At 39.2% G+C, this 943,727-nt stretch overlaps 5 protein-coding genes and 3 long non-coding RNA genes across 15 annotated transcripts; 2 read left to right on the top strand and 6 right to left on the bottom strand.

The window, feature by feature from the left end:
* Positions 1–787: 787 nt before the first annotated feature.
* On the bottom strand, positions 788–22,245 carry CCDC172 (coiled-coil domain containing 172). Its single transcript, XM_009570597.2, has 8 exons — positions 21,529–22,245; positions 21,223–21,308; positions 17,690–17,806; positions 16,072–16,237; positions 13,988–14,089; positions 12,976–13,078; positions 1,672–1,759; positions 788–820 (listed from the first exon to the last, which is right to left on the bottom strand). The coding sequence occupies exons 1-8, from the start codon at positions 21,605–21,607 to the stop codon at positions 788–790; spliced, it is 774 nt and encodes a 257-aa protein (XP_009568892.2). The 5' UTR covers positions 21,608–22,245.
* On the top strand, positions 16,951–47,913 carry LOC128852660 (uncharacterized). Of its 2 annotated transcripts, none has more exons than XR_008450630.1 (6): positions 16,951–17,030; positions 17,132–17,220; positions 25,570–27,257; positions 29,684–29,816; positions 45,336–45,460; positions 46,102–47,913. It is a non-coding gene; the product is annotated as an uncharacterized LOC128852660 (long non-coding RNA). The 2 variants fall into 2 exon arrangements; XR_008450629.1 differs by having other exon boundaries at positions 45,336–45,436.
* Positions 47,914–50,237: 2,324 nt separating this feature from the next.
* GFRA1 (GDNF family receptor alpha 1) lies at positions 50,238–219,233 on the top strand. 2 transcript variants are annotated; one of them, XM_054070988.1, is made up of 9 exons: positions 50,238–50,734; positions 52,170–52,466; positions 53,734–53,817; positions 143,906–144,245; positions 162,636–162,745; positions 167,976–168,110; positions 172,506–172,684; positions 195,234–195,290; positions 217,811–219,233. In XM_054070988.1, the coding sequence occupies exons 1-9, from the start codon at positions 50,695–50,697 to the stop codon at positions 217,820–217,822; spliced, it is 1,254 nt and encodes a 417-aa protein (XP_053926963.1). In that variant the 5' UTR covers positions 50,238–50,694; the 3' UTR covers positions 217,823–219,233. The 2 variants fall into 2 exon arrangements, with proteins under 2 accessions (XP_053926963.1, XP_009568867.1); XM_009570572.2 differs by lacking the exon at positions 217,811–219,233 and adding an exon at positions 197,267–204,005.
* Positions 219,234–260,442: 41,209 nt separating this feature from the next.
* ATRNL1 (attractin like 1) lies at positions 260,443–771,476 on the bottom strand. Of its 4 annotated transcripts, XM_009570598.2 has the most exons (29): positions 770,699–771,476; positions 729,165–729,248; positions 727,049–727,162; positions 726,436–726,564; positions 722,939–723,147; positions 710,533–710,707; positions 709,304–709,391; positions 696,639–696,894; positions 690,359–690,542; positions 687,527–687,681; positions 674,630–674,714; positions 672,722–672,930; positions 670,716–670,834; positions 664,747–664,879; positions 663,249–663,430; positions 653,356–653,569; positions 651,140–651,328; positions 647,518–647,736; positions 642,681–642,818; positions 619,210–619,303; positions 587,522–587,574; positions 564,335–564,429; positions 563,102–563,180; positions 561,716–561,873; positions 513,033–513,094; positions 492,831–492,909; positions 392,015–392,122; positions 316,279–316,393; positions 260,443–262,851 (listed from the first exon to the last, which is right to left on the bottom strand). In XM_009570598.2, the coding sequence occupies exons 1-29, from the start codon at positions 770,944–770,946 to the stop codon at positions 262,727–262,729; spliced, it is 4,098 nt and encodes a 1,365-aa protein (XP_009568893.1). In that variant the 5' UTR covers positions 770,947–771,476; the 3' UTR covers positions 260,443–262,726. The 4 variants fall into 4 exon arrangements, with proteins under 4 accessions (XP_009568893.1, XP_053926960.1, XP_053926961.1 ...); XM_054070985.1 differs by lacking the exon at positions 392,015–392,122; XM_054070986.1 differs by lacking the exons at positions 260,443–262,851; positions 316,279–316,393 and adding an exon at positions 356,654–358,562.
* Positions 771,477–774,097: 2,621 nt separating this feature from the next.
* Positions 774,098–797,018, bottom strand: LOC128852762 (uncharacterized). Its single transcript, XR_008450815.1, has 6 exons — positions 796,896–797,018; positions 795,845–796,076; positions 788,349–788,489; positions 783,894–784,047; positions 781,529–781,673; positions 774,098–780,095 (listed from the first exon to the last, which is right to left on the bottom strand). It is a non-coding gene; the product is annotated as an uncharacterized LOC128852762 (long non-coding RNA).
* A 5,096-nt stretch (positions 797,019–802,114) lies between these two features.
* On the bottom strand, positions 802,115–815,685 carry LOC128852728 (uncharacterized). Its single transcript, XR_008450741.1, has 3 exons — positions 815,563–815,685; positions 811,167–811,256; positions 802,115–803,440 (listed from the first exon to the last, which is right to left on the bottom strand). It is a non-coding gene; the product is annotated as an uncharacterized LOC128852728 (long non-coding RNA).
* A 17,005-nt stretch (positions 815,686–832,690) lies between these two features.
* On the bottom strand, positions 832,691–863,117 carry TRUB1 (TruB pseudouridine synthase family member 1). Of its 2 annotated transcripts, XM_054072015.1 has the most exons (8): positions 862,966–863,117; positions 861,130–861,222; positions 857,230–857,285; positions 842,756–842,837; positions 838,941–839,013; positions 837,051–837,190; positions 835,881–835,937; positions 832,703–834,504 (listed from the first exon to the last, which is right to left on the bottom strand). In XM_054072015.1, exons 1-8 carry the CDS (start codon positions 863,099–863,101, stop codon positions 834,290–834,292), a joined length of 852 nt encoding a protein of 283 aa, XP_053927990.1. In that variant the 5' UTR covers positions 863,102–863,117; the 3' UTR covers positions 832,703–834,289. The 2 variants fall into 2 exon arrangements, with proteins under 2 accessions (XP_053927991.1, XP_053927990.1); XM_054072016.1 differs by lacking the exon at positions 861,130–861,222 and having other exon boundaries at positions 832,691–834,504.
* A 25,269-nt stretch (positions 863,118–888,386) lies between these two features.
* Positions 888,387–930,625, bottom strand: FHIP2A (FHF complex subunit HOOK interacting protein 2A). Of its 2 annotated transcripts, XM_054071616.1 has the most exons (18): positions 930,395–930,625; positions 921,056–921,134; positions 919,034–919,203; positions 916,107–916,211; positions 915,325–915,447; positions 912,967–913,005; positions 910,164–910,457; positions 909,110–909,306; positions 907,852–907,966; positions 907,670–907,746; positions 907,373–907,565; positions 905,453–905,622; positions 904,072–904,215; positions 902,216–902,306; positions 899,937–900,080; positions 895,652–895,792; positions 894,475–894,578; positions 888,387–894,375 (listed from the first exon to the last, which is right to left on the bottom strand). In XM_054071616.1, the coding sequence occupies exons 1-18, from the start codon at positions 930,437–930,439 to the stop codon at positions 894,270–894,272; spliced, it is 2,337 nt and encodes a 778-aa protein (XP_053927591.1). In that variant the 5' UTR covers positions 930,440–930,625; the 3' UTR covers positions 888,387–894,269. The 2 variants fall into 2 exon arrangements, with proteins under 2 accessions (XP_053927591.1, XP_053927592.1); XM_054071617.1 differs by lacking the exon at positions 912,967–913,005 and having other exon boundaries at positions 888,388–894,375; positions 930,395–930,624.
* Between the last annotated feature and the right edge of the window lie 13,102 nt (positions 930,626–943,727).

Consider the following 943,727-nt stretch of genomic DNA (forward strand, 5'->3'; position numbering starts at 1 on the left):
TCATTTCCTACTGCGGGGTTGGAACCTGCCGCAGCAGTTTTGTTGCCCGCTTGCTTGAATGAGTAGGATTTAGTGTTCAATGGAAAGCCTTCACCAATATTCTAGGAATGGGAACTTTTCATTTAGAATACAGTTTTTTCTTTGCTGTCAAGTGGCGACGCTAGCACTCGGTGTTTGTCGGTTGTGGGAGAGGAAGAAGACTTCTAATGTGCTCAGAAGACAAGTGCTAAATAATGGACTGGCTTGCTATCGTTGGAGGCATCTACTGATCAGTAGATTTGGATTCTGGACTTTCATACAGTGCTGCTAGAGTTGAGCTGTTTCAGAACTCTTGTTACAGAATTGTGTTGTCAAGGTATAAACTAAATACCTGCAGCTCCTGTGAAATATTTCTCAGTGGTAATAGCAATTTTCCTCTCAAATAAGACCACATCACTACCTCAAAAACAGGAGAGCATTCATTCTAAAAAATAAATAGTATATAGAGGGTAGAGCTAGTAATATAGGAACTCAGCTGGGGTGGGGGTAGATTATGTACTGTAAATTCAGGAGGGACAAAGTGGAAACTAAAGGTGGATAAGTGTTTAACTTGAGGATAAAACACACCTCGCCCATTGCTTTTAAGTGAATGAAGTTTTATTTTAATGAAGAGTAAAGACAGACCCAAGCTGTGGCTTAATCAAACCAAAAACCCAGAAAAAAAACCAGAAGCAAACCTGAGGAAAATGGTTTTTAAATACTCAAAGACCAGCCTCTGTGGTGCTCCATATCACGTGTCAGTTATTATTCACTTGCCTGAAGACTTTTTTTGTGATAGGTTCTGGAAAAGAGAAAGAATCGAATTATAGAAAATGAAATCCAACAAGTCCAGTATGTTCTTTACAGAGAAGTTTTTAAACAATGAGCTGCTTCTTTCTGTTTCTGAAGTTTGACAAGCATGATAAAATTAACATCTAAAGTACAAGTAAGCTACATCCCTCCAACAGAAACTTGAAGCTGATCGTAAAAGTGAGTAATGTAAATTTCCCATGACTGCTATTCTGCTATTGATGCTAGTGGCAGCTGTGTCTTCGTGCAACTCAATCAGGAATTCTAAAATGAACCTTTGAAAACCCTTTATATACAAGAATAGGACTACAAAATATTTTTTCTCTTTCTATTGTTACACAGAGTGACAATCAAGAAAATTGAAATTAGGATTGACATTTAGAGAAAAAGCACATTTTAACAAGATTTTTTTAAAAGAATTTGTGAGTGGACAAAATAAAATATTACACAAAGGGATGCTATTATAGTCCTATCCACGTTCCCATCTTCCATTTAACTGACAGCTGGAGGTTAAGATTTATTTTACTCCTAAGTGCATAATCTTTTGCAGCTTTCAAGAAACTGACGATTAGTACTAGTCCCACAAAGAGGTCTTTCTTGTGCTAAAAACATATCTTTAAATTCTTTTCTGTGCTTCATTTTTCCGTGAGCAATGATATTCCTGGACACATGGAAATAATAGGCTAAAACAAATGAGAGTTGGAGTGCACCTGCAATGCAAGGATATTTGGCTGTGTACACAGTATAAAAACCTGCTTTCTAGAACTACTGGTAATCATCTTAAATTATACCTTTAAAACGAAAATTATAAACCACTTAAAAAACATAATGAAAATGGCATACCATTTGCAGGATTTCTATTTCTGTTCGAAGAGTCTCACAGATACTTTCCCAGTCTTCGTCTTTGCAATTTTCAAGTTCTTTCTTAAGCCTGTGTCCGAAAGCAAATATATTTTTGGATCAGAGAACTGGTAGCTATCTTTTTCAGCTTTGGTCCCAATTGTCAATTTGACTTCTGTGAGAAAATCCTCATCGATCTACTTGCATGATCAGGATTTGAGTTTGCTAGTTTTGTAAATGGCAGTCTAAAGTGCTGCCCTCCTGCTGTGTCCTTGGGTTTCACTCAGCACTGATGGTTGAGATGGCAACGTGAGGAACTTCGGAAAATGACAGGAAAATGGGTTTTTAGGAAGTAGATCTTGACTAAATAGTTTGTTAGGAAAATTTCTAGGCCATATTGTTTTCATAAACCATGAAAGATTTATGGCCTCATTAATCACAATTATCTTTATTTTAACATGTGAATCTGATATGTAGGAAATGCTATATGTTGCTGTTCTTACTTTCTCTGGATATCTACTTGTAGCCACTGGTGGAGACAATATTGGTCCTGTGCAATTGTTGTTCCAGACCCTCTCCACAGACTCCTTTGCTGTTCTCTCCCCACTGCTCCTATTATTCTTCAGCACTTACTGTTCCCCAATAATCTTAGCCAGGAATCCTCCAACTCCTCTACAACGGGGACTGATTTTAATATAGTGATTTTTGCATTAATAAAGCATCAAAATTTTCCCCATTCTTTCAAAATTATACAACCCCAATGGCTCTAGTAGCTATTATCTGTAAAAGAAAAGATTTAAAAATCATTTGTGATATAAAATATTAGTAGCTTATCATTAAAATCTGTTAGGAAATCAGATAGAATGGAGCCAGCACCATACAGGGATCGACCTCTGGATCCACACAAAGTGGTCAGAACAAAAAAAAACTGCAGTGTGCAGTTGGATTTTCCTAAAGTGGTGGAAATGAGTGGAGATATTCATAGCAGCAGTGCTTACAGGAATCGAACTTTCTTTTGTCTCTTTGAGGCAATGCAGTTTTTAAAAGCAGCTCATAGCTAGATTTTGCGAAATGCATGGAAACAATTCACAAAACAAACCTCAGCAACAAGATTTTCTATTTTTGCAGCTCCTGATTCACTGCAGCTCCTTTCCAAATATTTTCATACGATGAAAAGAGGCAGAAGGCTTGACTTACCCAACAGTGTCTACAAACGAGGCTCACAAATCCAGAGGTTTGAGAACCAGAAAAATGCAGTTTAATTGAAAAAAAGCCCACCAGAATACCTATAGAAAAAGACTTTCCAAGGGAAATATCAGTGCTTAGGAGATGGGCAAGATGTTAGTCCTGCTAAAAGGAGACAAGTAAACTTGTCACATCAATGACTGTAGTGGTTTAAATTAATACTCAGTAGGCCAAGAGAAATCTATGCAGACTTTTTAGTTGTCTGATGAATACAAGGTGATGAAATTATACTGAGTCTTTCCATGGCTGTCATAAGAAATGTATAATGAGAAAGCTGAAGTTGCTTACCCTTAACACAGTTTCAGCAAAAAAAAAAGTGAATATTCTGGAACTAATGGGTAAACTGAAAAAAAAAGGAGGAAAAGTGTGTATTCTGCCCCTCCTTAAGTATCTAAACTGATGCATCAAATCAAGATCCTGTTTATTCTGAAGTTGAAAGTGGGGGTAGCAGCCATTTTTTCTTTTATATACTATAGTAGGGAATAAAGTGTTTAACTCTGTTATATAGATAATGCACCTCTGCAGCTGTCCTACTGCAGAGTTTGTTTTCTGTGCAAGAAAATGGCTTTTTTAGAAGTAAAAGATATAGCTGTGAGAGGAATAGCTCAGTTCACTATGTGGCATTAGAATAGTAATGTAAGACTGGACAGTAAGTTAATTTTGTTGTTCCTGTGGAAAATGTAAATATCTTACCATCACTAAGGAAACAGTATGAGTTCTACGTGTTTGTGTTACAAAGGAGTAAATGTCTCTTCTTTCAGAAATATTTCTTCTGCATTCATACTACATACAAGTGTTTGAACAAAAGGAAGTTTTGAACTACGGTTTAATAAACGAAATATTTACTGTGCTGTAGTTCACAGACCATTGTCGTAGAATCATAGGATAGTTTTGGTTGGAAAGGACCTTAAAGATCATCCAGTTCCAACCCCACTCTCTTGTTGAGAGAAGTTCATTTCAAGGTCTAAGATCAGCTTCTGAGCTTGATTAAAGCAGATTTACTTCATTGCCTTGCCTCCTCATTTTTTCCTGTGTTCTCTGATATTAGAACCCTAACATACTGAAGACAAAGAAAAGCCCTACTTTGACTAATTTACTTTAGGAAAAGACATAGTCTGGTAATCTTGGAGAAAATGCTCTCTCATTGTCTTCCACAGTATAAAAGTGATGCATAGTCTGTTTGCCATTTGTCAGCTAAGCACGATACCAGTCCGTGTTAGGTGTACACTAAAGACAGAACAACCAGAAGATAAAGCAGTAAGAGTGGTTTATCTGTGTCCTGGGATTGTGAATTAATTACTATTGACGATGTGCTTTGAAACTGTAACATTCTGCCTATGGATTTTCAAATTTTATTTAAAATCTTCTATAAAACTTTTAAATGTGGTGACAGCACAATGCCTTACGTCGCATGGGCTAGTGGAGATAAAAGACATTCATTCAAATGTGGTGTTTAATTTTTACATTAATCAATTGATTTTGCTCTCAGGTCTTCTTTCTTTCTTATTTAGAAGCAAGATAATTACAGTATGTGCCAGGAATATTATACTCTCACAACAAGGGCTGTCTGTTAGGTTACAGCCTACACAATTAATGCATTGGAGATGCCTGAGTTACTGAATAAATGATGAAGTTTTACCAGAAGGAATGTGAGACAATGGAACTATTAAAAAAATATATATACTTAACCTGGAAGCAGATTTAGCTTTTCCATTTTACATTTAAGATAAGCAGGATATTCATATTCATCTTTCCACTATCAGATTGAATGTGCAAACCAATTATTCATGAAACTATGCTGTCTAGATGGAGGGCAGGCTTTCTGTCACCTTCAGAAATGGAAAGAGATGTTCGTTTTGCCAGACAAAGGTTTAATATGACTATTATAGCCTTCTTCTGACTATGATAAAAAGAAAATATCTTTAAAATAAAATAATCTGAAAAATCACATTAGCATTTGGCCACCCATGTCCTTTGGTTTTGTTTTATTTTTAGCATTTTGGTAATGGTAAAATCTGTAAAATCTGTCTTTCAGAAAAGTAATTGCATTGGATTAACAGAGTGTGGGTAAGTTACAGCATCACAAGCAATGGACTCTAATGAACAGCAGGAGCTCAAATGCTGAATTTGTGACAGGAGGTTTGACTGTTCCTTTGAAAAACATTCAAGATAAATAGCAACAGCAAACCCTAGCCTTAAATCAAGTAGGTGGGACAACTGCATCAGCATTTTTTTGGGTGGTTGCTTGCCCTAGACTGAGGTCTGCTATCAGTGGTCCTTTTTCCATTACTCTTGAATGCCAGAAGTGACAAAGAGATGAAGAAGGAGGAGACCACTGAACATGATTGATTTTGCAGCTTTGAAATGAGCACAGCTATTAAATGTCATTGGCGTTTGTGGTTGATAAGCAATCTTCTTCAGTTTCAGCCGTATATGCAAAAGGGAAATAGGAAAAATAATTGTGAAATCAATACATGCTGGTATTATGAATTGAGCTGTGATGAAATTAATGCTGTTGTCTAACAGGTTTCTCCAAAAATCACCCACAGATTCATGTTACTGGATCAAGACTTCAGTAGCACAGTCTTGGATTCCAGGAATACCTTTGTGTAAAGAGGACTCAAAGAAGAAACAGTTAATGTGGAAGGCAGAGTGAATATGTATTTTTAGAGCCTTCTTTTATTTTTCTAACTGGGAACGGAAGACTAGAAGGCCCTACCTGGTTATTGTTGGAGTTTCTAAAAGAACAGACTGTCTCTACGTTATGTTTTGCTGAGACAAGTTAAACAGTTTTTTCTTATTTTCCTTCTTGTATTTGCCTTGTTTATGACCACCATTTATTTTTTAATCATAAATACAGGGGAAAACATCAGACTGTATTATAAACCAGAATTGCTTGACACTGATATACAGGGCATAGAATTTATAGCACAAAATGAAGTTCCCTGAGAAGTTATATATAAACTTGAGACTGTGCATGTTAATTGCCCTGAATTTTATCGTAAAGATCAGAATATATATATTTATCAAGGTTTTAAGTTTTTGTCGTGGTTGGAGAAAAGCATAAAAGACCGGTTCGTTGTCTCAAGCCGAAGTAGAGCTAATGTGTTGTGGTCGTTCGGTCTTAGTGCAGTGTTGGGTCTAAGTTAATGTGTGTGTGAGAGCAAGATTTTGCTGGATATCTACACTTTGCTGACACTACTAAACAGAGAACGCTATTGATACAGCTGAAGAAGTCAATAAATTTTAGACTATTATCAATTGATTGAGGAAGGGAGAAAATGAATCCTAAATGGAATTCTGTATCTCAATACATAAACACAAGCACTTGAGTTGAACAAATAAATTACAAAAGTATGTGCTTGATGGAGCAGAAATAGAATAAAAATTAAGAAAGTGATCTTGTAGTAATAATAAATGCTAGCAAGAAAATGGAACGTGAAAGCAAATACTAGGATACATAACAATTGGAATTAAATGTAGAATAAAATAAATAGAAGTACCTTAGGTAAAATAAGAAAATTTCAGCTTTTAGTGTTCTGGATCAAATGCTGATTGTAAAATACATAATCATCATTGATTAAAGCTTGTGTTTTGTGAATGCTATCAGGCAACTATTTATGAAAGTAGTAATAGGTCTTGAAAAGTGTGGTTTATATTCACCAAATGCATAAAACATCTCAAGAAACCTCCAAGGAATATAGTATTATAGATGAACGAAAATGGAAAGGTTAAAGGACTGAATTAAACTGCATGTTTGTGATGAGATTTGCTTTTACAAACAGCAAGCTGACATTATAGGGATTATTTTCCATAGGAACTGTAAGAACAAGTTACACAGGAAAGAAAAAATTTATAAGCATCAGAAACATCAAAACTGAAATGCATTTCAAGGGGTTAATAAGATTCCTACTGAAAGGCAGGGAAAATAAACACAGGTCAATGATCCTTCTTGTTCAAATAGCTTGATTTCTCTGTTGTAAAGGAAAATTGGATCTCAATCTGGATGTATTAATGGAGCTACTCTATTACTGAAATTAGTATCTCTGTGCTGTACTGCTTTGCTTCAGGGGAACTATATTATTTTCTCAGAGATAGAAAGGATTTAGAAAAGTCATTGTTTCCTTCTGCATTATGGGCTCCCCATTCTTGGCTCATCTTGAAAAGCAGGTGAGAGTTTTGTACACAATATTCTTACACGGGCCTGTTTTTTTGTTGGAAATACCTCTTGCTTTTAACTTCTCCACAGCTGTATTTAATTTTGATCTTTATAACTGTCCTTTGATTACATAGTATGCTCAGGCCTCTCTTCTCCTTTGCTTCTGGGTACCTATTATTAAAGTCCTTAGTTGGACATAAACTTGCACTGTATATAACTACATCCCTTCTCTCTTTTAGCTACTTCTGCACATCCTCAAATGTTTCAGTTCTTCTACACTACTGTCTTAAAACAGTTTCTGTTTCAAAGTTATTGTTTAAAACACTAAGCAAGACCACTTGTTACTGTAGTTATCTTCTTCCAGTTCCAAATCTCTTTTTTTTCAGACCCTCTACTGTTGTTAATATTTGTCATCACTTATAATATTTCATATGCCTTCTCCAGGTTAACCAGTAGTTTCTCATGCAAGATAACATCAAATACTTTACTATTGTCTATGTGGATGCATTTGCATTTTCTTTCCCTAACTAATCAAAGTTGTCCTATTAAAGAAAGATAACATTATTCGGATTTGATCTACTTTTTGTAAATCCATACTGCAATTTATAATGGAAACCTATTTTAACATAACTCAAACTATAATAGTTCCACTGGGCATTGCTATTAAAAAGAAAAGCTTAAAAAATCAATGAGGAGACTGTCATTAAAAAACTCATTTTGAACCACATATATTAGTACAGACACTGATATTTCCTGATTGCAAAATTTAACATAAAATTAAATTGCAGATATGTTTTCTAAACCACCAGAACCATGCATGACCTTAAACAGTCTGCTATTAAGGCAAAACACTTGTTCAGTTATAATGAACATATTGCCTGTATGATTTGTATGAAAGAAAGCAGCGCTTTTTCCCTCCTAATTTTGGTGAAGAAGTTTGTTTTTCTGTATTACAAAAAGCTTTCATACAAAAAGCTATACTACTTTATTACAAAAAGCTTTTATACAAAAAGCTATACTATATTTATAGGAATTAGGCAAGTGTAGAAAGCCTTGAACTATTTATAAAGTGAGCTGACTTCATGTATTTTCCTTCTGATACTGCTTTTCTGAAGTAAAATATAAATTCACGTTTCAAAGAAAGAACTTATCCTTAGTCTGTCTTTAGAAGAGTGTGAAAACTACCAGTTTTAGGTAGAAATCGTCTGTTCTTAGTCTAAATAAACTTTAATTAAAATTATTCCTAGGTTGCACTACATAAGGCAGCACATAAATTTAAAATTAAATGTGGAAGATAATTAATATAGTAAATAATTACAACAAATAGAACGGTGAAATGACATATTTAGGAATTCACTGGTATCAGTCAGTCTCTGCTTGACTGCTGTTTTGTTTCACTTAAGTGATGCTACTTGCTACCTGCCAGGGAGATGTGACTAAAGAGAGCTGATGCCAAAGTTCTTTCCTGCTGTTTTGTCTGGGGTTGGCACTGGCAAAACGGATGATTAAAATAAGGCTTTTGATTTTAATTGCTGAACTTTTCTGGGGGAAAAAAGTGCCCTCTCTACTTAAGTATTTCTCTGAATTATGCACCTGTATCATGAGACTTATGATTTCCAGGGAACCTACTTTGAGGAAGAGGATACAGTGGCTTATCCATCAATCTGCCCCAGTTTAACATCCAGATTTTTATTAGCTATATTCTGTATCTGATATGTATTAGAACAAGCCTATAACTGCAGCATCAACAGCTGTTGGAATTACCAGTGTGTGCTTCTCCTGACCTTTTGTAATTCTTCAGTGGATTTGGGAGAAATTTTATGAAACTGCAGACAAGGGATAGGGCATTTTTCTCGGATCAGAGATGAATGGCTGTAATTTGAATTAGCTGGCTACACTCTTCAGCTGAAATGCAATTTACTTTAAGATATATACTTAATTGTAATGAAGATTCTTGCCTTGCCAGCTACTTTTGATATTGATTTTTAAGCTGGGACTAGGTATGTGATACAATAACAGACTTGCAGGGTGGTCTGGGAGCTACATATATCAGGTTATTGATGCTGACTGTCTCTCGCGTTTGTTCTAAGGAAGCATTTAAAACATTGGTGTTTTCACCATTTAAAAAATGGTATGGTTTCCTGCTCTTTAAAAAAAAAAAAAAGATTTTTTTTGCTTATTTCATAGTAAAAAATAATACATTTTTGAGCCATATTGCTCATGTCAAAATATTCTTCTCTTTATAGACATTAGATATGATTTTCAGGAAAAACTAAAGTTCTGTTCTTGCAATACATTTTGTACAAGGGGAAAAAGCTCATCTTCTTAGGCTAAAAAGAGGTTGTTTCTCAAACACAACAGTTTCAATCACATTGATTTTAACATGACCAAAACTGATTCCTATTAAGTTATACACTGGTATACGTAAAATTGTATTGATTGGCACTTTGGCTGCAAAAGGTGCTTTGCAAATGCCAAAGGTGTATCTGAACTGTGCTGAGGGCTTCCTGGATCACTCGGGGCTTCAGTTGGTGCTTCAGTTTTTCTCGCTGACGCTGCATAAATGATTCCTTAGTCTCAGATTCCCTTCAGAGGGCACCCATAGGAGCGGCCAGGATAGTTTGCTCAAGGATCTGCTCCAGACTATCGGCATGGACTTGATCAGCTGTGATTCCTCAAATATTTCTGTGGCACATCACAGGGCTTGCGACACACCCGCTAGGCATCGGCATTTTAAACCAGCAGTCTGCTGTGATGGATGTAACTCCTTTAAGTATTTCATGCATTTTGAATGGGAAGTATGTCTTTATATCTTAATGTCATGGAGACGCTGCAAAGAGACTAAAGCAGATATGACCTCACCAAAAGCCAGGCAGATGAGTGGTTTGTGGCAAATGATGCTGCCTCTAAGCAGTGCAGGCACAGGCCAGCGCGTATGTACTGATCTGTGAATGGTTTATTCTTCCTTGTGCTATCCACGATGATAAGTGGTTCATTGGATAATTCAGACTGGAAGAGAGGTCAGGAGTTCAGCTATCACAATGTCCTTCTTAGAGCAGGTTCAACTACAAAGTCAAACCAGGTTACTTAGGGTTTTATCCACTCAAGTCTGAAAACCTTCAAAGATAAAAACTATGCAGCCCTTTGGGCCACCTTTTCCTTTGCTGTACTGTCCTCATGATAAAAATGTTTTGCTTTAAATTCATTCTAAACCCCTCTTATCTCATCTTCTGCTTCTGGTCTTTTGTTCTCGCACTGTGCAGTATTGTGCTAATCTTGACTCCATCTTCTTGATGACTTCCTTGTAAGTACCAGAGTGTGATCAGATACCTCCGGGGGTACGTGCACTATTTATAGCATAAATACTTTAAATTCCCTTTCATTCTCATAATTCAGTAATCCAAACCAAGAAGCGATGAGCAGGTTTGGTTAAAAAAGAATTAAATTAAAAACTGATGGAGTTGTATGAGTCTGATAAGGTTTGGGATAATTCTAAATCATATCGTACTATGACATACAAAAGTAGGTAAATGAGGATTGTTTGCTTGGCTCTACAGAAAAGTATAATCTATTTGTGCTGACACAGGAGTGCAGTAACACAGCTGTGTTGTTTCTGGCATCAGTACCTGAAGGGGCTACAAGAAAGCGGGGGAGGACTGTTTATAAAGGCTTGTAGTGATAGGACGAGGGGCAATGGGTATAAACTGGAGAGGGGCAGATTTAGACTGGACATAAGGAGGAATTTCTTCAGGATGAGGGTGGTGAGGCAGTGGAACATGTTACCCAGAGAAGTTGTGGCTGCCCCATCCCTGGAGGTGTTCAAGGCCAGGTTGGATGGGCTTTGGGCAGTCTGATTCAGTGGGAGGTGTCCCTGCCCATGGCAGGGGGGTTGGAATTAGATGATCTTTAAGGTCCCTTCCAACCCAAACTATTCTATGATTCTCTGATGCTATGATTCTATGATCTCAGTTAACTTGACCAGGGCTCTCTGTCTCTCTAAAGCACTGAGCTTGTCTGAGCATACACGATTTCCAAAACAAGTGCAAGATGAACGTATGATTTAGGCAAATCTGTCCTAAATTTTGTGCAGTATCTGAAATGAAAAAAAATTTCAATGTAAAGGAAATTTCTTCAATATGTTATTGCACCTCAAAGAGCATTTGCTTTTTGAGACAATAGTAATCGCAGTAGGAGCACTTTGCATTTTGCACTGCATGCAACTATAAAATAATTTAAGCTTATGTTGCCCATAAAATAAGGCATTTTATGAAACAAAAAAGTCTTGACATTCTTCTTGCTTTGCTTGTAAATGATATTTTTTGGTTTTGTAGTTTAAAAAATTTAATATATTTTGTCCACTGTTGCGTCCTCTATCCAGATAAAAGCAAAGTATCATTCCACAGAGTTGTGAGTAAATCTCATTAAGTAGAAAGACAGATGCACAAAGATTTGAATGATTTGCCGAGGATCTCATAGCAATCAGTGGCAGAGCTGGGCATTTATAGCAATACCATGCTTGCTACTTCTGTACCTTATACACAGGAAACCTGTTGTAGAAAACTAATTACACCAATTTGAATAATAAGTGGCATCGTGGCAGTAAACTACTCCAAGGGAAGTATGTTATTTAGAAGGAAGCCGACAAGTCATGTATCACAAAAGCTAGTATATCATAGTGGAATGAATAATGTAAACGAGTGAGTTATAACACGCTGTCTTACAGCATTGCTGCTGTTGTTATTTACACTGTGTCTTCTGTGTACATGTTGAATGCAAAGTTTTTGCTACTGTATGCAGAATTGTGAGCTAATTAATTTTTGTGCTGAGGGAATTTTGGCCATGTCTCAACACCATGTAATAGGTTGAAAAGAGTTAGTAATAGGGCTGATATATAATTTTTGTTCAGAAACTAATACTCAGCAAAACAAATAAGCCATTACCAAATCGTCTTTCAGAAAAATGTTTAGGGTACTCTGCGAAATTTTATTTTTCCATTGAAAAATTTTAGAAAATAAAACACTTCTTTTTTCAAAACCTTAGAAATGTATTAAAAAACCCCATGACGGTAACAAAAGTTGTGTTTTCTGGAACAATTTCTGTTAGAGAATATTTTGAAATGGCTTTTTCTTTTTCCTTTGCATTGTCTGTTAAATATTTTTCTGTATCCCCAGGCATTTTTATGTGGAAGATGATAAAATAGGAAAAGATGTTTAATACTGTGATATAGGGCTTTCTGCACTAAAAGTTTTTTTTTTTTTGAAAACATGACATCATTTTCTGTATAGTGAAAATGTGAATGTCACGCTTGACCAAATTGACAAGAAATGTGGCATTAATACTCAGAACCTGAGAAGCAATATTCACTGTTAAGGGAGAATGTGCAAGGTCTTCTCTCTTCATTAAATGTCCAAAATTTTGTTCTAAACTGGCTTAAGTAAAAGGCAAACTAGAACTGATGGTAGGAATCATGGAGAAAACACAACTACGTTTAGTATCTTCAATACAAGGCCTGTCTGACCAAAGTAGGTTCTTGTGGTCAACCCAGTCCCTTGCAGTCAGGCCCTGTGGAAGGTGCAGCATTGGGTAGTTCATCCATACTCTGTGAAACCACTACTTCCACAAAAACTTAAGAACTGGCTTTGCACCCAGAGTCTTTGGCTCTTTCTCCAAGTTTGACTCGCTTCCTTGCAAACACTTTGAGGTTTTAGTTCATTGGAGTATGCATGTGAGAGTGAAAGGCTGTAGTAACCAACAGGGATCGTGTTCTGTAATAGATACTAATTATCCTTTTGATTTCAAAGGAGTATTGTACAGGAAAGCTAAAACAGCCATTGCTACCATGTCTGGACTGTAGTTGTAGCCCTAAAATTAAATTTAGGAACTTATTAACATCAAACTCTTACCTTAAACATTCAGGATCAGTCTGAGGTCTTTCAGTGACTTGGACTTTTTCTGCTTCTAAATCTTTTGTTGTTCTTTCAGCCTCCGTGATTACTTTCTCAAGGTCTAGCCATAAAAAAACAATTACCTTAAAAATATATATGAATCATGCATATTCAAAGACTTCATTTTCTAAATTTATCTTTTCTAATATTTCTTTGTGGAACTGCTTGTAGGGTAAAGGCATCCAAGTAAAGAACATGAATTATTTCATTATTGTAATTGGTATGCATATTGCAATCTGCTAGAAAATTTTGTTCCTTATCACAGCCTTATTTATGGCCATATTTATGCCCTGTCTTTCTTAGCTCTCTTACTGTGGCATGTGATTAACACGTTTTTATCCGACTTTTAAAACCATCCCGATTGCTTGCGACCGCCTTTGACACAGAACAGTTCTTGGTCCTCTCTGTATCCTTTTAGTTGTTTCCTTTGGAGCATTCCCTGTGTATTCAACCCAGGTTTAAGTGTAGACTTCTTTTTGTACACACAGACTTTCATAAACTAATACACAAATGTCAGTAAAGAGAAGACAGTTGAATTTACTACTCAGAAGTTTAGCATTTCGGCCAAATCTGTCCTTATCGGTCCAAGCCATGTTCCTTGTTAAACATTTGAATTTTAAGTACTTTAATTATAGGTTTTAAACAATATTTATGTTGATTTTGAAACATTAAATTCTCCCTTAAAGTATATGACTTACTAGCAAAATTTCTATTTCATAGTTATAGGATATGATTGAGCAAATCCATAGACCTTATTATCACTGAGATTTAAAATAAATCTTATTGAAATCCATAGTATTTGTTATAACTACGTTTCAAAATGATATGTTACATATTGTAAACATATATTTAAAAAAATCTTGTTTCTATGAGTTATTTTTCTTGAGAAAAATAACTTGAAAGAAAACATTTTTCAGAAGCATTTGTCAAGCAACAAATAATTATCATAACAAGTGATTATCAGGCACACCTTTGAGTTCACTTTGGAGGGTAAATAAATACTGCTTTAATTCCTTCTTCTGCAGCTGGAGTGCATTTAACTGAACATTTTTATGTTCCATTGACTCCATTTCTACGAAAAAAATATTTTAAATTAAAAGGCATTGCATTTTTAGTCTTCCTGATACAATCTTAAATATATTTAACTACTTCTATCAATCTCCAGCTAGTCAAAAGGAACCTTAAATATAAAACTAAAATCAGTCATATAAAATCCACTTAACAGGAAATTCTGTGTCATATAATGTATTTATAACCATGAAAGAACATTTTGTTTAATGTTATCAAGAAGCTTGGCATAATTTGTTGACTGGGTTTAGGCAGAATTGCAGATGTTTTGCTTTAGAATTAGTTCAGCTGTCAAGGAAGATGACTTATTGAATAGGTGGTGAACAAACACTTCTCAGCAGGACTAAAAAAAACTTATTTTGCCCAGAGTTATGGACATTTGAACCTGAATTGGTGGCATCTGGAATTAATTGCGATTATTTCCCTGACAACTGGAGTTCCTCACATAATTTCCTTGTTATGAGTTACACAAACTTTTCTCTTTAGTGTCATCAGTGTGCTCAGGACTAGAGCAGACAGAAAGACAGACAAATTGTACCTTAAAAAGGGTGGAACCTTAAAGGGTGGAATCAAGACAGCAACAAACCCAGAGCAGACTGTTAGTCACCTTTCAAGTCCTACAGATCTAACCTTTGAGAGGCCATTTGGCTGATCAGGCCCATCTGAAAATGTAAAAATTAATCATAAAAAGTAACAGGTGCCACCAAGTATGGACTTTTTTTCAGTTGGAAAAAAAGAGTTTCTGGACCAGAATCAGAGCCACAGGAGATACAGAAAGAAGGTACCACCAAGTATGACCGCAAATGGACAATCATATTTCAGTAATATTACATCAGAAACTGGGAATTCAAAGTGCTGGTGCTTGATAAATTGTAGAATTGTGAGAATGGAAAGGTCTTGGAGAGATCTTCTACTGTATTCCTCCTCCTGAAGGCAGGATCAGCTGTACCCCTGTTATTTCTGACAGACGCATAACTAACCTGTTCTTAAAGACCTTTGGTAATGGACACTCTCAACTCCATTGGTAATGGAATCTCTTAAGGCAGAGTGTTTCAGTTGTTCACTGTTCTTCTTAAAATTACTTCTAAACACCCATCTATACTCTCTTTTATTGTGGTTTACACTTTTTACTTTTCATTCAGTTCACTATATGTACAGAGAATATATCAGTTTCCTTTTTACAGAGCTCTGATATCTGCTTCCATCAGTCTTTTCCTCCATAGGTTAAATAGTTCTAATTCTTTATTTTTTTTTCCCTTCCCATGTTCTCCAGATCTCTGATTACTTTCCAGGCCCCATGTGGATTCTCTCCAGTTGGCCCACATTTTTTCTTACAGTGCAACATCCAAAAGCAGACGCACAATACTCCAGCTAAGAGCTTAACTGCCTTAAATAGAGTGAAGGATTATTTTGCATGTCTTAGAGGTCAGAACTGTGTTTATCTCTCACTGTGGTGTTGGCATTCTGATGTCACTGACTCATGTTCTGCTTGTGATGTTGACTCCTACTTCCTTGCTGGATTGTTTTTCAGTCTGAATTTCTGTTCTGATTAATCATATTCATAACTCAAAGATAAACTATGGCAGTAAAAGACCAGTCCTACAAGAGATTTGTGATTTTAATTCTTTTGGAGTTAAGGAAATTTACATAGCTCAGCCACAGTTAATCATTGTAAACTTGATATAAAACATGTATGACAGTGCACCTCTGTGCTGGTTGATGTTAAATATTTGGAGGCACTTCTGCAGGTCTGCTCCTTCTTCTCATAGTGCTCAGAGTCAGAAAGGACTGAAGAGGACAGGCAACAAAAGAAGCTTTAGATATGCTTGAGTAATGCGGTACGTCAAACCACACTCTTTAGTGCAAAGAGGAAGTTCCAGGCAGCAAGCTAACGCAATGAAAATTATTCTTTTGCACAGCTATACTTTGCTGATTTGTATTCATTCTCTGGTAACCCAGGATAAAATAATTTAATGTAAGACTTGCCTTTTTCCAACAGAGCTGCCTCATTCTCTAAATCATTTATTTCAGTCTTGACTTTTTTTTTAATCAGAAGATCCCTATTACTGGTTAGCCCATACTCATTGTTAAACTCTGTTACTTCTCTAATAAAATTATCTTGCTCTTCAGTTGCTTTTTTCTTTGCATCTGTCTGAAAAAGAGAAAGGGAAAATTGAACGTTCAGTTGAAAAAGAAAATCTTTGTTAAGCTAGGCAAACTGAAACACACTGTTGTTTATACTTAAACTTGTAGCATAAATATAGTAGGTTTACTTTTCCTGATATACAAGAACATGAAATGATCTAAGGCTCTATAATTTTTTTGTTGTTCTAACCTTCTTTTTTCTGAAGAAGTTAAGGTTGTTTTCTTTAAAAAAAAAATTAAAAATCACTACATTATGTTACAGACATGAGCCAGCAGTTTTTCTGTTCAACTCGTTATTGAAATTAGTAGAAAGTTGTGTTTAAAGTCTAGCATAGCATGGCCACTTCTTTTTAGATTGCTATTAAATGAAATGAAGGCATTGTTTATTCCCCTGCAGAGTGAAGACTTGTTTTAACTCCCTCAATATCTACCAAGTAAGCTATAGTTGATAGGAAGTCACTGTTTCATTTGCTGGAAAAATTATTCTAAGGAGAAATGCGATATTAAATTCCTTTAAAAAAAAACTTAACTGATTGCTAAATTAAACAAAAAGAAATGACCCTTATACACTGGAAGAAAGAAATGATAATGTATATATGCAGATTGACTGGTTGCATTTAAATGAATCTTCACACTTCTTCAAAGAATATTTAGCTTTTATAGATAAATAATTTTGTGACGTTTACTAATATTTATTTTTCTTTCTTTCTTTGTACACTTAGGACTGTGAATGCTTTGGATGCTGAAAAAATATTACTTCATTAAAAGGATATCTACCTCAAGATTTAGGGTTAATTCTGGTGAGTCATTCTGAATGTTTAAAATTCCGCTCAGCTGATTTAAAGTACAAATACACATGCAGAGAAAACTGCTTATCTGTGATGTTTCTTGGTATCTACAGATCCAAAGATCCACAACGAAGTAAGAGGAAGGCAATATTCACGTTAGCACAAGACACAACAGAAAAGCTGTTGTCTACATCTGTTGCAAGTAGGTACCTTTAGAGAGATGTCTGGGTGTGTCTAGCATCAAAGATGTTGTGTGGTATGTTAGGATTCCTAAATGTGCTCCTAGCCTCACTGAGCTTTTCCTTTGATCCTTTTCAAGGTGACTTATTGTGGATGAGGCAGTCCGATTTAATGTAAGACCTTCCTAGTGCTCTTTTACAAAGGAAATAATATGTCTGAAGTGAAGCTCAGTTGCACAAGAGTAGACGTTAGGAAATGAAGTCAAGAATGTTATATCATCTTTGTAGATAAATTGCAGCAGCCGATAACTTAGATCATGGTTTAAATTAAAAGTGAGAATTTGCTTATGTTTACAGTATTAAGCATGCTACTATAAAAAAAAATAAAATAAAAGATTTTCCAGATTTAAAACATGACTTCTTCCATACTTTAGAATTTTAAAGTTGACCACTCTCATATAATAGAAAAGAGCTGTCTGAAAGGAAACATACCAAAATTTTAAGGAGACCCTTTTTCTGATTAATAAGCTCATCTTTCTGTTTTTCCAAGCTGTCTTCATGTTTCTTCAGAATTTCTAAGCAGAACTGTTTTTCAGATAGATACTGAACCTTCCAAGAGAAATAAAAGAGGTTATAAAGCCAAGTTATTGTTTCATTGTTTCATATACTTTGATATTGTACATAAGGAACTTGGTCCAATTGAAACACAGCTGTCGTAGCTGCTGGACTCGTGAAAGCTTAACAGCTCATTTTTCCCCCAATATTTGTCCAATATACCACTAAGCTTTTAAAACTATCTTTTCTTTAAAAGACACGTTTAGTGCTGGGCCAGCTGTCTAAAATGGCATTTTAAAGTCTGTTCGGTTTAGGAGAATTTTTTCAGTTTAAACCCAGGAGAGACAGTGATTGCATTGTATAATGGAAATTAGCTCAGTGGTTAAAGACAGTTTGATCATGACCCCTCCCAAGCCCAAAACTTCTATTTTGTATGTAGATTTATTTTTAGTTTTAGTAATTTTAAACAGTGTTTTGTCAGATAGAAGAGTTCAACCGTTGCCTTTTCCATATTTGCTGAGGAGTTCCTCTCAATTTTCCAGCACACCTACTTGTACCTAAAGTAGGATAAGATATATGGTAGGACAAATCGTAACAGCAGATGAATAGGGGACAGCTAAGTGATCAAACCTTACAGGATGAGAATCTTTCATCTAATGAAGTGGAGAAAGGGAGGCTGAGAGAATGACTCAGAATGTAATAGAATAATGAGAAGGAAGAGTAAAGTTAGTAGAATGGCCCCCAAACTGTAAAGACACAGGCTAAGTATTAGGAAGCAGATTTGACTAATCAGACTGAAATACAACTTTTTGTGTATTCATAAACATGAAATAATGTAGATGATTTTTTGAGAGGGTGCAGATGAAGAGTACTGATCAAAAAAGGAGAAGGATAGTGGAATCAAATTCCCTAAGACTAGAATATGAGAGTTGGAAGGAAAAGGTCCATATTCTTTCCTTATCGCTGATATGTCTGGCATTCTAAACGTCCAGGAAGTGCTTGCCTCAGAAATATTTATTTTGCATATTAATTCAAAGACAGTAGATGGTCTTATACCACCGTGTTTATGTTACTGAACATAACTAGCTGCACTGCGATTTCTCCATCTGTAAAACGCAAACTTCATCTGTGCGTTTGCAACAGACTTTTCTTTTAAAGACACCATTAAGCCATGAAAACCAAAATGCTATAAACCAGGACCTAATTACATTCTACCTGATTTTACAGAATGAAGGAGAAAATAGCATTTCCTAGGAATCTTTGATTGACCACAGGCTATCTCTGTGAAATAGATATCAAAACACTTGAACTCATCTCAGCTGCTTGGTCAGGCATAAGCTGCTGTGCACGTATGTGCTTGGGTAGGTATGCTTATAAAGCAGTACTGTTATTTGATGCAGGACAAATTGACCAGCATTAGCTGAACAGCATTATCTAATATTATTTGAATTAAATTAACTATGATAGACGTAAGTAAACTCAATTCTTGTGCTGGGAAATAAATTACTTTAAATAATTTCAATAACTATCTAATCTTTAAACCTAAATACAGTCTGATTAAAATGCATTTTCCCATTCCGCTTGTCTTCTGTACCATTTCCTACCTATAAATGAATCACTGCCAAACTAAGCAGGCAAGTGAAATATATATTTGTGGACATCAGTGAGAATATTATTAATCCTGGTGGGTAAAGCACATAAGGTTTAATTAGGAATAGTTCTTCAGCTCTTCCCATTAGTCATTTACAATAATGTCCGGCTCTCGGGAACTTCTATACCTATCACATAAACCTTGATTATAAATCACCAGGCATCAATAACCAATTAGTAGAATAAACATAAAATTATGATGTTCATAAATAAATTTATGAGCAAGACTACAAAGGATTTTACCTAACAAACAACACCGAGACATAATCTATGTTGGGTAAATAAGTTACTATTTTAAAGTGCTCCTAGGCTCTGAGATTGTGTTGTGCATAAATGCAAGCGTGTGAATAACTGCTTGCATGATTGTAGTCTCAATTTTCAACCAGTAAATATTTGTCAATGAATTCTCTTTTATTCTGCCCCCCCTTGCAGGAATGTTGATATTTACTATATATATTACATGGTCTTTTATAAAAGACTGAAAAGCCTGGGTTTGGAAGGACAAAAGCTAAACCCAAATATTTATTTTCATAACTAGGTGAGGTAATCCCCCGAAGGGTCTCGAAGATGTTTGTTTAAGAGATAGGATGCAACAGTTCTGACTTCAAAGGAGGCTCCGTATGCTTCTCTGTTGTTCATACACATTCTGTCAGTGCAGATACTTAAAAGCACGGGAGATGATATTTAGGCTTCATTTTCAGGCACAAGCAAATGGAGTTTTAAATCATTTGTAGCCACAGGTGTGAACGGTGAAAAGCTCTGCAAAACTAGAAGCTTAATCTAAAAATGCATCTGCAATTTGGTTAAATCCAAAGCATAATGAAATCTTAAAAATATTAGATAGATTCTGAAACTTTCCTCTTCTTCAGAAAACTTTTCAGCCTTGCGAGCCCAAACGGTGAGGTCAGGGTCAGAGGAAAATCTTCAGGACACCACTCAGGATGCTGTGATGTAAACGAGGGGAATGTTTCCATGCTTTTTCTGTGAAAGGCCTTTCATGACTGGCAGTGGGCAACGAAGGAATGGCTTGGGGGCCTCTGAAGGAAGGTGCTGTGCTGAGCTCTGGGACTGCCAAGGCAGGGCCACTGGCATCACACCCGAGCAGTTACTCTGGCCCAGATCTGCTCTGGCAGCTGAGCCCTGTGGACGGAGCAGCCTGACATGGCCCTGCCATGCTCCTTCTGCAGCACAGCAGAGATTTTCACGTTCATGTGTGCTGTCTACAGTGCTTCCAGGTGTTTGGAAGTGTTTTCTGGAAACATTCCTACCCCTGAAGCGAGCAATCCTCACTTAGCCATGAGGCAGCCCTTAAAGGCGGCCCAGGAGAGCTGGGGAGGGGATCTGTATCAGAGAGCGCAGGGACAGGGTGAGGGCTAATGCTTTTAAGCTGAAAGAGGGGAGATTTAGATGAGATTTTAGGAACAAATGTTTTCCTGTTCAGGCGGGGAGGCCCTGGCCCAGGTTGCCCAGAGAAGCTGTGGCTGCTTCATCCCTGGAGGGGTTCCAGGCCAGGTTGGATGGGGTTTGGAGCCCCTGATCCAGTGGGAGGTGTCCCTGCCTGTGGCAGGGGTGGAACTGGATGGGCTTTGAGATGCCTTCCAACCCAAACCATTATATGATTTGTGAGAGGGGAAAGCCATTGACAGTGCCTTTTTTCCCTGCCGAATTGCACAGGGTAAGCTTTCTCCCCGCTATGTTTTTCCACAGGTGGAGCATGCTCCTTGGAAGTGTTTATAAATCTGTTCCTGAAAGAATAGGTCATAATATTTGTAAACATGATGTATTTAATTATTATGTATGCTATAAACATGCCTGCTTACCCTAGTTTCTAATTTCATTTTTGCGGTGCTCAGCTCTTCCTTCATTTCGTTAATTTTTTCATAATTTCTGTTTATGTCAAGTTTAGCTGCGATGCAAGAAAAAACCTGTAAGACCATGTCCTCAGTTTGTAAAAGGTACATTCATATCACAAAGTAAATATATTCTTGCTTCATGGGCAAGAAGCAGCCAGCCTGGCTGCTTTCCCTGACAAAGCTCCCTCCAAAACAGCACTGTGTGACCATCCTGCTTTTCCCCTGGGAAACGGAAAAGCCATTAATGATGATGATGATGGCCGTGGTGCAGACCTTGTTGGATGAGGCGCCTCTTCTCCCCTGCCTGCTTCTCTGTGAGCTGTATTTGCTGGAACAGAGCGTCCAGGTTCATTTCTGCCTTCTTGCGGAGTCCGTGGGATCGCTGCGTGGAGGGGGGGTTGGTGAAAGCTGGTGAGGAAGGTGAGGCTTGGCCTTCCCTCAGGGCTCTGCACCCCACCGGGCCCTGACTCTGCCCTCTGGATTGGGAAAGAAACCCCAGAGGGAAACAGCGGTGGTAGATGGGACACGGCTGAGGAGGAAGATGTGATAGAGCAGAATGTGGGAAGCAGAAAGAGAGGGGAGGGAGAGCGAACCTCAAGCAAAGGGAAGTGTGGACGACTGGCTGGGAAACACTGAAGATGGAAACAAGCAGGAGAGAACCAGGACCAGCAGGACAAGGAAGATTTGCCTGGGGAAAAGGCAGCCGATGCTCATTATCTTATAAAACATGCATACTTGTGAAACATTGGTTCTGACTCAGGGTCGGGAGGGTTTCGGTCTGGCTGCTCTGACTTAATTTATCTCTTTTTAAAAAAAATATTTATTATTATTATTTTAATATTTATTTAATTCTTTATTATGAAAATGAGCCAAGGGCTGGAGCACCTCCCATACAAGGATGACAGGCTGAGAGAGCTGGGGTCGTTCGGCCTGGAGAAGCGAAGGCTCTGAGGGGACATTCACGACCTTCCAGTACCTGAAGAGGCTGCAAGAAAGCTGGGAGGGAGCTGTTTACAAAGGCTTGTAGTGATAGGATGAGAGGCAATGGGGATAAACTGGAGAGGGACAGATTTAGACCGGACATAAGGAGGAATTTCGTCACCATGAGAGTGGTGAGACACTGGCCCAGGTTGCCCAGGGAAGCTGTGGCTGCCCCATCCCTGGAGGGATTCCAGACCAGGTTGGATGGGGCTTGGAGCCCCTGATCCAGTAGGAGGTGTCCCTGCCCATGGCAGGGGGGGGTGGAACTGGGTGATCTTTGAAGTCCCTTCTAACCCAAACTATTCCATGATTCTATGATCCGGTGGAAGGTTGGTCTCAGTATGCAAAGACCAAAATGTAGCCTGTTGTACTGAGCATACTTGTCTATGTGTCTACTATGGTCTGAGACTCCGCAGCTTTCTGGTTTGTATTTTACTGGATGGTATACCTGGAAATGTAAATACCTAGTTCAACATAAAATTCATATTACAGGGTTTGTTCCTACCTCTTGAAAAGGATTAACTACATTCCCACAGGGAATACATACGTGAAGTTGGCCTATTTGCTTTGAGGCAGAAAAAGCCTGGAGGAATGGAACTTTATACCCTTCTGGCCTTTTTAACATTGAATAAGATTAGGATTATTGACAGTTCTGTCTTGTTAAAGAACTTTCCTCAGAGGAGATACTGTCTTAGAATAGACTGCAGCAGCAAAATTCAGGCATTAGAAAGAGAAAAGCTTCGACTGCAAAAAGCAAAACAATATACATGAGAGTACAAATTTCTTACTAGTGAAAAAGCTGTTCTACGTTAGTAGAAGGAAACTGAGAATTCTGGAAAAATGTTATGTTATAGCAGTTACTGCTTAAAAAGCACCATGTTATAGCTGATAGTAAGCTGTAAAATGGTGTTTTTTGTAGAAAAGGCATTGCTCTAGCTAAGAAAGAAAATGTGGGTTCCGATGAAATTTGAAAACCTGAAACTAGCCCATTATGTTGCAGGAAATGCAATTATTTTTTAAAATGGAACAAAGTGCAACTGAAGGAGGAGAGTTCACAAAAGTGAATTTAGAAGATGTTTCAGAAGTGAAGCTTCCTACCCAAAGGCCAGAGGAAGAGCGAATGGGTCAAACGGGAACATTTGGTGATTGAGACAGTGATTTGTTACACAGGTTTGATGAGTGAAAAAGTCATTTTACAAAATTCAAAAAAAAAGGAACTGCTCTACCAGTGGATCAAGCAGAACATAAAATGAAAAGCTCCCTTTGAAGTTTTTCAGACTTGACTGCTTTTGTGTTTCAAACTGAGAAAGCTGCTGTAGGCTGGGATAGCGTTCAGCGTCACTTATTAAAGGAACGACTGTGTTTTGTGGAGAGCGCTTCAGTGCCTCTAATTATGGCAAAGGAACTTCTCTCCCTAGAAAGAAGAGTCTGGCTCCAACTGTACTTCTCACTGTCTGAGAATGACCATTCAGTGCGATTAACAGTTCTGTAGAAGATTCCTTTGGAGACTGAAAGAATTCCAAGCGGGGCAAGTATATCACAATAAGCTTCATAGCTTCTGACTCCTATTTGCCATGTGCATCATTTTTTACATGGCAAATAATTGTATAAAGTGAACCATGCATGTGAAACACATAGAAGTACTTTCAGAATTAGGATCAAGGCCATTACTTCAAAGACACGTAATTGCCTGTCTCCCATGGAGAAGGATGAGATGGAATGAACCTAAATGTTTCGGAGTAAAAGTAAAATGTGAATTACCTTTGCTCAACTGCAGCTTTGCAAAGCATAAGATCTTTTGTATATCACTAGCTGTTAGAAAGGTGACTTTAATTTTATTCTGTTGCCGTATCAGTACATCCTAATCTTAATCTATATCTGTATCTTAATCACTGTGCTCTAATCAGGTCATGTCTTTCTAGTGTACTTCAAAATTAGTAATTGCCCTTTGTAATCAGGCAGCTGTGCTAATCGTAAAGTTTCTTCTCCAAGTTTCTTCTCTAGTTTGTGTAGGAAAAAGAAAAGAGAGATTTTGTTTGTAATTTCAAATCACTACAAAAATATTGATGACTGTGATTTATTTTTAAATATACACTCAGATCGCTTCAAAAATTGTTTTTCTGAAAGCCGAAAATGAAAGAGGCAAAAGTAAGAAGAAGTGGCAGGGTAAAGATGAGATGATTCACTATGGTCCTTATGAAAAAGATATATAGTAGAACCGAGAAATCATGGGATTATAGTTACAAAGAGATTTTCTCTTTTTGTTTTTAAGAACAGATAGTATTATTTTTTACATACAAACTATACTGCTTACTTTTGAAATGTTGCATTTATAGCAAAGCTTCTTCTCAAACTATTAATACATCTCTTTGGTCTTCCTTTGCTCATGGTTGTCTGCGTATTTGCCTTCTACTTTTGCACTAGATTTTTTCTACCCTACATGAAAGAATAAAGCCAAATTATTCTGTGGCATAAATTCACAGCTATCATTTTGCATTCAGTGCTGAAGTCTGAGCTATCCTTTACTGGAAGTTAGTGTGTGTATATATATATGTGTGTGTATATATATATAAATAAAGAGCACTCACTGCTTGGAATGCAGTGTTGAGTCGAAAGGCTGATGGCGAGAGAGACCACAAATAGTGAAAAATCCAGTAATTATTTGGCATAAGTAAGCACAAAAAATAGCGGACTTCTTAAAATTAATTTCATAACGTGTCTTTTAAAACCAAAGCTTTAGCTCTACTATTCAAAATGTCATTGTTAAAACATAGCAAGCACTGAAAAGTGGCAGCATGTAATAAAGTGGTTTTAATGCACATAAAGAACATTTTTTTGCTGTTGTTCTCCCTCTCCCGCTGGCCATCAATTACACTGCAGGGGAGGATGGAGCTGTTTGGTGTCTTCCATTGCCCATCTCCTTCCCCTGGGTGGGATGAGAGGAGCACAGGACAAGCAGAACAAGCACTTGGTAGTCTCTGCTTGAATATACTTGAGTTCCTAGTAATAAAAAGAAAGAGAAAAAAAGATAAAGAACTCAACTACTTCTGAAAACCAGAAGGACAGCACAGAAGAAGACTGTTATTACCTGCTGCAGGACAGCAGAGAAGAGGAATACTAAAATGCAGTATTAACCCATAATTTATGACCTACCTCTAATTTCCTGAGAAGCTCAGGTTAAACAACAGTGTTACAAGGAGAAAATAAACTACAAAGACTCATATAATAAAATATAAAATAATGCAAAATGTGGAAATAAATTCCTGGTAAGTTAAATGCTAATGAATACAGAATGTTTCTCTGTGCCCAAATCCCTATTTTTCTGGTTTTCAGGTGACAAGATTGGGAGTTGGTGAAAAGCCGCACGTATTTACAACGTGTTAAAACCACTAAGAAGTAATTTTGTACTCCCCCTTCCATGCCTGGCTGCAATGGAGAATTAGTGATACTCTCTTCTTCTTTGGTAGGAATGTAAATAACTTCACAACAGATGTTCCTTATAAGGACAGAGCCTGTTATTCGCATTGTGATGTCTCCATTTGAATGTTATATCCAAGATTTTGTTGAATTCCATCTGGAAAGGCTTCATTGGTTCCCTTTGGGTTACAAAAGCAGGGTTACTCTTTTCCGTTTTAAATCTAAGTTTTCTGTTCTCTTTGGTTATAATCACAAAGTGCTTGCTTTCTTTGCTGAGTGGTAACTGTGCTGCTATATAGGTATCCACGTTGTTCCTCTACAGTGTTTTAAAGTCTTAAACGTATTTTGGTTGTCTATATTTACTGGACCTAAGAATTTGTTCTAAAACTTTTTTTACTCTGCTATTCTGTAGTATTTGGATAAGCAACAAATGAGCCTCTCAATTTGAAACATTTATCAGACCTCTTATTTGTCTTGGCATAATGTTAGTAACTTTTCTAATGGAGGAAGAATTTTCAGATCTGGATTGCAAATCACAGTACAAAATACTGCCTTGGCTTTGCATTTTTGTTGTAAATTTTCTCACTTATTTGGCTAGAAGTCTGCTGTTTGCTTTGCATCAATACTGGTGGTCACTGAGTTGCCACACAGTGGAAGCTACAACAGAAAGAGTGAAAAAAATGCTTTTAAGATTCTAATTGTTTGTGTCTTCCTTTTATAGAAGAGATTGGGTTTTTAAATTTTGTATTAGCAGAAATGTGAATGAATTATGTTATAATGTCTTATAAGAAGTTGAGTGCCATTAAACCTTCTGAATAAATGACTGTTAAACATTTTGAGCACTGCAAGAGATGTAATCTTGGATTAAAATGTATTAAACCATCAGTTGAAAATATTTAATTTTAATCAATTAAGTACGGTATGTTTCCTATAACCATATAACACCGCTATGCTAGCTTATCTCTTTCTATCACATAAATTCTGTCTTAATCATAGAAAACCTTAATGGACACTGAAACCTAGGAAGTAATAATTTTACAGTTAGTTCATCAAAGTAAAATAAAAATCCTGGTTTTTTAGTTGATTCTCAGACGTTCATATACAATGTTGCTAAATTATTAGATGAGCAGCTGTTATTATGCCTTCTAAAATATTTCTGGAGATTTTATAATGTTTCTGTTTGTTCTTTAAGCTCTATTTCTACTTGATCCTGCAATTGTAGGAAAAAGAATACACGGTCCAACACAGGAAAACCTTGAGACTGTGACTGTAACACTTTTTATTTAAAAAATTAAGAAAATCAACTATGATCACCTTCTAAACAGCTCTGAGCTGACACACAGCTGCATGCGATGCTGCCAATGTTCAAACCAATTCCACAGGTCATTTTCTGAAAGGCTGTTGAGGATCTCATCGGTTTTGCTTTCACATCTTGTACTGACAAAGAATGGGTTCCTCTGAGCACTGACTGGATCTTTGGGAAGAAGGAGACGGGTTTAGTGAATGCAGTGGGTGCTCAAGCATGGCGATGTTATTATTGGCTAAAAACCGCTTCACGGACAAAGCGTTGTGGGCTGGTGCACAGCGACATTTCCTGACCAAGGGTAAGAAACCCTCTCTATTTGAACAAGTGTCCACTCATGCTGAGTGAAGTGATCAAGCTGAGCCTTATCTCACTGTGACAGGTTAGGACATGTTCTACAACCATCTCTTTGTCTCTCCCCTCCCTATCTTGATTCCAGACCTACAGGGTTAGTCTTGTGGTTTTTGTGCCAGAACTTCTGTGTGTGATGAGTGAAATGAAAATGTTTCATTGTCTTCATACATAACAGTAGTGTTATTTAGTGCTAGGTTAGATAATTGTTATACTTTTGCTGTATGCATTAAAGCCAAATAAGTTTCATTACTCATTTCAGTGCATGCTGAAAATAACACTCATATGAAACAAAGAGTTGTCTGTTACACTTTCAGGCTTCTCTATTAGTAGTTTTCAAGAAATTTTAAGTTTCTATCCCTGCTCCTGCTTTAACATATGAGTTTTCTTAGACATTTGGAAGACTTGGATGCATGTCCATGGCTTGAATTAGGCAGAGGAACAGATCATTCTATATTCCATGCAGTGCTACCTATTTGAGGAAAGGCTATCTCTGTTTGTCTAAAACATATAACCTGAATCTGAAAACCTGCTTTTAACATAACTATTGAAACTGCATGGTCTCATAAAACTTTTCATCAACATTGGGCCAGATGGTATTTTTTGGTGACAAACTGTTTTGTAAGAAACCTCCCAACTCTAATTACTTATTCAGATAAAAATCTGCTGTCCCTACTCCTTCAAAGCAATCTGAACAGTTTTAGAATACTTCTTTCTTCCAGAATATTGTGCAAAAGTTATGTTCTACGTGCAGGTTTTAAAAGCTGCTTTGTGAAATCCAATCTAATAAACAGATCTCTATAAAAACTGTGCCCGTCATTTTTTGCACAGCCCTTTGTGGGCAAAGGAATATATTTAATGAAGACTTAAAAATAATAAATAACATCATATGTAAACTTAGCTGGTATTGATACAGATGTTATGCTGTGATTTCATCTTTTTTAAATATGATATAAAAAAGAGAACCTACAGTTAAGCTTCTATCCCTTTCATATTCCTTCACTTCTGGGAGATTAGCTATCTTTAATCCTGAAATTTTCAAAGGTTTTGTGGCACGTGTCTGCATATGCCAGGACTCAGAGCATAGGCAGGATAATAAAAGCATTAAATTCAACTAGAGTAGAAAATCACAGCTGTGGTGAGCATGGATTATCAATTGTGCCACATTCATAAATTAATAATTTGCATTGTATTACAGTGGCTTCTTTTCAGAAGCATTAAACATGTCTATTCGCAGGTTGTGTGAAACGTATGTAAATAATTCTTGTGGGTTTGTCTTTTTACAGCTTGTCTTCTTAGAAAGAAGATAACAGCAGGAAAGTGAATTAGAATAAATAACAAAAATGTCGCTTCCTCTAAAATAATTACATTTTTCCCATTTTGAGAATTAAATCAAAATATTTAAAATACTCTCAGTAAGTCAGTTCTTTGAATACAGAATTAATATCCCTAGTTGAGGCTGCAGAGTTTATAGAAGTGAATAACACACAGTGCTTTCATGTGTGGTTTCACATATGCTTTGGCCTGTTCCTCTTTCCTTTAAAAAAACAAAAGTATCATAACTATGCTGCTGTTAATGGTTTTTTAAACCCTCCTCTTCTACTGCTAAAAGAAATAAACATAAATACCAGTTTAGAAGCAATTGTTGATGATAGTGAATGCTGTTAGACCTTCTAGGACTGTGAAAAAGAAAACAAAAGATGAGTTCTTTAATCAAAGGACTTAATGATGAAAAGCCTGATGCACACACGTATTTATATTCCTAATCTTCATTTATAGGAATAATCCAGTAGGACGTACTGAGTAGATGACCTAAGATTCATTTACAGGGAGGGCTTAAAAGCATAGCAGGGCATTGTGTGTTTTCACACCACAGTTAGGACAGAAAAAGCACGTTGGGGGCCGCCTGACTCATGGGGACATGGAACTGCTGTGTGGGCAGAACTTTTCAGGAAGACCTGGCAGATTGCTGTCCTGCCTGGCTCTCTCTGTCCTGTGTTTATTACCTAGTGGAAATGCACCCAATTCCTCCACACTTTCTTCATCAGTCATATTTTCTTAGCCTCTTGTTTTTGTTTCATCCCACGTATTCTCCATCTTTGGTGGTTTTATATCATTTTCTGCTGGGCAGCTTCTTGGCCACACATTCCTTGTCCTACATACATGAATTAGATTGATTGTCATTAAATATACCGTGTTGCTGTTGTCCTTAGTGAATATTCTAAGTGATTTTTCTTATTTGCTCTGGTATTCTGAATTCTTATTCTTTCCTCCAAAATGCTCTTTCTTCCTTTTTCCCAACCTCTGTCCCCTCCTCGAAACTATACATTGAGTTGTGCACATTGTACAAGTACAGTCTCTATCCCATTCTCCAAGGTGTCAGAAGCACTGAATAGAATAGCACCTGGCTCAGACTTCCACGGGATGCCTTCTGTGAAGTCCTGAAGAGTAAATAACTGAAAACTGGTCATCGAGAGCAGTTTTCAACCAACTGTGGACTCTGATAACGGTGAGTACTGTAGACCATACGGAAGATCAGGATCATGGTTAAGTTGGCTCAGACCAAAGGAGTATGTATCATGTGTGGTTTCACGTACACTTTGATGAAAGCCAACAGTAAAAGCCTAAGGACTGTAAGAAGAAAATCGGTGTCAGATGACTCTTCCTCTGGAATGACCTTTTATTTTGCAATAATTTGGATTTAGAAAATAGTCTACTTATAAGGATATCATATAAAACAGTATGAAAATCCAGCATTGCTGTCAAAAACCCTCTATCAAAGTCAAGGTACAACACATTTACTGCTTCACTTTCATCCTCCTGGCCAGCGGCCATATCAGGGAAAGAAGTTAAATAGTGTGTCATGATTTGTTTGTGACAAATCAAGGTTGAGCGGTATTTTATATTTGTTCATTTTCCTTCCGAGAATCTGCAGTTTGTTTAATAATTTATCCCAGTACCTTTCTCAAAACTTGATCTGTCTGAGGTAAAATTCTGCCAGAGAATAAAGATAAACGCGAGTTTAGCTTGTCATATGTCTCTGGGAACTTCCCAGTTCCTTTATGAATTCTTTAAGACAGGCTCTAGCAATTCAGAAATATCGTTGAATGGTTCCTGCACATTTCTAAGCTGAAAAGGATGAGGTCCTATCTGCATGAACACACATAAAGATTTAGTAAATTCTGCCTGTATTGTGGCCAATGCTCCACACTCCTTGTTGAAGTTAGTGTAATTATTCATCAAGGCACAATTCACTTTTCTGGAGTGCGCTGAAGGAAATAAGGGATAGAAATGTATCAGCATTCTCATTCTCATACTCCACATCCATGCTGATTTGCATGGAATGCATTTGCAGGGGCTTTATGTGTATCTATTCAATTCAGGGCCAGCTCAATATAGATGAAATATAATAAAGGTAGACTCTGTATTCAAAAATGGGAAGAGAGGTGGTCAAATAAAATTGCAGGCATGGTAGTTTGACCTCAACGCTATTCAAGGCCCTAGGGTAAATTCTGATGGAAAAAATTACCAAGGACCTGGAGGTAAATGGAAAGTGGGAAAAACTACAGTGTGGTCTTATCAAGGGCAGATCATATCAGACTAACTTAATATCTTTCTTTGATAAGATAATTGTCCCAGAGAAGAGTAATGCAGTAGACCTAATCTACCTTGATCAAAACAAGGCATTATATGGTTCCTTGTGGGAAGTTATTTAAGGTGGAGAAGATGGGCTTTAGTGCAATAATTATAAGGTGGAAGAGGAACTGACTGAAGGGTTACATTAAAAGAAAGTTCTGTTAAAATTTGAATTATCAAAATGAAAGGACTTTGCTAGTAGAATTCCTCTAGAACTGACCTTAGGACTGATTCAAGTAGTATTTTGGAACTTAAAAGTAGGAGATTGGATACAGCATTAAGAGATGGCACGAGATTGGAGTATGACTAGCATACTGGAAAACAAAATGACCTTATGGACCAACACAACAGAAACCTAATAGTATGGAAGGTAGAGCTAGTTGCTTGGTGATTAGTATCATGTTCTTTTAGTATAAGCTGATGTCTTGATAATTGCTGGTGATAGTGAAGGGCAGAGGTTTAATGCATTAGTTGGCTCTACGGTGACTACAAGCCATCATTACGTCATGGCCATGAAGCAGTTTCAGGGTATATTAGATGAAAGGTTTTCAGTGCAGAAAATAAAATGTTAATCTTGCTTTACAAGGCACTGGTAAGACAACGCTCAGAATATTGTTTACAGTTCTCATGACCCACATTGATTCACAGCAGGTGCAGAGTGGGATGGTTAGGGGAAAGGAGTACCTATTTTTTCAGCTGAGATGAAAATATCTTATCTGGCAAAACAAAGCTTGAAAGGGCATATGGTTATATCTTTACAAGTACATGTGGGGGTAGACATGAGGGAAGAAGAGCTTTATGTTAAAGGATAACACTGTTTCAGGATCAGATACAGACAAACAATTATGAATAAATGGGAAGTTTAAAAGAAGGTTCTTGGCAATCTGTGCAAAGCTCTGGAACTGCTTTCCAGACAAGGTCATGGAGGCAGGGACCTGAACTCCTTCCAGATGGGAATTTATAAATTAATGAAAAGATCTGTGTGACATGGTGAAGCGATCATGAGTCAGAATACCCCTGAGGGAATTGGCAGATGTGGTTGCCAAGCCACTCTCCATGATATTTGAAAAGTCATGGCAGTCAGGAGAAGTCCCTGGTGATTGGAAGAAGGGTAACGTTGTGCCCATTTTTAAAAAGGGTAGAAAAGATGACCCTGAGAACTACCAAACTGTCAGTCTCACCTCTGTGCCTGGGAAGGTGAGGGAACAGACCCTCCTAGAAGCCATGCTAAAGCACATGGAGGACAGGGAGGTGATTAGTGGCAGCCAGCATGGCTTCACCAGGGGCAAGCCCTGTCTGACTATCTTGGTGGGTTTCTATGATGGAGTAACTGCAGCAGTGGACACGGGTAAACCCACAGATGTGATCTATCTAGACATCCGTAAAGCTTTTGACACAGTCCCCTACAACATCCTCCTCTCTAAATTGGAGAGAGTTGGATTTGATGCGTGGACGGTAAGGTGGATAAGAAACTGGTTAGATGGTTGTATTCAAAGAGTAGTGGTCAATGGCTCAAAGTCCAGATGGAGATCCGTGACAAGTGGTGTCCCTCAGGGGTCCGTACTGGGACCAGTGCTGTTCCATATCTTTATCAATGATATTGACAGCAAGATTGAGTGCACCCTCAGCAAGTTTACGGATGACACCAAGCTGAGTGGTGTAGTTGCCACAGTGGAAGGACAGAATGTCATCCAGAGGGACCTGGACAGGCTGGAGAAGTGGGGCTGTGAGAACCTCATGAGGTTCAACAGGGCCAAGTGTAAGGTCCTGCACCTGGGTAAGGGCAGTCCCTGTTTTCAGTACACAGTGGGGGATGATGTGCTTGAGAGCAGCCCTGCAGAGAAGGACTTGGGGGTGCTGGTTGATGAGAAACTCAACGTGAGCTGGCGACCTGCACTCGCAGCCCAGATGGCCAACCATATTCTGGGCTGCATCCAAAGCAGCATGGCCAGCAGGGTGAGGGAGGGGATTCTGCCCCTCTATTCCTCTCTTGTGAGACCTCATCTGGAATACTGTGTCCAGTTCTGGAATCCTCAATGTAAGAAGGATATGGAGCTGTTGGAGCAGGTCCAGAGGAAGCTACAAAGATGATCGGAGGGCTGCAGATCCTTCCCTACTAGGACAGGCTGAAACAGTTGGGCTTGTTCAGCCTGGACAAGAGAAGGCTCAGAGATCTTATAGTGATGTTCCAGTACCCAAAGGGGCTACAGGAAAGCTGGAGAGGGGCTATTTGTAGAGGCTTGTAGTGATAAGACCAGGGTGAATGGGTATAAACTGGAGAGGGGCAGATTTAAACTGGACATTAGGAGGAATTTCTTCACCATGAGAGTGGTGAGACACTGGCCCAGGTTGCCCAGGGAAGCTGTGGCTGCCCCATCCCTGGAGATGTTCAAGGCCAAGTTGGATGAGCCTTGGGCAGCCTGATCCAGTGGGATGTCCCTGCCCGTGGCAGGGGCTTGGAACTACATGATCTTTAAGGTCCCTTCCAACCCAAACTGTACTATGATACTATGAATATCAAGTTTGTGATATAAAGCTTTGGATACTTACTGACATTGCCAGGAAAATTTAATGCAAAACTCATTTGTGTACTTTTCTTACACAGACCCTGAACAGAGATGTTTTAACTGGTCCCTGGGAGAGTTCTGTTTTTCCAAGTGTACCAGAACTTCTCTGTTCCTTCATGTTCCGTAGGGCAGGCAAAGGGAACTGCCCTTTCTTAAACGATAAGATTGGCAGCAGGTAAAAAAGGGGCAGTTGTTTAGGATGTCAGGTGTTAACTGGGTAAAATTTGCTTATTTGCTCAGGGTTAAATTGATCACCTGATGGGGATTGGGAAGTAATTTTCTCTAAGTCATATTGGCTGGGGTAGTAGAGGGTATTGTTTTGTCTTTGTTTGGAATGGAGTGCGAGTTTTTATGTTGTGAAGTATCTGCTCTTCCAGAGTGCTAAGGTGAGGCTGGTCAGGAAATTTCATGACTTTAGTATCTCCTACAGTTTTACTACACATGGGTGTTTTTCAGTCTCTTATTCTTCTGAGGTATGTGAGGGTGTGACTATAATATGGGACATTATTTCAGTGTGCCTTTTCAGATCTTTTGAGGGTTTCCTCTGAATATGAAAATCTTACTTTTTTTGAGGTAGGGTCAACCTGAATAAGAGGCAATCAAGGATCCCATTGTGTATCGGTAAGTTATGAAAAAGAAAAATTGATCACTTTTGCTGACCAGTTATTCCTGACACTTTATAGCAGAAAAAAAAAAAAGTCCTTTATTGATGATTTCTAGATAAAAGAACTTAAAAAAAAAAAGAAAAATTCAGAGTTGTTCTTTTGTTAACTGGGATTTTCAGGGCTTTATAGCTTAGGTGTTCCAGTAACACACTTCTAGGTGCCTCATGTTATGACTAAATGGCTGGGGTTCTTCAGACTTTATAAAATCTGTTTTATAGTAACTACAGAGACGTTGTTTTCCCTCCTGATTTGGCTTCTTTACTACTACTACCACTGGCTTTAAAGAAATACTTGAAAATTGAAAGCAATAGTCCTTGATCTCACTAAATATATAAGGAGCCTATGGCAATTAGGCTCCTAACTCACCTGTCATAGTTAAGTGGATGCAATTAGATGGTATATAAATGTACTGTATTTATAATGTTTAGTTCTAAAGACTGCTTTTTACACAAATATGCATCCTCAAACTACAGGCCACAAAGGATGTAATGATGTTAAAAAGTCTACTAGGTAATTCAGTGAGAATTATTTCTATACCTATGCTTGTACTGGCTACGCTGACATCTTTCTTGGCCACTAACAAAAACAAGACCCTCCATTTATCTCTGTATTGTCTCTAGAGTTCTGAATAAGTGCACTCTGAAATTGTGCAGTTTATTTCTCCACGCCTGTACAGTGGTATCGATGTATTGGTTCTGTAAGATGATTTATGTCTTGATAACCAGGAAGTTGGAGTTTGAAAGTTTTTCTTAAAGCGCAGATCACGAAGTGGCACTATAACCCACTGCCACTCAGTCTGTCCCTCTCCTTGCAGTTCTTGTCAGAGAAATACATAGTAGATGTATGTCAAGTCAAATCTAGTCTGTATCTGTTTTCTTGAGTCCTGTCTTGACATACTGAGATAGATTATTTTTCAGTGAAGAGATGGCCTGAAATACATATATAGAAAATGAATGCTTCTGAAAGTGCCATTCCTCAAAAATCCCCATGTGGCATTTAATTTCTGTTAAGTACATGCTTAGCTATTTGCGAGTGATGCAAACAGCCCCAAATTATTTTTATTTTGTTCTTCATATGACTGTCTCTGTGGAGTCCAGTGTTACAAGCTATGGAACCTTTTAAGACGGAGTTGGCAGTTGCATGGCATATACAACTTCCTAAATCCAAACCTCTCATAGCTGGAAAACAGCTACTCCCACACTTCTCGGTCCCTTTTGGCTGCCATCTGGAACAGCAGTAAAATAAAGCTAACTCTTTTTATTATCATCTCAGGTACATAAATCCAGCTGAAAATAGGTTTTTTTTCCTAATAAATTGTGTAGTTAAATTGAAGCTGAAAAGTTTCTTCTGAATTATTTAAAGTTTACTCATTTTAAGTTTTGTTTAGAAAAGCAAGATTTTTTTGAAGCTGATTCTGTCAAGATTGCTTTCATTTCAGTGTTTTAGAGAGCATAACATTCTTCTCTCCTGCCCCTCCCTCCCATTATTAGTCTCGTCTAAGTTACTATTATCAGACTTTCATTTCGTTTTATGGCACAGGAAAACTTCGATACACAAATAAGGATTTGGGAAGTCTTTATGTTCCTGATATCAAAAAAAAAAGCCCTCCTGCTAGATGGACACCAAGATATGTTGGGAGAATGTTGTTACCTTCTTGTCCTTTTCCTTGTGTGCTGCACCTGTATCTGAGACCACCTCAGCCTGAGTAGCAAAGTGTCCAGCCTTCTCCTTTCAAGGTTGGAAACAAGAGCAGGGCTGAATTTACATTTAAAAGTCCACCCACATGATGTCAAATGAACTCTACTATGCATAATTGAAGAGGAGTCAGTGCAACATCTCAATGTTAATTTTAATTGCCAGGATACTGTGTTTCCCTGCAAAACTGCTGGACTGAGATCCTGAAATGTGGTAAGAATACAGTGATTTGGGCTGAGGGGGAAGGGAAGGAGAAAAGCTGATCTCTGTGAAAGCCTGCATTGTTGGGAGCTCTCAGAACACGTTGTATCAGAGGTATTGTAGAGGCTAGAGTATTCGCCCAGGACAGGAAAGCCTTTATTCTGCTCTCTCACAGCAAAAGGGAATTAAAAGTCTTAATTTCTTAGCATATTACCAGGCACCTCTTTCAGAGGCGGATATTGGACAGCAAATTGTGCCAAAGTTATGGGGTGAGAACAACAAGAATCAAGGGGTGGTGCAATGTGGTATGCTAACGATTATGACACTTGTTCTTCTTCTTTATCTCATAGCTGTGCAGAATGTATCTAGAGTCTGCAGAATGCTTCTTCCACCTTTACATGTTAAGTCGGAAGCATATTCTCAGTTCATTACAGACCAGGCTTGTCTTTTGTGTAGTCTCACAACTGAAATCAGGTGGACTTTAAACATATCACAAATGGCTTTAAGAAATGGGTTACCTTTGGGAAAGATTTAAGAGTGAGTTTGGTATTTAGTGGACCAGACTATCTTCCCAAATCTGGCATGTTTTGTTCTTTGATTTAGGTATAAATTCAGTAGAAAAATAATCTGAATGTGTAATCCTAATTAAAATATAATTCTCACTTTTAACTCCAGAAAAATGACAAATGCAAGCTCCTAACAGATTCCAGTTCTGTTAGGGGGAGGAATTCATTTTCTTTAAATTTTCTTTCCCAAGTTGGCTTTATTTTCTGGTTCTCATCTTGTTTTATAGTACTGGACTCCTTGTGGGTCAAATATATATCTGGTACTCCGAAATCGGAGTCAGCAGTAATTGCTGTTTGCTGATTCCTCTGAATCAGATGACATTATTGGGAAGGAAGAGAAGGGAGAGGATCTTTGATGGTGGCTTCTAAAAAGAACTAAGATTGTAAACGTTAACAGGGAAGTATTGGGGTAGGGCTTCAATAGGGCAAGTGCATTTGAGATGAATTATAGTCTTTCTTTTGATCCAGGATCAGAGCACACAGTTAAACCAAAGCAGAACAAACCATCACATTATAAACCCAAAATATTTTAGTAGCATAGGCAGATGTTGTGGCCATCTTATATGTTCACCCTAGTAATTCTTGCAGGCTTTGCCAAAACACAGGTCTGTCATACGCCTGTACTATCTTGGACTGACCTCTGGAGTCTATACAAACAGATTTTCATGGAATCATAAAACAGTTTGGGTTGGAAGGCACCCTGACGGTCATCCAGTCCAGCCCCCTGCAGTGGGCCAGGCCACCTTCAACTCCATCAGGTTGCTCAGAGCCCCATCCAACCTGATCTTGAATGTTTGCAGGGATGAGGGATCTATCAGCTCCCTGGGCAACACTTTTCCAGGTTTTCTTGATATCTGGTGGTCTTGTCAGTGCCTCATATAAACTTCTAGATATCTAGACAGGTAGGATAAATGGCCCCTGTCTGGGAATACATCTCTTGGCGAGACCAACCTCAAATTGATCTCATAAAAGCTGCGTTTGCACAGCATTGGCATAGATGCTCACCTTGTGAATCTTACACAGGAAAGCAGTGACGCTGCCTCGGTAAAGTGGTTTGCCGTATAACACCTAGCTCTTTCTCATCTTTAAAATTTTAGAATTCTCTGGGAAACCTGACTTTTCTCCAGCCATTACAGAAATAAACATTCTCGAGTGGCCTTAAAGTACAGTAAACTCAATTCAGCAACCAAGTGCTTTATTATAGAAATAGTTTTATTTCAGGGGGGAAACTCTCTTCCAAGTTTGCTTTGTGTGTCTTTTTTTTAACATGTAAATGTTAAAAAAAAATCTTGTGCAGATAGCGTTGACAATTCAGTCACAGAATTATTCAAACCATGAACACCACTCTGTTTGTTCTTTATCACGAAGCTCAAAGCAGGCCCTCGTTGGCCCCCAGACACTGGAAGACTTTGTTTTACCCTTTAAAGCTGGAATACGCCCAAGTCTGGGCTAGCATTGCAAATGATATCCAGGAAGGTGGCCAGGGAGCCGGCATCGATTTGCCCTCTCTGCCTAACCAGTACTTGTCATCTTGGCCATAAAGTAGATATATTTAAGGCTCCATGTCATGTGTTCATGTTCTGGTAAGCATCTTCCCTTCTCAGTATGTCACAAGGATTTGGATACCAACATCTTGGCTGGATTCAGAACTGTAACTGGGTCCCAATTTTTTTACCGATCCCTTCAGCCATTCTGTTTCACCTTCAGTTTAGGATTTATTTACTAGTGACTCCATATAGTTGAAAGTATCACTTAAAGATGTTCAAGGGAGTTAAACAGACTAAGAGAAATTTCTGCATGCTTGATGCATCTTTTAAACATTTTTAGTCAATATTCATCAACAGGGACATTGCTCATAAAGTGGAAATCTTGCAGGAAGAATGCTTTTGGATATTCCTCATGGGGGGGGAAATATTGCATTATCTTCATGCAGGGATTAATATTTTTTGTTCTCCGTGGGATAAAAGATGATTGAAAAATAAAGTTAATTTTTTTTTTTATTTTTTAAAATGATCCAAACCTCAATTTTAAATTGATATTGACTGGGCAGTCAACACATTTTCAACTATGCCTCAACAGAGTGTCTCTCTGCTGAAGTGAGCTATTTCAGATGTCTGAAAAAGCATTGCTTAATGCCTGTAAGCACCGTCAGAAATCAATAACTCTGAAATTTGTGCTATTTGTACTTAAAGTTTGGCATGCTGCTTTAATTCAGTCTGTTTGCAGTAGAATGAAAGTGGGTATGAACAATTGCCACAAAGCACAGAAATGTGTGGAATAATATTCTGTTACATTGTAGAAAGAACATAACTTTTATATTTGCAATATTAATTATAGCTTTTATTGGAGCTCTGCAAAAAAGTGCAAATTCAAAATATCATAGGAAATAGCATTCTTTCGGTGGTTACGTATAACCTGACCATAACCACCCTACAATAATTTTTAAGAATTTATAAAAAATGTCATAGAATCATAGAATGGTTTGGTTTGGAAAAGGCATTAAAGCCCATCCATTTCCAACCCCCTGCCATGGGCAGGGACATCTCCCTCTGGATCAGGGGCTCCAAGCCCCATCCAACCTGGCCTGGAACCCCTCCAGGGATGGGGCAGCCACCACTGCTCTGGGCAACCTGGGCCAGGGCCTCCCCGCTCTCTACTATAAAAAATTTCTTCCTAATATCTAATCTAAATCTCCTCTCTTTTAGCTTAAAGCCTTTACTATTATATCATTAATGAAGAAAAACCCACATTTTCGAGATGCTTTAAGTGGTCACATGATTAGCAAGAAATGAAAGCAATGCTGTCAATAACATGAGCTTTAAATATTAAGAGGAGCAATATAAAAGAATTCCAAATTGTGTTTCGAGAAGAAAAAAAAAAACAGGATGCTGAATTTGAGTTTAGTATTTTTCAGTAGAAAAAGGCAGCTCTGGATTTTAGTTTTCATATTCCACAGCTGTCTGCATATTGAAGACTAGATTTATGTACTTTTATTATACAAACGTACGGCCAACTCCTGGATTTTGATCACGTATTTGTGAAGTCTGTTCAGTGACGATGGTTCTACGCATTTTCAACAAGGAAAATCTGGAAAAGTTTGTGTCCAAGGTGAGAACAGGCTGAGAGAGTTAGGGTTGTTCAGCCTGGAGAAGAGAAGGCTGTGAGGAGACCTTAGAGCAGCTTCCAGTGCTGAAAGGGGCTCCAGGAAAGCTGGGGAGGGGCTCTGCATCAGGGAGAGCAGGGAGAGGATGAGGGGGAACGGTTTTAAGCTGACAGAGGGGAGATTGAGATGAGGAAGAAAACATATAGGAAGGAATGTTTTGGTGTAAGGGTGGGGAGGCCCTGGCCCAGGTTGCCCAGGTTGCAGTGGTGGCTGCCCCATCCCTGGAGGGGTTGAAGGCCAGGTTGGATGGGGCTTGGAGCCCCTGATCCAGTGGGAGATGTCCCTTCCCAGGGAAGGGTTGGAACTGGAGGGGCTTTAAAGTGCCTTCCAACCAAAATCATTCTATGAATTAAGAGACTTAACCCCTTAGGCTGAACATTTAGGTGTTTTAACACATTCCACCAAACGCATGAAGCGTGCGTCTTCAGCTAAGGCTGTCATAACGCAGTGGAATAGATACCCTGGGGGGGTACAGCTTTCTGCTTCTTGTGCTCTCCAGGTGTCCAAGAACTACTGTGCCCCAGCTAACTAGTCCAAAAGGGAATAATTTAATGTTACAGTAATTCCCACATTTCCAGCCAAGACCGCAGCCTCCTTTTTGACTCTCTGAGCAGTGTCAAAGTAGTGCCTGCTTTGAAGTGTTTACAACATTTACAGTCAAGACCAGAACGGAAGACCATCGTGATGACCCAGTTTACAAAGACAAAATCTGAGCCTTGAAGATCTAAGTACAAGGGTGTGTTCCAGGGAAACACACAAGTTTCTGTTCTTGTGTATGTCGTAGTTTAAGTCAGGAGAGATTAAATGCATGCAGGAATTACTACATGATAAATGAAACTGCGAGGTATTATTCTGTGCATTAGTAGTCACTCATTCACAGAGGCCACAAACATCCAAAATTACAGGAATATGGTTAGCTCTGCTTTCCCTTTCCTTGCTGATAGGAGCAGTGATTATTAGTAATCTGGAGGAACAGGGTGTTACATGTGGTGGTTGTGAGGTTGGTCCCATGCATCCCTGGAGGTTCTCTACACTCAGGTATCCCTAAAAGTTCAATTGTGCTTCCCCCCAAACTGGAACTTCTGTGTTCTTGTTCAGTTGTGGTTTTTTTTTTTTTCCCCTTGTTCCCTTTTATTAATGAATAAAGAAGGGAAAAATAACTCAGACATGCTGTCCTGATGTTTCAAAATATTCTGACCATTCAACTGTCAGGATGTTCTAAGTAGCTTCAGTCTGTTATGCAGCTTAGAATGTAATCAAATTCAGAAATCATCACATTAATCACAATTGCTTTGGATTTTTTAAGTCTCGGAACATTACGCTTATGTTTCGTTCTGGCAGGATGCCGTTATTGTACATATTTAAACAATTTGTGCTTGTTTGTTATAAACAGTGACCTACTGGATAATGAAATAGTGACAAATTTAGAGTGGTCACACTGCGGCCATTCAAGTGATTTGTTACAGTTTTGAATTTACCATACAGTATTTACATTTTATCTTAATACTTTGTCTGCAAGCGTAGTTTTTCCTGTTTTCATAAATTAACAACTCAAAAATTCCAATGAAGATGAGTTCATCAGAAACTTCCTTCTTTTCCTTATATGGGGCTTCAGATTTCTAGTCTTTTTGCCAATTTATAAAATAAATTATATGGTTCAATGGCTCATATCTGCAGCCCTTTCTGTGGCCTTTAAAACTGTTTCTCAAGTATTGTTTGTAAGAAGCAAACAGACATTTGACAATTTGTATGCTGGATGCTCTTGCAGTTTGTTACAGGATTGGCTGTTAACCTTTTTTAGGGTCAGGACATTGTCCTTTCAAGTGCTTCATAGACATTGTACACATCAACCTCTATAGTCTGTAGCACACTCCTCCTTTTCGTGGACCAATAGTTTTTCACCAGTGTGGAGGAAAACCTGAGCTAGAAGTCAGATTGATTCATAGAATCATAAAGATTGGAAAAGACCTCTAAGATCATCCAGTCCAACCATCAGCACAACACCGCCGTGCCTGCTAAACCATGTCCCCAAGTGCCACGGCTACATGCTTTATGAACACAGGGATGGAGACTCCACCACTGCCCTGGGCAGCCTCTTCCAGTGCTTTACCACTCTTGCATTAAGAAATGTTTCCTAATATCCAATCTAAACCTCCCCTGGCAAAACTTGAAGCCATCTCCTCTCATCCTATCACTTGTTACATGGGAGAAGAGACGTAAAGGTGGAAATTAAAATAGGTGCTTATTTAACCTGCTTTTTTTTTTGCAAAGAAACTGCTAATTGCTGGTTTCAAATGTTACACCAAGTGTTAGAAAAGTGTCCCAGGACAACAGAAGATGCTTATGTGTTCTCCTAGGCTTGGACCTTACATCCATGCCACCTAGAGAGAGAAGGAGTGAGAAGCTTCTGCAGTGGATAGCAAGGCACATATGACAAAGTCAGCAACGGCAGAGAGATGGGTTCTGAGGGCTTCTGAGAAGCACTAAGGGTCCTCTCTCTGAGTACCTGACCAAAATCAGAGGAGACCTTTGGAGGTGATGGTAAAAGGGGAAAAAAAAAAGTCCAGGACAGTCTGAGTCAACTTTGTTCAAGTCAGGAAACCACATGGAGAAAAAGAGTCAAGTTCCACTCATACAGCAGCAGGGGGAAGGTTTGTTTTCAAACCTTGTCTTTAGTCTGCTCCACCCAGCTAAAATGACTTTTCTCTCCTAAAAAAGAAAACTCGGTCTAACCCATTAGTTTCCGTTCTAATAAAATATGGTTCTGAGATTAAGAGGCTTTGGTGTGTCTGCTTGAAGTAAACAGCCAACCCACCCTCATATCCCTCATGGTCAGGCAGAGGTGTGGAGACCTTTACATTTCATTATTTTTACTGCCAGGTCTGGATATGGTTTATTTAGGACTATTCAGAATGCAGTTCCATGTAAATGACTTGAGTCAGGATCAAGTTTAGACAGTATCCAGGAAGCCTGAATGCTTCACCTTCATAATTTAAAAGCGGGCATCGCTGTTTATCATCTGAATTATGTCTGCTAGTAAAGCTGCAGGAAAGATGCTGGCATTCCATCGTAAAAGCTGTTTTACTGGTGTTACCAGCACGTAACAGATAGATTCCTCTACAGAAAGTGCTGTAGATTTAACTATGCGCCACGTGATTAAACCAGGAAACTTTCTTTAACAGGCAGAGTTGTAGTTGATGTAACGAATGCTCTCAGAAAAGCATGGAAACAGGTAACTGCGAGTAACACCGGATACAACTCTAAGCTTTGAGAGTTGCCATTGAGAAGGGTCTGTTGCGTTCACCTCTGTGGTGAGCACAGTGCGCGGTGGGTGTTCTGCTGTCATCGGGGTTTGACAGAAGTAGTAACAGAGAAGCCACGTAATGGGATTATGTGGCATTTCAGTAGAACAAACAGGTCTTGATTTTCAGCACCGCTTCCAGACGATAATCAATTGGATTACAGGAGAATTATCTCATAGTAGGGTTCTTCCTAAATTATAAAAGAAAAATGCATGTGTTAATTAAGGGGATGTTGTTGCTGAGTCAACAGAAATATTTACTTTTTATCCCATATTTACTGCATCATTTTAATGATCAAACATCTAATTTCAAATTGTATTGTGTGCATTTATTTTCCCTGAAGAGTTTGCAGCTATTCAGGAAATTGTGTAAACAATCCACAACCCCTCCTTTTGTTTGAACAAAACAACCCCACAGAAACACATACACATACCCCAAACCCAAACAACCCACTAACACCCTCCTTCCTTCCCAGTAAAAAAGCCCACAAAGCAAACAACCAAACCCCAGATATCATCTGATGTCAGAGGTCTAAGAATAGTCAGTTTTGCCTTTTCTGTACAATGAATTCTCAAGGCATTTACATTTCTTCCACTTCTATTTTTTTTCTCTTGATCTCCTTTCACCTCAAGTATAGATCTCTACAGACTTTTTGTACCCTCACTTTCTCACCTCAGAGGAAGACTGATTGAACAGAGATTGTAAAAATTAACACCGACAGAATCGCTAACCTTTTGAGAAACTTCCAATAAGATTACTGTTCTGGTGATGTTCACCATCAGGAGGAAAAATTATTTTACTCATCAGGGCTGGTCTAGCAAAAATAGAGGAAAATACAGTTTTGAAAATCCAAGAGGAAAATTTTGCCTGTAGTCATTGAATTCTGAAATAACTTTAACCTCCATGTGTCTTTTTTTTAACTTCCCTACATGAGGCAGAAGTCAGGGCAAATTTAGTTCTATAATTTAGAATAAATTAAGTGCAGTAAGTGAAAGCAAAATATTTCTCTGTGATTTCATATTCCTTGCTCTGTCAATGCATGAATATCTGGTGTAGCATGAACAGTGAAAACTGAATATCCATCACTGGCTAGAGATGCGCGTGTTTATTTCACACGTGGTTTTATACAGAGATGTTTTATCACTTTCAGTTAAACACAAGAGTGGAATGAACCTACACTAAGTGAAGCTGTATGCAGGTGGAAGACACGGGCGTTCTCATTCCTTACAGGCTTTCTCATGTGCTATTCAAAAACCTGATTTAAGTGTTCTGAGATGTTAATAATTTCCACAATTATGGCCGGGGTTTTTTATGCTCCCTGAAATGCTGTATTCCTACAGCAATAGACTTATTTACAGTAAATCATTTTGTGGAGCTGTAGCTTTTCTGCAAGGATTATGAGATTTGCTAATGTAAGTATATTTTACTTCAGTAGAAAGTAGGGTTTCCTTTCTTGTGGTTTGGGATTACATGGTTTTCCTAAGACCACGTTGCTGGCAGTCGCAGGAATTTAAAAACAAAATGAAGGTTTTGAGTTAACAAACAGAATTGTGGCCTTGGTTGAATCTCATGGGATCCCTGATACCCAAGCGATGCTGGAGGTGGATGCTGTTTAGAACTCAAGTTTCAAATGATGCTGTTTTAGCATCTGAATTGCATTGTTCTAGATTTTACAGGCACACGAATTGCTACTACTTAATATATGCTACTTTATGGGGTTTGTTTCATCTTTGAGACTTTTACCTGTGCCACATCACGTTTCTTTGCTGACTGCATCCTCTTCTGCCACGGAGTTCAGCCCGTTTTGCTGCTGCAGAGACACGAATCCCCTCTCCCACGCCTGCCTGAGTTGCCTCTCCCAACAGCTAGAGGGCTGTATTATTCCATTTTTAAGGCAACAAGACATAAATCGAGGGATACAACTATTATCACTTTGCCTTAACAACTTTTTCCTTCCCGGTTCGGGCAAACATCGAATGTCTCTGCTTATCAGCATTTAAAGTTTGATGGAATCATTTGTATAAGACAGAACTTCACAAGTAGCTGCAGTTTTGTCTCTATTTTCAAATCTTGGAGGGAAGCGACTATACTGCATTTCTTAACTACAAGCTCTCGGAAGCACATAGTACTGTTTTAGTAGTTATGCATCTATTCTGAAATCATAATCGGGGTCACACACGAGATAGGAACACACAGAGGAATTTTACAGCCTGGTTTTTTTTTTCCATTCCAGGTGGCCCGATACTACCCAACACAACCTCTGGTGAGGACAGGGAAGCAAGAGTTCAGGAAAAACTTCCTGGCCAAGAAGGAGCTGTGGGAATTCACTACCAGGTCTGATTAAAGTGGAGACAGAGGGTACTTTCTTTTCTTATACTTCTGCATCAATTAAAGTCACTCAGTGATCTGGATTGAGCTTCCACATGGTTTTTATTTGATTCCTGTGTGAATGCTCATTACTTACTTTGCTTTTGTTTTATGTTTTCTTCCTGATGCTTACTGAAAGCTCTAAACCCAAATAAATGACAGGTTCAGTAAAAACTCAATCTTGCTTTTGTGCTGCAAAAGCCCATTGAAGGCTTCATAAGCCCCTCAAAATTGATTTTTGGAGCACTGTTATTTAATCTGTCCTTTACAAAACTTTAATGCCTTGAGCAAATCCCTCTTGCCTTATTCCCACCACAAGACGCTTTGACTCCATGGTAAACAGATAAATGTAAGACAAAAAAATGCAGTTCAAATTGTTCCCCCAGACCCTAGTAATTCTCTAACTTGACTGTTCTCCCTTTCTCATTATTGAATAAAGCCTCCTGTGTAAACACTACATTTTGTGCTCCCATGGCACGCAGGCATTTTCCCATCAGTTGCTCATTCTCTCCCACCTGCTCCATTTGACTCATTAGTTCAGCTCCAGCTTTGCTTCACCTATTCATTCCCCAAATAATTCTATTTAAAGTTCATGGCACTGTTCTTATCCTCAGCATACTTTCTCTTTACAGATCTACTGGGCCTGCAGATAATGCTGTGTAACTTTCCCTGGGGCTCAGTGGCTCCGTGGCTCCAACTTCAATATCTTGCGGGGTTCAGTCTTTCAAAGGAGGTCTGTGGCAGAGATGGCAAAGGGAATCTGCAGGCTAACTGTGGTCCAGTCAATGTATTAATTCCAGCTCCGTAGGCTGTCATCCGAACTGCCGCCAGCTGTAACAACTCGATGCACTGCTCCGACACTGCGGCTTTTGCACGTGGCTGCAAAACAACATCGGCAAATCTTTCAGTCAGCTCCTTTTGCACGTGACACCTTTCTGAACGTTTGCTGTCAAACATTAATTTCCACGCAAAGGAGGAGGCAGCAGGAAATCCAGTAAGACTGAATGTAGAGAAAGAGTTTTCTGACATTGTAGATGCTGTATGGCTGGCCTGAAGGATGGCCCTCAGTGCAGGTGCGGTTGGACGCTGGTGGTGCATTCAGAGCGTTTGTGTTCTGCCTGCAAGGTGATAGGAAGCTTAAAAGCATCTATAGTTAGGGGTTCACTTATCTTGACCTACTTGATTGAAGCACTGTTTCAATATGGAAGTTTTAGTATCAAATAACTCTTCTCTCCCCGCTACTTTTTTTCTTTATTAAGTTTTCGACGAATGAATATCAGCTAAGTATAGAGAACTAGAAAGAACCAAGTAACTAAAACTATGTTAAGACTGAAGCAGCGGCTGTTACGCTGGCAGTAAGTAGCTTGAAGAAGTTAGTACTGTCTTCCACATTATTTATATTGTAATGTCCTTTAAGCAATAACTCGGTGGTGATTATGTCGTCATCTGTCTTCTAATGAAACGTGTGTCCTTACCAGCTGTACTTTGCAATTTGTATGTTATATAATACTGATCCTCTGGAACTTTTTAATAGAACTCGGTCAACAAAATAGAAAACCAGCTTAAATATCTTTAAAAATGTTCACTTTAAGGACTTCTGTATGGTTTATTGTTTTTATTATTCATTTGACCGAGGAGCCTTATGGTTTGAGCGATTGCCAGTTACAAACTGTAGGGTAGACCTCGATTTGACTGGAATCAACAGCAACGCGTCCATTGATTTAATTTTACCTCAGAGGACTGGAAAAGAATGTGCAGAGAGCAGGATTATGACTCCAGCCACAGAGTGGCTTATGGATTTTTGTCTGGTATCTTTTTATATTCTTAATAAACCTGAAAATGATTTGTAGCTACGATTCACGGCAGAGTATATATAAGCAATACTAATACAACCTGGTACGTCAGATCCAGAAAGCTGTGTACCTTGTGTGCTAAGGTGACACCAGCCCAATACGCACGTGACTTCACCTACCCAAAAACTCATCGATTCTCTAGGAAGAGAGTAAAGTATTTGTGTCGCTTCAGTGCTAGGATGACATGGAAACTATTTTAGTAATAAATGGAAAGGAGGGCATCTAGAGATTAATTTAAAAAGACTGGAAATAAGTTGACAAAATTTATAAATAATTCCATCTCTGAAAGAAAAAAACAGTGCAAATTTGGTAATTTCTGCTGTGGAACAAATGTCCTTGTGATTTGCAAGATGCTTTCTCGCACGTACAGTCCTGTTAAAGAGTGCATAGCGCTTGGACATTCTAAGCATCTCTGTAGCATGGATTTTCTCCTTGGGATTCTTTTTTCAGAACATGGTTGCACATTAAAACTTTTTTAGGATTGAGACATTTTAACCTTTTTTTTTTCACTTTGGGTGATAGTTTCTCAGAGATGAGTCAAAATGCTCGCGAGAGGAGTGTTTAGCGACAATCTTCAGCATTTCGGGTGCTTTCCAGCTGTCTTGTTATTTCTGAACTGTCAGTAACATTTTATTCAGTTTTTAACACTTAAAACACGATTTCAGTTCCACTGTAATAGTAAACACCCCACCAAAGCTGTGATTTATAGCAGCAAAAGTAGCTATTAATGCAGAGATTTGCAATGTGTCGCTTTTCTATGCCAAACAACACTCTGTGTGTATATGTGTCTGTGTGTGTGTGTACATATATATATATTCAGGACATTAATGCATGAATGGTTTTGTAAATAGTAGCTTGGATTTCAGTCTTATTTCCGTTTGCCTTGTTCTGCTGTGAATGTTGTAGCTATTCCCGACTTATAATTGCAGAGAACAGGAGAATAATGCTACCCCTGTATTAGGCATACAAATAACTTTATACAAAGTTTATCATGGTGACAATTACTAGTGAAGAAGCAATCACCTCTCTGTAACACTGGTTCAATTGGTATTGAAGCTGTTTGCAAGGCCAACTTGTTTCATTAAGTAGGAGCTACTGCAAAGGCTGAGGCTGACTTGCATTATCAATGCTATCACCAACTTAGCACCTTCTAATTGTCTTGAACTACTCCAGGAATCCGGCTGTTGTCTTTGTTTCTCTCCAATTATCTCCTTGTATTTGCAGCAGGTAATAGCTTTGTGACCATATAACAGAATATGCCCCATCATCTTGAATAACTAAAACCCAAACGGCTGTGAATTGACACCGCTATTATGACTTTATGGAGCAAATCAGTACTCTGGGCAGTTGTGGATTTTTGGGGTGGATTTTTTGTAGGAATATAAAATCTGTCTGTTAAGGAAAAGTGGCAGGAGAGGAAAATAACAACAAAAAACCAAAGCTTCCACTCGGGTTCTGTGAATGTCGCATTCTCTGTATCTCCTGGCATATGCTAAGCTTTTAAATAAGTGTTTCTGAAGTACCTTACAACAATTTAGCTCCATCTGCCATCCAGTTTTCGCTATAAAAGTGGCCAGCCTGATCATCTCCTGTCTCATGAGGCGAGGCAAACTCCTTTAGGCAAAATTTATTGTGAGGAGAAGCAAATTCCTTAAGTCAAACGGGCCAAATCTCTTGTTGGCGACGTTGCCAAGTAAAAGATATACTGATTATTTTTTTTTTCAAATTAAAAAATAAAAACATTTGGTTGCAGCTAAAAAAAAAATAAAAACATTTGGTTGCAGCTAAAAAATAAAAACACCTGAATTAAATTTTCCACTTACGGAAAGAAGGAAATCTGGGAAGTGATGCTATTTTGGGCTAATTGCATTTAGTTGCGTTTCGGGGGAGCGCTACATAGTAGCGACTGTGGGAAAGCCACTAAATAGTTCTCTGCGTGAACCATCTGTCACGAAGATGGGACATATGCTCGCTTTGTTTATTCCGGAGCCAAGTGGAAGCCGCTACCCTCGGCCCGCACCGCACCGCAGCGCTGCGCACCCAGGGGCGCTTCTTCCGCGCGGCAGCGCCCTCACGAGGGGCTACAGGGGGACACCACGGCAGTGCCCCCCGCCCCTCGGGCTGGGCGGGAAGGGGCAGGACCCCCGCGGAGGGCGGGGATGGGTGGGAAGCGCGGTCATTCCCATTGGGCATCCGCCCCCCCCCCCCTCCCCCCGCCTCTCCCGCGGGTCGGAAACGCTCCTGGAGCTCCGCGCTCGTGGTGCTCCCGCTCCGGCAGAACCCGAGCATCCCTCCGTGTGCGGGGGCTCCGCGCATCTCGCGGAACGGCGCATCCCTCCGTGTGCGGGGGCTCCGCGCATCTCGCGGAACGGCGCATCCCTCCGTGTGCGGGGGCTCCGCGCACCTCGAGCATCCCCCCGTGCGGGGGGCTCCGTGTATCCCGCGGCACGGAGCATCCCTCCGTGTGTAGGGCCTCCGCGCATCCCGCAGAAGGGAGCAGTCCCCCGCGCAGCGGCTCCGTGTATCCCGCGGAACGGAGTATCCCTCCGTGTGCGGAGGCTCCGCGCATCCCGAGCATCCCTCCGTGTGTAGGGGCTCCGCGCATCCCGCGGAACGGAGCATCCCTCGGTGTGTAGGGGCTCCGCGCATCCCGAGCACCCCTCCGTGTGAAGAGGCTCCGCGGAACCGGAGCGTCCCTCCGCGCCTCCCGACGTGGCTTCCTCCCCTTCCCTCCTGCCTTTTCCTGTCCCATTTTTCCCCCTGCCAAACTTTCCCAGCTGCCCCCTGCCCCCGCGCAAGCTGCGCGCTTCCCCCCCCCCTCCATCCCCCCGCGAGTCAATAAAGTTGCGCTTTGCGGGGTGGGGGCGGAGAGGCGACATTCCCAGCAGGAAGGGGGAGCTCGGGCAGCCCCGGGGAGCCCCAGGCGGGGGCTGCGAGTGGCTCGGGCGGGGTGGGCAGGCTCCGCGGGTCCCCCCCCTCCTCCCGGTGCGCTGTCGGTCCCTCCCTGGGAAGAGGCGCTGCCCACCCAAGGAGGCGCCCGGCGCTCCTGCCCCGCTCCCACTCGCTCGAGCATCCCCGGGCGGGCGGCTCCGCGCTCAACTCCGCTTTCAGGTTGCTTAAAACCTAAGGAGGAATAACAAAAAAAAACCCCTCTACATCTGTGTCGCTGCTCCTGCCGCTGCTCGTGGCAGCGGTGAAGAAGAGAAAGGGTTTGTTTTGCCTTTTTTTTTTCTTTTTTTTTTTTTTTTCCCTTGAATTCAATGGATCTGAACTTGGAATCTTTGGACCTCGGCGGTTTTGGAATATCTACATGCTGATCCTCTTTGTTGTGGCACATCAGCTCGCCTGGGGAAACCATCCGAAGACAGCAAGATGTTTCTCGCTATCTTCTACTTCACTTTGCCCTTAGCGGGTAAGTTGCTGCTTTCTGTCTCTCCATCGCTTCATAAAGCAAAGCGCAGCGTTGATGGATTCGCGTCCCTGACGGTTGTCAGTCTTTATTTTAGGCAGAACAGTGAAGTTTCCAGTAGTTTTTAGGGCTCTGCCTCGCATCAGTTAACCCGGTCTCTATTTAAAGCTCTGGGAGATCACCGACTTACCTACTTGCCTCTTGTTAAATTGGGTTCTCGCAAGTTACGGGGAAACTTTTCGTTTTAATGAAATAAGGCTGTCTTGGGGAGGGGTAGGTGGGTGGCAAGAGCCAGCTGAAGGATTACAGCTCCCGAACCTGGCAGCCTGCCTGCCTGCGAGGGGTTTGCAGCCCAAACGGGTTCCTTTTCCACAGGAGATGTTCGCCTTTTCCATCTGCGTGTGTCTGAGGGAGCGTGGCGAGGGGCACGGCGGAGACGAGGGAGTTAATCTAATTTGCTTTGTTCTCCTGCAAAAGCATCATACGTGGAGAGAAACGGAGGGGAGGGGGTCATAAATTTTACCTTTATACGTGTAGAATAAGCCAAAAAAAAAAAAATGATAATCTGTACAGCCTTTAAAAAGTGACTGACGCAGAAAGAGGCGAATATCAATCAGTGAGGATGCTTATCTCCGAGCAGGTTGTTCGGGGATGTAATTGAAATTACCGTGGAAAGTGAGGCCGAATGTTTAACCCCTCAGTTAAACACTCCGATCCGAAGGTTATTTGTTTCACCAAAGTGGAGCTGAGGAATAAAGAATGCTTGTTTTGCCAGGCGCGTTAACCCTTGTGGGTTCCCTTCCCTTTTCCCCCCTTCCTTCCCTTTTCCCCCCTTCCTATCATTTTCCCGCCGTCCTCCCCTTTTCCCCCCTGCCTTCCCTTTTCCCCCCTTCCTTCCCTTTTCCCCCCCGTCCTTCCCTTTTCCCCCCTTCCTCCCCTTTTCCCCCCCTTCCTCCCCTTTTCCCCCCTTCCTTCCCTTTTCCCCCCTTCCTTCCCTTTTCCCCCCCCTTCCTTCCCTTTTCCCCCCCTTCCTTCCCTTTTCCCCCCCTTCCTTCCCTTTTCCCCCCCTTCCTTCCCTTTTCCCCCCCTTCCTTCCCTTTTCCCCCACTTCCTTCCCTTTTCCCCCCCTTCCTTCCCTTTTCCCCCCTTCCTTCCCTTTTCCCCCCCTTCCTTCCCTTTCCCCCCCTTCCACCAGCCGGGGTTAAACGCGTTCTTTGCTTGGATTCCCACCAAAGTGGATCTGAGAGCTTGGAAAACCCCTGTGTGTTGGTTTTTTGGTGTGGTACCAAGCCTGGAGGTTTGCAAGGTGCTCCCCTGGTGCTCCCCTGGTGCTCCCCTGGTGCTCCCCTGGTGCTCCCCTGGTTCCCGCTTTGTGGAAACCATCTTCAATCCCTCAATGAAAGAGTTGTGGGGTTTTTTTTGTGTCTCCTCTCTCTAGACGTTCTCCTGTCCGCAGAAGTGAGCGGAGGGGGGGACCGCCTGGATTGCGTGAAAGCCAGCGACCAGTGTCTGAAGGAGCAGAGCTGTAGTACGAAATTCAGGACACTGAGGCAGTGCGTAGCTGGCAAAGAGAGCAACTTCAGCCGGGCCACGGGCCTGGAGGCCAAGGACGAATGCAGGAGCGCCATGGAAGCTCTCAAGCAGAAGTCTCTGTACAACTGCCGCTGCAAGAGGGGCATGAAGAAGGAGAAGAACTGCCTGCGCATTTATTGGAGCATGTACCAGAGCTTACAGGGTACGTTGTAAAAGCACAGAAACGCGACGCTCCCCTTGGTGCAGCAGCGGCGGAGTTTGCAGCCCCTCCGGCCGCTGACCCCAAACCAGGGTCTGACCCCCATCCGTCACGTTGTGCTCTTCAGCTGCGAACTGAGGACCTTTCATCCCACTCCAGAACAGCTGCTGCTCGGTCTCCTCTGGTTGGGAAATCCACAAGGAGGAGGGTTTCCTCCCGGGGGGGACCCAGCTGACTTTTGTAAAGCAGAGGCAAAAGATAAGGGCGCTAGAAAGTGCGAAAGCTCCAAAACCAAATCAGTTGGAGAGATAGCTTTAATAATATTTAAGCTCCTTAATTAGGATTCGCCTAAGGAGATCACAGGACGCTGGAACTAGTTTCTTAGCTCTCTGCTGAAAGTCATATGAAGAGGAGTGTTGTTTTAAGAAGTTTATTCTTTCCTTCCCTGTCTTTACTAGCAGCTTTCCCTGGGTGTGCTGAGGCAGGAAAAAAAAAAGAAGCCTTTGCTTCCCAGAGCCTGTGGAAGTGCCAGTTAGGAGGGATAGGACAGTGATTGACTTGGGATGTCTGTTCTTGGGGGCACCGGCAAATTTCCCATAGTCAGCTGAGAACAATCCTTATGTGAGGTGTCATTTTGTCCCTGTTTTGCTCTGGGGTTGAAGATGGAATCGTTCACTTCAGTGTGGTCCCCATTTAACTCTTCCCTCGGTGCTTCTGCAGAAAGGGGGGAAGCCTTCCCTTTCTGTTTGTTTAACCAAGCATCAGCTGGGATGTTTTAATGAGTCTGTATATGTCTTTGTTCTAGCTTTCGTAACAAATTACACTACTCTTGGATGTTTTCATCATAAAAAGTTTCCCTTCTGACAGCATCTTGTTGGGAGTTTTATTCCAAGGATGCTCGGTTTTGGCTGTTACTTGGGCTGCTCCTCTGCCAAAAAGCTCTGCTGTTAGGGTAAATGAAGGGGAACATCCTTGCTCCAGCTTCTCTCCCGCTTGCGTGGGATGGGACAGTGCCTGTGATGTCACAGGCAGTCTCTGCAAATTATGACCTGATCCATGGAGGAAGGAGAGAAAAGAACTACTGACAGGGCTATACAACTTACTGCTTTCAGATGTTTTTATAGGTAGGAGAAATAGCCACGCAAATTAGAGAGGAGTACTTTCCGCAGTTCCAAAGTAGCTTCATTTCAGAGTAAAACTAACCAATAGAATCGTATCCTGAATTCTTGTATTGGAAAAAAAAATAATCCAAATATTTTTTTGTCTTTAGGAAATGACTTGCTTGAAGATTCCCCTTATGAACCAGTTAACAGCAGACTATCAGACATATTCAGGCTAGCACCGATTGTATCAGGTAAGCAGCCTTACAATTCTTTAACTGAGATATGATTGCAATCTGCTGCTTTGTCATTGGACTGTGGAACTTTTAACCAGTACTCAAATAAAAAGGAGTGTTAATGGCTTTCTAGATTTAGGAAGTTCATGGCATAGTTAAACACAAGAAAATACTAATTGGTTTTGAAATAATAGCTAAACCTGAAAGAGTGCTTGGCAGGATGGCAATTTGTATTATTTTTGAGTGATTCTTGACAATAAATGCTAAATTTTCCTGTAGGTGGCAATCTGATTCCCTGCGTTCCTAATTTACAAATCGGTTCCTTTTTGGGAACGTGGTCAGTGCAAGTTACCTCCCATTGACATTAAAGGAGATCAGGAGAGAAATCATTCAAACGTTTGCATAAGGGAATGCAATTTCTGCTTTCATATGTTTTTTTTTTGTTAAAGAAATTTCAGAATTCAGGTTTGTCTTCTTTTGTGGGACTCCTGCGTGTTTAAAGAGCCTGTTGACAACTTCTTTCCTCTTCTAGTTTCCTCTGAACGTTTGTTGTTGCTGTGTGGCTGTCTTTCAGAGCTTGTTTGCAGTAATTTGAATACCTTGCTCAGTAATTAAAAGGTGTTGTTTGTTTTCTGTCAGCCTAAATGGCAGTCGTTTTGTGTCGTATTTACTGAAACAATGAATTCTGGGGCATTGAGAAATTCGGTATGAATTCTCTTTTTGGGAGTTTCAGAAAGTTTTAGAAGGATGCAGTCTGTGGTCTGGACCTTTGGTTGTTGAGCTACGTAAAAATGGAGTGTGCATGGCACAATGTGAAAGTCTGGCAGTGTTGAAGCTGTAGTTAACTGACCTGCTATGGATAAGCAGCAGTAGATGACTCTTCAAAAGATCTTTAAAAGAGAGAAGAAAGGACCAGAGAGAGTGGCTTGACCAATTTTCAGGAGTACTTAGACTTTTTAGGACCTTAAGTCTCATTAAAAGCCAGGGGGACTTGGGTTGTTAAGTATTTAATGGTACAGATTTTCAAAGGCATATAGACACATAAAACGCAGATAACTGCCCATTGGGATTTTCAGAAAGGACTAAGTGATCTAAATAGGTGTTAGATGCCCAGGCAGTTTTAAAAATTCTAAGTGCTTAATGCATCTTTAGGTATCTTAATGCCTTTGAAAATCAGCCCTTTAGTCACTTTTCCAAGTGTGACTTCAGATCCAAATCCCATACATCTTTTGAAAGCGTTATCTTAGTTTGGTGAGCAAGTCTGTTGGAGAAATAGTAGAGAACAAGGATTAATTTCTGAAGAATCTTTATTCATTTTATTAGGTTTTTTTAATCGCTTAAAACTCCCAACTTAGTACAACACCAAGACAAAATCAATGCAGAGGAGTTCCGGGCTGGTTGCTTCAAGTTTATAGGCAGCCTGCTGAGGGCCAAATTCTCACTTACCGCAGCAGTTTCATGATCTCCATAGAAATACCGTTCTGCCTTTCTGTTATTATTTTTTTTAGATTCCCCATTTATTTGCAATGTAATTATCTTGAAAGGTAATAAGTTTTTCTACCTGTTCTGTCCAGCAATGAAGTAAGACCTCATTGCCAGCAAGTGACGTCCTTCCACCACAGTCACTTAAAGATGCAGGTGGACTGATTCAGACTCATTCGGTGTTCTTAGTGCACCCCAAATTGCTGTTCACTTGTTTTCAGGTTGACAAGGACTGGAGGACTAGATTCCCAGAGAGCAGCAACCAAAAGTTCTAGTACAGTGGAAAATCATCCGTTATTTGGAAGTATTGTGCTCTGAAAGAAAAAGATTAGCAAAAGCATTTTTTGTATCGTCATGGTTACTACTGCATGTTCCATTCTTTAAAGCTGCCTAGGCTTACAGATTTTTTTGCAGGGCTCTGCAAATACCCCAAACAGCAGAACTTGGTAACGGTTTTATGTCTTGATTAAAAGAAACAATCAAAAAAAAAAAGTCCTGTATAAGCAGTGTTGGCAGGGGTTTCATCACTGGTGTTCTGCTAATGTGGTCATTGTGCTTATAGATATTACTGCAGTGTTCACTCTTACTAAAGTTACTTGGGTGTAATTAAAAGTAGCGGTTAATCTTTTCATTGCACAGAGGCCGTTCTGTGGTACCGTATGAGTTGGCGTGTGTCATGTGTAATGCTTTGGGCATTTATTTTATTTGTTTTTGAGACAGTGTAGAAAATCACAATGCCTTTTATGCTACATGAAAGAGGAAAACCATTGGCTAAGATGACTGTTTTGTGCATTACGTAAGTCTTTTGTAGTGCACATCAGTGTGAGAAATGGTGGATAGTTTATCACAGCAGTTAAAGTTGATCCAGTTCTATACTGAAAGAAGTTCAAATGACATCCTCAATGGAAATGGGATGCCAGTTTCTCAATAATCCTTCAAGCATTAAATGTTGATTTCAAACAAAAATCAGGAATATACTGCTAAACCTGTTACTGTTTGTAGTTTCTCTCCAGTTCCCATTATGTCAATGGCACAAGTGATGCAGTCATGTTACTAAAGTGAAGCTTTGCTTTTTGTTTCCAAGTAATCTATGTTATGGGATTAGCGGTGTAGTTAGTCTAGAACTAGAAAGACAAGCTGAGTGTTGTATATAAATTTAAAACAATGTCTGACAACACAGAACAGAAAAACCTAAGCCCACAAAACTATTTGTTGTCGTGCTAGCTGTTAAGCCCAGGGTGTCATATGTTTAGATACTAACAAGCATGAATTTTGCATTTGAATCACTACTAACATTGCAAGGAAAACCTAATTTATAAGACAATAGTTGGTAGACAACCTAGGAATGTGAGTTTTTTATGTACTTGTGATGAGGTATCCTGAGTATTCCAGGGTCTGATCTTCCTTTCTTTCCATCTACACTTCATAATTCAGCCTCTTCTATAAATTTAGTCCTCTGACACTTCACGTAGCCAAATCCAGGACTTCTTAGCTGAAGGACAGGGCTGTCTTGTGTTTTGGTTTGGGCATGTCTGGGTCTGAATTTTCTTTAGAATTACTATGTCTGACGTGGTGCTTGTGCCTCAAGGGTGTGAATTTTGTGCTGGTGGGCAGCTCTTCAAATTACTGAAGGCTTGTGTATGCGTTTTAGAGAGTAACGGATTTGAGTTAGTTATTCTTATGTAAAGATTTTGCTTAAACAGGCATTTTTGCTTAAAACGAAACATTTTCTGAGAGTTGAAAACATTATGAGGCTGTTGACTTCTGTCACAACTACTGTAAATGCAAAACCTGTTGACTGGATTTCAGAGGCAAGTTTCATACCAAATTAAGGATAGATGCTTGAACTAGTCACTTGTTAAAGCTATCTATAGCTTTTTACTAGCTGGGGAACAGTTTGTCCCTTGAATTTGTGTTGTATTTGACGCTGAGCCTCACAACTGGGAGATAACCTTATTGTTTTGGTATCAGCTGTTACAGTATAGTGGTCCCCTCTGTGGGATATTGTAAGAAAATCATTACTTTCAATCCAAAACGGAGAGCCTCTAAACCCGAATACAATGGCTTAAGCCATATCTGTGAAGTGGTGTAAATAAAATACTTAATGTTAAAAAGAATTGACTATTTAGATCAACCTATTTAGGATGACATAATAATCTCCTCCCATGGATTCACTTTTAAGTTGCCTAGTTAATCATATGCTTGTTATCCCATTGCTCAGCTCTGTGTATTGTTTCTCCTTTCTTTTACATCAGTTATGTTCAGAAATAATCTTAAAGAACAGGCTACAAAAATCAGAATGTTTCTTAGAACATGTAGGTTTTGCTGGTGGAGGATTGGTTGACTCCATGCTGCTGGTTATGCCTTCTTTCTAGTTGCCTAAATGCAAAGCGGGTAGAAATTAATTATTTTGCCAATATTCCAGTGTAGCATACTGTTTTTACAAAGTGTCCTTTGTATCATGAACAAATGAGAGAAAGAAATTGGCTCATATGATTATATATCAAAAGGAGTGTTTTGCGATTCTGCTGTTCTGTGCGAGGCTGTTTACTCTTTAAAAACTCCGAATGCTCTGGTGCAGAAAGTAACTGGAAGCTTGCATTTAGAAAAGGGTATATTTTATTCTTGTCAGGGTAAATTTGTTAATTAAAAATGAAATGGGTAGACAGCATAATAGCAAACAGAGTTTCTTACTGGAGTGTATCTTTCCACATTGGAACATGGGTAGTGGTACTTCGGGGTAGCACATAGAGTGAGTATGTTTGATTTGCATACTGAATAAGCTAGAAGAACAAATGCAAACAGTTACGGTCAATAAGATGGCCTTTTATTGTGTTTAAAAGTTGAGACTAGAGAAAGTTAGCAGTGCTGGAGCTGTCAGAAGGGGTGTGTGTGTGCTGGTGGCATATAAATCGGGCAGTCTCGTGTACACCCTTTCCTTGTTGGAGATGGAGCTGGGTCTCCCTTTAGGATCTCTACGTTGTTTAGAAGGAGAGCAGGTTAGTTAGACATTTTGCCTTCTCCCTCTGACTTTTTCTGAAGTCTTTTAGGCATCGTCTGTCGTTGGTGTTCACAGATCAGAAAGTCAATTCTGGGAAAGAATGAAGTCTAGTGTGCAAAATACTTCCTTCAGGATCTGAAAGACTTTTATAAGGGGAGACTTCCTTCTTCCCAGCATAAAACCTGTTCTGAGTATTGATGACAATTCTCTGGTCCCTCCCCATTATTTTATCCTTCCCAGGAACGGGGTAGAGACATCTTATAGAACGGATTTCAAGTGTTTGCTTTGGAAGAGTTGCCGTCAGCAAAGGTACAGGAGGAACATTGGGGTTTTTCAATATGAATTCTTGGGGTCCAGAGAAACAGAGTTTTCTTCTCTGCGTGCTTAAAGTTCTTTAGGGTTCCTCATACTTTCACTTTTTGCTGCTTCTGTAAAGAGGAGCTGTGGAACTAGAAAACACCACGTCATAGTTAATTAATTTTACCCAAACATTCATAACCCCCAAATTATTTTAATCAAGAATTGAATGTTTCCCCATTCATTTTGCAGTTCTTGACTTAATGTAAGAGCTGTGTTCTGGGTAGCAGGTCCACGACACTTTAATTATCATTTGCTTCTTTTTTTCCTGCCTGGTAAACAAGTTTTGGTTTTTTTAGAATCCATAGACAGCATTTTTTAAATTCTTTATCAAAAAGATAAGTTAGTGTCTCTGTCCTACCAACAGATTCACTGCTTTTTTTCCTTTTTGGGGTTTGTGGCATGCAAATTAGTGGCCTCTGCCATTAATTAATACTGTATGGCATTCCCAGTCCCTACCTCCTGAGGCCTCTAATCCTGGTTCTATTCTTTAATCTGTGTATATTTCAAATCCTACATACTTTTGTAATTTAACACTGTGTCTTTTTCTGACATTTCTGTAGGAATATTTGAGGTGCCACATTTCTACCAGGGCAACTTAATTTACAAAATACTAAAAATTGTGATTTGCCTTGACTATTTACAATGTTCTTATTGGCTCTTAGCTCCCATATTGTTCCATTTTATTTAAAAAAAAAATGAGATACATCTTGTTGGTTATGTTGCACATTTACCCAATTTCATAAACAATAAACCAGACCTTATTAAGTTAATACGAGTCTTGCAATCTGATTCCGTTCCCACTGAAGTAAGCATAACCCATCCAAATCTTTTTATTTGATTATGATGTATTCTGTTTCCTGTTGTAATTTTGGGGCTTTGTTCTGGTTTTCTGATGTGAGGTTGAGCCTTTTGATAACAGAAAATTAAAAAAGGTATTGTGAATTTTGCCTGCACTAGACTGTCACATGCATGGCTATGCCTTCCTTTGTAGGGTGATACGTTAAAAAATAGTCCTTGGACTGATACGTACTATTGTTTTTGCAGTTATAAATCAAGACTTACTGTTTCCCCAGTGAGGATTTGTGGCTTTTTGCCTGTTGCAAGAGAAAATGCGAAGAACATAGGGATCTATTTTAGCTGCATTTAACAAAATGAAAATAGTTTGACAAAAATAAGTCTAATCTGAGCGTGTACAATGTTTGTGTTCTTTGACATTTCTGTCTGCAGGTTTTCCTTGCAGAGACAACTAGGCTGGCTTCCAGGCAGATAACAAGTTATCAAGGGTGCCTAGATACTAGTTGCTGATTTCCACTTCTGCATTTTCATAATCAGATTGGACTTCACACAAAAGAAAATCACTTTGGCGACTGTTGGCTTGCAGGAGCTCTTCATATTTCCTGTTTTCTGCATTTCTTGAAGCTCAATCTGATTATGAGAGGGAAATTAAGTACCTTGCTGAAGTAACTGATTGACTAGCTTATAAACACAGTGCTTACACGCTTTAGCTTCAGCAGAGACATGAACAGGCCTTGAAACCCTGAATGGGAATATGTAAATATCCTCAGCTTCGTTCGTATTTCTTTCCTTGGTGAGATTATTGGATCTTTTTTGCTAATTTCTTTGAAGATCTATGAGACAAAAGAAAAGGTCTTTGTTCCTCAGGTATATAAAATGCACAGCTTTAAGCAAATGTAGTTTCTGCTTGTCCCAGAAGGCTGGACAAGTTTTGCCAACCTGTTCCAACGGGAGAAACAAGAAGAAATCTATTCCATGGAAGGAGGATGCATCTGGTGATAAGACCTGGAGCATTTATGCATGAATATTCAGCGTCTCCTTAAATACTGGGGGTAGTAAGGGAGAATATTTAGGAGACTTGAAGGAAACTCAAAGGAGAGCAGTATTCTCCTGTAGCATCAAAGGAAAGTGTTGGGAGATAGCTAGTTGAATAACCATAACTACGCTTTTGCTTACAATTTGTAGTGTATAAAGCAACCGACATCTTTTCTTTGTCTGGAGTAGTGTCTTTGGACAGTGCAATTGCCATCCTTTTGTTCTGTATCTTTCCTGCAGGAAAGCCTCAATTATAATGTGGTATCAAATGAGCAAACGTTAGGAAATGGCCTCTGGTTGTGCCAAGGGAGGTTCAGATTAGGTATTAGGAAAAAATTCTTCACTGAAAGGGTTCTCAGGCACTGGAAACGGCTGCCCCGGGAACTGGTGGAGTACCCATCCCTGGAGATACTTAAAAGATGAGTGGGTGAGGTGCTCAAAGTGTGGTTTATAGTGGAGAGGTATGGTTGGACTGGATGATCTCCAAAGCCTTTTCCAACCTAACAATTCTATGAATTTGTATGTGCTTTTGAACAGCAAATTGTGTGCTTTTGTTTCCAACCCCAGTCCAGCTTTATGGTTTGTGGAAGTAGGAGCAAAAGCCCACAGGTACTGTTAGCAGTGTCAGTGGGATTACTTGGAGAGATCTGGTACTTACTCGTCACTGAGGAGGGAGGCAGAATCTGGTTCCCTATGGGGAGAGGTACCATCATTTCAAGGACATGGGGAGCAGGAACAGCTGCCAGGGGACCTCAGAAACACAGAACTTGCCAGGGAGTTCCTGGTTTTACCTGGTGTCTACAGACTGCTGTGTCGCAGGGGTGTAAGCGATTGGACACAACCACCCTGCTAATGGGGCTGCTGGAGGCATGACAAGGTGAGAGCGAGAAAAAGCCCGTGGTCCATATGGCATAGCTTTGGCGCATTGCAGGGCGCGGTGTTGGGAATACTGTGGTGATGGAGGTGGTGTAAGGACTGGTGCGGAAGAGCAGCTCGTGCTGAGTAGGCATATTTCTATGGCACCCTTCCTTCGAGGGCTTCTAAAGTGCCTTCTCTGTACGCTGTGTCCCCTGGTGAAATGCAGAGAACAGTGCCCAAAAGAGCAGCATCCTGCAGCTTTCTGTCTCTTGATGGCACAGCAAGGTGCACTTTATGGCAGGCGATGTGCACTTTGGCTCTTTGCACTTTAAAATAATTTAAAACTTTATTTTCATAACCCTATTTGTATTTGGCTCTCAGGGATAACTTTGACAGCCTTGGAAGAGCCAGTGTTATCTGTTAGGAGCTGACAGTATGTTAAAAACGCTAAGAGTAAAGTACTTGTTTGCGATGAAAAGAAATCAGAATTTCTGGATTGTAAGGCAGAACTTATTTGTGATAAGTATCCAATATTTCTTTCTTTAAGCTGTACATTATATTATTTTAGCCTGAGGAAGAACATGTTTACAGCTTTGATTTTTAGAAATATGACCATTTTTGTTTATGAAAACTGTTTTATATTAGGTTTTTGGTATTATTGTTCTTCCATTTTCTTTGGTTGAAACTATGCAGCAGCAATGCTGTTGGTATAGTAAGGGCATTAACACAATCAAGTTATTTTTGGAATAGTTCTTTAGTTACTATGCTGCTTTGACAATTTTTTTTTTAAGTGTCAGGCTATTGTCCTGCACAATCTGCACTCAGCCTGAAATTTAACTTGAGAGATGCATGACAAAAGTGTAATGGCATCGAGAGAGCTCTTCCTACATAGAAATTTGCTGAAATGATGGGTTGTAAAGAGAGTTGAAGATATCAAACAATTTGAGTTGGAACCTATAAATAAAGATGAATTTCTGCATTCTCCAGTTATATGATTTTATCACTGTCTGGTGTCTATAAAGTGCATCTTCCCATTAAGGTTTTGTCATGCAGCTGATGAGGTTCAGAAGTGTTAAAAGCTTCCACTCTCTTCCTTTTAAATTCTGCACCCTAGATTCAGTACTAAACTCAGTTCAGCAAAACCAGAAATCACCATTTCCCCGTTCCTGCTCCGTAGAAGACAATATCTCTCTTCTCCACGCTCCTCAGTCCCACAGCCTCCAGCTCACTGCTGAAGTTTTTATGTTTAACCGTGACAGTCAGGCTAAGAGACGCTGCTGTCGCTTCCTTGAGCCAACAACCACAACTCATTCCTGCCTTGACATACCTTCTCCATATACCACCGTGCCTTCTTTGATTGTCAACTTTGCTTTCTCTGAAGCATAACTCCTCCACCAAATCCCCTCTGGCTGTAGGACTCGGTGGTTTCTCTGTTGCTGCCTCATGGAGTGGCTGCTTTCCACCTCAGCTGCTCACGGCTCAGAAAACCAACTACAGTTCCTCCCTTTCCTTTTTTACCACACGCTTTTCTTTGCTTTCCTGTCCGCTGGTTTTGTGTTGTGGTCTGCCTCTGGTGCCTCCCTGCTCTCCCTGTCGCAATTCCCCCAACACCTTCCTGTCTTCCCTTGTCCTGCACTTGTGAGATACCGCCTTCTCTCCTTCTTCAAACTCTACTTTTCCCAATGTTCTCCAAATTGTTCTCTCGCCCTCCTGTCAAGAGTTTGAGATGTGGTCTAATAAAAGGAATTGTTCCTGAGTAATGGAACTAATAAAACCTGGTTTCCTACCAAAGTTCTCCATCTCCTGGCTGCACAGACAGAGCTCCCGTCTTCTCTCCGCGTGTTGTGCCCTCTCCATGTGTACTGCCTCATCGCTTCACTAGTCTGTAAATCTGTCCCGTGTTTCCTGTCTCTGTGGCTGGATTGGTGTTACACATGCCGAAGGACTGGATGGGTGGGCAGGCACTTGCTCCCTCTTGGAATGGTTCAGAGCCAGACACGTGCCTGCCTTCTCCTCAGCCGGCAGGTCTAAAAAGTGCAGTTTTCCTAAAATTTGTAAGAAATTCATATTCATTCCTCTGTCAAATTTGTTCCAGTATGTCGTATGGGATAAAAAAATCCCTGGGAGTTGCAGGGGTGTGGAGAAGATAAAGGAGACTAATATTCAATTTACCTACATTTCCTTGAAAAATTAGGACTAAAAGAGCAAATATGGTTCCTGTCATATTGCTAGGCATTAGACTGTGGCATACCTCATCTTATTCCTGTCTCATAAAATGTCTAGAAGTGTTGTGCAAGTGATATAAATAAACATGCAGTGGACTTGAAATGCACAGACAATTAAATGCAGTTGATGGCTGACAGTTGTATTAGATAATTGAGCATCTCAGGATTCTCAAAATGGGAAATAATTCATGCATTTAGGTTAGCAGACGTGAAGATTATTTATTCAGATTTAGAAATGAGACAAGAAAGAAGAGACCTGTGCAAAAGCTGTTATATATAAACACATATATTGTGTTTGACTGTTTGAATGGTACTGCATTGTACTTACAAATGACAATGCGCTTTTCTGAGTCATATTCTTTTTCGGATGGAATATTTCTTCTGGTAAGGTCATAAATAAAATTAAGAAAGGTGATGCTAGCATTTGGGAGTGGTTTCAAAGAATTCACATCCAAATGCCAGACTTCCCCAGGCTTGGTGCTTGCAAAGAGGGGAGGAGTGGATTCTGCACGGCAGTGGCTTTGCAGGACTGAACGCATAAGCAGCAGATTAAAATGTCTGTTTTAAAAAATAGGTTAGGATTATATAATAACACAAGCCTGGGATACTAATAACAGTGAAGATTAAGTGCAATTAGATCTCAACTACAGAATATTTAAATACAACGCCAGATCGAAACCCAGTCCCTGCAGCTTTATGTGCTTTCCTTCACACCTCCCAGACTGACACCTGACAGCAAAGTAAATTATCTTTTTTCTTGTTGTTCATTTTATATTGCCATGGGAATGTACATCATGTTATCCGTTAAGACCCAGACAAACGGGTCTTTTCTCCACGTGCACAGTCATGAAGCGAGACGTGACTGAAGACAGTGAGGCGTCTGCACTGTTGGAAATTCTATTAGAAACTGTTAAATTTGCTTGTCAGATGTCTTTAAAGGACTGCAGAGATAAGAACTACCTATAGTAGTCTCATATGAAGAGTGATGAAAATTATAGCTTTATAACAAATCCATTTAGGCTTTATTATAAACCTGTATGAGAAATAGTCTCAGTTCTTTCTCTCATTATATGCTTACTTAATTTAAGTCTCCTAAACAGTGGAGTGAAGACATGAACTTGCAGTGGTTGGTAACACTTAGGACCTGATGAAGTCAACTGCTTTGATCCTTCCAGGGGTCAAACTGTGTGTGTTTCTAAGCAAACATTCCCTGAGGCTGCTGATGGGTGAGATGTCTCTTCTTTTCCTCCCCTTGTCAAATGTCCCACCTTCGCAATAGGAAGTTGAAGAAGGCTTGAAAAGAAATGTGGTGTGTTAGTGTATTTAACCTTGCCTAAACCGGTGTGAGAATTGTTGAACGCAGGATTTGGTGGGTTCAGTTTTTTTAATTTTTGCACGGTTTAAAAATATCTGGACTGCTTTCTTCTCGTTTGGGTAGAAAGTTGAATGTATTAACTCTCACTGCTAGTGTTTAGGCAGAAAGGCATACAGTGTTTTTTAATTTAGTAAATAGAGAATTATTTGAGGCTGATTTGGAGCTTCATTTATGTTTTTAATATATTTCTGCTGTATAGCTAAAAATATCTTCATGCCCTTGACCTTTCTCTAAGAGCTGCGGGAAGATTAAGAAGCATAAATGAGAATAAATTTAAAATTAGCCTGTTTGAAGAAAAACATTACCAAAAGCTTTAGCTTTCTTGAAAATGGTATTAAGCTGTCAGTCTTGCAGCATGTCCAGCCTGGCAGAGATGAGCAAAGCAACCTGCTACAGGTACAGGGCTAGAAATGGGAAGGTAGTTAAGTTTTCATTCCCTACGCAGTCCAAGCTGCCGACAAGGGTGCCAATTATAATTTGATTTTGTAGCACGGGTGTCTATATCTTTTAACATACCCTTTTCACACCCTGCTTGTTCCGTGTATTTCAGCGCGCAGCCATATAAAATACTTTCACTCGTTACCCTCTTGGACTGTATTTGAACTGGCAATTAAAAGGTGGGGTTGTTAATAAATTAAAGACATCGTTAATGACATAATCACAACCATAGATGGTGAGTAATTGTCATGGCTGAGCTTTATTTATTTATTTATTAATTAAAAAAATGTGTCAGTATCCGGGCATCTTTTATTTTATAGGGATACTCCAGGAAACTGATGACTTTTAGTGATACCCACTGCCAGCATCCACTTTGCTGTGTTCTTGATGATCTACTTTATTCACTTAACAAGACAGAGACTGGTTGCCCTTGCTGCCATCTTTAGGGTTTAGGTACTGCGTTCCTGCGCAGTAATTATACAGCCTGATACTAGCTTTCATTTATGCTAATTGCAAGTAAGCTTATAAATTCCTCAGATTATTAAAAGAGAGTTATCTCCTCCCTGTTGCTTTCAGTCAAGGATTTAAACGTTGCAGACTTTCAGTCCTTTAAAGAGAAGATGTCAGCATAAAATCTTTCAGTAGTTTGCCAAGCTAAGAAAACAAGAAATGTTTTTCTGTTTTGTCTCTCAAAACTGTATTTGCAGCATTGCAACTGTATATGCTGATTTTTTTGGGTCATTATTTTAGACTAATTTGGTGATTTAAATATGTAATTGTACGCAGCCAGACAAAATAAAGCTAAAATCACAGCTAAAAGATAATCAATAAGTGACTGCATCTAGGACGCTAACAGGCAGCAAAAGAAATGGATTTCATTAATGGGAGTGTTTTCTCTAAAGCTGTTCTCAGTGGGATCTTCAGAAAAAAATCAGAGCTGTGTTTCTGAAATGCGGGCAGTATGCACTCTCTGGTCCTGACTGTGAAGGGAAATGTAATTTACAAGCTACAGAATGAATGATTTCGTCACAAAAAGAATAAAATAGAGCCAATAGTTAGCTCCCCTTGAGCAGTAAAATGTGCTAATTGAAGGACTCGGGGCTGCTTTGCAAGAGTCAATATTCAAGCTTCTAGAATACTTTAAGTGTCTAGTTTCTGTCTTTTAGCCAGAATGAGAAATATAATAAATTATTTTGGACCTGGACAGTGGTGAGAAGAGCTGGTTCCCACTGCAGCTATCAGAATGGGAGATGCGTAAAGTGTGTGTAAGACATAACTCCTCTGTCTACAGAGCAGGTTGTACTTCCATAGCAGAGAATGGTGCTGATAGATTAGAGTGACAATTCATAATGTTCCTAAGCGTGAATGCTACGTGTTGAACAAGATCCGAGTCTCAAGGAGCATGTCATGGAGAATTAAGGTGTATTACTTATCCTTCCTCATGGTTTTCGGAATTTTAAAAGGATTTATATTTGAATTATGTTTAAACTCAGAAAACCTAGATATTTCAGAATAGTACTTCAGAAATCATCTTTTCCCCAGGTCGCAGCTGAGTGCCGTAGTCTAATTTTGGATAATGACTTTTCGTTGTGTGGCGTGATGCAATAACAGAAAACGAATTTAATAACATTCTAGAAATTACGGGACATATTAGGAATGATTTATTAGATTCCATAACATGAAAGCTAGAAAGGTTTTTTAAATGTGTTACCTTCTCAGATGTGTATTATTAGTGTGCAGTAAATGTATTATTTGGAATGACTTATTTTTAAAGAGCGTCAAAAGTATTAAATAAGTCTCTAAATCACTCTACAGCTGTTTAGAGAACGCTTTGGCTAGCTGCCTGAGATACTGTTTAGCAGGTATTTGTGAAGGAAGAGAAGGTTTGTTTGAGGTATTTTTACCACTGGAGGACTCCTGTTGTTCACATTTCTTCTGTACAGTTTGTAGCACCCCAGATTTACTTTAAGGGATCGAGTTCACCTGCGTGATGGGGGCTGTACTGGTATGGGAAGACATGCATCCAGCATACATGTCGTAGATCATCACGTTTAGTTTAGTGGGCAAAAGAAATGTTTATCTGTTTGGCATTGTGACACCCAAATGTAAACCCAGCTTGTTTCTCCTTGCTACCATGAGAAGCCGCACGGTGTGTGGATGTGGCAGAGTTCCTTCTTTTGACTGCTTTATCCTTGGTTGTTTTAAGACTTTAGCGAATAGATTCTGGCAGGACTCTGGCTTTTTTCATATTAAATATAAAAGCTGAGCTAATGTATAGTTGGCAGACGCAAGCGCTTGGAGGTCAGGAAACGTATGACTTTAGCTTTTTCTCATTTGTACAATTCCTTTCTGACACGAGCTTGAAATTACATTCAAACACTCATTTTCCAGTATGTGATGTGAATCAATTTTGTACCACTGCCTAAGATCACCTTTGGTGATGTACTTAAAATCTGACTAATAAATATATTAAAGTGAGAGTTAAGGTACAAACACATCTCTAATTCTGGGCCTGTCTGACTGGAAAGTTTCTTTTAATAAATCATTCAACAGCAGGTTTACTGAAAGGAAGGTTGGGAGGCTCATTTGTATAAACTTCCAGACTTTTCCCCTAAAATAGTTCTTTTCCATTGGAAAAAATGCAGTTATCCTAATTTCCTGACTATTTGTCATTCTGTGAGACTGCGTTTTTTTTCCTGCTAGGAGTTTTCAAAACCTTTACAGGTGGTGGGTAGTGTCACAAGGGCCATCAGTTTATGCCACAGAGCTTTTTAGAAAGGACTATACAGGAGAGAGATGAGTCTTTCTGTTCCTGGTTATACCAGTCAGTAAGTTTGCTATTTGTAAAGAGCTGAACCTTCTTGTTTGCAATGCGATGTGGTATCGTTAAGCCCCTCTGTTCCTTTCTTGTGAGACCTCATCTGGAGTATTGTGTCTGCTTCTGGAATCCTCAGCATAAGAAGGAGATGGAGCTGTTGGAACGGGTCCAGAGGAGGCTATAAAGATGATCAGAGGGCTGGAGCACCTTCCCTAGGGGGACAGGCTGAGAGAGTTGGGCTTGTTGAGACTGGAGAAGAGAAGGCTTGGAGGAGACCTTAGAGCGACCTTCCAGTACCTGAAGGGGCTACAGGAAAGCTGGGGAGGGGCTCTTCACAAAGGCTTGTAGAGACAGCACGAGGGGCAATGGGTATAAACCGAAGAGGGGCAGGTTTAGGCTTGATAAAAGGAAGAATTCTTCACTGTGAGAGTGGTGAGACACTGACCCAGGTTGCCCAGAGCAGTGGTGGCTGCCCCATCCCTGGAGGGGTTCCAGGCCAGGTTGGATGGGGCTTTGAGCAGCCTGACCCAGTGGGAGGTGTCCCTGCCCATGGCAGGGGATGGGACTGGATGATCTTTAAGGTCCCTTCCAACCCAAACTATTCTATGATTCTGTGATTAGGTCAGCGTGTTTTTAAAGACACTATCAGTGCAAGGCAAAATATTCTCAAAGCAGTACTGGTTGCTGTTGGTTTGCAAGCTACACAACAGTTTATTTCTTTGTACTAATTCTTCTGTCTGCACCTGTTGCATCAGAGTGAAATGGGTTCAGGGGTTTTTGTTGGTTGGAAACAAGTATGCAGAAGTCTCATCTCACATCTGGCTTTCAGAGCCCATTTATTTTATTAAAGTTCACAGCGAATTGTATTTCAGATAGTCATGCAACTGTTTTTTGTTAAATAAAATAAACAAGGAAGAAGAGAGTTGCATTTGCTTCTCAAGGAAAATCTGTGTTTTGTTGTTTAGAGAATTTATCCTGTGAAGGCTGTCATACAGCATTAATTTTTATGATGTACTTAGAATTTAAATACTTGCATTTCTGGCAGTCTCTTTTCTTCACTGGTGACAGGTAAATGTTGAATAATCAATTGGAATGTAATTTTTTTAAAAACAGCATCTGAAATGACGCAGTGTAGTAGAAAGGGAGAAGGCAACATTTTGCGTGTGACAAAAACTAAAGTGTTTGTCAAACTCTAAATTGTAGAAATCCAGGTATTGTGAAAGACATTTAAACAGAAAATGCTCTGGTCATTTTCAATCTTGTGTATCAAAAAGCTACTGCAGTGAGTACCAGAACTTGAGAGTTGTCAACATTTCCCTGGAGGAGAATGTGTATTGCCTCTATTTGGTGCTGGAGAGAGTCATAACCAGTTTGTGCACGGTGATGCTGGACTGATGGTTGGATTCGATGATCTTGGAGGTCTTTTCCAACCTTGATCATTCTATGATTCTGTAAAATTCCGTAAACTCTGGTATTGTGTTACTTTCCAATATGATCAATTCTAGTGTGTGCTGAAGCTGAAATGTTATTCTGTTTGTTGCTCTTTCCGCTAGTTTTCAGTTGGTCGCCAATGGGAAACTTAGAGATGTGGTACGCAGAAGTTTATTGATATGGAAAGCTGTCAAAGCGCAGCCTGTGTTGCAAGCAAAATAGTTCTTGAAGACACTGGGCAGAGGAAGAGAATTGATATTTGCATGTTTAAACCAGCTTATTTCATCAGGTCACATTGTTCTTTGAAGAATGTATGTTGCACCAATTATAGTAATGCGCCAATTGCTTCTTTTAATTACGGATTTTTATTTTTATTTTTTTAATGTGGGAGTTAGATCAGCTTCTGTGAAATTGGCTTCTTATTGTTTTTCCATTCATGTACGGTGGAAACACTGGGGCAAGATATGTCTTGTATTATTCTGTCTCTTCATCTGGAAATAATTGTTTTTTTAATCTGGAGAACCCATATTTATAGCATTAAATTTTGACCAATATTTATTATAGATTATGTTTTATAGTTAACTGCAGAAGAGTGTTTTCTCTTATTTTTAGTCCCAGGATACCCATCTATGTCCTGTTATCAGGGTCTCGTAATAAGTACTGTAGGCCCTCAGCTACTATTGAGTGAGTCTCCAGTTTTCTATCACAACAGGATCAAAATCAGCTTCATTACATCAGACTTTTACTCCCTCCTTGGGCAAAATTTCTGTTAAGATCAAATGAAGCTTTCCCAAGCAAGCTGCAGAACATAATCCTTTTCAAGAATGATGTCTCGTTTGTATATCCTAGATTGGGAATGTACCTCGTCTGTGCAACCTCGAGGTGTTTTGATTAATTGCTTCTTTTGGCACTCTGTATGTGTGTTATGTGCTTCATTCACACATTAAAGGGACATAGCTATTGCTTTCCCTCTGAGTTATGTGAGGAAAGAGCATTGTGTTTACCCTCCATCGTATATCTGTAAGCTCCATAACATTTAAAAAATATTTTTCATGCCTTTGGTCTAATTCTCAATGTTATTTTTCATTAGTCATAAAAAATACGAGTTAAAAGCTCTCAGAGGTTTTAAGTAGGCTTTTGTGCAGTAGTCTGATGCCTCTGACAGATAATCCTAGAGAGATCTCTTCCACAGAACAGGACTTGTTCTTGGTAATTATTCTCATATTACGACTGCTGCTTCTTTGCTTTGAGCAATCTGATAAGGAGACTACATCACGCAGTGAGGAAAATTCCTTCCAAGTAGAGGAGATTTTCCACGTGGGCAGCTCTTGAAATTAAAGATCTGCAGTTATTTACAATGCATAGCATGTTCCATACCGTCTCTTACATTAATAAATGTTCACCTCGTAGTAACATGTGTCTCACTATTCAATACTTTACTTCTTTTCTTCTGTGTCGTACTGCTGAAAGTTCTTAGAGACCCTTTTAGTGACAAATCAGGTTTTTGTGGAGCACTTTAATGTCCTGTTTGTTATGCTCATCATGCATCTCGTGTATTTTAAGCACTGCTGTGATCATCGTCTGACTCTTAAAATTGGTATTCATTTCAGGAGAGCAAGCAAGCTTTAGACAGTTGTGGTGTAAAAGCCGTGTGCTTTGCCCTATCAGGAAAAAATAGTCTTAAGACCTTGTATGGAATTCATTCATAAAGATGATGCCCGCATTTTGCAGAACAGAATTGGTAGCCTTATGTTTTTCCTCTAAACTTCATGCTACAGATGGAGAGAATTATTTATGTGGAAAACTCGGTTTATAGCTCAGCAATCAGATAGCAGATGTATTTTTCTCTGTTGCCAGATCCTCAGCAACATCTTGCCCTGTTTGTAAAGCCATCTAGTTTATGAAAGTTAGAAGGCTCCCAAACAGAACGAGCTGCTCGTATTTGTGAAGTATACAGCTGCTACATCCAGAGCTGATGCACTGGGAGAGCAATATTCCCGTTTTTGCTTGTTTGATAATGTTGGCGCTTTTCATGCCACCACTCCGAAAAGATTGCAGCTCAGCAGTCAGTCTTGCCGGGCTTCATGCTGGCGTGCACCCAACGGAAAATAAGATAACTCTCCTACGTCCGCCTCAGTTTTGGAGATGCTTTAGTCAGTTAAAGTGTGCTGCTAACAAAAGCTTTGAATTACAGGGAAAAGGAGAGAGGGTAAATGCTTCTCCACCTTGTGCCTCGCTGTGTAGAAGCACTGAAAGTTAGAGGTCATACGTGCAGCAATACGTGGTGCAGGGTATGTGCCTTACAAGGTCCCACGTGGTCAGACAGTTGAAGCGCTTGCCTACAGGCAATGCGTCGTAGTGCAGCCACAAAAATCACAGGTGTTTATCAGACAATCATTATTTTTGACATGGTAAAGCAACTTGGGGTGTATTTATCAAAAATACTCTTTCTAAGTACCTCAAATTCCCAGTATATAAATGCTATTTATAATATATTTCTCTGATTCTGGCCATTTTTGTCATTATAAAACTTGCCTTCATCATTTAAAAATTGGTTGTATAAAACTTTGATAATTTTTCAAAGTTTGATTTAAATGACAAAGTTCAATAAGCTTTTTTTTGCCCGGCTTATATGTAGAAATATATGCTTTATAAATACCCAGGGCACCAATATTTAAAAGGCCTTGCGTTATCTGTGACAACTCATGCAGAGATTCAACAGCTCTACCATAGGAATCAGTCAGCATAGGACTGCAAACAAGGGACCTTTTGTACCTCTACAAGTGCAGAACAGCACAAATTTTACAACTGCTGAGTGCACTCCTAAGTTAATTACCATGTAGAGTCTAAGTAAAATAATTCTCTATAAAAAATTGTGTTGAAAAAAAAGATCTAGTGTCATATAGCATCCTATTTATTATTTATTCAGCTATAAGTGAAATTGTAATCAGAAGTCAGATTCGAATCAGGAGCTGGGGGCCAAGTGTATCTTTTCGGTGGGGTTAATGAGCTTGAGTAGAACAAAGTGCTAATGTAGCTATCTGGAACCTGGGTTATTTTATTCAATGTATATTTGTGCTATATAGGCACACCCTGTGATGCCAAGGTCTGAAATTTAGGAAAGGGATTGAGAGCACCGCAATTGGGCCACTTTAGGGATTTAATCGAAAAGAAGCAGCATTGTTGCCTAAGAGTTGTTTAAACCAGTGCGGTATACACCGTGCACAGCGCTGGATTGGTGTCTATATTTAGTGTTAGTCTATATAATCTATATGCTATGTAGTGTGCAGTGTATGTAGACTGCAGGAATTATCCTCTAGTGGTGAGCATGTGATTCCAAAGCTAATTTATTGATGAAGAAAAGGTGCCGCAGGTGGAAGCAGGCTTCTTCAGGAAACCCTGAACTGAGTGGATTTACTGCAAGGAGAAGGTGTTGTGAGTGCTTTCCTCTATAGTTGACATTCCAGCAACCCTGCATCGTCTGCTGGCTCTCACTGTGCCGTCCTCAGCACCTCCAGTGTCTTTGGCATTGTTCAGCCTGGACTGAGATCAAACTTTCTTTGTAAGGACAGAGGTATACTTTCTGTGAGGTACCTGGCAACTGCATTTCCTTCCTCTGTTGACTTTTAATTATTACTATATCTTTGCCAATATTATTGAGCTTTCAAATATTTTGCATTGGTTTAAAGGAGGTTTCCTTCCATATTAAGCTAAATAAAACCTGTCAGTAGCATGCTGGATTTGTATTACTAGCTGTAATCACTGCTATAGGCTGAATCAGATTTCTAGCACTCCCAAATTCTGCTCCATCATAGTACCCCATCTACTCAGTCGGTGTCTGTTGATTCACTTCCAGAGTTATCTTTGGTTTTAACCAAAACACCTTTAGAAATATTTCTGTTACTTTTTACTTTCTCGTATCTACTTATGGAGGAGTGCAGGGATAGGATGAGGGGGAATGGTTTTAAGCTGAAAGGGGAGAGATTTATATATTGGAAAGAAATTTTATACTGTACAGGGTGGGGAGGCCCTGGCCCAGGTTGCCGAGGGAAGCTGTGGCTGCCCCATCCCTGGGGGGGTTCCAGGCCAGGTTGGATGGGGCTTGGAGCCCCTGAGCCAGCGGGAGGTGTCCCTGCCCATGGCAGGGGTGGGACTGGATGGGCTTTGAGGTCCCTTCCAACCCAAACCATTCTATGATCTATGATAATTCTATGATTCTCTCAAGCATTTGGTTGTTGTGGAGTTGAGCACATTGTATTATGCCTTCCCATGTAAAGGCACGAAACGTAACTGATGTGGGTAAATTGAACACATTATTAGAGTTTTTAGCGTAGCTACATATGAATACATAATGTTTTCAGGAATATAGATTTGCCTTTAAAAGGTATATAAAATGCCATATTTATTATTTACTTCTGATAGAATTTAATAAAATATTCTGTGTTTTCAAGTTAGAGAAATTAATGTCTGTGTTATTTTAGGAAGCACTTGACCACAAAAAGTCGTACTTAGACTGGAAAACAGATGGAACAAAGGAAGGGTGCATGGATAATTTGCATTGTTTTTCTTTCTTTCTGTTTGTTTCCAGTGCCAACACATTTTGGTGTTTCTTTGTGTTTGGAAGCTTATGAGTATTCTGTTGCTGTGCCCTGGGGACTTGACTGGGCGTATTAGGAATTTAATATCATTATTACTGTTACAAACAAATCCACGAGTTTCCAGTTTCAGAAAGAGAATATGTTCTAGGATGGGAAAGAGAGAGACAAGGGAAACTAACTGAATCCTAACTATTAGCACCTCAGGGGGCTGCAGGGGTTTCTCAGTCTTTAGGTTTGCCTGGTGCTGTATTTGGGATTTCATTGCTCAGGAAATACCGTGATAGTGTTTGGGAGAAACCAAAAATCATCTCATTAAACATTACTGGGGATCTTTGCTGTACAGACTTGCTGAAACCAGCTGTATCTTGTGGTATCACTGGGAAGGGAATCCATTTATTCAGCAGAAAAAAAGTAATTCCTCATAGGTTTTGTTATGAAATTCCCACGGATTTGTGTTTCTCGACTCTTGTCACATCCAGATTAAGATTTTTTGAAATATTCTCCCTCCGTTTTGTACAACAGTCTTCATCTTTAGTCCTGTTGCTGTGTAGCAGGACTGTATCACCTTCATCCTCTTAAAAAAATCCCATGCTTGGGTATCAGTGACGTATTAACTGATTCTCCCATTAAATGCATGTGTGTTTGGTAAAATACTGAGGATTTTTCTGAAGGAAAGGTGAGATATGAGTGGAAAATCACTAACAAAACAGTTATCGTTTACACCAGTAAAACTTTCTGGATATTGATTAGGGCCAGGGCATGCCAACAAGAATTGATTACTGGAAACTGAATCAGTATCTACGCTTTTATTGCATTTCACATCCAGAGATCCCGAATACACATTATTTTGGTGCCAGTTTAGCATAGCAATGATTACTGGCATTCTAGATTGATTTTTAAAATAGGGTGTCGAAATAAATGTTAAGTGAGAGCAAGGCAGGATGTGCGGTGTCAGTTGCCATCCTATTTGAATTCAGACCTTACAAATGGGATCTCTGAAATACCTAATGTATTCTTTACAGGGAATATATAGATGTGATTTAATTATCAGCTGACTTATAAATACAGCTGAAAGAGTATTTCTCAGAAAGTCAGCAAAAAGAGATCTGTCAAGTTTAGCAACTTGAATCCCTTGTTGACTTGGGACATATCAATTGTACTGGAGAAGTATTTCCCTCTGGACTGATTTTTAGGGAAGGAAATGGAATATCCTTTCCAAATAAGATGCTTAAGCAAGGTGGTCTTATTACAAATGCATATTTGTTTGGCTTTCTGCACGTGTTTTTATTTTCACAGAGGGTATCACTCTGTAGTTTCTCATGAAACACTGAAAGTTTCTTTTTCAGGGACATAACTTAGACATGGTAGTGCATGATTTGGGAAAGATGTTGTTCACAATACGTGCCTTTTTTGGTCCAAACTGCATGATAATCCATGCTGGTGGTGTGCTGCGTCTGTTATACCAGTGAAATTTTTACTGGTTCTCAAGTAGTGTTTGACTGTTCCGCGTAGCTGCATTTTACAGAAGCTCTTTTCATGACGGGAACTACAAACTGTTGCCTTTCTGTCTGATGTGCATCTGCTTCCTATCTTCTTTGTTGGGTATTTCTTTGATGCAGTTTCAACAATGATCAAGTTTGTTGGTGACACAAAACCGGATGGGCCAAGAATGCTCTTGCAGCCGGGCCAAGATGCAATGACCTTGGGAGATTAGAGTGGCGGACACCATGGGGAGCAAAGGGAGATTAACTGCTTAATATATACAAAGTTTTGTGAGGCAGTGATGAAGAATGAAGAAGTATTGGCAACGGGAGGACCTGGCGGCTTTGGTCATATTAAGGGAAACTCATTTTCCAGATCGTTGTCTCAGTGCTGCCTTAACATGTCCTTTTATGAAAACAAACATTTTGAACTTCACAATCCTAAAACAGCACAGATGGAGGAAGGGGGGGCTAATCCGCAAAATGAAAACTTTTGACCACTGCAACACCAGTGAAATTCCTTAAAGGAATTAAGGGGTGTACCTCTAAGGACTATTTTGCCTCGGTCTTCTCTGGCAGCCTCTCTTCCCACACCACTCACGTGGATGGACCTCAGGGCAGGGATAGCGGGAGCAAAGTCCCTCCCGCTGTAAGAGAAGATCAAGTTCGTGGTCACCTGAGGAGCCTGAATATAGGTAAGTCTGTTGAACGTGATGAGATGCATCCCAGAGTACTGAGGAAATTGGTTTGTGTAGTTGCCAAGCCATTCCCTCTGATCTTTGAAAAGTCATGGCAGTCAGGAGAAGACCCTGGTGACTGGAAAAAGGGTAACATTGTACCCATTTTTTAAACGGGTGGAAAGGAAGGCCCTGGGATCTACCCACCTGTCAGCTTCACCTCTGTGCCTGAGAAGGTCGTGGACATGATCACCCTAAAAGCCCTGCTGAGGCACGTGGAGGTGATAGGGAAGTGACTGGAGTCAGCCAGCATGTCTTCGTCAAGGGCAAGTCCTACCTGACCAGCCTAGTGGCATTCTATGATGGACTGACTACACCACTGGACAAGGGAAGAGCTACAGATGTCATCTGTCAGGACTTCTTTGAGGCCTTTGACACAGTGCCCCATAACATTCCTTTCTAAATTGGAATTCTATGAATTTGATGGGGGGACTGATTGGTGGATGAGGACTCGGTTAGATGGTTGCATCCAGAGGATAGTGGTCATGAGCTCGATGTCCTGATGGACGTTGTTGACAAGTGGTGTTCCTCAGGGGTCCATATTGGGACCAGTCGTGTTTGACAAAGACAGCAGGATTGAGGGCACCCTCAGCAAGTTCGCAGACAACACCAAGCTGAGTGGTGTGATTGACACACGTGAGGAAGGGGATGCAGAGGGACCAGAACAAGCTTGAGAAGTAGGCCTGTGTGAACCTCGTAAGGTTCAACAAGGCAAGGTGCAAGGTCCTGCACCTGGGTCAGGACAACCGCCAGTATTGATACAGGCTGGAGGATGAAGGGATTGAGAGCACTTCTGCCAAGAAACACTCTAGAGATACTTGTGGGTGAAAAACTTGACATGAGCCAACAACGTGTGCTTGCAGCCCAGAAAGCCAACCATATCCTGGGCTGCATCAAAAGAAGCGTGGGAGGTGATTCTGCCGCTCTACTCTGCCCTTGTGAGACCCTACTTGGAGTATTGTGTCCAGTCTGTCTGGAGCCCTCAGCACAGGAAAGACACAACATGTTGGATCAGGTCCAGGTGAGGGCCACAAAAAGGATCAGAAGAGTGGAGCACCTCCTGTATGAGGCCAGGCTGAGAGATTTGGGGTTCTTCAGCCTGGAGAAGAGGAGGCTGTGGGGAGACCTTAGAGCAGCTTCCAGTACTGAAAGGGGCTACAAGAATGATGGGGACAGACTTTTTAGTAGGGCTTGTAGTGATAGATCACAGGTAATGTTTTTAAACTAAAAAGTGGGTACATTCAGATTAGATATAAGGAAGACATGTTTTATAATGATGGTGGTCAAACACTTGCACAGGTTGCCCAGAGAGGTGGTGGATGCCCTGTCCCTGGGAACACTCAAGGTCAGGTTGGACAATGCTCTGAGCAATCACACTGAGTTGAAGATGGCCCTGCTCACTGCAGGGCTGGACTAGATGACCTTTAAAGGTCCCGTCCAACACAAACTATTCTATGATTGTATGATATTGCTGTAATATAAGTAATTTACATTTCAACTCCCAAACAAGTTGACCTTGCCAAGGTATATGGGGGGGAAAAAGTAATCTATATTGCTTTGCTAGGCTCAAATAAGTCATCAGTAGCTTCCAGGGGGATGGAGTTTAATATATTTTTATATCCCTGAGAGTTTAATAATACAGCCTAAATATTTATACTTGAATTTCTTATGCATGAATTACACGTATTGTAATTAAAAAGTAATCCAATTTAAGAAATTCTAAATGGATATAAATTGTGGTATTCACATACTTCTACTAATAACATGTCCTGTTCTGAATGTGGCCTTAAGTGTATGAACAGAAAAGAGCATTACACTTCAATGCATGCATTTAAAAACATCACTACTAAATAGGGTTGTCTTGTAAATTTAGTATGATCCATAACGATGAAAGCCTTCCATAAAAGTTGTGAATGCATTACTAGCTCAATGCTATTTTCATTATTTTATTTTTACATATATAATCTGTTTAAAAAAATCAAAGCCATAAAGCACTGTAGCAAAAAGCAGTCCATTCAACATAACCAAGTGTATGAGGGGGTTCTTTTTGATCATATATTTTCTCCATGATTCTGTGAGAGCACAGCCAGCGTTTATAGCCCTTGTAATAGAGAATTATACTTAAAGATTAGGAGAATGCAAAGATAAAACAATGGCTGAGTGGCCTTGTATTTTGCATTGGAAAAGAGAAGTGATCTGGGTCTGTTATTCTAAAACTTATGAACGTATAGACTCGTAGAATGTCCTGAGCTGGAAAGGACCCTCAAGGATCGAGTCCAGCTCCTGTCCCTGCACAGGACACCCCAACATTGGCACTGTGTGTCTGAGGGCGTTGGCCAAACGCTTCTGGAATATTGTCAGGCTTGGTGCTGTGACACTCCACCACGCTCTGAGTGAAGAACCTTTTCCTAACATCCAACCTAACCCTGCCTGGTGCATCTTCCTGCCATTCCCTCAGATCCTGTCATTGGTCACCTTAGAGAAGAGATCAGTGCCTGCTCCTCCTCCTCCTGCCCTTGTGAGGAAGATGTAAACAATTTCCCCTCAGTCTCCTCCAGGCTGAACAGACCAAGTAACTTCAGCTGCTCCTCATATGGTTTCCCCTCTGAAGCCCTCACCGGCTTTGTGGCCTCCTCTGGACACTCTCCAGTAGCTTCATGTCCTTTTTATACTGTAGCGCCCAACACTGCACCAGGTACTCAAGGTGGGGCCTCAGCAGTACGGAGCAGAGCGGGACAATCCCCTCCCTTGATGAGCTAGCAGTGCTCTGCTGGATGCAGCAGAATAGCGAGAAAATGAGTCCTGGCAGCGCTGGACTGAGACGGTGGAAAACATTCAGTTGTACCTACTGCTTGGAGACAGAATAGACACTGAAGCAGAGAGCATGGCAAGGAGAGGCTTGTTCCTAGTCATAAAAAATGAAGGGAGTCCCAAAGCAGGAAAAACGGCAGATCTTTTAAAAACATGTATCAAAAATAATGATAATTCAGTGGAGCAAAAATAGAACAATACTGTCATAACTGGTTTCCATGACGCAGAACAAAAGGAGACCTGAAGACCTAGAGAAAGGAATTGTACTTTGCTGTCCAGAAATTTTACTGTTATCAAGAAACACAGGCCTCAGCCTCAGAAAAAAAGTATTTAGGAAACATTGAAAAACAGTGATATTGGCAACCTTGCAAGCCATTAGTACAAATTAGTCTGATTTGACTAAATGAATTTAAAAAAACACTCTCGCTTTTAAATTATTTTCAAAAAGTCTTGCAGTAGAAAGAACTGTGTTCTAAACTTTAAAGCAAGATGTTAAACTTTTCCTAACTTTGCTGCTGAAGAAATCCTACAGCTCCAGTGGTTGAATTTCTCCGTGAGAACATGTGGGTAGAGAGGAGCAATGCTTTAAAAAAAATTGAGGACCTCAAATGACAGGCAAAGTGTTTTCTTGTGCTGTAGGGTTAGATTGAGCACTGATATTTTTTTTCTTTTAAGGGCATCCACATTGAGATATGCGCCTTCATCTTTTCTTCGTTTAGATGTATTTTGTACGGAGAGCAAAACATAGAATTTCTGTGATTTCTGCCAAGTAAAATATGAAAAGAAATATTGTCACTTAAAGTTTTGCTTTTGTACAGAAGATAGATCCTGAGTGGGATTATAAAATTTATTTAGTCCTTCTTTGAAGGGTAGCGGAGCTTTGGCTGTCTGCTCTAGGATATAGTGGAGAGAAGAGATTCTTCTCCCAAGATGCAAGTTGTGGTGAGTCTGGGATGTGGCTTTGTTGATAGGAAGAGCTCTTTCTCGCTTTGTGCAGGGCTTTATTCGATGCATAGAACTTCTCAGTCTCTCTCTCTCTCTCTACCTACAGAGAGATACTTATATCTCTCATGCATACCTATCTATAGATTTATAAACAACTGTGCGTTGCAAACTGAACAGGGTGCAGGCAGTGGGATGTAACAGCCCAAAGGCCTTTGCTTCAGAGGTATCTGTCTGAACTGACCATCCTTGCAGTTAAACTGCTTGCTTTGCTGCCTTTCTGACTAGGCAGTAGTCAGGGGCAGCGCAGTCAGGAATTGGATGTCTGGTTCAGAGAGAAAACATACTAATCTTCCCTTTTTGTGAGTTAGTGTTAAGTATCATAAGCACCCATGCCCCTACATGAAAGAAATTACTTCTCCTCCTTGTTCACAGCCCCTATCTCTCATCTCTAAATTACATCATTACCAACGAATTCCATTTAAAGCGACTAATTTCTGGCAGGAACCCCATAAAGTCACAGTGTAATGATCTGCAACAGGACAATCTTTCCTCTGTTGTGTCTTGTTGTATTATTTCCTTCTGAATCTTATTTTCTAAAATGAACTGAAAAAGTAGTTGTCTTTTGGGGTTCATATTTTTATTTATTTTGTTTATAAACGTGGCTTGTTCCGTAATCTTTCTTCAAAATGTCCTTGTGGGTGGAAAAATAGTTCAATGTACTTATTAAAAAAAGATGAAGAAGCTTTATCAATTGCCTAAAATGTTTATAATGTCTAGATATTCTATCCTGTCTTCTTAATTAGCTTTACGAACTGCACCAATTTGCACACTGAGGTTGTCTGGATATTAGAAAGTATTCAAGTGTAAAATAAGCATTAGGCTGATGCTGTTATGCTATTATTTTAGAAATACTTTTCAATTTACTCTTAGAAGAGTAGCTTTTATTTTAAGTTACAGCTTTTATATCCCTGCACTCTATGATATGATTTACCATGAGGTTAAGTGGACTAACTACATTTATACCCTAATGAGTGTAGTTTATTTTGGAAGGTGGAATATCACCCTAGTTTGTTACCTTTCTAGATGATTTCCTGTGTTGCACTCAAACCATTACCCAGTTTTGGGGGACTTCTGAAGTAGATGTGATGTATATTATGTTTAACTTTATACATTTGAGCTATATCCTCCTCTGTTTTCCCAGATCATGGAATACCCCATCCGTGGAGGTGTTCAAGGCCAGGTTGGATGGGCCTTGGGCAGTCTCATCTAGTGGGAGGTGTCCCTGCCCATGGCAGGGGGGTTGGAACTAGGTGATCTTGAAGGTCCCTTCCAACTCAAACCATCTTATGATTCTAGGATTCTGTGATCGTGTACAGAAGCAATGTAAGCATTCATTCTGATACAGCCTTTAAATGTAAGAAGTGGTCCCCTTCATGCTGAAACAGGTTTTGGCCTTTCTGTGGAAACAATCAATAAAAGGCATGGGGTTCTCCTTTCGTTGCATGCTGTTAGCGTTAGAAACTCAGCTAGTACAGCTTAATGCTTGCTTACTTATCAAATGCAGTTGAACTCTGACTTAGATAAAAGGAGAATGAGAATAATTGTATCATAGAGGCAACAAAGCATGGTACAAACTACACAGATCCTGTAAAAGAGCCTGTGGAATTGTGAAATGTGTGAAAACTCAAAAGAGGGCAATTCTTGAAATGACCAAGTGCAAGGGGAAAGCTTAGTCTGGGATTCATGTCATTTTGGAGGAAGGTAAAGGTTTTGTTCTTTTGTCTGATTTCATTGCCCTTCTTTATGTGGTAGAAGGCTGAAGTACGTTTGTGTTTTGTGTTAAGTTCCCATCCAGCATGACTCTTACCCTTCACTACTCCAGCTTCTTCTGTCTTGTGGCACAAGATGGAGAGCCTTGTATCTAAATATCCACCTACCAGTTTTACTGGAAGCTTTCTAAAACTGGGAAGAAATCTTTTCTCTTTGACCAGATAGATTGAGATTATACTGGTCTTCTCTCTTCTCTTCTCTTCTCTTCTCTTCTCTTCTCTTCTCTTCTCTTCTCTTCTCTTCTCTTCTCTTCTCTTCTCTTCTCTGAAGATTCATGTCTGTGACAGATAAAATCAGATATAGAGTTTTTTTAATATTACAATTGGACAGAGAAGGTGTAGTTCATTAAGAGCTGCAGCTCGTGTTTGCAAACATGAATGACTTCTGAGATTTTTTTTCATAGTAAATCTCAGTTTTCTTAACTAAAGCAGTTTGGAATTTCTCTTTGGTACTTTTGATCCTGTGCTTATGGGAATGAATAGAGCTTGGTCAGAGTGGGAATTAAGTACTAGAGACAGATTGTGAAGGTGAAAGTTCTTACAGAAAAGGGAAATTATTATACTCCCTGAAAATCAGAGACAGGTGATATAAATATCCCATATAAATTTCTACAGACAAGATACAGAACAGGAAAAGGGAATTAAAAAATAACCAAAACAATAGAAGAACCCACACGTAACTCTTACTTTTAAAAATCTTGTGACTGTGTTGTATACAGCTCTTTGTGGTTTGCTGGACATGTGTGAAGAAGTGATTCTTGAAACAACTTCTGTACAGTAACTTTAGGAGAGAGTCCAGGAATGAATACTTTGTCTTCAGAAGACCCATGACCCTTGGGACAGAATTCATCTTTCGTGTAGAGTTACTGACGGTTACTTGCTGCTAAGATCATCAAATTTCACATTGCCAGCATTTGTTTTAGAGAAAAACATTTTTAGAAGCTTTACTCAACATGCAAAAACCTTGTGCTCATGCTTTCATGCTGTCCTCTGTGTTTTGAGACAGATAGCTTTATTGATATAATGATGGATCTTTGGACAAATTAATCCCAACTGATTTATTGGTTCTATTGATATTATTATTGTATGAGAACAAAGGAGAAAATGTTATGGATTTGAGTTAGTTCAGTGCCCACTTAAAGGAAGACGGAAAGAGAAGAAATTCTGTTCTAGGTTGTTCTTGTGTAGTGCTCCTTTCCTTATTTGATCACCATTAACATTTTCTTTTATATTGGAAGATATTTCTGTAAAAGCAGAAATATACTTTTGTACCTTGAGTGTGATTGTACTCAAATATCTGAATTTTTTTTTTAAAGACAAATCTTTATTTTTTGAGGAATAGTCAGAGGCAACGTAACGCAAGTGCCATCTTGATTTACACAGAAGAACGAAACAACTTTTAGGGCTCACAGAGCAGGCGAAGCAGAATTTCCCAAAGATGGAAGATGTATTTGCCTATTAAGAAGGAAGCAGGTGTGCCCCTCCCCCTTCCCCAGTGAGGAAGCGATAATATGCGATGAGGTCTGCCCTCAGTCTCCTCTTCTCCAGGCTGAACGGACCAAGTCTACTCTCCATCCTTGGAGATTTCATAGCCTGTTTGGATAAACCCTGAACAATTTGGTCTGTTAGCGCAGCTGACCCTGCTTTTAGTGGTGCTTTGTAGAGACCTCTTGAGAGCCCTTCCAACCTGAATTGTTCTATAATTTTATAAGCAATCATCTACATTTGCGAATACATGCATATTGCGTTTGTTAAATAAGGCAAAACTGAGTTTTTCCATAAATTGTTTGTGGATGTAATATGCAGATCTCATTATGCTCTAATATGGCGTTACTCTGTGTATGAATAACAGATTGTAATAAAAGGCCAGATCTTCGTGGGTGAAAGTGATTGAAAGTTTTTCCATCCACAGAGGGGAGGTTGTGAATCCTCATTCACAATTCATGAGTCTCATTCTCTATTGCCTTCTGCTTTATGGAGTCACTGTTCTGCGCACAATGGGCACAAAACATTTGATCCAATCAGATTGGGCCTGAATGTTTTTTGCTGTGCTTTCCAAGGACCTTGTGGGTAAGAAGCAGAGAGAAGGATGACTCATGCTTCTCCTCATCGATTTGCTTTGTTTCAGAGACCCTTCAAAGAAGGATATTTGCTGTGGTGGAAAAAAACTGATCTACCAAATGAGTGGTGTAGACTTCAGTATCTCCGTGCTGCTGTTGCTGATCCCTGACATCCTTTTAAGATTAATAAATGAAATACCTAACTTTGTGTGTGGATAGCTCAAGGCATGTTGATGCTTTCCCAAAGATTTGGGAAGCTGGTACATTAATTAAATTAATTAAATAGTGAATACACTTTTCATGTATATAGCTATCAAAATGCATCCACAGTAGTCTGTTTATTGACACAGTTGTCTGTCTGTCTCTTGGACATCAGGACACGATTACTGAGGCATATGGGAAGGGAAAGATGATGCCTACTTATTTCCAGAGGCTATATTGTCATTTTTTCTTTCCTACAGAGACTTTCTGTGTAATGCGTATAACCCAACATGCTGTAAGTTGCATTAGAGGTTATATTTAGTTGAGGTTGAACACACAAAACTGAAAAGGGGATAAGGCTGGTTTTCTTAATGAAATATCTGTTGTGGGAACGCGTATCTATTGGGAATCTTTCTAATTGGCCTGAGCCATCCAGACAGCTTTGGCTATAATATATATTATAAATTAGAAATAACCACAATCAAGTGTACAGACTGTATTTCTCTGTTACCAGGATCTATTTATACTGCGAAGCAGTCTCTCTGTGTGCAAAACACAGGACAGATTTATCATTTATGATGATAAAATTGAAGTGCTTTATTTGTGAGCACCACTGAAGTGCAAAGAATAAATTTAGGTTTATTACTAAATAGCTTGCCATACTTTGTAAAATTTGCCATTCTGCTGGTAGGATTTGCCAGTCAGTAACATGTTATGCTATTAAGCATAGTCTTATGAAAATTTCTCTTGGAAATTTAGTAGTATTTTGTTATAGACTGGAGTGGTTGTTGTTATTACCTCACATTATTATATAAGAACAGTTTTCTTATTGGGAGAAGTAACTAACATTATAAACTCTGATTGCTAAAAACATCTTGGTTTTTTTTTCCTCTGTGCAACGTAGTGCTTAAAGAGTCACTATATAAAGGCATAGAAATATTGTGTTTATTGCTTTCTTCTGTTTTTAGACGTGAGGCAGTGAGAGTTGTTGGGCTTGATATATGGTTTATTGCTCTTACTATTTTAATTCAATCTTTGCTTAGAACATTGAAAACAACCCAAATAAAGTTGGTGTTATATTCAGCAAGTATAATTGAAAAGTTATAAATACAATTGCTTTCCGAATGACACGTTGCGTAGTAGCGTGCCGGATGTTTGGCAGCATCATGAAAAGTCCAGACTTTGTATATAATGGCATCTTAATTCTGAATTTCTGAGAGAAGAGATATTAAAAAAGTAAGGAGGAGTGGTGGTGTAGCTTGTGTCTGAAAGCAAGGGCCATGGCCGGGGCCCAGAATACTGCCATGTTTGCACATACGCCCTCGCATACGTCAAACTATGACAGACACAACAGCTGGTATTTTTAAGAAGTTTTCAGCGTGGAGAGACAGAGAACTTTTTAGATGATTTGTGGATATTTGAAACTGGTTAATTTTCCACAAATACCGAACCTCTTTTTGAGAAACTTAAGAATTTTAAAAACTGTATCTCAATATGTGTATGAATGCTGTAGTTACGTAGCTTCCATTCCCAAAATACCTAATTGTCTCTTAAATCTGTAATAAATATTTTTTGTTACTTTCATTCCTTTTATCCTTCTTACTTTTGTCACTGGTGAATGATTGGATTGGAAGGAATGGATTGATAACTGAAATGTCTGGAATTCTGAAATACTAAAATGCCTCAAAGTGTTAGAAATGGTATTGGATGGGATGAAACCTCTGAAGAAGTAACAGCTTGGGCAGGCCATGAAAGATGCATGGAAGCTTGTTGCCACAAGAACTCTGGAGTCAGTTAATGGCATTCTGGTGTTGAGCATTGACTGGTCGTGTAAGTGCGGCCTAAGTTCACTTCAGCAGCAAAAATGAGGGTGCTCTTCTTCATGGCAGCAGTGTTTGGTGTTTGGCACAAGCCAAATAGGGGGAAGTCCTGCTCAGTGCTTTCCTTGGGCCTGTAGGATGTTTACTCTGCTGCATCACCTGCTCTGTAGCATTTAAGTGCTAGAAGGCCAGCAGTATGAAGGTCACGCCAAGAGTTTTCTTTGGTTGTAAATGGAAGTAACAAAAATTTAACAATATAAAAGATGACCGTAGTCTGCAGAATAGCAATATCAATGTTCCTGTTGCCTAAAAGTGCTGTGCGTATATCACTTTCAATGCAGTATCTACTTCGTTCTTCCTCGGAGACAAAGCAGTAACTGAACTTTCATAACTTCAGCCACTGAAGTTGGAGCTTTGCAGACTGGTGACTTGATTTCTGCTTTAATGTTCATGTGAGACAGGAATCAAATTACAAAGGGCAGCTCCCCATGCTGGTAAGAAATCTTCAATTAGATGATGTTGTCTGAAGACAACACCTAAACGTATGTAAAAACCCACTTTTTTGTTAATGACTTTATGTACAGTAGCTGTCAAGCAGATGAAGGAGTCCAGATGAACTTGGGCTTTCCTTGAATCTGAAAGTTAGAAGAAACCTCTCTTATCCCTGACTCTCTGGATGCCTCCTCATACCACTAGACCCGTACAAAAAAACAAACCCACCCGAGTGCTTAGTTTTACCTTAAAACCTGTCTTCAGAGTATCGGGAAGACACCATTTGCTAGTTGTGTTTCAACACACTGCTTGGAAACATCGTACTGTCAGCTGCCAATAGGAAATTCTACTTTTGCTGGATTTTTTGTACAGGTCTGTAGCCCAAACAGTGCCTGTTTGAAAACTATAGTAAAAAGTGTGTTGATATGAATGAGCATTTTTGTTATCAGCTTATGCCAAAGCCCTTGCAGATATGGAGCCTGAGATTCCGGGGAGTCTCCTAATGTATTAGTACTTCAGTAACCTGCATTTATAGGTGAAGTTAGTGACTCTTGCAGTCAGCGTTTGTGCATCTGAAGCAAAGGAATGTCTGTCCGGGTTGATTGCCTGCCTATGGTGACTGAGAGTCAGTTTGTAGTCTTGTATTTAAAGAACGGAAAGGTAACCGCTGAAACAGTATTGCAGTTTGGCAGTATAATGGTTTAGAGTAGAAAGGATTGGGAGCAGGTAACCTTTGATAAAACACTGTAAAAAGTTTCCCCTGAGTAATCGATATGTATTTACTGCCTTAATTTTGTCTGGAGGTTTTTTTGGCACTTCTCCAGAAGTTCAGCTCCTCTCGTTTTTCTGATCTCCTTTATTTCCCAAATGCCTTTCTGATTTATATTGAATAGTTCTTTTTTGGGGGGAAAAAAAAAAAAGAATCCCAAGTCCACATGCCACAAATGAAAAATTTAGACAAAGGATTTTAGGAAGGAAAGGAGGAAAGAAAGCAGACTGTTAGTTATATGGCAAGGGGAAAAGAACTGAATTTATAAACAATTTCAAACTTAGCAGTGTAGGAACACGTTTATTAATTTACTGTCAAATTGTTACTTGAAGTGTTCTATCAGCGTTGGGCCCAAGGAAGGAACGACAGGCTAATGGCATCACCGTTGTGCTGCAGAGAGCAGACTCGGGGTGGTACAGCGGAGCTCGCGGCGGGAAGGGAGGAAGCTGCCCTGGATGGGAGCTCATGCGTCTCGCTTCCCCACTGGAGGAAGGCGACTGAAGCGTGACTCTCCTGAGGCAGCCTATCTTGCACTGCTGCCAAATCTACTGCTTTTGGCAGTAGTCTAACACTTCTATGAGTCATCTATCATCCTACCATTTTTTCAGTTTTTCTATCACCAGTGTGAAACAACAGATTTTCCCCTCCTCCTTTTCTAATCCTGCCCTTACTGTCGGTTTGCAGACTGCTATATGAGCAACATGCACGTGCTAATCCGTTGCTGCCCAGCGTTGGGAACTCGTCCGTTTGTCACCCTCCCTAACTGCTGGATGGGGTCCATTCAGCTCAGCTTTTTCCTTATCCTCTTTTTTTTTTTTTGAGGGAAATAGCTGGCGGGTTCAGGTGCCGGAGCATGTGTTACGATATAGGTTAACTTGTACTGCTGCGAAACGCATCCCAGGCTGTATGTGTGCATCATCCATTTAGTAGCGAAGGGCACTGAGCCAAGGGCAGGCTGGCACCTCGCCATCGCGTTTGCTATGGGATGAATTTCAAGTATTCCTAGGTAGGAGCATGGCTACTCAATGTCCTTTACTCAGGTGTCAGGCTAAAGCCACGATCTAGCCCTTAAGCATCACGGGAAGCTGCCGGTGCTCCTCTGATTGCGAAACTCGTGTTGTGACACACATTCCGTATTCTTGTAAAACATCGAGATACAAGTTCAGTATTCATTTCAGCAAACAGGAGAATTGAATCCTCTCTTCATTAGCAGTGCGTGAAACAGTGTCTGCTGGTTGGTTCAGGGCTTTGATTTTTATTCTAAACCCAGATGGAAATATTTGCATAAGTCCTACAGTAGTCCTTTGCGGGGGCTTTGTAGTTCTTCTCACCCCAGTTAATATTGCAAACTTAAGAAATCCTCTAAAATTAGTCTTTTCCATTATGCCTCTTTCTGAGCATTACAAATACGACAGAAAAATCTAGAAATCGCAGCTAGTGCTGCTTTCCAACAGGCTGTGAAGCTGCAGTGATTATTTGTGTCGCGTGTGTGTGTTTATCTCTTTTGGCTAGTGAGACCTTCCATGTTTCCCCATTTTTATTTCCCCTCTCCACACACTCCTTCCCAGCTGTCGTAACCAGCGCAGCGCTCGCCCTCTGGCCAGTCTGCGGAATAAGCTGTTTGCGAGGCTGCCGGTAATGCCTCTCAGTCCGCCACTAGACAGGACACATGCAGAGAGGCTTGGCATCTGCGCTCCGGCTCGCTGTCTAGCAGCCTGGTACCACCTGGTACCCTCTGGTCCAGAGTTTTGATGCTGTAGTTGGTCCTGAGTACTCTGCAAAGAAACCCTCCCTGGGCCAAACGCATCCCCAGAGCAGCTTCTGCTGTGCTGTTGTAAAAAGGATGCATTTGGCGGGTTTATGCTTTGCGCTGCTGGAGAAGCAGGACGTTGAATAGTAGTTGTTGTTGTTTCATTGAAATTCTCCTTACAGCTGTAGCGACAGCTCTTAGCCTGCGTGGAAAATACCAGTGATTTCTTCGGTTTTCTTCTTTCAACACAGCAAGTCCCCGATTTCCTCCCTGGGAGCCACCATCCCTGGGATGCCGTGTCTCCTACTGCTCTCAATATGATAGAGCCTGCCTGTCCTTAGTGCCCCGTGCAATCCCAAGCACAATTACAGGCTGGGGAGAGTAGCTCTGAACAGAAGGAATTGGGGATGCTGGTGGGTGGGAAGCTCAGTGGGAGGCTGCAATGTGCGCTCGCAGCCCAGAAACCAACCGTGTCCTGAGCCGCATCAAAAGCAGCGTGGCCGGCAGGGCGAGGGAGGGGATTCTGCCCCTTTGCTCTGCTCCTGGGAGACCTTACCTGGTGTCCAAGTTCAGCTCAGGAAGAAGATTGATCTGTTGGAGTGAGTTCAGAGGAGGTCCCAAAGATGATTTGGTGGCTGGAGCATCCAAGGATAAGCTGAGAGTTGGGGTTGAGAAGGCTCTGGGGAGAGCTTAAAGCAGCTTCCAGTGCTGAAGGAGGGCTACAAGAATGATAGGGAGGGGCTTTTTACCACAGAATGCAGGGGTGGGATGAGGGAAAACGGTTTTAAGCTGAAAGAGAGAAAATTTAGGTTAGATATCAGGAAGAATTCCTTTCCTTTGAGGCTGGTGAGGCCCTGGCCCAGAGAAGTCATGACTGCCCCATCCCTGGAGGTGTTCAAGGCCAGGCTGGATGGGGCTTTAAGCAGCTTGATCCACTGAGAGGTGTCCCTGCCTCTCACAGGGGAGTGGAACTGGATGGACTTTAAGATCTCTTCCAACCCAAACCGTTCTATGATAGGATTCTATGATATGATGGGCAGAAACCCTTACTGAGACAGGGCCTAAAGGATCTGGAAGTGGAAGAGGGAGGTTTTATTGCTCAACACACTTTATTTTATTGGAATTGGTATTTATTTTACTTGTAAGCTATAAGTGAATTCCCTTTCTCTGCTGCCTGTTTGTACTCTACAAATTATTCACTTCCCATTTCTGTCTGAAGTAATCTGGTGCCTGTACGGCATTTATTTTTAATTTTGTGTGTTTGTTTGTTGTTTGTGTTTTACTGTTGATCATAAATAACAGCTCAGTGTCTCTCCAGTTTAGCCGTTCTGCCATCAGCCTATCCCAGAGATCTTTTCACGAGCCGTATCCTTCTCAAACTCCCTGTGATTATTTTTTAAAGGGTAGTGCCGGTGCATTGTGAGTTTTAGTTTGATGTTTTTCAGAGATGCATTTACTGAGTAAGTATTGTTGCATTTTGACTCCGCTTCCCGTTGCCTTGTCTCCTGTTTTAGATCAGTGTGGCACGTATTCAGAGATGTGTGTTGTGAAGTGTAATAATAGGTGTGTAATAGTCTAAATTACTGGGCTGCCTGGCTTTGAGCATGTGTGTGCATGTGTTTCATAAGCGAAGTCCTGAGGTGCTTTCTGCATTCTGACAGCACCACAATTAGCATAAAATCAAGAAGGGACTAGATGAGCGCTGTATATGCAGCAGGAAGTAGATTTTGAGTTCATTTCCAGTTGCCACACTTGTAGCTGTTTTTAATATCTTTTGGTGACAGCTTTTATAACATTAGAGGTCAAAGTTAAATTGTTATCTCTTTCATCCTTCTAAAAGCCTGTGGTTGTAACATCCCTTGGACCAAATCCAATCTCTCTTTCCCTTGAGTGCAAGTGTTGAAAGAATGAAAAACATCCCAGCTGCAGTGTTTAGATGTACAAGATAGGTGCAGGCAGTAAGAGAGCTGATAGCTTCCGCGGGAGCTGTTTTCACAGTGGTGTGTTGAAGATGTTCAGAACGTTGGCAGTAGCGGTTGATGAGCCTGCAAGGGTGCAAATTACTGACCAGTGCCCCAGCACAGCATCTCCATAGCAGGCATGGATATGTCATAGCTCCACAGCTGTTCTGACCCTCCTGTGACGTTGCATATGGTGACTGAAGGTTATCCAGTGTCTGCATTTAGCTTTTCTTCCTCATAGGAGAATCTCTAGGCTCTCTGACCTAGCAGCCTTGGTATAGAAGTGGGGTTTTTTTCAACATTAATATTGTTCTGATGTCATGTTTGATAGCTGTGCAAGTTTGGACTAGAGGTTGGGTAATATCTGTTGTTGTCCTCCTTTCCTTGTGCACCTTCCTGACATCACAATCCTCCTTTTGCCCATCAATTCCCTTTCTCCTCTCCATTTCTCTTTCTCAGAAAGCCCTTTAAAATAAAAAAAATACCCAATCTAACTCTAAAGTTATGAGAACTTTCTTTGTGTTTTCGTATTACTAGTATTACCAAAATCTGGCAGAAGATATATTATGGGAAAGCACATCTCTAGGTGGAAGGAGGTGACGATACCCATGCAACGTAGTTAATAGCTGCGGAGAATGATAAAAATGATATTTTCAAAGGCCCAAGAGGTTATTCTCACTTACATGTGTTTGATGCTCAACTGAAAAAAGGAAATTTCTCCACGTCTCTTTAAATAAGCTTTTTATCTGAAATGTTGTGGCTGCTTGTCATCCACTATAGCTGGATTTGTCTAACTTCTTGTCAAGTCAGGATTTATTTGTACAAACCTAATTTTAGGGTTCTCTTTTCTACATAAAATTTGGGGTTTTTTTTCTCTTTGATTTAATTTATCAGTGCCGTGCAGCATTTCTGCCTCCATCTCTGAACTCTAGTCAGTTTGTGGATGATCGCACGGATTTGACATTTGGGGGTTATCATGGCTTTTAGGGAACTAAAAAAGGCTGACAGTCACTGGCTGATTGGTGTGATAGGAGAGGTCAAATTTAGGACCAACATCACTTCATGTACAAGTAAGTAAAACACCACTGAATCCTTAGCCATTTGTGGTATACTGAATTTGGACAGTATACCACAAGCTGCTTAGAGATGGAAACACTTGGGAAAAGAATATGGATTGGACTAAAGTATAACCCATATCAATATTTATTGAATTGCAGAAGCATTTTTTTTTCATAATTATGGATGTAAAAAGTATGTGTATGTAACTGTGAGGTCCTAGTAGGAGCACAATTACTAACAGTATTAGATGGGTTATTAGGAAAAATTAGTTTAGTAGGCATGGTGTTGTTGGGCTGATGGTTAGACTGGATGAGTTTAGTGGTCTTTTCCAAACTTAATAACTTTATGACTCTGTGAAAAAGGGGTTTTTTTTCCATTTTCAATAATTCTATCAAATGGACATCACCGAAGTGCTGTCATTTGTATGTCATTCATAAGTATAAGATAAGAAAACTAATGGTTTAAATCTCCAAATATAGTTTGTACTGGTGGTATAAAAACAATATCTGAAGTCTGCGTTTCTAATAGGGGAATTTATACTCTGTGCTACCACAAAGCCAGAAACTCTTATACCAGGTGAGCAGATTTTAACCTGAGACCATCATTTTTGTCTTTCCCTGCTCAGGGATGTGGTTTTGCTCCAGGACATGGTTTAGTGGTTGATAGGAATGGTTGGACTCAATGATCCAAGAGGTCTTTTCCAACCTGGTGATTCTATAATTCTATGATTTAAAATATGACATACACAGGTATAATTTGGTTTTAGGATCAGAGACCAATTTATGTTTGAAGTACTAGAGTAAATAGTTTTTCCTGTTGCCTTTATATGAGTTACACTGAACCCTTGTCCGGTTGTCACAAGGATAAATCAAGCTAATATAAAGTAATCCTTTACTTATACTTTTACTATTTTACTTTCCTGTAGTCAAATCTTGGAAAGAAACTTTCTAAATAATCCTTTAAAAGAAGGGAGCTTGTGACAGAGCTATGAATTCTCTGTGGATTTAGGAATTCATTATTAAATTTCTATACTAATTTTTAGGAAAAGGGAAAGAGGTAGAAAATTAATTTTAAAGGAAAAAAAAAAAGTCCAGCAACATATGATGTGAGTCCCCAGTGATGACACTCAGCTGCGAAGACTTTCCAGGCTTTATGGATAAGTAAACAAAAAAGTTATTGAAATTGTTGCAGAACCACAAGTTTTTGCCTTAGGATTAGTCTAGAAAGGTAAGAAAAGCTATAAAATGCACCACTCGAGAGTGGTGGAGCAGTGGAACAGCTCCCAGAGAAGCAGTCACGGCCTCAAGCCTGACAATGTTCAAGAAGCATTTGGGCAACACCTTCAGACCCATGGTGTGAATGTTGGGGTGTCCTGTGCAGGGACGGGAGTTGGACTCGATGATATGTGGGTCCCTTCCAACTTATGACAGTCTATGATTCTAAACTCTCGCCTGTTGATTACGGGGTAGAATCACTTTAAATCCAGTTTCACTTGAAGATACTGAATAATCCTTAAAAAAGGAAACCACAAATTACTTCAATTACTTAGCGATACCACAACACAGATCCGAATTCACATTTTTCTTTGTCAGTAAAAGATCATATAGAGATAAAAGCTCTTATAGAATATGAATATTAATTTGTTAAACATATTGAAAAAAAACCCTCTGACCACTTTGCCCCCAGTTTTTGAAGCAGCATTCTGGGAAGTAGCTGACTGAATCCCATTAATGTAAATGAGAGTCAAATGACTGTATGGACCTCTTTGAAAATTTGAGGTTTATTTCTTTATTCTTATTTCTTTCAAACTGTTGTAGAAGACTTAGATGTATTTAGTGGACTTTCAAAGGCAGACATATATAGTGTAGTTAAAATACTACAATTTAGTACTTGTACTGCTTAAGTTGTCATTTTCTGCGGAGGAAAAGAATATAGTTAAAATGTGTTGTTTATTTGATGTTGCAAGATTTAAGGCTGCTACGTGTTCACAGTGTGACTGGTAAAAAACTTTTATTACCTGTTGTCAAAAAAATTGTTTTAATTTAATTTTTGAAACTTGATTCTAAATCTTAGCTCATACTGCCTGTATAATTATGCACACTTATTGGAACGGCGTATGGTGAAAATACAGAGAACTTTGTGACAGAAAAAAGAAAAGAAGAGAAATGCTAGGCTTTTACGTTGATGGCACCAGTATGGGGGCTTTATAAGCTTACAATTTGAATCATTTATAGATATAGGCTCAGCGTAGCTCTAGCATAACTAGTACTGCAAGGCACTTTTTTTCCCCTGCCTCTTTTTTTGTCTTTCTGCTGACTAAATGATAGGCAAAGCAATTTTCAACAAATGTCTCCCAGTAGACTGGCATTGTGGAAGCCTTGTAATGTTGCTTTTTAACCTTAGCACTGGCGGCTATCCAGAAATTATTTCATTTATGCCAAACTGTTCTGCACAAGGCACTTGCTTTTTCACTACATGGGAAGAGAATAAACTTGAAAATGTAATGTTCCCCTCCATCTTCCCCTAGTTTTCTCAGATCTTTTTCACCTCTGTTCTTCTATACTTAGGAGGATGTGGCAAAAATGAAATAGCAACATCTCCATTTTTTTCTTGGTTTTTCACTACATGGGAAGAGAATAAACTTTAAAACATAATGTTCCCTCCATCTTCACCTTGTTTTATTGGATTTTTTGCGTCTCTGTTCTTCTATGCTTATGAGGATGTAGCAAAAATGAAATGAAATAGCCACATCTCCCTTTTATTCTTGGGGTGATCTCAGTTTCATTATTGAAGGAGAAATCTGAAAACTTCCAGGTGACTTAGTTGCCTAAAATGTCGTTTGTATCTTTCAGAATGCGTAGTGTCAAATTTGATCATTACAAGAATAAATTCTACTTCATCATATCAAGCTATTTTCTCTTTAGTTGTTTGAGTTTTTGAAAACTTTTATATATCCCCTAGCACAGGGATTCAAGCGGTAATATTACTGCTTTGTATGAAATCCTTTTTGTTGTTGTTTTATATATATATAAAAATATCCATTAATCCTTTAGTGTGGGTAAGAGCTTTTAAAAAAATCAACAAGCAAACAAACAAGCAAAACCAACTCAGAGATAAACGATCCTTCAGATTAAGCTTGAATGTAAATTTTATTCAGGATCCAGTCATGAATAAGCTGGTGTTCAGGTCGGGTAGCTATAAAGCCTCATAGATTCTCCATGCCCTATTTCCTAAAACTTGCATTCCTAATATTCCAGCAAGCAAAGCAATTTGGAACCGAAGGTGTACATTTCAGCCAATCTGTGCTGTGAAGCGTAGTTGTCCCGTGTAACTAGATGGAAGGTACATTTTGGGTTAGATTCATAAAATCTTGAATTAATCCTCCCATATGATCTGCTCTTCTTTATCAGTAGACCCTATAATAACTTAGAGGTAGAGATGAGCAGGTATTTGTATAACATTGTTATCCCATGCGTATGAAATCTATGGAGGTAGACTTGTTAAAATTACTTCACATCAACTTTCACATAATAGAAATGCTGGTTTGAGTTGTTCCGCACCTCAAAAAAATCATCACTTGACAAATAGCCTCTTGCTCGGTCCTGTGCAAGGTAGTCTGAGCTGCAGCATTGGGCGAATAATGGCTTCAGAGAAAACCGTGCTCGTTATTGCTCCCGTTGCGGCAAGAAGTTGTGTCTGTATTCTTGCAGATCTTCTTGGAGACAGCATTCAGAGGGAAGATCTTCCCTACAAATAAGGCTTTGTGTTAGCAATTGATCCACCCCTTCAAATTGTTATCATATCACCTTGGCTCAGGCAGGAAGTATTTTCAGCTCCTTCTTCTACTGAAATCTTTGTCGTCTTCTTTTTTTTAACCTCTCTTGTTCCATGGGAGGAATTTCTAGTTATGCGTTCAACGATTCCTGGTTAGCCAGTGCTTTTCACCATGCAAGGCACTGGCCTCACAGTCGCCAGACCAGATTCTGTTCCGAATTTGGCTATCAACCGATAGAACAACCCACAACTTCTAAAGAGATTCATTTTAAGTATAGTTCGAAATTGTTGCAGAAGAGCAAACTACTATTTGCTTAAGTATTTAAATATGGACAAGGAAGCCTAATACAAGCTTCCTGCACTAGACCTCTGTGGTTTCTTTGGTTTATTTCCTCTTCAGTTTCCAGTGTTCAGAGCTTCTACTAGACTTAATTTATTCTCTGTAATGTCAAATATTTTCAATCAAATCGGTGCACTCACTAAGGTTACTGATGCCATTTTGTTGAGTATTTTCTGTGGTTACGTAAAGTTGTCTCAAGAACAAGGGTGTTTTAAAAGGGTCAAAGCAGTGTCCTCTGTTGCCGGAATCTTTGGAGGTTTAAAACACCCCAAAACCACAATGCGTGAACAACCGTGGTGTCCCGGTGGCTGAGACCTTGTGCTGTCTAATAGTTCACAGAAAGTTTCCCTCCCATATCTGAAGCGTAGGAACAAAGAAATTAAGAACAGAATTCACAGGCACCCAAAACTCTCCAGGGATGACCTTCTGAGGCTTGGTAAATGGAAAAGTAAATCCATGTTTAGTAAAAATAGAAAGGAAAAGAGAATTCTAGATTTAGACTGTATTTAGTTAAATACACTTCAAACATTTTGTAGTCAGAGAATTTCTCTTTCAGTCTGTTCCTTTTACGTCAGTGTTTTTGGTTCCTGGACATGATTTCTTCTGCCTGAAGAGTATAATTCACCAAATATGGTTGGGGAAAAAGGCAAAGTTGCGCTAATAAGAATCTCAGATAGACTATTAACTTAAAACTTCCAGGAGACATTATTAGTTGCAGGGATAAGGGTCAGGTCTCTTTGTGGATATATCTTCTGTTGGCTTTCAGCCTAACAGCTTTTGGGGACATTAGGTTGGAACTGAGCAATATAAGCAGAAACAAGTCTGTGGCTGCTGCCTGGTGGGAGCTCGCAGATGCTTGTAATAAAAATTCTTAAAAATTGTTTCATTAGTTTGCAAAAAGCGGATTTCTTGGAATACTGTACCTTCTTCTGCCAGGAATATTTAATTTCTTTTATGTTCTGTATGCGACAAGCGTGAGCAGAAGCTAGTTCTCAATTAATTATGATGATATATAGGACTTGAAATGAGCACTCAGCATTTTTCCATGTGCATGCTGAAAAAAAAACCCGATAATTGGGTGGAAAACAATATGGCATTTCATACAACTGTTCCTTTAAGTGGTATATTTCTCCAAAAGATAAAAAGATATCAGCCTTCCGGAATTACATAATATCATAGATGTATAAGTAAAACTAATCAGATATGCCACGTGCCCTCATTTGGTAAGTGCAATAGCTCATTTAGCTGTTAGCAAAACCTTGCTTAGTGATGCATCCATAATTAGAAACTGTCACTCTCTGTATATGAATAACACTTTTTCTCCCTCTTGCTATTTTGCTATTTGGAGAAAAAAAAATATCACATATCACTTTTCATCTGTCCTGAAGTACAAACATAGTTGGACACTTCAAGATATCTATAGAATTGTTAACATATCAGAGAGTGTAGAGATTTGATATTTACAACTACAAACGTATTATTATCCAATAGGCATATATGAAGAGTTGCTCTGGAGGAAACACATCTGCAAAACAGCCTGATCTACGTAGTGTTTAATTAGTATACACGTATCTAATGTGTGGTTTTCATATCATGGAGAACATCTATTTTAGAACTGAAAAATACATTGTTTTCTAATTTGAAAGGAATATTTGTGCTTAAACCTGCTCAGAAAGTCAATGGCAAGGCATTTACAGGTGGTTTTCTTTAGCAGACAGACTTCTCTGAGCTCACAGCCGTTCATCTGTTAGGGGGAATGGGCACCATGAAGGGCACGGGGATGATATATCTGTCAGTAACTAAACTGCCAAAAATCATTAAACCACTGTGAGTATGGGCTGCGAACAAGATGAACAAGCTTGCTAGACAATAGTGTTTCAGTATCCTTTTCATTGTGCATCAAAAGAGTGTCTTTGCAAGCCTACCCTCTTACAGCTCACTTTTTATGAGGACACCTCCTCTGTTCTCCAAGGCACACATTTTATGTGCAACAACACTTTGTGTGTAGCCTTCTTCGCTAGTTCTGTTGATGCCTTTCAACTGTGTGGCCAAGGAGGGACAGTATATCTATATGTACAGATTTAGAGTCAGGCACATTGCGTGAAACTACTTTTAATTCGTGTTTGGAAGCCTATCCTATTCCTGTTAAAATTTGTTGCATATAGAAAAGAATCCCATCTAAAATCTTATTAAGGTAGGCAGTTTCAAACCAAAGCTATTGTAAACTTTCCAGGAGTTCTGTGACAGCGATAAACAGGTTTTAATGGACTCCAGTTGGAGCAGGTGGGAGAGTGTCCCTTTCCCTTCAGTGATGTGTAAGTGAATGGTGCGGAGTGTGTTTTTTATCTGTTTTAAATGGTCAGCTGGGCCATGATCATTTATTGGTGGGATCCTTCTTCTGCGTAAAAACAATGGAGCATGAGTAAGATTTAGCCTGAATGACATCATGTGGATGACTGAGACATGTCCTTCCACGAAAAATGATGGTGGTGCAAAGAGCAGCTCACCCAGAGTCCTTATAGGTCAAGACCTGAGCGATAATTAGAGGGCAATGAGGCTGGTGAAGGGTCTGGATCACAAGTCTTATGAGGAGCGGCTGAGGGAACTTGGATTATTTAGTCTACAACTGCCTAAAGCCAGGTTGTAGCAAAGTGGGTGCTGGTCTCTTCTCCAAAGTAACAAGTGATAGTCTGGGAAGGAATGCCCTCAAATGTCCGGGGAGGTGTAGATTGGGTATTAAGAAACATTTCTTTACTGAAAGAATAGTGAGGCATTGGAACAGGCTGCCCAGGAAAGTGGTGGACTCACTATGCAGTGCTTCAGAACACGGTTTAGTAGGCATGTTGATGTTGTGTTGATGGTTGGACTTCATGATCTTCGAGGTCTTTTCCAACCTTAACGATGCTATGATTTTATGAACTCAGGTAAATGGCAATAAACTCATTCCTCTGGGAGGCACGTAAAGCCTAGAGAACCTTCCTTGCTGGGGAGAGGACAATGCAGAACTGATTTAGGATATTTACATTTCTTCAGATTTTTAAACAATAGCCCTTAAAAAGAATTAGTTGATACTATTTTTTTCAGTCTATTCCCTGCAGCCATTTCTCTGTGAAACAGTTTATTTACACCTACCTGAACACCGCATTTCAGTATCGCAGTGTACCGAGATGTGCTGGGATAACTCCAGAGGTTATTTGGAAGCTCAAAGCTAGTCCTCAGTGCAACTGTTTGCAGTACTTAGTGGCAGCACATGCAGAGAGTAAATCACACTACCTTTTCTGAAGGCAGAATTGGCTCCCTATTCACTGCTGTGCCACTCAGGTTGCTCGTACAAATTCAGAAAGCCCTCCTTGAGAGACAGCTGGGCTCGGAGGGCGCTACAGAAGTGTAGATCACCTAGGGTGTATTTCAGCCAGCGTTTATCTCTAAATATCTGCGGACTGCACAAATTTCACCTGGCACTAAACCAACACAAAAAGATTTGGGTTTAGTACGTAAACTATTTCCAATTCTTTTTTTAATGAAATCTAAAATAATGAAATAATATTGTAGGACTTGAGAAATTCCCAGGACAACCTAGTCACCTGCTCCAAATCACTACTGTCTCCAAGCTGGTGGGATTTTAAAACTTGATTCAAAGACCAGCTGCCTGAATTTATAGGAAATGTATTAAGGGTGCATGATGTCATGTACTCGCATGTATACATACATACATATATATACGTATGAATAATTGGATGACTGTAAGAACATGGACATAGCCCCTTTGTCTCAGATGGTTCCATGGCACACAGTGCCAAGACATTCACTCCCACACATGGGCTCTGGAGGGGAAATTTCCTTCTCCTCCTGCTGTATGTAAAAGTATAAAAGAGGATTTTTTTTTTTTTTTTAAAAGCAGTGCTATTTGTTATTCAGAATCAGTAAATATTTATGGGCTGTAAGAAAATACACCTGCCGCTTATGGCTCCACGTGAAACAAAAGCACAGAACAGAAAATGCTATAAAACAAAGGAGATGCTGAAAACATATTTTGTCAATTACTGATAAGTACTCAAAGTTAAAATGAAATTTTTCAGAGACGAGATTAAAACCAGATAGCAATGAAGTTAAGCTGTGCCATTGAAGAACCTGTCTGCAAAGGCAGTACAAGTCATAACATCCTCAAAAAAGAGAGACAGTTGAGTGGATTGGAAGGGTAAACTCTTAGTACATTCTCAGAAATGATTGTGGATAATCTATGTAGAAAAACCTGCCTGAAGAATCCCTTTTATTACAAGGTTAAGGGGATTTTATGATTGGGCAAATATGAATGAGCATATGACTGTGCACTGCTTTATATATTAATCTGAGGGATCTCTTGGTGTAAATGGATTGTGTCTACCTTGCATCCAGTGTGCAAGCATTTGAATTGAATTTGGATTTTTTGATGCCATGTAGACTCAGTAGCATGCAAAACAGTCCAGGCTGCAAAAATACAGCTGGAAACTTGGAGAAGAACCTTTCTTGTACTGTCTTGGCTACATGAGTCTCAAAACCCAAACTACTTATTGAAAGCATTCAGGAGAAAGTTTGCTTCTTTTTATTAATGAAATGCCTACCCCAAGAATTCATAATGTTTACCAGGATGAAAATGGTTAGGTAAAATTAAGCTATAATGTTATAGTAAGGTATCTTCTCAGTTAGGAGTCTCATAAAAGAAACCTCTTATGTGCCCAGATGTTAACATGGCCCCTTGGTCAGAGACAGAAGTTTGCTCTCTCTAAGGTTGACGCAGTCATTTCCTATTTAGAGTTTCTCTTAGGATTGACAGAGTAATTTCCTGCTCAGTTTCTGTAGATGGAGCTGCTGGAGTGCCATTTTGTTGCACTTGTTTTCATTTCTAGTAAATGCAAATAGTTCTTCTAATAGTTTGTGAGTAACTGGAGATAATACTGTGTGTGTCTTGTGTCTCTTCCAATGGGAACGTGAATGATTGCACTGTTTCAAAATCTATTGTGCAGTAAAGGGGTAACAATATGTCATGGTTGTCACCTTGTGCCGGCAGGAGCGTGTTATAAACTGATTTGCAAACTTGCTTGAGTTGTTCTTGTTTTGGCTTCTAAGTGTTTGCAATGGCATCTCGTAGCTTTACAGCAGTGTGATGCTTCTGCAATGGCAAACTCCAGTCCAAGTCGGTGCTTCAGGCAAATTTTGCTTGGAATTGCCTCTCTAACAAGTGTGTGACGTCTCTAACTTCGGTGGAGTTTTATATTTCTTACCTGTGACGTGGAAAGTAGCTTCCACACAGTGCCAGAGCCCTGAACTTTGGCACCAGCTTGACGTTTTTATTATCAGCCCTGAGAAAGCTGGAGCCGGCTCATTGCTTCCCACTGAGCAGACTGTGGTAAGGTCTGATCAGACCTTGGTAAAAAATTAGTGGATGCTGGTAAAATTAGCTTGTGGGCCTTGAAAAATATTAATTGAGTAGTCTTCTAATAGTACATTGTAATTCAGGTTAAAGAGCTTAATCAGAATCTATTACATGCTGCTAAAGTGGCTCAATAATGGAAGGCTGATTCATAACCATCATAATCACTTCATTGCACTTGTAGTTTAGATCTGTTTTTCTTCTTGCTTTAGTGCTCAATAGAGTCTTCATAGCTAGAAAATCCTTTGAATTAAATGTTTATAATATTAAAATTTGGAGTTGTACCTGTAAATTAATGAAAGAGTAAAAGACTTAATTGAAGGGCAGTGCATTTTAAGTGTTACTGCTTTACTTGCAGTTGTGGTGTAAAAAGACTTCCTGACCGGTGTACTGACATTTATATTGAAATCTTTTCTGTCATCTTGGAAAATCCTGGAGTTTAATATTTTTTTGAGCAGTCTTTCACTTTTGAGAATGTTTTGCTTGCTGTACTGCTCTAAAAACACAAGCTTCCAATATTATCTGAGAATTTATTTCAGAAATTTGAAACCGCTGCTGAATGTGTAAAATAGATTATAATAATACTCATTTAACGCCTTTCCAGAAAAAATCCTTTGCCCCAAACAAGGTGTGACAGCAATCAGAAGTGTGGCTAGAGACCTCTCTGGTGTCCCTGGGGTAGCTGCTCGTAGAGCATAAGGAACTGCTGGGCTTAATTATTCTTCCTGCTGGTTTGCTAGATGTTGCATTTCCCACAGCTGACCTTCTGTAATAGGTTGTGGGGTGATTCGGAGTCTTTTTTCTGTAGAGCTAACTTTGAATTACTGCTGCAGAGTGATTTCATATGAAAGACACATAACCCATTATAACGTCTGTTCTGTAGAGGTCGTATCAAGTGCTTTGTGGGTGATAGACTCCTAATCCACTGTAGTTGTTTCTGGAGCTGTTGTATATCCATACTCAAATAATTTATCTGGAAGATGGTGATGATATGATATTGAAGTTCGCCTTTCCTGTAGGCTTTGTGCAGGTTTCATGTCTTTAATTGTCAGTTCAGTAATGTCCAAATGTGCAGACGAAAGATAGGGTCCTTCAGGGGGCTCAACTGATGGCCATCACCCTCTTTGGTGAAGGCAGAGCTGTCTGACGAGAAGGCCTTCGTTCAAGGCGTTAGATATGCCACTGATTTACTGACGCATGTTTCTGACAGTTTATCCATCTGTTAGATGGAAATGAAATCATTTCAGCTTTTCTTCAGATCAAATTGTGTGTGCTACTTATGATAAAGGACTTTGAATGTATGCATTGCTGTGTAAGTAATGTAATGTAGTCTAGTATTACACAGGGCGGGAGCGGATTAATTTAATTAATTAATCTTCGTTTAAATCATAGCTCAAAAGTAGCCTCTATTTGCATAATTGATTTAAGTTTTGCTTTGCGTGTTACTGTCTCATGAGTTTTTTAAAGAAAGATTGATTTTTACTTGTTAGTAAGCGTTGATTATCAATGAAATACGTGGTGAATTAAACTGATTATTTCAGTTTAGGAGGAGAGGGTCCTGGAGGGGGTGTGCTTGTTCTTTTCCTTGTTTGTGTTTTTTTTTAAGTCTTTGAAGACATAGCTCTTGTGGAATGATTTGCTTATGTGTGTTTAAAAGAAAAAAGTCCAGGCAGGAGCAGCAAAACTGCTCTGGACGGAATAAAAAGTGGCTCAATTATGCTGCTTATTTCCTTTTTTCAAAATAAAGCCAAGGATTATGTTCCACTGGTTAACTGCAGGTGAAAGGAAGCAGAGAATTGTAAGAAGAGATACTTGAGTAAGTGAGACGGAGAATTGTGTTTTGCGAGGGAATAAGCAAAGATATTTTATATATTCAGCGTTGTGGTGGCATGTGTGAGGTTTTGAGAGAAGCAGAAAAACAATAAGTGAGACATTTCGTAGAAAACAAAAGGGAGAAGAAAAGGAAAGTGTAGAAAAAAAGATTAATGAGAGTGGAGATACACAAGGCTTTGGAAGTAAGAGTCAAGACCTTGAGCTTAATACAGAAAGTAGTGGGTAACTTTATGTACATTTTTTTTTAGTGGGTGCCCATAGTCATAGGAGCAGCGCAGGAAAGGCGGGTTGTTATCTTAGCAGCTGTATTTTACATGTGTTGGAGCAAGGGGAATAAGACCTTAAAAAGGAATTTGCTGTAACATATGCAAGTAATATGAAGTCTTGGACAAAAATTTCAGTGGAAGGATTGAAAAGGACAGGGTGGATATTGGAGATATCATAGAAAAGTCCTGATAGGATTGGATGACAGTTTGAGCTGTGATCAAATGATGGAGATAAGAGTTGAATGGTCCATGAAATTTGAAATCTAGAGAATCGAGGAAGATAGTGGTATTGTCAGCAGTAATGGCAAGGAGGTGAGAATTGGAAGAAAAGATAAGAAGTTCAATTTTCAGGAGGCTGACTTTGACATCAAAATTGTGTGTTTGAGAAGCAGGCAAAGAAGTGAGATAGCCTACAAGGTAGGGGAAATGAAAGATGCAAGTGTAGATCGGTGATTCATCAGTGTCGAAATGGTGCTGGAAGCTGAGGGCAGGTGACCTCGCTGAGAAAGGAGTAGAGAGGAGGGCTGGTTGAGACTTTGCGCTGGAGATCAATGGAAGGAAAAGAAAGAAAAAGGGGATGTTGACCTGTCAAAGCCTATTGTGGCCAGCCATTGTAGGAACGAGGAGTGGGTACCAGACGCTATATAGCTGAGCGACAAATCAAAAACACAAATGAAAATATGGAGTTTGGAAGGGGATTATAGATGGAATATTTAGAGTAGTTATGCAAAACACAAAGACCCCAAAGTGCATATGCACTATACTTGAAGAAACAAGATAAGTATTTTGTAAGTAGAAGACTTTCTCCATTAAGTATGTAATAAAAACGCTGCTTTCTGATTTTTATGAGAAGAAATCTTTATTAAACACGGAAGCTCAAATGGGATGTCCTGGCGTTCCATTCTTACTGCTTAGAAGTGTCCTTAGATTTTGGTATAGTTGTTCTATCCAATGCATAAGATTCATTCCTCAGGTCAGGTCTAACTTGATTCAGATTGTTACCACTGAATAAGTAGAAAAAGATGTCAGATGTTGCAATCAACAAGTAAATGAAGAACTTCTAAATTTTGCTTTGTGGATTCAACCACTTTTGTTTTCAAATGCATCTGCATGTGATTATCAAATCTTGTATTATAAACGAAAAAATCAAAACTCACTTAGCAATGTTAAGATGATGTAAGCATTGAGGACTAAGGTTTTCGAATGTGAGCAGAGGCTTTTTGTGCTTCAATTTCAGAATATCTTTAAAAATGTATTTTAAAAGGGCCTTCGCTTCTATAGGTGTACACTGAGAAAATCAAGCTTTTTTGCCAGAGTCCATTAGACGCTTTTTTGCTCTGCGTAACATACCCCAAACCACTATGTTTTTAAAACTCTTGCTATGCTTACAAAATCATAGAATCATGGAACGGTTTGGGTTGGAAGGGAGCGTAAAGCCCATCCACTTCTACCCCCCTGCCATGGGTAGGGACACCTCCTGCTGGAGCAGGTTGATAGTTTATTGTGTTGGAGTGGGCAGGGAGGTTGGAGTTAGATGATCTTTAAGGTCCCTTGCAACTCAAACCATTCTATGACTCGATATATTGCAGCACTGGACTGAGTTAAGGAGCTGTGCTGGGTGTTGCTAATGAAACCTGAGATTCCCTTGCCTGGCTGTGCAAAACACAAGTGAATATACTTGCCTGTCCTGAGTGTGAAGTTCCTCCTTGAGACTCTTTTCTCCCTCAGCACAGACAAAAATTCCTGGGTTTTATCATAAATTGTAAATAGTCACCAGCTCTTTGCATGCATAAGAATAATTTGATTAGAGGCCATTGAGGGAAATGTACATGTATTGTCTTAAATTTATGGAGCAAATACATTTAGATGATCAGTTTCCCTTAAGTCTTGGATACCTTATGGCAGGACTTGTGAACACATCCAATAAATACATAATTCCTCCTGAGATGCTAAATATTATTTTTAGTTTAAACATTGGGAAAGAAATAATTTTTCAAACCTCATTAAAATGTTATACGAATATTTTTCAAATATAATTTATATTATCACTGGTGCATAACCTTTCAAATGCATAATTCATGGCAGTGAGCAGTCACTTTCGATAATCTATAGTGGTGTATTATGTTGGTTCTGCTAAGAGATTAACACTTATGGCCTAAGGAATAAAACCAGAGAATCTAATCCATTTGTTTGCCTATTCACACTGGCAGTTACTTTCTTAAATTAAAACCTATTATTTTCAATTCTGAATCTTAAAATTGAATCTGTTTTAACTCACTTTAGGCTCTTACAAAACAGGATTACGATATATAACGTATTGCAGGCAAAGAAGTATGCAGGCTATTGATTTTTCAGCACACTTTTCCTATCACAGACACTGAAGAATGATTCTAACAAAAAATGTATAGGATATTAAGCAGAGAAACGGTTCCAAAATGCTATTGGAGGATGCAGGAAATAGGGTAGACCCTATCAGTTAATAAATGGGTGTTATAATTTTTCTGAAAATCAGCTGAATTTGAAATGGTTTATCACCATCCATGATGATGGCACGTCTAGTATAAAAGTAGGCAAAAATGTGCTATATGAGTAATATTGGTTGGACCTAATCCACATCGTGCTATAAAAGTACACGTTTAACTATAAAAGGTAGTGTAGTAGGTTTACCAGAGTAAACACAGGGATATATGAAAATGAGACAGTTTATGGCTGTTTAACTTCTCCCATTTCCGTTCGATTAAATTTTAACTTCTGTAATGAGAAATGTTAGTGATGTGATGGAAGCTGCCTCATGTGAATTAAACTCCTTGTTCATAAACCCCCTCCTCCTTACCTCATGTTGTGGACAATGAAAACAACCCAAACATGCAAAGTATGATCTGCTTGAAAAAACATCAACTTAGATGGAGGCTGAGTCTTGAAGCAGAAAGGTTCAAAAGACGTGGATGTTGATTAAGGTATATAAGCTAGCAATTAAACCAACTGCTTGTTGATCTAAAAAAAACCTCCAACAAACCATAGGCATAAGGAAGAATTTTTTCATCATGAGGGTGGGGAGTCCCTGGCCCAGGTTGCCCAGGGAAGCTGTGGTTGCCCCATCCCTGGAGGTGTTCAAGGCCAGGTTGGATGGGGCTTGGAGCCCCTGATCCAGTGGGAGGTGTCCCTGCCCATGGCAGGGGCGTTGGAAACTGGATGATCTTTGAGGTCCCTTCCAACCCAAACTATTCTATGATTCTATGAAACCAAAACAAAGACTCTGCAACCCAAACCCTCGTTTTCTTGCATTACACAGTTCAAAAGAGGAAAGGCTTTATGGTTTTTGTTATGAGACAGTCAGTTTTAACAGCATTGCAAATAGCCCTCAAAGCAATTGCTGTATACGCTTCTAGTTCCAACAGTTAACACAAGTGGGAAATTAGAGAAAAAACCAAGACTCTATAGTTAGTGGAGCTGCACCTGCCAAAACTGAGTGGGGACTGAGTTATAAATGAAGTTGGTTCAGACATTTGAGAGGAGGACCATTTAGGATGTGCTCTTACCACACAAGTGTCTTGTAAGCGTAATGTGAGAAAATGTATTTGCTTTAGGCGATAGTGGCTATTAAAATAACTTTTAAAATAAATAATTTGTTATATGAAATGTGTTTCTGAGTTAATTCTCGGTTAAAAATGTTACACCTTTGTGGCACCTTATATGGAAGCTATGGTAACTGATAGATGATATGGTGGTTATCTAAACCCTTAATTAGCAAAAGTGCTTATATCCCACAGCACAGAAATTGCATGTCAGTGTAATCTTGAATGGAATAGATGTCCAGGTCATACAAGAGCCAGTTAGGTGCATCAGTATTGGAATTTATATACTGGGTAGGCCAGCAAAAGATCTTTTTATTAATTTATCCCTTCCTTTGTCAGAGGTGCTTTGAAGAACCTGACAAACAGCCTGTTGCAACAGGCCTCTGCTTTTACTGGATGAACAGGGAGCAATCTCTGAAAGTTGGTTTGTATCGCATGTAGTGCAGCTATTTTGTGACCCTGGGTAAAATGCCAGGATTGTACTTAAGGATTAGAGTCTGCTAATATTAATAAATCATTCAAAAAGTGAGCGTTGGTTGTTGCTTTTTTATGTCAAATAAATCCGGTGATTTAATTATGGGAAAGTATTTCATAAAGGAACGAACTTTATTCTATAAGTCATTGCTTTACTACACAATGAAGAGGTAATTAAATAACTTGAATCTGTTTTCTGAACCAGAATTCACTGCATACTTGAAAACTACTAGCAGAAGAGTTGAAGCAGATATTGTTGCAAGTTTTGCATGAAGAACAGAAGCTAAAGCTTTTTAAACTGCATCAGAAGGATAATTAGAATTACCATTGGGTCTTGTCATTGTCCTGCCTCTGCAAACCCCCCTTCTTTAGCCTGATGTGATTTTGGAGCTTGGTCCTTGATTGTGCGCTGAGAGTGAAATCCTCTTTAAAAATAAATAAATAATTAAATTTGGTGTTATTTTTGAGTCTGGTCTAATGTGCCTAAATCAGAAGTAAATGTATAATTAACCTTTCTTCATGATAAATTAACATTAATTTTCTTAGGATTAGTGGGAAATAGCATAATATAGGGCAGGTTTAGCATTCACAGTAACTGTCACATGGGACCTTTAACACTCTTACAGGATTAGTGCAGCCAGTGATTCATCCTGTTACCATGCACACAGAAATAGTGTGCAGCTTCTGACCATCAAAGAGGCTTTCCTAATTATCAGCTTTTACAAGTGAGTATAGAAAGATTAGAATATAAATATGAAGAAGATGGCTTCGGAGTTCTTGAGGGAACAAGATAAAATGCACTTTTCCCCCAGTGAGTAGTTGGATTTGGAATGAAATTTTGCAGTATTGTTCGAGAACCCATCATTAGGAAGATAATTAATGAAAAGGCCTGTTGTTACGCCAAAGCGAGTGTGGTGTCTGTATGTCTGTCTCTTTCTCTTTTACAAGGGCATTTCTTCCTTGTTGTATTAATCTGAGCATGCTTTATGCAAGGAAAAAGGAGAGTAATTTTTGAAGACTGGGAAAAAACAGTTGAACTGGAAAAGCACTGGTTGAAAGTGGACGGCTTTGATGATATCGAGAAACAGGCCAGCTCTGTGTAGGTACCGAAATACACATCCAGCCATTCATTTTTGGAATCCCAGCGCCCAGAAGCAGGATTCTGCTTAAACACTTGAACCGAAGTAGAAAATGAAAATAGAGATGCTTTAGAACCATTATTAGCTACCAGAAACTCTTCCCCTGGCTTTGCTGTGATTCATGTTTCTCCGAGGTCTGGCGCAGAAAACTGTGGTTCAAAAGTTAACGACAGACGTAGTTTCTCAACCTGATGCAGAGAGTGTGCACAGACAGCGACTGCGGCTCAGCAGAGGTTACGCGCTGGGCTGTTGTCTAACGTGCAACTCCATTGTAGATCTGAGTCCACAGATGAAAGAGCAATTTTTTAAGCAGCTTATTCCACTTTCTTTTCTTATCTTTGTCCTTTACTGTAGATAGATAATTTATTGTCCATAATACATCGCCTCTGACCTGTTCAGCTGGGGCTCCTCCCGTGCCTCCTTTGCTAAAAATCAGCCCGTGGAGAAGGAAAATGCGGGTCTGCACCACCTGAGCAGTACTTCAGGAAGACAAAACATACTTAGAGCTAATCTGCTCTTAATATATTGAATTACCCTTTTCCAACCTGGTGAGCTCTGCTTCATAATTCAGAAAGATATATTGTTGGGGTTCATGGTTCCTCTCTGAATATAGGAGACTGTTTGTCGTTTGGGCCATTAATCCATGTTGGCTGCCAGTCATCTGTCTTCTCGTGCACACATTCCATTTCCATGCAGAGTTCTTGTCCATGTAAATTTCAGAAATTTAACAGATTTGTCTGGGTTTCGTGGATGTCCTAGAGGTTTCATTGCTACCATTCAGGCTGTCGTATGCCCATAAATCTCAGACATCTGGCAGTCCAGCTGGAACTCGTGTGCACGTGAGATCTCAGCTAGCCAGGCATAGCAAACACTGCGAGGAGCTGAATTCCCTCTCTCCACATGTGCTACGTAGTTGACTTGTGCACAGAGATGTCTTGAGCTGTTGGTCTGGTTCATTGGACATGGACAGGAGTACCTTCTTCATGCTTTTTTTCTTTCTCCAAACCTGCTTGGCCTGGCTGAATTTAAATGAATAACGTAAAATGGTTGTTCCTGTGTAATATGCAGACTATTTGGAGGCCGTGTATTTGAACATGTAGGGCTGGATTCTGATTTTACAAACAGACTGTAAATTCAGAGCACCTTTTGGATCTCAGTGTAGTGCTTCTGGGTTTACGTCTTAGCGGCAGAGATCAGCACGAGAACTGTTTAATGTGACTTTCTCCACCCTCTTTCTTTTGCTATCCTCAGTATTTGTGTTTACCAGGAAAACCCAGAAGGCTGAACTTGTGCGGTGTATGTTGAAAACAAGCCTTTTTGTGCTTAACGTATACTGGAGATATTTTTCAAGAACAATTTATCCATAGGTTGTCACTGCGATGCTTTCAAGGGCGGTTTCATCTTGGGATATTGTCTGCTTTAAGTGCCAGTTGCACAAAGGCATCTTTAACATCTGCACTCTGTTTTATAGTTGGATTTTAGATTCGTGAACGGATACAATTTGCTTATTGTTTGGAACAGTTCCTTTCCTTTTATGTAAATTCTTCATCTTCTCTTAGACTCCCATACCTCTATTACATATCAAACAGGAATCTAATCATAGGTCAAGATGTCTATATGTGAAATAGAAATTGAGTTTAGGTTGGGGCAGCTGGGTTTTGTTGTCTTTTAAATTACAAATTACGTGGAAACCTACAAGTGTTTCGTGTGTTTTGCTAGAGGAAGGCTATAGAACTGCATCTTTCTAGATAGATCCTCCTTGAATTCTGCACAAGGTAAAACCTACGTAAAAATATGAATCCTGAAGCCTAAGTGGTTGCTTAGTTTATATATGTATTTATTTGCAAACCCATAGTAACACCTACACATAACATTCAGCACTTTGTGTAGGGTAAAGGTCTTAATTTTCATCTTGTAGCGCCAGCGAGATGGTGGCTTTGTGTTGTAATTAAACCTTTATAATATCAAGAAGAAATTACTGTGCTCCAATCTGAAAATTCATTGTGCAGCTGAATGCTTCTCTTTGCATAGAAACTGTTCATAATTAATAATCTGTTTGATGGATTATTAGTGCCAGACTGGATTGGCATCTGCACTTTGGACATGATGTACCTGATTGTACTAACAAGTTATAACAACATGTATCAACTACTGTAATTATCATATTGCCACTGTTTTCTAGAGATGTAAAGATACATAATTCAAGCTGACAAGCCCGAAGATTTTATTGGAATGACCTATGATACCCTAACTTCTCATTAATATACAGCCAAATGCACAGTATCAATTAAGTATAAGATACAACCTCAGGGCTTCTTAACATTAGCAGCAGTTAAAATTAATAATGCAACAGAAGTTCGCGCTATTTTATTTTGCTACCATGCTGGAATGAAGAACTTTGCAATATAAAAGCTTTCTTAAAAAACGTATGTTTTTAAATAGTCAGTTCTTTTTTGTGTTTTCGATTTTTACATTAGTATGGAGTAGGAGTAAATAGCATTTAAAATGAAGCCATTGTTTATTCACAAATCAAATAAGCTACCGACAGCTGCCCTAGTGGCTTCCTCATTCACTTAAATTAATGCCTAAGGCCTTGGGGTGAATAGTCTTCTGGGGAGAATGTGGGCATTTATTTTCGATTTCCATTCAATGTTGGGTCTTTTAATGCCAAATCCTATTTAATGTGCACATGTTATGTTGAACTGTGTGCAAATTTATTCTATGGACCACTTGACAGAATTCATACTATTAAAGTCACATACAATTTGTACTTGAAGAATAAGGTCTTTACTTCTCTTTTGAACAGGCGCTGTACAATTCTGTCTTTATTTTAGTTTAAGATCTACATAACACTGAGAATAAGTCCTACACAATAGTAGGTACTTTTTAACTTAGCTTGAGGTTTGATGTTTTGGATTTGTTCCAAGCCCTGTCCATTTAATCAGGATTTTCCTGTGCCCTCAAGTATCGAGGCAGTGCTGTGATGGATACAGTTCAAGAACTTGAGGGGGAGGGTAGAGTTGCTAGGTTCAAGTATCCTTCTTTTCCCCTAGGTTTTTTTCCCCCCCCCCTAGTTTGAAACTGCCTAAATATATTCGGACATTTACGTTATGTCAGGTTTGTGAGATTAATTAAGCCACATAAGAGCTTACAACGCGTGACAAAAAGGAGATGAGAGGATGTAAGAGTGATAATGATTCTGTAACTTAGTGGTCAGCCTTCTCCTGAGGAAGTAAAGTTCCAGTTCTGCTCCGTGGATCTCTTATGTATTTAACAGAAATGATTCAATCGGATGACTGTCGCTATTTCATTTTCTGTCCTGACCTCATGTTAAAGTGACTGCATTTTTCGCAGCACCCAGTTTAGTAAGCAAGTTCAAATAAATTCCAGTAGGCTTTAAGCTTCTTAGGTCTGGGAGGGAGAACATTTCCTCTGTGAATCTTGAGGGGCTTTGTTATCGGCTAAATGGAAAGCTGCTCTTCCCAGTAACTGTGAGGTTATGGACAAGTGCAGAAACTGAAGTCAGAATACAGTTCAGTAATATGAGACTGCCAGTGCAGCCATATCTGAAAGTCCAAAGTCTAATGTCAAAAATATGAGAACTTCAGTGCTGTAAATAAAGTGCTTATGGACTTCGTGCATTTCTCTTTAGTAGCGTATGAGCGGTGGCCTGGAACTTCCTAAGTTTGTATTAAGTTTCCAGCTAAGAGCCACCACAGATATGTTTGAAACATTACTGGAAAGCTGATTCTAGATGGTTCCTAGCGGAGAACTGCATTCAAAGTTGAGAAAGAAACCAGTGTCCAGAAGTTTGACCTTTTGACAACCTTTCAGAGGGAATGCAGTTCTCCTTCTTTGCGCTCGCAGCTTTCATAGACTCATAGAATTAGAATCATAGAATCATTAAGGTTGGAAAAGACCTCTAAGATCAAATCCAACCATCAGCCCAACTCTCAGTCTAATCCTAGATTAGACACAAACTTTTTACTGCTAGATCTCTGATAGATTACACCTGTTTTGCTGCTCTTTTGCTTCTTTCTGCTTTCTTCTCTCCATGCAAATTCTCAGATTTGCATAACCATGCCTGAAGTGGAAGGTGAAGCATCTTCCTTATGTTATTTCTCTGCCTTGCCATTTCTACATTCTGTCTAGTCCTTCTGGCATAGGTTAAGGTTGTATCTCCTCTACTGTTTAATGTCCTGTCCCACTTTATTTAGAAAGGAAGGGTCCTCTGGCTCCAGTTCTGCTTTGTTTTCCTTTAAAAGGTGAAGTCGGTGCTAACCCATGCTTCAGTTCCCAGATTTCTGAGTTTACAGCAGCATGAAAGTGACATGACTTTTGAAAGCTTTGTTGAAGCCCTTCATAGTTCTTAATAGCATCCCTGTTATGACAGGAGCGTTGTCAATTTTAGGGGTTTTTACCACATTAAAAAGCTGTGAGCAGCATCTGAGAGGTGGAGGTTGTGTTGTTTCCTCAGTTATTTTTTGGTTTGGGGTTTTGATTCGTGTCAAACGCCTCCACCCCAGCAACTTCAACGGGACAACCCTGCATTTGCTATATATGCACTTTGCTTTTGGAAGGTTATCTTTGTAACCATAGAGGCTGGGAAACAGTAGACAAATTTATCAAGAGCCCATATACCTGAAGCTATGCATTTCACTTCCTCTGCAGGTACTCAGGTCAAAGTGGTTTTCAGATGCCACATTTCCCCAGCTCCGAGTATCTTCAGATGAGCTTGGTTTGTTGAATATCTCTAGAAAAAGCATTGCTTTTTTGAGAAGTATGACATGAGGTAACCCAGTATACCATTTTGCTCTTAGCCTGCTTTTTATTTTCTTAAAAGCTTATATTCTGAACGAATTAATGGTTGCAATTTCTCTCTTGCCAAAGAGCTTCCAGCTGAGCCTGTAGTAGCAGATTTGTCTGTACTTGCTGGAATATCAGCTGTCCTTGTTTGCTTTTTTAATATTATAACTGTGCCCAGAGAAATGGTAAAAAGTGGGCAATAGTAAAATTCTGTGCTTGTAAGATAGGGTATGCTTGAAGGTGTGCTTGAAAAGCTTATGAATCTGTGCTTCAGTAATCATATTTGCTACATGTAAAAAATGAGCGTGGAGTCATTTTAGATTTTTTTTTTAAGCAGTTCCTCTGCATATTATATGAATACTTTTCTAAATTACTTGTATTGAGTGATCTGTTACCTGTTCATTGTCCTCTGTTTCTGTGTAAGTTCAGTACATGTTTACACGTACCATTTACTACCTTCATTACCTCGCTTTTGTTACTCCATCAAAAAACACTAAAGAAAAGCTGCATGAGGAGCAGCTCAAGTCACTTGGTCTGTTCAGCCTAAAGAAGAGGAGGCTGAGGGGAGACCTTGTTTTAGTCTACAGATTCCTCACACGGGGAGGAGGAGCAGGCGCTGATCTCTTCTCTCTGGCCACCGATGACAGGACCTGAGGGAATGACAGGAACGTGTGCCAGAGGAGGGTTGGGTTGGGTTGGATATTAGGAGAAGGTTCTTCCCGCAGAGGGTGGTGGAACAGCTCCCCAGGGACGCAGTCACGGCACCAAGCCTGACAGTATTCCAGAAGCATTTGGACAATGACCTCAAACAGGTGATGTGAACTTTTGGGGTTGTCCTCTGCAGGGGCAGGAGCTGGACTCAGTGAACCTCCTGGGTCCCTTATAACTCGGCACTTCCTATGATTCTATGATTTACCTCCTTTGCACATGCATTTAAGGCTGCGCTTTTCTATTCTTAAAAATTACTCTATCAGGAATACATAACTGTGGAGCATGGGATGCAGGAGGACCAGAAAGACCCTGTTACTCTAACAGAATCGATGATATAGTAGTGTTGTGCCCCTTGCTTAGAGTGCCTACCACTGGAGTCATGTTTGGAGTTTTGTGGTTGAGCTGCTGTCTGCAGTGCCTTTGCATCAAATTGTCCTGGAGGAAACCACAGTTTTTCAGTGGTTAAAGCTGATCTTTCTCCTCCTGGAGAACAGAGCTGCTTCCTTCAAGTATGCTAGCTATAAATATTGCTAGCTGAAATCTTATGTTAAGCAGTAGGAAAAATAAGCAGTCTTTTATGAAATGGTGAAAAAACAGATAATACAAGTCGACAGCACATCAGTGGTTTTGGCCATAAAATCTATAGAGTTGTTCTTCTTGACTTTGAGCATTGGCTTAAACTCCAGGGCCTCAGTCAAATAAGTATCTGCATGCCTAGTTACTGGTTCAGCCCGTGTTTTTATCCTTTTGGGAGCTTAAATACTTTAGATCTGAACATAAGTAAAGAAAATCAGTTACAGCTATCAATTGCAAGTAAGAAGACTCTTTTTCTTTACATTGAAAAGATGTTTTCAGGATATAAAATGACCAGCTTCTGTTGGAGCTGGTTTCAGGGTCAGATCTGTAATACATCTGGCTGGTACAGTCCTTTGTGGTGCTCTCTCCAGTCCTCAGTATGCCGAATGTAGGTTAGACCAGGTGATCTTTCGAGGTCACTTCCAACTTGGGCTGGTCTGTCATCACAGATAAGTTCCAAAGGGAATTTACTCAAACTTCCCTGTTCCTAGGAAGTCCATTATTTTTCCTCTGGGCTAGAGAGGGAGAGGACCTATCTCTATTTGGCCCTTGGCTTTGTGCTCCCTGACAAGGTGGCCTCTGTGCACGGTGTGGAGCGTGCACTACCTCTCACATGCTTCTTTGCTTGGGGGCTTTTCATGATACTGATCCTTATCAGTTCATTATAGTATACTGAAATTTGAAGTCTCAGAATGGACAGGACTACAAAAGGAATAAGAAATTTACATTAGCTCTTATCCCAACTAGCCTCTCATTTGAATGCACAAATGATAAATTCCATCTTTTCTGTTGCCAGGGATATTGATTTCCTTTTTAAATTCCTTTTTCGGGATACATATCTATTTTCCCTTCATTGCTCTTTTATGCACCTGTTTAAACACAACACCAAGAACCCCTAGGCTTGATACACAGAAAACAAATCCTTTGTGAATTTTTAATTAACCTGTCTATATGACTTGAACCGAATAAACAAAATTTCTTGCATATATTTCCATTAACTGGCCTTTTGTATTGTCATAGATCTAAGCAAAACCTTTCTGGGAGAAGACTCAATTAGCATTTCGATCTCTGTTTCACTTGAACAGTTCAACCATGCTTTTTTAAGAATGTAGTCTTTTGTCTGCAGATAAACACAGAATTAAAATCCAAGCCAATATATCAACTAAATTAAAACTGGACAGATTACCCATACCCACCAGACGTTACCTACGGAGCATGTATTTCTCTTGCAACCTGACGACTTAACCTCAAAAGTGACTGTGTGTGGTACTTCATTCTAGAAGTACCACAAGGAAATGACTTTCTGGGTCCTTGGGTGCATGGGAGAAACTCCAGGCTGGAATCTCACACCAAGGGGAGATGGGAGCATATGTTAAACTTCCTTTATATAGGAATAGTCCCTTCCAATCTGTATACCTTTTTCTGTTGGTCCCCTTTCTGAAAACATTGACAAAGAAGAAAGAAGTCTAGAAGCAGATGAAAGCCCCCAGGTGTTCTTCTTGGAAACTCCTTTTTATCAGGAAAAAATTGACTTGTATAGATCCATGCAGTAATAGATAGAAATGAGAGTATGGATTTCTATCAACGCAAACTATGTGTGCTGCTGTTTTAAACAGTGCTCTCCAAGACATGATTATATTCTTTCAGTAGAGTGTAACTCATTTACTCAAGCGTAAATGTTGTTTTATAATGACAATCACTGTCATTTATTCCGGTGTTCCTGAGTACAGATGTAAACAGATCAGTTCATTTTGGGTTTTAATTTGTCTTATGTTTTCTCTGCCGTGTTATAATTTAAAAGCAATAATTAAGTAAAGATGTTGCACAGTATTATTCTAACAGGCTGAGGGAAATAGCCTCAATTTCAGTGTTCCCTATTCAAACAAAACTGTGATAGATATGGTGGTAATAGCATGAACACCAGTTGTTTTTCCTATTAAAAGTGAATCCAGCAGCATTCCTTGACTGTGGTTAGCCTTTGAGTCTGCAAATAAACATCCCACATCGACCTCGGATGTAAGGAGAATGCAGTTGACTAATTCTGCAGGCAGTTTATAAACATATTTTGATAGGTGTGTCCTTCTAAATCTTATATCAAATCAAATGTGTTACACAGCATGACCTAACATAGCTCAAAGCAAACTAGCACATGCAGAATTCACATACGCCTTTGCAGGAGAAATACAGTGTCTTTGTTTGTACCTTGTCTGCCGCTCTCTATCTTTTCATCTTTACCATAATGCTAAAGATGTTTTACACTTGTAGTCCAAAACACTTCACCAATGTTGTTCATAGTCAAAGAGCTTTTGACCTTTCCACAACTACTGAGGTTCACTTGTTTGTTTGATTTAGGGGCTTTTAAATTCGTTGTGATGTGCACGCATGCACAGATGAATAGAGGTTGAATCTTGAGGCCCTTTACTAATTCAGAGTTCCCACTAACCTGGAATGCCTTTAGAAGATGATTTTTGGAGTAGAGATTTCCTTGAGTGAACTGAGACCTGCATTTTACTCCACCTCTGCAAACAAAGACTTCCTTTTCTATCTGAAGTGTTTTTCAAATACCACATCACTAAAATTCCTAGTGTTGTCCTTCGCTGTTCTTTCAACCACTCGCTTGGCTGAAGTGTAGTTACCATGATGAGAAACTATAAAAGCAGTACTTTGACCTGCTTTTTTTGGCCTGGAGAGGCTATTGTTGTACTAATAGCTCTAGAACTCTGTCTGAGACTTTCAGACTCTTTGGCTGGTGTTAAGCTGCTTTGCTTTTATCAGCGTCCCTTTTTTGGCTGGCAGGACATCCATGTGAGCATCCCTGTGGGGTTACTGGTTCTTGTGGCTCTCAGTATCAAACACACAGGTGTAAAACCTGCAGCCACTCTGCTATGTAAACAGCGTTGCATAGTGATTTCAGAACACTTCAGTTTAGAACCTTTCCTTGAAAACCAACTCCCTTAATGATATTTAAACACGGATTCCAGATGAGACGGTTAAATATACCTGCCCCTTGGGAAATTAGCAGTGTTTCTTTTTCTTTATTCATGACTAAGTGCCCTCTGCCATTTTTCACTCCCTCCCTCCCATTGTCTCCCAGTCTCTCTCCCTACACCATGTTACAGCCGAGCGCTGTGTTTTCGTACTTAGATTCTCATGAGGTAAGAGAAGAACAGTATTATCGGCTTACTTACTGTAGCAGCTGAACAATGTAAAGTCTCACTGCACTTAATCCTACTTATAAAATGTTACTCTACAGCAGCATGTAGGGTTTCACATTCCTCTGTATACCCTGTGTATGGGTGGGAGGGGGTGTCTCCGTATGTTGACACATTTATGCACAATAAGGGCATGACCTGTTAATTGTCCTTTTGGTAAAAAATGTGCAATTTTTGGCCTGCAAGTTTCCTCTTTTTATTAATTTTTTTTTTTTTTAAATTTTAAGTTTTATATTTCATTCAAAGTCAAGGATGACAGGTTGAGAGAGTTGGGATTTTCCAGCCTGGAGAAGAGAAGGCTCTGAGGAGACTTTAGAGTGACCTTCCAGTACCTGAAGGGGCTACAGGAAAGCTGGAGAGGGGCTGATTACAAGGGCTTGTGGTGATAGGATGAGGGGCAATGGGTATAAACTGGAGAGAGGCAGATTTAGACTGGACATAAGGAGGAATTTCTTCACTATGAAAGTGGAGAGGCCCTGGCAGAGGTTGCCCGGGGAAGTTGCTAGTGAACTCTGAGTATCTTTCTGCTATTGAGAGCATATGTCACATATCGGGCACTCTATGTCCTCTGTGTCTCTAGTTTAATTGGGTACTGACTGTTCCCTAGGCTCTGGAGCTGAGATATAAAGATCTACAGAGCAGACCTGATGCCACCAGACCTCTTAGCAGGGCATTGCCATCTACGGATGCTGCTCGACTTCACAAACCTCTGCCGATAGATAGCCTTCCCCTGACTTCTTAATTCCTTGAGGTTTCTCATTACAATGCACACATGGAAGGAGGTCATCTCTTTTTGAGGTCTCTTCTATTCAAGCAGGCTTCATTTGTTTTTTCAGAAGCTGTCTTGGATTACATGCCATTGAGATTACTTCTATGTAATGCAGCACAAAGCTGAATCTTATTGATCTCTGTTTTCTTTAGTGTCCTTTCATCTTTTTTAATCTATACTTCAGAGAACCACATTTTAATAATGAAAAACAATGCTTTATTTATCAAATTAATGTAGACAGTGACCTGGCCCTCTGTTAACATTTGTAATATAGTTGGGACTCAATTTAGACAAATCTATGTTACCTGCTTAGTAAATTAAGTTCCTATCACAGAAGAATTAATCATTCATAGTTATTATTGACATATACCTTTCTGCTTTCAAAGACAACATGTTAAAATAATACCCACTTAAGAACAGTATGCATAAAAATATCATAAATCTATTTATGGCTGAATGCCTGGTGGTCCATACTGCACTGATATATCTAAATGTATGGTGGCTTAATCATAGTGTGTATATAAATATATACACACACAAATACTTTTTAACCTGTACATTGTTTATTGATTTTTCACCTATTCAGAATTATAACTCTAACAGCAAAGTAGACGTAAAGTCTACTAAAAAACTGTCATGCTGTGTAGTGTTGTGTATTGGTTTATGGGTCATTGTTTTTCCACTGGCACGTGAAGTGTTCAGACCTTTCATATTTGTTTCCTGAAAAACTATCATGCCCATTTTAAGAGTAAAAAACTGGGGTAAGAGCTTATTTCAGCTGTCCACATTTGAGCAAGATTAACTTTGGTTTCCTTTATAAATGGTAGTGGGAAGTCTGTCAGACTGGGAACGTGGCTTTGACTGATGAATCACTAACTGGATGAAAATATAAGTTTCAAATTTACTCAAGACATCATTCAAGGCTGGTTGGGATTTCTTCACTTAAATGAACAAAATACATTTCTTAACAATGTATAAAGTTATCTGAAAAGCTTTATTACAGTTTGGATTTTGGGACACGCAAAGGAATGATTCTTTTCATACTGCTTAAGATAACACTTAGGTCCATTTATTTGCAATGTCAGCCAAGACTCCAGGATATATTACAATTTTATATGGAAAGATGGTCCTATGATTAAGAAATTAACAGAGGACCGAAGAATTCTGTTCAAGGTATCTCTTAAATCCTGTGTGAATACAGAGTGTTCATGTGCGGTCCGACCAAGTCATGAATACTTTTCCTGTGTTTAGAGTCTGTAGCTATAAATTGGAGATATAATGTTAGCCCTCTGAGAAATTAGGAGGATAAATGATAAATTCATTAATAGTTTGTGGCAGTAGGAAGAAATATGTAATGAGTAAAGAAAACCAGAATTGCTCAAACATCAAATATAAAAATCTATATTTAAATGTGTTGATTTGAACTATGATTTGTCTGGTTCACATCAAATACAAACCAGATTTTGCAATAATCCATAATGAAATCTCATGTTCAACTGGCTGGATTTCGTCAGTCTGTTTGTTTTTATTTCCAGCAGCTTGAGTCAAGAGATGATTTAATTTTAGTTTAAAACAACTGTGGATAGTGGGACAAAATCATCTCATAGGAAGACTCCAAAATTCCGTGCTGTCATGCTGAAACTGGATTGCATTTGGGAAATGCTCTGTGAGGTGGTCAGAAAGGTTGTATAGCATGCAAAGGCGGCACTCTGCAGCAGCCTTCCAAGAGAAGGGTAGCAGTCAAGTATTTAGAGTACCGACATAATGTGGTCTGAATTGGTTTTAACTGACACTTTTCTTTTGTACTGTGACTGGAGCCAACTGCAGCTGGCCATGGAGTCCATAGAATCATAGAGTCAGAATGGTTTGGGTTGGAAGGGACCATAAAGATCATCCATTTATTTTATGCCTTTCTTTGTTTGCTAAAGACACTATCTCTGCTCCCAGAAGAAAACATTCGCATAGGTGTATGTGAATAAATGTCCTCTTTTTCCATCCATCGCTGTCTTCTGGGGTATCTCCTGTACCCCTGGTGATTCCATGCTTCCTCTCTGATTATATTAATATTCTTTGCCATCCTCATTAGTGGGGAAAAATCTCAGTCCTTGCATCCAGTTAATTTTTTAAAACTCTGTGAGCAGAAACATAGGAAATAATTCATTTTTGGCAGGCTAGTGGTTTCTTTATTTTTGTAAGCTTTGTGTATCCTTTGGATCTTACCTTTTACCAGATCACATTCAAGCTCTTGGTTTCTACCTTTAAACCTCAATTGCTTTCACTCTCTCCTACATACATATTCTGCCCAAACTGCCTCTGCCCATGTTATCGCATCCTTCTGTTTGGCTTTTCATCTTCTTGTTTTTCCCCAAGCTGCCTCCTCTGCCTCCAAAATCTTCGTTTTCATCCTCTAAACTCTTGTGTCTTGTCTTGCGTGTCATTTTTTTGTTTGTATCTCCAAGGCACAAAACTTACCCAACGATATGCTTACTCAAGATCTGTGTTTAAGAGGACTTGTATATATAATTATCTTTCAAAAAAAGTTATTTTTCATTGTAGATTAATGTGTTTTTTTTCTTTTCTTTTCTGATTGATCCTGATGTTGTGTAATGAGATAAAGAATTTTATGAGAAACTCCTTTTGGTTTCTGAGTTAAAACTGGTTGGAGGCAGGAAGAACAGCGTGAGTTGGAAGAAAAACATACGATATTCAAAGAAAATGTTTGATAAATTCGAAGAAGATCATTCCAATCTATAACACAATTTTAACTTACCCTAATGACCTGTAATTTCCTTCTTTTGAAATGTGGCCCCATTACATTAATCAAATTGACATCGTTGTGATGTATTACATTCATTAAAGGGGTGATTCTTTTATTCTTGTGAGTTTACAATTCGGTGTCCATGCTATATATCCAGTGACAGTGCTGTACTAAAAATTAGAATTTTGTGGGTTTTTTTCCCCTCCCTTTTGCTGAGCCGGAACAGCTTTTGTTAAGATTTGGCATTAATATTATATTGTCGTGTTTCAACAGCTAAATGGAGCAATTTTTGAACAAGACTTATATAAGAGTGCATACTGCAAAGTATTTAAAATACATGGAATAGTACTAGATCAAGCACCAATTTGTTTTATTGTCTGTTGCCTGTTTTCAGCTATTGTGCTGGAAACTGATTTGAATAAGTCTTTCTTTCTTCCCTTCTATGAGCCAGATTCATAAACCAAAGTTGATCTTTATAGCCATTTGTTTTTACCAACTCAATAAAGCTTGATAGATCTGTCCCAGTGAGTAATTCCTGTACGTACCCAGGATGATTGCTGTGCCATGCGATGCCTTTGCCATCTTACACTCAGGCAGTCAAGCTTTAGAATTTTCACAGGGCACTAGTGGAATTGTTGGTGAATTAAGAAATTCAAGTGATTTATTGCTTTTGAAGCAGCAGGTTTGTCCATTTCCCGTTATATTTCTCTGGCTAAAAACATGACAATAAATACATTATTGAAAATTAGCAAAGATGAGTGCAGGTTTTTAGAAGTTTTTCTGCTGATGTTTTTGTCTGTTTTCCACTAAAAAGAAAAAAAAATCCTCCATAATGTTCATATATAGAGTAATCGCCTTATTCTGCCTCTTATGATTTATGCATGTGTTAGGGATTTAAGAATAGAAAGACTTCTGCAGTGAATCGGAACGGGTGTCCATCTATCCCTGTCTGACAGGAGCAAATAAAAGCTGCTTTCTGGGATATTTTTGTACCTTTTTCCTCTCTGTTTAACTCCACTGTAACGATATAGGTGTGTATGTGGCATGGTATCGTGTAATTTGCTGTTAGAATACGTGGAGGCAAGATGGGAAATGGTAATTAAGAACTAAACCTTGATTTCTGCTTATAAACTCAGTATTTGTGGGTGAGTGGAGGCTTCTCCGTGGGTGCTAAAACAGACTTCTCTACCTTAATATATAGATTTCTATTATGCATTGTTTATGCACAGAAAAATAAATATCCTTATTTTTTTTCTGTGTGATGCTCAGAGCTGTAGAGTAGATTTTCTGTTCTGTGTTGATCTCTTCTGAAGATGGGAAAAGGCTATGAAATGAGGCAGAATTTGACATTTTTCAGTGATGCAACAGTTACTTTGGATTTTTGAGAGTCTGAAGAATGTAGTTCATTGTATAATCTAATTACATTGAACATTTTACTCTCGATGTTCATGGAAAAATCCTAGACGGGGAGTTTACAATAGGTGTACACGATGGCTGCACACTGACACTGAAGTGTTGAAAGTGATTCCTGCAAAATATATTATCTCCTGTCACTCTGTGTAAGAATGATGGAGATGATCCACATATGAATCATGTTTATTACATAACGTTCAAGAGCCATTTGGGAATGAGGTCCCGTTCTGCCAGGCTGTGCACAAATGTGTGGAATACAAGATAAACCCTATCGTGATGAACTTACAAAGTAAATCACTGGGGTAGACAGAGGGACAGAGCATGCAAGCAGTGAAGAGTGTGATAACTGCAAACACTATTTTAGTCATAGCACTGATTGATTTAATTTTATTAAACCTGCAGGTTAGTGAAGACTTGTTTTTCTCCCTTAAATATCCACTATAACTGCATTTAATCAAGGAGAGGGAAGTAGAATGAGAAGACAAGTTGGCCCGACATTGATAGAAATGCTGTTCAGAAATTGTTCAGGAACAGTTCATCCATGTAAAAACATGATCCTTGTAAGACTGCCAAGGTCACTGAGGCCTGTGGTGATCTGATGAGTAAATGCTGGTCACGCCTGGAGGCAGCTTAGGTTCTCAACTCAATTCTTCAAAAAATGTAAAACAGTTTTACTGAAAAGCATGTTTGTCATTAGCACGTCAAGGCCATTTCCTCCTTGTTTTCTTCGTGCCCTTTTCAGCAACTGTTTCCTCCTTTATATACCCGTCAGCTGTCCTGGGTGCGTGCTAATGGCAGGAGGGCTGGTACTGGTTTGCTTTCTGCCTGTTTGGGAGGGAGCTGAGCTGCCTCGTGGGCTGTGAAGACGTGCATACATAGGGGTCTCTTGTACCGGTCCATTGCAGTTGGTATGTCCATACTAATGGTCACTCCCAGTAGATTACAGCAGTGTGGGCACCCTAATGAGATATGCCATCCTAATGTGCGCTTGCAGACCGGAAGGCCAACTATATCCTGGGCTGCATCCAAAGAAGCGTGGCCAGGAGGGCGAGGGATGGGATTCTGCCCCTCTGCTTGGCGCTCATGAGACCTCACCTGGAGCCCTGCGCCCAGATTTTGAGTCTTCAGCACAAGAAGGACGTGGAGCTGTTGGAGTGGGTCCAGAGGAAGCCAAAAAAAGTGAGGGCTGAAGTGCCTCCCATATGAGAACAGGCTGAGAAGAGTTGGAGTTGTTCAGCTTGGAGAAGAAAAGGCTCTGAGGAGACCCTATAGCAGCTTTCCAGTACTTAAAGGGGGTCTATAGGAAGGATGGGGACAGACTTCTAGTGAGACCTGTTACGACAGGACAGAGAGTAATGGTTTTAAACTAAGGGAGGGGAGATTTAGGATACGAGGAAGAATTTTTTGACTGTGATGGTGGTGAAACACTGGCACAGGTTGCCCGGGGAGCAACCCGTCCCTGGAAACATTCAACATCAGGTTGGATGAGGCTCTGAGCAATCTGATCAAGTTGAAGATGCCCCTGTTCCTGCAGAGTGGTTGGAGTGGATGACCTGTGAAGTTTCCTCCCAACTCAAAGCATTCTATGATTCTGTGTCTGGATGAAAACATATGGTAGTTAAAGATATTAATGTGGGAATAGGCCAGATTCTTTAATGAGAACAGTACTAGGTTGTTAGAAAGATCAGTCCTTCCATTGCTGGTCCTCCGCCATCCCAAATGCTCATTCGCCCTCAACCATTAACACGTGCAAGTCCCCACATATTTGGTGCAACTTGAATACACCTCTCCTAGACATGGTAGACGCAGGCAAACAGTTCATAAAGAATATATTGTCCACCACAACTTCTGGAAAACCTTACTACGCTTACTTCAGTGCAAATGTGTCTTCATTCTGTACTATACCTTGATGTTCGAATTTGCACGTGATTTAACAACCCTTCAGCATTCATATTTTCTTTGATCCCCTTGCTTATTAAAAAATGCAAATCTAAATTGTATCTTATTAATATGCTTCTTTGTGCTAAAGCTGTGGGGGGTTAAAAATCCCAGCTTTGGTAATGTATTTGGATTCTTAATGTGCAGAGTGCAAAGAGAGCTAGGCTTTCTGCAGGCCATATTTTCTAATCAACTGTTATGAAAAAGATTTTTATTGTGCTTCTATTTCTTGCTCTCATGGAATTTACCGAAATAAAGACAGCAACGACTTCATTGTTATTAAAAAAAAATATTTACAACCATGGATAGAGATCCTTATTAATTTGCTGCAGTTTCTCCAAGATGAGAGTGAGGAATCTTGGATGAAAGTTCAGAAAAAAACATGTATTTTAAATGCATGAACGCCTTTTAGCTGGTTGATTTGAAGTAAACAATGGTTTTTTTTTTGTCACAGACCTAGGGCCTGGATTTTGTCATAGCAAACAGTGGTCGCTCATTTTTCCAGTTAAATATAGTAGCTTTTAGGTACTGAGTACATCCTTTCGCCATATAAAAAAAGCAAATGCTGTAAAATTACTGATGCATTGAAGGCCATTAAACTGCTCCTTGTATTTCCTTTTTGCACAACTTGACCCTATCCCTTTGCCCTGGTAAAAGCTTTCTCTGCGTGTTTAATGGCTTTTTTTTTTTCCTTTGCTTGTTTTTCTGAATTGCTTCTTATGCATCTGCTTAACTTATTGGGGCTTTGGGTGGATCACTGTGACTGAGGAGTCTGTGTTGCAGAAAAATATTATAGCAAATTGTAAAGCACCTGTGAGATTGGTTAAAAGAAAGTGGGAAAATGGTACACTTCGTTTGATGTTGTGCCATGTTACTTTTTCACAACCTTCTTTGTATCAAGATTTATATAGCAGCCTTCCAGTGCTGATAGGGGCTCTAGGACAGCTGGAGAAGGGCCCTTGATAAGGGAGCATAGGGAAAGGAGAAGGGAGAATGGTTTTGAGCTGAAAGAGTGGAAATTTCTTCCTTCTTCCAGAGTGGCAAAAAACCAACCAAAGACTGCCAATAACTTAGGGTTCCCTTCCTGTGCTTGTTTATTCCTTGGTGATGTGCATTGGGGGTGAAAGGGCTAACTTTTGGCTTTGAGAATGACTATTCTTTAAGATCAGCTAAAAAGTACTCCACATAGCTCAATAAGCAATTTTGGAAGGCATTTAAAGATATTTGGCTGGTAACGCATGGTGCGTTAACAAATGACATAGCACCAAAAAAAAAAAAATTAATTTCCTTTTTAGTTTCAAGTTGAATTGTGTCTTGAGTAGAACAGAAGAAAAGCACACAAGAAATGTTAGTTATTTTTTTTCCTTCTGATGGCCTGAAAACTCTCCAAACCTTGATTTTAGAGTACTTAAAAAAGCTGAAGCTGTTGCTGTACCATTAGCAATTATCTTTGAGAACACACGGAAAAAAGAGGGGATCCCAAGGGGCTGGGCAAAGACTAACATAGGAACTGCCTTATTAAAATATAGATATATATACTCACACACACACCCCTCCATCAATAAAATAAACCTAGGAAAAAGGCCCAGGGAATTATGATCTTGTTCCCAAGCTTGGTGCTTGGAATGATGATAGAATAGGGTATTAAAAAAAATTGATTTAAAAGCATCCAGGGGATATAAGGTGATAAGGAGGGTCAGTGTGGACTCATTAAGAACAAATGTCAAAGCAGTCTAATATCCTTTGTGACAGGGTAATTGTCAATTGGTCTGAATTGTAGTATGTGATGTTTAGGTTAGGTGTTAGGGAAAAGAAATACAACTGTATATAATACTCCGTAGGCTGTAGCATCCCTTCCAACGGGAGATATAGACAGATATTTTGCAAAGGATGGACTCAGTTTGTCTGGGCACATGAAGATGAACTAAATAGCCAGTACGGTTCTTTCCACTCTTGAATTTCTCTGATCTTCTTGAGGTTTCACAGTACAATACAGGTTTTGAGCTGCTTGGTAAAATATTTGACGTCGGAGCTTTCCTGAATTCATTCATTAGCTTTGTCATAGGTGGGCACAACTTTTTTCCTGCCATTTCTTATGGAAATTGCATGAGTTTTTTTTCTCTCACATATACATACACAGTGCAAATGTAGAGTGTATTCTCAGGTTGACAACTCCTATCTGGAAGCAGCTTTTTGTGTTCAGTGATATATTTGTGTGGTGGCACAATAACAAATGGTGAAAATAATGCACGCCAGGGCATTATTTTCAATTATTTCTCTAAATTAGCAAATCTCTGTGTCTTTATGGAGCCTTTATGGTGACAGTGAGATGAAGGTGACTGTAAGAGCTCTGCCTGTAGCAATCAGATTACGAGATCTGTTGGAACTGGTGCATAGAAGGTCTACAAAGGTGATTAGAGGGCTGAAGCACCTCCCATACAAGGACAGGCTGAGAGAGTTGGGCTTGTTCAGCCTGGAGAAGAGAAGGCTCAGAGGAGACCTTATAGCGACCTTCCAGTAACTGAAGGGGCTACAAGAAAGCTGGAGAGGGACTGTTGAAAAAGGCTTGTGGTGATAGGACGAGAGGCAATGGGTATAAACTGGAGAGCGATGGATTTAGACTAGAAATAAGGAGGAAATTCTTTACAATGAGTGTGGTGAGGCACTGGAAGAGGTTGCCCAGAGAAGCTGTAGCTGCCCCATCCCTGGAGGTGTTCAAGGCCAGGTTGGATGGGCCTTGGGCAGCCTGAGCCAGTGGGAGGTGTCCCTGCCCATCTCAGGAGGGTTGGAACCAGATGAGCTTTAAGGTCCCTTCCAGCTCAAACCATTCTATGATCATTTACTGGTTTAATTCATTTTAAACTGGATTAAAAAAAAAGAAGAAGAACCCCTACGTCTATGTGTACGGTTCATTTCATTTTATCCAGTGTTCAAATAGAAGGCCCCAAAGTACAAAACTTCTGTGTCATGAATTCCCGCAGGTGAAAGTTTTGCTATTGTGTCCATTCTTTATGCGTTCGCCAAGAGTATAAAGCCATGAACTTTATCCATTGTATGCAGCTAAAATATAAAACCAAGTTTTGCTTTAATCTTCACTGTTACAGTTATCTCATTGCTCTTGTAAAATAATGAGTGAACACACCCCATTTGGCTTAAAGGTGCAGATCTATATCTAGTTAATTTGTGGATAAATATGGGTTTCTGCTATTGATGTTTCTTTATCCACACGAAGTGGTTATATTAATACTGAAACATTATTAATCAATAGGTAGCTCTTTAAAAATACATCACTAAGACTAGCCAATTACCTTTAAGTATATATCAAAGGCAACAGAGCAATTTGACTTAAAATCATGGTCCATTAGAGAGTTCCAAATATTTGAATTATAAATATATTTTTAATTACAGTGATACTTACAAAGAAAATATAAATTTGTCACATTGGCCTCAAAAAATTAAAAAAGCCCAGGCTGATTCTTCAGTTTTTCAGTTGTTTTGGGTTTTTTTCATTCAAGAAAGTACAAAAATATGCTTAAATTCATTTTAGTCTCCTGAATTAAAACTAAATAAACTGTGTGTTATGTCGTACTGTTTTTAAGGTTGTCTGCTCTGTAAGATCACAAAAGTAAGTTATAACGACAGATCGTGTCATTGAAGAGTATAGTTCTCTATGGTTTTATAACCCTAATTAACTCTATTGACTTTCAGTGACATTACATTATTTCCCCCTCAACCAACGGAAAATCTGACCAAAGCGTACAATTTACCTGTGAATTCTCAGAAATATGCTTTTTATTCAAAGAATATAGGCTGTAATTTTGGGAAGCATACAGTGTAGGTTTTATACCTTGCTGAAAATTTGAATACCTGTTTGAAATGTAAAACATACTCTGGCTTATTTATGGAGTCACTACTGATGCTTCTGCTTTAGGAAAGGAATGTGTTGGCTGAAGTATTGTGTTATGTTTTACAATCCGATGAGAAGCTGTATATTTTCTTTCCAGATTATCATACCATTGTTCATATGAATTTCCTTATTTAAGTAGACTATTTCCCCTCTGGCTCATGTCCCTCGACAATTACCCAGCATAAGCAATCTAGGAGGTGTAGCTGATTGTCATTCAACGCAAGTGAAATCTTTAGGTGAACATTAGTCACTCTTTTAGACATGTTAGCTTGAAGTGGAAGCAGTCAATTATAGAGTAGAGGCTTTATGGCTACATTATTACCATCCTACTATTAGGTTTTCAGCAGTAGCATTCTGTTTGATCGATCAGTGCCAAGACATTGATGGATAGTTTTGTTCTTCAAATGTCAAATATGTGGGACTTTTGTGCTTTATTTATTTACTGATGTGCTACTGTACTGTGGAAAGCTCTCCTTTCTACATCATTCTAGCTTTAACAGCTAATCATGATTCATTTTATTTGAAGTTTTAGTGTTGATTTCTATAGTGTTCTTAATCTCTCTCTTGAATTAGAGAGGAAACTATACTATTGTATTGGATGTACACTTACCCAGATGTAGGAAAGTTGCAAATTTTTGTTTGAGGGACTTGGAAAGCAGGAGTTGCTGCTGATGGAGAAATGTATGTTTGTTGAAAAACAAAAATAATGCTATTTAGGTAAGAGTTTTGATTACAGGAGCATTATACACTGTTAGTTCATCTCTTATCCATGTCCATCCAGTGCATCTTCGACATTGTTACTGGTGCTGGATAGGTATAATTCTCCCCTCCAGAACTGCCTGGAAGTCAGTAGGGTGCCTGTATGTGAAGCAACCCTGAGTAAAATAGACCATTTAAATGCAAATAGTGTTGTCATGTTACTTAGTGAGGATCACTCCTCACTAATTAGGAGGACATTCATTTTACTTTAGTGTTTGAACATTGAAATAATTGATTTTAGTGTAACACTGGTTTTCTTTCAGTTGTTTTTAATGTGTTCCTGCGTATGTGTGCATTCACATATTTGTAAACATGTACACTGAATAAAAGCCAATGCATTCTATATGTATTTTAGAGTTAAATATGGAGCCAACGAGAGTGTAAGCTGATGCTCAGTTTGTGATAGCACTTAATCAAATGCTTAGTTGGTTTAAATGGATTTAAAACACAAGCTGACTTAACGGCATAAAACCTGGAGTTCAGTGAAACAAATGAAAGTCAAAATGCTGCGTTCAGTGTGCTTCAGACTGGATGTTAAATAACATACAGTGAGGGCAGCAATTCAAAGAAGAGGCATGAGTGCTACGTAGCTAACAATGAAGTCAAAATAATTTGATTTCCTGCTTGCCTTTTTTTTTTTTTTTTTCTGGGAAGAACTACATTTTTACATTTGGAAAAGAAAAAGAAAAGTTGAACAGTTAGAAGAGATAAGTAAAGGTAAACCAGACTAGCTCAGGAAGAGGGATCAACGGGCAACAGGGAAAGACCAGAACACTGAAGACAAAACAGAAGGAAGCTTTCTGTCTATTGGCACATGTGTAAGTAGAACTGAAAGGTAATTTAGAGTAGACAGTAGGCAGTGGTCTGATTATTAGTGTGGTCTAATTTATTAAATAACATCATAATCTCAAGTTAATAAACCCCCAGCTGCATGTAGGTAAGTGCCATACATTGTACGCTGCTGCCCTACCTTCATTTGGTGCTCTTTTATCTTCTGGACACACAGTAAGGGTAGAGATCTTTCATAATCATTATTAAATCTCTAGGTCAGTATCATTTAAATTATTTCCCACGTATCTTATTTCCCTTGTTCTGTTAATTGCACCTGCCTCAATGCACAGATCTCCTTGATCATTGGCTTTTGAAGTCTCAGCAATGAGACTTGAGGTGAGGTGAGCAGCAGCACAGGGCTCCAGTGAAGCTCCTGAAGCTGAGCCACAGCAAAGCCATGGAGAGACCAGAGCCACCAGTGGTACCCTCTCCCATTATGGTGAATTTATTTGTATTTAACAGGATTCTGTTGAGACCAATTGTTAGGGAAAAGTAGAGCATCTGGAGTTGAATGAATGGAATGAGGCTCTTATTGTTTGGTAGAAAGGGCAGATAACTGCTCCGAATGGTTTTCATTGGCAGCTGGGAAAGGGGAGGGAAAGATTTGGTGCCTCCACAGCTGCTGTGACTTTTGCTGCTCTGTGACTATTGCTCTCTCTGCTGCTCTGATGGCAACCTTCACCTCACCCCTACTGCTGCTACTGTCACAGATTATCTGCCCTGTTTCTGTTACTGTTGCTTTCACTATGATTTTAGCCTCTTGTGCTGTTACTTGTGCTGATCCACTTTTGTCACAATCACAGAGACGTCTGTCTACCTGATAGGAGTTGCAGGAGAGCTTCAGAGAAGGTAGAGCTTTCCTCTTGGTATGCTGCAGAGAGCATCTTTCTGCACTCTCTGATTTCAACTGTTTCCTGATTTATCCCATCAGCTGCTGTTGTTGGACTCGATTCACAATCACTTCTTGAGCCCTCTGTCCTCTCTTGATTCTCCTTTCCAAAGAGTAATACTACAGACTAAGCAGGATAGTTTTTCTACTAAGGTTTTATAGACTTTGACTCTTTTTTTCAGGTTATAGCCATCAGGAGCAGGCTGCTGTCATAGATAAGCTAATATATACTCCTGCAGTAGACAGTCAACACGTGTAAACCATCCCTACCTACACTGGTATTGCTTGAGGCTCGAGTAAGCTATGCTTCAGCAACTCCTGAATTAACAGGTTTTGTCTGTCCGTAGCAATCTCCTGAGTACAACTTGTGCAGTAACTCTTGGTTGATGGGGTTTTTTTTCTTTGTAATCTCCTTTTTTTTTTCCCCAAATCTGAGAATAAAGTAGTGTAAGTTTAGATATCTAGAAAACATAACTTATGTTACGAAGAAATAGTTAGCAGATTGAGGAGGATTGGCTTAAAAGAAAAGTAGAGTTATGGAAGAATGACGTCTTCAAGGAGTTAAAAAGGCAACGCTAAGAGGAAAGGAGTAAAATTAAGAAGGAAACGGGAAATATATTGCAGGAAGTTGTTGTTGGATTAGATACCAGTAAAAGGTTTTAATGGAATATATAAGGAATGTATAGCTGTGGAGTTATTGAAAAACTGGTTAGAGCGTAGATTAGGTCCCACTCAAAGCAAGACCCATTTCCACCCTGTAGTCCTCTTATCCAAACTCTGTTCTCTGTTTGGCTGCAAAGATTAATGCGGGAGATTGCATCAAAAGGCTTGCTAAAGGCAGTGTGAATAATCACTGTGTTTTCCCAGTATCTACTGAAACAGTCATCTCAGTGTCGAAGGCCTTTTACCTTGGTACATTCATGCTGACTACTTTTCATCATCTTCTTGTCTGTTATGTGCATGGATATGGCTTCAAGGCAGTGTAGTTCAATAATCATCCCTGCAACAGAGGCTATGCTGTCCCATTTGTTATTCACTATTTGCCCTTCTTGAAGATGTTTGCAACATTTGCTTTACTCTGGTCATCAGGAAGTTCTCCTGTTGGCCAAGACCTGTAGAAAGGAGATCGGCTTCACAGAGACATAGGCTTGATCCCTCAGCACTTTCGCATGCATACCATCTAGTCCTAGATGTGTCCAAGTCTGCATCAGTCACAGTTTGTTCTGGTTGTAGCTAGTCTTCCTATGGGGCAGGAGGGTGGATTATTTGATGACATCTCTTCTAAACGTGCAATTTTAAGATCAAATATAAATGCCAGCTTTATCATGTATGAGGTCTCGCCCTTCTAGAATTTCCTTCCTGCTCTGACAAGTTCTCCTTCCTTAACATCTCCTTTCTCTGCTTGAATCTAGATGCTGCAAGTTATTTGGGGCTTTGGGCTGACCAGAGTTTGCCCAGCTGAGTTCCTTGGTTTCTTCACTGTGCACTTATTCATCTGATGACTAAATGGAGTTCCCAGTTAGATTTTTGAGGAAGAGTTTTTATGTCTCCTGAAAAAAGTTGTAGCAGGTCATATTTCTATGATTCTGTGATTTTATATTTGCCTCTTATTAAAAAAAAAATTAAATTCTACCATTTAATTTTCACTTATGCACCATTTGCTGAATTTCTACTTGTGCTTTGTCCGTGGACGAATTTCATGCAATGGCCAGATTTAAAAACATGGAATCGTACGTTTGTTCCTGGTGGTGGAGTTGTGCCCACTTTTGTGTACTTTATAGTCTAAGTTGAGGGCTTTCTCAGCCCTTTTCCTGTTGTGTGAGACATTATTCACATTCCCACCTTTGACCTCTTTCCCTTGGTTCACCTGTTAGTCTTTTTTTTTGATGCTGAGCGAAACTGTAGTTCTGTATGTGCAAAAGAACCACTTTATTTTTTTTATTATAGCTTAACACTTTTTGTGTGTTCACTTCCCACATTTTATCAGCTTTGTTGTTTAGTGAAATGAGAAAAGTAAAACACAAAAATACAGCTCTATTGACAAAACAACAGTTCAAGTGTAGTTGAAACACTGAAATATGTGTTGGAAAAATTTAAAAATGAAACTTTGAAACAGCCCCAGTGTTTACGTTTTATAGCGTATGTAATGGTTGAAATAGAACAAGGTACAAAAAAGTAATAATCATAAGCTTAATATTTCACACAGTCAAAAAATATATAATTGGTTTACTCAAATTCTCTAAAAATCTTTGTTATTAATTTGAAATCCGGTCATAGTTTTAAAGCTTTTCTGAAGAATGTTTGAGTGTTTTGCTTGAGCCTTTGTGAAAGTTTGTTTCCTTTCCAGTCACGCTGAATTCAAACTTCTTAGAATCAGCCTTAAGTCAAAAAAACCCACTTGAAATATGTCATTAATAAATGTATAAGTAGCTTCCTTGTGAGATGAGACCTACAGCCAAACCATATTGAAAGGTTGTATGTACATATACATGTGTACACAAATGTATGGTCTATATGCATACGAGGTCCGACTCAAAAAAAAACGGGACTGACTTTATAGCTCAGGAACCAAGAGTGGGAAGGGAGCGACTAAGCGATGGTTATAGACCATGTTCTAATGTGTCACGGTGAGACAAGGCTCAAATTAATCACTTCACTCATTATGAGCAGATGCCTGTTCAAATATCACAGAATCATAGAATGGTTTGGGTTAGAAGGGACCTTAAAGCCCACCCAGTTTCAACCCTTTGCCGTGGGCAGGGACACCTCCCACTGGAGCAGGTTGCTCCAAGCCCCATCCAACCTGGTCTTGAACACCACCAGGGATGGGGCAGCCACGGCTTCTACAGATGTTTCCTTACTCTTGGCTGGAAAATGTCAGTGTGCAAGAGTGAAAAGCAAATTAACATCATATTTCTTGTGAAATTAAAGAAATCCACAACAGAAACTTTTCAATTATTGACTGACCCTTACAGTGAAGAAATCCCAAAGATCAAGTCAGTGCTCCAAGGAACACATTTTTTGTTGGTAGAAGATGTGAAAGCAAAACTGATGGAGATGGTCAATAGCCTTTCAGAAAATATTCTGTGGAATTGCATTAAATGTTGGCAGCATCATATGCAGCTGTGTGTCAACTCAGAAGGGAACAATTTTGAAGGTGATTGTAGTTGATTTTCTTAATCAGTTAAATAAAAAGAGTTACAGGAACAGTCTAGAGTTTTTTCCTGTCAGATCTCGTATATATGAGAAAGATCTAAGCCATTTTAAATTAAGAGTATACTGTGCTCTCAGTGGATATAGTTGTAGAATAACTCCTCTGATTTTGGTGCACCATTGTAAAGAAAGGAAAATCTCATGTTGAATTTAACAACAGGAAGCTAGTATGATTAGAAAAAATACCATATTGAGGGCCAAAAACCTTTCTTTGTCCAGAATCTGGTTGTTTCAGGTTTCAGTGTCATAGCTAAGAGCGTATCTGGCTCCTTCTTTTCTGTAACTGGCGTGACTTCAGGAATAAAGCAGTTGTTAGCGAGCAGACAGAGGACTGGAATTTCCTGCACTTCTGCTGTGTAGATTCAAATGCTAAGTTTAAATAATGGATGAAGCTAAGATTATTATAATTGATCATTGTATGATTTATATGGAGTAATTATAACTAGGTTGAAAAAGAATTTTCGAAAGCTAGTTTCCTGGTAGTCAGAGCCATTAAATAACAGTGTGCTGCCAAAACAAAAATTAGGTGGGAACGTAGCCACAGAGTTCAGAATGTCTGTTCTCCACCTGATTTATAACTACCCTTATGATGGCACTATCAGCATTTTTTTCTTATTAGGAATGGTAAGAGTTGTTTGAATTGTTTTCCTTATCTTTCTAACACAATTCTGCATTGTTTTAAGCTTAGTCAAGCATAATAACTGGAAAACTGCAAAAATCTAATGTATAACAAAACTAAAAGGTGCAGGAGGTTGAAAAGGTTAATTAAAAGTGTAATGATCGCATTTACCAAGACAGTCCAATTAATCACTTTATTCCAGTAGTCATGTGATACAGAAACCATTGCTACAGAGAAGTGATTTTGAGAGCTGGCATACGTGGTCTGTGTTCATTAAAATGTGTAGTTTTCTACAAATGGAAATGGAACTTTTTATTTTAAGCTGCTTTTATTTATTTGACAGTGTTTAAAAATAGCAGCTAATGTTTAACCCTGTGCGCTCACATAATACTTTCTCCAGCTCTACTCCCTCTGAAGAGTGTGGGAGCATTGCCCCCTTGGTACGTGTCATCTTACAGCCCGAGGGGAGGTTTGCTTACAGCTTAATGGGGTTGTAGGTATAGAAGAAATAAAGCAATAGAAATACATCATTATGTAACGTGATCTCTCGGAAACAGTGTATATGCCCAACAAAGTGAATTCTCAAGTGTCAACAAGCACATCTAAATGTAATTTTTACCACTTCAACTGGAAAGAGGCAAAAAAAAAAACCCTTTGAAGGATCAATTACAAGGGTCATAGCCTTGTATTATCTGATTTGCTATAATATTCACACAAGCTTTATTGGAATGGAACATAAATTTGAAAAATAGGGAGGTTAGAAAGGATTGCAGTGCTAGAGCAAAGAGCTAGAAGCTTTCTCCTGGTTTATTTTGCTGGGGCAGCACTTTAGAGGGAGCCCATTATAAGCAGGAGAACAGTAGTTATGTTAACACGGTAATTAATCAAGTCCGAGGAAAAGAGGAAACAAGTTGTGAATTCAATTCTGCAGTAATAAAAAGAAATGCTGAAAGTTACCCTGTAAATTGGCATGACTTTGGTAAACAGGCCCTCACTGTTTCTCGAGAACTTGCATGCAGTAAATCACTTCTCATGGCAGCCGTGGAGGTTTGGATGTTTTCACAGGTTTATTCTGTAATTTTGTATGTGCTGGTAATTTCTCAATTCTGTTGACTTAGTATTAGGCTAATAAGAAAATATTGAACTTTATAACATGGGAGCATGTGCAGTAACACATTTTTATTTTGAATATTTTAAGGGGAAATTAATTAGAAGAACTCAGCTGAAACCGTGGCAATAGCCTTCCGCAACACAAAACCAGCCTCTGGCTCAGTACAGAGCATGAATTGTATATGGGATGACTGAGATCACTCCCTCAGAAAGAAATATATTCTGTGTATGGTCCATGCAGTCATGCATAATCCATCCCTAGTGCTGGTACGGTGTAGATACATTAAAATGACCTTTACACCCTAAAACTCTTTAGGGTAGTACTGAAATCGTTGGTGCAGTAATGTGAGAAACAGTAAACTGGATCAGTTTGAAATAATTATAAGTGTCTTTGTTTAGCAGCTTCTGATTTTATTCATATGTTTCTGCCTCCTGCGTGAGGTACTTTGGACGGGAGAAGTAAAAGTAGCCCTAAAGAACCAAAGTCTTGAACTTGGATTATTGGAAATTCAGAATAACTGCAGTGATTAAAATGGATTTAACTATGCTGGGATGAATACAGTGTGAAACTGCCGTCCTTAGAGCCACGTGGAAAATTAGGGACCCTGGCATGGCCTTTCATTAGATTTGTAGCAGAAATGAAAGGTGATAGATCAGGAATATCTGTGCAAGTGAAGACAGAAGGAATTTCAGCAGCCAGACCACAATGCTGTTAACACTGGGGAGCGAGGTTTCCTCTTCCTCCCTGCTTTCATGGAACAAAAATTTAAACCAGTTCACTGCAGAAAGACTTTCCTCTTAATAACCTATTATTTGAGCAGATGTCCCTCAGGCTCAGCCACCGGAATTTTCTGCTCAACCGTTCCCCATTCCTCCCCAGAAGAGACCTAAAGTACCAAAGGAAATCTTAAGACATTTCCCCCCTTTTAATCAACAAATATCCAGCATAGGAGTTTCCTCTTGCGGTCTTTATCCATAACATCTAGTAAATGCACCAGGAAATGGTGAACTAAAGCTATCAGAATCTAAGTCTAAATGGAGGTAAGGGTCCTGCTGAGTATGAGAGGTCAGATCCAGTAGTGAACTTGGGCACTGCAAAATGCAGAACACAGGGCATGTGGACCTCTTGGTGGAATTAAACATCCAGAAACAGACCAAGAGGTTGATTTAGGCACGTACAGTCTGGAACCCGTTTCCAGGTGATATCTAAGGATGCCCAGAATCCTTTGGAAGTGCATGGGGATACTGTGTAAAAAAAAAAATAAAATAAAAATAAAGAAAACAAACAAAGACCCAACCCCCAAAACCCAACAAAAATTAACAATTAAATCTTTAGATGGGCCCTAAGAAATACATATACAGATTTGTTGTATGATGTGGAACCTGAGGAGCCAGATCCTCGGCCTCAGGCAGGTGCATCTGTCCAGACAGCAATTGGTCTATACTCCCGGTAGTAGAGAAATGCTCTTCTTTTAGTGGACAGCTGGCAGAAGATGTCACGGTGCTTTAGTCATTGAGTTGGTGATCAGAACAGCCTTCGAGGAAGCGGGATGCCTGTGCCTCTATGTGTTTTCACAAAGCCTGGGAGACTGCAGGCACTAAGTTGGTGTGGAAGCAAGGGGAGGAGCTGTGGTATAAAAAGGATTATGGTTTTTAGAAGGGATTAGAAGAAAAGAGCCCAAGTGGGATCACCCCTCTGCAGACTTACAATTAAGGGAGTCATTTTCAGGAAGGGAATCCTGGTTTCTAGTCATTGCTCTTGTAAGAGAAATAACTCTCTCTCCTGGGTGCAGGCCAGAACCCAGCAATCTGCCTGCCAGGGAGAGCTCTCATCCTTGGGCTGAAACATCATGCTCTCTCTTTTGTTTTGCAATATGCAGTATTTCCCATGCACCTTCTTGAGAACATCCTGCAGCAAGATATGTGAGAACCCTTCTGATCCTGAGTCTCCAGGTCAGGGAAGGCATTGAACCAAAGTCTCCCAGATCATGACTGATGATTCATCAGTGGAGTCTCGTAAAAACAAAGGTCAGGGTGTTTTGAAAAAGACTTTGGGCATAGCAGTTGTACAGAATATGGTAATGATGAGCACTTCCAAATCATGCTTCTTGGTTCGCACTAAGCACTGTAAATGTTTTTGTTCTCTTACAGGGCTTGGACAGGAGATAGTCTTTACCTCTTCAGGTGGATTTATGGCTGTATTCAGAAAAGAATTGCAGGGACCTGAGGAATTTGTATTATCAAAGACTTGCATGCCCAGCACTGGGGAGGACTGACCAGGAGGAATATAAAATGTTGCAGCTTTGGTCTCGGGAACGTGAAGTCTCAGTTTAAGCAGTTTTGAGTTTGGCTCTTTTGTTGGTCTAGCCCTAGAGGTGCTCTTCCACACACAGGAGTCAGTCTCAGCATCCTTGTCACCCGGTCTACCTGTTAGTGCCATCTGTTGTAATTTCAACATGCATCTTCTTGTATTTGCTAGTACTCTGAAAGCCCTGGGTGCAGCTGATAATATATTAGCTTTAATTTTGAAAAGTAAAGCACCTGCTTACCTTGATTATAGAAATGATTTGAAGTAGACTTGTCCGTTCCCTGAAGGCTAAGTAGAAGACAAGTAGAACCACAGAAGAGCATGAACATGTGTGTGCATTAGTCTCGTGATTTCTCAAGGATTACTTGCTTTTTCTCTGCCATTCGAGATTAGAAATAGTTTGTCCAGGAAAATGGTGGTTTGTTTGAATCCACTGGGATGCAGGTGGCAATATTTCCTATGTTTTACTTATTTTTATTTAATCTGTTCTTACTAAGCAGGAGGACTTTGGTGACCCCCATAGCAACACTTTTATTGAAGTAGGTTTGTGGTTCCTCTCTTTATTCTGGTCAGGTTTTGGTTCCTATATGTCATATGTTGCACCTGCACTGAAGCTGTGCCTAACCCATGTGGTCACCTCTATCACTTTGTAATCTTGCCTTCCATCACAGTGACATCTACCGCTCTATACAGAAGGGACTCTATACAGTCCCTTCGTTAAACCCGTATAAAACCTACTAGTGCTAATTACTTGCAAATAGTAATTGTAGTTTTACTAGCAATCTCAGTAACTTGCTTTTTATGCACTGTAAGAAAATTGAAAAGTAAGTGTCCGTTTTACTATTTAATAAGAATCTTATAGAACAAGTAATAGTCCTTTCACTCCTTCCGTCTAGTGGGAGCACAAATAAGATGCTACCAATATCTACTGAGAATCCCTTCTTGTGCTCCATGGGGTTAAAAGGAGTTGAGGAGACAACCAAAGGCTCAGTAAGCACAGAAATGAAATAGAAATGGAAATGCATGGAAGATAAAAGAATAAGGAGAAGAGACTGAAAGAGACTGAAACATAAGGAAGATCACACAGAACAGAGGAAACCCTATTAAAACTTTAGAAACCTCTCCAGATGAAAGATTGGAGCTTTTGGCTGGCTTCTTTCTGCTGTCATATGGGATCTTGAGTCCAGAAGGGTTGTAGCTGTGATGGTGTGGGCCAAGGTGGGTGGTGGTTCAGGAAATAACAAATATCAAAGTGATAACACCTTATACAAAGCTTGTTTTTTCAAAAGTAAAATTGATCAGTAAACATCTCACCTTGTATGCATGTGTTACATGTGCAGTAGAAGAGGTGTGGGCAGGTGATCCATGTAGAATTAGAATCAGTAAGCCAGTTATTGCTGCCCCAAAGTTTTTGCACAGTGTACAGTGCTTCACATGAGGAGGTTTTTAGGCATCCCAACTCTATGGATGTTGGGAGCTGCTGCTTTCCCACCAAGGCAGCAGTTTGTGGCTCCAGCTATGTTCTGCCATAGAATCGTAGGATGTCCTGAATTGGAAGGGATCCACAAAGATCATTGAATCCAACTCGGTGCACACCAGGCTGCTGCTCTGACTGCCCTTAATCCATACCCAAGTGCCCCAAGAGAGAGGGGAACTGAGAAAGACTCTCCTTACACGTCCTATACCCAAAGGATGCTGGCAGGGATAGTTGCTCTGGATTAGATTTTTTTATTCTGAAGGTAGTCAATACCTAATAAGAGCCAAACTCCTGGCTGGCTTAATAATTTAAGCTTTGCAGAACAGAAGCTGGGTGAAATTCTGACCTTGTATTTTACCGCTGCCTAAGTAATCCTCAGGAACACTCTCAGGATTGTTAACTGTTTGTAGTTATCACAGGATTTAGGAATAATTATGTTGTACTTTTGCAATAAAAGCATAAAATGTGTTCTGGGTTGTAAATTTTGCATTGAAACATGATTTAAAGGCTTGGGAGAAGCTGGTATTAATGAGTAGTGTTGGTTTAGATGGTCTTATTTAATTCAAATGCAGTTGATGCCGTCCTCTGATGTCTTGTATGTCAGTCTTGATTTTAAAAGGTAGCAATAATTTTTATAATGGCTGATAAATACGCCAGAAACAATAGTTAGAGACATATGCATCAAAATAGAAAAGGCAGGTGGCAAGTTGGAGGCAGGGGTAGTTCTAGGAAAACAAAAACTGAACACCAAAAGACCTGGTCTGTGTTCAGACACATAGAGGAATGTGAGTCTTGGGTAGATACAAACAGTGTGAAAGATATGAATGAGCGCAACTGCTGTTTATGAACAATTTGTACCTAATTCAGCCTTCCTCCAAGATAACTTCCACTGTGGTTTGTGTGGTCAATGATTTGGCTTGTGCTCTGTTTTTAAAAAGATCGATTAACGTGTCCCTTGTGGTTTTTGAGGTGTTCCGATTCACCATGCGTTTAATTCTATATCAGCATTTACTCGATTTTGGATCCTTAATGGAAGACACATATGTGATTATCAGGAAAGAAGTGCTTTATTACATCTTGGGTTTTCTTTAAAGAATGCTTTCTAGTATGTCACACTGTAAGCTGATGTCTGTTCACATTGAAATGCCCCATTCAGAGCTCTTCCGCAAAATTTTGTTTTAGAGTGGAATTCAGCAGTTGACTCCCAGGCACAAATAACCATGTAATTACTCTGCAATCACATAGTAATTAGCATGTACTATTCATATATTGCATAATTATATGCCCTGCAGATAACATAGTAATTATCTTTGTACTAAACATATAATTCTATATACTGTATTAAAAAACTTTGAGAGTTCATAGGTAAGATTATAGTTTTATGCTAATGTAATACAACATTTTATATAAAAATCTTACAGTTTCATGAGAGGGTTTCATTTTGGATCTCATCTCTTCTGCATCTGCTGTTGCTTAAATGGCAGTAGGCTGCTATTATAAGAAATGCTCGATGCTGTTAAGTTATAGTCAAATGTTGTGTGTGTATAATTCTGTAATTTGTGAATATAAGAAGCAAAAACTTGCATTTTTATTGTGCAAGAAACTGGGTTTGGGAAGGACTTGGAGTGTGAAAGCTGAATGCACAAAGATTAAATGTACAAATGCACTGAACATATTCCAGCGTACGATTGGAGTGAAACCCAAATCTAATGCTGCTTATGCATTGCGTTATTTCTGGATAGGTAAATACATAGGATAGTAGCAGGGGATTTATTTGTATAATTAGACTGGATATTAGAAAAAATAAAATTGTTATTGTTACTGTTATTATTGAATTTGTGTAATTTAAATTGGATATTAGAAAATATTTCTTTACTGAAAGAGTGGTGAAGCATTTGAACAGGATACCCAGTGCAGGTGTTCAAAAAACCACGTCGCTGTGGCACTTTGGGAGATGGTTTAGCAGGCGTGGTGGTGTTGGGCTGACGATTGGACTCGATGATCTTAGATGTCTTCTCCAACCTCAGTGATGCTATGATTCTATGATAACGTGAAGCGTGTGGTAGCACCAAGGCCCGGCGGGGGCTCAGTCAGTTGAGGCAGTTGAACCGTCTCAGTGCGTGTCAGCCAAGCTACATCATCTTTTCCTGCCAGGAAAAAGATATAACATTGATGTCCTGATCTGGGAACGGAAGGCAAAGTGAGAGGAGAACAGAGAAGAATGACACTGTATTGCAGATGGACCTTGGAATGAGTTTTTGGGAAAAAGTGGAAGGTGTAGGAAAAAGTTCCACTTGGAGCGGGGACTTGGAGCTGTAGATCATTTGAGATGTTTTATCTTTGGCTGCCTCCCCTTAGAGGTTGCTGAGGAGTTCTAGATATTTGCAAAATGTTTTGCTCAGCTTGCAAGTGCTGTAGTAATGGGAAGTTAATGTATTTTCTTGGATCTGTGATTTGGCACATCTAATATCTAAAGCAGCTTTATGATTAGTCTTAATTGAATTTTGCATTTGAATGCCAGTTACCTTCATTTTCAAGCAAAGCATATATTGGATTTTAATATCTAGATAATATTGCAAAATTAAATGTGCAATTATACTCTTAACTTTTACCCGAGTTTAATTTTTGTCTGTAACTTCTTGTAGCGTGTGCATGTGTGCGTGCGGAGAGACATGATATGTGTTTTAAAATGTTTCTTTCACAGTCACTTGTTAATTCTATGTCACCTTTTTCAAAGCTTGTCGACTTTATAAAATGTCCAGGGTTCAAGTGGCATCTATAGATCTTCTGAAAGTGTCTTTAGCTGAGGATGGAGCTTAGAGGGCTTGTGGGTGGCCGTAGAGAGCTCAGAGCCCCGGGGCTGCACCTGCTTTCCTTTGTCCGAGTGGGCTGTTTTCATACCTCAACGACTGTAATAACCCATATGTGGCTTTTATGTTCTGCAGAGTACAGAAATCACATCAAAATGCTGTTACCTGGGGTGGACACTGAATGTCATTTGTACTGTTCAAGTTAAAAAAGTGTCAGAGCTTTACAAAAGCAGAGTTAGGAGCCCATGTTGTCACCGTGTTCTCGTGTCACGGGCCAAATTTATCGGTGATTTTAATAGCTTTTTAGTGATACCATGTCTTACCCAATATTCGTCCTACATGTCGGCTACAAAGAAGATTAAGTACAGCCTGCAGGATATAATCATCATTTATTTGCCAGCTTTCTGATATTAACGCATGCTGTGAATAAGGCAATATATAAAGCAATATATTCCTATTATTTTCTAAATTAACAGTAAGTCTGTTTCCATTTTTGCAAGATGAAGCATATAAACACATGAAATCTTTCTGATTTTTGAAGTAAAATTGGTCTTTACAATTAGTCTTCTTTAATTATTTCATAAAATCGTACTCGATGATCCTTATGGGTCTCTTCCCACTTGATATATTCTATGGTTCTGTAGACAAAGTGGGAAGGCTAGAATGATGTTTCTCTCTTGTTCACTCATCAAACCATTACTCTAAGAAACATAAGGACTGGTCGCAGTTTCTGGCACTGAAAGTTTTGTATGTAACAAATCTATAACCGGGGTCTCTTTAACAGTGAAATAAACACAAACGTCGAAACTAACTATAAATGTGACGCATTTCTTACTGCTGTTGTGTTGTTTTTTCTAGTGGAGCCAGTACTTTCAAAGGGGAACAATTGCTTGGATGCAGCAAAAGCTTGTAACCTAAATGATACCTGCAAGAGGTTCAGATCTGCTTACATTACCCCCTGCACCAGCAGCACGTCTAATGAAATCTGTAACAAGCGGAAGTGTCATAAGGCCCTCCGGCTATTTTTTGACAAAGTTCCCCCAAAGCACAGCTACGGGATGCTCTTCTGCTCCTGTCGAGACGTAGCCTGTACAGAAAGGAGACGGCAGACTATTGTTCCTGTGTGTTCATATGAGGACAGGGAGAAACCAAACTGCCTGAATTTACAAGAATCCTGCAAGAAGAATTACATCTGCAGGTAAGATAGCACATGGCAGGGGAGTGATTAATGAGGTGCCAGAGAGAACTTTTTGGTACTGCTGGATTTGCCAGGACTAAGGGTCAGAATATCCACTAGGGAAAAGGGTGACCCAGGGGAAAAAGCAAACCCCTCTGACATCCTTAACAGAATAACAAAAGCCTGCAGTTATTATACTGCATCTGGTTGCAGTGTGTGCCTTCTCCAAAACTCTTCACACTATAGATGAATCTTTCAACCCGGGGATTAATTTTTACGGAGTTTTGTTCGAAACATTTTCATTAGGTGTCTCTGTGAAATGATGTCTCAGATTGATTTTTATGTCTCATTAGTGACCAAGTGAAAATAGAATTACTTGTTATAATGGGATTTATTTCCATTGTACTCTTACAAGTGAGCACTAATAATTGTGAATATAAGCTACGCGTTGCGCTTTATAAATGGTCACGATACACAGGCTACTCATGAGCTTTTTCCTTATTGGATAAAAGGGAGTCCACATGTGTGTATTAGATCCCGCTGCCTTCATACAGCTGTTTTAGCCTTGGAGTTGTTTTATCCCCTGACAGGAGTGCTGGGCTGATACAACTAGAGGGTCATTGAGTCACTGACCTAATTCCCAGTTGCTTTCGCCTGTATGTTCAGCTCAGAGAAGCAGCGTAGAGCGCCACTTCACAGGACAAAGCAGGTCCTTTTGCCTTCAGCATTCACAAAAGTTGCATACAGGACCTCCTCTGCCCTTAGGAAATGCTTTATTCCTACTTAGCATTGTGTATGTTTGTAGAAGGATGTTGTTGTGTTAATGCCCTGTTTGTGAAGTTATGCCTAAGAATCCTGCTCATTGCTAATGTGTAAACTCCTTGTAGATTATACAGTTCTGAGAATTAGCAAGTGAGGCAATAAACACAGTTGTAAAATGTCAGGAACACTGAAGATGTGATATAAATATTAATAAGTACTTACATGTGCCTGGTAAAAGGTTTACTTTGAAGTTTGTTTATGAGATCCCCACTGCTGATCCTAAGTGTTTAGCCGGAGCATCTCCGATGTGCCCGAGTGTTGTTCACAGGTGAGGAGTCAAGCAGCACCCTGCCCTCGGTGGAGCAGGGGAAGTCTAGAGCCAGTTTCCTACTGGCTGAAATTACAGCAGATTTAAATCGGAGCAGAAATCTCGTTTCAGGCCAGCGTGTTGCATTTAGCACCTTCAGAGCTGTTGCTGTTGCAGTTTGTGAAGGCCGGAGCCGTGTAGTCTTAGAGTATTTTGCATTTCCACATTGTGCCATTAGTCATTTGCCTTCTGTATACCCAGGCTCTATTAGTAGGGTTCTGCTGTCTTTTCTGTTTTTCTGCTAAACATCCAGTGTGTTATGGTGCCGATGAAACAGGAGAGAGAATTTTATAGAGAGAGTTCTTCCTATTACTCAGGCTGTAGTGTTCAGGAATTACTTAGTTAAATTAATGCCATTACTTCTCTCGTGGCTGTGTTTTCCTTTGGTCAGCTTTGATCTAATGTTGTCTCAGCAGCTAAGTTTTTCATGGCATTTTGTGGAATTTGACTTCATGAGCCTGGTGGTGTCCTTTTTCCATTGCAACACTGTGGAGGAAAGCTTGGCAAAAGCTCTGCTGCAGCAGCCCTACGTGGCAGCTGGCACTGGTGTGAAAATGGACCTCTTTACAGGTCCTTCCTGTGGCTTTTCTTCTTTAAAATACCACCATTAGAAGGTTTGGACTCTTCGAAGACTCAGTGAGACTTGGCTGTGAGGGCGAGGGACAGCACAGGTGAGAAGGGACGGGTGGGCAGATGCCTCTGGAGTCTGGGGCAGAGCCAGTGAGTGTAACCCTTATGTCCTACACCTGGAGGTAAAGCAAGCTTGATGTGTTGCTGGGAGTCATCTCACATAGGCGTTATTACCTCCTGGGCTTTCTAACCTACTAGTATATTTAATACCTTCCCTCTCTACTGTCACGGAGAGGCAGAATCAGCAGCAGAGCTATTCCAGCCTATCTATAATACGGCGAAAGACATTTTTTCTCAGTGACTTGTGCACTTAGAAGGGGTTGGTGTGATTTGTTTCCCCTTGTCCTGCAGGAAAACAGGGACTTGGGCAGAGGAGGAAAGAAGGGGAAGATCTCCTCTCTGCTATTGAAAGTATTGGCACTGATAAATGTCAGTTTATGTAGTAATCGCAGATATGTTTAGAATAATTAAAAGCAGTAGTCAGGAGGCATAAAATCTAGCTCTGATAACTTCTATTTCATTTTGAAATCAGAAAGAGTATCTAAATGGGAGAATAATTTGAGAATATGTTCTGCCTACAGTGAAACAATAATTTAAAAACTGTTATTTGCATGCCTGTTACATCTATTAAAGCTTCTTCATAATGCTAGTTGAGATAAGGGGACAAGTTCTAAAGGGTTTCTGGGAGTGCCTTAGTTTACAAATGCCGCTTACTCAGAAATGCAAGATTTGAATCTGCCCATACTCCGTACAAAATAAGTATTTAAACATGTGTTTAAACTTGAAAATAAGTATTTTAAACATGTAGTTTTGGATGCTATTTAAAAGCTTTGTTCTGGATGCATATATCACTGAATCTCTTTTTGAAGCAGAGTTAAGAGTGGGGAAGCAATTTGGTCAAACTGCAGGTGCCTCTAACTGAGATGGTGGGATGCTCTGCTTAGTTTTTTCTTTTTTATTCAGGTATCTGTCTGCCCTACATCATAAACTCTTGACTGAGGGAAAAGAGAGCAAGAACATCAGGAAGTGCAAATAAGTTCTGACTTATGTAAATGGTCCTAATTCATCAACTTCATCAGAATACCAAACGGTTAACTTTCATTATCATTTTTCTGCTGCCTCTACTTGTGTCCCAGGCCATATCCAGCTTTGAAATGGATTGGAGTCTCTCAGGCGTCCCTGTCAGTGCTCACTGAAAAGAAAAGCAAAACTGAACAGAACAAAAGGAAGCCATTAGAGTTCCTTTTTATTGTGAACATAAACAAAACTTCTAAGAAAAGTCGATATACTGTCAGAAACTTTCACCAATGATGTTCTGGAATAGCTCAAACCTCTGAGGACCCTTCTGTTCTGATCGCTTCCACCACCAATTAAACTTCAGAAAGGTGACTGGCAGGTTTAAAAAATAGCATTCTGCTATAAATGCAAGACAGTTTGCTTTATTTTTCCCTCTATCATCTTTGATGGTACCTCAAATATTATTTTCTTTGAGTAATGAAAGTGAGAGTCATTAGTTTGGTCTTTTTAATAATCTGTGTTTTGGATTTGCACACTTTTTATCTCCTGAAGGTGCTCAGAAGGCACTGACCAGAATGTTAAAGATACAGACACATCATTTATTGAAAGAACAGTATCAATCCAGTTATGCGCTGCAAAGAAGTGTGGCATAAAATGAAGCATTTTTGTTAAAATAAGAATCCAGTAACAGCATGTTTCTCTTCCTCCACAATTACTATCTACAGAACTGTTGGTCAAATCCCTTAGGCTTATTTTTAAGGTGAATTAGGCAGAAAGTAGTTCCTTGAATAATTTCGGAAGACAGCTGTTTGAGCCCTTTTTTTCTAAAAAAAATTCTATACTTACTGTTTTGTCTTTAGTTCCGCTAATATATTTAAATAACTTTTCCTTGTGGGTTATCTGAGGGATAATAGTCATAGAATGCTTTGGGTTGAAAGGGACATTGGCAGGGCATCCAGTCCAGCTCCCCTGCAGGAACAGGAACACCTTCCACTGCATCAGATTGCTCAGAACCCCATCCAAACTGACCTGGAATGTTTCCAGCTATGGGGCCTCCACTACCTCCCTGGGCAGCCTGGGCCACTGCCTCACCACCCTCACAGGAAAAAAATTCTTGCTAATATATAATCTAATTTCGCCCTCCTTAAGCTTAAAACTATTTCCCTTCTTCTCTGTGCTCCTTGATAAAGAGCCCCTTCCCAGCTTTCCTGGAGCCCCTTTCAATACTGGAAACTGCTCTGAAGGCTTCCCTGAGTCTTCTCCAGGCTGAACAACCCCAACTCTCTCAGCCAGTCCTTATAGGAGAAGTGCTCCAGCCCTCGGGTCATCTTCCTGGGCTGCGGACTCCAAAATTGAACACAGGACTCCAGATGAGGTCTTATAAGAGCAGAGTAGAGGGGGAGGATCCCCTCTACTCTACCTGCTGGTCACAATTCTTTGGATGCAGCCCAGGATGCAGTTCATTTTCTGGGCCTGGAATATCCTGTTAGGTTGCAGTAGGTGGGTAATCTCCCTGAAAATACAATGAACGTATTTTTCGCACTGTGTATGCTGAGAGCTAAATCTTTCTAACACTGGTATGTTCTTACTCCTTGACTAGTTTCTGGTCACTCGTCCTATCCAGTCTTAATTTGATTGCAACCACCTGCTCGATTCTGCGTGAAAGATATCTGCATCTACAGGTATCAGAACGTTGTGTGAAAGTATGCAAACATTTCATCAGCGCATAAAAGCGTTCATCCACAGTAGGAGCTAGAACAAAAGCTCAGCTCCTCGCTATGTTTCCTGAAAACCTAAGAAACTTGCCAAAAAAATAATTTCCTTTCTTTATATTCTGTTGAACATCTTTAATGACCATTTACTATGGAAAGAAAGGCACATTGTCTGTGCTCTGGTTCCATAAGGCACGGGTAAGCTGCAAGTGTTTTATACCAGTACCTGTTTGCACAAGTGGCTTCTCTGCATAAGACTCGTGGCTGTTCCTTCAGCAGGTACCGTTACTGCACGCTGGACGCTCCCATGGCTAAGAGTTGCCAGAGAAGGGAGTGTTACACTGTAAGTAAGTTTATGATGAGATGTCATAAGTGTCCAGTCAGCCTTTCTTGTCCGGCTACGGCGGAGGGGGAGCCCAGCACCTTGCGTTAGGAGGGAGCCTTCTGTATTGACAGCATTAACAGGTAGCAGGGAGGAGTGTGCTGAAAGGGATGTGTGGGAGAAGAGAAAATATGCCCTTTTCTTCAAATTTTCTATTCTTTAGACTTACCTTTCATTTTTCTCACTCTCTGCCTTGCCTTTTTCTCATGCCCCTTCCCTGCGCTTAGGCTCCTTTCATCTCCTCTTTCCAGATCTCCCAGTCATTATCTTTCACCGTCTCCCTGCTGCATTTGAATTCTCTCTATTACAGTCACTTACAGTGGCTCCTCACCTGCTCCTCTCTGCATGTTGTTCTTTTCCTCCCTCGATATCCTGCCACAGTCCAGTAGTCGTCTGTAATTCAGCAAATGAAAGGGAAAACATAGATGCTACCTCCCTCTCTGAGCCTTGTAGCTTATATTGGTCACAACTCAGTGGGCCACCGACTAAGCCTGACTGCTCAGCCTCAGACTGGCTCTAGTTTTATGTGTTAAAAGGACACTTAGTGGATATTTTCATGAAGGACACAGTAGCATTATACGTTTCTGTATAACAGAGCTAGATTTGCATCCCCCTAGAGTATTTATATCAGTTTGGCACTCAGAGCTGTCTGGCAGCTCCTTGAGATGATTGTTTTGCTGTGGGTATGCAAAACCAGGACAACAATATGGGTTTTGTAATGCCGTTAAGCACATTAAAACAGGGACGGTCTTGATTTCTAGAGACGTGCAGCCTTATGCCTATGTTGTGTGTTTGAAGGCTGAGTCAGAGAGTGGGCAAAACCCCTCATGTGCTGCCTGACTCACCCTGCGCTGGATGTAGGATGTCTGCAGATAATAGGGTTAGCCTGAGCTCAGGCTACCTGCAGATCCCCCCTGCTTGCGTCCCTGCATGACGTCAGGGCTCTGCTAGGAAAGGACCTGTGCCTGCACAATACTAAGTGGCATAAGAAGAGATGTAAAGCTAGTTTTCAGCCCTTATATTGCAGCATGCAAGCTCACTTCTCATCTATAAGCATAGCCTGAATTTGAATAATAATATATATATGTATATACAAGTGTGTATATGTATATATTGTAGAGGTACCATATTTATTTAAGGGAAAACTAAACCAAGTATTAATTAATTTTAACAAATTAATAGTAAGGAATTATTACAGTTCAAAAAAATGAGATCTGGGGGGAGGTGGGACAGAAGCTGGTGTGCTCCGTGGAGGAAACGTGATGGTGTAGTGGAGTATGTGTGTGGGGAATTGCTAGCCTGGAAAAAATTATTAATGCGGTCTCTGCAAAATAAGCAAAAACCCTTTCAAGTCAAGGCAAAGTAAAGATAGAAAATGCTGCAATATTGTATTATTTTCTTCCCTTCTAGTCCCTTACATGATTCATTACGTTGATGGCTCTCGTTACCAGAGTAAAATAGAGTATTACTCTCCCCTCCTCCCATAAACAAAGGTAATTTTAGATTTCTTCCCCCTGGATAAAATTAAAAATGGCTCAAGCAGTTAATCCTTTAAAACATATCCATAAATCCCTTTGGAATCCAAAAATAAGAACACCCAGCAAAACAAAACTGCCTTGTCCCTGTTGAAGTGTAGATGGATCTCATTTTGCGGTGCCAGGATCTGCTTGGTCAGTCTTCATTTATATTCTCTCTGTTCTGCCTAAGAAGGTCTTGGAGAGGAAAAGCTTGCTGGGTGATTGACATTTCTCCAAAAGAAGCAAAGACGCAAGGATATAGTAATTAGAAAAATGGCTCAGGTTTATTCCTGCACCCAACTTTCACATCACTTTGTGCTTCAACAGTGAAAAGAGCCTCACACACAGGGGGTTTATGCTTCAAGAAGCAGTAACTAGACAATATCTTTGCCTGGAGGTCTCTTGTCAGGCAAGCTTGAAACTCTCCAAGCAGCATCCTTTCAGTCAGCTAGAACCTCTGCTGATTCCCGAAACCCAGTGTTCACGAGAAGGGTGCCTAATTCTTTTGTTCTCATTATCTGTAAAACACAAGTTATGCCTCGGCGTTGTCAGCGGTGTTTGGTTCAGCTGGCTTCTGTTTTGCATGGCGTAGCTTTGGCAGCATCCCCGATGTGGCTGAGGTCCTGCTGGTCCTTTCTGGTTGCTATCAAGTGTATGAACAACCCGTGGCACTGAATATTCATTATTACCTGTTTACAGGATTGAAAAAGTGAAAGAGAGAATAAAGTATGTATGTGAGGACATACAGAAATCATTAAATAAACTCAGATACTCTGCTTTCCACATCAGTCCGCTTTTAGCCAAAACTGCTGGAATACTTCGCAGCCACCGCTAAATTTAGTGCTTAGAACAATTTGTATCATCCAAATGAGGTCCTTTGTCATAATTTTGCCTGAAAGGGCGTGTTTTGTTATTCTAAGTGAGAAAGGAAAAACATATAAGAAATAAGACTACAGATTGGTAATTTGAGCTGGGGGGGAGGTCACAGCCGGTCGAATGTGACCCATTTTACTTTGATTGTTTATTAGAGGGAAAGATGTAGATATGTTAATGAAGGAGTTTCATCCATGGTTAGTCAAAAATATTGAAATCCAGGAAAGTTAAATTTGACATTAAACTTTAATTGAGTTCTAAACTTGGAGCTACTCATCTTCTCCTGGTTAAGCGAGCACTTAATTGCTTTGCTGGATGGGGTTCCAGTGATAGTACTGCTACCGCCGATTTGTTGAATTGTTAGTTGAGAAGTGTTTGTCGAGAGCAGAAGTTTAGCATCCACCAGCTTGCATGAGTAGTTTCCTCCCCCTAATCTGTTAACTCTGATGAAGAGAAGATATTTGATCCCTTTAATGTCCCTCCAGTTGCTTTTGGCCAGCTTGCTGTTTCTGGGGCAAAGGAAGGATGCAGACATCACACGGTAGCATTTGCTTTAATACATCAAAATGTTTTCTCATCTACCTCAAACTATGTGCATGCTACAGGCAAGAAGCTGCTACATGTTTAATGTGAATAACAGGGCTATTATATCAGGTCCGTTCCCAGTGTACTTCCTCTGACATCAATGACTGCAGTGGATTTATTCCAGGGATGAAGCTGGCTGTTCCAGCTCTCTGTAGGTAAATATTCAGGCAGTGCTAATTAAAAGAATGTCAACTGATTTTACCATTCCATTATGCCGGGCTTTGTAATGGTTATTTATATCAGTCTGCATCAGGCCCCAGTGAGAGAATATTTCTGATGGCAATTTTTCTATTAAAACAGCAGCAAGAAAATGTAAGCACTGGAACTAAAAATAAAACTTTGTTTCTCAACAGAGCAAGTGACATCCACATGCATATTTTCAAATTTTAGCATTTTAATGTTTACTGAATAGAAATTGCATTGCTTTCATTACGCTTTAAGCACTACCATGTTAGTGATGGAGTAACTACTGTTAAGTGGAAGCCAGATGTAAATGTACCAGTATATGCAAAGACTTCTTGGCAGAGGTGGTGGTTGTTTCCTACACTTTGATTATCTGCTGGCTTTAAAACAAGTCACACAGTTTTCTGGTGTGTGTTTACTGTTGAATATAGATTTTCTGTGTGAGCTGACTGTGACCCTTGGCTGAGATTATTAATAGATGACCTTACGTTCACATGTTTGTGCTTACAATATATTTGTTCAAGCACATTCTACAAACCATTACGGCAAGCTTTTCTGTTATAAAGTACATAGGACTAAGACCTCTGTTGCATTAAAACTTGACCGTATCATTTCAATGTTCAGTTTGCTTTCTTTTCTTCCAGTTGAAGCATACGTTACGACTATGTTTCCTTTTCTAATTAGCCATTGTGAAATACTGGAGCCACATCTTGGTAGCTAGGCCATCATGCAGCATTGCAAAATATTCTTCAGAAAGGAATATGTCTTTCAGAGCAACTTCTGTAAACATCTGGTTATATCACAGGCTGTCAGCTCTCAGCCTCGGTGGCTCTGTTCAGATTTCTTTGACAGTGGAGATGAAAAAAAAACCTCTTAAAACTCATCCTTAACTGGTAAAAATGGTTTATTTTCCAATCTTATTCTACAAATCAGTGCTTTTTGTCCCAGCATTATATATCCACATAGCTTCTAAAAACTATAAAACATGTTGAATAGATCAATAGGATATTGGTTTGCTATTGCCAGAACTTCTCAACTCGCTGTTTGATGGGGCTGTTTTGTACATAGGGAAAAAAAGCTTCACATAAAAGAGGCTCTAATCTGTTTTTATCTGCTGTAGTTCTGGTTTTATATTTGTTGTCTTACTCCTGAAGTCAGAACAGGTTTTAGAGTGGCTTTAGTGTTTAGTGTTTAGTGTTTCAGCCGTGCTTGCTGCCTACAGACCCTGCACGACTGAGTGCAAGGAAGCACCAGGAACCCTTTTTTTCCTTCGCTTAGGTCTCTGACAAGGAGACACGGAGCTGTTCCTCTCGGGAATGCCAGCGCGTGTGCCACTGAGGGATTTTTCCTATGGAAAAAGCATCCCTACAGAACCTTCACAGACTTGATGATCCAGGGCGTCTGCCAACAGGATCATGCATGGGACTTTGAAGATTATCTTCTGTCCCCAACTCCACAACAGTTTCATGCCCCAGTCAGGAATTCTATGCTACTTTATTCAAGTGGTTACAGAGAATGTTGTCATCGTGGACATTTTTCTCAGGTACTTGGAATCACATTCTTTTAGTGTGCACTCACAATATAGTTGTTAATAAACACCCAAGCATCCAGCGGCGCACTGGAAGGACTTGCAGTGGCACTAATTTCTTTGGCTTGCTTTGTGAGGGTGGCAATGATTTTTTTAGGTTCCCAGCCTGTAATTCGAAGACACTCCTGTCTGCCCAGCTAATGAAGTGAGAGCAAGTCTATCCCTAGCGCTCCAGTTCTTGCCTGAGTAACACGCTATCAAGAGACACTCTGAGGCTTGGACGTCCTTAACAGGTGACGGTTATTTATATTTAGAAGCTTCAAATTAAACAGCACAAAGGAAATGCGATAGAATGAAGCTATACATATTCACGGTACTCAGAAAGCAGCTAGTGGATTTGTTCGGTTATTGGAGAGCTTTGGTACAGAGACAGACTAAATAGAAATCTTACCGGCATCCCCTGATAGAAATCACAGGCTGCCAGTTCAGCCTATCATTTTGTAGAAGAACCTTAGCGAAGTGTTTTCTTTGCAGCTGAGAAGACAGAAACACATTATGCATGCTTAAAGTCAATGCAAGGAAACAGAGCCCTGCAAAACATATTTAATATAGGTTTGATTTCCTGTGGAATGCTTTCCAGATGTTCTCTCAAACAGGCCTCTAAAAAATGATGTGAGGTAATTTTTTTTTTGCAAACAGAAAGGGAAAATCCTGTTTTGTGTCACTGCATCTGAGCATCACTGTTCTAGTTCTTTATTGCATTACCTTGTGCTCAGGATTTGCACCATATTTTTCAAAACTGCTTTTGTTGCCCAAAAGGTCAGTACTATGAAAATATTTATACTACCCAATTGCAAATAAATTATACTTGTTTAGAACATTTTAGTTGGTTTTCTTAAACCCAAAGGAGACTCAAGATATTAAATTAAAATTACTCTCATGTACAGTCTTGAGTCACTTAGAGGATGTAACTAACATCAACAAACTGAGGTTAGTGTTTTGTTATTTTGATTTTCTGTAAAAGTTATTTTGATTAAGTTATTTTGATTGCGTGTAAAAAGATCTATCGGGTCTCTAGTGGATGACATGAGCAAGGGGAAAGGATAATGGAAAGCATGGAGGATGATACATAACTTTATTTTGCTTTGTACAAGATTCAGTAATAGAACATGAGTGTGGGCTTGGTTTATTTGAAGCACTTGTTACTCAGAAAAATGGGGTTTGTTAATAGAAAAATAAGAAGAATGTAGTAATAATTTTAAAACATAGATATGCATGGGTGGAAACATTTTTCATCTTGCATGACTGAAGTTCCAATTGTTAGCTCTCTGCTGTCTGGGGTAGGAGATGTTTACAAGGCCCCTGGTAAATGAAAAGCTTGGATAACATAAGTCCTGGCAGACATGGTGGAGAACGCAGTCAGCTAGCCAGTTTGGGTCAAGTGCGGGTGCTCAGCTGGAGGAACCAGTTTTGGAGGACCGTTGGTCTGTGCCTGATGCTCTGAGCAAGCATTTGTGATACTGAGAGGCATCTGAATGAATCTTGTGTGACCTCTGGTTGTTTCTGTATCCACTTATTCCACAATCCAAATAGGCTGCCTGTGTATCATTGGGGATTGTCTGTATTTTACTTCCAGATGAACAACATAATATTTAGAGATAAATTGAATCCAGAATCAAACATTTGCCTGGACTTAGGTTGCCAGTCATTTAAAATAAGAAAATGGAAGCAAAAGGAGATTAAAACCCAGCTTCTTTTGGTTAGTAGCTGGTATTTGGTGTTCAAGATCCCATAATGGCTTCTGCCAGTGTTGCAAAAGATTTGGATCTGCTCATGTGAGAGAAACTGCTCTTGATATTCAGGTCTTGGGAGCCAAATGGTCTGCTGTCCCATCTTTGGGTTTTTACCCTTCCTTTCTGCTTTCCAAAAGGTACAAACGCTGAGCTGTCTGTCAGGGCACTGCGTGGTCCGGGGGCTCCTTGGAGTCCGTGGGGACCCCAGAGACAGGCAGAGCTTGTCCCCTCACCCCAGCCAGGGAGCAGAGTGGTAGGGGACAATCCTGAGCGTGGGGCATCTCCCTGGGGACAGGCTGGGACATCCAGACTGAGGTCCTGCAGCATCACTGGGGCAGGGACTGAGACTGGGGGAGTTGCAAGGGCGTCCTTGGAAAACAGAAAAGACACAGGAACACAAAAGGGCTGGGACACTGTCATTGCTTCAGAAGGAGAGTAGCAACCAAAGAAAAACTAGGTTTTTTTTCTGAAAAAGAAAATAATAGACTTGCTGTTTAATAACTATCTGTCAAAATGACCATTTACAAAAACTGTCAAAATGTATAGTTGCTCACAGGTGCTCAGTAGTGTGTGTACAGAACTAAGGAGGTATGAGATGTATTAGTATCACACAGTTCTAGTGTCTTTTGATAAAAAAAAGTGTTTCAAAGCTATATTAGTAAGTGCTGGGAGGGTCATTTCTCTTGCGATGCAGCTGCTCTCAGGCATTTTTTCGGCTCACTGGTTGATAGAGTTTCTTATGTAGCCTTTGCCTCGTTTTCTCGCTGCCCACTCACTATGTGTTTATGAAATGAAGAGAAAAGGAAAAGCTCCTCCAACAATGAAGCCATTAGTTTGGCCACATACCAACCCCTTTTGTCACTTTTGCATCCTAGCAGAAGCAGCACCACCCAAACTACACGGGAGCTGTTTGTAGCTGCAGAGGAGGATGCTGCATTTGACCCCTACAAAAGAAGAACAAGTATTTTGGCTTGTTTTTTTTCTATAACAGTGTCATTTATCACCATGACACATATTCATTGACTTAGTCTGAGTTTTTTTAGTGTCAGATTTATACTTCTTTTCTGTTTTGAATATTGATGCAGCGCTTCCCTACGTGACTATACTGTGTCTGCCAAATTGTGTCTAGACACGAAAGCAGCTTTGACTAATTAGTGTAGTCACCCCTGTCACTCAGCTTTGACATGTACATACTCTTTATGTTACTGCTGTTGTGCCATAAATAGGTGCTTAAACGCAAGCAGCAACGTAAAGAAGGTGGCAGTGAACATGTCCAGTCTTCACCCACCACCACCAAAGTGAGGGTAGAGGACAGCCAACCTTCACGCCCTGCAAGCAGCAAGCAGTTGTAACCACCCACTCGGACATCGTAGCATATGTGCGTGCAGTCTGCGGGAGATAGGGGTTCAATGTCGTTCTTGGTCTGAAGATGACCACTGCAAAGGCAAAGCTGAGAGAGATCTCTCTCTCAAGGCTCAGCAAATGCTCAGCTAGAGAATAACAAGAAGAGAAGTCAACACCTGCCAGCCCAGCAAGTACCTCTTGGGGAGGACTCATGGCTAGTTTGTAGAGCTGCTTTTCAGTAGACCATGATTTACATCAGATCAAAATTGAAAATATAGTTTTAGAAATTTTCTGCGACTTCTTCATTTATACCATGCATATAAACATTGCACCAGTACTGAAGACAAGTTCATGGAATCATAGAATGCTTTGGGTTGGAAATGACCTTTACAGGTCATCCAGTCCAGCCCCTTGCAGGAGCAGAGACTTCTTTAACCAGATCAGGTTGCTCAGAGCCCCATCCAACCTGACCTTGATTGTTTCCAGGGATGGAGCCATCACTACTTCCCTGGGCAACCTGTGCCAGTGTATCAACACTCTCATTGCACCCTCCTGCACCTGGGTCTGGGTGATCCCCATTTTCAGTACATGATGGAGGACGACGTGCTTGAGAGCAGCCCTGCAGAGAAGGACTTGGGCGTGCTGGGGGATGAGAAGCTTGACACGAGCCAGCAGTGTGTGCTTGCAGCCCAGAAACCAACCGTGTCCTGGGCTGCATCCAAAGCAGTGTGGCCAGCAGGGCGAGGGAGGGGATTCTGCCCCTCTGTTCCTCTATTGCGAGACTTCATCTGGATATTGTGTCCGGTTCTGGAATCCTCAACTTAAGAAGGATATGGAGCTGTTGGAATGGGTCCAGAGGAGGCTACAAAGATGACCGAAGGGCTGCAGCACCTCCCATACAAGGACAGGCTGAGAGAGTTGGGCTTGTTCAGCCTGGAGAAGAGATCTTATAGCGACCTTCCGTACCTGAAGGGGCTACAGGAAAGCTGGAGAGGGGCTATTCGTAAAGGCTTGTGGGGATAGGATGAGGGGGAATGGGTATAAACTGGAGAGGGGCAGATTTAGATTGGACATTAGGAATAATTTCTTCACTATGAGAGTGGTGAGGCACTGGCCCAGGTTGCCCAGGGAAGCTGTGGCTGCCCCATCCCTGGAGGGGTTCAAGGCCAGGTTGGATGGGCCTTGGGCAGCCTGAGCCAGTGGGAGATGTCCCTGTCCATGACGGGGGTTGGAAAGGTCTCTTCCAATCCTAACTATTCTGTGATTCTGTGATTGTAAAAAAAAAAGTTCTTCCTTATATCCAGCCTAAGTCTCCCCTCCCTTAGTTTAAAACCATGATTCCTTGTCCTGTCGCTACAGGCCTTGCTAAAAAGTCTGTCCTCATCATTCCTATACGTCCCCTCCAAGTATTGGGAAGCCACTATAAGGTTTCCACACAGCCTTCTCTTCATCTTTACAGCTGACCAACTTTAAAGAGAGGGGACTGATAAATATCAAAGATAATGTCAGAACATCAAAGAAGTTTTGCAAAACTTTGAGAATAAAAAGTAGTGAAAATCTAATCAATGTTGTCTTCGCAACAGGCTTTGCTATGACAAAATTAAATTGCCTTAAAAATTGTAGGCAGATTAAACACAATACTTTATTAACAAAGCTTATTTGTAAGCAAAATTTGGAAGTTTTGATTTATCCTGCTGAGTATTTGAAGAACCACTATCATAAGGAAAACAAATTAACTTTGTTTTCTTTGTATTTTTAACTGTTACAAATGATTTTCCTGGTGCTAATACAAAGCATTAGAGAATAGCATGTTTGGGATTTTTTTCTGCTCTTCTCAGGAAGACTCTTCATTGTTCGAGCAGATTTTCTTCGAATTTGCTCATAAGATTATTCTTATTTTTCAGTTAGTGTTATACAAAATATTTAAAGTAAGCTTTCCAGGAGATCTGCAGTTTACTTTGAGAAGATATTCCAGTACTAAGATAGGATTAATCTACTTTGTGGGGTTTTTTCCGTACAAAGAGAGGAATTTTTCTTTCAAGGAAGATTCTTTTTTATTATGGAAAGAAAGGGGAATGAAGCATTACTGCTGCAGTGCACAGAGAGGATTTGTGACTCTTCAACAGAAAGAATTAATTGTTGCTTTTAAATTTTAGTCCTGCTGCATGTGGTGTACAGTATAAAACTGCCCATCGCTCTCTAGCTATTTAGCAAATAGATGCACATATGTACATTGCACATCTAAAACGGTGCATGCTTAAAGGCAGGTATATCACAAGCTTCGTTTGTCCTCTAGATTACCCAACTGCTCAGTCTTGAAATAGACACTTACTCCTGTGTTACTACCCACAAGATGCTTTGGGCTGAAGGAAAACTTGACTTCAAAGAATCATAGAGTGTCCTGAGTTGGAAGGAACCCACAAGGATCATCAAGTCCAACTCCTGTCCCTGCACAGGACAGCCCCAAAACTCGCGTGGTGTGCCTGAGGATGTTGTTCAAATGCTTCTGGAATATTGTTAGGCTTGGTGCTGTGACTGCTTCCCTGGGCAGCTGTTCCAGTGCTCCACAACCGTCTAAGTGAAGAACCTTTTCCTAATATCCAGCCTAAACTCTCGTAGCACATCTTCCTGCCGTTCACTCGGATCTTGTCATTGGTGGCCTGAGAGAAGAGATCAGTGCCTGCTCCTCCTCCTCCCTGTGTGAGGAAGCAGTAGCCCATATACATAATTTTTATAGGATCACTATCATCTGATTGCTCTTCTTCAGCATCTGTAAAAGCACTGTCTCTTTTGCTCAAATAGTTCTTAATATCATGTGCAATACTTAAGGATAAATGATAATATGGTTCCTAATTAGGCTAATTTGTCTCTCTCTAGATAAAGAGCAGTACCACTGTTTCGGTATTGCTTATGAGCACACTTTCATCAGTGCCTCTCTACTGGAAATGCCTGTGGCTAGATCTTCAGTGAGAGTTAATCAGCAGATCTTCACGGAAAATGATGGAGTTATTTTATGGCAGATGGAGGTCTGTCTCTGTTTTTTTTTTTGCTGGCCTGAACTTTGTCTCCAGTGGAAATGAATCCACATAAATAGCAGGTGTAGTTAACAGCTCAGGAGAGAGGGAGAACTTTGATAATATGAAGTTTGGATGACTCACTAGAGAGGAGGTGTATGATGATGTCCAGTAATGCTTGAACCGGAGCTATCTCAACTATATTTGGCTTATGAAAACTTAAATGTGCGACATTGTCAGATCATTACCTTTTACGACCACAAAAATTCTTCAGAAATTAACACAGAAACGCAAGAGGGATCAACAGAGCAATTTTTAGCCTCTTTTAGGGTTTAGAACAAATACATTCCTTAAGTAAAAGATTGGTGTTATTCCATAGTTATCAGTTCTCAAAAACATTTAGAGAAGAGAAATGTATTAAATGATCTCTGGACCAGTGCACTTAATTATCTCAGGGAGAAGTGGACATTTAAGAAGGATGAAATGATTGCAAGGAATGTTTTCAGGATTTTCAAGGTGCTGCAAAATTGCAGCTCCAAGAAGATCTCTTTGTGGTCACATAAATAATAAAATTTAAATCTAAGGAACTACTTTGAGAAATGCAAAAATACTGCACATTGAGCAGGCTTTCTCCTTCTACCATGGCAAATGTATTTCATGAGAGATAGATGTAATAGGCTCTCTTCTGTCCTAAAGTAGATTTCATGCAAGCATTAGTAGAATTTGTGAAAAACTTAGAAACTGTCGACTGCCTTTGTTCCCAGTTGCTCAGAAGGCCGGATCTGTGCCACTATCTTAATTATAGACTAAGAGGAATCACCGCAGTGCCATAGGGTTTCCTTGCCGAGATTTTCTTAATGGTGCTGCTATTTATCTCTTCACGTACATTAGAATCCATTTCTTCTCAGCCTGTCCCCTGGTGGGTACAGTGCGTATTCACCAGCAAAGTGGAGATTTGGTGGAAATTTAGACATCTATGTGTACGCGTAGAGTATATTGAAGGCTCGGTAGAGAGCCTAAATTTTTAAAGCTATTGAAGGCAACTAAGTAGAAATATCCATCCCAAGATGAATTGGTTAAATAAAGAACATAGGAAGTGAAAAAGCTTACAGTCAGGTCTAAAGTCAGCCATGGATTTGCTGGTTATTTACAGTTAGCAAGATATGGAACTAAAAAGAGGTCATGAGAAGCGCTCAGATAAATTCAAGTACAGTTTGTATACAGTCTATTTATAGGACGCTTTCTCAAACTAAGCCTGTGAACCTTTTGAAGTTTGCCCATCACTACTTTCAGGCCAATTAATAATGTACATCCCACCCCTTTCTGAGACAGGTAAAACAATAAAGCACACAAAGATAATTAGTCTCTGGAGCATGTAAACAAATAAAGTAAATCACTCGCAAATCACTTGTTCCTGCCAGCTTTTGTGTTTTCTTGCGAATTTATAAAGAGCATTTATATTGCAAATCTACATAATGCTACAGCAGTGCTGAAAATGCATAGACGGTTCTATTCTGATTTTTGAGAGGGCTTTGCAAAGATTAAGCACCTGATCCTGAAACATCGCTGTGAGTCGTCCTACGCGAAAGTACATTTTCATCCCTTTTTCACAGAAGAAAAGATCAAAGTAGGCAAGTTAAATAATTTTGTTCATGGAAATAAAGGTCTAAATGACACTTTATATAAAAACACAAGTCTAAGGGAAGGCAGTAGTGGAACTGAGGATAGCAGGCCAAGATGGGCAGGAAAGCGGCTGTAGGGTGACCCACCGCCGTGATGCCTCTCAAATTTTACAGACCTGAATGGAAGCATTGTGTTGCCTTGAAAGTGCAAATAAGCAGAAGAGTTACTGGCCGCTAGTCCTTCTTTTTGTTGTTTTCCAACATGATAGTAATCTGTTAATTGTAATACTTCTTCAGTCCTAGTCTTTAAAGCCCCTTCTGTCAGTAAGCAGTGCTCTTCCCCTCTTGGACCATGGAATAGCTGAGGTAAATGAAGATAATATGGCCATTCAGCAGCAGTACTGGATGGAGAGCACACATCCCTTTCCTCTCTGCCCTGGGCTCAATACTGTAGACTCAGGATAAATGCATATTTTACAAGAACAAATAGATCCTCAGTGCCTTGGCTCTGGGGGTCTGTGAAGACCATGCCGTCTGGATCTGCCTCCTACTCCAGTCCAGCCAGCTGGCTCTCCAGGCTCGTCCAGAGGAGGGGTAAGCCCAATCCCTGGAAACTCAGGGCAGAAACAAAGCAAGTCCTGCCTCGAGTCATGTAGTAAGAGGACTCTGTGAGCAAAAACATACAGTTTTTTGTAGTCAGTAAAACAGCAGAACTGTGTTCTGCTCCTGTAGAATAACAGATTCCAGTTAGAGTTCAGATCCAGGCAAGATGCTTGTATGTTAAAATTGCTCTTTGTCTTCTTTTTGGCATGAAAATGCGGAGCGTTTCTTTCGGTAAAGGACAGGCATTTCCTTGTTTTTCTGTCCCTTTTTACTGTTTTCTCACACTTTTTTGTTCTGACTTCAAAAATGGGTTCTGGAAAGAGGCACATCTTAGGAAGAGACTCGTGTCAGCTGAAATGCGTCCAATATACATTTAAGTTAAAAAGCATTAAGCCTTGTCCAAAAATAAAAAGAGTGTAAAAGGTAAGAATGCCTGCAGGCTTGATTTTTAAAGATATGCATTTTTCTTCATGTTGCAGATCTCGCCTTGCAGATTTCTTCACAAACTGCCAGCCCGAGTCACGGTCGGTTAGTAGCTGTCTGAAGGAGAACTATGCTGACTGCCTCCTCGCTTACTCGGGGCTTATTGGTAAGAAGGCAAGGAAGGGTGGGGGCTTGCTCGGTCTGAGAAAAACACCCAAACTGTATTTTGGAGGCCCACATGAAATAAAAAGCATGGGATATAATACTCTACGATGTGGTACTAGGGAAAATTCTCCACCTGAGTGTTTTGGTCCTGTTTTACCTTACAGAGGTTCCTGGGGTCCATTTGTACATTGCAAGGAAATGAAGGAGAGAAGATAAGGAGAGAAAGGTGCTCGCATTTGAAATAAATTCAAGCTTACAAAGTAAATTTTATTGAGATGGTTGAATTTGGACAGGACCGTGAAGTAGGAAGTTAAATAGAACAAGTGGAACTTGGTTGATTTTGCTGCTGTCATCACAAGGTTGGGTAACTACCCCTTGGTCTTCAGGGAAGGTTTGCAGGACATTTGAGGAATGAGGCAATAGACCAACCCAGCCTTATTTCAATTCCAGTTACTATTCTTCCCATGATGTCCTTCTGTCCACTCTAAATGCTCTCTGAGATGCCTGTCAATGGAGGTGAACTGAGACCAAATTTATCTTCTGAAATCATCTTCCCTCCCTAACATAAACAATTCTATTTGCTGTCACCTTCCCGACTGTCAGGATGCCATTATGCAGGCAAGATTCCATATACTACAGGCAGTATTTGATTACTGAGAGAGAGAGATCATCTCAGGAAGGTGAACTTGCTGTAGAAATACCATGGTTGGGCAATAAAGAATATGTGAATGTCAAAACTCTGAAACAAACAAATTTTAAAGGCCAGCAGATAAGATGTTTTTAAGCTTACAGCCTGCACCTGCTGCGATGCAGTAATATCCCTTTCTGTTGGGCGTGAAGGTCCCAGCTGAGGCCCTGAAGCAGATCCTGCTGTTAAATAAATGTCTCTGGAGATGATATCCAAAATAAAACATTTCTGAAATAGGTTAGTTTTGCTGAAAAATGACTGAAAGCTATATTCGCTGGCTTATTGTTACCGGTTTTATTACTGTAGCATCTAAGAAGTGAGGTTAGCGTCTAACAAGGGAGGTAAGTCCATGTGGCAACTGGTAAAATAAGATGTGATGTTTTTCGAAGGATATGCTTCTACGACTTAAGAGATGCAGACAGTAAGCAAAGGGTATAACATACGAACGGTTATGACAGAATGTCATTTGACTCAAACAAAGAATTGAATAGCCTTGAAATCTGATCTAGTCAATGAGATTAAGAACTCTAGCTGCTGGCAAGGAGTAACTGTTACTAAAAGATACTTCTGGGTAAGAGCTGCCAAGAAGTTCTTGCTGGACCTACTGAATTTTGCTGGCAGTTCTATTGGGGATGCATTTTTCAATTTAACCTCAAGGATGACTCAGTTTTTAGAGTCAGGTGTTTTTGTGGTTTTGTGGATGGCTATGCTGCAAAACACCGTTACACATCAGAAATGTGTAGTGGATCCCTAAGGAGATGAAATCAAAAGGAGATCTAATTTTCAACGGGAAAAATAAACATTTTTCTTCCTTCCTGCTAGGCAGCCCCTAGGCACATGCAAAAAGATGTTTGCTGACTACTGCTACAAGAGTTTTTACTTCTTGGTAGTCATTCTGATAAACAAAGGGAATTACCAAAACAAAATTCCTGCTTCTGATATCAAGCTGATATAAAACCGGAGTAAATTATGTGATAGTCAATTGTGTAAGATCTCTGCTTAATATACATATAAAACAGAGCAAAAAGAGATAGAAGCTTTTGCAGGTAAGAAGCTGTTACAGATCCATTCATTCATCAGAGCTTCAGGATCTCCAGGTGTTTTAATTACGATAAAATATTGTTCATTAAGATAAAATATAATTTCATTTAGCTTCTTCATTAAACGTAGCAAAAATACTGCCTCCATCGAGTTCATTCAAGAAATTGAGCTTTCTCTGCGGAAGGTAGAGTGGATGTGATTCTGTTGTCGTATAGTGATGTAATTCAGAGTTAATATCACTGAGATTAATGGAATCCCACCTGAAATAAGTGATGTAACAGATGTAACAGGGAATAGAGTCAGATGGGGGGGTCGTATCTGGTGCTTTACCTGTTAAACGGAGAACAGTCTATATAGAATTCAAGGTTTACGTCAGGAGCAACCTGATCCAGTGGGTGGTGTCCCTGCCCATAGCCTGGGGGCTGGAACTTGGTGACCTTTAAGGTCTCTTCTGACCCAAGCCATTCTGCGATTCCATGTTTTACAGGAATTTTGAAAATCTCAATATATTGTTTTAGGTTCCTTGTTATAGCAATAGAGATAAATTAATGCTTTTTTAAAAAAAAATTAAAGGAAAAATAGAAAAATTGCAGAATGTGGAATAAGATTTGGGATAGCCACATTTGAGATTCAGTGCCTTAGGTACAGCCTAGTTAAGCCATCTGGACCTGTCTGCACTCCCACATCGGTTAGGTATTGCTCTGAACTGCTGACTTCAAGAACTACTTCAGCATTCACTTTCTGACACATTTTCACTTGTGTTTTTTTTTTTGTAAAATCCACCTAATTTCTCTGAGGTTCCCAAGAATTCCATGAGTTTTTATGTGAATAAACTGGAGTTGCATTGGGCCACAGGCACTTCAGTCACATACCCCTCCTCCTGGACTCACCACCCTTCTCCTCATAATTGACCCTCATTGGAGCAACCTTTTGGCTGTGGTCAGGTCTGCTCTGCTTTTCATTAAAATACGGAGACCTGACTGCCTATTACTGAAACCAACACAGAACTATTTGACAGAGAGAAAACAGAAAACCAAGCAATTCCTATTTTACTGCCAGCCACCATGGTTTCTCTGATCCATTAGTGTCCTTCAGCAGAATTTCCAAGATGCCAGCTAGCAGGAGCGAGGAGGGGAAGGCACACACATTGCAGGGAAGGAAGAAAATCCACCCCAGGAAAGCAAGCGTATAATCCACTTGGGTTCACATCTGCCCCCAGGTTTAAATGACAGGCTGATTTTCTACTAGCTGCTCTTTCAGCCACTCTGTTTTTGCTGGATGTACAGTTTGTGTGCTGTGTATACACATTCCTCGTCCTGTCTTTCCTGTGTTCATCAACCTTAATCATAGCGTGGTATCTGTTACACTTTTAGCCCCTGCTTTGACCTATTTTAATTACTTTATTACCTCTTTGTGATAAGAAAGTGTCACCTCGGTGACCTTTTTAATTTCCTCAATACATTTGTTTTTTTTAAACCTTCACTAAGCATCTCCTTAGTCTTTTTTTTTAAAGCCTACTGTTTTCTTTCCATTTGCAAAATCCTTTTGGTTTTCAATTCCTCTCCTTTTCAGATCATGTCACGTGGTTGAAGTGGTGTACTGAACCGTCAAATGGATAATGGGCAGATCTTTTCATTTGTTTTATTTTAATTTAGCATCATTCCTCTCCTTATTTATCTACTGTCAAGTTCCCAGTAATGGTGCAAATGATATTTGCCTATTTTACTAAATTCTCTGCCTCCATTTAATAAATTTTGAACTGTGCTATTTACTCATGTGCTAATCTCATGTAGAATTTGTGCAATTTTTACTGCAACTATCTGTTAGAAGTTGGAAGTAGATAAAGGCATGGGATTGCATTCTAATTTAAGAACATCTTAGAAGAAGACCAGAGATGCTTTTTGAGTTTGATGAGTTTGGCAGTGGGACTGCATTCATTTTCACATGCATTGCTTCCTTTCTCAGGCTAGCCCTTAATGTGTCTTCTCCTTTGTCTCTCACGTCATGTATGAAGCAGTTTGCATGTTGATTTGTTCAGTTCCCAGCGCTGCCTGGTGACTCAAAGGCTGTTTGACGTCATTCTGTGATTTGTGTTATTTCTAATGTTCCTTTTTTTAGCTTGGTCTTTGGGAGCCCTTTGCTGTGTGTTATTGCAGACTCTAGGACCGTAGACCTGTGGATCGGATTTTCTCTGCTAGTGTATGCTTTGGGTCTCTAATATTTATCCTTCATCTATTCCATCTTCTTAATGACTACTTTGATGTCAGTTTTGAGGAGATGTGATCATATTTCCTTGAGATATACAGCCTGTCTTAGAGCTGTAGATTACCAAGTGAGGAACGTGTTTCCTCAAAGAGCTGTCATCAGTACGAATCTGAAAAACTTGCCTTTTTGTTTTGTTTATTTTTTTCCTGTTTAGTCAGCCAAATAAAATAAAGATTCAGACTTCTCGATCCTTAGGAAAGGTTGAAATCTCTGACCTGCTCGGGCGATGCTTTTAGTGAGACCGCTGGTTTGAATAAGTGCTGATCGCATAAGAGTTGCCCCATCCAAACAAGTGATGAACAGTTGTTGTATATCTTTTAGGACACAAAAGGCATTCTTTGGTTTCATGTCCTTCTTGGTAGCCTTGAGTTCACGTATAAATGTAAGAATATTCACCCAAGAATTTGTAGTAAAGTTAGAACTAATCTGTGGCTGCAAGTTGCTGACAATGTTTAGGAAACAATCACTGTACTGACAAAGCAGTGACACAGCAAGATTAGCAGTAATTTATTAACTGCGAAGAATCTACTGTACGGTTTCTTGCACGCTGGTTATGTTTTTGCTTTGTTCATCGCTGTTGGCAGGTCCCTAACGAGCACCCCGGGGTTAATGCTCCTCTAAGACCTATTAGAGCTCCTCTAACAAGACTAACGTTCTCCTTACTTACGCGTTTCAGAACTGTTTTTCTAGGATGGCGGCAGACTCAAAAAGAAGCTCAGGTCTGGTTGTCTGGTTTCAGCCATTTATTTGTGGCTAGAATGAAAATGAGAAAACAAGTGAGGAAGAGACATCGTAAATTTAGAGTGCAACTCTGAGGACACAGTTCTACATATGTTTGATTTGGCAGCAAAGCCCTTTTGAAAAGTTTCCCACCCTCACTCCATCCTTCCCCTGTGCCACATTTTTTCACCTGCTAATTCTGCTGATACAGGTCTCTGCGGGAATGCAATATAAACCTTTCTGGAGGAAAAGAATGGGTTTTTGAGTCGTGTTACAGTCCTTAAAGTGTCTGCATTCACACAATGAAGGTGTGAAGTACAGCACTGGACTGGGTTTCAAAGGGCAAAGCGAGCCAGGAACTCTTTAAGTCTGGAAGTTAGAGCGCTGCCATGAGTCTGTATTGTGAAATCGTCTCTCAATACATGACACCAAGTGCTGTTCACTGTCTTCTTAGTACGGAAAGATTATTTCCATACAAAGGTTGCTCACAGGACTGTACTTCACTCTTTGTTAATAGGCACAGTGATGACACCAAACTACATAGACTCGAACAGTCTCAGCGTTGCCCCATGGTGTGACTGCAACAACAGCGGTAACGACATAGATGAATGCCTGAAATTTCTGAATTTCTTCCAGGACAACATATGCCTTAGTGAGTACAAAATTCAGTATCTTTAAATGTGTTTTAGCATGTTTTCTTTAGGTAACTTATGATACATCAAGGCCACCTCTTTGTGCACTGTAAGCGTGGTTCTGCTGTAAGTGTAAGAATTAAACAGACAAGCAAATATGCCCGATGCTATAGTTTATGGCCAAGTTTGCAAACATAAGAAGTTCTTGGAAAAGAATTCAAATAACAAAGTTATATCATACGGAAATATGTTTTCATCACAGATCATGTTTGGACCCTAACAGTCAGGCGCCATCTGTACCAAAAAATTGCAGCACCTAAGGGGCTTCTGTATAATTTAAGAACTTCATATAAAAAAAGACATGTAGTTTATGATAGGAAGGATTTGCTGTAGGTAAGTATAAATTGGATTGTGCTTGCAATTTATAGCCAAGCATCAGGATTTTTAGGCTACTTGATCTCAGATGCCTGGTTTCAACACAGGTCTGGATGATACCTATTTTCAAGGTTTTGTGAAATTATTGATTTTTTTTTTCCAGTCAAGCTCACTTCCAAATTAGGGCCTGTTATAAATTTCAGAATGGCTCAGTGGAGTCGATTTTGGCAGGTTCTCTTTTCAAATTTCCTGTCTGCCTGGAGCAGCATAATTGGATGATATGGAGTGTGCATCAGAGTTTTAATTTCAGATAAATGAGGATACCAAAAGAGCTTGGCTTCCCTAGCCTAACAGAACAGAAGTTGAAAGGATACGTGATTGTCCTCTGAAATTGCATTATAGGGGCAAGCCCAGGGAGGGAGAAGGATTACTTAACCTAGAGGACAATGTTGGTACAAGATCAAAAAGAGGAGATTTGATATATCAGTGCTTGAAATTTGAGAATTTTTAACCACCAGACTGTTAAGAAACACACTTCCAGGAGGAGTTTTGAGGGTAAAGACTTTTTACCAGTGTTAAAAGACGTATTTCATCACTTTATGGGAGGAAATATACAAAATTGGGTTGGTTTTTTTTCAAAAATAGCAAATGGATTCAGTGATCCAAACTGCCCCATCCAGCCCTTATACCTGAGCTAATGCTAATGCAGGGTGCAATCTGTGTTTGAGTGCAGAGTCTGGGAATCTATGTCGGTAGCTTCTCAACAGGCATCAGTCATGAAGAAATGGGGGGGAAAGTGAGTGACTTGCCTTGCTGTTTGATACACTATTTGTTAAGCTTTGGAAGAATGAATCAAGTACTCAAGAACATTTAATGAAAAAAAAAAACCACAAAAGAGAAAGCAATTCAGACTATGATTGGGTAAAAGTTAACAGTATAGCATCAGACCTTCTCCAAACCTAATGGGGCTGCCATTTATACATACTGTAATATGTCAGATCTTATTCACCTGTGAAGGTATTAATTGCTAGAATGTTACAGGTTCCTTTTAGAACTTAAAGACAGAGCAATTCCTTGTCCTTTCTTTCGCTGTCGGTATAAAAGCATTAATGAAGACAAATCAAACACATTAGAGGTTACTGTGAGACAAATTATAGTCACCTGAGCTGCAAGAGATGTCTTCTTTGTGAAGAAATTAAAGATGTTTCTGGTTTAGTAAAAAGTTTTTTCTCTTACGATGGATTAGAAAAGTTCCGATTATTTTTTTTTTTAGTCGTTATTGTCTTTAATGATCTTTACAGTGCCTGAAGAGAATATCATTTGTTTGTTGGATGAAATTAAAATCCCTCCCACATTTTTTAGACAAAACAAAAATGCGATGAGAGTAGGAATTTGTTGCTGGTTTGTTTTGCTAAAGTGTACTTCCCCTTCAAACTGGAAAATAAACCAGTGGTTTAAGGCATTTACAGAAGATTTGGAAAATCTTGCTTAAATGTTTATTCAAACTCCCATTGGGTCATTTATGCAAAGTGGGATGGCTGAGACCGTACCCTGTAGGGACTCAAAAAGCAGGAGACCTGGGGTCATGTCCATACAGCGGAAGATGTAGGGATGGGAGGTGCAGCTGAGTTTACCGTGTCCCACATACACACCTGAAATCCTGGTCTTGCATCTCTGTGTGCACTTGCCTAGAAATTCTCCTCTAGAGTTGAAAAGTCTTTTGCATGTTAACTTGAAATGTGATATTAAGTTGAAACCAGAGGGTAAGTTTTGATTTCAAAAGGTGGATGGGAAAATACAAGTGAACTTTCCGGTCTGTTTTAATAATTGCTCCCAATAAAGACATTGCATTGCTTTCTTTTTACATGTGTTAGATAAAGTCTTTCTTTATCTCAACATTGTCCTGTAGAATAGGGGTTTACATCAGAACTGAAATTGGTCCAGCCTCAAGAAAGCTAAAAATCCAAATTAATGGACCCCAGATCAGAGATATTCCACCCTAAAATTTGAGGCTGTATATTACCTTGCCTATACTTCTATCCTGTTTATTGGAAGATGCAAGTTTATTGGTAATATTAGAGCAGTCCGAGCTGCTGCCTCTTCATTTGGGGTTTGGCCAATCTTCAATTCTGGAAATCTGTCTTAAGACTCTATTTTAACCGCTCTGAAAGTGAATGTCCTGGCAGTTATTTACATACTCGAGAATCCCTACGGAACTGAATGAGACTCAGGATATCTACCTGTCTGTATAAAGCATTTGTTCACATCTGCCTTATACTGCAGTAAAAAGCATTGGCAAATGGGAGGAGAAGCAAAAAGTAGCAACTTAGTTAATAAAAATTATAGAAAGGACCTTTACCAGAGCAGTTAAACACTTGAAGCACCTCCCTGCAGTCATTATTTTTTAAAGAATATATTCAAAATATGTATGGAAAAATACATATTTAAAATAAAATGTATATGTTTGAGATACTATGAACACCTGAGGATGGCTGGAGCACCTCTCCGATGAGAAAACGCTGAGTTAGGGTTGTTTACGCTGGAGAAGAGAAGGCTCCTCAGAGAACTTACTGCAGCTTTTCAGTACTTAAAGGGGGCCAATGAGAAAGGTGTAGGCAGCCTTTTATTAGGGACTGTAGTGATAGGACAAGGAGGAATGGTTTTAACTAGATATAAGGAAGAAATTTTTTACAATAAGCGTGGTGAAACACTGGAACGGGTTGTCCGGAGAGGTGGTAGAAGCTGCGTCATTGGAAGTATTCCAGATCAGGTTGGATGGGGCTCTGAGCAACTGATAGAGCTGAAGATGTCCCTGCTCATTGCAGGGGGATTTGGAATCGATGAAGGTTCCTTCCAGTTCAAAACATTCTATATTCTGTCATAGAGTATCATCTCAACAGGGAAGGGACCCATAAGGATCATCAAGTATGATCCTATGATATAATGAAAGGAGACTAACTGTAAAGACCACTTTTAATTAGAAAACTGGGGGGATTGCATGCATTTCTGTGATTCATCTAGCAAAACTGGAAACAGTTACTGCTAATTTAGGAAATCATAGGAATATATTGCTTTATATATTGCCTTATTCAGGTAAAACCAAGAAAAGTATCGTTCTACTCTTCACACTTTGTCGCCATCAGCCGAGCTGATTGTGGTGCCTTTTACGATTTCTTCTCTTTGCGTGTTAAACTTCTAAGAACTAATATCAGAATAAAATACATCTTTTCCAGATGAGAATTAAATGTAAATTATTTTATAAGACAAGTAATACCACTGAGAAGAAGCATTAATAACTTCCACATATTAGTCCCCAGTGAAATTGTTTGATTTCTTGTACAAAGAATTTGAAATAAGAGATCCCTAAATCCATGCACAATCCCCAAAGACCTGATTAAAAACTGTTTTTCTATTTGTTTATTAAAAAAACCCAACCAATTTACTCTTGCCATAAACACACTCTTTAATCCCATGAAACTATGATAAGCTTTTTAAGTTTTATATTCTAAAGTTTTAGTTTAAGCATGCTTCCCTCACCTAATTATGCAGATTTTGATTGAAAACTGTAAGGGAAAGATTGTCTTAGTTAAACCATTTTGTACTTATAGGCATATTAGTTTCTAGTACAGCAAGCTGTAGAAATAATTTGCCTTCTCTCTGGTTTTAGTTTGCTATGTAACATCACCTGCCTGAATTAGGACATAATATTCAAACTGTATTTTAAATTTAAATCTTGAAAGTAATTTGTTGAGGCTTTTGCATAGTAACAAATATGATTACAGTAAGTCCTAGAGCTTCTGCCAAGAATTACTGGGAACACTGCAAAGAAGAGGCTGCACCAGATAATTATGTGACCCCAGACTCGCAGTTTACATTTCTGATACATTCAAAATTAAGACACTTTTCAGCATAAAAAAAATGAATTTCTATAAATACATATTTTTCAAGGGAAAAATTATAATAATAATTATTTTTAAAGTCAGTTCTGCTTTCTGCCACTTGTTTGGAAGTAGAAAATTGCCTGTAATTTATTTTTACAGAAAATGCAATTCAGGCCTTTGGCAATGGGACCGATGTGAATGTGTGGCAGCCAATCTTACCAGTACAGACCACTACAGCCACAACTACGACGGCTTCTAGACTGAAAAACACAGGTTCAGAGGCCACCAACAATGAAATACCCACTCACAATGATTCACCAGCATGTGCAAACCTGCAGGTAAGAGACTCTTGTTCTTGTTGCAGTGCATAAATGAAAGTTTTTCCTAGGTCTGTATACAGAGTCATCTCCTGTTGCATAAATAGATGCCTGTTTAAATCGAATTATCTGTTTATTCCCATGTTGTGGTTACAGGCCAGGTATGGTGTAACATATCAGACACTTATTTGGAATCAGAAACATCTGTATTTCAAAGTGGACTTCATTGCCTCTCTGACTCAGAACCAAGGCAGAGTACAAACTACTTGCTGAAGAAGCTGGACAAAGGTAGAAGCTACTTTGAATCAGGGATTTCCTGAACTGGGGTCAAAGTCATGATGTGATTTTGGCCAATGGTTGTAATGACTTTCTTTGACGCTCAATTAGGCTGTTCCTGGGGTGGCATTGATTCTGGATTTAAAGAGGCTCAGCACTGGCTGAAGGCACTATATGCGGCTCTTAGAAAGTTTGAGGAACTTGGGCAGGAGACAACTGTGAAATCATGGCAGGAAGGAGGTAGCAGGAAAAAGGTAAAAGGAAAAATAATCTGAAAACATCCCAAGGCCAGATTAGAATCTCGGATTATAAAAATTTCTGGTGGTTTAAATGCAAGATTAGAGCAGGGATAGATCAGCGTGGCCTGTTTATTTTAGTTTTTACAGAAGGAAAATTGTGTGACATAAATGAAAGCGTCCAAGCTTTAAGGTCTCATCTGGTATTAATATACTTTTTTTCTGGTTTCCCAAACTTTTCCACACTTGTAGCATTGACATTTCACTTATAAAAAAATTGATTTTGTATTCTTCATATTAAACAGTATCAAAGTGTCTGTATTTACTGAAATAGACAGTTTGTATCCCTTGGAAATGTATTTTGCTTCTTAATTTTTCCTGCACTGCTCTCACATCCTCATCCTTTTGTAGCTCTCCTTTATTTTGCATTGGCAAATGGAATATGAATTAATATTTTTCAGAGTCATTACAGAGTCACAAAGTATATGAGGTTAATGGTAGATGGTGCTGAGTTTAGGTTCTTCTGGTTTAATTCGATTTTTCATATATGTACATTCATTATTAGTTAAGCTGCGTGAGCTATTGATGAGAGGGCGATAGTGTAGGCATATTTCTATATGCAGTAGTCATTTGACCAAATACAATATGCTAAAAAGGAATGTACCCTTTTAAACCTGAAACTAGGAATATCTTGCATTTAAAGGAAGACCTTGACGGGATGTAATTAATTCACTTCATGTTATATTAAAAAGTTGCTTTATGGGAGAGATGGCGTTTTCCTTCAGTGTTTGTGCAGTCCCCTATAGAGTGAGGCCTCCGGATGGTAACCAAGTAGACACGATAAATAATGAACTGAAGAAATGGCAAGCAATCACAAATCCCATCGGATCCAGTTTGATTTGCAAATGTTCCCCAAGCCCGAAGAGACGTTTCAGTCTTTTTAAAAGGAATGAAATTCTTCCCTGTCCTCACTCCCGTTACTCTGGTATTTTGAAGTCACTGCCACGTGATTTTATCAGCACTGGTTTAAAGCTGTGTTATGACTTCAAGCGTCCCCCTGATGCGCTTGGTACAAGAAGTAAAGGTCTGTAGGGAAAACAGCTTCCTTTAAATAAATAATCTCTGCTATTTTATAGAAACTATAGCTATTTTGGAAAAAAAAAAAGTCATTGAATCAAGCACTTTATTCTTCTGAGATACAACATGCTCACTACTTCCTTCTGTTCAAGTGGAAACACAAAGAACGAAGGTCTTATATCTTAATGTGTTTTTTGAAAAAATAACTTCGGAATAGAGCCAAAACAAGCCCACACTTCTGAAAACAGAAACCTATGTTTGTTGGACAGTTTGGTGCCATTTTGCATGTGAGACTTCAACCTCAATGCAAATCTTGCAAAAGAATTGGAGGCATTTGTATCCCACTTGGAGAAGGATATTCATTCCAAGGCTCTCCTCCCATAAAAAAATATGCCTTTGTAGTGTTTTCAAAACATGAACTAGTGGGACCAAAAGCAATCTGAAGGGCTTTGTTATACGCTTAGCGGTTGAGCTGAAAGGTTTACAAAAGGCAATATAGCCTAAACACTGAGAAAAGCAGAATTAGAAGCATTAGTCTTAGCACAAGAAGACAGTGACAGAGAGGGGATAAAGAAATGATCATTAGGATGCTACAAAGCTGCACGTACTGGTTAGTAGGTTTACAATACAGTGAAGGAAGAAAGAGCAGGAAGTGATTGATTAGGATAAATCGCCATAGAAATGAACAAATACTAACCTCCTGGAGCTGTAAAATACAGGGCACTAACCCAATCTGCCAAGAATGTCGCTGGCTGAGCAATTTTTGATATTTTTTTTTTCTGACTTGTTCAGAATGATTGCGTGAAAAGCGAGAGTACACTAATGGTTTTGTCACTGTGCCATGTTCTCCCACAAATCTTGGAACTGGAAAGGCTGTGCATGCTGAAAGAAAACAGGAAATGCACTTTGCTTACCTGTTCTCAATAATTATTTCAAATACTTGCTGAAGATTTGGACTTCTAAATGATTTTTGTTTCAGTAATGTTGTTTAGAAATTGTTCTTCATTTCATATTACCATTGCTGCAAGCGTATACAGTTCTCTTATTGTGGTGGTACTTGATTATTTCAAAATTGATACAGAGAAGAGTTGATTTCTGGTATAAGCTTATTTTATATTTATATATGCATAGATTTATGTTCTGCACTCTTTTTTTCTATCTCTAAATTAAATCAACACTCCATCTTTGCCAGGAAGATGTTTACCTTCATCGAGCATCGTTTAAACTCTCTTACAAACCTGACTTCTAACAAAGTTTGATAAACACAGAGAGTAAAGAGCAGTTACTTTTGTGTAAGATGCTAAATTCAAGTATTTTTTTGAGGTGCTTGTAATCTTGCAAAGGATCCCCAGCAGCATGTAGAAATAGTTTATAAAATATTGTGAACAGAAAGGTAGATGAATGCCAACAGTGTGCTCTTTGCACAGGCAGGTTTTATTAAGTAATTGCCATCCCTATCTTTTTTTCTGATAGCTTCACTCTAATGTTTTCTATTTAACTGACATATTTGTTTCTCCTTCATTCTCAATCATAACTTGTGTTCAGTACACCAGTCAAAAAATGGTTATGGTCTTTCAGTCTTGCTTTCTACCACAACTGCCTGAAATGTCATCTTGGATTATTTGGAAAGCACAAAGGAATGAGTTTGGATGTGTACTCATACCACGTATTCTTCAAGAGAAGTGCTTCTTCTGCATTTAGAAGAGGTGCATGGACTGAAAGAGGGTAATGAAATAAACTTCGATGAATAGATTAGACCAATTGTTACTATGCTATCAGAAAAACCTGAGACTATCATACTGCGTTTGCTATAATATTTTAGAGGACATTTTGCACAAGACAAAAAGATAGAAATCAAGACGGTTAAGGATAATTAAGTGTAAATTCATACATTGAAATCTATCAACTCCCTGGATAGTTCTGTACTTTGTTTCCCCATGTTTGTTATAAATGACTTGCTCTTATTAAACTGAGTTCAGCATTCAGAGGGGTTTTGTGCTTTTGAAGAAGTGTGAGCAGTGGACACGTGTAATTGAGATACATGGCTCTTCAGACTGGAGGCAAGTACTTTCCAGTCGAGTCTAGGACGTGAGCGTCTTTGTGCTCTCAGCAGCAAAATTGAAGAAATATGAGATAGGAATTAAAAAGCTCTAACAGTTAGTGGGGAGCAAGGAGAGAAAGAGGAATATAGCTACTTAGGTATGTTGATTGTTTGTATTTGTGTTAATGAGTGTTTAGAACAGACGTGGGTCATAACGCAAGCTGCACACAATTCCACATAAACTTGGGACTTCAAGAAATAACCATTACAGCAAGTCTTAGGACAAAAACAGGAGACAGGTTTCACAGTTCTCTGAGGAGACTAGGACTTCAACATATCTCACAGACTGCAAATGACTCTGCTTTTTGCTTTCGGGTCTATCTGTTGTAGATCTTCAGCACTGTGTAAGCATCTGCTAATCTGGTGTTTGAAGTGCTATCTATAATTACTTAAGGTAGCTTCCCGTGTGCTAAATACCAATATTATAGAGGATAGTGTAGATGTTTGGAGAGGGTTAAAAGCTTCAGGGTTGTGTTCTGAGGATCAAGACACAGCCGGTGTGGAGCTTCATGGACTGATAAGTGGGTGGTGGGTAAACATAAGCAGGAAAGACGGGCAGCAGTAGGTGTGTTGTTGATGAGGGGATAGTGCTGAGATGGTACCCGAGAGGCAAAGGGAACTTGATTTATCCCCTTAGCACCTGTATTAACTCGCCCATATGCCTGGCAGCCTCACCTCCGCATCCCTTTCCTTAGCCTGTGAATTTTGTTTCTTTTTTGTTTGTTTTTTTTTTGTGAAAAACAAGCACTGTCCTTCCACATGTCGTGCCTGCTCTATCCCTGGGGAGATTTCGTACTTGCGTCTCTGGCTTCAGGTTCTGCAACTACACAGAAAGTTATAGTCTGGGGCAAAAGATGGAGAGGAAGCTGCGCCAGAATAAAATAACAAATATAGATTTAAAAAAAAAAACCCACAAACAAAAACCAAGATGAAAAATAATATTGACTAAATGTTTCATATGAAAAGATTTAAATTCATCTCCTGTATTTCCAGGATTAGCTGACATAATGGGGTCAGCCTGCTAGTGATTTAGAAAACACCTATTGGCAGCTTTTCTTCTCAAAAAGCAACATCTTCAATTTGCTTCAGCAGCAATATTGTTGTACCTGAAGAAGTCTTGTGCGTGTTGCGTGTTCAGATTAAAATCTGACAGCCAGGGATAATTTAAAGCTTCATATCTAGTCTTATACTTCTAATTTGGGCAACACTGAAAAAAATTCTATGTTTTACCAAAACAGAGTGCTTCACTTTGTCTATTGATTTCATTGACACTGATTTCAGTGACATTACTTGTTTGCTTCAAATCCATGCTGAGTGGGTCCTCAGAAAATGGGAATTAAAATTTCCTGAGACTGTATTTATATACCACACAGCTCTTGCACCTTTCAGACAGGACCGGAGAAGATCAGGTCACCATGAGTGAGGGACAGATTTGGATGGCAATCCCAGTGTTCAGAGGCAGGGAAGTGGTTGACAGTCCGTTCATGTGCAAGAGGTGGACTTCAGCTGCTAAAGGGAGTTTTGCGGTGATGGATACGTGCGTATGTACTAATGGTATGATCATGTAGAGTGCTTCCATTTGGAACAAGGCTGCACTTGGATTCTTCACCGTCTGGGCCGAAGAATTTCAGGACCATACAAGACGGATCATTTTCAAGCTTGCTGAAATCCTGCTGAAGTTAAAGATCTGATTAATATAGCTGATTAATTTCTAAGTACAGAGAGTTTTTTGCCTCTCTTTTGAACATCAGAGGAACAGTTTGAGGATGTAGCCAAATATCATACCCTATGGACTCAGATGTATCACATTAGTGTCAGCGTTGCTATGAGACATCAGCCATCAGTAGTCAGTAGAAAATTGTTCTCATTTACTAGCCTTGGTTGATCTTCTTAGTTGAACATGGGGCCCCCTTGCAAGATCAGTCACGATTTATGGAGTGAAATACAGGCTAAAACTCTCCGAAGGTGTACGTCAGCACATCTCTCTTGTTATCATCAGAGCTACATCGATGTACTCTGGTTGACATTCAGTCTCTTCTGCATGTAGAGCTCTCCATAAGACAGGACCTTAGATTTAATAATCAGTACTCTGATGAAACATTTTTAATACTGGAAGTCGGATGTAATAAACTTGTTACTGGAAGATAGCAAAATGGTTTCTTTTGCATATTAGAATTACAGTTTAAATTATGGGTTTTCATTAGCATGCTTTTCATTTTACCAAAATATTCTGCATGTATACTGCTGGAAAGTGTAATGTTTTAGAAGTATTTCATCAATGATAGAATACTTTATGGTTGGCCTTGATGGTCTTAAAGGTCTTTTTCAACTTAAATGATTCTATGATTTAAAAAAAAAAAGTTTTAATAGTCTGAGCATCTTGAGTGTATTATAATAATACAGCACTTTATAGCAGACTGTAAAAATCCCGACTACAGTTTTAGGAATCATGCAATTTTATTTTATAGTTTAATAATTGTTCAATTGAAAATGAGTATGAGGTTACTAAAAACCAATTTAATGACTTACAAAAATGCAACTTGATTAAAATGTACTCCACACCTTTACAGCAAATTGGAATTTCTGTGGACAGATTATAGTCCTTATCCTCAGAAAGAATTTTGCAAATTATTGCTACTAAAACCAGATGTAGCACAGGCAGTGTTCCCCTAAGCCACATTTGTTTCTCTGTTTCACATCAGTATCCTCTTACAGGAATACTCACAAAAATAGAAGGTGCTAGAATAAACTGGAATCAGACAATTGCATCACATCAGATAAGCCAATTCCAACTATTCTAAACCCATGTTATTACTTTATGTGTTTCTTCATCATATTAAAGGTATTCCCAATGTCAGCCAACTTTAGTTCGCAATCGAATATCTGGTCCATTGTGCATTTCCCTTTTAAAACAGATAGCTCACTGTAGCCTGCAAAAACCAGCCATAAAATGGAGTTTAGTGATATAATTTCATTTTAAGGCATAACTACTACTAATAAAAGTTCTAGGTCATTGCGATGGTAGATGTTTAATCATATTGTCTTTGGAAGTGTAGTTTATAATATATTGTGCGTTTATGGGACTTGACAAAGTGCTTTCTTCAAGGCACGCTGTTTGCTGTTAGCAAATATTAGGTTTTAGCCATGACTCTGCTTCCCTTTACACTTGGTCAAGTGGAAGTAAGTCTGGTTGTGCCATCAGGCTGACCCTGTCGCAAAGCAAATGCAGGCAAAAGCGATCATGCCACCAGGTTTCTGATGGAACGGAGAACAAGAATAAAATCCTTGACATCATTAGTACTCTTTCATTTTAAATGGAATAGCTCGCAGGAGTCCTACTTATAGACCAGCATCTCATCATTTCACGGCCTCATAATGAAAAGGTTCTCCTGGCGTAAAAAACCAAATGAATTACAATTAACTTGAGCAAAGATATCACCTTATAGCCTTTATTTGTTCTTAAAACCACACAGTGTATTTGAGTCCTCCAGAAACAATAAGTATTTTAATTATAAACTATGTTAACGCACTATGTTATCTTCAAAAAGTCTATTCACAGCAATATGTGAGGAAAACCAAAGTAAAAGACCGGTCCTATCTCAGGTAATTGATGCAGTTGTCAATATAGAGATGTTTCTTTCTCAAGTATGAAAATAGCTTGGCAGTTTGCCAGAATAGATCAAAACTGAACAAATAAAATCTTTCTTTATCAGTTCCGTGATTTTTGCAGAGAATTGTTATTCGCGAGGCAAGCAAAGGGATTTCACAAGGCTTTTATAATTGAAATGTATTTTTAAATACTGTTATTGAAGCAGGTATTGATGTTTTTGGTTTGCAGTGTGGCGGTTTAAGACAAATGGCAGTGTGGAGGGTAATTAATTTTGGATAGCAAAGCAGTTGAATTGCAGTTGCGCATAGTTTCAGGAATTACATGCCTTCTCTGTTTCATGTGGGGATGGTGCAGAGGGAGTGAGAAGTCAGGGGGAGCAAGGTGGCTCCAGTCTTTAAGGTCTTTCTCCTAGCTAGCCTTTCTTCTTTTTCTTTTTGTCTTTTGCCCTTTCTTTTTGCAGATCTGTGTAATCTTTGGGTACTCACCTGCCTCATAGACTTAATCCGGTATGAAATCTATCAGTATACGTTTTTCTGTGTTCCTTCTAATGACCTAATGGCTTAATGCAGAGTTGAGGGGAGGAAAAGACTGCAGAAGGCTGAGCGAGGGGGATGCTGAGTCCCATTTGGCACAGGAGGAGCCACCACAGCATCCCTGGCTTGGCTGCCTGGGAAGCTCCGGTGGGAAAGGAGAAGGGAGCGGTGGTTGTGGCCATATTGGGGTGCAGTAAGAGATTGGAGTAGGTCTGTGTTTTGGTTGTGGGGAAAAAAATGCTTCCTTATGCTTGATTAAAGAGGATACATTGTGCTCCTCTGCCAACAGCGAACTCAAGTACATGGAGTATGTTTATGCATTTAAAGTCATTTGAGTCTAAACAGGCAATCACACCACCTAATCAAATTCTGCTTTTGTTTATACACTTGCAAAAATGAAGCAACTCCATTGTGTGCATCACAATTATCCTTAAGTGTACATCGTAATTATCAGTTCATCCTTAGATACATAGACATCATTCTTTGATATTTCTATGTAACCCACAAACTAATAGTTTTAAAAAGTAAACTACCCAGGATCACAGTTGTCATGTGACAGATAGGATCAAAAGCATTTCATTAATAATAAATAAGATTTTTTAGGAACAGTTTTTTCCTTGTAACTAGTAGCAAATAAAATACAGAAAAGCCCAATGGAAATTAAAATATAGTAATAAGTCATCATTCTAAATCATACACTGGTGACAAGGCAGCATCGCTGTTGAAGAGCTAAAATTTGGCACATTTTCCATAGCATGTCTACATTTTTCAAGTAGACAAGTCAAGTTCATAGGAGAGAAGATGAAACACAGCCTTTTAACCAAATTGGCTAATGCATACTCTTAATAATAATAATAACAAAACATCTGAACAGAATTTTTTTTCTGCTTTTAACCTGTCTGCTCATTTTACTTAATTGTGCATTAGTTATATATATGATATATTATATATTAGCCCTCATTGTTTATTAGTTATCTAATACTAGAAATATATCACACCCTTTATCTCCTACTTACTTTTTATCCCTATGACTTCTAATCGTCTGTCTTACCTGAATAAGATCTCCACATTACTCTCAAACCATCTGCTCTACAACATTTTTCAACTTGCCGTTGAGTTCCAGAACATGAGACGCTGTCACCCATTTCAGTTCTGTGCCTTCAAAATCAATAGGAGTTCAAAATGTTTATTTTAGTGTGTAGTTTGGAGAATGAGAGCCCAACTGCTTCACACCAAATTGTAGTTCCAGTCAGTGGACTTGGCTTAATAATCCCACCTCAGGTTTAGCCCTCCTGTGTGCTTCTCTCTTCCTATGAGCCACAAGCAAACAGAGTGACTGTTGCACATAATGCAGGATATTTTTTCATCGGTTCACTCAGCATGCGTCCTAAAGATTTGTAGGATTAGCCTCCGTCATGTCTTTCTTAAAACGGAATTAGTTATTCAGAGCAGTAATTTACTAAATACTGCATTACATGGTGCTACGTTCTTTTTCCAGATTGGCATTTTCACAAGCCTTGAGTTGCCTCTAATTCAGGGCTGGATATGCATTACCACATGCACATAAACTTTGGATATACTGAATTCATGCTCAGATTTGAAATGTGTGCATCCAAATTTGTTCTGTACATTGCTCGTAAGAAGTATACCAGGTAGGATCTACACAGCTACCTGCAGTCGTAAGCACCTAATTTGTGCAGACAGTTGGATAAGTGGGCATATAAATTAAGTGTGCATGGATGAAAGCAAAGCAGTTACAAGTATCCGTGGAAACCCATCCCCGAATTTGTGTCTGCGTGAATGTAAAAAAGGGGTTTGATCAGAAATTTTCTTATCAACAGTATTTAGTATGTTTTTTTACAATGCTTGACTTCCTCTAGAAAAAGTAGAGAATTAAACGTTGCATATATCCGGTGTTAAATCCTTGAGGACCATTGTATAATGAATTCGATGTCAGTATGCTGTTCTGCATACTGCAGTCACATATGCACTGTAATTATCTGGTTCTGAGAGCAAATTTAGAGATCTGTTCCTGCAGGGAACTAACTGCCTGTATACAATTTCCGAAGTCAAATGCAAATTCAAAAGGAAAAAATGTCCCTTATTTTGAACCTAATTAGTTTGACAAATTCTTGCAACTAGTTGCAGAATCATGCTTTCATCAAGAGTTGGCCTGACCCCTATTACTTTTAATTAAGATTTCCTGATTATTCCTAAGCATTCAGTCATGGTTATTTGCAGATGAGAAATTCAGGTTGTTACAGGCACCACTGAAAAGGTTTAGACAAAAAAACACACCCAGTCTGTACCCAGAGAACAACTTAATGAGGATGCTTAGGAATCATTAATTAAGCAGAGGCTTTTCACCTTCAGGCTGACTGCTCAGATGCAGCGTTGCATTTAGGAGTGGTACAGCTCTTCGGTAAGCGCCCTTAGTGAGAGCTCTCTCCTCTTTGGAAGCTGAACTGGTTGCCCCACGTCCACGCGCACCGGGACAGCCTCTAAAATACAAGTCGTGCTGGCTCGTGTGGCTGTAACGAGGGACTGGGCTCGGTGCTTCATGAACATTTAAAGAGATCAACTGGCAAAGTTGCAAGTGCAAATAATCTCCAAGCCAGTGAGACGCATCTGCTCATATAGGCTCTGCAAGTCCTCATTCATCATCTGCTACCCTTTTTATGTACAAAGCCTGTTGTCGTGCGATTACATTCATCCATGCACAGCGTATCAGAAACGAGATGTCCTGTGCTGTTCAAGTGGTCACTGAGTGTGAGCAGCATAGTGATATTCCAGATCCCTTTGAAGGATACTAGATAACTAGAGAGTCTAATCCCATCTTGGCCACTCAACGTGCATCTCTTCGCCCCATTAAACTCACTTCTCACTGGAATAGCTCAATACACTGGTGTGGCATGAGTGCTGGTGCGTATGCAGCCTGCATATATCCATCTGTTAATGTACTGTAGACACAGTCCACGATCTGCATTATACTCATCTCTACTAATGCTGCCTTCATTCTGATTTTTCACCCACTGATCTGGGGTTTGGAATAACATAAGAAGTCCTATTGTTGCTGTACTCAACACACACCCGGATGTATTTTTTTGAATGCTTCCTCTTGGGAAGCTTGATGACAATGTATTGACACTGAAACTTCCTAGTGAGGCAAAGCTGATGGTTGTGAGTATTGGATGCGTGAGTAGGGAGATCACAAAAAGCACCCCTCGCTTGGTGGTGTTTTCTACTCGCCTCAGCTCACCCAGAACTATTAATAAAACCATTATGTATTCAGGGATCTATTTACTGCCAACTATCATCAATCAAGATTCTCCTCAGATAGTATTCTCAATATGTTTTTCTAGGTGAAACCTTATAATCTCTTTCTCGAGTCCCACTAAAGGATGTAACAATTTGGTAGAATAGGGCACCTTCGAGTTTCTTTTTAAAGGTTTTCAATGGAACTGGAAAAATCTGAGGATATAGGGGGACTATCCCTTTTTAACAGAGCAGTTCATCTCACAGAAGGGGAAATGAAGGGCACGGGGAAACATCCTGAACGCTTTGCTATAAACCTATATCCCATTAATTCCTCAGTCTCTTTGATGAAGTGCACTGCCTGAGGTGCAAATTAGTGCCACTTTTGTGCATTGAACCTGTCCTCTTAAGAGAAGAAGTGCTCCAGAACCGCCTCCTCATTTCAAAAATACTACAGAATAGTTGTCAGTATTGACCTGAGCTAGATTAAACTAGCTACCTCGGAATATAAGGCTGTATATCCCATTAATAATCCCCTGAACTATCCAATCTGCCACAACATGATACTTCAAAAAGTAGGCAAAATACTCACAATAAATCTTCCAAAGCTTCTTCCAGTTTAGTACGGAAACCTTGCAAAATATACCCCAAATAATCCTGTTCATCTCCGTTACTTGCGTTATTAGTATACATCTATTTGTGTTTTCTGGCTTATTAACTGTAAACAGAAATGTAAGCCTTCTGTCCTTCTGTGAGTTATTTGTGTGATGAAACAAAACAGGATCATATCCTGTGAATACTGTTTTACATAATCTGATAATTATTGGCATAATCTGGTTATTATAGGCTCAGATTTGTTTTAATAGGGTTATAATTGGTAAACATCTAACATTCACAGTACTTTTTGAGTCTAAGAAAGTGTTTCACTGGTGGAAAAAAAAATTCTCATTACTTCTTACTGAGCTCAAATTTGAGGCCACAAATGCAGATGATACTAAGAAGATACTTTCCAGTTTCACTTGCTGTTGCCTGGCCAGTTGGTGTGGTGGGATCAGGGCAGTAAAGAATAAGGCACCTTTCTAATAAGGTCATCATTCTTCACGATGAAGATGGTAAGCCAGTGGAACAGGTTGCCCAGGGAAGTTGTGGATACCTCGTCTCTGAAAGTGTTCAAGGCCAGGTTGGATGAGACCTTGCGTGGCCTAATCCAGTGCAAGATGTCCCTGACCATGGCAGGGAGGGTTGAAACTGGATGATCTTTAAGGTCCCTTCCAACCCAAACTATTCCATGATGCTGCGCATTCCTCTTGCAAGGGAGTTTCTCTGCTTATTGGAATAGCTGCATGAACTGCAGTGTAAGTGTTGTGTGTGAGAGCACCATTCATGTGTTAATCATGGATATGAAGAAGAGCCACTATGATACCATCCATTGCATTGCAGTCCACTGTTGTCTGTTAAAGAGAGTTAGTGTTAGGATTTCACTCCTAGTATTTTTGAGAAGGGATGATTTTTCCTTCACTCACTTCAGCAGGGAAAGAAAGAATGTAGAATTCAACATCAAACGTGAGTATTGAGTATTCTGAACCGTACTGCAAAGCCCTTTAATAAATGTTTAGGAAGCTGACAGGACAAACCAAGCTAATGGAGGTCTGTGGACAGAACCAGCTGGATGTTCATTTTTGTTCAGTCAAAAATTATTTTCTGTCATAGAAACAATCAAAATTGCGTATTAGTTCAGTTTTAGAAATTAAAACAGAATTTATTAATTAGTAATATTAACGTATACCTTTTTACAAAAGTATAAGACATGTTTTCTAATGAAAATAAAAATAATTATATACACGGCTGGAATCTATGCTTAAAGTTGAAGTTGTCTTACATTTCGTGCTAAAAAAATTCTATGTTCAGTGACTTTGAACTTCACCAAAACATTAACTATATGGGTAAAAATTTTTATTGTTACATGTTTGTTTCTGACTGAATTCCTGGGGAACAGCTGCCTGTCAAAACCACAGCATACCAATATCTGTTTCTGTAATAGACTCACCTTGGTAAATTTGATTGCGTTATCTAAATATATTTTTTCTGCTTTTTTTTATTCTGAGTGGTAGAATTTTCTATTCAGTTCTTTTTTTTATTAAATGCTAGAAAGGAACATGGATATTGAAGCAAGTACTGCAGCAACTTCACTAAAATGTCAGCCCTGCTAGCTCTGAGGATACATCTGTGCACCTGCAGAATTCAGCTACAGGATTAGAGGAACGGGGAGAAAACACGTTAAATTTTTATTTCAGTAGCACTTCTGGAGAGCAGATTGTGCCAAAAATGCAAAATTCACCAATTAATCCAAGTTATATAGCTGTCCAGGACTGAATTACTTTAAAAGGAAAAAAAAAAAAAACCAACCAGTCTCTAAATCGTGTCATGGTTTAATTAGACTTGGGTACAGACAGAGCCACATAAGTGTGAAGGGAAGGAAACTAATACTTTGGGCTTGGAATGTGTAAACAAGACTGAGGAGGGGAGGGCATCGCTGTTTGGTGGATGCTCAACTAAGTGGCTAGTTTCTTCTCCCTTTATGTGCAAGGTTACTTTAGTACCTACAGCCTTTGCTTTTGCCTCCTTGTAATCGCAGTGAAGTATCTTGTTATCTGAAGTGTTTTCAAAACCCTCGTAAGGGTTTCTTTGTTTTCTTTCCGTGTGTGCCCATTCCGGTACTCGCAACACACATACGGTTAATAAAGAAAGAAGTCTGGAGCTATTTTAGTCACTTAACTAAACCCAGATGTCCACGGTCCTTCTCTTCCTTTCCCTTTTAAAATGTATGCCTGAGTGCGGCGTTCAAGAAACCAGCAATAATATCAGTCGCTCAAGGTTGGCACAACACGAACGGATGCTTCCTTTGATGTTCAGCGCTCAAGGCCTCGTGTAGACTAGTGTTCAAGCAAGCTTGCCTGATCTTTCCTTCCAGCTGCCAGAACCAGAGGACAGCATCCCTGGTCCTGCTGCCCGAGTGCAGAGGCAATGCGTGACCTTGTTTTCATAATCCCTTCCACCTGTTGATGGCTCCGAGCGGGGTGTCTCACGAGGCTGACGGATGCAGAGAGCATCCCTACCGAGCTCTTTCCTTTTGGCTTAAGAGGCTCCCAAGTTTTTCTTAGCAGAGAGTCCTGGCCACACATCCCCATTCGGTGCAAAGAACTTGCCCGCAAGTGAGAGGCGTAGCGCGCGCCTGCCTAGCTCACAGCAGCACGGCGCAGCCGCCCTCCGGCCAAGGCATAGAGGCACTACGGATGCATTAGCATGGTGCCTCTTTTCAAGGCTCATTAGCGCAACGCAGGCCTGTGCTGTTCTGGCTGAGCTGCTTTTAGTCCCCTAGTAGCCGTGGCTGACAGCTGCTCAGAATTGTTTACACCACACTCCAGTGCATCACGTAGCCTGGTCTAATAGGGGAGGTAGGTACTTTGCCTGCTGCCAAACAGAAAAACTTTGTTTGCATATTCGGACTTGCAAAGGCACACGCTAAAGCCTGGAGAAGTGCCGTGGGATCTGTAATTCTTCAACGGCTTACCTTTGTTCAATAAAAGCTGGATAGGATCTTTGAATTGGGATTGTCATGGCTTTGTGTTCGTGCTGCTTTCCTTTAGGTGCCGCTCGGTGCGCGACAGCCAGATGTTACCTGTGTCTGCTGTCTGTGGCACTGGCTTGATGGCTGTGGGGAGTCGCTAGGGAGATGGGTTGTAATAATGACATCTCTTAACAACTTGACTTTGGATTACACGGCTGTTCAGTTTTATAACTAAGTAAACAAAACCAAAAGAAAACTTAGGCAGCCTAAGCCATTGAGATATTAACCTAACAACACTTACTCCATCTATGCTTTTTAGTATTCTGTTTTCTCCTCTGCCCTTCTTAATGCAAAACTATTTGCTTCAGGCCAATCCATAAAAAGACCGTATTAGGAGAATTGCATAATATCCCCTAAAAATAGGAAGCAGGAATCTAGGACTACATCAATTCATTTTACTCAGCTCAGTGAATGACTGAACATGAAAACAAAATTGTTAGCAAGTTACTGCACTGCCATGAAAGGTAAGTCAGTCAGTTCAGATGTCTTGGCTGGGTGTCATATTTTGTGCGGTGCTCACTGGGAGACTAATTGCTTGAAATAAATATTTGAAGATCTCTATGTCTGTTCCTTGTAAGCTGTTTGATCATTTTGGTGTTTCTGATAGGATCTGTTTTTCATAAAACCTTTAAGATTGCTATTAGGCAGGTTTTGTGTCATATTGTCCCAACCATATAAGTGCAGCGAGAGATGGGGTTTAATTAGCTCTCATCCTTTCTAACATGAGAATCTGGGAATGGTCCAGCAATAATTCGTACCATACAGATCATCTTTCCTTCTTTCCATGCTTGTTTTGGGAGGATTGCTCCCAACCCCCACATCACCCCACAGTCAAATTTTCTCATCATTTTAAGACTGAAGAGGTTGGAGGGAAGAGATTTTCCTTTACTTGTATTGGGCTTTATCAACTAGTAGGCCTGGTTTTTTCAGATTTCTAAAGTCTGCTGCTCAGTATGTTTCTGGCTACAGCTATCAAGACACCCGGGTCTCTGCACTGGACACCTGCAAGACCAGATCAGTTGTTACCCAGTGGTCTGGGGAAGAGACGCTGTTTCCAGCCCACATGGCCCTGTCCAGAAGAGGCTGGGCAGTGCTACATCATCGGTGGCCAAAGAGCTGGAAAAGTAGCTTTAGCAAAACGGGGACCTACATGTGTCCCAGCCCCTCTTCCCAGAACATTCCTCATGCCTGCCCTTAGGTGAAGCCTTCTCAACCCCCTTTCTTTTGGAAGGAATGCATGGAAACATTCTCAGGAGACTCACTATCCCTTTTTATCTGATGCTTCAGTACTCAAAACCAGCAATAATCTACTGATGTTGAGGGATCTTTTAAAATGCAATGTGTATTTCTTTAAGAAAGATTTGTGAAAGCAGGTCTGTCATTGCGGTGTTGCCCACTGAGCAGCTGTCTGCTGGTTTTGGATGGGACCTGACTTAGGGCATTGCTTGAACAGGCAAACCAGAGGGTACATGGGCCTGAAGGCACTTGGGGTGTCCTGCGGTGCTCAGGGTTGCGGGGGGTCTGCCGCGCTGCCCAGCTGCAGCGATGCTGCAGGGGGAAAGCCAAATAACTTGGAGAACTGGGACAAGCTGTGTGATTTTAGGAGAGGTACAAAGCTATGGAGGTCAAGAGCTTAGTGCTGGGAGGTGATGGGATCTGAAGGCTGATAAACTGTTCATTGCACTGTGTTCCAGCCTGAAAAACTCTTTGTGTGTTTCCCTGGTGCATATTTGGGCACAAGGGGATAATTGGTTTGTTTTATTTAATGTGTCCCAGCTGAAAACCTTGTGATTTGATTCTTACTGTGCTGCGTGTTGCGTACATAGCTTTGGAGACTTGGTAATGCTTGTTTTTAAAGGATACTTTCTTCACTGTACAAAGCGGGATGACAGGACTGTAGTGCTTTTTATGCAGAATGATGACCGATAATTTCATGCCCCAAGGTTGCATCTTGAGGGCTCATTCAGGAGAGAGAAAAAACAAAGCAGCAGGAAAAAAAATCTGACTTCTTTGTTACAGGATTGTGCAAAGCTGATTGTTTTTATAGATTAAGTAGCTTCACACTTTGGCTGTATGGTATAGATTTCAAAATTACTCTGTACCGGATTGGATCCTTATTTTAGTGGGCTGTGTCTCTGACTTTGCTTATCTTCCCCATTGAAAGAATGGGGAAGATACTCCAGCATGGCATGGTACTACGATGCTAATAAAAAAAGAACTATTGACAGTTGTGATAGATACATCTACCACTTAGTGAGCACAGGAGAGTTAAACTGATTGCGTTTTTACAGTCTGTGTATTTCTCTGCTTATTGTTTGTGTCCTGCTGTTGGAAAAAGAGGTTAGGCACATGGTAAGTCTCTAATCAACACAAGAGGAGAACAAAAAGAACAAGCACCCTCATTTGTTACAGCTACCTCGGAAGGATATACTCTGGGAGATTTGTTCCTCTTCTTCAGAAAGGCTTGTTAATATGGGCATAACTAACCAGGCATCTCAGGAGAGGACAAAGGTACGCTCCTAAAATTAGCTGAAAAAAAAAAACGCTACGTAAGAGGTGTCTATTGTAATAATATTTCTATTGTCTTTTGCTTTAATGTCTAAGCAATACCTTCCATTAAGCACATAAGACCCAAAGTGTGTAGCTAACAGAACGGGACTGGTTTCTGAGATTGGATGCTCACTCTGTGCTTTTTTGCATTCAGGTCCAACGTATTCGGTTCCCTTTACATGCTTCTCCTTTCCTCCCCTCCCTCCAAATTAAAGCTCACCTCTGTTTGGAGCCATCCCCAGTCAGATCTATTCCTTGCTGTGGGTAACATAGCTATGTACGCTGTAGTGGGTATATAAAAATATTGCTGGATGACAAGCTATAAATAATGTCTGCACTGACTCCTGGAGAGATACCGCTGCAGTGTTTAATGCATTTATTAACCATGTAGTGGTGTGATTTGTAGAAGCCAGATGCATAATTGTGAGATAGCATTTCTGGGAATGTTTCCAGGGATGTACTATCTGCAAAGGATGGATGTAGGGAGAATTTAGGGGGTGGGAAGCAGAGAGTTACTTGGTTTGGGAGAAGCTTATGATGGTTACTAGGTGCAGGAAAAGAGAAGATTAGGTTAGGGGGGAGTGTGAGCAAGGATATATGAACTTGTCTAGGAGCCACTGGGCTTAGAAGGAAACATGGAGGTCTACAGAATCCTATGCCTGAAGGAGAAATACCTCTATAAGCCATATTCCCTTCTCCTTTCAGTTTAAAAACACTAACTCCTCTGCTGGTTCTGATTCTTCTTTCTTTCTAGGAAAGAAAGAAGTAATATTCTGCTTCTGATCGTGGTAGGGGGTTATTCCTGGATATGCAGTTTGTTTCTCTACCAACCCTTGACCAAGTCCAACATTTTAGTTCAAGTATTAAAAGCTGAAGGCTGTGAAGAGCAAAACACTAACGCAGAGGATACTGAAGAGCTCCTCAGGAGGTGCCTGAATAAGATTATCTCTAAATATCACCTGTTGCTGGTACTACCACAGCGATGAGATTCTCTGTCAAAGCAGACGTTCGTTTCTGCAGAGTATAAAAACTTGAGTGAGTGCAAGGTTGTTGGCAGTATGGGGGCAGCTTCGTCAGAGTAGCCCACATTACTGAATTACAGTTCCCTGCGAAGCCAGGGTGAGTGTCAACCCGTCTTACATAACTTTGTTCTACAGTCAGAAACATGTCACAGTTGAGGGGAGAAGTCATTAGCAAATGCTGTTTTACCTCGTTAGAAAAGATCTCTTTCCTCTTTCCATATGTTTAACCAGTCATTTTAAGCTGCTTTTCTTTCACTGTTTTTTTATTATTATTTTTTATCAGCCCAGGCCTGCTTGTTTTTTCTTTAATGACAAAATTCCTACAGATCTTTTTGTCACCAGATAAGAGCTTTATATTAAAATGAAAAGAAAAAATAGAAGTTTGAATGCAGACTTTATAGCCATTTCTGTGCTATTTTTTTCCTGTGCAATTAGGTACTTCTGGAACCTTTGAAGGTGCCTTCTTGCCTGTATTTTAGGCTGTAGAAGACCTGAGATGGAAGTTGGCAGTGAGTCTTTGGTATCTTGCATAACAAACAGCTCTCATTTCCAAAATTTGTCGATGGCGTAGATATTCCCTGTCAGAATTGTCTGCAGTGTACGTGATGGGCTCGCATGCCTATTGTTTAGTCTTTTTGGATAATGGGAGATTTTGTAAGATAGCGGGGTGGAACCAGATGATCTTTATGGTCCCTTCCAACCTAAACCTTTCTGTGATTCTATGTAAATATCCGATAGCTGAGGATATCCTTCGTAATTCAAACACGTGTTTCCCAGCCTGGATGTATTTTCACCAAGGTTATTTTTTATCTCTAATAAGGAATTCACTCACTGTAGCTCAAATACAGCAGTTCTGTTACATGTAGAGGCCTTTCTGCCCAAGACTGGGATGGGACGGATTTTCCCTTTAGGTTGTAGTTACAGGACTTAAACTTCCTATAGCACTTTCTTCAACAGGTAGGTGGGATTGTTTCCGTTACTTGTGTTTTAGTGATGCACTGTTGTATTATAGTAGTGTAGCCTATGCCAGGATTCCCATTAAAAGCCATTTTTACAGGTTTATAACTCAACAGTAAAAACACTCTTCCAATTTTAAACTTGGCGTATAAAGTCTCATCTCATCCTCAAAATGATAGTTTTATCTTTCCCTCCACCTCTCCCATCCCCCCCGAAAAAGGTTGCATACTTGCTGTCTTTTTAAATGGAAGATATTGTTCTTTCTGTTTTGTTAAGAGAAAAGCCTGCCTGTTTATTAAAATTACTTTTCAATTCTAAGAAAGAAGAACTTTATAATAGAGGAAGCATGTGAATAAGTGTTGTTGATCTTAGCATGACTACATTAACTGTATGGATACAGAAAGGTATTATTTCCAAATGAAAGCTAGGGAATATTGATCAAAATGATTGATTTTTTTTTATGTTGGTTTGGTTTCTAGCTTTTGATTTTACCCTTAAAATAGTGTTCTCAAATATGTTTTAGCTGCTGCACTCTGTTGTTTGTCAGGCTGAAGGAAGTCAGGAAGACTTTACTGCATATAGGCAAAATAATAATATTTTTCTCTTTTCTCATTTGAGAAACACAGTACAGAAGGAACTTAAATTCAAACTTTGGTGTTGGGACCAACTACCAAGAGTAGACTTGTAGTTAGTGCGGTGTTGTGAATCCAGAGCAGGCATAAACAGCAAAGCATCATGTTTCCAATAGTCAGACATTCATGTGTACTGGGAAATTTATCACTGAATGACAAACTAAGAAATACGAGACCTGTACAGTCCTTACAGTTTACACTATCAAGAGCTGAGGCTCTGAACCTGAGGCCTCCTGTGAAGCCTCACATTCCAATCCAATGCAGTATGGGTGGTTAGGGTATAAGAAAATCAAGATTGAAATCCAGTTTCTCATTTTCCTTGAAGCCATCCACGTAGGAGTTGACATCTACCCAGCTGTCATTAAAGCAAGTTTCCTAACCTCTGTGAATGCCAACACTACTGCAAACATGGCATAAAGGCTTTGCTGTTTGTTCTAGTTGTAGCAAATGTACTGCCAGGCATTTGTTTTTCTGTTAAGATTCTTATATTTATGCTTAACATAACCGCTTTCATGGCATTAATTAGAAGAAAGGGCATGTAACAGAAAGAGGGGGTTTATTAATGAATTGAACTATTATTTTGTCACATACTTGAAAACTATCTACATACGTATTGTATGCATTCTTACTATAGCTAAGCTCTCTCTCTCCCAGTTTTAGTTTTATCTAACATATCAATTTATAATTATAAAAGTCTCATGAAAAGCAATGAACGTGCTTCCTAATGAGAAGTTCGGTTTCTTCATTTGGATTCTAAAATCAGTATTTAGGTCAAAGACTATGTTGTATCCATAGGCAGCACCAGTGGCTCTCAGATACAAAATGAAATCACCATATATGGAACTGTATCTTTTGAGGGTATAAAATCAGAATGCTCAGCACTTCCTTGCATCAGCTTTAGTCCAGTCCAGTGGGATTCTGCAGTAGAAAATGAGTGAGAGTCAGATCCTCATTTTTTTGGCAGGAAATAAATTGCAAGTCCAACAAAACTTCCAGGAAGAATCAGATGCGCTCAGTACAGCCGGCAGATTCAGTCTGTAAATCCAAGTCTTCTTTTATAAGTCTTGATTGTACATTTAACACTGGTAGCTCCTATAAATAAAAACTACTGTTTATGTATCTGGAATATACGAAGAAAGAGATGATATTGAGAATCACTGAAGTACTTAAATCAACCAGAGCACCATTTATTGAAAATATCTTTGGTGCCATGGGGATTGCTGTTGCTGTTGTAGAAAAGAAGAAAACTCCCAGCCCAGTCACGTTCACTTGAGCAATGGAAATATTAAACACCTTATGATGCCAGGCAGAGTGTGTACTATTGCTTTCATTTTGTATGATGCTGCCACCAGAAATGTTTTTCACTTGAGTCTACGTGGAGAGCACACAGTAATAGCAGCAGATGGATGCTCATCATAAGCTGTGGCTGAAGACAATAGCAGATTCATTTTGGGGACTTGGACCACCTAAAATATTCTGCATTTAGTAATATTCTGTGTATAATAATCAGTGAGTGAACTGTGAACAAAGAGCTGAATTTGACTTACAGGTATAGATGAGGTTCGACACAAAAAACCTGAGACTGCCCCTGTAGCTCGGGAACCAAGAGTGGGAGGGGAGAGACAAAGAGATGGTCATAGAACATGTTCTAACCTGTCACAGTGAGGGAAGGCTCAGCTCGATCGCTTCACTCAGTACGAGTGGACATGTGTTGAAATAGAGACATTTTCTTATCCTCATTTGGAAAATGTCAGTGTGCAAGAGTGAGCAGCAAGTTCACACCAAAACAACGCGCCAGCCCACAATGTTCTGTCTGTGAAGCAGTTTTTAGCTCTTAACAACATCACCGTGCTTGAGCACCCGTCCTGTTCACCAGACCTGGCTCCTTCTTCCCAAAGATCCAGTCAGTGCTCAGAGGAACCCATTCTTTGTCAGTAGAAGACGTGAAAGCAAAAACAGCAGAGATGCTCAACAGCCTTTCAGAAAATGACCTGTGGAATTGCTTTGAACACTGGCAGCATCGCATGCAGCTGTGTGTCAGCTCAGAGGGGAGCTGTTTAGAAGGTGATCATAGTTGATTTTCTTAATTTATTAAATAAAAAGAGTTACAGACACAGTCTCTTATTTTTTGAGTTTTTTTGTGTCGGACCTCCTTATATGTTAAAAGACAGGAAATATTCTTTTGTAACCTTTTAGAAGAGACTCCAGCCATGCAATATATTAAATTTATATTTTTATTTTCATAACAATACTCAGAGAAATTGCAAGAATCATTAAGGATAAAATACTCCTGTGTTGTATATTTTCTTAAAACTGAGGAACGTGGTATGGTTTTCATTAATATGCAGTGGTATTATGGTAATTATTAACTGTCATATTTCATTTCTTCTCATGAACACACAGCATCATTTTTAAGGGGCCACAGAACATAACAAGTTCTCTGCAGCTGGTGGCACTCATCATTGTAATTACTAAGTACCCATAGCCAACTGTTTGAAGTTTTGCTGTAAATTCAAATCAGAATGTGGATGTTATTGGAAAACATGCAGTTACATTTGGAGAGTTTATTTGCTAATCGTGTGCAAATCACTGTCAAAATTATAGGAGTATGACAAGGCAGGTGAATTTATCTAACTGTTTTGTGCTACTGTATGTATAAATTTTACAGGAATAACTTTTACATTTGTTAATAGGCACAGAAGAAGCGGAAGTCCAACGAATCTGTAGATACAGAGCTCTGTCTTAATGAGGTAAGAGTGTGGATCCTGTATATTTCCCATTCACAGGTGGCTCCCAATTTTATAGAACATTCAAAATCTGTCAAGATTATAATGGGCTTACCTCACCCTAAAGGCTTGTTAGTATTGTTATGTTTGGATACCATAATATCTTAATGAATGAGCTTAGAAGTCCAGAGCTGGGCTCGAAGTGGTCTCTGTTGACTTTCTATTTCAATGGCTGTATACTACATGTTTAGGCAGATCCCAGGGTAATTAACCATTGCACCTAGCAAACGTAATTAGTAAATAATCTGCAGGAACACAAGATGATACGGCTTCTAACAAATAGACAGAAACATACTAGACAGCGTTCTGTGGCTAACAAAGATGACCAGTTTAGGGCATGAAATGATGCTCAAATCAAGAGAAGTGATGCTCATACATCAGGAGACAGATCAACAGCCCCAAGAGACATGAACCTCCCAGTGCTGTTGGACTAGTCCGCTCAGCCTGACCTCCAAGGCGGCCTTTCAGATGTGAACATTACATCAGTTTTCATGTCTGTCAGTCCATATCCTTTATACTGACTCTCTCAAGAAGCTTAATAATTAGTGAAGTACAAAAATTCATTTTTACACTGTGCGAGCACATAGCCTAAGCATTGGAACAAGACCAGCTGTACATGCGTAAGCCATGAAAAGGATGTGACCGTATATTTCAGGTTGCCCTTCACCAGTCCAGATTTGCCCCGTTCTTCTAAAGAATGACAGTTCTGTAGCCCATTCCTAATTCTTCAGGTTCTACTATCAATTTTGCATAGATACTAGAATGAAGCTGAATAACATGTGAGGGAAAAATGCAGTAATGTTAACAGATCTGGTGACGTCTTGTTTTGGCTATAAGATGACCCCGGTAACTGAGGTTGCCAGAAGAACTGCTAGTCCATCTTATCCCATGATCTGTCTGTGACAGTTTCCAAAAGCAGATGCCGAGGGTTGAATATAAGAAAGCATACTGGGATAATTCCCCTGGTGCCTCCAGTTCTTCTCACTGTTCATCTCAAGGCCTCCCAGTTAGCCAGTCCTTGCAGGTGATATCAAAGTGAGGGAGTGGCACTCATGAACGCCTCCCTGGCTCTGTAGGTAGTCAGTCCTGTGGGATTCTGCAGTAGAAAAATGCTCTGGACTCATTGTTTGCTCTTCTGGGTACTTCTAGCTTGTACCTTGGCCCATCCCCTCGATAGAAGCTGCATCCTTGGGGATTTTCAGATCTTGAGTGAACAGGGTCTGAGCAACTTTGCATGAAGTAGGTTGGACTTAATGACCTTAGACGTCCCTTCTAGTCTGAATTGTTCTGCTTCTCTGATTATACCTGTTAGGTTTTCCTTGAGAAATATTCCTGCTACACCTCCACCTTAAATAGTTCGCTATAATCTACCAATCCATACTTGTGTATGCATCCTGTTTAATTATTGGTAGCAAAGAAAAGAATATGAATAATGCAGCAATTAAGAAAAAAAGGTGCGAGAAAGAAAATTTTCATAAGCTAGAAAACTCTGTCTTTTCTGATCCCACGGATTAGATTTTAACTGTTGTGATCCATGAGTAACTTCTTAGCAAATAAAATTGTTTTCTGGACTGTGCAGAAGTTGTGGTTTCGCTGTGGGTCATGCATTTGTTTTTTTAAAATAAACTGGCGTGATAAACGTTATCACTAAAAATGTTGCCATACTTAACAAGGATAGATTCACACATGGAACCACTTCTAAAGTAATACTTCTTTTATTTTATTTTAATTATGTTGTACTGGTATTTTTATCCCTTAACTTTCAAATCTTGCCATTTCAATATCTGTTTCTATGCCTTTTGTCGGTTTCTTTCTGCAATCTGTAGGTAACAGTGGAGGGTGGGACATGAACAAACAAAAGATGAATTTCATGGTGTAAATTATAATATTTTGCAATGAAAATGTACAGTGATGACCAAGGAAAGTATTGTGTCTTGCAGAACGCGATTGGCAAAGACAATACAGCAGGAGTCTCCACTAGTCACATATCTTCGGAGAATTCGCTCGCTCTTCCTACAAGCTTCTATCTAAGCACACTGCTCACTCTGATGACATTTGCACTCTCGCTCTCTTTGTTCCTAAGCTCATCAGTCATCTTGTAGCTGCGTTACAAATGGACGTGTAAAAAAAGAAAAAAAATTATCTGTTTCCTGTCCTCTGTTGTTTATCTGGAATTCCAGGTCTGGGAGCTAAGCTGAGGCACTCCTGCTAGAACAGTTTCAGTCAGCTGGATATTTTTTTTTCTCTCTCTCTCTAAAAAAGCTTCTTGTGATATTTAGAGGCTTTGTGAAATACTTGGTGCAGTGCTACATTCCAAACCCAAAAGGCTTTGGGGCATGCAGTGTTTTAAAGAGACAGAGTGTAAATTTGCCTGTAAAGCGACCTGGTTGGATTATTTTGATAATTATTATTTTCATTCTGGCTTTTACTTGGGAAGGAGGATGGCAGTTTTCTTAAATCCTATTTATCTCATTGAATGGTTTTGGTTTTGGTTTTCAAATTGATTGAACGTCAGACTATCAAGGATGCCAGGCTTTTGTCTAACGGTGAATGTTCTCCCAGAGAGTGGACTTTATGAAACTTCATTTGATAAATTGCTACTGATGTTAAACTCTTTCAGTGTATTAGCATTTTCCTCTTTAAATGTTTATGTACTGTAAGTGTTTCTGCCTTCCCTGCTGAGATTCCATTACATTTATAATTCACACACCGGTGTAATGTACATCTTTCAGTTAAATTCTTACAAAAATAGAGCGTGGCATAGAACTTTCTAACAGTATATTTATCTTTTAATTATAATCATCTAGCCTTAACAAGAAGATGATTCTTTGAGTAAACAAGAAGCAGCCATTGTGAAAGCTTGATAAAGACGCATTTCTTTAAATTTGAGGATGAAGAGTAGAAACAAATTTTGCTACAGGGTTTCAGCTGTATGGTCTTTGGTCTTCTATGCTTCCATTGTGATAATATAGTCCAGTTATTCTACCGTTTGTTTAATAAAAATTACTTAAAATTTATTTGCTCTACTAAACCAAGGTTATGTTTGTACGTAGCTAATAATATCAGCTCGAAGGAGTTACAGGAACTTCATGCCTTACTTCTCTTGTCACAACACTGTAGAGGGAAAAGAGGTAGTAAGATAACATTTAAACTGTGTTTTATTTCTTAGCTTGCTAAAATCAACACAAAAGGATGGTTGATCCAATTACTAGGCAGCGTCATGCACACTCACCCATGTGACAGGCTTTTCTCACTCTGATAGTTCTTACTGCAGACCTTGGTGCTACTGACATGATGAACTGTTTGCAAGACCAGTTCCATAAATTGTTTTAATGGTTTCGATGGAAATATTGCCGGTATACATGATTTGATGGCTTCGGTTTTCATTCAGTGACACTGAGAGCCTGTGCTGGCTCAGGATGACTTCCTGCAGTATCTAAAAGGAATTCTTTAAAGCTTTAAGTGTCATCAAATAGGCAGCATTTCTCCTAAGGGCTGTCTTCGTACCTTACCGTGATGGCTTGTTGACTGTTACAAGCTGTTATATCTAAATGGTCAACGGTAATCAGTTTTGTTTCTATGGAAAGTAGAAGGTGACTTCACCAAGCAAGGAGTTCATCACATTGAGGTTTACACAATGTTGCCCTGGCTTGTTCTGAAATGTCCGGATCAGTTATTTGCTATACAAAGTACAAATTACTGGTTTATAAACTGCAATTAAGTTTGGGACTGTACAAAATATATGTCTTAAAAGGTTATAACACCTCTTGACAAGTTCATCTTTTGAGCTTTTTTTTGTAGCTAATAATGAAAACTTCCATAAATTCTGAAATTCCCTTATGCGATCTTGATTATAGTCTCATAATATAGGTTTCAAAGCACTATGTACGTGCTAGAATTCTAGGATGCTCTGTGCCACTGAACATAACAAATTAGACAGTATTCCTCTTTAATTCTGTGCTGATAAGAAACTGCGAATTACTTTCAAAGGCATCAGAGCTGCTTTCAGAGAAGAAGTATATAGCACATCATTACCAGCAAAGCCCATGTGGTTCCTGGTGCTCTTCTCGTAGAAGCTAATCAAATTATTGAAAACTAGTGACAACAGAAAAAAAAGATTACGAGATTCAGTATTTAAAAAATAAATCAAATTCTTTTATGTCAAAAGGAGTTGATAGTATAACCTATTGAAATGCTAATGAACATAGCGTTACAATTCAGGAGTCTGACAATATCCAATTAAAAATATTTTCAAAACAAATTCATAAACATTACAATTATTAAGTCCATGTTTGATTCACAAAGCTTTGTTTCAAATATCATTTGTATTCAGCACATTAGACATTTTAAGCAGTATCAGGAATTTTAATAACCGTCCCGTATAGTAGATACTTTTTGAAGATTTTTTACATTTGGTTTGATTACGGTCTCTCTATTACATTTAATACCAATTATTAGAGCTGTGACACTTATGTGATGCAGAATAAAAGCTATTGATCACTTATACTGTGAACAACCACCTAATTAGGTTCTGATTACAAAAGAAATTGCTAGTTATCTGATTCAATGAGAGTTACCTTTGGAAATACTATGATGTATGTAGCAGAGGAAGAAATGGTGTTTTATATAGCTAGCCATGCTACCGCAAACAAAGCAGAGCACCCAAGCTTTTTTCTTTCCCCGTGTAAATTAAAAGCATTCTGAATTCTTAATTTTATTAAAAATAAATTGCTTATTAAACAGGCAAGAGGGAAAAAAAACGGCTAAGAGTCTGACACGTAATGAGGTTTTTTTAGAGGCATCACCGTGCAAATTTTGGAGGGTTTTAAAAGCTGGATGTGTTGTGGATGTCAATTTAGCATGGAGACCTCGTCAATGCCGTCATTTGCTACAGTACTGAAGTATGCAAATTGTTTCTTTTTTTCCCCTTCCAGTCACTAAAATGCCATGTGTGGGGTGCTCAGTGAACAAGCTTAGGCTGGGCTTTATATTTTCCACTAACACATTCATTTTATCTACGGAACAATAATATAGAAACAGTCCAAGTAGAGGAGGTACATAGAGATGAACTTCTGTATAAATTTCAAATTTAACCAGTTCAGTTGTGTGTAAATTAAATCATGGGCTACTGTAAACATATACAAATGATCTCTATCATTTAACGTAATGGAAGGGACAGTGTAATTGGTATTATTAAGAGTGTGTATACTCTGCCACGTTAAATAACCTGATTAGTGCGATTATGTTTCTTCTTAAAAAGTGTTACACATAGAATTCAGACTGAACTGAAATATATGGCTCAGGGTTTGCTCTACTTAACGTAGATATTGATTCCATAATCAAAGGGGTACTGAAGATGAACCTTTCCAATATTAGTAAAAATAATAACAATTGAGGCTTTCCCTCGCCCCAGTGCAGGAAAGACAATCTGCCCATGGGCAGCAGTCTTACAGGAGTGTCTGCAGAGGGATTTGGTCAGTAAGGAAGAGTGCAGCCCTTGTTTCACCGACTCTGCTCCCAAAGATCCCACCTCCTTCCAAAGCATGGGGAGGGAGATAGTGAGCAGTGAGCATGATCCGTCCATCCATCTCCACTAGGGCACCGGCCACTTCCCACTGACCATCTTCATCCCCGCTGTGTCAACAGGAAGAATTAGGAGGAATAGAAATTCTTAATCATTTCAAAGCATTGCACAGGCAGACCCAGTCTGGAGACATGTTCCCAGCCTTTTTTTTTTTTCCAATGAAATTATGCCCCTCTAAGACCCAACCTTTTGAATATGAGGCTGTTCAAAATTTGAGTGATGGTGCAGTTTGAATCAGTAGGTTGAAAAGTTGAAAGTACACACCTTTGCTAAGCTTGTGCAGTTAGGCTGGAGATGAAGAAAAGAAAGTAGGAATCACCTTGACATCTCAATCTAATTTTAATTTGTGATTGTTGGCTTAATCACGATGATATTCCCATGGAGGAGAGATGGTTAGAAACCAGTGAAGGAAAAGAGCAAAACTCAGAACGGCTCCCTGAAGGGCCATAATTTTTGTGTATGTCAAGTGACAGGAGTATCTCGTACTTAGCTTGAATTAAAATAGCCGGATTCTGCCAGGAACAGGAGCTCAGAGCAAGCAGTAAAAGATGGAAGAACAAGCAGTCATTTGTACAGCAGTTATAACTTTCTCTTATAAAATGCAAATGTTTCTCTTCCACACCAAGGTGTATTTACCTCACTGAAAGGACTGTTCACTGAGAGCACTTCTGCATTAAAACTATTCTGAGCTAAAGATGCCCCCAAGGTTGTGTTATACCCATAAGGTTAGTCCGAGTCTGCCTGATGTCCCTGACATCAAATAGAAATATATTTGCTTCTGATGAACTTGGCTGAGAAATTAATCCAGTGACTGGTTTAATATTTCCCATCTTTAAATATTTGCTTTTTCTTACCGGCTCAGTTCTTTCTATGACATTTCAATTATTGGCTCTTTCGGCTTCTTTTTTAACTTCAGAAGGTCATTTTCTCCATACTCTACTGTAATCCACTTTATAGATTTGCCTCCATGTTGGCTGATTTTTCTTCTTTTTTAATTACAGCCTTTGTTTCTGAGGAAAAAAATAGTGATCAGGAATATGTCTCTACTGAATGACCAAGACCTTTACAGGGAGAGGAAGGTGCAAGTTCCTATTTTATCTGTTTAGCACTGGTGTGACTAGAGCGAGCTGAACATGGTGTTGCTATCCCCCAAATGGAATTTAAAATGTAGTTTGGTACTGAATACGGATCAAAAGGTCTTTAAGTCTCTCAATAATTTAGAAATATTCAGATACTTCTAATATATTTTCCAGTTGGAATTTTGAATAGATAAAATCTCACTAAGTAGTATTTTCTTTTGAAGACGTTTGATTTGGAAATTTTGATGGGTCCATTTTTAAGGTAAAATCAGTGAGGGTGGTGAATTCCTATCTTTAACTCCATATTATCTTGACTTTCATACACCCTTGTTCCATATTCTTCTCATCCAAGTATGTTTGCCTTCAGGGTATGGTTATGTTTGATAGATACATATTAGATATGGTCACCTCAGTAATGAGAAGCCAAGTCCTGCAGCTCCTACTTAGATGCTCCATTTCTTTTATCGTTCCTAGAAGCCAAAGCAACAAATTCAAGTTGTAGCCTAAACATTATCTGAAGTTTAAAGGAGCACAGAGTCAACCAATTTCTCAGTAGCATTTCTTATCAATATAGATTGCGGTATTATAAATTGATACCACCTAAACTAGTCACTAGAGTTCTCTGAGCACATTTAACCAAAGCGGCTGCATTTTCTGCTATTTTACCTTTGCTAAGTGCCAAGACCTGAACTTTTCCATGCATACACTGAGCTAATTGCTGCTGAGATTACGGCAGCCAAACCTGATCCGATTTCAGCAAGGGTTCCTCTTAGTCCATTTTCTCTGTTTTCAGTTATCCCAACACACTTTTGCACTACATTTTACTCTGTATGAAAGGAGAATTTCCTACAAACCAGGAGAAAATGAGTCATAGATTTAAGGACAATTTTCTTTCAAATCGCTCCTGCCAAAACACCATGATAATTGACTTTTTTCCTTATGGACTTCAGTCCTCAAAAGCATTGAAAATCCCCTACCAACACCTTCAGTCCTTATAAAATTGGGCATTCTGCTTCCAATAAATGAGGCCGTGTTTGTTTTCAGGCTTCCTCAAGCCACTCATTTTGACAACTGATGTTATGGATCGACATATGTAACTAGAGATGGTGATGTGGCATTATACTACTCCCCATGTTGGTCACTTCGTGTCAAGCAGTTTTCTAGCATTGGTACCAACGATGCGAAGTTCGTTATGACTCCTTCAGTTGGCCATTGTCTTGACAGTAGGACATTCCGTGTCCTGCTGTTTTAAGTGCAAAACTGGTAGGTGTTTTATTGTTTTACTCTTGTTTGAAATACAGCCCCAGCTCCTCCCTTTTCTGAGTTAATTTGCTTGATCTACTTAAAAGCATGAAAGAGCTGAAAATGGTTGACTGATGCCACCGAGGTCTTGGTATCAGTCTCAGTAATGTAAGTCCATCTCAGGTCAGTAATCTCAGTCCGTGTTTACTGGCCAGTTGCATAATAGCAGTAGCACCGTTGGCACAAACAGGCAGCATAATTCTGGCTGACCACAGATGCCCTGGTAACGTGAGATAACACCAGCTGGTCCTTATTGTACCTAGTCTTTGTGTCTGCTTCATCGCCCAGGCCTGTCTAGCCAGCGTGAGGTTCACTTAGACCACACTAATAAACATTTTCAGAGCTACAAGCTGACAAGTAGGTCCTGCCACGCTTGCTAGCTCCAACTCTTTAGCTAGTCTGCCCAGAGTAAGTAGTTGATTTTGACTGCTGCACTTGTGGTGGAGGCTTAAAAGGTACAATAGCTAAACCTCATGGACTTACTGAACCACAGGAGGATGGAAACTCCTTCAAGCACAGAAGCCAGCAAATCTGTTGAAACTCTGAAGTAGTTTTCAAAATAAAATTAAAACATCATGGTCTTCTCCTGCTAATATTTATGGAATTAGGTATTTGTGACAGAAAGAAGCTTTGTCAAAACCAGGAGGAAGTCTGAGATTGCAAAAGTTACTGTTTAGGGAACCACCACTATTGTAGCAGGAGATGCTGCAGAGAGCTCACTGCTCAGGGATAGAAGTAGGAATAGGTAGAAGACAGAGAAATCGTACTTTCTTTTCTTTTTTCTAATTTGCCTTTGTGACTTGGCCAATGGAAGTCATTCCCTTTTTTGAGAGGTGAAGTAATTCTTTCAGGAGTATGGTAACAAAAATGGGAGCGCAGCATCTCCTTCCCACATCCCCACACCTGATTATTAGTAATGACATCCTCAGCACGCTTCGGGGTGGGATGAAGACGTTAACCCTTAAGTGTAAGTTAGTTCAGGAGGAGCGTTTGTAAGGATTGTTAGAGGTGGAACAAAGGCCCACAGTGGGACGCTTCCTGGACTGAGCCGAGTCACACGCTGCTTATCAAGAGAAGTAAGTGGACATAAATATTGAAAGCAAAAATATGTTCTTGAATTTTATATTGCCTCCTTTCTGGGAGGGCCACACTAGAAGTAAGGCATAAAATCCCCCTATTACTTCTTCCCACACCCTCCACTGTTTCTAGATAAGAACAAAAATAAATCCAAAAGGCAGGCAGAAGAAGAAATTGTTTAAAAGCACTGTGACATGTGGGAAACTGAACTGGTGGCAATTATTAATCTCTGTATTCTCCCCTCCCCCAGGATTATTGCTACTGAGTTTGTTTAATGGGTTTGTATGATGTTGTGTGCAGCATCACTTAGTACTGAAATTATTAGCTGTGATTAGGACTGCTCACGCTGGGAAGGTGTACGTGGTTTTCACCTCAGGACATGTCTAAGTCTGAACTTTTTGTTTAAAGTGCAAGTTGACAAGAGCTGCACTGAAGAGGAAATAATGGGAAGGTTCAAGGAAAATTAATTTTTGTTACATCGCAGTGGTAAAGGGTAGGCAGAAAGGATGCAGATAAAGGTAAGAGCATTTGGATTCAGGAAGACTGGCATTTACTGTGAAATGAGGATATCCAATGTTAGTATTTTCCTGCCTTTTTTTGCTCTATTTTTTTTTTCAGTCTTCTCTTTTCCCAACACTATCTGTCTAGAACAAGCTTCCATTTTCTGGAGGGAATTCTTACACAAATAGTTACCTTGTTGTGTAAATTCTATGTTGTCTTATGGATTTCTGTACCTCTCACTGCAGGTTACTGTGTGTCAGGTCTTCAGTCATAATGGCTGGTAATTTGTTGTAAAAAATAAAACCACCGTTCACTTGTTCCTGTTGGCTTACTTAGACATTGCTCTGAGGACATCGCTCTTTGGACCGTCCACACTTTGGAAGTCAGTTCATGATGTTTGGCGTTTTCTGTTGGCATAATCCTCCTGCATTAGTATTGTACATATCCGGAAAACAATCCCTCTCAATAAACATTATTCTCTTTTTTTATTAAAAAGCATGGGTTTTGTGAGAAAAATTTTCCTGGTTGTTTGTTCTGTTTTGATTTATACAAAAAAAAAAAGAAAAAAAAAAAAGGAAGCTTGACTGGCAAAAAAAAACCCAAGGAAAACTAGTTTATTAAAGGTTGAGCTCACTGTTCCCTGTTGGTTTACAGTCCACTATGATCTAAGAAAATAAGAAATAAAGCTTTTCCCTTTAAATATGCGTGCATTTGCTTTCTCCCGAGTCTTTGTGTTAGTGAATATGGCCTGCAAAATTACAATGAGCAGGGAATATCAGATGGAAATGATGGAAAGACGGGCACAAGAGTGGCCAGCTGGCCCTATTCATACTTGCTCACTCTCTGGCGCGCAGACACGCCTCCACACCCATCCCACCCCTTCATCCTGCCAGGCCAGAAAGAAAGGGCTTGCTCGTATTTTCACACAAAGAGCTGCAAAGGCTTTGAAGACAAAAGGGGCTGAGATGAGGGGGGAGGTATTTTAGGGAAAGGGAAGGTGGACAAACAAGCTTTCATGATGCACTTGCTTGTGTTGATGACTAGAAGCCAGCAAAATGATTTCAGCATTTCAGATGATATGATAGTCATATTCAGACTGAGACTTAACCAGTGACTGTATCATGGGCAAGAGCAATCGCATCTGTCCGTGAAAATCTGCTGCAGAGCGCAGAGCAGCCCAGAGCCTCCTGCCGTTGGAAGGCCAAACAATGTCATGTGCTGCTGCCTCAGAGAGGAGAGGCAAGGTTTGGGTGTGGGATGCAAGAAGGCGAGACAGGAGTGGTAGAATTGCATGGTAATCCAAGAAGAAAGGGCCTCTCTTTTAAGGCTGGAAACATACTTTCCCAGCAAAAATAGCAGCAAGCCACCATCCTACCTGTTCACTGTCCTGTTTTGACAGCTCCCAAAGGGGGTAGAATTGCATGGGGCAATGCAATGAGGACGAGACGTTTGGATAGCACGGCTTTGTTTGCTGCTCAGATGTTCTGTATTGCTGCAGGTGGGGAAGGAAAGCAGGAGAATCTATGGAAGCAAATAATAGCTCAGGTTGAATTCCTGGTCCACCTATTGAAGTCCCTTAGATTTAGAATTCACTCTGCTGCTATTACGGTCCTGTGCATAAAGTGTTGCAGATACTTCAGCTCCTACTGTGCCAACTCCCAGTGTTTAACCATTTCGAAGACACAGAGTTGGGGAATACGATATATATAAAAACAATCCATATGTTTGCCGCTACAAGTTAGCATTAGGCTTTCCTTCTGCCTGCTTTCCCTCTTTCTCTATGCTGCCAGAGCACCAGCGCTGTGAAAGAGGAGAACAGGGAGGGAGGGACAGCAATGACGCCTCCATTCAATAGGTACGGCTCCATGACAAGCTCGCTCGCAGCAGCCTCTCCAGGGACAGATGAAACCGAGCTGTGTTCCACAGCACTAAGCAGCCAGCTATGCAGGACCAGATGGGTTCTTTGGTGTGTGTTGTCTGTGGGTTTGCTTTTTAGATTTTGTTTTGCTGATTTTCTTTCTTTATTTTTGTACTTTTAATTGTTAGTGTTCACACACAGCCTTCCTTTGACAAATTCCCTCTGGGCTGAGAGATAATGGCAATAGGGCTACTTTTTCTGGGCGAAGGCCAACTCGGTAAGAGAGTATTGGGGGTCTACCTAGAAAGTGCACAAAGAAAAGTCATTGTGCTTCGTTGCCCTTCTTACAAATATATATAAAATTTAAAAAATTATATATATGTGTATATATATAGCTAACAAAGAGTATCAGAGGGCTGGAGCACCTCCCATACAAGGACAGGCTGGGAGAGTTGGGGTTCTTTGGTCAGGAGAAGAGAAGGCTCCAAGGAGATCTTAGAGCAGCTTCCAGTACTTGAAGGGGCTACAAGAAAGCTGGGAGGGACTGTTCACAAAGGCTTGTAGTGATAGGATGAGGGGCAATGGGTACAAACTGGAGAGGGGCAGATTTAGACTGGACGTAAGGAGGAATTTCTTCACCATTAGAGTGGTGAACCACTGGCCCAGGTTGCCCAGAGAAGCTGTGGCTGCCCCATCCCTGGAGGGGTTCCAGGCCAGGTTGGATGGGGCGTGGAGCCCCTGAGCCAGTGGGAGGTGTCCCTGCCCATGGCAGGGGTTTGGAACTGGATGATCTTTAAGATTCCCTTCCAAACCAAACTATTCTATGATTCTATGATATATATGGGTTGAGCTATGCAGAAACATTTTAAATGACAACCTGGTAAGCAGATGAAGAAAGCAGGTTGACATCTTCAAAGCAGGCATATGACGGACAAGTTTGAGGGGCGAATTGGCCGGATTCCCATTAGGACTTTTCTTAGCGAAGCAGTTCCAGTGTGCCATTAAACCAGCAGAGGGTCTCAGCTGTCTAGGACATGGATTTATGAAAGGTGGGCCTAACTATTTTCCAAACACGCTCCCATAGCTCTCCAAACCACTCTGCCCAAGCAAACAGCCAGCCCTGACACTCCAACAGTTCCTGTGTGTTGGCAACAAAACCCGTCTGTGTTATTGTCTGCTTCCTGCTGGATTCTGTTTTACATTCAGAGACAGACGTATGATTTCCTGAAACATTTTTTTGGTAACAATAAACTCAATTGTTTTGGTGAAATGCATGTCTTTTTTGGCCCCGAATACAAATTACTCCCCTTAATTCTGCATTGCCATTTTATTTTAATCTCTATTAACCACAAAAAAAAAAAACGCAAAGCAAGAGCCAGAAGTGAGCTAAAATAGGGACTGGGAAACAGAGTAATAGTGCAGAAGGTTGGGGTTTGAGGGATGTGAGTGGGGTTTTCTTTTTCACAAAGAGGATGCTAGAAAATATGTTTGAGATAGAACGCATAATTCGCAGCATCTATAATACAAAACACATTTTGTGGCATTACAAAATAAAGACTGGTAGTCGATTGCTTTGGAGGGACCAGGCATTCAAACCTCTGAATTACTGTTGTTTTTAAAAGAACACCACCGCCCCACCAGCATTCTCAGTGAGGTTGGTTAAACAGATGGCATTTATCTCTGGGTTTGCAAGTGTGTCACATCCCTCTTGTTTTCAAAAGAGACATTAAAGCAAAAATCTGGAGAGGCAGTTGTGAAAGTATGTCACAAAGTACACACACAGAGGTATATGAGCATAAAAACAAACATTAAAAATATAAATCTACATTCGCCAATCAGCTACTGGCTTCATTCTGGGTGGGAGAGGCCTCAAAGGCAGTATTAACCTGACTGAGCAGTGATATTTGCCTGTTTATCAGAGGTCAGAATGTGGTGGCTATAAATACAGTTTAGCTTTTATTTGTCTCCAAAACAATATTTGTCAATACTGCAGTGCTGGTTTGAGCAGATCGATGGCTGCACTCACTGCCTGCGGACTTTATTATTAATACAAATATAGGTAGGCTAGATATTGAGTGACATTATTAGAAAGGGATTGTCCTTCCCTCTGTGACTTTGACTGATGTCAAATGAACTTTCAACTCCCTAGCACACAGCCAGGATTCCGCTCGTACTGGCAAGAAACTGCCTCTCCCTCTCTGCCCATCACAGGAGTTGTTTGAATAATCATAGAATACTTAGGGCTGTAAGGGACCTTAAAGATAATCCGGAGTTAACTCCAGCTGGAGGTCGGGCACAAGTGGTGTCCCCCAGGGCTCAGTGCTGGGTCCAGCCCTGTTCGATATCTTTATCAATGACCTGGATGAGGGGATCGAATGCACCCTAAGTAAGTTTGCGGACAACACTAAGCTGGGTGGAAGTGTGGATCTGCTGGAGGGTAGGGAGGCTCTGCAAAGGGATCTGAACAGGCTGGACTGCTGGGCTGAGACCAATGGCAGGAGGTTCAACAAGGCCAAATGCCGGGTCCTGCACTTGGGGCACAACAACCCTATGCAGTGCTACGGACTGGGAGAAGTCTGGCTAGAAAGGTGCCTGGAGGAGAAGGACCTGGAGGTGTTGGTTGACAGCGGCTGAACATGAGCCAGCAGTGTGCCCAGGTGGCCAAGAAAGCAAGTGTCATCTTGGCTTGGTTCAGAAACAGTGTGACCAGCAGGTCCAGGGAGGGGATTCTCCCTCTGTACTCGGCACTGGTGAGACCGCAACTTGAGTACTGTGTTCAGTTCTGGACCCCTCACCACAAGAAGGATGTTGAGGCTCTGGAGTGTGTCCAGAGAAGAGCAACGAAGCTGGTGAGGGGCTGGAGAACGTCTGACGAGGAGCGGCTGAGAGAGCTGGGGTTGTTTAGTCTGGAGAAGAGGAGGCTGAGGGGAGACTTTATTACTCTCTACAACTACCTGAAAGGAGGTTGTGGAGAGGAGGGAGCTGGGCTCTTCTCCCAACTGACAGGGGACAGGACAAGGGGGAATGGCCTCAAGCTCCACCAGGGGAGGGTCAGGCAGGACATTAGAAAAAAATTTTTCACAGAAAGGGTCATTGGGCACTGTCAGAGGCTGCCCAGGGAGGGGGTGGAGTCCCCATCCCTGGAGGTGTTTAAAAGACCGGTGGATGAGATGCTCAGGGACATGGTTTAGTGGCTGATAGGAACGGTTGGACTCGATGATCCTGAAGGTCTTTTCCAACCTGGTGATTCTGTGATTCTGATTCTGTGATGGAGTTCCAACCCTTCTGCCATGGGCAGGGAATAATCTAAGGAAGATTATTCAAACTGAGTTTTGGGGTGCGAGCAGCCTGAGTTAGCATATAAAAAGAGTTGCCATCTTGAGTGAAAGGCTGAGTTAAGTCTGTTCAACACCTTCCATGGGCTGGAATCAGACAGATTTGTAAGAGGCTCCAGGACTTTCATCCTTCTTTAACACTGCACAAGGGGCTGTGGCATAATTAAGACCAAACATGTCCCGGTGTCTCTGGTTTAAATTACTGTCTCGTTTCAAAGAAAAGAAAGAAGCAGGAAGCATTTCCACTTACAACCTTGTACCTGTGTCACATACCCCTGCACATCAGGTCTATACAAATGTTATACTGCCACGTTAATCTGACCTGAGGTTGGTTACAGGACCTCTTAGTGCAGTCCAGTGCCTGCTTTGCCTCAAATGCCACCACTTGCTACAAACCCCACGGGCACCAGAAGCAGCCAGATGCTAAGCTAGGGAAGATGCTTTCCGTGCACACAGCTGGCTGTAGAAACAGTCGTCTGTCAGCTCTGGTGGTGCCCAACTGTCTGATATGTGAATAGGCAACCGACTGGTGAGCTGTGCTGTCTTATTCCCTTGAATAATATTTAACCTGAGCTCATAAAAGGAATCCTGTTGACCAAAAAAGAGATAAATAGCTACATATAATGCCCATTAGTTGCTAGCACAATAACAATTGCTGAGATTTCCTCCTGATTTAAGTATATATGTGCACGTATAGATGAATTTCTTAACCAATTTTTATACAAAAATGAAACAATCTTGTTCTTACTTGAAATGTAACAGAGGTTTGTTTTTTTTAAATACCTCTCAGTATAGAAAAGGAATATTTTTTTGCTGTTTTTTGTGTGATTATAGACTACCTACACTTAACGATAACTTTAACTTTCAACATCCACTGACATTAATTTCACTTGACTTCCTGTCTTAAGGTCAAAACCATTAATCAGCACTTCTATCATTAGCTTAGTTTCCTTTTCTATTAAGCGATTATGATCACTTACTATTAATGAGTCGTGAAGTTTTAATAAATTTTTCCTAGTGTGAAATTGCTAAACAGTAATTATAGCATATACTGTATGGATGGTTTGTTCCACAATGTACATTTTGCTTAATGTTGGTTAGAAACATCTACAAAAACAACAGAAAATAATTAACTAGTTATGGCTGAGGCTGTGGAATGGCCTTTTCCACCACATTTATAGTCAATAAAAAGACAAAGGAGCTCATTTTTTTTTTGTCATTGCTGGAATTATTGTATTTCTGGACCTTGTGACTTTTGCAGTTCTTTATATGAAATGGCACTACCAAGGCTGCTTACTAAACAGGAGATGAAAGAAAACATCACATCTTTTAAGAGCTATTGTTTTAACTTGTGTTATATTTCTACTGTTCTGGCATTGAAACAACAAGGTTAAAAAACAAAAGCCAGACCCTTTCCATTAATAGAGAAGAGAAATAACACAGCAAATCCCATTGCCAAGAAGTAATGTCTGAATACTGGCTTGGCTTTCCTGTAGCTTGCTATTACTCACAGAAACATCTAAACAACCAATGCCAGATGCTCATTTGGAGCTTGGCTGAGGTTTTTATTGGTTAACTGACTTTTTGAAACACTCATCAGCCAGGAGCTGGACTAACAGTGGCTGACGAATTGGAAGGTAACGCTGAACACTGAACATATCAAGAGGGTATATTAAAGAAAACGTAGGAGGTTGCAGTGACAAGAGTTTTTCAACTAGCTGCCCCTTGTTCCTAATCTTCTGGTTTACTGACACCACTAAAATTTGCTGAAGACGCCTGTACCTGCTAAAGCCATGGCAGATGTACTCCCTTTCACACTGAAGCCAAATTTTCTGGACCACTCAAATGGAGGAATAGAGTCAACTGAGTCTCACTGCTTTCGTTGGGTGCTATTTCTGTGACATTGCACCCATCTCACAGCAGTGAAGTCCTTTAAAATGTAAGATTAAATCCTTTTCAGTGCTTGTTGTTGTACTGATAGCGATGTGCATGGAATGGAAGTTGCGTTGTCTGTTTTGAAAGCCCTGGCTCGGATGCCATCTGGGTCAATATTGTCCTTTTTTTTCTGTACATCTCATCAAACTGGCACTGAAAAATTGAAATAGTTCCAAGAAGAGCCAAAAGGGTGATTCTAAGACTCTGTGAAAAGCATGACTAATCGTACATCTCTAGCAGTGCAATCTCATCACAAAACCACTATGTACTGTCTCGAACACTGACTGTAGATACATAACATGGAACAGAAATTAGGAAATAAATAGAAAGTTTTGATCCCATAGACAAACCCTTAACAAGGCTGATGGGGTGGATGTTAAACCTAGACCAGTTCAGAATAGAAAAGCGTCACGTTTTTAGCAGGGAAGGTAAGTGAACATAGGAACACGTAAACAAGATTTGTACTGCATTCTCCACTGTTGAACAAAACTTAAAATCAGATAAGGTGTTTTCCCCAGAGAAAGGCTGTATTCAAAGAATAATTCAAGGAAGTCCTAAACCTTACATACTGCCAGAAGATAGCCTCTTAGTCAATAAAGTGTAAAGCTATTTCTCTAATATTTAGTTCTGCATTGTTTGGGGTTGCCACTTGGAGATATTGGAACAGAGTCCTTGCATTGCCTTTGAAGTTTCTTTGTATACTAAAATGCAAGAAGAAGACACTGTTCTTCTGGTTATTTCAACTACAGAGCAATCACAGCAGATCTGGAGTAAGAGCATTATGTGCATGTGCGGGAAGGCTGGCATTGTGTTGGTCTGCAATATGTCTCATATTGGTCGACTCCTGTACCAGAGAAGGATAACACCAGCGTGGCACAGTCAGAGATACTGCTCCAAAAAGTATTTTGCCATATCACTGTAGAACAAAGTGACATGATTCACAGCTGTATTTCGGTTCAAATCAAGTATTAGTCTACCAGAAACTCAACAGATTCTTGATTTCCATTATAAAACTGGTGAACACCCTGTGTTGGTAGAAAAGAATATCTGACATAGCCCAGGATTAAATAGAAGTAAAACTAAACTAATCGGCTACCCACATCTTCAGCAAAAGCTGTGGCATTGTAAATAGTCATTCTGTCCAAAGTACACAGTTGCTCATATTTCTGGGATAAGGTCAGACCTTTGTTGGTATCTGAGTGACTATCTGTCCTTGTAGACATCAGTATCATCTCCTTGGAGAGTTTTAAATCAATATCAGTCTGTACTGGAGGTGCTCCATGGCTCACCAGCAGTTACTGGCATCTCTGCCTGTATGACTTGGATTAATCTGAGGAAGATTATTAAAACTTTAATTCATATCTCGTCTTAATCTTCCTGGCCTGGTTCTCAGAATGTTCATTACTAGGTAATGCACAGTTATATCACCGAAGTTTTATAACTCTCTGAGGATAGTTTGAGTCCAAAATGAGCTTGAGATTCCAGGGCACAAGAGAAATATAATTTTAATTTAAAGAAACAAAAAAGTGTAGGGAGAATTATGACCAGCAAAAGTCATCATAGCCAAGTATCTACCGAAAGTAATTTTACTTTAATTGCACCTGAAAGTGTCAATTCCTGAATATGCAGAAAGGCCAGTGATCACTTTGTGGGGATTTGCAAGGAATGATGCCTTGGATATATACACTGTATAGGATTACTAGGAAAGTCCAGTCATGTACATGAACACACCCAGTTAACTTAAAACACATAGCAATTCCGATAATCAAATTTCTTGTATAAAGATTAAGCAGTCTCAAGAATGACTGAGTGATTGGATCATTTGCATCTTTCCCTCGTTTATTAAGAATGCCAGCACTCCTTAATAAGTATGAGAGATGCTGTTACAGCACAGCAGTTACCTTGCTCGATAGTCGAGGTGCATGACACAACGTTCCTATTTGTCTAGGCATGCTCTGAAAATGTCTGTTGGGTAAGTGGGCAGCCAAAGCAGGTGCGGCAACATGTGGGGCTCCACAATGCCATTTTCAGCACTGTCAAGAGCTGAGCCATGACCTTGTTCACAAACCATCCGAAAGTCCCCAGGGATTGCTTGAAAACGCAGGCTCGATCCAGTTTTCAAGTTGGCAGTGGCTGAACAGGGGTTCAAAGCACTGAAACTGGGCTTGGAAACTTAGAGCCCTAAGGATGGGAGGAGTCTGGGCACACACATCTTTTAAAGAGGGAGTACAAAAAACCTCTTGAAGGTTTTTGGCTGTATGTAAAAGGAGCTGAGCAACACGACAGACCTTTAATGGAAAGTAGTCACTGGCCATATGGTGACGCCTGGCTAGAGGGTGAGATTGTTCGACCAAGCAAGGGATGCTAAGGCAAAGTCAGACCTCGTTTCAAAGCTCTTTCCTCACATTTGACAAGGGTGCGTGTTGCCAACTTCATTGTTTCCTCTCTGCACTCTAGTTTCTGTCTACTCTTTTCATGCTCTGTACTCCATTACTGGATGGCACAGTACCTCTGAGTTTAAAATAATGGTATACATGCAGTAAATACACATTTCAAACCAGATTTCAAGTTGATAATATTCCCTACACTTGCTCAGAGAAAAAGCTCTAAATTTTGATTCCCCTTCAGTTTTGAAACACTTTCTGTCCATTAGAGCCACATAAATACAAAGCACAAAACAATAACAGGCTACAAATCAAAACATTTGCACGGCCAGACCTAAATAAATATGATCCAATTGCTGACTCGAACCACGGAGAACAGTCCAAAGTTTCAGGAGTAAAAAGCCAGCGATGAAATAACATTCAACTGTGTGCAAGAAACCCTGAACCTCTTGTCAGGCGGCACACAGTGTTAGGAAAATATTTACCAACAAGGAAGGCCCAACTTATTATAAAGTAATGGAACCGATAAAACTCGCCCTGAAGTTGAGAGTGGTTTAGCATTATTGTGGACAGTGCTCTGATAAAGTGGGTTATTAAGTGGAATGAGACATGTTCAGTTCAAATATTCAACTGTGATTTCTTGTGAGGCAAGGATTAGGCCTAGCAGGAACTTTATAAATAATACACAATAAAATCATAGGCTTCAGCCTGGAAATTGGTACTAAGCATACAGACATAAACATAGTCACTGTAATCACACATGATTGGTATCGCTGCAAGGAAACCTCAGAAACCCTACAGGAAGAGACAAATCAGAAAGAATGGCAGCCTCTGTTCATTTTGCCTTGTACATCTTACTGCTCTGCAGCTGGTTTTGTAATAAACAACAGAGGATGCTTCAAAAGATCATACTTAAACATCTGGGAAAGAAAACTAAGAAAAGAAGAGAGCATATTGTTCAGTTTCAAATTAGAAGCAAGAAAGTCCGTTGGATATAAGCCCCGAGTAGCGATTTAAAGTTCAAGACATTTTTATGCCATGATATTCCTCTCTAGCTCAGAGTTATCGCTTCCTGATCCTGACACAAATTAACATTTTATTGCATCAACCATTAGTAATGGGCACAAGTACAGGAAGGGATACGCATGTATGTAAAGGGCAAAAAGGCAAAGCAGGCGTGAGAGGAGTAGCCCCTCTGTACCTCTGGGAAAGCAGGTGCAGTCTGCTCTTACCTATACCATCCAAAGTCGTGTTTTTTCCATCTTCTCTACAATCAAAATCATAGAATCATAGAATGGTTTGGATTGGAAAGGACCTTAAAGATCATCCAGATCCAACCCTCCTGCCATGGGCAGGGACACCTCCCACTGGATCAGGGGCTCCAAGCCCCATCCAACCTGGCCTGGAACCCCTCCAGGGATGGGACAGCCACCACTGCTCTGGGCAGCCTGGGCCAGGGCCTCAACACCCTCACTGTAAAACATTTCTTATCAAGACCTCATCTAAACCTCCCTTCTTTCAGCTTAAAAGTGTTCCACTCTCATCCTGTCCCTGCACAAAGAGCCCCTCTTCCAGCTTTCCTGGAGCCCCTTGCAGTACTGGAATGATGCTATAAAGTCTCCCTGGAACCTTCTCTTCTCTAGACTGGACAAGCCCTACTCTTCCAGCCCGTCCTCATAGAGGAGGTGCTCCAGCTCCCTGACCGTCTTCACGTGCCTCCTCTGGACTCGCTCTAACAGCTGTGTCCTTCCTGTGCTGAGCATCCCAGAGCTGGACACAGGGCTCCAGATGGGGTCTTAACAGAGCAGAGCAGAGTGGTAGAATCCCCTCCCTCACCCTCCTGGTCACACTTATTTTATGCACCCCAGGACACGGTTGGCTTTCTGGGCTGCAGGCTCACATTGCCAACTCATGATGATCTTCTCATCCATCAGCACCCTTCAAGTCCTTCTCTTCAGGGTTATTACTCTATAGTTATAAAGACTAGATGTGGCCATATTTCACAGTAGTCAAAGTCTGTAAGTGCGTATCATAATAATCAGTAGATGTGGATTAAAAAGTAATATTTTAAATATTATTAAATATTATATTAATAAAATTAATATAATAATTAAAATGTTAATAAAATTAATATTATATTAATAATAGTCATAGCACAAACTATGACTATTGTTTTTCTTCTCTGATCTTCTGACCCTCTGTGTCCGTGACAAAAGGGAGGGCTGAAAGTACTGGGAGTTTTTCCATCGCTTTTGGGGTTCAGAGCCCAAAGACAGTGACCTTAGGCATCAGCTCTCTCCCTACTTCAGATGCTCCTATTTGAGTCTTCCTGCTGGAAGGAACGAAAAGGGTTCCCCAGCTTGAAAATTGTGGAGTGCTGTATCTGTATTTATGCATATACCTCTACATTTGATTTGTTCTAGCCACACCGTTTCCTCCGCAGAATACAAAGGTTTCCTCTGGGATGGATACCCCCTCCAGAGCCATCTTAGAGATTCAGTTATATTCAGAAAAATAAGGAAAGACCCCTGGCTTTTTAATCTAGCAGGTACTCATTTACAGTATTCTGTATACAGATCTCATTCATGCTAAAGCACACCACCTTTATACACTTATTCAGCTGCCTTGAGAGGCAGGCAAATGCTGTTAAATCCATTTTATGGATGAGGACATAAAGATTCAAACAGTCTAAATAGGAACTAAATTGAAGTTAGGAGCCGGCCTCTCAGAAGGTGATGTACGATATGTGTTCTCTACACTGCTTAGTCCCAACAACGACTTAATTCAGTCAGAACCTTCATGCTGGACTCCAGAGTTCATTAAACACATTTGTGAGCTGGGAGCTCCCTGGATGGAGCAGGAAGGTGACGGTCTCCCAGCTAAAGCACTATCACTCCTCAGGGACACATGGAAACAAACACCTCAGACCTCTGGCATCTGGATCTCAATGCGAAATGCTGCTGGAACAGGTGCTGAGCTGGTGCTGCCTGCTACTGCTAATCTGTTTCTTAAAAGCCTCTGCAAGGTGTGAGAAATCCAGAGACTAGGTCCTGCTCGGCCCAAAGAAGTTTAAATTCAAACCGTGTCCTTCAGAGGACTCCAAACCATGAGGCTGCAGCCAAAATCAGGCTCAATCACGTTGCGTTCCTGTGCTAAAGCTGGTTTGGAAAGCAATGCCATTTGAGCTAGCTGTTGTTTCCTTGTAGCTGGTAACTCCCAGTGAGTTCCTCATCCAAGTGTTACAAAATACACGAAAATCACATAAAGTTTTCATTGAAATTGGGGAGAACACGTGTATAAGCGTTAATCAGTGTTGTAGGTGTTGTACAAGCTACAGCAAGACCACAGCCACTCCCTCCCAAAGGAATTCGGATACGTTCAGAAATGACTGATACCTCTGTTCTTAATTTATTTTATTTCCTTTTGCAGGAATACACATAAAAGATGGATTGTCTGCAGTGAATTGTGTCTCTGGAAGATTCCCTGAGCAGCTACATCCTACAGGCGACGCAGTTAAAGAATATTCTAAAATGATAGTCCAGACAAAGTGTGTAACTGTCATTGGAGCGTACTGTAACCACTTTAGGAAAATTATCTGGTAGCATATAACTCATGTTACATGACAGCATTTTGAAAAGGACAAGATAAAAGGTTAACTCACAAAAATTCCATTACTAGCAGCCCTTTTTTGACTTCTCGGAGAAGTTATCAGGCATTCTGGATTCTGACTCGGTGGCTGTTAGTGAATAGGTATTACCCTTTCTTTTAAGCTTTATATACTATAGACTCTCCTCAGCTACTCAGAGTCATAGAATCACACAAACAAAGAATGGTTTGGGTCAAAGGGGACCTTAAAGTCCATCCAGTTCCAACCCCCTGCCATGGGTAAGGACACCTTCCACTGGATCAGGTTGCTCCACGCCCCATCCAGCCTGGCCTTGAAAACCTCCAGGGACGGAGGTGTCATATCTCTAAATATAGTAGAAAAAATCTGGCCCTGTCTATCTTGATAGTAATTTGAAAATCTTCACAATCCTATATGTTTGAGTTTTTTTTTCAAGACACCTTAGGAAGCCCCATTCTTTTTATCAGTGCAGTTCAAATCAGTGTATTCCAATTGCCTTGGAAGGACCTGTGCTGGATGCTCTTTAACATGCACGGTTTCCCAAAATAGTTATAGTGCGTGAAAATACTGTGTTTCCTTGTACAAACATTCTCTTAATGACCCCAGAGACTTGAGATGAACTAAGATTTTGAGTCTACGTCTGTGATGTTTCTTTGTGGAGAAATTCTCCTTTTTCTAGTGAACCATTGTGACCACACTGGGACAATCCTCCCTGTGAACAACAAAGGCCACTGTCTTTACTAGTGCACCTCATCTTGTTTTCAACAAAGCAGAGGTGTAGCAGCATGCCCAAACCATCCATGTCACTCTGCTGTAAACAATATTAGAGTTCTGGGAAGTTCTCAATACTGTGGGAAGCTGCCCTTTCATTCACAAGATCTCAAATTCACTGTCCCTCTCCTCTGCAACACAGAAGGTTATTAGAACAATTTCCCTTTTGTTCACTTAATGAAGCCACTCATCAGGAATAGTTAATTAAAAATCCATCCTTTGAACTCTCAATTTGGACAAAGAAAAGAATTCCAAGTAGTTTAGCTCTCTCGGGAAATGAGGCAAGATGAAAGGAGTACAGGCACGATACGGAAATGCATTGGCAAAGACCTGTGGGACAAATGAAGTCATCGGCGCAAAGAGAGGAGAAGAATCAGTAAGAAAACTCCAGAGTGAATATGATTATGGTTCAGGTTTGAGAAATCTCCTATGCTTCAGATCTTTAGAGGCTGGGAATTCAAAGCTAGGTCTTCTTCTAGGCACCTCTTATTATCAGTCAGTTCAGAGAATCCAGCATTGTTCTGCTCTGTTCAGCCTGTACTTTCTCCTGGGCTTTGATTCAGTCATTTTAAGGCTGCATGTTCCACTTGTGAGAATGTAGCATCATGTTAGGCACATTCACCATTTTTTTTGTACACAAGAAAAGCATGGATAAAATTTTCAAGTAGATTCTGGAAGTGACTCTAATGACAATAGTCAAATCAAGCCCAGAAGCCCAGGACTAATGGTATGTTTACTAACTAAAAATTCTTTCTACCCTTGCTAATGGAAGTAAGTAAACAAATAGACATAAAACTCTATATAATTTGTGAGAGAGTAAATGCTTTCTTAAACTTTGCAACTAAGGAAGAGAAAAATATTGCAAAGAGAAGCAGAAACAGAAGGTTGTTAATGGGCTTATCACTACAATTTCTATTGGGAAGGTTAAATTTAGCAATATTCTCCTTGCAAAATTACTTCCTTCCCCTGCCAGTAATTTTCATACCATGTATCCCCAGGTATGTTTTTTTTCTCATTAAAAAAAGTGCTTGCTGACATTGGCCAATCTGCTGATCAATAGGTGTATCCTCAGTAGCTCTCAGTTTTTACTGTCTTACTCTGCATGGAAGCCGATATTCCATCATTCAGCCATTCATTCTGATTCAAAGTAGCCCCAAATCTCAACCAATTTGCCTATGGATACAGAACAAATGGATCTAAAAAGATGTGACCTTCATCTATCAAAACAGCTACCATCTGGAGCCCATAAATGTTGTGATCCTACCTAGCATAAGCTTCAGCACAGGCATGCAAATTGAAGTAAATGTTGGTAACTCGGATGTAATGCGGTTCAACAGTGTTTTAGTAAGATCGCTGTTAAAATTACATGTTGCAAGCTGGAAAGTGAGCCACCATCCCCATTCACGCTCTAAAGAAAGAATAAAGGGACAGGTAAAAAAATCACCAAGAGTCCTCTTATATAATTATTCCTTTCCATTTGACTCCTGTGTTCATGATTTCTCAGGATCTGTGTGCAAGAACCCCTACTCCAGATGTCAGGTTTCCTAGCAGTGCCTCCAACTCTTAGATGCCGTGAGATTAAGATTTGAACTAGGGCAGATATTCTCCCAAGGAATGCTAAGCCATGAATAGCGTTAGGAATTTTTTACTCACTCAGTTTCTTAGGAAAGCACACGAACTCATTCGTGGACAGCTAAGGAGATGACATCAAGCTGCATGCAGTAAAACCTGGGTCGTTGCACCGTCGTGGTTCAGCAGGAAGCCCGGCCACCCAAGTCTTTGCCCCCCAGCAGCTAGTTCTGCACGGCCCCTCCTGACCCCGGTGTTTGAAGTGCCTCACTTGTGCCATCATGATTGTTTGTGGAGCTGAGCTGTATCCTGGATTCCTGAAATGAACAGCCTGAAAATAGCTGGTAATAATAAACTGGTGTATCGACACAGCTGAGGGGTGATGAACTACAAGAGGGTAGGTGGGAATTGGCTGGGGGAAAATGTATCTTTGGCCAGTTTTGCTGCTGCAACCCATATCTCTCCTGATTGCTCCTCTCGCTTACAGCAGGGATGATAGTGAAGTAGCATTGATGGGATATCAAGATATTAATATCCACATAGATATTACGAAGCTGGTTCAAGGGGACAGTTAAACCTTTTATTGCCGTTACTGCTGTGAATTTAAATAGCATACCGCGTTCTGCTACACATTCTTATAGTACCTTTGAGGACGACAGGGAATTCAATGCCAGGTCAGCCTGTGATCTCTCTAGTCCAGTGCCTCATTGTAAACACTGGCCAGCAAGAGACTGCTGAAGAAACTCTCTTCAGCTCAGAGCTGCAGTTACAAATGAACCCGTTTTCTGGGAGGTTTCTTAGCAGCTTCAGTGGTGTGAGGGTGGCTTAAGATTTTCACAAACACCCTGCTCTTTACAGAACTGCTCATACTGCTTAAAAAGCATGGGTTGTAACTGATACAAATAATATAAATAATAAAAAATAAAATAAGTAACACTGAGGCCAGATAAACTGTGATATTTCAGCTACTTTCAGCTTCTGAAGCTTAGAGACAGCCTTACGTATTTGCATTCCCGTGATTTTTCTTTAAGAGCCATGGCTGTGGATGTATTTGCACCCACATCTAATACCAAGGCTCAACGAGCTGACAGTCCAAACAGACTAGAGACAGGAGGAGAAATACGCTTACCTTTATTTTACAGATAGAGATCTAAGACAGAGAGAAATGAGGGACCTACCTCGGGTCATACAAAGAGTCAATAGCAGGAATTGAACAAAGATTGTCTGAATCATGCCCAGCGAGCTAATATCTTGACCTTTATACTAAGGCATTTATACTTCCATAGGAAAGAGTTATATAGATGGCTGAGGGAAAGCAGTGCACGATTAATTATCTTTTACCTGCCCTTTCTTTCCTTGTCCCCAGTTACCTCCTGGCCCTACAGACTGAATCATGAATTCTTGAAGAATTTTCTTCATTCAGGGAATCTGCTTGTAGAAGATAGATAGAAGCTGGAGGAAAAATGCCGAGATGATAGAGTAGGTGGAAGAGGTTTTCTATGCTACTAATGTATCTGGATATATTCCTCGTCTGAGCTCTGCGTAGGCATGTATTTGGTTTACATGGCAAGGTTTTGGTAGCAAGCGGGGTGGCTTCTGTGAGAAGCTGCTAGAAGATTCCCCTATTTCCAATAAAGCCAAAGCCAGTTGGCTCCAAGATGGACTTGCTGCTGGTCAAGGCCATGCCCATCAGCAATTGTGATGGCACGTCTGGAATGAGGTATTTAAGAAGGGGGAAAAGTTGCTCTCCACAACAATGTCAGCAGTCAGAAGACAGGATTGAGAATACATGAGACAAATAACTCTGCAGACAGCAAGGTCAGTGAGGAAGGAGGGGGAGGTGGTACTCCAGGTGCCAGAGCAGAGATTCCTTTGCAGCCTGTAGTGAAGACCACGGTGAGGTATGCTGTCCCCCTGGAGCCCATGGAGGTTTAAAGAAGCAGATACCACCTGCAGCCTGTGGAGGACCTCACACTAGAGCTGGTGGATACCCAAAGAAGCTGTGACCCTGTGGGTGTGATGAACTGACTGTGACCCCCATTCCCTTCATTCCCCATGCACCACTCAAGAGGAGGAGGTAGAGAAAATCAGGAATAAAGTTAAGCCTGGAAAGAATGGAGGGGTAGGGCAAAGGTGGTTTTAAGATTTGGGTTTACTTCCCATTATCCTGCTCTGATTTGATTGGTAATGAATCAAACTAAGTTACCCAAGGAAAGTCAGTTTTGCCCGTGATGGTAATTACTGAGTGATTCCTCTCTGTCCTTATCTCGACCCACGAGCTTTCAGTTACATTTTTCTTTCCCCTGTCCTGCTGAGGAGGGGGAGTGATCGAGTGGCTTTGGTGGGCACCCAGTGTCCAGCCAGGGCTAACCCACCCCAAGCTACTCTGAAGGAAGAGAGAAAAAAGCTGGATACTTATTTTTTTTTCCTCTAGATAGCAACTGCAGCCCGTAGATGCTAAAGAAAGAGTATCCAAACTGTTTGAAGAATGACTGATAAAGAGAAGGTTTTGTTAAAAATAACAGAAGAAAACCTTTCCGATTTATTTTTTATCCTGAGAACTTCAGACTTTCCCCAGTAGGTGAGAAAATCCTCAAGAGACACTGGCAGTGGTAACAGTAATGGTTAAGGGAGTCAGTGAAGATTTTTTTTTCAGGGGTTTATGGTATTTAGGAGCATAAGTCCCACTGACAGCTATTATATTCCTTGGGTTTGCCTGAAATGCCACATTGCAATTAACACCTGGAACAGCAGATTTTGTGCTTTACCCTTCATAACTGTAGGGGATGTTGGGTTAGATTTAATGTTTTATTATACAGAGAGATTTTTTTACGTGTGTTGGGAATCAAGTTCTGCTCTCTCAGCTCTTCAGCATCACAGCCTCATGCTTCTAAGGGCTCTTGGGCATGAAATAGCTGAGACTCCAACTGTACACAGACTAGAAACTCCCACTTCCAGCCTTCCTTCATGATTTCTCTTCCTGGTGATACCATCTCTCCACTGTCTCCTCAAAAGACACAACTGAATAACAACATGTTTAGCCCTCGGTTCCAGGTACGCTGATTTATGTTGGATGCTGCTCTTTGATTTATAATTTCACGTAAAGAAATTCAGCCCTAGTTTCAGCCTGCACAATCTCTTTGTTTTCTCACTCAGGTGGATGGAAGCCAGGAGACACACAAAGGAAACTGCAAGTGCCACTGGTTTGAAAAGCTTGTTAAAAAGTTCACATCTGGAGCAAAGGGACGTGTGCACGTGGGAACTGTACTATCTACTTCTTAAATAAGACCCATCTAAAAAACATACTCTAGGATGAGTAGATGGAAGGTCTGATTGGCAGAACAGGGAGAATGGGCTGTATAAAGCTATGTAACCTGGAATATAAATTTGGGGAGTTTGGTGTGTTTTCTTTAATCCATAGTAACGGCTTTCGGGGTTTTTTTTCCCCACCATAGTCCTTTTATTCTTCAGTTTCACATCTATCAAGGACAGATAAACTTGTTGTTTTGCCATAGAATGTGATGTTAGATAAAACTAACTCATCTTAACTAACTCATTCTCCCCAGTGACAGGGAACAGGACAAGAGGGAATGGCCTCAAGCTCCACCAGGGGAGGTTCAGGCTGAACATGAGGAAAAAGTTTTTCATGGAAAGGGTTATTGGGCACTGGCAGAGGCTGCCCAGGGAGGGGTTTGAGTCACCTTCCCTGGAGGTGTTTAAGGGACAGGTGGATGAGGTGCTGAGGGGCATGGTTTAGGTCTTGTTAGGAATGGTTGGACTTGATGATCCAGTGGGTCCCTTCCAATCTAGTGATTCCATGATCTGGGAAGATCAAAACTGATTGTAACAGAAGAGCGGCTGCTTAATGTCTTGCCCTTCTCATGGGAAGCCATGGCTCCAGGGTCCTGTTAATCCCATTAATCCCATGAATCCCATGCCCTGAAGTGCTCCATTAGCCTCTGAAAGGCAAATTTGGACTTTCACAGCCAGTGGCACTCTACACTTCAGTGAGGTGGCTCGTATGCTTCTCAAGACTCAGCGAAGAGGAGAACAGTAAGGTTGTAGCCAAAGGAGCTACGCAATCTGTGAAACAAGCTCCTTGGAGGCCAGTGGAGGCTGGTCTTGGTTGTATCCACACAACAAAAGTCACCATCAGTCTCTGTGGCAACTCTTGGTTTACACTGAGGAAACTTATTTCTTGACACTGCTAGGAGCAGGGTGAACTGGCACAATCACTAGAATAAGTATCCACTGCGGTGCAGAAACTACCTGCAGCCTTCACTCCAAATCCAGCAGTTTCAGCAAGTGCTTTTACATGGACATACGTAGGCAATACGGACCAGACGCAATGGCTACAAGTAGTGGAGTGAAAAACGCAGTTGTTTCTCTTCAGGAACTGCTAAGCACAAGCACGTATTACCTTATCCCACAAATGCTGTGAGCATTCAATTAAAGATGGCAACATCAGCATGGGAACCGTAAGTAAAAGAAACATTTAATCCTAAGGAAAGTTCTAGATAGCTAAAAGAAGTGGAAAGTTGCTGTATATGGATGCATGCGTCTGAGGAACAGCACACTCTTCGTACTGATAAACTTTAAAATATGATTTACTCTGTGAGGCAGCAGTCTCAGACATCAAAGCTTCAGTGTCAAAAAACCATGAAGCTTTAAGACTTGACCAAGCATCAACACCAAGCTGAGGCAGAAGCTTTTACTCCTGAGACCGCTGACTGAACGGATTAGATTAAAAAAAAACCTCTCCACTCTCTAAAACTGCTGGTCGAAAAATAAATGACTAAATGTATGTTTGCTCAAGTACGTCTTTATTTATCCTGCTGCACTCTACACATCAGTATTTAAACTCACTGCATTTTCAATGGAGGCTAAAACCAGCTGTATCTGCACAAGTCAACGAACTAATGATAATAAATGCATCCAGCGGAGGAGACAAGGATTTGCTTTTAATCTGAGAAATGAAACACAGACCGAGGTAACAGTGTATTAGGTGTTTTCTCTCACGCTGCAGAGCGAGTTGGCCTAGAGCCACAGAGCAAGGTGCAGCTTTTTCCTTCCTGCATGCATTTTTACAACACCACTGATGGTTCAGCCAGAGTTATTGTCCCAGATGTGTGCCCAGAACTGGATCCAGGAACGGGGCAGAGAAGGAAGGTGTTCTGCTGTGAGCAGTGTGCTGGATCCTGGTAAGTCAAGGACTACAGACTACTTAGACCCTACTGACCATAGAGCAGAGCCTTGCCTAAAACTACTGTCCTTGCCTAAAACTACTGTGGGTTCCCCTTGTACTAAGCTCTATGTGTGGTTGGAAAAAAGCTAATTCAGCAAGGACCATAAACAGGCGATATACAGAGACAGAGGGAAAGAAAAACCTGAAGTGTGATCATTTCACTTTTATATATCAATAATAAAACACGGCACAGCTCCTCAGAAAATTACTTAAGGCCCTTCCCTTAATTTCATTGGGTGTTATGTGTTGCAGTGGCTGACAGAAACCACACCAGATACCCACCCAAGCTCTCCATAGTCAGTGATAGAGATGGGAAAAGACTAGAAAGCACTCTCACAAGTATTATTATCACGTGTAGGCTTCTATTTAAAGCCCCGTGGCTTCAAGCACAGGAAGGGCATGGATCTGTCCAGACAGAGTCCAGAAGAGCGCCACGAAGATGACCAGAGATCTGGAGCATGTCCCATATGAGGGCAAGCTAAGAGAGTTGGAGTTGTTTAGCCTAGAGAAGAGAAGGCTCTGAGGAAGCCTTGCAGTACCTGAAGGGGCTACAAGAAAGCTGGGGAGGGACTTTTTATAAAGGCTTGGAGCGATAAGACAAGGGGAATGGGTATAAACTGGAGAGGGGCAGATTTAGACTGGACGTAAGGAGGAATTTCTTCCAATGAGGGTGGTGAGTCAATGGCCCATGTTCCCCAGAGAATTTGTGGCTGCCCCATCCCTGGAGGTGTTCAAGATCAGGTTGGATGGGCCTTGGAGCCCCTGATGCAGCAGGAGGTGTCCCTGCCCATGGCAAGGGGGTTGGAATTGGGTGATTTTTAAAGTCCTTTCCAACCCAAACTGCTCTATGATTCTATGCTTAGATTTTGCCACCAAGTAAACACTTGAGGAAGACACGACCAGAAAACCTCAGTTCAATGTTTCGAACTTGTGACACCCCCTATTACTGATGTTCCTGTTGAAAATGGACTGAAGTCAGTTTTATTTGGATTCTCTACACTTGTATGAGAAGGTGACTGAACTGCTAATGGGGAACACTGCCTCACTTACTACAGCGCACACGGATTTACAGATAGCCTGCACCAGCTGGTGGGCTGCAGCTGAAACTATAGTTGGCATTAATGCTGCTTGCATGGCTTACCTACAGGTCTACTTTGAGAAGGTTTAATTCTTTGGACTGGAATTTGGTTCCTAGCACTGCGCACAGAAAAGAATTGCCTCTTTTCCATCAGGATTTTAAAGACTGATTTCGTGTTAAGGGACACTGGTTGCTCTTTCCCACAGTTTTTCTTGCCTCTCCATGTGCTCACAGACAACAATCTCTCTCTGTGTACCTTTGTGGCAAATATACACCCTTCAGAGCTTCTTACCTCCCACCTGCCTGGGGAAAATCGGGGAGAAAAAAAAAAAAAAGAAAGAAAATGAGGCAAAAACCACCACCAAAAAACTGATTTACTAAAATAAATAAGAAAACCGAACATCTTCCTATTGGTACATAAGCCCTGATCCCTCTGAAGAACAGGATGGAAGAAAAAAACAAAGAGAAAGATAAATGATTGAATGAAATCCCAGGTAGGAGGCCGACAGCCTGCAAAACTCCATCTCTTCTGCCACTTATTAACACCGAGACCATTTAAGAGGCACTACATTGTTATTTCTGTAGCAGGGCAGCAAACCAAGCTTAGTGACATGGAACAAGTTGTCAATAGGCCTACAGATCTGCAGGAGGACTTTAATTGGGTAAGAACATATGTCAGGAGGGGGTGCAGGCTGTGTTTTTATTAGAAAAAGATGTTACTAGGCATGGTAGCTTTTGAGAAGGAAAAACTTTTATTCCTTTGTCTCCTTTATCATAAAAAAATCTACTAAACCACAAACCCTTCAGCTTTGCAATGAAAGGGTGTATTTTGTGTCATTTATATTACCCTACTGTGCTCTTGTTATTAACAGTTTTATACTTAAGAACACCACTTGGAAAAACACGCTCTTAATAACTTGAAAACACTCCCTGCAAAGCTTTCTTCCTTTGCTCCCACCCAGAATCCCAATCAACAAGTGGATTTTGTATTCCGGCCCCCCCCCCTCCACCCACCCAGTCACTTTTGTGAAATACTTATGCCTCCTCAGGTTCCAAAAATAGCTATTGAAAACCAGCTTGAGACACTTCATTCCCTCTGGGAAATGCCATCCAAGACCCTTAGGGTGGCTGGAGAGCAGGCAGGTTAGGGGGGTGAGAGGTAGGAAAAGCTATTGCCCTTTATGAAGGAACGATGAATCAGAGAGAGTCAAGAAAAGCCTCCCAGGACATGCAAATTTGTCTCAATACACCGAAGTCTCTTGTCTTTAAGAAAGGTAGGAGAAATACAGAAATCCTAACCCTCTCTCAGGGAAAGAGAAGCTTGCCTAAGCGTGTGTGCTATTTGAGTTCACGGCTCCTGTTGCAGCTGAGGAATGAGAGCTTATCACAAGCTCAGGACTAGAGACTAAAGCAGACATCATTCCGTGTGCTACAATAAGCATTTTTCTCTGCCTTTCTTCATTATTTTTTTTTTTTCACCCAAATTACTTTCATCAAAGTGCTGGCCTATGGGATAGACTGAATCTGAGACATCTCCTCTGCCCCCAAAAGAGGCAGAGAAATGCCAGGACACAGCATTGATGATTTCTACCTATTCAAGATGCGAGCCACAGCAGTGGACAGTTTTCAGTGCCATCTTACACAGTACTAACAAATGCAATTGTTTTGTTCAGTAGAGCAGTGCAGCTCTGTAGCGGCTCAGTTTAGGGGGCAGTTCTGGGGCACACCGGACGGGTAGGCTTTTGGAGGCATCTAAACCTAAGGCTCCAATCCAGGTGTGTACCAAGCACGTAACAACCATTAATGGGGATTTGACTACCTGGACCAATGGTTGAACCTTTGGAGAGCTTGGTAGGGAGCAATGTGCTGGCGAAGAAGTCAAATTTAGGGGACCAGACAAACTACATCCAAGTAAAGCCTTCAAGCTGTGTACTGTGTAGTTGTAGAGGTCTTGGCCCATCTGACTCTGTCTGAGTGTGCCTGCTACATCCTCTGATGAATCACAGAAGGCTTTGGGTTAAAAGGAACCTGTACAGGTCACCCAGTCCAATTCCCCTGCAGAAGCAAGGACATCTTTAACTCAATCACTGGCCCAGGCTGCCCAGGGAGGTTGTGGCTGCCCCATCCCTGGAGGTGTTCCAGGCCAGGTTGGATGGGCCTTGAGCAGCCTGATCCAGTGGGAGGTGTCGCTGCCCGTGGCAGGGGGGTTGGAACTAGATGACCTTTAAGATCCCTTCCAACCCTAACTCTACTATGATACTATGACCAGGTTGCTCAGAGCCTCACCCAACCTGACCTTGAACGTTTCCTGGGGTCGGGCCAGGCCAACCTGTACCAATGTTTCAACATTTTGAAAAATTTCTTCCTTATATCTGGTCTAACTCCACCCTTTATAAGTTTAAAACTATTACTCCTTGTCCTCTTACAACAGGCCTTGCTAAAAAGTCTGTCCCCAGCTTTCCTGGAGCCCCTTTTCAGTACTGAAGGTCACTATAAAGTCTCCCCAGAGCCTTCTCTTCTCCAGACTGAACAACTCCCTCAGCCTGTTCTTGTAGGTGAGGTAATCTGTCCTGAGGATGCCAAATTATTACTGTACCTGAAGCCACAGCAAGTCCCCTGTGGCAGAAAGGAAGCCTGAAAAAGAACGAGCGGTCTATGTAGTTTCCATAGGTTTTTTTGAGACTACAGATCGGGAAATCACATGTTTCCAGTGCTGCTCCAAATGCTGATGAACAGCAGGTCTTGCTATGGTGTCATCAGAGACTTGACTGAGTTTCTAGTCTGACAGATATTAATGCAAGAATCTTGACGTAGCAGAGACAACTGCAATGAAAACATGGAACGGGCAAATGATTGATGTTTTGGGGATCTTTCTTTTGATACTGTCCATCTCTCACAGAGAGTTTCATAGTAAATGATTCTTAATTTCCCAGATATACAGTCATTTCCCCCAAGTGTCTCTTTGCAGAGACTCAGATAACCCAAGCTCTCGTGTATCTCTGGATAACGTTTTGCCCTTTTTAGAAAGGACTTTGGACGTGCAGCTCTGAAGTAAACTTGCATGCAACTGATGAATGTTCATGGTTAAATATAATCAAATAAGACATTTCTCCTCTGATTAATTTCAAGTGCATTGTCAAAGGTGGTACAGATAATATTGAATTTACATTGCAAGGCAAAAGAGGCAGCACAAAGTCTCTGCACTCTTCAGCTGTCTGATTTGATGAGAGGGTAAGGATCGTTCCACTTTCAGCAGGGAAGAGCACTTCTCTTGTACATACAAAAAAAAAAAAGAAGGTGGTATTCTTCATGGTTCACCAATAGGGGACAGCCTTTTGCATATTTGTCAGATTAACGTATTCTCGGATGGCATTTCCCAGAGGGAATAAAGTGTCTCAAGTTGTTTTTCAAGCTCCTGTGCACTGTCTGAACAGATAGTTATGAAATTGCATTGCTAATGCTTACGGTGGAGAGGCTTTCTATTATACGCTAGGGTGAAAATATTCAAGACACAGCTACACGTACTCACTGTCTCTAAAGGTACAGAACAGCTTGCTCTGTCCTAAGCAGATTTCCACGCTGTTAAGTGATGGGGCAGCAACCAGAGAATACTTCACGTGAGGGAGGAGCCGCATTTCGTTGTGATAGCATATGCCGGCTCACCTCAGCCAAACCAGTTACGGTGCACTCTGCTTACAGCACATCGGGAAGATACCTCCTCTGTCTCTTCTACAAATCCTCAAGCCACTGTCTCTGTCCCTCCCTCAGCCTTTTTTTTTTTACTCTCCTTCCCCAAATGTCACTTCCCAGACTTTTGCCAAGTATCATAGTTCTATATCCAGAGAAACAGAAGCATTTCAGTCTCTCCAAACCAATCCCCTTCTCCTGCTGCTGTTTCCCGCTTCCCTTCCACTCTACAGGCATCTAGGAAGGGGGAGAAAGACTTTAAGGTGATGATGTTAAAACACGTGCACTTGGGTCCATGTGTTTAACAGCTTTAACCTGCCCCAAACTCAGAAGCTAATAGGGTTACAAAGATTTATTGTTTGCCAGACAAATCTACTCAAGGGATGGTTTCTCCTTCCCCCTTCCTCCAGTCACGTAGACATGCCAAAAGTTACTGTTTAACATTCCTGGGTAAAATGTCTGTGTCATTACAGCCATCAGTTCCTATTTCTAAGGTCGCAGTTTTCTTCTGTCTGGGAGCCACTTATAGGCTAGAGGTGAATTTAAAGGGACAAGGCTTACTGCTTCAGTTTAGTATATATTTTTATGAAACCTATATGTCAGCAACAGTTGTTGCTTTGACTGATGAGACAGTCTCTAAGTACAATGATTAAATATGAATATCCTGGGTTATTTATTCAGACTTAATCTCCCTCTCTCAGTCCTCAAGACATTATCTGTAGAGAGTTCCTAATGCAGAAAATGTTGCTGCTATCAGCCAGATAGCAACCTGAGCTATCCCATGGAAAATTTGATGGATATACTTTCTAACAATGGGGTGGGAGGTGGGCAGAAGGCTGGGTTTCCAAAGAGCAAGTCTGAAACTGCATGCATCAGAGTTGACAGCTAACTGTGTATCAGATTTACTAACAAGCCTTACTAGGGCAGGGATTTCTAATTTATCACTGTCTTACACTGAAAGGAATGCTTAAAATACATGGACTGGGCTATTTTAGGCAAGACCTGCAAATTAATCTCCATCTTGTTGCATTCCCTGGATCCTCACAGTGAAAACACCTGCAATGACTGTAGTTGACAAAAGGCTGCCTGCTTCAGATCTGAAAATAGCAGATAGTATAACACCTATTGCAAGAGAAAAAAAAGTAATATCGCGCTTCTGTAGTTCAAACCTACCTTAATTTCATAGTGAATAATACCATGTGTTTTGAATAATAAGTATACACAACAATGGTAGGTGGTCCACTACATTTTTTGACGCAGTTAAGTTCAACACTCACCAGTCCATTTATCAGACAGGCTAAAATTTTTCCAGGTCTCTTTTTTTGCCTAAAGACTTTTTTACAACAAGGGCCAAAAATGTTACCCAGAAAATCCCCCTCTGGCCAGAAGTTTTGTCCTGTCCGTGGAGAGCTACATTCATAGCTCCCCACTGTCTTCTCCACAGCAAAATCAGAGATGGTACTTAGGGTTTCACACGCACTTGTTTCTTTCTGGCCCCCAAACCTATTAATCAGGAATACATACATATTCTGCAGAGATGGAAGAACAGAAAAGATGGCCCCAAAACACCCCAAACACCTTAAACTCGTCCTCAACTACTTCTTCTGAGTGTATTAGATAAGGCTCTGGCTCCAAGTACAGCACAAGTGTCAGGTCTCCCGTTCCTTCTCACTACATTCCATCAGCAGAGCTCGGTGTTTGATCTGTTGTTGAGTGATTGAAGGCGGAAGCAGCGTGGTCACCCTCATGTTATTTAATGCTGTTTTTCCTCACTTTAGCAATTAGCACAGTCACTGAGCTGTTTTACAGGAGGTGTTGCTACGCTGAATTGTTCTACAGCTGCACAGGATCAAAGAGTCACAAAGGGAGCCTAGCGCATAGATTTGCCACATGTTCCTTTAACTCAGCTCTGGTTGATGTTAATAGTTCTGACTGTGGTCATTAACTCTCTTTCTCTCTAAGATTTTTCATGTCTTGCAATATGTCTGGAAGCTTTGTTCCAGACTAGGAAGCCACAACAGCGAGCCAGGGAGGATGAGACTGATGGAACATAGCCAGGGCTGTGGCACTGTCCTGCAGAAACATTTTATCCAAGAAAGGAAAGATCTCTCTCTGTTTCAGTTATCATTATAAACTACAGTTTTATAGGTATATCCTAGGGAAGTATTAAGGGAATTGACCCACTAGGGAGAAAACATGTCAAAATTGAACGAGTCAGCTGAGGAAAGCAACACAACCCCTCTCCCAAAATTATTACAGACGTACTTGTTCCCATATCTTCTCAAGTTTAAAACTCCCTCCTATAATAAAGGTTTTGCATCAATATCTCTTAAATTGCTGTTAACTTCTAAAGGCAACAATGATAAATATGACACCCCAACAGCTTTGGCAAAAGGGTTTTCCAGAGCTCTGTGACCAAGTACTGCTTCTTGAGTCTCTACTTTCTCGTAACCAGGGCTCCAAAACACAGCACTCTGTACAGCAAAAGGGAGCACAATCCGATGCTGAGAGTAAAGAAAAGGGAGGGAGCAGAAAACACTGTCTACAGTTGCAAAAAGGAGAAGGAAAGTGGGAGAGAGATAGTTTGACAGCACCGGCACACAGGGAGGATATAGAAAATGCATTCAAGTTGGACAAGATAATATAAAGCAGACAGTACGCTAGTACAGCCACGAGCTACTGCTTTAATTGTTTCATCCTGTCAATGTAACAGTGAATACATATTTTACCCATTTAAATGGCACTGTTAAGTTTTTATAGAATTCCGGGCCTTCCTCAATTAACCCCATAAGGCAACGCGCATTCCAACAGCAGTTTGAAAGGTATGGCTTTTCTGCTCTATGAAACTACAAAGCTTGTATAGGTCATAGAACTGTGAGCATTACAACCTGATTATCATATATTTTATCTTTTTCCTTCCCATGTCTTCTCCAAAGTCTATGGCTGCTATTCCTTTACTCTTGTATTCTGCCACTTGACGTGATAGGCTTTATTCTCTTACTTCTAGGTCTGATCTACTTTTTAAAGACAATCTATTGTCCTAAACACCTTGATAAAATTGGGAAGCCTAAATTTTTTACTGGCATGAAAAGGCTGAAGATGTCTTCTTGCAGTCTATAGTCACATGGAGCTCATGAGACCTCTTTCTTTCAAAAACTGTACTTCAGTTCTTTAAATCTGAACAGCAATGCAGACAAAAAAAGTGTTGGAGGTTTTCTAGGATGGCGTAAAATTCTTCTAGCAAAGAGACAGAGTGTAAATCAGAAAATTCAGGGGTAAATATTCCTTGTTTTAGGAAACTGATTCCTGGCACTACTGCAAACAAGTGTTTCTCCTGCAAACCATGTTAGCAGTGAGATTCATCCCTTCATTGGGCATAATTCTCACAGAGGACATAGATCTTATAATTTTTCCTCACTGTAAGGACAGACATTTGCTCTGACTGGCAGATCTGAAAAACAAATTATTTTTCTCCCTGCTGAAATAGATACACTCCCCAGAGAAATTTGAGCATGATCACCAGGTACCTTCTTTAGAAGATTGACACAGAACTTTAAAAGCAATGCAGATATCCCCTGGCAGGAACATCCTCTCTGCATAGCAGTGGCATTGAACAGGAAACAAGGGAGCTATATTCCCTGCCCATTCCTTTATTTTATCCTGCGTTCCACACCTTTATCAAGGCAATCATAAGATGAAGGCTTGAGGCAAAGTAGAAACATGGTATATTGCCAAATAGTTTCTAATAGTATTTTTGGCTTTTCCATTGTTCATTATACCTCAGGAAGAAATTATTCCTTGGCAACTAGATGTAGAGTATTATTTCCATGTTATGCAGGGAATTAAGACTTCTGTTCATAACCTCTTCTTACCCCACAACACAAGAACAGCTCAGGTAAAGGTGCTTCTTATTTAGCAGAAGAACCAGAGGAAGACAAAATGTGGGCTAAATCCTGCTGTACTACCTGTGAGCCAGAAGAGCTTTACCAAAGCCCCACAGCCTACCCAGGTTCTGCTCCTGAAGAGAAACGATCAGCTGAGGTAGTAACTAGTCTGGGGGCTCCTCCATGGCCACCATCCTCCACCAAAGAGGACATGACCAGGACATTTTGTGGGAAATGTCATTGCAGCCAATCAAGCTTCAACAGGTCTGGAATAGGACAGAACTTCCCCCTCCAACCACTAAACGAAGGAAACAGAGGTGACAAATGAAATCTAAAAAACCAAGACAGGCCAGAGACCAAAATCCCCTCCAGACTAAAACATTGGACAAAATTATAAACCCTAAAGATAGGAAGAAGAGAGAGAAGAAAACGCAGTCAGATAATGAACTGCAAATTCACCGTGTCTAAAAATATGTGTACCATCTTGTTAATCAGTGCCCATTTCCCTTTCTCTCCAGCCTTCTAATGACTTGCCAGATGGACCATCCACTGTGCAAGCAACTACGTGTGCAGCTAGAGTCCCTTTGAAATGCCATTTGAATCTTTTTTAATATTGGCTTAATTTCAGGTCTGTATTATGCTAGCTCCACTTCAATCCTAAATGTCTATGGAAAATGTTGCCTAGCATTTAGACACGGAACTCTGAGTTTAATACTGGATACTGTTTCAATACTTCTTGTGTTCCTCTGCTGCTTGAAGCAAGAGCTAACATGAGGTTTTGGGTTTAAAAAGGTTTTAAACTTGGCCCATTAATGAGATGCCTAACAGATGAGGCAGGGGATATGGTACTGATACTCTCTGCGTATAGCTGTAATTAAGCACTGCTCTGCTTAGCACTGAGACTTCCCCGAAATGTCATCAAGGTAGTGAAATTCTTCATCTCAAACATAGAACCCCATGAATGATACACTGATGGAGTCCTCAGTTCTGAGGAGGTAGCATTCTCCTCCTCCTCAGCCAGTAGGTAGCTCAGCAGAGGGGCACATCCACTACAGCAGCTCCCAAGGGGAGCTGGAGGGTCCTCCTGGCCAGCTCTGGTGTGACCTGCTGGGCATTCCCACTGGAAAGATTTCAGATAGAGCATCCTCAAGAACCTGCTTATCTGCAGCCCTCTTTCTCAGGGGCCAATGAGAGGGAAATCCGGCACTCAGGAGACATATGAAAGGACAAAGAGAGTGCAATGGACTCACTGAACTGCCAGGAGAGGTGTGGATGAGAATCAACCCCACAAAAGATTTTGAAGCACCTTGTTCTCTGACAGGGTGTGTGTACGCCTTGAAATGATTGTGGCCTCTGTGACTAAATTAGATCAGCTAATTCAAAGATTTGAGAGCATGATGTTTTTATGGTTTACATGACTTTTCCTGAATTCCATACCCCTGAAATTTTGAGAGAAGCCTTGGGTACTACCTCTGGCCAAACTGCACTGTGGAGAAGGGATGGAGAGGGGTGATGCAGCAATACCACAGCAACCTGCACACTTAAAATAGTCCCAAAGCGTTGGAGCACTACCAAAACTCTGACTTAACAACCTCTCTTGTGTTTTGTTTGCTTACCCTGTCCGCTCACTCTGTCCTATTTCAGTTTTGATTGTAAATAATTCTGAACATAAACTCTGTTTTTATTTGTTTCTAACACTCACTGGGTGCACAGCCAGTAACTACTCAAGAGGATTCCGAGTTCTGGCTGTACTTAAAAGCACCTCAAATATCTCAAAATTCATAGTTGGAGCTTTCAAAATGTTAATTAATATGAACCCCACTGCTAATGCCTCACTCTCCATCACTGTTCTATTCACACTTACAAAGTAAGGTGTGTTTATTTTTTCTAAGCAATTACTTTTCTTGGGTAGTGTAGGAAGGCTCTGCAGCAATACAATAAAGATGTATTCCACAGGGCAGAGCCACTGCAGTTGTACCAATTATTTGCGTGCTACATAGCTTTTGTTTTATAATTGACTTCATACATTCATGTCCTCAGTGCTAAGTGCACAGCTTCATCACCACGCTAATCTTTGTCATGTTCAAAAAAGCAAGTGTGGTAATTTCCTAATCTGGGCCTGGGAGGTGTATTTATGCGGATTTACCGCGTTCTGTATCTAATGACATTTGTATAATTGGTGGTCCATGCAGAGGGAGCATTAGAGTCATTGGAGACCTGCATGGTGGCAAGCAGTCTTGAACTCCTCTTCGTCTCACTCACTATTTGCATGACTCCCAAACTCAACCAGTTGCCCCCAGTCCCCCTCCTCCATGACAAGAAAGCCTCAGAAGTTACCCCAGTACCTCCCTCTCATTCTATTCTCTATGAACAAAGCCTGAACGCGAAAGAAAAGCTGGCAGAGCACAGTGTTTTCTTGATTGTGAATGTGGAGTACGTGGTACCTATTTTTCTTTGATCTGCATCTGGCTATAAAGAAAATCGGCGTTAGCAGAATTCTACTACAAGATTTAAAGTAAGTTACCAGTAAAACAAATGTGTTTGTAATGGAAATATGAGATTTAAAGTATCTCACTGATGAATAAAATAAGTCTATTCGTAATGGAGATAAAAGCTATTTATATTGCTGTGGTGCTGGGCAAACATTTTTTTCACTCAATAATAAAGTCACCAAAAAATGTATTTTCTATTATCCAGAAACTATTTCTGAATTCAGGTCAAGTTTCCTAATGGTCCCATCTGAGAAAAAGATACTGAGCCAGGACTCTCAGAAGAGAGAGTAGATGGCTTTGCTACCTTTTACCCGACAGTTTAGTGTAGAACCAGTCAATTAATTTTTACTGAGGTTCAGTTCCTCTCAACAGAGATCAGTATGTCATCTACCACCCTGCCAGGATCTGCATGTCATCTTTTCAGCCAAGATGGACCATTGCAGCTGTTCCCTCATTTCCCTACCTTCCCACCTCCCAAGACATTAGAGAACGGTGAGCAACAAGAAATTTGGTGTCTCTTGCTTGAATTGCATATCTGGAACTGCAGTGATGCATCACAGAAATGCATAAAGGATCTGATCCAGCCCATCCCAGCGTAGCCTTGCTTGAAGGGTTCATACATCCCTCCTGAGATGTGAGGTAGTTTGTTCTCTGTTCATACATACGTTAATTGGAGCAAGACCTGTGAGGCAGTTCCAGTTCCCGGCTGAAAATCCTAATCTGAGGTTCACACTCCTCTGAGCGCTGAAGTGTTTTACACGAGCGGGACAAGCTCAGCGTGTGGCATCCAGCAGATGCTTCTCCTGGGAGGTGGGAAGGTGGTTTCTATCTCCATTAGGCAGGAAAGAAGTTAAATCTGGAAATTCATCTTGCAGTGACTACTTCTAATCAATGATCTACGGAGTGAAGGGAGGATGGTAACTAAATGCCCTCCCATCTCTGCTAATTAGCCATCACTAGCTTTCTGTAATCAGCGTTTACAGAATGATAGATCTTAGTTTATATTCCATAGAACTAAATAAACTATGCATTTTATAAATTTAGATTTCTCACACCATTTGCTTCAATTCTGATTTCTCCTGCATGAAATAGCCCTATATTGCACTCATCTTGACTTGTCACTGCACTTCCATTTATACAGGGCTAGATGCACTATAGAGATCCTTTTAACAGCAATTTGCATACTTCTAGTGTCTAAATTTTTGAAGTGTTCCTGATAAATTAACCTTACCTTTGAATTTTCTGGCTTTACCGATAGCCGGAAGCTTAAAATGTTCCATCTAAAATTTGAGAATGCATTTTAAAACAACCTTGGCAGATGGAACAACATATCTTAAAGGAAACGCTAGGACAAGTTGCAGGGATACTCAGGAATTGAAACAGTATATATTACTTTGGCTACTCAGTCTTCACGAGTTATCCGAGACTCCCCCCGTTTGCCCTCCAGTTCCATAACCAGCGTGTCTGCTTGTAAACAGTAGGAGTTGCTGCAAAGGTAATATCTCAAGAAGAGCTTGAAATTATAACCATAATAAAGTCTCCTAACCAAACACACTCACGTACATTGACCAAAATCATAAGGGCTTTTGCTCTCCCCCTTTAAGTGCAATTTTCCAAAGAGTCTGTTTACTCAAAACAGTTTTCTCTGCTTTGATCAAATGCCTGAAAAGGGGAGAGGCTGAGAACTGAGACAGGCAGAGAGATCTCCAGGATGCCTAACATTGCCTTTGCAAGTCTGGACATTATTATGGTCAGAATATTAATTCAGGACATTTCCTGAGAGCCCAAATGGCCACCTGAGGTCTGATGCTGGGCTGAACATCAGCTGCACAGTTAAATCCTTTGTGTCCATCAGCCTGAAGCTGCGAATGAAGAATTCACCGGGCAAAACACTGACCTCGGTGAAGTGGGAAGGAAAAGTCCCTTTTTCCTCTGAAGGGGAAAGGGCAGGTTGTAGTTCACCTGGGATATTGTACTGCCTATGGCTGTGAGATGGGAGGCCCCTTTTTTAAAGACAAATGCGCAATAGTTGAAATTTAGCTGGCAGATCCTGCCTGGGGAACAAACTCACCTTTTATTAAAACAAAAGAAAACTTGCCAGAGCTGCTAGGCTCAACAAAGCTTGATTAGAGCCATCGGGGAATTTACCAATCAAGGAAAGGGCAGAGCATTGGAAAAATAAGAAGTGCTAGATCAGTTAAAAGTAGCAAGAGAAAACCCTGAGGCTCTGCAGCTGGTCATTACTGATGCAAGAGATAGACTGCCTCATGGAGAAGGGATATAATGGGAGAAGAGCAACACATTAATCTGCAGAGTTCAGCATTAGGGCTGACTTACCACACGCAGCACTGCAGCTGCAGCCCACAGACCACCTCCTCAGAGCAGGGGCGCTGCTACAGACCCCTGTTTGTCATCAAAACTACGCACACTGCCATATCTGCACACCTCGAGCAACGCAGCTCACTACTACCCTTCCACGTGGAGGAAGATTGGTGTGAAACGTAACTCAAGATTGTGTCCACACTACATTCAAATTGAACATTCTGCAGTGAGCTGCACTAATCGAAGCGTTGCTTAGTACTTTGGCAGCAGGTTATCACTAGCCCCGCTGGGCAGTCAGCCCTGCTGGAAATCATTATCACTGGAGAGGCTTCAGCTTAAAAAAAAAAAAAGAAAAATCTCTTCTAAAGGCACTTTAGTGAAACAATGTTAATCGCAAATTCTGATTTCCTGCCTCCCACAAGCCAGCAGGACAGCGATGGGAAAAGGAGGACGCATCAGGGAGCTCCCCGAGGCAGGTAAACAGCAGGTGTGTGCATTTACCGAGGCACAGATAAAGGGATAAAACGTACCTCTCCAAGTCCTTTTCATGCTCTCATCAGCAGCACTGGGATAAGGAATGCAAGGTTTCACCATGCAGAATCCATTCCTGCCTTAGTGAAGAACCACCTGACTCACATTTAGTCTATAAACTAACACTTATTAATGACGGGACTTTCAGATACGTGGCCGTACACGTGGGCAGACCACAAACTTTCACCAGGATCCTGCGCTTGCGGTAGAAGGGAAGGAACTGAGGCCACCAGGGCCTCATATGACTCAGATTGCTTCGTCCACTCCTCTTATGAAGACAGAGCTGTGCAGTCTCTGCAGATGCATTGATCTCCTCTGCCAGAAAGGACATGCAATGAACTCGGTGTGACCTGCCTCCCAGTCACAGCCAAGAGACTCCACACTTGTGATAGAAAGCAATTATTTCATATTCACCAGTGTAAGAATACAAAAGAATGGCAATAAATCTTTTTTTGCCAAATCTTAGAGCTTTGTACAACACTTTCTCCCTCATCCACCGCCCCTTCCGTCCGCCACGAGAAGTGTCAGAAAACATCAGATTCCCATGTCTAAATTAAACGTAGTAATCTCATCAGGAGGAAATGCCAAATGAGTCACCTCCTCCTGCCTCAGCCTCTGTGCCACCTGCCCTTTGCTCTGTTTCTCAGCTTTCATAGTTTGCTGCTCAGCACAGTGTCCAAGATAATATAAAATATCCTGATAAAGAAGGGGCCGGTGGATAAAAACTTCACGAGAGCTTTCAGGTAGAAGACTTTGCAATATAAGCAGATGTAAGTGATGACATTTGTGGGGAACCTGCCCAATACTCTTGCTTTTTAATGGGAAGAGTAAAGTGAAGTTGATGGAATAATTCTGAATTTTTCGCCTTCTCTCCTCTAAATGGCACATCAGTGAGACACTGACAATGTTCTCACCATTAAATCTGACAGAGAAATATATGATCCCTGATTCCAGAAGGCTGCAATAATGTAAAAAGCAGTATGAATCTGAACCAGATGACCAGGTGGGGACCTGAACACAGCGCAATACGCGATCAATAGCTTTTAATAAACTTGCTGAATTTGGCACCAGTTGTTGTTCCTGAACATCAAAGAAGAAATTAATTTGAAGAAGGACTCAGGATTTTTTTAAAGAAAGAGAACCTCATGACCAATTTTTTTCTGCATCGTCTTTAACTTTACAGAAGTATGTGAAATACCATCACGTAAATATTATACTATTACTATTCTTTGCTTTCTCCTGTCTCTGAGAGCTAAGTTTCCATATGGGCAAGATAGCTTTTTGTAACCACTCATGTGTGGTATAAACAAAGTGAAGCCCTGATCATTTAAGAGTGTTGTGCCTTAAGCTGAAGATATTCAGTACACTGAGCTTTGATGCTAACTGGAAAACAGAAAGAAACCTTTAGAGAACTGTCTGCCAACTATAATTCCTTCTTACCAGGAAGCCAAAAGAAATAATTCTGCACTAAGTTTTAAGAAAACTCAAAAAAAGACCCTATCCCGCTACACACCTGTGATTTATCTTTGGTTATGAGAAACTCATGAAGTTCAATAAGGCCAAGAGCAAGGTCCTGCACATGGGTCAGAGCAATCCCAAGCACAAGTACAGATTGGGCCGAGAATGGATTGAGAATAGCCCTGAAGAGAAGGACTTGGAAGTGCTGGGGGACGACAAGCTCAACATGAGCCAGCAACGTGCACTTGCACCTCTCACGCGAGGACAGGCTGAGAGAGTTGAAGTTGTTCAGCCTGGGGAAGAGAAGGCTCTGGGAAGATCTTATAGTGACCTTCCAGTAATTCAAGGGGGTCTACAGGAAGGCTGGAGAAGGGCTCTTGATCAGGGAATGCAGGGACAGGACCGGGGAAATAGTTGTAAACTGGAAGAGGGGAAATTCGGATGAGATATTAGGAAGAAATTTTTTCCTGTGAGGGTGGGGAGGCCCTGGCGCAAGTTTCCCAGAGAAGTCACGGCTGCCCCATCCCTGGAGGTGCTCAAGACAGCTTGGATGAGGCTTTGAAGAACCTGATCCAGTGGAAGGCATCCCTGCCCATGGCAGGGGGGTTGAAACTGGATGATCTTTAAGGTCCCCTCCAACCCAAACCATTCTATAATACTATGCACTGTATTAAGCTCAGTGTAACTCACTGCTTAGGCTTTCTGAAGTAGAACATCTTAGTAAAGACACCACTGTACCTCCCAGGCTATCCTAGAAACCAGGTTAGGCCTTTTATCTTTTTAAAGTTTCCTCTTCTAAATTAAACAAGCAAAAAAAAAAAAAATCCCCCAAAATACACCCTCCCCACTTAAACAACTGGGCTTTGTTGCTTCACATACCTGTTCTCCAAACAGCCACAAATTCTTAAGTCCCACGGCCAATACCTCCCACGGCAATTGGGTTTTATCAGCACTAACTCTTTGCTACTCTCAAAGCTAAGTATAGAGGCAAAACAAGAGAAGGACAAGGTGGTGGGAAAGGTGGCTGAAAGAATCACCCAGTGGAAAAATGGGCCATGTTAGCGGATGATGAGCCTTTTGCAGTGGATACAGGAGTTTGTCTTCCCTCTGTTCTTTGTCCTTTCCCCATATCTGGCTGGCTTCCTAAGAGTTAAGCCGTGTTGGATAGCATGTAGCTAAAACTGCCCTAAATGTCTTCAGCAATCGGCTTGCCTATTAGTAATTCCCTAGTGACAATGTAAAGAAATTCAATTCTTCACATCTGAGCAAGCCTGGTTATGCATATTTAATAAAAGAAAACATACTATAAGATAAAAACGGGTGTCCATGGAAACTGCATATCAAGCTTTAAAAAAACCAAACAGCAAAACAAACCACAACCACGAACCCAACACATTAAATTTTACATATGACTTTCACATGCACTCTCCCTCTACCAGTTTTGGAGTTACGTATTGACTATCGGAGGTCCTCATTGACTGACTGCTATTTTCACATCCCCGGGACGATCTCAGCCTTGTACATCTCTGAGATGTGTCATGTACTGTACACAACTTGGGTTGCACAGAGGCTTTTCTGCACTAGGCAAACACGAGCTGTGACAAAGCACTGAGCAGGACGGCTTGCCCCTAGGATTTAGATCTCTTCAGTAATTTTTTGTAAGGGGTTAGATGAGGGGAAAGCAAACCGAAACAACAGAAAATGGCATAGGCGAGCCAGAAGCAGTCTGTGCTCTGCAAGGAGAGCTGTGCTCCCAGCTCTCGCTGCTCTCTGTCCTTACACTCTGCGTGCACAAGAAAGACAAAAAATATAGGTAAATATCTCCCTATGGGGACACGTGGATCATCCATGGGTGATTTTCAAACGCTAGCTTGAGCCCATGGTACAGCAACAGTTCAAAGCTACAACCAGCAGCTGTCCTGGTACTTTATATGATGTAGACAAACTGCAGCTCTGAAAGCTGGGGTTCAAGCTCAGGACAGAGTGAAGAACGCGATGGGGAAGATCAACAAACACTGAATCATATTGCAGTTCTCTCAGCTCCAGCCACCAGAGCAGCGCCCAGCATCGTGAAACGCTCAATAAGCCTCTTTGTTCGCAGCACCAGCTGCTAGGCACCGTGAAGAGAGTTGCGGTAAGCAGTGGTTTGCAAGAGATGCATGTGCAGAGACAGACAGCGAAAGAGCTCTGTTACAATTAGCACAGGATGTACAATCAAATTTTTATCAAAATGAAAGCAATAGTTGGCTTCCTCAACATTTTACCTTTAGCAAACAGGCAAATACGCCAACTCTACCAGCTGGCTGTAGCACAGCTCTGGGAAAACAGCGAGATGTACACAGTGGGCCATGCCGAACGATACACCGAGGCACCAGCCGATCGAAGGTGACAGCAAAGGTCACCACAGAAAACCTGACCTCCTCCAATCTATTCCCATATGGAGTCCCACTGTACAAACTGCCTCAGCACTCAGCAACTTTGAGGATCAGGAGCCTACCAAAAAAAAGCCTATGGCAGGATCATGAGCTATCACTTTATTACCATTGTTTCCAACAGAGTCACCATTTTCTACTCTTCAGTAATGAGGCAATTAAATTCAGTCCCCACTGCATTTTTTTTAATAGCAGTGAAGAATTTCCACAGTGGGATCAGACATTTAAACAAAGAGCAGCGGTTTCCCACCTCTCCCTGCAGAACGCTGACAAACCCAACCTCTACCCTCCTCCTCCTCTCCACATCTTTGCACACATTTGTTCTGTAACTACTGCTTTTCATTTAACTTGCTCTTAGGGAAAGACTTCCCAAAGGTTTTAGTTGCCCAATTACTAGACAAACATAACCACACACAGCTAAGCTAATGCAAATAGATTCTCTGCTCCTTCATCCAGTACACTTGCTTCAGGCTTTACAATGCATTCATAAGCAAATTCTGTTTTCTCCCTCATTCCCTCCTCTATTCATCTTGAATTAGACAAAAGCCTTTATCCTCTTCCCTTGTTATCATACTCAGAATCCATAAATTTATTCCACTGTTCGAATCTCCTCATATTCCTGAAACTAGGCACCTGCAAAGTCTGCCTGTTGAAGGTCTAATCCTGCAGGTAGGGTCATTCAGGAACAGACCTATGAGCCCATGCAACAATGCAGTGGTTACCTGGCATGGTCCACACTGTCCTGTTGTGGTACTCCCATTTCTGCAGTTCAGATCTCTCACTTCCCACACTCCTGTTCAACACTATAAGGTTTTTGGAAAGCACTCTGGCCTGTATGCCCCAGGTATGGAAGAAGACATCACATATGGCTGTCCTCCTTCTGCCAAGCAGAGCATGCCATCGGACTCACCAGAGAACCAGAGCTTTGCTCCAAGGTCTTCCCCCAGAATTTGGACAGACAGAGGACTATCAACAGTGTAGTAACTTACAAGGAGGCCCATAGGGTACAGCAATGTGGGCTGACACAAGGGTAGCTGGGTCCTGGAGGTCACGGTGCAGGGGCCATAGAACAGGCAGATAAACACACAGCACCTCTAGAGGAACACCAACATCGGCCCTTGGATGGGACAGTTTCTGGTCACAGCAGTAAATACGTGGCAGCAAAGACCCCAGCAGCACTTCTGATGAGAACTAGCAATCTGCCTCTCCTGACTCTTGCGTTCCAGCTGTAGGTGGTTCCATGCATTACGTGGGCTACAACGACACACACGAATCTGCCGAGAACCCAGAGAACCCAGACTTTTGGACGGTGGATTGGCCAGACACCTCATTTCAGTTATTATTCCCTTCACTCTTTTTTTGCCATCTGTTTTGTTCCCAGAATGAAGCTCTTTCTATGTGACTTGCCAAGGGTACACACTAAATATATTCCTTCCTATCGGGGTAAGAAACGGGTTAAGCAGGCTTAGAATTGGGTTGGTTCTCTAACTAGCATCTGTGTGCCCTAATAAAGTCAGATAACTGTATTACTGGGGTAGCTTGAAAACAGACAAAATCTGCTTTATGGTTTTGGTTTTTTTTTTGCTAAATCCACAGCTAAATGATTTTTGAGGGGGATGTTTTCATGGGAGATAAAAGACTAAAATCAATGATAGGACTGTCTGAAGACTGAAGTTTCATTTTATCTCCGCAAAAAAAAATCAGGAGTCAGCTATTCCAGTCGCTCTCTATTAAGTTTTGGTTCAAACATGTCACTTGTACTCACAGCAGTGCTGAAAAGACTATTTATCTGAATCCAACTGTGGCATAAAGATTCTCTCGGAATCTTTTGTTTATCGAATTTGATAAGTGTATGTAAGTAATGCTGTTTATTACAAGAAAGGACTCATAGGTGATATGAAAAGCAGAGTGTGATATGTGACAAAAATTATTAACAGTAATTGTAAATGGTGATGAGAATGGCGCGAGGTCTAAAGATAGACCTGAGTGATACACGCTCAGATATCAATCTGTGGTTTAGGGAATTCAGGAGAACAGTGCCTGACAGTTCAAAAAGGAAAATTACCATCTCTTCTAAACACATTTGAAGAACTGCAACAACAGCTTAATCCTCTAACTTCATCAACTGTACTGTTTCACCATAGCGATCCGTCTGCGTCTCATCTAAGTCTAAATAAGAACTCTGAGAAGTGAGACCTCAGTACAAGATGGAAGTTAGTTCAAGACTGCACGATCTGAAGAGATGTATATTGCATTGTTTTGCCATTCTGATTGTACACTACTGTGACATCTTTGCCAGAAATACCAGCTTCTATAAAATGCCACCAGACTTTGGTTTGGGCCCCAGTAACTGGGCAGGCATCTGGTACCGGTTCCTCAGTTCCAGATCTATCTGCTCCCTAGACCCAAAGAACAGCTAATGAGGGTTGTCTACAGCAACTGGGTGACTAGAATTGATGTTCCTTGATGTGCTAGTACTAAAATCCTAATTTTCCAATCAGTCTTCCTTTGCAGCTGGCTCTGTCTAGAGACCTCTGCGAGAGGAGTTCGGATTAACTATTTCTTTCTAGACACTATACTTTTTAATCACAGATCTAGCTGTAAAGTGCAACTAAGTAGAAATGAACCCCTTTGCTCATTTTCTCTCTGCAACTAACTTCTTTTATAAAGAGCTTAGTCTCCAGTTCAGTTAAGCTTTTAATTGTGTGCTTAAAGTTAAGTATGTGCTTAATGTCAATGGGACATATGGGTAAGTATGAAACTGTGTTTCGTTGAATAGAATAAGTTACCTCAAACGTTTAAATGTTTTGCTGAATTGAGACCCTGGCAAATAGAAAAAAAAAGAAAAAAAAGAAGCTTTTATGGGATATTGAAAAGAAATAGTTTCCTACTATCAGTTAGCAAGACTAGTAATTTAAGTTTTTTTCTCCTCACTCGTATAATTATACCGATAGCTCATTTCTGTTCCTCCTAGAAGGAAAGATTTCTTTGAACGTTAATTGAAACGTGGGAGCTTAAACTAAATAACTGAACTCTTTGCTTTTGGGTGTCTTTGATCAGAATGTCAAAGATATTTGGATAATTATTTCTATTACATCACCGCTCGAGACCTTGTCATGAAAATATATATAAATATCCTCTTATCTTCACTGCATTTCTAGGATTACTACATTCCTGTAGGTATGAAGCCAGAAAAATGATTAGGTGAGTATTACGTATAAATAACTGTTATAAAAACCTGACATATGCACTCAGTAGGATTTCTGGGCGGTTGTGACGGCACCCTGCTGTGATCCGTGCCCCGAGTTTATATACATTCTTCTTATCTAGCAGCGCTAATGATGGCTCAAAAGGAAGAGCAGAGGTATGAAATGATAAAGTCCCTCTTGCTGCTGGCCTGTTCTTGAGCCTGGGAAATTTATCTTCCACTAGGTTCTGTACTTAAGAGCTTCCTTTCACAAGTACCTCAGTCCTTGCATTTACCATCGCTTGCTGCGAAACGGACACTACCCTGAATCAACCGAGGTGGGCGGGTTTTGAAAAGCTATACCTGGTAGACAAAAGCTGCCTTTTGGCAGCTCTCTCCCCTTTCTGTCCCTGAGCTCACCCTGTAGCAGAATGAGGTGTTACCCTGTAAAAAAGAATAAATGCTACATGCAAGGAGAGTGTTTCTCTTCCCCTTTCCTTCCCCTTCCCTTCCCTCTGGCTGTATCCAAACGCGTTCTACTCTTGTCTGTCCTATAGCTATTGTATCACACATTCAGCCTCTACTCGTCCTCTAAATCTTGCCAGAATCTACATTTTTGCCTCTTCAAGTGAAATTAATGACCGCACCTATTCATCCTTCTGACATGTCTCTTCTCATTACTTCTTCATCTTTTGACCCTTCCTGGTGTTATTACCATACTAATATCTTTTACCTTGTATGTCTTCAGCAGTGGGAGCAGTTCTTTCGCATGACTTAGTACAGAGCATTACTCGAGTGTCAAACATTTTCTAATGCCTCACTAATATTTTTCTTCGCCTCTCACATGACAAGATAAAGAAATATAGAGGAGCCACACCAATATTTCAACAAACATCACATCTAAACTGTTTCATTTAATGCCTATAGTTTTATGCCACAGTCTTGGCTACATTTCAGTGGTAAAAAGAGAAACTCAGTGGCAAGCTAAAAAGGTCAAAAAACAAGGTGCAGCATAAGCAATATGCCAATAATTACATTATTACTGCATTCAATCCTTAGTGCTGTACCTTCCTGCCTTGTTATTTGCCTTTGGTATTTTGGGACAGCTTAGACAGTTAAAAGAAACTCATGTCACTGCTCTTCTGGCTTCCCTTTTAAATTCTGATGCATATTATTTAGGTTGCAGCTATCACTGGAGCGTTCTTATTTCTTTTAATCACTTCTCTTGGAGATGTAAAATGAATCAAGCGCATATTCCTATAGGTCTTTCGTTTTGTAAACATTTTCTTTCTCAAACAGAAATCTGCATTCTGGGTCATATTTGGAGATTTGTAATGTCTCCTTAATGGCTTGTAAAGCCAAAGGGATTGTTACGATAATCTATTTTAAATTAACTTCTGTTTAAACAATAGCACATTCTTCAAACAGCCAATCGGAGCGCGGAAAAGGCATTCTGAGAAATTCATCGGGTAATCAATTACTCTTAGTTTTGAAACACTGTGCGATTTATTTTAAGACCATATTTGTTCAACTCCAGCTTCCATCCACTAGACAGTGTTACCTCTTCCAGTGACATATTCACACTTTTTCACAATAATAAAACAGCTATTTTTCATAGATATTGAAGAATGGTATCAATTTGCCTATTAACTCACTCTTGGACAAATTAGAATAATTTTCTTTAATCTTACATCACTGGATTTTTTTTTCCCATGGCTCAGAATCGTTCTTTGACTCTGAACATTTTTTGTGTTTCAGATTTTTTTCTTAATGGATGAAAACAAGGTCTGGGCAGAGAACGCTAGCGATTATCTCAGTCATACCATGAACTCCTCTCCCTCCTCCTTGACATTCACTTACCCAATGCTTACCCATTCAAAGCTAATGCTTTTTCTCTTGGTGATTATATTGAACAGGGAGCTCATATCCAGACTCTGCCTATCACAAACTCTAAATCTTCATCAGTATCACTGTGTTTCAAGGGTACTTTTCTGCTACTCTGCATGTGCGATTGGAATCCTTTGTTCCCAGGCGTATGACTTTGTATTCGACTGCATTAAAATGCATATTGTTCAGATGAGCTCTCCTAATGGAATAATGCAAATTCAGAATATAGAAGTGACCTGTTCTATGATTATTTACCAGTCTGCTAATTTATATGTCATCTGCAATATTTACCGGAAGAGATTTTGTATTTTCTTCCAGATCATTGCTAACGAATAACTAGCGTTAGGCCAAGAACAGATAACTGCAAGTCTCCATAGGATGCTGATTTTCAATCATGCTACTTTTGAAACCTATCTTCTAAATACATCTTTCAGTCAAAGTACAAAATGGTTTGGAATAAGCGTTATATACACTACAAAACAATACAGAAAGGTTAAGCTGCTTTAAACAATAAAAATCTAGCTGAGTAGGCAACGGATTGGAAGCTACTGTTGTCATCTAATAACATTTTAAGCTATCCAGTCATAAAACTTGAACATCAACATGGTAATAAATACAAATCCAGTCCCTTAAAAGTAAAGTAAGACAGCTTTCTCCTTGAAATGAGTTTATCTGAGTAGCTTAGCAATAAATACAAGATAATATTCAGTAAAAGAACTTTTAATATCCTAAGTATGAGATAGAGAAAGGCACCTCCCTACGTTGTCTCCAGAACACAAGCAAAACTTGGAGCACGCTTTGACTCTGGAAGGGATGCACAGGGGCAGCACTATATATGCATATTATCTTGGGAATGGCCTAGCATATATGGTAGCATCACAATAACCTAATTCTGTCCCTTCTTTTTCTTAGTCAGCACCATACACAGTAATCTTACATGAGCTTGCGTCTTGCAAGTTATATAGGGGTTTGGCAGAACTGTCACTTCCCTTACAATACAATGCATTTTGGGCTTGAGTTCATTATTAAAGAAACAGTATTTGTCTAAGATTAGTCAGTCAAAATGCAACACTTTGGGTTTAATTCTTAGTGATTTATTTGGGTCATATATCAGTACGTGATATACAACAAGACTGTTTATCTAATCTTGTAGTAGGAGGGATGCAATTATTACAGTACGGGAGTAACTAATAAATCGTGTTGCCATTCATCTGACAAAAGCAAAAAAAAAAATATAAGTCAAAGGTTTTGTATGGATTTCAAAACCACTTGCCAAGAAAGTCCTCTATTTCCACTCCTCCAGCCTTCCAGGACCACAACTCCAGTTTCCACCTTATTATTCAAAAAGGCAAATATTATAGATTCTTATTGCCTTCTATTTTTGACATTTTAAGTGGACAAATAAATAATTTTTCTTTCATTTTTTGGCTTTGCAGTAGTTTTATCAAATAGCTGTGGTTTGTCTTGCTTGTTTATTGTATGCCACAATTCAGACAAATAAATATGCTACCATGTTGTTGTTAAAAGAGAGGTCAAAGCTTGCTCTTTATCTTGGTCATTTGTGCTAATGTAGGGCTCTGTCCTAATGCATATTAAATGGGGACTGAAGGTCTAAGTCTTTGCACCTTTCCATGGCGGTTTTGTTCAGAAACTCCTGAGGGTTAGCTAAATGCAATATTTATTGTTTCTTCTCTTTCTACTTGATGTTACGGGATTCAGTCATCTATATGGTAAAATGGGAAATATAATTCACAACAGCTCTATCCTTCTCGTATGCTCTACATCTGAAGAAAATTAATATCATGAATAAAAACATTTCAAATGTGACTTCAGAGCCTTCTGGTTTTAAATATTAGACTTTCTCATTCCGAATAACACCTCGTAGGTATTCTAAGTATTCTTCAACTTTATAAGCTTTTACTATGTTAAACATTTTTACTTAATGCATAATATATGTTTTACAAACTCTAGCATGTGCAAACCTTTTTATAGCCCTGAGCTTCATGGAATTAATAGAGGTTTAAAGGTAATAAGGCTCGACTGTTTTATGAAGGGGATGAGCTACCTTGACGTGCTCATATTTTGCTGTTACCAGAGCTTTCAGGTGCAAAGAGAATTAGAAAGATGGGGTGGAACTGCTAAGAAAACTGACTGAATTCAGTCACATGAATTGGATTTTCTAAAAGTGGAAACATGAAATCACCCTTTCATTATCCTCGCATCTGACAAGATACATTATCATATGTTTTTGCTTGAAGAGTGTAAAGATCGTTCAAAACGGATACAATTGCAAATCAGGAAAGATCACACTTAGGTGGAGCCCTGACAATGTGATCTCATCAAGCTAGAACTTGAAATTGCAAGTGTCACTTCAGATAAGATCAGAGAATGCTTCCTGTCCCAATGATGTGACATTATCAGGTTTGCGACTGTAGCAAAGGCACATGCACAATTTTGTGAACTAACAAGGCAGATTGAGAACACACTGGTTGGCAGGATGTTTCAGATCCTGAGATTGCCTTGAGCTGGGCATAATTACAGCTCATTTTTTGCACATGGGAGAGCCATCTCGAAGAAAAAAAGAGCAGAGTACTCGCTGAAGAAAGAAAAATGTTGATCTTTCAATTAGCATAAGTTCAAGCATCTGAACTGTGTTTCACAGGGTACAGACAGCTTTTGAGTGGAAAAAAAGCCATCTTCTGTAAAAACCCTTAAACAGCTGTGCTTCCATTTGTACAGTAATCGTTTAACATATAGACTTCACGTCTACTTTTAGCTGTGATGTATTTAAGCTTGCTTAAAAACAAAACTGTACAAAATCAAGTGTGTGTTGCTATTACCTTGCATAAAGCGCATCCTTAATAAAGGTCATTGGGATTTCATTAGCAGGATTTTTCTGTTGATTTGGACTCCTGAACTACAAAATAAACACAATGGTTCACAGTTTTAAAGAAAGAAGGGCAAGGTGGCAAAAAGCCATCTGGGCTCTCTGCATATGTTTGGTGTTTAGAACACAGCACTTTGCCAAAAACTAATTCGGAACTCTAAGTTAGGTACTAGTCCAAAACAGAATTCATGGACTAAAAGCAGTAATTGGGAAGATGCTAGAGGTCATGTGAGAATTTGCTGTCTGAGAATGTTTCCTAACTCTAAAAACCCAAAAGCCATTTAAAACCTCTCTTTCTGACCTGGAAATTCCTTAGCAGCCACAATTTGCCTTTAAAGGAACATGTGCCAAATTACTGCTCATATAGAAGATCTACTTTTTAGACACAGGCATCCTTCACGGCTTTAACTCAGATGCCTGAAGACCCCTGGAAGCCAAGGCTTGGGAGCATTCCTCCTCTGTTGAAATCATGGGAGTAGCAGATGCACATTGGTACTATTTGCATGGTGGAAGACACGAAGTCTATCGTGGTAAAGCAGCTGGAGGAGGCAGAACTGTGAAGTGCTTTTGCCTCAGCACTATAAATAAAATAATGTTTTATTCCAAAGTACATTTATCAAGCATATACATGGTCTACTTGAAACCATGCGATTTCACGTAGCATGGGCTGCAGCATTTGAAATACTAATTCCACATGCAGAAGAATATAGAAGGTCACTTTGCCCAATGTATGCATGTAGTGTGATACCAAAATAATTAAAAAATTAACATTTAAATGGAGAGCATCCTATCTCCCACAAACCCGGCTTTTCCCCCCCCCCCCCAGTGACTCCTCAGCATATTAAGACCTTTCTATATATGATGTTTGACAAAACTTGAAGCTATAACTAACTAAGCCATATATAACTAAGCTATAACTTAGTGTATAACTAAGAACCAGCGGTGACTGCTTTTTAATCCCACAGCTCTTGTTCCAGCTCCTCATTTTTGCACAAATGTTTACATCAGCTGGAGAAAAAAAAAAAACATGATGTTCTTCATCTTAAAAAACTTTCTTGCATTGATTAACACAGTGTTTTATGAAACCTGAAAGAACAAAGTTAAATGAACAAGAAGTGAAGATTTATGATGGATGTGTCCCTCATAGCATTTAGATCTTTTCCACTTGATTAAAAATTCCTAGTTCCTCTTCACTGAATTGTTTAGTTTTTTAGCAGTCTCTGTCCTGATTAAAACAAATTAGCATCAAACATCCCCAGCTGAATGAGGAATCATTAATTGAGAAACATGCAATGCTCCTTAATTACCTTAGAACAGTCAGAGAACAAATAATCTTAGGTTTCAAAGGGGTTTGCACGCACTGTGCACCGTGGGCTTATTCTCTGTGTCTGCTGGAATAAAAGTAGAGTTGCCTGTACCGTTGAGGGATATCAGTACAAGCCTCAGTAAACACATTGTAGATTGTTTATCTAAAGTGAAAAAAACAAAAAAAGGAAAAAAAAAGGTAATGGCTGGCTGGAAGAGATAGATGTTTCAGTTTATTATGGTGATCATAGCTTTCGATTTGCTTTGCACATGCCACCGTTGACTGAGAAAGAACGAAAGCTGTTCGCTATTGATACAAATTTATATACTTCTGGAGCTGGAGTTTGACTCTGAAGCACCTAACAAAGTGTCAGACGCATCAGTACAGAGAGTAACTGCACAGCTTGAAATAGCCAGCAAAAAGGCAACAAACTTCCATAAAACATGGCTCGAAAGGAATCCAAGGAATATTTGCTGTTCCTTGGTTGCTTGTTCTTTGGTACACAGTTCTTCTGACTTCGCTTTTTTAAGCTCTGACTCAGATCAGCGCAGTTAGCGCCAGCCTCCATAGGAGAAGCAGTAACTGACTCTTTTAAGGGTACAACATCCTTACTAATACGAATATCTTAGCATTTGTCTTGCTTTACCAGCTCATAGGAGAAATCCTACAGAAAAATATCACTCACCGACACTGGAGTGGGGCTGTTATTTACATGGCTTCGGCACTAAAGCTTAACCCAGCAAGCGTTGCTAACTTAGAATCTAGAGAGCAAAATGAAACGCTGTGCAGAACTACCTGAGAACAAGCTGGCTTGTACCAGTGCCAGAACCCTGTGCTCTCTCACCGAGCTAATTAGCTCTGCAGAGCAGTAAACTATTAGCAGGGGTGCAGGACAGTGCTGATGCAGCTATGCCCTTCTGGTACCCAGACTAACTCACCTAGAGTTACCTGGAGGCATCTGCACCGTACTATGTTACGCTACGTACGCATAACCTTACAGTCTTCGCCATACAAAATCCCGATGCCACGTAATATGACGTATGCAGCTGACATAAGGAGATGATCCCAATAAATACACGGGATAAACACTACGTTAATACATTTTAAAAGCAGTCCCTACACCACAGGAAAGCATTGGGCTTGCTCCCAGTTCCTATAAACATGTGTCATTCTTCTATCATCAACGACTTTTTGCTGACGTACCTCAAAAGGGTGATTCAAAGATCTAAAGTTCTGGCCTTACTATTCCAGCAACTGAAGGACAATTGTGGCACCTCCAACTTCTAATGCTAAATCCACTTTGCTTCATCTTTCTTTTGGTCCATAGCCATGGATTTCTGTCTAACAGGAACCCTGAAAGATTTATTTGCGGGTTATTTTTCTAGATAACTAAGAATAGTAACCACTCATAAAGCAAACCCCCCTTTTATACACAGTCTATGGAAAACCAGAAAGGAAAGTCAGAAAACCCTCAAGCCCCTGGAGGACACTGCTCTCTTTATGCGGAGAGATATCATATATTTGCAAGCAAAAACACAGACCTTGAGCCTAACAAGCACTTCTGCAGATGAGGCACATGAATAAGTGTGTGTGTGTGAGAGAGAGTGAGCGAGCGAGCGCAAATCCACTAAAATATTTGGGTAAATATGAGTTAGATTAGAGCTTTATTTTGTCTCTCCTCCTGCAAAACAAAACTTCACCTGTATATCTCACTAACAATCAAGCCACAAATCAGAAAGTAAAATGTCATGTTCTTTACTAAGTTTTACTTATTTAGAGTTTAATGTTGGTTGCTTTGTTGTTGAAATCATAATCTGCATGGGCACAGCTACTGATGACCTTCCTGTTGGCCTTCATTTTTAGAGCTTATAAACCAAACAAGTTGATCTCCCCAGACAGCAAAACTACTGCTTGCAAAACGCACTGTCACAGAAACACAAATAAAGAAACCTTTGCAATTCTATGTTGTTTGGCAACAAAGCAAGGTTTTGCAAAGCAGGTAAAAGCCAAACAAACTTCAAAACAATCCTTCTGAGTTGGTATTTTTTATAACCAAGGCGCTTTGAGCAGGGACACAGTAAATCACTGGGAAATTGGGGTTGTTTAGCCTGGAGAAAAGGAGGCTGTGGGGAGACCTTATCACTCTCTACAACTGCCTGAAAGGAGGTTGCAGCAAGGTGGGCGCTGGTCTCTTCTCCCAAGTAAGAATTGAAAGGATGAGAGCAAACAGCCTCAAGTTCCACCAGGGGAGGTGCAGATTAGATAGTAGCAAAAATTTCTTTACCAAAAGGGTTATCATGCACTTGAACAGGCTGCCCAGGGAAGTGGTATTGTAAAGGCAGGTGGGTGAGGTGCTCAAATATGGTTTAGAGCAAACTGATACAGTTGTACTGTACTATCCCAGAGGTCTTTTCCAACCAAACAATTCTATGATTACATGAAATCGGGTAATGGTTTAGCACCTGCTCTGGTTAGGGTTGCCGGGATCTTGACATAATACAATACCCAGGATACATATGTGACCACAAGCTCTGATGACCGTAAAAACCTAGAGGGGCTAAAGGAGTGGGGTCATATTAAAAGCAATATTGCTGGATTTGAAGGCCTCCTCTTCACAAAGAAGCAAACAAACTTAAAAAGCACTTGACTAAGTTGAGAAAGCAGGTAAAATGGCAGAGGTCTAAAGAAAGGATGGAAATGAGGACACAGAATATTTTGAGCACATATGGTGCAAAGCCAAAACACAGGATGAGGGAATGGAAACAACTGGCTGGATACCAAAACTTTAAAGTCCTGCATAGGAGATAGCTTTGACCCAAAGTAAAACTAAACATATATGCGACAAGTAAAACTTACAAATACTGAGGGATTCAGGAATCACTGAGTAGCAACTACCAACAATCTTCAAGCTTTGGAAGACTTCTCTATTAAGTGCATAGATGATGCCGATACTAAAAGTAAGATGATTGTAGATACAGTAGGAGAACTGCTGAAGAAGCCAACAGCATACTTCCAAGAGCAAAGATGACAGAATTTAGAAAGAAATCAGGATCGGCATGTGGTTGGATCATTTTCACGATGAGACAGAACCAAGAGAGAAAGTGAATCCAAAAGACAACAGTTGAATGGTGTGGTGGAGGGCACAGAGCAGAGGAAGAACAGTAATGCCCAAGAAGACAGAATCTGGGTTTGGAGGAAAGGGTATCATTTTCTTGCAATTCTGCTGAAAAGTGAAAGCCTTTTATTTCCAAAGAAGGAAGTTACAGAGCGATGAACCCGGGCTGTTTGTGGAGCTCTGTTCTGAAGAGACCCCAAAAGCAATTATAACCCTTTGGGAAGAGATCAGCACCACGTGTTGATAGTGTTGCCATGAAATCATTAAAAGCAGGAGGAGGTAAATGAAGCCAAAGGCTGCAAAGAGTAATTTGGTTGATTTCAGGTATCTGAAAAAGTTTCAGAGCAATAGAAGATGGTTTTCTTAAATGCAATGTAAAAGCTGGTGTGGTGAATGCCTTTTTCTTAAATCTATAAAGCTTTCTCAGAAGGTTTTCCTTTTGTTTTTAATAAAGCAGGAACAGTTCAATAACACCAGTGGGGATCCGGGAAAAGAGTTCTACCAATCATGAAGTATTTTCACGAGATATTTGATAAGATATAACACTATAATCAGAATGAATATGCAGACGTAGAGATTTTAAGAAATCTTACGATGCCATATCACGGCCTTTGATCTACATTAGAGGAATTTATAACTCCATAAAGCATTTTTAAAAAGGTATAGTCACTATTTGCAATGAAGAAGATGGAGCATGAAGGGAGAGTAAAATCTCTGCCCCATTTAATATAAATGAGGGATTAAGGCACGGAAATGCATTATCCCCGATATCCCTCAATATGGTTCAAATGGTGCACTCACTGACATTTTCAGACTACAATGAACATCAAAATTGTGGAGCACCTTTGGGATCCTATGGTCTGGGCAGCTATAAATGAAGCAGACGGCACTGTACGAAGACTGGCTACTTGAGAAGAAAACCAAACAAATACCAAAATCAAACATCTGGGAAGCCTGATTGATCACAGATTTCAGTAAGCTAAGTAGATCAGTAAAATTATTTACCAACAATGGGGAAATGACCTCAACAGGAGAAACTGAGAGCAAATTATGTGACTGTTATTGTGTGAAAAGCCACATAGTATGAATTATTTAACATCTGCCAGCAAATGTTTATTTTCTTTTTTTTTTTCCTTTTAATTATGCCTCAAGTTGTGGTATAGAAAACTGCAACATCTAGCACTATTAAATAAATCCGATACTAATAACTTAACTAAAACATTCAGCATTCATACAGTGACTGTTATTTTTAGATCACTAAAGAGCTCTGAGTACTCTCTAAACATTAATTAATTAATCCTCAATATTCCCATGTCATTAGTAAGGTTAATTTATATCATTCCTAAATATTCAGTTAGGAAACTTAAAGCAGAAAAAGGAGATGCCATAGTCTAACCATCTATTTTGAAGCAGAAACAAAATCACTTGTATTAATACATTTAGAAATATTTTGATACCTGATCACTCGGCTCTTTCTGCTTTGGGGAGTGGGGAAGAGGAGACTTGCAGGAATATTAACAGAGAGAAAACTTTAGGACACATACAAATTGGATTGTTGGACTTGATGGTCTTAAAGGTTCCTTCCAACCTAAACAAATCTGTGAGTTCTATCACAAGAACACCTATACAGGTTATCCTAAACATGATGATCCAAAACTATGTTTACTTTTAATCAAATATGTTTTACAACTGAATATCATAAAAGAGCTTTAGAACTTCACATGAAAGAACAATTTATCCATCACATTAACCACTAAAAATCATGTCATAACAATCACTTTAGATACATACTGGTGTGGAAATGGATGTTAAAAAGACTCATACCTTCAGTAGAATAAGATGCTTAAGATATCTTCTAGGTCTGGAAGTGTATTTGAAGAGCTCCATCTTATTCTTTTCCTGCTTTTGGCATAACAAGAGGTCTTTTAGGAAAAAAAAGCATTTGCTAAAGTTGGAAAATAGCATAGCTAAGCATTATCTTTCTGTGTTACCATTAAAACAAGCAGTTATTTTTAAATGATTAAAAATGGTCTAAAACTCAGAATTCTTTTAAGCTTTCTGTACTATTATCTATGGCCTTAGCATGTAAAAACCGTTAAAGGAAAATACACTAAAAAAAAGGATAGAAGACACTATCTTTACACTATCTCGCTTTACACATTCATTCTCTGAGATGCTGAAAATACCAATAATCAATTGATAATAATTTATAACATCCTCAAAAAATTTTCTCTACCCTCTCTCAGAAGCCTAGATACATTTAAGGATTTTCTTTCTGTAGAAATGACCATTAGTATACACACCAAGTGTCACTGATTCAGTTAAAGTCTTCATACTATTCAATATAATCTGTGAGAATATGTAAGGAAACCGAGAAATGTTCCGATTTAGATCGGCCATGAAACAAATTCCATAATTCCATACACAGATATATGCTTCCCATATGTTTTAAAGACGGTTTTTTGGTTTGTGTGTTGGTTTTTTTCTTCATCATGCCCACCCTGGCTTTCTTATTTTAGAAAAATGAAGTTTTTAACATATCCGAAGAGGAGCAAAGAGAAGTCTTTTACCGACTCACCTTCCATGACCAAGCAAGTATCGATGAAAGAAAGCCCAGGGTAATAACAGTCCCCTTTCAGCTTCACAATACATTTCAGAGGGTCCCTAGTATTTCACCTCGGAGGGTGATGATTTTATACACTGGAAATATCCGTAGCCATGGAAATAGCCACGTGTCTGTATATACAGTCACGTAGAAATCTAAATATTTCTTTTGAAAATTGAAATAGCATTAAATAAGGAAAAGCTGAACCAACAAATCACCTCAAATTACACAAGCCCAGACTCTACAAGACATGCTTTTGCCAGCTCTGCTCTTCCTCTTCAGTATTTAACCAGCAAGTACAGCTGAAATCAATATGGGAAGGTGTGGCCACCTGTAGACAACAAGTAGTTTTGCTGTTACCTTCTGGAAGCACCTAGAATAATCTTAGCTATTCCATACTTTGCTCCAGAGAGGATATGAAATAAATATCAGTAAACTACAGATTTTTAGGTAATGCTGCACTTTATGGACTGAAAAAACAGAGTTAACTTATTTACTTTTCCCTGGTAACAAACATTCTGCATAGGACAATATTGCTTAAAAAAAAAGAGAGGGATTGTTAATCACCTTTAACAGAGACTTTTCCTTTATTGTCAAGAATCCTTTCAGATGCTTTTTAAAAAACCGGTAATGAAATTAGATACATAATGATTTTATGGTTTAGATGAATACTATGAAAGTTATTATGCATGAAGACTGGACATCTGTTAAAGTGATCCCAAACTAAAATTCTCACCATCAGGATTCCAGCTCTCTACGTTAGATTGTTTAGAAAATAATTATTGCTGCAGATTTTGCACGTAACGAATTCCATATCTCGTCCTAAACTTGTCCAAATGTTTTTGATTTGGGAAGCTGAAAGGGGACTTTATACAGAAAGCAGTCAGCTATGAAAATTTTCAAATCAGAAGAATCTGAATGTTCCCACCTGATGGTATCGTCATGCCTTAACGTAACTGGAGTTTGGCATTTTTTAAGACATAATTTTAATAGTGGCAACATACAGATAGCAGAGTTTTTTGTACAGATAAACCAGTATTTCGTTACATTTCATAGGAATGAAGTATTCTAAAGTGTTATTTATATGTGCACAAATTTGAATTAAGGAGTCTCAGGAATTTATATAAATAAAGAAGTACAGAGAGTGATGGAAGTACTGGTGGACCCATGCTACCATGAACAGTTTATCTCACATTTTGAACAGTAATTCATAGCTGCTGAATTTCCCTCAGCAGAATCCATGGACTGAGGGGATGAAGGCAGAATCCTGACAATCAGAACTTCACTGGGGCTTAGTCATTCATTTTGCATCCAACATAAATCACATTAGGAGTAAAGCAGGCCATTCATCATTTTCTGACTCTAAGAAAGCAGTCAAAAATTAAACTGGAAAAGACTTCTTTTTAAAAAAATTGGCTTTTTCATGAAGCAATCGTAATGTGGCAGTTGATAAAACATCCCATCTGTTGTACAGTGGTCATTTAAAAAGTTTACGCACCTGCCAACAACTAACAAAATGTAGTTAATAGATTTATTATGCTATTTTTAAAATAGAAAGGCCAAACAGTTACCCTGAAACTTTGGTTTGAGATGTGTTGGCAAATGTCTGGTATTTGAATGTGGCCATTATGTAAGTATTTTTTAAATGTATTTTATTATAATACATTTTTACTGACTTGCATGCAATCGGGGACCCTGGGAGAAGAAAGATACCTTAGGAAAAAACACCCTCAGATTGGATGAAAACGCTGAATGATCCCATGACAAACATGCTTTTCTTATACAATAAAATAACATTTTAAACTGTTAACACAATAAAATGGCTGATAGCTTTTGCCCATCTCCAGCGTTGCACGAAAATATTTTAATCCCTTTAAAGCTCATACCTGCTCTTCAAGTAATCGTCAAAGTCCAGTTGAGATACAGAGGAATGTAATCTTTTATGAGTGAGTACAGTCAAAACTGCTCTACGAGACTATGTGGTCTTTCTTTGTACAGGGTTTCCAGTACATCCACAAAACACACACTGCATTTTTCTTATGTGAAACATTTCGGTTGAGGATAACACAGAGTTTGGGATCTATACTCCAGAGAAGTGGTTCTTTCCTTTTCATGAGTGTATGCATCACCTAAACCAGTTCTGTTGTTTTATATTCATTTGAACAGATTAACTTTAACATTGACAGAAAGGGTTGTTTTCCAAAGACTACTTTTTGCACTACACCGAGTAGCGCTGTTTGGAAGTTCCCAACAGAACATTTAAAAAGGATTTTTTTAAGTTTTAAGATATAAAAGGCTGAGGTCAGAATAGGCAATAAAAGTCACAAAATTGTGATGGCATTATTTTAGGATAATAATCTTATTTTAAGATAGGAAAATACTGAAACAATCATGCCAGCATAAGAAATAATTTTACCATAATTCATAAGTGCATAATTTATCAAAACAATAGAGCAGTCATGGTTGGACGCAACCTAATATTCCCGTATAAGATATAACTACATATTTTACAACCGTTCCTCTTTATAGTGATTTTTACATTTACTCCTCATCCAAATTAAGCTGAGTACTTCTATGTATGAATGGCGTTACAAAATAAACACAACTCACAACAGGGCTTTATTACTGCTACTGCACCACCATGGCATGCAAGTAACTATGTAGTCAACTATAAACAGTAAAATGTAATCATCTTGCTGAAATAAAAGGAACATGAAAAATACAGATATAGTAGTAAACATCAATTATCTTTTTATATCTTTCATATTTACCAAAAGTCTATCATTACATGAGGCATTTAAACCTCTGTATCAGTCTCCTGTACTAGTATGGCGGCAAATTTGGAGTTGAGAAACTATACTTTCAACAAGCTCATACAAATCTACTAGTTTCATATTATACGGCGGTCAACATGTGATGTGTAAATGAGAACATGACACGGCTGCTACCTACCCCTCAGCATCCTCTTACTCTTTTGCATATTCATGAATTTCGAGTAAATAATAAGACTGAGGGCCATTAAAGCTGATTGCCACGTTCTTTGTCGTGGAGCCACCCAAAAGTGAACGCCCTATAGAAAGGAAACTCTTTAATCTGCTTTCTGTTGCTGAGTACTGACTGTGTGAGGTTCCATAGTGGATGCTGGATTTGAGAGCAACTGTTGGAAGCAATTAGGATTTCTAAGTACTTCATTATTTTTTTGTTATGCAGGGTAATTCCTGAACTGGTGCAAAAGTGAGAATGAGATGATATTTTCCATCTGGGAGGAAAAAAAACCCTCTTCCATACTCTACTATAAAAACAAGGGTCAAAGTGCTGACTGAGATTAACTCTTTCTGCTTGGAAGTCAGGACAACGTCTAGATACCAGCAAATTTCAATACTGAAATGGGAGCAGGCAGAATAATAGCAAATTAAACTCTCCTTAGACCTGCAGTCTTGAAGAATCTCTTGGAAAAAAGCAGCAAACTCGATTGCAGAGGAAGCTTTTCCATGCTCGATTAATTTTGTTACCTGGCATGGAGGACCCAGACATGCTCTTTGTAAAAGAAATCCTTCCGAATAGACTCTTCAGTACAGAAACATGAAAGCCCACCCATCACTCTTTTGCAGCCCTGATCATGTTTTTGAGGCTCTCGCAAGGTAAAGAAAAGAAAGTACGAAATGCTCAAATACGGAATTATCTTTCAAATATTACATGTGGTGTTCTCAGGTTTTACCTATGCTAAATTCAAAAGCTGCCTACCTATTTCTGGCAATGATAAAAGAATCTAAATCCAAATGATCCTCTTTAGTTCCTGCTTACTGGAAAGAAATCTTAATGTTGATTACAAGGAAAGAACTGTAAAATTCTCATTGTTATATTTAGCTATACAAAAATGTCCTTTATTTTCCTGGCATCTGCTTAGCTTTCAATTATACAATTTCCTTCTACATTACAAAACAATGTACAGTTTTTCCTGGTTCTGTTCAAGGATTTTCCCTGCTCTGATATGTTCAGGAGTAAGAATACTAGGTATTTTGTTTCATATTTTGCTGTTATCAGGATCCACTCTTTTTATTAAAGCTCATCAAACATACTCATACCTTCCAGAAGTTTGTTCTGCTTTGGGGTGTGCAGACGGTGTGACTATAACAGAGCACAGTACCTCATGTGTTCATCCATAGATTTGCCTCCATAAAAACTGAGGCTGTAGTATAGCTTTCAATGGAAGCCATTTAAAAAGAAAACATTACAGAATATACAACAGTAGTTTTTTTGAATCTCAGACACAAGTTCCTTGACGTGTTGAAAGATGATGTTTTCGATTCCTGACTCCTGAACTCTTATCTTTACAGTCCGCAGGCTTCTGTTGAGAAATGTCTATCAGTGCACTTGCAATTGCGAGACCTGCAAGATAAATAAAGGAGAAACAAAATTTAATGCCCAACTTTTCCGAGAAGAGTTCCTGAGCAGTGTGATTGTTCCTCTCAAGCCAAGTTTTCATACTTTCCCAGAAGCGATCAGCTTTATTTCAGAGTCAGATAACAAGTCCTCACTGTCTAAAATGACACCTGGTATCAGCAAAGAAACAGAGGAAGGGAAAAAGGGCAGTTAAGACACTGGACTGGGTTCCATTTATGTCTCTCATTGATTTGTTGCACGATCCTTATCTCCATTTTCTTGGTTATGCGGACCAGCAGCTCTCTGACATGGACTTTCTCTTAATAACGTTCATGCATTGTATTTAGAAATGAATGAAACTATCAGATCGGAAAATAAAAGAGTAACGGAGACCACAGTTTTGACAAATTTGTTATCTGTGCATATTTCCCTTTGCCATATATATGCCTCCCTAATTTGGGAATACTCAGATGTTACTACTTACCGTGAACGAAAAAGATACAAAAATATCTTCAAAGAATGCACGGATTTGTGAATGGAGAGTGAACCACAGTGGTGTGGGCCTGGAAAACTCTAAATGTTGTCAACTCACCCAAACTTTTCTTTTTCAGATTCTGGTTAAATAGTTTATATTTAATCAGCTGTTATAATCTTAACACAGTATTACAAAGGGCATGGACAGACATGCTTAAGAAACAAGTAGTTTAAGAATTTACTCTTCCACTTGCTTGTATTTGCTAGAAATTACTGCCTTCTGCTGAAATGCTGTGTTTGACAACACAATATGTGGTAATTCTGATTTTTTGAATTCACAGATGGTATTACAATGAAAATGATTATGAGGATGAAGGACCTTGATAGGCTTGAGAGGTGAGCTTGTGCAAACCTGGGAGGAGAATGAATTTAGATTAGCCCTGAAGTGAAGGAATTGGGGGATGTTGGTGGATGAGGAACTCAACATGAGCTGGCAATGTGCGCTCGCAGCTCAGAGAGCCAACTGTGTCCTGGGCTGCATCAAGAGAAGAGTGACCAGCAGGGCGACGGAGGGGATTCTGCCCCTCTACTCTGCTCTCAGGAGACTCCACTTGAAGTCCTGCATCCAGCTCTAGAGTCTTCAGCACAGGAAGGACGTGGGTCTATTGGAATGAGTCCAGAGGAGGCCACAAAGATGGTCTGAGGGCTGGAGCACGCTCCCCATGAAAGGACAGGCTGAGAGAGTTGGGGTTATTCAGCCTGGAGAACAGAAGGCTGCAGAGAGACCTTAGAGCAGCTTCCAGCGCTGAAAAAGGGGACCTACAGGAAAGCTGGGGTGGGGCTCTTTATCAGGGAGTGCAGGGAGAGAATGAGGGGGAACAGTTTTAATCTGAAATAGGGGAGATTAGATTAGATTAGATACTAGGAAGAATTCTCTTTCCTGTGAGGGTGGTGAGGCACTGGCACAGGTTGCCCAGGGCAGGAGGTGTTCCAGGCCAGGTTGGATGGGGCTTTGAGCAACCTGATCCAGTGGGAGGTGTCCCTGCCCATGGCAGGAGTTCAAACTGGATGGGCTTTGAGGTCCCTTCCAACCTAAACCATTCTATGATTCTATATGTTCTACTGCATCACTACTGCAACAAAACCATGGCACATACGTATAAAAAATTATATCTATATACATCCATATTGTAGGTAAAGATGGTGCTGGTTCTCCATTCTGCCCAATACATTTCAATCTCTAACCAATAACAGTGCTATTCCACAAGGAAATATCTGAAAATACTCTTCACTATGTTGAACAGGCAGTCTCTATTTTTAAACTCAGGCCAGTATCAAACTTAGTTTATCTATTATAGAACACAATTTTGCAATATTTTTCATAGATTCTCTCACTACTGTGGTATCTACTAAGAAACTGGGCAAGAATATTGTTCACTTACATGTGCTTCTACAGGATTCTCTCTTAGTACATGATGTAGTGTCAGATTCAGTTCAGGTTTCCAGTAGCCTGAAAAAATCTATGCTATTTCACACTGTAATGCTGTCTTTGTTACATCACAAAAGTGTTGTAAAAGAATTAACTCATGTGCATACAGCTCTTTGAAAATCCATGGCACTACACTGTAAAATGCTAACTACAATTATCATTGCTACATTTCAGGATATGTAAGAGCCAAGATTAATTAAGTCCTTTTTCTCACATACACATATATTTCCTGGCAGGAGCTAGTGATGCCTTAAATTGGACTTTGATAAATTAATTTTTTTAGATCTTTGAGGTACCTTTCAAGTATCAGCACTATATAAAACCTAAATAACATTTTGATAGTTGCTTACATGTTATCCTGTTTTTAACAGCTAGGTTTGGGGAGTATATTAAATGGAATGAAAGCTATTAGGAAGACAAATGTTCCATTTTTTACAAGGTATTTTAAAATACACTTGGATGTAAGATGCTAACCTCATTTTACTTAACAATAAACAAAAAGGAAGAACTATTTTCTTCAAATCTAATGCTGCGTACTGGGATATACTGGCATGCTGTTAGAGTTCCATTAAAATCGGGTCACTACAGAAGATCATTTTTCAAAACGTCACACAAATCATCTGATGAAATTAATTTATTATGTTCTCTACACCCCAGCATAGTTCCTTGTTATCAAAGCAATACAATTAACTGGGCAACACTTCATTATTGCAGACGGGCAGTCTAAGGGAATTTCATTTACCCAGTCAAGCTGATGCACAGACACTGCAAGCAAGCAAAATTTACATCAAAATACAAGAGAGGATTTGATAAAAATGCTGTGGCTTAAATATTCATTAAAAGAAAAAATAAAAACAAAAAAAAAATTCCCTGCATTTTACAAATTTTGTATCTAAACAGCAATTGTGAACACATTTACAGCCTTTACATTTGGAACTGTAAATCATATAGTGCTCTATATCTGTTACTTCAGTTCATAAGTTATTCCATTCACCGGCCTTCCCTGAATGCTGCCATTTAAATATCATACCCATCATCCAAACTGGTATTTTCCAAACCAGTCCATGGTCTCTGGTGGCTTCTGACTCTTAAGTACGGTGACAGAAAGGAATAGGGCCATCAGTAAGCATCCCACATGGAGAACCAATGGGTCACCTCTAATAGTCTAATTTCTAGAGATTCAAGCCTAGCTGCAGAACCAAACCTATTTTTAAGTCTAGTTTGTTTTTCTACTAAATGTTATAGAAATAACCTGACCCAGTTCTGTGCAGCTAAAACAATCTCTAGCTTCTTGTAAGTATGTGTATGGAAAGATCATTAAGAAGCAAGTGCACTCAAATACATAAGCAGAAAGTATATTTTTGTAAGAGGTAATTGCATCCACAATGAGAAAAATACCAGAGAATGCAATATGAACTTGGTTATCTTTAGCAGAACTATTGTCTTTCCTAATGGAAGTCAAATGGTAACAGTTTATTCTCAGGAACTGAGTGTCTAATCATAAAATTACTGGTGTGTGAATTTTTTTTTTGTCCTTTTTTTTTTTTTTTACAATTATGCAAAACAATTAATAAGTACAGGAATAAAACACAGCACATCAAATGAGATTGCCTTGAAAAGCGCATTCCCGATTTATATACAAGCAGCACTTCCATTCTGCATTTGAACAAAAGCATCTGAAAAAGTCATTCATTTTGAGATGCTCTCCTCCCAGTCTCTGTAAAAACAGGCAGCACTATATATTTTAATTTTGCAGCAAAACAGCTTCATTAGGCGTGAAAGGTTAATTGCAGGTTTAAGTGCAGTTCAGGGAACAGTGCACGGGTCTGTAGTGAATAGCACAGTCTGCTACAGGAAGGCTGAGCGCTATAAACTGTTTGCCCTGCTGAAATGTTTTACTACCTCATTTACTAACTGTCTTCTTTTACTGCTTGTATTTGTAGTTCTTCTAAACCTTTAATAGCTACAGTTTTATTTCACTGTAATCAGATTTAAATGGAAATACCCATGCTGGGATGTTTAAACGTTTTTCCTCTGATTGTCTACAGCTACATTTGAACTGATGTAAGGCTACACTATCTCTCAGAGTAGAAAAAAGCCCCTAACATTGAAAAAGTTTGTCTTACATGCTGGTGTGCATATTCAAAACCTTTTTTTCCCTCCCCTATTGTTCATTTTAATGAGAAATACATTGAGTTCTTACTGTCCCCTTTGATAAAAGTAAGGGAACAAAGAATGATCTCAGATTCATGGTTAGGCAGGTAACTGGTTTTTTTTTTTTTCAATTTAAATATGCATTATTCAGAGATAACATTCGGATAGATGTCTTCATTTGATTAAATTCTACACGTTTTCATTGTTACGCAGAATCAGAACTTTCGGAAAGCTGAAGACAATAAAATAACTACAACTCAGGTAGATCCATTAGATTTGTTTGATATTTTAACCAAAATTATAGTCATTGCTTAAGGTGACCTTAAACAGTGAAACTGAAATGACAGCTGCTATACAGAGAGATTTAAATAGAAAAGACGAGGCGAATGCTGTGCTGTTAAAGTAATAGCTCCACCTTCCAGCACCCAGCAGTCTTTGTCTCACTTCCATTTGTTGATTCTTTCAAGATGTGTCAGCGTACATTCTCACCTAATAGTGGACAGAGTCCTTTTATCATAAAGTAATCTCTTATTCAAAGTCTTTCTATTGTAGGAGATGCAATGCCCATCGCATTGCCCATTGTACAACTGGCCCTAAAAGCTGGAAGACGCACTGAGGAAATGATGAGACCTTCTCTGGTGACTCATGAAGATGACCGTAGCAGACAGTGAAACCAGTGAAGACAATTCCATGCTCATCAATAGAACTACTAGTTATTACGCGGAGAACTTTAATGAGTTCTGTCATTTATCAGTATTTCAGGTGTATAAAGAACTGTTTTGTAAATACACAATGTGTATTATATGTCTATAAATGACATTTATTTACAAACCCACCTTATTAATAATGCAGTTTTGTATTATCTGTTTCTTAATTTAATGAAGCAGGTCACGTTAACCGCAACGTTTATGGATGCATGCAAGGACTGCATCCATTTATCTTCATAGGAAACATACAAGTTGGCTACAGTTGGCTATAATTTTCAAGAAGGTTCTTACTAGAACAGTGTTTCCACGTACCCACTGAAAAAATTGTCACTTTCTGAGACATCGTGCTGGAAATATTCTCATTTCAGCTTAGTCGTTTGCTAAAATATTCAAGATTGGTACTTCCTATACTGCTTTCTCAAACAAACTTTCTCCAACCGGATTAACTCATGATTACTTTCCATGACCGAAAAGGCCAGAAAGTTGTTTGGCCCATGCGCTCCTATGCTATAGATAGAGTTGTGTTGGGAGATGTTGAAAAGGCTTATAAAATGGAACCAGAATAAACACAGGCTTCAAAAGCACGATCCACACAACCTTCTCCTAACCGCATACAAACCTAATACTCCAGTGCCTGCTTTCCAAGAGAAAAATTAAGAGTCATCTGAAGTTCGAGACTATACACAGCCGGAAGATCCATTGCATCTCGCAACAGAGCTAAGTTCATTTCAAAGTCAGAAAATACTCAAATCCTTCATGTTTATCTGAGGGTCCTGAGCTGGCAGGTGTGCCTAGACAATATCCAGAGATCACAGAATCAGTCACAGAGGAAAAAAAATCATAAGCAACTGCCAAGAAGAAGTATCTTCATAACCTGTCATACTGAATGTTTTTTTTTAATTGAATCAGATTTTTTTTTAAAGGGCAAGCTGTCAGCACCTCAAAATTGCAAAGCATTATGGACTTTTTTTTCCTCTTTGGTCCATGGATGTGTACTTTAAGCTGACACCACTCTCCCTATGAGAAAGATACATTAAACAAACTAAACTAACAAGGAAATTACTTCAGGCAAGTAACACCATCATTTTTTTCTCAGTGCTATTTTTGGCTAGATGGGAGGACAGCCAAGACTCCAGGAGGTATGTTTTCTTTTTCTTATGCATATAACTTAATTAAATAAGTAAAATATGAGACAGACCTTAAACCATAGCAATAATAAACAAAATAATGATAGTGTGGAATTAAATAGCCACACGCTAGTAGAGAGGAGATGTCATCCTCTTCCGTATTATACCCTTGGTATTTAGTAATAACAGCTATCTATAAGGAGCTAAGAAATTCTTATTCCCAGAATAGACCTATAAATTACTTGCTGTCAGTTTGTGGGAAATGCAGACTATACAATAAAGGATCTTTTACGAAATGTTCAGCCTTTCCCAATTTTTCTCATTTTCAAAAGGAAATGGCTCTACATATTTGTGTGAAATATTTGTGCTCCGAGAGCTCATAGTGATTTTTTTTGTATACAGTCAGGCAGTTTCCCCTTCACTGTTGGTGAGAGATATCTGTGTTTTAGTCTGTAATCCAGGTCTGTACAACATCTGATACCTTTAAACTATCCAGCCTGCCAGTGGCTAAAAGGCAGCAATGGGCTGTTTGGCCTCTCTGGCTATGGACAGGCAGGGATTGATTATGCATTTTGAGACAGTTCTTACCCATTTAGCAGGTCAAACAAACACTATACTGACAAAGAGGACCTAATGAAGAGTTGGAGACGCTACGGCAGTAGGTTGGGATTAGTGCAATCTAATGTTGAATAATTAAAGCTTTCCTCTCCTCATCCTCTTTTCTCAACCAAGTCCTCCTGGAACAAAAGAATCATAGAATCATTTAGGTTGGGAAAGATGCTTAAGATCTAGTCCAATCATAAACCTCACACTGCCAAGTCCACCACTAAACTGTGTCGCTAGGAGCCACATCTACATACCTCGAGGGATGGAGACAGCCAGTTCCAATGCTTGACAACACTTTCCGTGAAGAAATTTTTCCTAATATCCAATCTAAGCCTCTCCTGATGCAACTTGAGGATATTTTCTCTTGTCCTATTGCTTATTACTTGGGAAGAGACCAACACCCATGTTGCTACAACCTCCTTTCAAGTATTTGTAGAGCGGAATAGTGTCCCCTCAGCCTCCTTTTCTACAGACTAAACAAATGCAAAACATTGTGTGAACGAAAAATAAAGTACGTAAAACTGGTTTGTAACCTAACCTGTTGGTGAAGGATAACCCAAATACAGAATACGGAATACAAACTTTCATTAAAGTCAAATATGTGCATTTTCTACAAATCAAGGAAGGAATTGAACTACAGATACTTTCAAAGATCACTGACACATTACTTTGCAAAAAAAAAATCTTTAAATTGGAAGAATAAAGCACACTTTCAGCTCTGATGGCTCAACATTACTGGGTGTAATATCTATTTCTTGGACGCTACTCCTTGGGGCTCCTTGTTTAAACTTGTCACAGACCTGTCCAGTGATATTAACAATATGACTGGCTCCAAAGACTTAACAAAAAAAAGAAGAATTGTAGTTGGCTGCTCAGTCTGAAATAAAAACATCCTTCTCAAAACCTCTTCTTGACTCAGGTTAGATGTTACAGTAAGCTTGGGGAATGGTTACATTTGGACTAATTTAGTAGTAGCTGCTAAAGGTGCAATACTAAATTTCAATTAATAAAGCATGCGTCAGATCTAGTCAGGAAATACATTCTCCCCACAGAAGAGCAGAGCTAAAAGAATTAAAGAATCTTAATGTTTTTATCTAAGAAGTTTTACCTTGGCAGTAGTTACAGACAAGTGATCTAACGTTAGACCATTCTTTTAGTCCATTATTGTAATTTTTGGACCTTGGATCACAAATGGTAACTACATAAATATGAGTTACAAATGGTAACTACATAAATATTCCATTGTCTTCCTCAACATGGCTTAGTTTATACAAAACAACGGCAGATCTTTGTGTGCAGATTTTTTTTTCCTTTTACATTATTAAATTAAGGAACAAGTAATTGTGCTCAGTGCTTCTTTCTTGAATATCAGTTGTGAAGTCTCAAACAGGTGTATCAGAAGCAAAATACATTTACATTTTTAGGGTGGGAAAAAGCAAATTTATAAGATACAAAGCACTTCCAGAAAGCTATCGATCAAGTACACGCAGAGTAGATCATCTGTAGTTCACAAAATGATTGTTATTTGAAGTTATTAACAAAACAAGGATTTTGGTCTTTACTGGATGCCTATTAAAAACATCTAAAAATGAATAATCTGCCTAGCATATGCACAAGCTGCATGTAGATTAATTCCTTGATCCTCTCCCACTGCATGTTACACATCATGTGTTAAAACGTAAGTAATTGCCCAGGTTTCTGTAATGGACAGTAATAGTTGAAACATTTGGATATTTTTCCACACGAACTATTGAGTTTTCAGTTTGATTACATCTCCTTTCCATTGCATCGCTTATCCATACGTTATGAAAAACATCTCCATTCTTGCGATGTAGTGCAGCCGTTTAATTTGTTTTCAAGAAAATCACTATAAACTAATTTGCTACTCTGCAAGAATTTGGTGAGACGCATTAATCATGCTAGAATCTAATTTGGTTTTACAAACCTATTTCTGTAGAAAAGAAAAAAAAATCTACTTGGAGCACTGAGGAAGCACTATTTTCACTTAGTTTTAGCAATATCTGGATAAATACAAACGATATTATAATTGGTTTTGTTTAGAAGTCAGCATCACAGCTGTGATCAGGTTGGGGTGAGTTTATGAACTCCTTATAGTAATCAGACAGATATGGAATTTGAAAGCATCCTCCAGACCAGTACACTTCAGATCACCTGTACAGCATTATTTTGCTCTTTGTCTCTATCTTCATCCGTCTCCTTTTATTAGGATTGTGCACACCAATCAGAGAAAAATGAAGATAGGAAGCTTCTTACCCGAACCCATTCGTGCACTCTAAGCACAGCAATGAAAGCTAAAGCCTTACTCGACATCGCGAGTAGGGTGAACACCTGTGAGACGGAGATTTATCGTTTGTATAAACAGAGCGTGATTAACCCTCCATTAATACAGCACTGAACTATCATTTCATGTAATTAAGCAATACCTACGCGTGTGTGTGTGTGCGCGCACATATACGGGTATGAGTACCTGGGAAACAGAGAGAAGGTTCAAACACAACTGAGCACTCAGGAGACCAGTTAGGAAGCGAGAAGGCAAGGACATTCACCAGGGTTTGCTTCCCTCCAGAGGGGCCTCACTTGCAGGGGGTGATTTAAAGCAGATCTCTTCCCGTCTGTGGAGGAAATCTGGGGTGATTAACCTCACCAGGTGAAATTCACTTTTTGTGAATACCTCCCTAACATTCCATCTGGTTCATAAGTTATATTGTCAGATTTGCAGCTTTACTACTCTCTTCTCCTCAAGACAAAACACAAAACATTAAAGACAATAGGTTTAAGAGCCCAAGACGGGCCAATTCTGACCCCACTGGAGATAAAACAATTCTGCTTTCATTATCATTTACTTTTAAGGCAAACTATCAGAGCAATTATCCTGAAAGATGCTGCTTCTCACTCTTGCACCTTTATTTTGCAGGTGCTGCCTTCTTTTCTCCATTGTCAAAAATTCTGTTTAAACCAGAAAGCGATGAACATGTTCACACAAACAAATTATTACAGTTCACCAGAAATTCCGTGGGATTGCAGCTTATTCAGAAGTAGGCGTGATATCTGCAGTGTTTTCCCATAATGCATTCTCACTTCTAAGTTTTGCTTTCCAAGGTTGACAAAGTACTGAACTTGTTTTTCATTTCTAACGTACTGCTGCAATATATCATCCCTCTAAACAGTGTTTGGCTTGTAATTTGGTTGTGGCCAAATAACAATACGGGTTTTCAGTATTCTGCTGATTTCCACAATTAGACATTCCGGACATCCCCAGTTACAGAGCCAGCAGTCACTCTGACAAAATAAATGATCTTGGGAGTGTAACGCAGAATTAAGTCAACAGGACAGAAAGTGTGCCCAGAATTTGGAACCGTATTTTGAAATAGTACTAAAGAGACAACTTCAGGATCCTCAGGATCTCTAACATAAATGTATTTGTAGTTTCCGTACTTATTAATGCCCCAAAATAAGAAAAAATAAGAGAGAGAGAGAAATGCCTTGCTGTTACTGTTAGAGTGGTTCCATCAGCGAAGTGTCAGCTTACGCAGAACATTGATTTTTACTAATTCTAGCAGAAAAATCTTCATAAAAGGCTAAAACCCTCACATAATAACATTTGAAACCAAGATTTTATACAAGTAGTCCTACCTGGTCAGCACTGGAAGAGAATAATTTTCAGTGGGATTCCAGTCTATACAGGCATGCTACGTAGCTACTCATTTATTCTTTTCTGGATCTTCTATGCGACACTGAATGCACTCTACTATAACTCTGGCAGGCAAAATGACACACTTAGACCTGGTTACTGTCAAAATGTATAGAAATAGGTTTACATTTCAAACACTGCATGTTCATAATTGATTACGCACACTTGGTCTTAAGGAGTCAATACAGATAAAGATCAGTACAATTAGAGTAGCAGAGCACCGATTCCGTTTGGGAGAAGCATGTGGTTAGAGCAAATGCCTGAAACTGCGAGATAGTAACACTATGACTGTGTATCACTGAAAATACATTATACGCCCCAGGCATGATTCCTAGTTTGAAGAGAGAAAACTGACAGTAGATAGTCACGGTTCGTTACCTGACTGTGTGTACTCACACTCCAACAAGTAGCACTCGCTGTCTAATTTATCAATCTCACTACAAAATCTGAAAGAACTACTCTGATACAAATACTACTGAACCATAACTTTTGCCATTTAAAATATTCCTCCTGATGACCCTTTACGCCTGGAAAAACACGAGAAAGATCCTCCCAACACTCAAATCCAGGTTCAGTGTTCCTCCTTTTAGGAACCACATCCACGAGAGATACAGTAGCTGTAAAAGATTCCTCTGCTGGCATCAGATTTGGCTTAAATCTCAGCCCGATGTGCACATTACCTTCTTATACAACAAAGCAAATTCTGTCACTCATTTCCTGCTCAACAGTACTCATGATCCCTGATGGATGTGAAAGCAAAAGGTAGAAACTAAGTGAAAGATACAGTGCAGAAATTCACATAAGTCCATTTCCCAGCAATGGCAGCTCCAGGAATAAGCACTCAATGAAAATAAACCTTCAGATACTGAAGAGTTACAACAGCAGCCCTTCCTCATCTCTAGTCATGGGAGTAAAAAGTGGCAGAAAGGAAACCAGGGAGGAGATGTGACAAGAGATACACTCTATTTGGCATTTCCCAATGTCAGGATGGTTCTTTGGAATAACAGGCAAAATTTAGAGCAATTCTGTGCATTGTTCTTTGCAATATTTTGATTAAAAACTGATGTGCTGTACAAAGCACAATGCTGGCTTTGTATTTCCAGGATGTGATTAGGAGCTAGTTTTCATTTACCTGTTTTCAAAAAGTTTTTACTATGTGATGAAGGAGAAACAAACCCTCAGCAGGACATTCAAATTCCCTCACTGCAATTTTGCTAAATCTCCCATCTGTTTTTTAAAACCAAAAATTACGTTGGGTCTTCTATTTAACTGCTGACCTTTGCCCCTTCTATTTTTTCCCATATGCTTTTTGATCACATATGAAAAACTTGGCTTCAGTTCTCTCATTTCCTGATTTTCTATATTTCAATTATACTTTAATGGCTATATTTACAGTGATGATGATACAAGAGTGTGTTGTGAATTAAATCTGTTTTGTACTATCCCGGCTTCTGAGAACTGCTACAATTCAAGCTGTTTTCTTCCGTAGCCTCTGAAGTGCCTTCTATAATATAATAAACCCCGAATCTACTCTTCCCTTTGCAATGCAATCCAGCATTCTGTTTCCCATAATGCTACTACATTATGATTTGCAACTATAAATAATTATCCTAAGTTATAAAGATAAAATATAAAACTTTAAAGCAATACCATTAGACACCGTACACTTGAGACTCTGAAGCAGCCGTAAGCAAACATTGATTTTCATAAAGAATTGAAAAGAAGGTGATAATGAAAAGCATGGTTCGTGCTTAGGATCAGTTTAGCGAAAGCTTGCTGCAATCTTGGACGCAAAGAATGGAATTGGTAGGTAAGAAGTGGCAAACTGCACCTTGTTTTTAACAGGTGGGGCATCACATTTTATGACCTCCTTAATAACAGGTGAGGGGGTAGAAACTGTGGGAATGGGATTTGACAGTGTGTGAGGTTCACTGGTAGAAGGTATCACCCCCAGAAGAGGAACTGTGGGAGACGAGAGGCACTTATCCAAACCTCTGTAAGGCTCCTGTCCAGATATGTGAACTTGGGAGTTAGTTTTCGCTTGATCTGTCTTCTTTCGACAAGCATTCAATATAACACCAACGGAATATATAAGATTCCTAGCTTTTTCCTACACTAATTTTCTTTGCTTTCCTTCCAAATAGACCCTTACTTTCCATTCCTTTATTTGCTTCTTCTTGTTCCATTAAGCTGGAGATGCCACACTATTTAACTGCCTTTGCAAAGTACTTTTCTTAACCTAAACTTCCAATAACAAGGAATTCTCTTTGTGAATCTGACGTTCGTTACTAAGACTACTCTAATTCTCTTCCAGATTCTTTCATCTCTTTGGGCTGTACTAATGTGAGGAGGTGGTGGAATCGCAGGTTTGAAAAGCTGCAAACATCTCAGTCATTTGTATCATTTGTCCTTCTCATGACTTCTCATTTTAGTGGGCAGTTCTTGTTCAAGACACATGCCCACCATTTACAAAGAGAGACAAAAATAGCTGTTCATCTTAACTATGATCTAATTATTTCTTTAAGAGTGATGAAGTAGACTGTGAATAATCTAAATACAGGCAGCCTTATTTCATTATTTCAGTCCCACGTGTGCTTTCAGAACAATATTTACTTCCAAGATTTTAAAAGCTGTGGGCTAACTAGTGCATATTTTTATGCCACTTTTCAGCTTTGATGTGTTTTGCTGTACTTTCACTGCTCATGCTGCAAAAGGGATGGAAATGTGTTTTTCTCTCTGGGATGGCCTCAAGGATACAGCTATCCTCTGTGCCAGTGTGACATGTGCATGAAGCTGCTAAAGGTCCGCAGAGGCTGAGGCTGTCGTTTAAGTCCTCTCCAGATCCACGGAGATGGATTTCAAGGGGAAGGAAGTAGGGCCAGGAGGCTCTTGCAGGAATAAACAGCTTTTAGGGTGAGGTATATCATAGCTGTGCTCTGCTGAAGCTGCATATGTTCAGTAATTTAGACAACTGGGCTCTCCATCTAGGACAAAGTCATCTGGCTTCCTCATCTTTGCCTTTCTGTTTACCCAGGTAAAATCAACCTATTGAACTGAAACTTGCCTATTCTGGTCCATACCAGCAGCTGCATTAGGTCTAGACAATGAGATAATTTTAATGAACCAAATGCTTAACCACATCTGTGCCTGTTAAGAGATAAATATTGGTAGAATATTGAAAATTGAGGGCCTGACTTCAACAAGTTGAATTTTTGCATTTTTTCCCCCAAATCACTAGCTCTGCCGAGTTATATTTTAGAGCTTTCGTTTACAAAGCAAATGCTCTCCAATGCTTCCATAGTGGTTTAAATACAAAGACAAGAGACGTACCCAGGGAGGAAGATAGTATTAAAATATCGAGCTTGTAATCTCCAAAGTGCTACATACAAATTAACTCACGCTTGCTAATACAGTGATTAGCTTGTTCGCCTTGGTTTAGTGCAATGACTATGTTTCCTGATGCCATCATTCAATGAGAGATGGTTTGGTATCACCCTGAAGCCAGGACAGCTCTTCTTAACACACAAGGTTGAACACAATGATCCAGTGGGTCCTTTCCAACCTACTGATTCTATGATTCTATAATGTGTTTAACATTTGTGTACTCTCCACTGGAAAGAATATGTCTATTTAGAGTACTGATTATTTGCAAAAGACGGCCACCTTTGGAGAAACATTTTGAAATCAAGATATGCTTTGAGTTACTGAAAGGCTGTAATACTAGGCAAAACCATAACGGATTGCTGTTGGCCAAGCGGGATAAGGATGGAGCTATAGACATTTCACCTGGGATAACTACTGTGTTCTACATACATTTCTTTGGCACTGACTCCTTGCAGCACCTTCTCAGGAGCAAATAGCACATGAAGCCCCTAAAGGAAAGCTCTGCCTCTTTCGTGGGGCTGTCCCTTCCCTCCTCCTTTAGGGAAAAAAGTATCAGACCAAACAGTCTTTGCCTGTGGGCTTCCAGGAGGACCACACTCCATGGACAGTTGCATGGCATGTATAATTCCAGTGTTTGTGGGCTAGGTTAGCTAAACGTTTGTACACCTCTTGATGCAATGAGGTCCCAAGGCCTCTGAAAGCTTCAAGAACATAAATAATAATCACAAACAATAGTAATAAATAGCAACGAAACTGGTAGCATCGCAGGTGTTTGTAGAACTTTGGAATGACCACAAAAAACTGGCAAAATATCACCGGTATAATGCATACTGAAACAGCTTGGAAAAAGCAATCTAGAAAAAAACCCAACAGTATGAATATAATGAATGAGCCTTTATTCCACGTATGTAAGTGTTTCTGATACTGCCAAAAGAAGGTACAATATTTATCATTCTAGGATCACAGGGGACAAAACAACAATATTAAATCATGAGAGGTTTTATTTGTGAATTGGCATTGTTTTCTCTCCCTTGTGCTACCAGAATGATAAATACTTTCCTTTCTGTACAAAAGAAAAGGCTTGAAACTGGCTGCGCGTTCTATATATTCATACTGCCATTTTTTTGAGAGGTTTGGTTTAAATCCTAGTAAATACCAATGTTTATATTAAAGGTGCTAACAAGCATTTAGGTGGCAGTTGTTTGTTTTTTTTTTATTCACCCACAGTTTTATTTGAGAATTCCCTTCATGATATTTTGTTTTCTAGGTCAGGTGAAACAAGATTCAGTTATCAGAGTTCTTAGGGTAACTGGTGGGAATATTGCAGAAGCACAATGTGATCAAAGCAGATGGAAAAGCAATCCCCAAATGACTGAAAGCAAAACTGCTCCAGTCCCAGAATTACAGAAAGAGCTGATATGTAGGAGACATATTAAACACTTGCATTTGAATTTTTAATATCAAAAATAAATGTCACAGCATATTCATGAAGAATCTATTTGTCCTGAACGCAGCTCATCTGCTGCTCCTGGCTATGGATCACACCTTTTACTTTTTATCTGTCTTTAACTCCTGCTGAACACTCTACTACCTCCAACATTTGATAGGGGATTATCTGGTTTTTCCATCTTTTTATTAGCACAGATTATTCCACTGATCAGGTGAGACTTAACATACTTTGCTGCCAGTGTTTTCAAATGCAAGTAATATCTTCCGGTTTGCACAATTCAGGATAAATATGGTGCATCACTAAGCCATCTAACGTGACTAAGCTTTGAGAGCTTCAGGGCTTGGCTCTGCCTTCAGCGCCCCGAGTACACATGGATGAATTTTTTTTAGACAGTAAACACTGAAAGTGTAAATAAATATATAAATAGCAACCTGATTTCTGAAGATATACAAGCATGACCCCAAGAAAGGATTATTTTCTAATGGTATAATTCAGTGCATGCTTTGAGTGCTGGGGGAGAATTCCTACAACACAGCCAATTTTATCACATGGATTTCAATCGTTAGGTTAGATGCACTTAAGAATAGTATTTAAAATTACGTAGCAATGTATTCTGTTCATGTTACATATTACAGCATGAATGGGTAGAGCAGCTCTTCAAAATAGCTCGATGGGTTCCTTGGTGAGCTCTCATTTTCTTTTTCAGTGCAATTGCTGCTACCCAGGGACATTCCTGCAACCTCCATCAGCCCAATGAGAGATACAGCTCCCACTGCGTTGGGCACCACATGGGAGAACTGCATCAAAGAGCTTAAACAACTTCTCACTCTGCTTAAATTTACATGTTAAAAGAAACACATTCACAGACCTCCTTAACCCGCAGATTTTAGTCAAGGTGAAAATGAAAGTTTAGTTAGATGTTTATTTTATGCAATAATCTACTATGTTATGAAAGTTCTGGAAATCACTATCAATTATCAGTTACGCTGCATAGTTCAGAGGCTTCAAATTGTATTTCATAGAATCACGGAATGGTTTGGGTTGGAAGGGACCTTAAAGATCATCCAGTTCCACCCCCTGCCATGGGCAGGGACACCTTCCACTGGATCAGGTTGCTCCAAGCCCCATCCAACCTGGCCTGGAACCCCTCCAGGGATGGGGCAGCCACCACTGCTCTGGGCAACCTGGGCCAGAACCTCATCATCCACACTGTGAAGAAATTCCTCCTTATTTCTGACATCCTGTTACACCACTACCACCAGGCACGCATTCTTAAGTAGCTCTGTGATGTACAAGAAAGAACACAATCCACCTCACTCCTGACTATCTACATTGGCCTTGTGTTTCTAACACAAGTTTAAAAAATACTATTCTCATTAAAAATTGCCGATATAAATAATGCATAGTTCCACAGAGCAATAAGACTGCATTAATCAACTTCTTTTCTGGAGAGAACCGGGCTAAATTATTATCAAAATTAATAAATTACTAAGCTGCAAAATTCAATGACTTGTATCGTTAATTTTAATATCAGACCCAGTGAATGAGTTTTATTTAAAAGTAGTTTATGCTTAGAGTTAAGCATAGAATACCTAAGTTAAAAACCAGATTTGTAGTTCTGAACGGATTGTAACACTAGCAGAAAATTTCTGGGAAACTTTCAGGACCTGTGAAAACAAAGTTTTGTGTAGAAAATCACACATAGAGAAGTTAGAATGAAAAGTCAAGAAGTTTCCAGATTCTGATAGATTTCAGACTGGATGTGTCAAAAGATAAGCCCTGACACTGGCAGGCAGTTTCCCTTGAAAATTTAGACTCCGTATACAGAAAACCTCAGGTAAACCAATTTCTGCTTTCACCTCTGCCTCCAAATGCTGGTCTCAAAGGACTTCATTTCAGCCAAGGCTTGTCAACCCCCACCCCTCCAATGCTTTTCATTACTGAATTCCTTCTCTATGTTCTCTGTCAGCTGTGTTAAAATAATAAATTCACAACCGATTGACTTTTGAAAAAGGAAAGAACCACTTGATTTTGTAATTTCAACATGTGAAACTGTGGGCGTATTAAAAATTGTTGTTTGAAGTCCGTGCTTCCCGTGCCACTTACAGGCTTTAAAGTAGCAGCAGGTTCAGGAGAATGAATAATAAAAATAATTTTCAGTAGGATGACTATGAGACATCTGGGGTGTACTCCAGTCAGGCATATCCTTTTAAATCATTAATATTAACGATAATTCACTCAAAAACATCCAGCAGACTAGGAGCCTTTAATTGGTGCCTTGAAGTAATAAAATTACTTTTTATTCTGTTGCATCCAGGGGAAATTCAGAACATTTCTAAAACTTCTTTGAGAGGTTATTCTGTACAGGTTTTGCCAGCTTCAAGGGAGGAAAATACACAAAATCCATACTGTTGGATTAAGAAGGCAACAACGGTTACCGAAATAGCAGAAAGAAGTCTTCTCGGATTGAATGTGCAGTAGTTTGGATGAAGCAGTCGCAAGAACACCTTAATGGGGGACAAGAAAGCAATTAGCAATGAAAAGTCACTGATGCAAGAGAGAGTCCTAGAGATTAAAATCTTATTGAAACAAATGCTTCTCCATTTGATCATAATGAATTGAGCCGAAAGATCTGCAAAACCAGTTCACTGAACACAGGAGAAGAAAATAATAATTTGTTACTCAATTATATTATAAAGCTTTCTGACCAACGCACTGCTCTACGGTGTTATTGAAATAGAAATAAAGATCTTGGGTAAACTGAATAACACAATAGAATAATTAGGAATAGTTTTGTTTGAAACGGCAGTGTGATAATTATGAAAATATATATAGATATATCAATTTGTACAGTGCTTTAAAAGCACAGGAAGAATATGCTTTATCCCAAATGGATAATTTAAGGGAACAGAGGTGAAATGGGCAAGCAGGAAGCATAGGGCAGGGCTGGATGGAGCTAATAGTGCAGGGAAGGAAGGCGCCGTGGTGGAGCTAAGCTGGGCATGGGGCAACTGGGGAATATTCGGAAATGAGAGAAATTGCAGAGACAGAAGTGGGAAAGGGAGAGAGAACATTAAGAAGTGAAGATTGAGAGAGGTACATTACACGTGTGGGAAACGACTACTTAAATTAGAGAAATCCATCAGATCAAGGTAGACTGGGTCTTATTAACAGGGACAAATTCACCCTCTCAGCCTTTAGGCACCTGGCTAAGACAGCCAAATCCAGCAGTAATCACATCAGATGTGAAAAAGCAGTGGAACTGCACGTCCAAAGAGGAATCAAGATTGTGGTGAGATGAACTGCCCTTTGACGATAGCTTTAAGAAAGAAATGTAAGTGATCAGCTTAGCACCACACCTAAAATAATATGTACACATTACATGGATTAGATTGGACCACTACAAAAAAGATTAAAGCAGGAAACAATAAACATAAATATCTGCAAAAATAGCTAACACAGGGAATTTTTATTGAACTTTTTTTTCTTTTATGATGCACCCTTAACAGATCCCGTGTCCTTCAGTGTTGCCTCTTACGATAAAATGTGGCAGTGACAGAGACAGTGACACAACAAGAACAGTCAGCAGTGGTGAAAATGGCATCCATGGGGAGGGGGGGACCCTCTTTCTTTTTTAATTGAGTTCTATTTCACTAAATGCTGGAGCACCTCCTGTACGAGGACAGACTGAGAGTGTTGGGGTTGTTCAGCCTGGAGAAGAGAAGGCTCCAAGGAAACCTTATAGCGACCTTCCAGTACCTGAAGGGGCTACAGGAAAGCTGGAGAGGGACTGCCCACAAAGTCTTGGAGTGACACGACCAGGGCAATGGGTATAAACTGGAGAGGGGCAGATTTAGACTGAGCATTAGGAAGAATTTCTTCACTATGAGAGTGGTGAGGCCCTGGCCCAGGTTGCCCAGGGAAGTTGTGGCTGCCCCATCCCTGGAGGTGTTCAAGGCCAGGTTGGATGGGGCTTGGAGCAACCTGATCCAGTGGGAGGTGTCCCTGCCCATGGCACAGGTGTGGAACCGGATGATCTTTAAGGTCCCTTCCAACCCAAACTATTCTGATTCTATTTTTTTATTTTTAGTCGCTTTGCCACTATAACCAAATATGAAGTTACGCATTTGGAACAATAATGTGGGCTATACAAAAAGAAAGCATTAGCTTCAGAAAGGTTCTCTAATTCACAAGTCAGGTAAGGGGAAATGATTTGATTACATTTTGGAAGTTCTAAGAAGGAAAGATCATGTGCTAAAACGGCTCCTTCACACTTTCAGCAAGAAAGGTTTAACATCCAGGCCTAAAACCCAAACTCAGGAAACCTAAATGAGCTGAAATTAAAGGAACTTTGATAAACAAATAATCAGAATAGTTTAGTCAATGATTCATGTAAAACTTTGTGAAAGTAAAGAATCAAGCAGACACGCTGAAAGGCCAACAGACTTGGAAACAGACCATCAGAAGCAGCAGAATGACAGTAAAGCACTGGAAGGGACAGACGTGGCTGGGAGCAATTACAAAAAAACCCAAATGTCTTGTTAAAAATCAGGTTTATGTGTATATAAATTATATACGTAAAAAAGTATATATAAATATATATATGTACTGTTATTCCAAATGAATATATTTCACTAATAATTTGATGTCAATTTACTCTATTCAAGGTAACTGAAGTTTCAGGAACCCCATCCCTTAATACGGACAAACCCAAGTATAAACAAAAGAGAGGGCAAAAGGAAGCTGATAATGTATTGCGTACAGAAAACTCTTCCTGTGTTTGGGGATTATAGACAAAAGCTTAAGTGCATCAACAGATATCAAAAAGAAGTTGTGATTCTTGTTGAAAAGAAAATAATAATAAGAAAAAAGAAAACCTTCAGAGACACCTTAAGCAGTGATCTGCTGTTTGAAAAAGCCCTGTACTCCATGCCAGGAGTGTACAAACCCCGCACAGGAACCAGACAGTGAACATATAGTTGTACATTGTGGTTGTTACTGAGATAATGAAATTAAGTTTTAGACATTTTCTGCATGACTAATCTCGCTTGATTACATTTTGGGTTTTTTTCAGCGAATAGTTAGTTAATGATGCACAAGCCCTCCTCTTTGCGGTTCTGCTGTCTCCACTACAAAAGGATTGCTGGACTTTGGCACACGGGCACCCACTGTCTCAACTCGTCTCTATTAGGTTGTTCCTTGCCTTCCCTTGGAAATGTGTGATAGAGATACAGTGAACCTCAACGCTGGGCTCGGCAGCCTGTGGACTCAATTTCCTTCTCTTGAAAAGGAAGCTTTAGGGGAATTGTTACTGCCCGAGAACAACAGACTGCCCCTGACCTGCCAGATCAGAAAAGGGACGAGAAGAGGGTGTTCGGTGCTGAACACAAGGACAGGACCTGCACAGATTTCCCGCTTGCTGGGAATTGTTCCTCTTGATTTAAGAAATATTCCCAAGAGCGTTAATCTCTTAATAGAGATACGTACACAATGCTTAGCATCAAGTCAATGCATTCATTGAATGCTTAAACTTTTACAGAGGCATCTTGCTCAGGACCTTACAGAGACCCACCCTGTTAGTGGGGGAAGTATCTATTCCTCAACAGAAGCACCCAACAATACTTCTGAGAGATTCATATCTTTTTTTCCTCCCTTACAGTTGTCTTCCACAATAATACTTGTGGAAATAGACGATCAGCCCACAGGTTTCAGGATGCAACACTAGAACTGCAGAATCACCCTCAAGCATAGCAGGCATTTGCTTCAAACCAATTTTCCACCAGCCTTCAGGCAACTGTACACACAAACTCATTCTCTTTGCAAATCTCTTTCACAAACGGAGGCTGATACCTTGAGTGTCTAGACCAGATATGCATGACAACGATGTGAAACTCTTTATAAAACCTGACTGAAAGGAAATCAATGCTACAAACATACCCTGAACACGGGTATGTTCGTGCCACAATACATAAACCAGCACTGTGCTATCCAGTAAACACTTGTATGGTATGTGTCAGGAGTGGGAAATTCCATTTTTCAGCTCTCAGGGAACATACAGCGATACAATATCACTGAAACTGGAAAATATTATAAGGAAACATGTACTGTCATCCCTTTAAACAGATTTCTCCAACACAGTATATTCTCCTGTGCTTTGCTCCCTGTATGGTAAGGTTTACTTTAGGCTTTTAATCTGATTATGTATACTCCTAATTGTTTAAACTATCATTATTAGATCTTAAATTGTTTTGCCTTCTACGATAAACTTGCTTTGGAGAGATCAAAACAGAAATTAAATGCATGTGAAATAATAGAACTATTTCAATGGCACTAATTGCAAAACAATTTAAAAAAGCATCTTTTGATGAAATAATTGTTTTAATTATACAGTATACTTAGGTTTACCGACAAAAAGCACTTCAGCTTTTAGTATTAAGATAATTTCATTTCCCACACTTTATTTCAGAGCATAAATAAAATAGAAATATAAATCATTGCAAAAGGACATCAGAACAAAACAGAAGGAAAAGTGGTTCTCTCTATATAATGGGGTCCTATCACAGTATATCGTTAATGGATATATCTAAATGCAAACAGGTAGTTGTTTAATTGCCCAGAACAAACCTTAATGTCGGGGTACTAGCAGGGAGAACAAACCTTAGGTCATTCAGAAATGGCATCTGCCCTCAAAGGGATCTGAGCAGAGCTCAGCGAGGTCCCTTCTGTTGTAAGAAAATAGCGCCAAGGCAGGTCTTCTAGCATGAGTTTTTCTAAGTGGAAGCCTTCACAAAGGACAAGGTTCCCATGACTACCTGCCTTAAAATCACAGATTCATGGACGATTCATTTCAAAACCAAAAAGAGATGCTTCTTGACCACACACTGGCAGATCATAAATTCACCGCGGTACATTGTCCGCTGTCTCAAGAAAAAAAGAAATGCAGTAATTCTTAACTCTGTAGCATCAGCTTTCCACTGGTTTAAAGTTTTCTTTGAGGGTGACAAACCTAGAAAAGGTCTTAAAAATCAAATCCTGTAGTAGGGAAAATTTATTCAATAAAATGAATGCTAAAGGAAATTAAGTTATAGCCTCAGCCAAACGTCTCAAATCTGGTATTGCCTTTACTGTTGAGTGGACACAGATGTAGTAAATGTCTTGTGACATTTGGTAGGAAGTGGAAGGGAAAGGAGATATTAAAGAGAGAGACTGCAGATGTAGACATGCTCTGGGAGAACTGCAAACATTTTTACAGCTATAAAACACTCAAATCTCTTCTCAGTTTAAAAATATGCCTGTAAACGACTACTTTATGTCGTTCTGCAAAACAACTACAATAATAACGGCTTGTATTCTCCCTGCTTGTAAAACCTCAGCGTAGCAGTGAGGGGGCTCCTGCTTCAGCAAAATCACAGCATTACTCTTACAGAATTTCAAAACTATCAGTCCTCTGCAAGACAAAGAAAAAAATCCTTCTGTGCTCCGATTGCTGAATCAGTTAGTGTAAATAGAGGAAAAACAGAGGAACGGCTTGGCAGGATTTTAAGTAGCCTTATCTCTACACTGCATTCTTGCTTATACCGCCCCTCAACACATGCACAATACTTTCATGTTGGTCTTGCTCGCACCTTATAATCCACCAATCAAACCAGTTGAATGACGCCTGACACTAATGTGTCTGTTCAAACTTTCCCAAACTTTTGAAATGCATTTCGAATTTCCTAGCTGAAAAGTCTATCTCACTGAGCTTTACTTGCAAGGAATGTTATTTTAAATACCCTTAGCGATTGATTCTTATTTTCAATTTATTGCATTTCCACACTGTCCTTGAAATGTGTTCCATTATGAGGAAAAAAAAAGTCTTCTACAACATATTTTATTTTAAAAGGTAATGTTGAAGCCTTCAGAAGAGTTATGGGTCATATCCTCAGCTGGTACTAATGGACGCTACACTATGGGCAATAGGTTAATGCCAAATTTTGCTGGCTGGAGTTCTGTTTCTGTCTCTACCTAGGTAGCAAAACACTGCAGTATTAATGTTACTTCCAGTATCTAAGTATGGAACTACATACACACACATATATCTTGTTATTTTTCTGCATTTTTCAAAACAAAATTATAAGAAAAGACATCATTACTGCCCTGTATCTGTTTTCTTTAAGGATCATCTCGGAGAATTCACGCTCCTCAGCTACAAAAGAGTGTTTTTTTAATTTTACTTCCATTCCACTGATTGTCAAATATTCCTTTTTCTAGAATATGTTATAGAACACTGGTCAAACCCATGCAACAAAAATGTTTCAAAATACAAACTGGTGTAAGGTTGCTATGATCTCTTTGCATAGACGGAGGCATCTGATCATTATGAGGCACATTTTCATCACTAACCGAAGTTTATTGGCAGCATATTTAAAACTGACAGTGTCTTTCAGGATCTATCAAATGTACCATACCATAAGCGATCAAAATTAATAAAATATAAAGTGCATACTTCTTAGAGTCATCATTTCCAAGCATGTAAACTTTTATCTCACTTTTGAAAAAATGCCAAATCTCTTGGAGCAGCACTTTTAAAGATATGATTTATGAGAAAGGCTTATTTTAACAGGCTCCAAGAACTACATAAAAGTCCTTCAAACGCCAGGGCTACCGCAACTTTTAACATAGAAAGTTGTAAAACAAGTGAAGGATGGGAACAGGGAATACAAAAATCATGGTTCCTGCACTCAATCAAATGCATCTGCATTTGGTAAATAGTTCTAAGAATTAAGTATGCTGCAGCTGATGAAACACTATCGCAATTTGCTTTCAACAGATCAGCTGGTTGTAGTATAACAGATGCTGCCATGCTAAGGTGGTGGCGGTGATCTTGTGCACAAGAGAGTGCTCTACAAGTACAGATCAGTGAGGATCTCACAGCTGAAGTGAAGAGGTTGATATGAGAACAGCCCAGCCATGGAAAACCATCAGGCTCTTTTAAGCACAGTCTCTTCTTTATGTAGGAATTAGTGTACAATATTTACACAGCACTCAATATATTGTTACTCAATAAATTGTTCTTACACTGCCTCAAATGTTAAGAGCTTCTCAAGGTGATTTCCTGCTAAAACTACAAGTCACTGCTAAGCCCGGCCATCCTTTTGGCTGTATAACATGCAGGTTCACTAATCCAAACTATTCTACCTTGGCTCTTATATAGGTTCTCCTTATGTTCTTCTCATACTTGTCAATGGAAGATATGCCTGCTAACTGCATCACCGTGCTATGTTTGACAGGCTGAAATAAAAGACATTTCAGCTCAGTTTCAAAGGTTGCTTTTAAGCTCATCCAACTTCAGTTGAACTTGACTAGGCTAAGTTAGTCATCTAGGGTCCCTCTGTAGACATCAGAAGAGCAGAGCTGCCTCAAAACAGATTTAAAAGACAACTTTATTTTGAGCTCATGTAATAGGACAAGACGTCCTCGCCAAGTGCTTCATTCTCTTTGTTGACTACCAAAGCAACTTAGATTAATTTAGATTAGAAATTAGAAACCTAACTTCTAGATGAATGTTTAGTGAGACAGCTCCTGGTTATTTTGATATAGAATTGGTTAAGAACAGCTGTGAGATCAGCCTTATACCGACAGCATTAAAGATAATTCTTGCTTCAGGCAATTCACAAATTAAGCTAAGCTAAAATCCCATTTCAGCTATAAAACTATTTTAAAAGATGCTTTTTGGGTTCATATTATACATCTTAATGGGAGAAGGGTGCCATATGGGGTGATTTCATTTTGTTAAGAGATACTCAGTGCTCTTATTTTCCCTATGTACAGCGTGGAAATTGAAAGCAAACATAAAGCTTATCATATATTTTTGTGAGCAATTGTCATTTTAAATACAGAGAACTTTATTAATCTAGCAATGGGATACAGAAATACTGAAGTTAGAGATCCAACAGTAAAGGCTCTCTTAACTCATTTAACGCCATCTAGCTGTATGTAGTTATCTTGCATTTATTGGTTTGCATGTATGGATCACGGCTCTATAAAATGTCATGTATTATTTTCCGAAGATCATTTTCAAAGAAAAATCATCATTTGCCAAATACAACGAGCATATAAAATAATAGCTAATGTAACCACAAGATGAAATTGCTGTCAAGTTGTTTACCAACTGCCCAGTACGATCAAACATGGTCTTGTGATTACTTTCCTGCTCTGCTTGAGAAAAGAAATTTCTTTGACTTCCAAATCCAGCCTTTTGTTCCATTTGCCTTTGAATCTGGGAGTACAGAAGTATTTTGTAACCTCCTTGGCCAAACAAAGGATTTCATGTGCTCAGTAGTGAATCTCATCAAACTGTCCGTGGCCAAGAAGCGTCCGCTGATACACTGGTCGAGAAATCCTTCAATAAGAATAACAGGAAGCATTCTTCAGAGGGTACTCCACACTTACAAAGCAGATCAAAGGCACACAGTTTTAGCTCACTCCTACCTCTACAGAGTGCTGCTGCAACAAGCATGTACTTATCTAAAAATCGCGGTGAGTTTGCCACTATCTGTGTGCTTTCTATCCAGTTTTCTATTCCCTAAACCCCAACATGCTTGGCTGTACTTCCAAAGCCCTTCCCCATCAAGCTGCCTCATTCTTAGAAGGAGTCCCCTACAGTCATCTGTGAAATTGTCATTATTTCAGATCCCATCTTCGATATGTTGCTTATAGAAAACTCATAGCTGGCCTACTGCTCTCCTTTCAACAGTGACTTTTCAGCTGACCAGTACTGCCACAGTGCATCCTTATGCTCCCCCATCTGTTTAGCCCCATCTGTTGTCTCTTGTTTCATACTTAGATTATAAGCTCTACAGCAGAGGAACTACTGCCTTTTTGTTCTGAGTTCATTTAGCACCTAAACCAATGCAGGCCTGATACACGATTAGGGCTTCCCAGCACTGGAATAATACAAACAAGCAAACATTTGCACAAATAATCCAGTTGGAGTGCCGGATACAGACGCTGCCTTGCAGATACAACATGGAAGAATCAAATTCCATCAAAACTAAATTAGCCGGCAATATTGCTCCATTTGGTCATCTCTGTAAAATATCCTTCATGTTCCTCTTGTTTTCCTATCTAGCTCACAGTTGTGGCTTTTAGCTAAGTAGTCTCTCCACTGAATAAAACTTGTCAAGCTGTTGCATTGTACTTTTTACGTATTGGGGCTCACTTCATGTGTCTTGGCTCTTCTAAACTAAGTGGGCTCAAAGTCTCCCTTTCTCTATTTTACCAGAAAAAGCTGAAGTTTGATACCATCTACCTTGAAGCCAACCTGGATGTAAGGAGATGCTCACAACTTCACTGGTTTAAGGTATTGCTGCTTTCTAGTGTGTGTTACCATGCCTCAGCCCATATCTTGTTCACAGGAGAGACAGGATCAGCATGTGTGAGTGCTCCTCAGCTGCTCTGTGTGAAGCCTGGGACATTTAATTTGAGCTATTTCCCGTGGCAGTTCTAAACCTCACTCTTTCTCTCCTCATTCTGTCTGTGTTGGTCTTGCTTGGAGCACTGCTCTCCACGCTGCCTCGCTCAGCAGTTCGTGTGTTGGTTTCTGTCCACCCCTGGCCAGGTTGGATTCCAAGTCTAGTTCCTCAGGTTCTTCTGCCTAAATCCTCACAACAGCGCATGGGCATCCCATCAAACCTCTACTGCATGGGGGGAACGTGATAAAGAAGCCACCACGAGCAGACCCCAGAAGAGTAAAGGATCAAAACACTACACGTGCGCCTCCGAATGATAAATCCCCTAACAACATGCAACAAATGATAAATCCCCTAACATCTACAAAACTCCACAGATGCAGCACCTGAGTCCATCAGGACTTACTGACACAACTCGGGAAGTTCACACCACTTAATAACTATCCTTAAAAGTTGCTTGCAGATTCCAGCAAGGGATGTGGCATTGTTATATTCCCATTTCAAGGCTGCCTGTATACAGATGAGCAGAATTTGGGACAGAATTTCTCTTGTGGTTCTCGAAGTGCTGATTAGTTTAATTAACTTCTTCATGAAAGTAAAATAAGGAATAACTTTTAGCTGTATTCCTAGGAGATCAGATTATTAATGGGTCTCACTAACTTAGATTTCTTCAAGCACCTCTCTTTCATATTGTCAGTATTTTGCTGATTTGATTACACAGAAGAGGTGGCAGCGTGATGACTGCTAATCAGAACTGCACTCTCAACTTATTACCAGTCCATCTTTTTCTGAGTTTCCTTTTAGCGGGTCAATACAAATAGATAACATGCGTACAGCTGTATTTACCTCTAATACTGAAACCACTCTCATTCATACACATCTTTAAAATCTTTTAGCCTGAAGAAATAATATGACAAAAAAAGGACTATAAGGAAACCCAAAAAGTTTAGCTCAAAAAGGAAGGTTCACTACAAATAAAGTTTTACAACTGGAGTGATCAGGAATGTCCTCAAGCTGAGAATTTTTGATGATACCGTTAACAAGCATTACTTGCATGCAAGCATCAGCTGTAAATTTTGCTCTACAGTCACTATATAGTCCTCAGGGATTGAGGACCTCAGCCAGGAAGCTCCAGAGATACTCGGCACCAATGAACTTCTATAGGAAAAGAGGATGTTCAGCAGCCTGCACTATGACCACAAAAAGCAACTGTGTAGTTCATGCTGAAATAATCATGAAGCAAGTACCTGCTAATTTCTCTTTTCTAGCCAAAGTGCACATTACACATTAATTACAGTTAAGCCACCGAAGCACAATTATCATGTATTCAATAGAAACATGTAATTTGGTAGGAAAGCTCCATGAATTTACTATATATTATTCTGTGTTGCAATAGATATATGTGGACAATGCTAACCAAGCTGTTGACAAACCAAATAACCCTGAACGAAAATTTACTATCTGAATATCTATTACTGCCACAGACTCACCTTCTAAGAATACCAAAGTAGTTTAAAGAAGTGGAGAAGAGGAAAAGAGTAGATTACGAAGGACATGCAGCTATATTTCATTATCTGACATTCAGAATGCCTAAAGAAGCTAAGTTCAGTAATCTGGCTTCTCCTCAGTTGCTTCCAAATTTTACAGCAAACCGATAATGATACGTCCAGGTGGCCAAAAATTGTTTTAACAGCTGCATCAACTGCTCAAAACTCAAAAGCAGCATCTTAACTGTTCTCCATAATATTATCTTTGTAGCAATTTGTTCCCAATGTTAATTAGGTATTTAGAGGCACACATAATTGGAGAGAAATGACTAGATGATTTTTCATTTCCTGAGAAACCTACTGTTAGGAAAGGAGATCCACTATGGGGACTTATATGATTCTGGTGTTAAAATTAGTGCTAGACAGATAGGAAAAAAATGTGCTTTCAAGTATCTAGATGGTAAAATAATGTTGTACCGATAATGACCTACATACAGTTAATTTGTGCATGATGCTTTTTTCTCTAAATGGAACAATTCTCTTCCCAACATGCATTTCATAAATTTGAGTACTAAGGGGAATATGCAGGAATTAGTAAAAGACAAACTACAATTAATTTTTTTTCTGTTAAATAGATATTTCTTAGTCTAGTTTGGGATAAGAGATAAAACATTCAAGGGACCATTAGTTCTAGAGGGCATTTGTTTCTTTTTTCCTCTTATTTTTGTGTATCTACTCTATATCTGTTTGTCTTTGCTGCTGCATTGCCTGTCACTAAAATACATCTTTAACTGTATATCATTTTTCCTCTGGATTTTATTTACCATGTCACTCACCAGCTAGCTTCGCCTAAGTACACCTCAAGCTACTAGAAAAGAGCATTCTCCACATTCACTACTAATATCATTCCACAGATTGAGTGGAGTGCTTTATGAGAGATGCTGCTATCATCCAAAGACAAATCATCTCTATGACAAGTCAGTCAGCTTTTACCCAGAGCTTAAAATCATACATCTTCCAGCACTAAAATGTTTAAGATGGTCCTAGAGCATCCTTCTTCTGGGAAATTGAGAGCTGGTTTTGTGTAGCATAAAAAAGTCCTAATTTTCACAATTACAGTCTCATACGTATGCACTCAAACCTATCCCCACCCTTATAAATGTGTGTGCATCCAACAGCATCCACACTCAGAAGAATACTGTAAAACACGTGCCAAGTGGCAATACCAAGCACTCAAATATTGTAGCTGTTTGTTCAAAGTAATTTTCTTCTTTCTTACGTCCAACCTATGCAATGAATGTTGCAGGTGTTCAGCAGAAACATGCGACAACATTATATTACCGAAGGCTGTATCACAATCCACTCTCCCAGCGGGACTGAGTAATGACTGCACAGCCAAATCAGGCAAACTGTTACTTCCAAGAACTTGGCTTTCCAGTTTCAATTATCTCCTTTTAAAACAACTTTAAAACACTTTTTTCCCCCTGTCTTTTGCTGTTTGTATGTTTGTTTTAAACAAAAAGGCTCTAAAAGTTTGCTAGCTTAAACATAACGTTCTCTCCAAAGCCCCAGTACTTAATACCGGACCCACCGGCTGCATCACACAACTCTTCAACTTTATGTTCAGGACCAAAAATATGAATTTTCAACAATCATCTTGAAATTATCCTTTTATAATCCTGCATGGCAGGCCTGGAGAGGTATGGTTGTAGAGCAGAAGGCCTTGACTGTGCCTGCTCCTTCCTCCCCACTGCTCCAGCAGCTCCAATACTTGCCAGCACAGCCTGTGCTGCTACAGCTGCTCTGGCAGCAATGTCAACCTGAATCTTTAAAAATGTTTAAGTTCAGTTATATTTCAACCCATTGCCAATTTTTCCTATGAAATGCAGCTAAAAGAGAGAAAACTGTGATGTTGTGCAGTTTATGATTCCACTAAACTGGACAGAATTCAGGGAACAAAGAAATGGCACTTCTTAAGTTCATGAGATTTTTTTTTTCCTTGACCAAATTTAAAACTCTGCTATAAACAACAGTTTTAGAAATTGCCTTTGAAAGTAACCATATTTTTCTGCAAAAATCTTTCATTCCAATGTACTAGGAAACTTAGCTGATAGCCCTAAGTTTGTCTGAATATATGTTTCACGTATAACTACACAAGGACTTCACAAAAAAAGTCTATAAACACGATAAAATGGGCACCATGTGACAACAGTTGCATTTAAACTTATGAATTGCTTCAAATAGTCATCTGCAAATAGAGACCAACCTTACACACAGTTACTAATACCTTATAGGCAGCTTAACTGAAGGCAGTAATGGTATTAGAAAATAAACTGCTTAACGTCTAAGAAATCAGAATTTGAACGTCATTATTCACAATGCTTGATTCTCACAGCTAGATCAGAACAGCAAAGTTCAGAGTACTGAGGTACTGCTGTCCACTCTCCAGATCCATACACATCTTTTACGTATCTCCAACTGCTTCATTTCTACATAAGTTCTATTTAAAAGAGCAGCATCGCAAAGCGTTTCTTTCTTTCCTTCCAATCCATATGTTGTTCCCAATATGGAACAACAAGCATGGCCAAGTTCCATGACTCTGTACGTACAGTGAACAAAACTAAGAACTGCAGCACTTACATAATCAAGGATCAATATTTAATGATGCATCACAGTGATATATCATTAAATGACACTGAGGTAGGATTTGTATGGAGAGATGGTACTGACCAATTGATAATATTGGCGCAACACACTTCCTTAAATAGGATCCATTCTTCAGATCTGAGCTTTCTAAAGAGAGGGTTCGCAAGTGTGCTATGATTCAGCTGACTAAGAATCATGAAATTTAAGGATTTTCATCTGCGCGCACACACACGCACAGGCATACATGCTTAAAAATACACTTCAGTGTCTCAACATTTCTAAAATAATAGAGGTTATAGGGGAGGTGGGAGCAAAATGCATAGAAGGAATGGCTCTATACTATGGAAATAATTACTAAAGCATTTGCTTAAGAGCACTTAAGAATTATTAACTAATTTTTTTTTTGATAAGCTGAGTTCATCCAAATAAGAAATGTTTTACTTTACTGAGCCATTTTTCTATCATGTTCTCAAAAAAATTCATATGTAGATGCATGTAAAAGAAAACTGAATATGTGGAAGAAGAGCTAACTTAGTAATACCAAATAATACTGTCACGTCTTTTCCATTAAAATAATAAAAATAACTGCATCCACAAGCAAAACACGTAAATTACATTCTCCCATACGTGTAGGGATATTTACTTGCAGTAACATCTACCTCCTCAGTGAAGTAGTCATTTTCTTGTCATTTCCAAGTAATATCTCATAACTGCTCAATCTCTTGAATGTTACTTTCCATAATCACACCTTAAAGCGTCCTAAAAATCTGGGAGAAGTCAGAACATTTTATGCTGTAGTATCAACACACCACTCTGTACGCCGACCATGAATAACTAAAGTTGCTCACAGAAGAGTGGTACGTGTTGTTGAGGTCGACTTCATTCTACATTTCCGTTTCTCCTTTTGTTGTTCACAAGAAGGAGAAGGCATTAGGCTTGAAAGATATTTGTAAGTGCAGGACAGTGTCAGCAATTACTTCCCAATTAAATATTTTCAATATGAAGATTGCATTCAATATGAAAAAAATAAAGCTACTACTTCTTATTACACTACTACACTCATGCGCAACATCACAGTCAAAAAAGATGTCTACTGTAACAATTTGATCCCATGTTGGCATTTCAGCTTACAAATGGGGTACTTAACTTTACAGCCTTGTCTAACAATACCTTCTCGATAAGTCAGGGAGAGATCCAGGAAACCGAACTGTACCATATCTGTCTGTCTTTGTGCAGTCAGTGTACGTAAGGCTGGATGCTTTTTTTCTTCTTCACTAATGGGAAATAAAATTGGTTTCAACTGTACCTAGAATGAAACAAACTACAAGCAGACCTGCAGCCTCAATCATTTCTTGAATCATTCCTTCCCATTTCAACCTTACCAGTCTGGGACAAGAAAACGGTATTACAACATACTCAGAGTTAACAAGAAAAGCACATAACGATGGAGACAAAAGCGGCCAGCTCTTTAATTCATGAGCGGTCAGGTCATACAACGAGCAGAATACACAGCCTTGCTGCCAAAACTAAGAACACGTTAAAGTAAGATTCCAGAGGCAATAGCGAGTAGTCCACTGCCATTTCTTTAAACAGATCTATTCCTCTACCTAAATTGTTTGGCTTAAAATGCTGAAAATATTTTGAACAAGAAAAAAAGTTTCCTTTTCAAGCTCTTCCAGAACAGCTTTGCTATGCAAGAGTGGTAGACATGTGGTATAAGAAGCATCCGAAAGCAATGAAGATCAGAACACACTTCGTGAAGCATTGCCAATAAAGTACCCTTCCCCACCTTTTTTTTTAAGCTGTTTCATTTTCTAATATATTATTTATTGAGAAATAAATAGTCCATTCTCTTCCTTCTGCTTTGGAGAATGCTTAGAACTACTGATTTGAAGGTGGAGGTTTACTCACTACTGACTTTTCAACAGGACCTTGTATTGCAATACAAAACATACAAATAATACCAAAAAACAACCCAACCAACAGTTGAGAGCTTATAACTCCAGGCAATGCTTAATTCAATCTTGCAGCTATGAAGCAGGTTAAGTGCTCAGATGTAGCCTTTCTTCCACAGATTATTACTGTTACCAACTGATTATTATTTGGCACTCTGTGACAGGAATGTAGCTTTTTTTTTTCATCTCATTTTACTATAAAAATAATTACAAGAATCTCAATACCCCTTACGAACCTCCATATTCGCTGACAATTTTTCTAGAGGCATGAAGGACTAAGTGGAAACAGCCTCCTTCAAAGTAAGGGACCAAAAAGATGGGTGAACCCTGCTGGGAAAACTGCACCAGTGCTGCCAGCGCTCAGCTGAATAAACAAAAATTTCAGCTCTCCGAGCAAGCAATGCAGCATTAAAATTCATGCATGCAATTTGACATACAAGAAAATAATTTGGGGAAGCAAAGCCTCACAACTTTCGCTTTTCAAAAGGCAAAAGAAAATGCATATAGTGGCTGTTACAATTAGGTACGGAAATTGGAAGAGGAGAATGGAAAATGCATTTTACCAAAACCACACCAGTAATGCAACACGATTTAAAGAAGTCAGACCAGGTACAGCACAAAAATGGATGCAGCCAAAACATGGAACAAATACCGAGAGGAAAATATAAGCTGGTTAGTTTGCGTGCTTCCAGGAACTATTTTGTGAAGTTTTAATGGCACTGGTATCACCACAGTGATACCATTCCTGACATGGAAAAGATTCTGGAGATGTATCTATAGATATAAAGGTGGTCATAGCACCATATCTTACTTCTGCAAGAGGAAAGTAATGATTTACCTCCGTACATGGTGTATTCACACACAATAACTCTGTCCACACAGGCTACCCTGTAAATTATAGTGGAAATTATATTTTTAAACATAATGGCTTTGTTAGTTTAAAAACAGTGTACGCATCAATCTGCATTTATGCTCTTTTTGTACTATTTGTGAATGTGTAAATAAGTAAAAATTTTACCATAATTATAATTATGTTGCATCCCTTAGTCAGTTACAGGAGATATGGTTGAAGGTAGATTAACTTTTACTAGAGCACCTGAAATAGGCTAGAAAAAAAGATATACTAATATACTCATAAAATATGTTTATAAGATGAGCTTGGGATCTAATTTCTTAATTTTTAGGTAGATAGCTATCTTTCATGCAGTGAAAGCATTGATTTGATGAGGGACCTACCCTGTTCATTTGGATAGACCCACATTAACATAATTTGGGATTTGAGAATTTTGTAAAATACCTTATTTTACTGGTAGCGAGCAATTTCTGTCCATGGATTGCGAATTCACTTTCATGCACTATCTCTGTTCAGTTGCACGTATATGTATCTATAGAAACAGACACATCTGGTATATTGGAGGATATAAAAGCACAGAATACACGTAATACAATAACACAGAGCAGGACACTTGCTGATGTGAATTCTTTTATGTTGATTGTACCTTGTAGAAATTTGTTGTCTTTGTATCAGTTTCCAGTTTGACAGATAAGTGGCGGCTACAGGCGTCGTACCGACAGCAGTCAGGCACTCCGGGTTAGGTTTGTAAGGATTGCCACGTTTGAACATTTTGGATAGGATCTAATGAGAGATTAGTAAACAGGGAATGGCTGTCCATCATCATCCAGAGCTGTTAAGTAAGAATTGACAGTGTAATTGCTCCAAGATGAAGAAGAGTGCTGGATCTTCCTTGAGCTTTGTGTAGCACATCAGGATTTCGTCTGTTGTTGACTGACATAAACTATTTTATGTTTGGGCTATACTGTCTGAATGGGACAGTGGTCATGCTTGTTAATTATTACCCCGTTCACACTCTAGCCCACTAGGGATTTGTCTGGTTTGGGACTTAAAATCCAATACACTTTGAATTTTTCATAGGGACTATCACAGCGGGAAAAAAGTGCAAAGTGGCTTCTCAAAAGTGTGGTAAAGTTATTTGTGCTGAAGCTGGAAAACCCAAGTTCTAAATCTAATGGAAAAACTGAGTCTTAAACACTGGACTTGGTTTCTGATTGTTCCTTTGACTGTCTGGAATACTTTCACATACATATCAGTGAGAAAAAAAGCCAATAATTTATGATAAGGTGACGCAAGAGAACGGTGCTTTCTAAAAATGTCTTTACACATCACTACTTTTGATCAGTGAAGAAAAATCAAAGCATTACGGAAGCACAATATCAGGGAAAGGTCATTTGAATAAAGCTGTTGCTGGTTAATAACAACTGGTGAAAGTTTATTACAGAATTTCTTAGCACTCTACTGACAGATTAACAGATTATAAAGCTATTTGCAAGTCTTAGCAGGCAATATTTATCCCACAGGTGAGGATTACCTGAATAACATATAAATTCCTTCGTAAATGAATTCCGCAGCCTTGTAAGCAAAATGCATTTTGTAGTTGCTGAATTGCCATGCACCACTTTTGCTGGGAACTACGTCACAATTGTGTCCCGAGACAAATTCCTCGTTGTTAAACTCAGTTGTCACTGCTCCTTGCCATAACCCTCCAGGAGAAATAACTGATCCCTGCTGGCTGACTGTAGCACACACGAATCATTGACTCCACTGTGCGTGCAAAGAGATGGGCACGTCTGGGGGAAGAAGAAATTAAAACCCAAGGCCAAGATCTTTGCAGGAAATCCTGAAGATAGCCAAAGTTAGGAAGAAATGAGGAGTAAGCTTTCTGGTTTCAGTATCAACTCACTTAGTTTGATAAGATTTGGGAAGTAGAACATCTGAATCACCCACAGTATGGATACTTCTGTTACTCTATAGATCCCATATATTTCCCAACTTGAGAATTACGATGTAATGCACCACACACCTCCCATTTTAGGTATGCCAGCATCTCAGCAACAGCAGACATCAGTAATTAACACTGTAAGGAGGATGGAAGTCGCGCATGTGAAAAGAGGACATTGAAGAAGAGCCTATAAGATAAACTGGTGTACTTACAAAAATGCTCTTCAACGTTTGATATAATTTTAGGATTATTTCCTTTGAAAAATCTTAGTTTCCCTCTCTAATCCTCAATATTCTACGCTCCTGCAGTACCTCTCTTTGCATAAGGACAGAGGACTAATACAAAACAGACAGGTCTAGAAAGTTTGACCTTGATCACCTTGAAGGAATTGCATATATGCCAAATATATTTGATATAGAGAAAGGTGATAGAGGGTAAACATGAAAATACAAAAGGCAGCAGAGAAGAAGAAGGAAGGAAGGAAATAATCATTTTTCTATGCTCATTTTAGGCATGAGAAAAAGTAATGGGCTTAAACCACAGCAGAGAGAATTTAGGCTAACCATTATGAAAACTTTCTAACAGTTAGCACAGCAATGCATAAGGAAAAAAAAATCCAAGGAAAGAAGAAACTCCTTTTTTTGGATGCTTTTATGAACAGGTTAGACAAACATCTGCCAGGAATTGTTTACATGCACCTGATGCCCCCTTGAAGAGGGGAGATGGGACTAAATGCTCTCTAAAAGTCCTTTCCAGACTGTTTCTTATTTTATTTATGATTCTGTAATCAACATTTAAAGGAGCTTGGCACCACTCCTGTTGAAAATAATGAGAGTTTGCAGAGTGTTCTTAATGGCATTCCAGATTTCCTCTGGTACAAACCAAAGTGGAACTGTATGCATTTTAGTGGAGGGAAGTGGGGCCACGAGCTCCAATAGCTGCAAGAAGGAGGATAATATATACCTAGATACATTTGTCACGCTCTGTATCTTGCATTACCAAGCTCTTTACAAAGCAGAAGAAATGTGATGCCTCTTTCAAATTCTATTCTAAATCGAAGCTGATGAGTGGCTGATGTTTCTTAGGTGAATGAGTAACCGATGTTAACACATTGTTTCACATGAATTAGAGCATTCCCTATTCTAAATACTTGTGTGAGCAAATATTCTTAAATAATCAGAAAACGGTAAAGGATATATTTTAATTTCAATCTGACAGACCATATAAAGCCATATCTAAATCTCCTCTGTCAGTCTGAACGATCCTCTGATGCAGCTCAGGACGTGACTCACTCTGCTGCCAGCCATAGTTTGCTGTTTTCCAAAAAAAGCCCCCATAATTTTCACCTTCTCCATGCACAAATGCAAAGAGAATTTCCTCAAAGGATATTTTCCAATACTTGGCATTCAGAAATTGATAATTACAGTCTCCAAAAATCATAATAAAAAATAAATCCATCTGATGTTCATATTATAGTTTGACTATTTTGTACTTTATGGCCAAAATTTCTTTGCCGTTTCCCCCAGGAAAAGATGCAGCCTCTTCCTGAACGTGGTGCGTTATGCTCTAATGGTTTGTAGTTTAACTTGTTATGCTTTTTGCATATTGATATATTTTCTGGTAACCAAACTATCTCTACAAAAATCTGCATTGTGTCCTCTCAGCTGCAATTCGCTATCTAAGTTCCTTCATCTATTTCTCCCCATGATGACTAATCAGCATTACTCTATTGTGGACAAAGATTCCTGCATGAGTATATTTGACAGGAATCATTAATCTACAGGAAGAATAATGGATTAATCTGCACTTCCCTGGAAACAAAAGAAAACAAACCGAAGCACAGTATTTTATACATTGAGATACTGATCTGAAAATCCATCAACACATACTGAAGAAGAGTTCTGCACTCCATCTTTGACTCAAACTTTCCTGATGAGGCAACGCAGGGATATCGAAAATAATGAATGATATTATGCACAAAACCATTCTATGAATGATAGTTTATATTTTTTCTAATACATTTGCAACAACGAGCCTAAGAACATCTCGAACATTAATTCACTTACTCCCACAAATCCTCCCAAAATAGCACTCCCATTTCACAGAGAGCATAAAGAAACTCCATCCATCCACAAAAACCTGGGATCCAGTAATAGGGCAAGGACTAAACTCTGCTCTGGACACAAGTTCCAGCAGGTGCAAGTCGCAGCAAGTTTCCTCTTCCTTTTTGATATGAATAACTACGATTAGCCACCTAAAGCCTCCACGCTTACCTCTAGCCAGTGAAACCATTTCGCTACCGAGCAAGCTCTGCTGAACCCGCTGACACGGGAATTTGAACTAAAGGAGCGTGAGGCAGATACAGCTGCAAATACGTTGGAAGGCAAAGGGTTGAAGGGGAAAAGACAACACAAGACTTAAGCAGTTAAGTGCTCTGAATGACGCTACCAGGGACAAGTCTGAAGCTTTGAACTGCAGTTATGGATATCCTGCTGGTATATCGCTCTCAGAGGACAAGGGTAAGTGAGGTTACCCTTTGGTCACTGAAATCCAAGTATACTGCCTTACGGGTTTGTCCTACGGCAAGGCACTAAATATTTTAACTCAAACTTACAGTCAGTTGCATTCAAAGCAAGCTGAGGAGGCCGAGTAAGTCACAGAAGATACTCAAGTCCACATATCATTGCATTCTGCACTATAAATTATAAATACATAATATAACCCAGAAGGAATTAAGCACAGAATGGGTGAAAAGGGTAGCTACCTTGTCATTCTAAACGTTCCGTGATTATGTCACGTTGAGTCACCCTCAACCCTAAATATAGTTTGCCATTGTAATTGTCTTCGTAATTTTTCATTTACATCCTAGCATGTTTTGAGCATGTAAGACAAATTTATTGAAATGAAAGACTTATAAGTGACAAGACTGGTCTTTTTCTGGTATTGTTCAGATTCATGCTTCATGATCAGCAATTTGGTAAATTCACTTAAAATTAATATTTTTCAGATTCAAAAACTTTAGAAAGTGAAGGTTTATCAAAAGGCATTCTTTTAAAAGTGATTCACATATAGGTACTAGTTTAAAACGTCCAAGTTTTGGGTGGATTATTTTGTCTGCCATTTCTCCCTATTAATTAGCTCTCAGTCATTTTCAAGCTCAGCTTCTCCAATAAAAAATATGCGCATTTTGGTTTCTGACTTACTTGCCAAGTCCAATAATAAATACAGAAATTTAGCTTCATCTCATTTTGTATTTTCCTAACCTTCATTTTTTATGTATTTAACTGATCCTTGGATTTTTGTTCGGAATTTCTAAAAAAATCCAGAGTCTCAAAAACCCTGTTTTCATTTTATGGATCTGCTCATTCTATTTACCTAAACTTATCCCTTCTCATTGTTTGCACAGACCTTCCCCTTTGATGTATTTTGTACGGAAGATCAGAAAAATCACCCTCCAACTGTTTCTTTTTTAACTTGGGTAATTGCAAGCAGGAATAGCCCTGATAGCAGAGAAGCCCCTCTAGCGCAAGTACGACAGAACGTGTCGCGGTGCACCCTGCAGAAAGTGTCAAGCAGCTCTGCAGTCAGGTATGATTCACCAGGGTGTTCGAGTTATGACAGCCTTGCTAGGCTCAAACTCATTCCAAAAAGCAGCAGTTGGTGGTTTCTACACTCCTCCCTATTTCACGTTCCACAAAATCTTAGTCATTTGGATGCACTGTTTAGCTGGTTGTACGTGTAGGCACAGGATAGTGCAGAGAGATGCAGAACTCAGCCGTGGGTTTGTACAAACAGGACTGACCTGGATTTATTATAGAATCATAGAATAGTTTGGGTTGGAAGGGACCTTAAAGATCATCCAGTTCCAACCCCCTGCTGTGGGCAGGGACACCTCCCACGGGATCAGACTGCTCAAGGTCGCATCCAGCCTGGCCTTGAACACCTCCAGGGATGGGGCGGCCACAACTTCCCTGGGCAACCTGGGCCAGGGCCTCACCACCCTCACAGTGAAGAAATTCTTCCTTATGTCCAGTCTAAATCTGCCCCTGTCCAGTTTATACCTGTCCCCCCGGTCCTATCACCACAAGCCTTTGTGAACAGCCTCTTTCCAGCTTTCCCGTAGGCCCTTCAGGTACTGGAAGGTTGCTATAAGGTCTCCTCTGAGCCTTCTCTTCTCCAGGCTGAATGAGCCCAACTCTCTCAGCCTGTCCTCGTAGGGAATGTGCTCCAGCCCTCCGATCACCATTGCAGCCCTCCTCTGGACCCGTTCCAACAGTTCCATATACATATTCATATATATATGAATATTATACATATACATATATATATATGAATATTATATTCTTATAGGAGGTGAGCTGACACGTATGTGTGTCTGAACAATATTCCCTATGCCTCAGTTCCAGAATTACGAAGCAGATCTATCCAAGGCACCCAAATAAGAGAAGTTGAGAAGTTGTCACAGTGAAGGAAGAAGTCAAGCAAGCAACCTGTCTCAACAACCATAAGCTAATTAACAGTGGCCCTGGGCTCTCAACTGCCTGTGGGTGTTTTGAGTTAATATCTTTGCTGGATCCAGACTAGCTTCGTTAGGGGGACATTTCTAGTGATTGCATAGTTACAGGACAGTTAATCCACAACCAGAACGGATGCGGGCAATAACCGAGTTCATTGTTACAAATTCATCCTTATCATGAGAAAGAAAGTCTCCCATTAGGATGCATTATGTTTCCTCAGTCCACTCCTCGATTTTATTAACAGAAATTTTTGAACTTTAAATCCTAGGTCTTTTCCTTTCTACTTACGATAGCAATTGAATGCATAGAGCACTGAGAGCAGTTCATCGCCCATCCTCCATCTTAAAAGTGTTTTACTTAATAATAATACTACTAATACTTTTGTGTCGAAAAGCTTTAAAACCTAACCCTCGCACAGTCGTTGCACGCTACTGGATCAAACAATTCCAGAAACTGAGCATCTCCAATCTTGCAAAAAAGATTTTTAAGCAAGAATCGTCTCTATCATGCTTTAAACTGCTAACAACAGAAAGCCTTGACATCCTCCTGTCAACATTTTCCTGAACCACGACTTGCTCATGCAATACAAATTCACTTGAAATGGCATTAAAGGCTGTGAAGTAAATGTATTCCTGAAGCCTGGGTCTGCAAGCCAGTGTAATTTCAGAAAACACAATACAGGCTGAAAAGACAGCAGATGCAAGGACTGAATTTAACTATAGATGATAACTCAATTTATTTTCTCTGTAGTCTAGTAACTCAATAAGTCTTTAATGGTTTTGTAAATAAACAGATGGATGCCATCAAATGCCACAGAATGATAAATCTGATTGGTCTCTGTATATTTTTGGATAGCTGTATCTCAAAATTAGACAGGAAAAGCATCTTACTCCAAGAGTGTGATAAAATAAATGTGGGAAGGTAGATTATGGGCAATTGCATTGTCCCAGTGATGAATGAAACTTTCCATGATGTTATGACTGTGAATCAGGATGGGTCTCACTGTAACTCCTCTTGGTGGTAGATTGAACAGAGTTTACATCTGTTGATTAAAAAAAAGGGTATTTCTTTTCAAGGAATTCAAAGTTAAAGAAAGGAGAAATAGGTGTTAGGACACCTGCTGAAAGATTTAAATACTAAATAACCTTATCTTTGAAAGGTTTATGGTTCTAATTTAACTGTAAGCCATCTGCTCCACCTAGTATGTGTTTCTGAATACAAAACCAGACCACCAATTTCAAATAGGAAGGACATTTATCATCTACTGTATCACTTGCGCAAGGATTTGTTCACTTTACCTAATTTTGCAACTCTAATTAGGCATCAGTTGAATCCTCAAAGCTTAACAGCACAGAATTAAAATCACCTGTTTGGTTTTCAGATGGAACGTGGCCTAATAAGATGCTCTCTTAAGCTGAAGCCGTACATTCATATAAGCTGAATGCAGCCAAGACAAACCCTATCATTGCATAATTTCTATCTAAGAAACACTTGGTCTTTGAGCCAATATCAAGGGATTAGAACAAAACACTGCTTAATTGCATTATCTGATCAGCAAAGTTTCCACTTTATGTAAAATAAACCATCCTAGTAAAAAAATTCTTTCCCACGAGATTTCTATAAAACAATGACATACATTTCATATAACCTCTCAGCAAAATTCTCAAGTGAGAACTTCACATGTTTGTTAGTTGCCTTTATAATATTTTCTTTTCCTTTCCTTTGGTGACATATTTCACGTCAAAAGAAGAAAAGCACTCTACAATTTCTTTCAACTACAAGAAAGCTTAGCCTTGCCGGGTGCCTAAGGGTCTGCCCAGGAGACAATTAAATTTGAATACCTAACTTTACAGAACATTTTCTTCTTCCTATTCATTAATTACTTTTCTTTGTACGTACTATTAGTTTACTCTGACTTTCCAAACCTTACCAATCCTGGGGCCTTGTCGTCACAAAACAGGCAAAAAGAAAAACATCACAAGTATAGGATTTCACAGTCTAAAAATGAAAACAAGACCGAGTAATTACCACTTTGTTTAGAGGAAATGCTTATGGTGAGAAAATTAGAGCGGTGAGTAGAAAGGGCTCAAAATACTAAGGGGCATAAGTTCCCAACCCCTTCACATGGAGCCCATTGTGGGTTTCTCCAGCAGTCCCTGGCATTGAAAATGTAGGGAGCACAAGGTCCTGGCTACCATAAATCTTGTCCAGACCCTTCAAGGGACAAATTACTGACAAATTACAGCTAGAAATCTGTCCCTTTCTACATCAACAGAAAAGCACGCTGTGCAAAGTTACTGCTGACCTGGGATAGATTCATCAAGAACAATTCTTGACTCTTCCCTGACTTTCAACAACTACATTATAGCTATGCTATATGGAGGCCAAGAAACTACTAAAGGAAGGAAGCAGTGCACTTTTTTTTTTTAGATTCAGAAATCCTATGAAAACGGATAAAAAGCATCAAGCAACAAAGGAGGCTGTGTTTTAGAGGTGAAGAAATGCAAGAGTGAAATAAGAATTGCTAAATGCCAAGTTGAGTTAGACCTCGCAAAGCTTTATTAAAACAAGCATCTACAGATTTTCACTATACAAATAAATAAGAAAAAGGACGAGTCATTATGTAGAAAGAATAAGGCAGAGATCAAGTGTTGTCTAGATATTGTCCCAGGAGCGAATTATTTGATGGGTTTTCAAGGAGGGAGATAATGTTTAGCAAAGAAGGTACCATCAACATGGATAATGGAGAGAGGAGAGGGAAATCGAAACAACAGAAGTTTTATGCATTGGTATTAGGGAAATCAGAGCACTAGTTCTGTAAGAACACAAGAAAACAAGGGCTGGTAACAGGGAAATTAATAATCTGTCATGTCAAATGCAGGGGCATACAAATTGAGAACAGTAAACGCTGTTTATTTCATGCTAAAAATTGTCTACATTCAAGGAAAAAAAGAATAATTTCTTTCTTTCACTGACCTATTTTTCAGACTCAGCTTTATGATACTTGGCAAGAAAAAATAATTAAGGGCAGGTAAATGGGTCAAAATGCATCAGCATTTCATCAAAGATAAAGCCAGATCAACCCGATGGTTTTGTACATCAACTAATTTTCTGGGTATGAGCATGTAGAACATTATCTAGATTTCTGAAAAGAATCTTCTAATGTGGGAAATTACTAACAGACACAAATGTTAAAAGATTAGTACAGAAGTTACGGAGAGTGGATAATTGCATAAAGGAGAGAAAACAAAGAGTAGTTTAGAAGAGAAAGAAGGCAGCTTCTGAAGGTATAGCATGGCAACAAGATTCAGTCTTTTGACAAGCTTTTTTTTAATAATTTCATTAAAGATCCTGGCATAAAAGTGGGAGTATGCTGCTGAAATTCAATCATGTCAAATAGTGGTAAGTAACATCAATACAGAGAAAGAGTAGAATATAAACCAGAAAGAGATGCATGACCTAAAGAACGCGAGGAATATAAATGTACCCAGATTCCGCAGGACAAAATTCAAAGCTATTTGAGAAGAAGCAGAAACTTCTACAGTGGAAGTTCACTGATTGCTGACGAAAAGTCAGGCATGGATGTAAGAAGTTGGCTACAGAATGACTGAGTTGGAAGGGGAGGAAATTGTTGCAAAAAAAAGAAAATGTAAATGGGATACAGCAAGGAAATGTTTGTGCTGTTGGGCAAGGCCAGATGGGACTTCACATGGCATTCTCAGTACAACCTGGCCATGACAAGGTAAAAAAAGCTGAACTGAAACTGAAACTGGGACAGTGCTACAAAGGTGTTCAGAGGACTGAAGAATATGTTCAAAACAGATGTCATTTGTCTTGTCATTTTGCCTGACAAAATGAAGGTGGAAAGGAGAAATGAGTGCTATGTTTGTGGGTGATAGGTGTGAGGATGAAAATAGGCTAATACCGGAGTACTTCAGCTGATGGTCAGCAGGAAGGAATCGTTGAAGGATGAGGTTTCTGTTCAGGTTAGTCTTCAGTTTGGAGGTCTGGGTTCTAGTGCACCTCTTCACAGCCAGAAGACACGGACCATGAGCATCCATCATTACCTCTATGTCCCCCGTGATGAGTGGTGAGAGGAAATAACCAAATTGCCATCTGGACGTAAGCTGAAAATGGCTCAGACAACCCCCACGAACAGCGGAGGAGATGTACACAACTGTACTTACATTTCACAGTGTTCAGAACTTTTACAGCCTCCTCAGACATTCTTTCACTTCCCTTCTTACAATTAAAGCTGAAAAAGCCCCAAAAGGAAATAAAACCCCTATTTCTGATACTCTGGAGGAACGGTGATGATTTGGTTTGAAGAATGAATAACTAGTTGTCAAAGAAATGTTCATGGTATTTAACATTTGATATTAACATGTCTCACTTTATTGAGTCCCTCTAGGGCAGGAAATCCAGTGATAAAACTGTAAGGAATCCATCTCTACCTCCTCTGTTCTACTCCTTTTTTTCATCTTTTAATCCCCGTATATAGCTCTACAGTACACAGTTCTTACTGTCCAATCAAGAAGTTACTTTTGCCAAGACTTGTGGAGGACACATTGCTAACATTATTCCACATGTTCTTCACACCAAAGGGTTTATGACCCTTTCAATGAAATTCTTCAGAATATAAAGGAATCAAGGTCCTAGAATGATGTAAAAACTAATTATTAACAGCACCAATTAAAACTCTTTAAAAGAAGAGACAAAATCGATACCCACCTCATTTTTTGTCACATACAAAGCTTACTACGCTAAGAACCTCAGTGCTTTTCAGGTAGACTTTACCCTGCAGGTTGCAAAATAATTACTTCGGGTTTGAGCTGGAGAAGGATGGGTAGTGGCTACCGAGTCCTATTATCTGCTTTGTTTCTGCTATTTCCATAAATATTTTTTAAGTAATTCTCAGCACCATCTGCCACTTAGCACTGTGTTCTTTTCGCAGTGTCAATACTATAAACACAGTCTGCTCCCTTTTTTGATGCAGTGCAGAGGAATGGAATTAAGCAGAAAATAGTCACTCCAAAAATAGGCCTTACTATTTAAAAGGAAGCTATTCCTTCAGTAAAATGATCTTCAGAATAGATTATTTCAGTTTCCACCAAGTCTCAAAGAATTATTTTGCTAAGCATCTCCAGTTAATTAAAAATGAAACTTCAGATTTTACTTTTTTTGAGATCATGGCAGACTCTCAGTGTCAATAAGCTCACATTACTGCTTAATATAGTAATCAGGAGTTTAGTTTTAGTTACAGCCATTAAATACTTACATTTTGATTTGCTCATGCAATTCTAACCTCTTCTATTTTTGAGCATTTAACCGGCATCATATTAGTAACTAATATGGAATATTCCTCAATACAGTTACCAAAATTACAATCTAGTCATGCTTTAGGTTAGAGAGATGGATTAAACTCAGTCTTCACACAGTCTAAACAGTAAAGCTTAACTTTCAAAAATTCTGTCCTCACTCAGTCTTTTAAAACAATCCACCTTATCTGCAGAGCTTCCGGTCAAATGAGTCATAGAATGTTGGAAGTCATAGAAGATTGGGTTGGAAGTGACCTCAAAGCCCACCCAGTTCCACCCCCCTGCCAGGTGCAGAGACACCTCCCACTGCATCAGGTTGCTCCAAGCCCCATCCAACGTGGCCTTGAAAACCTCCAAGAATAGGGCATCCACTACTTCTCTGGGCAACCTGGGCCAGAGTCTCACCAACCATCGCCCCTTGTTGTGCCCCTGCACTCCCCAATAAAGAGTCCCTCCCCAGATTTACTATAGGCCCTTTCAGTGCTGGAAGGTCGCTATAATGTCTCCACGGAGCCTTCTTTTCTCCTGGCCGAACAACCTTAACCGGTTCAGCCATGCACCTTTGCAAGCTGAGCTATGTGAATGGTCACTGCGACTTCCATCGTGGAAGCATCATTCATATCATACAGACGCATAATATTTTCTGGAGACAGTTTTTTTTTTTCTAGAAATGGTGAATTATATGGCATTATAAACCCTATTTTGATTTCGACCCATACAAAAATGCCTGACTCACCTCTGTATTTTAACACAGGTTCTGGACCATCTACACTATTTTGCTGTAATACACAGTTTGGCTTATTTCCAGCTGACACTTCAGATAAGATGAGTAGATTTAAGATTTATTATTTAATAGTAGAAGTCATGTTATTTATGATGGGTGGGAGTGCCCTTTCTAGGGGTATTGTGAATGGGCTTTGCTCAGTGTTTTCATAATGCCTTCCCTGTTTACACGTCACTTTATCTAAAAAGTATTGTTAGACTATAAATAAAAAGCTTACTTCTTTAGTGCACCAATAAAAACTTATGTCAATAAAACACCAAGTAAGGAAAATAAGCCAATAGTCTGTCTCCAAAATGGCAAAGAAGGAGACATGACACACAGCCTAGAGAAGCACACTGGTACAGAACAAAACCCAGAATGACACAGAGAAATATGTTTAATTAAATAAACATGTAGGATGCCCAGATAGTACTTTGAGGGAACTAATAAACTGCCTGGGAAAAAAGCAGAATGCAGAACTATGTTCTGGTTTATTTAGACTTATCTCTTTTCACCAATTTCCTTTTGCAATATCACTTATAGGTTTCTTGTTCATACGTTTAAGGGTCTGAAATACATACTAGTCATGGATATCTTCCCATTTCAACCCCTACTCCACTCTTTTCTTCTCCCAGCCTTGACTACTCATGGCCTTTCTTCACTAGAAGCTGCTATGTATAAAGCAATAAGATGTCTCACTTCTAAATGAAGGGACAAGAGAAATAAAGCCTTTATTATAAATTCAGCACCTCTTCTCTAGGTTAAGCTCTGTGTTTTCACTGCTTCTCTTCTGCTCAGTTGAAGGCTTTGTTTTTGTCAGTAGGTATCAGTCCATCTATGCCTTCAAAACGCTGTGTGCAATACTCTATAAATAGTTAATGCCGCATTCTATATAGCATGAAATATATACTTCGCACAAAACAGATACCTCGCCAACACTCCTCTATACAAGCTACCTGACATTATACCATACATACAGCTCTTGATCTCATAAGTTACTGTTTTCCAGTTTGAACAGAGACCTCACAAAGGACGAGCAAGATCAACGACCTGGCCTGGTCCTCTGCTTTAAAGGAGAAGTAAGCCTCATCTCCCACTTTTTTTCCTCTTTCTGAGTAAGAAAGGACCTACAAATACATGAAATACTGTACCAGAATACGTACGCCTGAAAGCCAAGGGGTTAAGTGGAAACAACCTCTGAAGTACACCCCTGACTCTTCAGCCTCACTGCTACTGAGAGGGAGGAGCTTTTCCGTAAGTGGATATACGGTGGATACACGGATATACTCGCTAATGTAGAATGACATTCAGATGTTTCTCTGTATTTCTTTTGCCTTTGCCCTTTGAGTATATGAGAAACGCTGGACCCCTCCACGTGTACACACAGGCTCTTAATAATGCGTGCTCCGTACATCAACCTGTACAATTCAATTTCTATTCTCTTATTAACTTTTTCATTAATTAGTCTTGTATTATCACTCCTTTAGCATCCTGCCTTCCAACATGAGAAAAGACCATAGGAGATTCACAAAGATACATAAGATTTGTACTCACAGTAACCATCTTCTGTACAACTTAACTGCAGCATATTTTCATCAATATATTTAACGTTTTTCTACAAGAAAATCTTTACTCAACTTGTAGCCCTGCTGACTTTACTTGCAAGAATAAAGGGAGTGAGCAAGACACGGTTTTGTTGAAGGTAGAAACATATGGGATTTACTCGCCCTTGGTGTATGTCTTCAACTATTTCACTGCACACCGAGATAAGTATACACATGATACCATTCCATATATGCAACCCCCTAACCTATGGTTTGTTTCCCAAGGTTCGGAACAATTGAGTAATACCATAAAATAAAATAATCTATAAACCTATTTGTTACTTCATATTTATATTAGCGTTTTTTTTATTTAATCTGAGAAAATTAGAAATAGAACCAAGAAAGCTTTGTTATTGAAAATCCCCATCCAAAGCTAATTGTCTTGTAGAACACTTAATGAGTCGTTATTCATTATGATGGTGAGTACGGGGAAGGCAGATGGCATGGTAATTTTATTGATTCTGTGATCCTACTGTAGCTTGCTGATTAAGTAGGATTGAACACCACAGTTAGTGCAGCCAGAATTACATGAAATTCTGTTTTGATTCAAAGATATCAGAAAGTAACTTCCAGATAGCACTGTTGGAGAGGCCCAGCAAACAGAAAATTGTTCTGCCTTCAACTATATTTGTAGCAATATAATATCTCATGCCGTCTTCCGGGATGTACATTCCACAACTTCCACTGCAGAATTATTTCCACGGAAATTGCCTATAAATTACTATATTTTACTTAGTCCTTGATTTTAATTCACAAGTGTTCTTTTAAGTTAGATTCATCTCACCTAGACATAGGCATCTAGATGTTAAACATCCTCTGTGGTTTAACGGAGAGACACTCACGTACACACACCTTCAGAGACCATTCAGCTCTCAGTCTTAATAGCAAAGTACCTTTCCTGGGTGCTCCACTACTTTCGCCTGCTGAGTAGATAGTGAAATTTTGCTGTGTGGAAGTAACATAACCTGTAAATAATTCACAAATTACATCCTTTGATTCTGAATTATTTTGAAATGCTCTAATCTTCTTATTTCAATGAAACAAACCCAACGCAAATATCGTAGAGATTTATAAACTTATTGTACAATACCTGTTACCTCAAAGTGTGGGATTTAGCTGGCTTTAATAATAATAATGATGATGATGTGATCACAGTTCTTTTAAAAGAGTTTATCACACTACCCAGCTCTTCTTTCTGCATTGTCCAATATATCACCAGAGCTGTATGAAGACCTTGAAGGAGTTATTCTCAGTCTTATCACTGTGAGTAATTCATTGGCACCTTTCTCCACATTAAATAATTAATATATTATCCTCTTGTTATTTTTATTTTAATTGTCTAGCTTGTTTTGTTCAATACCCTTTTAGAGGTATAATTCAGTTCTTTTTAGAGATCTGGTTGCAGCTGCTCTCGTTATTGGATCTCCTTTGATATTAGGAAGAGTTTAAGCTATTTAAAGCATGGAGATAGACACCACAGCAAGAACAGATGATCTCTAGCTTCCAACATGTCATAAAATCTTCAAGACATATATATGCATGGTATATTATAATCTGTGCACAAATGCTGGAGCAAGAGATTATTCTGATAAGCACATACATTGATATGTGAATATTACTATGCACATGAATTGTTCAGAGAACTGCTATTTTTTTTTTAACCTTCTACTCTGATTACTCCAGAATGATACAGCCAATGGGGCAACCAAAGAATGAAGAAAACCCATGTTCTATCAGTCAATCCAAAACTGAGAAATTTAGTTTTTATCACTGCTAAACTTCCTTAACGTTTTTCATTGATCATTCTAATTTATTATGCATCTCTTGTTCCGGCAAAATTTCAATTAAAAACAGTTGTTACCCTGAAGAAGTACAATCAAAGTGTTAGGTTCCTCTTCAGAGCTTACACTTAAAAGGAAATGTAAGGTCTACTATGTGAGACCTAACCTGCTGCGTTGATAACATTTATTATCTTCCCAGATTTTCAGGATGTTTAATTCTTCAAAAAGTTCCTTTTCAAAGCATGTGACAAGGAATAGTGGCCTTTTTCTCTCAACAAACTCACTTTTATCAATATTTCATCTAAATCTACATCACCAATCCGTATAAAATTATCTTATACCACATATTATTTTTAAGCAGCTTAATCCTGTCAGCCTCGCTGTCATTTGCATCCTTCTAGGATTAGCACTTGGAACTAAACAATGCTGTTGAAAGTCTGTAAAGTTCTGATCATTTTCTGCAGGAAGTACTCCACTGGGACATATGGTCTCTCCTAGAGAAGTTTTTGCCTTGCATAGCCTTTGGCCAAAGCCCACCATCTGTAGTTTCAACTTTTCTTCCAGCTGCTGATAAAGTGAAGTCTAGGACATATGCTGCAGCAAGGGTAACCTTTACATTAGTTTGTAGGGTTTTTTTTTAATATTCAGAGTCATTTTTCAACAAAATATCTGTTAATGTAAACCTTTGAAATAAGTAAAACTCACAGCTGATTGAATTCAGATCTTAAAAACATAGGAATACAACTCTAACAAGTCCAGCAGAGAGTAAACTAGTTAACTGTGGAAAAAATTAGCTTTCTTGGTTTTGGAGAAAAAGTAATGGAGAATGCCACAGGCATTTCCTTCCTATACTTCATACATATGTATTTAAGAAATGATACCTCTGGTCTCTCCTTGTGAACTGAGAATCAGTATCGTTGATGTATCATCTAAACAAATGCGCTTGACACACCGTCAGTTTTATCGGAGAATGATCCCAATGATCTTGAAGATGGTTATTGGCAAATAACACAGGATTCCAAAATTACTTGGCAAGACATAATTACCAAACACACTCCTTCCATCCACCTAAATATCATTGTTTCAACCTAACGTGGGTCATAAGGGAAACCAACTGCTTAGCAAACATATGTCTGCTACACAAAACTTCCACATCATTTCAAATAACCTGGCACAGTTCACAGCATCTGCGCCCAGGAAGCCCAGGAAAGAAGCAGCAGGCAGTGCTGCACGACAGGAATGAAGTGAATTAGTACAGCTACCGGTAAGCCAAGAAACTTGCTTAATAGCTTCTGCCTAGACTACGCATGGTTACATACAGTGAAAGTAGTCCATGAGTACCAAAATTCATTACACACAAGAAAAAAACCACAATTATAGCAGTATAATCTGATATAAACTAATGGTTAAATCAGCCCAGTTGCATGCCCCAAGCATCACTATTTGCTTTTGACCCTAAATGAAGTGAAAGTCGCGAGACTAAAAATTTTAGGTATATTTAAATACCAAATGGCTGACAAATACCATAATAACAAAAGGAAGAACAGCACCTGAAATAAGCCCGCAAAGCCAATGGAAGGCATAGTAATAAGAGGATGGAAGAGAACAGCAGGACATAAAACTTACAAAAAAGAGGTGTATGCCTTCATAGATTGAGAAGCATTCAAAATAACACATCTGCTGGGTGGTTGAACCCAGCTCCTCGTTCAAAAAGTCTATTCCATCCATGTTTTACACACAGCAAAGAACAGCAATTACTTTAAGAAAACTTTTATATAGTAAATAGAAGCTGATTATGAAGAAACTAGATAAATACATTTTTACTGCCAAAACCCACATCATAGGTAAATTTGAAAACAACAGAAAAAATAAGCTCCAATTTAAACAATTACTTTTAATTTCCTTTCATAATGCTTTTCTTTGTTGTATGACTATAAACACCTTAGTTTCTTTTTCATTTCCTTAAGACATGAACAGGGAATACGTGAAACATCCTTTCTCCTTCATTGCTCTCTTCAGAGCACTTATATACTTCTTCCAGGAAATGTATTTGATGAAACATCAAAGCATCAGCAACACTTTTATTTCCAGAGCACTTCCAGAAATTATATTCCATGCGATAAACAGCATTTTAAGAACTGAGTTGACACCTCAGGACTCAGCAGGGGGAGGAAAAAAAAAACCGTATAACTTCCCTCCCCCTCAAAAAATGAACTAAAATCCCCAAATAAATAACAGGCAGTCATTGGGCCAAAGGGAGAAGAAAGAACACTCATCTGAGCTTATTACCAACATAAGTCAACTGACTTTGCCCCCATCATCATTACTCAATACTTTTTAATCTCTTAAATGGATTTTTGAAGGTTAAAAGGATATCTTTTTGGCTTTTAATAACAAAAGTTAGCCTTAAAGCATATTTCCTGGATTATAGGAGTATTTTGGGCACATACCATGCAGCTTCCTGCTCATTACAAAGGTGTTCATTTGGGCAACAGCTCCAGTGAATCCTGAAATAGTAAACTGATCATCTGGGAGGCGTCACATTACTGTCTCAACTTTGTTGTCACAACCATTTTGCATCATATCACTGCAGGTAATTATATAAATGATTAAAAAGTGTATTTAGGTACCTCCTTTTAAGGAAGCATTTTATAAAAATGGCTATTTAGCATCGATCAGATAAGGTAAATTACCAGAAGTGCTTCCAGACAGCACAAATGCTTCTTTAAAATGAGCAGGGATCATTTCCCAAGTGAACACCTTCCAAATGAAGTAGACATGTCCACTCATACAATCCCAGGTTTCATCCAATAGGCATTCTGGGAAAAAGCTAATATTTCAATTGAGTCCTGAACAGCACAACATAAGTATTCGTGGTGAAAAGGAACTTAACTAGAGGTTAGTTGTCTAAACATAAAAATGAATTGAAAATACCAACTATGTAAATGAAGACTCATTTACAGCAACTTGAACCAAAACTTTAGAAGCGTCTCCATTCTTTTTCCCTACAAGACTAGGCTGAAGAATGTTGGCATGAACACACATTATTTCAGGAAATGCTAATGAGATACACCGTTGTCCACCAGCATAGTTTGATGACTGGGTTTTTTATTTGGGATATGACATAAAAAATACTACATATTCCTAGGGAGGAATAACCCTGTGCACCAGGACAGGTTAGAGGTCCCACCTGGAAATCCTGGTGGAAAACAATCGGACTACGAACCAGCAACGTGCCCTCATGGCCAAGAAGGCCAATGGTATCCTGGGGTGCATTAAAAAAAAATGTGACCAGAAGGCTGAGGGAGTTCTCCTCCCCATCTACTCTGCCCTAGTGAGGCTCCATCTGGAGTCCTGTGTCCAGTTCTGGGCTCCCCAGCTCCAGAAAGACAAGGAGCTACTGGAGAGTCCAGCAGAGGCCACAAAGATGACTAAGGGCACTGGAGCATCTCTCTTACGAGGAGAGATTGAGATATCTGTTTTAGCCTGGAGAAGAGTGAGAGGGGACCTCATCAATGCTTATAAATATTTAACGGACAGGTGTCAAGATGATGGGGCCGGACTCTTCTCAATGGTGCCCAGTGACATAGCAAGGGGTAATGGGCACAAACTGGAACACAGAAAGTTCCACCTGAACACCAGGAAAAACTTCTTTCCTGTGAGGATGGCAGAGCCCTGGAACAGGGTTGGCCAGGGTGGCTGTGGAATCTCCTTCTTTGGAGGTATTCAAACCTGCCTGCACACATTCCTGTGCCACCTGCTCCAGTTGACCTCGCTTTAGGAGAGGGCTTGGACTGCACGAGCTGCAGAGGGCCCTTCCAACCCTGATCATTCTGTAATTCTGTGAAATTCCAAACAAAAATTCCTCATTAAACTTAACATCAGCTTGACTGTGTATTTTCTTGTATTCGTGTGCTGTGCCATTATTTTGGATCTGTGTGGGTACATTTGTCCAAGTACACTGCACTGCACGAGGACAGACACGATGCTCACCAACACAAGACTTACCTGACTGACCAGGAGGTGGGACTCCTGATGATCCTCTGGGCAGACATAAAAATACCGTAAGGACTGCGGCTCTGTTTCCTGAACATGGCTCGATGGCAATTGGCTTAGGAGCACCCTGCAAAAGGAATATACCTATGTAATGTCTGAGAGTTCCTTTACATTTTTACTTGTACATCAATAATTTATTTTAAGGTTTGCTGTAACAGTAGAAAGACATTTTTTCCTAATTAGTTCTTTGCATTTTTTGATTGTCCTATCCCTGAGAATTGACTGAAAAATGGGCTTTAACAGCCCACACCACACATCTAACCAAACAGAACAAATGAAGTTATCATAAAGGCAACAAAATTATAGTTTTTCTTTTAGAGCGGACTAAATTTAGTGATATGAATTTCCAAAAGATCAAAAAAAAAAAAAAAAAGGCAAAACCTGTCGATATACACAATGGTATCTTAAATACCAGAATGTCCCCTATTCTAACAAGAAGTACCCATGAGAAAGGACAGTGCTTCAACAGCATCCATTACCTTGCCCTCCCAAAGCCAAAACCATAAAATGAGAGCAAATCAATAGTATATACAGATACATAAAGATAGCCAATTCCTCTTGAGTTTCACAGACCTGTAGGTCTCCCTTCTCCATCTGTCCTAATAAGCAAATTATTTCTTTGAGATAGGACCATCCTGAATTTTTCTGTATACTCAGACAACAGGTGTAGCGTTTCTACATTTAAATAAACATAGAAACTCTCAGAAAACGCCTCCTGTGCACTCATCCTCTTACTTTGTCTTACATAAAGCTATGGTAAGAACGGTTCTGCTGGCAGGAGGTACCTGTTGTTACCAAGCATTTATCTTTTATTAACTATATACAAGGTCCAACACACACACAAAAAAAAGCCTATAGTTCGGGAATCAAGAGTGGGAAGGAAGAGACAAAGAGATGGTTATAGAACATATGCTAACCTGTCACAGTGAGACATGGCTCAGCTCGAGCACTTCACTCTCTGCAAGTGGACACGTGTCCAAAAATAGACATTTTCTTACCATCAGTTGGAAAATGTCATTGTGCAAGAGTGAAGAGCAAGTTAACATCAAGACAATGTACCAACCCACAATATTTTATCTGTGAAGCAGTTTTTAGGTAACAACAGCATCACTGTTCTTGAGCACCCACCCTATTCCCAGACCTAGCACCCTACTATTTCTGCCTATTCCCAAAGATCCAAGTCCGTGCTCAAAGGAACCCATTTTCTGTCATTAGAAGATGTGAAAACAAAAAAGATGATGATTCTCAACAGCCTTTCAGAAAACGATGTCCAGAATTGCTTTGAACATAGGCAGCATCATATGCAGCTGTGTGTCAACTCAGAAGGGAACTATTTTGAAGGTGACTGTAGTTAATTTTCTTAATTTGTTAAGTAAGAAAAGTCAACGGCACAGTCTCTCATCTTTTTTTTGTGTTGGACCTCACAGATCTTTTAATTTGCATCTAGCTTTCGACTAAACGATTTGCTGCCACGCTGTTTTCAAGTTACCAAGACTGAGGACACTTGGAGCTGGAAAAAAGCAGAGCATCCAACAAAGCCATAGAAGAACAAGTTTCTAATGTCACAATTCACAGTGTTCCTGTATATACATGTTTCCATATTTTGTGCTCACTAAGAGATAGGCATTTCACTTTGGAGAGCTTAAATGTTTCGTCAAGCACTGAAGATATTTCTAAAAACATTAGGTCAAAATTAGCATAAGCATTTGTTTCTCTTTTGTTGTTTGTAAATTTTCAGAATGTCTGTCATGTTCCAAGGCAAAATACAAATTTGATGTTTTGATTCAAAATTCAAAGCCATAAAACTTTCCATTTACATAGCGAAATGCAATGCATATATAAATGTCAACTGATAAAAGCAGACTAAGAAAAATGATAGTTTAGCCAAGCTTAATACACTACAAAGTACTAGATATAGAGAAAACAGAGGCGTTTCCATCATGTACAGCAATTATGATTTTCTATTTTTCTACCTCCAAGTAACCAACATTTATTACTGCTCAGTGAAGATAAGGAAACAGGGAACACAGCAATAAATTGAACAATAGGTAAATATACTTATTTTTTTACTTTATGGTCATATTTGAAAAGGATTTCTGTAGATTTTGTTGAGGTGATAGGATTAAATATTCTAAACTCAGTGCACTGGATTTGTAGCATTTAATAACATCTTTTTTGTAACGTATTAGCTCAGTGTAGGGCAAAGGAACAGATGAAGAGAAAAGATTCTGAACTAGTGTAAGCTGGGATATATCTGTTGACTTCCATAGATCTATTATCAGCAAAACATTTAGACAGACATTGTTAGACAGTATGATTCTATCCTGAAAGCAATGCAGAAAAGGGGGAGAACAGAATGAGAACCTTAAGAATATTAGCAGCATTGATTGCACATTCACAAAAGTATTATGAGTGGACTGTTGAAAAAGAAAGGTATGGGAAAATTTTCTTATTTATGGGAAAATTTTCCGTGACTTACACATGTTGAAGGGCAATGTAACAGTAGCCATGCAAAAATAATGGTAATTCTTCTGATCATAATATTTCATATAGAAAAGAGTCTTGATGGGATCATTCAGACTAGCAGCCAGTCTGTGCCCTAGGTGGCTTAAATTAATCAAACGGAGGCATTGAATAATATAATATATTATAATATAATATAATATAATATAAACATAACATACAAAGACTGATGGTAGTCTACCTTGGATCTCTCTGCTTACTTCTCCCACTATTACACTTTCATTCACTCCTATCTGTTGCACTTCCAGTTGTCAAAACCTAAGGCTTCCCAACTGTCACACACTATCACTCCTGTTGGACCTATACACATGCCCCTTCTCTCCAACATTTACCGAATCATACAATCACAAGGTTGGAAAAGACCTTGTAGATCATCAAGCCCAATCATTCCTATCTTTCACTACACCACGACCCTGAGCACCTCGTCTACCTGTCTTTTAAACCCCTCCAGGGATGGGGACTCTACCACCTCCCTGGGCAGCCTCTGCCAGTGCCCTTCTACCTCTATGTCTCTTCCTCAACCAACCAGAGAGGGATGCAGCCCCATGATAGCCAAGTTCATCTCACTTCCATCATGCGCTTCCTACCTCCCCCAGCACTGGCCCTGCTCCTTTATCTTCTGTGCAAAATCAATTTTCCAGCTCTAGGAACGTTCCTGCAGCAGGAACTGTGAATGGAACAGACCGGGTGCCATAAACTGCAGAGGCGGTTTATCAGTGACTCCCATGCATGGACTAATATGACAAACAGATAAATAGATTTTACAAACAAATACCTTTGCATGGGATATCATTGACCACCTTTGACTCTATGCCAGAAAAACAGCATCTGAATCCTAATACAGCATTTACAATTAAAGTAGTCGGTATTATTAATGGAAGCAACAGAGCATTTAAGTCATCTTTCCTAATTTGTCACAACAGCAAATCAAATAACATGATTCCTTTCTATTTGCAAAAAGCAGGCAAGATGAAATCTTCATTTCAAAATATAATTCAGAAAACGGTTTATGCAGCCACACAACTGAAAGGAACACATATACCATTGTATCTTTTTAATCTGGCGAATAATTACTTTATAATAAATAAAAAGGAAGATATTTTCTACTGCTTTGTAACATAAAACCTTTCATTAACAGGCCCTATCCCTTTCTGTCTGAGGTTTATACTAATGCTTTTAAAATAAAATTGAAGAAAATTATTCCCTATAAATATTTTTTTAGAAGACTTCATTCAAAAATTAAATACAGAAGGAGTCTTGTATTTGTGCTGGTTATTTGCTCCTTATAGAATGTTAGGTCTGAAAAAGCAGACGCCTTATCTTGCCTCACATCATTCAGATTCACCAGCAAAAAAACCCCATGGAAGCATAGAGCAAATGATAATAATTTAGATACCCTAAGGTCTGTCAGTTGTTTAAAGATAAATACATAACCATGAATCAAAGTTCTTTCACAGCAACATAACATGCTCTCTGAAATGTGCCATTTATCATGCATTTTCCACGGGTTTTTTGGAAGAGATAAGGCACATGTTTGTTTGCCCAAAGCACTTAGATACCATGATTTACTTGCTTGAATTATCTTACCCCCCTTCCCCGTACAGAAAGTGACTTACGTTGTTACCATGAAGCACAAACGACAATCACAGAGTTAATAAAACTTTATCAGTGGAAAACAGAATAACCAAACACTTCCTTATTAAATAACCTTTTACTCTTCTATTCCTTTTCCTCCGCAGACTATGACAGAGAGAAAGAGGTATGTCAGTTGGGAAGTTGAAACGGAAAGGGACAGAAACCAGGAAGAAATAAAAGGGTGAAGGAACATATATTATCGTTGATAGTGAGGAGAGTATGTCAGTGGATATAGAAAGAAGAAATACGTGGAGAGCGAAGGCAATAAATCAGAGCATAAAAGAAAAAAAAAGATAAGGTTTTACCCCAAATTTAAATGTGTAGTCATAAATTTATTCACAGAAAACAAGTGTCAGAAGTCATCTTCCTGGGGTCCTAGATTTTTATCGGAGAAAAGTTCTCCATTCTTCAGATTTGCACCCCTGCACTCGGTGCCGGTGAGGATGCACTTCAAATACTGCGTTCAGTTTTGGGACCCTCACTATAAAAAGGACATTGAGGGGCTGGAGCGTGTCCAGAGGAGGGCAACAAAGCTGGGGAAGGGGTTGGAGAACAAGTGTTAGGAGGAGCGGCTGAGGGACCTGGGGTTGTTTAGCCTGGAGAAGAGGAGGCTGAGGGGAGATCTCATCACTCTCCACAGCTCCCTGAAAGGAGGTTGTAGCGAGGTGGGTGCTGAGCTCTTCTCCCAAGTAGCAAGGGATCGGGTGACAAGAAATAGCCTAAAGTTGCACCAGGGGAGATTTAGATTGGATATTAGTAAAAAATTATCAAAAGAGTGGAGAAGCATTGGAACAGGCTGCTCAGGGAAATAGTGGAGGTGCCATCCCCTCAGGTTCAAAAAAACGTGTGGATGTGGCACTTTGAGACGTGGTTTAGTAGGAACAATGGGGTCGGGCTGATGGCTGGACTTGATCTTAGAGGTCTTTCCCATCCTCAATGACTCTATGATTTTTTTTTTTTCTAAAATACCTGCAAAGACCCAGCCAAAGTCCAGCTGCCTCGGTGAGTTTGTGAGGAATTATTAAGCTTTGGGAAGATTCTTTGCTCACCCTTGATCTGTTGCTATAGAAAATCAATTTTGTCTGGTTTGTTTTTTTTTTCCTATACAACGGACATGCTAATACTGCTGTTCCTGGCATAAAAACAAATGTCATCGTATTCACACCTGTATTAAAAATATTTCTGCCTAAGTAATTTAGCACATCTGTTTTACAATGACAAGAAAGTAACAAACCAGGTTTATTTTGTTATTTTGGTATTGAAAAACACAGCAAATCTTGCACTGTGTTATTTGGCTGAGAGGAGATTGAGGGGAGACCTTATTACTCTCTACAACTACCTGAAAGGAGGTTGTGGAGAGGAGGGAGCTGGGCTCTCCTCCCAAGTGACAGGGGACAGGACTAGAGGGAATGGCCTGAAGCTCCGCCAGGGGAGGTTCAGGTTGGATATCAGAAAAAAATTCTTCACAGTAAGAGTCATCGGGCACTGGAACAGCTGCCCAGGGAGGGGGTCGAGTCACCTTCCCTGGAGGTGTTTAAGGAACGGGTTGATGAAGTGCTGAGGGACATGGTTTAGGGAGTGTTAGGAATGGTTGGACTCGATGATCCAATGGGTCCTTTCCAACCTGGTGATTCTGTGATTCTGTGAAAAGAGCATCTTTAAGACTCCAGAATAAGAAGCAGGTGGCAAGCATATTCTGTCACTCTTGGAGGGCAGAATGGGCAACAGAAGGCAGCAGCATGAAGAGGAGTGCAGGGGTACACAACGATGACTAAAGGGATGTTCATTGATGGTCTGCAAGGGTTCAAAATTTCTTTGGGGGAAATGCACTGAAACTTTAGCATTGATTAGCATCTATCAATGAAAACAGATAATACTGTGAATACGGGAAGATGAAAAGCATAAAGCGTTTTGGCCTTATCTGTATTCCAAGAAGTGGTGTCTCACAGAAGTGCTGTAAAACTTCGGATTTTCAGTACTAAGTAATAATGTCTATGTATTTTCTGCTCAGCGTTCTAAGTCAGGGGCATGCAATTTTTAAAAGTGCATTATTATACCCTAAGACAAATAGATCACGTAAGACTAAATGGCTCCAAACTCATGCCAAAAAAGCAATTAGAAAATTGAATCAAGGAATTAAGGATTAATGTGAGCATGTTACACCTGTCAGCAGTAATAAGTATTTTGACAAGAACAGAATAAAGTTTGACAGTGTGCACAAATACAGATCTGATATATAAATCAAGTATTAAGATGAAAACAACTATGCATTAATCACTGTAATGTTTCCTAACTCAAGTGGTCTTAGTACTGCTTACAAGAATTCATTATAAATAAAGCAACTTCTCTGCTTCTTAAAAAAACAGCTCAGCTTATAATTTTTATTTCAGTAATAAATGATGCCGACTTAAACTTAATTTTTAATCATATTATTAAAACAGAATTAATCTGGTGAATTTCACGTAAACTAAACTTGATGACTTGGCAAATAAACAATCAAAACGGCTGTTGTGACAGGATTAGTACCTGGCTCAGAATGTAAACATCCACTTTTCTGGAGTTTAATGTGCAAGATTTCAGAGGGGTAAAAGAAAACAAGAAACAAGACTGTCCCCTGAGAAGTAAGGAATGGAGAAAAGGAGGAAACGTAAAATCTACATTGCTGCTATATTCATTTCTTCATTTCTCTTCGCTTCAGGTTCCTTTCCTGAATACTTTGACTATTTTCTGGTTTTCTTGATTTATCTGTGACAAGAAAATCTCAGAGTCAGAAAAGCACTCGAGCACCTAAGTTGGGTTTATGGTCAAACTCAGATACCTACGTGCAAACTGAAAAACCTCAAAACCCTGTTAATCTTCATTTCAATATTAAAAATTTCCCAAAAGCTGAAGCTCTCTGCTCAGGCCCATCGTGGTCTGTTTTATTTCCCACTCTGGACTCAATGGCATGGCTGCAGCTTCCCTGGATACTCATACAGCTGTTTTCTAAAACAATGAGGCTTTACAATACAGTTGTAGCTACTTCCCTTTAAAACACTGTTGAAGGCGATGGTGCTGCGTTCGTCACAGAAGGAGAATTTTTCCTGGTTCTCCTATTCTGCTTTTACTAAATGTTTATTTGAGGTGAAATACTCCGGCCTATCATTAAAGAAGCAGAGTAAAATGCTACAATCGCTCTCAACATTTTCAGTGCAGTAAAGGAAGACTTCAGCAGTGCTAAGGAGGAAAAGAAAATTCACTCTCTCAAATTTACAGAATTCCATTGATATCATTTCTTGGTGGTTTCTTTGGCCATTTTTCCTGGAGAGTCTCCCAATGAGCCTAAGCACAGCTATCCTGCCAACAGAATGAGATGGAAGACTCTCACCTGTAGCCAACCTGCACCATATCCCTACCCGGCGTTCTCCACGGTCATTGGCCAAGAGAATCAAAACCAACAGTAACATCAGAGGAATGAAGAAGCAGTGGGTGCTGTCAAAGCAGTGGCCTCCCAGCAGAAGGCCACAACTCCAACCGCACCCACTCCTGCTCGAAGGAGAACCTGGCACTTCTTCTAGAGTGCTCAAACTAAGGCAATGGCTCGGACAGAAACAAGGACTGTAATCAGTACTGCTTTTTTCATAGACTATTAGCGTTAAACTGCATCACTATTCTAAATGTTTGGTATATCTTAGCAAATGTTCATTAACATACTTCTTAATATGAGCTTCCAACCAACCCAAAAGTTTTGACAACTGTCTCCACAGATTTATATTAATGACAGTGCAAAAGGGGGGAAAAAAAAAGGCAAAAAATAAAAAAGCTTTCACCAAACATAATTTGTGTGCCAGGAGAAATATACTGGAGGAAATACCGCAACAGAATAAATAAGCAAGGCTGGAGTTCTGAGCGTCGCTTTGTGGCTGGCATAGTTCTTCATATGACTCTAGGGTTTTACTGAAATTTTAAGCATCCACTAAAGATTTTCAATTAATCCATCCTGTAAAGTTTCTCTCGTGCAGTTAGTGAGTGGAAAGCTTTACCTCATTTAAACCTACAAGAATGGCCCAGAGCGTGAGTGTCCTCAACACTTCGGGCTTCTACACTGCACTTTCTTTTGCCCGAGGATTTTTCCAGAGATTTCTAACTCTACTTTATGAGGTCCCGTTAACCTGTGCAAGATACAAAACCACTTTACCTACAACAGTAAAAGCTGGAGAACATCTTGGTGTACCTTAAAACTCTTCCACCTCTACTGAAAGTGACTTGAGGTAATTGCCTTGCTTTCATGACTGAGTCATCCATCCAGCACTGATTTACTGGGAGGACTCTACCGATCCTACTTGACCTTCAGAATGATCCAGTTTTCCCTGAAAATTTCTATAGAGTCTAACAGAGCCAAGAGGCTTATTGATAATATAATGCAACTTCACCAAAATTTCACTAACATTTCTTATTAGAGATATTTTTAACAGTGAATTATCTTTCCACAGTAATTTTGCCCCATTGTGCTAGCAGAATATAATTCTCCATTAAAATCTTTGTTTCAAAATAGCCATGGAAGTCTTAAAATACATTGTGGGTTTTTTTTCCACAAGAAAAACTGAGACTTAACAATAAAAATACATTATGATTACCAAGCTGTGATTACGGTCTCAGTGAGCAACACACATTGTTATCTTTCAATTTATTGTCTTACCTCCCTATCTCATATCAACTTGCGGTGATAGGCTGCATTCTTTTTTCGCACTGTTTTCTGAGTAGAATGTGGCTGTTAAGTTATCAAAGGTTGTGTACTGATGTTAAATTTGTGTGTTAATCTGAATGTGTTTATGCTCAGAAGAGCCATATTTTTATTATAAGAACTACATTTATGTGCAGTTATCCAGTTAATCTAGTAAGAGACTTTGTTTCAAATCCTAATACTATGTCATATAGCATTTCATTACCAAGAGAGTTATGAAATGACATTCTGATTAAAATTGATTTATTAAGACAAAGCCATGAGAAACACCTGCAGACACATCTATTTTCAATGGGGTTTCCAGCAAGAACTCCAAGTCAGGTTTTCTATTCCGCTTTCATCCTACTGCCTAGGGGTTGCTTTTTCTGCACGGTGACACCTCTGTGAAGCACCCTGCAGTTTTCTTGACTTTCACAAGTGGCTGAACAAAACACAAGACATTGAAGTTAAATAAAAATACCAGGTAGCTGCGAGGCACGTCACATTCCTTTTTCTGTGTGTCCATGTATGCAGTTTCCTATCTCTTCATGCTGGTAAATAAACTTGTTTTTGCCTTACTTTTCCATCTCAACCATTAATAACAGTAATTTCAGGTTAATCTGGAAATATTGAACATAACTTACAGCGGATGGTGTGTGTAGTAGTTGTACTGGATTCCTGCCAGAGGTATCCCCAAGAGCCTCCAGAACATTTCCCGATTAAGCTCTACGAGTCTGATTAAACGCTGGCAACGCTAGCGTCCAGTCTGTGAAGAGAAATTTATCTTGGCAGCAGCTAGCTAGATCCTGTTGGGAAAAGCACCTGAGACCCTATGTCTGTGGCATATACCACGCACCACACACGCCCAGACACTTTCCTGTAAATTCTTCTTTACTGCCACTTCAAATGCTGTAAGTCACAGTGGCGCGGTGCAGTGAAGTGATGCTAATGGGCATTCGTCTCCCAGATGGGTATATCTGTTGGATCTCCAAGGAGCAGAAATAAGAAATGGAGAATTCTCTTATTCCTCCACTATTCAACTTTAGATGCTCTTGTGTACAAAAACTCACATTTCTCTGGTGATATATTACTGAGTCCACCACTGCTTGAGCTTCGGCTGATTATGTAAGACTAGATTATCGCTCCCATATACCAGAGTGGGGTCATTTACATGGTCCCTCCAGTGTCACTACTGCCTTTTCAGGGCAGGAGAGATGAAGTACTAAAGCCAGGTTAAATTCCACCTAACTTGCAGGCCAGCACGGGCGGCTACAGCGACAGGCAGGGAAAGCTGCGCTAAGGATGAGCACAGTAGACGTTACTTTTGCCAGGGGCATGCAAACTGAGCCAGCTATAGATTTCCAAAATATCCATGAGGTGGATAAACTTGGGTTGTTTTTTTGGTTGAGGTGGATCATAAAATTCCAATCTGTCATTGCAACAATGAATGTCGAGCAGAAGTCCAAAGTTCTGACTAACCGGTGTCTTTCGTGACCACAAAGATCTCATTCCTGTAGCTGTGCAGCGTCCTAGAATCATCAAATATGAGGTTTGATCATTATTTAAAAGATCTATGCCAGACCTGAGGGCTAAGAAAGGCAAATGTCCTGAAATTATTATACTGTATTTTGCTTTTCTTGCAAAAATGGAAAAAAAATATAGTACACCGTATGTCATCCAAAATACACTTCTAGTGAACTTTTCTTCAGCAATACCTTCTAAAGTTCTTTTGCAATCTCCCAGCCACATGCAGAATTCCCAGTGAATGATAAATTAAAACATTTATACCTGGAATCATAATAATAAAAGAGAGAACTAAATCAAGACACATTGTGAAAACTAGCTGTCAGCAGAAGGGATTAAAGTGCAAACTTGGCAATATTCTTAATGCAGCAAAAAATGCTAATGGCGCCGGAATAACAAATTACTTTCTATCATGACAACTTACACAGATCAAAGCCTACTGAATGTAGGGAGGCCACAAACCAAACATCTGAAAGCATGACCTAGCTTTGATTTTGATTGTCCTTGCCGTGGTTTGAGGAAAGCTGTAATTTGTGTACACCGTAGCTGAAAACACCCTGAAACAAGTTATCCCTGTTTAAGATTTGTGAACCTACAGACGTTTCCAGCCTAGTGACTGCGTGTGGATATCGTGGGTCAGTTCATAGCTGCTCCAGCAGCAGCAAATAACCACAAAAGACCTCTATCCCGAGGAAAAAGTATGTGATGGCCAAAAAAGGGAACCCAGTTTTGCTCTATTCTACAGCAGTAGCAGCAGCAGGTGTTAAACGGACTGGCAGTTTTGGCAGTAGTTGCTGCAGCGAGGTGGGAAGGGAGAGGGCGGGCTGGCAGGCGTGGGAAAGCACAAACCAGACCTTTTAAAGGTGTTGCAAGACACGTCTCTCACTTTCCTCTCCTGAGGACCTCTGCCACCTACTCTGCCCATTCACCAATTTGAAAGCATAATTGGGTACAGCTTCTCACTTGAATCTTATTAATTAATTCAAATCTCTATCTACGAGATAATCCTTAGCTGCTTAAATCAGCACAACACTCCAGTAACAGCAGAACTACGCTGACTTTTACCAACTGCCAATCTGACACTATATTATTAATTTCTTAATGGTCTCCTTGAAAAATTATGAAAATAAACTCAGACTCAAGTATTATGACTTAGCGTTCCTTTCCAAGATGCTCCCTATCAAGACGGTTAGTACTTAGAATGGTCAAAAATGTATTAGGAGCTTCACTGAAAACGCATAAGAAATGAAACTCACGAGGATTTAATCTGACAAATAATTAGACACACGAGAATTAGTGCTTGGAGAAACTGTGGCAGTAAAGCAAACAGGATTATTCCCATGAATGAAATTATTTATGCATGTTACCCATGTTGGCTTAGCATAACTGGCAGAATAATTTTTTCTTTAAAAAGGCAGATTCTTTTTTTAATTTATCAAAACAGGAAAAAGACTGGTCCTTTAAAATATTGCAAAACCTGCATCATTTTTTACTAAACCAGTAAAGATCTTCTGTATAAAATATTGGCTGATCTTGGATTGGCTGAATCCCACTTCCTTATTCCACTTACATGGAAAGTAAGTCTTATTTTTTGAGAAAGCACCGTACTCCAAGCCTGCCTACCCTGCTGAGCGCTGGTAACAGAAAATGAACAGTACGGAAACATAGTCCAGCTCAGTTTACACTTCTGTCCCATGTGCGTTTCACTAGGGTTGAGCAGGAGTTTCTCAATATTTAATATTCATATTTCATATTTTTCTTGGTTTCTTCACTAAGGTGCTACACAGTCACTATGATTCACATTGAATTCTATGGTCCCCATTTCTTATTGCATGAAAGTACAGAAAAGCTTATTAATTTGCTTCGGGAAATGTTCTCACTTTAAATTTTACATTCTAAAATTTAGCAGCAGCAATGATGCTTGGAACATTTATTCTCTAACAGTTTCACCATTTTCCCAGCAGACTGACCATCTTTTTGGAGAGTTTCCTTGAAAATTCACAGATTTGTGAACTTTTCACTGAAGTTGTCTTCAAGTCCTTGCATTCCATGAAGCTTTGTACTCCACCTCATATATTTTTCATACCTAACCAAATGATTTCGCTTCCCTTCATTTTATGCATGATGTTTAATCCACTGCCAAGAGTAAAACAGAAGAATGTTTGTCCTGTAACTCAGTCAACAGAATGCTCTTAACACATTTACTTTTGTACTATGCGTAAACTCTAATTTATTTTAGCATGGACTACTATTAGGCTAACAAGATAAACCTTGCATTTCACCTTCGTTTTATGATTTCTCTTCCCTTTTCCCACTCCTTCCCAATACTTTTCCCAGTCTTGGGGTGCTCCTTCCATGGAAATAAATACCCCATATCAAAATGCCCCTGATTAACACAATAAGCAGGAGGAGTAGGATCTTATTTACTTAAACAAGGCTTTCGATTTGAGACCAGTCATCAAGCAGATGTTATTTCTGAAGCTGAAAAGTATTCTTGATGATCGTTACTATAGAAACCAAGCTTTGTAAAATATTCCAAACAAACACTTCTTTATTAGCTGGCGCTGTAACTACAGCCCACAGCATTACGCTGCGTCCCACGGTAAGTTATCAACCGTGTATATTTTCTTTCCGGTGATTTGCTTTCAATAGTAACTACAAGACAGGATTTCTATAGGTCCTAAAAGATAGTGTATCACAATATCAGCCATCCATAAAATGACACACACTGTAGTCATTCAGCACGGAGGGCCCGTCTGCTTCATTTCCCCCCTCCTGCGGGCAGCCACTCAAATCAGTCTTCCCCTGTTCGGCAACAGTGAATAACAGGAACCCACTGCTAATTCCTGTGGTTAGATCAGCAGCACAAAACCAGCGGTAGTTACTAAATGCCAGCCCCAGCCTCTTCAGCAATTAAACCATTCTTCACTCTTAGTAGACTTGAAGAGTGCGTTGCTCAGAAAGCATCTTTCTTGTCATACCATAAACCAGAAGTTTCAGACTTGTTGCTTTATTTGTTAAATGAGGCTAGAAGAGAATTAAAACATTTGAAGCCTGGTTCCAGTGAAGCCACTGGGAATCCACCAGCGCAAAACCCCTGACCCTGGGCACATGCCCAGGGCTGGAGCAGGTCACGTCCCTGCCAGGTGAATCAGGAACACAACAGCTCGTGTCAGAGAAAAGGGTAAGTAAAGTCCCCTCAGCTCAACCTCTGAATGGTATTTGAACCACCTCTTTCTCTTGCTGTAACTAAACTACCCACTACCCATAGACAACAAATTCTATTTGAAGCAAACAGGTGAGAACTGGCGTGTTATTACTTGTAAATTACTTGTAAATGAAAACAGGCTAAGCAAGAAAATCGGGAGGAATTTTATTATATCATGTGGATATTGGAAATATTCCTTCTCTGAGGTATTTCTGTCTCCTTTTACAGAAAAATCCTTACAAAGGATAAAATGTTACTAAAATTTCTAACTATAGCCCTCTCGAGATGGGTATGGTAACAACTTCCGATCATTATAATTAAAATCCCGAAGTTTTTTTTTCATTCTCAATTTATTGTCTTGTCTCCTAATCTCCTTTAAGTCTCTATAACGTGTTTCTATTCAAACAGGACAATTTTGGCCAAGTCTTTCAGAAACTTCTCAGCTATCTTTGAGACGTACGACAACTAACATTTTCCCCTAATACCATTTCTATTCAAGGCTTACAATTCAATTTAAAACTTGGCCTTGACTCAGATAATGTTGCTTATTCCTTATTCATTATTGTAAAACAAATCTAGTTTAAAATGCAGTGATACAATCAGAGCACAATTAGATTTCCATAAGAATATACAGAAATATGGAATTACACATGCCACTTGTATTTATTTTAACACGCAACACTGCCACAGTAAGGGAAGTATTAAGCAAAAGAGTACAAATTTACAAAGAATTTAGTTACGGTGATTTTTCAGCCTGCAACATTATGATGAAGATAGTGACAATGAGAATAAATTATTATCATTAATAAGAATTAATATATTTTAATATATTGAGTAGTGTTTAATATTATATATGAATATATTTTAATTACTATGTTATTGATAAAAATTATAATAAATCTATGACAAAATTTAAGTATGAAAAATACGTGGCAAGGGATATTCCAGAAAGACATCACTGACAAAGCAAGAGTACTTGCAGGCATGTTTTATGAAGACAGGTTTACAATTCAGAAGTGATTGTGTGGGGTTGAATACTAAGAATGCAATTAGGGCACAGCACCTGTCTTGATGGACCAACATCTAGAAAGGAAAGCGCCGTAGTTAAATGAAGGTTAAAGGTGCAGAGAACACATAAGCTACCTCTTAAACGGCAGTTACCCGTGCAGAGTGCTGAGAACATCTTAACAGGTTTTGTACGTCTTTGAAGTAGTTCACGGTTTCTCCACAGAAGAAAAGTTGTAAACAGATGTAGATAACTAGATAGCTGAGCCAAAGCATGCCAGGTCCTCTGGATAAGGGCCCTCAAGGGATTACAGGACCTAGCAACAAATCTGACTGCCTCCTACTTCCCGGCTTAGCTGAGCATGTTGCCACTTACAGCTACTTTGACTTAGGACGACCTTCACTACCTGCCCCCTAGTCAAACCCATTCCCCTTTATGTGCAGCAACTTCGCTTTTCTAAGGGCTTGGTTGGCTGGTTTTTATTTTCTTCTTAGCTCTTCCTTGCTGTATTCTACATTGAGAGGAGAATCAACGTAAAAACCAAAAAGTATGCATTTATAGACACACGCTGATGTACTGCACACGTGAGCATACGTCATTAATTCTAATTGTACTAGCAGAAATCACCGGAATGTTGTGTTGAAACAAAAATGAAAGCATAAAAAAACCCCTACCTTTGAAGAGCTTGAAAAAGAAATCCTCTTGAAAACTTTCTCAAACAGAGTGGTTGCTCCCAATTCCCAAAATGCCTATTGAAATGTGCTGCACTAAAGGGTTCTAGAGCCAACGATATATTTAGGAATTTCATAGATGTCTTTTAGTTCTCTTTAGATCATAAATTGCCAGAATGGTTCCTACTCTTTCCACTTCCCTCGTCCTCGATTCTCCTGTTGTGACATTTCTGGATGACTTCCAGTTCTGATTGTTGTAAAGTCCTTGTTTTTGCAGAATCACCTAGCGTTGAAATTTGCAATTCCAAACGCTATCTTTTTTGGTCTGTTTATCAGCTAACAGTCTTTGCTCAAGCAATCTTTGCCCTTCACATTCCAACTGGTTTTGTCCTTATTCAAACTTCTATGAATTTCCTATAAGTAATGTAACTTAAAATATAGATGAATATTTTTCTTCATTTAAGGAACAGTTTATCTTTGTGTAACCTTCAGTCATGGAAAGTATCTGAACATGTACATAATGACAAACTTAATTTGGGGGATTAACATTTAATCCATTTGATCTTTACATTACTGAGTTTTACTTTCACATTTTCTTTATATATTTAAAACAATTTTTCATGTCCACATTAAAGCCCTCTTCATATAACTCTCATTTTCCTCCAGTTTTGATCATTAGAGTTTCCTAATTCTCAGTGAAGTGCTGAGCAAGCTGAAGATGTTAATTGGATATATCACTTTATTTTTTCTTGTGAGAGTTTCTTATAATGGCTGCTCATGTAGATGATAGGGATGTTAATCAATTTGCATCTGTCCTTCTAAAGAGATTCGGTTAGGTTCCTAATTAACCATCTGCAAACAAACCGCTGCTCAGTAACAGTGTTCAGGCATTTCTTGGGAGTTAGCGAAGGTCGCTGAGGGCCCTATGCTACCGCTCTGCCCTGCGGTAAATATCCGATTTCTCTCAATATAGAGAAAGTAATTGAAAAAGGACAAGTGTCTCGCAATCTAGATTGGGGATCACTGGATTGTCTCTAATTGAGTCATTGTTATTATCAGAAAACATGAAAAGTTGCAGGGAGATGTTGCTCCCGCGAAGAGACTGGTGCTTCAGCAATACCAAGAGTCTTGTATTCCATAGTTATAAGAAGTGAGGACCATGAAGAACAAACACTCCTATGATGAAAGTAATAGAGTAATACAATCTTACAAAAAAAAAATTAAATTATTTCCTCAGATAAAAATGATACTTTTTCCCCAAAAGAAAGATGCATTATTCTGAGTATTTGCAAAGATCCTGGTCTTCAGGAAGACCTGCTAGAAAGTTCTTTCATATTTTTGAGTTTTTAATCAATAACTTTATCACTTCTCTTCCTTCATTAATGTTTTCAAAGCTACCCACCCAATGCTATCCCATAACACCTCCTCCACTCTGCAGTGACCACAGGAGTTCCTGAACAGCTTCAAGCAGGGTAATTAACCTCCCTAACAAATCTTGTATTCCACTGCCTCCTGGAGAGTTGAGCACGCCAATGTGATAAGGATGTCTTTTTTTATTATAACATGCATGGCATTACATACTTAAGGCACCGTATATTTGTATGTATACATATCCCATTCCCAGTATGCTGTTATGGACTACATACACTCACAAAGACTCAATGCACAGCGTCTAGCTCTTTACTTCGGGGCTGCTCACAGCCACAACAAAGAGACAGACACTAAGTTATTGTCCACACTTACAAACAATTTCTAGTACAAAAGGAAACCATATTCTCCACTCTTACAAGAAAGGAACTTACTGATGTATGTCAGTAAGCATTACTCATTTTTACCGCACAGAAGCCGATCAAGGGTGCCACTCAATCACTTGAAAGGGATTACAGCTGCTCTGAGGCGCTTCCAGTTCTGCCTCCATATCTATTTTTCATCCTTCTGTATTCTGTTCGGTACCTCACTAAAACTGCTGAAAATTAGGGGTAGTACATTCCTGCTAATCCACATCAAAACAGATTTTGTGTAGTGATGATGAACACTGGACCATCTGCACAAAATACCTACGTGGAAGTGTCTGCTTTTACATAGCTTGTCATGTGAGCAGAAAACATGACAGAATCCACACAACTTGGCATTATACCACTTTAGAGGTGTTATTCACATTTTGATTTAGTGCTAATGCCTCAGTGAAAATATTTTATGCTTTCGACAAATACCAGCAAGGAATCATTGTGACTCTTATGATTGAAGCACTTTAATTTGTCTTTAATTCTCCAGCTGTTAGAACTCTTTTTCTGGCTAGCACTGGTATGTAATTATTATAGATCCCTACTCTACCATCTTTAGGAGTTGAGCAGGATCATTAGGAGTTAAAAAAAAAAAAAGATAAAGAAACAAAATGAGCTTGCTAATCACCAAAAAGGGGGAAAAAACATTCTATGAAGGTGGAAAGCAGAACCACAAATCAGAGATCTACTCTGAGAATGTTCATCTTCATTTTCTGAAGTTTTACTTGACTCTGACTCAGAGATCTCCCTCAAAATCCAGTTTTGTTAAAGCATATGTAGTTGAAATTGATTGCAACAGACTGCATAACATGAGACACCCTCTCTTCATCATTTTCCAGATTCTTATGAAAGTAAACTCATCAAATAATCTAAAACCTTGTTACCAGGGTTCTTGAATATGGCACCTACTGCTGTCTTTCCTTTCCATTACCACGTACGTGCAAATGATTAACGTTCTCTTGCATCCCACTGCACACCTTTGTTCACCTGCTCCATACTTAAAAGGAAAAAAAAATACACAGCCTTCTTTTGGAGACCTAATCTGACTCTAAAAATATCTAAATATCATTTGTAACAGTTTTTGCTAGTTCAAAATGCAAAGGCAGTTTTTTGCTGTTAAGTTCTGGTATTCTTCTAAAGCTCATAACATATATGCTAGATATTTATTTAGCACCAGTGAGCACTTTTGGGCCTGCTATCTCACAATCCTAGGAGGTAGAAATTAAAGGATTGGATAACCTAAACTGGGAGATTTACAGTTTTCCGCTACGATACATAGCACCTTCTTCAGGACTTGAAATTTAGAGCGTTATAAATGCAAGAATTAGCTTTATAACCTAAGAACATTAGATATAAACCTATATCACAGTTTTGAATTTCTGGGTTTTTTTCCGACACAAACCATGTAGCATATGCATAATGTATGTCAATGCAATCTACAGAGCTTTTATTGATAATGGTTTGGTGTGATCTATATAACTAATATATTGCTCATTTCTGAGTAATGTCATCCTCCCAAACTCTTGTTCACACACATACAAGAAGAAAACATTGGATGAATATCACTCTAAGAGGGCTATATTACTCTTGAATGTCAAAGCTTATGCAAATCGTGCTGAAGAAGGCATAACACTGACTGGCATCACAAAATCACACACTCTAAATACATCATGCATTTCAGAAAAAGAAGTAATTTAAAGAAGAAATGTCAAGTTTCTCCTTTCCTACTAGTTTTTATATACTTTGGGTCGAAAACCAGTGCCTCAGCTTCCATCAATTCAACTGCATATTGATGAGAAATAGAAAACCGGACTGTAGAATTTTCTGAGTTTATAATTTCATCTAGCAAGGATCATTTTTATCGTCTGATTTGCATTTAATAAATAAGAGGGGGGAGGTGTAGAATATATTTCTAGTTCCTGGTGGTTTTGATCTTATCAAGGGTCGATAACTTCCAGTATGCACAGGCATCTGAAGCCTTCACCATCAACACCTCCACAACACGCAATGATTAGGGGCAGATTTGTACATCCTCAGGGTTTTTTCACTTTTGCAAAACTAAAGGCTAAAAGATTATATGCTCAGGTTTGTTTTTTGGGTTTTTTTTTACAGTTGGTCACTACAATTTCTCTAAAAATTCCAAATATCCTAAATTTTGAAAAGCTGTATCACAGTATCTCCAAAGGATTTATATATTCTTATTTTAATAGATTTGATGTACAGAAAAGTAACTATATATTCAATAGTTAAGTATTCACCGTGAAACATTCAGCAATAATTCAAAATTTATTACTTTAGGAAAGTGTTTTCAGTATATTAAACACCAAATACAAAATTTTAAATGTTGATTCATAAAGTCTCTAAACAATCTATAGACCTTTCTGTTTCTTCATAGGATATGGTTTGTAAATCTTTAGGATATATGTTTAAAATTATTCATAATCAATACTAAAATCAAAGAGTTGGCAGCGAGTTTATTCTGAAAACCGCAGTCATGCAATTTATATTCTGCCACAGTGGTCAGGTCAGAGTAAGAAAACAGAATGAACTGATGCAGCTAATTATGACCTAATTCCAGTTTCCCAGACTGAAACAAATGATTGAACTATACCTGCCACATTGAATTTAATGTTTTACCTGCACAATAATCTGTAAGAAAATTAATATGAATAAACCCACATTGAAGTGCTTTACAGTTTTGAGAGCTGCCAATTGTATTGTTTTGAGCAGCTCTTAGGGAAACGTGAAGGTATGAAAGTGCATTCTTTTTTTTTCCTTCCAAGGGGGATGGATTGCCTGTAAGATACTAATTTATAGCACGTTAATCGAGGCACTTTCCTAGGCAATATGAGGCTATCGCTACAGGAATGAGATGCACCGTGGTTCCCTGCTGCCTCAGACCACCAGAATTCACACATGTAGTTTAGGCAATGAAATCTCCTTGTCTCTATTTCTGTGCTGCTTTAACTTGGAGGGTGCTTGAACTCACTGAGCTTCTCCACTTGGGTCAGAAACCATTCTGATCACTTAAGCTGTCTCCGTGTACAGAAGAGGTCCTCATTTGGAGCTAAGAGTTTAGAAACTACCTACATTCTGCTGAGACTAGAGTCTCTCAGGATGGGCATCGCATCACCATCTAAACCCCACACAGGGGTCCGATTTGTTAAAAATGTGTCTTATAAGCAGATATATTACATACCTTTTGCATAATAATCTTGAAGTTAAAGTACACAACCAAGATGTAAATCCTGGATCCAATTTTCCAATAACTGGAGGCACTCAAACACAACTTTACACATTTTTGACAGTTTTCCCCCAAGGGTATGCCGAGGACATGGCACAGTCTTCACTGGGGAAGCTTATCATTCCAGTGGCAGGACACACGCTATAATCAAGACTATTTGCAAGCTTCAGATTAGACAGTAAGGAGGAAAAGGAATTGGACTCTTATCAGAATGCTTAAACACTAGGATACAATTTTGCCTCTTTTGCTGTTTTTTGTTTCAGATGGCTACGTTACTGCTGTTACTTAATGGTCCACCTTCAACCTCTATTTCCTCTATTTTTTTTTTTTAATGAAATCATGACTTTTAATTAAAGTCAACTTTGCTCGCCAGCTGTCACGGACAGTCAGTTTTTGACTGCTCATTCATCTTTAGGCACATACAGGTGCATATTGAATTTGCCAATAGCATCCAACAATTATTTGGGGCACTGCGAGAAAGGGATCCTCTTCCACTAGTCTTTATTTAAATGCAGAATATAGAAATCAAAGACAATGTTAAAAAATACCATTAACTCTTCGGTACTACATTTAATTTAAATCAACACCTTCATTATACTGCATCTGTGCAAAGACTGAAATGATGAGATGTCACTTTTCATTCAATGCCTATGTTCAGCACGAGTTAAAGATAGTACTTTAATTTCATTTACAAATACATGTTAGCTATTATAACATCATTTGTCTCAGTCACTCATTACTAACACTTAAATACAAAGTAATAGGTTCAACAACTCCATTGACAGTGTGATAAATTACAAGAAAGCCAATGAGTAAAAGGTACTATACTTGCCATCACACAACTAGGGAGACCAAAAATAACAGGAATCTTTAATTAACTCAGGAAATTAAAAGGTGGCTTTAATAAAGAACCTTAATAACAAGACACAGGTGAACTCACTAGCACATGTTAATCAAGAACAAGAAATAGTTTCATGTACACAAATGACTAGATGCTTATACACAGCCAAAATTAAACAAAAGACAAAGGTTTTAAACTGGTATCCACATAAATGATGAATTTATGGTACTAAAGACTATAAACACAGGCACCAACCACAGGTGTCTAATAAATAGCAACAGGAAGCAGGGCTGACCCTAATGAGCACGTTAATGACAATGAAACTACACTGAGACTCATTCTGCAGTTTATGCCATACACAAGATACTATAGGTTCAGAGCTAAGAGTCCTACGTTTTCATGCAGATAGAAACTCTTATGGGGGGGGGGTGTTCAGATGAGAAATGCACGAGCAGTTCATTAATTATTGCAGCAAATGTGAAATTGTTATGTTCTTAAGTTTTATTTCTGATAGCTGCCTAAGCATAATTCCTTTGGTTTTGACAACCACATTTAGTGAATGTGCAATATAAACACAGGAAAGTATTTAAGTAGTATTTATGGAGAACTCATTGTACACAGTCCATTAGTGGTTTTGTAGGAAGAGTAGTATGTTTTTTTCCTACTCAGTATACCAATATTGGCAATAAATGTAAGTCTTGCAATATTTGATCTATTCAATGGAAAATTTTAGCGTTTGAGGTGTTTGAACTTCAGTGGTATTCTTAATCGATAACAATCGAAAACAAGATATTCAATTAAGAGCCCTGACAACTAATTGAATGACTTAACTGCAAAACCTCCCTATAAATGCTCTACCTTTGGGAGGTTATCATTTACAAGACAGATTCAGAATATAAGTATACTGGATTTAATGGGCAAAAATATGACTGAACTATTCATTAAATATCATCAAATATACTATCGTCCTCCTTCATCCACGATGAAAATATTTGGAAAGCCTCACTCTCTCCAGTTTTAATACAGCTTTTAGGAAACTGCTTCAGCAGTTTACACTTCCATGTTGGATTTTCCATTCCAAACAAGGGTAGATTTTTAAAGTCTAGCCCAAACCTTACAAAATTGTTAACAGTCAGAGCGTTCCAGATGCTGCTTTCAGGGACAAAATGCAAATTCAATGAAAGCAATAGAGATTACATTGAAAAAAGTAAATTATATTTGAAATATGGCTCAATATCTCAAGTAAATATGGCCTTGATAGCATTAAACTACCATGTGAATTTTAGAATTAGAATTCTATTTTAATGAACATTTAGAAATTATCTCTTGGCTTTCCTAATCTCAGACCATATTCAGCTTAAAAATTCTTCTGCTTTTGTCCTTCTTATAAAACGTGTTGTGTGGATTACGGAATTAAACTTACTCAATTTATAAACCACGCTGTTAACTCATTCAAATGAATTTGGCAGTGTACAGTGGTACCACATTTATTTTCAGCAGCCATGCCTTGCCCCTTCCCCCTGGTTTATTCATTTCCTAAAGGAAATTGCAAGTTAATAGAAAAAGCAGCACTGGAACTGCCTCACATCCTATAGTTATTAATTAAGTAAAGTCTGGTTCAGTAACTCTGGATACTGAAAATACAGAGTTAAACAAAGCCCGGTGCTTCTCAAAATGAAGTTTCAACTTTGGCAGTCAGTCGACAAAATTTATGCATTAAGATCTATATCTTTCTTTTAAAGAGTTCATCACCGAATATAAGCAAAAAAAACCAAACCTCAAACCAACAGTTCTTGGCCATTTCTTCTGAAGGACTCACGTATGAACAAAACACAGAAGCAACAAAATAATTTATGTCACTGTCGTGTAGAAGCTGCTAGCTAGAAAATTCTCCTTTATTCCTAAATGCAGATTATTCCCCTGCAATTAACAGAACGAGAAGGTGCACTACCTGCTTCGTTGATAATATATAGTAGTTAGTAAAGTTTAAAATGCTCTAACGTGAGAAACTTTTAAATGTTCCCAATATCTGTAGATCTTGCAGGATAATTTATAGTTGCATTTGTTATCGAACATTAAGTGAGTGGCTAGCATGCTGGGAAAAATGCACATAAACTCAGGGTAGAACAAGCCTATTCCTTTATATTGAGCCTTTTCTTAAAAGTGAAAAGGTTATTATTAAAGTGATCTTTTGGAATTGAGGACAATAACAGCTTCAACAACTATGTCAAATATCTTCTAAATTCTGACTGGAATTAAATATTAAAAAAACTATTGCAAGTTTCAAAGTTGGAAACAACCGATGCTATAAATGTGAGATGAGGTAGAAAATACTGACGAATTTCATCTGTGAACATGTACCTTACAAAGATTATTTGAAAACAAATCAGTGTATATCCTACGGAGGAGTCAATTCTTTCCTTCGGAGACTGGATGAGATCCTCTGAAAAGCAATGAGAAGGAAAGAAAAGCCCCAACAGCCTATATTTTATGACAGATTAAATGAAACTGCTTACTATATATGGACTGGAATCCATCTTTAAGCAGCAAATATTTAGTCTGTTTTGCTCTCGTATCTGCTTTTTATACTCTAAACAAATATTAATATTTGTGGCACGTGAGAGAGTTTACTGTATTTGTACAAAGTTAAACAGTAAGCGATGTTTGCTACGACCGATCTTCAGAGGCTGAGCTGTCCCCCAGCATCACCGCTTACTCCTGGAGAAGTGAAACAGAGAGGCACTTAAAGAGGAAGAAAAAGAACATTCCTCATGGGAACGAAGAGAAACAATATCACTGGCAAGTCAGTGCAAAGCAAATCCTGAAGTCCCCGGTGCCGCCTGGGCAGCGCTAACATTTATCCTGTCCAAAAAGAGCTGCCAGTTTGTCTTTCTCTTCTTCAGCTAGAGGGTTTTGGGGGACTTTTTTGTTTATGAAGCAAGCAGAACCCTGTCTCCAACCCTGTCTGCAGCTATTAGCACCTCCACCTGCCAATTCCTGCAAAAAGCAAGTGCCTGTGCTTTGGCAGCCTCCCTCCTGTGGAAAGAAAGTCCAGGCTGCTGCCAACCTTACGGGCAGGAACACACACGGGACTGAACTAACGGCACGAGGTCAGTTTTACAGCAAGAAAGAAAAAAGCTGAATAAAAGATCCCTCATAACAACAAAGCACAAAGTTGCATGATAGCCAGCATCAAGATTTCCTCAACCGTTCCCTTAAACGGGGCAAAAAAACCCACCCAAACCAGCAAACAAAAGCCCAACCACCTCTAAGCCAGTAAATACAAAACTGATGCAACAAAAAGCATTGAATTATTAGCAAGTTGTAGCAAGATGTAAAACCTATTCCATCAACTTGGCTACACCTAATGAATGGCTGCTTTTAGATTTGCTGATGCTTTTCTTGCATTGGGAGGTTTAGTCCCTCCCTCCTTGTCCTCAAACAGATGCAAACAATGTTGTGTATCAGCAAATCTTCCTATAATTTATATGGTCACCTACGGTAACTGCACAGCAATGATGAGGTCTTTTTGCTTGCTTTCTTTTATGGATAAGGTCTTCTAATGAGCAGCTGACATACCAAATACCTCAAAAAGTACAAAAGAAAAGCCATTAACGCAGATTAATTTCAATTTTTTCACTCCTTGCAGACACATTTGCTCTAGTGCACCTGAGCTCCCGTTCTTTTCTCCCCTGCCAAACACCTTCAGGCCCTAAGGTCCTCAGGATGCTTTTGAAAAATCATTTTAATGACAGTGCTGGAATTCTAGTTTGAAGACTGAAGGATATATCCCATCTGCAATGTCTGCTGTGCCACCCCATACGTGCTAATGGTTCTTTACTGTAAAAATAACTGCAAATTACTTTGTACAAAACCCCATACACTTAAGATTTCCATTGTAGAGCACCGTATCTCCTATGAGCTCAGCTCTTGGGCTGGGAAGTGGCGTTACCCTCTCATCTCTGCATTGCAGCACGCTGCCCGGCTACGCTTCCCAGCACTATTCCTACAGTCATACCCTGGGAAGATGAACTGCTGAAATGATCTACCTTAAAAATAACCCAGGAAAATAAAAGCAGGCTGAGGATTTTTAAGAGTAGGATAGCTTCCTCGGTTCAACAGAGTGGTTGTGCGAGAAGTTTTAGGGGACGGAAGCAAAAGTGTCCAAGTAAAGGATATAAATGATAGGTGCCTAATGCAGAGGACTGAAAATACTACAATCTCTCAAGCTAACTATTAGTGTAATCTCTCAAGCTAACTAATTTGTGATTAGTTACACTAATCAAACTTAAAATAACTGTTTACAAACCTCTGTTTAACTTGAGGATTGCTATTTATGTTTTTTCAGACTGAAAGAGGCCTTGTTTGCCTGAAAGCTGGCCCGGCTTTCATTTAAAAAATATATTAGTTAGTTTAATAAAATACATGGCTTTTCCAGGAAATATTTATTTTCCTAGAGTATGAGATTAACAGGCTAGTGAGTTAAATTTTATGCAAGGAGGACATATTTCTCCAGCCTCTTAACCATCTTGTCTCAGTTTTCCATGGAAGACTTAGTCTGTTGCAGGAAAAATTACTCCTATTCCCCTCCTAGGGAGAGGTGTTTTGTTTTCTTTTTTTTATTTAATATTGGCTCTTTATCTTCCTTGATCTAAGAAACCTCTTAGCTTTATAAAGGAATTAAAAACAGAACTCAAAAGTAACTCCTCTCACTGATTGCTCACAGAAACGTATAAAGCTTTACACTTTCAGAGCTCTGTGGCATTGCCTCACTTTTCTCCAATTAGAAAGAAGTTCCTAGGTACTGCCGTTTTGGCAGAGATTGCATAAAGCAGACACAGTTATGTAGGGAAATAAATTAGGCATAGTGTGCCATAATAACCTTCAGTTATGAGTGAAATAATAACTGCAAGTTTTTATTGGCCTGGGACATGCTAGAACAGAAAATGCAGAAATGGAAATACATCACTTTCCATGAGGTTTTTGAAATCAAAGTCTCCCAGAACATCATCTCATAGAAGTCTGGGTATTTTTTGAGACATTTTAAGAAATCAAGCTTCCCCCCAAAGCTAAGGAAGTATCCTACTTCTTGGGGTTTTATAATTCTTCAAAAATCTGAAAAGTTCATTTCCGTCCCTGCGGTTAAGTGTTCAACGCTCTATGTACATAACTCAGATCAGACAACAATGCCTAATTCTTCCTTTTTGATCAGATAAACCACATTTCAAGTAACTTTTCCCCAAAATCTAATTTTTCTTACGAATTTGAAGCAGAGAAAAATTAAGAGAAATCGAACAGCTAGACTAGATTAATAAACAAATTAATAAATCTTGTTCTCAGACCCTTCCATTTACACTATCGATACAGCTCCTCTCATTATATATACATATGTATTTCCTGCACTTTATATATCATGAAAAAGAAGGGATAAAACTGTTATTTAGCACTAAGATTTTGCGTTGAAATTTTTGTGACGCTTAGCTTTTCCAGTTCCCAGAGACTCTGACAACCAATATCTGCTACACAACACAACTATTTTTGCCAAATGAGCCAAGTGTCACCGTTTGGCAGTGGACAAATAGTAATCAAGTCAATAGAAACATCTACTGTATCTACTGGCAAGTAAACCTTTTGTTGAATCATAGAATCATTAGGTTGGAAAAGACTGTAGAGATAATCAACTCCAACCATACCTGTCTACTACTAAATCATGTCCCTAGGTACCTCATCTACCCGCTTTTTAAACTCCTCCAGGGATGGTGACTCCACCACCTCCCTGGGCAGCCTGTTTCAATCCTTGATAACCCCCTCTGTGAAGAAATTTTTCCTAACGTTCAATCTAAACTTCCCGTGATGCAGCTTGATGCCACTCCATCTCATCCCATCACCTGTCACTTGAAGGGATATTTGGATACTGCATATTCATCAAGGATATTCAGATACTGCAACAAAGTTTTAGCTAATGAAACGCGTGGCAAAAATAAGGCAGTGCTCAGAAGAAATGAAAGAATAAGGATTATCAGTCCCGTAGTAAATAAGGGGCAGATGAGACTTGGGAGAAACTGCTTTAGAATGACAGGAAAAGTCTTGATAGGAGCTACTCTAGTTACTCTTTGTGAGGAGCTACTCTAGTTGAAGACTATTAGAGCTTTACTGCAGGGATGATTAATGAAGCAGTTTGGACACTAGGCTACCAAATTTCCCCAAAGAAGTAATGCAGTGAGAAGAATAAGGCTAAAAATGGCTGCTGAGGAGATAAACCCAGGTGAGAAGTCTTTTTCTACTAAGAGAAAAAACACTAAAACCTTTAACTTGTTAATTACAACATCTACAATACGTCCCAGCAGGTTAATAAAGTTCTTCTCAGTAAGTATATTAAGGAAAAAGGAAGACAGAACAAATTCATTCACACAGATAAGATACAAATTACTTAAAATAGCTGCTGATGTACTTGCATTACTGACTGCTGCCACGCTAAAACACTAATTAAAAGGAGAAAGAGAGAAGATATTACTAAAATTTTGCATTTCCTGCAAGGTCACTTCTAAAAATTATTATTACAGTCCAGGTAAAATTGCAATCATTAATGCTTTTTTTGGCCAGTTTGTTCACATTTTCAGTACTCGGACCAGTATTGTTTAACTCTATCCTTCAGACAAAATGATGCACCGTCTAAAAATATTAACATAAATTTCACTGTAAGAGGATTAAAACCAAAGTAGTTCTATCCAAATTAATTTAGATAAGTACACTAGATAAATAAATCAGCACCCTTCAACTCTCAGAAAGCACTTCAAGCAATTTCAAGTCATTAAAAATACTTTTAGTTCCAACATTTTGGCTCCTAGAACAGCCTTAATGGTTATCTGACAGTATGTTCTACTACTGGCTGTATGGCTTTTATTACATGCCCTGATCTATTTGATGATCGTGGCAGCTTTTTAGAGAACTACAAAGAAAAGCTGAAATCATGAATTATTTTTCAGACAAGTCTAATAAAAGTGTTAATCAAAAATCCCATAAACGTCTGAAGCTCTCATAAATCCTACATTTTATATATTCCTCTTTCTAAACATTCCGCCAATGGAAGAACTAGCCTAAAAGGGAACAAAAAAAAAAAGAGACAAAGCCATAAAAGAGAACAAAAAAAACTACACATGCATTTAGAACATCTCACCGATTTATTTATCTGATCTTTTTTACGGATTTATGAACTAGTATTATTCTTCTGTGACTTAATTTCTGACATCTTATGAACATCTCATATAGATGAATATGATTATGTTTGATTTCTGGTAGATGATAAGGTATTCCCATATGACAAGATATAGTCAATTATTTCCCCCTTACGCTACTATTACAAAATATTAGTGGGTTTTAATTTCCTTCTATCAGAACAAGAACCACTCCCCAACCCATTTTCCAGTGACTTGCACATCAACGATCCTGAGACAACAAACAGAAGATGTTTCAGGTTACAACTTGAAATACATCTATCCAATTTAAAACGACAAATTTCCTTTTTTTTGCGTGACAGTTTGCAAGACTAAGTGCAATTTGAATCTCTTTCCATCAACTTTTAAATCCTCCCTGAAAAAAAAAAGTCCTCATTGGTAAGTGAGGAGACTATAACTACATATAACATTGTAGATTTGTTAGCAAGAATTCATTTTGCATTTTTATGAGATTCAAGAACATTATATTGTAAGGCAAAATTACAGAGCTGTCAGTTCTGTCTGTTGGATTCGATACTGATGTTAGTATGATGCTATGAAGTTTCAGGAATTCTTTGTGGGGTTTCCATAGAGCTATTCAGATGCTTTGTTCTACCTATGGTGCAAATACCTGCTAATTTGCTCTACTTTCTAACTGAAAGCACTGAATTAATTTTGTGGGGTTTTTTTTTTGGAAAAACTAAAACTTGTTAGGCACATAATGCACAGGCAAAAAGATAGAGCTCTGTAACAGAAATCAGAGAGGCTTCCAGATCCCTTGATAAGGGTGGTGCAGTAGATAGGCATTTCCAGTCACAATATATATATATTTTGCTGTACCATCAACATATACCCAAATACTTCTAGTGACACCTAGAAAAAATAAGGTACTAATTGACTTGAGCGTGCATTAGCTATTGTTTCTCTTAGAGTATATTCCTCATGCAAACACAGACAGATAGATAATCCATAAAAAAAAATCCTTAGAGTACTTTTAGGAGGAGCAAGAGACACTTCCGAGAGTACTGTTCTAACAACAAGGCATCAAAAGTTATAGACAGTCCCTTCATTTGAAAACTCTGATTATAGACACATGGAATGGTTTGGGTTGGAAGGGATCTCAAAGATTATCCAGTTCCAGCTCCCCAGCCATGGACAGGAACACCTTCCACTGGATCAGGTCACTCAAAGCCCCATTAAGCCTGAGGATCAACGTGTTAATAGAAATTCATATACGAGGGGGCAAATCCAAACAAGAATGTCTGGATTGGGGGTTGGAACTGGATGACCTTCAAGGTCCCTTCCTACCCAAACCATTCTGTGATTCACTGCCATCTTGAGCATGATGTTTTTCCCAATGTATGTCCAACTGCATGTTTTTCTGAAGAACTATGACTAACCAGAAAAGCAATGTGGTTTCATAGCTCATCTGGGCTCCTGTCAGCTGAGAGATGAAACGCACTTTTCATCAGCACAACTTATTTTAACGGGGCCTTCTTCAACTCAACATTCACCTCCTGTATCTGCTATAACAGCAGTTCCAATGAGATATAATCCTTTCAAATTGAGATTTATTTCACTTCGTTCTAATTAACCTGATCACTCTCTAGCCATACACATCTGTTAACATGAGATACCAAAAAGAGAAGTTTCTATCATCATCGGCAGAAAATGCCATGATGCTGTCTGAACACAGAGTGCTGTCAAAGATTTAAAATGTCAGAGGAGGATGGTGAATCAGACTGCCAAATTAAAAGAGAGTGACATGAGTCAGGAAAGGGAGATTAATGAATATTGCAGAGTTACTGAATTCTGCTTAGATTATCAGACAGAACTCAGCATTTCTGTTTGAATAATCTAATAAAAATAGATAATGGACAAGTTCACATATATTGATTGAGGCATTAGACCGAAGGGAAAAACATACACTTAAACCCATAAATACATTATGCAAGGAAGCAATATTGACCAAATTACTAGCTATCAAAATCCACTTTCTGCTTTCAAAGAAATATATTATGTGGATTTTTTGTTAGTGTCAAACTTGAAGGAGGAGCATGCAATGAAATGTCTTATAATATTACTTGCAATTTTGTAGGAACTAAACCCAAAAGTGTTGCAGGAAAGAACAGGGTGAGCTTTTATACCAATTTTGCTGATCTTCAAAGAAAAATAAAAAGGCAGCAGTATCACGGGGTTATTACTAATTATTTTAATTGGTAATAGGGGGTGCAGGACAAGAATTAGAAGCAACCTTTCATAATCACTTTCTGACTTAAAACATGAAGCAATTTTGTATATGGAAACAATATGTGACTCTTAAAAGAAAAAGAGAATTGAAGGAACAGAGGAACCAAAAGGAAGAAGTTTGGGTTTTACTTAAAATGAGCCAGTGTTTTGCTCTGATGTCAGTTTATTTTGTTTTAGCAGACCTCTATCTAAAGCAGAGGGAGAGGTTCCACACTGTGGTGTTCAATATCACTTGATTGGTTCAATGTCAGGAAATTTTGCTAATAAAAACCCTCTGCTGTGCCACTTAATTGTTCCGTAACCCTGGTCCAGTAACTTCACCTCTGCATGTTTCTATTTCCTTGCCCATTTCTATTCAACTATAAAGCAAGCACTTTGGGGTAGACTTTTTCTCACCACAAGCTCGCATTTTGTGTAGCCCAGTGAGAATTCCGATTTCACTTAGGACTGCAATGCGTATAATAACCCAAATAAAACATTACAGGAGTTCACGGAATTATGCAGCCAAAGACACAAAAGAGCAGCAAGAGAGAAAAAAAAGTAATAAATTAATCTGATTCTAAAATCAAATGACAGAATTTGGACAGTGCTGCAAGCAGAGTTGAATAAATGCACTTTGCTGAAAACCTTATTCATTATTTGATTATTCCTATAAGCAGACATGCCAGTTCTTAATGAATGTGTCCTTCCAAGATGACACAGGATAACCCGAGTTTTTTAATTCTAAGGACATTAGCTTCACCAATATCTGTCCCAGATGCAGACCTGGTGGCAGATGTCTGTTTGTATGCAGAGATTATCGATCTCTGAAATCTGAGCTCCATATTAAAGACTTTGTGGATGAATATTCGTTGAGGACGGGGGAGGTGGCGGTAGGAAAATAAGCTCTCTTTCAGAAACAGAAAAAAAATAACCCACAAAACTTTAATTTATTATGGCCCTAATGCTCATTAGCATTTACCCCCACTGACTTCCCCTGGATAATAAAAAGCTTCACTGTCATTATACGGAGGGTCCAAGATAATGAGTGAAATTTCGTACATGAAAATTTAGGAAAGTTTTACTTAAAATTTGTATTTTCGTAAATCTTTATTCTCAGTAAGATCAGAACTAGAGTATTCTCTCTTGGACCTCTAAAAGATCTACTGTTCCAACCAGCAACATTTCAAACTCATCACTCCTCCTTAATTTACTCATCCTGTATTTGAATCTGGCAGAGATTAGGCTGCTGTGAAGGGGCTGCCATGACATCATGCAAAATGTACCAGTGAAGCTTAGTGTGTCCAGTGACAGAGGCACAGGAAATAACTAATTTCTCATTTTCTGCCTCTTCCTCTCTTTCCTGTCAAAATTCTAATTATATGAAAAAAATTGCATTTTACTGACATCGTGTCAAGTAGTCGTAACTGTTACCCAATGTGAGTGTCTGACTCTGGCTCCCAAATAATAATGTTAATGAGATAACACAGAGCAGAGGGAGTGTGGGCTGCTAAGCCTGTGCAGCAAACTACAGCAACATTTCTAACGCAAATTCTCTCTTCCTGGACACAACTGCATTTGATTTGAAGATTTCTTAGCAGCTTCATTTTCAGCCTATATCATCCAACACCCTGCTTGTGTCATCAGTATTTTGCACAAACTTGCTTTCTACCCGTGAAAGCCTCTCTTTGAAATGTTATTACAAGAACTAATCCTTTTTTTTTTTTTTGCATCTAGGACTGTAAAACTCTGTCTCATGACAGAGGAGACCCAAATAGACGAAATACTGAGGACCAGGGAGGCCAGAAGTGAACTGGATGGGATCCCTTGAAAGTGATTTCACACTGCAGGGGAAAAAAAAAAGAAGTTTTAAATGCAACAAAGTCATGGTAGAAATGAGATCCTTATAGACAGGCCACTTCATATGTTCTTTCAACACTGGCTTGTTCCAGATCTCATACTTTCAACCATAATTTTCAGCCCATGTCATTCACCTCTCTCGAATAGCAGTATTTATGTTATCTGTCCTGGCGAGTTATCGCACCCTATTGCACCATTATATCCAATGTGCACCTTTCCTCCTCAAAAAGTATGATGTGCTTTTTTAATGTCTTTGGATGTAACCGTAGCATCATCCTCTGTTCTTTCGCTACGGAAAAGTACTAAAGTAAATCTTACTGGACGAAACTAAGCTTGCATCACATCTCGATATCTAAAACAATCAAACAGAACTGTATTGCCTTTCATTCGACTTTAATCATGTTCACACCAAATGCCTTCAAGGTAACTAGTTTAAGAAATAAGGATTTGTAGCAATCGCACACTCGTCTGGGCTCTTTGCCTCTAACGGCACTTGGAGGTCCCTTGACACCTACAATTCTGTACAGGCATCAGGGATGGGATTAAGGGGGACAGTCCTGTTGGGGAAAATGCAAAACTGAACGGAACCAGCTACTTGCCATCCTTTTCAGTTGCTTTATAGGTGCAGGGTCAAAAGAACAAACTGCAAGTTGCATAGTATTTGCATTCCTTAATGAACTGCTGGAGGCAATTGGGACATTGTAATGAAGAAGAGAACCTAAACTGAACATAACAGAAAACTTTCTTGCTTGTATTTTTTAATGCTTAAGTTAACCCCAGAGACACAGAAAACAGATCTATGCAGAAAGTGCTTTTTCAATGACCTTTTCATCACAAGACGCACATTGTGTGTCAGGCAATCTATTTAACTATCTATATATTCTCTCTTCTGATTGACAATTAATTTGTTTTCTTTCTAGGTAGGTTAATAACAGGCCTTATGATATTCTTTACTCTCTTCTTCCTCTTGCTATCTGCTCCATTTCAACATTCAGTAACCACAAGGGCTTTGCAGTCACCCTCTCCAGGGTTCCTTCTATCAAACTTTTCATCACAAACACAGGACCAGCACCTCTAGAGTTAAGGTAAAATTCAGCATTAAAGGTAGAAATTACGTTCCGTTCTCACACACGAATAATAAAACAAATAATTAAATTTTTAATATCACAGTGCTTTCCCTTTGACTATGGCTGAATTTTCACAGAGTTTACACAGAAATCTAACTTCAGAGTTAAAATGAATTACAGTTGGATCCCCAAACAATAATCACACAACCTACACCCTCCTTTGATTTCCAATGAGCCAAATGAAACAAAGCCCACCCTCTCTCCTCCAATCTGTATAATTTAAACTTCTTAAGTCTTGTGCTTATCTCACTTTTCAAGAGTTTTCCCTGAAAGCAACAGCGGTTTTGCCACAGAAGTCTTTACAAATACTATTTTTTTTGTCCAGTATTGCCAAATAATCATGTTATGTTTCAGAACTTCCACGAAGAACTTCTCTGGACAAAACATTTATCACCTCTAACTGCTCTCCCTGGAAATGAAACAAGATGCTACCTGCAAGGGGTCATTTAGAGAAAGACTTCCATCTCCTACAGCTTCCGGAGGAGCTGCTTCTCCCTCTCACCAAAGCACAGGAGACCACCAGCAAAGGCAATGAAAGAAGGTTGTGGCCTTTCTAAAGGAATACAATTCCTCATAAGCTTTTCAGACAGACAAAATTTTTATATTTTCGCCTTTCCTGACATACTTCTGACTCCTCTGTTTAGGACTGATGTGACTGCTGAGCACAGGGAACATTCCTGATTTGCCTATCAGGAACTTGAGAACAGAAAGAATTAAAATACAGGATTAGGTAGGACAATTAATGAAAAAGGGGATGTCACACTGGAAAAATTCTGTAAAGCTCTAGAAAAATAAATCAATATTTTACATGTAGGTATACTTTTTACAATACACAAAATACAAAACTATTTTCCTTTGAAGTTATTAACAATCATACTGTATCAGCTTTTATTTTTAGCAGAGACGACCTCAGAGAACCTTAATCTTTTTTTCTGCAGCTCTATAGTACAATGCAAGACAATTGAACCCTTTTAGGAGTAACGCTGGGTGCTCAGAGAGGAACTTTCAAGTACTATTATCCCTGATACCATCAAACACTATAATTTGTGCTGTGTATAGCAGTTTTGAAATGTGTCATGGAGATGGAGTGATTCATACTTTTTATTTTTTCTTGACAATAGATGCTAATATTTTCTAGTATTTAGAGTGTCAGCTTTTTGACAACTTATATTGCATTTTGGGTTCGGGGCTTTTTTTTTTGTGTTATCTGAAAACTAAATTGTATGACTTGGTACAAAATAAAGCCTATCACTTGACTGCCACTTCTAGACCCTCTTCTTGAGAATACTTTCACAAAGTAAACAACTTTTGAGAAAAAGGAAGCAATGAAATCAGGGGTGGGAGGCGAAGGAGAAAAATGGGGGAAAATGAGATAATAAAAATATTTGGATCTCCATGTGAACAATGAACATAGAAGATGGTGTTCTTTGGGGAAAATATCTACTAATTTTGATCATTAAAAGCACTTCACATACTGTTTTCATAGATATTCACATCTGTGAAAAACAGACTATGGAAGTACTAGACACAAGCTAAGTCATAAAACAACAAAAGTCCTTCCCCTAGCGTCCCGTTTCATAGCATTTAAAAGTAATCCTTAAATTGCCAGAGCAATACCTGAAAATTCAGTAGAGGCTTCCATGGAAAAGATGGAATAGAATTTCTGAGGAGTCACAATTTCCCCAACCAATTTCAGAGTGCCCTTGAAGGCCCCATGTAAAGATTCCAGATAACCCTGTAGTTCAAAAACCTGCAACACTCAAGCCTGATTTCTGCTCTTTTAAGATTATATTTTACTCTTCTTGCTTGGAAGCAGCCGTATGGAGTAACTCAGGTGTTAAGCTTTGAAGCCTAAAGTTTTTTTTCTGAAGCGTTGTTGAAAAGCAGCAGAATACAAAAGTTCATATAAAGGAGGACATATCAAAATCTGATATTTCTGATAACAAGGAGGTTATGTGGCTTTTAGTGAAGCTCAGCACAAAAAGAAGACTCACAAACTTATTTGAGAACTGCAGCATGGTCTCATAGACCCTAAGGGAATTCAACTTCAAAGCTGCCTGTGATATCCTATGAACGTGGTAGACAACAGAATCATAGAATCGTAGGATAGTTTGGGTTGGAAGGGACCTTAAAGATCATCTAGTTCCAACCCCCCTGCCACAGGCAGGGACATCCCACTGGCTCAGGCTGCCCAAGACCCATCCAACCTGGCCTGGAACACCTCCAGGGATGGGGCAGCCAAAGAAAGGAAAAATGAGACCAGCAGAATTGCAGTGTTTGGTACCTCTGTCAAGATCACTTTACGGCTCACGAGTTCTCTGTAGAAAATATCTAGGAGCAAATCACCGCTTTCAGGCTCTCAAAAAACTGTTACTGTGATGAAGGAAAATCATTCCCCAATTTCCAAAGGAAAATTATCCTCTGCAGCTTCTTTCTACTCCCTCTCTCGTTTCTCCCACAACAGTTAATGACAGTATAGTGGCTCCACCTATCAGAGGCAGGAATATTGGACATATATCCATAAAAGTTAATAATGTGACCTCATTTACAGTAACAGACTTTCACAAAAAAAGCCACACTCAACAAGGTAAAAAAGGATACAGCTTTCTCAGGAAGGAAGGGAGATGTAATAGGAGAAAACAACAACTATTACAAACAAAATTGTAACCTGTTCATTTCTCTGACGTCTGTCTAACAACTGAGCCTGTAAAAGAGAAGCTAAAAGATGAGATGCAAGTAATAGCACTGCTTGGAAGATCAACCCACAGGTACGGATTAGCAAGGTCAAAGTCATAGGATAAGACCAACAGAAAGGCCTAAGGCTGATGCTTGTATACTTGCGGAGTTTGTATGTGATGCCTACATTTCCCAGAGAGACAAAAGGTAGTTGAGTGCTGCAGATCTTTTCCAGTTCCAGTTGTCCGTGAACAAGTCAGATACAGAAAACCACAGCAAGATCTGGGAAATCAGTGAAAAGGAATTACCCAAAGTAGAAAAGCCTCTCTCTGAAAGCGTGGAAAACAACTAGAAATTTACGTACTTAAAGTGTGTCCTTGTGTCTGGAATATATGATGGTGCCTGGAAAACCACAACAATTTGAAAATAGCCTCATTTCTGACAAGAGTGAGCTTTGTAGTACTTGAAGATTTTATTAACCATAAGAGCTGAAGAATAATATGCTACAATGGAAAGACTGTGACGTTCCATAAACATCCAGAAGACATCCAAGTCAGTAAAATTAATTCCCTAATTTGGCTATTTTACAAGAAAATCCCCCAGATTGCCACAGACAATTGTTCTGTCCCACATCAAGCTTATGCTGGGTCTGATGTTACAATGTCTTTGTAATCCAGCAGTGCTGAAGATGATCCCGTAACAGGCTTCAAGTGATAAAAAGTTCTACTTAAGGGAAATTCTGGGGACATACCTAGCTGAAATTCAGGCAATTTAGCCTTTTTTTTCTGTGCAGGGATGCCGCAGCCGCAGGCCTCAGCTGTCACCTCATAGAGAGCACATCCCGGGGACCAGCCTGGCCATGGGATGGCAGAGAGGGGAGATGAGCCAGAAGGAGCACAGGCAACACACAGTCCAATTCAGCCGAGAGGAAAACAGGGGTTTAAGCCATGCTCCACAGACCATGGGTGTATGTTACGCTATCTTACAATCTCATTTGTCTACCACTGAATAAAATCAAAACAAACCTAAAATAGTCCCCAGAAGGAAAACCTCTTTGCTTGCCAGCAGAGAGGTTAGTGCCTTAGCTTCTAGTTTACCAGAGGGTTGTGCTTCTGACTGCTGACAACTACAGCATCCCCACATCAAACACAGGAAGATCATAGGATCATATGGGTTGGAGGGGACCTTAAAGATTACCCAGTTCCAACCCTCTGCCATGGGCAAAGACACCTCCCTCTGGCTCAGGCTGCCCAAGGCCCATCCAACCTGGCCTTGAACACCTCCAGGGATGGGGCAGCCACAACCTCCCTTGGTAACCCACTCCAGTGTCTCACCACTCTCATAGTGAAGAAAATTCTTCCTAATGCCTAGTCTAAACCTGTCCCTCTCCAGTTCACACCCATTCCCCCTGGTCCTATCCCCACAAGCCTTTATGAACCACCCCTCTCCAGCTTTCCTGTAGCCCCTTCAGGTACTGGAAGGTCACTATAAGGTCTCCTCAGAGCCTTCTCTTCTCCAGGCTGAACAACCCCAACTCTCTCAGCCTGTCCTTGCAGGAAGGTGCTCCAGCCCTCGGATCATCTTTGTAGCCTCCTCTGGACCTGTTCCAACAACTCCATATCCTTCTTACATTGAGGATTCAAGATAGCACACTTGTACAACTTACACATGGATGTGACCGCTGTGGCCCTTTCTTAACACTTAAGGTTAAACCCTTCAGATTGAAAAGGGCCTGGAGCCCACAAGTTTTTCTGTGTAAATGTTTTATCCATCAAAGAAGGAAATCCACACTAACATCATCCCTGTAAACTTATATTTCAGACCTGCGAAGCTAAAAGCTGTTGTGATTTTTTTTTTTTTCACCCCTAACAGCCTCCTGCCTACACATAAACACCTGTCTGCCTCAACAGGAATTCTGAGATCACACAAACACAAGGTTACCTATAATAAAGCTAATATAATATTCATTATACATGTTCTGATGCCAGCGGCATGACGTGTAGTTGCTTTAGGCTGTATTTCAATAATTTTCTCCAACAGCCACTTCCCTAGCAAATGCCTCATCTCACTTTCCTACAATAACTACTACTATTTGTGGTATTAGGGTACCGATCTGACTCATCCCGCACAAAAAAGGGCAAAATTCCCTCATTCAATAATTCTTGCATCAGGCTCAGCTGCTCGCTCACGAGGCAGCTCTTCTTTTAGAATGATATGCAGTTTTGATCAAAGCCTTCCACTAATGGAAAATCCATCATATTCCCTGAACGATACATTCCAATAATAAAATATTTTGGCTTCTTAAAATGTGCATCATCTTTCCTGATCAAATTTTCTGACTTTCAGGCTCAGCCTCAAGATCTTATGTTGTGTCTTGATGATAAATGAATTTCCAATACAAAGCATCTACTCTGCGTGGAGTAGAAATGTCACCTCTTACGCTTTTGTCTGACAAAGAAAAGCAAACAGAAGAAAACAGAAGTGGAAAAGAAAGTCCCCATATGAATTTGTTTAAGGTTGACTCAATGTTTTTAACAAAGAGATGAGTTTAGGTCTCATCTTAAATAGAAAATAGATATTTTTTTCTACGACCAAATCAAGCACAGAGTTTCAGATTTAAAAGGAAGGCAAAAGACAGATTCATTCCCCATACAACCCCCCAAAGGAAAAAATAAAAGGACCTAACACAAGATGTTTCTCCATGTGCTTCCTATTTCATACAGACCCATCAGAGCTGATTGTCCTAAAGAACTTTCGTGCTTCTGTATAAAGGGGAAATACAAGGAGAAGTCCCCACACAGCTTTCAAACTAGGAAATACACAATTCCCCTATAATTATATCAGAGGGCTGGAGCACCTCCCCCATGCAAACAGGCTGAGAGAGTTGGGCTTGTTCACTTAGGAGAAGAGAAGGCTCTGGAGAGACGTTACAGCAACCTTTCAGTACTGAAAGGGGCTTCAGGAAAACTGGGGAGGGGCTCTTGATCAGGGGCTGCAGGGATAGGACAAGAGGAAATGGTTTTAAGCTGAAAGAGGAGAGGACTGAGATAGGATATTAGGAAGAATTTTTTTACTGTGAAGATGGGAAGGTCTTAGAACAGGTTGCCCAGAGCAGTGGTGGCTGCCCCATTCCTGGAGGGGTTCCAGGCCAGGTTGGATGGGGCTTGGAGCCCCTGAGCCAGTGGGATGTGTCCCTGCCCATGGCAGGGGAGTGGAACTGGATGATATTTGAGGTCCCTTCCAACCCAAACCTTTCTATGATTCTAGGATTCCATAATCATAGATTTAAAGTGCTTTAATTAGCTATTATATTAGTAAACAAGCACGGTTATTCATATCAAAGCTAGGAGGAAGCCATACTAGTGATGAAGGAGACTAATACACATAACATTTTCCCTGCTGAGCAATGATGTGGATTTGCCAACTACCAATGCTTAACACTGGGCAAACAAAATTGAGTAAGAGGAACTTAGAAAGAGAAACACAGGAAAAAAGAAAACATGTAGTCTAGTTCTGACTTTGTTATTAACTTCCTGGGAGCAGCAACAGACCTTTAACAGAGCATGGCAGCTCTAGCACAAGAACAAAATACTAACCACATACCTAACCAGAGAAGCTTGCTTCTGTGAAGCGTCTAGAACAACCGTGTAATGGCTCTGTAGTAATAGCAAGTTCTGCCCCGCGGACCCTGAAACGGATGCAGCCCAAATCTTAAAGAAGGCTACACAACCACACAAAACCCTAGCTTGACACATAAGAAACATGTCAAACCAGAAACACTGGTCAATTTTAACACTGATCAATTTTAACACTGTCCAAAGGAGGGGAAAAATTAAGTCACGTAGCTCTTCCAAGTTAACTCATGACTGATTTGACTTCCTTTTGGGCATGATCACTGTGAAAACAGAATCATAGAATCACTAGGTTGGAAAGGACCCACTGGGTCATTGAGTCCAACCACTGTAAAAACATGTTGCTTTGGTCAAGCCAAATTCATTACCTATTGAAGAAATACCCTGAGACTACCATAAACATTACTCAATAGCAAAGCATTGGTAAAATTTTAATTTATTAGGGCAGTAACAAAACAGCATTAGTACATTCATAACCAATAGTAAACAATGGAGTTCAACTGTCAGGTATCAGGTATCTGATGTTCTAGCCATAGCTTTCTTTACGTATACATACATTCCAACAGCCTCAATGCATATTTACTAGCTGGTAGCAGGTTACATTAGCATCGTTCATATACAAACACATACATATGTATCTCAATATGAAGTATTTTATACTAATCAGCACGGAGACCCTGCAGTAACTGACACGTCTAATAGTCATGCACAACTTTTTTATAGTCACTTACGGGCAAATAAGAAGGGAGAGGGGGAAAGAGACACAGGGAAATGCGATGGCAAAGGAGAAGCAAGCAAAATCACCAATTGAAGACAGTCCATTGCCTCCCAATTTTTCAGGGCAAAAGCTAAGGGCTGCTAGAAGACAGTGTCCGTATTATCATTTGGAAAAAAGTCTACTTCTTGGCCAAAACCAACTCCTAGAACAGTGTTTGTAAAGCTCAGGGGGGTGGGAGAGCAAGAAGAAATAGCCGTTGAAGTAAAAGCATCAGAAGTTGCAGAGGGTGTTTCGAAGTAAACTAAAACATCCTCATCCAATAAGGCTAAGGCTTACCTAAGCTCCCCTGCTCGGGGATGCGTTTTTCAATTAAGTAGTTTCTTCGCAGGTCTGTTCTTCGAGAAGTCTGGTGACTACATATGCTAGTGGTCACATTTTAGAGATACTGTAAATGCCTGAATTCCTACAGAATTACTAAGCTTAGTTGGCACAAAAAGGTACTACGGTGTGGGATGTGGTATATAAACACAAGAACTACAGGATTCTAACCAGCAGAGTGAAAAATCACTAAGCGTCTCTCCACGTGGATTGATTCCAGGAAAGACAAAGGCAAAGTAAGCCCTTTAACTTTGGTGCAGCATTTCTCTGTATGTAGTCATTGATTTTTCACATTAGCAGAATTATTTGGGTAACTAACACGTACGGTAATGTCCGCATACAGACACACTTTGAAGGTCAACCTTAGCAAACACTGTTACATGAAATCTGCGGTTCAAACGGTATTTGAAGATAAAAAGCAGAATCGACCTAGCAGAACTGCATTTTATTCTAAAGAGAAAATAAGGACACTTTGAGAAGTGAAATAATTAAATGTACAATCAAATTTCAAGTATATTGAATATTTCGTAAGGAAACTTAAAGTCACTACATGCCTTCCTATGGACTTAAGATAGTTCAATATGCAGGAGTAAGAAATCTATTTGAACGCCCAGGTAGTCACAGCCGACCATGTCACAAATGTCAGTTCATTGACCCAGTTAGTGAGTTCTTGCCATGTTAAACTTAGGCAAGTCATTAACCACAAAGGAAAACAGATTATTATTTAACTACCCGTTCAGTTGCACGTACAACATGGTATTATAATCTGATGAACCAAGCATTTTCAGCATTTTCTGCATTTACCTTTTTAGCTACACATGATATAAATGAATCTCAGAGGTGCTAATTTCACTACAGAAACTGTGCAATTAAAACTTGCTAGTAGAACTTATAAATAGCAAGCAGAAAAAAAAAAGTGTGTGAAAGGATTCTGGGGAGCTGTAGGAGTCTGGTAAGGGGTACAAGCATGTGACATTCCACAGTAATGAGGCAGGCTGGCTGCATGCCAGCGTCAGCCACTGTAACTGTGCCCTCCAAGAATTCAGCTGCACATCTTTGTTTCCTTTATGTCTTTCATATCTTTGCAATTCTCAAGGCAAAAGGCAAAGACAAAGTCTTTCAGCTGGAGTTCTTTCATCCAAGAACATTCTTCATCCAAGGCCAAAGGTTCACCACATCCTAAAAGGCCTTTGGATCTGCATGTTCAGTCATCTTCATCCAAATGTATTTCTTTGGGAGCATTATTCAGTCCTTGTGGTCCATCCTAAAAGAACACCAATAAAAACTATCTTCACTCCTTCAAATACAATCTTCAATGGTTTTATCTCTAGGTCCACTGCATGCGAGTATTGTGAAAAAGGTGCAAAATGGCAAATGATTCAGAGATATTCCAAATAAAACCACGGCACAGTGAGATGCTTCTCCTTCTAGGGTTTTGGAGAGGTTGTTTTTCTGGTTAATTCATTACATAAAGGTTTCCAAGACAAAATAGACTTTCCAGAAAACCACACATACGAACATAATATTTTTTCCTTGTGCTGACAGCAGTTTAAAAAGATTGCCTATTGCCTTTCCCTGGACAATACTACTAAAGTCATAAAAATTGCGACAGAAGACCCTACCTGTATACTTTAGTACTGCAAAGCATTTTGAATATAAGATAGACTAACCACTTAGATTGCTTCACTTGAGTAGGGAAAAGCAGAATTTCCTCAGTGAGGAAACAAGGCAGGTATTTAACAGTGCATGATAATGCTATAGAAAGTAAAAAAACCAACACCACAACACCCTGACAACTGCAACTTACAATTGCCTAAAAAAGTTGTCAGCTAATCTTTGTGTCAAAACCGCTCTCATGTGGCCAACAGTATTCCATATCATATATCTTCCTTAACTTTGTTCCATCTCTTTTTCTAAATATCAAGTTCTCCAATTTTTTCTTTTTAACTAAGCTACCTATTAACTTCTCCCTTTCTTCCTTCCATCCAAATATCTTCTCTCCTTTTTCTCTTCTGGTCGCCTTTCACTGCCACCTTTCTTTTGAGGTCCACAAGCCCCTTTACAATTTTAGCCTTTGCCTTTCTCCATCTGCATCATTCTCAACCCTATTTTGATCTCCACAGCCTCTCTACCAGTTTAGGTCTCCTGTTGCCCTATGGTCACCTCCAGCTCCCCTTTGCCTTATTGTTTTGCAGCATCCACTTATCTTCACATCCTTCTTTCAAGTAAAAAAGTCATTTCCCATCTTATAAAGTACTTTTTTGCATGCTACCAAATATCTGCTGTTCCGCCAAAGAACTGGATCACAAGTTGTTACTAGGATAAAGGAACAAACCTGCCTTGTCCCAACAGTATAACAAGATTAAGCTGGATCTTAATCATAATTTAATAACGTTTCTGCATGTGGTGTTGTCAGTTCTCCTCATTTTATTATAATACTTAAATTGCTTCTCAATCTGCAGCTTCTGAAGAAAAACTGTAAGAACCCTCTCTCAAAAGAAAACTGCAAGTTCTGATGGTTACAAGAAAGCCATGAAACATGCTCGTGTCTTAACTTAGTGAATCACAGGTGAGAAAGAATAATTCTCTTATAAATAAAACTCATATTTTAGTCTTGCAATTTTTAAGCTCTCTGTGCAAATATTAGCATTTTGAATCACAAGTACAGACACAAACCTGATCTGAATAGAGGAGCAGACTGTGTAACAACAGGTTAAGTCCATACTTTGAACTATCCTGAGTTAACAATATGTACTGTATGGTCAGAATATTAAAGGAAGGGAAGAAAAAAAACTAAAGCAGCCACCACATGAATGCTATTAAAGTACCACTCGTTACAGTAAAGTTGTAAAAAGAAAAAAAGGCAATGTTGTCTCAGTAACTTCTAGTCAATTTTGGATGGAAATGACCAGAATTGACAAGTATTTGGTACTTCACAGATTTCAAATCAGTAAAAATTGAGGAAAAGCTCGAATTTCCTCATCAGTTTGAGGCATTTGTTTTTATTAGAAGCCATTTCTTGAAGCGGTTTCCCCTGTAATGGGAAATGGACAGGTCAGATAAGGATACTAATGAATATTACTTTTTCCTTGGATGAAATTTAATCAATACCCCTCTTAATTATCTCTAAGAAATATGATGGGGAAGGAAAAGGCGCGGTTCTTTCTTTACTCCACTCAGCCTCCACAAAATCTTTAATTGCTCTATTTTATATTTTCTGGAATTCATATTTAAATTGCACTTGGTATTCTTCTTTTAAGATCCCCCCTAGTTTTTCAATGTAAGAGCAGAAAGGATTAAAATTTTGACTGGAAACTTTGACATCCATCTTCTAACACAAGTGACACCCCGTCCCCCCACGACTATGTTATGTTTGCATAACTGGGATAATCACTTGGAAGAAATATTTCTCCATCAATTCTATGCTGAGGAGAATCTAAACTCACTGAAGGGTTCAGAAGTCAAACCCTTTACAACATTAACGTTTTGAATGATGTTAACAAGACCCATTAGCTCAAACAGAAGCTTCCTATTGACTCCCTATTCTGCCTTCAAGGCTTGACCAAAGCAGATCTGAGACTTTAAATCTGATAATTCAGACGGGATTTGGTTTGTAAAAAAACCCAACAACTCTAGGTTTAGGAGTTTATTAATTCTTTGGTGCCCTTTATTCTCTTAGCTTTTATGTGTAAAGTAGATCTCTGTGCACCAGAGTCAATAAACAATTTCTAGCTGAGAGGGGATAGTCATATAAGGTACCACGCATCTTCTGGTAAAAACAAACATCAAAAACTTGTTTTAACATCCAGACAAATGTAAGAAGAGAAATTAAGGCAGGTTGTGTCCGATGGAGCCTGGAGGAAGACTGAAGGCAAAATGAGGGAGTGTACTCTTAGGTCAATTTTTCCGAACAAGTTTCAGGCTTATCAGACCTTGAACCTACTCTATTATGCAACTTGGGATAATGTCATGGATACTCAGGCCTTCCCAAATTTATTCATGAACTGCTCTAAGCTATTACTTTCTGTCCCGGCACCCGACAGTAAGCAGTTCATGGCTTCTCCCTGCTTACTCCTTCTGAAAAATGCAGTAAAATAAAGAAATTGATGTACCAACAGCACGCTTGGTTTTGGTTCAAGGTTTTCTCTGCAGTGGTGAAATACCATGAAGTGCTTAGAAGCACTCACAAACAATTTTCTCAGCACTCAGTTCTCAGCACTGAAGTTAGCTGTGGGTCAAGTCAAGGCTAGGACAAATCTAAGCTTTACAGCTGTTGAAATGCTTAAGCCGTACCAGATTTTAAAGTGATGTCATAACACTACAGTTATTACTCGCCTGCCACAGGATCTGCTGATGGCAGTCAGAGTTCTTATTCATCGAGGGCCTCAAACAACTGAAACAATCCATCTGCTCTATGTTCTCTCTTTCTGCCTCCACTGTGATTACTTACTGCCTTGTGATATTTGCCAGCGATGCCATGGCTAATCAAGCAATCGGTGGCCTGTTAGATCTCCCGAGACCTGCACAGCACTCCCGTGATAGAGCAAAGGTAACTAAAATAATCCACCTGTTCCAAGTTTTCCCTTCTCAAAACCTGACGGGACATGATATTTGACAGTGACTGTCATAACCGATCAAGCAATTGCCAGACTCGTGCATGTTTCCTGAAAGCTGCTGCTGTTTTTCATCATGAATTCCATATAATTGCAATAATTGACCTGCTCTAGGGCCCTGCTTTGACTCTAGCAATTTCTGCAATGGGACATTTGCCTATTGTTATATTTGTTTAAAGAATTGCAGTAGGGAGAGGCTTTGATTACTTTTTCACAAGATGTCACAGCACCACTAAGGAAAGTGACATTATTTCCACTTTGTACTACTTAATTTCTAGATAAATCTCTGTTCTCTGCGCTCACACTATGACAAGTACACATGCTATGCTACATCCATTCAAGTCTTAGAAAGGTATAGAAAGAGAAAATTAGGGAAAGCGTACAAAGGTGAAGTTTTGCAACCAGGCTGATAATGGGAATCTCATTATCGCTCCCATATAACGACTCCCAAGTAATTTAGACACTCCAAAGCACTTGTGGTTAAACAGACTTCCATTAAGCTTTTTTTCAGTAGTTAAGGAGCCTACATATGTTTTGCAAAGGACCCCGTTGCCCGACTTACACTTTTCACCACTTATTGCATAGTTAAAGGACAGACTTGGCTGCTGATTGATATAAAGATTTTTAGAATAGTCCAATTAAGTGTACTAGCCATAAAAAAAGCTTTGACGTGTTCATCTGCTATTGTGAAAATAGAGGTATAGATCTTACTTGTAGTCAGATTCTATTGCTCCATTTTATTTGAGAAGAACAAAAATGCTGCTTTCACTCACTGGATCGCATCCCACTCCTGAATTTACAGTATTCGTCTCAAGAATGGATGTTGTGCTCATTACTCTGCTTAGCATCTGAGCAGGTCACAGATGGACTGACGTGACTGCAGAAGTCTAGCATACCCACAATAATCTTGTAAGTGTCAGTCAGACTTGCAGCACTTTCATTAAGATCCAACATTTCTGCAGCTGTACTTTAAGAGGTTCAATATTTTGCCCTGCACAAAGTACGGCATATAGAATTTTTTTTTTTCCCAAAGACTTCTTATAACATATCATCCACCTCTAAAAGCGCTCAACTTTCCAAAAAGTCCAAGCTTTTCTTTTCCTGCAGCTTTTTCCTTTCAACTTCTTATCTTCAAATGGATAACGCTGAAATGACTAAAGAGAAGTGCTGTTTCTAAGGAGAGAAAGCTGCCAAATCTGAGCATGTACAGCTAGGAACGACACCAACGACATTACAGTTACAATTATCTACTCACTTAAATAAAATTGTGATGTATTAGATGAAAATGAAACCAACTCAAAGTCAAGATGTTCTGTTAATAACAGTTTACAAGCAAATTATGCTATAAAAGGAAAAAAAAATCCTTATCTTAGATAGTTTCTTTAGAAAAGAAAGTGTTAAATGTTTCTTGGTTAGAAAAGTTTGATATGCAGCAGTGTAAAGATAAAGTAAAATCCAGAAAAGATTTATGTTTCCATGAAAAACGAGAGCAGTACTTGCATACAGGGATAGATAATCACCAAAAGGTTGTTGTCCAGAGAGCAGCTGGGATCGTGCTGCTTCCCTCCTGCTCCCTTCTAACCAGTCAGACACCTGTAGCATCACAGCACGTGCAGCCCAAACACTATAGCGCTACTTGCATGCTTTCAACACATTGAGAAATATCTTATTTATAAGGAACTAACCTAGCAGTAAAGCTTGAATTTCAACTTTATAGAGGGAAGTTTATGCAGGAAGATTCGCTATACTATGAGTGTTTGTCAATCCACACTTACTTGAGGAGCAGATGACAGGAAGGACACTCTCGTATGCATGCACATAACTGTGGGGAAACCAATCTTTTGATGAAATAGCTTTTTTTTTTTTAACATACCCAGGTGATAATGGAATTTAGAGAATTCAAAAGAGTGACTTTACAGCCCTGACTAACAAAAGAAAACAACGCTGCAGCTTTGTGTCAGCAGTGGGATGTAATTATGCATCACTAATTATACTGGCATGTCAATAAAAGGTCAGACGACACTATATAAAGGAAGAAGAAATAGTCATACACCCTGACAACGTTATTGTTAGAAAACCTTAGTGCTTATATAGCATTTTTAAGGTGGCAGGAAATCATTCTTCATGGTGAAAATCTGGGGGCAGATTCTGATCTGACTTAAAACCAAGAACATGAAACAAAACAAGGTGACAGGAATACAAGTGGTGTCGCGGACTTTAACGTAACTACCTATCCTTTCAATCTGGCCAGACAGGTCTGCTCCTGAATGGGTAAAGAACATCAAGCAGCCATTCTTTCACTTAGCAGGGGGTCAGCACCAGCTTGCCAGCAGCACAATTCAAAGGAGAAGACAGGTTTCCTTATCCCTGTGCATGCTTTTATTAAGATGATCTATTGCTCTTAATGTTATTTTTAGAGCTGGGAGGGCAGAGGATGGATTCAAAGTAGCCCTGAACAGAAGGACTTGGGGTGCTGGTGGATGAAAAGCTCAATGTGACCCATCAACGTGCACTTGCAGCCCAGAAAGCCTATCGTATCCCTGGCTGCATCCAAAGTAGTACGACCAGCAGAGTGAGGAAGGAGATTCTGCACCCCTGTGAGCGCCGTATTCAGTTCTGGAGTCTTCAGCACAGGAAGAAAATGGATCTGTTGGAGCAAGTCCAGAGGAGGCCACACAAATTATGAGGACTGAAGCACCTCCTGTATGAGGACAGGCTGAGAGAACTGGGGTTGCTCAGCCTGGAGACGAGATGCCGGAGGCTTGGAACTGGATGGTTTATTTACGAAAATTAAATTTCACCTCTGTTAACCATTAATCACTTTTAGCCGAAGTCACTTTTAGCTACATTCTTCCCTGCCCACCAAATTGCTTCTCCCAGCATCGCTTTATTCATACAGACTAATATACCAGTGAATGATAAATAGGAGCAAGTTTTGTGGCTTTATAAGTGTATTTCAAATACTCTAGTAAATAAAAGTCATAATAAGTTACATGATGTCATCTCTGTATGCAAAATATACTGCTTTTCCCAATCATGCCAATTTTTCTTAATTTATTAGAAATTCATATACCACCCTGAAAGGCCAAAAGCTTCCAAGGCAAAAAGCACACAGTGTTCTAACGTTTATCACTAATGTAGTCAACCATGTCTCTTTGCCAGGATGAAATAGGCTTGCGAAGTTATCCCAGTACCACTGCTTCGTTTCACAAAGCAGGAGTGAGACTTGGCAACAGGCAGAGATGGGGGAAGATGGGCCAAAGAACATCTCAGGCTTGCACCTCCTCACTGACAGGCTGGAATTTGGTCAGGCAATCTCCTAGAAGGGGAATATCACGGTCAAGGCTAACAACATTTGATTCCTCAAGTTCAGATTACTCTTTCCACAAGGGAAAGCTCGGGGAGGGGTGTGTATGTGTGTCTTTAAAGAACAATTTATCCTCATCTCCTCATTTTCAGATAAATTTCCTTTGCTTGCCAGAAAGAATACAAAAATCAGTTAAATACTGAAGTGATTAGAGTGTTGATGAAAGACAGACACGGACCGGGGAAAAATATTTTCTTTTTTCCATCTCAGCAGAGATACCTTATTTTCAGCAATTCCATTTCACACATGAACCCACCCTTGAGACACTAAATGCAAAGCCTGAAACTGTCTCCTTTCCTCATGTTATTTTATCTTCTCACATAATTACAGAGACATTGCTAATGGTCACACTGAATACTTAAATTAGACCTATCAACAGGGCAAATCAAACATTCACAGCAAGTTATGCAGGATGCATATATCAATACGACACTTTACCCACCACGGTTGGTAATTTAAAGGCAAGCATTTAATTGCATGAAAATTTTGGAGAGAGAGTAAGGGAATTGGTGTAATGAGACAGTTTGTAAACATAGTGGGATAAGCATTGATATAAATATCAAAGGAACAATACTGAAGTGATACTAATCCAGAACAAGGAAACTCCCAATTCCTGGATTTTAACTCGGTGCAAAAAGGTAAGCAGAAGTGAACTTTAAAACTAGGTACATCTCTCTTTCACTTTGCATTTCTTTTAACAATGAAGTTGTGGGGGCTTTAAACCTGCAGTTTTGTCTAACTGCACAGCTCTTCTAATGGCTAATGCATCTTTCTTTTCAAATCCCTCCAAGCTGCTAGATAACAACTTAGATACTATTCACAGTATCCAGCCTTCTGCTTAGGAAGCAAATGCTGCTCTTAGACAATGGTTACCTTGAGTAGCTATAGCATCATTAACTTGTCTCAAATGCCCCATTCTTAAAGATTGTTCTTGTTAGGAACAATTTTGGAAGAGTACAGAAGAGCTGAAAAAGGCTGAGTATTTTAGATGAGGCTATTATAGTAAAATTGAGCATCCCAATCAAGTTCCCTGGTATCTAAACTGATTTATTGCAACCTCGCTCTGCTGTGTTAAAAGAGGTCTGACAAAAAGTATGTATCAGAAATCTTGCAGTAGTGTTTCTTGTTAAGCTTCTCCCATCTCCACAGGTCAGATTTAGATTACACAGTATATTAGAAAAATAAAAAATCCTCTACCTCAATATATTAATGTACCAATGAGACACATCTAATATCTCTCACATTCAGTCTACTAGACAGTAATTAGTAGACAGTGAGGTGATTTGGAGAGGATCCTTGATTGTTTGAGTTAAGCTAGTAACAAGGAAAAAAGATGTTTGGGAGATTCCTTCTAAGACAGCACAACTACCATATCAGCTCTTGTTGACATACGCAGCCCCAGCCCCAGTCTTTCCTCCGGCTTCTACTCCTGTCAGTTCTACGGGAAGAAAGCAGGCATTTGGATTGCTTCAGTGCACCTTACACCTCCCCAAAACAACGATTCAGAAGATGCAACTGGTCTTATTTAACTGGTAAAATTCTTGTACTGTATTCAGTGACAAAATAAGGGCGGTACCTCCCACTCCTTATAGCATTATAAGCTTTGACAAAAGGTTTCCCAAATATCCACTCAGTACAAACTGCTGAAGAGAACCCGAGGTAACCAGGACAGTACCCAAATATTGTTTAGGGGCTTATATAAAACATATAATTCTCTCAATTGCCGTCCAGACAAGATCAGTATTACTTTTTAACCCCAGAGTTCTCTCAGATGCAGCAAGTTCTACTTTTTTTTCCCCCATGAATAAAGACATCTGTGACTCGAGAGTCAAAGCCTTACATCTACCCGTAATAATATAGATTAAGGTGCAAAATTACAGTTCCAGGGCCTTAATTCCATCAAAGAATTAATTTAGGCAGACACTTTCAGTGCCAATCAAAGGTTATGTTTTCAGGATCAGGTTCTTTCAGACACACAAGCCTTTTCCTTCCAAAAAATATGTGAAATGAAGATGGGATCATGAATTCCTTATATTCAGCCTAAGTTGCCAGAACGTTCACAGGAGTGGAAGATGCAGATTCAGCTCCTCTGACAAAGAGTTAATACCCTTTATCTGCCCAGAAGTTGCCAACATCAACTATATCATAGCTGACTCCAAGAGGATATATTTGCAGTCTTTAATTTCTCTATGGATTTCCCAACTAGAGGAGCGAAACTTTCACTACAGAAGTACTTGGTGGCCTTTCTGAAAAAAAGAGTGGCTATTGTTTTGAACTCTCTCTTCAGACTGCATTGATACAATTATCATCTCCTGCTACCCTGGCCAGAAAATTAACATATTACTTTTTAATACAACAGTTCACATTACCAAGAGGCAAAGACAAAATGCTCAGGTACACCTGTGCCTTGGAAGTTTCTGTAAGTAAAAAGGTTTTTGACAGCAGTAGTCCGGTACATAGACCTTTCCTTTTGTCAGTCAGATCAAGGCTATCTGAACCCAAGCCAGACTCTGCACAAAGAAACAAAGAGAAAAGGTATTTTATTAATCAAGTTAATTTGCTTCTAATGCTTTTGGCCTCTGTTTTTTTTTAGGTGTCCAAGAACCCTGACAAGCACAGTTGGACAACCCTATAAGCTTTGATCCACAGAAGACTCAGACATTCATTTCATATTTTGAGCTTCAGGTCAATACTCAAGGAAAAAGAAAATAGTCCAGATTATGTTCACTGAAAAGGAGAACCCTGAAGAACAAGACAGACATGGAGGAAAACAGATAATTCATTCTTTAAGATGATAGCTGTTGCTGCTGGCTTAGTGCATGTCAAAGGTCGCCTATCAGAGCAGTCATTGGGAATAGGTCCATGAAGGGATTAGCTTTGTTAATAAAATTCAATATTTTGTCCTAAATATTTGAACGAAAAAAAGAAAGAGCTCAATCAGAAAGATTTATCAAGGAAGTGTAAATATTGCTTTTTAAACTAATGTATTAATGGAAATCTAATTTATCCTTATCCTAAGAAAGCTGTCACTTGGCCAACAATTTCCAAGACACAGAATGACTGGCAGGTTGCATTTTTCCAAGCTACGCTAGAAAGAGGAAGACATTCATGTTTTTCAAAGGAAAAATAAAATGCCATCTAAACTCACATTTCAAAACATTTTTCCCTGGCTATGTGAGTTAGCAAAAAGGTCTGTCACTATTACCAGATTGCTTTGCATTTTCTATATTGCACATCCAATTTTACTGCTGTTTATTCAAATAAAGGTGATCGGGTGATCTCCTAATTTGCAAGACGAACGCTGCACTCGGAGGCAAAGCAGGGCTCTGGGCCAGGGCTCATGTTTATTGAGGCAAGAGTTCATTTAATGGAATTTAAGGTTTTATTATCATGTAATTAAATTTATGTCAACACAAATCAAAATACATAATGTAATTTCTGTTACGTCAGTCAGAGACAGGTGACCCAACCCTTGGTCTCCAGGGAAGACCTTTTGACTTCAAGGGCACTCCAAGCCGATGAATCTCGGCATTCTCTGCACGGTCACTGCAGTCAGTGGAGTTCACACACTCAGAGCATCTGTCCAGAGTGAGTTGGCAGTCGGGTCGAGGAACGAAGACACAAATATTAGATAACCTTGGAAGAGCATTATTTGATGATGCTTTTCATCATCATATCGTTAAGCCTTTTCAGAAGTGACAAGGTCTTCCAAGCAGCTTTCAAGGGGGCATAACAAGCCTAAACATTCTGGTTTGAAATACTGCATAACGGTAAATATAACAGAATTAGGATTTGTTGTACGTTTCACAATTTAGCACACAATTTTCGGTTTTGCTAGTAATTCGGAAAGCTTTAACACTTATTTAATGAGTTTAAGCTTGGCAATTTAGCCAGTGAAAAGTAAAATGTTTAAGTTATATTAATTGAAAACAATGTCAACAGTTAATTTTCTGAATGACAGAGCAACATAAAAACAAACTCAAGTAATACTATGATTAATTAATTGATCAGCTAGTTCCTGTTGAGAAATTATATTCAATAAGGGTCTGTCAATACAACTTGCTATCAATTGCCACTTTATGAAGTGCCAAGAATAATGGGTTCAGGTGCATATTAGAACTAGTTGTCATGAATGCCAATTTAGAGCAGAAAAATGGATTGTTTATCACCTAATTTAATTTCAGACAGCTAACTTACTTGTAATAACTCATTTTAGCATTGAATTTTCAAGAACTTGAGTGTTATTACAACAAGCTGCTGTTTTTAAGAAGTTCGCAAATTTAAATTCTGTAAATAATTTAAAGCAGACTATAACTCAGTTTTATAATTGATTACTTGGAAAATATTTCGCAATTGTACTCAACACCCAGGCACCTCCATTCCTCCCACTTGTTTCATTACGAATGCTTCCCTGCTGCTGCTGTTTCACACTTGACTCTTTTCAGTAACACTGAAAGACGCGCAGTGTCCAATGTTGGTTCCGGCTGACACAGCCAAAATACTTCATGGGATCTCCTAGGTCATGCGTGTTAGCACATATACCACACACGGTGGCATTTACTACACTTTACAGTTGGACATCCAGACGCTGAAGAAAATGCAGAGAAAAGCATTCTGCTCACAGCTTTATAAGAGGAGTGAAAGGATTCAAAATTGCTCTGGTTTTGGGCAAGGGAAGGGTTTAGTTCATCGTATACTTTCTCAATCCTATTTCTGAAGTATCTTAGGTTCTTTGATGATAATTTTGAACAAGGAAAGTGTGAAGTAAAAGCAATCTACGTGGAGCCTTTGAAAAACAATGCAAAACATCAATTTTTTAATGGCTCCCAGCAAGCTGTCAGCTAGGAACTGCTTAATGCTTACGAAAATACCTCCCTCTTCCAGCCTTCCAAACTCCACTGAACTTTAGTTAGCACTGCCCAAGTATAAATATTCACTTACACTGTAATAATTAGCCAAGATGGCAATTCTTTGTTTATTAATCCACATAAAGCTTTACATCTAGGAACTATGCCAATCTCCATCTATAATTGTAACATATGTTATTGTAACACTTTGCATTTCTGCAAATCAATACACTATACAGTGTTTTTCTTTACTTTGCAAACAAGACATTTAATCCAAACATGTTCCAGCATGCTTAAAATAGACGAGGTCCGCCAACTTGTCCCCATCCCTTTCAAACCACAGCAATCACAAACTTTATTGCCAGATTTATTCACTTACTGCAACTACCTATGAAGTGGATTCATTAGTTGACGCAGATCACTGTATTTCAAAATAACAATTGTATTAATACTCTCCTGCAATCTCCGACTTCAATAAACATCAGCCACAGCTGCAAACAAGCAGCAACAAACTAAAAGGTTTCAAAATCTTTTTCAGCTTTCCCTTATTAAAGCAATCCATGTTATTAAAAGGAAAAGTTCAAGAGTAAAGTCTGGGAAATGCCAGCTCAAAAATCAGGTCATATTCTTCCTTCCTATCTTCTCTTTTACAGCATGAAAGGCTGTCTGTGTTTTGCCTCATGACTTTTCCTTATGGGAGCTCCCATGGATCATTTCTGTCAGCAAGAAGGAATCCATTGACTAAGCCTATCCTAGAGCTAACAGGCTGAGCTTCCACTGGGAAAACGCTGCAGGCTGAACACAGATATTGACCAACCTAGTTAATACAACAGCACATAACCAGCACTACAGCAGCACTGCTCTTCAATAAACTTCACATGAAACTTTTTCTAAGTGAGGAACTATTTTAGCTTTAGCTTCAAGTCAGACTAATAGTGGAACACTTCAGTTTGACTCAAAAAATTCTTGTTTTCTACAAGTCTGACATATCCCTCCCTGAGAATGTTTAACTCTATTTTCTGAGATCCATTTGCTCCTTCTGTTCCAGGAACAGCTTAGGGTGACCAGCTTCAGGAAGGCACTCTGTTCTTTCCATGACCATTTTGGAACAATCTGAACTCCTTTCAGCATACGGCAGAGCAGCGATAGGTTACAGGAGCCCATCTGGGAAGCAAACCACTGCGGAACAGGTATGGCTAAACACCTTAGCAACACAGATGTACAAGAAACTTCTAAAGATTCAAATAACTCTATTTGACAAGTTTTTTTTTTTTATTTAGACCATGTTCAAAACCCCTTTGGTAATAACAGAAACAACCCTTTGCCTAGAGGATTACTTTGGCATCAGATTTTCTCACTGTTTTGCTGCACTGACTCACGACTATACTGACACAAATGAAGAGGCAATCAGAGATGGGAACTTCTTGATCTAGTTTCATTACCAAAGCTCACATACTCATGCTGTCAGGAATCAAATGGTTATTCCCAATCCTGTCAGCAAGCGTTTGATACCTAAAAGGAAGTGGGGGAATATGGCATTAGAGTTTTTTCTTTTAGTGGGAGGGAAGGTAAATATTTTCAATTAAGATGTATATATTTATTATAACCACACTTGAAAGGCTCAAAAAAAAAAAAATCTCTGCATTCCCCAACTCAAGATAACAGTGTACTAGACCTAAGAAGCACTATCGCCCCCATCTGCTATAAACATACTAAAAAACATTCAATGCTTCAGTTTTTAAAATAAATTGTTTGGAAGAACTTTGCCATAAAGAAATGTGGCCACACTTCATTAGTTTGAAGTCTGTATCACATCTTAAACCCTCAAAACATCCAAATTATAAGACACTCTGCGATTGCATCAGAACAGGAACTGTAGTTTTCAAGGCTGCAAGGCAGTACCACACAACTGGAAAACCATTAGTGGTTCCTACTTTCAGTTCAACACCAGAACTCGTTGATCCAAGTAACAGTATTGGTTAAAAGACAGGCAGGTTATAATAAACTGTACTTGTGATGAAGTCTCAGCTAGTATTTCTATTGGCATCCCACGACAACTGATATAGGACTCCATACAATCCGTTACTTTAATCATTACACACTAATAAAGCCTTTAAAACAAATCTTTTCGATGATAAAGAACATTGATCTGTAAGAAATCGTTATCTACCATTGACAGACACTATGTAGCAAGACAACTTAGAGATGTTTGCATCACCATACATCCGAATGCAAGGCCCTACCATGACACAGGATGATATTCATCCATAACAGGAGCTGGAAAACGGTATCAGACAGGTGCAGTGGTGTTTTTATACATCATTTTTAAGATGATTTTTTAACAGAGCCTTACCAAGCATGAAGCATTAACAAAACCATATCAGCTTACAATTTCATTCTGCGGCTCCAGTCCTTGTCCAGACAAGGAAGGCTAAAGATGGAGAATTGTACTGCATTAGGAGAGGAGCTCCAGAACAATCTGTGGCCTGGAAAACACACTTTGCAGTGTGAAGAAATCCATTTACTTTACTGAACAATTTTTAAAAGAGATTATTAAGTCAAAACCTACAACCATCAACAAAAGTACAAGACCTTGATACCACTTTAACAGATGAAGGCAAAACAAATTTAAGTGGCTTGTCTTCCTTTCTCCCCAGAAAAAAAGTCTCTGCATTATTTTATTTGCACCTAAGGTCAAAACCATATAAAATCCTGTTGGTACACAGAGAAACTTTCACACATTGTGAAGTTAATGCAGTCTCAGCAGAGTGAACTGCTTCAATATTAATATCTTACATAGGCACAAGCAGGAATACTAAACAACCCTCTGCTCAAGTTTCCTACAGAATAATGAAAAATTCAAGGTTAATTAGGCCAGAACAAAGTACAATTTTGTAGCCTTCTATTAGCGGGTTACTAGGGAGAGGCAAAGTTTTCGATTCTAGCTCAAAGGGCAATTCATGAAAGCACACGCTACAACAGCACAACAGATTAAAGGCTTGGACATCACTTGGCACAAAGATTAGTAAACCCATACCCAATCTCTTCCACCTTCCAGGACAGCAGTCTGGGTCGCAGGTTATTTTTTCACCAGTCTTCTTGAGATCACGAACCTTTTTCTCTACAATAGCAGAGTGACAGCTATGACAACAAATGACAAGAGCAGCCCATGGCTTTACATTCAGGTCATAGAGAGGGTTATTTGACTCTGTTGGCGACACATAACACCCATGTTTTACATTTTCAAGTGACTATTTGAGGCATTGAACTACTGTGCAAAGTGTAAGCGCAGCAATACTCCCTCCGTTTGTAAGAGCAGCACCACAAGCACCTAATTCCAAGAGACCCTGGATCCTGACTTAACAGAAGGTTTAAACCACCTCTTTTAGATACTTTTGAAGAGCTGTTGTTTTTCACTCTTCCCTGCGGGCTCTGCTCCACGCATGGCTCAGGATTCAGTTCCGAGTCAGGCATCTGCAAATGGATTACTACAGCAACGGACACTATAGCAGCAAAATCTCTTTGGGAGAAATGTATCCCAATGCTTCATTTGGCATTTTTGAATTGACAACATATTTATGAATGAGTTGTAGTTAAGCCTTATATTTTTAGGAAACCCATAGTAATTACTGGTTTATATTTTATGGCTTCTGTTATGCTGAAAGCCATATCTAGATTGAAGATAGAAAGGGCCAACATAAATACTGTCATTTACAAGTAGGTCACTGGATAGGAAGCAAAAAATACCTACGTTTGCTTCCATTTTTTCTTTGTCAGTTTTCCTGTGTGTAAAGTGGGATGAATATCTACTGATATAAGAAGCATTTTTATACCCAAAGATGAAAATAAATATCATTTACTAATAAGACTGCTTCAAATAGCTACAAGGCTACTGAAATATTGAATTACTATAATATTTGCTTTCCCTCAAAGGTTCTCATCCGCATTGCACAGAATTTACTACTTGAATAATGCAAAACTATAAATCAGCAAAAGGACATTCACACTGCAGGAAGTCTGACTCCACACCCCGCAAATACCACTTCGACTATAATAGCGACTGTTAGGTAATACTGGAATAACCTTACTTCGTTACTAAAAACAAGATAAACTTGAGCCTTGCCAGCATTTCAAAAACATTTTAGGCCACATCATGACTAGAGTAACAGCTCAGAATCATGTTATAAGGAAGGAAACATGAATTGTAACAGTGTTGATTTTCTCTGAACATGCAAAGACATCAACAGGACACTTCATACCATAGGAATGTTTGTTCCACTGCAAAGAATAACTTCTATTCTTCACGATGAGGGTGGGGAGGCACTGGCACAGGTTGCCCAGAGCAGTGGTGGCTGCCCCATCCATGGAGGGGTTCAAAGCCAGGTAGGATGAGGCTTTGATCCCCCTGATCCAGTGGGAGGTGCCATCGCAGGGAGGTTGGAACTGGATGGTCCTTAAGGTCCCTTCCAACACAAACCATTCTATGATTCTATGATTCCTTTGAAATCACTCCTTTTAATTTTACTCTGTGCTCACATCATGTCACATATTTGTAACATTATCTGAATCTGCCACCAGATTGGATCTGAATTCAGTACAATGCCAGTTTAGACAGTATCATAATTTATGAAGAATACACTAAATTGCATATATCATTTTTACAAGAAGCCTTTAAACCTAGAAAAGGCTCCATAGATTATCTTTACGCAAAGAAATTTTAAAAGGTGGTTGGTTTGGTGGTTTTTTTGGGGGGTGGAGTGGGTTTTATCAGGAATGCAGATTAAGATTACATGGGTCTCATCAGGAATGCCTATTAAGGGATTTCAGAACACTGAAAGTACCGATATTCTCCCACCTTTATTCTACACAAGGAGGAAATTTCTGACAAACAGCTGTTAAGAATCACAGGCATGACTGAATTTTCATACCTTTCATGTTTTCTTACCACCTTGCCCTTCAAAAAAGGGCCACCTTTTTCACTCACAGGTTACACACATTTGAGATCAGACAGGGATGTTTCTCATAGAGGGCAGGTACATCAATGTTACCCTTTTCTGCGGCTCTGCAATAACTGTATAAATACGTTACTCATAAAGCTACTGCAATGGGCAGGATTTGGCTTAGATCACAGCTCTCACTCGCTCCGTAGTTCAACATTTCACATCTTTCCAGCTTTTTTTTTTTTGTTTTATGGCAGGTAAATGGAATTAACGGCATTTACCACCTACTAAGCCTATTCACTGTTTTTAGAGACCGGGACGCAATACCTCATGGTATTAATCATCTATTTGCTATTGAACCTCAGACCAGCAATTTTGAAAGGGAAAGACTTGGCTCATTGTGGGAAGCTTTATTCCCAGTGCACAGATCATTTCCAAGGCCCCCATATGATAGAGTCAGTGATGCATACCACGCTTTATAAGCGACAAAGAACTTTTAGACACTTGCAAACAGCTGTTTTATTCGTAGCCTTAGGCAAAGCTGGTACTGCCCGAGTCACGGTGGAAGTGATCGGAGGTGAACCAAATTGCCATTCCCTTACTAGCAATGGGGAAGAAAACAGAAGGATGGACAGGCTTGCTTTATTCCTGTTAGTATTCCCTTAATCCTTATCAAAGTAAATACTCAGACTGACTGCTCACTAAAGCCATCATTTTTCAGAATTTTCCTCTGTCTTAAAACTTACTTTAAAAGCATCATTTTAATAACTATATTCTGTGACAGAACAGCTTATAAAGGAGTGTAACGTGAGAGATCATTTGGCTCCGCATCTCTAGTAATGGGCCCTGTATGAAATACAAACTTTCTTATCTGTGATACATGCTCTTTTGCTTGAAATATGGCTAATTACTGTCATTTGTTGAGATGAGACAGTTAAGTATAATTTCTTCAGTCAGATTGACTTTTAGTTGCTTATGACTGCATGAAATTAGTGACAGTGAATTTCTGAATACAAGTTTTAGAAGACTCACTATGTACCTCAATTACTAATACACTGCCTTCACTGAAATTTCCAGCCAAGGGAAAGAGTACCAATACTAACAATAAACTCATTGTAGACTAAAACATCTATAGAAAGAGATCAATGGTCTGTATTAGTAACATCAGATCATATACAGAGGGCAGTTTCTCAATTTATGGCTTAAAAAATTCATTACTTTTGCTTTGTTAAGTCTTTGTATACAATGCTAAAGATCCACTTTCCACGATAACCACTTTTCCGTTTTCCCAAACTGCTTTATATCACTTAAGAGTTTGCTCCCAAGATACAGCTACAATAATCACACAAGTAATAGTTTGTAAATTCAATCACAGTGCAACTGATAACATAATTGATCCTGCTAAACTTTATGAATATACTTAATTGTAGCTGCCTACTTCCTTTGAAATCGGATGGACTGCTTTTGGAAGGACAGCCCTATACATGAATTTGTTTGAAATAGTAGGATATGCATCACGTATTTGTAGCTACAAGTTAATATATAGCTATGATTGTCGCTAAATACAACTTCCCAGTTGGAAGAGTTGAAAAAGAAAAGATTCTATTACATGAGAACAAATGGAATGCAATTGCTAAGCCTGATCAGAAGACAGATCAGAAGGATTCAAGGGCTCAAACTCCCCAACCACCTCTGTTGTGAGAGCAATTAGAGCATCCTTTTAACACACTGACTTTATTGTTCATACAGCTTAGTGATCTAAAATACTTAGGAGAAAGGTATTTGGGATTCCAAAATGGAGGTACAGTGTATTTCAGTGAAACTCTGTAATGACTAAGAAGAGTGGCCTGCTTATTTCACAAAGATGAAAAAAAGAAGATACACACTAGGGAGAAGAGTTACACCTGCCTGGACTGCTTGGTAGGCTTCAGAGTACACAAGCAAAACAGCACTGCCATGCACTAAAGAGAGGTGATTTTTAATACTGGGCTTTCTTAAAGTGCCACTGGTACACACAAATAAGACAACTATTATTGACGTGTTACCAAGAAAAAAAAGCAAAATACAAGCAAAGAAAATCAGACCTAGGGAGAAAACCAGGTTTTGCATTTCATCTTAGTTATAGGTACTTGAAATATACTTTTCCATTTGTTTTTTTTTTTTTTTGAAGAAGAATTAAACCAGCATTGCCAAATACCACATACAAACCATTTTCAGTACAGCTCACCGTAACTTTACTGAACTCCAGCCAAGACACCCTGCAGTACATGGAAGAATAAGGACTGTTCTTTCCACAACTCACCAAACTTCCAGGTTGCTTTCTGTGCAGCCGTTGCTCTTCACACAAAACTTACTACAGCACCACCCAGGACGAAGCTACAGCACTTTCAGAAGAGCCTGCAAAGCTGTTATTTATCTGGATCTAGGCTTTTCCACCTGCTCTTTTTAACTGGTTAACTGGTAAAAGCTGGGGATAGGTAAAAGCCTGTGAGTAGGACCTTCATTAACCCTTTCTGGTTTGTTATCCTGTGAACCGTACCCAGTTTTACCACAAAGCCTATAAAAAAACCCTAAGAAAGCTGAACCCATCTCACCAAATGTGAACCACAAACTCATAACTGCATTTTGTAACTGCATGGCCAATATTTAAACACATTCTTTAAAAAACACTGTGCATAGTATACAAAGGTACATATTGCAGCTACTAAAAGGTCATGGCTTGAAAAAAATCAGGAACATATAGGGTGGCATATGAATAAAACATCAATATATATGTCCCACCAAGAACTATCAGCAGAAAAGCAGACACTGACCACTCTTACATGATGCTGCTGAAGGAAATGTAGTTCTTTGGTTACGTTAACATCAAAGGTTTTGTAGTTTATGCAAGAACATTATATTCTTTTTTTTTTTTTTCACAGACACAAAAACACCTGAAATCCTAAGCAATGTAGTTTTTGGAATTTGCCAATGTTTTTCATCTGGTTGAGTTAGTAGAGAGTACACATAGTACCAACAGTAAAGAAATAATGGGCTGGGGAACCACTTAATCAAGTCCACAGGACCAGATGGGATACTGGGAACTGGCCCATGTCATTGAGAAAATGCTGTCATCCTCGAGTCATTAGAGTGATCAGGGGAAGCTCCTGATCTTTGTGAAAATGCAAATGTTACACATGTCTCTTAAGAAGGGCACGGAGGAAGATCTGGGGAAATTCAGATTAGTTCGTCCTAACCTGCTTCCCACCATCTCTGGGAAGATTATGAAGCCAATCCCCTTCAAAACGCTGTCCAGGCACAGGAAAGACAACAATTTGATTAGGAATAGCCAGCACGGATTTACAAAAGACAAAGTTTGTCTCACCAACCTGGTTACCTTTGGTGATGATATGACTGGCTCAGTGGAAGAGAGCAGTGGATGGTGTGAGACACTGGGGTAGCCAAGGAGTTAGAAGGAAAGCCTGACAGTACAGGATTTTTTCAATCTTAAAACGGGGTTAAGCTGGGATCTTATTGCTGACTCTGACTATGCCATGATTTTCTCACAGGGATAAGACAACGGGCAGCAGAAAAAAGTTTCAAGAAATGAGTTTCTGATGAGTTATTAGGAAAAGGCTTTTTACAATGATGGCACTCAAACATCTGAACGGAGGCCAACCATTCTGCAGAATCACCAACCTTAGAAACAGTCAAAATACCATCAGGAAGAGCCCTAAGCAATCTGATCAAAGGTGGCTTAATTCTGCTCAGGGGTTTGGTTCATCTCTAGTCTCTTTGAGTGACAGGTCACTTTTCAAGAGGTTCCTTCCAACCTAAAATACTCTACAATTCCATCGTGCATGATGCCTACTGCCTAATTCAAATTCAGTAAGAAAAAATATTGAATTTCTGCTTCACATGAAGTCTCTGAACAAGGATCAGCTCCTTGGTCCTATTCATGTAAAGTCTCTAAAACAGTTGATGAGAAGATGAAGTCTCTGGAGCTGTAAAGACACAGGTAACAAATCGCTGTGTTTGTCTGTGAGAAGTGCTCGCCACGTGATCATAATGCTGGAACAGAATGTTGCGCTTGCAGAAGATCTGCATACGGATGAGGACAAGCTAGTTAGAGATAAAAATGGGCAAAGCAGAGGCGAGCAGGGGAAACATTCGGAAGACCCTACAACTGCACAGAAGATGTACCAAACAATGATCAATACAACTTGTTCTATAGAAAAGCTTCTGAATTTCTCACTCAGTCCCAGCTCTCATTAAGCAGCATTTCTGAACGATGCTTTCTGCCTTTCACAGTTGATCTGAAGTTGTTGCCCCACATTCTGAAAGACAGCAAGTTGATTGTACTATTTTCACCTCTCAAGGCGACTACAGTTCTATGATATACTCGGACATTTCAAGCCCTTTGAAAAACCATCTGAAAGAGAGTAATAGAGTATTCCTCAGTAGCAAAGGCGATTGCAGAGACTGCTGTAAAGATGTCAGATCTACCCTCTGCTTTCTGTGCTGGCTTCAAGGTTTCAGACTTTATCCTCAAGACACTCTGTGGCTAAGACAGCACATCTAAAGCACTGCCTAAAGGTCCGTGATCAAACTTGGGGTTTTTTTTGTTCACCTTGCACAATGGAACAATGCTTTGGAACAAAACCAGTTCCAAGTTCTACAGGAGACAGAAGTTCCTTAGGCTTAGGTCAATAATGTTACCGAAATACTATTTCACCTGCAGACTTTCACAAACTTCCCTATAATTTACCCCAAATTCTAGACAAGTTTCTCCAACTTTGCCCCCTCTCACATAAACGCAAACCAAAATGTATACATAAGAAAACCCCAAAGGATCATGCCACACTCCTGTGCTAAATGCACTGTTTTTATGCCCCTTTCCTGTTGTGAATTTCAATGGCGATACGCAGTGCAAACACAACTCACAGCACTATGGGAAATACGGTTTGGGTTGCATGCAAATTTCATCAACATATTACTTAGTGAAGAAGTCACATTAGAGGAGATGCAAAAGCAGTTTTGAGCCATTTTATAGGTGTGTATTTTTTGCATTTTTATGAACATACAATTCTTGTTCCCAAAGCATCTTCCTGTATGGCCCCACATTAATTATTACTCTCCTTGAGGGTGCTCCATTCTTCATGCACCCCTTCCAGCGCCCCTCTTACTTCCTTTTGATCTTGAGCTGTTACATCTTCATATAATTAAAAGCAAGAAAGTCACTAACAAGGCAGATATCAAGGTTAAAGAAGCTTATTTAAAATCCTCTTCAGTTAGTTATTTTGCAAAGTAGTGTCAAACTGGTTATAAATTGTTGCTACATCACAACCACACTCCACCTGCACTCACTTCAATGGATATTGTCCACGAAAGTCTCCTACTAGAGCAGAAGCAGATGCTTTAACTATTTTAGAGAAAAAGAAAATTAAATATTCAGGTTGCAGTACAAATTCTGCCCCTTAATCATACTGGGAAAGAAGAAAAAGGGTTTTTTCCCATGTTTTAAAATAACAGTTCTGCAGTTACTCTGCATTTATCCACAGACACACACATACAAATTGGCTATTCCTCAATAAATCCATCAGAGTAAGTATACTATTTCACTAGTCTAGTTTTAACAGTGCTCTAGCAGATATACACTGTGCTGGATTTGGACCTCCTGCAACTCCACCTTTCCTGAGTTCATTAAATGAGTGATAGGGGAATGTAACTCAAATAACATTGATGATTACGCCTTGATGGTACAGAGGAGGACAGGACAGTAGGGTTTGGATTTTTTTTTAATGCATATTCAAGTTATGATGCTTGGCTGGCTCTACTTATAACAAAATCGTAATATATATTCTTTCTTTTGATATGATTTTAAAATATTCTTCATGTAAAAAAAATTAAATAAGCCCTTTACAGCATCGATATGTCCAGAGGAAAATGATCTCACTGGATCTCATTGCCAAAGTTACGTCAGCACCTCTTGGTATATTTAGTGGTGATCTTAAAGTGTGTCCTACACTTACGCATTTTATGTTGCAAAACACAAATTATGATTGTGAGTCACTGGATAATATTTTTCTGCACATAAACTGATACTTAAGTCTGCTCAGAAGGGCACATTTGATTCCTTGTTTCTACAATTTGAAAAATTACTCAACATAAAATCGATTGCTTGTCTACCTTTCCAGAAGCCCAGTGGCTTTTCCTTTAATAACCATTCAGTTGTTTGTAAAACAGAATGGCTTTATTTACTGACTCTGGTTGGTTCAATATATATACATCCTTTTTAGAGGCCTAAGCAGTCGAGACCAGAAGCCAACAGCAAGCGTCTCTTTAAACTTCCCAGTTTCTTACTGAAAGCTGGATAATAAAGATAAAGAAAAGGTCATCTTGCCAAGGATATAGTAGTAGGAACAGCACTTGGAAAGGCAAAATTCTACTTAAATAAAATTCCAATAACATGAATATATACCAAAGATGAAAAAAAGGAAAATTTTATTTCATACGTATCTGTTAAAAACTTCACTGCTTCACACTAATGAACAATAATGTTTTACAGTCCTTGTTATAGGAAGTTCTAATAGATTTGTAAAGTACACCATAACTGGAAGCGATCACATATCACAAATACCGCTTACTTTTTTAAGGAGTTCCTCTGATAGAGATGGCCCTGATACAAACTTACTGACCTTCCCAATTTCACTGCCGTCTAACTGCCTTTGAGACTTCCACTTTACTGCGGCTTCTACCTCACTGCAGTACACCATTCATAACCTTTCAATTTCCAAAAGAAATCATGCAAGGAGAAGGCTCCTTCAGGACCATTACGGAATCATACCATTGAGCCCTAAATCCTGATTTACCCCACCCATTTTTCAAATTCTAATATTATGGTGTTTTCTATTAAAAAAATATTGTTGGGATTATTACTGAAACACCTTATGCAATGATTCTACCTCTGCTCTGCAAAGCCAGTGAACAGAATCCATGTTCTATGGCTTACAGACCCTTCCTCCTCACAGCCTCTTTGAAATGTTCTGTTCTTCGCACCAAGTAAGTGACCCAGTCTGCCTGTAATTACCACTGTACCTTTCGAAACGATCAGTGTAAAACCAGAAATTGCCTCTCACATGATGCAAGGTGGGAACTACAGGAGTGTCCAGGTCACTCGAGCAGTTAGATTCCCTCTAATCTGTTTTCCTTTTGCCACCTGATTAATTCAGTCTTGCAGCGGTAAAAATAAGAGTGTGCTCCCACAGGATGCCTGGGGCTATGTAGGTGCAGTCCCCATCAGGCTCCGTGCTTTCTTACTTCATGGACAAACGTTTTTTTTACTATATTATTGAGTAATAGGTTCCTATCTTCAAAATTGGTTTAGTTCTAGTCCTGAACAGACATAGTATTTCAGTCTTTTCTGTAGACTCAGGCAAAGCTGAGAGAATAATTCTCTGAAAGCTGAGTCCAAGTAGGAAAGTGCCTGCTAGTTTAAAGACTCTTGGAAAGTAAGCAAATTGGGTGGCTCTCCAAAGCTTGGGTGAAGTTTAGGCATCTGCTGTCCAGGGCAGGTGTATTGCCTTCTACGCAACGAATTCATATTCCCTCCAGACTCCAATTTAGTTTGATAGAAGTTACAGAGTGATCAAATTTCAGTGCAAACTGGCATAACCTATTAGATCGCCTTGCAAGGCATGCAGGTTGTCAAGTTCTGTGAAGAAAAGCAAAGGCATTGCTCTTTTGTCACCTGTCTCCTGCACTTCCAATCCATATTGTTGTTGGCAGGAAGAAATGAAATTCAAGTACAGAGCCAGGAAATGGCATTCAAGTAAAGTCTCTGAAGCAAAGCTAAGGACTACAAGTTGCCAACTAACAAACAACTCAATACAGTAGCTGGTTCCACCTGGAAGCGTGGGAAATATCTGATGAAAGACCATCATTTCTGTGTCTATCTCTTCTTCTCCTCCTTTTCTTTTAAAGAGAGAATGTCCCGCTTGAAATATGAGAAATGAATTTGATCTAAACCCAAAAGAAATGCTAAGAAAATAGAACTAACTAGAAAGAAAATAGCACGTGCACATCAAGTGTATAGAAAGGCCCAGTCAGTCAAACCAAGAAAAATGTCAACCTATGTGCTTTTTAGTTATTCCAACAGCATAATTATTTCCATGCTTTTGGCATGGTCATCTTCAACAGTTCTGGAAATGTCATTGTCATGGATTTGCTATCCAAAGGCAAGATTCCCATAAACAAGCCTCGCTCAAAGACAATCCTAGAGGCACATGAATGTATATTTTGGTTTGCACTCACTGAATTTTGTACCTATCCACTTCATGAATTAAGACGTTGGGAAAACAATATCTATTAATTTCAATGAACATAGAGCATGTACAGTGTCATTATTCACAACACTTACAGACACATCTAAACACGTCTGCTTGAAAACAATCAGAATGTTTATTTTGATACTTTCAATTTGCTACTCGGAGTAATACAATAATTTAACAATTTCTATTACAGCATGCCAATACAGCTGAAACACCTACATTTAACTAGTCAGCCAAAATTCCTGCTAATTCTTCCAATTGAGCATGAAATTTGTTGGCAATTTTGTTCAACGCAAATCACATATTTCTATCCAAACAATTTCTATAGTCATCTGATTATGCAGTACGTGTGCCAAATAAATCTGGTGAAGCGGAAAGATACATTTTTATTAAAAAAAAACCCCAAAACTGAACAAAACCAGGTTTTCAGAACTAATTGTGAATTCTCAGATCCTACAGTTCATCAGCTAATATGCGGAGCATTTATAATCTGGTGTACTATGAAACTTTATGACATTAACCTGCAGGTAAACAAATCTTCAAACATCACGTTTAAGATATTTTTACAATGTCTATTTGCCCGTGAGGGTAAATTGACTCAACAGAAATAAGCAAGCAATCAAGAGAATGTAGGAATTAAAATGGTGTTTTCTGTAAATTTAGAGAGTCTGTACATTCCAGAACAAATATACAGTTTTTAAAAACTTTCTTTAACTTAAAAACTCTGTCAAAACATCAACAAGTTTTGAGGCGTTAGTATATATTTTAGCAATAAACACACACACACACAGAGATATTTGGTCAATATGAAAAACAAACAAACAATGTGGCTTATTCCAGGAAGCATTTTTCAGGCTATTTTTACATTTCCCACATGCCAAAGGAGAAAACTATTACTTGGAAACCTTAAAATATTATTAACTTGGTTCTGTGCAAGAAATTGAATATCTATACACTTTATATTGAACAGAGTTGGTATAGGCAGTACACACAAAAACCCCCATAGCTGTGACCAGAACGCATAAGCAACTAGATTAGAAATTTGTTCTGAATCACAGGCTCAGAAAATTCACGCATTGCTAGACATAAATTTAAAGAGAAGCAACAAAAATCTTATGCAAATGTAAAGACATTTCATTGGGCAGAGCTATGCTGTTGTATAAGACCACTAAACGAGGAATCAAATGATATGAAATCTTAGCATTCTCATTGCAGGAAAACCAGTTCATTATGTGAGGAAGGAGTTATGCAAACCAAACAACACTGCTATCAGGTTAACGTTTTTCTCTAAGGAAAGAACTCTTCTTTCATTAGTAAGAAAGTTCTTCTCTAAGAACTATTGGATGTGAATTCAGCTTATGATGTAACATCCCTCACAGATGGTATCACAAAAGATCCCCAAGGTTAATCAATCGTTTGCAAAGAAAAAATAAAAAGACTTGAAAGCAGGATTCTGAAAGCAGTTTAGGAGAAAGCTTTCTAGATGACAGGGCTGAGGGACGGGCAGAGAAGAATGCAGTGAGCCATCAAGGTCAAAGTGTAGCACAGGATAATGGAGTTCTTGAGGCAGTGGACAGCAAATTTAGCATGATCTTTGAGTAATACAGAAAAATAGAAAATGTGATACAACATAGATTCTTATCCTCAGTGTCAGGTGTGTCATCTGACTACATTTCTATGAGGTCTAGTATTGTGGGATGCATGGATTTTGAAAGGCTATAAAAATGGTAATGCACTCATTAAGACAAAAAAATAATTATGAAAATGGACTTCAAGGAAAATATTGAAGCTATTCCAGAATAGACCAGAGATCATGTTAGGCAGACCTGCAGTAACAGAGGGACTGGGTGTCAGAGATGACTTAACAGCTTCTGATCTTGCAAGACTCCTGAAGACATAAATCAATGAAGATAACAGCAAAAGTGAAAAGAAAGGTCAGAAATATTCAGTAACAGAAAACTAATAGTGCAATGAAGGTAATTAAGTTGTTAGAACAACAGAAATGGAAAATGTTCAGAGAGCATGCAGAACGAAGGGCCAGGTGGCAATCAGAATAATAAAGACAAAACTGAAAGGAGAGAAGCTAATGCAGCTATGGTACAGGGTACCTGAGTGATGTTTGTCTAACCTGTGCTTAAAAAGCTTCCACTAAAAGAAATTCCATCACCTCCCCAGGGAATTGCTTCCAGTGATTCAGCTGTATTATAAGAAGTTTTTCCCTGATATCCTGCCTAAACCTCCTTTACTACAATTTAAGTCCATTACACCTTTGCTGCCTACAGCGCACGCAAAGAAGATTGTTGCCCTCCTGATTGCTGCTAACCTTTTGCATATTTGAAAGTTATTATTTTGACTCCTTTCAATAGTCTATTCCAATTTCCTTGACTTTTCCTTGTAGTTATATTTTCTAAGACTCTGATTGCTTACATTGTTCTCATCTAGGTTCTCTCTCCTCTGGTCCTCCACGCAGCTCCAGTGCCAGAGACCAAACACAGTTCTTAGCAAAGGCCTTTCCAATGCCAAGCAGAGCTTGGCTTACAGATATAACATATGGACAATATGGATAATCCAAACTTGTAATTAGAATGAAGTTAAAAAAAAAAAAACAAAAAACAACAAAAACTTTGCTTGGAAAGAAAAACATTAGTTAGGGAGATTACAATTAAACTCAGGGATGCGAGTTCTAAAACCACCAACTATGCACATCCAAAGACTTCTAAGGGGCAGATTACAAAAAAAACAATCCAGTCCTTGTTTCTAAACAACATTGAAAAGAATGAATGGAGGAGGCAGGTCTGAAAAATCTTTCTGCCCCCTTGAGCGCAGCTACAGCTTTTGCAGTTCCTGGAATCATTCAGAAAAACCCGCAATGTGTTCTATGTGATCGCATCTGAACTGGCTCATATGCTGTATCCTACACTTGGAATTAAACCTTCCTCGGCACACAAAGATAGAAATGTGGATTAGCCAGTGAAACGATCATTCCTCATCCAGCAGAATGCCTGATTTTCCCACAAGGCAGTGTGGGATAATAAAAAATAATCAGATTTGACTGTATTTTATTTATCATAAATAATTAATACCATATCTTATCTGAAGTTCCCAGCTCCCCATTAAGTTTGCATGAGCAACACTTGGAACATTGCAAATTATATATTATGGTATGATTTCAAGTAAGCAAGAAGTGCAACTCTAACAGTCTTTGATAGGTCCTGTTGCCAAGTACGTATTGCCTTTATAGTCAGTGGAAACAAGATGACCATTACAGCGACAATTTCATCATTATCTTAAATAAATTGTTAATGTCATATAAGGGAAGTGAAGTTATCCTCTGATATGAGACTAAAATTTGGAACTTAGAATACCAACGGGCAATCTGGTGACCTATAAAAAAAGAGTTGGGAAGAGTCTGTTCCTTGATATTAGACATTATGTCACCACAATAATGCAGGTGCAATGCTGATGAAGCACACAATTAGTTTCCTTTTGTAAAATATAATGAAGTTTGCTCAGGTTGCAGTTTCAAAATTTACTCACTGCATTATTCAAATTAAACAAGAAAATGAACACAACTTTACTGGATTTATTTGAAAAGCAAGCTAAAAGCCCTAAGATCTTATTGGCAGGAGAAACGAGCAACACAGTTTATTAGTATAAACTAAAAAAAAATCTACCTAAACCCTATAAACCTCTGGCACGGGACCGGTGTTAGTTAACATCTTTGCCGTAGACATGGGCAGAGGGATTGAGTGCACCCTCAGCAAATTTGCCAGCGACACCAAGCTGAGCGGCACAGTTGACACGCTGGAGGGAGGGGGATGCCATCCAGAGGGACCTGGACAGGCTTGAGAGGAGAGCCCATGTGAACCTCATGAAGTTCAACAAGGCCAAATGCAAGGTCTTGAACCTGGGTGAGGGCAATCCTAAGCACCAACACAGGATGGGCAGAGAATGGATTGAGAACAGCCCTGAACAGAAGGACTTGGGGGTGTTAGTGGATGAAAAGCTCAACGTGAGCAGGGAATACATTAATAGGATGAGGGGGAACAGTTTTAAGCTGAAGGAGGGGGAAATTTAGATTGGATATGAGGAAGAACTATTTTTCTGTGAGGGTGGTGAGGCACTAGCATAGGTTGCCCAGAGAAGCTGCCCCATTCCTGGAGGCATTCAAGGCCAGGTTGATTGAGGCTTTGAGCAACCTGTGGAGGTGTCCCTGCCCACAGCAGAGGGGCTGGAACTGGGTGATCTTTAAGGACTCTTCCAACCCATACTATTCTATGATGATTCCATGATGATTTGATGATTCTGTGGGATTTTAATGTGTTAATAAGCCACTCTGATTTCTAATAGCCATTCTTGGTATAATGATGGCTACTGGTGTCACTGCATGCCCTTCCAGATCTTAAAGAAAAATAAATAAGGAATAGTGGTCGATCTTTGCTCCATACTCACCAGAAGTGGCTTAAAATCTAAACTTATTTAATGTACCATATGTGTTCCTTATTGCACGCTAGAGAAACAAAGTTAGATTTTATTTGAAATTCAAAATTCTTGAGACCATCTTACCTTGCCAGAAGTAGAGAACAACCTAAATTCTGTGACAATTCTGCAGGAAAGGCAGTAACTTGAGGGAAAAATGGTTGAAAGGGGTACTGCATGTTTTTCTATATAAATAATTATGAGAGAAGATTGATATGAAAAAAAAAGGTATCCAAGTAATATTGTAAAGATCTCAAATGGATGATCATCCTAAGAGCAAGTCTGGACCTGGTTCTTTATGCAGGCAGTAACACTTCTGTCTCTACCCCAGCAGATGTGGCACAACAGATGCTGCAGTCCAGACAGAGCATGACCATACTTTGGAGTTTATAGTAGTGCGCACCCTATCTCACAGGCCTAAAGAAAGAATCTGTTTCAAAAAATATCATGGGCTCTGAATGAACCAAAAAATATCCCAAAGTCAAGCAAAGCAGAACAGAGGAAACATTTTTACTACTTTTAACTTAACAGACAGGTTAACTAGAATGACTGTCAGCAGCACAGTGGAAGCGACTCTTCAAAACTGATTTATATTTTGGAGAAGAAAATGTTGCCTAAAGGAGGCTTAGAATATGAGGATAGCCTAAATGATTTAGCTTTTGGGATATACTGAGCAGCAAAAAGCAACCAGGTCTGTAAATGGCTTAGATGTCTAGAAAAACAAAATGAAAGGAATAAAAAATGTTTTAACACTGAGGGCTCTGAGTGTCAGGAAGTGTATCTATTGATCTATGATGCTACCTTAATATTTTATGATTCTGGTATTGAAAAAATTATGGTGGTATCACGAAACATCACAATATCCTCAGACCTTGGTATTTTCTTACTCTGCTCCCTAACAGCCTGTGCAGTGTGAAAATGCTAACAGGAGCCTTAGGAATTCTTTCTGTTCTTTACCTGCCCACGGGGTGAAGGCCACTTCACTCTAACCCCCCTTTACTGTTCCCTTCTTGGGATGCAGAAATGCAGTGACTTCCAGACTTCCCTTTCCCTCCTCCACCAGAGTAGCTTTAGGCTGCGCTTGTTCTTCCCAAAAGGAAGGAAGAAGAGTGAAGAATGGTCTGCCTTCAGCCTCACCTTCCCCTGTAAGAGTTCATGTGGAGTTGAGTTCATCCCTTCTAAGAAGGGAAATGGCAATAATAATGGAAACAGATGAAGATGCGGATTAGGGCTGGCATGGGGCAAATAGGATATTTGTGCACAAGATTAGCATCAATAATATCGTGCCACTGCAGGAGTAGGTATCGCTTCATAGATTTAGATTTAGGATTCTGCCATACACACCAAGAGAGAAAGAGGGCAAGGGAAAAAAAAAACCCTAAGTTTGATCTTCTCTGTGTTAAGATTAAGCTGATAAGAAGATATTTAACAGTTGATTAAGGTCAACATGACAGAATGGATGAGAAGGTAAGACTTGTTAATGTCATATTGTGATTCAGTTACATAGAAAGGCAGGCTGAAGAGGTGAAGACCGATGAATAACACGGTTTAGTTGTGAAGAGCAAAGCCTGTTGCCAGTTTCTAAAAAAACACATCAGGCAGCACTAAACAGGAGGAATATGATGCAGATTAAAGATTTTAAAGGAGTTAATATCAACATACTGTCATCTTGTTGTAAAATATTAAGAGAGATAGACTGGCTGGTAAAGACTCCAAAGCAGAAAGAGAGCCTAAAATAATGGAGATTCAACTCTCTTCTGTCATGTTTTAAGAATTTTATTTTGATCTGTTGCAAATTGCTGCTAACTGAAAATAGACCCAAGTATTTTCAGTTGTATTGTAAGTATACGCACTAGGGAATCCTTTTATGTACAGTATTCATAGCTGTCTCGCTATGCAGTTGAATGGGAGACTTGCAGTGACGTTTGGAACAGTTCAGTGACATTACATGGTGCCCAAGGGACCCTTGGGTCAATACAGGTCACTGGAAGTGCTGGAGTTATTACAATATCAATAGAAGTATGAGGTGAGAGGATGCAATGCACCACCATTAAATCTGGAACCTCTGATAGATCAGTGCAAGATCTCTGCAACGCCGGTGGAACATTTTGAAGAGACTTACTGTGTATTGTTCATTTTCACGAAAATATTTCTAAGTTTAGAAAGTCATAATGGGCATCAGATATCATAAAACCATTAAAATCACTTTAATGTTTTTTTAAATCATAAAAAACATTTAAAAGTTGATTATAACTTAATGCAACAAAATGAATTTATAGCTGCTTCACACTATCCTGCTGTTTAAGAACTGACACCTAGGAGTGCATGCGTGTTCCAAATTCCCTTTAGTCCAAAAGAGAGCTGAGAAAGAAGAACAGAATGGCAACCACAACTTTTACAACAACTACAACCATTCACATATTGAGGACAGACCTGGAACTGAAGCTTAAAACAGCTCTTTTTTACAGGATGTACATCAAAGGACAGTCAATACCCTGAATCACATGCACTTAATACTCAGCATCAAGCTTTGTTTTGATACAGATCAGTGTATTGTAATTCCAAGGAAACTTTGAATGCACTTCATTCTGTGTGCAATTATGTATTAATTAGGAGAAAAAACACCATGGTTACTGAATGCTACACTATTACTAGAAGATACTAGGCTAGGCAGAAAAAGCTAAAAAAACCCGTTAAAATAGAATTAAAATATTTTAGCATCTACCTCTTTTAGTGCTAAATAAAAGACATGATAAAAGAAAATGTGGCAATTAACTTGTGAGGTTTACTTCTAAAGTTTAATTAAATAATCAGTATGTACAGAATTTGAATGTCTAGGCTCCCACTCAGCGTTTCCCTCTGAAAAGAAAACAGAGAACATGCTGCCAGATACCAGCATAAAAACAATGAAATCAAATTTAAAACAGTTAGTTTTTAACTACAGCGTCACGTGGCCTCAGCCTGGGGAGCTGGAGAGCTCTTCTGTTCCGAGATAAAGGGAGACAGAAATATGGTGATACCGGTGAAGATAGTGTGGGTTCTAGTATTTGGGCAGAAAACAACAAAGGTCCTTCAAAGCAATATGGCATTTTTATTCACTATCTGTTTCAAGTATTTAAATTATACCACAAGAACAACTGTGATTGTTTCCTACACAGTAGCAGGACAGAGCAGCTCAATTCGGTAAGTACTCAAAAGCCAATTCTTCCTCTTTCTGCTATGAAACTGTTTTTCACGTGGCTCACTTCTCCCTGAACCTTAGAGATTTGATCGAGTGTATTTAATCTTCTATTGAAAGGGGTGATGGAGAAAAGTAAGAGAAGCTTTGACTTTAAGAGGAATTGGCAGCAATGAAAAGAAAAGTACAATCTTGAGTGATTTCAGAGCTATCGCACCTCATTCCCAGGTCCCACCATAAATAATTTAAAGTAATAACTGTAAACACAAAATTGTAAATAAAAGTAAAGGAATAGAGGATTACGATCTACCAAAAGCCCAACACAGATTAGATATTCATTATTATCCACATATTGTAATTCTCCCTCTATTTTCAGATGAAAATTCCAGAATCCATTTCATGCATTATTACGCTATTCCAATATCACATTGCCTTGCATATTATTATTTCTTTTCCAATGTAGTGCAATTACAATAAAAGAATGCAGTAATGTAGCCATTATCTACAAATGAAAATATGCAGTACGCTCCGTATTCTTTATACCTGTACGTACAAAACACAACGCTGACATTCGACTCAACAGCTGCTTTATTTCTTTGCTTGTTTGTTTGTCTGCTGTAATCTGAGTTAATTGAGATAGATGTTAACTAGGGGGCACTGTGTACTCAGAGGACTGAGAGTGAGGTTTGCTCCCTCCTTAATGCCTGTCTCTTGCATTGCTTCAGCTCACATCCATCATGCAAGGACTGCCAGGTGAGCTGGCTGTCACTCCAGCCCAGGCTAATAGATTCTCCAGTGGCTTTTGTTACAGCTCATGTCATGCTATTAAAACTCTGCACCTTGAAAATGGCATAACATATGTAGCTGAGACTTGTCAGCTCCAGGTAATCAGACGTTGCTTGGTTTCAGAAGCAGATGCAGATGAGACTAGCAATATAAATATGCAAATCACAATGGTCCCTTGTCAGCACCACTGTTCCTACCTCTAATGGCCCTCGTAGAAAGTCTGTTTGCTCAGCTCCTACTTCCAGTGCTACATCGACAGAAGCAAAGGGGCGGCTGGCCATCTGCTGTCGCTCCCGCATAAGTTGCTGATGAGGAAAAAATGATGTTTTAACAAAACATTAAAAAATGCACCAGATATTAGTCTGCCCTGATATACTTCCCATTAAAACATAAGAATTCAAGTAGCATGCAAATAGTCATATTTGTCATAATAAAGGCAGAAAGTTACACTAAATTATCATCGTCTATATTTACTCAAGAACAGAGCCCAGAGGACTTATGTTGTCTACAAATGGTGTTTCAAGTTGAACTCTCATGAAATCTCCAAATGAAAGCTTCCCTAACTCACTGTTCACTCTAAACAACTCTTCCATTTGTGTAAGTTGCAAGCAAATATGGGAAGTGGTTGGTAAAAATAGTCAAAGCCTAATTCCACTGAAAATGCATGCATTAGAACACCTGCCAAGAACAAGTCCACTTGGCCTTCAAATTTTCACACTTCACTACTTATCCAGATGGAGTTAATAGTGTCAGGACTCATAATTTTATGCAGTACCTTTTTTGCAGTTACTTATATACGAAGAATAATATATCGGGATTGGGAAGCCTTCCTCAGTGTATTTGAATACCATCAGCTATGCTCACGGAGTTTGTATAATCCCTTTCAATCACACCAGTAAGCACAGAATTCCCAAGCAAAACCACAAAGCTAACTCATATTTCTTCCTCAATCTGTAATTATAATGCTTATTAAACCATGATGAATAAAAATGATGACCAGCAGTAGATATTACAGATCTTACTTCACTGGTTCAGTGCAACTAATAAAAGCATTATTAAATATTTAAAGTGAATGAGTCGTGCAATTAAAGTCGTGTGCTCCGTCAACTGAACACGATGTCACAGCATTTTGAAGAGACATAATGCTTTCAAAATGTTTTATTAGGAAAGATCTGAGTTTCATTTTCTTAGTGCTTTTCTCCCTCTCATATTTCTGGAAAGCTTAAAACATTAGAAACCGGTATTTGAATGTAAATGGCACTACCAGCACTGTGACGGACTGTTCACAAAAGCCTTGGAAATAATAAATAGTAAGCAAAAAAATATTTGCCCGCAGCTTAGTAAGAAACACTCCTGATTGATGGTGAACATGAGTCACCAGTGTGCCCAGGTGGCCAAGAAGGTCAACAGCATCTTGTCTTGTATGAGAAACGGTATGGCCAGCAGGACCAGGGAAGGGATCCTCCCCCGTACTCGGCACTGGTGAGGCCACACCTTGAGTAGTGTGTCCAGTTTTGAGCCCCTCACTATAAGAAAGATATCGAGGTCCTGGAGCGTGTCCAGAGAAGAGCAACAAAACTGGTGAAGGGGCTGGAAAAAAAGTCTTATGAGGAACAGCTGAAGTTCTTTAGCCTGAAGAAGAGGAGGCTGAGGGGAGACTTCATTGCTCTCTACAACTACCTGAAAGGAGGTCATAGAGAGGTGGGTGCTGGCCTCTTCTCCCAAGTGACAGGGGACAGGACAAGAGGGAATGGCCTCAAGCTGCACCAGGGGAAGTTTAGATTGGACATTAGGAAAAATTTCTTCACAGAAAGGGTTCTCAAGCACCGGCAGAGGCTGCCCAGGGAAGTGGTGGAGTTATCATCTATGGAGGTGTTTAAAAGCCGGGTAGATGAGGTGTTTGGGGACGTGATTTAGTTGTTCACAGGTATAGTTGGAGTTGATTATCTCTTAAGGTCTTTTCCAACCTACTGATTCTATGATTCTAAGGTCTGTTAGAAAGCAACGAGCTAATTTTGGAATACTTTGCACGCATTTTGTCTACAGAAACCTAAAGAAGCACTAGCAATGTTTAAATCCAAAGAGTGCAGTTGTCTCCTAATGCATGTGCAGTACATTCCTAAGGCCTGGATTTGATACCCAGAGAATAACCAACATGTCTATGGCTGAGATTGCATCCTTTATATTCACAATAAATAAAAGTCTAGTATGAATATCTAGATGGTTAAAAATTATGGTTTTAACCACTTAAAAATGAAACTGGTGGTCTCTGTGTATTGATTTACATCTACATTGATTTGCATCAATACAATAAATTCATAGATTTTACAGCCAGAAAGAACTGCTATGTCATTCCGGTCTTGCCAACAACTTGACAAAGACCACAAAAATTTAAAGCATAAAATACTGAATCACTACAAGTTGAATTTACTGTATGTAGCTCCCTTTATTCCAAAAATAAAATTAATGTTATTAGAGTGGTTCTGCCATATGGAAGTCATTACAGTATTTGAAGTCTACAAAGCTATTGGCAAATGCTTATTTTTAACAGGAAACCAAACATTGTTTTAAACAGATAGAATTGTTTGGTTTAATTGCTTGGTCATGGTTGAAACCTAGCTAGCAACAAAGTACTATGTAGCTGCTTGTTCTCTCCTCCCCCTCCGCCTCTCCCAGGACAGAGGAGGAGAATTTTTAAAGGAAAATTAAAAATCATGGGTTGAGATAAAGACAGTTTAACAGGAAAGCACAGGAAGAGAAAAGAATAGTAGTAATAGTAGCATTAATAACAACAACAGCAACAGAATATTCAAAACAAGTGATGCACAATGCAATTGTTCACCACCCACCAATCAATTCACGCCCAGCCCAGCCCCAAGCAGCAATTCCACACACACCTCAGCCAGTGCCCCACTTTATACACTGAATGTAATGTTCTATGGTATGGAACATCCTTTTCGCCAGCATGGGTCAGCTGTCCTGGCTATGCTCCCTCCCAGTTTCTTGTGCAGCTCCCCAGAGCATGGGAAGCTACAAAGTCTTTGACTTAGTATAAGCCCTACTTAACAACAACAACTGAAAACATCAGTGTGATGTTTTCACTGATCAGTGTTTATTCTCACACTAAATGGAAACCATGGCTCTATCCCAGCTACTAAGAATAAAATTAACTCTATCCCAGATGAAACCAGAACACTTAGGGAAAGTATTTAAATGAGCAGAATAACCTACACTCCACATGCACAAACAATTATTAAAAAGATTTACTTAATACAGACTATAAAGGAAAGTATATTCAATATTTTTTTTTGTTTTTCAAGGCTAGCAGTTTTCTTCACCTCTGTTCCTGGTCACACGTTCAGTACATCCTTTTTATTTACAAGGGAGTGACTGTAATTTTGATACTGTGTCATTTGGGAAGAGTGCTATGAAGATTCTTAATTAGCCCGTGAACTAGAATGAAAACTTTAAAATGCTTGGCTGCCTATGAAACACTTCTGAGTTTGGCAACTGAGCACTTGCACATCAATAAGTGCTCTACTCAAAATACCACTTCTTTCTGTTCAGCATTTTAACAGGAAGAATTATGTGCAACGAGAAATACAGGAGCATATTATGATGTTTAAAATCAGTTTTGTGGCTGGAAAAGGTCGCTAACTCCCACTCTCTGCAGCTGTCCGTGTATCAAGACTGGGACAAAGTTCCAGTCATAGCAAATCTTCATAGATTGCCACATGAGAGGTGGCATTCAGGTGTGCGACCCTGTGCTGAGACACCTGCTGCTTCTCTGGAGCCCATATGGAAATAGGGAAGTTCCCTAAATTCAACCACAGGCCAAGAAACAGGGAAACTCTCCAAAGATTTTCCTCAGCAGTCAGAGAGATTAAAAACACCGCATAGTTTTCATTATAGCTGAGGGAGAATAAACATGGATAGCGGAAAGTGGAAGTACGCTGGCGTTACTCCCTCATATCCAAAAAAATTTACTGCATTTAAAAAGCACACAACTAAAAAAAAAAAGGAATACATACTTCTTCAGTAATTAGGCATATTTACTTAAAGACAAAGAATAGATGGACATTATTAACATGTAATATTGGTATTTAATCACACATTCAATTTACAATATTCAGAATTAAACACATGCCTAAATATTCACTTTAAAACTATGGGGAATTCAAAGCAATACTTTCCCAGCATAGGACTGAGAAATTCAATGAGTATTTATCTGACTGAGCAGACAACTGATTTCGAGGTCTACCATAATTTTAAATCTCATTAAGTGCAAGAGTATTGGAGTATTGACAAGATTAATTTTTTAGGCATCTCTATTATTTTGCAGCAATTTCAAAGTATTAATTTTTATCCTATTAAAGAGTTTTTCTTGTAAAGTGCAGAACTGTATTTGTCATCAGCGGAGAACAGTAAGATGTTAGGATACTATAAATTAGTTCAATTTCTCACATAAAACCCATATAATTTGAGAACATTTCTTAAAAAAACCCAACCATTTTGGCATAATTAGTCCCTTGCCATGGAATTATACATTTCATTTGATTCTCCACGGACATGTAGATGTCTTTGCCCATAAATCATGTTCATTTTGGGGTTTTGGTGTGCTAGTCAAATAATTACCTTTGAAAAAGGACCTGCTTCTCCATCTATCAGTATATCACAGGAAAGTGCCTGGGAATACAATTCAATTTTACCATTGATCAAAAACATTCTCATGGGGAATACTTCTCCTCTGATCAATGCAGTTTGGAGTGAATTCAAACGTTCCCTAGCACCTTCTGTAACTTCAGTGAGAAAATGTACTTGTTGCAACGTTCTTATTTAAGCAGAAACGTTATTCGGTGTCATTTGAATTTTGTATTTAGTTTGATAACATTTAGATGTACTTTCAAAATATTTTAACACCCATGTGTCATTCACATACAATAAAACACTCAATGTAAAATCCACAACAATTTAACAGTAACAGAATACAACACTTCAATATTCCCCGGTTGACTTCTTTCAATTCTATTGTATTTTAGGAAGCGTTACCATTTTGCTTCTTTTACCTCTTTAGAAGACTTCTTTTTTTCTCTTTCTCTTCCTCTTTTTCCTCTTTCTTTCTCTTTATCTCTCTCCCTTTCTCTCTTTCTCCTCCTTTTTAAAACTTGGTCTCTCAAATGGAACGGGATACTGTTCTTTTGACTATTACTGCTCTTTCTATGCTCTTCTCTTCACCTTCCACCATAATTGTCCAGAAAAGCCCTAACTAAAAAAAAAACCCAAAACCCTAATAAAGTACATGAAATATTGGGAACTAGGACAGATGTACCTTCTCTTTGTAATACAGTAACAGACATTCTTGAGAGACTGATAGATTAGGCTAGCTAAAAAGGATAAGATCATTTAAGTGCCATAATAGGATGAATAGAAAATCCTTTCAAAAATCTTTCTATTGATGTTTGGCACCTTTATAGGCTAGTTCAGCCCCTCGATAACTGCAGGGAAGCAAACCGTACCTGACAAATCTGGTGGCTTTCTACTATGGGGTTAAAGTGTTGATGGGTAAGGGAAGAGCAACTGATGCCACCTGAACTTGTGAAAAGCATTTTGACACTGTCCCACACGATGTTCTGGTCTCTAAATTCAATTTGACACATGGACCACCCTGTGGACAAGGAATCGGCTGGGTGGTGGCACTCAAAGTGTTGTGGTCAACAGCTCAATGTCCAAGAACATGCCTGTGATGAGTGGTGTTCCTCAGGGCATTGGGACCAGCGCTGTTTAATATCCTTCACGGTGAGGGGACAGTGGGATCAAGTGCACCCTCACAAGATTGCTGATGATAGCAAACTGAACTGTGCAGCGAGGCAAATATCCTGGAGGGAAGAGATGCCATCCAGAAGTACCTTGACAGGCTGGAGGCATGGACCTGAGCAAACCTCATGCAGTGCAACAAGGCTAAGTGCAAGGCCCTGCACCTGGGTCAGGGCAATCCAAAGCACCATGGGCAGAGAATGGATTGCGAGCAGTCCTGAGGAGAAGGACTTGGGGCTGCTGATGGATGAGAAGCTGAACATAAGGTGGCAATGTGTGCTTGCAGCCCAGACAGCCAACAGTATGCCGGGCTGCATTCAAAGCGTGACCAGCAGGGCGAGGGAGGAGATTCTGCTCCTCTACTTTGCTTTCATGATACCTCACCTGGAGTACTATGTTTAGTACAAGTACCTACGTTTTCTAGCTTTTCTTCCTTCACATCTTACATATTCTTTTTTGTTGGTTTTTTTTTTCCCCTAGATCAGATCACAGCCAGCATTGTATCATGACATCCGTGACTTTGAGAAGCTGAGCATTCAAAACCACGAAGAATGGTAATTCTGCAATCTCTATGGCAACTGCTGTTCAGTCCACTGCTGCACTATGCTCCTACAAAGATTTTCCAACTCTCTAACCTGGAATTCCTATTCTGCTTATTCATCCCTCAGCTCTTACTTGTCTGAAGTTACATCCTGGTCTTCTCCTCTCCTGTTTCTGTGCTGTCAACTGCTGATGTGAACAATATCAGGAGGCTGCGACAGAAGTGTTAACAATGCCAAGCATTAAATCTGAGTTTTATAGGAAAAGAGTTTGCAATGAGGAAAAACGTCAAAACCTCATAGGCAGCTGCATTGACTAAATTCTGATCATATTGCATTTGACGAACTCCAAGGATTAAAAAAGTTAAATATACATATAAATGGACAGTTCTGCGAACCTAAAAAGTGTCTACAAGCAGGGCAAGTCATTCATTCATCAAATAGTGTCGAGGTTTCTAACTGCTATATCTAATCAACAGAAGTAAACTAAATGGGTTTAAAGGACTACACAGATCTGAGTGGACCACAGGCATTTTAGTTAGAAACACAATTCTCTTCAAAAATCTTAAATTCTCATTCTCAACTGGAATTAAACATGGTGATATTTCAATGAAGCTCCGATTATTTGCTCTAATTTGCACAAGACAACGATTGCCTTCTCTGTAACTTTTCTCATTGTAACTCCTGGTGTTAAAAATCTCTTCAAATTAAATTAGCTATTCACATAGCTCGAAAGGACAGCAATTTCTCATTTACAGGTTGAATAACCTATTTGACTTGGTTAATTTCCAAATCATCTGATTTCACTGGAAAAGTATTCCACAGTATTTGAACTATTTTGTTGGGGTTTACATGAAGTAAGAACAAACATTTCAGGAGACAGAATGACTTCAAGAGGTGGACAAAAGCTGGTTTAGGAAATCAAGCAGCAGGAATAACCATACTTATGGCAGCAGTCTGACAACCTGGATTAATTCATTCTCTCCATCATGAACTTCCTAAACAATCCTGATCACTTGCTTTCCCTGTGCCTCATTTCCCACTCTGTTAAGTGGAAAGTGTCCTGACAGAAGAGTGCATTCAGGTAGGCAATGAGATATTACTATGGTGGACATAGTATAACGTGCTATTTTCACCGCAAACCAGACTCTATGGAAATTTCCCAAGATATCAGGGCCTATTCTTTTAAAATTGCCTGAAGAGAAAGTGCTCTCAAGTGTGTGCAAAGGTCTGTCATGGGAAGAAATGAGAGGAGTTATACTTCTTGTCCTAGCTTTACTCTGAATAAAATGAAGGGTTATTTAAACTAGACATAGTCCAGCAAACAACAGCTAAGACATACTTAAAATACAATGTACACATCCCAAAAAATAACAGTTCCAAAAGGTCAAGTTTTTACGTATCCCTTTTGGAAACCAAATACCAGTCGTCTGTAATTTCCCTTGAACAAATCAAAAACGAGAAAAAAAGATGAGCCCTGAAAAGGTCATTTTGTTGCTGGATCCAAGGAACAGACATTTAATGTATTGCACATTAGCGAGCAAAGAGCAAAATGTGAATCTGCTGTGACTTCAGGTTATGGACCTTTTTGATTCTGGAATAGAATTCCCATCTCTAAAACATTCAGAGTATGAAAAGCTGCTTATTACAATGGAAATGGCACTCTGGTTTATGCTTCTTTGTCAGTAATCTGTGGAGCCTCATGTTACAATAAAGTTGTGATCAATCCTTCAGAATTTTTCCCTAGGGATTAATTCAGCAGAGGAAGATTTGTTGGGTGCCCAGAATCAATAATAAGCTTCAATCCACTGCTTTCAAATTTAAGAGGCGCTAAACAAAACCTAATCCTATTATCTCTTTCTCTTAGATCACTACGAATCCTTGCTGCACACTTAAACAGTTCTTGTAACCATAATCACTTTATAGGTTCCTCTAGAGGTACTCAAGTCTTTCTGTAGACCTTACTAACCCCCAAATCACACTTTCTTCCTATTCAAGTACGTTTAAAAAGTCTTTTCAGCAAACTCTCGATTATTTTGCTGTTAGCTAGCAGATCTATTTTTAATTCACAGAAAATTTCTAAAAATAGCTAATCTGCAAACTAATTCTGTGTACAAAGAAAGAGAGAGACAGATCCACAAATTAAATAAGTTAAAATGTTTCTGAGCAAGACATTCTACTGTATTTTCCCAAGGACGGCTATTTACAAATGAATATATTAAAATATGTGTTAAAATTAATTATTTCAGAATGTGAAGGAGAGACTGAAGTATCATATTATGCAGACGACTCCTTGGAACTCTTTCGTTTACAGTGGTGTCACAGAAATAATGCTTTTCAAAATGACTTCTACAAAAATTACCAACACTGACAGCGCGTTACTTTATACGTAAGTGTCATCTCTGTAAGTGGTACAGACACAATATGAAACTACCTTATCTTAACAAAATCTCAGAGCGTCCTACCCACATTATTAAGCTACTGCTTTTGAAATGAGGCATCATGGATATTATTATCACAACTGTTAAAAACTGCTCTAGTTATTTACCTTAGACAACAGATGTCAAGGTGATAATTCCCAGCTCTGAAATAAAGTTTTAGGCTCTTCCTACAGCAATTCAGATTGCTTTAAAGATAGTAAATATGTTCTAATAAAAGAAACTGGGAATAAGTGGTATCTCATGAGATCACTTTGTCCAACTCTGTGCATTGATCCTGCACAAAGGCAGGCTGTGGTGTGATTATGATCCTCCTAGCAGATGTATACATTTCTTAAAATCACCCCAGTGATAGAGGTCCCGCAGTCATTCCAGAAGCCCAGAGCGCACGGTGATCCCCATGTGGGAAAGGTCTTTTCTAAAATCTAAATTAAATCTCCATGCTGACATTTAAGTCAATTGCTTCTCGTCCTGTCTACAATGGAGAACATTCCTTGTCTACAAATCAGGGAAAAACCCCACAAAAACTCTCTGCTTTATAAACGTGAAGTTTCTCTTCAACCTTCTCAACTGTAAACAAACGTGGGTAAGTATTATCTCACTACTCCTGCTTCCACTTTCAGTGCTCCCTTCTGAACTCTTCAAGCACAGAACTCTTTTGTCCAAAAGTGGGGCCCAAACCTTACACAAAAGAACAGAAGGGTCACTTGGCAAGCCTTATAGAAGTTTTGTTCATAATATCACGCCAGCATCTTTGCCACAACAGAATGGTCACTTACGAGATCTGAGACAAAAAGAACCCTCTAGCTTGGGAACCAAGAGTGGGAAGGAAGACGCGAATAGATGGTTATGGAACATGTGCTAACCTGTCACAGTGAGACAAGGCTCAAATCAATTGCTTCACTCAGTATGAATGGACACGTTCAAATAAAGACTTACACTCAGTTGGAAAATGTTGCTGTGCACCAGCCCACACCACTTCATCTGTGAAGCAGGTTTTAGTTAATAACAATATCCCTGTGCTTGAGCACCCATTCTATTCACCAGACCTGGCTCCTTCTTCCCAAAGATCCAGTCAGTGCTCCGAGGAACCCATTCTTTGTCAGTAGAAGATGTGAAGGCAAAACCAGCAGAGATCCTCAACAGCCTTTCAGAAAATGATCTGTGGGATTGCTTTGAACACTGGCAGCATCGCGTGCAGCTGTGTGTCAGCTCAGAGGGGAGCTGTTTGGAAGGTGATCATAGTTGATTTTCTTAATTTGTTAAATAAATAGAGTTACAAGCTTAGTCTCTTTTTTTGTGTGTGTGCGTCAGACCTCATATATTCACTTCTGATTCATGATCATTCCTCTTCTTTTCTGAATATCCTTACCAAGCTCATTGTCTATCTCCCCTGACATTTTTTTTTGCAGCTGGTTCCTTCTTTCCCCGTACAAAATCGTCTATTTTCTAATTACAGAACTGTGGAATTGCAGCTTTCCAGTCATTTATTTCATATTCTGCCATCTTCTTTTGTACAGAATATAATCTGTCCTATGGTATGTTTGCAGTCTCTCTTACTTCAGTGACAGTTACACACACAATAACCGTGGTCCTTATCTTAAATCAATACCAGAATCAGATTCCAGCAGACCACTTGATGTACCTCTCCCTTTTCACAATGAACAACTTATAAACTCACCTGTCGTAGCTGAAGTTTCAGGGATAACCCTTAGAGGCTCTGGGGTCACTTGAATCCTTAGCCAATTCCCTAAATATTCTAGAACTGATTTAACCAGGTTATGCAATCTGAAAATATTTAGACAATATTCTCGAACCCATCTTTCTACACTACTGCTTGATATTGTATCCCCTTTTCACTGTCAGTACTAGCAGACTTTTAAAGAGGCTTTAATTAAAGCACTTTTTAAAACAGACTCTTCCAGCACATACATAGTCAGGAAGATGGGGTGTACCTACTATTATTTTAAAGAGAGGTTCAAGTGCAGGACAAATACATTTTAATTTGGAAATCAAGTCCATAGATTTTTCAACCTGCAAGGCAACAAGAAGGGCAGGCACTGGATTTGTTTCCTATGTGAACTGATGTGAAAACATACAGTCCAAATTATAATGACTGAACTGAAGCTATGCCAGCTCTAGAAAAAGCTGAAGTTCCTGAAACATTCCTGAGCCTTAGACCACAGTGACTTTAGATGCTCAAAATGTTTAGAATGTTTTTCAGACTACATCGCATCCAAGTTTCGTATTTATTTTTCTTCCCTATATTCTTTTTACTTTAAAAAAAAAATAAATTGGAACATATATTAAAAAAATTAAATATGTTTAATGAAAATAAATAAGAAATACTGAGCAGGAAATCTGGGCTGGATTACAACAAAAGTGAAGTTTACCTTTATTGTTGCCTCTAATTCTTTAAAACCACTCGAGATTACTGACACACTGATAACGTGACAATGTAAATGAAACATTTTAAGTGCAGCATCATTGCCAATTATATCACTATTCTAAAGTGGTACTTTAGAAGCTACTTAAAGCATGAATGACATTACTATTAAGTGAGGCAAACTGGTGATGTACCATGGCTGACTGATGCCTTTAAATGCTTTCAAGCTTTAATTCTTGAAAGTATTAAGCAAAATAACCATAATTTTCACTGTCTTGCAAAGGGGACTAAAAAGAGTTAAGTCTACCAGTAGTCCTCCTGTCTCGGAATGGAAATGCCCTGATCTACATGTCTGTAAGGAGCAGGATAGTCTTGCTATTACAAGTGGAACAGGCACACCACGCTACCTCCTGCCACTGTTTTGGGTGAATAAAGCTCTCCTAGACAATACTGACCAAAGCTGAGCTGTGTTACTTGGTGACCTGCCTCCACTTTCATTTAAAAGTGAGGCTTACCCTGCCATTGAGAGCCTTTTTATTTCTGCTCTCCCATCCAGGAGAAGCTCTAACCCCCAATATTTTTCACATCACCAACACGATTGCGATTCGTTAGGAAAGCCATAAAGTTACACCCAGGATCAGGAAGTGTGGAAAGAACGTCTGGTCACTCGGAATGTACAGAAAATCCTTACAAAAAATCCTGTCCACGTGGCATTTTCAGAGAGGAAAGGGACAGTTTATCAACATAAAACTAGGATAACAATCTGAAATCTGTGTACTTGTCCAACTAAATATTCCAGACTTCACAGATTCGCCCACAATACCTGGTACATTCAGGTCAGCAAGAACTTGGCACGCGCTGCTGGTGGGAATGGCACGTGGCCACAGAGAGCTAATTTTGTGCAGGGGAGCGAATGGCTTTGCAACAGATGCAGTTCTGCTCTCTGATCAGAGTAATAACGTGAATTAAAGCAGCCCTCCTTCGTTCATATTGTTTCTAAGTTTGAATTTACTGATTTAGCAGATGTAAGATGTTACACCTTTTAAAGGTGATTGTTCGCGAATAACTTGAACGATAAGTTGATAGCAAAGCCTTTCATTCCTGCTATAGAGCTAAGAAAGCGAGGCTACTGACCATCCCTTACCTTTGAAAGAAACTAAGAAACCAAGAAACCAAGGAAGTTTGCTCTGAGTTCAAGTGGAAGTATCAGTAACAGGAAACTCCCGAGAAAAGTATGTTGAAGCTCGCGGTATTTTATTGCAGAATTATCTTAAGAGTTGAATAGCTACCTACTAAGCTACAGCTTTGAAGGGGCTAACCCTGTCTAATCCGCTAAAATAGTCAAACTACATCACCATTTCAGAAACCGAGGGCTTCTAAGCATTAAAAACCCTACTCAATGCAACGGCATATAGTGATAGGACTAGGAGGAATGGCTATAAATTGGAGAGGAGAAGATTTAGATTAGATATTAGGAGGAAATTCTTCACAATGAGGGTGGTGAGGCACTGGAACCGGTTGCCAGAGAAGTTGTGGATGCCTCCTCTCTGGAGGTGTTCAAGGCCAGGTTGGATGGGGCCCTGGACAGCCTGATCCAGCGGGAGGTGTCTCTGCCCGTGGCAGGGTGGGTTGGGGGAATTAGATGATTTTTAAGGTTCCTTCCAACTCAAACCATTCTATGATTTGATGATTCAAACCATTCTGTTCCTACAGTCTAAAATTCACTTCGGAAATAAGAAATGCAACACTAATTCTGCAATATTTCTAGTAGCAGAAGTTAGGTTGTTATTCTTTTTATCTTGATAACAGTTTTGGGCACAATCCAGCTGTCAACCTGGAAATCCAACTTTCCCAGTAGAGGTTGCACCAGTCTGGGTGTGTAAATATGGATCAGAAAAAAAATACTCTGTAGAAGTTAATCCCTCACTGTTGCCACACTGAGACTTTCAATATAAAAGTGACAGAGAGTGTAAATCAAAGTACTCTGGCATTTTGAGCTCCAGTCAGATTGTTTCAAGAGAGAGAAGTGGGACGATTTAGAGTTCATCAATTATATCACATCAAATTAGCCTCCATCACTGGCTTGGCTCGACAGCTTTCATCTATTCTAATTTACAACAGAGAGGACAGCCAAGTACAGGATTGTGGCAATGACACAGTTAGAAGGAAGCACAGCACTTTTGCTTTGGAGGAAGGGTAGGCTTTCCTGGGCAGCCGCTTCCGCTGGGTCAAAAACCCCAGCCACATTGAGCTTTTTCATTTGATTTGATCTGACAGCCCCCATTTTCATTTAAGGAAGCAACGCGCTAAACAACTTTTTAGCAGTCCTGCAGTCACTGCCTTTCCACAGACACTGTTCTGTATAAATCTACCTTACACAGTGATTTACTTTTGCAGTTAAATCCTTAAAATAGAAGAGTATGCTCCTGGAATGCCATTGTGGCTCTATGTGGTTAGGACATAGGTTAGCTATTTTAAAGGAAAATCACTCTCAGTAAATTGTTAAGATTTTGCCTTCCAACTGACAGACTTCAAATAACCACGGCAAATTCGAATTTAAAGACACTGACAGTGCAATAACTTAAATTACGGCGAAGCACTGAAGAATCTTACATAGATACCGCTTTACAAAATATTTTGTATTAAAGAATTCATCCCTTTGCTACAGATGTAACCACAGTCACCGTGCATCATTTTAATTGCAGTCTAGAGACTTAAGAGGATTCAGATGGGAAATGGGCTTATGGTGGTCTTCTGCATAGTGGTGAATTAGCACAGCAGTATAAAAAGTCAGCATTATTGTTTCTACCATAATAAATACTAAGAAAGAATACCAAAGAACAAAAAGATTATTTTCGATATGGCAGCCAGTTTCTCTCTTCTCCCAAGGAAATTTTTTTTTAATACAGGTAAGTGAAAACAGGCATTTAAAAATGCACATATTGCAATGATTACTTCACCAGAATGAGCAAGCTTCTAAAAGTATATTTCCATGCTCTTCCATCACAGTCTCTGTGCATATTGGCATCATGTACAGATCTCATTTTACTTGCTTTCTTCTAATATGGCCTGTTTCCAAATTAAATATCACAAGCTTCAGGCAAGTCAAGGTCATCCTCCCCATTCCTTTACTTTGTCCTCAAGCTTGACTTCACTCACAGGATTTTAAGTAGTGAACTACTAATAGGCTTTTTATGGCAGTCTTAAAGTTGTTTTAATAATTGTATCAGATTAAAATGCTTGGGGACAAGTAAATTATCAGAATTTCTGACTGCTAATTTTTAGAGACACTCACATGATTTCAGGAGGAACAGATTCTAAGTGAAAACTTAAGAATCAGGTTTGTCTTTTACCTGGAATCTTAATTGGATGCTTTTTTTTTTTTCAATATGCAGCCTTATACAATTTGTATAAAGAGCAAATGAGTACAACAAAATGTATTCATGATCTGTCTCTTGCAAAACTGAAAACATAAGACATTCTTAATATTCTTCCACAATATGCCCCTTACTGCAAAGGAACCTTTTACCTGCATTAGGGAGTGCCATAAATTTTTCAAGAATATGGACTTGTTTTCTGTTATTTGTTCCAGCTGGAGACATATTGGTTTTAAATGTCAGGGAACCTGCTACGTGTTAATGGATTTTTATACAGGCATCTGCTAAATGCTTTCAAATTTACATCACCATAATGTATGAGACAGCTGGAATTTCATTAATTGAAATTTATTTACCCAGAAAAAAACCAACAACATCCTTAATTGGGAGACAAAAGAAAACAAAGATATGATCTATGAGTCAAAGGTGCCACACAACTCAGTGACTTTCCTCAACAGACCCATATTTATCGCAGCGCATGCAAAGCAAGGACTCGCCCTCGGGGGCTTCTTAAAAAGAGCATGACAACTATGATTTCACTAATTAATTTTCCCTACTTACTTGAAGTTGAGGGAAATATTCTAGTATGTAATGTTCAAACCCTTCAAACATAAGTTTTTGCTTTCTTACTTGGGGCTGTGGTGGTTGTTTGATCAGTAACAAAAAAAGTCATTTCTGGATTACATGAACTATTGTTATTTAAATAGGTGTGTTTCGAAGAATCATAGAATAGTTTGAGTTGGAAGGGAACTTAAAGATCATCTGGTTCCAACCCCCTTTGCCTTGAGCAGGGACATCTCCCACTGGCTCAGGCTGCCCAAGGCCCATCCAACCTGGCCTGGAACACCTCCAGGGATGGGGCGGCCACAACCTCCCTGGGCAGCCTGTGCCAGTGCCTCACCACTCTCATGGTGAAGAAATTCCTCCTTATATCAAGCCTAAATTTGCCCCTCTCCAGTTTATACCCGTTCCCCCTCATCCTATCCCACAAGTCTTTATGAACAGCCCCTCTCCAGCTCTCCTGCAGCCCCTTTCAGGTACTGGAAGGTCGCTATAAGATCTCAGAGCCTTCTCTTCTCCAGGATGAACAACCCCAACTTTCTCAGCCTGTCCTCGTAAGGGAGGTGCTCCAGCCCTCAGATCATCTTTGAAGCCCTCCTGGCAGTTTTAAACCACACCTGAATTAAGGATGCTATTCACCCCTGCAGAGATGTATTTACATTTTCTCTCCCATCTGAACGGGGGCCAAAAAGCCTTCTTATCTTTGTGACAATAAGGATCACTCCCAGCATTAGATGTAGCACAGTTTCAATATGCCAGATGACAGCAGGTTAAGTCCGGTGCCCTGCAGAGGAGTCAGCTCTTCCCTGTGAAGCAAAGATCAGACTCCTGTCAGGAAAGCTGAGCTGAATGACCGCAAAGCTGGGAGGTGTAAGAGCAGTGCTGGGGGGTGGTGATCTATAAGGATTCTCTGATCCTTCCTTGCCACACATAAACAGAGGTGTAGTACAGAAGTCCTTACAGGTCCTACAGGAAAAACTTCTGGATAATGCCTCCACTCCAATGTCTCTGCATTGGCGGAGAACTATTTCTCCATTAGTGTTCAATATCTTTCACAGTGCTTAAGAAAAACAATTCAGATTTGGCACCAGGAAGTTGATACAGTGCTAATAGGTCCCTACGGCCTCAGCCGACACCATCAGGAGATAAGAAAGAGGTTTTTCCCTACCTGGTAAAATTAAATCATGTAATATAGGAGTTTGGGCTCTTTTCTCAATCACCAGGAAATCTTGGTTTTGTTGCTAAATACAATTATTCCTTATGCTCCAACTGCAGGAGGAGTGCAGTGTGGAGTATTAATTTGGAAAGCCCAGTTTGGAATCAGAGATTAGAAATAAACACAGGCAGCTTGGTGGTTTGGGGGTATGGTCTGAAAGACTGTACCTCCAAAGAGGTCCTAACAAATAATTTGGTTAGATTTGGCAATTGATTACATTAGTTTTCCAAACTCATACGTGGTTTAATATGCAAAGCATTATGTTATCCCCATGGGTTATTTATTTAACATGTTATGAACGCTCAAATGAAGTAGGCAAAGGTTGAATATTTTTGTTTTCTGATTATATATATATGTGCTTAGAATCAAGTTACAATTGCTAATATACGCAAATCAAATATAAAATCTACCCTATTGAAGTGCTGAAAAAATGGCTATTGAGCACTTCTTGGCCATGGTCAAAGATGGGCAAACATAACATTAACAAGTTTGGTTTCATACAGCGATACTCTTGTACCTACAAACAATTGACTGCAAGACTACAGCCTTATCAGAAAAGAAAGATTAATAACTTTGGAAAAGTATTTGAACATTTGCTTTGCTTTATAACTTATCACCATTTCGATTCTTTTCTGTTTCAGTTCTGATGAACAAACCTTATGATTTCAACACCAAAGATTTGCTGGCAGTTATATTTCACTGGCCTTTAAACTAACATGCATTCATTCCTGTCCTACAGGCAAAAGTCACTTTTAAATTTCTCAGTCTTTGAGGGAGGGAAATACTGACCTAATTCTCTGCAGTTAGAAAGGCAAAAGTTGTCACTGGTTTTTAAAGATAACTTTTTAAATGCAACTGCCATAAAACATGCTCCAGTAAAAACAAAAAAACCCCCAATAATAAATAAAAATAAATACATTAACATTGTGGTAGATGAAATTATTTTCTTTGAAAGTGGAATCAGTCACTCCCTTAAGCTTAATCTTCCATTTACTGTACCAACACTTTTGGTACATAGTGACTACACAAGTTAAAATAATTTTAGAGTATATGTGTTTTCCTGTGTTATACAAGGTGGTACCAGGGTCCTCATGTTTTTTTCCTGAGAAAAGCAAAGATTTCTACAATATATAACCCAAAACATATTGTCAGCTGTAGTCTTTCTTCCTATGCTGAAAATAAAATAGGTCCCGTTGACCTGTTGAGCACCCAATATTTCTGACAATCAGTTTGTGTATGTGCCAGCAGGGATTTAAAACCACAATATTATTTTTAAAACCCTGGCTTCTTCGACTGCAAAAGTATAGGTTGTACAATTCAGTGCTCATCTTGGAAATCAACGGGGTTGGTATCTGAACTGGTCCCCAAGAAAAAAATCATTGGAATTCACATATACAGGAGCACAGAATCACGTGCACTTAACACTTGAGATACTTAGTCCTTCTTTCTTCATTTATATTCAAGGAGTCAAGGCTTACTGCAGCTGAGTATCCCAATTTCTTTTTTCTTAACTCCTTCCATTCTAACTACATTATGTACACAGCAAAGATCAGGGCCTTCCCTAATTGTGTCCCGCCCAATCCTCAGAACATGAAACCTGAAACATAGTGTGAAATACACTCATAGCAAGTACTGACGTCACTCAGACCATCGAGGTCAAAGATATGCTAAACCAGAATTACGTACATCAGAAATCAGCTAATGATGAAAAGAAGAATCAAGGAAAACACTCAGCACAAGCCGTGAAAATCTCATTTGTTTCCCTCAGGGGTTTACTTCCTATTTGACCAATGTGGTAAAAAAATATAATTGTGGCACTCCCCATCTTATTGATGAAAAATATCTGGTTTTTAATTTTCAGTTAATGATAAATTCTGATTTGGTTTTCTGATAAATTTTAAGTTCTGTTTCTGTAAATATTTTTCCATTCCAGCACGCACAGACAACATGGACACCTGTAGATATTATTTTACAGTTTGATTCAGCTAGTCTTGAGTATTACCACAATAAAATTTTCACCTAGTTAGAGGGATTTGTATTAAAAACCACTATCCAGTATTCAGAAGTAAATAAAACACATTTAAATCTCATGGAATAAAAATGTTGCCTTTACATTTTCATCCACTACCTATATTGTGCATCTAAATAGCTTTTAGTTGGTAGAACTACAAAATTAAAAAAAAATTTGCATGTATCTTAAAGTAAAATGTATATTGAATATTTGTAATATGTTGGAACTTACTATTATATACATTTATTTAAGTGGTCACATCTACACATATAATAGTTCTACCAGTATTGACCCCAACTACAAGTAGGAAAGAATAGCAGGATATTTGCGTTATTTTTCCCCACGGCGTGCAATGGGATGTTTCAAACACTGAGTTCGGTCTAACATATTTAACGTGACTTCTTTTAGTAAGCAAAAGTAAGGCTTACACATAATGAATGCAAACAATTTACATACATATAGATGTCCCAAATTTCATGTATTCTATTTAATTCCGATGCATATTGGGCTTTCACTGCTGAGTGAACAGTACTTTCTAATACTGCTGGAAAGTCAACTGAAGAATCATGTTGGCCACAGTCTCCTGGATGAGCCAAGATACCGCTAAGCCAGTTTCCTCTTCTGGAAAAAGAAGTGTCAAATCACTCAGTAATATGCAACGGAGAGCAAAGGCGGGGAAAGCTAGAGCTGAATCATATCACACATTCTTGTGCGGTGCACGCTCGGGGGTAGTAAAGTCGAGTTCTTTAGCCAGCTCGTGTGTGATAGATAGAAATGCACCCTTTCAAATGGAGGGGATCGATCACATTTGCTGTACGCAATAGAGAACTGTGGCATCCGACCTGCAGGAAGAGACGGCACCTGGATGGGGCCCAGGTTTGGAGCTGGACACAGGCGACATAGAACAGCACTTTGTGCTACCTGGAATTACAGCTTTCAGCCTTCTGAATATTTCAGAGATCAATGTTCGCCTGACCCGAAACAAAATCACTCAATTTTTCACCTACTTATTAGAAGTTTTCCCTGGAATCTCTCTCTTCTTATACAAAGCTGACATTTAGATAAAGTCATCTTTTTGAAAAGAAAAATATACCATTTAGCCTTAGTATCAAATACTAAGAAACATGTCACGTAGGGAGCACTGCCCTCATTTACAGGATTTTACTCATTCTATATATATTTTGAAGTCATTCAGAAATGTTTCTGATCCTAATGTGTACCACAGAATAACATGAACTGTCACGCACAAAATAAGCAGAATTTAGATGCCAAGATGAGAAGTGACACCCAGTCTGCTGAATTTACTCAGATTTTTTTGCTAATCTTGTATTTCCAGACAATGTTTTGGGCTTTTTTCATACAAGCTGCAGATTGGCAGCTGTGACTCAGCTGTACAAAACAGCTCTCATATTTTCCTCTCCTGGGGCACTTCTCCAGAAGCAAACTCGTTTAATGTCACCTCAGCTGCCACTGGCAAATGCACCAGCAGTGCAGAAGGAGCTGTGATGTGATGAGATCTAGCACTCCCTGAGCACGTCATTTATTGTTGTGATGAAACAAAAATCGAGGCTGGTCCTACAGTTTACTATATGTGACATCTAAACCCACTTCACTTAGACATAAATCGCATTTACTTTTCGAAGAGTAAACCTCTGTGAAAAACCTCACTGTGTGCCACGCATTCTCTACTGTCAGCTGTATTTCTCAAAGTAAATTTATTCATTTTAAATAAATTCCATCAGCAATGGTACTGGATAAATACACAGCTCAATTCAGAATGCTTTGACATCTCCATACAATTGCTAATAAAAGGTCCAGTTCGTAGTCGTATTAACAATCCAACCTTCATACCAAGTTGACACAAACACCTCAAAGAACTGGGCATTACTTGTGGGCATATCGCTATTTCTGCTAAGATAGTTCTTGAAGACATGATGTTCTTGAAGACATCAAGCAGACTTGCGGTATGTGGACGTCTCCTTAAATATCTGCTTTCTTTAGAGTTGGTTTTGGAGGGTTGTGCTTTAACTTGATACTGCAGCCAATTGTGAGCTGTTAGTCTAAAACTACCAGTGCATAATGGGGAGCTTGGCTACTGTGTTCCTTAATGCAAAACGACACGGAACATTATTTGCCACATCAGGAAAAGCTGAAACTATGCCCTAAGGCAAAACATCCTGAGTCATAATTATTCAATTACGATGTTTAAGATCATCCACTGTTGTGTGAGCACTGTAAAAGCGAGGGATAATGAAGTGAGTTATGCCAGGTCTGGCATCTCACCCTTCTTTCTGATCATGCTGACTTTGGAGATTAAACTCAGTTCCGTTATATAGTTCTGTGTGGCTTATTATTATTTCCATTTTAATATTAAACTAGAAAATGTCTGAGTCTGTTATGGAAGTGTTTTGTGCTATAGCAAAAAAACATAATCAGAATCTATCCAAAAGAAAAGTATATACATAAAATACTTACAATTCTTTTAAATCTAGGGAGCTAGAGAAATAGAAGAATTATCCATTCATTATTACTGTCAAGAAAACCGGCACATACTGATCTGTACAAGACTTTCCATTTTCTTATTGTAATGCACCATTTTCTTATTATAATGCACTATTGTGAATAAGATCATTGGGGAACGCTACCGAGAAAAAGACTATAACCACAAGAATGTTTCTGCAAAACAAAAGCAATAACAAATAAAAAAACAAATGGAAAAATGTTTATAAGATTCTTTCTCAGCTGCCCAGCTTTCTTGTAGCCACTTTAAAATGTATTTAATATCGTATGTGACGGAATTCCTAAGTAGGAGCACATCTTCCAGCTAATCACCTTTACAAAACAGATTATAGCAAGGAGCAGTTTCCACCCCGCTGGGGGAGAAGTCCAGGCTTTATAGCCCTGGCTCTGCTGCTGTGAGGAGCTCAGGGAGTGCAAAAGCCATCCCTCCTCTCCCCTCAGGAAACCTTCCTGTCCTCCTGTCCTAATTTTCATGTAGACAATACAGCAACTCGTTTTTCTGCCAAGGTGCCCCTTCCCTTTCTCTTTTCCATCAGATTGGGGATGATTTTGCTCTTTCCTTTCAGAAACAGCAGAACCAGCTCAGGGAAGGCTTTCTTTGTCCTCCTGGTCTTCCTTGGAGAGCAGTTGTTTTTGACAGCCAAGGATGGGTGTGAGGAACACCTTTCTGCACTCCAACACTCCCTGGTGGCCTCCCCTGGCCGTGATGCAGAGGTGGCAGTGGGACAAGGAGATGGAGCTGTGCACTTGGTGCTAAACTCTTTGGGATGGTTCACCAATTACTCCCTCAACTTATGAATAGAGACAACAAGAGCATCCTTTGCTTTACCTCACTTGGGAGCTGCCTGTTGGACGTGCTGGTGGTATACTCAGAAAAAATCAACTCAACAAAACAAAAAGTAGGAGATTGAGTCACCAACATAACAATGGATTCCTTACAAAAAGAGAAAAGCTAAAATTTACCATTTCTCTGTAAGAATTTTCTGTAAGAAAAAGAATCATAAAAAAGAACAGTTTCCTAATAATCTTATCTTCCTCATGGATAATGCTCAAATAGGAAATAAATACACTGTAAATATACAGACAATTCCTGGAATGACAAGCATTTCCCAGGGCCCATACACAAGCCAAACCACAGCAATAAATATTCCTTAATGCATAGAGGTACACGCAGAGAGCAATAAGTCTCCAAAGAAAATAATATTTTAGAAAATTTAATCTGGTTCCTTCTTAGCTGTGGGGCAAAAATTATGTGGATTTTAATAGAATGCTCAGATAAATTAAGACTGCAATAAATATATGTACAGGTAGATGTCTCTTATTAAAGCTACACATAAAGTGTGAAGGCAAAAAAGGGACTAAAAAGCAATTTAGCTGAAGAACAAAGATTGCAGCTATTAATTTACTGCCTCAGATATGAACTTGGAACTAACACAAGCACAGAACATTTCCTATGCAAATAGGTAAGACGAGCTAGTCCTATTTTCCCTGGACTTTCTCAATAAAAGGCAAACATAATATCATAGAATGAGTAAAAATTTACTCGTTGATTATTATACTGCAATGTTTAGAAAACTACAAGCATTTAAAAGCTAGCAGCTCCGGTACCGAGAAACCAACTGGGACGTGTTCTTAAATGTGACATAATCCTTGCCTTTGACATGATGCTGTGAAACGTTTATTCAAGATCCGTGGCTTTTGATACAAGCTCAGCACACTGCTGCTGTTCTCCAATTTATTCTTCAAGTTTTTTATCTGCCTGCTGATTATCTCTGAGCCAGTGGTTCAGAATCTTACTTCTCCCATCCTGCACCTTACCATGAGGAAATTCCTTAGAGGCGAGAGGTCTCAGTGGATGATTCCATCTTCTAACAGTATCCTACATGTTTTTAGCAAGACCAAGGCTGCTAGAACAACACAACAAATGAAGGCTGTTATGTTCAGAATTCACTGCTTGCAGGGATCGCAAAATGATTTTGGTTTTATAGGCAAGCACAAAATAAGAATCTTCTAATTTCCACCAATCCACTGTGGCTTTCAGTCACAGAATTAAACACAGTGTACGGGTAGTTACTGAGGGACTATCCTACATGGAATATTACTAGAGAAAAGTGATGCAAATTGAATGCCTCCTTATTTTGCCATGCGCTATGCAAAAGTAGGGAACTGGCTAAAACCCTGGCTTTGAGATTAATTTGCATCTGCCTTCACTTTTCCATGAAGAAGGTGTGGATGGTCCCCATGTTAAAAATGAATAAGTTGAAAAGAAGGGAGAAATACTGGAATTACATTCACAACCTGGTGGTGTGTAAAGAACTTCAATGGCAGCAATGTGAACAGCGTGCCCTTGGGCTATCTATTTTGTGGGACAATCAGTATTTATTTGGAAAGACTTACAGACTCTAGAGTAGTTTGTGTGAAACATATTAATTCTAAAGATATCAGACCAATAAAGGACAAATAACAATCCACAGAGGCATTCCTCACTCGTATTTTGGTAAATAAAAACACCTTATGTGAATATTTGTAGAAATAGCATAAAAATTAACATCAGGATCTCTTTATTTTGCAAAGCTGGAGTACTACACGATGGGTGGCATCAGAAAAAGGAATAGAATAAGACTCCAATAATAGGTCAGTACTTTTTGGGTTGGCAAAGCCAAATGATTAAAATTTCCGTTGATCTCTACTGTATGTTATAATTTTTTCTTTTTCATTACCTTTGCCTCAACAGCAGCAGCCGAAAGGGAAGCAACGGGTCCAGGCAAAATTCAAGGAAGAGAAATGCAATACTTCTAATAAAATGAAAGTAACTACCGTTTCACCTAACACGTCTGTTAACAGAGGCAAAGCTCCTCGTCATGGATGTTGACTGCGTATCATCTATTCACTTTAAAGTTGATTTTAATTGTATTATTATTTTTATATACAGTATATTACCTAAAAGCCATGAGCCAAAACTTCTCTGCATTAGCTGCTGTGTAAACAAAGCAAAGGGAGGGGTGGAGGGTTATGGTCCACAGAATTTATATTATAATTTGTTAATTTTTGCTGAAGAGTAAAAGATAATCTGAATGAGGCATTCAGGCACTCAAAACCAGAAAGCATTTAGCTGTATAATGCAGCTTCTATTACAATTCTCAGTCTGCATTCAGAAAACACCATTACTAGATACGATGAACATTGCTATAAACTGACAGTAAAGAGAATAAAATTCACTTTAGGTATGAATGCCTGAACTTCTACTAACATCAAAGCATTGTGCCTACTTACAAGAGAATTTCAACCCACTATGAAAGAAAGGTGGGAGCAGAAAAAAACCCAAAAAACACAGGCAAAGAAAAACTATTCACACAAACAACAGACTGTAAATTACTAATATCCATTAAAAGACTGTTTCTTCCTATAACTGCAAACCTAATTTTACTTCAAAATAAAATGGAAGCAGTAATTACAACTACCGCTCGACTGCTGTTTCTGAACCCAAAGTCTCACAGAGGGTTCTGGGTTTGCAAAACCAAAATCTGGTGGTGCTTACTGGATTGTTCCATCTGCAGTGAACATTGCAGCACTCTAAGAAAAATCTGCTCAGAGCTAAGGAAGTATGGGTTTATGTCCTCTGTGAAACTAAGAAGCACAAATAAAGGTACTTGATTACTATAAATTAATAAAATACTCCTTTCCTCATGCAACATATGCCCATGTATCACTACCATAAAGATTTAGAGCAACTGGAAATGTTTTAAGCGGCAAATCAGAACATTGTTTCAGAGTAGAAATACTGAGTCTTGTCCCTTCCCCCCCCCAACATCTTTATCTCCTGACTTTGAAGGACATCTCTAAACTCAAAACACGATAATCTATCCACATATCACTAATTTCCTAAGTTACTAAGCACATAATCAGGTAAAAACTCATTGTCACAAGTTCCATGTCCTGACACACTACGTTTATATCATTTCTTGACCACACTTAAAACATAAGGTAGACTTATTTTACTTTAAAACTTACCACTTGATAGTAGCCATTACCCAATTGTATTTATTGTACTGATAGAGCTAAACAAGTAATCATCACTATTGAATTTAAGTGTAATACTAACCTTCAACTCTCTTCTAAGTCAATAATCAGATTCCCAAATGAATAACCATGGCAGGAAGAGAATCACAACCACTACAGAAACCTTGTGACAAGTGTGCTTGTCAAATCCGATTAAATATTTTTTAAACTGAATCAGAGTCTTAAAAGTAACTCGACTATTAAATGAAAACTTTACCGGTTTGGCTCTACTCCCTCATCGCAAATAGCAGAACTTCTTTAAACTGACTGAAATATATTTTCAAGATGAATTGCAATAGGTAGCAAATTGTTTAGGTCGTCATTATTCCCATTAAGTAATTTCCTTTGAGCAAAAGAGGAAAGCATTGTTTTTTCAAGAATTACACAAGCAGCAGAAATTTTTAGAATTATGAAAGAGAGAACTGGATCTAGTACAAAAATTATTATTTTTCATAATAAAGCAACCATTCTTTCAGCATGCACATACAATAGTTTTAAAATTCATCTTTAAAATTACTCTAAGATTTCATAATTATATGTAAGTGAAAATGAACACGCAGTGTGCTGCGATAATGCCACCACTGGGTGATATCATCTGAGCCTATTATTCAGCAGAGCAGAGAAATATCAAGAAATAATTGGCCTGAAAACTCTCATTTTAATTGCTCTGCACAGTCCTGGAAAGCAAGGTTGATGCCTCTAATATCAAGGAACATATCCAACTCTGAAAATGAAGGATAATGGATCAAGCTGGTCATAAAAAAATTATAAGCACTGAGGCAGGGTACGCAAAACCACCTTCAAAGCAAACAGGAATGACTTCAGCAATGACAACAAAAGAAACAGCTCACGTTATAGGCTTAGTAAGCTTTAAAGAATACTCGGAGTTGGGAATTGGATATGGGGAAGTCAATCAAGGTTGGAATACGAGGCTGGAGTAAATAAGGACAGTCAGAAGATCTGGGAGAAGCAGCTGGTGGGGAGGAATACCAGAAGAGACTGGATGCTTTCAGTCCACAAAGAAAATCAGTATTCCGCCTTCTTCTAAACCACATGAGTGACCACAGACAACTGAATGTGTTGTTCTACACAGACATATATTTCGCAGAATCCATATATTTCGCAGTATCCCCTTCTTTGCCACATTTCCCCCATCTCAAATCAACCTTCCACCTTAGAAAACTGGCTACAATCAAATGACACAAAGTCAATTTACATATACACAGGTCTTATGTTATGCTCTTAAAAACATCCTGTGAACTTTCCAGGACACATTTTTAAGCACCTCCTTAGTCCAAGCTACAGAACAAAATAGTTCTCTTCTTTTTTTTCAGCTGTGCTTTTTGTAGATACCATTAATTCTCACCTCCCCCAGGATCAGTCTGATTTGAAAACGTATCCCAACCTCACTTCAGGGTGCTCAACTTTTAAAATTCTTTGTAATAGTTCTATCAAACTTCTCATAAAATGTCTAGTCTGTGGATAAAAAAAGCACTTGGCCAATTTTCAGAAGCTCAGTGTCCCTGGGACACTAAAGAGAGATTTAAGTCCATCAGTTCCATAGTGGAGAACTAGCATCAATGAGAACATCACGAGTGACTCTCGTCTCTTCATTATAAATATCAGATCTGCCTAGAGACATAATTTTACTTCATTATACGTTGTTTGCCATGTCAGAATAAAAGTGTTAGCTGCAAAATAGTAAATCTGGAGCTGAGTGATTAAAAAATGAGCTTTAGGTTTCACCGTGTGAAAAGTATTGTTGCAATTGTTTATTCATCTCAGAGTGCCTGTTGTGTGAAAGCTTGTTTTGTGTGTCTAGAACCACTTATACAAAATGCATTTTTAACTACCATAGTTGATCATAAAGGGAAAGAGGGAGAAATAAAAAGATACATTATGCAAACAACCTTAAGATTTTTTTTTTTCTTAATACAAAAGACACCGATGTTTCTTTGCTCATTCACTGCACTCTACAGCATGGCATAAAGTTGATTTAAGAAACTTCATTTTAGACTGGTAACTACTTTACATTCTAAATAAAGGAACGGGTACTTTTTGAGCTTACTGGATGAAATATGTTGGGTTTGGTGCCTTGGAAAGATAAAGAGAAAAGTGAATCTTGCCAGGATAAATAAATTACCCTGGCATGAAAAAAGGAGAGAACAATGCAGTTGACACCAGATTAACATCTGGGGTTAACCGCCAAAAACAATGCAATGCTTATTAGTATCCAACTGAAAAGCTCATCCTCTGTCCTGGGCCACATTATTCATTTGCTTAAGCCAAACAGGCTCTTCATCAGCTTCTGTCTTGCCTTATGTTCTCATTTCCCTGGAAATGTATGGTAATGAAGGTCCTTCTAACAGATGTTCCTTTAGACTCATTAACTTCTGAATCTTCTTGTTCATGTTATTCACCAAAAGTTAGTTTATTAGAACAAACAATTATGGGTAAATAGAAAATCACAAAGAGCTTTCATTATGATTCTTAACACCAAAAAGCGATACTGAGTGAATATATGCAGACGCTAATAAAGTACGATACTTAGAGATTGTCTTAAGAGATGAGGGAGTTCCCCGAGTCTCCAGAGACAAAGATCTCCGGTGCGACTTCAAGCAAAACCTCATAAATCATGGCTTAGCAAAGATTCAAACAGCAACTGTCCTGGTCACTGACAATAACTAAAGACACAAAGCACTTTGATCCGACTTGCCTGAGGGAAAGTTATTTAGTGAGCTAAAATAATATTATAAGACTATATAAGTAATACTATAGCAACCAGCTTTGAGGAGAACACTAAAGACTTGATGATTTCATGAAAAAGGCATGAAATGAAGCCTTAAGAAGAATGAAGCACAACTATGCACAGGATTTACTTTACGATACATAGAACATGATAAATGGCAGACCTTATTTAATATAGATGATATTATTTTATTGTTTCAGCTCCGTGGCAGGAGAATTAATTTAGAATTAGCAGTTGAATTATTATATGAAATTCTAATACTGAGGGATGGATTTTTTTTTTAATAATCATGCCCCTGTAAAGGTATGTCACCGCTCTTTATTACGTGTACAGACTCTAAACAGTTCAGTATTGATAAAAATCCTGACAGTTTTATAATATTATATTATAATAAATGAGATTTAAGGAAATACAAAATATCTTCCCCAGCACGGAGAATTTTAAAGTCACATCTGTACTTCTATTAAATCTTGATCTTATTTGCAGATTGATAGCAACGTGAAACCAATACCTACATAAAAAAAAGGAAAAGGTATCTTTGCCAAGTAAGATGTGTAGTAAATTTTTAAAAGTTATTACTTCAAACCCTCCAGTTTTAAAATGTAACATGCTGACAGGTGACATGCAGCTACAACAGTAATATTTGTAACTTGCTTCAGCTCTTATAACTAAAACAAACACCAGTCACAGTTTAAAGATTATAGTACTGTCAACCAGTAATTCTTGTGATTCTCCTCAATGAGAGACACTGATAAGCTGAGAAGAGCAGTTTCAGGATATATCAACAGAAATAAGCTGGTGAAACTATTCCATGGACTTTGTAATTGCTTGCCAGTCTGAAGTTTTACCTGGAAATACTAAATGAAAGAAAAGAGACTTTTCAACCCATAATTTCACTAACTTCCTTCCCTAACACGTGCTTTGGTTTTATCTGGAATATCAGGAATATCCTCCAACTGTAGTTTGACCTGATAGTTTTCTAATGCTTTAATACAATAATGAGTTTTATGGAAATCCACCGTTAAGTTCAGAAGAAGCTACAGCATGCACTTCCACACACCGGTGGGACACCAGACTATCACATTTCTTTCAGAAGCACATAGAATTCTGTTGAAAGCAAGAAACAGTTGCATACATATTTGATCATCAGGAGTGAAGGTCAGAAATATCATCAAGGGAAATGTCTGTGATGCATTTTTGGAGTCATATAATCATTTCTGTATGCTTTTGTCTTCCTAAACTATCAGCTCATGGTTTGATTTAGGCATTTCGATAAGTTAAGCATTCTTACCCTCAACAAGGCGGTACTGTGCTATCCCGGTTACTAAGAATCACACGCAGCAGCAGCATTATTCACTCGAATGAGGTAGAAGGAGATCGTGGGCCAGTTGCTTTCCTTTGAAATACACACATTGATCGTACAAAAATCCGAAACATTTTGCTGTCTCATTTGATCATCAGATGGATGGAAAGATCATTTGGTAGAGTTCGGAAAAGCAAAACAAACGAGTCCTGTGTCCCAGGGCTAACTCACACACATTACAAAAACATTATGCCTGCCCATGACACTGTGGTATGTGAATAGCGCTAAGAAGGAAGAATGAAATAACCCATTCTTTCACAACTCCTGCAAAATATCTGACAGTTGCATTCACCGCCCAAACATGTATTTGGTTATATACAGCTGCCAAACATTTTTGCAGGGACAGTGTAAGGATGACTTATTTCTAAGTGTTTTGTCCCACCTTCTTTTCAACTAAAACATAACACGGCATTAATATTTCACTGTCAAGAACAAAATATTCACTTGTATAAAATTAATGAAACTAACCTCCTTTTGAGGACATTCAAATACTATTTAGTCAATATCCCTTAAATTAACATATAGGAATTACTTATAGTTATTTCTCCTAGAATCATTTCAAACAATGCTTTCTTTCAACTTCTTTAGAAGTTGAAGGGTGTACGGACAAAGAGCGATGAAATGAAATTCTCTAGAGTTTATGGGAATAAGAGAATCAAGTAAGCTTTTACCTGACACAAATATTCCCCGATTCTACGTATACGCCTGCTATAACTAATTTCTGATTTTCAAAGATGTTCTGCTGTTCCCATTCGGAAACACTCATTCACTTCCACGTGTTTTACAGGCATTGTGTGTTTTGCAGTATTGAACCCTCAGGTCCAGCAGCTCACCCACATCTCATGTCATGATTCGAAATTTTTGAATTGTTTTTCTTTTTTCTTTCAAGAAACAAAACTTACTACCTTTACAAATCAATATCCATACCTATATCATACCCACAGCCATAAACAATAATTCAGAACACATGAGGAAAATATAGAAATGAAGTTGTATCAAGAAATGAAGAAAAGGTGTTCAGAAACACACAAAATTACCAGAAATTTTATCAAAATAATTGGGGTTTGTGATCTACTGGATATACAGAAGATTCTTTCTTGGCAGTGTTTCTGGACAGTTGTTACAAAATGAATACTGGTTATCAGCCCAAACTTTTAGGAATTAAACATTTGTGAGTGCAAACAGTGGAAACATACTAGATGGACTGCAACTCTGAATATAAAATGTCCACAAACTAAAACATCCCCAGCAAATACCGTGTGGTAAATGACAGTGCTCAGCTAACAGGAGCACCTTCAAGCACCATTCATAGGTTCCAATTTAGTTTCCTCAATACTAGAACTCGTACAGACACAGAAGAAAAGAAATAAGTCCTGTTTCGAAGAGCTTACAGTCTAGGCATAAATCAAAGAAAACAGGAGAACATCTCTGGTTTGGAAGTAGTTCAGTCATGGTTGGTAAACGGACAGCATGTTGGCAGTGTTACCTGCATTGAGTCATGAAGGTATCAAAGAATAGCAGAGCTGAAAAAAGTACATTTAAAGTAGAACAACCGTGCGACTGAGGAATTAGCATAGAATCATAGAATAGTTAAGGTTGGAAGGGACCTTAAAGATCACCTAGTTCCAACCCCCCTGCCATGGGCAGGGACACCTCCCATTAAATCAGGCTATCCAAGATGAGAATGGTTGAGAAGGAAGTCCTTCTGCTTTTTCTTACAGTAAGATAACTGTTGTGATTATGAAAATATAATAAATATATTAAAAAATAATGTATAAAAATAAATATAATAAAATATAATAAATCTATCTAAATATAGATAGATAGAGGGAATTCATACTGTATTCACAACTTCCTGCTCTTTCATTGAACATAGGTGCCACAGACCAGTCCCCAGTCTTATACATTCCCGGAATAACAATTTAAAGCAGCAAGACTAACATTTCACATATGTATTTGTATGCAAAATGAAGGAGAAAAACAGCTGTGTACATTTTTTCCACTTCAGAATCATCTTTCTTATGCTGTATTATGAATAGAGCAAATGTGTGTGTTAAATTTTATTTTCATGGATAGATGTGTAGTATCAGCCACAAGGCTGATATTTTCGCCATAAAAAGCAAAGCATACCCCACCGATGGGCCAAAAAAACATGTAGGTCTTTGTTAAAAATCAGGCTGTGAAAGATGACAGAATGTCCTTTTGAGCACACTGTCTTTTGCAGCAGTAGGTACTATGTTTGGTAGAATTCCAGAAACTTAGCCCATCTGCATAATTCCTTTCCCTAGTTACGGAGTGCTTAAATAAAAATAGGCATTTCAGCCTCCAAAACAAAAAGGCAGAGATTTTTTTCCAACTACTTTATTACTCTAAAAATGTTGTAGGGGAATTTCTCTAAAACACGATTTAAACGGAATTCATTTTAATGACAAATGCGACCTTATAGATCAGCTCAGACATTTTAAGGACTAATTTTGAACTATTTCTGATGTTTGTATAAAACCACAAAGACTTCTCTAATTAATGATTGCTATGCCAAGGGAGAAATTATTTCAGATTACAGTAATTCTATTGATTAAACAAATTATTTGTAGAGGCTTATGCTGCAGCTCGTATTTCTTACTGGTTTAACATTGGCTGGTAAACAGGTGGGGCAGTAATAGGATTAAAGTTTGCCTAGTACTTCCTTTTGGCTATATCTAATCATAGCTAAATCTTACTCCCTACTCATCTACTCATCATGGGCACACACATATTAATCTCTCAGATTAGCTGCGTGAGGAACCTATATGCCTCACTTCAGAAAATTAGGATCATTAAGACCACACTGTTAAGAGACTGGTGCATAACCCATGAAGTTAAGTTGCCTGATTTAAGCAGAAGCCAATGCACTACACTGCTGGCTCTGAGATAATTGCAATCAACTCCAAAGTTTCAAAGAATAAAATATAAAAAATAAAATTAACAGGAATACAAGTTAATACATATTTCAAGCAGTATATTATCTCACAGTATGACATAGCAGTAAGTAGGAGCACATTATAGGATGCATTGTAGTGATATTAGATGCTACCAAGTTCTTTTATCAAATAGTATCATTACCTGTTCACCAGATAATTTACAAAATTAAACATTAAAATAAACATTAAAATAATACATTTTTGAAAATAAAGTTCAAAAAAAATTGTAAAGTAAATATAAGGGTGGTGAGATACTGGCCCAGGTTGCCCAGAGCAGTGGTGGCTGCCCCATTCCTGGAGGGGTTCAGGGCCAGGTTGGATGGGGCTTGGAGCAACCTGATCCTATGGGAGGTGTCCCTGCCCATGGCAGGGGTGGAACTGGATGGGCTTTGAGATCCCTTCCAACCCAAACAACTTTTATGATTCTGTGATCTTCTTACTATTCTATCTTGAGGCTGTATCTTTCATCATAGTGAAAACAATTATTTGTCAACACTTCAATCTCTGTTTTGCATATATTCTTTATAGGGCCTGTTCCTTCCAAAACACGGTTTATATTGGAGCAAAACAGATCTTCCCCTTCTCTGACAAACTCCAGGCGTTGAAGACCCTATAATAAAACACCACCACTCACATAGAGCTACTTCCAATCCTTCTTCAAAAATCTGTATATTATACAAAGGAGGGAGGAACTGGATGGTGGCTGTTAAAATAAACAGCTCAGCCACCACTTTGCTCCTCTGCTATTTGCGATATATACACGTGATCCATTGATGTAAACACAGGTTTGAAGGAATTGGGAATGAAAGTGATTATCATCACAGTAACTGGTTTCCATGGTGCAAAGCACACCTTGAATGCAGTAAAAAACTTGTATTGAAGTCTTTAAGTCCATGCAAGTCTAAGTTCTATGCATTTTAAGCCTGAAACTTAAAAGTTCTGTGTTTGATAATATTGTCTTTATCCCATCTTGAACTGGAAACTATACTTTAAAAATAAACAATAAAACCTATTTCTAATAGTGCCGATCTGCACCCGCAGCCCAGGTGGATTAGAATCATAGAATCACATAATGGGTTGGGTTGGGTTAGAAGGGACCTTTAAGATCCTCTATTTCCACCCCCCTGCCATGGGCAGGGACACCTCCCATGGGATCAGGTTGCTCCAAGCCCCATCCAACTAAGGGTTGAACACCTCCAGGGATGGGGCAGCCATAACTTCCCTGAGCAACGTGTTCCAGGGCCTCCCCACCCTCATTGTGAAGAATTTCCTCCTTATGTCTGGTCTAAACCTTCCCCCCTTCAATTTAAAAACATTCCCCTTTGTCCTATCACTCCAATCTATTGTAAAAAGTTCCTCCCTAGGGGAGCGATTACGGAAAGGAAGAGCACAAAACACTACCTGGAAGAAAAGAAACACAACATAATATGACCCAGGAATTTACGCTCACTGCTGACTTTGTAAAATGAGATGAATAATTTGGCCATAACTATGTGAATAGATTTGGCCCTGGTGCTGCTGGAACTGAAGTGTATACTTAGAGATATTCTGCTCATTCAAATAGAATATGCTCTAGAGGAAAAAGGCTGTGATTTCCAATTGGGAAATGTTTATTTCATGTAGCTTTGGAAAATCAGGAAAAAAGAGGAAAGAACAGATTACCTGTACAGTTTGGGTGCTCTTTACTTTCTATTTCATGTTGGCTACAACTACAGAATGTAAATCTGGATGCCTCCCAGCTATTCTGCTGCCAGGTTAAAGCGAAAAAATAATAAAAATAAAAAAAACCTTAAAATCTTTATTAAAAAAAAAGTTGTAGTGAAATACAAGACAATAAAGACCCTTTAGAAAACAAAATAAACTGAAACCAAAAATAACAAAATCTAAAACAACCACAACAACCAGGTCTGCTACAAACGTTTTTCCTGAGGGTGTACACGCTAAATACTTAAGAAAGACCAGCCTTCTATTTTTATTTAAGAAAGAAAGGAAAAGAACGAATTTTATCATCAGGAGAGGAGAGACAGATTATGATTTACACTTTAGAATATCATTGTTCTTCCACTGTGAATGCTCATTTGCCACAACAAAGATGTTTAATGTAGAGCCAACTGGATGAACAGTGTGTAGGTAACAGGACCTAAATGGTGTAAGACTACTAAGGATCCACTGAAGCCCCCGGTCTTCTAGAAAAAGTAATGAAAAAGCCAAGGGACCACCCAAAGACTCAATGTCAGACATCTTTAACCCACATAACTGCCCCTGGGTAGGACTTTGCCTTTGGAGCAATACCTGAGTGCTCTATGTGGCTTCAGAGAGAACAACAAATAAGGTCGCTGCGATAATCAGACTAACAGGTACATAACTGGGTTAGTGTGGCAAAGTACAAACGTAAAAAGTCCAATGTAAAAAGTTTTAGCCTACTACCAATCTTGTCCACCAAGCCTACTTCATATCTGTGAACAAACTGTGAAGTTCCCTACAGACGAGACTGAATCTCAAGTTCCCAAATCAGCAGCGTCTGCTTTTCCTAGTCAGAGCATTAGCCAGCTCATTGTCATCCAAATCCAATTTCACAGACACTCTGCAAAGGCAGAGACAAAAGAGACCTTTCACTGATAACGTTTAATGAAAATAAATCATAGAGCCTCAGGTCATCAGCATACTGATGACAGTGAAGTCTGCGCTGCGAGCTCCCCATCCTGGTGACATCATATTTCGTGTATGATAGGGTCCACTGGACCCTTGTGAAAAGAAACAGTCTTTGGAGTGGTAAAAAACCTTCCAAATTACCCTTAAAAATCTCAAAGAGATACTAAGGATATCTATTTAAAGAAAACAACTTAACCCAGTCTGGGCCACGGCCAGATAACAGGAAGAATAAATATGACAGTTACGTCTAGTGAATGGGTCACTGCGTCAGAACAGTGAGAACTGGATTCATGACCCTATTTTTCTAAGGACATCTGATATAGAGTCATAGATTATAAAAAAAACACAGTGGAAGCGGCTTCATATTATACTGTTCTCTGGACTCTCTCAAACCAGTCTGCAGCTTGAATTGCAGGGCTCAGAAGTTAACACAGGGCTCTACTGAAACACTGCCCAAACCAAGCAGAGTGGAAAACGTGTCTTTTACAGTTCTCATCTTTCAACACAGAACTTGCTTTACATCCCTGCCCCTGGCTTAACTTCTGTGTCGTGACCACTGTGATATTCACCACACCCAGCCATGAATATCATTTCTCCAGTTTTCCAAGGCTGTAGTCCTGAATGCATCTACTGCCTCCTCCAACATCCTTCGAGTTTCCTGAAGGCAATATACTCCATATCTACTGTTTCTCCTACATTCTACTTAACTTCTTACAGGAGATGAAGAGATTAATATGATCTTTGGTCCAGTAGGAGTTATGGCCAGAAGGAGGTCAGTATCTAAACACTTTTGAGGACTTTAGTCTTTCTAAATCTCAATTTCTATCCATAAACTACATATAGCAAGTACCTATAAACTACATATAGCATATAACTACTTTGCAAAGACTTTTTGACTTTATGGCCATTTAATATTATTAAATGTTTACATAACATACTAACCAAAATACATTGTAAAATGGGCTTTAAAGACAAGCAACGTAGACGAGAATATCCAAATCTGCTGACATGCAAGTTCCTAAAAACAACCCTTATACACAAACAAAAATAAACAATGCTATATTCAGACCCGAACCAAAGAATTGAGTAAATGTCAGAATATTAGACTTTGCTTGGCCATAATTATTTTACAATACTGTATAATCTTTTAATTTTTTTTTAAAAAATTGAGACATTCAGATAAAATTGAAATTGGTTCCTGAAATGGAGCACAGGTACCCTTATCTACCTCATCCTCATAATCTTGATAAGTGTGCAGCCCTTGAAGAGGATAGTGCTTTCCTACAACACCAGAAAGCCACTGAACGAGTACTAGAAGAGAGAGAAGCCGCATTAAAAAATACAAAAGCAAACTCAACAGCCTGCAGAATAACACATCTATCGTATATATACACGTACACAAATGACCAGGTGAAATAGAATTAAAGCTGAAGAAAATGGATAACGAGGCCAGTTTACAACCACATGACATATACTTCATCGCCAGTGATGGGAGATGGGAAGTTTTTGCAGAATCCCTCATATTCATGATAAAATTCTCCTTTATGAAGAGAGGTCTCTAGTGCCTATGGCTACAACGCTTAAAGCATAATGTAAAAGGTTCAGATAAGGACCACATGGTCCAATTATCAAATTCCTTATTCATAAATTAATCTATTTATGTGATATGTTAAAGATGGAGTGAAAAGTATGTATTTTTAAATGCTTAATTAGAATACTTGAGGGAATTTTATGTATATTTATATAAAGCGATTATTATAGTTCTCATAAATTTCCTCATAAGTCTTAAAACAAATCTAAGTAGCACTAAAAATCCACATAATTCATTTCAAAACTGAGGAGCAGACCTCTTTTTTTATTCATAGCAAACGTAATTGTATCATTCCTCATTCTGGTTGGAAAACTCACGCTATTCTTTTTAAAGGAATTTATTTTTAGAAGTGTCAGTACTTAATACAAGTTGCCAAACCTTTGAAATAACAGTGCAGAAATATTTTCTATATGATATAATTTTAATGAAATGATGATACTTTGATCAGTATTCAAGATTAATCAGAAATCCCTGACACTGACGACTGGGAAAGGTTCAGAAACTGAACTTTTATTCGCTTCAATATTTCTTTATTTTGACAATCAGATCTGAGGTTAAATACAACAGTTTGCCTACACATTAGAGCGGAGTAATCTTCAAAGGTCATTTCAGTATTACAGATATTAATATAAACCAGTTTGGTTTTCATTTGATGCTATTAAAATCCAAAAGCCCACAGGTAAACTAGACGCAGGGAACGTTGCAATTACATGCAATCACACAGCCTGCCCAAAGAAAACCTGAAGTCCTTATTCAATTTGATTAATCCCAACTCTTGTAAATCTCCCATTGCAGCCCACTGCAATCTCGGGGCTTCAATTTCTATTTGAAAACAAATAGCGACTATAAAGGAATTTATGCTTTTCACAGGCCACACGATCCGTCACTAAGAGGGGAGAAAAGGCAGAACGGCTGTTGGGAAAAGTGTGAACTAAGTATCTGAAAACTGAGGGATTGGGGTATTTTTAATATCATGATTCACTATTTAAATTGAATATGACTTCATTTTTCCTAAGTCATCACCATTCAGTCTTGCTAGTGTTTGCATCACCATATTTCCTACAGACATTTGGAAATACATTAAGTTCCAGCGTAGCTGTGACAGAAAAACACGTGGAGAGTTTGCAGGAAGAGGACAGGGGAAAGGTTGGGCTTCTCCATACAGAGTTAAACTAAATAAGGTCAAAGCACTACACTCACACGACAGCAGGGATACAGGCCAGGGGGAACAAGGGCTGTCTGCAAATAATCATCTTTATCTGACAACTGGAAACTAGATATCGAGCCAAAATGTCACATGACATACTGTTATGTTCCAAAGTAACTCACGTTCTCCAATGTCTGTTTAATTGAATTTTCCTCACATATGGCAGCTATCCACATCAGGCTTATTCATGTTTATGAATTCACCATAGAACCTTCTTTCAAAAAATGTATATATTTAAAATATTCCAAATATTCCCTTTTATTGGAATTATATTAATATACATTCTGAAACACTGTTTTTAGGTTTTGGGTGCCCAGTGATCATTCTGGTTAAAAGAATACCTATAGTCATGGATATTAACAATGCTATATTACAAATAACTTCTAATTTAGCGTAGGGGTTTCTGTAGGAAATTCTGGGCTCATTTCTACCACATGATCTCTACATAGAAGGGAGGTTAAGACAATTTATATTTATTATATGCTAGAGAAACAAAACCAGCTAGGAACAAAACCAGCCATAAAGCACTGGTCTGTCATTTACAGCTGATTCAGAGTAAAAATGGGAAATAATATACACACATGTACCATACAACTTTGGACCCCTAAGGCTGAGTTTAATTTATATTATACAGAACGAGGCAAGCTTCTCTATAGAGCAAGTCAAAACATCTGGATCCAGCTTCTGGTCTACATGAACTTCTACCTTCTCAGTCATCACCAACTATAAAGTTAAAAAAATCCCAACAAACACACAAAAAATTACAAATACAATGACTTCCTACCTTCCTGGTTACTTTGGTTTATATTTGGGCTAGACTGAGATTTCCTTAATTCTGTCCTGTTTATGTCATTCCAATTCATATGTATAATTAAATTATTCTTTAGAGAAAAAAAAAAGTAAACTAGCATCTCCCCCAGCTGATGAGGGTACTATTAATCACTTTCTGCTGTTTGGTCCAATTAATATTTCACCCCCCAAGTACGAAATGTCAAGAAGAAAGGATTAGAGGGTGTGATACTCCAGAATGTTCTAACTTAGCAATCAGATCGCTCTTCTAAGAAACTGAAAATTTTATTTCCAACTCTCTGCTCCAGATAAGACAAAGAAAGAATTCTTAGTTAGAAAAAAATCTACTAAAATAGTAGTTTCCTATCTTACACATATGTAACTGCCTTAATAATTAAACAATGCACACAATTTGGATGAAAGCTCCTCCTCTGGACTATGAATGGCATCAAAGTCTAAGACGCTAATTTTTCATTTCTAAGTTTTTTTGCTTTTATTAAAAGTACCCATCATGTTAAACTTGGCATTTAATTTCCCCTGATATTTCATAAAAGTTAGAATTGAAGAGAAAAAAAAAAAGCTACTTGGGTTTACTCAAATTTCTTCTCAATTTCTAGGACTTCCAATGAACAATCACAACAATACGGACAATTTCAGTTTTGCACAAAACTATAGTTAAAAAGGACTCGAAGGATTACTTCATCTGAGTTGTGGCTTTCTAAACACTTAATAGCACAGATTAAAATGCAACCGCAGAACAGTGTGAGCATATTTAATAACTCACACAACTGTTTTTCACGCACGTGGTCATCAGCTTTTTACCTTGACCACTGCAGCAGTCTCACTAGCCTTGACCGGCGTAGTCCTGACCCACTTACACTGATTCGCAGCATTGCTAGAGAGATCATATCTAGTCATCACTTTAATTGTATCACGCCTTGCTTAACATCCTTCCACTGGCTCCCCGGTTTCCCTATCATATCAAATACCTTTACCGGTCTTCAGTTTCAAAATCCTTTCCAATTTACTCTCTCCCATCTAGCACTTCTCGCATGCTATCGTTACAGCTCCTGACTCGTTAACGTCGCTTTCTGAAATCAGAGATCATTAGTATCTCTTCCCCAAAGACTTAGGCCGTTGCCATCCTTCCTAACAGTCCTTAAATTTCAGTTCTAAGACTACGCCTCCAGAAAACTGGGGAAAACTGGGTCACTAGCGTGTACTGACAATAATGGGTAGTATGGGCTTCCACGCTGTCACCATCTCACCCAACAGACCACCTTCAAGTGTGTTTCCACCCGTTCTTTTCTTGACTTCTTAGCTTTCCAAAACCTATTCAGTTTAAAAGCTCTGTCAGACACAAACCGAGTTAACGCTGCAGATTCATATTCGAAAGAACAAGATGCTGTGGAGTGTTGACAACTCGGGAATCCCAGACACTGAGATATCATTGGCTCAGGAAATTCCCCGTCTATAAATCCCTTCGGTACCGTACATTCATTGGCACGATTCAAGAATTGGCACGAAATGTCTGAAGGGTGGTACGCTGCAGTAAGTTAAAACAAAATATTCAAAACAAGAGTGGGTTGCTTACGCAGAGATTGTTTTGAATTTTGTTTTTATTTTAGGGTATTGTCTGTACCTTAGCTCAAATGGACTCATAGCATGACACCATCAAGAACAAATTATTTTATGCAAATTAGTAGAGTAGACTACAAGCAAGCTGAATCACTTATAAAATGAAAGTACTTATTTTCTAGTAGTTGTCGTAGAGGGCAGGACTTCCAGTCCACTAAGAGACATTCATTTGCACGCTTTGCAGCCACAAGTTCCCATGACAGATTCTGCCCTTTAATAAAATGAAGTTATTCCTTTTAAATGTTATTGTCGTTTTATAGGCTGTTAAAAGGAAAATAGCTCAGAATGTTTATATTGCTCTGAGCCTCCCTGATTGTGTCCCATTCTGATAACCACCTGTCCGATGAAGCTTTGATCGAGTATGCATCTTCTGCAAATAATTCAATAGGAAACAAACATGTTACTGCTGTATTAAAAACAGAATGCGTACTGGGACCTAAGATTACTGGTCAGTGCAGGAATTTTCCAGGCATCTGGTCTGTAGCTCACATTGCATGTAGTGAATTATGTCCCAGTAATTGAGAATGATGAATGATTTGACCCTCTTAAATATATAATGAGAGAAAAAACCAGCACAGTGAGAGCCAAGATTTAGGCAATTTTAGCCTCCAGGAAAAAACAGCTGTAACCCAACACCACCTACAAATCTCAGTGGGTGCTTTGATTGGGTAGTATGTCATGTATCTTGGGTAATACATCTTGCATTGTGGGCAAGAAGAAACACTAATATTGATCTCTTACACCATGAAAAACCATATGTAATGTCACAGAATTTAAAGGTTTACCCAATAAGGTTAAAAAAAACCCAAACCACTTAACCTTTTGTTCAGGGATTTTTTTGGAGCACAAGAATTTTACAAATCCCTACGAAAGGCAGGAGTTATCAAAATAAGTGTTACAAAAGACTGCTAAATTACTCTGATACAAGTCACAATGGCAAGATAATATCTGGTTTTGCACATATCTCTGTAATACTACAGTGCCATTACTAAACTATAAAGTTAGCAGGATATCCTGGACTGAAAAAGTGTAATTAGCAATTTCACACTGGGATATCCTACTGCGGTAAGAGACTGTCTGGGACCAACCTCCCATTCACATAGATGTTGAAGTCAGAGGTCGGTTCACTTCTGTTATGATTTGTCTTTTATTCCCCACCATCCTTCCTGCCGCATTTGGTGAAAACAGCAAAATGCAGACCCTCTTGTGAGGTTCTGGAAAAGAAGCCGCCTACAAAGCAGCAGAATGAAGTATACTGATGACATGGTATCGATGGAACTTGAAGGTATTGGCCTATATTGCAACACCAGATAGGAAGAGGGGAGAAGGAAGCTCGTATATGGTCCTAAAGGTTTTATTAAAAAACAAAAAAAAAAGGCCAACGTTGTTAGGGAAATTAGGTTTGTACAGTGAGGGAGGAAAGCAAAAGTCAGACAGATGACTAATAGGTCACAGAATTATAGAACCATAGCATCATTTGGGTTGGAAGGAACATTCAATTATTATTTATAGAATCATAGAATTATAGAATCATAGCATCATAGCATCATTTGGGTTGGAAGGAACATTAAAGGTCATCCAGTTCCAACCCCCTGCCATGGGCAGGGACGCCTCCCACTGGATCAGGCTGCTCAAAGCCCATCCAACCTGGCCTTGAACACCTCCAGGGATGGGGCAGCCACAGCTTCCCTGGGCAACCTGGGCCAGGGCCTCACCACCCTCATAGTGGAGAAATTCTTTATGTCTAGTCTGACTAAGAAGAAAGGTAAGAAGAAGAAATCCAAAAGTGACCTGGTATTCTTGCTTCTTTCTGTCTTACTTCTTTAGGTACCAGTTGCCAAAAGCAGTTGCTAGTCACTTTAACTGGTCATTAAAAGAAATCCGCTGCCGCGCATTTGTCTGTGTTTCAGACGTGCATCCTTAACCCGGTAGAAGATAAGCATGTGAACAGTCTGCATTTCTGTTTTGGCACAAGGACTGGATTTAAATATGAATGGGGTGATCTCCTGCAGCTGACAGAAGTGCTCCCTCATTCCACCGCTGCTGCAGAGATGTTACCATCAGCTCCAGGGTCCCCTTCTCCACAGCAGCAATTGAGATAATGCATATTTATAACATTTTTACAGCCGAACGAGTTAACAAATCACAAAGAGCTGGAATTACACAGGAAGTAGCAAAACCCAATTGGGTAGAACCTTAATTTGATACATCTGTATTGTGTGATGGGCTCCATTGTATGGACTCCATCCTATTCCATGGCAGATAGTGTATTGAAAGCCTTACATTGTGCTCTGAAAGACAGCAGCTGCTTCCCATCTTCCCTAACGTGTGAAGAGAGTTTTACATTCAGAATACTCACAAGCCAAGAAAACACATCTCTGATACAGGCTGAGGGACAGAGTTTTTCTCCGAGTGCCCCGACTCTATCTGCTGCTCAGGAAAACTACGTGTGGCAAACAAAGGAGGATTTGCCAAGGAAATATGCTGAGCTGTTAAACATGTTCTCCAACTGAAAAAACTAACACAAAGATATACCAATATTTCTAAACACTGTGATAGATTTGTAAAACACATCCATGTTTTCAACACTGTGAGCTCAACTGCACTACTGCAATGATACTTTTTTTCCAGAGCATTTTCTATTGCGCTAATAAAATTAAAACACAAGGAAAACAAAGAATAATCATCTTCTCTAAGATTATTCCTATTCAACAAGCTCTTAGCATCCATTCTTACAGTCAGCTTTTTCTTACTATTTCTAATTGGGAGTTGACTTATCTTTTTTTATACTATATTTTACCTTACAGTACACAGCTGTTAGCGTAAAATGCATCTTACCTTTCATCTTCTAGATGAATTATTTTTTTCTGATTCTGACCCTTTGTGTCAATACATTTCCAGCTCAGCCATTCACCAATTTCCTACACAAACATCTCGAGTCTTCCTTCCCAGCTACCCGTGACACACATACCTGCAAATCATACCCTTATTTCCTCTTATGTTTCAGACTATGCATGTTTATGTGTTGCTCTGTAGAACCTGACACCAAGGAACTCTCAAAGAAATATTTATTTTGATACTTATTTCCTAGCATATTACAAACAATGTTGATGATTGATTAAACTGAAACAATTAGTTTTCTATAAATACTATCTTTACATTCCTGTTTCCATATCTGGTATCATCCTTCTAGAAATGAACACTCCTGAGATATTATTTACCAAAGCAGCCACATAATATCCAACCAATATTAGCATTGCTATGCTTTCACCACATTATTTTGCCTTGTGGAAAGATACCCTATTATAAGCACAAAAGCAATATTGTCTAGCTATGAGAAAAGTAAGTCAGATGCTAACAAACACCACCAAACAAAAGCCAAAACTAAACCAACCACCTGGTAGTTTCCCCATTTGTGCACTTCACCCAGAAGGTTTTGTAATTCATAAATGAATGAGAAGCTACCGCAGTTCTCTTTTCTAAAGGCTTTTATGTTAATTGAGTTTGCTCTAAACATTTTCATATATCATATCAAGTATTCGATGAAGTGCCAAAGCACTTTGTTAACCAACTTATTTCCCAGATGTGGCTAAAGCAGGGACAGAAGGCTTGAATGTTCTAACATACCTAACAATTCAATTACAGTTATCTTATGGTGCCATCACATATTTTTCTTCAACAATCAAACAACCTCAGCTGGAAACTCCAAGCAATAACATAAATAAAGGACCATCTGGCAAGAATAATTAAGGAAGGCTGGAAATAAAACATTAATTAGTGCAGTAGTTCAAACGACCTTCAAAGGCCTTATTATGAAATTATATCCAAAACAGTTAATCATTTATTTCATGCTACAGCTATATTTAACTAAGCATGAATAAATAATAATATCATTTTAGGATGCTATTACATTGTTATTGACTCAAACTGATTTTGAAATTGTCTTATTTTTCTATAACAATAAAATCAGAATGGAAAACAACCTCCATCAGTTTAGAACAGCAGCCTTGGCTTTCCCCTGTTTCACATCAATGAGTCAGATGAATCAAGCTTGCCTCAAAATTTACATACTAGAAAGGAATAGAATGGTTTGCCAGGACAATATGCATGCAACTAATTGCTTTTAAATCATTTACATTTGTTTTCTCAGTTTTGGATGGAAAAGAATAGAAGTCTAGAATTATTTCTTTCTGATCTATGAAATGTAATGCCAAACAGTAGGGTTTCTTAATATCTCTTCTGTACAGAAATATACATTGCTATCACACACTCAGGGAAGGTATCTGCTTTTATCTTTAAAAATCTTTGCTACTTTTACTGATGATCTTAAGTGTATTGCAATCAAAAGAAATCAAAATATTTCAGTGTAATCTGTATACGTAATGGTGGTCTCAAATGCCTTCATTGTCATCAAAAAAGTACAATGGGAAAAAGAATCCTTGAAAAGATAATATTACTTGGTTGTTCCAAGGAAAGGAAAAAACCAAAACAGAGCTCAGTACTTCCTATGCTTCTGTACCTTTTCCAAACTGTATTTAAAATGTATGTATGTATGAATTATTAACACAGTTACATCTCTATAATTTCTGTGTTTGCTCTTTCAGTTAAGCATTATTGGAAAAATATGCTAAGGCAAAGGATTTTAAAGACGACTATAACTAAAATACATCAATCGTTTTATTTTATTATTGTAGAGAATTATCATCCAGTTTATAAGAATACAGTCTTCATTATTTGGCAGAGTCACCTTCTCCTTATCCCTAGGCTTCAGGATATCAAGCAACTGAATGAATTATCTTGGACAACAGCCAATAGCACGTCCTTTAGTTACAAGCCAGACAATGACAAAGCTCCTGAAACTCTCAAACATCATCTGGATAAGCAGGCACAGGGGACAAAATCATCCTTAGGGAACTTGAAGACCAGATCCACTTATAAAGATCCATTAGTTAGAAAAGAACTACGGGAGTCCCCAGTGCCACCCAAGGCCAAGGGAAACTAAATGAATTTTCGCCAATATGTTATTGTTTCCCCTATTGGTGTGTGGCTCACACAGCATTGTTGTTCATGTTGACAGTGAAAGTGCAATCGTGATACTGAAGTAATGATATCAGAAAAAAATTCTTCACAGTAAGAGTCATTGGGCACTGGAACAGCTGCCCAGGGAGGGGGTTGAGTTGCCTTTCCTGGAGGTGTTTAAGGAACGGGTGGATGAAGTGCTTAGGGACATGGTTTAGGGAGTGTTAGGAATGGTTGGACTCGATGATCCAATGGGTCCTTTCCAACCTTGTGATTCTGTGATTCTGTGAATTTCAGGTTTGCTCTTTTATCCTTCTTGAAGTCTACACACTCAACTCCATAAACCTTATTAGGACTACAGATATGTTGCTGATAGGAGAAGATGTTGCTTTTTAGACTGAGAAATTACCATAGGATAACGTAGCATGTGAGTTCACCACTGCATCAACTGTTAAGGAGGTAAATTACTACAAGAACCTGATGTTACTCTGTCTTAAAAACAAATAAATTATTGTAAAACTTAGTCCCACATAGTAGGAATGAAAAAAACCAAAAAAACACAGAGAGAAACGGTTGACCCTACGTTACTGGGCCAACTACGTCAATGGGATATCAGAGAAGCTAATTAACAACAGCTCACAATTAACTTTGCTGAAAGAAAGCAGAACCCAGACAATATTCTTCCATCAGGAAAGGTGCTGAAAAGAAGGAAGAACACTCAGCTATTTGGGAAAACAGAAGAAAGAAGGATCTAAAAATACAAAGGTCATAGGCAGGCAGTGCTTACCATTGCCTAAGGGACAGAGGGCAGAAATTACGAGGGAACAAAAGGTGGAAGGCCATGGGGCAGACTGTTATAACTCAAAGATAACAAAGAAGGAGGTCTGGACTCAATATTAGCATGAGCTGTAAACCAGTTGCAAGCTAGTGAGCTGGGAACTAACTTGTAATGAGACAGAGAATACAGATCTGGAAAGGGGAGCTATTTCTCTGCAAAAGACCTTACTCAGTTAACACAGAGATCTCCGAGGAATTCTCTGACCACCACCCTGTGCTAGCTGTAGGAGTGCTTCTCTAGTTAGGATGCTTTAGACACCACAATTCTGCATGTGGATATGGGGAGGCAGATGGTCTGACAGTCCGTGCAATGATCTGAATGAGTCCAAGTCTGAAAATCAAACAAAGGATAGTGAACAGGCGAGGGACTGCTGACCTGTTGTTCCTAGTTCCTAGCTGTACATTTTTAGGTAGATGGCTGACCTGTTCGGCTGGTTTTTTCCCGTGGGAGAGTAGAAGAAGAGTGAAGTGTATGATATTCAGGCTTATGAAAGAAAAATATTTTCCAATGAAAATCTGAAGCTACATTGGAAAAAAACCCCAAACACGCAGGACAGACCTACATAACCATAAATATTTTTCCATTATTCTCATTGTCTTTAGCCCTTGCACATCCCGAGTAGCCTTCCACAGTACTTAATTTCTTAGTTGAGGCAGTTGTGTCCTCCAATGCTATTAACTGAGACTGCAAGAACAATCCAGGCTTATTTTGCCCCATTAGCCCCCACAGGTACTAATGCTCTAACTCAAGTGCACCTGATATGCGGATGCCTTGAATGCTACACACTCGGCTGCATCGCATCCCACACACCAGTCGCTTCACAGACATATAACCATTCCTTCTCTCTGTATATTCCACATTACTGAACCCATTTTTGTGGCTGGTGGAATTTCAGACTGCAGAAGCGCTAAAGAGAGGGCTGATCTGACAGAGCCTGCTCTGCATCAGCAAGTCTGACCCACTGGATGATGTTAAATAAAGTCATAAAAGATCATACTGCAGCCTCGTGGGGGCAGAGGACTCTCAAAGAATTTGCACAAGAAGCCCATATTGATATAGTTTTCTCATGTCAAAGGAGAGCCTGAGACAAGAGGAATGCAAAAAGTGCCTCTTACCTACCCAAGGGGAGAGTACGGCATCTGATTGAGACTGGAAATCCATCAGATAGGAAATCCATCAGATACTCTGCACGGCCCTACCTGTTCTATATCACTTTCCAGGAAAGAGGAAAATCTCAAAAACTAAGTATAAGGAGGTATTGAGGTATTATTGTATTCTAGAGGCAGAAGGCACGCTTCTGATGAATTGGTGACGGTATTACAGCCATTGTAAATCTCACTAAGTTTTATGAAACGTACAGTCGTATTAGTATGAAATATATTTGTGAGAAGATGAAAAGAGCCTTTTACTGATTTCCAGCGCATCTTTTTGGAAGGTGTTTTGATAGTTTTGTGGCCCTTCTTGTGAAAGAGTAGAGAGATGCCTTTCTTGGAAGAAATCAGGAAAGAGCAATGCAGACTCCTCTCAAAGCTTCTGACTTTTTCAGACAGACTTGCCAAGGTCAGAAAAAGAGCACATAGGATTTTTTTTCTTAGAACTGATAGATTAAAACCAAAAGGTACTTTATTTTTCATCATGTGAAATAAAGACTTATACAGTGAAAGGTTTCTTTTCAGAACTCGCTGGCCTAAACAAAATAAACAGCTTGAGTATCCATCATTAGCAGGTATAATAGCTCTGCAGGAGACACAGCCTGAAGCTTGGGAAGATATGTTCTCTGATTAAAGTTAAGAAAATGGAGGCAAATGAAACAGAAGAAATATTTCCTTAAGGAACTTTTGTATGCAAGACTATTAAAAACAATTTTCACCAGAAGTAATTTATATCATCTGACTCGTGGAAAAAAAAGGTATTGTCAGAATGACACCTTTGGCCACACATACCATGAAAACACCAAAAGAGAACTCTAAAGATTTCTATCTTCTGGTCTCAAGAGTCATCATTTTACAAGTTCAGCTTTTGCTTCTCTTTCTTTTCCTCCCACTCAAGGTTAACAACTCTGGTGTTCATGATTATAATTATGAATTACAAGGAAAATGAGGGCAACAAACTGCTTTTTTTTCCTCTGCCACACAATAGAAATTAATGCCAATTCTAAGTTCTCTGCTGCACGTTTATCTTTATATCTTAAAACCACACAATTATAAAAAAAGAACCTTAAAAAAAAGAACCTTAAAAAAAAGAACCTATTAACCATATGATTGTATTGGGAGAGGGGGTACGTTTATAACACAATCCAAAGTTATTCAATTCTGAGCTCCATGAAATATTTGGAACAAACATTTTTTAATAAACACAACATTTGGTAATGTCTGAAACAGATAAGAAAAACACATACAAATGAAGCCACAGTTCTCTGCAAGTCAAATCAAACAAAACTGTTAGAAGATACAATAACCAATGTGGGTAGAATTATCACCTAACTTCATATCAGACAGGAAGGACATCAGGACAACTAAAGTTCTAGAGGAAAACTTTGAAGCCTTCTTGAGTCTACACCACTCTTAGGAGAAGCAGCACACTCCTCACTCTGGGAAGAATAGAAACCTAGTTTTGCAACGAATGACAAAATAAATCCTCTATGCAGAAGACAGACAATTTTGTATTTATAGAAATTAAATAAACCCAATTGGAAACAATGGGCTTCTAAAATAGCAACACACTAGGAAACGCTACACATAACTAGCCAATTTACAACATATTGTCAATATAATTGTAGTGAATAAATAATGTAAATCAAAGCATACAGCACCCTCTACCCTGCCCTCTTACTTCATTCTCCGGAAAATAAACACCCAGCATAATGCAAAGCCAATTTTTATCTTCAGTTTGATCACAAAGAGAACATTTTTAAGTATCCTAGAAACAGGTCCACTTACTCTAAAATGTCTTTCTCTGCAGTTATCTCTGTATAAGTGATGCAAAGAGAATGGAGCGGTCTAACATGATACCAATAAAATTAAAACATATATTAAATAATTTTTCTTATGTATGAGATGATGGTTTGTGACGATGCTAACAGAAGCGTTTCACAACACTTAGTTCTGTTAGAACATGAACTAGTAAACCAAAGCTTGACAACTGGACCTAAAATCTGACACGGCTAAAGATTCCTTAGTATGGGGCCAGTAACTACATTAGGTTTAAGGATACTTAATTATATAAGTTTTCTAAATACAGTTGGCTTACTAACCAGTGGTCAATTAAAGTCATTGTTCCAAGACGATTTCCAGGAGCTATAAAACCCTGGGCTTAACGTGAACAACAGTGGAAGTCAATCTAAACCCAAACCTACGTATCTCTAAGGCTTTGAACCATCTTAATAGGTCACTGCTTAATATGGTTGATTGAATGCAAGTACTGTTATAAGAACTAATGAACTGCTTTTTGTGCTGCATGAAATGGAAAAATCCACCTAGGTGAAGTCATTCAAAGAACAGCAATGATCATTTTGCAAAGGATAATAAAAGTTGATGGCAATTATGGCACACCACACATCAAAAACTTTGATTTGTTAAATATGCTTTAATAGCTGCATTGTTTCAATAAAAAGTACAAAGTGGTTTTACGCATAACTTTTTCCTGACAAACAACTATTAAGCATTTTTCACACTTTCATTGAACATCTACTTTTCAAATGTCATTAGCAATGACCTAGTAACAGGAATACGCTAAAGCTGGCATTTGGCAGAGCTGACAGCAGATTGGAAAGAAGAGAAGCAGTGTTCTCCCATCTCTGCCCAGATTTAACCCATGTGTTAACTGCAGTGTCTTATTTCACCTCATTTGCTCCAACTCTCAAACTAGAATGATGGTCCTCAGTTTTGTGTTGCACTTCGAGATATCTTATTTTTCTTAATCTCCATAGAGTCTCATAACTTACCTGGGAAATGAGAAAGCCCTCTTTTATATGATAAATATATTCCCATAGATGCTGATATAGGCACACATTATAATGTCATTACAAATCATATATGGTGCAAGAGGCAAAGTGGTTTATGCCAATTTTTGACCCAAATTTTTGCCTCTAATGCTTCTGTCAGAGTTCCTTGACATACACCAGCAATGTTTTATTTTTTTAACCATTTTTCTCCTTTCTTTCTTACCACTGAAGAAAGAAAGGATATCTGAAATGAAAACAAAAGGTGTTGGGAATTTTCTATTTACTAATTAATATTAAAAATGCTAACTTTTTAATTACTGGAATGAAAAAATCTGTAAATATTTTCATCTTACTTGGGTTCTGTGTGATAGGTACTCTGACAAATCTCTCAAATGACAAATATTTCAATAGTCTTAAATATTCTAATATTCTAAAACAGGACTTCAGTAGCAAGTGAAATGGAGGTATCAGTACAGTAACTCACAGGATAACTTTATGCAGATATATCAACCTATTCCCAAAATGTACTTTTAAAATAGTGTGACCAAACCAAACTGACTGTACTCTAAAATATCGAAAGTCATATAATTATGTACTACCTTAGCATGATATTTATTGATTACGGTGTGACATAATTTCCAGTCTTTCTGTATTTTTTTAAAGCTGGAAAGACAGTGAGGTGGGAAATGGGACTCTTTAACTCATATCTCAAAAGTTTTAACTTTTTTTTTTTAAATGAAATAAATAAATTCTGTGGAACAAATTAAATAACAAACAGTTGAAAGGGGCCTACATGAAAGCTGGGGAGGGACTGTTCACAAAGGCTTTTGGGGATAGGATGAGGGGGAATGGGTATAAACTGGGGAGGGGCAGATTGAGACTGGACATAAGGGAGAATTTCTTCACCATGAGAGTTGTGAGACACTGGCCCAGGTTGCCCAGGGAAGTTGTGGCTGCCCCATCCCTGGAGGTGTTCAAGGCCAGGTTGGATGGGGCTTGGAGCCCCTGATCCAGTGGGAGGTGTCCCTGCCCATGGCAGGGGGGTTGGAACTGGATGATCTTTGAGGTCCCTTCCAACCCAAACTATTCTATTATTCTATATTGGAAAATAATACAGTTCCATATTCTACCCACACACTAAATATCAAGACTTTTTTTTCATTTGAAAGGGTCATACATCCACCAATGGTAGAAAAATATTCAAGAGGAATTAAATATGCAGCCCACAGCTCAATTACCTTAAGTAATTTTAAAAAATTAACTCAAGGGCAGACGCTTAAACAGAAAATAGTCCAAAACCAAACAGCTTGGGCCAGGTCCCCGTTAACCATAACTATTGTAATTACTGAGACAAATGATGTTTCAAATGAACGTAAGCCACTTTGGCCGGGGTACAATTCCTCAACGTTGTATGATTTTATTATGCCTTTTTATATTTACAACAAACAGAGAGCACTGAGGAAAATTCTGCCTGAAGGAATGCAAAGTACTAAGTAACATAAAGCGTTGGTATTGCTAAAAGCATAGCACATGCCCTGTGATACCTACAGACCTGTCTGCAGTTTGGGATGAAAAGGCAAGGTTGTTCTCCTCTCTATCCCATCACTTTTTTTTTATTTTCTTAAATAGTTCTGCATTTTCTGTCCAATTAATTTACCATAATGAGGAAGCAAAACAGATAGATTGCTTTCAGCAGGTAGACAGCACAGCCTAATTTAGAGGTTCAGCTGAGAACCCAAGTAGTCCCTCACACACATATCCAGCACAAGTATTTTTGATCAGAGGGATGAGTCTGCTCCTACTTAGTGCCTCATGTTTTACCAAAACGCTCAGGATTCTTCCTCCTTGTCAGAAACATTTTTGCTCTCTATTTTGGTTTGGTCAGTAAAACTTTTCTCACCCGCAGATACCGTATTAACTGAAATGTTTAGACAATCAACACGAACACCCTTAGAAATACACTGAGAAGTAACTATTCCCAGCAATTTCCACTCTAATCATAAACTCTGGGCACCAGGGAAATGCATTCTTCTGCCAGAGGCAGGCACTACAGGCTTCACTTATAAATGAATATGTAATACGCCAAATACTGGTCACAACAGTAGGGGTGGCATAACAACTACACATATGCACATCTTTTGAATGGTCACTAATTTTATCTTTTCCCAGTAAGAACAGACTGAAAATAACCACAGATTTCAACAGCAGTGAGAGGGACAGAGAAAGAAACCACTTTCAGGGCTAGCACGCGAGGATGCCATCATCTCACTCTGGGATGTCATGTCAGTCCATTAACTTGAATGGAATCCATTCCTGAAGACGTTACAATTTCCTGATTCCTTGGAATACCTTGGGTTTAGCCCCCTTTTTCTTCTGAGATCTAATGGAATACTTGTGTTCAAATTAAACTTCTTTTTAAGAAGTTTATTCAATAATGGCAAAGTATTCTATATATAGCTGAAAAAAAGGAAAGAGAATGACTACTCCAGTACCTGAAGGGGCTACAGGAAAGCTGGGGAAGGACTGTTTACAAAGGCTCAGAGTGACAGGACGAGGAGCAATGGGTAAAAACTGGAGAGGGGCAGATAGAGACTAGACATAAGGAGGAAATTCTTCACTATGAGAGTGGTGAGGCCCTGGCCCAGGTTGCCCGGGGAAGTGGTGGCTGCCCCATCCCTGGAAGGGTTCAAGGCCAGGTTGGATGGGGCTTTGAGCAACCTGATCCCATGGGAGGTGTCCCTGCCCACAGCCGGGGGTTGGAACTGGATGATCTTTAAGGCTCCTTCCAACCCAAACTATTCTATGACTCTATTCTCTGATTCTGTCTTTGATTTAAGCTAAAGCAGAGTTTTGTTTCATCTAAGTAATTGTATTTTTTGAAAGTTAGTCATGTTTGCTTTAAAACAATGTTTTTCCAGACTCTGTTCATTCCTTGGAGATGATACCGCCTTGTGCTCAGTGTGATCTGTGCTGAACAGATGTCTCTTCTTCTGCAATCCCCTCTGTTTACAGTGTTTCACCATCTCAAATGCAAGGTCAGGCAGAGCTGGCTCTAAAGCTCCAAATTAGCAAGAGATGTGACTGCTGTGACGTTCATAATAACATTAAAATTAGTCCTTGGAAAGTAATAGGAGATGCATAAGATTTCTGGAAAGTTTAGACATATGCAGTTGGGAAATGTATCCTGTCCCCAGCTCTTGTCTGACTGGACGACTATTCAGCAAGAAAAATTAATAGCAGGCACATAACGAGCAAGCCCACTGCAGGATTTGTAAATGTGTAATTTGGTAAGCTTTTTCCTTCTGGCTGAAAGACTTGATGGGCTCTTTCATATTAAGGAATGTAGGTGGATGGTGTGGTACTTTCCAAAGAATTCTGTACTGACAGAAATGTGCGTGTCAACAAACCACACTAAAATTTTGAATTCAGTCTTAAAGCTATTCCCTTTCTGAATCTTTTCAGAGTGGAGCAGTAGCCATATTCTCATCATCTCCTTTCCTATTGTGACCAAACTGCTTTAATGCTTTATGTGGGTTATTTTCTAGTATCAGCCCAAAGTGAGTTCAGTCCTTTCAAGAGGGTTTGAGTCTTTACGTACTAAAACAGAGGAACCATATCACAACATCCACAAATTTGATTCAGGTTTCCCATATTACTTATCTGCATCAGAATTTGACATCTTTTCCTTTCATAAAATATTTGTTTCATAAACCAGAAATGCAAAATATTTCATTAATTTTGTAGAAAAATTTCCAAGGAGGTTAACAGGTGTAGTTCATTAAGATCATGGGGATAATCACTGTATGCAAAGGTAAATCTGGCAATCAAAAAATTAGCTAATTCTAGTATTTTTAGTAAGTTACTTTCACAAATGGAAGTGAAGTTGAAAGAAAACATACTTAAAAGTAAAAACTCGGGCATTTTCATGTATAAAAAATAAAGCCATGATCTTATATGGTGTGAGCTTTCATTAACACGCTCTACCTACTTTTTCTGAACTCTTTCTCTCACATACAATCACTCAGTTCTTCTTATCTCAAGGAAATAGTTTTATATTCCTCATAATTTCAGCAGATTTTAACTGTTAAGGTAAAAATTTTCCATATTTAGCATTTCAAAGTGATTTCTTTGAAGAGTGCATATATTCGAGACATATCCTTTTTCCTAGGAATTAAAATTACACATTTCCTCTTCACATTAGGAACAAACTATTTTTTATTGTCAAAGAGGATCTTGTACCCTAATACTTTGGAGATAAACTTGAATTTTCACAAGCGAGATATTAATATTATGACTTATGCCTTTTTCATGAGGAAAAAAAAAATCAAAATCTGTGATCAGATAATAATAGACTATTTTAACACAAATACAAAGGACATGAATTATGCAGGAAGTTGAACAACCTACTTTCAGGACTTCGTAACTTTGGAATAATGTTCTTTGAAACTTTTGAGGTCTTCTAACATATGTGTCAATATTAAACTTTTGCTTTTTGGCAGCTGTGCTTAGCAAGTAAAACAATGGGAGTGTGTCACGCTCATGACGATTCCTCTCTAATTATATATAATTCCACAAAAATAAATATTGACTACTTCAATTGCTAATTACAAATAGTACCTTTCTCTCTTCTTTCACCCAACTTTCTTTCCAGAAAGGTGTGCCAAAAGACTCTCAACTCTATATACTGGGGATATACATAATCTTATAGAAATCTTAACACACATCCCTGTTGACTTCCTTGCTATACTGCTGCAAAACTCTATTACTAAGTAATCCTTATTTTCTTTGGCTTATATTAACACTGCATGTTGCCAGGCAGAGTGACATTTGCACTTTTGGAATGCACAAGACTTGGAAAAAATACAGACCAGCGTAGCAGACAACGTTTCCCTCGGCTAAGATCGATAGCAAGGATCCTCCGGAGCCCTGGCAGTATTTTAAAGTGTGTCTATTAATGGTTGCCAAGGAAAATACAAAGAGAGCGTTCTCTTGCAGAGTAAATTCAGTGCGGCGCATAACTCGCTCTCCTGGTCTATGCAGAATATTTTGCCCTTGCTCAGCCAGAGCCAGAATCAACATGAATAAATAGGTAGGGTGATACAGAGACTGAGTGATAGCATCTAGAGTTGGAAAGTGGGGGGAAAAAAATCTGCCCTTCAAAAGGCTTTCCTGAATAACAAATTGTTTTATAAATGTAATTATTTATACTTTACGGTACCTTTCTGTCAGTGGTATTCATATGACTGTCTTTACAGTCACAATTTTATCTGATTTATGCAAAATACATAAGCTCGATTCTGATAAATTAAGGAACTTATTCTAATAGCTGAAGAGATGCTATCATTTCATTTGACTTCACTGAATATTCGTGGCATTGCTTGAATACTGTTATGATGAGAAATCAGTTCTGATTTATTGTTTATTTATGTTTGCCTGCTATAACAGCACATAAAAATTAACATTAAGAAATGGTCTTTGCTGTTCAACACTTCTTTTTTTTTGGAACTGTTTTTAAACAGCTATTTTTAATGCAATGAATCTTATAATTTTGTAAGTGTAGTTAAATTCAAAGATAACCCACAGTTTCAGAGTGATTTACAGTACAAGCTGTTGTATCCAATGCTCCTAAAGAGTAGCTAGAGATACAACCAGCTCCTTATAACAGGATTGTTTGACAGTATTTCTTATTATTTCGAAGTAAACTCATATCACTAGTCTGTCTAGTGCACCATAGATATATAAACCCAACCCATTCTGACTCTTAAACTTCATTCCGACATACCTCAATGCCAATACATTAAATCATCTTGTGTCTACAATAGCACTAAGAAGAATGGATTTCTCTTTTACGGTGCATTGGTGAAACACTAGCGATAACGAGTCAGATCCTCCTGGTGTAAACCGCAGATGTCTTTCTGTTAACCTAGAATTCTGTGGAGTTTCTACTTGGAGAGAATTTGCATTTCTGCATGCTTGTTAAAGCCAGCAGATTTCAAAAGATGATGATTTGATGAAACAGCTGTTTTCATGATTAACAGAAATCAAATTACAACTACTGTATGTTGGCCTACAAAGGGACACTTGTGATGAGATTCGTGTTAATAAGTCACCCTTACGGCAGCCTTCCCATGTCAATTTTCATAAGCCCAAATACTGTATAACTTCTCAAAGCATCTTATCCAGTTTATCATGAAATAGCAGTGGAGTAACGAACATTTAATCAGCATAGCGCTATGCGAGAGACATACCTCAAGACAAACATGAGACTGTCACAACCCAAGCAATATATTTGGTGCTGTTCCTTAACTACAGTGACTCTGACCACTTAAAGTGCATAGCAGAAAATATTCATTCAGATTCCCTTTGCACAACTCATGAACCACCAGCCTACCAGAACTGTCATGAACTTCTAACCTGTAAAATGAATTAGTCTTTTTATATTTAACCTGCTTATTGCTTCAAATTCTGTGGTGACTGCAGAATGCACAGAAGCTGGCTTGGAAGCAAGAGAAATGATATATCTTCATTTCTACTTCCTCAGCTCATCTCAATTACACATGAAAAAATTAAGTAAAAGCAAGAATCATAGTGTTTTGTTCAATTACTGTGCAATATTTTCTGCTGAACAAAACCACCAGCCTGCCTCCATCCCCCCAACATATAGACTACATGCATTCGGTTGCACAAATACTTTGTGGAATTCCTCTTTACCCCCACCCCACCACCAAACTTCTCATCGGTAAATGTGAGCTTGGTCAGTGTCAACACAGTTAAAGAAAAGTCTCCCCTCAGTACAAGAACCAGCTGCTCTCCGGGATCATCTTGAGGAGCTACTGAATTGGATGGAGTAACCAAATAGTGAGAAATCAAAGGCTGTGGACACACACCTTTTTCCAGATGTGACAACAGCAAACCCCGTCAATTGTCACCCTCTTTGCCAAAGATAATTAGCCCCAGCTGATCTTAAATTATTTAAAGAGTACATCTTTGCTAGCTCAGATTGTTTTGATTGAAATGGGCAAAACGAGCCTTAGTAATTCATTTAGCACAGCTGAGAGCATGGTAACTTTCAGCAGATGGCAGTGATGAGCAGCTGGGGGGATCAGAAACAGGATTATAACATCTTCTACCAGCACAGCTGGACGAGGAGGAATAGATGCATTTACATCTGAAGGCCAGACATGCTTGGACAAAAAATTAATACTATGTGCATTCCTGCTCTGGACATCCAATTATCAGTCAGCTACTTATTCTGTGTATTCATGAAATAAAATCACAAATGCACCCTAAACTTTTCTCTGTTACACCTTCCAGGTGTCCCTACAGTTTCAACCAGCATTTCAATTAATCCACAAATGCTTGCATATCTTTAAAGTCAAGCACATAATGTATGTACCTGAGAGAAACTCCAGTATTGGTAAACAACATTTATTTCGCTTCCTTCAACAATGACATCAAATGTAAGCTTTCAAGCATGCAGTATTGAGTGTAGAACACTATAATTAAGAACTGTATATTAGAAACAAAATTATTTTTCTGATCTCTTATAAGTTCTCGTTCTTGTGTTCCTCAGTTTATATTAATCTGCTTATTTAACAACTCAATCTCATGGACAATTAAACAATACTCACAGAGGTATACAAACGTCCAAGCCAATCAGTTCCACCTTATTAAACTCTTCTTTCATTGTTTTGTTGCATTCTGAACTACACAGTCAATACAGTTTCCTCAACAGGGCTTCATTTCTGAATACACTTTAGAAATAAAAAACTTAAACTTGATAGATTTCATCATCTTTTAAAAGTAAATGAAAAGTTGTAGGGTTTTTGTTTTCCAACACTTCCCACAGTCCTCTCTTACTTCATTTCTGCAGTGATTTAAAAATTGCAGGGCTAGAGATCTTGAAATCATTGATGCCACTTCAGATGCTATCAGAGTTTATGGTCAGATACAAAGTCCCAGCAGCAGCTACAATAACAGTTATTTACTGCACTTTATGGAGGCACTAATCTTGTTTTCCATATTCCTACTGAAAACGGGTGACATCCACTGTCTTCCCAACCACCATGGCATGACACGCCAGTCAGCTTGAAAACCATGTAGTGATAGCTCAACAGTAACATAAATACTGATTCTTTCCACAGGTAACGGACAGAGGCTTGAGAAAACAACTTCTGCTTTCCTTCAGAAAAGCAATGACTCCTTTTAGTTTTTCTCAGTTCTATGGCAGATAAATATTCTTTCTTATTAGATATTTATTTTGGTCCACTACACTTCCAAACTCAGAATCTCAGAACAAACTACATATACATCTAAGAATGTTATTTCGAATGAAATATCTTTGGTCTTCATTAAAAAAAAAAGTAAAAGACCAAGAAGCTTTAAAGCTACGTTCTCTTTTCATTACAAGTAAAGAATTGCTTGTTCAAATTAAAATAAAAACTACACCTAAACTTCTGATGTTCCCTATTTTGGGGACAATCACTTGAATTCCTAGAATAAGAACCACACACGAATTCACAAGAGAATTCCTTCTTTTGAACTCATCCTACATTCCTCGTGCTTTTTACACGAGATGAGTGATCTGAAATTTGTCAAAGGAAAGGCATAATTCTCATATTTTGTTATAGCAGCATACATCAATGACAGGTCATGCCTCTTTGCAGTAGAGACCTTTAAGTGATACTAAACGAAACTATTATATACATACCATATTTCAAGTGACTGCCAACATTAATGCATTGTTTCAGTAATAACCATGAATCTACTGTGACATATTTGGGCTATTTCTCTGTGTGGTTATAATAAACTTTTGTCCAAAAGCATTTAAGTCTGTAGCACTCATTATCCTTGTTGTGTGACCTAGAAGGGTCCTTGGCAATCAAAATTCTGACACAGAAGTTCACAGTTCAAATCTGCCTTTCAAGTTGTCTCTTGAGACCACTTGTACTGATCCCAAGTCTTTTTTGACAGCTGTGCTGAAGTTCCCTGATTATAAATTCCCATCTTCTGATCTTTCCACTGGAAAGGGCAGCTGCAAGTAATGGTAAGCTAATTGCAGCATTTGACATGGGTTCTAATAAATGCTTTAAAATATCTGCATTCTATGCTTAAAAAAAAACCCCACAAATTGGTGGCAATAATTTCAGTGTAAATCTTCAAAGGCTCAAGAGGTCTAATTTGTTTCTAAACACCACAGAGGGAGAAAAAATTAAAGTACGCTTTATGGGATATAGGTCTCAATAATTGTCATTGCATGGCAGGGTTTTATGTTACACCAGTGAAAACCAAATTGTTTCACACATAACCTGCCAGCCAATAATGTAGTTCACTCACAAACGTAGATCGACTCAAATTAATGAGAATCTACTGTTAACATATTCCAGTATTTTCCATAACTATATGGCTGCAGAAGTTTGCAGTGTTTAAAGAAGAATTGGTTATAATGTGGTACAATAATGCAGAAGAACAGAAAAATACTTGTCTGTATTGAGTACACACATAAAAGAAGACATACAAATTAATTGTAGTTATTTGGTGCCTACAATTATTTTCAACCATGCTACAAGAACGGTAATACAGACCTGCCAGCAGTTATCCTACCTCATCACAAGACACATCAGAACTCAAAAACTAAGCAAATGCAAAAATAGATCAGTTTGTGCAGCAAAGAAGAATGACACATACTTTCAGAGAAGGTGACATTCTAATGCCTACGTAAGGATCAAACTATTGGTCCACCAAGGAGCTATTAGGATGATCCAGTCTGACTTGATCCGTAACATGCTTTAAAGAATTGCCCCCACTAGTTTATGCATCAACTGTACAACATTTATTTAGTGACAGAGAATCCCTAAAATCTTTGAGAAGTTATTTCTCTTTATAGAATCTCGCTATACCATTTCTTGGTACATTAAAGACCTCACCTTAAAGCTAGTAATTTTCTCTCTAAAGAGGAGATTAACTCTAATCAGATCACCTCTTAACCTTCATTCTGCTAACTACATTGACACCTTCACAGTCCTACCTGCAGAAGTGCTTTTTCAAACCTTAGAGAAATTCTCTCTCCTGTTGATCCCCTTAAAATTATCCAGCCAGAGATATTTCAGATAAATATTCAAGCAAAGGAGCAAACATGGTAAATAGATTAATGGATTATAATAAAAGGAATTTGTAAGCTCATATATGCTATTGGTATATTATCTAAATGATTATAAGCTTTACTTTAGGACTTCAGGGTTCAGGAATAATACTACACACCTTCAATTTATACCTGTACAGCTCTTTAGGGTTTTCTTCTTCATGTCAAATGGAAAAATACACAATGGGCATTGGATTGCTTTTCAATAAGCAAGATAAACGTTGAGGATAAGGGTAAAGTTTTCAGGGCTTAAAGCAGTTTAGTTCTTCAGCAAAATTTATACCTTAAAATAATCTTTATAATCTCCCTAGCATACTTTTAAGTTACTCAGAAACTTCTGATGTCAACATCAGTTGATGTGTAGGTGAACAGATGTACACTACAACCAAAAGCAAAAATGAACGAAAATCAGTCAATCTTTCTACCTTTTCAGGTCTCAATAGGCACCCACGCTGCCTTCTGTGACATAAGCAAGAAATATATACTATTTTTTTTCCCTCAGATTTGTGAAGGGAGCCTTTATTGGAAGCTTAAGTCCTGATTTCCTGTATATCACTGCCCTGGAGGCTAGAGTGATATAAGAGAAGCCAAAACCCAGAGCAAAGTGAGGGCACATTGCTTTGTTTCCTGTCCCACATGAATGCCCAGATAACAAACTGACCAAGCAAGCTGCTGACTTTACGAGTCTCAGGTAGACTCTTTTTAAACTAGCATATGTACAACACTATACATCATGTGTCAGTCTGGCCCCAGTTCTCCTACTCTTTATATTCAGTATAGTTTAAAAACATCAACAACCACCAAACAAGAACCAAACAAGAACAACCCCACCACAAAACAGAGCAAGAAAATACAACGGCTTCCTCTTGACTCTTAGAACACAAGACAAAAGACAGATAACAAATAAAGACATGGGGAGAACCACAGTCCCTCGCTGCCCACAGAAATGCTATCTACTTTAATACTTGGAAGCGAGAAGGATGTGCAGCAGAAAAGAGTCTGTGCAGAAGATCTTTGCCTCGGTGGCACCATGGTGGCTGAGCTGTGCTGGTTTCCTTTGCAGCTTTGGACAGACGTTATCCTGGAGCAGCTACTACCGCTCTATTACGAGCCACAATTCACCAACATGATCTTATCTTCTAAAAGATGCATACTCTTCTGAAAATACAGAAAGCTTTTTCATCCTTATTGTCATTTAAAGATGTTTTTCGTAACTATTTTCTCTCAGATTCTCAAAACTACTTTCTAGCTGAAACTGCTTTGTGTAAAGACTTTTTTTTTGTATTGAATGATTTAAACAGCATTTTTTTTCAAAAACAAAACACTGACAATTTAAACATTTATTTGTGTTTATTTAGATTGACAAATAACTAAAAAGTGGCCTTTCCAAGGATATAAGCACCTCAATATGCTATCCATAATGCCATTAGTCATCTCTCCTTTATGGCTTTATGATTTCGAGGGAACAGTGTAGGAGAAAAACGGTTTCAGGACAATACTGCAGTAACAGAACACCTGTAAATCAGCAAGTATTTTTATTAGATAATTAGCAACTGGAAAAGTAGCACATGCAAATATCCTAATGGAATAACTCATACTAGCATGTGTTCAAATGGCATTCACAAAATAAGCTAAAAGCACCTGAGGTGTTAAAGCCCTAAAATTGCATATTTTAGCAAAACAGAAGAATAAGGCTAATGAGTTAGTTGTATATTATTCTTATATGCTTATTATAATCCCTTAGCTATCAGTTTTTAGTTTTTTTCAAGGTGTTATAAAAATTACCAGAATAAGTATTAGTCAGAGGTACCCCTTCAGTTATATCTTCAAACACCAGCAGGACTAATCCTCAGGTAAAATAGCAAAAGCTTAATGCTATCGTGTTTAATTTCAAAGGATTTGAACAAAGAAATAATTTCAGATGATTAAATCAGTTCATTTTGAAAGAGGAATTGTAGGGGAAAATTGCACTTGTTATAAAAGTTTGTTGTATTTCTCATAAATACCCAGGAATATTTCCATGAAATTACAGACCTATTAAAGAAACTGGCGTTCTATTCTAGGACGCAATCAGCAAGTTGTCGAACACTGCACATGAGTTTCTTTGTACTGACCTTGAACAAGGAGTCATTGTGAAGTATCATCACTGCGTTTATACTGTTAGTAGTGTAGGAAGACTATGTCCCTCACACTTCATCGTGCATCACTGAACTGTAACAAACTCTGACAGGTATAGAGCAGATCTCTAAATATTATGACACTCCGCTAGTGACAGCTGGAAAAGAAAAGCTGGACACAATCACGGTTCTCACATTTACTGGAAAAGAAGAGCTGCCATCCATAGCATCCATATTTCAGGAAATACTAGCTAATAAATTTTAAATATTTTTTAAATGTCTCATTTCCTGACATTTTAAAAAGCAGAAAAGCATCAGTTACAATTGCAGAGGCTCTTGCTGTCAGCAATTAGTCTTTGAACCTAATATATAATATTGTTACAGAAACTACTGCTAAAATTATGATCAAAAACCTAAAAATCTACACTGCTAAATAACCTCACTCAGTTATAAAACAAATCATGGCAAAGGTCATTTACCAAAGCCATAATATTTGCATAATATTTGCATATGAGAATCAGGCTTGGCATGTCACAAAAGTATTCCAAGAGTGTACTTCCTGCAAATTGAGTTTTCTCATTAACCATAAGTATTTCTAAAGTAATTTAATTAAACATTCATTCTAAAATCAGAAAATTACATTCAAGTGCTGCATTTTATATAGATGACAACTACACAAAGGACCGCATCTTCCTACCAGTGCTAAGTGGAGCTTACAATCACTTCCTCACAATTATTTTTATGTGCATTTAATTCAAAGCATATAGTGTGGCAAATTCAAGCACTCTGTTTAAATACATATGCTTTGAGGTACACAGCTACCTGCTATGCTGTAGATTAACAGAAGGACAGTTCAGCCTTGGTACCCACAGAAATACTTCAATCTGTGGCCAAAATAACATGAAAATCTTTGACATAACTTTCTTTAGAGCCAACCAGATTCATACTATATATGTGTTGAACACAATGTTCTCTTAAAATTTGTTTCTTTTCTTGCCTGGCAAAATATCCAACATTTCCTTCATAAATAAGAATGTTTGCTTTAAAAAAAAAGATTAGAAAAACCCAATTTCATTCAAGAAACAAAAGTTTTAGTGGAGCTATGCAACATGATCTGAAATACTCCCAGGAATAAACGAGCACTCTGAAACAAACCAAATTTTTAATCATTACAAAGTGAGAAATGAGCACTCAAAAGACTTCTATTTAAGCTTTTTTAATGTGTTTTTTAAATATATGCATTTGTGCATGCATATAGATATTAGCATATTATTCAGAAGTGTTAACAATTATTGGCATGCCACTGCTTTAAGTGATTTTTGCAGCATCAGAAACAGTGCGGTTGCTTAAGATTATCAATTAATTCTGTTACATTTGATTTAGTTAGTATTAAGATTCTGTTAGTATTAGATTTATTGCTTTTAGCTATTTCGGTAAAAAAGCTTAATGTCAGAGAGCACGCAACTACAAATATTTGTGGTCCATCTTACCTAAAATTTTCTCCTGTAATTTATAACTATACTACAGTAAACACTTTGACGAAACATTACATTTGATGCTTCATTCACGTTTATCTTACTCCAAATTTTCTCCAACAAATTCTTTTGGGATACCTTTCCGTATGTTTTGTCGAATGTAAAAGATAATAACTGCTTCACTTGTTCCTTTGATTATTATGTATATCATAGAATCATAGAACGGTTTGGGTTGGAAGGGACCTTAAAGCCCATGCAGTTCCAACGCCCCTGCCATGGGCAGGGACACCTCCCACTGGATCAGGGGCTCCAAGCCCCATCCAACCTGGCCTGGAACACCTCCAGGGATGGGGCAGCCACGATTTTGGGCAACCTGGGCCAGGGCCTCACCACCCTCTAATTTTAAACTTTTGGTGATAAGTTGAAGATAAACACTTCAGACCTGAACGTGACTTGCTGACCTTGCTAAGAATGGCAAAACATCTCACCTTTAAACCAAATCAGTTTGATTTTAACTTATGAACATTTCCAGAGTATGTTGACATACACTTCATACTATTTAAGGTATGTGGTGCTTTTACTTACATCTATTTAAGATTCTGATCTGGATGCTGGAAAAGAATAAATAGGATGGTTCTTTCTATGTTTTGCCAAAAAGGATTTCTTAAAGGATATTTGTTAGGAATGCTTCATCTCAAGTTTCCTGAATATCCATTTAATTTCATCTGTTTTTTTCTCTCCTTTTTCCTCTAAACCTTCCTTATTCCTTGGCAGATTAAGTGGGGAGAAAAGTAATAACAAAATAACAGAGGGAGAAATAAATCGAATGTACAGTACAGACAGCTGACAAATTCAATAAGGAATCTTTTCCAAGACCTTTTCTTTTCTTTAAGTTGGTAATGCTGAACTTAAAATTCCTAACACAGGGTTTTCAGGATCCATCTACTTGAATACACAGAGGTAGCTTAAAGTGAGAAGAGAAGCATAGAACAATAAAAGAGTGGAGAAGGATAGGAGGAGGGAGAAACAGGTAGTACAGAGACCTTACAAGAAACCAATAAGGTTTGAGATAGCACTCAGATCTTACTTAAACTTGCTCACTGTATATGCCTTTTTATCTACAAATTATTACTGTCATACTTCTCTCTTCATCTGTAAAACAATATAATACCTACTTACTGCTGTAAAGTGCTCTGAGACATATGGTTAAAAAGTTCCTAAAGAAATATTAATCATTGAGTCAAAAAAGAGATGATGAACAATATACCAAATCGTTAAAAACACTGACTTCCAATTGCTGCTTTATCTTCTTTATATGAATTAAACACTATGAGGACATTGCAAACTTGTTGAGTGAATTCATCAGAATTCCACAACAGTAGAACATCAACCGAGTAGAATTTTTTTCAGACTCCATGTAATAAATCTACGTCCTTGGCTGCTTGGTCTATAACAACGTTCTTAGCAATTAGATGGCCACATTCTCTTTAAGCAGATGGAACAGAGCTTAATGATACTTGAAAGTGCCACATTAAAGGTATTTTTACAGTGACCATTTTTTCCCTCACTTAGTCCAGTGGAAAATGGAGTTTGACAGAGATGACAGGTGATCTGAGGATCATTTGAAAGCCATAGTTAGTATTGTGTGTTCTTGGTTTTTATTGCTGAGTGCTTCTTCCAGACAAAAGGTCTTCAGAGAGAGAGAAGATTCTGGGTCCTAAATTAATTTAATATTTTGTTATGGCAAAGACAAAAATAAGATAAGTTTTATTTTCTTCTGAGGTTTCTCATAAATCCAACATCTTAGTTTAAATTGTTTAGACCTGGAAATATTTAACAGTAGCTTTCTGATAATTTCCTTATTTCAGTTTTCACATTTACGTACAATAAAGACTTAACACTAATTTTCGAGGTATATTTCTTATGGTTTTGGTTGTATTTCATTTAAAGTAGTGAGGGGAAACAACAAGATTTCTGTTTTGTTTAAGTCTGACCATAGATGTGTTCGGAATATTTGACTACCACACTAAGCTGAAACTTTCTATAAGGGGTGATCTGTATGATGACAAAGCTACACTTGATACTACCCTTATAGTTAATGGTCTGTTAGATACACTTTTATGCCCCTATTACAGAGGGTTTATAACTTCAGGACCACAGTCTTTGCAATCTGAAACTAAGCATACAGGATAGCAGTCCAGAAGGAAGAATTTTATTAGACACATACTCAAACCTTCTATAAAACAGATTTTAAATAAAGAATTCTTTTTGAGTTCTTAGCTAAATGCAAAGAGTAAAATTAACTTTGTTGGCACTTATTGATAATAAGTTTTTCACAGTAAAATTTCTAATCTAAAAAATGACACTGCGGAACGAAAAAGAAACAACATTTTCGCAATAAAGAACTTGCTATGTATTGGTATGTATTATTATTATTTAATTGCATGTTACAGCAGTAGTGAAAACCACAGAACAGAAATACAGTTTACATCCCAAATAACTTCTGACTCAAAAGAGGCACAGACACTAAATTCACGGTATTTTATTGTAGGTCCAATTGTGAATGAATACATGGAAATGTTGCAAACTTTCGACAGCCACTGAACAGAAAGGAGTCGGCAAGGCAGAAGGAGAGAGGGGGACATAGAAAGAAGGTACTCTTAGTGTTTTGGGCCAATGCAGTACTATGGGTTTGAAGCTAAACCCCCATCATCCTCTCTTTCTGTCTCTGGGTAGTTTCACAGAAACATTTTGGTGCATTGAATTCCTGTTGGAGGAAACTAAACAAGACTCTTTCATGAGTGCACCACGAGAAATAAACACTTAGGGCAAATTACAAAACTTTTCTAGGACATAAACTGAATTTCTACTTACACCAGTAGAATGTACAATGTTACATTAAACTGTATTGCTTGTTCTTGGTAAAAGACAAAAACATGCTAATCTTCCCCAAGAAATATTAAAAAAAAAATCCTTAATTTAATCATCACCATTGAACCAACATAATAATACTTCTCAGGATGCTGATTTTAGCATAGGGATGGAAATGTCTCAAAAGCTCCCTTACTGCCTGCAAAATGAAACTATGCATTGTTAGATATTAGGTCATTTGACTCAAATGCCTGTAAACCTCTAAGTCATGCTGGAAAGTGGGGGTTTTTTTTAGGAAGAATTTCTTCACGATGAGGGTGGGGAGGCCCTGGCCCAGGTTGCCCAGGGAAGCTGTGGCTGCCCCATCCCTGGAGGGGTTCCAGGCCAGGTTGGATGGGGCTTGGAGCCCCTGAGCCAGTGGGAGGTGTCCCTGCCCACGGCAGGGGGGGTTGGAACTGAATGGGCTTCCAACTCAAACAATTCTATGGTTCTATGACTTTTTAAATGTGTCTGAAATAAGAAATATTTATGAAACATCCTGATCTTCTGAGTCACATATTGCAAACACACACATTAATGACATTTTATAGAGTTCAAGCTATATAATCGTCTAGCTGATGTATCCACAGTTATCATCATTATTTCAAAGAGAGTTTCTTTTAATTGAATGGAATTTAGTGCTCCCTAAAGTGATGGAGTGGGCACAGATTGGGCTTCTGAACATCAGTTTCAGTGGGACACAAGTATTTCTCGATGAGTGCAAAATATATTTGTCAATATTTTGTTAAATTGAAGGCTGAGAATGCTCCAGCCGTCTATTAAACATTTTTTTCATCAGACACACACCACAACTTCTCTGGAAACAATAACAGTAGCTATTACTGTCAACCCTGTGGCTTGGAAGACAGGAGTCCTCAAGTGGGAGGACAGAAGTTCTCTCAGCACTGCCACTGACTGCTGAAGGATTACTCTGTCCACTTAGAGCCCTTCATATTGAAAAGATCTCATTTGTCCTACCTCACAAAAATGAAAGTTTTGGTTGCATAATGTTCACTCCTGGCAATGCTAGGATTACAACTGCAGTTTCCAGTACAGCAGCTCCAAGTTTTATTCCCTTAGCCACTCAGAACAAACATTCCTCATCTATGAAATTGTACTTAAGGCACTACGATCACAGTACAGATAGTTCCCTTTTGTACTAGTCAATGTCTTTCCACATGATAAAAGGAAAACCATATTAATGTACATGCAAAATTAAAAAGAAAATCAGGCCGTTCAGTTCAATGTGAGGTTAGGAAGTCCCAGAGATGCTGATTTAGCAACTATTCTTGTGTCACACTGTTAATTTTAAGCTAACAAGCAGCACTGAAACTGGAAGTGGCAAACATTTGCAAAGCAGTATTTCTTTGTGTAGGTTTCACGGGCATCTAAACCTTTCCTTTGTCATATTTGGAGACCTGAGTCCCACTTCAGAAAAACGAACTTAATCATGCATTTATTTAGATCTCAGCATAAGCTGTTAATGGTTTAATTATCCTACTGTATAAAGCATCTCTTCTTTCCCTCTCACTTCATTCCAAACCTCTAGCTTGTCCTTCTTCACACAAAAAAATCAAATAACCTATAGTTCTTTTCTTCCCCTCACAAATATTTTTAAATACTTCGTTGTTAATAAACACATTGCTCGTTATGCTCAACTGAACACTGCTTTCAAGTTATTTCCAAAGATGCAGAAAGCACATTAGGAAATTATGAAATCATCCATTTGTACGGATTCAATAGAAATCTGAATGCTTTGGGGTACAACATTGAGCTTTTAGATTCAAATGCCTTTATTCCTGTATCATAAGTCTCACCACTCTTAGGCACAGATACAACACCATCTCCTCCTCACAGTTCCCAGAGAAACAGAAGTGAGAGCAGAGGAGAGGAAAGACACAGTAACAGACATTTTTTCAGTTCTCCCATAACCCCTATAGTTTCGTAACTCTTAAATCTTCCCTTAAATCCACAGGCCTTCCAATATCTCTACACGCCTATCCCTCACGTAACCCTCGGTTCCACTGTATACCCCTAACACCTTCCCAGGATAACTCCTTCTCCTCCCTTCCCCTTTCCCTACCACTTTAGCCAGACAAACGGCACATACTGCAGGCACAGCGCGGTTGGATTGGGTAACACACGTCCCCTAACAAGGCGGTGGTGGTAGAGAACAGATAAATTCTCAGCTCTCTTGGCTTTGCCCTCACAAATCCCGGCTGCCTTCCTCTAAACAGTTGTCAGTTTTCACAAAACTTGCTAGAAACTGAGGACTTTTGGACACTGCATCTACGCAATCCAGTTGCAGTTGGCTACTGGGTTCAGAAATTACTACTGACAGCCAGCAGAGTAGTTGCACGAATGTATTTTTCAGGCCACTGGAAGCTGTGGAGCTGTTTTGGAAGAAAAATGAACATGGTTATGAATTGTGGTGGTTTTCAATACTGCGATAATGAAACTAAGTGCCAGCTTTCTCTCTTTGCACAGCGTTCAAAACTGCTCAGCTGAGAAGTGAACTTAGCAGCGGATGGCAAGCTGCTGTAATAGAAGCCTCACACTGTGCAAAAACTGTTGTTACTTTTTTGATGTTTCAGTTGTCTACCCAAATAAAATCATCCGGTGCGAATGTGCATGAGGAAGCATATGGTATGTAAATAAATAGCAGGAGGCTGATGCTAAACAAACTTCTACTTCCTCTCTTTCAACCTTTCTTTCTTCCTTTCCAAGTTGACCTTAAACATATTTGGAAGGAAAAACTGTTTCTCAACAACATGCTTATGCGTGGTAAGAAACTATGAAGTCTCGTCCAGTGAGGTCAAGATCTCAACTGTCTGGAGAAGCAATATGGAACATAAATAATACTTCCAACATCCTTATCTCAGTATATCTTTTCCTAAGATGTAGATGACAGGAATGGGTTTAATTAAATAAGAAGTGACAAAAGAAAGCATATGGCACCTCAGGATTGTGTGATTTCTCTGAGGCTCCTTTCTTTTCTGTGTCTTCCTGATTGCTAGCAGTCAGAGAAAAAATTTAGTCTCGGTGGACTGTTTCTCATCTACCCACCTGAGTGACAACCAGGATACTGTACAGGACTGCGAGGCTCTCTTAATGCTTTTCAGTCGGCTGGAGGAGAATAAAGGAAGAGCTAAAAGAGAGTTTCGCTTCCTCTTCTGTGATCATTCTTCTTTGCACAAAGACCATATGTGATCCCAGTTCAGCAAAGCATATCCATATCTTTACCTGCATGCTTAATTTCTAATAAAGCCCATACGTGGACTAGAGTCACTGAGAAAGATTCCTGCCCTTCATACGCCACAAAGCATTAGTGCCAAAGAAAGCTCAGCAGCGATACTTCAATGGTTCAGAGAGCCACGATCTGTATTCGACTGTCTACTACGCCGTACCTTTGAGAGGCTTTGTGGTTTTGCCATTTACGTCAGGCAGTATGTTAGCTGTAATACATGTCAGCTGGAGTTACCTTAAAAGCAATGCCTCGCATTTCATATATGAAGTTGCTGCACGTTCAAAAGATTTACGGGTTTAAGTTTAAGTAAAACACCATCTTCATCATTATTTCAACACCAAATCTGAACAGGGTAAAAAACCTACCTTTTGTCACCTCAAGGATGAGGAGGTCAATGTCAAATTAGCCTCTTGCTACCTTGTCCTTAAAAAAAAAGGAGGAGGAAGACTTTGTGCTGGGATGGAGTCCTCAGAGAGTCAAGCTTACTGCCACCAGGGCAGAGTCCAGTACCAAATTTACCGACGCTTGCCTCATATATCCTCAGCCCACATTTGGCAGACGGTACTCTCAGGCTTCCCAAGGCTCTGAACAGATACAGTAAGCAGCAGGAACTCTGCCACGCAACTGATAGCTCAGAATTAGAGGTCTATGTTAAAAATGTTTAAAGTTGATTTCTAAAAAACCAAATCTTTACTTTTCTGAATCTTCCAAATATTTAACTTTGAGACAAGAATTTAAAATGAGCCTTTCTTATCATGCCTGTGCCAAACTGTCCTATTAATACAAGTTCACTAGCCCATTAGATTAATTTTTCAAAAGGAAGATGTTTTGGCTTCCTCGGTGTTCATCCTTTCCTATAAGCCTAAAGGGATACATATAGACAAAAAACATACCAAACCAAAAAACAAGAAAAACTAGTAATGCATCTGATCACATGTGGTTTCATTAGACTTACTTTAGAAATGAAGATGGGTAAATCACCTGTGCAACCATTACAGAATAGTTTGAAAGAACAATTGAGGGTACAGCTCATTCAAGTAATACCAACATATCTCAGTTAGCTTTGAAGATTAATAACCAAGTTTTTCACAGCAGTATAGGTCAGCAGTATGGAAATTAACTGAGCTGAAGAAGCTAGCTGGTATTTAGGTAAATATTGTGGTAGTTATCCTCAATGAACACCACAAGGCAGCAGCTCTATGGTTTGAAGACTTGCATTAACTCATCTAACTTAGCATACCAAAACCACCTTACACAGGATTTGAGAAGGAAAAAGATACAGATAAGGCTATTACGACATTCTGCACAATGGAAGATTTCATTCGCATCTTCTAACTTACTAATCATTTGGAGTGTCAGAACTAGAAAAATGTTAGGTTATATCTAAAGATATAACCTCAGGACAGGAATAAAAAGAACCCCATTCCATACTTTAATGAACTACTGCCTAACTCATGCTGACAGATTCTTTTTTACAGGTAATGATAAGAAAATGTGGTCTTAGGTGGCCGCGCAGGACAGTGCTTAATCACATCATTGCACTTCTTTGTCTGAGCCACTGAACATGCACACACATGCATTTAGGCTTCCAAAAACTGGGACAGTCCTTCACCCACTCAAGCATCTCAACACAAGCAACACACTTCAAGATAACTGTGTTCTACATTAATTATGTGAATTAGAAACCTATCACTAAATTGTTGGAATAATTTAATGTTTAAGAAACAAGATTAATCAGCTCACAGAAAATGTGATTCATAAATGTCACTTCTGGAAAAACACTGACTAATCTAATGTTTCTACTTGAGCCAGAAAAGATCCTGCTTAGGTTTACATCTTGGTGATTCATTTTGTGGAAGGCAAAACAATTGATTCTGCTCTTTCACAGAAATGCAGTATGTGCAGTGTCATCAGTACGTCAACAATTCATATTTGTTTTACTGCACAAAGGAGTCTCAAATCAGTTGCAAAGGCTGTACATTTGAAAAGCAGCCAGCTGGCTACTCAGAACTTTGAATGTGGTTGCCTTTATGTTACCAAGCAAGCAGAGAGACAACTGAACATAAAGACAATTTGCAGCATTTAATTAGCAAATGCCATTGTCCCGCTAAACAAAAATTATGTTTGCATAGTTGGATACCACTCTCTTTAACAGACCTTCTTCATGATACTTCTTGCATAAAATGTCTACATATTTCTGTACATTTTTAACATGTTTGTTTGTGGAAAATCTGGATTTCAAATGGTTATCTAAATGTGTCATGATGGGCAACATAAGGCAACAAAGTGTAATAAGGCATTTGTCAAAGCCTGGCAAAAGATTCAGAGACAGGTTTTTTTTCTGCAAGATGTGCTTACGGTACAGTGCAACTTCATGAAAATAAAACAATTCAGCCTCAAATCAGTGGACCCACGTCAGCATGGGGCTACACCAAAAATAATGTCTCTTACAGCAGCTGTCTGATCTCCAGCTTTCATGACAACTTTTTTATTGCTGTGAGAAACTGTGTCAAAGGCTTTACTGAAGAAGACTACATCCACAGCCTTTCCCCCATCCAGTAGTTGAGTGATTTTGTCATAGAAGGTGATCAGGTTAGTTTGGCAAGATCTGCCTTTCGTAAACCCATGTTGACTGGGCCTGATCACCCGGTTCTCTTGCATGTGCTTCATGATAGCACTCAAGATCACCTGTTCCATGACTTTCCCCGGCACTGAGGTGAGACTGACAGGCCTGCAGTTCCCCGGATCCTCCCTGCAACCCTTCTTGTAGATGGTCACAACATCAGCCAGCCTCCAGTCTAGTGGAACTTCCCCAGTCAGCCAGGACCGCTGGAAGATGATGGATAGGGGGTTGGAAAGGACAACCTCCAGCTCCTTCGATACTCTTGGGTGGATCCCATCCGGCCCCATAGACTTGTGGACGTCTAGCTGGGCAAGCAAGTCTCTAACCGCCTCCTCTTGGATCATGGGAGCCTCAATCTGCCCCTCTAACTCCTGGGTTTGTACACAGAGGGAACAACTTTCTTTGCTATTAAAGACTGAGGCAAAGAAGGCATTAAGCACCTCAGCCTTGTCCTTATCCCCTGTCACTGTTGTTCCTTCTGCATCCAATAGGGACTGAATATTCTCCCCAGTCCTCCTTTTCTTGTTAATGTATTTGTAGAAGGATTTTTTATCTTTCACAGATTTAGCCAATTTGATTTCTAGTTGGGCCTTAGCCCTCCTGATTTTTTCCAATGTCACGTTAAATCATGTTCATACGAAACAAGAATGTATGTCAGAGTCTTCATTAATCTGTCCTTTCTAAAGCAGGAAAAGTATCTGAGAGTCAAAACTGAAGCAATTTTCCTGATGTGGATCTAATTTTAACTGCGAGATGTTACTGTGATCTTTTTTTATTAATATTTTGATGTAGTTTCCAATATTCACGTAATTTTTTTACCTTAATTATTTTCCTCTACATTTTTTCTTCTCTTATCTAATCAGTTTGTTTTCTTTCTTGCTGTTTCTCTTATGGCACAAGGTCTAAGATTTAAACTTTAACAGTTTGGCCAAATGACAAAGGAGGAACTGAGTCAACAGTAATAATGAAAACAGGGTAAAAGAACAGGAGGATTCAAGGTATTTGAGATTTCAAACTGCAATCAAAAATGCAATTAAAGGTAATGAAATTAAATTAATGCAAAATAGTTTTATATTGTGCATTGCAAGTATTATTAATAACAGTTATCACGTTATTGCTGTAATATGAACATCAATATGAACTTTTTAATAAGAATTGGGGTTTGTAAGCTTTATTATTCTTTCCTCTATACCTAAAGTCCACAAAATTTTAAATTATTTGTCACTTTTCTAGGAAAAATGTGGAGAGGAAATAAGAAATCAGCATAGTTTGGCACCCAGACAATTTGATAAGATAAAAAAATGCACATGTAGGCACACACACACAGAGAGGTTTACACAAGTGGCTTGGAAAATGTCATGCCCATTTTTAACAAATATAAAGAGCAACTATCTCAGTGATGCCTTACTTAGGTTCTAGATATTAAATTCACAGTCATGACTCCTATTGCTAATTATTCCAATTATACTACTAAAAGTAAGGATATTCAAGCTACTAGGAAGACAAAGTGACAAAAAAAAGGGATGTCAGAAATAATAACTATCCATATACTTACAGATTTGGGATTATTTTTAAAAATCAAGTTATTAAATTAATCAGTGTTTTCAAGGTATGATGACAACAGGAGCTTTCAAGCTCATGTGAAAGCTTTTTGAAAGCTCATGTGAGGTGATGCGTGACACGCACTAGCCCCGAATTTAAAGGTGAAATTTAAACTGTAAAACTTGAAAATAAGGAAAAAAAGAAAATCAAATTTGTCCAAAACAAATTCCATTTGGCTCCCTTAAAAATATCGGTGCATAATATAGTAAAGAATTTTTAATCCCTCCAAAATGAAAAAAATTATTAATGCTTTTAATGTTTTTTTCAGCCAGACTGCCTCATAAAGCATAAAGAAGAACACTGTGTTTGATCTTAAAAGCTGAAGAAATTTCAGAAGAATTGATTTTTTTATATTTACAGTAATCTAGTCATTTTTAATATTTCACCATCAATAGATTAGCTAACATATAAAATCAATCTTTAGTTCCACGACAGGAAAAGAATTCTTTGTTGCTTGCATAATTGCTTAGAAACAGTGAATATCCTAATTCCACCGCTGGAGTTGTAGGAGTATAACACATACTGAAACAAAGACAATGCTGTTAAAAATGGCTCATTTCCATTCTTTAGTCAGCACAGCGTTACTAAATTATGACATCACTCTGCATTATACACAGAGTTGTTGGGAGAACAATATGTTAAAAATGATGAAACATAAGCATAAAAAAAGAAGATTTCCAAAGGAGGACAAAAAGCAAAGGTCAGCACGAAAACAGGCAAAACTTTCAAAATTTAGTGCTAAAATGGTGAGAGAGAGGAAAAACACGGAATGAAACTATAGGCCTGATTGAGACCATGATAAGCTCTGAGTGGCTCTGATGATACAAGCTTGTTCAACGCGAAGAACAGAAGTGCAATTCACATGCCTGAATAAGCCAGCTAATCTCGTTAGGGTATGCATTCATGTAAAATTAGTCTCCGCATCTCAGTCTGAAAGAAGCACTTAGACCTTTATAATTTTTATAGCCTATGGCAGTCAACGATTGCAATCATTTAACAATCAGACTCTTTGCAATTCAGATCTGTTCTTAAGGCTGCTGCAGCCCACACTTCCGACCCGACAATGGTCAAACTGAACTCATTGGGTTTGACTCCCTATGTGCTACGTTTCGCGTTAGCGGAATGCGTTTCTCTGTTAAAGCTTCCTGACAGAGATCTAACACACACATCGTGTCAGCTACAATTCTATCCATCGTGTAAAAAAGCCTGATAAACTGTGATATCCCCGCTGCCTGAAGTAGCGACATGATCACATAATTATTGACGACGTTCACATAATTATTGACCTTTCTATTGCTAGTTCAGGGCCCTGTCTTATGATTATTCAATAATTCAGTTATAAAAGACTTCAGTACACATTACCCATTTTAAATAAAAAAAACATTTATTCAAGAGCAGAGTGTGTCATAGTAACTTAAAATAAAATCTGGCTGGGGAATCTAAGTGTTTATTATCACAGTAGCTGTGCTGCTGGGCTTTTGGAGATTATCTGGCCCATGAGATTTCAGCAATGGAATGGGAAAAGAGTAAGTAGCTGACTAAGCAAAATCTACCTTAAGCTTCTAAAGAAACTTAAAAGTAACTTAAAAGAAATAAACTAACACCTTGCAAGTTTTTATTAAACTAGGTTACTTGGCATGCTTGCAGGATGCAAAGTAAATTCTACCTGCCATTCAAACAGAGAATATTTCATAACAGGAATAAAGCATATTATAAATCGAAATCTGTATTACTACAATGCTCTAAGCACTCTTCACCACAAAGATGATCCGAGGGCTGGAGCATCTCCCATACAAGGACAGGCTAAGGGAGAGGGGGGTGTTCAGCCTGGAGAAGAGAAGGCTTTGAGGAGACCTCAGAGCAGCTTCCAGTATTTAAAGGGGGCTACAGGAAAGCTGGGGAGAGGCTCTTGATCAGGGAGTGCAGGGACACTACAAGAGGGAATGGTTTTAAGATGAAAGAGGGAAGATTTAGGTATCAGGAAGAAATTTTTTACTATAAGGGTGGTGAGACACTACCACAGGTTGCCCAGAGAAGTCGCGAACACCCCATTCCTGGAGGTGTTCAAGGTCAGGTTGGATGGGATTTGGAGCAACCTGATCCAGTGGGAGGTGTCCCTGCCCATGGTAGGGGGTGGAACTGGATGGGCTCTAAAGTCCCTTCCAACCCAAACCGTTCTATGATTCTATGGTTCTTTGGTGTATTCACTGTGTATAATAAGATTCACATAATTAGGATATATAGGTTAACATTGCTACTAAAGGAGCTGGTTAATGTAAATTCCCACTAATATTTCAAATGGATAATATTTCCTTAACTGATACACAATTTCTTTATTTAAAAAAAAAAAGAAACAAAAAACAAACAAACAAAAACACAAAGAGGGCCAGGCAGGTGTCTCACGAATTGACCTCAATGGAAACAATCCACATCTACAGATGAAAGGATTCCTTGGTGAATCAGTGAAAGAGGTCAATATTCCAACACAAAAGAAAGATATGAATTGTTCATTGAATATCTACACCTCCTTCATCTACTCCCACTGGGCAAAACCATTCTGCTTTATCCTCTGCTCCACTTGTGTGGGCAGATAGGAAGCATCTTTGTCAAGCGGTTCCAATACTGCCCACCTATTATCTTAAGGATATGGCCAAAGAGAAGTAATACACTTAATCTCCCTTAAATCCAAATGAACCACCACAGCTACATTTTCCACGTGCAATAGTTCCATTTGGTGGCTGTCTTCAGTCTGCTCTTGAACTTTTGACTCTTTTCCACTGTTTGTTGAGGAAAATTTTAACAAATGTAAAATTGCTGCAGTGAGAAAGGAAGCGAGAATAAAACTGAGGCTCCAAACATTTCGGAAAATCTGACGGCATGGCAAATGGATGTGTGATCAATAACAGAGAGAGAAGCACATTATACAAACACATTGAGAAATATTCCAGATGTCAGCAACACTAAGCCTCAGACGTCAGATAACAAATGCAAGACTACGCTCGTGCTTTCATGTACAGCTCTACTTTGGGCTCAAGGTTGTTACTATTCTCTATTAAGGTTTCTCCTATGATATTTTATTAGCTAAGTCGAAGTCAGATGTTTCCTCGCACGTATTTATTCCTGACGGTAAAATTGAGTTGAATGTGGCATAGTTTTATATTTACATACTTCACATTACAAAATTAGATACTATTTACAAGGTCTGTATTTCATTGTAGATCTCTTTTTCAATTTTTTTCTTGTATAGGTTATAATTTGTTTTAACTAGAAAGGAAAATGTATCTATATAAAATCATCCTTATAATGTTTTATGGAAGCAAAATTCAGCAGATCACACACTCAAAAAAAGTTTCACAAAAAAGGCAAAGCTGTAAAATCAGATGGCTATTGAGAAAAAAAAGATTGAATTAATGAAAAGCACTATACAGTATTCTGGTAATAGGGCCTGATAAATTTGCATAGCAATTTAAACATTTCCAAGATACTTTATGTCAGTTTACTCAGCAGTTTGATTCAATTCCAAATTCCTTCTGATCTTTCAGAGAAATAAGGGATGTCCCAGATGAATATGCAAGAGGATGTCCTAGAACCTTGATGTATGCAAGGAAATCACAGAAGCAAGTTAAACTATCTGTGATGGCTTTGATGCTGACAATGCCTTTCAGCAAAAGTCTACTGAGACCACCAAGAAAATGCAGGCTAAGAGCAATTCACAGCACCTGAAGCTCCAAAGTAAACTGGATTATAACATCTCTACTATGATGACATTTTTAGCATGCATTTCCATTAAAATACAGATTAAGAGGTTTTGTCTATACTAGTGAAAAGTATCTCAGTTAAACCACAAATGCTTCTATCCCATTCCAAGTCCCCTCTACTTATTGCGAGTGAAAAACCTATAAACACACGAGTCCCAGTCACGCATGCTGTGAGCTGGACTTTGAAAATCTCTAAACAAGGTCTGCTTTCAGGAATACTTATTCTACCAAAAGCTACAATATCCTGTATGATTAAGATCCTGCTACTTGGATGGAAGAGAAGGTATAAATTACATTAAAGCAAAACTAACGAAGCTTTGATTCTGCTCAACGTGTGGGGTTTGTCCCGACTCTTCTCCTTCCTTCACTTATAAGAACACCCAACGCTTACAAGAACAGATTCCTGAGGGTTCTCTATGTGAGTTCTCCTCACTTAGGAAATGGTTATTGCATCTAACACACAAGAGTGGTTTGTAGTACTGACAAACGCAACACGTGTAGGTATGCTGGACCCTCTCTCAACGAGAGAACTAAGATGGGGCTCTGTCCTCTATCCATCCATTGATTTTCCTGACATTTGTTCAAGTTAATTGTCTTTGCAATTTCTCCTTTTCTGTGCAGTAAGTGTGACATGGACCAACGGATTACAGATTTGGGGAGGATACAGAGGAGAAAGATCACAGAATCGCTACTTCCTTAAGCAAAACTTTGTGAGGAGGTTCTCTGAAGTCACAAATTCGACAGTATTCCTTGAGGTATTCAGAGTCCCTCTCCCAGTTCGGCAACAATATTCCAGAGCCGGTCATTCAGAGTGACAGGAAACCCCATGAAGTTTGAGAGTGGCACCGACAGCCTGCGGAATGACACCAGCTCACGTCTGCCGCACAGCAAAGGTCTGAACTGACAGACCCTGACCCCTACCACCGCTGTGCTGCTGGAAGCTGCAAGACAGCTGGAACAGACTGCTGGCATATAACAGCCTCTCAGTACAAATCAGACGTTTCGTGCAAAAAAGACCACTTTTTGCCTCTAATTACGAATGAAAATCTCTCTGCTTGTATCTCTGCTACGTGCATATAGTACAGCAGATCTATGGAAATCACAGAATGGAAATCCTTCATTTATTGCCAATTACATCTGATATTAGCATTCGGCATTTAACACGTGAAACGCATTCATCTAACAATTTGTGTTCTAATCTCACTGGCATTTGTTGCTCAAAAGGGGTAGAATTTCCAGATTTTGCTGTAACCATCAGAAACACCACTAACCTAGACTTTCTGCCACCAGCATTCTTCTGCCTGTCTGGATTTATCAAAGAACGCAAGCTGGTAGCAATATTCCACATATGTTCACTTTGTATAATCCTCAAAAAACAAAAGAGTTCAGATCTGCAAACAAAGTGAATGTAATTCTTGCATAGACCATTTGCAGTATTTCCTCTTTGTGGGTAGCAGGAGGAAACACTGGCATTGCTTACAGAATTTTTATGATCTTCAATAAAATCTTAATCATAATTTTACACTTCTATATTTTAAGCATGGTTTTGATCGTCTCAACTATAGGAAACAGCAAAAACACTATTCCCAACACAAGATATAGAGATTTACAATGATATATTAATCCTCAGTTTTTCTCAGCCAGAGACAATGGAATTATATTCACGGATAAGTTGACATAGTGTGTATCTAAATCTCCACACTGTCTCTAAAAACAATAGGTACTACAAGTTGTTCTGTCTCAAAAGATGTGAAATGTCCTCTATGCAAGTGAAAGGCGATTAGTTACATGTATGACATTACTAATTAAAAACAGATAAACTGCAGAATCATTCTTGTGCTGTTAAGGTTCTCCGAGTATATACTACGGCCACTAAAAGAACAACGGCAGCACACAGACAGCCACATTAGCATATGCCATTTGGGGAGAGACACGGGAAAGGTGAGAGTGCACCTGTGTGAGCGTGAAAGAATTGGCAAGGCACCTTGGCTGCGAGTGAACATCATCTGATTCCTGGAAAACATAACTGTGTAGGTTTGCTTGAGTTAACATTGAGCAAAAACAATGGTCACTGCCTTTATAAGAAATCTAACGATGTATAACTGTCACCCTCCGTGAGAAACAGTGAAAGTGGGTATGCAGCTACGAGCAAGCAGAATTTATCAGTAAGGTTTCAACTAAAATACATTGGGAAAAGTGCCCCTTTGTGTAATATATGAAAAATGAATGATGAGTTTTGGGGAAAAAAAATTCTAAGCAACATCATTGCAAATAACAACCTTTTCATCCTAACAGATGGCCAGGTTGCAATATAATGCTTTGTTAACTTTGTAGCAAGGGCACAAAACGTTTGTTGCCTTTCTAATCACCTGAAAAAAAAAACAACCTTCCCCCACAAACCCAAAATCTATGAGCTATCTGTACATCAGTGCTCATCTGCTGGGTAGGACTGTTGATATTCACCCATCTCTTATTAAGGTACATTTTATGAAACTAGAAGATGACATTTCATTCTGTTGCAACAAAGGTATGAAGAGTACGATAACAGTTATTGTCCTGCCTAACAATGAATAATGCGATCATTTTCAATGATGTCAGTGTTCTGTTTTTATAGTGTTGTTATCTAAAATATGTCTGATGTGGATGGGAAAGGTGATGAGGACATCAGTTCAGATAAAGGGCAGAATCCAACTCTCACTGAAGTCACCAGCACCTCATAAATTGATTTTAATTAATTTTGAACCAAAACTATTATATACTATTCTCTGCACTACAAAAAACTCGAACAAACTCGGTACAGTTTGTGGGCAATTGATAAGAAAAACTGAATAAAGGGCCATGAACACTGTTTGCAAAGATAATTCACTGGAAACTGCAGCTAAATATCTCCGCTGCCTTTGATAGAGCCCATTTTAAAGGTAAAGAAGTCTTTAGCTTTCGGTGATGTTGAGCTTTGAAAGTTTAAAGGTTGTGTATCCATATCTATTCATTTTTAAGAGACACGACCAAAAATATTACCTGACACTACGTCTACTTCTCTGTAGTAAAAGAAAAACATCAATTAGTACTAAATATAAAATGTTACATACCTCAAAATATATTGAGGTTGTGAAATATGTGACAAATACACATTGATTTAGTTCTAAAGGTTTAAAATCCGAACAAATACATGCCAAAAGTGATATAGAACAGCACAAAATACTGCTTTGGGTATTAAAATGCCTACTGGACTGCTAACTTTCATTTGCACACTTTTAAAAATGCCATACTATGAAACAAACAAACAAACAAACAACCAGAAAGATATCTCCAAGGTACATTGTGGAAATATTGTGAGCCTCTGCAATACCAGGTAAAAGTTCTCAAAGACACAAAAATAATCCAAACAAGACTAGTGACCATTGCTGCTTGTTTTCTTTGTGTAACCAACAATAAAATTCAACACATAAAGCCTGGGAATCATGCCAATTACATAAAATATATGGGATATGTATGGCAATAGTTGTAAAATGAAACAATTTACCTTGCCAGACTTTTTTAGTTGTACCGATGAATAAAATTATTCTACAGTGGCAGAATTTGCCATAGAACTTAGTCTCCTGACATAAAGTTGTGTTTCAGACCCTAACTCCCCAAATTCATTTAAAAAAGGGTAGGAAAACACACAAAAGATGAAAACAAATTAATATGAAGGGAGAGCTGACTCTCTCCCAAGCAACTGAACACTTATTGGGTACAACATGCAGTGAAATGGAATCAAACTTCATACTAAATTCAGAGTACAACTTGCTTCTGCGTATTAATACTGTCTTCCAAGAAAAACAAATGAGTGTGTGGAACAAAGAAATTTCTAAAGGTGAGGGTGCAGAGGAGCGAGCGCTGCAGTTCTCCATTTGCCGTGTCCTCTCACAGAGCCAAGTAACATCCCCAAGAACGCAACTCGCTCAGTAGCTTTGACCACAGAGGCACCAGCTGAAAGCTGTAGGAATATTTATTGGTATTTTCGCAGCCGTTCTGCCCATTCCTTTTGTGGTGTCTTTTTTTGAGGGGTGAAGGGCTTATTTTGTGGTTGTTTTGTTCGTAGGTATGAACAGAGAGAAATACAAGGGTAAGAAGTTATGATGACAAACTCACATCACATATTACTCTCAGTTAATGCTACGTCCTATAATATAGGGTAATTCCTATTCTTATTTTTGGAATCTAAATCAAGTTTTAGGCCTTGATGGAAAGTCATGCTATTCCAGAGGGCAGTACACACCTCCTGTTAGCCCCAGTTGCCCCTTTACTTTTGTAGACACGCATTTTCTATGTGTAGGACAGTCACTGAGACACCACAATTTATATATTTGTACATTCAAGCGGCTTAAGCCAACGAACCAAATAACTGTAAGAAAAATACACAGGTAATGACTTATAAATTCATCCCTAACATCAAACAAACTGATGGGATGAGAGCTTTCTGCGTTTTCTCCTTCACCCGTACTTCTCCAGAAAATTCATTGACTTGAAAGAAACAATCTGAACTTGTTAGCTGTGTTTGAAATTTGTGTAAATAGATCGCAACTTGGCTTTTTTTCTTATTTAAGCCACGTATTACAGTTTGCTTTTTTCAATTTCTGCATTGCTTCACGTTCTGCTGTATATGTAGCACTAATGAGGAGACAACTTTTTAAATTAAAAGCATTAATAAAATGCTGCTTGTAGATATTTTTAAATTTAAAAAATGTCAAATGTAAATAACCATCTGGGGATCGGAATAGTTATTCCTTTTATTTCAGAAAGCTTGCAGCAAAAAAAAAGCATTCTGGAGAGTTAAAGGTATATTCCTTAAGCACTGAGAAATTCTTTATAACATTTGTGCTATACTGATATCTGAGACTTTGTTTTGATTCTATATGCTTTAAAGTAATTCATACTCCTGTTAGAAAATAACATAGTGGGCATTATTCTCCAGCTCTCTTCCTCTGGAACCAGTTTGTATTTCCTTTTATGGATTATTAGTGGATGCTAGACCGTGGCTTGTCCAAGTGCTTAGCGTAAATGAAACTCAGAAATACCATTCAGTGTGGTCATACTGAAACCTCAGGTCGATCACTGTGCCTGAGGAAAGCCCTAACTCTTCATGTTATAATTTAGAGATGTTAAGGGTCCTCAGTCTCCCATTTCCCTTCCTGCATTGGCCCTGGGTATTGAGGCAAGTGCTCTCCTGGCACAAGACAATAATATTATGTTGCTGCATCCTCTCGTCTTTGTTACACCACGCTGCGTGTGTCCCTTCTGTCCTCTTAAACGTTTTGTATGGTGATTTTGACAGTCAAGAGGTAGTTAAATCTTTAATGATTACTATGTACCAGCAATGCACTCAGGCAAAAGCAGAGCTTTCTCTAAAGAGTCATCAATCTGGAGAAATCATTTTGACAATCAAGTTCAAGTATAACAGCCAAAAGGCAGAGGCCTAACCTTTTAGAAGTGGCAATTTTAACAAAAACACAACACAGCTGAGATGCATTTCCTAAGAGCATATTCAAGTACAAGCAAAACAGAAGAGACAACGAGGGAATAAGAGAAAGAAAGGAGAAACTGATGTATGTGATGTGAGAGGGAATGAGAGCAGGGGCAAAATCAAAGATAAGAGCTATACAATCAAATTCAGGAGGACAAGGGAAGAAAGATACAAGAGGAATTAATATGCTTATTACAATCTCTTCCCGTATTTTCTGGCTGAAACTAATATTATAAGAAAACGAATATAACTGAACAAGTTTGTTTGGCTGGAGAGGATTCTCATGAAAAAGCTTTGCCTCAGATAATTTTTTTTCTTCTGGAAGCCCTCCGAATAAACGGCAGATAGAGTGTGCGCTTACATATTAGTTTAACAAAATGCTAGGTATAATGGAATTACAGCTAAACATGAAAGAAGTGTTGTTGCAGCATGATGATATAAATAAAGCAATATTTCTAGAGGACGCAAATATTTTTGAAAGAAATAAAATTATATAGTTGAAAATTTACACTGTTCTTCTCGTCTAAAATCATACCAACAAGCTTCAAAGTAAGTGTAAGGACTCTGAGGGCACTAAGACATCCTAAGTGCCATGACTCTGCCTACTGGATGGATTTGGACCCTTTTTTTTAGCCTTGTTTCCAGTCCTGTGCCATTTTTCGCTTGTCTGAACACCCTGGGTGGCCCCTGGATTTGGCTTGTTGCTGGGGCCATGGATGGGCCCCATTTCCACCACACAGCTCTGCCCCACCAGGCTCAGCCCCTGCAGGATGGTGGCAGGTGGGTGAGGGCACTGACCACGCTGGGATCACCCCAGCTCCCCTCCCTGACAGTGAATGAATCAGGAGCCAACTGCTCTTAGTTGGACTGGGCTACTTCTCTTCATCGCAGCCTTCAGAAAAGTCCAAAAGTGCCTAAGTAGCCATCAAAGGTGTCTCCCATGAAATAATAAACACTGGACAGGTAGTGCCAGAACAACGTACAGGTGTAAATGCTACCAACACAATCACCATAATAAAATTTCCCCAGATAACCTGTAACCTTTCCCCTTGAACATCTAACAATATCCACATAAAACTCAGAACGACCATCGTCTGCCTGCTTTGAGCTTCTAGGTGCCACTTCTGTTTCAGAACGACCATCATCTCTGCCTGCTTTGAGCTTCTAGGTGCCACTTCTGTTTCAGAAGAACTTCCATGTGCCAAAGCTGGCCCAAGCTTTCCAGCAGTTGTGCAGTAAAGCACATCCCTTTATTCACACAAAGGTAATACAATTCGTGATGTACATTAAATTGCGAACATTAAGGCAGCAACGCAGCTTTTTCCTTCTGGGATAACGACATTGGATACCAATATCACAGAAAGAAAATAAGCATGAAATTGTTTAAAAACAGCTTCTTAGGATTATTTTTTGTTTATTAAAAGACTTAATCCAAACAGAACACCACTCTGTCAAGGATGAATTTCCATTTTGAATAAAAGTATGATTATAAACTCCCTAAGACACCAGGAAGATGTATGTTTTTCCTTATCTAACCAGTGGGTCTCAATGTCTATAGCTACACAATCTCTTCAGAGACTTGGACTAAGTATGCTGGCCTCACACACATATAACAATGACCTGCTGCAAGACACGATTGTACTTGAATTTGTACAAGTTGCTACTTCGTTGTTATCACAGACACCAGCCATTCAACACCAAAGGCACCTTCACTCAGGATTCAACAAACATTTATCTTGAAAAAGAAACTCCACGCTGTATTAATGAGACATATTAAATCAGATCAACAGCTAAAATGGGAATGAAAGTCTCCACAACTTCAGAACTTTGTTCATCATTATCAAAAGCACGTAAGCACCACTTGACAAACATTTATGTGAAGGGGAGAAGTGTGTGTGTCAAGAGTAATTTTTTTGAGCCAAAACATTATTCTAATTTAATCAAACAAAAAAACTCCACCCTACTTATCATTTGATTCCCTATCTTTCACAAATAGTTTTACTTTCCTACCTTTTCCCTTTGTTCACTTAATTACCAGATTGTTTTAAGAATGCATGAAGATCAAAAGCTGATCATATCGTACTTTGAGGTGTGAAAATCAAAGACAATTGTAAATAAAAGATGGTAAAAAAATATAGTTTTGCCCTCCAAAAAAAAATAATATATTTTTAGAATATGCCTTTTCCATACTTAAAATTAAATTAGCATGTGGGAATGGTGTGAACTACAAACTGCAACAGATTCTTTAAAGCAATCGCACCCACCTGAGGTAAAGCAGAGCCAAGGTAGGCACAGAACAGCTACAATATGAACTATATCTCAACTATCTTCAGAGGCTAAAAGGCTCACATACAACATCATGATGGGGCATAACACCATCTAGATTAGAGCCAGTCAAATAATTTTAAAGGGCAAAGTTTCAGCCCCACTATATCGCTAGGAAATCTGATAATAGCGTCTATAGATTTTCACTTTGAGTAATTTTTCATATCTAAAATTTTAGTCTGCCACCTGGGATATCAAGAACAAATAGTAAATGTAGGTGGACTTATGCCTGCATATCCCTTATTTGCTCATTACACATTTGTGTCACATTATTACAAGAGAAAGACATAAGCTTTCTGTTCAGGCTATCTCATCCCACAACGCAGAACTATTTTGCAATATCTAACACATTATTAAGAAGACTGTTTACATATAGTTTGAAAATCTTTATTGGATCTGATTTCTTTATGGCAGTAATATGAGGGCACTGATCAGTAGAGAAAACCAGCTCTTAACATGACCTCTGGGGAAAATACTGCCCTGAGTAAAATAGGAAAGAATTTTCATACAGAAACAAATGTGTGAACCAAGTCAATGTTTTTCATATAAAATGTAAAAAATGCAATGTTGTTCCTAAACATATCACTAATGTATCTTTGATAGACTTCAACTTCAAGTAGGTTCTCCAGCTGGTGGGTAGCACTCCTGTAAATGCTGCTTTTGAAACTAATTCCACCCCAAACTGTCACAGAGAGTCTCATTGAGGGACTAAGCCTACAAGAAACTGAATCTCCATTTTGTAAACACACTACTTTCCCACCTGGAAGCCATCAGGCAAAATAGTATGGAAGTGCTGCACAACAAATAGTTGCCTCTATTATGGGCAGAAAGGCAAAGCTATTGTTTTCAAATAGGTATTTCCTGCAGCTCCCGTTGGAAAGAACGAAACAAGAGAAGACACAATACTTCCCTTGCTCCTGGACTGAGAAGTTCCATAAACTATGGATATCCGTACTGGACGTAGGAATGCTGCAGGACGAAGCAATAAATGGGCACTTAGAGAGCTTAAGAATTGGGATGCTATGAAAAAGTGAAGCCAATGCTCAAGCTGGGAGCAGAAATAGTGTGATGGATGCATTTGATCCTTTGGCCCCTTTAACCAAACCCGCAGCAGCTTTGTCTCCAGAGGAGGTGAAGGCCTCCCATAGCTGGGTCAAGAAACCCACAAGGAGCAGAGTGACACGCTGAACACAGGCAAGTTGTAGGTATAAGGAGCCTCATGCACATCTCTCCTATCGTACGCAATTTGACTGTGAGTTAACCAATTCTATGCCAAAAAACAGACAAAGTGACTCTTAAAGCCCTCCCTGTGAGGCAGCCTGGCTGCATGTCAATGATGTCCCCTCACAACAAGACCTCTCCAAGGGTGCTCCTCAAAGCAGTGATATCTCCCAGCAGCGAGAGATTGCTGGCAAGCCCCATTTGAATCCTCCCAAGACCACAGCTGGACTGCACAACCAGGCAATTCTCCTCTTTAGCAGGGAATTTTAGCTTCAATAAGTAATATTTTAAATGGAATAGATAATTTAAGCGTTATAAAACTATGTGATTTAGCATGCTGTTTGCTTAGCTTAGCATTAGTAGCCAGACCTGCCGAAGCACTAGACCACAAGCTGTGAGTTTCCATTTAAAAACTTTCCCAACATGCACAACCTGCTGAGTCAAAACACATCTTTCAGAGTCAACAAAAAAACCAGAAGATACAGAGGACACAAACCATCAACAATATCTACAATTAAGACAGTATAACAACCCATCTGAAAGACAGTCAATGAGGAACAAGATGACCCCAGACCTATTACTACTGGACTGAAACATCTCACGAGATGCAAGTGAATAGTCTGTAAGGGGATAATTACCCAGAGATTTCATTGTTTGTTTCAGCTCTCTCTCTCTCTTTATATTAAAAATAATTTAATTATTTACTTTATGAAACCTCATGCCTAAATGTCCGCTTTGCGAACCGTCAGAGACAAACTTCAGAGCGAACTGACACCTGAAGAAGTCAGCAGGAAGCACAGATGGAAGGTGAGCGAAGCAGAGAAGCACAACAAAACGCTTAAATCTTAGTTAAGTGATATATAAATTGGGTTTGCAGGTATAACCCTATGGCTAAAATCACATATAAACCCTACCTTCTGTATCTCCCAGCCATAAACCATAAGCCAAGTCTGGGACTAGGATTGGATCCAACTGCACCTGGACTCCTCTCTGGACAGGACTTTAGAAGGCAAGGGGGTCTATTCTAAATCTGGTGACTTGATGGGAGGGTCTCTCTTACCTTTCTGCACCCCCCAGTCCTGTGTAAGCCACTTCACATTGATTATAATCTGATTTTCCTTCTGTATGTTTCCTCCGCGTAGTAAGCAATGCCCTTGCCATCAAACTCTGTCAAGTTGTACTTTTATCTAAATACAGATTTTATCAAAAAAAAAACCCCTAATTTGTGACAAATGGCATCCCAGAAAATATTTGGATTAGAGGAAGAACCTTCAAAGATAATGGAGGGATATACACTCTTCTTCATACGTGTTAGTTTTGAATGAGAATTTTAGATGAATTTATAGTGAATTTTTGACTTTTATCAACTACTAGAAACAACTATTTACTGACTAGATTTTATGTCCCATTTCGCTACTAATCGAGCTAAATCGTCTTTTTTTTATGTTAGAAATATACACTTACTTTCCTCTCCCATCAATATTGTTTAATCTAGACGAAGCTGCTTACCTTCCACGATAAGTGAGAATTTCAGCCTGTAGATAAATATCTTTGTCAAAAATGTAGCTTCTATGGCATAGTATTACTTCCAATTAATAACAGCCTTGTAAATACATTAAAAAAAAAAAAAGGCAAATTTTAGGTGTTCTATTCATTTGCTGTTTGCATAAATTTCAATTGATAAAATAATTTAAAGCAATTCAATAAAGTTATAATTTAGCTATTGTGTTGCTCTATGCTTCATCCAAACTTTTTCCCCAAAATGACGTTTTAGGCACAAACAGCAGGAAAAATATTCAAGCATACTCAATAACCGATGATGTCCCCAAAAGTATATTTTGAAACTACAAATGTCCTAAATTAACACTATATTCATTTTAATTAGAATTTGCATTTCAAAGCATTTTTCCTCAAATTGTATGATTTTATGTAATTCATATCAATGATTCAAGATAAAAGGAAAACCAAAAGTTATATGTAAATTATTACTTATATAAAGGAAGAAAGTATGCTTAAATTATGTTAGTTTCATGTTAGCAAACAACAAGGCATTCTGAAAGCAGTGGAAACATAATTTATTGTCCCTCTGCAGGACAGACAAATCATCTGTCACAGGATATAGGAAAGCAAGAAGAATGACTCATAAAGATGCAGTATTCTACCTTTAATAAGAATTCTGTATGTGTGCTAAACAATGCTGTTGGAAAACACATGTACAGGTGTTTTAAAAGAACAGTGAAATTGGTTCAGCTTAAAAAGAAACAAAATAATTGCAAAAATATGCATTAATAATAGCAAAAAAAAATCAAACAAAAAAATTGTTCAATTTCTGATCTGTGTGTGGCTTTCAATTTTAATCTCAAATAAGCTATCTTGCCTTGCTTAGCACTTCGAAGTAGATGCCAGAAGAACCGCACAATAAAGGGACGTCAGGTTTGGAACAATTAATCCAGCTCAAATCATGAAAAATAGTACAAGGTGTGATTAAAGTGTGGGGAAAAAAAAAATATCACAGAGTGTCTTAATCAGTCAGTTAGATGGACATCACGGATATGAATCTAAATGGCATGAAATGGAAGGAACTAGTTTTGACCCGATTTTTATAGTATCTGAGATTTTTCAAGCTTTAACCATGGCACACTACATTAGAAACATCAAAGGCTGCATTTATGCATACAAGATTTATAAAGAAGAAAGCTGCCACTTAAAAGCCTTCTCAACGGAAAAACGACTGACCTTCTGGATAATTACTTGTCTTTATCATCATTTGGGACACAGTTTTGAGATGAAAGTGTAAATATCAAATTCATACAGGTTTTTAAATAGTTAAAAAAAAATACTGCCAAAGCCAGTACATGAACTAGAGATTACTTGATTTAAATGTAGACATAAATTATGAAATTAGATATATGCTGCTGTACTTCCATATCACCCAGCAGTCCGAGAGAAGCTGCGGATGTCCTGTGCCTGGAAGTGTTCAAGGTCAGGCTGGACAGGGCTTTGAACACTCTGATCAAGGGAAAAATATCCCTGCCTACAGTAGCAGCAGGGGTTGGATCTCTAAAGCTCCCCTCCAACCCAAACCGTTCTGTGATTTCGTGATAAATAAAGATACCTTTAACTCAACTTCAACATCAAGTGGGCATTTTAAGCATAAGATCATATGGTTAGAAGAGACCTCAGGAGACTGTCAAGATACCATCCACCCCCTCGCAAAGATATGTATCTACAACTTCTAATTACTGTCCTATATTTGCCTACCCTACCATTAAATGCTTTTAATGACAGAGAGTTTCAGGAATCTCTAAAACAACATATTCCAGAACTACATCACCCTAGGCATTATAATTTATTATTTTTTATCGTGTCACCCCATTGCTCTTTGCTGCAACACCAGCACCTCGCTTCTTGTCCTTTCTATGATAGATACAGCAAATGCATCACTCCGTCCCCTATGTTCAAGGCTGTTATCACATCTTTCCGTGTCCTTCTTTTACATTATGCAACTACAGACAGCCATACTTCCCACAGTCCGCTTTTCCCTCAAGCTCCTTCTGTGAAGATGACGATTTCTACCAGGTAAAAAACTTCCGTTCTCCAGTATGGATATTCTCTCCAATTTGTAAAGATTCTTTTGAAGTCTAATCCTCCCTGCAACACACCTGCGACCCAACTTTGAGTATCTGCAAATTTAATAGATTCATTCTGTAATTGCATAACTTAAGTCACTAATAAAAACATTGAGGAGTTCAAGAACTAGGACAAATCTTTGAAGTTAACCTGTAGTTAATGCAGATAACTGCAAGGGAAATGTAGTTAATGCCCCATTTTGCTGATAATGAACATCTAAGTATGTTTTCCTGACCATTTTTACACCTACTCTACAGCTATGTAATCATGACAATGGTTCCATGCTTTTACCTATTGAGGACTTCTTTATAATTCCAAACTCTACAGACTTCAGATGATTTCTCTTCCATTCAAAAGGACTTTTATCCTACTTTGGAAGGAAAGCATATTCTTTATACGTGATTTGGTTCATGATAAAAAAAATCGAGGCCTTTAATATCTTTTTTTTTTTTTCCCTTTAACAGCTGCTTACAAATAACATAGTTTTTTTTGAAGGATGTTTCTGGGGATTTACTGACCGTAATTCTCTAACTCTTCATTTCCTCCCCTCCTGGTGAAATGATTTATGGTCATTGTTTTCTATGAGCTCACAGTACACTGGATGTGCAAACCAGAGGTGAAACTTGGACATTTCATGCATGGCTGATTTACTCATTAACAACATTAACAAGGTGAACTTGCTTTCCACGCTAATGGGGACGAGGACAAGTTCAGGAATATTACTAATGGACACTGTTAAGGTACTAAGTCAAAATGTAGTGTGACTGATACATACACATGGGTATGATATTTTTCCAACATGCTGCCACTGTTCTGGAAATATTTTTCCTCATCTTTGTGAAGGCATAAATTATTATGATAGGTAAAAAGTAGTGCAGAATCAGTATTGTACACCATTAACACAGACAGCGTGAAACCCTAAGAAATGGGTGATTGGTTTTAATTAAGCTGAAAATGAAGTACATATGAGATATTTCACGCTTTCATAATGTATATTTCAAATATTGAAATATGTATTAAATGTAACACATTAAAAGAACAGACCGTGTTTCACAACACGTTTGTATCTCTAATTAGCAGCAACACACCCAGACAACAATTAAGAGAGTAATCCAGTATCCATTTCCCACACGGACAGATGTCTAAATAAACTGCCTAAGGACAAACAGGGTTATTGGGAATGAAGCAATATAGTCATGAAAATAGGCTCCCCAAATAATAGCAACATTATCTTTCATGAAAATCATATTTAGAATACCTGATTGTGTTCTACCGATGGGGAAATTGATGGCCTGGGCAGTGAAGCCATTTGCACAAGGACACCTATAACACCAGTAAGCAAATAACAAAAGTCTTCCAAACCCAAACTTATCCTGACCGGGACATTCTATTTCCTGCCTGCCTCCTCCAGGAGCAATTCTGACCATGGCTGAACAAATATAGAAGACTAACAGTTATTTAACATCTTCAGTCTAATTAACAAAGACTTTCAAAATGTATGTACGGCACAAAAAGCACAAAAAGCTCAAGCCACAGGGTTCATTGTGTTTTCATTTTTGTTAGCTACCTGCGGCTCAACTGATTGTTAAAGCAGTCTAGAGTAATTTACTGACAATACAATTTAAGGCCACGGTGCCCTCAATCCAATAAGTTCCAACCAAAGTATCAAATGCTATTCTGTTTTCCAGAAATCATTCGTGTATAAATTGAATAGCATGGATAAAATTAATGGTCTGCTCAGATACTCATATTCCCTATAGTATTTTCGCTACAGTACAACTGTCCTAAAATAATATTACATTAATTTTAATTAAATTTTGCATTTCAAAGCATTCTTCCACACTTAATATGTTTTTATGCAATTTCTGTCAATACTTGAAGATAAAAGGAAAGCCAAAGGTTATATGTTAATTATTAATTATCTGTGGAAAATGAATGTAATGATCTTGGTTTATATCAGGTCAGACTTAATTCTCAACTATTGTTTGTGAACTATTGGAGCAATAAAAACTATACTCCAAGAAGGATAAAAATTACATCATTATATGTTTGATAAAGAATAACTATACCTTTTTGTAGACTGTCACACATCCAGGCTTTCTTTTAAAAGGTTCTAGGGTTTTTTTCGCAGCTTAAGGCTCCACTGTTACTTCGTATTTGCAGGTTGCTCCAGAAACAAGCATGCACGTACCAGTTTTGTCACCACAGAATCATAGAATGGTTTGGAATGAAAGGGACCTTCAAGCTCCTCCAGTTCCACCCTCCTTGCCATGGGCAGCAGTGCTTTTCACTGGATGCGGTTGCTCAAAGCCTCATCCAACCTGGTCTTGAACACCTTCAGGGCTGAGATACCAATGACTCCTCTGGGCAACCTGGGCCAGGGCCTCACCACCCTCACAGGGAAACATTTCTTCCTCATATCTAATCTAAATCTCCCCTCTTGCAGCTTAAAGCCCTTTCACCTCATCCTATCACTGCATTCCCATGCACCTACTTATTGTTTCCAGAGAAGGGGAACACGCCTGGAGGATGCCCAGATGAACTGCACAGCCACCGTTCGCTCAGAGGGATGACACCAAGGAATGTCTCCATGTACAAGTACCTACAGAAAGCTGAGAAGTTCCCCACAGAGTTTGTTGACAGCAACAGCATCGACATTCACAGCACTGAACAAGTGACGTTAATTAATTTCCAATTACCTTGATTATTGCATTCTCTTTGCATTGAGATTTTTTTAAAGCTCTGACCATCGCAGGGAGCCATCCACATATAAGAAACTTCAAAGCCTTATTTTTTCTTTAAGAAAAAAAAACCTAATTGTGTGTATTATCGACACTAATTGTGAGAGAGAAAAAGATCAATGTGATTATTTTAGAAGATATGTACTACCCATGCTGGGCAAAGAGAAATGCAAACATTTCGGAACAGATTCAAGGCATGATATTAATACTTCTTTACTGCTACTCAATTGCACACACAGATAAATGTACCTAAAAAACAACTCAAAAATAAAAATATTTTCTATATTTACAAGGAGAAGTTGGAAGTTTGTGGAAGCAGATATATTTGTGAAAGAACACCGGCAATATTGACATCAGCTCTCTACAGAAGAGTAGCGAATGTTGCATAAATTAAGAGCAATCAAAATTATTGTTACCATGACTTAATATAACTTTTAGAAGACATGATTAACACTGAACTGTAAATAAACACAATATTAGTTGGAAAGGAGGAGCAGAATAAGGCAGGGGCACTCTCTATGTGACATGATTAACACTGAACTGTAAATTAACACAATATTGGGTGGAAAGGAGGAGCAGAATAAAGCAGGGGCACTCTTTATGTCTTCTAGGCTTGGACTTTGTGTTGCCTCCCTGCTCTTTGGAGGGAGTACAATTCTGATTTAGTTTCCTTCATGCTTCCCCTGTTGCAAGTGACTCACATGGGCTAAAGTTTTCCTGCCAGTGCCACTAGAATTGCTCCCAACTCTGAAAAACGCTAAGAGAAACTAAAGCAGAACAATTGCATTTCCCTCAGAGAGCTCCTACTGCAAACCCTCAAACCTTTTCACTCTCTCTTCACAGCAGAGTTCTTCCAACTTTCCAAGCATTTTTTGTTTGCACTTAAATCCACTTAGTTCCTACAGGGCTTTGGGGAAAGGGAGGTTTGTTTGTCTTTTAGTAGGGGACAAAAAAATCGACACTACTGCAAACACAGAGTAAATACAAATATAAGGAAGAGTCTTACAACTTTGGGCCAATATTCTACACCTGTTCTTTTGTTTTCATGAAGAGACAAAAATAAATCATCTATTTAGTGCAATCCTCTTTATTTACAAAGAACATATTCACCATTCTCATTCCTCTAACGCTGCAAAGACAAATCCAAGTGACTTTTCTTCTCCGAAAATTCAAAAGAAGTTATCTGGCTTCCTCCCAGCTCCCCACTAAGGACTGCCTTTCTCACCGTCTCTGCTTTTTGCTGACAGGTAGTTTGCTAAAAATCCTCCTAATGCTCTTATGTTTACAACCAGTCCCATGGAAACCTCTCAGACCATAAAGCTCAAAGGCTCCTTAGGCTTTGCCAAGTGGCCCAGCTGCCTCAGGCAGTCTTTTTCTCTTTGGCCCGTTCCCTCCTTCTCTCAAATAATTTCGATTTTACCTTCCTGTTAGCTTGAAAGCTTAACTTATTACACTTGCAAGATTTAACCAGGTCTGTGACAGACAGCAGGAATTAACAAAGTCCATTATAACATTAGTATTATCTCCAGCGGTAGTTTGTACTAATATTTAGAAAGCTCAACTTTGATATTACACTCTACTGAACAGAATGCCACAACTATTAATTTTCAAGTGCTGTTATCAGCACTAATAACTATGTCCCAGCTTCATTCTATCCACGTACCCAGGAATGACGTATAACAAAATTAACTAGTCTTCATTGTTGCCTTCTGGGGTTCTTCAGGCTAACTACACTATGTAATCTAAGAAGGAACATCAATTCTCATGTCGAGAAAAGCGAACAACTTTCTTCTCCTGCTCATATGTAGATATAAAACACCTACTTAGTTTATGTTTCCTATTCCAATCTATTATTGTCTGTCACTGGTATCACTTAATACTTCCCTTTACAGAGTATAAGTGTGATTTAAGCTATGCTAGAATAAGAATCAATCAGACACTTATTTTAATGAAGGGATACATTATATTATATTATATTATATATATATTATATTATACCTACAATCACAATTTTTAAAATTAAAGCAAAGATTAACTCATTTGATTTGACTCATTAGGTTATGTATATGGGTAACTACATATAGATGTATAAGATATTTGCTAAGTAAGAGAAAAGAAGCTACCAGAAAAGAAAAGAGATCTACGAGGTTAACAACTCCTTCAATTGTAAAGCATATAATCCTGTAGACACCTACAGACACGAATAATTTTATGCATTGGGGTATTTTAATTATACGTATTAACATTCCTTGGGTTTTTACAACTGTTATACTATTGATGGTTCCTTGTCCACAATAAAACATACACCGAAGTATTCATTTTGCTCCTTCGGTTGTTGTTCAAGAAAACATCATATTCTACACATATTAATATTCCTAAACTAAACACGTTGCATTCCACAGACAATATTACATCCACCAAAAGCCATTACTTCCTATTCTAAAACGATTACATTAAAAATGCAAATGTCATTACAATATAAAGTAAAACCATCTAGCTGAAATTCACATATTGTCTACATTCATTAGTACTATCAACACAACAGAACTTTCTTGTTGTTATTATTAGGGTTACCATAGAAATAAGCCTAAAGCTCTTACACGAATTGCTGTGGTTATTAAGAAGTAGTCTACTTCAGTTTCATTTGTGTGTTTTTAAGAATCTTTGAATATTCAAGAAAATAAAACCACGTTGATATTAAAATTAAGGATAGAAAGGTGGTTTTTCTTTTAAACAAACATAATCTTATTTAATAAAATGAAGCAATACATTGTGTGGCACCCACACACTGTATAAAACAAGCATTCTCTATAATTCTATGTTTTTATGCTTGTATAAGCTATTCTTTCAGACAGGCAAACGGCGCACAGCTGACTGTATAATGAAACTCTATATATAAATATGAAAATTCCAATAAAGGAATGATATTAACCTTTAAAGTTAGGCAAGCACTTTACACATATAATACCATGTTTTCAAACATTTTTACATAAATGTGCAATCATGCATTACTTCCTTATTGCTCAAGAGACTTATAGTGTATTACACGAGGAAATAAGATTCTAAGTCATCTTTTTAAGACATGTAAGCTCTTTCTAGTGTGTAATTATACTGAAATGCAAAAAGGAATTTCATAAGAAAAGATGTAAAACTGCATTTATCTAATTGACTGACCCAATATACACAAATCTGTATAGCAGGTATATGTGCACACCCAGACTAGATAGAAAGAAGACATTTTTCATGCTGAGCGTGGTGGAACACTGGTTGCCCAGAGAGGTGGTAGATGCCCCATCCCTTGAAACACCCAAGGTAAGGTTGGATGGGGCTCTGAGCAAACTGAGTTACCTCATGCAGCGAGGCTGGGCTAGATGACCTTTAAAGGTTCCTTCCAAGCCAAAGCATTCTATGATTCTATATAAAGACACACGACACATCAACACACTAATGTATTTTGTTTGTATCTTGGGACGGGAAAGAAGAGTATGACTGTATTTACATCAGTGAATACACGCTTTTAAATTAGAGGTAACAATTATTTAAAACATCTGGCTAAATGAATAGCACTAAGGGTACCTAAACCACAACTCTATCTTATGAAGGACAAATAATTTGCTAAAATCCCTCACGGAAGCTGCGTGGTTTATAATCCTGTTTGGATGAGTTTGTTAGTGACCTCAACGTCATCTTGTCAGGAAAAAGAAAACTTCAACACACCATCGATAAGAAATCATTTGGATGCAATTTTTATCTGCAGTTTGGTGCCTTTCAATCAAAAGAGGTTCATGATACAAAACATTTGAACCACTACAAAGCTGGCAGGCAACCTATCAAGCATTTCAGTAAAGTGATCTATGAACAGATTCTTTCGTACCAATCCTCAACAGAAGATTGAATTAATACTTTAGATATGAAATATGCAGAAACAACAAATAACATTCTCTTCAGTTTTCTTATTTAGTAAATCTGGGTGATATACCTTTTTTAGAACAAAGAAGGAAAACTTCATGGATCGGCTCTTAAGTGAATTCTAGGTATAAAATGCAAAAAGCCTAACAAATCTTTTGAGAGAAAATGACAGCTCTCAGTTTTTCATCCGTTGAACTAACAAGTGAAATTTCATCTAGAAAGGTACTGGCAGAAAGATTTGTGAGTCTTTGGAGGAAAAAGAAGGATGAGAGATTAAAACCTAGAGTACATATCTGATCTTTTTATGTAGTCTAAGGCACTTCTAAAAAATGCTTTGCTGCTCTAAACTTTGCAATAATTAGGAACTCTTTTACTTGACAAACAAATATATCTTGCCCTTTGCCTAACCCTACATGGATTTCCATGCTTACCTGCAAACATTGTTCCCCACTGCAAGTAGGAATTTGACATTTGATACCCATGAGAATGTTCCCAAATTCTTCTCGTTTGAAAGACGGTGTCATAAGAGTACTGCTTTGGAAATCATCTCATCATATGCTGTATTTTTCCTTTCAAGGATCAAGCGCTCTCAGGTGAGCAATATTTCACGATCTTACTTCAGCCTTTCTTAAAACCCCTTTTTCAAATGTTGCAGATCCATGGGAGGGATGGGTGGGGGAAGGTGTAAAGGGATCCTAGGCAGGACGTTGTTCATGTTCTACTGCTCAAAGTTTCATTAATCTTTTCGGAACTATGAAATAAAAGAATGATACTTCCAATTTTCTTTCAATGCTGAAGGTGAATAACTTTGATAGAATGAGGTGAGACAGAGTCTATCGGCTGTTTCTTGCCCTTTCAGAAGGCAAGAAAGAAGAAAAGAAGCTCAGCCAGGACTTAAAATATAAATATAGATGTTCAAAACCCCTTAGATAAAGTATGTCTTAAGGGGTAGCAAAAAGAATAGGAAAAACAGGAGAAATAAAATTTTACTATGAGTAAAAAAATTACCAAAACTCAAAGATTTGGCTTAAGGAAAAAATTATTTCAACCATTTAAAAAAGAAATAGATATGGGAAAACGGAAGTTAAATTCAGTGTTGACAAACACCAGTAAAGTCTTTTGGAAGAAACAAAAGACTCAGTAAGATTTGGACAGTGCTCCGAGCAGTGGAAAGCAAATATTTGCTCAATGAGCAATGAATTAGGAAAGAAATTGAAGAGGAAATTTCTAAATTCACGGGAAAATTGAGACCTTTCCACAAGCAATACAAGTAATTTCCTCTTGCTTTGTAATGCATTGAGGCATTGCTACATTTAATTCAGTATCAATAATGACCCAATTCAGCCAAACATTAAAGTCAGAAGGCAAAACCACAAAGTTCTCAGTATTCCGCTATGCACAGAAGTCTATGAAAACTTCAAAAAATATTGAGTGTAACATCTAAAGACTCAAACGTTCCTATCTTCGAGAATGATGAAAGAGATGGAGAGCTCATCTGCTAAATGGGTGGGCTTTAGAAGTAGGTACTTCAGAATTCTTTTCAATAATAGGTTGCCTTCTACCTCTATGTTATTCATACTATTTATTTTTAACATTTCGTTCCAAAACCTTACAAATATGCTACCTATAAAAACAAGTCTCTGATCTAGATTAAAGGAAAATATTACATGGAACACTATCAAAAACTTGTATTTGACATAAACTGCTGTTGATGTGCAGTAGCAGACTGAAAATGAAGGAGATCTACTTAAACGTTTACTAGTCATAATACTATTACGCACTAGTTGTTATTTCACACCTCATTTAAAATAGAGATATGTACTCATGTAATTTTGAAATTAAACAAGGAACATTTCTGAACAAGAAACAATTCAGTTTCTCTGCTCATATTCAAGGAGTTTTAATCCAGTTGTCAAGTATTTATTTCTCTTTTGCTCTTCCGATGAAGCTGATTTATGTTTATCTTGTATTTATCAGTCAGCTTATATGAGTTTTCATACAGTCTTAGAAATGCTTTTGATGACATTAGGAAAATAAAACTTCAAAAACTTCAAAAACTTTTTATATAAGAATGTGTTCTTCATACAATGACGCCTACAAATTAAATGAAAAACATGGTATTTCAAACACCTAGCCTAGAGTAACCATGGAAAACAGAATTGAGTCCTTAGATCTGTGAACGAGTATGTTCATATTTGTTATTAAACATGTCAATAAAACAACCTTAAGAATATGAGAAATAGAATCAAAGAATTGCTACATTCCATCACAATACAGTTTTGCACAGAACTATTAATAGATAAAGCACTGAGACACATTCCAATGAAATATTAATAAGTTGAATAGATTACTGTAGTTTAAGGCAATTTTCATCTATATTTTGCAAGTAAAAACAAATATACGAGTATTTGCCCTTAGAGTGAGAATATGCTTAACAATATTCATCTGAATTAAAAAATACCTAAGTGAAATAACTACAATAATACATATTTTGCTTTGTAGCACCAGTTCAAGGCTAAACCTGGGCATTTCTATGCTATAATTTCAGTGATGGAAAATCCTAAGTACTAGTTATGTGGTATTTTTAAAGCATATATAAATTCACTGTAAACCTACAGTAAAAAAAGGAAAAAAAGTTATTTAAACATTCATTTTGCCAGTATACTAAGAGAAATTAATTAATTCGATAGACTTGGGGTTTTTTTTAAGAAAGAGTAGATTACAGTATCATTAAGCAAGGGTTTAATGTTTCAAAAAATCACCAAGACCAGAAGCTTCAAGGGAAAAAACCAAAACACTATTTAAAAACTATATATCTTATTTAGGGAACAAAATTAAATCTTGCAGCTATTAGTATACATTATCTAACTCATGCTATATACATGTAGCTGTATACGTAGCCTAAGTTTCATCTCATCTAAGTCTGATTATTTGTTAATTACATAAAAACAAATATTTGGGCCAAATTTTCGAACACAGCTATAACAATTTAGACAACAAAAGAATAAAGTGACTTTATGTAGGAGTATTTACAGAAGAGCTTCAACTGTGCCATGGTTTTAATGAAAAAACTACTGATATTAGTAGGAATAGAATTTTCTTTAGAATACAAAAAAAAGCAAGCAAACGAGAGAATTAAAAAGGAAGAATGTCAAGAAAGTATAAGGGAAAGTATAAGTTTACAGGGAGGGTTGTCTTCTAGTCTGTGTTCCAATAACTTGATAACAACACAACCTAAGTCACAGCATCAAACAGCTTCACTCTGATCCTCTGCGTTCACTCAACTTACCAGTGTTCTTGCACTACTATTTTGAGAATATTGAGATGCACGAAACGTCATAACCAACCAGTCAAAAGATGTGATTATCCCTCTGTATTCAGCATTGCTGCAGCCTCACCTGGAGCATCATGTTCAGCTCTGAGCTCCACGACTTAAAAATAACGTTAAGGTATTTGAACGTGTCCAGAGAAGGGCTGGTGAAAGGGCTGGAAAGCATGTCCTACAAGGAGCGGCTAAGGACTCTGGAGTTGTCTAGTTCGAAGAAAAGAGGCTGAAGGGTGACATCATTGCTTTCTGAAGCTTCCTGAGGAGGGGAAGTGGAGAGGAGGGCGCTGATTCTATTCTCCCTGGGACCCAGTGATGGGAAGTGTGACAAGGGTGCAAAGCTGTGTCAGGGGTGGTTCAGACTTGGTATCAGGAAGCGGTTATTTAGAAAGAGAGAGGTCAAACACTGGAACAGACTTCCCAGAGAGGTAGTTGATGTCCTATGCCTGTCAGTGTTTAAGAGGCATTTGGCCAATGCCTTTAACAACATGCTTTAACTTTTGGTCAGCCCTGAACTGGCGGTTGGATCAGGTGATCATTGTAGATCCCTTCCAACCTAAATAGTTCTGTTCTATTCTAAATATTCCATCATAAAGGAAATTGAGCTTTCTGAAGCCTAGTGCTGCAATTTCTTTGATTTTTGACAGCAGGAAGGAAAAAATAGTCTTCTTCAGCATAAGAAGTGCAGGGAAAAAAAACAATATTTAGATTGATATGTAAATTGTGTATACAGAGGAAAATGGAAGTGTTATTGTTCAAAGTTTTAAATTTATTCTGTAAGAGAAAGTTACTACAATAAAAAGTTATTAATACCTCTCTCCGTCGAGAAGCCCAACAGGTTTGTTTGATTTTCCAAACGACAGCAGCTACCAGCAGTAAGGATAAGAAACAACTGCAATTACAAAACAAAAAAAAAATAATTGTAACATAATGGTCTGAAAAAGCTTATGTTTTTAGGGTATCAAACGTAACGAAATTATGTTTAAGGGTAAAAAAAAAATAGAGGAAAGCTAAACTCTACCAGGATGACAAACAACAGTCAACTATCCAAGTTCGAAGTCCAAAGAGAATGCCACCTCTGATGCTGTGGCTGTCTCCATATAATGGCATTACTGTCTCCATTATTATGGGATAAATCCCATCAGAGTCATCTAAATACCCACAACAGTCTCAGCAAATACGCACTGCATGTTTCACATGAAGCAGAAGGGGAAAAAAAGAGTGAACTACTGTAAAAAAAAATGATACCATTTGTGATTTCTGAATAATTTCCTGGGATGCAGGAATGATAACTACGCAGGGAGAATAATCATTTTGAGGAACCAGATCTGCACAAGACAACAGTTCTGTATTATCAGATTGAGTATTTCTATGGTGAATTGCCCAGGGAAAACGTGCTAAAGAACATTATCACGCTGCAATCCCAAAGACACAACAGAAGAAGGTAAAAATATATCACAATTATTAAATTTCCGCAGTTAACTGTCAGAGCATTTGCCTTCTTTCTTGCTCCAATATTTTTGTATTCACAACACTTAGTCGATAAAGGATTTTGGTAGAAAGATGACTGAACTCTCAGCCTCTATTAGTGAGTTTCTGGATACTGACAAAAGGCTTCTAGAGTTGACACCTCATGTAAGCAATCAGATCTTTTAATTTTTTAGACTTTTTTTTTTTTCAATAGAGTTATGTGGTCTTTCTAGCTTTGTAAATAACTTCCAGTCAAGTCAGGACATCTGCTCAGGGTTTGCAATGAATATAACCTTTTAACTATTGAATTACACTAGTCATCCATATGGGTTTTTTTTGCCAAAAAGGTTCAAAATATATTCTTTAACACATATGGGAAATCTAAGAATTCCCTGAAGTAGTATAGTTCAAAGGAGTACTGTGCATAAACGCAGAATATAATTATTAACCACGTAGTAACACCAATACTTTCCTTATCATGTTGTAAACAGAGCTAAAATCATCACCTAGAAGACACATCTCCAGAAGTAACAGCCCATGGCATTCGATATTTATCCATATTATTGGGACTACTAGAAACCCCTTTAAGGCAACTGTAGTTTATTGTCACAATTGTGGTAATAGAATAGAAGCACCCATTGATTCCTTGGTCTGATACCAACAGAATCAGCTGTACCACTGAAAATCTGACAACAAAAATTACCATTTCTCTGAGTTCAAAAATCAGTCTCCATAACACAAGTTTTCCTTGCTGATTAAAGTAATACAGACTAATAGAGCTTTCTATCAGCATCTGATTCATTTAAAACTCTTTTCACTACAAGCTTTCGAAATACTTTTTTATCAATTTCTTGTTTGAACACCTTTCAGAAAGCCTACCAAGAATGAGGCCAAGTTTGCAAGAGAAAAGTAGCAAAGGCAGAAGTGGTTTGGCATAGAATGAGTTAAAATTAACACCTCCTTTTTTTACTTAAGAGACTTAATTCTGTCTGCTTAGCTTCAAGAAGACTGATTGTTCTGAACCTGAATGAAAAAAATGGTTAAAAGATTTATTTCCAGATGCAAGGTTTGACTTTCCTCTTAACAGCCACCATTCTTTTAGCAGTTTTTTAATGCTCTTTGGGACTTGGAGATTTTTATGGAAAGGAAGACAGATTGTCCCTCTCCCCTTTTAGGGCTATTTTTAATACTGGGTTGAGCTTTTATTGTTTCTTGGCACAGATCCTTTAAAACAGAGAGGTACTTGGAAATTTGATTGTTTCTGATCAATGGATCAGAACAGTTCAGAATATCTAAGAGCCATTCTGGCAACTGAATATTGTTGGAAGAGTCAACAATCTGTAATAAAAGAATGTGAGAGGGCAAGTGTTTGTGGAAGAACCTTAGGGAATTCAGAAAAGAAATTTCAAAGTTACTCTTTAATGAATCCCAGTGTAAATAATCTTTCTGCATTGGTCATTGCTGAAAAGAACTACTGCAGGAAAAACATTTTAATTGATACAGCACCTTATTACCAAAATATTTATTACTACAAGAGTTTCTCTTAAAGAGGTTTTTATGACAAAATATCAAAGTAGCACAAAGAACGTCATGGCAGAAACTGATCATCAGAGAACATTCACCATTTTGTTTAACGCATCGCTCCAATTGGTGCGCTGACTTTTCTTTTTCAAATTTGTCTTTGGCTGATTTCCTTTCTTCAACCACCTTTGAAAGCAAGTACAACTTGACTAGAAATTTATATTGGCGTCTTCGAGAAATCCAGAACAAAAAAACCCACACTGACTATGTTTTCAACATGATCTTTTGGGAATTTTAAACCAATACCTACTTGAAAATAATATTTCCCAGAAATGTTTTCCCTACCACATACTGTCCTGTCTAGCTACCAACCGGAACAGATGCACAGGGGCAACATCAGAGTACTGACATATTGCTCTAAATTAGCACGCCGTAGATAAAGGAAGGGTGAGCCATCACACTTACTCTTCTCCTGCTCTACAGTCTTTCCAAAAAACTAAATTAGAGAAACAACAGCAATTCTTTTTTAAAAAAAAATCAACTCGAAGCTCCTGCAATTTGAAAAATATGAATACATTCAAGAGAGCTGGACACAAGAAACTACCTAAAAGAGCTTTGCACTCTGTGACTGCTTCATTATGACCAGGAACTGAATCATTTTCCTTAGAAAATCTGTCCTTCACATTTATAAATTTCTTGAACAATTCTCTTAAGGTAGTCGAAGAAAAAAAATAAATTGAGTGTTCTGGCTGAAAACCTTCAGATAAATTGCTTCTGTGCTCTGTACATTGACGGAGCTGGGTCACCCATCAAAACTGCATGTCATCCTTCACAACATTGTTTAGTTTACACTAAATCAAAATCAGAAACAAGTGTTTCAAAGACATACCCATACACTAATAAAAATAATTGGAAGTTACAGCATTGATAATGTTCAGTGCTTACTTAACATTTATGTATAATCTTTTTTTGGCAAGTAAGCATGAAATACTTGACTTAATATAAATAATCAGAAGGGAAAAATATCAAGATTAATGTTAACAAAAAGGAGAAAGACATGGAAAACAGATTTTGTCAAACTAACCTGGTTCCAGGCTGTGTTGAGATAATAGCCTTGGTTTATTTAGGGCAATAAAAATTAAAGCTGACTGCAGAGTATCTCACAATACTGAGTGACTCGGCAATAAAATAAGAATGAAATTCAGTGCCAATGAACTGAAGGCAATGTGCACAAGGAAGAAAAAAAAAGCCTCTCTAGCTACAAATACACAATGATAGGTTCTAAATTAGCAATTACCACTCAAGAAAATGGTTTTGAAGTCAATGCAGATAGTTCTTCGAACGTATCAACTGAATGCTTAGTGGCAGTCAAAACAGCAAATAGGATGTTAGGAGAGATTAGAAAAGGAATATAGAACAAAACAAAGCACTGGCATGCCAGTGCATAAATCTATAGTATGTCTGTATCTTGAAGCATCCATCACCTCATCTCAAAAACACTAAGTTAAAATTAAAAGGTGTAAAGGAGTAGTCAGCTTGGCTGGGGGAATGGAATGGTCGTTTTGAGATAATAAGGAGTTGAAATGAGACATGGTAAAGATATTAACAATATAGGGGAGCAGTAGAACAGCATGCAAGTATAGATGGATGCTCCTCCGATCCTTCAGTGTACTTCTTGGCTTATCTTCTTATGACAGAGATATAAGAGAACTACAATCACAAATATTGTGGCAAAACAGAAACAAACAGTGCAAAATAAACTAACTAAATATTGGCCAGCTGATAGCTAAAACAGAAATTGTCAGAAGGGGATCAACATCAAAAAAGGAAATTTATTGACGGGTTTGCAAGGTTCCCAGAGTATCAAATCCCATCAGCCTTGATTAGACTTATATATAATAGCTGAAAGGTTTGTATAGGAGAGAAAATCTCAAAAAAAAATGGTTAGTGGTAAGGCGGAGAAAGAAATCATACAGTGGCCCAGCTGGGCAATTGTACCTATTTCAGTAAATGTGTATCTATGTGTGTTTCGGTTATGTTTGTTTGTTTTCTTTGCTTAAACACAATCACTGGTAAGTTGTAATTACGAGGACATGGAACCCAGGCCTCGTTTACAGAGGCAAAGAATATATACTCTACTTGGAGTGCTGCAATTCCCAAAATAACTTAAGAGATCTGTGTGAATGAGCAACTCAGTATGAATTGCTGCTAAGATGCTGAAACAAAATGGGTTAAAACAACCTTAAATACTCAGGTGTGCAGTAGAAGGGAGCGCTTTGGAGACTATTCTATCACTCTACAAGGTATTGCCAAAGTAGATACTATGAGACTTGTTCTTGACATTCTGGTATTTGCATTTTGTTAAAGGAGGTAGGAAACAAGGAGAAAGTAGAGAAAATAATCACAAAAAAAATACTCAAAAAAAACAGAGAAAATATTTTACTAACAGCAATTTAACTAGCTCAAATCACTTTACTTTTCAAGAAGTTCAAGAGGTGACTTGCCTACAGAGTGCGTACAAGTTTCCATGAGGATAAAATACCAAGGCTTTTCAGAAATGCATGGTAAGAAACAATGGCTGGAAGCAGGTATATTTTAATTAAGTTCAGACGTTATAATGATTTTTTGGGGGGATCATAAAATAATATCCCATTTGCTGAAAAAAAATAAGATTTGGCTATGCTAAAATGACCAGAGAGTCTTAGACACAAAAAAAAGGATGGAAGGTAAACAATCAGTTAGACAGACTGGTTCACATGGTCATAGATTTGGTCCACTGTTTCTCACTCTTTATCATTCTCTATTTGAGACTCTGAATGACATCTAAAGAAAGAGATGCTTTTGCAATGCAGATGGCTTATGAAATACTGATCCAAAGTACAGAATAAATTACCTTCTGCACTGATGAATGCAAATCTTCCCAATAAGACAATTATCATGCTAAGATACACTTAAAACCACAGCAGCCCAATCATTATCAGCATTTTGCAGTCTCTAGAACAAAGAAATTATTTTCCAGCAGATAATGACATAACTTTGCACAGTTGCCCCTTCAAACCACACGGAATAAGATAGGAGGAAACACTAAAAAACCAAACAATTAATCACCAGTGGCGTGTATTAGAGGCTGATTGAAAGTTATCAGCTTAGCATTAAGTAGAAGATGACAAAAAATTAGAGAATGGATGAACTGATGAGGAAGAAGCCTCGAACCTAAGTAGTTTATGTCCGATGCAGCAGAGAACAACGGCCAAAGAAGGACTGTGAGAGAACAGGGTCTAGCAGTAAGGTCTAGATAAATGATTTTCACAGAAGGGCTCTGGATAGCGTGAAAAGAGAAATACTGATTTAACAGAAGACAGAAAAGGAAAATTTTGAGGAAGAACAACTGCCCACATAACTATTTTTGCAATGCACAGAGTTAATTTTTATCTTACACAGGTCACATTTAATCACATTTAGTTCACAGACCTGGCTGAGGAGAGGGTGGTGTTTTCCATAACTGAGAAACAATTTTCTGCATGTGTGTTTAGAAAGCAGACTGAAAACTGGAAAAGGAATTAGTGGGTGTGTTGCTTATTGGAGTGAGCAAATTAAAATCAAATCTGTAGACCATCTTTAAAGAAACTCAAATTACAGGGATAAATACATGGGGAAATCTATGAAATGTAACAGTCAGTGTGGTTGCAGTAGATGAATTAATGATACATTTATGCCTTAAACTACATGAACGCTTTATAAACACACTATAGAATTGCTTTTTTTATTACATATTATATAAATAATATAATATATAAATAATATAATATGTAAGTTCCATATTGTACCAAAAGAGTACTTGTGTTAAAGTCAAATAATTTATTTTCGCACTGATGTAAAAGGGGATATTTAATATATTAAATATAAATATTTTAAGGACCAATACTGTAAATGGAAGATAAATAGAACAAACCAAAATGTTCTATCCTTTGCTATTTCTTTTCTCATTCTCTTATTATTTAACGTGCAAGATAAATTAAAATGTCCAAAAATATACATAAACATTCATGCATGAATAATTGTTGTTTCTATTTTACTTAACCCAGTAATTTGCATAAAATTTTGGTATAAATTTCCATAATGGGTGAAAGCAAACGCTTTTTCAAACTTTACCTTAAACCTAGTATACTTTTAATTCCATTCAAATTAAAAATTGTGTGGGATTCTACTTTAAACACTCATCACATTTACTTATCTGAGACAGGGGACAAAGTACAGCAGCACCACACAACTGAGCACGGAGTAGAATCCCTAAGGTATCTCCAGTTAAACCCACCTTGGGAGCAGCACATCCACACCAGCACAGTTTGCCCAGACCATTCTAACAACTCAAAAGAAAAGTGATGGTCTATTAGTTTGACCACAGCATCCCACTAACATTGTGACACTGTCACCATGCTCAGACACATGTGGCAAACGTGTCTTTAGATAGCTAAGGGATCACCTGTCATCTGGAATGGGATTTTGAATGAATTCCCTGACTGTCACAGCTGTTGTCCTTTGACTTATACTGAAGAGCAATTTTTAAGCTCATGATGCAGAAGCTGAACTGGAAGATATTCAATGCACGCTCTGGACACAAATGGTCTTTCAGTCCATAGAACTAAATTAGAGATAGTCCAAAGTGAAAAAACAACATAGAATCATAGTATAGTTTGGGTTGGAAGGGACCTCAAAGATCATCCAGTTCCAAACCCTTTGTGATGGGTAGGGACATCCCACTGGATGAGGGGCTCCAAGCCCCATCCAACCTGGCCACGAACACCTCCAGGGATAGGGCAGCCACAACTTCTCCAAGCAACCCATTCCAGTGTCTCACCACCATCATTGTGAAGAAATTCCTCCTTCTGTCCAGTCTAAATCTGTCCCTCTCCAGTTTATACCCATTGCCCCTCATTCTATCACTCCAAGTCTTTGTGAACAGTCCCTCTCCAGCTTTCCTGAAGACCCCTTCAGGTACTGGAAGGTCACTATAATAATACAACGCATGGGGTGTGGATGTCAGGTCTTCAGCACCATTGTACTCAATGGATGATCTCCTATTTGTCCACAGTGCTTAGTAACAGACAGAAGCACCCAAAGATGACAGCCATACAGTTATTCAGGTGCACAGCTCTCTCACTGACCATCCACAGGTATAAAAGTTATTTTAAAAGCTCCTCGCAAGTCTTTTTTTGAAAACTGGAGTGTGGCCATGAAGGCAACTACTGCTTAATTACTTGAATCTTGCTGTGCCAAGTGAGATTATAGTTCAATATCCCTCTAGAACCAAAAAACTTCTTGCCTGTTAATCTCACTTTCTTTGCCAAGAGCACAAAACCGCACACTTCAATAAACAGCAATCTTAACAGTGACCCTACACAGTATTAATGCTTCTCCTTCCTACTAACTACGGTATTCTTAAACAAGAACAAAAAATGAATAATAATATTCAGTAAAGAAAAAACAATCAATAACAAACATCTTTTTAATCTACGTATATGCAAAGAAATGAAGTCCAATATATAACTTAATGTTTTTAAATTAATATTGCAAAAGTTTCCTAAGAGATCACATGTACTGCTTTATTTTAGAACTGTTTTTTTCTGACACATCATTTACTATCTTTTTATTGGCAAATAGAGTACATTTTAATTGAAATGTTACAAAGCAAAACCAATTCTAAAATACAAATAATTGAACGTGGGGTTTTTTTCTAAAACCAGGACATTGAATAGCAATTATTGTCAACTGATTTCTCTCATTGTACTTGACAAGAACATTGTGTTTATGGCTCTGATGTGCCAGGCTCAGCCATCCTTACTTGTGTTAACTAATGCACACATGACAACAAGCTCCAAAGCTTTCAACAAGATTACCTGAAGTACAAAGCACTGTAAACATAATATTAGGAGCCTGATACGTATGAGAGTAGTATAATTTTTTTCATGTTTTAAATGATTAATTAAATTGCTCTGAATCACATAGTTTTCCAAACACTGTTATAAGTAGGAATATTTCAACAGTTAGCAATTCTGAATGATGCTGAGGATGAAGAGTTAAGGTTCCAAATTACAGTGACTGAAGACTTAGAAGAAAGTAGTCTTGGCTAACAGTGGAGACTTCTATAATTTCTCCATGAAATAAATAAATGCAAGGGAAATTTAATTCAACTGTGAACCTTCTAATCTTAAAGCCATACAAAGGGTTCAAATCCTCAATTCTTGTTTAACTACGCTGGAAAGCAAAAGAAATATCTGAATACTAATTATATTGTCTATGATGGTACTTAATACTTCAAGTATTTTTTAAAAAAATCATTTAAAGGCAAATTTTTATTTATTTATTTGTGTCTCAGATGAAATTCACACAAGTAAAGCACCACCTTCCAAGTTCAATTGAAACTAATTACGTGCATAATTCTTCTCAGCCAGATGACAATGATTAAAATGCTATTTTTGGATGCACTCCTGAAAATCTATATATTCTCATAAATAAATTTTGTATGAAGTCTCTCATAAAAGTCACATAATTTCCCCTATTCACTTCTCATATGTCCATAACTAAAAACCTTACAAAAAACAGTTTAAAAGAAATACATATGGCCTTCTACTAATCTGGTCCTTCCAGGCAGAACTCCATGTTTGGTAAAGCATCTGCAAGGTAAATTATATCCACGATAGATTTGTTTCACCGTGTCACGGCTGATTAACAGAAATTACATCTACAGACAGATGCAGTTCATAAAATTACCAAGTTTTCAAATGAAAATTTACAGATATTTAGAAGGGCATAATGAAAATACCTCAGCTCATGGATTAAAAAAATAATTCATATAAGGACAGTCAACTGCATGCATTTTCGTTTAAAATATGCAAAACTTCTTAAAGATGGCAATAGGAAATCTGTACACCTTTTTCTGCAGCTCACTCAGCAAAGTAATTGCCATTAACAGCTCTACAGGTACAGAAAACACTAATATACAATTATCCTGAGGTGGGGAAAGGCTGACAGCACATACAATAGGGATCAGAATTTAGAACAAACCCAACTGTTAAATGGTATAAGCTTTTCTATTTCTTTTTTCTACTATTTTTTTAAATAAAAAGGAAATACAAAACAATAGGTTTCAATGCTTTCCGATTCCTGCATTTCTACACACTGCTCTTCAATGTCAGTCGAACACCTATCAAGCGTCTTCAGTACAGACTCAAGTTATACCCTGAGGAAACCTCAAACTCCTGTGAAGATTTCCACCTAGTATAGAAGCAGTCCTTTTAACCGAGGAGAACAGGAGACCACATCTAAAGAATTCCCTAATCCTGGTGTGGGAAAATACTACAATTCCTATTTTCATAACATCTGTCTCTTAGAATCCCACACAAAGTGAACATTTCTGCTTGGAAACAGATGTAACTGGTACTTATCTTACTCAGAATGAAACAAAAGGAAGAAATCAGAGACTCATGGACAGAGCGCTTGGGCTTCTGAGTAAAAATTCAGTTCTGAAAGTATATGTCAACACCTTCTATTTCCTTGGTAGATGAGTGACAGATCATCGATGATTCTGAGCTTTATAAATGAAATATTTTCAGAGACAATTGGTTAGGGGCGGACTCTACTTCCACATAAGGAAGTCCTGTTTTTCTCTACGTTAGAATCGGAGATGAGGTGTTTTATGAAGCAAAGAGAAGTCTGGCAGATAAGAGGATCAGATCTTTCTACAGAATTTCATCTCCTGCAGAGCAGATGGATATGAAGATGAAAATTTATTTCTACATCAGAGGACTCTTATTGACTATGGCAGGATGATCTTAAAGGAATTCCTCAGAAAGTATCTTATTCCCTGTTCTTATTGAGAAAAATACCAGGAAACCACAGGGATATTGTAAGTTACTTTAAAGAATAGAGCCCTACTAAAATCTCAGACGCAGCCCGGCTTTAAAGATATCACATAACTGCACGACTCCACCGGCCACTGCAGGAGTCACACTCAGCCATGAGCAAACACCTTTAAGCAATTTTTCTTTTTTTTTTAAATGGCAGAGAGTGCTTAAATCTCAGAACTTAACACTTCTGAACAACCAGTACTCAGGTAAACGTGGAATTTCACATCCTCAGCAGTATCTGATCCAAGCATCATTTCTTTTTAGTGTATGACCTATGTTACAGCTACATCTTAAAAAGTATTCAAGTAAAACTTCTTTAAGAAATCACCTTCTATACAGCTATATGCTCAATCTTCTGAAAGCCCAAATCAAACTCCACAAAGGTATCACCAGCTTTTAGATGCTTCCTGAACAACTCCAACCTGACTGTGACCAGGAGATGATACTGTTGATCTGCTGCAGCAGGATTCTGTCACGTAGTTCACACCTTTTAGTCATAGAATGAATCATAGAATGGTTTGGGTCCAGTTCCAACCCCCTGCCATAGGCAGGGACACCTCCCACTGGATCACGTTGCTTCAAGCCCCATCCAACCTGGCCTTGAACACCTCCAGGGATGGGGCAGCCACCACCGCTCTGGGCAACCTGGGCCAGGGCCTCCTCACCCTCATTTTTGACCAATTCTCATTACCTACCCTTCAGGCCATCTCTAGCTGCTCAGCCAAACGAGAATCAAAAAGTAAGTCAGAACATGTCTGAGCCAAGTTCACTATCCACAAGGCGAGTCTGAATTATTTAAATGATATAGTTTTCAAAAATATCCAAGAAGTTTGTACCACAGCCACCTGGAGCACTTATGTGTGTATACCGCCAGTCCACTCAAAAAAAACATATACGTATATCTGTATAAAATATATGTGAATAGGTGAATATATGTGAATATATGTGATTTCATATATATCAATAGAAGATAAAATCATGTAGGTATTATGGGAGAAGAATAGAGTTATAGAAGGTGATTGCTTTCCTGCTTAGATGAATAGCTATATAAATAACAATAACAAAATTGAAAGTATCTGAGCTGCCTCTACTCTAGTACTTCCAGCCAGAACACAGAGCAGCAGGTATTCATGGAGTGATTCAAGTTGCTCCAGGGGAGGCTTAGATTGGATATTAGAAAAATATTTCTTTACTGAAAGGGTTGTCCAGCATTGGAAGAGGCTGCTCAGGGAAGTGTTGGAGGTGCCATCCCTGGAAAGGTTCAAAAAACATGTAGATGTAGGACTTTGGGACATGGTTTGGCAGGTACAGTTGTGTTGGGCTGATGGTTGGACTGGGTGATATTAAGAGGATTTTTCCAACCTTGATGGTCCTATGAATGCAACCCTGAGTATACAACAAATTATAAACAAAGGATTAGATGCACGGGCTGAGGCACTCCAGCTCTTTTGCACATAGAGTGTAACTCGTGGAGGCACTAAAGATTTACCGTAGTAAAAGACGCTTGCTGTCTTCGAGTGGCCCACTGGTCAGAGCAAATAGTTTTGACGGGAGCAGCCTTTTTGGTTTGAGACTGATTTTGGCAGTGGAGATCTGTAGCATTACAGAGGAGCCAAAATAAAGGTCATGGGCAAATTAAAGCAGCACCCCTGTGCCACAGCGCTTTCGGACTGTTTTCCACAAGACCACTAGATGTGGTGCAGAACACTTGGACTGCATTATTGAAGTTAAAAGAAACACATGAAAGGGAAATGAGTCTTAAAAAAATACAGTATTCTGCCAAAAGAGCACTGTAGGGAGTCTCTAGAGGAGCATATTTAAAACTACTATTAAAAATGTAACCAAAATAATTGTTGAGGAAGAAGATTAAGTAAAATAATAAACTAAAACTTCAATAATGGTATTAATAAAGCTCTATAAATTAAGCTCTGAGTGCATAAATGAAAACAGGGAGATTAAAGTATCAATGGTATCTACCGCATTTTATATAAACCATATTTTAAAGCCAGCACCGTAAATGAACTATCAATATAAAATGTATTAGTTTATTAGTAAGAATGGCTACTGCATCTGTGTAAAATCATTTACTAATATATATTAAATGCAGAAAACCAACTTAATCCTTTACCTCCTGAGGCACAAACTCCGACTCCTATAATAGTCCAAAATCATCTCTGACAACTGCCCCCACAAAGTATGGGTTTATTGGTCTTTGCCTTGCAATGAAACAGTAAAATTACTTCTTGAAGGTAAGGAAGAAGGAATCATGTTTGAGAAGGGAATTTTTTTGTTTGAAGTAAGATGATTATGACCAAAAAAAGCAGATTTTTTTTTTTCATTACACACATATGCCAAAGTGTTACAGAGAACGTAGGGAGTTTTTAAATAATTTTATTAAATAATTATTAAAAACTAACTATATAATGTGTAAAAACATGCATACTTATCTGTTTTCCTAAATACATAATTAATGTGTGTATATATATATATAAAGCTGTCTTTTCGTATTAAATACACCACAAGCCACACATGCAGCAACTGCAGTAATGTATGAATGAATAATCAGTTATGCTAACAGCCTTTATAGGCAACTAAAAAGTGAAAACGGATATAGTGTACATCACTACGCTATCCGGAAGACCGACATTCACATTTCATTCTGCCAATACAATATCAAACAATAGCGAACCATTTGAAAGGAGCTTGAAATATATTATGCAATAAAGCCCTAGATGTGAACTTTAACTCTCAGCTGTTCATCCTTTCACCTCTTTGAAGCAGCAAATAAAGAAGATTTACAATCAAAGGGGCTTAATCTAACATAATTAATCCCTGTAGAATAAATAGAATATTACATTCATAAAGTGTGATTATGTTTCTTTTACTCATGGAGAAGACTTTCATTTGCCATATAATTTTATGGGTTTGCCCTTCATGGGTGAAACACACTACTTTGACAAGTGATATTGTATCTAAAAAACTGAGATCTAAATAAAAAAAATAAATAAATTCTGTCCACTAAATTTGCAGACACATTATCAAACACAGAAGTTAGTATTTTCTTCATTAACTTCTTCAGTAACTTCCAAGAAGAATTAGAAATTGAATACGTTGCTTCTGTTCAGAATTGTTGTACTTTCACTCCAGCGTATTTTGCTGATTTATCCCAATTAAAGATTTATAATTAAGGTGGAGGGAAAGACTCATTTAGAAAGTCAATTAGTGAATTTGGGGAAGAAGGACTTCAACCAATACCACATCTCAGCAGCTTCTAAACCAAAAGATTCACACTATTTCAAGGAATTTTTTTATGCTTTCCCCTCATTCTGTTCTTTCACTGCACTGTTTCTTCAGTGCACTTTGATAATAAATCACAGAAATATAAAATATATCTACAGAGTCACTGAGCCACGTCAGCGTTGTTTAGAGTATTAGACTCAAATATAATTAAGAAATATAATATATTGCTGAAGGACATTTCCCTTCATTATGTAACATTTTCAATACCAAAGAGATGAATATATTTGAAGTGGTAGGTCTAAAAAAATAGTCATAACTATCCTTATTAAAGGCTCTATTAACATGACATTTTCCAGAAGACAAAGTAGGGATTTTTAGATTTCCAGGCCAAAGAAGCCCCCGGATACCTCTTATCCTGATATTTACAGTTTTGACTGAAAAGACTCAAGACATGTAAGGAAGAAACAATTTTGAAATTGTAGAGTATTTTCCCAAAATATCACCAAAAATTATTCAAAACATAGAAAAACAAATACGCTGTAGAACATAATTGGGCGGCATAAGCAGATTAAATTGGGGTTTGCAAATAAATTACGTGATGTAACTACTTCTTAATATGTATTTTTTAGTGTGGCTTCTGGAGTCCACAGCAATTTCCTTCATTTTGCTTCTTATTGACAAAATGCAGCCCCTGTCCCCCTTAATAAATCCCAATAAATAAATATAAAAACCCCAAATCTTCCACACAAAATCCTTTATTCAGTACCAGGAAGTTTTACTGCAATATTTCTATTAATATTCTATTTAAAAAGCTCACTAGATGTGTTTCTTTTGAACGCAGATAGCTTTCCTGAAAAGTAATAATTACATTTAATATTTTAGTATCCGTGAAATCCTCACCATAACACCTGGCCTAACACTCTCTTTTCTCTCTTTCTGTGATTTATTACTACTGAGCACGAGGACCCTGAATATTTCTCCACTGCCATAAAGAGATTGCTCATTTCTTCGGTGTCACTCACTTCACGCCACTCCACACCGACTGTGTCTGCAGAAACAGGCTGGCAGAGTGCTTGTCACTTGCTGTAATGGACAGTGACATTATTGCCTAAAGGAAATCCCTAATATTTCTTTACTCCTTTTATTTTTTGTTATTATTTCCCTTCATCAGCTTCCACCTCACTTTACCGTATACTTCTATCTGGAAGCAAATTTCCGAAGTTAACTTTGCAAGCGGTACAAATACCTTGTCATAAGACGACAGAATTGCTTCTCTTTTGAATTAAAATGAAATAAAGCAAAATCTCAAGTCCATTTATCACAGATGAAAACCTGTTCTGGTTCTATTGTTTAAACTACGGTGGACTGGAGTTTCATAAAAAAAGTGACCAGGATTTAGAAGACAAATAGCTGTGAGCACCGACATTGTTTTACTCTAAGAAAACAATTGACTAATCGGATTTAGGAAAATACAATATAAAATTGCAGGGAATCAAAACACAAACACAATATGAATTATCTATGATGCTTCTTAGGAAACAAAATGCAATGTAGTTGTAAAAAGATGCATCCCTAAAAGGACAACATTACAGAACTGTCTCAGAGTAAGGGACTATGCAAATTAAACTTAGTCTTCATGAAATTTAATCTTCAAATGAAAATTTAGTCTTGAAAAAAAATACTTTATTCTGACCAGCAGATTGAGGCAGGTGGTCCTGCCCTTCTACCCTGCTCTTGTGAGACTTCACCTGGAGCCCTGTGCCCAGTTCTGGAGCCCTCAGCACAGGAAGGACACGGAGCTGTTGGAGCAAGTCCAGAGGAGGCCACAAAAATGATACGAGGGTTGGAGCATCTCCCGTATGGGGACAGGCTGAGACAATTGGGATTGTCGAGAAGAGAAGAGAAGAGAAGAGAAGAGAAGAGAAGAGAAGAGAAGAGAAGAGAAGAGAAGAGAAGAGAAGAGAAGAGAAGAGAAGAGAAGAGAAGAGAAGAGAAGAGAAGAGAAGAGAAGAGAAGAGAAGAGAAGACCCCAGGAAGACCTTACAGCAGCCTTCCAGTACTTAAAGGCAGCCTACAAGAAAGCTGGAGAGGGGCTCTTTATCAGGGAGTGCAGATATAGGACAAGGAGTAACACTTTCAGGTTGAAAGAGGGGAGATTGAGGTGAGATCTCGGGAAGAAATGTTTTCCTGTGAGGGTGAGGAGGCACTGCCCAGGTTGCCCAGAGCACTGGTGGCTGCCCCATCCCTGGAGGGGTTCCAGGTCAGATTGGATGGGGCTTGGAGCCCCTGAGCCAGTGGGAGGTGGGTTGGAACTGGCGGATCTTTAAGTCCCTTCCAAACCATTCCACGATTCTGTGATTCAAGAGGCCTGGAAATATATTTCATGTGTCACCTTCTAAGGCCTCTGTGGTGAACAGTACCTCAATGGCAGCTTTGATTCCAACAAGATTTAATAAAAGCAGTAGTGACAATTTTCCTTTTGTTGGGGCATGCTAGGCTACAGCCCCATACCAGGGACCAGTGCTAGTTAAGATTTTCTTTCTCTTTCCCCTCTAAAAAATACTAGGAAAAAAAGAAATCTTTCAAGTCCTGTTACTGTAGCCAAACCTTTACCTTCCAGCTCCCCTCTGCACTTAAGCAACTCCAGTTACAACAACTCTATTCATTAGGAACTGAGTAGAAACTTGGTTTAAGCACATCGCCAGGCACAATGAACAGTTCTCAGTGTATTTGATACACAGAGGAGGAGAGAAGTTCCTAACTGAACGAAGGAAAAGCTCATACCTGCTGGGTATCAAGGGAGTGCTCAGGCCACCAGGTTTCAAGCCCAGCAACTATTTTGTACCTTTAGGAACAGAGCACGTTGAAATCAAAATAGAGCAAACACTAGTGTACTCACATGCACTTCCAAATGACTCAAAGGTCAACCACAGAAAGAAGAAAAACATAACGGAAAACAGTTCTGTTCACCAAGGGATTAAATGACTCATCGGTTGTTTGGCAACCGAGGCAGTGGTACTGGGGAATCTCCTTTGCCCGCAGGCCACTAACAAGTGGCTGCCTTGTCAGGAAATATGAATAGATCAAATAACTCTCCAGTGATGCTGAAGTTTCTGTGTGATTCAGAGAGTGGAAGACACAAAACTCCCTTCCACAATTCAAAGCAAACATTTTAAACAAAGAAAACCCACAGAAGTCAGATTGCCCACTGCAGTACAGACATGCTCGTCCCAGTGGAAGTCACACAACTATTTGCTTCTAAGTGAGGGGGAAAAACTGTTTAATGCATCACTAAGTAGAAATCAATTTTACTCTAGACCCAAATGTAAAATCCATTTTCCTAAGATAACCTGATTTTCGTGTTACCAGAAAATATTCTAATTTAGATTTATAAGACTTCTGCATTATCTGAGAACCTGTTCATGGTGGACATGATCTGATCCTGACACACTATGTTTTGTCTTTCTTACAGAGATCAATATTTCATGTCATAAAAATAAGCATGCCAAAAATCTGGCACTAATTTATCACCTTATATTTTAATGAAAACAAAACACAAAGCTAAGAAGACACAGCAAAGGATGCCAGTAAAGAGAGGGAATTCATCTATTGCAAATTTACACCAAGAACGTCAGGTTCAGGTCCTGAAGCTCTCAGGAGCTCTGAAATGCAGCCACTCACCCCCACTGAAGTGATTGTTTTGAGATTTTTGGCATACAGTCATACGAGGGTAAAAGTTTGGAAGGTGGTGAGGCACTGACCAGGGTTGCCCAGAGAAGTCACAGATGCCCCATCCTTGTAGGTGCTCAGAGCCAGGTTGGATGACAGAAGCAACCCGATCTCATGGGAGGTGTCCCTGCCCATGGCAGAGGGGTTGGAACTGGATGATCTTTAGGGTATCATCCAACCCATACCATTCTATGATTCTATTATTCATTTTTCTTAACATTACTTTACTTATTACAGACTGTGAAGTCTGTAATCCATAACAGCAAGGAGAGATGTTACAGAAGTGGCAAACATGCACCGCTCCAGTCCATTATAACAGCCACCAGTTGGCAGCTTCACCCCAAAAGCTGAACCAGGGGCAATGGAAGGAATCATTCTGACAGCATAAAGATGACGTACACTCAGAGGTGGTGCCTATTTAGTTAGTGGTTGGTTCTGTATTTGGAACAGGCTTTTAGAAAATAGTTATGACAGTAGCAGTTGCACATCCATTACAAATAAATTAATAGCTAAACTTTGTCACCTATATCCATTTCATGTTCGCCTGGTTTTTGATAATGAGACAAAACCGCATTTCTTACCAAAATTCCTGCTTCAGACTCTTGATACAAATAGTTTTTCTGATAAATGTATGAGTACTGTTATAAATTCTTAACTATAATTTTATTAAAAAGCAGGTTGGAAAAAAAAGCAAACTAAAAATATTAAACACTGTCAAATTTTATGAATGCTAGAATACAATCTAATGAAAAAGTGAATAATGTTTTCAGACCCTAAAGATAATTCATATTCCATTATGAAATGTATAAAATGTCCTGGCTTTCTCTTCAGCTAAAACAATATATTCATGTAAAATTTGAAAAAAAAACCCTGAAAACTCCTTTATTGATTACATCTTGGAAAAAAGGCCAGGCTTTAGCTTATTGCGTGTTTTACTGGTCAGGGTAATACAGGAGTAGATTGTCTTTAAATGTCGGGACTGCATTTCTTCAGTGTAAGAGAAAAGATCTTTCACATATTCTACCTGTGAAATTTCCTAATGAGATCTGTACTGCTTCAAAGCAGGTGCGGAAAAAAAAAAAAAGAAGTCACACTCTTCTCAGTTTTGTGATGGCTAAAAGTCTTCAAGGCACGAGCTAAAAAAACATTGAGTAAAGCAACACAGATGCCACAGCTTCTATAAGACTGTTCAGAATCTGTTCCTACTCTTTTATATCTGATTGCATTTCTGCTCTTAGTGAAAAGGTCACTGAACCAGTAGCCACAATGAAACCTTCCAGAATAAAAAGAATGAAATTAAATAGGGGTTCTGTTTTTCACTATGTGTAATATGGTCTGGAGCTCTACGGTTTCTGTAATATTCTGCTTATTTTATTTTTTTTAAATACCTTGTATTTCTGTAACTTTTCTGTTCTAGGACATATACTGGTAGATCGAGCATTAATCACAGATCTAATCATAGCTTTTGTGCTGTATTGTGTATAGTTTTAAATAAATGCCTTACAGAACAATACTTCTAAAAACAGTCCGTCTTGGTACATTGGGAAAATTATGAGAACCCATTATTTCGATGATTCTGACTCAAGCAGTAAAACGTACATTCCATCTTTACCTCTGAAACACTCACCCTACAAAGGAGCAGTTTTAAGCTACATTTATGAATGCTTGTTTTTAACAAAAAAAACCCAAACGTTATTGTCAAACCTATTTGCGGCTTTGGCAGCCAGGGGGAACAAGGTTATTCCATGTGCTCAGAAACAGGAAAAACAAAATACGAGAGGGGAGAAATGAAAATGCACATTTATCAGAGTAGGTTGAGGGAGGTTTTGTTAGCAAGCACATCCAAATTCATCTTTAAATATAATTATTTTATCTGACAATGATCGTAGCAAAGATGACCTGGGTTATCACCAACATAATTTGTGTTTTTAATATACCACATTCCCACCCATTAAAAATAAAAAAAGAAACCAGACACCACAAAAACAAACCAAAAAAAAACCCCAAAGCCGAAATAAATCCTTATTAAAATGGTTTTGTTAGGTTACAAATTGTTGAAATCAGATTTGTCTTCTCAAGGTTTGGATAATCATCCTCATTTTATACATCCATCTTCCAGGAAAAAAATGAAACAGAACAAAAAGAAAAAAAAATCAAACCAGTAACCAAGCAGCAAAACCCCAAAACACTACTAGATTGAACTTTAGGCAACCAGCATTTTATTTCTCTCTTTGTGGTGAAGGAGGAGAAACGAGATGCTTTGCATCAGCAACTAAGACATTAGCCAATGCCTTGGGTACAAAAAGACTTTAGGGTCTGCTCATTTCTGCCCCCCTCCAGGTGACAGGAGTTAACATTGGTCATTTCAGGGCACTTAAGATTCTGATTCTTCGGTTACTGCTCTTTCGAGCACAGTGACTGAAGGGGAAGGAAAAGCTGTACTGTGAACTTGCGCAATAAATGCACGGCAGCTCTAGAAGTACAGAACGTCTGATCAAGACAGGGGGCTGTCACTGTTCTCATTTTGCATACACTTCATGGTTATTGGGGAATATCTTCACAGCAAGATTTCAAAGCTCCGTAACTAATCTGCGTATATCCATTTTATAAGGCAGCTGCACTTTCAAGAAGCCTTTCAGTAGAGTTTTGCTCAGATCCTAGAACAGTTGAAGCCAATTCCTGTAGAGCTGCCACAACCACATCTCACGCATCACCTCCTGCCTTTCACAGTGAAAATGTTAGAGAAGAGTTGGGGTGCTCTGCTAAAAATAACAAGCTATTGAAGAGAAATATCATTTTTAGTAATTCTTTACAAGAGTTTATGAAGAATTCACACCCATAAATTACTAGTTTAAGTCAATGTAACCGGGTTATCTAATCACTGCGATATACAGTACATATCTAGTGTGAAGATACCACTAGTGAAGTGTGAAGATACTACATCTAGGGTGACTGTACCACTGAACAGCTGAAAGATGCCAGCAGCTTCCTGTAGTTACAGGGCAATGGTCCAGATCCTCCACTGGTGCAAACTACGGAATACAGTTTCCTCGCAGGAATTTTTTAAGATTAAGAGGCTGGATAACATATTGGTTTGATGAAAAAGAATCCACGTGATGTCAATCAGAAGACAGAAAAAGCAACTCACCTGAAGAAGGTGACAAAGAACTGTACCAGATCCATGATAGTATTGTGCTGTGAGAAGGCAATCTGCAAATAAAATAGAAGCAAATTATGACATTTTCAGAGTCAACAGTTCTTTTTATGCTGGGGATTTATGGCTCTATGGACGATTACTTTCAAGTGCAATTTCCATCTAGTGTACGCACACCTGCATTTACCATACAGTGAGATGAACGAGAAACTCCCATGTCTTTGCCTGTGTCAAAGTACAAACAACGGAATACAGCCTTTCTATGGAAGTCAAGTTAATAGAAATATCTATGTAAAGCTACGCAAAATATTAAGAAATCAGATTGATATAAGCTGTCTTCTTTATAGTTAACTGTTTTAAGTATCAGCATTTTCCATTTTAATAGCACTGAAATAAGGGTATAGAAATAACATAAGCCATCCTGTGCTTAAAATTAATACATTTAAAATACTTTAACTGCATGATATTAAAATTAATGCGTGTGTTAATTTTTTTTTTTAAAAAGGGAGATAAATCTGGTGCATAGTAAAACAAACTGTTTCAAAGCAAATTACTTTAAAGGCAAAGTAACAAATATTCATATAGGCTACATTTTTACAGCTTCCCCAGAACATGCATTAGTTCAACTCCTTACTGTAATTTTTCACAAAGATTTAATAATTATCTCTAAGACAGCATATACACACAGATGCACATTCATACTCGCACGCAATAGAGCCTATAATTATTCTTATAATTACTTTTTGCTAATGTTGAGAACAGCACTTAATATTTAAGTTATATCTACAAATATCCTTAAGTCCCTGTCTTGTTCATTTTTTCACAGTGTATAATTATCAAACTGGTGATATACAGAATCTTCCACTTTGAATCGCACAAAAGTGTTTATCTAACTATATTCCCAGTCTCTTCAGATAATTGATATTTTCAGAGATCTTTGTGCATTTAAGATTTGATGCTGACTACTAATTACACGGAATTACTGTGATTCCCTTTAACATTTGATTTGTGAACTTTTGAAATGATAACTCATGATGCTCAAGAATTATTATTCTTTGGGGTTTTAGGGCATAAAAACCCACTTAACGTTTAGTATTATAATGATGCTACTGTGCCTTGTGCCAGTTAAAACACAGCTCACCATAGGTCAGAGAACTTAAAAGTCCAAGGAAGGAACAGCCAGGAATAAGCACCGGGGGCACCATCATGCAAACATGTCTCTGAAATGCAATTTCTGCTTTCTCTTCACTAATAATTCCCAATTGCAAGCAGTGTAAACAATTTTAAGAGCTCTGGAATTTGATACATGAAATAGGCATTCCAAATTTCTCAGCCAAAAATATCAAAGATGTATTATTATAATATGTATTAACTTATAATACAACTTAGGGTACTTAACTCTGTTACTGCTACCGTCTATCTCCCCTCTAGAGAGGAAATCTACACCTCGCTTAAGTACGTTTCTTGGATCAAGGTAAAACCTACATTCTGTCCTGGGAGCCTGGGGAATGACAAGAAGCTGAAGACCATGCAGGAACAAAGCAGGAGAGAGAAAGAACTCTCTGGCTCACGTCTCAAGTGTAATCTATAAACGTTTTCACATTTGTGCAATAGAAGCCAAAATTAGAAATCCTTAGAAATTTTAACCTAGGTTACTGTCATGATGAATACTGTATCAAAATTAAGAGAGATTAGGAAGCAAAATATGTGAAAAAATTGAAGAGAAATTACAAACTGGACAAATTTTCAAAGTACCTGTTAATGCCAACAGAATTGTTATTTTACATAAAAAAATAATCTGAGAAAAGATGTAGAGATTCCTGTCTTTGCACTCCAGCAGGGCAAAGTCTAATCCCAACACCTGCTCTGCAGAAAAACCCAAAAGATGTTTGAGATTTTTGTGTGGTTAAAAAAAAAAGAAGAAAAAAAGAAAAAAGTTAGAGCTCCATCAAGAATGAAATTGATCTTATGACGTAAGAATCTCTGCCTTGAGCAATGTGACAAAAGATCAGTTTTTGTGTCACAGTTTGGAATATTCTAATGGTAGCGACTCTCCAGCTATGAGGATCTATGATAAACAGGAAGAGTTATATGCATTGGGGTTTTTTTTCCTCAACTTAAAGATGAGTCAAGTTCTTGTGCAGATGCCCAGAATAGAGGACTTTAAACTAAAATAGAACTTGGGAAGATTTCTCACTTTAGTACCCCAGAATGAAAGATCTTAGCACGCTAGATCAAGGGTTGATAAGGTAGCTGAGGTGTAACAAAAGGGAGATGGAGGATTTATAACCTGTGAAACAGGAAGAGATAAGCACATGCGAGGAAACTACAACACGCCATAAAACCGATATTTTTGCTAAAGTCGGGGCTTTTTGTATTCTAGTCCCAAGCTCATCGTGTGAAGGAGTTGTGGGGAGCAGGACCTCGAGTTAAGAACTGCAGTGACTGTTTAATTAAAAACGCTCTATAATTAAGCTCTGAATAACTGCTTCCAACTTGGATTTCGAAGTCTTATGCTTCTGTGTCAGACGTGAAGGACTTGTGTGCCTGAAAGTTTGCCTAACTTTTCCAGGTATCAAGCTAGCTTAATAAAAGATACAAACTTCTGTTTAGAAAACCCATACTGTCATTTTAATTTTAGAACCAGTATTGTCAGAAGTGTCAATATTTCTGCCTAGATTTTTATATGGATGAAACAAAATATTAAACAAGAAATAACTTCCATGTACAATCTTACTGCAATCTAATGTCCATTCCATTTGTATTCCATTAGATTAGAATAAATATAGATACATTCTGAAATCCACAGTCATCAAAAGTCAAACAGAGCATGAAAAGACTCCAAAGCAAAATGTTTTATACGTATGTTCCAGTTCACAGTCTTAAGAGATAGAAAGGTACATGAAGAAAAAGCTCATGGATGATAACTGAGCTGCAGCAACTCCTCCAGCATCACTGATGTATCCATTCTTTATTTCTCTATCACATTCAGGTCTTTGAAAAACAAACAAAAAAACATAAAAACCTAAGAAAGCACTTAAGATCTTTACATCACATGGCCTAGGAAGAAGAAAAGGCACTGTGCGGCTGACAAATTTTTATAGTAATTGAGGTTGTAAAAGCCAAATATCCATCAGAACGTGCCAGAGAGCAAAGCATGCAAGGATCCATTCCAACCAACATTTCAATGTATAGTACTTTTTAATTTTTCATATTTTGGTTATATGCATGATGTAGGAAACACACTTCACATTGAATAATGATGGAAGGAACACGTCTGTTGAAATAGGAACAACTTCTGAACAATTTCGGGGATATTTCCAACCCTGAAAAGTTAATATCTACAGGAACAGATACTTTTTTTTTCCACTGCTCTAGATACTTCATGTTCACCTTGACTATCGCATGCAGCGATAATACAGTCCTACAGAACAATAGGTCAAGATCTGTTCCACCACAAAAATGAGACAATCTTGAAAGACTAACTTAAGGACCTCTTTCATATGGAAATAGTAAGTCTGGCCTCAGAATTTTATGTTTTAATTTGAAAAAATATGTGTGAAGCTGTCTCTGCAATCTAATAAACCAATCCAGCAAAAGGAAAAAGAAAGGGAAAATCAGACACAACAGGAGTGCACAAAATCAAAATTCCATATTTGAAGTAAACATGAACCATATCCTTGACACGGTTCATATATTTAAATGATCTACACAAAAAAAGTAATCTTAATCTACGCTTCATTTCACAACATTATGCACTCATGTAAACTTCTATCTGTTCTGTCTCTCGGACAATTAACAAATACTTCTGTTAACACAATTCTTTCACCTTCCTCTGTTAGGAAATTAAGAATAAAAAAAATAGGAGTGATTAAAATAAAGACACGGTAAAACTTTGGTAGATGGTCTAAATATTCGACCAGGAAATAGAATAAAATAAGGTTAGACATAAACCAAACTAAACTTCCTGGGCTGTTGTTATGCATACTTAAACACTAGAGAATTATTACTTCCTTCAGTATCATCAAAACTGTAATTGAATTTCTTCTTGGATAAAACTATTATGGACTCCCACACTGGTGTTATGTATGTTATGAAGCAAAAGACATGGCTATCGACTAGACATGGAGACTGACTCCTTTTATTGTCTATCCTTTTTTACACGTTTTTGAGGAACACTTTTTTACTGAGGCATCTTCAGGCAACAGATATAAAAGATAATTGAGGAAACATTTGTGTAGATGGACACACTTTTAAGTATAACAGTTTTATCAACAACAAAAATGGGAAAAACCAAACACTGCAATAATTTGGAAACAAAATGTTGGAAGATGCAGATGCATAATAAACCTTCACATTTTCTATTTGTTGTATCAAGTGAAGTTTAGATATATAATGTGGAGAAACATGACTGCACCAATCCAAGTATGAACTATTTTTTGCTCCATCCTTGGAGGTGTTCAAGGTCAACTGGATGAGGCTTTGAGCAACTTGACTCAGTGGAAGGTGTCCCTGACAATGGTAGAAGGGTTGGAACTGGATGGGCTCTATGGTCCCTTCCAAATCAAACCATCCTGTTATTCTATTTTAAAGACATTGTTACGTGCTACACAGTAATTGGTTGGAAAAAATACCTGTGGGTATCTTGAAATGCTATATACATATAATTACTGAATAATCAGCAGTTACATTACAAAGTATCAGGTACTTTGATTTTTTTCGCAAAGATAACTACAGTTGTTTGTTTTTTCAGAGGGCAAAAAAAAAAATCATAATGACACTTCTTTCGGATTGGGCTTTTAAAATGAAAAGTGAACAGTAGACGGTAAGAAACTCTGTCATCCAATAGAAATATTTACCAGGAAAGCACAATACGTATTTTCTTTTCATTTGGAAAACAAAAATTCCAGGGAATGTGGTAAGAAAAGGACAAATTACCAACAAGAAGTCCAAACGCTTTCTGCCTAAAAGAGAAACATTAAACCCTTTAACATGGAGGCTAAAAATGCCACACGTTTATTCTACATACTGGATTTCCTAGAACTCGAAAAAGAAATTTTAGAGAAAATTTGTCCAGATCTTGCTATGTGGAACATGGCAAATCTAGTTCATAATAATCAGCAGAGATATGAAGGTACTTCATAGCTGAGTGACTCTGAAATAGATGTGGGACTCTTATAATGTGGAATGAATTACCCTATGGAGCTGCCATTTCTCTCCGCTACCAATTCAGGGAGTGTATGTGTAGTTTAAGCCATAGATCTAATGTCAACCTTAAAATACAAATAATGTTAGGTGAGATAAATTTTTCCCATAGTTTTCAAGTATCGCTTGGGTACTTCTGCAAAATAACATAACGTTAAAATAGGATAAAGAAATACTTCTTGAGAGGGTGAAATTATCAGAGAAGCAATATAGAGATAAGTGCCTACTGGCAGATTCTTACTGCTTTCTACTATGTTGATACCAGTAGAGAATTCAGTCTAATGTCCACAAACAGCCCTTCTAGACGATGAGAATTAGTGATAACAAAACTTTCATGGCCAATAACATAAACAGAATATGAGAGATAACCTAAAGAAAACCAGACTCTGAATCACTGCCTTCACATCAAGATCTAATAAACAGCTTTCACAGATTATCTCTGCATGCTGAACTTGTGTCTCTCATGATGGTATACACTAGATTATCCAAACACCCACCCCTTTCTTTCTCAAACAATGTAATAATTACAGGATATTATTTCCACTATTCAGTCATGAAGGGCTGGAAGACAATCCAGGTTTGTATTCAAGTGAGACGAATGACATGCTTAAAGAAAGTTTTCACAGCAGAATTTTTTCCTACCCTGCATTTTGCCTATTAAATTCAATATGCATAGACGGCTATTTCACAGCTTTATTTAATTTCGGTTTTGTGTACACGTACAAACAAATGCACACCACACAGAGAAACCCTCAGTTAATAACCTCCAACATGCGAAGGAGAAAATCTGGAGGAGGGGAATTGTTATCTAACTTACAGTTCAATCCAGAATGCAAAATATCGTCATGATTAATACAGACATTATTAGAAAACTGAAATATTGAGTATTAAAGTCAATGAGTGAGTGAAAGTAAATTAAAAGACACAGAGAAGGGAGAAACAACATGTTTCAAAATTAAATTAAAAAAAAAACACATAAATTGAAAGTCATTGACACACAGACCTATAGGACCAGAAAGTTATTTTAGACACAAATCTTTACAACATTGAGTTCCCCTACAAAGTGAGTTTGAGACAGCAGATTTCTAGACAAGATCTTCTGAAACTCTGTTTTTAAAAGCCTGGCTAGATTGAGTGGACAGGCAGAAAAATTAAATATAGAAGTGAAGGGTATGGATGAATTTTTGATCCCTTTCAGCTCCTTGATACATCTCTTAGGTCTTTTTCTAAACCTCTAGAAGGTGGTAAAAATAACAGTCACACCAGGGATAGAACAATGACAACTGCATTCTCCTCTTCAACCCTCTGAAAACCATCCCGTGGTCCTCTGACCTACAGTGCTACCCTTACAATTCATGTTCAAATAATTATAGAATCATAAAGGTTGGAAAGATCTCTAAGATCATCTGGTCCAATCACCAGCCTAACACCACGGTCCTGCCACGGCTACATGTTCTTTGAACACCTCCAGGGATGGTGACTCCATGGCTTCCCTGAGCAGCCTCTGCCAGTCATTCACCACTCTGTCAGTAAAGAAATTTTTCCTAATATCCAATCTGAACCTCCCCTGGTGCAACTTGAGGCCATTTCCTCTCATACCATCACTTCTTGGACTGGACTTCAGTAAAGCCTTTGACACAGTTTCTCACAGCATTCTGCTGCAGAAACTGTCAGCCTCTGGCCTGGACAGGCGCACACTCTCCTGGGTTGAAAACTGGTTGGATGGCCGGGCCCAGAGAGTGGTGGTCAATGGAGTTAACTCCAGCTGGAGGCCAGTCACAAGTGGAGTTCCTCAGGGCTCAGTACTGGGTCCAGCTCTGTTCAATGTCTTTATCAATGACCTGGATGAAGGCATTGAGTGCACCCTCAGCAAGTTTGCAGATGACACTAAGCTGGGAGGAAGTGTCGACCTGCTGGAGGGTAGGGAGGCTCTGCAAAGGGATCTGAACAGGCTGGACTGCTGGGCCGAGACCAATGGGATGAGGTTTAACAAGACCAAATGCCGGGTCCTGCACTTGGGGCACAACAACCCTATGCAGCGCTACAGACTGGGGGAAGAATGGCTGGAGAGCTGCACGGAAGAGAAGGACCTGGGGGTGCTGGTTGACAGCCGACTGAACATGAGCCAGCAGTGTGCCCAGGTGGCCAAGAAGGCCAATGGCATCTTGGCTTGTATCAGAAATGGGGTCACCAGCAGGTCCAGGGAGGTTATTCTCCCTCTGTACTCGGCACTGGTGAGACCGCACCTCGAATACTGTGTTCAGTTCTGGGCCCCTCACCACAAGAAGGATGTTGAGGCTCTGGAGCGTGTCCAGAGAAGAGCAACGAAGCTGGTGAGGGGGCTGGAGAACAAGTCTTATGAGGAGCGGCTGAGAGAGCTGGGGTTGTTTAGCCTGGAGAAGAGGAGGCTGAGGGGAGACCTTATTACTCTCTACAACTACCTGAAAGGAGGTTGTGGAGAGGAGGGAGCTGGCCTCTTCTCCCAAGTGACAGGGGACAGGACTAGAGGGAATGGCCTGAAGCTCCGTCAGGGGAGGTTCAGGTTGGATATCAGAAAAAAATTCTTCACAGTAAGAGTCATCGGGCACTGGAACAGCTGCCCAGGGAGGTGGTCGAGTCGCCTTCCCTGGAGGTGTTTAAGGAACAGGTGGATGAAGTACTTAGGGACATGGATTAGGGAGTGTTAGGAACGGTTGGACTCGATGATCCAATGGGTCCTTTCCAACCTTGTGATTCTGTGATTCTGTGATTCTTACTTGGGAGAAATAAGGATGTGTTCGAGCCCGTTTCTGACTCACTCTTATTCAAAAAATAATCTCCATTCTGCAAATGCAATTTAGATTTTTTTTTTTCCTGTCAAACCTAAATTAGCTCAAGCACAGGACGGTGATATTGCATCTAAGGACTGTGAGAAACTACCTGGATGCTGCGCAGTAACTCCTTCATTCTCATCCAGCATAGCGTGATTGATGGGCAAAACATCAGGAATCCTTGCACATAATAAAGAATCCTATTCAAACAACTGGAAGACTACTATGGCTCTAAAATATCATAAAAAGTTGAAACCGTAAATTATAATTTAAAAAAAAAAAATAAACGTAGGAAATCTCCAACTTAATGCATTGTTTATGATCCCAGACAAACCAGTTGCCCACACAGATGGATTTCATTCCTCAGTGCTGTTTATTTCTGAGGAAAAATACTTCCATAAAAAATATTGCATTTAAAATAATAGCAATGACTCATTTAACACAGCAAAACTAAACTGCTCTCTCTTCCCTTCTCTTCTCTTCCCTTCCCTTCCCTTCTCTTCTCTTCTCTTCTCTCCTCTTCTCTTCTCTCCTCTTCTCTTCTCTCCTCTTCTCTTCTCTCCTCTTCTCTTCTCTCCTCTTCTCTTCTCTCCTCTTCTCTTCTCTCCTCTTCTCTTCTCTCCTCTTCTCTTCTCTCCTCTTCTCTTCTCTCCTCTTCTCTTCTCTCCTCTTCTCTTCTCTCCTCTTCTCTTCTCTCTTCTCTTCTCTCCTCTTCTCTTCTCTCCTCTCCTCTCCTCTTCTCTTCTCTCCTCTTCTCTTCTCTCCTCTTCTCTTCTCTCCTCTCCTCTTCTCAAAAGACAGTCTAAAAGACACATCCTATTCAAATGCAAGAGACCCACGTGATGTTTCAACTGATGTCAAAATGGAATTAGTGGTGCAAGTTTAAACCTGCTGGTGCTGGCACTCTGCTGTCACATTGCTCTGTCAAACTGTGCCTAAAGTGATGAAGCAACATGGATTTCTTCCAGGGTTCTTATATCCAGGAAAATGTCTAGCCATTACCACCAAACAGCTAATTTTAAAGTCACATTTTTCTAACTTTGGAAGCTATGGGATGGTGATTTGAAAATATTTATGTTATAGGCAGATTGTTAAAAGAAAAATTTCCTGGAGGATGAAGTCGGAATCACAGAGTCAATGCTACCGCGTCAGGGTAAACTTGGCTTTCTAAAGCTGTCTGATGAACCTGAGAACATCTCACGGAGGTGAAACGGTCACCTCACAGCAGTTATTGGAAAGTGCAGAGGGTGGCTCAGAACTTTTGCCCACAGGAAGAGTTAAAAATAAAATAATCTCTGAAATTCAAGAAATACAAAGTCCCAGTACCCACCAGTGAGCACTGCAAGGTCTCGGCTCCCTCTAGTGAGCCTCAGACAGAGCACTGCTGGAACAGCCACCATCCGTATCTTCTTAAACTGTGCAAAAGTTTCTGTTAGCACAGCTAAAGGAATTATCGGGAACGCCTGGCTTGCACCGAGCCACTTCACCTCCACACAAGATGCCAACCTGAAACCACCTCTTCACTGACTCCATCACTCAGGGAATCCTTCAGGAACATCAGGTGCACCTACTGCTGTCCTGCCACACAGCACATGTAGACCCTGAACTGGACAACCAGAACAGGTTGTGGCGCTCCTTGGTTTGCACGATCCACGTAAGTTAGCACTGAAGCAAATCATTTCTATTTTCAAAACGGAGATGCTCACAGACTGGGTAGAAACAACCTATGGGAAGTGCGCATGAATGGAAGAGGAAACTTGACACCGTGAAACACAAAATATCCGCTAAAATGGCATCCTGAGGTAGGCAATCCCCTATCTATTACAACATGCTTCTGCCGGAAACATGATTGCATTAAACCCCTCTCTGGCTCCTTACAGCGTAAAGGAGAAAATCAACAGTTTGGGGATAAGACTGCAGACATCTAACTCCGTTGAGTTTGTATATCCTGCTCTTCTGATCTAAGCAAGTGGCATCCGATGTTGTGGAAGCATACACAAGTGTCAAAACATTGTTATTTAAACATGTGGGCAGTTAATAACCTTGTGCTTAACTCTTCTAAAATGTACATTGTTCCAATTAACTTAATTTACAAAGCTATCCAAACCACTTAGCATAACTGACCTTTTATTATTTATCAATATGCAATTTGATTACTGTTGTGGACTATTAAACAACATAAAATTCCAAAGTAATCAGATCAAATTAGAAAACAAGAAGAGTTTCTCAGGGCCAGGGAGCTCCCTTAAGAGTGCTCACAGAGCAAATTGTTCTGGCTTTTCATCTTTAGGGGCAGGAATTGAGTTTTACTAGGAATTAAACAGACTGGAGTTCAGAAGTAATGTTACTTCGTACAGAAATCTAAATAGCGGTACTCTATCACATCAAATGTATTTAAAAACTATCTGAGATTCAAGTTAAAATGTCTGAAAGAATTCAAAGTGAATATATTTTCTGTTGACTATTTTCTGTTTTAAAAGAGCCTAAGAGCTGTCTTGTTTCTGCAAACCATCCCATTTAAACCTAAAACCAAAAGATGATCTTATTTTCTGAACAGTGAATTACTTGTTTGAGCAACTGTCGGCTCATCAAAAATGGACCCTGATTTTACACTACTAACAAAAAATCAGATACATACACATTATACAGTTAATCTGGCAAGCACAAACCTAATACCCTGGAAAACACTATATCGCTCAAATTAGCGGTGTTTAGAATTCAGTCCTTCAGGCACCTAATACAAAATCATAATTACTGATTACAGAAATGAGAAAATAATCATTTCTGACAGTTATATGAACTAAGGAATAAATAAGTTCAGAACTGACTTATTATTTTTTCCTCCACTTTTAAAGTAACTCAATTTCCTTTTGACACGGATTAGAAACAGGATTAATACTGTTGTTTGTTTTTTGAAAAGACCGATTTTTAAACACAACTATTTTTTATATACAGCATTCAGTGAGAATTTACTAGCGCACAGGAACTGCACCCCCAAAGAAAAGCAGAATTCTTGATTCTTAAGTTTATAAATATGATAAATGTTCTGTTTTCTTTCCTGCATGGCAGATATTTTTCACCTTTCCTGAAAAAAATAAATATATAAACGAAAAAGCTAAACTGAACTATTGGACAACTGTAGAACCTCACACAACAGCTATGGCGTTTAAAGTTCATGGTTATGTGTATGTGTAGAAATGCAGACAGAGAGGAAAATGTGCTGCTAAAAAGGACAAGATTTTTTTCAAAATCAACTAAGTGCTTATCTTCTTAAGTGTGGAGCTGGTTTTGCCAGACAATCTACTAGTTAATCCACTGGTTGGTCTCCAATCTAATAAAAATGATAATATTTTTTTTATAGGGCTACAAAAGATGGATTTTTTAAATTTATGCAACGTTTTGTTCATTTTAGAAATCAAATACTTGGTTAGAAAAGGCAAAACAAGCACTGAATTTTGCATAAAGATCATGCCATTCAAAATAATGTATGTAAAACTCATTGGTGAGATGCCAAGAAAAGGGCAAAGCTTTTTCTTAAACATGAAGAGAGTAATTTCCCAAAGTTTATTGTTATAAATGTAGAGTGTGCCATAAAGCTGTTGGAACTGTGGAATAAAAATTTTGTATTTGCAATGGCACTTTCCTTGATTACTGTGGATTAGCATATTTATGAGGTTACTCAGCCTCAGGTTTAAACCCACAAATCAAAGGTTTGTATCAGCATGGGTAATGGATTACACAGAAGTCTATGGCCTACAATATCCCAAAGGTATCCGTCTTTCAGAAGATTTATGCATATAATACCACTTTGTAGAAATTACATTTTCTGATCTTTCGCGTGGTGCTTGGTGACTCCTCTCTCTAATGTGTAAAGCAACAAAAAAGCAGCAGCATTCCCATTCAGCAGAGAAATTCATTGATGTATCTTCTCGTTCCCCTCCTCACCTATTGAAAAGGCCATGAAAGACAGAGGCTTTAATTCCTTGATGTAAACCGCACTACTACAATGGGAGTAGAAGTCATTGTGAGCATATTTGATGCAATTAAACTTCTGAAAAGAAGAAGGAATCTGTATTCCAGCAGCTCTTAAGATAGCAAATACTTGAGTATTTTTCATCCTATAAACAGCACTGCCAGAATAAACCCAAGACTAAAAGAATAGCCTCACTTTATTCTCCCAAGGTGGATGCCGACTACGTTACTATTAAAGGTAAATACCTACTGACTTCCTGGTGGCTTCAGAAAGACCAGGATTTCAGAGTAGAATGCTAGACAAGGAATTGAAACGCTTAGGCCTGCCTCACATGGAAGTCTAACCCAAAAGATGTCAGGAAGGTAGCTCACGTAGAACGGCTTTTTCAGGACTGGGTACCCAGATGAAAGGTTTTTTTAATAATAATTGTGAAATGATGACATAGAAACATTTAACTGTACAGGGAAAATGTCCATCACCTTTACTATTTCAAGTTTTTACTGAAGATCCATATCTAATCGTAAGAGAAGCTGTGGTACAGAGAGAAGGGTACGGAAATCAGTTAAATGAATATGCATGAGGGAGAAGAGAAGAGAAGAGAAGAGAAGAGAAGAGAAGAGAAGAGAAGAGAAGAGAAGAGAAGAGAAGAGAAGAGAAGAGAAGAGAAGAGAAGAGAAGAGAAGAGAAGAGAAGAGAAGAGAAGAGAAGAGAAGAGAAGAGAAGAGAAGAGAAGAGAAGAGACATAACAACCCTTATCATAAAATGATAGAATAGTTTGGGTTGGAAGGGATCTTAAAGATCATCCAGTTCCAACCCCCCTGCCACAGGCAGGGACACCTCCCACTGGATCAGGCTGCCCAAGGCCCATCTAGGAGGGAGAGGAAAAAATAAAACTGATTGTATTGTACATATATTCCACTGAAGGAGAAGTGTGGGTTTGCATGATGTGAAAAAACAAGACTATTCTAACATAACTGCTGAAAAAAACAACAGCTCACACAAATGCGAAAATATTAATTGCTTCAAATAAAGGGGAAAGTGGTTAACTGACCTAAAAAACACACAGCACACCAAGAAGGAAAATATATCACATGTAAGGAAGAAAACTAGTTTAGTGTAGTGTTCTTCCTTGAAGAGGTGATCAAAATCTTGAAAGTGACAACTGAGACTTTTACAAGCTAAAATGAAAATTAAATGATGAGGATTAAAAGAACACATTGTGATCCAATTTTGTTATGTTAATTTTTGCTCTCTTTCATTTAATTTTTATTCCTCATATGAAACTCCTATCATATTGCAAGCTGTAATAAATTTGGAAAAAAAAAAAAAGACAGAGACAACTGATAGCTCTAGATTTTACTGAACCTCATAACATTCTGTAGTCGGGGTGATATACCATTGATATATCGTATATCACACCACTAACTAACACACTGTCAGATCCAGGAAAGGATTTGTAAAAGATGCAGAGAAACGTGTAATGCTAGTAAGCAGGAGCCCTCGATGTCATATTATTTTAATACTTTGCACTCAGTTGGTGCAGAAAGGTGGATGAGTAACTGGGTTTCGGGCAGTTTCAGAATGATGCAAACCAGAATCAAGAGAAGGACCTGCTCAAGTGAAATAAATTTCCAAGAAACTAGGCTAGATGCTCCAGCATTTTGGCACTGACACAATGAACTACACAGACAGATACTGGCAACAGTCATTTCCATGAAATGGCAGTGTTTGTAACAAAAGCTCTGTCGCTGAAATAGAGAAATGAGAGCATATCGTAGAATCATAGAATCATGGAAGCACAGAATCATAGAATTGTGGAAGCATAGAATCATAGAAGAGTTAGGGTTGGAAGGGACCTTAACGATCATCTATTTTCAACACGCCTGCTAAGGGCAGGGACATCCCACTAGCCCCATCCAACCTGGCCTTGAACACTTCCAGGGATGGGGCAGCCACAGCTTCCCTGGGCAACCTGGGCCTCACCACTCTCATGGTGAAGAAATTCCTCCTTATGTCCTGTCTAAATCTGCCCCTCTCCAGTTTATACCCATTGCCCCTCATCCTATCACTACAAGCCCTCTCCAGAATCATAGAATCATATGAGACATCACCTAGAACTGTGATCGTGAAGGCTGTTCAGAATGGGCTGCTCCCACCTCATGGATGAACTGCAAGGCACTTCATTCACATTCACTTTAGTTCATAAAGGCCGTAGTTATTTACAAGTAAAAAGTAACAAAAAGTTGTCATCACTGAGAGCACTTTTTTCCCCTCACCTTTTAAAAGCTGTACATCCAAGTATGTTTTCCAGAAGCTCTGTTTAATTAGGCATGTGCAAATGATGAGCAACCATTCTAGTGTCGAACAGCTTTAACTAAATCCAAATCCAAATAAAATAAATCCACTTTTTGTGCTAGAGCACTTTATGCTTTCAAAGAACAAAGGAATATACTTTTCAAGAGCCCTACATGATTATAATGCTGCCCCAAACTCTGTTGAGGTATAGTAGTGCCTTTTCCCTTCATGTTGAATATTTCATACCAGCTTAAGGTAGAAATATTAAGGTAAGCTTTGGGGGGCACTTGTTCAGCTATCTAGATTGTTTTCATGTGAGTAGGGGCAGAGGGGGTGTCTGTAGAGCTGAATTTGATCCCAAAATAACAAATAACATCATCTGAACAAAGCAACTAGATGAGTCAGGGCAAAAATCCTGCATGAAATAAAGAAACATTCAGAAAGATAATAAATTCGGTTTCTGTTACACAGGCATAGACTTTGGAATTCTGAAACACCTCATTTGCTGTACCGCATCTTTAGAGTGGGGTAGTTGGGCAGTGAGTAAGAAACCTATTTGGAAGATTAAGTCAAGTAAAGCTTGGGTATCTTCCAGCCTCCCTCTACGCTTCAGTAAAATAATTTCTACTTTTAACTAGGGACATCTTTCAAAAGTGCAATACCGTAACTTCTAGGAAATCCCTTAACAAAACTTTGTCTGCCAAGAATCAAAGGTACAGAATGCAGCTCTGCCTGCCCTGCACGAATGATTTTTGGACTCAAATACTGATTTTAAACACACTGCCATGGAAAATCAAGGGTCTTACAAATACAGTGCCTACAAGAGTACAGGAGAGATGGCTTTAAACACACCAACCGAAAGAATGACATCTACACAATGCATACATTATCAGACATCATAGAAGGGAATGGAAGAAAATACTTATTAAAGCATCGATATTTCACGCTACTTTTAGATAGAACGTTAGGATGAAGTATCAGGCTTTGTCCAGAAACCTAGGAACTATGACCTTGCTGCTTTCTCCCACACCTAAAGGTATTTTTCTTGCCAACAGCCATGTGTAACAGGTATCCTCAGAGTATCCCAGCAAAGATTTTCAGTATGCTTTCTGGGACAAGAAAACTGCAGAAAGAATGCACTGACCACATTGAATGCACTGACCACACTCAAAAAGAAGGGTGTTTTTTTCCCCCTCAGTGGTTACAGTGATTCTCAAGATCGTTCCATTGTACCCTACAGCCTTTTGTCCAATGAGAACTTACTCAGAGTTTTCATTCAGAGAAAAGCATACTTACAAAAATAAAAAAAAGAAAACTTTTTTGTATTTATTATCACTAAGAACTAATGCTCAATTGCTTTTGAGCTGCAAGTGAGCTTGTTCTGTAATTATTTTATGTACCTGTAGAGGACTTAATGCAGATTTATGTGGTTTACTGAAATCATGACTTAGCCTGTTGGAAACAGTTCAGTGAAAATAAACCATATGGCCATAATTACAGGGGATTTTCACAACTGAAATGTTCTACACAGCAACACCATTCAGTACAAATACCTTCTCAATAATCATTAAAAAAAAAAAAAAAAAAAAAAACAACAAAACCCATTAAGTTAAAGTGTTTTATACAACTATTGTCTTTTTAAACTTGAACCTAAATCAGATCAAATTGAAATACAGGAAATTCCATTTTAACATGAGCCTATTTTTACTGCAAGGATAACTAAAGACTGAAACAGGCAGATTAGATAGGTTGGGTACTGATTCTCCATGCTTGGACACACTAAAAACCTGCCTGGACAAAGCCCTGGACAACTTGCTATAACTGATCCTGCTTTAAGGCATCAGAATCTCCAGATGGTCCCTTCCAACCACAATCATCCTGTGAATCTATGATTAGGATGATTATTTCCCTTCCCACAGGTTGTTAGTATGGTCCCTGTGTGATGACCGGGAGACAAGACAGAAAACGGATTTCTGACATCCATTTTCTCTCCATTCTTTCAAAGCTGACGAATGCAGAGACATCCACATTAGAAGTGCTAATTTCAAACAACAAATACTATGCAATCCAAACAAGACTTAACCTTTCCTAAGTATTTTACCAAAGACACCTATGTTTTTTTCAATTTCAAAGTTTTCATAAAATAAGAGATACCTTGCAAATGTCTATTGATACCACCACCACCCCCCCAAAAAAAAAGTACCAACTGATATTTTTATTAGAAATGGAATGAGTAGTCGAAGCTTTTCGATAACAAAGTTCCTGAAAAAAACAATCTCAGGTTCTAGTAATGACAATAAACGTTTATAATATATAACCCAATATATATTAAGTGCTACCACAGAAGTACCAATAAAACGCTTATAGATTATAAAGAGGAGTTCAGTCGTTTTTTGTTATTGGTGTGAAGAATTGCGTTGTGAAGTGGTATCTACCCAACAGCTCGAGCTTTGTACAATACCAGCCATTTACCTAAAGTGTTACAATTGTTTTTCCTAATAGACATGCTGGGAATCCGATCACACTTTCTGACAATGAATTGAGCCCACATACCCGATGCCTCCCTTTTGACCCCTTCTGCTGTTCCTTGATTAGGGATTTATTAAACTGCTTATTATCAAACTGTTGCAATTTAGACCATTTATAACAACTGTGTGCCGTAATTGAATGTTAAACATGTCCTTTACATGAATTAGGTGACTGTGATGGCAGGACTAATTTTACATAGAGAAAAGCCATAACATTCAAATTTATGTGGTGCAGGAAAATAGGAATGTGGTGAACAGAACAGGGTGAACAGATCTCGCCTCCCACTGTGAAAGGCACTGCAATACGATGGCTAGTTTACCAGGGTCTACAGAACACTCAAGACTCATGCTTAACTCAGACACAACCTGCATTTCATAGAATAGAAACACAGAATTGTTTAGATTGGAAAAGACCTTTAAGATCAAGTCAAACCCTTAGCACTGCCAAACCCACCACTGAGCCACGTCCTTAAGCACCGTATCTACACGTCATTTAAATACCTACAGGGATGGTGATTCCACCACTGCCCTGGGCAGCTTCTCATAACCCCTGTGCTCCAGATCATTCCCCAGCTTCGTTGCCCTTCTCTGGACGTGCTCCAGCACCTCAATGTCTTTCCTGTACTGAGGGGCCCAAAACTGAACACAGGATTTGAGGTGCAGCCATTTCTTATACAAGCCAGGATGCCATCGGCCTTCTTGGCCACTTGGGCACACTGCTAGCTCATGTTTAGCTGCTTTGACCAGTAACCCCAGGTCCTTTCTAGCCACACTAGCTCTTGCAATCCCCTGATCCCTCCACCTACTCACCTTCTTTCTTTTGTTCAAACTGTTTACCCACTCTATTTGCACTGCTCTTGGTCACTCACACTCCCTATGCCATTTTTTGTGGACGTGAGAGTGGCTGTAGTAGCTCTGGTGATGCCCTCACCTCATCAGTGTCTTCTGTGAGAGCTGCCAGCTCCTGGTGGGTCTCTCTGATCCCCTCGTGGAAAAACCTTGTGTGCCAAGATCACCTGCTCTGCTGTGGGTGGGGCTGGCTCTGGAGCAGCTCCCCTCAGCGACTGACTGGTATTCAAAATAAAATCTTACATGGGAATGAAAAACCTCAGCAATTAAAGAGAGAGGGACAGAAGATACCTGATAGATACCCTTGGAGATACCAAAAATCCATCTGGACATAGCCTGGGGCAACTTGTTCTAGCCAAGCCCAAGGGGGATTGGACAAGATGACCTCCAGAGGTCCCTTCCAAGCACAACTACTGTGTGATTCTAAGATACCGATAAAATTAGGAGACAAGAGCTCAAACTGCTGTAGTCAGACTGTCTTTCCCTATCCCGATTCTTGGTATGCGTAAAATCTTAACTAGAGCATTAAAATTCTTTGCACTTAATTTAGAAACTCAATAGCTGCAAAATTCAATACCGAATGGTAATGAAAAATAATATAGATTGATATCTGCTATACACACGGGCTGCTTGAAATGTCCTAGATATCAATATCTCTACAACCGGATCTACCAGAAAATCTATTAAGATGGCTGTGGCCTGAGTACACTTCCACAAAGCTACTACATTAGAATCCGAAAACAGGAGTTGAAGAGAAAATGCAATGGAGTCACCAGCATGCTCTTCACATGAGGCCCAATCTGCCCAACTACCCCTGGTGATTTTTAGTTCTTGTATTCAATCAAATGAGTCTTGATTTCATCACCATCAGTATTTGAAAATGTCTTAGAATCATAGACTCATAGAATAGTTTGGGTTGGAAGGGATCTCAAAGCCCATCCAGTCCCACCCCCTGCCATGGGCAGGGACACCTCCCGCTGGCTCAGGGGCTCCAAGCCCCATCCAACCTGGCCTTGAACCCCTCCAGGGATGGAGCAACCACCACTGCTCTGGGCAACCTGGGCCAGGGCCTCCCCACCCTCATTGGGAAGAATTTCCTCCTTATGTCAAGTCTAAATCTGCCCCTCTCCAGATCTGCACCAGTTCGGATAAAAACAATAAGATCGAGACTGTACCAATTAAAGTAATGATTAAGCAGAAAAGATAACACAGTAGGGCTGTTTTCTGTTGAGTGCCTTCCAATGTGCACACACACACACTTATTCTCCTTTCAAAGAAAGACTATTTATGAATTCTAGTCAAACTAAAATTGAATGGAAATCTGGGGGGGGGGGGGGGGGTACCAGCACACGAGGAACATAATAATTATCAAACAAGACTTTCATTTTCATGGCAAGGAAGTATCACATAGCTTAAATACTGAAATGTTTAGAAGGCAAAGCATCTAGAATTATGTTTTATTTCTCAGAATAAATACTACAAATAAGAAATTCTAAAAAATAATTAAAATCTTATTTGCCTTTTTCTTTCCTCTTAGTTTACATCGTAAATTATCTGAACCAAGACTGCCTTATTCTTCTATGGCAGTTCAGGATCTTGTCTTTTGGTACTCTAATATTTTAAATATATTGACTTTCAATTTCTAACAATGATAACATACAATAATAAACCATAGGCATCAAAGCTTTAAAACTCTTCATACTGATCTTGCAAAAATAAAAAATTATTTATTCTTAATTGATACATTTCCAATCGTAGTCTTAAAAAAAAAAAAAACAGAAGAAGACAACTAATCAATTGTGCTTAATAACCTTCCAAAATTAACCAAGAGATTTTAAGCGTTCTGAAATTAAAGATTAATGGATGTATTAATAAATCTTTGCATACAATTTCAGTCAAAACTACATAAAATACAAACTGCTGCTCTGTTGTAATCTTTATGTTCTTTGCTCATTTATTTTTTAATAATTTATTAACCTTTTCTTTATCGTGTAAAAAATCTTAACACCAAGGATGAACACATCTCAATATTAAATCACATCACTACCATAAACATTTCTGATGCTGCATTCTTATTAAAGGAATAATTTCTCCTTATTTTCCTTCACATCTTAACTACTAAAATTCTATCTATAAATTTTAGTGACTCTTTAAGGTCTCTATATATTCATTGTCCTATAATTTAAAAGCCCGACAGGAATCAAAAATACCAGAACTCAAGTCCAGTTTTGAGTCAACTCTTTCTTTAATGAACATTGATAGGTTTTGATCTGTTTTCTAGGCAAAGTCACCACACTTGTATTTCCCCTGACACATCTGTTAAAGACGTTGTGTTTGGAATGTAAGAACCCTGACTGAAGTAACAGCTCTCGTTACTGAAGTAACCCAAAATCTTAATAATTTTCCTTAATTCTTTCCGTAGAATTTATTTATAAATAAACTGTGTTTATTTATTTTAAACTTCAAACCGCCCAACAAATTTCAAGATCAAATATGTAAGCAACAATTCATCTATTCTTTGGGATACGTAACTTCAAACAGGTAAGATGAGCTTAGATTTTATTCAAAGGAGCTGTAATAAAATTTCTAACACAATCCTTAAAAAAATCCCCAAACCTAACATGTTATCTTACAAGTGATATTCCCGGTTTCATATTTTTCCTCTACTTATCTGAGCTTATTTGCCTCATTTTGCGTTATAATTTGAATTCATAAAACCTGATAATCAACTGTAGATTGTGACCATTTATGTTATCTGTGTGTGTCTTTATGTGAACCTCTAAATTCTGAGTTGCTGTCTGAGTATCACAGAAAGAATAAACCAATACACTCACGCTGCACTTTCAAGATGAGGGAGAATAAGCTCTGAAAAACCAAATAGGAGACAGAAAAAATACTTAGGGAGTGATGGCAATTTGATGATGATGAGAATGAAGCACTAAGGAATGGACAGTTGGTGGCAGCTTCGAGAGAACCAGAAGATGTTATTCTGTACTACAAAAGTATAAGTTACGATGCTAAATGGTTTTTAGGACCTATGGTACAAGTGGTTTTTTTTGTCTACGGACCTCAGTAGTTGTAGTGCATCTATAGTCAAAACTGATCTACTAAAGAATAGAAGTCTCTCAGAAGCCTTCACTTCTCCGGATCTGAGTGTCCTGAAAAAGCTGATTGTCTGAGGGAGTAGACCTTCCACACCATTTGAACTGCAATTGGAGATGCGCCATCAGAGGAAAAGCTTGACTTCAAAGATGAAGCTGCAGTCTGTAAGCAGATCAACAATTAGAAACTGCAGCTAGAGTGTAAAAATTGAGTACCAAAACAGCCAGAAACTGACTTTTTGAACCTATAGTTTGTATAGTTTCCAAAGCACCAGCAGCTCTGTCTGCCCGGAATAATCAGACTGGCCAAAAGCAGACCTTTAATCTGTCTCTTTGGGAGTAAAAGTCACACTCAATGGGCCAAGAAAAGCCTTATACCTCAATACCTATTTCAGAACCAAAATTGCTGGGTTTATATATATTTTCCAATTAAACGTCTAAAGGAGAAGCTCACTGTTTTATAAAGAATAAAGATAACAGCTACATAAATGTTGCAATATTTAACTTGTTGAAAGAGAAATTACACTATTTTTTTTTTTAAGTCTCTCCCAATGCTGCGCTTACATGTCATAGAGCAGAGCTTGGTTTAAAATATAAGTAACCATAAAAAGGTGATATGATAATATCTTGTGCTAATGGTGCCATTATCAAGCTATAAAATGATGCCATTATTTTGCCCAACTGTGTGGCATCATGCCCAAGGCCGTTGTTCCAGCTTGGAAGAACATCTCGCAGTAATATGGCGTATCATGAAATCTCCCTAAATAAAAGAGGTTTCATAAATGGAGTGCATTTATGCAAGCCACGCTATTATATAATAAAACAGTCTCCTGATTTATATCTCAGAGTAGGAAATCATGTGAAAAAATCCCTTCCCAAGATTCCAAAAAACTGAAATGTATATGTTGAAAGCTAACTAAAATGCAAAAATAGATGATATGGATCTCATCCTCAAAACCGGTTATAAAAATAATTTCCCACACATTCTGAAAGTCAAGTGTCAGAAAGTGGAGTGATAAACCATAAACAGATCAGTGGTCAAAAGGTAAAATTCCTTAAAATTCACAAGAATGAGTTTAATGCATATATAACTGATTATGAAAACAGCTAAATATGACATCTGCAACATTTCTCCTATATCTTGAATCTTGTCTGGTTTGCATACACAAACTGTAACACCTCTTACTTCAAGAATTGTTGGGAGTCCGCGAGGCTCAATTTTGTATCTCAAGTTCAAGAAAAGATGAGCTGAAAGACCTGTAATGGCATCTTAACACATTCATTATTAACATCTGGTCAGCTACCAGCTCTGTACTTCAAGCATGAAAGCAAAAGTACATTCCTCTTCACGCTCACAAATTGAAACTGCAAAGGGAAGAATAATTCTTGGCAACGGTCTCACATAAGAAGCAAATCTAAATTATGACATCAGTTGCAGATTGACTCAATAGTAAATTACCAAATCCAATTTACTCAGGACCTTGTAATTTAGTTTCAATCTAATTTAATTCAATTTTAGCTGTGGTATATAAACGTTGATTAGTAGACTATTGCATAAGAATATAAAGTACTTAAGTTTCTTGAGTTACTACTGTTTCGGCTACTGTACTTGTTTTTTCTTTTTTTTTTTCTTTCAAAGGCAAAACTGGTGTTAGGAACCATAAAAAAGAAATGCTCAAAAAATTAAATAGGAGTCTATGCCAATTAAGTCTACAGTGTAATTTTCTGGCATGCCAAAAAAATATCTTCATAGAATCATAGAATAGTTTGGGTTGGAAGGAACCTTAAAGATCATCCAGTTCCAACCCCCCTGCCACCGGCAGGGACACCTCCCACTGGATAAGGATTTCCAAGGCCCATCCAACCTGGCCTGGAACACCTCCAGGGATGGGGCAGCCACAGCTTCCCTGGGCAGCCTGGGCCAGTGCCTCATCGTGAAGAAGTTCCTCTTTGTGTCTAGTCTAAATCTGCCCCTCTCCAGTTTACACCCATTGCCCCTCGTCCTATCACTCCAAGCCTTTGTGAACAGCCCCTTTCCAGCTTTCTTGTAGCCCCTTTCAAGCACTGGAAGGTCACTATAAGGTCTCCTCAGAGCTTTCTCTTCTCCAGCATGAACAAGCCCAACTCTCTCAGCCTGTGCTCCAGCCCCTTCCCCAGCTCCATTGCCCTTCTCTGGACACACTCCAGCACCTCAATGTCCTTCTTGCATAGAGGGGCAAAAAAGATGAACACAGGTTTAGAGGTGCAGCCTCACCAGCACCGAGTACAGGGGCATGATCACCTCCCTACTCCTGCTGGTCACGCCATTTTTGATACAAACCAGGACACCGTTAGCCTTCTTGGCCACCCGGGCACACTGCTGGCTCATGTTCAGCCGCTGTAGACCAATGCCCTCAGGTCCTTTTCCCCCAAGCAGCTTTCCAGCCACACTTCCCCAAGCCTGGAGCACCGCACAGCATTGTTGTGACCAAAGGGCAGGACCCAGCGCTCAGCCTTGTTGAACCCCATACAACTGACCTCGCAAAATACGTTGCAGTCCTTATCCTGCAAAGGTACCATGAGGTACTACAGTATAATAGGACATTATACTTCTGTGTAAACTTCAGAACAGTGACCTCTCACTGACACATTTTTTTTATACATCTACAAGTACTAAAATGTGGAGCACAAACTGTATCCGGAGTCTTTATACCTAATCTGCTTGAAAACACAACACACTGCGCATCCTGCCTGTTCAGAAGCAGATAAAAAGGACTTTTTAAGGGAGATGATCTTCAGAGGTTTGCCACCGAAACCACCCTTGGGAACTCGCTGCAATCAAGTGGGCTTTCCCAAGCTCGCTGCTTGCCAGAGGGCCTTCTGGTTATCCAGAGACAATGAAAGAGCCTCTTGTTCCTCCCAGATCCAGGATACCAGACCTCTCTCTCTGGACGGTAAGAATTTGCTTGAACTTCAAGTTCTCCAGGGAGTTACTCAGAGTGAGCTTACAGAGTTTTGTGTTCATTCACTTTTGAGATCTTCTAATACCACCAAGCAAAAAATACAATGAAAGGATGCTTTAAAGAACTCAACACATGCCAAATTATCAGCTTATTTCTTCCCCTACAATATTGCACTTACTGGTGTTTACTTCAAGACAGGTGAAGATCAGTAAAATCTAAGCTATGACAAGCTGTTTCTAACACATTTTCACAAATAAAAATACATTAAAAATTAAGATAAAAGTCAGTCATTTGCTACTTACATAGCTGTATTTATGTTAAAGGTATAAAGGACAATTAAAATATTTAATCTGGCAATTTAGTTAAGATTTTGCTTTGCGATATTCACTAAAAAATTAAAAACTGCCACAATAACACTCAAGATTAATGCTCTGCCTCCGGGATACAAAATAATCACAAAATGTATCTACTCAAATACATATTATACAATTTAAATTTTTTTTTTCAGTTTCTCCACTAAGTATATTAAACATATGATCCTTAGGGTTACAATTCCTTTTGGATTTCTTGCTCACTGTCAGACAAAATATTTTCTCCTCAAGCAACAATACACTTTTCTGCAATATATTTGTAGCACTTTGAAAACAGCAGCTTTACTTGTGGAAATTTATTTCAAAAAATTAAAAAGAGTGAAGGATTTTATTAGAAAAGCAGCAGAGGTAAGAGTCAGTTAAGAGGCTATAATGGGGTGATTCTTTTTCTCTCTCACAACTTCATTTTTATTGGATAATACAAGATAGTTGATTGTTTTAGTGGTGTTAGGTCTGGACAAAATCTGCGCAACTCCTGTTAGTGTATTTTTACTGTACTCAAATTTTAACCTGCTCAAATATTTTAATACATATTTTTTTATATTATATTTTATTATATTTATTTTCTTTATATATATATTTCTCACAGAGTGGTTGTGGTTGCAAGGGACCTCTGGAGTTGTCCAACACTGCCTATTTAAGCAGGGGCACCTACAGCATGTTGCCCAGGACCCTGTACAGATGAGTTTTGAGAGTCGACAAGGTCAGAAGACTCTACAACCTGTGCCAGTGCTCGGCCCTTACAGTAAAACAGTCTTTCCTGATGTTCAGATGGAAACTCCTGTGTCTCAGTTTGTGCCCACTGCCTCTGGTCCTGCCCCTGGTTACCACTGAAAACAATCTGTCTCTCTTTGCACCCTCCCTTCAGTTAAGTCATATAAATCAATGAGATGCTCCTGACCTTCCTTCTCTTCTCCAGTCTCAACAGCCCCAGCTCTCTGTCTTTCCCTCACAGGAGAGAAGCTCCAGCCCTTTCAGAGAATCATTTACGTTGGAAAACACTTTCAAGATCCATCCATAAACATAACACTACCAACTCCACCACTATACCATGTCCCTAAGCACCACATCTAAACACCTCTTAGATACCTCTAGGGATGGTGACTCAACCACCTTTCATTACCTTCAAGATCCTTTTCTGCACTCTTTCCTGTAGTCTTTGTACTATGAGACACGGGACTCTGGCTGTGGCCTCACAGTACTGAGCAGAGGGGAAAAATCATCCCCTTTGACCTAATAGCAACACTCTACTGAATTCAGCCCAGGATATCATTTCTTGCCTTTGTCACAAGACCAAGCTGCTGTCTTATAGCCAGCTTAGTGTCCAACAGAACCCCCAGAGGCTCTTCTGCCAAGCTGCTCTCCAGCAGGGCAGCCCCCAAGCATGAACTGGTGCTTGGAGTTCACGTGCAGGACTTTGCACTTCCCTTTGTTGAACTTCACGACGCTCCAGTCAGCCCATTTCTCCAACCTCTCCAGGTCCTACTGGATGGCAGCACAATCCCCCGACATACCAACCACTCCTCCCAGTTCTGAGTCAATGGCAAACTTGCTCTGTTCCATCACGCAGATGAATACACTAAAACCAAAAGATTATTCCACAAATGATGGTTTCACTAACAAAGTGTACCACAATGAGCAGCCTAGATGGACAGATTTTAATTTAACCTCGGGACAAACAGGATTGTAACAACATACATTTCTGACAGTGAAAAAATTCTGACTTATATAAAGAAATGAATATCGAAATGAATGGAAAAGAATTATGAAGGAACCTGCATACATACTCATATATATATATATATATATACACACATACACACACACGGCTATTTATATACATATATAAATTAAAAGTAAATGGCATGAAGAAAATGTACCCACCAGGCCACGTTCAGCCCAGGTTTCTGTATCTCCCATTCAGTTAGTCTCTTCTCAATTTAGTATCTTCCTATACCTATCACCAATCTCCTGAAAAACTATCTCTCTAATACAACAGAATAAGTTGTGGGAATGTATTAAATAAAATGGAGGTGCGTTGTTCTACAAGTCTGAATATTGATGTAGTACTTGTGAAAAATCAGTTTCAGGCTTATGGATGAAATCTGGTTTGTAACTGAATTAAATCTGTTTCTGGTCAAAGAAGGATTAGTAAAAAAAAACTTGGTAGAGAATGGATGCCACTTTGCAGCAAATTGTTACAGTTGTGTGATGAAGGAAAATGGCTTTACACCTGAAACTAAGTTTTAATGTAATATGAACCTAATTCTTCCAGCAGTAATGTCTCACACAAGGTCAGAAAAAAAAGCATCTTCTGAAACCCTGAGAATGTCCTGTCAGCTTCATAACCCATGCAGTTTAGCTTTTCCTAACTAAACAAACACTTTGTATCTTTTTTTCCTGAGAGAATAAAAGGACCAATAATTCCTTATACCATTTTTGCTATTAACTACACTCATTCCTTTATAAAAGGTTATGTGTCTTGTTTAGCTGATCCCAAAGCAAAAATAAGGAGTTCATACCCAAAGCAATTGGTGAGCAATCAACACGCACTATTCAGACTATTCATCACAGCCCCAACCACAGGAACTATTTCTTTTCATTGAGGCACAAATACTGAGTTAATGACAGGGTTTTGAAAAGAAGGTACCAAAGACACACGAAAAAATTACCCTCAACTGACAAAAGACTTCCAACTAATTCTAGAGCTAAATTTTCTACAAAAACTGAGCTTAATACATACAGTAATGGTTTTTCAAGCGTATTTAGAAGGTTTGCATTATGCATTTCTTAAATGAAAGAGTTTCTACATAATTTTAAAGAGGACGATTAAAATAACTCTTCAAAAGTTAAGGGGGAGAACTGGAAAATCCAGTGATCCAATGGTATTTCAAGAGAAGCCAAAAGAGAAGATGCTGTGGCACAGCAACTGTCAATGATGTACCTGCTAACACCATGAAGAGTGATGCTGCTGGTGTGACAGACACTACACAGGACAGCAGCTGCCAAAAGTTATTTTGGATTCCTGGGAATGTGGAAATAATGTCTTTTTGTTGTCTGATCGTAATTATTCTTATTAACACAATAATTCTAATAAATGCCCACGTGTAACCCCCACTGTTTGTCTGAAAGGGGAAACCTAAAGAAAATGGATAGAAACAAGGCAGAATTATTGATAACGTAGGAACAGAATAAAGCTTATTTGACAGCAGAACACAATAAAAATAGACATTATGTAATAAAACAGGTTGAGACAAGAGACATCAAGAAACATGAGAAAACCCTACCCTCCTAGCATGCATACAAACACTATTTCATTTCTTCAGAGGAGCTAAGCATGTGATAACTATCAGATAAGAAAAAGTAGATATGTAACTACAATCAGTATAATGATGCTTAAACCAGAGTAATTACCAATACTGTGTTTGTAGAGACAAGGGATGAATCAAAGGAAAATAAAACAATCGAAAGGATATTTTTTTTACACAAAACTTCTACCAACTTCTACCCAAAAGATTAAAGAGAACTTCGTTTTGGAAGACAAAATGATTGATGGAGACAGGAAATTCTTTTGTTCTTTCTGCTTCTGACTAATGGAATGCCTCACTGAGGGAAATAATGCGTACAGATATATGGGACAATACTATCACAGAAATCTGGAATTAGAATATAGAATTTGCATTGGTTAAACATCACTTTGAAAATTTCATTGACAACAACATGGTGCCAACAGATCATTCTGACTGCTTTGCAAGATGGAACTCAACAGTTCAAATGTCTTCATGCATGAAATATTTAAAACAAAAAAAAAGTATAGCCTTAATTAGAGTAAAAATCCTAATTGCATTTTTTAATGTACAACCCCCAAGTATAAAAAAAAAATAATATTACATATGCGCTTCATCAAAAAATTGTGGTTCAGTTGAAAGCTGTTCACAAGGTACTTTATACGCATTTCTTATCAGGTGTCAAAGGAGAAAGAAGGATGAAACAGAGCAACAGTTCAACAGTTTACACTGTCAGGCAGCAAAACTGTCAACATGCATGAAAACTGAAGTTGACAGGGACATATGAAGAACAATATTTTGTTTGAAATTCATATTTGGTAGAAACATTATGTTCCTTAGCTTATCAAGCACTTCCTTCAAAGCTGCAGTTTTACTAACCTCAAAAACTTAATTCCACCATTACATAGTTTCATAGTTAAAATGAAACTGATTTTTAACATATTTCAATTAAAAGATGCAATCAATCAAATCATAAGAATCCATTCCATCCCCATGACATTTCTTTTCTGTACTTCCACATCTTTGTTTCACTTCCATTAGCTTCTTCAGAACAAACGTAACCTCAGTGTACGACCTGAAGGAGTTTCCACTCCAATTCTCCTCTTGCAACACCTCAGCTCTAACAATCAGAGGTTTCGTTTCCCTTTGGAGTTCTAGCACGCAGCTCTGAACCTCCTTCAACACGGTTCTTACCTTCCCAGAGCACAGTAACAGCTCAGGGCTGCAAAACTTTTCAAGGCACAATGTCTTCCTGCACTTACAGACTACCGGGTTCTGAAATCAGAATTGTAATGACTTTTCTACTTGGGAAAGTCCAAGTCATATTTTAAAGGACACCAATCTTTCTTGTACGCTTCTTATTACTGTTTGGGACACAAGTAGAAAAAAAGTCAACAGCATCAAACATTAAGCAACATCCACACTACCTGAATGTAGTAATAGGACCGAACATAAAAGCTTTGTGATTAAAGTCTATAAAAACAGGGAGATAATTAAAAATATATCACACATTGTTTGACCGAATAATATTCAATAGACTGAATTAATCTCCTTCTTTACTCACACGATGAATGAAGTGAGGGCTGATCTCTTTTAATAAGAGATGGATGATCAACTTCGTAAGACATCGGAAATACTTCTAGCAGATCTGGAACACGGTAATTCAGTATACAGAGAAGCATGGAGAATATATAAGGAATGCTTTGGCTCATGGGAAATAAGCCACTCGTAGCTTCTCAATCACAGCTAAAGATGCTGGGTATTATTATTTATTAAATCATGGCATCCCTCAGAACCTTTTATAATCAATTTAGACCAAGGTGTGCCGTTCACTACTGAAATACACAGAACTGAGGTAAAACCATATGGAACGCTCACCTGATTTTGGCAAGATGGCCAAAAGCTTAGCTTCAGCATTACTTGAAGGAAAAAAAAAAAACCCTCTGAAAAACTAATATAGCTTAGAAAAATCAATGCCAAACTCACCTCTTGCATGTGTACTGCAAACAAGATTAAGTTAATAGAGTCATACCTTAAAACCCTAGTAGTAACTCTGATTAAGTTTTAGGCTATGATTTATTTTATTTCACTGACAGAAGGGTAAAAAAAAAAAAAAAGTTATGCTTATCTGATTAATAAGCATTTGCTGACCTGTAAAGGTCCCTTGCAACTCAAAGAACTCTATGATTCTATGATTTTCTCAGACTCTGAACCCTTTACTAAAAGGAAATAGGATAACTAAGCTCTGTATATCCTGATGGACACAGTTATCTTTGGCCAGGGGTTAAACAAATACTGTTTCTTGCTGCAGTGGATTATTTGGCAGTTAACTCCCCAAAATTTCTAGAGCTTTATAAAAGCACAAGGGCAGTACAACTGTTTGAAAAACATAAAATGGGCACCCTTACAGGAAATGCCCAGTCTACTGCATGTGCTAAGGTTCACGGGAGGCTTTTCCGCTATTTCACATGGAAGGTAGAGACCAGCATTAGTGCATTTCCAAAATTAATTATAATCGTGAAAAATTTCAAATAGAAATCAAATTTAAAAGCATGCAACTGTGCCTGCAAAATTCCCAACTATGGCGTAATAATGATGCACATTTCTTTCAGTATTAGTAAGAACTGCATTTCTGTATTAGTGAGAACTGTCTTGGGCAAAACAAGCCAAGTTTAAGATTTTCTTCAGATCAAATATCTGTTTTAAAATTTACTGAAAATGGGTTTGTTTCATATGAAGACAGAGTAAAGTGTACTTACACAGACATCATAACTGGGGGGAAGGAGAGGAACAAAAAATACCAGGAGAAACAGAGATAAAATTAAAGCTGTTTCTTAATTTTCAGCAGCATAACATAGCTTCCTCTTCTTTGAGAAAAGACTTCTTTCCATCACTTTCTAAATCATGTTTTCATGTTGACTTGCATTTTTTCTGACTAATAGTTCATAAAATAGTGATGTACTTGGATTAAAGTAGATTAAAAAAAACCCATAAAGATAGGTTAGTACATAAATTTTATAGTCTGATATTAAATCCCCCAATATACCCAGCCATGGATTTGGTCACAGAGGACACACAGAACCCTCCAAACATTCTTACGGTGATTCTATGAAGCAAGTAACGCTGGTCCCATTGTCTGAGTGGATAAATGGGTAACCTCTCCACAACAAAGAACTGAATGACTTAAGGGAAGGACATGAAACTCATAAAAGTACATGTCTGCAGCAATTCCTACAAAGGAGATACAATATGTATTTTCTCTCTTTTCCCTCTGCTTCCCTGCCCTCTCTGATGTGCTTCAAGAATAGAAGGCTGTCACTTAAGAACAATCTACTCCCTGTTATCCTTGATCAATATTCAGATCTATCCTCATTTACCAAATGGTTGTCTTCAGGCAAAGCAATACCTTGAACTTCCTACATTCCTTTGTAAGAACTGGAAAGAACATATTCATAATGGAATATGACATAAAATCAAAGATAAATATTTCTGAAGTCATCAGTAGTAGTCAGATGCTCCAGCATCTCGACAAAATGTGTATCCAATCATCTAGATGACTTAAAAATGCTACTTAGATATGATCTGTGACTTACAGAATCCGAGAAGTGGAAATGTATTTGTGAAGAAGGGGAAGGACACTGGCAATTATCAATAAATAGATTGATTTGGCTAAAAAAAAAAATACACATTTCCTACCATATTTTCTTCTACCATAATAACTTCAGAAACTTGAGTTAAGGTGCTTAAAAATAAAATGTCATTCAAATTGTGTCTGGAGGTCAACTGCCTTTTACAAAACCAATATTAATATTTGCCTTATGAAGTCAAGAAAAAACTTCTCCTTAAGAATATTTTCAGGTCAAAGAAATAACTTTGCTTTTGAAAGTTCAAACCAGTTACATTCTACCAGTAGCAGAATAGCGAATATGAAAGTTTATTTTACCTACATGATTAAACCAGAAACAGAAGTGCCAGTAAACACTGATCAATTCCTAATATAATTCACAGAACCAAGACAGCAATGATATCATCAGTCAAAACAAATTCAGTGATGTCTTTAATCAATTCTGAAGGCTATTTTTTCATCCTTTCTTTCTATTCCTAAAACAAAGGACAAAAAAAAGAAAACCACCAACTTTCAGAATAGAGGGCTGTAGCAATTTATCAGTCCCCTGAGCAGGAGGGCAAAACAGCCAATCCAATTAAAGAGTATGTACCAGACCAATTGCATTATCGTTCCTTGTGGAGCAAAGGGCTCGAAGTGTCAACAGACTGGTAGGGAAAGAAGAGTCAATTGGCAAAAGACCAATTTCATTTGTTTTTAAAATGTTCCCAACAGAACTTGCAAAGATGAAAAATGGACCAGCTTAATTCTCTTTTTCTGGAGACCATTAGCTGCTTTCTAGCAATCACAGCTTAGTTCTATGAAACATTTTTTTAACATCATGAATTATTAGTCCTTCTTAACAACTTCAGAGACAAATGTAAACACTGTCCATCCCATCTACTGTTTTCCCTCTGCATCTCCTAGAATGACTACTTGGGCATCATGAGAAGGATGATTCCATTCCTTTAAGATGATGCCAATGGAGTCGCTTCAATTTTGTTGCTACAAATTATTCACATCAAAAAGGAAAAAAAAAACCATGAAATACTGAAAAGAAGAAAATTATCTTACAGAAAACATAATAAAAGCATAGGAAGTACAGCAGATGGGACATACCTGTTTCCACAAAGGAGAATCAAACCCATCCAAATAGATCACGGAATATTAGAATGAGTTGGGTCAGAAAGGACCTTAGAGATCATCCAGCTCCCAACTGCAGTATCACACTTTAAACCTCCCCTTCAGGAGATTACCAAATGAAATCATTTCACTGTTTCCTAAAGTCATTTTTTCTAGCCCTATTTGTAAATTTTTGTGTTCTAAAGTCTCAAGTTGAAATCAGAAAAAAATGAGTAGAGCAAACGATGGCTTTGCAAGTTTAACTTAAAACACAGTTCTTCAAAAGTAAATAATCTTGTTTTATGTCTTTGTATTCACTTCCATTTTGTTCCCTTTGTAACCTGAGCTACTGTTTGAACAATATTACCACAAGAAGGGTCAGCTTGGCAACAGATCTTTAAAAGTATATTACTTTGCATGATCATTTTAACAACAACTTGCTTTTGCTACATTGTAAGTTTAAAAAGCCTTAGAAACCTTATTAATGTTATGTGTCATTAATAAAAACAGATTTTTTTTCTTCTACAAACTCTAGAAACTTTATTGCAATGATGTACCACTTACCATTAAGTTTCTTCTGACAGAAAAGACAATTAACCTGCTATCATATTGTTAGTAAATTGTCACTACTGTATCTTATATATTCATCAATTTGACTTGAAAATACTGAAATTAAAAAAATTCTTTCTTCCATAATTTGCCTGATTTTGTCATAATGACTGAGGTTAAAGTTTATGTTTAAGTATGAAAGTCAATTTAAAAATATGAGCAAGAATTGAGGCAGTGTGGTATTTCATCGAAATAAAAATTCACACACAAAGCAATCCATCTGCTGTGAGTGCAACCCCAGGAACTTTGTACTCGTGCTAACGGAGAGAGCACTTTATTGGGCCTGAATAGAAATTGATGATTTAATATCAGTGTCATGCAGTTTATCACTGTGAATGATAAACTGGGTGAACGCATCCCACAGACTAAACTCCATTTAATGATCTGATTGAGTATTAGTAAATTCAGGAGCATAAATTCACATTGGTATTACTATAATAAGGACTCTACACATTGCAATCAGGCACACGGATTTTCACTGATTGCTTTAAAAAATTAAATGCTACCATATTAGAGTATGATTGGAACCTGTCACCTCCAATAAGATCCGTTTATTATTGCACGTTAAATGATTATGCTTTTTCCCCTCCATTTTTAAATCAGAAGTCGTGGCTCTTTTAAATCTGGCTACTACAACAGGCGTAGAATAATCACTACTAAAGAAACTTCCTCAAACTATACCAGCCAAGCACAAAGAAAAATAAACAGAAGGTGAGGCATCTTAACAGAGTAACCGACATTGCAACGATAACAACAGTACTGAGCAATTTCATTGTCTAACTGCCAAATGATGTCTTGATAGACTAATATCCGTAGACTAATATCCGTAGACTAATATCCGTACTCTGCACTGTCACTCTGATCAAAGTTGGATTCAGATCAGAGGTGAAGAACTATTTGGGTGGCCAGGAGAGGAGAAGAAAAGGAATCTTATCAAAGGCAAAGAACAGAGCTCGCGTAGCCACGTGAATCAAAGGTTGATAGAGAATATTATTGCTGTGTGTAAATGCATGAAAAGAGGTGAACACCAGTAAGAACGAAGAGCTACTAATGTCACAGAAAATGCCTGCACAAACATGTGTAAACTGAATATGTATAAACTGAATGACTATAACTGTGGAAATGAGGAGCTCTATGAAACTATTTTAAGTTCAAACGGTGAGGAAATCTGCTTTTCAAAACAAATGGATGAGTTTATGAAAATGTTTGCTTGCGAAGTCAGGTAACATAATCCTGACAATGGGTAAGGTTCTAGCTGGCCCTAAATCTATGTTACTCATATGTCAGAAGTCAATTTTCACTTCTATGTATATTTGCAGGACTTTGAGCCCAGCATGTAAAACTCATAGCCATTCACTTTTTGTAAATTATTACATATATCAGCAGTTAGTAAAAATAAGTAAAATTTATTTCAATGAAAAGATCAATAGTGGCATCAAATCTTGGATAGAATAAAGCTTAATATGCATGAAATACTGAAAAGTTAATATGTTTCCCTTATAAAGTTTAACACATAATTTGAGACGCTCTTCAGGTAACATAGAAGTTGAAGACATCATTTAAATATGTCTAGTTCATAAGAAGAGCCAAATAAGACCAAATAAGACAGAGGATTCTAAGAATAGGGTGATTATACCCATGTTCAAGATGTTTTCAAGTAGTCCTTATTTATGTGAACTCTAAATAAAACTCAAAGGACGTGGACACAAAGAGATGAGTATCAGTCTTTACAATGCAATAAATTCAAGATCAAGCTTATCAGATTACTGCAATTTTTCCAGGTCCTCGGGATGCCCCTTCTAGTTAGAATGGAGAAGTGAATTGATTACTTTGCAAATAATACAGCTGCAATTGATTTTTTTACCACCACCAGTCTTACCACAGATGAATACACTTTAAAAAAGGATTTTCAAAACAAATCAACTTCTGTGGTTAATGCTGATAGAATATAAATGAAGTGCTATTAGTTCGGGGGGAAAAAATATCAGTGTAATAATTTTACCCAAAAAAAAAAGCAGTATCAGCTTCCAGGAGTTAATACAGGCATGGGGTGAATTAAATAGCTTTGTGCCTTTTCTAATGCATAAAGAGAAGGCAACAGCAAGGGAAAAATCTATTCTTACTGTTGCACATGGGACATAACCACAAGAGTGCTAATACACCTGTTACATAGGTCAGAACACACGTCTTTTGTTATATTCTCACTGAAGAGATGACATGAGCACTTCAAAGAACGCCACTGAATGCCTTCACTTTGACAGTGACACAGTGACCTACTTATACCACATTCGTGTTCATGAGTGATGCAAGAATAGATCCCCAATGAGAAAGCCCAAAAACACTTTAAAACATTTTGAATGCATGTTATGAACACTTTCTCTACTGACATCTCACCACCAACTCTGCAAAGTGTAACAAAAAAACCCGTAAAGCTTCCACCCCTTATATTTTAGTTTCAGTGCTGCTTTACATCATTGCCCCTTTTTCATCCTTGCTGCTACTGAAGAGATATAGTTCACCCTTTTTTCTTTCCAATCTCCACTGTGTCCACGCAAACACTGTTAAATTCTCAACACAAGAAAATAGATTTAAATAATCGTACACCAGAAAGGGGAGGAAAAAAGCAAACCAGAGTTTAATGCAGGTGATGATTATGTTACACAGGAAAGATACTGGTTGGAAACAAAGCTTTAACTGGAAAGGCACTTCATATGTTATGCTCTGTGCAATGGATGTCGCTTGCAACTGCAAATAGTAGAAAGTCCCCTCCGTGGTAAGAGACAGATGTTTCTCAGGTGGTTTTTGGAGAGAAAATATCTGATCACATCACTCCATAGCATTACATGTTAATTCATCTCTGATCATATCACTTTCTAGTACTACATGTTAACTCACCCATGCAGGTACAACAAGCAACTTAACAGCCTAGAAAGAAGCCACTCCAAACAAACAACTCCAAAAGGGAAATATTAGATTTGACGGAATACAATTTAAAATTATGCTTTTCTCAAAAAATATTGCTCACACATTTTGTTATTATGATGATCAGAATTAGTGCCTCTAGAAGCCACATCTCATTCTGTCTTAGGAGAATATCCAGGTGCCATTTAAGTACCATTTGTACCATTTGATGGGGCAGAGACAAAGATGAAGTGCAAAAGGCCTAACAGCTCAGTAAATATCAAAATAAACTATGCTGTATTTATATTAGAACTAATTATTTTAAATAATGCTCTGAAGAATTCTAACCACTTCCTTTATTTTAAAGTCCCTGGAGCTGGAGGGACTTTCAAGGAGAAGGCAGTGAATTGCACTGAATTCCTAGGATTAATCTTGATGTCTTTTGTAAATTCATAGAGCTCACATCATACTACAGAGTAAGAGGTCTTTGAGCGTCTTAAGGAGAAGGCAAAGAAAGGATCCTACTGTTCTCTCCAATAACCTGATGGGTGGATTGCAGAGAAAACAGAGTCAGGCTGTTCTCAGGGGTGCACGGAAAGAGGATCAGATACGATGGACACAAACTGCAGTGTGAGATGCAAGGAAAAAAAACTGACTGGACAAGGATCTGAGCAATCAGATCTAACTTTGAAGTTGGTCTTGCGCCGAGCAGGGGCTTGGACCAGAGACTTTCAGAGGTTCTTCCAAAATAAACTATTCTGTGTTTCCCAGATTCATAACTTCTGTATCCACAGCAAATGAATCTTGTGCTATTTCTATACTAAATTGATGAAGAAACCCAATATGAAACACTTCCATTAGAAATAATTAATAAAAAAAACCCTTTATAACGAGAGAAAAACAGTGATTTCTGTAAAACTCTTCTACATAGACAGCAAAGAATTTCTCAGAATTACTCTCTACTACTGGGACTAAAACTAAAATAAAATGACCTTAAATGAAAGCAATTCAAAGTCTGCACAAAGATGGTATAACGAGACAAAGGAGTAATGATGATTCTATATACATACAAACAGCTTTTATTTCACTCATTTGAAAATATCTGACAGCTTGAATAGTTTTTCGCTACCTGGACTGCTAGTTAATACGGCAATTTTAACAAGACTGCAATCTGTAACGATGTCAGTATTGTGTATTTTTCTTGTCACAGTAAAGAATAGTAATAAAAGGAAAAGACAAGAAAGTAAAATGAGAACATCATAGAATGAGAAGGAATAGGACAGAAAAGAAAGGCAGAAGATTCACCCAGTTTTATGAATCTTCTTTTGTAAGGTATGTTCATCAAGGGGTAACGGAATGAAAGGTCAACACTACAAATAAAATTCAAGTCAAATAAATAAAGTAGGAACAGAACAGTAAATTTTGTAGAGCATATTGGTCTAAAAATTCATTTTATCAACTTCAAGAATCTATGTGTTCAAAATAAGTATTCTATAATCAGCAATACTTATGTGTTTCCACAGGAGATCACTACTCTCCAATTCATGCCAACATAGTTGCCTCCTAACCCTTTCCCAACAACATCCATAGTAATACAAAACAACTAACACAGCTTCTGCTCCTCATAGAAGTTTTTCCTGTTTATAAATACAAAGAGATTGTATTAATCCTCTGACAAAAGCACAGCTTCAAGAAACTAGAATAATACAAATTCAACACTGTACGTATTAAACTTTAACTAATGGGAAATGTAATTGCAAATAAAGATTCACATTTGTACAGATGTGTTTCTAATGCAAGGCACGGTAAGATTCTTGGATCTTTGTTTTCCAGTGTTATTTAAAGCTTTCGTCAATAACTGGCAGGAAAAGAATATTATAAACATATTTTTATTTGGCTGAGGGAAGAATGTGAAAATAATAAGTCGCTTTTACCAAGTCATTTGTACAGGAGAATCAGGGGAAGGTAGAAGTAATAAAAATTGCCTTTGATACTATAAATGCAGAATCAAAGAATGAAGATCATTGTCACAGACGCTACTCTGGACTCAGCAACACTGAAAAACATTTGGACTTATGGTAGATAATCATTAAACTCCCAGTGCTGTGATGAAAGCGCTGTGGTAAACCTGGATATATAGAGGAAAATACTGAAGTAGTGAAAAGGGTGGATTGGAGTCCCAAGAAAAAAGAGCAGGAAAGGTGGTGCTAAGGTTGCTCTGATTCCTTCAGCAGCATAGCATGGCCCGTGGGGGAGCGATTGGAAAGTACCCTTTATCTGCCACCTCAAGAACATCATTAACACTGTATCTGAAACAGATGGAATCACGCTTGGAAAAGCACATCCAGTTCCCAAGGGATACTGAAATACCGGAGGGTGCAGAGAAAAGCCACAAGAAAGACAGCAAGACTGCAGAAAAGCTGAAGAAAAGGCAATGGAGTAAATGGTATTTACAACAACAGCACATCCTCTGTAGGAGGAAGTTCTTCTTTCTAGCATAAAACTATATTTCAAGGCTAGCCCGTGGAAAGCCACATTTACCACGAATGACATGTTTTTAAACAGCGGCAATAGTTAATGTTCGGAACTATTTACTAGGAGTCTAGTGTGTCTCCAATTTCAAGAAATCATAGAATAATTAGGGTTGGAAGGGACCTTAAAGATCATCCAGTCCCACCCCCTGCCATGGGCAGGGACACCTCCCACTGGATCAGGGGCTCCAAGCCCCATCCAACCTGGCCTTGAACCCCTCCAGGGATGGGGCAGCCACAGCTTCCCTGGGCAACCTGGGCCAGTGTCTCACCACTCTCATTGTGGAGAAATTCTTCCTTATGTCTAGTCTAAATCTGCCCCTCTCTTGCTTAAGCCAAGACTGGATTTTTTTTTTTTTTTAATTTTTATTTTAAATATATGGTCTAGTTCAAACAGCAATTAATTTGTGAAAGCCAATGCTTTAGTTTATGTCTCATTTCAGATTATATGATCACAGCAGCCTCTTCTGGATTTATCATCTATGAGATGTAACATCAAGGTAGCAATGAAATCAAGTGCTTACATGAAAAAGTAATGACAAGTAACTAATGTACTTAAATCCACATTTTTAAAAAAGCAAATGAACTGCAAGCTCTCCGCTCTCTTGTTTAATACACTTATCCGGCTATCTGTGTCCAACAGCTGTTAGTATTGCCTCCCTGAAGGCACAGAGTGTGTTTGTCTAATACAGACCAAGCAAAAGTCTTCAAAATACATGTAGTTATCTTTGTGGTAATATAGAATTCAAGCGATTTTTAAAATTACATCATTATCACAATTTAAAGGTCCTTAAAGCTTTTCAAAATAAAAATTACCTATCAGCGTTTCATCATGAAAACAAACAGAATCACAGCTTTCGCATCTGCAAAGTATAAAGAAGTGAGCAATCACACCATAATCTAACAGTAGAACACAGTAGCTCCCCAATATCTGCCCAACCGTCAAGTTTCTGATCTCAGCTGGTCTTCTTGCTAAATAAAAGAGTTGAGATCCCACCCAACCCTGTGCTATTCTTTCTGTGTTCCTCAGGAATGACATTTGTGGACTTTGATTTCCTCACATCGGTTAGCTCAGCTCAAGCCATATATGCACTAGTTAATCCATGAGGAACCACCGAAAGGCTCTGGATTTGAAAGTCCTGGAGTCTCACTGACTAATATTTTCATTTTCTTATTTCATCACAGAAATTAATATATTGGCCATATGGTTAGAAGATTAATATCTAGCTTTGCCAGAAACACAACTCTACCTGAAATATCTCATCACAACAAAAGTACCTTAGAAGAGGTCCCAAAGATCAATGTAATGCAACTATTTGCCATTCTCAAGGATTGCCTTAAAGTAGCACATGTAATGTTTAACTTCTTGCATGTGTCACTGCACTATCTCCTACACGTTAGAGTGCCATCAAAAATACTGATTCACTAGAATCACAGAATAGTTTAGATTGGAAGGGACCTCAAAGATCATCCAGTTCCAACCCCCGCGCCATGGGCAGGGACAATTCCCACTAGACCAGGCTGCCCAAGGGCCATCCAACCTGGCCTTGGACACCTCCAGGGATGGTCAGACTTGGAGCCTTCAATTCCTGGGACAAGTGACCATGTGCTGCTGCAGAAGGACAATCCTGCGATGCAAATGAGCCATTTTTGTGTGGTTTTAGAGAGGGGATCCAGTTTGTACAGGCATGTTATAGCTCAAGTGACAGAGCAGCCTGATCAGTCAACACGTCTGTAACCAGAAGAACTGAGGAAACCCAAAAGCTCTAACTCGAGAAACTGAGATTCCTGTTGGTCTCAGGACCATGACCATGTTAGAGAGGTTGACACGACCATCATCACTACTCAGCAGATGTAGCATGCCCTAAGAAACCGACTTCACAAGCACCTTAAGTTAGAATTTTTAAGTCAATTGTGGGCCATTGGCATTTTGTTTATAAAGAAATGTTGAAAAACATGGATTTGGTCCAATTTGACACAATTCCAAATTTAAATAAAAATATGAGAAACAGAAATCCTGCATGTTGTTCACATTTATCTACAAAATCCTGGTTAGGGAAGGTAAGTAAGGTTTCTAGAACAGAGAGTCATTATAAATAAGATGAAAATAACTATTCCCTAGCAATATCTTCTTATATCCATTCTGATTCCCTATGAGCCAAACATTTACTTTCAAATTATTCTGACTGTGGGGGAGTTACTGTATATACTGACCTTTATAGGCTTCTGCGGTTCAGCAAGACATGGATATTTTCTTTGGGGAGAATCTTAATCTTTGAAGGGTTTTTTTTCTTATTATTAAAAAACCAGGTTTCTATACTCTGTCATATGTTCCCTCCCAAAATCCCAAGGTGAATAATTGATTTATTTCCCTATAGCTAATCAAAAGTCCTGAGCAAGTAAAAGCTATCTTTGACAAGTACTTTCTATTTCACTCTAAATGTTCTAACTACAATTTACTTAATTAAGTAGATAAGGGAAATGGAAGTTACAGAAAAAAAATCTCAATATCTACTTGCTAAACATCACAAGGAGATAATTTTTATTAGCAAATACCATATCTATACATCTCTATTGTGTTATAGAGCTACCAGTAGATGGTGCCTTGGTCTGTTTGGAAAAGAAAACCCTATACAATGGGTACATCAGCTACAGGAGTTCTTATCTCAGACACTCAAATTATATCCCAATTAAAACTATGCGTCATTGAGGACTAATTATCTCTTAATTGGGTGTTTTGGTTCCCTTAAATCATCAGCTGAACTATTAGCAGTGCTTCTGCTTTCTGAGAAATGTATGTTAAGTATTTACAGATATTCCGGTGTCTCATATTAAACCTTTTCTAAGGTTTTCTAAGAAATGTACCAGGGAGATTAGCGCAACTAATGTTTACTTTTATTGGAGTGGTGTGGAAGTTGGCACAGTATGGTTAGTCACCTTGTTCCGCTATATTTTAAGACAATATTTTAACAGCTGTATCATTATTTGTTAAAGAAAAGTCTAATCATCACAAAATACCTCGTTGTTTTAACAATACCTCAGGATTCACCACGAGCATTTTGTAAAATGCTTTTTTTCATTTTGGAAAATTGCTTTTGGGGAATATTATAGAATCTTGTGATTTATTCTCTAAACAATTGGCCTTGCAACTACAAGAAAATCAATTACACATATTACAGATAGTCAGTTTTCCAAGGCAAGAACCAGTAGGTTTCTGGTGTCATATTTGATTACCTCAGAAATACAAAGAGTAACCATAATTACTGCAACAGTCAACATTACGGTTGTATTGTTCAACTAATTTATCTACTGTATTAATTATACATGTACGAGATATATCTGTAATAATGTAATCATGACACAGAATTTTTAGTAATTATTTAATGTGTTGCAAAACAGAATGGAATGTAGTTTTAGACTTTAATACTGACAGAAATGAATCTTCACCTCCACACTGATGTCCCTCTGATTTTAATTTGAAAATAATTTTTAATTCCTTCGCTTGGTTCTGGGTTGTTTCTTTTTCTAAAAACAATTCCAGAGCAAAAACTCCATTGACATTGAGTTGAGAAACAATCATAGAATCACAGAATGGTTTGGGTTGGAAGAGACCTTAAAGCCCATCCAGTTCCAACCCCCTGCTATGGGCAGGGCCACCTCCCACTGGATCAGGGGCTCCAAGCCTCATCCAACCTGGCCTGGAACCCCTCCAGCGAAGGGGCAGCCACCACTGCTCTGGGCAACCTGGGCCAGGGCCTCTAATGAAAACACCTTTTCAAATATTTTAATTGAATATAATATACAATCTTATCCAAGACACAAATCTCAATCTCCAGACTTTTCTGTCCAACCAACTAAATATTCCCACTCTGCCATGCCCAGATTGGTAATTAGATGAGATACTTTGGGAGAATATTGAAGTGCAAATGTATCACAAGCAGCCGTGTGGTCTGTTACATCTTCTTTAGATGTACATTCTTCCCCTTTACAATCATCAGATAGTTCCCTTACTGTCTAAATGTCTACAGTCAATGCTGTAATAAAAACACCTGGCAAAATCCTAAATAGTAAAACATTCCTTCAAAATCTCTTCCAAAACAGTGTATCCTACTAAACCTGTTCTTACCCGGATCACTTCTTTCCTACATTCAGATAACAAACTTGCATGTGTTTTGGCCCTACAGTTTCACATGTCACTTTCTTCAGATTCAAGGATGGATATTACCCGGTGCCTAATTGGAACACATTAAACTCACATTTTGTGTCAAACTCTGTTAAGGATAACAATAATTAACATATATTCACAAAAATGATCAATTTTGATATTACACTGTTATCAATTTAAACACCCCCACTGAAAACTGAAGCTAAGTATAAATTCACGTTTCAGGCTACACCTCAATCATCTGTAAATTGTTAACACTCCTTTTACTGCTAGATGCCTTCTTTTCCTGTTTTATTTTTCTGGTGTAAAAAAAATTTCACGTTCCTGACAGAATCATAACTAAATGATGGCTTTGTGGATTTCCCAGGTCTTTGTTCTTGGTATATTACCTTCAAACCTCTTTTGAAGAGGGATTTTATATTTATTGTTAGAAAACATCAAAGCCATTTTGGAAGCTAATGTATCCACTTCATCATCAATACCTGTTTAGTGTTTCAAGAAATATAGTGCTTCACACACAGCTCCATGCAGTTACTCAGCAGCCACTACGAAAACCATTAAGGTACTTAAACACTGAATCGTTCACCATAAATCATAGAGATCAGATTTAGGTATGCAATCGCTGACGGGAGAAGGTTCTGTACAAGCACAGCTACGTGTGGATAAATAAACATTTTCCAAACAAAGCTTCCAGAGTCATGACTTTTGCAAAATCCACAAAGGTCTTAAAACACAAAAAGCTCCAATCTTTATTTGTTAAATTTGGTAATCGGGTTCGTGCCGGAGTTGTAACTTCTAATGGCAGTGACTGACAAGTTTAACTTCTTGGAGCTTTTACAACAGTATAAGTCATTCATGAATATTAAAAATTCAAAAAGAACTCAAAAAAAAAAAAAAAAAGCTTAAATGAATTAATTAATTACGCTCCAAAGTAAATTTTATTGCAAAGGTAGATATGCTTCTTAATTTACATAGTACTCCTTCTTTGGTTGCTACCAGCAAGGCTATTAACAGGGGAAGGAAAATCTCTGAAAGAGGAGCCAGGATGCTGAAAGAACACTGGTTTCCCCTTTAAAAAAAATCCTTTGGTTTCCCCTTTAAAAAAAAAAAAAATCATGAAAATTTATATACGAAGTAGTTTTGATTATTTGTTGTGCTACATACAAATAAAATGTAAATCCTCAACATAATCCATTATTCTGTTCTGGCATACAAGCTAATACGGGGCACCAAAGAGTTTTCCTCAGAAACAACAGTGCAGAAAAAAAAGAACCCAACAATATGCTACTAAAGCTTGCGGTAGGCTTGTTTAAGAATAATTAAATCCCTTCTTGCAAACACATCTAGGCATTCAGCATGTACATTAACATCACTTCTAACTTTGCTGTAACACTAATTGTTCTATGCTACGGAAACGTGTAAGGGATTAATTATTCTATGATCGAAAATTAATAAAGAGATGATTTTTTTTTTCCATGAAATACAAACCTAATTTTGCCAGGCAACGCTTTGCTGCCAAGGTTGAACTTTATCACTTAAGCTGACCCTCCCAATTAAAACACAGACACTTGTGAATCTTTCACTCACACTTCAGGGAGGAAAGGAAACCGCCAGTCGAACAGATATGGCTTTAAAACTGGGAGAAAATTTTGCTGCTCTGGCACAAGTTGAGATCAGACTTGCAAGTTTGACAGTTACAAAGAGATATAGATGCATGAAAGCAGCTGATCCGGAAGCAGGAATGTTACTGCCGTCCTTAGGGACGGAGTGCATCAACTGGATAGCCGGGGCGGTAAGTAGGACAGTGGTTTAAGGTATTTGCTTGTTTCATAGGCACTTGCTACCTTTCAGAATATGGGAGCAACTGATGAGACAAAAAAAAAAAGGAAAGACATCTGTTACCAGCTTCAATGACAAAAATCCCTTGCCGTAAAATTAGTTTCCTGAAACTGAAGAACATGTTGTTCCTGCTGTTATTAATATTTGCATAGCTGTCAGGAGGCTGAGCTTTACGACTGCTCACTACTTCAGGGACCACTGACCATCACTGGAGGTGTTGGCTACAGCCTGAGTTACTGCTTTTCAATAAACGTTACAGCCTTCAAATTCCATTACCAGCAGAGGCTGAATTACATCCACTCTCAAAATAAAATAAAAATGAGCAGAAACAAGTTATAGGGCTTTATCGTATATTCGGCTCAGAAATTTAAGACAACAGCATTTTCTCACAGAGTCTTGTTTAACAGACATGGAAGATATGGTACACTTAAAGGGCTGAGCATGTCAAAGATACTCAGTCAAATATAGGCCTGGCAAGTCTGGATGATAAATCACATCCTATTACTTGGACGCTTGAACCCTCTAATAACAAAGATACTTCATAGAGACTTACTCTGAAAAGATTCATAAACTGCTGCTGTCTGTGAAAGCCTGGAACAGCCAAGCTTATGGGTCTGTATTTATCCTTATTTCCCAGACAATTCTGCATTACAGAAAAAAAAAGGTGGTGTAAACTCTTCCAGTAATTCAGCAGGAAAATATCCAACATTCCTGTGCCAGCGTCTGAGAAAAACTCCACACTACACCCAATAACAGGTCTATTTGTGGAAACAGCTTTAAGCTGAAGATGTTCTACATCACCATCTTTCTAACGACCCCTTATGCAACTATGTCACATTTCTGCTTCTCCTTTGATGTCAAGGAAAAAGAGACCTTATAGCTAAATCAAATGCTTCCAGCATCAGGAAATGTAAATGCAGTGTTTTCCCCTGGGGGGTGCAGAGCTCTCTTACTGACTGAGCACCCAACCGTGTGCCCATGGCCATTCTGGACACAAGAAGTGTGCTGACTAATGGGAACCTCGAGTATGTGTTAGAAAGGAAACAGGACTTCATTTGAAACTGAAAAATTCCTACCTAGCTTTTATGTTTGGTAAGTAATTAATCACTACGCAGTGCTGAAGAACTTGTGTTCTGAGGTCATTAGGCTCAGCAGTGACAAAAATAACGTGGGTCACTGGGTAGGTGCTGGTGAAGAGTGACCACAGACTGGCACATCTTCATAAAATGGTTGTATGGACACAACCTTCATGTATCCTTTTTCCAAATCCAGGAAATCATATTTCAAAAGAGGATATTTTGTGTTAGAATTGTCATGGATTTATTAAGACACAGGATAAAACCTCCAAGGTTGCTGAACATGCATAGTAATGGTACTTGGGGAAACAACTGTGAGCCACATTGATTCAAATAAACAATCACCCGCTGAGATGTACAACTTTTCTTTGTAGTCATGAAAATCCTGAAGTGGACTGAATGCAAAAATAGAGATAAAAGATGTGACTTAGACAGAAAATGAAACTAAATGTCTTGTATAATGAGAAATGCTGTTCCTTCTCCTATAGAAAACAAAATGGTAAAAGCAGTAGCTCCAACACCAAAAGCAAAACCTTCGTAACGAAAGATCCAAGTAATCTCAGCTCCAGCGCCACCATAACAACAGGCATAAAAGGAGAGTGGTGAAATGCATGTCAACGCCATAACTTGAAATATCACTTACAAGGGAAGTAAGGTCACTATTTCTGTTTCTTTAGGAACTCATTCTTTGTATAATCTATTCTTGACAAGTTGCAACGAATAATGTAAATACAGGAGATGGGTACTCAGACTGTATTTGAAACATGCTCCATGTGCTGAAGTGAGTATTTAGTCCCCTACAGAAGTATTGGGTAAAAGGCATATGCCACCTTTCGTGTTGCTATCTCACTTATTCCTACATATAGATCGCCTCTCACGGAAGCCACGGTAATTTCCTTAGCTTTAACAGGATTAAAGGAAACTGAGCACTGAGCTGATGTAAAATATCACCGCATTTTTAACCAGCATGATCTGAGCAATGTAGTGTGACTGCATTAGTGGAAAGGACTACCGTGCACATAGTTTGGTGTCAAAGACCATTTACGCACAGGCCAGCTTCCATAACATCCCAAGCCCTGCACTACAACACAGAGCTCTCTCTCTAATGATCACAGAAAAGCAAAGGTGGCTAATTCAGAAAACTAATTTCTAGACCATTCAAATATTAATTCACAGACCATTTAGAAGAGGTCCCCATTCCAAATCAGAACTCAAGTCCACGATCAGTATCTTGACCCTCCCAGAGTCCTTTCATCAGTACAACAGTAACATCATCTTTGTAAGAGTCATCATCCTTTAAACGGAGGCTCTCCAATACAGTAATAGACTGATGTCAACCACCTTTGAATGTCGTGAAGGTGAAAATCTGCTATGCTAAGAGATATAGATGTAGAAGACGAAAAATATTTTAACAGTGAGCCCATTTAGTAGTGGCCTTGGAAAATTCAGCCTCTGCATAGGGATGAGCAATGACTTCTCTCTCTTTACTCTAAGTCACAAGAAAGCTCACATATTTTTAAGATTTCTATTATATACAGAATCATAAAGTTAACATAAAACTAAACTTGTTTTCTCTTAAAAGCTCCTTACTCAATTTATCATTTGAAGATCTTATCTACGGCTAGAGCACCAAATATAAGAAATCTATAAGGGTAATCTGAACTTCAGATATTTCCTTGGAAAAGAACAAATCACAGCATAAAAAAGTTGAAAGCGAAACAATAATCCTGTTGATTTAGGAAGGCAAATACAGAGGACAATATTAGCATCCTGAAGAACTTTCCATAACTGAACCTTTGCATACTTTTTCCACTGCATAAAATTGGAGTGACTTTATTTCTAGATGGAAGAAGCTTTTTATGAAAGATTAGCAGGACAGGAAAGGAATGAAATACTCAAGCAACATCATCTGTAGAAGAGAACTGTATAGACTGATGAATTTCAATGTGCCTCAGAAATCAATACAAAAAAATCTGTGCACCTGTGGCAGATAAGAAAAAGTCTGATTAAAAAATTGGGATGTAATCAATAATCAGAATTTCTTTCATCAAACATTAAAACATGTTGCCATTACGGTGTCACGCTGCACTGGAAACAGCACAGGAAGGAGCTGCAATCTGCCAAAATATGACAAAGAGTTGCACATCGTAGGAATACATCACCTTAATAACATTTGTCCTACAGTGATGATATAGGCACCTTTGAATCCGAAAGGTGAAAGGAGCGTGTAACGCAGTGAAAGCTCAAATTGCTTCATGGGCTTCTTTAGGAAGGCTATATGGCAATTGGAGTTGTTTTATCCTCAGAAAGTGAGGTTGGTGAGTGTAAAAAATACCCTTAATAAGAAGGGTAAAAGAATGCACTTAACCTTATGCGTGCATAAATGTTAATAAGTTGCACAAATTCATCCTTCGACACTGTGTGACGTGTATTTGCAGTTAACACTCAGGTATGATTATGAGAAGCCCAGCTTTACTTTACACAAGAATAATATTTCTCTGCCACTTTACTTAGATGACAACTGCTTTAATCCAGGAGGGTCCTCTGCAGATGACTTGAATTTAATATATATGTGTGCATATATATGTATGTGTGTATATATAGTATAAACACATGAAGCTCTGCACTTTGTAACAATAAAGGGAGGGAGTGGGGAGGTATCTACTAAAACTGAAACCTGTAGAATATTTGTAATTATTGCTAATTGGCAAGTCTTTTGAGCTCGTTCCAGTTTCCTGAGCAAATCACTAGGAGTTATGACACTTTATTATCATCTTAACAATTTAATTTTTAAGATTTAATTCCATAATGAGCTAAGCTACAGTCAACAGCTGGCCATCCACACAAAGCGCGTCTTGATTGGTGCAGAGGACACAGTATTCACAAATTCAGCTACAGCAATTATAACTATTACTGAAACTTCTGGGGGTAAAAAAACCGAACTGACCATCATTGCATCGATTTTTATTTTTTTTTAATTCTACCACTGCACAGTATCTCACTATTCCAGAAAATACTTAGTGAAATCAATTCCAATGAAGTCAAAGCAGAAAATAAATTCTAACCAAATTCACTTAGTGTTAACCGAAGTTTGTAATACGCGAATTGAAATATGATACAGGCATTCAACCTTCAAGAAGATCAGAGGCTAAGAAAGCTAATGATTAATGAAAGATTACACACAAATGTCTAGGTACTTGCACACATATTCGCACGCCCTCTTTTATGTATACATCTCAATGTATAAGAGATATTAAAAATAAATATTTATGTTCAATAATTCTAACTTTAGATTTAAAACTGTGTCTGAAGTCTGATTCACTACTGAAAGCACAAGCAGCATAACATGCAGAGAAAATACAACATGCAAATAATACTATTTGTTTATTTTCTGTATGAGTGAAGACATGAAATTCAACATAAAGCTAACCCGTGAACGTCATTACAAGCACAAAAGAGTCATACTAACCTGTATTTTGATTGGCCAGGAGAAATTGCTGACATAGACGTAGAAAGTGATGTTTGGGTTGCTCCGAAAGTTAAATTTTTCACAGGAAAAGCTATCTCTGTATTCCTTAATATTAGCCTTAGAAACAACAGGAATCTCTTCTCCAGATATTGTTCCAGCTACAGAAAAAAACGTATGTAGGATATACAGAGTTAATGGTAAATATCAATCATCATTAAAGGTGCCAAAGCAAATTTGCACAAGAAACTTGAATTTTTTAATTACTTTTGGCATCTTCACTCTGTAAGTTTAATAACCCTTTCTGATGGTTAACACAGCGCATCAGCTGTATTTCATACGCATACAGAGAATTCACAGAAACTCTTACTCCGGTTTCAAAAGATTATGGATTAATCAGAAAATGGATAGAAGCTACACGAATTTTAGAATGAAGTTGTTATGGTCAGCTAAACAGGCAACATGCTTTCCTCTAGCAATTTACATTCCATTTCAATAAAAACTCATAGGTTAAGAAAGCATGAAAGTGAATTTGTCTAGATCTCACATTGCTGCTGTAGAGTTCTAGTTGTTCATTAAAGTGTTTATAACGTACCTACTAATAAACATGTATTGTTTTTTTTGCCAATATAGAGGTGACTGTGCTGTTAAAGGAACAATTAGAATTTATTAACTATGGGATATTAAAATACTTCAGAATTACATTGATGAAAAAATTAATGAATTTAAGTGAGACAACTCGGAACCTTCTCTAAAAATATTTTTTTTCTGTTTTATTTCAGTACAATTTCAATTTAGGCATCATGCTTCTCCTTGGATGCGTTTTCAGAAAGTCAATAGAACCAATTCAGAGAAACTGTCTAACTAAAGCTTTTCTTCCTTCTTATTAAAACAAAGAAGAGTAATGGGGTTCAAAGTTGGAGAAAAATAGATAAGCAGCTCCTTTTATCAGCATACACAGAAGAACTTTATTGTTTGATATCAATGTTAAGGTTAATAATTAAATTTTTAGCTTGAACACTGAAACAAAGAAATTAAAATCTCAGTCTCTGCAGCAGTTAAGGAAGCAATTTATCTTAATTAAAATCACAGCGTTTCATAACACTGTCGTTTTAAAAATTTAAATAGACTACAAGCTTTTCCCACCAAAGTAATTTTAATTGAATAGGAGAGAAAGTTAACATATTAATGAAGCTTTGTTCAGATTGCAAATTATCATCTGAGGTTTAAATAATATAATTAATAATGGCATAATGTGAATGGCAAAATAACACATTCGGTAAAGTTTTATTATCAAAATTAGTAACAAAGACACAATCAGGTTAAAATAGCTTAAAGGATCATGAAATCATATGAGAAAATGTCATTACACAAAAAATTCACCCTCACCTGTAGAGCCAACAGACCATGTAATATTGAGGTTGAAGTTGTTTGATGCATTAATTGATATATCCAAATTTTTATTTGACTGGATTAAAAAAAGAAAATATACTGAAGTTAGCAACATGCATCAGAATGTATCGAATATAGCTCTCTTGCACATAAGTGAATATAGTCTTTTCATCACCTTCCATTTTTCATTTTCAGCATAAAGAGAAATGGTAATAATTCAGAGCTAACGGGAAGCCTCTCTTTTGCTTCAGTAAGCACATGGTACAAGTAAGCGTAAAACTACACCAGTTATCTTTTCAGATTGTAATAAAGATAATGAAATATTTTTCTTTACAAAACTGAAGAAAAAATACATGACAAATGGCTATATTTTAATTACCATTCAAAAATGAATTTTCTCATGTGCTAATAAGAATTTCTTAACTGGAAGGCATACTCCTTTAATTCGTCACAGGAAGATACTAAAACTTGTTACCCATGGGATCAGCAATAAAATAAACCAACAGACAATATTTTGGAGTATGAGTTGAGCTGAAGTAGATCTACCAGTTAGTAAAGTCCCCTCAACGAACACACTGGTGAGACCACACCTCGAATCCTGTGCACAGTTCTGGCCCTTCATCACAAGAAGGATGTTGAGGCTCTGGAGCGTGTCCAGAGAAAAGCAATAAGGCTGGGGAAGGGGCTGGAGAACAAGTCTTGAGAAGAGGAGGCTGAGGGGAGACCTTATTGCTCTCTACAACTACCTGAAAGGAGGTTGTGGAGAGGAGGGAGCTGGGCTCTTCTCTCAAGTGACAGAGGACAGGACAAGGGGGAATGGCCTCAAGCTCCACCAGGGGAGGGTCAGACTGGACATCAGAAAAAAATTTTTCACCAAAAGGGTCATCGGGCACTGTCAGAGGCTGCCCAGGGAGGGGGTGGAGTCCCCATCCCTGGAGGTGCTCAAAAGACGGGTAGATGAGATGCTCAGGGATATGGTTTAGTGGCAGGTAGGAATGGTTGGACTCGGTGATCTCAGAGGTCTTTTCCAACCTGGTGATTCTAGGATTCTATGACTTTCCAGTTTCTGAAAAGATTTGAACTATCTCACTATTCAAGAAAATACCCAGTGAAATTGATTGCAATGAAATCCTTACAGGCACTTGGCAAACGTTTAATCATGGACAAATGCAATGGAAAACTTAACCATGACTCTCCAAACCTTGTCTAAACTTAATAACATTTTCTTACCTGTTCTGGATTTGCTATAAAGTTTATGGCAGTGTGATGGCGATCGTCTTCTTGTAATAAGCTAAAGGTAAACTGGTAATCAATCAAAAGGCTGTCTGTGGACAAAACAGAATGTAAAAATAAAACAGATTCAAGGGCATACTATATTAATAAAATGCTTTGCAAGCATCCAAAAACTTCCCATTCACTTCTACTATAAACAAATGGAGTAATCTACAAGTCAGAATAATTCACATACATTTACTCTAAAGTATTTGCGCTATAAGATCTTGAAGCAACAACAGAAAACAAAATGAAGTGAAGCACTAACAAACAAAATGAAGAAAAATAACTAAATTAAGAAACAGATTCTACCATGGAGTAAGATCAGCTATCATACATAACTTGAAATAGTCATTCTTTGTTAAGTAATTATGTCAACATACAATATCAAGTATTGCTAACGTTACCAGTTCCCTAATTTTACTCTGAAATAATTATTCAAACATTCTGTTCAAAATGCATTTAAATATTTTAGTTTTACAGTCATATGCCTTAATGTGTTTTATAAATGGTTTACATAGCTACGTTACCATAGCACATTTGAGAATTATTAGGTTTAAAGTTTTGGAAGAAAAGTTGTATCTACAGTACAATTATGTAGTGGGATTTTTGAACAGAAATAGTGTGACCACCAAGCACATCCTTTCTAAACTGCCAGAATTCTAAGCGATTTTTGAGTGGCAAGTGATAAAAGCTTCTCATACAAGAGAAACAAGTGGCAGTTTAGAATTGACTCAAAAAGATTATATTTCACTCCAAAGGACATTTGTTCTACACAGTCTTCTTTCCACCTGTGGAAGGAATGGAGTTCACCAGGCAGTTCCTACTGATGCCATCAGGAACTGATGCCATCTCCATCACTGCACACGCAGCAGTGCCCTGACAGCCAGCTAAAGTTGGCGAAGGTGCAGAAGGGAGAAAGGGCCATCCTCGGATGACCCACACCATGCTTAACCCTTCCTGGAAGGAGTATAAAATGCTTGGGACAAGTTCAAAGACATTTTGAGCTATGTCATTGTGTTTCAGAAGGTGAAGGAATGACATTAACCCTTAGTTGAATCATAGAACCAGGAAAGAATGAAAAGGAACTTTTCTGCAGGAGGAAGGAGGAAGGAGCAAGGGTGGATTTGTCACAGATTTCCACCACCTACATAATGTAAGAAAAAGACCCAGTCAACAGAGATAACTGCAGATGCAGTTCATAGAAGATACCACGTAGAATCTCAGCAGGCAATGTTCGGTGCAGTCAGGTAAGACTGGTGAAGAACTGGAACAGGATGCCCAGAGAGGCAGTAGAGTCTCTGTCCTGGAGGTGCTCAAAAAGCATAAAGACAGGGTACTTTCGGACATGATTCAGGAAGCACAATGGAGCTGGGCTGATGGTTTGACTTCGTGATCTTGGAGGTCTTTTCCAACCTTAATGATTCTATGGTTCTATGCTTCAATAGTCGATCACCAGCAGAACCTTAATGATTCTATGGTTCTATGCTTCAATAGTCGAGCACCAGCAGAACCCTTAGAAATGTAAATCGTGCCAGCAGACTAATAATTCTTGTGCAGCAGTCAGTTGTAAACCAGATATGGATGGATCTTGAATGCTCTGTAAGGGGGGCAGATATCTTCAGATCTAACAGAATCATTTGATCACTACGGTTATGGAGGGATCCAAAGATTCTGTTTTTTCCTCTGTCATAGCCAACACGGAGGCGACTTGTAAGTGTACATGATTCAGATTACTATTTTTTCCACCTTAAAATATGGTTAGATGCAAGTCGTCTTTGATGCTACATCCTTGTGAATAACTTTGAAGCCCTATTTTGATCCTTCTCTTGACGGTATTCCATACAAGTCACCAACACCACACCAGCAGTGTGTTACAAATGAAAAATAGGAGATCATAAAAACAGAATCAGTAAACACAAAGAGAGTGAGAGATTAAGTCAAAGCAGGAAAAGGCTGTGTCAGCCTTTTGTGGCACTCAATAGCTCGCTTACTGCTGACAATCACTTTTTCCGTAGCAACACATCAACCGAAAAAATACACTCTGTTGTATCCCATAGGAAGATTAACACAGAAGGAGGGGAAAAAAGCTTACTGGTCAATGAAGCATGAATATAGTCCACTGTATTGTCTTATCAGTTAAAGAAAATGGGAGCTTTGTTATTTTATTTTTAAACAATGAGTGTGGAGAGAAAATTAGAAAATAGAGGAGTTACATAAAAAGAATTACCATGACTTTAGAAGCTGAAAAGTCCACTTTATTATTAGCCACCACAGTTCCATTATTCAAATAAGGGTAAGTTGATCTAGGTATCTTAGATAATGAGTTTTGCTCAAGTATTTCCAAGCTCATAAAGGCAAAAGATGTATAAATATAAAAATTAAGTATAAATTAAAAGCTCATTTATTTATTAATACTGTCCTACACTTCTATAACTACGCAAATCCAATTAGTAAGATCTCATTGACTCTATTAGTAATTATGTGCCATTTCTACATATTTAACGGTAAGATTACCATTGCACCAGAACATATTTAAAGGCAGTGGGACAGAAGATGGCAAGTAGAGATTGACCGCTATTAAACAGATCTCTCATAATCATTAGCAGAGCCAAAAGGCTACGAATAACGTATAGATGGGCTACACCATAGAATCAGAATAGTTTGGGTTGGAAGGGACCTTCAAACCCATCTAGTTCCACCCCCTGCATGGGCAGGGACACCTCCCACTGGATCAGGCTGACCAAGCCCCATCCAACCTGGCCTTGAACACCTCCAGGGATGGGGCAGACACAGCTCCACTGCACAACCTGGGCCAGTGTCTCACCACGCTATAAGTGAAGATCAATTCTTCATTATGTCTAGTCTAAATCTGCCCTTCTCCAGTTTATAATCATCTCCTGCTCTGGTCAACTTGGGGTCCCACAAAATACAAGTGAATGCTTTAGCATCTTTGCAAATCCAGTTATTGTGGTGGATGGTATGGTGGACACATCACAGCACACAGTCCTCCAGAAACTCTGGCCACTGCAAAGGGTACAAGATGCAAGAAACAGTGTAGACAGGCTTTCTGGACAAGATACTGTTGATTTGCTCACAATATAGAGAAAATTCCCATTTTAAAATGCCATAGTCTTCCTTCAAGCTTGGATTGTGTCTTCTCAAGAGACGCAGAGTATCAGCCAAAGACCAGCAGTGGTATATACTTAAGATCTCATCATAAGGCAAAATTGGGAATAGACACAAGACACTTGTCCATATATGAATGAACAGCTTTTCTGCACACAACTTTAAAAAAATTCAAAGTTATTTACTCTCAAAACAATATGAATGATTTTTTTAATGAGGTTTACTGTTGCTGTTGTTTTGTTTGCTTTCATGGTTTTTAACTTCTGTTTTACTTGCTAAAAGCCAGGAAAACAGGAAATTGTTTCTCAAGGGATGCAGAAAAAGTCCTTACACTGATAAACTATATTATTTTTCTTACCTTTACAGTCTGAACCAAATCTGAAAAATATTTCTACTTTCGTTACCGCATTTTTACCTAACATGCAGTTGAAACAGTAAATCGTGTAAAACAGCAACAGTTGGTTACATATAGTACCTTTCATGCTCAAGATATCCCAAAGTATTTTATGGCATTAGTAATTAGTAATCACTCCATTAATAGTATTGAAGATAATTATATATCCCACACAGCAGCCCTTCTCTTATGTCTTCTGTAGTACCCAAAGAGCCTTGAACACCACTGCTTATGTCATTCAAGAAGAGTTCTGGTGATCGATACATGCAACTTGCCCCGGGATTCTTCAAACGTGCCAAAGGACTTCAACCTAAGCCAACCTAGTCCTACAATATGGGAAGAGAAGATCTTCACTAAACTATTACGAAGCAGAACTCAAATTATTATCAATGGAAGCATCTAAAAATTAAATACACAAACTTATAGAATTATTTCAGGGAATTAGAGAAGAAAATGCTGACTCTTCAGAATCACCACTGATGCACTCTGGTTCATTTTGGTGATTTTAATTTTTCTGCAAGAATTTCAAAATCTAGAATATGAATCCCATGTTTTTCCAAATCATATTCCCTCAATCTAAACTTAATTCTCAAAACATTTTATATTCTCAGAGTGTCAATTAGGTATAATTATTTCCCAAGGAGACCGGGTACTTAACCATCTTGAGCACTGCACAGACTCTTAACTATGGAAAAAATGTTAATGATGTTACAGAATGAGTGTTGCATTCTTTCATCTTTAAAAAAAGTAAACTGAAACATAATTTACCTGAAACACACCATTTATTTAACAATTACTTGCTCTTCTGCATATCCCCAGTCTTTTGGAAATATGCAGAAGACAGTTTCATCTTCGTTTTCAATTGTTTCAGTAAAATTTTAATATCCAGCATTTTATTTTTTTTATGGCATCAATATCCTCCATGTTTACATTTTCCTACTTAATATCTTTGAAATGAATGTGTTTTTCAAAACCTGATGTTCAGAGTTTCCCTGTGCTGGTGGACAGAGAAAGAGGCAGAACCTCTATGACATTACAACAGCAATGATCCCTTCCTACTTCGTGATGGTACAAATGACTAAAATATCTCACGTGTCGTTGGCTCCGACACACAGCCGAGCCCTTCATCTCAAAGCTGATAGAAGATAGAGGTGACTCAAGTTCCAGACAGACAGAATTTAAACAGCCACACACTAGAATAGAATTTATGAACTCCCTCAACTTTTATGTCTAAAGTTTCACAGGAACAGTTCTTGAAGATATTGGAACCTCCTACACAAACTCTGAGCGCACAGCTCAGATCCTAATTCCACACACAATACTTTGAATCCACAAGCTGAGTCTTTTAGAGCGGAAGCTTCTCCAGGAGTCAGCTCAGGACATCCTAAGCACGGCTACTACCGAGTTCAGCACAAACATCAGCTCCCACGTTGCTGTGGTGTGGCCTCCAGAGCTCTCACTAGGAAAACATCTTGTAGCTGTCTTATTCTTGGCAGGATAAACCTAGCTCCTCCTATTTTGCCTAGCGGGGTGTCTGCCTCATCATTTTCGTGAAGGTAAGGGAGAAGTGGCAGAAGAATTCACACTACCAGGAAAAAAAGATTTAATTTGCACACAGCGAGCAAGAGACAAGAGGAAGTCAAATGACCCAGGCACTCAAAATGCAAAGTGAAGTCCTCAAATCTAATCTCTGTTCCCAGGCAAGTTGCTTCATTTTGTATCAAAAATCATTGAATGCAGCAGAAAAAGGACATTGCAAGACAAGACCACAATACCATCCTGACACCTTCAATGGTCAAATATAACAAGGACTTACGGTTATTGAGTCTTTTCACATCTCTATTTTGATTCTTTTAAAACCCTTGACTGCTTTCATAGTCAAAAGGAGTCATTAAAATCAATTCAAAATGTCAGTAATGAGTGCGTGTGAGAACACAACAATAATTAGGAGAAGAAAGCCATTTAATTAAATGAGGAAAATAAATTTCAAAGCACTTGTTTAATCCTAGTATCGCTGTTAATTTTCAAGAAACTGTTCTCTCTCTTTAATGAAGACCCATGACTTTTAATATGGTTAATATCGCTTAACATGGGACTTCTATAGTCACGTCCCAACAAGGAACAGAGCTATTCCCATATTCAAGTTTTTGTGTTAGAAGAAAATTTTGCGTTTTCCAAAAATGCCAAATGTTCCCAAAAGAATAAAGGTGATACAGAAGCCTTGAGATATCTGAAATTCTACTTGGTATTTCTGAATGCCACTCCAACTTGCTGAGAATATGTAATTACATTAGTAATTAATTTTTTTTTAAATATTGGATATGTTTAGTGTAAACCAGTGATGAAGCTACATACAAAAAAGGTATGCTAAAGAAGGATACGAGGGCTGTAAGATGAACAACTACAATCAACGTGCCTGTGAGTTATTTTTGGGTGAGTGCACACTTAGTGGGCAGCTATCCAACACTTTGTTCTATGTTCAATACCTGGCGTCGGGCCCACGCCTCGTTTACTATACAATACACGTTTTCTAAAGACAGAATTAATTTCTAATGTGGTTTTCTGTAGTATTCGTCATTATCATTTCCTAAGTTCTTCAGAAAAGTTAATGAATTTGTTACAACTTTAATGTGAGATGAGCAGGCGTTACCAGTCTCATTTTACAGGACAAGGAATGAAACAAAGAGACCAAGGACAGAAACATCCATTAATCATGAGCAGCTCATCTGAAATACCTAGAGCTTGATTCTTCATAATATTCCAAATTATATAATGCTACACACAATCATTCTTGTTTTGCAGCTCCTTCCATCATTGTAATTCCTCCCACTGTAACAACTAAACAGGAAAGTAAGATACATCCATCTTTCTATTACATGATCACCGATTCATCCCCCACAAACAAATTCATTAAGTGCATTGTAGAAGGAAAGTTCCCCCGGCAAGTAGTATGTAGCCATGTTATTAAAAATTGTACAGTCATGGCCTAATAAAAAAGTAAATAAAAAAAAAACAATTGTACCAGCAACCTTAATTCTTCCACCTTTCCTGACTCAGGAGCATATTTCAATAAAAGAATTTTATTAAGTAATTTTAAGAATCAGGCTGGAATAAATTCTAGAGAAGAACTTTACTTCTGAGCTGGTTTCTCTCTTTCCTCAATATTCCAGCAGAGCATCCGAGCCCACTACATCTCTCAGCAGAGAGGGGAGAACGAACCTGAGTTTGCAGAGAAAGGGTAAGAACATACATAACCGGACACGTTCCAGTGGGTTTCTTAACTTTGGCCACGAGCCATTCTCCCACGGCTTCTGCTGCAAACCTTCCTAATACAGGTTTCTAAAGCTGAACAAGATTCTCATACATCTACAGAATTCCTGAGAAAATGGTCTAGTATTTCAGCACCGAAAAATAAATTTTAGTAAAAGTTCTAAGCCAAAAGTACTGCACCAGTCCCCAACTAAAACCCAATCATTGCATTTTATAAGATCCAGGTGAGGATTAAATGATCTTTACCCCACGAATGACTGAAGTGGTTTTGTACATGTTTTTTCTGGTAACCAATAATAATAGTTAAATTATACTGAAAACTAACGTAATGGACATCAAAGGGAGTCAGCAAGTGCTTATTCAAAGGGAACCCTTATGGACAACTTGAAATGATGATGGATGGATGGATAATCACTAAACCTGAAGGAATAGATGGCACACTACTAAGCATACTAGCCATAAAACAGGAAATTAAAACTTTTAATAGTAAAGGATGGGTAACAAAAAGATGAAAAGCTTCTTCATCCACTGAATAAATGGCTGGTCTTATGTACAATCATGTAGATACGATTAAAACTTTTAAGACTATGGTTAAGAAATTATGTTTCGATCATTTGCTTCCACTGGTGACATTATTTCAATATCTTCATTAAACTAAAAAGCAAATAGACAATTACGTGCCTGAGTTGGCACATTTTCATCATAATTCAGTATTACTGAACTACAATAACTAATTTTGTGAATAGAAACCTCATAAAGCAGTGCTGTTCTAATTTTACTTCTTGAAATTAGTTTAAAAGTTAGAGTAAAAACCTCCCTCGTGATTGCAACATCAGACCCATCACAGTCAGTCTTCCCACATTTTTCTATTTAGGGCACCCTCTATTCATGTTGATTCTAAAATTCATACTCTCACCTCTTCACTGCACAGGCAGTTCGTCTCTCTCCTGCTCTTTCCTGCGATTGTTCTCTATTTCCAGTAAGAGTTTCTTTTGAGCAGTCCTATTCATATTCCTCTCCATCAGCAAAAAATGCTGCTTTTGAAACCAAGTTCCATTATCAAGTGCTATAAATCATATTCATTTGTGACCAAAATAAATTCTGCTTGTATTACATCAATGTTAGGGGGTTACCACCAGACCTATTTTCAGACAGGATAATTACTTTGAACTTTCAGAGCAGCTGCCTGATTCATTCCTCTCTTGTCTGTATCTAACAGTCATCCACTGCCTCATTTTCATTGTTATACTGAAATATGTTGGTGTTCAACATTACTTCTCCATTATGACCAAACAAAAAGTCATTTACTGTGAAGTCTTTACTATTAAGGAGCAAAACTTGCCTTTTTGCTAAATGTAACGAGTGGGATGAGGTTAAAAATACTCCAACACTCTATTTATACTCCAAATATTCTATCTACATGCCTCTTTTTGCATGTTAAAAAAATATAAGAGCATGTGAGAATGAATTTCACAGATGTTCAAAGTTTTTAAAAATCATTCAGCAATAACAATTCATTGTTTCTCTTACTGTACTTTAGAAAAAAATGTACTAAAAGCCCACAAAAAAAAAGGGGATTAAGTGTCATAATCAACAAATCAGTTAACTAAATTTTATTTTAAACAGAAATCTTTTCTCCTATGAAATTTTCAGCTGTTATTTGGAAAGGTCTAATAAGTTGTCAATTTTGATCCTAAGGGAGGGCCAGATAAGAAGGAAAAATCTGTCTTGTGTTAGAAGTTTATTCTTTCTGAAGACGACATCTTGTTCTAAAACATACACACAGAGACCGGATGGGTAATCTTTGATTCTACTGATTACTGAAAGACCTATAATTAAACTGTAAGTTGTAAAAGAGCAGTAAAGTGAGATGGATCTCACTGAAACTGTCATGGAAGTAAATATGTAGGCATGTAAATGGTATAGTAAGCAAGGGAAGAATTATTGCTGAGATCTAAAAACCAAGGAATATATATAGCTACCTGAGTTCATACAACACAGTCCAAAGATTGTGCTCCTGAAGTTTTTAAACCATGGACCACAGCCAAGTCTCATTTTTTTCATTAGTCTTTCACCAAACACTTAAATGAAAACAGCAGCAACTGATGGGTTTCTGTGAGCAGCTACAAATCCTGTACAAGTTCCACAAAGGAGCATTATCCATAAAGAGAGCTTGGAAACCAGTGAACTAGAGAATAGGAATGAAGCGTTAATGAAAGACGAAACAATGAAGAAAGGCAACTGCATCAACTGACAGTTATTTATACACCTATTTTAGAAAAACTCTAGATTTCTCTGGTGATGGAGCATTTCAAAGCTCATGGCACACGCATTATGATTAGAAAAAATAAAACTACTGTTACTTGATATTAAGGACTGCTCAGTAAACGAACTTTTGTTTTGTCACAGTGGAAGGTCTTTGTAAGATCTTGAAATAATCTTTAAGCGCTAGAAAAATGGGAGAAAAGTAAAACCAAAACCAAGAAAAACATGTCTCTAAAATATTATGGCAGAAATCCAAATGTCTCTCTCCATTAAATTTTCTTCATAATGATCAAGATACGTCACCAGCTTTACAACACTCATTAATATTACTACTGTTTGCAATACACAAACATCAGTACTAACTAACCTGATGCAAATTTAGTTCTTTAGTTAAATATAGTCCATGGGAACTGAAGAGATCTCAGATCTGCTTGCTCTACAACTGAAATGGCACATCTAAGAAACAACAACATGAAATTATTGCCCGAGTTCATCTGTTATTGCCAAAAAGGGATGTTTCTTGTCACAGAGTTCATGAAAGCAGTCAAACTTTAATGTTACTTGAAGTTTTGCTTTTATAATGTTCAGTTTCTTGTTTAAATCATAGGTTCTTAGAACAGTTTGGGTTGGAAGGGACCTTTGAGATAACCTAATAACATCCCCTCTGCCACGGGCAGGGACACCTCCCACTGGATCAGGGTGCTCAAAGCCTCATCCAACCTGGCCTTGAACACCTCCAGGGATGGGGCAACAACAACTTCTCTGGACATCCTGTGCCAGGGCCTCACCATCCTCACAGTAACTAATTTCTTCCCAATATCTAACCTAAATCTCCCCTCTTTCAGCTTAAAACCATTCCCCCTCATCCTCCATGCCCTTTAAAGCGTCCCTCCACAGCTTTCCTATCGCTCCCTTCAGGTACTGGAAGCCTGCTAAAAGTTCTCCCCAGATTCTTTACTTCTCCAGGCTGAATCTCTCAGTCTGTCCTCACGGCAGAGTTGCTCCAGCCCTCGGATCATCTCTGTGGCCTCCTCTGGACTCTCTCCAACAGATTCATGTCCTTTTTACGTTGGGGGCCCAGAAAGCAGTGATTCAAATGAGGTCCCACGATAGCGGTGTCGTATCACTCCCCTCGCCCTGCTGGTCATGCTTCTTTTGATGCAGCCCAGGATATGGTTGGCTTTCTGGGTTGCAAGTGCACCATGCCATGTTAGCTCATGTTTTACCGCTCATCCAGCATCCCTTCCCCTCTAGCATGTCAATCACGCGACAGAGCTTGGTGGTGTCGGCAAACTTGCTGAAGGTGCACCCAACCCCTCTGTCCATATCTCTGACAAAGATTAAACACTGTTGGTCCCAACACAAACCCCTGAAGAGCATCACGTGTCACTGGTCTCCACTTATCTACCGAGCCATCCATACATCAAATCCATGGCTCTCCAATTTAAAGACAAGGATGTTGGCACTGGAACAGGCTGCACAAGGAGGTGATTGACTCACCTTCCCTGGAGGTGTTTAAGGGACAGGTGGATGAGGTGCTGAAGGGCATGGTTAAGGGAGCGTTAGGAGTGGTTGGACTCGATCCAGTGGGTTCTTTCCAACCTACTGATTCTACGATTCTATGTCATGCGGGACAGTGTACAATGCTTTGCAAAAGACCAGGTAGATGACATCAGTTACTCTTCCTTTATCCACCAAAGCTGCTGCCTCATCACAGAAGGCCACTATATTTGTCAGGCATGATAAGTGATGCCCTGTTGCTTGTTACCAATCACCTTGTGATTTTCCATGTGCCTCAGTGTAGTTTTCAGGAGGATCCACCAGGCACAGATCCTCCTTTTTAATATAAGTCACTTTGTTTCCTTTTAGAAATAAAGAAACTGATTTTTATTTCTAAAATGGATCAATGCCCAGAAAATTGCACTGGGCGTGGTAAAAACATAAATAATCTTATATTATTATTATTATTATTATTATCATCATCTCAAGTTTTCACATAAACTCAGATTACTCAGAAGCCATGCACTCAGTAACTTCTATGTGGATTCTCAGCAGAGTTTTTGTCCTTGTTCTCAAATACTTCATTACAGTTCTCAGCAATCAAAGAGGCAACCTCTGATCAGTCCTTAGAAGGAGACAGTACATGCATTTTGTGAATAGGCTGCAAGATACACAGATAAGTAGGTGCTCCTGTAATATCTCAACATTTTCCAAACTCTCTTCCTTCCTTTTTCTCATTATTTAGTTGAACTTTGCTTAAGAAACCTTAAATCTACAGTCCAAATGTCAGATCTTACCCCATGCCCCTTGACTCCAAGCGATTTATATAAAATAGACAATGTAAACTGAAGTTGAGATGTTTCAACTTTCTGGGTATTTTTTGCCGTTTCTCAAACAATTTTAACATGTTAGTTCTGAGACGTAAAATATCTTAGAGCAAATAAATCCAGAACGCTTTCAGCAAAACTGCCCTTCATACTGGACAGAAATGATGCACATCGTATACCTCACTGTGTGTCTCCTCTATTTTTAAGTCATGAATTGAAAGGGATACTTGTAAAAAATATTATTTACTAAATCACTGTACTTGCACAATGGACAGAAGAACACTTTCACATTACAACTTCATAAAGTAACACGAGCATCTTTTCATGTAAAATACCATCAGGTATATTAAATAAAATAAAATCTGTTGATTTAAATAACAACATTCTCACCGATTTTTGCTCATACTAAGAATTGAATGTCAATTCAGAAAAAGAAAAAAAACAGTCATGTTATAGTCAATTTCCAAACATTCATAAATGATACTACATGTCAATAATATTGCCTAATCCTGCCTTCACAGCCTTTAAAATTCATAGGAGGAAATTCCTAAGTACTGGGTAAAGTACAGAGGGACAGACTTGAGATAAAATAAACCTAGATTCTTCTCCCCACTTCCTACAAGTTTAGTTTGTAGGGCTGGCTGCTAAGCTTGTAAAATAATAAAGCAATTGGATAAACTAAGCAAATGGAAACAAAAGAGAAAGGGAAAAATGGAACCCCAAAGGCTGGTTTTATCAATCCCAGAGCAGCCATCCACTCTTCAGAGGAAATTTATTCTTTGCCTGAGAGAGGGAACGTTGGCCACCACAGCAGGACTCACAGACTCCTTTCTGAAAGTGACTTGGAATACTTCATTTCCACCTCAAACAGCTGCTGGAGATTAAAAGAAATATTCTATTCTCCTAACCCTATTTTTTCTATAAACCAAGAACTAGATACAGATGTATTTTCACTAATTCATGACATTTTTGGCCATGGAAAGAAAGTACTGCTAACTGAAATGGATAAACAGAATAAAACTCTCATTTATTGAGGTTTTTTTCTCAGATGATTAGCTTAATATAGAACAATTGTTAGATATCCCTACTTTTAGGTAGATATCAGGCGTACTTTTGGACACAGTTTTTCTGAGAAATGGATTATCAGCAAAAAAAGAAGAGTAAACCGTAGTGAATACTGAGGGTCTGTTTGTTCTCAGTATTTGAAAGCCTCTGATTTTTCATATCAACTATACCGGATCTTCACAGATGATACATTGCAGTAGGCAATCCCTGACAATGAACATATTCGCATGATGTAGTCGTACATCGTCTTCCCTAGATGAATCAGCTTCATGCTTTCGACCATTTAGCCTCCTGTTCACTCTAATACTCTAATAATGACCTCTCTTCATCTTCTCTTTCGTTAATTATTCCTAGTGCCATGAAAGGCTCTAATGCTTTAGAATCCGTCTAGCTGTGTCTTGACAAACCGAACTGGTACCTGTTTCTACTTAACAAGAGTAGGATTCTAAAGTTCTCATTTAATTGACAAGAATTTTTGCCTTTTTAAGGCTTTTCTGCCCACGTCTTGCACAGCTTGTCATTTTTTCTGGCCATGGCATTTCCTTAAGGGGGTAACGCAGTAAAACATATTTATTTACTTGTGACATAAAAAGACAAATCAAATACATATATATTACTTCTCTACTGGTGTATCTTCATACTCTTTGACAGATACATTTTTCAACTTTCCCTTAATGTCTTGTTCGCTATTGAATCTATTTTGCTAATGTATACTGCTCTTTTTTGCTCTCACAGTTTGCTCTTCCATTTTATATCAGCGTTACCCTTTGTAACAAGGCAGCAGCAAATTACACTTCGCTGTCAATGGGTTATATTTCTGGAACACATTTCAAAAAAAATATTCACAATTCAAGCTAATAAAAAGTGAAAATAAATAGTTGTCAAGAACTCATAGGCTACTTTAGAATATGCTGAAACGGAGCCGAGTTAGCCACTCTGAAGGCTGAACTTGACAATGTCCACATTTAAATTAATAGGGGATTTCTTGACGTTTATGTAACCCAAGGTTTTGTCATCGTCTTAAGACAGAAACGGCTCTCAATTTATTTAAATTCTACAGAATTGACTCAAATATTCCACCAAGGTCTTCATAACACTAATTCTCAAGATGAAAACATTACTGACTGCTCTCTCAACTTTGAGAAATACGTGCTAAGATGAAGCGGTTCAGGACATAAGACACCTGAATAACCTACCTTACAAACACCTAGACGGCTGCATTAGGTTTTCACCCTGCAATAATGAAAAGACTAAACTATCCTCAAGTGCATCACACTTGCCAGTGGAGAAAAGTACTCCAGATGACATGGAATAATCCCAGTCAAAGGAACCAACTCAAATTCTCTCACGAACCATAAGCCACGTATTTATAAAAGTCAGGGGCTTGGTTCTTTTTCTATTCCAACTGGCTCAAGATTTAACTATAGATCTTTCCTTTAAGTCCCACATAGGAAGAATTCTCTCTATTCTTTGGGAAGTCAGCAGGGGAAGCAGTGCATCCGTAAACCCACCACAAAGGGTTTCTCTTCAGTGTCAGAAGGTAAAGGGAGACTAATGGATCCTTTCTTACTCTGTGTGCTTCTTACAACCCCAGTCCTGGGGAGCTGTAAGGCCTCCCAGGTGTTACAGGAGTGACAGCTCTTGCTTTTGTGGACACATTAGGGAAACAAACACATACACAGCAAGGATTCGTACCTCAGCTCACTATATCACCAAAATAAACATTGCGTAGATGTACATACTTGCATGGGTTTCCTTCTCATTTAAAAAAAATGGTTCACACATGGGCTACAGTCCCTTATAAAACAAAGTATTTCTTCTGAACGAGTTCTCTAAGCCATCGAGTCTCTCTCAGTTTTGCCTCATCAAACTTTAAAAACATTATAGTTCTATTAATTAGCATAATTTATACTGGTTTATATTTTATCCTAATAGGTATTTTCCTGTAATGCTACACATTCTATTTACAAGATAAATAATAAGAAGAAAAATAAATAGAGGACCTGGGGAACGGTCCATCAGGTGATGAAGACCTCTAATTCAGACTTTTATTTGCACTCATAATAAAGTTTATCTATTATTTTCTTTTCCTTAGAAGTTAGAAAGTTTGTTTGCCCAGAGTACTGGCCATCTTCTTTTGGCTCAGGGTAGTATATCTAAATAAACAGTCACCAGAATTACTTCTCTACTTTGGCAAAAGTTATTAAATAGTTTCTGCAAAGGGATGTCGGTCAGTAAATTCACTGACACATCAGTAAAAGCTATCAGAGTAAGCAAATAATCCTCATTTCAAAAATAAAGTGTGTGTTTTTAAACAGAGAAAATCCCCAAATGAAAATAATAATAATAGAACAGTAGTAATAACACCGATAATAAAACCAATGATAATACCAATGATAATACTGATGATGATGATGATGATAATAATAATAATAATAATAGAAATACCTACATGGAAAGATTCTCCAATTCACAGTAAAGCATGAAAATGATTGGTAGTAAAACTGTTTATTTAGCCTGCCCAAAAAATAGCTGCAAGCCAACCAACCATTTGGCAAATGAGCACGCAGAACCCGGAGTGAGATCATGATACTTTATTAGGAGTTTCAGGTTCGTGCTGTGGTTATTGGTCTAAATCTGGAAGGTGACAGTTTGGGACGTCTGGTCGTTTTAGTTTAGGGCAAAGACTCCATTTGTCTGCTGCTCTGTGTGAGTTCTGAGTTGGCAGATTCATTGAGGCTGATCTCTTCTCAAACCACCCCAGAACTGTCTAATTTAAACTATCATCTGTTCCACTAGACAAAGAAGATTTCTTTTAAATAGAATTTATTTGGATAAGCCCATATATTCAAAGTACAATGTGAATCATTGCTGTTACTGTATATATATAAATAATAAAAATTGTTTCGGTCTGTATCAAAGTCAATCAGTGTTAGATGTAATTGGTGGAACTCATTATTTTAAGTCAAGCATGACAGTTTTACAATTACAATATGTATTTAGTTTAAATTAATGCTATCCATAAAGGAAACATGAATTCTACAAATCAGTAGCGAAGCATCTAACTGCCAGTACAGAGCTCACAACTCATCAAAAACAAACACCTTTTCAATAGCTAAAATTTATTGTTTATGCCCTTTACGTTTCAACATAAGTTTTAAATATCTCTAAAATTTCTGTTAAGGTTTATTAAAAGTGCTACTTGCTATTAATCTTCTAAAATACTCTCCTTGGAATGTTCTTGAGTTTAATTTCTCTCTATGTATAACAAGTCTGCCACCTAGTGCTTTATGGGCACCTCAAGTATACGTTTTATTTGACATATTTTATTTTTTAATAAAAGATGTCGTGCTTTAGGTCCATGAATGAACATACATGCATGTTTCCCTACACAGAGAATGCTTAAAATCCACATTGTATTTTCTTGCTGACAGATTGCATTACATTTCAACAGCTATCAGACCACGTACGCATTTCTTGACCAGCATACAACCGCCTTATAACTGCCCTTTTTCTGTGAGATCTGATTGGTGCAAGTGGAAAAGGTAAAATCTGTAATTTATTTTATTAAAAAGAAAAGGCAAAAAAAAAAAAGTATGATGTCAGTATAGTATAAGAAATATCAGGGAAGCCAACAACGCTTTGGCCCAGTGAAGTTCTACATACAGTCTCTTATTCAGCGAGGAGTGGTGCTGTAACCCCAAAACCGAAGAACACCTTAGAATGGGCTCTGGACTAAATCTTACTCATATCACCACCTCGGGATCCAGCAGTAACAACTTTTAGGAAGGGGCAAAATAGAAATAGTAGATGAAAGACAAAAGCCAAGGAGTGATGAAGAAAAGGAAGCATAAATACGTTCTATTCACAAGAAAAGCTTCAAGCAGCAAAGCTGGAGCAGCTCAAGAACTAATTTATGGTAGATCTCAGTGTGCCACCCTCACACTGAGAGCAACTGGATCAACTCTGGAGGTGTTTAAGGAACGGGTGGATGAAGTGCTGAGGGACATGGTTTAGGGAGTGTTAGGAATGGTTGGACTCGATGATCCGATGGGTCCTTTCTAACCTTGTGATTCTGTGAAGTAGTCAATCGAGATCCAGCCCCCATCAGCTCCTACAACATTTTGCTTCACAAAAGATTGCTTTTATCTGCTTATGTCCGCTCTCCAGTGAAGGGGATGACTTAGACTGCTGCCACACCACTGTCAGCAAGTTAGATCACATGAGAAATTTTGGCACAGTATTTTGTGAGATTTCTTGTAACGGTTTAATTCCCCCTTTTTTAATGAATTTACATATTTAACATATTGTAATATATGTAATTGCTACTGAAAAACAGCACTTTCATTACTTTACCCTCTTTGTTTCTTTGAAGTCCTGTTGTGTCAGCAGTCATGGGGCTAATGAAGCTCCAGGACTGGACTAGAATATTTACGAGGTCCTACAGCCAGAAGCAAAATTTCCTTCTCTCTCCCCAGCTCCCTGCACAGATACCAGATATTATCTTCACAGTTTTCACTGAACATACATTTCATGCTTCCCCACCAATTTAGGACATGAAAGTATCATTCTTCATCTTTGTGAGTTGCTGACACACTGAGAGAACTCCTTATTGCTATCCTTTCAACATGTACACCAAGGAAACAAGCAATAGTGTTAACGACCTTATGGCTCAGTTTAGAATGCCATTGTAAAGCCATAAACCAATTACTCAGGTAACTCCCCAAAAAGTTTTGCAAAATATTTAGTAGTTTACATACAATTGTTGTTTTTTTTTTCCTGCTGTGTACTTTAAGTAGGAAAAAAAGAGCCAATAAAATGTATCCAAAGGCAATTTAAAAAAAAAATAAATTAAAAAAATTTAAAACATTAAAAAAAAATTTTAAAAAAACCCCTATGAATATTATTTTCCTACTAGTCATCTTTTTAGTGATAATTATCTGAGAAGTGATGTTTTCCCTGGCTTTGCATTTCCTCCTTCCACATCCACAAGGTGGACTAGAAAAGCTCAGCGGTGCCAGTGCTCCGTAGTTCATCTGACCCTTAAGGCTCCTGCAGATGGGGCCACCATCTCCCTTGTGTGCACGCTTCATCCCAGGAAAAGATCTCAAATAGTGGTTGATGAGTCACTGTGTGAAGCCATATACAACTAGTATTGCATAAAACACTGAGATAAGGGAAAGATTAGAAGATCACAGAATCGTTCAGGTTGCAAAAGACCTTTAAGATCAAAGTCCAACCATAAACCTCACACTGCCAAGTCCACCACTAAACCATGTCCTTAAGATCTGTAGGAGGAAACGCAATGAAAGTAGGGGAATAGTTAAAATTTCCACGTTCTTTCAGGTTCTTTTATCTACAGATATTCATGCTTCGTCTTTTAAAGGCTGTAAATCCAACAACTATCTCCATCAGAGGCATAGATATGGATAAATGATCAATACATAGGTTTTAATTCTAAGAAAAGCCATGATTCATTAAGCCCCACCTCATTTTAATTCTCTTCGTAAGTGACCCATCCTTCCTGACCTCTGTTCATTCGTGGCTTCTCTAATCCCTCTATCAAACCCAAAAGTGGGTCTCCTCTGCAGCACAGAAAACTCTACAGCTTTACTCTCCTGAATGCAAAAGGCAAGCTTCTGCTTCTTCTTGAGTTCACACAGAGTCACCAACCCCCAAAAATAACTGTCCAGCCCAAAGATAAGCACTAGATTAAGCAAAACTGTTAATTTATTGTAATTTTATTGCATTGCGACTACATTCTTACTGCGCATTGCCGAGAAAATCTTCTCAAATGTATAAAAGTTTCATTCTCTAAAGTGACATGCCTACTCTGAAAGAGTAACCAATCTGCAGAGCCAAATGGAGAAGCCACTTGTTCTCTTCATGGTTGATGGTAGCACCCTGAAATAATAAAAAGTGCTTCTAAACATGTTTTTAAAGGGTAAAAAGGAATAAGTAACGAAGGTATGTAAATCCACGTACATTTTTTCAGCTACATTTTCTTAGCTGGCTACTAGACTGGTACTATTTAGGTGGGATGGGCAACTCTTGAGTGCTCAACTCATCTGGAAGTCCTAACTATACAGGCGAACAACACAATTTACATTCAAAATACTGATCCGTTGTAAGCTTTTATGCTCCACACGTAGTAGTATCAGCTGTACTTCATGTTTCAAATGTGGCATCCGAACTGTGACACTCAAAGCAATGTACATAAACCAGACATTTTGGAAAGTTTTTGACCTTAGAAATACAGATATCTAAAAGAGGTTTATGAAGCAGAGTATCGCGTCCTTTCAAAACAAGTGATTGTTAGCATGCGTATAAATCACTGTCTGTATAGTAACAAATAATGAAATGTAAATTTAAACTCTCATTTTCTCTCGAACTCTGATTTAACTATTTATCTACCTATCATTTAAAGCTTTGTGGCTGTATATACGCAGGTCAAAATCACAGAAGTGGCATTTGTCCCATTGGTGCCTCCTAATCAGTCTAAAACCATCTGGTTTTGCTGCATGTTGCTTTGCTCCCAGAAGCACTGATTCCAACACCAATGCATTTTTAATGCTGACATGCAAAGAACTAATCCAGCGATTTGGATGCATCCTTTGCCATGTCGGTGTCACTGTTACACATCATGCTAGCTGAGATACCAAAGAACAATAACAACATCAAATACTAACGCACCGTAACAAAACATTATATTTTTGGTTTGTGTACATGCATAAGTTAGCTGCATAAACATCTCCAGCCTCCACTCAGAATTCATTTATGTGGATTGAATCGGCTTCGGATCATTCACAGAAAGACTGGCTTCTAACAGAAAGGCCATGGGGTGCGCAGCCTCCCCACCAGAAACACAGCGACACAATCCAGAAGCACACTGGTACATAACCTACACGAATACTTTCACAGAGAAACAAAACTGGGGCTTTTCAATTTATGAAGTTTTTTTGTGTACTCACATTCTTCTTACGTATATGAAATATTTGATTTTGAAATATAAGATTTCCCCTGATATTCCTAAACAGTGGCATATCAGTAACGTTTTGCTCAAGACAACCTCCCTCTTACAAAGTTTCTGAACTGCAAATTGCTGTATGCAAAGAGAGAAATACCACTCTGTTTGTCCATTTGCTCTACTCTTCCCCTGGCACTCATATTCAGCCACTACCAACCACAGGGTACTAGAATAGATAGCCCATCACGCAGCTGCTCGTGCTTTCTTACACATCCAATATTTTTCTAATTTTTGTATCTATGAGGCTCATTGTCATTCTCCTTCTCTCTGAGAAGTATGTTTGTACTTTTTCAATCATGCAGTGAAGTCATGAAGAATGAAATGAAAATAATTTTAATAGAAGCAGTGGGCGACAATTTTCACACAATCTGGGCGATATAATGTTGCGTGCCCTGTCTATCAGGCATTTCCTACTCCACTTTTAGTAAATTTTGATAATTTAAAGTAGAGCTCACGTCCAATGCTGCCGTGCTTTGAAATGCCATATCAGAATGAAATCTGATGTTTAACAAACCGTTCCCGTTATCTCTAGGATTTGATGGCTTTGTTGCTATCTGCATTTATCCCTTTGGCACAGTATCTGTATTTACATTAAATCCCTACAATGTTTCAGCATGACACTTCCTATATAAATCTCATTCCTTTTGATCACGTTAGACCTTTCTGTAACGTTCCTGCTTTCAGTTGTTCTCAGATCAGTTCTGCCATCATAAGATCCACGTACAGAGTTTATATTCTGCTTATTTTCCTATATCACTATGAAAGTGAGTTGGACTCAATGATCCTTGTGGGTCCCTTCCAACTCGGGACATTCTATGATCCTATGAAAAGAAACAAGTAAGAAAGAAAGTAAAACAACCTGTGCTACCCTACTGGCTATACTATCGTAAACAACCTATGGATGTTAATACCAGAACCCACGTCACCAGCAGTCTGTTCCCCTTTCCTAGGCTTGAGGTGGCAATGACAGGCAAGAGGGAAGAGAGGACGAGGCAAGAACTACGTAAGCTGGGAAGAGGGCTGAAAGAGATGAAAAAAAGCTGAACTTTTACAGGGCAGTGGGTATTCACAATACCACAAGTCGCAGAAAGCTCCTCTAAGGTAACAAGCATCCTCCATCCACAGTCTGCTGTTAAAGAGAAATTGAGGTCATCCAATATCGTACAAAAGTTAGCCATACACTGAGGACTGAATCCTAAGGTTTTGGCTTCAAAAAATATTCCAATTTAGGGCAGTATTAGCACAAATGAAAAAAAGATAAAATTTGAAAACTTAAAGCTGGTCATTTTGAAGATGGTGAAACTCAAGCATATGACTAAATCTTTCCTGAAGAAGATCCCAACCATGCAGCAAATTACTAGTTTAATTCCTGCTTTTGTACCATTCACTGATATTGATTTTAAGGGGTAGAAACAAATGTGTCTATAATTTTTATTTCACATAAGCATATGTATGTACAGTCTGTTTTTCTTCAATATTTTCCTCCCTCCTGAGCAATAACTGTTCTGGTGCTGCAAAAATAAGAATATTCTTCACTTCAGGGAGTAGTAAAGCAGCAATATAAGTGTCTAAAGAGAATGCTTCTTACAAAGTACTGAAATAAGCACAGGAAAGTACCACCAAAATGCCTATTTTGTATGGAAGTGAAACATTTTCTTATATAAATTATAGCCTATGGTAAGGTCATATTTTAAAATGCTTATCTAGATAAGAAATTGGAGCATGTCTTTATGAGATATATATATTTTAATACATGATTTAGCAGGTAATGGACGGTGCTGATAAGCAATTGTCATTGAAATCTTAGGTCAGTCAGTTATCCACAAATTAATAAATTATTTCACATTGTGATGCATCAGCCACAAAATGAAGAAATACAGAATACCATTATTTCAAATTAGCACAGGCTCCTTATTAGCTCCAGATAAAGTAACTCTGAAAATCATTTATATACAAAATTTTAAACCACTGAAAGTATTAAATGAAGAATTATCATTCCAGAACAACTAGATCTCTAAAATATTTTGAAATCAGACAGAAGACAAATAATAGGAATGAATAAAAGGTGAAAGGGTATCTTGAATATGGTCTAATTTGTCTCCAAAATTTATTAGAGCCAACCTGCAACATAATAGCAAAAAAAAACCAAAAAAAATGGAGGAGTTTCATGGAGGTGTTTGAGGTCTACAAATCACGTTGTCAATTTTTCCCATCTCTTTAAATTTAACAACATTTATTTTTCAACAGCAAAACTAATGTTGATACACACATAAAAAATAACCTCCATTACACTGTATTCATAGTATGAACTTCTCATGTACTTATTATCTAGTTCCATATCTACAAAATCCAAAACATTCATAGACGCAAAAATTCATTCTTCAAAATAAGAAAATTTCTGCTTTTAAATAAGAAACATTTCTAAGCAACCAACCAGTGGAATTGAATTTCTTTGATCATCAGCATCATTAGAACACACTTTAAAGCAGTATCTCCATATTGGTCTACTTTATGTCAACAATGTTAACGGTGTCTTCAAAACGTTTGAAGTATTACATTTGAACTTAACTTCTCTGTGAGGGGAAGAAAAGAAAACCAAAACAACCCACATCAAATTTCTTTTCTACCTGGCAAGAGGAATAAATGTTTTAGGCCTAGGGATATGTCTGTATCTGCAATATAGTATGTGTCAATTTTGTTCTGTAAAACATATCTTGCAGATGCAAAGCATCGAAGGTAGGAAAGAAACATTAGTAATAAACGAATGTTTCTTTTCTTTAGGTAAATGATGCCTTAAAGAGATTCTAAAACAAAGTTTTTATGTACATTCTAAAATGAAATGCTAAAAAACGAGGCCAAAGATCAGACTGGATGCTATAAATGTATTCAGAGATCGGTCTTTATGCAAATTTAAGTTTGAGGAAGGGATGATGTTAGGAAACAACAGACAATTGGATCCAATCGTCTGACATTCAGCTGGTATGTGCAAAAGTCACAAAAGGTAAAACAGCCTTCTCCAACATCCCATTCATTTTTATGATGATTAAAATCACTATTTATCATTGATATTGGCACAGCAAAATTGGCAGAACTCACTAAGGGGTTTCTGCGCATGGGTAATGAGCATTCTCATCCCTTCAGCTCTTTCACTATGACTATCAAAAATAAAATGCTTTAATGTAAATTTGCCAGAATCGTTATTTCTACAATAGTAAGAATGTGGAGACAACACACAGGATCACTTCTGATACTCTGGAGAGCAGTTGTGGATCATGGCCCTGGTAGGCAGACTGCCTAAAGCATCCAGCCTGTCCTCAGGAAAAGTGCTGTTTAACCTATTTGCATTTCCCCACTGCAAATCCTGTCTTTCAAACAATGACACAATGACTCATTCTTTTTGTTACGTTGATATAGAGAGTAACCCCACAGCTCAGTCAGTACCTCTAACCTAGGCATAATGAATTAGCTTTTAGTAGACTCTAGTTTGCATCTTGTGGACAAAGCTACAGAGAAACCCAGTGGGTCATTTTATTTTTCAGTCAAAATATCAACGTGTCCAACTTCAGAAAAATCTTTACACAAATATTTTGGTTTTCCAAAGAAGTGAAATTATTACATAACACTTCAACAGCATTTCAGGACTGAATATTAAAAACAGAAGTACTCACAGTAGCATGTTCCCCTCAGTGGATTTCCAAGATACCTATTTTCAGAGTCACAGCTGCAGGGGAAAAAAAAAAAGACAAAACCAAACATTGCCATTAAACACTTTATAGTTTTAATAAATATTCAGCTAGAATATTTATTCCAAATAGCATATTTTATCAGTGGTAGCATAAACACACGAAAATAAGAAGTATTTGATATCATGCTTAGAGTGTGCTACTTTCCTGAGGCACCTCTTCCTCCTCATAGGAGAAACCCAGAGCAAATAGGCTTTTCAATAACACCCTTCAGTCACGTGCTTAAACTCAGTGCCTATTGTAGGACTTATTGCAGGTGGTACGTCTCCACTAACAAACAAAAGAGGGCCAGGCAGGGTGGCCGAGCACTGGATATCTAATTATCCACACCGCCACACTGATAGTTTACTCCCTCGGCTGGTTTTGATCTGGCCCTCGCCAAGGCAACAGCTCAGCATCCATCACTGCCCAGAGAAAGCGTTCCCAAGTATGTCTTTCCCTCTAACACACACAGCCCTGAACTACTACAAGACCAGGCTTTCCAGCCTCAAACACCTTCCACACCCCTTGATGCCATTCTTTCAGCAATGGAACATACGGTCTCTATTTCCAGCCACACCATTCTCGTAGGCAGAGTATTCATAGTATTTCCAACTAAACAACAATAATAATATTGTGCAGCACTATAAGCAGAGCAGTGTCTCGGCTCCTCACCTTCCCTGAACTTCAGAGGCAATTGCTTCTCTTCATTGATCACCTACGGCATTATGTGGAATGTAGAATACAACGTACTGATGCTCCTGACAAGATGTGTACAAGATAAGTGCGGAAGAAATATCTTTCTTATTGATAAGATATACGATTATATTTAGAGACAGTAAATTTTCTACGGAATTGCACAGGGATCAAATTGAGTTGTAGAACATTTCTCTAAAAATTCCTAGTAGTGCCTTAACAGAAAATTATTATCCTGCTTTTGGTTTTCTTGGTTATACCACAGAAATCTCCAGCAAGATTATAATTTTCTATTAAACACACAGAATGATTCAGAAAACAAAGTGAAAGCTTATTGTTACTTATTAAATTCCATATAAATATTTTCCCAGAGGAAATCTGGATCATTTAATAGTTTGGACTACCTTTTCATTACTTTGCTCTAAGAAACTCAAATTGCAAGGAAATTTTTTGTGTGCGTGTGTTATTTTATTTGTGAGTAACTTTCTGACTTAGAAGTCATATCGTTTAACAAGTTGCAGACTGTAGAATAATGTTTGCATTACTGTTGGTCTTTCCAACAGCTTCCAACTGGTGATTCTTAACACACTCATTTTTATTACAAAACAGGCAGGGAATCTCCTTGTGCTTTGTTACAAAATTGCAAACAAAATTCCAAATAAAATGGAAAAGCAGGGAAAAAAAAAAATGTTCTGTCCTTGCCCACTCTGGGTCTCACAGCAGTATGAGAACTCTTTGTGGGGTCAACTGTACAGAAATCCAACATTTTTTTATATAAAAAATACTTCTGTCTAAACTCCAAGAAACCAAAAAACCCATCTGCTTCAACTCTAACTGTAGCACACAATTTGTGGTCTTCTCCATACAAGTGCTCTGGCCCTAAGGTCCTTTCCAACAAATTCATAAGAAGATCATAAAATCATTAAGGTTGGAAAAGATCTCTATGATCACCCCAGTCCCATTGTCAACCCGTATCACCATGCCTAATAAACCATGTCCCAAAGTGCCACTGCTAAACGGTCTTTGAATGCCTCCAGTGAAGGAGACTCCACCACTTCCCTGGGCAGCCTCTTCCAATGCTTCACCACTCAAAGATCCTGAATACCTCTTGCATGTCCTTATAAAGTAAAGGAAAAAATGATCTCTAGTATTAATATTGGTCTGCCTGACATGCTATTTTTCTAAACACGACAGAACACTGACTAAATTCTTCAAAGAACAGCTCACTGCTTAAACAGATCAGCCTCGTAAAAACAGACTCATGTCTGAAAGTGTCTTTAGGTTGGCAGTTTTGAAAGGAAGAGCCAAGGGAAAAGGATCATTTCTGAATGAAGACTTTAAAAGAACTTCCCTTTTCTTCCCTTGTATGTAAGACTGTCAATAAAAACGACAGCAAATCGTGTAAGAAATTATAATAATAAGACAGAGATTGTAGGAAAAGATTTTCTTTTCCTTCTGCTTTGTTTCAAAGGCAAAATAGAATATTAAATATAGGCAGTACTCAGAATATGCTGGGGTTTCATACAGAACACAAAAATATATTTTACGTAGATAGCTGTGTATTCAGAGTGTGAGGAAGAAGGCAAGAAACTTACCCTGTCACTCACTGAGAACAGCACTGATTTCTGTATGACAGGGAAGAGCAACATCTGACCACTGTTAACAACAAGCTGTACTACTTTCCATCAGGGGAGACTAAAGAAATTCCGCCGTGAACTCTTTCCAGCCACAGAATTCACCTGTGGTGACTGAACCCAGGGTCTAAAGAAGCATTGTTTCCTCCTAACACTAAAACAGACTCTTTTTTTTAAAATCTGAGAATCTTTATGAAAGAAGAAAGCTCTTTGCACACAGCTTCCCTCCTCCATTCAGCTCCCCTGCTAATCAGACAAAACCATCTCCTGTGGATCAATAAGTCCCAGAACCCAGAAGGGATTTCCAGCATCACATATATCTTTCTGCTATTTAAATTTCTATTTATATCACAGAAAAAACACATTTCTACATAAAATAAAAATATCTATTAAATCCACCTAATGCATCACAGGTTTCACTACTTAAAAGAACACACAAAAGAATGCTTAATACAGAAATTATTAGGTAGGGAATATTTTGCAACATACAAGTATTCACAAGCATTTATTCAAATCCAAATAATTAATTCCCTGACAATTATAAAAGTGACCTTCAAGAACCTTGAAGGGAAAAAGGCAAAGCAGTTTCACAGCCAGCTGCTTAGTTCATGGTGAAGTGATAAAATATGCATAATAAAAAAGAACAATGCATTACACCACAGCAAAATCTTTAGATATATTATCCTATATGTTACGCTTTCTGTATCGAGAGCCTCACAAAAGTCATCATAGCCAAGAATCTTGGGCAAGGCATGTCTGACCTTACCCATTAGGCTTTAGCAGCCTGTTTGCAAGCAGGAGTACCACTGGGAAGGAAGGTGCTGGAAGGACCTATGCCAGCCTGTGCTGTGTGCTGGCGGGGGCTACCAAGGAGAATCTTTTCCCAAGAGGAGATACGTGGTTTTGTCTTCACACAAGATAAAAGGCACCACAGTACAGGAGGGATGAGAATCTTGGCAAAAACAGGATCTGTGCAGCATAACAGTTTGCAGTGCTACAGACTGGGGGAAGAGTGGCTGGAGAGCTGCACGGAAGAGAAGGACCTGGGGGTAATGGTTGACAGTGACTGAACATGAGCCAGCAGTGTGCCCAGGGGGCCAAGAAGGCCAATGGCATCTTGGCTTGGATCAGAAACGGTGTGACCAGCAGGGCCAGGGAGGGGATTCTCCCTCTGTACTCGGCACTGGTGAGACCGCACCTTGAGTACTGTGTTCAGTTCTGGGCCCCTCACCACAAGAAGGATGTTGAGGCTCTGGAGTGTGTCCAGAGAAGAGCAACGAAGCTGGTGAGGGGCTGGAGAACAAGTCTGACGAGGAGTGGCTGAGAGAGCTGGGGTTGTTTATCCTGGAGAAGAGGAGGCTGAGGGGAGACCTCATTGCTCTCTACAACTACCTGAAAGGAGGTTGTGGAGAGGAGGGAGCTGGGCTCTTCTCCCAAGTGACAGGGGACAGGACAAGGGGGAATGGCCTGAAGCTCCGCCAGGGGAGGGTCAGGCTGGATATCAGAAAAAAATTCTTCCTGGAAAGAGTCATCGGGCACTGGAACAGCTGCCCAGGGAGGTGGTCGAGTCGCCTTCCCTGGAGGTGTTTAAAGAATGGGTGGATGAAGTGCCTGGGGACATGGTTTAAGGGAGTGTTAGGAATGGTTGGACTCGATGACCCAGTGGGTCCTTTCCAACCTGGTGATTCTGTGATTCTATACCGAGGGAAAGTCCACTCGGCTCATCGCCGCATGCTCACAGGGTTCCCAGGAATTGAAAGGGTATATGATTTACTTGCTATCTGTAACCCTCTTTCTTACATCTTATTAAACCAATGAGTTTATTATGCCATTTCTTTCCAGGCCTTATTGAGACACAGAAGGAACCCTGCAGTGCTTCCCTTACTCCTCCGCCTCTGTCCCCCAGCGCAGAGCGCTTCTGTAACGTACATTAGGAATAGCAGGAGGTGGAGCTCTTACAAGTTAGGGAAGTCTGCTTTAAACCAAATGAAAGATACTATTTAAACACTTTCAACAGGGTGAAAAGATTAAACTAATACTATTAGGAACACATGTAAAATTGTTCAGGTGAGTATGCGTGCTAGGTTTATCTTATAATCCTATTCTATTTCATTAAGCATATGTATTGCTTAGCATTAGTCACTAATTATGGTTCCAATTACAAAATTTCCTATTCGCTGAATTATTTCCTCACGAGCTTTACTCACTGTAGTAATTTTTGTACCTTTTCTAAACGCCAGCACACATCTGACCATACGTGAAGCATAATATATGCCTCCTATCAGTGAAATGGGAGCTACAGTCGTTATTTTATGTGCCATAGGGCTATGATCATTTGCTTTAAGTGGTAATAATGAATGAGCAGTTCCACTCTGGCATGCCTCCAAAGACACAGCTCCCATTTACAAGGATAAATGGAGGAAGGCTCCTACCAGGTTACGTACAAATTCTATGGTTTGTTCCAATACAAAACTATTCAATCCATCAAGCTCACTGACCTTCTGATGGCCTGCTATTAGCACTTATTCCCCAACCTCTCCCTCAATTATCCTTTCAAAATGAATAGTTTTCTTTTACTTTCTTCTTTTCTCCCTCTGTTTCCTGGGAGTACAAAATAAAAGTGATGGGCAAATGCAGAAAAAAACCCTAACTTTCCACATTTATGAACAAGTGAATAATTCCTAGCTTTCTCTTTAAATATCATAAATGTATCCAAGAGTACGTGTTTACATTAATATTCAGATATTTTAAATTAATTTAATGAATTAAAGGCTTTTTTGTAAGACTGGGAGTTTGCAAGTCATCCTGTGTAGAAGCTTAGCAACGTGTATGATCTTGTGCACTGTATCTCCATTTTCCAACCTTAAGAAAGCTAAAGAACTGGCGGTAAAGGGATGAATATGTCTAATTTTATTGTGCTTACTGGTATCCTCCTCAAGGAAGGGTATACCTCCAGGCTCCCACTTAAATAAAACTGCCAGAATCTAACACCAACCTAGTTTCACAGCTTTCTAGACCAGGGATTTGATTGGGTGGAAACCTTGTTATAACAGTACATCTAACCTTTGAACAGGAAGGTAGGATTTGCTGCAGTTCTGCTACCACCGCTAATTGGTAAACCCTTCCTTTCAATTAAAAGTGAAGCAAAAAAAAGAGGAACAGGGGAAGAGTAACCTAAGTACGGCTGGTCCTTCCTCTAGCTGAGTTTGGTTTTAATGCCAAACTCTCAGGGAAGACAAAAATGATGTCAGAACATTTAAAGACAATATTACTTTATTCAACTGATTCCCTGCTGAGGCAGTTGTGTCTCGTTCTGGCCCAGGCACAAGCGTATCAACTGTACTGAGTGGAGATTTATGATCCTGATCTCATATTTGTCCCTCAGAATCTGAGATTTGTAATAGATGCAAATTAACATGGGGCACTTCCACAGAGTCTGCGGACAAGCTGTCATCCTTCTTATCTGCAGCTGATCACAGACAGGTCTGGGATCTTGCCTACGTCCTCAGTATTGCATCTACAGGAGATTCCTGCTGAATACAGAATAACAGACTTCGAAGACTATTCCTGGGGCCTGACTGGTGCCTTGCCTTGGCTTTTAATTGAGTAAGAATATTTTCTAGGACTGCTGCTCAACTTCTGCTCATCTTTTACTCTGTTCTAGTCATTACTTCTCTTTCTGTCCTCTATCTAGCCAGCAGTTTTGCTCTTTCTGCCCTTCCTCACTGATGCCTGTTTCCGATCACCTTGTTCCAGTTCTTGACCTTGTATTAATAGAACAGGCTCCTGGTTTCATTCGACATTCCTAGTGCCACAGTAGTATGCTGCTATGGTGCTTTGAATAGTAGAATACTACATAACGTAACACGTAATATGTAACACACAACACACAACGTATAACACAACACACAACGCGACACCACAACGCAACGCGACACCACAACGCAACGCGACACCACAACGCAACGCGACACCACAACGCAACGCGACACCACAACGCAACGCAACACCACAACGCAACGCAACACACAACGCAACGCAACACACAACGCAACACACAACGCAACGCAACACACAACGCAACGCAACACACAACGCAACGCAACACACAACGCAACGCAACACACAACGCAACGCAACACACAACGCAACGCAACACACAGCGCAACGCAACACAGCACAACGCAACACAGCACAACGCAACACAGCACAACGCAACACAGCACAACGCAACACAGCACAACGCAACACAGCACAACGCAACACAGCACAACGCAACACAGCACAACGCAACACAGCACAACGCAACACAGCACAACGCAACACACCACAACGCAACACAGCACAACGCAACACAGCACAACGCAACACAGCACAACGCAACACAGCACAACGCAACACAGCACAACGCAACACAGCACAACGCAACACAGCACAACGCAACACAGCACAACGCAACACAGCACAACGCAACGCAACACAGCACAACGCAACACAACACAGCACAACGCAACACAACACAGCACAACGCAACACAGCACAACGCAACACAACACAGCACAACGCAACACAACACAACACAGCACAACGCAACACAACACAGCACAACGCAACACACCACAACATAATTTGGTTACCTGGGACACCCTGTAGCCAAAATTCAGTGTTTGTAAAGCTAAACTGAAACTTCTCTAGTCACACAGTGAGGCTGGTGGCATCATAAGTGGACTATGAAGCACAACAACATGCTACTACATATTACTACGCTTCCAGCATTGAAAATACGTCTGTGGTGCTGTGACTACAGCTTTTGCAAACACTTAACAAGACAGACACTTAAAAAGATGAACCTTTAGTAATGACAATGTAGTAAGATGGAGCTCAGCACTGCTTTACACACAGCTACTTACCCTGCTTGTTGGGTACCTGCTTTTGGAAGTCATGTCAGACTTCATATTCAAAAAGTACTTTTCCAACAATGAGAAAATTAGCAGAGTTATGAGCTTAACCACAGTCAATGACTGTAATTTGCTGTAGTTAATAACATTATGCAAGTAATGCACAGAAACTTCAGCTTTTCAGTTCAAGAGTGGCGACTCGTGGATGAAAGCACAACTTCAGCTGTTCTTGAGTTATTAACTGGTCCAGAACAACAAGTGACTGATAACTGCAATCCCAATTCTCACTTGTACATAAATGGAACAGAACAAAATGCACCAGGTCCTGACTTAGCTTTTACACAGAACTGCCACGGAACGGTCACATCTCCTCACCATCAACAGAAGATAAAACACACGTGGTCAACAGCAACAAACATGTGCAACCTCACACCCAGCAAAGCTGTGCTATACCATCCTGCCTCACGTATTGGGAGCTCAAACATATTTGACAGATTCAGAAGCAGCACCACTCTTCCATTATCAGATATGATAACCGAGCTCAGACGATATAGTTAATGACAAATAGGTACTGCCAAAGTTGAATGCTCTGTGATTTTTCAGAGAAAAGGTTTCCTAAGTTAATTGCTAACTACTACTGTACTTTTATCCTGCTAGTGCAATCTTTATTTTTCTGCAGTGAAATAAACAAACTAATAATCTATAACTGCAAATATATCAGTCTTGCAGCGAAGGGTCTGTTTCTTGAATGCATTGACTTTGCACTCCGTTGTCCCGATGTTCTCCACTAATACTGAAATATGCAAATAGTTGGGGGGGTTTTTTGAGCTACAATGAAACATCTTTGGTTCTAATGTAAAAATTGGACACTTTCACTTCTCTTACTGCCAAGTCATGAGCAACTTTTCTCCTTTAAGGACTCTTCAGTCTACCTTTTAAGATAATGATAACCTAAAAGGGCAAAATGTACAAGAATTTATGTTTCCAGTTAGGACTTTTCAATAATGTGGGGAAGTTATGTATTTGTTTCTTCTTCTAAGTGCATATAATGATGTCCTGAGACAAAGTTTTTTCTGCACGTTACTTTGTCTCCTCTTCATATGATTAATTAAAAAGACCTAGGCCAACACTTTTTTCTTAATCTGGGCTGATCTCACCGAAAGAAAAACTAAAACATTCCGCTTCATAAGCAAATTTTCTGTTTCCAGATTTGCCTCATGCTATTCAAACCTTTCTTTCCTGAAAGATCAAGAATAATTAATACTACAGGATTTGTATATATTCTTTGAAGCAAAGATGGGCTAAATCACTAAATACATTACACTACAGGATAAAAACTTTCAAACAGCTGATAAACTTATCACATAATTATATAATTTAAATAAATTGATTAAGAGATAAATAAGGTTTTCTAGTAAACTCTAGATTACATTTTCATCTCGTCTTCTATACAAAAATTAACTAATCTGTAGGCGTGATTTGGAACTATCCGGACAAAAAAAAAAACAACTGCTTTTGTTAATCTTCACAAATCAGACACCAAGTGGATTTCGTGTGCCAATGATTTGATGCTGCTTACTTTGAACCAGAAAATCTCAGGTTCATGGCACTGCCCTTTACCTCTGGCACTCTCCTTTCTCTGCGAATGACAGTAATTTTGGCGGTGATACACATAACTTCTGTATATTTAAAAGGAAAAACTTCGAAAAATTGAATTTTCACTTATCAGAAAGTGTTCTTTCAAAGTGGGGGAGCAGAAATACCTACATTTCCTCTCTCGCATTTTGACCTCTTTCAGACATTTCTCCAGCCCTTAAAAAGTAAATGTTAGATATATCTCGGACAGCTCAAAATAAGACACTATGTTTATACTAAACTGAACCCTGTATCCAAAAATATTAGCACAGCTTTCTCAACTATTTCTTTCCTTTTAGCTACAAGAATTAGATAAAAGGAAAGGCAAAACAATGTTCCACAGTCTACGGATACTTATTACTGCTGAAACTGAAATGCATATCCTCTTAAATTTTTACTTTGTAAAAACCAGTGAACAGTTCACAGAATTTACATGTCCCATTCTTCTGAAAGATAAATATCGCTGAAATGTGTTAAATGTTAATTTAATATCCACAACAGAATATTCATGAATCTGCATCCCTAAGCATAAGCAGTTTGTAAACAGTTTCTTTTGCAATCATTTTTAATATAAAGCTCTCAGTGGAACAGTAATTTTATATTCACTAAGATTTCACGCTAAGAATACTCATAGAAACATGGAAAAAAAAAAAAAGAAGTGTGTCTTTGGTTAAAATTACTATAATTTGTAAACATCCTTGTTAAATATTCCCTCTGTACTCGGCACTGGTGAGACCGCACCTCGAATACTGTGTTCAGTTCTGGGCCCCTCACCACAAGAAGGATGTTGAGGCTCTGGAGCGTGTCCAGAGAAGAGCAACAAAGCTGGTGAGGGGCTGGAGAACAAGTCTTATGAGGAGCGGCTGAGAGAGCTGGGGTTGTTTAGCCTTGAGAAGAGGAGGCTGAGGGGAGACCTTATTACTCTCTACAACTACCTGAAAGGAGGTTGTGGAGAGGAGGGAGCTGGGCTCTTCTCCCGAGTGACAGGGGACAGGACTAGAGGGAATGGCCTGAAGCTCCGTCAGGGGAGGTTCAGGTTGGATATCAGAAAAAAATTCTTCACAGTAAGAGTCATTGGGTACTGGAACAGCTGCCCAGGGAGGTGGTCGAGTCGCCTTCCCTGGAGGTGTTTAAGGAACGGGTGGATGAAGTACTTAGGGACATGGTTTAGGGAGTGTTAGGAACGGTTGGACTCGATGATCCAATGGGTCCTTTCCAACCTTGTGTGATTCTGTGATTCTGTGAAATAGCACCGTTAAGAGCATTTAAAAATTCATGTTCATATGAATTCTTCTGCCAGTAATTTAAAAAATGAAAGAGTTGTGCTACAAACAAATATAGAGAATATGAAAAAATAATACATTCCTTCATATGATCATTTCTCCTGCTCTTCACTGCTCATGATGTTCTGGGAGATTCCAAGGGTGTATATTTTAGTCGTTTAGAAACCAGTCCTCAAAAAAAAACAGGAGAAGCAGAATCATAGAAAGGTTTGGGTTGGAAGGGACCTTAAAGATCAACCGCTTCCAACCCCTCTGCCATGGGCAGGGACACCTCCCACTGGAACAGGTCGCTCAGAGTCCCATCCAGCCTGGCCTTGGACACTGGCTCTGTAAGCGAAGGTAGGATTTCAGCAACATTAAATATTCTGGAAGGTCCTCATAGTCCAAGAGAATGCACTGTAAATGCCGACAGCAACAAGATCAGATGAAAAAAAGTATTATATAGACTACATCCCAAGTGCTTCGCTGCATCTTTATTAATCATCACTGAACTGTAAAAATGCACCAATAATAAGTGTATTTATAGACAGTATATTTAACTATTTAACAGCTTACATCTCGTTTTCCAGAAACTGTACATTACTATGAATAGTATATAATTGCTTAATTTAATTTCTGGTCAATCACTGAGGGAAGTGAAGTTCAATGCAATAGTATTATTGAGCGCTCTGGAGTTCTCCTCTGTTTTCATTTGATCTTCCTTGCATTCATTTTACTTTGCTTTCAAGATTCTAGCTATAGTATTTTCAAATCATTTTCAATATTCCTTGATGACTGATGAGTTTTTATCTAGATATTCAGAAAGTATATTCAGAATATTTACCGATCATACTTGTTTCCTGTGGCATTGACAGAAATTATCAGAGAATCATAACTCCTCCTGGAAAAATAATGAATGGTGAGGCTTCAAAAAAGCATCCCAAGTGACCCATGGCAGAGTGATCATTAGAAACCAAATATGGAGCCACGGCAGTTTCCAGGCTCCCAGCTTCCTTCTTGTCCTTCTGGCCTTTAAAATCACATTTTTGTCCATCAGACCATTTCAATATCTATAAATCTATCCAATATGTTGTTCTGACAAGTTATTTTCGTACCTAAAAGAACTTTTTCTATTCCCTACGCCCTGAATAGCAAAGACCATCAAATTCATGCTTTATTGCCTACCATTGTTCCATGATAACCATGACTGGCCTTTTTTTTAGTTCTTTTTTAATATCTAGGATATCAACCCCATCTATCCCACACCATGCTTTATTTGATGTTATTAAAAAAAAAAGATATCAATCGAAGAGATACAGAAATATCTATTAAGAACAGAACACATAAAAGAGTATGGGTGGTTGGACAACATATGAAGATAAATGCACACATTTACTTTACTCTTTTCCTTTTCTTATGAAGAGCCCAAACCTCCGTCAGTCCATTGTAGCACACAATCTCACCAATTTCCTGCAACAGCGATGGCACTGATACTTCTTTATGAAGTGCCAAATAAGTGGAAATAAATGCTTCCCTCTACCGCAACAACAATATCGTATCCGTCAACACTTCCAGTCTCGGCTGACTGGTCTCAAAAAGTTACTTGCCCTTTAAGAAGAAAACTTAAAAGGAATGGCTGTAAAAAAAGGAAGGAAATTTGACTAAAATGACACTGTAGCCTCACAGCACGGTACTGTGAAGTATTTCATAACAGGAGTCCCAGACTGCCAGTCTCAAACCGTTCAAACTACGTTAAATGTTGGTTTTGATAAGCAGATTGTAGAGTACTACCATTAACAGCAGTGCTTGCTCCTGTGCAACTACAGCGCAGAACAGAGCCTTCAGCTCCGTAAGTAATCCAAAAGGCCCTTCCCAGTGAGCAATTCAATGAATAAAGTGTTTTTCAAAACAATGGGCACAAAATCTCAGCCTAAACAGTGACAGGATGAGGAGATCCAGGAGTTCTGGTGCTATAGCTTGCAACGGATGAGAAAATTTTTGTGTCCCAGCTGGGAGGGAGTGGGAAAGCTAAAGTCTACACTCCTCGAAAAGCCATTTCATCATCCCAGCCTGTGTACCTCAAAGACTCAATCCCTCTGCAAGGAGGTTACAAGACAGCAGCTTTAGTTGGACTTCTGAATAGTAATTGATCTCCTATATTTTGTAAGCATCACACTAGACACTCAAACTACTTACTGCTAGAACTGCCTGAGATGGATGTATCACACCTACTAGGAAGGTGATTTCTTTGCTTCCTAGACTATGCCGGGGTGACAAACCTGTCCAAATATTTTTCTATTTAACATTTTTCAAAGTATTCTAAAACTCTGCACCTCTCCATAGGCATTCTGAGCAGACTGAGATGTATCTTTTCGATTTTTGTAAGTTTCCAGTGCAAAATTTTGCATTTATTCAAAACCAAAAATAATTTAAAAAAACCCCAGATACTGAAAAATAAAACAGAATAGGGAAAAACAGATAAACTGTCAGAACGCAGACCTAAAAGCCGGCCTGATCACAGGATCATAGAACAGCTTGGGTTGGAAGGGACCTCAAAGCCCATCCAGTTCCATCCCCCTGTCATGGGCAGGGACACCTCCCACTGGATCAGGCTGCCCAAGGCCCATCCAACCTGGCCTTGAACACCTCCAGGGATGGTGCAGCCACAATTTCTCTGGGCAACCTGGGCCAGGACCTCATCACCCTCATGGTGAAGAAATTCTTCCTTATATCTAGTTTAAATCTGCCCCTCTCCAGTTTATATTGCCCCCCGTCCTATCACTACAAGCCTTTGTAAACAGTCTCTCCCAGCTTTCTTGTGGCCCTCTCAGTGCTGGAAGCTGCTCGGAGCCTTCTCTTCTCCAGGCTGAACAATCCCAATTCTCTCAGCCTGTCCTCGTATCATGCTACTTCCAAAGGGCCATGCCAAACAAAACAGTTGCTCTTACACTTGAACAACCTGAAAGCTGATTGTTATTTACCATTTTTTAACTAAGTAATCTTGTAAAAATAATAGTTCCTTGCTAGCAATGAGTCCCAGAGACACATTTAGGATCAAAGACTATTTACGTGACCAACCACTTGTCTCTGTGTGATAGCAAGTTAAAAAAAGAGAAAAGTGCTGTAACAGAATGCTTTACTGCATCCCTGGAATTTATAAATGTGGTAGATTAAGGGCAAAAAAAAACCAACCAGGATTACAGAGTACTGAAATTTACTAAACGAAGACTTTTGTTGACGTCAGAGAGAAATAAAAAGAACCCAGGAGGCATACAAAAATCCTGTTTAGTAATCCAAACATACGGCAGAGGTAGGATATTACTGATGCAGAGATTGTGCGGGAACAGTTACAGCGTAATCCCTTCACAAGTCTCTATTCCACCAGCCTTGAGCATTTCTATTTCCTATCCATCATTTTCTGACTGTCTGTTGGTTTGCTTCTTAACTCAAGCCTGTATAGGATAATAGGCTACAATTACATTAACCGCCTTTCATCTCAGTTTGAATTAAATTTGTTCTGCATGCCAGCATGAAAATCTGTCCCAAGTCATTTTGCTTAAGTCAAAGAATAATAAACTAACCCAGCCCGATAATTTAACCAATGGTTTTAACATTGTGAAATATTCAGGGATTTTTTTAACACAAAGATAATCGCAGACTAAGAATTTAAGAGGAAAATTTCAGCTATAACATATGTCAGTAAAATATATTTTTTTCTGCGTTATGATAGTGATTTTAGAGTTGTTTTAAATCCAATTGTTTTTAATTTCTTCAGGTCTATTTTCTCACCTGTTTTCTGATCAGGTTTCTAATTTACGCAAACATCACTCACAAATTAGAAATGCAAAATATTTTCATTTCATTTGAAACACAATTTGGGGGACTGAAATGGCCCATCATGTCAGTAAAACAAAGTACTTTTTCATATCTTCCATAAATAAGAGAAAGAAATCAATTGAGAGCACCGTGGAGACGTACTCTGAGGTGAAGACCACAGTGAAAAAAAATCCAAAGAATTCACTCTATGATTATTTTACGTTTGCAGATGCATTATAATGCATTATAGCAAACATCTCACACTTGGATCAAATCTAAAGGTTTCATTTTAAAATCCTCCAGTGACCATCATGAGACAGGCTTAAATAAAAAAAAACAGCATCTTCTGTACTACAATTTTAAGCTTTCCATCTTCTTTCTTTCACTCTTTTTTCAGTGTTATTGTTCCCTTTTGGATTTTTATCGTTAGAGGAAATATAACTGAAACCACACTGTGATTTCGAAGCTCTAATTCAAAAGTGGCTTTCGAGAAGTGTCCTAAGCACTGCATCAGTTTTGAAGTGGTATAATATTTTACAAGCCATCTTGGATTCATTTATTTGTTTCCTATCAAGAAGCATGAGCGCACACGGAGAAGACAAAATGTCAAATTCCCATAAACTACTCATAAGAAATAGGCAAGAAATGTAGCAAAACATTCTGTTTTAAAACAAGAACCACAGGTATTCCTGGTATTTTTTTATATACCCTGATGTATTTCTTGATATAATCATGAAAGACACGGTTTCCATGTAATGTGGGGACCAAAAGAATCAAGATTTCCAAAACCAGGAAAATTTTTAGCTTCTGCCAACTCCAGTTGATCAGTAAGAAAAAGCAAAAAGGAAGAGAAGCAACAAAAACTAAGTACAGCATATGATCTACTTTCAAAACAGAAAGAAATGTTGGTAATCGAGCTTGGATTCTGGGAGCAAGAACAATAGCTTTCTGTAGGAATATTAGGGCACACTCATGACTTCCAGCTATGACTGGAATTTGCAGAAGAAAATTCTCACACAAAAATTTACGTGGTAGTTTTCCATTACTGAGCTTAAACAGAACATCTGACAATCAACTATATTATGAGCAGGTTGGATAAAACGTGCTATTTAGAAACACAAAGCTGGTACAGCTCGAAATATCCACTGTGGCACAAAATGATGTATCAGACTAATCTTTAGGTTGTACCAGTCAAGGCTTCTTTTCTGTTTCTAAGCCTACATTTAACTCGAATAACTTAATTTGAACTTCTAGCACGTTTAGAACAAAGCTATGTTAGTCACCATTTCTTTCATTTTTTTCCCCAACGAAAGAACTAACATTTGCTGAACGATCATTGTAATTTCAAGGTAATAAAAAGAAATGTAATAAAATTTAAGAGATCAGTACTTAAGAGACATTTGTGCGTCAGAAAATGTCATATGATGCAAATACAAGACAGACAAGGGAGAAGAGATTTCTAGGTTGCAGAAATTAAATGTCTAAAGGCAAAAGCTGTGAACAGGTAAAATGTATGGATGGGTTCCAATATTTCAATTAAAAGAATCAACCTCTCATGGAATAACGACTAAGCCTCAAAACCTAGAATGTTATCACAATTTTAACTGCATAGAAATACTTAAAAATATTCATTAGATGAAGAAGAACAGGCAGATAGAGTCCTACACAACTAAGGACAGGAAAAGCTCTCAAAGCTTACAAAGGGTAAATGTCAAAGCATTTATTAAACCACGTTGTTAACTGTTTTTCAAAAAAGCAATCACTTTCAAAAAAAATGCAAGAACAAAAGCAACAAAGCAATGGCAGAGGAAGGGCATAATGACAGCCAAAAAGACAAAAAGACCAATGCATTAAGAAAAACCACATAATTAATTTTTATCCTTTTTCTACCCTAAAAGAAGTGTTGGAAAATGCCTTTAATTTTGTACAGGTCAAAGAGGTTTAAATACAACAAAAAAGGATGGAAAAATTCTTAAGTCTACAATAAATACGTTTTCTTTAAAAATGAATAAATTGAAATAATAATGCATAATTTACTGAGTGAAGGGATTTACCAAATTTCCACTTCGGCATCTTAGAGTTATTTTACTTTTTATGTGGATAACACTGAACATCTCTAAAGCTGTACATCTGTTTAGATGTGCCATTACCTCTTCTTTTATTCATAAATACAGAGGAGGCAATCTTTCTGTTCAACAGGAAGGATTGATTTATTATTTTGTTCATTTTTTCCAATCATCATTTGTCACCTTCAATGGTACCTTACCTCAAAAAACCTTACCTGTACCACATCCAGGAAACAACAAATAATAATAAAGAGAAGGAAAACAAATGAATGAGGAGAAGTAACGTATCAAGAGTGGATGGGAAGAACTTTGTGGACTACTTTTGTGAAACTCTTAGCGCTACCCAGTATGTGACACCTTACAATTTAGAATCACAGAATGGTTTAGGTTGGAAGGGGCCTTAAAGATCACCCCATTCCACCCCCAAGCCATGGGTTGGGATTTACACCTCCCAAGAGCAGGAGAAAGAAAAAGTGAACCATACATCCTCCAATTCACACCAAATCAAAATATCCCCTCTTTAAACCTAAAAAACAAGGTGTTGTCCTGTATTTAGATATTTATCTGAATCTGGGCCCAAATCTGTGATTAAAACAAGACTATATATAAGAAAGGATAAAATGACCTAAACAAGACCAGGATTAGAAAGCCATTTTGAAGCATCTGTTAAAAAGTAATTGCTGCCCTTATCTCCTTCTGAGTCTTTTAAAAACTCATTTCCAGGCCAGATTTTTTTTGTTGTTGTTGTTAAACCTTCCTTATGAAATCTGATTTATTAAAACTCTTTTGGCATATCTGACTGTTCCTTTACCCTTTAATTCTTGTCATTTCTGTGAGCAGCCCAACAATTTCTCTTCCAGGACAGTGTCCCACTTAAGACACTTTTTTTCTGTTAGTCCGGCAATCTCACTGCTTTCCCTTTGGCCTCCTGCTGTAATTCAGTCTTTGGACATTTATCATTGCTCTGTTTAACAGAGAGTGAAGGAAAAGTGTTGTCGCGGGTCAGATTTTCAGATCTGATTATAAGTTTGTTTGGATTCTAAGTCAGACTCCTGTCACTATTTAAAACAGCTTTTCTAGCCAAGTATTTACTTTGACTTCTGGTACTTTGTTCTTCTTACAAATTGCTGAAAAATTCCTTTTCTTGTAATATAAAAATAATAGATGGAGAAGGAGAACTAAAGCTGTAAATCAATCCTTCTGAAGCGATAATCTAATAAAGCACTCAGACTTCACTGTTGAAGTTTAGGATGTGATCGGGATGTGTGGATTGATTTATGCCTTTGTAATCAAGCTCCCCAGCCACATTATCTAGTAAATCAGATAAAGAATACCACTTCCTTTTCAACACACCCACCAAAAATACATAGCGCTTAAAGCGTACAAAGGTTATGCAGCTTAATTTATATATTATACTTTCTAAAGGTGAATCTCCTCTACAAAAGAAGAAGAGAAAAAGGGAGCATTTCTAATATTAGGACATTATTACCTTTCAGCTGGTGAGTACAGATAGCATTGGTTCCACGCTATTTATTGTCAGCCTCAGCTATCATTCCCTAAAAATACCTTGCATGTGATGGAGAATTTGCTTTTGGTGTCAAATTTCGTTATATTATATTGCAGCTCCTTTTCAGTAATACTGTTTATTTTAACTTACCGCCTTTTCATTTTTTGTTTATTTTTTGTCATTCACATGATAATCCAGGCTATGGATGAAAAGGCAAAGAAAAAAGGACGCTTACATAAGCATACGTGCTTCCATATAGTCAGCCTGCAGAATTTATTACCTCAGGTAGTCAATCACCAGATTTCTAAGCAGGAGCAAAGAAAAATATTCTGCTTAAACAGACAAATCTGCAGCAAGGAAGAATCACAATCCACCTAATCACTTCTGATTTCACTCATCAGCTATAAAAGTGGCTCTCCATCCCGTTTCTTAAACAACATACTTTCTGTAGCCTCCTATTTTTCTTAATGTAAATTGTTAAACTACAGTTCAAACATCTACTGTTTTCTAAGTGGATGCACATTGCGTGCAGTACCCCTTCCTTCGTAACAGCACATCAGGGCTCAGTACTGGGTCCAGTCCTGATCAATGTCTTTATCAACGACCTGGATGAAGGCATTGAGTGTACCTTCAGCAACTTTGTAGATAACACTGCACTGGGTGGAAGTGTGGATCTGCTGGAGGGTGGGGAGGCTCTGCAAAGGGAACAGGCTGGACCGCTGGGCTGAGACCAATGGCAGGAGATTCAAGAAGGCCAAATGCGGGGTCCTGCACTTGGGGCACAACAACCCTGTGCAGTGCTATAGACTGGGGGAAGAGTGGCTGGAGAGCTGCACGGAGGAGAAGGACCTGGGGGTAATGGTTGAGAGTGACTGAACATGAGCCAGCAGTGTGCCCAGGGGGCCAAGAAGGCCAACGGCATCTTGGCTTGGATCAGAAACAGTGTGACCAGCAGGTCCAGGGAGGTGATTCTCCCCCTGTACTCGGCACTGGTGAGACCGCACCTTGAGTACTGTGTTCAGTTCTGGGCCCCTCACCACAAGAAGGAAGTTGAGGCTCTGGAGCGTGTCCAGAGAAGAGCAACGAAGCTGGTGAGGGGGCTGGAGAACAAGTCTGATGAGGAGCAGCTGAGAGAGCTGGGGTTGTTTATCCTGGAGAAGAGGAGGCTGAGGGGAGACCTCATTGCTCTCTACAACTCCCTGAAAGGAGGTTGTGGAGAGGAGGGAGCTGGGCTCTTCTCCCAAGTGACAGAGGACAGGACAAGGGGGAATGGCCTGAAGCTCCGCCAGGGGAGGGTCAGTCTGGATATCAGAAAAAAAACTTCATGGAAAGAGTCTGTCAGGGCACTGTCAGAGGCTGCCCAGGGAGGTGGTCGAGTCACCTTTCCTGGAGGTGTTTAAGGAATGGGTGGATGAAGTGCTTGGGGACATGGTTTAAGGGAGTGTTAGGAATGGTTGGACTCGATGATCCAGTGGGTCCTTTCCAACCTGGTGATTCTATGATTCTATGATCAATAACACAGAAGCTAGTGCTACAGAAAGCTTTTGCTGCACTTGGGACACGAGGAAGCCTATGAACACGGGCTCTTCTGCAACAATTGCAGATGCAGAATTGACATGGAAAGAAAATAGGATCTATAAGAAAACTGCATGACATCTAAGTGTCTGCACATGCACCTGCAGAAGAACGTAAGTTTGTTGTAAGTGGAAGGCTCCCCAAACTGAGGGCTCTAAGCATGATTTAGCATTGTCTAATTGATGTGCTTAGTTTATATAATGATGAGCAGCTTCATAAAAATAGAAATGAGAAATAATGCATTTCTAACTCCCATGTTATATACCAAATATATATTATATATATTTTATATACCATATATACCAAAGTATATTTCATAGTTCTATATATGCGTAATTTTAATACTTTATGTGCTAACATCTTATAACAAATCTCAGCAACTACCAAAAACTATTTCAAACTAATAACTGGCAACAAGGCGAAGCTAAATGCTTTAACTTTAAAACCAGAAATGTAACTATCACACTTAAATTTTCATCTATATGTAAAGGTATACAATTGACTAAAAGGAAAACTGAAAATGATAACAGCAGCAGGAAGATGTATATTACCCCTATCAGAGACCACAGAAGAGCGGAAAAGCAATCTTTCCATCACCGGGAGATTTCTAACAAACAGTGTCACCAGTACCCACCTGGCCTAGCATTTCCTTATTGCTGTGTAAAAACTGGTTTTCCTTCCCCTTTCTTAGTGAATAAAATGAATAAAAATCATAAGCCGAAGCTGACAGATATATCTGTCAACAGGGTTTTCATCACAATGTATCTTCATTCCTTTTACTTACTCGTAAGATCTTGAAAATAGATTTAAAAATAAAACAGGGCAGGGTATTTTGTGCTGGGTGCTGAGCAACCCATATCAAGCAATGTAAAGAGGCGCTATTTTAATTTCAAACTTAAGCTGTGTGTTGATAGCTTAGAGAGCTATGAGCTATCACACTGGTATTTTCTTTTCCCACTGCTACTATATACTTGTACTGGCTTAATGGCAAATTGATTAAACCAGATGCTTATTTCAGCTCTAGCAACTCTTGTCCCAATTACTAATTACCATACTAATGGCTTATCAGATGCAAATTATTAGCCCAGATCTATACTGCACAACAGATAACATTTTATCTGAGGGTTACGATATGAGAATATTAAAGCAATTTCCAAGAGCTTTAAAAAGTCACGGGCACTGTAGATCTGTCTAGAAGGAATGAGGATTCACAGAACCTATTTCACTGCAATTCACAATTCATTTGATTAAAAATCAAATGTTTGGATTACTATATACATTAACCTCATACATTGAAAACAAGGAAAACATGGATGTTCAGGACAGGTCTACCTTAGAAAACATCTTACCCTTGAAACTAAAACCTTCAATGTAGAACCCTTCTCATTTCCTAAGGCAGGATAGTAGACCTGAGCAAATATTTAGCATCAAAATACTCTTCCTGCTTTAAATATTTCTGCATTCGATACAAATTAATCCATGCAAATGATGACTGGACTAAGTATAGAAGTATATCCAAAGCAATGGATTGGCTTCGACACCACAAGCTGTGCCAACAGACACACAGAGGTAGTCACACCCTTGAGCCATCGTTCAGTCTTGGTCAAAGATACGCCATCAACTGTCTACATTAAGCAGCATCAGCAACACAAACACTTTAAAGCTACCAAATGCCTGTTCTAATATTCCAAACTGTTTACAACAGAGAACAACTCTATATTAGCTAATATTTCCAGTTACTTGCCGATTAATAAAATCAGTACTTACAAATGGGCACAAACATGAGATTTTAAGTCGCAGATGCTGATAGACTGTTTGATTTACTACACCTTCAAATCATTCACCCTGATGTTCTCTTAAAAGGAAAACAGATTCTATTGAAAAATACTGTTTCCAATGCAGATGCTCCCCTGAACACATTCTCTGCCCAGCTTAAAAAGGAAAATCTGGAACGTGTGACGGGGGGGGGTGTTACATCAGTTACACTTAGTGAAGAAATACATATAACATTTAAATTCCCAACTTGCTTCCCCTTAGCTATATATTTTGAAATACATGCATACTGAAATAGTAAGGGAAATAGTTATTTTCACAGGCAATATCCCAATGTTTCTATTTTATTTTTTAAATGCTGTCATAGTTAAAAGGCAACTTTATTTAAGTAATTCTTATATATATTGGATTTTCCTATTGGCAAGCTGGGGAGGGGTCTTAATTAGGGAATGCAGTAATAGGATGAGGAGGAACGGTTTGAAGCTGAAAGAGGGGGGATTTAGATTAAATACAAGGAAGAATTGTTTTCCTGTGAGAGTGGTGAGGCCCTGGCCCAGGGTGCCCAGAGAAGTTACGGATACCCTGTCCCTGGAGGAGTTCAAGGCCAGGTTGGGTGGGGCTTGGAGCCCCTGATCCAGTGGGAGGTGTCCCTGCCCATGGCAGGGTGGGGAGGAACTGGATGGGCTTTAAGGTCCCTTCCAACCTAAATCATCCTACAATTTTATGATTTAACTACAAAATTATTTTGCAGTTAAAACTAAATATATTGTAATGACATTCAGAATACACTTAATCACGTGTCTCACAAAATGATGGACATTAACAGTATACAGACACAAAGTATAGAGTAGGTCAAATAATTGCTTGCTTGTTCTATGTAAAAGGATTTTTCTTTAAATTAAAAAAGAAAACCTTATTTTCAGTCATTTAAAAAGTATAAATGCTATTCATCATTTACTGAGAAACAATGTTTTGTGCTTCAGTGAATGGTGTCATTTTGGGAAGAAACAGCCTCACTTCAAAAAAAGAAAATAAACAAAATACAAAAGGTGTTTTGAGGAACATGCAATACTATTTAACAAGCTCACCACAGAGTCTTCTGTCACAAATGTCAAAAAAAAGTCAGAATTTACATGAACTTGCAAAATCAACCATGTGCAGAAACAGCTGGGTTTCCTTTGAAACCATCTCATTTTTATAGATCAGTTTCAAATGAAAAGAACCTACGTCATCTGCACCATAACCCAATATGCCAGAACAATTTGCACTTGTTTGGCTCACAACTACAGTTTCTGTTATAAAGTCTAACAGTACATAATGAAATACCAGTTCTGCATAGTGAAATCAATGTCTGCATCTAAATCGTAATGCCTTTTATAACATAACTCTACTCTCTTTAAACTTCGGCCATCCAAACCTCATTTCTGTTGATAATCATTTAATGAAAATGGATCAATTCGTCTTTTTCTCTAATAAAATACTGTGAAAAATCTTGCTAGCTCCCCAGTACAGTACTCCATGAATGATTCAGGGGAAAGGATTACATAAAGTTTTTTTACTCAAATATTTCTAAGTGCTTTTAACAAAAAATGCGAAGTATCTATTTTATCCAAGGAGAAACCATGCGAAAAGAGAAGCCATACGAAGAAGATCATAAACAATTAATGTATTACTCCAGATGTAGTAAGTAATTATCAGCATCTGCTAATTAACACATCGTGTTGGTGCCCATTTGTAAGGACTGAGCAGTTGCACTGCACTGGGGCAAGAAGCAGCTGGTTAATCCAACGTGTTTGCAGGGGGTACCAAGCCAATATGGCCAAGAACAGCAGGACATCTTGGGATGGAGCTGCGTGCCCAGCCCATCTCATCTCACCATGGAGAAGCGGGTTTCCTGAGACGTCAACGGAGTGGGAAAGTCTCTTAGAAATATTCACAAAGCTTTCATTCCATGTCAATTAAGTAGCATGTGCTTATGACTCCTTGCCACATGAATATTTGCGTGTGTGGCTCCTGGAAGACGACAGATATACCTCTTGTCTCCTGGATGTTGTCATCACTGTCATGATACCATATGATTCTAAGTATTTTTTCAGTTACAATTTTGAAAATTTTGATTGAGTCATCTTATACTGAATTGAAAATAAATAAAAAGAATCTGCTTGTTTATGAAACATCAGAAAATCAAGAGCTTCATGCAGCCCAAACAGTGACTTTCTTAAAAAAAAATGTAGTTTTGATTAAGGCGACTATACTGCTCTAATCCCTTATTTTGCCTTATTTCCCTTCTCCCCTTCCCTACAAATAACAAACTGCCTTTGTCTAAGATGCTGATATGGACTATGCTGAGCAACAGTAAGGATGGGGGCACGTCAGTAAACTCTTTGGCTCTCCTCCCTGGCTCTTTTCAAGCACAAACGTCGAATAACAAAGCATGAACGTTTGATGGACCATTTTTAAAGCTGATCTATATCTTGTATATGAGCCAAGATCTCCTTAAAGACCAGAAAATTAAAATCATTCTGATAGCACTGATTTCTCAAATGTGTACCTATACTAAAGCTATTTAGTGTTTGTGTTCCATGAAGGCAAAAATAATCATGTATGTCAAATTCTTTGTTCTAGATAAAGGGCCCAGGAAAAAGTCTACGAGCAACATTTGTTTGCTGGAAGATGCTCAACTTGAAAATGTTTTGTCCTTCATACAGTTTTGAAGGAGTGTTTACTCATAAATCTTTGGAAAAAATTCTCCTTCAATATTCCCTCTTACACAAAGGAAATACCACTTTCCTCCCTTCTATTCTGTAGTTAAATTACCCAAAGCTGACTCTGATAGCAGTAGTCCGCAATGATAATAGCGATGCAGAGGGTTTTTCCCACAGTATAGCAGACGTTGAATTTAATCTGTCATGACATGGCAGCATATACTATAATTTTTAAAAAAGCTCCCTCAAATACCTGGGTTTGCCTTCCTTGACTCAGCTGAAGGCTTCTTTTCAGAAGACGGCAGGATGAGTAGCTACAAAAACCATCAATTACTTTCTTTTCTTTCCATAAAGAGAACTCCTTACCTTTAACCAAAGCAGTAGGAAGGCCCAAACAACTTCGTGTTCCGCTGGAAATCCGTGTTATTTTTTCTCCCCTGTCTGCAGCAAATATTCTGACTTTTAGAAATTGAAGTGGGGTTTAGGGTTACGAAGAGATGGAGGAGTAAGCATTGTCTTCTCTGAGATTTATAAAAAAATAAGCTATCTTTTTAACTCTTAAAAAACCCCAAACTTTTAGGAGGTAGTTTTACAGTGTAAAGTTTGTAAAGGAAGATTAAACACACTTCTGAGATGGACAACTACTTGAGGAGAAAAATCCAACTTTGCCATCTCCTTAAGAGGGACACAATAGAACAAGAAAAGCATCAAAAGCTGAAAGGATCAGAGTCCAAATCCACAAAAAGACATACATTCAGTAAAGCTTCTTGTCGCACGACCAAATTGTTAGATGCCCAGTTGTTCCAAGTGGAATTCCCAAACCCAGAGCAACTACCACAACAACCCATACGACAAAAAGGTTGCAGTCAGGTGCCTCTCCAGCACAGCTGGAGAACTTCTTATCTACCCGTACACTCACCTCTGTGTGTTTTACATTCCTGGGAGTTACAGATCGAAACCATTTACTGGACTCACGTGTGTATACATGTCCTGTTTCTCTGGACAGAAATGGTTGCATCAGAATATTCACTGGGCAAGTGTAAGACACACAGAACATCAGGTGGACAAGCTGTTACTATCTGAAAAAGAGCTGGAATCTGGCAGCAGATATAGTAAATACTGAAGATGTAAAATGTTTAGGCCAGGCACACAGTGCCTTGCTTTATTAAGGCCCAGAGGTTCATTAATGAGGAGCAGTAAAAAGTACTCTGCTGGAGTAACTCACAGATGTTATGCTATACATGATAATTTATGATCTGTGAGATTAATTATGGCTCCCATGAATGCCGATCGTTTATAATCCAACCACAGCAGCATGAAAAGTACAGAATAATTTTATTAACAGAGTTACTGACCATGATATTCAAACTGGATGTTTTTAAGATTTGTGGGGAACCCAGGATCTTATCTGGAAAGAAAGAATAGACTATGGAGGTATTTGGTTTATTACGATTAGAAGAGACACCTGGCTGGTAGAATTACGTGTTGGATAGAAGGTGATCTCCACTGTTAGCAGCCTCCTACAGGTCTTTTCTGCAATCTGAACAACACTTTATGTTGACCGTCTTAAAAGAAACGCTCCAGTCTCCTTTTACAACTTCTCAAAGAAGCAGTGCCAAGAGATGGTGTAACGGCACGCACCTCTCCCACTGGACTGGTTACTTTATAAGAAGAGTTGTTCATGTGGACTTTGGCAGATACTACTTTTCATAAGCCTCAGCCTCACTGGCTCTACGCTGTGATTCTAGTCCTGGCCACAGAGAAGCATTCCCACGTGACTTCATTGCACACCCTAAGGGATGCAACGCAGCACAGCCCCAACACCGTTTTCAACAGCTTAGAAAAAAACATCAAACTGTAAGTCTTTATAACCTACTGTGACACTGTCTGAGACTAAAGCAAAGCATTGTGCTATGCAGATATGTGCCATTCCGCTTCCGAGTAAGCCCTAGCAAGATATGAACACAGCTGAAGCCACAAGGCCCTTCCCAAACAGCTGAAGAGGAAGGAAAACAGACTCAAAACCTGCCAAACACTTTCTGAAAACAAGCACAGAAGCTAAGGTCGCAACTTTGCTAGATAACAAAAAATCAGACTCAGTAATAAAGCAGTTTTAGGGCAGTCATATCCTCCCTTTCTCTCTTCTTCCCAGTAACTCTTTCATATGGCACAGTCCATCTGTTTCTCTGTGCGAGAGTAACCATTAGCATCACTCCCACTCCTAAATTCATCCCAGTCCAGACTCAATACATAGCTAATTAGAGCCAGACTAATTGTCTTCAGCTTATATTTAGCTTAAAATATTTATAGGTCTATTTAAGAGCTAGAGAACTTGTAAACTTAACTATTCCTATCAACCGTGTTACTTTATTAGAATAAAAACAACATGTAGAAACATTACCTTACCTATAGATATTTAGACAATTGGGACTACAGCAATGCTTAGCACTAAAAATTACTAATGGTTCCTATAAAAGGTGTTTGCCTTATTACAGGCATGTCCTGAGCACTGGAACTCAAAATGGGTCTCAGTGGCATATAAGCAGTGAAAGACTTCGGCAGGCTCTTAAGGTCCCTTCCAACCCAAACTGTTCTATGATTCTATGAAATGCCAATCGCTAAACGGCACAGCCATGTCATAGGAAGAACAATTTTTAAGAACAGGGTATTTTGATTCACTTGTTTTGAAAGAAAATACAGTACTATACATTTTCCAAATAGGAAACAAAAAAAAAGATATTACTTAAAACTAGCACAAATACTAGCATAAACCAGTTGAGCACAAGAGACAGGTACACTGCTTCCATTCCTATCTTACAGTCAAGACTGTCTGGAAAGGTGTAAATAAAGTCCGTTCTGCTCTGCAGTTTGTATTATTCGAGGTAGCCTGGAGAGGAAATAATGAATATTAAAAAACCCTAGAGAACATCTAAAGCCCAGTGGTGAGCAGGTTCTTGCCAAACTAAGAGACATACATGTGCATACAGTTAATTATGGAAGAGCCTGACTTAGAAGCCAAAAGCAAAATGACTTCATTCTTATGAAACAGAAAGCCTCACACCCAAACCGTTCCCATTTTCCAGACAATTAGTACTGAACTCAGACAGATAAAAAAGCATATTTCATGGAAATGGAACACCTAAGAAGATTACATGCGCGATTTTTAATTCAGCTCTTGGCAAGAGACCCATTGCTATTATAACCGCTTTTACATTGCAGTATCAATATTGCAGTGTTCTCCAGATTTAACACATTTACAACTGACTCGCAATGAAGTACCAACATACAAAACTCTTGACTAAGAGTTTGCAGCTGCTCTCTTAGCCACCACAGCTCCTCCTCATTCCGACACCGGAGAACGCTGCCTTCGAAGAACAACGCAGGACATTCAAACTCCAGTTCTCCGTTTTTACAAATTTCTTGAATAAAACGTAAGTTTGAGATGTAATAATGCTTACTAAAAGTGTTGTTTCACATTTACAGAGTGCACAACTCTGAAAGATCCCAGAGCATCTCATGAACTTTACATATCACATACTGAATGCACTGAAGAAGAGCAAGTGAGCCTACTGCAGTAAGTAAAAGGAAGAAAATACTGCACAAGACCCACTGAGACACACTAAAGTTATTTTTCTTCAAATTTTAGATTAAAAACCATCCCAGATGTTTAAAGTTCCTGATATTTGCCTTCTGAGTGTTTAAGCCAAAAGAATGCGTTAAGGTCGTGTTTTGAAGCTTTGATATTAGCCATAAGGACGCGAGGCAACAGCTGTAAACTGGAGAGGGGCAGATCTAGACTAGACATAAGGAGGAAATTCTTCATGATGATGGTGGTGAGTCACCAGCACAGGTTTCCCTGGAAGCTGTGGCTGCCCCATCCCTGGAGGTGTCCAAGCCCAGGTTGGATGGACCTTGGGCAGCCTAATCCAGTGGGAGGTGTCCCTGCCCATGGCAACGGGGGTTGGAACTAGGTTTTTTTTCCCCAGTATTTTACTTCTACCTAGCAGTTCTTCATTGCCACTTTTGCCCAGTTCTCACTCAATTTTCTAGTAGTTCTTTTTTTATACACCACAGCAGATATTCTCAACATTTTAATGTTTCCCAGTTAGGTAAAATAATTATTATCCTGATTTATGCCCGGGAACTTAGGTACACTAAAACGATATCCAACCCGCCCATCTTTCAAAGCCACAGTTTCAATACCAACAGGACAGGTCCAATAGCCTGAAGCCCACCACAGCGGAGCGTTCTCAGCAAGACAGACGGATTGCCTTTCCCCAAAACTACAGCCAGGCTGTAACTGGGAAGTACAGTGCAATAAACGTTACAGCTCATCCAGTAAAAACTGACAATTTGAAAAATTCACTGTGAATCTTTATTTCCACCGAGCATTTGCAACCCTGTATCCTTTCCCGATGCTCATAATTTCTCCAGATTTACAAGGGATGGCAAAAGCTACAGACATGTCCTGCTCAAGGCTGTCTCTTGGAAGAGCCCAGACTTACTAAAACTTCTCAGAGAATGATTCAACTACTCAGTTAATTCTGTAATTTTCATATTTTTCTTCCATGCATTCAGTAAAAGTTCTCTCATTTAACATTAAAACATCTACTCAGCATACTCCTTGCATTTCCATAGGCCTGAAAATTTATCTGCATCCTGCATATGATTATACTGAAATCCATGGAAATCGTGAAAACTCTGTACACAAATTTCTACAAGGGAATAAAATGAGCAACTAACAAATCAGTTATTGAAGAAAATTAAATAAAATTATCTTAAAATAATACTTTTCACTTAAAAATGTTCTAAGTCAATCTGATTTTCCCATTGCTATCAATGGCATATTTCATTATTAAAGTTAAGGGAGGAAAAAAAAAGGAAAATATTTTTATTTGCATCGGGTTTTATTGTTTTACGGTCTAGTTACTTTGAATAACCAAAACGGTCTAATCAGTTTCTCCTGATTAGGAGAGTATTACAGGTTTTTACCAACTAAAAAACCTCATAAGCAAGAGATGAGTATACTGAAAAAAAGCTATAAAGAAATAAGAAAAATTAAGAACATCATAAAACCACAATTAACTGGCTATTCTTAAGCTAGAGAGGGAAAAGGGGGAAAAAGAAGTGTTGCAAAGTTTCCTTGATTTCCTCAAATCTCTGCCCACAATGAGCAGATATAAAAGCATCAGAGGGCAGGAGGAAGAGACTGAGGGAGGGAGAGAGGGAGGTGACACACAACCCTGCAGCTCTGACTTTCTAATCAATAGGATTCTCGACAGGAATATAAATCTAACTTTCACACCGAACAGCTGGAGCCTAGAATTTTCACAGAAGTCCTTATTTTAGAAATCACAGGGTTAGAGGTTTGCAGCTGAGACTGCACAACGGGAGCGTCCAAAACCAGGTTTTATCCAGAGCTATGGAGAACCGTAGTTACACTTTGAATAAAGTTGCAGATGATTTATGCAGAATATAATAAAGTCCTAAACAAAAGTAAAAAAATAATCCTTACCTTGTAGATAACTATCGTGTGTGTATTTTGACAATATAACACGACAATTTCAAAATAGGTTTTGAGTTAATTTTTACAGAGAAAGAAGTTTTCAGTTTATTTTCCAATTTTTTTTTTTAATATAAGATGAATCTGATAAAGTTCTCATTCTTTATATGAAGTGATTCAGGAGTGACCTGATTTTTATGTTCTTCGTATCCTGACGTTGTAAGAGAAATAATTAAAACCAACATTTGACTGAAATTTCTATACAAACGGATTACTCTCCCAGAGTAAAAATGACAAATTCTAAGTGTATCATCTGAGGACACATGCTAAAACACCAGATCTGTGCTAACTGGCTTTCCTCAAGACATCCAGTGATCTTACCAAGTCCCCAGTACTGAAATTTTATCCTAGATGGTCTTCTAATCCATTCGGTGTGCCTGTACTTGGAACTCATCTCTTTCTACATACACTGTTATAAACTAGATAGTCTACACAGCTTTTTTTTTTTTAAGTATATTTTTAAAGAAAAGAGTTAAGAAATGACTTAAAGGCAGAAATTCATTTTTCATGCTAAAATTTGTGGCTATGAACGCAACAGATGTAAAGCCCACAATCTAAAACATGATCACAGCCAAAAACAATTTAAAAAAATGGGTGGGCTGCAGAATTTATTTCATCCAAAAGAAACCATTTGGAATACTAACTGGGTTTAACATCACAGCTTGCCCTGGATAAGCCTCTGGTCTACGTAAGACTCTAGGAATGGAATGTATTACACGTGACCAATGCAGAATTTTCAGCCTGAAATTGCAATTTTAAGTTTACTTTGGAGAAATCAAAATTGAAATCTCTGCTTCCTCCATTTTGTTGAATTGCTGTAATTACTGACCAGGAGAGGAAAATCTAGTACTAGAAAAACATTTTCTCTTCTAGTTCCGTAAATGGGATACAAGAATCTTTTATGGCAGACAAACTCAGGACAGCAGACTGACATGGTTGAGCAACACGACTCTATCTGAGATAGAGGTTTCAAATCAGACCAGAGAAAACCGTGATGAAGTGGACACAAGACAGAGGAAAAAGAATAGTAAAATAGATACGTGAAATACACACTGGCGAAAAAGTCTATAAAGGGTACCTTAGGCTGGATGGCAGGTGGTAGAGCATTGGAGTTATAGGCAAATAAACTGTTTCCTGTAGTTCAAGTGCTTGAATGCCCAGGGGAGTAGATTTTTTTTTTTACCCCATTCTTTGTAAATAGGTAGAATAGCATCAGCATATGTCCATACGCACACTGGTAATCAAACCACACATTAACATCTAGAACTGAGTCAGTGTTTGGACAGAAAAAGAGGGAAAAACAACTCCTCAGTGAAGATTTAAGTCAGAGTTGAAAGATATTATCACTCTTCAGCTCTTGTGAAGATAAAAATCCATCCTTTAGGCCTAATCTTGGTTTCCCATCTCATCCTGAGAGTCTACAATTGGCTGGACAAACAGTCCCAGAGGTACCAGTGAAACAGCACACCTGCCAGCACAGCTTTCTCACTAATATACGCACAGCCTCTGCCACAGATACTTTTCTTCCTTTACTATTTATCACGTAAAGCATTAAGGGTAGGATTCAAGCCAACTCATTACGTGTATCAAAGACAAATCCCAAATCCACAGATGCAGTGAAAGAATATGCCCCACAGCAGGCAGAACCAAACCTTCTGGCACCTTTCCCTGCTAGAGAGGAACAAGCTGTATTTATGCCTTTTCCCCAGTTCCAACCAACACTGCTATGACAACCTGAGGACCAGATACTGATTTTAAATAACTATAATCCTGAAAGGAATAAGGTTCCTATTGGATAATGCAGGATACAGAATAGAATGAACTAAAAGAAACCTCTTTAAATGTGGGGCTCTTCATAGTTAACTTTAATGTGTTATTTCTCCTACATGAAAAGTCACTCCACTTCTTTGGTTTTAGTGCTCCCACTCGTTACGCTCTATCTTAAGTAGGAAGCTCTTCCTAACAACAAACAAGCTCTTCAAAACAACACAATAAGCTATTCCAATACAAAGCAAGATGCACTAATTGTACTTTCTATAAGAGGTCTACACATTCCTCTCTTCTATACTTAATGCTACAGGAAAATGCCTAAAGCACTGTGCACCATATTTCCAAGCCTCTAAAAATCTAATGACTATGGATTGGGATCAAGATAAGTGACAAACGTACTACATAAAATTACAAATTTTGCAGATATTTTTTACTTAGAATAAAAAAAAGAAGATGTCTACAGGTAATTCTCCAGTTACTTCTTTCTAGAGCATATTTTAAAATCCATAGCGTCTGCAAAATATTACTAATACTTGTGTTGTAGTTCTTTAACAAAAGACACGTAAATGTTGACATTTCCTAAGAAACGTAAGGATCACTAGATTAATCACTAAAACATTGTCAGGTCAATTACTGTCAAATCCAAACCCAAAAGCAAAACAGGAAAAGGAAAAAAAATTATACGCAGTGGGTATGAAATGCGATAATTTTGGGTTATATTTAATTGTACTCACAGTTGACACTGGTCTCCTTTGATTCCCTTAGTTGTGCAGAAGCATTTTCCTGTTTGCATGTGACAAATATTTGCATGTCCGCTGCACGTGCAAGCTATAAAATGAAAAAAAAAAAAGATTTATTCACCCATATTTTATTTTATAACTAAAGGAATTTCCATGAATTTTAATACTTCACGTTGCACGCATTTCCTAAAAGCTGTACTAAAGAAAATCACTACTTCAATTATAAGTTTTTTTGAAGACCATTTCACGAGCACATCATTTAGTTTATTTTCTACAGAGTTAAGAACCGTGCATGTGTTATTAGGCATTTTCCTCCACACCTTAAATAACAGCAGTTTGAGAATAGCCATTAAAGTCTGCCAATTCAATACACAATAGAGAAAATTAACAATACGCCTTTTCTATACAAGGGGAAATCCTGACCAATAGCAAAAGCAATAGCAAAATTCCATTGGTTTTAAATGTCTAATTAAATAAACTACTCTTGCAGTTGTTTGGTAAAACATTTAATAATTGGGACTCCTATTATTGACAAAGGCAAACAAAAAAAATGCTTTGAAACCATTTGAACAAAAGGTGAGTTGATACTACAGTTATGGTCCACAATAAGAATATTCTAGAAGCAAAGAAAGCAATGCTTTTCAAAGCTCCTGAAATTTCAGCTGGAGGGGAAATGACAGAAACATCTTCACTCCACTGCTTTTTAAACTCCATGGTAAAGTAAATCTCCAGCACTCTGCTCACTGCCACTCTTGCTGCCTGATTGATTCTCACCTGAAGATAAACCTTTACATTCCCAATCCTTGAGCTTTCTTTTTTTCATTCCCGTTTATAGGAATTATTACCTTGTTTCGGCAGCCCTCCCTCTTTTATAATCAAGCGCAGCGAACGAACCTTAATAGCCTCCCTCTGGTAAATGTGTCAATAAGTTCCCACATCACACTGGAATAATTACCTGCTAATATTCATACTGCATTTAAAGCCTTTCATTAACACAAACTAACTTTGGATCTACCTTAATGGTCGTATTATGTTTTCACTTAAGTTTTAATTACAATTCAAAGACAAAGGAATTAATACGGCGGCTCCTGCTTCAGTACAGATATGATACTAAATGGTGACCTGGATATAATAAAAGTTTATTTTTCACTTCATAATCCTAATATTAAATTTCTGGCAGAGGGATGGAGTTGTAATGTTCCTATTCTACCGATAAGGAACGGCACACAATGAATATTCTGTGCCCGCGTCCCATACCACGCACTCTCTACCCTCTCTGCCCCAGCAGGGAAGAAGGCTCTGTAACAGCCAGACAAGAACCACAATTAAGCATAAGATAAGATGGTGATTGACAGCATATTTCAGTGTCAGGAATTTTACAGTTTGTTCAGCCTTAAGAACTTGCTAAATAGCCAGCTGATGCTGAAGGAGCAATTCTTACTGAAGAGGTACTACAGATTCAAACTGTCTGCCAGAAAGACATACCAGAAATTTCTATGCAGCGTATCGTGACGTAGGAAGATTTTCACTTTTTCGTAACACAGCCTGTAACAACTTTTCTGAAAATCACCTGTGGTTTCCACAGGGTGCTAAATTTTGTAATTTTACTGTGAGCTTTACACACTAAAATAGATGCTCATTTCAGTGCTACATCTCTATAATCAGTTACATTCTCCTAAATGCATTCATGTTTTGCCCCTCTACGTTTATGGAATGATTATTTAGGCACTTTAAGCTGGAAAAAATGTCTTCTCAAAAGTTAATTTTAATTGTGTATATCTTTCCTATACTCTGACTGTAAGACATGGGAATATATTCTTAATAGCTTCTTCTGCTGATGGTTAATTGCTCTTAACAGTGAGGGACCATTACAATACAGCACGAAAGGGAGCTAAAAAGGCTGAATTCCAAATTATATTCCAAAAGCTGTCAATATATTGACAAGCACAGAAGGTATTTGCAACCAGCCTTAATTGATTACCCCCATAGTTCTTGCTCACATAAAAGGAGCAGATTGCCTATGTGAATGTGGAACTTCCTTTACTTGAGTAGACTTTATCCAGTAAGAGTATTTAAACAGTAAGTAATAAAAGCTTTCAGATACTATGCAGCTTTATCACCTTCTTGAAAAAAAAGGGGGTAAAATGGATTACATAGTAAAAGTAACAGATGTGTGAGACTTTGAGACTTTCTGGAACGTCTGGAGACATTTCCCTTGGCAGCTCAAACATGACTTGCATACCCAGTTCATGGAATTACTGATAAATCAAATTTCCCAGTATCATTTATCCCCAGGGACATCTAAATCAAATCAATACCTATATAGTATACTATGTGCTCACTCACAGAGGACTTCACAGGGGAACTCCTCTTGAATCAGACAGATATCTCCTTTCATTTAAACCGCATCATATTTTAATCACTGCGTTCTGTCTCTACAGTTTCCTGGATTTACACTGAAGAATCATTAAATGACATAAAAGTCTTGCAGAATTCATCTTCCCATTGACTAATAGTCTAAATTTTGATCTGTGTGCAGTCACAGCACATGCAAATAAAGGATACGTGCATAGTTCATCTCTCTCACCAAACGCACCTTCTTTACCTCACCTGGCACATACATGATGCTCCTAAAGTGCTAAGATCAGTATGGTTGGAAAAGGAAAAGAAAGAAGGAGTTGGGAAGACTCAGAACCTTGTATTCTGGATTCCTCAACAATGAAAAAGCTACTTCTGACAAGCTCAGCAGCTAATTTTCTTCTGTTACAAGATGAAGAGCAATTACTCTCATTGATCAAGTTCTGAGTAATTTAACTGTTCCCTGCATAATACCTTGAAAAAAAGACATCGGGAGGTAATCATTTTTACATTATTCTAAAAATCTCATCTGGACAAATTTTACTTAACAGCAGTAACTGCATATTTTAATTAATCTCAGGCTTGCGGCTCTGATGAAAAATGGATTCCTACCAATTTGTGGAACCTCTTTGTGGGGAGTAACTCAAAAAAGCAAAACACACATCAGGCATCCCCCTGCTGTTACTGCAGCAAATGCGAAAAATGTTATCAAACAACCAACAGCAGAAGCAGGACAACGTCATACTATATTCAGTGGAAGAATTTTTAGATGTCATTATCTTGGTGCCTTCCTGCAGGTTTTTTCCATTGGCCTACTTCCAAATAAATACAAAAGAAATCAGAGTTTTAAAAATAAACTATGTTTACAAATTAATAAACGGCCACTTAAAGCTGCATTTGATTTTGAAGCCACACCAGATTTCCACTCTTCCATTACCTCAATATTTCCACGTCCCTCTCTCCATATTATCCTTAATATTTTGCTACTTGGTTTTCTCTGTTTAACCACTCCCAGTGATTGGTTTCTCTTCAGAGGGCAGTGCAAGTCAACAGGTAAAACTGTACCTATTGCAGCATCCCTTGCGGTCTAATGCTAAGAGAAATATGCCAAATGATTTTCCATAATTTTTCCATAATTATTCCATAATTTTTGAGATCCCACTTCTTTTCACCCCACGCATTTGTTTTCAAGGGAGGAGGCTTAAGATCCAGCAGCAGCAGCAGCTGCAGCTAAAGCCTGTATTAAGACACTTCTTTTTCCTTTTTCAGAAAAGGACAGTTATCGTCCTTAATGTTGACCTAAAGAAATGCTTAACATGATTTTTCTTCATAGCAACTCACTAGAGCTGAAGGAAAAAGTTAAGAGTTAAAATGAAAGCTATGCTTAATACTTCACATTTCAAACGCTTCTCTCTTTTTCTCCTGCACACTTAGTAAAAGGTTTCAGCGTTTGAGTGAAACCACAGGGTGATAAGTAGAAATTTCTGACTGAAAATCCCAGGCTCAGACTACCTAATGCTAGACGGTGGGAGGATAACATTATTGCTTTTGTGGGCCTGTCTGCCCCATCTTAATTAACACATCTGAGACACTGTCAAGGAAAAATTTTAGAGATCTCATTTTCATAGAATCATAGAACGGTTAGGCTAGAAGCGACCTTAAAGCCCACCCAGTTCCACCCCACCTGCTGTGGGCAAGGACACGTCCCACTGGATCAGGATGTTTAAAGCCCCATCCAACCTGGCACTGAACATCTCACCGATGATTTCTCTGGAAAACGTGCGCCAGGGGTTCAACAGCCTCGCAGGAAAATATTTCCTCCTAATATCTATTCTAAATCTCCCCTCTTTCAGCTTAAAACCATTCCCCCTCATCCTATCCCTGCACTCTCTGATAAAGAGCCCCTCCCCTGCTTTCACATGGCCCTCCTTTAAATACCGTAAGGCTACTATAAGATCTCCCCAGAGCCTTCTCTTCTCCAGGTTGAACAAGCCCAACTCTCTCAGCCTGTTGTATGGGAGGTGCTCCAGCCCTCGGATCATATTGGTTGTCTTCCTCTGGACTCACTCAAACAGTTCCATGTCCGTCCTGTGCTGAGGACTGAAAGCAGGACTTTAGGTGATGTCTCTTAACAGCGGGGTAGACAGACAGAATAACCTCCCTCAACGTGCTGGTCACGCTTCTGATGTAGCTCAGGATACCACTGGGTTTCTAGACTGCAAGTGCACATTGCAGGTTCATGTTGAGGTTCTCATCCCCAGGACCCCCAAGTCCTTCCCTTCAGGGCCACTCTCAATCAATTCTCTGCTCAGCCTGTAATTGTGCTTGGGATTGCCCTGAGCCAGGCGCAGGACCTTGCACTTGGTCCTATTGAACCCCGTGAGGTTTGCACAGTCCCACCTCTCAAGTCTGTCAAGGTCCCTCTGGATGGCACCTCTACCCTTCAGTGTGTTGACCACGCCACACAGCTTCGTGTTGTCAGCAAACTTGCTGAGGGTGCACTCAATCCCACTATCTCTGTTGCCCACAAAGATGTTAAATCAACCCTTGCAGAATGCCACTCATCACCAGTCTCCACCTGGACACTGAGCCACTGACTGCAAGTGCTGGAGTGTAACCATCCAGCCAATTCCTTATCCATCGAGGGGTCCATCTGTCAAATTCATGTCTGTCCAATTCAATTCTGTCCATTCGATTGACTCTTTCACCTTGTAACATCTCTCAAATGATGTGAGGTCAACAGTAACACATTCTCTATAATGATTATGCTTAAATTAACGTCCAATTCTTAACATCAATTATTTTTTCTAAGGACACCGAAAGTGGGCATAAAATCAGAGGATGAAGCCCACCTACGTGGATTTGCTAGGTTAAGGGGAATTATTATAAATATAATAAGAAACAACCTTTACGCTTTTGGATAGGAATTGCATCCCTAACGGAAAGAGAAACAAACAGAAAGATAACAACAAATCGAAACAAATAGAAAGATAAGACCACAATTCCAGCAAAGGAAGGTTCTTCAAACCTGATTTTTTTCTTTTATTTAAAATATACTCCTTTAAAAATAAATAAATATAAAAGACTAGAGTCAACTTTGGGTCCTGTCATCAAAGAAAGACAACATCCACACAGAAAATTCATCTCACCAATGTGATCATATTTTTACTGACTACTACAGCGATACAAAGACCATTAGAGAAGAGACATGACTATCTACAGGGTACATCAGATACAAGTTCTACTGCTGTACAGTGTGTTCCAGGCCTCATGGCAGCATCCTACTAAAACACTCCCAGGATGTTACGGTGACACTAATCCTGTCAAATCTTCCTCGACAGTCATCAATGCAGAGAATAGTTTAAACTTCTGCTTTACAGCAAGTTTAATGTATATTTTATTACAGGCTAACAGTCTTATTAACTTTTGTCCACATTCTCTATTTCCTCCTAATTTAAGTATTCATAGTCAGTATTCAAAATTCAGAAATAAATCTCTGCCAACCAACTGGATAACAAAATACACAGAGACACTACTGACTTTATATAATAACAGTAAGTTAATTCCAGGCAACGTATTTTCAATGAGATAATCACACCTCTAGGATACAACAGGGACTGCTAGTATGTCATGCCTCCCTTCTCCTCATGGGAAAGAAGAACATCTCTCATTTTCTATCTCATAATTCACACAGTGCTAACAATTTTTAATTATAAAGCTAAGCTTACGACTCAAGGTAAAAGCCAGCTTCTGCTGGATTTCAGAACCTTCTACTAGGCGAGGATTATCATTACCCTTACACCTTCCAAAAGAAATTTCGGTACATGAAACACAGAAAAAGTTGTTACCAATGCTTATATTTCACTTAAAGATAAAAGAAAAGACGGGAATTAGAATTTTCACAACTTTGTGTGTGAAACCTCAAGCATAGAATACAGACGTGACGATATATTTTAATTCAACTAATTATTATAAATTTAGTTTCAAAATGTATATAAATTATATGATACACATATTTTACAAAATGTTTCAGCTACAAAACTATCTTCTTGCGAGTAAGACTGGAAATGTTAGGTGCTGTATTTCAGAATCTTTCATTCATTCACCCCATCGCGACTGAGAAACATGAGTCAAGTACATGAAATTCTATGTGCTGCCTGCGGGCTGATCTTTACTAACGAGATCTAATAATTTTTATGTTCTAGGTATAGATACACCTTAGCTATTCAGTCCTCTGTAGATGCTGGAAATGATGCCCCAGATTGAGTGGCAAGATTTAAAGTTAAGGTGTCACTGACATCAAGTGGTTTAGCACAGATGATGACTGAACTTTTCTAACAAATCTCCCAGTCATCCCCCTCCTACCACGCTTTGGATTGTCTCGTACTCCTTGTCCATACACACATCGCACAGGAATGAAACCAAAGCAGAAGATGGCCATGGGATCACAAAGGTGATTATGGGACTGGAGCATCTTGCGTATTAGGAGAGGCCGAGAAAGATGGGATTCAGCCTGGAGAAATGTCAAGATTATCATGATCTAAACACGTGATGGGAGGGAACCAGGCTCTAGCAGAGCCCACTGACAGAATGAGCGACAATGGCCCAAGAAATTTCATCAAAACACAAGAAAACAGGTTTTTTTTACCATGATGGTGACCTACTGCAGTGCTGCAGGTGCACTCTTGCTCTGTGCTGCACCACTGGATAGAAACAATGAGCTCAGCTCACCTTCAAGAGCCTTCCCATGCTATCGCACGCACTTCTCTCCAGCTTGGGTTTACATTATGCACACACGTGTTTTTTTAAACAGTTATTTAAAAATTACTTAACTACCATGCAAACATTTTATCAATCATTAAATATTTTCAATAAATGCATACATATCATAGAATCATAGAATCACCGGGTTGGAAAGGACCTCTTGGATCATCGAGTCCAACCACTCCTATCTGCCACTAAACCATGGCCCTGAGCAAATATCCTCGGGCTTAGAGTAATAAAACTCCTTAAAATATATACGTTTTAATTTTAATCTTTTCGTCTTGTTATTTTTACATATTAACTGAAGTGATGGCATCAGAGCTTTAAAAAAATAAAACCCCATCACCTTGGTAATTTCTACTCTATTTTTAGGAAAACAGCAGTTCACATGACTTTTGTACAACGTGCAGATTCTAAGTGGAACAGAAAGACTATATCAAAAAAAATATAATCCAGCAGAGTAAATCCAAGCTGTAACATCACAACCCTACAGAATCTATTAAATAATAAACCCACAGTATGATTGATTCTGAGCTGCTAGCTCAGCATATAAATGTTCTTGCTGATGCTGACAACAAAAGAATACCCATCACCATTTCCACGAAGTACACATTTTAGACAATTAAATTTAAAAACACTTATTGCTTAGTCTCCAGATCTCCAACACAGAGCTGCAAGAGCAATTTTTTTCTCAAACCGAGCCCACTACAACGGTACTTTAACTTAATATGTTTACTTTCTTCAAAGATTACTAAACCTGTAGCTGCACAAAGATAATTCCTTTAAAACACACTGCTGATTTTTTTTTTCCACGAAGGAAAGCTGTGACAATGCTATTAAATATTGAGGTGCGCTACTTCGATTTTGGTGCTGCGCAATGTGTAAGTTGCATTAAAAAAACACAGATGTATCGAAAGCCCCATACACATCAGAACACATATACACGGTACAAAAAGCTTTTGGAAAAAGGTGATAGAGGCTTTTTCTTGCAAGTAGGCTAAGAAAGAGCAAGCATAAACAGATATTAGATATAACATTGCAATGCTCAGTTTCATTGTAAATGTTCCCTCATGCAATCCATTAGTGGAGAACTCTTCTGAGAGAATTTTTTACATTTGTAGTATTAACAAACTCTCAAGTTACTTATTTTGCTAGAAATGTATATTCAACTGGGAGCCCCTGACACCCGTTTAGCGTTCAACAATTACTTTTACAGGAAAAACATTCATTCCACCTTTGAAACAGAGAATATAAGAACAAATAGATGCACCCGACCACACTTATGCAATATCACTAATTGAGCAGCACCAAAATCAAGCTAAAGTCCAATATGAGGTGTGTTCAAAAAGACTTTTTCAGACACCAAAGGCTTAGTAGATTCTTTCAAATTGTGTCTTTTAAAATTTTCTTGGAAAAAAAAAAACAGCTTCTCTACTGACTATTTTGAAAATTTTTACAAAAACAACCTTTCATTAAAAGACTCCTATTTTTTTCTGCCTTTCTTTAAAAGAATGTATAACGTCCTGAATTATAATAGCATAAAATAAATCAAAGATTATTATAAGACAGTATAAAAAGCAAAACAATTTCAATCCACTAAGTAGGTATTCATAGCAGTTTTAAACGTCAAAAAAGATTCCAACCTAAGGTGAAAAACATCTTAAATCAACAACTGGTGATTGCAATTATTTGCATGTATTTGGTCATTCAGAGTAAAAACCCAAAGAAGAGAAATGCCTTATACAAGTTATCAGAAGAAAGCACCACAAAATGTGAAGAAGTCAACAAATCATTTCCCTGTGTTAGCCATTAGGAGTTACAAAATATGACTGATTTTTAATGAATTCAACCGCATGAAGCTTTTTGTTCCTTAAACATCTAGCAGGGTCTGTCACTGTCAAATGTATTGCATTTACCACTCTGAAAATGAAGGCGGAATCACCTGCAATCAAACAGAAATGCCATTACAAAAGTATTTGGAGGATCTTCATTCTACCAGTCAAAAAATAAGTTGCATGATGCCTCAAAAACTATTTCGTCTACGGTTTGTAAGGTTGTTCCAGGACACCTTAGGAGAAGGATGAGCATTTCAATACAAAATTACAACTTCTTGGCTGGTAGCATGTTCATGTGTAGGGATTCAAAAGGGTAACTACATGGTCTCCTGTTACATTGGGAAGTAACCAATACAGAGAGTCATACCTCTCTGATTGAAGTGCAGTCTGTGATGTAATTTAAACTCATGGGGACGTAACCAAATTAAAGGAAAAAAAAAAAACTGAATCCTTTTAGGCTGTAAAATTGCGGTCATTGATGGAAGATCCCATACCGCATGTTACAAGTTGGACTGACCAGCTGTCAGGAGATGTACTTGTGGGTTTTTCCTGGTAAAGGTTTAGAGAGAGAGAGATGCTGGAATTTCTGACTGACTGTAGATGTCTCTGCATTTAAATCTAAGAGAATAATAAGGAAGCTGGAAGTGGCTGCAGTAACAGAAGAGAGAATGAGAGCTGCTCAGCACCCAGAACCATCTAGAAGTGCAGAAACTACAAACAAACAAAATGCTTACTTTATTATTTCTGTTGCATTTGGGAGAAGATGACTCTGGCTGTAATCACATGTTTATTTGAGGATCAAGTAACAGTGATTTAAGAAAACGTCATTCATAAGGGGGCTACAAGAAAGCTGGAGAGAGACGTTTTACAAAGGGTTGTAGGGATAGGACGAAGGGCAACGGGTATAAACTGGAGAGGGGCAGATTTAGACTGGACATAAGGAAGAATTTCTTCACAATGAGGGTGGTGAGGCCACACAGGTTGCCCAGAGCAGTGGTGGCTGCCCCATCCCTGGAGGTGTTCCAGGCCAGGTTGGATGGGGCTCTGAGCAGCCTGATCCAGTGGGAGGTGTCCCTGCCCGTGGCAGGGGGATGGAACTGGATGACCTTTAATGTCCCTTCCAATACAAACTATTCTGATTCAACTTATAACCCTCAACCCTTCACCGGAGGCCACTGTTTTCTCAGCCTGGACACAGTAGCTAAGCGAGCTCTTCACATCTCCTTCAATGCAATACTTTTGCTTATAACAGGCAGACAAAATCAGTATTTTTCTGGACAGCTTAATGTTTTTAAATCATGCCCTGCCTATCTCCTCTGGGAACATCTTTTGGAAACCAATGACTTTACAAATTTCATTATGACAGTGAACATACTCGATACTCAGATCAGACAGCGCATCAGAAATACATTTTATAAACATTCCTTACTTCAGAAAATGAATTTATAGCTTGTAAAGCTGAAAAAATTCACAAAAATAAGAATGCACAGCAACTCATTCATCACTGCCATAATTTGTGTTACACAATAACATGCTGGAGGACTCGATCACCAATATCAGTGAAAGCAATAGAATTGTCATTAATCCTTCTGAAAAGATAAAATAAGCACAGAGATAAAGGAACAGAATATAAATCAAACTGGTGTATCTCTTCACTATCTATAAAAGTAATAAGTGGTGATCAGCTAAAGGATGCCTGAATTCTTAGTTCTCAGGCTAGGTAGCTGAATAAGCACAAAAAGTCTGCTACTTAAGCAGATTAAGATAACACAACTTGTTGCTGTTCTTTTTACTATTTTGTAGATTTTTTTATTGCGTAAGAGACCTAAGAAAAGCTTAAACTAAGTTTCTGAAATGTGGAGCAGTGATTATACATTTGTAAAAATTCAATAAGGGGGTTGCCACCTTTAAGGTTTCTTTTTTTTTTTTTTAAGCTACCTTGTTCTCACTCCACTTGCTTAAATCAGAAATAATTTTGCTGTATGGTGAAGTTACATTTATGTAAAACAACGTACCAAAGAAATCAGTCTTAAGGAATTAAACTGCGCTACATAAAATTGGTAACTAGACATAAAGCTACACAATGACATTGTGATTGTACAGTGTAGAAAGAAAACTGTTACCCAAGAAAGAAAACTCCTTCAAAGGAGTCAAAAAGACACTTCAACTAACTTATTTAAATCAATTTTAAATGTGATAAAAGGTTTCAATGCTCAGGAACTGCAAGAATGGGTTGAACATAAATTATTAGCTTCTAATTATGGTGCTAAAAAAAAATTATAAAATTTTGAGGGGAGGGTATGCCCCATTGGTGCCCCCTTGGCAGCTGACTCAAATTGACCAAAAGTATATTCCATGCCATATGACGCCATGCTCAGCAACAGAAGTTGGGGGTGGGGAGATAGTGGTCTGGGAGACAGCCATGAATCAGAGATGAGATGGGCATCATCCTCGTGACTGCCTTCATTTGGTTTGGGGATTCCTCCCCCCCTTCTTTTTTACCTTTGTTACACTGTCTTTATCTGAGCCTATGATGGTTCGAATTTCCCTCTTTCTTCTTCCACTGTGACATTGTCTTTATCTCAACCCACGAGTTTCCTCGTTTTGGTCTTCCTATTCTCATGTCATCCCAATATTGGGGCACAGAGAGTGAGCATGTGGCTGAGTGTCAGCCCACCAAGTAGGGGGTCAACCCATCACTCTGTGATGGTAACAGTTCTGTACCAGCACCGACCTTTTCAACAGCAATCCTAAACTGATACTTGAACCAGTACTTTCCCATGCTTGCTCTTCCTAGAATCAGATCACTTTGTAATGAATATGCATATCTTGATTTGGTAAGTAAAATCAAATTTAGAGAATCAAGCATTAGCTTTAAAAAGTTTGGGGTTTTTTCTTGACAAGAAGTTTATAAAAATCTTCTGTATTCAATCAAGGGAAATCATTAAAAAGACTAAATATGCCAAACAGGCATTCGGTCAAAACAGTATGAAATCCTAGGGTCACCCAAATAATCTCTCTGGAGGTTAATCATAAGGAACGTTACATTCAAGAGTTGTTTCTTCTTTTTTCTTCTCCCATAAAAATATAGGCATCTAAACATAGCTTGACAATGACACTTCCCTTGAAGTATAACTCCAGGTCCTTCACCTAGAATTATTCTGAGCATAAGTAGGTTATGGAATACAAATGTGTCTATAAAAAGATTCCTAGTTTTAGTTGAGGTTTTGCTATTAACTTACAATTAATTATGCCAGAAGTCATACTTTATGATATAGGTCTAATCTACTACAAAGCAAAAAGAAAATTATATGTACACACAATAATTAATAGCACAGTGAAAAGTTGCCTTTGCATATTTTGCTTGGCAGTCAAAAAATAACTAGAACAGTAATTTGTTAAAGATGCCTTTTTCCAAGTTCCTCAACTAACTTTTCTTACGGCAATCATAGAATCATTAAGGTCGGAAAAGACATCTCTGACCATCCAAGTCCAACCATCAGCCCAACACCCCTGCGCCTACTAAATCATGTCCAAAGTGCCACATCTACAAGCTTTTTGAACCCTCTTGTCCTATCACCCGTCACTTTTCTTCAGCTTTAGTAGTGTGGGATTTACTTGGAAAACATTCTGATTGGAGCGAATCTAATTTACTTTTATAACTAACCTCAAGTACAGGCATTTTATTCACTCAGTATTCAGACTGTCTGGAACATTGTTCAATAAACAGCATTCACTAAAGGAAGGAAAATAAATTTTCATATCACCTTTGAGTGAAAAATGTCTTAAAAAAAATTAAGATAAAGCGCTTATTCTAAAAATCTCTCTCAAAAAGCTATATGAAGTTTCTCTTGAATACCTTATTGTGCTCTGATCTCTTTTCTTTATATTTCACATGCACAAGGAAGCCCTCTACCTATTACTAAAATCTCAATCCAGCATTTTAGTTAAAATTCACTGTTTTTATTCTATAACAAGGTATTGTATAAAAATGAGCAATTGGTGTCATTATCTCTATTCAACATTTTAAAGAAAAAAAAAAGAGAAAAAAAACCCAACAAAAACCCACCACCACTACTGCAAAATGCAATTTCTTGACAGCCCCCCAATCTGTCAAAACCTTTATTTTGTTTGTATAGGATAAACAAAATCACTTTTTCTGTTAGCATTTCGCACCATATGTGAGCTTTTCTTTTTCTGAATAATCTTAAATTACAGACTCTTATCACAAAGTTTTACTACGAACTTGTGACCCACTCTCTTCTTAGAAAGCAAGGTACATGACAAACAGCGGATGCAAGTGGATATTTTTTTTGGTTAAATTTAGTTCCCTACTCTAGTACCTGAAGACAGAAGGAATCATACCATACTCTCCTTTTCACTGATCTCCAACATCTACCCATTTTTATTCAAAGTGTCTTTATTCACATAGGCTCCTATGTGCCATAGGATAAGCCTCCAATCCGCTGAATATCTGTTATTTATGTGAATAAACACAGAGTGCCTGCACTAGAAGATACTCTTTGTTTTCTAACCACACAGACTTAGTCACTGTGAAAAGAAGCCTTCTAAAATATAAGAAATCATAGAACGGTTTGGGTCAGAAGAGACCTTAAAGATCCAATGTATATTTAACCTAACATGAAATTTTCTCTAAAATTCTAGATATTTAATGATGAAATACCCAGACACATGATCTTTAATGCACTGGTGAATCTCATAAATGCAATTCTTGACATGCTAGATATCAAAAAAAGCTAAAAAGACAAATGTATAAAAACTGTATCCCAAACCACTATGTCTTTCTCTAAGAGAGTCTAAAACCCCATCAATTAATGTTCATTCCTAATTCTACTTTATGATGATGCAGAAGAAAATGCTTTTGCTGCTGTTTGTTCATACTGTTACCTGAGGATACTGCGCTCCTCTCCGCTTTCTATATTTCTGTAAGTTTTTCCTACAGATGACAGCTAAATGCTCTTTGTCACAGAATCACAGAATCCCTAGTTTGGAAAAGGCCTCTTGGATCATTGAGTCCAACCATTCCTATCAACCACTAAACAACATTCCTGAGTACCTTGTCTACCCATCTTTTAAACACCTCCAGGGACAGTGACTTCCCCCCCCTCCCTGGGCAGCCTCTGCCAATGCCCAATGACCCTTTCTGTGAAAATTTTTTTTCTGATATCCAGCCTGAACCTCCCCTGGCAGAGCTTAAGTCTATTCCACCTTGTCCTGTCCCCTGTCACTTGGGAGAAGAGCCCAGCTCCCTCCTCTCCACAACCTCCTTTCAGGTAGTTGTAGAGAGCAATAAGGTCTCCCCTCAGCCTCCTCTTCTCCAGGATAAACAACCCCAGCTCTCTCAGCCGCTCCTCGTAAGACTTGTTCTCCAGCCCCTCACCAGCTTCGTTGCTCTTCTCTGGACACGCTCCAGAGCCTCAACATCCTTCTTGTGGTGAGGGGCCCAGAACTGAACACAGGATTCGAGGTGCGGTCTCACCAGTGCTGAGTTTTGGGGGAGAATAACCTCCCTGGACCTGCTGGTCACACCGTTTCTGATCCAAGCCAAGATGCCATTGGCCTTCTTGGCCACCTGGGCACACTGCTGGCTCACGTTCAGTTGGCTGTCAGTCATCACCTCCAGGTCTTCATTCTTAGTCCTAACTTACACAGGACTTGAGGCCCCCAAATATAAGATTTTGGACAAAGAACAGTTACAAAACAGAATTCCCCTTAGAAGATACAAGACCAAATTTACAGCTGTCTACAACAGTAGAAGAATCCACCTACTTACCTCTTTTCTCATAGAGTCAAACACTGAATATCACTTTAATATAATGTTCATTAAAAAATAATAAACCTAACTCTATGTAGTGATAAGAGCTTATTGTTTGCCCTCATCACTTCCCCAACAGTGCAGGTGCTGACCTCTACGGACAAGACCAGACAAAAGCATCCCAACTCCACACACTGTGGCACAGGCAGAGTCAGGATGAAAGGCATAGAAACAAACAATTTGAAGAGGAAAATATCACTGCAAACCCTGCCCAAGGCAGCGAGGGTGGAACTGGACGATCTTTAAGGTCCTTTACCACTTAAACTGTTCCATGACTCCACGACTGCAAACAGGGGTGGAAATTGCCTTCTGCGTAGAGGAATGGATCCCCACCAGAACTTTGTGGCTCTTGGTATCCTGCTTGTGCTCAATGCAACCACCAGCCTGGATTCCGCCGACACCAGAGGAGGAGGTTATCTTCAACTGAGTGCTAAAAGCATTAGGTGTAAGAAAGCTACAGGGTCCTGTTTTCTAACTACTAGCAACTAACTATTCTTGGCTGGTTAGTTTTGTCTTGACAATGAATAACTTTTAATGCCTCTGTATGCACCACCTCCAGCTGAAAAGCATGAAAGGCATCAGTGACTACAAGACAGCTTAAACTCCATCAAAAACTATCAGACTCCTACTAGTACTAACTGCACTTTTGTGGCCGCACGAACCACAGCTTCCCCACTTAAATTTACATACAAGAGAAGAATAATTTGTAAAAATGCAGGAAATAGCGGGGGTTTAAAAGTCTCATAGAAACAACCAATAAACTATTTATAACAACAGTAAATGTTAGACTCCAGATTGTTTTTAATTTACCTGACTTCAATAAGCAATTTTATATGACTGCCAGGCTTAATGGAGGCAAGATTAATGATTGCTTGAGAGCCAAAATTTAGATGTCCGGTTTTAAATCTCTATCCTCTTCATATAATCATTTTATATAAAAACGCATTTTGGTTTTATTAATTTGGACTGCCTTTTGTTTCTAAATAATACAAGATATGAGCAAAACATCAGGTCATTGCTCACTGAAGATCAAGAGCCAAGACCAGCAGATTTTGTGTTATTAACACCAACTATTACTATAGGCTAATAAAAATAATATGCTTCTGGACATGTGTTACCACATCATGGTCATGGCAGCAGAAAAAGATAATGCAAATAATATAACAAAGACACTAGCTAAACTAGCTCTATTATTTTACATTTTGCTCCAACCACATGCATATAATTCTCTAGAAGTAAACATTTAAGTATTAATTAATTAATTATCAATCATAATTAATGGATCAGTTGGGTTTTTTTCACATGTAACTTGATGGAGCTCAGGTATTTTTTTGTTTCCTTCGTTATCACAACTTATAATAACTCCTACATATTTTCACCAACGTGACAGTCTGTATGACTCCACAGAGAACTGCTATTAACAGATGTTGGAAGTGATACCAGCGATGGAGATCAGAGGCTGGGAGAGCTTCAAAGGCAGGTTACCAAATGAGATTTCAGTACTAAGGCATTAGGCTTCCAGCTTTAGAATTTTGACACCTGAATTCCCCAAAGAGCAAACGGTTTCACCTCCTCTGACTAAGGAGGTGTAGTTTTCAATGAAATGATTGTCAGGATGGGAATGACCCTGGGTTGACTTATCATAAATTCTTATGCAAAATAGGGATACTGGTTCTAACACTTTAATTTTAAGTAAATTAACCATAATTCATGTGTTCTCAGCTGATCTTGGCACTGGCCTAATACATGGAGACAATCTAAGCATACTATGCACAGAATTCAGGCCACGTGCATGTAATTCCCTACTCGAGTCCAGAATCAGTTTAGGCAGTGGGCACTTTGATGGTTAGTTCAACAAAAACAGTAGCTAGATACACCAGTTAGAAACCACTAGGTCCTTCAATCTTCTGGAAAAAAACTTACTTGCTTATTGACTCAAAAGCGAGCACTTGGCTCACTTAGGTCAGATCTAAGATCATGTGTAAGATAACAGGGATGCAAGCATGCAGCCTTGTAGCAAAGGTACAAAAGAAAGATTACAAGGCTTTAATGATTAACACAAGCATTTATTCTAAGTGAGAATTGTAGTGAACAATCAGGGAAGGGGTTTCTGTTGCAGATTGTTTCTTTAGGGGTGCTTTCTTGTTTTCGGTTTGGGGGATTTGGGGGAATGGTTGGCTCTTCTCTCTTTGACTCGGCCACATAATGTTTGACAGAGCTGCACATCAGCTATCAAATGTTCTTTTGGACCTCATGGTATGAAGCCAATACTGTGGACCTCTAATAGCTATTAGTCTATCAGCATTTATGACTTTTCAGTCCATTGAATGTACCCAGTTGTTTAAGAAATCCAGAACCTGGTAAACAAGAAGGAAAAACACCTTCCAAGTGAAGAGAGGCCAAAAGAAACACTCCACACAGAAATGCAGTGCTTGCCAGATGCCAAAATAAAGGTGTAAATAACTTCCTTAGACAAACATCACGTAAATGAGAGTATACGTTCATTAGATTTGGATTTCTGAATGGCTTTAATGCAAGGGTATTTCATAGAACCCAGTAAAATTATGGATAACTGTAGTGTAACAAGAAAGGCATGGGGAATCCAAACACGGGATCAACTCTTCCACTGTCAGGGCAAAACTCCTGGAGTCGCAGAGCCACTCACAGAGAGCAGCATGTCTCCTCTGGTCTTAATTCCACTTCACAAAGCAGACAAAATTAAACAAAAGTGGGTGAAACAAGATAAAGAGCATCTTACTGAAGCAGAGAAGTAATTACTGTACAAAGCTCCCCAGGCTACGTGTACAACACATGCAGTTTCTGCATGGATTTCTAAGGTGACATAGATAGAATCATAAATCATGCTGGTGAAACAAGCCAGAGAAAAATTAGAGCAAGAAAAATAGAACATGAATACTCATACCAGCTGAGGTCAACTCACAATCAACCCTGTAAAAGAAAAAAAAAAAATTGCTTGGATCAAAGTATTATGAGACCCTATTCCAACTTCACATGCTGAAGATCTTCAACCCGCCAACGAAGGCAACAGAGAGGTTCCTCGTAAATCGCTGTTTAAACACTTGACAAGACAGGAGCTTAGTGGTAACTTAAATATAAATTTGAAAAATACTTGCAAGGTTTTCCTGAAATAGGCTTTGCCCTCCCTTAGGACTGGTGTGTGGAACCAAAATGCAATGAGCCTAAAGCTACTACAAGAATCTATTAAAGATGCTTTAGTCCTGTAAAATAACAGGAATAGCAGAGTTTCCAGCTTCTGGCCTTTAATGCCTCAGTACATGGCACTGTTTTTAAATCACAGAATGGCTGAGGTCAGAAGGGACCTTCGGAGGTCATCCTGTCCAACCCCTCACCTCGAGCAGAAGGTTTCTGAATATCTCCAAGGAGGGAGGACTCCGCAACCTCTCTGGGTCAACCTGCTCCAGCGCTCAGTCACACTCACAGGAAAAAAATATTTTAAAAAAAAGGTTTTAGCACACTAAAATGGCCTTTTCAAGAGCAGACTGTCCATTTCATATAAAGCAAAACAATTACCACTTTCCTGCTGCTCAAGCTGTTGGCATGAAACACCTTCAACAACTAGAAATGACAGAATTTTAAAAGTGTGTTGTTAAGGAAAATAAAGGGGGTGCCTACAGGAAAGCTGGGAGGGGCTTTTTTACCAGGGAGGGCAGGGATAGGATGAGAGAGAATGTTTTTAAGCCAGAAGAGGGGAGATTTGTATTAAATATTAGGAAGAAATTTTTGTGAGGGCACTGAGGCCCTGGCCCAGGTTGCCCAGAGCAGTGGTGGCTGCCCCATCCCTGGAGGGGTTCCAGGCCGGGTTGGATGGGGCTTGGAGCCCCTGATCCAGTGGGAGGTGTCCCTGCCCATGGCAGGGGGTGGGACTGGATGATCTTTAAGGTCCCTTCCAACCCAAACTCTTGATGACTCTAAATCCTTCAAATATACAGCCATTTTGTGACAGCACAGAAAATAATCAACACATCTCCAAGACACTGGGTCATCAGCAGGACTTTCCTGACAGAGAGAATCTTCAATTTCTATTTTAGCGGAAAACATTTACAAAGGCAACAGCTGCAGTAGAATCCATTTGCACAGTTCTGAATGAGAACAAAAGAAAATGTTTTCAGGTTGCTGAATACAATCCCTTGACGAAGTTTTAAATGTAAGTTCTCATTTCTCTTATCAAAAATCTATTGCTTGGGCCAACATCATCTGTCTGGTTTGGCCTGTTTCAAGTGGCACCATACAGTTCTTAATACTGTGATTTATTAGTCTTCAGATGTTTTGAGATGAAAACTCACACGTAGTGTCACTGTGCTATGATATTTACTAAATAAAACGATTCTTAGGGAATTTTTGTTTCCACTTCTAAGTTTTCTTCCACAAATACAGTCATAAAATATTTATATTCAGAACATTTATGTTGATGCTTCGCTACACCTGCTTTATGCAATCACAAACTTCATGTAATTTAAAAGCTAAACAGTGACAGCGCTGAATTGAAAAATTAAGATTGCTGCTTTCTTTTCCCACGCTGCTTGTGTAATTCTGTGAAATCTACAATCACAGAAGCACATAATCGTTAAAGTCGGAAAAACCTCTAAGCTCATCTAGTCCAAGCACCAGCCCCACAACACCATGCCTGCTAAATCATGTCCCAAAGTGCCATGGCCACACATTTAAATTACCAGGTATCTTTCTCCCAACTAAGCAGACAGCAGCGTGTTTTAGTTCAAAAAAGAAAAGAAACTGAATAATAAACTGTTTCCCTTGTCACAGTAGTAACTTTTTCCTCTATGGAAGACAGGTTGTTTTCTGTAATGTGTGCTATTATTTGTATCGGAAAATAAATTTGCTGTATCACAATTTAATATACAAATGCTGTGCACTATATATACACACACACATTTGCCTACAAAAAAAACCCACTGTAATGTGGGTTAATTTACATGTGTTCCTTGTAAATGAAACTGAATTCTCTATCTCTAATGCACCAATTGCCCTTAGTGCTGTGCAGGAACAGGACTCAGTTCTTGATTGTACCCATGGTACCTTTTAACAGTTTTTTCTTCTGGAGAGACAGGAAAAGAAAGGAAATCAGTATCAGTTCTTCTATGGACTGTCACATTGAAAACGTTTTACAAAGGTTGCTAACTGCTGAATAGGTAGGAACAGTGCCACAGAAAAACCATCTGTAAATCTACCCAGCAGACATCTTTCAAAGTTAGAGCCTAAAAACCAAGGAGACCGCTTTCAATTAGCTGCCAGGATGAGTTTAACATCTTCCTTATGTCTCTCTCTCTCATAGACAGTAGCAGTAATGACTTCTGTCATCCTCAGCCTCTTCTCTCAAACCCCCCGTATCTCAGATGTCAGTTCCTTAGCAGAATAATCACATTCTTTGAGCAGTTAGATTGGAACAGCATGGATTTTCCTCCTGTTACTGAAGATTAATTTTGGTATCAAGTCATTAGTAAGTTCTATTTTTTTCTTCTTTGAAACAACAGAAATAACCTTAACTGTTTCTGGGCAACTATTTTATTGCTGGGGTCAACTTCACCTATGTTAAGGTACTGTAAAGCTCATCTAACTTAAGCCTTTTATTGATGCCTATCTTTTATTTTTCCCCTAATCTCTTGAGGCACTTACTGGACACACATGTAGGTTGGACAGCTAACGCGTCAATGCCACAGTTCACGTGAAATGAATTCAGGGAGGTGTTCAAGGCCAGGTTGGATGGGGCTTTGAGCATCCTGATCCAGCGGGAGGTGTCCCTGCCCATGGAACTGAATGATCTTTACTATCTATTCTGACCCAAACCAATCTGTGATTCTGTGTGTAGATGTATGCACATATACACACAGATACAGAGACATAGGTGAAAATTACTGAGCTGCAGATATTGCAAAAGGCGTGCCCTTACACAGACAGGTGATTTAGAAGAGCTCAAATTTATTCTGACATCACTGGAGAATTAAAAAAGGCACCCAGACTTCTCACCTGGCTGCAAATGCTACTGATCTGATACACGTGGTGTAAACCCAATAGAAACACCTTCTATTGTGCTAATAGGTTGAAGAGCTGGTAGACAATTAAATGTTTCCAGTAAACAATATACTTCATATTTTCAAATAGAAGGATTTTCAAACAGAAGGATTACAAGTCAAATGCAGGGGGGAAGCTGTTGTCTTTAGTATTGAAAATGTCCAACTGTGTGATAGCAGAGAAGGGGAAAGATCTATAAAGGTAGGAAAGATCTATCTACAGACTTGCTTGAAACTGTTGGAACGGGTTTGGAGGAGGCCACAAAGATGATCAGAGGGCTGGAGCACCTTTGCTGCGAGGACAGGCTGAGAGAGCTGGGGTTGTATTCCTCCTACTGTCAAACCAACAGCAACGGCACTGCAGTGCTGGGAAAACTCAACACTGTTTGGGATGTTATCACTTGGCGAAAAAAATGGCAATACAGCAAAGTGCTTACATTACCTTATTATTAAACGTATTACGCATTCGCAGTTTGGGTCTTAAGTGACTGTAGAGAATTCTCTCTTGGCTTCTCAAAATTTCAAGAATACCATGCAGAAGATTGATAGGATAAAATATTTTTAACATTGATAACTAAGTGGATAATCAATAGGTTTGAAAATGATGTTAAATAATGATGTTAAAAACTTTGCCTATTTCCCAGACACACAGCACACAATGGAACAAGACCTCGGAGAAACTACAACACTAAGGGAAACCACCAAGACAGCAAGCCAGTATCTGTTCCCATCTACAGTCAGAGCCTATTTTAATTCCAAAATGCATCGTATTTAATGAATATTCTATCACTAAATTTTTATATCCATGCCTTGAAAATTGTACCTGAAATGAGACTTATGCTTTTACTTTAATTACGGTTTTTATTTGCAGCTATTTTATATTTTTTTTTCTGTGTTACCAAAAGCATTACCAGAATGAAGGAGAAAAAAAAAAATAGAATCCTCTCTTTCTCTCTTCGTATTTGCACCCTGACCAATCTCTTCTCTGGTTCCAAAATCCTCTTAAAATCAGGTAAGATTCATTTGACTTATCTATGGATCACCAGTACCGTTTCCTGCAGAAACAAACTCCACAATTTGGGCAACTCTATACAGGAATAAAAATCATGATACTGAAGAAAATCTAACAGTTCATAATGACTACATTCATCAAAATGTCTTAAAGATGTAAACAGATATATGGGCTTTATACCACAAACTATAATATATCAACGCAGATAAAGCCTCAAAATAATTATTATTTTTATTTTTTAAAGCATTCTTTATTCTAAGTAGCTCCTGTTTAAATCATGTCTACCAATAAAAAATATGTACTCTTACAGACTGGGTTTGAAAAAACAAGTCATAAAATTTATAATTTTACTGGTCTTATAAATTGATTTTAGCCATTACTGCACTACACATAATTCACTAAAGGTGATAGAATGCTTATTTGGTTGATAGCTAATGTATCCCTGAAGAATAAAAGCTATATTAATACATCATTTTGCCATAAAGGTGATATAGGCAGCGAAGGAACATTTTGTCAACTTCAGGAAATAAGAGAACTATTAAGAATTATTTAAAGCACCATAAAGCAGCAGCAAAATGTGCAATTGTCAATAGTGGTGGGCATTAATCTTTCCATCCCCTTGAACACACTTTCTCCATATTGTGTCTGAATGTACCAGATGTGCAGCTTTATGCATTGACTACTGCATGTTAAAGCACTGAGGAACAAGTGAAGCCTTTAAGTGAATAAATATCCCTTGAGAAGCAAAGGTCCAGCTAAATAAACATCAATAATAGAGAAGAAAAAGTCATGGGACAAAATATTCTTGCACCCTTCTAGATTCAATTCCAGCTACTTTAATGACTTTTCATATTGAATAGATCCCCCCTCCCTCATTAGCTATAAGGGAAGGAGTTACTGTCAACTTTAAAATCACCCATGCAAGCAAAAAAGCAGCCCTACGGCTATATAGAAAAAACATCTGGAGTATTGGACTTCATTCTCTCTTTCATTTCAAGGAGAATCCTCCAGTGCAGCAATTACAGAACTAAACAGATTGAACAGGTTAAGGTACCTCAAAATCCGCGGTGTACCGGGCTTTTCCATTTGAGCTATACACAAAGAAGACTTGTTGGTCTGTTAAATACATAATTTTTCCGCTAGCATCACACATTTATACAAATAAGTACTATCAGGCTTTATGGTAGATACTGAACTTCACCTGTAAGTACCTTCTCACTGCTTTTAATGGGATTGTTTACAAGGAACGAAATGATGCTTCTCTGAAATACCAACATTTAAGGTCTTGCTCCCAAAACACGGTTTCTTTCTCCTCCTTTCAATTACTGGGAAAAAATCTTTAAATCACCATCTTGTGCTCAGAGCACCAGAAGCAAAATGAAAAACGATGATTCTGAATGCAAAGTTTCTCTTAAAAATATTAATCTGATTTTGAATCATTAATTTAGCTGACCAACTCATCTGCTTCACCGAATAAATAGTTAACCTTTAAAGAAAAGATAATTTCATGTTACATTTAAAAAGTTCAATTCACATCACACAAAAGGTCATTTCCATTTATTTTTTTTTTTCCTCCCAGCGGAGCGACCTACCTGTACACTGTCCTCCGTTGGTGGGATCCCCGTAATAGCCTGGCATGCACGTTTCGCATTGCTTTCCTGTTGTTAGGTTTTTACACTGATCACAGACATTACTGTTGATGCAGGTGCTGTGGCCGTTGCACTGGCAAGCTAGAATTTATAACATTTAGAAAGCCATTACTAAATTGCTCTTGGGAACAAAATAAATTCATATGTGAATATAAAATTACACTGAAATGTAATTCTGAGGAGTTTAATCCCAACTAACGACCAGCATATATATTTGTACTTTGACAGAGAACCTCTTTAAAATAGCATTGTGGCAAGAATTCACAACAGATCGCAGACGTTGACTATGTAGCGACATGTGAGTTTAAGGTGTGGGTTTTTTGCCATAGAAAGCGACTGAATCCAGCTTAATCAAAGCTTTAAAATGCTGCCCAGTCGCCTAAGAACTGTGTTGAGAGGCAGTAAGTCACCAGCTGAGACCAAATGAAAACCCCATCCCTGAATGCAATCTACTGTGAAGGGTTTGAAAGGCGACTGTGATGGAGAACGTGAACAACTCACACGCAAACTTATAGTTACTGGGGAGAGAGAACTTGAAAGAAAAAAAAATGAACTAAAGAGAGGCTTATTTTCAACAGTTCTTGATCCTTCCATTAGCTTTGGCATACCAAGGGGTTTTAAGGACATCGGGACCACAACAAACAGCTCAGTCCCACCTCACTCTTGTGGAAGTGAAAAAAAAATGGACTCCTATTGACATCATTTTTTTTTACACCTGACCTTAAAAGCATTAAATTACTTTCTGCCAAATAACAGCACTATAAATATTGATCTCGCACCACACTTCCACTCCAGTCCTCTACAGGTGGGAGAAACTCGGGAAATACTGAGCACTATTGTAGCAAACCCACAAAGTGAATCCTGCCAGAACCATTGATCCTGCTGCCAAGAACTGGCTGAAGGACCAAGAGGTTTTGAAGGACAACCTGTCCATAGAGGGGGACATCAGAGCTCAGAGAGCTCTGCAGATGAGTAATCTGTCAATGACAGCACCTTGTCTAATGTCAGACTATGTCAAACCTGTCAATTCTTCACTGGGGAAGGGTGTGTAGGATGCAGCAGAGGACACCTATTGTAGGAAGAGCATTTTTTTAAAAGAAATTTGGATTTTTAATCTAAATGTCACAGTGATGTCTTGGCTGGGGGGAAAAAAAATATTCTCACTATATGATTTAAAAGTTTTTAGAGCTGTTTAGAATTCAGTAACTTAATACATTTACAGTCATCGCCAGGCTTGGCTCATAAACCTCCCAAGTTTACGATTCCTTCACTCTTCAGTAGCCCTCCCTACAGAATCCTGTAAACCAATATGTCTGTACAACTGGGAAAGAAGTTTTCTCACTGTCTTGACTAAATATCTTAGAGATTACAAGTTTTCTTCTTCCGGAGAATCCTTGATGATTACACAACTCTGTGTGTCCTCCTCCAGGCACTTTGCCCTTCGGCGGTTTGTTGCCCATCTCAGAAAACATGAAAATATCAGTAACTGCGGCCCCACTTGGGCTTTGGTTTCTGGTTTTTACGCATTAAATAGCTTAAAGAAAATGTTAAAGAAAAATGTATCAAAAGTAAACACAGATAGTGCTTTAAATTGGTGTTCTATTATACTAAAATTGCCTTATTAAGATTGTACTGTAACGTAGGCACCATTATTCATTTTTATATTCTATAACTAGTCAGTCACTGACTTATAAATTTTCCATTCTTCCCAATGCTTAGTTTGTATTTCTTATTTTTTGTGTTATTCAAAGAATAATGAAAGTAAATTTAATTAAAGGCATTTTTAATTGTGAATTTTAGTTTTCCAGAAGCCATTATGTTACCTGGTTATATGTGATAACTCTTAAATATAACATTTTGTTAGGAAAGAAAAAAGAAGAAAGTTTAAAGCAAGTTCAGAAAAATATATTTACAGTAAGAACCAATACAATCTACAACTGACATGACACACCATTTGAAAAGTATATTATATATTTGTCAATTTACTTAAAAATATGTATCTTATTGAGAGGAGTGAAAAGGCAGAAGAACTGCAAAATTCAACATCTTTCTGTGATACAGATGAGTGCAAACAAACTGCAGACATCAGTATTAAATAATGACAATAATAATTTAAATAATGAGACATTGTCATGATCATTTATATACGAACTAGGAGTTAAAAGATTAAAAAAATATTTTTTTCTTTAAGTGATTTTAATGTACATCACTGGCAGGAGCAGAATAATCTTCCTCACACATACAAACGTGATTTAGCTGAATCTTTGGTGAGGCTGCCCTGGAGATAAGCAATTATCCATCCAATGTTCTTTTAACCTCTGTGTTGAAATGGCTGGTGAGGCTGGAAATTGTTAATAATTATAGTTTTAAGGAAATACTTAATACAAGGAAAATATATTAAAAGGATGTTTGCATTAGAATCTGGATCTAGTGTAAAAATACTTCATCTAGCTGCAAACAAACTAGTTAGCATCAATTCACACTGCTTTTTCGGAGGAAAAATTTAGACTGTAAAGACAAATTTGGACCTGCACTCTACCTAAACTGCTCTTCTGCAAGAAGAAATGTCAACGCTATTTATTTTTCTCCTTTTTTCATATATACTTGCTATTTTGAAATCCGTTGAAAAAAATATAAAAATATATTCATATCCAAAGAAATACAAGGACAGCTGCTTTGAGGACTACCGATTTCAAAATGACCAATCACAAAAAGCAACATTTTTCTGCTACCTGCTGAATACTACTTTTAAATATTTGGAATGAGAGAAAATGAGAATGAATTTAAAACACTTATCACTCACACAATTGCCTAGAGGCACTATAAAGAGCATAGCTAGGAACTACAAGGAAAACTAAATGCATACATGAACGAACATGAACGGTTTAGCCAATCGTTCATCAATGTGGCAGAATAATCTTCAAACTATGCTATAACCCATTTATTTCTTTTTCTATCCAAGCTACGAAGTGTTCAGTAGGCTGATATCAACTTAGTATCAATCCTATCTTCTTTCAAGTACATCAAATGATTGCTCTGCTTAGGAAAATAAACTGTGCGTGTATAGTCCATTATAGATATATTTTCAGTAAATGAAAACAAAAGGTTAGAAACGATACTTTGAGCCTCTAGCAATCAAAATGAAATTTTACATCAATTGAAATTGTACTCCTATCATTTCTGTAGGATTTGCCTCTTAAAGTTATAAAACTGGTGGGTTTTTAAACTGAAGAGGATCTTCAGTGAATTCTTGGTCAGAACACACAATGAATACTGATTTTTATCCATAAAGAATAAACGTTAAGCAAATAAGGTGATGAAATCTGCAAACTCAAACATTTTAGATAAGCAATACATTTATGTATTACAATTTCACTAGTTGTAGATACTATGTATTCCAGTGAAAATTGTTCTGGTTTGAGCTAAAGTAGTACCAGTTTTGTAACCTCAGCTCAGTCTCGTCTAAGTAAATTCATTTTCTGAAGTTAACTCCACATTTTTCAGACAGTGTTTCTCTCTACAAGTGATAACACGGGGCACCAGGATGCAGAGAGGCCATTGCTTATCCTTACTCTATAGAAACCAAGGCCATCCTCAAGCTGGTGGAATGCTCCAAGTGAAGGGGTGAAAAAGGGTGACACCTGCAGGGAGGGGCGGACAGGATAGGTGACCCCAAACTGACCAGAGGATTTCATTTCATATATGCCATAGTTGGTACGAAACTCAGGGTCACGGTCTCTTTGATGGCCAACATCCACCAAGGACCTCTTCCGCCTGTCTGTCGGGCATTTTGATGCGTGCATTCCTGAATCCAACTCCCTCCTAGCCTGGAACCTTTCCCCATGCCTGTAATGTCATTCTACTGTTTCCACAAACTTACTAGAAGGGTTTTTTTTGTTCAGAAAATGGTATTAGATGGAGTTCTTTGCTTTTTAACTTAGAACATTTGACAGCGTTCACTCGGTTTTAAGTTTCATCTCATTATTCTAAAACATAGGGAGAAAAAAAATCTACTCTCTACCTAAAGTTGCCAAACCCAAAACTTTCTTTAGGGATTCTGCTTTCTAAATAATATAGTGATACATACACTTTCATATATATATTTATAAACACACATATATATGCACAAACAGAGAATATGCTCATGAAAAAGGTACCCAGGAGAGCTGCATGTACCCACAAAAGCTTTGATCCTAGAGAAGTTCCCGCTTCCAAATTCATCAGCAAAAGCAACACTTGGTAGAAAAATAGTTTTAGCACAATTGTACCATTTATTCTAAAGAAAAGTTTTCAAGCTGCCTTTTAAAGTGTGTTATTTATTGTAAATTCCCTGGGGGGGGACTGTCAAACTCCCCGCTGGGCTTTTCATTTGCCTGCACTGCTGCACCAGTGCTTTTGGGATTTAAGTATTTCCATAGAGGAGGCTGTACCAGCCCAGTTTCCAGTGTCTTAAAGCACCTCATGTCTCGCACACTTTTCCAATGAACTTAAAAATCAAAATACTATAGTCAGACTGGTGTGGCTTAAATTTAGACTCCAGAGATTCTCTTTGAGATTTGCAAATAAATGGCAATTTTGGTTAAACTATTTGCATTAAATTTGACCTGTGAATCTCAATGACAGCGAGCATATTTGTTTTCAGTAGACAGAGACAAAAAAACCCCTATATTTTGGAAATACTTTGGAAAAATGACTCTCTTGTGTAAATGTTGATTTTATTACTCAAAACAAAGAAACATCTCTTATTTCATATACAAGAAAGAATGGAAGCAGACCTTACCTGGGCATTGGATAAATGACCACTCATAATTTTTCTCTTTTGGACACAGACCAGCATCAAGCACCATTTCATTGGAGTTTGTGCCAACAGGCTTCATTGGGCCTCTTGATGATCCTTCCAAACACTGCCCTTTTCCAGTGTTACTGGGATCGTTACACCATCCGCACCCGGGTTGCTCCAAACATTGTCCACAGGTCCTCAGTCCAGAGCAGTTTTGAGCTTTATAACATGGAATACATTCTTAATGCAAGGGTTTAAGGGCTCTTTTTTTTAATAAGAAGCTAGGATTTTACAACAGCTGATGTAGAAACAATTTTGCATTACTATGGCCTTGTGCAAATTAACAAATTTGGTAACATCAGTGAGAATATCTCCATTTTCTTTAGAAGCTGTAACTCTTCAGAAATCACAAAATACACAGCAGGTGCTTGTTGCGCCACAATGGAACAACGAAGGTTTCAAATAAACAAAGATAATGAGGCAGAACAACAACATTACACATCTTCATTAAAACCCATGAGAAAATATATATTCTGTGCTTATTAATATATATTATGGATGTGTATATTACTAATTTTATTGACCTAAACAGGCCTTCCAAGAGGAAAACTCTAGAATTCAAGACGAAGTCATTAATCCAAATAAGAGTGATTATAAAAATAAAAAAATTGTGATAATTTAAATTCAATCCAAACACTTATTTGGGTACGACGTAACCCAGGATCACTCCTAAGTATTCATCTACAAACATGACTCTGTATTCTTCTACAGAACTTTTGAAACAATTTGAGATAATGCATATTCTTTGAAAAAATCTACAAGTCATATTTCGATCCCATTTAATTAAACATATCGTAAGAGATTTGTCTGTTAGAGTAAATCGGGTTACATTTTTAATTTGCATATTAAAAATCAAATCTTTACCCAGTTCTTTTACATTCTTTATTTAAATAATTAAATTTCTCATAGAAACTGTCTACCTCATATTTTCAGCAATCTGTTTAGAAGCAAATAATATTCATATTCAGAAGTTACTGCCATTTCTTATTAATAAGAAATTAACAATTTAGTCAATTTAGTATCTTCAGGAACAACATTAGAGATCACAAGTTTGAGCTTTTTCTGTTACAGTTTTTGAAATTAATGCTGTAACACTGAACCAAATAAATATCAGAATCACTTGAACCTTAATCACTATGAATCCCTGTTTCTTCTCACATTAACTTTGTAGATACTTAAATTCTAAAGCATACAAGATCTTCAGGAAGATCCTACCAGGAAGCCAAAAGTAGTCTGTTTCTTTTTAAAAATAAAGTATTTTAAAGGTTTGTGGAGGTTTTTTGGAGGATGTTCAAATGGCTGTTACGTGGGTATAATCTCTCAATTTGGCTCAGCTGCAGCCAGGACACTTTACCCACCTAATGCTCACGTTCACACCTATCTGGACCACTCTGCTCCAGAAATGCAACACTTGAATCCATGCTCTAGAGGCTACCAGTGAGCAGAACCATTTAATTCCTAATCAAATAAACTGATAGCAGTAGGGAGCTAACTACTCTGACCTCAGCAATTACTACAAATATTTAAAAGTAATTAAAGTAGTCTACGTATACATGCAGATATCAGAAAACAGACAGTTAAGCTGAATGAGATCTCAAAAGGACTTTACACAGTGCAGAAAGCTGCAGCACGAGCTCCTGTATCAGGCTTGGAAGAATCCAAATAGGAGGAAACGTTTCGAGGTTCTCAAATACGGAAAAAGGGAGGGAGAAGAAAAAAAGAAAAGCAGCTCAACCGTTCTTGCAAATCAACGACAATCATGTGGCACGAAACAGTTTTAAGCCAGATCTCATTAGATCCAAAGCTAAATGACACAAATTCTGGTTTTTGAACACATTAGTGGGTCAGCAGAAAAATAAAGACCACTGTTCTGTACTGGTTGGTTTCCCTGTCAGAGACACACTGGAGATGATCCAAAGAATTCTCAGGTTGCTATTTATAAAGATAGGTCTAAAGAAGTATCAGCTGAATTATCTTCACGGGAAAGAAATCAGAAGCAAAAGGGAAAATCCTCAGATATTCTCCGTAGCGGTATTCAGCCGCAGAATTGGAAAGACAACTGAGAAGTTATGGCTTATGGAAGAGGGGGATACTTGAGCAGAATTTTCTAGTCCACGCTGAACCTGAAGAGTAGAACCTGAATTAGCATCTGACACTTACCAAGCGTAACAATTTACTAGAACAGGTCAACGTTTTACTGATTTGTTATATTTTATTATTATCAGAATATATTATGATTATTTTAGATGATCATTAGAGATGAAGTAATCTCTACGAAGCTAGGGATACAGGCTCTGCAGGTTCCACGTTCCTTGGCCAGTTTTACCTGAAAGAAAAGCATTTGCCTGTGCCTTATCTTCCTTTAACCCCAAAATATGTAGTGGCCTGGTACCTAGAACCATTCTTCTCTCCTGAGATCAGAATATGTCAATGGTTCCTATCACAGATATAGCAGGATCTTATTTCACTTAATATTTACCCCAGTTTCAGGTGAAAGCATGTAACTACATTTGGCATTTGTATCCATAATCTATTAAATGGACTCATGATCTAATTATGATCCTAAAAGAAGTTGCTACTTCTTGGGCAACATCGTGCCACAACGTATCCAGAAATAAATTGATATCAGCATCTCTAGGACACAAAGACCCTTATGGAGAGGGAAAGGAAGTCACAAGTAGCTAGAGAAACATTCTCACAGAGAAGAGCAATAGTGAGAGTTGAGTGGTACACTTCAGAAATCCTATATATATTAAGTTTGGGTCCTCTTGGATTGGAGTCCTTTACAGGTAGGAAATATTTTAAACAAATGTTGAAGGACAGCAAAAATACTAAGAACCAGTTTTCTGTATGATGGATTTTTTTCTAAGTAAACCAAGACTGAGACCAGACGTTAAGACATGGGGCAGCTTGCTCCATCTACATGAACCACAGCACAGATACAGACTGGAACTGCTTGGTGCCAAACAAAGTCCAGTCACTGCAGACTTGGGAAGAAGCAGCTTTAGCTGAATGGTATACTGAAAGGTAAATTGCGGAGGTTTCTTACTCTGTTTGAGTGGCACTGTATCAATTTCTGATGAAATGTGCTTCCAAAGGGGACATCCGGGGTGTACCTTCACTGCTTGACACAGAACTACCTTGTGTTTAACTTCACAATATGAAAATGCATGATTTTGAATCTCCTAACAAATCTGAATTTTAAAAAATCTGAATTCAGCTCAGAATTTTGATAAAACTACCCATAAAACTAAGGTCTGCTTATTATTTCCCTAATTTTAAAAGCATTTAGTTCCAATGGTCACACAATATACTATAGTATTTTTCCTTTTTCCTATTTTAACAGACTAAATATGTATCACCATTAAAGAGCTGCCAATATTTTATCTGTATCTAGAAAAGACATACACAGTACTGACTGCTCACATTAGTAGCTATAAAAGTGATTCATCTGAAAATATTATCATCTTTAGTGAACGTGCTGAATCTTATTCATATAGATGCTCTTTTGAGTGGGAAAAAAATACAATGGTATAGTTAATAGGTTCGTTAAGATACTCACGGGAGCACGTGGCAGTCTGCCATTCGAGACACTGTCCATATGGGAAGGAGATTATATAGGCATTTGAGTCCACGCATCGCTTTGTACTGCTGCACCACATACATTCCATACCGTTACTCGTGCAGTTAGAACACGTTGTTCGCAAGGAGCATGGCTTTTTGCAGGGTCTGGCATTCTGGTTGGGACTAACTAGAAAAGAACCGCAAACATTTATAGTTTTGAACACAAGTGCAAGCTCCTTTTTCTTTACTCATAGGTTCCAGTAGAAAAATCCTTATTAAAGTGAAAGTGGTTGCTTTCTTTATTAGCTATGAGTAATGTAAGTAATGTAGTTCGAACTTATGGTGCACTACATAAAGACAATAACATTTTACAAAAATTAAGGCTGAGTTATACCACAGTTTTAAGAGTCCACTTAAAAATATTCACAATTCTATCTATTGAAATATTAAATTTAATACTCATTGCCTGGTAATGTCAGCTTAGTTTCTTATCATATATGACATAAAATAAGTCTCAGACTTCAATATCAAGTACAACAAAGTTCTGGGTCTATTGTTCTCTTTAGTTTAACAGCATATAAGCAACAAGTGTTCTACTTACAACTTATTCCCTAAAATTTTGCTTCATAGTGTACATATAAAAGTCACTAGAATTCAACGGGAAAGTAAAAAAGAAACATTGTTCAACATAAAACAGGATTGGTTGGGGTAGAGGGTTTATTGTTGATTGGATTTTAGTTTTCTCTATTAGAGACTCTATATTTATTAGGTTAGAGGTACAGGACGTCTCAAAAAGTTGTACCCCACAAAAAGCACTTGTACACCCTAACTTCTGACTTATGCATTGATTTCAAGTAAAACTATAAAGCGTACAGCAGAATAATTAAGTAGGAAAACAAAAGTATAGACAGTACTGTATTTTCCATACAGAAGCACCTTGGGAAACATTGGGATAAAGCCCTCCAACGTATTGCCATGGTTTTGTATATTATTGACTGATGTTCAATAGAAGCCACGTTCTCAAGTCATTCTTCATCTGCTAATATAGTAATGCCAAATCACTTCACCACGGCTGTTCATGCATTTGACTTACTATGAATGTGTTCAAGCTGTAGTTTGATTAATAAAAAACCCCAGAAATTAAAAACTAACAAGAATCACCTGAACTATAAAGTTATTCTCATAAAGCTAATAAAGTACTTTGACTTCTGTGGTCTATGAAGCACCTCAAGACTGTAAAAAATAAAAATTAAAAAAAAAAACTAAAACAAGACACCAGTAACAGATGTTTTTAATGTTGACCTAAAGGTAAAATACTGCATCTTAATAATGTCATTTGTTTTCCACCTATTTTTATATCGAAATATGTCTTCCGCTGTAACTTTTACTGTTTTGAGAAACGCCTGGTAAATTATTACCTATTAACTCAAAATTAACATTGTGAAAGATGAAGTTTTTAGGAAATAGAGGTGACATTACCACCAACTGCACAATACACACTTTGCAGTTACAGTACTATTTGGAATTGCTTATAAGAAAATAAAGGATTGGTAAGATCATGCTTTAGCTAAGCAAGTTAACAAGTCTGACAACTTCACAGTTAAACCATCACACTGACAGGCAGTGTTCCCAACACACCTACAGTGCAGCTATTTTCCAGTTTTGCTCAGACAACACACAAAAGACATTTTAAGGTGAAATTTAAAGGACTTCATGTGCTCAACCGCATCATACGAAGAGAAACACAGGACAAACCGAGGATGAAAATGCTTATTTGAATTGTCAAGTGACTATTTGCCACTGGAATCTTTCCATGCAAAGAAGCCTAAAAGATGGAAACAAAATTTTGGGCCAGTCAGTCTTTTAGACCATTAAATGTTCATTGATGTTTAGCAAGATTCAGAAAGAAAACGACAGCCTTGTTGAATACCTCCATGCTGCAATCACTGTTGTCACTGACTACTATTAATTTAGAGGCTACTTATAAGCCTTTAGGTGCCGCGCAAACTGAGCCATGTAAACTAATTCACAAATAAATGTTTGCTGCTTAAAGAATATTTTTTGTTTTCTAGATTAAAACTCCCTATTTGTCAAAAAAAATATTTTTTAATAATTGTTTAATCCAAATTGTCCAAAAATCCCTGTAAGCCAAAGGCAAACCCAACCAGCTTGCTAATCATGACAGTAACAGTAACCGAGTATAAGATTGCTTACCAACAGGTTTTTCACACACGAGGCCATCTGCCATTGCAGTGCATGGATTCGCTTTCAGACCTGCCACCTCCGCTCTTTCCAAATACGCACAGAATCCGGAGTCATTCGGCTCTCCAGGAAGCCACTGCAGGGTTGTGTTTGTGAACGGAGACATGTCATCCCAGCCCCAGTAGGAGATGTTGATCTTGCGCAAACCTACCCAAGGTGAAATTTTCTATGAATCAGAATGAAACAAACGTGAGACAATTAGTTAAAATATTTTTCTTTTTTTTCATTAAAACATCTCGAAGAACAGCAACAACTTCACATTTTGAGTGAATTCACCATGTTTTTTTTCCCACTTTATTATCTCACTGGTCACTGCCCATACAGGTTTTATCTTAAGTGCTCTGCTTTGCTGAGCTTCTCCCAATTAAAAAGAAAACAACAAAAGCCTCACCCACTATATGCTGCTTTTCTACTAAAAATCTCTCTTTGTTCTGTTCAAAGTCAATTCTGATTACTATTATTTGATACAAAATAAGGCCAAATAGTCACAATGAAATTAGAGATTTCTGTCCAGTGGTTTCTATACTGATTACTAATTGGTAGGCCAATGCGGATAATAAACTACATGTAAGTTAACAACTCACAGAAATCAAAGTTCAGGAAAAAAACAGGATAACTATACTGATCAGCATCTTTAGGTAATTCAGACACAGAGATGAAAGTGCCATTAAATGTGTGTTGAATACACTCATTATTGATTATGAGCTATAAAAAAAAATAGTTTAGAAAACACAAAAAGTGTTAATTCTCAAAAAAAATATTTAGAATGTATCAGTAAAATTACATCACAAATTCTGCTCATTTTCATAATTTCATTTTTACACAATTACCAAAAGTAATATTTGAGGCATAAGGCTTTTGCCTGTTCCAGGATAAATCTACATACAGTTCCTGCTCCCATCACTGCAAATATCTCAAGATACTGAAAACAAACACATTTTGCCACGTAATCTCTGTGCAGGCAATTTTCATTAACCCCAGTTTAAACATAAGGAACAGAGATATAAAGAGACTACAGTGGGTAAACACCAGAGCACCACCACCGCAGCTGCCTGCACCAGGCAAAGGACAGACGCTGTCAGCTTCAAACCACAGGTGTTGAACTGATGGTGAATTAGGTTCTCAACTGATTTAATTTACAGGCCAAGTTAAGCAAGACATACACATATACTTTCTGGAATTCTCAACAAAAAAAGGAGATGGAGTTATTGGAACTGGTCCAGAGGAGGCTACAAAGATGATCGGAGAGCTGGAGCGCCTCCCAAACAAGGACAAGCTGAGAGAGTTGGGAAAGAGAAAAGCTGGAAAAGAGAAGGCTCTGAGGAGACCTTATAGAGACCTTCCAGTACCTGAAGAGGCTACAAGAAAGCTGGAGAGGGACTGTTCATAAAGGCTTGGAGTGATGGGATGAGGGGGAATGGGTATAAACTGGAGAGGGGCAGATTTAGACTGGACATTAGGAGGAATTTCTTCGCTATGAGGGTGGTGAGACACTGGCACAGGTTGCCCAGGGAAGCTGTGGCTGCCCCATCCCTGGAGATGTTCAAGGCCAGGTTGGATGGACCTTGGGCAGCCTGAGCCAGTGGGAGGTGGCCCTGCCCATGGCAACAGGGTGGGACTGGTTGATCCTTAAGGTCCCTTCCAACCCAAACTATTCTATGATTCTATGATTCTATGATTCTACCTAAAGGGATTCTGCCATGGTTCAAGATCTATGTGTTATTTCACAAGTGAGCCAAGAGTCACTGCCATCACTTCTCAAGGAGACCTTTCATCTTTGATCTCACATCTTTCTTTGGCCTCTCAGGTTTAATCTATGGCTGAAAAATATTTCAGAGCTCTTAAATCGACACCTGATCACAATGATCTTTTTTTTTTTTTTTTCTCTAACTCGTTAGACCAAACTGAAATAGAAGGACTATTAATTTTGCTTCACAAATACCAGTGGTAATCACGTTTTTAGAAATCAGCAGGGAGATAACCAGTGCTCCTGACCTCCCTAAAATGTACTCCTGATGCTTTGTTCCTCTTCTGTCCTATCAGATGGGAGTAAGATCAAACAGAATTTGCCACAGTAACTAGCAGACATACATATGCCAGAGCAAACTTAAATAAATGAGAAAATTACTAAGAAATGTTCTATTCCCTAAGCAGTGCCGCACCCTGGGAGACTCTTGAACAGCAATGAGAACATCCAGCAAAAATGTCACCACCACCCTTCCGTCTTTTGTATTTACTTCACTACTTCATTGCTATGCCAGGTAGCAAGTCTCCCACAGTCTGGATACTAGAAAGAGCATGATGCAAGCAGTAAAAGCAGAACATGGGCATCTGAAAAAAAGGTAGATAGTATATCTGTTGTCTTATTTGTTATTTAGTTGTCTAGATTGCTGTATATGCACGTGAGCCACATGCATCAGAAAACCTTAGATATTTATGCATGTCTCTAGACATCTCTGTAGAATGCTAAGGATGCACGTCAGGCACATATCAAAAATGTCAGGGGCATAGGAAGGATAAATTGCTGACAAACACAGATCTAAAACAACCCTAAATGTCTGCTTTGGGACTGGGGAATGCTAGCCAAGAGATCCTTCAACTTATCACTGACTGTTTCAATTGCACTGCCAAATAATTTGGCCTCGGCATTAGTACATAGAAAATACAGATCCTATTCCAGCTATGGTGAAAAGCATGCCAGGTCAATGAAAACTGACAGCGCAGCAGTGACATTTGGAGAGAAATTCTTCTGGTTTGAGCAGAAGTGTGTCTCAGAACCCCATTAATGATGACAAAGTCATAGGGAGGATCATGAAAGCCAGAACAGCCATGGGAGATAAAAGCAGAAGACTGCTGGTGACAGCAGAGACTGCATGTTGATATCACTGAGGCTTATCAGAAAAAACTACTGCTGCTGCACTGCACAAAAAAACCAACAGGCATAAACAAATAGTGAGTAGAGATTTCCCAAGGCTCCACCCGTGACACCTGCAGCCAGCAGTGTGTTGTAGCTATCAAACTTAGTTCTTCACAAAGAAAACATGAATTCAGTCCTTGTGTCTCAGACTGATGGAAGGTTCAGTCATAACAGCTCTGAGTCCCAAAGCTCTTGAAACACTCTGGGACTTCAAAGATCCAAATGAGAATGCCAATCCACTTTATCCTTCAGACTTAAGAAATTATGGGAATTAAACACCCTCCAGTTGAACTTTACGGTGTTTCATTTAATGCAAAAACAAATATAGGAAACTTATTTTAGGAAATACAGGTGGCATTAGCAACAGGCGTGCAATATGTTCTTTACAGTTACAGTACTATTTGGAACTGCTTATAAGAAAATAAAGGATGGGTAAGATCACACCTTGCTTTAAGTGTCTCGCCCAAGATGCCTCTGAAGAAGAATAGACAGGAAGGAAACCAGACCGCCTCTTCTCTGTACTCAATGATTTAAGATTCTAGTTTCCAGGCCTCTTGAAAACCACTGTTATCAAACCAGGTGGGTGAAAAATACAGTACAAATCAACTCTTCACTTCAGAAAAACACTTGCTGACATGAAATCACAGACTCATAGAATCATTAAGGTTGGAAAAGACCTCCAAGATCATCCAGTCCAATACCACCAATGTCTGCTAAACCATGTCCCAAAGCGCCATGTCTACACAGTTTTTTAACACCTCCAGGCCGTGGGCAGCCTGTTCCAATGCTTTACCACTCTTTCCATAAACAACATTTTCCCAATATCCCATCTAAACTTCCCCTGACGCAATCTGAGTCCATTTCCTCTCATGCTATCATTCCTTAATTGGGAGAAGAGACCAACAACCCCCATGATAGATTTTTGACTGAATAATACAGATAATTATTCTTTATGGGATTTAATTCTTTCAATTACATTACATATTTTTACATGAAAAGTTGACGTTCGTAATACTTTGCCTTAATAACTTTTCTTTCATGGAGGAAGAGGAAAGGATAGGGAAGATAAGAGGAGATATGAATTGCAATCTACTATTTCTTTATTTTATTCCACATGTAGAGGCCTCAATTTTTTTAAACATTATTGCAGAATACCAGTTTTCATATTCTGACAGTTAAAATTGAGACAATTTTTTTCTGGAATACAATTGCTTACCATATTCTGAAAAAATATGCATACTTTCAAATGTTTCAGTGGAGAATTACTAGGCTTCAAGGTATAGCTATGAAAAGCACCATTACACATTGTATACAATTCACTTAAAAACAACATCAACAACAACTAAGCTCATTCTATACGAATATATATACGAATTCTATACGAGTATATATAGGAATTCTGTTAAAAACCAGGGAGATAGGGAAAAAAAAACCCACCCAGAAATCGAAGCACAATTTTACATGGAAACAAAGCAATGCAATACACAGCAAGTGGTCAAACCCACCTCGGCAAAGCTTGTAATGGACCTTACTAAGGTTGCACTGGAGAACGCAATCAAATACATCTTGAAAACTATTCCATAGCTTTATCCCACTACATTATTTAAAATTTAGAACCATTCTTTCTCCTCTCATCTATTTCTTTCTAGGCCAACTTCTAGAACCCGCAGCCCATCCCAGAAGCCATATAATTTCCCTTGAAATGCAACTGATCAGAGTTTATCCATTTTTATAATTTTGTAACACTGACAAGTTGACAAGAAACCTTTTAAGTGAGAAATCAACCTTTATCTTAGGTTTAAAAAGCTTTCGGAGTCCTTGAATTCTGAGACAAGGTGGACAAGGCTTATTTTTATCTGACAGAACAGCAAAATTTCAGTCATACAACATACACCAGTAGAAAGTTGTTCTATACTCACAGCTGCAGTCCTATTTAATTGATCATGCAGCAAGTTTTCAGGCATTACAGTAATTTAATAAACACTGATCGCTATCTTCAAAAATGTGCTTTTCTCTTATTCGAAACTACTCGATTTTAATTTTCTTTAAAGTAGTAAATATGGAATTATGTCAAAAAGGAAAATTGTGTAACCTTAACTAAAGAGTTAATACTTCAGGATAAATCCACTGTTTACCCAGAAAATCCAAGTCAGACTAAGCTGCTTTGAGGTTTACAGTGAATGTGGTCATTTATAGTCATGACACATTTTTCAGGCACTACTGCTGCCTCAGCACCTATTTAATGAGGGCTGAATAATTTGCAGATGAGTGAAGTGAATAGCCAATTACTACAGAGGCTCAAAATTCTCCTCGGTTTCCTAATTATGTAAATTACTGAGGAATTATATATGTCTTCCAAAAATTTAATCCATCGTTAAATTCCTTTCATTTTGGATCTTCAGTTGTCCCGAACTGTACTTGTACAAACATTTCTGACTCCTGTTCTAACGTGTGCATCACAGCGGCCCCTTAGTGCTGACATTTCCATAACGTTCACAGCTTTGAGAAGGGCTTGCAGTTAGTTTGTCTTCTCTGTGTCATTATGAAACCATTCATTTATTTACTATCTCATTACTTGGTTCCTATTGTTGAACTCTGCATCAATTCTATGCTCGGTGCCTACTCATTTCATAGGATCATGGAATGGCTTGAGTTGGAAGGGACCTTAAAGCCTATCCAGCCCCATCCCTCTGCCATGGGCAGGGACACCTCCCACTGGTTGAGGTTGCTCAAAGCCCCATCCAACCTGGCCTTGAACACCTCCAGGGATGGGGCAGTCAGGACTTCTCTGGTCAAGCTGTGCCAGTGCTTCACCACCCTCGCAGGAGAACATTTCTTCCTGAGATCTAATCTAAATCTCCCCTCTTTCAGCTTAAAAACCATTCCCTTCCCTATCCCCTCCTATCCCTGCACTCCCTGATAAAGAGCTTCTCCCTGGCTTGCCTGTAGGAAAAAATATTTTGTAAATATTTACCCAGTGAACGACATGTTATAGGCAGTGGAAGCAAACTACGTGGGTTTTAAGGGTCTCAGTATCTATTAGACACAAACACAGATGTAATTAGTAGTAGGAATCATGCATTAAGTCATAATATCACTTATTTCTTCTACTCTTTTCAAATTTTGCTGTTGTGGCATTGGTTAAAAAAGACCAAATGTACAGTCTGGCAAACGGTACACGCTACAACTTCCTCAGTTTCCATCTACAAAGATTATAGCTAGGATTCCAATGGGACTTCAGCTTAGTTACACTTGAGTTTTCTTCTTTGCAGGGACCAATTTGTTTTTAAATTGGGGTTTCTCTTCTCAGGCATCCAAAGTGAGTGAAGCTCCTCACTTCCTGAAAGGGGGAAGATGGTTAAACTAGAGGTGAATGAATGGGCACAACTCCAATACAGAGACAAAGTGCTGAAATAATTCATAAGACTTCCCAAACCACAACAGTAAAGTGAGACTGATAGAAACTGTAGTAAAGTGGGACTAATTCAGGAAAAAAGAAAAAAGTAGATGTCAGCTTCTCTAACGCCAAACACAGGCTAAACTACAAAAAAAAATACAGCTCTGTGAATACTTTGAGCTAACAAGGAACACCACCACCAGGCAAAGCTCACTAATTAACTACAACTTACACTCAAGTGTAATTTATAAAGGATGCTTAACCCTGAGAAGAGCAAGGTAAAGAAAAGCCACAAACAGTTTATATAGTGAAAGGCATTGTTTAAAACTGTTCTCATCTTTGTTTATGCTTACTACACCAAAACTGAATCTTCTCAGAATTTACTGCATGCTAGTTAGAGAATTATTATTTATAGTTAAGTCCCACAGCTGTAAGCAAACTCCCAGGAGCACTAATTGCATTTTTACATGAGTATACAACATTTGAATATTAGCAGGAGCAATTCATTAACCTCATATTGCTGTTGTTTTATCTACTTTGCAAAAAAACTCAAACCTTCTTTCAGAATATTTTGCTTACTAGGGCAGCAAAGCAGCATATAAGAAAAAATATTAACTTGCCTTTTGCTTTAATGCAGAAATCTGCAGTCTTTCCATAGTGTTTGCTGTGGCATTCTCTTAAAGAATTTCACCTCTTTTCAGTGAAAAGACATTCAATAGTGATAGCTTTAGACTATATCTGCAACTTGAACAGTGTTTTGACTTCACATGATGAATGTCTTCATTTTGTTCCTAATTTTAGTACCAAATGAACCTTCTCCTTATCCTCTAAAAGACGACAATCAGTTGGTTTCCAATTTTGCATTGGAATTAGGAATTACAGATACCCCTGGTCTGGACAGGGTGTGGAGACAGTGACAGCCTCTTTCTTCTGAATCTTTCCAAAACATCAATGTTTTGTATTCCCCTAAACCTGATGAAGAAATGGTCCCAATTCTGAACCAGAACAAGGACTTTGTGTATTAAAGTTCAATCTACAAAGCCCCACATCGTGTCAATGAACAATAAACAACTCCTAAGTCCTTCCAGGCTGCAGTATTTACCAATACCATTTTAACAGTTTGCAAAATACACAACAGTTGCCAGAACAGTTTTTCTTTCCTTGGTACAAGAACATCAAATAAACAAGAGACAAAAGCAGATCCACAGTCTTACTTCTAAATGTCGCTCCGACACACTCACTAATCCTGAAAGCTTTTGTTTCACATGGGTAAAAGATTTTAAAGCCTACACAAGTCCCAACTCCACTACAGATAATATGGATTAAAGGCATAGTGTTCACCTCACAGTTGCTCTGACTACATCGCAAACTCCACACCACCACCTGCTCCAGAAACAAGGCTTCTAAAGTAAAATCTCACCCCTTAAATCACAATGCTTGCAGTTGGAGAGGAAAAGGCAGACAAAAGAAAAATAAGCAATGTTTCAGAGCCCCTCTATCACACATAACGCATTGAGGCTGTCTCATACAGAATGAAACTGGACAGATATGAATGAAAAAAATACATTATTCAAACGCCATTGAAAAACAGCATAAGTCATAGTAGCGTTTCATTAGAGATTATAACGAAATGATCATTTCACCCCAGACATAGTTTTAAAGTGATACATTTGTCTATAAGCGCTTAAACTGAGCATGAGGAGTCTCACATTTACATCACCACATCGGCTGCGGACATACTTCGTTTAAATGAAGATACAGCCAGCAGGATGTCACTTTGTAGAAATTCTAACCTGAAGTATAAGGAAAATCTAGCTTCCAAACAGTTAAAAGGGTATTTCCCATCTGCACCTCAAGCCAGTCAGGTAACATCAATCATATCAATACTCTATCACACACTACTCTATTTGAAGTCTTCCTGTGCGGTATTTTACATAGGAATAGAGAGAAGATGTTGGGGAGGGGAGAAGAAGGCAGAAGAAGTAATAAGAGAAATCATTGCCATTTGTGATTTTGTTAATTTAGGTTCAATTACATTGCCTACTTTATCTCATATCAAAGAGTAAACAGAGAATGTGTTTCAAGGCTGCAGTAAGTACAATATCTGGGGAGATCTTCTGGCACAGAATTACTATGCTCTTTCCTTTATTAGCAAATAATAGAAAACACACGCAGTTCCAGAAAAAAAAAAATCACTTTGTCCAGGGCTTATATTTATTGGGAAAAAAATCCAAAATATTTAAGTATATAACCTCTGTTTATGTATTCTTCTTGAAATGGAACGCTAAAAAGGATAATATAGAATATATTGATTCACAGTATGTCTCCCTAAACTTTTGCATTTAGATTTAATATAATACACAGGCAAACCTCAACTGCTGTTTCCTTTGTAGGCATCTCGATTCATCTGCAAAATAACAATTTTGCAAATCACATACTAGATAAGCTTTAATTATTATTCATAATTGTCTTTCATTTTCCTGTAACTGTAAAATCCCAACGTATTTAAAAGTTAGGGGTTTTATACAGACAAAGAAATGCTCCATGTTCTACAAACCGAAATACAGGCTTTTAAAAGCATGAACTGATTCGCTTGTAATGGACTCTTATTCTGCTAAGACAGCCCATCTTACGGTACACTCTAGGGTTTGACATCTTTTGAGCATACACGTATTTTACATACATGCACCAATGACATGGGTAGGTTTTCCAGCAGTTTAAACACAGCAATAAGCATTTGGATATTTAACCGCTAAAACCCTGAACCTGACCACCCAAGGACAGGTAATTAATCTTCAATTTCCCTTCTCTTGGCCCATATTTAACAAATTAATATTGATCGCTTTCCTGAGGAACATTCTGATGGCAGCTTCCTGCATTTGCCAGACACGTGTAAGAGCTTTCAGCCCTCTCCCATCATTATCACAGAAAGCTCATGAGCTCCTGGCTCATTCTGGTCCAGCAGCGCAGAGAATTTCTACACGATTCATATACGAGTACAGTTTCTCTTTGCAACCCTTTGGTCCCACACCGCAGGGATATAGGGAGCTAGGGTTTTCTGGAGAAGGTATCCTCAGTACCTTCCTGTCCTCAACTGCTTGCAGCCTCACCACTCACAACACAAAACCAACCCTGAACGCACTTTCAGTGATACTGATGGGAAAGTCAGGATTTTTTTTCCTCTGTTTAAGTGAAAGTTATTTTGTCTCGGTTTGATTCCTGCTGTCTCAGTGCACTGAAAAGAGCCGAGATTTCCCAGATCAATGTTGCAGCCATTCTCTTGAGTCGCATCCTAAAAGGAAGCGGTAACCTTAACAGTTAATTCTGGTAAGGAGAAACACTTGGGAATTGCTGTGTCACTAGCTTTAAGCATGAGATTTCCTTAATATCCTACACACGACTTATATCATCTTAGGATCATGCCACATTTCTTTGAAGAAATAAACTTTTCTTTCTTTGGGCAAATCCCTAAAATAGATTTCTCAAAGCAAATCTAATTCACATAAGCATCAATTACAGTTATCAAGTTACCTGAAGTGTATACTTCTGTATTTCATCCAGAACAAATTCCACTTCTTTTGAAGTTGTTAATGAGGCAAGGTTCCCACTTAAATTGTAGCAATACAGTTTGGCGTTGTCATAGCTTTCACGGCTGGAATTTATGCGAAGGCAGGCATCTCCAATGTGGCTCCATCCCTCCCCACACAGATGAGCTAGTGTAAAAAGCAGACAATTAAAGCTGATTTGAAAATACTTTTTTCGAACCTAAGGGAGTCTGAATTTCATCTTCCTAAGATCATAATTCAAAATACATCCCACCGTCAATATCCCTTTTCACATCACATAAATTCCAGAATACCAAGCAGTATTATATTGAACGGGTTATTTTTATGAAAAGAAGCTTTTAATAAGTGATAAAATATTTAAGATATATGTTGTGTCAGCATAACAATATCATTATGACACACTCTTCCCTACATTTAGATCTGAGAATGAATTAGATCTAAATATTAAAGATTAGATTATGTACATAATTAATAGTGCTATAACCTCATACTTTAACTAAATTTTGCGTAAATTTCAAAATCTGAATACAACTGCTTTAGAATTAAAAGATCACTTCACCCTATCTTTGCTTTATCGTCCTATCTCTGCATTGAAATTTGCTTAAACACAAACGCAATCAAAACAATAGGACATTCAGAAACAGCTTATAAATATTTCCCTCTTCAATATATTTCAGCATTACTCAGATTCAAATAACTATCAAAAGATGAGTCACTAATTCAGAGCAACTGTTACAGCTAATCTTTACGAAGATTCCACAAATGCAGTTTTAACCTGCACAGAATAAATTGATTTATGTTATTTAATGAGTAATCTCTGTGAAATAAAAAAACTTGTGTTCATTAACTTCATCTGGCCATAAAGATCAAATGGACAAGGTTCTGATCTCTAACTGCACGCGTGTAGCTATGAATATGAATTACACAATAACTACTATGTCGGAATGTTAACAGTCACCTTCTGAGAATGTTTCATATTAGCATTTTAATATTCACTGCTCTCATAGTATTACCAACATTAGATAATCAAGAAGCTACATCTTAAACCTTATCTGCACAGGAGAAATAAAGAATGGCTGAAGCATAATTTACAAGATCAAACCCCAGCCAGCAAAAGTAACCGTGTCAGCAAATTTGTGAGAGTAAAGGATGCAGTATGGCAATTCAGCTCTGCACTCAGTGATCCCCACAGGCTCGAACTCATGTAGAAGTACATGCCGCTATGCCTTCCCTATTATTATTCTCTCTCCTAACAAGATTAAAGGTAGTATTGATATATCAATCAGTGATGCAATTACATCTGTCTTCACCTGCGCAGACACAGCCAGGCAGGGAGAGTCAGCGTAAGAAAAACAAATCCAGGTCTACTCATTGAATAAATATTCTTTGGCAATAACGCAGGAGATTTACTCGGGTTTGAAAACCCACAGTGAAAAGCTGCGTGCCCGCCCAGCAGCCCTTACCAGGTAGCGCCTGGCACTCTTGCTGCCGCTGGTCCCACTGGCAGTTCAGGTGGAGCGAGCAGCTCTTGCAGCTCGTCAGCTTATTGCAGATCTGTTCATTCCTCACATGACATTTGGTGTAGTTTTTAACTGACTAGAAAAACAAAATAGACAAAACAGCATCTCAAACATGTGTCTAATTATTAACAAACCAGAAGTCACAACTGAAATACCTTGTAGGCTGCTGCCTCCCCGAAAATCACAGTCACAAAGAAGCTAAAGAGCTGAATTTCAGCTCTAGATTCTTTTAGCAGTCAGCAGAGCGTCCAACAGGCATCTCTAGAGCTCAACTCCCCCCACCTGTCCTACACAACACATTTGGAGTGGGTCAGACTACTCTGAAGATGTCGCTTTCCTGTACAGACTCCAGAAAGAGCTTAAATTCCTCGACTAAATCTCCGTTCTTAGATAGTTCAGGGATATCCTCTCAGTAAATTACTTCATCCTATCCAGGCTGAAGCAAGCAAAACGATCAACAAGATTATAAAAAATGGCATAACATGTTAAGTGTTATAATAGCTACACATCACTGACTGAAGGTGTAAGAACATGCTCTACTATTTTATCTTGATTAAATGAAACAAAAAAAATCAAAGCTATGGAACAGTACTTGCAAAACACAAGAAGAATTTGTCAAAAATTTCCATCATGCAAACCTGTATGCATCACAGCTCGGATAAAACTTACAGCATCTACAGGAAACGATTTGTCAAACAGTGGCATAAAATCAGGAATAATATTAATTCTTTGGTACCTTATTGTACAAGAAAAGAAGTAAACAAGGAAGGATTTTTCACTTTGAATTTTGGGGGAGTTTGGTTTGTTTTTTTCTGAAAACTGAGGTCTCCTTTTCATAGTTAACCATTTTGAATACAAGTCTTCATTTTCCTCCCCTGCACAGTACTTTCAGGTAAGACATAATATTGATACTTAAGATACTGCCCAAAATCCTCAGCCAATTAAACAGCTTATCTATAAGGCTATCTTCTGCTACCTTCATTTCAAGCAGTAATTCAAAATAAGTCCTAATAGAAGACAGTTTAATACTCACAGAATCGCAGCGTGGTTCAGGTTGGAAGGGACCTCCGGAGGTCGCCTTGGCCAACCCTAACAACGTTTGTTTCTCTTCAACTACAACAGATTCATTCATGCATGGTAGCAAAAATGGATTGCACTTAGATGGTAAACATCTGGCTTACATGACAATTTTGGTTGCTTTCCTTTCTAACAGCCCCCTGGAATACAATAAAGCACACCTAAAGGCATCAGTCTACTGCACTGAGAAGGGGAGACAGACAGGCTCCTTTTGTTTTATTTTATTTTAAAGACCTGAAATAATGCAATTGTCAAAGCGAATTTTCAGGCTCACACAGGACCAGCTTCATTCCTGCTGAAGAACACTGCTGCTTAGGGCTTTGTTTGTTGCCTTTATTGGATCAAATGCCCGTGACTGAGCTTATTATAAAAGGTACTCACTATTTTTCTGGTACTGTAAAGCGAAAAGAACCAGGGAAGCAGTTCTAGGAGAAGGCATCTACACCACAGCATGAAACAGAGCCAAAGGCAATACCATAAAGCAACAGAACACCAGGATCTATCTAGGCCAATAAATGCATATGAACAGTAGAGCAAAAAAAAAAAACCCACCTTTGGAAGAAACTCACATGTAGTTTCACTCAGTGACTGACGCATATTCACAATACCATGTGAGACATACCTTAAAGTGAATTTCAGTGCACAAGCAACCTCCATCTGCTCATTTACAATACCTACTTTTAACACTTCATGGTGACAGTTGAAATCCTTCCACAATAAGATTGCTTTTGAAAATTATATACTCTTAGTGATACTACACACAGATCACAATTTTCCAACTAAACCAAGATATCTGTTCTATTACTTTCTAATCGTGAAGCTTCTTGTGCGCTGGTTATTTAGTGTTTAAAATAAAATTCAAAGTACTAGTGACTATTCTGTAATAACGTTCTCTGTTGTATTCCCTTATTCCCAGTACTTATTTCCCTTAAATCCAATTTAAACATTGCTTGCCTGAAAATCTCATTAGCTCAACATAGATGTGAATCCAATAGGTAATTCATATTAACACAATATTAAGGTTATAACTTAAGCTACCCAACCCAATGAAATTCAGAAATATGACAGCCCATCTGTTACTGAAGTTCTATATTGCTGTAGGATATTTATAATGTTTACACACCAAAGTATGAGTAAATCATGTTATACAGAGAGTTTCCCACTTACGACTGATTTACTTAGACTTGTTTTTTTCCTGATATGGACTTACAAACTGCAATGACTTTCTGCATGTCCACTGCAGAATGAAAATATTACAGCAGTATATCTTGGAATTTTGGAAAGTGCTATTAAATAATGTACCTCTCTCCTCCTCCTGGATTTTTCAGGCTAAAAGTACAACCTTGTCTAGTTTGCCTAGTCTAACTGTAAATTATTAGCTTAGTAGATCTGCCCATTTGTTTCGGTAACTCATGTGAGCATTGGGTAAAAAAGAAAAAAAGACAGAGAAGAGAAAACTTTCAAAGTTCTTTCACATTACAAATATCAAAAAGAAGCCAACACATTGTCCAGTAATAGCCTACACGTGCACAGAAGTATTTTTACAATTTTCAGCCCACATAAATCGATCAGCACTGAGCCAGTCACAAACATAAGTCACACAGTACTTGGCCAGACTCAGCTCTCCTTCCTCTTTCTAAGCACATTGCTTAGAAGGCCGGCAAGCAGGAGTCATTCCAGTGCTTTCAGGGCTTCAGTGCAATCATATTTTTTAATTGTAGCTTCTATTCCTGCAGAAATAAAATTGCTTTATGGCCATAAGGTGGACTTGCTATATTGTTGCCCTTAAAAATGGTTACTCTCTTAATAGACTCTCTGCCACTTTATTAACCAATATTTTGCTCTATTTCTGAATAGCAGAAAACAATTGATAAAGTAATTTTTTTTACTTTAAAATTCAGGCATTCTCTGCTCTTCCTCAGCAAAGGAATTTTTGCCTTTCATGGCAACTGGTGGGCCCTCTTCAGTCATTTAGCAGTTATCATCATAGCCACTATTAGGTTTTACAAGCCAACTAAAACATCCCTGTTTTAATTTCCATCTTTGATGCAGTCATCCACTGAATGGGAGAAAAAGAATAGGAACATCAGTGATGTCATTTCCTTCTTGATGATAATCAAGACAATGGGCACAGGCAGGTATATGTGTATCATCAAAGCCTTAGTACCATTTATGGAGTCCACCTGACCAGAGTTATTTCAGGGAAACCTCTATTTTACAGCCCTTCCAATCAGCAGAACAGCCACTGCTTTGTGAATTCCCATGACCATGCCGCCAATGCCAAACTGATTGCCAACATATCTTTAGTACGCCGGCCTGCTTCAAAAGCAAAAGCAACAGTTCCTAAAACATCATTGTCTGTCTCATCTGGATGTTCTAAGTAATAAATCAAGGTCTTTGTACAGCTGCAAAATATGAGGCTCTCTCCTTGTGATGTTTCCACGTCTACAGTCTGTTATCCCATGTTCCCATCACACTACTGTCACTGTCACAACATTTTCATTTTATGTCCCTAGTCCCAAAGCAGCGGTCTATGAAAATGGCTCACCAACCTGATCCATTCCATATCTCCACATAATGCCATTCCATTGACGCTGTTTTGGTGTTCATGTCAATAGCTGCAAAATTCTGCCTCCATTGCCTTCCAACTAAGACGCTAATTTTACAATAGCCACCTTTAACTTCTAATAGCAACTCTTTTCAGAAATCATTTCAACGAATTTTCACTATCCTATTCTTTAGTAACTCCACTAACAGCCCTTGCTATTCACTTCAAACTCTGAATAAAAGACAGGAAATAATATAGAGAAGACTGGTGCATCAGTTGCTAATTGCACTGACAATCTTTGGTGTGAAAGGCTGTCAAAGAAGGATACTGAACCAAGAGGCTTGTGCTAAAATACCCAGTACTTATTAGGGATGAAGATGGTCTTCTCCTTAGCAACTGCTCCTCGCTAGAGATGAAAACCACAGTTCGAAAATTGGCACCTAATATAGTATAATGTGTTAGGAAAGGAAGAGTCCTTGAAGATCACAAAGGAAGCTCACCATTAGTGCCTGGAATGTGAAATCGCTCTGACAGACTTATAACACGGCTGCTGATAAATTTGTGTCTGCATTGCTTTTATTAGTAGTAACAAGCTACAAATGCCAGTGGTTAGAGCTGGCTCTGCTCACCCTGAATGGGCAAGATTTGAGTCAGAGTCAATCCAACTCACACCTTAATCTTTCTGTCTGGAGAACAAGACTGATTTGCATCAGGTTCAAACCAGAGAGCAAGCTGCTTTTACTCATGGGAGTGCATAAAGAAAGGACTTTCAACTCAAGCACAGCCAGTTGCGTGGAACAAAATTTATAAAGCTAAAATACTATTATAAGCTTGTCAAAAAATCAAATGAACAAGCAAGAGATGCAGCAGCTGGTGGACAATAACTTAAAAGTATAAAAATAGCACTAAGCAATATTAAAAATAAAAAATATGAACCTGTATGAATCTATACATTCTTATTGCTTGTCTATAACAAAGATCAGAACAATCTTACCGAATCATCACAAACCACTTTATCTCAGGGTGACAGAGGCTCATATTCCTTTAATGCGATGACAAATATCTCCATGACTTAAAAAAAAAAATATTTCTACAATAATCAATGTTCAACAACCAAAACTAACAAAACTGACCTGGTCTTGTTTGAAAAGGGAAAAAAAAAACAACAGCCACCTTGTAAGTTTGCTGCTCACACAAAACTGGGAGGAGTGGCTGATACACCAGGAGGTTGTGCTGCCATTCAACAAGATTGGGACAGGCTGGAGAGTTGGGTGGAGAGGAACATAACGAAGTTCAAAGGCAAGCGTAGAGTCCTGCACCACAGGATGATAACCCCATCCACCAGGACAGGCTAGGGGCTGACCTGCTGGAAGGCAGTTCTGCAGAGGACCTGGGAGTCCTGGTGGACAACATGTTGACCGTAAGCCAGCAACGTGACCTTGTGGCCAAGAAGGCAAATGGCATCCTCGGGTGCATGAAGAGGGTGGCCACCAGCAGGCTGAGGGAGGTTCTCCTCCCCTTCTGCTCTGCCCTAGTGAGGCTCTAGAGTACTGTGTCCAGTTCTGGGCTCCCCAGTTCAAGAAAGACAAGGAAATACTGGAGAGTCCAACAGAGGGCCATGAAGATGATTAGGGGACTGGAGGCATCTCTCTTACAAGGAGAGAATGAGACACCTGGGTCTGTTTAGCCTGGAGAAAAGGATTCCAAAAGGGGACCTTATCAATGTTTATAAATATCTAGAGGGGCAAGCGTCAAGTGGATGGCACCAGACTCTTTTCAGAGGTGGCCAGAGACAGGACCAGGGGCAATGGGCACAAACTGGAACCCAGGAAGTTCCACCTGACCATCAGGAACAACTTTTTTTACTGTGAGGGTGACATAGCACAGGAATAGGCTGCCCAGAGAAGCTGCTCCTTTTCTGGAAGCAGTCAAACCTGCCTGGATGCATTCCTGTGCAACTCTGCTCCAGTCGAACCTCCTTTAGCAAGTGGGTTGAATTGGTTCATCTCCAGAGGTCCCTTCGAGCCCTTATCATTCTCCCATTCTGTGATACGCACAGGGCTAATACAACCCTAAGGAATACATTTTTCCCCTGAAATAGGTATCTTTGCTGCAGTCCAACTCTGCCCTCTGCAACATTTTTATTGCAAATGCCTGGCAAAGATGTTTATGGTTGTGTTCAAAACAAGCTACTATTAGTCTACCACACCCCTTCCACTTGCTGCAACAAGTTTAGCTAGAAAAGCAATAATAGTAATAACATGATCAGAAATTCGCAAAGACTCACCATGCTACAGTTACTATTTGCTGAGATGCACTTCTTGTCATCACACCACTGGCACCCGTTTGTGTTGGCAGTACAGCTCGCGCAGTCCGCGTATCGGTAACATCTGTCATCTGCAGCAGCTGTAATACACAGGAAAGTGAAAAAGAAACAGCACACAGAAGGAGAATAACACCACATTTTAAACACTTGCTTAAAGCACTTCCTGTTACATCCTTCATTCGAACTCTAGCCATTCACAAAGGTTTAAGTTACCGAAGGAAATGCATTCTATTCAGTTAATAAGATTTACTTCTTCACAAATTCCTTTAGTAACAACAATATTCGAAGGATCATAAGTCTCCTATCGACTAAAGGCATATTCACTGTATCGCAGTGTAAAAACTCTCCTAGCACAGCGCATAAACAAAGAGTATCAGAAAGTTTCTTAAACTATTCATTCTTTATTCCTGTAACACAGAAGAAAGGTTCTCTTTAGATGCAGGTTTCTGATGAAATATTAGCTTGCTATGCAAGAAGACAATAGAAAAAGTATTAACTAAAAAAATCTGAGACATATTAGCAATAAAGGGACATTTTAAGTTTTGATAAATTAATTTATTATCTTAACAATGATTGGTAAATTACAGTTCTGCCCTCTCTCCACAAAAAATATTTGAGGAAGACTTCATGTTAAATCCTTATCACAAGCAAATCCTTATCAGGCCTGGAATAAAATTTATGTTATATAAAACAGTTTGGGACACAAATTATTACTGCTGTATAAAGGATACGAAAAATCACCACGATCCAAAATAGAATTCCTACCATCTTTGACACAAGCTACACTGTTTAACTCCTACGCAGTTTGTCTTCTTTTGTCTTGTGATCACAAAGTTTAAGAGGTCGTTTTGCCAGGGAAGCCTTGCTATCTACAAATTGAACTTTTGCAGACAAACTGAATTTCCTGCTTATCCTTTACTGTTGGCCATCAGCAGTTTCTCAGGTGATACTCTCAACTAGGTAACAATTGAGTTATGTCGTGAAAAAGAATACATGAAAAATAGGCTTTTGGCAGGATATCACCACCTGAAAGTGGAAGGATTTGGCAGCAGTGAGGCGGCACCATCTGCACCATGCTTTGTGCAAGCAGAATTCTATACATCTCATCTCTTCCAAGTTTAGTTGTAGTTTATTCTCTTTGCATCAGTTTTATTTTAGAAACAGCTCCAGTTTTTCTATTTCGCGTCAGCCTGTGTGTGCTTTTTGTTTAAACACCTGTTGATATAATCAGCTTTTTATAAGACCCACTTCCATCTGTATTACTTTTCTATTTAGTGTCTCAAGACTTTTCTTTTTATAAAGAGTTGAAACTTTGTAGGCTCTACACCTCTAAGTGTTATGGAACTGTAGGAAAGCAGTTCTTCAGAAAGCTGTATCTAGGTAACCTTTTTGCTCTATAATGCATCTTTTTGCTGAGTTTGCCACTTGATACCTCATTCGGAAACAAATAAAAGCTAAAAATAGCAATGGTGGTAATTTTCTAACAAACATTAAGCGTAACCCGGCAGTTTAATTACATGGTCATTTGGTCACGTAGCACACAGCCAAAGGTTGGTTAGCAACTTTATACTGTGGCACAAGGAAAGAGGCACAGAATAAACAGCAGGTGGATACAGCAAGGAGACATCCTCTGTTCATGCGGAGTAAAAGAACAACACTTGCACAAGCAATTTATTTGTGACAAGTCAAAATACTTTGGAATAGGAGCCCCCTTACGCTTTGTACCTCTTTGCTCCTTAAATTTGTGCTCTTTTGCACCTAATTCCTGTATAAAACTAAAAAAAAAAAAAAAATCCAGAATTGAATGATTTCAAAAATCAATCCCAAAATCTCTTTGCTTTGGCTTTTCTCAGAGAGGCACAGTCTTAACAGTTCAATAACTGTTTCCACTTGGTTATATTTTGGGGATTCTCCCACTTCCTACAGCACATTGCAAATTTGACACTCTAAGACTAGAATTCACTTACCTGTTTTCTTAGGACATTTTGCTCTAAGGATGTTATTAACATGTCCAGATTCCCAGGATTCACAATGCTTCTTGTTCCACAGACATCTTATCCCTGGACGAGCATTTTTACATAGTTCTTCATCTCTGAATGCTTCACAGTTGGGAGGTTTGTACACAAGGATGTCATTCAAAAGAACACTCGAAAAACCCCCAAATATATACATGGACCTATTAGGAAAAAGAAAGTAAATATAACTGTTATCGTAGCTATAGATATAGTTTCTTGATTTATCTGTCATGATATACAATACAAAAAAATGCCACATAATATTATAAAAAGCATCCTTCATCTTTGTCTACTAAATAATCTGTCAGTGGCCCCATTATAAAGATGGATAAGTTTTTCAATGTGTTTCTCCGTGGAAGTTAAGACTAAAACTGCTCAAAGTGTGGTGTGCTCTATGTATTAGTAAGTGACATCTACCAAATGTCCGGTAAGAGCTATGGAGAAAACCACTCATTTTTGGAGTCAGGTAATGAGAACAGCGTGTGAAATAATGGCCTGCATGAAATGAGAACATTTTTCTTTAAGAAGATTTCGAAGCCAGTCAGAAATAATTGGAATTGGATGATCTTTAAGGTCCCCTCTGACTCAAATCATTCTATGATTCTATAATTTCTTTTTGGTAACACTTCCAGTGCAGTAGCTGTTGACATCAGAATCAGAAGACCATCCATGAGATCTTACCCTTCTGATTTAAAATTAAAACCAGATAATAATAAAAGAACCTGCATATCTGTTGAGATATTCTCCAAAGGTTTTTGCTGTTGGTAACTGTATGATTTATTCTGTTTTAGGAGTACATGATGCAACAGTTACGCAGGTTCTTTTATTGTTATTACACTTTTTTTACATAAAACCCTACTAAAAACATCCTGAAGTTGGGAGACGGGGGAAACCTAAACCATAGGTATCTTCACCTTGAATCCAGTTCATGGAAAGTGACAGTTCTCCAAGCATCAGACAGCTTAGATGTCTTAAAACAACACAAATTCATTCAGTTTTCTCTCAATGCAGCAATCAGTTCATTGATCTGTTTCAAATGCTGTGTACGGAGGGAGTTACAACTTACAACTACTTCTGTTAAAGTCGGGTAAACTCTTATTTGTCAGATACAGGCCATCTGACAACCAGCAACAGAAAAACTCACACAAGCAAACAGCAGAAATTTCTTTAAGCCCAACTACAATTTTCTGGTCCTACAATTTTATCTTTGAGGGTTGGGGCAAGGGAAGCAGAGACCTCATCCACCAAATCCAGCAAACTTCAGATCCACTGCATCTCCTCTTTCTTGATGATGAAGCTTTAACTGAGCACCAGTACTCAGCAAACTACATGAAAGCACGCTATACTTTCTAGAGTATAAGCAATATACTTAATACTTGGTGTAGATGCTGGCAGCCTTTTTTTTCTTGCAAGTAGTTAATGATGATCGCTGTATCAATATCTTCAAAATCGTGCTTTTTCCAAGCAAGTTTTAGTTACATGTTTTTCATTTTACGACTGTAAATAAACAAGGAATTGCAGCATGCGGCAAAGGGAACGGGATTTCTCCTGTTACGTTTAAGTGATGATTATAGCTGGTGCTGAATTTCAAATTCACTGTAGTTCGTAACAATGAGGAAACACCTCAGTACACTAGAAGGTTCATATAAAATGCCACTGAACACATTCCACAGGACAGCAAATTGATGATGAGCTATACTGTTTGCCTAAGACAAGTAAAGTCCCCGATGAGTACTGCTTTTCACGTTAATAAACTACATCAGTTGTACATCATTGAACCATACTTCACATAGGTACCATTTCTGCCACAGTTTCTTCATTTAGAAAAAGCCAGGAAAATTCAAAGTACGCTTCACTTACCCATTACTGACAACAGCAGTATGACCAAATCTGTTAACATCTCGATGCAGATTAGGTTTTGGTAAAATTTTCCATTCATCACAAGCTGAAAGAAAAAAAGATTAGATATTAGATTACATATCCAGAAGAAATTTTCTCCTGTGAGGGTGGTGAGGCCCTGGCCCAGGTTGCCCAGAGAAGTTGTGGCTGCTCCATCCCCGGAGGTGTCCAAGGCCAGGTTGGATGGGGCTTGGAGCAACCTGGTCCAGAGGGAAGTGTCCCTGCCCATGGCAGGGGGTAGAACTGGGTGGGCTTTAAGGTCCATTCCAACTCAAACCGTTCTAGAATTCTGATTCCATGAAAACAAAAGTATATGAAAACACAAAAAAAATCATTCTAATAGCTTTCAGCAAAATATAAGCAAAATGGATTTTATTAGACACTCTAACGTATATTAAGCATCAACTAATTGTATTGCCTATTTACCCTCCTTTCCCAGAGGGATCAGTGCAGGTAACCCCTACGGTCTCAGTTCTGAAAACAATCTATACCTCATGATCTTCAAATAGTAACATGTTTTCATCACCTACTGGTCTCATGAACTCTGAACCAAAATTTGACTGACATGCTTGAAACCATTTTTAATATTAGTTTCTAGCATTTTTTTTAATTGTTCTTCAAAATCAGCTGAATTTGACAGACTTTCTTCTGTTGTCCCCAGGTGAAAGCTAAGCTGCTTTTTCCTACGACTACAGCTTTATTCTGTTGTTTAAATATGTTATTTATTTGGACTTCATTTGGTCCTTCTAGAGTCTTTATTTGCAGCGATATGCATTTATCAAGGTATGTTACGGAGCAGTGATATATACACTATACATCAGTCTCCAAACATACTCCATTAATGCCATTTTGTAATTTGTGGTCCTTCTTTTCATTTCTTTTTCAGTAGTTTTTGCATTTTTGGGTAGATCTCTGTTTTAAATGTATCACTAATGGATTTTTGGGGGGAAAGGATTAATATGCATAAAGATTCTTCTATACTTCTAGAAAACACAGCATGAGCACAATGCAGTCACTAGTTCTGAGAAGATATATTTGCATTGCTCAAGAACAAATCAACAGGTTGTCCTTTTAGACACATTTTTTGAGTAGGTGCTCCAAGGACTTGGTCAGCAACGTTTCTCTATCAGATCCTTTATTAAGGTCAGAGGATACTCACAGCAGTATCCCTTTATTATACCCTTCTCTGCCTTCACGGCCCATTTTAACACTCACAACCGCCACCACTGCCATCATTGTCATCAAGTGATCAGTAATATTGCCTTAACACTACACACCGGCTAATTACCCAAAGGATTTCAATCCATACGTATTTCATTAAGCATTTGCAACCGTAAACTTATTTCCCTTCACAAGTGCTGTAAGACAAACAGCCGCTCCTCCAGCTGTGCAGCCCATCTTGTTATTTCCTTACATTTGGTATCTTGATTTAACTATGCCAATAATTACTTCGCTTTCACCAAGTATTTCAAATTAATGTTGTGTCAGTATCTTCACTTCAAATTAATTATTCAAGCATATATTTTTTAGCATCGCTGTAGGAGCATTTACAAACGTGGGTTTGGTGCAGTTTATTTTTCTGCCCTAACAGGGATTTTAGCTCTTCAGAACAATCAGTCCTTTCGGTGTTATTTCCCACTTGAACTTTACTGACTTCAAGTATTTAAATCCCACAGTAATAGAAATAGGGAGCACCTAGAGATCGAAACTTCAAGGAAATCCCTTTAAAACCGAGCAAAGAAAGTATTTTTCTACAGAACAGGCAAACCATTTCTAGAATTCATCATCATAATAGGTTTTGGACACAGGCAGGGTAAACGTTCAGGAAATCTTTCATATCAGAGGGCTACACTTCTCTTATTAAAAAAAATATATATCTTTTATACATACAAAGATAAGAACTAAATCTAAAGTTGAAAAGGAGTTAAAGGGAGAGAGACTTCTCCAATTTACTCCAAATCGAAGAGTGGCTTTGTATATATTGTATACATGTGTGTATATATATATATGTATATATATACACACATATATATTGTATACGTGTATATATATATATGTGTGTATATATATGTATACACACATATATATTTAGGGTTTTGATAATTATGTTGTCCTTTCAGATACCCTCAATGAAAACTTACTTGTCTTTTGCCTTAATGTCATTTGAGACCAGAATAACAAGATGATTCTTCTTTTGAACTGGGGAGAAAGCTGTCAATTTGGACACTAAGAAACAAAATAAGACCTATTTGCTCAGCCTACTCTCCATAATATACAGCAGTGGACAGAGTATGTGCCTGCAGAAGCCTCACACACTGAGTTAGGAGCACCACAAAAACACAATGTCCTACAGAGATCTCTGTAAGAAGAGGTCACTGGCACACAGCAAGACTGGGGGGAACCAACTGGAAGCTGTTTCCAGAGTCAATGCAATTCATACAGGTTGATTTCTACTCAATATCACGGAATTAATTTCCCAGTAAGATTCCAATGACAGCCACATCTAAATAAAGTATATAACTTAATTTTTATGTTTGCAATAATTTATGCAAATGGATATCATTAAAAATAAAGGAAAGTCACCACCAAAACACATTCTTGAAGGAAGTCTGCCTAAGGTTAAAAAACAAAAAGCAAAAGCTTAAGTCACACTAAGTGCTGGCTCTGCTGGTCCTGTTCTCGTTCACCTCTGCCAGTGCTGCTCTTCTGGGACTTCTAACACAGAAAATTAGTCACAGCAGTACTTTTTCCAGTTTGTGCCCAGTTGGCAAACAGCGTAGGGTCACACAAGGATGGATTCGGCACATGAGATGGGACAGGACAGCATAGCTACGGGCAAAACTGCAGTAACACAGCGCTAGATTGACTTCAGCTTCGATAGGTTCACAGCTTGAGCCCATAAAGAGTCAGGGTGAGATGGGGCTGCGATAGATAAATCAATTACATCTTTTTATAAATCGGAAACAGAAACTAAAAGCACATCACGAGTAACACAGATGGTCCAAACTACAATAATTTCAATATCAGATGGTTGACTCTGAATTAATTTAGTAGTCTGAAGAATAAAACAGTATAGCAAGTTTAATCCACTGTCCTATAGGACAATTGCATCCCCAAAATCTTGCCTCTTTCTCAACTTCAGCCTTCTGTCACTATCATTGAGAACATTATATTATCATAGAATTATGGTATTATTAATATAAACTATATATGTAAATTATAAACATTCGGATTTTTCACAATTGTTCTATTGTTCACATTTAAATCGATTGGTGAAAGCAAAGTACTACATACATGACAAGGGGAAGAGATGAGCAGAAGTACTAGGACACCAATTAATTACATATCACAAGTTTTATATTTAATAGTACTCCTAACTTCATCTGAAACTCATGTATTTCCCAGATCCCAGCATAACATTGGCATTAGACACCTCCACAGTGGTTGAATTACATAAGAAATTCAGACTAAGGCGAATTATTTATTAGAAATAAGTGATCAACAAACATTAATTCAATTTCTATTTCAAGAGAACATTTCCCCTCTTTATGATAAAAAAAGCAAACATTTTAATGCTACAACCGACAAGCAAAATCTTGCTGCTATACTTAAAAATCAAGTTCTTCCTGCTGTATGTCATTCCACGTAACAGAAACAGCACGTTTGCACTCATCTGCCTTTGATGGCAAAGGAAACCCTGGAGGTGTTTTAGGCCATTTAAAAACTCACACTAATTTTTCCTCTCATCTTAGAAAGTGTTGCACATTATTTTTTGTATTTTTACAAACTTATATACAAATATATAGTGTTTCCTGTACTTAGAAATCTGTTTGGGAAAAAGTGGGAGTTAATGCCAAAGGAAAACCATAAAACCGTAATAAAGGCTGGGTTTGAGATAACAAAACCTTAAGGGCTGGAGATATAATAATTCCATTCTTGCTGATGGCATTTGTCAAACAGGCAGGTCTTTTCAATAGAGTACAAGTAAAAAAGGGTGAAGGGAAGCACATTACAAATAGTCCTCTCTCTTATCTCGTCCTAGCCTTCTCAACGACTGCTGAACACGGAACGGAGCAGTGTGCAAGAGTACTACTTTCGCTCAGCTTTAAATTCCTGATCTGACTTTCTCTGTCCAGATTGATAAATACAGAACACAACTCATTAAGCAACTGACTTTTTGGTGTTTTTCGGTAAAGAATCAAATAGTATTCGTCCCTGCCCATCATCTTCGAATTGCCTTTGAACACTTCAAAGTATCCAAATTTCCAGACTTAGCATACAATTCCATGAAGGAAATGACGAACAGCAAACACGGTATGAGTTTCAATATTGTTTGTCTCTATTACAGCCTTCTGTGTGGTTTATTTGTTGTATCAAATCTAGTGAGCTCTGTGGAGTACAGAATAAAATACCTCTTTATCATGTCGTGCAACTCTTAAGGTATTACACCAATAGTACGTGGAAGATAAGATACTGGTTGTATTTAGCATTTGCTTTGTACATACCCAGGTGTAACATACTGCATGCGTACTTCTTTTAATAGAAAACAGTTACTCAGCAGATGAAGGAGTGACACTGGCCCAGGCTGCCCAGAGAAGCTGTGGCTGCCCCATCCCTGGAGGTGTTCAAGGCCAGGTTGGATGCTTGGAGCAACCGGATCCAGTTGAAAGTGTTCCTGCCCATGGCAGGGGGTTGGAACAGGATGGGCTTTGAGGTCCCTTTCGACCCAAACTATTCTGATTCTAGCCATTCCAAAATGACTAGCAGAATTCTTATTCACTGGAAAGTACAAGGAGGAATACAGAGGCCGCACTCTCAACTAGAAAGAACAAGATTCTTACTCCTCCTTAGCGGAGATTAATTGGTTACCAAATGACACAGAAGTGGCTATGAGAGTGAATTCACCAGCCACACAAATTATTCCTGTGATGAAACACACCAGTGAAACGCACCAGATTTGAGGTGATGCAGCTAATGCTGGCAGAGAAAAACCCCAAATGAGCTTTGCACAGGGTCGAGCTCTCCAGGACTCGCACTCCAACAGGATAGACCTCGACACCCTGTGGCTGGTCCAGTCACCTATATCCTTCTCATCTATACCCTCCTGGCAATATTGCATTCCTGGTATCAGAGGTGATAACAAAAGCATTTTATAGAAGAGTTCTCAATGTTGCAACCGTAACGACTATTTCACAAAGCCTGAACCGAAATGGGAATCCAGGCTGTCTCAAGGGTCATAAGACACAGAGAAGGAGTCCTGAGAATTCTTTGCAGCACAACTTATGCTCCATTGCTCAGATCACTAAAAAATGCAATCAGTTAGGTCGATAGCAAGGTACAATAACAGCACATATAGCAGGGTACGAGGAACACACTATACCAGTATAATATAGTCATACATCACTAAAATGTATCCCATGAATGCATCCACGATTTTATAAGAAAAAGACCACATTTCTAACCAACACAGTCACATCAGTAAAATACTCCAATATAGACTTGCTTTAAAATATTTAATTATAATTAAATTTACCAAAATGTGACTGCAGGAAAAACAAGGGAAATACGGAATCCTAGCTCTGTCCTGTCAGTCCCGCAAGGCTCCTTACGAGTGACTCTGGCTTTTCAGACATACAGTTGAACACACCATTAAAAACCTGTTTAGGACTGGAGGGCAGTGTAAGTTTGCACTTACCATTCACATCTGATTTTGAACAATGTATTTCTTAAAAATTCGTGCAGAACTGGTGCAGACAGACATTAACACAGCTCCGTTAAATTAACATCTGAGTTAAGTTAATAAATCCATTCTGGTATCATACGAGTTGAGCATCCAACTACCTCCAATCCAAATTGTTTTTATGAAAATATAAGGAAATCACACATCTACAAGTTATTTTAAAGGTAATTACTCTCCTCTTTCTTTATTAAATGCAGCATGGAAATCTCAAGGATTTTCAATAAGTAAAAAGACTATGAGAATGACTCTGAAACCCTTAACAACTCACTCCCAAATCTACAAAATTTTGTGAAGAATATAAGAGAACATCAAGGAACCAAGACACTCCCTTTGCAGAACACACTACAGAAACTACGCTACAGAAACTCAGACAATAAACTGTAAGTGCTGAGCAGAAAAGAAGGTTATTTACACCTCAACTTCATTTTCCTTCCCCCTCCTGCAATGTCCGCTACTGCACTCAAGTCTGAACAGAAGCACTATGCCCACTCAGAACTTGCAGGTGGAACTCACTCAAAGCTATACTCTCACTGCTTTCCTTAAGCACTGGAAAGCGTTCGCACTTGCAAAATCCAATAAAAGAGAAAAGACTTATTTCATATAGTTTAATAGTAGTTAGAGTAATGATCCAAGACATAGAAGAAACAGGTTCATTTCCTACCCAATGGGATTAAACCTAGTCTCATTGCTGAGGAAAGCGCCCTAACTGTTCAAGCTAGGTAACTTTTCACTATTCCAAGTCAACGCTGTTCTGCCGAACAGATTAAAAAATATATATTGTTAGAAATAGGAAGTGAAAGTTGTTAGCACAGTCTCTAGAAAATGAGGTGATAAGTATTCCATACTCTACTGCCAGGATTCCATTTGTATTTCTGCACCGGCAGGCAGGCTGGGTGACAACCTCTTAGCACATTCACAGCTATGCTTTAAGAAAAGTTATAAGAAACTACATCCTTCGTGTCTCCATCATCAAATCATTTCTCAATTTTAAATATTTAAATAGATTTAAAACGCTGGTCTATCAGTTCTGCTCAGTCAACACGCACTGAGACACCTGCGGCGCAGCCCTACATACAACAAAGAATCAGCTTGCATGCTTTCTTTACATAATACCAACAACTACTTAGATAGTTTTACTCGGTAAAAGTAGAAATGTTTGTGCATAAAGTATAGACACACATTATACTTCTGTCTGGTTCCCTTTATTTGTCACTCTGGACAACTAAACACCACAAACAACTAAAGCACCGAAGTTAAGTAAAAATGAAAACCTTATTTTCAAATTCATTCCACACCGTATAAATATTTTTCTTTATTCAGAATAATAAAAACATGAAGGCAAACGTGTTTGAAACGGCATGAAACAAATATAAAGCACAGATCTAACATCTACAGCACAGTCTATGTACGTAACAGTAGCTCCCCAAGCAGTATTCAAAAAACAACCACCTTGAGCTTTACCATTAAAAGGAGCAATTAGTGCATTATATTATTGTGGTTTTGCTTGTCTAACCGTACAGCAATACAGAGGTAATCGCTACTACAGACTGCACCAGAATCACATTTATGATTCAGGTGCTCAGAAATGCATAAAACAATCTATCACAGCTGCTGCTTTAATTATCTTTGTAATAGCACATTGATAACGCCTTTGTAACTCCAGAAGGAGGGAGAATTGTAAAACTAGAAGGGGTTGTATTGGGTAAAAAGAAGGAAAAGAAACCCCAAACCCACAACTATAAATAAATTTAAATTTGCTCCTTTTGTTGCTGACACAGAGCAGAGTTGAAACAGCTTATTTTACAAGCAATTTACGGATAGACCATTCATTTTATCACAAAATACAATCTCCTTGATTACAAATGAAATTGAAGAGACGAGATAATCTTGAATTTTTTTTCCAAAAAGGAAAAAGTTTAAGCTTTGTTAGAAGAAACTTAGTATCTTGCATGTAATACTGTCTTTCATAAGCAAATGAATGTGCATATTATTTAATTCATAAAAATAATTTGAAATCCAGATAGTAACAAGACTTAAAAGAAAGATTGCAGAGTGTACTGTTATTTGTAATGTTAAGGTTACTGCATTTCTCTCATAGATACAGACAATGCTGAAATACAAGTGTCACTAGGAAAGAGAACGTAAGCAGCTGCCATTTTCAATGACTTCAGGTTTTGGCTTCTTTTACAGAGGTTCCTCGTCACTCGTTCTGTACACATTTCTAGAGTATCCAGACACCTTCGCAATTGGCATATGGGTAACAAAAGGACAGGGACTGAATGCTTCATACCCTGAAACTACAGTAACTGCAATTGGTATGCAGAAATATATTTACTAACAATACCATTTGGCCAGGAAGTAAAATCAATATCTTTACTCTTACAAAATATTTTCTTTAAAAAAAGATACTATTTCAGTACTTAAGATTTCTGCTATAAATTCTGCTTCCAATGTCCAATTAATCTATTTTTACCTGCAAATTTCGCACCTGAATACTCATTTGCACATTTAGAGAGAGAAGCTTTCCAATAACACTAATGTCATATAAATTATAAATCTGATTTATACAACGCATTAATCAGCACTGAAATAAAGCTGTAATGCTGCACCCCCCTGGTCTTCCCAAACCTACAGGAAAGAACAGTGAGGTAGGATTCTTGCTCCAAATCTGGTTACCAGCTCTAATCTTGTTCCAAAACGGTGGTTGATGGAACAGCCCAGGAGATGGAGCATAAGTAAAAACTTCTGGTATTTTTCAGGAGAATACCTCCCTATTTTCTCTGGGAGCAGTCTCCATGATTATTGTAATACCAGAAGGCAAACAGCAGCAAGAAAAATTCATAATAGTTCTTAGCTCATTTAGGTTACACTGGAGCCCATTTGAGAGCTGATCCAACTATGCTATTCTTGCTCAATTTCATGTAAGCGTGTGCAAAATCACACCCTCAGATTTTCCTAGCTTGCACTAAATAGTCCTTAATCACGGTCAAAGAATGAGACGTCTCCATGAAGTGGTTTTGTTTTATTTATAAATGTTTAAAAAATTAAGAACTACTTTGCATGAAATGTTATTTATTTCACTGTTCTTATCCTTTCACAGAACGCAGCCCAGTTATTGAGACGTGACCTCACTAAGCTAACTGCTGGAAAACAAAAACTCTTTGTTGGGAGCAGGAGTTAGACTAGAACTTTTTACAGCAGGCAGATCACCATGGTTTCCTCTCTTCCTTATACAATGTAGATAATTAATTTAATCAAGTACTCAGAAAAAGGCTGCCCAGCACGCTAGCCTGGTTGAACCGCTCAACCATTACATAGGCAGAAAATACAGTGGTGAACTTGAGGCCAACAGTAACTTGGGTGATTGCGTCCCTGAAGGAAAAAAAAAGCAGACTGAACTAATGTCAAACTTTGTGCCAAGCGGAAAATGTTAGCAAAACATCAATACTGACACACCACACTTCCTCTCCGGTTCTATCACACATTTATTTAAACTAATCTCCATGGGGTCTAAGCACTAGGTGAAATTTAAAGTCAGCGGTGATTATCTACTTTCTTTCTACTCCGTCTCCCAAAGGTTTGCAGTCTATACATATTGTAACGTAGGAACGGGGAGAATTCAGGCTACAGCTCCTAATGCATAGTTTCTCAATTACACAGGAAAGACCTAGGAAGAAGATAAATCCCTGATTACCGGCGTGCAGCAGCCATACCTCACACACAACACACACACATCTCAGTTGGTGTTAAAGGTCATCTTTCAAAATAGTATAATGGAATAATTTAACAACCACCTTAATTTGAATACTGATAAGTACTACGGGTATAAACTGGAGAGGGTAAGATTTATCCTGGACGTAAGGAGGAAATTCTTCACAATGAGGGTGCTGAGGCACAGGTTGCTCAAGGAAGTTATGGCTGCTCCATCCCTGGAGGTGTTCAAGGCCAGGTTGGATGGGGCTGTGAGCAGCCTCATCTAGTGGGAGGTGGAATTAGGTGATCTTTAAGGTCCCTTCCAACTCAAACCATTCTGTGTTTCTACACCTGTAATTGGTAGGATCTCACCAGCTGAGGCCTTTCAGCTTCTCATTATGCGCTGAGCAGGTAACTACGGTACTCCAGTGAACAGCGGATAAAGAAAGCCCATAACCAACACCAGTTAGAAAACCACAGGTCAGCCACAGCATCCAAGGCTGAGCCCAGTGGTAACTCTGGAGAGTGGGTAACTCTGTCCCCACTGCCGAGGGGGTTTTTTTTTTTAGCATAATGTAATCAGTTAACAGCACAGCTGGAAAAGTATCATCTCTCTGAGCATAACCATTCATAGATCTTTAAGCAGCTTCTAGAACAACTTGGTGGCAAGCCTGCTGGTAAAATACCAGAGGACAAAAGGATACCCAAAGGCCAGGCTTCTAAATCTCATTTTATGCAGCGCTCTCCTAATCATATGTTTACTGCTATGTAAGTAAATGCACCAAACAATATTAAAATATGAAAAATAGGGTATTTTAATAGTTTTATAGCATTTCCAGATCTGAGTCTTCAGCTTTAAGAAATATATTCACTAAGTATTTAAAATGCAGTAAGCATTTTAAATGACTGAACTGAGTTCTGGGTTTGACACTTACGTTTAACTGTCTAAAACTTCTGCATGTAGACTAAGTTCAGTACCTAGAAAGCGATGCCTGATCCCAGAAAAGAAACAAAAAACAAAAAAGCAACTCTCTCCCAAGCTTGGTAAAATTAATTGCTTTCTAGAGATACTCATCTCCCCACCTTGACTAGAGGAAGAGAGTCTGAATTGCCAGATTGCATTAGAAAGCAACCACTTAGACAGCAAAACTTAACTGAGATTAATCCTCCCAAATAGTTATTTCACATTAATATGAAAAACAGGAAGCGTTTTCATGGATAATAAAAAGCCGAAGCAAACCATCCATAAGACTATGCCATATACAATAAGAGATATAATCAAAAATACTCTGTAGCCCAACCTGAACATAAATTGTACAGGCTCTATCTCTCGGAGTCGGCTCGCTTCCAGACAGCACGCGTTGTTTCCAAGACAGTGCATAAAACTCCATCACTTGCAAGGTAGCTGGGAAACATGATACTGATAGCATCATATATTTTGTCTCCCAAGCACTGTTCAAAAACTCAGGATACAAGGTAAATAAAATTCTGGACTACACCCATTCCATAATTATCTAATTCTTAGTAAAATAAGTATTTACTATTTTCTGAAAAAATATATGTCTAATGTGTTTGTGAGATCCTGTTTCTAACTTGACAAAATGAATAATGCAGAACATCAAGTTTGTAACAAATCAATCTTCATAGATTTTATTTTTTTAAGGAGAATTTACTAGAACTGTTTCTTTTTTACTTCATCAGTTAGATAGCACATGGAGAACGTGACTTGCAAGAAAATAACTTATTAAATATTATAAACAACTATAAAAAAGAAAAAATATCATTCCACCAAAAAAAACCCAGCATATAACATTTTCATAAAGTAGGATAAAAAACTTCTGGTGTGTGACAGTCAGGAAGTTACACTTATTCAGAGACTCATACTACTGAGTCTCAAGTGGACATTCTGCAAATAAATGTGGACCAATAAGTAATATTATCCTCCAAAGTGAGGAGAGAGCTCCGTTTCATTAAAAATTAAAACCAGATGTAAACTGAAATGAGAATAAAATCAGTAGCTCACCCCGTAGGACGCCTACAAGAAGCTACAGATCATGTAATACAGGGATAAAGTCCAAAAATTCAACTTGTCCAAAAAGGCACTTATTTGCACACTGGGTGAAATGGGCAGGAAATACCACATATATGTTCCATGTACTTAATTTACTGGTTATTTGCTTATGAAAGCTAACACAGAACAGTTGATATTGATACACAATGCCATGAAGAGCCATCCTATAAAAAGGATTATGTCTCACCCTCTTCTACCACTGTATTCAGATGATAAACGCCTGCCAAAAATAAATCCAGGCACTAAGCTCAACAGGCTCATCCACGAGTCCATTTCCCAGACTGCTCTGACATATTTCCCAATGTTTAGATCCCAGGACAAGCGTCTGTGCCTTTTTGCCCAAATACGACCCCTGTGTTTATATTTGCAGCCTACGCATAAAATACAGACATGAACATTAGGAAAGGGAAAAACTGTTTAAGGGGAGACAAACAGTGGCAATAAACAAGGCAAGAAACAGATTACGGACTCATTAAATTCCTTTAGATTTATAGTCTCCACAATCCTATAGGGAGGCTTTTCCATAATCACACAGCTTTAAAGGTTGCAATCATTCTACAGACTGAAAGCTTACACCTATCTAGTCTTGTCCCAAGACTTTTACCTTAAACAGTTGTCCTCCAAAGCACATTCTTAGCATATATTTATAAACAACAATCTTTTCCGCTCTCAGCCACTCTCTTGTGAAATTACATACACCTCATTCCTTTTATCACCTCCTATAGGCTCCTCAGGGTTCAGTCAGCCTTCAGACCACTCACCACACAGAGCATTGTGTGAGTTTGCATTTCTTACATGAGTTTTGCCAAAATTCTACAAAAATATGCAGGGCATTGAGAATGGTATCGATGTCTCTTTTCTTCTTTTCATTAGGACTGCACAGGCCAAATCCACAGCTATGTGCCACAATGTTGACTCAGACACTCACACTCTTGAGGTTTTTTTTTATTTTGGTTTGGTTTTTTAAAATCCCAGCATCATATTTTTAGTTCTACATAGATATTCAGTATGAAAAAAAAAATTTCAATCAGTACTTGGAGGCAATAAACACAAAGTTCTCAGTTCTAAACTCTAAACCACATCAATTCTTGCAATTAATTTAGCAACATATCTGCTCTTCATATTATAAGACAGTATTAGACATATTTTGAGAAACTGTTTAAAAACATTTTAGCTACTCTACGCTGTTCCACAAACCAAAAACTTAAGACTATTACGGAGCAAAAGTCAGTTTTAGTTTCACAATATAACATACAAATGACTTGAAGGTGCAAAGGATCACACTAGCTGGACTTGAGAAAGCAACACAGTGATATTTAAAACTCAACTGAGAAAAATACAGTACAATACCTACCTATGTCATATGCAAGAAAGTCAGCAGAAAAGCACTTTGCACCATTACTCAGGGAAGTATCATTATGAGTGTTGCCACCAAAAATGAGCATAGCTCCATTGATTAAGACAGCTGAATGAAGATACCTTGCGAAACCACTGTCTTTCAAAATAGTCCTGCAAAACATAAGAATAAATTAATACACACTAACATCTGGAAAACTATGCATGCACAAAGATATTTATACATTAAACTAATATAAATTACAAGGAAAACACAGAAGTAAAGCTACTACTCAGTAAATAGGAAATGTATTCTGATTGGTTTTAAGGTTATGAATTGTCTCATGTTAAAACAAATACATTTAACATTCACTTAAAAGTCATGTGGGGTTTTTCCAGTTAAAAATCTAGTTTGTCAAATAACGTATCAGAAGTAAATTATATCCTGTTTGCATTCTTCAGAAGTCAATAATAATATGGTATATTTTACTCAAAACTGAATGAAAACTCAATTCATATCCTAAATTTCTCTTCTTATATTCTCAGCCACGTTGAGTTGAAGAAATGATTTAAAGAATTCTTTCAAAAGTGAAAAGAATTTTTAGACCTTTCTAAGTATTTGAAAAGGAGAAACTTTTTAATTAATTAATTGATCACTCAGACCTGGAAAAGAAATGGTAGAAGTCATTCTAGTTATGATGAAAAACACTTGCACTGTTTCATAAATAGATTCAAATACACAAGACTTTCAGTACCCAAAAATAAAAAAAAAACAAAAAAAAAGAAAAAAAAAAAAGAAAAGAAAGAGTCCATGCACACTGAGTCTTTGATCTCTCTTCATTCACTTCAGCCTGTGCGTGTGGTCTGGTCTGTGCCAGAGCAATAAAACAAGCCCAACAGTAGCCAAGAGCTCTCAATACTGCAGTTTGAACGTGGCAGGTGTGGGGCCAGTAGAGAGAACCGAACACAACCTCAATTCAATCACAGCAAATAAATCTTACTAAGGGAGAGAGGAACCATTTGGGGGGTTTGCCAACTTGAATTGGTTAAGCAGACCAGCTGTAGCCATTTGTGAAGAACCAATTAGATTGTCAATACAGAATATTATTTCCATGCCTCAAATAACCCTTATTTCTGTAATCTCACTGTTCTTAGGTTTAGACTCTCACTTTCACTTGTGTTAGTGCACGCTGCTCACACCTACAATTTCATTGTTTTGTCATTTGTTTCCTGTCCTGGATGTACTGACTTGACAATGTTTCCTTCCGACTGAATAACACTGTCTCTATAATCACACCGATAACATTTGTTCAATACTTTCACATTATCATAGGGTTTGGGGAGAGAGGGTTTAAAGTATGTCTCATTGTTTTGGCATAATGATCTAACTCAATTACTAAACTAAAGGTATTTTTTTTAGCGACAAGAGATCTTGTGTTTAAACAAGCTAAGAGGAAGACACTGAATCTAAATCCTCATACTGTCATTTAAGCAGATTCCCCCCTACAACTAGAGAGTAACGTCGAAGGAAATACTAAAGACAAAATGAAAATTAATGAGATTGTTTCTAATTGCTTAAAAAACATGAGATTTCCTTCAAGCCACCAGCACACTCACCAATGCGCTTTAGGTTTTAACCCTTTATTTTGTTCTGTGAAGTTATATACGAACCTCAGACAGATCAGAGAGAGAATCAGAGTAAGCAAGGGCAAGAGAGAACGAGAAAGGACAAGCAAATGAGAGTGTAAAAAAAGCCATGTACATGGGCATGAGAAAGCTGTCCTAACTCCACTTCTTCCCTTACTGAGTGCTTTAAATACTGATTATAAGGTGTTGCAGGTACAGTAAACAAATATTTTATTACTACGTGAGTGTCATTACCCCATCCCCTCAGCCAGTTTTCAGTCCCATAGCACAACTGACTTCTGGCATCAATGAATAAAAATATTCCAATACTTATTACTACATTCTTGAATAGACCTTCAAAAAACACACTATCACTTTGTTCCAAGAACAGACTATAATAAGAGCGCATTAAAATTCCAGCAATTCAAAAATACATTACAAGGGACAAAAAAATCTTGTTTCCAATAATGTTTAATAAGTAATAATGTTTCCAAGTGCCATGAGTTAGTGGCATTGAAAATCAGGAGCCTCAGTGAAATCAAACCCACGTTTCCAACATCTGAGAGCAAGCCTTGTGTGCTTAAAGTTAAGCCATTAGTGCTCAGCACAAATATTAAATTGCAAGAATGCAATGTTCCAAGAAATAGTTCTTGATCTCAAATCATCTCTAAGGTAAGAAAAAACTTTTGAGGTCACTTTCTATAAATAATATGTACATAGTGTTCGTAAGTTAAACTTGAAGGACAAGGAACTGAAAAATATAAACATGGACAACATTAATAACTAAGAATCCTTACACAATACCAGGAATTTTCTCTCATTTCTGATAGTTTTGTGAAAAATAACCTTCCACGGTTCTTAGATTTCTTTGCTTATTTATATAATAGCTACTTGAACATGCAACTGCAGTACATTCCTACCGTGTGGCAACAGCATGTACTATTTTGGCAGGGCGGTTATATCTGGATAGAAGAACCTCTTAACTTGTAGAAGATGTGCAAAGCTTCCTCCCCGCCATTCCTTCAATGTGTATCTCCATTAATCTGCTGACTCAAGTCTAATCCCTCACCACAACTCTTCCATTTTCTGCAGACAAAGTACTGTTCTGCTACGTGCAAAGGATACGGAGATGCCTACACGACTTTATTAGAAGTTTATCTTACTCTGTGTTTATGTTTTCTTTTTCAGCAACAACTTCATTTCCTACTTTATAAACCCCACTTACCATGTCCGAGTATTAACTTCGTATCTGTAAAGATCATCCACCAATCCATACTTGTTGCCAGGTAATGCTTTGTATCCACCATGGACATAAATAGATTTTGTCAGTTCATCATAGACACTGGTATGGCCATATCCACCTTGCACAATCGCTCCTTTTGTTTCTGGTACAAGCCAAGAAGTAGACCCTGGAATAGATGTATAAAAGACAGATGTTTAAGGTTTACTACTGCTATTGCTCCATAATAGGAGTTTTAAGTATATAAAATCATTTTCACTATAATGCTAAATACAGCAATAATTAAAGATTTATTTTAAGACATCATTTCATACCAACGTATCAAAATAACTGCAACTGGTTAATGTTAATGGTTAATGTTATTAGGCTATTACCTGCTACTCTTAATTGTCACAAAACCATCGTTGTTACAGGTGCCAGGCAATATTTTACACTCTCCCACGTGAGAGTTCAGCACATACAGAAAATCAAGAACAAGCCTAAACCTTTTAGAAAAGAACAGTTATGATGAATTCTCCCTCAACCTTAACTTGGTCCAGCCAGAGGTGGCTGATGGGAATGCAGTGCTCCAGCTAGAGCAGCTGCATTAGGGATCCCTGTACTCGAGCACGGGGTAACTACCTGGAGCAGCCTGGTAGAAGCACGGAACACGGGGCAGCCCAAACTACATGGAGACAGACACTTTGCTAGTAAATTGTAAAGTTACGGAGCTAAAATCAGTTTCCAACTACAGTTTCTTAGTTATTTAACTGCATCTATACCTAGTCAGTTGCTGAGAACTCACAAAAGGATAATTTGATAGCAGCTCATTAAACTGGCACTTAAATCCACATTTTATACCACATCGTTAATAACTGCAGAGACACACAATAAAACCAGTCACAATAGCTGTTACAGCTGAGGAATAAAACACAATTGGAAACTATTTTACCATGGCAATAAAAAAGACAGAGAGGTTAAGTGACTTCTTGTTGCCTGTGGTCCTGAAATTTCCATCTTTTCCCCTCCCTCTTCCCACCTGATGACATAAGCCACAAAATGACCGAGCCAGGAGGTATTTCCTGTAGATGCCAGCCTATTCACACAAGAGCCCACGATGATTAGGCAGCCAGTTCTACAGATGAAAAATGGAAGAAATAATTCCTTTATAGCCTCTCGAAGACTACATCAGAAGAACAGAAATTGTGGACGAGGACTTCCGAAATGGAGAAGTTTCCTAATTCTTAACCTAAATTAGTTGCCATCATAAAGTTATTTATCCAAGTAAAGCACATATCACCATACGTCTGGCTTCATCTGAAAGTTAGTTTAAATTCCTTTTCCATTTTGATCTGGTATTATGTAGGTACTTGAAGATTACCTCTCTTTACTCCAGATTCTTCTCTTCAGTGAAGACACCTGTGCCTCTTAGTCACTACTGCTGCTATTCTACTTTCATTGAACTGTTTCCAGGCAGTGCCTCTATAAGCAAGCTTGACTTTTTTCAGTGATAAGGGCTTACAGGAAGTTGTATATATAAAACTGGAAGACTCACTGTGTTGAAGTTTTGTGAATGAATGCTGATATCTGTGTAATACACTAAATATACTCTGTCGGATATAAATACATTATTCATAGATAGTGTAATGTAACTAGTATTTTATTCCAGTCTCTATGTTGGGTATTATCAAGCTATTAACAACTGAACACAAACACCAAATTTGTACCAATAATACTGAATTATGAATACATAATATGACATACATATTATCTTGTTAACAAATAGACTTACTTGATACAATTTATCTAAGAAGGCTGGTGAGGAGTCAGCCTGCAAATACACTGTTCTATCAACACCATCATCTTCATCTTCTCATCTAAATACTGATCATACAACGGTTTGGGTTGAAAGGTATCTTAAAGCCCATGCAGTTCCAACCCCCCCTGCCATGGGCAGGGACACGTCCCACTAGACCAGGTTGCTCTAAATCCCATCCAACCTGGCCTTGAACACCTACACTGATGGGACAACCACAACTTCCCTGGGCAACCTGGGCCAGGGCCTCACCATCCTCATTTTCTATCCATCCAAGTTCAAGAGAGATGAACTCCTTTTGGAAAAGGTAGAAATCAACCATTAGAAAGACAGCAGAATAGCTGAGGTTGCCTTAATTAGTCTTGCAAAAGGGAGTACTGTTATCTAGAAATATAATTCAAAGAGAACTCCAAGAAGGGAGACAAGCCGCTTATATTCAAAATGTATCACCCAGAAAACAAGTGAATATAAACGCTATTAATCAGAAAATGCCTAGCCACTAGAATTACAACCAATTTTCTGATGACGCTGCGAACAAAACCCAGACTGTTAAAGATTAATCCTTATATAGTTTTAAAGGAATTACAAAATATGGTGTTTATATTTTAAAAGCACCCATTTTGATGGCCAAGGTGATAAATTCCAGCCTTTTGGTCATAGGAAGTTAACTGCATCCAAAGATATATAATAACACCATTCTACCATTGCAGAATGCAAAGCAAGTGAAAAAAAGACACAAAACTTTATTCTTTTGGTTTTTCAGATCTTTTGTTGCATGAAACTGATTAGGATGGGCAGATCAAGAAAAACAATAATTAAAATAGGATTTTGAGATTAAGATGTTTCTTGAAAGATATTTGAAAAAAAAAATATGCACTAATAAATCCACTAGAAAATCCAAGGAAAATTGGATACATCGGCCTGATCTGTCCTTACCACAATACAACCTTCAGAGAGGTTAAGGGAAAAGGAACAAGGTTTCCAAGCAGCACCTCAGTGTGCCATCTTCACATTGCAATGACAAAACTGAAAATACTTTTGAGCAAACATGAAGCTTATGCGAACTTACAAAAAAGAGGAAACACACGTTACATCATAGGGCCATTTCTTTTAACACTATTTTAAAGAAATGTTCTTAATCAAAAGCACTACATGAACTACTTCCAAGTCATAAAAGAAAAAGAAAAAATCAGCCTAAAACCAGTGACATGCTGCTAATCCAAGGAAATCTCTGTCTTCTAAAAAAAATAAAATAAAATCACAGAAGACTTATTCAGAAGTTTCTTAATATATAAGGAGCTTTATAAACCTCAGGTAAAACAAAGCACCATTATTATATTCACCTTGAGACTCACATTGAGATTCTTCGGAGGTTTATGAGGTATTGCTAACCTAAAGGGAAATAAATTTCCCTGGGGAGTAACCCAGAAAAGCTTTATGGTTCAAGTTAGTAAAATCATTCACATAATTCCCGTACCAGGATTTATTGGTTCCTCAAAAGTCGTAAGTCTAGGTACAGCAATAAAGGACAACAGGAAGCTCTTTTGCTCCTGCATCCACCGTATCTTTGGCATAGAAATATTTTCCCTGCTTTTGTATGGTGAAAATCTACCTGAAAACCACACCTGATTTTTCCAGAATTTATTTGACTTTGACAGAAATTTTCTTCACTAATTTGAAAATGGCAAGAGAAATTTTTAGGCCACACACACCTTTGATTGATACGTTTTGTTAATAAAAACTAGATTCCTATGCAAAAAGCTAGGGAATCCACAAACAATTAGAACTTCTTTAGATGGTTTTTGACCCAGATCCCATGGAACCCAGGGTCAGAAGGCTTCAGCACCAGAATTCCACTATCAAGTTAATTGAAGTTCATTACAGGACCGGATCACTAAAGGTTTCAATTCATATTAACCAAAGGGTAAGTTGCCTCTTCCTACGCCTCTTTCATTCAGTAAGCGGCAGGTAAATGCTTGAAAAATAGCCTTCATTAGAAGTAAAAGCCATGGCTGATAACATTGAGAAAGAATAAAGTAGTACAATTTGAAGTGTTAAAGAAACATATGATTTTAAAAGCAAGCAGGAAGAGAGAGAAAATGGGACTCTCCTCTTTCTTTCCATAAGGTGAGAACCCCTTTTTATAAGAAGGTTTCTTTCCTATTCAGGCGGCTTCACAGCAACACTTCCACCACTTCCTATGCCTTGATAGCTCGGGTCCTGCACCTCTGTGAAGTCCTCAAACACTAGTCATTCTTAGCTCAAACCGCCATCTGGCACGTTATGCTTAAAAATGACCCTACAAGCTGCGAAACTGTAGATAAATGCTACGGCTGAGACAGAATTCAGGAAAATTTGCTACAAAATTCATATAACATAGTGGAGAGGGAAAGGAAAGAAATGCAGTGAGGTACAATGGAACATGAAGTATCCACAGCAGAAATGGTTCAGTTCCACCATACAGACCACGTTCTGCAAAGCACTGCGTACACCAACGATCTTTCATCACACCAGTGGAGTCACTGAAATCAATGGTTTTCCACAGTCATACCCTATATTGCTGCAAGGTTACTTTATATTTGATGCAAACGGAGCATACTTTCTCTAATAAACTGAATATGGTTGGACTCGATGACCCAGTGGGTCCCTTCCAACCTAGTGATTCTATGAATTTCTCGCTGGTATGTGATAAAATTATCATCTCCGAGAGTAGACTTAACATGACAATAATCGAGACCCATAATGAGTGCCTGAGAAATAAGCGCGTCACCTATTCAAAGCCATGGTATGAAAGGTTTGAGGGGGTTTTTCTTTGTTTGTTTTATATACACTTGGTTATAGTCCATTTTATTAATCCCCCACAAACATAGCTTTAACATTAAAAAAAAAAATTAGAAGAACAAGTTGCACGTTTCACCCATAAAGCCAGTAACAAAATCTGCCAGACAAAAATATTCACACTACCAAGCGAATCATGTACTCCTCATTCTTTTCATTTCCCTCTTCATAATTAAACTAACCACAATAACAGGCAAGAATAATATTGGTAATTCTACTCCAGATTCAGTAAGCAGCATGTGAAAAAGCAAATAATTCAAAGTTTCAATTAGAGTGAATCAGCACACAGAAAACTAGAAAATATTTCTATCTTGAAGGGGAAAAAAAAACCCCACCTTTTTTTAACCTACAACTTTCAGAATTTGAGTTTATAGAGAATTCAGGCCTTTAATAGCGAAGAAATCTTAAAATATAGTTATGAAACATCATTCTAAGACCAGAATATATACTAGTTTTATGCAGTTCAATCAAATTGTTCAGCATGGATAAAGCACATCATGGTGCTCTTCCTCTTAGTCCCATTCTCTTATTATCCTTGTTCAGCAGTGTTATAAAATTTCAACGCTACCAACAGGAAGCATAAGAACCCTCTAAGTTTTGAAGGGACTTATCTACCCCATAATTCTGCTTAAACATTACGTCTATACAAATGCATACAGGCAAATAAAGTAAACGTAACCAATTTACTATGCCCTACCATACAAATATTACTTTGAAATTTTGTATTACATATTCTGCGATTGCTTAAATCACTGAGGGACTTGGATCAATTCTATAGAAAACAAGGAATCCAAGAAAGTAAAAGAAGAATTTAATTTGAATTAGTGAGCATATAAATATTCTTAAAAATGCATCAGAAAGCGTAACTTTCATGATTATTCTATTGAAGTAATATCTGAGATGTACCATGTATAACATGATACCAAAAATAAAAAAAAAATCTTAGTTTATTGAATTCTAGCATATAAAATCACCTCTAAGAAAAGATTTCCAGTTCGCCAGGGAAAATCCCAGGCAGACATGGCAGGTTATTTACAAAAATAGTTCATTTTCATTTATTTCCTCCAATAGCAACATGTATACACTTTAGAGAACACATACAACGATGTACTTATATACAACGATTAACTAAGTTATTACTTTCTAAAAATCAGAACAAAAATATTACAGAACCTTCAAAATAACTAAATTATTGTAGTAGAAACCATTCATTGTATTCCGGTTTGCCCTCTCTTCTTTCGCTCTACTTATTCTTTTTTACTCTATCTATATCAACTCCAGGGTGAAAACAGTAAGTCTGGGGTAAAAAAACCACATTTCAACATAACAATAACCACTGCATAGAATACCTGGTTTAAAAACTGAGCCCCTTTAGAGTCCCATGCCCACACACACAATAACGCATACCTCAAGCCATTATACTCCAAACATGTATGAAATGCTTAACAAGAAATCTGAGCTATGCTTAACAACTGCTTAACAAGAAATCTGAGCTATGTAAATCGAAGGAAACAAAATGAGGTTTTATTTTGCAAAACACATACTTTGCTCTCTGAAAACAAAAGTGTTCTTCACTTTAAAAAAATGAGGATTTTATTAGTACATGATAAAAATTATCAGAAAGTGACTTACTGATGTAGTATTCTTGCACAATGCTCGTGTAACCATATATGGCAGAATAGCCAAAAATTATAATCATAACCACATCTCTGCTGTCCAGCTCTACTATGTGCGCTGAATGACCTTCCACAGCGTATTGTTGGCCATGTACAAGTACTGCAGGAGTTCTCGCGCTCCACGTTTGACTGGGTATGTTGAAAATCCACAGCTCATCGGTAACGTTGCCATTATTCGTTTCAATTTTGCCTCCATACATGTAGATGTCTTCCTGTAAAAATTGGAAAAGAGCGAAGAGAAAGCAAATAATGGATTACAGAAAGATAACATCTGAACCACATACTTCTGAGCCGCCTAATATTTCATAACTGAACAATCTGATCTTAATCTTCACATTTAATCTTACATTAACCAGCTCAATATCAGATGCTAATCCCAGACAATGATATTTAAACTGAGCCAACAATGATGATAAGGAGACTATTTCTCTGAAAAATAAACGCAGCCATGAAAATGACACCAAAATGAATCTCAACTGGATTACTTCAAGCGTAAAAACTTTAATTATATGGCTCTTATAACTCATACTGCAGCATCCTATTAAAAAAAGCCTAAACTAGAAAGGATATTATATTGTTTTCTTAAGGAACAGTTCACAGAACTAAGATGTGATTTTCCACTCACTCAGTCTACAGGGATTTCATTCAGCACGTGCACAAGAGAGCACATTCTTTCTTAATACCAAAGTAACTTAAGTATTGAGAAAATTCAGTCATCAGAGCCCAAAGCAAAGGGACAATGTGCGTACAGCATCCTCCTGGGCACATTTGCTAAAATCAGACCCCACGGAGGAGTAATTTGAGTTCAGTTAAAAGTATGCAAAACAGATTCATCAGTCTTCATGAACCACATACCTCAAATGGCAATGCCATCTGTGTTGATAAGTAATGAATGGTTTAACTTAAATATTGACTGAAAGCAAATCCTACTAAAGCTCCGACTTCATCTGGAGTTGCAAACTAAGGCATACAAAGTCACAGAACAAATTCCAACTCATTTGCTTCACAGACTGGTTCGAGGACAGTTTATTCTGGGTAGGAAAAAATCTGCCTCTGGTTCCAAGACTGACACTTCGTCTTTGTTAGGACACACACTCGGCATCCCATCACCGTGCTGTTTGTACAGCTGGCAGTTGTCACATACTGCGACGTAACATCCTAGGGTTTACCCTAAATTCAATTGTACCTGGTTAAAAAAAGAAACAAACTGCAGGCTAATTACAATTGGCAAAGTTCTGCTTGGCATGGAATACCGAGCCTCAGAAAAAGAAACTACCTAATGTAAGATGTTTGAATCAACCCAGAGGAAATTTCAGACTTAGCGCACAAGGAGTCAACTGGATCTAAATAGAAATGTGAACTGCATACTATTATTCTCATGCATGTCAAGAAAGATGAACTCAAACTGGCAGGTACATAAAACCGTATCGAGTTTGCACGGCAAACTTTTGGCAGCAGAAGGACTATTGGGGTGGCTGCTCCCAGAAGCCGCTAGAAGCTTCCTCCAAGTCTGACAGAGCCAATGCCAGCCAGCTCCAAGAAAGAGTCACTGCTGGCCAAGGCGAAGCCATCACCAACAGTGATAGCACCTTTGGGATAACATATTTAAGAAGAAAAAGCAAAACAATACAAAACAAAAAAACACGTAGAAAGCAACAACTGCAGCCAGAGAGAGGAGTCAGAATACGGGAGAGAAACAACTCTGAAGACAGGCAGTTCAGTGAGGAAGAAGGGAGGAGAAGTGCTGCAGGCACCACAGCAGAGATTCCCCTGCAGCCTGTGGCAAAGACCACAGTGAGGCAGGCTGTCCCCCCTGGAGCCCACGGAGGTTAACGGAGGAGCAGATGTCCACTTGCAGCCCATTGAGGACCCCACACCACAGTAGGTCGATGCCCAGAGGAGGCTGTGACCCTGTGGGAAGCCCATGTGGGAGCAAGCTCCTCGCAGGACCTGTGGAGAAAGGACCCAGGTTTGCTGGCAGGACTTGTGGGTTACCCATGCTGGAGCAGCTCATTCTTGAAGGACTGCACCCCATGGAAGGGACCCACATTGGAGCAGTTCGTGCAGCCCATAGGAAGGACTCGCATTGGAGAAGTTCATGGAGGACTGTCTCCCGTGGGAGGGATCCCACCCTGGAGCAGGGGAAGAACATGAGAAGTCCTCCCCCTGAGGAAGAAGCAGCAGCAGCAGAACAAGGTGTGATGAACTGGCTGCAACCCCCATTCCCCATCCCATCCCCCTGCACCACTTAAGGGCAGGAGGTAGAGAAAATCAGGAGTGAATTCAAGGCTGGAAAGAAGGGTGGTTTTAAGATCTGGGTTTATTTCTCATTATCATACTCTGATTTGATTGGTAATAAACTCATTTCCCCAAGTCAAGTCTAGTTTGCCCATAATGGTAATTAGTGAGTGATCTCTCCCTGTCCTTATCTTGACCCATGAGCATTCCATTATATTTCCATCTAGCTGAGGAGGGAGAGTGATAGAGTGGCTCTGGTCAGCACCCGGACTCCAGCCAGGATCAACCCATCACAAAAATATAGATGATCAGTAGAATGACGCTCTATTTAACTCAGCAAAACAAAGGCTTGAGAGGGCTATAATGCTGTTTATATACCTACAGTCAATGGTAAACAGAGTCCAGGAACATAGAACCATAGAATAATTTGGGTTGGAAGGGACCTTAAAGATCATCTAGTCCCAACCCCCTGCCATGGGCAGGGACATCCCACTGAATCCGGCTGCTCAACCCACTCATATATGAACCCATTCTTTTCCTATGAGATAAAACAACAATTCAAAGAGCTTGGTGAAGAGCCACAAAACCTGTAAGGAGGTTGTGCACTGATCCAAAGGAATGGCTTGAACAAATATTCTTCTTAAAAGGATCCTGTATGGTTCCATTCATTACACTGACACGTAGATGTTAAAAGCCAAATCAGTATCGCTAACATAGCAGACTAACAAATTATTTATTAATTTTAAAATGCAGATAACAGACCTCAGCAAAAAGAGAGAGCTAATTAGGAAGGTGGAGGTACCCTATAACAGCATTGGAAAAAAAGATTTCTGACACTGTGGAAAGACACTACACCAGAAAAGGTGACCTGAAGAGCTGCATGAGCTTTGAAACGATTACTTAGACAGCTGACAGTAAGAAAGCCCTCCTCACAGTTCTGCTTAAATGATTCAAAGTGCAGATAACCGAACAGTTCTGTGAGGAGCAATCTTTATAAATGACACAGCAGATCCTGTACACGAGACTACTCTCGGAGAAAAAGACAACTAGGTCATGACAACTGCTTTATCAACTGCAAAAACAGATTTAACTAAGCTTCGCTCAGGACTATTTCTGAGATTAAGCAGCTCCTAGTGCTGCTGAAAAACACTTTAAGAAGAGTTAGTGATGATCATCTGATCACGGAGAACGAAAGGCTCACAGACCAATGTCAGTGAAAGAAATACAGAATGAAAAGAGAAAAGCTACATACACAGTTACACAGACAAAAAAACCCCAACACCCTGGAAAAACAAAGGCAGACATTTTCATGGAAAGCCTAATCATGAAGAGATTGTAGAAAAGACACAAGCACAAATGCTCCCAAGCAGCCTAACACTGTGAACGAAAGGAAGGAATCCCTTTATAAACTTCTACCACCTTTGTACCTTACTTATGAACTAAGTATAAATCAAGGTATTACGTTAAAGGTGAGGCTTTCCAACAGATGCAACACACAAGATATAGAGTTTCAAGAGCTTTAAATGCTGACCTTTAAATGAATAAGGCACACTAGATGTTTATTTATAATAAGATAGTGTACCACTACAGGATGAGATGAAAAACAACAGCAAGAAGTATAAAACAGAAAGTCTCTGTGAAGTTAGTGAGGAGAAAGTGTCAAGAATGTGGCTGAGATGGCAGATGTTCAAAATTGTTCTCCTCAGTCTGGAGGAGGGAAAAGAGCAAGGGGCAGACCGTCAAAGGAACAGAGAACCAACCAACAGGCAGATAAGCACTAAGAAGATACAAGACCTCCAACACACTCTATTTTAAAGTTTTGATACCATATGACAAAAGCAACATTTTTAATGACAGTGGCAGACAGTAGAGGTGAACATTTACAGAGTGAATTAACCTTCATCATTTTGGATAAATTACTTCACATTAATGAAATTACCTAAGAAGTTACAGAAGCATTTAAAGACCTCATTTTTTCCAATGAAAATATCATATAAATATTACCATATGCAAATAACAGTATAGAAAACTACATGGTACATTGAACTTGTAATTCAGAGTTCCTGCTCAGTAAGGGATTCAAGAAAAAATGAGAAATTTCTTGCTGTAAAACAAGCAATTAAGCAGCTCACTCATGAACGACATATTCACCTACAGATCACATCAGTTGCTTTCTTGGCAACTGTTCCCGTGCAAGTCAACAAAACAGCAAGTACAGCTCCCCTCAGTTTCAACGGAAGTAAAACTTTCCTATATATATATTTCCATTTTCTCAAATCAGCTTTTTTCCCCGGAAAAAATTATACCAGTAGAAATTTTTGATGATAAAGAAAGGTGACAAAAGGTATATGATCTATAAATAGTTGACTGTGTATATAGGGCAGAGAGGTTCAAAGCAGAAGGCAGGAATTATAAGACTAAACCCAGGATTCAAAGAACAATTAAATCACATTTCGCAAGAGAAGAAAATATTTATTCTTACAGAGTAATGATTAACACACACATTTCAACTAGTCAAAACAGAAACAAGAGGACAATGAGGATAACTCAAAGAGAAGAAAACGTAAACTGTCACAATTTGGAAAGCCTGCTGGAGGAACTAAGACTATTTAAGGCAGTAAAATTCTTAATTTTTTCACCTTATTAAGATCATCATCATCATCGTTGGATAAGATTTTCTAAATAACAAAAAAATTCAAATAAAATTACATGTCTGGTGAGAGTAGGCAAAAAAGAGGGACCCAGACTTTTCTCAGTGTTATCTAGTGAACTGACCAGAGGTGATGGGCACAAAATGGATTACAACAAAGCAGGTAAATGAATACTTTCTTTAATAGAGATAAAAAAATAAAACATTGCAAAAATGACTGGTGACCCAATATGTTTTACTGCAGCTGTCTCATGTTCCCAACTTTCAAGGCCGTGTACTTGGCAACTCCTGAAAAGTCATGCCCCAACAGTATCACCTGGCTTTCGCACAGTAGTTTTAACAAGACTTCAAACCCCTTCACAGAGAGACATTTTACACTGAGAAAATACTGGAACAGAGTGAAGAAGGTACTTAAAGATCACCAAAAGAGCAAGGGACAGCATCCACTTGTCTGGTGAGTCCCAGTCAACAGCCTATACAGCTGAGCAGACTAATTCCTCTACATCTTTCCCACTGAATGCAGACAAGCAGAAGGCTACAATCATTAGTTTCTTTCACCTTGGATAGGCTTTCTTCCCTACATCATATCTTAGTGTTAATATTTTATATTTCATATAAATCCAGTAATTCAAGGCTTCTCTAAAACTAATGATATTTTTATTCTTTAGACTTTGCAGTAATTTCTTTTTCCTGAAAGAACAAAACTTATCAGCTGCCCCGACTGTACGTGGGAATGCTACACCGCTATGCAAATCCTGCCCGCATTCCAAAAGAACTTTATCTGGTAGTGACCACAAAAAAACATGTAAAAGAAACGTAGTAACGTAGTAAGGGGCTAACTTATAATCTATTTCAAATGAATTGGAAGTAAATTAACCAAGTTAAAATAAACACATAGTTTTCATTATTTATTTCTTAACTGTATCATGGCTACACAGAGAGGTTTATCCACAAAGAGGATTAGGGGACCGGAGTGTCTTTCTTATCAGGAATGTCTGAGAGATCTTGGTCTGGAGAAGAGAAGGCTGAGAGGTGTCAAGAGGACGGGGCTAGACTCTGTTCAGTGGTGCCCAGCAACAGCACAAGAGGCAACGCGTACAAACTAGAACACAAGAAGTTCCACCTCAACATGAGGGAAAACTTTTCCTGTGTGGATGACGAAGCACTGGAAGAGGATGCCCAGGGAGGCTGTAGAATCTCCTTCTCTGGAGACACTGAAACTTGCCTGGACACATTCCTGTGCAACCTCCTGCAGGTGACCCTGCTTTAGCAGGGGGGTTGGACTGGGTGAGCTCCAGAAGTCCCTTCCAACCCCTACCATTCTCCGATTCTGCTATTAAACATACCGGGGGAAAAAAAGAATAAGCAATGAAGACTGCATAGAAAAGTATTAACTAGATATCTGCTTTTAGGTCTGCTAGACCTAAAAGTCACTCGTGCTCAGGCTTCAAAACTCAAATCATGTGGAATATAATGCTGAAACAAGGCATGAAAAAATATCTCACTTTTACATAAAGGAAATGATCTCTTGACGAATAAAGGTCCATTTAAATGAAGAGGAACTCTCAATAGGCTTCTAGCCAGACTACCTGCAAAAAGTGTATGACAGCTAACCTTAACTACTTCTTATAGACTTCTGAGGTCTGAAAATCAGAACTAGAAGGCAAGTTGTGCACAAAATGCAATTGAAAGTCATAAAATAAAATAAACTATGCAACTCAGTGGTACAATCTGATAAAAATTAATAGAAAAGACTTTTACATTCCTAGTGCTGTTTCAAATTAAACTACAATAGCCAACAAACACAGGCTTATAAAAGAATAACAATAAACCAACTGGTGAAAGATTTTGTCTCACTCGTGTTAAGGCAGCAAAAGTTCCTATTCTTTTGTTTTGTTAAGGCTCGCTTTTGATTAGACTAATAAAAAATACTACGAGATATACAGAACTCAGCATCAATACCAATTAATTTCAAAATAGAATCAAAATAATTACCCTTTTTTAATAAAGCTTTTAAATTGAAAGTAACATTCATAAAACTTGAATGAGTCAAATTAATTTTGACTACGTATAAAATGGTCCATATACTGGAAAAAACTCTTTACGATTACTTCTGCGTTAGCCTGCTTGTTTGCTTTACTCCAATTGTCTGTCTCAAAGGAAACAAACCTCAATGCTCAGTTATCCTTCCACAGTCCTGGGACTACTAGCAACTGTTTAATTATGAGGTTGAGTTGTTCTGCGATACAATCACAATCTCACTACCAACTAAACTCCCAGCAGTGACCACATACCCACTCCGTTTGCAACTCCTTTCCTACTTATTCCATGGATTTAGTAATTCTCAATTCACAGCCAAACTCCCGATCTAGTCGCTGATAAGTAAAGCGATATGTACCTACTTTAGAAACCTCAGAAGCTATTTCCTCCACTCTCTTTATAACCCTATTTTTTATATGAATTATTTTGAAGTACGTTGACGTTTTTCAGTATCAGAGACTATATATAACCTTTGAGATACAGGAGAACCACTTGCTAACAGATATGGGTAGCACCTTGCCAATAATCAGTCTGAGGAGGCATTGGCAGTAATGCTACCTAACAGTTTACTTGGTCTAAAAGCAAGAAAACTTTTATACTCTCTCTTCTATAAATGCATAAAAAGTCTTAGTCACTTGTTATAACTATATATCAGTGGGAGTCTTCTGATCTTTTTTCCTCAGAATAAAGAAGCACAGTACTTCAATTTTAACTAAAGAAGCTTTCTGAGGGAAATGGGCACAGTAACTTATTTCATTCTCCACAGAGTCAATTATATAGCTCCAATTTACCTTGCACCACAATCAGACAATACCAGCTCTGTGCTCTCACTCTGGTCTAGCACCAGGTTTTGAAATCTCAGGAGCTCAAGTCAAAAACTTAATCTAATTTCTCCTCTGTGGATATTTTTTCTCTGAACTATAAAGGAAACATTACACAATGACCAGTACATAGCTCAAAACACAGCTCAAAGCTGCCATCTCTAGGTATTACATTCTATTACTCTTCACAGTTAATTACATTTGTTTTTTTCAAGAGACAGAACATCTGAAAGGAAAAACATCAAAAGTTTATTCTAACAAGTTAAATTAAGAATTTATTTCAAAAGCATGTATTTGTCACTTGACATTTCTTCAGCTTACACAATCAGCTCCTTTCAGCCCATGCAATTTTTATGCAAGTGATTTGGTCAGATGTCAAGGAACATATTATTTAATCATAGAATGGTTTGTGTTGGAAGGGGCCTTAAAGATCACCCAGTTCCAATGCCCCTGCCATGGGCGGGGACACCTCCCACTGGATCAGGGGCTCCAAGCCCCATCCAATCTGGCCTTGAACACCTCCAGGGATGGGGCAGCCCCCACTTCTCTGGGCAACCTGGGCCAGGGGCTCCCCATCCTCACAGGAAAAGACTTCCTCCTAGTATCTCATCTAAATCTCCCCTCTTTCAGCTCAAAGCTGTTCCCCCTCATCCTATCCATGCACTCCCTGATAAAAAGCCCCTCCCCAACTTTCTTGGAGCCCCATTAAATAATTTTACACAAGTAGTGCTGGTTTCATTACTAGTGAATTCTAATTACTAACATGTGCCTTTGGCAACAGCAGCAGCTTCTTCGCTACACACTTGCTTGTAGATTTCATTAATATTAACAAGATTTCCTTTTCTCACTGAGGCCCAAAAAGATAAGACACAGGTCTATTATATTTAATATTTGCTGGTAAAAGTAGTTCTAAAATGGTTACCCTTTCATCTGGAATATCTCAAGAAAATATTAGCACTGTCAAATAAAAAGGTTAAATGATATTTTAAGCCTTTATTCTGAACTGCTAAATGATACATTACTTGAATGTTTCCCAACTAAAAGGTCCACATTCTACAAGAACTGTAATAACCAAAGGTACCGGTCAAAAAGATCTGACCTTTCAAAGACCAGATAATACATTAGTAAAGAGTCAGGGAACAGGGAAGTGACGAGAAGAAAAGCAATTTCTGAGCTGATGTTAGGGCACGCACAGAATCTAGTTCAGATTACTACTGAAAAACGCCTCTACAATATTAACCCTGCCAGGTACAGATTCAACATATTTAGAAGAGTAATATATGCCAGGAAAAAAAAAAAAAAGAACAACAAAACTGCCACCCACACCTACAATTCTGTTTAACTTCAAAAGGAGCACTACGTAAAATGAAGACTGATCATAAAAAGAAAGTAAAGTTGAAAATCTATACTGACAATATGAAGATATTTTAGAGACATCTGCTCAGATCACATGAATGCTCCCTATTTAAAAGAAAATATTTCCCATTCCAAATAACAAAATAAAGCAAACCCCTTTCCATCATCTTCCAGCGGTCCTGGCTGACTGGGGAAGTTCCACTGGACTGGAGGCTGGCTGATGCTATACCCATGTTCAAGAAGGGTTGCAGGGAAGATCCAGGGCCTGTCAGTCTGACCTCAGTGCCGGGGAAAGTCATGGAACAGGTGATCTTGAGTGCTATCATGAAGCACATGCAAGAGAACCGGGTGATCAGGCCCAGTCAACATGGGTTCACAAAAGGCAGATCTTGCCAAACTAACCTGATCACCTTCTATGACATAGTGACTCAACTACTGGATGGGGGAAAGGCTGTGGATGTAGTCTTCTTCAGTAAAGCCTTTGACATAGTCTCTCACAGCATTCTGCTTCGGAAACTGTCAGCCTCTGGTCTGGACAGGCGCACACTCTCCTGGGTTGAAAACTGTTTGGATGGCCCAGAGAGTGGTGGTTAATGGAGTTAACTGCAGCTGGAGGCCAGTCACAAGTGGAGTTTCCCAGGAGTCAGTGCTGGGTCCAGCCCTGTTCAATGTCTTTATCAATGACCTGGATGAGGGGATCAAATGCACCCTAAGGAAGTTTGCGGACGACACTAATCTGGGTGGAAGTGTGAATCTGCTGGAGGGTAGGGAGGCTCTTCAAATGCATCTGAACAGGCTGGACTGCTGGGCTGAGACCAATGGCAGGAGGTTTAACAAGGCCAAATGCCGGGTCCTGCACTCGATGTCCAGAGAAGAGCAACGAAGCTGGGGAAGGAGCTGTCGAACAGGTCTTACGAGGAGCGGCTGAGGAAGCTGGGGTTGTTTAGCCTGGAGAAGAGGAGACTGAGAGGAGACCTCATTGCTCTCTACAACTACCTGAAAGGAGGTTGTGGAGAGGAGGGAGCTGGGCTCTTCTTCCAAGTGACAGAGGACAGGAGAAGGGGGAATGGCCTCAAGCTCCACCAGGGGAGGTTGAGGCGGGACATCAGGAAAAAATTTTTCACAGAAGGGGTCTTCAGGCACTGTCAGAGGCTGCCCAGGGAGGGGGTGGAGTCACCATCCCTGGAGGTATTTAAAAGATGGGTGGATGAGATGCTCAGGGGCACAGTTTAGTGGTTGATAGAAATGGTTAGACTCGATGATCCTGGAAGTCTTTTCCAACCTAGTGATTCTGTGAAATTACAGGTTCAAAAATTGCAGCAGATTAAAATGCAGAGACATATAAATGCAAACCACAAAACAGGTTTTGGTATCAAACCAAGATTTTGTAGGCAACTCATTGAAGTACTCGTATATCATTTTTTACATGCATTAGTAATACAGCTAACTAGATAATTTGTGGTCACAATAGACAGTCTGAAGGAGTATTCTGAGAAGATAAACCATAGTAATAAAATGAAGCATACGAGTTCTACATGGTAGACTTTACAGTATTTCCATAACAGAAATTAATAACAGAAGGTTGTAATAAAAAAAAAAAAACACAAACAAAAAAAAACAAACAAACAAACAAAAACAAACAAAAAAAAACTGACCAAATAAATATTAAATAACAACAAGTCACCATGATCAGCTCTGAAGGGAATTAGGAACAGAGCAGCTGATCCCTGTCCATAGTGTGCAATTCTCTCCTTAACAGTGTATTGTTCCAAAAGACGGAAAAGGAACAGGCAGAAAGGACAGAACACAGTGAATACATCAATAAAAAAGACCGAGGAAGCATCTAGCAGTTTTTTGAAAACAGAAATTATATCTTGCAAACTGCTGGATTTTCCTGAAGGACTCAAAGGTCTGGCTGATGCAGTTACCTGGCATTTCCAAAGGATGCTTGATATCGTTACTTATGCCTTAAAGAAACTCAGATCCTCTGGGACAAGCGAGGCAAGTAACATAAGGGTATAGAATCCAATAAAGAAAAGTTTGGGGGAAGAATGTTCACTTCCTAAATGGACAGGAGTCATTAGTGGTGTTCCACAGAGATCTACAGATCCTGGCATTTGTTTGTTCACTATACTCAAAAACAATCTGCCACAGAGACGAACAGAAAAAATTAGGTTTGTATTTTTGTTTACAATAGTGTCTTGCTCAAAACAGCTGACACAATGGTGAAAAGGAAAAGAATTGCAGAAGAACCTCATTACACTGAATGTGTGATACAAGGACAACTAAATAGATAAATAAAAGTTCACATAGATAAGCATGAAGCGACACATTCACTGTCACCCACTACTGAAGACATGCTACCAGGCTAGAAGGACACTCTGGTCTGCCTTGATACGATCTTTTTTGTTCTCCTCCACTACAGGCATCTCAGGCGAACAACTGAAAATCTGGGATACAAATTCTGCATTTCTCTGTCACAATTAACAAATTTGCCATCATCTGTTCAAGGCTAAATTATACCCTGCATTCCCTTTTGGTCCTTTCTATTTTGGAGACGTGACTAACACTAGCCAAAAATTAACAAACGAACAAAAGGTAATTATTCCTTTCTTTTACTAAAGACCATTTCTGTCTCTACATTCTATCAGTACGAAGAATCCTTTTTTGTGAAATAAGCCTTTAAAGTGCTTTTTCACTAAAGCAGCACGCAGATAATGTGATTCCAGTAGAAGCACAACTGCCAATAGTTCATATTTATTTAAACTTACAGTGAAACAATACTAATGAACAACAGTTTGTACTTTAATATTGGTCTGGTTCTTTACTAAGAATAATAAAACAAATAAAAACGTATGTCTGACTGCTCTTTACGGTATTAACAGGCCTTAATAACCCTGACCGGTCTGATCTAGGGCTCAGGCTGCCCTTGATTGCTCGTGATCCTGCCTCCTAGATGGACACGGCACTCGCTGCAGGCAGCCTGTCTTCTTGATGAAACCCTCAGGCATATGTTGTAGCCTCCTCTCCAGTCCTGCCTCTGGCTGTGTCTCATTTTTCTCCTGACTGGACTCCATGGATAGTCCCTGGACGAGGGTCATCACTTGCCACGTCCAGGGGTGTCAAAGGACCCCACTACCAGCACCCAGCTCTGCCTGCTGGGCTCAGCCCCTGGGGACGATGTCTGGTCAGCAAGGACACTGCCCCTATGAGGGTCACCCTTGGCTCCCAGCTCTCCTTCCCTAACCACAGCAATTCCAATTGCATAAAGCCCCTTTTTTGACGGGTTTAGCTCTGAGGGTTTATGGTCAGCAAATGAGTGACTTAGATATATTGAATAATTTTCAGAAAAAGATTGTGCAATAGATCTAAGTGCTGAAGAAGACACTAACATAAAATGCTTAAGGAGTGGAGATTAAATTATCCTTAAAAATCCATGTTAAGGATGAATCATTTTAAGATCACCAACAGCAAACATGAAGAAATTAATCAAATAGGATGCTGAAGAGTCCAAACCTGATATAAAGCAAGGGTGTGTCCATATCTCTGGAGTGGCCCTTTGGATACAGGTACTACATTCCATATACTGCTTTCCAAATTGTAGCTAAAAGAGAAATAAAAGAGTAAACATTTTTCTGTCTGGAGAGTAACAGGAATTTTATATGTTCAAACTAGCTTCTCTTTGGCAAAGCGCGCACACTTGGTCAGTCACTTTTGTTTATCTGACATGGTAATTTGCTAACAGCAGTAACACAATCACTTTTACCTGTTACAACATTTCTCTAGCTTGAGATAGTCTACTAAACGCTCATCACTGAAATCAGAGGCAGCTCTTTCAAGGACCCACCAACAATCTCAGAAAACAGGACTTTAATAAAATCATCACACTTACAAGAAAGTTACGAAACTGGTTTGCTAAACTCACTGTTATCAGTCACACCAAAAAAAACCCACTAAATTGCTCATGCCAGTAGTCTTTTGCACTACTTTGAAAACATTGTTGAGCAGCCTCTCAGTTGTACGGTTCATTTTAGTTCCCATTACATTTTAATTAACAATTAATCTGTTAATGGCTTAAAATACAACAAAATAGAAGGTAAGTGAAAAATAAGAAGACAGAGATAGCAAAGGAAATCACCAAAGATGATGAGATTTGTTTCAGATGATTGCAAAAGGTATGGAAGAAAACAAGAGGTAGACAAAAACAGAATAAACATGCCAATAAACATTTCCTATTACTTTCATTTAACACATATAGGGCTTGTACGTATATACAAGTCACATATAGGGCTTGTATGTATATACAAGCTGTCATAAATGTGACGAAGTGAAGTATGGGTGACTCACTTAACCCTCCTGGCAGGGCACCAACAGGATATGTGCATGCATTAAATGCAAGTCTCCTATAATTACAAATTAACTTCAATAACGCAATGACACTATCTGAAAAATACTATCACAGGGGTTCCTTTTGCTGTTTTACGACTACATTTTCACGTTCTGCAGCCAAGTAGAGTTTTCACAAAACTGAAGAAATTGCACATTAGTATCACATCAAGATCAATGTTACCATATCTGAACTTTATTTTAATCACAATAAAGTAAAAGCCAAAAATAATGTTGTTAATAAGGAATCAAAACATACAGAAAGCTTTCAGTTACAGTGCATTAAAGAGTCACCTCCCCGGTGAGATGTTTTCCCTAAGCCACATCAGAAGGGACACGACAAAGAAGAAATCACTTACTTCAACACCATTTGGAATGAACTGTAGTTGAAAGTGTATCCACCAATCACCCACATAAATTTCCCGTGTAGGACTGCCTTATGGGAAGCACGGCCCACAGAAGGGCTGAAGGGCTTTACATTTGGTAGAATCCAGTAAGACTCCGTGGAAGGGACGTTCAAAGAACAATCTGGACCTGTTTTGTAAACAAATGTGCAATTTGAACAATCTGTTAGACAGGGATGTTAAAGCCAATAAAGCAGAAACAGGGGAGGCTTAATTATAGATGTCAGGATTGGCCATTCTGATAAAATACGGTACACATTTTTATGCTTAACAGATGCTCACTGAAAAAACCTGACAACAAGGGACGTCAGTCAAACTGAAAGTGTTCGACTAGCTCAAATAATGATGATATATTTCTGCACTCTTCTCAGAAAACATACTGTATGAGTCACAAATTGAAGGAAAGGCAGAACGCATCATATTTTTAGATGCTGTATAGATCTAAAATGTATAGAGCGGTACACACCGCATGTTACCTCCTGAGAAAAACGATACTGCATTTGAACTAACCAGGGTAAGCTTAGATCAAAGCAAATAACATTATAGTAAATTAAGTTACTACACAGATTATACTCTATTAAAACTCAGAAATCAGAATTTGCCCTTTGTCAATGCCTTTCTGCATTGTCCTTCAGAGTAAAACCTACTGTAAAATGCTTTATAAGTATATTTCGAATATTTAAATTGTATGACATTTTATAGATCACTCGACAAAGATATAAACCTATATCCGATACCACAATTATATATTCTTTTGGAACACAATTTAGCCAATTATTAACTGGTCTCCTATACTTCTGTTTCTACCAGTGAAATCAACAGAAGCCATAAGAAGGGACAGAATAAGTCAACAGAAAATTGCCATCTACTCGTACAAATCAGCAGAACTTTCATGAAGAGAAGGTCTGTCTTCCAAACCTATTAAAGATCTTTGAAGTCATCAAGATGGGGTGTTCCCATTAAGACACTGATATGGATTTGCACAAGGCTTGTAAGAAAATTCCTCTCCAAAGGCTCTTAAGGGAACTGTTTAAGGAGAGTAGCAAGAGAATGAAGGCCTTTGCATGCCTAAGTAATTGTATGATACAATAAGACAGGAGTAAATGGCCACTTTTAAAGCAAAGGAAGTCTCCCATGTAGTCCCATAAATATTCCATGTACACTTTAATGATCCTGAAAGAGGATAAGAAATGAAGAAATTCTGATGGTAAAGGCTGTTCCTGGAGAGCAGAAAGAGTAAGGCCAAGGTTTGAAGAATCACAGAACAGGTTCTTGCCTGTCCATGTGAGTTAACAAGAAAATTTCACATGAAATTCTACATAGATAAATTCAAAACCACGTAAGCCAACTTGTAGCTTGACTAAAAAGAAAACAGTCTCTCAACTAACCATCAGTAGCTTCATCACAAGTTAACTCAGGAAAATATCACCTTAATACCCCTCAATGGTGAAAAAAGCAAATCATATGTCAGAAACAGAGAACACCATTACCCCACAGGAAAATATCTGTGGTTTGCCTACACTTCAAAAACTGTGTGCCCTACTCAAAAAAAGAAGATAGGGCTGGAGACTGTACAGAAGAGTAATAAGGATGTTCAAAGGAATTCAATGGCTTCTGTAACTGGAACTATTCTTGAGTAGGGTTTTTCACCTGGAAAAAAGAAAATACAGAAGTGAATGATAACTGTCTACTAAATAAGTGACACAGAGAGAGCGGATATGAAGACTCTATAGTCTCTTCGAATATAAAAGCAGAGATTTAGCAAACGCAGCTAAAAGAGTTCACATTCTAAACAAACAAGAGGAGATAGCTCTTCATGAAAATAAAGTGTCAGATCTCCTTGGCAAGGAACCCTGACAAACGATGATCTGGAATCAAAGGTTTACACCTTTACAAGCAGTTGTCAACTTTTCATAGTACTCTATAGAAGAATGATGTCCACTTCTATCCAAATTACCTTGCATTTGTTAAATGATGGAGACACTCAATTCCCCTTGTTCATTATATCTTCTATCCAGAAAAAGATTAATGGCATTTGAATGAGGTCTAATGAGAGTATGAACAATTCAGTGTGTTATTTCTTAAGCATTAATAATAGATACTGTAATAGCATCGTACCCTCTGCAAGATCCTGATTTGGTAAATCACTGGAGGAAACACTTAATTTGAATCTAAAAGTACTTAAAAATAAACAATTGATTAAGTATTCTTTGATCAGGGAAATGCAATTCTTTGATCAGGAATGCAAACTGTGCCCGTAGTCAGAAGAGGAACACGTGTGACTGATGATGTGGTGGTCAGCAGTGCCCCTCAGTGGCCAACAGTGTATCACACACTGGATTTGAGACTTCTGGAGACAGGAACAGCAAGAATTCAGCTAGCAAATCCAATATATACTTCGGTTACGTTGACTGTATTAAAATACAGTCAAGTATTTTTGTATTAATATACAGTCAAAAATACAGAGGACAAGTAAAAATCTTCTATGTAAAGTTAACAATGCAAAAATTCTAACTGTACTCTTAAGATCAGTGACCAAAAGAACGTCACAGGTGACTTTCTTACAACCGCAGTGTTTCATTGCTGGTCTACACTGAACCACTGGACAGGTGAGACAGAGAGGAGAAAAACCCTGTGCCCACGTCTTGTTCTAGCATACAGCAGGTCCTCCACTGCTTGCTTCAAAAAGCACATTAATAACTGTGCGTTAAAGTGATATCAGTCGATACTCACCAGAAGAGACGTTCCCCTCACTGCTTACCTTCCAGCTCACGTTGCCACTGGCACCAGTTTTCACGTGGCTGTGCAACGAGCCAGACAAAGAAATGCAACCAGGTTAAAGCTTGCTTTTCTTTTTAGCCAGATCTGCACCTTACAAGGAGCAGCCGAGGGAACTGCGGTTGTTTAGCCTGGAGAAAAAGGGGGCTAAGGGGAGACCTCATCACTGTCTACAGCTGCCTGGAAAGAGGTTGAAGAGAGGTTGGTGTTGATCACTTCTCCCAAGTGACAGGAGATAGGCTGAGAGGGAATGGCCTCAAGTTGCACGAGTGGAGGTTCGGATTGGACATTAGGAAAAATTTTCACACTTAAAGGGTTCTCAGACACTGGGACAGCTGCCCAGGAGGTGGTTGAGTCACAACCCCTGGAGGTATTTAAAAGATTGATCGGCAATGTGCTCAGGGACTGGGTTTAGTAGTGGACAGGTACGATTGGGCTTGATGATTTCAAAGGTCTTTTCCAACTTAGTGATTCTATGATTCTGGATGTGTTCCCTTATACATTTCACTTTGCCCATATACACAGAGTAGTGCCAATACAAATAAGACTGCACAACCAAGGCTGCCACTTCTAAATAGTCACGAAGTTATCGTGGTATTTATCAGTCAGTACAGAAAACAGAATATAGATCTGGAAAAAAAAGCAGAGCAATAGAATAATACTGACTTCTACTGGAATAACACTTAAAGAACAAATTCTTATGTGTGGCTATTGCCTTGTAAATGTAGGACTTCTAAATAGCACTTACAGATATTCCTGCTTAAACACATATAGCATGAAACATTACCACTACTTCAGCATAAATATATTTTCACTTCAGAAACGCCCCATTCACTAAATACATGTAACACAGAACACTTCAGCTGCAGAACAATGATAATAAAAAATGTTTTATTCTTTTCTATGCAAATATGATTTTTCTCCATTTATTTAAAATTGGATATTTTTCTTGTCCTCCTAATGCGTAACTCAATCCACTGAGGAAAAAAACCCCCAAATTTTAAAAGCAGCAAATTACTTTATAAACCTGAACTGGAAGTCAATTACGTTATCCTCCAAGGCAGGAAAAAATTCTATAGGTTTTAAAAAAAACTATTTACCCACACAACACAAGAGAAGGAATCTAATTTCTATTTATTGAGGAGTTTCATGAACTGCCAAAGTAACAATCTGTTCCAGTAGTTCAAGTCATAAGATCAATTTCCACCTAATGAGAAAACATCATCTACTGTCTTCAATCTTTCCCTTTGGGATCACAGGGAAAAAAAACAAAAGTATTGATGCGTTGAATATAAATGCCCCAGTTATGGTTTTCATATAATCTAATCAAACATAGTATTTTTTGTTATTTATTCTCTATTTGCCTGACATCTGCTCATTGGGGTTGAGAATTATTGCTTTGACATAATTTTTCAACCACCATAAACACAAACCCAATATTACTATTCTTGAGTACTCAATAAAATCTTTATTAGTAATAATTAACCTGAGATTATGAAATATATTTTTTGAGGAAAGAGAACCTATGTGAACGTATTTTCAGTAAAAACTCTATCGGAAGTTTTACCAAGCAGTACATCGTCTTTCTTACAGGGAAGTGATGGGGTAGTAACTACGTAAAAATACAAAGCTGCTATGTAAATGAACTACGCGGTGCTCAAAACTGGCATACCAGCATTCTAATAGTAGGTGTATTCATGTGTTCCTCACTGCCACTGCACTGCTCCACAACACCCACATGGGATGTAATTATTTCCCGCTCCTGCAAAGAGTCTTGCTCCAAATGGGACCTAACGGCAAGCAGCGAGATCCTGGATGGGTCTCCAGCTAAAGCAGCATGGCAGCGAGCTATGCCAGGACTCTGTCTCCTCCGTGAATCAAGCGGACAGAAATCCAAACACACACAAGCTGATGCAGTTCTCAAAATGCCATCTGGTTGCTATTATACAGTCTCAATTTTTTCCTCATCCAGGACGAGTGGACCATCCAAGAGCAATCTGTCCTTGGGGAACCTATAACTCAAGCCTGCGCAGGCACCCCAGGAAAACCTTGAACGGTTTGGCTGCAGATCTCACACTCAAGATCAGCTAGAATGGTACAGAGGAGTAATCACAGAATCACAGGATAGTTTGGGTTGGAAAGGACCTTAAAGCCCATCCAGTTCCAACCCCCTGCCATGGGCAGGGACACCTCCCACTGGATCAGGTTGCTCACAGCCCCATCCAACCTGGCCTTGAACACCTCCAGGGGTGGGGCAGCCACAACTTCCCTGGGCAACCTGGGCCAGTGTCTCCTCACCCTCATCGTGAAGAATTTCTTCCGAATATCTAATATAAATCTTCCCCTCTCCCATTTAAAGCCATTTCCCCTATCCTATCACTACATACCTTTGTAAAAGTCCCTCCCCAGCTTTTTGCAGGCCCCCATCAGGTACTGGAAGGCCATTGGAAGGTCTGCCCAGAGTCTTCTCTTCTCCAGGTTGAACAATCCAAACTCTCTCATCCTGCCCTCACAGCAGAGGTGCTCCAGCCCTCTGATCATCCCTGCAGCCCTCCTCTGGACCCATTTCAACAGTTCCATATCCTTCTTATATTAAGGATTCCAGAACTGATGCCACATCAGTCTTTACTGGAAGAAGATTACATGGAAAGCCTTCCTAGAGTATTGTGACTGAGCACAAGCATCCTCTCTGGTAGGACGTGCATAAGATGTGTTGTCTTAATATCAAACAATAAAAATTGTTTGCTTCTGACTCTCTTAAAGAAACAGTGACTTTTCAGATTTGCAGCAGCTGGCAGTATCCCACTGGATGAGAGGTTTAGAGGCTCCATGTGAATCCCAGCAGAAAATCAAGCTCCAACACCTACGCTAACAACTTCTACAATACTTCACAGCTTTAATAGTCAAAAGCCTCCTTCCAATTTTCAAACTAGATGTATTGATGGCCAATTTATCCCAATTTTTCTTCTATCTGGTATCCCAGGACGTCAAGAGCTGGTCTAAGTCTACAGACCCTACAAACATTTATAGATAGCCATGCAATTCCCTCCCAGCCTTCGCTTCACCAGTTTGAACAACCCATGCTCTGTTAGTACCTTCAGAATCCCTGAGCACCCCAACAGTTCTCCCTCTGAATCTGTACCAATTTGTATTCATACAAGTGTAGTAACAAAAATGTACAGTACTAATGTTTTCACATATTTAACTTTAGATGCTGCGACTGATCATCCCACTAGTGCACTCGAGAGCCTATAGTAAATAGAGGATATACAATTAGGAATATGAATTAATTCATATCCTAATTTACACAGACAAGCAAGTTTTCTCTTATGTCACCTACCACACTTCAGTCCAAGATCATAAAACAAATTCTTAATACTTAGTCCCTGAATGTATGAATTTACAACTTATACTGAAGGAATTACATTCCACACATTACTCTAACATTTTTCGGAAGAATATTCTGGTCCTCCTTCGTATTTAAAGTAACTCCCACCATTGTATTACCGGATTTCATTAGTTGTCTTATAAGTAAATGATAAAAATTATGTAACAAGATCAGTCTCAAAGCAGTACTGATCTTTCCATCCTGTTACTTGTTTAGCACACCCACTCACATTTCACAATTAACAAGCTGTGTTCCTTTTACTGTTCCTTTATATGTTCCCTGACTTATTCAGTTTCAATTTTCCTATAATTGGATGCTGAGGTTCACATAAAATTACATTTTCCTGTCACTTTTCTTACAAATTATTTTAGTATGAACTACACTCATAAATCCACATTTCAACCGTTTCAGTACACAACCACAACGTATATTTAATTATTTTTTCCTCAAATGATGGTCTGAAATGTCACAAACTGCTGAAATCAGGCTAACAAGTTTTGAGCTGCCTGAATCGCTTCCTTCCTGTCCTTAAATAAAGGTGCTACAGATAATGAGCTATATTTAGTATCTTCCTTTATCGGGGACAACAGCACTATCTGTCCCCTTCTTGCGTTCAGGATACAGTACTGCAATTGCTCATTAGTTCAATCAAGTGTTTGCATGTTCTACTCTGCTACATTTATGCACGCATTTTAAATAAATATTTAGAAGGTCACAGATTTATTTTAAATGGATTACATTTCTCATTAAAACTCAAATAGGAAGGGACTCCCTTCCCAAATCTCAGCCTAATTGCACATACAGAGCACTAGCAGCCACTTTAATGCAGCCAGTCATTTATTCAAATGAACCCAATAAATTCCACTAAACCTGCTTTCACTAATCATCAGATGACACTGCAAGGGTATTTAAAACCAAAGTTGGCTCTTTATTTAACCACGGTGCTCTTTATTTTACAATAAGGATATTTCCTTTTCTCATGCAGAATTTTCAGAAACTAAGCATCTAATTATACAACTACATTTTGCTTACAATTGCACAAAGTCCTCTAAGGATGCTTGACAAATTATTCAATTCAATCTGCACCTAAAACTGAAGAATGTTTCCAGTATATATGAAATAATCATTCATATTAAGCCAATTCCTCCCTATGAGTTCTGTACATGCAAAATTTCCTTTGACGACTCTCATTTCTATGATACATATAATGAATTTTACACATACAGAGAGCAGAAATTGGATTCCAAGTTAAAATTAGGAGAGAAAAGGAAAACCACCTTGGGTCTGTGGTTTTGCTTGCATATAGAGAATTAATGCACATATACTTAACAGGACATACCCCAGACTATAAAACTGCGGTTACTTCTGACTGAATTGATGTTTTGCCAGAAGAAAACGTGAAAAGGAAAATCTAGACAAAGAGAGGAATATCACAGGGCAGAATAGTTATACGAAGACTACTTATAACTTCTTTTTTACCTTCCAAAACCAGGTTTGTACAAAGAAAATGTCACATCATAGGTCCTCTACTCTGAAAATACAAAGTTGTATGCTCTCTGCTCAAGAACATGCAGGCACCACAGGCCAGAATCTCAGATTTCAGACCTCTCAGGGTTTGGCACAAGCTCTTTCCAGCACTGCATTTCAACTGCCACTGCCTGAGCTCACATCTCAAACCTCCTCTCATCGGTTTCCATAAACCACCACCGAAGCACAGCTTTGCTAACATTCAGCATGGAGGAGCAAGGCAGACTGAACAAGAGGGTAGGACCTCAAAAGCCTTCCGACCTCAAAGCCTTCCACTGAAGCAGTAGGAACGAACTTTAGTTAGTCCTTTCAGGATAATCTAAGTCAAGTATAGACATAGTAGCTCTGGCCATACATGATGGTGTTAGAATAAACACCACAGTAACGAGCAAGGCAAAATGCTGGATTTTACAGTGCAGTCGTCTTAGTGCTCCTTTTATACTTTTATTGTTTACTTTTCTCCTTACATAAAGGCTCATTTTTCCCTAGAGAAATGTTATAAAATTCAAGCTGCCTGAATTGCTAATAAACTTATCTGAAAGCTAATTAGTTTCATTTCAGAATCTGGTCTTCTGCTATCAGCTAGCAGCACATCCACAGGGAGGAACAACTGACTATGCACATTCCAGAGTTTTTATTGGTGTTTTAACTTTGGACTAGATCTGATTCATAGGATTCAATGCCCGTTTGTGGCTGGTATGCATTATGGAGCTCATAATGAGAAAGTAGTTCCTCTGTTTTCAAACCAGCTCACAGCAAGTCAACACACAGCACACATGGAGGATCAGATTGGCTTTGAAAGTACCCTATTGATCCTATTCAAGACATATGGAAACACACCCTGTAACTCCTTCCTATTAATTCCTTTTCACTTCCAGCACTGATGTTCAGTGATCAAAGTACCAATAAGTTTCTCTTGAATTTAAGAGAGCCTTCAATTTTTTTTTCTTTTCTGCACCCGTTGCGAAAGGTACGGACACCAAGAGCATCCCCAAATCACAATGGATTGGGGCGATACCACGCCTGTGCAGGAGCTCTCCCATTAAGTGTTAGTCATCACTAACTCCTTCATCTTTCCATCACAGGACTGTTTCCTAGTGAAAATACCTGGTTTTGGCATGACTTAAGTTCTTGCCATTCTTTACGCTCTTCCCCAAAGTGCCAATCCCCAGACGGGGCACTATAATCCAGTGTTACCTTCCAAATATCTATCTCAGAGAAACAATCATTTGCTCTCTACTCAAAATTCATCAGGTGAATATTATTATCTCCAGTGATTTGCACGCCTTTTACCAATCTCTTTCCAAGACAGCCTTTCGTTTGCCAATAGAGCCCGTAGCTTTGTTCCTTGATCATTTTACATTAAGTGATATTAAGACAATTTTCTAAATTATTACTTCCAACTGGGTGATTTATAGCTCTTTAAAACGAAACTATCTCCCTTTATTTACCACATAGTGAATCTTATTATTATTCCTGAAAATTTTATCAGGAAGAAGTTATATGTAATAATTTAGATCGCTTATAAATATGTTTAACATCAGACAAAAGCTGGTTACTGGGAGTTTCTCTGATTAATCACTTGACTACCGTATATTTTACAGGTACCTATATTTTTGATTCCTTCTGTAAAACAGTTTTTAACATATTTAATGTGTGGCAAGCTAGTTATTTCCATGATATTAAATTAAGCTCCTTCAGGAAATCAAAGAACATCTCAAGCAACAAGACGTATAAAATTCCTTTTAAAAGCATACAACACATTCATAGCAGTTATAAATACCTGCAGCATGTCCACAGATTATCTGTTTAACCCTTCTTAAAATGCGGAACTGTTTACAGTCCTTCCAATCATCCCGAGTTTCTCACCCTGTTACTGTTAAACTGTTTTGAAACCTCCTTTGCTCACTCACAGCCCAAGAAAACCCAAGACACTGCAAGTCTAGTTTTAAGACATCTTTTTTTTCCTCCATGAGTTCCTTCCACAGGCTTTATCAGCAGGCATCGACACATTCTGCTTTAGAATATCAAGACAGATTAGCATAATATTACAGTACTCATCAAAGGAATCACTCTTCAGGAAAAATCTCAGCATCCTTCATGCTACCTGAATATTTTAAATTAACAAGATTTCAAGTATACACTAAACATTCTTCCTCCATGTACTTCTGAGACCAACCATCTCCAAAACACTTAACATTATCAAATTTTATTAGCATTATAAAAATAATACTTATTTTAAAGTATAATACTTTAAAATTTTGAAGTATAATACTTAAAATGTACATGTTTAAAGTATATTTTTACATGTACTTTTTGTTAAAAATACCATTATTATTAAATTATTTGCTTTCCAAGCCGAAGTTTTCATTGGCATGGCATTATTCTGTATTTGTATGACTAGAAGCTAAGTGCAAACACCTACAACACCCTTCTCCCATAAAACTTATCTAGTATGATAGGAGCCTACTTTTTACTCAAAACAATTATTCTGTCCCAAAGAAGAGTGCTCTCTTTTTCTCAGAATACTTTTTCTAAATGTAAAATTTTTGCCAGCAATGCTCCTTCCACAGCATCCACAAGATGTCACCATTGTAAAAGAAACTCCACATGCTGTAAAATATGAAAGCCTTTTTAACTGTGAACCACGGATTTTATTTATTGTACATCTCAGCCAATCCAGTCCAATGAATTGGTTGTAGTATGTATGTTTTTCATAGTCAAAAAAAAATCCCCAGATACGAAGGGAATAAAACCCTATAAAATTTTCTCAAAAAAATATAGAAATCAAGACCCTACTTTAGCCAATTGGTTTAAATCACCAAATACAAGATTAACTTGTCTGACAGCAAGGATAGCAAGATAGAAACATTTATGGTCATGGCATGGCAAATAGCCTATATAGAAGATACTGTCAGTACAGAAACTATAGAAGGAATATATAGATGCAAATAAACAAATAGAACACAAGCAAGTAGTCTCCCAGAGAGCTTAAAGTTTGGTATTGTTTTGTATTAAATAAGGAAAAAATTGTATGCCAGCCAGCTTATTTGGCACAGAATAAATAAATGAAAACTTCATGGGTTTGGTGAAAACTCAGGGAACAACTAAATAAATTCTCTCTATATAATCCTGCTCATTGTGGGAAAGAACACAAAGCTAGTGTGCACAGAAACGCTAGAGGAAAAGAAAGAACTAGCAGTGAAAGTTAGAAGTCTAACTTTATTTGATGCTAAAAACTTCTAACAGAGATTGCAGAACAGCAAATGAAGGCTGTAGCCTTAAAAGCATTTCCAAAGATTTGGATTTTTTTCCCCATTTTGTACCCAGCAAAACTACAAGGAATCAAGACACAAAGAAATAGGTGATATTCTTGCAACATGTTCTATTCACAACTTCCTGACAGAGATTAAGCTTTCAGGACCTTTTTTTTTTGCACTACAATCATGAAAGGTTCTGGAGGACTCACTAACAAGTCTGCACTCTTTCCATTCAGTGATCATATTGCTAACTCACCTTCCTTCTGTGGGCGCACTGACTGCCTTTTTAATGAACAACCTCATTAATTATTAAGAAGAGAAATGTATTAAATCTCATGGTGTCTTTGGTCTAATAGGTACAACAGCTAAAAGCAGTAAAAAAGTCATTTCCTCTGACAGGCTAAAAGAAACAGCAATAAAACACAAGTAAAGGCAGGAAGTAATGAGAAGAGGGTATTTATATTATATAATTTCTTTTAAGAGAAGAACAGCAATTTCAATGCATAGAAAAGCAAATCCAATCGAGACTTTTGACAGGAATGGTAAGAAAATGGATAGAAAGAAAAAAAATCACAAACATCTAGCATAATTACAGGAAGTGAATTGAACGTTTAGGATCTTAAAGAATTGATCTTTGTGAAGAAAAATTATTTATGGTACCAGGAGTAAAACTGCAACACATGCTTACAGTACATCCACCACTCCACACTACGTGTCCACACACACGTTCTTGTTCCACTCACAAAACAGTTTACGTTCCTTTGGCATGGAGAGACTACACAAATAAATAGGACTAAAGACCAGGCAGTGAATATTCACTCCATGAAGCGGTGAGAATACGATGTGACAGTAAGAAAGCGGGGCAAGAAAATCAAATCTATGTGGATGAACCGATTCCAGTGAGGCACTGGAAGAAGTTATCCAGAGAAGTCGTGGTTGCCCCATCCCTGGAGGTGTTCAAGACCAGGCTGGATGGAGCTTGGAGCAACCGGATCCAGTGGGAGATGTCCCTGCCCATGGCACGGGGTGGAACTGGATGGGCTTTAAAGTCCCTTCTAAATCAAATCATTCTATCATTCTATGATTCAAGAAATCAAAAGAATAGTCCAGAATAATTACTGGCATTATATTTCCAATTAATGACCCGAAAAGAAGAATGCCCACCACAAGAAGGTTTAGGGCAGATATTTCCATAGTACCTTCAGAAAGAATATATCAAAGCTGTGGGCTTTGATTATTTTTACCACACTGAAGTACGCACACCTAGGTCCACATGAAAATTTAGTCCAGAAGTTATTTATTTCATTTATATTTAGTCTTTAAAGATGCTGATATGCACACTAGACAGAATGCATGGAAAGCAGTTCTTTTTTAAAGGTGAACTGTATCCCAAATAATAAAACCTTACCTTGCCAGCTATCATTGCACACACACAGCTTCTCGCCCGTCAAATCACAGTACCCGTGATCTGGACTGCCGCAGTTGGCTTTACAATACGGAATATCACAGGCTTCTCCTTTCCAATACTTGTCACATTCACAATATACGCGGCTTGGTACGGACACACTGGTTGTACACTTCCCATGTTCTGAGCAGTTATTTGGACAAGAATTAATTCTGAAAAAAAAATACGTAAAATAAGAGAAATGACAAGCCAAGAGTTGATAATTATCTAATAGCATTCCAATAATATTTGTTAGATAAAGTATGCTTTTCCTCCTGAACAGTTTCTATGTACTCATAAAATAGAAGGTTAATTACGATTTTAGAGGTAAGTGAGCTGAAAAGGTGTTCATCCATGCTTCTATACAAAGTCTGTGCAGCAGTGAGGATCACAAACATATTGTACGTTAAGAAGCCTTGACTTTAAGCAGAGTGCCAGGCCCTGCCTGGACAAACTACCAGCTAATTTTTCCCGTGTTCCAATACAGGTGCTCTTTAATCAAACCCCTCAAGCCCTTGTTATCTCTAGAAACATCCACACTAGAAGCGATTGTGAGCAGTAACCCTTAAACTCTTCATTACAGGCACACAGTTAAACAGTGTTTCTGAGTGGCATTGGTCCACACTACAAAACAACATCAAACATTCAAGGAGAATAAAGTTGGAAGAACTAAGCAAGAAAAAAAACAGAAGATGGTCAATATCCTGCAACTACCAAAAAGCAGCTCTTCATGCATTGAATCATTAATAATAGGGCCACCTTAATTTTGCCTCCTTAACTCCAGTCAGAGATGTAAAAAAAGAGGAAAGATTAGCTTGGAAAAAGTCTGTGACTGCCATGGGATTTAGCATTTCTGTGATACACCCTCCTAAACACTGAGATCACAGGGAACTGAACTCTGCAAAATTATGCCAGCTGGTACAGGCAATTCCTTGGAGATGAGGAGGGACGGAGGACATGTGGATGTCCAAAAAGGATTTGAAACATTTTTGATGACTCACAGCAAAGGGTTGAGTTGAAACTCAATAAACTAACTACTACCCCCTAATGATAACACAGACTGCTCCCTGTAGATGTGAGTGCTGGATATCATCCACAGCCTTCCTTGCTTTTACCGAAGGAAGGAAGAAAGGACTGAAAACGTTAGTGAGGAATCATTGAAGGCTGGTCTTTGGCCAAATGTACCTGTGGTAGGACACTCAGGAGACATGTTCTCATTTTCTAAAGACTCGCACCTTAGAGGACTGATTCTGTTGCACCACCAAAAAAACAGAAAATTCCATGTCTGAGCTTTAAAAGTCCTGCAGGTTTTGTCTAGTGACACATATGGCATTAAAACCTCTGATGGCATTAACTATTGCATAGCATAGCTGTGAAGAAACCCTCCCCTTGACCTCACAGGGAGAGCGTTCTGCAGAAAGGTGAACAGTAATAAAGAGACCAGTTTAAAACTGGACATACTCTCACTCTTTAACTTCATTAAGGATTCAAAGAGAACGAGGAAAAGTAGATTGGAAGAGTTGGAAGCAGGCTGCCTGACTCCAAGGAACACAACATTTACTCAAGAGTTCTGGAGTAACTTTCGTTGTTTGCAACCAGCATGGCATTTTAGTCACAGATGCTCCTCCGTCTTCCCCAAAATAAAAGAATGCAAGTGGTTCATCAAGAGGAAGTCAAAGATGAAGTCAGATCTGCTTTGGGTTACTGAGCCAGGGAAGAAAGAGGTTAACAGAAGCAGAATGCAACAGATTCTAGTGGGACACGTCCCTGCCCATGGCAGGAGATTTGGAACTAGATGATCTTTAAGGTCCCTTCCAACCCAAACTATTCTATGATTCTAGACAAGGAACAGAAAAAAAAATAATAATGTAGCCATAAAGAGCCATTGTAGGCGTCTATTTTAGACTAAAAAGGGTAACTGTTGGTTCACTTAAAAAAGAATTGTTTTTAAAGTACTCATTGCAACAAAAGAAAGAGAACAGAGTACATAAAATTTCATGAGTTATAGATGTAATGGCATTTAAAACTGGCAGATTTTTCATTTATTTGAAATATTCCAAAATATAATGTAATGACATGTAGCACACACCACATTACCAAGCCATAAAAGAATGCAGAACACATACACTCATGTCTTAAGAATGCCATGTCATATTGCCATTTGCTCCCAAAACAAACAAAAGTGAAATAAAAGCTTCAGGGATAACTGAAAAATGTATGTAATTACAGTTGAGAAGTCTGCCAGGTGATTGCATTCTACTGATGTCAACTAAGTAAAAATAAAAATAGCCAACCTTCTAGACTGCCATTTCAAACGCAACACATTCAGTGAGGTTTCCCAAACCCTGACTGGCTATTGATTATCTGGTAAAAGGCAGGCAAACTGCTGCAAGTTACAGACACAATCTTTCCGTTGGCAATTTAACAAAGACCTCTGCCAAGAGTAAAGTTACAAGTCAGAAGAACCGAGGAGTTCTAAATTAATAAGGAATATGACAAAAATATTACGTGTATTTTCACATTTGAAGTGCAGTGCTGGCACCACCAAAAACTGGTATTTCAGAATCCGACAGAATTGAAAGAGAGGAATATCTTCAATCACGGGAAAACTATTATATGAAGAAACAGGTCCAAAAGGAACGAGCAATCCTCTTTTGAACTAAATCATCCAATAAAAAAAGAGATACCGCATCACATGGCACAAGCATGTCCCAAATGAGACAGAAGGGGCATTTGACAGCTGGTGCATATAAGAAGGAAAAGGCTGCATCTTTAAAGCCACTGACACAGAAAAGCAGAGGAGAAAAGCAAGCATATTTATATCAGATTTGGCTGCCATCAGAAAAAGCAAGCATATTTGTATCAGATTTCTCAGAGAAACCAGAAGACGAGCAGTCCAGGTAAGAACTACGAAAGCAGAATGTAGGCAATTCAGGGTAAAGTACCTGAAAGGTAGAGAAGAAATGGAATAAAAAACTTCAGGCTGGCACAGAACGAGAAATAGGACTTTGGTGAAAATGCCAAAAGCCATAAAAGTACATTCAGCAATAAAGATCAAGCAACAGATCTTCCCAGTTCAAGAGAAGGGAATTGACGTGACAGCAGGTATAATATCCCTCCAATTCCATATGACAACTCCACGTGTTGGATAAATACTGGAAGGGATACGTTCTAGTTCCATATGCTACAGCAAAAATACACTCTTGGAATGGCTGCGTGGCTTCACTCAAAACAATGTGCTTTAAAGAAAAAAAAAAAAAGAAAAGAAAACAAGATAAAAAAGTCCTTTAATGACAAGTCATTAAACCTCAGCTCTACGGTCTTAAGAGATATAATGCAGAGCATAACTCCAACGTCGTTAAAGTAAAAATCAACAGGTAAACACTTTCCTTGGGTTTGTCATTCTCCTAAAAGAAATGATAGGCTAATTAACAAAATAATTACTTATTAAAAATACTTACGAGTAGAAAATGTTAAATCCAGTTAGGTTATAAGCAGCATCACTAAAAAAGTGTAGCAATGCATAGCCAGATGTAGTAACTACTTCAGGAACTGTTTCATTTCCACGCACTTCAGGGACTATTAGACCACTAGAAAATTAAATGAGAATAATGCTTTTAGTCAGTAATGGGGGTGTGAGAGGGAGGAAAGAGGGAGTTGTTCTGGTTGTCAATTATATAGACAAGAAAACGCGTAAATCTCATTTTCAAAGTTCTTTTTTAAAAGACAAATCAAGTAAAATAGCATGCATATAGAACTTGTCCATATCTCTACAAGGTAAGGTAGAGTTTCCCATGAAAACAAAACAAAGAACCTCCTCTCACACAGTGATGCAAAAGTTCACATCAGATTGTTCTGATGGTGCATGAACTGCCAGTATCATTTTTAAAACTTATTTTAACTTCTGGGGGGAAAAAAAAAATCCTTCAGACAGGTGCTTAACATTCAGTGCTATTTAATAAATTAAAGCCTCTAATGTTATTTCACACACACACACACACACACCCCCATGCCCGCAAACTAAAAATGAACATACGTGACTACTTGGACTAAAAAGCTAATAAATACACTCACCTAAATACAGCTATTAAAGGTGCATATATTGAATCTCCATCATATACATACATATGGTCCCAACTACATTCTGTGGCAAAGTGATTAAATCTTAATCTTAGTATTGCATTTGGGCTGGAAAAGGAAAAAGAACATTGATGTAAAACAACATTTACCGAAGTATTGAGGTCTGAAGAGGAAGAGCTTACAAAAAAGAAGTGATCATGCCAGCGTAACTATTAAAACATTTTGTGTGCTAACTAAACATTGCAGAGTGTTAAATAACAACATTCAGGGCGAGAAGATTTATCACTTTATCTTGGAAAATTTTAAAAATAACATTTTCAGTCCACATCAAATAATCCCAAAAGTTAATAAGAGACCAGGATTTACCGGTATTCAGAACCACAAGTTTAGAGCACTTAAGATATCCCATTGCAATACAATAGCTTCACTTTACAAAGTTAGGACTATAAGGTTTAAAAAGTCTTTCAAGACAAAAATAACCTACCTACACATCTTCAATTCAGTATAGTACTAATTATTGAAAATAACAATCTTAAAACACCAATTTAAAATAGCAAGCAAGAGTAGTTTAAGATTTTTCTTTTCTTTCCCCTCTTTCCGCATCCAACACCCGGGAGATGGATTTCATGATGTTTTGGTAGAGATCTAGATGGGGACTGTACCATTTCTGAAATGGGAATTTTCCCAGATGACAACATTAGCAGACTCCTAAATACATTCCATGCTACATATCGATGAGACTCTTCAGTGAATTTTATTTCTCAACCCCCTACTAACAGGCTCGAACACAATTTGTCAGTTTGGAAAACATATGGGGTTTTACTTTGTAAGAGACCATTTGGAGAGAGCCCTTTGTTCATTTTTTAAGTTGAAGTGTTTTATACATATGTGACTTCCTCGTGTGATGACATTTTGCACCATGTTATTGGGTTGCGCTACTCTTCCACACACTGTGAAGCACATTTTTCCCCTCAGCTATTTTCTCTACTGCCTCCTGCAAAGAGGAGGAACCGAGTGAAGACCAACTTCAAAGCAGAGTTCGCATGCAGTCCTGAGGCATGTTTCCACTTTAATGCCGTGCAAAAATTCCCAAGGCAGCCTGGGTAAAAAGAGAAGCCTAGCTATGTCAGAGCTATAGCCTAGGCAACAAGATATTGAAATTTCTACTGAAATGATTTTGCAAACTACCTGCAACATTATTGCTGTTGTGTTCAAATTACTGTCTGCATATAAGCAGACTAAAGTCATAGCTGATACAGCATTACTGAATGCAGCAGCAGAGCAGACATCAAAGGCAGCTGAGATTACAACAATGTGGAAATACAGAAGGGGATAATTTCCTTCTAGAATCTTAGTAGAACTTGGATAGAGCAAAATTTTTCAGCAAAATCCTGACCCACAGCCTGATGGGGAAAAAGATCCCACTGAAACTTAACAAATCTGTGCATTTAACAGCCATTATTTCTGTGTGCACAACTGTTTATTCTGTGCTACATAAACTGAAAAAAAAATAGCAAAAGGCATGAGCCATTTCAACTGTATAAACTGAGGGCACAACATTATTTTAAAATTAAGTACATGACAGCACCGTAAAACAAAGGAAAATACGTCATAGAAGCACTAATTTAGGAGCAACATAGGCTGAATAATTATCATTAGGCTGGAAGCATCCTGTACTCAAAGCCATTCCTGATTTATCACTGATGTAAGTCAAGTAAGATAACGGGTTAAATAATAGGATTCTGTAACTGCATTTGGAATTTATGTAAAGGTATTCAAACGGACAATAAATTTATCACAGGGTTTTGAGAGCTTGCAGCACTGGCCAAATTCCAGTGTCAGCCTAACTTTTGCCAGCAAGTTGAATGGGAGGGGAATTTGGCCAACTCTGAGCAATCCTGAAAATCCTGCTTCAGCTTTTTATTTATTTTTCTTAGTCTTTCTAACACTTAAACAAAAACAAACAACAAAAAAAACCTAAACAACCAAAAAAAAACTCCAAACTCTATATTGCATCCAGATGCAGTTTCTACCTCAGTCGTTCTTCAGATCTCTAGCATATAAGGTATCAAACTATCAGAAGATTTAAGCTATAAAAATAAATACTTACTATCCTTCAATTAACCATGTACATTTAGTTTTATATTTATAATTTATTGGTCCATCTGTTAAATATCCAGAAGGTTCTGTTAACCTACAAGAGAAAAAAAACAGTGCTATAATAAACCAGAGACAACACGACAGAACACACATCATCAACATGCCAACAGATATTTTCTGGATGGAAGGAAAATTAAGGGTGGGGGAAAGAGTTAGATCCCTCTTCATATTTCTGCCCACCGTTCTTTCGCTCCTAAAAACCAGCATTCTGATTATTCTATATCATTGATTTGCCTTCTCCCCCTAGGCAATCACAAGATTTCTAATTTTTCTATTTCGGTAGCCAGCAAACACGCCACATAATTTAAATTAACCTTCACACAAAACGGATCCAGGCCAACGTAAAGGTTTTGTTTAAGAGTATTTTGATTTGCTTTGCTTCTTTCCCTTGCCACTGCCTTGCATCTTACTTCTGCAATTAGACTACAGCAGCAAAGGGAAAACCATTCCAGATCAAAAGAAATTAAGGCATAAATTATAAGCTTAAATAAGCATAACTGCCAGCCCGTCCACCTTTTACTGCTGGTCAGTGATGAGACACGGGAAAGAAGAAAATTGGACAACTCAGAAACTAAATAAAATGCATATGAATAGCTCTAAAAGGTCAGGCCAAAATCTCATCTGACATTCTTAGAGCAGGTATTGGATGAGATGATGAACAACAGTATCTTCCTCATATGCGCTATCCCTCTCAAAAAGTAATGATCTGTGTTGTTTCCCTCCCTTATCTCCCCGTCCCTTTTCCAACCTGAGAAATAAGCCTTGATCACTGCCTTTACCAAGTCTTTTCTATATGCCCATACCCCGAGACACACAGTTCAGCGTATTGTATTCAAAATGTAAGTGAACCATGAATCAGTAGAGTAGCAAAATAATGATTTCCACTTAGTTCTCTATTCCCATCTTGACATTTTATTTGCTCTTTCAACAACTATGTTGACATTTTAAACAAAACTAGCTGCTAAAACTTTTTCCGAGTGATGATAGATAGTTCAAGACTCATTACATATAGAAATATGTATTTTACATATACATTACATACAGAAATTCATTTAAAGTAGAAATAGAGCCTTTTTTATTCAGCTCATATATATTACCTCACATTAATTTATACAGAGTGATAAAACAGTAGATGAAATTCAATAATCTGTTAGCATAGAAGCTTTCAGAAAAGAGAAAGAGTAGCTTCAGCACACCGGTTCACGAGTTTACCCCCCTTTCCGCATTCTTTATGATTATGTTTGATACTCCAGGTCTCAACATATCTCTGGTGGCCTCACTCTACTGGGAAAACCGACCACCCTACCCTTCAAAATGTTACAGCAATGATAATGAATATAAATACACACTCAGAAATATTCATTTCTTTCACTAATAGCGTGGAGAGAGAATCATTAAGTATCACTGAATAAGAAGAAAAAGCGGTTTGGTTTTTCTGCTTTGTTTCAGGTTTTTTAATAAATCAATAGAATAGATCTAAGCCCAGAGGCAACGCTGAACAAATGGACCAAGTCACAGCTACATTTTCCCACTATGAGAACAGGAATTCAGTATCCCCTCTATCTTACTACCTTTGAAGCCATTTTGCACCAATTTTAAAAACATTCACCGCCACATCTACTGCAAATCATTGACATTTGAGCTCATGTCAAACACTAATTGCATACTTATTAACAGAGGTCTGTAATTCCAAACATAAAACTATAAACATGTCAAAGGAAATAAAAACAAGGGAGTAAGGAAAAAGAATTTATGAGATGAGGTCCATGCAAGCTTTTAGGTGTTTAAAAAGGTAGGGAATTGGGATTGATTAGTCTGGAGGAGGCTGAGGGGAGACTTCATCTGTCTGCAGCTCTTTGAAAAGAGGTTGTAGCAAAGTGGGTGCTGGTTTCATCTCCCAAGTAACAAATGATAGGATGAGAGGAAATGGCCTCAAGTTACACCAGGGAAGATTTAGATTGGATATTAGGAACAATTTCTTCACAGAAAGAGTGGTGAAGCACTGGCAGAGGCTGCCCAGGGAAGTGGTGGAGTCTCCATCCCTGGAGGGCTTCAAAAAGCAAGTAGATTTGGCACTTCGGGAGATGGTTTAGTAGGCACAGTGGTGTTGGGCTGACGGTTGGACCTGATGGTCTTAAGAGGTCTTTTCCAGCCTTAGTGGCTCTATGATTCTAGTTCTGGAATGGTTCTAGTGCTGGAATAGTTATAGTTTCTTCACTTATCCTGTAAGAACTAGCAGCAGTTTGCTAGGCATGCTGTAAGCCGCTCTGGTCCAATCACTGATGTTTTGAAGGAAGATCTTTACCCACACTTTCCTTTTGATGAAATGGGACAAAGCTCTCTAATAGAGGAGGCTGTCCAAATAATTGTAATTCAAAACAGTTTCAAGGCATAAAAGCAGCATCAATAACGTATTGTATGTTTCTGAATAAGAAGAAAAGCAAATAAACAGCTGGTAACATGAGCAATAGACTGGGAGGACAAAAGAAACCAAAACAAACCACCACCATAAAGTTCAGTCAGCTGACAGCTGAGCAAAAATTTCCCTAATAAAACTCGACACGTTGAATCATACAATCATAGAATCACCAGGCTGGAAAGGACCCACTGGACCATCGAGTCCAACCATTCCTAACACTCCCTTAAAGGTTGTTCCTACGCACTTCATCCACCCATTCCTTAAACACTTACAGGGAAGGCAAATTGACCCCCTCCCTGGGCAGCCTCTGCCAGTGCCCGATTACTCTTTCCGCGAAGAATTTTTTTCTGATATCCAACCTGAACCTCCCCTGGCGGAGCTTCAGGCCATTCCCCCTTGTCCTGTCCCCTGTCACTTGGGAGCAGAGCCCAGCTCCCTCCTCTCCACAACCTCCTTTCAGGTAGTTGTAGAGAGCAATAAGGTCTCCCCTCAGCCTCCTCTTCTCCAGGATAAACAACCACAGCTCTCTCAGCCGCTCCTCGTCAGACGTTCTCCAGCCCCTCACCAGCTTCGTTGCTCTTCTCTGGACACGTTCCAGAGCCTCAACATCCTTCTTGTGGTGAGGGGTCCAGAACTGAACACAGTACTCAAGGTGCAGTCTCACCAGTGCCGAGTACAGAGGGAGAATCACCTCCCTGGACCTGCTGGTCACACCATTTCTGATACGAAGCTGAGCTGCTCTGTAAGCTGCAGTACACCAGCTCCTCAAAAGCAGTGGTTCCTGGTCAGTGCAATACAAATGCCGCTGTAGCTCATAAACAAAGCAGTGAACGCTGAGACCCAGCTGGTAACTCCCAGTGCTCACTTGCTCCACAGCGGAGAAGCCACAGCCATGGGAAAGGCTCACCATGCTCCTGTGAAGCAGTGCCTGGCCACAGAAAACTGCTGCTTGAAGACTGAAAGAGACACATGCAGCTTAAGTTTACAGTACTTCTTTTTACTGAGAAATATCAACTTTACCTAAAGGTATACTTTCATGTTTATATGCACAAGAAATATTGTTTTTTCAGGGTTAATTGTGGCTTCTTTACACATTAAATACATCGTTCAGACAATGCTGAACATAGCATCAATTTATAACTTAGTGGTTGAAGTCACACATCACTGAGTTTAGATCCCTAGGAGAGCCTGACAGTCAAGCTGACTCCAGAAGCAGATCCCATGTTTAAGTGTGGGCGAGACTGAAGGCATCTTTTTTTTTTTTAAAAGAAAACCAAGGTAGTGATGCATCAAAATCCAATTAAAATAATTCTAGTTCTGTCATATGGTTTATACACAGATGTAAAGTCTCCTACAGCAAGCCACGCAATATTTTGCTGCCAGAAGTATGAAATACCCCAAGTATTCATTTGCAGTCACAACCATCACCACCTTAGTAGCTGCAAGTCACTTTCATTGCATTATACAAGAGTTCTTTTTCTTAGATCAGCCCTTTAGCATTAGTGAAGTGCAACCGACTTCCCTTTTCACCCAGGCTGATAATTTTTTGATAAATTGTTTTTTTACAGAAAAGTAGATGGCTTTTGAAGTAGCTACCGCACTCTGCTGGAAAAAAAGCAGAGAATAAATAAGAGCATGACATGACTTTGTAATCATGGTTCTGGAAACTTGTAAGATAAGGGGGTTGTTCTATTAAATATACATAGTAAGACACATGGGGTAGTACTTTAAAAGTTTCTTGAGTCATTCCAAGACCTTTTCTGTATCATTTTTTCTTTCCAAACATCCATAAATCCCATAAAAATTTTAACACATAGATAAGCAGCATTACTTCCACATAACACCTTATCAAACCAAAGTCAATCCCCTCGATTGTATAATACCGAGTATTTGTGGGCATAGTTTTGCTCTGTGACTCACAGTGATCCTGTCAAACAATCAAAATCCAGAGGAGCCAACATGACTAAACGCTCTTGAGTCAGAGAAGTGGAGTAGCCAGAACGATGCCCACACACCGCATCCCACTCCCTGCTCATTGCTGAGAAAGCTTCACGGATGCGGGGACAGGCAGAACAACTCGTGTGGCCTGCCTAGGCACAACAGGGCTATTGCATTTAGACTCTAGCTTTCTAAACAGAAAGCACAGGGGAGCAGTTGATGTTGTACACCATAATTTGAAGTTGCATGCCAGTTTTCGAAAACACAGCAATAGTTTTTTAGTTGGCAGGATTATAATTAAAACCTATAAAAAATTAGAGGTGCGTGCCAAGAGAACGTTTCCCTCCTCTGTATACTGTAAAACAGATCTACCAAACTACAGAAAGAAGTCAGGATGCTGCACAGCAGAGCTGAAGGCAATCAGAAGTGTCAGGGACAGATTCATCACCCACCGAGCTAATGAGTCAGTAACAGCTTACGTGAGAGATACAGGGCACTAGAAGTTGTCTCATCCAGCAGACAGACACGCACCAGAAACTCAAGGGCTAAAGGCTGAAGTCAACACACTGAAACATGCAACAACGGAATAGCTGTATTCTCTGGAATATTACCACGCTTAGAAAATAATGGTAAATACAAGTGGTTTAGAATTTAAAGTGATAACATTTACGTCTACCACTGCAGAGACTTTAAATCAAGACTGATGTGTTTCAAGAAAGGGAAAAGTATGTTTTAGTTCAATCAGAAATCATTGGTCCAGACTGAAGGAGAAGTCAGATGAAATGTATGGCCTGCGATACACAAGACAAAACAGGTTATTAAAATGGCCCTTCCTGGCTGTAACATTTATACATCCGGAAAAAACACAGTCCTGTCATTTCCTGTAAAAGATTAGTGTCGTCAGATCTTTCAGAAAAGGGCACTAACTTAAACCAGAGAAGTCATTGGGTATTTTCTGTCATCGACAGACCATGAACATCCATAAAAGTGCTGGTGGATGGACAGAGAGAGGTCTGATTTACAGTACGGGTACACGAAGAGAAACAAAGCATACGGCACATTCATAGTACACACTGTTAAATAAAAGAAGGGCTTATGAAGAGGTTCCCTTTATCTCTATATTACTTAGTATCACATTTCTATTCAGAATTTTATGAAATGTTGGATTAGTTTGCAATTCCTACTTCATATATACCTGAATCTAAGATACAGAATATATTTTGCCATATGGATTCATCGCAGTAACAGTATTTCTGTGCCAGTCAGGACTGCTCTCTTCAATGTTGTTCAATTTCACTCCATCACTTTTTCATCTCACGAAAATTTGATTTATTAAAAGAAAAAAAAAATATCAATAACTATGCCTCAAAGTTATAAGATCAAATCCTTCATAAATACAAGTAGGGGCAATCTTTCTGGCTTGACAGCTCATACCTAACCTTTACAGCAAGGAAAGAAGCTCTTCACGTATCCCAGATGTGATCAGCTGAAGAGGTTAAGAAAGAGGGGGGAAAAAATTGGAGCACCTTACAGAACAAACAAGAATTAGTGAGCACTATCAGAAAGAAATACAGGAGAGATCAAGGCCATTTCTCACATCAAAATTTTAAGTGACAGACTAAGAAGAGATTTTAATATTTTTTTCAAAGGAATATCTGGAAAACAACATGTTCCAAAAAGCTACAAAGCCAGATTTTTACTTGCCAGGCATAAGGCATTGATTGACACCTGACAGAAATCCTAAGAATTTACATTTGATTTTCCTGCATGTTTAGATTTATTGTAGAACTTTGCTGTAGATTTTTTTGTGCCCTCAATGTATATTAAAACGGAATAAACTGAATATACTGTAACTCTAATTTTTCTTCAATGACTAATCAAGAGAAATAAATATTGAATACATTAAGAAAATATTTGTATATGCCAATCACACTCCTATACTTGTTACACGCTGCTTTGCATTGGTAGAGGAATGTATATGTAGAAACAGCAAGGACGCTCACAATAACTCTTCACATGCCAACTAACTCAAGGCAGGCTCTTAAACAGGCTCCACTTTATCCATTGACAAAGTGACCATTTCTTTTGGAAAATGTCCCTGCTGCTTAATTCAGTTCCTCCCTCTAACCAAAACCAGGCTCCAAAAAAATCAAAAAATCCCAGAAAAGTAAAATGAAGACTACAATATAACATTTTTTCCTCGTAAGAATATATATTCTATATTGCAAGAAGCTTAATCCTTCTATGTGGCACAAATCCATGATGTTTAGGTTTTGAAGAATTCGTTTTTAGACAAGCTAGCAGGCAAATAATCTTTGATTAGTGCAAAACCTTAATTTAAGGTTTAACTCCAACAGGTGTTTTGTTCCCTCATTTACAGTTTCTGAAAAGAAATTTTAGTATAGGACATTAGTACTATAGTAAAGACTATAATACATTTTTGTAGTAGTCCCAAAAACTACTGAAGTAATAGTCATTAGAAGCAGACGTTCCTTTCAAAGCACAAACTTTCATGGCATCTTACTTAAGCAATGAAATTTCATTTACAAAAATGATTCCAAAAAATCTGTTTGTTCCTTAGGCTGCATAATACTATAGAAATGCATAGAACGGAGACCATGACTGAGAGACTTAAAAGGGGACCAATAAAACAGCTAGGAATAAGCAAATAGGTAATTGTCTTCCTCTGTCTGCTGACCTTTTGCAAACATCTACCTTCAGGCTGATGTTCTCTAAATTAAGCAATTTAATCTACGATTCCTTATGCATCATTTTCTAGACTTCCCTCCTCTAGAACTTCTCAAGTTCATCTGCATCTCAAAGTGGTCCCCACTACTCCAGCAGTAGTCTGACCAGCACAGCAACCACAGAAGAAAAGCTATTTAACAACCTTAATGTCACCAGTTCTCCCGAATATAAGTAGCAGAACAACTGCCTCTATGCACGCTGATTTGTATACAACCTGTAATTCCCTGTGACTGCTAACTTCCTTCACAGAAGGAACTAAACACTATTACTTCAGTTCATCTTACCGGGGTTAATTATACCTATTGACACGCAGAAATTCGAATCCAGTTCTGTCAGTATGACTACGTCTTAGGCATTATTATTATAGGGGATCAATGCAGCTTGCAGGATCTGAAACTTAATGCATGGAAATTTTCATTTATAATCACAATCTCAGCAGGAAAATCTATTTTTGTTTCTGTGATACAAGCATTCACTGAAAAGATGGTAACTCCTGGCCACACTGCATAGTGAGAGAACCTACTTAAAAATCAATAGACTCCACAAGAAAAGATGAAATTCCATTTGTGTATATTTATCATAAAGTTCTTTAAAGAACTACATTTTCCGTAACAGCAATTTTGCTATTACTCAACTAAATTAACAGGTTTTGAATTATTATTCATATCCATTATTCATTCACCTTATGAAGCAATAACATAAAGTCAGTACTAAGAAAAATTAAAACTCATATTCAAGTACGTAGAAGGTGCCCATCGCGACAGCTACATTAATTTTGTATCGTATAATGTAAGTCATTCAACCAATTACAACACAGTGCTATTTTCTGCATTGGTTAAAACCAGGCAGTTGCCACACATCAGCACTGTGAGTTAGAGATGCAAACACACAAGGTTTTCCTCTTCCTTACAGTTCCGCTATAAACTCCAAGGAAAAATACTGATGGGCATACAGGAGAGAGCTTTGTGCTTCTTCTATATGTAAAGAAATTTCCTGTTAGTTTCCAGCAGCAGCAAATGTCAAAATGCTCTATTTTAAGGTTTTTTTGATAAAATGAGTAATGACTTTGGATGAACAGAGGCCAAGAGATGAGGTGAAGAACAGGCACAGTAATCTCTTTCCCTGCACAAATGTTTGGACTATTTTCATTTAACAGCTTAATACATAAATGAAATAAATAACACTACTAAAAATGCAGCTTTGTAGCACAGGTCTTGAAAAAGCCAGGGTGGCTTCTATGTTCAGATTGTTCTTTGGAGTATGCACATATTTTCTTTAAAATATGCAAGTATAAGCCATAACTATCTAAAAAACCAACCCAAATGCTGATTGCTTATTTCTAAGCAAAGAACACCAACATTTTCTCTACTGGTTTCAAATATTTGGAAGGTTTTATAACTACATAAATGAACGCAGATTTTTGAAAGAAAGACAGCAAAACCTAATAAAATTGGGTCTGCCGAGACACTAATGCAGTATGAGGGAGAATGTCAGAGTGCAGCTGGCATGATAAACACTTTAGGAAGCTGACTGAAGGGAGAGCAAGCAAGGAAAAACAGATCAGCACTGAGAAATCTGTTATTCAATGCCTTCAGTGGGTACTTAAGTCTTTTTGAAGAGCAATATTCATATAACGTAATTAGAAGAAAACCAAACAGAAGGATTTCCAGCAAATTATTTGGATTATCTTTGGAAAAAATTCCCCTTACCTATAGCTATCATTATGCCACTATTCCCCCCTCTAATAAACATAGTATATATCCATCAGGAAATATATACTTTTTTTTTAATACAGCTTCAAAAGCACCCGATTTTGTATCTGTGAGATAAAAAAAAAAAAAAATAGATTCTCTGAGATTACAGCTTAATTGTTTAACACAAGTACCCAAGTACACAGTTTACTGCAAAATTTATACCCGTTTTCTCGAGGTAGCCAGAAAATATTTTCTAAATGAAATCCTTTTCATTCGGGGAAGAAGGGAGGAGGACTCTTATGCTACATCTTGAGAAACCTAAACTATTAAATACTGTATCACCCTCAATCATTTAGTTATTATAAACAACTAAAAAAGTTTTTATGCTATCTATCTAGTTTTACAGATAGACTTATATATAATATTTATGGAGGGTTTCTATAAATCGAGTCAATTGAGTCAATCTACAGAGTTCACTGTTGATTTGCGTACTTCCTACAGCATTGCTACACCAATTAACAGTTCAAATCTTGCCAATATTTTCCAGGTTGCAGTGGTCTTCGTCTCAACTCTGAAATCAGTGCCTTTTAAAAGATACTGTAAATAGCACAACATCCTCCGCTGACCTGGAAAAAACTTCAAGAAATGTAGCTTCATCGCTCTTATCTGGAATAAAACACACATTCATTATTTCCTATTTTAACATCACAGTTGGACAAAATCATACAAGACAGACGTCTACTGCACTAGAAATACCCACGCTAGTTCACAGATGTCATCCAAAATTCTGCCTATAAATAGGCCTGTCACTATGCTTAAAATTAAGAATTGATAGTAAGTCAAACAGGCATTTGATACAAACACAAGACATCATATCTTTCCCTGTACTACCTTCTCACTTAATTATAGCTGCAAATGCCATTTCAGCTATAAAACCCAGAAGGTTAAAGAGCTGTATAAAAATAATTCCTGTCCTGAGTAAGAGGCAAACCATAAACCCAATGAACTGACTGAACCTGCACTCAATCTCCTGTCATGGTTACTCATTTTCTCACAAAAAGAAGAGTAAGGTTTGAAAACTGACCATTCAGTCTTAATTCAGAAGAATATCAACAGCAGTCCCAAAGTTTCCTCATATATCCATCCAGGTAGCTACTATTCGAAGCAAATAGGAATTACAAAAGAATCTGTTGGGAAGCAAGAAGACACCTCATTGCTCTAACATTTTAGCTCCGGTTTCAGCCAAAAGTTATTTTTATTGACAAATGTTGCCAAAAGAGTGAAGCAATAAATAAATAACTTCAAAAAGAAAAAAAAAAACCCTCACTCCTCCTGATTGAAGCATTTCTATTACCATTTTCCTACCACATTAATATTATTATTTCATTTAGAAGAGTCCTGTACCTGAACAGACGACGTTAGTTTCAGATTACCCAGAAGTAACACATTATCCTCATGTTAGCCCTAGTGTTTAAGAAAAAAAGCAGCTATAATTTAGGGGTTTTTAACTGCTAGAGCTCTTTCCTCAAGGCTTTATTTTCTACAAAGGAGCCCTCCATTTCCGAAAGCATCATGGTTAAGTGCATTTTCTTTATATTTCTTTATATTCTTTATATTATTTCATTGACAACTTTCACTTCACCTCTGCTGCCTAAAATAGATTTCAATCCAAGCAGGTTCTGCATTGAAGTAAGATTGTCTACATGTCTTGCTTTAATCACATGATTAACGTGAGTGAAGGATAAAGTTACTTACAAATTTTTAAGTATTTGTGTATACTTTAAACATATATATACACCCACTGAGCTATATATATATATACTTTATAAGACTCCTATAATTAATCAAACATGCTACAGTATCTTAAGATGTGGGGCACAAAGCAGACTGAGATGCTTGGCACAAAGGTAATGCACTGCGCCAATTTTTCACCGTACTTCACTATAAATCTCATTTCCACTTGTGACCTAATTCAGGGTTTTATCTTAAGCTTCCTGAGATAACAGTCAAATGCCCTAAATGCAGCGCGTCACCTACTCTGAGATTTCTCATTGTCTATTTAAGGTAAGTTTCTAAGACACCTGGGCTCAACAAGAAACAGTTATTTTTTACCTTTCAGTCGTTTTGATTAACTAACACCTAACCATCAAATTGTATGGTTGTTAAGGATTAAATTCTCCTGGCAGGAAACCATCTTCTTCTACAAGGCTGCAAGCACTATTATTTAATTAATAAATCAAATTTATTAATTCTACAATTACCCTAATGAGGTAAACTTTGACACACACTCCAAAGAAAACCAAAACCAAAGACATGAAGTGTTTCTTCGCATCCATCCCTACGACTACACTTAACAGAAATTTTTTATATTATTTACCGCTTGTATGCTTTTCAACCCTTTTTTTTTCCATTCAGCATCCTCATTCTATTTTGCTTTATATATGTAAAAAACAATGCCTCCTTCCTCTCTCACACCTCCCACCAGCAAACAGGCTGCTTCAGAAGAGATTTCCAGCCCCCGAACAACCTCAGACAGTACAAATGTTGATGTAAGAAGAGATAATAGTTCTTTTGGTAACTTGATTGATTAATAAATTCAAAGGGCTGTTGCTGACTAGGTTTCAAGTGCTGTCTTTTGGATACTTATATAGATAATCAGTTACTGTGACTTCTATGGCTTTAGCACCAAACAGGACATTACACATTTGCCTAAAATACAAAGCATACCCCTCTTTTTTTCTATAAAGAACTAGAATAACACTATGTGTGTTTCTGGGGTATTACAAGGCATTCCTGTTCAGGGATATGAAAGATCAGTAATAAGCATCATTTTAGAACACATCATTTGTGTTCTAATCACATTTTCCACTTGACTTTTTAATTCATGGGTAAGTCAAAGCACTATTAGCAACCTCCAATTCAATGAACAAAACCATAAAATTTTCTGCTAAGATTTCTAAACCCCTTCTGCTCTGGCATCCAAGGCACTTACCAATATCAACCAGTTGCTCAAAATACATAGCTGGAGCTAGGAACGGGGATAACGGACATATGTGAATTTGTCACTGGGGCTGTTGGCCACAGTCTCCTGCAAAAGGGGAATACAGGTCAGGAGAACATCTCTTGGAATGCCTCACTCTCCTTTTAATGGGTAACAACAGCAAAATTCACACATATAAGGCCAGAGGTCTTAGGAGTCTATTCATGCTTTCTTCACAGGGATAAAGCACAGCACATGGGATACACAGCCAGTCAGTCTTGTCTTATCTGTGAGAGGATATAGAAAGTGTGGGACCATCTTTGAAGAGCAGAAATTCTTAGGATTGCTCCTAGCATAACAGGCTGCACCCACATCCCTCTGGGAGACCAATGATCTAACTTCTGCTACGAAACGCTCTCGGAGCTGCTGCTGAACTTACCTCACACAGTTCAAACACAAAGCAGGATAGGTAAGAAACAAAGAGCCACTCTTCATCAAGACAGTAGAAACAGAAACTATACCTGTCCACAGCTTCTGATACACAGCATAGTGCCCAAAAGCCAGCAAGAACCAACAAAGCCATACACTGGGGTCTAAAGCCACTAAATTACGCTGTTGGAAAGAAGTAGAGGAAAAGAAACGAGGAGGCAAGCAATCACTCTGAGATAGGGTCAGAAAAAAGCAGTTATCCTAAGGCTTAGAGAAGAAGTGATGATTCAGGTAGCAAAATGCACTAGAGCAAAGAATTGCTTCAACGCAACTGAACGCTTAGGGAGCACGAAAAGGATGGGTTGGTGCTGTCCCTTCTCAGACTCCGTGAATCCTATGCCAAAGGAGAAGCACTAGAAGTGCATCCTCCATCGGTCAGCTCTCAGCAACTGTAGACTAAAACAGAATAATTCAAAAGAGATACTTTTATTATTTAATACACCAAGTTACAAACATGCCATCAAGTACGCCTGTCAGCATTTAACTGCTTCAACTGTCACTTAGTGGTTTCTTGCAATGTATCAAACCAGAAAGCTAAATTGCCCTTGTCACCTCACCCAACAAGTCATCTCACAGTCAAGCGCAGAGTAAGTTTCCTGGCATTGATGGAATTTCTACAAAAGGGCTTTTGAAGGATACATCAGAAAGAATAATCCATTGCTTTACTTGATTTGCTTAAGCAAAACCGGAATACAAAGCAATTCAGAAAGAAGTGCACTGGTTTGCATAAAAAAAGAGACATCCAAAACAGAAGTATTTAGCTGAAGAAAGATGATTAGTGCAGCAAGGATGACATCTGAAACCAATCTTATTTAAATAAAATCAACTTTCCCTGCCTACATGACCTTATCTGCTCTATTAAAAGGTTTCTTGAGTACCCTTCCAGTCCTCTATTCCAAACAACAGGCATGCACTGACATAAACGGTACCTTCTAGTAACAAGTGATAAGATGAGAGTAAATGGCCTCAAGTTGAGCCAGAGAAGGTTTAGATTGGATATTCGGAAAAAAATCTTTACTGAAGGAGTTGTGAAGCATAGGAACATGCTGCCCAGGGCAGTGATTGACTCACCATTCCTGGAAGTGTTCAAAAAACACGTAGACATGGCGCTTTCAGGACATGGTTTAACAGGGACGGGGGTGTTCAGCTGATGATTGAACTCCGTGATCTTAAGAGATCTTTTCCAACCTTAATGATTCTATGATTCTATCATGAATAATTCAATTATTACAAACATATTTTGTTTGTTTGTTTTTAATTGGGAGTAAAGATAATTTGTTTCTAAATGTTTTGGATTCTTGGGTTTGCTTTTCAGAAAGTTTCACTACATGTAAAAATCAGCAAGCAGATTGACAAGCTACATTCTCCTTCAAATATAAAAATAATTCTCCTTCCAAATCCTAGAAAACCATGACAACTGCAATAAATGTTCTTAATTTTTGTTGGACAAAAAAAACCTCATCAAATACCCCCTTGAAAGCTTCTGTGTAACCAAGAGAGTCTGAAAGCAGTATTCACCCAGAATCTCAAAACTAGTTTAGAATCCAGATCAAAAGAAACCCCTCACAACAATAAAACAAGTCTTAATATTGCCTTTATTCCATTCTCAGAGTGTGGGCTACAATTTGGCTTTTGTGCTACTACCTTATAGCCACCTTCCAGTACCTGAAGGGGCTACAAGAAAACTGGGGAAGGACTGTTTACTAAGGCTTGTAGTGATAGGATGAGGAGCAATGGGCATAAACTGGAGAGGGGCAGATTTAGACAGGACATAAGGAGGAATTTCTTCATGATGAGAGTGGTGAGACACTGGCACAGGTTGCCCAGGGAGGTTGTGGCTGCCCCATCCCTGGGGGTGTTGAAGACCAGGTTGGATGGGTCTCGGGCAGCCTGATCCAGTGGGAGGTGTCCCTGCCCATGGCAGGGGGTTGGAACTGGATGATCTTTAAGGTCCCTTCCAAACCAAACTATTCTACGGTTCTATGATCTCAAATAACTCAAGACTCTAAAGTTCCTATTGATCAGCAAACATTGATGCAGAACTGATTCTGTTCCTCAATATAAAAAGCATTAATTTATGCAAGCTTAGTAGCCCAATATCAGCAACAAATCACAGGAAAGGAAACTTAACTTTCCTTCACCTTTCAGTTGACCTGAAGCCTTTCCAATACTTTTGCAATATATGCTGTAATATAGCTGTCTTTCAACACGTGAAGGTTTGAGGTCTTGCATGACCAAAAAAAAGTTACAAATCAAACCAGGTGCAACTGGAGTTAAGGACAAAAGAACATTCAGTGCTGTTTCCGGAAAAATGCTATGCCAAAGACCACAGCTGGACTGCAATTTTTGTCAGAGTTTGTGGTTATCCTTATCCTCTCGTCAGCTCTTACCTGGCACAAGCACTCCTTCAGCAACACTTATAAAGAACAGAAGAGAGCAAGAGCAGAGGAGAAGAGGGTCTGAAGCAGAAAGGCTAAGAAGAAAACTATATCTCATTATGTTCTCCTGTGCAAAAAAGGTATCACATCTGTTTGCAGGATATATTTGTGGATACATTTTTAAACATGCATCCCACAAGCAAAACAAGCACGGTTTGGGCCTTTGATTAGTCCCCAGGGGTTGCTCTTATATCATTAATTTGAGACTCAATCACTCCTGACCTCAGCTCTCCGAGGACAGCAATGTGCACAGGACTGTGCACAGGTCATTAAACTGGAACATATTACAGTTGAAGTAAAACTCAAACCGATTCTAGCATGGCTTGTTCTTCAGTAAAGCAGCTGAAGGGTCATCATCAGTCTGAAGAGAGCTGGAGGGCTCGCCAAGCCAGCCCCAAAACAAGCTTTTACTCAAAACAGCAAAAAAAAAGTAGAAAAGGTTTCTACAGCTGCTCACTCCTTAACAAAAAAAAAAGAAAAATAGCCACAGAAAATTCCAAAGAGAAGAAAATTACTCCAAGACTAGACAAATTGTACAGCATCCCAAAACACACAGTTAGGAAGCAGATACTTCATTCATTTCTTTAAGAGACAAAAGTTTCAGTCTCAGCATTTAAAAATACAGCTATTTTGATAAAAAACTTATTTAGGGGAAGAAATGCAAGGATTAAAAAAAAAAGTGTTCATCAAAACATGTGGTAGCTTAGTTTCAGTGACCATATAAATCAAGGCAAATGAAGTATACGGAGTATATAAATGGTACACCTGTGGAAATGTTTTCTTTTCATCTGTGAATTCATTGACTTACACTCACTGTTCATAAAACCCACACCTGCATTTCTACTTTAACATGTGTATTCCCCAAATACACGTCAGGTATGGGTCAGGCTATATAAACCCCTACCAGAACAAAGCACAATCTCCTACAGGGCTCGTTTTGCTCCCTCCCTGCATCCCGTCTAACCGAAAATGAAGCAGAGCTCCTTTTCCTGTAATTTCTGAGTCCAGGATGGAAGCCGGCCACAAGCTGTAATTTGAACACATTGACCTGGAAGTGGCCAGCACGACACAGGCTGCAACCACACCAAGGAGCACTCAACCACCTTGGGGAGTCTGGAGTCAGAGCCAGAGCGACAGCAGACCAGGCTCATCTCCTGACCACGGGAGATGCTCTAATTGAGTCTGATTTTGCCTCAATTTCTCCCCCTCAAATAACTGTCTTCATAAAATAGCTGTTTTTTAAACATCAAGTCTAAAAGTCATCTATACAGACAAGATTGAGACAGCTTCTTCAGCCTGGATTTTGGGAATTGTTTTCTAAGTGCAAAAGCTGACATTAGGCTGCCAATCTCAATCTTTGCTTACAAAGTCACAGGGAATACAAGTTTTTAATCCCTTTACATTTTAAAATGCTTTTGCTTGAATGAGCCTAAAGATGCAAGTGTTCTGATTCATAGAAGTTCTTAGGCTGCAAATCCGTTTACCAAGGATAGGATTATACTCCACACGTATATAATTTTACATATGATACTTTTATAGAATTTAAACTGACAAGGCTGCTTTAAGAAGCCTTCTGTTGGTAAGTGAAGTTTATGGAAGTATTTACTCACGTTTCTTGAATTTCAATACATACCCTGTACTACCTCACAAAATTTGAAGAGTTTGAATCTCACTTTTGACTCATATTTAGGCTAAGACCACTGTGTAGAAGAACATCAAGTCTGGCAGGTACTTGCAAAAGTGAGCTTTTCATGTCGAGATCATCTACAGAACATCAGCCTCAATATAGATTCTCTGTAAATTTAACATGCACACAGAGAGCCACCTCTCCTTCCCTTCATCCCCAGCAATGCCCTGATGCAATGTCCGATGTCACCTCTGGTGTGGGTTTTCAGACAAACAGGATGGGGTATTATGGGCAAGACAGAGCATCAGAAACCTACTGGAAGGCTCTCGATGCTTTTAAGCTGCAGTTCTGAGCATTCTTCTCATTAGTGTTTCTATAACTCATTACAGAAGGCAGGTATAAACACATAAGAAACTTTGCAACCCTTAGGCAGCAACTGAGAAAACTGGAGTAAACCAACCTGAATGACTTCTCTTAAGTGGGCGGCTAAATTGCAGAAAAGATATTTAAGGCAGAAAGCATCAATCTTCAGAAGTAGATTTAAGCTACTAAGCAGACAACATATAACGAGGGGAACATGTTTTAGTAAGCTTTCAGAGTAATTATGCATTTGTCGGTTGAATATTAGGAAAAGGTTCTTCACTCAGAGGGTGGTGGAGCACTAGAAAAGCTCCCAGGGAAGCAGTCACAGCACAAAGCTTGGCAATATTCCAGAAGCATTTGGACAACACCCTCAGACACAAGGTGTCAGTGTTGGGGTTATCCTACGCAGGGACAGGAGCTGAACCTGATGATCCTTGTGGGTCCCTTCTAACTCTGGACATTCTACGAACAGTTCCTCATAGTCCCCGTTTTTCATTCTACACACAGCCATTCAGATCATAGAATCATTGAGGTTGGAAAAGACCTTTAAGACCAACGAGTTCAACTGTCAGGCCAACACTACAGTGCCCACTAAACCGTGTCCTGAAGTGCCACGTCTACACAAGTTCTGAATACCTCCAGGGATGGAGATTCCACCACTGCCCTGGGCAGCCTCCCAAGTGTTTGGATTTCCTCAGCTGCAGCTTAGCCTACATAAAAGATTGATACCTTTGCTGTATATACTACATGAGGCAACGGCCGAAATGAGGTCAGTAACATCTGCCTGCTTCAAAACAGCAAAGAACCCTCTTCAGTAATGCATTTAATACATTGACACGAGCAAAGACTGGGACATATGAATTAGTCATAAGGAAGCTCTGCGTAGCCACCTGCTATTCCGTCAGAAAATAGGGAGGCTACATATCGTCAGGTCACAGGTTACCTTGCACAAATGTCTGCATAAAAAGAATTTAACAGTTTTCAGCAGGCTCTGATGATGGACAAGAACGGAGAGCCATGAATGAAGTTGAAGAGAGTTCTCTTCCATACAAAATAAAAGCTATGCATGAATTTCAAGTCTGCCACATTCATATTTTGGAGTTTGGGAAAGACTTTTTAAATGTTCAGCACTGATGAGAGCATTCTAAAGCACTGCAACCACTCGGCTGTCTGACTTGTTTCCTTAGAGAAAGAGAAGAAAAATAAATCAGTGTTGAATTCACACAATTTTACTTGAACATTTAGGAGTATATGATACTATTAAAAAAAATAACTATGGCAAGAATTATGGACTACACCACTCAAAATCATGAAAATAGATATAGCTTAAAGACAAATCCTCCATACAAAGTACATCCTGTATATAATAAAGCTCAAATAATCCTGAATGCCATGACATGTTCTGAAAGTACTATTTCACTGGTACATTGATCAATAACTGTGTTGTATCTGGCTGTGATATGAAACTTATTCTATGAAAAAAACCTAGAAATTTTTAGAATCAGTTACAGGAAAAAAAAAAACCCAAAAAAATAGGAAATGCTTATATATACACCCTGGATGTTAAAGTATTACATTCTGCAAAAATTATGCTGTGCTATAATGGTAGGTGCTCAGTAGAATCTATTAGGTCACATGTAAGTCGATGTGCTCTTGAATGTGTTTATTAGCCAACAGGATGGATAGTAACACAGGTTTTTAGGTACATAAGCCTTCAGAAATCTATTAAAATTCGGACATTCAAAGCTTGAGTAACAGCTGGTCCACAGCAGCACTGCTCTTCGAGGCAGCCATAATACACAACTCTTTTGCCATTGCCACTTTTAAATTTAATAATAATGATAGCACAAACTGCTCAGAATAATTTTGGTTACGCAGCTTAAGCTCTGTCAAAAACATGACAATTGGTTTAAGCTCTTGAAGGCTTTCTTTTAAGAGAATATCCGAAAGGACTAATTTTTCCTATGTCTACTTACAGATTTTTGACTCAAACTGTGGATTCTCTCATAAGAGCTTAGTAAGACAATAAAAATCTAGTTTTGTTACCTTAAAGGTGTGAAAGTTGTATTGGTTTACCTGTAAATTAATCCACTATCACTATCTTCATGCCTCCTGAAGCATTCACAAGAAAAGCTAAGTACACTAGCGAATAATTGGACATTTAGAGTTTCAGATGCTTCAAACTGTTGGATTACCTCAGTAGATGAAAGGACATGATTATTTAAAGAAATAAAACAGGCTAAGTTTTAAGAATAATTTTTTTAAATCAGCAGCAAGAGATAGAGTTTGCAGATAAGGAAACACGGAAAATGACAGCTAAAAAAGCACAAAGAGTACTTGTTGCAATGATTTTTTTTAAGTCTCGTTAAGGAAAATAATCTGTCGAGACACTAAAAGAGCAGTTGTTTTAGACTCAAGCCAAGAGATCCCTCTATCACAAAAGTCAGGAGAAAAATTTCAAGTAAACCACACAATCCACAGTGAAGGCATAAGATGAAAAAAAAATCACCCTGAAGGAGAAACTTCTTTTCAAGAACTATCAATGTCAAAGACAAATTAAATAAAAGGTCAGATGAACAGAGGATGGACGGCATAATTTAGGTCAACACTGAAAAGTCCCAGTTACATCCCTGTTGCAAAAAAAGACAGAGAGGTCAAAAAGCTCCCATCTCCAAGATCTGCAGTGGTCAACATGGAAAGATGTGCCAACTACAGCAGCTAGTACACATTGACTCACCTAACCAAATATCTGCATAGTCTTTGCTTTTCTCATTTCAAAATTAAAGCCTTCCTCAGAACGTAAAAGGTGAAAATAATTATAAAATTAACTTAACTACAAAATAAGGTTACAGAGATCTTCAAGGATTACCTGTTTGGGCATGGTTTTATGTGTGGATTATGTCACAGACCACTTACAGGCTGCAAGCTTTGCAAGAGCTCTTGATTCCAGCTTAACGTGGCAATATTTAACAAGGATAGTATTGCATTCGTATCCACCACTGTTACTGCAAATAGGGATTTCTGCATGGGAACCATGTTGCAAAGGGGAAAAAAAACATCACAGAATCAGGGAGATAGAAGTGCTAAGGCTCCAGAAAGGAAAGTCACTCTGATCAAATAAAGCAAAAACGTGGTCAGCCTTAGACCACTCATCTCCAGACAAAGATGGACATCCCTGTTAATATTTCATTAAATTTATCATGAAAGGTTAACTAATCAAATCAGAAATTATGAGAACAAATTCAGATGTTTACAGCTAGCCCTCTATTCCAAAAGATCTCGAGGCTTAGTCTTCTCTGTATTGCTTGGGGGATTCCCCCTTTAAAAGTGACATAAAAATATCAGGATGAAAGACATCTTGGTACACATCAAGACACTGTTAGTGAACCCAACACACAAGTCATCATCATCCAGCCTGCTACGCACTGCTCTAAGTGACATAAACCTTACTCAATCTCACAGATGAGTAAAAAAAAATACACAAAACCCAGATTTACAGTCTTTATAGCAGGTTTATCTCCTATGTCTGCCAACTTTCTCTAGTCAGACGTTTCCCATTGCCTTTAAAACTCCTTTAATCCATTGATCTTACTGTCACAGTTAATGAGCACATAAAATACATCAACAGCAAATTTTAAAAACTTTCCAAAGCTGATTTATTTTCTCCTAACAAGGTAGTTGGAGGGTTCCTTCTGTAGCAATAACCGGTAGCTCTTTGCTTTTGGCAAGGAATAAAGATTGAAATATAAACCAAGAGAAATCCACAAAAATAGTGATAACTTAGTTTCTATTTCAGATGCACACTGACATAAAAACTCCCACTTTCTTTGGGCTATAGAGCAGACTGATCAGTTGGGTTTGTTAATGATTCATGAGCACATACAAAAGAACCTGTCTTGAAAAACCATTCAGTTTACCATCTAAAGCCGAGGTGTGAATAGATTATGCAAGTATGTTTTTTCACTCGTTTCAGGAGAACAATGTTTATGAAAATCAGGCATTTGTGAACACTACTGTTGGATACATTTACATTGGAGGAGCAGGCACTGATCTCTCCTCTCTGGCAACCAATGATAGGACCTGAGGGAATGGCAGGAAGATGTGGCAGGAGAAGGTTAGGTTGGATATCAGGGCAAGGTTCTTCACTCAGATGGTGGTGAAGCACTGGAACAGCTCCCCCAGGAAGCAGTCACAGCACCAAGCCTGAGAATATTCCAGAAGCATTTGAACAATGCCCTCGGACACATGCTATGAATGTTGGGATTGTCCTGTATAGGGACAGGTGTTGGGACTTGATGATCCTTGTGGGTCCCTTCCAACTCAGGACATTCTATGATTCAATAGTCTCCTCAATAAACATTATTGTTAGTCAGGATGGGATTTGTTAAGTCATATTATTCATTATAAATCTCTCCTCCACTACACAATTCCAATATAAATACTTACTTTGACAACACATCAACCAGACATACTAAATCAGATGTAACATGTGCCTAAGTACTTAACAACAGGACTACTACTGGAGCATAACAGCACCAAAGCTTTTCATATTAGGCAAATTATATAATAACTAGGTATCAAGTGTAGCCAATTAGCACTTTCTGAGCCATTATGTATGAACCTTAAATCTTATTTATTTTCATTTAAATTTACCATCAGCAACTCATTTTCTAGTGCAGGGAAGAAAGAACAGAGAAAATGTGAGAGCATTATACACATGCACAATGTACCAGTGTCACTTTGAGGATCCATATGGACAAAACGGAAAAGCCAAAGCAGCTGTACAGACTCATTAGCACTCCAACTGTAATCTGAGATGAAGATTAGTCAACTATACCGATTAAATTGTTACCTTGAATAACTACACAAGCACAGAAATAATTCATCTTTACAAACTGCTTGGCAAAATACATGCCATGGGATCATAAACCAGTTATAAGTAGCTATTATTTCTTTACTATTGCCGGCTAGAACTTGCCCTCTGAGTAACAGGTAGTGTTTGTTCACTCCACAGCATCTTACCAAGTATATCATAGTTTCATTTACTCAACTAATAATTAAGATAATTGATAGAAAGCAAATAGGGAAACAACATTGAGCGTGTATTTCTAGTAGTATTCAGCACAATTAATTTTCCTTTCTAAATAATTAAAATTTATGGAGCAATGGAGATAAACCTGGTGCTATTTACCTTAGAGCTAACATGAAAATTGCTTTATGAGGCGGAAATTCAAGTCAGAATTAAAATACTGCTCAAACTCCAAGAGAGGCTAAAATAATCATATCTAATTAAGAACTCGAAACGAGCCTTGAATTACTTAATATCTAAACACATCTTAAAAGATAAACTGGGATGCTGTGATTATGATCTGTAATTTTGTCAGCATTACCTTCTATTCTAATTCCACTTTATTTTTTTTTATTAAGGAATGTATACACAATGAGGCAATCGAGCATAAAACCGAGGCATCCGAGTTTTAATGTGTAACACTAATAATCCTAGAGGAAACAATTCCTGTCTAAATTTTAAAAGAAAAGCATTCTCAGTTAAGGAAAGCTAAGATCATGTGTTTATATGAGTCTGTATACATGTATGACTGCAAACTTAAACAATTGGCAAAAACACTGGGAAACATGAGGCAGTGGAAATTAAAGAAATATAAACCCCCAACAGTTTTCACTCGGGATGATGATGCATGAAGTACTATCATAGAATCATAGAATAGTTTAGGTTGGAAAGGACCTTAAATATCATCCAGTTCCAACCTCCTGCCATGGGCAGGGACGCCTCCCACTGGATCAGGTTGCTCAAAGCCCCATCCAACCTGGCCTGGAACACCTCCAGGGATGGGGCAGCCTCAACCTCCGTGGGCAACCTGGGCCAGTGTCTCACCACTCTCATCATGAAGAAATTCCTCCTTATGTCTAGTCTAAATCTGCCCCTCTCCAGTTTATACCCATTTCCCCTCATCCTATCACCATTATCTGGCAAGACAGGTCATGGAAAATATCACTATTTTAGTAGCAACTAAATTCAAAGGACACTGTCCTAGCAGGACAGAGACAAGAATATCTATGCAAGAAAACCAGGGGAAAAAAGACCCAAGATATTAACTTGCAAGTTACACAGTAGGCACTTTATTGAATATATTAAATTACACCATTTGTCACATTCCAGCAAATATTGTACCTAAATTTAATGCGAAAAAAGGGAAGGAAACACTCAGAATTAATAGAGCTTATTAGTCTAGTTTCTCATTATTCTATACTCATGGTTTAATCTAAAGGATGTGAGGGGAAAGTAGAATAAAACGCATCATGAATTTATTAACATCACACACTATCTTTGATAAAGCAACTATAAAGAAAATCACCATTAGATGAAGAATTACTAATAAGCTGTGCAATTAGTTAAACCTGGAGATCAGGTTCACATGAGAACCATAATGCAAGTAACAAGCTTGACAAAAATGGGACCAACAGGTTGACGATAAGAATAAAAGTCTCAGCCTACATCGGGATTTATTGGTGGTATGAAGTTGCTCATACTGTTAGAGATGAACATAACCCATGCAAAGAGCTAGGCGATCTCAGTGCTTGACTACCAGAAAGCAGATTAAATTCAGTAATTTAGTCTGCAAAATAATGCACTTAGAAGTGAGAAAAATATTTTTAACTAATCCGCTGGAGAAGAAAGGCAAACAATTAAAACAGTAGCAGAATGACTATATGCCATCAATGGGGTATAGCCAGAGAAAAGAGAAATGATGCTACAGTATGGGATTTCCAGGGATCAGGCAGTGATCCAGATGGGGGATTCCCAGAAGCAGTCAGGCAGAAGTAGGATCACACCACAGGTGATAAGCAAAGCCATATCCAAGGAACAGAATAGGAAAATTAAACTGGAGCAGGAACAAAGAATGCTAGAAGAATAAGAGCCTAGAAGAAGGTAATTGCTTACCCGAGCCTAATGAAGTCAAAAGTGAAAATGACACTCTCTGTATGTATGAAGAGGGCAAAGGAAAAGCAAATGGAGAGGAACAGCTCATTTGTTAAATGACTAGATGCACACAAAAATACGCATGTATCAACGAGACTGAATCAAGAAATGTTAACTAACAGCCAGAAATGTGAAATTCAAGAACTTTTTGACATGTCAGCGTCGCCTCTGTGCCTGGAAAAATCATGGAACAGATCCTCCTAGAAGCTAAAGCACATGGAGGACATGGAAGTGATTAATGGCAGCCAGCACAGCTTCACCAGGGGCAAATCCTGCATGACCAGGGTTTCTGCGATGGGGTAACAGCAGCAGTGAACACAGGTAAACCCACGGATGTGATCTATCTGGACTTCTGTAAAGCCTTTGACACAGTCCCCCACAACATCCTTCTCTCTAAATTAGAAAGAGATGGATTTGAGGGGTGGACGTTAAGGTGGATAAGAAACTGGCTGGATGGTTGTATTCAAAGAGTAGAGATCAATGGCTCAAAGTCCAGATGGAGATCCGTGATGAGTGCTGTCCCTCAGAGGTCTGTACTGGGACCAGTGCTGTTCGATATCTTTATCAATGATATTGACAGCGAGATTGAGTGCACCCTCAGCAAGTTCACAGATGACACCAAGCTGAGTGGTGCAGTTGCCACACCAGAAGGACGGGAAGTCATCCAGAGGGACCTGGACAGGCTGGAGAAGTGGGCCTGTGAGAACCTCATGAGGTTCAACAGGGCCAAGTGTAAGGTCCGAAATACAGACTTTCATGTAAACTTTAGAAATCTCCAATTTCAAGTATATTTGCCTATACAAACACTGATATATAAGTAGATACATACACTCACACATATATACAGATCTGGTTTAGAAATATTTTGCTTTTATATGCAAGACTTCACCTTCAAACTCATACAAATCCCTGCTGCTTTACAGACAAGCCTTTTTAATTAATCCCAACTCACCCACCTTCTTAATTAATCCCAACTTGCAAGAGTGTCAAGAAGGCAGGCAAGTTATTAGAAAAATCAAAGCACATAAAAAATGGGGGCTGGGGGGAAAGGCATCATAAAAATAAAAATTCACAAGTTGAGACAAAACTACCTAGCAAAAGCTTCCATTGAAATAACAGAACACAATACACTACAAATGACAACCGTAAATTAACACACCTCAAGGACTAAATTTTCGTTTATCCCCACAATAAATACAACATTAATTGCAATTTGTGACTTGTAACACAAAGCCAAATAACGAGCTAGGAAAGCTGAATCAAAACAGAAAGAAACTTCATCATTTATGTTTATTCAAACTTGACATGTCTAGTATTTAATTTTCATTCTCTATGTTGGTCATATTTTTTTTTTGTTAAAGTAAAGCTCCCTGCTTCCCCGTTCCTTCCTCCATAAGGCTCAGCTTCCTCTTTAACCAGTGCTTGGGGTTGTACCTTTTTACTGGTTTGATACAACTGCCACAGAGCAGAACAGAAAGTTTAAAAAAAAAGAAAGCAACAGAGCTTTGATGATCACTGGAGAACTAAACTAAAAGCATATTTTTTAAACCCTACTAGTCTTCTATTATTAATAATTTCAATCACTAATTTTATCTTAAACTTGCCAGAATAGTTCAATCATAGTTCATGACTCAAACATGTCATTTTGGTGAAATAATTGCACTGGTGGTGAAAGAGCACCAGCAGAGAGGTGGTGGGTTTATACTTCTAAACTGGTATCTGGAGCGAACGGGCTCCAGTATCACCAACCTCCTATTATAAAACAATAAAGCAGACTTGCACCTCCAGAATTTGAGGTTTGAAACTATCTAATGGTTACTGTCAGCCTCCTGAATTGTGAGGAACTAAGAATAAAACTCAAGTGGGGCTGCAGTTTCTTCTCCTTCCATTTAGCAGAGAACTGAGATGAGGAATCCTTTCCCAGCGATTCACTACTGGCTGATAAAAATCTAAGTCATAATCAAAGCATTTTATTCCAGCACTTCTACACCCTGGAGGGGAGACAGCTCAAAAGAAAATAAAACTGCAGTAGTCAAGGCAAGAAGTGTCCACGCACAGGTAATATTTAGCCATGCTATGAAGGATGCTACCAAATCTTCTGTTAGTTAGACATTTTTTCTTTATATGTAAATTATCATTTGTAATTATTGTTCAAGTTAAAGAAAAAACAGAATAACTATTTCATTCTGCATTTGATAAGTACTGCATAGCTGGTACAGCTTAGTAACAAAACTGTCTCTCCATTTATCTGCTAATTTCTAATGCCATTTGTTTCCTCCACTTCTTCAGCCACCCTCCCCTCCCCTGTGAGATTATGCAGTTCAATCTATTTATGATATAATAAGCAGTTTCATTGCAACACAGCAATATGAAACAAATTCATAACGCCTCTGCTGACTTACACAGCGGTAGAAGGTATAGGAAAAGAAAGCATATAATTTATTGTAAAGGCAATAAGAAAACCTCTAAAGCATTTTTCATAGAAATGAAATTCTCAAACTCACTATCACCCATCAGTTTTTAAATAGTGACAATCTCTAAGCACTCATTTCAGAGCTTTCACAAAAATCAATTTGATTACCATTTTGCAAGGGAGGGTTTTTTTTTTTTTGATCGATTGTTTAACTTTTTTTTTCCTTCAAAATTTCACTATGATCTTACATTTATTGATTGTCGGGCATTTATTTGCTTTCAAGTTACTTTTCCCCAAGATTCAATCTCAGGAAGAAACAAAACCAAACTCTAGCATCAAATACTGAGCTTTAATTCATCCAGAGCACCCCCTTCTCTCAAGCTCCACTTTGAAAAACTCAATTAAAATATAATCTATTAACAGTAGTCATGGTTTAACCACAGCCGGGAACTAAACCCCACTCAGCTGCTCGCTCACTGCCCCGTAAGATGGGGGAAAGAATCAGAAGAACGAGTGAGGAAAACCTGTGGGTTGGGATAAAGACAGTCTAATAAGTAAAGCAAAAGCTGTACACACAAGCGAAGCAAGGAATTTATTTACCACTTCAGTCATTTCCAGGGTTTCATCGCACTTAACAGTTACTCGGGAAGACAAATGCCAGACTAAATGTCTCCTCCTTCCTCTCCAACATTTATAGAATCATAGAATCACCAGGTTGGAATCACCACTGGATCACCGAGTCCAACCATTTCCAACACTCCCTTAAACCATGTCCCTCAGCACTTCATCCACCCATTCCTTACACACCTCCAGGGAAGGCGACCCGACCCCCTCCCTGGACAGTCTGTTCCAGTGCCTGATTACTCTTTCCGTGAAGAATTTTTTTCTGATATCCAGTCTGACCCTCCCCTGGTGGAGCTTGAGGCCATTCCCCCTTGTCCTGTCCCCTGTCACTTGGGAGAAGAGCCCAGCTCCCTTCTCTCCACAACCTCTTTTCAGGTAGTTGTAGAGAGTAATAAGGTCTAAGGAGTAATAAAAGGCTGAACACGACACCATAAGGTATGGAATATCCCTTTGGTTGTTGGTGTCATCTGTCCTGGCTGTGTCCCCTCCAACTCCTTGCACACCCCCAGCTCTCCTCACTGGTGGGATGGGGTAAGGAGCAGAAAACGCCTCAATGCTGTGTAAGCACTGCTCAGCAATATGAAAGTGCTCCTGTGCTACCAACACTGCTCCCAACACAACTCCAAAACACAGCCTCATTGTAGCTACTATTTACAAAATTAACTGTATCCCAGTTAAAACCAGCACAGCATTCACAGCAGCTTGGTACACGTTGCTTATCCAGCCAAATAAACAGAAAAAGCCATATGAAAAATTACTTGAACATACGGAAAAAAAATCTCAGTTTTTCTGATAAAGTCAGCATTTATCCCCAGGAATGTTAGATAAGCAAATAAAGTCCTACGTGTAAATCACCTGCACACTGTATAGACTGAAAGTTATTCTAAAAACTAAGACCAGGCAATTGATGCAGAGTCATAATGTGAGTGTTTGTTTGCCAGAGCATCCTGCCCTACGTGATGCTTACAGAATTACACAGTTGTATATGAGAATGATGCACAACCAGCATATGAAAGCCCCTGTCTGAGTCCAGAATAAAATAAGAAACTATATTTTTTTCTGAGGCACAGACTGCAAATGTCTGACTCTGAAAGGCTGACTGAAGCGGCGATAGAGCACCCACAGGGCTCATGCAAAGACATTCCTCAGTCTTTGACCGGGACAGAGCAACCCCCTTGATGGAATTCTTCCAAGCAGGATGAAATCCCTTGGAGCTGAGACAACTTCTGCTAAAAATGGCAATTACAGAATACAAACCGCTGGATCTGCACTACCTAAAGTATAGATTTATATGTTAAAAAAGGAAGATTGATAGATTTGATCAGTTTTCATTAACTTCTTTTCTACCTGCTTTTTCCCCCCTCAACGCAGAAAAAGTTGGAATCTTTGGAAGATGTTCATTTACCATCAGAAATGCTCTCTACGTGTAATTAAAAGTTCTGCTTTAATGCTTTAATTGCCGATACCCGTTGGTCAGATGCATTTGTCACGTTATCTAACACAATGGGCCTTTCTATTCATACAATCCTGCAAATTCAGTCCATCAGACACAAAGAGCAGAATTCTGCTTTAGATACGGTGCTGGCGTCACTAGATCAGACAACTAAATGCACTTAGCTAACAGACTGCGGCGTGATTCTCATAGCATCAAGTTATGTCTAGCACCAACAGCAGAAAAGGTTAGTTGAGAAATGTTTCCCACGACACCGATAACTTCAGACATTCCTGACAAAACCGTATACTGCTACAGAGTTATGCAGATGCTGCTATTTTATTGCAGACAGCAGGAGAATTAATAAAGGAAGATATTGGTTTAGTTCAATGAAGCAACAGAAACGGGCTTAAACAGATACACAATCAAATATCCATTTGTCATAACAGTTGTATGAAAAACAAACGCTTGTTCAAAGATTTTTTTTCTCCTACCTTTGAGCATATAACATTATATCAAAAAATATCCATCTAGAATGTTTTCCTTCTGTGCTCTTTACCATAAATTCAAAACCCAAGTACCCCAAAATAATGGTCACAGACCATAGCCCAGCAATTGTTTTGTATTTCAAGTGTTTTCGTTCTATTCTATAGTAAGATTCTAATTTCTCTTCTGCATCCACACACTGTAAAAATCCCAGAGATTTCCTAACAGTAAATGTTCTTATTTTTCTAAAGAAGCTTCTGACAAGGATACGTTTAAAATAATTCAAGGGACGAAGGGGAATTCTACTTGAACAGAGGCTCACATTTCCCTTTCTTCACAAGCATAAAACATGCTTAAGCAAGTGTTCCCTAGGACATCTCTAACTCATGGAAATATTTGTAGCCACAATCCTAACTAAAAACAGATAGTTAATAATTATTATTCCTTCTGAATGCAAGACTAACGTAAGTAAATCACACTTATGAAGAATGCTTGTATAATTAAGACATTTTCAGCATGGTACAACACCTTAACAGCTTGATTCTAAAAGTACCAGGAAGAAAAATCCAGCCCCCAACAGTTCATTAGGTAAAAAGATTTTTTTCACTAATTTACTTCTTATTTTTATCATTTAAAAATCCCGCTGAAAAGGACTGACTGCATCCAGCCTTCACACAAACTTCAAAAGCATAGGGCACAAAGTATCACAAACACTGATTGTCAGCGTCACTCTCCCCTATTATTATCCTGACATTCTTTTATTGAAAAATTCCCTTCATTTAGCTGTAATTTAAAAAAATGAAGACAGTCATCATAGGTAAATTAGCTCAATATTCTACAACATAACAAGGAGATGCATATGTACACACACACGATATTAAAAAATTACAGGAGAATAAACATCTCACAAAAGGTGCCCTAAGTAGATTAGGCCCCAAAATTATAAGCCCTAAAGAGATTAATTTCAACATCTTAACACTACAGTCTAATTGCAAGTGCAAAAGTTATGAACAGTCTTATTATTCCTTGTTATACCATAGATGTCAATTTAATAGAAATTAAATAAATTTAATCCTATTCTCTTTCTTAATATTTTTGTTATTAAGTATAAATAAATATGAGCTAAATTATTAAATTAAATATTTATATTCATTTATCATAAAACTACCTCTAAGTTCATAAATGCTTTCTCATGGTACATACCTTCATAAAAAGCTAACTCGTCTCCAAAACCAATAAATGCTTCCCATCTTGAATCAATTACAAGTCCTAAATCCTATTTTGTGGACATGCTTAAATTTCCCCTGTTCCTACAACACCCCTTACTTTGCATAAAGCCACCTCCTTGGAGAGAGCTCCTTTCAAACCCACCTGCCTCAAGCGAATACTTCTACAACCTCTGAACTGAGTTTGTTATCCACACAGCTGCTGAAAATTACTTTCTGAAGTGTATTTTCCCCCTCCAAAAGCTTCAACATGATTAATTAGATGAACAAATACATAGTATTTCTGATATGCAGACACCACACGTATCCACATGGCCATGCAGAGAATTCCACAAGGATGATCAGCTGTCCTTAAAAAACAGAATAAAATCCACAAAAGTACAGTATCCTATCATTTAAACTATAACATCAGAGTACGTACACTTCATAAACACATAGAATCACAGAATCACCAGGTTGGAAAGGACCCACTGGATCATCTGAAGATGAGCTTGCATAGCGTGTTATCTTATAAATTAACATAATCTCAGAAAGCCTTCTAAATGCTTCTGGTCTGTTAAAAAGCAAAACAAAAAAAAAACACACAAAAGAGAAACCAAAACAGAGAAAGACAAAAAAAAAACCCACATCATGAGAAAAATTCTCAAGGATGAAAAACCCTAAGGTTGCTGCTTCTTAAAAATGTGTAGATTTTTAAACACAGGAAACCTGAGAACTTCCTTCACCAAACCGCGATGTTTAATTCAAAAAAGTATGCCTTCAAGTAGCACCAGAATAAGTGAAGTTTAGGCCTGCAAGAGCATAACTATGAGAAAAACAAAGAATATTTCTTCTTACACGGCTCTGCTCATAGTTGCCAAAATTCGCTTATGTGAGTTTTGTCAGTCTTACAGGCTTGAAGCACAATAACTACTCCATATCCAGCGAGTTACAGAAAGACAATAAGGGAACTTGTAGATTAGAAATAATATCTGTTAATAGTATATCACACATTGCACAGTGCTTTCCTTGATCATCACAGAAAAACAGACTAAATCTTAATTGCTGTATCTAAAAACAAAGAGATGAAGCATATCCTTCATCTGCTTTGGTTCGCGTTAGCAAATGGAAATAAAGTTGAATTTATGAGGATGATAAAAAAAAAGAGTGACTCTGAAGAGCAACAGGTTGTGTGAGACAGAACTGTATAAACTTTAAAAACTTAACCTTAATAGGCAAAAGCTTTAATGACGGGGGTTTTTTTTTAATAATGGTAGGTAAGGATTTTTAAGATCTTTACTGAGCATGACCTCAAAACTATTAAGACAATGAAAAGTAGAAGTTCAGGTAGACATTCTCAAATTCCATTTCAGTGCCACACTGTCAGCCTCAATCATTCCCAGGGAATCTAACACACACTGGCCCTGTTTTCCAGTCCAATTGCTACTTTAAATGCAGTCAATCTAATTTAGAGAACCTAAGTGGAACCTTAAAGGTCTACTCTGCTTACGTTGAGCTGCCCGTCACCTCAGAGTTTTATGCCAGAGGACAGATTTCTGAAAGCAAATAAATCACAAAAGCAGTAAGTGCACTTCAAAGATATATATAAAATTGAAAATAAAATAATCCAACAACGTTTTTGTTAATGAACAGCTTTTGTGAACTCAGTATATTAAGCTGTTGTTTGCTTGTTCCCCATTTCCCTCCTGTCACCTTTAAAAACAACAGACCAACTACTACACAGATTCAGTCCAGCTTTGCCGTCCGGGCTCATCTGAATGGAGGACACCTTTCAAGATCAATTCTCTAAGTAGTCATCAACCTCTAACCTACATTGGCATTTACACCTGCATTAACAGAGCCTCCTCGTGTGCTCACTGAATGACATATAGTATATGTTTGGAACTGTCAGTTTGAAATAACATCACAAAACTCCTTAGCTGTGTATCCATACCTGAATAATAAGCTTCATAGTCTCTCCTACACCTGATTATGTTACCCAGTAAAGGTCTCAGAATCTAACACAGCACTTCAATCTACATTCTATATTGGCAGAAAAAGAATGTACAATTTGAAAACAATTCAATCTGCTTAAAATGAGAACTGGGACTCTCAAGCTTCCATTTCAATTCAGTCACTTATTTGTTACCCTACCTTAGACAACCACACAACTCCAGGTTTCATACATGTAAACCAGCACAAAAAATAACTGGCTGTTTCTCAAGGCCATCGTGATGCTTGGTACCAAATGCTTAAACATGATATCCAGACGCAACATATGATACAGATGTGTAGAGGTAAGTATTCAATTCCTTGGATATAGGTAGGGTTTTTTCCCCCTGTGAAAACTAAGCAGTCTAAGCAACTTCAACATTAAAAACACTAGAAAAATTGTGTCATTTTTATTGTAAAACTGTAAGAATAATCTGTGAGCGTGTAAGTGCAACACTATTAAAAATACTCAGGAAGAAAATCCCAAAGTTTGTATTTAAAACGTTCTGGATTTAATACTTATGTCAGCATCAGGTTTTAGAGAACACCTGCAAAATTATCTTCTAGCACAGTTGTCTTAAGATGATATTACAGCTGTGCACACAATTGCTAATTTGTGTGCTTTCAAAAGCAGCCGTTTGTCCAGTATTTATCATTTTTCAGGAACTCTTTCCAGCTCCTGCTCAATGGTTTAAGTTACCTTTTACAAAAGCTTCAGTTGACTTAGGAAGCAAAACAGATCTGCTGATAGGAGCGAACTACACCCACACGCAGTTTAATTACAGCAAGCTCTGTGATACTTCCTATGAAATACACAATTCCTTTCCCTCTTCCCATAACTACTGTGGCACATCTTGCATTTACCACAAATACATTTGATTATCAGGTATTCTCCAAAGTACATTCATCAACTGGGCTTGCACACACAAACATGAATGTGAGCTATTTTGTGTGTGTTTTGGTTTACTCTTTTGGATATTCTTTGTGATAAAATACATACTTTTACATTCACACATTCTTAATCTACAGAATCAAAAAAGAACAATTAAAGGTGCAAATTATCTTGCAGTTGGATTAACGAGCATTGCAGTTTTACTAGTAAAGCTGGACCTATCAAATTCTCCTTCATACAAGTCAGAGCGTACCAATGATCTTGAGTTCTGAAAGCTGAGATGACTTATCAAGAAAATTAAGCTTACCATATTTTATTCACCACTACTATCCATTACGAAAAGGAAAGTATTTTAAACTGGTGCATGACTAGCAAGATATTATTCCGGTTAATTCTTCTCTGTCCTTGGATTGAGGGTGGCAATCAATGAAGCCCATTTGTCTTCTTGTTCCACAATGCCTCGTGCATTACTTAGCACCTTGAGCAGAAACTTTCTGACAAGCTCACCAGAGTATCTAAAGACATTACAAACCCCAGCTGTCCTCCCAGGCTTTTGACCAAAAACATCACTGCTCACATCCTACCGCTGCAACTGAAAACGTGCATAGTTAAAACCAGGTCCTTTTTAAGATGTTTACCCCAGAATACTCTATAGAGCCGGTGGCTAAATAACTTCTCAAAGGTCTAAAATCTTTAAGTTTTTCTGACTTCAAAGCCAAACACGGTTCTTGCACCTTGTGAATGAGCACTAAGTAACAGACAGTGTGGAGCTCAGTTCCATCACTTATCAGTAAGGTCTCGCTCCACACGGAGCTCTGAAATCAATGTAACTCTTACGTCCACTTGTTAGGCTTTTAATAATATATATGGCAACCTATAGTACTAGTTTGAAAATTCCCACTGCTCACCTCAGATGAAAACATACACTTTGCTTATAGTTCACTATTGACCCTTCATAACCGTTAACAGCTGCAGTTCACCGGAGTGCCCATGTTTTCAGGTATCACTATCATTTATTTCTCCTTAAATGAACTTTGTAGTGTGTTTTCCAAGACAGGACTACACAGCTAATAATAAATTCCATGGACACTGACAGAGAATTATTCTTCAGTACTGCATGAGCTCTCCAATGCAGGTTTTTTTATTGTCTGTGTAGTAGTGTTTTAAAGTCAGTCGGTTTTTCGGTTTTGGGGTTTTTATTAGCAGCACTTCAGATAATAGGTGTAAAAATACCCCAAGGATATTCCTGTAGCATCTTGTATTACCTCCTTCCTTTTCTGCCTACATTTTGATACAATTCAAATCAATTTCTAGTGCAGTGTGGTAGACTGATCTCTCAAAAAGTACTTACACTCTTTTTAAAAGGATTACTTGAGCTATGGTAACTCCTCCCAAAATATGATCATCATGCCTTCTTTTTGGTTAAAAGAAGCGAGATACACAGTGCGAGACCATTTATTTTCCAAAAATAAGTTTAAAATATAATAACTATTAAATGCTATAACTGGTACAGGCATTTAGGCACCATTTATGGATACACTTAAGCATACAGTTGATACAACTGAGCTTTCTACGCACCCATAGCAATAGCAACCAGCCTTTGGTGATATCTGAAAGCCTGACAGGGTCATCAACCATCTGTTCCCACATTTACGTGCCTAAGTAACGAACTGCTTAGTCTGCAAACAAACTAGACTCCAGAATCCACAAGCCCTTTGCCTAAATTGCATTTGGATTCAGCCCTATAGATGGTCTTACACACAGGGAGGGACTCCGTACATTGTGAATTAATTACTGCTTGGGGAGGAGAGGGGAAAAGAAAAACAAAAACATAGCTCCATCTCAAACACACATGTTTATAGCCCCGCAATTAAATATCTATCCAAATAGGGGAGACTGCGTTCAGATCTCAGACTTGTTTGAGCAAAGCAAGACCACACATCAACCCTTTGGTACCAGCAACTCTGAAAAGGCTTGTGAGGCAGAAAATAAAGGACTGAGCTGCCAGCACAGTGCTAAGCTTCGAAGCATTCTCCGCAGCTGCGCGCAGCGGGACTCCAAGCAGCAGGGGAGAGGTTACTCAGCTCCTACATTTCACCAGTACAACCATCACCAGAAGACAAGCATCTAGTTCTGGCTGAAGAAAGCGGATAAAATCGGGAAGGCTAAAAACCAAAAAGAGCAATCAAGGATGGATAAACTTGTTTTATAGAATCATAGAATCACCAGGTTGGAAAGGACCCACTGGATCCTCGAGTCCAACCATTCCTAACACTCCCTTAAACCATGTCCCTCAGCACTTCATCCACCCGTTCCTTACACACCTCCAGGGAAGGCGACTCGACCCCCTCCCTGGGCAGCTGTTCCAGTGCCCAATAACTCTTTCCGTGAAGAATTTTTTTCTGATATCCAGCCTGACCCTCCCCTGGCGGAGCTTGAGGCCATTCCTCCTTGTCCTGTCCCCTGTCACTTATGTTGAGATGATTCAAGGAACACTCCCCTTCAGTATTTTTCCCAACCAAGGGAGTGCAGACTAGCATTCTGAAGGCCCTGCGATGAAGGTCCGACTCAAAACACAAGAAAACAAGGCAATTCGGAGACAAAACGTGAGGTAGGGTAGGGTAGGTTTTCTGGGTTAGGAGGATTATGCATTTGGGTTTGCTGGTTATAGAAACCAGCGATGTTAAGTAGCCAATGGAATAATTGTTAAAAGCCTGTCATGCACTTCCAGTCACTTGAAGTGTTTTCAGACCTGTATGGATGCTTTTCAAAAGCATGTGGTCAACTCCAACAGGTGTTATTCCAAGCTACCCTCCAGCCTGCATAATTAGAGGGTTCATTTCCTAATCTATAAAAACCAACAGAAAACATTCAAATGGCTTAGTGGTGGACTTGGTAGTGTTAGGTTAATAGTTAGACTCTATCTTAAGGGTCTTTTCCAACTTAAATAACTCTATACAGGAAGTATTAAACAACAAAAAATACAGCCTATTAAAAATATTTTCTTAAGCTTTCATAAAGATTGCTTTCCTTTTAAAAAAGACTTTTCAGTGCAGATGGTTTAGCTTGTAAGGGTAGTTTATTATGCTCATATGGCTTATCCTTCTACATTCCAAAACAAGATTTGAGTTTGAAAAAAGTATTCCTTATGAATTCAAAACTATTACTCAAACTATCACTCTATTGTAAAATTTTAACACAGGCAGAGAATCACTCATGCTGGAAGAAATATTTTTCAAAGCATCATCACTAAAAAACATTTAAATAAAGGTCACATTTTATAAGAAAAACATCATCATCACTGACGTTTCCACTATTTTAATAATATCAACATTCAAGCGTTGATTTGTAAGGCAATTTGCACATGTAAAATCTCACACACAATTCACTGATGTCAATAAGAATAATTATGCAGGTCTTGAACCAAGTGCAGGCCATGCTGATGGCAAAGGCAGCTTTGCAACTGATCCTGACTCCCGATTTCACCCTGGATAATAGAGGTTGCAACAGTTTAATGGGGATGTTGTTAAACATTAAAAGTTAAGGCAAGCTAAGTCTGTATCATTTCTAAAACGGACGATTTTCTTTCCCTATCCACACCAGCTCATTCCTGCTACCTCCTTTGGGTCAATAAGTGACTTAACACAAGGAAGTAACAGGAGGAAACTGAGCCAGCTTGAAAAAGAAGTTGGCTGGGAGGTGGGGAGAGATGTTCCTGTTGATATTTTTCAGCTTTCAGGGGGAATATTAACGCTTACTTAAGAAGCACAAAGACGTAACCAAAGACTAGCCTGAAGGATAAATCAACCCTTTTCACAGCATCCTAAACTTCAGCTGCCTGCAGCTAAAAGTAACTTTTTTCTATTACAAAATTGCTTGTTTACAATCTGCAATTTAATGACGCTTTTCTCCTGTGAGTCATTCTGCAGACAGCAGAATTCAGAATTTTAAACAGAAATAAGGAATTTGCCTGGAAGAATAAAACTTGATATCCTTTTAACATTTCGGTTGTGAAGATTCTTGTACCTGGAAGTTGCTTTGTCCTTGAAGAAACCAGAATCTGTTAGAGGAGCTCAAGAAGTTAAGGAGAAAATGCAGGAGGCAATTTGGAAGTGCAATAAGAGCATCTTTAGGCACTTAATAATCAAGCAGATCAATTTGCTCTCTCTCTGTTACAACTAGGTAACTAGGACTAGGCAAAGAAGATTTACTGAAACGTAGGTACTCAAAGGTGCTCAACCTACCGTGTTACAGTCTGCTTGATTAGATTTGCCAGCTGGGATTTACCAGTTAACAAACAATGCCAACCATCTGAAAACACAATCAACTTTTTTAAAGTCAGTAGTTTTTAGAAAACTGGATATTTCTAGTCACTCAAAAACTTAAGAGGAAAAGCAGTTTTATCCACATCTTTTTCTCTAAACACCAGTGTCCAAACCAGGGCTAGAGAAATAGGTAACTTTTTGCTTCCTGAAAGAAACTTTTTTTTTTTCTTCCAAGAAGTCCTTCTGCGAGTAGCAAAGCTAATGAAACCTGTTTTCCTGTAGCGCTGCATCTCAAGACTGATTGACTTTGACATCTAAATACGGATAAGCTGTGACTGCAGCTTTTCCTTCAGTTGGGCCATTCATAATGTTTGTCTCCCCGAATTCCCCGGAGTCTCAAAACACAACTGATTTGGGCAGCCTTTCCCTATCCCTTGTGCCTAAACTTATATCATCATGAAAACTGTAACCAACCAACAAATTCAAAGGTATAAGAAAGGGGAAGGAAGAGTGGCAGATGTAGCATTAAAAATGTCATTTCCTTAATAAGTCCATCTATCAGAATAAAACTGGACTGCGTTTATGCTTGTGAGTTTGTTTACGTCTTGGGATTGTGCTGTCTGAAGCTCCCCATTATAAAAACAGAACCTGCTCACCCTTTGGCTTTCTTATCCCGTAAGTAAGAAGACAGAATTCCTTTCTCCTCCCTTTTTATGACTAAATTCCTAGATTCTAGCCTAGATCATGCTGAAGAGTGACTGACATAAATGTGAATGCAATGCAGTAAGAGCAACACTTCCACTCACATAATCACCACATGCTACACAATAGAAGGACTAAATACAAAAGCAGATAAATAAGAGGAATAAAATAGTGCCGTAGAATCCTTTTGCCCATTTTTTTCCCCATCCATCCTTCTTTCACCCAGCCCAGAGCAACATTTGCAATGGAGTCTGCTTACTCAGTAGTTCTCTCACAGGGAAAAGGCAAGGTTACCATAGTATTGTCAATTAATTTGAACACTTGCTTACTAAGATTGATAAATTATTTTTGATGTCTCTCTGCTATGTTGTTATTTCTCAGTCTAGAAAAGAAAGAAAACAAAGCCAAAAATACTACGTATCTCTCAATAACGATTAAACGGTCACAAGTTACCCCTAGGTAGGGTATTTCTCTTACTATAATTATTCTGATGCTTGCTAGTGCAAGTCCTACAATAGCGAAAGTAAACACGCTTCACTTACACGAAGAAAAACAAAGACCCTTTTATTATCAAGTATTTAAACCTACCATTAAAAGTCTGTTTCACCAAATAATCTAATGACAGGAAACAGCCTTTATACACGTCCAGTTTAAGTCATTAAAAATTCAGTTTTCATCTCGCCTAACAGTCACGCTCAGACACCTCAAACTGCTGAAAAGATGTAAATATCTACAGTAATGCACGAGGTTCTATTAACACTCGTATAGATTGCATCTGCAGCCTGTAAATTAATTGCTATAATAGCCAAGCATGCTTTGCAGCCTTTGCATCATTCTGAACCATTCTTCTTAACAATTCTTATTTACAGAATCAACTTCTGCAAAAGCAATAAACATCCAACGCTACTTGCCAAGTGCAAGTATTACCTCTGCAGAAGTCCAACCGTGGCTCCTTGTGTACAGAGCACTCGTGCTTCACAGAAAGAGGATGAAAATATTCAGTATGCAAACCATCAGCTGTCACAGAAGCCAGAAAGGTCTTCAATCACAGGGCCATAAGGCAAACTAACATTCAGTTTCCAACTCTTCAGTTACAAATAGAGAGACTTGACTCATCACCCATTCAACACCCATGTGAATTATCAGGATTCAAAATAAAACCACTCCGAGTTGCTGCTTGCGTTGAACACATGTGAACGTATTTCATGGCAGCCCCAACTCGCAGCACTTGAAAAGCTTTAAATCTTAGAATGCTTATTTTCATTGCAGAGTATATGTTGCTTCTAAGAATAAAGATTAAAGATGAACTATCAAGAGAGCACTATAAAAATGTCCTCAATAAAAAGAAATGTTTACGACATAATAGAAACAGCTCATTTCCATGATAAAAATGATAATGCAAGCATCACAGTCCCATCTAAAGCTAAGCATGAAAGAACATAGAGGAGTTAATGAGAAGACTATTCTGATTTTACCAAAACAGCCTCAAAAAACTCACCAAAACGCCTCAAAAAACTCACCAAAACAGCACATCGAATAGCCACCGTGTTAGCTTAGCTCCGCAGAGATGCTCTTCCAACATTCGGGTAGAACTTCCTCTAGGTGGGGATGGATTATTAACTTTCTACCAGAAGTGAAAATGTAACCACTGTGCCTCCCCACCCGACAAATAGAACCCATGCAAAGAAACGTAAATGTGTTAACAGATAATCCAGGAAATACCTGTAGGGAATGGGTAACGGTTCCAGTAATTATGAAGAGAATGTACTGATTCACAACAAGCTTTGAAATTTAAGAAATGAAAATCTGCTTCAGCCTTTGCACTGCTGGTGTTTGTTGTGCGCAGCATCAAGACAAAGGACAGCAGTAATCTCTTTAAAGGAAGGAAATAATAGCTCTGCAAGCCTGTCTCCTGCAGCTCATCACACACAAAGAAGATTCACCTGGGCCTCCTCACTCTCAATCCCCAGCAATTAGCACATTGTTCCAAGACAAACCCCAAATCCTAAACGCACTCAGGCAACAAATGACCCAACTTAAAAATCTTACTAGCAAGTTCCTATGCAGATAAGATTTACGCTATTTGCTTTATATTACCTTCATAACTTTAAATTAGAGTCTCACTGATGGACAATCCATCAGGTATTACCCATGAATTGTTTCTTCCCCTGCAACGTGCCCATTACTTCACTGACTTCCAGCTACTTAACTTCCCAAGCTAACAAGTTATTGGTTTTACTCTTTATTTAGGGAAGAATGACCTTGGATTAAACGTTTAAAGGATGTAAATTATATAACTTAATTTTAGTACTCAAAGAGAAAACTGAAGACAATTCTAAATAGACAACTATTGATAATTCTGCCTATTAAAGCACTTTTCAAAGGCAGAATTTTAAGTCTGTAAGGCGCAGCCTCACCGATGTATTGTCACCAGCTCGATATTAGAACACTTTCCAGCTGTGTGTGTGTCAACACACTTAATAAATAGAGTTCCAGCCTTTAATGGATGTTTTACAAGGGAATGAAATGACATGTCCTGTCCAAGGTTATGTAGTGAAGTAACAGCAAACAGTATTCTTCACAGCCAGTCTTTACACTGATAGCAAAGGGGGTGGGAGGCAAGTGAGAGCCCTATAATTTATATCTTCTTTTCCACTACATAAAGAAAAGCAAGTGTCAGGGTGTGCTTCCTTCTCCCTGATAAATGACTCTGTATCACGTCCACTTTTAAGAAGGAGAAGGTAGATGTAGCTTTCCTGGCCACTCACTCCTTTGCAAAAATGTGGTATTGTTTTTTTATTCATCACTCACTCCTCTCCTGCAAAACCTTGTCAGGAGTGATGTATATTACACAAAGTTATATTTGTTTATTTATATTACCCTGAATGCGCCTGACTAATGTCCACTGGGCAAAAGCTCTTGAGGGAAAGGGAGGAAGAATGGAATGATCAAGAGACTTTTGCTCTCCAGAAGGAAAAAGTCATTCAAATCCACTAGTAATTTTCGCTTCCATGAAGTGCACATGTCATTTCCATGACATTTCCAGGAGGGACAGCAGAGACACAGCTTTAGGCCGATTCCTCCTCTGTTCCCAGCAAGCGGAGCAGCCTATTTTCAGCAGTAAAGTGGGAATAGTTTTCCACCAGAGGACTGCGTCTTATATTCTCGGAGCGAAGGATCGTGAGGTGGAGAAGCCTATTTCATCCTTAACTTCCACCACACAGCAACAAAATCATAGCAGACACATTCAAGTGAAAACCGCAGGAAAAGGGGGTAAGGAGGGAGGAGGGGGGAAAAAAGGGGGTAAGGAGGGAGGAGGAGGAAAAAAAAAGGGTGAGGAGGAGGAAAAGGGGGTAAAAAGGGAAGAGGAGGAGGAAAGGGGGTAAAAAGGGAAGAGGAGGAGGAAAGGGGGTAAAAAGGGAAGAGGAGGAGGAAAGGGGGTAAAAAGGGAAGAGGAGGAGGAAAGGGGGGTAAAAAGGGAAGAGGAGGAGGAAAGGGGGTAAAAAGGGAAGAGGAGGAGGAAAGGGGGGTAAAAAGGGAAGAGGAGGAGGAAAGGGGGGTAAAAAGGGAAGAGGAGGAGGAAAGGGGGGTAAAAAGGGAAGAGGAGGAGGAAAAGGGGGTAAAAAGGGAAGAGGAGGAGGAAAAGGGGGTAAAAAGGGAAGAGGAGGAGGAAAAGGGGGTAAAAAGGGAAGAGGAGGAAAAGGGGGTAAAAAGGAAGGAGGTGGAAAAGGGGGTAGAGGAAGAGGAAAAGGGAGTAAGGAAGGAGCAGAGACTTACTTGAACCTGCCCTGGCAGTGTTGGCACTGGTCTCCCACCCATCCCTGGTCGCAGACGCAGGTGGAGTTGACACAATGACCCGAGAAGCAGGAGATTTTGTCGCAGGACTTGGACTGGGACACCTGGGCGTAGAGGGCCAGGTACAAGAAGCCGTAGAAGAGCAGCCAGCTGTTGAGATCCAGGAGCGAGGAGAAGCAGCAGCCGCAGGACGAGGAGGGGAAAGGTCCCGTCCTCCTGCCCGGGTCCATCTTCGCGCGGCGATGGAGGAGAAAACAATCCAGCCGGGGAAGATTCAAACCCCCCGCTTCCTTCTCTCTCCCCTCCCTCCTTCCCTCCCGACCCCAGCTCTGCCTCCTTCACTCCCGAGGGGATGCCCTGCAGCCCCCAGCCAGCAGCTCCTTCTCTTCGTCGTCCTCCTCAGGGCTCATCGCTCTTCTTCCATGGAGGAGGAGGAGGAGGAGAACTGCCTCTTGACCTTGCGTTTTCTCCTCGCCGGCGTGCACACACACTCAGAGAGACACACAGCCTCCACCGTGCAGCCCCCCAGCTCCCCCTCCTCCTTTGTGGTCCCTCTGCACACGAGGAGGAGGATGGGATGGAGGATGCTGGGGCCGCTACAGCACCCCGCACCGGCGGGGAGGGGGGGACCGGCAGCCAGGAGGAGGGATGAGGGGCTCTTCTCCCTTCTCCGTTATCAGCCGCGCCGGGGAGGGAAGCGGGAGGAGGGCCGGCAGCCCCGCCGCATCCCAGCTGACAGCTTCCAAGCAGCCATTTTTAAAGGCTAATTGTCATCTCCTCGCGGAGAGACGCCTGCCGGCTCTAACGCCTCCCCGTCGGTCCCTTTGGACCCGTCCCTCCGGAGGGAGGAGGGAGCAGAAGCGGGGGGAGCGGAGGGGATGGAGCTTCTGCGGGTCCCGCTTCCAGAGGCATCCAAAGGCAGGCGGGGCAGGGGCAAGCTGAGCGCCCGGGGGGGCAGCGGCGGGGCGGCAGGACCCGGGGGGGCAGCGCGGGGCTCCCGGCCCAGAGCACCGCCCGCAGAGCCCTCAGCCCCGCTCCGGGCCGAGCGAAGTTTGCCTCCGGTCTTGCGGAGTTCAGAGGAGGTTTCCTTTGAAGTCATCGCGGTTTAATGCTAGGGGAGATGTTACAGCTTGTTTGCAAATCCTTCTTCTTCCTGAGGTTTACTCTGTCTTTCGCATTTCACAGCTCAGATCAAGGCGTTGCCTTCCTCTTCATAGAATCGTAGAATAGTTTGGGTTGGAAGGGACCTTAAAGATCATCTAATTCCAACCCCTCTGCCATGGGCAGGGACACTTCCCACTGGGTCAGGTTGCTCCAAGCATCAGGTTGATCCCACCTGGCCTTGAACACCCCCAGGGATGAGGCAGCCACAGCTTCCCTGGGCAACCTGGGCCAGTGCCTCACCACTCTCATGGTGAAGAAATTCCTCCTTATGTCAATCCTAAATCTGCCCCTCTCCAGTTTATACCCGTTCCCCCTCATCCTATCCCCACAAGCATTTGTAAACAGCCCCTCTCCAGCTCTCCTGTAGCCCCTTCAGGTACTGGAAGGTCACTATAAGATCTCCTTGGACCTTTCTCTTCTCCAGGCTGAACAACCCCAACTCTCTCAGCCTGTCCTTGTAGGGAAGGTGCTCCGGCCCTCGGATCATCTTTGTAGCCTCCTCTGGACCCATTCCAACAGCTCCAAATCCTTCTTATGTTGAGGATTCCAGAACTGGACACAATATTCCAGATGAGGTCTGGCAAGAGAGGAACAGAGGGGCAGAATCCCCTTCCTCGCCCTGCTGGCCACGCTGCTTTGGATGCAGCCGAGGACACTGTTGACCTTCTGGGCTCCGAGCACACATTGCCAGCTGATGTCAAGCTTCCCATCAACCAGCACCCTCAATTCCTTCTCTTTTCCAGCCGGATGAGCAGTAACTAAAGTTCCTGACTTTGAGCAGCAGTACAAGAGCAGTTATAGTAATAAAGTTGCATAAAACGTCCTTTTTTTCAGCAGTTCTGCCATATATGGCTCATCTTTTTCAACTTGGCCATAACCTGTTTTCATTTTACATTTTTTTTACAAAATAGGAATATAATAATGAGCCCTGCAGTCAAACAACGAAGAAAATAAGAACAGTGGGACCGTCTGAAGCTTTCTTCTAATGCTGAAATGGAGAATTCATGAGATGATGTGTGCAGGTTTGTTTTAGCTATTGAACAGTCATCTGTGGTTGGAGTTGATCTCTAAGGTCTTTTCCAACCTAATGATTCTATGATGTCTGTGTTCCAAGATGATAAAGACAAGGCATTTAATTTCATTTCCTGGTACCACCTCAAAACACACACGTCCAAGTTAGAATCTGAAATCAAACCCAAACTGATGCTTTTTCATGTTCTATCATTCTTATGCTTGTGGAGGAATTTTTTGGGGTTTGGTTTAGCGTGTGTTCACAGGAATATCATTAAACCACTTGAATTTCCAAAACCAAATCCAAGTACATCAGTACTACAGTAAGGAGCACAAGAACATCCAGTGGTATCTAATCTGTACTTGGCTGTGATGTACAAGTCAGGACATCAGAGCTAGGCACAATACAAACATCACAGAGAAACACACTGTGCCTTAAAGTGTTCACAGTCTTGACAGAGGGAATACCTGGAGGTGTGGGGGGAGAACAGAGACGAAAAGCAATTTGTCCAGTCTCATTCCAGAGGATGTCAGGAGGCCCACAAGCTGCTCTCAGTCCGGGACCCTGTGCATTGTCTTCCTAACAGAGCTGAGATAGATCAGGTCATTGTTCGGGATCAAACATATGTCTTAGCTACTAGACATCTCTTTGTATGTGTTTTGAAATGCATTGGTGAGTTGATGCAAAGAGAAGAAATGGAGGTTTTATTGTGGCTTTATATTTCATGAAAAGAAGCTGAGGCCGAAGCCTTTGTCAAACAGTCTGCTAATTGTATGATATTACATGTGATTAAGGCTGCCAAACAACTGTCCTCTGTTAAATAACATTATGAGACCAGAAGTGCAATTAATATGAGATTATAGTCCAAGATTAAGCAATAGTTCTACATACCATGGCAGAGAGAGATATTCCTCCTCCGCTTTCTCAATTCCTTCATACTAACCAAAAATGTTCTAAAGCCAAAACTCTCTTTTTCTCAGATTGAAAGATTTTGGTTCACGTCTACAGAAGTCAGCTTTATTTTTGACATCAACGTTCACAGCAAAGCTGAGCTCTCAACAATCCTTTACCAGGCAAGAGATCTATTCAGAAGCACAATGATCAGTGTCTGTTTATGCATTAAATGTCAAATTTCTTCTTCAGTAACGAATAAAAAAATACCTCTAAAATAAAATAAAAACAAAAAAAAAATCAAGAAATACAAATTTGCATAGGGCAAACTTAGAACAGCTTTTTTAGATGATTCTGTGAAGCTGGAAGAAAAACACAAACAGTCCACCAGGAAAGGACTTGGCTTGTTATAAGAGGTGCAGAAAATAGTATGACAGCAATGTTACTGCATAAACAATCGTAACTAAAAACCTAAACACAACTGTAAAGGTTTCTAAATTTGGAACAGTGTGCGGGAAGCATTGGGCAGCTATCTCCTGGCTAAATGTAACAGGCTACAAAGAAGGAAGCTTTTGGCTGCTTTATCTCAGCATCAACGCAGTAGATATTTCATAATTCTAGGAAATGAATGATGTGTAAATGCCAATATTGGTTCTCTTCTATGCTGATTTGATGGGATTTTTTTGGTGTCAGATGGAGTTAACAGATCTGGCTGAAAGAAGTCAGATCTGTCAATCCTTTGATCGTTACATGCATATCTCAAAGTTCCACTTTTCTTGGAATTGTGACATTTTACACCTTTCATCTTTCCAGTTCTTGGCACAGAAATCATTTACACTTTTAAAGGACTAATGTACTAAAGCATCTTGGGTAGAATTTACAACTTTTGAATTTGAATAACTTATCAAAAGTTTTCAGTTAGTGAATTAAAAAAAAAAAATAGGAAAGCAAAATAGAACAAACAAGTATAAAGGCTTCTCAGCTATTACTATCAAAACCTAAGTTCTAGTATACAAGGAGTAAAACACGGATATGTTTGTGTACATCCAGCAAAACAGCCTAAAGTATGTTTACGTATCTATATGGTTGCTGTTGTGAGGCAGGATGGAATGGGTAAAGGGAAACAGCCCTCGAGCACAGACTTCTTCAGTTGCTCAGGATTTCTGCAAAACCTCGAGGACAAGATATAGCAGAATCCATCCTCTCCTTCACGCACCACCCCCTCCCTGCTCTGCTGGCCCTCTCCACCAGGCTAATATCAATCAAGCCTTGCTGCAGCCAACATCTTTCTTTAAGGATGCTTAATACTATTTACAGTATCTACTGCAGATGTATTTTTGCAGTGATATTGAGAAGAACAGTATAACCAGCTGAACAGGAGATGGGAAAAAAAACGATTACCTTTGTGGTTGACCTCTTTACAAGCACGTTAAGAGAAATAAATGTTTTCTATGCCCTTTCCCTTCTCCTTGGGACAGATATTATCAGACTCACCAAGTAAAAGGGGGCAAGCTCTGCCCTGCTTCTGGGCAGGGATATATAGATCTGTGTTGGCCTTACGACATATTGGTAAAACTAACATGTAGAGTACTGTAGCGGAGGTAATAGCTGCAGAGTGATCAGATACAGTTTCAAGAGCTGTTTTAGCTTAACACATCAGAGCAGCCGACAGATCTTATGGTATGCACCGCACAGGCTTCTTGCTGAAGCTTGCAAGTGTCACTTGACTCGAGGCTTTCCCTTTTCCTTCCAAATATACACACAACACTTTGGATGGAGGGCAACAGAAGGGTTCTTTTTTTCCTAAATCCTCTGCTGATTTTTCACTGAGTGACACTGAGTCACCCTAACCATTCCGTATAACCCTTTTTGACATTATAGAATGATAGAAACATTAAAGCTGGAAAAGACCTCTAAGATTACTAAACTGCATCCCGAAATGCCACTGCTACACATCTTTTAAATGCCTCCAGGGATGGTGGCTCCACCACTTCCCTGGGCAGCCTGTGCCAAAGAGGTAAAACAAATTTATCCCTACTCAGCAGATTCTAGTGCTAACAGAATAACACATTAACAATTTTCTGTTCATGTTTGCCTTATCCGGTAAGTCACGTCCAGAGAAGCATCAATTTTATACAATTAAATTTATAAGTCTTCCCTTGACTAGTTTTTATCTGTTTTAAAAGAAATTAGAAAGAACTGAAGTTCACAGAAAATTCACTGGCACCCTTCTAAAATGAAACCTTGCCAGAAACTCTTACCTTTTATTAACACCCATGTGTGTATTTTGCTACAGAAGTAAGTCACTTTGTTATTGTCATCTCCTGTAAGTATTGGTGAGCAAAGTACCTTACAATAAAGAATGTAAACACTGTAGGAAGCTTACCAAACTCAGAAAGAACTGCTAAACAGAGGACTGAGAAATCAATATTTATGATATTTTATCAAAAGCCATTATCAGGACAAAAAAAATTAGGGTCGGTTCTATATTTTTCCATACGCCAAAGTGCAAAATTTGTTCTACAAAGAAAATGTCAGACTTTTACTGAAATGTTTGTTCCTTTTGCCAATTTTTTTCATCAAGGGAAAAAAAGTGATTGCATTTTTACACAGATTTGAAAACGGAGGACTTTAGATCAAGAATAATGGGGTAAATTACAGGTTTGCTTCAGGTCCACTTGAAACCAAAAGAAACTTCAGGAAAATGGAGGTACCAGACAAAACTAAGTTCTATCACCACTGACAGTGACATTGTCATTATTTGAAACACCTGTCTGCTTCCAAATAAAAGTCCACTGAACCAGAAAATAAAATCAAATTATGATTTTTTTTATGCGTACTTTCTGTAGAGATGCAAAAAAATTAAATAGCCAAGTTATTCCTGATAGCCTTTCCATCTATGACGGAATGAGTCTGCTGACATTGAGCTTTGCTCTCAGGATGATGCTTTGATTTTTTTTTAAAAAAATAAAAGGTTTTCAGATGTCTTTCTACTGACTAGATGTGTAATTGTGTGCTGTGCTGAAACCTTGATCCATGCTACAATATGTTACAAATTATCTGGAAAACACTGACATTTTCCAGTGCAAATGTCCCTTCTGCTGAATATTTTTCTCGGCATCCGTTCTGCCGCATTTCTTTTTCACTGCTATTCCTTCTGGAGTTTTTCACAATCCTGCTTAATCTTGACTAAGCTCAGGCATTTTTTCCTTGTCAGCAAAGCTCCATCTCTCAATTCAACCTTTCTTACACATCATTAGTAGGTATACTGAATTTATCCAGTACCCTTAATGATCCCAAAGGGGCATGGCTGTTAGACTTTTTCTAGCTGAGAAAGCATTTACTTTGAGTTATTTTCTCTCGTTCTTTTCTAAATTAGGAAATAATCTTTGGGATTCATACCACTGCTGCTTTTATTTCTGTATTTGGTCATTCTATTCCTAAGTTTCAGCAAAATGCTGAGGTTCCCACATTTTTCTGGATAACGCTGAATGATGTCAAAAAAGCCTTGCTAAAAGATTTTGAAAATCAAAATAAACCACTAGGTCCATTTCTCTCTTATCCACTATTTTTTCCTTGCAAGACTTACGAAGACTGCATTTATTATTAGTGGGTTACTGTTTTTTCCTCATCACATTATACTTCACCCAAGAGCTTTGTAAGTCCTACAACAATTCCTTCGAAGGCTGCTAAAGCGTGACTTCTCAGTCCATATTTTCAGGCTCACAAATTTCATCTCTTTGGGAAAAAAAAAAACCCTAAACAGTAAAATGTGGGGTAAGCTAAATCACCAGTACATTCACTATTTTGATTAATACAATTTCCATCTTTATATTTAAATCACAGTTCAGTTCCTTTGGAATGGTACTGCCTAATGTTAGTTATTCTATTTTAAGTATGATCTTATGTTGATTTCTTACTCTTCTTCTTAAAAACTGTTATTAATGGCTACTGTTGTAACCTCTCTTACTCTTAATTTCTCAATATTTTGTTTGAACTCTGTAACGGAATCATTTGCTTTTCCTGAAATTGCATTTTCCTTTCCAGTTACGACTCTTGGACCCTAGTGAATTTTTCTGTTCATTCCCTTTTATGTATTTAAAAAACAAAATACTTCTTTATTTAGTCTGTTAGTACTTGAGCAGTTGTACTGTTAAAGTTTGTGAAGTGATACTTGCAAAAAGTAGAAGGATAATGAAACAAAAATTGTATGACCTATAGTGGAATAATAGAATAAAATTATGCTCTCTTTTGCCCTTGGATTTGCATAAAATTGGCAAAAATGAGAGGCTATACATACATTGATCCCTGTCTTGTCTACTATATAGGTGTCAAAAAAGAATTGAGTAAATCAAGTTTTGAATCAGTATTAATGTCAAAACAGCCATTACATGCCAAGAATATAACTGGCATATTGTATTAATTCCTTGAAATTATTTTCAGTAACTTGTAGAAGTAATTTTCATGTATAAATATAATATTTTGACAAGCACACAAGCAATTACTTAATTAGCTGAAGACATTAATTTTCATGAGGATATAAAGTAGTACCTTCCATATCTGCATTTGGAAATAATGATAGAACTAACCATTGTTGAGAAGCACCTTATTTTCCTGAGGTAACAAGTTTTACATATACTTCGGCATATGGGTATTGTCACAAAAGAGCAAAACGTCTTTGCATCTGGCCTGGCCTGTTTGTGGACTTGCACTGGAGTTCCTGCCAGTATGATGTGAGTGAAGAAGCTACGAGGAGAGATGCTGAGATCTGTGCCCTCATCAAGGGATAAAGACCAGGATCGTGCTGGGACATAGTTATGGAAGGGAAGAGCAAATTCTAGAAGAATAGGTGTAGGAAGGGTAGGAAGAGTCAGATGTTGTTCCTCGTGTAGGGCCTATTTACTTGTCCCGAGGAAAATGTCAAAGGAAGATACGTGAAATACTAGTTGAAATATGGGACAGAAAAAGAAGAAAGTGCACACAGTGACAGGTTTATCATAGAATCATAGAATGGTTTGGGTTGGAAGGAACCTCAAAGCCCATCCAGTTCCAACCCCTGCCATGGGCAGGGACACCTCCTACTGGATCAGTTTGCTCCAAGCTCCATCCAACCTGGCCTTGGACACCTCCAGGGATGGGGCAGCCGCGATTTCCCTGGGAGACCTGGGTGACCAGCCTCCCAGTAAAAAATTTCTTCCTAATATCTCATCTAAATGTCTTCTTTAAGGCTAAAACTATTCCCCCTCATCCTATCCCTGCGGTCCTTAATAAAGAGCCTTTCCCCATCTTTCCTATAGGCCCTCTTTGAGTATTATAAGGCTGCTATAAGGTTTAAAGCAAAGATTTTCTGATCAGGACGCTTTTTCAATAGAGCAACTGTTGTAGGTATCCAAGGGAAAAGGTCTACATGGCAGGACCTAGTGGTTAGATGGGAATACAACTATCTGAGGATCTGTTTGAAAAAGCAGTAGGGCAGGACATAGATTGTCTTTTCAATTCTTTAGATGTGCTAGAGACTGCTTTTTTTCTTTTATGAAGTGGAGGAAATTACACAGAAAATAGCTATTATAGATTTAATTCAAATTCTGTAGGAGGAAGTGGTTGAGAAACTTAAAGTGGAAGTTAATTCAAGAGAAAAAGATCATAAAAATGATAAGTCTTCCATTCTTCCTTTAAATTGCAAATAACAAAATAAGGGTAATGGACTTCAAATAGCTCAGGGAAATGCAAGTATCTGAGAAGTGATAAGGAAAAAAGAAATGCAAGAGATAAAGGCACAACAGCAAATTATCCTAACAGGGAGGAAAGATTAGAAGTACATAAAAAATTAATATGGTTCCATCAAGAACTCTTTAACAATCTGAAAATCTAAAAGAAAATCATAAAATATAGAAAAAGGGACACATATATAATGCTAAGTACAAAGAAATAGCACAAGCAAGCCAGAATAAAATAAAAAATGCTGAAGCACAGACTGAGTCGCGAGTGGCATGGCAATGTTCATATTCAGTTCAAATGGGACAGAACTGTGCTTGAAATAGCAATAAATCCTATACTGCTTTGTATTGGAAGACTGCTGTTTTCCACAAGGATTGCAGCACATTGCAATGGCTTGTGAATCGGTTTTGACCAGGTTTCCTCCCCACATTTTACATCTCATACGATGCTGTAGTTCTTTAAGTTGTCTAAAAGCAATTTCACACGAGTGAAGCGAAGACAGATGGTGGAGTTGCATTTTCTCAGGTGTCTTTCCCAGCCTTGTTGACTTTTACTGCTCGCTGTCATTCCAAGACGAGGCACGTGTCTGGCCCACTGAAATGAATTCCATGTATCACAGTTTACTTCTGTCAGAGTTGCACATGGTCATACTAAATATTAAAATGATGTTCAAAACAAGATTATGAAATATGATTCTTCACTACATCCCGTGGAGCAGATCTGTGGCTTCATCACTGCCAAGAAAAGTTATTACCTGTGCAGCAGTGTGAAGATCGAGAGCCGCATCATGGAAGGTAACACTCTGGGTGGGTTATACTGCTAACTACAAATAATTTTGTTATGCCATGAAGACACATGGCTTCAGACTATAAGAAAGTCTAAGACTAAGAAGGTTTAATAACATGACACTGAAAAAATTTTTACACAAAGTATACTTATTTCCCAATACTGTTTTACACAGCAGTATAATAAAGTTTATTGTATTTTGTGCTTCTGTATTTTCTCCCTTTCCCTCATTTTTCCAGACTCTGGAAAGACTACTTTGTCATTTATCAAAAAACAAAGTGATAAAAATCATGATTAGAGTTGAGCCACTTTCCATCCGTTTAAATAATTCCAATGTCTAATCACACCACATAGGATAATTTGTAATAAACTTTGCATAATTTACTGACTGAAGAGCTACTGCAACGTAAGGCAAGTTAGAAAGTTTTAACGTTCATTTAAAGCTCTAACTTAGTGAAAACAAATTGATCTTATCTGTTCACTTTCTTTGTTGCTTTTATCAACATGAACACACTTTTTCCGTGATTTCCAAATTTGGCCTTCTATTTATATTCCACGTTGACCCTCGAAACATACAGGGCTTTTTAATAATCTGAGGGCAGTTAGAAGTAATTCTACACTGAAAGAAATAATAACAAAATACTCCTCACTTTTACATGAGGAGAATTTAAGAGTGCACCCTCTTAAATGAAAATGTAGATGGTAAAACAGAGCTTATAAAGCTCTTTTGACAATGATTAAAGATCAAAATGGTATGTTTATTGTACTTGAAACAAGAGTTTCTCATGGGATTATGATCTTTGTTTAACAGACCAGCCTACCTTGGTGTTTTAAATTGGATTTTAAAGTAAGTGTTCTTCAACGTGTTACACCTATCCTCCTATTGCTGTCTCATTTTGTATATTCTAGATTACTTTTTTTAAAACAAAATAACAAACCAAAATAACTTGCAGAAAACAACCTACATTCTGTTTTTTTATATAATTCCATTAGCACTCATGATTCCATCAAAGCAGCATAGGACAGAGAGCTCAGGTAAAGAACAGGTCTAGTGTTTGTGCCTTACAAAAGGACACTGTTACCTCTGTCACCCATCGGTCTGTGTCAATCTGGCACCGTCCTGTGAGAATACACATGTGCACACACACGGATATGTATCTGCACACACTGCCACACTTCTGACATTTTATAATCGTTTCAGGCTTTTTGGTTTGATTTGGTTTTTGTTCGTATATCCTCACCTCCATACACACATTATTCTAGAGGCTGCCTGTATGAAGAAGAAAGATCCTGGTGTTTCTCCAGCTGAGAGGGACCATCTTCTGTGAGGCACCAAAACACCTCAAATAAAAAAGCTGTTTCATGTCCAGGGTTGTGGATGAACACCTGCCAAATGTAAAACGAATGGCTAATTTATAAATAGCAGACAGTATGGATGTTTCCTGCGAGTATGAATGCCCCCATCTCTCTCAAGAAGGTCAGCAAACTATAGCAGCGGAACAACAGTGTGTCAAGTGAAGGGTACGTTTAGATCCTGAGCTTTCTCAGGTTTGTATAATCTACAATTAAAGAGAATAAACTCAGGAATTACAGTCTGGGCCTCGAGGGAAAAGTATTTAATGCACCTTTGTTGCCTGTTTGCCTCTTAACTAGAAGAAAACACCAGTAGTACAGTTGGCTCCTACAGCAAAGGCGGCAGAAACATCTCGGTGGGATCATGGTAGCAGTTCACACCTGAGGACTTCTAAAAGCAGCAAAGCACTGTATGGTTCAGCACTGGTTAAATCCTGAGGAGTTGTTGCCATCTTGACCTTCAAGGGTTGCATAAATACAGAAGTGATGTAATGAATGTTGGAGAAAAAAAAATTATCTTCACGTTTAGTGATCTCAAAAGGAAGATGAACATTAAAAAGACAGACTTTATTCCAGCATGGAAATGTCATGACATTCATTTCAGTGTGCCGTCACCCAGATCTGTGAAATGTTGGGATATCTCCAAAAGAAGACCTTTCACACATGAAAGTAATTTGTAAAGACTAACATAAAAACTTGAATTTAACAAACTATGACCTCATATTCGTATCTTTCTTGATCACCCATTTGGGATCAAGAATCAGATCAGAGAATCCTCCTCTGTATTCACCTATTTGGGTTTAAGGTGAAGACCTGCTTAGATGCTGGTTAGCAAGGGAATAGCTCTGGAAAAAGAAAATGAAAGGAGTCTTCCTGCAAAACAATAACGAAGAGGAGAAAGTATGTAAACAGATCAGTACACTATTTAAACTCTGGGCAAAAACAGAGTCCAGACTCTCCAAACCTCCAAAATACACTGCTTATGCATCTTTGAATCCTTTCTTGCCTGATTACTGCTCTCTGGCCTTACTGCCAAATCTTTTGGCATTTTCTTGGTGCAGAAGTACCACATTACGCTTCTGTCCAAGGGCTGTCTTCCACATGCCTTTGTCAGAGGACACTGATATTTTGGACCAAGATCGGTGTAGTCCCTAAGTGAAGGGAGAAAGAGAGAAGCAAGGCAAAAGTGTCTGCCACGCTCTCTATTGTGGTAGCTGATATTCACGTCTGCAGAGAAATGTAAGCATAATTCAGATAACTTGTCAAGGGAAATATGATTGAATTATCTCTATAGTCCAGCTGAAAGGTGAAATGATGAGCAACCTGGAATTAAATTAAAAAACTAACCCCATTAAAGTATTTAGATTTCCCAGCCTAAGATAAAAGTGAAAACCTTTGAAATTAAGCAGTCTTCCTACCCTTATCTCAAGCTGAAAATGCTGCTGCTTTGGATATCACAAAGGAAACCAGACTGGATTATTGCTCATTTGAACATTGGTTTTCAAATACACCATATTTTCTTCAAAAAAAATAACATTATTCATTTCAGCTTATGCTGGGTATCAAAGTAGCTGTAGAAAAGAACACAAAATAAATTACCAGCCATCCTTTGATCCCAGCACACTCCCACTGCTCAGCTTCCCCACTCCAGAGAACAATGCGAAGGGACCAAATCTCTTCCTTATTCTCAGCACAGTGCTGCACATCCTGAGTCTTTCAAAGCTCACTCCTTTTCTGAAAAATGCCTTTATTCTTAATAAATCTGAAACTCTGATTTCCTCAAATGCTGGTTTCTCACAAGATCTCTCCCTTGCCTTCAGAGTGATTCCTCTTAAAATGTAATTCACGAGTCCCACCTTGTCTGGCTTGAAGAGACAACCAAATAGCTCTCTTTAAGGAATCAAAGTCTATTCATCCATCCCATCACAAGGAAGTACATTTCTGTACAGAAGTATTCCATTCTTAGGTGCAATATAAACAAGAAAACAAAAATGTTTATCTGTTCAAACTAGTTTTCACGTTGGGGCGGTTACCCGTTTGAAGCGTGTGACATGAATCCTTGCTTGCTTTCATAAAGGCATTTAGATAATAATAATGATGAAACAACACCATCTCACCTTTATTCTTGACAGTTCAGTGAAAGGCTGAATCACAGCCTGACAACTCAAATTACTGTAAAACCATAAAATAAACCATATAATCTCTCAAAGCTATAATTCAAATAGAGCCAGGAGGGATCAAAATCAAACTTACTTCATGTATAACAAAGTGTGACCCATTCTTCTGTGTATTTATTTGTTCAGGTGATGCGCCCATACCCCTTTCCTTATGTCTGTTCACAAAGATTTCAGGACAGGCATTTTTTTCTTTGGAACTTGCATGGCATCAGAATAATGAAGCCTCTATTCTGAAAAAAAGGTCAATGGAAAGAGCAGGAATAAAAACATTTACTTACAGTACTACTGTTATTGTAAAAATAGCACTTTTCGGCTGCATTTTGAATAAAAGGAAGACTGTTTGATAGCTCCTGATGCCTTCTACTTCCACAATGGAACCACTTCCATCCTTCAGTGACTGAGGAACAACAACAAACTTCCCCTGATATAAGCTGTATCAAAGGGCACAAAATCATCAGGAGGAAGCTAAGAGAAGGAATAATGATCAGGCTTCTACAATCAGAATTTTCCAATAATATTTCTACAGCCCTCAGAAACTCTGCAGTGGAAGAAAGTTACTATTATGCTTTAGTATTATTCCTCGAGCATTTGCCTTTACCCCAGATAACCATGGAGATATCAATGGAGATTCCCTCGATAAATATTTTTTAAAATTAAACTTTAAACATAAAACCTTTAAAATGGCATTACTTCTTCCATCATCAAAACATTACGCTGGTGTAGTTAAATTTCCCTTTAGCCTTGGGTTTGGATTCTACAAAATTAAATATTCCATTTCAAACCCACATATGGTAGTTCAGTGATTTACACCTCATTTAATTTTGCTAGACGTCAGAAGCCCTTTTAATGAGTGCTTGGAGGGTTTCATTCCATTATAGTTCCAGAGGAGCTGATGCTGCATTTTCTTTCAAATTCAAAAATTTAGTTGGCTGACATCCAACTTGCAATCAAATAATAATGAATTTTTAAAACAACTCCTTCCTAAGCGAATCTCAAGAATAAAATTTAAGAAAAAATACAAGAACAAACGTGCCAGATCTATACAAGTCTCCACAGCAGTTGCCTGAAAGACAAAGTGTCTTGCTATGGTTTCTCAGAAACAGAACCAGTAACCTTCAAAATCTTTCTACATCTAATCAATGGAAAATATTAACAATTCCAGTGTTCCTGCTATAATAAAAAAAAATAAGCTAAATGCAAAGACAATCTGAAGAAGCATCTATTTAAAACTTTCTATCCTGCTAACTCTCTGTTGCATTGGGCAGGTTGAAAGTGCAGAGGCGGAGTAGAAACCTGGAGACATAAGCACAGTCCAGGCAGATAAACAGGATTGGTATTGAGAAACCATGGCAGAGAGCAAATACTAAACAAGGCATCAAGAGACTGGAGTCCTATGCTTGATTCTACCACCGATTTTCTATATCAGGATGTCACAGCATTCCATTTATCTGCCTTTAATTTCTAAACCTGGAACAGCCTTTGTAACGCATCCATCTTCTCCCTCCTCTGCCTACCTGTTCTCATAACATCCTGTATGCAATAACCTCCGCCACCCAAGAAGAGAAGAAAAGGCATCTCTCTGCACTCCTGTAAGCAAAGCAAAAAAAAGCGACCCCTGACTTTTATCACAGACTATTTGGAGAACAGTAAACAGAGAATTTCCCAATTTTAATGGGTATACCTGTTTTGAATGGGTTCGTTTTCCTTCACCTTTTGTCTGATAGTTTTCTAAGAGTAATTTTCACTTTAGAAAGATGATTTTCATAAACTAAAATACCCTTTATTATTCCAGTGAGTTGTATGTGGCCATATGGCATATACTTCATGTATATTATTGATTAGGAGTCTTGCTAGAAAGTTGCATTGTCAAGACCTGATGTGCACCTGAGGTGCTTCTTATGAAGATATTTGTAAGCACATTTACCACCTACAGTTAAAAAACAGTTATTTGCTTACTGCTTTAATACTGCATAGCTCCAAGTGTCATCTGATCTGCTAGCTAAATATTTATATAATAAATGTTAATAAAATAGTAAAACAATAGACAAAGAGCAGTCCAGCAAGAGCAAAAATTTAATCAACAGCCTACTCTCCTGCATAAAAACAAAATCTTGCCATCGCATGCAAGATGCTTTCCTGCCTATTCTGGGAGTAAAAGGACACTGATGTTCCCTTATTTCTTTATACAAATCTGTAGGAAAGGTGACAGTTCAACTTTTATACAGAAGTAATTTTCATTTCCTGAAAGGTAGGATTATGTCTTTGGATGCAGTGATCCTCCTTCAGTTCCTTTTATTACCACAGAAATATAAAGCTGGAAGGGAGGTCACGTAGCCCTAGCTTTCTCTTTTTTAATCTAAAAGAGCACTAGTTCACAGAGTCTTTCTTCAGCGACTGTATTTTCTAGACCTCTGACTGGTCTCTACCATCTCTGTTCCAAAAGCACTCTCACGGTTACTCCATTGTACTGAAAGGGCACTGATTCTAAGGCAAAACTAAATTCCTTATTTAACTTCCCTTTTCCCTTTAACTTTTTTTTTATTTTTATCAATTGTAAATGCAACCATACTAAAGATACTTTTCCAGTAATAACATGTCCTCAATGGCATAACAACTTCTTCCTCAATGTTAAGTATGCTCCCTTTTTATATGCCTGTACAATTTACTAGCACATAGCCAAGTAACAAATTCAGAGTTTAACTTTCATAAACACACCATCATTTCTTTTGTGAATATCCTCAAACTACAATTTTCGTCATTTCAGTGTGCACTCCTTTACTGGCCTGGAATTCCCTTGACATAAAGCTCTTTGCAAAGTGGTTTTTCTATGTTACGATATGCACTAAAGATGAAGAAATTGAGCAATATAATTTTTACCATTGGATAATTGAGATAAATCTTTTTTTATGACTGTTTTAAGAGAGTAATGCACTGAATCAGTACATTTCTATTATTTTCATTAAATGGATGTAGAAATTCTTCATAAACATGCTAAAACATAGGCACAAATTAGGACATCATGAATGACCGTGATCAGCTCTGTACAAAGGCTTTTCAGTTCTCTCTGGTGCTGCATTGTTTTAGAATGTCGTCTTGAAATGTTCATGAAAATACTCCTCTTATGAATATATTCAGGATGTAACGAGTCTACAGACTTCTTGTTGTAGTGGACATTGAAATCTACAGTCCTGCAAAGTAAGGATTGCTCTTGGTTTCAACTATATGCCTACACAAAAATGAAATCAATAAACATTACTAAAGATCTCAACAGAAGTCATTATTTCATTACTATTCTCAACATCACCCTTAAGCTCAGTCGCACCGTTCCTTTATTGTAGGTCTAATAGGCAGGTTTTGAAATACAAACTGCACGTTCTAGTGCTCATTTGGAATGAAAATGGGTGGCAAGATGATATCACAAATTACTCCACAAAGCTCATTGTAAGTCTAGGTGGAAGGGAGTAACAATCTTCCTTTTTCTAGCTCTGTTGCATTACCAGAGACTCAGTTCTTCTCCACTATAAATGTTCTCTTTGAGAGGGATGTGTTGGAAAGCGCAACAAAGTACAAGCATAGACATTGAGAATCCCTTGTTTTGCATCACAGCAGGAAATGAAGAACTTTCCTTGTGTATTTGCAAAAGCCAGTGACATTCTGGAAGCACAAGTAATGCAATCGAGGGTTCTGCCTTCTGAAAAAGACAGCAGAACCTCTCATTCTTCTGGTTTTATCTTCAACTTCTCAGCTTGGTAACTGAATGGAGTTCATCTCTGTTATGTACTCTACTGTTTTAACATGGATTTTACTGGTCCAGAGCTAGTTGGCCACTGAATTTCACATTCAATTGAATTTGTGCTGGACATCAATTTGTAAGAAACAAAAGCGAAACATAAGTTAAACACCTGGGCTCAAGGAGTGTTTGCAGACAAATGCTCTTGAGCTTCTAGAAATGTTTCTTCCAAAGCAGCATGTTTTTGAGACCACGTAGAAGTCACAATGCTACCTGATGGTGTTTTCATTCTCTGACTCACTGAAGAAATTTTGTCTCTCAAACTAGAGTCAGATTTTTCACTTTTAGTTTTAATCAAAAGGCATTAGTGCATTTCGCAAATAGCAAAACAATTCTTTCCAACATCAATGCAGAAAATTCCTCTTTTCCCACTTCTTCAAAGTCATTTTTTAGCATGGAAAGAAACGTATACATTGAGATATTTCACACACAAAAATTAATTCTGGTGAAAAATGGGTAACTACCCCAATGGTAGTGATTTACCCGTTGCAGAAATGTCAAAGGTTTATTCAGGTGGGAAACACCATTTTTTAAATGAAAAAAAAAAGCATCTTGGAAGAACAGGGGTAATGGAATTACTCCTGGAGGAGTTAGCTGAAGGGGTCAGCTGTTTGTACAGCAGGTTTTCAACATGTGAGGTCTATCAGTTTTTCTTAGATTAAAATGTATGAACTTGTTCTACACTTGTTTCTGATGGCAAAGGAAAAAACATCAACGTGGGATACTAAAAATGCAACTTACTGGTTTAAAAATGAAAACTGGATCTTCTGGAGACTTCTTTTCCCTTTCCGAATTGCTTTTCTTCTCTGTTTCCAAGAACACCAAAGCTAGTGATCCTCCATCTTCCAGAATCAGGGCTGCAGTACCCAACATGACAGCATCCTATGTACAGGTATTGAAAATGAGTGCCTGCTTTCTTTGGATATGAAACCAAATTTTAATGCTCTGAGTTTTAAGTAATAATATGAAATACTCACTTTCAGTGCAGTTTGCCAGAAATTATTTTTAACAAAATACCAATATAGTTGGGCTTCTCTTTTCTAACTACTAGAGCATAAATGCTTAATACAAGGAACTCTGCAATCAGAAGCATTGAGCAAATTCACCCATTTATCCCTTTGTGATTCTCTGAACCCGTATTCCTGCATCTGCTGCATCGACACTTTCAAAACCAGTAGTGTGGAACGAAACATGGCTCTATCACTCAGCCCAGAGTGATGATACCGGGAGGGGAAAAAACACAGAGACATGAAAAGAAACACACAGGAAAAAAAATCAGACCCAAGCCAAGACTCCGATGTAATTCAGATGTTTGAACATCTTCAGTTCCAGAATTGCTACAACCATTCAGTTAATCGGAATCCTAAAGGTCACCCTGGGTAGCCTTGTATTCTTGTATTCTAACTTTAGCACTGGACAAACTCGTTTCAGGTACAAAACTAGTCAGGTTTTCCCAACAGTTGCTGGGAAATAACCCAAGTGAGATTATAAACAATGTAATCTGAGAAACTGGCTTGAAGCCTTCGCAAAGGCTTTCGTAGAGACTGTTGGCTCACTCCAACCTTTTTAAAATATTAAGTATATTTTACTGGTAGCAATGTTTTCCCATTGTTCTGCTGTCTCAGCCTGGAATCATAACTGGAAATGTCTCTTTCTAGGCATAAAACAGACTGATCGATCAGACATTGGATGTAAGAGTGGCAGGAGTCTGTGATGTACAGAATAGGGGAAGAAAGCGAGTGTCAACGTCTCAGCATGATCAGAGGTAGAGGCCTGCATCAAAAAGGTTTAGTAGCTTCTCCAGTAATGGATTTTTCTTGAACTGGCAGAGGAAGACATAGCTATTTTGAACAGTTGAAAAATTACCTTCTTAAATTACTAAATGCCTTTGAAGTGAGAAATAAACTGTAAACTAAAGAGAGCAGAAGGCTGGAACTTTGGAAAGGAACATGGATACACGCTATGGGTATCTTTAAGGAGAAGACTGCTTTGCGTCTGGGAGAAAAGCGGAATTTTCTGGACTAAAAACCCCCAAAATACCATAACAATTCAGGGAATTAAGGCTCCAATTCAGAGGAATGGAGACGTCAATGAAATCTGAACCTGGGCTATAAGCAGATATTAAATTGCTCCTTATTAAGCAAAGGACTTAGCAAATTGTTTAATTTATATGCGGTTAAAATGAAAGAAAGTTCATCATATGCTTAAATGCTTTTCTAATTTGGAACTTCACAACCTTTCCCTGGGAACTGATAAAGAATATCTGCAACAGTGTAGAGTTGCTGTAGCATTTTTCCATATTTCAGTGAAGCCACAGCAATACAGCTACTAAATGCAGGCTTTGTCTACTTTTAAAAATTAATGCTCCCTGTGGGAGCTTTGTTAATAGTCAGAACTTAATTGCTTTACAATGTCTTTTCATTCCAATCAAGACCATTTCTCACAACTTACTGGGTTGTAGTAGTAACAAATCATTCCTTCCAGCAGTAAGAGTGATTATCCAAACCTGTTATATAGAACTGGGGAAGGTTTCCCTCCAACAGAGTCTAAATTGAGGATTTTGTCCCTGTGTTTGTTCCTACTGCACATCACCTTTATGTACGAGAAAAACTGAAGTAAATCAATATTTTTACTGGTTTGTATTTCTGATTTTAACTACTGCTTGACCTTTCTTGTCCTTGTTGGATTCATTCTGCTCAGTAAGAAGGAAGTTCACTTAATTCTTGCCCATGTGAAGGTAAAATTTATAATTAGATGAAAAAACAACATACACTGGGATTTTTTTTCCCCCCTCTAGATAACGAGCTCTTTATAAAACAATTTGTCCAGGGGGTTACATAGTGAAACAGCTGAAAAATCTGACCTACCGCTTACTGCGGTAACTAAGAATCTTATTGACTTTAGTGGCCTTGGATCACGATCTACATGAAAATGTGTCTTTGTGTTTTGAGACAAATAAGAAAACAGAATTTAAAGGGACACATTGTTTCAGACAGACTCATTCAATTCCTTAGCAACAATTTAAGAAGCCACAAGGGAAATGAGTTTTTATGGTCTCATCATTTCTTTGATGTAAAAGTGCACACTCCATCTTTTTGGCATTTCGTTCAACAGCAGAGCACATGAAAAAAAGAGCCCCACTGTGCATAAAGAGAATAAAATATGTTCAAGACGAAACAGGAAAAGAGATTCAGGTTAATACGAAGGTCAACCTCTTTCTGTGTTTCAAATCTACACTTTGCTGAGATCTTAAAGAGAAGTAAAAAAAGCTTTAATCTTCAATGCTGTCATCCCATAGCTGGAGAAGAATTAAAATCCAAACAGAGATATTTTAGCTGATGTTAGAATTGTCAATTGCTGTTAGATTTAAATTACGTGTCCCTGAATATCTGGTCCCGTGACCAGACCTTATATGTCACACATTGTTCTTTATATTAAATAAAGGTAATGTTTCATTAGGAGTATTAATAAACGCCCAGACCATTTTTGCATTCCCCTTACCTCTTTCTGCACTGGAGAGCATTGCACTAGCTTAGCTCAGGGAGCGTCAACTTGCAACAAAGCCACAGATTTAGACCAATTTGGACAAACCAGCTTATCTCCCCAGCTGCTTCCACACCTTTTGTGAACTGGAACCCAACCTCCAGTCTGATGTGGTCCCACAGCTTAGAAATTCCAGTGCCTTTCCGGTCTCTAGCATGTGCTGGCCGGAGGTGGCTGTGCACCTTCGAGCAGGCGGTAGGTACAGATATCAAGTCTGGATTCAAGACCTCTCTATGAGTGCAGCGTACAGGCAGCCCGAGCTTTAAACCTGCAGGAGAGGAACGCAGTACACCTCTGCCTCGCCGACTCGTTGAAGAAGAAGCAAACTGCACTGTAAGGTATTCGGGTACTGTGAGATTGGGCATGGAGACTAAAGAGCAAAGCAAGAGGATCCATATGAATGACAAGACTGGAAAAGTGTCTCTCTCAGGTAATTTGAGTGGGTTTACCCACGGACAAAACTTTTAGTAGGACCTGTTGCAATAGGACAAAGTGTAACGGTTTTAAACTAAAAAAAGGGTAGATAAAGGCTAGATAGAAGGGAGAAATGCTTTATAATAAGGGTCTTGAAACACCAAAACACGTTGCCCAAAGAGGTGGTAGGAGAAATTCAAGGTCAGGTTGGATGAGCTCTGAGAACCTGATCTGGTTGAAGATGTCCCTGCTAACTGCAGGGGGGTTGGACTGGGTGGCCTTTAAGTGGCCCTTCCAACCCGAAGTATTCTATGATTCTGAGTGTGGGACACTTACATTCTCCCCAAGCTCAGCTCTTTCAGTTTGGGGTTGTTTTTTCACTGCTTAACAACAAACAAACAACAAGCAAAAGAGTTACTACTTGGAGCATGAGCTGACAGATCTGCTGTAGAAATGTTTCATCAGCTACTTTGAGATTTAACTTAAAATGTTTTTCGAATGCCAATATTTTATTCATGTCCTCAGTTACCTCTCCTGTGCAGAAGAACTGCTGGACAGTGGCAATGTCATTTATTACAGCCTAACAAAACTTAAATTCAATTCTTTCAATCACATAATGTAAGTATGTTTAACCAGTAGTGGTGGAAAGAGTGAATATTGTCTCTTTTGACTAGCTGTATTCTTTTCCTCCTACAAAGCAAAACATTAATATAAAAAAGGGAGTGGCCAACTAAAAAAAACCCCACACCCAAATCTGACTTCCAAGCATTGCACTATTTGGGCAATAATAAAAGCAGTCGAGAATCTATATTTGTAATAATACAAGGATAAGGGAAAAGGTTTTCACAAAGACCTAAGAATTTCTCTGTTATTTAAAACTATGAACACATAACTTGGACATGATAATTGGAAGTATGGAAAGAAAGAATAAATGTTACCCCTGATACTGTTTAATGGCTAAGTGTTAATAAATGTAATGCAGTATATAAAGGGTGTCTACCAAGAGGATGGAGACTCCCTTTTTGCGAGGAGTCACATGGAAAAGACAAAGTGTAGTAGGTATAAGTTCACCGTGAGAACAGTTGAGCATTGGAATAATCTCCCCAAGAAAGTGATGGATTTATCTACACTGGACGCTTTTATGGCTCAGCTTGACAGGGCTCTGGGCCATCTCATTTAAAGTATATATTACCTAAAAAGTTGGACCAGATGATCCCAGAGGTCCCTTCCAACCTGGCATTCTGTGATTCTGTGTTACATCAGAGAAAGCCGTTTGTTTGGCAGTTTCTTAGAGAGATGACAATAAAAGACAGTATATTTTGCTATTTTCTTCGCGTATTTACTTTAAGTAGTGTTTCCTAGGAACAGACTACTAAACTGGGAAGCTGGGTTCCCCGGTTTTCCCTTTGGTCTGGGTCCAAGCTGTTGTTTTGCTTTTCCCTTTTTGCACGATCAACTTGGAAAGACTTCATATTTCAAAAATTAAAAGCTTCCTATTTTGGTTTTGTATCTTTCTACCCTGCACTTCAGTCTTCCGTTATAGTTCACCAGAGGACAAAATGGTCTATTTTTCAATTTTTTTACCAGAGGAAGGTGGTCAATAATTAACAAAATTCCTGAAATTTAACTACTACTGAAAGCACAGCTAAGGACAGAGTTCATAGATGCTTCTGTTTTCCAGCTCATAGCAATAGCTGCTTCAGCTCCTGGTCTTAGAAGAGAAACCACTTTAAATGGACATGGAAAGCTGGCAAGACCAACTGTGTCTGCTTCTACCCCATAACCAACTACTGTTGTGCCCCAAACAGCCCATCAGTGGTTAACTGGAAAAGATGATAGCGAATATTGTTACCTGAATGCTGAACATCAAGGGAACAGAAGTAAGAGAACACAGCCATTATGTTCTTTTATGAAATCCATATTATAGCAATAATTGCTGCTATATTCTTTGCCATTTGTTCAGGGAAAAAAAGAAAAATCCCAAGAAATGATAACAGTATTAAGACTTCTCTAACTTTGATCCAGATGTAAAACAGGTTGCATTTAGCTTGCCTACAGCCAACAGCTCTCTGCATGAGCTCTGAGCCCAGCACTGTGTTACATTAGCCTTGGGTATCTTTGAAATTTAGTTCTCTTTCCTTTGATCTTTTTATTTTGTTAATCTTCGTTGTTCAAATTGGTGGTGTTTAATTGGGGGAATTCACCAGTTCAGGTGTTTGACGGGAAGATGGTCCCTATTTGACATCATATAATAAAGAGGCTGATTAAGTGCACCGATGATTTTTCGGAAGAGAAGAGGAAATAAGCAAAGTCACAGGTTAAGATAAACAGCAGCATGAGATTACAGCATCAGGAAGAAATTTATTTGGAAAGGAAAACAAGGAATAAATATTTTTCTCTCCACTGTGAACAAACTTTGCATTTCAATCCTCTGTATTAGTGCCTTCAGGTCTCATTTTAGGCTTCTTTTTCTACTGAATATTTTTGCGTACGGATTCTGCAGCCTAATGTCTTTTCAGTACCAATTTAAAGTTTCTCCTCACCCTTTCATCCTTTAGTAATAAGCGTAGACACCAGCATACCTGTTCTACTTTTTGTTCCCCAGTAGCTCGAGTGCAATTTATATTTTTGCTGGTTCAAACCTCAGCCCTTCAAGCACATTGAAATGATGTAGCTGACTGGATTCTTTATGAAGGATTTTGAAACTATTTCTGAGCAGAATACTCAATGACTAGAGTAAATCTTTACAGTATTTGTATACAAAACATTTGCACGTGAAGGTGGCACATTTAAACTCTGAAGGGATCATATCCCTCTTGTTAAAAAAATCATGAGTGCTCCACAAAAATCCCAACTAGTATTATCTCTGTAGCTGCGTTACTTCTTGAATTAAACGCGTCTTGTGAGGATGCATAGGGAGTATGAAGAATTTGCCCTTTATAACGCAGGCAGTACCCTGCAAACCATGGACACCAGAGCCGATGTGAATAATGGACTTCTAAGTGGCTGCAAAATCTGCTGCCTCATCCTTGGAATTGCACCATTATTGATTTCCTGCCCATGAACCCTTCTCCCTTGCCCTTCAACCTGCCTCCACAGTGGCTGCGCTCACGAAGTATATCCAATTGAGAGCGGCTAAAGATCAGACTGAAACTGCAGAGCACCGCTAATATGCAAATGTCTGCTTTCTTTTTATTTTCGTAAGGAAAAATGCTTTTTAGGGTGTCTGTTTTCCATACTCTCGCTTTCGTCTTTCTTTGGACGCTGCAGGGAAGGCACAGATGCATCAGGCATCCTGACAGGTTGTTATTCTGCTGCAGAGGGAGTGTTTCATGGACATTTTTGGCATTGATTCCTGGCCACGTTTTGGACAAGGTCACTGCAAACTGCCCTTTTGCTATTACATCACCAGAAACTATGCTGGCTTTGGCTTTGAGACCTACTAGTGGAAGGCAGTAGTGTGCCAAATGTCAAAGAAAATGTATTTATTTAGAGATGACACTTATCAACATCATAGTGAGTGCCAGAACAAAGATATCCTGCAAGTGACTGGCTACAATCAACATTGCATGAGCAGCCACCACTGAAAAGAATCCCCAAAAAAACCCAATTATAGTAGATGGATGTTGCTTTTGCAAAGCAGGTAATAGCATTTCTGATACTTGTTAAGAAGAAAAATTGTCAAGAACCTACATAGCAGTTGCTAAGATATAAGCTGTAATTATACGAAGCTCTAATAATGTTGATGAAAACTAGAGACACAATTGGCAGAGGAGAAAGAAAGAAAACCATCATCTTAAAAGTGAAATTGGTAGAAAGCCAAAGAATAATATTATTTTAGTGATAATGCTGAGGTATATCACCCTTTTAGAATTCTGTATAAATTATCTCCCAGACTGTTTAGGAATAGATGTTTTGTCTTAGCTAGAAATATGCATTCGGGGGAAAACACAAACTAACCGGCTGCCAATGCCCTGACTTATTGTCAATCAAACTGCACTATAAATGAGAAAGATGATTGCCAGGCTGGTTATGGTGAGGAGTTCAAATCACAGTCCCCTGACTTATTGTCAGTCAAATTGTATTATAAACAAAAATGATATGACTGTCAAACCAACTACAATAGGATGCCTCTAATATCTAGTACAAGACAAAGGAAAAATTATACCTAAGCTATTATAAGAGAACTAAAAGAGCATATGAAGTGAAGAAAAATATTGACTATCATACACAGCTTGATTTTTCCAGTATTTTTGCTTTTTAATGTTAGCATCACTGACCTCTCTGCACCTGGAGAACGCTTGACACGTGGTTCTCAGCCATCTGCATTACTTTTCTGTTGTAAATTCTTCCCTGTTTGGTCTCATGTTGGCCAAATTCTCTCACACGGGTGCATAGGCTGTCTGGAGAGGAACAGAGCGCCCAGGGGAGGTCACAGAATCACAGAACGGTTGGGGTTGGAAGGGACATCTGGAGCTCATGCAGTCCGATCCCCTCCTAAAGCAGAGTCACCTACAACAGAGTGCAGAGAAATGCATCCAAGAGGGTTTTCACTGTCTCCAGAGAAGGAGATTCCACGACCTCCCTAGGCAGCCTTTTCCAGTGCTCCATCACCCTCACAGTACAGAAGTCTTTCCTCATGCTCAGGTGGAACTTCCTGGGTTCCAGTTTGTGCCCATTGCCCCTTCTCCTGTCGCTGGGCACCACTGAACAGAGTCTGGCCCCATCCTCTTGAGATATTTAAGAGAGGGAAAACAGATAAGAATCTCTTGCTTCAGGAATTAGTCGCGACCCTTGCAATGCTAAGCAGAAATTCGGTGAGCAGAGAAAGAGAAGAATGTTGGTCCAGACCAACAAAGTCTGATTTGTGACCGAAAGAGAAGGAAGCAGCAAAAGCAGGATAACAACCAGTATATTCACTATATCCATTCACAATCCAGTCCATTCAATCTTTTCACTGCTGCCTTTTTTCCTATACTTATATAGGGTCTGGGTGCCTCTGTGCCATGTGTTACCCGTCCCTCAATCCTTGTTATATTCTAAGATGTTATTTAGCTTGAATTATATGACAGTACTGCTGTCTTTAAAACATTAGTGTAATTGGACAAAACTGCTACATCCTTTCATTTGTACTTAACCTTTAAAGACACATTTCTTTAAAAACACCCAGCAGGGCCCTATTTTTGACTCTCTGGCTGAATGCACCTGTAAGATTCTCCAAATTTATCATGAGCATGATAACACAGGAATGAAAAACACAATAAAACTTAGGTTTTTTTATTTTTAGCTGAAAATGTAATATTCATTTGTGGAAAATGTCAGGATACTTACTTTTTAGTGTTGCTATATTCAACGTCACACTTTTCCCCATTTCCTATATACTATTTATTCAAAAGATGCAGTTTAATCTGTTTTTCACCTAGGAAAAAAAAATGTTAGGGACACAAATCTGGCCTGTGAAGCAAGAAGAGTCTTTGACTTGTTGGGCAAGGAGACTGATACTCGTTTCCTTTGGGCCCCTCAATACAGGAAAGACACTAAGGCCCTGGAGCGTGTCCAGAGAAGAGCAACGAAGCTGGTGAGGGGGCTGGAGAACAAGTCTTATGAGGAGCGGCTGAGAGAGCTGGGGTTGTTTAGCCTGGAGAAGAGGAGGCTGAGGGGAGACCTCATTGCTCTCTACAACTACCTGAAAGGATGTTGGAGTGAGGTGGGTTCTGTTCTCTTCTCCCAAGAAACAAGCGATAGGAGGAGATTAAATGGCCTCAAGTTGCACCAGGGGAGGTTTAGATTGAATATTGGGAAAAATTTCTTTACCAATAGAGAGCTGAAGCAGTGGAATGGGCTGCCCAGGGAAGTGGTGGAGTCTCCATGCCTGGGGGAGTTCAAAAAATGTGTAGACATGGCCCTTCAGGACGTGGTTTAGTAGCCACGGTGGTGTTGGGCTGACAGTTGGACTGGATGGTCTTAGAGATCTTTTCAAACCTTAATGATTTTATGCTTCTATCATTCTGTGATCCTGCAGAGGGAAAGCGAGAGCCACGTGGTTCTCAGAAGGGGCATTTTTTTATTAAAAAAAATCGACTCACTGAGAGAAATTCACTGGCCCAGGTTCTTGAGGGAAGCTGTGGCTGCCCCATCCCTGGAGGTGTTCAAGGCCAGGTTGGATGGGCCTTGGGCAGCCTGAGCCAGTGGGATGTCCCTGCCCATGGCAGGGGGTTTGGAACTGGATGATCTTTAAGGTCCCTTCCAACCCAAACTATTCTGTGATTCTATGAAATTAATTTTGAGGCTGACCAGGGAAGAAGGACTGGAATTTTAAACTTATATTTATGGTGACGTCATGGCCGCAGAGGCTTCAGTATCATATAATCAGCAATAAAGTAATCAGTGAATTTCTGAAGCAAAAGGAGGTTGCTGGGACTAGGAGAAAACCTCTCTTTCTGTAGTTGCTTCAGTCCTGGATATTCCCTCTGCAAGTCAGTGTCAGACACTGTCCTGCAGGTAGGTCTGCGTGACCACCCAGTTAGAGGCACTGAGTGCTTTTTTTATCCCTATTAAAGGCAGACTGACTAACGTTTGTAAACCCTTCGCGATCTCCTGGTGTCACTGCTACATATCAGCAGTTTAAATATTCAATATTTTAAGTAAATAGAGGACTGCAATGCTGCCAGCCTGATAAATATCAGAAGATTAAATTTGTTTAGAAAACTGAAGTAGCTGCAAATTAATTTAGTGTATTTAATCTGCATTTAGGAGAAGGAAAATCCATTCATTTTAATATAGAAGTTCAGTGTAATCTTTATGTTCATGGTGTTCCACTCTGTTCCTAAGTACATAAGAGGCAAGTAATGCTGTTTCTTTGGGCAGATGGATACATTACTAGAAATGACAAGCCCATTAGATCAACAAGGACTATATCATTATCATGGGGAAATAAAGCAAATAAATCTATCTGTTATAAATTATAGGCTTATGAAGTCATACATAATGAAATAAATATTTAATTTTTCTAAAATCCAAAATCTCACTTTAGAAACGCGAATATTAAAAATTAATTTCCATTTATATGAAGGATGCAGTGCGGTTGAGTGGTTTCATCACGGGCATGTACTCTCAAGCACTTCTCGATCCTATTCCTGGTGCTGACATCGATTCATACCATGGTCCGAGACAAATCATTCAACCTCTCCTTACTCCTTTGCCCATCTGTAAAGCCAAGATAATGCTCACCCACTTCACAGAGCCATTAGGAGAATTAAGAAACATCTGTTCTGCACCTCGAAGACATGAAATGCTCTAAAAACGCAGAATAGTATTATTGAAGAGATAGAAAACATCTTCCAGGGTTGGGAGATTTGCTGTTTGGCACTAAATTTCTCTTACCTGGCAGAAGCGATTTTTCCTTCCATAATTTAGTTATCTCCCTCTTTCTATAAGATTTATTATTTCAGTCTCCTAACTAAGTCTTCCCCCATTAAAAGAGAAGTTTACTGCTAGTGGGCTCTTCCCTAAAAATAATTGGCAGAATGTTCCTGGCAGAGGCACAGCAGAGAGCTCGTCCCCTGCAAACCACACAGCCCCTGACAACGTAGGTCCTTCTCTACGAACAAAGACTCAAACAGTGACTGCTTCTTAATTAAGGAGAAAAGGTGAAGGAAAAGGGGGATTGAGGGACAGAAAATTATGCAATGGGAGCACAAAGGAAGAGGAGCAAGGTTTAACAATTAGAACTGCCGCCATGTATCTGTAGAAACAGCTCCTCGACAGTGAATGAAGAAAATATTTCTTTTCATCAAGAGTCTTTGAAACCACATGGAATAGCGGGTGGCAACACTCTGAATAAGGCTGCCAGGTTTGTGTTTCAAAACAGAAGTACAATTGGTTTCCTTTTATAAACCATCGTATTTTATGCTATACGGCATATTATATCCACCCATTCTTTGCAGCATACTTCCAAACTATTTGATTTTTCTTTTCTGTCTGCCTGCCTACTCAGGCAATATTCATTTATCTCACTTCAGTAGTTATTTACTTTTCTGAAGTAAAGATAAATGAACTTAGTGATACTATATTGTTTTTCATTAATACAATTTCGAGTAAATCCTATTTGTACACCTGAAATACCAGTAAAATATTTCAGATATGTATGATGGGCCTTGTATTCTAAAGCAGATTTTTAAAAAAAAATCTGTAGAGCTTACAAAAAAAACCCCATACATATATATTATATAGGAAAGATGAGATTCGCAACACGTTTTTGTCAGAGGTGGTTTAAAGGTGGTTTTACATGTATCTGCTGTGCTTGACTGGCATTAATAATGACCTTTGCATGATTAACTCAAAAATCTAGCCTGGAAAGATAGCCAGCTATGCCTTAATTGCCATTACGATGGAATTCACTTTGGCCTTGAAGTCTTTAGTAGGCTGTAAAATAGTGCCTATTCCAAATAATCTCTGTTCTCTACTACCCATCTATCTCCCTTATATATAGTCACAGATTACAAGGGCAGAAGGAATTGCTGTCATCATGCCTCCTCCTTCAAACTGATCTTTTGGATATCCTTGGCGGTGAATACCCTTTAGCCCTGATCAAGCTGTGGTTGAGCAGAGTTCCTCCTTCTAGGAAGTCAACGGTCTCTATTTAGAGATTTCAAGTACCCATTCTGTTTTTGATCATTTATCCACCTCTCTGATTAGAAATAGAGGTTCTTATTTTAGGTATTGACTGATCTGGCTGGATGTTGTTATGCTTTCACGTGAGAGAGAAAGAAATTGTCACTGGGAACAACAAAATAAGTATTTGCAGGCTGGTCAAATTGCATTTTAATTTTCTTTTAAAGAAGCATGAGCTAATTAAGCTTCTAAGTACATGGCAGGTTTTCAAAACCTTGAATCACGTAGTGAACCCTCTCGGTTTTGTCAGCTTTACTTTCTAAAAAACCCCATTAAAAAAAGAATTTAATCATTTCACTGTGGTCTCAGAAGGTGAACTTTTCTAGAAATCGTAATTCTTCGCTGCTCTTTCTGTAGGTATGTAAATCCACGCTCACAGGAGCAAGATAAAATGACAATACCTGAATAATCAGTTCACTGCACAGCCACCAAAGTAATTCCTTCTCACATGCGTCATATGCAGGACTATTTCCAGCAACCGAGGTCGATCACTGAAAATACACGGGCTAAGCTTAGACCGCCCATAACCACGACTGTCCTGAGGCTACATGGGCCAGAAAAAAGACCCCAAAAGTAGCCGTGTCTTGTAGCCATATCCTTGCTTCCCGAGGCAACTCACATCATCTCACAAACATCACTTCAGGAGTCGCGTACCTGGGGTGCCTTAGATCAGCATTCAGACGTTGCGCTTCAGATTTGGATGGAGGATTGTGCTGATGTGGCCTGGGGAGCTCAGCGTTGATCATTATGCTCACCGGTGTTTGCAGAATAAGGTCACAGGACACGTGCAATCCAGCAGCATCTGTGAAGGAAAGGGGAAACCCACCAGAGCACAAGTGTGGGTTGTCACACTTAAAGGCAAGAATACGTGGCCCTACAACAGTGGTATACTGAACATTTTGTGTGCTAGGGTACGTATCCATTCCTCTGTGGCTGTTTATCTATATATTTTGTCCATCCACAATGGAAATGTAGTGCCCTAAGTATGTCATAACTCCTAAAATATGTAAGTACTCCAGCTGACCTTCTGAATAGCTATAAAATTGTAATTTAAGGAGTTTAATTCATATACAAAATAACAGTTTCTGAGAAATCCTGTTGTGTCTTGTTTCCACTTAAATTTAAACAAAACTAAAAAAGGTAAAAACTGTTCTCTGAAAAAAAAAAAAAAAAGAAAACAAAAATATTTTCATTCCCCAGAACAATTTCCAGAGCCCAGAGAACCTGGAGTTTGCGTGGTAGCCGTTCCGAAATGCGCCGCGAACGCTACCTACAAAATATGCTTTAGATAAATTTTGCAATTTCCTTCTGCTACATTCTCTAGGAGTAGTTTACATCCTGCCTTGAGCACAGATCTTGACACAAAGGACTGGATAATGCAGCCCCAATTCATGCTGGAGTGTACCTATGCCATGGGAAAATATCTCTGCCTTTAATGAGATGTGGGTATATCTAAGGCATACTAATATGAGCAAGAGTTGATGACTAACATGAGCATCTGCTTCAAAAACACCACAGCTAGAGCTGAGATATTATTATAGACAGTCTATTGTACTTGCAAAAGACAAGTGAAGAGTTCTTCGTTGAGAATACATGTCAGAAAAATGACATGTTTTCATCACTTCCAGCCATAGTTAAAAGATTCGGAATACATTAACCAGCTGAAAGAAAACCACTTTCAGCTTTTGTATCACAGTTGGAATCTGTAAATGCAAGTTACAATGTAACAGACAATTAGTGTGAATCCAACCATTCATCATTTCTAAACAGTTATATATTTATTTATTTTAACGCACAGAGGGAAATGCGATGTTTTTCACCGAGTGCACAATGCTCCAGCTCAGGGGATCCGAGCTAGTGAAAGGATTTTAGGGTGGGCAGGACTGACGCAGTAACTGTAGCTGAGTAGTTATTTAACACAAAACTTGAGCTGATTAGTTATTTCAGCCCAAGCGTACACTCCTGCATCTCACTACAAAATGATCCAAATCCGTTTGATGAAAATCTGGTTGATAAGTCAGCATGCCAGCTGGCAGGGGATCCTGGGCTTCGCTTTCAATAACTTCTTATCAGTGGTAGCTATTTCTTCTGATTTCTTTCCTAAATCAGACTCGTTATTTCCTTTCTGCGGAAGGCTTCAGCCAGACTCCAGGGACTGAATTGCAAGCAGTTATACAGACAGTTATAGGAATGCATTGCATCGTTTATGATAGGGATCGCGAGGCACCGGCAAGTGCCCGAGGATAACTGTTTCGGTTAAAGTTTTCCCCTTGTAACCAGGTATTGAGACTCAGAATCATCCTTTCATGAAATGAGTGTGTCCATGTGGACGGACAGCGCTGGACCACCTCCCTCCCTTACTCTGTGTTTCTGGAGCTGACTTGGACGTCTCTGAATCCAGACTGACAGCACGAGCCTCGTATACTCTTTGATAGGAGCGCTACCGTGTCACGAGATGAGATCGTAGAAATTTAGGGAGCAGTCTTTAGTCAAATTAGATTTTCAAGGAAAATCATCTCAGATATAAGAACTGGGCACAGAAATAACAGTTTAAAAAAAAAAAAAAAGGGAAAACTACTTTTTGATTATTTGTAGGAAGCACAGGAGCAAAGAGGATAAAAGTTGCTGGGAAAGATGTGCCCACAGAGGCAAACGGTGTGTGCACCCCTCAGGCTTCTGTCAGAAACACAGCTACAGCCATGAGTGTTACTGACATGGCTAAAAGGAAGCACAAGGAGAAAGAATACAAAAAAGTCTGGAATAAGGTATATATAATCTTTACCCAGAAAGAAAACCAGTGATTTTTGAATATTTATAAAAAGAGAAAGAAAAATGAAACCTTTACACAGCCAGGTTTGTCAGTCCCGTTTTAAAGATATGTCATTTAAAATGGGGAACCAGATCCCTGAAAATGTTCCCACACCAGCACAGGTTATTATCCAGACCATCCGTGTTGGTACAGTCCTCTCCTGAGCTTCACCTTCCTGTCACAAACCTCATTTTTCTCATGCATTTAGAGCAGCACCAATTTCACTACAACATACAAAAAGAAGATTGTTAATGTAAATATGGGACTATGAAGGAGGAGACCTGGTTGATATTCTCTGCTCCTCTGGTGCTCCACCAGAACAGCACTTTCTGCCCCACAGGCCGCAGGGGGGCTGAGCTCTTTGGTATCTGTGAAATCTTCAGACAATGTCATGCTGAAAGAAAACAAAAGACAAGCGAAGAATTAGCATAGAATTGTAGAATGGTTTGGGTTGGAAGGGACATTAAAGGCCATACAGTCCCACCCCTGCCATGGGCAGGGACACCTTCCACTGGATCAGGGGCTCAAAGTCCCATCCAGCCTGGCCTTGAACACCGCCAGGGATGGGGCAGCCACCACTGCTCTGGGCAACCTGGGCCAGGGCCTCCCCACCCTCACAGTATTGTTCTCATCTTCTCTGGGCTAAACAAGCTAAACAATTAATATTTTCACCCATCACCTTCAGTATATTTTATCACTGTAGTTATTTAGATTTTTTTTCCTTGCTTAAATTATTTCAAGTAGACCCTTTATCATTTTCTTCATCGGCCAGCCTTTCCACCTCTTTTACTGCATTCCTTCAACCCCCTTAAAAAGGAGACAAAATTTAGTATAAAAATAGTGGTCAAATTAACTGGCATTTCCAGGCTGCCTCCACTGTCAGTGTCTGTGATGGCAGGAGATGTTTTGCCAGCATCACTTTATTAAAAGATATATATATGCATATATATAGCCAAGAACTGTGTGGGAGCTGTTTCTCAAAAAAATGTTGAAAGCGACATGAGAATTATTTGTGCATATCATTTCTACAGTGTCATAAGCATTCATGGCAGACAAATAATAGAAGAAGTGCTTTCCCGGAAAGTAAGTGTTATAAAGCTGTTTAATTAATAAGATGGCTTAGTAGGTGCCATTAGGCACCTCTTTAGGTTAATTTTTGCCTCAGCAGGGGTGTGGATAAAAAGGAAGTAATTTTGCACCTTCTTCCAGATGAAGCATCATTTTTATTAGATCAGAAGGGACTAGGCTTTTCCAGTCCTTGCATTTATCTTACCGCACTATGAGGTGACAAAGTCTCTCTCTGTTTCAAGCCTTACAATAGCATTAAGCCTGTTATTTCATAGTATCGTAAAATCATAGAATGGTTTGGGTTGGAAGGGACGTCAAAGCCCATCCCATCCCACCCCTGCCATGGGCAGGGACACCTCCCACTGGATCAGGAGCTCCAAGCCCCATCCAACCTGGCCTGGAATCCCTCCAGGGATGGGGCAGACACTTCTCTGGGCCACCTGAGCCAGGGCCTCCCCACCCTCACAGAACAACGTTTCTTCCTAATATCCAATCTAAAAGTAAAATATAAAAAAACCCTCCAATAAATAATAGCTCATGTCTACTCTGCACACTTAATCACGCTCTAAGAATCGTGCGAATTTGAAGCCAGCCTCAAAGCTGAAGTGCACAGACCATTTCTTTAGAGGGATTATATTTTTACACTACTCTTAGCCCAAGCCAGATCAGCTCATTTTTATTTATGCCCATAGCATGCATGAAAGGACACAAGAAAAAAACAATAATTCATCCAAAGATGGTGTTTCCAGTGAAGAGCTCTGTCCTAGCTAGTTCTCTCCAAAGATAACTGTCTATAGATGAAGCACAAAGCCACGTCTATGGCAGTTCCTCTTTAGTTATGCTCTCAGCATTTCCCAAGTAGCAAGCTTGACGCGTGCCTGCTGTTTCACAGTTAAAACCACCTCTTTTTAATAAATCCTGCAGACTTTTTCAAGCGTTTCTTAAAATATGCAGAAACTGAGTGTACTTGTTTTCCTTACAAACTGTCTTTCCAGTGAGGAGACCTGTTTTATATGACTTTGCGCCACTGACTGAGACAATTAAATAAACACATTAAACACCTCAGCAATTGATTTTGACAGAAGTAAAATACCGCACTGGAAGTTCAAACGAGACGCTATGATATAACTGAGTCACCTTACCTTACGCGCAGGATGACAAACAGATTTCTGGGGCTTCAAATATACGCATTAGTGTTCAGATACTTAAACATTTAAAATATTTAAATCTGGATTTACTTGTTATCCTAAGCGGCCTCCTACAGGTTTACAGGCCTAAGTTCTTCAGATTTGTCTAATTCTAGGCTATCTTTGCATGACATATCGGAGCAGGTTTAGCAAACACACTTGTTCCTGAGTTGTTGCAGCAACTTCAGCCAGTTCTGAAATCAGATGTGTAGCTTGGACACTGCTCATCCCGAGCAAAAACCAAACTTCAGTTGCCCACAGGGTCTGTGATATACAAGATAAAAAAGGGATTGAGAAATATGTCCTGTAGCACCTATGTATTGGCATCTGCCTGCTCGCGTGCCCAGCGCCGAGAAGAACTGAAAGAGAGGAGTAAAAGTAGGAAAACCCCCCTAAACTTAATATAAAAAAACCCCAAACCACTAAAACAAAACAACACAATCACCACCTTTAAAAGAGGAATTCATATTTTATACCTCCAGCATCTCAAAATTGGAATGTAACAATGTGCCAAGCTATCTTAATACATCAGAGAGAATAAAGGGTGCACAAGACTAGTTTAATAAGACATTCACTGTAAGAAACAATGAAGTGACAGGAATTTGTTTATAACATTCAAAACGAAAAGAGGACAGAGATGAGAGCACAACCTAATGCACATTGTTCGCATTATCTACAGTCCATGCCAGGCTTAGTTCCGCTGAATGGTTTCTCTGCTCCCTTATTATGACTTTTTTTTTGGTGGTATTTCAGTGTTGAAACTGCAGAGAACCTGTATTCCCTTCCCCACTGAGTGGGAAAGCTTAATACAGGAGATAATATCAATGTTTAAAGTCCTGTGGCTGCTGTGACAGAATGCAGGTTCCCGATTCTGAGAGAAGACTCTTTGTCAGATCTTTTTCCACAATCTCTTAGCTTATTTACTTATTATCAATAACATATACTGAAGACCAGTGCATAGTCCAAAGAGACAGATCAAGGCAAGATTTTCTTGCTCAGACCCAGTCACAACATGTGTGAGTGTAAGGAGGAGCTACTTCATCAATTTGAATGTATACTCGTTTGTATTCAAAAACTTCATCGTGCTTCATTACATGACAATATTTTGGGGGGAGAAGTGAGGAGGCTAATTCCATTCCCCATCCTAATGTGCCTTAGAGTAGTCTCCTTCCAAACACAATAAAATCACAATCATTTAGGTTGGAAAAGACCTTTAATATCATCGAGTCCAACCCTTAACCTAACACTGCCCAAGCTACCACTAAATCATGTCCCTAAGCACTATGTCTATGCGACCTTTAAATCCCTCTGGGGATGGTGACTCAACTACTTATTTTTGATCCTGAAGCCACAATTCCCTGCAAGCCAATGCAACCAAGACAGCAGCCAAAGATGCTATTGTTAAGCCACTCCTTCAGCGCAGCTTCATTCTTCAAACTCTTGAGCACTATCAAAAGAAGCACTGAACTTCAACCTAAATGTTTATCATTCAGGTGTCTCTCTTCTTAAATCTATTTAAATGTATTTTAATCCCACATGAACACAGTTCTAGATTATTTGTATGGGAGGAAACGGCAGCTGAGGAAAGGAAGGTGCAATCATGAAAGTTATGAGTGGTTTAAGCATCATTTTAATCTTCTTGCATTGACACTTTTCAAAAAAAAAAAGTTGCCTTTCCCTTCTTTCCCCCTCTTTTCTGTAGGGCGGCAGAGAGTTTGTGACAGAACTCTGTAAATACCACATTACTGAAACGCAGGATCTGCCTCCTCCAGCACATAGCTTTGCTTTTAACAGTTGTGTGAAATCCAAAGGCTGAAAGCTTCTGGAATCCTAGGACTGAATGGGGGGGGTTGGGTCCCTCCATGGGCTGAAGCCGCCTGCAAGTGCAAGAGAGAGGCCACAACATTCCCAAAGTAAATTCATCTTTAGCCCTTTTTGGGTAGTTTGCTCTTGCTACTTCTGTTATAAAACTAATTGCAAAGCTGAAGTCTTTTATTCATTCAAAGTATCTAATTTCCAATTTATACGTACTTGGGGCAAGTACCTATTTATCTGCTCTCGAGTCAGTGTTACAATCTGTTCTACCTCAAGTACTTTCTGACATTCCCTGGCGTTTACTCCTCTGCTCCACAATTTCTTCGTGGCTATCAATATTAATATTTCTCTGACTTGACTTCACAAAGATGGACAATCAAAGTTCTCGGGGTTTCTTTTTTTTTTCCATTTTCTGGGTTCAGGTTTTATCAGCCAAAGACGGATATCTATGTCATGAATTTTTGAGGTGGAATCAATTCCAGTTTTTCAACCTGAAGTCTTCCAGGCCAATTTGCTAAAGTGAACACTCTCTGGATATGTCCTTGAGGCACCCAAGTTCAATGGAACTGGAGAAAAGCAATATATTCCCCCTTCTCCTAAAAAAATTAACATTAAGTAAATATTTCTAACAACTCACCGAAACAAGTCCTCAGAAAATTAGCTTTAAACCTGAGGGAAACACAGAACCTCAGGGATTTACTTTAAAAATATCAATGGAGGAAAGTACGGATTTTTAATGAATATATGCTAAATATCTTACAACTTGGAGCACTTAAGATGCAATCGATCTCACCACAGTAGTGACAAGCTAGGGAGCAGTGAGCACAGAGAATTATCATCAGATAAAAAGCTCAAAACAGAATTACATTCTTTGCTTGTCACCAAAGCACTAATCCTGGGAGGGTGTGGGAAGGCAATTTACATACAAAACTGAAGCCACATAGCTAACGCACTCTGATTTTTCACTCAAACTCCATTTCAGTGACAGAAGGGTCTTTTTCCTGTAGCCACACACTTAGAAAAAAAATGAGTGGTTGTGTTCCTCATACACTATTGCTCTTTCTACAGCACCGGAGAATTATTTAGTGTTCTGCTGAAAATTGTAAGGTAGGCTAATGAAAATTGGCCAGCCCCTGTCTTCTCATCATTTCAAAACTCCTAAAAATACTATTTACAAAGTCTGAAACTGGAAAGCTACACTGAATAATGTATAAAGAACACATTTCTTTGAATTTCATAGCCTTTTGATGGCAAAAAATTCATAGACATTGACAGACTGAAGGATGTTATCTTGCTGTGTAGCAAGGCAGATGAAGAGCTCTGTAAAGGTTTCTTCCTTTCGAGTGCATCCATCTCCTGGAAGCGGATCCCTGGGAGTGCAATTATGCTACTTTTTTGTTGTTGTTGTTGTTATACATATATCTGGTGGTAATGTTTTTTTCAGACATCTTCTCCCAAATGTTAAACTGACTGTCTAGACTCAGCCCTTTTTTCTCTATCATGTGCAATCATTTCCTTGATGACTCTTAGCCATTCGTAACTGACAGGACAACTGGGTGATCTTCTAACTTCAACGGAACTCTGCTGACTTTAAGCTGGTGAAGGGTCTGGAGCACAAATCTTATGAGCGGCTGAGGGAACTGGGGTTGTTTAGCCTTGAGAAGAGGAAGCTGAGGGGAGACCTCATCACTTTCTACAGCTCCCTGAAAGAAGAGTGTAGCAAAGTGGATGCCGGTCTCTTCTCCCTAGTAACAAGTGATCAGATGAGAGGAAATGGCCTCAAGTTGTTCCAGGGAAGGTTTAAAGTGGACATCAGGAAAAATTTCTTTACTGAAAGAATGCTGAAGTTCTGGTACAGGGTGTCTAGGGATATGGTGGAGTCATCAGCCCTGGAGGTGTTCAAAAAACACGTAGACATGGCACTTCGGGACATGCTTTAGAAGGCACAGTGGTGTTGGGCTGATGGTTAGACTTGATCATCTTAGAGGTCTTTTCCAACCATAATGATTCTATAATCCTATGACTTCCCCTTTGTGACCACAATGCTCGATTGCATCAACTCATCTGTACCTCTTGGGTCCTGGTCCCCATACCAAAGGGATTTCCCACTGCTGAGGGCAAGGTCATGCCCAGGAACACACATGGAGTCTGGATCTACACTGCTTCTGAGAAGAGCGTGCAGCCAGCAGGCATGCGAAGGGACAGGGAGCGTTTGTCCCAGTACAACACCTGCACTAGCTGAATAACTTCACTTGCTCATTGATTAAGTTGTCTTCCACCCCTTACCTCCCCCTCCCAGCCATGAGGCAGGAAAATCAGTCCAGGATGAGCATGAATTACTGGACATTTCATTCCACAATTTCAGGAAATTCCTCAACAGTCCTCTCTGTTAACAGGCATATTATTACCTGTCTTTTATTCCCACTGTGAAAATTAGTCATAACGTACCATCTGGTTTCCCCCTTAGTCAGCAGCCAGTATAAGCATTATGTTCAAGAGCATCAGGGGATTCTGTCAGGGTGCAGACACATTTTTAGTGATCATGTTGACTTCTTCATTCGTAGAATAGCAGAATTCTCCCTTTTCAAGGATTATTGTTATATTTTGCTCTTTCCGAGAAAGCAGAATTGTTAATTTAACCCCTGCAGCAGTCTCAGTTAGAAAATGCACAGTGCGTATGAGATATTTAATGTACGCAGCTGGTGTGACCATTTAAAAAAAATTAAGGCAAAAATAGCTTCTTGGGTTTCAATTTCCTCCCCAAAAGGGAAGAAAAAAGAAAAAAGGAGGCACATTTTGTTCTGCTCTAATTAGTATGTGTGCCAGTGCACGACTTCCAAAGCAGGCAGATGCTTTGAATGAAGTGTAATGTAGATTTTCATTAATCTTCTTTGGCACAAGACTTTTCTGCTGCTATGTGTATGCAAGAAGTAATGACTAGAAAAGATGAACAATCACAGGCAGTTCGAACCAACTTAAGCTGGCTTTTGTAAAGGGCGAGGCAGGGTCGTAAAGGAGTGTGGCTGCCTCAGTGTCTGACAGCTCTAGGTTTCTGCTTTTTCATTATAATGAAAGGCTTGGGGTAATTCCTTTTTAATACAAAATATCAGACTCAGATACGGGAACCTGAAGAAATTAAATATCAATGCGTTGAAAAATGCATGCATTAAATCAGTTCGGTGACTGATCCAAGAGAAGACCTCACAGCAGGCAGAGAACTGAAAACTGTACACCCTGAAACCACTTTCCTGTTTAAAAAGGAGTAAGGAGAGTTTCCCCGTCTCGCTACAACTCGCAACAACAACCTATCAATGAACAGTTTCAGAGTGAAGCTGGAACTACTTTCATCTTTCCCTCCCTCAGTTTAGAGATCTTCTTGCTTGCTTTAGCTATGGCTAAGGGGAAAAAAAGCTTGGGAGTTGACTGTGTGTGTTTCCTCTTCTTACATAGCCTAGCTGGGTTATTCCACCCAAGAGCCCAACTCTGTGTTTGGGGAAAGCCCCAATAAGAACCGCAGAGGCTGCAAGTTCGTTCGCCGGCAGCAGAAAGTGCTCTCTTATCAGGAAAAGACTGACACAAAAGTGAAAGTCACATACAAACCACCCTTCAGAGATACTCTCTTAATTACAAGCACACACCAAGGATGTGATCTTTCCAATTTTGTGTTCTTGCAATCAACATAATTCAATTTTTTTAAATATCTGCTGCTTTTTGGGATCACCGCTACCGATACTGTTATCTTTCACTTTCCTGTGGCCTCTTCCATGTCTTTCTCTTTTCTTCCTCGGAACAGTTGTTGATTCCCTCTGTGCTCCTTCCCTTTATTTGTGACCTTTGCATCTTATGCTTTCCTACACTTGTAAGAAGAGAGTTAACAGATTGCTGCTCTATACGTTAGATTTGGAGATTAACTCCTAAATAGGAGTAATGGGACTGGGAATTTCATAGTCCCTCAGAGACACTGGCATGGGCAAACACTTTTTCTCAGCTGTTTCGTTCCCACTTTCAGAAGAATCTTGCAAGTATGAAGTTGAAAACATAGCATCTTACCTGCAAGCCTCAATTTTGCCTTGAACAAGCAGCAGACCACTAAGCACATTATGTGGGATAGTTCCAGGCTACGGATGGCTTGTTTGACATCTACGCATAGGAGAAATTAAATTAAAGGAAAAAAAAATAAGTTCCTTTAATAACAAAATCATTAATTACACAAATGGATTTCTATTTACAGCGCAAGTGAAATGATGACTTAAGAAGATTACAGAGCAACGTGCAGTACAGAACATTGCTTTCAGGAAGAGCACAAGCCAAAACCAGAATGAAAAGCGTATGCCATCATTTCAGATAATACACAAGGGATACAAAAATAAGGTCTAAAAATTGAACAGAAAGAAACATTTTTCTGATCTCTTCAGAAACAGACCAAAACCATTATACAACGGCACCAGAGCATTAATGTGTCCTGACCAAGCACTGAAATAAAAAAATGAGGAAAAAGTGGCTTTAATCTACTGCAAGTATTACCTTTTCCAGAAGCCATGCAGAATAAAACACTTTTTTTTTTTCCCAAAACCAACATCCATCTTTGGTGAATGCTTCCAGGATAAAGAAATAAAAGCTACTGTATTTGGGAAGTTTACCTGCTTCAGGGTACAGCTGTGGTGAGGGTGGGACCAGGCTAACCGTTAGGTTTCCTAGATGTAGCAGAATTCAGGGATTTTATAACATACCTTTCAGCTTCACATTGCAGAGTAGAATCCTTACAGCTTAGTTTTCAAGGTATTAGTTAAGAAATACAACTATAATACCTTACTGAAGACACAGGGTCCCATTCTGCTCTCGGGTTCCAGCCCTTTGCAAACTCTACTTACGGACAATAAAAGCATCAGAGCTTCCTGGGAACCCTGTTGTCTGGATGCACGTTCCTTAACCGTAAAACCTAGTGGGGCTCTTCAGTTTTTGCTTTTTCTTCAACATGAAACTTAGACTAGGGATGGGCGAGATGATAAAGGGAAGAAAACTGGCAAGCTGTCAGGCCTCACGTCCCATCTGTTTCCGTATCCATTGGTCTAAAATCTTTAAAAGATGTTACCTCTCTCCACTGGCTCCCTTTTTTTTGGTTTTTTTTTGGTACCCTTAAAAGAACAGATCTACCACAGCAACGTTTCTACAGGAGCTGAAACACCACTTACTGCCCAGGTTTTGTAAACACACTGGAATCTGCTTTTTGGGTCAATCCCCGCTGTCTTGTCAAATACTTTCTCTAACGCACGCTGGAGTGAGCACGATACCAGTGTGCTTTATTAAATAAAGGAGTTAAATTTTAAAACATATGTATTCACAAGGTAAAACAAAGTCCATTGAAACTGGTGTTTTTCTTGCTCATTCGAATGGTAAAAATGATTACATTGCACCTTGTACCGATGTGCAGCGGTGCTGTTGTATCAGTGGCTGTAAATCTGGCCTTGTTGGCATCAAGACACCGTTGCAGAGCAGACAATGGTGTAGATCTCTACCCTTATATGTTTTTTTAACAGGGTCAAAAGGTTTTCTTTATATAATTTTTCAGTATGCATCATTAAGTTAATCTATTAGTGGTACCCTTTCATGTGTATCTGTTCATCTATGTGTGTAAAGCAATGGCAAATTCATCAGTTCCATGGACACAAAGTTTACATGACATTTAGATACATAGATCAGCATAAACTCACCCGATTCTATCAAAATAAATTGACTATTCAAGCTTAGAGAATGTATTTAATACTTGAAGGGGGAGGAAAAAAAGGATCCCCGTCAGAAACAGCTCACAACTTTCCTGTAGGCACCTTCACTGAGATCAATCACCCTACTTAAAAACTCAAGGTAGATGACACCCATCTCATAACTCAGGCACCGAAAATCACTGCCTAATGACAACACCATGGATGTGTACTTCAGCTTTAAAATTATTTCTAGAAACTATTGATTCAGTAGATTAGGCTGAAGTAGAACACACTGAGACGGATTTCCTCTATAACGCATCTCACCACTCTGAAAATGATCGAACAAACTCGTTAACTCAACAGCTGATTTGGTTTATTTCGAGGTTTGAGCCTCTTATGCTGTTCTATTTCATATATAAATACAAAAGTGGATGGACATGGCACTATTGTGGATCTGAGAGGATGTAAAGAAAGGAAAAATCTTGCTTTTACAGTGAGCACTATAACAGTGGAGTGCTTCACTGGCTCAGATAAATAATAACCTTTAGCTGCAGCAAAAAGAACACCCTACAAATAACCTTTGTTTCATTTAAAAAATGTATAGAAAACCTTACAGGCAGGAGAGAGAACCATGAGTTAAAAGCTTCAAGGCAGATAAATCAAGAAAGAAGCAGGGGGATGGGCAGGTGAAGGAGAAAGCAATACTCGAAAGCAGAGCATCAGTCTGACAGCTTACCTCTTGCAGGAATATTTTGAATTATTTCAGTTGTCATTACCTTAAGGAAGTTTTCACTATGATAGCATAAATATTAAATATTTTTAAAGATGAAAGCGCCGAAGAATCTGTCTTGAATTCTGTTTTGTCTTCCATACAAAAGGAGCAGTCATTAAATACGTTGCTCACAGGCTACATAGAGATAAGGAAACCTGCCCCTATGTGACCTTAGAAGTGACTAACTGTGGATGTCGTTAATGGAACTCTAAACTGAGCTTTCAGAATGGCAGCTTTGACCCTTTGCCACTTCAAATATTTTGGCTAGGAAGGCTCCTCAGGGTGCTCCATATATAAATATTATTAATGCGCCAAGAAAAAAAAACAGTCATAACTACAAAAAACTTTCAAGATCAACCAAATATCACAAAAAAAGAAAAAGACATGGCATGTCCTATGTTCATTTATCCATATTTAAAAATTCCACCAGGGAAAATTCTTCTCAAGACTCAACACCAGCTCCAGTGTTAAAGCGGCATTTAGGCTATGCAATAACATTCCGAGCAGCAAACGGTGCACACTTAAGGGTGACATTATAAGAATAACACAGAGTATTAATAAATATTCTTCTCTGAAGAGTTCAATACTTCAGCACCTCGGGGCTTTTTGCGAACAAGTGGGAGATTTAGCACCTGTCTGCTATGTGAAGATGATTTTCCACCTGAAAGCTGGAGAAAAGAGAGATAAGGTACTAACGTTCCTTAGGCTCCTGAAGTGAAGATGGGGCAGAACTTGAAATAAACAGTAGATAAAATAGTTCTCCTGAGAAGGAGAAATCTGTGATTCATTCCCTGACCCTTCTGGATAGGAGAATCCTCCTCTGCACACCTAATGCAAACTCAGCTCCTTTTTGCTGGGCTGAACTGACGTTATAGCTCTGCTCTGACAAAGAAGAGAGTTCCTGAGGAGGGATATCACTGTAAAAAAATAAAGAGGAGAGTGTGGGAAGCAGAGGACAGCAAACCAAAGCTGCCAGCGTCACCACTGGGGGTTGGGCAGGAGTAAGGATGCAGCTTGGAAGGGAAGCCTTACCCCATGGGGGTAAAAAAGCCCACACAGGACATGGGATGACCTTAAATAACACTCCAATAGGATCAGCTTCTATGGCCTCAGTTTACCTTCCCTAACAAACACTGAGCACCACTTTAAAAGTCGATCCTGTTGCCCTTTACTGGTGGAGGGGACTGTGTCTGGGGCAGAATTCAACCTAGCACAGATGAGATGCTCACCGGAAATATCTCAGGGATGAGGTGAGAAATGGAGATTGGTGCTGCCAAGAGACCACTCAATAGCAGGAGGGAGAAAGGATCATTCCCGTGGCTGCCAGTCACCACCTGAGTTTTGTTCCCCCAAAAAAGAGCCAAGGCAACTTCATGCTTGTAGAAGAATGGTTCTAGACATAGAGTACAGCAACATGGGGTGGGAGAAAGCACTCCCACCGGCAATGTGAGCACAGAAATTACAGAAATAGGGGACCAGTACGAAACCACACGCATTCCCCAGATTTATAGCCTTGATTCTGCAGCCACATCAACTCGTAGAAACCCACCGATTTCAACAAAATCTTGATTTTGCAAACGCTGAAAATGAACAGAAATTTCTGCTGTAAAGATGTAAAAAAAAAGAAAAAAAAAAGCCAACTGACAATTGTGATTACTCAGAGGTAATACAGTTACGTTTCAAGCATACAAAATGACGATTTATCAAAGCCTCAGCCCCTGCTGGAGAATTCATGACTTCTGCAATACAAACAGTAAAATCCTTAATGAGACAAGTAGCACAGATAAAACTGCTGCTCAGACCTACCCCAAGCAGCCGCAGTTACCCAATTAGCGATCTGGCAGGAATGTGAGCACATTTCCCCATTCAGCTCCACAGAAGAGAAATAAATATTTCATGTATGTAAACTCAGTCGCTGACTGATCATTAAACATTACCCTAAAGAAACAGGAACGTCTTATAATATACTCACCCACGCTTTCTCAGGCTTTCTCTACACCTTGTGAAGATTAAGGAACAAAAGTAGGATTTAAATTAAGAGCTTTCATAGGTTTGTGTGTTTATTGTCTATACCAGAGTATTGCAAATAACTGCGCCTAAAATATAGTTTGTGACTGAGAGGAAAAATGCACGTGATGCTCAACACCCCTACATTTCCTGCCGGGTTTTCTGTGGAGCTAGGGAACAACATCCTTCACTTCACTCTCTAAAGTGCAATTTTGCTTCTCAGAGCAAAAGGACCGTTTTACTTCCATTGCTTTTGTCCCACAAGCAAGATGACATCATGAGCCGCGGTGGGTCGAGAAAGCGTGGGGTTGGGTCACGCGCTGCCGGGCAGCTCTGCTGGCTCCCACTCAGCAAACCCCTGCCTGCAACTGGAGAGCCCAAACGGGCTCACCGACCCACCCCTTCCCCAGGAGCTGTCAGCATGGCACACGGCGCTGGGTTCAGCTGAAAGACTCGCTGCTGTACATCTCATTAAATGTTCCCACAGCTTCTGGGAACTGCTGATCTGTGTGTCAGCTCCGCTCCTCAGGCAGGGAGCTGCTGGATCATTAGTAGCTTTCTGCTACAGAAAAAAAAGAAAAGCGATGGTAACACCTCTTCAGCGTGTATGTTACTCAAAATGCTGAAGTTTTCAGAACATTAGCTTCTCACAGCAAGAATAAAAACTTATTGCTGATGAAACAATAGGACTCATAGGGAAATGGTATCAGGAGGTGGTCGCATACTCCGAAAGTTGTCCCTACAGCCATAAGCTACTTTCACCCTACCTGACCATTGAACTTTGGAGCTTTCCTCCTGCCATCTCCGCAGGACTGGACTTGCACAAACACTCTCTGCCAGCAGATCCTGTCGTACTGACACCTAAAGAAACAAAATTTTGTGCAGGCGAAATTAAAATAGAACTTGATCTTTTAGTGATAATTGGAATAGATATTATCTTCGAAGATCACTAAGTCTTAAAAGAAAAGTCACTCTCCGATATCCGGGCATCCCCATTAAGCAAAACACCACCGAATCCTGCTCCTACGGCAGCATTGGAAGCTGGAGCAGCCGTCCACCCTGCAGCAGCACCGCTGTTCTTCATGTCGCAGCAGCCGGAATAACTTCCTCACAACCCCAAAGGAATTTGCTACTTAGAACACTTTTTGTTTCATGCATAACATCCAGAGAGCGAGGAGCATTTGATTAATCATAAGGTGATTAATTATTTGCGCTCCTTATGGTCTGAGTTCGGCATAGCAATCAGCTTCTCACAGCAGCCTGTTCCCGGGTTCCGAAGTTGGCCGATTATCTGTCACCAGACGTGTACATAGCAGATTCCTGTGCGCATTCTCATATGTTTAGATTACATTCTCAGAGCACTTGCATGGAAGGGGCAAAAGTTATCCCATCAACACACTGCGGTCAACACCACGCAAGAAGAGATAGTTTTAACACGTATTAAAATGTAACCGTAGTTTCCACAAATGCTGTTGAAGAGGCTGATCCAGCAACATTTATTATCAGATAATAAATAGCTGTGGCTTACCTGGCCTGGCAATATATTTTGAAAGCAAAGTTGCTTTACGTACACAAACCTCTGTTTTAGTTAGTAATGTGAAACACACAGCTTTCTCCTTAGTATTATATATATAATATATATATATTATGTGTATATATAATATATATATTATATATATATAAAATATATATAAATATATATTTTCAAGCGGAGACTTGTATGAGTGAAGGCAATAATAAAATATGCACAACTTAGACAGATAAAATGGGCAAAATACTATTTGTACCTCAAGTCCAGCCATGGACAAATTCCCACTAGGTACACAAGCACAGGATAACAGCCCCGTCCTTCCAAGGAGCAGTGGACTGACAGCTCCAGGAAGGACAGGCGTTAGTCCCTATGTAAGCCCAAGCTGTGTCAGGTCAGAACCAAGACCATCAAGCCTGATAAGTGAATTTTGACCAGCCTCTGACAACGATGAACAGCCAACAGAGAGAACCAGGATAGGGAGGATAAGGAGTGATTAAAATATTACCCCCATGTGCTGTAGCTTCTGGCTTGGAGCTCTTCAGCCAGAGAAGGCAATGCAGTATTTAGGGGAAGAGCCCATTCAAGTGCAAGTTGAACTCTTCCTTTTATAGGTCTCTGACATTGGCTTTATTCCCAAAGGTTCTTTCTGATTAGCATGCATTTAAATATGCATGATACACATCTAAACTCTTACCTTTCTGGGGGGCTCAGAGGTGGCAGAGTGCAGGACCTCTCCTCCCATTAGATTCTAGTAACAAGTTACAATCGCTGTGAATCACCTGTTTTAGAAGCAACTCTTATTTTCTTCGCATTGAAAAACAAAACCTAAAATGGAGGTTAACAAGTACAATCCTGTTAAAGCTACTGTCTCTATGAAATTTTAACAGGACCAGTGTTTCGCACTTCATCCACGCTATTTTCCTCGTTTAGGATTGCAGGGACCCCATATCATCCTGAAGCTTTAAGGATTTTTATTTGAGTTGTATGTAAAGCATCCCCGAGCCTTACACGGTGCCCCTTTCCCAATCTATCCGTGTTCCCTTGGTTCCATTTCCCAAAGATCTGATAGAGTAGTTGAGTGGAGACAGTGCAAGTGTAATTTTAGAAGTTTCCCTGGTAACCACTGCTGACATCTCTAACTCAAAATCTAAGACTACAGCTCTGTGTAACAGCCTTACACTGCAAACGGCTTTGCATCGGTTGAGCTGAGGAGCGTCACAAATGACAATTCAACTTCTGCTCTCAGAGAGTTAAACTGCGTGCTCACAGGCATTTATTTTTCTTAAAGAAAGCTGCCTCTGCCTTCCCTGCAAACAGGAAAAAGGCACAGATAAAACTCTCAGAAAATGATTCGAAGAAGGAAAAGTGAGACTGGAAAGAGGTAGATGCTGGAGAGAGAGCAGGTGAAAGACACGAGGATAGGGAAGCGCTGGAAGTGACAGCATTTAGAAGGCAATGGGAACCCTTGGAAGAAGTATTCAGTTGGCAGGAGAGAAGGGAAAACAATTTAATTTAAAGCAATGAAGAAAATAAGGAGAAAGGGGAAAATAGTATTCCTTTAATCTTTAATTGCTCCTTCAGTACATTTTCTGGAGGATGTTCACCTCCTCCAGGTGTGGCAAGGAGGTAAAGTGAAAAGAGGGTCACCGTGAGACATATTATTGGTCCCCTCTGTCCCTCAGAGCTTTGTCTCTGGGTAGTCTTTCCGCTGCAAAATCCACAAATTCTTCAGCCATTACTGCTGATGACTCAGATCTAAAGGAGAGAAGCTAATCTATCGCCCTTATTCGAGCAAAGCCACAGCCCAACAGCGTATGGCAGATATCGAGCAACCCCTTCTAACTAAAACAGAGCTCAGCGTTTCCACTCACAATCCCTTTCCACAAAGGAGCAACAACAAAACCACAGAGGTAAAAGAGAGTGCCAAGCAAAGACAGGAAAAGGAAAAGATTGTGTGTAGTAAGAATATAGAGCAGGGTGAAGGAGAGAACCAGCGAGCTATAAACCACTATGAGCAGAAAGTGCTTTGAGAAGTAAATGCTGAGGTAAGGGAATAACACTGCCACACCAGAGGTCAGGAGGAAATGTGCTCCGTGGGGAACCCCCGGTACAGAATTGACCCTGGAAAGGTTAAAAAATAGTTACTGCCAAAACAGGTTAGGAATAATTAGTGCCAATTAGTAAAACCATTGTGATGGCTGATGTCTGGGATTTTCAAAAGTGTTTAGAAAGGTTTTTCTTCTCCACCACTTGAAGCCCTTCATTGTCTTTGCATCCCAAGTTATATCCAGGATTTCAACTGTAATTCTGCATACAGAAGGAGCACAGAACTAATTATGCTTTGCTGCTGTAGCTGAGCTCACACCAGCTCTTCTGCCTGAGAAGCAGGCAACGTCTTCTTGGATGAACATTCCCCCTCTCAAATTTCTGAGCTATGTAGCCCAGCAGCAAGCCTTCAGCACGCTTTCAGAATCTTTTAACACATTTTTCCTTAGCCGACTAGAAGGCAAAGTGTGCTTTTCACTATTATTATTACATTACTGTGCCTTCTTTCCACCCGCTTCTTTATTTCCTAACTGCTTTAGCGTGTTTGAGGACAAGCAGTGCATAAGAGTGCCCCTCGCACTTTAACAGGCATCCATAAATTCAGATTTGAATTGCTGTGCTGGTTCATGCTCTGCAGCCGCTGGGAGGAAACCAGCCCGGTACAGAGTAGTCACTGACAGAAAACAAGAAATTTTTCTGTGACAGTACTGTCAGGTACAGTTGAAGGTCAGCATCTCCACTTTCTGAGCATCTACGAAGAGACACAAAACCCCTCAGCACACCTGCAGCCCAGTATTGCATAAAATACAAACCAAACGGTTCATCTCTTCCAGAAAATCTAGTCTCGTCGCCTGATCGTTATGTGAGAGAGCTCCCATGGCTGCGAAATCGGAATCACACTCATGAGCATATGAAAAACCCAAGTTTGACATTCTGCGATTCCTACACGATTGGATTTCCCTCTCTTTCCTCCTGCACTGGCGTAAACCCAAGTGCAGCCTTGCAGCAGGCTGAGGGAGCTGCAGGCGAGGACCTGAACGAAAAGAGATCTAAGCTCCACCAGCATTTGAACTCTGCTTGCAGACCTCCTCTGCAGAGTCTAAATATAGTCTTCCTAAGAGAAGACGGCAATTCTTCAATCTGGCAGTCAATCTAGGAGGAACTTTGGCTTTCACCCCAGGGTAATGCATAAACTTGTCACAGGCCTTAAATCTCCGTCTGTGTTAGGGACAAGGCAGAAGATCCTCAGGGCATCCAGGTCAGACCCCATCAGAAACCATCCACAAGGACATGAAGGACCGAAGAACGAGTTTCCAGCCACGAAGTTTCTGCTCCATATTCCGCTGGGTGAAAGCTGTAGCTGCTGATGTGATGGCTCTGAAGATCATCCTTCAACACCTGTGCATTTCCAGAGTTCTTCATCCTTTTCTTACCAAGTCTGATGCTCCAGGGCATCACATCTCCTATGGGTTGTGTGCGCTTTTTTCCACGTTTTGCACAATACAGGTGACCACAAGGACAATCTGACGGAGCAGTGTGGGCTGCAGAAACAAGGACTGGGCCATACTGCTCTTCCCTATTTCACTTTGGAGCTGGGAACTACTCAGTGTCTTCCCATCCTGGGAGCCTGACACCCCAGGAACATGCAGGTTTGAGTTTCTCCTGCCTTTGGCCTCTGCTAATGTAGCTCAAGCTGCAGTAGTGTCACTGCAGAACTGTTATGTGAAGGAACAAGAAGCCTTTGTTTGAAATAACACAGCCCCTCACTGTTCTTTCTCACTGCTCAGCAAAATTCACTACCTGCTAATCACCAGCTGATAACACGCTTTCCCTTAGACTGCTGATAAACAGAGCAGTGTAAAGGGGCCATTTCTCAGTGCTTATTGGGCATGATAACAACTAAGCACCATGCCAGAACACAAACCAGAGTCAGGACTGCAGGTGCTGAGTTTGCAGCCGGCTGAAGACTCTTCCTCAGTTTCTGCACCTGCAAAGTTCATAGAATGGTTTGGGTTGGAAGGAACCTTAAAGATCATCCAGTTCAAACCCCACCACCACAGGCAAGGACACCTTCCACTGGATCAGGTTGCTCAAAGCCTCATCCAACTTGGCCTCAAATACCTCCAAGGATGTGGTGTCCACAACTTCTCTGGACAACCTTATCAAGAGGGCCCATGCTGTTCATCTGCAGCCATAGAATCATGGAAAGGTTGGAAAAGACCTCCAAGATCATCATGTCCAACCATCAACACAACACCAAAATGCTGTCTCTGACCTCTTTTTTTTTTTTCCCCAGGGAAAAATCTATCAATATCCTATCACTTGACTGGGGTGGAATCCTTAATTATCACTTCCAAATTATTTTTATATCTCCAAGTAATAGATACACTACAAATACGTAACATTATAAAAGAACGTATAAAAGAACGTTCTGAGCCCTTGTGTCAGAACTTTTTGCAGAGAAAAACAAATTGCTTATGGAACAATTTGCTCCTTAGCAATTTCCTTCTTTAAAAAAAAAAGATAGTAAGAGAATCTAAATTTCACCTGCATTTTTGACCGCAGAAACATTAAAGGATATTTTAGCTGGACCATTTTAAAGAATGCCAGAGCCTTTCCATTTTAGCTTTACCTTCCCTGAGAACAGGACAGAGGTCAGTGTTCACTGCAGCAGAAGACGACTTGTTAAAAGTGCAAAATCCTTCTCAGCACTGGAGCTTCAGAAAGCGCCGTGCTTTGAAATAATATCCTCAATTACGTTTTAAGTTGCAAGTTAAATGGGATTGCAGATAACAGGTACTTCGAAGCCGAAGGACAGGTTGATTTAAAATAACTCTGAACAGCAACCTGCCAAGATCAGACCGCTGCCAGAAACATACCTGGAGGCACTGGGCTTTCTTTTTGAAGTACTTCTGAATTAACAGCAAATGGGAAAGCTTTCTTGCATTCCTCCTTTATAACTGGATACAAGCAAATGGGAGACAATGACAAATGACATTCAACTATGACATCTATGTTTTATTACTGAAAAAATGGGTTTAGTGAATGCCTTTGGGATTCCACGTTCTCCAGGGCAGATTTCTGCTCTACATCACACCAATATAAAACTGGAATAATGTCTGTGAAGGTCACGGAAATATTTGGGTATTGCACAGTTTTAAGCGTAAGGGATCAAAACTGATGTAACTACAAGAAGAAGCAATGTTTTGCAGTTAGTTAATGGGGAGCATAGCTGTATGCGTGCTCTGAAAAGGTGGTGTCTGAACAAATCTGGCTTTATCACCTACAAGCTGCAGGCTTTGTTTTTAAAGCACACAATACAGAACTATAAACTACACCCAAAACTATTTTAAAACTAGCTTTATACTAGATAAAACCCGTTTCCTGTCTTATCTAAGATACCCGTTTATGCTTCCAGTAACCATATGTATATGAATCCTAAATTATATCATAAGCAACATTTCATCTTGGTGACAAGAGCCATGATCCAGGTAATTTGCTGCTAATCTCAGCTCAACTAAGCAATCTGTTGAGTTTAGTTGCTATGGGAGTTCATATCCATAACCATCATGCATAAGGATTTTTCTTCTCCTTATGATATGGCCTGGATTTTTATTTATACTGGGAAACTTATGGAAAGGTAGAAACTACTGTTTGCTGTGGATACACAGTCTGGAAAGGACCACTAATGTTTTACACTAATGCTGTCTCACATCCACTTGTCAGGTCCCATTCTAAGTGAACTAAATGCCTCGATGATTGCCTTAAAGCCCTGTTTGAGACCCTTGTGACCAGGAGTCAACAGTCCTGACTCTACCGTTGGCTTCTAAAACTAAAGCATAATCAAACATCTTCATTTCCAGGGCTTGTCCCTTTTGGTACGCACCTGGGCAAATGAAGAACTTCCAGATCTGAACGACGGCGAGCAGATGAATATTAAGTGCCATTATATAATGCACGCTTATGGCACAGACAGTTCTTCAAATTAACCATCACAGTTTTGACCTGGAGAACTGTAAATTTATGAATTTCTCTTCATCCTGCCTTCAGCCTGCGATACTGCAGTCACCGTCCTTGGAGGTGCTCAAAAACCACGCAGACGGGGCACTTCAGGACATGAGTTAGCAGGCACGGTGGTGTTGGGCTGACAGTTGGACTGGATGATCTCGGAGGTCTTTTCCAACCTTAATGATTCTACAATTCCATGAGCAACCAAAGCCAGATAAAGTACAATAAAATAGATTTCTAAAGCAATAACTAAATTCTCCCTTCTCTTCACACAATTTTACACATTTTTTCCCCGCGTACGCTTACACTCAGTACATCTTGTGCTCTTTGGTGAGAGGCATCTTTCCCACAGAGTTAATCTTGATCACCTACACTCAGCCAGCTGTGTGGCAGCTTTCAAGCTTTGGTACATCAGGCTGTAACCTGGACAGACTGGCCAACACACTGATCAGCTCAGCAAGACTGAAACACAGAAGCCAAATGAAGTATTTGTGATTTCAGAGGACCCCAGGGAGGAACAGCCCTGTGTCAGTCAGTCAGACCCACAGAAGCAGTAGCTCATTGAACCAAACGACCAGCATACACCATGACTTGTAATCCCGCTCTCTAGTTAGACATTATCCCATGCTTTGGAAAAGTTCCCTTCTCACCCTGGGAGATTACTAACGGGTTCTTTCATTTTGCCCTCTACAATTACTTGAAAGGAGGTTGTAGCGAGGTGGGTGCTGGTCTCTTCTCCCAAGTAACAAGTGATAGGATGAAAGGAAATGGCCTCAAGTTGCAGCATGGGAGGTTTAGATTGGATATTAGGAACAATTTCTTTACCAAAAGAGTGGGGAAGCACTGGCAGCAGCTGCCCAGGGAAGTGGTGGAGTCACAATCCCCGACGGTGTTCAAAAAGCGTGTAGCTGTAGCTCTTCAGGATGTGATTTAGTAGGCACGGTGGTGTTGAGCTGACAGGTTGGACTGGATGGTCTTAGAGGTCTTTTCCAACCTTAATGATTCTACGATTCTATAAAGCAAAAAGTTTCAAAATACAAATATTTTTTTTGTCCTTCAAATAATTATTTGAGACTCTCTTCTTTCATACTTTTCATACTCAACAAAATGAAAATAAAGCAGCTGTGGTCGGGTGAGCGCACCATTCAGCTCCTCAGGTCAGATGCTTACGCTGCAGTCAGGACAGATCATACATTTTAGAGGCAAGAATCGAGTCTCTCTCTACACTCATATACTGTGACACATACAGCAATGGATTTAAATTATTTCAGTGAAGCGACCCCCCAATAATGAGAAAACATTCTGGGAAACGACACATCATTAAGTTTCTTATTCCTTCACGACAATGAATTCAGGTAAATGTAAACCACCTGAATGTAGCCTAAAATCTCCTTCATCGCAGGCACACATTCAGCATTTTATCAGTTTTGTGCGACACAAAGTGTTTTCTCCCCTTGACAACAGCTCCTCTCTGATCTCTCTGGGTCACATAAATCTCCATAAAGGAAGATGAAACACACTTCTTGGCTTATACATAATAAAAAAGTTGCCAGGTTGACCTCACTTCAAAATGAACACTAAAAAATCATTTTCCTCACTAAAGGATTAAAGATGCTAACATGGAGCCTGAAGATTTCTTGCTCTTCACAGCCACCTCCTTCCCTGAAATGCCCATATCATCCCTAATAATTGTTCTGGGCCCCATAAAGAGGCGCTGCAGGGGACCCACAGCGTACTCGCTCCTCTTGGAGCTGAGGTCCTAGGGAAGTACACCAGGAAAGGTGTGTGCGTGCAAGATGGAAATTCAGCCTTGCTGACTACCTACTGCATTCTATTTAAGGATTTATAAATACACAAAAGTTTGCCAGAAAATGAACAAATCCTGTATCAAGTGAGCTTCCCAAAACCTACAACTGGATTGGACTTGATACCAATAAAATCACCTTTCTGAGCGTAGTGTAACCTTGTGAAGAAAGAACAAAGCTAAATGCTATAAAAACACCTCAGGAAGCCCAAGCGCGCTATTTTCCAGCTCTGTACCACACGAGTGTTTTCAAACACTAGCCATTTTTCTTGATTTACTAAGAATCCCCAGTTGTTTCTGCCACTCCACAATTACTTGCTCCCGGCCAATTTTTCCCTCTCCTCTGGACCACAGTCGGCAACATGCCCAGACTGTAACTTTGCTTCATAGCCTTGGGCCAGTTATGAAACCATTCGATTGTTGCACTGAGAGATAAATGATTCTTGGGTACCGAGGAGCAGAAGGGCTTAGGAAAGGCTGTCCTGCTAAAGAAAAACAAATATGCATATCTTCCAGAAGTATCCGTATCTTTCCAGACAAGAAAAACATTGTGGTTTTCTTACACAGGGCAATTAAAAAGGCACTCCAGGATAGATTCAGCTGCGGAGTGCCCTCTCCCATTGTCGGCTTCACCTTACACAAGCACAGGCACAAAGCAGGAATTCTGTCCCCAGAAGAAAAGAGACATTGCCAGCCATTTCCTCTTATTTTCTTGTCCCAACTAAACAAGCTAAAATGGCTTTGCAACGAAAAGAGTAAAACAGGAACGGTGAGCTCCTTTTGCAAAGGAGAGGTGGAAAGTTTACCCAATTACGCTGACACAGAAAAATCATAGAATCAATCATAGAGTGGTTTGGTTGGAAGGGAACTTAAGGATCATCCAGTTCCAACCCCCCTGCCATGGGTAGGGACACCTCCCACTAGACCGGGTTGCTCAAAGACTCATCCAGCCTGGCCTTCAACACCTCCAGGGATGGGGCAGCCACCCCTATGCAAACTGTGCCAGTGCCTCACCACCCTCACAGGAAACCTATCTTCCTAATGTCTAACCTGAATCTCCCCTCTTTCAGCTTAAAACCATTCCCCCTCATCCTACCCCTGCACTGTCCGCTAAAGAGACCCTCCCTGCTTTCCTTTCAGTACTGGAAGCTGCTCTAAGGTCTCCCCAGCGCCTTCTCTTCTCCAGGCTGAGCAACTCCAACTCTGGGAGCTTTCCTCCAGCGATGCAGCAAATGAACGCTCTCAGAAAAATGCATTTTTTTTGGAAAAGCTATTTGGTTTTATGTGTTCAGGATCAGATTGCACAGGCTATCCTGCTGGACATTGCCTTGTCTTTGCAGCCATAAAACACGCTCTGCCTTTAGATAAACTTCATTTCCTCAAATCTTCATCATGTACTGCCTTCTATGGAGCATGATGGCTTATTTCTGCACTGCTTCTACACAATTTGGAAGGACCAGCCTGGATTTACTAATGGCAGGTGTTGGCATGGGGATGAGTGCTCTGTATTCCCACCAATAGAAAGGAACGGCTGAACACCAACACGGATTGCATGACGACGCTCTTTCCAGTAACAAACATCTACAGCACAGCGGAGGAGAACAGATAAATCTGGTGCAGGGAAATCGTATGCATACAAGTGCCACGTTCTTAGCTCTACACTCAACAAATCAGGTTTATCCATTTTGCCGAGACTTTACTAGTGCTCTCTAGAGAAATGCATTTCCTAGATAAACACATTTTTAAAGAGGAACCCTGGTCCTATTCTGACAATTTTTGTTGGTTTTAAGTAGAAAATAGAACTATTGCATATTCATTAGGTGTGGAACACCACCAAGGGTTGTGCCACACTATTAATATTTAACTCTTTTTAATTTCTCTAGTAAAAAGAAATACAATTTTTCAACCCGTTTGTTTGCACTGCTAGAATAAAAAGAAAAAAAAAGACAAAACCCATGATAGGTGAAATGAAATATATAAGGTCTGAACTCAGCGAGCAATCGTTTACGTAATTTAGTAAAACAGGGCAGGAGTTTAACAAAATAATCACATTTTAAGTTAGCTACGTACCCGTATGCCTTGTGGACATCTTCCATCGACTCCTGTTTGGAGGGAGGAGTACTAGAACATTAGTTGCCTACTCTATCTTTTGCTGGAAGTTAGCCGAGCAACACAACGAGACGTATGGTCTTCTCTAACAGCATCCAGTTTATTCTATTTATATCCTTCTCCCAAATAACAAGTGATAGGACAAGAGAAAATGGCCTCAAGTTGCACCAGGGGAGGTTTAGATTGGATATTAGAAAATATTTCTTATCTGAGAGTACTGAAGAGGCTGCCCAGGGCAGTCGTGGAATTTTCATCCCTGGAGGGGTTCAAAAAGTGCGTAGTTGTGGCACTTCAGGACATGGTTTAATAGGCACGGTGGGGTTGGGCTGACAGTTGGACTCGACGATCTTAGAGGTCTTTCCCAGCCTTAATGGTTCTTTGATTCTAATTGAACAACACTTACTCCAACGACACCTCAGGCGCCAGTTTGAACGGGGAAGATGAGGTGGGCGCACACCTCTCTGCCAGTTTCTGACGGAGGTGCTGAGCACAGCACTAGGAAATCATAACTAGTAAATTCAGAAGTTAAAGCCAGTCACTTCTCCGCGTGCAAAGGAGCAGCTGGGTAAAATTAATCACCTGGACAAGAAATCAACATAGTCTGCCAGTGCCCTGTGTCAAATTAGAGTATAAAGAAGAACCTGTTTACAAAGCACGGCAGCAACGCGGCAGCCAGGCTTAATGCAATCCGGGTAACATTTTACTGAAAGAGCAACCTGCATAGCAAAGATTACAGAGAATTAATCTTGTTTTCTAAATATATTTAGTGTTTGTACACAACGTTCTGTTTACACTGGGAATACGTGCTATGTACCTGCAGAGCTTGAAACGGGTCTGTTGACCCTCAGGAAAGGCAGCTGCAGGGGATGATTCCATAGGAACACACCACGCACAAAAGAATAAGTGATGCTTCTAAGGATTTACAGCAATTCCATACAAGCAAAACAAAACCCTGCCTTTTGAAGGGCAGCACAGAAGACTGTCTTTTCAACTGCTGAAATGAGATGTCTTTTTTTTCACATCAGCACACGGCACACAGCAACAACCACATAAAAGCTCCTTAAGCTCTGAAATGGTGTATTTAAGCTAATTGCTTCGTGTGCTAAAAGAAACAGAAAAGGTAGTAAAAATTGTGTCCTTTCTCTTTAGATTTTCTCTTCTTGAATACTAATGTCTTTCCTTCCGCGATTACCTAAAATAAGTTCATCTGTTTAAAAAATTTAACTGAAATATGCATTTACCTCTTGCCATTCCTTTTCTACCCCCCTCCTTTTAAGCTGTAAAATCATGCTCTGCAGCCACTAAGAGCAGTGTGACATCTGCGAAATGATGTATTTGATTTTTAATGCATGCACTCAGCTGCAGATCTGACTTTGAGGTACTTAATTCTGAAATATCTAAAATAATCCTATGTCCCAGAGAAATGGCACTAAAGCATCTAGGACTACGTCTTCGTTATGAAAAGGGCAGGGGAAGAAACAGACTAGACAACCCTGTTCCCTTGCACTTTGTTACCAGGTTTCCTATCCCCCTAGAAACTAAACAGTATTTTTGCTCCATGCTTTCTGAAGGCCCACGTGTACCAGGAAAGGAATCCGAAAGAGGATGAGAGGTTTAGGATGAGCTGGATGAAGCCCTGAGCAGCCTGGTCTAGTGGGAGGTGTCCCTGCCCATGGCAGGGGGGTTGGAACTGGATGATCTTTAAGGTCCCTTTCAACCCAAACCATTCTACGATTCTATGAGAAGTTAAAAGGATGCTCAGCGGAAAGGCCAGGCGCGGAGCTGTAACCTAAGATGAGCAGACCTGGTAAGAGGAAGGCTAGTTCATAGGCTGTAAAGACAGTTCTGTGTTTATATGACTAATTTCATTGCCCCCTTTCTCATCCTACTCATTCTCAGTTACTGTTAGTGTCTGGGACAAGCTACACAAGCCCTTATACAGCCCACAGTCTGAGGTAAGGTTGTTTCAGCATCTACACCACACAGCTACGTAGCATGGAAAAGGCAGGGAGAGGCTGCTGCTTTGATCCGACACCTTCTTTGAGCTGGAGCTGAGAAGGGAAAAGGATTGACGTCCAAGATGTTCACTCCGTAACAAAAATGTTAAGTTTGGCTCGGGCAGCCATACTATTGCTTTCTCTGAGCCGCAGCAGCATCTCCAACACCTCCCCAAAAAACAGAATTGGAAACAAAATACGGTTTTCTTCTTGTGCTATAGTCCCTTTTTGCCCTGAGCACTGAAATCATCCGGTCCCCAGTATCAACTTTTTGCTTTGCCTGTTTAACACCTGTATTATCTTAGCAGTTCATCTCAGAGACAATGGGAAAAGATGCGCTATCTCACCACCCAGAGTGGAGACAGAACCATCCAGGTGAGCGCCCTGCTGGTTTCACAGACCCTTACATACTGGCGATTCACTTAATTAGGTCTCACAAAGCAGCAAATTAAACCCGTGGCTGTTAGCAATTTAATCAGGACAGTGATTTTGCCCAGGCTGGCAGAACCCATCGCCCGTCCCTATGACTTCCCTCCAGTTGTATACTGTAGTCACACTCTCACGTACGCACACGTGCACTCTTGCTTTCTCTCTCTCAGGCTTTTTTAATAAAATTAACACTACTGCCAACTGATTCCTTGACTCTGCCAAGCAAACAGAACAACCCCAGCCATTAAACGCTCAGAGCCATCCGTGCTCAGAATAGCAGCTTCACTATTACAATGAAAAACAAAATCCTAAGGTATCCCCAAAATTGAGGAGTTATTCAAATTTGACTTGATTTTCTTCTAATAAGCATATAAATCAAAGCAGAACTGCAGGGTAGGATGCTAAAAGCTTAGTTATTGATGAAGGCGCTCCAAGAATATTTTGCTAATGGGTCAGTCTTGATTAATACACAAAAAAAATTTGTATTGATTTTGCTTAAAAAACATTTTAAAATTGCTCAACATGCTGGAAGCAGAAATATACACTGACACCAACTGAAAAACTACCATTTAAATGAGGAATAAAGAGAGCCAGCCAGGCAGAGACAGTGGAAGGAGATAAATTATGAAGCCCTCGCCAGCTGAAGCAGCACCAGCAGTGGAGGCAGGGTCAGGGCCAGACTATGGTAGAACACTGCTAGGGACTATAGATCACAGGTCCAAATGCAAGACAGACAATATTCAGCTCAAAAAGCTGGACACGCTTTTCTATTAGGACTTACCCCATGAACAACGCTTATTAAAATGAAACAAATCTTTCAGTCTGTCATAGATATATTTTAAATGGTAAGTCACAGAGACATGCATATTTTCTGGTCCGAGTAGCATAAAATTCTCATTAATTACTGTTTGTCTCAGCTGGGTACTTAGTGCCAGCTCCTCTAATGGTCTCAGAAACAGTGTATACACACTTTTCCTCTCCCTCTATACAGCCGTTAATGTTGAGATATCCTGCCTCCAGCCATCAAGATTCAGAATCACAGGATATTTTGTTCTGGAAAAAAATATGTTTTTCTGTGGCTATAGGACGATTCTGAAGTCTACTATCTCCAGGATATGCACGTGAATAAGAATAAAGAAGTTAAAAAGAGTATTTCCCTAGGTTCCCATGGGAACACAACATTTACTTCCAGATCTGGACAGTTTCAAGATACTGGGTTAAACACTTATTAAAACATATCTAAAAAAGGTATTCCTACATTTTTTTCCTGGTTACTGTTCACTAGTACTAACAGATGAAGGGGCAGAACCCACTAAAGTCTAGGGGTACCTAGGAAAGAGCATGCAAGCGCGTGCCAGAGGAATCTGAATGTTTGAAAACATAGCTCGGTTGTTTAGGGCTGGAACAGGGCTGACACTCATCAGTCATCATAAAATATGCTGTTATTGCATAATTTGTTCATGACTTCATGCATTCTTTACTCCGCGCCTTCTTCTGTGCCTGCCACAGCTCTGTGTGCTCTCTGGCCATTTGCAGCTAGAGCCAAACACACTCGCTACCCAGCCTGCAACTGAAAGAACATCTCTAGTTCAGCCCAAGCTATGTTGGGAGAAGTTGGTTATTAATTTGAGAGAAAGAGGTTCTGCCTTTATTTCTGGAGGTGACAGAACCTAGCCTTGGGGGAAGACTCCCCAGAAAAGCTGTGGCTGCCCCATCCCTGGAGATGTTCAAGGCCAGGTTGGATGGGGCTTTGAGCAACTTGATCCAGTGGGAGGCGTCCTGGCCCGTAACAGGGGTTGGAACTGGAAGGGCTTTGAGGTCCCTTCCAACCCAAACCATTCTATGATTCTATGAAGATGAGAGGAATCCCAGGAAAAAAAAGGTCTGCCTAGAGCTGGTAGATGTCTCTCTACTTGCTACGAAAGAACAAAAGCGCTGAGGGAAGAAGTGGCATTCACAAACCAAAAGACATCTCCAGTCTTTAGGAACACCATCTACACACCTTAACAAAGATTCCTGAATGGGTAAAACTACATTCCTTCTCTCCTCCTTCTCTCCCTATGCTTTCTTTTTTTGAGTGGTGAAGCACTGGAAGAGGCTGCCCAGGGACGTGGTGGAGTCTGCAGCCCTGGAGGGGTTCCAAAAGCGTGTAGCTGTGGCACTTTAGGACATAGTTTAGTAGGCATGGTGGAGTTGGGCTGATGGTTGGACTGGATGATCTTAGAGGTCCTTTCCAACCTTAATGATTCTACGATTCTTTCCATATGCATTAGGACTTGCAGCCTAAACCAAAACTTGCTGATGCCAACAGGATGCTTGCTTTTGATTGCCATTTCATTTCTCTCGCGCCACGAGACTATGGAACAGATCTTATCTTCTCAAGATCACAGATCTGTTAGCAATAATTACAGCAGGCCAGTTGCAAGCTAACCTAAAAGCTGATAAAAATATAATTCTCCTTTTGAAATTAAACATATCAGAGGGTCTTACATGGAATAGCAAGAAAGCCATGGTGAGCATTAAACAAACAGATGAGATTAAAAAAACGTGCTAGACACTTATAACACTGTATACAAATGTACCCTATTAATAGAAAGATTTCTCAATTGCACTAATTTTTAAAGAAATAAATCCCCGTAGATGAAAGAAGTAGACTAATAGAATTCCATCTAGTGGCGTATTTTTTAAAAAGGAGAAAGATAAATAAAAAAGAGAACTTTATCTAGAAGACCACTGGAGTAACATATATTAGGTTCTTGGAAAAAATACAGATTTCAACAATAAAAGAAGCTGTGTCTCAATCAGAGTCTTTGATCATTCAAGATAAGTATACTGGAAAATGAAATTTTCTGCTTTATTTGATTTCTTTAGGAAATAATCTCTTTCTTCTCTGTTTCTATCCAAAGTACCAAAAAAACCCACTCCAAAAATAACTAAAACCTCCCACTGTTCTCTTACTGATCGCAAGTCTCTCTTCTCCCATTTCTGAAATCAAATTTCTCACAACTGTTACCACACTGTACATTAAACTTGCTGCCACTCCAGGGATATCAATTTGCTTCTGATATTTTCAATATTTCCCTTAAAGTTCTCTATAAGAATATTCAAAAGATGAAAACTCTCTGTCTACTGAACAATAAAACATAAACCCTATCCTCCCTCTAAACAAAAGCTTCATTGATCTCACACAGACTTCAGTTTCTAATTGTGCAGAAAACAAAAAACCCCTATAGATATCCTGCAATGAGGAACCTCAGAATATTTATTTCATTTCTTAGACTGAAAGTAAGGTTGGAACTTGATCATTTCACATAATACCAACACACAGAGAAATTGCTTTTTTGTAAGGTGCAGACAAAGACATAAAATGCAACATGGGGAGATTCAAGTCAAGTTTGGAATAAAACCCAGCTTCTTTTAAGCAACAGAGGTAATTAGCTGTAACTTACCATAGAAAGTAGCAAGTTCACAAACGCAGTAATTTAATGAAACGTCCATGTCTCTCTGTAAAAGAAACACCCTAATCTAAGCACAAACTCTTGGCGTTACAGCATCAGCCACTCAGAGTAGAAGTGTCATGTCCCTGTACTTCAGAACCAAAACCTAAAGGTGCAGGAGTTGTGCAAAGCCACAGCAGCCCACTGGGCACGCAGCAGCAACAAACTGTACCAGCGGTCAGTCCGTTCCTCTCTGGTGACACTGCAGAGACAATTTCAAAAGCAGGGCTTTCCCACAAATGTCACTCACGTGTTTAAACTACCCCTCGTGTTCCTCATTATGTCAAGAGGCAAATAGAGCCAGTACTAGTTCGTATGGAGCTACACAAGGAAGTCCTCTTATAGGATAGTCCATTACACACATGGAAACAAACTATAGTGCTTTTTAGCATCCTCAAAACACTGTATTTTAATCATTTTGAAAATCCCAAGGGAAGCCGTGGTGAGAAATAATCAGTGCAATCAAATTCTCTTGACTACCCGAACTATGGACCCAACCTTCACTGATATTTCAGACATAACATAAAATATTCTCACTGGGAGCATGTTTGGTCACTGGAACAGACTTCCCAGGGATGTGGTGAGGGCACCAAGCCGGTCAGAGTTCAAGACACATCTGGACAAAGTCATACAATTTAGTTTCAGGTAGTCCTGCAAGCAGCAGCGAGTTGGACTTGATGATCCTTATGGGTCCTTTCCAACTCGAATATTCTATGACTCTATATTAGCACTAACATTTAATGCATTCTGGATAACGTTTGACTCGAAGACCATTCTGCATAGGAAAAACTACAGTAGGACGCTTCCCGAAATGGAATTCAAGAAAGCAACCTGCCACACCACATTTTTGTATCCTTCTGGTTATAACAGTCTTGTCACCATGGTATTTCAGGGTTTGATTGGCAGCTATAAAGAAAAAAAAAAGATATTTTGGCGCATATTTATCAAACAAAGTTTTACAATTTTTATTGAGAAATTAGCAACAGCTGTATTGTGCCCTATAAATTGTTTAAAAATGCACGAAGATCTGACATTACTGGCAGGCCCATTTACAGTGTCCAAGAAGGAAGAAAATAAGCAGATCCAGAAACAGCAAGCACTGGATATTTTCAGTGTGTGTTATAACCCCAGAAAACAAAAGAATAATTTTTCTTGCATTGCGGTTTGTCACCGTCTGAGTACAGACTTGTAAATTTACACAGGAGGCAAGACAATCCCAATCCAATCTGAAAATATCTCAATCATTCAGTCTTTTTCCTTGACCCAACTTATCACTTATCTTCACAGCTCAGAGCAGTTTCACCTGGATGCTCTGTCTTCAATTTTTTATGAGATGGCTCTCCTGGGAGGAGAGACGTGCAATGCTCTAAGGATCGTGCAATTTCATCAATTGTCCATTTGTCTTCATAAAGGACATGTTCCTCTAGCGTAAACGGCCCCTGCTTGGTCCGGGTCAGCTCTTGCATAGTGGCACAGGTAGAGAGTTCTACAGTAACAGAAAAAAAAGAGCATTTAGAGAAAGTGTATGGTCAAGTTTAATAACTATTTGCAGCTTATTCAAAATGTGGTTTTACATGTAGCCTTCCACATCACTCTGCTTTGCTTGAGAAGGAAATTAACAAAGATTTATCACTCATTTTTATCTTCTTAAATGGGTTAAGCCAAGGAATTAAATCTCCAGTGCAGTAAAGAGTTCAAAACCTGGAAGCTGTCAAAAGGTTTTCCAGATTAAATCAGAATGAAAAGAAAGGAAATGATTACTTCAGATGTAAGCAGAACATTCTGTATTCACGAGTGACTTAGAACACCATGCACTATTTTTCCACAGACTCGGAGGCCTTAACGCACATCTTTCCCTCAAGAAGGATTTTTGACATTTTCACCCTGCACCACCTAAGAGGACAATATAAACTAAAAGAAGTCAAAATAAAAAAATATAAACAAATGTTCTGATATATTAAATAAATAAAAGTAGGGCATAATTACATAATGAGAGGCCACAAAAGAGAGCAGCAATCAGAGATGGCTTGTAAGCTCACAGCTATAGTAAAATATTCTCTCCTGTCCTTTCTGATGCAGGAAGATTTTTACTACATTTTAAATCTTTGAAAAGAAACCAGTTGACAACAGACTTTATCTGAGTTTGTCGTTAAAGGACTAAACGTAAGTCAGTATGCCCAGAAAGCAGTAACAGAAAGAGAATCTTTGACTTGTCTAAGTACAAATAACAACATCGAAATTCATAAGGTTTGCTCACACCATTTGCTTTCTTGATCTGCAAATGCATCATTAAAAAAAATTTAAGTGGATTATCTGTTCTCCATCATGCAGTTTGATAGATAGAGTGCACTAGACAAATAACCCCGTGGGAAAGCAAAACCACTCATAGCTCAGGTAAAGGAGAAAGAAAGCACTAGAAAAATCAGCACAAACATAGACGTCTTCCCAGCAGACAGGGTTTATTATGTGCATGGTAATGTTCTGTGCAATCTGTTTTCAAAATGTGATGAATAACGTTTAAAAAGACAGTATCTTTCTTCTTTTTCTCACCCTTAATCTGAGTTAGCTTTAACATAAGGAGAAGAGGGAAAAAAAAAAATCCCCTCTTGCCTTGTATTATCTTGCTCAGTGCTATTACTTGCTCCACTTTTATCCCTCAGCAGCCAAAGTCCGCTGGCAATTATTTAGCCTTCATTTCCCCCTGCTTTCAAGGAAAATACCTTAGTATATAAAACCAAGTGATAGCTCTACAATTCTGCAAAATAATGCATAAGTCTGGCCATTGGAGATACACAAAATGACTATTTTTTCCATAAACGGACACATTCACTTCTTAAACTGCTGGGTCTTTTTCATGCCTACCTTTGCCAATGTCATTGACCAGGCTCCTGACATAAAAGCCACCGCCGCATTCAACATCTGGAATGTTAACAGTGACATGGTAAATTGTCAGCGCAATGTGAAATCTTCTTTACGTAGAAACCATGCCCCCACATACATGTAAAAATGCGCTAAGCAAACAACCCGGTGATAAAATATTTATAGGATGCAACATCAATTATTCATCCTGTGCATATGTGCGGGTGAGATTGCTAAGCTAGACAGGAGGGAAAGCAAATACAATGGTAACTGAACTAACTCACTAGAAATTAAGTCTTTGCTGTGGTATGTTAACAAATGCTTCAGCCCTATTAGTTTTAAACGTTTCAGAAGGTTGTTTCTAAAGATGAAAACAAATTATTTCAAGTATACTGTAAACTATCAATGCCTTTAAGATACTGCACACAGATAGCTCCAGTAAAATTTTAAAATTCACCTTTAACTTTCTCCGCTTTCTCAGCCTTTCCTGCCCCTCTGCCAGCAATCAGCTGCTCATCACCCAACCATAAAGCAAGGGCTGAATTCATACGACACTGAGCTCTGTCACTCATACCAGGTCATAACAGAACACCTGGTCCATCAGGACTACGGGTCAACGAGGTTGATGATCAATGTGAGACATTATCTTGACCTTACAGTAGCATCAAACATTTACAACAGTCTTTTTGGTTTATTTATTAATGTGCTTCTTAATGTACTATCCAAGTTTCTTCACGCATGGCAGAAGGAAGGGTAAGATCCTGCCTCCTCAATCAAGAAAGAGGCCTCACAGAAACAGATACCAATCCTTGCTGCACCTCGGGAGCGATGCCAGCAAGTCTGGGCTTCTGAGGAAAGAACGGGCAAAGGAAAGTAAGCAGACACGAGAAAGGAAGAGTGAGCTAGAGGTTGCAAAATCATGGACAGATGCAAATAATCCCCTGACCGGCCTCTCAGAATTCTCCCTCACAGAAGGATTACACATAATCAGCTTAACTTAAAACCAAAACACGATGCTTATACTGCAAAGCGAAAGTCTCTGCACATGGGCTCACACCAAAATAAGTAGCTGAGGGAAATGAAAACCATTTCACTATCTCAGCTCCATTCTGAGTGTAAATAAGCACTAACAAGCTGGGCACATCGCGCTGTGTAATAATCTTTGGCCTTTACCCAGTGTGAACAGTGGTGGCTGGAACTGTTGGAGAGAGATGCTGTACACTTTTACTGGCCGAGCAGGCTTTGCTTCAACCGCTTCTCCTCTCTTCATTAGAGTTGATAGCCTTTCTCCATCCTTCTTCAAAGCAGAATAGCTGATCAGATGAAGCATGAAAATGTGTGTCATAAGGTTGTAATAGAACAAGCTTTCCATCCTGCAGATCCTGTTAATATTGTACTATAGCAGCATACATTTTACCCTTCTAATCCTCTCCAAGTGCTCACAAAAAAAAAAAAACCCAAACAACTAGCAAGTGCTTCTGAAATCTCTTGGACACGGAATCATCCCATTTGCCAGTAGCTATGTAAACTCGAAAACAAGAGGCGGTCCTGTATTTATCTCTTGCTCTACAGACTGAAAAGTGTTTCATCAATCAACTTGTAGATTATGAAAACAAAGGGTTTCTATAAGGGGTACAACCCTTGCAGCTGCCTCTCAGAAGCCTGCAGGGCATACTCCGTTTCAGGGTTATGTTGAGCCGATCACTGGGAGCTGCTCAGGCAAGTCACGTAATTCTGCCTTGCACCAAGGTCTTCCCTGAACAGCAACTGCCAAGTTATGGCACCTTGCTCAGGGTATTTAGGGCACCACTACAGAACCAAAGAAAATATTTCACTGATTATATGAAACTTAATCCAAAGCCCCAACTCCAGTCTTGACAGAAAGATGACCACAGAAAAATCAAAAAGGATCGTGCTTAAATTAGCAGAGGATAATTTGAAACAGGTCATGTGAAGCAGAACACCTACTGAATTACTGACCTTAAAGGGCTCACACTGGAACGGCAGTAACAGACCCATCACAAATGCAAAGGAAAGCGTGTTAGCTTAAATCACCATAAAAGCCATCTGTCACAAGATAAGTGTTTGCACGTTGCCAGTTACTATGGCTCACCTGACTGGAAGAAATGTGCTAAGCCTCAGAAGCTCAGTCACTAATCACTCACGCATACTCTAAGTTTTCAGAAAACTAATATGAAGTCATTTAAGGCACTTCCACACAGATGTCACTAAGCTTCCTCTTACCCCACAACTAAAATTAAAGACTTGCAGCCTCACTTCCTAATTAGAAGACGGGACAGAAACCAGCAAGCCCTGTGAAGCTGTTTAAGACTGCTTTGCTCCTTTACATTTACCCCAAACCCCTGCAGACTCCGTTTCACCGTTTGTGCTTGATGTTCAGATTAGCACGACCAGCGGTTGCAAATGTTAAACGCCTACGCCTGCCTGGCCTCTATCCTCTTGCCAAAATGTGTCTTTTTCTTTCCGAGAGAACCGACTTCTGTTGGAGAGTCCCAATAGCTGAATCATAGAATTGTTTGATTGGAAAAGACCTTGGAGATCAGCAAGTCCAAGCATACCTGTCCACCACTAAACCATATCCCTGAGCAGCTCATATACCTGTCTTTACCTCCAGGGATGGTGACTCAACCACGTCCATAGGCAGGTGGTTCCAGTGCCTGAGAACCATTTCAGTGAAGATTTTTTCCTTAATATCTAATCTGAACCTCCTCTGGTACAACTTGAGGCCATTTCCTCTTGTCCTATTGCCTGTCACTTAGAAGAAGAGACCAACATCCACCTCGCTGCAACCTCCTTTCAGGGAGTTGTAAACAGTTGTAAGGTTCGCCCCTCAGTCTCCTTTTCTCCAGGCTAAATAATGCCAGTTCCCTCAGCTGCTCCTCACAACACTTGTTCTCCAGCTTCGTTCCTCTTCTCCGGACACACCTGAGCACTTCAATGTCCTTCTTGCAGCGAAGGGTCCAAAACTGAACACAGTATTTGAGGTGTTTGAGGTGCAGCGGAAAACAACTACCAAGAGCGAGTGAATATTGTGGAACTTACAGTGGAGGAACCTGCATGATGTCCCCTGTGAACTTTTGCAGCACATTCTCAAGATCTCCTTTTGTTATTTGGTCTGTAGACAGAAAACAGTAAGCATGTTAGCATTGATTATTCATGTGGGACTAAGGGCATCAATCAAGTTCTGCAAACAGATACAAAGAAGAGTTCCCTGTCGTCTGAATTCAGATTGGGTGAAAAACACCAAAGAAAAGAAATAAAAACCAGAATGTAAGTAGGAGTGTGAATTATCACAAAAAGAGTGAAAGAAACTGTCCAAGGTGATTAAGACAATCTGGACACTTCCAGAAGGGCAAAAATCCCAATACACATAGTTTTCTTTGCAATTTCTCTCTATTAGTACTAGCAAATTCATTTTTTCTGGGGAACCATGCAAAAATGACATTTGTCCTATTCCAATTTTTGGTAAAGGACCAAAACGAATAAAACGCTCATCTAACCTTGGCAAATTCTCTTTAAGAGTACCTAACTGCAGGGAAAAATACAACAGATCATTAGAGAACAAAAGCATCATGGCTTTTTTTTCTAGTGAAGAAAAAAACTGCATCTGCAAGAACACATCAAATTTGCATATCAAACAACTAACCTGCAAATGCCTACCAGGGTATTGTTACATATTAAGTATCGCAATTTTAGTGAAGAAATCCTGTAAAGAAAAAGATAGCTGCTTTAGGCAATCTACTTTTTTAAAAAGTACACATACACATCTGTCCCAGTTTTATTAGAAGGCTATAACCTAAATAGCTGATTGCATTGGTCCTTTGAAATACTATTCAACAGAGAGGAAATTCATCCCTAATTTGTTTAGAGAGTATAAACATAAGATCTGTAATCACATACACTTCAGTGCATTTCTTCTGTCTAGGACTTGCCTAATCCTCTTTCTTCTAAGTTATATTCAATTAGTGCCCTCCTGCTAAGTCAACAGCAGTCTGGAACATACACCAACCAAATTTATTTATTGAGCCTGCATTATGTTTTGGAACAGACCTTTTCTTGCAAACCATACAAAACAGGTGTACTTTATGCTATAAAGTAAAAAATAAGAGGTTTCTTTCCACAGTACCTGACTTTTGCAAAGCATGTTTTGCAGCCTCAAGAGCAGATGCTGTCCCTAGGACCCAGCAGCTATCTCAAGAAGTGCCATTAACAGCAAGTTTACAAGGCACAAAAGTCAGCTAGGGATGCTGAGAGAGACCACTGTATATCAGAATATGGAGTAGGAACAACAAAATCAATTGTACAGTAAGACTAGATCTTCTTCTGAACAGCTTCTTACATGGTTAGGTCAGTCTTCTGTTTGCATCACTCTAGTTTAGCAATATACCAAACCAAAACTCCATGGCAGAAAGTTAGTGTGACTCAGCTCTCCACCAGTGATCCTGTCAGCCTTCTTGTGAAGCCCACGTTACTTCAGGCTATAATTTAACATTTAAGATCTAAACATAAGTGTCACCTGGGCTTATATCTCAATTTGCAGCCCATGAGCTGCATTTGTGGCTGTGGCATTTAATTATAGAATGGTTTGTGTTGGAAGAGATTTTTACAGGTCACCCAGTCCAACCCTCCTGCAGTGAGCAGGGACATCTTTAACTAGACCAGGTTGCTCAGAGCCCCATCCAACTTGAACTTGAATGGACAGAGCATCCACCACCTCTCTTGGCAACCTGCGCCAGTGTTTCACCACCCGAGTGAAAAATTTCTTCCTAATAGCTATTCCAAACTTCCTTTCTTTTAGTTTAAAACCATTACCAGCTGTCCTAGTGCTACAAGCCCTGCCAAAAAGTTTTTCCCGTTTTTTCTTATGAGCCTCCCTTTACCTATTGAAAGGCTGCAACAAAGTCTCCTTAGAGTCTCCTCTTCTCCAAGCTCAACAACCCCAACTCTTTCAGCTTCTCTTCACAGGGGAGGTGTTCCAGGCCTTTGATCATTTTTGTGGCGTCCTCTGGACCCACTCCAACAGGTCCAGACACCTGAGATGATGATACTGGAGTTCAGTTCCTGCTCTAATCTCACATTCCCCTGATGGAGAGGTTGCATCCACTTTCTGAGGAAATCACTCATGCTGTAAGCAATGTCTACCTCAGGAAAAAAAGAATTCCCCATGTGAGGAATGATGTATTAAGCCATTAGCAAACAAAGTTGTGTGGTGTGTATCAAAGTAAATATTTACAGATGAGTTTGCTACAATCTAGAATAAATCATATTTGTCTTCTGCAAATCGTGGCACAAGCTGGCTGGTATTATATTCTGAGAAGCTAAAATGACATGCTTTGCTTTTGGGTTTCTTTCAGCAGGCACTGCCTTTGTGTTAATGGAGTGCATTGGACTCTTGCCCTCTCCTAGAACAACACACAAGCTGGCGGAGCTTTCATCCAGCTCTCACTCATAAAGAATGGTTTATTAGTCTCATCCCAAACAAACAGTTTCACCATGTCCAAACTGTGTATTTGTTTCAGGCATGGGTTTGGACTCGTGGCTCTGCAGGGCACACAGCCCACACTGTGAACCAGCTCCTTTACTACTTTTCAGCTCCCAGAGACATTACATTCATGACATTGGCACAGGGAAAAGCAGCCCTGCTGCCCAGGAGAACTGCTTCCCCTCAGGCCCGTGGCCTACCTGTCTCCCTCAACTGAGCTGCGGGCTTAACAGCTTGTCTGGTCAGCAAGTTCAGGGCAGTATTTGGACTCAGCCCTCCATCAGGCATGATGTATGAACACAGCCACAAAGGCTAATTAGCATCAACAGCCCCAAAACTTTCTCCATTTGACTTCCCTTCTCCGTTCCTGAGTAAGTGGTTGAGAGATGTTTCTGCAGGACACATCTATCACTGTCTTTGCTGCCAAGAATTAGCCTGTTCCTCCCAATATCCTCACAGAAAATATCCTCCTCTGCGATATCACAGGCCATGAGTTTTTCCTAGAAACAGGACTTAAAACTGTAGCTCACACTCACCTGCCTCATGCAAAAAGAAAAACTGCAAAAGAAAGGAGACTGGGGGCTAGGGGTGGAATCCAGGCTCTCTTTTTCATCATCCTACTAAAAAAAGTTAATTTACTTCATGTACCGATTACCAGCTACCACAAACACTGTGGAAACCTCTAAGAACTGCCAAACTCGTTACCTACTTTTCCTCTTTTTTCCCAGGTTATGGTAGACTAACAGTGAGTATGTTTTGTGTGTCCCTAAATCATACTGTTTCTAAGACCTCCTGGGTATTGTGGAATGTCCACTCCAACAAAGTCACAGTCAGGGTAAGTTCTGAAGCCTTAAGCTCTTGCACTGTGCTTTGTAGGTCAGAAAAGTTGATTTATTACAGTTGCTAGGACACAGACTGCAAACGAGAGCAAGGTTTGGTAGGTAAACGTACGAAGAAAGCAGTTTATGCCATCCTCATTTGAGGCTGAGCAGTCTGTAGTTAAAGAGGCATCCTAGACGGATGAGTCCCCACCCTTGGGACTATGCACTGAAAGAGGAAAATTTTACTGGACACAGCACATCATCTGTCAGCCTGTCAAAGATTTCAAATAACACAGTCCTGCCCAATTCTATTTTCTCCCTCCTAATCTAATGCCTGGTTTATTTTTTTCCAACAGAAATGAACACTTGCACTGGACATAATTGCATGAAGCTGGATTGAACTATATGAGCACTGAAGTTGAAGATGAAATAATCTTAGTTCGATTTCACATTTAAATTTAATTCACAGTCTCAAACATCTCTTCCGCTCTTCTCTGACACAGAACATTTATGCCTTCAAATTACATTGGGTATATAGACATATTTATGCTTACCATAAGGTTTTTCTTCAGTTACTCTTCCTGTAGCATCTAATGTATCAGTAGCTTTGCCCAGGAGTCCAATGGCAGTGTACTTCTGAGAAGGAAAAAGAAAGACAGTAGTGAGTCTAGTCTTCAGGGTTGTCTCTTTTTCCTTTTCTTTTCTTTTTTTTAAATAAGGACGGCAAGTACCTAGTACTTCAATTCAGGAAAGGAAGAATGCTACTGGAATAGTCAACCCAACAAGGCTGGGTAAACAAAAGCAAAGATGAAAAGACATGGAACTAAACAAAAATTAAATCTTGCACTACGTGCACCTATGATTTTAGTTTTAGAAACCCCAGGAAGAAGCAACATGGAGTCTAATTTTTACTATAAATACACCAATATCATAAAGAAAATAACAGGGCAGCAAAATCAAAGTCTCTGTGGGGCATCACATGTCACTGCAGAAGCAAGGCACAAAAAGTACCTTTCATACACAATTTTTCTGTTCCCTCACAACTTAAAAATGACACAAAGACCTTTACTTCTGAAGGTAAAACACCGTCTTCCAAGGTAAGGCATTACAGCAGTTCTGCCATGAAATGCATTGATGTACAATAGACTAAAACCGGAGTTTTGAACACATAGAATCTGGTAAGGACCTTGTGACCAGCACAGGGAGCACAAGGCCACTGAGCGACGTCTCTGCTTGTCACAGGCTCTCTGAATATTTCCATGCCAGGATTTTTCCTTACACAGTTCTCTACAGAATTGTTCAGAGTACGCGTTTGTAGCTTGCAAGAAGGAATTAACCTGTTCCCAGGCCAGCAACTCTTGTCTTTATTGAATTTCACCTGATGTCCTTCTTTTCCACCCCAAGTGCTGCCAGGCTGTGGGCATACAGCAGAAGCTGCTGCAGCTGACAGGAGACTTCTCATGACACAGCTGCCCTACGCCTTTTCACAAGGCCACCAATATATGAAGAATCACAGAATCACCAGGTTGGAAAGGACCCACTGGATCATCGAGTCCAACCATTCCTAAAACTCCCTTTAAACCATGTCCCTAAGCACTTCATCCACCCGTTCCTTAAACGCCTCCAGGGAAGGTGACTCGACCAACTGGGTAGCCTCTGCCAGTGCCCGATGACTCTTTCCGTGAAGAATTTTTTTCTGATATCCAACCTGATCCAGGTGTTCCACAGGACTAATTCGCAGTAATGTTTCAATGAATTTACTCTCAGCTGAGCTAGTAGCGGGTTAACCAACTCATAAAAGGATGCATCTTCTAGAAGCTGGCTGACTGAATTCTACTGGAACACATTCAAGAAGGCATAAGCGCTAACATTTTACTCTTTGATGCAATGCGTCCTTTTTCATGGACTCGCAAAGTACAAACAGGCTTAAGTAATAATAGCGTAGGCATATAAATGACACCTACAGAGTGGGACTACTGAGACATGCCTTGATTTTGTTTCGTGTGACAACCTGCCACTTGAATGTATTTCTTCAAGCAAATGCCATGGAGTGGAACCAGCAGGAACAGTCACACAAAGGCAGTGGAGTGCAGACTTCAACATAAAAATAACTGTATTTGCTTACCACATTAAGGCTTTTTTTTTTCCTAAAATGTGCAGACATCTGAATCTCCTGACAACCGTGCAAAATTAGGCATTTTAAAAAAGAAATTCTTGGAGTTTACATACTTTCAGAATGCATGGATAAGAAATGAAAGGAAAAATGTATGAAGGCTGCTCCACAACAAATATTATTTAAATAAAATTTAAAGTACATTATCTGTTTTTAGGACCATAAAATTGCCTGCTTTCCTAGGTATTTAATGATCTAGTTCTTAACATTTAATAACATAGCTAGAGGCATTATTCAGCAACTCTTCTAGAGGTTAATAAAAACACATGAGCATAATTTTAGCATGATGAATGACCTTAGCAGTTCAGTAAAACTCTAAATATGAAAGTCTGAAGCCTCACACACCGTCTTCAGATGTTTCTGAAGTACTGATATTACTTCAGTTCAAATTACTTTCTTCCTCTTAATTCTGGTTTTGGTTATCTTACTTCAGGCTGTCTGTTACAATAACATGTTATATTAGAACTCCCAGCAGAGAGGTAATATCATCCATTTACAAACACAAACTGTATGAACAATACAATCCACATCTCAACACTTGACTTCCCCTTTAATTTCTGCACAAAGCCATCCAATTTGTAAAAAGAGCATCCTTAAAAATTGGCCACAAAAAGACTCTAGCCAGCAGTGCAATAATCCACAAAGAAGGCTATAACAGATCAGGAAATTTCGAATTATAGTGGGGTTACGATCAGTCTCTAGAATGCCCTTGGGTATCTACAATTATATACCATAATTCTTACTGGCCACTTAATACAGTTTCCTTTCCCTTTGTTAGCATGCAGACTGTAGAAGATAACATCACAGTCCAGACTTAATCTTTTGTTCCTCTTATTTTGTGTCAAAATTCAGCATTAACTCCCTTTAGACTCTAACTCACACTGCCCTCAGAAGCGCCCAATGGATTCTAAGTCATTTAATAAGTCTTTGGTGACCTCTTCTCACCTGTGTTGGCAATCATTTACTTCTTCCAGTTTTATAAAATACATCTAGGGACACCCTTCCTGTAGTCTTAAATTCCAAATCACTGCAGGAACACAGAGAGCAACTGCTCACAACTATGCTGCCTTCAACCCACTCAACCAGAAACAAAAAAAGAAAGGTAGTGGGCGTTGCAGGCAGTGGAAAAGCCTAGCAAGTGCAGACTATGACTGGAAATGTCCCTATACTGGCAGCTCATCACAGAACACTCTGCTTATCAATAGTCCCTACATCCTTGCCTCCTACTCAAGAGACCAGGACCTAAACCTTTTAATGATGAAAAGCAGCACCTCAGCATCCCTATGGGATTCCGTAACATGGAAGCGTAGTGCATTAAAAGCTAAGATCAAGCATTCCCAGTTACAACTTGCAAGCACATCATGCATTAATTCCAGCCTCTAATGGTGGCCTGCATGGTCTCAAAGCAAAGCCTCACAACTGTACAACAACTCGGAGGGTGTATAGACCTTCCAAAACCTGTCCTGCATTAGAGAATGGCATCTCTCAGCTGCCTAGAAATCATTTTCTTGACCTTATGGCAACCGAAACAAAAGGCAAAGTGATCAGAATTCCTCAAGTATAAGCAACTCTTTCATTCACATTAGTGAGGAAACAGTTTAAGAAGATGCTTTACAGTGACAAACCATAGCACTCCATCACTGAAAATGCAAAAACTCTGTCACACAGACTGGGGGATGTGGTCGATGCAACACAAGAACAAGACCAGAAAGATAGTGCTTTGCCAGTCATACGCTTGCTACCATACCTGTGACTAGAAAGAAACATGTCATAAAAGTCAAGACTGGAGAAAGAATAGGATGACGTGATTGAGAGCAGCCCTGCAGAGAAGGACTTGGGGGTGCTGGTCGATGAGAAGCTCGACATCAGCCGACAATGTGCGCTTGCAGCCCAGAAGGCCAACTGTGTCCTGGGCTGCATCCAAAGCAGCATGGCCAGCAGGGCGAGGGAGGGGATTCTGCCTCTCTGTTCCTCTCTTGTGAGACCTCATCTGGTGTTTTGTGTCCAGTTTTGGAATCCTCAACACAAAAAGGATATGGTACTGTTGGAACAGGTCCAGAGGAGGCTACAGAGACGATCAGAGGGCTGAAGCACCTCCCATACAAGGGCAGGCTGAGAGAGTTGGGCTTGTTCAGCCTGGAGAAGGCTGCACGAAGACCTAATAGTGACCTTCCAGTACCTGAAAGGGGCTACAAGCAAGCTTGAGAGGGGCTGTTCACAGAGGCTTGTGGTGATAGGACGAGGGGCAACGGGTATAAACTGGAGAGGGGCAGATTTAGACTAGACTTAAGGAGGAATTTCTTCACCATGAGGGTGGTGAGACACTGGCCCAGGTTGCCCATGGAAGCTGTGGCTGCCCCATCCCTGGAGGCGTTCGAGGCCAGGTTGGATGGGCCTTGGGCAGCCTGATCCAGTGGGAGGTGTCCCTGCCCATGGCAAAGGGGGTTGGAACCAGATGATCTTTAAGGTTCCTTCCAATGCAAACTATTTTATGATGCTATGATTACAGGAGCCCCTAAGAAACCAATTACGAACCCACTAACAGATCTGACAGACCTTAGGAAGCGGAATTTTGGTTTAGAGTCACAACCACAGGGCACAGCCAAAATTCTCTCAAATAATAAACGATATGATGTTTACAATATTGTTTTAGTAAAGAATAGCTATCATTTGGCTTTTTTATAAGAAAATAGCTATCATTTGGCTTTTTTTATATAAAGTATATCCAGAAAACGAGAGAGAAAAAAGCAAGACCTTATCAGTATAAATATTTAAATGTGAAAGGAGGAAGAGGAGGAGAAGGAAGAATCCTCTCCCGTTAGAGGGGCTGTACAGCCAGCATAGCCATTAGCTGCACAACCCACCCTGGAGGGCTCCTGGAGGCTGAAGCCCCTGGGCTGACGCCAGGCACGTCTGCCCCACTTGCCCGCGCAAATGCCAGACAGACCATGGCAGGGAGCTTCTCAGTTCTCACTGTTAATACATCAAAGGGTTTTTTTTTTTTGGAAAGAAGCCAGGGACTTGAAATCTTAAATTATAACACGTTTTAAAAGCTTTTTCAAACACAGAGAAGCAACATTTCAGAACAGCTAGACAGAAACACCAGTAATTATGAAATAAGGTCACCAGTAGCTGTCAGGAAGCTTTTAAGATGGTTCCCACTGCAAGGATTTCCCAGACAAGCAAGCTTTCTGGAAGAGGCAGTTCATGAGAGTTCATCCAAGGATGACCCATTTTCTAATCACAGCAGGAAAGGAACACAGAAGCCTAAAAGGATAATTTATAAATAAAGGCTACTGTCCCCTGTGCAGGAGACTGGAAGTGGGGAAAGGGAACCCATACCAGATAGAAACAGAAATCTATGCAAACTGCTGGCGGTATGTGGCTGATCAGTTTGAGGGAACACAAAACACAACAAAACCAAATGAACCAAACAAAAAAAACCAAGTGCTTTGGAGAACCTGAAGGAAATTAGAGTGAGCATACAGGAGGCAAGCATCGACTGGAATTAGTGCTCAGTCCGCACGCTTGGTGCAAGCACTTACACTTCACTGAGATACGGAAGAGACCTTAAGCTGTCAGTTCTAGCATGACATTCAGTTTATATGTAATGGTTTCTAAAGCACAGCTAAGGTGCTCTGGATTTAATATTTACATAACTTATATTTGCTGATTGTATCATACTAGCAATTCCCAGTGGCTTCCAGTATGCCGATCATCCACCAAACCAGAGGAGTACATAAGGTAGACAAATAAGCTGGGAAAAAAAATGAGGGTTGCCATAGTTTCACTTATTTTCCTAAACAAAGTACTCTCACTAAGCAGATTCCAATATATTAAAAGCACAGAGCCTTAATCTCTTAAAAGCAGGTTGCAGGCAAAATAAAGACTGCAGGATAAAGGAGGAGCTCCGATTCTACAACAGAGCAAATTCAAAACAATCAAACACCAAACATGTCCTTTTAATATACACAATATGACAACTTCTCTTCTCTACCATTCATTTCTTTCTCCTAAAAGAAAAAGCTGACTTTGTGCTAAGCCTGCACTAAATTTTATTTACTGCTAGATGCTGTAATTGTGCTGTCATTGCTGAAGAACTACCTGATCTTTACTCTTGGACTAACAGGATTTTCTGACCTCTTGTTTAAGTAGTTCAAACATACAGGGTGAATAGATTTTCAATGTGAAGGACTAAAACCACTTGTAACAGGGGAATCCACAAAAGATACTTCACATGGAGTTCAGGGAAGCTTTAAGGTGGCAGCTGAAAACTGTAGCAGATTTAGATTTTGTTGTTAGAGGGAAGGTAGGAAAAATGACCAAACAATCCCAACATTAACAGGAGACACTAAAGTCACCTGAGATAGCACCGTGGCTACACATCACTTATAAACACAATACTGGCTCACAACAACCAAGAGGGATGCAGGTTAATGTGTAAAAACAGCTGCTTGTAACCCACAGCCTCCTTTATGCAAACATTTCTGACAAATACTCTCTGGGGGAACCGATCACACTCACCAAAATGTCTAAGGTTGGCTTTTAAATTTGATCTGCAGCTTCAGCACAGGTTCTTTACCTGTTTCCTCATGCTGCCTCCTAGCATTTACATCACAGATTAGACAAAATAAACAAGACAACTTTCAGCTCCTATTTGAGCATCAGTTTTAAGGAAATTCATAATTGTCTGCCCAGAAATATAAGACAGACACTCCAAAGGGTAAGACTTTATGGGTACACACAAATTCACAGGTAAAATTAAATGCATGAAAGCCTTCAGGTGAATTCAAAGACACTGCTAGGACTAAGAGGCAGTAAATTCTAAAAGGCAGTGCTAACAGCACATCCAAGTTACTAGAAAGCATCACTACAGAAAACAATGCAGAAGGGTGAGTTTAAATCTGTTAACATATTTTCTTCTTTTCTTGTGACTTTTATTAAGGAAAATAAAAAAAGCCACGCCACGTTGCAGCTTGGATTTATTAATTTTATTTTCATTAATGCAAGCCAGAACTCTACATGTACATGTAGAACAGACATGCACAAAGTTACACAAAGGTCAAGAGGAAAGAGAGCAGCACTGACCTCATGAATGGAAGAACAGAAAGAACCCTCACACCAGTGCATGCTCTTAAAATACCCTGTGTTTTTGGAGGAAAGAGCTTCTGCAGCACAATAGGTGCAGTCTCTTCAAGATTTTCAACAGTTTTAAAAAAAGTGTGAATATTAATAGAGCATGAAGCCGAGCTATTAATAGATGAGGCCTCTGGGGTTAGCATAAAAGAGACTCAAGCGACAGGCAGCGCGTTAAGCCAGCTGACTAATAGTATCACTGCAGGAAAGTGTGTAGCTGTGCTATTCAACAGCTGCGCCTTCTACACTTTGTTTTAGGGATTATGGGCAGGGCAGAGAAAATATTCAAATCAGCCTCTTCTTATGACTTGTTACCTAAAAAAAGCAGGTTAAAAATGTTTCACATGTTTTCAAGTAACAGGTAAGTAAAGATGCCACAGTGCATAACATGTAAGGGGCACATATTTAAGACCATTTTTATTCAGCAAACACTTCAGTCCTTCCTGATTTCTGCATCCTCCACTAGGCAGGTGTAACATTCTCACAGTGCATATTGTTTTGTACATACAAAATTTCAAGGTTTGATAACACCTTCTACGCATTCTCAAAACACATCAAATCAAACATCATTTACGTCCTTACTCAGCCTGCCTTTTATATAAGCATTTTCCTTGTGATAAAATAAGGAAGATGACTATATTTCATAAACTGGGGAGGCACCGGCACAAATTGCCCACAGAAGTTGTGGCTGCCCCATCCTTGGAAGTGTTCAAGGCCAGGCTGGGTTTTGAGCACCCTGATCCAGTGGGAAGTGTCCCTGTCCACAACAGGGGGACGGAACTGGATGAGCTTTAAGGTCACTTCCAACTCAAACTAGTCTACAGAACTGACACAGATCTCTAGTTAATACCGTGGGACATTCAGGGAACAAGAAATTCGCTGTTAGTAACGTAAAATAACAGCATAGAAAAATGCAACACAGAAACAACGCTAAGATTACATAAACGATGATGGTCTTTGAATCAACCCCCTCTGCTCTGGAAAGAGGTCACCGAACTACAATAGGAAGCTCTGGTTTTGTGAAATCTTTCTCAGGTGTCAATAGTGGCTAAAAAAAGGTAAACTATTATAGCAGTATAGCAGTACTTGGATATAGCCGTCACAGGCATAAATAGGACAAGTTTATTATTAGATATGACATCTTCGCACTGTATTGTGCAAACACACATGGAAGTATTCCTTGAACGTTTGCACAATACTATTGCAAGTACCATTTAAGAGAAATGTCAAGACTTCTCTGTCCTGGAGAACGTAATGCACCTCACCTAATGCACAAAATGGTAACTAAATGGGTGAAATTAAGCAACCACTATGTGTCAGGAAGAATTCACCCAGCCAGTCCACAAGAGCTGAAACACATCCATCCACCTGTAGGTTACCTTCCCTCATGAAACAACTCCATCTCCAATCTGTCAGTCCTGTTCCTCAAGGAAAACCTATAAAACACCTTTCAAAACAAGCCTGGGAACTAAAATTCATAACTTCATTGGGTTCAGAAAAAAAAAGGGCTCAGTAGTGATATTGGATTTATGGCATACTGTAACATTACCTCACACTAACCCCTTCACATGCCACAAGGTACAATCTACCAGGCTCTCTCTTTCCCCTAGGAGATAACCTTATCATCTCTTTCTTTCCTCTCTGGCTTCCCTTGTAAGGAAACAATAATTTCTTTGGGCTGGAACAGAGGCAAAATAATGACATTTAGTGTAGCTACAATCCATTTTGCTTAAATGAACAGGTCACATACTGCACTGTTTTTTTGTTACCTTTCCCATCTCAATACAAACAGAAACTCAGTCATAACCTTGCTTATTGTTGATGGATACCATAAACAGAGAGGTGTGATAACCTAAAAGGGCACGAACCACAGAGTGAGAAATGAGAAGGTGTTGCAGGTGAAAAATTTTCGAGGAAAAGAGCTAAAAAGCAAACAAATCACTTTTGCTTTGATCCCTCCAGGACAAATGTAGACAGTTGGATATGATAACACTGCAGTTTGGAAGCAAAGCCCAACTAAAACCACAGAATATAAGCAAGATGGGATCTGAAGGATCATCCAGCAAGCAATAACAGAACCCCTCACCTTGAGACTAGAAGCTTGGCTGATCCATTTTGAACAAACATTGCTACAACACATGAAGAGATAAATAATTTTCTTACTCTATTTCATTAAAGCTGGTAATTAAAGGTAGCCATCTGTGTGGATGTCTTTTTTGGGGTCTTACCTATAATGCTTGCCCACCCATAACTGTTGGCACACCATACTCACAAGCATGAACTGCTTTTTCCTTCAGAAGTGGTCTAAAAGATATCTAGTTCACTGAACTCTAAACAGATCTGAAATACACTTAGTTTTAAAACGTATGGATGGCTTCTATTTTAGACCTGAGAAAGGCTTTATGCAACCAAACCCCTGGTATTCCATAGTATACCAATCAATCTAATAAAAAATATTACCACTATCCACAAATCTTGCCCTTCCAAGAAGTTAAAAATATTAGAATATGAAAAATAAAGCAGAACACACCACTGTATCCTATATGAATACAGAGTTTCGATTTTACCAGCTCTAAAAAAAAGCAAGACGAAGCAAAGAGTAAGCTAGTAAAATTTTTAAGATTAAAAGTAAGAGTACACACGCCCAAGCGGATCACTCAAAAGGAAAGTCAACTCAATTTTCTTGCACTCATAACTCACATACATGAACTGGAGCACAAACTGCTTCTGAAATATATATATATATAAAAATCCACAGTGAAGCTCTTTAAAAAGATAATTAGGATTTCCAAAGGAATAGCACTTACGCTATCATGGTGTGCATGTTAATGTGCAAACACACATACATTAGCAGAGGAACAGAGGTCTCGGAGATTCCGAGTACTTATAAACCTCCTGAAAACAGACAGATAGAGGAAATAAATTTATTGCAGCTTCCACTGAGAAAAAGGCTCCAGAGGGAGCCCCACTGTATTGCCAGATACCAAAGGGTCCACACGGGGATTTGGTATCTAATGAGCTGTAAAGAAAGTCACAAGGAAGGACTTCATTAGTTCTGCTCCTTATAGAACTACTAGATGTGCTTTTCAATGCATTATTAATTCATTGAACTCACTGCCCAATGACAGAAGCTAAGGACTTAATTCAGAAAAAAAGGAATTCACAGAGAGAGCTAGCAACCTTTATGTTTGAGCAGTTAAGGGATACAAATTAAAGCTTAATTTTTAGGACAGAAAGATAACCACAGGATGTAAAAAAACCCCACTTCTTTATGGACACTTTGTTCTGCAGCATCTGGTGCCAACCCCCTAGAGAAACAGTCTTGCAATACACAAACGCTAATCCTGGAATCACGCTGCAAGAAGTCACTTGTAAATCCCTCAAATTCTCTTAAGTGATTTGAACCCATGCCTGCTCAGGCAAGCCCTCTCTCATAGGACACAAGCGTGACTGGCAAGTTTTAAAACCTGATCATTGAACTAGCACTCATTTCCCATCCAGGATTCGTAGAATCATAGATTAGCTTGGCTTGGAAGGGACTTTACAGATCATCTAGTTCCCATTTTTCAGAATAACAGAATTTTTTTCCAGCTATAATAGATCAATGTTTTCACATATCACGTGTGTGATGTATCTACATCTTTCTCTTTCTAGTCCTTGTGATCATTTGGAGTTTGGGTTTTATTCCAGCTGGTGATTTTGGGTTGTTGGTTTGGTTTCCTTTGGATAGTCATTCATTCTTGAAAAGCAGTAACTCCCGAGATTAAATTTTATATTCTAACTAGTCCCTGCTCCAGCTTGTTCAACCAACGCAAAGCATTTGGGCAACTGCAGTTTTGGGTTCCATAGAATAAAAAAAAGATCTAAAGTTACTGGAGAGTGTCCAGAGGAGGGCACAAAGTTGGTGAAGGGTTTAGAGGGGAAACCACATAAGAAGAGGCTACAGCTTCCTCTCAAGGCAAAGAGGAGGAACAGGTGCCGATCTCTTCTCTCTGGCGACCAATGACAGGACCTGAGGAATTGGCAGGATGATGTGCTGGGCAGGAGTTAGGCTGGATATTAGGAAAAGGTTTTTCACCTACAGGGTGGTGGAGCACCAGAACAGGCTCCTCGGGGAAGGGGGTCTCGGCCCCAAGCATAAGAATATTCAAGAAGCATTTGGACAATGCCCTTAAACACACAGTGTGGGTGTTGGAGTAGTCTGATGCAGGGACAGGAGCTGGACTCAATCCTTGTGCGTCCCTTCCAACTCATTCATTCTATGACTCTACGATAGCTCACCTCATGTCACTGTGCACTTGGGGCTTCAGATTATACGTGGACCATGACAAGAAATTGCATCCTCAGACAAAAACAATCCATCCATGCTTCCAGCTCATCAAGAGGCAGCGATTTCAAGCACAGCTTGATGAATAGCCAAGTCTGGGCTTAATTCACATCAATATGACTCAAAGGCTCTTAGGGTGAACCCAGATGCTATCTTCCTGAAAAATACGCAAATTAAGCACAGAACTGGAGTCTGAAAACATCAATTATCCTGTTTTATCCCACCTAAAAATAAAGGCTGTATGTGTTGGAAGACATCTCCTCTCAATGGAAAGCATTAGAAAAATGAAGAATTTCACTGCTCTCCCTTTTTTTCTTCTCTAATGAGCCCCAGATAATTTCCCTCATTGCCTCTATGTGACAGCACATTCTGGTAGATTAGAGGCTTTAAAACAGGATTACTGCTTTAGAAAATATGCTGCTAGCTAGCATTTTCTAACCCATTTCCTCTCAAAAAAAAATCATTTCTACATTGTTTGAGACAGACTTTTCACCCATAAGACTTGCGAAACAGAAACTATTTGCCATAATATAAATTGGTCCACTCCCCCATCATATTTTACTGGTGAAGCAGGATACAGTTTGTCATTTTATGATCTTTATTTTACAAACAAAATAAAGCAATTTCTCTCAAAATAATGCGGTGCAAAATGCCCAACCAAGACCAAGTCCATGTTCCCGAACAAAAGAAGGAAAAGAGAATCTCCTATGGACCATGTATTAAATAAAAGCTCAGTACTTAAAATTCCTGACCTAAGAAGATTCAGCTTCTCTCCCTTAGTTGGAATATTTGAAACAAAACAAAGCAAACAAACAAAACCTAAGCCAGTTTGCACATACTTTTTTATTTCTGGATCAATATTAAGAATTCAATGAGAAATCTGGAACACAAAGTAGGTATTGCCTTTGGCTGCACATTTCTGTTTGTTTTGAGTTAATTCATACGGAGGTCAAAGCAATGGAGAATTACATTTACAGTGAAAGAGTAACACTCCTTGTATAATGTGCATGAGTTGCAAAGCAAGTGATGATGTTCAGAGCTGCCACACAGAGTCAGGAAAGTTTCACACAATGTTTGGGAAGAAATCAGAAACAGTCCAATCTCTGGCAGAGCCACCATATGGAGTTTACTGTGGTAACATACGTTCTGGCCACTCAGCGTAGCTCTGCTGCCAACAATGATAGACTGAACTATTTCTTTACAAGACACGTTCCTATAACCAAACAGTAAATCCTAACCCGAGAGGCTCAGACGGTTTATCTGAATCTTTATAGTAATAGTAACAAAAGGGAAAACATCACACTTCAACACACACTTTAGCATCCATAATGGTAAGAAAGGTAATTAAATACAAGTATAAACTTCTAGCACACGGCATGAGATGCAAAACAATACTCAAACCTCTTTAGACAGTCATGGATTTATCTGCATCACACCTTGCACTACATTATGAGCCTTTGTTGTCAATGTGGTCAAAACAACCAAATAGGCAGATATCTGTGGGAGCCCCTTCAACTTCCTTAAGCCTCTCAGGTTACTGTGTGCCTGATTTATTGAAGTATAAATAGAAAATAGGAAGGCAGAGACAAGCTCCAAATGAAGGCTCACGACAGCCATGCCACTTGGCAGGGTGTTAGCAACTTCACACTCTCCATCACCTTGGAACACTCAAACAGATGTAGTGGAAAAGCCAATCTACTCTAAAGATGTAACCTTGCTTGCCTCACCAAATCATGTGCCTGCAGCCTACACCAACCCAAGGCCAAGTAAGAGCTGATGGATCTAACTGGGGTAGCTTACCAGACTGCCCCCACTGCTCATTTCCCCAATGTATTCCCCTCCCTTGTCCCTTGGCAGCAACTATGAGCCTTCCTGAGCCATCTGGGCACAACGCTTGGCTCAATAACACTCCTACTGGCTACAGGACTTCACTGTGAAGTTGCCAAGGAACTGGTACACACTCTATTCTGCCAAAAAGGCTGAAACTACTTCATCGATCACAGCTGTTTCCACTGTGAACATCATCTTGAGAGATACTTCAATTGCTTTATGTTTTTTTAAATCAATAATTTTCACACATTTAGTTATGATGGCTTAATTTAGCTGATTTGATGCTTTTTGTAAGTTAAAAGTTCCTCAAAAGGAGATGTCAGGTGGTAACTGCTCATGCTTCCATTGTAAATCGAGCTCCAGCTGCTTCCTGCATGTTTCAAACGCAGATGCCTCTGAAATGTGGTACTACAAATCAAATGCAATCACACTGCAGTCAGTGCGGAGACTGACACTGACTAGGGTAAGGTTTGGAATAGACTCTACAGCTATGTCTTTTTATGCTGGTTGCATTCTTTTCTGCCAAATTATTTTCCTTTGAGTTGAACTGAAGCTAGTCTATCAAATTCTACCTCAAGTTATCAGTTCAGCACCTGTAAAGAGCTTAACTGTTCAGATTAAAAGAGAATGGGAAAAATAGGAGAACAGAATGCATTAGAAAGGCTAACAATTTACTGAGCCCATTACTGATTTTCCCTGACTGCAAGATGAAATCTGGAAGGCTTAATTGATTTCTGCATCTGTCATTCTTACCATTATTTAAAAAAAATAATGGCTAAACCCACAGAATTTTAGTTGCAAAAAAGGAATCAACACTGGCAGATTATTCTTGGGAGTACATGCACTCGTTTGTGTATGCAACACCTATGATGCGGAATGCACTCCCTGAAGACATCGCACAACTAATCAAAAGAGAACAAGTTTGCTACCTATCCTAGGCTCCAGTTCAGATCAGCTCGGGCAGCCACAGCCTTTGTCTTTTTACATGTGCCTATGCAGGTGTTCGTAGAGCACACATCTACAGGAGCTGCAATCTGCACAATAGCTACTACCACGAACGCAAAACACTCTTAATTCCAAAAGGTGTCTCTTAAGGCCTCATTGTACTCAGGAAGACAGAAAAGAAACAAAGACCATCTGTTAGTTACTGCAAGCTAAATAGCAATTATGTTATCTACACATAAGGAAAACAACCAAAAACTGAACCATTGTACACAATTACATCCGAAAGACATCATTTACAGTACCACCCTTGTTTATTTTTCTTTTTGTTTTGTTGAAAACACTAAATATTATAGAAATCCTCCTGTAAAATAGGAATTTGGTCTTTATTAACACATTGCAGAAAACACAAGACAAACAAAGGTTTTAAAATAACCATTCTGGATGTAAAAGTCTTCATATCAAATTCCTGACTAAATGCAAAAATGAACTGAAGCACACATTTAAACTAAATATGCAGGACAGTTGAAACGTTTCTATGTTGATGCAGCTCTTAATGGAAGACAAAGAGAAAGCATACAAAAAAACTCTAATAAAAGAAGTCATTTAGTGCTCCTTACCTTGGAACCTGCCAACATAGTTTTCAGCATTTTCGTTCCTTTTCCAATACCAACCACTGCAAAGACAGGAGAAATGCCACTTCAAAATCAGCTCTGAGGTTCCCTTATTCAACAGCATTCAGTACTAAATATTAGGCTAAATATTAGAGCCTTTTATGCTCTGTTAGTATATAGAGTCAATGCCTACGAGAAAGTACCTCTGATGGTGCTGAGGTACTGGTCCAGGCTGCCCAGGGAAGGTGTTGCTGCCCCATCCCTGGAGGTGTTCAAGGCCAGGTTGGGTGGGCCTTGGGCAACCTGAGCCAGTGGGAGGTGTCCCTTCCCACGGCAGAGGGATTGGAACTAGATGATCTTTAATGTCCCGTCCAACCCAAACCATTCTATGATTCTACATTCAAACAATACAAGACTAGTGAAAGGAAAACAATCTAAAGCAGAAGATAAATAAGCTTCATCTATTGTTAAAATCCTTTCATTTAACCCCTAGATTTATTCCTCTTTTAATCACCAAAGAAACGGGTAGTGCAATTAATGCCACCTCCGGTCTGATGAAGACCATGGCTCACTAACCATGAATCTAGCCTTCACTGTAACTTGGTAGTGACCAAGAGTAATACAGCCAAGACAGCATAATGAAATTGTTTATCAGCCTTTCAGCAAGAAAGTAAAATAACCAAAAGGTCCAATTACCCCTGTCAAAAATCTTTTATTATTATTATTTACCTCCTACTATAACGTACAGGCTACTGCTTTTCCCATCTGAAGTCAGTATTCCACAAAACAACCACTCAGCTTTTCCTAAAAGCAGCAGATGGAAGAAGAGCTCTATTTTATATTTTATTTTCAAGATTTTTACAGCGAGGTGCTTCTCTTAAATATGCTTTTCTATTTATTTTCTCCACATACAGCAATCCAAAGAAACAATGACAACAGAAGGAAGATGGGAAACAATGAAAATTTTAGATGGAAATTAACTCGGGTACAACTCATGGAATATCTAACAATATCAAGTCAACGTCCTCAACTTTAACAAAACTACAGGAGTTAAGGGAGCTTGCAGGATAGCTTTGTGTTAACCAGGGGCCAGTCCCAAAAGCATCAAACTAGACAATGAACTACTTAAACAAACACCTCTGCTCTACTGCTGCTCAATCTTTACATTCTGAGACTCATTAGACCACTTCTTATTCTTGATTACTTCTCCTCGTGTTCCTGAGGGGTTTTAGTCACACATGTCCTTGTGCTTTTGTGTACCTCCAGGTTAGCCTGCTCCTCTTGTATTCACCAGAAAGCAAAGAGCTGTGACACAGCTGAGGAAAGGAGATAAGCACAAAGATAAAACTTTACAACCCAGCACTTTTCTTGCAGTGTGATGACATCACTCACACTTCAACATAACTGCTGAGCTGAAATCAGCTGGAGTGTCAAAAGATTCAACAGAATAATTTTAAAGAAATATTGAATGCTTTTGTGAACAAGACACTAACAGTTTTCCCAATTAATCATCAGCTCATGTACCATGTGTATTACTGAACGGCAACAGAGAGAATAACAAGGTTTAACTAAATTTTTTCCTTTTAATTTGCCAGCCTCTAAACAACTTACTGAATGGCATTTGCTACTTGTCTTAAAGAATATCCACTTTCTTTGCAAAAGAAATAGCATCACTCGCTTACCTCTGTGTTTTTATAAATGGCTTAGATTCTCTTAGGACAGAGGACCTCCCATCTTCCTTACACATGGCAGAGCACACATTACAGAGATGTGCTCATCCTCAAAAGATGTAATCACAGTTCTCCTCTGAAACTTTACCAGTTGGCTTTAATTTTGATACTTTTTCATCTCTGCATCTACTACGGAAGCATAGTTCACAACTGCCACGTAGAAACAAGGAAAATATTTACAATTCCCATTATACAGCAAGAAACACCAAACTGGAACCAGAGCTCTGGACAGATACTAAAAGAAGGTACTCACTAATACTTGACCTACAATTCCTTGCCTCTTGTATCTAAAATATGAGACCCAACAGTGAGAAGCAGAAGTTAAGTCCCAGCTTCCACCACCTTCTGAATGCAAGGGAAGCTACAGATAGGGGCAGAAAAATATATTGCCTCTTGAACAGCGGTTGCCCCAACCTCCTACCAGTACGTGGCCATAAGCCACTCGGACTCTAAGGTGCCTTTCACTCGCTAATTAGACCACTAATCTCTTCTCCAAGGTCCTTCTACATCTACATTTGATGTCAGTAGGAAAAGGAACACAAAACTGCATTTTCTCGTGAAATGCACTGCCCACATATTTGCAGTACTACTTGGCACACTAAGCAAGACTCTGTTATCAGCTAACTCCCATGAACAAAGTTACAGACATACAGTACATAAAATTTCGTAAACAGCAGTGTAGATCAAGAAAGATTAGAGCTTTCAGAAAATACATAATTCTGTTACACTACTGTCCATGAGAAAGCTTCCTGCCTCACAACCCCATGGCAAAAAGCAGCACACACTTTCTGAATAACTTGTTTCTGTTGTGTCCTCCCTTCTCATTATCGTACCTGAACCCACAAGAAATCTGGGCACATTCCCTTTCTCACCCCTCTCCAGTTTAGTTCTTTCCGAACTAACTACCATTGATTTTTCTTTGTGTTTTGTATGGCAGTGGAATGAAACCTCCTGTGCCTTTCTTTAAATGATCCATAGCATATTATGGTGACGTACGCCTCAGTCTTTACCCAGCACATCAAGCCCAAGAACTTTTTCTCATGCCACAGGATATTAGAGAACAGTAGGAAAAGCAATTAAGAAGCATGAACGATTTTTCTTTCCCTATGGACCAATGCTCTGAACTTCCTACCATGAGCAGTAGCACACTCAAAGGGAGTATCTGTGTAAACGGAAAGTGTCCGCTTCAGCACTGTACACAGTAGTCTCTGGTGAGCAGCCACACAGCAGAGGAAATTGGAACAAAACAAGTTTACTTCTAGCACAAGAATGCTACATTTTGCAATGTTCACAGGTGACAGAGAAAGACAATTACCAGCCCATAGGCCTCTAACAGCAACAGCCTCAGCAAACAACACACCCTTGAAGGGCGGCTCTCCCCAAGAAGGCATCAAAACTCAGTGGGTTGACTTCCAACGTATGCTCATAGATGCACCTGTTGATTTTAAAAACCAAAGAAGTATTGCTATTACTTGTACCAGCTCTGTAGAGCTACACGGCTACCATTTAAGCGAGCTATGGGTGACAATGTATAACAGGGGAGTGAGCCAGCCCACCAATCACACCCTCAGCTGAGTTTTCAACACCACACCCCGTTCCTTAACAAAAAAAGGGATTGGATAAATCAATTGGTACCAAAATTAAAAGACAAAATCTCTTTATGAAGCAAGGTAGGGCAGCAAGCGAAAATTGTTTCTGTGCTGAGCCTTAAAAACAGCCATAGCTGCATCACTCTTATGCATCTTTCATTTGGCGAGTGTTACAACCGAGAAGGCTCCCTCAAAATCTCAGAAAAGCATTAGTTGAAGAACAAACACTTTAGAAAATGACGATGATTATAAATCTCCAGCTTAAGTAAAAAAAGCCATCAATTTCTGAGGTAATTTAGGATTCATTACACAAGAGTTTTTATTTTCACGTAATAACAAACGAGTTCGTTCAGGATTTTAGGGATGGGGAAATACAGCCTTCTGTTAAGAAACATATTGTATGCATGTAAAAGCATATGCAGAGAAAATTGAACCCAGACCACTCTTCCACAGTAATCTGTCCTTCCTGCTAAACCACAAAGCCTGCCGTGACTATTTTAAATTGTTCCTCCACCTCTGATTTCACGTAGGCAAGAAAATGTTCCCTAAAATCATCTTTTGATGACTGTATTTATATTTTTCATTACCCAGAACTCCTGCTGCTGCACTGTCCAAAGTTCCACCATGTCCAATTTTCAAAACCTTGTTTCTTTTGTTCTCATTTGTTTGCACGCCAGCTTCTGCAAATACAAATTGAAAGGAATTATAGGATAAGCTTGGAACATAGTAAAAATTGTACACATTTCCGCACTGCAAAAGGCTATAAAAATCAATTATTTAAACTATGAATTAGTAATGCAGAAATTGCTGTACTGAATAAGACCAATGATTCACCCAGATCTACTTCCAACCTGAACAGTTTGCAAGCCGTTTTCACTTAGACTCTAATCAAGTCTTACGTACCGTTATAAACAGATGTTCAGTAAACACTATTAGAAAACCTGTAGGACAGTTCACCTGTGAAGTGTTTGTTATCAACAAAGCATGCAAAAACTAGCAGCAGAGTCCCTGAAATCATCTCATCAAGATGCTCCCACTTCTTTTGATGCAGCCCAGGACACAGTTGGCCTTCTGGGCCATGAGCACACATTGCCGGCTCATGTCAGCTTCTCATCAATCAGCACCCAAAGTCCTTCTCTGTAGGGCTGCTCTCAATTACGTCATTCCCCATTCTCTACTGAAACCACAGACTGCCCCAACCGAGGTGGAGGATGTTGCACCTGGCCTTGTTGAACCTCACGAGTTCACATGGGCCACTTCTCCAGCTTGTTCAATCCCTATGGACAACACTGCAGGGCTGGAGCTTTCTGCTGGAGCAAATCTCAGCCCTATTCAAAATGAAGCCTCACATCATGCTGTATCTTAGGTGAGAACAGTGTGACCAACACACAGAGCCTTGGAGGGACCCAGCAGCTCCTCATGGAGAGCCAGAACGTATCCAGGAATGGCGCCATTCCCCATCTTGGACTATACCATGGCTGTCAACTACCACAAGAGAAATCAAACACCAATTCTCCCTTAGTTTTCTAAATGCTGAGGAACAGAGGTTTGACAAGGGGTGTGGTTCTGCACTCTGAGGAGCGCAGAGGCTCCTGCACATTGCCCATCACACAGCAATGGTGGGCAAGGTGACCCTGGCAAACACGCTAAAGGGCTGAAGGTGTGTTTGCTTCAGAACAGGCTGCTCCTGCCCTGGATCACAGGTAGGGCCAACACCTGCCTCCCTGTCATGACTTCTTCACTCCAACACCATAGAATCTCTGGAAGGTTTGAGTTGGAAGGGACCACAAAGCCCATCCAGTTCCAACCCCGTTGCCATGGGCAGGGACACCTCCCACTGGATCAGGCTGCCCAAGGCCCATCCAACCTGGCCTTGGACACCTCCAGGGATGCGGCAGCCACAGCCTCCCTGGGCAACCTGGGCCAGTGTCTCACCACTCCCATAGTGAAGAAATTCTTCCTTATGTCTACTCTAAATCTGCTCCTCTCCAGTCTGTACCCTTAAGTGAACTCCTCCTTGTATCAACCTGACTTGGGAAAAAGACTGATGCTCTGCTCAGAAAGGAGTAAATAGCAGGGTTAAGAGTCTGGGCACTACCAGCACCCCTGGCCACCACCACCACCAGCACCCCTGGCCACCACCACCACCAGCACCCCTGGACACCACCACCACCACCCCTGGCCACCGCCACCACCACCACCACCACCACCACCATCCCTGGCCACCAGCACCCCTGGCCACCACCACCAGCACCCCTGGCCACCACCACCACCCCTGGCCACCACCACCACCACCACCACCACCATCCTGGGCACCGGCACCGGCACCGGCACCGGCACCACCGGCACCACCACCACCACCACCACCCCCCCTGGGATCGCATTCCTCCCCCGTGGAGGGGGATCCCAGACTCTGTCCCTACCTGCCAGCAGCCTTTCCCTCAGCTGGTTGAGCACGCCGGCAGAGGTGGGACCCTTGGGCTTATAGACGGCGAAGAGCCCGCTGAGGGAGAAGAGCTTCTCGGCCGCTTTGCCCAGCGCCGCCTCTCCCGCCGCCATGGTGCCCGCAGGCCCCGCCCCGCCGGGGCCGATGGGAGAGGGGGGGGGTAGAGGGGGGGGTGGAGGGGGTGGGGGGGAGAAGCTGCTGCTCGGGTGTGGGAGAGGGGGTAAAGCATCCTGTGAAGGGAATGGATTAGTTTAAGTGATAATTAAGTGGTGGTAAATGGAGTAGAGTGCAGCTGGAGGCCGGTCACAAGTGGTGTCCCCCAGGGCTGGGTCCAGAATCATAGAACACTTAGGGTTGGGATGGACCTTAAAGATCATCCAGTTCCAACCCCCTGTCATGAGCAGAGACATCCCACTGGATCAGGCTGCCCAAGGGCGATCCAACCTGGCCTGGAACACCTCCAGGGATGGGGCAGCCACAGCCTCCCTGGGCAACCTGGGCCAGGTGAAGAGATTCTTCCTAACGTCTGGTCTAAATCCTCCCCTCTCCAGTTTATCCCCATTCGCCCTCGTCCTGTCACTCTGAGCCTTTGCAAACAGTCCCTCTCCAGCTTTCTTGTAGCCCCTTTCAGGTACTGGAAGGTCACTATAAGTTCTCCCTGGAGCCTTCTCTTCTCCAGGCTGAACAACCCCAACTCTCTCAGCCTGTCCTCGTATGGGGACATTGATATCAATGACCTGGATGAAGGCATTGAGTTCACTCTTAGCAAGTTTGCAGACAACACTAAGCTGGGTGGAAGTGTGGATCTGCTGGAGGGTGGGGAGGCTCTGCAAAGGGAACAGGCTGGACTGCTGGGCCGAGACCAATGGCATGAGGTTTAACAAGGCCAAATGCCAGGTCCTGCACTTGGGGCACAACAACCCTATGCAGCGCTACAGACTGGGGGAAGAGTGGCTGGAGAGCTGCACGGAGGAGAAGGACCTGGGGGTAATGGTTGACAGTGACTGAACATGAGCCAGCAGTGTGCCCAGGTGGCCAAGAAAGCCAGCGGCATCTTGGCTTGGATCAGAAACGGTGTGACCAGCAGGTCCAGGGAGGTGATTCTCCCCCTGTACTCAGCACTGGTGAGACTGCATCTTGAGTGCTGTGTTCAGTTCTGGGCCCCTCACCACAAGAAGGATGTTGAGGCTCTGGAGCGTGTCCAGAGAAGAGCAACGAAGCTGGTGAGGGGCTGGAGAACAAGTCTTACAAGAAGCAGCTGAGGGAAGTGGGGTTGTTTAGCCTGAAGAAGAGGAGGCTGAGGGGAGACCTCATTGCTCTCTACAACTACCTGAAAGGAGGTTGTAAAGAGGTGGGTGCTGGGCTCTTCTCCCAGGTGATAGAACAAGGGGAAATGGCCTCAAGCTCTGCCAGGGGAGGGTCAGATTGGACATCAGGAAAAAATTTTTCACGGAAAGAGTCATTGGGCACTGGCAGAGGCTGCCCAGGGAGGTGGTGGAGTCACTGTCCCTGGAGGTGTTTAAAAGATGGGTAGATGAGGTACTCAGGGATGTGGTTTAGTGGCTGATAGGAATGATTGGACTCGATGATCCAAGAGGTCTTTTCCAACCTAGGGATTCCATGATTCTATGATAATAAAAATAATAAGTTTAAGGGAATCTTGGCTGGTTTGCAATTAGGAAGAATATGATTGTAACAGTCCCTCGCAACATCCTTCTCTCTAAATTGAAGGGAGACGGATTTGATGGGCGAATGGTTCGGTGGGTAAGAAACTGGTTGGATGGTCATATTCAGAGTAGTGGTCAATGACTCAAAGTCCAGATGGAGATCCGTGATGAATGGTGTCCCTCAGGGGTCCATACTGGGACCGGTGCTGTGTAATATCTTTATCAATGATACTCACAGCAAGATTGAGTGCACCTTCAACAGGCGGAAGCAAATCTTCCGGCTGAAGCCAGTGGCTCTTTCTGCACTGAGCAGGATCAAGGTCCCTGTGTGGTGTTTTAGGCTGTGCCACAGTCACCAGCTCCCTCCGTACCTGCTCACGCCTTCCACAGCAGCTGCAGGGTGCTTCTGTGGCATCCATGAGATTGGTACCTGCTGCCTGCCACCAGCAATGCCGACCAGCCTCCTGTGCATGCCTCTTGTGCATATTATTAATTAAGCACCTTGTTTGCTTAGATCTCATCTATATAGCTGCAATCTGACTGTGGAAATATTTGCTGTTACCTAAGCTGCAAGGGTGGATTCCCTGGTGAGTGGTATGGATAAAATGGCCTGGGGAAAAGGTCAGCAGTAAACTTGCTACTGATTTACATGGATTTAAAATGTAAGTGGAGTTGTAGAAGGCACGTTGTAAATCGTGTTGGAGTTTTTGCTGCAGACGTGGCTTAGTCAGGCTAACCCTTTGTAAACTATTTTCACCAATTCACTGCTAGAAAGAGCTTAAACACAGATTGCCTACAGGAAAGCTGGGTAGGGGCTTTTTATCAGGGAGTGCAAGGATAGTACAGGGGATAAAGCTTTTAAGTTGGGAGATTTAGAATCGATATTAGGAAGAAACTTTTTTCTGTGAGAGCACTGAGATGCTTGCCCAGGTTGCCCAGAGAAGTCTTGGCTACCCCATCCCTGGAGGTGTTCAAGGTCAGGTTGGATGGGGCTTTGAGTAACCTCAACCAGTGGGAGGTGTCCCTGCCCATGGCAGGGGGGTTGGAACTGGATGATCTTTAAGGTCACTTCCAAGCCAAACCCTTCTATGATTCTATGATATGATAATGATTTCTCTGTAAATGAGCTCAAGCAAAACTATTTAAACATTACTGTTAAGAAATGGCATTAGTAAGTGTCTGAGCAAGGAGGTTGCAGCCTGAAGACTGAAATGCCGACCTGTCACACAGTCATGGCCAACAGTATTGCTGGGCCAGCACACGGCTCTGAAAACATCACAAAGGATCAGAGGGACATTGTGCAGAAATACGAGCTCCACTGTTTGCATAGAGATGTCCTTAACACCTCAGCTTTCCAATAGTGCAGCAGCAGATATGGCCTGTGAAAAAACACCCTGTACTGCCTTCTCAGGACTGACCTAAAATGTTTTAATGAACCTGACACAGGCAGAGGGTGTGAGCTGAAGGTCAGTGTCTGACCCCCAGAACTTTTTCCACAGGGTTTCAGGTGTCTAAAGAAACTACCCCCTACTCAATTTTCAGTATTGAGAAGGAAGTAGGTCTCCCAAACTTCTGCATAAGCAATTAAAACACAACACTTTGTTAGTGGAGTCTTTGAAGGCTTAGAAGGAAGAGGTGTGCTTTGACTTCAGTGGGCATTGGATAAGATTCTGAAGTAAGAACTGTGAAAAGCTGTCAATGACTGTCAGTATTTTATTGAGCTGGAAAAGATACGTGTACGTAAATCACACATGGCTCTCTTCATGGGGCAAAGTTATTCAGCATTCAAATGGTGGGAGTGATGTAGCAAACTCTTCATCTCAAGAGCATTATTTCAGCAATGCCTCCTGTTGCTTGTGATTAAAAGTCATTACCATCTGCTCAGTAGTCTATTTGAAATGAGATGTTTATCTCCCAATGATTCCTAGCCAAACCAGGATCCACAACAACCAAAAGCATGATTGGAGTTACAGACGTTATTTGCAACCTTAATAACGGAGTTCAGTAAATGGCCGAAAGGATGATGTTGCTTTATGTATGGCACATAGTGTGTCTAGCAGAGGCAGGCCAAATTCTCCACTCAGGTCAGTGAATTGCACTAAGTAATGCTTTGAGGATCTGGTGCAATAATGCTTTATAGAGAAGAGATAATGGGCAGTAGCTGTAATGGGCAAAATCCGTTACTTGTGCAGAAAGAGAAGGAAAATTTCATTCTCCAGAAAGATGCTCACTTCTTTGTGTGCTTTCAGACTGGGTTTTTCTGAGGTAACGCTCAGAGACCACAATGCTGAAGAAAATGATTCTGCATTACAGCTTTTAAAGTCAATCCAGTAGCAACGGGCCATTTCTGTGCTTTTGTTCACTTTATGATTCCAGCTTTATCGTCTGTATCCAATCAGAGCAAACAATTGCAGGGCAGTCAATCGCAGCTCATGTTCTTCCCATAAAAACAAGGAGTAGCAGCTATTTGCAAGTTTAGGCCATAGACACATAAAGTGCTCCCTTGTCAGCTAGTGGAATTCTGTTCATAATAGGAACTTTTGGAGCCTCAAATACATAGATTTTTTTTCCTTTAATTGTTCCATCTGTTTGGATAATAAGGCATAGATAAATAACTCCTAGACTTGTTCAACCCATCCCATCCAGGTGGGCACAAAGCACATAATTCATTGTGTTGGAGTGGTTCTTCTGTACAAAAGTAGGTTCTTTAGTATCTTGTACAACTGCAGCAATTTTGAAAAAAGAACATTAATTACTGCATGCCAGGGAGAGATACACCTACCCATGACATACACTAATCCTAGGGTTAGCGATTTTTTGTACTCTTTCTACCGATGGAACTGCAAGCATTTTATGAACAGATTTTTGTATTTTGTTCAGAAGAAGATCAGCAGTTAAGGTTTGCACCAATTTGGATTTTACATCTAGGCTTGGTTTGCTTTTAGGAATATTTTTTTTCCACCTTTATTCTGGCTTCTTTGATATTGTCCCAGAGCAGTGGTGGCTGCCCTATCCCTGGAGGTGTTCAAGGCCAGGCTGGATGGAGCTTTGAGCAGCCTGATCCAGTGGGAAGTGTCCATGCCCATGGCAAGGGGCTTGAAATTGGATGACCTTTAAGGTCTCTTCCAGGCCAAACCATTCTGTGAGTCAGTGGTTCTATATTAGAGGGATTATTTTTAATCAAGAATGGTTTAGACAAGAAGAGGTTTGGGGTTAGCTGATTTCATGCAAATTTATAGTGTCAGTTTGAGCTGAACTGGACAGAATATAGTAGAATCCAAATGTTTTTAGCTCTTCCTTCTGTATGTGAAATGCAGCTCTGGAAGTTAGCTGAACAAAAAAATTGTCCTGACCACTGGTAGGTCACAGACTATGCAGAACTATGGAGAAATATGATACAGATATGGTTTCAATTTCTTCTTATGGACCCTTTCTAAACATATTGCGTTACTAAGTAAGGACAGATCTATTAGGGACTGTTACATGCCCAGGTGTGTCTGTAATGACAGAGCACTATGCATGGTCTGGAATCAGAATATTCAGAAATGCTGAGGGGAAGAAAAACAAAATTTTGCAGTTCTTTGATTTTGTTTCTAATAAAAGTCTCAGTGGGTTTCTCAGTTCTTGTTTAAATTTGCAATTTCTTGTTACAGTTGCTGTCAAAGAGCTAATTTTCCAAGCAGCTGCATCCTAATTAGGAACAAGAAAGAATTCACCAGATGTGCATATGGAAGAAGGTATGACATGAAGGATTGTTTTTATGGACAATTCAAGTCCAACCTGGCCTTCTGCAAATTCAGAACATGAGGTTAAAAGAGCCCAGACACTATTAAATCTGAGAAGCTGCTAAATGCCAGAGCTAGCAAATAAATTTAGCAATATGAGTTGAACTGGAGTGTGTTTTCTTGAAAAACATTTTATCTTGATTTGGAGGTACTGGGAGATAAGAAAAAAGTATATCTGTAGCTTCACTGGTAGCTTGAATTTATCCTTGTTTTCTGAACTGGCTTTGTACAATTTCAGCATTCAGATAAATATGTTAATAATCAGCCCTTTGGTGGCTCATTCTCATCTTTTGAGATTCTGATTAATAGTTTATGAAGGATGTGCAGAAAAGAGAATACCTGAGCTCCTCAAATGATGTCCTTTTGACCTAGACATTTGAGTGAAGAAAGAGATTGTACCTCCAGAAAAAAACCCACCTTCAACATCTAGCATTAAACTCACGGCAAAGTTAAATAAATACGGTATTATTTCCTTAGCACAGAAAACCTAAAGCCTATGGAGCCTCTATCTGTGGGCAGTGAAGAGCTTCTCTTCCGAAACAGTCCTGCACTTCCAGATTCAATGTGTTGTAACTACAGTGGAGGTAGAGCCATCTCCTCTGCATGAACAACTGGGTCTGTTCATGTCCCCAGCCCACACTGAAAGCCTGTAGCAAATACTTAGGGAAAGCATAAAAATGAAGATTTCAAGGAGTTTCCTTCTTCCTTTACATACCCTCCCAACTTCTCGTTGTCAGCATTTGGAGGCATTTTTAGCCGAAGCTTGAATGTGGACCATTGTATTTAACCATCATCAGTAGATCTTCCCTCTGTCATCTAATCTGCTCAATTGCTTTGACACCATATCTTTGAGGCAATGACTTTCATAAGTTAGTTGGAGGTTGTGTGAAGGAGTCCTATTTATTTTGTCTTATATTTTGAGCTACCTTGACATGCAGTAGGTACCTCCTGTTTCTAGTTAAATGAAAAATGAAAAATTCACTCATTTGTTTCCCCTATTTCTCTCATGATTTGAAAGGCCTTAAACTGTATCTTGCTCTGACCTCCTCTGTCTCTTCTCAATGTGAAGAATCCTGTTAAGTCTTTCTGAAGCTTTCTGTTTAGTCACTCATTGGGCAGAGGCTATTTGTTAGTTATACTCTTCATTCTGATTGTAACTATCATCTTCTGCATCTATTTTTAGATTTTACAACATCCTTCTTGATATGGGCTGACCAGTGTTTTACTAAGCAGTTAAAATATAGCCATGCTTTGGTTTTATAGTGTGGCATGAAAAGACCATTTTTTGTGCTTTCTGTTCCTCTCCAAAATTCTTAGCACCTGATTTACTTTTTTAATTTCTGTGAGGTGCAAAGCTTGACCTCCCGGGCACAGCTGTAGAGCCCTTTTCTGGTAGTGTAGCATCGTGAACAGCAGGGGCAGATGGTAGCAAGCATCTCAGGCCCTCACCACGCTTATCTGACTTTGTGTATTTGCAAGGGAAGCTGCCTGATGCCTGATAGCTGTTCTCTTTCTCCCTACATGCTCCTTCTTCCATTGCATGGATGCTTTTAGCGGTTCTGATGGGCAAGCCCACAAGTTATATTATTAGGGAAAAGAAGTAGGATAGCACACGTCATTATTTGTTTGTTAATCTTTCCTCCCAGTCTGACAAGTCTCCATAACCCTTCCCAGAAATGTCCTGGGTGACTCATACCAAGAAAGTGAAGAACCAGCTTAAAAGCCCCTCTGCAAAAGGCAGGCAGGCGAAGCACAGAGATGAAGGTTCATTCCACGTTAGGATCTTGGAGTTACAGTCCAAAACGTAACAATTTCTTAAATGCTTTGGTCTACATATTCTCATAAGAAGAAAGAAATATCTCTCCTCACACTAAAGAAGGGCTGTCCAGAAACCCCATAAAGGGCAATGTCTGAACATCTCAGATTCTTCACGCCAAGAAGAGTTGCAGTGTAAGTAAATGACCTGCCCCCAGACTTGACCTCAACCAACAAAATACTCCTCCAACTCAAGTCACAGCAGTCATCCCATGCACAGGCAGAAACTGGCCTTTCTCTACCTAACTCTAATCTGACAATTAACTCCAAGCCACCTTCTTTTTTTTTTTTTTGTTCCCTAGAAAGATTCTGTCCTTCTGGCTTTAACTTTCAAAGACACATTCCCCATATTGATCTTCTTCTTGATCATTCACCCCTTGCAACTGCTCCTGAGTATCTACTGATACTTAACCCCCTCTTTGCGCTGAGAGGCTTGTAAACATCACCAGCCTAAGCAAATAGCTATGATAAGAAGGTCAAAACTGTGGATTTATTATCCCTTGTCCTAGGAATGAAGTCAGAGCTGAGGAGGTATTTGCTCTGTTCCCTGGCCCAAGGAATTAGTGGAGTCATGCTGGCATGAGGACAACTATAGCACACCTCCTCCATCCTCTCTTATTGGCAAAATCTCACCCTAAATAAGCACCAGCAACCATGGATTACTTCCAATTAATTCAGAAGTGGAGACAAACACAAGTAGCCATTGCCCACAGGCAGGGGCTGCCAATTGCATCGCTAATGAGGACTCCAGAATCAATAATCCAGCAGCTCCAGGCAGTGAAGTGTATTTCTAATGCATGTTATAATACTGTTGACAGAAATTGTTTCAATTGCCATAAATTATTCAGCTTTTAATTGTTTAGGCTTTGGAGTCTCTAAAGATGCTAATTGCTAGCTGTAATATTAAATTGGTGATGCCTGCTTTTTATTTTCTTGAAGTTGGACTTAAAATCACAGAATTTGATTTTGCAGATACCTTGTTAAAAATAAGGAGATCAAAAAGTTGACAAGTGTTCTGCTTTTTATTCTGGGTTGTAATCATTAAAATGAGGTTCCATATTTAACATGTCTGTGTGAATAAAGTAATAACTATTTTCACCAGCACACATACCTACATCAATATTCTACCCTATCTTGGTTATCCCATCTCATATCTTGATCATCGACAATGAGAAATCCTAAAATGAGGATATATTTTTGCCTGTCACATCTGAAGTCCTCTGCTTTTCTTTGGAATACGAAAGTAAAGTGGACTTAAGTATTTGTCAGTTTTCTCACATTTCTTCCAAGAAATACTTTTTTTCTTGTATTTCTATGATTCCTGCACTGGCTGTTGTATCTTGCAGGGTTTGTCTGGACAGAGGGACAAAAAGTTTGCTTTTTGTAGTAATCACGATAATGAGAATTTTATTTAGAAATATTTTTGCTTTTAAAAAAAAGACCTTATTTGCTAGAACTATGACTCTGATATCACCTAGAAAGTCTGACTGGATTATTTTTTTAACTGATTTAGTTTAATTTGAACCTAAGCTGTATGATGAGGAAAGGAATTGCTATTCATGGTATCCTGATTTGCATTCCACTTCTGAAAGGAACATCAGCGCATCCAGTCTCAAATGTAAAAAAAAAAAAAAAATGAAATTAAGTAAGATAAAGAATGGTTTCCTCTGTCAGATTTTGAGACCTCCTTCCTGGAAAGCTGAAAAAAGGCCGACGCATTTGTTTCTTTTTGCTCAGGAGCTCACTTTGGAGCTGTATTCACTTACACAGCTGAAGAGCTGGATCCCTGGAGTGCTATCTGTTGAAGTCAGTGAGAGGTAAAGGATGCCTAAAATCATGCCCTAATTGCTAACTTGGCTTGAAGGTGCACTCTGTGTCCTACTAAGAAGCCAGCCCTACACTTTAGAGCAATCCTCCTGTGCTGTAATAAAGTCCTGGCAGGCTGTGGTGGCTGCGACTACCACCGTATATTGAGAAGAGGCACTGGAATGATCTACCGTGGCAATGATGTTTTGGCAAATGACAATCAAGAGGTGACCATGGATGTGCCAAAGATGATCTACTTGACTTACTGCTTCAGCAGGCGTCCTGCACTTGAGTACTCTTTTGATTTAAGCCCTTTTGTTCACAGGAAGGTCATTCAGTTACTTTGTTTCTGGAGTATATTTATTACTTTTAAATCCAGTGCAGTCTATTTAGTCTTTCTTGATGCTTCTTTGTGAAACATTAATGAGAAGCTCACGCACACAGCCATAGAATTTGTCTGATTACCCCATTCATATTTAATAGGCTTGCTGCTTAGACCACAGAGTAACAACAGAAATTAGATAATGCAATACTTTACTTCTGGAGTGCCCCCTGAATTTGACTCTAAATTATTCATTATACTGGCTGAGGGCAAGAGAGCTGCTGTAACCCTAAATTTATCTAAATCATACATTGTCTAACTTGTGCCTCTTTGTTGTTATTCCTACTTTAAAAAGTCACTAATTTTTATTGAAACTGAAAACATCCAGTTTTTATCTGTTGCAGATTTATCATCATTCTCTGCAGAAGTACTGCAGTCAGCTAAAAACAAAGATAATGTAGTTGGACTTCAGCTGCATATACAAAATGTGAGCCCTGCAATTAAGACTGGGAAGATTTGTTTTGTTGAAGTAGCGATTGTGTTTTCCAGCTAAGTGTATTTTTTTAAAGCTGTCAATTAGACAAGAACACAGATATTAACCAGCTGCACTCCTACATTTTTAGATTTTTATGGTTCCTAAATGTCTCTTTTGTATGGGTTTTATCCAGAAACACACTGTGAATGTAATATTTTTATGGTCTTTAAAGTAAATAAACTTTATGAGGGAAAAGGTCTGATTTAAGTCTAGGTAGCATCTAAAATCACATCTTAAAAATCACGTTCTTAAAAGCTATGTCTGAAAACAGGACCACAACATAGAGCTCAGTTCAGATGTATCCCAAGTCACACCAAAACAGGAATTTCATAAGAACAGCCCACTTAAGGAGATTTGCATCCTCTGATCCAATCTTCTAGTAGAGATTATGGTTCATAAAACACTTCTGAGTTTAAACGTTACATGGACGATGTGCATATGCCCAGCACCAAATTGGATCGGGCACCTCAGGCACCGGCTCTGAGGCTTATCCCTAAGTGCTATCACAGCATAATTGGCTGTCTAACAACCTGGGGCAAAACCAGGCTCACGGGGAGGGGACCAGAGCGTCAGTGAAATACCACCTCCTTCCAAAACATCTCAGGGGAATATAAATATCAAAAATAAAGTGGGGTGTAAACATGTTACACACAAGCAAGAGGAACCCAGAAGCAGTGCAGCTACCTCCACCTTTTCTTCAGGGCCTGACTGCTGCATGACATGACCTCACTGTGGAGAGCCCCAGTCCAGATGAGTGGCAGCACACGTCACTCATTCCCACACCTCAGCTTGACCAAACAACCTGGTCTAAAAGGCCAAAATGGGCAAATAGCATAGCAAATGTTGGTACATTGTTCCTAAGAAACAGTAAGTCCCCGTTAAAATTTGGACTCTCTTTGTACTCATTTCCTTTCAGGTGCCATGGGTGGAAGAGCATCATTATCATCACCTGTTATTGAGAACTGAAGGAACACATGTAAGAGTTGGAGGCATTTTATTGTATCTCGAGTGCTGTCTCACTGAAACACTCACAGAGACAGATTGCATATCCTGACAGCAGTCCAAGGGGGAAAAAAAAACAACTCTGGGAAAGCAACACAATCTAAATTTCTTAGAGTTGAGCCAACAGACAGATGGCAGGAACTAAGCGTCCTTAAAAAAATCCCATGGCCATGGCCGTCTTGGCATCAGTCTGATACTCTGCCAAGCCGAGAACCCCAATGAATGAACTGCAAGGAGATTAGACTTGTTTCAGTCCAAAAGAGCTTAAGGAGGAAAGAGCTGGAACAGACAAACTGCTGCAAATGACAGCAACTCAAAAAGTTAGTATGGGAACCTGCCCGTTCCGTGCTGGCAATGGGAGAGAGGGACTCTGAAAGATAGGTGTGATTTGATAGTCGAATTAATACATTGTTTTTCAGCAATAAAGCAACAGTTATTGTAACTGCTCCACAGCTGGCAGATCCAGCTGATGAAAAGTTACCTCTTGTGCAGAAGACAAGGGCAAGGTTTTTCCCCACTTAAATCCTCAAAAATAAAGCTTAAATTAGATTTGTCTAGGACATGGCAGAGGCAGGTTTATGGTACAGCAGCCTCTCTGCTCTTCCCTCACCAGGGTGGTCTGTGCAGCACTCAGGCCTCGGCAGGTACTGGCAGTGCAGCTCCCTCAGCTACCCATGTTCCTGCTGCCACAGCGGAATTTAAGGATTCCTCATTCAGATAAATCCAATTAAATAACATCTTAGCTTTCCCCTGCATATTGAAGAGCAGGAAATACCAGCTGGGGAAGGAATGGAACCTAGAATAGCAGCTTGCATCAAACAAGACTTGTGAGACATTTTGCTCATTCTTTAAGTACAGATTAATGATTCGGAGAACTAAAAGAAGATCTGCTTTCCTCTTCAGAAACATTCATCCAGATATAGCTTCAAAGTCCAACTGTTTGAACTCCAAAAACTGTGGCTTTCATAAGATCCAGCAATATAGTACACTCGCTTTTCCCCAGAAAGCTTTTCATTGTCTTACCAGCATAAAATGATAGTAGAGCTGGACCAGATGCTCACAGGATGATGCTTATGTGTCAGAATCATCATCATGTCTCCAAAATCAGCTGTGCTTTGTGCCTGGGGTCAGCAGCCAAAGCAACAGCCTTGTATGATGTTGGTTGGCAAAGCTTCAGCTCATAGGCACTCTCTTATAAATGTTTCTGAACATTTTCTGAGCTCATTTCAGAGGTTTCATGGGGAAGGGAACAGATAGAAAGGATGACCTTCCCTCGGAAACCCTTCCCTCAATGGGTAGAGTTGGCAATGTCTCCCACTCCTAATTCATATTTCCGTCTGTCCTCCTATTGAAGGATGAGGGTGAAAACATGCCTGGGGGAAGGCTGGCCACAGAACTGTTATTGGTTTTCCCTGCATCGTTGCTGTCCAAAGTGAAGGAGACATCTGGGCCAGTTACGGGCAGGCAGGAGGGGCAGCAGACACTTCTAACCGCTGAGCTGATTAAACTTGCTTTGATCATCACAGTAATTCTGCATCAAAGATGCTGTGGCAAATCAGTGCATCACACAAATCACTGTGCCAGAGCCATTCCTGGGTGAACATTTTTCTCCCCAAAGCCTGCAAGGAGGGGTCGTTATTCCACGGTAAAAAGTGAGAGATTGAAGCAGACTATCAGAGCAGTAAGCGGGCTGCGGGGTCTTCTCGTTTCCGCTGGGGCCCTCCTTAGAGAGCCAAGGCTCAGGGGGCAAAGACGATACTTAAAGCCACTTTTCTACTTGCTGGTTTTGATTGCTCTGTGCTTCTTGCCTATGGATCCAGGCCTTTGCTGTTCTATTTACCCTTCCCAGAAGTGCACTTAGTGATAAATGGAAGATTTGAATTCAGGCAATCGCTCTGGGGAAAAAGTAGGTTACAATAAATGATGGTCACAGGTTAAGTCATCCAGGTATTGTGTGTGCTCTTAATGGATATCAGAGGAAAAAATATGCCCGAATGCTTGCAAATAACTCTCCCCCCCAACAACATCCATTTTAAATTATATCTCATGAGAGATTTCAGCTATTTTTTTCAAACACAACTTCCCTCTGTGGTTCTGACTCTGAAGTAGCGAGCTGAATTCAAACTGCAGAGAAATCTGTTAGAAGATGCCTGGAGGTATACGTGGCACAAAGACACAGGAGCTTTATCTTCTTTTCTGGCTGCTCTGAACTGATTGCAAGGATTAATGATTTATCTCTCTTTAAAGAACTCCTTGGAGCTACATAGTCTCAAATCAGATAAAGTCTATACCATTCCCTGACCAGGCACCTGCCAATTTAGGTTTAGCCTTTAATCTGGGCACTTCTAGTTTTGCAAAGATTTGTCTTAAAGAAAAGTTTCTTGAGAGATATCATCAGTGTTCACCAGTTTTCCAAAATCTGTATGATATTTCTTCTGAAGGTTCTCCTAGCCTGGAAATTTTTTTGGAGAAGAAGGAGAATATAGCAGAAATTTACCCTTCTGCTGAGGACGATCTAATACCACACCTCTGTCCTGGCTACATCCTTGGACTGGTGTGTAGAATTTGAGCTGCCTTCTGCTCCAAAGTTTTCCTTGGAGAGCATCACAGTCATATTTCATCATGTCCTCAGGACCACTGTAGGTTTTTAGCAGGCACGGAGAAAGCAGGCGGCGCCCTCATTGCACTGACATCAGTTCAAGTTTGCTACAAACTTATATATCTGTGCAAAAAGATAGTAGTGAATCAGAAGCAGAAATACACAACAATGGTCCATAGAGAAGTCTTTAAGAGGTCAATACAGATGCTCCTGGAAATACACCAGGAACAATGTAGCTCAGTGACATTAAATCTGGTTATTGACTCCCTTGTAACAAAGCAAATGGGAGTCATCTTGGTGAAAGCATGTTTGGACTAGATACTTGTCTGATTCATGTCGTTATTTATATGAACCTAAAGTGGGATTTGTTATTTGGGGTAAAAAAGGAACCAAACAATTCACTCACATATACAACGAAAAGGAATTCACACGCAGTCAGAAGTCTGCCAAATGCAAGGCAGCTCCAGAGAAAAATGGCATTGTAAACCACTTCATAGCTTAAAAGAAAATAAGCTGGGCGTACAACAAGGTAGGAACCATCTGCTTGGCTTCAGTGGGAATTTCCCTAGAGTAATCATTGCAGGCGTGGAAAGATCATGAAATAGAGAAAATTTTGTCCTCCTTTCATAATTAAATTTACTGAGTTTCTGCAGAACAGCTCCTGGCACAGAGTGAGACATGTATATGTAATACCTTATCATTGTAAAACTACATAATTTCAGTGATAAACAAGCCCATTTAGTTTAGCAGAGTCTGACATTTCATCTGATTGACAGATCTTAATTTGCTACAGAACATAAGTCCATTTTTTGTAGTTATGTCAGATTTCCCATTTAGCCACTGCACCGTGAACCAAAATGCCTTTCCCTTCCTGCAGCATCCAAGATAAATATCTGTTTGATGTAGCACCAGATTTCTTTAGGAAGCTAAAATTTGAAGGGGTAACCCTATTTGCTTCATTCTTCTTCAGAGCATTCAGAGTACACCATTGGCCTTTGCACAGGTCTTCGGTAAAGCTGGGGGCAGAGAACATGAATCAAGGAGGTAGAGGTCTGTATGACCTTGGAATAAAATAATATTGTACTTTGACTTGGGGCTTTTGGACTTAAGCTATAAATTCTTGATCAGTCAGACCTACTCCCAAGTTCGCTTCTGATCTGGTATCTGCAATTAATATTGCAGGTAGTGATTCCGCTCTAATGAAACTGGGGTTAAATATTGCTGTCAATCTCAGTACATTTAATTAAGTGATGTTTACAGAGCGATTGGATGTTCTGAGAACTACAACATAGTGATCTGGAATTTTTCAAGTCTTCATTTTTCTTATTTCAAGACTTTCTTTCGTTTCAGCTTCTCTTCCACTGGTACATTAACAGTGTGTCACATCTTCACTGCTGACCTCTAGAGGACAAGAGGCTGGGACCACGGTGTTGGTTCTACGCTTTTTCCCTTACAGTTTCAAACAATACATACTAGATTTGCTTTTATTTCCTTGGTTTTCTTCAACCAACCTTGGGAGTTACACAATTTCAGAGGGAACATTTTTTCCTAGTTTATTTTGTTGAACTTTCTGAATATGTTAAGCTTTATTTTCCCAGTTCCTATGCTAACGGGAAAAAGCCAGAAGAAGAAACAATAATTGTCCAGTATTGTATGTACTGTTAATTAAAAATTAATAAATTATATCTAAAAGCAAAGATGAATAATTTATCTACAAGCTGTGAGCCTGACAAGGAGAATCTATGTTCTGGCTATATTTTCTCAAGATACACCAAGTACACGGACTGCCACAAAGGACCTTAATATTATGTTGATTATATATCTTCAATGTAAATACAGCCAGGTGAGTTTACAGAGAGAGGCAGACAGAGAGAAAAAATAGACATAAAGAAAGAAAGAGTTTTAGAATAGGCTTCTATTGTATCTTTTGCAATGTTAGCTTGACCTTCTAATGTCCCCTTTAGCAGTTTAATTCTGAACAATCAGAACCAGAAGGAAAAATTATCAGCGATCTCATCAGTGTTTCCCTCCATATAGATGTTAAAGAACCCGTATAATGTGAGACAGGGGTTAGTAATGTTCAGTGTCAGACTCAGCTTGGAGACACTGCCCAGTCAATGAAAATTCTTTAAGGTAAGGGCAGTGGCTTGTTTATTTGGTCATGGATGAACTCAGATTTTGGTCATGCTGTCTGCTGGATATTTCCTGATCTCTACAGTCTTATGCTAAATGTGCTAACAAGCTTTTCTAAAACGGTCCACCAGCAAAATCTTCGAACCTCGAGACCCTGACAGCGTTTTTTCTTCCAGGAACACAATGAGGATACTTTTGTCTTGTGACTCCAGAACTGGCTGTGCTTTCAAGGGCAAAAGAGGAACTCATGAGTCCTCTGATGAACCCAGAACTTGAGGTTTTGCTCCATTTCCTTTTCTCCAGGATCGTTGCATATTTAGAAAACATGAATTTTAGGAGAAGTTAAGTCTGACTATGAACAAACAACATCCTTATCTACAGGGCACTCCCACTGCTTGAATCCACCTGTAGAAACGGTTCCCAAGCTGGCACGTACCCTAACTCACACAGCTTGAGTGGTTTAGAGGTACTTCTGTTACAGACTTGGGTTGATGTGACTTTGAGGGAGTGCATAGCTGTATGGTGCAGCCTTTGGGCTGAATGTGGCTTTCAGGCAGCACATAGCTGCATGGTACAACCCAGAGGCTTCAGAAATTTCACAAGTTCTTTAGCAGTCTTTACAAACACAGTATTTTGCGCTAACAGACTGCTTATAGGGACTCAGATTCCAGCTCTCATTAAAGTTAAGCAGAGCAAAGGTGTTCCTATCTTCTCAGCAAAGCTAAAAGCTCAGGCTGTCCATCTTGCAGAGCATCACAGTTGTGCTACAGTTCAGCAGAATGCATTTAGGGCAGTAGCTGGCCTGGGAATTGGAATAGGTGAGGAGCAGATGCATCATCCCATTCTGCACCCTCTGCTCTGGGGACAGATAAGCTGGGGGCAGTGGGGGGAGAGTAGCCTCTTGAACCAGCGCAGCAGAAATCCCTGGAGCGCACTGAATCAGTGTTTTGGATCATTAGGACAGAGTGTTATGGATTTTTTTTTTCTATAATGCATATTTTGAGATAAATACCAGTCGCAGTGAGGCATCTTCTATGAAATAGTCTGTTAGAAAAGGGTCAAACTGCTGATGTACCAATTACCATTATAAACCACTGCCGGCGAGTGTCCACACAGCCATGCGGAACGTGGCTCACAAAAACTCGTTCAGTTATGATAAAACAGGGAGATATACACTGGGCTGGATTTAACAGCCCGGCGATGAGCAGGGTGTGCGGCCTTTGACTGACGATGAACTGGTTGTGTAAGTTTTAATTAGCCAGTGACAAGGCAGAATTAGAAGAACTGCTTTGCTGATGCCAAGTAAATACTCGCTCTCATGCTTCCTCCATCCCTGAGATTTATTACACACTTGGATGTGTCCACATCGGAGAGCCAGGGAGGCAGACAGAGCAGGAATGAGGAAGAGGCTTTTGCAACCTGACCCCTCGGGAGGAATAGCTGTAGCTCAGCCTTTTATGCTGACATATTCTGCTGAAATATTTATGCCCGATCTTCCACTGTTGTTTACCTCCTGGTCTCCTCTCCTTGCTCACCCTGAGCTGCCGTATCAGCTGGCCTCCGCTATTCAGGAAGCATAGGAAAAAAAAGGCAGGGGTCTGAAATTAGAGAAAACTCTTTTTGCCATGCATTGAAGCATCCACTAAGAGGGCTGTGGAGGGAATTAATTGGGCAGGCAGAACGGGCTGGAGTGGAGACCGCGGGTCAGGCAGTGTCACGCGAGCATGTGAAGGGCAGAGTTCCCCTTGCCTCAGCAGGCCTGACCGCTGTTGAATTTAGGTGGAAATTGCTTTTCAGGACCAGTTATTAAGCACCCTGTGGGCTGGTTGGTTGTTTCACCTAAGCCATGCTGGATGCTTTCCCCTCGCCTGCTTGCGGAAAGGGCAGCTGCAGCTTCAGCAGCAGCTACAGCAGCCGCCCACAGCAGGGACAAAGGGAAAAGCCTGCAAGCAAACAGCAGAAAGTAGGTTAGCGCTGCAAGGTGGGAGTGGAAGCCGTGCTCTTGTAGACAGCTTTCTTTCAGACTTCCCTATGTGCACTTTATAGTGGCTCAGAAGCAGATGACATTCCTTTGCATTGTTTTAAGCGAGGAGGGAGCTGAATTCCCTCCCTTCGTGCTCTCCTGTCTGACCTGTCTAATTACTGCAGGAGAAAGGGAGCCCAAAGAAAGTCAATAGGGAAAAAACCTGCTGGATCCTGATATCGGTCAAGCTGCTGGTGGAAGGGTACAGCCTCCCTGAGGTCACACGTGGAGCTGAGAACAGCAGATTTATCCTTTGCAAGAGTTTTGCAAGACAAGATGATTTTGCTGTGGGATTTTTGATTTGCTATGGTCAGTTGTGGTTTTTTTACTGTGTCTGGATCCAGGCTGCCTGAAGATAACCATGATTTTTGCCAGTGATTTTAGTGTAGTGGGAATTTGATCTTGAACTGTGCTGAGTTCCCAGGCCATATAAACTATAATGTACACATCCCCTATGAAGAGAGGTTGAGAGAGTTGATGATGTTCAGCTTGGAGAAAAATCTGAGACCTTATTGTGGCCTTTCAGTACTTATAGGGGGCTCATAAGATGGAGAAAAACTTTTTAGCGGGGCCTGTAGCAATAGGAGAAGGGATAATGGTTTTAAACTAAAAGAGAAGAGGTTTAAACTCGATATTAGGAAGATTTTTTTTTTTATGCTGAGAGTGGTGAAACTTCCCTGGAAATATTCAAGGTCAGGTTGGATGGGGCTCTGAGCAACCTGACCAGTTAAAGATGTCCCTGTTTACTGCAGGGAGATTGGACTAGAAGACCTTCACGGTCCCTTCCAACCCAAACCATTCTATTATTCTGTGACTCTATTTTATAGATCTGCTCTAAATCCAGTCAGTCAAAGGGCTGAAGGTCCATTTCCCCTTGCAAACTCTGCTCAAAAGTATGAAGTAGATCTTGATTTATAGGAGAGCCACCATCACTGATGGTGTGTCAAACCTTAGATGGTGAAAGGAAGAAGAATCATGATCAAATACACTTTACTGACTTTATTTCTTCCTTAACTAACAGACGAACTTCTGAAAATGTGCACAGTAGCCACTTTATGAAATATGAAAGCAAGCACTAAATTACAATCCTCAAATCACCGATTCAGAACCCTCAGAATTTTTTTTTTTTTTCCCATTTCTTCAACTATAATTTCCGGGCTGGAGCTCTCACCATTAATAGTAGCTACATCATTACACAGCCGTGACACTTCAGCAGCACCCTCATCCATTTCAGTCATTGATCCACTAATGTGTGCCGGATGAAAAAGGAAAAGGTCCAGCTCATTCATCCTCCCCTTTCTTTCTCCTCCTCTCACCAGGTGGCAACCACTCACCCTTGGCTTTAAATCCCTATCAGATTTCAGATGCTCAGTGTTAATCGTCTCAGTACAAGGACTGACCCCAGATAGCAAAGCTAAAATTAAAGTAACAGGGCCATAGGAGTGGGTGAAATGCTTCAAAGTGAATGGAGCTGCAGCTGCTTCCCTTCGCCCACGGTCTGCTGACAGCACTGGGAACAACAAGATAAAGCTGGAGCCGTAAAGCACACTTGTCTGCACTGGATTCTTCCCGGAATATGAAGCCAAACCAGGAAAAGAGTAGGAGAAAGGCTAAAGAAATTAGGCAGTAAGTAGATCAAAGGCACAGCAATGCACCGCTGCAGAAATGGTACTTTAATAGCATCAGCTGCACAAATAATTCTGCAAAAAAATATCCTTCCTATGGACACCCACAGTTAATTCATATTGCGACTCAGTGTTTACGTCTCTAAGTTACAAAGACATTGAGCTGAAGGTACATTGCTCTTGTTTGTAGTTTGTGGAGGGCTGAAACTGAAATTTGATAAAGAAAACTCGCACCATCATGAGCCAAAGGTTTCTAATCCAGCAACCTGCTTTCATTTTTTTTTTAAGTCTGTTCCACTAACCTTTAGGCACATTCTTGTTTTCCCTTTTCACTCTTTGCTTGGTACATCTGTTCTTTTGTTCTGCTTTTCCTTATCTTTCTATTGCTCATTTGGGGGATCAAAGGATACAGGAAATAAAAATCCTGTTAGTTTTCAAAGGTCCCCACAGCAGCAGATAATTGGTTTCCAATCAAGCCCAGACTGTCTTTGATCTCCAAAGCCTTTGCAAAGAACATTTTGCTAAGACACAAGTATATGCATTTGGTAGCTCTACCAGATCTCCTTTTGAAAGTCTGCAATTACCTGCGCAGTGGCACTTATAAAGATGAGAGGGACTGATAACAACGCTGGTTTTATACCATCTTCCATTAAATTTGCATTAACGAGATGTAACTACACCTTTCTGAAGAGATACTTTCAGCAATGTTCCTCTCATGTAACAAAGATGTTGGGTTGTGCAGCAGGGTCGGGGCAGAGACAATCATCTTCCCGTTCCCCAGACCACGGTTCAGCCACGCAACCATCCTTCCTTGCTGGAAACTGCTGCCCATTACCAGCCTCGTTCATCCTTACGGTTGGACTTGATGATCCAGTGGGTCCTTTCCAACCTAGTGATTCTATGATTCCACCTCCATGCAGCAGTTCATAACCTTTGGCTGCGCTGGTCAAACGTTTTGGGCTGTGTTGGTCAGTGAAATGTTCTTGTTTACGGTCTCTTTCCACAACAACAAAACACGATGCCCGGGAGCTAAGGAGAGAACATTTTGTAATCCACCTTGGCCACTCAAAGAACCATAATGGGAAACTATACCCTTGTTCATCTTCGCAAGCAATTAATCTATTCTGTCATTTGGAACCTTAATGACCTTCACTTTACCCTCCTTTATTCACTACATGTCTTTCCCTCTCCACTCATGCTTAAACCCACCAAAACATATGAAAAAGCAAAGCGCGTTCACATTAGAAAAACATGAGATACTGAAGGTGAAATCATCGGTCTTGGTTTTGTAGTCCTTGTTCTCTTTCTCTTTATCTTTTTCCTTCCTTTCTCATTCTCTTTTCCTTTTTTTTCTCTTTTTCTTTATATTTTTCCCTTTTTTCCCCTTTTTCTCTTCCTTCTTCTTTTTCTTTTCCTTTTTCTCATTCTCTTTCCCGTTTCCCTTTCTTTTTCTATTTTCCTTTATATTTCTATCTTCATGCTAGGGCTGGCCACAAACCTCAGATTTTTTTCCTGGATAAAGGCAGAATTATTTTGTGCAGTCTAAATAGGCAAAGCCCACAAGACACACAGGTATATACATACCTCTACATACGAAAATATGTATCTGACTCTGCTTCTTTAAATAAAGAGTATACATTCATTTAGCTCAAAATAGGACTCCTGTCAAGCTCCTACCCTAAAGCAACTACCAATTGCACTGTCAAAATCACTCTCTGTGGTTCTGAATAGGTTTCTTAATGAAAGAGCAACATTAGCTCTTTAGAACATTTTGTCCCTGAAGGATGCGGCAGCAACAGCCGCTGAATGATTTCTGGCTCAGACATGCTTATAAATGGTAGGAAACATAACGGTTTAAAACACGAGTATCGGCTCCCCGGAAACGCTTGGTAACAGCGATTCAGGGAAACAAGAGACAAATGGATACAGAGAGCGGTACCCACTGATGAGCGCTTTGTTTCCCACATGCACACTGACCCCCTTAAGGATAATTATGATGTGGGTATGTTGTCATTGGAACAATGTAATAAGCGGGGAATGAAGTGATTTGGGATCCAATCCAAAATAAAATACGTTCTGGTAAAATGAAATTTTAATGTCTGCTGGTTGCTGGATTAAATAATGATGAGCATCCGAATGGAATTGTGCATTTCTATTTTTGCAGTCTGGTCATACCGACTGTCAGAGTGGCTGTTTTTCATTCTGGTTAAACCTGGAGGCTGTAGCAGAGGAGAATTTGACTTGAGTAGAGATGTCTAGATCCAAACAAAAGAAAAAGAGTTTTTTATATAAAATTCTTCATCGGAGGCAGGACTCAGGTGTTCTCTCCTTTCTCGAACAGGGACGATGCGCTGCTCTTGGCTAAAGTCTCCAAATTGGGGCTTCAGCACCATTTAAATGTTGAAGCATGAGATTTACCCAGCATATCCCCAGTCTCAGTTCCAGACAGATTTCAGATCAAATGTCACTGTTCTTATGCAGGAAAAACCCACAAGCAGCTTTTCCACAGCATGGAGGGTATCAGGATCGAGAAGAACAGTCAAACAGATGACATTTTTCATCAGAAGATAGAAATATCTGTCCCTACTTTGTCAGAATCTTCTCCCTGGCAGCAGGAGAGCGAACTTTTCCTGGTGTGCTTGATCTTCTTATTGGCCATTTTGGGGGTTTTTGTAGTTGTAAAATGCATTTGTTATTGTTGTGCCTCAAAATTTATTTATAGGCAAAGAGAAAACATACCTTCTTTTTGAAGCCAAGAATTTATAATAAGTATAGTTGAAATCCTTGCAATCTGTTCCAAGCACCATCAGCCCAGATCTAATTATTACAGACAGAAGCAGCTTTGTCCAGGCACAAAAAATATCAATGCCAGTTAATAAACCAGTTATAATTACTCTTCCTCTCTTCTGCGCTGTTTCCTCATGTCATGGCCCCTTCCCTTGAGTTCCTTGAGGCTCTGTGGTCATTGCCATCACTTTGGTGGTGATGGGACTTCTGCAGCAGATCAGCATCCAGAGTCTTTTGCCAGGAGGACTGTCATTTCCCTGTTTTTGTCTTCCTCACTCCAAGGTCTACTTGGGTTTATTTTAATATATTTGCTAACTTGCTTTACACCTTTCCTCATTTGTCATTGTTCTACAGCTCTGAATCACCTCTGACTCTGCTATGTACTGCACCTTTTGCTAGAGACTATATCTTCCTTGTTTTTGTTATCCCTGAAACCAGTTTTGTCCAGGTCTGCGTCTCTTTAATGGATCATGGGGGAGTTCATCACTTTGGGTCTCCAGTGGGAAGCCTGTGCCCTGTTTCTTTTCTCCCTGTGCCCGTCTCTCTCTGCTCTGCTGCTCTCCAGGGCTCAGCCATCCCACCGGTCCCGTATTTCCCTGTGCTGCACTGTGTTGTCAGAGTGTAGAACTACAGCAGCGCCATCGCAACGATAAGCAAAATAAATCAGCCACAATCACCTGGTCAGAAGAAAACTTGCTGTCACAGCTAAATCGAATTAAACCAAAGCTGCAGGCAAGTCAATTCAAGTTCGGTGGAAGCAAGGCTGACGCACCTCAGCCCCGAGGCCTCACAAACTCAGCACAAAGCCTGTTTCCTGTTCTTAGCAATGGCAGTGTGATAGGGCAGGGTTACACAGCTGCATTATTATGCTATTCTTACGTTTCTCTTTTGCTTCCCATCCAACTCAGGCACTGCTGACACCCGGCTCCATTGCCAAAGGTCGGGAGCTGCCGATATAGGGATCAGCCCAACATCAGGACTTCGCTGTTCACTTGTCTTAACGAGAAGCAACTCATTAAATCATGCACGTGGATTGGTGCCTCCTTGGCTATATTTATATAATATCGTGGAGCTTTTGCAATAAGTGGTACTGAATTAATATAAAGCTATAAATAGGTTAATCAGGTGGAATCTTCAGCTGCTAAAATAGTCACACGATTATACTGACCTTGGCTCACGATGCTGCAAGTTTTCTTTATCAAATTCCAGTTTCAACTTGGAGAAGATCTTTATCTGGCATCTGGGTTGGCTTACTCTTGAAGTCCATACATTTCCACTGAGGTAACAAACTGTGGGGCCAACGTTGGAGCAATTTCTTAGAGGTTTCTGATAATTATTCGTATCGCTGCTGAGCATAACAAGTTCCTGTACAGTTTAATAACTGAAGAGCTGAAAAGATGGATTGCCCCTGTATAGCTTGTACTTCAAAAAGTTAAATGAAGTCTATATGTATAATTCCTCTGTGACAGCTTCTCCTATTAACAGACTAAGTCATCCAGGTGTCGTATTTGTCACTCAAAACTACAAATGCATCAAAATTTCTCAGATTACTCAGCATGGCCTCAGTGTGTGGATAGTAAGCAAACTGTTTAGAAATAACTAAGGGATTAGCAAGAAAAGACACAGCAATCAGGGCTATAAAGCAGTACTTTCCTTAAAACGGAGCCTAATGCTGCGGATGCCCCATGGCCGGAGCGCGTCCAGAGAAGGACAACAGAGCTGGTCAAGGGTCTGGAGCACGAGTCTTATGAGAAGCAGCTGAGGGAACTGAGGTTTAGTGTGGAGAAGAGGAGGCTGAGAAGAGACCTTACCACCCTCTACAACTACCTGAAAGGAGGCTTTAGTAAGGTGGGTGCTGGTCTCTTCTCGCAAGTAACAAGTGATAGGATGAGAGCAAATGGCCTCAAGTTGCACCAGGGGAGGTTTAGACTGGATATTAGGAAAAATTTCTTTACTGAAAGAATGGTGAAGCACTGGCAGAGGCTGCCCAGGGAAGTGGTGGAGTCTCCATCCCTGGAGGGGTAAAAGAAGTCTGTAGATGTGGTGCTTTGTGACATGATTGAATAGGCATGGTGGCGTTGGGCTAATGGTTGGACTTATTGATCTTAGAGGTCTTTTCCAACCTTAATGAGTCTATGATTCTATATGTTGGCTGAAATTATTAGCATCACATTATTTACAGTTCCCTTATCTTTGCCTCTTTCTGAAATATTATGCAAGTCGGAAAAGGCAGGATAAACAATACAAAGATTTCTTGCCTTTACAGGAAGCTGAAAGGAAAATGCTCTGGAAATATGCACGGCATTGATGGACATTGTGTTAACAGTAAAAAAATAGGTGTCCCAGGAAACCTTAGGAAATAAAAATTCATGACTCGAATTAAGAAATCTGAACTTGACAGGTGCTTCCTGTGGATGCGGAGATGAGGGAAGGAGAAGTGGGCTGCTCAAGTAAAGGATAATGACGGTTCAGAGCACAGGTAATTTGTTTCTTCTCTCCAAGCAGCTCCGCACAGGGGGGATCCTGGCCCCGCTAATCAAGCGGTACCGCCTGCTGCGTGTAATGGGTGCCGCTTCGGCAAAGAGGTTGTTAGGTAAGTGAGCCATGTTTTGGGAGGCTGAAAATTGCTTTTCTCAGATTGCAGCAACTTTGCTCATTTACAGGAGACACTCAAGTGGATCAACCCATCTCACTGCTCTCCAGTGGAACAAATGCAAGTTCTTCAGGCGCCGTTAATTAGCTGGGAGTCTTGAGGTTGTAAATGCATGTTTACCTCATCTCCTCCCCGACCCAGCCTAGTTTCCTCTTGTAACATTCAATGTTTAGTTCAGTCTGGGCTTAAAATGTGAGGTTACAGGCTCCTTCCGTTTCTTCTGGTCAAGCAGCATTCATGGTGAGGAAGTTTTCTTTGACAGTAAGTATCAGTTTTCCTCAATGACATTACATCATTCTTAATTGCATCCTGATAAATGAGGCTGTGTAATTCCTTCAGTCTTGGTGCTTAAGGCTTTCAAATCTTTTTATTGGGCTGTAATGTTCCTCTAACCCTAAGCCATAATTTAACTATGCTAAACTTAGTTACCCTTGTTGCCTTTCTCTCTTAAATCAGTTTAATTCCTTTTGCAGAGCCTCCTGTAGCCTTGTTATTTGTTATTCCTCAGCACAACGACTTACATTTTCAGCGGCTTCATCTCTCCAAACCGGAAATGGGACACTACACACCTTGAAACACTATACACCTTGGTTCCATATTTTTCAGCACGTGAAATGTTTTCCCAGAGGGAGAGGACACCGAATAATGATGCTGTAGAGCAGAAAGGCAAAGCCAGCAAGATGGATCTACTTCATCAAAGTTACAAGACATGGACAAAGCTGTGAGTTCCACAGTGCTTTTCTAGCAGCTTTTATACCCCCAGCAGCATTTATTCTAACAGCCAGTAGGGATTTAATGGAACAGTTCAGAATATATACATGCGCCATCCCAGCAAGGGCAATTTAAATAGCCTGGTGAGATACCGTGTTCCACGATGCATCTTTTTATCCTCACAGCTCCGACTCCAAAGGCAATGCCAGCAACCAGTCCAAACTTGTAAAATTTTTACTTTTCACACTTTCTTTTTTGGCATTCCCAAGGAGCTTATGACACCTGAAAACTTTCATCCACCATATGCTTCACTTGATTCCCAAATCGCTCTTCCGTTCTCCTTCTCAGCCTTCAAAGGGAACACTGGCTGATAAAGGATGCACCAGGAACACGTGGGTTTAGGCTGAAAAGGCTCACACAAGTTGTGACAGGTTCACTTCTCTGAGCATTAATCCACTTTAATCCAATTGGATCACACACCGAACTACCAAAATCCTTGAGGCTTTGACAGCATCAGTTCTGCTAATACCTAAAGGTTAACAAATTCAGTAGATCCTGCACTTCTTGTACCTACATCGAGAGCTTCGCCTGAGAGTCTGTAAAGTGAGTTAATGAATACGAAGTAGAGACCACACACTGATAAAACTGGGGTGGTTTTTTTTCCCCCAATAGGATGTAAAGCCACAACATCTTGCATAAGAATGCAAGTGCCATAAGATTATCATGCTTCAATAATGCAGTCATTTCAAGGATATCAAAGTAAGAGAAAAATACAGGAAGATATAAGATGTGTAACTTCAATACAACTTCCTCACTGCTTAAAGCACCAACATGTCCCTAAATCTCTAAATGCCTCATGCGGGCACAGCAAATAAATCATCTGGGATGGGAGATGACAATCTGAGACCCAAGAGGATGGGGGAAAAGATGCTGAGAGCTATAAAAAAAAAAGCTGTCAAGTGCATCATCTGGCTGTAGTTCTCTTCTTGTTAAAGATGCAAAAGCACTTGCAGCTGTTAAATACTGAGGAAAAGCAGCTTAATATCCAAGTGTAGCCCTCAATGGGAATCCTACAGAGCAACGGGATTCTTAAAAGGCTGATGAACACATGAAGGACTCCAAAACTAGATGAGATACTAAGAAAAAATACCAACAACTACGATTATAAATTACATAAAAACTTATATAAAAACTTATGCATAGAAGCCCTCCTCAAAGGCCCTGAAGTAAGAGATTATGCTTACTCGTGTACATAATGTTTGTACCCAATTCAATAAACCAATGTTGTGACTGACACGCTCCGCATTCAAACCCAATAGAAAACCAAGTTCTTGACCAGCTGCAGTCTTCAAAGATATTAGGTTTCTCAGAAAGAACAGACGTTCCTCTGTGTGCAGGATGACTCCATCCTGAGCATTTCCTTTAGCTTCCAATTTTCATGGGCAAGAGCGTGCGGATTCACTCCAAGCCCTGCCCACTACCAGTACAGGACATGGCGATTCCAGAAGATGCTGCCCTGACAGACTAAAAACAAATGAAAGGACTTAAGGATATAATAAAAACAAACAAAAGGACTTCAGGATCAAAGGCACGACGTGAAATGTTAAAACATTTTTTGTCTCGAGGTCATCCATACGAAACCTGTTACAGATTCTGTAATAATAGAAGCAGTTGCTTCATTGAAATTAATTTATTTTAAGAATATCCCTTTTAATCCTCCATGCATTTTTTTAGCACGAAAACTCGGTATTTATCACAATCTCCTTCATAAAACTTAATATTGTGTGTCTGGTCATGCAGCTGTTTCAACAATTCCTCATGGGAAATCCCACCTCTTGGCAGCACTGTGTCAGTAAGTGACCTACACAAAGTTTAATAGTAAAAGTTTACTGAATATCCTCTGTTTAATGTAAACAAGGCAGGAGGCAAAACAAGGAGATTATATTTTATATAGTTACACTGTTTTACAGGGCACAAAGCCTTGAGGATCACCGTTTTGAAACCCCTGGATCAGATGCAATACAAAAGATGGATTTTTTCCATGTAGCCCCAAGTCTACCACATAATCCTTCGATCTTACCTCGTGCTTCGGTTTAGTATTTCTTTCCGCGAGAGAAATAGCAATAATGAAATGTCATCTGTGAAATTACACAGCAGGTTATGGTAGACATTACCATGCAGTTAGGAAGCCATTCCAGGACTGCTTGTGCCCTGTAAAATCAAGTGTGACAATCGTTACACTAATCGTAGTGTAAGCAAGCCCGGGATTCTGGTCCTTATATATATATATATATATGTATATATATATACACATTGGTGATGTACAACCAGACTCAAGCTGTGTCCCAAATCACAGCTCTTATATTGCACAGACAAATACATAGTAAGAACATTACACAGACAGGATGCGGATAGCAGGAATATTACAGTCATATCAGAAACTAAAGACAAACTCATTCTACCAGAGCTACCACATGGCTTATTACAAAACCTTCTATACTGGAGTCTAAATCAAATACATACTATAAATGAGGAAAAACAAGGTATAAAATGTGTCTATTTACACACAGGTGCATCAGGGTTAAAATGTGGTTTGGATCTTCTTTTTGAAATTAAAAATTATTCTAGTATTACCTCTCAAATATTCCAATCTAATACTAGAGGCTGGATTTCCTAAGGTGAGAATCACTTGCATTTCTCACTGACATCTGGAGGAGCTGTGAACTTCGTGCCATGTATTCTCCTCAGGTGTCCATCTCCAGGTAATAAATAACCACAAACACACGCACACAGAAACAAAACGGGCACCTCAGTGATGTGCATAGATTGGAAAGGTGAAAACATGGACCTGAACTGACTTCTAACCTTCTTCTAACAAAAAAAAAAAAAAAGAAAAAAGAAAAGTGCATGAAAAATATCACGACAAAAATAATTAAATGAGTTCCATCTCTTAAGGAAGATTAAATCACTTTTACAAATATAAAGGTCATTGCCATCATGGGTGGTAACTAAAGGTCTGTAGGCAGCACTCACAAAAGCAGTTTAGGCCAAAGCAGCTTCCAGGATTGCTTCACTTCTACCAGGATGGATCCATGTGTTATAAATTTATGAACTAAACATTTGGTTTGCAAGAACATAACAGATGTTGCTGGAAACCAGACAATTATATCTTGAATTTAAGATTGCCGATAGTTACATCTACTTACTTTTCTCATGGACAAGCATGAGGGAATTGCCTTTGCAGCGTGGTCGGCTGTTCTGCGTTAAAATGCCACCGAGGCTGCAGCAGCCCTTGCAGAAGCCGACCCATGCAATTCCTCACAGTGAGATGAGCTCAAGTATCAGTGAAAACAACAAGAGAGGTGATGTTATGCTTCCATTTGAGATCAGGCATCTCCTTGAATGGCTTTATACATTATTACATTACTTGGAATGCTCTTGCATCTTCTGTTTAGCATTTCTCCCGCTTTCATTTATGGCAGTTTTATCATTTCCAGTTTCCACTGATACTGGGACACTGGAAGTATCCCAGAACTTTCAAAATAATAAAGAAAACAGGAAAATTGAGGAAAAAGTAATTTAAGCTCAAGCAAATCCAACAAAGATCCAAATTCAGCAAAGTAGCAGCATTTCTGCTCAAGAGCTTAACTTGGTTCACGTAAAAGATCGCGATTTAGGAGTAAAATTTTTGAAATTAGGCTTATTTTGAACTGCTTTGCTGAACTGGGACCTTACTTATAACAAATGCATATATTAGACAACACTGCGCAGACATTTATGTGCTCTAAACTATGTGTCAGGTATGCACTGATGAAGCGAAGCCTCTGCTACGGACTTGCTGCTGTACCTACAACTAGAAATTATTTGCTCCTTTCAAGCTATGTTTCTAAAGAACATAAATGAAAAAGTATCCTTTTTAAAAGGTTATCCTACTATGCTACTTTGACCTGAAAACACTTTGGGACTGAATTCAGCAAAAAAGAGGAGGTGAGGAAGTCAAACATGCTTTTGTTTGCCAGATAAATGCAACGCTCCATATAGAAGCTTCCCAGTACCGAGAGCCACCGTACACAGGTTTTACCGGCCAAAATATATCCCCAGTTCCAGAACTGCTCTCTCCAGCTGAACCTGTACTGGAAGTTTTCCAGCAGGACCCTCTTCGCAGAATAAATTCAGCCCATTAACAGTGACACTGTTCTAATTAACCTGCTAACTTAAAAGGCCTCTCAACACCAAGGCTCCATGTGTATTAAAAACCAAGACCTTGAAGGCATGGATTCTGATTCTCGGTACAGTCATGTCCAGAACAAATCCAGTGACTGAGTCAATCAGTCTGTATTTGCACACGAGTGATCACATCCAAACTAGGCGTGAGCTGTGCAGCTGGGATAGAAGGAAAGACAAACGTGGAGGTACAATGTGAAGACAAGGAGCTAAACCTTGCCTGCCTACGCTATTCGGTTCATGGGAGGGGAAGGAGGTTTGGCACACGCCTGTGTGGACACCAGGACAGGCCTCTCATCCACGTCATTCCGTGTGACTTGGAGGTTAAAGCGCAGCCACCGGAGCCAGACAGCATTTGTGGCAGTGAGCAGCAAGAACTGCCCAATATGCAGGCTGCCATCACGCTAAAGAAATAGAAGCAAAGTGTACTGAAGTCTGAATGTCCCTCTACTTGCAACGCAAACGCCTGCCCTGGCTGAGAGTGTTCCTATTGAAAAAAAAATCCACCGGAGACATCGCTGCATCCCAGCACAAAAAAAAGCTGATGTAAATTTTGGTCCTATATGGGGTATCGATGCTTTAACTGAACTGGCATCAGTTGCTCTTTCGCTGGGCACTACCGCTATGGTTAGAGAAGCAGTAAAACCATTTCTAAAACTGACAGAATGTCCGTGCTGCCAATTTTCAAGGCACAAAAGATTCTTAAACCAATTCAGGCTAAATACCAACTTAAAAGAAATTAAAAATACTGTTTCAGCATCAACTGCTGATGAACTATAATTAACTTCCCTGTAAAGGTGACACGAGTTAAGCAGCTAGAGTTCATATGTCAAAACCTAAAGCAAATCTGGTTATATAGATGACCTGAACAGCAATCACTTGGAATGACAGAGACAAACATGCTAGAAACATGTACGCTTCAGATATATTTGTTAGGGATGTGATGCTGAATCAGGATTAATTCCATTAGTATTGATTTTATACTAATCTTTCTCTTAACGTAATCCACTGGGGAATCAAGCTCAGAGTTGTCTGTAAGATTCACCGAAACAAAAATGATCCCTCACTAATATATCCCACTGGATGGGGATTTTTTGAACCTCTTCATTTTTAATAACACACGCTGCAGCGAGAGTTGTGATTTCCTTTCATATATCCAACTGAAAAGAAAAATAATTAAGACATTAAAATATTATAAAATCAATTTCCTTTCTTAAAAGTAATACGGTCACAAAAAGCGAACTGGTGCATGTGAACCCCAGAACATACAGAAGACCCAACTCTTTAAACATCCTCATCACAAGAGAATAACCAAGCTCTGACGTCTGTGGTTCTTCACGCAGCTTTTGCAGCTCTTCACACAGTGGATAGAAATGCTATGTATTGGTTTCACCCAATCATATTCTCGATCCATTCGAATCCCTCTTTCTCGCAACGTCAACATCTCATGAACGTAACTTGTCTTCCAGTTCTGCCAAATGTCAACGGACGCTTCGCCAGGAGGCACCACCTCTTCTCCTCTCGGTGTTATCAAGAGACTTTTCGGCTGGAACAGGCGAGGTGGTTTTGGAGCCTGGCTGCTCCTCAAGGCTGCTTACGGTGTAGATGAGGCGTGATACTTCACAAACGCTATTGCTGCCAGCTCTTTGCAGAACTCTTCCAGCACAATCACGCCCTCTAGTAACGTCATGTGGTCAATGCTGAGGAAGAAGAAAACGATCAGCAGTGAGCTGGGACTGGCACACACACAAAAACCAGCCGCGGGTCTTGGAGGAAAAAAAAGCAATGTATTTACTCACATGGGCCCTTCTGGCTCCAAGCCCAGCAAGCGTTTTCTGACCAGCAGAAGTTTGGGAGTGAAATCTGGGATGCGCTGGATTCTAACCATGAGGTCCCCGACCACCTGTAGAACACAATGCCAACCGTACACAAAGTTAACACCTTTGCAGAGTGCCTGCAGCGAGGTTCAATGACAGCCTTCAGCACCCAGGATGCAGACCCCCTTCAGCATCCTCGGAAAACAAACACACAGCGTATCCGCTCTCTCCCAGAAAAGGGGAAGTGGGTGCAGAAAGTAAAGAGATACAAAAGGACAGGTACTCTTGAGCCTTAGGAGCTGTTGGCACAAATGCTACCACTTATTTTAATTATCCTAAGAAGTAATCTGTCTTTGGAAGTGCTGATGCAGGCAGTTGACTAGTAAATTCCTGGGTTTAGGAAAAGCACTAGGAAAGCGAAGATTATATTTTAAAATGAGGAGGGCTGCCGGGGAAAAAGGGAGCTAAGCCCTCCATTAGCACTGGGCAAGCATGATTATGAGGTTCCTGACCAGCTTAACAACAGCTGGTGCGTGGGGTAGGCGAGGGATCGGTGGCGGAGAAGGCAGCAGTGTGACAGGCACCCAGCCAGCACTTCTAGGACATGGGCCTGGCAGGAAGAGATGGAATCAGAGAGAGAAAAGAAAAGGAATTTTGAAAAATCCAGGATTTCATTGTCAAGAACAGCCCTCATGACTAAGGAAAAAAAAAAAAGAGGATGAGCAGAGCTATTCATCCAGGCATGGGGTATTCACGAGTATCTTTTGCTTGTGTGTGAAGCAGACATCTCTCCCACTCAGGGGCAAAGCTGTACTCGGCCTTTTCTGAAGCACTGCTTGACCTTGCCTGCAAGTGAGAACATTGTGACCTGGTCCTGTTTAAAGGAACCTGTTGCCAGAGGGGATATTTTCCATCTGCACCATGAAACTAAGCAAGCAAATGATTTGCAAGACATGCAGAATGAAAATAAATGCTCGGAAACACATTTTCGAATATTCTTGGTAGAAAATATGTAATTCTGATATGTGAACCAAGAGCTTCAGTATATATTTTCAGTGAGAAGCCCTCTGCCAACTTAAACCAGCCAGCAAGGACTACCACCAACTACAAAGTTACTAAATATATCCCTGCTGTAAATATTAACGGTGTGTTTACTCACCCTCACGATAACAGAGAAGAGAGACCTGCAGCCAGTAGCTAGGTTTACATAAGGATCCAGAAGGTATTCATGTATATGGGGATGGGGAAACAAGGACAGTTTGGACAACACTGACGTAACTTGTAAATTTACATCATAGGGCTGCAAAAAAAAAAAGGAAAACACAGTGCTTAGTTAATGTCAGGCTGTTTTCCTTGTATCCCCGCAGTGTTTATTCAACTACTATAACCTTATATACAGGGTTACGAGTATATAAAGATGAAAAGTGAAGATTAGAAAACTCAGCTCAGTGTTAGATATCACCCATGTAACTTCACTTGAAACTTTTACACTTGTTTATTGTAGAATAATTCCTCTTCCTGTAAAACATTCCTTCAGCTCAGGAGATAAACAAATAGCATAGAATAAGCCTAGATCAAACATCTGCTTGCCACATCTGGATAACTGCAGCACCTCCGCTATGAGGAGAGGCTGACAGAGTTCGGGTCGTTCATTTTAATTCTGTCAAAAATTTGCAAACCAGTGCCATTTCCTTCCATGTATGCAATGGAAGATTTCATTGACAGGAAATGGACAGGAATTCCCTCGGTACACACCTATGCCAGCCTGAAGATGCCACCAACACCCAGGTGGTTTCACTCAACCTTGTTGATTTTACCTGAACTGGATTACAAGGGCCTTCCTTCAATTCCTCTGCATATCAGCACTAACACCTTCAGTGGCATAATCCTATCTACAAGAGGATGATTTTGTGGCCTCAAATTATCACCTTTATGCTCTAAAGTTAGCATTCTAGAGATTAGATTCTTCTCTCTTCCAGACTGTAAGATTTGGAAGAATTCAGCTTCAGGTTAAGATATATATTTAGATATGTCTACATGTCTAAGCTCACATTAGCCTACACAACAGAGATCTGGCTCTTGATATACTTGCCTACACAAACATCTCCTGCCACCTCAGATGCTCAAGAGTATCTGTTGGTCTCTTGAAGGCTCCACAGAGGGTGGATCCTGCAAGATCTGTGTTGTAACAGGAAGAGACTATCCCGAGCATCACAAAAATGGCAACAGATATCTCAGTTCAGGCAACAGAGCTGAGATTTCCATCACTACAGTCAAGGAAGCTGAGATGAGGATTCACTTCACACTAACAGAGACACCGACCTGCTTTTCAGTCTGACAGCTCCAGACACTACTGGGGCTGTTCAGACAAAATTTCCGCTGACTGGATGTGGACACCTAACGAATAGTTCGGTGCCTTATTCCAGAATTCATTACCACACACTGCTGCACTGCAGAGGGAGTTGTCTTACAGATCTTTCGGAGTGAAAGCACTTATTTCTTCCAGTCAGTAGCAGTTATTTCTGCACTTGATATTCGAGCAATGGATTCATCCACATCTTCTAACAAATGAAGCTTTCAGCCCCTGGACCAGAGATGTTATAGGTAAAAAAGATCCCTACATTTTGAATTATTGTGGAAAAATACTCTGCAGACAGAGACACAAATTCTATCCATAAATCCATTCCACTGAACTGTAGGAGAAGGTCTTTAGTGTTGTCTGAGTCAGTCAATTCATTAGGAAGCTTTGAAACCATGAGCATTATCTGACGTTCAGGAGAAGGAAACAAAGCAATAAGGATGCTGCATTGTTCAGACAGATTGCTGTTGAGATTTGAACTAATTGAGAGCATTAAGGAAACCTGCTTCTTCACACATAGCTTTTATTCCTGTCCATATGTCAGCAGAGTCAGTAAGACAGCCTTGTATGAGATAACATCCTAAAAAGCTTCTCTAGAACCAAAAAGGTTAAAATGAGCAAAATTTGCAGTTCAGGAAATTCTTATAAAAGGAAAGAATTCCATAGAAACGCACAGTATCAACAGGAGGAAGGCGGTACGGTCTGGTACATGAGGTACTGGATTTGAATAGCCTTGAATCAAGTTTAATTTCACTGGTGTGTCTCAGCTGCCTTCTGTCAGGAACTACGGTAATGACACTGACTACTTCTCAATGTTTTTTGTTACCTCCTCATAAAATCTGAAAAACTACCTATCACATTGCGATAGAGCAAAAGAAACACTGAACACAGCCTGTAAGCAGCACTGTGTCCCCAGCAATGGCTTTTCAACACTTTTCACTTGGGACATTAGCACCCATTTCTGGGGCTACAGGAAACCTGGGAGAGGCTTTTTATCAGGGAGTGCAGGAATAGGACAAGAGGTTTTTTTTTTTCTGAAAGAGGGGAGATCTAGACTAGAGATCAGGAAGGAATGTTTTCCTGTGAGGGTGGGGAGGCCCTGGCCCAGGTTGCCTAGAGCAGCGGTGCTGCCCCATCCCTGGAGGGGTTCAAGGCCAGGTTGGATGGGGCTTGGGCAGCCTGATTTAGTGGGATGTTCCTGCTCATGGCAGGGGGTGGAACTCGATGGGCTATAAGTCCCTTCTGACCCAAACCATTCCATGATTCTATGACTATGTCAAACCTGTCACTGATACAAACCAGATGCTGTTGTTTTGGCTTTTTTCCCCTCCATGTGATTTGTGTTTCACTGTGAATAACCCCTAGGAATTTCAGTTTGGGTTTTAGGACAGGGTTTTGGTACAATATAAGAAGAGTTTACCCCTGCTGGCTGGTTCAGGCAGATCATTTTAATTCTTCTGGAGTCAAGAACCATTTTTGACCTGACTAACCAAAATGTGTGTCATGCAGGATATCAAAATCAACACTGCATTTCCAAGCCAGATGCTATTTATGTTGTAATTGTATGTATCTGACACTTGGGTGTTTCCCAGAGGGCTCAACTTGGGTTCTTTACTTTTTATAGTTATATGTCATTGCTCGAACAAGGTTTTCACATCCATTAAGTCTTGTTCTTCCTAAGAGCCAACAATGCCCAGATTTCTTCATGACTCCAATCTATAACCATTTCAACTAGTGAAGTGTGCAGAACATGTTTACTGGAAGCAAAACTCTAAGAATACACAATATAGCTATGGGAGTCTTTGGCTTTTCTGACTTCTCAACTCTAAAGGTTGTTACTCTTGATTATCCTCCTCCTCCTCTGAACACCCTCAGAGCTGACCTACAGCCTGCTGCTGGCTTCCTGCCATGTTTCCTATGCGTTTATATGTTTAAATGGCTCTTGTCCTTCTCATGACCAGGAAAACTAGCACTACCATTGCTAATTGTTTATTCTGTAGATAGCTCGACATGTGAAACAGAAGACAATTGTACAAACTTCTGGTACTACTGCATTTGTAACAACTCTGGTTGGTATTACAGGGAGGGTAATCTAGACTTTCAAGGCTCATTCTCACTGGCAAGAAAAGCTATCTTTTTGACCTAGAGCAGACACGTTGACTTAACTAACTTAAAAAAAGGCTTAGAAACATTAAATTTTCACACACGGCAACCTCTTTTCCTCCTCCCTGAACTCTCACTACACTTCTCCCCAGAAAGACAAGGTCATGCAGGCTGGGTAAACACAGAAGCAGACACAGGTCAGGAAAATTCCCTTTCTTTAAATTTCTTTGTACTTATCTGGGTCTGACAGGTCACACCTTTTCAGAACAAGGAGCCAGTCAGACCACATCTCAGTTGTTTGCCCTTGGCAGCTATACTTTTACTATTTGAAGGTAATCAAACAGGTTTGAAGGTAAAAAAGAAGAAGCTACTTTACGTTGCAAATGGAAAAGGATATCTTCCAGAAACCTTCCATGCAATGATAAGTGTTTATTCTAACTGAAAAAAAATGGGTAAAGTGTTCGTTGTGATACAGCACATTCTTTTCGTCTTACAGAGTGATGTAAACTGCTCCCCGAACAAGACTTCAGATTGAAGTTAACTGAAACGTGGCAGACAGGATCTGTGCAGTATTTTACTTAACAGACTTGCTTTGTAAGTGTGAATGCTAGCAAATGAAAACAGTGATGCTAGTACTGAAGAGATTCCTAAGATACTGTCTTACCCTCATCCTTTATCTTAAGGATGTTCTTTTCCTACTTATCAATTTAAACTATATTTCTGGTCAAGAACACATTTGGCATGCAAAAAAGTGGCTAACAAAGAAAAGACAGCTTTCGTTCTCTGCTTTTGTTGAAGTGATAATATTGATCACTACAACATCCTGCAAGCTATGAGACCTGCACCGAGGACATGGGACATTACACAATGATGTGATATAACAGACTCCTGAGCAATAAGAATACATGGAACATTATGGAGATTAGCACTTTAGTAGTGATGAAAGCCTCAGAAATGGAATTCATAACCTGCTGTTTCTTACCTGATCAAGAATTCTGCCCATTCTTTCAAACAGGACTTTCAAGAAGTGTCCTTCAAAAAATGGTGCTTCTAAATTGCACTTTTCTAAGGATCTGGGAGATCCAGGCCACTCCCACCGTAAGCAGATGACACAATAATCCCGGAACTAGAAAAAAGTAGAAAAAAGTAGGAAAACAGACTCAAACCTCAATGGAAACCATTCAATTTCCTTTCAGTAGTCCATACACCTTTAAAACACAGTCTGTAGCTAAATAATAAATCTAAGCTTAAAAAGAACAATCATTTTAAAGCAAACACTATCAGTTTCTATGCACACATCTCATTTTCTTCCTTTCATGCTATTACAGCAGTTACAAAAACGAGTGGAGAACAGAGCTCCCAAAACAATACACATCCTGGTCTTTGTGGCCCTCCTCTGGACTGTTGGTAAAGGTCCAGAGGAGGCCGCGAAGATGATCTGAGGACTGGAACACCTCTGCTATGAGGACAGGCTGAGAAGGTTGGCTTTGTTCAGCCTGGAGAAAAGAAGGCTCCAGGGAGACCTTAGAGCAGCTTTCCAGTACCTGAAACGGGCCCAAAAGAAAGCTGTGGAGGGACTTTTTACAAGGGCATGGAGTGACAGAACAACGGGAAATGGCTTTAAATTGGAAGGGTGGAGATTGAGATTAGACGTTAGGAAGAAACCGTTCATGATGAGGGCCCAGTTGCCCAGAGCAGTGGTGGCTGCCCCATCCCTGGAGGTGTTCAAGGCCAGTCTGGATGGAGCTTGGAGCCCCTGATCCAGTGGGAGGTGTCCTTGCCCATGGCAGGGGGTTGGAATTAGATGGGCTTTAAGTTCCCTTCCAACCCAAACCATTCTATGATTCCTCTAACACAGGAATCACTGTCATAACACATTCTTGTCATCAGTACGTTACCACACGTACACTGTACGACGTGTAGCTTATCTTACAATCCAATCTATAACCATGCTCCCCAATTCCCAGGGCAGGAACGGCATGTGTACATGCAGGAGATACAAATGAAAAGTACTGCAGGGGTTCCTCTTCCCCCTCTTTGTTTCCTATCACCCCTTCTCAACCTCTGATTTGCTGTGGGCTGCCTGATGTCTCACTTTCAAGGAACTGTACCTTGAAATAGCATAGGTTATAGCAACGAAAATAAGGAACACGGGAATAAACAGTAGCAAAATAGAGACAAGACAGATTCAGGCACTCTTCACCGCATGTATCTTACCTACTTGTGCAGGCTTGCAGGAATAGAAATATGGAAGCAGAACAGCTATTGGGATGTAATAACAGCAAGAGGAAGGGCTATTCTTAGGGGGAAGATATTTTAACAGTAGCCATATCATTGCCAGGAAGTGACAGGAACCAATTCTGCTCTCTAATAACTCCCAGAATACTCTTTTTCCCAAGGCATGAAAGAAATACAAAGATGATATGTGTTTTCTGGCATCCAAGAACAGAACATAGGGGAATTTTACATCAAGCTTTGTTCCCTTATTCTCTTGTTTTCTATTCCCTTTCTTTTCAGGAGGTACTACAGATAAAACAACATAACAAACATAAATCCAAGCTTCCCACCTTGAGTTGCTGATGTTATAATTCAGAGGTTATGGAATGTTTTAAGCACCTACTAAATACAGCTCTCTCAGGTACTCTACTGCTGTGCATAAATTTTTCTATCCTAGACGATTCACAGGGCTTCAATAAGAAAGCTGTAATTAAACAGAGATTGTCCTCTGACCAAGGCAACTTTAGATTAGATTTATAAAAATGAAACCCGAATCTATTTCAGAATGGTAAGTCATAAACCCTTCCCTACCTACCAAAACTCCCAACTTCAAACCTGAACGCCTTAGGGCTGCGCATTCCCTGCGATAAGCCTTTATTTTTAAAACCCCAGATTGCATAACTCCTATGCAGCATTTTAATTTCCCTTTAGTCCTTTCAAACAGCTTGGCAGGCAATTCTCCAAGAGAATGCAGATAAATGCAAAGCAAATTAACAATCTATCTGCAGTTCAGATTTTCGCTCTGTGTATTTATTATATGAATATTAATGCATTTCATGTCATCCATTATTCCCACTAGGGTAATACGAGGTGGATTCACCGACAAAAGGTCTCCAAAGGTAAGTTTTCATTAGAAAATATAAATTGAATTTTCACATCTTCCATTACCAAAAATGCACTTAGCAGCACTATTTATAGAACCACTCGTACGTTCTCATAAGCATTTCAAATTCTCAAGGACTGAGGAGGAGGACGATGACTTACTTGTCTGTGGGCATCTCTGAGGTAAGTATCGTAACCTGAACCCTCCACGTGGTATGACGACTTAGCTTCATCGGGTACAAGGCAGAGAAAACTAAAGAGAAAACAAGTACACAGCTGAATATCTATAATCCACGGAGCACCAGATCAAAGCTTTCTCATCATCAGTTACAGCATACACAGCACTGAATCCTCTGGCCAATTAATCCACAGATTCTACCATAAAGTGATGTGAAGAGCACAGAATACAAAATGTATTTAAACACATCTATTGTAACTGCTCTTTGCAATAACGAGATCCATACTTCAGAAGTTTTATATCTAGCAGAAGAGGTAATGAATTCTGAGAATTAACAGACAGAATGGAGATGTAAATGAATATTCATAATCAGGTCAAGTATTTGCTAAAGGTCAGGCTCCATCTTATTACAGCATATGGAAAACTTACCGGGGAATAAATGAGCCATAAGAGGAGAATTACGGTTAAAAGTCAGTTTTATTTACCATAGTTTTGTTTTCATAGAAAACGAACCTCTGAGAACATACAAGAATATCTGCATATAAATTTGCCAGTTACAAATATCATTGCCTTTGGCAGGTATGTAGTGCAAATACTGCATGTCCTCATTACTTCACCAATAACTGACATAAAAGGCATCAGGAAATTCTGAATCTTATTACAGAATCACAGAATGGTTTTTGGAAAAGACCTTGAAAAGCATCAAGTCCAACCATCAATGCAAGTCCACCACTAGACCTTGCCCTCAATTATGAGGGAAAGATATTAGAGGACAACCGTCTTTAAAAAATAAATATAACCCCCCTAAAATTTCTGGACAGCAAAATAAAATGCGATCTTTGGACACCATTTCCAAATTTCAGCTTTCTCCACACCCCAAGGAGGTTGGAAGCACCTGTAAGATTTATCTGCAGCAATACATAGTAGCTGACTTTTCGTATGGAGTTCATCTGATCTTAAAAAAACACAAAAAAGCATTTTTATTCACTGATGGAGATTACAAGAGGTAAATTAAGGAGAGCATTCTTTGTGTCTTTGCTCCAAACCATGTCCACTATAAACAGCAGCGCCAGGGGAAAGAAGGCAAGAAGCAACGGTGCTGTTCTATGCTGACTGCCCTCGGCTGTTTGCTTCCTTTGGTGAGCACCTTTGATTATTTCTGGGTAAGAAGACAAGTCAGTGTTGAAATATCAGTGCTGCTTTGCTGCCGCCTGTTAACAGAGCAAACAGCACTTGTCCTAACACCAGCTGCTAAGAGAATTACCATCACTAAGTTGCTTAGAGCAGAGCCTGTCCTCTTTGGGATATCCAATTTGCAGCAGGTCTATCAGGCACAAAGGTTTGTTACAGGTGACAGAGGTGCCCCTTGGTTTTCAGGGAACAGCAGGTTAGCTCTATCATAGCAATTATTTACTTTTATACACGCATTTAAGGAACTTTAGCAAGTTTGAGGGCTTTATCCCCCCAAAATGTTTACGGCAAGACTCCCCAGTCTTCTCCAGAAGGGTCAAGTCCTGAATAGCAGTTTAAGTATAGCAAATATTTTTGAGAAAATGAAGTTTTATAATCAAGGAGGCTTTCATAATGAATTTTTGAGCATACAACTAGACCATTAGCTGTAAAGTTCCTGTATTTTTCTCATCTATGATGAATAATTTTTACTTATTGTAAGCTCTAATCTTCCAGGAGTAGCTTTCTGATAAAATACCACATAATCTCCTCCTGTGGAGTCATTTTACCAGCTGGCACAGAACATCCATTACAGAGAATATTCAGCTTGCACAGTGTGTGCAGACACCCACACAGGCAGAGATTTCTTTAAGTGTTTGTTTCAACTTACCTATTTACAATTTTATGAACTTCAGTCTTCCCATCATTTTTTGGATGTTCTGGACTGACAGGTGGAGAAGCACTGAGCCACTCTTGAGTTGACAAGGTGTTATCTGGAGACATATCAGTAAATAACGGATCTTCCTCTAGGTCTCTGTGAGATTATATTAGACAAAAATATAATCATTCACAGGATGTTATGGAAGGCAGGAAACCCTCTGGCTCAAAAAGTGTGCTTTCTATTTTTCTTCTCTGAACAACGAGGATGCTTTCCAGACCCCTATCATATTCACATCTTTTTACCTAACTAATATAGAATCACAGGATGGGTTGGAAGGGATCTCCAAGCCCATCCAAGTTCCAGCCCCCTGCCATAGGCAGGGACACCTCCCACTAGATCAGGTTGCTCCCAGCCCCATCCAACCTGGCCTTGAACACTTCCAGGGATGGGGCAGCCACCACTTCCCTGGGCAACCTGGGCCAGGGCCTCATCACTCTCATCGTGAAGAATTTCTTCCTAATGTCTAATCTAAACCTTCCCTCTTACAACTTAAAGCCATTTCCCATTGTCCTATCACTACATGACCATCTAAAAAGTCCATCTTCAGCTTTCTTTTAGGCCCCTTCCAGGTACTGAAGGCCTCTATGAGGTCAGATAACTTCATTTTACCTAATTTATACAGCAATACTAAAACACACAGAAATTCATATACAGAAATACTAACCTTTATAAATACCCAACAAACTTTGTTTTGAAGAAAAACTATAACTCTTTGATCTCAATAACAGAGTAGACATTTTGACTGGTAGAAAAGTGTCACCTCATTAATCACTTGAACTCTTTAGCCACACTTTTTACATTAAAAACTTATAGTCCAGGAGATCATTAGACTATTTTAGATGACTCTCAAATATCTAAATTAAGATACATAACATAAGTGGTGTGACTATTCCTTATGACTCCCACTGAAAAAAAAATGGAGTTACACGAGTTATGTTTTCCAGTGAAAAAAGAATTCAAGAACATAAATGTAAGCAAGACACCCAAGTGACGGACTTCAAAGATAATCTCACTAAAACCAATACAAATAGGCATAGACTTAAGTTAGGTAGGTGCTAAGTAAATGGATTCAGGAAGAACTTTGAGTGCCTGTTACTCAGGAAAGAGGCTTTTGATAATTTTGGCTTTTCTGTTACTGTTTTAAGAATGTCCATAAGCTGCTGATACAATAATTTCAGCATCACCTTACAAATACAGAGTAAAACACAGAGCACTCACAGTGCCATCTATGCTCTCTTTTCTCTCAATTATTGAAAAAGAATCCTGTTTTGTTCGAAAATAAGGATCCACATTAGCTGTTATGAACGCTTTCCTTAGTAAAGAAACTTACACCGCTCCTGCGATCTGTCCATTCTCTACCACATCTTTATCTTCTTGACAGAAAGGCTTGTATTCTATGTAGTTTCTTTCTTCTAAATTTCTCAGAACCAAATTATAAAGAATGTGCTCATTGGGTTTTTGCAAAAGGTGCTCAAACATTCGTAAAGTCATTATGCTGATCTGCAACACAAAAAGTACAAATTCAATAAAAAGATGCACTGCTGCCTTATGCTTTTTGCCTGATTTGTGGTTTGCACATCCTAGAACACTGCAATTACTTATCTACGTTATGGAAGGAAGTAAAAATTCTACAAAAAAACGAGGAAATTGTTATGCTGAATGTGATATAAACATGGATGACGACTTCATATGCATTTGAAAAAATCAATATATGGATGCACTTTTTTCCCAGTAAAACAAGCACTGTTCTAACATCTGCCAAAATAATAAAAAGAACACCCAGAGAACTTAGCTTTCCGTATTACTATCAGATTTCTGATGGAAGATGGCTATCATTGTGCAGGTGAGACACCAAACAGGACTGAAAATTAGTAGTGAATACTCAGAATAAAACAAATACTGGGATATTGTGACTAGAATGATAGCCTAGAGATGACTACCAGGACATCAAGATGCTGGAGGGTGTCCAGAGAAGGGCAACGACGCTGGTGAAGAGTTTAGAGCGCAAACCTTATGAGGAGCAGCTGAGAGAACTGGGGTTGTTTAATCTGGAGAAAAGGAGACTGAGTGATAAGAGGCCTTATCACTCTCTACAACTACCTAAAAGGATCTGTGGCGAGGTGGGGATTGGTCCCTTGCACCTGGTAGCCAGTGACAGGACAAGAGGAAATGGCCTCAAGATGTACCAGGGGAGATTTAGGTTGGATATTAAGAGGAATTTCTTTACTGAAGGTGTTGTCAAGCATTGGTACAGGCTGCCCAGGGAGGTGATTGGGTCACCATCCTCAGAGGCATTTAGAAGACAAGTAGATGTCAATACTTGGGGACATGGTCTGGTGGCAAACTTAGCAAGGCTGGATTCATGCTTGGACTTGATGATCTCAAAGGTCTTTTCCAACCAAAACCATCCTATGATTCTATGATTTTTACACACAGATATTATGTAGGCTTTTGAAAGGAGGCGGACTTTAATACAGAGTCAGTTTTTAAAGACAGCTTTAGAGTGCTTAGCTTTGCAAAGATCAACTAATTTATGCAGGTAACTGATTTTGAGGGGGTGAGCAGACAAGTACGCTGAAGTTTCAGGCAAGCTTGGGTTTTATTTAAAAAAAGTAGAGGGTGCAGGTTGTTTCACGGAAAAAAAGAAACAAGCAGCACCTGAGGACAGATTTTACTGAAGACACTTACTTTAACAGTGTTCATTCTATGTAAAACACTTGAAGTTACTACAGCATCTTTCAATTTGCATTGTGTATGTCCTCAGACCACACTTCATAGATAAAATAGTAAGTTTTTAACTATACCCTCTGTGACAGAAGTGACAAAACATGGAGAATCATAGAATCGTTTGGTTGGAAAAGACCTTTGAGATCACAGAGTCCCACCATCCCTGTTCACTACTAAATCATATCCCTGAGAATAACAGCGATGCAATATATAACAAAGCTTAAATCAAAACGCAATTACAAAACATGATTCTGCCCTATCTTACAGATGAGCAAGCCCTAGCAGATGTGCATAGGGGGCAAGCAAATTTAGCAAAGCATCTTTATTAGTGGGAAAAATGTTTTAGCCGGACAAAACAGCTTGACTTTCATTTTCAAAAGGAAAGTGTAAGGCTAGCAGTCAGAACTCTTCCTTGGCAAAAAGATTAAGTGAAACAAATATGAAGAAAAGACCTCATGATGGCATTTTTACAGACTCTATGCAAGACAGAACTGGCCAGCAGACATTATTATATCATTCTCACCTCGTCAGAAATATGATCACAGTGTTCAATTAATCTGTGTCGCAATGGATGCTTATTGATGTCTGTCAAAGTTTCTGGCTCTCTGTGTTCTCCCAGTATAAAATAAACTACTTCCTGCAGCAGGACATCTGAAGTCACTTGACGAACAATGCGATGCAACAGCGCAGTTGATGTGAGGATTCCAATCTCTGAACTGAAGAAAAAATTCTATGTCAGATATAGATGTAGGGGATTTCAGCCGAAAAAACCAGCTTGATTCAGATTCTGTTCTGCTGTGCTTTGTAGGATGCTACTCACGTTTGCATCAGCTGAGGTTCCATAACATCAATGAAAAACTGCTCCCGCACAGCTTTTGCCATAGCAACAGCAGCAGTCTGAAACAGAAGTAGAAAATGGTACGTCTCAAACTCAAAAGCTAAGAAACAACTGGAACTGCTTATTCATTGAATGGATTTATATCATCCATAAGCATTTCAAACCTTTTGCGCTTCTTTGATGAGTTGATCACAGTAGTCAAACCATGAAAGAAATGAAATCAATGCTCTTTTCCCTGGAAAAGCAGATGCATCTTCTTTGTGGCTATAGGAATCCAAACTAGAGAACACAGGAAATTATATTTATTCAGTCTACAATTGAAGAATTTTAGACTTTATTCTTATTGAACTTAACAAAATCATTTAAGATCTACAATAGCTTTTCTGCTGGTTTCTACTCATCTGGCAGTGCTCTCATTACACAGTTATGCAGTGGAACACTAAATAGTCCCACGGACGTACAGCAGAAGAACTCTGCTGGGTATTTCTTGACTTAGAAGGCAAAACTTATCACCTGGTCTGTTTTCCCAGGAAACAGAAACCACAGGAACTGCACCTGTAATTTCTGTAGTTAGAGAAGCATAAAATGAAGGCAACCACTCTTCTCTACTCTGTAAGCAACCTCGAAGTCCACCAAAACCACACAACGCACACCTGAACTAGACCGTATACTTCAGAAAAAAAAAACAATGTATCTCGATTTAAATGCTCAATGTTCTATGGAGCAACAAATTCACCATTTTATTTGGTAAAGCAGTCCAGGGATTATTTATCCCATTATTCAAAGCTGTTTTTACCCTTCTAACTTCCAAGTCCAGCTCCTAGAAATTGTGGTGGGTATTTTGCACACACCTACGTTTCGCCTCAGTACTAACAGATCATGAACAACTCATAAAAATGAGGACAGAGCAGGGAAAAGAAGTGTTTCGAGGATCTAACAAGCAAGCAGTTAGGATAACAGGTACGTGTCTTTCACTTAGTGCTGGTAAGTTATGCAGTTACTCTTTCCTTCTTCTTCTTTAGGGTAAAAATTCAGCAACAGTAGCCTGTTATCAAATGTACCTTTTCTGCCTCCTGCAGCAGCTTACAGTGAAAAGTTTATGTTCCTAAATTCTTAACATTTGCACAAGAAAATAACTGGTACCTGATACTGCAGCTACACCACCACAATTCAGTGGAAAAACCTGCACCCCAACAGGAATCTCTGCAAAGGACTGGCAGCCAAACTCGGCCCCGTGTTGGAAATCACACATATACGCGATGCCTGAAGTCACGCTGCTGTGCTGGGATCTCGCCTCTGCGCTTGGGACTTCAGTGGGGGGGGTGGTGAGTATTTTATACAACTTATCTACCTACAGGAAATCAGTTTCGGGGAAGGGCACAAAGTCACGTTAGGTATTAAGTACAAAAATAAAAGTCTTACCCCCAGTTAATTGCCTCCACTGTTTCAATGTCTAAGGGATCCAGGGACTGAGGCAGGGCTTTGTAGAGGGTGGCCAGCCTGTCTGTCAACAATTCACATAAACAAGTGCTTTGAGTGAGGCACTTGGCAGCTGCTGGTTCTGGCAAACTCACCAGAAGCATAAGGCCTTCACAGGCCTTCACCGCTATCCGGCCGTCCTGGCAGAAGGGCATGGAAGAATTAATTAGAGGGTGAAAACACTTGAAAACAAGAAGCAAATATCTCCCAAATAAAAACCTCTCCATTCCACCACAGTGAGTGAATGCCTTTCTTTTTGTTACCTTTTCAGTCATCAAAACTGAATTCTAGTGAATTTGAGTGGCACAATATAAAGACTCTCACTTGAATCCATGTCAAATACTAAGAACTCAACTGCAGCCTTCAGGTTGACAGAACTGCTGCTGTAGGGCAGCTTCAGACGAAGATATTGGAGAATGTAAACAAACTATCGCTTAATAACGAGGCACAAGGGTAATTCAGTTTTCTGCTCTCAACACTGCTGAGCAATTACAGGCTTGCCCAACCCTCTTCTACGTTTTCTGAAAGACTGAGTAAGAAACTGAGGATGGAGCTGGGTAAGACATACAGCAGTTGTTCCTAAAAGAAATCAAATGCTGAGAGATAACCCTGGGCCTTTATAGAAAGAATGGGTTTGGTTAAGTAAGTACAACTGAAAGTAGTTTTCAAAATACTCTCTATGCTATGTTTAACCTAATTATTATCTTACCTAGCTTGTCTGTGAAACATACAGTATTCTACCGAAAATGCTCAAAACCCACTTATGTTACTACTAACAAACATAATTTTCAAAAATAGGATTTTTACCTCAATCTGAATTGGCAAAGAAAATTGCCACTGTACTAAAGCAATCTGCAAAGCAAACCTCATTTTACCTTTTCTAGCTAAAATACAGTGTGTACACCCATGTACATTTGCTCCCTCTGCCCACTTCACACAGCGTCCAAACTACTTCAGTTAATCACATTAAAGAGAGCTAGAAAAAAAACCAACTCACCGGACTTTTAGTGAGGTTTAGGAGAGAATTCACTAAATTATAGTCTTGATTTGGACAAACAGAGGAGGACTCGGGTGATGACGTGACATTTAGTTCATCTAGACTAAAAGAGAGATCATCTGTCTGTTGCAGGAGGTCATCCTCCTTCTCCATTTGCTCCACCGCAGCAGCACTAGGCATTTCCTCTGGCTGAACAGGCTGTCCTGTATCTGTTTTCAAAGAGTCTTGGCTTTTTAGCATGTCTTCTGTGATTACACCCGCTGATCCTTTGGAAGCCATTGCTTTTAACTTGCTCTGTAAAGGAAAGCATTTTGTTGGAATTCCACAGTTGAAATTACTGTTCATCCTGAAGCAGAAATTTACTACAAACAAATTTTTTACATCTGTGTTTGAAGTGGTTCCCTACAAGGCTGGACACGGCAACCATGTACAACGTCATGGGTTTGGGGAGCACAGGAGTTTTTAAACCTAACGCATTTTTTAATCTGCTTCAATTTCTCTTAAGCCCTGCACCATTCTGGCTCAAGGCTGAATATGCCACTTACAAAGAGATAGCATTTTTTTCTCTCCATCACTGATAGCGCATATTTGCTCGATTTGCCCATTATTTTATAGAAGTTTTTCATTTTGAGTGCAACTTTGGACCTTAGTGCACAATATAAAGCATCCCTTCCTAGGTCAAATTCATCTAATGACTGAAACACTATTTCCAGTTGGAAATTAAACTACCGTTATCATAAAATCACAGAATTGTTTAGATGGAAAAGATCTTTAATATCGAGTCCAACCGTATCTGTCCACTACTAAACCAGATCCCCAAATACCTCATCTACCTGTCTTTCAAAGACCTGCAGTAACGTGGACTCAACCACTTCCCTGGGCAGCCTCTGCCAGTGCTCGAGAATCCTCTCGGTGAATACATTTTTCCTGGTGTGTAATCTGAACCTCTTCTGGTAGAGCTTAAGGCCATTCCATCTCGTCACCTGTCACCTGGGACAAGGGATCGATGCCCACCTTGCTACAACCACCTCCTTTCACGTAGTTGCAGACAGTGTTAAGGTCTCTCCCTCCCCTCTCAACCTCCTTTTCTTCAGGCTGAACAACCCCAGTTCCCTCAGCCGCCTCTCCTAAGGCCTGTCCTCCAGCCCCTTCACCAGCAGAATTAAACTAATTCTAAACTTCCGGAGATTTTATCTTCAACAGGAAAGGGAGAAAATGTCTCTTATGACAACACAGTACTCTCAAGTTGTGTTTCTCATGAAGAAAAAGTTCAGCAGACTGAATGGACGGAGGACACGAGAAGTTAACTCCGGGCAGTGAATGCTATAACAGATCACAGAGAACCTTCTCAGAAACATCTCTACTGCAACCCACCTCTCTCTTCCCATAAATCTGTCTCCAGCACATAAAATGACATTTAAATCTGTGCTCTGTAACTAAAAAGAAACAGCAAGGCAAGAATTCATTGTTCTTCCAGCACAAGCACAGGTGAATAATACTTTATTAGAACCATAAATTAGACTTCTGCACAAGACATTTCTTCAAGTGAGTATGGTTGTGAGATTATAAATCCGAAGGGTTTCCCTCCTCCGCGATAACGTCAAAATTATTACAAATATCTCTCAAGCATTAATAATTGAAAAGCATAACCATTTGTGGTTAATGGTGTTTAGTAAAGCCAAACCAGCAAGGAGAGACTGCACGACCGTCTCAGGCAGCAAACCGGAGCTGCTGTGAATGTCGACTTGATGGATGTGCACTCTTTGTGGAGAATTTGTACTGCATGTTGTGATTCACTCATATAACCAGGTCCCTGGAGAGGCAACCGGTGGTAAAAGCAGCATACCACACACTATAAAATAAGTCTGATTTCTGACTACAGTAGAAAAATTACTCCTTGAACATGTCTTTTTTACAGTGTGAAATGCATAAGCAACCAAAATGTGTTTCATAGAATCACAGAATGCTTTGGGTTGGGAGGGACCTTAAAGCCCATCCAGTTCCAACCCCCCTGCCATGGGCAGGGACACCTCCCACTGGATCAGGCTGCTCAAGGTCCCATCCGGCCTGGCCTTGAACACCTCCAGGGATGGGGCAGCCACAACTTCCTGGGCAGCCTGGGCCAGTGCCTCACCACCCTCACTGTGAAGAATTTCTTCCTAATGCCTAGTCTAAGTCTGCCCCCTTCCAATTTAAAGCCATTCCCCCTCGTCCCGTCACTCCATGTCCTTGTCAGAAGTCCCTCCCCAGCTTTTTTGTAGGCTCCCTTCAGGTACTGGAAGCTGCTCTAAGGCCTTCCTAGAGCCTTCTCTTCTCCAGGCTGAACAACCCCAACTCTCTCATCCTGTCCTTATAGCAGACCAGCCCTCTGGTCATCTTTGTAGCCGTCCTCTGGACCTGTTCCAACAGCTCCAAAATCTTCTTATGTTGTTGATTCCACAACTGGACACAGGACTCCAGGTGGGGTCTCACAGGAGAGGAGTAGAGGGGCAGAATCATTCCCTCAACATGATGGCCACGCTTCTTTTGATGCGGCCCAGGATACTGTTGGCCTATTACCCCATGCCTGGACTCTTCTGAAGTCTTTTGAAAGGCCACGGTTTATTTAGCTGAGACATGGATGAGAAGACCTAACATATATACATGTACGAATGCCTCTAGAATCTGTCCACAGCTCATTACTCATACACTGGGCAGGTGACACAAAGCAAATCTGCACATCGAACAACACACAGGCAGAGGTTTTGCATGTGTTTAAGCTTCCATCCTCTAATCATGCAAATGCTGCAGCTTAGCCGCTCACCTGCCTCCTGCAAAGATGTAAAACAGGATCTTGAATGACCTAATAGAAAAGGTTACATAAAACATATATTCAACGCTTCCTAGACAACTCCTAACTGAATTCAGCATCAATGGAGAGCAGACAACGTAAAAATACATTTGTATATTTTCATGATATATGAGACGTTCACAATCTGCAGTTGAAAGAAAGAAATTGAAACAGAGAATCGTGTCCCTCTGCATGGAACAACTCAGTTCCAAGGAGTATCTTGCATAAGATGAGAGGAGATGAGGCAACTGAAGAATAAACAAAGAAGTAAAAATACGAGGTAACAAGTTTAGCATAAAATAATGACTCAGAGGTGATCGGACAAACATTCCTACGTGTGCTTCTCCCCTCTACACAAGAGCAAGGAAATCTCAGTTCAAACAAAAGAATAAATTAACGCCAAAATAAAGCTAGCATAGATTTTAAAGGTTCAAGAAAGTAGAATGCAGTTCTTATTTCTACAACAAAATTCACTTGCTCAAGAGATACAGTTATTCCATACAGCCTTATGGATAAGCAATATAGGGAAAAGATTTAGCAAAACATCAACAGCATTCTATCAACAAACTATCTGATATGGAATCATACGGAGGAAATCCTGGGTTTGTACATACTGTTTTTTATGCTCATAAAATAAAGCAGAAAGTGATCAGGAAAAGTCAAAGGAGGAAATGAAACCAACAGATATGAACAGTTTCAGAAAGATGTATCTGCATCTCATTTCATGTGTGCTGGAATCTCACTTCATGTGTGCTGGAGAGTCGAGAGAGAAATGTCGCACAGAAGTCTGTAAATCTACCCCTTCACAAATGTGAAGGTCAGAACCAGCTACCAAGTCACAAAACCAGCACCCCTAAGAGGCACAGATGTAAACAACCAGAATACTCCATCCTAATAAAGGACAATTCTGCATCGCAAACACCTTCCCTGGAAACAGCCCTCAGGAGTTATAAAGACACACGCTTTGGGCAATGACATTAGAATAATGTTGTGAAGGGAACAGGAGCTACAAGAAACGTTCCTCAGCTTGCCTGAACTCTATAGCCAGTACTGTGTGAAACTAGAAATCTCTGAAATTTGGATTTAGAAAATCTGGTTTTCTGTCTGACTTTTAGTATTGTAATCTTGCTGTTTTGGGGAAGAACACTGATGTCTCACAAAACACTCGACCTTCTTGCAACTAGGGTTCCCGGGTTTGATTTCAAGGGCATTGTTTGAGTACAAGAGTCATTCGGAGGGCTCTTATCAAACAATACAACTTACACAGATGACATTAAAAGTAATCCTAGTTTAGACTTCTACCATATTCTGCATGTAAAATAAATATATATATATATATATATATATATATATATCAGTTTGCTTCTGAGGGCGTCTAATGTTTTAACGCTTAACTTTTCCATTTCTACACTTTCTCCTGCTTGTACAACTGCAGTGGATACAACGGCAATCAGGGTGGTATTTAAGATATAAATGAACTCCACATGGATTCTTTACTACTGACTTCTAAGTGATACTCATTTACTCAGTGGAAACAACATATCTTTGCTGCTGTCACAGGCCTTGTTTGTGCTAAACTTGTAAAATATTCCGGGAGGACACTATATCGAGATCTTTTTTTTTTTTTTTTTTTTCTTTTAATGGATACTGTGTCACCATAAGAAACATTAAAGCGGGAACAGGAGGCATTTCTAAATGGACTTTTATAAATTTAACTTTTACATGATCTTTCTAAATGGGAACAGAAAGTCAGCCTAGAAACCCTTTCTCCTCCCACTCCAATTTCATCAATGCCACATGTTAAGTTTGAAGAGGGAGTAAAGATATTTGCCTTTCTAACAGACATAAAATAACATCACGTTGTAGATAGAGAGCTGGCACTGCAGCCAGACCATATGTGCCACCACCAAGCAGGGGCCCGATCGTGCAGAACACTTATCAACTTGCAAGGTTTCCATGCCCCTCACAATCTGTCCCTTAGTCTTTATTGGGCTGAAGACAAAACAAGACAAGAAAACCAAGGTCTTCCTCACACAGCGTTCTATGTTAAAATTCATATTCCTGCTCTAAAGGCACTTCCACTACAGAAGGAAAGGACCTCAGGCAGGTCTATTTGTGAGTCCCGAATGACATTCTAGTAAAAATAATCACATGTATCAAGTTTCTGGAAGTAGGAAAAAAAATAGTTCTAATATTACAAGGAAAAAAAAAAAAAACCAGAGCGAATGAAAACTAAGCTATGAAACGCAAGGTGATACCTCCAATTCTCTATCAGATTTTTGTCTGCGATGCAGTAAACACACCTTGAAAATTCTGATTTGATTTACTCACCTCAAGAAAGAAGTTGACCAAGTACGGATCCTGTTTCAGCTTTGCACATACTATACAGAGGAACTGAATTTCTTCATTTTCTGTTGGTGTTGCCAGAACTTCACCACACAGCCTGATCAATTTCTGTCACATAAAGCGAACAATTAAGACAAAGAGTAAATTATAGCTCCTGCTAGGAAAGATGAATTCATTTTCTAAACACATACTATAATGACGCATGGATACTGACTTCAACATTTACTCAAGATTTAGATTGCTATGAGCAAGATTTCTTTATTACTTGCACTGCGGTGGTAGTTCAAGGCTCTCATCACCAACACATCAAGACTTTATAGTTGCCTTCCAGTACCTGAAAGAGGCCTACAAGAAGGGTGGGGAGGGGCTTTTTGCAAGGGCATGGAGCGACAGGACAAAGGGAAATGGCTTTAGATTAGACATCGGGAAGAATTTCTTCTCAATGAGGGTGGTGAGGCATTGGCCCAGGTTGCCCAGGGAGGTTGTGGCTGCCCCATCCCTGGAAGTGTTCCAGGCCAGGTTGGATGGGGCTTTGAGCAGCCTGATCTAGTGGGAGGTGTCCCTGCCCATTGCAGGGGGATGGAACTGGATGGACTTCGAGATCCATTCCAACCCAAACCATTCCATGATTCTATAACAACTGATAACTGCAATAAAGCAGTTTCTTTAACTTGCTTGACAATGGAAGAATTAAACATATCATTTGCTACAGAAGAATAAGAGAAATCTGTCATGCAAAAATAGTTTACTTAAAATTTGAGCAGTACCTGCACTGGCCTATGCACATTTATGTGGGGAAGAAGAGGTTGTCGTATCCTTCCAAGAAGTTTTGTATAAAAAGCCAAAACTTGCTGTTTCATTCCTGGAGGGCACTGAAACAAAAAGAGATCAACGATAACAAAAATATAACAAATACAAAGAGAAACAGAGATGCAAATTTGTCACTCAGAATGGCTAATTAAACTGCAAAAAGTTATCCAGAAGTATTTTTGAAAAGATCATCATCTGCTAACACATTACTTTATTGATATGAACAGAGAGCCATAAAAAATTTTGCATCTCATTACTGTTTTCTTTTTCAACTTATTCACACTTTCAGTTAATTGCTCTGGTGCAGAATTCTACCAATCCTGCCAGGAAATATTCCCTATCAGTACAGGGATAAGGGAAAATAACTGTGAATTAACTGGTCAGCTGTCTTTTACCGTACTGTCTTAAAGTCCACTCATTCAGTGAGTCAGTAAATACGAACGCACAATGATGAACTACAAACACCTTAATACCTAAAAAAAGGTATTTTAAATTCACAAGCAATTAACCCTGGACAGATGAGGTGTTTATAAAGGCACACACATCCCAGGAGAAGAGAAAGCTGTCATTTTCCCTGAGGTTAAGCACAAAATAAATCACAAATATCTGTGGAACATCCAGACTCTTATTCTACTGTCCCTCAAGAACCACGTCATACAACAGTTCCTAACTCCATGAGAGCTGATGGCTCATCATCCTTTACGTATCTCTGTTTCTAGCTAATTCTCCCCTGACTCTAACACGTTCTACCACGTTAATGAATGCTGTTACTCCATAGGACTAAGGGAAACGGTTTTAAGCTGAAAGAGGGGAGATTTAGATTAGGTATTAGGAAGAAACTTTTTCCTGTGGGGGCATCAAGGCACTATCACAGGTTACTCAGAGAAGCTGCAGCTGCCCCATCCCTGAAGGTGTTCAAGGCCAGGTTAGATGGGGCTCTGAGCAACTTTGATCCAGTGGAAAGTGTTCCTGCCCACCGCAGTGGTGTTGAAACTGGATGATCTTTAAGGTCCCTTCCAACCCAAACCATTCTATGATTCTATGATATTATTCTTTTTGCAACAGATCTTTGCAACATCTTGCAAGTACTGAACTGTCTGTTTACTTCAGATGTATCAACTCACAAGTGGCAAAGTATAAAGACAGGCTGTACAAGAATTGCTTGTACAGGCATATTTGCATGAGTGTGAAATGACTTCTCTCAACTCTTAGAAACATATTACTAATTACCCACTTCACATATGTCTCCTTTTCATCTTGGTTTCTTGACAAAGTTTATGGATTACTGAACAAGTCGTATATCTGAGTAAGTGTTTTTTTAATTGTATCATGCATCCTAGCCTGATTGCAGGACAGCTGGTACAGTAACAGCAACGGTGGAACTCTGGCTCCTTCCAGAGCAAGGAGTACCTCAGTCTCTGATAGCTTGCACCTTACCTTGTCTATATATGTAAAATCAAGCAGCTTAAAAACTCATGGCAATGTGCAAAAGGCTGACTGGCAGTGAAACCATGGAAAGCTCCATTCATCCACGGAACAGCAGACACTACGCTTTCCTAACTGCACTTGTACCGTGATACAAAAAGCTCTAGAACAAGGGCTGCCAAGTTAATTCACCCCACGATCCATCCAATCCCATGAACTGCAGCTCATAAGTACGCCAAGAAAGACAGCAAAAATGCACCGGGACAATGAAGCTAATTTCACACGAACTGCAAAGCAGATATGAGAAGGATCACACAACGTTGCCAAGGACTACATTCATACCAAAGACTCTGACGTGAAAGCTGTCCAGGGATCAGCTTAAATTAATGCTTCCTGACATGGAGGTCTTTCTGAGCAAGAACTCATCACATTCAGAAAAATGAAACAACATTTGCATTTAACCCAATATGTTTCACCCAAGAACCTCCCAACATTTAACAAAGGACAGAGAGGGATAATATGGTCTCGAAGAAAGCAGAAAAATCCTACACTGAACAAAAGTGTTTCACCTATCTTCACAATCAATATCATCAGAGCGGTGAATAACAAATCTCAGGGTTCTCCCTCAGTCAGCATCTTACTGGCTGTCTCGCTTTGATCAGACTCCTAAAGGACTGCCTTCTGTAACACGCTGGTAACAGAAACGAACAGCTCTTTCCTACAGTTCAGTGTCCCACACTACCATCTACTGTAGAACTTCAGTCCCTTGCAGTCCGATCAACTGCAAGTTAAACATGAACCAGCAGTGTGCCCTGGCAGCCAAGAGGGCCACGCACGTCCTGGGGTGCACCAAGCACGGCATCGCCAGCCACTCAAGGGAGGCGACTGTCCTGCTCTGCTCTGCATTGGTGCGGCCCCACCTTGAGGGCAGTTTTGGAGGGCACAGTATAAAAAAAATCTAAAGCTACTGCGGAGTGTCCGGAGGAGGGCACAAAGCTGGTGAAGGGTTTAGAGGAGAAGCAATATGAGGAGCAGCTAAGGTCACCTGGTCTGTTCAGCCTGCAGAAGACTGAGAGGAGACCTCACGGCAGTTTAGTGCTGCCTCACAAGGGAGGAGGAGCAGACGCTGATCTCTTCTCTCTGGTGACCAATTATAAGACCTGAGGGAATGGCATGAAAGTGTGACAGGGGAGGGTTAGGTTGGATGTTAGGAAAAGGTTCTTCCCCCAGCGGGTGGTGGAGCCAGTGCTCTCCAGGCATGCAGTACAGCACCAAGCCTGACAATATTCAGGAAGCATTTGGACAATGACCTTAGACATACTGTGTGAAGTCTGGGTTTGACCTATGCAGGAACAGGAGTTGGATTCAATGATTCTTGTGGGTCCCTTTCAACTCAGGTCATACTATGATTCTAAGCAGGGGCTCACACAGAAGATAATCTGCTCTGTTCAGTACATACATCAGCTTTTCCCAGTGTGTAGAGTGTCTCCAAAATCTTGTGGTGTAGCAAATATTCCATACACGGTCCTGTTTCACCTGATTCCCTCTCATTTTCTTCTTGAACTAGAATATCCAACATCTGTTCCAGGTGAGAAGGGATGTTGGTATCGGTCACAGGAGCTTTGTCATCTAAATAGAAGAGATGTGCAATTAAGAGTGATTAAAATATTGTCCTCACTTTTCTTAAGTTCAGTTCCAAATTTAAGATTTAAAAACATGCCTCCTCATTTAAAGGATCTTACATATATTATGTTAGTTTTTTAACATGTCTTGGATCGAATTTTCAGAACTATATCTGGAAATGTAAACTAGAATGTGTGCACTGACCTTGGAATGGGGAAAAGGTGAAATGATCAATTTCAAAATATGCATTAATTATACAGCGAAAAAAGAGAATTTTTGCAGCCAGAAACCAAGCTTAAGGGGAGAAAAGTCTAATCTTCCAGTTAATATCCACCCTGTCTTTATAACTTCCCCTCTGGCTCTTCACATAGTACTCTGAAATCTATAAACAGCCTCTAGCATCAGCCAAATTTGCAGCTGATAAGTTCCTTTACCAACTTGGTAACCAAATAAATGTCTTTTTCTAATGTCAGCCAGAAAGAAAACCCAAACTTTATGCTGCCTGTTCTTTGCACGTGTTTAGATTTGTCTTCTATACTCTCTGCATCAAAAGAGTGTTCTGTCAAACTCTATGAAGAGAAGGGTAAAACTTTCATTTCTTTGTACTGAAGTCATGAAACTGCTGTGGAGTCCACACGTATTTCCTTTTTGGTTTTTTTCAGCTAAATTCTACCTGAACAACTCTCTCACTAAGGAAATGGTTACTAGTTCTTATGCAATAATCTAAAACCAACTGTCACTTGCACGGAAATGGCAACAAGAGCGCAAAGGAAGAGGGATTTTGGTCTCTGCCACAACCTCTATTTAACTGAGAGCGTTTTGCTTAAATTTCTTAGGCATAATTTTGTTCCCGTTGCAGACTGCAGAAATATCTCCACTGAGGGGAAACCTGTTTCTCACAAGTCTGGGAAAGAGGTCAGCTTTCACTCTGCACCACATAATCGCAGCTATCAGTTTTCCCCTACCACCCTGTTCTTTCTACCTTAGGAAACATCACATAGCGTTCCAAAAGATGGATATTTAGAACCAAGGGTCAAGTTACAGCTTGTAAGAGTAAATATTGATATAAACAACATCACCAGTTCCAGACACAGGAACAGATTCAATAGCTACTCTATCAGGAGGGCAGACCTAATAAGCTTGAGGAAAGCATGGTAACATTCGCTTTTAAAACTTAATAGTTTAGTAACTAGGACTAAAAATTAAAAATGTTGATGTTGGATAACTGTTGTAGGAAACCAGGGAAAAGCCTAAGAAAACACAACTACAGCTGTATTTCACCAGAATACCCATTTTTCAGAAGAACAGAATAAGGTTTCTATAACTTTTCACAGAAGGTGTTCTAAATCTGCTCAGAAATTCACCTTTTAGAGCTATGTTATCAAAACACCTTTCATAGAAACGAGACACTAAAGAAAAAATACCTAATACTGAGCATTGAGAATTCATCTATGCCTGGTAAAACCTATGACCACAAAATTAGTTTTGTTAAAATCCTGGAAAGAAAAAGAAAATCCCTGATGCAAAACAATGAAAAGGTTAACAGCAGAGACCACATTTCTGTAGTTGCCTGCTTAGATTAAAAAGAATATGTCAAGACAGAAACTAGGTCAGACGTGAAAAGGTACAATTCTCTATGTGGTAACTCAGGAAAGATGACCCCCCCTCAAAAGTTTTTCACGCCTACTTGTTAAGGGATGATTGGAGGTACACGATATTTTTAATTAGCAATTATTGGCATTTTGATAAAATACATGACTCATTTTAGTATTTCTGAATCTTTCCTTTTTTCAACACTGATATCGTGAATTCTGGTTTTCACAATAAAGAGACAAAACCAAACGCTTTCTTCTTTTACCTGATGTCTCTATGTAGTAATGGGTGATGGCTTTCCAGTGGTAAACAAAATCTTCTTGTAATGGAAGGGATGGTGCAAGCTGTAGGGTGAAAAAAAAAAACAACAAACAAAATGGTTAGGAAGAAAGAAACACATATCCTCAGTGATGAAATGAATTTTATCTTATGCTTGGAAGCAAACTGCTGCAGACTAGTGCTACATTCCTCACCCTGCGCCCTTTTACCTTTAACAAGGGCTACATACATTATTCATGGCCTGAGCCCCATGTCATGCTGCCAAGCTTGTGCACATCAGCAATCATCTCTATGATGTCTCTGTGACCAGACAATCCATTTGAAGCAACAAAAGCAATTATTCATACAGCAAAGCGACACTAGAAACGCAGGTTTGAATTGTTTAGATCTCAGGGTTTTGTCCTGTAGAAAACAATCGTGTTCTTTTACATCTGCTTTTGCTGCCGTCTTCCCCTTCTGTATGCTTTGTTCTCCTCTCTCCCTCTGCTCCCTTAAAAAATACCAATTAGCTACATCAGACAGTTTTTGCCATGCCTTTTTTTCATGCTAACCACAACTTTCAAAAGATCTTTGTTTCTTTTTTTTTTCCAGAGCTTGACAAGTTGGTTTTTTTTAAGGGAGTTTCTTCATTTCTGGAGGAATTTGGGATAGCGGTTGGGCATGACTGGCATCCAGGAATAACATGCTGCAAGAATAAAACACAGCCTCCCATTTAGTCAACAGCAGCTCACTGCACCAGAGGCAGCATGTGAAAAAAGAAGGATCGCAATCATTTTACCACTCAGCTCTCCACAGTGACAGCTGAGGCAAATGCTGAATTTGTGACCGCAATATAAAGTGCTCAGAGCCGGTAAAACAGAAATCCTATGGGGCAACCCCTCTTCACTCAATAGTTCATATGAGGATCTGTTGTTTCTGAAGCCTAATCCTACTTGCTTGAAGCTTTATTTTTTGACAAATCAAGTCCTCAAGTCATTCCTTCATAGGCAATCCTGAAAGAAAGATTATCACTTGACATGACAGTAGCAATAAGACCTGTAGGCAAATAAAAACAATCCCATGAACAAATTGATGTGTTCATTTTGGCAGGATAAGGGGTTAAACCATTCCCACAAGCTACGCAGTCCAGTCCCTCGCAGAATGGCTGAAGTTGGAAGGGACCTCTGGAGGTCATCTGGTCCAACCCCCCCTGCTTAAGCATGGCCACCAAGAGCCAGTTGCCCAGGACCATGTCCAGGCAGCTTCTAAATATCTCAATGGATGGAAATTCCACCACCTGTACAGGACCTGTGCCAGGGCTCAGTCACACTCACAGTGAAAACGTTTGCCCCTAGAAGCTACAGATACTACAGTTGGGATTAATAACTCTGCACTCCTCTCCTGTCTTCTTGTAGGGTCTAGCAGGTGCTGAGCTGCCTCAGCTCTGGACAAAGAGAAGCACAGGGATCAAACATCTGTATGCTCTTCACTGCGTAGTGTTGGCCTCTAGAAAAAGTCCTGTAAGTTTTCCACACTAGTCTTTTCTTATTCTTGAATTTAATGAGTCTTAAATTTATCTTAGTAAAAATGAACAGCATGCCTTGCCACGATAAAACAGTGGAATGATAATTGTTAATGACTGTTTGCACACAGGACTTTGAAATGCAGGACTTTAAAAAAGCAGCGGTGCTTGGTAACTATCTACCCCTGCATCCTGCGTGGAAATTCGCCCTCTCAAATGGCAGCTAGGAAATCCAGCTGACATTGCTCATCCACTCCCTTACAGTCTGTGGACTCATTAAGTCTTCTGTATTTCCATGGCTGGGCACTGAGAGCAGCGCTTTGGCACAGCAGCTACCATGGAATAAACATCAGGATGCCTTACGCTGGATGAAACTGGTTTATTCTACTCTAAAGATCGCTGGGTTATTGAAATTCAGAAGAATAACTGAACAAACTGAAGCCTGAGCACACAATGTTTTATATCACGCTTTCTATGTCACACTCGCTGCTGTAGAGATCTATTTCCAGCAATGCAATGATTCTTTTGCATCTTTCTGTAAAAAAAAACTATACTGAAAACTCAACTCCAGCTGATGAATGGTGCAGAGACCACTTTTAAGGAATACCAGACCTTTCAGCCACCTCTACTTTCCAAGTAACACGTGATAGATAACACAAGAGATTTATCCTTGACTGATGTGCTTTTCCACTCCACTTCTAGCCTCATCTGCCTCAAGATGAGTTCAGTGCCGCCGAGTGGTGCCAGGAAAAGGATTTCACTTCTCAGCACTGTCAATAATTCATCCACTGCAGGACAGAACTGTGGATACAGATGTTCTCCCTCCCAACAAACACCTCCAGGGACTCCTCTTAGAGGTGAAAAGGTAACTGGAGGACAGGTCCTGCCCTCATGAATTAAAACATGGAGTGATTTCCCTCAGCCTTCTCCGATCAAGGACTGCAAAGCAGAGAAGGCAAACAGAGATACCATTATTATGCGTGTGCACCTATGCATGTGTATGTGCATGCCTACAGGGAATGTAGGATCAACCTTCCCACCAACAGGACCTGGTGGAAGAGAGCTGCAGCAGCCTCATCCGCATCAGGCTACCAGACCCAGCAACTCCTAGCAATATAGAAAAATTATATTTCTTTACTTGTTTGATTAAAGCATCCTCACCTCCAAACTCCTCTTCCCACTGCCAACAGACCCAGCATAACCTGTTTTTTATAGTACAGAGTATTTAACAGAGACATTAACTCCAGCAATGCTACGGCTTATTCTGAGAGAAGTGTGTTACTCACAAAAAAAACCTCAGCAAACCCTCTTACGCTATTCAGGCACAAAATCAAGGTAAAGACCGAGACGAAGATAGCAGCTTATACATAAACAAGGCCCAGCACCGGAAAGCATTAGAAAAAAGTATGCTTCCAAACACTTGGCTGACGCGCTTTAACCCTACTAGGACAGGTAATTCTAGGGTAAAGCTGTCATTTCTATTTTAGGATGATTTATTAGTTGTCAGCTGAGATGAAATACACACTGCAGTTGCCAATCTGAATAACCACTCTTTTGCAAAAGCACACACTACTTGTATAAAGATTCTGAAGCAAAACAAACTTCATCGTGAAGGCCATTAATTCCTGCTATTTATCTAATTTGAATTACCTTAAAAGTGCACTTGTTTCTCACAGTTATATTAAGTAATTTTGATGTAATTACTAATGTTCTTACTAATTTTGAGCTCTTGATTTCTAATCTCAAAGTGAAGTTTTCCCTTGGGAAAAAAAAAGCCCAACAACTTAAGGACTGCAGTGTGGGTGCTGGTATATCAAATAGCCAAAACTCACTGATAACTATGGAAAAACAGCCCCTTTGAGCAGATACTGATGAGCTCTTCCATCTGGTGCCCAGCTCCAGCACTTCCTGGGAGCGAGTGGATGAGTGTTCTCACTTCCGAGCTACACTTAACACATGCTGCCTTATCATTCTGGTGACAATATGTCACTAATGATCAAACTTCACTGCTCCCAGAAAGTGCTGCTCTCAGGAGAACGATCGCTCTTTGACCAGAACCGTAATCTGCTCCTTATAAAATCTGTCCAAAATACAAGTCCACGTAGCTTTCAAAAGTAGATTTTTTTGTGTTTAGGCAATGAAAAAAATACTGTCAAGAGCAAAGAAAGTTGTCAATATCCAGCATTTAACAGCAATTTCTTTATCGACGTAAAAATCATTGTCATATTTTTCATGTATGCTTTTCAGGAATGCAATGCAGTACCGAAAAAACGGAACCAAGTGATGTTGGTGATATCCCACTATGTCTTTTGAACAAGACCTCAGAGTAAAGAAAACGCAGTGTAAAAGAACAACAGGTAGTGGCTCAGACAGGAGAATGAAAAAGAAAGCGGAAACTGCGTCAAAGAGAAGCAAAGGGGAAATGCTCACAGATTCCCCTGCCTGAAGCATTGAAAACTACAGCAGTCACTCCATGTTTTTCTTTGAGCTTACTGCCTTATTACTGTAAAGGTCTGTCCAGAGGGAACATCTGAGAAAGGACTAATGCTTGAAGGTTTGCTTTATTTCTTCAGTTGATGAATGCACAGAGTTTATAATGGTCACTGCTTTCACATAAAAAATTAGGGCTGCACACGCTTGCAAGCCATGCATTAAATTTCATCACCACGACTTGTTAATAGCAGCACAACGTTAAAACGATCAGGTCATTACATCAAATCAAGTATGTTCAAGAAGAATAAATCGTGTTCCGAGTAGTTAAGCAGTTAACAGTTTTGGAGCGGTTCCTGTAGCAAGTGACTCAGTTTCTTTTAAAGCCCAAGTTTTGCTTCAAAACATGAACAGAAGTTACTTGAGAGCAGGTGAAACACCAGTGTAAGAGATACAGAAGAACAATATGTTGGTAGCAAAAAAGGGCAGACTCCAAAATCTAAATTCATTCCCAGACACGAAGAAAGTGATGCAAATAATCTTGTTTGACAGCAAATTGCGAATTCATAACAATCAAAATAATAATTTTCCTGCTCAAGGTACACAGCTCAAAAGTGTCCTTTTGAGTTCACAATTAAGATGAAACATTTCATGAAAGCTCAAATCAAATGCAAACAAAAGTCCTTTAAACGCCAAGTGACCGCTTTACAGACAAGCTATTTTGTCTAGGGAAATATGAGAGAAGAATCAACAATGAGAGTAGTGGTAAACCTTAACTTGCAGCTTTGTTCTAGCACACTGCATTTTGAATACTCCTGAGAATATAGCACTCCTGGAATACACTTGGGATAAAAGTGTATCAGAAACACATAGCAAGGAGAAAATATACTGGGGATAAGTCATATCTAAACAGTCACACATTCATTAATATTAACCCCATAAAAGCAATTAACAGCATATCTATTCTGCCCTGAAGTCAGGTAACAGAACCACAGTCCTCTCCACCATTCGCACCAACCCACCCCACCCAATTTAAGGATGCTCTGTTAGGACAATACCTAAGAAGTTGGCAGGACTGACGTACAACAGGAGTTGGCAAAAACTAGGATTTGGTTATGATGAAAATCAGGAATATAATTCCACACACTTTAACAATTTAGGCAGAAAAGACCTAAAGTTCTGATTTATTCAAGTTTAAGAAAAATTCTTAGTACAAAGTAACTGGTCGCTTACATTTGCTAATCACAGCCTTATGGTGAAGGCAGTCAATTAAAGAGCAGAATGCTCACAAATGAAAGGTAAATACTCCAGTGTGTGTTAGGCTGCCAACCTTTGGAACTCCCCGTCACAGTTCAGAGAGATGGCACACTGAAGGCAAGATAACAACGACTATCTAATAACATGCCAACTCCTACTATTTAAATACATCCTTCTGAAGTCTGCAGCCCAGAGGCAGGACAGGAGCATTATGTAAGTGATGTGCAAATGAGAGGGGACAAGGGCTACCCAAACAATTGTGATTTAGAGCCCTACCAATGAAAGCCAAGCACAGGCACCACTTCACGTGTATTTAAATGTCCAGTTCGGCTGCAAACTGTTCCTCCAGGACACAGGCACCCAAAACCTTTGGAAGTTTATATCTTAGTTACCAGATCTCTTGCTGATATTCAGGGCTGAAAGAGTCCACTTGAGGCTTCATGAGCTATACTCAGTCTGCATCAATAACAGCAAGTAAAAATGATGCTCTGATCTCTCTAGGTTCTGAAAACAGCAGGCAGCATTGAGGTGGACTTTTCTAATACTTAGGATTTGCAGCAGTTTTCATTTGCAGAGTAGCAAAACTAAGTAGCACACATACTTTTATCAAAGAGAGAACAAAAGAATGATTTCAAGTTACATACAGCCCTCAAACTAGTTAGCAGTTTCTGTTTCTCAGTTCCGCCTTTCCATTACTACATCAAACTTCCCAGACAGAGTAAGAAACACTCTTAACATTCTCTCGCTTTTGTGATTCCGTGATTCATTCTTTGCATGGGGTGCTCGGTATTTGTCACAACACTGGAAATGCAATTTAGTGCTGTATTTGTCATCAAGACGCCCACCACAGCAGTGTCAGCAGGATAAGGCATCCTAAGAGAGATGCCACAGTTGGGCAAGGACACGTAGCACACTGTTTGATAGCAGTCACTTGCGAAATGATGTTATCACTGTGGGGTTTATTTTTTAATCAAAAAAAAAGATCATCTTGGTGCTGCTGTCTCTACTTTTCGCCTTTTCCATTCAACTAATTAATTTTTCCTATTTTTTAACGCATCTCAAATAAATGCAGTTTCTTTGTTTATATGTCGTACACATCAAAAATACAAGCGTTCTTCTAGGAATAACTTTTATTTGCTATCTTGACTCAGCAGGTCTGAAAGAAAACTTCTCTACTCCTACACCACAGTCATCCACTCTTATTCAAAATATGGCACAGCTCACCACAAGATTTTTTAGGTCAAGCAGGCTTAAATTCCTGGTTTTTGATTTCCGTTTCCTCTACGATGAAAGCACTCACGTGCTAATAGACAGCTTTTCAAATAAGCTGTTTCGTCATTACTTAAAACATGTCTTCCCAATTGCTATTCTACCACTGAAATAGCAAACTAGGAACCTGCAATTAATATACGGTTAACTTTAAAGCCTGAGTAGCCCCGCTAAAGATGCAGAACCACAAGTTCACACTAAGTCAAGCATATGCTTAAGTACTTGCAGCAGAGCCATACATTAACACACAAAGGACGCCCCTGGCATGAGGCAGGACTGGACACACAGGCTCTTTTTCCAGTCATTTAAACTGTTTTCCTGCAACAGTTCCCACCTTCACTTCCAGCAGCATTTCACTGCCAGTTTTTAGCACCTAACCAAAGATGCATCTCTCCAAACCCTGACCCTAGTAGGTGCTCTAGCTCGTGAGACAGCATGGTGGGAAGCCAGAGCCATCCCTACCAGGCTCACCAAAAAGCAATCAGAAATAAATCGTGCCGACAGCCATACAGTCCTGAAGAGCAGGCAGCAAGCATGGCCTGCAGAGATGGCAGCTCCAGAAATAGAGCCTGCTGTTTTCTTCTGCTGGGGGGAAGCTGGGAGACGCTCCATGCTGAAATCCAACCAAACACGCACAACCCCAGGTACCCCAGCTTCCTTCTGGGAGAAGTTCCATGCTGATACCCAACTGTATATGCACAACCCCAGGTCTCAGCTTCCTCTGGGAGGGTTTCATGCTGAAACCCAACTGTAGATGCACAACCCCAGGTCCTCATGGCTTCCTTCTGGCTCCATAATGAAACCCAAGAGCACAGACAAAACCCTAGGTCCCCTCAGCTACCTTCTGTGAGAAGCTCCATGCTGAAATCTAACTGTACACACACAATCGCAGGTCCTGCCGGCTTCCTTCTGGGAGGGCTCCATGCTGAAACCCAACTGAACATGCACAACCCCAGGTCCCAAGGCTTTCTGCTGAGAGAGGCTCCATGCTGAAACCCAGGAGCACAGACACAGCCTCAGGTCCCCTCAGCTTCCTTCTGGGAGAGGCTCCGTGCTGAAATCCAACTGTACATGCGGAACACCAGGTCCCCTTGGCTTCCTCCTTCTGGGGGAAGCTCCATGCCAAAACCCAGCAGTGCTGACACAACACCAGGTCACCATGGCTTCATTCTGGGAGAGGCTCCATGCTGAAACCCAATCAAACATGCACAACCCCAGGTTCTCCTGGCTTTCTACTGAGAGAAGCTCCACAACGAAACCCAACAGCACAGACGTAAGCCCAGGTCCCCCTGGCTTCCTTCAGAGAAAGGTTCCATGCTAAAACCCAACCAAACATCCACAACCCTGGATCTCAGCTTCCTTCTGGGAGGGCTCTATGCTGAAACCCAACCATCTATCTGCAACCCCAGGTCTCAGGTTCCTTCAGGGAGGGCTCCATGCTGAAACCCAACCGAACATCCACAGCCCCAGCTTCCCCCCCATTCCCCCGTTGCTCCACTAAAACAATCCAGGGACGACAACATCCCTCCGGGAAGCCACCCCGCCCCACCGAGCGCCGGGGAGGCGCTGCCGCCGGGTCCCGCCCCGGGGCTCCCGGCTCTGGGGCCGCGACCGCGCCCTCGCTGCCGCCCCGCGGGGTCCCTCGGCCCCCGCCGCCCCCCTCATTGCAAGCGCTGCCCGGCGGTAGCCCCGAGCCCCTGCCCGCGGGGCCCCTCGCCAGCAGCAGCCGCAGCCCCGGGGCTCCGAGCTCCTCTCGCTGTGAGCCCAGCCCCGCAGCAGCCCCGAGCCCCGCCACTGGCCCTGCCCGGGAAGCAGCAGCCTAGAGCTCCCCTCGCTGCAAGCCCTGCCCAGCCCCAGCTCCGAGCTCCCGTTCCTGTTGCAGGGCCCGCTCGGCGGCGCTGCCAGCCTGGCAGGCCCCTCGCCTTCCGCAGCCGCGGCTCCCCGAGCCCCCCAGCCCTGCCCGGGGAGCAGCCCCAGCCCCGAGCCCCCAGTCCCTGCCCGGGGAGCAGCCCCAGCCCCGAGTCCCCAGCCCTGCTGGATCAGCAGCCCTGCGCCTCTCCCCTTGGCACCCGGGAAGCGGCAGCCCTGGGACCCGAGCTCCGAGCTCCCCTCGCTGCAAGCCCTGCCCGGCTGCCCCCGACCTCCCTTCCCGCAGGGCCACTCGCCACCAGCAGCCTCGGGGCACCCGAGCTCCCCGCTGCTCCCCGCGCTGTAAGCCCTGCCCGGCAGCAGCCCCGAGCTGCCGCTCCTCCCCGCAGGGCCCGCTCGGCCGAGCTGCTAGCTCGGCAGGGCCGCTCCCCACCAGCAGCCGCAGCCCCGGGGCTCCGAGCTTCCCTCGCTGCAAGCCCTGCCCGGCAGCCCCCGAGCTCCCTTCCCGCAGGGCCGCTCGCCATCCGCAGCCCCGGGGGCTCCGAGCTCCCCTCGCTGCAAGCCTTGCCCGGCAGCATCTGCAGCCGCGGCCCCGCCGGGGAATCAACAGCCCCGAGCCGAGCTGCCAGCCTGGCAGGGCCCCTCTCTCCCAGCCCGGCCCGGCAGCAGTCCCCGAGCTCCCTTCCCGCAGGGCCGCTCGCCATCCGCAGCCCCGGGGCTCCGAGCTCCCCTCGCTGCAAGCCCAGCCCGGCAGCAGCCGCAACCCCAACCCCGCCGGGGAATGAGCAGCCCCGAGCCGCCGTTCCTCCCCGCAGGGCCCGCTCGGCCGAGCTGCCAGCCTGGCAGGGCCCCTCGCCTTCCGCAGCCCCGGCTTCCCTCGCTCCCCTCGCTGCACGCCCGGCCCGGCAGCCGCCGCAGCCCCGAGCCCCCCCCAGCCCTGCCCGGGAAGCAGCCGCCGCAGCCCCGAGCGCCCCCTCCTCCAGGCCCCGCGCCGCTCACCGCCTCCACGGCGTGCTGCAGGATGGAGGTGAACTTGGAGAACATCTTGTCCCGCGAGCGCAGCAGCCGCTGCCGCGAGGCCCGCGAGAGCTGCTCGAGCCGCCGGCGCTGCTCCAGGGTGGGCGCTGCATGCGGGGCGCTGCCCGCCGGGACGCGCCGCTCCCGCTGCACGGCGGACACGGCCCTGCCGGGGCTCCGCGCCGCCGGGGGGCGACACCGCCCGCGCCGGGCACGGGAAGGGGCGGCGCCGCCGGGAAGTGACGGTGGCTGCGGCCCAAACCAGCGGGGACCCGCGCGGGGGAGAGCGGGTTTAGAGCCGTTGGAGCGGGTCTATAGCACGGCTGGTGGTGAATGGGTGAATGAATGGATTGTTCAGGCGAGGAATCCTCCACGGGTCAGGAAGGGATGAAGGGACGGAGCCTGATCTCTAAACCTGAGCCTTCCCTCTGAATTGGAGAGAGATGGATCTGATGGGTGGGCAAGAAACTGGTTAAATTGTTGTATTCGAAGAGTACAATTCGAAGGTCAATGGCTCAAAGTTCAGATGGAGATCCGTGATGAGTGGTGTCCCTCAGGGGTCCGTACTGGGACCAGTGCTGTTTGATATCTTTATCAATGATATTGACAGCGAGATTGAGTGCACCCTCAGCAAGTTCACAGATGACACCAAGCTGAGTGGTGTAGTTGCCACAGTGGAAGGACAGAATGTCATCCAGAGGGACCTGGACAGGCTGGAGAAGTGGGACTGTGAGAGCCTCATGAGGTTCAACAGGGCCAAGTGTAAGGTCCTGTACCTGGGTCGGGGCAATCCCCGTTTGCCGTACACAATGGGGGATGCTGTGATTGAGAGCAGCCCTGCAGAAAAGAACTTGGAGTCCTGCTCAATGAGAAGCTCGACATGAGCCGGCAATGTGCGCTCACAGCCGAGAAACCAACTGTGTCCTGGGCTGCATTCAAAGCAGCGTGGCCAGCAGGGCGAGGGAGGAGATTCTGCCCCTCTATTCCTCTTGCGAGACCTCATCTGGAATATTGTGTCCAGTTTGAAAATCATCAGCATAAGAAGGATATGGAGCTGTTGGAATAGGTCCAGAGGAGATTACAAGGATGATCAGAGGGCTGGAGCACCTACCTTATGAGGACAGGCTGAGAGAGTTGGGGTTGTTCAGCCTGGAGAAGAGAAGGCTCCAAGGAGACTTTATAGCGACCTTCCAGTACCTGAAGGGGCTACAGGAAAGCTGGAGAGGGGCTGTCCATAAAGTCTTGTGGGGATAGGACGAGGGGGATCGGGTATAAACTGGAGAGGGGCAGATTTAGGCTCGACATGAGGAAGAATTTCTTCACCATGGGAGTGGTGAGACACTGGCACAGGTTGCCCGGGGAAGCTGTGGCTGCCCCATCCCTGGGGGTGTTCAAGGCCAGGTTGGATGGGCCTTGGGCAGCCTGATCCAGTGGGACATGTCTCATTTTAATGTAATTTTGAACTCCACAACAGTCAAAACTTGCTAATTCGGAGCCGGCTCCAGGTCTCCTTGCCGGCTCCTGACCTTGCATTTGAGATGTGGAAACGCTGCAAACAGAGGGGATTCCAGAAGAAGAGACATCTGTTCAGCACAGATCACACTGAGCACAAGGCGGTATCATCTCCAAGGAATGAACAGGGTCTGGAAAAACACCATCTGAAAGAAAACATGCTGTCAGAGGGGCATTCTGTCTAACTTTCAAAAAATACAAATAGTTAGCTAAAACTTAACTCTACTTTAGCTTAAATAAAAAATATTCCACTTTTTGTAACAGTAACTACTTCTTGTATCAGGTCCACAAGCCTAAAACGATATAGGTGACCCATGGTTCATATGTATCTAAACCATTTCTATAGCACACTTGTATTGTGAATGAGTGAATTACTCAGGATACAAATCTTCCATGGGTCAGAGGACCGAATGAAGTGGCATAGCCTGATCCATAGGCTTAAAACAATATAGGTGGTCCATGGATTATTTGTATTTAAAACAATTAGATGTTTTTTGTACCTTAGATACTGTATGGGAGCCTGCGTCATTGCTGAAGATAATGTGGATTTGAGGCACGTGTGCTTGATTAAGGTGTCTAAGAGAACATGGTCATTTAAAATACTCTCTGCAATCCATTTGGTTTTGCACGAATGTCTTTTGGATATGCAGGGCTTTCCCATTTCTGAGCAACACAAGGAGTAAAGAAACAGTAAGGTATCATGAAAATATAAAATAGACAGTGAGAATATTCCTAGGCATACTTCACAATTTATGAAGTCATAAGTTACTTCTTCACAGATGGTGATGTAAAGCTTTTCTAATGCTTGAGGGCTTCTTATTATTCTAAGACTGCCTCATGTATATAAACCATTTTTTTTTTAAACAGAACATGTCATTGTGGTTGGCACTCAGGTTTTAGTTGTAAAAGTGACTTCTTATTAGGACTTCTCAATATGAAATGCCTTGCAGCAAAGGAAACAATATATCATAATTATATATAAAACCTGAAGCCTATTAAACAAATTGAGTCTCTGCAAATAACCCTGCATTTGCTTACCAATATGTTGAGCTGGAATTTGTAGCCATACTGCAGAATCCAGTATGCGAACTGTACGTATGGGTTTTTTAATACTCTTTTAAAGTAGTCTCCAATTTCTGAGGTATTTCTCACTGCTGGGAATATTGGATAAATACTGGCAGAGCAATAGTCATGCGGATCACTGGAAAAGAATGGAAAAAATATTTCAGCTGTGACAGTGCAAAAGAACCGACCTTGGCTGAGGTTGCTTTCTGTTTGGATGCTTCTTGTTCTCTGGAGATGGTTCAACTGGAGATGGACTTGATGATCTCAAAGGTCTTTTCCAACTAAAGGATTCTATGATTCTATAACTTCGTTATGGACAGCCTACCAGTGTTGTGTCATGTGCAACAATGCATCTTCACCTGCTCGTGCTTGACATTGTTTCCACTGAAAATTAACACAAATATTACTACTTTAACATTCTTCAAAGCAGAACTCTGTTGGTTTGGGGGTTTGGGGTTTGTTTTGGCAAGGTAGCTCTTTTTTTGGGGTAGAACATGAAACAAGCGTTTTGCTTGAATGTGAGTTAAGGCACAGCTTGAAAGAGAGACTTTTAATTAATAGAGCTTTTGGGAACTAACTTTTCTCCTTACAAATTAATGAAATTGTCTAGATTAAATCAATTCAAATGGAGTGAGACGGTGAGATAATGTGCTAGCCTTTCTATCTGTAAATCTCTCTGCTCTTTAGATTGATGGCACCAGGCCAGTCTCTAATGGATGTATTTGTCTACATTACCGAAGAGCTTCCTCCAGTCTGGACTTCTGATTCAGAGAGGTTCAAGACTTGGAAGTTATATTTTTGTATCCCAGAATGAAAACATGAGAGTAGAGCTACGCATAATACCTGTTTATATTCTGAGATGGATTTTATTGTGTTTACAATAACCAGATTGACATTTGGTTTTCAGTGACTGCTTGGAAGAAATCAAGATTGAGGTGTTGGTGGCTCAGCATGGTCTCTGTTCTTGAGGAGGGACTAAAGAGGTGTTTGAATTCATCTTTGCACCTTTCTGATTCTGGGCTTTGTTATAGGAAGCAAGCATTCTGTGCATTGGCTACCAAACAGCCTACAGTGGGGCTGAAGTCCAAACTAGGCTTCTCCCGAGTTTAATCAGACCATGAGGAGGTCAGACGTACGTGTTGTCAGTGACAGGAGACATGTATTTTCCAGACACATCATGTTTCTGTCCCATTGTTAGTGTTACAATCCAGCCTTTCCTCTGTAAGTAAACACATGCATGTTCTGCCATACAGTATCTGTGTCAGCCCATACTGAATTACTAAAACCACACAAAATACTCTCAGGAACCATCAGTCAGAGCTCAGCCAATTTCACTGAAGTCTGCAGGTCAGCAGGACCACAAGTTGAATTGTTTCTGTAGGAGTGGAAGCTTGAAGCAAAGAGATTGAAGGGTAGACTTATGGGTTTATGCTATATTGCATCTGCAATGACTGCAAGAGTCTGAATGTAGTATAAATAGTCATAAAACTGGATTTTGCCCCAAAATATTGGAAAAAAAAAATTGAGTGGTCCAGCTGCTATAAATTGGGTCCCTCAATCATTTGTATACTTACAGAGAGGGAAGTCTAGCAACCAGAATCAGCATCTATTTCTGGTCTGGTCCCTACCAAGCGATTTCTGAGTAATTTTCTGTTCAGCTCTGACTGCATTGTTTGTTTACTAATGCATAATAAGATTTCTTTGTTGCTTATATCTTTGGATTTAGGGCTATAATCTGTTAATCCCTAAAATGTCATCAGATAATCTATTTAATCATAAGCAAAAGCTGATCTCGGTGGTCAACATGCATTATGCAAAATAGTTAAGGCATTGCTACTACTATGCAATACAGAAAGTTTCAGATCCCTCTTCTGCAGCAGTCCACAATTAAAAGTAGGATTTTCAGAGCTTCAACTCCTGATATCTTTGTCTGGAGGCATAGTTGGAATCTTTCATGCAGCCTGATATTAAATTTTGGCACTGTAAAATGTCTTTCATTTTGAAGCAAGTGTCTAAAATATTGATGATGTGAGGTACTCGGTAGTGGCCTCATGATTAATTTTAAATTGTCGATAGTATAATTGTCTAGAAAGGCCCAAATATTGGCGTCTCAACATTCTCCAATGTTCACTGCCCATAGACTTGCATGACAAAACTCCAGCGATGTTCTTCATTGTTTTGTTACAGCAGGAAGGTGTCAGTAACTCCTGGTAACTCACTTCTTGGCTTCTTGGTTGGATCCTGCTCTCACCAGCAGAGCCCATCACTGTAGCCGTTCACTTGTCCCACTTGGTTCTCAAAGGATATGATTTGAAGCTACAAGACTGGTTTGAGTTTATAAAAACCTTGACTTACTCCCATCCCACAGGATATTTGCGTCTTTGCAACAACTAAACCCCAATGAATTTAAGAAGGGTCTTGTATTCAAAGACTGGCGCTTCTCGACGACTAACTGAATTCTTCTGTGGTTCTCAAAGAGGAGAGAGCCACCACGTACATCACCATTGCATTATTTCACTGATAGGTGAGGACAGAGGGAGCCATCTGAATACTTCCAGTTAGAATTTCATGCTCAGGAGCTGTGCTCTGAGCCAAACTGCATTTCCAGAAAGAGTCTGTGCAATGTGCTTCTTTGTAATTCTTTCTGAGTTATCAGCCCTGTAGGAACCAGCATCTGCGCTTGGATGAAGCCTTTAAGGAACTGAGCTGGAGGCATTACTGACAACAAGCAAAGAAAATGAAGTCTGCAGAAGACCCAGGGTCATCCAGAAATGTTTCTGTTGCTCATCCCTCAGGCTGCTTTGGACTTGTTTGACACTCTGTGTGAAACACTGACATAAGCAGAGCTGTGTTTGTATTATGCCTAATAATAATGGAACCTGTTCCTGATTAGATCTTGGAGTGGTGCTGTAATGCACTGTCCTTGATTCCTGCCTGGCAGCTCCTTTGCCAAGTGAAGTTTTTTCAATCCATTCAGTTTCTTGGGTTTATGTTCAGTACCTGTTATTCCCAGTCTCTGGGTTTCCTGGGAATTCCCAGGTGATATCATATTGAGCTGTTATTTGTACCTGGAGTGCTTGACTGCTGCAATCTAGACATGTGCAGCCTGCATTTCCTTCTCCCTCTCTGGCAGTAACAACGAGGCAGCCGAAACCCTGTTATATTTGGCATGACATCAAAATTCTGTTGTTCAAATGTCAAAATGTTGTGCTCGCATTAACCCTGAACTGCTGCAAACCAATTCATCCCAGTGCTAGATCATAGCCCGCAGAGGGCAGCCTGACCTCGTGTTTCACTCCAGCAATATGCTCCTCTGGAGCATTCAACCATCTGCTGGCATCCTTGTCTCTCAGTGCTGTGGAATAAACAACTGCGGAATAAACTGTCCAATAAACAACTGAATGCTGCAGAGAATTAGCATCAGCCATAAGCTTAAAGAGATTCAAAAGCGGACCAAAACAAACAAACAAACAAAGAAAAAAAATCACTTTGCTAAATTAAACCTTCTGGTATTTTTTATTTTAGTTTGAAACATGTTAAAAGAGAAGAATTTCATGAGAAAACTCGGCTGGGCCTGAGCTTTACATCCCTCACACGCATGACAGATAGGTTTATTGGTAGATGTCAGTAGGCAAGAGAAAGAAAATATCCAGAATGTGTTTAACTGAATGTACCGGACAAGACTAAGAGGAGAAGAAAAGTGGTTTTCCAAATCTCGTTGGGAATCATTCATGACTCCAGTTACTGCTGCCATGACTGTAAGACCGTGCCTTTGGCTGCTTGGCCCATGTTCTTTCCCAGCTGTGTCCCGAGCCCTTGTGAAGCAGCCATCACGATTCCAAGGAGGTTTTGTCTAAGAGGATATGTCTACACGCAGGCACATGCCTGTAAAACTGTAAAAAAGCTGTAAATCTGCCTGGTTTGGGCCTAGGGGTGGCTATCTTGACTTCATATGCAAGGAACAAGGCATTCAGTTCCTGAAAAAGAGCCAGTACTTTATGTCTCTCCAATCAAGTTGTGTCTGCCAGCTAATTAAGGAATGATTTTGATATGCTCTGAAGGGAGGCTTGTCTGCTTCTGTCCGTCTCAGCCAGAGGGCCCTGCAATACAGTGTTCAGAATAGAAAAGAAAGAGAAAGAAAATTGTGCTTGAGGAATGAAGACAGCCTCCGCAATGTGGGAATGCCAGGAGTACAGGAAGAAACTTAATTATCTCTTATGATCAGATGTCAAATTTCTTGCTGATGTATCACAGAATCACAGAATCACCAGGTTGGAAAGGACCCACTGGATCATTGAGTCCAACCATTCCTAACACTCCCTAAACCATGTCCCTCAGCACTTCATCCACCCGTTCCTTAAACACCTCCAGGGAAGGCGACTCCACCCCCTCCCTGGGCAGCCTCTGCCAGTGCCCGATGACTCTTTCTGTGAAGAATTTTTTTCTGATATCCAACCTGAACCTCCCCTGACGAAACTTGAGGCCATTCCCTCTTGTCCTGTCCCCTGTCACTTGGGAGAACAGCCCAGCTCCCTCCTCTCCACAACCTCCTTTTAGGTAGTGGTAGTTTCAAATTGAGTTATATAATTAATTTCTTTGGCCCCAAACTTTCTACCCCACATAAGCGTGTCTGTCCACAGCAGGATGCATACACTCCTCAGAGTTTGACTCACTGTCATTGCAACTACAGGTGAATTTTTGCTTCTGATTAACCTTCTCCATGTATAAGAGTGCTGAGAGATTTTTATTCCAGTTTATTCAGAATATTCCTTGCTCTTCTTGCCATGTTATTCACCTTTACTAATGTGAACTTTGACCAAGGAAATATCTGTCATGTTTTACATTGATAGAATGATGTAAAAGATACTCTGCGTAAAAATGCTTGCACATTTAAGCAACTTTGCATAACTTAATTTGGTTTGGCCACATCAAATTCTTTAGGGTAAAGGGTAAAGCAGGGCACACAGTGAGATAATGCCCTGACTTGATGCAGATCTAATTTATAATTAACAAAGGCAGTTTATGGGATTGTCTCTACATCTCCTTAAGGCATGCGCTGAATACAAAATTAGAAGAAAAATTGATTTAGGAGTCAAGATTCACAGCACTCATTCATGGTACATCCTTCATGTGTGAGTCTGTGAGAACCTGATGCAAAACTTGATTAAGATTCTGACTGAGCTCTTAGGATCTTCCTAATAAGGCTACACACGTAGTTGCGATGCTGAAGTTCTTCAGAAGTGAATGCTGGCCAACGTTTAGCTGATCTGTCCAAACCTGACTCTCAGAAACCTCGTTTTCCTGGGGATTGATGCAAAAAGCATCAATGCTTTATTTCTTCTTTTTGAGGAGTGGGGAGTGAGGGTAGGGAGAAGGGCAGGGACCATAGGGACTGGTACAGCAAACTTAGAAAGCCAAAGCACACAATTGTAGTGATGTATTACGTATATCGACCATGTTACACCTCGAATACTGTGTTCGGTTTTGGGCCCCTCACTACAAGAAGGACATCGAGATGCTGCAGTGTGTCCAGAGAAGGGTTTAGAGCACAAACCTAAGGAACAGCTGAAGGAACTGGGATTGTTTAGTCTGGAGAAAAAGAGACTGAGGGGACACCTTATCACTGCCTACAACTACCTGAAAGGAGGCTGTAGTGAGGTAGGGATTGGTCTCTTCTACCCAGCAGCCAGTGACAGGACAAGGGGAAATGGCCTCACAATGCACCAGGGGAGATTTAGGTTGGATATTAGGAGGAATTTCTTTACTGAAAAGGTTGTTGAGCATTGAAACAGGCTGCCCAGAGAGGTGGCTGAGTCCCCATCCCTGGAGGCATTTAAAAGACAAGTAGATGTCATACTTGGTGACATAGTCTAGTGGCAGACTTAAGAGGGCTGGATCGATGGTTGGACTTGATGGTCTTAAAGGTCTTTTCCAACCGAAACCATTCTATAATTCTAGGATGTTTCAGTTCTGACATCAGGTGTCTGAGTCTTGGTCCACAGGCTACTGAAAAGCAGAGGGAGAGATTCGCACCCACGTTGCTGTGCAGATCATGAGTGGGGCAGTGCATTGGCTGTAAGAGTTCAGTAACGATCAATACGGTGACATTTCATACTTATGGGCAAGCTGGACGTTATCATTCTTTTAAAAGGTTTCTGTTTATCTAAACTCAATTTGCTTCACTGAGGGAAAACTGAATTTTTCTATTATATATTCATACAGTGGGTAAGTTACACCACAGAGATTATCATCCGATATATAGGATAATTGGGTCCAATATATAGGATATATAGGATACAGATTCTCTTCTTTGCTCCCACATAGATTTTTCTCTGCGACCTTGGACAACACACTTAGCTCCTCAAGGGCATTTAAGCATCTGAAAATACCACTAGGGAATTTGAAAACACCTGTTGCTCGCTAGAATATGTTAATCTGTTTAAATATCTCCATAAAGTCCCACAGTGCTTGTTTGCATCTCCTAAAGCCCAAACATCTTTAAAAAAAGTTGACCTTTGTGGATCTTTTTCCACCCTCTGAGTTAGAAGCCTACGCTGTCTGTACAGTCAATAGGAAAATGTAGGAGGTAGGATCCCGCTTCCCAGTTGACTGATTCAGATGCCTCAGGTAGGTGCCTGAAATAAAATAATGTCAATCACTGCTCCTTAATGGACTTCTAAAGTAGTCAGAAAATGGCTCAGTCAATCAGACTTATCTCTTTTTCCCTCTAATGGTTCCTCCTCACCCTTTCCTGTCTGTGCAGTTCTGCACTTGTCTTCTGTCAGCTCCACTGTTTATCATACAATCGTAGAATGGTTTGTGTCAGAAGGGACCTTCAAGATCATCCAGTTCCAACCCCCCCTGCCATGGGCAGGGACACCTCCCACGGGATCAGGTTGCTCACAGCCCCATCCAACCTGGCCTTGAACACCTCCAGGGATGGGGCAGCCACCACTTCCCTTAGCAACCTGTGCCAGGGCCTCACCACCCTCACAGGAAGAAATGTCTTTCTAATATCTCACCTAAATGTCCCCTCTTTCAGCTGAAAATCATTCATCCTCATCCTATCCCTGCACTCCCTGGTGAAGAGCCCCTCCCCAGCTTTCCTCTTGCCCCTTTGAGTACTGAAAGGCTCCTCTAAAGTCTCCCTGGAGCCTTTTCTTCTTCATGCTGAACAACCCCAACTCTCTCAGCCCTTCCTTGTATGGGAGGTGCTCCCCATCTGAGCCTTTGGTTTCTTTCTCTATTCTCCTGTAGCCTTATCTGGCAGGAAGGTAACCCAGTGCAAGAAAGTGAGCAATTGTCTGCAAATTAATGAGCTAAATTATTTCCTTGGGGGTCGGACTAGAGATGATGGTGCTGCAGTGAGAGGAGCAGGGGCAGTGAGGTTGGACTGAGCAATAGAAGAGGGGGTGCACAGGAGAATACATGACCACCCCTTCCAGAAGCAGCCGTGAACTCTTGGATTCGCTGGTCCATCTTATCTGATTCAACTTCTCTTATCTAATTATCTGAGGTCTTTGCCTGTGAAATAGTAATAATGGTGTCTCACTTCTCTGTACCTCTATTTTCCACCCTCTTCATCTCCTTTCCACACTCCCTGGACATCAGCAGGATCTGAGACAGCGACGGCAGCGGCTGATTCAGCTGCACACATGCAAATTGCCTGACTGATAGATGTGGCTAATGAAGACATGCCTTCCACAACTAGTTACTGTGGAGTTCCCTCTGCAGATTTTCTCCTTCATTTTCGTTTCTTTTACTCTAATATTTGTGCTAATTTCTACAAAATTTGTAGGGATGTAGAACTATTGCTGAATTACACCTATTAGTCAACTTGAATTGAAATTTCCATATCCAAATCTGAAGATTCTTGGATGGGTCTTGATGGACAGACAGAAAAATAGAAGTCTACCAGCCTCGGTTCTTCCAGAAACTCAGCTAAAAAGCTCTTTTTAATAAATAACTGCTGTATGTGATCCATTTTGGCGTTCTGTAACGCCTGCGTTGTCTGCCTTGGAGAGTTTACACAGTAAACGGAATAAACTCTTTGTGTTCTATAGAAACCCAAGGTACAAATGCCTTTCCCTTCCTACTTCCTAGCAATATAAAGAAAGGAAGTTCTTAATTAAAAAGCTAATTTCCGCTTGTTCCAGAACCTTCTTTTTAAAGCCATCTATTAAGTATCACACAGGAGAACCCTTGATAGTGCCAGTTAGAAACTCACTAAAGGAAGTGCGTAGGAAATGACTCGATTAAAACCCCAAAATGCTGTCATACTACTTTTACTGAGGAAAACCTCTGCTTTTTTTGGACCAGAAGGAAAACATAGTTGTTTGCACATGGAAAACTTTACTCGTTTCAGGGAAATAAACAGTTTTCAAGTGGATGTCAGACCACCAATTAATAATACCACAGGAGTTGGGAAGGAGAAGAAGTTGAGATTTATTTCATTGCTGCTGCAGGATTCAGGAACATTTGCAATGGGTAAGAAAACATAACGACGTAATAAATGACATAATGGGGCCTTGAGCAACCTGATCCAGTGGGAGGTGTCCCTGCCCAGGGCAGTGGGGTTGGAACTGGATGATCTTTAGAGCCCTTTCCAACTAAACCATTCTATGATTCTTCAACTGAAGCGTGGGAAGACACTGGGGTAATCCATTGCAAACAGAGCTGGATATGACGAAAAGTCATCGCTGTGTGCAAGCATGAATATAAATCAGTGAAACAGATGCGCCGATTCATTTTTTAGTATGTGTATCACCCGATGGGAAGGCTGATGCGTGTGCTGCTTCCACGCTTTCATGCACGCATGCTCTCTACTCACCGGGTGCGATGGGGATGGTGAGCGACACGGGACAGAGCCGATACCCTGGCTCGGCTGCACTTCCAAACGGCGGTGGGGACGTACGCTACGCCTGTTACTGACATCCATTTCTGCTCTGCGGACGCACTGGGATGCAATCTTTGCCACCCTTCATATCTGAAGATTTTGGCAATTGTTTTTCTTGATGGAAAAAACTGTGTAGGCTTCTTCCTAGTGTGAAGAAGCATTATGTATGGCAGAGCAGAGTGGAGGAGGGTGATTCAGTCTCTCCTGTCATTTAGCTTGCGTGCTGGCTCCTCACTGAACATCACAGACTGCTCTTTCTGTTCCCTAGTTCACAGTTGCCCATTCTGAAATTGATAAGAGCCTGCTCTCGTGTTTTAATTTCACTATTCTGATGTGGTCTTCTAACCTGTAATTCCTGACAAACTAGATTGTTGCTTTGCTTAACTCTCGCCAGCATCTAATAAACTGGTGGCACAGGGGTTTTCTCTTTAGTGTGGCTGGGGAGGATTTGGCTGTATTAGATCGGAGGCGAGGGGAGGGGTGTCCCCTCGATACTGATCTTGTTCCTCAGCGCTTTGCAGCTGGTGCTGGCTGCTTTTATTGAGGTGCAGGGAAGAAGCTGAGTCCTCTTTTCTGTATGTTAATGCCACAATCGTTCTGCAGGCAACATTGCTGTAATTTTTATGTTTAAATACTATTTACATACAGATCTCCAGGTATAGAGTCGCTGTGCTTGGCTGCTGTTGGGTGGGTGGATTCCGGCTTGTGGCACAGACCTCAGAATTATAGAATCATAGAACTGTTTGGTTGGAAAAGATCTTTGAGATCGAGTCCAACCATACCTGTCCGCTACTAAACCATGATAGAATCATAGAATCCTTTGGTTGGAAAATGTTATCAGCCATGAGCTGAATCCCTGTCATAGAATCATGAAATCACAAAGGTTGGAAAAGACCTCTAGGGTGTTGAAAAGATGAGCAGATGTCGTGCTTGGGGACATGGTCTAGTGGTGGACTTAGAAGGTCTGGGTCAATGGTTGGACTCGATGATCTTAAAGGTCTTTTCCAACCAAAACCATTCTATGGTTCTAAGATGGTTCAGTGTCTGACATTGGGTGTCTGAGTCATGGTCCAAAAGCTACTGAAAACCAGAAGAGGAGATTCTCACTCACACTGCTGTGCAGTCTGGGGCAGTGCATTGGCTGTAAGAGTTCGGTAACGATCAATACTTTGACATTTCATACTTGTGAGTTAGGATTTAGAAGACTGGTGGATGAGGTGCTTAGCAAGACGATGTGTTCTGAAACACCAGTACCAACCAGTTCACATTCTGACACACTACTACCAACCAGTTCACACTTCCCAAGCAGCAATGACCACCGTGTTCTGACACACCAGCACCAACCAGTTCATCCTACACAGGCAGCGTTGACCACCGTGTTTTTACACACCAGTACCAACCAGTTCACATTCTGACACACCAGTATTGACCAGTTTGTGTTCTGACTCACCAGTACCAACCAGTTCACCCTTCTCAAGCAGCAATGACCACCCTGTTCTGACCTACCAGTATTGAGCAGTTTGTGTTCTGACACACCAGTACCAACCAGTTCACATTCTGACACACCAGTATTGACCAGTTTGTGTCCTGACACACCAGTACCAACCAGTTCACCCTTCTCAAGCAGCAATGACCACCCTGTTTTGACGCACCAGTATTGACCAGTTTGTGTTCTGGCACATCAGCACCAACCAGTTCATCCTACCCAGGCAGTGATGCCCATGGTGTTCTTCCCCACCAGTACCAACCAGCTCACCCTTCTCAAGTAGTGATGACCACCTTGTTCTGATGCACCAATACCAACCAGTTCACATTCTGACCCACCAGTATTGACCAGTTTGT

Source organism: Cuculus canorus, chromosome 7 (assembly GCF_017976375.1).
Source record: "Cuculus canorus isolate bCucCan1 chromosome 7, bCucCan1.pri, whole genome shotgun sequence".
Classification (NCBI taxonomy): domain Eukaryota; kingdom Metazoa; phylum Chordata; class Aves; order Cuculiformes; family Cuculidae; genus Cuculus; species Cuculus canorus.

What these genes read in the sequence shown, in the direction of transcription:
- CCDC172 (XM_009570597.2), bottom strand. Translation starts at nt 21,607, where the DNA reads ATGAACCTGGACGCTCTGTTCCAGCAAATACAGCTCACAGAGAAGCAG. An exon ending in AAATGAAATTAGAAACTAGG is followed by an intron (nt 17,807 to 21,222) that starts GTAAGCAGGCAT and finishes TTCTCTTGGAAG; the next exon opens with GTTCAGTATCTATCTGAAAA. An exon ending in AAATAGAAATCCTGCAAATG is followed by an intron (nt 821 to 1,671) that starts GTATGCCATTTT and finishes TCTCTTTTCCAG; the next exon opens with AACCTATCACAAAAAAAGTC.
- GFRA1 (XM_009570572.2), top strand. Translation starts at nt 50,695, where the DNA reads ATGTTTCTCGCTATCTTCTACTTCACTTTGCCCTTAGCGG. An exon ending in CCAGGACAACATATGCCTTA is followed by an intron (nt 168,111 to 172,505) that starts GTGAGTACAAAA and finishes TTATTTTTACAG; the next exon opens with AAAATGCAATTCAGGCCTTT. An exon ending in CAGCATGTGCAAACCTGCAG is followed by an intron (nt 172,685 to 195,233) that starts GTAAGAGACTCT and finishes ATTTGTTAATAG; the next exon opens with GCACAGAAGAAGCGGAAGTC.
- ATRNL1 (XM_009570598.2), bottom strand. Translation starts at nt 770,946, where the DNA reads ATGGACCCGGGCAGGAGGACGGGACCTTTCCCCTCCTCGTCCTGCGGC. An exon ending in TTCTTTGTCACCTTCTTCAG is followed by an intron (nt 492,910 to 513,032) that starts GTGAGTTGCTTT and finishes TTGTAATTGCAG; the next exon opens with TTGTTTCTTATCCTTACTGC. An exon ending in CCCACCTCCTGGTCAGTCAG is followed by an intron (nt 262,852 to 316,278) that starts GTAAGTCTTGTG and finishes TTTATCTTGCAG; the next exon opens with GTCTCGCAATTGCAAGTGCA.
- TRUB1 (XM_054072015.1), bottom strand. Translation starts at nt 863,101, where the DNA reads ATGGCGGCGGGAGAGGCGGCGCTGGGCAAAGCGGCCGAGAAGCTCTTC. An exon ending in GAGGGAAAGGCTGCTGGCAG is followed by an intron (nt 861,223 to 862,965) that starts GTAGGGACAGAG and finishes TTGTATTTGCAG; the next exon opens with AAGCTGGCGTGCAAACAAAT. An exon ending in AACTGAAGAAAAACCTTATG is followed by an intron (nt 839,014 to 842,755) that starts GTAAGCATAAAT and finishes TTCTGTCTACAG; the next exon opens with ACCAAATAACAAAAGGAGAT.
- FHIP2A (XM_054071616.1), bottom strand. Translation starts at nt 930,439, where the DNA reads ATGTTCTCCAAGTTCACCTCCATCCTGCAGCACGCCGTGGAGGCG. An exon ending in TCATCAAAGAAGCGCAAAAG is followed by an intron (nt 907,747 to 907,851) that starts GTTTGAAATGCT and finishes CTTCTGTTTCAG; the next exon opens with ACTGCTGCTGTTGCTATGGC. An exon ending in TCAGAGATGCCCACAGACAA is followed by an intron (nt 900,081 to 902,215) that starts GTAAGTCATCGT and finishes ACTTTTTTCTAG; the next exon opens with TTCCGGGATTATTGTGTCAT.